Source organism: Hypanus sabinus, chromosome 14 (assembly GCF_030144855.1).
Source record: "Hypanus sabinus isolate sHypSab1 chromosome 14, sHypSab1.hap1, whole genome shotgun sequence".
NCBI lineage: Eukaryota > Metazoa > Chordata > Chondrichthyes > Myliobatiformes > Dasyatidae > Hypanus > Hypanus sabinus.
The window spans coordinates 32,402,181-33,549,497 of record NC_082719.1 but is presented as its reverse complement, the minus strand read 5'-3'; the positions used below and the strand labels follow the sequence as shown (position 1 = coordinate 33,549,497).

General features: G+C 40.3%; 7 protein-coding genes and 4 long non-coding RNA genes across 29 annotated transcripts; 7 read left to right on the top strand and 4 right to left on the bottom strand.

Annotated features, from left to right (window-relative positions):
- Positions 1 to 63,983: 63,983 nt before the first annotated feature.
- Positions 63,984 to 64,897, bottom strand: LOC132404389 (extracellular superoxide dismutase [Cu-Zn]-like). Its single transcript, XM_059988526.1, has one exon. It carries the CDS (start codon positions 64,715 to 64,717, stop codon positions 64,142 to 64,144), a length of 576 nt encoding a protein of 191 aa, XP_059844509.1. The 5' UTR covers positions 64,718 to 64,897; the 3' UTR covers positions 63,984 to 64,141.
- A 6,406-nt stretch (positions 64,898 to 71,303) lies between these two features.
- LOC132404653 (ATP-dependent helicase brm-like) lies at positions 71,304 to 80,099 on the top strand. The gene is made up of 2 exons (XM_059988965.1): positions 71,304 to 71,457; positions 78,877 to 80,099. The coding sequence occupies exon 2, from the start codon at positions 79,046 to 79,048 to the stop codon at positions 79,373 to 79,375; it is 330 nt and encodes a 109-aa protein (XP_059844948.1). The 5' UTR covers positions 71,304 to 71,457; positions 78,877 to 79,045; the 3' UTR covers positions 79,376 to 80,099.
- Positions 80,100 to 100,778: 20,679 nt separating this feature from the next.
- On the top strand, positions 100,779 to 223,424 carry dhx15 (DEAH (Asp-Glu-Ala-His) box helicase 15). 3 transcript variants are annotated; one of them, XM_059988963.1, is made up of 14 exons: positions 100,847 to 101,421; positions 128,739 to 129,126; positions 131,904 to 132,097; positions 143,029 to 143,188; positions 147,660 to 147,878; positions 168,284 to 168,451; positions 191,753 to 191,839; positions 193,738 to 193,887; positions 194,776 to 194,884; positions 199,474 to 199,665; positions 200,928 to 201,050; positions 207,385 to 207,575; positions 214,046 to 214,215; positions 222,754 to 223,424. In XM_059988963.1, exons 1-14 carry the CDS (start codon positions 101,351 to 101,353, stop codon positions 222,869 to 222,871), a joined length of 2,340 nt encoding a protein of 779 aa, XP_059844946.1. In that variant the 5' UTR covers positions 100,847 to 101,350; the 3' UTR covers positions 222,872 to 223,424. The 3 variants fall into 3 exon arrangements, 2 of the variants coding, with proteins under 2 accessions (XP_059844946.1, XP_059844947.1); XM_059988964.1 differs by lacking the exon at positions 100,847 to 101,421 and adding an exon at positions 101,455 to 101,774; XR_009515636.1 differs by lacking the exons at positions 214,046 to 214,215; positions 222,754 to 223,424 and having other exon boundaries at positions 100,779 to 101,421; positions 200,737 to 201,050; positions 207,385 to 207,411.
- Positions 223,425 to 248,104: 24,680 nt separating this feature from the next.
- Positions 248,105 to 297,188, bottom strand: LOC132404649 (uncharacterized). Its single transcript, XR_009515634.1, has 3 exons — positions 297,016 to 297,188; positions 256,004 to 256,262; positions 248,105 to 249,284 (listed from the first exon to the last, which is right to left on the bottom strand). It is a non-coding gene; the product is annotated as an uncharacterized LOC132404649 (long non-coding RNA).
- ppargc1a (peroxisome proliferator-activated receptor gamma, coactivator 1 alpha) lies at positions 277,953 to 867,141 on the top strand. Of its 5 annotated transcripts, none has more exons than XM_059988958.1 (13): positions 277,953 to 278,466; positions 745,247 to 745,426; positions 794,895 to 795,089; positions 795,508 to 795,630; positions 798,379 to 798,595; positions 799,723 to 799,768; positions 799,882 to 799,955; positions 838,094 to 839,054; positions 842,492 to 842,611; positions 845,005 to 845,125; positions 845,220 to 845,341; positions 846,321 to 846,472; positions 864,919 to 867,141. In XM_059988958.1, exons 1-13 carry the CDS (start codon positions 278,383 to 278,385, stop codon positions 865,020 to 865,022), a joined length of 2,499 nt encoding a protein of 832 aa, XP_059844941.1. In that variant the 5' UTR covers positions 277,953 to 278,382; the 3' UTR covers positions 865,023 to 867,141. The 5 variants fall into 5 exon arrangements, with proteins under 5 accessions (XP_059844941.1, XP_059844940.1, XP_059844939.1 ...); XM_059988957.1 differs by lacking the exon at positions 277,953 to 278,466 and adding an exon at positions 443,264 to 443,282; XM_059988956.1 differs by lacking the exon at positions 277,953 to 278,466 and adding an exon at positions 740,558 to 740,733.
- On the bottom strand, positions 483,429 to 625,781 carry LOC132404648 (E3 ubiquitin-protein ligase BRE1A-like). 11 transcript variants are annotated; one of them, XR_009515623.1, is made up of 4 exons: positions 625,621 to 625,781; positions 588,140 to 588,240; positions 544,826 to 544,978; positions 483,429 to 496,806 (listed from the first exon to the last, which is right to left on the bottom strand). XR_009515623.1 is itself a non-coding variant. In XM_059988962.1 (2 exons), exon 2 carries the CDS (start codon positions 488,265 to 488,267, stop codon positions 487,386 to 487,388), a length of 882 nt encoding a protein of 293 aa, XP_059844945.1. In that variant the 5' UTR covers positions 488,268 to 489,498; positions 625,621 to 625,781; the 3' UTR covers positions 483,430 to 487,385. The 11 variants fall into 11 exon arrangements, 1 of the variants encoding a protein (XP_059844945.1); XR_009515628.1 differs by lacking the exon at positions 483,429 to 496,806 and adding an exon at positions 513,917 to 524,351; XR_009515631.1 differs by lacking the exon at positions 483,429 to 496,806 and adding an exon at positions 513,917 to 524,348.
- Positions 599,647 to 604,503, bottom strand: LOC132404647 (uncharacterized). Its single transcript, XM_059988961.1, has 2 exons — positions 601,810 to 604,503; positions 599,647 to 599,966 (listed from the first exon to the last, which is right to left on the bottom strand). The coding sequence occupies exons 1-2, from the start codon at positions 602,423 to 602,425 to the stop codon at positions 599,647 to 599,649; spliced, it is 936 nt and encodes a 311-aa protein (XP_059844944.1). The 5' UTR covers positions 602,426 to 604,503.
- LOC132404651 (uncharacterized) lies at positions 626,520 to 641,699 on the top strand. Its single transcript, XR_009515635.1, has 3 exons — positions 626,520 to 626,608; positions 639,216 to 639,356; positions 641,610 to 641,699. It is a non-coding gene; the product is annotated as an uncharacterized LOC132404651 (long non-coding RNA).
- On the top strand, positions 652,744 to 658,721 carry LOC132405071 (uncharacterized). The gene is made up of 3 exons (XM_059989806.1): positions 652,744 to 652,761; positions 653,977 to 654,021; positions 656,858 to 658,721. Exons 1-3 carry the CDS (start codon positions 652,744 to 652,746, stop codon positions 657,731 to 657,733), a joined length of 939 nt encoding a protein of 312 aa, XP_059845789.1. The 3' UTR covers positions 657,734 to 658,721.
- A 109,840-nt stretch (positions 867,142 to 976,981) lies between the features above and the next one.
- Positions 976,982 to 993,498, top strand: LOC132404388 (uncharacterized). Its single transcript, XR_009515520.1, has 3 exons — positions 976,982 to 977,205; positions 981,411 to 981,515; positions 992,725 to 993,498. It is a non-coding gene; the product is annotated as an uncharacterized LOC132404388 (long non-coding RNA).
- An 8,150-nt stretch (positions 993,499 to 1,001,648) lies between these two features.
- On the top strand, positions 1,001,649 to 1,079,611 carry LOC132404387 (uncharacterized). Of its 3 annotated transcripts, XR_009515519.1 has the most exons (6): positions 1,001,649 to 1,002,010; positions 1,008,140 to 1,008,276; positions 1,064,065 to 1,064,214; positions 1,065,712 to 1,066,064; positions 1,076,584 to 1,076,646; positions 1,077,491 to 1,079,611. It is a non-coding gene; the product is annotated as an uncharacterized LOC132404387 (long non-coding RNA). The 3 variants fall into 3 exon arrangements; XR_009515518.1 differs by lacking the exon at positions 1,077,491 to 1,079,611 and having other exon boundaries at positions 1,064,069 to 1,064,214; positions 1,076,584 to 1,077,295; XR_009515517.1 differs by lacking the exon at positions 1,077,491 to 1,079,611 and having other exon boundaries at positions 1,076,584 to 1,077,295.
- The last annotated feature ends 67,706 nt before the right edge of the window (positions 1,079,612 to 1,147,317 follow it).

Below are 1,147,317 nucleotides of genomic sequence, written 5' to 3'. Positions count from 1 at the left end.
ATAAACTTGCAGCTTCTTACTTCATCCCCCCCTCCGCCACTCACCCACCTTCCATCTCACCTGATTTCACCCTACATTCTCTCCCACCCCACCCACCACCTTATTCTGGCATCTTTCGCCTTCCTTTCCAGTCCTGGAGAAAGGTCTTGACGGAAAACATCAGCATTTTATTCCTCTCCATAGATACTGCCTGACCTGCTGAGTTCCTCCAGCATCTTGTGTGTTTTTCTTCCTTTATTGCTGACTGTTTTCTTTGAACCTCACCTGAAAAATTCCTGGGTTGATTTTTTAATGAGGTCCCACCAGGTGGATAGATCTTCCCAAGAGGGAGATAAAATCACGAATCTGTATTATTTTACATTACCTATTCACATCTTGGTCCATTTCTCTTCAATGGCTTTAAAAGTGGCACAACTTCTATATTTTCGTACAAATGTTTGCAACAACTCACAGAGCAATCTCATTCTCAACTAATTTTCGCTTCATCAGTTCTACCCACATCCCCTATAGCTTTCCTCAGTTGGTTCAAAATGCAAGCAGTTAAGGATCTTACTAAAATGTTAAATTCAGTGTGTTCCAAAGCAATTACAGCAACTGAAGAATTATTTTATTAGATGTGATCCCTGTTGTAACACTAGAAGAGCAGCAGGTGAATTGCACACATCTTGTTAAGAGGCAGGGTCATGCAGGAGCAGAGCTTCTGGGCAGAACCATTGGCTCCAGGATGCTTCACAGTGAGTTTCTAGACTAAATGCAGAAGCACCATTTTACTGGCCAAGAGCTTTAGGAGGCAATCTTCAGGCACCTGCTCCCACAGTCCCACAAACACAGCAAGCAAACTTGCAGCATAGTTCAGCTGGCTCCATCACCATCCTTCCAGCTGATTGCAGAGGCTTTGCTGAGATGGTGATGGAGGAAGGGTCCATAACTTCAATCGGAGATGTGAAATGTTTGCCGAAAGAAAGCTTTAGCGATTTTTGCCCGCCATCTTTCTATCAAGTCTAAGTGAATTGTTAATAATAATCACAACTTAGGGGTGGGGGGGGGGGGGAGCTAAAGATGGCACCAGAGGTTCCTGCAGAGCTGAGCAACTTCTTCAAGTTCAACTGCAAAACAGCATTTTGATGGTCTATGGGTGGAAGCGCGGGGGGGGGGGGCAAATGCTTTCTGCTGGGACAAGGTGGGGGAGGGTTGATGCTTTGTTACTGCTTGTGCATGGGAGGAGGGAGGGGGGCTTTTGGGTTTTTCTGTCATCCGTTCCCCGGGTTCTTTTACTCTCCGTTTTGTGGATGTCTGCAAAGAGTAAGGATTTCAGGTTGTATCCTCTGACATTAAATTTAAATTTTATAGCAATCTGAATTAGAAATAATTGTAAATATTGACATAGTTGCAGTCTTTTTACATGGTTGGCTATAGCATTTACCAGTATTTATAGCTATACTCTTCCCAATGAAAGTAATTTTGTTGGTAAAAAAAATACTGTGAATTCCTTAAATTTTGTGGCAGATGCTTGACTGAGGACGCTATAGGTTGAGGTAAGTTTAAACAGTCAGTTTATAGTACTATATGTTCTTGAATCACCACTAATCTCTGTATTAATTGTTGGAAAATGGGCTCTTCTTGCAGAGTGCATAGCAGCGTTAAAGGAATCCTGGTTTTCCTTGAAGATGTGGTGAACTTCTAACACAGCTATCCTCCGTTTTTCTCTCAGCTACTCTGCATAATCTTTAGCATACAGACAGAATTGTTTAACCAAAGGGACGTTTCACTAAGTGATTTCTTTTTAAACCTAAGTGAGGCCACTGTATTTAACGTATTTATCATGTTATTGTTGAAAGAATCAACCACTTTATTTCTTGAGCACCCTAGGTAACATGGGTCACATAAACTCACCGACTCAGAGATTTTAAGTTGTGTGGCCGCATTGAAAAACTTTTTTTTGCTGTAATTTTTTCATAGTCTTGGTTATAGGCAGGAGGACATCAAAAAAGTACACAAAAATGCTCAGAGATAGTGGTATGAGACAAAGAGAAATTAATAATATTTAACCTTTATGTCAAGTGTATTTCCAAGTCAATAGGTGAGCCCAGTGTCATGCTGGGTCTGATCTAGGCTGTTTAGTAAGTTCATAAATCCAATTGCTATAGTTCAAGATTCAAGATTAATGCCATTTCCTGTAAAGTGTAAAAGAGGAATCTGGATCTGTTTCAACACAAAAAATAAAGAACACAATAATAATTTTAAAAAACACCATAAATATAAATTCATAAGGCAGCTTATATACAGATTTTATGTGCATAAAGTGACACTGGGCTCTACATAAGGAGACTGACAGGAAATAATAAAGTCGTGATGGAGTTAGTGGGTGCAGGTGTTGATATGCATTACTGCTTGAGGAAAGTAGCTGTTTTTGAGTCTGGTGGTCCTGGTGTGGATATGCTACTTAGCCTTCTCCCTGATGGGAGTGGGAAAACAATCCATGAGCAGGATGGAGGGATCCTATATGATGTTACTGGCCCTTTTCTGTATATACAGGAATGTCCTGATGGCAGGTAGGCTGGTGCCGGTGATGCATTGGGTAGTTTTGACTACCCATACAGAGCCTTCCTACCTGCCACAGTGCCGTTTCCTTCTCAGATAACGATGCAGCTTGTCAGGATGCTCTCTACACATCAGTATGGATGTGTAAAGTCCAGCTCTCAAAAGATTCAAAGTAAATTTATTATCGAAGTGTGTATACAAAATACAACTGTGAGAGCCATCCTCCTCCAGGCAGCCATGAAGCAAACAAACACCACGGAACCCGTTCAAATAAGACATCAAACTCCCAAAGCACAAACAAAAACAAATTGTGCAAACAGCAAAAAGCAAGCTAGAAACTCTTAGAATATCAAACATCAAACCCCGAGACCAGGAGTATTCAGTTTAGCTCAGTTCAGTATCCTTAGCCGACTGCAGGCTGCAGATTCAATCCTCACCAAAGTGCCCCGATCTGCACAGATCGGCGCAATAAAACCTCTCAAAAACAGCAACAGTGAGTAACCAGAATCCAGAATGACATGCAACATGAACATCCAGGCCTCCAAAACAAGTCCACAGCCATGAGCCTCGCCAATCAATCCTTGCAACGTGGAACACAAGGCTCCTGCGCTTTCCTCTGACAGCAGCTGGTAAGAGGGAGAGAAAGGCCAGTCAAACAGAGGCAGATGGCACCAAGCACCCACCCACACCCCACCCTTGTTTTCTTCGACTTCACCCTTGCTCAATGCCTCAATCGGAGAAAAGCAATGGAGCCGATCATGGGCTCACACCCCACTTCCAGGCCTCCAAATCTGCAGACTCCCTCAAAGACAGAAAAGCACCAGATCGCTCAATCGGCCCAAAAACACACCATCAAAATGTATATCACAGGTTCCAATCACTCGCAGCTTAGTAGTAGAATCATATTTCAAAAAGCAGTAAAACAAGTAGTCTTGTGAATTGTCTGGAGGATGTCACCGTTGGTCACATTGTTCACTGGTGTTCTCTTGAAAATCTTGAAAATCTCTTCAGCTCAGGAGGCAGAGGTGCTAGTGAGCTTTCTTAACTGTGTGCAAAGTGTTCTGAGACAATGAAAGTTCTGCGAGATCTGCATTTCCAGCAGTTTTAAATAACTTGTTTCTGTTATGTTCATTCTTAATGAAGACAAACAACATGGGTAAAATGAGAGCATATTTTTAATTTACAAAATGGCCTTAGCTCAGCTCACTCGGCACGTGACCAGCACACCAATATCGTTTCCGTTTCAGCCCACATTCCCAATGGGAACTGAAGTTCTTTATATGTATACACATAACAATACACCTTCCCCCTTTAAAGAAAAACAAACACAATACCATGTCCCCATAAAACTGTAAGAAACAATAATCCTTTTCAACAAAAGTATTTACATTCTGTAGTCAGTCTCTATTTCACTTAGCTACTTTCAGTCAGTCTCTGAGGGGGTTTACTGATCCTTTGTTGTCTTCTATATGTTTCCGCAGGTATATTGCTTGTACTTGGTGTGTTAATATTTGTGTATTTCTGAGAAGTCTGATCAGCAAGTTAACTTCTACATCTGCTGGCTCCTTTGGTGTACTGACAGGTGATGTGTCACAGCTATAGTTTGGAGCTTGTGGTCATAGATCCACATGGTTCCTTCTCAGAAGTGTTCCTTGCTCTGTCTTGATCTGGTAGGAAGGTGGAGCAACTTCCTCTTGCATATACCCTTTCATTGATCATGTGCTGGAAGTGTCATCTCGAATTCGCACGCAATTTCCGGGCTTCAGGTCTGGTAGCCTTTTCACAATCTTGTCATGATACTGTGTCTTTTTTTTCTCCCCTTTTACTTTAGCCAATTTGACCTTGTGTGCTCCTTTAGGTGCCAACAAGATTTTGTGCCCAGGAAGGTTAGTGCGTATGCGTGGACACCTCAGCATTTGGGCCAGTGAACAGCCATTCTGCAGTGGCGCAGTTCTATAAATCATCAGAGTTTTGTGGAAATCCTTCCATCCATCATGAGGCCTTCACTACCTTGACCGAACTCTGAACTCTCCGCTAGGCCATCAGACTTGGGCGATGTGGGCTTGAAGGCATATGTCCAAATCCCCAATTGCTGGCAAAGGATTCATATTCACAGCTTAAAAATTGTGGTCTATTGTCTGATACCACTTCACATAGAACTCGATGCTTTCACCGCTTTCGTGCAAATACAGCTTTCAGGATGGAGATGACCGCTTTGCTGGATGTTGATTGCAGTGTTGCAACCTCTGGGTAGCTGGAAAAGTAGTCTGTTACAACAATGTGACTCTTCCCATTACATTCAAACAAATCCACTGCAACTTTGAAATACAGCCTGTCTGGTACAGGATGTGGTATGAACAATTCTGCTTGCTGCTTTGGTCTGTAGCTAAGACATATTTCAGATGAAGCAGTGGTCTGGCTGATGTCTTGGTTCATTCTTGACCTGTACATTACTTCACAAGCTCTTTGTTTATGTTTTCTCTCACCAAGATGATCTGGAGCACTTCCTTGCATGGAGACACTGGAATCACAAACCTGTTCACTTTGATGACCATATCTTCAACTGCTGACATTTCAACTCTGCCTACTCAATAACCCTGAATACACATGAGACAGTCATTCTCAGTTGCTGGCCATCCTTTCTGTGATGTCTCTTTCAGTACTTTCATTATTTCATCTGTCCCTACAGCTGTCCTAATCTTCTCTGTTCTATCAGGAGATACTGGAATGAAGGTGACAATCATGCAGGTACATCTTCATGAATCACTTGATCACTCTTTTCCTCCTTGTCGACTACTCAAGGCAGTGCATCAGTAGCAAAAGTATACTTTCCTGGTATGTGGATCATCTTCACACCATGTTTCTGCAGCCTTATCAACATGCGCTGTATCATCATGGGACAGTCATTCAGTGGTTTTGATGTAATTGAGACCAGTGGTTTATGGTCTGTTTCTACCTCAAAAGCTTGTCCATAGATATACTGATGGAAACTTTTCACGTGCACATGTGCTGGCGAAAAGTTCGTTCTCCATTGTGCAGAGTTGACTTCCACACTTGTTAAAGCTCTTGATGCATGGGCCTCAGGTTGCCATGTGTTATCATGCTGCTACAGTAGTACTGCTCCAACACCATAATGGGACACATCAGCTGATATCCTAGTACACCTTTCCAGATCATAAAACTTCAGCATGAACTCTTCAGTTAGGACTTCTTTCAGCCTCTGGAAACAATCTTCCTGCTCGTGAGACTAAATCCACTCATTACGCTGCTCAAGGAGTGACCTAAGTGCTGCGGACACAGTAGACAGCCGAGAGATGAACTTAGCCAGGTAAGTCACCATCCCCAGGAAATGTCTCACCTCCGTTTTGTTTTGGGGCCTCTCCACGTTTTCAATGGCTCACGCGTTTCTTGTGTCAGGCTTCACTCCCTTTTCTGATATGACATTTCCTATGAAGGTCAGTGTCTTAACACCAAACTCACATTTCTCATTATTTAATTTCAAATTGACATTCCATGGTAAGTCAAGCACCTGTCTCAGTTGTACATCATGTTCATCCTTGGTGGACCCCCAGATGATGACATCATCCATCATGGTCTCAACACCAGGTATATCCTCAAAGATCATGTGGATGGTTTTGTGGTAGATTTCTGGTGTGGACAGTAGCCAAAGAAAGTGATATCTTTCCTGTGGCTTGTTAAAAGTACACAGTCTTGAACTTGCCTCATCCAGCTTCATTTGCCAAAACCAAGATGACTCTAAACCATTTGGCACCTGCCAAATGGAACATGATCTCCTCCTGTGTTGGCAAGTTCAAATGCTCTCTCTTGATCACTCTATTGAGATTTCTTGAGTCTAGACATCCACAACTCTCCATTTCTCTTTTGCACAATGACTAATGAGCTCACCCAATCTGTTGGTTCTTCAATTTCCTGTATGATGTTTATCTGTTCCATACATGCTAGTTCTTATTTAAGTTTGTCTCTAAGTGCAAATGCAATATTCCTGCATGCATGGACAACAGCAGCTACTGTCTCATCTAGATGAATTTTGTGTACACCAGGTAAACACCTGAGACCTTTAAAAACATCTGCGTACTCTTCCATGAATGAAGTGTGGCATCTTTGGTCTGTGAAGCATTTATGAAAACTCTTTTCACCAGGTTGAGCTTTTCAATGCACTCAGACCTAATACTGGCTATACTCTCTTTACTACAATCAGTAGCTGTGCCTTTAGGTGCTGCCCCTTGTGTGTGAATGTCACTATACAGCCTCCTTTTACTGAAATGTTCTTACCAGTATAGCCTATCACTTTTATCTTCACTGGGTAAATCTTGTTTTTTACTTTGAGAGCCTTGTAATCATCCATGGATAACAGATTTATCTGGGTTCCAGTGTCAGGCTTGAATGTCACATTCACAGACATTGGAACACTCCATTCTGTTTTACCAGTACCAGCAGTCTGTAGAGAATCAACAAGGATTTCCTCCATTTCCTCAGCAACCATGTGCAGCTTTTTCTTGATAGCTCCTGCTTTTCAGCACTTTACAAAATGATTTTTCTTCTCACAATTACTGCAGGACTTCCCATAAGCAGGACATGACTTTGGAATGTGCCTACCTCCACATCTGCTCCGTTTATTCTTTGAGCCCAGCTCCTTGCTTTGCTGTTACTTTGTGAAACCTCTTATATACTGCTCCTGTTTTCACAGCATGCACTGTTGTATCTGCTCTGTGTAGATCCTTGGCTTGTGCTTGTGTGATTTCCACTGCCATGCACATACTCACAGCTTGTGCCAAATCTTTTTCATGGAGCAATATTTCCCTAAGCTCAAAATTTGGGCCCATTAGAGACAATTTTATCTCTTAGTAATGAGTCTCCCAAATCTTTAAACTCACAGGATGTACTCAGTGTGAGAAGCTCAGGTAAGTATTGGTCAAAGCTCACACCCTGTTTCTGGTCACTGGAAAAAAAACTTCTAGCTCTCAAATACATTGTTTTTACTTGGGACAAAATACTCACTAAATTTTGTCATCAGGCAGTCTCATTGATTTGAAACTGTCCACACTGTGCGTTGATGTCCACAGCATCTTTGCCAATTACATGCAGAAAAACAGACACTTTCCACTTTTCATCAGCCCCTCGCCCTGGACATATATTGAATCGCTATTTGGAGCATTTACAATTATCAGTTAGATTGCCGTTAAACTGCAGAGGTGTAGGAGGACTTAGGTCATCCATGATGGGAAATTGGTTGGCCTTACTCTCACCTGAATTTCTCTTGCTGAATTCAGGATCAATGTGGTTTCTTGCCTCACTGGTTGTGTTTTCTGTCTGTTTACTAGCGTCTTATCCTTAGTCAAATGTGGTATACATTTATGCTGCGTGTTTATACCTCAAACCGAATTCCAACACCATGTTATGTTTGTTCTTAGTGAAGACAAACAGCATGGGTAAAACGCTAGGACATTTTTTTAAGTTACAAAATGGCTTTAGCTCAACTAGCTCACCAATGTCATTTCCAGTTCTGCCCACTGGAAACTGAAGTTCTTCATTACGTATACACATAATAACACAGTTTTCCACTGCTATGCTGCTGATGTAAAGGAGGGTGAGGGGTGGGAGTTCTCCTGAAGTCAATAAGCATCTCCTTTGTCTTGTTGACATTAAGAGGCTATTCGCCTGGCACCAGGCCTCCAGCTATTTCATGCCCTCTGTGTAGGCCATCTCACTGTTGTTAGCAATGAGCCCCATCACTGTCATGTCATTGGCGAACTTAATGATGCATTTGCTGTGCAGTCACATGTGAGCAGAGTGTGCAGTAACGGGCTCAGCACAAGGCCCTGGTGGGCACCCACGGTTGTGCATGCTGACTATCTGTGGTCTTTTGGTTAGGAAATCCAACCCATTTGCAGAGTGGTGTATTTAAACTGAGTAGTAGGTGTTTCTTCACCAAAGTCTGTGGGACAGGATGTTAAATGCCGAACTGAAATCCAGACACAACATTCTGATATAAGTGTTCTTGTTTTTAGGTGTGTCAGGGCCAGGTGCATGATGGGTGCTCTGACAGTCAGCATATTGATGAGTATCCAATGTGGCAGGAATGGATTTTTTGATATGTGCCGTTATCAGCCACACAAAGCTCTTCATGAGGATTGTTGCAGGTGCCACCGGCTGGTGGATGGTTAGTTCTGAAAGTATCAACTTCTTTGGTACAGGGGTAATGGGGACTAAATTGAAGAATGTGGGGGACAGCAGCCTGGATGAGTGAAGTGTTGAAGATGTCTGTGGGATCTTGTCCGAAATGGCTGCCTTATGGGGATTGACACTCTGCAGAGTCCTTCTCACATCAGCGGCTGCTCACCGCAGAGTGGGATAGCCATCATGGCCATTGTTGACTTGCAGTCCTCAAAGTATGCATAAAAGTTGTTTTGATCCCATTTGAGAGATCATTAATATGAATATTGAGGTCACTAGCGATGACAATCCTTTCATAGTTCAGTATAATAGCGGATAAGTATTCTGAGAATTCCAAAAGAAAACAGGCATTGGAATTAGGAGAGCACTAAATAATAAAACAGGGGACAGGATTCGTACCACAAATTTTAAAACATAGTACTGTGGTAAAGTCTTCGGCACATGTATATTGCTAGAGTGACTAAGACTTTTGCATAGTACTACGACTTATGTATTGGACTTACAGCTGCCACAAAAACAAATCATGACATATGTGAGTGATGATAAACCTGATTCTGGACCTGAGAGTGGGAGGGGGGCAGGGAGAGGGGATTTGTGGTTGGGAAAAGGGGAAAGCAGAGGGGAAGGAGCAGAAAGCACCAGAGAGACACTCTGTAATGATCAATTAACCAATTGTTTGGAATCTCAAGGATAGGTGTGTCTGCACATGCGCCACACCCCCGCCCCGGCAGCCTTCTCTGCCACATCCTTCCCACAGTACTCATCCTCCGTTCCCACATTCTTTGCCTGCCAGATTTACAAACCCACTTCACGTTGACTGAGATATATATATATATGTGTGTGTGTGTGTGTGTGTGTGTGTGTGTGTGTGTGTGTGTATGTTTAAGACTTTTGCACAGTAGTGCATGTGCCTCAAAATTTTAAAAATTATAGACAGGCAGCAGATTGCATCTAAAATGCTTTTTCACGACCTCCATCTCAGCCATTGGGCCTTGGTATGCTAAAACTGTCATAGTTGTTGGGGGACATAGTTCAGATCTAGATCTCAGTTAAGAACATAAAATTAAGTTCTGTAAATGTAATAAAATAATTTAAGATAAAAGTCTTATTTGAAAGGAGGGGTCAAGGTCTTTTTCCCCAACGTAGAAATATTAAATATGGGAGGCCATAGCTTTATGCTGAGAGGAGAAAAGTTTAAAGGAAATTTACGGGGCAAGCTTTTTTCACACAGGATGGTATGTGCCTGGAAAACATTGCCAAGGGAAGTGATAGAAGCAGATTTGATGGCAAAGTTTAAGTGACATTGAGAGAGACACATGAAAAGACATGAAATAAAGGATGCAAACCATATGCTGGCAGATGGAAATTGTTTAGATTGGCTTCACGGTCAACATATACTGTACATGATGGACCAAAGGACTTGTTCCTGTGCTGCACTGTTCTGTGTTCTAATATCCACACTCCTCATGATAGCCTGACACTTCCAGAATTGTCTTTCTGGGTTCTTTTTTATTTTGGTGGGAGTGCAAAGAAGTTTTGATACTATGAAGCTGAAAATAAAAGGATACACATTTAAGGGAAGGAAGAACAAAGCAGGCATCCTTTCTCCTGAGAAAAAGCTGAGAGAATGACCAAAGCAAACTGTTTAAAAGTATGAAATGTTTTGATCAAGTGGATACAGAGAGAACAGCAGAAACCACGAAAAAGCCCTTGTCGGTCCAGATACATTTGCTCATGCACCATTCAGTTTTATTATTCTTGAAGTTTTCCTCTTAAGATTTCAGAATCAAATGAATCAAAACTTACTCACATGCACTTTGAAAATTTACACATGCTTAAGTTCTTCACATTAATGATATTGAAGGGAGGTTTGTCTTTTACTTGGCAAGATGGATTATTTTGATGTGTAATTGGGGATTGGTCCAGACGAGGACTTGGCCATAGTTGTGATCTGTGCACCATTGATCAGGTACGTGGTAGGACACAAATATTTGCACAAAGGATAAGGATGAGGTAGGTCAATTGATGTCAGTGTCTCGAGCAACGTTTTTATTTACATGTTTTACCAGTGAAACTGATGTTTGGGAACATTATCACATAAGAGGGACAAAGATCAAAAATATTGGCTATTTTCCTTGAAGCTGGGTATGGCATATTGCTCAATGATGAGATCCCATCCTCATCCACTCAATAGCTGAAATTACTCAGTCTTTACTGATGTTTCCTTCCTGCTAAGGATTAATTTATATTCTGTTAGGTTGTGTTTATCCATAGCTGGATGGGAAATTTTAGGTTCCTGCCTTAGTGCCTATCATTTCTGCCACCCACTCCCCCTCACTCCACTATTTGGTTCTAGTTCCATTTGACCTTCACCTCTCCCCTAATGGGTTCCATTATCACCTTCTTTACTCATTAGATTTCTACACTGGTAGCTTATCGCTGTCTTCACTATCGTCCGTCCCTCCCCACCTGACTCCACCTGCTTCATTTTTCTGCTTGTTTCCATATAGCATCCAGCTGCCTTGGACTCCAATCTTCAGCCTTCCAGGATTTTGTCCTGAAATGTCGATAGTTCTTTTCCCCACACGGATGCTGCCCAATCTGCCAAGATTCTCCAGCAACTACCAAGTTGCTCAACGTTTCTGAGACCTTATCCATAAATGGAGAATCAAGCCATCCTTAAAAAAAGAATACGATTGAATTGGAGGGGATGCAGAGGAGATATTGCCTGGAATGCCGAACTTCAACTAGGTAGGTTGAGTTTGTCTGCTTTTGAACACAGAAAGATGTGTAATGATCTGATTATCAAAGGCACAGACAGAGTAGATACAAAATGTTCTCCCTAGTGATTATAATCAGAAGGCATAGGTGATGCACCATCAATAACTCACTCTGAGACGTAAAGGCGAGATATCAGCTTTAATTAACTGGAAGAAGGAACAAGCAGTGGTTGACCACCATACTACATCCTGGAGACTGAGAGGCCGGGCTCAGGCCTCAATTGCCATTATACCAGGGTCTGTGGGAAGAGCCACAGGAGCAGTCAGCAGGGGGCGTGTCCAGACAGGTATATGTAGTTCACCACAATAGAACGTCATCTCAAATGGAAGGAAAATCCAACCATATTACACTGGCAAACATTGCTACACAAACTGATCCCAGTCATGTAGATGCCATTAGTCAGCATGATTCTGGGATCAGCTGTTCTCAAGACATTTCCTTCCTTACAGAATTCCTTACCTCACCATTAGGTCCAGGGACAAGACTACTACCACGAGGCATGGAGAGCACAGCTATACAATAGGAAATATAGAATTCTCAACCCTGTCATCAGTAAATGCAGCACTGATGAGACGGCCTATCAGACCTTCATATTCAGCCACATAGAATAAATGTACTGAGCCTTTGGAAAAACAAATCTCTATTGCATAAAAATCATCCCAACTTGTGCCATTTCAAAGTGCATTATGAACTTTGGAAGTGAGAGTACAGATGACTGCTTCAAAAACACTGGCAATGATGTTGATCTAATCTACAACTAATTAGAGATCAGCAATGCAATACAGGAACAGTAAATGACTGAATGCATCTTAGGTACTTCAATGCTCTTTGGTGATAAGTTTGGATAACTGGTGTAATTTTTCCCATCTCTCATTATACTGTATTTTCCCTCCAAATCGGTATAATCCACTCTTGAGCAAATAGTGTACAGTTACAATTTTCATTACAAAAGTGCAGTCTACAAGGGTTGATTGATAAGTTCGTGGCCTAAGTTAGAAGGAGCCAATTTTAGAAAACCTAGCATATTTATTTTTCAACATAGTCCCCTCCTACATTTACACACTTAGTCCAGCGGTCGTGGAGCATACAGATCTTGGACCTCCAGAAAATGTCCACAGCAGGGGTGATTGATAATTTTGTGGCCTAAGGTGGAAGGAGATGAGTTATACAGCTCTCGTTACATGCACATGCAGTTCAACTCTTTGAGTGATTATGCAGAAAGCTTGAAGTTAATAATTCATCAGGGGTGCTTGATAGGTTTGTGGCCTAAGGCAGAAGGAGATGAGTTATTAACTTCAAACTTTCTGCATATTCACTCAAAGAGCTGCCTGCATGTGCATGTAATGAGAGCTGTATAACTCATCTCCTTCTACCTTAGGTCACAAACTTATCAATCACCCCTCGTAAATCATCACCAAAATTCCGAACACAAGAGGTTCTACAATCACTGGGAATTGCCCCATTCATAGCCAGCAACATTTTCTGGTGGCCAACTATTTTAATTCCACTCCCCATTCCCATTCCAACATGTCAGCCCACGGCCTCCTCTACTGCCATGCTAAGGCCAATCTCAGTTGGGGGAGGAACATTTTATAGTCCGAGTTGGTGGCGTCTGAACTGAAGGCATGAAAATCAATTTACCTAACTTCTAGTAATTTTCCCCTGCCTCCTTTTCTCTTCTTAAATTTCTCACTCTGGCCCCCTCCTTGCCCCTTTTCTTCTCCTCACCTCCCTATCACCTCCACCAGTGCCTCTCCTTGTTCCCTTTCTCCCATCACCCACTCTCCTCTCCTCAGATTCCTTCTTCTTCATCCCTTTACCTTTTCTACCCAACACCTCCCAGTTTCTCACTGTGTTGGCACGTGGCCAAGGGGTTAAGGCTTTGGGTTAGTGACCTGAAGGTCATTAGTTCGAGCCTCAGCAAAGGCAATGTGTGTGTCCTTGAGCAAGGCACTGAAACACACATTGCTCCTGTTTATAGCCCAGAGGCGACAGTTGGTCCAGTATGGACAAGACAAGACATCCTCCCTCCCCCACCCAGCTACCTTCCTCCTCACATGATTTCACTTATCTCCTCCTCCTAAATTGTACTCCTTCCCCTCCTCCCATCTTCTTATTCTGGCTCCTTCCCCCACTCTGTTCCAGTTCCAATGAAGGATCTCAGCCTGAAATGTTGACAGTTTATTTCTTACCATAGGTGCTGAGTTCTTCCAATGAAGGGGTTTTTATCCAAACAGCATACTTAGTGAAATAAAACTTGATTTTAGCAAGTAAATTTGTTGTTTTCCACCAATAAACTATTCTGTAATTTTTTAATTACTTAAAGTTGAATAAAGGTAAGTTGCAAAAGATCACAAGGCTAAATATATGTTTCTGATGTTCTTCGCCGAACATCTACGCTCCGCCAGAACAAGCAGGATCTCCCAGTAGCCACCCATTTTAATTCCACTTCCCTTTCCCATTCCAATATGTCCATCCATGTCTTCCTCCACTGTCGTGATGAGACCACACTCAGGGTGGAGGAACAACACCTTATATTCCATCTGGGTAGCCTCCAACCTGATGGCATGAACATCAATTTCTCAAACTTCCAGTAATGTCCCCCACTCCCCTTCACCATTTTCCATCCCCTTTTGCCTCCCTCACCTTATCTCCTTGCCCACTCATTGCCTCCCTCTGGTACTTCTCCACCCCCCCCCCTTTTTCCTTCTACCAATGCCTTCTGTCTCTTTCACTAATCAACTTCCCAGCCTTCCCCTCCCCCTCCAGGTTTCACCTATCACCTGGTGTTTCTCTGCCCCCTCTCCCCACATGGTAAATCTACCCCTCAGCTGTATTTCTCCAGTCCTGCGGAAGAGTTCCAGCCCGAAACGTTGACTGTGCTTTTTTTCATAATGCTGCCTGGCCTGCTGACTTCCTCCAGCAGTTTGTGTGTGTGTTGCTCGGGTTACCAGCATCTGCAGACTTTCTCTTGTTTCTGATTCTCATCATATCCCTCAGTTTCTATCTCTCATCTCCACATTCAGGGTGTTCTGGAGATGCAGTTCGCTTTGTATGCAGTTTGTTTTGTATAAACGTCACTTCCCTCTGTGTCATTGTATATCATTTCCTGTGTGGGTTAACTTGGATTTCAACTTGAAGCACACAATGAAATGACATCCATCTTCATCCACTCTTAGCTTTCCCTTGAAATCTGTGTGTCTTTACCTTCATTAGTATTGGTAAACAGTTAGCAGATATATGTTGAAGTAAGTATTACGTTTATCACTTATCATTACTAAGATATCGTTGCACCACGAGCTTACTCTTGTTTACACAGCATGGTTTTGGAATGTTGCATGTGTCTATTACCTTGATTAACACCGATTGCGAGAATTATCACCAGTATTACTATATTCAGACATGCAATGTTTCTGTATTGAATTTAATGCGCGTTTTACTTAACTTCCTGCAGTTTTACAAGTAACATCTCAATAAAAACCCTGAAGGCAGTTTCCATCTTGTGTGATTTTTGTGAAAGTGCTTAACTCCCTGCAGAGCTTTGTGTATCGACACTGCGAGGGCAGTAGAGTGAAAAGATAACTCGCCTTCAAAGGCATTGCCTGTGGACTGCAGATACTTTTGAATGCCATACATGACAATGTCAGCTTCCGGCCCGATCACTGCAACCTCGCAGTCAGGTCAGAACGTAGCACATCAAATGCGTTGTCGTGATACTCGCTGCATGATTAACGTAGCTGCAGCACGAGCTCGCACTGGAACTGAAACAGGAAGAATGAGAGAACGCTCGCATAGACATGGAGAGAGTGCGGGTAGAGACTACAATAAGCGTGCTCAAGGAAGAGCGTGAAGCTGAAGCTGCTTTAGCAGAGGCAAAGGTGTATGAAGCAGCAGCTGACCTAGACAGCAGTGAGTCTACACCAGAATCAGAAATGCTTTGATGTCACAAAGGTCAATGCAGAATATGTCTGTGGTGAACTACATATACCTGTCTGGACACGCCCCCTGCTGACTGCTCCTGTGGCTCCTCTCACAGACCCCGGTATAAATGCGATTGAGGTCTGAGCCCGGCCTCAGTCTCCAGGATGTAGTATGGTGGTCAACTATTGCTTGGCCTTCTCCCCTGCCAGAGTGAGGCCCAATGCAAACTAAGAGAGCCATGTCTCATAGTCCACCTGGGTGGTCTACATCCCAATAGTAAGAACATTGAATTTTCTAATTTCAGGTAGCACTCACCTCCATTGTGTTCTTACCCCAGTTCCAGCCTCCATTCCAACCTTCTTCTGGTCCTTACATTCTTGTCCCCTTCCACATCCCCTCCATTCCCCACTGCCCATTTTCATCCCATCACCCTTCCTAGTTCCATCAACTTAGTGCCTATCATTTCTGCCACCCACTCCCCCTCACTCCACTATTTGGTTCTAGTTCCATTTGACCTTCACCTCTCCCCTAATGGGTTCCATTATCACCTTCTTTACTCATTAGATTTCTACACTGGTAGCTGTCTTCACTATCGTCCGTCCCTCCCCACCTGACTCCACCTGCTTCATTTTTCTGCTTGCTTCCATATAGCATCCAGCTGCCTCGGTCTCCAATCTTCAGCCTTCCAGGATTTTGTCCTGAAATGTCAACAGTTCTTTTCCCCACACGGATGCTGCCCAACCTGCCAAGATTCTCCAGCAACTACCAAGTTGCTCAACGTTTCTGAGACCTTATCCATAAATGGAGAATCAAGCCATCCTTAAAAAAAGAATACGATTGGATTGGAGGGGATGCAGAGGAGATATTGCCTGGAATGCCGAACTTCAACTAGGTAGGTTGAGTTTGTCTACTTTTGAACACAGAAAGATGTGTAATGATCTGATTATCAAAGGCACAGACAGAGTAGATACAAAATGTCCTCCCTAGTGGTTATAATCAGAAGGCATAGGTGATGATGCACCATCAATAACTCACTCTGAGACGTAAGGCGAGATATCAGCTTTGATTAACTGGAAGAAGGAACAAGCAGTGGTTGACCACCATACTACATCCTGGAGACTGAGAGGCCGGACTCAGGCCTCAATCGCCTTTATACAGGGGTCTGTGGGAGGAGCCACAGGAGCAGTCAGCAGGGGGCATATCCAGACAGGTATAGGTAGTTCATCACATTCACCCCCCCCCCTTGTTTTAAAAGAGAGTCCCCATGGGGCAAAGTTTCTTACAAGTATATTTACAGGTTAAGTCTATCAGGTGGTCGAATCTGTCGCTGCGATCTACGTAGCACCGGCTGTGATTGCACAGGTGACGGTGGTTGTGCTGGTTCCGGCCTAACTGGAGGTGTCAGCCCACTAGGCATCAGTGATCCCTTATGCATGTGTGAAGCACCTGGTATATGCGCTTTTGAGACGCCCGGTATAGGAGTGTCGTGAGTAGTCTGTGTAGGGCTCGGTGTGCGCAGTGTCACCTTGTGTACAGGGGTCATAGTTACCGTGGAGTGTTCGGGGTAGTGGTCTGCTGTTCCTGCGGGTGCCAGGTCGCGGAAAGAGACCATGTCCTCCTGCCCATCAGGTAAGACCAAGTAGGCATACTGGAGGTTCGCATGTAGAAGGTGAACCCTCTCGACCAGCAGGGAGTATTTATTGCTCCTTACATGTTTCCGGAGCAGCACTGGCCCTGGGGATGTCAGCCAAGCCGCATTAGGGTTCACAGAGGACAGTCTCTAGTGTCACTGATGCACCATCAATAACTCTCCGAGACGTGAGGCGAGGCTTTTATTGACTGGAAGAAAGAACAAGCAGCAATTGACCACCACACTGCATCCTGGAGACTGAGGACTGGGCTCAGGCTCCAATCTCCTTTATACCAGGGTCCGTGGGAGGAGCCACAGTCAGTGGGAGGAGCCACAGGAGCAGTCAGCGGGGGGGGTGGGGGGGGACGTGTCCAGACAGGTATATGTAGTTCACCACATTCACCCCCCCTTTGTTTTAAAAGAGAGTCCCCATGGAGTGAAGTTTCTTACAAGTATATTTACAGGTTAAATCTATCAGGTGGTCGAATCTGTCGCTGTGATCTATGTAACACCAGCTGTGATTGCACAGGTGCCGGTGGTGGTGATTGCACCGGAGACAGTGGTTGTGCTGGTTCCGGCCTAACTGGAGGTGTCAGCCCACTAGGCATCAGTGATCCCTCATGCATGTGCAAGGCGCCTGGCATATGCATGTGCAAGACGCCCGGTATAGGAGTGTCGTGAGGAGTCTGTGTAGGGCTTGGTGTGCGCGGTGTCACCTGGGGTACAGGGTTCATAGTTACTGTGGAGTGTTCGGGGTAGTGGTCTGCTGCTCCTGCGGGCGCCAGGTCGCAGACGGAGACCGTGTCCTCCCGCCCATCAGGAAAGACCACGTAGGCATACTGGGGATTCGCATGTAGAAGGTGAACCCTCTCGACCAGCGGGGAGTATTTATTACTCCTTGCATGTTTCCAGAGCAGCACTGGCCCTTGGGACATCAGCCAAGCTGGTAGGGTGGTCCCAGTGGCAGACTTCCTGGGAAAAGAGAATAGGCGCTCAGGAGGGGTGGCATTGGTGGATGTACATAACAGGGAGCAGATAGAGTGGAGTGCCTCAGGGAGGACCTCCTGCCATTGAGAGACTGGCAACCCTTTTGACTTAAGGGCTAAAAGTGTGGCCTTCCACACTGTGGCATTCTCCCTCTCCACCTGTCCATTTCCCTGGGGATTATAACTCGTGGTCCTACTGGTAGCAATGCCCCTAGCTAGCAGGTACCAGCGCAGCTTGTCACTCATAAAGGAGGACCCTCTATCACTGTGGATATAGCAGGGATATCCGAACAGAGTGAAGAGCTGGCGCAGGGCTTTTACGATGGACGTGGTAGTGGTGTCAGGGCAGGGGATGGCAAAGGGGAACCCCGAGTACTTGTCAATAATATTGAGAAAGTAGACATTGCGGTTGGTGGAGGGAAGGGGGCCCTTAAAGTCAACACTCAGTCGCTCAAAGGGGCGGGTGGCCTTGATAAGTTGCGCCTTTTCAGGACAGTAGAAGTGCGGTTTGCAGTCAGTACAGACTTGGCAGTCCCTGGTCATCGTCCTGATGTCCTCAAGGGAGTAAGGCAGATTCTGGGCTTTCACGAAATAGTAAAATTGGGTGACCCCTGGGTGGCAAAGATCTGCATGGAGGGCGTATAGCTGGTCAAGCTGCACGCTGGCACACGCTCCCCGTGATAGGGCATCGGGGACTCATTGAGCCTTCCAGGCCGGTACAGGATGTCATTGTTGTAGGTGGAGAGTTCTATTCTCCACCGCAAAATTTTATCATTTTTGATTTTGCCCCGCTGTTGGTTGCTGAACATGAACGCAACTGAGCGCTGGTCGGTCAGCAAGGTGAACCTTTTGCCGGCGAGATAGTGCCTCCAGTGCCTAATAGCTTCCACTATGGCCTGGGCTTCTTTCTCCACCGCGGAGTGCCGAATTTCAGAGCCTTGAAGGGTACGAGAAAAGAATGCTACTGGCCTGCCTGGGTGATTGAGGGTAGCAGCCAGCGCGATGTCGGAGGCGTCACTCTCTACTTGGAAGGGAATGGTCTCGTCCTCCGCATGCATGGTTGCTTTGGCAATGTCCCCTTCAATGTGGCTGAAGGCCGCGCAGGCCTCGGCAGAGAGGGGAAAAGTGGTAGACTTGACCGGGGCGGGCCTTGTCTGCGTAATGGGGGACCCATTGGGCGTAATAGGAAAAAAAACCCAGGCACCGTCTGAGGGCTTTGAGAGTGGTGGGAAGAGGGAGTTCTAACAGGGGGGCGCATATGGTCGGGATCAGGGCCAATGATCCCGTTTTCCAAGACATACCCAAGGGTAGCGAGTCAAGTGGTTCCGAACACACACTTGTCCCTATTATAAGTAAGGTTCAGGGCTTTGGCCACTTGGAAAAATCGTTGGAGGTTGGTGTTGTGATCCGGCCAGTCGTGACCACAGATGGTGATGTTATCCAGATAGGGAAATGTGGCTTTCAGTTGGCACTGGTCCACCATCCAGTCCATTTCCCTCTGGAAGACCGAGACATCATTTGTGACCCCAAATGGGATGCGCAGGAAGTGATAGAGCCTGCCGCCCGCCTCAAAGGCGGTGTTGGGGGCGGTCCTCTGGGTGATAACACATTTTGAGTGTAAAAATAGACAGTGCACCAGCCCTCCAAGTAGAAGCTATCCACACCAACATGCCTTCCACATAATCCAGTTACTGACAGTCAAAGTCTACAGCAGCAATGGCCCACAGCACCCTCTTCTGTAGTTCTGTTACAGTAAGCACTTCAGTCAGGAGTTGCTACTGGTACCAAACCCATTTGCACACATGGACAGACTGAACTTTCATCTATCCCAAGACACACATTTGACAAACCATTCTCCACAATGCCCTGATTTGGGAGCCACAGGTGTATTGGCATGGTATCTGGCTCATTGAGACCTAGTCACAGCAGGGCTAGAAGCCTTCAGTAACAAGTCTGTCAGCTATCTGCCCTTGAAATCAAGCAATGCTGTGGAAGGACGAAGCCTCAAACTTGGCGATTTGGGGGTCACTGCAACACATAGAAAGGGTCAGGGTAGTTCACGTTAATAATCCACCTGCAGGTCTACAAATGCTGTGGCAGAGGCTGGACAAACACTGTGTCTCTCTAGGGGCAATTGAAGAATCTCTCTTCAGCAGACTCTAACTTCCCAAAGCTCTCACACAAAGAACAATGGAAGCTCCTTGAGCTTGCAGATCTGTCGCTGGAACTTCAAGCCACAAAAAAACAAGGCTTACCTACTAGAACTGAGTTTCTTGGACACTGGAAAAGGAACCAACCCTAGAGTGAAGAAACTATCAAGCAGCATGCAAGAACAGTAGATAGCCAAAGGCATCAAATATAAAATGAAGCATCACGCCCACTATCTGCCATTTTCATTCTTTGTGAAATTCATAGGCCACCGTGAAATTCATAGGCCACCATGCAGAAGTGCAAGATAACCCTAGTTTAATGCTTTTAACTTCTGGTAATATGGCATTCAATGAATGGTCTCCAGCAAAACTATGGAAAACCAAAACCTCAATCACGGTGAACAAAACTAAAGTAGAGAACACTATTACAAACCCTGATAGATAATGCCCTGTCCATGAGAAACCTTACCCCTCAAGGGCATGCAGAGGGTGAAGAGGAAAAGCAGAGCTGCTTTCTAAAGGAGCATTCAATGTGTCAAATATTTACTTCAACAGACCACCAAGTAAAAGATTGTGAGGCTTTCATAAGTGCAACAGTAACCAGCACATATCAGCACTTCATTCGGGGCCAGGTCCTTGGGCTACTATTTGTTCCAGCACACACACAGCAGAGCAGGGTGGGGAGACAGCTGAGCATCCATCAGACGTGACTACTTCCTCATGCACAGAGGTATGCAGGAAAGGATTCCAGGGCAAATCCTGCTCGAAAATCCTGCACCTACCCAAAAAGACATACTAAGCAAAAAATACAGATGTTTGTGATATAGGATGAACAGAGCAATGTGTCATTTGTAAAATCAGCTTTTTTTGACACATCCAGTATTCAAAGTTCTGTTTCCCCCATGCACTCTGTTCTGGAATAGCCAAAAGATGAGCCAGTGGATTTGTCGTGGAGTCAATAGAAGGGGAATCTGCTTACTCTTGCCAACTCTCATTGACTGCAACCATATTCCCAACAAAAGGGATGAAATCCCAACTCCTGAAGCTGCATACGGTCATTCAGATATTAAGGATGTAGCTGAGAAGAATCCCCTACTTGACTCTTCTGCTGAGATTTACTGCGGCTTGGCGGAGGCACCATCCACGCACATAAGGTGCATGACTAGCACAATTGTCAGCACAATGCATGTAATGGCCAACAACTGAAGCTGGGTTGGGTCATAGTGGGTGAATTCTGCCTTGATGGTGCTCATCAACCCACTGAGAATGGGTGCCCAAGCCATTTCTGACCCTGTGACAGTAGAATCTGTATGAAAGAGAAGATTGTAGGTAAGAAAACCAAACACCCTATCATACTTACTTCTGCTCAACCAGATTAGGCAAGCTGGTCTTCTCTCACTCAGAAGATGATTACAAGCTGACACCTTCCATCAAAGATGAGGGCTTCCTTCAAATCATGAACAAAGAGTTTAGTCAGTTGGGTAGTTCCTCTACTTTCCACTCTTCCTACCAAACGACACAGCCCTTAGTTGACTCATATCCCACACTGCACATTGAGAAGGAAACCGGAAATGAAAGGTCATTATGTGGAGTTCATGGAGAGAGTCTTCAGGAACAATCATGCTGAGTTAGCAACTCCACCAGATCCCAACAAAGAAAACTGGTATTTGCCCAACTTCGGTGTTTACTACCCTCAGAAACTTACACAAATACAAATTGTCCTTGATTCAGGTGCACGGTTCAAAGGTGTACCATTGAACAATGTGCTCTTGTGGAGTCTAGACCTGAATAACAGACAGCTTGTGGTCCTCATACACTTCAGAACTGAGTCCGTCACTGTGATGGCAGACATTGAACAAATGTTCCGTGGCTTCTGAATTAGAATGGATCATTGAGATTCTGATTTTTGTAATTTCATAACAATCGACCGGACAACAAGATTCTGGAGAACTGCGTGAGAGTTCACATATTTGGTAACTGCCTCTCACCAGCTGTGGGTACCTTTGGCCTTAAGAGAACAGATATTGAGGGAGAAAAGGAATTTTGGACTGAAGCACAGAAATACAGTTCAAAAAGAGGCACTTCGATGTTGATGGTCTTAAATCATTTTTAGTGCAGAGGAAGCAGTCAGTGTGCAGAAAGCAGTGTAAGATATGTTGGCACTGTCTAATCTGAGACTGCATAAGATTGCATCCAATAGTACTGTGGTCATGCAACCTTTCTCATCTGGAGATCTGGCCAAAGCTGGATCTTGGACAGGACCTCTGTCCTATGCAGTGGAATCTGAGCCTTGGATGGGACCGACAGCAAGGTTGTGCTCAGTTATATATTTAATTAAACAAGGAGGTTCTACGTTTATGTACATAATAGGATCCAATGTATCAGGCGATCTACTCAGAAGAGCCAATGGAACTATGTTCCTACTGATCTCAACCTGGCTGATCATGCCTCACGAGGGCTCCAAGCTAATCAGTTCACCCTCTCCTCACAGTTAACTGGCCCTGCATTTCTTGTCGATCCCCACCAGGAATAACATAAAGGCCAGTATTTAAAAGGTGAGAATGGTTAGACGGGGTAGTAAGACTGTTTTCAAGACTAGTATCTGAGACTATCCTTCTTTTACCGAAGACTTAGTGAAATGATCATTTGACTTTTAAGTTTAACATCCTATGGATGCCAGGTGGCATGTTTTCGCCTCAAGAGATACAGTTCATTTTGGATAAACATCACTTCCTGCACGTGAACTTTTTATTAATATCATTTCCTATCCACATTGATTTGGATTTCAATGTGAAGCACACAGTGGAAAGTCACCCATCTCCATCTGTTCCTTATTTGCCCTTGAAACTGCAATATCTGTGCGTCATAAGCTTTGTTAATATTGGCAAACAATTAGCAGATATATTTTGAAGTAAGTATTATGTTTATTCCTTATAACTACTGGTCCTCTGCAATCTCCATCAGCACAGATGCACCAGGAGACTGTGAGCTTAAGAATGTAGAATAAAGCCAGAGTATCCCAGGGAAACCCATACAGTCGCAGGGAGGATATGTGAGCTCTATGCAAACAGCACACACATTCAGTACTGAACCTGGCTCTCTGGGACATTACTCCACTACGTGTTCCACCATACCATTCCTTGTTATTCTATTGTAATAAACAGAATAATTTAATTTAGAGTCAGCTGGAGACGCTCATGGAGTGAGTACTGTTTTGGACTCACTCCATAACCTTTACTTTTTTTTTAACCTTTGATCACCCTTATTCAGGTTATTTTTACCTATACCGAAAGTTTCTTTGTTAATTTTTTTTGAATTTACTGCCAAGAGTTTGTTGTGAACTTTTGAAGATATGCAAACAGAAATGTCTCTCAGGTCTAAGGGATGGGACCCCGGATGCAATCAGAACGGTAACGGAAAGAAGCAGGCTCCGCCACAACAAACTCAATTAACTTTTGAAGTGTTTATGGAGGTTTTGGATAAAAAATTTGCTGAACTACAACAATTTTTTAAAGAAGATTTTTCAAGAGTACATGGTTAAGATGGATTTAGTAATTAAGCAGCAACAAGCTCTTATTGCAACTTTGCAAGAAGATGCTCGGAAGCGAGATTTGACTATTGAAAAACTGCAACAGGATTTAATTTTGACCATTAAGCTGATGGAAGCCCTTAAAGCTAAGAGTGACGATTTTGAGAATCGGTCCAGAAGACAGAACTTACGTATACTTGGTCTTCCAGACGGCATTGGAAAAGATGACCCTTCGAAATATTTTGCTCAACTTTTAAAAGAAGCGTTTCCGACGATTTTCCCTTTATTAGATTGGGCACATAGAATTTGGCGTCGATCACCGAGTGTTACAGACAAACCTTCGGTGGTAACTGTCCAGTTCCATTATGTACATGACAAAGAACAACTTATACGCAGCTCGTCGGGCAGGAATGATTAAATTCAAAGAATTCTGCTTCCGCCTGGTCAAAGACTTTAGCCCTGACCTTTTAAAAAGAAGGCTTCTTTTTAAACCGTTGATGGCTGAATGTTATGAGAAAAATCTGAAACCTGCGCTCCTATACCCTGCGAAGCTTCGAATTTCTCCGTCGAATGCTCCACGACAGGTTTTCCTTTCAACTTCAGAAGCAAGAAAATATCTGGAGGAGAACTTCCATACTGCTACAGACACCGGTCTCTAATAAATGAACGATTCTGATCGTGTAAGATGGTTCTCGATCTCTTAAACCAGAATTAAAATCTGGTTATTGGTGTAGGTTCATCCTATACTTTATACTTAAGTTAAAGTGTGTTTTCCATATTAATTGTTCTGCCTTATACACTTTAACCATTATACTACATATTTGTCCATTAACTTTGTTCCTTCGAAGGTATATTTTTAATTCTTTGAAGGTAAATTTTTCTTTGATTAAGATGGTGGTTTTTTGAAAAAGATTTTTGGTTTTGCTTAAGATGGCGTTATTTTTTTTCTTTCTTTCATCTTTTTCCTACAATGCATCGCTTATCATAGCTTAAATATTTTTTTGTTTTGTCTGGGCTAGAGCCCGATTTATAATTTTTTTTAGTGATTATATTTTTATTTTTTTACAGCTAGCTATACTTAGAAATATAGTTTTTTTTATAGCGATTTTAATTTTTAAAGTTGGGGTGATTCTTTTATATATATCCTTTATATATGGAGTGTTCTTCAGCTGACATGGGGGTAGGATTAGTCTTACTTTTTCCCTTTTTAAGTCATATTTTGGCTTTTTCTCTTTCTCTTGGGGGGTGGGGGGATGGTCTGTTTTCTAATTCTATTTTTTTTACACCAGTTTGTGTTAGTTTTTTTTATTTGGGCTGTTTTTGAACTTCAAATATGTCTGTGTTGTTGTCACTTCCGGGTCTTCTCATTACTTTTGTTCCTCTTCCGGGTGCATGAGTTTATAAGTTGGTTAACCCTTTCTATACCAAAGGGTTGATTTTAGAATTATGGCTCAGACCATTAATTTTGTGTCTTGGAATACTAATGGTTTAAATCATCCAATTAAACGAAAGAAGATTTTCAAAGTATTCCAAAGACTTAATGCTCATATCATTTTTGTACAAGAAAATCATGTGAGGAAGGAGGACAAACTTCGTTTTTTTAGATTTTGGCGGGGTCAACAGTATCACGCAAATTCGAATGCTAAAGTAAAAGGAGTTTCAATTTTTATTGACTCCTCTATTCCATTTGTTCAACATGATATTTTTTCGGATCCGAATGGTAGATTTTTGTTAATTATGGGTTTACTTTGTAATAAAAAGGTTGCTTTGGTTAATGTTTATGCTCCAAATGTGGATTGTCCTGACTTTTTTAAGTCCATATTTACCTCTTTACCCAATCTAAACGAATATAAGTTAATAATGGGTGGTGACTTTAATTGTTGTTTAAATCCTTTGGTGGATAAATCTTTATCTATTCAGACTTTACCTAATAAGTCGGCCACTTGTATTAACTCTTTTTTGACTGACAATGGAGTTTTTGATATTTGGAGATTCCGGCATCCTAAAGACAAAGAGTTTTCTTTTTTCTCACATGTTTATCACTCTTATTCAAGAATTGATTATTTTTTTGTAGACTCTTGTTTTATTCCATTGGTAATTGGTTGTAACTATGATATTATAGCTATCTCTGATCATGCTCCATTATTACTTTCTATGAAATTTACGGATACAGCTTCTAATGCCAGACAATGGCAATTTGACTCTACCTTGTTGCAAGACTCTGACTTTATAAAATTTATGGAGGAGCAGATCGACTTCTTTTTTTCAACTAATTCTACAGATGATATCTCCTGCGGAACACTTCGGGACACTTTTAAAGCGTATATACGTGGACAGATTATTTCTTATTCTGTTGGTTTGAGGAAACGTACTAAGATGGAAACTCTTTTATTGGTTGATAAAATTAAAGAGATTGATAAGAAATATTCGATTGCTCCTAGTAAGGAGCTTTACAAACAAAGGGTTGAACTTCAAATGGAACATAGTTTATTACTTACATCCTCAATTGAAAATCAATAAATGAAAATTAAATCTGATTTTTATATACATAGTGATAAATCTGGTAAACTGTTAGCTAGTCAATTGAGGAATGCATTGGTTAAATGTCAAATCACTAAGATTGGTCAGCAGAATGGGAATCTGACAGTTAATCATGATGAGATAAATAAGGCATTTCAAGACTTCTATACTCCCTGTATCAATCTGAATTTCCTCAAGATCATAATACCATGTCTGATTTTCTTGGGAAATTAAATTTTCCAAGATTATCATCTGATGATCTTTTGATATAGGATACTCCTATCACGGATGTAGAAATTAAAGGGGCTATTTCCTCAATGAATTCTGGGAAAGCACCGGGTCCAGATGGTTATACAGTTGAATTTTAAAAAAATTTTTCCGCTACTCTTTCCCCTTGGTTAGGTAAGGTTTTTGAGGAGCCATTAGATTGGGGAATTTGCCACAATCTTTTTATAGAGCTTCCATTTCTCTAATATTGAAGAAAGATAAAGACCCTACTAACTGTGCTTCCTATAGACCTATATCTTTATTGAATGTAGATTCCAAGATTTTTTCCAAGTTACTGGCATCTAGATTGGAGAAGGTATTACCCAAAATTATTTCAGATGATCAAACCGGTTTTATTAAAAATCGTTATTCTTTTTTTAACATTAGGAGATTGTTGAATATTGTTTATACTCCCTCACATGACACTTCAGAATGCGTGATTTCATTAGATGTGGAGAAAGCATTTGATAGAGTTGAATGGCCTTACTTATTTAATGTGTTGGAGAAGTTTAATTTTAGTCTGATATTTATATCATGGATTAAATTGATTTATCATACTCCAGTAGCCTCAGTGTTTACCAATAATCAAAGATCTCCCTTTTTTCACCTATTTCGGGGCACTAGACAAGGATGTCCTCTTAGTCCATTACTATTTAACATTGCCTTAGAACCTTTGGCAATTGCCATCAGACAATCACAGGATATTTTGGGCATTAATCGTGGGACAGATATTCATAAGTTATCTTTGTATGCAGATGATTTATTACTATTCATTTCTAACCCGGAGAAATCCATCCCAGCAGTTTTATCATTATTGGCTCAATTTAGTGAGTTTTCTGGGTATAAGTTAAATCTTAATAAAAGTGAATTGTTTCCTTTGAATAAACGGGTTCCAATTTATGGAACTTTACCTTTTAAATTAGTTAATGATTCTTTTACTTATTTAGGGATCAAAATCACAAAAAACCATAATGATTTATTTAGATTTAATTTTTTACCCTTAATTGATCAGATTAAAGGTTTGTTTACTAAGTGGTCACCTTTATCTTTATCCCTAATAGGTAAGATTAATGCTATTAAGATGGTTATTTTACCTAAGTTTTTATATATTTTTCAAGCGATACCAATTTTTATCCCGAAATCTTTTTTTACTAATGTTGACTCTAAAATTTCTTCATATATATAGCAGAATAAAAATCCCAGGTTAGGTAAAATATATTTACAGAAGACAAAAAAGGAAGGCGGGTTAGCATTACCTCATTTCAGATTTTACTATTGGGCAGTTAATATTAGATATTTGTTATGTTGGTTGAAAGATGGGGGTGGATCTTTCGGCCCTTGTTAGGTGAGTTTAGAAACTAAATCTGTATCAGCTTATGCTCTGGGTTCTATTTTAGGGACTTCTCTCCCTTTTGCTCTTTCTAAATTGCCGAAACAAATTGACAACCCGATAGTTAAACATACTTTGCGTATATGGTTTCAATTTCAGAGATTTTTTGGGTTGACTCAATTCGTTTTAAATAGTCCTATTGTATGTAATTGTTTTTTCCACCCTTCCATTATAGATCAAGCTTATTCGGCTTGGAAAACTAAGGGATTACTAAGATTTTCTGATTTATTTTTAGACAATTGTTTCATGTCCTTTGAGCAATTATCCAACAAATATAACTTGCCTAGATTTCATTTTTTTAGATTTTTACAGATTAGACATTTTTTAAGTTCTGTACTCCCTACGTTTCCAAATTTTGTGCCTTCAGATATTTTGGAGAGTTTATTTGAATTAGACCCTTTTCAAAAAGGGCTTATTTCAAAACTTTATAATATAATTATGAAGATACGTTCAGAGCCTCTTTATAAGACTAAAAAGGATTGGGAAAGAGAGAGTCTTATTATTTCTAGTGAGAATTGGGATAGAATTCTTCAATTAGTTAATACATCATCGTTATGTGCCAAACATTCATTAATACAATTCAAGATTGTACATAGGGCCCATATGTCCAAGGATAAATTAGCTCATTTTTACTCTCATATTAGTGCTATTTGTGATAGATGTCAATCTGAAATTGCGTCTTTAACTCATATGCTTTGGTCTTGTTCATTTTTGGAGAAATATTGGAAAGATATTTTTGATATTATTTCCGCGGTTTTGAATATTGATTTACAACCTCATCCAATTACCGCAATTTTTGGTTTACCAATCTTAGACTCACTGCATTTATCTTCTTCTGCCCGTTGAATGATTGCATTTCTAACTCTGATGGCTAGAAGATCTATATTGTTGAATTGGAAGGAAATTAATCCTCCCACTGTATTTAATTGGTTCTCTCAAACTATGTTATGTTTAAATTTAGAAAAAATTAGAAGTGGTACTTTTGAGACTTCTATTAAATTTGAAATGTTATGGAGACCATTTATTCAAAATTTTCATATGATGTAATATGACCCTGTGCCAAGTTCATTTGATTTCCTAGCTTTTAGCTTATGTATGTTGAGAGGACCGGAAGTGACGGCATTGATGAATACTTATTTTTGTGAGATATTATAAACAGCCCCCTTTTTTGTTTCTTTTTTCTTCTATATTAGTTATTAGTTATTAGATCAGTAGATTAGCTAATTTTGCATTATATATGTATTTTTTTCTTTCTTTTTTCTGTTTTCTTTATATCATATATTATGAAATATTTAGATTTACCATGTTCATACATATATTATATGGCTTATGTCTTGGTAAACTCATTTATATTGTAACTATTATGTGTGTTTTTTTTCATATGTAATGGAATTTGTATGTTGGCAATTTCTTTATCAATATATCATTTGTATTCTGTCCATGTTACTAATAATAAAAAGATTTAGAAAGAAAGAATAATTTAATTTAGCAATAATGAAGGTTAAGATACTGAAGGCTTTAGTTTTTTGCAGCATTATTGTACTCAAAATTCTGCTAGTTTAGTTCATTATTTGCAAAAGCCAAAATAATGTTAACATTGCAGATGCAGTTTTATGTCTTTGCCCCTTGGGATGAGTTACTTAACTTGGAAGAATTCATTCCTATTTTTTTTTAAACAGTTTAATTAGTATGAATGGTTTACTAGAAAGAAAATGAATACATTTTATGTTTTTCTTAGTGCTTCTTATTGAATTTTTGAATTAAAAATTAAAATTTTGAATTTCAAATTCATAACCTAACTTTTAAAGTGCAAGTTCTAATACAAAAGCTAAGAAAGCTTGATAAATTTAGCCACGCTGCTTCCGCATGGTTAAAATCCTTTTAAACCATGCAGAATAAGTCACTGGTAAAGTGAAGCAGACAAAATACGAAACCAGCTGTTAATTCATAGCCAACACAAGATAAAATTTAATCCCAAAATAATTGCAGTAATAGTTTGCAGTTTTAACTGAAGTTTGTATGAAATACAGAAAGAATAGTTTTGTTTTTGAAAGAGTTTTAACTGACTAGAATTAGAGAACATAAGTTAAAGCCTATTTTCCATAAGATGTTCGAGCAGTCAAACAGACAATTAGACTAAGGATATATATTCTGCATTGGACATAATGTATATTTGATTCAGTGCAGCGCATTCTAATCAATCACTAGACTTTTATTCACAAACTAAGTGACGCAGTGGATGCAAATATTGGCTTTTTTGCTTTGTGGACCAATGATTCAAATCCAGTGTGGATTGATGAGATGAAAGTTAATCTGTTTTTGCCTGCCTTGACCAATGTGAAGTCTGTTTATCTATTCTCAATTAACATAATTTCACTATATTAATGTGCCTGGAATTGAACTGATAATAGAATTAAAGATACACTTGGAAGGATGGTATGAAATACCTGTGTAATATTTATAGAATAGGTGCAGAATGTTCTCTGATTAGTACCACAATGTACCTTAGTTGTATGCAAATTGAGTTTTACAGCTGTGTTTCAATCTGGAGATATCAGTGAAACCAGTAACACTTGCCACCCCATAGCTGTATATCTCAGGTGTTGTTGGTACCACTAATATCTCCAATTTAAAAAAAAATGTTGTTTACCATTACTGATTTTGTTCACTTTGGGCATAGGCTCCAATTTAGAAAAAAAAATCAATTTTGCACTCAGAATCTGTATTTGATTTTTCATGAAATCCTATAAACTGAATTGACAATAATAACGTGAGAGGAATCATCCTGGAATGTTAGTGTAGTCATCATCCACCCTATTGCATCAAGGATTCTTAATTGATGGCAATCTGCTAACTCTGGTTTATGAACAATCTAAAGAACTGCAGCTTCTGTACAATGTTTTCAATATACCACTATCTGTCAGCTGGGTTGAAATTAAACTGACATTGATACATAAATCAGTCAATCTGCAGAATGGACAGTACTGTAGTACTTCTGCTCTGAATCCTAAAGGCAGGTGATGATCACGAGCATTTTTATTCATTCTTGTAGAGTACTTATTGTGTGCTTTCTTTCCTGCATAATTTCTTCTGTAGTAATAGATGCCTGCAACAGCAATGTCAAGCAACAAATCAAAAGGACATAAAAGAGAATCAAGTTTAATATCACTGGCATATGTCATGAAATCTGTTACATGGCAACAGTACATTGCAATACATAATAAAAACTGTAAATTACAGTTTTAGAGTTAAAACCAAATAAAGAGTGCAAAAACAGGGGGGGGGGGGAATGTAGTGAGATGGTGTTCATAGGTTCAATGTCCATTCAGAAATCTGATGGCAGAGGGGAAGAAGCTATTCTGGAAAGTTGAGTGGGTGCCTTCAGACTCCAGTACCTCCTCCCCGATGGTGGCAATGAGAAGAGGGGATACCCTGGGTGATTGGGGTCTTTATTGATGGACGTCCCCTTTTTGAGGCATCATTCCTTGAGGATATCCTGGATGCTGGAGAAGCTAGTGCCCATGATGGAGCTGACCGAGTTCAGAACTTCCTGCAGCTTCTTTCGATCCTGTGCAGTGCATCCACACTCCCTCCCCAAAACCAGATGGTGATGCAGCCTGTTAGAAAGCTCCCAACAGCACATCTATAGAAATTTGTGAGTGTCCTTGGTGACCTACCAAATCTCCTCAAACTCCAAATGAAATATAGACAATGTTGTGCCTTCTTTGTAACTGCATCAATATGCTGGGCCCAGGATAAATCCCCAGAGATGTTGACACTGAGGAACTTGAATTTGCTCACTCTTCCGATCCCTCAATGAGGACTGATGTGTTTGTCCTTGTCTTACCTTTCTGAAGTCCACAATCAATTCTTTGATCTTATTGACGTTGAGTGCAAGGATGTTGCTGTGTCAACACATCCAGCTGATCTATCTCACTCCTGTACGCCTCCTCATCACCATCTGAAAGTCTGCCAGTAATCAGTTATGTCATCAGCAAATTCATAGATGGCATTTGAGCTGTGCCTAGCCACACAGTCATGGATGTAGAGAGAGCAGAGCAGTGGGCTAAGCACACATCCTTGAGGTTCACCAGTGTTGATTATCAACAAGGTAGAGATGTTATTTCTGTTCTACACAGACTGGTCTCCCGGTGTGGAAGTTAAGAATCCAGCTGCAAAGGGAGACACAGAGGCCCAGATTTTGGAGCTTTTTGATCAGAACTGTAGGAATGATTGTGTTAAGTACTGAGCTGTAGTCAATGGAAAGCAGTCTGATATAAGTATTAGTATTGTCCAGGTGATCCAAGGCCACATGACGAGCCAATGAGATTGCACTACTGTAGACTTATTGTGGTGATAGGGGAATTGCAGTGAGTCCAGGTTCTTACTTAAACACTAGTTGATTCTGGCTGTAACCAACCTCTCAAAGCACTTCATCACCGTAAATGTGAGTGCTACTGGATGATAGTCATTGAGGCAGCTCACCCCCGTTCTTCTTGGACACTGGTATAATTGCTGAGCTTTTCAAGCAGGTGAGAACTTCCGACTGTCACAATGGGAGTGTGAAAATGTCTTTGAACACACACACTAGTTGGTTGGCACAGGTTTTCAGAGGCCTACCAGGTACACCACCAGGGCCTGTTGCCTTGCGAGGGTTTACGCTCCTGTAAGACGTTCTGATGTCGGCCTCCAAGATAGAGATAATTGGGTCACCACATGCTGTCAGGATCCTCATTGCTGTAGTTGTATTCTCTCTTTCAAAGTATGCACAACTGGGGAAACATCTGCTTTGAATACTCCTACCAAATTCATTTTAACTCAACTTAGATCAAGGGATTGTTGATAAACACTGAAGATCACAAACAAGCAAGGACATTATTGTAATAATACCTCTGTTGTGGTGTTGAATGCTCTCTATTTTTTTCAGCAATACCAAGCATTTTCAGACCACTTATTGCAGATTTTGGTAAATTATGTGACAAAATACCTTGAAATGAATATTGGAGGAATAGTCACTAAACATATTATATCCACTGTATGTCAGCATGGCTCAAATTGGCAGTACTCATGCCTGTATCAGAGGTTTAAGTCCGTTCCAAAAACTTGACACAAGAACTTATGCCAATAGTTCAGTACAAAACAGAGAGGTTTGAACTGTTTGAAGTTCAACAAAATCTCCATCGGACATGATCATAGAAAATCCGATATCATTACTTTGAAGAAAAGGAATCTTGGTCAATATTTAACTCCTGTCGTACATCTGATCGTTAATACCTTGGCTTTCAATAACCAACCCTACATCTTAATGCTCAGACTTCAAAACAACTGCATTCACATAATACCCTCTGGAATATCGAAAGGTTACGAAAGGCTCTATATTAATGCATTTAATTAAGCTTCCCAATTTTTTGTGAGTTCTGAGCCAATACAGATTGGATCTGTAAAATTCAATCTGCAAATAAATTTTGTGCATCCTAATGCAGGGTTTTGACCCAAAATATTTACAATTCCTTCCTCCCACAGATCTGCTGACTTCCTCCAGCAGACTGGTTGTTCTTCTAGATCCAGCATCTGCAGTCTCTTGGACCTCCAAATTCTGTAAACACAGTGATCATTGGGTCATGCAGCGCAAACAAAGTGTCTATAAATGAGATTGAATAGCACTACTTACGTCAATGCTGTGTGTTTGGAAATGACAAGATGATAACCTTTTCTGGGTCATTTTTAGAGGTGCATTCAGTTCCTGATGTGGGTCAAGTTGGTTTGTTTGATGCAACTTCCCATATAATACCCTATTTGGAGCCTTGTAGGAGAACTTACACTGAGATACCCTGGGAGCAACTGTCATTGTGTACTTCCAGTCTGCTGTCAGAATAAGGTCCATCTCACTAAGTTAATTCCCATGCTCACCTTTTATTCTCCAGGCCCCTACCCCATCATCCAACCTCTTTTCATCAACTAATGTCCATACTGGACCCAGCTGTAGTTCATTACCCATTCATCAAACACCCCAACAACAACTCAAATGGCCCAGTCATCAACAACCCCCTCCCCATGGCTCCAGTACAATGTACATGATCAACAGCTTGTTGCGGGCTTTTTTCAGGTCTATAACCCCCATGTCATTCTCCTTTCCACTTCCCCCAAACTCTGTCCTTTGAAGTACAGATCTGTCCATGGAGAACCCAACACCTTTTGAAAAACACTTGAGCTCTGTAGCCTTAGGCACCACTGAAGTTCAAAGTGATGAGGTCTTGATTAAAATACTCAGTGGTATGCCACTGATACTGCTGTGTCTATCAAGCTTGTCTGTCAGCATGCACCAGAACTTCTAGGCTTGTGGAGGACGGTGGACAATAGTCGTAACTTGAAAAATACATAATATTAAAAATTGCTGATTTAACTTGAAGTAATACAATTAACTTCATATAATCTGCAATAAAATGTTAATACTGACAATATATGTGACCATATGGATTGGCAGCAATGTAAATCCTTAGGAATAGTTGCTCTTTGATATACATTATTTAATCACTATTGATGGCAGTTGCAATATTTATCTGCAATGGGTTATAATTTAGGTCATTAGAGTGTTGATAAATGTGTCATTTTAGCTTTTATATTGTGTTTTTCATCAGCTCTGTTTTTGAACATATTGTTTATGTTACCATGCAATGAAGGCATGGCGTTAAAGAGAATTATTGTCATAATAATGAGCAAGCATTGCAAAAAATCAAATTGCATCCTGATATACATTACAGGTAACTCTAATAAACAAATTTCACAATTCATTAATTGCAGAGTATCTACCTTAAAATTCTATTTTTTCCTTAGAAGCACACAGACAATGCTGGAGGAACTCAGCAGGTCAGGCACCATTGATGGAATGAATAGACAGTTGGCATTTTGGGCTGAGTCCCTTCTTCTATTTTTTCCTTGTTGTTTCCATCCTCTTTAGAACATGTGGTTCTGATGCAATTAGCATAACAAATCAAGTGGGTCTGAGGCGTAAAAATACTAAATGTATTTAATGCACACAGTGGCATTTAAAGCAGATAAAAGGCTCCATTTCACACTGAAACATACTCAAGCACAGAACACATCACTGAGTTGTGAATATTTATTAAGCTACCTCATTTTGGGTTGTTGGGTTGATGTGAGGATACAAAGGAAATAGTCTTGAATGTCAACAATACGTGGGTTGCATTGGGCTAGGTGTAATTTCCTTCATTGCAGCTGGTACCTTAGGAAAGGGCTGAAACACTCTTCGGCTGGAATTGGTGAAGTACTGGAAGAGTATAGTCAAATACATGCATGGAGACAAATGAAAACTCTGCAGCAATAACCTGTTTAATGAAGCCTGACCCCAGCTTGACTGACTGCATGTTCTGTCAATGTCAGCAATCCGAGCATAATGCCGGGGAATTCAATGCATGATTTTCGATATTAATGGAATATAGTTTGCATTTCTCTTAAGTGAAGTTTCCCTTCTAAACAGAAAAAGTGAAGCACAAAGTAAATTTATTATCAAAGTATATGTATGTCACCATATACAACCCTGAGATTCATTTTGTTGCAGGCATTCTTCATAAATCCATAATAGAATAATAGCCATAAAAGAATCAATGAAAGACTGCACAAACTTGGGTATTTAACCAGTGACAGCAAACTGTAAAGATACAAAAGGAAATGATAATATTGCATAAATAAGTAATAAGTATCGAGAACATGAGCTGAAGTGTCCTTGAAACCGAGTCCATTGGATGTGGGACGTTTCAATGATGGGTTAATGAAGTTGAGTGAAGTGATCCCTTTGGTTTAAGAAGCCTGATGGGTGAGGGGTAATAATTAGTCCTGAACCTAGTGCTAAAGCCCAGAGGCTCCTGTATCTTCTTCCTGATGGTAGCAGCGAGAAGAGAGAATGTCCTGGGTGGCGAAGGTCCTTGACAACGGATGCTGCTTTCCTGCGACATTTCGCGTAGATGTGCTCAGTGGTGGGGGGGGCTTTATCCATGATGGACTGAGCCGTATCCACTACTTTTCATAGGCTTTTCTATTCAAGGGCATTGGTGTTTCCATACCAAACCATGATGCAGCCAGTCAATATACTCTCCACTACAATGAATCCTGGAAAATTCAGCTCAGTGCAGTTCAGATATCTAACAATGAATGTCTAATTTTCAGATCTACATACGTAACTAACAAGATGCCATACTCTTTAGGGAATAAGGACTATGCAAAAATAAAATAGCATGGAAGTAGAAAAGGCGATACGTTTACAAATATACAGTTGTTCTGGAATGTTGGGTGGGTTCTGCAAGACTCCTGTGAACATTGCAACAAGAGACTAGTACTAGGTCCCGTGCATACTTGGGTAATACTGTGAATAACTGTTAGATTTTGTGATTTTAAAAAGCTCATGAAAAATTATCAGGGCCAAAACAGAACTCATTTTATATATTGGCTGTTTACAAGAAAATTCCACAATGCATTCCATTTCCTGTAGTGCCCTGTCTTTCTCTGCATCAAATTTAATCCAGTTTCCCCTCAACTTTGCAGTCATCCCAGCCTTAACTACTCCAGATGGCAAAAGATTTTCCAGTGAACTTCATCATAAGTGAATTTCTCTTAATCTTATTCCCTTCATAATTTTTTTTATAATTGATCATTTATTTTATTTTAATTGTCCAATATCAGCTCCTAATGTATAGAAAGCAGGAATAAGCCATTTAGCCCCTTGTACCATCATTAAATAAAATCATAGATGATCCTTCTTTCCTCAGCATTACTCCCCCTTATTTCTCTAATTCTCAAAGTTCAAAGGATATTTGTACCAAAGTATGTATACTATATACAACCTTGAGCTTTGTCTCCTTACAGGCAGCCACAAAACAAAAATCAATTAGAACCCATTTACAAAAAAAGATCCAGTCTGCAGGAAAAAATAACAAACTGTGCAAACAATAAAAGCAAGCATATAACATTCAGAACTGAAGTTCACAAAAGTGAGAACGCAGCCAAAAAGCCAGTCAGCACTGCAGCAGGTTCAGGAGCTCAGTTGTTGCAGGCCACAGCCTCAGTTCCGTGCGGAGACGAGTAAACCTTGTGGAGGCCTGTTCCTCACCTGCGGCCCTGACATCCCGACCTTTTCAATCTGGCCCAGCCCTTAAAATGATTTTCCTTGCCCATGGGCCCGGGCTAGGGCACCACCAGCTCAATTCTGAATTGCCTCTGCTCACCTCGCTTCGGTTCTGCTGCATCATGTCCACTCCAGAGGTGGCCAAAAGTTGGCTCATTCCCTACTCTCATGTCCGGGCCAAGCTGCGCCGATTCGTCCTGTACATGGCAGGCTGCCACTGTCCTGCATCTTCAATTCTTCAGTTCACACCACAAAATGCCAGATCATACAAGCTGTTCAACAGCTCAACGCCAAAAGGGAAGTTACAAGCTATTGATTGCAGTGATCATATCTTAAGTAAAAGGGGAATTGATACAGTCAGTTTTTTGTTTTGTTTGCTACCTACAAGGCTTCACCATTGCCATCTTAAACTGGAAGCCTTGATTTGTACTAGCTGCTTATTGGTATCTTCTCTTCAGCCACTGTAAGATGATAATATTCAATTACTCAGTTATGAAGTATGATTAATCAATCTTCAGTTACTGCTGTTGGGATAAACCTGCGACCATATTACCCTTTAAAAAGGTTCCGTGAGATGCAACTCTGCAGATTCAGCTCAGTTTCACTTCTTTCTCCATGGAAAATTCCAAAGGCCCTTGGTAACTGTAAAGTTTCTTGGAATTTCTAAAGCCCCAGAATATTAAAGCAATATGGGAGTAGTGTAGGAAAAGGGCACTTAGATAGTTTAGCCATGATCAAAACAAACTCTAGTTCTTGTTTTTCCAATCCCGGGGATAAGACTGCGTACATTCATCTTAAATTTGCCCCTTGTGCCTTCTGCCTGATCTTATACACCTTACATTAGATCATCCCTCAGAATCTTATGCACCAGGCAATAAAGTCCTAGCAAGCCCAACCTCTCCCTATATCTTAGTAGCTCAAATCCTGGCAACATCCTGATATATCTTTTCAGTTTCCTTGCCAACTTAATGGCATCTTTCCTATACCAGGTTGACTAAAACTGAAACTAATATTGACCATCTGTCTTGACCAATGTCTTGTGCAACAGCAGTATAACATCCCAACTACATAATGCATACAGTAGTTTTATATAAACTCTATTGTATTTCTTTATTTTCCTGTAAATGGCTGCAAGAAAATGAATCTGATAATATATGGTAACATGCACGTACTTTGATAATAAATTTACTTTGATCTTGAAAATTTACATTTTTTTTTAAGAGGTTTGACAGATGAATGTGGCGAGAATGTTCTTTTCTGACTGAAGTGTCCAGAACTTAGGGTTATCGTCTCAGAAAAAGTGGTTAGATCTAAGAAAAGGAGAAATTTCTTCACACAGTGTTAATTCCCAGAATTCTTTGCCCAGGTGGAATGTTTTGGACCATTTATTGGGTTCAGCCAAAATAAGGACTGAAACATTTCTGGATTTTAAAAGAATCAAGGAATTTGGGGATAGCTTAGGGAAAGGGCACTTGCATCGATTAGCCACACCCTTGATAAAGGCTTGAAGGGTCAGAAGGCCTACACCTGCTCGTAGTTCTTACGTTGTTCTATGTTGTTATAATGTTGTATATCATCAGGCAACTAGGTAAATGCATGATAGAACTAAAGGTTTGGTCATTCTCTACTAATTCCAACTGTTTGCAAATGCGCTGCACATTGAGAAAATACTCAGTCCTCATGTCCTCATTGCCGATGATCAAAATGACACCATTCTATTAATCCAAATCTGCACAGAAATGAAGTACTGGTACATTCTAAGGTGATCCAACATGAGCAAGTAATGGGAAGCCAGCATAGTGAAGGAGGACTCTGATTAAATTGAAGAAGGAGATAGACATGGAAAATGTGCATACTGTGATTGAAAATGCTATTATATTTGGAATAGTACTAAAATGAAAACATGGATGAAAATCTAGAGCCTAAGTGAGCAGAGGCCTGCCCTGTTTGCACATCCTTCATGCCTTCTTCATTTTTATAGGAAGACCCTCAGTAGCAAAGATGACCAAAGCTGAGCTGACTAATGAGGCCAGTGGGAACCGTAGTCTCTTCCACTGATCATGCAGGAGTTAGGCTGTTGGTGTGGATGGGTAGATCATGAGGTGAATTTCTTCTTCTGCCACCTACACATGACTTTATCTGCTCCTGATACATGGCCTTAAGAGCTGACTGCCATCCCAAACGCTTCTTCTACTCTTTGAGCTGTTGTGGGCCAGAGACTCTGAGGATTCAGTGGGGATAGTGAATTTCTTCAAGGAGCCATTCAGAACATCCTCGGATCTTCTCCTCTGTCCACCCTGTAACCTCTTCCCACAACAGAGCTTGAATCAAGTGTCTGTTTTAGGGTGTATAGTGCTGGGCATGCAGGTGACATGGCCTGCCCAACACAGTGTGGATTGAGTCTAACTAGATCTCAGTACTGAAACAAGGTGCTTGTTCTTCGACTGCATTTGAAGGATGTTGCAAAGACAGTGTGATGGTATTTTTCCAGTACCTTGAGATACCAACTCAAAGTAGCTCTGGAACATATTGGAGATAAAGGATCACTGCTACCTGGTAGACAGTTAGCTTTGTAACATTAAGAGGGCTTGGTTTTCAATATCCTTTTCCTTAATCAACCAAAGACCGTGCTGCTGGATAGATGATGCTGGAGATTTTCATCACCAATATCTGTCTTCACTGGAAAGCAGAAAGTAGTTCACATTTTCTGGCTCACTCCATGGACAGAGTACTTGCTGGATGACAGCCTGGTGTCACAGGAACTGGTTGGGAGAGGACCTCTGTCTTGCCATTGTTGAGTGTAAATGTCCAGTCTCTCATAAGCGTCAATGAAAGCATCTGTGATGTATTGAAGCCTGGCCTCCAAATAACACAAGTGTTTTGTGTACGTCACAGCTTGACCACCAGTTTGATAACTTTGATTTTGGAGTGTGGTCATGACAAATTGAACAGCTTCCCATTAGCTCTGAGGAGTAGCTCCACTTCAACATTGTTTTGTTTTGGAGATGACATGCAAACTGCAGTAAGGGGGATTGAGAAATCTGCTAAGGCAATGACACAGCATTGGCTGACATCAGTCTTCACTGAGATAGTTCTGTTGTGGACCCGCTAGTTAATATCATGGCTCACATTCCGTCATGCACCAAACATAAAATGAAGACAAATTTGTGAAAGGAACTCAATCATTCAACTTATAATATTTATTGTTGTTGGTGTTGTTATTATTCTTTTTTGTTCTTGCACTTTTGAGGTTGAAAGGGATAATAAATCAGGCATGATTGAATGGCAGAGTAGACTCAATGGGCCAAATGGCCTAATTCTGCTCCTTTGACTTATGGTCATATAGTTTGTCTTCTTTTGCACATTGGTTGCTTGTCAGTCTTTGTGCGTCGTTTTCATTTGTTCTGTTGTATTTCTTTGTTGTACTGTGAATATCTGCAAGAAAATGAAACTCAGGATAATGTAGAGTAACATATATGTACTTTGAACCCGCTTGTAAAGCACAAACAAGGAATGAGTCGGAAAGACTAGCGCCAGTTTATCTTAACAAAATGCTTGGAGAATGATTTTTTTTCCATAATGAACACCCTGTCCTGTCTTATTACAGAGACAAACTGTGATGGCAACATTCTAGTCCAAGCACTGCTAGGCAACATTGTTGTCCAAGTAAGGAACTGTAAAATGGAACACTATACTCTGTCCATCATAAGCACTGTTAACTGCTGGACTGAGCACAGATTAATTCTCTCTATTATCTCCACCAAGACAACCCCAAACAATAGCATCAATAAAAAGATTGATGAGGAAGATCAATGTTCAAGCTCTCAGACGTCTCAAAAAACTTGGTCTTCTCAGTTAGTCAAAGACAAGTTTATTGTCATATGCACAAGTATATGTATGCATATGTGCAATGAAAAACTTGCTTCTAGCAGCATTGCAGAAAGATGGCACCATATAAGCAGCACTCACAAGAAAAATAAAATGAAACATAAACACAATTATAACAGAAAAAAAACACAATTAGAACAATAACAAAATGAACCAGTCCATTTTATTGCCAAGTGATCAAAGTGGTTATAGTGTTACTTAGCTTGTGCTGGTTGATTCAGGAACTGGATGCTTGAATGGAAGTGGCTGTATTTGAACATGGTGGTGTAGGACTTCAGGCTTCTATATCTTCACACCAACCTGTAAACCAGCATGTAAAAGCTACAAAGTGTCCATAATTCATGGAGCACCATAATTGACATCTGTGAAGAGACACTTTGAGGAAACAACTTTGTTTTGATGAGAATGACCAGAAGACTGAGGAGTTAACTATATTAACAAATATAAAGTGTTCCAGGATTTGAAGTTCCACAATTCCTTAAGGAAATACTATAGCTTTGCATGCAGGTGAAAGCAGAGATTTAGCAAGCAACCCATGAGCTGAAGAACATGAAGAAAGAATTCAGGAGATTCAGCAAATTGCAGACAATCTGAACAGAGATAAAAGCCCTGTAAGGGTCACACACCCATGACCCCCACTGAGGGTCGTTAGTGGAGGTGGGGGTGGGGGGGCCAATTCATCAGGTCAGAGAGACAATCAACATCTACTGGAAAGGAAATTTATAACACCTACTCAATTGCAATACTGTCCTTGATGTGAGCATCCTTCACTTCATACCACAAGTATCTGGCCCAGCCGGTCTGTCACCTGACTGACAAGATGTCGAGAAAGTCATATCCAAATTCAAAAGTAATGAGGCCTCGTGAGTAGATGGTATCCCTGTTGAGATCCTAAAACGTGGTACTGTATTGAAGAATGTTACTCACAAACCTGAAGACTATCACTCACATCTGGGAAGAGGGATATATATATGAAGCATTTCCGTTCTGTTCATCACAGGGAAAACTATATGAATATATTCAGAATTCCTTTCTCCAGGGCAGAACAAGATCAACTAGAGTTAGACCCAACCACTGATTGCCCTACACTCAATGACCAATGTCCTTAAGGCTAGCCTACTGCTTTGCCTAGCACAGAGGCAGATGTGTGTGAGATGTATGGATGTTGTGTGCAGTACAAGCCTCCAGAGAATGCAATGGCCCATTCCACATAAATAGTGTCATACCGCATGGGAACAACCCATCCGCTGCATTTGTCCATTCTGAACAAGTTGCCCATCTAAACTAGTCCCATTTGCCCACATATAGTCCATTTCCCTTTGAAACAGGGGTTCCCAACCATTTTATGCCATGGACCCCTACCATTAACAAGGGGTCTGTGGACCCCCGATTGGGAACTCCTACTCTAAACCTTCCCTATCTATGTACTTGACTAAATGTCTTCTAAATGTTATTATTGTACTTGCCTCAACCGATTCCTCTGGAAGCTCACTCCAGATACATACCACCCTCTGATTGAAAACACTGCCCCTCAGGTTCCTATTAAGTCTTCCCCCCTCTCACCATGAACTATGCCCTCCAGTTCTTGGTTCCCCAACCCCAGGAAAAGAACTATGTACATCACCCTGTCTTTGTCCCTTATGACTTTATAACTGATTTTAGATACCTTGATCATCTCCAATGCACCAAGGAGTGAACTCATAACCAGCCCAAAATCTTCCTAAAATTCAAGACCTGGCAAGATCCTTGTTAAGACATAAAACATAGAATAGTACAGCAGAGGAACAGACCCTTTGGCCCACAATATTGTGACTGCCCAATTAAATTAGTAATTAAACGGTCAACTTAACTAATCCCCTCTGCCGATACAATGTCCATATCCTTCCATTTTCCTCATGTTCATATGCATATCTGAATGTCTCTTATAAAGTGGTTATAAAAATACCCACAACTGGAAAAGCAGCACCATGATTATTATTTACTTGTCTTCATCCACACCTGTTAATACGTAACTACGTCTACCATCACCCCATCCAGTGCATTCCAGGCACTGTCACTGTCTGTGTAAACAAAAATTGATGTGCACATCTCCTTTGAAATTATCCGCTCTCACTTTAAACACTTGCCCTCTGGTATTAGATATTTTGACAATGGGAAGAAGATACTGTTTGTCTACTCTATCTGTGCCTCTCAGAATCTGATAAACCCTTAGCAGATCTTCCCTCCGCCTCCACTGCTCTAGAAAAAAAAGTTTGTCGAACACATGCCCTCTAACCCAGGCAGAATTCTGGTAAACTACTTCTGGACCCTCTCCAAAGGCTCGACATCCTTCCTAAAATAGGGTACCAGAATTGTGTACAATACTCCAGAAGTGGCCTAACTACACCTTGACTTGTGAACTCCGTGCCTCGACTAATAAAGGCAAACACACCACATGCCTTCTTAACCACCCTTTCAACCTGTGCAGCCACTTTCAGGGAGCTATGAACTTGGACCCCAAGATCCCTCTGTTCATCAACAATATTAAGGGACTTGCCCTTAACAAAACACTGTTTCCTTGCATTTACCCTAACAAGGTGCAACATTTCACAAATAATTTCCTTCTGCCATTTCACCGTCCATATCTACAACTAATCTATATCCCACTGTATTCTTTGCCAGTCTTCTACAACACCACCAATCTTCATATCATCTGCAAATTTACTAATCCACTCATCTACATTTTCATCTAGGTCATTTATATACATCATGAATATCAGAGGTCCCAGCACAGGTCCCTGTGGAACACCACAAATCACAAGCATCCAGCAAGAGTAAGTCCTTTTGGGCACTACGCTCTGTCTTCTATGGAACCATCTGAATGAGCCTCCCATGAGGGACCCTGTCAGAGCCTTACTAAAATCCACGTAGTCAACACCCATTGCTCTGCCTTCATCAATCACCCTCATAACCTCGTAAAAAAAAAACTCAATCCAGTTAATAAGACAAGACTTACCCTGCACAAATTCATATTCACTCTTTCTAATTAGGCCATCGTTTTCCAAATGCTCATTGATCCTATCCCTAAGAATTCTCTCCAGTAACTTCCGATGATCCTGTAGTTTCCAGGATTATCACTGGTTCCCTCATTGAATAATGGAGCAACATAAGCTACTCGCCAGTCCTCCAGGACCTCACCTGTAGCTAGAGAGGACACAAAGGTATTGGTCAAGGCCCCAGTAATGTCCTCTCTCACCTTTCTCAACAATCCAAGATATATCCCATCAGGCATTGAGGATTTATCCACCTTAACTGCCTTTAAGAAACCCAAAACCACCGCCTCCTTTACTTTGAAATATCATGCCATATTGATACATTTGGCACTGATCTCCCTAACCTCCATGTCCTTCTCCTTGGTAAATACTGATGCAAAATACTCAAAGACCTCACCCACATCCTCCACATCCAAGCAAATATCATCCCCCCACTCATCCTTAAGTGGCCCTACTCTCTTCCTAGTTATCCTCTTGCTCTGCATGGAAATATAGAATGCCTTGGATGCTCTTTGATCCTACTTGAAAAGAACCTTTGGTGGCCCCTCCTGGCTTTTCATAATTCCCTTCTTGAATTCTTTTCTGGCTTCTTCATAATCCTCAAGAGCTCTGTTTGATTCTAGATTCCCAAGATTTACATACTTATCCTTTTCCTTCTCGACTAAATTTCTCACCTCTCTGGGTATTCAAGGTTCTCTTACCTTACCAAACACCAAGTACACTGCAGATGCTGTGGTCAAATCAAGACGTACAAAACTACTGGATGATCTCAGCAGGTCGGGCAGCATCCATTGAAATGAGCAGTCAATGTTTCCGGCCGAGACCCTTTGTCAGGACTCAGGGTCTGCTGAGGGCCCAACCTGCTGAGTTCATCCAGCATTTTTGTACGTCTCTTACCTTTCCATCCTTGTCCTTCCTTCTGACTGGAACATACCTGTCCTGCACTCTGTGCAATTGGTCTTTAAACACCCTCCACGTGTCAGATGTGGACTTACCCAAAAACAGCTGTTTCCAATTAACTCTTCCTAGTTCCTGCCTAATGCTCTCAGAATTTGCCCTGTTGCAATTTAAAACTCTCCCACAAAGGTCCATACTTATCTGTATCCATATCTATCTTAAAATTTAAAGAGTTCTGATCACTTTTCCCTAACTGCTCACCAGCCAAAAGGTAGATCATTTAGCTAGGCTCATTACCCAACACCAAATCCAGTACAGACCCTCCTCTTGTTGGTCTATCTACATATTGAATTAAGAATCCCTCCTGGATACACTTAACAAATTCTGCCCCATCTATTGCATAAAGAAGGTGCCAATATACACTAGGGAAGTTGAAGACCCCATGAAAACAATTCTATTATTTTAACACCTTTCCTTAATCTGCCTAAATATCTGTTCCTCAATGTCCTGGTAACTATTGAGTAGTACAATCCAATGAGAGCAATTGCACCTTTCCTAGTTTTCAGTTCTACCCGTATAGAGTCAATAGACAAACCCTCCATTATTTCCCCTCCAAGTGCAGCTGTGATATTGTCCCTGATTAGTAGTGCAAATCCTGTCCACTCTTTTATCTCCCTCTCTGCCTTTTCTAAAACATTGAAACACCAGGACTTTAAGCACCCTTTCCTGGTTGCCTTTCAACAATGTCTCTGCAATGGCCACAACGTCATAGTTCCATGTACTGATCCATGCTCTAAGTTCATCACAATTACCCATAATACTCCCAGCATTAAAATACTCCCATTTCAAACTATCCTTCCCATCATAACTATTATTTTGCTCCTGACTGTTTTTACTGGCCCTGACATAAGACATAGGCCACTCAGCCCATCAAGTCTCCTCTGACATTCCATCCTTTTCCCTCTCAACCCGTTTTCTGTCTTCTCCCCATAACTTTTAAAGCCTGACTAATCAAGAAGCTATCAAACTCTGCTTTGAATATACCGTATATTCCAGAGTATAAGTCGACCCCCCCCCATTTTCAAGGTTAAAAAAGTGACTTCTTCACGTTACCTTTGTATAAGCCTACCCCTTTTGTAGAGGTTTATGATTTAACCAGAAAAGATCACAAGATCTCACATGCCGGTACTCAGCTTTGCCGGATCCGGAACCTGGAAATTTTGTGAACCAGTACCTGCTAAGGAAACAGGCCTACACATTGTAGAGCATTATAAGCAAATTCTTAATAAATAAATCAGGAAGGGAGATTTTGAATTAGGTCTCCAATGGTAAAGAATCCTCTGAAGTGTAACCCCCATGAAACCATTTAGCGCCCATCGTAATCGCGTTAAAACGTACACAGGGTGACAGGATCAGTATATCTACTCAGCATTGAGTTTGTGACCACCATGTACAAAAGATTAAAACGAATGCGATATGATGCTGGCTTCAAGGTGAAGGTTGTTGATTTTGCTAAAGGAACAAATTGTGCAGCTGCTAAGAAGTTTAGTGTAAATGAGAGAGAGCGAGAGAGTGGAGAAAGACAGAGGACACGCTGAGGGAAACGCCAAAGACGAGATGTGCAAACCGCGGGAAAACATGCCAGTGGCCAGAACAGGAAGAAAAAGCTTTAGAGTGGGTGAATCATCAGAGATCGTCCAGACACGTTGTTACCAGAGAAATGACTCGAGTTCAAGCATTGAAATGGGCTGAAAAACACCGTGAAGTCAGCGAAAATTTCAAAGCTACACGAAGTTGGTGCACCCGATTTATGAATAGATGTGATCTTGTGTTGAGACAAAAAACAAAGATTGCTCAGAAAATTCCCGCGGGGTGTTGTTGTTTACGTTCAAGAACACTGCTGGATGGACGAAGCCGGTTGCTTGAAGTGGGTTAAAGAGGTGTGGCGTCGACGTCCCGAAGGTTTCGGGAAAGAAAAGTCGCTACTTGTCTGGGACGTCTTCAAAGCGCACTTGTCAGGTGAGACAAAAGCAGCATTGAAAGCTGAAAATACGGACACTGCAGTCATCCCCGGTGGTTTGATCTCCGTGCTCCAGCCACTAGATGTGAGTTCAAACAAATCATTCAAAGAATTCATGCATCGACAGTGCAACAAATTTGACTCAAAAACAGCCAATAAATGCGACCTGTCTTCCGTGTATTCGTTTTTCCAAAGTTGGCACCCTCTGTATAAGCCAACCCCCTAAGTTTAGGACCAAAATTTAGGGCCAGATTCTCAGCTTATACACTGGAATTTATGGTGCTCAAAGCCACAGCCTCCACATCTATTTATGGCAATGTATTCCTCATATTCACTACCTTCTGGCTAAAGAAATTCCTTCTTATCTCTGCTCTAAATGGATGTTACCCCATTCTGAGGCTGTGCCCTCTTGTCCTAGACTCACCTCCTATAGGAAACCTCCTCTCCACATCCACTCTATCCAGATATTCAATGGGCTTCAAAGAGATCCACCCTCATTCTTCTAAATTCCAGCCGGTACAGGCCCAGAGCCATCAATGTTCCTCTTAGGTTAACTCTTTAATTCCCAGACCATGCTTGTGAACCTTCTCTTGAAACTCTCCAACATCAACACATCCCTTCTTAGATAAAGAGGCCCAAAACCCTCGCCATAATCAGTGCAGCCTGACCAATGTCTTATAAAGCTTCTGTACTACATCCTTTCTCTTATATTCTAGGTGTTCTAAAAATGAAGGGTAATGTTTGGACAATCTAAACACCGGCTCATATGGACAAGAAAAGCAGAGTGTTGAAAGTTGAGTGAGGTTGGATCACTCTAAGTGCCAAGCCAATTTGGAGAGGATAAAAATGGTTTCTCCGGCAACAGAATCTAGGACCAGAGAGATTCGCCATGGCAGGGCCTGATTCCTAGTGCGAGGTTCAGACAACTTAAATGCCGGCGCAGATGACGCCTAGGCTGTAAGATTGTCCCCATGTTTCATGTCTGCGAACTTTGTGGCAACTTGCCCCGATAATATGATGAACAGAATACCAAGGCTTTGGGCCTAGTGGTGAGTACTGGTGAGGCCACACCTAGAGTACTGTGTACAGTGCTGGACTCCTACTTAAAGAAGGATGTACTGGCTTTGGAGGCAGTGCAGAGGAGGTTCACCAGATTGATTCCAGAGATGAGGGTGTTAGACTATGAGGGGAGTCACCTGGGACTGTACTCGCTGGAATTCAGAAGAATGAGAGGAGATCTTATAGAAACATATAAAATTATGAAAAGGATAGATAAGATAGAGGCAGGAAAGTTGTTTCTACTGGTAGGTGAGACTAGAACTAGGGGACATAGCCTCAAGATTCAGGGGAGTAGATTCAGGACGGAGATGAGGAGGAACTGTTTTTCCCAGAGAGTGGTGAATCTGTGGAATTCTCTGCCCAATGAAGCAGTGGAGGCTACCTCAGTAAATATAAATTAAGACAAGGTTGGATAGATTTCTTGCATAGAGGGGGAATTAAGGGTTATGGGGAAAAGACAGGTAGGTGGAGAGGAGTCCATGGCCAGATCAGCCACGATCTTATTGAAAGGTGGGGGATGCTTGGCAGGCCAAATGGCCGACTCCTGCTCCTATTTCTTATGCACTCCAAGCTTCTCCAGGGATTTGGGTCTAAAGATTTAATTTAGTTTGGAACACTGTCATTGTTGCTTGCTTCTATTGTTTTCATTATTTTTTTGATTATCTCTCTCTCTGTGCACTGGGATTGGTTTTATTTTCTTTTTAATTGGGTTCTTTCTGATTCCTTGTTTTGTGACTGCCTGTTAAGCAAACAAACCTCAAGATTGTATAATTTTTACATTCTTTGATAATAAATGCACTTTGAAACTTGAACGTTGCATCTGTCTTCCTTACCATCAGCTCACCCTGCAAGTTAACCTTTCGTGAATTCTGAACAAGGATTCCCAAGTCTTTGATTTTTAAATTTTCTCACCATTTAGAAAATAGTATACACCTTTATTCCTTCTACACACTTCTGTACACTATATTCCATTTGCCATTTCTTCGTCCATTCTCCCAACCTGTCCAAGTTCTTCTGCAGACTCCCTGCTTCCTCAACACTATTTTCCCCTCTGCCTATCTTCATATTGCCCACAAACTTGGTCATAAAGTCATCAATTCAATCATCTAAATCACTGACATACAGTGTGAAAAGAAGTGGTCCCAACACTGACCCCCTACAGAACACTGGAAGCCAACCAGAAAAGGCTCCCTTTATTCCCACTCAGTCTCCTGCCAATCAGCCAGTCTTCTATACACATTGTAATACCATGGGCTCTAATCCTGTTAAGCATCCTCATGTGTGGCAGCTAGTCAAAGGCCTTCTGAAAATCCAAGTAAACAACATCCACTGACTCTCCTTTGACTACCTTACCTGTTATTTCCTCAAATAATTCCAACAGATTTGTAAAGAAAGAGTTCCCTTAAGGAAGCCATGCTGACTTTAGCCATTCATTATCATGTGCCTCCAAGAACCTCGAAATCTCGTCCTTAACAATGGACAACATCTTCCCAACCACTGAAGGCAGGCTAAATGGCTTATAATATCTTTTCTTCCGCCTCCCTCCCTTCTTAATGAGTGGAGTGACATTTGCAATTTTCCATTCCTCCAGAAACATCCCAGAATCTGGTGTTTCTTGAAATTACTAGTGCCTTCACAATCTTTTCAGCTGCCTCTTTAAGAACCCCAGGGTGTAGTCCATCTGGTCCAGGTGACTTATCTACCTTCAGATCTTGCAGCTTCCCAAGCACTTTCCCCTTAGCAATAGCAACTACACTCACTGCTGTCCCCGACACTCTTGAATTTCTAGCATACCACTGGTAAAGACTGATACAAAATATTTATTAAGTTGAACTGCCACAATGATCTATGGCAATGAATTCCATACATTCACTACCCTTTGGCTAAATAAATTCCTCCTCATCTCTGGTCCAAAGGGAAGCCTCTGCAACCTGAGATTGTGCTGCCTGGTCCAATACTCCCCACCTTTTTTCCCAACTCTTTACCATGACAGATGAAGGCCAGCATGCAGAAATCCTTCTTCATTACCCTGTCTACCTGTTGTACCACTTTCCAGGAAACTGTGTACTTGTTCTCCAGGCTCCTCCGATGTATTACACTCCACAGGGCCATTGTGAAGTCCTTTCCTGGTTTGGCTTCCCAAAGTCTAACACCTCTCATTAATCTGAATTAATCTTCATTTTCCCACTGAACAGCCAGTGCACAGAGTGGGTAAATCTTGAGTTTTATCTGCTGCAGGGTGTACCTTTTATGCTGATTTATGCACAAACACCATGTCTTTCTAGGCAATATATACACATTTTCATAATTTGGAAACAAATATATGTGTTCTGCAAAAATGCTAACGCTGAATATTGGGACTGACTACGACAGACCTCTGTTAATTAATAGCTGAGCATCCTGAATGAACTAATACGTTTCTATTAAAATTATTCTGGTACTTTTTAGTGTCAATTTTTTTTTACCATAAGCAAGGAATAATATGTTGTTTGTTTCTGGCATGTTTCTAATTCAAATATAGGACCAAATAAATTTCCATCAATCATAATTAAAAGTTATTATTCACTATTCAATGCTGCTTATCATTTACTTAATTTCCATTCTACTTATCAATCATTTGCTTTGGATTAATTTCTTACAGCTCACATTTAATAAAATGTATCAAATGTATATTTAAATAATAGATTTGAAGCATTCTGTATCCCATAATTCCTACCCTGTCAACTCAACAACATCTGACTCTCCATTCTCCCACTGAGCAGGATGGTTATGCTGCATCTGTACAAGGTACTGGTGAGGACGCACCTGGATTACTGTGTGCAGTTCTGGTCTCCTTAATTGAAGAAGGATATACTGACTTGGGAGACGGTGCAGAGGAGGTTCACCAGGCTGATTACAGAGACTATGAGGAGAGATTGAGTCGCCTGGGACTGTACTCGCTGGAATTCAGAAGAATAACAGGAGATCTTACAGAAACATATAAAATTATGAAAAGGATAGATAAGATAGAGGCAGGAAAGTTGTTTCCACTGGTAGGTGAGACTAGAACTAGGGGACATAGCCTCGAGATTCAGGGGAGTAGATTTAGGACGGAGATGCTTTTTCCCAGAGAGTTGTGAATATGTAGAATTCTCTGCCCAATGAAGCAGTGGAGGCTACCTCAGTAACTATATTTAAGACAAGGTTGGATAGATTTTTGCATAGTAAGGTTATGGGGAAAAGGCAGGTAGGTGAAGAGGAGTCCATGGCCAGATCAGCCATGATCTTTTTGAATGGCGGAGCAGGCTCGACGGGCCAGATGGCCGACTCCTGGTCTTATTTCTTATGTTCTTATTCAGTAGTCAAACTGAACAGAGGTATTTTTCTGGTTTTCAAATCAAAGTATTAATGACAAGTTTTTAACAATGTCCTTCTATAAGAATGTAGGTGATTTGTAGCATTAGTTAATGAATTAGTGATAAAATGAATGTAAGAAGGGAACTTATTTTCAGTTTGACCACATTAACAGCCATCAATGACTCTGGAGCAGCTTCTTCATTCTTTTCAGAGCCATTTTACTGCACTGTGAAAATAATCTACCCAGCAAATGAGTGAACATTACTGGGAAAACCCTCTACTGCCTTCTCTCTGAACTCTTGGACAATTTGGATTTCAGATTTCCAAATGACCGGTGAATGCTTCAAACTGATATGTTTTTAATTAATACCGTCCGCAGGAGTAAGTAACTGAAGGTGTTTGGGAAGGGCCTGAGACAATGTATGAAAGGCCATCAACCACTATCAACCATCTTTCTTGTGCCAAGGATTGCTTTAGCCTGTGAGGATTAACCCCTTTGATTTCCATTGATTTCAACTCTATTTGGGCTCATGGGTGTTGGACTTAGACAGAAGTTGATAGTGAACACTGTGCTTCTTTGCCCGTGTCAATGAGACTTGCCCTGCAGGTCAGGCCATACAAATAAAAAGAGAAATCTGGAGTAAATTGATGACAGGCAGAAATGGTGGTTCCAATACAGATGGAGAGAGAGTAAGTTGGGGAATTCAGTGCAGAGTCCAGAAAGCTGCCCTGTGCCCAGACAGAGGAGTAAATATTGTTCCTTGAACATTGCACCATGTTGTAATAACACAGGAAGCCACAAACAAATATAGAGTGGAAGTGAAATGCAGGATTAAAATGGCAGGTGGCCGAAAGCTCAAGTACACTCCTGTGGGTTGAACTCAGGTGCTCCTCCAAGCAATCACCCAATCTGTGTTTGGTTTCAGCATTGTAATAAACACATGTAAGCAAAATGTTCTTCCTGCTGTTGCATTACGTCAATCGGTTTCATTCTATCAGCAAAATTCTTTTTTGTTTTGCCCAACCTAGAGTCCAGTCTGTGTACTTGCATTGCTCAGAAATCCAGACCAATGTTCAATGTAGAATGCACTGTTTCATTAGCTGAGGGAGGAAAGTGAGTAGTAATCAACATCCCTTCCCACCAATCTCCCTCCTGGCACTTATCCTTGTAAACGGAACAAGTGCTACACCCGCCCTTACACTTCCTCCCTCACCACCATCCAGGGCCCCAGGCAGTCCTTCCAGGTGAGGCGACACTTCACCTGTGAGTCGGCTGGTGTGGTATACTGCGTCTGGTGCTCCCAGTGTGGCCTTTTATATATTGGTGAGACCCGACACAGACTGGGAGACCGTTTCACTGAACACCTACGCTCGGTCCGCCAGAGAAAGCAGGATCTCCCAGTGGCCACACATTTTAATTCCATGTCCCATTCCCATTCTGAAATGTCTATACATGGCCTCCTCTACTGTCAAAATGAAGCCACACTCAGGTTGGAGGAACAACACCTTATATACCGGCTGGGTAGCCTCCAACCTGATGGCATGAGTATTGACTTATCTAAATTCCATTAATGCCCCTCCTCCCCTTCTTACCCCATCCCTGACATATTTAGTTGTTTGTTTTTTTTTCTCTCTCTCTGCCCATCATTCTGCCTGTTCTCCATCTCCCTCTGGTGCTCCCCCCCCCCCCACCTTTCTTTCTCCTGAGGCCTCCCGTCCCATGATCCTTTCCCTTCTCCAGCTCGGTATCACTTTCACCAATCACCTTTCCGGCTCTCAGATTCCCCCCCAACCCCTCCGGTCTTCTCCTATCATTTCGCATTTCCCCCGCCCCCCACTACTTTCAAATCTCTTAGTACCTTTCCCTTCAGTTAGTCCTGACGAAGGGTCTCAGCCTGAAATGTCGACAGTGCTTCTCCTTATCGATGCTGCCTGGCCTGCTGTGTTCCACCAGCATTTTGTATGTTTTGTTTGAATTTCCAGCATCTGCAGATTTCCTCGTGTTTGCTGAGTAATCAATAGATTCTGCTTTGCCAATGTTTGCCCTGATGTCATGAGATCTAGATTCAGTGCTGCCCACTAAATCCCACCCAACTGAAAACTCATAACATATCTTTCTTTTTTGTCATTTCCACAAGATTGTCAATGGGTGGAAGGAATTTGATGCACGTCCCCTTGCATGTTTAGCTATTCCCCACACTTTCCAGAAGTTCATCTTCTTCTAAAGAGTGGTAGCCAATCATGATAACAGGACTTTTACTAACAGAAGCAATCAACGAACAGAGTGGGCAGCTCTAGTCATGTAAGCCAGCTTGTACCACTAATTCATCATCCTACCTGGAGCATAATAAATAGACCTGGGTTACTGGCATACTGCAACCATCCCTCATCATAGTCAATGTACCACTTCTAACATGTTCTTTATTAATGGGCCACCAGTTGAGGATTGCTGAATTCTTATGCAGCAATTGTATAAAAACTGGAGTGTTAGTATTTTTTCTGTCATTTGATCCCAGTAGGGTGGCAATCTTATTGTGAAATTTGTAACATGAGCCTATTCCTGTTTTCAGGTGTTAGTCAATTCTTCCCCTCTTAAATAAATACTTAGACACCTTTTCTGCAAGGAATATTTTACAGAAAGAGAGATTAACCTGTCCTGGCATAAGGTTTTATGTTCATTCAGTAATAAATGCAACCCTGGAGAACTTACGATAAAAATATTTTAACCAGTTCATAAAGTTTTATTCACATTTTAAATAGGTTTTAGTGATTAATCAGCTGAATACTCCTGCCATACTCACTTCAGAAAAGGGGTCAAGGTGGAAATGACCATCATTGTGTAGTGAGCCTGCTGCTGGCCACTTGCACAAGCAATTTATTAAGAGTTGTTGATTCTGGTAGATGTAGCAACTATTGTTGCATGTAAATGCAATAGTCACAAATTTCTCCTACCCTAATATACTTTGTACATTAAGCAAATGATGGCTTTCATGCATTTGAGTTCTTGACTATCAGGAAACAGAGTTATTAGGAAACATTAAAAGGCAACACGAGTGAATCTGCAGTTGCTGGAAATAAATAAAAACACAAAATGCTAGCAGAACTCAGCAGGCCAGACAGCATCTATGGGAGGAGGTAGTGACGACATTTCAGGCGGAAACCCTTCATCATATGGAAGATAGATGCGGTCCTGCGGCAGCTGAAGATGATAAGTGACTGGACTGATATGACGGTGATCTTGAAAGGGCCAATGAAGTGAGAAATTGCGGGAGTTAGCATCTTTCTTTTTGACAAGGAAGAATTCTTCACCAGTTGGGGACTGGGATGATCGGATGAAACTGTGCTGTAGTGCTTCAGCAATGTAGCCATTCATAGCTTGGGTCTCAGGAGGGGATAGCCTCGGGGAGGGGTGGTGCCTGGGAGGAGATCGATTGTGCAATAGGCTATAAACGGCGCACCAGTGGTGAGTTGGAGAGTTCTGAGAAATGAGGCACCGCATAGTTCTGGGAGCGAAGTTTAAAAGGGGAAAGCTTCATGGGAGCTCAGCTATCACCAGAGCACCAATCTTGAGTTGGAGAGCTGGGAAGGTAAAAGGGAGACACTGCCTAGCGGAGTGGTCATCGATGGAGTGGTCTGAGGCAGGGTGGTAGGGCTTTGGCTCATTCAGGCTTCAGCGACATAGGTGAGTAAATGGACTTTATTTTTCTCCCCTTGCATTTTTTTTGGAGGAATAAAGAACATGTCTGTGGGTTTAGTACTTTGCTCTGGGTGTGAGAATCCTGGGAATCTTCCGGTCTCCCAGATGGCCACATCTGCGTCAGGTGCACCGAGATGCAGCTCCTGAGAGACCGTGTTAGGGATCTGGAGCTGCGGCTCAATGACCTACAGCTTATCAGGGAAAGTGAGCAAGATATAGATAGGAGCTACCGGGAGTTAGTCACCTGAAGATGCAGGAGTTAGACAAGTGGGTGACTGTCAGGGAAGGGAAGATCTCGGATAGTACAGAGCACCCCTCTGGCCATCCACCTCAGTAATCATTATCTCGTTCTGGATACTGTTGAGGGAGGGGGGGGGGTGACCTGACAACCACGGCAACTGGGTCTCTGGCACTGAGCCTGGTTCCGTGGTGCAAAAGGGAGAGAAGAAGATGAGGAATGCGGTAGTCATTGGGGACTCCATAGTGAGGGGAACAGACAAGAAGTTCTGTCAGCCTGCTAGAGATACCCACATGGTGTGTTGCCTCCCAGGTGCCAGGATACAGGACGTCTCGGATCGGGTGCAGAGTATTCTGAAGATAGAGGGTGAACAGCCAGAATTCTTGGTACACCTTGGTAGAAAAAGGGAGGAGGTCCTGAAGAGAGAATTCAGGGAGTTGGGTAAGAAGCTGAAAAGCAAGACCTCGAGGGTAGTAATCTCAGGATTGCTGCCTGTGCAATGTGCTAACGAGCACAGAAATAGCATGATCAGGCATATTAATGTGTGGCTGAGACTGGTGTAGGGGGCAGGGCTTCATATTCCTGGATCATTGGGGCCTCTTCTGGGGAGGTACAACCTGTACAAAAAGGACAGGTTACACCTGAACCCAAAGGGGTCCGATATCCTAGCAGGCAGGTTTAATAGAGCTGTTAGGGAGGGTTTAATCAAATTTGGAAGGGGGATGGGAACCAGAGTGATAGGGCTGAGGAAGGGGAAAACAGAAATAAATCAAAGATGGCATGAAATAGAGATGATAGAAAGGACAGACAGGAGATGAGGCAAAATCACAGCCTGTGGGTTAAGCTACAGGGCAACAGAGGCATGGTTCAGTTAAAACAGAAAGCAAGAAATTCTGGACTGAAAGAGTTACATATATGTGAATGTATGCAGCATAAGAAATAAAATGGACAATCTCGAAATTCAGCTACAGAATTGCAAGTATGATGTTGCGGCCATCTCTGAAACCTGGCAAAGGGATGGCTGCCACTGGCAGCTGAACATCCAAGGATATACGGTGTATCAGAAAGAAAGGTTAGTAGGCAGAGTGGGAGGTGTGGCCCTGTGTGTAAAAATTAATATTAGATCATTAGAAAGGAGTGACATGGGATTGGAATGTGTAGAGTCTCTATGGGTTGACTTAAGAAATGGCAAGGGTAAAAGGACCCTAATGGCAGTTGTATACAGGCCTCCAAACAGCAGCCGAAATGTGGTTACAAATTACAGCAGGAGATAGAAAAGGCGTGTCAGAAGGGCAATGTCATGATAATCGTTGGGGATTTTAACATGAAAATGGATTGGGAAAACCAGGTCAGTACTGAACCTCAAGAGAGAGAATTTGTAGAATGTCTAAGGGATGGCTTTTTAGAACAGCTTGTTGTTGAGCCCACTAGGGGATTGACTCTACTTGACTGGGTGTTTTGCAAAGATTCAGAGGTGATAAGAGAGCTTAAGGTTAAGGAACCCTTAGGGAACACTGATCACAATATGATCAAGTTCACTTTGAAATTTGAGAAGAAGAAACTAAATTCCAAAGTGTCAGTATTTCAGTGGAATAAAGAAAATTACAATGGCATGAGAGGGGATCTGGCCAAGGTTGACTGGAAAGAGACACTAACAGGAAGGACAACAGAGCAACAGTGGCTGGAGTTTCTGTGAAAAATGAGGGAAGTGCAATACAGATATATTCCAAATAAAAAGAAATTTTTGAATGGAAGAAGGACACTACCCTGGCTGACAAGTGAAGTCAGAGCCAAAGTGAAAGCAAAAGAGAGGGCATACAAGAAAGCCAAAGCTAGTGGGAAGATAGAGAATTGGGAAGCTTATAAAAACTGGCAGAAGAAAACTAAGAAGGACATTAGGAAAGGAAGGATGAATTATGAAAGGAAGCAGTTGGCGACTAAAATTAAAATAATACTGAAAGCTTTTTTAAGGATATAAAGGGGTAAAAGAGAATTGAGGGTAGATATAGAACCAATAGAAAATGACGCTGGAGATATTGTAATGAGAGACACAGAGGTGGCAGAGGAACGGAATGCATATTTTGCATATCTTCACAGTGGAAGACATCTGCTGTATACCGGACATTCAAGAGAGTCAGGGAAGTGAAGTATGTACAGTGAAAATTGTGACTGAGAAAGTGTTCAGGAAGCTTAATGGTCTGAGGGTGGATAAATCTTCTGGACCTGATGGAATGCACCCTCAGTTTCTGAAGGAAGTAGCTGGAACGATTGCGGAGGCAATAAAAATGATCTTTCAAGAATCGATAGATTTTGGCTTTGTACCAGATGACTGAAGAATCACAAATGTTACTCCACTGTTTAAGAAGGGTGGGAGGCAGCAGAAAGGAAACTATAGACCTGTTAGCCTCTGACTATAGACGTCAGTGGTTGGGAAGTTGTTGGAATCGATTGTTAGGGATGAGATTACAGAGCACCTAGAGGCACATGACAAGATAGGCCAAAGCCAGCATGGTTTCCTGAAAAGAAAATCCTGCCTGACTAACCTTCTGCAATTCTTTGAGGAAATTACAAGCAGGGTAGACAAAGGAGATGTGGTAGATGTGGTGTACTTGGATTTTCAGAAGACTTATAACAAGGTGCCACACATGAGGCTGCTTAGCAAGGTAAAAGCCCATAGAATTACAGGGAAGTTCTTAGCATGGGTGGAGGTTTGGCTGATCAGCAGAAAACAGAGAGTGGGAACAAAGGGATCCTATTCGGGCTGGCTGCTGGTTACCAATGAAGTTCCACAGGGGTCAGTGTAGGGACCACTACCTTTTACGATGTATGTCAATGATTTAGACTATGGGATTAATGGATTTGTGGCTAAATTTGCTGATGATACAAAGATAGGTGGAGGGGAGGGTAGTGTTGAGGAAACAGAGAGCCTGCAGAGAGACTTAGATAGTTCAGGGGAATGGGCAAAGTGGAAAATGAATTACAACGTTGGAAAGTGTATGACCATGCACTTTGGTGGAAGAAATAGACGAGCAGACTATTATTTAGATGGGGAGAAAATTAAAAATGCAGAGATGCAAAGGGTTTTGGGAGTTCTTGGGCAGGATACCCAAAAGGTTAACCTCCAGGTTAAGTCAGTGGTGAAGAAGGTAAATGCAATGTTGGCATTCATTTCTAGAGGTATAGAATATAAGAGCAGGGATGTGATGTTGAGGCTCTATAAGGCACTTGTGAGACCACACACAAAATTGTGACTGAGAAAGTGTTCAGGAAGCTTATTGTGTGCAATTTTGGGCTCCTTATTTTAGAAAGGCTATAGTGACATTAGAGAGGGTTCAGAGAAGATTCACAAGAATTATTCCAGGAATGAAAAGGTTACTGTATGAGGAACATTTGGCAGCTCTTGGGCTGTATTCCATGGAGTTTAGGAAAATGAGGGGGATCTCATAGAAACATTCCAAATGTTAAAGGGCCTGAACAGATTAGATATGGCAAAGTTATTTCCCATGGTAGGGGAGTCCAGGACAAGAGGGCACAACTTCAGGATTGAAGGACATCCATTTAGAACAGAGATGGGGAGAAATTACTTTAGTCAGAGGGTGGTAAATCTGTGGAATTTGTTGCCATGAGTGGCTGTGGAAGACAGGTCATTGGGTGCATTTAAGGCAGAGATAGATAGGTTCTTGATTAGCCAGGGCATCAAAGGGTAGGGGGAGAAGGCAGGGGATGTTACGAACAGGGGCAGGATTGGACCCAAACGCAGGACGTAGACACTGAAGTACTAGGGGTAGGACAGGATGGGGATGCCATGGCATGCAAGGGGTAAGGCAGGTGGGGCTGGATCCCAGAGGTCAGGTGAGGCAGGAGGATCCCAGTTCGTGGCAGGGCAGGAGGATTCCTCATGGCGGGCTGCATGGATCCCAGGCAGGGCCGCCACCCAGGCGGAAACACGGAGGCCTGGGCAGGTCTCGGACACCTGGGCAGGTGCGGGCCACAACCCTTAGGGAGCAATAGGTGGAAAGGGCAGAAACCCCCACCGGGCAGCGGCAGTCCAGCCAGACCTGTCCAACGGAGGCAAGGGATCAGAAGGAAGCTGGGTCCAGGGTGAGCAGCAGGACTACCGTGATACACCGGGTACATTGGTAAAGGCAACCAACAGCACAGGCAAGGTGAATAAGGCAGAACAGCAGGACCAGTGCACAGGAGAGAAGCAGGGGAACAAGACCAACCAGATAGAGCATATACAGAACAGGCCAGCAACCAGATCCTGAGCAGGCAAAACAGGTACAGACAGGATTCAGAGCAGGACAACCCCACAACCAGGCTCAGTCTCTAAGCCCCTTATAAACACTTGCCCCCTAATAGGCAACAGGTGTACCTCTTTAAGCCAAGATGATCCAATGGCTCCGTGTGACAGGAGGGCTGGCTGCAAGGCCTGGAGTCTGGAGTCTGCAGACTGGAGCAAGACCCGGAAGGCAGGCTCCGGACTGGACCCCAACAGGGGAGTGGGGATGACTGGAAAAATTGGATCAGCCCACAATGGGCCAAATGGCCTACTTCTGCTCCTATGTCTTTTGTGAGGCAGTGGGGCACTGTCTTCCCTTTCAATGAAGGTACTGGCTATGTCACAGTATTCCTGTGAGTTTTGGTGATGCTGAGGGCTTCCTGCATCTCCAAGGATTTATGGGGTGATGTTGCAGGCTGATGGGTCCCCAACTCAGCACTGAACCGGATAAACAGACAAAGTGGCAGTCAAGGTGGAGAACCAAGGGTACCCAAGATGAGAGAATTATTGGGTGAGTCAATGAGGAGGAATTGGATGGACACTCAATGCTTTCCGATGCTCATGTGCACAGGCTGTGTGGGTGCTCTGAACATCCCAGGCTTCAAGGGACGTCTGTCAATGGCGAAGGGGTGCGATACAATCTCAGCAGGAATCCAAGCTGCACACACAGAGTCTGGGCTAGAAAGTTGCCTGCTGCACTGGAATCTACCAGAGCCTCTTGTGCAAGTAGAGCATTTGGGGTGTGGAGGAGGGCAGAGAGTCTGAGTCGGGCTCTGGAGCTGGAATGAGCGGCCGGGGGTGGGGGGAGAGCAAGCTGAGTAGATCGAAGGCCTCTTGTCTCTACCTGGTGGCGCATTTTTCCCAATATATTGGGCTTTTGATGCATGGGAGATTGGTTGCTCTGCAGTAAGCACACAAGTTGTTTCTTCAACAACGCTCACACTCCAGCAAGGTAGGCTAAGGGAGCTCCTCCTAACTGGGTCCTGGGGTTCTGCAGATGTAGCTGATGAGGTCCTGTGGCCTGAAATGCTTTTATTTACATTTTTTTTGTTCAGAGAGAGAGCGCAGAATGAGCCTTTCCAACTCTTCCAGCCACACAGCCCAGCAACCCCGATTAACCCTAACCTAACCACAGGACAATTTAGAACGATCAATTAATCAGCCTTTGGACCGAGGGAGGAAACCCAGGCATTCCACATGGAGAAAGTAGAGACTCCTCACAGAGGATGCCGGGTCTGAACTCCAGACTCTGATAGCCCGAGCTTGTAATAGCATCGTGCAAACCACTTCGAGGTGCTGGGAACAGAACTGGGGTTCTGCCTGGTGATCTTGAGGGTCATTCCTTAAGACATCTGTCAATACAGAGGGCCAGAGTGAAGAGACTTTTAAGGTCACTGGGAAGACAGATCATCTTTCATGTATTCCAAGAGGCCACGGCGGTAACGGGCCAGCAGTACTTCTACATTCCAGCCTGGCTCCACCTCAAGGGTCCTGAAACCTTCATGCAAGAAGAGCACCCAATCCATTGCCTCCCTCCCGCTTCTGGATGGTCAAAAACCCGGTGCATTTCATATTTGTTGTAAATGGTGGTTTTATTGTCCCAGATAGTGGCTGCCCAGGTCAGAGCTCGCCCAATTATGAGAGCGATGACAATGACAATCTTGGTTCGGTCTGTGGACTACAGAGAAGCCTGGTGCTCTAAGTGTAAGATGCACTGGGGCAGGAAGTTGTGTCAACAGGTAGGTGGTCCGTTGTAGTGTTCAGGTACTGGAATCCAAGGCTCCCAGCGAGGAGGCTGACTGGCGCAAGGTTGCTGCAGTGAGACAGAAAGTTGGTTGAGGGTGGTGAGCAGATGGTCAATGGTCTCTTGTTCGCTCTGAATCGTGTACTTATTTCAGTGGACAGCTTCCTTGAGATGAGCATACTCTGCAGGGTCAATGGCTGGTTCACTCTTCCTGTCCGGAAATGGAAACACGGGGCAGTGGAGACAATTTAGCAGTGAGTGATAATTAATAAAAAACTGCAAAATGACGAGCCACAAGGGGCCACTGAACTAGAGAGAGCAAATACTTAACGTGACAGGGCAACAAGATAACTGAAGGCTAGGAGTAACTGGTTGCTTTGATGACTGAACAAGGGCTGTGGATGAGAGCTGGTTTTAAATAGGCTCCGGGATAACAAACCTGACTGGTAAAACAAAATTGTTATGGAAACAGCAATGAAGAATCCTTCTTCACCTGAGTGTGATGGTGTTCCTTGAGTCTCCACCCAAGACTTGCATGACTGACAGATGTAAAAACCAAGCGGAAGCTACTGACATGATGAAGGAAATCCTGAACACCACCAGAGATGGAAGACAGTCATTGCTGCCCTAAATGTCAGTAGCGTAATGGGCAGTAATTAAGCAAGTAATTGATAGGGTAAATGCAAGCAGGCTTTTTCCGCTGATGTTGGATGAGACGGGTCATATCAGCTTCATCTGGCAGTGCATTTCAGGAACCCACTACTCTCTACGTAATAAAAAACATGCCTCGTAAATCTTTAATCTTTCCCCATATCATCTTAAAACCATGCCCTTTTCCTGATGTTCCCACTCAGGGGAAAATTCTGATTATCTCTCCTTTCTATGCCCTTCATTATTTTATAAGCTTCTATCAGAACACCACTCAATCCCCAGTACTCCAGTGAAAACAATCAAAATCTATCCAACCTCTCCTTACTGTATATCTAATGCTCTTTAATCCAAGCAATAACCTGGTGAACTTGGTCTGCACATTAGAACCATAGAATATTACAGCACCGAAACAGGCCTTTTGGCCCTTCTTGGCTGTGCCAAACCATTTTTCTGCCTCGTCCCACTGACCTGCACATGGACCATATCCCTCCATACATTGTTCATCCATGTACCGGTCCAAGTGAGCCCACATTTAACACTTCATCTGGCAGCTTATTCCACAATCCCAGCACTCTCTGCGTGAAAAAGCCCCTCCCCAATGTTCCCTTTAAACTTTTTCCCCTTCACCCTTAACCCATGTCCTCTGGTTTTTTTCTCCCCTAGCCTCAGTGGAAAAAGCCTGCTTGCATTCACTCTATCTATACCCATCATAATTTTATACACCTCTATCAAGTCACCCCTCATTCTTCTACGCTCCAGGGAATAAAGTCCTAACCTATTCAACCTTTCTCTGTAACTCAGTTTTTCAAGTCCCGGCAATATCCTTGCAAACCTTCTCTGCACTCTTTCAACCTTATTAATCTCCTTCCTGTAATTTGGTGACCAAAACTGCACACAATACTCCAAATTCAGCCTCACCGATGTGTTATACAACCTCACCATAACACTCCAACTCTTATACTCAATACTTTGATTTATAAAGGCCAATGTACCAAAAGTTCTCTTTACTATTCTATCTACCTGTGATGCCACTTTTAGGGAATTTTGTATCTGTATTTCCAGATCACTCTGTTCTACTGCACTCCTCAGTGCCCTACCATTTACCTTGTATGTTCTACTTTAGTTTTTCCTTCCAAAGTGCAATACCTCACACTTGTCTTTATTAAAGTCCATCTGCCATTTTTTAGCCCATTTTTCCAGCTGGTCCAACTCCCTCTGCAAGCTTTGAAAACCTTCCTCACTGCCCACTACACCTCCAATCTCCAATGTCGCCCAGTCCTGTTTGTACTGCAGTGACCAGAACTGCACACAACACTCATTTTGGAAGTTGTCCATCTGACTCCTTGTCATCAAAATTTTGAAGCAAGAGAAGCAACGTTTTACTTTAAACTCACTGAGTAATTTAAGTTGTTTTTAGGGTTTAGAAATAACGTGTTCTGTCTTTCCCCCTCCCCCGATGAGAGGTGCCCTACTACTACCTCTCTCAGGCTTACGAATGAATGATTTGTCAGATTCTGTGGTATCTCGTACGATCCTGTAACAAAAATGAGTTGGCAAAAAATAACACAAGTCGGAAACAAAAACTTTGTTTAAAGTTCCGTTTTTATGATCAAACCGAAATTACCATCATGATTTAACAGGTTGCGAAGCTTACGTTAGTTATGCATTTGTTAAAGGCTCTTGCAGCAGTTTTAGAAATAAACTTTTAGATACATTCAAGACAATGACTCCTCGGGAAATAAAAGTTAACTATTCATTTTTGCTTAACTTGAATACGGACACGGAAGCCTACCAGAACGCTAGACAACTAATTCAATTTTGATATTTACCGCCGTAGATTCAACGTGTAGCCGAAACTATCAACGAGCACAAGGCTTTATTGCATCGGCTAGCGCAATTACACGCTTTAACCCTTTAAATTCTGCATTGGTACGTTACCCCGTACTTTTAAGTCAGAAAGCAAAAAACCGTGTGGGGAATTCAAACGGCAAAAATTACCATTCTGGTATTTCCGAAGTTTGCAGACTAAAGGATTAGGTGTTTAAATTTTACCCCACCGTGCGATTGTCTGCAAATTTATATTACTTAAATTGGTGTGTGTGTGTGTGTGTGTGTGTGTGTGTGTGTGTGGTGAGCACTATCTTCTAAACTTTAATTTCCTGAAGAGAGAGAAGGTAACAGGTTAAATTGCCACAATCTGTCTGTTGGTAGTGAAGACCCGGGCTTCACGCTCTGCCTCCATTAGATTTCAGAAGTCACAGTTGCTGAGTGTGATGGTGCAACACGCCAGCCTTCGGCCAGCGTTCCCAGAACTCAAACTTTCCTGGTTGCCGCCGCGCCCCATATCATCTTTTCCCTCGTGGAGCACCAGCCCACGGCCGAGGATCGACTCCGCTCCGAACAGTTTGGCTTTGAGGTTGCTCAAAACCTTCACGATCCTGCCGCGCTTCACCTTGAAGTTGTGGAAGTCACCGGGGTGCAGTGGGTGGTTGACATTTCGAGGATTGTAATGCGGCCCGGTAGCGGAACAGCTACAGTTCACCACTCCGTACTGGTGGACGTGTATGGCGCGCAGGGACTGCGAGTCGGACTGCGCGAATCCCTGCAAGTCGAAAGCCGCTTTGAGTTTGCCGCTCGGGTGGGTCTGGGAGAGAAGCACGAGGCCGGTAATACGCGGGCAGCCGGCGCCGAGGTCCGCGTTGGGCTCCATCTGACAAGCGGCGCAGCGCTGCTGTCCCGACTGGGGCGTTGCGGAGCCGCTTGGATACACCTGAGCCACGACTGAACTGGTCAAGAGCAATAGGGTGCACAAGGTGCCCAGCATGCTGCTTGGATCTGAGACCAAAAACCTGCTGTTCTCGGGTTTCGACGCCGCTTCGGGCAGAAATCGGAGAGTTCCTACGTGTACCTGATCCGGAGAAATATCGATAAACACAGGAGGAGTTCTCGGACTTTATGCGTGGTGATTCGTCTTGAAATTGGTCACGCAAGGAGGAGGGGTTATAAATACTGTATATCACATTCCCGCCTACTGCCAGCTCCCTGCCCAAACCCATCCCGGCGTACGCTTGCCTATGGGATATCCAGAAAGGAGGGAGACGGTCCCTTTCTAATCAAGTGCAGGTCTTTCCCAGACGGACATTCGCACAAGTATTCAGAATTCTGGCAGGGTGGATGGGGACGAATTTGCCGGCTGCTGGAGCACTGCTGGCATCTTCCGCGGGGGAGGGGAGGGGGGACCGAGGGATTTCCACACCACCCTCACTCCTCCGCTCCAGCCACAATGAAAGGCCGAGTCGGGCTGAACACAGCTGGGAGCTCGGTGCAGTCGCACTAGCTCGCTCATGGTAACTGAATTTTACAGGAGCACCATTCAGAGCGTCTTGACAAGCTGCATCTCCATCTGGGATGGGAGCAGCCGAGCATTGGACCGGCAGTCCCTACAAACGGCCGAGAGGATCACAGGGGTCTCCCGACCAACCATCGCGGACATGTATTGGGAGCGCTGCCTACTCAGGGTCCTTAGTATTATTAGATCGCACCCATCCACCTAGCATCCTCTTTGACTTTCTACCATCAGGCAGGAGTCTCTGATGCGCAAAGGCAAGGACGGTCAGAATAGAAAGCAGCTTTTTACCCTCAGGCCATTCGGATTCCGATTTCCCTGTCGCAGCGCATTCGAAGAGTCACCGGATAATTTGCACGGTACCCCACAGTATTGCTGGAGTTCTCCAAGAGTGTAAACTAAAGGAGAAGTCCGCTGATATAATGTACTTGAGCTTCCAGTAGGCACACAAAAATTATTACACAAAATAAAAGCATGGTAGGTGGTTGCTGATGATTCGACAGCAGATAATTCAAGATAACAAAGTAATTTTCCGACAAAAAGGATGAATTCCAATTCCAGTCACTGGAAGGATACCACGTGGATTAGCGATGGGTCTTCAGCAAATTACAGGGGATATGAATGTTTGGATGAAGGGACTCAGTGAACTGTGCGCCAGATTTGCTGATGATACAAAAACTGTGAGCAGAGCACAGTGTGCCTGCCAGGAATAAAAGTATGTCGAGTGAGTGGCAAGAAGTCTGCGGCTGGAACGTAGTATGAGGTTGTTCATTTCGAAGGAGGTTATCTGAGGTTGTCCATCTGGAAGGAAGAATGACAAGGTAAGTTATTGTTAAGTCAAATTAAAGTGAAGTAAGCAACAAAATGCTGTGATAAAGAAAACTTTGGTAGTCCTGGTGTGCCACAGAGAAAAGATTAGCCTATGGGTACAGCAAGTAGGAAGGGAGTAACATTGACCTTTATGCAAGGGAAGTGTTGTGTTTCTTTACAGATCACTGGTGAGACTGAACCCACAGTACTGCTTATCGTTTTAAACTCCATTTTTAGACAGGATGTAATGAGGTGCTGTGGACGTTGATTCCTGAGGTAAAGAAGAAACATTCTGTGGGTTGTGTCTGTATTCACCGGAGTTTAGAAAAATACAACATGATCACAGGACATTGGGAGAGTGATAAAGAGTAGATATTTCCTCTGGCAGACCAGATTTCCTCAAGATCCTCCAAGATTTCCATATCAAGTGCCCCATTTGTCACTGCAGCCTATTATCTCCTGGTGACAGGAAAATGAATAATTTCCTGGGGCACCGTGTTGCCCACTAGTTTCAATATATGTGTTTTTTTTAAATATACAGGTAAGACAACTCATGCATACTGCGTTGTGAGCAAATTGTGGATTCTTAAAATATATTTGGTGATTGTACAAAGGTTTTGGTGGAACTGACATGCTACAGTTGGACTGCTCTTGACTTGATAAATAAAACACTTGTCAATCAGCTAACACCTTCTTACTTTCTGGATGTTTCCTTCTTGATGTGTTTTGCCCCACATACCATCCATTCTGTTGCCTCCCGGTATAATTCTGACTGCCTGTCAGGGCTGCAGATGATGCACTATATGGAACAACCCTCTGAGGTTTGTTGAGCAGTGTGCCTTGGCACAGCCAGCAGTGCCATTACATCAATGAGCTGCTCAGTGAGGAGTTCATCTCCCTGCTAGAAAAATCCTGACTGACCGGTTAGTTCCTACTCACATCTAGACTGGATACCCCTTGTTCTTAATAAACTGTCATTTGATTGTTTCCATCTGCTCTAATATTGTTCTTCTAGGTATGGTTGTGAATGACAATGCACATCCACACCTGTGTGACATATCTGTATGGTGTAATTATTAGTTACTGTAAACTACAATCTTGTAGAGTGAATGTTTGTGCTTTTGGAGCATGATATTTCTTTAGAGCCTATCAGGTAATGTAGCAGTACTTGACTACACTTTCTCTATAACTGTAACAGTACACTCTGTGACCACCTTATTAGGTGCACCTGTACAGCTGCTCATTAATGCAAATATATAATCAGCCAATCATGTGGCAGCAACTCAATGCACAAAACCATCCAGGCGTGGTCAAGAGGTTTAATTGTTCAGATCAAACATTAGAATGGAGAAGACATGTGAACTAAGTGACTTTGACCATGGAATGATTGTTGGTGCCAGATGGGGTGGTTTGAGTATCTCAAAAACTGCCAACCTTCTAGGTTTTCCATACACAACGGTCCATAGAGTTTACAAAGAATGATGTGAAGAGCAAAAAAAAAACACCTAGTGAGCATCAATTCTGTCAGCAAAAAAGGTCCACAGAGGTCCACAAAGAGAGGTCAGAGGAGAATGGCCAGACTGGTTCAAACTGACAGGAAGGCAACAGTGACTCAAATAACCATGTTTTACGACACTGGTGTACAGAAGAGCATCTTTGCACATACTCAACACATTGAACCTTGAAGTTGAGGGGCTACAGCAACAGAAGCCCACACCCAGTTCCACTCCTGTATGTAATAGCCATTGAGTTTATACTGAACGCTCTGTTTTCAATGTTCTTCTATATGGTCTGGATGGAACACAAACTAAAACTTCTCGCAGTTTCTCGGTACTTGTGATAATAATAAACCAATACCAACCCCTGAGGGGAGCAGCCAGCTGGCTTGGGAAACAATGCATGAAGATTTCAGTGTCAGTTCAGCTGAGTCAGAAACAAGGGAAGTTCAGCATAGAGGTCAGCGTGCTTTGTGATGAGAGAATTTGAGATTATGAGCTCATCTCATGGTTAAATTGAATGCAGAGGGTGTTCAACAGGTCTGATCAACTATTACTGTGGAGTAGGGAAGGGGGTGGAATCTTTAGGATGTAAAGTTTTGCTCATCTGCACGAAAAATTATTGGCCCAGGAAGCGGTGGGAGAGACAATGATGGCTGTTAAAACACATTTATAAACTGTCTTGCTTTTTATGATGGTACTTGGGGCAGAATGCTGATGCATAATAGGAGAAGTCAAGGATCTAAGCATAGTGTCGCAGGGTAGGAATTATATCGTTGCTGACTCTTATAAGCGTAATTTCAGAACTGTATCCAGTGAAAACATGATTGGAAATGGTTAAGTATGGAGTTGCAAAAAAAGATGATAGAGAGGTTGAAGAGAACAAGTATTTGAAGTGAAAGGAAGCTCGAGATGGGATTTTCGTTTACACTGATTGGGAATGAAGAGCTAGAGTTACGTTTTAGAAATCTGATGAGAAACAAAATGATCTTCCAGAATATTGATGGAACTGTAGAATATGTGTAAACTGGCAAATAAATTGGAAATAAAATGATTACAAGAGGTACAACATTACAATAAGGAGCAAATAATTATATCCAATATTCAACTGAAACTATTGGTGTTATTGAAGACGGGAACTATTTAAAAATCTTAGTAAACTTTGAAATAAAACATGAAGCACATGGTAGCGCAAAATAACGCGAAGAATTGATTTTTATTGGTTTAATCAGTTTAATTACCAAAAGTTTGACACTTCCTAATAACTGTAGTTACACAGAACATATGACTGTTTGCTCAACTGTCTGAGATTTAATATTGTAATAAAAATACTTTAGAGAAGGTTCGCGATTTAAGAGAAACTTAGCAATGTATACCAAATATTTTATTAGCCACGATTTTCAAGGTGCAGTCTTTGTTTAGATTAGTCGTTTAGAATTCTATAATTAATTTCTGATAAACTGCCGATCCCCTGTCAGATAGCTACAGGATAAGTTTTAAAATGTCCAGGTTGAAAGTTCGGATTCAAGCTTGCCAAATTGATTACACAACCTAAATAATTATTTGCATTATAGAGATTTATTTTGCTCCTGTAGGACAACTCACATTACTAGATACAAAGAGCATTATCGATTAAAAACACGTTAATGTTAATTTAAAACATATTGAAACATTACTCAGAGTTAAAATTAAAACTGTGCTTTGTGTACTGTTCTTGCATCATCAGCGTCAAGGTTAAATGTATTGTGAAACTGCTACTCTTTTTTGCTGAAACAAAATGGGGGGGACTAAAGTAAAAGATTTTTTATACAAAATGTACTTTATTCAAAAATAAAATTATATACAGTAAACCATTCAATGACTTTCAATCCTTTACGAATGTTTCCATTACGGTCTTTATATTTTCACACTTTTCGCCACCCACGTAGCACTGTTATTCCATATTAACATTCCCTTGTTGAGGGGTATACACCCCACCCCCTACCCTCAATTCCCGCGGGAGAAGAACCCTAGACCGTGGTCCTTCCCCACTGGGCCCTTGTGGTGGCTGCACCAAGTTTCAGTGCGTCCCTCAGCACGTACTCCTGCAGCCGAGAATGAGCCAGTCGGCAGATTCCCCCACGGTCATCTCCGTGTGCTGGTAGACAAACAAGTTTCGGGCCGACCAAAGAGCGTCTTTGACCGAGTTGATAATCTGCCTGCAGCACCGGGTGTTGGTCTCGGTGTGCGTCCCCGGGAACAGTCCGTAGATCAGAGAGTCCTCTGTTACGCAGCTGCTGGGGATGAATCTTGACGCTGTACCTTCCATCCTTCCATCCTTCTCCGCAAACTCACAGTGTGCAAAGAGGTGGGTCACCGACTCCTCCTCACTTCAGTCCTCCCGTGGGCAGCGGGGTGTGGAGACCACGTTCCGGGCGTACAGTGAAAGATGGAAAGAAAAACATAATCTGTTTATATTTTTCTTTTCACCCGTCAGCTATCAGACGGATCAGAATAACGCGAAATTCCGCAGCTTACATTTGTAACGAGTTTGTTAACAACATTAGTTTTAGGATTAAATGCTTTAAGACATGAGTGATAATGACGCCTCAGGACAGAAAACCTAACTATTCAACTGAATATCCTTGTGCTTAACTTGAATATGGACACTCGGGCCAACGTAAATTTTTTTCCACTTAAATATTTACAATGACTTTCGGTGCGTCGGCCTTTCGTCCCTGCAGGTTCCTCTCTGGACAATTATAAGGCATACAAAGAGGCCAATTAAACAACCTTTCATTGAATACTGTATAAAGTCAGAACTGAAGAGACGAGAGTTCACGCTTGACAGAAATGAGATATATAGCTGTTATACTTGGCTTGTTGACTCTTACTGCCCGCATTCCGCGGTAGGTACAGTTACCAAGTGCAAATATGACAGGACGCTTAAAACCTTGAGAGAAATTCGTACTGAAAGAGTTAATATTCTCGTATTTCCTAAGCCCACAGCGTAACGGATACTTCAACTGGTGTGTGTGTGTGTGTGTGTGTGTGAGTGTGTGTGTGTGTGTGTTCGCGCACTATCTTCTAAACTTTATTTTCCGTAGTGAAGGACTCGTTAAGAGAGAGAAGATAACTGCTAAATAGCTCCCTCGTCTTGGAGATCCGGGCTGTATTTGTTGGGCATCATTCTTCTGAAGAGGTCACCGTTGTTGAGTGTGATGGTTCAACACGCCAACCTTCGACTAGAGTTCCAGTCTCAAGACTTGCCTGGTTGCCGCCAATCCCCAGTTTATCTTCCTTCTTGTGGAGAACCAGCCGAGGATCGACTCCCGTCCAGACAGGTTGGCCCTGAGGTCACGATCCTGCCGACCCGCACCTAGAAGTTTTGAAGTCGCCGGGGAGCAGGGGTGGTTGAATTTCGGGGATTGTAATGCGGCCCGGTAGAGGGACAGTTACCGCCCACCACTCTGTACTGCTGGGCGTGCGTGGGGCGGAGGGTCTGGAAATCGGAAAGCGGGAACTCCTGCAGGTTGAAATAAGTGTTCCGTCGGGGTTAGGTCTGGAAGAACAACACGTAGCTGGTGATAGATGGAAGGGGACTGAGCTGGTTCTCATCTGACAAACAGCGGTGATCACGTCTCTTGTGCCTCGGTCTTAATATGCTTTGCCTACTCAACGGGAAAATCGGTTTAGCAAGCAGAAAACTGAAGTTTGCTTTCTTTCTTCAGTATACTTGTTTAACTTCCCGAGCACCTGCGACGTAATTGAATAGGCGAAGAGCAATAGATTCACCGCGGAAAGCTGCGTGATTGTCAGCTCTGCGACCAAGGAATTCCGCAGGTGCAACTGGCGATGGGATAATCGGAGATTTCACCTTGTATCTGAAGAGATAACGCCAAACGTCCCAAGAGGAGTTCCGGGAATCAGTGGGTAATTATTCCCGAGGTAGTTCACCCAGAGAGGAGCAGGACGGTACCGTGCACAGAGTCACATTCGACCCAATATATAAACACGACAAATACATGCCGCCCAGTTTTAACGCGGTGAGCGCGGGGTGGCCGGTTGCCGTTGACGGGGTGCGGCGGCTAGCACTTCACATTGGGGTTCTCTAGAACTGGCACGGGAGTTAGTGGTCACAAATGGGATGGAGGTCCGGAGCAGCGAACTGTCACATTAGATATTCAAGACAAAGGAACTTATTTTAAAAAACACCAGAAGGCTGCCCTCACCCGCATGTCCTATATTTAAGCCACTTCTACCCTCAACGCATTCTCTCGCGGATAGGGTTTACTTGTCCGTACCTACCGGCCCAACAACCTCAGTATCATTCTCCGTAACGTCCGCCATTTCCAACGGGATCCTATCACTAAACACATTTTTCTCCACCACCCACCCCACCGTTTTTCGTAGGCGTCACTTGCTACATTATTCCCTGGTCTACTTGTTCATCTCCACTCATCTCTCTCCTGAAGTTTGTTCCTGCAAGCGGGACAAGTGCTACACCTGTTTCTTCACCTCCTCCCTCACCACCATTCATCGCTCAAACCAGTGCTTCCAGGTGAGGGGCACCTCTTGCAACCGCGAATCTGTCGGGCTCATCTACAGTACCGGTGTGGCCTTCTCTACCTCGGTAAGACCCGACGTAGATTGGGGGACCACATTGCCCAACTCCGTCGTTCTGTCCGTGGTAAAAGACAGCATCTTCCCATAGCCACCCATTTCAATTCGCCTTCCCACTCCCATCATGTCTGTCCATGGCCTCCTCTACTGCCACGCTCATACTGAAGGATCTACACCTCATATTCTCTCTGGGGAGCCTCCAACCTGATGGCAATAGCATCGATTTTGTTAACTTCCGGTATTTCCCCCGCCCCCTTCTCTCTTTTCCCATTCCTCATCTGGTTTCACTCTCTTTCCTTCTCTTCTCCTCACCTCCTATTGGTCCTCCTCCTCCACCCCTTTCTTGGATAGTCCACTGTCCTCTCCCGTTCCTCCTTCTTCTTCACCCTTTAGCGGTTCCAGCTATCCCCTCCCTCCCAGCTTCTTTCTTCGTACCCAGCTACCTTCCTCCTCACCTCGTTTTTCCTACCACCTGCCAGTTTGTACTACTTCCCCTCCTCCCACTGTCTTGTTCTGGCTTCTGCCCTCTTCCTTTCCAGTACTGATGAAGGGTCTCTGCCTGAAATATTGACTATTTATTATACTGTTCCAGAAGCTGCCTGACTTGCCCAGTTCCTCCAGCATTTTGTGTGTGTTACTCCAAACTGCAAATAGGTTAAGTCATGGAATGGTGGTCTCTCAAACCAGATCGTTCTAGAAACTGGGCTGTGCATGTTGGGTAGTTAGCTCACACACTTGGTGTTGGGAATGTGTGGAGTGATGTCATCTTCATGTGTTAGCAAATTGGGAAATGTTTTCTTTGGTCACTTGTAATGAGCATGCGTTGTTAAAATTCTGCTGACTGCAACCACATACTTTAAATAGCTGCACAGTCAATTGATGTTTAATTCTGCAGAAGGCTCTAGGAATATTCAACTGTTCAGGCAGCATCTATATGGAATGAACTGAAATAATATTTCAGGCTAACATCAGACCTAGGAATTTTTTTTAAAGGTCTATCTTATGTTAGTAAGGGTGGAGAGACAAAAGGGATTGTCTGTGATAGATGGGGACTAAGGTTGTCCTCTTCAAGGCCCTCAAACTTCTTTTTTCCCAGTAAATTGATTGCACTGGTATAGAACTTGGATTTTTCAATTTGAGGTTGAGAAACAGGAATCTTGAAACTTAATTTAAATGCTCTGAACTTAAATAAAGATAATTACAGTGGTGTGAAGAATGTGTTGTCTAAAGTGGACTGAGAAAATAGATGAAAGAACATGATGATAGATTGTCAATGGCAGACATTTAAGGAGATAGTGTCAGGCCAGACAGCTTTGCTGAAATTTATGAATTATGGAAAGAAAAGGTCACACTGTGCATTTTTAACTAAGGAAGTTAATGATAGTAGCAAATCAAAGGGAAAAAAACTATGTTCTGAGGATTTATGGTGGCCACAAGTTTGGAACTTTTTTTTACATTGGATGAGTGAAAAGATATATGTTCCCCTCTGCCCAAGGTAGGCAGTCTAAAACCAGAGAGCACAGATATAAGGTGAGAAGAGTAAAATTTAAAGGGGGCTTTTTTATACAGAGGGTAGTTGATATAATATGAAAAGAAATACCAGACTAGGGGAAGCCATAGAAGTGGATACGATCACAATGTTTAAGAGAATTTAACAGGTTCCCATGATGGGAAAGATTTAGAGGGATACAGGCCCTGACGAATGGGATCAGCTCAGGTACACAAACTTGGTCAGCAGAGAACTTGGGCAGCACGATAGCTTAGTGGCTGGCACAATGTTTTGCAGTACCAGTGACCTGGGTTCAATTCCCGCCGCAGTCTGTAAGGAGTCTGTACCTTCTTTCCTGTGACTGCATGGGTTTCCTCAGGGTGCTTTGGTTTTCTCCCACAGTCCAAGGACGTACTGGTTGGTAAGTTAATTGGTCATTGTAAGTTGTCCCATGATTGGGAGGAGTTTAAATCAGGGATTGCTGGGTGCTCTAGCTCAAAGGGCTGGTGGGGCCTGCACCACACTGTGTCTCAATAAAATAAGCAAGTAGGTCAAAGGCCTGATTGCATTCTAGGTGGCTCTATAAAAGGGACAGAAGTACCAGCAAATACAGGAATCCTTCAATTCACAAAGTGGTTAGGTTCCTAAAGTACCCTTAGTTATGTTAAAATTATTATAAGGCCGAGTGTGGGGGTTACAATTGGCTTCACCAATGAGTCTTGATGAAGAGTTTCAGTCTGAAACATCAACTGTTTATTCTCCTCCATTGATGTTGCCTCATCTGCTGAGTTTCCCCAGCATTTTGTGTGTGTTGCTCAAGATCTACAGCATTTGCAGAATATCTTGTGTTTACAATTAACCCTTAACATTTAAGGGGGTACAATTGCAGTAGATTGTCAGAAAAACCACCAGAATTTAATCTCCTCCCAGCAGCATGAAAATGAAAACTAAACCATGTTTGTTTATGATATCCATTATAAATAATGTATTTATTTTGTAGATTGCTAACTATTAATCCAATTAAAATGTTAAAAAAAAATTATTGACCTTCATGGATGTTTGAAAGACAATCTTGGAATGTGTTCCCTGCCCTTCAGTGTAGCAAGCAAAATCTTTATTAAGTGATGAATTAAATTAAATAAAATCTTTCATCATAGAGAAGAATCATAAGTGAAAACTCGCTAACAAGTAAGATTTCTAATATAGAATATGAACAGCGTGAATTTTCTGCAGGTGTAAAAAAGAAAGAGAACAGTTAAACTAAATGTTGATGCCTTAGAGGATAAAACTATTGAATTAGTTAGGAGAAATAGAGAAATGGCAGAGATTACATTTAATTATCTTGGATTAGTCTCACCATTTGTATTCTATATTAGAAGTCTTAACGGTTAGTAAGTTTTCATGTATCAAATCTTCCCTATGATGAAAGATGGTGGAAAACAGGGTGATGGTGGAAGTTTCTTTCTGGGACTGGTGTGCCTCAGTGCTGAAGCTGGGCCCCCTGTTGTTTCAAAGTTTAAAGTACATTTATTATTAAAGTATTATACCAAACACAACTTGAGATTCATCTTCTTGCAGCCAGCTGTTGAACAAATAAATGCAATAAAATTAAAAAAAAACACCACAAAGACTGTCATACATCCAATGTGTGAATAAGAACAAGTTATGTAAACAATAAAAAAGGAAACAATCAACCCACAGAATATGAACCACAAAGTACCCAAAAGTAAGTCCACAGCCACATAGTGCTACATCCAATCCAGGAAACCAAATGCTGCAGTCCACAGCCACGGAGCCAGTTCAGCACTGACTGAGGAGAGTGGCGATGGCTGTGGGCTGCAGCTGAAGAGCCAGTTCAACGCTGACGTGAGTAAAACCTCAAGGTATTGAGATGAACACTAGTTCATCCTCTGCCCTCAGTCTTGATGCCTTTTAATCTTGCTTGGCACTTCAATCGGTCAGACATCAGTTCATTATCCACTCTTGGGCCTGGGCCCTGCTGCTTCAGTCTGGCCCCAAGTCTGACCCAGCTATAGTTATCACAGCTGTGCTTGCATTCTCAAGAGTCCTGTTTGCCGAATATTTCAGGATTTTGCAAAAATGCCAGGTCACGCAGATGGTTCAAAAGCACACCTCCCAGCAGGAAATTACAGACTGCAGATTGCAGTGATCGTTGTCCCGGTAAAGTATATTTAGTAATTCAGTTAGCTGTTTGCAAAGCCTTGCCATGTATTTATACCTATTCTTTGGTTATGAATGTACAGGCATGGTTAGTAACTTTGCAGATGACACTAAAATATGTGATATAGAGGACGATGAAGAAGGTTATCAAAAATTACAGAGGGTCTTGACTAGCTGAGCAATTGAGGTAAAGGGTCACAAATAGAGTTTAATTCAGATAAGTGCCATATATTGCATTTTCAGAATCAGAATCAGGTTAATTATCACTGACTTATAAGTCATGAAATTAGTTGTTTTGTGGTAGCAGTACCGAACAAAACATTTAAAAAATACTATAAATTACAAAATAAGTAAATAGTGCAAAAAAGAGTAACAAAGTAGTATTTGTGGGTTCATGGACTGTTCAGAAAATTGTTGGTGGAGGAGAACAAATTGCCACTATATTGTTCAAAGTGGGTCTTCAGGCTCTTGTACCTCCTCCCCATTGGGAGCAATGAGAAGAAGCCACATCCCGGATGATGAAGGGCCTCAGTGATAGATGCTCCCTTCTTGAGGCATCTCCTTGAGGATGTTTTTGATGATGTGAAGGGTTGTGATTGTGATGGAACTGGTTGAGTCTACAGCTCTCTGCAGCCTCCTGCTGCATTGTCCATTGGAGCTTCCAAACAGGCTGTGACAAATCCAAGTAGGACTTTCACAGTAAACAGATCAGCCCTGGGTAAGGCAGTAGGTCAGAGGGGCCTTAAGTACAAGTACATGGTTCAGTGAAAGTGATATTGCAAGCAGACAGGGTGCTGAAAAAGGACTTTGACACACTGGCCTTCATTAATCATGGAATTAAAGTTGGGAGGATATGGTGAGGTTGACACGATGCTGGTGAGGCCACACTTGGAGTAATGTGTTCAATTATGGTCACCCTGCTATAGGAAAAGATTTTAAACCAAAAAGAATGCAGGGAAGAATATAAGGATGCTATCAGGATGAGGGATTGAATCACAGGGAGAGGTTGGACATGCTAGGGCTTTATTCTTTTGAGGGTAGGCGACTAAGAGGTGATCTTATAGAGATATGTAAACATGAGGTATGTAGATAGAGTGAAGGCATTTAGTCAATTTCTCAGCATTGGGGCATTTAGAGGGCACAGGCTTAAAATAGGAGGGGAAAGATTTAATAGAAACTTGAGGGACAACTTTTTTTTTACACAAATGGATGTATCTATGTGGAATGAGGTACCAGAGGAAGTGTTTGAGGCAGGTATAATAATAACTTTTAAAAGACAGTTGGGCAGATACATAGATTAGAAAGGTTTAGAAGATTATGGGCCAAATGCTGCTAGATGGGACTAACTTGGACAGGGCATCCAAGTCTCCATGGACCATTTGAACCAATAGGCCTGTTTCCATGCTGTAGATCGCAATGACTCTATGAATCACATTCCTGCTGCTGTCTATAAGGGGTTGTATGTTCTCTCCATGACCACGTTGGCTTCCTCTAGGTGCTCCGGTTTCATCCCACATTTCAAAAGCGTACCAGTTGGTAGGTCATTGTAAGTTGTCCTGTGATTAGGTTAGGATTAAATCCGATTGCTGGGCAGTGCAGCTCAAAGGCCTGGAAAGGCCTATTCCATGATGTATCTCAAAAAAATAAATAATAAACAAATGTCATGTCATATAAAACAGCCTGATGCACGATCAATAACTCTAGGAGACTGGAAGTGAACTATAGGCTTTTATTAACAGCAGAAAGGGAGCACGACATCTCGGAGACTGAGGGAGGATCAGTGCCCCAATCGCCTTTATACAGGGGTCTGTTGGAGGAGCCGCAGGAGCAGTCAGCAGAGGGGCATGTCCAGACAGGTATACATAGTTTACCACACAGCCATTAAAGCCCTGATTCTGATTCTGATCCATGTGCAACCATGTCTCTTCTCTCTGAAGAGCAATGTTTCTGGAGGAAAAGATTTTCAAAGCCATTGATACTAGAAATCTATAAACTTGATCCATGCCATATATCACAGTTTGCCATCACAGAGTGCTCATTAGTACTTTCTATGCAAGGAAAGTTCTAAAGAGGGAACCAATGAAGAAGCCTGGGGATTCCTTTTTAAAACACTGCAATTGCTTGTTGAGTCATCACTTTGTGACTTCATTTACATGGAGGCTGTTAGGCACTGGAGGCACTATCTTGCTGGCAAAAGGTTCACCTTGCTGACCGACCAGCGCTCGGTTGCGTTCCTGTTCAGCAACCAACAGCGGGGCAAAATCAAAAATGATAAGATTTTGCGGTGGAGGATAGAACTCTCCACCTACACCTATGATATCCTGTACCGGCCTGGCAGACTCAATGAGCCCCCTGATGCCCTATCCCGGGGAACATGTGCTAGCACACAGCTCGACCAGCTGTACACCCTTCATGCACAACTTTGCCATCCGGGGGTCACCCGATTTTACCATTTTGTGAAAGCTCGGAACCTGCCATACTCCCTGGAGGACATCAGGACGATGACCAGGGACTGCCAAATTTGCGCTGAGTGCAAACCGCACTTCTACCGTCCTGACCTGGCACAACTTGTCAAGGCCACCCGCCCTTTTGAACGACTGAGTGTTGACTTTAAGGGCCCCCTTCCCTCCACTGACCGCAATGTCTATTTTCTCAGTATTATTGACGAGTACTCACGGTTCCCCTTTGCCATCCCCTGCCCCGACACCACTGCCATGTCCGTCATAAAAGCCCTGCGCCAGCTCTTCACTCTGTTCGGGTATCCCTGCTATATCCACAGTGATAGAGGGTCCTCCTTTATGAGTGAGGAGCTGCGCCAGTACTTGCTAGCTAGGGGCATTGCTACCAGTCGGACCACGAGTTATAATCCCCGGGGTAATGGCCAGGTGGAGTGGGAGAATGCCACAGTGTGGAAGGCCACACTTTTAGCCCTTAAGTCAAAAAGGGTTGCCGGTCTCTCGAAGGCAGGAGGTCCTCCCTGAGGCACTGCATTCTATCCGCTCTCTGTTATGTATGTCCACCAATGCCACCCCTCACGAACGCCTATTCTCTTTTCCCAGGAAGTCTGTCACTGGGACCACCCTACCAGTTTGGCTGACGTCCCCGGGGCCAGTGCTCTTCCGGAAACATGTGAGGAGCAATAAATACTCCCCGCTGGTAGAGAGGGTTCACCTTCTACATGCGAACCCCCAGTATGCTTACGTGGTCTTACCTGATGGGCGGGAGGACATGGTCTCCATCCGCGACCTGGCACCCGCAGGTGCAGCAGACCACTACCCTGAAGGCTCTCCGGTAACTATGAACCCTGCACCAGAGGTGACACCGTGCTCACCAGGCCCTACACAGACTCCTCACGACACTTGTATACCGGGCGTTTCGTACGCATTTATACCAGGCGCCTCGCACATGCGTGAGGGATCACCGGCGCCTAGTGGGCAAGAACAAGCGCAACCTCCGTCCCCTGTGCAATCACCAATGTTGCCGGCATCTATGCGATCACAGCCGGTGCTACGTAGATCACAGCGACAGATTCGACCACCTGATAGACTTGACTTGTAAGAAACTTCGCCACATGGGGACTCTTTCAAACAAAGGGGGGGTGAATGTGGTGAACTATGTGCCTGTCTGGACACGCCCCCTGCTGACTGCTCCTGTGGCTCCTCCCACAGGCCCCTGTATAAAGGCGATCTGAGGCCTGACGCTCGGCCTCAGTCTCCAGGACAAAGTATGATAGACACTCACTCCTGGTTCCTTCTTCCAGTCAATAAAAGCCGATATCTCGCCTTACGTCTCAGTGTGAGTTATTGATGGTGCATCAATGACTAAAGTGAAGACATTATTTTTAACTGAAAAGGCAATGTAAAGTCATATGCTTAAGTTAACGTGAGCAGGTGTCCTACTCCAGCACTGCAATTGTTTCAACTTCCTATAGTCATTATATTTGATTCCCTTGTCATCAGCAACAAAACTGCAGAAGATAGTCAGTGGGTTAGGCATAATCTGTGGAAACTGCAGGAGAGTTGACATTTGTTGGGGTAAAGCTTTATGCAGAGTCTCAACCCAAAATGACCACTTTCCCTTTATCTCCACGGATGCTGACTGACCTGCTGAGTTCCTCCGGCAGTTGGTTTACTTGCTCCAGATTCCAGCATCCTGTGTCTCCACTTTGTTTTCTGAATGCTTTCATACCTGCAATTCCAATCCACTATTGTTGATATGTAAATTTCCACTGATGGTCCAGAGGCACGGGAAGGTTTGACAAAACATGGTTTCTCTTGGGGATACTAAGGATTCTGTCCCTAAAGTAACAAATATTAGGGACAGTTACTCAGATAACAAGATACTAGGAACTGGCAACGTTAAAAATTCCTTTCACCATTCACTTTATACACAGCTGCTGTCTTGTTGCTGAAGGGAATTGCTAAGTTCCGTCCAACATTTTCAGACATTAAACAAGACATTCATATTCCCTCAGACTCTACACATACAATGAATGTAAAATTAACTATATGGACATAGATAACCACTTCACACAATGGCTTTTCATTTCTTGCAATAACTCCTTCCACGCTTTTCTGGCTATCTCTATAAGACCAAAAGACATAGAAGAAAATTAGACCATTCAGCCCTTCATATCTGCTCTTCCATTTGAACATGGCTGGTTTATCTTGCCCTTTAATGTCCATTCTCCTGCTCTGCCTGTAATCTTTGCTGCCCTTACTAGTCAAGAACCTATCAACCTCTGTTTTAAATATACTCAATGACTTGGCTTACTAGCTAAAAATCCTAACAACCTCTGTTTTAAAAATATTCAATGACTTGGCTTCAACAGGTGTTTGTAGCAATGAATTCCACACATTCAGCACCTTTTGCTAAAGAAATTCCTCTTCATCTCTGTTCTAAAAGGGGTTTCCTTTTATTTTAAGGCTATGCTTTCTGGTCCTAAACTCTCCCACTACTGGAAACATCCTCTCCAAGTCCACTCTATTCAGGCCTATTGACATTTGGTTGGTTTCAATGAGACTACCCCCCCCCCCACCCCCCACATCCTTCTAAATTCCAGTGAATACAGGCCCAGAGCTATAAAATGCTCCTCCTGTATTAAGCCTTTCATTCCCTGATTCATAAACATCCTCTAGAATCTCTCCAATACCAGCATGTTTTTTCCCTTAGATATGGGGTCCAAAACTGCTCAGAGTACTCCACATGTGGTCTGACCAATGCCTTATAAAGCTTCAGCAATTCCCAAAGTGAATGCTAACATTGCATTTCCCTTCCTTACTATCAACTCAATCTAAAAAATTAACTTTCAGAGAATTCTGCACAGACTCCCAAGACCCTTTGTACGTCTGATTTCTGAACTTTCTCTCTATTTAGAAAACCATCTATGCTTTTATTCTCCCACCGGTGCACCATACATTTTCCTACATTGTATTCCATCTGCCACTTCTTTGCCCATTCTCCCAACCTATCCAATTCCTTTTGTAGACTCCTTCCTTCTTTAGCACTACCTGCCCCTCCACCTGCCTTTGTATCATCTGCAACAAAGCCATCAAATTTGACATGCAGATAAATAACACATAATGTGAAAAGTAGCGTACCCAACATTGACCCCTAAGGAACACCATTAGTGACCTGCTCTCATGCCTCTGCAGTTCCCTTTACTCAACTGTAATGTCAATACCCCAATTTCAGATTCTCCCTCTCAAACTGCAGGGTAAATTCTAACATATTATGATCATTGCCTCCTAAAGGTTCCTTTACATTAAGCTCCCTAATCAAATTTGGTTCATTGTACAACACTAAATCCACTTTCCTTGTGGGGTCTACCACAAAAAGCCTTCTTGTAGACGTTCTAGAAATTCCTTCTCTTGGTATCCAATGTTAGCCTGATTTTTCCAGTCTACCTGCATATTGAATCTCCCATGACCACCATAATATTGGCCTTCTTATATGCCTTTTTCTATCTCCTGTTGTGATTTGTACCTCACATCCTGGCTACTATTTGAAAGTCTGTAGCTAACTCCCATTTTACCTTTTTACCTTTGCAGTTTCTCAACTCTACTCACTAGGATTCTACATCTTCTGATCCTGTGTCACTTCTTGCTGAAGATTTGATTTCTTTTTTTTTAACCAACAGAGTCACACCACCCACACTGCCCACCTGCCTATCTTTTTGATAGGATATGTACCCTTGGATCCTGCAACACAAGTCATGAGATGGAATGGAAAGATTACATATTCAAATCAATGTTTTTAAATATAATCAAACCCCATATGGAAGCCCAAATAACTAATAATAATGGAGTTAACTAATCTCCTTGTGTTTTCCTTCAGTATTCCTATTTTCCACATCCCCTTGTCTGATGTAAACTTTCTATGAAATGCTCTCCTTTGACTTAATCTGAACTGATGGATGGGTGCTTCACAGAATAATGGGGTTGAACGTGGAAGATAACTACGAGCAGCTCTTGATTTGATACTGTGGTTTGGGGCTGCATTTTGCATTGTGTGTAGCAGAAGACTGCATTTGCAGTCTGTTGGGAAATTGCAAAGACATTGTCAGTACACTAATGATTAGAGTGTACTGTGTGTGCTAGTATCTGAAGGAAGAGTAGATTCTTAATCATCTGTGATGTCAGATGATCTTGCAAGCTTTTGCCATAAAACACTTGTTGACAGTCAAATCAAGTGCAATTTTCATTTGATTAGCGGCAAGCATGGCTTTAATAATTATTGTCCAATCTTCCACTGAAGCCCCCTTCATACTGGTAGGTAAGCTGACATATCTGGTATTTACTATTGCTCCAAGTCTGGCTTTTTAACTGTTAGTGTGCAGGTGCCCAGTAGTTCCCATATGACAAGGATAGACTTCAGGCTCCTTTTAATAGCCAATTAAAAGCTGGGTAAAGACACTGCCATGTTCCTTCATATCTTTTAAAAGTATATATTCATTTGTAGCAGCCTTATCCTGCAGTAGGATTACTGATGATTCTGCAATAAGGAAACACCACCATCCTAGTGCAGGTAAGATGGACAGATAAACACGTCAGTGTAGAGGCAGACTCTACACAGGGATGAAAGGAAGAAGAATGTATCAGGGCAGAGTGGATAAATGACAATTCCATTTGGGGTCCTTTACAGATTATTGGCCCATAGGCAGCATAGTCTCTGCAGTTCAATGCATGCCTCTTCCAGTTAAGCCACTTGCTGTGAGTGAAATGAAATTCATCTATTCATCCCATCAATTCCCCTCTCATGCCTGATCTATTGTTTATCAGTATCATTGGTGATCTCCTACTCAACAGGTTTTTTTCTGTATTCCTTGATTCCTCTCATACCCAGAAATCTATCAATCTCTGCTTTGAATGCAATCAATACCTGAGCCTCCATACCCCTTAGGTATATAGAATTCCAAAGATTCCTCGCCCCGAATGAAGACATTTTTCTGGATCTAACAGCCTACCTCTTATTTTAAGAATACAACACCAACTTCTAACCTCTTCAGCCTGGGGAAACATTCTCTCCACATCAACTCTGTCAAACCTACTACCATCTATTCTATAAGAATTTGTCTTTTTAAATGTCATCTCTCTTTCTTCTAAATTTTAGAAAATAAAGAACTAGACTATCCAATTCACCAATTCTCTGCACCAATCCCAACCTCAATATAAAACCTGCTGATAAGGGGGGAGCTGTTGTTGGCTGGCGTACTGACCTCTACCTGGCCGAGGCACAGTGACAGCTCTCTGATACCTCCTCTTATTTACCCCTTGATCATGACCCCACTAAGGAGCACCAGGCCATTGTCTCCTATACCATCACCAACCTTATCAGCTCTGGGGATCTCCCATCCACTGCCACCAACCCCACACTTCCCGTTTCTACCTCCTACCCAAGATCCACAAACCTGTCCAGGTAGATCTATTGTCTCAGCTTGCTTCTGCCCCACCGAACTCATTTCTGCACACCTTGACACTGTCTTATCCCCCCTTGTTCAATCTCTTCCCACCTATGTTTGTGACACTTATCATGCTTTGAATTTTTTCAATGATTTTAAGTTCCCTGGCCCCCACCGCTGTCCAGTCCCTATATACCTCCATCCCCCACCGAGATGGTCTCGAAGCTCTTCGCTTCTTTTTGGATTCCAGACCTAACCAAATCCCCTCTACCACCGCTCTCCTCCATCTAGCGGAATTAGTTCTTACTCTCAATAATTTCTCCTTTGGCTCCTCCCACTTCATCAAGGGTGTAGCCATGGGCACCCGTATGGGTCCCAGTTATGCCTGCCTTTTTGTTGGCTTTGTGGAACAGTCCATGTTCCAAGTCTATACGGGTATCCATCCCCCTCTTTTCCTTCGCTACATCGACAACTGCATTGGCACTGCCTCTTGCATGCATGCTGAGCTCGTTGACTTCATTAACTTTGCCTCCAACTTTCACCCTGCCCTCAAATTTACCTGGTCCATTTCTGACACCTCCTTCCCCTTTCTTGATCTTTCTGTCTCTATCTCTAGAGACGGCTTATCTACTGATATCTACTTTAAGTCTACAGACTCTCACAGCTACCTGGACTATTCCTCTTCCCACCCTGTCTCTAGCAAAAATGCTATCCCCTTCTCACAATTCCTCCGTCTCTGCTGCATCTGCTCTCAGGATGAGGATATTCATTCCAGGACGAAGGAGATGTCTTCCTTTTTTAAACAAAGGGGCTTCGCTTCTTCCACCATCAACTCTGCTCTCAAACGCATCTCTCCCATTTCCCACACATCTGCCCCTGCCCCATCCGCCTGCCACCCCACTCGGGATAGGGTTCCCCTTATCCTCACCTACCACCCCATCAGCCTCCGGGTCCAACGTATAATTCTCCATAACTTTCGCCACCTTCAACGGGATCCCACTACCAAGCACATCTTTCCCTCCCCACCTCTTTCTGCAGGGATCGCTCCCTATGCAACTCCCTTGTCCACTTGTCCCCCCCCCCCATCCCTTCCCACCGATCTCCCTCCTGGCACTTATCCTTGTAAACGGAACAAGTGCTACACCTCCCCTTACACTTCCTCCCTCACCACCATTCAGGGCCCCAGACAGTCCTTCCAGGTGAGGCGACACTTCACCTGTGAGTCGGCTGGTGTGGTATACCGCGTCCGGTGCTCCCAGTGTGGCCTTTTATATATTGGTGAGACCCGACACAGACTGAGAGACCATTTCACTGAACACCTAAGCTCGGTCCGCCAGAGAAAGCAGGATCTCCCAGTGGCCACACATTTTAATTCCACGTCCCATTCCCATTCTGATATGTATATCCATGGCCTCCTCTACTGTCAAAATGAATCCAAACTCAGGTTGGAGGAACAACACCTTATATACCGGTTGGGTAGCCTCCAACCTGATGGCATGAACATTGACTTCTCTAACTTCCATTAATGCCCCTCCTCCCTCTCTTACCCCATCCCTGACATATTTAGTTGTTTGCCTGTTCTCCATCTCCCTCTGGTCCTTCCCCCCCCCCCCCATTTTTCTTTCTCCCGAGGCCTCCTGTCCCATGATCCTTTCCCTTCTCCAGCTCAGTATCACTTTCACCAATCACCTTTCCAGCTCTTAGCTTCATCCCACCCCCTCCGGTCTTTTCCTATCATTTTGCATTTCCCCTCCCCCCACTACTTTCAAATCTCTTACTATCTTTCCTTTCAGTTAGTCTTGACGAAGGGTCTCAGCCCGAAATGTCAACAGTGCTTCTCCTTATAGATGTTGCCTGGACTGCTGTGTTCCACTAGCATTTTGTATGTTGTTTGAATTTCCAGCATCTGCAGAATTCCTTGTGTCTACTTGTAAAAATGCTATTCCTTTCTTCAGTTCCCGTCTCGACCACATCTTTTCTCAGGATGACGCTTTCAATTCTAGAACATCTGAGTTGTCCTCTTTCTTCATAGAATGAGGTTTCCCTTTTACTACTGTCATGCTGCACTCACTGGCATTTCCTCCATTTCCTTCATCCCCATCTTCCTGCTGCCACTACAGGCATAATGTTCCCCTTGTCCTTAGCTACCAACCCACAAGTCTTCGTATTCTGCACATCATTCTCCAACATTTACAATGGGATCCTACTGCTATGCACATTGTTGTCCCTCCACCACTATCTACTTTTTTTAGAGATCGCTCTCTGTATGACTCCCTTGTCCATTCGTTCCTCCCCATTGATCTCCCTCTTGGCACTTATCCCTGTAAGTGAGACAAGTGCTACACCTCCTCCCTCACCACCATCATTAGGGCCCGAAACAGTTCTTTCAGATGAGCCGACACTTCACTTGTGAGCCTGTTGGGGTAATCTACTGTACTGTACTCCTGATGCAGCCTCCTCTACATCGGTGAGACTTGACACAGATTTGGGGGATCACTCTGGGAGAGAAGGGATTTCCCAGTGACCGTCTATTTCAATTTTACTTCCCATTTCCATTCTGTATTGGTCCATAGCTTCCTTTATTGTCATGATGTGCCCATGCTTAGCTTGGAGATTAACACCTCATATTCTGTCTGTGGAGCCTTCAATCTGATGGCATGAACAACAATTTCTCTAACTTCTGGTAATTTCTCCCCCCTACCTTCTCTCATTTTCCATTCACCATTCCTGTTTCTCTCAAACCTCATGACTTCTTCTCACCCATCCTTTCGTCCCTCTGACGACACTCCTTTTCCATGGTTCACTGTCCTTTCCTATCAGATTCCTTCTTCTTCAGCACTTTATCTCTTCCACCTATCACCTCCCAGCTTCTTACTACATCCTACCTCCACCACCCTCCTACACATCCTCTCACTTGGTTTTAGAAACATGGAAACATAGAAAACCTACAGCACAATACAGGCCCTTCGGCCCACAAGGCTGTGCCTAACATGTCCTTACCTTAGAAATTACCTAGGGTTACCCATAGCCCTCTATTTTTCTGAACTCCACGTACCTCTCCAGGAGTTTCTTAAAAGACCCTATCGTATCCGCCTCCATCACCATCGCTGACAGCCCATTCCACGCACTCACCACTCTCTGTGTAAAAAACTTACCCATAACATCTCCTCTGTATGTACTTCCAAGCACCTTAACACTGTGCCCTCTTGTGTTAGCCATTTCAGCCCTGGGTAAAAGCCTCTGACTATCCACACGATCAATGCCTTTCATCATCTTGTACACCTCCATCAGGTCACTTCTCATCCTCCGTCGATAGGTTTTAACCTATCGTCTGCCAGCTTGCGCTCCACCCCATCCTCCGCAGTCTTATTCTGTCTTCCTCCCCTTTCCTTTCCAGTCCTGGTGAATGATCTTGGCCTGAAACATTGATGATTTATTCCCCTCCACAGATGCTGACTGACCTGAGTTCCTCCAGCACTTTTGTTTTCTTTTTTACCCACCATTCCTGGAAATAGTCTGATCAATCTTCACAGCACAATTTCTTTTACAATAATATCTTTCTGAATTCTATACCCTACTAAAACAGGAGAACACACTGACACTGCTCTTCTTACTGAGGTGGAGTAATTCTGTGTTGGAAAAGCCATAAACATAAATGATATAATTTCAATAATTCACTTCATGGCTTTGAAGAAACAGTACACAGTAATCTTCCATGCCTTGGGCGCATGAGGCAATTATAAAATTCTGGGAGAAAACCTAATCACAAGAGCATAGCTATTGGCACCCACTACAATTTTGCTAAACAGATGTGTTAGATGAAGAAAAGAACTAAGATGCATTACAAATTATCGAGAAGTAATATGGATCCTTGAAGGAATGTGGTAATTGGGAAAGACAGGGAGTCAGTTCTAGTGGGTAAATATTTTCACCACTGTCTATTGTCTAGACACATAAGAAAGCCACTGGCTCTGTGAAAGAATTTCAGATTTGGAAATCAAACTAGTTTTCAAACTTCTAAATAAACTGGAGAAAATGAGATGAAAAAATCAGGAGTAGCTGCCTGTTTACTGGAATCATTAGCATCACTGGAAGATTTGAAAACCTATAATATTTGTTAGAAACCTAATTGGTCTCCTTCAAAACTCTGTGTAAAACACATATTCTTAGCACAGTTGATGCTTTCTTCTTCACAACTGTATAAAAAGAAATGTGAATCTTTGGAAAAATAAATTAGTATTTATAGCAAGGCCATTGATATGGCACCTTCACTTTGACTGGCAAGTGATTTCAACCAAATCAAGCCACATATTTTTATGCAGCACAATCACCAATTCTTTAGATGGAAGCAAAGCATTTGTGACACGGGCTCTGGGTAGTTGTAGTGATGAGTAATGATTTTCATTATGCATAGAAATTATGGCAATTTTGGGGCTGTTGCACATACATTGTTCAACACAGAAATCCTGAAATTGCCATCAGTAATCCAGCATGTCAACATGTTATTTGCAACTTGTTCAACAATATCATTTAAAATGACTTGAATACAAGATACACCATATCTCTTGCGCTTACTTATATAAATTTCCAACTGGGTCAGATTTCCTGAAGTTCCTGAATAGCGAGCCATCCAATATGAGATACCTGTCATATGAAAGTATATCATCTATACATAAATATTTTAAAATGTATGTTTTAGTTATAATTTAAATATATAATTCAGCATTTAATTTAATCACTTTCTCCATTAAAGACTTTGCATCCAGTGAAGTTAATTACATTCTCTCATAATCCTTTTCAGGTAAAATCATAAACTCTAGTATATACATGGAAATGATTGATGGGAATATTAAATATTTAAAGGCTCAGTGCAGTGGGGGTGCAATGGCTCTTATTTTTCTGGCTGCTGTAAATTATTGGATGTAAACATAGGGTTGATAATTAAGAATTCTGACAATGATAGCAAAGTGGCAAAGCAATTGATATTGATGAAACAAGTGCTAGCCTAAAAAAGGTGATCATGCCCATTGAGAAAGTGCAATGTGGAGTTTGCTTCCGGCCCCTTACATCTCATCACCTGCCATCACCTCCCCCGGGTCCCCTCCTCCTTCCCTTTCCATAAGACCACAAGATATACAACCTGAACACAATTAGGCCATTTGGCCACTGAGTCTGCTCTGCCATTTCATGATGGCTGATCCAATGTTCCTCTCTGCCCAAATCTCCTGCCTTCTCCCCATATCCCTTTATGCCCTGAATAATGAAGGATCTATCAACCATTGCCTTAAATATATACAAAGGCAACCTCCACGGCTGCCTGTGGGAAAGAATTTCACAGATTCACCACTCTCTGGCTAAAGAAATTCCTCCTCATCTCCATTCTAAAAGGATACCCCTTCCTGAGGCCATGCCCTCTGGTTTTAGACTCTCCCATCACAGGAAACATCCTCTCCACATCCACTCCATCAAGGCCTTTCACAATTCGATAGGTTTCAATTAGGTAACCACTCATTCTTCTGAATTCTATTGAACACAGGCCCAGGGCCAACTGATGCTCTTCATGTGACAAGTTATTCAATCCTGGAATCATTTTCGTGAACCTCCTTTGGACCCTCTCCAGTTTCAGCACAAAGGGGCCCAGATATCTTCACAATACTACAAGTGGGCCTCATCAGTGCTTCATAAAGTCTAAACATTATATCCTTGCTTTTATATTCTAGCCCTCTTGAAATGAATGCTAACATCACATTTGCCTTCCTCACCACAGACACAACCTGTAAATTAACCTTTAAGGAATCCTGCATAAAGACTCCCATGTCACTTTGTACCTCAGTTTTTATACTTCCTCTGCATTTAGAAAATAGTCAACCCTTTTATTTCTTCTTCTTCCCAACACTGTATTACATCTGCAAATTCTTTGTTCATTCTCCTAATATGTCTAAGTTCTCTGTAGCCTCTCTACTTCCTCAAAACAACCTACCCCTCCACCTATCTTCATTTCATCTGTAAGCTTTGCAACAAAGCCATCAATTCCATCATCCAAATCATTGACATATGATGTAAGAAGGATCGGTCCCAACACACTAGTCATCGGCAGCCGACCAGAAAAGTCTCCCTTTATTCCTACTTTTTGCCTCCTGCCAATTAGCCACTGCTTTATCCATGCTAGAATGCTTCCTGTAACATCAAGGGCACATAGTTGTTAAGCAGCCTCATGTGAGACACCTTGTCAAAGGCCTTCTGAAAATCCAAGTACACAACATCAACTAATTCTCCTTTGTCTATACTGCTTGTTATTTCTTCAAAGATTTGTCAGGCAAGAATTTCCCTTGAAGAAACCACACTGACTATGACCTATTTATCAAGTACCCTGAGACTTCACCCTTAATAATCTATTCCAACAACATCTTCCCAACCACTGTGATCAGACAAATTAGCCTATAGTTTCCTTTCTTCTGCCTCTTTCCCTTCTTGGAGTGAAATGATATTTGCAATTTTCTAGAACCATTCCAGAATCTACTGATTTTTGGAAGATCATTGCTAATGCCTCCACGATCTGTTCAGTCATCTCTACAGAACCTTGAGTTGTACACCATCTGGTCCAGGCAACTTATCTACCTTCAGATATTACCTACTTTCAGTTTCCCAAGAACCTTTTTGAAAGAAATGGTAACTTCATATACTTCATGTCTCCTGGCACCTGGAACTTCCACAGTGATACTGATGCAAACAGAATGAGGTGGCAGATAAATATGTGTCTGAGGGATTGGGGCAGGGGGCAGGGATTTAGATTTCTGAATGAGTGGGACATCATATTCTTTCGGGCGGATTTACTAGAGCTGCTGGGAGTGTTTTAAACTAATATGGCAGGGGGTTGGGAATCAGTATGATAGAGCAGAGGATGAGCCAGCAGGTTTACAAGTGGATGGTGGGTATAACATGAATGTAAGTAAGGACAAGCCAATGATTGGGTACAAATGCAGACAAAGCAAAGAGTTAAATGGTACCAAAGAGGCAAAATTCAAAAGGGCTAAGAATGCAGGACTGGAGGTGCTGTATTTAAATTCATGTAGCATCAGGATAGACAAACTCGTGGCACAATTACAGATTGCTCCATATGACATTGTGGGCATCACTGAGTCACGGCTGAAAGAAGGCCTAGTTGGGAGCTTAACATCAAAGGATATACTTTGTATCAAAAGGACAGGCAGGAAGGTATTGGTGCTATAACCAAAGCAATAGTGGCTCTGTTGGTAAGAGATGGAATTACATCTTTAGAAAGAGGTGACTTACGGTCAGAGAATGTTGAATCTTTGTGGATGGAGTTAAGAGGCTGCCAGGGTAAAAAAAAACGATTATGGGAATCATATACAGGCCTCCAAATAGTAGCCACGATGTGGGGTTGAGATTGTAAATGAAGCTGGAAAAGGAATGTAATAAGGGCAATGACACAATTGTAATGGAGGACTTCAATGTGCAAGGGAATTGGGATAATCAGGTTGGTGTCGGGTCGTAAGAGAGGGAATTTATTGAATGCCTACAAGATGGCTTTTTAGAGCAGATTGTGCTTGAACTTAAATGAGGAAAGGCTCTCTTAGATTGGGTGTTGTGTAATAACCCATATCTTATTAGGCAGCATAAGGTAAAGGAACCCTTAGGAGACAGTGATCATAGCATGATTGAATTCATACTGCAATTTGAGAGGGGAAGCATAAATCTCATGCATCAGTATCACAATGGAATAAAGGGGATTATAAGGCAGAGAGAGGAGCTTACCCAAGTGGATTGGAGGAGGATACTGGTGGGGATGATGGCAGAGCAAAGATGGGTGAAGTTTCTGGGAATAGTTCACAAAGCGCAGGATAGATGCATCCCAGAGAAGTTGTTCTCAAATGGCAGGGGTAGGCAACCATGGCTGACAGGGGAAGTTAAGAATTGCATAAAAGCCAAAGAAAGGGCATATAAGGTAACAAAAGTTAGTGGGAAGTTGGAATATTGGGAAGCTTTTAAAAAACAACCAAAGGCAACTAAAAATCCTTTAAGAAGGAAAAAGATGAAATATGAGGGCAAACTAGCCAAATAAATATAAAGCAGGGTACTAGAAGTTTTTTTCAGTTATATAAAGAGTAAAAGGGAAGTGAGAGTTGATATTGGACCACTGGGAAATTATGCTGGTTAGGTCATAATGGGGGACAAAGAAATGGCAGATGAACCTAATGGATACTTTGCACCAGTCTTCACTGTGGAAGACACTAGTAGTATGCCAAGGTCTGTAAGTGGCAGGGAGCAGAGTGCTTTACAAAGGAAAAAGTGCTAGATAAACTCAAAGGTCTTAAGGTGGATAAGTCACCTGGGCCAGATGGACTACATCCCAGAGTCCTGAAAGAGGTTGCTGAAGTGATAACAGATGCATTGGTCATGATTTTTTAAGAATCACTTGATTCCGGCAGGGAGGACTGGAAGATTGCAAATGTCATTCCATTCTTTAAAAAGGGAGGAAGGCAAAAGAAAGGAAATTATAGGCTAGTTAGCCTAACCTCTGTGGTTGGAAAAGTGTTGGGGTCTATTATTAAGGATGAGGTTTCGAGGTACTTGGAGACTAATGATATCTTAAGTCAAAGTCAGCATGGTTTCTGTAAAGGGAAAGCTTGTCTGACAAATCTGTTACTTTGAGGAAGTAATGAGCATTGTGGACAAAGGAGAAACAGTGGATGTCATTTACTTGGATTTTCAGAAGGCATTTGATAAGGTGCACACATGAAGCTGCAATACAAGATAAAGTCCTATGGTTTTACAGGAAGGATATTGGCATGGATGGAGGAATGGCTGACAGGCAGGAGGCAGCGAGTGGGAATAAATGGGCCTTTTCTGGTGGTGACCAGTGTTTAGTGTTGTTCCTCAGGGGTCAGTATTAGGACCATTGTTTTTCACACTGTTTGTCAATGATTTACATAATGGAATTGATGCCTTTGTGGCAAAGTTTGCAGATGATACGAAGATAGGTGGAGGGGTTTGTCGTGCTGAGGAAGCAATGTGATTGCAAAAGGACCTAAACAAATTGAAAGAATGGGCAAAAAAGCGGCAGATGGAGTATACTGTTGAGAAATGTATGATAATGCATTTTGGTAAAAGGAACAATCGTGCAGACTATAATCTAAATGGGAAGAAGGTTCAAACATCAGAGGTGCTGAGGGACTTAGGAATCCTTGTGCAAGGCTCCCAGAAGCTGATTTACAGGTTGAGTCCATGGTAAAGAAGGCAAATGCAATGTCGGTATTTATTTCAAGGGGAATAGAATATAAAAGCAAGGAGATAATGCCAAGGCTTCACAAGACACTAGTCAGGCTGCACTTGGGAGTATTGGCAACAGTTTTGGGCCCCATGTCTCATACAGGATGTGTTGTCAGGGGAGGTTCACGAGGATTATTCTGGGAATGAAGGGGTTAACATGAGGAGCTTTGGGCCTGTAATCACTGGAATTTAAAAGAATGCAGGAGGGATCTCATTGAAACTGATTGGTTGTTGAAAGGGCTAGATAGGGTGGATGTGGAGAGGATATTTCCTATGGTGGGGTTATCCTGAACTAGAAGGCATAGCCTCAAAATTAAGAGGGGACCTTCTAGAAAAGAGGTAAGGAATTGTTTTTTTTTAGCTAGAGTGGTGATTCTGTGGAATGCTCTGCCACAGACTGCAGTGGAGACCTAGTCCAAAGGTATATCTAAGGGGGAAGCTGATAGTTTCCTCCAGCCCCTTGGTATGAACATTGAATTCCCCAACTTCTGGTAATTCCCTCCCTCTCCCTCCCCTCATCTCACTTTCACTCTGCCTCCTCTTCCAGCTGCCTATCACCTCTCATGATTCTGCCGCCTTCTACTACCCATAGTGCTTTCCCCTTACATTCCTTCTTCACCATTCCTGCCTATCCCCTCCCTGCTTCCCCTCCCCCACCCCTTGATCTTTTCTCTGATTGGTTTTTCACCTGACACCTTCTTTATAGGGCCCCTGCCCCCTCCTTCTTCAGTCCTGCTGACAAAGGGTCTCAGCCCAAAACATTGACTGCTTGTTTCCACTGCTGCTGCCGCCTGACCTGCTGAGTTCTTCCAGCTTGTTTGTACGTGTTGATAGTTTCCTGATTGGTCAGGGCATCAAAGGATGTGGTGAGAAGGCAAGTGTATGGGATTGAGTTGGATCTGGGATCAGCCATGATGGAATTGTAGAGCAGCCTTGATGAGCTGAATGGCCTAATTCTGCACCTATGTCTTATTGTCTAAAATACTTTTTCAGTTTGTTTGTCATTTCCTTGTCCCTCATTACTACCACTCCAGCATCATTTTCCAGTGGTCCAATGTCCACTCTCACCTCTCTTTTACACTTTATGTATCTGAAGAAACATTTGGTATCCTCTTTAATATTATTGGCTAGATTAATTTCATATTCCATCTTTACCTTAATGACTTTTTTACTTGCCTTCTGTTGGTTTTTAAAAGCTTCCCAATCTTCTAACTTCCCACCATTTTTATGCCCTCTCTTTGGCTTTTACTTCTTGTTAGTCACGGTTGTGTTATCTTGTCTTTTGAATACTTATTCTTCTTTGGGATGTATATATCCTGTGCCTTCCGACTTGCTTCCAGAAACTCCAGCCATTGCTGCTCTGCCATCATCCCTGCCAGAGTTCTTTTCCAATCAATTATGGCCAACTCCTCTCTCGATCCTCTGTAATTCTCATTATTCCACTGTAATACTGATACATCTCACTTTAACTTCCAGAATAATCAATCTAAAAAACTATCTCGTAGGCACTCTAGAAATTCCCCCTCTTTGAATCCAACACCAACCTGATTTTCTCAATCTACCTGCAAATTGAAGCCCCCCATGATTATTGTAACATTGCACACTTGGCATGCATTTTCTATTCCCACTGTAATTTATAGGCCATATACTTACTACTGCTTGGGGTCTTTTTACCCTTACAGTTCCTTAGCTCTATCAACAATGATTCAACATTTTCCAAACCTGTCAACTCCTTCTACTATGGCCCACTCTTCTCTCCCATCAGATTCCTTCCTTTCCAGCTCTTCACCTTTTTTACCCACCTGACTTCACTTATCACCTTCTAGCTATCCTCCTTCCCCTCCTCCAACCATTTTATTCTGTAGTCTTTTATCTTCCTTTACAGTCCTGAAAGAGTCTCGTCCTGAAACGTCAACTGTTTATTCATTTCCACAGTGCTGCCTGACCTGCTGAGTTCTTCCAGCATTTTGCATGTGTTGCTTTGAATTTCTTGTGTTTGTGAATATTTCCTGTTCTCTTGAACTCATGAGTGCAGCTGATAATGTCACTATTTGTATAACGGCCATTTCCACCCTTGTTCTCACACACTGAAGCTCTTGGATGAAGTCTGTGAACAATCACAACATAACTTGGAGGACATGGTATTACTTTGTTTCATTCTTCATTGTTTAAAGACACTCTGCTGGAATCGAGGAACCTGACTGTGCAGTTCCAGCATTGATTATAGGCTGCTCAGACAATGTCACGGTGATTCAAGTGTTCATCTTTGCCACGTAAATGCTTAGAGTACCCACCTCACCTGGCAAAGTGTTTCAGATTCCAATCCCTTTCTTGAGTTAAAAATAAAACTTCTTCCTCAGGCTGATAATCCATACATGGAACCAGCTGAGGAGGGTGATGATGGGCAGATGGTGGGAAGGGGCAGGTTGGAAATGGGAGAAAAAGACTGACTGGAGAGAAAAAGAAAGGGGTACAAGAAGTTCTGTTGGAGGAATGGTGTGTGGAGCTAGAGACAAAGTCTGACAGATGACAAGCAGTGAGAAACAAGGCTGTAAATGATGGAATCTGATAGTGAGGAAGATGATGAGTAGAACCAGAGAAGGGAGGAATCATGGGTGAATAGACAATAGGTGCAGAAGTAGACCATTCAGCCCCTCGAGTCTGCACCGCCATTCTGAGATCATGGCTGATCATCTACTATCAATACCCAGTCCCTGCCTTGTCCCCATATCCCTTGATTCCCCTATCCATCAGATATCTATCCAGCTCCTTCCAGAGAATTGGCCTCCACCGTCTTCCGAGGCAGTGTATTCCACACCTCCACAACTCTCTGGGAGAAGAAGCTCTTCCTCAACTCTGTTTTAAATAACTGACCTCTTATTCTCAATCCATGCCCTCTGGTACTGGATTCTCCCAACATCTGGAACATATTTCCTGCCTCAATCCTATCAAATCCTTTAATTATCTTAAATGTTTCAATCAGATCCCCTCTTAATCTCAATTCCAGCGTGTACAAGCCCAATCTCTCTGCATAAGACAGCCCTGCCATCCCAGGAATCAACCTAGTGAATCTACGCTGCACTTCCTCAATTGCCAGAATGTCCTTCCTTAAACCTGGAGACCAAAACTGTACACAATATTCCAGGTGTGGTCTCACCAGGGCCCTGTACAAATGCAAAAGGACATCCTTGCTCTTGTACTCAATTCCCCTTGTAATAAAGGCCAACATTCCATTTGCCTTCTTCACTGCCTGTTGCACTTGCTCATTCACCTTCATTGACTGGTGAACTAGGACTCCTAGGTCTCTTTGCATTTCCCCCTTACCTAACTCTACACCGTTCAGACAATACTCTGCCCTCTTGTTCCTGCTTCCAAAGTGGATAACTTCACATTTATTCACATTGAATGACATCTGCCAAGTATCTGCCCACTCACCCAGCCTATCCAAGTCTCCCTGTATTCTCCTAACGTCCTCTTCGCATGTCACACTGCCACCCAGTTTAGTATCGTCAGCAAACTTGCTGATATAGTTTTCAATGCCCTCATCTAAATCGTTGACATAAATCGTAAAGAGCTGTGGTCCCAATACAGAGCCCAAAAACAGAAATACAGAAACCAGTTGGGGGAGGGAATACAAAGTCCACTGGGTAAATGTGTGGGTGATACACAGATGGAACCAGGCAGAGGAGCACAACAAAACTGGGGGGAGCAGGGCAGGATAAAGGAACAGGTGGGGTCATTGACAGAACATGAGTGAGTTAAAGGAGACAGGGAAGAACATGGGAGGTATAGGTTACCCGAAGTTTCATGCTCTTGAATCGGAGACTCCCCAAGAGGAATACCAGGTTCCTTTAATGTGTATTTGGCCACACTCTGGCAGTGGAGAAGACCGAGGTTGGTCAGATCAGTGCAGGAATGGAAAAGGAAATTGAAATGGCATGTAACTGGGAACTCAAGATTTCTAGTGTGGCCAGAGAACGGATGATCTACAAAATGGTTGGTTGGTGTACATTTGGTCTCGCCAATGTAGAGATAGCCACACTGCAAGCAACAAGTGCAACAAAGTTGGAGCAGATGCATATGAATCTTTGCCTGACCACAAGACTGTAATACATAGGAGCAGAATTAGGCCATTTGGCCTATCGAGTCTGCTCCACCATTCCACCACAGTTTAATTATTATCCTTTTAAATCCCATTCTCCTGTCTTCTCCCTGTAACCATTACTCTTGGTAAGCAAGAACCTATCAACTTCCTCTTTAAATATACCCAATCCATAGTCATCCATGCAATGAATTCCCCATATTCCTCTGGCTAAAGAAATTTCACCTCATCTCTGTTCTATTCTGAGGCTGTGCCCTCTGATCCTAGATTCCCTCATTATAGGAAACTTGCTCTTCTACCTAGGCCTTTCAAAATTCAGTAGTTTTCAATGAGGTTCCTCCCATATTCTTCTAGACTCCAGCAAGTACAGGCCCAGATCTGGAAGGGCCACTTAGCCCCTTGGATTGTTAGGAGAGAGGATGTGAAGGGACAAATGTTTTATCTCTTATGTTTGCAGAGGACAATGTCAGGGGAATGGAGATGGGGGGGGGGGGGTAGTGAGTGTTGAGCGAACCAGTGTTCCCTGAAGAAAGTACAAATGGATGGAAAGGGGCAGATGTCACTGGTGGTGAGATGGTGTTGCTGCTGGAAATGATGAAAAGTGATGTGCTGAAGGCTGGTGGGGATGATATGGGAGGATCAACGGAACTCTGTCTGAGAAAGGGTGGTGAGAGTGCAAGTCTGGGAAATGGAGGAGTCGTGGATGAGGACTCCATCAACCACGGTAGAAGAGAAGCCACACTTCTTCAAAAAGGAGGACATTTCAGGAATAGAAAACATCATCTTGAGAATAGATGCAGTGGAAACTTGAAACGTTGACATATTCCATATCCCTGCTATAACACCTTACCTACCACAAAGTGAAAGTATAGAAATAACTGGCCATGTAGAGTGGGTGGAGAACCTCAGGGCAGGAACCAAAAACATACCCATTTACACTTCAGGAACACCTTATTTTATTGGATCCCTCTCATGGACTGAGGCTTTGTAAGATTGTCATCACCCATATACGTACTTCTGGTCATATACTCAAGCCAGAACTGCTTGCTCCATGGAGAACACTGTCACTATGACTTTCAACTTCCTTGCAACATGATCTTTCCAAGCAAAAATAAAACTTCTGCAATATATTACAATTTGGTGCACAGGGAGGTCACCCAGGTACTGTTTTCACATTAAATTTTTTCTTTGTACATGTAATAAGATTATAATTAGGAACAAGAACTGGCCCTTTGAACCTGGTGTGATATTATTCAACATCATTGCTGACCTTCAACCTCAGCTCCAATTCCTTCACTACCCTCATATTTCTTTATTCCCTCAATATCTAGAAATCTATTGCCCTTGGTTTCCAACAGACTCAATGATTAAGCCTCCAAAATAATCTGAGGTAACAATTTCCAAAATTCCCTACACTTTGAGTCGAGGTTTTCTTTATTTCAGACCTAAATGAGTCTGATAGTATCCCTTAAACTGAGACTGGAATCTCTTGCCTCTCAGCCAAGGGCAGCATCTACTCTGCATGTAACCGAAAAAACCTTTATAGAGAGATCAGTTTTAATCATTCTAAACTTTGGAGAATAAAGCACTGCTGGATATCCCCTCTTTGGGCAAATCAGATCTCCCAAGAACATACTTGGGAAATCTTTAATACATTCCCTTTATGAAATGTGTATTTTTTTTGTAAGGACAAAACTGTGCAAAATACTCCAGTGGTTTCACTGAGGTTTTGCAGCTGTAGCTGTTTCCAGTTATATAAAGGTGGTGACTAAGAACATAAGAAATAGGAGCAGGGGTAGGCCATCTGGCCCATTGAGCCTGCTCCGCATTCAGTAGGGAAGCAGATTTATGTTCACCAAAGGAAAAATAATTGGATGGTGCAAATCTGAAATAAAAGCTAAATATGCTGATAATACTTAGCAGATGGAGCATTAACAGAATATCTTTGATAATTTCAAACAATAATTCTGCATTTTCACGTCTTCCAGATTTGTATTATGTTGCATGAAACACCTTTTATGTCGTTAAAACACTTTCTTCAGAATTGGGTTTAATATCACCAGCATACATTGTGAAATTTGTTAACTGAATGGCAGCAGTACAATATATGATAATATAGAAAAAAAGTAAATCAATTACAGTAAGTATATATGTATATTAAATAGTTAAATTAAAGTGCAAAAACAAATGATTTTAAAAAGTGAGAAAGTGTTCATGGGTTCAATGTCCATTTAAGAATTGGATGGCAGAGGGGAAGAAGCTGTTCCATCCTTTTATATATATACCTTGCTCTTTGTCCTTTCAATCACTCCAACAATTTTGTTTAAAATCTGTCAATCTTCTACTATTTCTCTTGGTGATATGAATTATGAACTGCTAGCTGTTTGCTTCTCTTAATAGCTCTAATAATTTCTAGATTTTTATAGAATTAACAACATTGTTAAAAGAATTAGAGACATGAAGAAATATTTCTTTTCCTTTGTAAAGTGTTTCCTAAATTTGAGAAACATAGAAAATAGGTGCAGGTGTAGGCCATTCGGCCCTTCAAGCCTGCACCGCCATTCAGTATGATCATGGCTGATCATCTAACTCAGAACCCTGTACCTGCTTTCTCTCCATACCCCCTGATCCCTTTAGCCACAAGGGCGATATCTAACTCCCTCTTAAATATAGCCAATGAACTGGCCTCAACTGTTTCCTGTGGCAGAGAATTCCACAGATTCACCACTCTCTCTGTGTGAAGAAGTTTTTTCTCATCTCGGTCCTAAAAGGCTTCCCCTTTATCCTTAAACTGTGACCACTCGTTCAGGACTTCCCCAACATCGGAAACAATCTTCCTGCATCTAGCCTGTCCAATCCCTTTAGAATTTTATACGTTTCAATAAGATCCCCCTTCAATCTTCTTAATTCCAGTGAGTATAAGCCAAGTTGATCCAGTCTTTCTTCATATGAAAGCCCTGATATCCCAGGAATTAATCTGGTGAACCTTCTTTGTACTCCTCTATGGCAAGAATGTCTTTCCTCAGATTAGGGGACCAAAACTGTACACAATACTCCAGGTGTGGTCTCACCAAGGCCTTGTATAACTGCTCCTGTATTTGAATCAGTTACAATTAATTGAAGGGAAAACTTTTGTGGGACTTTGGTGAAAAAGTTAGGGTTAAATGGAGTGTGATTAGATTATATTAAAGTTGGAATAGATTGTACATCTTTTCATTTCAATTTTCAGGTCACTTCACACCATTCCTTGAAATTGTACCAAATAACAGTGCAGCATCCTTTACTTAAAAAAGTGTTTGAACCCTCCAGAAAAGTTTCACACTCCACTATATTGTACATTGTAGGGGCATTTTCTGTGAACTAAGTGTTACATCCCAGCCTGCATATTTATGGAGAGATTTTAGTTTGAAAGTTTAGGAAGTAACATTTTAAATTTTCAGATAAATGACAACTTCTACAATGTATATTCTATTTTAATAAGTTTTTTCTTACAAATTGTAAGTTGGCAAGACTTTGTCAATTCCTGTTCACGCAGTGAAAACTGAAAATTAATTTAAAAAACCACTTCCCCAGATTTTAAAAACATTATGGATGTTAAATAAAGATGAACTGTATTTCAACTCGAGATCGTGACCATCATTTTGCATATAGCAAATGTAGCCGTGTGTTCTAAATACTAGTCCGATAACAAAATGGTATTGCTTATTATATAATTCATTCGAAGGTCAGTCTAGTTAATTATTCAAACTGACAAAAAACTGCGGATGGGATGGGATGAAACGGTAAACAAATAAACATTACCCAGAACTCACATGAATTAGTATAGCGTAAGTGGCAAAAGCCTATACATACAAGGTGTAAATGCCCTTCAAAGATATATTTACATTTTTAAAAATACCCACAGCTCCCTCCCTCATTGTGTGACCCACAGCGTGGCCGTACGAGAACGAGGTACGTCTGTGGTCCGCGACCCGCCATTTTGTGGAAGCCGGGCGTGCTTTGGGGCCTGTTGCTGGTCGCGGGAGCGGAGTTGGGGGGCGGGGGGGCTGAGCTTGGTGATCATCCAGGGCAGGAAGGCGCCTTCTCGGGAGCCGGCAGCAGGAGAAGGGAGGCTCGCTGTAATCCAAGGAGGCGCTGCCGGGTCACTTGACTTACCCGGCGCAGGCACACGAGTGGGAACCCGGAACAAGAGGGGGAGACGGGATCGGAAGGCGCCGGGACCGTTCCAGAGCGGAGAGACATGTCGAAGCGGCACCGCGTGGACCTGGGGGACGATTACTCGTCCAGTAAGAAGCGCGTCACCTCGGACGGGTAGGTTAGTCCGCGGTGCGCGGCGCCGGTGGCTGGCTGCTGCCTGTTTGAATGAAAGCGCTGGGCTTCGGGTCGCGCCGAGCCGAGCCGACGGCGGCCCGGCCTTGTCCGGCAGAAGTTTTTTTTTGAGGGGGGGTGTCGAGGAGCGGCAGTCTCGGCTGGGCAGCGGGCGGGCGGACTGAGCGGAAGGGGCGGCTGCGGCGGTTCCGTCTCTGCCGCTGGCGGACAGACGGCTCGCTGCTTCTCGGCAGCGGCGGCGAGGCCCGAGGCGAGGCCTGCGAAGGCTCGGAGCACAGGACCTTGCGACCCAGAGTCACCGGCCTGCGGGCTTTTCTGCCCATGTCTCGCTTCAGGTAGCTTTTGTTTTCGCGTACTGTTAGACCTGCTTCCAAACGGCGTCTCGCCGGCTCGACGTCTTCGGCTTGCTTAGATAATGGATGCAGCCTCACGGATAGGCGCTGCTGCCCTGCTCTTGTTTATTCACATGGCCGGGCCACGTTTCCGAGGCCATGCCGGCTCTATTAAGGTTTCTGCAGTGAAGATGAAGAAACGGAGCAGTAAAGTTTTTCGCATCCATCGATATGGCGTCGGAATTAGGCTTTCTAGACATTAATTTTTTTCTTTTCAAGTTATATTTTTCGCATCGGTGTTCCTTGGTCGTATCTGGAAAAGGCATAGAATGGCTGGTTTTCCTGTTCACTCTAAGATTAAGGTTTCGGGATACAAGAATATGATTTTTGGCTTATTAAAAAGTGCTTTTTAAAAATCTTCACTCTTCCCCCCCCCCCCCCATCATGCTAGGGTTGCTGGGTAGGCTTGAAATCGTCACTAAAATGGTGCCCAACTCTGTTATGTCTCGCGTAGGGAGATAAAGAACAACGGGTAGGAATAGGCCATCCAATTGAATAGCTAAACCTCAATTCAGTAAGGTGTAGGAATCGATTATTTGGTTGCTTCTGAGAAGATTGGCTGTTCCTATTACAATTCATAATTGCCGTTTTTTCTTATTTTGCCCAAATACTTTGTTCATTTATTCATTGCTGGTCCAGCTGTTCACAGCAAAACAAAGGGCAAAACAATTAAGTTCTTCATGAAAGAGAACCCAAATAGTTTTTTTCAAATCATAGACGAGAATAAAGAGTCTGCAGAAAAATTGGAAATAGTGGAAATTATGGCTAGTTGCAAAAAACCTGCTAGATAAATCAATAACACAAAGGGTACAATCCTAGGGTCTAATAGTCAATATCCCAGAGTATTCAAAGAGCAGGTGTGGAAATAGTGGGTGTTTTGGTTGTCATCTTCTGAAATCTTGCAAATCGATCTGTTGCTCTTTATCAGAGGATGACAAATGTAACCAACCTGTTTTTTTAATGGATTGGGGGTGGGGGGGTGGTATAAAAGCAGGATTCTAGATTGATTAGCCAAACATCAGAAAATGATAAAACCTACAATGAAAGATGTGAAAATGGGGCATCTAGATGGCTGGGAACACAACATGTAATATTTTTTAGGTAGTTGACAGTTTGAAACTAGTTAAGATTGTAAGTTGCAAGAAGGAAGCAAAGAACTTCAAGATTTAGATAAACTGATTAAGAGGGCAAAGTCATTGTATAATATGGTATGGTATAATACAGAGAAAATTGAAGGGTACCTGATAATTAAAATACAATGACAGTATTTTTAAATAGTGAGAGATTGGGAAACGTTGATATTCAAAGGGACGCTATTCACGTAAAGCAAGTGTGCTAATGCAGAAGGCAAATAAATTATCTCACTGACAGAACAGGCTCAAAGGTCCTATTTCCTATTTCTATTATCAGCCAGTTTCAGTGTTATTAAAGAATGATTGGGATCAGGAGACTTGCAATTCTATTTTTATTTACAAATCTAACTGAATTTAAAAGGCCCCTCACTGAGGGTGAAGGGGCTTGGGAGGAAGGGTGAGAAGGGACAAACAATAACCAAAAATATAGTCTGTGCATGATTACAACAACTACAAGATGTAGTTCAAAGTAACTAAAGGTTATGTTTTACAGAATGGCTGCTTTGCCTATAAGAATAGCTGGAACTTAGCTGTGTTAAGTCCAATCTTGGAATTGTGCAAAGTTCTTGAGAGATTGTAGAAATGGGAGTGGGTAAAAGACCATGTAGAATACCTAAAACAATGAGAAAATGAAATTGGGTTGCTGTGCAACTGAGAAACTAGGTTCAATTAGTGAGTGCAGAGATTATGGATGAATGGTCTCAGTATGATAGAGGATACAGACACAGTATTTTATTGAGATACAGCGTGGAATAGGCCCTTCTAGCCCTTCGAGCTGCGCCACCCACCCACCCCCAGTTTAACCCTGGTCTAATCACAGTTTACAATAACAAATTAACCTACCAGCTGGTATGCCTTTGGACTGTGGAAGGAAACCTGAGCACCTGGAGAAAACTTGCACATTCCTCTGAACTCTGTACAGATCATGTTGGAATTGAATTCCAAACTGAGCTGTAATAACGTCGGCTATCTGTGATGCTACTGTAGCTGATGGGTTCTAGATTAAGGAAGATGGAGCTGGCATGTGTAGCATTTGGCTTAGTGGAGTCCATAGTTAAATATTGCTGGAGTTGTGGTTTAGGCAGTCAGTGAGGCAGGAGATGGTATTAGAGGTTGAATTGGTTGGTCTAAATCAGGGGTGGGCAAACTTTTTGACTTAAGGGCCACAAAAGGTTCTAAAATTTGACAGGGGAGCAGGTGGACGGAGTGTTTTGGTAATACACCTCATAAGAGAAAATAAAATATCATGGGATATGTAGAAAACATGTGCTTTAATTTTAATTGAAAATGAACAAATGCATTTCAACAAAATATCTGTCTTTGAAGTCCCATTTATTGAAATGACTTTTAAAGCACTGAAAATTCTGTTATCCTTTAAGATATTATCATCATCACTCCCCTCCTGACTGTCTTTATTTCAAATACGGTAGGAGATGCAGGTCTACTTGTCCTGCTCTTTCTTATTCAATTGTCCCCCTGTGCCAAAACTCAACAATGACCCGCACAATGACAAAGCAGGGAGAGCGCACCGGTATGCGGAGCTCTGTGCTCGCAAATCACCGCAGGCGATCTCTCTTAGCCGGAACGCTGGCTAATTGTGAGCCGGTTCGGATGTGCCAGGAAATGGGTCGCCACAAGGTCACAAAGTAAAGCGCAAATGTGGAGTAATACGCTGAACCTCAACAAAGGTCAATGTATATAGAGTGCGTCATCTATTGGGAAAACGCCAGAATTGCGGGAAGAAAACGTTAACAAGGTTTATTAATATAATTTCATCAAGTTCTGCGGGCCGGATTAAAAAGCTTAACGGGCCGCATATGGCCCACGGGCCGTAGTTTGCCCATGCCTGGTCTAAATGATAGCATGGTATGTGGTTGGAACATATCTTAACGTGAAATATGACACAGGTTGAGAGCTATTATGCTTGGTGTTAGTGGCCAAGGCAAGGAGTCATTGTTTCTCCTGCAAGTTTACAGTTTCTACCCTTTCTCCCCAACTTTCTATTCTATCCCTCCTGCTCCCCAATGTCGCTTATTGTCCTTTTGTAAACGATGCTTCCACCTTTCCATTGCTTACTCTTCACCTTCCCTCTTTGCATATTTTTTTGCTGAATGTTGGATAAATTGGACAAAATATGGTGCAGTAGCTGTCATTAATGCCTGAATACATGTAGATGAGAAATAACGTTGGGTTAAAGATGTATCCTGTCAGAACCTCACAGATAATACCATTAGAGAATTGTTCTTTTCAGATGATTTTCTGACTAACTGGGAATAAAAGGACAATGATGCAGTAGAATGATTGAGGTACTGAGAAAACTTTGTATGGTCACCTATGGCAAAGATGGCTGGCAGGTCAAAACAGATGTTAATTTACCACAGTGAATAAGGTAGGAAGGTGTATGGATTGTTTGCTTTTTATTGGCTGAATAACAACTCAAAAGCAGGGAAGTTGTGTTAAAGCTTAAATATATTTTTGCACAGAAAGGCCATTTAGTGCACTGGGTATTTGTTGCCTCCCAGTTGAACAAACCTATTGGTCCAATTCTTGCTCTTGTGTCCATCGATTCCTTTTTGATTATTTTGCCACAACATTCCAAGGGATATTTACAATAGATGATTAATCTACCAGTATAACTTTGGCATGTGCAGAATCTGCATGGTTACAGGGAGAAGATTCAGATTTCACATGTGGCACCTGAGACTACTGGAGATGTGATGCAGCAGCACCAATTGCACCACCACTCTTCACAGCAGCTAGGTTTTGCCTGGAGTCTTGTGAATAGTTATGGTTATCAGATTACTGGAAGAATATGACAGTGCTGGAAAGAGTGCAGCAGCAAGTTAAGGATGTTGTCAGGCTGGAGAATCATGATTGAGGAAAGGCAGGCTTGGCGTGCCCTTTTTTGAACAAAGGATACTCAAACAGCGGTTTGATTAAGATGTATGGAGATTGGGCAACTTTAGAAAAGAGGAAACAATTGACTGCAGGGCTGTATTTTGCATTCTGAAGGTTGAGATTTGCAGTAGGAAGTGTATTTCAAAACTTTAATTGTTGTAACAAAGCTTGATCTTTCCAGGTAATATTGTAGTCTCTTTAAATGGGAGAGCGTAAAGAAAATTTATTTTAGGCTGACATCTTTGTAAAATATGGGAAGATGGTCCTGCTATCCTTTTTAGTGGGTTTAATAGACCTGAATTTTATCAATTAAAGCAGACTTTCTACTCTGAAATGGTGAGGACACTGTTGATACATTCAAAAAGAGGAGCAGCCAAGATAATGATCTGCAGCTGTGTGAGTGGCGAGTCAAAAGTTGTGTAGGTGGTGCTTGAAGAGTTTGGGGGTGGGTCGATTACATTGCTGAACACTGCTTTTGTATGGTATTGTCTGAGGGACTTAAAGATCAAGTTCAATTATCATACAACCACCCAAAAATACCCATGAATATAGCCAAACGAAACCATGTTCCTCTGGGACCAAGGTACAAAACACAGCACTGATAGTCACAGACATCACAAGGCACATAAGATAGCAGTAAACATACAGTATATAGCCCAAGTCCCTGAGAGACATTTCCTGTAAGTTAATGGTGCATGGATGTTGTCAGCATGAACGAGCAGCTCTCAGCAGTTAGCAGAGGGAAAGTATGCACACATACAATCCAGCTTTTTTCCATTGAGAGAATACTGGATGGCAGCACTCGTGGGAGCGTCCAGCCCGCAACCTAGCATGGACACCATGTTACACCACCTCCATGACTCCTCTCCTGGACTGCTACAACAGGCAAGCCCATGGCTTGAGGCCTAGTCCCTGCTTTCACTGAGGCCATGCAGATCCGCCATCATCTTGCCAATAAATGAGGGAAATGGACTTGCAACATTTTACAGTACCGATTTCCAACAGGATCATGTGATCAGTCAACTGTTAAGACTGCACACTGACTCCAGTGCTTTTCTGTAGCAGGCAATTACACGGTTCATACCAAGTCCAGTTGCTCCCGTCATTGAGCAGCTCACTGATGGGGGAGAACTGCCATACCATACTTGAAGTTCTTAATGTTTAGCATTGTCTCGAGATGGTAAAAAAAAATGTTCTAAATAAAGGCCAAAACAATGTTGGTTGGCCCCTGCATCTGAATATCCCACCATCTTAACCTGAAGGAAGTGCTTGGGGTCTTCCTGTGTAATTCTCTGCTAGCTTGTCTGGCCCTGGGGTAGAGTTCACCCACAAGTGAATGAGGGTTTTGTATTTTCTCTTCTAACAAACTTGGTAGATTTGCTTAACACATGTTTTCTGCAGCTTGTCATCTTCTCATTACCCCTACCAACAGCAGCTCGCCAGAGCCCTCTTTCCTGGGCTAGTCTTTCATTTTCACAAAGTGTAGTCAATCAATGATCCTTCTCTTCCAAGGATGAGTTCTTTGAAACTTCTGTTGGTGTTCCTGTGCAGCAATGGATTTTTATGGGATGGGGTTGCTTGCCCAATGCTCAGCCCGCCTCCTTTTGCAGCCATGTTCATGGCAGAGATGCTGCCTGTCATAATTGATTGGGATGTTGAGTTCCTGTTAAGTGAGTGGTGCATGTGAATGAACTGGAGACACAAGTAATGACAGATGCTAGAGTTTAGAGCAACACAAAGCATTGGAGGAACTCTGAGACAGTTGGCGTCTGTGGCAGGAAATGGACAGTCAACATTTTGGTTCAAGACCCTTCTTCTGCAGATACTGCTTACCACTGAGTTCTCCAGTGAGTTGTGGTTACTCCAGATTCTATCATCTGCAGTCTCTTGTCTACTGAGTTCAAAATATGTCGCGGTGTTTGCACATCTATTCAGTGTCCCACTGGTGTTGCAGAAGCTTGCTTTGTGCAATTTGTTGTTTCCTACACGATACAAGTTAAATAGCATTTAAAAGGTACTTGGGAGAGGTCTCAAGATGGCGCTTATGGAGTGAGACTGTTCTAGGCTTCGTTCCAATCCTTTTACTTTTTTCTACCTACAAACACCCCCTAATTGATCTGTTTATACCTATTCTAAAGGGGTTCATACTTATGAAATCTTTTTCAACTGTTTGAATTATTTTCAACTCGTTAAAATGTCTAAACCACAAGAGCCTAAGGAATTGAAACAGACGAAAGAACCGTTAACTTTGGAAGCAATGGCAAAACTTATGGACGACAGACTCGAAAGGTCAAATGGAGCATAGTCTGTTATTATCCTCTTCAATTGAAAATCGGTTAATTAAATTTAGAACCCAGTTTTATATACATGGAGATAAATCTGGCAAATTATTGGCTAATCAATTGAAAACTGCTTTGGTTAAACGACAAATTACTAAGATTCGTAAATGAGATGGCACTTTGACGATTGATCATAAAGAGATAAATAAAGCCTTTCAAGATTTGTATAATTCTTTATATCAATCAGAATTTGTTGAGGATTCTTCTATAATGGATGAATTTTTAAGAAAATTGAATATTCCAAAATTAACTATAGAAGATAGTGTACTTCCAGATGCACCTATTACGGAAACCGAAATAAAAGAGACTATTTTTTCAATGAATTCAGGTAAAGCCCCTGGTCCGGATGGTTATACTGCCGAATTTTTAAAATCTTTTTCCTCTATACTCTCTCCTTGGCTTTATAAAATTTTTAAAGATGTGTTAACTGTAGGTAAATTGCCATAATCTTTTTATGATGCCTCTATTTCTCTAATTAAAAAAGATTAAGACCCTACTGAATGTGCATCCTGTCGGCCTATATCTTTGCTGAATACGGATTTTAAGATTTTTAGTAAAATTTTGGCCACTAGATTAGAAAATATATTACCTCAAATTATCTCTGAAGATCAGACTGGATTTATTAGAAATCGTTACTCATCTTTTAACATCAGAAAATTGATTAATATTATTTATACTCCTTCATCCAAAATACCAGAATGTGTTACTTCTTTAGATGCTGAAAAAGCATTTGATAGAGTTGAATGGCCATATTTATTTAATACGCTGCAGCATTTTAATTTTAGTTCGAAATTTATATCATGGATTGAGTTAATATATTATAAACTTTTGGCTTCGGTTTTCACCAATAATCAAAGATCTCCTTTTTTTCCAGTTATTCCGAGATATGAGGAAAGGCTGTCCTTTAAGTCCTTTACTATTTGACATTGTTTTGGTACCTTTAGCTATCGCCATTCATGAATCACCTAATATTTTGAGTATTACCCGTGGGGAAGGGACTTATAAGTTATCATTGTATGCTGATGATTTGTTACTATACATATCTGACCCTGAGAGATCTATTCCTGCTATTTCGTGCTTGCTTGCTCAGTTTAGAAGCTTTTCTGGTTACAAACTGAATTTTAATAAGAGTGAATTATTTCCTTTAAATATGCAAGTTCCAATTTATAAACACCATTTAAAGTTGTCACAGATCATTTTACTTATTTGGGTATTAAAATTACCAAGAAACATGTGGATTTATTTAAAGTTAATTTTTTTTACCTTTAATTGACCAAATTAAGCAACATTTTACCAGGTGGTCACCATTATCTTTGTCATTGGTTGGTTGAATTAATGCTGTTAAGATGATAGTGTTACCCAAAATTTTGTATTTATTCCAAGCACTACCAATTTTTATTCCTAAATCTTTTTTTGATATTATTGACTCTAAAATATCTTCGTATCTGTGGCAGAATAAAAATCCTAGACTCAGCAAAAAATATTTACAGAAGCCTAAGAAGGAGGGTGGTTTGGCTTTGCCAAACTTGAGATTTTACTATTGCGCAGTCAATATTGGATATTTAATATTTTGGACACAAGAATCGATTATAGCATCTTGCCCACAATGGGTAAATTTGGAATGTAAATCTGTACAAGACTTTTCATTGTTTTCAATTTTCGGATCGTCACTTCCTTTTTTTTATCTAAATTGAATGAACAAATAACTAATCCAATAGTTAAACATACATTGCGAATATGGTTTCAATTTCGTAAATTTTTTGGCTTGAATAAGTTTATCTTATCAAGTCCTATTATATCTAACTTTTTCTTTCGACCCTCTTTTATGGATCAAGCCTTTGTATTATGGAAAACAAAAGTTATAACATTTCGTGATCTATTTTTAGATAATAGGTTTATGTCCTTTGAACAGCTATCTAATAAATATAATTTACCTAAAACTCATTTTTTTAGATATTTGAAAGTTAGAAATTTCTTGAATAATATGTTAGTCTTTTCTGGAATTATGTCCAATGCACATTACGGAAATTTTTTTCACTCTGAATCCTGGCCAGAAAGGTTTAGTAGGCATCATTTATAATATGATCATGAAAGTACAGCCAGAAGTATCAGAAAAAATTAAGAAGGAATGGGGAAAAAGAACTTCATTGTCTTATACCCACTGAGCAGTGGGAGAAAATTTTACAATTAGTCAATGCCTCTTCTATTTGTGCTAAACATGCCCTAACACAATTTAAAGTTGTACATAGGGATCACATATCCAAGGATAAACTTGCTCGATTTTACTCTCATGTTAATTCAACCTGCGACAGATGTCATTCTGAAGTAGCTTCATTGACCCACATGTTTTGGTCTTGCCCTTGCTTGCAAAATTATTGGAAAGATATTTTTGGTACTGTTTCAACAGTTCTGAATATTAAATTGCAACCGCATCCTATTACTGCAATTTTCGGTTTACCAATGGTGGATAATAGTTGTTTATCCCCCCTCAGCTCGGCAGATGATTGCATTTGTTACATTAATGACTAGAAGATCTATCCTATTGAATTGGAAAGAAATTAATCCTCCAACTATATTTCAGTGGTTTTCTCAAACTATCTCTTGTTTGAGTTTAGAAAAAATTAGAAGTGTTGTCTTTGATTCTTCAGTTAAATTTGAAGAAATTTGGAGACCATTTATCCAACATTTTCATATCAGTTAAACTGACTTCCTAAACCCTGCTTCTATTATCCTTAATTATTTGGATGGAGGTGCAGAGTTGTTGACGCTACTGTGTATATTAGACATAACCATGTTGGTTAGGTTTTTTCTCTTTTTTGGGGATTTTTTTTTCTCTTATTTACTCCCTTTTTCGCAATTACTATGAGTTTGGGAAGTTATTATATATGGATTATCATCATGAATGTATACTTAACCTATTATGTACTTTCAAACTGTCTGTATTCATGTTTCATTTATGTTTGTTTAAAATCAATAAAAGGATTTAAAAAGAAAGAAAGAAAAGGTACTTGGATTTAATTAGGTCATATGATCCTGATTTGAGTGCTTTACTCTTTATTTTAAATCTTAAGATGAAGAGATTTTTCTTTGTTCAAAACTTGTATTCCAGTGCTATCCCCTGCCTAATACTGCTGCTATAAGCTGTAAGCACATTTTGGTTTTCAAATGCAGTCCTGAAGACTTGCATCAATAGTGGATAAAAGAGTAAAATATTCCCGAGTACTATCTCTAAGCACAAATCCTTCTAACTTTTCAATAACAGCTTACCTGTTGAATGAATAAAATGTTTAACTGAGTAGTAAATGACATTTATTAATTTAAGCTGTAAAGTTACTGTGTTGAATCCTTTTGTCAATCAGTGTGTTTCTGTTAGGTATGAAAAATCTGGAAAATAATTCTGTGCTCTTCTAGATCTCTTACCTCATGGGGTAATTAGGGCTCAAGGTCCTTGAGAAATTTAGTTCTGTAAAGTAATCCCTTAGGCATGCAATGCTTCACCTTTGCTGATGCATGCTTGGCATATTTTGACATTCACCATGTTTCTTTGTCATAGCTGACTCTTTTACAGTGCTGAAATTGCATTTCTTTGTCAGCTACTTATCCTGCTTAAGTGAACAAAATTGGTAAAATCATTTTCTTTAAAACGTCCTGTTTTATGTCTCATTCCTCTGCTTTGTTCCTTGTATTCTGAGTAATTATTTTTGAGTCTCATTTTTCTTTTGATGGTTTTTTTAAACCCTTTTTCCATTTGCCCACCTTGTCCTCATTCTGTTCAGCCAATCATCTTGCTCACTGGACAAGTTTAAGCCATGTTCCAGTCCACTCTTGCTTTTTCACTCCTCAGTTGATTATTTTCTTTCTCTTGACTTCATGCTTTTATGATATTTTTAAAGTGACCTAAAGAATATTTAAGAATGAAGCTCCCAGAGAAGCCACAGTACCACTACCTGTTAAGACTATTGGAAGTTAGCTTATTGTGTTTTACATCCATAGGTGGGGGTGGGGGGGGGAATCTTTTGAAAGTCATACTGTTCAAGTTTAGATCAGAACAGCATGAGAAGTAAGGATTTGCATTAGCATCCTTAAGTAAGCTTTTGAAATTGTTATGCTTTATGTAAGTTTTTTAAATTTGCAGTCTTTGAGGTAAACTGTCTATTCATCGGCAAGTAAAACTGTATGGATGGCAATAGAAGATGATCAAAACAGGCAGGATGCATTTTCCCTGCTTAGTTTCCCACATCACCCAATGCGATTAGAGAGGGGAATTAAAAAAAATATCAAATATAGTTAAAATTATTAATGGGTTATAACAAATCAACAGTGCAAAATTTGATTATAGTTGATTTAATTTATTTGGAACAAACTTTTTGAACATTACATTAAGGAGCCAACTAGGGAGCAGATTATCTTGGGCCTTATGTTGTGTAATGAAATTAAGTTAATTAGTATTCTGGAAATGATCCTGCAGGGCGGGGGGGGGGGGGGGGTCCCCAACCTTGGGTCCACGGACCCCTTAAAGGGATTAGTCCATGGCAATAGTAAGATTGGGAACCCCAGCTCTGGGACAACATTTCTTAACTGGCAGGTGACCCAGTTTTCACACAGCTACACCCCATGTGACATCATGCAAATGGAACATGGAAATTGTGCAATGATGGCAGCCCACCAAATGCTGCGGTACAGGTCTTCCATTGCCGTGAGTTTGTTGACCTTGAGTCTTTGCATGTCCTCTTGTGCACCACTGCACTGGGGCTTGGGGCACTGCATCATAGGGGCTGGCTATTGTAGTAAATGCTATTGGTTGGACAAATTGACAGCTGCTGACGTCCTGCCCACCATCACACCCCTGTCACTTATACGTATTTAATATTTGTCATTTGCTTTTGGGTACACACAGAAGCACAGATTCACACAGAATAAAACTAATTTCAAATTATGTTTTTAAAACCATGCTGTAAATAAGCTGAAATCATTTAATGACGCAATGAAGCTTTTAAAGTTCCACTTAACTTTCACAAACCAGTTTCTTCAATACATTTAATTATGATGGCTGTAAACCTAGAACAGTTTTGATACATAGAATTTATTGCTTATTATCAGAAGTTGTTGAAATTCCCACAATGGATCCACTGGTGCAATGTAGGATTAGCCAACAGCCCAAACAGCAGTAAGGCGATGATTTACTTCTCTTCCTGTCCTGGTACAGCTACAGCTTATGTTACTCATAACTTATACACTAAGAGTTGTTGCCATGAATTATTTTTGACAAAATAAAATTAAAAGCTTTGTATAATAGCTTTGTATAAAGCTTTCTTTTGCATGACTTTAGTAGACTTCAAATTTCAAAACATCAATTTTTAATTAACTGATATGTACTCTGAATGATTTTGAGATCTTTTGGAGCTCCTGGTTACATATTTTATATCTCAGCTTGGTGATTCCACTATTTTTCTGGTTGGACATCATGCTCTCAGCTTACCTGAAGAGCTGCTTGTTCCTTGATTCTAACTTTGTGTCATTCACTCAACACTTTTTTTTGGGCCTATTGACTTTTCCTTTCATTCCATTGATACATTCATGTAACCCTTATTGGCTTTAAACCTCTCATCCTACTTCCCTGATATGTGGCTGTGATACAGTGTGTGATGTGACATTTTTACAGTAAGGATGCTTTAACAATCCACATTATCACCACTCCAAAAGCGCACCATCATTGAGGCAATCCTTCCAATACTGGACAGGAGTTGGCTTAGATTGTGATAATGAAATATCTGGTGTGGGGTTGAAAGAGTGCTTCTGCATATGTCTCTGAATTTCCACTGTTCTCTCTTTCTTCAGGCCCTCTCCCAGTCCCATCTTGTTTGTGAGATCCATCTAATCTTTTGTTGCTTCTTATCTCCCCTATTTAGTGAAGTTTCCCATCTTCAAATTGTTGTCACTTACCAGCTCTTCAAGAAATTAAAATTTGATTTTCTATCTTTGTGAGCATTTGCTGCACCTCAAACATACTTGTCACATCCCAAAATTTTGTATGTGCTACTTCCTCATAAGTCTGAGCTTTCTGCATGCTCTTACAGCACAGTACTAAAAGGTTTTCTTAAAAATCATGTGGCATTCTGTTTTGTGATGAGGTTAATCATCCTGCATGAATGTTGTCTTTGGCACAGTTACACTATTTGTTCCCTAAACCTCTGTTATCTGTACCTGCCTACTTCAGTGTTTTGCAGTCTTAGACAAATCTATTTCCTCATTGTTGTCTTTGGTTTCTTTTTTTGACAGCCTGTCCTTGTCATCCTATTGCTCAGCCATGTACAACCCCATGGTGATGTTTCTGAAAATGGGGCATTCCCATTCTTTCCCTCTTCTTGTGGAAGCAAAGGTTATTTTAGAAAATGTTTTAAAAAGTTTAAATAATGTTGGGAAGGAGAATGTAAAATGGAAGAGTGAATTGTATCCTTGTATATGAACATGAATAAGAGATAAAAAGATAATGGAAAACCTACCCAATGATGTGATAGTGTACAGAAAGGTGATTTCAAACTGTCATGCATATGATGGACTAAGCTTTTTGAATTCCTTTAAGTGATTGAAGGATATAAGGTTGTGAGAAGTTTTTTTTTGCATACTGGTCTTCAGAAAATGGCTTTTTGCTCGTGACTAAGGTTGGAACACATATGTGAATACAGGTTCCCCCCCCCCCCTCCCCCCAATCCGAAGGTAGAGCATTCCTATGAAACCGTTTGTAAACCGAAATGTTGTAAAGCGAAGAAGCATTCACCAATAATTTATATGGGAAAAATTTTTGAGCGTTCCCAAACCCAAAAAATAACCTACCAAATAACACATAAAACCTAAAATAACACGAACATATAGTAAAAGCAGGAATGATATGATAAATATACACCCTATATAAAGTAGAAATATTGTACGTACTGCAAACACGAGGAAATCTGCAGATGCTGGAAATTCAAACAACAATCCATACAAAATGCTGGTGGAACACAGCAGGTTAATCCTGACGAAGGGTCTCGGCCTGAAACATCGACAGCGCTTCTTCCTATAGGTGCTGCCTGGCCTGCTGTGTTCCACCAGCATTTTGTGTGTATTATTTTACATACTGTGTAGTTTCACTTATCATACTCGGGAAGACAGCGAGCCAAAGTCGATTTGGAGAAGAAAAAATTGGCACGTACACACATACCTACGCACGTGCATACACATGTACATGCATACGCACATACACACATGGGCAAACAACTACCTGCACATGGTTTCACGGTCATTGTAGTCTTTCTCGGAGTAAACACACGTATAAAGTGGGCATTTTTTTTTGTAAAGGTGAAAATCCTCTTTGGTTAGCGAAAACAAGTGCTAATGTAGGTCTTTCATAACAGCGAGTTGTCGAAAAGCCAATGTTTGAAAAACGGGGGACACCTGCATCTATGAAACTAAACTGCATTCTCATTGCAAAGCAACAAACATTAAATGTTGGCAGCACAAGGCAAGTGTTTAAGGCCACTGGTGTGGGCAAGTTTATATTAATAACGTGAAACTTTCATTAGAAGCACTAGAAATAATAACATTTATGGATGGAAGCAAATTTTGGTTGCAAATATTCCCTAAGATTGCAAACAAACGTGAATGATCAGCAGGAAAAGTGGAAATGATTTTGAGGTTATATGGAAACGTGCAGAAGCCGTACGTTTTTTTTCCTAGTAAGTTATTGTGCTGTCAAGTGTCAGGGAAAATTGGCCTTGTGGTTTCACCAAGAAGTTGAAGTGACAACAATTATTGTGATGGTACAGTTTGCTTAGAGCCCTGGTACTGAGCCTGCATCCTGTTAAAAGAAAACGTAGCAAGTTTTGCAAAAGCTATGGATCTTCAGGCCAAAAACGGTTGTCACCATCAAGCTTTGGGTATAAACTCAAGCAAGCCCCTAGATTAAAAAAAAGTAAATACTCTGTAGCCAAAAGGCATCATGGGAGTTGTAACCTATTGGCTGGGTTCTTGTGATTTCTTCACAAGACATTCGAGGCCAGCTTGAATGCAATAGAGAGAGAGAGAAATTCAGCAGGATGGATGAATCCTTTTTATCCACCAGTTGAGATTGATACAGGCATATTAGCTGCCTTCTTTGCGCCATGTCGGAATCATATTTTAGACAATTAGCAGTAGCTTACAGGATTGTCCTTTGACAATCCTGCGGGCTATTATTGTGTAAAACTCACATACCACTGATGTGGCTTATTTTTGAGAATTAGTGTGACTGCTGAAGTGTATTTTGAAGAAAATAATGTTTTTTTTCAATAGAGCTTTGAGGTCAATTTTCCAGTGTGGTCTTGATACTAATTCTGAAGTTGTAATAATGTCTAGAAACATTTATAAAGGACCTTGGTCCAAAACATTCCTCGTTTATTCATTTCTGTAGATGCTGCCTGACCTGAGTTCCTCCAGCATTTTGTATGTTACGCTATATTTCATGCATACGCAGAATCTCTTGTGTGTTTACGTACAGATTCTTCTCCCTGGTACTTGTCTAGCTTACTTTCTTCTGTGACCTTAACTGAGTAATTGTTCTGGTAAACCTTAATAATGGTCTTCAGAGATATGTCCTTGCCCTGACTGATTTAAAGACTTATTTGAGGAACATTCCTCCTAGCTACAATAATTTCTTTTTCTTATTTGGAACCAGGAAAGACTCGCAAGGAGATTGAAAATGGGTTAATAATCAGACTTTTTTGCTAAGAGCAAAATGTTTTCGTACATTCAGATTTAACAAGTCTGTCATAGGATGCATACACATCTTAGTGTTACCACCTCTGAACAGTTCAGAGTGACCCAGATCTGACCATGTTGGTGCAATACTTGATTGTATCTTTATTTTGTACGACTAATGCCACACATTTTATAGTGTGGTAATTGGCAAGAGTAACATTTTATAAGGAATAGAGGAACAATTTGGATGATGAGACAATTCTGTGCTTTGGCACTTGTAAATTATGCATGGTTCACTTGGTACGTAATTTGAATGAAGCCACATTCAGTTGGACTAATGTCCTTTTGCTATTGTGTACTGAACTTGGCATTAATTCATGACTGGTTTAAGAAAATTGCTACCGAATGAGCTGGACTTAGAAAATTGTTAAATTTTGTTATTCACCAACATTGATCTAGGTTGAATTAATGTTGGTTCTGCAAAGGTAAATCAAACATTCCTCTGTTAAATGTTCATAGGATGAGAAGGTTGGAGGGTACAAAATTGGATAAATGCATAGGTCAGCAATAAGTAGGAACTATTAAAGAACTTAGCTTACTACTGGACTAAATGCTGTTTTGTTCAGTTAATCTTCCATATTTATGTGTTTTCCTCAAGCTGCTCCCAAGCCTCAAACATCCTAAAATAATTCTTGGCCTTATTGCAGTTTAGGAATTATTTATTCTCTTGACATACTTTTTACTAATTTGCTTATTTTGCTCTGGCTTAACTTAATTCTTTTGCTTTATTTTTTAATCTTGTTTCAGGTTCCTTTAGATCTGATTAGTGCTTATTTTAACCTTCTGCCAGTGATTTTACTGGTCAACTTTACTCCATTAGGTTTTGCACTTGCATGGTTGATAGACTGGATATTATGGACAATGTGCACTTTTGCTTGCCTTTGTAAAACAGCTGCTTTCGATTTCAGGATGGATGATTTTACTAATTGCTGTTGAGTGACTCAACAGGTGTTTATTTCCAATCATTCAGTTTGATCATTTTGGTAGTTTGACCTGACCTTTGTTGCAGAAAGTTTTGACACAGGTGTTTCACCTTGAGCTTGCAAGATAGTTTTTCATCTTCCCCCTTCTGTATGCATTTCCATTATTTGTTTGTTTGTTGAGAAACAGCATGGAATTGACTCTTTGAGCTGTGCTGCAGAGCAACCCCAGATTTAACACAAGCCTGATTGATTACTGGACAATTAACTTACCAACTGGTATGTCTTTAGACTGTGGGAGGAAACTGGAGCACCCAGAGGAAACCTATGTTATCAGGGGTGGAACGTACAAACTCCTTACAGACAGCAGTAGGAAACGAACCTGGGTTGTTGGTACTGTAAAACCACAATGCTGCCGTAACATATGACCCCAACCAATCATAAATTTTCAATTTAATCTTTCTGGCAACTTATATTCAGCAGGTTGAGCAACATCGATTGGGTAGAGGGAAAATAAATGTTAATGTTTCAAGTTTTGATCAGAATAATTTCCACATGACCATGAAATTTCAGAGCAGAATTAGACCATTTGGTCCATCAAGTCTGCTCTGCCATTTCATCATGGCTGATCCAATTTCCTCCTCATCTCCATTCTAAAAACATGCCCCTCTATTCTGAGACTGTGTCCTCTTGTCTTAGACTCTTCCACCATAGGAAACAACCTCTCCACATCCACTCTTATCAAGTCCTTTCACCATTCGATAGGCTTCAGTGAGGTCACCCCTCATTCTTCTGAATTCTAGTGAATGTAGGCCCAAAGCCATTTGATTCTGGAATCATTTTCGTGAACCTCCTTTGAATCCTCTCTCCAGCTTCAACACATCCTTTCTAGGATTAGAGGGCCAAATGTGCTCACAGTACTCCTAAGTGATATCTCATCAGTGCTTTATAAAGTTTCGACATTACATTCTTGCTTTTATATTCTAGTCCTGAAATGAATGCCAGCATTACATTTGCCTTCCTCACCACAGACTCAACCTGCAAGTTAATCATTAGGGAATCCTGCCCAAGAACTCCCAAGTCACTTTGCACCTTTTTTAGTCTTTTCTCTCCATTTAGGAAATAGTCGTTCCTTTCATTTCTTCTTCCAGGCACTGTATTCCATCAGCCATTTCTTTTCCCATTTTCCTAATTTGTCTGAGTTCTTCTGTAGCCTCTCTACTTCCTCAAAAGTACCTGCTGCCCCTCCATTTATCTCCATGTCGTCTGCAAACTTTGCAACAAAGCCATCAATTCCATTATCCAAATCATTGACATATAACGTAAAAAAGAATTGGTTTTAACACAGACCCCTATTTGTCACTGGTAGCCAGTCAGAATTCCTTTGTTTCTACTCCCTGCCCCCTGCCAATCACCCATTGCTTTATCTATGCTAGAATCTTTCCTGTAATACCATGGGCTTGTAGCTCATTTAGCAACCTCGTGTATGGCATTCTGAAAATCCAAGTACACATCAAGTAATTCTTCTTTGTCTATCCTTGTTATTTCTTCACAGAATTCCGACAGATTTGTCAGGCAAGATTTTCCATTGAGGAAACATTGCTGACTACTGCCTATTTTATCATATGCTTCCAAGTACCCCTCATTCTTCATTGACTTTAACATCTTCCCAACCACTGAAGTTAGATTGACTGGCTGATAGTTTATTTTCTTTTGCCTCTCTCTCTTCTTAAAAAGTGGAGGGATACTTGCAATTTTCTGGTGTTTCAAAGCCATTCCAGAATCTAGTGATTCTTTAAAGATCATTACTAAAGCCTCCATAAACTCTGCAGCCACCTCTTTCAGAATTTGGGGGTGTACATCATTACATCATCTGGCAAAGATGGCTTGTCTACCTTCAGACCTCAGTTTCCTAAGAACTTTTTCTCTAGCAATGACAACTTCACACGCTTCATGTCCCCTGACACCTGGAATTCCTCCTTTCTGTGTCTTTCCCCATCTCACTACAGATGCTAATCAGTCGACTGATTTCTCCATCAGACTTGGTTGCTTCAGATTCCAGCATTTTCGTTCTCTTGAACTTCATGACAGTTTTTATTCCCTTGAGTATATTTGAAGGCAAGGCATGTATTGAGCTAGCATCATTTTATGCCCTTCCCGAGATGTATCACTGAATAGGAGAGCGGTGTCTCTGACTAGATTAACTTTATTCCCCACTTATTCTGCTAATTGCTGTTGCAGAAGTAACTTGTGGTGTCCCATCTTCCTAAAATAGTGAAAACATCCTCACTTGGATAAAGTGTGAACAATTAAGCCAATATCACATGTTTCCATGTCTGTTATTCCATGATAAAGCTATGCCAACAATGTGCTTTGTGATTGAGGATGTATCTGTGGGGCATCTTGCTACTGTAGTCTCTTCTCATTGTTGTTGGACCACTAATCATCATGCTTATGTTCACATCCTTGGATTCCTGAAGCACGACTGGAACTAACTTGGTTTTATTCCGATATGATACCACCCCCCCCCCCCCCCCCCCCCCATTACAGTATTTGGGTTATGGAAGTTTGCTCTTGGAGAATTTACAAATTACTACCCCAGAATTTAGCGCTGTGTGTGTGGTGGGAAATGAAGAATAAATAACTCAAGTTGGTTTCTCAACTCCTGTTTCTTGATGCATGTGTACATGAGGTGGTTTGATACAGAAAAATCATGATGTGACCTGTTTTCTGAATACCAACCCTCCAGTAGTTTAGGGTGTTATTTTTATTGTCACTAAATCCAGTTGTGTGATTTGTTATTTGCTTACCTATATAAGCTTCATTTGGCTGCCTTAAACCAATTTAAATTGTGTGTGGAGTCTGATTTAAGAGGCAATATATGAACTGTCTATGATGTCCATTGACTATTACAAAGGCAGAGCCAACTTTTAAGAATGTGTTTTAAAGTATCTAATTCAGAAGATACCTTAAGTATATGGAATCAAAGTTAATTGCTCTTATCTAAGCTGAATTAATTGCTCTTAATTGAAGTCTGGAAGGCAGTCCTATGTTGAGTTCAACGCGGACTGACTACTCCTGTGCTGCTGATGGTACCAAACTGTTATCGGTTTGACCTCTGCCATTCCTTTTGATTAATCAGCTGTTTGGGAGGGCAGGAAGACCGCTACGTGGGCAACAGCTTGCTCCTCATGTCACACTGCTCTGGCTTACGTGTCACGTAGACAACTGAGATGGAACATTCATGATTGACCCCGACCAATGGAGGGCCTCTGAGGTGACTGACATAAGTTTGATATTACAATTTTGTCTGGGAGACTGAAGAAATAGTTCAGAGGAAAATCACAAAACATCCCTTTTAACAAAAACTGAATGTCATTAAGTATGCAGTTGTGCAATCTATGATTTAACCATTGCGATGTAATGACATTCCCTTGGATTAACAAAGGATCAACTGAGTTATAGATTGTCAGTTCATTGATTGGTAGTATGGTAAGTTATGGAGTATTTAGTTCAACCAAACATTTAATTGCAGTTCATGTCACAAGCAATTTAAATAAATGTCAATAAACAGATCAGGAAGAGTGAAGACAATGAACTGGTATAGAGAATGGAGTGAATATCTATTTTTCCATAACTGCTTTGGTAGAAACAAAATTAAAATCTTTCTCTGTTAGTTCTATCTGCAGGATGAAAGAGTATGCATTTAGAGTATTTCACATCACATAAAAGCCTTTGTGAATACGTAATAGTTTTTGTTGAATAGTACATTATGGATAAAGTTGCTTTTTATTGTTCAGCATTTCATTCTTCTGCAATACACTTAGTCTGGTGTTGGGTTGGAATAACGAGTTTGTTTAGATTCTGTCACTTTAGCCAGTGGTGTTTACCTTACTGCTGATGACTACCAAATGAACTTTTAGTAATTGGAGCTAACATTTTGCATTTAATAGTACTATTTTTATGTCATATGCCATCAGAACATGCTTCATGACTTAAGTATCATCTTTTGCTCTAACCTCAAATTAATACAGGTTTCCCCCGCTATCTGAAGGTAGAGTGTTCCTATGAAACTGTTTGTAAGCCGAAATGTCGTAAAGCGAAGAAGCAATTACAGTTAATTTATATGGGAAAATTTTTTGAGCGTGACAATGTTCAGTGAGTTCTTGCAGTTGTGTTCAAGCATTACCCAGAACAGTTTATAAAAGATACTGAAATGCAGACCCAAAAAATAACATACCAAATTATACCAAATAACACATAAAACCTAAAATAACACGAACATATAGTAAAACCAAAAATCGACATGTACACACATGCATAGAAAACTGCCCGCACAAGGCTTCATGGTCATGGTAGTCTTTCTCAGGGTAAACACACATACACTATAAAGCGGGCATCTTTTTTTCCCCCGTAAAAGCGAAAGTCCTCTTCGGTTAGTGAAAACGGGTACTAATATAGGTCTTTCGTAACAGCGAGCTGTCATAAAGCAAACATTCGAAAAATGGGGGCCACCTGTACGGGTAAATTTCTAGTTTGCCACACCTTAATGTGAAGCCACATATGAAATACCTAACAATGTTCAGTGAGTTCTTGCAGTTGTGCTCAAGCGATAAAAGATACTGAAATGCAATTGCACAATCAAATATATTGCTGTAACTTGGAGTCATCAGGATTCATTTACTCAGTATTAAGATTGATATTTAGTGAAGTTAGTTTAGGTAAGCCACCATGTAAACTAACTTGCTTTAAGCAAGTCTGCTGAATTATTGAAATGCTGTTCATGTTATTCTTGATGATCTTGCGACTTTAGGAAATACTCCAGAAGGTTATAAAACCTTTTTCTCCTGAGTTGGCAGAGCAGCATTTACTTTTTCGCCTGACTCCAGAATGTTGTGCTTGTCTTTGGGGTTTGGGTACAAAGGTGCTCTATCTGTTACCATCGCAGTTCTGTGTTCAGATGACCCTTCTCTTATAGTTTAGCTTGCACCATTTTAACTCATTGGGTTGTAATGGAGTACTTACCTATGTGTGCTCCAAAAGAATTGTTAAACATTAAAGCTACTAATCACTTATGTCCTCCCAATTTTTCACAATGTGGTTCCTTCTTAATAAAGCTCTTTGCTTCTATTCTCCCCCCCCCCCCACATTTTCTTTTTCCCCCATCTATGGTCACAATTAATATCCTTTTGTCTTTTGTTGTTAATTAAGTCTATTGATGGAATCAAGATTACGGAGGTAATTGTGTATCACAGTATCACCGGACTCGATATTGTTACGAACCCCGTAACTGGGTCACTTACCAGCAAAGATAGAGAGGTCCGTTGAAGCCTGATGATACGAATTTAAGTATTTATTAGTAAAAATACACAAAAAATAATATCAATGCAAACATACAGATAATATACATTGTCAATACTAAATCTAAAAGTGCAGGTATAATAATAACCAATAAGAAATAATCTCTATCATTGTCTAGGGGATAATGTATTGTCTGATGGAAATATAAAAGTCACTCAGTTCATGCAGGCTGCAGCCTTTGGGTTGGAGAGAGAGAGCGATTTGGAGAAAAACTTGCCGATTCCTTTTATGGTTTCGATCCGTCAGAGTCTCGTTGGTGTGGCCGTTCACTTGTGGCCTCTCCTTTAGCTAAGCCGTTCTTCAGTGGTGAGCCCGCCAATCCAGGCAAGGGAGGTGCACACGGGCCCCACTGGCTTTTGCTATAAGACGCTGTCACTGGATTTCCAGTGTTTCTCCTGGTGCGTCTGAAGGGGTTGTTCCCCAGACCCTCTTTTATCCTTACTCACGGGGTCTCAGATGTCAATCAGGTTGGGATGATGCAATCCCTCAACCAGCCCACTCTGGTCGTCCCTTGAGGGGCTTCAATGAATAGTACAGTACTCAATAAACAATTCTGTCTCCAAGAGATAGTGGCCATTATCAGTGGCTTTGTTTCGCTGAGGCCAGGACACATTCCAAACCTTGTGGGTTCTCTCTCATTTCCTGGGTCCCAGACCCGACTTAATAGCGATCTTGCGATTCTCAAAAAGGAGGGGGGTGACTTTGTACCCTTCGGCCCCTCAGAGTTGTGGCACATTCGTAACAATATCAATACTCATGATTGTTGGGAACATTATATTATGTTCCATCCCAGAATAAGCACAAACAGCAGTACCAACAAAATAAGGTTATTTTTGTGTACTCACCTTGAAATCTTTACTGAATTAGCAGGGTTATTATGAACTAACAAAGTGTTTAATTTACTCAACATGGGTTTTTTGCATCTGATGATCTATTAAAGAGTTGAAAATTTGTGTATGCCTGACTTTTTAATCTAAGCTGGTTATTATACAGTATCTTCGCAGTCAGAGCAAAATAAAATCTTTGTTGTATTTCCAGAGCATGCCTATCTTTTATAAACGGAGAAAAGTGCAAAAATTGGTGAAAACCAAATGTATGTGCATGGGGTGGGTGGGGTCTGGAATTCTGTCAGTCAGTCTCTCGGCAGGGCCTTTGCAAATATTGGTCTAGTGGTGTATTATCATTCTGGTTACTTTTCTGCTGCACTTGATTATAGAATCATGTACCATGAAAACAGATCCTTTGTCCCATCAAGTGACCATTTAGGCACAGCTGGGTTGACCTGATTCCATGACCTTTTAATTTAAAAGGTGGGAACCTAATCATTGCATTTAGGAGGACATTAATTTATTGCTTTGTTTTCTTGTTTCCTATGTGTCAGGTTTGAGGGCTTCAATATGAATTGAGTTAACCAAATACTTTTATCTGAAGAAAATCAATCCTTTGGGGATATTCTATTAATACACTCTTTTGGTGACAAATTATGGAAATATCCTTTCTTTTCATTGCATTATGTATCCGGAATGCTAAAGAACCAATTAGGGACCAGGCTATCCTCGATTGGGGACTGTACTAAGCAGGTTAGTTAATAATCTTGCCGCGCAGGGTTCATTAGTGAAGATTGACTATAATAGAATTCTTCATTAAGGTAGAAAGTGAAGCAATTCAGGTTTGAGGAAATGAGGAAAAGCAATCTGATCATGGCTACATTAGATTGAAAGAGAATTTAGAACAGTTGAGAACTCAGCAGAAATAGACCTAGATTGATTAAGAGAGCAAAAATAGAGTATGAGATAGGTATAAAAGTACATTGTTTGAAATCTTATAGAGATGTGTAAAATGATTAGTGAAGACTATAGGTCTTTTGTCAGAAACTGCAGCACTTATAATAGTGAGCAAAGCAATTCAGCAGAACTTTAGTTCTCTCTTCATGTGAGAGAACACAAATGGCTTTGCAGAAATGCTAGGGAATCAAACCTAATGAAAGTGGTGAGGGATTAAGTGTTGGTAAAAATAGAGGCGTTCAGAGTAGATTTAAATAAATTAATTTTGATGAAGTCCCATGAATGAATGTATAATACAACATGAAAGGTGATGGTAGTAAAGTAGATGCAATTTAAATGGAATGAAATTAAATAGAGTAGGAATAAATTGATGTTCTTCATGGCGACTCAGGGATACCATAGTGCTTGGGACCCTGACAGTAAATGTATCTCAAAGATTTGGATGAGGGAATGAAATATAGTTCTGAGTGGTTGGCATTGAGAGATGCAAAGAGGATGTAAAAAGTCTTAAGCTAACTTAAGATTTTGAGTAAATGAGCAAAAACATGACATGCAATAATAATAGGGATACATTTGGTAGGAAAATTAGAAAGAGTATTTTCTAAAAATTGATTTGAGAAATGTCAATCTACAGTGGGATGTACATCACTAATTTAAAGCACACAGTTAAGACAAAGAGATTTCAAGTACTGGAACAGGATGTCTTGTTGCAATTATGCACCAGTATTGTGAGGAGTCCTGCTTTGCTTAACCAATGGTATACTTACCATAGCAGGAATGCAATAAAAGTTTATCAGACTAATCAGTGAGATAGTGGTCAGTGGTGTCAGGCATGAGTTAGTCTCATGAGTGGTGTGCAACACCACAAGACAAACTAAGAAATGTACCAAGAAATTTCCTCTCAGGAAAGTGACAAATTTAGAGAAGATGGAGGATGCTAAGATGCTGAATGTATTTTAAGAAGGAGATAGATAATTATCTGAATGTCAAAGGGGAATGGTGGATGATGGGGAAGAAATGAATATGATTGGGACAGAAAATTAACTGTGATATATTGATTGGCCAAGTAGGTGCAAAGGCCTCTCCTGTTTTCTTTTTGTTTTCTATTGCACTTCGCTTATGAACATACTCAGTGGCCCATGAGCTGCTTTCAGAGCAATTACTGATAGACTTGCTGTTTTTGTCAGTCAGTTGACTGCTTTCTAGTCTGACTGTTTACATCTTCTAATGTTGCAGTTTATTTAGGAATGGAGACCCAAGAAAACTGGATGTAAAAATGCAACCCTTTATTTTCAGGAGCCAGATAGGTGGGTACTGAAACAGAAAGATTGATTATTTGAAGCCCTGAGTTATGAACAGTGATCAAAGCCAATGGGAATGAGATTTAAAAGAAAAATATCTAATTGCTCTTCTCCCTTCAGAATTTTCCTTTGTTATTCTGCTCGCCACTATCTGCAGTTATAAAAGGACCCTGTTGAAATTGCACCTAGAATTTTATGCACAGGTTCACTAGATTGATTGGTGCAGTGGGGTGCTGTATGAGGAAGGTATCAAATAGCCTTGTTCTAACGTCTAAAGTTTTGAGGAATGAGAGGTGCTCTCATTAAAATTAAATTGGCTATTTCACTGGACTGGATTGTTATCTTTAAACAAGGAATCCTCATTTCAAGGCAGGGATAAAAAGGCGTTTCACCTAACAGAGAGTAGTAAGTATTTGGAATTCTCTCTCCAAGAGGCCTGTGAAGGCTCGGTCACTGAGGACTGATGCAGTAACATAGTGGTTAGCACAACTTTTCACAATACAGGTGACTTTGGTCAGATTTCCCCCTCTCCCCCCCCCCCCATGCTGGTAAGAAGTTTGTACATGTTCCCCGTGTCCTTCAGTTGCTCCATTTTCCTTCCACAGGCCAGAAAAGTTTCAGTTAGTAGGATAATAGGTCATTTTAAATTGTCCCATGATTAGGCTAAGATTAAATAGGGGAAATGCTGGGCACCCTGGCTTGAAGAGCCAGTAGGGTCTATTCTGCATTGTATCTCAGTAAATAAATATATTTAAGGTTGGCAAGGTTTAGATATGAAGTTGTATTTAGTTTAGCACGAGAATGATGATGAGAGAAAAGAACAGCTGTTGCAATCTACTCTTTCACTTCATTCATCTCTTATAGTTGCAGTATTCCATTCACTTAAGGTTCGCCCTTAACATTGGCGATAGGCCTGAAAGATAGCCCTGTATTTGAACAACTAGCTTCCTAGTTATTATTTATCCCAGATGCAGCCAATCCTGCTTCACCTCAAAGGCAATCTGGAGGCTCTCTGCTTTTGTAAGATCCATACTGGTGTTCGTAACAACTGCCCTCCAGTAGCTGAACTACCTCTGCACTAAGCAATAGCACTTTGGTTGTGTTAACATTTTCCAAATTTGAAATGGAAAATCTGAACAGAAAGCGGAAAGCGTTGTAACTATTTAGGTCAGGCAGTATCTGTGGAGAGGGAAATAGTTAACATTTCAAAATGACGTTATCATTTTTCATCTCTATAGATATTGCCTACCTGCTGAGTATTTCCATTATCTGATTTTATTCTCCGAAGAACACAGTACTGCAGGAAGATGCTATTTTAGGAATCTCCGTGAGTCTATGGATATGTGGAACATCAGCTTTGCTAATTTCTACCCTTTTCTAACTTCACACAGCCCATCTGATAATACCCTTACCTTCTCTTAATTTATCAGCACCAGCTTGGGACTTTTCATTATTAGTTTCAGATTTCCATCGCCAGTTTGATTACATTTGTACTCCATTTCCTGAAAATAATTCTACTTTCCTAGATCCTCTTTCGTTTACATCTGTTCTGATGATGCTAATTTAATACTGCTTCTCCCTTTGTTGTTTTCTACTTGTCTTTCTGCTGTGATTGGCAGAGTAATTAACTATGCTTTTTATACATTTTGTGTTTCTGCTCTTTTCCTTCCCACCTAACCTGAAAAATTACACTGTACACATTGTCTTTACACCCACCTTGCTGGTTTCCACTTCGAATGGGATCTGGGAGGAATGAACAAAAATTAATGTCATTATGATCACTTACAGTGTGATGTCACAGCAGAGCACAGCTCCTCTCACTTTGATATTCCCTTGGGCTGTTTCTTCTCTGTGTCCTTCCGACAGTACATTCCCTGATGCAATGCCTATCCTTTACCTTTTCATTGTTCCAGACTGCAAACACATTTCCCAATTGAAAAATACGACGTCCAGTTGAGTGTTCTGTATATAATGTATTTCTGTTTTTGGTGTGGCCTCCTTTGCATTGGGATGAGCTAATGTAAATTGAATGTTTGCAGATTAAAACATTTTAACTCTTCTTTCGCAGATGGTGCTTGACCTGAGTATTTTCAGCATTGATTTTTTAAAAATATTATTCATTTGCTCATCCCAGAATCTTGCACTGTAATCTAAATCAGCATGAGACTAAATCACCAACCATCAAGTTGGATTAGGCTTTTCACTGTTTAATTCAATTGGTTTTTTTCTTGGCGAATCCATGACTGTTTAAATAATTGAGGTTAAATAATACTTTGCCAATAGGCTAAAAATGTAATCTCTATGTAATAAGCAAAATTGAAATGAAACTAAGCATAGTAGTATATTGGTAAGTTCATATTGGTAGTAAAACATAAAACATTTTTTATTTCCAACAGACGAAAAGATAGAGACAGAGACCGAGACAAAGATTATGATCGCTCAAAGGACCGCGATCGGGATAGGGATCGGGAAAGGGATCGGGATCGTGACCGTGATAGAGATCGGGATCGTGATCGGGATCGGGATCGTGATAAGGATTCAAGGAACTTGTCTAATCCGGCTTTAACCGCGGGAGGCAATATGCCTCTCATTACAACTCCGGCACTTCATCAACAGGCTATCAATCCATTTACCAATTTACCCCACACCCCACGCTATTATGAGATCCTGAAAAAAAGACTACAATTGCCTGTGTGGGATTACAAGGAAAGGTTCAATGACATCTTGACTAAACACCAGTCTTTTGTGCTTGTTGGTGAGACTGGCTCTGGAAAAACAACACAGGTTGGTAATGTTGAGTTGATGTGGAATTGTAGAAACGTATAGCCATTCCCAAAGTAGTCATAGTTGTGACAGCACAGAAATGGGCCCCATGGCACTCCATGTCAATATGCTGATTTTTTTCTTTGCCTATCTACGCTAATACCATTTCCCATATTAGTTGTGTATTCTCTTATCTCTTATTTAAGTGCCTGTCCAAATTTTTCTTGAATTTAGTGATTTTATGATCTGACTCCACCACTTACTGTAGCATGAGATCAAGATACCAACCACTCGACAGCTTATTAAAAAATCCCTCAGGTCTCAGTTAAAGCTCTTTCTTCTCACCTTAAACCTGTGCTCGCTTGTTTGTGATATCCCTACCACGTGGAAAATAATTCTCATTACTTACCTTATTCCGGGTAGAGCCTTCCCTTCCATTGAGTGCATCCACATAGAGCATATTGCAGGAAAGCAGCATCCATCATGAACTCCCCCACCACCACTCTCTTCTTGCTACTGCCATCAGGAAGTAGTTTAAAGGAGCCTCAGGACTCACACCACCAGTTTCAGGAACAGTTATTGCCCTTTAATCATCAGACTCCTGAACAAGAGGGGATAACTTCATTCAACTTGATTTGGCCCATCACTGAACTGTTCCCACAACCAGTGGGCTCACTTTCAAGGATTCTTTATCTCATGTCCTCAACATTTATTGTTTATTATTATTATTATTATTATTATTATTATTATTTTTACTTTCTGTATTTGCACAGTCTGTTGTCTTTTGCAGGTTGGTTGTCTGCCCATTCTGTTGGGTACAGTTTTTCACTGATTCCATTACGGTTCTTCGATTTACTGAAAATGCCTGCAAGCAAATGAATCTTGGGTTATATGTGAGGACATATATGAACTTTGATAATAAATTTACTTTGAATTTTGATATCAGCCTGTCATAACTTCATGCTCCTCCATGTTACTCAGCTACCTTCATTCTGGGGCAAAATAAATAAGCCCAGCCTATTGAGTTTGTTCCCATAACTAAAGTCAGCCAGTCTAGTCAACGTCCTGGTAAATCTCCTGTGCAATCACATTGTACCCATCATTGCTGTTGTGTGGTGACAAGCACTGCATACAGTACTTTATATATAGTTTAACTACTGTTCTGTAAAGTTGCAAGTTGATTTGATTTATGATTGAATTAGATAACTGACCATTCTCTCAAGTTGTCTAATTAGTGCTGTATTTGAGGACATATAAGGAGCAAATATGCAGCATTCAGTTCCTCTGTGATCCATGAGTGCTCTGCATTTCGAAACAGTGCTTTAATCAACAAATTAAAAGAACAGATCACAGAGCATTCTGAGTAATTTAGTTTGTTAGTATGTAAGTTATAAATATTCAATTTTCCCTGCCTCTCCACTGGAGTTGACATGGTACATGGATGTATTGGTATTCACTCCATAAATGATCTGTCCTTTGTTTTAGAGTGTTTTGACATATTTACTGGTGATGAGACGAGGCAGCCAACTTGTGACTGGCTGACTCAACACTAAGTAGATTAACTAATGCCCATCCATCCCAGCATTCAGCAGTTCATCCCAGCAGTTGGTTAGTTACTAGTGGATTTGGTAACACATTGGATGTGGGAGAGGATAAGGATAAAAATTGACCTGATAATTTTTATTATATTATCATGGCCAGTTACTTGGTTGATTCTAATAGACAATTTTGGCAGATTAGCATTTAAAGATCGCTGGTGCTGTACGGTGTTGCAATAACCATTATGCCAGTTGCAGTCTTTGTTTCCTCAAGAATCTGCATTTCTCTCTAGCCAGCTTACTCTCCAGCTTTTTTGTTTTCTAAAAATTGGGCTGCATCATGGCATCACCCCATCCTCCAGGCTTCATTTAATTGGAATTGAAGAAAAAAAGAGATTAAATACACCAACTACTGCGATAACTTTGTGGTCTATGATTCCTTCAGCATAGCAGTTTGGTCAGAGAACTCAAAGCTGTAAAACTTGGCAACAGCTGTTCATGCTGACAACGAGCAATTTGTACTGGTGGAAAGTTTTTAAAAGGCAAAGGAAATAAGACCTTCATTTCAAAATAGCAGCTTTTTAGCACTTGGACATACATTTGCTTTCTCTTGTGCTTTGAGAGGCGGCAGTCAGTAGAGGAGAGGAAAATAAAAGCCGATTGCGCTGTATGTTCTCATTCCATGTTCAAACTCCTTTCCTGATAGAAGACAATCTACCATAGATTATGTGGTGGTGACTGGTTTGTATTTCTTGCTAGATTGGAAAATCTATTGCTACCTGATGCAATGCAGTCTTTGTTCAGATGATAGACTAGCTAGGGCTAAGAGAGCAGTTATTTTTTGTATACAAATTTCTAGAGCATGCATCAAGATTTATGCATTTATATCTGAAAAGTTCAATATCCTGAGAATTTTTTTCCCACAGAACTATGGGTTTAAATGTGTATTAAGCTCAATTTTCTTGATCGACTGAAATTAATGCTTTCAGCTCTTCAGCTGTTTCTCTGCTCTTCCCATTTTCAAAATCTGTCTCTCCAGTTCATGGCATCATTAACTAAATGTCTATTTATTCAGTAGCTCTATAAATCACCATTGTTGCTGTGTAAAGATTTGTACAAAGTTTACTTAAACTTTGTTATTTTTGGCATTGGTTTAACCTTTGAAAGTATAGAGTTTGTTTTGATCTCTTCTGACTTTTTACATTGAGTTGGTCAGTAATTTAAAGAGGCTGTAATGTTTGTTCTTGAATGGATTTGCAGATTCCTCAGTGGTGCGTTGACTATGTGCGAGCCATGGTTGGACCCAAACGGGGAGTGGCCTGTACTCAGCCCAGAAGAGTCGCTGCCATGAGTGTAGCTCAGCGAGTGGCTGATGAAATGGATGTGATGCTGGGTCAGGAGGTCGGCTACTCCATTAGGTTTGAGGACTGCAGCAGTGCAAAAACATGCCTGAAGTAAGTGAATTTTCTTTTTCTGTTGGTTACATGCAGCCAGGTTTGTTGCAATTCTCAACTCATTTTGAGGCCCTCCATTGGTTGGGGTTAACCATGGATATTGTGTCCCAGCTGTCTGCGTGATATACCATCCACTGCAGTACGATATGAAGAGCAAGCTGTTGCAAATGCAGAAGGCTCCCCCTCTCCACGCAGCTGATGAATCTAAAGGAACAACAGAGACCAATGCAGTTTGGCACAAGCGGCATCGCAGGAGTTGCCGGTCAGTGTTGAACTCAAAAGTAGGACTGCCTTAGGAAATCCTGCTCTGGATTTTTCCTCGGGCTTACTCCCAAGTCTTCCCTGTGAGTGGGTTTGGCCATAAGACAGCGGAGGTTTGAAATCAGAGTTTTCATTCTAAATGATCTGCCAACCATGGCTGACGAGCCCATCTTTCTAGAGCGATTGGTTTTAAGAAGCCAGTAATCCGCCTTTGCCCTTTCTTCTGTCATTAGAATTGGTTCCTCTGTATTTAATAGGTAAGTCACATGTGAAGACCAGGAGCTGGACTTGGTTGTTAGAAGCTTTTTGAGACACATACCACTTGAAGCATTTAATAGGTAGTGGGAGTTTATCCCCATTATCACTTCCTGGCTATAACAACCTTAAAGAACACATTTTACAAGCAGTTTGGATTACATTACGATTTTCCCTCACGCTCCCATCGGAATGAAAGCAAAGTAGCTGGGAGCACTTGTTCTCTTCACATGAATACCTAAATTACAATATTTTACTTGAAATTTGTGGTAATGTAGGACTGCTATCCGTATATGTTGGAAGCATAGGGATCTTTTCAGCCTATTCATCTTTGTATTAATGATTCAGAGACTGCCTGATAGCAGCAGCTAATTCCGCATCCTAATTAATCGCTTAAAATCTGCACCCATAGATTATTAAGATTAGTGTTATATGCCATCTCAAGAAAGAATGAAATATTAGAGCTGGTTAGTATGTATTTTCACAGCCACTTGAATTGCTCAGGTGAATAGAAGCCAGTTCAGGAACCCGATGGCTGCAGGACTAGGACTACTCCCGAATCTTGGTAGTGTGGACCCAAGATCTCCTGTACCACCTACCCGATGGTAGCAGCGAGTAAAGAGGGAAAGGGATCAAGCCCAGGTAGATGGGATGAGCCAGGGTGGGGGTATATGGGGGAGGGAGGAAGAAATAAAAATAAATACCTTAGTTTCTATGAAAAAGTCTCCATTTCCAAAATACTGCTCAAATCTGCTCTTTTGGGACAAATTATAATCCTTATTCACTTCAGTAGCTGTTAAATTGGCAGGGCAAACACATATTTGGTGAATGATTGGGTGGAGATGAAGTGTACAGGATACTGGCTGAGCAGGTATTCTAGGAAACAAAAATCGCAGATATGTTCTGCATGGTCAATGGATTAACTGGCACAAAATCAAAAACTGCTAAATGTTGAGTGTGAGGAGGGGAGATAAATATTCTAAATTAAAATTAAAAGCAAATATTGTAAAATGACTATGATGTTAATTGCTTATCCAGCGGAATTATGCTTTAAACATGGTGAAATTAGAGTTCATTTCCTTTTTTCTCCAAAGGAAAGCATTGTTGGCTTATTTGTTAGCAAATAAACTTCCCGAGTATATATCGTTGAACTCTTTTCAACCTGAGCAGTTCAGAATTGAACTGGATTTTCATTATTGGCCCTTGGTACAAAATAGTTGGGTACCACATTGTTAGCCTGTATAAACAGTAATAGCACAATTGCTATGAACTCAGTTACACTGTTCATGCCACAGTGTTATCATTAGAACACTTGAATCCACTTCCACAGTTTGGAGTGAAGTTGCTCAGTGTTGCAGATAATCAAAATTCTGATGCATAGGTCATTGCAAGAGGTTTGACAGGTAAGGCAGGTGAACTTGGGTTTGTAGGAGACTCCATTGCCAGAGAAACAGGAGATTCTATGGGTGAGATAGACATACCCAGATGGTATGTTGCCTCCTGGTGCCCGGGTCAGGGATGTCTCAGATTTGGTCCATTGCATTCTCAAGTGTGACGATGACCAGCCAGAAGTCTTGGTGCATATTGGCACTAATGACATGGGTAGACAAAATGAGGAGGTCCTGAAGAAAGATTTTAGGGGATTAGGTAGAAAGCTGGAAAACAAGACCTCCAGGGTGTAATCTCTGGATTACTGCCTGTGCCAAATGCCAGTGAAGGTAAGAATAGGATGATTTGGCAGGTGAATGCATGGCTGAAGAAATGGTGCAGGGGGCAGGTGTTCATATTTATGGATCATTGGGATCTCTTGGAGAAAGTATGACCTGTACAAAAGGGACGAGTTACACCTGAACCCATGGGGAATCAATATCCTTGAAGGCAGGTTTGTTAGAATAGTTTGGCAGGTTTTAAACTAATTCGGAAAAGGGGATGGGAACCAGTAGTAATAGTGTTGAGGTGAGGTATTTGGTTAACAAACAAAGGCAATCTATAGTGAGACTCCTAGAAAGGAGAGGCTGATGATAGTGCAAAATTGCAGCCAACAGTATAAGTTGCAATGTAAAAGGTGGACAAAATGGAAAAGGGTGATGGATAGAGGACTGAAGATGTTATACTTGAATGCATGCATTCAAGGTATAAGGTAGATGAACTTGTAGCACTGTTACAGATTGGCATGTATACTGAATCATAGCTGAAAGAAAATTATAGCTGGGAGCTTAATGTCCAAGGACACACATTGTATCAAAAGGACAGGCAGGTAGGCAGAGGGGGTGCCGTGGCTCTGGTCTAAAAAAATTAATCAAATAATTAGAAAGAGGTGACATGGTTTGAAAGTGTGATATCGTTATGGATAGAGCTAAGGAACTGTGTAGGTAAAAAGACTGGGATTTTTAAACAGACCCCCAAACAATAGTAAAGATGTGGTCTACAAATTACAACAGGAGATAGAAAATGCATGCCAAAAGGGCCATGTTACAATGGTCATAGGGGATTTCAGTATGCAGGTAGATTGGGGAAAATCAGGTCGGTGCTGGATCTCGGGGGTGGGGGGGGGGGGGATTTCAAGGATGCCTATGAGATGGCTTTTTAGGCATCTCATGGTTAAGCCCAGTAGGAGACCAGATATTCTTGATTGGTGTAGTGCAATGAACCGGAATTGATCAGAGACCTTGGGGGCAAGTAATCATGATATGATCAAATTCACCCCGAGATTTTGAGCAGGAGAAGCTAAAGTCAAATGTATTAGTATTACAGTGAGTAAAGGGAATTACAGAGGCATGAGAGTGGATTTAGCCAGAATTGATTGGAAAAGAACACTGGCAGGGGTGATAGTAGAGCAGCAATGGCTAAAATTTCTGGAAGCAATACAGAAGGCACAAAATTTATTCATCCAAAGAAGAAAGAAATAGTTTAAAGGCAAGATGATACAACCAAAGAAATCAACCAAAGAGAGGGCATATGATAGAGCAAAAATGAGTGGGCTGTTAGAGGATTGGAAGCTTTTAAAAACCAACAGAAGACAGCCAAGCAAGTCATTAAGAAGGAAAAATGGAGAATGAAAGTAAACTAGCCAATAAAATTAAAGAGGATGCCAAAAGTTTCTTCAGATACATGTCTAAAAGAGAGCTGAGAGTGGATATCAGACCACTGGAAAATGATGCTGGAGAGAGAGTAATGGGGGACAAGGAAATGGCGGACAAACTGAATATCTATTTTGTATCAGTCTTCACTGTGGAAGACACTAGCAGTATGGTGGAAGTTCCAGAAAGTTAGGGGCCAGAAGTGTGTAAAGTTACCACTACTAGGCAGAAAGTTCTTAGGAAACTGAAAGGTCTAAAGGTAGATGAATCACCAAGACCAGATGGTGTACACTGCAGGGTTTGGACAGAGGCGGTTGAAGAGATCGTGGAGGCATAAGTAATAATCTTTCAAGAATCACTCGGTTCCAGAATGGTTTTAGAAGACTGGAAAATTTCAAATATGACTCCACTCCTCAAGAAGGGAGAGAGACAGAAGAAAGGAAATTGTAAGCCAGTTAGTCTGAGCTCAGTGGTTGGGAAGGTGTTGGAGTCGATTGTTATGGATGTGGTTCCAGGGTATTTGGAGGCATGTGATAAAATAGGCCATAGTCAGCATGGTTTCTTCAAGGGAAAATCTTACCTGAAAAGTCTGTTGGTATTCTTTGAAGAAATAACAAGCAGGATAGACAGAGGAGAATTGGTTGATGTTGTGTACTTGGATTTCCAGGAGGCCTTTGACAAAGTGCCATGCGTGAGGCTGCTTAACAAGTTAAAAACCTATCGTATTACAGGAAAGATACTGGCATGGATAAAATAGTGACTGATTGGCGGGAGGCAAAGAGTGGAAATAAAGGGAGCCTTTCCTGGTTGGTTGTAGGTAACTAGTTTTGTTTCACAGGGGTCTGTGTTGGGGCCACTTCCTTTTATGTTATATGTCAATGACTTGGATGGTGAAATTGATGGCTTTGTTGCAAAGTTTACGGATAATACAGATAGGTGGATGGGCTGGTAGTTTTGAGGAAGTACAGAGGGGCTTAGACAGATAAGGAGAATGGACAAAGAAGTGTCAGATGGAATACAGTGTTGGGAAGTGTATGGTCATGGACTTTGGTAGAAGGAAGATGGTAGACCATTTTCTAAATGGGGAGAAAATACAAAAAGCTGAGGTGCAAAGGGACTTCTAAGTTGTGCAGGATTCCCTAAAGTTTAATTAGGGCAGGACTCCCTAAAGGTAGAATCTGTGGTGAGGAGGGCAAATGCACTGTTAGCATTCATTTCAAGGGGACAAGAATATAAAAGCAGGGATGTAATGTTAAGACTTTATAATGCACTGGTGAGGCCTTACTTGGAGTTTTGTGAGCAGTTTTGAGCTCCTTAGAAAGGATGTGCTGAAACAGGAGAGGGTTCAAAAGAGGTTCTATAAAAAGAATCCAGGATTGAATGGCTTGTTATATGAAGAGCGTTTGATGACTCTGGGCCTGTATTCATTGGAATTCAGAAGAATGAATTGAAAAATATCGAATAGTGAAAGGCCTTGATAAGAGTTGATGTGGAGAAGATCTTTCCTATGGTGGGAGAGTTTAGGACCAGAGGACATGGCCTCAGAATAGAGGGGTGTCCTTTTAAAATGGAGATGAGGAATTTCTTTAGCCAAAGTGGTCAATCTGTAGAATTATCTGCTGTAGGCAGTGTGGAGGGCAAGTCTTTATTAATATTTAAGGCAGAGGTTGATAGATTCTTGGTTCATCAGGGCATGAAGGGATATGGGGAGAAGGTAGGAGAGTGGGGCAAAGAGGAAAATTGGGCCAGTCATGCTGAAATGGAGGAGTAGACTTGACAGGCCAAATGCTGCTCTTACATCTTGCGGTCTAATAAATAGAAAGCCACGTTCAGGAGAGGGCAAAGCTCAACCTGCTCTTTGGTAATATAGTGGGGCAAATGATTGCAGTGACAGTGGGAGGGTACTTTGGAACTAAGTGACCGTAGTTCTGTTAGTTTTCAAATAGTTACGTATAGAATTAGTCCACAGGTTAAAGTCTTTAATTGGGCCGAGTTTAATTTTGAAGATGAGCTGCAAAGACGGAGATGTTGAGAGCCCAAGTTCTGCATGTTTCTGTTAAAGTAATGGACAAGGCTGGGAGGAGTTGGGAACCCTGGATGACAATGGATATTGTGGCACTGGACATGAAAAAGGAGTCATTGTGGGCCACATACAGACAGGTGGAATCAAGTAAATTCTTTGAGTGTAAGAAGGGCAAAGGCGAGGCATGCGATAACTAGCAGTGAAGATCAAGGAAAATCCAAAGTTATTTTAAAGTAAGAGGAGTAACTAGCGAGAGAATGGGGGCCCCTAGAAGACCTGTGTGTGGAACTGCAGGAGATGGGCAAGGTCCTTGATAAATATTTCTTAGGGTTTACTGTGGAGAAAGACGTAAACTTCAGAACTAGAAAAAAGTAAATGGGGAGGTCTGTGGAATAGACCATATTACAGTAGTGGAGGTGCTGGATGTTTTGAAAGGTATGAAGGCAGATATCTACACAACCTGACCCAAGAACACTGAGTTCTTAGGGAAAAAAAATTAGGATTCCAGGCTGGCTGACTTGCAGTTTTATTAATCATAGGTGAGATGCTGTTAGACAGGAAGTTAGTGAATGTTGTACCTTTTATATAAGAAGGGTGTAAACAAAGGAAAAGCCTGGGAACTATAGGCGAGTAGCATTAACATTTGTGGCGTTTTTGTGCTGGAAATGATTTTGAAGAAATAAGTGTTCATTAGCAAATACAGATTGGTTAAGAGTTGGCAGCAATACTATGTGTATTGGAGATAATGTCTAATGAAGATGATTTAATGTTTTTTTGATGAGGTGATCAAGACAGTTGATGAGGCTTTTAAAATTGCTTGTGGCAGACTAAAAGGTAGGTCTTTCACAGTGAACAGCAAAACCCCAGAGAATTTTGTAGAATAGAAGGACCTTGGATTACAAGTACATGATTCCCTGCAGTTGGAGTCACAAGTTGGCAAAGTGGTGAAGAAGGCTTTTGGCACACTGGTTTTTGTAAGTGAGAGCACTGTTTATAAAAAGTTGGGAAGTCATGGTGCAGTTGCGTAGGAGGCTGTTGAGGTTACATTTGCAGTGTTGTGTTCATCCTTGGTCATCCTGCTATAGGAGAGATATGCAGTAAAGATTTATATGGATGTTGCCAGGGACTAAGTTACAGGAAGAGGTTGAGCAAGGTAAGACTTCATTCCTTAGAGAACAGAAGACTAAGTTGTGATGTTACAGACGTTTATAAAATCATGAGGGGCTTGGATAGGGTGAATCCATTGTCCTGTCCCTGAATTGGGGAATTGAGCTAGAGGAGAGAGGTTTAAAGTGAGAGGGATAAATTTTATGGAAACTTCATGTGCAGCATAAACTCCCACAGGAAGTGATTGGAGTTTACAGTTTTGGACAGATACGTGGAGTTGTTTAGAAAGTTAAGGGCTAGATGCTGGCAAATGGGACATCTTGGTCAGCATGGACCAGTTGAACAAAAGCATGAGTTTCCAAGATGTTTAACTCTGAATCTGTTTTCTGAAGCCTTAATTTATAAATTTTTCCTTTTGCTGGAAAAATTGTATGTCAGTGTTCAAGAAAATAGAGGAAATAAGGCAAATACAAACCAGTCTGTAATAATTTTAAATTTGGAGTGGTGTGCCTGAAAACAAGAAAAAGTTTGGTTAATCAAGAGTTCTGGCATGGATTTATGAAGGGTTAATCATGCCTATTAAACTGAATCTTCTCAAGTTTACTGAACTCGGGATTGTCTGTGGATGGAATTTGTATATGGATTTTCATGATGAAAGGGCTTATCAAAGTTTTTCCAAGTTCCACTAACTTCACTTTTTTGATGGAGCAACAAAGAAGTCATGACATTGTTCCTTGTTGATAAAGCCTCTAAGGTGAATTTAATGTTTGTGAAATTGAAGACAGATCCTTAGATTGTATGAGGCATTGGCTGTGTTAATATGATAATAGTCATACCTTCAGCATTACCAAATGACCGTGGATATTTGAAAAGAACTGTGACAGTAGCTCTCGATTATATTTAAATTACTTGTTAGAAGCCTTCTGAAGTCGTCATCATCCATTCTGAGTCTAGCCAGCCTTTCCATTACATTCTTTTCATTTGTTTTCAGCCCATTTATTATCTACTGTCTTTGCTTTGACCAAATTTTTGTCAACAGCATCTTCAGTTAACAGATGTGAAGTATTTAAATCATTTTCACAGCCCTATAAGTATATATCCTTTTTATTCCCTCCTTCCTCCCCCCACCCATCAAAGTTACCTATCCTATCTGTTAACTACATTCTATTTACATTTTGATTGAAGATTCACTTGTATTAACTGCCATACCAGTCTCCTATTCATTCTTCGAACTTCGTTTTCCTGTTTTGTTGCCATCTCAATTTGTCCTATTCAGCCTAGTTCCTGATTGAAATGCCTGATATATACGAGGGTGATTGATAAGTTCATGGCCTAAGGTAGAAGTCAATTTTAGGAAACCTAGCACATTTATTTTTCAGCATAGTCCCCTCCTACATTTACACACTTAGTCCAGTGGTTGTGGATAATACAGATCTTGGACCTCTAGAAAGTGTCCACATATGGGTGACTGATGAGTTTGTGACCTAAGGTAGAAGGAGATGAGTTGTATAGCTCTCGTTACATGCACTTGCAAGTCAACTCTTTTGAGTGCTTATGCAGAAAGTTTGGAGTTAATAACTCATCTTCTTCTACCTTATCAATCACCCCTGTTGAGTTACTAACGAGTGTTTGTGAAATTCATTCCAGGCCCTGCAATGCCTCTTCCCTAGTTGCACTACGGATACACTGGTGAGAATGGTCTCTGCACCACAGTGTATAGAACTAGTCTAAACAAAAAGTTGCTTGTATATTGGAAGCAAATAATAGGTTTTATGAGGAAAGATGCACAGAAATATCAGCTTGAGTTTGAAAGAATAAGAAGGCTTGATGGATATGGAGAGATTTCTTGTTGAAGAACTTAGAACGAAGGGTCACTGTTTAAGCAGAAAGGGTAGCCTATTTACAGCAGAGATAATGAAGTTTCCACCTCTGATTCATGACTATTTTGAACTATTTTTCTCAGACTGGAGGAAAAAAAATCTTTGAATATTTTTAAGGCAGAGATACATGCATCATATTGAAGTGAATGAATGTCTAACATGGATGAATATGAATACTGAATTAAGATCAGAATTGAATCAGCCATGGTGTTTGATTGCAGAACATTTGTGGGGCCAAATGGCCCATCCCTATTCCTAATCATTTTTTAAATCCACCAGTGTGAAGAGAACTGAACATGTTCTTGGAGTTTAGACATTGCCAGCAACAGAAAGAGTATAGCTCTATAAATATCCTGTAGCATGGATGGAATTATAAATGTATCTCTGGGAGGAACCTGACTTATAAAATTTGCCATAATTGTAAAAATGGAAGAATCACAGATGTGAGCTTCTGAATTTTTAACATGCTTTCAAAGAGGTAATGTGTATATGAAGTTGTAAATGTTTAGCACATTGTTGGAAGAAGTAGTTCAATTACATTCATGAACAAAATATCATTAACATTGTGTTTCTAAGAGAACCATTAGCAGATGTGTTGAAATTAAAGGAGAAATGTTTCCAAGACCTTGTGGGCTTGGGCCTGAAATTAAGTTTAGTATATTGTTCCTTTGAACTGAGACTGAAGTTAGCATAAAGTAAATACTTTTGTATATAGGGAAAACTTGTATTCTGCAGCTCAAAGGATCATGATGAGAAAGTTTTGGTCACTGGGAGTTGTGGATGGAGCTGCAGGTTGTCGAGGGTTACAAGAGGATTTAGACAGGCTTCAGAGTTGGGCAGAAAAATGGCAGATGGAGTTCAATCCGGACAAGTGTGAGGTGATGCATTTTGGAAGGACAAAGTACAGGATTAATGGTCAGTTACTTAAGTGTGTGGATGAAGAAAAGGACCTTGAACAATCCATATATCCCTCAAGGTCGCTGCGCAGGTTTTAAGAAGGCCTATGCCCTATGGGATGCTAGGCTTCATTTACAGGGGGATTGAGTTCAAGAGTAGAGAGGTCATGTTGCAACTCTACAAATCTCTGCTGAGACTGCATTTAGAGTATTGTGTTCAATTCTGGTCACCTCATTATAGGAAGGATGTGGAAGCTATGGAGAGGGTACAGAGGAGATTTACCAGGATGTTGCCTGGTTTGGAGAACGTCATATGAAGCAAGGTTAGCAGAGCTGGGACTTTTCTCTTTGGAGCATAGAAGAATGAGAGGGGACGATAGAGGTCTACAAGATTATGAGAGGCATAGATAGGGTGGATAGTCAGTACCTGTTTCCCAGGGCACCAATAGCAAACACTAGAGGGCATATGTACAAAATTAAGGGAGGGAAGTTTAGGGGAGACATCAGGGGTAAGTTTTTTTACACAGAGGGTTGTGAGTGCCTGGAATGACTTGCCTGGGGTAGTGGTGGAGGCTAAAACATTAGGGGTATTTAAGAGCCTCTTGGACAGGCACATGGATGAAAGAAAAATGGAGGGTTATGGAGTAGTATGGGTTTAGTACTTTTATTTTAAGGATTATATGGGTCAGCACAACATGGAGGGCTGAAGGGCCTGTGCTGTAGTGTTCTATGGTTCTATGTGTGTACCTTTTTAAATAATGTCTTAAGTTGCTGAGTGCAAGTTCTTAGATTTTAATGGTCACTTTATTAAGTACCTCATGTACCTAATAAAGTGTTGGTGATCTTCTGCTTCTATTGTCCATCCACTTCAAAGTTAGTGTTGTGCATTCTGAGATGCTCTTCTGCGTACCTCTGTTGTAATGCATGGTTATTTGAGTTGCTATCGCATTCCTGTCAGCTTGACCCAGTCTGGCTATTCTCCTCTGACCACACTCATTAATAAGGCATTTTCACACACAGCACTACTGCTCACTGGATGTTTTTTGTTTCTCATACCATTTAATGTAAACTCGAGATGCTGTTGTACATGAAAGTCCCAGAAGATAAGCGGTTTCTGAGATACTTAAACTACCCTGTCTGGCACCAACAATCATTCCACGATTAAGATAACAAAGAATGGGGGAAGAAATGTGATCTAACGTTTGTTCTGAATAACAACAATGACCTTGTTTTTTTTTTGCATTAGGTAGCTGCCATATGATTGGCTGATGAGATAATTGCATTAATGAGCAGGTGTACCTAATAAAGTGGCCACTGAGTGAAGTTTGGAATCATTCACCTCTTGGCAATTCTTCCCTTGGTTGGTTCTATTTTTGTATGAGCTGGCATTTACACATTCAACAACTTTATCTTATGAAATTGTTAATAGGTACATGACTGATGGTATGTTGCTTCGAGAAGCTATGAATGACCCTCTACTAGAGAGATACGGAGTCATCATCCTTGACGAGGCTCATGAGCGTACATTAGCAACGGATATTCTTATGGGTGTATTGAAAGAAGTTGTGAAGCAGAGATCAGATTTGAAGGTAAGGATTTTCTGGGGTGGGGCATGAGGTTGGTGGTGGTTGTGATGAATGATTAGACGGCTAATTTTCTGTCAGTTTTAACAGGATGTTATAGCCTGGAGGACTTGCCTATCGTTTGTAATCATAGGACAAGCCAGAATGCTCTCTGTATATTGCTAATTTGATCGCAAGTGCCCATTGTAAGGAAAAACAATTACAGTTCCATTTTGTGATTAGGGTTGATGTATATTGATCACAGCTTCATTGCTTTCCTTTCTGTAATGGGATAAATGTTAGCTAAGACAGATCAAGAACCACTGCATTCTGAACTGTATCATAGAATATTTTTGGTGCACTTAAGGGGATACTTAAGTGCCTGATTAATGTGTCATATGAAACACAGTACTTATGAAAGTACCGCCCTCCTGTGTACTGCATTATACTGTCAGCCTACATCCACCAACTTGAGTCTTTTGAGTGTGGCTAGCCTCTATGGCCTTCTGACTTAAAGACAAGAGTGCTACCATGGCTACCTTCCGCTTCGGTTAAGAATTTGCCTGAAGCAAAATCATCTGTTTGGCATACAAATCTCTGCAATGAAACAAACTTGGCCTTTGCTCTTACAGGCATATGTACCAGAAAACTAGTCTTTAGACTGTAAGTGTTTATTTCACTTTACGGAACCAAGAATTTAAACTTCATATACCAAGATTCCTTAATGTAGATGGACCAAAAAAAATACTGAATTAAATTCATCAATCCTTAGAATAACCAACTGCCTCATAAAAAGCTGTGGGGGGGGGGGGGGGGGTAACCAGCTAAACTGCTATTCGAAAACTTAGCTGAAACTTCATCCCATAGTTGCAAGAAATGTGAAATCATGATGGTGTTCTTTAAAAAGTTTTGTCCCCCGCCTCCCCCAGTATCATAGAAACATAGAAAATAGGTGCAGGAGCAGGCCATTCGGCCCTTCAAGCCAGCACTGTCATTCAGTATGATCATGGCTGGTCATCCAGTTCAGAACCCTGTACCTGCTTTCTTGCCATACCCCCGATCCCTTTAGCCATAAGGGCCATATCTAACTCTCTCTTAAATATAGCCAATGAACTGGCCTCAGTTGTTTCCTGTGGCAGAGAATTCCACAGATTCACCACTCTGTGTGAAGAAGTTTTTCCTCATCTCGGTCCTAAAAGGCTTCCCCTTTATCCTTAAACCGTGTCCCCTCGTTCTGGACTTCCCCAACATCGGGAACAATCTTCCTGCATCTAGCCTGTCCAATCCCTTTAGAATTTTATATACTTCAATAAGATCTCCCCTCAATCTTCTAAATTCTAGCGAGTATAATCCTGGTCGATCCAGTCTTTCTTCATATGAAAGTCCTGCCATCCCAGAAATCAATATGGTGAACCTTCTTTGTACTCCCTCCATGGCAAGAATGTCTTTCCTCAGATTAGGGGACCAAAACTGCACTCAATACTCCAGGTGTAGTCTTACCAAGGCCTTGTACAACTGCAGTAGAACCTCCCTGCTCCTGTACTCAAATCCTCTTGCTATGAATGCCAGCATACCATTTGCCTTTTTCACCACCTGCTGTACCTGCATGCCCACCTTCAATGACTGGTGTACAATGACACCCAGGTCTGGTTGCACCTCCCCTTTTCCTAATCGGCCACCATTCAGATAATAATCTGTTTTCCTGTTCTTGCCACCAGAGTGGATAACCTCACACTTATCCACATTAAATTGCATCTGCCATGAATTTGCCCATTCACCTAACCTATCCAAGTCACCCTGCATCCTCTTAGCATCCTCCTCACAGCTAACACTGCCGACCAGCTTCATGTCATCCACAAATTTGAAGATGCTGCATTTAATTCCCTCGTCTAAATCATTAATATATATTGTAAATAACTGGAGTCCTAGCACTGAGCCTTGCGGTACCCCACTAGTCTGCCATTCTGAGAAGATCCCATTTATTCCCACTCTTTTCTTCCTGTATGCCAACCAATTCTCTTTCCACATCAATATCATACCCCCAATACTGACTGCTTTAAGTTTGTATGCTAATCTCCTGTGTGGGACCTTGTCAAAAGCCTTTTGAAAATACAAATGTACCACATCCACAGGTTCTCCCCTATTCACTCTACTAGTTACATCCTCAAAAAATTCTATCAGATTCGTCAGACATAATTTTCCTTTCACAAATCCATGTTGACTTTGATGATTTCACCGCTTTCCAAATGTGCTGTCACATCTTTGATAACTGACTCTAGCATTTTCCCCACCACCGATGTCAGGCTAACCGGTCTATAATTCCCCAGTTTCCCTCCCTTCTTTTTTAAAAGGTGGGGTTACATTAGCCACCCTCCAATCCTCAGGAACTAATCCAGAATCTAAAGGGTTTTGAAAAATTATCACTGATGCATCCACTATTTCTTGGGCTACTTCCTTAAGCACTCTGGGATGCAGACCATCTGGCCCTGGGGATTTATCTGCCTTTAATTCACCTGACACCCCTTCCCTACTAACATGTATTTCCCTCAGTTCCTCCATCTCACTAGACCCTCGGTCACCTACTATTTCCGGAAGATATTTATGTCCTCCTTAGTGAAGACAGAACCAAAGTAGTTATTCAGATGGTCAGCCATGTCCTTGTTCCCCATGATCAATTCACCTGTTTCTGACTGTAAGCTCATATATTACTCTAATAATAGTGACAATAGTGGTATTCAAACAAGTCAACCTTTGCAGTCTGTTGTGTATTATAGGTAAACCTTGACTTGAATGAGCAATATGTCCCTTTTTCAAAATGGAAGCTCATTTGCTATTGGCTCTAATTTTGGGGAATAATAAAACATGTTAGGCTCCTTTCATTTGAAAGGAGGAAACAGTTTTGCTTTGCATGTGGGGTATTGTTTTTAAAACCAAATCACTAGACTGTCAATATGATTGATCTCAAACAGGAAAACTGTAACGACACAGAAAATAACTATTGTTTTGGAATAAGGAGAGAAAATGGAGTTTTTCATGTTAGCATGTTGTTCTTTCAGCTCTCTGCATATAGTTTGATGTTAAGTAAACTTGGCGTTAGGTTATTTGGAAGAGATCCGTATCACCAAAATGAAAGCTTAGGGGGGTGGGGGGAGAATGGAGTTGACAAGGACTAAATTTAACTAAAGAAAACAGGCTCACAAAACCAGATCCAAAAATGTGGAAGAAACGTCAAAGTCAAAATAACCTGCAACTGTGAATGTAGAGTACAACAATTAAATCTGACCAACAGATCTATCTATGTGCAAACAGCATTATTGTTACCTACTTTATTGGCACTTCATAAATGAATTATTTAAGGGAAAGGGCATCACTTCAGTAAGTTTTACAGTTCACATTCATAGCTTCAATCTACATTTAATTAGAATCCCTTGGGTGCAGGAAGAATTATTTAGGAGAACAAATAGTCATTTGGCATGTAGATTAAATGTAGTTATGGCATGCAAGCTTACACATTTGATGTATATTTGCATTGAGGTGGCCCGCACACATGGGATTCGAACCACTATCGGGAGCCGTGGGTAGACAAATGGTAGCGCGTTTGGAACTACCCACTTGGGGCGCACCTACCAGGGACAGTCTGACATCACGTCCGCCCCATGGGTCGCAGGGGCCCGTGGGAGAGGAGATATAAGCGCACGATTTTGACTCAGTAAAGGCATTCTGAGTTCAGCTCTCTCTGCCTCCGTGTGTTCCTTTAGTAGTGTGTTACGCATGACTACAGCATCATGCTTCACACGGATTTGAAACCCATACTTGTGAAGATTTTAGTTTTATTACAGCAATGTTTGTGATTAGAATATGGTAATACATATATTTGATGGAATACAGGTTTCCCTCACTATCTGAAGGTAGAGCATTCCTGTGAAACCGTTTATAAGCTGAAATGCCATAAAGTGAAGAAGCAATTACCTTTTAATTTATATGGGAAAAACTTTTGAGCATTTCCAGACCCAAAAAATAACCTACCAAATCATACCAAATAACACGTAAAACCTAAAGTAAATGAACACACAGTAAAAGCAGGAATGATATGATAAATATACAGCCTATATAAAGTAGAAATATTGTATGTACAGTGTAGTTTCAGTTATCAGAATGGGGAAGACAGCTAGCCAAAATCAATTTGGAGGAGAAAACCCAGCACGTACATATATGCGCACACAACTGCTTGCATGAGGCTTCATGATCACGGTAGTCTTTCTCAGGTTAAAAAAAGTGTCTAAAGCGGGCATCTTTTTTTTGTAAAAGTGAAAATCCTCTTTGGTTAGCGAAAACAGGTACTAATGTAGGTCTTTTATAACGAGCTGTCGTAAAGCAAATGTTCAAAAAATGGGGGCCAGCTGTATATGCTTTTTCAGAGAGAGTCTGAGATCTACTTTTGCGGGTTTAGCTCTTAATGTGGATTGACACCCAAGTGCATCTTTTTTTTTTCCTCCAGATTATCATCATGAGTGCTACACTTGATGCAGGCAAATTTCAGGTCTATTTTGATAGTTGTCCACTGCTTACCATTCCTGGACGTACACATCCTGTAGAAATATTCTATACTCCTGAACCAGAGAGAGATTATCTGGAGTCAGCGATTCGAACAGTTATTCAGATTCATATGTGTGAAGAAGAAGAGGGAGATGTTCTTCTTTTCCTCACAGGTCAAGAGGTAAGAGTCTCAGCTTTGTTTTTATAAACTCAGAATTGAATTCTATTATTAATTACAGCCTTGCTTAATTTATTATTTAAATAAAGTACCTAAAATTTAGCACCTTATTAACACCATTGAGGAAGGGCAGTATGACTTAATATTTCTTCTTTATTCATTCGGCGAATGGCTTAGATAAAAAATGTTCATGCTAAGAGGTGAATTTGATGCAATTAAACTATATCTGATAGGGTATGTACTATTTGAAGATTAATTTCTAAACTTAATCACCACAGTATTACTTTCTTTCTCACTGGCTACCACATGAATTCTGCTTTCCAATGCATCAATTAAATAAATAAATTCTGATTTATTTTGTTCTGAGAAGACAGCTGGGAGAAAGTTGTACAATGTTCTTCTAGGTTTAACAAAGTCAGTTTTATATATGAAAGGGGAACGACAGAAGAATTTAGTCAGGAAATTTTGGCATCTGGGGCCTAGTTGAGCAAAGCATTGAAGAGGAGGGAACATTGGATCAGATATCTTTGGAGGTGTGCTGTTGATGTAGATAGGTAGGTTTTGAAAGCAATAAAAGAAAATGAGATTTTTGTGTTTTGTTGGAATGACTTAGATCAGTTAATATATAAAAAATTGTTAGTTGGAATGTGTAAATACAGGTGAATATTTAATAGACAACAAAAAAACAAGAATGGTTGAGAATTTTAACACCAAGAGATCGTAGAGGTGCTGAATTAAGTAGTATTCCTAAATTGGAAATGGGTATCCTTTTGAAAGAGCAAGTTTGGATGAAACTTCGGTTTAAAGTTGACTAGAATTTCAGTGCAGTGAACAGCTAGGTTCAAGTTCAAACAGAGATTGGGTTAATTGTGATGAAGGTTAAAGATTGCATTGGTCTTCTGCTGTTTAATTGGTAAAACCTATAGTAAATTCCAATATCAACCAATGCAGATTCTTCCCGAGTAAGGTGGAAGAGTTGCCTGTCATAGCAGCTTATGATCTCATGTTGCTGTGTAGATAAATGGGGGTTTCTGGAGGGACTCCAGATGAAGTGGGACTGTTCCCATTACATCCACGTTTGTGTTGGTTTTTGATGCAAAGTGAATTATTTCACTGTGTTTCAATGTTTCGAAGTACATGTGACAAAGCAAATCTTTAAATTGCTGGGGCTTTGGTAAAGGATTCTGTACTACTTTAGTTACAGATAAGGTACTGGGAGGTTGATGGATAGCTAATTTGTTCTTATTTAAGAAGGGCTGAAAGGACAAGCTGGGAAGTTACTGGGGGGAATTCTGACAGACAGGATCTGTCTGCATTTGGAAGAGCAATGATTAATATTGGTCAGCATGACTTAGTGCATGAGAAATCGTGCCTTCTGAACTTGATGTGAGTTATTGTGAAGTGGCGATCAAGAGGATTAAGGGTAGATTGATTTTAGCAGGTCTCCCATCATCTGCTCATCTGCAAGATGAAATCACATAGGGTCCTGGGTGAGCTAGCCAATCGGATACAGAATTTGCTTGGAAAGAATCAAAGGATTATGGTGGAGAGTTTTTTTCCTCCAGATTGGAGGCCTGTGACTCGTGGTGTGCCATGTTGATGCTGTGTCCCCTATTTGTCCTACTTGGATGAGAACGTAGGTAGCATGATTAGTGAGTTTGTGGATAACACCGAGATTATGGGTGTGGTAGATGGTAAAGAAGTTTGACCCTGTTGTAATTGAAGATAACGAAGAAAGTGGGTGAAGGAATGGCAGATGGAATTGAACTCGTACAAGTGCAAAGTATTCATTTTTGGAAGTTAAGCCAGGGCCGAATGCGCACAGTGAAAGAGGGTCCCAGGGAGCATTCTAGAACAGAAACCTAAGAGTTTACAGTATAGTTCCCTGAAAATGGTGACACAAGTAGGCAAGATGGTGAAGCGAGCACATGGGACACTTGCCTTCATTAGGACATTAATTATGAAAGTTGGGCTATCATGTTACAGCTGTCCAAGATAGTGGTGAGATTAAACCTGGAATGTGTGAGATTGTGGTTATCGTACTGTAGGAAGGATGTGTTTCAGCTGGAGAGGGTGCAGAAACAATTTGTGAGGATATTGCTGAGACTGGAAAGCTTGAGTTGCAAGGAAAGACTGAATGGGCTGGAGCTGTTTGCCTGGAGAGATAAGAGATGAAGGGTAATTTTAAGAGGTTCTTAAAATGTTGCTGAAGTGAATGGTCACTGTCTTTACCCAAGGACAGGCGGTCTAAAACTATAACACATAGGTTCAAAGAGAAAATGGAAAAACTGAAAAGAGGACTGAAGGAGGTAGGTATATGATTCAAAAGTAGCGGAGGAGGATACAATTACAATGTTTAAAAGACATTTGGGATGTGTATGGATAGAAAAGGTTTTGATGAATGTGGGGCAAATACAATCAAATGGGATGAGCTCAGAAGGCATGATTATTGGCATGGACAGATTGGGGTGAAGGTCTGTTTCATTGCTGTATGGCTTGATGGTAGACATGACTGATGGTGGTCATTTACCCCATAATGTTTATACTGGTAAATATAAATCTGTCTGACCTTATCTCATCTGCACCTGTATGAGGTCTTCAGCTACACCACGCATCCTTTAAAAATAGCGAGGGTTTATCCTCTGCTATCATTTTCAGGCAGTGATATTCTTAGTGGAAAGAATCATCTTCTACTCAAAGCAATTACTATGTGTATATGCCAGTTAGTTTTAGTTGATTATTGCAGAGAGGAATATATTATTGTTTATTTTGTCACAACCTTTAATTTTGTACATTACAGTTAGGAATCCCTCAGTGTCTGAGTCCAGCATATGAGGTAGATGAGAAGGCCAGTAATATGGAGCATGTGGGATACAACTCTGAAAGTAACAGTATTTGGAGCCTTCTGGGGCTTGTTGGAATGCTGAGAAAGGCATAGGGCAATTGGACAGACAACTTATCCAAAAGAGTTCAGAATCAGGATGCCTTTAATAACAGTAGTAATGGTGGGATGAGTCAAAAGGGGGCTGAAATGGAAAAGGCAGTCTTCAACAGGCCATCATGTCAGGTGCTTAAGGATGGTCTATATAGGCTTTGCAGAGATAATGAGATGCTTCATGGTTATAAATAGCCTTAAAGTCATCCATTTGTGTAGGGATTGGAATGGAGCCAGCTTGAACAGATTTAAGGGGTTGTTATATTCAAACGAACCTTGGAGATGTTTGAGTGGAGTATCTGATTTTTAATTGCTCGCAGAGCAGCCGAGAACAGTAAGGTTGATAAAGAACAGTTAAGCCCAGGGAAACAGCAGTCATTTCACAACTGGGAGCTGTTTCTAGGATCCGTTACAGAGTGTTGAGGATTGTAGAGGGCAGCAGATGTTGGAGAAAAGGACACATTCCAGTTAGGAACTACTGTTCTGAAGGTTGAAGGAAGTCAATCACTAAAGAAAACAAGGTTTTGCGTGTGTTCAGGAGAGAGGGGACAGAGGAACGCAGTGAGGAAGTGCCAAGTAGTTGTTCAGGATGTAAGCAGAATCTAAACCTGGAAAGGAACAGGTGAAAGCTTGCCTCAAATAAATGGAAACCAGCCTGCTGAGCCACAATGAGATATAAGTGGGTCAGCAGAGAATAGTCACCATGGAAAGTGTTGGGCAAGCAAATGAATGATGTGAGAAACTACAAAAATAGTTCAGACTGGCTGAAGATGGATTTCTATCTAAGATCCAACCTGTTTGTAAAGTGAAACTGAGAAGCCAACTGAGTATGGTCTTAATTTTGCCAAGGATAAAATTCACTGGCTTCCTGTTCTACTTTTCCAAATCAATAGCAACACTCACCGTGCAATATTGTGTTTTTAGAACTGTTACCTAACAGACATCTTTTTTTGCCCTTGTGCCTGGGGCTGCGAAGTAACATTTGGCATCGTTAAATACAAGCACCTGTAATTAAGTAAGGAAAGTATGCACTTTTTCCAGAGTCAAACAATTATTTCAAAGTGCAGTCATAATTATGTAGAAACACAAAACAGCAGTTGGTGCACACCTGTATGAGAATCACTTTTTGGTTATCGGCTAATACTAACATCTGACACCCATGCTCACTCTTTCTCCCTTGTCTCACTGCTGGCAGTGGGGTCAATTTATGAACAGCTCATCATGTTTCTGCCTTTGGCAATCAGAAGTCTTGCCTATGATGCCAGTGACACAAGGAGAATGTGATGATCCATTCAACAGGAATGGCGATGCATTGGAATTGTAATGGAGCTAGATTTGTGTATCAGTGAGGCATTGTAGTATTTTTCACTCATAAATCTGCATGTTACCCTTTTAAAAACAGGAAGCTGAAAGCTCAGTGATAAATAAAAGATTCAGTTTAGAGTATAATGACTTAGCAGTGAAGATTATTGAATATTAATATTTGAAATGCCTTTTATTTGCAATTCTATTCAAATTGCAGATTCATTTTTATTGTGTCTATTTATATTTTCGGAGCTGGGTATAAACTGTCAAAGCCAGCGGCATTTACCTTATCTGCATTTTCCCTTTAACTGAGTGATTTGCTTGGCCACTCCTGCTATAACCAGTCGGTGGGTCTTTAGACAGAATGGCTGAGGGTAGCAGATCTCCTCCAAGGTGTCCCCTGAAATGCATTAGGGAAAAAGCCCCAGTGTGCTTTTATGACAGCTTTGTAGCTTTCATGATAATCATGCCAATGAATAGTTTTATTAAGTTCTAGCTTATAAACTGACTTTAAATTTCATAGCTGTTATGGTGTGATATGAACTCTGGTCTCTAGATTTCAGAAACTAGAATTCCCAAAATAATATCTGCATTTTCCTATTTTGCAAAGTTCTAAAAGAGGATTACCTTTCCTTGCTTATTGAACACTTTCTTTCTGACTTAAAATGCGGTGGATCCATTTCAAACAGCTAATAAATTTTATGTGGCATTACTGCCTTGGGAATTTCACTCAAGTGAAACAGATTAGCTATTTCCATAGAAGGTGGCAAGTAACACATGACAGATGTTGTATTCACTAGTTCCATTCTTGGTGTACACAAGGTACAATCAGTTCTAAATCTATTGGCAAGGAATGTTCTCTGAGGAGGATGCAGTGCAGTTGTCCTTTTGAGAGTGCTAGAAGGCTCCAAAGGATAGATTTTTAAAAAAAAGCTCAGGACCGGTTGTACCTAAATAAAATACTTGATCACATGAATGTCAGTGTAGTTCAGAAGGTTTAGGTATACCTGTGTTGAAAATGTTTTCTTACAAATTTGCACAGTTAATTTTAAAAGAAATTTCCAAAGTAGGACAGACTTCCCATAGAAACCACAGGAAAGCTTTAAATAACTGGAAATTATATTTTTATGATGCCTCTTAATTTTCTTTTTCTTGTACTGTCCTTGGTTGCATGTGTAGTAGTTTCTCTTTGTGGTCTCACTGATTTGGCCAGGAAGTGTGTGTGCTACCTCCATAGCATTGATAGTCAGTTTAATTTTATCACAATAATAAGCTGTGCTTTTGCTTGCATGCCATCCGGTCAGATCATCACGAATATAAGTACATTGGGTGGTACAAAAGAGGAAAAAAGAACAGTGCAGTATGTAGTGTTAGAATTACAAATAAGGGCAGTTCAGGCAGACAAAGTGCAGGGGCTGTGACAAGGTAAACTGAGGGATCAAGTCATTCATTCTTGTGTGTCTTTATCAAACTAGATGTCTTATACTGGCAGGATAGAGGCAGTCCTTGTGCCTGGTAACGTGTTCAAATTTTTTGTATCTTCTCAAGCACACTCAAATGCTGCAGGAACTCAGCAGGCCCAGCAGCATCTATGGAAGAGTAGATAGCTGACATTTAGGGCTGAAGTCTTTCAGGACTCGAGGATGAAGGGCCTTGGCTCAAAATGTCAACTGTTTACTCTTTTCCATAGATGCTGCCTGGCCTGCTGAGTTCCTCCAGCATTTTGTTTATTTTGGTTTTGTATCTTCTACCAGGTGGGAGGGAGAAAAGCGAATGAGTAGGGTAGGAAGGGTCCTTGATTATGTTGGTTGCTTTCACAAGGGAGGCTGGTTTGTGTTAGGAACTGGGTTGTGTCTGCAATTCTGCAATCTTTGCAGGTCTTGGGCTGATCAGTTGCCACAACAATCTGTGATGCATCTGGACATGATGCTTTCAGGAGTTCATTCATTATGTGTAGTGTTGTCTTCAGTGGTGCAGCTGTTAAAATAGGCATGTCACTGGAGACGTGCTGAATTTTTTTACCCTTCTGAGGATCTGCTGGTTTGTTTTCCTGGCCATATCATTTGTTACTTGGAAAACTGTTGGTGATGTCTGCACATACAACTTGAAGCTCTCAACTGTCTCCATCTTGGCTCTCAGCATTGTTGAGATTGCTTATGGAAATTTGGTAAATTTGTATCTTTTCATGCAACTATTGTATCCAAAAAGGTACCAAACTGATGAGAGGTAAATCCATGCAGTATATGGTAAGATGTAGCTGTTATTTCAGTAGTCCTCTATTCTAATTAAATCAATGTTTGATTAAATAATTTAGTTATTGGTCCAAATAATTAAACCAGTTACTGTGTCCTTGCAGGTGCTGAGATCACAGTTACTGAATGTGGATTTGGCTCCTTCAAATCCTAATTAGATTTGTATTGCCTGGTTCAGCCTCAAAATAATGTTGTTTTGATCTTTAATTGGCAAGTTAGATTTCTAGTGTTCTATAATTAGGACAAGTCACATGTTCAAGTCTCTGCATGTTTCTCAGACAGTAATCAGGATGGATGTTTCATTAGGTAATTGTATCAGGATTTAAATGCACTGTATTAAGATTTGTATATTTTTTCAATAATCAATATTCTATTACCACAAATTATTGGTTCATTTAAGCAAAGTGTTAAATCCTACAGGCTGGCTTGACAGAAGTATAGTGCGATTTAACTATGGGGATGTAAATCTTCTATTTTTGGTGTTGATAACCTGAAGGTCCAATATGAATTGACTCCTATTAATTGTGACTTGTCAGAACAAAGATAACCTTCATCAGGAGCATCACTGCAGCTGTGATTGTCATTCTTCTGTCCCATTTAATCTTCAAATATTAATCATTTTCAGGAAAGACCTCTCAAGAGAGAAAATTTTCTTAAAATTGCAAGTGTGGTTACTATAGTGATAAAAGATCAGTATTTTGTTATATTTTGTAATAGCTGGATCTTTAGATCTTAGGAAGAGTCTGATGTTCTGGGCAAAATAGCTTCCAACATTTAAAGGACACTTCTGAGCCAAGCATTTCTAATTGGAGCTTGTGTTTTATTAAGTTCATTCTGAGTATCTTTCTATGCAGCACAAATCATTTGATTCCTCAGTACTTCATAATAAATGGTTTTTTGGGACTAACACAATTTTGAAAGTTTCTCTTTAATCCAGGAAAGTAACACGTATCTGCAGCTGTGTCTGCTTTTTGTCTTTTTGCCAAAGCCTCTGTTGGTAGTGGGATTCAAATGGAAATTGAGCCTGATGCCAGTTCATTCTTGCTGCTTCAATGTTATGTCCAGTGTCTGTGCATCCATAGAGTAAATCTAGTTAACACCTCATCTAACGTGAAAATAGCATTAATAATTGTTGAAAAAGATGATCTGTAAAAGTCTTAACCATATATTATACCAATTCATGTAACTGATAGGATTTAAAACCTTTGAATTAAAAATAGTGAGTTCAATTGCCAGAAAGTGACATCAATTATAGGCTCTTGCTCAAATATGTGCTGAGATACTGTCTTTTAGTGCAGTAGTGAAAGGTGTTTTGTGGAAGAAAATGTGAACTCCTGTCCAATATTCTTAAAATTGTTGAAACAAATATCCTGGCCATTATCACTGCTATTTACATAGAACGTAAGAAATAGGAGCAGGAGTCGGCCATCTGGCCCGTTGAGCCTGCTTCGCCATTCAATAAGATCATGGCTGATCTGGCCATGGACTCCTCTTCACCTACCTGCCTTTTCCACAAAACCTTTAATTCTCCTACTATGCAAAAATCTAATGTATCAAAAATCTATGCTTAAATATATTTTTCCTGAGGTAGCCTCCACTGCTTCATTGGGCAGAAAATTCCACAGATTCACCACTCTTTGGGAAAAGTAGTTCCTTCTCATCTTTCCTAAATTTATTCCTCCAAATCTTGAGGCTATGTCCTGTAGTTCTAGCCTCACCTGCCTGTGGAAACCACTTTCCTGCCTCTATCTTATCTATCCCTTTCATCATTTTATGTTTCTATAAGATCTCTCATTCTTCTGAATTCCAGTAAGTACATTCCTAGGCAACTCAATCTCTTCTCATAGTCTAACCCTCTCAACTCTAGCATCAACCTAGTGATCCTCCTCTGCACTGCCTCCAAAGCCAGTATATCCTTCAAGTAAGGAGACCAGAACTATACACAGTACTTCAGGTATGGCCTGTACGGTTGCAGTATAGCCTCCCTGCTCTTAAATCCAGTCCCTGTAGCAATGAAGATCAACATTCCATTTGTCTTCTAACTTGCTGCACCTGCAAACCAAATTTGGAAAATCGGCGGTAATATTTCTCACAATTTAAGCAATAGTGGCTTATCAGGAGCTTCCTACAGTGGAAGTTGCCATTTTTGTTTGGAGTAACACGTATAAAATGCTGGAGCAAGTTGGACAGTAATCAATTGTTGGCATTTCGGGCTGATTTCCTTCATGAGAACTGGAACAGAAGGGGGAAAAGCCAAAATAAGAAGATAGGGAGAGGGGAAGGATAACAAGCTTGCAGGTGATAGGTGAAGCTATGTGGGTGGGGAGGGGGGTATGAAGTGAGAAGCTGGGAGTTGATAGGTGAAAAAGTTAAAGGGCTGAAGAAGGAGGAATCTGATGGAGAGGTGAGTCAACCACAGGAGAAAGGGAAGGAAATTGCAGGAAGTTAGAAGTCAATGTTTGTGCCATCTGCTTGGAAGCTACCCAGGCAGAATGAAGTGTTGCTCCTCCAAAGATAGTGGCCTCATCATAGCAAAAGTGGAAGCCATGGACCAACATACAGGAATTGAGATTGGAATTAAAATGGTTGGCCACGGGAAAATGCTGCTTGTTGCAGATGGGCAAAGCAGTACCAGAATTTGCGTCAAGTCTCACTAATGTCAAGGAGGTCGCATTGGGAGTGCTGGAAAATGTAGACAATTCCAACAGATTTCCAGGTGAAGTGTTGCCTCACCTGCAAGGACTGTTTGGCACTGTGAGTAGAGGGTGAGGGAGGTGGTGTATGTAGCACTTGCAGGGATAAGTTTGTTTGGAGTTGTATTTTGAAGTAAAGTTCAAGCTTTGAGCATCCATTTACAAACCCCATTTCCAGAAAAGGGATATTTTACAAAATGCAATAAAAACAAAAATCTGTGATATGTTAATTCATGTGAACCTTTATTTAACTGACAAAAGTACAAAGAAAAGATTTTCAATAGTTTTACTGACCAACTTAATTGTATTTTGTAAATATACACAAATTTAGAATTTGATGGCTGCAACACACTCAACAAAAATTGGGACAGAGTTAAAATAAGATTGAAAAGTGCACAGAATATTCTAGTAACACCGGTTTGGAAGACTCCACATTAAGCAGGCTGAGTGGTAGCAGGTGAGGTATCATGACTCGGAATAAAAGTAGCGTCCATCAAAGGCTCTGTCTTTGCAAGCAAGAATGGGTCGTAGCTCACCGCTTTATGCCAAAATTTGTGAGAGAATTGTTAGTCATTTCAAAAGAAACATTTCCCAACACAAGATTGCAGAGAATTTGGGTCTTTCAACATCTACAGTACATAATATTGTGAAAAGATTCAGAGAATTCAGAGAAGTGCGTAAAGGGCAAGGTTGGAAACTACTGTTGAATGCGCGTGATCTTCGAGCCCTCAGGCGGCACTGCCTAAGAAACCGTCATGCTACTGTGACAATTATAGCTACCTGGGCTCGGGAGTACTTCGGAAAACCATTGTCACTTAACACAGTCTGTCGCTGCATCCAGAAATGCAACTTGAAACTGTATTACACAAGGAGGAAGCGATACATCAACTCTATGCAGAAATGCTGGCGAGTTCTCTGGGCCCGAGCTCATCTCAGATGGACCGAAAGACTGTGAAACCGTGGGCTGTGGTCAGATGAGTCCACATTTCAGCTAGTTTTCAGGGAAAATCGGGCGTCAAGTTCTCCGTACCAAAGATGGAAATGACCATCCTGATTGTTATCAACGACAGGTGCAAAAGCCAGCATCTGTGATGGTATGGGGGTACATCAGTGCCCACGGCATGGGTGTGTTGCATGTCTGTGAAGGTACCATTGACTCTGCGGTGTATATTAGCATTTTAGAGAGACATATGTTGCCATCAAGGCGACGTCTCTTCCCGAGACGTCCATGCTTATTTCAGCAGGACAGTGCCAGACCACATTCTGCACGGGCTACAACAGCATGGCTTTGTAGACACAGAGTGCGTGTGCTTGTCTGGCCTGCTGCCAGTCCAGATCTATCTCCTATTGAAAATGTATGATGCATCAAGAAGTGGAGACGGACAATGGAGACCAAGGACTGTTGAGCAGCTGAAGTCTTATATCAAGGAAGAATGGACAAAATTTCCAATTGCAAATCTACTACAATTAGTATCCTCAGTTCCAAAACGATTAAGAAGTGTTATTAAAAGGAAAGTGATGTAACACAATGGTAAACATGCCTCTGTCCCAACTTTTGTTGAATGTGTTTCAGCCATCAAATTCTAAATTTGTGTATATTTACAAAATACAATTAAGTTGGTCAGTAAAACTATTGAAAAGGTTCACGTGAATTAACATATCACAGATTTTTGTTTTTATTGCATTTTGGAAAATATCCCAATTTTTCTGGAAATGGGGTTTGTACTAGAAAGGCATGGTGTAGATTATTTCTTGAAGAAGAATTGCTTGAAAAAAATTAACCCTTACTTTAATTTGCTTGTGATCATAAATGTTTCTCCTGTAAAGTCTCCTGTTACGAAACTTAGAATGCCCCCTGTATAATAATGAAGGGAGTACTGATAAAGACTGGATTAAATACATGCAAGTTATTGCAACTAAACTTTGATTGACTTTATAACTTTCATGTGTGGTCTCCAAAAAGGTAAAGTGGGCACCAGATAGCAATGGAAATGCTTTTACTACTTTATCATTATGTCCAAAGTTCATTGGTAACCTCAAAATGGAAATATTAAGCCATTGCTCTTTGGCTTGAAACATTAATTTATCTTCCCAGCCTGACTTGCTGAGTCTTTCCAGCATTGTCTGTTTTCATTTTATAACATTAAACCAGAATTTTAAAGTACATGGAAAGCTTGAATCTGTTGGAAAACTCTGTGCAGACATATAAACCATTTATGGTCTATTGCTTGTAGGTTAAATGTGAAAATCCCCTTCTATTCTTCACTGAAATCGTCTTAATCAAGGTTTTATGGTAATAGAAATAAAAGCAGAAAATGCTGGGAACATTCAACAGGTCTAGCACCATCTGTGAAAATGAAACAAAGCTGATGTTTCAGAGGTCAGTGGAAAGAGGAGAAACAGTTAATATTTCAGGTTATAATGGTTCTAGGAAATGGAACTATGTTTATGGTTCTACCATAAAACTGGGCCAGGTTTATGGTTCTACCATAAAACTGGGCCAGTTGGTCTCCTGGTGTACTGCAGCATTTTCTGAGTTTATATAATAGCAGTTCAATACAATTGACATATTCAAACATTCCTAGAATAATAAAATCATTCAACACACAAGTAGGCATATTTGGCCCACCCTGTCCTTGCTGACTACAATGCTCATCTGTGCTAATCTCACTTGCCTGCATTAAACTTATATTTAAGTCTCTATGCCATACCAATTTAAGATACTACCTAAACATCTTTTAAACATTGTGATTGTACCTGCCTCTACCACCCCTTCCAGCAGATTTTCCAAATAAACGTAACCTTCTATGTGAAAAATGTGTCCCTTAGATCTCTCTTAAATTGCAAGTCTATTTTTATGAAATCAGATTTCAGGCATACTTTTGGAAAGCCAGTTAATAAAATCAGTTTGTATATGTAAATTTAAATTGAAAAACGAACACCTTGAAACTTCATGAAATCTGAATAAAATAAATTTAATTCGATGGCAATGATGTAGAAAAAAATCTTTTTTAGGAGCAGCTTAAAATCCATAATCCCCTGGAATCTGTACCAATAGTAAGAACTACCCAGTATTGTTGCTGTGTATCTGCGTACCATGGCATTATAAAACAGTAATTCTATTATTAAAGTATATTAAATCTTTCATGTAGTTTTCAAACCCATTGGTAAAATAATGGTAATGGTGTAGGATTATGTTTGTTGCTGGTTTGCTGATTTACATTCACATAATACATGATGGTGCAGGTTTACAAGACTAATTCTAGTACCAGAAATCTTTTGAATCTATTGCACAAGCAAAAATTTGGTTGCTTGCATTTGTCTGTGATTGAGAATATTTCTAAGTAATTTAGAGTTACTATTTATACATTTGTATGTCACTTCATCACGCACTGGCTAATTGCCTGAAGTGTTTTTAGGTGTTTCCTCAATATACCATAAATTCAATGTTCTAAATTAACTCTCGAATTAAATGAAGAAGAGGGATGAAGAGGAAACAGTATTGGAGTCATGGAAAGATGTTCATTTGTGTGAAATTAGGTTAAACATTTATTCACAAGATACTTGAATCATTAGCAGTCTTAATATGTTCGTGCATTGCAAAGTTGCAGCGTTCTGCATTTTTTAAATTTGACTTGCAACTTAAGATTTTTATTTTGCTGTCCACTTTCTATAATTTTATTTTTGCTTGCTAATCCCAGTGACTCATGCTGACGTACATGCAGTTCTCTGGGCACAAGATGTTCCTCATCTGAATGAGTATTCTCTGTGTGAGCTGCATTGGGGAATATTGGCAGATTTTTTTCACAGCTGACTCTGCCATCCTTGCAAGTGTTCTGATGTTGAGCAGGTGCTGTTGTGTTGAGGTCAGTCATAAAAATTCTGTTTTCCTTCTCTGGGATTGCAGAACCATAGATGTTTACAGTTCATAGGAGAGCATTTGACACTGGTCCTTTACCTTGTAATTTACACCATATGCAAGAGCTTCTCAGTATTTTTTAAAGGAGAAAGTAGTTTCTACCTACACTGGGCAGAATTTTCCAGACCCACACAAGCAAAGAATAGAGAAAAAATTGTCAATGTCTCCCTATCTTCCAAATGAACTTGTCTGCCACTAATTTCAATATTGACTTCACTGTATCAAATGAGGTCAAAATTAATGTTTTCTGATCCACAAGTTGTTATTCTCTTAACTGTGCCCAGAGCTGTAAATAATTACCTGAACATTGGGTATTCAACTGCTTGCATAACATCAGCTACAATTTCAAAGGATTTTGTAACATTCACAAGTTAATTATTTTTTTCTGGACCAGATTTTTTTAATATACAAAAGTGAATATATGTAGTACAGTTCAAAGGTTATAGTACTTTTAGCCAAAGACTTGAGAACCTGCTGGTAAATTGAAAGCATTCAGTGTAAGCCTGTCTGACCTGGAATGTGATGCAGATCTAGAAGGTGGGATGCTAGCCTAACAATCTTTTTTCTGGTGATACTTTTTTTTAAAAAAAAGTAGTACTTTTTAAGAGTACTGCTTTTTGCCCTCAAGACCTGAAGTATTTTTGCATATGTCATATAACTTGTATTTATGAAATGTTATCTTGCTACTGGAATGCATCAATCCTGCCAAATGTTCAGAGATTCCATCATTAAATTTAACAACTGTACATTTCCTTCCACAAAAGGATATTCATAAACTAATTGCCTTTTATGACAACTCAACTGTTTGATTGGTACCAGCTTTTAAAATTATTTTTGAACGTGATTCAAATCCTCATATTGGGATTTGATTGTAATTATATCTCAAGAAGAAATGGCTATGACTGAGGCAGCAGGCCAGTTCAGCCGCATGCTTGCTGCTGAGGTGACTAACCTGAATTTAAGAACGTGGAGCAGGAATAGGCCCATCAGTCTGTGTTGTGCCAAACAAATTTATCGAAATCAATTGGAGATCCGAAGTCTGACAATACGTAGCTCACTCAGATTCACTGATTGAGTAGATAAGACAATGACTTATGGCAGTCTAGTGTATTGAGCAGTGATTAGGAGTAATCGGCAAGAACAAATTTAAAAAGGCAGGGGCAAGTGGAGCGGCCATTGTTGGAGTGGACAGTTAGAATGGAGAGTCTTAGACTTGAGCTCTCTTGAGGCTTCAGCCAGGAGAGGCTTGAGAGAAAACGAAAAGCTTTTTCACTCCTTGCACTCTTCCACGCACCCTACTTATTACTTATCCTTCTTTATATTTGCTCAGTTAGAACACTAGGGATGCCGGGCACTAGTTGAATGCTCCTCTTGAGGGATATGGGAAGGCAGGTGGACCTCCAGTGTCCCTGACAACTACACCTGTGAGAAGTGCATTCAGCTGGAGAATTAAGGAGTGGGAGCTGGAACGGAATGAACTCCGGATCATTCGGGAGGCTGAGGGGGTGATACGTAGGACATATAGAGAGGTATTTACACCCAAGGTGCAGGACACAGAAAATGGCAACATTCAGGAGGGGAAAGGGATTAAACAGCCAGTGCAAAGTACCCCTGTGGCCATCCCCCTGAACAACAGGTATACTGGTGCAGGGTGGGGGTGGGGGAAACAGGGAGGTAACCTAGCAGAAGCAAGTCACTGCGGTTAGGTGTCTGGCGCTGAGTCTGGTTCTGTGACTCAGAAGGGAAGGGGGAGAGAAGAGGCAAGTTGGCGAGTTGTGGTGATTGGGGATTTGTTACTTAGGGGTATAGAAGAGGGGTTCTGTGGACGGGAATGAGATTCCCGATGGTATGTTGTGTCCTGGATGTCAGGGTTCAGGATATCTTGGTCAAGTCTCAGCATTCTTAAGTGAGAGGGTGAGCAGCTAGAGGTGGTTGTCCATGTAGGGATCAATGACATGGGTAGGAAGAGTGACAAGGTTCTATAAAGTGAGTTCATGGAGTTAGGTGCTAAGTTAAAGGGCAGGGCCTCTAGGGTTGTGATCTCAGGATTGCTACCCATGCTATGTGCTAGTGAAGCCAAACTTAGGAAGATTTACAGTTTAGCATGTGGCTAAGGAGATGGTGTAGGAGGGAGGGCATCAGATTTTTGGATCATTGGAAACTTTTCCAAGAAAATGTGGGACTGTACATAACAGATGGTTTGCACCTGAACTGGAGGGGCATGGGGTTTAAACTAGAGTTGTAAGTGGTTGGGAACCAGAATACCAGAACAGATGGTGGAGAAGTTGTGGAGGCAGATGTTGTAAGTCCTCAGACAAAGTCAGGAATAAAAGGATTGAGCATGGTGTGACTAATATCCTGAGCTCGGTATATTTCAATGCAAGAAGTATTGTAGGAAAAGCAGAAGAGCTCAGGGCATGGATCAACATTATCATTATGATATTGTAGCCGTCAGTGAGATGTGGATGCAGGAAAGGCAGGACTGGCAGCTCAATATTCCAGGGTGCTCTGTCAGGATGGAGTGGAGAACTCTTCTTTAGTGAGGCATAATGGGTGAAACTGAGAATTATGAAAACCATGATCATGTTAATCGGTTGATATTACAGACCACCCAAACATCTGTGGGATTTAGAAGTACAAATTTGTAGAGATATGGCAGACTGCTGCAAGAAACATAACTTGGATAGATATTTTATCGATCCCAAAGGAAATTACAGAGTCCCAGTAGCGCAAGTGTGTGTGCCTATGTGTAAATATAGATACACAAATGTAGAAATATTAGAAGAGAAGTAAGAAAGAATAAAAAAAAGTTGCTTCAAATAGTCTGTAATGGTTGGGGGAGGTCATCACTTCCCTGACTATAGTTTGACTCACTGTAAAGCCTAATGGCTGAGAATAAGAGTGACCTATTTTGGGGCTCTTTGGAGCAGCACTTGTCTTTGTCTATTACTAGTTCAGCTCCTCTGTGCAGCCAAGGTGGCATGCAGAGGGTGAGAAACATTGTCCAGAATTGCCAGGATTTTCAGTAGTGTCCTTTGTTCCGCCCCAGCCTCCAATGTGTCCAGTTTGATTCCTATAATGGAGCCAGACTTTCTAATCAGTTTATTGAGCCTGTTGGCATCACCCATGTGATGGTGACAAGATGGGATAGAGTTTATCAAATGTGTTTAGGGAAGATTCCTTAAATGGTAGAAATCCCAACAAGAAAGTGTGTGATACTTGATCTGCTATTGGGACAGGTGATAGAAGTTTGTGTAAAGAATAACTTTCATCTAGTGATCATAATGCCATTAGTTTCAAGGTAAATATATAAAAAGATATTTGGTCCCTGGGTTGAGATTCTAAATTGGAGAAAGGCCAAAGGATGTAGCAAATGTCAATTGGGACAGATGTGGTTGCTAAGAGGGAGGTCTTCAAAAGTGAAATTTTGTTTACTGCCAAGAGTAAAAGGTAAAGGTAACAGGTTTAGGGAATCTTGGTTTTCAAGTAATTGAGGCCCTGGTTAAGGAAGGAAAGAGGTGCATAGCAGGTATCGGCAGGAAGGAAGGAAAAAGTGAGGTTCTTAAGATGAATAAGAAATGCAAGAGAATACTTGAAGGAAATCAGGACTCTTGAAAGAAGGTATGAGGTGTCTTCGCAGACAAGGTGAAGAAGAGTCCTAAGGGATTCTACAGATATGTTGAGAGCAAAGGATTGGAAGGGTCAAAATTGTACCTCTGGAAGGTCAGAATGGTAATCTACTCGTGGAACCAAAGGAGATGGGGGAGATCTTATATTTTTTGTATCTATGTTTACTTAGGAGACAGTCCACAGAAATGAAGCAAAGCAGTGCCAACTTCATTGACCTTGTACAGATTACAGAGGAGGTGGTGTTTGCTGTCTTGAGGCAGATTAGGGTAAATAAATCCTCAGCAGCTGACAAGGTGTTCCCTCAGACCCCCTGGGAGGCAATTGCAGGGGCACTAGCAGAGATGTTTAAATCATCCTTAGTGACAGGTGAGATACTGGAGGATTGGAAGATAGCTAATGTTGTTCCGCTGTTTAAGAAAGGCTCTAAAAATAAACCTGGAAATTATAAACCATTAGTAGTGGGTGTTGGCGTGTGGCCTAGTGGGCAAGGCATCAGACTAGTAACCTGAAGGTCACTGGTTTGAGCCTCAGCTGAGGCAGCGTGTTTGTGTCCTTGAGCAAGGCACTTATTAACACGTTGCTCTGCGACGTCAACGGTGCCAAGCTGCACGGGCCCTAGTGCCCTTCCCTGGGACAACATCGGTGGGGTGGAGAGGGGAAGCCCTGCAGCTTGGGCAACTGCTGGTCTCCCATACAACCTTGCCCAGGCCTGTGCCCTGGAAACTCCAGGTGCAGATCCATGGTCTCTCGAGACCGACGGATGCCACCACCACCACCAGTAGCGGGTAAGATATTGGAAGGTATTTTAAGGGACCGGACTTGAGTATTTGGATAGAGATGGACTGATTAGAGATGGTCAGTATGGCTTTGTGGTAGGTCATGTCTAACTGATCTTGTAGAATTTTTCAAGGATGTTACCAGGAAATTGATGAAGGCAAGGCAGTGGATGTTGTCATCTTGGATTTTAGCAAGGCATTTGACAGAGTCTTGCATGAAAGGATTGGTGGTGAAAGTTCTGTTGCTCAGCATTCAAGATGAGGTAGTTCAATCGAATTCAATGATTCGATTGATCATTGGCTTTGTGGGAGAAGGCAGAGAGTGTTAGTTGATAGCTGCCTCTCTGACTGGAGGCCTGTGACTAGTGTTTGTCATCTATATCAATGATCTGGATGATGTGGTTAATTGAATTCAGATGACACCAAGATTGGGAGTGTAATAAACAGCGAGGAAGACTATATCAGAGCTTGCAGCGGCATCTGGACCGGCTAGAAACGTGAGCTGTAAAATGGCAGATGGAATTTAATGGAGTCAAGTGTGATGTGTTGTATTTTGGAAAGACTAACCAGGGTAAGTCTTGCACAGTGAACAGTAGGGCACTGAGGAGTGTGGTAGAACAAAGGGATCTGAGAATATGTGTCCATAATTCATTTTAAGTCGTGGTACAGCTAGATAGGATTGTAAAAAGAACTTTTGGCACATAGGTCTTTATAATTCAAAGTATTGAGTACAGGAGATAGGATGTTATTGAAATTGTATAGGACATTGCTGAAGCCTAATTTATAGTTTTATAATTTATAGTTTTGTCACCTACCTACAGAAAAGATGTAAATAAGGTTGAAAGACTACAGAGAAGGTTTACAAGGATGTTACTGGGACTGGAGGACCTGAATTATAAGAAAATTGAAGAGGCTAGGGCTTTATTCTCTACAATATAGAAGATTAAGGTGAGATTTGATAGAGGTATTCAAAATTATGAGAAGTGTAGATGGGATAAATGCAAGCAGGCTTCTTCCAGTGAGATTAGGTGGGACTACAACTAGAGGCCATGAATTAAGGGTGGAAAAGTGAAAAAATTTAAGGGGAACAGGAATAGAAGCGTCACTCAAAGGGTCATGAGAGTGTGGAACAAGCTACCAGTGTAAGTGGTACACACCAGCTCAATTTCAACATTTAAGAGCAGTTTGGATATATACATGGATGGTGGGGATATGGAGGGCTATGGTCCCAGTTCAGGTCGATGGCAGTAGACCATTTAAATGGTTTGGCATGGACTAGATGAGCCAAAGGGTCTGTGTCTGTGCTCTTTTCTGTGACTATTGGCCTAAATATTGAGTTGTCATTCAAAACCTGTATCCTGTACAGGAATAAACTGTCCAGTAGCTTAACTGCAACTTGATGTGGGATTGTTCCTGCACAGTTGCAACCAACTTCAGTAGCTGCTACTTTTGTCCAAGCAGTATTCCTGTCCAGAACATTCAAACCCAAAAATGCATGTATTAGTGGAAAGTTTTTTGCATTTGATGTCAACGCATATAAGAGTTCTCTGAGTAACCAGTACACTTTCCTGTTATGGGAATTTTGTAAATGTTTTTGGCTCAATTGGTACATTTCCAGCATAATATTTCAGATTGTAGATTTTGGTCACTCCTCAACTGTGGCTGAGCGATTTACTCGATTGTGGGTACTGCCATCTTTTGGATGAAATGTTAAACTGAAAATGTTAATCCTAGCCACCTGTCCAAGTGGATGTAAATTACACCAACATATAATCCAGTGAGCAAAAGGGATATTTTTCAATCTAACAAATAACTTCTTTAAAAAAAGCTCAATCTAAATCGAGTGATTGTTCTTGTTTGCGTGATGGGATGTTCCTGTATATGAAGTTGGAGTCAGATCATCTATTTAATTGTGACAGCAGTACAACTGTAATTTATTGTCCAGGGTTACAGAGGCACGGTGGGTGATTCTTAATGTGTGTGTGTGTACTTTGTTTATTATCCCATAAGACCTGCTTGCAATTTAACAGTCTTTAGAAAGTTGCCTTTTTGTTCAGGGTGAGTAAGTTTGATTTTATAAAAACATGGTGGTTGGCACAATGTTTTATAGCATAGGTGACTTGGGTTCAATTCCTGCATCTGCCTTTAAGGAGTTTGTACGTTCTTCCCGTGACTGTGTGGGTTTCTTTTGGATGCTCTGGTTTCCTCCCACAGTCCAAAGGCTTAGTGGTTGGTAGGTTAATTGGACATTGTAAATTGTTCTGTGATTAGGCCAGAATTAAATCTAGGGATTGCTGGGCTGCATGGCTTGAAAGGGGGGGGGGGGGGCTATTCCGTGCTGCTGCTCAATAGCAATTTTTTGAAAAAGTATATTTAGTCCTTAAAGGTATTTAATTAAGCAATAAAAGGTTAATATTGGCCTGTAAAGTAATTGCAAATATTTGGATATGTTTTTCCTTTTATCTTTATTCCAACTTGATTCTATTAACTACCTTGACATTTAATATTTGAAGTGACTAGTTTAAAGTACTATATTAATTCTCAACAAGGAGTGACATAAGCTAACAGTATTTTCTACTAATTGGGGGGGGAGTGGAAGAATGCAGCAGTATATAATCTAGCAGTTTATTTCAAATCTTTTGGAGACTAGGTTCAAATTTCGATTAAAGTAAAATGTAGAAATTGCTCAATTAACTAAGTAACTATTGTACAGTTAACTGGTGACTTTGAGTTACAATAGCCTGTAGCACTGTGGCTTTTGTCAAGATGTTGTCTCTGTGTGGATCTAAATTCCTAGATGTACACCAGGATATTTATTGTGCCTTACATTTTGGGTGAGCAAGGAAAAGCCTCAGTCTACTTGGGATATAACCTTGGAATTTATTACTATTCTTACAGGAAATTGATGAAGCTTGTAAAAGGATAAAACGAGAGATTGATGACCTCGGACCTGAAGTTGGAGATATCAAGATCATTCCACTTTATTCCACACTTCCACCCCAACAGCAACAAAGGATATTTGAGCCGCCACCACCAAAAAAACCAAATGGGGCCATAGGAAGAAAGGTACATGGGTCTTGAGTTTTGAACAGTCACTTTTTCCTGGTGGTAAATATGCAGTAGAGTGAAGGGCAGCTGGTTAAGCTGCTGCTGTATAGATCCAACAGTTCGTTCAATCCTGACCTTTGGTACTACCTCTGTGATGTTTGCATGCTCTCTCCATGACCTCTGTGAGTTTCATTTGAGTGCTCTGATTTATTCATACATTCCAAAAATCTGCTTGTAGGTTAATTGACCACTAAATTGTTCCTAAGGTAGGTGAATAGTACACTCAAAGGAAAGGAGCAGAGAGTTGTGTTTACATGAAATGTGTGTGTGTGTAAATGAGATTTATTACAAAAGATAGGCTTCTTGCACGGTTTGGGAACTGAGTGATCTGAAAGCCTTGGTGTATTATTTAATGTAGTCACTATGCTGTATTTAATTAATGGTTCTGTAAATTTGTCCAGGTAGTTACTCTTAAAGTGAACCTTGTTCTGTACTAATAAACTTTTCTACAGGTGTTCTAACCCAGTCGGTTAGATGCACATGTTTTACATATATAGTGATAGAAGAGCAGAAATATTGGATACTTTCATTCCTGTGTAACTTCAGTATTGTACTCAATTACTGTGTGTGCACTACTGCTTTGTTGGTAATCATTAACACAATAAACACCATTAATCAAATGTGCTACCTGTTTGTATGCTTCATCAGTCAGTGCCTTGTGAGATGGCTTTAGGCAGAATTTTCAGTTTCTTCACATAGATTGGGGGTCTGATTTGTATTCGCTCTTTCTGAAATCCCTCCTGGTCATCTAAAGGAGTCTTTATCCTACGCCATTCCTTCTGTGCACTGACATTAGCCATATATGTATCAGAGTAAAGAAACCAAACTGTAGCTATTTCAAACTTGTAATCAACTTACACTTGGAATATCATGTACAGTTCTGGTCACTTCATTATATGAAGGATGTGGAGACTGGAAAACATGCAAAAGAGATCTATCATGGTGCTGTCTGGATTAGAGGGGATGAGCTTATAAGAAAGGTTAAATAAATGTTTGTTGCTCTCCCTAGAGTTGTCAGAGGCTAAGGGGAGACCTGATAAAGGTTTTTAAAATTGAGGGACAGGGTTGATGTAGACAGAATCTTTTTCCCAGTGTAGCAGGTTCAAACATGAGTGCACATGCTTTTAAGGTTAGTGAAGGGAAGTTTAAAGGTGATGAGTGGGGCACATTTAATACAGTGTAGTAGGGTCCTGGAATAAGTTCCCAGGGATGGGATTGGAATCAGGCAGTGTGGAGGAGTTGGAAGCTTCTGTTTAGACTTGTGAATCTGAAGGGAAAGGAGGATATAGATAATACATAGGAGATTTATTATAAATTGGAATAGGAGGAGATTTATTATAAATTGCACAACATCCATGGCAGAATAGCTTTTCCAGTCCTGTGCTGTTCTACACTCTGGCCACTTCATTATATATAGTAGTGGAACCGGGTGTGATCTTCTGTACACTGCTGTTGTAACATGTGGTTCTTAGAATTACTGTTTCCTTCCTGTCAGCTTGAACCAGTCTGGCCATTCTCTAATCTCTCATTTAAAAGTCATTTTTCCCACGTACCTACTGCTCACTGGATCTTTTTTTTGTTTCTTGCATCCTTTTCTAAAAATCTGGAGATTTGTGCATGAAAGTCCCAGGCAACCAGCAGTTTCTGAGATCACCTTGTCTAACACAAACAATTATTCTATGATTGTACTCTTTTTAAAGAAACATTTTTCTTCATATCAGGAGGCTTTCTGTTGTATAAGATATTGGAGCAGAATTGGGCCATGGTGTGTCACATCTGCTCCATCGTTCTATCACGGCTGTTTTATCATTCCTCTCAACCCCATTCTCCTGCCTTCTCCCCATAACCTTTGACGCCCTGACTAACCAAGAATCTATCATCCTTCACTTTAAATATACTCGATGACTTGGCCTCCACAGCTGTCCGTGACAATGAATTCCACAGATTCATCACCCATTGGCTACAGAAATTCCTTATCATCTCTGTTCTAAATGGATGCCCCTTTATTCTGAGGCTGTGCCTTCTGGTCCTAGGCACATCACTATAGGAAACGTCCTCTCCACATTCACACTCTCTAGGAATTTTCAGAATTTGGTGGGTTTCAATGAGATCCCCTTCATTATTGTAAGCTACAGCAAGAACAAGACCAGAGCCTTCAAACGTGACTTATTAACTCTTTGATTCCTGGAATTACTCTTATGAACCATCTCTGGACACTCTCTGAAGTCAGTGCATCTTTTCTTAAATAAGGGGCCCAAAACTGCTCACAGTACTCCAATCTGACTAATACCATAAAGCCTCAGCATCCTCACTCTTACGTTCTAGTCCTCTCAAAATGAATGCTAACATTCTATTTGCCTAACTCACCACTGTGTTAACCTACAAGTTAATTTTTCGGAAATCCTGCACAATGACTCCCAAATCCCTTTGCACCTCTGATGGTGAATTTTCTCCACATTTAGAAAATATTCTGCACCTTTATTCTTTCTACCAAAGTTCATGACCATACACTTTCCTACACTATATTCCACCTGCCACTTCTTCACCTATTCTCACAATCTGTTGCAAGTTTTTCTACAGACAAATTCTTCCTCAGCATTCACCTGTTCCTTCATCTATTCTTTGTATTGTCTGCAAATTTGGTTAGAAAGCCATCAATTCCATCATCCAAATCATTGACATATTCGTGAAAAGACGCAGTCCCAACACGAAACCCTGTGGAACACCACTAATCACTGGCAACTGGCCAGAGAAGGTCCCTTTTATTCCCACTATTTGCCTCCTGCCAGTCAGCTAATCCATGTCACTATCTTTCCTGTAATACCATAGGCTCTTATCTTTGTAAGCAGTCTCATGTGCAGCACCTTGTTAAAGGATTTCTGAAAATCCAAGTCAGCAACTCCTTTATCTATCCTGATTACTATTTCCTCAACGAATTCCACAAGATTTGTCAGTGAAGGTTTTCACTTGAGAAAACCATGCTATCTTTGGTCTATTTTATCATACACCTCCAAATTCCTCTAAAGCTCATCCTTGGTAATGGACTCCAATATCTTCCCATCCATTGAGGTCAGGAATCTAGCCTATAATTTCCTTTATTCTTGGATGGGTGGAGTGGTATTTGCAATTTTCCAATCTTTGGAAACCAGAATACAGTGATTCTTGAAAGATCATCACTAATGCCTCCGCGGTCTCTTCAGCGACCTCTTTCTACACATGAGATGTAGTCCATCCTCCCTTTAGAATACTACTTAATCTTTGGGATTTATCTGTACTGCCCACAGAAACTCCTGCCGTCATCCCTGCTCGTATCCCCTTCCAATCAGCTTTGGCCAGCTCCTCTCTTGTGCCTCAGTAATTCCCTTTACTCCACTGTAATAAATCTATTTTTAGCTCTCCCTCTCAATCTGCAGGGTGAATTCTATCCTATTTTGACCACTGTCTCCGAAGGGTTCCTTTACCTTAAGGTCCTGAATCAAATCTGGTTCATTTCACAACACCCAATCCAGAATTGCCTTTCTCTTAGAGGGCTCAACCACAAGCTGCTTTTTAAAAAGCCATCTTGTAGGTATTCTACAAATTCTCTCTCTTGATCCAGCACCAACCTGATTTTCACAATCTATCTGCATATTGAAATCGCTCATGACTGTCAGTTGAATTGACTTTTATTACTTGCATCCTTTATATACATTAGTAAAGATCTTTGCATTACATTTCTGTCTAAATATGCAAAGTGCAATTATAGGAATTAATAAATATTATGTACAACAGATGAGTCAATATAACATAGAAATACAGTTGCACCAGCATGAATTAAGCTGTCTGATGGCCTGGTGGAAGAAGCTGTCCCAGAGCCTGTTGGTCGTGGCTTTTATGCCGCAGTACCATTTCCTGGATGGTAGCAGCTGGAACAGTTTGTGGTTGGGGTGACTCTGGTCTCCAGTGATCCTTCAGGTCCTTTTTACGCACTTATCTTTGTAAATGTCCTGAATAGTGGGAAATTCACATCTACAGATGCACTGGGCTGATGGCACCACTCTCTGCAGAGTCCTGTGATTGAGGGAAGTATTGTTCCCATATCAGGTGGTGATGCAGCCAGTCAGGATGCTCTCAATTGTACCCCTATAGAAAGTTCTTAGAATTTGGGGGTGGGGGGATGGTGCTATGCCAAACCACCTGAGGTGGAAGAGGTGCTGTTGTGCCTTTTTTCACCACACAGCTGCAATGTACAGACCGCATGAGATCTCCAGTAATGTTTATGCTGAGGAACTTAAAGCTGTTCACCCTCTCAAACCCAGATCCACTGTGGTCTATAGGGGTTAGTCTGTCTCCATTTTGTCCTGTAGTCCACAACCAGCTCCTTTGTTTTTGAAACATTGAGGGAGAGGTTGTTTTCTTGACACCACTGTGTCAGGGTGATGATTTCTTCTGTATAGGCTGCCTCATTATTTTGTGCAATTAGGCCGATCTGTGTAGTGTCATCAGCAAATATAATAAGCAGATTGATACTGTGGGTGGCAGCACAGTCATGTGTATACAGAGAGTAAAGGAGGGGGCTCAGGACACAGTCTGAGAGGCACCTGTGTTGAGGGTCAGAGGGAAGCCCACTCTTACCAACTGCTGGTGATCTGATGTGAAGACCGGTATCCAGCTACACAAGGCCGAGGTCTCTGAGCATCTTGTCAAACCTGTAGGGAATTATGGTGTTGAATGCTGAACTGTAGTCCAAGACCAGCATTCTCACATAAGCATCCTTCTTCTCCAGGTGCATAAGGGTGGTGTGTAGAGCTGTAGCTATTGTGTTGTCTGTCGATTGGTTGTGTCAGTAGGTGAATTGTAAGGGTTCCAATGTGGGTGGTAGCAAGCTGCAGATGTAGTCTTTGACCAGCCTCTCAAAGTATTTGCTTATTATTGAGGTGATTCCTTATTATTATATTGCCCTTAGTACATGCGTACCTATTTCCTGTTGAAATTTGTATTTCACATCCTGGCTACTGTTTGGAGGCGGCCAGTAAGTAGCTTCCATCAGGATGTTTGTACCCTTGCAGATTCTTAACTCTATCCACCAGCACACTCTAGCTTCTGGTCCTGTTACCCCTTTCTAAGGATTTGATTTCATTTTTTTTACCAACAGAACCACCCCACCCCCTCTGTCTACCTGCTTGCCCTTTCAATACAGGGTGTATCCTTGGATGTTAGGCATACAACTATAATCTTTCAGTCACGACTCGGTGATGCCCACAATTTCATGCCTGCCAATCTCTAACAGTGCTACAAGATCATCTATCTCTCTTATAACCCGCATGCATTCACATATAACACCTTCAGTCCTGTATTCATCACCGATTTTGATTTTTGCCTCCATGTTATAAATCAGCTCATCGTACTGACTACAATTTTACCCTCTCATCTACGCATGACCAACTGTGACGTCTTGCAGACGGCTTACAAAGGATTGTTCTGAACTGCAATTGATTACAGCCTATAATATCCTTTTTAAGAATGTATTTTTGTGCTGACTGATTTGGTGTTTCTGTGATCTGGGGGATTCGGCATGGATGAGATGATGTGCCAGTTTCTAATGATGGAACACAAAGCTGTGGTCAGCTCTGTTACTCTGCATTGATTAAAGCAACTGAGATTTAATCGTTGAGAACGAGAGCGGAAAACGAGCATGCGTCCAGCGATGTCTGCCAATGTTTGGCCTCTTTCGCTGCTGCTGACATACAGAAGGTGCAGGTATTTTATCCCACACCGCTGTGTTCAGGAGTGGCTGTTGTCTGGTAGACATCGGGCTTCTCAATGAACTTGCTTCAGTGCTTAACATGCTGCGCAGTTGTGGATCGCTTTGAGCACACTTTCGTTCATGTTCCTTCTGATTTTTGTTTACTAGTTGTTTACTCTGTGCAATTTGATTGGGGACACTTCATCACTGAGCTATCTGCAGCTGTGTCCCTAGCCATCGGCACAGTGCTGAGGAAGGCAATGAACCATCCTGGCTTCTGTTTTGCAGCTGTAAAATCTGCTAGCCGTCATTCTAACTATTAAGATTTCTAGCCTGTGCCTGTTGAGCCAAAGCTGACTACTTATAACACTGTCTGTGCCGGCAATATTGTAGCAGTTATTGTGACACTATTACAGCTTGGGGTATTCTGGAGATCAGAGTTCAGTTCTCGCAATGATCTGGAAGGAGTCTCTGTACATCCTCCCCTTGGAATGCGTGGGTTTTCCCCGTGTGCTCTGGTTTCCTCCCACAGTCCAAAGACATACTTGGTATGTTAACTGGTCATTGTAAATTGTCTGATGATTAGGAATCGTGTTTGTGGGGTTGTTGGGGCAGCATGACTTGAAGGGCCGACTCAGTGCTGTATCACTAAATAAATAAATGGCCACTTAGTTTAAACTCATTTCTTTTTATTGGCCCCTGTAATTAACCTTGCCCTTACTATTAATCCAAGCAATCCTCTGCTTCGCAAACAAGTCCTGACAGGCCCAGCTCACTTTTTAAAGCTAGCGCAAGAAGTCCACAAGGAATTGTTTCCACCTTGCTTTCAGGTCTCCTGCTCCATGGTATCCAGTTCTTCCTTTCAGATTACTTTTATATCTTCTCCAGTGGTTGAGTGTTCTTGTGCTAGAAGCAGCCTGACTAATATTTAATTGAACATCACTACTTACGAATTCTATTATCTTAGAAGTAAATCTGGTGTCTTGTTCAACATTTTTTAGTTGTTTTGCACCACTGCTTTTAATTGGTTCACTTGTGTATCTTCATTGTCTCTTCTTACACCGCTTTGCATTTATTTTTAATGCAAATGCCATATTCCTATTTTTTCCACCATAGTATTTCACCTGTTTATCTATTTTCAAAGCAATTTGCTGTTTGGCTGTTCAGTCTTCACCCACATCAATTTCTCCTCCTGTTTTTTTTCTCCTTCCTTTGTCACTGTTGAGAGCTGATGCACCTTTAAGCCATTTGGCCTAAAAGTATGGTTGGTAAACTAACCTTTAGTGCTCAATTTGGGATGGAGGAAAAAGCCTGTTTTGGCTCGGCGGACCTGGCATGTGTCCTCAGAGAGTGCAGCAATTTAGTTTGCTCCACTCTTCTCTGAACTAGGTTTGGTCCAGCTGATGTAGAGTTCTGGTGAAAGGTCATTACTTGAAATATTTTTTTCTCTCTGTTGGCCTGATCAATATACCCAGCATTTTTTTGCTTTTTAATTTATTCATCCAATGTATTTTATTGGGGTGGCATTTTATTTGGCTGTTCAGTCCCAAATCTCTTGGGCAAAACTGGGTGATTTTTGCTGTTCTGTACATAATTTGCTCCAAAGTCAAATCAAATGGAAAAACCTGTTCATTCACTGCACCTATCTTGGCTCTGCCAAAAGCCAGCCACTTAATGTTATTCCCTTCTCTCTTATCAGTACTGTTATGTTTGAATTCTTTTACTTTACTTTAAAAAGCATCATGGATTGTATCTTCGTTCCGGTCTATAAACTATTTTAACTGATTTAACTATTTTCCTGATGTCTTCATTTATCCTTCTATCCCTTCTAGTTACTGATCCATTCAGAGATGGTGTTTCATGATTTGTCGATCAACACTTGTCATGAATTCGTATGCCAGTCATGTTGTCATTGAACATGACTCCACTTTCTTTTTCTCAAAATGGCTCTTGCTTCCTTTTTGATGTCAGGCACTCAAAATCATGACATGTTTTAAAACTGCATTTGAACTTTGCTTTTGGATTCATTGCATCTACCTTTAAATCCTAGGATTCCATAACTATTTAAATAACATTATTGAAATACCAGAAACCTCAAGTCTCTGCTACTTAATAAAGAAAATATTAAATGTTTTCCAGCCTTACAAACTGCACTTCTTTACATTTTTCCAAATTCAAAGTTGTGTGGTGCCTATTTGCCTGTCCTTAGATGGTTCTTCAAGACAGGCTATCCATGAAAGAAGAAAAATACACTTCATGTTTAGTTGTCTTCTTGCATATAGATTTTGATTTGATGATTTGAACTTTGAAGTCTGTGCTTCCTACATATTATGATTGGTTTCTGTTTTAGTGGGAAGCCCACACAGAATTGCAAGCTCTTTTACCCTGGCTGATAACTAGATGCTAATAAGAGATTTGGATTTGACATAACTTAGGGTGTGAAACAATATGATACGAATGAGCAAGGCATTGGTTGAGGGGTGGGGTATGGAATTAATTCAGACGGACAGATGGACGTGATGGTCAGCATGGATACCAAGGGTCAGATGGCCTGTTTCTATGCTGTGACTCTTATATCTTGTTTTTACTGTCTGTTGGAATACCATTTTGTAGATTGGCTTGTCTGAGGGTGGATGGTTGATGGTTTCCCTTGCTAAGGTGTCTGGAATTGAGGCAGTCTTGAAATAAAGGTCATTCAGGTCAGAGGTGAAAAGAAAACGATTCAGTCTCAGGGTGGCCCTCTACTCTATTGCTCTCCACAGGAGTTTTCTGTTTCATTTATACTGTACTCATGGTACTGTATGTTTAGGGTGCTGCATAACTTTAGTTCAGAGAGATGGACACTGAATCCTCACTAACCATCATAATTAACAGTAGCCAGTTATCCTGAGAACCGGTATGACTTGTGGATGTGGGAGGAGACCTACATAGTTACAAAGAGAACAAGGAAGTTGCAGACAGACAGGTCCTAAGGTCAGGACTGAATCCAGGACTCTGGCACTGCGAGGCAATGGCTGCTCTGTGATACAGTATCAGTAGTGATAATGCTGATGAACACTTTTGATGACCAGCCTGCAGAGTATTGTTGACATCGCTGCACACCTGACTAAAGCTCGGCAGAGTGTAGCTGCTTCACGCCACTGTGCTGTCTTTGTTTATGGTGTGGCAGATACTTTTAAGCTAATCGTTTTTGCTAACACATGAGAGAGTGTGTAATATGTGTTGCAGTTGAAGTTTGGGCAAAATTATTCAATTTTTAAGGTACTTTATATTTGAAAAAAATGCCTTTTTGATTAGCAATTTTGATGGTACCTGGGTCTTTCTGTGGACTGACAGGACTGCTTCATTGTCGATGTGATTATCAGCTCTACTTGACCCCATCACAGATGGAAGGTCATTGGTGAAACAACAAACTGTTTAGGTGTAGGTATTCTGTGGATTCTTTCTAAGGATATGACCATTTTCCTTTGTGACTCATTCCTGCGTAGAGTGCTTTGAGAAAGCTCCCATTGATTTGTTGATCTCTTACTTCGTGTCTTTTGGGATGAATTCTGCAGTGAGGACTGGAATAGCATGATTATGACAGCACTATTACTGAGTGTTAAAACAAGCTGTGTTGCTATTTACTGTTCAGTTCCTCACTTAAGGCATTCCTTTGCTGATAAAGGGAACCAGGGCAGTCATTGGAAGGGTGCACCAGTGTATTTTTTCCTATCTTTGTTTTAAGTCCCGAAGTTGCAGTCACAGTGAAGAAACTAGTTTCAGGTTACTGTAGAGCAGAGTTCTTCAATATTTCCATCAAGATGCTAATTGAAGCCCGAAATCTTTGTTTTCATTGCACTATCTCCATCTCATGGGAAGAATTAAATGTTCAGGATACCAACACTATTGCTTGTTGGTAGGTTTTATGTAGCCAAATGGAGGATGCTTGCAGACCTAAGTTTTATCTCTTGTATTTGCATATTGAGCTTCATTTTTGAAAATGGAAATTGTTGTATCGTGTTGATTTAGGCTGCAACTTGTGGCCTCTATAGAACCAAACCTAATCCAATTTCAGTCATTAAGCTCCAATAGTCTGCGCACATTCGGAGGCATGTTCACTGAAGCATCTGAAAGAATTGCTCTATGGGTCCTCTTATCAACTTGCCCTTACTTTATGATGCTGCCTCCAAACAGTAAAGGTCCACTACGAAATGCTGAAGAGCCTGATCACTTTCTATAACATTCTATCTTTCAGGGAAGTAGACTTGAATGAAGAAATTCTCCATCATTATTGATGTGCCAGAGTGGGCTTTGACTGTTTGTGGGCAAGGGCTCAAAGATCATTTGATCTGGCATTAACCTTGTAGTCTAGGTAATTAAGCCCAGCAGCAAGATTCTAATAATCTTTAGCCAACTTCAGACTCTTCAAAACTTCATTGTGGCAAAAGATTTTCAGGAGATACAGGAAATGAGGATATCTTCAGGATGTACCATTCACATTGATTTGTAGGAATATTGACTGTATCCACTCAAAATGAAGGAGGAACATCCAGGTCGATGCTAGACATCTTGCTCTTGGGAGAGCGTAAAAACCAATCATGAGCCCCACGTGCTTAAAATATCACAAAGCATCCTTAAAATTCGTAAAATTATGAGCTTAGAGATAGCTGGGCAGAATGACTGTTCTGTGATTTATTGAGTGTATTATTGTAAGTTACTGTTATGTGCTGCATTCTGTTAAGTTGGTAATGTAGTCTGCTTTAAATGCTGAAGCACATTTTTTGTTAAGATGCCAGTCTCTGTTACATTGTGTTGAAAAATAACAGCCTGAAAGATGTGCCCATTTTCGGAGTGGTTATATAGCCTACTTGTGCCTGTCCAGATTAATTTTTTTGTAAATGGAAATTAAGCATCGCACAGCTTGCTTAGATTGAAAAGAAACAAGTATTTATAGTTTAAATCAAAAAAACAGTAGATTATTTAGAGTGCTGAATCTCAGCAGGTTAAATCCTTAAATGCAGATAGCTGTCAATTTCACAAAGACTTGTGCTTCATTGCAGACTAAGCATTCTCTTTTCATGCCTGAGGTTTCTCATCAATTTTTGAGTAAATGTTGGAACTTTTATCAAATGGATATGCAAGTGCTTTTGGGAAAGGAAAGTAAGGGAGTCAATATGGAATAACTGGCTTGCATTGTTGATAGCAGGGGTCCAGAGATTAGTCCCGTGTGTGAAAGGCAGACTGCTGAATATTTTAATGTTTAATCAGTGAGCAGCTGAGCCATATGACTAAATCTCTTGGCACCTTCACTTTAGAGAATCAAGTGGTATTTATGAAAAATCTCACGTGATTATTATTGCAGGGACACATTGGGTTAATCTATTTCTCTATTTTATGTGTCAGCTCATTTAGTCAATGACTGTAAATTGTCAACAAAAGTAATGCTGTAAATAAGTGTTTAAAATGAGTCTGCAATATGCATACATTTTATTCAAAAAATTGCATGTTGATTAAGTATTATGATTATGAATATAACTAGATCTATGTAACTCACCCAGTAACATCGATCATTCTAATTTATTTCTGAAAATGATTGTATTGAGAGGAAGTACTATTTTCACTGTCTGTAAGTCATTCTAACAGGGTGCCAACAAATTATTAGTGAAAGAAAGGAAGTAGGAATGTGTAATTTAAATGCTATTCAGAGTTGGAAAGCAGTTGACCAAAGTGAAGGAGATTGAACTGGATTGGAGCCACTAATTTCAGAGGGGGCAATGGTTTTTAAAAAGGATAAAGAAAGTAAGAAAAGACATTCGTTGAAAATGCAGTACTCTTGGTAGAAAGATACCAGTTATAATTCATGTTTGGCATGCTTGGAACAAATAGTGAGCTTATAATGGGAAATCTGATTAAATGTACTATATTTTAAACAGATTTATTGGCCAATTTTAGCTTGTGGATGTTGATTTTATCCTTTGGTAGTATTCCAAGTGCGATTGTTGTCATCTACTACTTTGCCTCAGTTTGAACTATTGGCAGGTCAAGAGGGTCTTGATGGAATAAGCCAACTTTGGTCCTGGTTTTGACATGATTTTACTGATAATTGCAAAGATGTAAGCAGACTTAGAAGCTCTTTCTCCATCTTCCTATAACTGCAGAAGGAATTGCAAATAATTTCCCAATAATTGAATCTGAGATTTTTAGTCCACATTACTCAGGTAGATATTGCAGGTCTGTATTTAAGTTTGTCCTGCCTATTGACCCTAGGCAGGCTGGCCTACATTGGATCCTGATTAGCATATCTGGATATCGAAATTGTTTTCAAAATATAATACAGCGTTGCTCTCACTATCTGGTGACACAAGGGATTGCTGGAGAAATTAAAGGGATCAGCAACATCTTTGGAGGCAGAGGGATTGTATGTGCAATATGGAGGCTCATTCACTGCGTCTGAAATGGTGGGTTCTGCTGTACAAATTCATACGACAAGGGCCCTCTACCAATTTGCCTCTGCTGCATAATAGTGCCTCCAAACTGGTCCACAATGAGATGTAGAAAAAGTTTCTATGAAGAGGCACCTTTCATGGGTATATCAACCTCTGCCTTAAATCTACATTCAGACCTGGCCTCCACAGCTGCCTCTGGGAAATCATTCCACAGATTCACCATTCTAGCTAAAGAAATTCCTCTTCATCTCCATTCTAAGAGGACAGACTTTGCACATCCATTCTGTCACGGGCTTTCACTGTTTGATAGATTTCAATGTGGTCACTCCACATTCTTCTGAATTCTAGTGAATTCAAGCCCAGTGCCATCAAACATTCTTCATACAACAAGCTATTCAATCCTGGAATCATTTTCATGAGCCTCCTTTGAACCCTCTCCAGTTTCAGCACATCCTTTCTAAGATAAGCTGCACACCATGCTCCAAGTGAGGCGTCGCCTCAACTTAAACAAGTGGGATATCAAGTAGAGACAAACTCTGCAAGCCCAGAGGAGGCCATTCAGCACATTGTGCCAGCTCTTGGAAACAACATCCGTTTAATCCCTCTCCTCATTGCAATGCAACTTTCCCCATTTATTCATGCCATTACTTCGAGCATGCAATTCAAATATGTTGCTAAGATATCTAAGCAGTTTATCCAGCATTTGCAAGAGTATATTGTAATTAAACCCACTTCATTTATGGATTGTTAGTCATTTGGGCTCTTTGACTTGCCAGCACCTTGCTGGGATTATGAAGTTCTGGAGGTTTATAGCACTGAATAGCAGTCTAAATTTGCCAAAAAGAACCATCCACCCTCATCCAGCATGGTGGCTTTGGTTGTAACACACATAACATTCATGCAAGTAATTCCTGCCACAATCTCAGGCAGGGAATTCTAATGTCTTTTCTTTCCCCCAGCTCTCCTTTAACCACCCTTGCGCCCCCCCCTCCCACCTTCCAGTTCATCTTCAATCTCTGACTCTTAATTTCAGCAGTTGTTGCAAGCTCCTCCTATCTCCTCTGCACCATCTGTATGCCTGTTCTGTCTCTGTTGTAAAAATCCAATCTTGACCTTGTATTCCCAGTTTGGACAATGAAGGAAAGCAAAGCATGCTTCCTAGACAAGATTACCGAACTGGCTTGGTAATTTTAGGGACCACTGGACATGTGTATGAAGGTCACTTTGTTCTACTCTTATTTATTGAATCCCTCTTCCAATGCATTGTATATCAGAATTGACTTGCATTTCAGTTTTCTTCGTACCTGACCAATGAGTTAACTGGGGCAACCAGGATATTGTAGTGATTAAAGTGGTAAAATGCTACTTGAAATGCTCATCTTTATGAAGCAGGAAATATTTTCTTTTGAAGGTCATAACTTGCTGAATCGATGTACTTGCGTCAGGCTCTTGGCTTCACAGTAATTGCTGTTTCTTAGCAAGCTGCCATGTATACAAAATTGATGAAAACATCAAGATTCTTGACTGTACAATAGATGTCTCTTCGGGGTAACTTCTGATACATCATTTGGAAGCATTGGTTAATTCTTATTTGAAATAAGTTTAAGGTTTTATTTTGAATTAAACCAGAAAATTGTAACACCAACGTAAACAATTAAGTACTGCCTAATCTCTGATTAAATATTGTTGTTGGATTGTGCTCTTTAACATTACTGCTTCTTGAAGGTTGCTTTTTGATTACTGTTTGATCCTACACATCCTTATTCCAGTCTAAGTAGTCACCCTTCTGGGGTTCTTATGCTCCTATTTCCAATATAAATTCCTTGCTCTGTATTTTAAAATGGAAATTCATCATACTTTAAATTCCCCATTCCCAGCCTCCCCACCTCCCCACCAGTTCAAGCTCTGCAGAGCTTGTTTTTAAGAAAAGAAAAAAATCCATATAACAAGCTTGAACATCAGAAGACTGGGCAGGCATAGACCATGTGACCCAACTTGTTGAGCTATTGTATAGCATTGCAGATCCTTGTTTTCAATTCCACTTTCTTCCCTGAACTCCTCATCAAATCATGGAAAAAAAAATCTTGGGTTTGAAATGTGTTAGCTGAATTTATACCATCTTTTGGTGTAGAAAATTCTTTATCCTGAGCTGCAGATTTTCTAGCCAGGAGGGAGTTTGGATGAAGACATCTTGGGATTCACCTTGTCAAGTCAATTCTTGTTTCATTCAGAATTCTTCAGTGCATTAAGATTCTTCATTTGCTCCTCACAGGGTTACTAGTCAACCAACCATCTTTGAGCTTCCTTTGTTTTTCCACCCTTTTGAAACAACAGCTGAACTCTACAGCTTACTCTTGATTGGACTTACCTAAACCATCGACGGGCAGCAGTATGATTTGCTTGTTGCATTCCCAAGTCCCATAATACTATTGCCTGCTGTTCAATGTATTATATACATGGTGGCCCATGTCTCTGTGAACACCAGGGTTCACTAGCTTCTCATTTTTCAAGAATACTGCCATTCTCTGTTCTTTCCATTAAAACAAATAACCTGGCAAACATCAATCTTATTATTTCTTAATTAACATGCATTTATTTCTTTACAGATCCAGGGCCATCCTCATAACTAATTTCCCCACTCAGCTTAGATATTTTGGAAGAGAAAAATTATTATACGTTCTCAATAGCTTGGGATCCAGTACTGATTCTTGTGGGACTCCATAGTAGGCAGCTTGCTAATCTATAAATAGCACATTTATTCTGTCTGGTCTTTAAAGAATTCTCTCTCCATATACTTATTTCCCCTTCAACATTTTCTTTGCTCTGCTGATTGCTTGCCCTGCACCTGTGTGTTAATTTTGTTTAGTGTATGTGGTGATCCATGTCTTTCTGGGCACTTGCATCTAATTATGGTTCACTAAAATTGATATTTTTTGTTCTAAATGTATTGTAAAAATTGTGCATAATTTGTTGAATTATATGAATGCTGCTTATGTGGAGCTGTGTGTTTATGATGCTGTTGCAAGTGACTTTTTCATTACACCTGTGCATATGACAATAAACTCTACTTGACTTGATTTTATAACCTTTTTATATGCTATCTTATTAGATGCCTTTTGAAAATCTAAATATAGTACAACTTTTGATTGCATTTAGCAAACACAGCAAAGGATTACAGATCTTTCAATCTCTTATCTGCACTTGGACTTGACATTTGTCAAGTTAAAATCACAGATTTTGAAAGAAAAATATTTTGGAGAGATTGTCATCTTCTCACACTGACTTCATTTCTCACTTGGTCAAATACACCCTCTCCTTTAACAGAAGGGATTTCCTTCTTCTGGCATCTGATAATTGCCAGTATTTAAACAAAAAGATCGACGTCTCTGCACTGGCACGTATGTTAAACTTAAAAATCTGCTGCTCATTTCAGATGGAGATGCCTACCTTGATATTGTTATGATGACTTAATTGGTACTTTGAAGCAGCAGACATTTTGACAATTGTTCAAACTGACTGACCTAACTGGGACAATTCTTCATAGACCTAGTTCTTTATGGCACCTGTCCAAATTCATTTTACTATAAAGAAAAAAATATTCATAATGGGTTTCCAGACCCCCCCCCCCCCCTCCCCACATGAAATAAATGATCTAAAATTCTGGAGGGTAGTGAAGCCACTGATCCAGATCTAATTCTGCTTTCCTGTGTGGTCTCCTGAACCACTGGGGAACACTTTTTAAACTAATTATCGTTAAGGGACAATGATGTATGCTGACTTGTATGCGGAGGAAATACAGGGATAATAACTCCCAGGTGAAATGTTCTTTCAGAAGTATAGTATTTAAATTCATCTGAACTTTTCACCACTTTACTAAAATATAGTGAACCTAGTTTTTGATATACTGGTGATGTACCTTAAGTATATAAGCCTGTGGGTACAATACAGAAAATCAAAATCAGAGCTGACTTGTCACCTCATTGCTAAGGATACAAACAAATTTTTTTCTGTACATTTTCTGAGACTCCCTATTATCGTGATTTTTTTTAAAATGACATTGTTGCCAGTTTTTAAGAATTTTCATTTGTCAAGATATTTCACTGGTGTCTAGATGTACATTCAGAGCAGGGTAAATTCCTCTCTCTGCAATAATAACAGGGCAGAAGTCATTTTAATCACCCATCAACACAGAACATTTGCCATTTTACGATGGAATTTGGTTTTGATAGCTCTGAGCAATTTAATATTAATGCACCTAATACATTTGTATCATACTGAGAACTCCCCCTGTCCAATCAGTAAAACTTTGTTCCTGGAATTATAGAAATTTTATGACACAAGAAGTCAAATGATATTCAGATTAATCTAAACTCCCAGTCTGTAGCCTTGTAGGTTACTACACATCATGCTCTCCCAGTTTCTTTTTCCAGATCGCTTCTACTTTTGCTACCATTTTGAACAGTGTATGTTCAATATCGCCACAGCTCTGAGTGAAAACATTTTCCTTAACTTTCCCTTTAATCCTCCTACGAATGACTTTAAGTCTGAGTCTGTGCCTGGTTTTATCTACTTAAGAAGATTCTTCCAATTCCACACAGCAACAATACGTTTTCATTCAATGTATTCATGAAACATTGGAGGTTGTGTCTTTTGATTTTTACATGCCAATTTTTGATTTACTTGTGTTCTGCTCACTAGATTCCTGTTTTAATATCCTGCAGTTCTGTGCTCCTGTTTTTTTTTAAATTCTAGTCTACTGAGTTTTCATGATCTTACAACTTCTTGTCACCCAATCCTCTGTAAAATTTGGAACCAGCCGACCCCATCCACACCCTTTCTCTAATTGGAGCATATTTAGTATGTTTATGTTACAAAATTTGCCTTTAAAACTGAAGAACAAATGTTTTGAAAGTTTGTATTCCCAGAAAACTGTATCAAGTACATTCTTTCTCCAAATGTAACCAAGTTGGGAGTGGGGTGTGGTGGCGTTTACCAGCTTCATTGAAAATGTGAATTGTATTTTTTAAATGATTTGTCATCATAATACTTTGCCCAAGTCCTCATCTAGCATTGAAGTTCTCACAGCTGCAGTAGAATGGGCTGCCTACTTCAAATTGTCGACTAAGATAGAAAACCAACTTCTGACATTCCATGATGCAAATTGTTTTTAACCTGATGCTGACCTTTCCTGTTCATTTTGATCAGTGAGTGCAGTTTTCATTTCAACTGTTTAATTGTTTAACACCAATTATGCTACCGTGTCACCTGATTATTCTGGTGATTGAATATTTGAATAAATTAGATTTTAAAATAGTACCAGTTTCTGGTTTTGATGTGCAGGGGTGTTGTCAAGCAGAATAAACTTATGTGATTACATTTTTTATTCCAGCAGTTTTCTTCCCATCTGCAGCAGCTTCATTTACCAGCTTTGTATTGAAAACCTAATGTGTTTTTTTTAAATGCAAACCAATTTAAAATAGAAATCAGTTTGCTTTGGTGATGACCCATCATTGGAGCTCATTTGTTGTAATAAGAGTAAAAAGTATTTTAATAATACAGATTTGGAAGGATAGTCCCAAGGGAGATGTACTATATAGTGGTAGTGTGGCATGCCTATTGATAAAGATAACTAGTGTACTTGGAACCATCATAGATTATCTATTTTCAAAGAGAGTCCATAGGGTAAAAAATGCTGGAAGTTTTAACAAAAATAATGTAGTTTTAAGTTTTGATAACTGTTGGAGCACTATGGAAGAAGAAACGTTCTACGTTGGCTGTCATCTATTAGCTTGATGGAATTGCTGCCGTTATTGCCCAATGGAGGTGCCACCAAATCCACAAGACCTGTCATCGTTCCACAGATAGCGATGGGGTCATAAATTTGTTAAGTGTATAAAGAGATTGTGTGGTTGATAAATGCTTTTCATGCAGGCTTGTAAAATTCATGAGGAGCTGGGTATTGCAGTCCTGAGAAATGGTAACTATTCTCACAATGAAACAAAATAGCATTGAAGACCTTGGCAATGATAATACCAGAAAGCAAATCTGGAGCAGCATCAGAAGCTTAGATGGTTGGTTTTGCCATCTCACCCATATGATTTCAGGCACTGGAAGTTTACCCCTGATCCCCAGTGAGTTGAATTTTATCCCAGCTCCTTTTGGTTTTTATTAATATTCAGGATAGTCTCACTGTTATAACAACGTTTAAATCTTTCTGGTTGTGCTTTTTTCCAGGTTAAAACAGATTGCTTCTGGTCAAATAAAAATGCACAAAGTCAAATTTTCCTTTTCAGTTGGCAGGTTCACTTGCCACCGCTTTTGCAATTTCAGATTTGGACCATAAAATGGGAAGTGACGAAATCCACATTGGTTTTTCAGAGTCCTTTTTTTTAAAGAGACTGAGTCTGACAGAGTAATTGACAGCTGAGCACTTGATGCTGGACTCTCATTATAACCTCATTAGATGATCCCCAGCTACAGTTATGAATGCTGTCATATATACATTGAAACATGCAGTGAAATGCATCGTCAACATCTAACACTGCCGAAAGCTGAGCTGGTGACATGCCGCAAGTGTCTCCATGTTTGAGGTGCCAATATAGCATGCCCACTCTCACTAACCCTATGTATACATCCCTTTAGAATGCGGGTGAAAACCAGAGCACTTGGAGAAAATCCACATGGTCATGGGGAGAACATGCAAACTCCTTACAGACTCCTTCAGTTGGAACTGAACTCCAATCTTAAAAGTTGCTAGTGTTGTAAATCATTATGCTAACAGCTATGCTGCTATGCCACCCCTTGAGCCTGAAGTTTCAAGAGTTGCTGCTTCCTGAACCGGGAGTGTTTCTCTTAGTAAATGTAAGCCAGGAGTTGCCTTGGACCAAATTTGAACCACAGGCTCCAAGCTCTAACCTCACATGTACATGTTGCTGCTCGAGCATACTATCTGGGGCAGTGATCTTTCAGGACTTATGTTGTTTAAATTGTACTGATGGGATTGAATAATGTCACTACCCTTTGGAGGCATCTTGAGGTTGGTATTGTTGGTAAATAATGTGATTGGATTGCCTTTGAGAATTTAACTCTTAAAAAAGGAGAAATATTTTTCATTTGCCTTAAATTAAATAACAGCTGTGCTTGTTTAAACCTTGAGAGTGCAAGAAATGTGGTATGCTGCAGTGGAAGATGAGAATGGCCACGATATCTGAGAAATGTTTTCAACAGTTTAAAGAGTAAATAAAAATGTGATTACAGTCGCCCCTCCTTATCCACAAGTTCCACATGCGTGAATTTAACCAACCGCGATTAAGAAAACCCGGAAGTGCTCTTCCAGCACTTGTTGTTCGAGCATGTACAGACTTTTATATTGTCATTATTCCCTAAACAATGCAGTATAACAACTATTTTACATAGCATTTACATTGTATTATGTATTATAAGTAATCTAGAGATAATTGAAAGTATACGGGAGGATGTATGTAGCTTACCGTGGATTGGGATCGAAAAAAATCGGAAGCTCTCTTACTAAGTAAGTCGGAACAGGTGCATCTGGTATTACTTAGCGACGGTTAGTCAAACGTTTGTCTTGGTATATAGTATTCTATGCCTATAAAACATTTAAGGACTTATGTTTCAGCGCCAGGCTTGGGAACAGAAGTTCCCAAGTAGGATCCAGTGACAGACCACTCCTGAGCACACTCTCCATCTGTGCCTGGTTGATGTGGAGGATCAAAACCCCAAGACCCAATAATTAAACCAATGTTTTGCTTAGTAATAATTGTAGCTTTCATTGGGGCAGAGCCTTTCTCACTTTATCCTTTAAAATTGTTCCGATCGCTGACCGACTGTAGCCTAATGCTTTTCCAATGGCCGATCGCGATTCACCTCTTTCCGATTGCTTTATTATTTCCATTTTATTTTCAATTGTGATCGTGATTATTTTAGTGGACAGTAACACTGCAGATTCAGAGTTCCGCCGCCAGGTCCTAAGGTCCACCGCATTGAGACAGGTTGAATAAGGGATTTGAGCATCCACGTTTTTTGGCATCTGCGAGGGGTCCCGGAACCAATTCCTCGCAGATAAGGATGGCTGACTGTAGTTTGCAAACGTGTATTTTAATTTTCACTTTTGATTTCATGGGTAGGTTGTTTAGTGTGGTTTTATGTTGAAATCTGATGATCTAACACAACAGATGAAGTAATTTGACTACCAAGTCACCTTTTAAAAAAAATGCTTGTAACCCTCTCAGAAGGATCGTATACAAGCTTGGCTCACTAGCTCTGCTAACAGCCACGTAACTCGGTGAAAAGGCCATCTTTCATAAATAATGTCTAGGGTCTGTATATCTGGGGCTCAACCAAGCAGGAAGATCATGATGTTCTGTTTAAAGAAACAGCAATTTAAATGAATGCTGTGGAAATGCTGCCCATAAAGAATTGCTGGTTGGCCAGAAATAATAGATCATACACCACATAAAGTTATAAAGAAAGTATATTTACACATTTCAGCTTTATCAAACAGTTAATAACAAAAATAAAATAAAAAGGCCTATTACAGTTAAACCAGTCCAATGTGCACAAGACCATTGGAGCTCATACTGGAGTCGTCTTTTACTCATGCCTGGATCCACTGTCTGCATGAAGCACACACCACATTCTGAACTTCCAACTCGAGCAAACTGGCTCTCTGTTAGGAGTATTGGTCCTTCCTCCTTGGAGCCATGCATCTACACCGATGGTCCCCAACCATCGGGTCGGAAAGCATGTGCTACCGGGCCACGAGGAAACGATATGATTTGGCGATATGAAACAAAATGAGTCAGCTGCACCTGCCCTCATTCCCTGTCACGCATTGTTGAACTTGAAATAACCTACCAATTCATAACAAATAACACTAACATATAGTAAAAGCAGGAATGATATGATAAATACACAGCCTATATAAAGTAGAAATAATGTATGTACACTGTAGTTTCACTTAACAGAAGCAGGAAGATTAAGGCAAAGCTAATTTGTAGAGAGAAAAATCAGCACGTACAGGCTTGCGCACGTCATGTATGCACACATCACGCATGTGCGTGCACATGCCCACGCAAGGCATCATGGTCATGGTAGTCTTTCTCGGGGTAAACACAAGTGTCCCGTATTTGACTGCTACTTTTGTCCCTTATTTGGGAGTGAGAAAGTTGGCAACCCTACTTGAACACCCTGTTGGCCAGTCCACAAGAATATTGTCAATGTTAAACCGGTCCACGGTGCAAAAAAGTTTGGAGTCCCCTGATCTACACAAAGCACTTCATGTACTGGAGAATAACCTTCCATTGGCATTCTGCAGCATCTTCCTTTCTGTCCCACTCCACTGCTCCCTCCAAAAGCCTCTGAATCAAACTACTGGTCTTCAGAAAACTTCCCCACAATCCTGATTGGCTGACTCACATTCTTAAGTTGGACAACATTTGTCCTTAGCCAAAGCCAAAACACACTTTCCAGCATGGCACACTGTTTTTACAGAAAACTAATATAAGCTACCTCACAGCAGAGCATCAGAAATCTTAATCAGGGCATTACATACTTTTAAAGCATTAAAAGATGGAACAAAAATGTGCAATCATTTACATAACTAAAAATAGCATTTATGCATGAGTTGTGCTAATACACCAGGCTAGATTGCCAGTATGTAAAAGTAGTAGTATTATTTTCAACCAGTTCTAAAATGCTGTGCGATTGAACTGGTTTCGGACCATTTAACCATCAACCTGTGCATTAAGCCTTCCTTGCAATTTTAGTTGTAATCAACGTACACATTGTGGCTTGCACACAAAGCTATTAGCCTGCATTTCTCAGCCATATTCAATGTTCAGGTTTGAAAGTATGAAGCTATGTGAGAATGTTGTGGCCATTTGGGAGAGAGGAATGCTCTTGGATAAAGTTTATCAATGTTATAAGTAAGTTTGGCTAACTGTTGGAAGTGCAGTGGTCTGCATTTCTTCAACGTCTCATTTTAAAAAGGTTATCGTTGTAAGCTATTAATGGGAGCAAATGTAACTTGATGGTCAGTTCAAGTGGTTCTCCATTTGAGAGCTCAGTTGTCCTGCTAGTGACTCTTGCAAGCTTGGGCAACATTGCACATATATCATTTGGAGGAACTGAAGGAAAACTGGAGAATACTTTGTAATCGTAAGTTCAAGAATCACAACTATGTAGCATGGAAGCAAAACCCTTTAACCAAACGTATCCATATGAACCAAAATGCTACCTAATCTGGTCCTATTTGGAATATGTGGAATGTTCTGCCCCAGAAGGCAGTGGAGGCCAAGTCTCTGGTTGCATTCAAGAGAGAGTTAGATAGAGCTCTTATAGATAGCGGGGTCAAGGGATATGAGGAGAGGGCAGGAACGGGGTACTGATTGTGTATGATCACAGTGAATGGTGGTGCTGGCTAGTAGGGCCGAATGGCCTACTCCTGCACTTACTGTCTATTGTCTATTTGACCCATGCCCCTCTGAATTTCTTGTATTCCTGTGCCTGTCCAAACAGCTTTTAAATGTAACTATCTGCCTCCACCACTTATACAGCTATAACATGATGTTTTTAATGCCCTTTCTAATGAAGGCAAGCATGGCATATGTCTCCATCATCACCTTGTCTTTCTGTGCCAGCACTTCCATGGAGCTTCTCTGTACAATATCACTCCCCTGGCCCTTATAATGCTTGTTCCCTCTGATTTGTAAAATATGTTGTAATCCATTTGTGTAATATATAAAATGCCAATCAGTTATCTGCAAAATAGTTTCATTTTGACTAGGTACAGACATGATAAATTGTAGTTTTTGATCCTTTACAGGAAAGAGTAGGTAGGATAAATCTAAAGGATGGCATTCTATTGCAAACTTATACTGGCAGCTTGAAAGTGATATGTTTAAAGCAGAATTGCTGTGATGCACTCAGCCCAAAACATTAACTGTTACCCCCTTTTATAGATGCTCCCTGACCTGCTGAGTTCCTCCAGCATTTTGTGTTGCTGTGGAATTCCAACATCTGCAGAATCTCTTGTGTTTATGATTTTTTGTGATACTAACTATATTTCCTTATTTTCTACATTAGGTCGTCGTGTCTACAAATATTGCTGAAACTTCGCTCACTATTGACGGTGTTGTGTTTGTGATTGATCCAGGCTTTGCCAAACAGAAGGCAAGTATTAAAATGTCCTTAAGGTATGGCAAAGATTTGCAGCTCCTTTCCTATCTATGTTTCTCTGGAATTTTACCTTGTTTTACAGAAAACTAATATAAGCTTCCTCACAGCAGAGCATTAGAAATCTTAACGGTGCTCCTGCTTTCCTCTTTGTTTATGTGGTGACTATCTTCATGAGCTAAACTCTCTAAGCTTTCCTCTCTGCCAACTAAACAGGCTTAGCTTGTGGGTTTTGTATGCTCACCATCCCCACATATGACTGAATGACCTTAATGGTATTGAGTCAAAACAGTAATATTAGAAAACTATAACTGTATTGGAATCACTCAGCAATTCCCTGGAAGTGGAAACAGGAGCAGATCTTGTGTTTCTGAATTTTGGCATATGGGGCCAATTCCATGCCTGAATGGAAGCTCAGTTGATTCTTGCGTTACAGAGCACTGCACCTCCCCTCAAACTCCTTTGCTCCAACTCCAACTTGTCCTAGCTAACTTTATAATTAAAATCCTTTTATTCTTCATCCATAAAATTATTTTGCTAAATTTCCTCTAAACTCTTAATCTTTTACGTGATTATTTTCTGTACTTGTGAATATCATTTACTGGCCTTTGTGTATGGCTTACTAGGTTTCTTTGGACTTCATTTGCTTCTAGCTTTCTCGCCATTTAGAAAACAATCAGCTTTATCACTTTAAGCTCCAAAATGGACAACTCACATACATGCATCAAAATTCTTTTTGTGAGCTTTTCCCATTCACCAGTCTGTTGGCAGTGAAAACAGATCTACTTAATTACAATGCTGCACATTTTTGTCATCATCAGTTTTCAATCCAGTCATCCAAGTCTCTTTCAGCTGCGGTGAATAATTATGGTATAAGCGAGTACTCGTGGGTGCCGTAATCCATGTCCTTCCAATTTGAATACCTGCCCATATTCCATAACTTGTCAGCCAGTTTCCTAGCTGAGTTGGTAATAGGCATTTTAATTCAGTGTATTTTTTGTTTGAACTTTCCTTGTTTTTTGTGGTGTCTTTGTGTTACCCCTTTTGGACATAAATACCCATCGACATTCCAGTGTCTACAGTATTAATCACCAGATAATTCACTGAGGTATGTTGGATGTGGTTTCTATTTGCAAGTCTGAGCTAGCACAGTCTGATCAGCTGAAACTTTTCAAGTGGTTGAGCTAGCCTGTCTTTAATTGCTGTAATAAATTCCTCACAGAAAATATTGTTAAAACAGGTTGTTAATACTTTGATTTTTGCACCCCTGCCCTTCACTGTTTTTAAATGTCAAGTGATAAATATAATTTTTCAAGCTAAAGGAAAATTTCTTGAATTGTGAACATTTGCAGAGATTAGGATTAAACTTGCCTACAGTGATATAAAGTTTCACTGACTTTATATCCTAGGATGGAAACCATCTGTGGCAGAGAATTTATCGTTCAATAATGTCTTTGCTTTCATCACTATTCTTTTGCTTACCATAACCCTGGCAAGATCTGTTCTTGATTCATTGATACATTTCCTCAGGATGTCAGTCAAACTATCTGATTCTATTGTAAATATCTGTCAGAAGTACTTGTCTACTTGACACAATGACATTGTAAAGTTTGAAGGGCTTGCACATTGCTTCAAAACCACCACCTTTTTCCTAATCTTGACTTTTAACATTTTTCACATTCCTTTTTCACTTTTTTATTGTTAATACATTGTTACCCTCTTATTTGCATCTGTTCCAGTCACTAATAGCTTTTTTAGAATTTGCCCCTAATTTGTGGTTCCATGAAAGGTGAAGATTATTTGATTATTCTTTGAACTCTTGATTTGCCAAACAAGAAACCCGTTTTGATGTTGGCATCAATGGCTGGTATTACAAGTACTTTCATAATTTACAGGTGTATAATCCAAGGATCAGAGTTGAATCATTATTGGTGACTGCCATCAGCAAAGCATCAGCACAACAAAGAGCTGGCCGTGCTGGTCGTACTCGACCAGGGAAGTGCTTTAGACTTTACACTGAAAAAGCCTATAAAACTGAAATGCAGGTAAGCTTTCATAGCTGCTGATCTTCTGTCTTTGAAGAATTCTGGTGCAGGTTGGCAGAACTGTTCAGTTATCCTCCTGATAGCCTATAGATGAATTTGTTTCCTGACTTGAATGGATTTTGAAGAACCAAACCTTTAGAACCAGAAACTTATCTGGAATGAACAGGTACCTGTTACTTCGTGGCTACACTGAGGTCAGATTTGCAGGTAATTTTTTCCGGATGCTCAGATGTTCTCAATTTTATTGTCATGATGTTGGGACATGCTTTTTTTTTGCCTGACTGTTGGAGGGCAGCAAGATTAAGTTGGGCTAATGCAAACTCAGTCATAGTTCAGTATTTGCTGTTTACAAAGTGGTGAAACACCTACAAATTCTTTGAATTCTTGACTTACTGAAAAATCATCCAAGTATTCCACTGATCTAGTAACTGAGTCTCTTTCATATAACCTTTTTCTTTTGTAGTTAATTGCTTCCTCTGATTTGCAATTGGTCATATTCAGTGTGTAAGATGAGCAAGGGAAATTTCAGGCAAGGATATATGTAATACTGTGATGTCATTGTTGAAGGAACTTGTCCTTCATAGTGTTTCTAAGATGACCTTGTTTCACGCTTGTGAAGGCAGCCCTCCCAGATAGGTTATCTTCATTAATAACATTTTGATAGTTGCTATTTTCTCGGCTTGATTCTGGTGTTCAGCGCATTTGTAATACGAAAGCTTTTAAATGGTCTGTGTAACATAATGTATTCTGGTTGTTTTCCTAAATGCTTAGCTGTTAGTAGGAAGCAGGAAGCATGTAGTATAGCTTTATTTTACACTACTTATGACCTCTGTGAATGCTTTTATTTGAGATTTCTTGCTTTTTATTTTCGGGAAAAAAAATTACTAGGACAACACATACCCTGAAATTTTGAGGTCCAATCTGGGTTCTGTAGTTCTTCAACTGAAGAAACTTGGCATTGATGACTTGGTACATTTTGACTTCATGGATCCACCTGGTAAGTGTCTCTCTTTAGGGTGTTTCTGATGGGAACTTCTAGAGCAGCATTATCCACCATAAATCAAGTCGTTGTTCAGAATCATGTTACAAATTTCAGAATTTATTTGTGCCTGGCCAACCCAAAACATTTATTACATTATTTATAATGTTATAAATAATACATTGGATCTGTTGGAAGACAAAAGAATAACCTTGAGTTTGTAGGGATAGAAAAGTAATTCATCCTTACTAGTGAACATGGCCCAAAAGCTCTTCTGTTTACCATGAAGAAAACTGAATGTACTTTCTGTGGTGATTTCTCTGTCCAAGTAATGCTCTTATAAAACCCCCTTTGGAAGCAGAATGTTAGATCTTGGGCTACATATTGGATCAAATGGGACCTGTGTAAAAGGGATGGGTTGCATTTGAATCCAAGGGGGCCATTGTTCTTGTGGGCAGATTTACTAGAGCTGTTGGGAGTGGTTTAAACTAATATCAGAGGGGGATAGGAATCAGTATGATAGAGCCGAGGATGAGCCAGCAAGTTTACAAGTAGTTGATGGGTGTAACGTGAATGTAAGGAAGGTCAAGCCAGTGACTGGGTACAAATGCGGACAGAGCAAAGAGTTAAATTGTACCACAGAGGCAAAATTCAGAAGGGTATAGAATGCAGGAATGAAGGTGCTTTATTTAAACGCACATAGCATTTGGAATAAGGTGGCAGAACTCGTGGCGCAATCAAAGATTTGGTTGCTATGATGTGGGCATCGCTGAGTCGTGGCTGAAAGAACTTCATAGTTGAGAATTAACATCAAAGGAAGACTTTGTATTGAAAGGCATAGGCAATGGTGTGGCTCTGTTGGTAAGAGATGGAATGACATTTTTAGAAAGGTGACATAGGGCCAGAGAATGTTGACTTGTTTTTGGTGGAGTTAAGAGACCGCAAGGGTTTAAAAAAAAATTATGGGAATCATATATAGCCCTCCATATAGTAGCCAAGATGTGTTGACATTGCAAAGGAAGCTGGAAAAGGCATGTAATAAATTGTAATGAGGAACTTTGATATGCAAGGATGTAGGGAAAATCAGCTTGATGTCAGATCATAAGAGAGGGAATTTGTTGAATGCCAACAAGATGGCTTTTTAGAGCACCTTGTGCTTGAGCTCACTTGGGGAAAGGCTATCATAGAGTGGGTGTTGTGTAATAACCCAGATCTTATTAGGGAGCTTAAGGTAAAGGAACCCTTAGGAGGCAGTGATCGTAGTATGATTGAATTCATACTGCAATTTGAGAGGGAGAAGCATAAGTCACATGTATCAGTATCACAGTGGAATAAAGGGGATTATAAGGCATGAGAGAGGAGCTTGCCCAGGTAGAATGGAGGAGGATACTGGCGGGGATGATGACAAAGCAGAGATGAGTGAAGTTTCTGGGAATAGTTCACAAGGCACAGGGTAGCTATGTCCCACAGAGGGAAAAGTTCTCAAATGGCAGGGGTAGGAAACTGTGGCAGACTACGGAAGTTAAGGACTGCATCAAAGCCGAGGAAGGAGCATATAAGGCAGTAAAAATGTGGGGAGTTGGATGATTGGGATGCTTTTAAAATCAAACAACTAAAGCTGCAAGAAGGGAAAAGATGAAATATGAGGGCAAACTAGCCAATAATGTAAAGCAGGATACCAAAAGTTTTTTTTCAGTTGTATAAAGAGTAAAAGGGAGGTGAGAGTTGTTATTGGACCACAGGAAAATGATGCTGGTATGGTAGTATTGGGGGACAAAGAATTGGCTGATGAACTTAATAGGTACTTTGCATCTGTCTTCACTGTGGAAGACATTATCAGTGTGCCAGAGGTCCATGAGACTCGGGGCAGGAGTGAGTGCCATTGCTATTACAAAGGAAAAAGTGCTAGGCAAACTGAAAGGTCTTCAGGTGGATAAGTCACCTAGACTGAATGGATTACATCCCAGTGTCCTGAGAGAGGTTACTGAAGAGATAATAGATACATTGTTTGTAATCTTTCAAGGATCGGTCGATTGTGGCGTGGTCCCAGAGGACTGGAATATTGCAAGTATCATTCCACTCTTTAAGAAGGGAGGAAGGCAAAAGAAAAGAAATTATAGGCCAGTTAGCCTAACCTCAGTAGTTGGGAAAGTGTTGGGTCTATTAATCAGGTTGAGGTTTGGAGGTACTTGGAGACTAATGATAACTTGGGTCCAAATCAGCATGGTTTCTGTAAAGGGAAATCTTGCCTGACAAATCTGTTACTTTGAGGAAGCAACAAGCAGTGTGGACAAAGGAGAGGCAGTGGATGTCATTTATTTGGATTTTTAGAAGCTGTTTGGTAAGGTGCACAGATGAGGCTGCTTCACAAGATAAAATCTTATGGCGTTACAGGAAAGATACTGGCATGGATAGCAGAATTGCTGACAGGCAGGAGGCAGCGAGTGGGAATAAAGGGGGCCTTTTCTGATTGGCTGCCAGTGACGAGTGGTGTTCCTCAGGGGTCAGTATTTGGTCTGCTACTTTTAACATTGTTTGTCAATAATTTAGACAATGGAATTGATGGCTTTGTGGTCAAGTCTGAGGATGATAGAAAGATAGGTGGAGGGGTAGGTAGTGCTGACAAAGCAATACAATTGCATCAGGACAGACAAATTGGAAGAATGGACTAAAAAGTGGCTGGTTGAATAAAGTGTCGGGAAATGTATGATGATCCATTTTGGTAACATGAACAATAGTGCAGACTATTAACTAAAGGGGAAAAGGTTCAAACAGCAGAGCTGCTGAGAGTCTTAGGAGTCCTTGTGCAAGGCACCCAAAAGTTTAATTTACCGGTTCATTATGTGGTAAAGAAGGCAAATGCAGTGTTGGCATTGATTTCAACTGAAATAGAATAGAAAAGCATGGAGATAATGATGAGCCTTTGTAAGACACTCATCAGGTTGGAGTATCGTCAACAGTTTTGGGCCCCATATCTCAAAGGATGTGCCGTCATTAGAGTCCAGATGAGGCTCATGAGGATGATTCCAGGAATGAAGGTGTTAACATTTGGGAGGTTTAGGCCTGTACTCACTGGAATTTAGAAGAATGCGGGGGTATCTCATTGAAACCCACCAAATGTTGAAAGGTCTAGATAACGTAGATGTGGAGAGGATATTTCCCAAGGTGTAGGTATCCAGAACTAGAGGGTACAGCCTCAAAATTGAATGATGACTATTTAGAACCGAGGTAAGGAAGATTTTTTTTAAGCTAGAGAGTAGTAAATTTGTGGACTGCTCTGCCATAGACTGTGCTGGAGGCGAAGTCCGTGCATACATTTAAAATGGAAGTTGATCATTTCAGTCGGCATTATATTATATGGCGAGAAGCCAGGTGTATGGGGTTGAGTGAAATCCGGGATCAGCTATGATGGAATAGTGGAGCAGACTTAAAGGGCTGAAGAGCCTAATTCTGCTGTTTTATGATCCTATGGTCTTGTACCTCATGAGTTTCTTTCACATCCGTTTGTTGAATCGTTTGTGCTCTTGTTTTAGCCTCTTGTGAAAGGCAACAGCTCTAGACCGGTGCATTGCACTGTAGTTTCAGGCTGATTAGTGTGTTTGAAGTCCTGAAGAGGGGCACAAGCTTTTTGATTCCTCTGGAACATCCATTGTACCATGCTGGCATTTCACATCAACAAGATAGGTTGAGCAAACTAGGGCTTTTGAAGTGAAGGAGGACGAGATATGACTTGATAGCGGTGTAGGAGATGGTAAAAGACATAGCAGTGGACTTTTTTCCCAGGACGGAAATGGCTAAATACCAAGGATCATAATTTGAAGGTGATTGGAGGAAAATATACGAGGAGGTCCGAGGTCAGTTTTATACACAGAGTGGTGAGTCCGTGGAACATGCTGCTAGGGCTGGTGGTAGAGGCAGATACATTAGGGATGTTTAATAAAACTTAGATTAGGCACATAGATGATAGAAAAATGGAGGGAAGGGTTAGATTGACCTTAGAGTGCTAAAAGATCGGCACAATATTATGGGCAAAAGGCCCTGTAATATGTTATGTTCTCTGTTGTAAGATAAGCTGCAGGAGGGTTGTACATTGATATAGGAATGACAATATTGGAAACTCTGTGATTGGGGCTTACTTTTTGGGTTGACCAAATTTAAGTTCCCCTTCTTTAGTCATTGAAATCTTCCATAAATGGTAAATAAAATAAAATCCAGCCAGATGTTTGTAATACAAAAGTGAATCCATTCCCTGGCCAAGAAATTGTCCTTGGGGTATTTTGCACCCTTCTCCTCTCTGCACTGGCTTTGTGTTCTTTGAGTCTCCCGTCCTAGTTGATCTTTGAGATAGTTATTCATTCTTAAGGTTAGAGCCACATGAAATGTTTGCTGCAGACAGTTGAGCTGTATAGTTTCAATCATCATGAATGATTTGGGGTACAGATCAGCACACAGAAGTCATTTGCTTAATAAGTTTTTTGGAGTGAAGTGTGACTACTTTGAGATTCATGTTGGAAGACTTGGGCAGAGTAAGGGTGACAAGTATGCACTTGAGTGATTTTGTCATTGGAGGTTTTGTTCATGACTCATTGTTACAAATTACTTTTCAGCACCTGAGACACTGATGAGGGCCTTGGAGCTTTTGAATTATCTGGCTGCACTGAATGACGATGGTGATCTCACTGAGCTTGGGTCCATGATGGCAGAATTCCCATTAGATCCACAGTTGGCCAAGATGGTTATTGCCAGCTGTGAACACAACTGTTCAAATGAGATTCTCTCCATCACTGCAATGTTGTCAGGTAATAGCGGGGATGAAATTGTCAAAACATGACTTGCAGTTAAATGAAACAAATTATTAGGGAAATTTCTCATGGAGTTGATCTTTTGCAAGATTATGCTTGGAATGCCTGTTTAAAAACAGAATGATAATTGTGCATTTGAATGTTTGTGCTAAGTACTGATGAAATTTTGATAGGTACTATGAGAATTTATAAGCACAGACTATTAATCATGATTATAGTTTTCAGATTTGGTGCTTAGCTTTAGGCATTTTTTGTTTTTTAATGTTTTATCCTGGCTGAAAATCAGTTCTTTTTAAGCAGATGTCTAGGAGAAGCCTATAAGAGCTTAATGGAGGAGAGGTATTGATGAATATTGAGACTGCTCAGGATAGTTCATGTTTCATGAGCAAAACAAAAACTGTCTTAGAATTTTAATAATACAGAAATTCTACACTTCCCCCTATGATTTAGGCAGACAAAATACTTTGTAAGATATAATTGGGATATGGATATCAAAAGCTTCTGTTAAACCATTAGATTGAAAATATCTGTCAAATTACACCTCAAAAATAACATGATTTGTGGTCATTTTAGGGAATCCCTTTGGATATGGACAACACTACAGTGTTCATTTTGACTTGAACACTGGTCACTTATTTCACAGTTCTGGTTTTGTATTCCATTAATACTGATTCTATGCTGCATAAGGCTTGTACAAAACCAATAACAGCCTGATTACATTTTATAAGTAATATTTAGCAAGGCAACAGACTTGAACTCTGTAGGTAGGGTACTATAGATTAAATCAGATTCAGAGCAGCTGGGCAGGGCAGAATTTCACCCTTGCTTCCTTTGTTCTTGGTTTTTAACTTGTAGGCAAGGATGAGATTCAAGTCATCTGTTAACAGCATCACACACTTCAAATACTAAATGTTTGACAGCTACTTATCACTTTTTTGGTAGGTTAGGAAAATGCTTACAGAAGGCATTCATTTAATACATTATTATAGTTCTGTATTTCCCTGTGCACCGCCTTTTTTCACTAAAAATTGGTAATTGTGTAGCTTCTGAAACACTCTTGTCTTGCAGATGTGAGTAGGTGTTGATGTTTGGTACCAAGCCAAGGTAGTAGACAATCCAAGATGCAGTTGGTGACCATATCCCATCATGCCCTGCCCAATGCTCTCTGAACTGACCTAGCTAGGCCTTGTTCCTGTGTCTGTGAATGAGTGACTCATCCATATGGGCGTCTGTGTTGGGCCCATACCAACATTGTTTAGTCCCACAGTGTTTTGTTCGCCCAACGGAAGCTAAGAAAGCAGCTGACGAAGCCAAGATGCGGTTCGCACATATAGATGGAGATCACCTGACCCTGCTCAACGTTTACCATGCATTCAAGCAGAGTGAGTAAATTATACTTCTACTTTTCAATTCCATAGTTAAATATTTGCTAAGCAGCCAATTTAGTGAATTCTCAAAACTCTGCGCACCTCAGACTGGTTAACTAACAGGTTATTATGCAGTTATATTCTCTGCACAGATCATATGAGGGCATTTTGCATTCATAAGACTATATTCATTGAAACTACAAGTCGCGGAATAGTTATTCTTCCTGTGTTCCAGTTTGTAACAGGAGTAGTTTTAAATAATAACCAGAGCACTAATGCACAGAAAGTGATTTTTTTTTAAAAAGCTTGGAATGCAGTACTAATCCATACAAATCATGGGTTTGTGGCTTAATTTCAGTGCATTCATTTAGATAGAGGAAAATTGAGCATTAGTATTTGTAATTTTCTCCAGGAAACACCCTTTCTCTGACTACCATGTCTATTTCAAATTGTATTCCATCTGTTCTCTGCTCTGTTTGTAGAATATCTTTATGCTCCAACAAATTTGCTGATATAGAATCACATAAAAATAGGTGGTGAAATAACGAAGCAGGTAGTGGAAGGGTTGGCCACAGGATTGTGACAAGTGACAGCAAATTAGCAAAAGAATGGCAAAACAAGAAGGGATGGTGGCAAGATCAATCTATAGAACAGAATAGTACAGCACGGTACAGGCACTTCGGCCCACAGTGTTGTGCCCACCCTTAAATTCTGCCTCCCATATAACCCCCCACCTTAAATTCCTCCATATTCCTGTAGTCTTCTAGTCTTCCTAGTAGTCTCTTAAATTTCACTAGTATATCTGACTCCATCACTGACTCAGGCAGGGCATTCCACGCACCAACCACTCTGAGTTTTTAAAAAAAACCTTCCTCTAATATCCCCCTTGAACTTCTCACCCCTTACTTTAAAGCCATGTCCTCTTGTATTGAGCAGTGGTGCCCTGGGGAAGAGGCACTGGCTGTCCACTCTATATATTCCTCTATCATGTCTCCTCTCATCCTCCTCCTCTCCAAAGAGTAAAGCCCTAGCTGCCTTAATCTCTGATCATAGTGCATACTCTCTAAACCAGGGAGCATCCTGGTAAATCCTCTCTGTACCCTTTCCAATGCTTCCACATCCTTCCTATAGTGAGGCGACCAGAACTGGACACAGTAGTGTGGACTAACCAGTGTTTATTACATCAACACAAGTATCCACGCAAGTTCTGTTAACCCAGGATGAACTACTACTTCCTTTTATCACAGTTATACTGTATCATCTCACATGTGATGTCCACTGCTCTTATACCATTCTGATCTTTCCCAGTCCACTTCTGCCAATTATATCCTCGTATTGTTAATTTTCTTCATTTAGCATAAGAATATATGTTTCAGACCCAGGGTGTTCGTCCTCAAACTGAATTTTAAATTCTACCAGTTTATTCCTGTTCTTTTCACAAGATAGGATTAATTGATATCATCAATTAATCTTGGCTCATTTAATTATATCCAATGTAAAATGACTTGCTCTGTAATGCATGCTGTAAACTCGTACTGACCTGATAAATCTCAATATCCTCCTTCCAAGTCTCTAGTATACTACCCATGCAATAGTGTTCAGAATTAAACTCCATTCTCCAGCTGTGGTCTTCTGGATAAACAGGGCAGCAGTCATTACTCTTATGTTTAGTAATACTCTGATAATCCATTGTACAACTGTTTGTGAATCTCCATACTTTTAGCAGCTGGCCCACCAGGTGATACTTGCCACACTCAGTTCATCAGTGTCTGCACTGCTTCAGGCTCGCTGAATTTACGGGATAACTTATAACAGTGTTGTGTAGCCTCTTAAACTGAATAAGCATATAACATCTATAAAAGCATAGTGATTGGAATAGCATTTAGTCATTGATGAGTTCAACAATGTCAAAGCCTGCAGCACCACTGTCTCTTTTTTTGTGCTTAATCATTGTGGTGTTATTTTGGGTCACATTAGACATCTTTGTATCTTGCTTATTTGATCACACTTTGTTCATCTGTTTAATGTATTAATATCTTTGTATTTCCATACTTTCTTCTACTCTGTTTACAATACCATCTATCATTGTGTCATTGGTAAACTTGAATTTGTGATTTGCAATCCCATGGTCTAAATGATTAATAAACATAGTGAGTAGTTGAAGTTCAAGATAGATACCTGTAGGATGATGCTTAAATGTAAAGCTGTTCTTTGTAAAGTAATCCTAAAATTCCCCATTTTGGTAAAATATAATAGGTACAGTTATTTCTATTTCATAAGTGGAATTGTGGATGGCATTTTTGCTTTGAGTTGATTTATTGTCCATTAATAATATGAGTGTCATGTAACTTAGTACAATTTTGCTTTAAAAAGGAATCTATTGCTTCAAAAAATGTTTGATCTTTCGATCAGAGTTTTAAATTGCACCATTGATAGTGTAGTACAGTTATTTCGAAAACATGAGTAATTTTGTGTTATGCTGTCCATATAGGATGAGAGGCTGCCCTAGATCAATGAGTTTCCCAGAAGCTTTATGCTGGGCATGTCCCTGAAATGTGTAATACAGGAGTAAAATACTGGAATTGCTGTCAAATACTCAATAGGACATGTAGGATCAGCAGATTCAGAAACACTTAACATTTCAGATGAATGTTTTTCATTTAAAAAGGGAGTACAGAGTGATATAGGGAGCAAGACAATGCATGTAGGATTAAATTATATTAATTGAAAGAAGTAAAGCTTTAATTTTAATGCACACCAACTCTGCCAGGTTGTCCAATACAGCCTAAGTTTGGCTCTAGATCTAAAGCAGTAAAGTTGTTATTTAACTGCCTTCTGCAAAGGCCTAATCAGCCATACAGTTAGAATTAGGTCAGTAATAATTGCTGCTCTCATCCGCTATACCCCTCAATTTCATTCATCAATCAGAAAAAACAGTTGTTTGCTACAGAAACAACCTGCAAGCATTCATAGACAGAATGATCACAGAAGCCCTTTGTTCCTTAGCATAAATGGTTTATCATAAATTAAACTGCTGCTTTCTTCAAATGTAGAAAGGAAAAGTTGCTATATATTTTCATGCAGTTTTTCAGGAAAAAAAACTGGATGCATTTAAACTTTAGAAACCAAAGGCACTTGGCTTGTTGGGCATTTTGTAGTTTCAAGAATGCACAAGAGCTATTTTACTGTTAGACAGTTGAATATTTTGCTATATTTTATTTTTTTCCATGATATTGTTTGATCATTAATAGATAACTTCTGTTATCAGTAGTGCTTTTGTTAGAGAGTAGATGAAGCATAAATTATTTCTTGGTTGACAATTGTTCAGATATAAAATTTAAAAGTTTTTCTGAAGTGGATCCAGACACAGATCTGTCCAGAACTTGAATACTCATAATTTTTTCCCATAGGTAGTCCATGATTCAGTACAACAAAAGACCAGGCCTTTCAGCCCACACAATGCCAAAGTAAATTAAATTTTTTCTGCCTGTGTATGATCCTTGTCTCTCCATTGCTGCATACTTAAATATCTATTTTTAAAGCCTCTTATACAGCACTACCCCTGGCAGCCTGTTTCAGGCACCTACAGCTGCCTGTGTATTTTTTTTAAATGTGCTACATGTATCTTCCTAAGCTTTCTTCTCACACCTGAAATGCTTGCCTTCCAGTATTAGACATTTCTACCATGATGGGAAGACTCTGCTTGTCTGTTGTATCTATGCCTCTCAGAGTTCAATGTTCCAAAGAAAACAACACACATTTGTCCATTCACCTTGAAACTTGTAACTTATAATCCAGGCAGCATCCTTATAAACCCTTCTTTCTGTGCCTTTTCCTGTACTTATGCATGGATGAAGAAACTACAACAGATTAGCATAATTAAATGTTTTTTTACTGAGTCATGTTAGTAACGGAAAATGTTGGGCAACTGGCAACGTGGGAGCTACAAACTGTGCCCACTGAGAGGGAAAGCATGCACAGTCAAAAGACGAGTACAGCCTGCACATAGGAGGGCTCATCTATTTACCCCACCATCGATCATCCGATTGCACAGTCATCATTTTGCACTTGATCTGATATGGTTTATCTTCAAAGCTTCCTTATCCTCCTCGTCATCAGAGAACCAAAGCAGCACACAGTGGAGCCTAACCAATTTTATATATAGGTACAATATGAATTCCTTACTTTTACACTCAATTACATTTTTACCACTCTTTCTACTTGAACTTGGGCCTCAAGGTCCTTCTGTATGTCAGTGCTGATAAGGGTTCTGCCAAGTACTGTATACTTTCTTCTTGCATTTCACCCCTCAAAGTGCAATACCCTGGACTTGGCTGGATTAAATTCCACCTGCCCTTACACATAACTGATCTGTATTCTGCTGTTTAGAACTCCACTAACCTTTATGCTGTCTCGACTCGACCATTGCCTGAAATATATCCATTAAAAAACAGGCCGATGGAAAATGCACAACATTGTTCTAAGTTGACCTTTCTATGACTTCCTGCATATTTGAAGATATTTGAAATCATCCGTGGTTTAAGTTATTATTTTATTTAGCATTATGCTGCATTCGCTTGTATTTCATGGTCCATTAGAATTTGAATTATTCAGGGATCACTTGTTCTCTTTAGTGCTAACTATTCGGAAATTGCTGTCAGAGTTATGTTCTTCATTTAGACCTTTAATATTTATGCTGGTTATGCTCCCAATAAGTTAAAAAAATGTGTACGTAGGAATGGAATAAAACAATACACTTTCCTTTGAGTGGCCATGAAATAGTCAAGGATGAAATTTGATCCCTATCAGCAGCCTACAGCTTGTCTGTAACTGGGAATGGACTGTAAAAGGATATGGCAGTAATTCCTAGTCCTTTTGAGCAAATTTTTAAGTGGGTGGGATCTGTTCAGACCTTTTGGTTTCCTGATGTGAATAACTGTGTCAAACTTGCCTGCACCAGTCAGGAATGTTTTGCATGTTGTTGATCCCATTGGAGGGATGTACCTCTTGATGGCTGTATCATGCTCCGAATTGTTGTAGATTCCTGCTCCGTAGAACATTTGGGTACCTTTTAAGAAGACTAAAAGCAAGATCAGAATAGGCTCATAGCCTACTGATACTCTTGTTTACACATAAGAAATGACTCGTGTCATCTGATTGAGAATAGTATGGCTATATGAATTGCCATTGTTGAGAGAAGAGGAGCTGGCAGGGGGCAAATTAATGTTGGAATAGATGGTAGATCAAATTTTGTTGTCTTTACTTTCCTGCAGCATGTTGCTGTTCAACAATTTTCCCTACCACCTTTGCTTTTTGGAAATTTCAGTTAATTTTCGGATACAAAGCTTTTCTGATTATGACCTTGCGCTTTGAATGGATTAGTTCCAGTAATGCATAATTTCTGCATTCATTACGATCCCCCGTAGTGATGTTGCAGAGAATTGAATGAAACATTAGTATACAAGGAGAGCTGCCTCTGCTTCTGATTTAGGTGCACTTCTTTTCCCTGACTGAACAGTGTATAGGAAAGGTCCCAAGTACCAATTGAATTGTGTAAGGAGCATATTGATATATGTGAGCATTATGCTTGATGTCAGTGGAACATTTTAGTGAACTGAGTCCACTTACCAAAAATTGATTTTCAATAATACAAAGTAAGATATCAAAATGACTATCCACTGCAAAGAGTCAAATAACTAGAATTGTGACTGAGTTTTTATAAACCAGGAGAAAAAACATGACAGCCATATTTAGTCCAATACTGTGGTCCGTATATTTTTTATAACATGTTGGTAAACGCAATGAAAGAAATACCTGTACAATATACTGACAACAACATTAGATAAATATGGCAATCATGTTCTTTCACCTGGTTTATAATTTGAAATGCTTCTGAAGAGCAGGGAGCATAAGTTTCACCATTTCTAGTGGTCAAGAGTGTTGCTACCAGACTATGTAAATTCGATTAGTATGTTTTTTATACACAAATAGTTGTGACCATGTGTATGTGTGTCCAGTTTTGCCATTTAATGCCATGGCTTATATTTGCTCATATTGTTCTAACTGGATGGGTGTTTTGTGTTTGGTAAATGAGCCTTTCTGAAAACTGATCAGAAGAATAGCCTGAAGGCAACGGGATCAGATACCCATGAATCAATTCCTTTCTTTCCACTTGACACTATTTCACAACAGCTAATCGTTTTCAGAACTGAGATCTGGGTTGCGCTATTTCAAACTAATGAACTTGCTGGGGAGATCTCATTAGATCTGTTTTATGCCTTAAGAAGTCTGTTTAAAATAAAATCAAATTGCATTTTTTTATTAATCGTACACTACTCTTTATTTTTAGATCATGAGTCGGTTCAGTGGTGCTATGACAACTTTATTAACTACAGATCCTTGATGTCTGCTGACAATGTACGTCAACAGCTGTCACGAATCATGGATAGATTCAACCTGCCTCGGAGGAGTACAGAATTCACGAGTCGGGATTATTATATAAACATTAGAAAGGCACTGGTTTCTGGCTACTTTATGCAGGTATGCTTAAATATATTGTTGATTCTGATGTTTGTGAAATTGACAAAATTCTCTGTCATTCATTTTAAATCTGACTGTACATGTTAAAACGTGTACCAGTTGTCTATTATGATTGTTCTCATTGCAGGTTCTTAGAAAGCACTTTTAAGAGGTAACAAGTAAAGGAGTGAAGCAGAAATATTTTTTTAAAAAAGCATGGATGAGACCTCGGCAGAGAAACTGGAAGTGAAACGTGACAGATCAGTCAGAAGTAGAATAAAGTTAAAATGATGAGGATGAAATGGAAAGTAAAGAAGGGTAATAAAATGCAGGAGAAGCATGAGTGAGCCATCTGGCCCCTGCATCCTACTTACTACTAGATGTTCGCTAAGGATTTGACTGATCATTGTATGTGCCTTCTAAAATTCCATTATTCTGTTAGAGTCTAAAAATTCTGTAGGTCACTGCCTCATGTATTCAATAACAGTATCACAGGCTTGTGAGATTGAGACTTTGTGGGTGAAAGATTCCTGGCTCTCAAGTGAAGCCGTTTCTTGAACCTGGTACCAAATGGCCAAATCAAGTAATAGTTGGGAGTTGGGGAGAGGGAGCATTAGGTTTGCCAATTGTTTAACTTTAAAGGCAGAAAATGTGGCATCATTATATTGTTGGTGGGAGAAAATCAGTTATCAGTTTTGACTGCCTGCTTGTGCTTACTGTATTGGAAAGCTGAACTCAATTTTGGGGCTCCGTCATCTCTTTGAAACTCAAACTTCTGTCTGAGCTCAACAAGCTTGATACAGAATGGTTTTCCCTGGCTTTGGAGGTATTGATCATCATTTCAGGTTCTCAATGTTTATTGCTTGTTTGTTTATATTCTTCTTGTATTTGTACAGTCTGTTGCCTCTTGCACATCCTGTTGGGTGCAGGCTTCCATTGATTCTGTTGTGTTTCTTGGATTTGTGGTGTTCACCCACAAGAAAACAAATTTCAGGGTTGTATACGGTGACATATGGTGCCTATAAAAAGTATTCACGTCCCTTGGAAGTTTTTGTATTTTATTGTTTTGCAACATTGAATCACAATGGATTTAATTTGGCTTTGTTGACACTGATCAACAGAAATGACAGAATAACAGAAATGTTAGAGAGAAAACAAATTTCTACAAATTGGTCTAAATTTATTACAATTATGAAATATAAAATAATTGATTGCATAATTACTCACCCCCTTTAAGTCAGTAGTTAGTAGATGCACCTTTGGCAGCAATTACAGCTTTAAGTCTTTGTGGATAGGTCTCTATCAGCTTTGCACATCTGGACACTGCAATTTTCCCCCCATTCTTTACAAAACTGCTCAAGCTCTGTCAGCTTGCGTGGGGATCATGAGCGAACAGCCCTTTTCAAGTCCAGCCGCATTCTTGATTGGATTGAGGTCTGGACTCTGACTTGGCCACTCCAGGACGTTACCTTTGTTGTTTTAAGCCATTCCTGTGTAACTTTGGCTTTACGCTGCAGGTCATTGTCTTGCTGGAAAACAAATCATCTCCCAAGTCACAGTTCTCTTGCAGACTGCATCAGGTTTTCCTCCAGGGTTTCCCTGTATCCTCTACTTTCACAAGCCTTCCAGGGCCTACTGTAGTGAAACATCGCCAACATGCAGCCACCAACACGCTTCACGGTAGAGATGGTGTGTTTTTGATGTGCGGTCCTTGTCTTATGCAAAGTATAGCATTTGGTCTGATGGCTAAAAAGTTCAATTTTGGTTTTATCAGACTATAGAAACAACTTCCAGGTGATTTCAGAGTTCCCACATGCCTTCTGGCAAATTCTAGCCAAATTTCAAGTGTTTTTTTTCAACTGTTGCTTTCCCTTTTCTACTCTCCCATAAAACTGCAACTGATAAGGCAACCAGGCAACAGTTGTATTCATAATCTATCCCATCTCAGCCACTAAAGCTGTTTTCCCTGGTTGTCGTAGGTCTCTTGGTGGCCTCCCTCACTAATTCCCTTCTTGCACGGTTACTCATTTTTTGAGGAGGGCCTACTCGGCAGATTTATAGCTGTGCTATATTCTTGTATGTCCTGACTGACTTACCTGTACAAGGCATATTTAGTGTCTTGGAATTGTTCTTGTATCCATCTCCTGGCTTGCGCTTTTCAATAACTTGTTTGTGGAGTTGCTTGGAGTGTTCTTTTGTCTTCATGGTGTAGTTTTTGCCAGGATACTGACTCACCAGTAGTTGGACCTTCCAGATACAAGTATATTTTTACTAGAATCATTTGTAACACCTTGACTTGAAACACACAGGTTAACTCAATTTAACTAATTGTGTGACTTCTTAAACCAATTGGCTGCACCAGTGATGATTTGGTGTATCATATTAAAGAGGTCAGTCAATTATTGTGCGTGGTACGTGTGTAATTAATTTAAATCACTTTGTCGAGATCTGATCAGTGTTTTAAAAAAAAACACAGATTAAATATAAAAACCCAAGGAGGATGAATACTTTTTATAGTCACTCTATGAATTTTGATAATAAATTTACTTTGAGTAGGGGAGGGGTTGTGAACCTGTGGGACTGATCCACGGAATGTTGTTTAGAGCAAGTTACTGAACATGCTGTTCCAGTCACAAACGATATTAATGGGAATGGGGAGAGAGCGGGAATATAGAATTGAGACATAGGATTAGCCACGGTTGTATTGAATGGTAGGGCAAGCTTGAAGGACCAACTGGCTTCTATTTCTTCTATTTTTTTTCTGTATTTCTATGATTTGAATTAGCAGGGCTAGTTGTGCAAAAAAAAAATGACCAGGGCAAAAACCTCAGGTATGTGATAAAACAGTGAGAAATGTATTTTTGAAGTCAGTGTTAAGTCCTTTGTTAGATATTAGACAGTAACAGGAATGTGTATACACTCCAATAAACTTGTTTCAGAATTCAGTGAGATTAGGGTTGATATGTATTTTCATGTCCACTGAGTGAGAATGTTTGCATTCTGACAAGTTATACCTGTGGTTTAATGATTTCAATAACATGCCCCTATATTTCAAAAAATATATTTTATTAGCCATGTTCTAGTTTGATGGTTATTGATTCTAAATTCATCTACCAGCCAAGAGCTTTGAATAGGTAAATAAATTGAAGTTGTGAGCAAGCTTGTATTTCAGCAATAGAAAAGAGATTAGGTGTTTTGATAAGCAGGTAGTGAAATTTAAACTTGTGCGGCTATGATAACCCATTAGATTGGTCTGCAGCTGAAAATGTTTCCAACTTTTTATTCACACGGGCTTTCCTTCCCTTTTTTCTATTGTCATCCTTATGATAGTGTTTTGTTAATTATCCTTGTATTGTGATAGCCGGGGGTGGGAGGAAGGATGGTTCCTAATATAGTGCCATTTTGTTTGCATTACAGAAAATCATTTGTGTAACCAGAGTATTGCATATTGTAAAGTTGCAACCATGTGACAACCATTGCGGAAAGAAGGATGTAGAACTTAAGTCCGTGATCTAGTTAAAAATTCCTTATTGTTACTGATCCTCTTGGCTAGACTGAAGGCTTGTTTCTTCACATGGAGATGATTTTAAAAACACACCTTTGAGCTTTTCTTAATGAAATAGTTCTTTTTATCATCAGAGAATGTTTACAGTATACACCCTGCAGACATGCATGAAAAACAAGAACCTTAGACGAATGAACAGAAAAATGTTAGAACCCCAAAGCCCCTCTTCCATTCCCTGCTCAAACAGCAGGAAGGTATCAACCTCCCTCCTCCCCACCCATTTTAGCAAAAAGCATCATTGCCCACCACCCATAAACAGTGGCAAGGCACCCAGAGAGGCAATGATCTGCAGTCAACAAAAACTATCGTTAGCCAACTGTTTGACATGACACAGTCAGTCTCCCCCTCTCTTCACACCTGTGGCTGGAGAATTGGAAAATGGCCAGCTGGCAAGCTCCAGCAGAGAGAAGTCATCCACTATGGAAAAACCACAGTTTTGAGTGCTGTTGCAGATCAGAGACCTCGATAGAATCCCAGCCACCTTGAACCAGAAAAAAAAGAGACATTTAAAGAGAGGAATTCAATCTGTTTCCGCAGATGAGCTCAAGGCAGCCATTTGGTGCCATCATTTGAGGCACTCCTTTTGGTCTCTTGGATGTTTCCATTGAATAATTCCTTAAGTAAAAGGCTGCAAGTGCTGAAATTATGAAATAAAGGAAGATTCTGGAAGTACTTGGGTCATTTGAGTAAGAGTCTTTCAGCACTATTATAACTTACATTATGAAGAGTGCTGTATCTTTGTTGTGTGACGTTCTATGTAGCGAGCCAGAAAATACACTATCTTGCCTATTTCTGCAGTGTTTGTTGTTTCTCAGCTCCTTGTTTTCTGTAACTGAATCATTCTTGTTTGTTTTTTTTTAACTCATTTTTCCTTAAAAATATAAATGAGCTATTTCCACTTACTAATAGTGAAGGAGCCTTTTATTTTTCTAGCTTAGTTTCTGTGTACATTTGCTTGGAAATGACAGCTTTCCTCATTGGTGTGTATGATCCCTTAAATGTTGACATCTGACAGAATGATCCATGGTGTAGTTACACAATATTTGTGTCCCATAAACCAAATTTAATGCACAAACTATAATCTTTCCCCAATTATCTGATGTTAATGGGAATGTTTTGAGATATGTAAGGCTTAACGATTATTTTACCGTGACTTCTGTCTGGTTTGCTATCAATGTAGTCATTGCTGTTGAACATTGGTACTAATATTTGGGATGGAGAGAAAGCAGTGGTATTATTTATCATATTTCAGAACCACAAAACGTATAAGCTTGAGGCTTCAAAATGCTTTCATGCATTTTTGGAAAATGATTTATTTGAAATCAATGCATGGAGATGAAGTGGGTCATCAAATACTGATCTTAAGCTTGTAACAGTATGATCTTGCTCTAAATACCTGTTGGGTATGCAGATTAAATGTGGACAGATATAATCAGGTAGTTATTGTCTAAAGATGGAAAGTGCTTTTCCACAAGAATTATTTGACCTTCAACATAAATTAAAACTAATTTGAATAGGGTAATTGTATTATTAAAGGTCTTGCTCATACATAAGTAATTTCTGTGCTTTGAAAAACTCAAGGCGTATGATAGAATATATGGTGGAAACAAATTGATCAGTCTATGACATCACATCTTTAAAAACCTGCCATCAAAATCAAAAGGCCTTGAAATAGATTTCGGTTATTATATGATATGAGTCATGCTTTTCAGAGGAACAGTAGATATTGATATTTTAATGGAACGTTGGTGCTTTGCAGTGAACTAATATGTTCATGTGGTCTTTTTGAAACTCTTGGCAGATCTGTAAGCATTATTCTGAATGCTTTTTTGAACCATTAGATCAAATATAACCTTGTTGTTTATACTTAGTGCCAACTGAGTACTTCAAGTTTAAGTAAATTGTATTTCTAACATCACAAGGTTTTCTGAAACACCTGTTCATGTCTATGTATAGTGATGAGGTTTCATCAAGGTCAACTCAAACAACCCAGTTGAAAGCAGTGGGAAATTATCAAAAGCATTAGGATGGTGGATATTAAATGGTCTTCGCAATACATTTCAGGATGCAGTATGTTGATTTGTAAGACTCAGTAATTATTTGCTTTAATGAAGATATCTTTTTGTGTCCAAGATTAAACCCCCTATAAATAGAATTAATATGATGTAATGACTGACACATACGTTGTGATTAATTATTTTTTTATTGAGACTCAACGTGGAATAGGCCCTTCTGGTCCTTGGAGTTGCCCCACCCAGCAATCCCTTGATTTAATTGTAGCCTAATCATGAGACAATTTACAATGACCAATTAATCTACCCAACCAGTACATCTTGGGACTGTGGGGGTGGGGGAGGAGGGGGACCAGAGCACTCGGAGGAAATGCACGTGGTCACGGGAAGAACTTGCATGTTCCTTCCATGCAGCGGCGGGAATTGCACCTTGATCGCCTGTACTGTAAAAAAAATTGTACTAACCACTACAGTACCTTGTCACCCCAGTGAATCTTAATATGGTTACTTCCATTTCAAGCACTTGATTTTTCTCTTTTATACTTAATCTTTTCCTTTGTTAACCACTTTGGAAAGATTAGTACTTAATTTCTGATCATATTGATGTTATTTTCATCTCATTAATTTTTAAAAGAATGTTGTCACATGCTTCAGTCTGAAGTTAATGGGAGATGTTCGTTGCTTGTATAGGTAAAGGAAAATCAGGTAACACATTAAGGAAACTGGTTTGTCATGAAAACATTATGGATGGTAGACTTCAGTTTTGTTGACATCCTAAAATAAGCAAATGCTTCAAGCATTGACAGATTATTGTTTCTTTCCTCTTTCTCCCCCCCCCCCCCCATCTGCCTCACCCCAATTTTCAACTGCAGTGTTTCGCAATTACTAACTGAGCACTTTCTTCCACTTTTTAGGTGGCTCACTTAGAACGCACAGGCCATTACTTGACAGTGAAAGATAACCAAGTTGTGCAGCTTCATCCTTCTACTGTCCTGGACCATAAACCTGAATGGGTGCTATACAATGAATTTGTACTCACCACAAAAAACTACATCCGGACCTGTACAGATATCAAACCTGAATGGTAATGTACTGAGATGTGGCTTTTGAAGAACTTAACTTTTTACTGTAAATTGTTCCTAGTATCAATCATTGAATTCTAGTTTGAGATCCAATCTGAAATTTCAGATTGGGCTAATAAGAAAGAATTAAACTTCACAGCAGATGAGCACTGCTATTTAATGTAATTATATTTGCATAGCATCCAACTCATTTACTTATTATTTTTGGTCTCAACCTTTCAGTTTCCAAATTTTATCAAGATAAGGAAAAATCCCACAGCAGGCTTTTAATATTGCAAAAGATGGGGTTAAAGTAGTCTCAATCAATATGCTGATGCACAGTTTTTGCAAAAAATTCAGACCTACATTTAAATTGGTGGAAAAGGAATATAGTAGTTTTTGGATAAAATTGATATAGCTGAAGCACACCACACCACTAGGAGAGCATTGATTACTGTTGCCTTGAAATGGTCACTTCTGATACTTAGCTACAATCAAATACCTGTAATCAGGCTGTAGACATCATGATAAATCACATTTAAATGATTTAGACTGAGTCATTTAATAGCATTTGTATGTTCAGTTTATGTGGAATTGTAGCGGTGGCATACTATTGACTGATAATCTGCCTGAGCACGAGTTGCAGAGCCCAGAAAATGTAAGTTAGAGATAGTGTAACGTTCTCCTTCGGGTGTAACGAAACGCCGAATTTAACGTCCGGATAAACCACAGCCAATGCAAACCAGATCGCAGTAAGATTAACCATTTACTGTTCACTCTTCACATTAACATATGGTGAAAACTGTTGATAAAACAATACAAGATTGATACAGTATTTGTTCCTTCCTTAATATCACATTTCAAGTGTAAATACTTGCAAAGGTGACTATAACTACATTACACTAAGGTGCAGTATACAGGGAGAGTTTACCTGCTCCATTGACTACTTTAAATACACTTCCATGCAAACTATCCGCGACTCTTTAACTAACGAAAGCATAAACATTATCTACCGTCGTTACCTCTAACAGGATCAGCATTAACATCTTAGTTCAATATATCGATTATCTATTAACTTACAGCGTTGCTCTCACTGTGATTTCTCATGCCTGCAAAACTGCTTGTGCTCAGGTGAGCCTCGTGGAAAGCCCCCACCCTCGCGCTAATTTCAAACCGGTGTTTTCCCACAAGACGCGGCGAAACCGGATGTGACGTCATCGCATGCCGATATATTTTACATGCAATGAATACACTTTAAACACTTCTAATTCTAACTAGAAAATACTATTGAATGAATTACTAAGCGAAAATATTATAAACTAAATAACTGTCGTAAAGACAGCACAGATAGTGAATTTCTTTTTCTTTCTTGCATCCAGTGCCTTAAAAAGTATTCAACCCCCACGACTATTTTCACATCTTACTGTCTCATTTTCTAAAATTAAAATACATTGAAATAGGATATTTTGAGCTAAACCACAAAATATAGTGCATCATGTCAAACCAAATGAGAAATTCCAAAACCTGTCAATAATTTACTAAAACCTAACAATCAAACTGTGATGCTACAGAAGTATTCATTCCCTTTGTAATCACTATGCAAGCTTTCATTGGATGCAATAATGTATATTACCGTACCACCTCACCCAATTTGTTGATGTAGAAAATTGGAGGATCACCTGAATAAATACCTCCTTTCTGTAAGGTCCAGTACTATGGTAGATTTTCAACAGACCAAAGCAAAATGAAGACAAGAGCATTCAAGGCAAGTCAGGAAAATGTTAAGAGAAGCATTTCCATCAAACATTTCCATCAAAGAAAGGGACTTCCCTTCCTGCACTATCAAACGCTGTTCTCACCCGTGTCTCTTTTGCACATGTCTGCCCTCAACCCATTCTCCTGCCACCCCCCCCCCCCCCCACCCAAGGGACCAAGGGATAGGGTTCCTCTTGTCCTCACCTACCACCTCACCAGCTTCCGCTTCCAGCACAGAATTCTTGGTAACTTCTGCCATCTCCAACGGTATCCCACCACCAAGCACGTCTTCCCCACCCTTCCCCTGCTTTCGCAGGGATCGCTCTCTACATCACTCCTTTGTCCATCCATTCCCTTCCTGTTGATTTCCCTCCTTGTACTTACCCTTACAAGTGGAATAAGTACTACACCTGCCCCTACACCTCCTCCCTCACTACCATTCAGAGCTCCAAGCAGTTCTTCCTGGTGAGGTGATACTTCACCTATGCATACGTTGAGGTCATCAACTACTCTCGGTATGGTCACCTGTATATCAGTGAGACACAACGTAGACTGGGAGACCACTTCATCAAGCACCCATGTTCAATTCAACAGGACCCTATGGCCACCTATTTTAATTTTGCTTCCTATTCCAACCTGTCAGTTCATGCCCTCCTCTACTGTCGCGATGAGGCCACACTCAAATTGGTGGAATAATACCTTGTATCTGTCTGGGCACCCTCCAACCTGATGGCAGGAACGTGGATTTCTCAAACTTCCAGTATTGCCCCTCCCCCTTTCTCCTTTATCATTTCCCCCTCTCCTTTACCGCCCCCCAATTCAATTTCCCCCCTCACCATATCTAATCTGCCAATCATCTCCCTCTAGTGCTCCTCCCCTTTTTCTTTCTTCCATGGCCTTCTGTCCTCTCCTATCAGATTACTCCTTCACTGGTCCTTTTTTACCAATCAACTTACCAGTTCTTTACTTCACCCCTCCACCTCTCCTGGTTTCACCTACCACCTGCTTCCTTGTATTTCTTCCTCTATCTACCCTCCCCCCCCACCCCCGCCACTCTCAGTCTGGCTTCTCATCTTTTTTTTTATCCAGTCCTAATGAAGGGTCTCGGTCCGAAACGTCAACTGTTTACACTTTTCCATTAAATGCTGCCTGGCCTGCTCTGTTCCTCCAGCATTTTGGATCTACGGATTTTCCTTTTGTTTTTGATAGAGAAGCACCAATCTGGAGAAGGGTATAAGACCTTCTCAAAAGCACTGAACAGACTTCAAAGCTTAGTGCAGTCCATCTAGAGAAAGTGGGGGAAAATGTGAAACCAGGGCGCACTGCCTAGGTTAGGCCACCCTTCTACATTTAATCACTGGGGAAGAATGGCACTTGTGAGACAGGCTACTGTGATGCCAACAGTAACTGAGTGAGCTGCAGAAGGCAGTGGCTGCAACTAGAGCCCTGGCTTTAAAAACATTGCTTGTAAAGACTTAGCAAAGTATCACTTAAATGCTGCGAAGATGTGGAAGAAGGTCTTGTGGGCAGATGAAACTAAAGTGGAACTTTGTCTCAGCACTAAGCTGTATGTGTGCCGTAAATCTAATACTGCGCATCAACCAGCTAACACCATCCCTACTGCAAAGTATAGTGGAGGTAGCATCATGCTGTAGAGATGCTTTTCAGTAGCAGGGACTGAAAATCTGGTCAGGATTGATGGGGAGGTGGATGTTGCTAAATGCAGAGAGATCCTGATTTGAAAACCTGCTAGCCTCTGCCAGAAAGATTAAATTGGGGAAGAAGTTCATCTTTCAGCAGGACAAGACCAAAAGCACAGAGCCAGAGCAACCATTGAGTGGCTTCAGGTGAAGAAATCTGATGTCCTTGAGCGGCCCAGTCAAAGTCCTTACCTTAACCCAATCTAAGGACTTAAAGATTATTGTCTACCACTACTTCCTGACTAACCTGGCACAATTTTGCAAGGAGGAATGGGCAAATCTTGCTCCATCATGTTGTGCAAAACATACAGATTCTTAACCAAAAAGTCTACTGGCTGTGAGATGAGAAAATCTGCAGATGCTGAAAATCCAACCAACACACACAATGCTGGAGGAACTCAGCAGGTCAGGCAGCATCTATGGAAGAGAGTAAACAGCGTTTCGGACAAGACCCTTTAGCAGCACTGGTCCAGATTCCTGATGAAGGGTCTCAGCTCAAAATGTCGACTGTTTACTCTTTTCAATCAATGCTGAGACTGCTGGCTTTACTAGCTGTGAGGTGGTTCAATGAAGTACTGAGCAAGTGAGGATGTATACTTTTTAACTGCTGACATTTCAGTTTTTTTAATTTTACTTTTTCATGCTTTACAATTTTCCCTGTTTTGTTTTGTTTGGGCTCAGCTGTGGGGGGAGAAAAAAGGAGCGTGTGATTTACCAATAAAAATTCTCAATTAAATTGATCAAAGTCCTTGGTTGTAATGCTCATTTATGTGAACAAAGGGTTGGGCTGAGTATTTTTACAAGGCACTAGAGAGAATAGTCCTGACAAATATAGTTCAAATAATTCAATAGCAATTGGAAAGCCACAAATATAATAGAAAAGTTATCTGGACATCTGCTTTCAAAGTGGAAACCAGTACTATGGAAATCTTTGAAGTACAATAATGAACTGGTTTAATGCTCTAAAATATGTTGGATTATCATGAAACTAATTCATAACCAAGTTTACAGTACACAAAATGAGAAGATAGGTGGCAGAGTTAATAGCATGCTGATTATAAACCAGAAAAAAGTAATGAAGGTTAATTTTTTTTTAAAAGAAGCACTGTTTTTTCTTTAGACTTTTTCCATCTCCTTTTTTAAATACATGAATTTTCTTAGCTCCCTTTTACTTCTCTCATTATCTGCAAATTTAGATTATCGTTTTCAGTCATCATTCTAAATCTTAAGTAATCATCACGATTGTCTTGAAATTCCCCTTTCACTCCAGATTTCAAAATGTAGCAGTGATAACTCTCATTAAATTTCTTACATCCTGGATAATAGAAGTGTCTTAAATATACAATAAAAAACCTGCAATCCCTATTTTCTTCCTTCTTGCCAATTTATTTAGTGCAGGCAATATATCCCAAACTTGAAATCATTTATTTCATATTCAGAGGTGAAAACATAGAATTGGTAAACCTTGATTAGACCATATTTCATTCTGTGCACTGTTCTGTCTTGATCAGAAAATAATATAGGAGCACTCGAAATGATGCAAGGAAGATTAATAAGGATGTTAACTAGAATTGAAAGGTTAAATTTATCACGAAGATTGAACAGACAGAAGCTTGTCGCACTAGATAATTTTGGCAAAAGTAGACATAAAGGAAGCATTTTCATTTGTAGAGAATATCAGAAGTAAACATTTGTTTATTCAGACCATTTGGGATGTAGAATTTCAAGTTGAAAGTAAATTTATTGTCAAAGTTCTTTTTTTACTGTATAATACCCTGAGATTCATGTCCTTTTGGGCTGTCACAGCAGATACAAAGAAGCACAATGGGATCAATGAAAAACAACTACACACAGAGACAGACAAACAATCAATGTGCAAAAAGACAATAAATTGTGCAAATGCAAAAAGAAAAATAAAATAATTAATATTGAAGTCATTAAGTTGTAATGTCCTTGGAAGTGAGTCCATAGATTGTGGAATCAGTTCAGTGTTAAGATAGGTAAAGTTATCCACTATGGTTCAGGAGCCTGATGATTGAGGGGTATAACTGTTGCTGAACCTGATAGTATGAGATTTAAGGCTCCTATACTTCCTTCCCTGTGGCGGCAGTGAGAAGACAGCATGACCTGGATGGTAGAGGTCCTTGATGATGGATGCTGCTTTTCTGTAACAGCATTCCTTGTAGGTGTGGTTAGTCATGGGGAGGGCATTTCCTGTGATAGACTGGACTGTATCCACTACTTCTGTAGGCTTTTCCGCTCAAGGCCATTGGTGTTTCCATATGGTGCAACCAGTCAGGATACTCTCCACAGTACACCTATAAAAGTTTCAATGTTTTAGATGACATGCCAAATCTTAGCAAACTTCTAAGAAAGTAGAGGGGCTTCTTTGTAATGGCACTTGCATACTGGTCCCAGGACAGATCCTCTGAAATGGTAAAGCTGAGGAATTTAAACTACTGGCCTTTGAGATGAGTAGATGTATTCAAAGACCGATATCTAAAGAGGGCAAAATAAAGACAATAATGAGCTACAGCAGCTTAATTCCAAGGATCTTTCTACCAACATTGACCAGTAGTTAAATGCCCTTATTTCTGTAATGTGGACTCCATTCAAAACGATGGAATGCACCCGTTTGAACTTCATAACATATAATATCCTCGTGATGAAAGTTCAAGGGTTTGGGATTTTTTTTCTGATCAATCAAGTTGAAATGTACTTTTTGAATCAGAGATTTTCTTTGATCTACTTAGGCATGCAGGTATGTTTGGTAACGTACATTTTAAGAAAGTGAAGCAGTTTTTCTGATCTGGTGATCACTTTGTGATATTTGGGCATCATCTTGATATTAACACTGGCACAAAATTTTAAGGAGGCTTAACAGAATTTGAGATATTTTGCTAGCAGATGAGTCATGAACAAGGCGATGTACAGTAGTTGCAAAATAAGGAGTCATTCATTTAATATTGAGGTACATTCTTTGGGTAGTGAATCTCTAGCAGTTCTACCCTTAAAAGTAGCAGAAGGCAGATCACCAGATACATTTAAGGTGGATCAGGGAATTGAGGGACTTGCGCAGAAGAGGAGTGGAAGTCAACATTGATCATCCATGGTCATATTGAATGGTGGGGTAAGCTTGAAGAGTCTTGCAGTCTACTCCTGTTCCTATGTTCTTACCTCCTTCTTAGCATATACAGTTGCAAGGTTTGTGACCCCTTTGCAATTACCTGGTATTTTGGCATTAATTACTTTTTTTAAAAAAAAGTGGTCTGATCTTCATCTGTGCCGCTATAATAGATAAACACATCTGTCTAAACTAATTACACACCAATAATTGTACTATTTCTCATCAATACCAAGTACACCATTTAAACAATCAGTCCAGATTGGAAAAAAAGTATGTGAACCTCTGGGTTAATGCCTTCTACAAAAGTTTTTTGCAGTCAGGTGTTCCAGTCAATCAGATTAAAGGTGTGGATTGCAGAGGTACCCTGCCCTATATATTAAAAAAAAGAAAAGACACACGAAGTCAGGTTACTGACAGAGCCTGTTCTTCTCAAAAAAGATCAGTTTATATGCATCATGCCTCGATCAAAACAACTTTCATATGACCTTAGAAGAAAAATTGTAGAGATGAATAAAGCTAGAAAAGGCTACAAAAGCATTTCTACAGACCTGAGTGTTCATTAATCCACAGTAAGCAAAATTGTCTACAAATGGAGGAAATTCAGCACTGTTGTGACACTCTCTAGGGGTAGGCTTCCTGCAAAGATCACACCAAGAGCATAACGTGCAATGCTAAAGCGGGGTGAAGAAGAACCCAAGGGTAACAGTGAAAGACCTGCAGAAATCTCTAGAACTTGCTAAAGTCTCTGTTCAACTGTCCACTAAAAGAAAAACACTGAACAAGAAAGTTGTTCATGGAAGGACACCATGGAGGAAACCATTGCTCTCCAAAAAAAAACATTGCTGCACCTCTCATGTGCAAAAGACCACCTGGATGTTCTACGATGCTCCTGGGACAGTGTTCTGTGGACAGGTGAGACAAAAGTTGAACTTCCTGGCACAAATGCAAACTGCTATGTTTGAAGGAAAAAAGACACTGCACACACACCAAAACCTCACCTCAACTAAGGAGCATCGTGGTTTGCTGCCTCAGAGCCTGGACAGGTTGCAATATTTGTAGGAACAATTAATTCAAAATTTTATCAAAACATTTTACAAGAGAATGTTAGGGTAGTGATTCATCAAATGAAGCTCAATAGAAAAGCTGAATTATGCAACAAAACGATGATCTGAAACACAATAGTAAGTCAACAGAGTGACTTAAAAGGAAGAAGAAATACATGTTTTGGAATGGCCAAGTCAGAGTCCAGACCTAAAACCCAATTGAGATGCTGTGGCATGGCCTGAAGAGGGCTGTTCATGCAAGCTAACGCAGAAACATTGATGAACTGAAACAGTTTTATATGGAGGAATGATCTAAAATTCATTTTTTGCCACTGTGAGAGTCTGATCAACAGCTGCAGGAACTGTTTAGTGGAGGTTATTGCTGCTAAAAGTTCTACCAGTTATTAAATACAAGGGTTCACATACCTTTTTCAACCTGGACTGTGAATGGTTAAGCAGTGAGTTCAAAAAAGACATGAAAAGTAGTTTTGGGTGATTATGTTTGTCTATTATTGTGACTTAGTTGAAGAAGAGACCACATTTTATGAGTAATTAATGCAGAAAGGCAGGTAATTGCAAATGGTTCACAAACTTCTTGCAACTGTATTTTATAGCATTCGTTGAAAAACTGCATTCACATGAATTTAAGGCTTGTTTCAGTAAAATATGCATTCTATTTTTCTCTGGTATTTTATGCCAGCAATTTCATTGTATTCATATTATAATTTCCATAACCCACTCAATGTTATTCTGCTTTCCAGTACATTTCATGCTGTAAATATCAGGGAGATCAATTGCATGGTTTTAAAAATGTCTTACCTATTTCAATGAAATGCCAGTATTTTTTTTTGAAATCAGAGTTCAAGCTCTGGTCTACTAATTTTTAAAGGTGTGTATGTAATCAAAAATAGTAACATGTACTTTCTGTTTAAATAGGTTGGTGAAGATAGCTCCTCAATATTATGAAATGGGCAACTTTCCTCAGTGCGAAGCCAAACGACAACTGGAACGCATTATTGGCAAACTTCAATCAAAGGAATACTCTCAGTATTGAAGTTATGCTGTCGTAGGAGGCTAGGCAAATTAAGATTTCATATTGAAGAAGTATGGACTTCAGATTCTGCCCAAATATAACAAATTTGTCTATTAAAGAAAACCCATGGATGTTTTCTTTCCAATGGCTGGACAATTCCACACTTTTATTTTTTAAAAGAAATCCTTGTTTATGGCAGGTTGTGTAACACTTTGTTGAGCAACATAATATGTTGCTGGTGTTATGTGGCTTTTTTATTGTTATGTTAACTTTTTTCATAGACCCTGTTGGGTTTTGAAGGGTTGGGGTGGGCGAAGTTTCAGAATAATGCTGTAACTGTTAATTTTTAAAGTTTCATCATTATTACAAATATTGTCTGAATTTCTCATAGTGATTCAGAGTTGGCAATTAAAGTATGTATTTCTTGACCACATACTGCATGATTCTGCCCATGTTGACATTCTTAATAGAAAGTTGTAGCTATTCAAAGAACATGGAAAGCTTATATGTAGGCACCTCTGAATTTTTCCCGACACAATTTTTGACTTAAATAAAGGTATAGTGACAAGTTAAATTTTGTGTAAACAGTGTTTTATTGGAAATAGTTGTTTAAAGGAAATATACTCTCATTCACTCCATTTTTCAGATAAGTTGGCCTACTTGGGAGAGAGAACTACAGATAATGCCCATACAAAGAATAGGAGTCAGCTGTGCCATTCACTAAGTTTATCACTCAAATTTTGGTCTTCAACTCAGTTTACCTCCCCAATTCCCACTCAGTCCTATAATCTATCTGAATCTTGTATGCACAGAATCTAAACCTCTGCATGCAAAAGCACAAGGATCCATATTTCCCTGTGACAAAGGAAGCCACCATTTTGGCCATCGAAATGGGCCACACACAGATCAGTCCTTTTCCCCCACCTATTGACCCTGTAACTGGTCTCTCTATATTCCCATCATTCTCTCAACTGCCCGCCAGCAGCCACCATCAATTCCAGCACTTGGCTAAACAACCACTATAACTTGGCCAGTTATAGTGGCTAATAAAGCTTCTGTCCACATATATTGGAGCAAACTCTGTCATAGGAATAAGATGCAAACTCCAAACAAGTGCCACTGGGGGTCAGGGTTAAATTTGGGTCTACTGGCTGTGTCAATTCTCTCTTCTTAAAAAAAAAAAAAATATTCTCCACCTACCCTCACCCACCCACCCCTCACGTCCCCTCAGAATCCTGTATATTTCTATGAGATTATCTCTCATTCTTTTCAAAAGCCTAGAACATAGGGTCAGTTTGCTTAATAGTTCCTTATAAAACAAGTTCCCCTTCTTACATATCAATTGAGTAAACCTTGGTCATGCTTCCTCTAACATGGGTGTACTCTTCCTTTAATAAGGACACCAAAATTATACTTCAGATGTGGTCTTGCCAAAGTATTATTCTCCCATTCTCTTCTCTTGAATTACTCTTCTTGTTAAAACTTGGAACATTCCAGAATCTAAAGCATTTTGTAAACTGAACAAATGTATGTCATCTCTGCTGCCACTCTCTTGGGATGCGGAGTGTCAATTCCAGGGGATTCGGGAGTCTAGAGAAAAACACTAGGGAAACTAGTGATGTTGATTATTGTAAATTCTCTATTATTCACTGATGACTTACTGTTACCAGTGCATCTTTCACCATGAAATTCAGCATGCTATTTAACATATTTTGTGTTCCTAACTTACCATTGTTAATTTTTCTGTCTTCTGAGGAGCCAACTTTTAATTTTTGCTGCTCTATGCATGTTTGCAGCAATCCTCCAGATTTGAATTCTTATTTCTAGTTAGTTAATCAAATTCTATTTTCAATTTCTGCCAGTTTATTGATAAACTTCCAGTCCACAAGCCTACTTTCTACCATTTGCATCATCAATTAAGTACTATTCTTAACTACCATAAGCTGCTAATGGATCACTTCCTAAGTAGGATTTCTAAAATAATATCATCAATTGGAATTATGACATTTATTGAAACATTTGCTCATGTTTATCCAGCCATCACCCTCCTCATTTGGACCTAACTTGCCAGTTGCAGAATTGTATTTTGTCACTGAAGCTGTATATCATTTTGATCATTTATCTCCAAAGGACCTTCCACTCAGATTACTATTTAATTCTGTCTGACTGTACGTGACCAGACCTAAAATAACCTGTTTTCCAGTTAGTTCACATTAATTTAGGGAGGCACCTCAAATGCATTCCATGAAATTGTCCTTGGGACCACCTTTGCCAATTCAAAATTCCCAGTCTGTATAAAAATATTCTGTCACCTTTCATCCAAGTCCCCAATAGTGTAGATATCTCCAGAGCCAGTGTGTCATTTTCCTTATTTCTTCATTTACCTATTCTGTTTACTTAGCTGATCTATGATCACTCTTGTCCTTGCACCATTTATCTCACGCACACGCTCCTCACCCCTCACAATTTCATAATTTCTGCTGGATTTTCTTTGATTGCTGCCTTTTCTCAAGTGAATGAAGGTTTTAAGCCAGGGGATCTGCACTTCCCGCTTACGTTGAATTCTCCCAGACAAATTCCCACCACCATTGCTGTTTGAAGTATTGACTCATATTTCGTATTGTACATGCAACTTTTGCTTTCTGCTCTCTGCTATATTCCCTCTATGTGTACCATCTTCTAGCTTACTTGCATTGGTATTGTAAGTAGCTTTATTTTTGAGATAACTTTTTGTTTCATTGCATCTGCTGATTCTTTGCTTTTTACACTTTGTATACAATTTGGAGTTTTAAGATGCTAGCTAACTATGAACGTACAGTTAGTCAGTGGCCATGTTTGGATTTTCAGATCAGAGACTGCAGATGCATCATTGTGAAAGTTAAAACACTTTATTGAGAGCACAAAAATTGTCTTTTGGCTGCACTGACCAAGGGTTTGATGAACAGCTGAGACAAGAATTTCTTTCAGAATGCTAACCAATATGCTTGCAATAAAACAATGAAGGAGAGGCTCCAGATTCTGAAATTAATGTAAAGTTATTAATTTGAAACAATTCTGATCAGAATTTAACAGGATAGAATCAATAACCTGTAACATAGCCTTGAAATCGTTGCTTAATTTAGTCCCACAACTGAGCTAATCTCTATTACCTTGCAAATTAGTCCTCAAAGTATTTGACCAATTACTTTCAGCTTCCACCACCCTTTCAGGGTAGTGTATTTCTGATCCTAACAACCCTCTGTGGACAAAGTTGTCATCTCATTTTTCCTCTACTTCCTTCGCTAATGATTTTAAATTTCATTACCTCAATTGTCAACTCGTTTGCCAGTTTCTTCCTGCTTGTTTAATAAAAACTGGTTTTCTGAAGTAAAGAAATCAATCTCAAGTTTCAAAAATCTATCCATGTAACTGAAGCCTTTTATCACCAATATCATTTTTTGTATTCCCTTCAAGGCCATGTACTTATTTCCTAAAATACAGTACAAGAATTGCTTACAATGCTTCACAACAGAGGTCTAATTAATAATTTGTTTAAAATGAAAACTCACAGCCTTCCCTGTGTTTGTATTCAGTGTCGCTATGTTCAAAGCTAATTAAACAGTCAAAGACATTGAACAGAGATTAGGCCTTTCAGCTCACCATCAAGTACCCGTCTATATTAATCCTATTTTCAGCATTTGGTGTGTAGTCCTGTCCTTGGTAATTCAAGTACTCATCCAGACACTTGAATATCGTGACAGTCTCTTCCTCTGCTATCCTGTTAAGACAGTGTTCCGTACTCCAGCCACTCCAGGTGGGAAAATAACTGTCTCAGATTCTCCTTAATCTCTTACCTATGCCTTCTGTTGATAGCTAGGGGATCAGTCACTCCAGTAATGGAAATGTTCCACCCCAGACCAAATCCTGGCAATTCTGCACCTTCTCCAGTGGAATCAGGTACTTGATTCATGTCTAGTGACCACAACTGCATACAAAGCTCTAGCTGTGCCTAGCAAAAATTTCATTACATATGCTTTTTTCCTCCACCTTATTTACCTGTACTGTCACTTCTTGAGATCTATGGCATTGTACACCAAGGTCTCCCGGTTATCAATACTTGATCTGTGACATACCCTTATCAAACCTCCCTAAATGTATTATCTTGCACTAGTCTGGATTAAATTCCATCTGCCATTGTTCTACCAAACTTAATAGGCAATCAATATCATTCTGTAATCCAAAACTGTTAACAGTTTCTCATGTCACCACTATTTCATGTCATCTGAAAATTTATTAATCATGCATCCAACACTCCAACCCAAGACATTAATGTATACAAGAAACCGTAAGTGACGCTGTCAGTAAACCACTGATCACAAGCTTCCTACTGCTAAAGCAACTGCCATCATCCTGTTTCCGATTATCAAGTCAACTTTGGATTCACTAGGCTAGTTTGGATTGGACCATGTAAGACTTTGACAAATGCTTTACTGAAGTTCAGTCACATTACACTAACTGCATTGCCTTCTTCAATACATTTTGTTACTTAAAAAAAGTCAAATTTGTCAAAAAATCTTAACTTGTTGATGTTAAAACTTATCGTCCTTGAATAAGGATGCCATATTTGGTGTCCTCTTGTCATCTAGCAACCCGGGCAGTAAAAATCTCAGTCAAGACCTGTGAACCCCAAGCATGTAGCTATCCAATCAGGAGGACCAGAAACCCTGCTCCTTTTAGCAACCTGCTTAGTACAGATTTTGACAGATGGTAACCAATCATGATTAAAAGGGACTTCTAAAATATTAACTGGTTCTCTACAGCTATTGCTTGTCCAGCTGAGCATTTCCAGCATTGTCTTATTTATAACTTGTATATATTGCATCATCAAAAAGGTGGTGTCTCTCATTAAGGACCCCCTTCCACCCAAGACATGCCTTCTTCTCATTACTACCAGCAGAGAGGGACAAGAGCCTGAAGCTTCTTCCCTCCTGTCTGCCTTTACATTTGCTCTCATTTTGCACTACTTAATTGTTTTTGTATATATTTCTTATTGTAATTAATCGTATATTTTGTGTATTACACTGTACTGTACAACAGATGCCAGTGACAATAACCCTGATCTGGATGGTGATATTTATGCAAAATATGCACCTGTTTTCATATGCATTTATGATAAAAATGCTGTGTGACTAAGCCAATCTAAGTGACCTGCGGCATTTTTATCAGTAATACATAATCATAAGATAATCAATTGAGACTCAATTACAGTTTCATTTATTTCAGTCGAATACCTTATTCCTGTCATAGGTACGGTGCTGGGCTATATTAGCCCCGAAGTCTTTGCATTTATGTTTCACCCCGCTTGGAGTCATGGAAGTACAGCATTGAAACAGGCCTTTAGCCCCACCATATTTATGCCAATCTATATTAATCCAACTTGCCTCATTTTCAAAGTCCCTCTATGCCCATTCATTCTGTGCAGTCCTGTGGTACACACTATGATATAAATGAACTTGAGTCCATAGCTGAGGCAGTTTTGCAAAATCGCTTCTTAAAGTTATAAAGTAGTCCACAACAGATAGGTGGCGCTGAGGCCGTGCTTGTGAGCTTTATGTATTAAAGTTTTTTGGCTCTGACTGCAGTTTATGTATTTTATCTTTCTCCTAATCTGTGAGAAGACAGTTTTCGTCTTTGGTGTAGCTTATTTAAAGTCTGCTTTGAGTAGCTGAGTTATTCAGATAAAACTTTCTTTGAGTTAGTATTGAGATCTGGGCATTGCCCAATTTTTTAAATGTTCTTGAGGAGGTGATGACGAGCCACAGTTTTAAACTGCTGAATTCCTCTGGTGAAGTTATTCCCATGGTACCATTAAATGGAGAGTTCCAGGATTTAGACCCAGCAATGATGAGCAGATGTTATTCAATGTGAGCAGCTTGGCAAGAACCTGCAGCTGGTGGTGTTTTCAAATATCTGTTGCCCTTGTCCTTGACGGTAGTGGTCAGTAAACTGCTGTTTGAAGTAGTCTAGATGGGTAACTGCAGTGCAAAGAATAGTTGCTATACAATGCAATTACAGGGACTGTCCTTCCGATGGGATAAGAATTATGTTGGACCAGTTTGGCACATTGATTCTGCAACTATGACAATGTCAGATTTTTCCTTGACTATTCTGAGGGACAACACCCATGTTTTAAACACCAATCACACATCTTTGCAAAGTTGACTGGGCTAGAGGTGACTTTAGTGAATTTGAATTTGGTGCCTAGGGTACCATTTTAGGAGTTCATCCAATTTTAAACCCTCTGTTTGGCTGTAGATGTAATGGCACAACTAAGTCACTTGCTGGGCCACTTCAGAGGATACATAAGAATAAATCTCATTAGGTGCTTGTAGAGCAGGGGTTCTTAACCTGCGGTCTGTGGATAGATTCCAGAGGGTCCATGAACTTGGATGGAAAAATTTACATCTTCATTTTATTTTCCTTAACCTCTAACTGAAATTGAGCATTTCCTTCAATTATAAATGTAGGCAACAAACCACAATAGTGTTAGCAGTGACTTGGTCACCAATAGAAATCACAGATCTTTTCATATCAGATTGCAATTGTTGCAAATATCTCAAAATATCGTTCATGGTATGCTGCTCATCACTAATTAAAAATTATGGTAGTTATTAGACCCACCACTAGAGCGAGCATGATTTTAGTCCACCTGTCTGCAAACACTTGTGTGACGTAGATGGCCAGCTATCGGGCAGCCCTGTGCCTAGCAGTGGTTCAGCCACCAAATGGTGAAGTCACATGTTCTTGCATTGTGACCCAGTCACCTACGTTCCTCTCCATTATTCTCTGTCTACAATTGCTTGTTGGTCAATGTGTAGAAAGAGGTGAGTTGTATTTGTTGTTCATTAAAGTTTTGCAAAACTGGACTGTTCAAATCAGAAATTTTAACTCTAAGGTCGCGTGGCCTTTTGTAATACCACGTAACTCGATGCACAATAGCTGAATTCCAGGAAGGACACGACAACGTAATTACTGTTGTGTCTATCTGAGTGTCTAAAAGCCATTAAGAGTGTGAAAACTTAAGATAAATTGTAAAACCTGCCTTATTTTACTTACTTGGCATACACATTTCTTGATCAACATGCAGATTATTTATTTCTTTGCAGCTATTGCAAACAAATTACTTGAAAAACATACAAAAATCAAGTTTCATAAATGTCAATTGAATCACATATTTTAGCTTTATTTATTATATTTTTACAGGCCTAATTTAAGTTGAAATACTGAGGAAAAGCAAGTATGACAAAAACTACGTATTACGTGGTTTCATGGGCACGTATGTATGTGATGGGACACAAAAGCCATGATGCTTTTAGTGCATAAAAATTATTGCAAACGGAAGTTAGAAAAACTAAGAGCACTTCACACCTGTCCATCCTGAAAATGCAACTAAAGATGTGGGTTTTCTTTGTGTGAAGAAAGCTGAATTTGAAAAAGTTGGATTTTGCTATTTCACAAAAACCTTTTCTTGAAGCATCCTGTAAAGTTGCTTACCGGATGCCAAATAAAAGAAGCCCCACACTATTGGAGAGACTTTAGTAAAGCCATGTGTACTGGAAATGGTCAAGCTGGTTTGTGGACTGGAACAAAAGGTAAAACTGGAAGTGGTTCCCTCATCAAATAATTTGATACGTTCTAGAAGAGCTGATATCTCTTTTAACATTTGAAGCAGGTCATTGAGCAATTGGCAGCCTCACAATACCCATTCAGTATACAACTGAATGAAACTACAGACATCTCTTAATGTAGTCAGCTTCTTGTTTTTGTTTGTTATGCATATGCTGATGCCATCAAAGTAGAATTCATATTTTATAAATCCCTTTTGGAAACACAGAGGCAGTCAATGGTTTGGAAATGGTAAAAAAAAATTTGGCCAAACAAAATTTTGACTGGAAAAATAAACTTCACACTCTTTGCACAGATGGAGTTCATGCAATACTTGGTAATACATCTGGTTTTGTTACTTTAATGAGAAAGGAAGCTCCTCATGTCATCATCACTCATTGTTTTTTACGCAGACATTGGCAACAAAAACTCTTCCAACAACCCTGAAAAAATATTTTGTCATCAGCCATGAAAGTCATTAACTTTATTAGAAGTAGGTCTTTGAGCAATCACATTTTTAAAAGAGTTGGTCAAGAAATGGGTGTAGAATATGATGTGCTTCTCAACCACACAGAAGCTTGCTCGCTTGCTCAGTTTCAAGAGCACATCTTGAAGTGCTTGTTCAAACTACGTACAGAAGTTTCACTTTTTTTTGAAAGAAAAACCCACTCTTGATACATTTTGAAAAAAAGGATTGTATCCGTGGTTTGCTTACCTGGCAGATCTTTTTACCCATATGAATGAAATAAATCTTTCAATTCAAGGTTCTAAAATCGCCATTAAGGATGCTGCTGAAAAATCATGTGTTTTCTTGGCTAAGCTGCTGTTATGGAAGAAGAAACTAGAGGTAGGCAGCTTTGTAAACTTTCAAATGCTGGAGTAAGTGTTTTGCCAAGATGGATTTAAGATACAAATTTCTCTGACAATTTCTTTGAAGGGAGACATCTATAAACACCTGGAAACACTCCAGAACTTTCAAAAATTATTTCCATTTTGATGGTATTAAAGTTGACCCATGGATCTGCAATCCTTCTCGTTCTGATATAAACTTTATGAAATATGTTGATCTTGCCAAAGATGAACTCATTGATCTTGGGACAAAAAAAACTTACTACAATTGGAGTTTAACACAAAAAGCCATGGAGAATTCTAGTGTTCCTTGAGAGAAGCCTATCATCTCGCTGTAAAGCTTTAATTCCATTTGAAACAATATACTTTTGCAATTCAGGATTTTCAACACTTGTAACCATTAAAACAAAAAGCCAAAATCAACTGGATGTCCAACATGACATGTGTTGCTTTGTAAAAGACCACACCACAGCTTAATGTTTTTGTTCAAGCTAAGCAACAACAGCCTTAACACTGATTGTCTTCAAAAAATAAAATTTAATTTTAACCTGCCTATGTTTTATGCTATTTAATGTGATAATACAGAAGTGCATATATTACTATATCACAAATGTTTTTTAGTATTTTGATAAATACGTACATTTCAATATAATTGGTTTCATTTGTAATCCTGTGTATTTTATTCCATATATTTAAATATATTATTCTGAGAAGGGGTCCATGAGCTTCACCAAACTGCTAAAGGGCTCCATGGGCTTCACCAGACTGTCACAGGGGTCCATGGGCTTCACCAAACTGCTAAAAGGGTCCATGGGCTTCACCAGACTGTCACAGGGGTCCATGGGCTTCACCAAACTGCTAAAGGGGTCCATGGGCTTCACCAGACTGTCACAGGGGTCCATGGGCTTCACCAAACTGCTAAAAGGGTCCATGGGCTTCACCAGACTGTCACAGGAGTCCATGGGCTTCACCAAACTGCTAAAAGGGTCCATGGGCTTCACCAGACTGTCACAGGGGTTCATCACATAAAAAAGATTTAAAACCCCTGACATGGAGGCCCGTGTGGATGAAAATAGCAGATTTCCTGCTCTAAAGGATGTTTTTTTACAGAAATTGTGTAATTTTCAAGATCACCATTACTAAAAGGAGTTGATGTTTTTGTCCACTGAGGTTCAGATTATTAACTGAACTTAAATTCCCTTGGCGGTGTATTGGATTTTGAATTCTGTTATTTGGATTATTTGTTGATGATTTATGATGAGTAAGAATATCATGAGAGTGTTACAATTTTATTGTTCACACTTGTTTTATAAAAAAAAAGCAAATCTTTTTTGTTTAGTTATAAAATCAGGGACAAGTCTGGTACTAAGAGATATTCTGTTGGTTACCTACACATCCTGATCATGATGGAAAGCCAGTTGTGATATGATTCTGTCTATACATTTTGTTGAAATTTGAATACCCCTCAATACTGCACTAGATTGTTTCAAGTTACTTAGCAGCCTTTCTGGTTGAACTTTCCTATCTAGTATGAACTGACGGATAATTTTTCCCATGTCAGAAATTACTGCTCTTGCAACATTAATACTAAATTCAATTTGAAATCTTAAGTTAGTTATGAACAAGAAAAGCCAATCACTTGTATACTGTAAATATCATTTATCCAGAAGATCTCAAGCATCTATTCTTATGCAATTTATGAGTTTCCACCTCTATGCCACTCTGTAAGTTTGTTTCCTTATCCTACTCCCATGATTTAATTTCCTCAGTTTAACCTTTCCATAAGATTTCCAGTCTTTGTTCCACATAATGGCTTTTGTTGCTGTTTTCCAAACTGCAAGTCTCCTTTCTAATGCTCTCTCATCATTCAAACCTTAACACAGGAGAGATAAGCCACTTGCTTTCTTTTTGCACTGCCTCCAATACTTCAACTCTCGTGTGTCTTATGATCAGAAATGGACAGGCATTTGATGTGTTTCTATCAGTGATGCGGAAAGAATTACAGTACTGGAATTAATTCAAGTCAGCGCAAGTTGAGCAAAGAGAAAACCTCTAAACACTGTGACTTAATGATATTCTATTAGCTACTGGTTAAGAATCATCTTGTAGTGCCAAAGAGTCTCGTGCAGGAGTGCTACCAGTGGTCTGACTAGTTTTGAGCTTTAAGTAATTGGAATAATCTGTGTATCTTGACCATGCACCAAGGAAAACTGAGTTGCCAGATGACGTAGATGCCCACCTTTTCTGAGACTTGTCCGTGGAAGACTTTGGTGAGCTTTATTAATGTCTCAGTTACTTGTGTTTAATAACCTGTTAATTTTATTTCTGATACTGGCGCTTCTATTATCAAAGTACAGTGGCAATCTAGGTACATTGATTTTTAAAATATTTTCAGTCTCTTCCATTGGTATTATTTGAAGGGCGAAGTAATGTTTCCTGTTACGAAAGAAAAATGAACTGAATGTTAATATTGTATGAAATTGAGTGAAACTGAAAGGAGCAAGTAGGTTGAATTAAAATGTCAGAATATCTGTTCAGTTGTTCTGCATGGAACTTAAACTTGGCACAAAATGTGGCTCATTAGTCAGGCGAATAAATTATACAGTTTTACCTTCTGGCAGGAAATAATCCTGCAGGTAAGATCAATGAATACTTTGCTGGACAGATTGGCCACTTTCTTTCCTGGATCACTACCAATGCAATTTGATTATCGGGGAATTAAGTTATTGCTGAGTGCTACTGAATCTGACCAGTTCTGACAGAGTAATTTTTGGTGGAAGGGAAGAAGCTGTTCCGAACTCGATAAGTGTGGGTTTTCAGGCTTCTGTACCTCTCCCTGATGTTAGTTACAAGGAAAGGGCCTAGCCTGGGTGCCGTCTTCTACAGGCACCGGCTTTTGAAGATGTCCTCAATGATCGGCAGCGTTGTGCCCATGATGGAGCTTGCTGAATATAACAATATGCACGTTCTTGCAAATATGTGCATTGAAGTCTCCATACCAGGCTGTGATGCAACCATTCAGAATGCTTCACCATATGTCTATAAAAATTTTCAGGAGTCTTTGATGATGTACCAAATCTCAAACCCCTGATGAAGTAGAACCACTGGCATGCCTTCTTTGTGTTTGCGTTAATGTGTTGAGCCCAGGATAGATCTTCCAAGTTATTTTCACCCAGAAGCATGAAGCTGCTCACCCTTTCCACTCTTGACCACCCCCCCCCCTCCAATGAGGTGTACATTCTCCCAACTTCCCCTTCCTGAAGTCCACAATCAGTTCCTTGGTCTTCCTGATGTTTGGTGCAAGACTGGTATTTCGACACCACTCAACCAGCTGATCTATGTCACTCCTGTACGCCTCCTCATCGTCATCTGAGATTCCAGCAACACCTGTGGTATTATCTGTGAATTTGTATATGCTGTTTGGGTTGTGCTTAGCCACACAGTTATGAACATAGAGGGAGAAGAGCAGTGGGCCAAGTACACATCCTTGAATTCACAGTCAGTGAGGAGGAAATGCTATCTGCACAGACTGTGTCCTCCCAATAAGGAAGTTAAGAATCCAATTGCAGAGGGAGGTACAGAGGTCGTAGTTTTGAAGCTTGCTTGTTAGTACTGTGAGGATGATTGTATTGAACAATGAACTGTAATTGATAAACATGTCTTGCGTGTAAGCCTGTCATATGCCTTTTGGTTGTCTAGGTGCTCAAAGGAGAGACGAGGCAGTTAGCTATGTTAAACTTGCAGCATCTTCAGATAATATGGACAGGTGGGGGCAGCTCACCTACTGTATTTGTGCTTGAGGTAATGGGCTTTACCTTTGGAAGGTGAAGTTATTATTGAAGTCCTACCATGGATTGGATTATCCAACACTTGCACGGTCTTTGACCTTCATCTGAGTCACCCACAGAGTCTCTGGACTCTGTCTTGGGCGCCTACAAGGTCACTGTTCTCCTTAATCGCACCAGGGTTCTGAAACAGCTTTTGTCCATTTCCTAGAATGCCTTCCACCTCCTTTGGTAGTGACGTATCCCCATCCGCCACACAATATGTTCTGAACATTTGTATAAAATGTGTTCATGTGGTTTAAAAGCAAAACGCTGAAATGAAATTGATTGTGAAAGACTTGACTTGAAATGCCGTTCCTGTCTCATCACAGATGCCGCCTGAATGTTTCCAGCATCTGTTTTGTTTTAATTTTCTGCTTTAGTTTAAGCTCCAGAAATAAAGATATTTACTGAAATTGGCAAATCACTGCCAGTAAATATTACTTTACAGCAATTTTGTCTGTGCCTCAGCTGCAATGTTTTTGAATTTTGTCCTGTAATTTAGGTAGAAGCTTAGTTATTATGTTATATTGAACAAGCACAGCCAGATTAAAAATAAGCTATCGTAGTGCCCTTTATCAGCAATGTGTTTTGCCTGCAATCTGAAGAATTCCCAGAGCAGCACTGATTTTCTTGTACCAGGATCAACTATTAAAGAGACAGATCATTTCAGCGTGTGTTGCAAGCTGCAGTCATTTGGAAAGATTCCATTCTGCCCTTTGAGGCCACCAGCAAAAAGAGATTTTCTTGTTATTTTGGTCAACAAGTTGGATAATTTCTTTACCATAACAACATATACTGTCCTCAGTTTTATACGTGTATCTGATATCTTATTTCATTTGCTACTGATAAAACATCTAAGCTACACAATTACACAGAGCAATGCCATCAACCTTGCAATCAAAAATTGTGTGAAATTATTGATGAGGAATAACGAAGAAATGTTCTAAAACGGCTGTTCACACCACAGTCACAACGACAGCAGGAATTTGGTTTCTAACAATGTAAAAACATGACTTCTCAATACAATATTTAATTTATCAAACCCTTTGATACAATTTAATGTTTCATTACAGCATTTTAAACTGGTGGCCACGTTGAGATGGTTTTACCTTTTCAGAGTTATCTTCCTGTCACTGCTTTTCTGCATCCATAGCTTACTTCTGAACAATCTCTGATGAGCTTTTGCCACAGAGGCCTTGATGCAAATCCTAGATTTCAAAAGTTTGTGTGTTATTACCATCTTTGAGGGAAAGAGCCCAGGATTTTTGAAAATACAATTTAAACCAATCTTTGCTAGAGTACTGTGTGGTCTTCGGAAGAAACAAAAGTAATATAAAGCATATTGACATTCTGACAGAGTATGAATCCTGCTCATAAAGATTAAAAGACCATTCCTTAGAAATACATGCCTAGTTGGTGGTACAAAATGCACTATTTTGTTGCCTGATTAGTGCTAAACATCAGGGATGAATTTGTAGGTAAGTGTTTTCATTTACTATGTCAAGCAGATCTTCAGATTTATTGCATTGTATTCAGGAATGATTCTTAAGGATGTTTATTCTAGTGATTTTTTTAGGTTATAATAGGATTTAGTTTATGTTGTTTAAGCGCTGGTCTTTTACACTTTGCTTGAGGACCCTGGTATGATATTGATTTGCATTAATGGATACTCATGTCATTATTTAGTCAAAGTATCAGAAGTTGAAGTACAGTACCTTGCAATCTGTATTTTCAGCTTCCATCGGAAATAGGAGCAGGAGTTCGCCACTTGGCTTGTTGAGCCTTCAAAAAGATCATGGATGAACTGGCCTTGGTCTCAACTCTGTCTCCCTGCTTTTTTCTCCCCACATTCCTTAGTTCTCCTGCTATGCAATAATCTATCTAACTGTGTCTTAATTATACTTAATGAGGTAGTTTGTACTGCTTCCGTGGGCAAAGAATTCCACAGGTTCATAACTCTCTGAGAAAAACATTTTCTCCTCATCTCTGTCCTACATCTATCCTGAATCTTGAGGCTATATCTCAGCTTTAGTCTCACAAAACAGTGGAAACAACTTTCCCGCCTCTTTTATCTATCCCTTCCATAATATTATGCGATTCTGTAAGATCCCCTTTCATTCATTCTTCTGAATTCCAGCAAGTATAGTTCCAGGTGAATCAATCTCTCCTCATACGTTAACCTCCTCATCTCCAGAGTCAGCCTTGTGAACCTCCTCCAGGAGTTGACCATCCAGTTTGTACTGGTTCCATCTCCCCCAGAACTGACTTGAATGCCCCAGGAATCAGAAACCCTCCCTCCTCTACCATTGCTCAAGCAATGGTAACTACGCTGCTATTCCTACTCTGACTAGTGTGTGGCACAGGGAGAATAGTGACATGATTAACTTGAGGTCCTACTTTTTAATTTATCTAACTCCCTAAATTCCCTTTTAGAGCCTTCCACTTGTTTCCTATATACACCCTCACAACTGGCTGTTCACCCTCCATTTCCAAAATGCCCTGCAGCCACTCTGAGACATCCCAGACCCTTGCATCTGGAAGGCAACACATCAACTGGGAGTCATGTTCATGGCCACAAAAGCCCCTGTCTATTTGCCTTATCATTTAATCCTTTCCCATGAAACTTCCGCCCCTCTATTTCCTGCCATCCTGTGCATCTTGGTAGAATTTCTCCATCATTTTCTACTATTTGCAAAAATTTTTAAAAATTCACCAAGACTATGGTGAAAATATCTTGAATTGAATTTCCTTTGAACATATCTATCAAAAGAAAATTAATAACCAGTGAAGCTGTTTCTCTGTATGAATGGTTGAACTCTGCCTGTTTTTTGGAGCTCATCATGGTATAGTAAGTGTATTATGAATATTAATCTATTAGAGCATTGTGAAAAATTGACTATAGTGTATCTAAGGATCAGTGCTAGTCTCTGGTATGTTAATGGCTTTGCCCTGGGTGCAAGGTAACATTCCCAAATCTGTGGACATCAATTCTGTATATGTGGTAAATAACAAGGAGGAGATTCATATGCTGCAAGAAGACTTAGGCAGGCTGAATGAGAGAAAAAGTGTGAGAAAATTGAGAAGTTCTGTAATACACTCTGGAAGATCGAATGGGAGATTATATAAAACCATTTAGCAGAGTTTTATTATGGGTGTGCAGACTGATACAAACCTTTGTGTGTGTGTGTAGAAATAAATATTTGAAAGTGTGAGGGTAAATTGAGAGAATATTTAGCAAAAAGTCTGGGATCCTGATCATAAATAACCACCAAATACAAAAGTGGGAGGGGTGAGTGATATGTTGAACCTGTAAAACTGAGGTCAGATTTCAAAGGGATGCAAAGGTGGTAGAGAGACGGTGTGCAGTAAAGATTTATTTAAGTGTATCCAGGAATGAGGTACTTCAGCTATGTGGGATGAAAGACATTTAAAGAAGACTTAATAGAGGTGTACAAGGCTTGACTGATTTAAACATGGTAGCTTGTAGGAAACTGTTCCTATTAACAGGTAGTTGAAGTTGTAGGTGACCCATTTAAGTTTATGGGCAAGATTCAAAAGGTAAGTGAGGAAAAAGCTTTTTCACTTGGTGCACTTGGGGACTGGAATTCACTGCCTGTAATGTGTGTGTGTGGAGGTGGGGGGACATTCAATTAATGCCCTTAGAAAGGAGTCAGATGGATATTTGAGATTGAATTATTTGTAGGCCCATGGTGAAACAGTGAGTGACTAGGACAGATAGACTAGGAGCTGACATAGATTTGATGGGCCAAATGCCATCTACTGTGCCATGCCAATTCTTGCATTGTACTTATGAAATAAACTAATAGCTAGGATCCCACTGGAATAGTCACCTATAAAGTCATCTAACAATTTTGACAAAGTTACTTCTTATTTCCAGCCAGCATGTGAGCAGGATAAATGAGTCAATAAGTTATTGTGAGCAAAATAGAATGTTTGTGGATGACAACCTTCTGATTAATGATGAAGAGTAGTGGTTTTGCACTTCACTGAACTCAGCTTGATTAAATCTTTACAGAGCTGGAACTCGTGCCTGTGAAGTTGCAACATTTCAACATTGTAAAATTCTCCAATTAAATCAATGGTTCAAGTCTAAATAACTTGAAGCTGGAAAATGTAATTGCGATGAGATTTATTTCATTTTGAACACAAGAAAATGCAAAGTTGACTGAATTAACTTAAGTTAGCATGTTTATCTGTTGTTCACACACCAGCATCTCAATCATCAAGATGTCTTTCTATTAACTGCCAAGGGAGTAGAAGTTGTGTATGTTACATCACATACTTATATTCTCTCTCTTTTACTAATATCTTGAATAAAGTATCTATTTGACTTGTTTGAAGGGTAATCAAGAAACACAAGACAAAAGGAATATAAAAGTAAAACAGTGTGTGCTGAAGAGGAAAAATTAAGATTCAGATTAAGTATGAATGTTGTATTATTCTGTTGGTTTGCATGGAACGTGTGCTTTTGATTTTAAGTATTAGAGGAATGTGTTGTTTTGAAATAAACTCATGCTAAAAAATTGTTTTGTTCTTTTAGTGATGATTGAGCTGCCAATATTATGGACCAGATCACTGATCCCCTTCTCCATTTCTAGACTCACCAGTGATGGAGCTTTTTGAAGGATTCATTTGCACTTTGCATCTATCCTTAACTTACACCAGGGAAGGGGATCCTCTGCATTTTATTTTAAGATTTCTAATTACAGTCATTGGCCACTGTATTAGGTACATCATGTGGCAGCAACTCAATGCATAAACACATGCAGACATGGTCAAAAGGTTCAGTTGTTCAGACTAAGCATCAGACTGGGGAAAGAATGTGACCTAAGTGACTTTGACAGTGGAATGATTGTTGGTGCCAGGCAAGGTGGTTTACGGTTAAGTTATGGTTATGGATTCTATAAGCCGCCTAGGTCATAGTGGTGCTGTGCAGATGAGCACTGCACTAGTTGCCTCCATCTCTCATGGTTGTGGGTGAGTGCATGAGTTGCAACAAAACTCTCTCTGGTCCACTCTGCCTGTCCGTTTCTTCCTCTGTTTGCCCCTTTTTCTTTTCCCCTGTACTGTTCCCTGAAGAAAGGTCTTTGATAGTCCGCTTGATCTTGTTTTGTGGCCATACCATCTCAGTTTCCTCTTTACCGTGGACAGTAGATCTTCGCAGTGTCTCATGTGCTGGGTGATGGTTCTTTGTAATTCATCATTTGAGATATGGTCTTTATAGGAGATGCTGAGGAGCCTTCTGAAGCTTCTCATTTCTACTGCCTGGATCTTCTTTTGCAGTTCTGCTGTCAAAGTCTATGATCCACGTACATACAAGCCCATGCAGGAGTTTCAACTTGGATCTGAGAACAATGTTATTGTATTTTCAGAATGGTTTTAGTTTAGCCAGTGTTGCTGTTGTTTTGGCTGTCCTTGCAAGTACTTCAGGCTTTGAACTTCCTTGGTAGATGATGGCACCAAAATACTTGAACCATTTGACAGTCTCTAGTTCTTGTCCACTGACTGTGATTGACTCCTCACTGTTTCTCATCAGCTTGGTTTTCTCTGTGCTGATCTCCATGCCATATCTGGTAGATATACCATCCAGATGGTTCACAAGGCAGACCAATTTATCCTCACTTCCTGCCAGCCAATCAATGTCATCGTCAAACCTGAAGTTGGTTATAACCTGTCCTCCAATGCTGACTGTGCCAATATGGTCTTCTAGGGCATCTGTCATTACTTGCTCCAGGAAAATGTTGAACAATGTGGATGAAAGGGGGCAGCCTTGTTGGACTCCAACTAATGTTTGGAACCACCCTCCAACTGTGCTTTGAACAAGTACCTCACTGATAGCTTTGGTGCAGAGCCTCTTGATGGTTTGGATCAACATCTGGCCCGGGTTGTATCTCTTCATCGTGGCCCAGAGTGCATCATGTCACATCCTGTTGAAGTCTATGAACACGTGGATGAAGTCCTGTTGATGTTGGTTGCATTTCTCGCACAGTACTCGGAGGTTGAATATCTGCTCTTTTGTACTTCTTCCAATTCTGAATCTAACCTGCTGTTCGGCGATTATTTCTTCTGCCTATGGTTTCAGTCTGTTCAAGATGACTCTCAACATTACTTTGCTTGCATGGCTGATAAGATTCATGGGTCTACAATTCTGGCACTGCTGTAAGTTGACTTTCTTGGGGACAGTGATGATGAGTGACTTTGTCCTGGGTGTTGGCCATTCTCTGGTCTGCCAGATTTTGTTGCAGATATTGGTGAGGATGTTTATCACTGTCTCTCCTCCAGGTTTTATCAGCTCATTCGGGATGTTGTCTATTCTTGCAGCTTTCCCATTCTTCAGCGATCTCATGGCTGCTTCTTCCCACAGAATTGCAAAGTCATTGTCATTTGATGAGTCCTAGTTTGCAAGTCAGGGTCTGTAACATAGATTCTCTTTGGATCTTGATGGCAGTAATAGGATTAGGCCGAGCCAGCATGGATTTACCAAAGGCAAATCATGCTTGATTAATCTGTTGGAGTTTTTTGGGGGTGTAACAAGGATGTTAGACGAGGGTAAGCCAGTGGATGTTGTGTACCTAGATTTTCAGAAGGCATTCGATAAGGTGCCACATAGGAGATTGGTGAGTAAAATCAGAGCTCATGGCATTGGGGGCAGGGTTTCAACATGGATAGAAAACTGGTTGGCAGATAGAAAGCAAAGGGTAGCAGTGAATGGGTGTTTCTCGGACTGGCTGGAGGTGACTAGTGGGGTACCACAGGGCTCTGTATTGGGACCACAGCTCTTTATGATTTATGTCAACGATTTAGATGAGGGCATTGAAAACTATATCAGCAAGTTTGCTGACGATACTAAACTGGGTGGCAGTGTGACATGCGAAGAGGACGTTAGGAGAATACAGGGAGACTTGGATAGGCTGGGTGAGTGGGCAGATACTTGGCAGATGTCATTCAATGTGAATAAATGTGAAGTTATCCACTTTGGAAGCAGGAACAAGAGGGCAGAGTATTGTCTGAACAGTGTAGAGTTAGGTAAGGGAGAAATGCAAAGAGACCTAGGAGTCCTAGTTCACCAGTCAATGAAGGTGAATGAGCAAGTGCAACAGGCAGTGAAGAGGGCAAATGGAATGTTGGCCTTTGTTACAAGGGGAATTGAATACAAGAGCAAGGATGTCCTTTTGCATTTGTACAGGGCCCTGGTGAGACCACACCTGGAATATTGTGTACAGTTTTGGTCTCCAGGTTTAAGGAAGGACATTCTGGCAATTGAGGAAGTGCAGCGTAGATTCACTAGGTTGATTCCTGGGATGGCAGGGCTGTCTTACGCAGAGAGATTGGAGAGATTGGGCTTGTACACGCTGGAATTGAGGAGATTGAGAGGGGATCTGATTGAAACGTTTAAGATAATTAAAGGATTTGATAGGATTGAGGCAGGAAATATGTTCCAGATGTTGGGAGAGTCCAGTACCAGAGGGCATGGATTGAGAATAAGAGGTCAGTTATTTAAAACAGAGTTGAGGAAGAGTTTCTTCTCCCAGAGAGTTGTGGAGGTGTGGAATGCACTGCCTCGGAAGACGGTGGAGGCCAATTCTCTGGATGCTTTCAAGAAGGAGCTAGATAGATATCTGATGGATAGGGGAATCAAGGGATATGGGGACAAGGCAGGGACTGGGTATTGATAGTGAATGATCAGCCATGATCTCAGAATGGCGGTGCAGACTCGAGGGGCCGAATGGTCTACTTCTGCACCTATTGTCTATTGTCAGTTGTAAAGGTCTGAACAATACTCAGTCCATCTGTTGAGAATATCTTAACCTTCTGTGAGACAGTTTCCTCTTTGTCTTGGATGGTGCTGTTACATGAGTGCCTCTGTTTAGTGAGGTCCTTCACAATTTGAAATGTTTGCCTGCTGTTGTTCTTGTTCAGGCTATCTTCTATCTCTGCACATGGTCTCTCAGTCCATTCTTCCTTGGCATTGATCATGTTCTTCCTGATATTCTTGCTGATCCCTCTGTACATTACATAGAAACATATAAAACCTACAGCACAATACAGACCCTTCAGCCCACAAAGCTGTGCCGAGCATGTCCCTACCTTAAAACTACCTAGGCTTTACCCATAGCCCTCTATTTTTCCGAGTTCCATGTATCCAGCCAGGAGTCTCTTAAAAGACCCTATCGCTTCCACCTCCACCACAGTTGCCAGCAGCCTATTCCACGCACTCACTACTCTCTGCATAAAAAACCTATCCCTGACATCTCTGTACATACTTCCAAGCACTTAAAACTGTGTCCTCATGTGCTAGCCATTTCAGCTCTAGAAAAAGCCTCTGACTATCCACATGATCAATGCCTCTCATTATCTTGTAAACCTCTATCAGGTCACCTCTCATCCTCTGTCGCTTCAAGGAGAAAAGGTCGAGTTCACTCATCCTATTCTCATAAGGCATGCTCCCCAATCCAGGCAACATCCTTGTAAATCTCCTCTGCACCCTTTCTATGTCCTTCCTGTAGTGAGGCGACCAGAACTGAGCACAGTACTCTAAGTGGGGTCTGACCAGGGTCCTATATAGCTGCAACATTACCTCTCGGCTCTTAAACTCAATCCCATGATTGATGAAGACCAATACACCGTATGCCTTCTTAACCACAGAGTCAACCTGCACAGCAGCTTTGAGTGTCCTATGGACCTGGATCCCAAGATCCCTCTGATCTTCCACACTGCCAAGAGTTTTACCATTAATACTATTTTCTGCCATCATATTTGACCTACCAAAATGAAGCACCTCACACTTATCTGGGTTGAACTTCATCTGCCACTTCTCAGCCCAGTTTTACATCCTATTTTACAGCTCCTGTTGCTGTCTTCTTAGTTTTCTTCTGATCTCATCTAGTGTCGCATGTTTCCAGGATCTCCATTGTTATCCAGGGTTGGGTTTTCCGGTGGTGTTTTCCAAATATCTTATTGGCTGCTTCTGTTATTACTTCATCAAACTTAGCTGTCAATGTTTCTGCATCTTTGTCAAGAATCAGAAATGGTGTAAATTTTCTGCTAACTGTAGCTTTGTGATGAAGGGATCCTTCTGTCTGTCTAAGTTGAATTTCATTCTGATGTTCTTGGGCTTCTTGACTTCTTTCAACCTAAAGATAAAATTCATTATCACCAGGCTGTGGTCACTTCCAAGGTGATTTGAATATCTCAAAAACTGCTGATCTCCTGGGATTTTCACGCATAACAACATCTAGAGGTTACAGAGAGTGGAGCTAAAAAAAACCCAAAAAAAATCCAATGAGGAGCAGTTCTGTGGGCTAAAACACCTTGCTATTGAGGTAAGAGGAGAACTGCTAGACTGGTTCAAGCTGACAGGAAGGCGTCAGTAACACAAAGAGCATTTCTTAATTCACATCATGTCAAACCTTGAAGAGTATAGGTTACAGCAGTGGAAGACCACACCAGTTGGCACCGCTGGTCTTATTGAAAGCTAACAAATATTGAAAGGCCTGGATAGAATGGATGTGGGGGGATGTTTCCTACAGCTGGTGAGTCCAGGACTGGAGGGCACTGCCTCAGAATAGAGGGACATGCTTATAAAAGAGAGATGAAGAGGAATTTCTTTAGTCAGAGGGTAGTGAATCTGTGGAATTCATTGCCACAAACATCTGAGGAGGCCAAGTCATTGAGATTATTGAAAGCAGTAGCTGATAGGCTCTTGATTAGTAAGGGCAACAAAGGTTATTGGGAGAAGGTAGGAGAATGGGATTGAGATGGATAATAAATCAGCCATGATGGAATGGCGAAGCAGACTCAATGGGCCCAATAACCTAATTCTGCTCTTATGTTTTATGGTCTTAAGGTCAATGAACATTTTAACGTTAATTTACATTTCATCTCACCCTATAAAAGCATAGATCACATAAGCCCACTACTATCTCAATATTTACTTTTGGTTCAGTTACAACAGTCTGCAATGGTTTTCTGTCATATTATTCCTAACATATAAAATTAATGTGACTATCTTGTTTCTTCTCAGTCATTTGCACAAGGCACAATTCTTTCATGAATGAGCCCTCGATTATTTCTGCATCTGCTTTACCTAAGCTTGCCATATTTATAACACCAGCCACGGATGCTTCTACATTGCATCAACTCCAGCTGTTCCTATGGACAGAAAAGGTTTGGTTGCATTATGTTAAAGGGCTGGCTCATTCAGATCATTACCCAAAGAATCCCCTCTCTATCTCTTCAGATTTTCATAAAGGATAAACCATTGTGGAAATGGAGCTCCTATTGAATATCTCTGCAAGCCTGTGATTTAATGACATACAGACAAAATAGTGGGATTATTGGCAGTGCCTCTATTATAATGTTTAGATTCTCACAGCATTCCTTTCCCCGTTTTACCAATCAATTTGGAAAGTGTGAAACAAAAATAAGTTACTTTTTATTGTTCTGATATTAAACTTACTTTCTTAAGTTGTCATCCTACTCACATTAACCTTCTATGCACCGCCTCATGTCGAGCATAATTTCCAATGCAGAATATCACAAAACTAGTTTGAAGATGTACTTATCAAATTTCTTCCCACCCACCTGAAGTTGCGAATCAAGTGACAACATTACCGGCAACTTTGTCATTTGATGGTATCCTCATTTCTAACTTGATATTATTAACCGTTGTGTGCTCTTCTGATTGCAAGTAGAATATTTGGACAGTAACATGGACAGGAGCCTATTAAGAGAAAAAGGGTTTCCAAATTTTTGTGGCTTGTGGGTAATCATCTTTTGAAGCCTTTCAATTTAAGGCCTATCCATAAAATTTGGCAGTACCTTTTATGCTTGTTGACCACAACAGAGCAATGTACCATAGTGCTCAGTGCCACATATTTGCTTTAACCCTCACCTCAATGTTGTAGATTATTAGCTGCCTAATTTATTCAGATTTTTATTTATTGAAAACAAAGCCTCCATCTTTCACATATGAGAACAAAACTTTCTGAGACCATGTTGATAGAGTCTCACTGACTGTTTGGGTAGATTGGAGAGTCAGATGCGCTTGACTTGCACTTGAGTAATTTGAGGCAGAAAAAAATTAGGATACGCTAATAGCAAACAGGCATCTCATAAATATTTTGATGATTAATGTCAGGTGCTATAATAAAACTTACAACTTTGGGTGAGAAGTTAGTTATAGTGTGTTCTTTGAGCATTGAAACCCAAGGACATAAAAAAAATCCTGAAGAATCTATTTGCTGGAACATTCTGCTTGTAGTGGTTACATCTTGATGCAGTTCACTTCATACATTTGTTGGTTTTGTTGATAAACTTGCCATTTTTCTATGTCAATTTTTTCTTGCATTAGTTTTGATCATTAAGCGGATTTGAATCACAACTGAATAGAGCTCAGGCAATAAAAGAAATTAAGATGCGATGAAAAGTGAGGCACTGGTTAGCCTTACAACTACATTTCTATGCCCACTTCATCCTAAATTTGTTGTCCCTCCCTCCCAAGAATGCTTGCACTGGAACAGTTTTATCTGCTGAAGGATATGGTCATAGAGCACACAGCACAAAATCAGACATGATGGCCCATGTAGTCCTTTCTGACCTATTACTCCGCTTAGTCCCATCAACCCATACATGGGCCGTGGCCCTCTATACCTCTTCCATCCATGTACTTATCTTAAATGTTGCAATCAAACCTGCATCCACCACTTTTGATTGTAGCTCAATCCACACTCACACCACTCTCTGAGTGAAGATGTCCCCCCCCCCACCCCAGGTTCCTACTAAATATTTCACATTTCGCCCTTAACCTATCACCTCCAGTTCCAGTCCCACCCAACCTCAGCAGGAAGCAGTTTGCTCGCATTTACCTTATCTACCTGCGATAGTGGTGGCTCCTCCTAATATGATAGGTTATCAGCATAGAAAACACATCTTTCTCATATAATAAATCCTCAAAGATATGAATCAAGCAAAGGAATACTGTTGAGGGCAAAGATGGCATCAAATGCACAAAGGATTCAATTTAATTTGGTGGAGCTTTTTTGACATGTATGTTTTGTAAATGGCATTTGTACAGACAAGGGGAATCTTCGCATCAACATTATAGACTTATTTGAAATGTGGATTTGTACCTAATAATTATATAGGTGGTGTGTGACTTCAGATCCACATTGGTGGCAATTATCCAAGAAGCAGTAGGAGGTATGAAAATTGCAGCACAAAAAAAGGTCATTTGTTTGAATCAGATGCTTACAAGGAAATAGATATAATCACATTCACCCATTTGATATTTTTAATCTCGTTTATCATAATACAACAAGTCATAGGAGCAAATCAGGCCATTCGGCCCATTGAGTCTGCTCTGCTATTCCATCATGACTGATTTCTTATTCCTCTCAAACACATTCTCCTGCCTTTTCCCTGTAACCTTTGGTGCCCTTACTAATCAAGAACATATCAACCTCTGCTTTAAATATACCCAATGATTTGGCCTCCACAACCATCTGTGGCTGTGAGTTCCACGGATTCAGCACCCTCTGGCTTAAGAAATTTCTTCTCATCTCTGTTCTAATTCTTCTATTGTGAGGCTGCACCCCCCAGTCCTAGACTCCCCTGTGATAGCAGGCATCTTCACCATGTCCAGTCCATCTTGGCCTCAAAATATTTGATAGATTACAGTGAGATCAACCTCATTATTCTAAACTCCAGTGAATACAGTCCCAGAGACATCAATTCATTCCTAGGATCATTTCTGTGAACCTCCTCTGGACTCTCTCCAACGTCAGTGCATCCTTTCTTAGATAATGGGTCCAAAACTGTTCACAATACTCCAAGTGCAGTCTGATCACTGTCCTAAGCCTTTTGCCCTAGATATGTGTCCAGTCCAGGTTTGAATGTTGACATAGTTTCTGCCTTTTATTGTATGTAGAGTGCCTTGTAAAAGTACTCAGCACCCAAACCTTTGTTCACATAAATATTACATCCAGTGATTTTGATCAATTTGATAGAGAATTTTTATTTGTGAATCACATGCTCCTTTTTTTCACAGTAGAAACCAAAAAACAAAGAAAATTGTAATGTGTGAAAATTCAAGAACCGAAATGCCAGCAGTTCAAAAAAATGTTCATCCCCCTTTGCTCAGTACTTAGTTGAATGACCTTTTGCAGCTATTACAGCCAGTAGACTTTTTAGATCTGTCTAGGTTAGCTTGCACAACATAATGAGGTAAGACCTGCCCATTTCTCATTGCAAAATTGCTCAAGCTGCGTCAGGTTAGTTGTGGAGCGGCAGTGGATGTTCAATTTTCTTCACTTGAAGCCACTCAATGGTCGCTCTGGCTCTGTGCTTTGGGTGTTGTCCTGCTGAAAGATGAACTTCCTCCCCAGTTTGATCTTTCTGGCTGGGGCGAGCAGCTTTTTATCCAGGATCTCTCTGTATTCATCTTCCCATCAATCCTGACCAGATTTCCAGTCCCTGCTGCAGAAAAGCATCTCTACAGAATGATGCTCCCCACATCATGCTGCACGTTACGGATGGCATTACTGGCTGATGTGCAGTATTAGTGTTACAAAAAAAAGTTCATCTTTAGCCTTGTCTGACCACAAGAGCTCCTTCCACATTTTTAAAGTATCTTCTAAGTGTTGCTTTGCAAAACCTTTATGGGTAAGGATAGTTTTTCTTTAGCCAGAGCTCCTGCTTTGCTACTCTTCCATTTTGTGCAAGGCCTTAGAGACTGGGGAGCTGTGAACTTCATCTCCAGTTGCAGCCACTGACTTCTGCAGCTCATTCAGTGACTGTTGGCACCACGGTGGCCTCTCTTACAAGTGTCATTATTCTCTGGCCACTTACTTTAGAGGCGAGGCCTGTCCTAGGCAGTGTGGCTGTGGTTTCATACTTCTTTCCAGTTTTCACATTAGACTGCACTGAGCTCCAAGGTATGTTCGGACCCTTTGAGATGGTTTTGTACCTGATGCACCATCAATAACGCTCGGAGATGGGAGGCAAAAGATGGGCTTTTATTAGCTGCAAACGTGACCACGACATCTTAGAGACTGAGGGAGGAGCAATGCCTCCAATCGCCTTTATACAGGGATCTGTGGGAGGAGCCACAGGAGCAGTCAGCAGAGGGGCGTGTCCAGACAGGTATACGTAGTTTACCACAGCACCCTTCCTCAAATTTGTTACTCCGCTATTTAAGAATGGTGGGAGGCAGCAGAAAGGGAACTATAGACCTGTTAGCCTGACCTCAGTGGTTGGGAAGTTGTTGGAATTGATTGTTAGGGATGAGATTATGGAGTAGCTGGAGGCACATGACAAGATTAGCCAAAGCTAATATGGTTTCCTGAAAGGAAAATCTTCTGGAAGGGTCAACAATTTCACTCGACTTTTACTGCCAAAATTAGGGGTGTGTCTATTTTTATAGACCCCTCAATTTCGTTTACACAACATGAAATTATTTCTGATCCACAGGGCAGATTTTTGCTGATAACTGGTTCACTTTTTAATCAAAAAGTGGCTCTAGTTAATATTTATGCTCCAAACTTTGACTGCCCTGAATTTTTTAAACGTTTATTTACTTCCCTCCCTAATCTAAATGAATATATGTTGATAATGGGTGGAGATTTCAATTGTTGTTTGAATCCTTTGATGGATAGATCTAAACCTATTCGAATTCTTCCGAATAGATCAGCCTTACTTATTAATTCCTTTATGGTTGATTCGGGAATTACTGAAATATGGCGGTTTTTGAACCCTAAAGATAAAGAATTTTCATTTTTTTCACATGTATATCACAGTTATTCTAGAATTGATTATTTCCTTATTGATCATCATTTATTAACAGATGTTACTGATTGTAAATATGATTCTATTGCCATTTTGGATCATGCACCTTTGAAGTTATCTATCAAGATTTCGGACTCTTTCAATAATACTAGATCTTGGAGACTTAACGCTACTTTGCTTCAAGATCCAGAATTTATCACCTTCATAAAACAGCAAATTGACTTGTTTTTTTCAACAAACTATACCGAAGAGATTGACAGAGGAATACTTTGGGACTCTTTTAAGGCTTTTATCCGTGGACAAATTATCTCATATTCCGTCGGTAAAAGAAAACAAAGATATTTAGATATTGCTTTATTAGTGGATAAAATTAAAGAAATTGATAAGATTTATTCCGTGACTCCTACCAAAGAACTTTATAAGAAGAGGGTTGAACTTCAAATGGAACATAGCTTATTATTATCTTCTTCAATTGAGAATCAATTAATTAAGACCAGGGCTCAATTTTATATTCATAGTGATCGAACTGGTAAATTGTTAGCTAACCAATTAAAAGCTATTTTGATTAAGCAACAAATTATTAAAATTCATAAACAAGACAGTAATCTGACTACTGATCATAAAGAAATTAATAATACTTTCCAAGATTTTTATAAATCTTTATATCAATCAGAATTTGATGGCAATCTGATCATGATGGATAATTTTTCTAACAATTTGAATATTCCTAAACTGACAGATGAAGATCGGAGCTTGTTCGATGCTCCTATTTCTGTGGCCGAAATAGGAGAGGCTATCTCTTCAATGCATTCAGGGAAAGCTCCTGGTCCTGATGGTTATACTATAGAATTTTTACAAACATTTTCTTCTTTGCTTTCCCCTTGCTTATGTGAAATCTTTAATGATGCATTTACTAAGAAGAGATTACCCAAGTCTTTTTATGAAGCTACTATCTGTCTAATTCTTAAAAAAGATAAGGATCCTACTTTGTGTGCATCTTATTGCCCTATATCACTATTAAATGTAGACTCTAAGATTCTTACAAAAATTTTAGCTATTAGATTAGAAAAGTTACTAACACAGATTATTTCAGAAGACCAAACTGGTTTTATTAGGAACCGGTATTCCTTTTTTAATGTTAGAAAATTGATTAATATAATTTATACTTCTTCACCCACAACCTCAGAATGTGTTATTTCATTAGATGCTGAAAAAGCTTTTGATAGAGTTGAATGGACATACTTATTTAATGCCTTGAGAAATTTTAATTTTAGTCCTAATTTTATATCATGGATTAAATTAATATATTATAAACCTGTTGCTTCTGTTCTTACAAATAATTACAGATCCTCTTTTTATCAATTATCTCGTGGTATGAGACAAGGTTGTCCCTTAAGTCCTTTATTATTTAATATCGCTTTAGAACCTCTAGCCATTGCTATTCGTGAATCCCCTAATATTTTTGGTATTACCCGTAATGAGAAGTTATACAAGTTATCACTTTATGCTGATGACTTGTTGTTATATATTTCTGATCCTGACAGGTCTATTCCCGCTATTTTATCCTTGTTGGTTCAATTTGGTAGTTTTTCTGGTTATAAACTAAACTTGGATAAGAGTGAATTATTCCCTTTAAATGTGCAAACTTTATTGAATGATAGGATACCATTTAAAGTGGTTACTGATAACTTTATCTATTTAGGTATAAAAATTACCAAGAAATATAAAGATTTATTCAGATTGAATTTTTTACCTATGCTTCATCAAATTCAACAACTTACTACAAGATGGTCTCCTTCATCCTTATCATTAGTTGGTCGGATTAATTCTATTAAAATGATGATTTTACTGAAATTTTTATATTTATTTCAAGCCTTACCAATTTTTATTCCTAAATCTTTTTTTGATAACATTGATTCAAAAATTTCCTCATTTGTGTGGCAAAATAAAAACCCCAGGATAAGTAAAAGGCAGTTACAAAAATCTAAAAAAGATGGTGGTTTAGCTTTGCCTAATTTTAGATTTTACTATTGGGTGAATAATATTCGTAACTTAATATATTGGAAATTAGATTTGGATTCACCATTGTGCCCACAGTGGGTAAATTTAGAATGCAATGATGCACAGGGATATTCTTTATTCTCCGTTCTTGGTTCTTCTCTTCCTGCTGATTTAGTTAAATTCAATAAACAGATATCCAACCCTATTGTCAAACACACATTACGAATTTGGTTTCAATTTCGTAAGTTTTTTACTCTGAAAAACTTTGTTCTTGATAGCCCTATTTTACTTAACTTCTTTTTCAAACCTTCTTTGACAGATCAAGCTTTTAGCATATGGAAAAGGAAAGGTATAATATGTTTTCGAGATCTTTTTTTTGAAGGTAGTTTGATGTCTTACGACCAACTTTCCAACAAACTTAAGTTACCTAAATCTAATTTTTTTAGATATTTACAAATCAGAAATTTTTTATATAAAGTTCTACCATCCTTCCCCAATTCAACTTTGATAGATTTTTCAGATATGATTTTTACCTTGAATCCTTGTCAGAAGGGATTAGTGGCTCTTATTTATAATATGATTATGAAGATACAACCAGAAATATCAGGTAGAATTAAACAAGAATGGGAAAAAGAACTTCAATATAATATATCAACAGAAAAATGGGAAAAAATTTTACAAATGGTTAATTCTTCTTCTATATGTGCTAAACATGCTTTAATACAATTTAAGGTTGTACATAGAGCTCATATGTCTAAAGATAAGCTTGCTTGATTCTATTCTCATATTAACCCTCAATGTGACAGATGTCATTTAGATGTGGTCTCATTGACCCACATGTTTTGGTCATGTCCCACTTTACATAACTATTGGAAGGACATATTTGCTACCATTTCCTCAATTTGGAATATCGATTTACAACCTCATTTTATTACTGCAATTTTTGGTATACCAAATGAGGATGGTAATCAGTTTTCCCCTTCAATTAGACGAATGATTGCTTTTGTAACATTTTGTGGCCAGAAGGTCTATATTACAAAATTGAAAAGAAGTAAATCCTCCTACCACGTTTCAGTGGTTCTCTCAAACTATTTCTTATCTGAGCTTAGAAAAAATTAGAAGCACTATTTTTGACTCATCAATTAAATTTGAAGAAACTTGGGGACCGTTCATTTGACACTTTCATATGAATTAATTTGGCCTCTTCCAGACCTTTTCTCTTTTTATTCTTGTTCTGGTATGGAGTTCTGGAGTTTTTGACACTATCATATACATATAAACTGTTATTACTGCCCATGTTAGTTTAGCTTAGGTTTAATTTTTTTTCAATATATATATTTTTTTCTTATATTTTTAAATTTTTTTTTCTTTTGATGATTATTCTTAGTCTTTTTCATGTATAATTAATATAGGTTTGATTGATTAATGTACTATTTTTTGCTGATATTTTAATAAGATATTGTTATCTTATTACTAATTCAATTTCAAGTCTAGTGCACTTATAACCTATTCAATATTATGATATGTTTTTATATATATGAAATTCAATAAAAAGATTGAAAAAGAAAGAATGAAAGGAAAATCTTGCCTGACTAACCTACTGCAATTTTTGAGGAAGTTACAAGCAGAGTAGACAAACGAGATGCAGTAGATGTGGTGTACTTGGATTTTCTGAAGACCTGTGACAAGGTGTCACACATGAGGCTGCTTAGCAAGATAAAAGCCCATGGAATTAAAGGGAAATTATTAGCATGGGTGCAGCATTAGCTGATTGGCAGAAAGCACAGAGTGGGAATAAAGGGATGCTATTCTGGCTGGCTGCCAGTTACCAGTGGAGGTCCACAGGGTTTGGTGTTGGGACCACTGCTTTTTACGATGTATGTCAATGATTCGGACTATGGGATTGATGGATTTGTGGCTAAATTTGCCGATTATACAAAGATAGGTGAAGGAGCGGGTCATGTTGAGAAAACAGAGAGCCTGTAGAGAGACCTAGATAGTTTAGGGGAATGGGCACAGAAGTGGCAAATGAAATACGATGTTGGAAAGTGTATGGTCATGCACTTTGGTGGAAGAAATTAATGGGCAGACTATTATTTAAATGGGGAGAGAATTCAAAATGCAGAGATGCAAAGGGGAGTTCTTGTGCAAGGTACCCCAAAGGTTAACCACCAGGTTAAGTCAGTGGTGCAGAAGGCAAATGCGATGTTGGCATTCATTTCTAGAATATAAGGGTGGGGATGTGATGTTGAGGCTCTGTAAGGTACTCGTGAGACCACACTTGGAGTTTTATGTGCTGATTTAGGTTCCTTATTTTAGAAAGGATATACTGACATTGGAGAGGGTTCAGAGAAGATTCATAAGAATGATTCCAGGCATGAAAGGGTTACCATATGAGGACTGTCTGGAAGCTCTTGGGCTGTATTCCTTTGAGATCAGGAGAATAAGGGGGGATCGCATAGAAACATTCCAAATGTTAAGAGGCCTGAACAGATTAGATATGGAACAGTTATTTTCCATGGTGGCTGGGGGGTGGGGGGTGGGGGGTGGGTCCAGGACAAGAGCGCCAACTTCAGGATTGAAGGACGTCCACTTAGAACAGAGCTGTGGAGAAATGACTTCAGTCAGAGGGTGGTAAATCTGTGGAATTTGTTGCCAAGAGCAGCTATGGAGGCCAAGTCATTGGGTGCATTTAAGACGGAGGTAGATAGATTCTTGATTAAGCAGGGCATCAAAGGGTAAGGGGAGAAGGCAGGGGAGTGGTGATAACTGGAAGAATTGGATCAGCCCATGATTGAATGGTGGACCAGACTCAATGGGCCAAATGGCCTACTTCTATATCTTATAGTCTTATTTGTGCTTCTTTATTATGATTTCCCTGACTTATCTTGAATGCTCTTTTGCCTTCTATTTTGCTTTGGTCTGTTGAAAATCTACCATAGTACTGGACCTTACAGAAAGGAGGTATTTATTCAGGTGATCCTCCAATTTTCTACATCAACAAATTGGGTGAGTTGGTAAGGTAGTACCTCAGGAAAATTAGCATAGTAATTACGAATGGGATGAATAATTTTTCAGTCTCACAATTTTGGTTTTTAATTTTTAGTAAATTGTTGACAGGTTTTGGAATTTTCCTTTTGATTTGACTTGATGCACAATCCTTTGTAGATTAGCTCAAAAATCCCACTTCAATATATTTTAAATTTAGAAAATGAAACAGTAAAATGTGAAAATAGCTGAGGGGCGGAATTCTTTTTCAAGGCACTTTATCATGAGCTAAGATATAAATATTATAACTCATTCCTAAAAGCCCTTCAAAGGTGGAGGGTCTAGATCTAAATTCCCAGTTCTGCTTTGGCAAAGTTAATACTTGAGTTGGCAAATGCAGTGCCAATCAAGTGCACTGCTTTGCCCTGCACAGCGCTGATCTTCCAAAAGTGTTGTTGGAGCTGCTCTCATCCAGGCAAGTAGAGAGTATTTCATCAAACTACTAAAGTGCCTTGTTGATAATGCAAAAGGCTTGAAGAATTAGAAGGTGGGGCTCTTTCTAACTAGCTGTTGCATATGCAGTATCAATATGCATGGTCCAGTTAAGCTACTAGTCATAAGAACAGAAATTATTGGAAATACTCAGAAGTTCAGGCAGCATCTGTGGGAAGAGTGAGACGGAGTTCATGTTTCAGGTCAAAGAACTTTCATTTTCGACTGAAGCTTGAACCTTGTTTAATTCTGTTTCTCTTTCCAAAGATTCCGCCTGACCTCTGAGCAATTTCTTCATTTTCTGTCTTCTACCTGATTTTAGCACCTGTAGGTTTTGATTTTCAAGTTTCTAGCTGTTTGTGATCGACAGGATAATGATGAAGGGAGATTTGGCAATGGTATTGTAATCACACTCATTCTGGATATGGTCATCACTTATTAGTGTGTCACAGATGATACTTGCCATTGAATGTTATCCTGGTCATGCTATATGCAAACAATTTCTTAAGTAGCGGAACTAAACATTGCAGTCGTTGGTGAATATTACCTATTTGACAATTCTATGGAGAGGTCAAAGGTGAAGCTGTTGAAAATGGTTTCCCTCAGAACATTGTTGTGATGAATCCTGCAGTCATTTTCTGGTTGGATTATATGATCATTTTCCTTTCTGATTGCCATGTGGAAAGTTTTCCCTTTGATACGCTTGGATGAGTTTTATAAGGGCTTTATGATGACATATTCCCCAATGTTGCTTTAAGATTGAGGGCAGTCACTCTTCAACTCTTCCGTTCATGTTTGGTCTAAGTCTGTAATGGAGCAGAGAGTTATTGGTAGCAACCATGAAATTATTGGATTATTATTTAACACAAATAGTTCATTGACATCATTTAGTAAGGCCTATAAGTGAATTCCAAATCCACCAATTAATTGTCTTCTCCATCCCCACAAGAAGGGATTGTCATAACTGTTGTTGACATGTTCCATCATATTGCTGTTGATAATAGACAATCAGGGAGAAATGATTGTAATTAATCATATTTGATTGTTTTGCCTTTTGTGTAAAGAAAAGTCTGGGTAATATTCCATATTATTAGGTAGTGCTGTAACCAAACTTGTGCGATTCAAAGTGCAACTTGTTTAGAACATTACCTTAAAGGAACGTTCCCTCTAATTTTTGTTTAGAGCTGCGCAGACCAACCATTTCTCTGCAGGAAATGTTTACACAGCCTGAAAACTGTGTGGAACTTTAATACTAACATTATATAAAAGAAAACTCCAGCTGCCTGGCAAAAAAGTCTATGTGTATAGGAGCATTTCAGTTACTGCTCAGCTGTGCACCTGCACAGCTTAGAGGAAACAGTGCCCTAAAGCCAGAATATTGCCTAGTTCCATGGATTTTGATGTACGCAGAGCACTTAAACACTTCTCGATAACATGCAAGCTGAAAACTGGAATGTTTAATGATGTCACACCTGGCTGAAGATGGCTGTGTGTGTTTTAACATTTTCTTTGGGGCTCAGATGCTGGACTGCACCATTGCTCAATAAGGTTTTCCTTGATCCTCCCCTGAATTGTTCAGTTACTCACAATCATTCATGTAAGGAGATACCGGTCCTGCAGTTTTTATCTGATCTGTTGATTTAGCTCTTTTCACTTAGTGCCACTTTCAATATTCACTATGTATTTAAACCTGGATTTTATTATCATCAGGTTGGCAGTTCACTTTTATTCTACGGCGTTGTTCTCTCGTGCTCCCTTATAGTCCACTTTGAACAAGGTTTTATAGGAATGGCAGGATGAGAGAAATGTTCTACAGTACCTAATGGAGTTCTGGTTTGAGTTGCTGGATCTGTTCATTTTGCACAATGATGATATTGGCACCACACAGTGAATGCTGTTTTCAGTATAAACATGGGAACTTTATTCCTTTAAAGGGCTCTGTGATGAAATCATAGACAAAAGCATCTGCAATAGGTAAGTGGATGATGGGAAACATTGATAATGTGCTTCATTGAAATGGTTTGCGAATATTAAATCACAAAGTCTACAAAGAAAATGTAACTACTTTCATGTAAAGAGGACACAGCCAAATCCTATTACTCAGTTCAATTAATTGCCATTGATGGATTAATATCAATCATTTGTAATTACAATACAGTATGCATTAATAATGGTAATAAAGAAACAGGAAGTCTCTCTCCTTTTGGAGGGCCTGTTTGTTAACCAATTATCCTTGACCCTTCCCAAAAAAACATATCTTTTTCATTAATATTAATGACCCCTTCTTATAGTGCATTCATTTTCATAATTTTATGAATACAATTGACATAAAGTCTTCCTTGAATAGGGAGACTGCAATTACAGTGAAATTATTCAGCAGCAATAGCCCAAAGTTGAAACCAATAGCATTCAGTTTCTGATTGGTTGTAGCAAAGTGTTATGGAATTACTTGAAGTCAAGGAAACAATCATGATAGTTCAGTTTACAACTCCTTCATGAAAATATAAATTGATATTTTTATTCATAGGACTGAATCTCTTGTATGTGAAGTTGCACTGGGAAGCAATATGATGATAGAGACTTTTCTTGATTCAATAAAGGAGTTTTTTTTACTAAGATATTACAGGCTAACTACCTTGATTTAGATACAACTATTTTAGTTTTCAGTATTTACTTGGAAGTCAGGCATTGCAATTTCTGCTAACCTGATCACAATTAGATGATCTAATGCAATTAATATTTCTGTGCAATGGATATCACAACTTTTCTAACTATACTCCTACTAACTAATCTTTAATTGTCTGATGGCGTACCCAATACAATTCACACTTCACAGTTTACACCAGTAATGGTAACCCTGAAATTAATGGATTGTCATAATGGTTCATTAATGTCATTCAGTAGGGTCTCTCAGGGGATTCTAGATCCACCAATATGAGCGACATTTAACTGTCCGCTCTATTCTCACAAGTTGAGATGGAGAATAAATGGTAATGTGGCCAGTGATGTGAAGAAGTAAAATGCCACCTCTTTTCTCTTGGAGTGCAGCTTACTTTGGGCAATTGATGCTAACTTAACTTGCAGAGACAATGCATTAATTGAATGAAATGGATTGGCTATTTTATGTAGCTGCTCACACCTTGTGTAAAGCACAATTATCTCTCATGAGGTACAAACTAACTCCTACCAATGTAGGCACTTCTTGCAGGCTGGACACCTTTCAGATTCATTTTAAAATTAATTTGATAGTCTGACCACCACTTGAATAAATATGGCCTTTAATGTATTTTTTTTTAGACTTGAGATATAGCTGCCTTTTGCTGCCATGTGCTGTTCCAAATTCTGGAGCCTAAAAATTACTCATTATACTGTACCTTGGGAGCCTTCAGCTTTACTATTTTTGTCTGTGCATCCTGTAAATCCATGCAACAAGGGTGTCTGTGAATAATCTTGTGCATTTACAGCCATCACAACTTAACCAGGCAACAGATAGTTAGGAAATCTAGGAACTGTTGGTTCCATAAATAGAAATTAAAAGAATTGTTATCTGTCTCTAGATATTGTTTGAACCATGTATGTTATATTTTAAAGGATGGACGCTGTCTACTTTAAAGTTCTAAAAGCATTTGGTAATTACATGCTGTTGAAGCAGCTAATGCTAAGTCTCTTCACAGTTGCTGCTGCTGTGGTTCTTGCTGAAGTGGCAGCACTAACATTAATTTATTTTTAAGAATTAACCATGTGATAAAATTTAAGTTTATTTGTTGTTTCAGTACTGTATACATTGGACAAATTATATTATTTATTTCACTGGGTATTTGTCAAACAACTTTACAGATACAAGTAAAAACAGAAAATGCTGGAAATATTCAGTAGGTCAGGCAGCATCTGTGAACAGAAGAAGGGACTTAACATTTAAGGACAATGACCTTTTCTTTGATTTTGTGGCCTTTGAGCTAAGTTTAGTTATATTCATCCAGATTACATTCTGATGAAAGGGCATCAATGTGAACTATCAATTCTAGTTTATGTTTCCTGAATAATTGGTTCTGATGCAAGGTTATTGACCTGAAATATTATCTATCTTTCACATGTCCCAGATGATGGATGATTGATGTGTATTTCGGATTTCCAGCATCTGCAACTTTCGGTTTTTGATCACTATTAGAAATATTTTAGTTATTTCATTGCATTTTGAGGAACCTTGCTGTGCACAAATTGGCAGCTGTGGTTCACAAACTTACAGCAAGCTGCATTCCAAATGTAAACTATAGAACATTTTGAGACATCCTGAAGTTAGGAAAGGTAGAATTTCATATGATTCAAGGTGTTACATGGTGTTAGCATTGGTAACCTATCTCTTTATTTTCCCAAACCCATAAAATTGTAGACATGGCCTTGCAGTAGATTTAGATTCAGTCTTTTCACCTCTTCTTCAAGATTGGAATCAGACTTGACTAATAGGATGAAAGCCTCACTTTGATAATTGTATGAGTTCCAGCTGAAATGTGTTTCACCATTCTTAAACCAATCCCTAGTGGACACACAATTCAGCACTAATGCAGACACTGAATCAACGGTTGCACTCATATAAACTGATAGCATTGCTGGTGTGGGAAATGGAAAGGTCTCGCTGATGCAATTGAAATTGTTATTCTGAGATTGAATTTAAAGCACACTGTTGGATTAATGTGAAGTAAATCAATAATATTTGTGTAGCAACCAGCCGTTATAATGAATGCATTTATGTCTTTGGGAAGACCACTAAAACAAAATGTAAGATGCTGGACCGATTAAAAACTTTGGCCCCAAATTAAAATCCATACCCTTGTTTTCCATTGTCCTCTAGTATTAAGTTGCTTAATTCAAGAACTACCATTTAAATTCCCTCTCCTACTTTGTAAAGATGAAAATAAGTCCACCAATATTCAGAAATTATAAGTATATTTAAAAAGTTTTGGAGTAAAAGCACAATTGTACCAATTATAAACCCCACCCACTGCATTCTGTTCTCCATAAACAACTGACTACTGGGTTTCTTCTCATTTTATTCTCCTTTCCCATATCCTCTTCTCTGCTCCTCCACCACCTGGTTCCATCTGTCCATCATCCCCCCCCCACCGCTGTACACATGCAATCTATCCTTTACCCTCTCATACCTTTTATTGTCCCAAGTGCTACTTGATCTGATGAGTTCTTCCAATGTTCTGTTTCTTTTCTTCCAGATTCCATCTTAGCAGGCTAAATCATTCTGACCTACTGCCTCGTCTTACCATACAGAGTGTCCGTTCCACTGTTTATGTTCATATGACAATAATCAGTTACTCCCAATTACAAACCTACATTAAAATTTTGATGAGGGCACTGTATTGAGTTTCTATAATTAGTTTACAAATTTGTACCCTATTATTGCATTTAAAATTAAGTCTAGCATTTTCTCTAATCCTTAGGTAATCACTCAGGATTGAGAATGACATATCCTCACACCCGCTCCAGTTGTGTGGGTCCTGAGGTAGTTGGTAATGCCCATGCAGGATTTACAGACTCTATCATGGGTGTGGCAAGGAAATGCTTGATGTGGTGGGTGATGGTTTGTTTCAGAGGTTCTGCTTCAAAGAGGATATTTTCTTTACTATTTGCAATGCATTCATTGATGATACATTTCTATATTTAAAAGTACCCATGAGTGGGATGCAAAGAAGCTAGAGAAGGAGATGGTACAGTTTTAATGAGTGAAGAAAGTAGTAGTATATGAAATATAATGAAAAGTTGGTCATTTTAGTAAGAGAAGTATTCTCGTAACTTAGGTGGCCCTGTACAAAAATCACAAAATTAATCTGCAGCAAGCAATCAGAAAAAATTATAGCATATTAGCCTTTGTTGCAGGAGGAGTACTCTACTGGAGTAAAGAAATTTGTGGTTATTATATGGGCCACACTTTTATTGGAATATTGTGTGGAGGGTTGGTCTTTTTAACAAAAGTAAGATCAAATGATAAACCATGATAAATAATGATTTTGTATCGGGAGCAAGTTACAGCTTGTGATTCAGCTGGGAGCTCAGAGAATTCGACCATGTAGGTAGAATTTAAGCCTACCTGGTCAATACCTGTGGAGGACGGGGCACTGCGCAGGCGCGAGTGACGTCAGCGTCAAGCGCGCACTTTAAAAGGCAGGACTTCTTTTCAGAGCGGGCAGCGGAGTCCGTGGAAGCAGAGTCCTGGGCTTTGGCTAAGTGGGCTTCGGCGTAAGGGGACCGGTAAGCTTGTGTGATTGCTCGCTGAGGGGAAGAAGGTAAGGTCGCTAGGTGCTTTTTAGACTTATTCTATTAATTCAGTTCAGGTATGGGGGAGACAGTCAGAGCAGTGGTGTGCTCCGTATGCAGTATGTGGGAAGTCAGGGTCAACACAGTTGTCCCTGATGACCACACCTGCAAGAGGTGCGTCCAGCTGCAGCTCCTATCAGCCCGAGTTAGGGAGTTGGAGCTGGAGCTGGATGAACTACGGATCATTCAGGAGGCAGAGGCAGAGATAGATAGGAGTTATCAGGAGGTAGTCACACCAAAAAACCCAAGAAGTAGGCAGATGGGTGACGGTCCAGAGAGGCAGGGGGAGCAGGCAGAAAGAGCAGAGCACCCCTGCGGCCATTCCCATTAACAATAAGTATACCGTACTGGATACTGTTGATGGGGATGACCTACCAGGAATGAGTTGTAGTGGTCCTGCCTCTGGCACAGAGGTTGAACCCTCAACTAGAAAGGGGAGGAGGGAAGAGAAGAGAGTGATAGTTTTAGGGGACTCTATAGTTAGGGGGGCAGATAGGAGATTTTGTGGGGCAGATCGGGAGTCTCGGATGGTATGTTGCCTCCTTGGTGCCAGGGTCCGGGACATCTCAGATCGGGTGCAGGCTATTCTTGAGAATGAGGGCATGAACCCAGATGTAGTGGTCCATGTAGGGACCAACGATGTAGGTAAGGTGAGTGAGGGGGTCCTGCTTAGAGAGTTCAGGGAGTTAGGAGTGAAGCTGAAAGGCAGGACCTCCAGGGTGACAATCTCGGGATTGCTACCTGTGCCACGTGGAGTGAGGCGAAGAATAGAATGATTGTGCACATTAATACGAGGCTGAGAGCATGGTGCCGGAAGGAAGGGTTCAGGTTTTTGGATAATTGGTCTTTGTTCCAGGGACATTGGGATCTGTTTCGAAGGGACGGTCTACATCTGAACCGGAGGGGTACTAACATTCTTGCAGGAGTATTTGCCAGTGCTGCTCGGGGGGGGGGGGGGGTTTAAACTAGATGTGCAGGGGGCAGGGATCCAGATCCAGAGGGTTGGTCAGAAGGAGCATGGGGTTGAATGTGTAGAAGGTTTGGGTGATCTTGAGAAGGTCATCAAAATTCAGGGTGCAATTTGCCCGATGGAAGTTCAAGGAGCTGGGTTAGGTACAGTAGACAGTGTTTTAAGCAAAGAGAGGAGGAATGGGCTAAGAATTCTATACTTGAATGCCCGTAATGTCAGAAATAAGACAGATGAGCTTGAAGCTCAGATGAAAATGGGGAACTACGATATTGTTGGGATAACGGAGACATGGCTGCAAGGGGATCAGGCCTGGGAATTGAGTGTACCAGGGTATACGTGCTATCGTAGAGACAGAAATATGGGAAGAGGGGGTGGGGTGGCCCTGTTGGTGAGGAATAAGATTCAGTCCTTAGCAAGAGGTGACTTGGGAACAGGGGAAGTAGAGTCTGTGTGGATTGAGCTGAGGAACAGTAAGGGTAAAAAGACCCTAATGGGTGTTGTGTTCAGGCCCCCAAACAGTAGCGTGGATATTGGGTACAAGTAGATCAGGGAGTTAACATTGGCATGTGCTAAAGGTAATGCAGTCGTTATGGGAGATTTCAACATGCAGGTGAACTGGGAGAATCAGGTAGGTGCTGGACCTCAGGATAAGGAGTTTGTGGAGTGTCTAAGGGATGTATTTTTGGAACAGCTTGTGCTTGAGCCAACCAGGAACGAGGCTATTTTGGACTTGGTGATGTGTAATGAACAGGAATTGATAAGTGATCTTGAAGTAAAGGAGCCATTAGGAAGTAGTGATCATAACATAAGTTTTTATCTACAATTTGAGAGGGATAAGGGCAGATCAGAGGTGTCAGTGTTGCAATTAAATAAAGGAGACTACGGAGCCATGAGGGAAGAGCTGGCCAAAGTTAAATGAGCGGATGCCCTGGCAGGAAAGACAGTGGATCAGCAGTGGCAGATATTCTTGGGCATAATACAAAAGATTCAAAAGCAGTTCATTCCAATGAGAAGGAAGGATTCAAAGAGGGGGAAGGGGCCACAGTGGTTGACAAAGGAAGTCAGAGATTGTATAGCATTAAAGAAAAAGAAGTATGACAGGGCTAAGATGAGTGGGAATACAGATGATTGGGAAAGTTTTAAGGAACAGCAGATCTTAACTAAAAAAGCAATACGGAGAGAAAAAATCAGGTATGAGCTGAGTCTAGCCAGGAATATAAAAGGGGATAGCAAAAGCTTTTTTAGCTATGTGAAGAGAAAGAAGATAGTTAAGAACAATGTTGGCCCCTTGAAGAATGAATTGGGGGAAATTGTTATGGGAAACAGGGAAATGGCAACAGAATTTAATGCGTACTTTAGATCTGTCTTCACCAGGGAGGACACAAGCAATCTCCCAGATGTATGGATGGGCCAGGGTCATAAGGTATCAGAGGAATTGAGACAGATTGACATTAGGAAAGAAACTGTGATGAGTAGACTGGTAGGACTGAAGGCTAATAAATCCCCGGGTCCAGATGGTCTGCATCCGAGGGTTCTAAAAGAGGTGGCTCAGGAAATTGCGGATGCATTGGTAATCATTTTCCAATGTTCCTTAGATTCAGGATCAGTTCCTGAAGATTGAAGAGTGGCTAATGTTGTCCCACTTTTCAAGAAGGGAGGGAAGGAGAAAATGGAGAACTATCGCCCTGTTAGCCTAACGTCAGTCGTGGGGAAGATGCTTGAGTCCATTATTAAGGACGAAATAGTGGCACATCTAGATGGCAGAAATAGGATTAGACCGAGCCAGCATGGATTTACCAAGGGCAAATCATGCTTGACTAATCTGTTGGAGTTTTTTGAGGGTGTAACAAGGATGTTAGACGAGGGTAAGCCAGTGGATGTTGTGTACCTAGATTTTCAGAAGGCATTCGATAAGGTGCCACATAGGAGATTGGTGAGTAAAATCAGAGCTCATGGCATTGGGGGCAGGGTTTCAACATGGATAGAAAACTGGTTGGCAGATAGAAAGCAAAGGGTAGCAGTGAATGGGTGTTTCTCGGACTGGCTGGAGGTGACTAGTGGGGTACCACAGGGCTCTGTATTGGGACCACAGCTCTTTACGATTTATGTCAATAATTTAGATGAGGGCATTGAAAACTATATCAGCAAGTTTGTTGACGATACTAAACTGGGTGGCAGTGTGACATGCGAAGAGGACATTAGGAGAATACAGGGAGACTTGGATAGGCTGAGTGAGTGGGCAGATACTTGGCAGATGTCATTCAATGTGAATAAATGTGAAGTTATCCACTTTGGAAGTAGGAACAAGAGGGCAGAGTATTGTCTGAACGGTGTAGAGTTAGGTAAGGGAGAAATGCAAAGAGACCTAGGAGTCCTAGTTCACCAGTCAATGAAGGTGAATGAGCAAGTGCAACAGGCAGTGAAGAGGGCAAATGGAATGTTGGCCTTTATTTCAAGGGGAATTGAGTACAAGAGCAAGGATGTCCTTTTGCATTTGTACAGGGCCCTGGTGAGACCACACCTGGAATATTGTGTACAGTTTTGGTCTCCAGGTTTAAGGAAGGACGTTCTGGCAATTGAGGAAGTGCAGCGTAGATTCACTAGGTTGATTCCTGGGATGGCAGGGCTGTCTTACGCAGAGAGAGTGGAGAGATTGGGCTTGTACACGCTGGAATTGAGGAGATTGAGAGGGGATCTGATTGAAACGTTTAAGGTAATTAAAGGATTTGATAGGATTGAGGCAGGAAATATGTTCCAGATGTTGGGAGAGTCCAGTACCAGAGGGCATGGATTGAGAATAAGAGGTCAGTTATTTAAAACAGAGTTGAGGAGGAGCTTCTTCTCCCAGAGAGTTGTGGAGGTGTGGAATGCACTGCCTCGGAAGACGGTGGAGGCCAATTCTCTGGATGCTTTCAAGAAGGAGCTGGATAGATATCTGATGGATAGGGGAATCAAGGGATATGGGGACAAGGCAGGGACTGGGTATTGATAGTGAATGATCAGCCATGATCTCAGAATGGCGGTGCAGACTCGAGGGGCCGAATGGTCTACTTCTGCACCTATTGTCTATTGTCTATTGTCAAATTGCCTTAAATAGGATGTAATTGAAGCTTGACAACATTGATTTCTGGGATGAGAGAGCTGCCTCTGGAGTTCAGAAGAGTTAGAGGTCAGTGAAATATTTAGTCCTGGTGCTTAGAAGAGAGACAGGTGATTTCCTGAATATTTGATGTGGTAGATGTTGAGATGTACAATCCTGCTAGAAAATCTACAAGGGGAACAAGCTTGTGAATGGACCATTTGCTATGAAAATGAGAATTCTTTGGAATTGTAAATCTTTGGAAATCTCTATCTTCATGTACTGTGATGTTTAGTTGTTGAATATATTCAAAATGAGAGAGGAGTAAAGTGAAGATGAGTGATGATCTCATTGAATGGCTGTTTGGCTTACTCTTTGAGATATGGAATGGCAATAATGAAGGTGAAAGAGAGATGGCTAGAATTATCCATGACCTTGGTATTAAATAAACTATCTTTGACCATTTTAACTTTTTAAGCAATGTTATTTTAATTGTTTAAAAGTTCTAATTTTTTATTTCAACCAATTCTTACACAATATATTGAATTTTATATTTATTACCTCTAAAAGTAGTTTAAACAAGTACATAAATATTTACAATGGCATTTTATGTAAGATTAACTGATCCCTTGTAAATTCTGTAATTTTAAGGGATTTATATATTAATAAAGAACATTATTTGAAGCATTTACATTTTTGTTTTGGTTCAAAGAATTTTCAAAGGATATTTGCATATGTTTCTATTTGTATTTATTAATTGATTGGTGGATGTTAATTTTTCACAATTTTTGAAATTGAGATGGATAATTGGTTTTGTTGCAACTTCAGACCTGCTTATTGATATGTTCTGTGCTACTCATTATGATTTGCTGTCGTCTCATGAACATGACATTTGAGTTAATCAGATGCCAACGTGACACATTCCTTGTATATAAATTTTGATTCCTTGGTTAAGATGGACACAGGCACGTGTTAAATGTAAGACTTCTATACCTAGTGGCAAAGCAATGTGCTATCAAACACAAAAAGAAACCTCAAGGACCCTCCTGAATTCACTGTTCTTTCTAAGCACCATGGATGCGTGCTTGCACAGCTATGCAGTAACTAAAATGCTCCCATGTACATAGCCTTGGTTGCTGGAATTTTCTTTTATATAATGTTAATATAATTATGACATCTATGTTAATATAATAGTGAAATACACTATAATTAATTATGTGTTAATTAATATAAATCATAAATTTTATGAACAATAAACATACCACAACCTTTGAAACATTTTAGAGTTTCAATGTACTTACATTGTCAGTGTTTCAAGTTACAACCCTGTTACAAATTGTAACAATAAAAACAGAATGGAAGTCGGTAGCTCATTGTCAATAAATGACTGGCCTGTTGAACGTTCATAGTATGCATGTTACAAAAAAACCCATTTAAAATACCATGTAGTTTTCAGGCCACGAACACATTTTCTGCTCGGAGCAATGGTTGGTCTGCACAGTTGTAAAAGAAATTAGAAGGAACATTGCCCTTTGCCCAGTCTTTTGGATACTACAAATTCACAGTAGTTTAGAAGTCCATGTTACTCCTTAGTAATTTCATCCTAAGAATAAAGTTGCAGAATCTCAGGAATACTGTCATTGGACTCGATTGGCATTGTGAAATATTTGGCCCAACACTCCTGAAACCATTAATTAGTTGCAAAGGCCCTCATTGCATGCCCTAGTTGTAATTTATTTTGTAAGGATGAATACTTATAGTCCTTTTTGGAACAACTGGGTGCAGCTGGAATGATTTTGACCATGGTGTTATAATGCTTTAGAGGCTCAGGCTTGCTATTTGCTGGGCTTAGAAACTGACCTGTATCCATTTACACATAATGCATCAACCAGTAGGGTTTCTGCTGATCCAAACAGGCAATATGCAGCAAGAACATAAGCAAATAGAACCCTGAAGCTATCTCAGCCACTTGTATAACTTCTTGCTGCTTTGAATTTTAGCCATTTTGATTCCCTTAATGCCAAAAAAATCTATCTCTGTTATGGACCGGTCCGGAGACTGCATTCGGTTTTTGATCCGGTTTGCGGACTCCAGGTCGTAGCCATCCCTTTTTTTGCCCTTGAGCTCAATTAGTCACACCTGTGGATCATTATGGCTTGTTGGCGCTCAAGGAGGTGCACCTGATGCCCAACAGCAGGCGGTGTATATAGGGAGCTCTGGGACTGAGTGGAGTTGGGGGTTGTCCTGCTTATACTCTTCCTCTGGCTTGGAGTTCCCCCTCATTAAAGATGAGTTCTTTGAGTAAGTCTGGCAGTTGCCCTGGACCTAGTTCCCTTCCTATCCCTTGCCTCTGTTGGGCAAGCCTGGCCAGAATGCTGTTGCCTGGTGGGGGACTCTGCCCCTTTCCATCCCTTGCTGCTGACAGGTTGTGCCCTGCAACCTACCCAGGTGCCCCGTGACCTGCTCAGGCCCCCATGTTCCTGCCTGGGAGCTCTGGGCCCTGTCTAGGAGTTATGTGTCCTGCCTTGCCTGAACTCCGGGACCCTCCTGCCTTGCCTGAACTCTGGGATCCTTCTGGCTGCCTGAACTCTAAGACTCTCCTGGAACCCCAGCATCACCTTGAACGTCACGTCCCTCACGCAAACCACAGTCTCCACGTCTTGTCTCTTGTTTAGTTGTTCCCATCCTGCCCCTAGTACTTCAGTGCCTGTGTCCTGCGCTTGGGTCCGGTCTCCTGTCCCCTTATGACAATCTCAGCTTTGAATTTACTTAGTGATTTGGTACCCACAACCCTCTTGCATTGGTTTAGATCTTCAGAGCAATGTCTGGAGAATAGGAGGATGGGAAAACCATATCAATATCCAGCACAGAAGGCTATAAGTTACATCATGCTGCTGGAAGTCTTCTTACTCTTGCAGCTTACCCAAATTAACTTTTGAGTAACAGTCTCATTTAATCTGGTTGATTGTTGCAAATGTTATCATGCACAATTTCAGCTGTATACCACTACAGGTTGCTGGCCAGTGGTGTAGTTGGCATCTGCACCGGCCTTTGAAGTGAGTGGTCCTGGCTTCGAATCCAATTGGCTCCCTGTACACTTTCCATCTCTGCTGGATTGAGTGTCAAGCAAACAGCTGACCAATGCACCAAACAAGCTATTGGAAAGGAACAAAAAACTACAGATAGTTCTGCTACAACATCTGTCTCCATGATGCAAATTAGTTGTAATGAAAAATTAATAGATTAGGGGATACTATTTGCATAACATGGGGGGCAATATTGATTATAGTAAGATCACGATCAGGAAAACCTGTTTAAATATGTGCATTGAAGGCAACTGCAGACTGCTATAATATGACATTCTGTTACACAAGGCTTTTTAGGAATGTAACTAAGTGTTATAGCAGAAATGCCTATAGGTCAAATATTATTCACTATGAAAATTGGAAACCTGTTTCAAGTAAGAATTCAAAAAATGCATAAAATGGAATGTCAGACTTTTTGTTGGAGTAGCTAAGAGTCTCTTTAAATTTAAGTTCAACACTGTATTGGAGAGGCATTGTGAATTGTCAAAAGCTGCAGGAGTGTGTTCCACCATTAACTGCTGAATCAGCTTAACCTTTTAACCTTGGTTCAATGAGAAGTGTAGAATAGCATGTCAGGAGAAGCTTTAGGTATACCTGAGAATGGATGCTAGCTGATGAAGCTGCATACCTGCTACTGCTAGACTTAAGCACAAATTATTTAGGTTCAAAGCTCTGGATTCCTGCACATGAAATTATGCATGACTCAGAACAATTATTCAACTAACTGAGTCCAGAACTTTGCTCGAAGAGTTCCTTGGGTCTTTTGCCAGGGCCTAAATATCTTACCTCTTTCATCAGTGACCTCCACCAACTGACCAAACATCCACACTGTAAGATTAAAAGTGTGGATATCACCAAACACAATGTTCAGTCCTATTCATAGTTCCCAGGATAATGAATCTGAATCCTTAGTTTGATAGAAATGCGGATATATGCCCAGTTCACAAGTCACATAAAATTTTACATAGATTCTAAGTCCGATTTTCAGCAACATATAAAGAGTTATCCTGCCCTTGATTTCAAATTATTGAATCCTCCAATGTCAACACCCTGGAAGTTGCTAGCTTTCAAAGTTTTCCCTGGACCAACCACACACAAGTTGGTCTAAAATGTTAGATTAAAGTCTGTGTCCTCTGTGAGAAGCTACTTGATGCACCATCAATAACTCACACTGAGACGTAAGGCGAGATATCGGCTTTTATTGACTGGAAGAAGGAACCAGGAGTGAGTGTCTATCATACAATGTCTTGGAGACTGAGGCCGAGCGTCAGGCCGCAGATCTCCTTTATACAGGGGCCTGTGGGAGGAGCCACAGGAGCAGTCAGCAGGGGCGTGTCCCGACAGGCACATAGTTCACCACACTACTCATCTTTTGCAGTCCTAACCTTTTTTGTCATAAACATAACACAACTCAAGCTGGTGATGGAGTATATTTTACTTACCAACAAGTGTTTTCTCATCCAACTTTTTTAAGTATATTAAACAAAACCTAATTTCTACTTCGAATGTTATTGTACAGTACTTTTGTAGCAAGCAGAAGCTTTTCAGGAGATGAGACACTGGACTGTGTACTGATTTCTTTAAAAAATACTCAGTACAGGATACAATGTTTCTGGTCAGCAACAGTAGAACATAGGGAGCACATGAGAAAATTGCTGTATTTCCACAGAGAAAAGAACTAATTGGCCCAAAACCCGAGCCACTGGCATTATGTATCTATCGACCTCTCTTAACTGCAAGACGAACGAGCACTGCTAGAAATCTTGTTAAGTGACCTGATGATGGCAGGCAAGATTAGAAAACTATCACTACTTCATTTCACTTGGGCATCTGGGAACTCCTTCAAAGTATATCCATAAACGGAATACAAAATGCTTATGCATTTCAATTCCATGCTTCTCTATCATTTGCCAGCAATGCACATTTGGAACTCCAGTCATAATTGTCTTCCTGCAAAGCCAACAGTTCACAGTAAAAGTTCCTCTTTAATTCTGGTTTTTTTTTCAGTTAAAGAAACTGTTGCTAGTTGGATATTGTTTTACAAAACATGGGCTCATAACTTTGGAGGAAGTGGGTGAATGATAGAGTGATAAATGTGTCAAACACATATAAGACTGAGGCATGAAGTTATTAGGAGGCACTTTGAGCAATAGTGAAGTGGGACTGGTTTAACTGAATATATGCAAAAGCATTGTTTGCATGCACTGTAGAACTTTAGAAACAACAGCTACCAATTGTATCCCCAAATATTTTAACTTTGCCAATCTCCTGGTCCAAATAATTCCTTCTGTAAATCATCTACAGCTAAGGGAGAAGGAGGAGTTCGATGGAAAGGATGATAACAACGAACATGATCCCTTTAATTATATCCTTTGCTAATCAATTTCTCATGTTACTTCTCTTTTATACTCATCAACGCAGACATTCACACATGGGGATTGATTAGGGAGATGATTTTCGTTGTGAAAGTATTATAAGGGTAAGTGTTGGGCATTTACTATGAAAATAATGCTGAGTCTCGGAACTGTCGCCATTGTTTGAGTGTAAAATGTATAATTATATGCAAAGTAGAAATTAATGCCCAAGGTGATACCTGGTTGCTAAATGAACTCTGTTTTGTCATTTCCTGATTTGTCAGTGGAATGCAATGAATGGTATTTATGATTCTGTTCCTGAATAGCAGAAATGCAGTTCCCACAGAAGGTCAAGGCTTCTGCATTTTACTCGAGCAACTTTCTTAAGTTGTGTGAATTGTATCAATTAATTGTAATAATGAAAGTCACATTCCTTTGATATTTTTCAGCAGATTAAAAATAGATTATAAAAACTCATTAATTTTTTTGTTTATTTTCTATTTTTCAGTCTTTCCATCTTTATTTTGCTTTCTGTATTTGGGTTGATATTGAGTTCAAAATCCTAACCTGCTCTTCCTAATTCTGATTGCTGTTTAAACCTCAATTTTTCAGACTGGTTAAACAGAAACATAATTGTCAGGTGACACACTCTCTTTCTATCTAGGTTTGAGCCTGAACTCCGATACTGTCGAGTTTGTACATTCTCCCTGAATGGATTTATTTTCTCCCACATCCCAAGGATGTGCAGTTTGGTAGGTTATGTGGCAGATGCACCTTATTTCTAACGTGTAAGTGCATGATACAATCTGGAAGGTATGTGGTGATAGTGCAGTATTGATGGGAATGGAGTGGTGGAGAGAATAAAATATGATTATTGCAGAATTAATGTAAATGGATGCTTGATGCTCAATGGTTGGTATGGAGTCAGATTTATTATATGACAATTACTCAAAAAGCAAAAAAATAGCATTTGCTGGAAATTTGAAATTAAACATGGAATACTGAAAAATGTTTCAGTATTTTAAACATTGTTATTGAATATTGTCTGGAAATGAAATAAAAATACACACTACCAAATATTAAACTTTTCTGGAAGAGGAACAGAGTGTTGCATGTTCCAGCTCCTGACTCACATCATTGTAAGTCAATACATTCCTGGCTTAGCAATTCTCTTTGCAATCTGGGCTAATATTTATTCTTCAACCACAATCATTACATGAATGCTGTTAATGGGACATTAACGTGTTCAGATAGCTACATTTCCTTCATCAGAGTGGTGCTTACATTTCTATTGACCTTATTTATAAAATTCTTTGGGATCTTAGAAGCTCATGAAAATCTATTTAACTGCAAGTCTTTATTTCTTCCCAGGGCAGATGTGTTGCACTGAGCACTAATTTTTAGAGGATACTTGCACATAATTCCAGAAGAATCAAAGAAATCCAACAAGTATTTTTAGTTATTTTCTGCCTAACAACCAAGCATTGTTCAATGGGGACACAAGAGACTGCAGATGCTGGAATCTTGAGCAACACACAAGTCAAATGAGAAACTCAATGGGTGAAGCAGCATCTTTGGAATAAAATGAACAATTATTGTTTTGGATTGAGACTGAAGGAACTCAGTCAAGGGGTCTTGACCCAAATTGTTAACTGTCCAATGCTTATAGATGCTTTGTGTTTTGCTCCAGCATCATTCAAGACTATTTTACTTATTAGTTTTAATGAGGGTCAGACCCACAAATTATGAATTCACAGATATGTACGCTCCATAAAGTGCAAGAAAATTCATCCTATTTACTTGCTATCTGACCAATTGTCAGCAATGTAATGGAAGATTGTTGTTGTTATTAGTCAATCAGATCACTCGCTAGATAACCCTGAAGAATTCCCTCAGTAAAGTTCTTTGCCAAACCTGCAGCTGTTTCTTCATCATCATAAGGGCAGAGCTGGCAGTTCAATTCCATTCACAAAGAAATGTGTGCTGCAAAACTTGGCCAATCCTTAGACATGCAGTAGGCTGATGTATGGTGTGAATCTTACTTTGCTACTTAAATGCAAAGCAACAACTATCTCCAAAAACAGAGGACCTAATTCTTTTCAAGGGCAAGTGTGCAACACTGAACACCATAATGAAAAAACATTCACATCAGATTGCATAAGGACTCAAGCAGGTTTACTTGTCCCCATTTTTTTTTCTGAACAAAATACAGGACCTTTCAATGTAATTTTACCCATAATTAGATCAACTGAGTTTAACTTCACAAATCATGAACCTACAGTAAATGTACTGTTCCCAAAACACTGGATGAATTCATCACTACCAACTTCCTGTGTGTGTGTAAGGTGAGAAAGGGATGGGGAGGCAATATCCATTGACGAGAAAATCAAATGGGGATTGTAAATATGGTGGCTGCAAGAATGGGTGAGGAGGCTGTGTATACTGCTGAAAGAGAGTTAGCTCCTGGTACCCATCTATAATAATGCAGAAGCTGGCTGTGACAGAATGCTCTTGTTTGAATGTGTGTGGCTCCAACATTCCTCAGGAAGCTTGATATCATATAGTACAAAGCTAGCCTTTTGGCTTGCACCCTATCCACCAACAGTGCAGTCTTACCTGCTATGTATAGAATTGACAAAGTGTATAGCAGATACTGGAACCTAGAGCAACACACAAGTCAATGGACAAATTCAGTAGGCCAGGCAGCATCTATGAATGGAAATGGACAGTTATCATTTTGGCTATTGCATCAGCAGTTCAGAAACTTCTGGTCTCACATTAAGAACAAGGGCAGAGGATGATGGGATCCACAACATTAACATGAAATTTCAACTATCCCTTTGGTGTCACTGGGTCAACCAAAACTGTGGGAGTACCTTCATTAAAAATCTGTAGTTTTTAAGAAGGTAGCTTGCTATCATATTTTCAAATTATTGCTGGGCAATAAATGCTGGTTTTGTCAATATTATGAGTCCCACAAAATATGAATAAAAGTAACAGCTGTATTCTCAGGTGCGTATGATACATTTTTGTTGCTTCAAATTACAGCTTATAACTGCAGATAAAGAGCGTATCTTTAAAGTTTCATTTGGCTTTTCATGAAAGGAATGCACATTCAGGGTTCCTGAATCATTTATAAGAACATGACATGCTGGAAATACTCAGCAGGTCAGGTAGTAACCGTAGAGGGATAAACGGGCTCACTGGTTTATGTCATGGACCCTTCATCAATTTTCCACCAACTATAATTTATTTTTAAGCCCCTGAACTGTCTTTGAGGCTTGTCTGTACACAGCCTCTTGCTAGTCAGTTATTTAGGGTTGAGGATAACATTCTGTGAATTCTTTGGTGATTGATAGGGCCAATGAGAGACTGCAGACTCTGCCATGGTTTGAGCAGGAGGCATTTGGCATGGGAATGGGGGCATGGTGGGTTTCTTCTGCAGTTGTTGATGGGCTTTCACATGCTTCTGATAAAGCTATTCCAAGTTCTCAATTGAATCCTGTTTTTTTCTTCTCTATTCAGAGTGTTTGTGGCAGAGGAGTCCATAAGGACTTTTCATTTTTTTTATGAGCAAGTTTGGGATTATTCTTGACCCTGTTCTCCCAGAATAGAGATTGGAATATAGTGCCCTTTTCAGGAATCTCATGTTAGGAATATGAATGCTGTGGTCCTATGGAAGCCAACTGGTTATAAGTAGGGCATTGATATAAAGCATATAGCATGGGAGAAGAGGCTGAGGTTGGTTTGTCTATTTTGCCAGTGGATTTGAAGGACTTTCCAGAGATAGGTTTGGTATCATCTCTCCAGAGCTTAAGGTTCCTGCTGTTGGTAGATCAGGTCAAAAGCCTCAGCTAGATATAATTCTTGAATCAGATTTGAGGTTTTAATCTTCAACTTCACTTCTTAGTCAAAGCTGAACTACCATAGAGGGAGTGATGAATTTCTTCATTGAGGAGGCCTAACTTCGCTGAAATATGGTTCCCCAGATAAACACAATCCTGTACCCTCCATGGTCGAGGATTAGTTGGACCAACTCTGAAATTCCCTATTGAATGTTCAGTTGCTATTAAGAAATCTAAATTAGTTTTGACAATGCTAGGCACAAATATGTCGAAACTAAGTGCGCTGTCGCGTATAGCACCAAACTATATCTTGGAAACGAGATTAATCAATCCTCTAAAAAAGAACCAGAAATGTCTTACGCTACTGCATCGGTTGGATCTATCTTTTATTTGAAAATCACATTATCGAGGCTTGCTGGTCGAGCAATTTGGAAAGTACGGCCAAAGGCAGTCAACAGCTCTCAAATCAAACCGCTTTCGAGTCTGAATTTCAAGAATATCACTCATTAGATAATCCGATAATTTCTGGGATCGAAAGCAACACGGATTTTGAACAGCACGAGTCTGCGTGTCTTTGACGTGGTTTGTGCCCGTGCAAATGCATTCATGAATCCTAGAGAATTGCGGTGTATGATGGTGTAGCTTTCAATAATTCTAACTTGCAGTGTTATCATCGATGCAGTACGACGCGGGGAAAGCGGCATCAATCACATGGCAACGAGTTCCCACAGCGTATCTAATTAACATCAAAAGAAAATGCCAAGTAGACAAGCAGTGCTAGTCCGGACGCAACCTGACACTCACATGCACACAGGCACTTTTAAACACGACCGATTTCTCAAATGGCATACATGTGATCAAAGTGTCTGAATATTCCATTATGCGGAAATGAATTTATAAACGGAGTGATTTTCCATTCATAGCTTCCCACAGCTTTACAAAACCTGAATACTGTATTGAAGCCAAGTAGACTACGTACAAAAGTTGCTACTACAAAATCCAAGCACCAGTAAAATTGCCGTGTAGTAAACTTCTAGCACAAGTTATTGTAAATATATGTTTTACCAACATTGTGTTTATGTTGTCGACCCTGCCTATATTATAATACTTATGAAAAGGTTGCTTTATTCGTGTATAGTTTAAAAACAATCACACTGGACTTTGCAGGAAAGCAGTATTGGCTGCGGCTAACTTCACAAATCAGTAAAAGCGACGTTGCCTTTTCCCACGATAGGCTCGCTGTGTTATATTTGGTCGAGACCACCCCACAGAATTCTGTGCACGGCGTGTTTATTCATTGCCCGGTTAGTGATCGCGAACCTAAACTTTGCTTCCTGTTAAGCAGGCGAGGTTCATCTAGTTTTTACACTGCTGATTCTTCTCGAAAGCTGGGCTCCGGGACTACAGCGTCACAAGCACTCGGTATTAAAGGGAAATCGCGTCGGTTTCACCAGATCCTCCGATGGCTTTCCCGTTGTTTAAACCTTTTTGAGTGAGACCACGGCTGAATGTTTGGGTGTATTAATAGGCTGTACTATAGTGTTGTGGAGTACAGGTTGATAGCAACGGAACTCTCCAAGGTTTCAGACGTTTCCATTACGTATTCGCCACCTGCATTGACAGTCAGCTCATCATCCTCACATGACCTGGAAACACGCTTTTTATATCAACCTGTGCAGTCAGGAGGAATTATTGTGGAGGATGTTAAATAACAGCTAGACGTTAAAAAACAAACTTGCAGACAGAACCTTTAACGCCGGCCTGATTTCCTATAAGGTGGTCGACTGAGAATAGAGGAACATGGAGTTTCAGCATTTTATAAACTCACCACTAGTCTGAGCGAAAGTGGTGGCCGGAATAACTATCTTTCATGCGAACTGGAAAAGGGAAGTAGGATTGTGGCATTCCTTGGACTAAAACCGTGTGGCAGATATCGCGCTGTTGTCTAACTAGCCCCGGTAACGAGGCAATGATCTAGCGCCTGGTCTCGGCTTAAAGTGGCTAATCAGGCGAAGAGAACTATATTTTACATAAATGACGAGCTGGTGATCTAAGTTTAAAGCGTGCAGTTTGCCTATCGGAAGTTAAACGTGAATTCGGGATTGCAAATATTGTTGGTGGCAGTTGGACTCACGCTAACGGCACTGATGTTCTTCGTCTGGAAAACTTACTGTAACCGGCTGGTGATAAAGTGCCGATTTTAGTGCGGGCCCGGTAAGTTCTAAATAAACGGCTCCGTCTTCACTACGGACTGCCTCTGTTTGGACTCGTGCGAAGACTGTGAAAACAGTTCCGCAGGGAATTAAGTGAACATCTTTGATACACTGTATAAACATGACCCCTGGCGGGAATTGATTCATTTAATATTACACCAGTCTTGTGGATCTGATCGTTGGATGTGCGGACGGTGGGCACGTTCTCCTGGGACTAATAGAGAAAGTTAAAAGGAGAAGTGAGATCTCAGGTGCTGACCTCACTGAACAGGGGTGTCACAACACCACGTACGCTCATTGCACCGTCTGGATTCGTGACCAACGCGAAGACGACACACTGTCAAGGGGAATAAATCAAAGGAAGAGATCCGTACCATTTCACTCTCAACGCCCCACGCCTTCCCATTCAGGGATCTCCAGTATTTGTGACAGGAATAGGTGCCCAATTGAAACAAAGTCTACCTGTAATTCCCAGCCCCCTCTGCTGGCCTTGCCAGGAAGCCGGGACCGTGCACGTGACACTTTTGCCTTATTTCCCAGGAGGAGAAATTACGAGAGAGGGAGGAAAAGTCTCATCGTGGTAATTTTCCCGTATTAACTGTGGCACGATTTTAAACCTCTAATCATCTACCTCTGAGTCTGACTTGACAACATTTGAACCACCCCCCCCCCCTCCCCTCCTCCTCCCGGAGCAGTCTGTCTCTCCGGACTTGTGTCACGCTAGCTGGAGAAAGAAAGCGCGTTCCCGGCCGCCTGCGCGCGACTGCAGGTTGCACGAGCCCGGAGGGGGCTTCGCTCAGCGAAGCCAATCAGCGGCCGAGCTTGGTGCTTGCGGTGCACCGCGCGCCACTGATAGCAGGGGGCGTGCAACAGGTGGCCCGAGAGGCTTCAGCTTGGCGCGGTTCGGCTGCGTGGGTCCAGGCGCGCGGCTGGGCTCCGGACCGGGAGCAGGCGCTCGCTCACGTGACTGCGGCTCGGACAGCGACTGTGGGCGCTCGCTCCCGCGCTCAGCCCCGCACCCGCCTCCCTCCTCCCCATCCCATCGCCCACTGAGGATGGCGGGCTGTGGACTAAACGAAGACCTCTTCTTCTCCTCCTTTCTCTTCAGCTACATCAAGGAGAGCCCGTTCACTCAGCAGGTAAGTGGAAATAAAATGGGAGATTGGAGTGCTCGGTGGGCTCGTAGCATCCACTTAATATGCCGCTGCTGCCTGTTGGGTTAATTCTTTTTCACAGAGACCGAAAAGGGTAATTGCCACATTGCGAAAAGGGTGAGTGCAAACCGAGTTCACGGGTATCCTGTGAAAGGAAATGAACTTGTCAGTGCAAATGTTCATCTTGTGTACATTACCACACATATTTCCCCCAACAATTGCTGGAAGCGTGTCCGAAGCGGAATGCCATTTATGTAAATAATGCATGGACAGTAATACAGTAACTACGTAACCGAGAACTGTGAAAAGTGCATCGCGGAGGCTGGCAGGTGACAATTCTATTTGCGATAAGCGGGTTAGCATCAGTTTGGAGTGATTTTGTGTTCAAAAACCTGGAAAGAAGGAAAGGCTTTTGTAGAAGTGGCTAGGTTAGCAACTCAATGTGAATCGGTTCAGACTCCTCGTGTGGCAAAAGTGCTGCTGATCTAATGGAAAAGGAAAGGCAGTCGAGAGTCACCGTCTCCAGGACACTCGAGACCAAACTTCCCGTTGCCAGTGTAATGTTACTGATTAGCCCCCGATCAAGAAACAGGGCAGGTTAATAATATATTAATACATTAAACATAAAGGATAGAGGCGCTAACGTTTGCGGGGTAAATTACTGTCTTAACTTGGACAGATATTCGGTGCTAACTCAATTACCATATATTTCAAACAACGTGCATCTTCTCAACGTGATCGAGGAATTATACCCCAAAAAGGTTAATAAATCATATTTGGTCTGCCTTGCTGCCTGTGCGTTAAAATATCATGACTCTAGTAAAATATTCATTATTTGGTGCTTTAACCAAAGGTTGAAATAATAATGCAAAGTTCTCAGGCAGCTACGTTACTTAGTGTGGTGCTTCCGAGTGGAGAGTCGGGGTTTGAAGCGTCTGATCATTTCACACTCGGGTAAACCACTGCCTGATGTAACCAGAAAGCGTTGTCCCTGTGGACGGCTATTGTTCTAATTACGTACCGCTAAGGGATCTAATGTACAGATAAGCCTGGGGAATTTCCAAGCTAGGATCCGAGCGTTGGCGCTAAAAGGTGGTGGTTTATTAGGAATATGGGGGTGGGGAATTGAAAGGGATAGTGGTTAATTTAGGTTAAAATTTAGGACATTGCTGGCGTTCATTAGCGACGGAAGTCGAACAAAACACTTTTACTCTGAACCGCTTTCTATATTCGAAGTACCGAAGTATTTTGTTGCACACGCAACGTTTATCCGAAACGTTCGGATGTTATTAATTTTGGTTCTCCTCAGTAGCTGGTAGCGCTGTAATTAAGAGATTGACTTCTCTCACACAATCAATCGAGCGGTAACTTTGATAAACTCAGCCACCAAGGCTAACACTTTTGCCTTGAAGGGCTTAGTCATCTAATCATTTTCACGCTTCATGATAGCGACCAAACGTTGTTTCAGTTGAGTTGAAATCAAATTGTTTAAATATTTGATTGGCGTACACAGCGTTTGTGGGAGAGAACGCGGCGTGTAGGAACGTGAAATGTCAAGTGTTATTGAAAGGACTTCGATGCGGAAAATTTGAAGATGATATTCTGGCGTAATTCACGGAAGGTGACAGGGTGTAAATTTGGGCTAAGGATTACCAGCTCAGGTTCAGCGAAGGCTGAGGAGTTTGAAATTTCTCTTATTGTAAAACATGAGACGGAGAATTGACATTGGCGACACTGCGGAAGGCCACACTCTGAATGAAGGCTGATTCTTACAGCTTCAACATCATTAGTAGTAAGCAACGTCGAATATTTGTTTTTTTTAAAGCATGGATTGTCCCGACGTTGTAACACAGGACTGGTGATCACATTAGACAATTATTGCACAATAATATAGACTCTGCTTTACTGTCGCACCAGGTTAGAAGAACAAATAAATTTCAACCAAAAATCAGTTTCTAGAAAATGAAGCATCTCAAGAATATGTCCAGACTTCACTGACTTTTTAATCAAGCAGATTATTCGCAGGTCCTCCCTGTAACAGCAACTTAAGCTCAAACAAACATATTTAAAATATTATACCGTAAGTTCGCAGGCTTTCTGAGGACGAGATTTGGCTTTTACCATGACTTTTAAGCCCTGCTTGTCTGTTCAAGACGACTAACGACTAGCCTGGTAGTGGGAGAAAAGGTAAACAGCCTGCTTAGTAGAAATGTCTTCGTGTGTTACCAGTGTTTTCCACGAAGGCTGCGCAGCTCCAGTATTATTTAGGCAGGTGCATGTGCAGCAGGTACGATGACCCATCCCTTTGTAATAACTTTATAGCAAGGTAATATCAGAGTTTACATAATTTCACTGTTAAATGGCAAGGTCGATCGTGGGATATTATTCCTTTTGACCTCATACCTCGTTTGTGACCAAGGTTCTCTGTGTCTTCAAAGTTTAGTTGTGAACTAAGTGTGTTCTTTGTTCATCAGGTTACTTTTACTTGGAGGGTTTGAATTCAGGTCCTGGGTGTAGTTGGGAGTCGAAGAGAGTTACAGCATTTTATCAGGCTGTTGGGTCCACCAAGTCTGCACTAACTATCAACCACCCACTTAGAGGATCAATTAATTCCATCCATGCCATAAGCTTTCTGTGATTGTAAAAATGACTGTATTTTGGAAGTATTTTACTGTTTATGGATCTCCTTCAGGCTGTTAATATTAACAATATTAGGTTAATATTGTCATCACTTCTCTCCTGCCTATTTGATCATCAATAAGGACCATCCCTTCCCACATCTTCCCCTGATGTAGCTTGTGAATCTAATCTTGGTTCCACCTTATTGCATATTTCTGTGGACGTCCTCTGCAATTTCACTTAAAACATGTTTCAATTTCACATGCACATGGTTGAGACTGACTGATGGTCAAATATTCACGAGCGGATGGGCAAACCCTTCCTCCGGTGTTAAATGGAATTTTCTTTCTACTTCTGTAAACTTCGGGCCCTAGCTATACAATGTTTGAAACCAAGACGGATAATCCACTGCATATTATATTTGGCCATAAATTATGTTGTTGTCCTTCTATATGTGCCCTTTTAGCTACCTTTGAATTTCACCTCAATATGTTGCCATGCTTTAGCTAAAACTCCCTTTCATGCCTAAACTATCTCTAAATATTTGTTCTGATTAGTTCTGATTTGTTCTGATTAGGCTCCTAGTTGGCCTCCCGTGTTTTGTCCTCAACAAGCCTTAAGTCATCTGGTCCCTAATTTATGTTTATTCTAATCTCTCTTTCCTCTCCATGACTGGCAGTTATGGTTTCAGCTATCATTCTGGTATTGCCTTGTAGAGCCCTTCCACCTCTCTACTTTTCAATTATCTTTTCAGATGATCCTACTTCCTGCACCTGAAATGAAGCTGTAAGGTTATGGAAAGAACTATATAGATTCATGTTCTTTTTATTTTTACCAAATGATTGTTGCAGCTATAATATTTCATTTAGACCGTAACAAATAGTACATTACTTGCATTTAATGCCCATGTGAGACTTTGGTATTTTTATAGTGTTATAAAATTATTTTATAAGGGGTTGCTTCTGCAAATAAAAATTCTAATGCTGTATTTAATATTTTTGGATTTATTTTGCTACTTAAAATCATTTTGTGTCTCTTTAATTGTGTTTCTTGATATTACATTTTATGGTTAACTGAGAACTTCAAATTTATTATTGGTCAAGCATTTTTGTAAACTTTTTTTAAAGCACTGTTTTCAATGTCTGTCTGTAGTAATTGTCAACTACGAATAGCCTTTGAAACTTGAAGCAGGTGGTATTGTGAAAGCTGTGTGTGCTGCAGAGTTATTGGATGATGTTACATGACCAAGATTTCCAGAGAACATATTGAATGGAGCTCACTAAGTGAACATAAATTTGGAGTGAGAGATAATCCAAATCCTTTGTGCATTTCCTAATGTCTGGTTACAAATCAGCATTGGCACAGAATTTTTTCCTGGTTGCCAGCTTAGTTCCACAGCTGGATATAATGTTTAGCTGGACAGAGCCAAGTGAAAGCAGAAGTAAGTAGATTACAAAAGTGGATGTTAAAAGTGCAAAATCACATCACGTTACATCTACAGTACATAAAATCACTTAATACATAATGAATATTGACAGTGGCTGTTTATAATAATTTTAATAACAGTTAAGATTATAGTTTTACAATGTTCTGATGTCCAACTTAAATTTGGTGATATGTTGACATCAAAAATGCTTGGATCTGGTTCATGGATATCATACATTGATCACAGGTGCTAGATTGATGTATGGTAACTTTGCTAGTTCATAACTTTTCCATTTTTTTTGCATTCCTCTCAGAGGTGCTGATTTGTGTTGGTAAGAGAAGAATTTCAGTCTTGGGAAATGGAATATTTTACAGCTTATTGTAAATCTTATCTGTACTTTTCCCAGTGTTAAAGTATCCTTTTTGAGTTTGGTGGCAGACTGTATATGCTATTTGAAGTACAGATTTATCAAGATTTTGTATTGATTTCAATGTTTTCTTTCACTCTTTTTGTATTTTGTTCCTCTTAAAAAAAAAGAAAATCATATTTTGCTTGCATTCTCAACTTGTGTTGGTGCTTCAAACAAGTTATTCATGTTTACTTCCAAATTCTCAACCTGAACATTCAGTGAGTAGATCGTCTCTTTGTATCTCTTTCCAAAATGAGCATTCTAACACTTTTTATCAGATGGGTAGGAGTACGGATGCCCTTAATTTCCAATCTTGTAAATGAAATGCACAAAAATGTTATTTATTTTGTAAACCTATTATTTGAAGAATTCTATAAAGATGTTTCTCGATACATTTACTCTTGTGATTTATCTTATCAATTTCATTTTTCTGCCTTCTTCAATTGTAATTTGTTCTCATGACCAGCTATTTACATAAATAAAATCGCAAGAGGTGAGAATTTCATTTGTAGACCATTGTGTCTGCTTTCCAGTGCTTCCAATTTCTCAGGCTTTGGAAATAGATATGCTGACTGTTCATCTGCATTTTTCTTTGTTTTGTTTCTCTATTGCATGCCTACGCTGAATTGATTGTGTACATTTATGACTCTTACTAATTACTATTTTACAACATTGATGAGAAAGTAATGCCTGCTTTCTGTATGGGAATAATACTGCTTGTATGCACAACATGGCAGATTGTAGTTCTGGACATCACTGAAGAAGGCATTTATTTTCCTGCCCTGTGCTTTGTCCGCATTTTTCAATAGTCCCATCCACCCTGTACCGTTACTGTAGTTATGTGAATTTTCCAGCTGAAGTGTGCATACATATTTCTCTCCAAGTCTAGTTTTGAACTGGCCATTGTTATGTACTTAATATTTAAGTAATACTGTAATTACATTTTAAGCATTTAAAATAATCATTTAAATAATTCATTATGGGTTATACGTAAAAGTAAGTGAATTGCTATGTCATGATGCTACTATGAGATGAGTGCATGCCTCACTTAAAGTAAATACAAAGTCAGACTCTCAATTTGTACTTCTTTGCTTTCCTTTCCATTAATTTTGTGTTTCGGAGATACAAAACATTGGTGATGAGGTATTTTAAAAACAAATCTGAGACAACTTGTTACCTGTTGAAGCACAGTGAGACATTGGAATTAAAAAAAAAGTGCAATACATGTCCTTTGGAAGGAAAGATAATCAAGTAAAAAAAATAGGCAGAAAGGTGGGTCGTAAATAGTGAGTACTGGGTGATAATAGTCATTAAAAAAAAAAGCAGAAATTGCTGGCTACATCAGAAAGATAGACATATTCCATTTCACAACAGATAAATGGATTTTGTATACTGAATGGATTGAGCAGTATTTTAAAGCATTGGATTTAAAGCCATAAGTTTGCTTTGAAGTTTAACTGTTCCAACCATACTAGCTGAAATGAGCCTTGCTGATATCATGAAAGTAATGCAGGAACTTTTAGAACTGAAGTTGTTGTTAATTGCTGAATGCTTTATATTTCATAAATGGAATCAAAATGAAGGGGAGGCCATTTCATCTTACATAGCTGCATTAAAGAGATTGTATGAACATTGTCTGTTCAATGATAGATTTAATAATGCACTGAGAGATCGCTTAGTTTGTGGAATCTTGCAAGAAAGCACTCAAAAACAGCTCCTAAATGGAGCACAACTTACATTTAAAAGAGCAGTTGAAATAGCTATATCAATGGAAACAGCAAAGAGGGACTTCAGTCAGGCGTGAATGTGAGCATGAACAAAATTGCAATGTTTAAACAGAAACCAGCTTGGCTGAACAAATAGTATTACCATTATAGCAGGGGCTGATATACACCAGACCAATGCAGGTTTAAATGCAGAACTTGCAGAAAATGCCACTAAGTAGGACACATACAAAGAACATGTTTGGTAGACAAAATAAATGGACTGCACAGTGAAGAGAAAAGCTTAACAAGTCAAGTTGCAGTTTTAAGTACAAAAGCACTAATCCGCATGCTGTTAATGAAAAATGTAATAATGATGAGAGTGACTCAGGACTGAGTAGCCTTGAGATTTTTAATGTGAAAACTAACATGAGACAAGCAAATGACTTACACCAGAAGTGAACATGAGATTAACTAAAATGGAATTGGACACTGGCTTGGCTGTTTCAGTCATTCCATAAAATAAGTTTGAACAGCATTTTAAAGATACTGAACTGAAGCCTGCAGATATCCAATAAGAACTTGTACTGGAGAAAAGATACTGTACTGTAGGAATGACATTTGTAACAGTGAAATACAACAACTATCAAACCACTCTGGGCTTGCATATGGTAAAAACAACAGGAGGGCCAGCATTGTGGGGTTATGATTGGCTGAGACAACTGAACTTCATTGTCTATACATCTATTGTTTGCATGCCAGATTTCATGCAATAGAGTCAACTGAAAGCGAATTAAGAAAGGTGTTGGATGATGCCATAACTGTCTCCATGCTGTACACCATGAGCTGTCGCCCAACTGAGGACATGCAGGTGTGGGTGCCAGCCTCTGTGCCTCTAGTTGAAAGCATATTAACCAAGGAAGGACCATGCTGCTCAGAGGAATCATGAAAGCGAGGAATTCAGTTTTCTGACTACAACAGTTTTTGTAGGCAACATATTTGAGAAAGCTTCCATTATGCTAATCAAGCAGTTTCTTGAGAAATGTGGCTTGGTTTTAAGCTGGGAGAGAGTTCAAGAAGGTTCAGGAAAGTTCAGTTTTTGTGAGTTTAAAGAACCAGAATCTACTCGGTGTGCATTAAAATTATTGCAGGAATTTCAAGTGGGAGACAAAAAGCTGCTGGTAAAATTTAGATGCAGAGACCAATGCCCAGCTGGATGAATGGAAGGCCAAAAGGAAAGGAGTCAATGGAAATGGGAAAACAGAGGATTTGTCAGCTGATGTTGTGGATGAGGAAAACAAGAGGAGCTATCAGATTGTAAAAGGAGCAATAGAGAATAGTTAATAAGAGAATACTTCAATGAATTAAATGTACCTTCCCAAGAGCAAAATGTAGACCCTAGAAAGAAGAAAAAGGAAAAGAAGAGGATGGTATAAGTGCTTTGCAAATGGAAGGAGACAAATGAGACCTAATTTCTTGAAAAATTAGCAAATTCAGTGATACAAAAAACTAGAAGAAAAAGGAAGGCAAGAAAAGGAAAGATGGAGGTGAAAAGGAGAAAAGCAAGCATCAAAATAGATCCAGAAAGAAAAGAAGAAAAGTTTTTGGAATCACTTTCTGCAGTCCCTGTGTCAACTCCTGCAACCAGCATAGAGGAGGCCCTAGAACTTGAGATTGTTTGACATCCATAAGTCTCACCTGCCAAGCAGAGTGATCGCCCTTGTCAGCAAAGACATTATCCCACAAAAGTAAGAAAGCCTCCACAGCAATTCAATCTGTAGGCCTGAATGGGACAATTTAAAATTTACTGTGTTGTGGATGTCTGTACAGTAGTTGTATTATATAGTATACTGTATATACAGTATAGTTGGGATGCAGTCTATATTGCGTTGGAGTTTGTGACTAAGCAAGGAGGAGTGTTGTGTATTTAATATTTCAATAATATTTGAATGATATGGATGTTTTTGATTAAGCATTTTTGTTAGTTTAAATAATTCATTAAAGGTTATATGTAAAAAGAAGAGTTATATAATGTAATGATAATACCAGCTGATATGTGTGTGACTCGTTTAAAGTAAACATGAAGTTAGACTTGCATTTCAGACTACTTTGTTTTCCTTTCAATCAATTTTATGTTTTAGAGTTACAAAATGTAACAACCATCATCATTGTTTCAGGTAATAAGTTCATAATGGTTTCCTATCATAAAATATATCTCCTTATCATTCCTAGTTTTTTCTCTCAGTTATCTTTAAATCTGGGTCTGATGACTAGCAGTTCTCCCGACAATACAAATAGTTTCTTTACATCTACTCTGTTAAACCATTCATAATTTTGAATACTTATTTTAAATTCCAAACCTCTATTCATAAGTAGATAGCAATCCAATAATTGGTAAACATCCCATGGCTTTTGGTCCATTAAAATTAATGGAGTGAAAAGCATTGACAGCTTGTTTACAATTTCCTGCAATGCATAACCTGTATGTGCACATTTGTGGAATCTCAACATAACTGCCCAGGAAATTGTATTCAGAGATGCTTCCCACTTCTCTCCCCAAAGTTATTTTGAAACTGATACTACCTTTTTATTGTGATCAAATACTATATGAAAATGTTTAACTGAGTTTTAGAAAAAGCACCTTATCTAAGTAGTTGTCTGTTGCTACCTGATGTAAATGGCAGTATTAAAATATCTTTTATTTTTGCATTGTTTACTGATTGATGTTGCAAATTAAATTAATCTCAGACATGTTGCATGCAGCACTGCGCCCGATGTTTTAGGTTGACTGGGAGCAAACTTTCAGACAAAATTGATGACCAGGGATTTTAGGAGACACTGCAGAGCTTTTTTTATTTATTTGATTGTGATCTATATTATATTATGAAGTGTTGGGAAGAAATAGTAGAAGCCTTCCTAGTCATAGACTCTCAAACAGGGAAACATCTCAGCATATCAGTTGTTTAATTAGCGGCACTGAATATAAAGTTTACAAAAATAAGACGCTTCATATAGGGCCACACAATTTTGCTGCAAGATTCAAGGTCAGTCTGATTTACATGACATGAAAACATTTTGTCTCATGCTAAATCTGCAAAAAGCAGTGCAGTTGTTTACTTTCATGTTGGGGTAAATTATTTGGGTGGTGGGTCAGGCGATTATGAAGTTAAGTGTGCTTTGCCATAAAGTACAATTTACTAAAGTATATTTTCAAAGAAACAAACATATTACTACCATCACTAAATTCTTGTTCATCAGATCAGCAATAACAACAGAGGTGAATGGCTTTAATATATTGTTCTTGGGTCTATTTCAGCTTGGCTGCTTTTGCTGTCTCATCCCTTTTGACATTATCTATCGTATACCTTGATGGCCTTTCTCAGATTCCTGTTGCGTGCACAGTGCTGTGAAATATTTCTGGATGTTTCAGTTCTTGAAACTTGCTCAAGTTATCATATCAGGTTTTTTTTGATCTTCTTGTACAATCCATAACTCACATTCACCTATCAATCAGAATGCTGTCACATCGAGTCTCAATTGCTTGGCCTTAAGCGCAAAATTTGGGATAATATACAGTGCAATACTGAGAGAGTCCTGTGCTGTTAGAGGTACCATATTTTGACTTTAAAGTGAGATTCCATATGTTTTGTTCTGGTCATAAAATAGTGCATAGCACTATTTAAAGAAAAAGTAGCCAGTAGAGTTCATTCCTGGTCAATATTTATGACCAAAATACGAATGATCATTATTAGATTGCTGCTGCACAACGCTTAAGTACTTGTATGGTAGGAAAACTCCAAAGGTAATGAAGTGTGCTATGTACAGTGTCTATAAAAAGTATTTCACCCCCCCCAGAAGTTTTTGTGTTTTATTGCTTTACAACATTAAATCACAGTGGATATAATTTGGCTTTTTCGACACTGATCAACAGAAAAAAATTCTTGTGTCAAAGTGAAAGCAGATCTCTACAAAGTGACCTAAATTAATTAAAATACAAAACCCAATTTACTGCAGAAATATTCACCCCCTAAATCATCATTGGTGCAGCCAATGGGTTTAAGAACTCACATGATCAGTTAATTGGTGATCACCTGTGTGCATTCAAGCTGTTTCGATTGATTGTAGTAAAAATACATCTATATCTGGAAGGTCCAACTGCTGGTGAGTCAGTATCCTGGCAAAAACTACACCAGGAAGACAAAAAAAACACTCTAAGCAACTCCGCAAAAAGGTTATAGAAAAGCACAAGTCAGCAGATGGATACAAGAAAACTTCCAAGTCACTGAATATCCCTTGGAATACAGTTAAGTCAATCATCAAGAAATGGAAAGGATATAGCACAGCTGTAAATCTGCCTGGAGAAGGCTGTCCTCAAAAATTGAGTGACTGTGCAAGAAGGGGACCATCAAGAGACCTATGACAGCTCTGGAGGTGTAACAAGCTTCAGTGGCTGAGATGTGAGATTGCGCATAACAACAACTGTTGTCCAGGTGCTTCATCAGTCACAGCAAAAAGAAAGCCACTATTGGGGGGTGGGGGAGGACCCACATGAAATTCAGCTAGAGTTTGCCAGAAGGCATGGGCAGGTGGGTGGACTCTGAAGTCAGCTGAGAGAGGAATCTATGGTCTGATGAAACCAAAATTGAGTGTTTTGACCATCAGACTAAATGCTCTGTTTGGCATAAGCCAAACACTGTGCATCATCAAAAATGCATCATCCCTACCGTGAAGCATGGTGGTGGCTGCATCTTGCTGTAGGGATGCTTCACTGTATCAGACCCTGGAAGGCTTGTGAAGGTAGAGGGTAAAATAAATGCAGCAAAATACAAGGAAATCCTGGAGGAAAACCTGATGCAGTCTGCAAGGGATCTGTGACTTGGGAGAAGATTTGTTTCCGGCAAGATAATGACCTGCAGCATAAAGCCAAAGCTATACAGGAATGGCTTAAAAACAACAAAGTTAATGTCCTGGAGTGGCCAAGTCAGAGTTCAGACCTTAATCCAATTGAGAATTTGTGACTGGACTTGAAAAGGGCTGTTCACTCACAATCCCCAAGCAACCTGACAGATCTTAGCAGTTTTGTAAAGAAGACTGGGGGTGAGTAATTATGCAATCAATCATTTTGTGTTTATTAATTGTAATAAATTTAGATCAATTTTTAGAAATGTCTTTTCACTTTGACATGAAAGGGTTTTTTTCCTGTTGATCAGTGTCAAAAAAGCCAAAATCCATTGTGATTCAATGTTGTAAAACAATAAAACATGAACATTTCCAAGGGAGATGAATACTTTCTATGGGCACCATAAATGTAAAATCTTTTTAAAAATAATTTTCCTTTTACATTTAACACTTGATTTATTTGTGCCCTCCATTTACAAGCAGAAGCTAATGCTGATCTAGAATTTATTGTTAAATTAACAACATTTAATTGGTCCATATTGTCATTATTACCTTAATTATCTGGCAATTTGGGGTATGGAGGAAATACACAATGTATTGTGCATCATCATATGTTGTTGGATGATTTGCGCTGTACTGCTTTTAGGCAAGTAAAAATTTAGCTTGTGAATTCATGATGCTGCTACTTTTGCACCTTGTTGCAGAGCATACCATAGAAAATTAAGCCTGCTACTTAACAGCTAAAGTAAGAAGGAGATTTGTATTCATGCAGTTTTTGTTGATCCCGAAAGGAAGAAATTAAACACCGGAATTCTTATTCCTATGACAGTAAAATCTTGTTCAGGAATTAGATTCTGCAAATGACTAGGACACAGCGAAGGAATGGGAAATCACTTAAGCATATAAATTTTTGAAAAAAATATAGTAAATGTTTTTGGGCCAAATGGCCTAATACTACCCCTGTGTCTTATAGTTTTGCATTTCATAAATAAACTTTGTGGTGATTGAAACTTTTTGTCATCTGTATCAGATGATGCAATGAATTTTAATTCCACTGATAATGAAAAGACAAAAAATTGTAGCAGTTTGTTTTTGAGTTTATTATGCAACCTAAAGTCAGACTGAGACATGACAACTGCTTTATGAAACATGTTCAGGTACTTGCAATTAAATTTCCAGTGAATACAAGAAACCAAACTGCTTATCATTTGGGTCTCACTTGAAGATGATGTGGTCCAAGAAGTTTTGGAAAGATAGAAATTCTAAATACTGCAATTAATGAATCTGAAAGTAAGAAGTAGGAAATTTTGGAACTCACCAAGATCTGTGAAATGAATCATCATTTTCATTAGATGAAAAACACTTCATACTTGGTTCAGAAACAAATTCCTACAATGTTGTAGGGAATGCCCTGATGAGACTAGGCACAGGTTCAAATAACTTAAATCTAATTAACTAGTTTGCATTCAATATTCTTGTTTATATTTGGATTGTTAAGCTATATCCTCGGTAGTATTGATGCATTATTGAAGCAAATCTGCTAATGGAAAACACTTGCTGTACATCACAAATGAAATATTGCTGCATCATCTCTAGTAAAACCATTGTGTACCTAAATATTGAGTTTGTTCTTGTGTAACTGTAGAATGCTTCCATAAGAACATATGAAGTCATATTAACCTAGTGTTAATTTTATTTCTAATATGTTAGTGTACTTATAATATACAATCATATATGGCTATGCGTGCAATGGTTTGTACACATAATAACGCTCTGATTTTCTCTAAAAGACATCTACAGGCTTTGGCTTAAGTACTGACCAGTCAGTAGGCAGAAGTATGGCGCTGCCTGTGTGATGGTCAGATTTACCTCATGCATGCCATCATTATTTTTCTAGCAAGCGTACCTGATTTGAGAAGATTTGTTGGTGATGTTGAGAGAAGGAATCTTATCAGGAGGCCTGGGTTTATTTGTATTGCTGCAGACATCACTCATCTTTGATAGGTCGTTAGTATGTATTTAAATTAACTGTATAGGGATCTAAATTATTTGACTTGTGTGCATAGGAGGTATATTATCATAAAATACCTGGGTGGATTTTTACTTCCCTGATTCCAGCCAGGAGAAACATTGTGAAATGCTTTTTTTTTGTTTAAACTTGTGAAGTATTGGATCTTGGGTTTTTGATGCAGCTGAAAGATTATGTCGTCAAACATACCTCCAGTGTAATGCGAAGTGGAACTCCTACATGCTGTGTCACCACATTTATTTAGGAAAGTATTTTTCTCTCCTATTGCCTCGTACTCTGATCAATTGTATAGACAGGTATGATATTCTCATATTTCTGCTTATACCGTTGAGAGAACAGGCATTAACAGTTTTTTAGCCAACCTTTTCAAAATAGGGTTACACACAGTTTCAGTTTATTCTTAGCTGAGACTGAAAGCTGATTGCAAGAATAAGTATGTTAAGACAACTTGAAATATTTATAATCTAAACTTCAAAATCATTTATACTCAAGAATTTAGACCACCAGTATATTGTCAACCATAAACATGTGGTCAATATAGAAGAAACTATTCCTTAAGATATATTTTTCAGGATATTGTTTATTTGAAATACTGATCTGTTTAAGAAAAATAATATTCTAATATAACTGTTGTGAATATCATCATTATTGCAAATATGTTATTTTTATTAAGTTTTTACTCATTATTTCCTGAACACTAATAGACTTTGGTTACTTTTATTTTAGAATTAAAAAAATACATGTCATTTAATAAAGACTGAGTAAAGGTTTATATATCAATGGCCCAATGCTAGTAAAAGCATTTATTTATAGTTTTGTATTTCAAATAGCATAGCTATTATAATAAAACATGCACTTTATATTCTAAATTTAAAATAGCAAAATATTCAAACATGCTTCAATGGATCTACAGTATATTACACAAGATTTATGAAGTGATAGGTAGTATTTTGTCTCCTGTTTCTGTGAATTTGGATTGTCACACATATCAATCGAGTTGCTGCTGTAATGCAGATTTTGTACAAGATGTCAGTCACATAAGGCAGCTATTATGATTCCAATGTAGCAGAGAAAACTTAGTTGTGGTGATTTTCATTCTTTCTCCTGTATGGTCATTAGCAAACATGCAATTTTCTCAAGAAAGATAATCTTTTATTTGATTCTGGAGATAACACTGCTAAATTGGACCATATATCTATCTCTTCTAATCCTAGTTAATCTGAAAATATTGAGGGTATCTTTTTTTCCCTAATAATTATTTTTACTATGGCACACTGTCATTACATAGAACATGTTCTGCTCCTGTCACTTGTGGAAAGACCAGGGAAAACAACTATTTTGCCAAAGGGTATTAATATACCAATTGGTGCTTACACAATTTGCTGTCTGAGAGGGCATCACACTGCCTGAGTGCAGGGTGGAGGCAGGTGATTTTACAACATTGAAGCGGTATTTAGACAAGTGCTTGAATTTTCAAGGCACTGAAGGCTGTGGGCAGAGTGCTGGTAAGTGAGATTAGAATAGATGAGTGCTTGGTAGGTCAAGAGGACTGCTTCTGTGCTCTGACTGTATGAATGTACAATAATTCCAGACATCGGTTGTTAATTTTCATTATTCATGGGGCATCTAGTCCTGGAGTTGGATTTCAAACAGGAAGTTATGAATCCATCAGTTGAGCTTCTGCTGAAAAATTGATCTGATTTGGAAAGGAAAAGCATGAGATGGTATCGGTAAGTTATTTTTAAATGCCAGTTGAACTGCAGAAGGACTAACATGAGAAACTTGTGACCTTAATGTTTATAAATATACATTGAGTATGAGAGCTGTGCAGAATAGACTGGCCCCGTACCAAAAGACTAGTTAAATGATCATTAATGTTTGCTCCTTGCACCAGATTTTTGTTCTGTAATTCTGAATTGCGATTCTTTGGGTCTCTTGCAATGGACTCACTGACACCATTTTTGAAGATGTGTAAGCATAGAGAATGGAAACAGCCATCTGTGTATCCTTATGATAGATAAAATCACAACAAAAAAACTTTCGTTGGAATATATCATCCATAGAAATGATCTACTTTTAACTAGAGTATTTTTAAAAACCTCATGATCTATCCATATGATAGGCCAGATGGAAACTAGATAAGAATGAACAGAGATAAACACCACTTAATCTGTGTAATATCTCCTGTTTTATGTTTATAATGAAGTTCTGGTGACGTTCCATTAAAATGGGCTGATGTGTCTGTGTTAAATTCTATTGCCAGTAGTTTAGGAACTAAATTTTAAAAAAGTAAATAATAATATATGCAAAGCTACTGATACCATAATGTTCAAACACGAGGAAATCTGCAGATGCTGAAAATTCAAACAACACACACAAAATGCTGTTGGAACACAGCAGGCCAGGCAGCATCTATAGGGAGAAGTGCTGTCGATGTTTCGGGCCTAGACCCTTTGTCAGGACTAACTGAAAGGAAAGATAGTACTATCTTTCCTTTTGGTTAGTCCTGACGAAGGGTCTCAGCCCGAAACGTCGACAGTGCTTCTCCCTATAGATGCTGCCTGGCCTGCTGTGTTCCACCAGCATTTTGTGTGTGTTGATATCATAATGTTTTTTTAAAAAAAGAAGAATCAGAATCAGGTTTATTATCACTGGCATGTGTCATGAAATCTGTTTCTTAGCAGCAGCAGTTCAATGCAATACATAATATAGAAAAAGAAAAATAATAAGTAAATCAATTACGGTATACATGTATTGAATAGAATGAAAACATCTTCCAAAACAGAAATAATAAATGTTAAAAAACTGAAGTAGTGTCCATGGTGATGGACCATCAATAACTCTTGGAGATGGGAGGCGAACGATAGGCTTTTATTAGCAGCAAAACGGAGCACAGCATCTCGGAGACTGAGTGGGGAGCAGTGCCTCCAATTGCCTTTATACAGGGGTCTGTGGGAGGAGCCACAGGAGCAGTCAGCAGAGGGGTGTGTCTAGACAGGTATACATAGTTTACCACACATGGGTTCAATGCCATTTCGGAATTAGATGGCAGAGGGGAAGAAGCTGTTCCTGAATTGCTGAGTGTGTGCCTTCAGGCTCCTGTACCTCCTACCTGATGGTAACTGTGAAAAGTGCATGACCTGGGTGCTGGGCATCCTTAATAATGGATGCTGCCCTTCTGAGACATGGCTCCTTGAAGATGTCCTGAGTACTTTGTAGGCCAATTTGGAGCCAACTAAATTTATGAGCCTCTATAGCTTCTTTCAGTCCTGTGCAGTAATCCCCCACCATACCAGACAGTGATGCAGCCAGTCAGAATGCTCTCCATGGTAGATCTATGGAAGTTTTTGAGTGTTTTTATTGACATACCAAATCTCTTCAAACTCCTAATGAAATATAGTAGCTGTCTTGCCTTCTTTATGGCTGCCTCAATATATTGGGACCAGGTTAGGTCCTCGGAGATCTTGACATCCAGGAACTTGAAACTGACCCCATCCGTGAGGATTGGTATGTGTTCCTTCTGGAAGTCCACAATTGGCTCTTTTTGTCTTACTGATGTTTATGCAAGGTTGTTGCTGCAGCACCACTCCACTAGTTGGTATATCTCACTCCTGTGAGATCTGAGATTCTACCAACAATGGTTGTATCATTAACAAACTTATAGATAGCATTTGAGCTATGCCTAGTCACACAGTCATGGGTATAGAGAGAGTAGAGCAGTGGGCTAAGCACACCCTTGAGGCGCACTAGTGTCGATTGTCAGCAAGGATTGTTACCAATCCGCACAGATTGTGGACTTCCGGTTAGGAAGTCGAGGATCCAATTGCAGAGGGAGGTACAGAGGCCCAGGTTCTGTAACTTCTCAATCAGGGTTGTTGGAATGATGGTGTTAAATGCTGAGTGATAGTCGATTAAATAGCATCCTGACATAGGTGTTTGTATTATCCAGGTGGTCTAAGGCTGTGTGAAGAGCCATTGAGATTGTATCTGCGGTTGACCTATTGTGGCAATAGGTAAATAACGGTGGGTCTAGGACCTTGCTGAGGCAGGAGCTCAGTCTAGTCATGACCAACCTCTTAAAGCATTTCATCACTGTAGATCTGAGTGCTATTGGGTGATAGTCATTTAGGCAGCTCATGTTATCATAGTTGCCTTCTTGAAGCAAGTGGGAACTTCCACCCATAGCAGTGAGAGGCTGAACCACCAAAAAAAGACAAATATTTGTAATTGCACATGAAAAGAAAAATAATAAAATGTTTTAAATATCAAGTTACTATTAAGAATTCATAGTAAAATAAGAAAAAGTAGGTGTTTTGTTTCCCCAAGTTAAACCTGTTGTCCCAGAAATTAATCAGCCAGAAAGATGTCTTTTGCCAAAAGGCAAAAGAGATCATGTAAAGTTAACATTTTCAGTCGTTCCTTTCAAAGAAAATTATGACCTGAACAATTTGACAAGAAAACTGCACCTGCATTTAGTTAGATGTAGTATGGTTAAGATTAAAAGAGTTGTCACTATAAAGTGCCAAAAGTTCACATCTTGACTGACTAGTTATTGATTCAAGTCCTAACAGTCTATCAATCTCTGGTATTATGGATTTTTTTGATGACACTTTGAAGAGGATGATAAAAGCTGATCTCTCATAAGATTTATTTCTTAAAGAAAAATGGTTACTCCATGAATGATGAAATGGTATGTTTGTAATAACCCCTGACTGAAGAAATTCCTGAATGACCCTCTGAATTCTGTAAGAGAATTTAAACCTTTTTAAGCAAACTACTAAATTATTTTGTAAAATAATTTATTAGCCATTAATTAATTTATGAAGTTCAGTAATGGAATACTTCCTTTAAACCATATGAGGGACAGCACATGAAATATAATTTCTTTCCAAATACTCTACTAGTTATAAGTTAACATAACATCATGAATATACAACAAATATTAAATTCTAATCTGTTGTTGTATTTTCTGTGAATTAAAAAAAATAATTGTGGCATATCTAACAGCAGTGACCTAATACATTTTTCTTGTATGTCCTAGGCCATGTTATGGGGAATTCAGATTCATTTGTATATGTGTGTCTACTACTAGTCACAATGATGATGCTGTTTTAAATAACAAAGCATGTTCAATTCAGTTAGACAAAAAGTAAATTGAATTCTACCAGACACTTGGCATTATCTACTATTGAGAATACTGATTGTAAAGATGAATTTCTTTGAAGAAATATAAATTTCATTGTCAGACCTGTAACATAAATATTTTTCTAATTGTGAAGGCATTTAGAATTTACCTGTATTTTATCCAGAGTGCATGGGCAAAATGATGTAGCTAAGGGGATCAGCATTTATGATTAGTTTCCCACAACAAATACACAAATGAACAGGAATTTTCTGCTGTGCAACAATTATAGAAACTTTACAAATGAGGCAAAGTAATATCTTGTACCTGCTTTACATCTGTGTCCAGGGAGATTTTAATGGTCTTCCTTCACAGTCTGATTTGAGTTTTGCAGTGTTTACACTTGTTGACTTCCAATCTTGGAGCCTAATCCTGCAGGCATCCGAAAGAGATGGCAAATGATCAATTCTTTGTTAATCTGCAACATGCTGTGTGGATCAAAGGACGCTGCTGCTCTTGTATTGAGATATTTAACATTGACCGATTTTGTGAACTTAATGGCTGAGAGATAAATATTTTTACTGATGATGATTACATTATGACATGAATGATTGTTATGTATCGGAAAACATGTGGACTAGACATGGGAAACTTGCAAGAGAGAGAGAGAGAGCACTAACTGTTCGTCTGTTCAGGAGGAATCTAAGATTAATTTGTCTAAAGTGTCTGCATCCTATTTCATTTTGATTATTTTCTAGTTTTTTTTCTCAGAGACAAAAGGCATGCAAATAAATGATGTGGAAATTATATAGACATATTATTTAATATGTTATACTAAATAATATCTGTTATGATACTTAATCCATTGCTAAACTGTACTATTCTATCAATCCTCTCCTCCTCTTCCTTCTTGTGGAACGTTGGCTGCCTAGTCAGAAGTGATACTCATCCATTGTACCAAATATTTGAGATTTCATTCTAAAGTTATTGGGAAACATTTTTGGATATGGCAACTAGCTGTAAAAGCAAAACCTGCTGTAAGACTTTATTGAATTGTGCACCAAGCAAGTGTATTCAATTGTTCTTTTTCCTCCAACTATATTACAGAGAGCAGACAAAAAAATTGATGTATACTTGTCCATGTAAGTACTTTAAAAATCTATGTTAATAGGGAATGAAATTGATTAGAAAATTGGCTTTAAATAAGAAACAGGAGATAGTCATTAATGGGAACTTTACAGGTCGAAACGAAGTTATGGGCATGGTACCAAAGATCTTTCTCCAGACCACTATACTCATTATATAATATATTGACAAATATTATTAAAATATTGTACAGAATTATGAATGATACTTAAATAGGAAGTGGGCCAGTTACTAAATTCTAAAAGATCTTGATCTTTTGGGTAACTGGGTTAGAAGTCAGAAGTTGTAATTCATTAGCATAGTAAGGGACCAATAAAGGGATTGAATATTAAATCTTGTACTTTCTGAATGGCTGGTCACTTAACAGAAAGGATGTTGAAATTCTGAATGGCTTCAGAGCTGAGCATGAGAAATGATCCTGGAAATGAAAACCTTGAGTTATTTGGAGATATGAAAGAAATTAGGCCCATTTACTTTGGGAAAACAAACCTATTGACTGTTTAAAATTGAAATTGACAAAAAATGGAACCATGCAAATGATATACATACAATAGTGATGGTTGAATAAAAGTTGGTATACGTACTAAATGAAATGAATACTTCAAATATGAATCATGCTAGTTGTTGAAAATGAAGTTAACCCTCTATCAAAACCACAAGTGTAGTGAAACTTGAGATGTTGAGGATTTACTGATAATTTGTAATTCTAATTTTTCTTTGCTTTGGACTCCACATGGAATCCAGTGGCCTAGTGGCAGAGCTTAGTTTTGCTTGGGTTCTCGGGCTTTTGAATTGCAACTCGTCTCCTCCTTCACTTCAGACCTGATGAAGGATCTGACAGCCCAATGGTTTTACAGGTTTTTATGAGATAAAGAATAAGGAGGGAAGGGAAAGGTAAATTGGTCTTTTAAAATTAATTTGCCCTATTTTAGTATTACATTTTTACTTATTTCTAACTTTTTGTCTTTTAAACTTTAGCATTTAATTTTGAAGACAGTGGTACATTTTTCTTTTACTATTTATTTCAGTTTTAATAATAATTAACAAGTGAATTGTAGCCTTAACAGCAAATAAAGCTTTGCTTTCAGCTTTGATTTCCATCAGGTATCATGGGGGGTTGAACCTATTCCTCTGCTGTATGTACAGACACTGTCTGAGTATGACTGCTGGTATCCAGGGGTTCAGAGGATCATCAAAATGTGTCCTTCCTATCTGGACTAGGTAAATACGAGTGGGTGATGTCTGCAAGCTGCAATTCCATCCTCTGTATTGCTGGGAAGGCTGGCTCCCAGTTGATTGGCAGATTAAGAATAATGCAACGTCTCTCTGGGTGCAAGTGACCTGCTCTGCTCTTGAAAGGCCTCGACAGCTGGTGAGGTCATGCTCCTAGGCTCATTGTTCGTCCAAGAGTTTGCTGATCTGTTTTAAGTAACACTTTCTCAATCTATCTACTAAAAGTAGCTTGTGTTTTAGCAAAGAAATTTTCATTCTAAATCTAAACAGAAAAATCAGCTGCAACTCCTGCCCCTGATAAATAACTCAGGACTATTGCTAGTAAATATCTACATGTTGATGTGTATGGTCCATTTCAGGAATGACTGGTGTCCTCCACCAATCACCAACATTCTGGCCCACATGGCCAGTACGTTAACAGAATTGTATCTCAGAATGAGTACGTGCCTTTAAATATGCAAAGACAAATGAAGGAGATTTCATGTCAACACACACAAAATGCTGGTGGAACACAGCAGACCAGGCAGTATCTATAGGGAGACCCTGACGAAGGGTCTCGGCCCGAAACGTCAACAGTGCTTCTCCCTCTAGATGCTGCCTGGCCTGCTGTGTTCCACCAGCATTTTGTGTGTGTGCTGTTTAAATTTCCAGCATCTGCAGATTTCCTCGTGTTTGAGATTTCATGTCAAGTTGATGGTAAAATATAATTCACTGTATGGTTAAAGTATTCATTCCTTTAGTTTGAAAGCAAGATTTCAAGCATTTAAAATGAACTATATGAGGGGGAGTGACAACCATGCAGGAAGCAATTAACTTCAGCTGCACTCTGTTGGAATATTTGAATCTACTCGTTTAATTCAGATTCAAAATTTTCCATTTTCCCTGTTAGGTATTTCTATCTTAACAAATGCATATAGTCCCGAAATCCAGCAAATGCCTCCAGTTATTTATGCTGATATGGCAAAATTCTCTTTTTGGTACAATACAGATTTTTAAATTAACCTTTTGTATTAATGATTGTGTAGAACTTCAGAGTAATATACATATATTAGAAATTTGTTTATTATATTTGAATAGCAGCAATCCCTCTTATTGGTAGTCAGTGAAGTTGTCAACAATGATTTGGTATTTGAATGGCCCCTGCATTAGAATTGATGACTTGGAGAACTGATCATTTAATAATTAATAGTGCTGCTAGAACTGTATCAGTGCAGCATGTGGCTAAGCAATTGGCTTGCAATAAGGGTGAAGGTCATGAACAAGTGGACCTTGGTTTTAAGTGTCCTGTGATTCATTTGAAGCATGTAGTAGATATCCAAAGAGCAATGAAAAAAATTAACCTTCATTGGAGATTTGCTGCCCCTGCTTCCTTTGATGTGCAAGAGTGTCTTGTTGGGTGGAGTAATAACAGGAAAAAGCAGCCAGATTGCACTGCCATGCTGTCTCTGGTGAATTTTGTGTCATTATGCAGGTATTGCTAGGTTGGTTTGTGATGAATTTATAGGATTGTTAGTGTGTAGTGAATTAGAAGTTAGGCACTCCACCTAAGGCGTGTGACTGTCCAGAAGTGCCAAAGGCCTGACTGTTGTGTGTTTAACTGCAGGCTTGGCATCTGAATCATAGATCTACCTCGGGCCTCAAACGATTAGTGCCAGAGTACACTGTATGGATGAGTGGGTGGCTGGAATGGGATTTGATCTGCTATTTAAAAGAAGTTGGGGGTCAAAGGGTGAATTGAGTATAGCATTGAGAAATGGACTATTGGGGAGGGCAGTGGCACTGTTGAAGAGGAGAATGGGAGCTTTGGCGTTAGAATAAATCTGTTGGTATTAGGAGCACTGGGGATGGGAAGGGGTGCTGAGTTATAGAAATTAATATGATAGAAGCAATTAAACTTGAGTGCTGCCTAACAGTTAATGGAAAGTTTATGCTTGACTATTTTAATATGAGATAGAGGTTTATCAGAAACATTAGCAAACCTACTACTTGTACTACAAAGAGGCTAAATTTCCTAGATTGAGTTACTAGTTTACCCTCTTTGAAAGATTATGAATTTAATTAAGTGGCAATCTACCTATCTGTTGTTTAGTTTGTGGAAGTTTGTTAAAGTTTTAGTATCGGGCAGGTTAAGACTACTTTGACATTTTCATTGTATTGGAGTTATTTTGTTATTAAAGTTGACCACATTTGATAGTATAAGACACAAAAGTGATTCAGTATCAGCATTTCCACATTGTAGTACATTCTAAATTATAATCACACAAATACTGCATTTTAAGCAGTCAGATGAGGAATGAAACCCAAGCTGATATTTTGTCTATACCAATAATGAATCGTTAATTGGAGTTTCTATTTATTTCTTGTGTAAGTTACTTAAACTATAAGTTTTAATCAATTGTTACAGTCTATAATATGTGAACCTATGTCCGCTTTCTTGACGTGTGGGAATGTTGTTTAAATTCCCATTGCAAATTGCAGTGATCAGCATTAATTGTATCACCTGGATTGCACTAACTCAGTATGACAGAGCATGAAAGATGGAGGCTTAAGATCATAAGGAAAACATTCTCTTTAATTGGACTATCAAGCCTACTTTGTAAGAAAATAGTGCTGGAAAAATTGAACTGCTGCAATGCATGCAATGAATTAAGCCAAGCGCGATTTAGTTGCAAATGCATTGCTTGACATCACGATTAGTTGACATAAAGCAATATTCATTCTGCATAAAATTAAGGAACTTGTTAAAAATAAACATGATTATTTAAATTTATAAAGTTATGAAACAAATTGACAATATTAGGTAGTCTGAGGAACAAATAGATCATTTTGTTGCTGGGATAGAGTACAATACTGGTTGAACGAGTGCTTAAATAATCAAATGGACAAAAGCAACTGAATTCCCCAAGTAAATATGAGCAAAATAGTCAGTTGTTATTTTAAGAAGATTGATGTGCTGCTAATTTGAGAGAGATTAAAAACAATATTTCCTGAATGATAAGCATATTCTGGTGTGTGTGTGGGGGAGGGAGGGGAGGTAAATCATTGCATGTATGTAGATAGGTTTGCCTTTGTGAAGCTTCAGTACCAAGAAAGAAGAACTGGGGAAAAGACCATGTAATAGGTGTTAATTATCAATGGGATTTAGACTGGTGGAAAAGAAAGGGATGAATAAATTAGTATTGATCAAATAACATTAATTTTGTGATTTCAGAAATTTTCTTTTTGTAAAGGAAGGCTTTAAACTTTTAAGAATTTGTAAGTATATTAAGAGGAGCCCATACATGCTTCAATATGTGCCCGAGCCTGCTCCAGTTGCTACTGAGATTCAGAAGTAATGGTGTATATTATTTGTTTTTTTTTATTCTTAGCAAAATAAACAACAATGTAAAGATTTTAAAGCATCTATTACAATATATTATTGATGTTTTTTTTAGGTGCACTTAGCTCAAAATTTCATATTTCCCAGTGCACTACAGAAAGCTCTGTTTTAAAAAAATTCCTGTTTCAGTGAAAAGCCTTTCAGGAAATCGGAGCAGGACATACTAAAATGTTCTATTAACTATTATCAGTCTTCAAGCAATCTCTGGGTGATTTCTAAAGCTTTTTCTTTTCTAGTCTGCATAATAGGCAGCTATCCTTTTGATGAAGATTTCTTCTTTCATCATAGATAAGCCATACTTCATAATTAAAAGCATCAATATCACTGAAAGGTTCCCAAAAAGGAAAACACAATTCTGGCCATTGTTTGTTTCTAACTGTAGAATTTTTTTTTACATCAGGTAATACATACTATTATCTTTCCATATAATTACAATGAGCAATTCAAATCTGTTTGGTTAGTGACAGTAATTTCCATATATTTTAACCAATATTTCAGAGAGGGAACGTTTTGAAGCAGAATTCTCAACTGATGCTCTTTATCTCCATAAATAGGACAACACTTGTTTTCACAAACCATATTCCTTAATATATCTCAGGAATAGAACTCTGCCATTCACTATTGTAGACAATGAAGAGCTTTGACTACACCCCCAGTCCACAGCCTAAGTGTTTTGAAATTCTGCAGAACAGAGAATTAAGAACAGTACTACAAATTCTTTCTGATACTTATTTAGTTTGAGTTTCGGTTTTATCCCTTCAATATCACCTAGTAAAAATAATATTGGATTATGAGGAAATTGTGTTCCTGTAATTTGTTCCAGTAAAAGTCTTAAATTTGTCCAAAAAGGTTGAATTTTAGAGCAAGACCATGTCGAATGTAAAAAAGTACCAGTTTCCTGGTTACATCGGAAACACTGATCCGATAAATTTGGATTAAATTTTTTTATTTTTTGTGGTGTAATATATAATTGATGTAGAAAATTATACTGCACTAATCTTAACCGAACATTTATTGTATTTGTCATACTGTCAAGGCATAGTCTTGACCAATTTGTTTCTTCAATTTTAATATTCAAATCACTTTCCCATTTTTGTCTTGACTTATGGACTCCTTGCTTAACTACCTGTCTTTGAATCAAATTATACATGCAAGATACAAATTTTTTGATATTTCCTTTTTGAATTAAAATTTCTATTTCATTAGATTTCGGCAATAACATTGTTTGACCTAATTTTTCTCTTAAATAAGCCCTTAATTGAAAGTAACAAAATAAAACTCAAACTAAATAAGTATCAGAAAGAATTTAAATAAAACTCAAACTAAATAAGTATCAGAAAGAATTTATAAAAATTGCACTGGCAGTAGCCAAAAAAGCTATTGCAGTTACTTGGAAATCGGATTCACATTTAAGTATAGATTCTTGGAAGAAAGAAATCTATGGTTGTATTCCATTAGAAAAAATTACTTATAATTTAAGAGATAAATATGAAACATTTTTGAAAATTTGGAGCCCTTATTTACAAAAGATAGGATTAAATATATAGATGCTTTTAAGATGAAACAATTGGTTATTAGGGGAAAGAAATAAATATACATATTAAAATTATTACGAACTCCATGGAGCATGTGGAGATCTTCCAACCACCAGGCATTCTTTCTTTCTTTCTTTCTTTCTTTCTTTCTTTTTTTTCTAAGGGGCAGTTAGGGGGGAGGGGTTAAGGGGAGGGGGTATGGGTTATATACATTGTTTTTTTCATACTTTGTAATCATTTAAAAATGCAATAAAAAATTATTTAAAAAAAAAAAAAGAACAGTACTACACAGGAACAGGCTCTTAGGCCCACAGCATTTTGCCTAGCTAATTAAATTAGTTATCAAATGCCCAACTAAACCAATTTCTTCTCTCTAAATAATATCAATGCCCTTCTATTTCTTGCACATTCATGTGCTTACCTGAGAGCCTCTTGAACATCTCTGGTGTATTTGCCACTACCACAACCTCAGGTAGTGCATTCCAGTCACCCACTCCTTGTGTCTCCTTTGAACTTGACCTCTTCACCTTAAATGAGTACCTTTTGGTATTACACATTTCAGCCATGGCAGGGGAGATGCTGGCTGCCTGTCCATGTTTTTCAAAATCTAACAAACATCTGTCAGATTTAGCCTCAGCTTCCGTCACTCCAGAGAATACAATCCAAGTTTGTCCGCTCTTTCCTTGTAGCACATGGCCCTCTAAACCAGGCAGCATACTGATAAACTTGCTCTGCACATTCACCAAAGCCTGAACTTCCTTCCTGTAATGAGGAGGTCAGAAATGAATACAGTACTGCAGATACGGACTAAATAGAGTTTTTTTTAAAGCTGCAACGTAATTTCTTAGCTCTTGAACTCAATAAATAAATACAAGCATACCATATGCCTTTAAACCTCTATCAACCTGAATAGCCACTTTTGGGGAGCTATAGACTTGGATACCAACATCCCCCTGCACATCAACACTATTAAGGGTGTGCCATTTATAGTGTACTGTCTCTACAGTAATTCCAGAGTGCAGCACTTCAGATTTGGCCAGGTTAAACTTCACTTGCTACTTCTCCATTCATACTTGCAACTGATCTGTATCTCATTTCATCCTTTTGTCAATCTTCTATGCTATCCACAATACCACCGGTCTTTGTACTGTCTGAAAACCTACTACCAAATGGACAACTCACTCTGCATCCCATGCATCTTTTGTCCTGGTTTAAAAACCTTACTGAAATCATGTTGTCAACATCTACAGCTCTAACCTTTATCAATTGTCTTTGTTACCTCCTCAGAAAACTCAATCAAGTTAGCAAGACACGACTTGCCTTACATAAAGCCATGCTGACTGTCCCTAATTAGGCCATGGTTTTCCAATTGCATATGAATCCTCTCCAGTACCTTCCTTACTAATGATGTGAAGGTCACCCATCAGTAGTTTCCAGGATTATCCTTAGCTACATGCTAGTTCTCTGGGACACTGCCTGTGGCTAGAGAGAATACAAATATGTTGACCAAGGCCCCACCAATCTTATTTCTGAGTCATCTCAGTAAATGGAGTCTTGTCCCATCAGGCCCTGGAGACTTAACCACTTTAATGTTCTTTAAGAGACCCAATGTTACCTCCTTTCTTTATCTTGAAATTACCTAGCAAATTAGCATGCTCCACACTGATCTCCCTATCCTCCACATCCTTCTCCTTGATAAATACTGATGCAAAGTTCTAATTTAAGATCTCACTCACATCCTCTGTTCATGTAAAGGGAAGAAATGGATTATGCCCAGCTCTTCAGAATCTGTTTCTACACTGGTCTTTGGTTAATTCAACCAATTAAATTTTTTTATATGTCGTGTAGCAGTTTCTGCTCAGCAGTCTTTTAGCTGCTAATTGAGAAAGCTAGAGGGAAAACTTCAAAATTTGTATTGTTGAAATAAATATTCAATTAGATAAAGGCTAGGGCATGAGGAATAGTCTTTGTGCAGTGTATTAGGTTAAATGATAGTATGATGAAAGACATTCAAATTTGAAGTAAAATACTGAATAAACAGAGCAAAAAAATTGAAGTGATATGAAACCTCTGGACTAGGAGCATGATTTGAGGGAGGATGGACCTGTTGATCTGTGTTCCTGCCATATCTTAAATATTTGTTCTATTTTATTGTATTTCATTTACCCTAGCATTATAAATGATGGAGTCATGCAGCCATAGAGTTGTATAGCACAGAAACGGGCCCTTTGGTCCACTACACCAACCATTGCACCCATCAATCTTAATCTCATTTACCTGCAATAGATACAATTTTCATGATTGTCATTTAGAATATAAAACATAGAACAGTACAGCACAATACAGGTCATTTGATCCAGAATGTTGTGCTGACCTTTTAACCTACGCTGAGATCAATCTAATCTTTCCCTCCTACATAGCCCTCTGTCATCCATGTGCTTATCTCTGATCCTCAGTTTATCACTTAATAGTTATTTTAGGATGTGGGCAGGGTGAGCATTATTACCCATTCTAAGTAATTTCTGTGCAATGACAATGGCGAACCATGTTTTGAACTGCTGCAACTGTTTTGGAGAAGGTGTTCACAAAGTGCTGTTAAGCAGAGAGTGTCAATGTTCAAAATGATTTTACTGTATTATCAAAGTACATGTATGTCACCATATACAACCCTGAGGTTAGTTTTCTAGTGGCCATAGACATAATAGAATCAATCAAAGATTGCACCCAGCAGGAGGACAAACAACCAATGTGCACAGGATAAGGAACTGTGCACATACAAAAGAGAAAATATAATAATAAATAAGCAATAAACATGAGATGATGAGTCCTTGAAAGTGAGTCCATAGGTTGTGGGAACATTTCAGTGATGGGACAAGTGAAGCTGAGTGAAGTTATCCCATCGGGTTCAGCATCCTGATGGTTGAGGGGTAATAACAGTTCCTGAACTTGGTAGTGTGGGTTCTGGGACTCCTGTACCTTCTCTTGATGACAGCAGTGAGAAGAAAGCATGACCTGAGTGGTGGGGGTTCTTGATGATGGATGTTGTTCTGCTGTGATAGCACTCAGTGTAGATGTGCTCAATGATCGGGAGACCTTTTCCTGTAATGGCCTAGACCATATCCACTACTCTTTGTAGGATCTTCCATTCAAGGGCATTGGTGTTTCCATAGCAGACCATGATGCAACCAATTAGTATACTCTCCACCACACATTTATAGAGGTCTGTCAAAGTTTTAGATATGCCAAGTCTTTGCAAACTTCTAAGGAAGTAGAAACTCTGTCAGGCTTTCTTTATAATTGCATTTATGTGCTGGGCCCAGGACAAATACTCTGAAATGATAATGCAAAGGAATTTAAATTTATTGATCCTCTGAACCTCAGTTCCCCTCCTCCCCCCCCCCCCAATGAGGACTGGCCCAAGGACTCCAGTTTCCTTCTCCTGAAGTCAAATATCAGCTCCTTGGTCTTGCTGACATTGAGTGAGAGAGGTGGTTGTTATGGCACCATTGAGCAAGATTTTCAGTCTCTCTCCTATATGCTGATTCGTCACCACCTTTGATTCAGCTAATGAAAGTGGTGTAGTCAGCAAACTTAAATATGGCATTAGAGCTATATAGTCCTAAGTATAAAGCAAGTAGAGCAGGGAGCTAAGTTCACAGCCTTGTGGTGCACCTGTGCTGATGGAGATTGTGGAGGTATTTTTGCCCATCTGAATTGACTAGGTTCTGCAAGTGAGGAATCAAGGATCCAATTGCACAAAGAGGTATTGAAACACATTGATATTTTTGAGGGGATCCTGAGCTGTGGTTCATAAAGAGAATCCTGAAACCTGCATCTTTGCTGTACAGAAGTTCCAAATTTGAGTGAAGAGCTAATGAAATGTCATCTACTGTGGACCTATTGTGCACATAGACAATTTGGGACAGATCCAAGTCACTTCTCAGACAGGAGTTGATATACTTCATCACCAACCTCTCAAAGACATTCATCACAGTGGGTGTATGTGCTACTGGATGATAGTCATTGAGGCAGGTTACGATATTCAACTATACTGGTTCTATACCAGTATAGTTTGAAGCCTGCTTGAAGCAGGTGGATACCTCAGACTGTCGAAGCAAGAGTTTAGAGATATGAGTGAAAACTCCAGCCAGTTAATCAGCACAGGTCTTTAGCACTCAGCCAGGCACCCCATCTGGGCCAGTTGCTTTCTGTGGGTTCACCCTCCTAAAGGATGCTCTCACGTTGGCCTCTGAGACTGAAGTCACCAAGTCACCGGGGGCTGTGGGAGTTCATTCAAGTTCATATTCAATTTTAATTGACATTCAGCCATATATGAATACAGCCAAACTAAGCAGTGTTACTCTGGGGTCACAGTGCAAAACAGTACCAAAAGTCTTACACAGTTTAAGGCACACATAGCACATATAAGACAACAGTAAAATATAGGCACACAACAAAAATTATAGTCTCAAATCCCTGTGTCCATGAATGTTGCAACAGTCTGTAGTCGATGTACAAATCCCATTTCCAGAAAAGTTGGGATATTTTCCAAAATGCAATAAAAACACAAATCTGTGATGTGTTAATTCACGCGAACCTTTATTTAACTGACAAAAGTACAAAGGAAAGATTTTCAATAGTTTTACTGACCAACTTAATTGTATTTTGCTGCCAGTCCATATCTAATCTCCTAGTGAAAATATATGACACATCATGAAGAGGAGAATCAGACAATGGAGACTACAGATTGTTGAGCAGCTGAATTCTTATATCAAGAAAGAATGGACAAAATTTCCAATTGCTAATCTACTACAATTAGTATCCCCAGTTGCAAAACGATTAAAAAGTGTTATTGAAAGGAAAGGTGATGTAACACAATGGTAATTATGCCTCTGTCCCAACTTTTGTTTAGTGTGTTGTAGCCATCAAATTCTAAATTTGTGTATATTTACAAAATACAATTAAGTTGGTCAGTAAAACTATTGAAAATCTTTTCTTTGTACTTTTGTCAATTAAATAAAGGTTCACGTGAATTAACATATCACAGGTTTTTGTTTTTATTGCATTTTGGAAAATATCCCAACTTTTCTGGAAATGGGGTTTGTATATTGTCTTCTGCTGAGTGAACATTGGAGGGTAGCACTGATTCCAGCATGGACACAGTGCATCACCGGCTCTCCAGTGGAGCACACCAACTCTGATGCTATAGGACAGAGAGAAACAGACAACACCATTGTTTGAGGCATAGTCTTCTCTATGACTGAGGCCACCCATGGTTCACCAATAGAACAGTGAATTTGACTTACAGAATCCTACATTACCAATTTCCAACAGGGTGTTGTCATCACAAGAAAAGCAACTAAGATGATCACTCACTGTTGGACTGCACACCGCCTTCGTGCACTGACTGCTTTCTGTTGCAGGCAGCAGCATGGTCTGCGACAAGTCTAGCTCGTTCAGTTTCTCTGCCAATGAGCAACTTGCTGATGGGATAGACCTGCAGTACTTCAGTTCTTGATGTTCAGCAGGGTTTTGTAATTGTAAAAAAAAATTTTTAAGAAAAGACAACACCTTTGTTGACTCCTAGAAGCCACTGCTTCCAAGCATGATGCCATCTTACCGGAAGTCGTCCATGAAAGTACCTCCACGTTTTGATAGTCAAAGCAGATATTGTGAAGGTATTGAACTCATCTGGGAACAAAGCTTTATTGACACCTATATTGCTTGGTTACACTATGTAAGAGGTAGTAGCATTCAAGCCCTGCACAAATGTCAAGTATCCTTCAGTAATTCAAGTTTGGTCTGGAATTGCCACTTCACGCGTGAGATGGCTTTTTGGAAATCATACCTAGATGTCTTGTATCTTACTTGGTCACCAGACCTGAATGTCAGTGATCTGGCCCTAGGTAGTTTGTGGATCTCATGGTTCATCCAGGACTTCTGTTTGGGGAAGATTTTGAATGATTTTGTGGAGACATGTCTACGACTGTTTTTATAAAGTAATTGACAACCGTGATGTGCTTATTCAGATCCTCTGAGTCCTCAAACATGGATCAGTTCACTGACTCGAAGTAATTCCTTAGCCGCTTCTCAGACTCCCATGACCATCTCTTGTCCTCATCTCTGGAACCTTCCTCTTCAGTCTCTGCCTATATGCAGGTAGGAGAAAGACAGGCATGCTGTCAGATTTCCTGACATATGGGGTCTAGATCTAGCATTCTTTTGAAAGACCAGCAGTGTATTTCTAAGTGGATCCTTGGTTTCCTCACTTGAAAACTCACGTGAGACTCAAGACCTTACCTTTAGTATTGTGAACTGTTTTGGGCTCCTCATTTAAGAAAGGATATACTGGTATTGAAGAGAGTTCAGAGGAAGTTCACAAGGATGATTCTGGGAATGAAAGGGTTATCATACGAGGAACGTTTGATGGCTCTGGGTCTGTACTTACTGGAATTTAGAAGGATGGTGGGAGGGATCTGACTGGAACCTTTTGAATGTTGACAGGGTAGATGTGGAAAGGACAAGAGGGCACAGTCTCAGGTTAGAGAAGCGTCTATTTAAAACAGATGCGGAGAAATTTCTTTAGCCAGAAGGTGGTCACTTTGTAGGATTTGTTACCACAAGCAGCTTTGGAGGCTGGGCCGTTGGGTGTAATTAAGGTGGAGATTGATAGGTTCTTGATTGGATACAGCATCAAAGGTTATGGGGAGAAGTCTGTGAAGTGTGGCTGAGGAGGGGGAGAAAAGGATCAGCTATGATTGAACAGTGAAGCAGACTTGATGGGTCAAATGGCCTAATTCTGCTCCTATGTCTTATGATATGGATTGCAACAACTACTCTACAATCACCATCAGCACAGATACACCACAATGTTGTGTGCTTAGTGCCCTACTCTACTCACTTTATACTTACGACTGTGAGGCTAAGTATACTTCCAATGCTATATTCAAGTTTGCTGATGACACCACTGCTGTTGGCCAAATCAAAGGTGGTGACAAATCAGCGTACAGGAGGGTGATTGAAAATCTGGCTGAGTGGTGTCAAGTTAACAAACTCTCATTCAAAGTCAGCAGAACCTAAGAGCTGATTATTGACTACAGGATGTCCATGAGCCTGTCCTCATCAGGGGATTGGAGGATGAGGGGGGTCAGCAACTTTATATTCCTTTGCATTATCACTTCAGCAAATCTGTCTTGGGGCTAGCACATAAATGCCATTATAAAGAACTTATGGCAGTACCTTTACTTCCTTAGAAGTTTCACAGATTCGGCATGGTATCTAAAAAAGAGATCTGACAAACTTCCACAGATGTACAGTGGTTGCATCATGGCCTGGAGTGGAAACAGCAATGCCTGTGAATGGAAAAGGCCTACAAAAAGTAGCGGATAGAGCCCAGCTATTACAGGAAAAGCCCTCTCCGCCACTGAGGATAGCTACAAGGAGTTCTGCCACAAGCATCATGCTCTCTTCGTGCTGCTGACATTGGGAAGGAGATGCAGAAGCCTTGGGTCCTACACCACCAGGTTGAGAAACAGTTCAACTGTTCAACCATCAAACTCTTGCACCAGCATGGATAACTTTACTCACCTCAGCACTGAGCTGATTTCACTCCCGATGGATTCACTTTCAAAGATTGCAACTCATGTTCTCAATATTTTAATGTATTTGCATATTTTGTCTTTTACACATTGGTTGCCCATCTTTGTGTCATTTTAAAAATTGTTTCTGTTGTGTTTCTTTGCATGTACTGTGAATGCCTGAAAGAAAATTAATCTCGGGGGAATGTAACATAACATGTATGTACTTTGCTAATAAATTTTCTTTGAACTTTTTGAACTTTTGATATGAGGCAAATATACAGGTTGTGGTGGTCTTCCAAATTGCTGCTTTTTAGTAAGTTGAGGGATTGGGAATCGATGTAGCAGTAATGCAGGAGAGTAACTGGTGTATTTTCATACACAGAGCAGTCATGATAGACAGTACCGGTCAAATAAACTACTTTGTACTGAATGAGTGTTGTCTGAGCTGAGGACATCTAGGTAAGTAGAAAATACACCACCGTGTTCCTGTGAAGATGGTGGGGTGGGGGAGGAGTGGTGAAGGCTTTAATGTAAAAAGAAGTAAGCCACCTGGCCAGCTTCTGACCTACTTTTACCCATTGTCTTTACATGGTAAGTCCAGTTGAGTTGCAGGCCAATGTCAGTTCCAGGATTCAGATTCCAGTTTATTCAGATTTATTTATCACATGTACAGCGAAATGCAACATTTGTGTGAAGAATCAACACAACCCAAGGATGTGCTGATGCAGCCTGCAAGTGTTGCTGTACATTCCAGCACCAACATAGCATACCTATAATGATCAGTAGAACAACACAAATTGCAGCAACATCAACAACAAGACAGCAGCAAAACAAGCCTCTTTTATACACCCACACCCGCAGGACAAGATGGCCCCAAACTTGCAGATATTGGGCCTCTGACTTCCAGGCAAGCCAAACCAGGGGCTTCAATCTTTGGCCTCTAACATGGATCTCACTATCTTTGTTCTTTGACCTTTGGGCTTCTACATCCAGACTTGCCAACATCCAGGTATCAACCCAGGATGCACTGATCACTGGTTTGGCCTGCAGGCCTCACTCCAAGAACTTGCTGATCATGGGTTTGATATTTGGAACTTGACATCCAAACTCGCCTGGACCTCTATCTCAGGTGACCTGGATAGTCACTGGTTCTTGTGACTCCCACTTGTATGGACTTTCTCAAATTGAAGTGGTCACTAGCCCTTGTAACTCCTGCCCACGTGGACCTCCGACCTAGGACTTGCTAACTCGGGGATCGCTGGTCTCCTCAGTGCCTGTCAAACTGACGTCTGGGATTGCTGACCTTTGACTGGGGAGTACTCTGACCTGGACCAAACACCGGCTCCAGCCCCTGACACCTTACTGCCCTTGATCCCTAACTCTCCGTCATCCATGTCCCCATACTCTGACTTCACCCCCAATTTCTAATACCATCCCTACGAACCTAAAGAAACTGCCAAGTCAGAGCAAGCAAGTCTGAGGATGTTGAAGGTAGGGCGTTCAACAATGATAATTCATTGAAACATCAAGTGGTTAGACTCATTTGCCAGAGGTGGACTTTAGCACTTTTTTTTTGTACTAATATTCTTGCCACTTATCAACTTGTGTCTGAATACTACCCAAATCTTGCTGCATCTCTTGTGATGGAAAGCAACTTCCAGAAGCTGGGATGAATAACTTCCAATAAGCAAAATCTTTATTCTTTGTACAAGAAGTGACTTCCATATTTTGGACTGTTTTCTTTTTGAGGTCTATTGACCTCAATTTTACTGTGGTCCACTGATGCTACACTGGATCATATGCTGGCTTGATTTCAAACATAGACACTTTCAAACTGTGTCTGGGAGTCAGCTCTTTGGTTCATGTTTGAACTAATGTTGTGCTGAGGCCTGGAATTGAGTGATCCTGATGAAACTCAAATGGGGCATTGATGACCAGCTTATTGGATAGGAAGTGCCATTTGATAACATTGTCAAGTATTCTTCATTTTGTGAGCAGGATATTTTCATGTTTTTTTTATGTTGTTAGGTCAAAGCCGGTGCTATAAGTGTATTGGAATAGTTTGGCTCAAGGTGTGACCGGTTCCAGAGAGCACATTTTCAGTATAACAGTCAGACTGTTGACTAGTCCCATAGCCCTTGCTGTATGCAGCACCTTCAGTTGTTTCTTAATATCAAATGTAGTGAACTGAATTCACTGGAAGATGGATTTTTGTGATGATGGGAATCCCAGGAGGAAGTCAAGATGGATTGTTCACTTAATGTTTCTGGTAAACATGGATGCAAGCATTTCAACCATTGTCATTCACATATAGTGCAAGACCATGATTGGAAGTGATTCATGACAAAACGGGGTAGGTCTGCAGTACTTTATTCTGATCTGTCGGTTTGTGAGTTGCATAACTTTGTCTGTTGCATGCTGATTTTACTGCTAAACATGCATGTACTGTATTCCCATTTATTAGCATCACCTTATAAAGCCTCAGCATTACAACCTTGCTTTTATATTCTAGTCCTCTTGAAATGACTGCTAACAATGCCTTCCTTACCACCGACTCAACTTGAAAATTAACCTTTAGAGAATCCTGCACAAGGACTGATTTCCTTTACACCTTGGATTATTGAATTTTCTCCCTATTTTCATTCCTTCTACCAACGTGCATGACCATACACTTCCCAACACTGCATTCAATCTGCCACTTCTTTGCCTGTTCTTCTAATCTGTCTTAAGTCCATCTGCAGCCTCCCTGCTTCCTCAACATTATCTAACTCTCCACCTATCTTTGTTTCATCTGCAAACTTGGACACAAAGATATAAATTCTGTCATCCACATCATTAACATGCAACGTAAAAAGAAACAGTCCCAACATTGACCCCTGCAGAACACCATTAGTCGCCAGCAGCCAACCAGAAAAGACTCCCTTTATTCCTACTCTTTGCCTCCTGCCAATCAGCCAATGCTTTATCCATGCTAGCATCTTTCCTGTAATACCATGGGCTCTTATCTTGTTAAGCAGCTTCATGTGCAGCACCTTGTCAAAGGCTTTTTGAAGATCTAAGTACACAAAGTCCTTTGACTATCCTGCTTGTTATTTCTTCAAAGAATTTCTTCAAAGATTTGTCAGGCAAGATTTTCTCTTGAAAGAAACCATACTGACTTTGTCCTATTTTATCATGTGCCTCCAAGTACCCCAAGATCTCATCCTTAATAATGGACCAACATTTTCCCAAACACCGAGGTCAGGCTTACTGGCCTATAATTTCCTTTCTTTTTCCTCCCTCCTTTCTTGATGAGTGGAATGACATTTGCAATTTTCCAGTCCTCTGGACCCATTCCAGAATCTAGTGATTCTTGAAAGATCATAACTATTGCCTCCACAATCTATTCAGTCCATCTGGTTCATGTGTTCTGGTTAGGAGGTTATTTGGTCATTGTAAATTGTCCTGTGATTAGGCTAGTGTTAAGTCAGTGGGTTGCTGGATAGTGCAGCTTGTTGGGCCAAAAAGACCTGTTCTGCACTGCAGCTCTAAATAAAATAAATAAATTCTGGTGTTCCTATTGTAGGAAGGATGTGGAGTCTTTGGAAAGGATGCAGAAGAGGTTTGCTAGGATGCTGCCTGGATTAGAGGGTACATACTATAAGGACAGGTTAAACAAACTTGGCTGTTGTTGCTTTTAATTTTTGGAGCAGTGGACAGTGATGGGAGACCAGATAGAAATTTATAAAATTATCAGTGGCTTGGGCTATGTCCACACTGGACCGGATAATTTTGAAAACGCCGGTTTCGCATTTTAAAAAAATATGATAGGCGTCCACACTAAGTGTTTTTGAAAGTACTTCTGTCCACATTAAAACAGATATTTCAGCAAATCTACTACTGCGCATGCACAGGACACACCTACCGTAAACAAGCGATGTGTTTGGTGTCGAATCTCACCGTGAAAGACTTGGTACGCGTTTGTCCAGTTACAGACTAGAAAAACTTATACAACGGACTGCTGTTGGCTGTCGCACAGGAGGACTTAAAACTTTAAAAAAACCAAATACTGGAGTGTATGGAGGCAACCGACAGGGAGTTCACGGACAATATGACCCAGATGATGACGAAAATTGAAAACTGACTAACTCTGTTGCATTAATAAAGCACCTTGTTAAGTGTATAAAACTTGCCTGTATCAGTGTTATCTTGTATTTCCATACAATGTTGTATTGGGCTGTCACACATCTATTGTCAGAGAAGTACCTGCATAAATAGGTAAACCACCTTCATACGAGCAAAGACAGAAACAGGGCAAAGTGAGTATACTTATTTATTCAGTAAGTTATGGGTCAAAGTATTTGGTGAGTACACTTCTAACTCTTCTGGCTTCAGTCTTGTCGCCTTCTGTTCTGAAATTGTTAGGTTGTGTTCAAGAAGACAATGAAATGGCACGCTGCCCTCACCATCTGTTCCAGCATGTCATGACAGCGTTTTTAGATTTCAACGGTTACCCCGTCCACACTGCTCTGGCCAATCCAGCATTTTCAAAATTACACACTCTGGAGAATGTTTCCGAAAAGCTCCATTTTTGGGGGAGGAAAACGCCGTTTTAGTGTGGACAGAGGGCCAAAACGAAGAGAAAAAGTTTCGGTTATGGATTTATCCATTCTAGCGTGGATGTAGCCTTAGAGTGGTAGCATGGAGATATATCTCTACCAGAGGAGGTGTAAAGCACTCCTTCCCCCTGCTAGCCTACAGGTTACCCCTCGGCAGGGTTTAGCACCTGCTTAGCACCATGATCAGAGTCACATGAAGCCATGGCAGCAGATGGTGGATGGTTGCATTAACAGCTAGTGCATAACACAGGTCCTGGTATGCGACCACTGATGAGGCAGATAATCTCTGCAGTGTATTGATAATGGTTGGGGTCACCCATTTTGTAAAGGCACTGTTTAGAAGAAGGCAGTGGAAGCCACTTCTGTAGAAAAATTTGCCAAGAACAATCATGATCTTTGACCATGATCACCCACGTCATATGACACAGCAGATAATGATGATGAGATAGAGTACTTTTCCTAGAGATGAGATGTTTAATACTAGATTGCAAGTATTAAGGTGAGAGGGGGTAAATGCAATGGTGAGTGGGGCAAGTTTTTCACAGAGTGATGGCTGCCTTGAATTGGCAGCCATAGATAATAGTGGAAAAGAATAAGATAGATGCTTCTAAGAGGCTCTTAGATAGGCACATCAATGTACAGAAAATGGGTGGGTATGGAAGTTGTGTAGGGATTTGTTTAGATAGGTGTTTAATTACTAATTTGCTTAGTTTGGCATAACTTTATGGGACGAAGTGTCTGTTCCTGTGCTGTATTATTCTATGTTCTTAGAAGAACAAAACAGGAATGGCAGTGGGAATGTTGCTGGTTCAAGACTGAGCAAATATCTCTTCAATGGATAAAATGCCAGAATTCTGAGAAGTGTTTCCTTTTTGGAAAGTGTAATTTTAAAGATCTGAGGGAAGAATTTAATTTCTCTCTCACATTTTCCAGGTGTACAATATAGTAGAGTGAGTATGTGTCAGCCACTGTAGAGTGTTACATTTAAGTACATTTGACTGGGGACAAAGCTCTTTTTGTCTTGCCTCATAGGTTTCTTGCTACTAATTCAAAATTTCTGCTGTTTCAATCTAAACATCTATGATCCAGTTAAAAGTCAGAATTTAGGTTTTTTTTATTGGAGAAAGAATAGGATGAAAACCTCTCTCTTGCTGCAGAAAGGGCTATTTACATTTGATCTTTCCTTAGCACAAATAATGTGGAATATCCAAGTAAACACAGAGGGAAATGCAGCAGAAGGAAAGTAATTGATGTATGTTGAAGTATTACCTACAAAAGACCTTCACTGCAAGGATCATACTATCAATGTTTGTCAAAGTCACCACTGTGTGAACTTTAATGCTCTACGACAATATATTGACAAGATCAGAACATTCTCATTGCACAAATGCATCAAATGTGTCAATAGTTCACATTGTTCACTATGGTAGTAGAAAGTATTAAAATAATGCAGCTTATGGTAGAACATTTCTAAAATACATTATTTTTGAAACATTAACTGTTCTTGCCTCCCTGCAGATTCTGACTGACCTTTGAATTTGCCATTCTGTTTCTTTGCTTTCATTTCATTTTTCCAGCATTTGCTGTTTTATTTTTTTCTATGAACGCATTTTCATTGTTTTCCCTATGGAAAAACCAGTAACAGAATAAGAGCACCCTGCCAGTTTTACATATTTGCAGATTTCCTCAAGCAAATTAAAATAAAGGATTTTCAATTTTATGTGCTTTCATATGCTCAGCATTCTTAAAGACTTTAAAAATATATTCAATGTTGTAGTCAAATTCTGTACAGGAGTTTCTGAGAAATAGCAAGTGATGTGAATGACTAGTTAATTTGTTTTTGTGGGTGATGCTTGATAGAAGGGTGTCAAGTAGAACTGATGGAATTCAGTACTACACTCAGTGCTCTGGGTTCTTATCCATTTATCAGTTTCTGGGCAGTGAAAGTTCAGATTAATTATTTTATAAAGATTCAACTTCTAAGATTACTGTATTCTTTCAATATTGTTTTGAAAATAACATGAACAACAGACCTGGTATCAGCCAAAAGATGTGGGTTATATTTCATCATCACATAGTTAAATGCCATTTCTCAAGCTGTTATAATGATACCGTCATTTTAAGTTTTAAAACGAACCGGAGATGATTTCCTACCAGTTGAAGCACAGCGAGACAGTAAAGTTTTTTTTTAGAAAGAGGTGCCACACATTTCTCTTTGGAAAAGGAATAGAGAGATGTTTGAGTCAAAGAAAAGTGCAGCATGTTTTTTTCCCTCTTCACAACAGGAGAGAGATGGTCAAGTTTTTTTTGAAAAAGGCAGTACATGGACAAAATTCATCGGTTCATAAACAGTGAGTACTGGGTGATGATAATAAATTAATAAAAAGCAGAAATGGCTGGCTACATCAGAAAGATGGACACATTCAATTGCATAACAGATAACTGAATGATGTGTACTGGATGAATTGAGCTATGTTTTAAAGCAGATGGTATAGCCAATAAGAAATGATTGCAATTTTTTTATGCCCAAGTTTGCTTAGAAGTTTAACTGCTCTAAACAAACAAGCTAAAATGAACTTTGCTGGTATCATGAGAGTAACACAAGAACATGTAGAGCTGAAACCATTGTTGATTGCAGAATGCTTTAGATTTCCTAAGTGGAATCAAAAGGATGGGGTGTCCATTTCAGTGTGTGTGGCTGAACTGAAGGAAATGTCTGAGCATTGTCATTTCAGTGATGAGCTCAATGATACACTGAGAGATCAATCACATTGGGATCTTGCAAGAAAGCATTCAAAAACAGCTTTTAACTGAATCACAACTCCCATTCAAAAGAGCAGTTGAAATTGCTTAATCAATGAACATAGCAGCCAGAGATGCAAATGAGTTGCAGTCGGGATTGAAAGTGAGCATGAACAAAATTGCAATGCCTAAATAGAAATCTGTCCCCTTGAACAAGTTGTCTTATTATTGTGGCAGGGGCTCACATATACCAGACCAATTCAGGTTTAAAGGCAAAACGAAGAAAATGCAAAAATGTATAACACATACAAAGAGCATTTTGTGCAGACAAAAATAAATGGATGCCACAGGAAAGAGAAACTTGTGGTTTCAAAAAGAGAACTAGTCTGCATGCTGTTGTTGAAAATTCTGATAATGATGAGAGTGATGCAGGACTGATAGCCTTGAGATTTACAATGTGAAAACTAACAATAGACAAGCAAAATGATTTGCACCCAAAGTTAATGACAAATTAATTGAAACAGAATTAGACATTGGTTTGGTTGTTTCAGTGATTTCACAAAATGAATTTGAATGGCATTTAAATTGAAGCCTGTAAATATCCAACTAACAACTTGTACAGGAGAAAAGACTCCTCCTGTGGGAATAACTTGCATTGCAATGAAATTCAACAAACGACATTAGGCTTGTGTGTGGTAAAAACAGAAAGGCCACTATTGTGGGGCTGTGATTAGCTGGGCCAACTTCAACTTGATTGGCGATCTATCCATCTTTTGCATGCCACATCCCCTCCAATAGAGTCGACTGAATGTGAATTTTTTAAAAAAAGTACTGGATGATGCAACAGTGGTGTTCAAGGTTGGCACTGGGAAAACTCAAACATATCAAGGGTAAAATAATATTAAATGAAAATGCCACACCCAAGTTTTACAAAGCCTGTCTGCTTCCTTATACCATCTGTGATAAAGTAGCCAGAGAACTTGATCACATGGAGGCTGAAGAAATTCTATCCAAGCTTGAGTGGAGCCCATGGGCATCATTAATGATCTTAGTAGCCAAGAAGGATGAGTTTGTCAGGAACTGTGGTGATTTTAAGGTCACCATCAACCCAATACTGAAAAAGGGTTAGGGTCACTATCAACCCTTTACATGGGATGGAGGATATTTTTTGCAAACCTTTCTGGAGGGAAACACTTCAGCAAAATGGACTTAGCTGAGGCCTACCTGCAGATGGAGATGCAAGAAGAGTCCAAAATGTTTCTTGGCATAAACAATCACAAAGAGCTTTATCAGTACAATAGGCTTATTTTTAGAGTAGCATTGCACCTACACTCTGGCAGAAAGTTATGCAGCAGATGCTGCAAGGCAGTCCAGACACTCAGTGTTACCTGGAGGACATTAGTGTTACCAGTGAGGATGACAAGGAACATCTCCAAAATCTCAGGACAGTGATAAAAAGATTAGAAGATTATGGGTTCAGAGCACAACGTAGTATGAATTCTTTAAAACAAGCTTTACTTTAACTGTGGTTGCACTGTAGACACATAAGGATTGTACAAATGTGCTGAGAAAATTCAAGCAGTGGTAGATGCCCAAAGGCCAAAGGATGTGTCACAGTTGTAGTCCTTCTTAGGATTTGTCAATAACTATAACAGGTTCCAACCAAAACTGGCTATTGTGCTCCACTCCTTGAGCTCATTACAACAGATCAGGAATAAACAGCAGAGTGAGGTAGCTTTCTAACAGACGACAAAGGAAATGATGACTGTGGTGAACTACATATACCTGTCTGGACACACCCCCCCTGCTGACTGCTCCTGTGGCTCCTCCCACTGACTGTGGCTCCTCCCACTGACCCCAGTATAAAGGCGATTGGAGCCTGAGCCCTGGTCTCAGTCTCCAGGATGTAGTGTGGTGGTCAATTGCTGCTTGTTCTTTCTTCCAGCCAATAAAAGCCGATATCTCGCCTCACGTCTCCGAGAGTTATTGATGGTGCATCAATTTTATTGGCTGGAAGTTTTAAAACATGGAAAGCATTTTACGTCCAGAAAAACTGGACGTCGATCCTCAAGACTCAGAAGCAGCTCTTGCCTTTGAACTCTGGCTTGCATGCTTCCAATCTTACTTGGAACAGATTCCCGTGACTGAGCCTGCTATTATGCACAGAATCCTCCTTTCGAGGGAAAGTTTACTCCCTTATCAGGGACCTGCCGACCTACCAAGGGGCACTGGATGCCCTTAAAAGACAGTACCTGTGGCTGGTGAACACTGTCTATGCAAGACATCGCCTAGCGATGCGGCAGCAGCGACCCGGTGAGTCGAGCGGGCAGTTTCTCCAAGCCCTACAGACACTCTTGCGAACTTGCGACTGCAAGGGACTGATGGTGGAACAGCATTCGGAGCTGCTGGTAAGAGATGCCTTCGTTACGGGGATCAGGTCAGTGTATGTGCGCCAGCGGCTGCTGGAAAATGCCGATCTTACCTTACGCTCGGCTGACATGCTGGATGCTGCTCTGCACAACGCTGATGCTGTCCAGCCGCGCGATCCCCTGCCGGTTCCGTGGTCGCTGCAGACCCCGCCGCCCGTGAGTGAATTCACCACCACCGCTGCTGCCAGTTGCGAGTCCATGAACTCCCCGAAACCGACCACAGCTGCTGCCAGTCACAAGTGTTACTTCTGCGGACTCGAAAAGCACCCCCAAAAATGCTGCCCGGCCCGAGAAGCGACCTGCTCCAGCTGTGGAAAGAAGGGCCATTTTGCCAAGGTCTGTAAGTCTGAACCACAAGCGGGGTTGGGCAGTGCCGCGTGTGAGGCATGGGGGCAGCCATCTTGGTCGCCGCCATCTTGCCTGCCCACCTCGTGCAAGGTATGCAGGTGGCTATCTTTGTCGGCGCCACCTCGCCCCGCCTCTGACCCACGGGTGCTTACCGGGCACTAAGACGGCAGTTCAACTCTGGCCTCTGTAACCCTCGACCAAAGTGCCCCACACCAGCTTGCAAGGTCAATGATGGACGTCCTGGTGGAGGGGCACAGGACTAGCTGCCTGTTTGACATGGACTGCACTGAGAGTTTTATTGACCTGGACACGGTGCAACGCTGCGGACTCGTGACATGGCAGGTAAGCCAGAGGGTCACGATGGCTTCTGGGTCGCATTCCACAGACATCCGGGTGGGTTGTGTAGCGACATTGGTGGTGCAGGGCACAGAATATCGGAACTTTGTGCTACTGGTCATGCCTCAACTGTGCGCACCTGTGCTGTTGGGGCTGGACTCATATGACGGGCCCCTCCCACCACTCACTGTCAGGAATCCTCAGTTTTGTGGGACTTTGTCATATACCCCGCTACTGACCACGCACACACACCGACCCACGCATCCCACCCAGCACCATGCCGACAGCTGCGCTACTGACACCACTTGCAGTCTCTCCACCCTCAAGATCCCTCCCCCACCGCTGTTCGCCAACCTGACCCCCGACTGTAAACCTGTGGCAACTAAAAGCAGGAGGTACAGCGCGGGGGACAGGGACTTCATTCAGTCAGAGGTGCAGCGGCTGCTCAGGAAGGGGATCATTGAGCCAAGCACAAGTCCTTGGAAGGCCCAGGTGGTTGTTGTTCAGACTGGGCAGAAAAATAGGATGGTCGTGGACTATAGCCAGACCATCAATAGGTTCACGCAGCTTGACGCGTATCCCCTACCCCGCATCATGGATATGGTCAACCAGATAGCTCAGTACAAGGTGTATTTGACAATAGATCTGAAATCCACTTATCACCGGCTCCCCATCCGCCCGGAGGACCACCCCTACACTGCCTTTGAGGCGGGCGGCAGGCTCTATCACTTCCTGCGCATCCCATTTGGTGTCACAAATGGTGGCTCGGTCTTCCAGAGGGAAATGGACCGGATGGTGGACCAGTACCGACTGAAGGCCACATTTCCCTTTCTGGATAACATCACCATCTGCGGTCATGACTGGCAGGATCACAACGCCAACCTCCAACGATTTTTCCAAGTGGCCAAAGCCCTGAACCTTACTTATAATAGGGACAAGTGTGTGTTTGGAACCACCTGACTCGCTATCCTTGGGTATGTCGTGGAGAACGGGGTCATTGGCCCTGATCCCGACCATATGCGCCCCCTGTTAGAACTCCCTCTTCCCACCACCCTCAGAGCCCTCAGGCTTCTTTTCCTATTACGCCCAATGGGTCCCCCCTTACGCAGACAAGGCCCGCCCCCTGGTCAAGTCTACCACATTTCCCCTCTCTGCCGAGGCCCATGTGGCCTTCAGCCACATTAAAGGGGACTTCGCCAAAGTAACGATGCATGGACGAGACCATTCCCTTCCAAGTAGAGAGTGACGCCTCCGACTTCGCGCTGGCTGCTACCCTCAATCAGGCAGGCAGGCCAGTAGCATTCTTCTCTCGTACCCTTCAAGGCCCTGAAATTCGGCACTCCGCGGTGGAGAAAGAAGCCCAGGTCATAGTGGAAGCCATTAGGCACTGGAGGCACTATCTCGCCAGCAAAAAGTTCACCTTGCTGACTGACCAGCGCTCAGTTGCATTCATGTTCAGCAACCAACAGCGGGGCAAAATCAAAAATGATAAAATTTTGCGGTGGAGAATAGAACTCTCCACCTACAACTATGATATCCTGTACCGGCCTGGAAGGCTCAATGAGCCCCCTGATGCCCTATCCTGGGGAACATGTGCCAGCGCACAGCTCAACCAGCTATACGCCCTTCATGCAGATCTTTGCCACTTGGGGGTCACCCGATTTTACCATTTCGTGAAAGCCCAGAACCTGCCTTACTCCCTTGAGGACATCAGGACGATGACCAGGGACTGCCAAGTCTGCGCTGAGTGCAAACCGCACTTCTGCCATCCTGAAAAGGTGCAACTTATCAAGGCCACCCGCCCCTTTGAGTGACTGAGTGTTGACTTTAAGGGCCCCCTTCCCTCCACCGACCGCAATGTCTACTTTCTCAACATTATCAACGAGTACTCGTGGTTCCCCTTTGTCATCCCCTGCCCCGACACCACTGCCACGTCCATCATAAAAGCCCTGCGCCGGCTCTTCACACTGTTCGGATATCCCTGCTATATCCACAGTGATAGAGGGTCCTCCTTTATGAGTGATGAGCTGCGCCAGTACCTGCTGGCTAGGCGCATTGCTACTAGTAGGACCACGAGCTATAATTCCCGGGGTAATGGATAGGTGGAGAGGGAGAATGCCACAGTGTGGAAGGCCACACTTTTAGCCCTTAAATCAAAAGGGTTGCCGGTCTCTCGATGGCAGGAGGTCCTCCCCGAGGCACTCCACTCTATCCGCTTCCTGTTATGTACGTCCACCAATGCCACCCCTCATGAGCGCCTATTTTCTTTTCCCAGGAAGTCTGCGACTGGGACCACCCTACCAGCTTGGCTGACATCCCCAGGGCCAGTGCTGCTCCGGAAACATGCGAGGAGCAATGAATACTGCCCGCTGGTCGAGAGGGTTCACCTACTACATGCGAACCCCCAGTATACCTATGCGGTCTTACCTGATGGGCGGGAGGACACGGTCTCCATCTGCGACCTGGCGCCCGCAGGAGCAGCAGACCACTACCCGAACACTCCACAGTAACTACGAACCCTGTACCCCAGGTGACACCGCGCACACCAAGCCCTACACAGACTCCTCACGACACTCCTATACCGGGAGTCTTGCACATGCATATGCCAGGCGCCTTGCACATGCATGAGGGATCACTGATGCCTAGTGGGCTGACACCTCCAGTTAGGCCGGAACCAGCACAACCACCGTCTCCGGTGCAATCACCACTGGCACCTGTGCAATCACAGCTGGTGCTACGTAGATCGCAGCGACAGATTCGACCACCTGATAGACTTAACCTGTAAATATACTTGTAAGAAACTTTGCCCCATGGGGACTCTCTTTTAAAACAAAGGGGGGGTGAATGTGGTGAACTACATATACCTGTCTGGACACGTCCCCCCCCCCCCCCCCCCCCGACTGCTCCTGTGGCTCCTCCCACTGACTGTGGCTCCTCCCACGGACCCTGGTATAAAGGAGATTGGAGCCTGAGCCCAGTCCTCAGTCTCCAGGATGCAGTGTGGTGGTCAATTGCTGCTTGTTCTTTCTTCCAGTTAATAAAAGCCTATGTCTCACCTCATGTCTCCGAGAGTTATTGATGGTGCATCAGTGACACTAGAGACTGTCCTCTGAAAAGCTTGTCTGTGATGCTTCGACTTGTGTATAGGTGCAGTCATGTCACATGTAGTGAGTGATGGATGTGAACACCCATAGCCTTTGCATCACTTTTTCTTAACGCTGCAGGCAAAAATTACACACAGATTGACAGAAAGATCTTGATCTAGTTTGGGGCGTAAAATGATTCAACCAGTACCTGTATGGGAGAGAGCTTATCCTCATTACTGATCATCAATCACTAGTGTTCATTTTCCACCCGCAGAAGAGTGTTCCACTAACAGCAGCAGGACAAGTGCGGAGATGGGCTCTGTTTCTAAGAAGACGTAATTGTCCTCTTTACCCTTGAGAAAGGAAAGACAAAAATTTTACTAAAGAAGACATTCCTCTTGATATATTCTCCCTAATGCAAATGGAAAGTCTATTACAGCAGAGATAATCCAAAGGGAAACTAGAAAAGACCCCACACTGTCCCAGGTTTAAATGGCAAGCCAAAATGGCTGGAATGTGCAGTAGAACTTTCAATTCCCCTGTTTTTACCAGTGTTGGAATGTACTTGTCTTTTATACAGGGGTTGCCTTGTGTAGGGATTGAGAGTTGTTGTTCCATCCATGCTGAGAGTTAAGGTGTTGTAGAAGCTGCATGCCATTTATCTAGTGATGTTCAACTAGAAGCTCCAAGCTATGTTTGGTGGTGTGGGATAGATCAGCAGATCAGAGATCAGCTTGATCAGAGATCACTGTTCAAGATGCTAACAAATCCAGAAGATGCAAACAGCCCCACCTCTCCATCCCTGGGAATGGCCTGCATTGCCCTGGCAGAGGATAATGTGGACTTTGCTGGACTATTCACGGATGCAGATTTCTTGGAGGCAGTGAATGCAGTTACAAAGTGGCCAGAAGTGTTCCCATAGCCCCCAGTATAGCCTTGCACACTGTTGATGTATTGAGAAGCCTGTTGTTAAGGACTGGTGTTCCAGAACACTTAGTCAGGGACAATGGACCACAGTTTATTGCAGAATAGTTCCAATGATTCCTGAAAATGAATGGAATAAAACATATTACATCTGCACTGTACCATCCAGCTGCAAGTGGCTTGGCGGGAAGATTTGTCCAGAGTCTAAAGAATGCACTGCGAGCCATGTCAGCAGAACACACTATACTGAAGCTGAATGAGAAACTCGCTAATTTCCTCCTTGCATATCGCAATGCAGCACACTCCACACCCAATTACTCACCAGTTCCTCAGTTGTGCCTTGCACACATGCTTGGATCTCTTCACACCCGATCTCAGAAGGTATATGTAGGGCAACCAGCTGGGATAAATTGAGAGTTCCTGTAACAGGTCTTGGTGTTTCACTCCCAGACAAGCAGTCCTGGTGAAGGACTACAAAGTGGGTACTTTGTGTCTGATGTCATCTGGAATGGCATATCAATCAAATGAGGAGGGCAGAGTCAATTGTTAGAGAAGAAAATTGTCCAGATCTGTTAAAACCATTTCCTGTAGTCCCAGAGTCATCCCTGACAAATGCCACAGAGGAGGCCCTAGAGCGCGAGACTGTTTCACAGCCACAAGTCTCTCCTGCCAAGCAGAGTAACTCCCCTCGTCAGGATAGATGTTATTCCACATAAGAAATGCTCCACAGCAATTAAATCTTTAGGCCTGAATGGTCTTGTATACTAGTTATTCAAATATAATGGATTTGTGTGTATGTAGACTAGGGAGTAATGTGTTATATATTAGAATTGAGATGCATTCTATATTGAGTTGGAATTTATAACTAAGCAGGGACGAGTGTTGTGTATTTAGTATAATAATAATTACTCAATACTATCTGAGTGAAGTAAATTTATTTGATTAAGCATTCTTGTTTGTTTACTTAATTCATTATAGGTTATCTGGAAGAAGTATATGAATGGCATATGTCATTATGCCACCTCGTCAGATATGGGTGCCTCGCTCAAGTAAAATGAAGTAGACAGTTTATCCCTGGCTCCTGTGTTTTTCTTTCAATTAATTTCTGAAGTTAGAAAACATAACAGGCTCCAAGGTGCTTCTCTTCATGCCATGCACATTGATCTTCAGGCATACATAATAACAGCTGAACAAAGAATTCAAAAGATTCCCATATTGCCACTAAGGTCATTATCAAACACACTGCAGGCATCTTGAAGGATCAATTTAGATGCATTTACAGATTAGGGGACACTTTGCGATATTACACCATCAAGGTCTCAAAGGTTATCATAATCTCTTACAACAATGCATTAATTTGTCATTCAGGGGCCCTTCCCTGGGTTTGTGCCTCTGCAGTAAAATATGTCTTGTGCTGCTCCTAGCAGGTTGTTACATATTCTATAGCAGCCTTTCTCAACCTTTTTGCCCTGGAGGAACCCTTGAAATAATTTTCAGGCCTCAGGGAACCCCTGCATTTAAAAATTTTTTTTTTATCTTCAGCTCATGGTATGTTAGCGTGATCAGTAAGTTGTAGATATAATATCCAAAAATAATTGTCAATGCTCTTTTGAGTAGAGAATGAATTTTTAGCCAACCTTTCTTGGGGGGGGGGGGTGAAACAGGTAGTTAAGCTTAGCATACCTTTCTTGAAATTAATCTTGTTTTTCCTTTCATATATTTTAAAAACTCATAAGGCTACTGAAATTTATTCTGTTTAAATTAACAAGCTTAAGCCAAAATGGGATTTACTTTTTCTAAAGGTAAGCTTGGTGGATTTTGTTTAAACAAAGTTTGTAAACTGATTTTAATTAATGCTATATAGAACATGAAATTTTATTGACAATGTTGAAGCAGTATGTTCAACATGGTCAGAATTTTGTTTTACGAGAGAAACAAAACGTTTCATGTATCCAACCGTTGATGAGATACCATCAGTACAGATGCTAACATAGTTCCTTCAAGACAGATCTTTTGTTTCCAAATATGATGACAAAACATTAGATATATAATAGCCTTTGCTTGTTTCGGGCAGCTCTCAGCAACAGAAGTTTTCTTGAATTTCACCATCATTTACAAATCTTACAAATGCTACAACATGACCATTTATTGGTGAAATCTGTTGACTCTTCAACCTTGATAGAGAAGCTGTTGTTTTTTGGTTCATCACACAACACCACTTCAACGCACATGACATGTCATCAACACATCAACTTACTGTTCTGCTAGGGAGTGAAACATTTTCAATTTCTCATACTGCATCTTGTCCGAGCATTTTACTCACTATAATTTTACATACTGACATCAGTAGGTTCTCACCAACTGTGTGACTTTTCCTTTTCTGGGTAATAACTTATGCTCCTAAATAACTTGCTTCCCGAGTCTTTTTATTGTGACTTTATTAACATAAGTTTTACTCTGTTTTGAGATTCCAGTAGCAGTTTAAAATAATCAGCACTTTTACATATGGCTGTGATTTGTAGTTAAGTGTCTTTTCAATTTTGCTGGAGCCAATTCTGCTTTTGTAATTTGTTTTGCCACAGGTTAGTCTCAATGGAATAGGACAACTTGGATCACCAGTCCATGTAACACCCCAGCACCTTTCTTTGTAAAGATGGACTTTTTTTTGGCTAAATGAGAAAAATGCAAAAAATAGGAACACTTCACAATCCAATTCACTTCTGACCTATACAATCCACCTGTTGCAAGGTATACAGGAACAGCAAAGCAGCAGGCCAACCGTTGAGTAGTGGTGCATAAAAATTCCTTCTATAGAAAGAAAATTTCCCTCTAATTTTCTACCTCACCAGTAGTTTGTTCTCTCCCACAAGTCAGTCGGTGGCGCGCAAGGGGAAGTTGGGGGATATAGTTTGGGAGGGAGAGGCTGATGTTGCAGCCCAAGTTTGGCGAGTCCATTTAATGCTCAGAAAACGCACTTCAGGCTCCTCATCAGCCTGCTGTCCTCCCCTTCATGCAACACAGTGCTTACCAATTATCAATGGCCTCCCCTATCTCACGTCAAAAACTGAGAATGGACTCAAGCAAATAAACATGGTCTTACTGTGTACTGGGCTGAGAGACTTCTAATGAGATTGCTAATGGGGTGCCGGGTGACTGCCCACCACTGGTTAGCATTGCGCAATTCGCAATTCAGAACCCTAAGGTCCGGGGAATCCAATTGGAAAAACCCTGCTCTATAGTGAGTGACTTGCTGGTAGGTGAGCTTCTTTCTCACGTCATAGTATAAATCTGCTGATGATCCACAGCTTTGCTAGGTCTGTGATGGTGCATTTGAGGTGAAATATCAGCTTTTATTGACTGGAAGAAAGAACAAGCAGCAATTGACCACCATGCTACATCCTGGAGACTGAAGGCAGGGCTCAGGCCTCAATCGCCTTTATACCAGGGTCTGTGGAGGAGCCACAGGAGCAGCCAGCGGGGGAGCGTGTCCAGACAGGTATATGTAGTTCACCACAGTCTGCTCTTTGTTTGTCAAGCTTATGAAGGTTGATGATATACTGTCTCACAATAGAATTTGAATATTAATAGAATTGAGATATGAATTTCTCCCAACTGATTACTACTTTTCCCTATATTGCAAAACCTGTTGGGAATGATTATAGGATTTGTGTGCATATCTATAGAGGGGTCTTGAAGGAAAAGATGTTGCTGGGGTCTCATTTGTTGCTCATCTGCAGGTATCATGAATCAGAATTTCAGGCTTTAGAGCTGAACAAAATCATGATCTTGCTCTCTAGCTATCAGGTCCACTGCCACTGCTGTGAATTTGTGGTCTGTGATTTATCCAACACACCCTCAAACTCAGCTGTCCAAAACCACTCAATTAGATGCACATGCTGGGCTGCTGGCCATCTGGAGTAAGTCAAGTTGGCTGTAAGAAAAACACAGGCTTCTGGCTGCGATATACTCTTCAAGCATTTGAAACGTCTGATGGTGACTGCGTACTTTAGTGGGTATAAATGAAGAAGAATGGTATGAGCACACAGTTTTACAACTGACCTATTCCTTCAGAATATTATGCTCTAAGCCCAAGAGATTTCAAGGTGTGTGGTTTTTTGAGATAACAGGCTCCTCTACCTGTTTGGCTTGATTACTGCTAACTGAACATAGTTTCATCAATAACATGATGTTGAACACTTGAAACACATGCATTAAATTGTTTAGATCTCAGTCTTTTAGGATTAAAAGAATATGGAATAAGGTTACTTTGAATTTAGCATTGAGAAGCTTCCTTTTGACGACAACAGCAAAAAAACTTGCCGTAATTGAGTTCAAGCATGCATGCACATGATGATCCCCGGGCATTTTTTTTAAGCCAGTTTTAGAATCTCACACATCAACAGTATGTATAGCTAATTCATGGATATGTGATGTAACATTCTTAGTTTGTAATGCATACAAAATCCTGGAGATATATCTATAATTTTCCACTATGCACTCCCTAGTAAGTAAGGCTTCCGATTGGGAGTCCAAAGGTAAGTAGAGATCTGTTACATTGATAGTGTAATGTTTCTTTAGACTGAGAGTACCACCTAAATCATGATGGTTCATATCAATTTCTCTGTTACCTGACCACCTACTGTATGCAGTGAAGGCAATGAAATGAAATACTTTCTCATGCTTTTCCTCTTCTTTCAGCATTCAGTGTCACTAAATCACTTTCTTGTTGTGGAGATTATAACTTGCTAAGTGAAGTTGCATATCCGTACTTCTGTGAACACCATGCAGGAAAACATTCTCTGGGGAAAATTTCTGGTCAACTTTTTCTTCACTGACCAGCAGAGAATTAAAATTAAATAGCAACAATTGCCCTTTTACAGAATTTCAGCTGTACCTGAACAATTGTAGGTAACTCAAATCCATTTAGATTCTGCAAATATCTAGTAAGGCTGAACCTGGGAATTGCATGTTTTACTATATACAAGTTTAGTCTATACAAAACAACTTTTATTACCAGGTCATAGCATGTAAGCCATTACTTCACATCGTTCGCATACTTTCTTACATCAAAGGCCCTTCAATGCAATCTTAAAACCCCACTTATTTCCCTGTAAACTCTGCCCTCCTATGCCTTTATAAAACACTAGTCAGGCTGCACTTTGGAGTATTGTCAACAGGTTTGGGCCCTGTATTTCAGAAAGGGCGTGTTGTCATTGGTGAGAGTCCAGAGGAGGTTCACGAAGATTATTCTGGGAATGGAGGGGTTAACATATGAGGAGTGTTTGGCAACTTTGGGCCTGTACTCGCTGGAATTTGGAAGAATGCGAGGGGATCTCATTGAAAACTACCGAATGTTGAAAGGACTAGATAAGGTGGATGTGGAGAGGATGTTTCCTGTGGTGGGGGTATCCAGATCTCGAGGGCATAGCCTGAAAATTGAGGAGTGCCCCTTTAGTACAGAGGTTAAGGAGGATTTTTTTTCAGCCAGTGAATGGTGAGTCTGTGGAATGCTCTACTACAGACTGCAGTGGAGTGTGTATATTGGAAGTTAATAGTTTCCTGATCAGTCAGGGCATCAGAGGATATGGCGAGAAGGCAAGTTTGTGGGGTTGAGCGGGATCCAGGATCAGCTATGATTTAATGGCGGAGCAGACTGAATGGGCTGAATGATCAAATTCTGCTCGTATGTCTTATGATCTTATACCTAATGATACCACGCTAGGGATAATTTGGAGTGGATAATTCACCTAACAACCAGCATGTCATTAAGATATATGAGAAAAAACCAGAGCGCCAGATAAAAACAAAAAAATGGTCACAAGGAGAATGTCCAAACACCACACAGACGCCTCTGGAGGTATGACTCCAATCTGAATTGCTGGGGCTGAGACAACTGCAATGCCTGCAGCGCTGCAGAGTGATCAGGAGACTGCAGTCTTTGCTATCATATTTTTTGTGACATGGTTGAGTTGTGTTTCTAGATCAAAACCCAATGTAAATGGGGCTTAGCAGGACCATTATGCAATAGAAATAGAATGTCTGTCATCTCTCCAGGACTATAGTGGAGCTCTGAAAGTACTGAAATCTTAAATCACAATGCCAGAAAGATGCCTATTTCCTTAGATTGTGCCCTTTAATTTCTTTGTTAAAATATTTCTATCAATGTACTCCAGAGCTTGATCTGACTGAGTAGTGTGATTTAAACCATTTATTTCCTATAACCATATAACCATATAACAATCACAGCACGGAAACAGGCCATCTCGGCCCTCCTAGTCCGTGCTGAACTCTTAATCTCACCGAGTCCCACCTACCCACACTCAGCCCATAACCCTCCACTCCTTTCCTGTCCATATACCTATCCAATTTTACCTTAAATGACACAACTGAACTGGCCTCTACTACTTCTACAGGAAGCTGTCAGCTTTCCTGTCAGCCACTTAGAGTCACAGTGCACTGCAGCACAGAAATTGGTGCTTAAACCAATCTGGTTCATGCCAACTTGCATCACCCTCTGAAGGAAGAAGATCCCCTCGGGTTCCCCTTAAATATTTTGCCTTTCACCCTAAACTACTGACTTTCAGTTCTAATCTCACCCAGCCTCACTAGAAAAAAATCTGCATGTAATTAACCTATCTATACCCCTCATAATTTTGTTTACCTCCATCAAGTCTCCCCTCATTCTCCTATGCTCCAGGGAATAAAGTCCAAACCTATTCAACCTTTTCCTATACTTCAGGTCCTCATGTCCTTACAACACCCTTGGAAATTTTCTCTTGACGGTTTCAAGGTGATGATATTGTTTATATAGGGAGGTGACCAGGATACTCCAAATTTGGCCTCATGAATGCCTTATACTACCACAACATAACATCCCAACTCCTTTACTCGATGTTATGATTATGAAAGCCAATGTGCCAAAAGCTTTATGACCCTACTTGCCTGTGACACCACTTTCAAGGAATTATGGATCTGTATTCCCAGATCCCTCTGTTCTAATGGACTCCTCAGTGCCCTTCCATTCACCATGTTAGTTCTACCCTAGTCACAGGCTTCCAGTCAGAGAGGCAAGCATATACTACCACTCTCTGTCTTTTCTAGCTTGACCAGTGCTGAATCCAATGGACTACTTCATCCAGAATGCCAAACACTAAACCTTCTGGACGAGCCTCCCATGCAGGATTCTGTCAAAGAAATTGCTAAAATCCATGTAGATAATGGTCAGTGCCTTTCCCATCCAACCCTTTTATAGTATGGGAGTTGCCATCAATATGCAGAAAGTTAACTGTCTGTTTTCAGGCTCTTGTACCTCTTCCTTGATGGTAGCAATAAGTAGAAGGAATGTCAAGGACCCTATACAGATTAGAGGAGAAGGTGTTTGCTGCCTTCAGGCAAATTTGAGTGGATAAATCCCAGGGCCTGACAAGGGGTTCTCTTTGATCCTGTAGAAGGCAAGTGCAGAAATTGCATGGGCCCCAGCAGAAATATTTAAATCATTTTTAGCAACAGATGAGGTACCAGAAGATTAGAGGATAGCTGATGTTCTGCTGTTTAAGAAAGGCTCTAGAAATAAAACAGGGAATTACAGGCCTGTGAGCCTGACGTCAGTAATGTTAAAGTTATTGGAAGGTATTCTAAAGGACTGCATATATGAAGATTTGGATAGATAGGGACTGATTAAGGATGGTCAGTGTGGCTTTTTGTGTGGTAGGTCATGTCTAACCAATCTTATAGTTTTTCATGGAAATTACCAGGAAAGTTGATGATGACAAGGCAGTGGATGCTGTCAGCAAGGCCTTTGCCAAGGTCCCGTATGGGAGGGTGGTCAAGAAGTTACAATCAAAAATGTTTCATATTTATCTCTTAAATTATAAGTAATTTTTTCTAATGGAATACAACCATAGATTTCTTTCTTCCAAGAATCTATACTTAAATGTGAATCCGATTTCCAAGTAACTGCAATAGCTTTTTTGGCTACTGCCAGTGCAATTTTTATAAATTCTTTCTGATACTTATTTAGTTTGAGTTTCGGTTTTATCCCTTCAATATCACCTAGTAAAAATAATATTGGATTATGAGGAAATTGTGTTCCTGTAATTTGTTTTTGAAACATTTTTGAAAATTTGGAGCCCTTATTTACAAAAGACAGGATTAAATATATAGATGCTTTTAAGATGAAACAATTGGTTATTAGGGGAAAGAAATAAATATACATATTAAAATTATTACGAACTCCATGGAGCATGTGGAGATCTTCCAACCACCAGGCATTCTTTCTTTCTTTCTTTCTTTCTTTCTTTCTTTCTTTTTTTTCTAAGGGGCAGTTAGGGGGGAGGGGTTAAGGGGAGGGGGTATGGGTTATATACATTGTTTTTTCATACTTTGTAATCATTTAAAAATGCAATAAAAAATTATTAAAAAAAAAAAAAAAAAGAAGTTACAATCACTTGGCATTCAAGATGAGGTAGTAAATTGGATTAGACATTGGCTTTGCGAAAGAAGCCAGAGAGTGGTAGTTGATGGTTGCCTGTCTGATTGGATGACTGTGACTAGGGAACCGCCACAGTGATTGTTGTTGGGTCCATTGTTTGTCATCTATAATCAATGATCTGAATGATAATGTAGTTGATGGGATCAGCAAATTTGCAGATGATACCAACATTGGGGACAGTGAGGAAGACTATTGGAGGTTGCAGTGGGATCTGGACCCGCTGGAAAAATGGGCTGGAAAATGGCAAACTGACTTTAATGCCAACTAGAAGGTGTTGCACTTCAGTAGGACCAACCAGGGTAGGTTTTACACAGTGAATGGTGTGCTATAGAACAAAGGGATCTGGGAATACAGGTCTGTAATTCATTGATGGGACAGCAGATGGGGTCGTGAAGAAGGCTTTTGGCATGTTGCCTTTATTAATTCAAAGTACTGAGTACAGGGGATTAGATGTTGTGTTGAAGTTGTGTAAGACATTGGTGATGCTTAATTTGGAGTACTGTGTGCAGTTTTGGTCACCTACTACAGGAAAGGTGTAAATAAGTTAGAAAGAGTGAGGAGAAAATTTATAAGGATGTTCCTGAGACTGGAGGACCTGAGTTATAAGGAAAGATTAAATAGGTTAGGACTTTATTCCTTGGAAGGTAGAAGATTTAGCTTCAGGTGCAAACTGCTAAACACCTCACTCCATCCACTTTTCTATTTTATTCATTCTCAGGTTACATGTTTTGAAAAGAATCTCTATGCATTAAATTCGGTATACTGCTGGAATCAGAACTAAGCTTCAAATCTCCCAACACATTCATCATCTAAAATGCCTATTCCCACTTTTGTAATTTGCCTACTTCAGTCAAAGCAGCACTGGCCCACTCCTGAAACTAATCCAGGTCTTTATCAGCTGCAGGCATAATTTCTTCTATGCCTCCTGAATTTTATCCAAAACTTCAGAATCCAAGTGTTTTGGCAAATTCCAAGCACCTGTCACCGTTTTCCTCATTAACCTTCGTGGCACCTTGTCTCATATATATTAATTTTAAACAGATTTGTCCTTTTAATGATTCCCTATAAAGCTTCACTCACCCTGTGTCTGATTCTTTTTGATGTATGCTGTGATTAGCATTACTTATCACATATGTACCCCTTCCTGTCACCTTGCCATCATTGGCAACTTTCAGCTATCATAACTCTTGCATGCTGCCCCTTGAGAAATCATTTGAAAACAATGTCCGTTCCCACAACACGTATCTTGACTTCAGTATTCTTAACTCTCCCTAACACTCCCCCTTCCCAACTTTCCATAAATTGTAAATGGCTGATCTAAGCTAATTTCTTTGGCCCTGTAGTAAATACGTCATATCAATTTGTCAACTGTCTAAATGATTGTTTGTAAATTTGGTGTCATAGTTGATCATGGTGATCTTTGTGGATTCTATTTCTGAATTATTATTTCTATTCCACAGACTGTATTTCCACCACTGCTTCTGCAGCTGTCATCCCTGTCATCTGTATGCTTATGACCTTCACACTTGATGATTCGACTTATTGCTTGTGGTTCTCTCTTGAAGTTTTCTTGATTTGACCCTGCATCTCTGGTTATTTATGAAAATAGAGGATTCTGAGAATATAGGAGTGAACTCTGGCTCGGTGTAACCAGAGGTTCACTAGCCAAGACTATATGTACACATTTAATGTAGCTATATATTATGCTTGGTTGAAGTCTTGACTCAGTTAAAACATAAAATTCCCAAGCATGAAATGTAGTTTTTGAAACCTTGCTACCTGTGTCTCACTGATCCCATTTATTCATCACCACCGAGCTTGCTGACCTAATTTGGCTCCTGGTTGAGCAGTGTTCTGATTTTAAAATTTTCATCCTTGTTTCAGATCCCAACATTGTCACAATCCATTCTCTCAGTAATCTCCGCTGGTCCATTCACTTCTCTGAAATGGCTGTGCTTCTGAAATTCTAGCCTCCTCTTCATCTGGAATTTATTTACTCCACTATTGCTGACATCTCTACCAAGGCTCTATGATCCCTATGTTCCTTTCGACCCTTTCTTTAATTTTTCATTTTTAAAATGCTCCTTTTAAACCTGCTTCTTTGATCCAGATTTAGACTACATGCTCTAATGTTGTCTTGTGTAACTTGCCATCATATTTAGTTTGTTTTACCCTTAAAAGACTGAATTTGGAAAGATATGATCCTGGCTAACTCCATACCACTTGTCAATCATTGGAATGCAGGTGAGCTACTTGACAGTCTTCTGTTTACACTGATGACATGCAATGGCCCTCACAAGAGGTTGATGGGAAAACTCTTTGAGATGTTCCTTGATGTGCCCCTTTTGGCATACAGACCTCATAAGCACCAAAATCCCCAATATGGACGCAGCCGTTGTTTGTCACTAAAGATATCTATGTAACTTATTTGGAAGGTATGTGTAAAACAAATGTATACTACATATAAAAGTAACTTTGCAGGCTGGTAACTTCGCACCCTTTTAATTACATGAATTTAATACTCTTTGTGATACTAAAGACCACCATATTCCTTCCTCACAACAGAACTGATCCTCCCTCCTACACCTCCTTAGATTTTCTCTTTCTCTTGGACCACCTTATAATCAAATACCATGTTATTTCTTAGAGTGTCACACAGTCGACAATCTCTCATCACTCAGGAACCTAGGTGCCCTCGTAAACCTGGGTCACTGTAAGAAGAGACCACGTGGTCTGGAAGAGTAAGCACCCAGATTTCTGGCATAGTGCTGAAAATGACCCCCATCCACAGCAGTTCGAAGGTGAACTACTCGCTGCCTTGAGTAAAGACCAATTACTAGCAGTGATTGGATTAGAGCATATAGTCCATTGCAAGCTGTGGCATTCAAAACATTCCTACTTGTGTATCAAAGATTTTACAAAACCTAAGCTTTCCTGTAATTCTGTTTGCAGCTCATTTTCCCTCACATTATCACATGAATGTATGAAAATGCTGTTTCCTACTATCATTTAATGGAAGTTACGTTTTGTGTCTTTTCTTCAAACCCTGTAAAGTATTTTGGAAGGTGTATCATCTTAATTTATTGACTTCCCTTTTTGACTTCTGATTTCTTTTTTTTTCAATCCATTTGCTACACGGGATGATTGTTTCAGAGACCCATTTTAACAATTGTAAGCCTCAGGCTCGGCTAGCATGTGTCGTCTAAGGGAAGACAACTTCTGGCTCCGCCAAACTGAGAGATCTTGTTTGTGTGGATGCTGTGTGATGTGTTGCCTGGTTACAAATCCGCACCACAGAATATCAGATGGTACACGCCATATGCAATTAACTGATTAAATTTTATAGATCTTAATCTGAATATAGGATTAGTAAAGAAAATAAAAAGATAAAGGGCCCATTTTAAGAGAAAAGTCAAAAATGCACGTTGGAGCTCACAAATACGGTCATTCATCAACCATTGACCTCCTCTGAGCAGTGCCAACCTTTGGACCTTTGCTCCCAGTCCACTCCGTCCGGTGGTCTACCAGCTCTCTCCACATGCATCTTCCTTCTTCTCCTGTCGCTGACCAAAGACCAGGAAAATCTCTCTTCTAGACTCATAAGAACCAACAACAGCATTCCAAACCCCATTATCTCTAGTCATAACCCAAACATTGCTGCTACAGTGAAACATTACAAAGAGGCCATTACATTAGCAGTGAAACATTATAGTGCGCTATACAATTATTGCCCATTTGAACTCCTATCTACTGTGATAAAGTGCTTTGATAGGATGGTCATGGCCAGAATCAGATTCTGTCAAAGCAAGGATATGGACCAGCTGCAATTTGCCTGTTGCCACTATAGGTTTACAGTGGGTGCAGTGGCATGCCACTGAGCATTGGACCAACTGGACAATAACAATATTATCAGGCTGCTGTTAATTGATTTTAGCTCAACTTTCAACAGCATCATATCCTCAGTACTATGCAACAAGCTCCAAAACCTTGGCCTCTGTACCTCCTGCAGTTGGATCCTTGACTTCCTCATTGGGAGACTACAGTCAGTGTGGATTGGAAATAACATCTCCTCCTCGCTGACAATCAAAACTGGAGCAACTCAAGGACATATGCTTAGCACACTGCTCTACGCTCTGTACACCCACTTACCAATTTGCTAATGACACAACTATCATTGGCAGAATTTCAGATGATGATGAGGAGGCGTACAGGAGTGAGGTAGATCAGTTGGTTGAGTGGTGTTGCAACAACAACTTTGCACTCAATGTCAGTAAGTCCAAGGAATTGATTGTGGACTTCAGGATGGGGAATCAGCAATTTATAGTTGGTGTTTCAGCTGTGCCTAGCCACACATTCATTGGTGTAGAGAGTGTAGAGCAGTGGGTAAGTGCACATCCTTGAGTTACGTCAGTCCTCATTGAGAGATCAGCAGTGGAAAGGGTGAATAGTTTCAAGTTCCTGGCTGTCAACATCTCTGAAGATCTATCCTGGGCCCAACATATTGATGCAATTGCAAAGTAGGCACACCAGTTTCAATATTTCATTAGAGTTTGAGGAGAAGTGGTAAGTTAACAAAGATACTTGCACATCTCTACAGATGTACATCTAAGTGGTATGGAGGGGCCATGTTACGGAATTGGAAAAAGCTGCAGAAATGGGCAAACTCAGCTAGCTCCATCATGTGGATGAGTCTTCCCATCAGCACAACGTCTTCAACAGGCATTTATCACTAAGGACCCCCATCACCTCGGATGTGCACTCTTCTCATTACTATCATCAGGGAAGAGGTACAGGAGCTTGATGACACACACTCAAAGTTTTAGATGTTTTAAGTACAGCTGTACAGCTTCTTTCCCTCCACCATCAGAATTCTGCATGAACAATGAAGACATTTATAGTTTATATCTAATGTATTAAAAAATGTGTATATATAATCCTCTATTCAAGATAATGAGAGGCATTGATTGCGTGGATAGTCAGAGCTTTTCCCCAGGACTGAAATGGCTAGCATGAGAGGGCATAGTTTTAAGTTGCTTGGATGTAGGTACAGAGGAGATGTCAGGGTAATTTTTTTTACTCAGAGAGCGGTGAGTGCATGGAATGGGCTGCCGGCGACGGTGGTGGAGGTGGAAACGATAGGGTCTTTTAAGAAACTCCTGGATGTACTTGGAGCTTAGAACAATAGAGGGCTATGGGTAAAGCCTACGTAGTTCTAAGGTTGGGACATGTTTGGCACAGTTTTGTGGGCCAAAGGGCCTGTATTGTGCTGTATGTTTTCTATGTTTTTTTTTGTTTCACTGGAATTGAGAATGAGGGGTGACCTCATTGAAACCTATTGAATGCCTTGATAGAGTGGATGTGGAGAGAATGTTTCCTGTGTTGAGGAAGTTTAAGGTCTAAGACCAGAGGACACAGCCTTAGAATAGAGGAATGTCCTTTTAGAACAAGATATGGAGGAATTTCTTCAACCAGAGTGTGGTGCATCTGTGGAATTCGTTGTCACAGGCGGCTGTGAGGGCAAGTCATAGGGTATATTTAAGACAGAGGTTGATAGATTCTTGATTAGTCAGGGCATGAAGGGATATGGGGAGAAGGCAGGAGATTGGGGCTGAGAGGGAAAATGCATCAGCCATGATAAAATGCTGGAGCAGACTTGATGGGCCAAATGGCCTAATTCCACTTCAGTATCTTTGGTCTTGTGTGTGTATAAGTAAGACTATAAGATATAGGAGCAGAATTAGGCCATTTGGCCCATTTGAATCCGCCGTGTGTGTATTCTAATTTATAGGTTTTTCTATTATGCATTGCACTGTTTTGCAAAACAACGGATTTCATTATATATACCAGTGACATTAAAGCTGATTCTTCTAAACCATTGTTTATGTTCTTCCTTTCCTATTTTCTCGAAGGCCGTAAGCATCCTGCCCCTTCCTTAGTTTTATGTGGATCAAAATGAATCCTTTCAAACAATGGGATTAAAGTTTCTGACACTCACAGGTCTTTAGATCAGGTGTTAATTTCTTTGTGATATTCAATAGTGAACATCAAGTATTTTTGCTACAGAGGTGTAAATTTGAGTGTCAATTCTACATTAGAGCGGAAATCTTTAGAGGCTTATTTGATGAGATTGAGCCTGCTAAGGCCAGTTTGGATCTGATTACGGCTATACAGTTTCTGTTTACCTCCTGTTTACCTGTTTATTCTCCTTACTGATTTTAGATTTCAATTCTCATTAATTGGTACCATTTGGAATTTATAGTTACTTTTAAGAAACCTGAAGTGTGGCGCATGATACAGTTTACCCACAGAGCGACGTAGTTGATTGAATAAGTGTAGGACTTAACGTGGTAACTCTTGAAAATGTGCCCGGAATGATAAAAGAGGAGAGCAACACTACTTGTGACCAACTAATGATGGCAGAGTTACACAACCCAGTTTTGAAGAGAAGGTTTGGCGGTATGGTCCCCTGGAGAAGATTTCAGTGGTGATTCTCTGAATATGTTTCAACCACTGCTCAGCATGTAAGTGACAGGGGCTCAGAGAGTACTTCAGTCAGTTGGACCTGTGTGGACATGCAAGCCTTGGATCTGCCTCCGGAGGCTGTCTACATTCTCCCATCAAACCCCAATACCACAATGCCACTGCTGAAAAACAAAGCTGTAATCTTGCACTGTAAGAGGTGTGTGCTGGCATTAACAGTGTATATGCTCAAAATTCAAGATTCAAAGTAAATATATGTCACCATATAAAACCTTGATACTCATTTTCTTGTGGGTAATCACAGTAACTACAAGAAGCAAGTGAATCAATGAAGGACAGGACAGACAACAAGTAATGTGCAAAAACGAAGGGTTGCACATTTGGAGATGCTGACTTATGGATGAGAATTAAACTAAAACAATTTGCCTGGATTTCTAGTCCATATTTACTCAGTCCTCAAAGAACACAGTGATGAATTGCTTTGAGAGATTGGTGAAATATCAGCTCCTCCCTGAGTAGGGTCTTGGATTCACCCCAGTTTGCCTAACAGCACAATAGGTCCACAGCAGATGCCATTTCATTACCTCTTCATTCAACCCTGGAACATCTAGACAGCAGAGATGCATAATCAGGATGCACTTTATTGACTACAGCTTGGCATTTAGTGCTATCATCCCCTCAAAACTAATCAATAAGCTTCAAGACCTTGGCCTCAATACCTCCTTGTGCAATTATATCCTCGATTTCCTTATTTGCAGACCTTAGTCAGCTGGGATTGGCGACAACAGCTCCTTCACAATCTCCATCAGATTAGGCGCACCACTGCTCCATTCACTTCAGACTTATAACTGTGTGGCTAAGCACAGCTCTGATGCCATAATTAAGTTTTCTGATGACACCACTATCATAGGCAAAATTAAAAATGGTGATGAATCAGCATAAAGGAAGGAGATTGTAAATCTGGCTGAGTGGTCACACAAAAATAACAGTTTTCTCATGTCCTCCAGACCAAGGAGCTGATTACTGACTTCAGGAGGAGGAAACCAGAGGTCCATGAACATTTTTTCATCGGGCATTCCGAGGAGGAAAGGGTCAGAGTCTTTAATTCAAATCGAATCAAATTCAATTATTATTTAACCATACATAAATACAACTGAATGAGACAACATTCCTCTGGGGCCAAGGTACAAAACATACACAGCACATTCAAAATAATGAGATGAAAACATAGTCACACAAAAAAAACATATACAGAGCCAAAATCCCTGAGTGAAATGTTCCGCAATTTGATGGTGCAGTTCTCGGCAGTTCACTAACATACGTCCACAATCCAGCAAGTTATTCCACCAATCGAGCACTTGGAGGGCTGCCCCCAACTGAGCACAGAAGCTACCCCCACTGCCTCTGGCATCTCTTCTCCTGGACTGCATTTGCAGGCAAGCCCGTGGCTTGAGGCCTAGTCCTCACTATAACCGAGGCCACGCAGTACCCTGCAGTCTGCCGCACTACCAAGCAAGGGAAACAGGCCTGTGGAATCTTGTGTTGTCAGTGTTCAGCAGGATCTTGTGATCATTAGAGAAACATCCAAGACAATCACTCACAGTTACACTGCACTTCGCCTTTGTGCATTAACTCTGATGCCATCGATGGCTTCCTGAAGCAGGCAGCAACATGGCCTGGACCCAGTCAATCTTCTCCGACACCCAGACTGGCTCTGCTCACACCCAGTCCAGCTACTCCAATCAATGAGCAGCTTACTGACGGGCAGACTTATAGAACCCGAATTTCTTGAGTCTAGCATTATCTTGTGATTGTAAAAAAGCCACTTAACAAAGAAAAAAACACCTTTTGTTGGCTCCTGAGAGGACCAGTCCTAGGCCTTTACAAAGTGCAATTACAAAGAAAGCCTCTACTTCCTTTAGAAGTTTGCAAAGACTCGGCATGACATCTAAAACTTTGACAAACTAATATAGCAGTGTAGTGAAGGGTATATTCACTGGCTGCATGATAAGCAACAATGCCCTTGAATGGAAAATCCTACAAAATCAGCCTAGTTCATCATGGGTAAAGCCCTCCTCACCATAAAGCACATCTACATGGAATGTTGTTGTTGGAAGGCAGCAACCACCATCAGTTTGCCCACCACTCAGGTCATGCTTTCTTCTCACTGCTGACATCAGGAAGAAAGTACAGGAGCCTTAGGACTTAACCAGAGGAGATCACTTCACTTAACTTCATTTGCCCCATCACTTGAACTGTTCCCACAATTCACTTTCAAGGACTCTTTATCTCATTTTCTGAATACTTACTAACTGACTAACAAACTATTTATTTGTTTACTTTTAATTTTTTTTTGAATTTGCACAGTTTGTTGTCTTTTGCACACTGGTTGTCCTCCATGTTGGTCTTTCATTGATTCTATTATGCTTATTGGATTTATTGAGTATGCCCACAAGAGAATGAATCTGAGGATTGTATATAGTGACATATACGTACTTTGATAAATTTATCTTGAACTTCGATCATTAAGCGCATCCAGCTCACTTGGTATTTCATTTCTTTGCCGTTAATGAAACTTGATTTTGTAATAGAGCATGTTATGGGAGCATTACTAGTATATCTGGAGTTAGATTATGTGACTATATATAAGATTTCATTGAGATGATCAAGGACTTTATTTTGAAAAATCAAATGAAGTGCAAAGAAAGATTTTTAAGGCTGCTCTGCTGGTTGTTATGGCTCTGGTCCCATGGTCCCCTTCCTATCTTTAGATTGTAGTTCACAGAAAAAGATCCTTGACCTTGTGCCCTTTGCTCATAAATTCTGCCATCCTGTCCTTCCTGTTCCTAAACTCTGGGAGTGTTCATATATTTACTCCATGCAACTTGTGTTCTTTTGGTGCTTCCGATTTTGGATATGGTCCCGAATATTATAAGGTCTGTCCTATACTGCCAAATTCTCCAAGGCTCAGGCAGATATTAGTTCAGTTAGTTATTCCTTGTAGTACCAGACCAAAGTACCTTCCAAAGTCAGTATGCATATTCAAGAATAATTTCTTATCACTTTAAATATAACTGACACCTATAGTGCTTACCTCAACTTGGAATATTCTGACCCTAGTTCTAACACATTTTGGTACTCACTTTCAGCTATCTACAAATTCCTTTAAAGAATTGGGACCAACATCTCAGTTCTATTATTCCTTGTAACTCCATTTTCGTTAACAGAGACCTCCAACCTCTCAGATTCCTGGTCACCTCTCCAATGCTGGATGTCATCCTTCACTCTTTCCCAATGATAGTTGTTGCATGATATCTGATTAGTCCAGCTATAACCATTGTTCTTTTTCAGTGCAGTCAAAGTGTTGCTTCTACTGACAGAATTCCTTATACCAATGTCCTCCGTACAACTTCTCTGCAGTTCCCAAACCCAAGGGCACTCTCACTATTGATAAACTATGCAGTACTTAAATATAGAAACATAGAAAACCTACAGCACAATACAGGCCCTTCAGCCCAAAAAGTTGTGCCGAGCATGTTCCTACCTTAGAAATTACTAGGCTTACCTATAGCTCTCTATTTTTCTAAGCTCCATGTACCTACCTAAAATTCTCTTAAAAGACCCTATAGTATCCGCCTCCACCACCATTGCTGGCAGCCCATTCCACTCACTCACCACTCTCTGAGAAAAAAAAACTTACCCCTGATATCTTCTTAATAATAAGAAATATTTAAATAGTTAAACCCATATTCACCACAATCCTCACATCACTCTTATCCTTCCTAAATGGTATTAAACAATCGATGTTCTATTCACATTGTACTCAACTGAAAATACTTGTTCAGTTCCTCCACCATCTCCTTATCTCCCATTATAATTTCTCCAGCTTCATGTTCTATTGGTCCTATATCTACTCACCTGTCTTTTACTCTTTATATACTTGAAAAAGCTTTTAGTATCCTCTTTGATATTATTTGCTAGCTTCCTTTCATAGTTCATCTTGTCCCTCTTAATGACCTTCTTAGTTTCCTTTTGTAAGCTTTTAAAAACTTCTCAATCCTCTGTCTTCCCACTAATTTTTGCTTCCTTGTATGCCCTCTGCTTTGCTTTTACTTTGGCTTTGACTTCTCTTGTCAGCTACGGTTGCATTATTTTTCCATTTGAAAATTTCTTCTTCTTTGGAATATATCTGTCTTGCACCTTCCTCACTTCTCGCATAAACTCCAGCCACTGCTGCTCTGCCGTCCTTCCCAATAGTGTTCCTTTCCAGTCAACCTTAGCCAGTTCCTCTCTCATGCCACTGTAATTTCCTTTACCCCACTGAAATACCGACACATCGGATTTCTGCTTCTTTCTCAAATTTCAGTGAACTCAATCATGTTGGGATCACTGCCTCCTAAGGGTTCCTTCACTTCCATCTCTCTAATCACCTCTGGTTCATTACACAATACCCAATCCAGTACAGCCGATCCCCTAGTGGGCTCAACAACAAGCTGTTCTAAAAGCCATCTCGTAGACTTTCTACAGATTCTCTCTCTTGAGGTCCAGTGCCGACCTGATTTTCCCAATCCACTCGCATATTGAAATCCCCTACAATTATCATAATACTGCCCTTCTGGCAAGCCTTTTCTATTTCCTGTTGTCATTTGTAGTCCACCTCACTGCAGCTGTTTGGAGACCTGTAGATAACTGCCATCAGGGTCCTTTTACCCCTGCGATTTCTTAGCTCAACCCATAAAGATTCTGTACCTTCCGATCCTATGTCAACTCTTTCTAAAGATTTAATGTCATTTCTTACCATTAAAGCCATGCCACTCCCTCTGCCTACCTGCCTATCCTTCCGATACACTGTGTATCCTTGGACATTCAGCTCCCAGAGACATGCATCCTTTAGCCACGTCTCAGTGATGGCTACAACATGATACCTGCCAATCTGTAACTGTACAACAAGATCATCTACCTTATTCCTTATGCTGTGTACATTTAAGTATAACACCTTAAGTCCAGTATTTGGTACTTTTTGCATTGATTGCGCTGCAACTCATCCCAATGGCTGCAAATTTGCTCCCATCACCTGCCTGTCCTTCCTGACATCCTAACTGCTCACTACCTTAGATCTATTTCTGTTTTCCCTCTCCTCCGCTCCATCATTCCGGTTCCCATCCCCCTTCCAAATTAGCTTAAACCCTCCCTAACAGCTCTATTAAACCCTCCCGCCAGGATATTGGTCCCCCTAGGATTCAAGTGTAACCCATCCTTTTTGTATAGGTCACACCTGCCCCAAAAGAGATCCCAATGTTCCAGAAACTTGAATTCCTGCCCTTGCTCCAATCCCTCAGCCATGCATTTATCCTCCACCTCATTCCATTCCTACTCTCACTGTTGCGTGGCACAGGCAGTAATCCTGAGATTACTACCTTTGCAGTCCTTCTTCTCAATTCCCTTCCTACCTCCCTATATCCTCCTTTCAGGACCTCTTCCCTTTTCCTACCTACGTCATTGGTACCTATATGTACCACGACCTCTGGCTCCTCACCCTCCCACTTCAGGATATCTTGGACATGATCAGAAACATCCTGGACCCTGGCACCAGGGAGGCAAACTACTATCCGGGTTCCCTGATTGCGTCCACAAAATCGCCTATCTGACCCCTTAACTATTGTGTCCCCTATCACTACTGTCTTCCTCTTCCTTTCCCTACCCTTCTGAGCTACAGGGCCGGACTCTGTGTCGGAGGCATTGCAACTGTTGCTTCCTCCAGGTAGGCTGTCCCTCCCCAACAGTACTCAAACAGGAGTACTTATTGTCAAAGGGTACAGCCACTGGGGTGCTCTCTAGTACCTGACTCTTCCCCTTCCCCCTCCTAACCGTGACCCACCTGTCTGTCTCCCATGACCCCAGTGTGACCACCTGCCTGTAACTCCTCTCTATCAACTCCTCGCTCTCCCTGACCAGATGAAGTTCATTGAGCTGCAGCTCCAGTTCCCTAACACGGTCCCTTAGGAACTGCAGCTCAGCGCACCTGGCACAGATGTGGACGTTCAGGAGGCTAGGAGACATCAGGACCTCCCACATCCGACACCGAGAGCAACAAGCTGCCCTCACACTCATACTTCTCCCTTTCCTCAAATAACAGGAAAATCTGAAACTGAAATCGACTTTGCCTCGCCCGCTTCCCCTAAGCCCGTTGAGCCAAAGCCCTTAAGCCTACACTCTGCTCCCGGCTCATTTCGCTGTCCGCTGTTTAAGGCTGTGTCCTTTTTAAATCTTCCCCATTTCACTGCCCAACTTCACACGCCTGCGCAGCCCCACCTCTATTAAGTCTGATGAGAATGAGAAAAAAAATAAAAAATCAAAATGGCTCCCGCCGCACCCCCGTTCTGCTCCACTGACTTCCTTCTTTCAAAAAAAGTTCTCCATTGCTATTACGTAAGAAGCAATTCCATGCAGATACAACCTCTTTTAAATATCGCCACTTTTTGGAGTAATTCTGCACATCCTTTTGGCCTTTCTGTAGCCTCTATTTCCTTTTACCTTCCTAGTTGAATTGCAATCATTCTGGCCTTCTCACCTATCACAAACCTTCATTGAATTCTTCTCCGTTTCCCAATTCTGATGACAAATCAGTGAGGCAAGGGATTAACACTGATTTTCTCCCCACAGATGCTGCATGATCTACAGAGTATTTGCAGTTTTATATTTATTTATAATTGGACCCCAAAATCCTTGTATCACAGTTTGTTTTGAAATATACTGTTACTGTGTGTAATGTTGAATTCCACAAACAGTAAATTAATGACCTTGTTTATGTTTGGTATCAGGAGGGATCCTGGAAAGAGGTCCCACACTTTTTCAAACTATGGAATAAAATCTTTTCAATCCCATCGATTTATCATTTGATGTACACCTTACAAACAGAAGTGCAAAACATCAGCCTCACCTCTTCTCTTTTCCATCAGTCTATCAACAGAATCAAAGGAGCTCTGAATAGTATCGGCAGAGAATTGGCACAAGGGTAATGTGTATGCTGTACATCCACTTAAGGACTTCAGTTTTGCTTTGGAAAATGAAGCATCTCTGGCACTGAAACATTCCCACATTAGTTTCCTAGACTGTCTGCTTGTGTCCATAATGAAGCTCGACTCCTAAAGGACCTTCTGCCTCAGGAGAAAACTAAACCGGGGCAACTCAATCATTTGATAGCTCTGTTTCACTGTTGTTAAATTTCATACACTTTCCACTCTCTTGTATGATACCCATATATCCCAGTGGTACGTTTTCACAAATATGCAATGAGTCAAAATATATTCTTTGCCATAAATATCTGTGATTCTACAAGAGATCAAAATTAAATGTGAACAAAACAATCATCTGGTAACAGTCTGAATCATTCATTTTATTATATTTATACAAAATGTAATGGTGCAATCCAGTCACTGCAGCTAAATTTTGTGTTGGTAAATTGTGTTTTGTACAACATAACCTATTTTGCAACCTATTGTTACAAAATAGTGTGCTCACTGGCATTCTTCAATTGATACTTAAAAGCAGGATCAGTACCAAACATCTGCTGCCTGTCTCTTTGTCTGCTGTCACGTGTTAATTTCTTTGGCACACTGTAAAGACATCTATAGAAATGCATGACGACCCTTAAGAAACTAAAAATAACACAATCTGGATATTCTTAAGTTTTTAATTGATATTTGCATGAATTTCTCCAGTGCTTGCATGCAGTAATTAGACACTGTTGTCTGAAAGGAATTCAGACAGAAGAAAATGCACTGCCCTAGAAACTCACTGGTGCCTCAGAGATGGGTTAATTCATTGCACAACATACTGGTGTCTGTTTTAGTTATGGGTCCGCCCTTTAAAAACTCAATAATGCCTGTGTCCCAAGGTGCAGGTCCTTCTGAATGGTGGTTACAGGCTTTTCTTCATACATTGATTTTTAAAATCCGACCTTCTGTTGCCCCTCCTAATACCTCTTTCTTTGGCTTTGCGCCAATTTATGTCTGATCACATTACTGGGAAGTGCCCTTTCCTTATTTTTCAGAGTTGCAGTTGAAAAATAAATGTGAATAGTTATCAATCCTGCATTATAAAGCTCTAAATTCTCTGGCTGTACAGTAAACAGAACCACAGAAGACTTGTTTGTAAATTATGCATGTATTGTGATGTAACTGATGCAAACAATCTTTAAATGCTGTATTTCAATTTGGCTTTTTAAAGGCTTGTATGGTTAGGTTTAGACCTTGAAGGAACAGGCTAATTCAAAAACATTTTATTCTACTAGTTCATTTTACTGCAGGAAGAGGGTGTTTCTGTTAAAACTGCCTTTTATTTAAGATGAGGACTCCTCGTTAAACTCGAGTGATATTTCCTTTTGCAATGTTCCACAAGACATAGGAGCTGACAAGCTATTCAGACCATTGAGTTACTCCACCATTCCATCATGGCTGATTTATTATCTCTCTCAACCCCATTATCCTCCCTCCTCTCTGTAACCTTTGATACCATGACTAATCAAGAACTAATCAAGAATATTAAATATACCCGATGACTTGGCCTTCACAGTTGTCTGTGACAATGAATTCCCAGATTCACTATCCTCTTGTTAAAGAAATTCCTCCTCATCTCTGTTCTAAACCTCTATTCTGAGGTTGTGCCCTCAGGTCCTAGACTCCACCGCTATAGGATCCTCTCTGCATCCACTCGATCTATATTCAAAAGGTTTCAATGATATTCCCCCCATCATTCTTCTAAAATCAGGTGAATACAAGCTCAGAGCCGTCAAATGCTCCACCTACATTAACCCTTTCATTCCCAGCATATTTCTTGTGAAGCTCTCAAGACCCACCCCAAAACCATGCTTACTCGGATAAAGGGCCCAAAACTGCTGACAATATTTTAAGAGTGGTCTGTCCAATGCCTTATAAAGCTGCAGCATTACATCCTTGTTTTTATATTCTAATCATCTTGGAATAAAAGCTAACATTTGATTTGCCTTCCTTGCCACAGACTCAATCTGCAAGTTGACCTTTAGGGAATCCTGCAAGTCCCTTTGTACCTTGGACTTTTTGAATTTTCTCCCCATTTAGAAAATACTCTACACTTTTAATCCTTTTACCAAAGTGCATGACCATACACTTTGCTATACTAAATTCCATCTGCCACTTTGCTCATTCTCTTAGACTCCTAAATCTTTCTGCAAACTTTCTTGTTCCTCAACAGTACCTTCCCCTCTACTGATCTTTGTATCATCTGCAAACTTGGCCACAAAGCCATTCATTCTGTCATCCAAGTCATTGACATATAACGTGAAAATAACGTCCCAATACTGACTGCTGCGGAATACCACTAGTCGCCATTGTTAACCAGATAAAGCCCACTCTTTTCCACTTTTTGCCTCCTGCCAGTCGCCATTATCTATCTGTGCTAGTATGTTTCTTGTAATGCCATGGGCTCTTACCTTGTTAATCAGCCTCATGTGTGGCACCATGTCAAAGGTCTTCTGAAAATGCAGGTATACAACATCTACTGGGTCTCCTTTGTCCATTCTGCTTGTTAGTTCTTCAGTTAGTTCCAACAGATTTGTCAGGGAAGATTTCCCCTTAAGGAAACAATGTTGCTTTTGGCCTCTTTTATCATGTGCCTTCAAGATCCCTAAAACTTCATCCTTAAATAATGGACTCCAACATCTTCCTAACCACTGAAGTCAGGCTTCCTGGCCTATAATTTCCTTCCTCCTGCCTCCCTCCCACCTTAAAGATTAGATTGAAATTTGCATTGTTTCAGTCCTTCAGAACTATTTCAGAAAATAGTGATTCTTGAAAGATCATTACTGATGCTTCCACAGTTTCTTCAGCAATGCTCTTTTAGAACCCTAGGGTATAGTCCATCTGATCCAGGTGACTTATCTACCTTCAGACTTATCTGCTTCCCAAGCACTTTCTCCTTAGAATTAGCAACCACACTTGCATCTGCACCCTGACACTTCCAGATTTCTGGCCCACTGCTGGTATCTTCCACAGTGGAGACTGACACAAAATACTTAATAAGTTCATCCCCCATTTCTTTACCCACCTTTCCTACCTCTCTAGTGTATTTTTCCAGCTGTCCAATATCCACTCTTGCCTCTTTTTTACTCATTAGATATCTGAAAAAAAAGTTTGATATCCTTTTTTAAAAATATTTTTGGCTAGTTTACCTTCATGTTTTATCTTTCCTGCACTTACGGCTTTTTTAAAGCAGTCTTCTGTTGGTTTTTAAAACTTCCCAAACCTTCAGCTTCCCATAATTTTTGCTGTATTATATGCCCTCTCTTTTGCTTTTATGCTCTTTGACTTTTCTTGTCAACCATGGTTGCATCATCCTCCCTTTAGAATAATTCCTCATCTTTGAGATGTATCTATCCTGCAACTTTCAAATTGCCCATAGTAACTCCAGTCATTGCTGTTCTAGCATCATCCCTGCTAGTGTCCTCTTCCAATCAGCTCTGGCCAGCCCTCTCTCACGTCTCTAATTCAGTTTACTCCACTGTAATACTGATACACCTGACTTTAGATTCTCCCTCTCAAACTGCAGGGTGAATCCTGTAAGCTTCCTAATCAAATCTGGTTCATTACACAACACCCAGTCCAGAATTGCCTTTCCTTTAGTGGGCTCAACCACAAGTTTCTCTAAAACCCATTTACTAGGCATTCTATAAATGCCTTCTATTGGGATCCAGCACCCAGTCTAATTTTCCCAATCTACCTGCTTATTGTAATCCTCCATGACTATTGTAACATTGCCTTTATTTCATGCCTTTTCTATCACCCATTGTAATTTGTATCCCATATCCCAAGGTAAATCTCTGCGATGTCCTGACTGAAATTTATCCTGCAGCCAATAACTTAGATCAGGCAGTCTGTTTGTCTATTGTATTCCTGTCAGTATATTTTTGCAGAGAATTTCTTGTGTTGCTATTATGACCACACTTCAAAACAGGTTCCTTGATTGTAAACTAATTTTGGGTGCCCTAAAGCTTTGTAAGCTCTATTATAAATGGATTATTTTTTACACTAAAACAAATTAAAATTACTTGGTATAATACTAACGCCATTCTAACTAGATTGTACTCTGAATGGTATGTCAATTGCTATGGTTTTTGGTCAGGATCCAAAGTAACTTGACTTCAGTAATAAGTAGAATTTGAGCTGGTTGTTGAAGTTTCAGTTAAGAAGCTGTAGAAAATGTGGCACTCCTGTATTTGTATTTTTGTTTCCCAAATTTATATTCAAATTAATGTTGACATTAGGTTTTAAATTTCAGAGCAAGCTATTGCAAATAGCAATAGGTGTTCAAGTCTAGTGACTCTGACCTGTACAAGAAAACAAGATATAACCTCCGTAAAGCTATCAGGGATTGCCAAGAGATAATACCAGTCCAAATTCAATTCCTGAAATAGCCATCAGTGTGCTATAACGGGTTAAAAAAAAGTCAGGCAGCATTGCTGACAACAGTACATCATTTCCTGATGAGCTTGGTATTGGTTTATTATTGTCACATGTACCAAGATACAGTGAAAAGCTTGTCTTGCATACTGTTCATATAATACGGTGAACAGTTAAACATTGCACTAAGGTAAAACACAGTGAAACAATAACAAAGAATAAAGTGTCAAAGCTACAGAGAAAGTGCAGTGCATGTAAAAAAAATGCAGGGCTATAATGAGGTAGATTGTGAGGTCAAGTGTCTATCTTATTGTACAAGTGGTCTGTTAAAGAGCCTGATAACAGCAAGATGGAAGCTGTCCTTGAGCCTGGTGGTACATCTTTCAGGCTTTTTAATCATCTGTCCAATGGAAGGGGGAGATGAGAGAATGGCTGGAGTAGGTGTAGTCTTTGGTTATGCTGGCTGCTTTACTGAGACAGGGAGAATATAGACTGAGTTCACGGAGCAGTGGTTCCCAATCTTTTTTATGGCCTGGACCTTTACCATTAACTGGACCAAAGGTTGGGAATCCCTGCCATAGAGGGAAGGCTTGTTCCTTAATGTACTGAGCTACGAGGGGTGATTGACAAGTTCATGGCCTAAGGTAGAAGGAGTCAATTTTAGAAAACCTAGTACATTTATTTTTCAACATAGTCCCCTTCTACATTTACACACTTAGTCCAGCGGTTGTGGAGCATATGGATCTTGGACCTCCAGAAAGTGTCCACAGATGGGTGATGGTTAAGTTAGTGGCTTAAGGTAGAAGGAGATGAGTTATACAGCTCTTGTTAGATGCACATGCAATTCAACTCTTTGAGTGATTGTAGGCACTTTCTGGAGGTCCAAGATCCGTATGCTCCACAACCGCTGGACTAAGTGTGTAAATGTAGGAGGGGACTATGTTGAAAAATAAATGTGCTAGGTTTTCTAAAATTGACTTCTACCTTAGGCCATGAACTTATCAATCACCCCTCCTATGTCCACAACTCCTGTGGTCATGTGCAGAACAGTTGCCATTTCAGACTGTTATGCAACAGAATGTTTTTTACAGTGCATCAGTAAAAATTGGTAGGAGTCAACGGAGACATGCCAAATTTCATTGCATCCTTGGGAAGTAGAGGCATTAGTGAGCTTTCTTGACTGCGACATCAGTGTGATTTGATCAGGACAGGCGTTTGGTGATGTTCACTTCTTAGAACTTGAAGCTCTCAACCTGAACACTGTTGACCTAGACGAGCATATGTGCTGCCCCCTTCCTGAAATCAATAATATAGACTCTTTTGTTTTCACTCTGTGTACCTGTCCAAGTGCCTCTTAAATTCTGTTAATATACCTGCTTTGACCACTTCCTCTGGCAGCTCATTCTATATACTGACCACTCCCTGGGTAATAAAATTGCCCCCTCATGTTCCTATTAAATCTTTCCCCACTCACCTTAAACATATGTCCATTATTTCTTGATTTCCCCGAACCTTGGGAACATTATGTGCATTCATCATTCCTACACCCCTCATAATTTTATGCATCTCTGTAATATCACCCCTCATTCTCCTATTCTCTAGTGTAAAAAAAATCCCATCCTGCTCAACCTTTCTCTATACCATAGACCTTCAAGTCATGGAACATCCTCATAAATCTTCTCTGCACTCTTTCCAGCTTAATAGCATCTTGTACAACTGCAACATTACGTCCAAAGTAATATACTCAATACCTGACTGATGAAGGCCTTGTGTCAAGAGTCGTCTTCGCCACCCTGTCTACCCATGACTCCTCTACCAGGGAACGGCAGTATGTATTTGTACTTCTAGATCCCACAGCACACCCTGGGCTCCAGAAACACTGTGAGAGCCCTCTGAAATGCAACACATTGTACTTACTTGAATTAAACTCTGTTTGCCTCTTCACTGCCCACTTACCCAGCTCTGTTCAGCTTGGTAACCATTTTCACTGTCAGTGATATCTCCTGTTTTAGAATCACCTGCACACTTAGTAGCAATGTCTTGTACATTCTCACCTGAATCATCGATATAGATGGCAAATTACAATGGGCCTAGTACTGACCCTTGAGGCTACCACAAATCAAGGGCTTCCAGTCTGGAAACTAACCTTCCACTGTTATCGTCTGCTTCATGCCATTAAGCCAATTGTGTATCCGTTTAGCCAGCTTTCCCTGGATCCCGTGCAATCGAACTTTGCATTGCAGCCTTCGATGCAGAGCCTTACTGAAGTCCATGTAGACCATGTCTACCACTCTGCACTAATGGACATGAGTTATTTAATAAAATAACTCATTCGTAAGGAATTATCCCCCATATATAAAGCTGTGCTTACTACCCTTAATTGATCACGCCCCTTCTCTCCCCCGTCTTTGCAAATGCTTGTATATCTTGTCTTTCAGAATTCCCTTTGGTGACTTGCCTGCTACAGATGTTAGGTTTACTGGTCTATTGTTCCCAGGCTTTCTATTTGCAGACCTTTTTAAATAAAGGCATAGCATTAGCCATCCTCCAGTCTTACAGCACCTCAACTGCCAATGATGATGCATATGCTCAGTGGTAATGTTATTAGGTACCCACTGTACCTAATAAAGTGGCCATTGAGTGTATCTTCATGGTCTTCTGCTACTGTAGCCCGTCTACTTCAAGAATCAACGCATTGTGCATTCAGAGATGCTCTTCTGCTCACCGCAGTTTTAATGCATGATTATTTGAGTCACTGTCAGTTCGAACTAGTCTGATCATTCTCTTCTGACTTCTCTCATTAATGAGGCATTTTCACCACAGAAATGTCGCTCACTGGATGTTGGCTGTTTCTCTATAAACTCTAGAGACTGTTGTGAATGAAAATCCTGAGATAAACAGTTTCTGAGAAACTCAAACCATCATGCTCATTAACGCAAATATCAGATGTATAGGTGTACCTGATAAAGCGGCCACTGAGACCAGTCGAATAAATATCACCAGGGCCTGATCGAATTTACCCCAGCTTATTGAGAGAGGCAAGTGAAGAGATTGCTGGGGCCTTGACCAATGTGTCCTCTCTAGCCACAGGTGAGATCCTGGAGGATTGGTGAGTCATTAATATTGCACCGTTATTCAAGGAGGAAACCAGGAATAGTTCTGGAAACTACAGGCCAGTGAGTCTCACGTCAGAGGTAGGGAGTTTAAGCTGTAGAGAATTCTTAGGGACAGGATTTATGAGCATTTGGAAAATCATGGCCTGATGAGGGAGTGCCAGCATGGCTTTGTGTGGGATAGGTCATGTCTTATAGTTTGAAATTTTTGACATGACAGTGAGGGTGATTGATTAAGGTAGAGTGGTGGATGTTGTCTACCTGAATTTTAGTTAGGTGTTTGACAAGGTCCCTCATGGGAGGCTCATCCAGAAGACTAAGGTGCATGGGATCCATAGTGAATTTGCTATTTGCCCAGAGAAGTCAGAGGGTAGCATTCAAAGGGATTTATTCTAGCTGGAGGTCTATGATTAGTGGTGTTCTACTGGGATCTGAACTCAGACCTCTACTATTTTTGATTTATATGAAAGATTGGATGAAAACGTAGATGGCTTGGTTAGTAAGTTTGCAGATGATATGAAGATTGGTGGTGATGTGGGTAGGGTAGAAAATTGGCAACAAATACAGCAGGGTAGAGATCAGTTGCAGGTAATGTGCAGAAAAATGGTAGATGGAATTTTACCTGGCCAAATGTGAAGTGTGGCAACTTGGGAGGTAAAATGTAAAGGGATCATACATTGTTAAGGGCAAGACCCTTAACAGTGTTGATGAGCAAAGGGATCTTGTGGTCCAAGTTCATAGTTCCCTGAAAGTGGCTCACAGGTTGATAGTGTGGTTAAGAAAGATATGACATGCTTTTATTAGTTGAGGCATTGAATTCAAAAGTCAGTAAGTTATATTGCAGTCTTATAAAACTCTAGTTAGGCTACATCTGGAGTATTGCATACAGTTCTGGTCACTCCATCTTAGGAAGGATGTTGAGGCATTGGAGAGGGTGCAGAAGAGGTTTATCAGGATGTTGCTTGGATTAGAGGGCATCTGCTATGACTAGAGGATAGACAAACCTGTTTGGTTTTCTCTTGAGCAGTGGAGGCTGAAGGGAGATCTGATAGAGGTTTATAAGACTTATGCAAGGCATAGCTAGTGTCTTTTTTTCCCAGGGTTGAAATGTCTAATACCAAAGGGCCTGCATTTAAGGTGAGATGGGTAATTTCAAAGGAGAGGTGAGGGGCATTTTTTTTACACAGTGTGGTGAATGTCTGAAATGTGCTGCCTGGGGTGGTGGTAGTGCTGGTAAATAAGGTACTTCAAAGAGACGTTTAGATAAGAACACTAATGTGAGGGAAATGTAAGGATGGACATTGTGCCAGTGGAAGAGATTAGTTCAGGTTGGCCATTTGCTTACTGATCTAATTGATTTGGCTCAACATTGTGGACCCAATGGCCTGTCCTTGTGCTGTGCCGTTCTATGCTCTGTGTTCTGTGTCGGCATGATTTTATGCATTGAGTTGCTGCCACATGATTTGCTGATGAGATAGTTGCATTAACAAGCAGGTGTACAGCTGTCCCTATAAAAGTGGCCAGCTTGCAATTTCTAGTTTCTCAAGTTCTTAAGTTTAAAGTTTAAGAACATTTTATGATTTTGATTATTATGGAAAGAATTAGTAAGTGTAAACTGAGGAATTGTTGCTGGGTCTATCTAAAGCATACAGTAGCTACTGTAAGTGCTTGTGCTGAGAATAGCCCAGTGACACAATGGCTTCAAAATCCAGCAATGTAGCCACCTATATCTGAAATGTGCTGATCAGAAAATGAATGCTCATTATGAGCTGGCGATTCTGTGCCTGGTATATTAATAAAAACCATTGATAGCTCCAAAATGGGGATGCTACAGTGATTCATATCTTAATGTAATATTATTGTGCAACTGATGTGAACATTTCAGCTTGTTTCACCAACTTGCAACGTTACTATGAATTGCAAATCTTTTAGATTTAGAGCAGTATCTGCTTGACCAGAGCAATATCCACTGAATGATTACTGTGGGATTAATTTAAACAAATTATTTAATTGCTAATCAGTTAAGTTGTAGAATACTGATGCTTTGAGAATAAATGTTCCTTTAAGTCAGTAAATCATTATTCCTTTATCATCTATTTTTGGAATCCAATATACTGAATTCTTTAGAACAATGAGACTCATGTTAAATTGTAATGATCATCAGTTATCTGTAGGAAATAAAGCTTACGAAGTAATAAAACAAAAAATACACATGCTAGAAATATGAAATAAAAATGTACAGAGAAGATTGATCTGCATTGCTGCAAAACAAAATGGAAGTGTTATCTTTGCTTACTTTAGACTGTCATCTATTGAGTGGCTGCATTTAAAATACTTAAATATTTTAATGTAGAAATTTATTTTTAATGTTGCTTGCATTTCAACATCATAAACACAAGAAAGTTTGCTGGGAATCCAAGCAACACACACAAAATGCTAGAGGAACTCAGCAGGTCAGGCAGCATCTATGGAAATGAATAAACAGTTGACATTTCAGGCTGAGACCCTTCTTCAGGACTCTATTGGAAAAAAATTAATACATTAAAATATTTCTTTTAAAAAAAGTATTTCAAATGCATCATTCAATAGCTAACAGACTAAAGTAGACAAAGCTAACACTCCCATTTTGTTTTTTTTTGCATTTTTAACATGTTTCCTTTTACTGTGAATTGTAGATTTATTTTACTGGTTCCACTTTATTAGGTATTGTACATCTGTACACATGTTTGTTTATACAAATATCTTAGCCAATCATATGCAGCATCTCAGTGTATAAAAGCATGTTGATGTGGTAAGGGGGTTTAGTTGTTCAAACCAAACATCTGAATGGGAAAGAAATGTGATCTATGTGACTTTCACTGTGGAATGACTGTTGGTGTCAGATGGGGTGATAAATAACCATATTTTGCAACAGAGGTATGTAGAAGAGTATCTCTGAACACAAAACACATCAAACCTTGAAGTGGATGGTTTATAGCGGTAGAAGACCATGAGCATATACTCAGTGGATACTTAAAAACATATAGGAAATTCCTAATAAAATGGACAATGAATGTATGAAAAGTTTCTTGAAAATTGTGACATCGGTTAATCAGGGCAGCTGCTTATTAGGGATAACTCTTAAACAATAATAACTAATCAAGAAAATAGCCAGGGTTTCCTTCATTTATTTGGGACCCTGTTGCTTAATTAGTGCATGAGTCTGTTGCTGAACAATTTCTAACTAGCGTCAGACAAGTGCTCTTTTGAGGCCATTGGACTCTGCACCATGCTTAGAGTATTCAGATTTTAAATAGCATCAGTTGCTCATGTTCAAAACTCAGTGATTTTTGTCGCTGATAGTTGGCTGATCATTGATAAGCAATAAGACTGTTCAGAACTGTTTTGCTCACAGTTTTAAGCGCTCAGGCTTGGAGACTGGGATAAACGTGTTCTTTACTTTAGTGAGACGTGCACTTATGGCGTGGTGGCATAATGACATAGGCCATTCATGTACTTTCACATATAACCCATAATGAATTATGTAAAGAATGCTTAATCAGACAATGTATTTACATTATTACTTAAATATGTTGTTCCTCTCTCTGCTTTGTTTCTTTAGCATGTGTCTTTTTTATGAGGCCGAGTTGCTATCTTGACAGTCTACCCAACAAGGATGGAAAACGTGCAAGGAACTGGCTGGATTTGAACCTGGTATCATTTGCCTCAAACTCTGGTGCTGATGCCACTTACACCCCTGGATGGCTCACTCAAATATTTCTGAAATGTTAAATACTCCTCCCTGCCTAGTTGTGAACTCTAACTCAATATAGAATGCAATTCAACTTGTATACGTACATTTCCAGATGACATCAGATGCAATCTCCAGTGTGTAGGGGAGTTATCCAGTTTGAGGGGACACAAGCGTGAATGTGTAGGAAAACCCAGGAACGACATAGCTGGTGCATTGTTGGTTGTGGAGTGTGCTGCATTGCGATATGCAAAGAGGAAATTGGTGAGCTTCTGGTTCAGTGTGGTGTATTCTGCTGATATTGCTCACAGTGCATTCTTTAGACTTTGGACAAGTAATTCCATCAAGCCAGTTGTAGCTGAGTGGTACAGTGCAGATGTAATATATCTTATTCCAATCATTGTCAGGAATGACTGAAACTGTTCTGCAACAAACTGTGGTCCATTGTCACTGTTCTGGAACACCAGTCCTTAAAAATAGGCTTCTTTTCAACACATCAACAGTGAGCGAGGCTGTTTCCCATGGTGGGGGACTCTAGAACAAGAGGGCACAGCCTTAAGGTAGAGGGGTATCCATTTAAAAACGATGCGGAGAAATTTCTTTACCCAGAATGTGGTGAATTTGTGTTACCACAGATAGCTATGGAGACCAGGTTGTTGGGTGTATTTAAGGTGGAGATTGATAGGTTCTTGATTGGCCGTGGTATCAAAGGTTAGGGGGAGTGGAGTTCAGGAAGGAAACAAAAAAGGATCAGCCATGATTGAATGGTGTAGCAGACTTAATGGGCTAAATGGTCTAATTCTGGACCCATGTCTTATGGAGGCTATTGGGAGCACTTCTGGCCACGTAGCTGGCATGTAGATCCTTCAACACTTTAGGTCTCAACTTGGATGGGACAAAAACTCTCAATCCTCACATAAGGCAACCTCCATCAATGGAAGGTTGCATCCCAGCGCTGGTAAAAATGGGGGAAATGAAATTTCTGCTGCACATTCCAGTCATTTTGAGTGTCTGTGTAGACCAGGGACAGTATGGGGTTTTTCCTGGTTTGCCTTTGGATAGTTCTGCTGTAAAAGGAAGATTTTTGACTTGCATTAGGGCGAACACAGCCTGAGGAGTGTCCCCATTGGTAACTTTTTCAGGCATTTCCTTTTCTAAGGGAAAATGGGCAACCCATCAACATTTCCATGATTAGTTGTCCTCTTAAATTCAATCTTGTAATTTGTATCCTCTAAGAAACAGAGCATCTCTGCACTCATGCTGCTGCTGTTAGTGGAACATCTTTCAGTGGATTGAAATTGGACTCATGTGGTTGATGATCAGTAATGAGGGTAAACTTTGTTCCATAGAAGTACTGGTTGAAACATTTTACACCGCAAACCAGGCTCAGGACCTCACTGTCATAATCTGTACATAATTCTTCTTTTCAGCGGGAAGGGAACATGATTCAAAGATTATGGGGCGTTCACTTCCATCACTCATATCATGTGACATGACTGCACCTATACTGTAAGGCGAGGTGACACAGGCAAGCTTAACTGGATGATGTGGATCATATTGTGGGAAAACGGTCTGATGTCACCATTTCTTTTGTCTTTTCGAAAGCCGCCTCACACCTCTTTGTCCATTGTCATTTCTTCCTGCTCTGTAGTAGTGAGTTCAAGGAGTGGAGCACAGTAACTATGTTTGGCAGAAACCTATTGGACTTGGGGCATTCAGCACTGCTTGAGTTTTCTCAGCATATGTATTTAATTCTTATGCATCAGTGGTATGACCATAGTAAGTGCCGTTTGGTTTAAAGAATTCACATTTGTTGCATTGTGTTCTGATCCCATAATCATCTAATGTAATTTACACTGTCTTGAGGTTTGGAAGATGTTTCTTGTCATCCTTAACGGTAACAATGATATCATCCAGGTAACACTTGAGTGCCTGAGTAGCCTTGCAGAATCTGGCCCATGGCTTTTTGCCACAGTGTAGGCAGGTGCTGATGCTATTCCGAAAATAAGCCTGCTATAGTGATAAAGACCTTGGCGAGTGTTTATGCTGAGAAACACTTTGGACTTTTCTTCTGTCTCCATCTGCATGTTAGCTGTCCACTTTGCCAAAATGTTCTCCTCCAGAAAGGTTTGCAGATATATCCTCTATGCTGGGCAGAGGTTATTGATCTACTTTCAGCATTGGGATGATGGTGATCTTAAAATCACCACAGATCCTGACAGACACCACCTTCTTGGCTACTGGGATGCAGGTTACATAGGTTACAGTCAAGCTACGAAAGAACTAGTTCATCCTCCATGGCTACTTTATCACAGATTGTATAAGGAACCAGACAGGCTGCAGAAAACTTTGTGTGTGTCATTTTCTTGTAACATTATTTGACCCTTACTGTTATATCACTCCATACAAGTTCTTTGTTGGTTATCTGTAGGCTTCAGTTCAGTAGCTTTAAAATGTCATTCAAACTCATTTTGTGGCAAGACAAACAGCCAAACCAGTGTCCAATTTATTTTAATTAATTTGCTGCTCACTTCTGGTATGAGCCACATTCCTTGTTTATTGTTAATTTTCACATTATAAATCTCAAGGCTACCCAATCCTGAATCATTCTCATATTTATCGGAGTGTTCATCAACAGCATGCAGATTAGTGCTCTATTTTACTTGACTTTTTCTCTTCTCTTCCCTGTGTGGTCTATTTATTTTTGTCTGCCTGACATGTTCTTTGTATGTGTCCTACTTTGAGGCATTTTCTGCAAGTTTCACCTGTCAACCTGCAATAGTCTGGTGTATGTGAGCCTCTGACACAATGGTAACACAATTTGTTCAGCCAGGCTAGTTTCTGTTTAGACATTGCAATTTTGTTTATACTCACTTTTATTCCTGGTTGTAACTCAATTGTGTCTCTGGCTGCTGTTTCCATTGATACTGCAAGTTCAACTGCTCTTTTAAATGCTAGCCAATTCTAAATGCTTTTTTGTAAGATTCCATAATCTAAATGATCTCATCAGTACATCATTAAACTGACAATGCTCAGACAATTTCTTCAATTCAGCCATGCAAGCTGTTAATGGGCTCCCCTTCCTTTTGATTCCAATTAGGGAACCTAAGGTGTTCTGCAATCAAAAATGGTTTTGATTCTAAATGTTCCTACATTACTTGTGTGATATCAGCCAAACACATCTAGTTTGTTTGGTTGGAGCAGTTAAACTTCCAAGCCTTTCCACACGATGCTCTCGGCAAAACTGGCACTAGCTTTTCAGGGGTTATCTCATTTGCTTCAAAATACTGTTCAATTCACTCAGTATACAATATCTAGGTACAGTGCCTATAAAAAGTATTCACCCTCCCCCCTTGCCACTTTTCATGTTTTATTGTTTAACAACTTTGAATCAGTGGATTTAATTTGGCTCTTTTGATACTGATCAACAGAAAAAGACACTTTGTGTCAAAGTGAAAACAAATTTCAAAGATACGTCAAAATTATTGCAATTATTAAACACACGATAGTTGTTTGCTTAAGTATTCATCCCCTTCAAGTCAGTATTTAGTAGATGCACTTTTGGCAGCAATTGCAGCCTTGAGTCTGTGTGGATTCCCTAGAGCGTAGAAGAATGAGGGGAGATTTGATAGAGGGATATAAAATTATGATGGGTATAGATAGAGTGAATGCAAGCAGGCTTTTTCCACTGAGGCTAGGGGAGAAAAAAAAACCAGAGGACATCGGTTAAGGATGAAGGGGGAAAAGTTTAAAGGGAATATTGGGGGCAGGGGGAGGCTTCTTCACACAGAGTGGTGGGAGGGTGGAATGAGCCGCCAGATGAAGTGGTAAATGCGGGCTCACTTTTGACATTTAAGAAAAACTTGGACAGGTACATGGATGAGAGGTGTATGGTGGGATATGGTCCAGGTGTAAGTCAGTGGGACTAAGCAGAAAAATGTTTTGGCACAGCCAAGAAGGGCCAAAAGGCCTGTTTCTATGCTGTAATGTTCTATAGTTCTATGATAGGTCTGTCAGCTTTGCATATCTGGAGACTGCAATTTTTCCACATTCTTCTTTACAAAACTGCTCAAGCTCTGTCAGATTGCATGGGGATCGTGAGTGAACAGCCCTTTTCAAGTCCAGTCACAAATTCTGAATTGGATTGAGGTCTGTACTCATAATTGGCCACTTCAGGATATTAACTTTTTAAGCCATTCCAAAGGCTTTATGCTTAGGGTCTTTGTTTTGCTGTCACAGTTCCCTTGCAGACTGCATCAGGTTTTCCTCCAGGATTTCTCTGTATTTTGCTGCATTCATTTTACTCTCTACCTTCACAAGCCATCCAGGGCCTGCTGCAGTGAAGAATCCCCAGAGCATGATGCAACCACCACCATGCCTTACAGTTGGGATGTTGTGTTTTTGATGATATGTGGTGTTTGGCTTATGCCGAACATAGCCTTTAGTCGGATGGCCAAAAAGCTCACCTTTGGTTTCATCAGACCATAGAACCTTCTTCCAGCTGACTTCAGAGTCAGCTATATGACTTCTGTCAAAGTCTAGCCAGATTTCATGTGAGTTTTTTCCCCCCTCACCAGTGGCTTTCTCTTTGCCACTCTCCCATAAAGTTGCAACTGATGAAGCACCTGGGCAGCAGTTGTTTCTCTCATCTCAGCCGTTGAAGTTTGTAACTCCTCCAAAAGTTGTTATGGTGTCCTCCTTCACTAGTCCCCTTCTTGAATGGTCACTCAGATTTTGAGGATGGCCTGCTCTAGGCAGATTTACCATATTGTTTCCATTTCTTGATTGTTGACTTAACTGTACTCCAAGGGATATTCAGTGATTGGAAATTTTCTTGTATCCATCCCCTGACTTGTGCTTTTGTATAACATTTTCACAGACTTGCTTGGAGTGTTCTTTTTGTCTCCTTGGTGTAGTGTTTGCCAGGACACTGACTCACCAGCAGTTGAACCTTTGAATTACAGGTGTATTTTTACTACAATCAATTGAAACACCCTGACTGCACACAGGTGATCTCCATTTAACTAATTATGTAGCTGTAGCGGTGTGCTACACGCAGCACTAAAATTACGACACGGAGTTGGTAACTGCAGTCGAAGGAAAAAACTTTATTCGAAATCCTCAGCCTCACTTTTAAGCCTCCCTCAACCTGCCCCCCGTGGCGCAGAGGCTCCAAAGCTCTGTGCTCGCAAACCCCCGTAGGCTATCTAATTGTGAGCCGGTTCGGATGTGCCAGGAAATGGGTCGCCACATAACCCCCCCCAGAACCGGCGATACACCCCCCAATGTCCACAGTCTGGGCCAGAACCTGCTTGGGAGGTCGGCCTCTGCGCCGAGGTGCCGGAAACTCGGCTGGTTGCGCCAGGTCCACATGGGCCGGCTTGAGGCGGTCCACCGTGAAAACCTACTCTTTCCCCCCAACGTGGACCCGTTGTTCCGGAGCACCATAAACGGCCCCTCGTATGGCCGCTGCAGCGGTGGCCGATGCCCGCCCCTTCGTACAAACACAAACTTACAGTTCTGCAGGTCTTTGGGTATGCAGGTCGGGTTCCGCCCGTGCTGTGAAGTGGGTATGGGGGCCAGGTTACCGAGCTTCTCGCGTAGTCTGCCCAGGACTGCTGCGGGTTCTTGCACTTGCCCCCGTGGGGCTGGTAGGAACTCCCCGGAGACGACCAGGGGTGCGCCGTATACCAACTCGGCCGACGAGGCGTGCAGGTCGTCCTTGGGCGCTGTGCGGATGCCGAGTAGGACCCAGGGATGCTCATCCGCCCAGTTGGCTCCTCGCAGGCGGGCCATGAGGGCCGACTTTAGGTGACAGTGGAAACGCTCCACTTGCCCGTTCGACGGTGGGTGGTAGGCAGTTGTGTGGTGCCGCTGAGTCCCCAAAAGGCTGGCCATAGCTGACCACAGGCTGGAGGTGAACTGGGCGCCTCTGTCGGAGGTAATGTGGGCCGGTACATCAAAGCAAGATATCCAGGTGGTGATCAGGGCTCGGGCGCAAGATTCGGAGGTGGTGTCGGTGAGCGGGACCGCCTCTGGCCATCTTGTGAACCAGTCCACGATAGTCAGGAGGTGCCGCGCTCTGCGTGACACTGGCAGGGGGCCCACGATATCCACATGAATGTGGTCGAAACGCCGGTGGGCGGGATGGAACTGCTGCGGTGGGGCTTTGGTGTGCCGCTGCACCTTGGCTGTCTGGCAGTGCATGCACTTTTTGGCCCATTCACTGACCTGTTTGCAGAGTCCGTGCCAAACGAACCTGCTGGTAACCATCCGGACAGTCGTCCGGATGGAGGGATGCGCCAAGTTATGAATGGAGTCGAAAACACGGCACTGCCAGGCTGTCGGGACGACGAGACAGGGCTGGCCGATGGCGACGTCACAGAGTAGGGTCCTCTCACCCGGGCCTACGGGGAGGTCCTGGAGCTGCAAACCAGAGACTGCGGTTCTGTAACTCAGAATCTCCTCATCTGCCTGCTGTGCCTCTGCCAGTGCCTCAAAGTCTACCCCTTGGGAAAGGGCATGAACGGTAGGGCGAGAGAGCGCATCCACCACGACATTGTCCTTACCTGATTTGTGCCGGACATCCGTCGTGTATTCAGAGATGTAGGACAGGTGGCGTTGCTGGCGGGACGACCAGGGGTCGGACGCTTTCGTAAACACAAAGGTAAGCGGTTTGTGGTCCGTGAACGCAGTGAAGGGCCGACCTTCTAGGAAATACCTGAAATGCCGGATTGCCAGGTAGAGCGCCAACAGTTCCCGGTCGAAAGCACTGTACTTGAGCTCGGGTGGCCGCAGGTGTTTGCTGAAAAACGCCAGGGGTTGCCAGCGACCTGCGATGAGTTGCTCCAGCACCCCACCGACTGCCGTGTTAGATGCGTCCACTGTGAGGGCGGTAGGGGTGTCCATTCTGGGATGTACTAGCATTGCGGCATTTGCCAAAGCTTCCTTCGTTTGAACGAAAGCGGCGGCGGACTCTTCGTCCCAGGTAATGTCCTTGCTCGGACCCAACATCAGGGCGAACAGGGGGCGCATGATCCGGGCAGCTGAAGGGAGGAAGTGGTGGTAGAAATTGACCATACCTACGAATTCCTGAAGGCCTTTGATCGTGGTGGGTCGGGGGGACGTGGCGGACCGCATCTACCTTAGCGGGCAGAGGGGTTGCCCCGTCTTCAGTAATCCTGTGGCCCAGGAAGTCAATGGTATCGAGTCCGAACTGGCATTTGGCGGGGTTGATTGTAAGACCGTACTCACTCAGTTGGGCGCAGAGTTGACGGAGGTGGGACAGATGCTCCTGATGACTGCTGCTGGCTATGAGGATGTCGTCCAAATAGATGGACGCGAAGTCCAGGTCCTGTCCCACCGCGTCCATTAACCGCTGGAACGTCTGTGTGGCATTTTTCAGGCCGAACGGCATGCGGAGGAACTCGAAAAGACCAAACGGGGTGATGAGAGCCATTTTGGGGACGTTGTCAGGATGCATCGGGATTTGATGGTACCCTCGGACGAGGTCTACCTTGGAGAAGATCAGTGTGCCATGCAGGTTTGCTGCAAAGTCCTGAATGTGCGGCACAGGGTAGCGGTCCGGTGTGGTAGCCTCGTTCAGCCTGCGGTAGTCGCCGCACGGTTTCCAGCCTCCTGTCACTTTGGGCACCATGTGCAGGGGGGAGGCCCATGGGCTGTCAGACCCCCGGATGATCCCCAATTCCTCCATCCTCTGGAACTCCTCCTTCGCCAGTCGGAGCTTGTCCGGGGGAAGCTGCCGAGCGCGGGCATGGAGGGGTGGTCCCTGGGTCGGGATGTGGTGCTGTACGCCATGTCGGGGCATGGCCGCTGTGAACTGCGGTGCCAGAACCGATGGGAAATCCGCCAGGACCCTGGTGAAGTCGTTGTCGGACAGCGTGATGGAGCTGAGGTGAGGGGCTGGCAACTGGGCTGCACCCAGGGAGTACGTCTGAAAGGTCTCGGCGTGTACCAGTCTCTTCCTGGGCAGGTCGACCAGTAGGCTGTGAGCCCGCAAAAAATCCGCACCCAGAAGCAGTTAGGCTACGGCGGCCAGTGTAAAGTCCCACGTGAACTGGCTGGAGCCGAACTGTAGCTGCACCTGACGGGTGCCATAGGTCCTTACTGTGCTGCCGTTCACGGCCCTCGGGGGGCCCCAGTTCCCTGCTGCGAGTGTCGTAACTCGTCGGAGGTAAAACGCTGATCTTGGCACCAGTGTCAACCAAAAACCGGCGTCCCGACCTTCTGTCCCACACATACAGGAGGCTATCCCGATGGCCAGCCGCCGTAGCCATCAGCGGCGGCTGGTCCTGGCGTTTCCTGGGAACTTGCAGGGCGGGCGACAACGGCGGGCTTTTGCGCCCCACTGCTGGTGGTAGAAGCACCAGTGTTCATTGGGCCGGGGGTTGGCGGGCTTTGCGGCCGGGCCTGGACTGGCTTGCTGCTGGGAGCGTGGCTGGGAGATCTGTGCGATGGACGCCCCACTCACCTTTTTGGCGTTCCACAGCAAGTCCGCCTGGGCTGCCACCTTCCGGGGGTCACTGAAATCCGCGTCGGACAGCAGCAGGCGTATGTCCTCGGGCAGCTGCTCCAGGAATGCCTGCTCAAACATGAGGCAGGTTGTGTGTCCGTCGGCCAGAGACAACATCTCATTCATTAAAGCCGATGGAGGTCTGTCGCCCAAGTCATCCAGGTGCAGTAAACGGGCAGCCCGCTCGCGCCGTGAGAGTCCGAAAGCCCTGAGGAGCAGGGCTTTGAATTCCGTGTACTTGCCGTCTGCCGGGGGCAACTGTACGAACTCCGCGACCTGGGCCGGTGTGTCCTGGTCGAGGGAGCTTACCACGTAGTAGTAGCGGGTGTCTTCTGAGGTGATCTGGCGAACGTGGAATTGGGCTTCGGCTTGCTGGAACCATAGATTCGGTCGCTGTGTCCAGAAACCCGGCAGTTTCAACGAAACCGCATGAACAGAGGTGGCGTCGGTCATTTCTGGTCCAAAAATCGTTTGGACCGTCGGGGTCACCAATTGTAGCGGTGTGCTACACGCAGCGCTAAAATTACGACACAGAGTCAGTCGGTAACTGCAGTCGAAGGAAAAAACTTTATTCGAAATCCTCAGCCTCACTTTTAAGCCTCAACCTGCCCCCCGTGGCGCAGAGGCTCCAAAGCTCTGTGCTCGCAAACCCCCGTAGGCTATCTAATTGTGAGCCGGTTCGGATGTGCCAGGAAATGGGTCGCCACATAGCTTCTAAAACCAATTGGCTGCACCAATGATGACTTGCAATGTTATATTGAAGGCGGGTGAATACTTGTAGCTATTTTTGTTTTCTATTTGTAATTAATTTAGATCATTTTGTAGAGTTCTGTTTTCACTGTGACACTAAGGAGTCCTTTTCTGTTGATTTAAAAAAAAAGCCAAATTAAATCCACTGTGATTCTATGTTGTAAAACATAAAACGTGAAAACTTCCAAGGCAGGTGAATACTTCTTTTGGGTACTGTATACCTTGTACAATCTAATGCATCTATTGTTCTGAACTAGCTCACAATTTATGTTTTTCAAAAAAAATCAACTGGTACTCACTGTTTATGAATCCATGGATTTCATCCATTTTCTGCCTTTTTAAAAATTCAACAGTCTCTATCCTTTTTCAGAAGACAAAAAACCATGCTGCACTTTTTTTTAAGACTTGAACATCTCACTGTGCTTGAACAGGTAGGTAGCTATTTCAGGTTTGTCTTAAAGCTACCTATCTCCACTGTCATGTTTTGTCACTTAGTTTCTTTACTTTAGTAAGATGTGTACTTTGGACATGGTGGCATAATGATGTGTGCCAATCATATACTTTTTTACATATAGCCCGTAATGAAGTATGTAAGCTGCAAAGAATGCATAGTCAAGCAATATATTGACAATATTACTCAAAGGTTACTGAAATTACAGCATTAGGAACTCTGAAAAATTGTGTGTGGGATGTCTGATGTCTGGGAGACCTCCAGTCTCCCAGATAAACACATTTGCACCAGGTGCACTGAGCTGCAGCTCCTGCTACCTGTCCTTTTGATACAAAGTGTATCCTTGAACATTAAACTCCAAGCTATAATCTTTCAGCATGATTCAGTGATGTCTGCAACATCATACATGCCAATCCATAACTACAACAAGTTCATCTACCTTGTTCTGTGAACTGCGGGCATTTCAATGTAACACCTTCAGTCCTGTATTCACCCTTTCTGATTCTGTTTGCCTTTTACGTTGCAACTCATCCTGTTGACTGCAATTTTTTCCTAAACGCAGTCTCTCCTCAGTACACATTATCTGTGTTTGTAAACCAGCTACCTCATCTTCAGCACTATCACTTCAGTTCCCATTCCCTGCCAAATTAGTTTAAACCCTCCTGAACAACACTAGCCAACTCTAGCAAGGATACTGCAACCCCCCCCCCCCCCACCCCAGTTCAGGTGTAGCCTATCCCTGTTGTACAGGTTGCACCTTCCTCAGAAGAGACCCTAATCATCCATAAATCTGAACCTCTGCCCCCTACACCAGTTCCTCAGCCATGCATTCATCTGCCAAATCAACCTATTCCCACCATCACTGGCATGTGGCACAGGCTGCAACCCCAAGGTAACCACCCTGGAGGTAGTGTTTCTCTGCTTTCTACCTAGCTCCCCAAGATCTTTCTTCAGAGCCTCCTCACCTTGTCTACCTACGTCATTGGTGCCAATATGTACCAGGACTCCTGGCTGCTCACCACCTTCCATGAGAATGCCGTACACCTGACCTGAGACATCCCTGACACTGGCACCAGGCGGGCAACATGCCATCTAGGTGTCTCTATCACACCCACAGAACCTAGTCTCTGTTCCTCTGACTCAGGAATCCTCAATCAGCATTGCAGCCCTCTTCACACCTCAGATCCTCTGAGCCGCAGCACTTGACTCAGTGCCAGAAACCCAGTCACTGTGGTTCCCCCCTGGTAGGGCATACCCCTCGATAGTATCTGAAGTTGTAAGTTATTACTGAGGGAAATGACCACAGGTGTACTATACACTGGTTGTGTATTTCCCCTCCTTCTCCTAACGGTCACCCAGTTACCTATCTCCTGCAATCTCGGGGTGACTACCTCCCTGTAGCTCCAGTCTATCACCTCCTCATTTTCCCATATGAGTTGAAGGTCAACGAGCTGCAGCTCCAGTTCCTTAATAACGTTCTCTCAGGAGCTGCAACTCAGTGCACCTGAAGTCACAAAAAGTCGCTCCACTCTTTAAGAAGGAGAGAAGCAAAAGACAGGCCAGATAGCCACACCGTGGCCTCCAAGCTATTAAAGACCATTATTAAGGGTGAGATTGCAAGGTATTTGGAGTCACACAGTGAAATTGGCCAATATCAGCCTGGTGTACTTGAGGAAATTTTGCCTAACAAATCAGTTAGAATTCTTTGAGGAAATTACAGGCAGGATAGATAAAGAAGACATAGTGTATGTTGTATACTTGGCGTTTGACAAGGTTCCATACATGAAACTGCTAAACAAGTTTAAAAAAAATCATATTACATGAAAAATACTAGTATGGACAGAAGATTGGCTTACTGGCAGAAAGAAGAGTGTGAATAAAGGAGAGTTTTCCTGGTTGGCTGCCAGTGGTGTTCCGAGCCAATAATATTAAATGCTAGAAGTTACTTCAGATATATAAATTGTAAAAGAGAAGTGAGAATTGGATATCAGACCACTGGAAGACAATGCTGGAGAGATAGTAATAGGGGACAATGAAATGGCAGATAAACTAAGTATATTGCATCAGTCTTCACTGTGGAAGACATGAGCAGTTTGGTGTAAGATCCAGGTGTCAGGGGGCATGAAATGTGAATTTACCATTATGGGAGAGAAGGTTTCTGGGAATCTAAAAGGTCTGAAAGTAGAGAAGTTACATGGACCAGATGGTGTACACTCCAGGGTTCTGAAAGAGGTGGCTGAAGAGATTGTGGAGGCATTAGTAATGATCTTTCAAGATTCACTGGATTCTGGAATGGTTCTGGAAGACTGGAAAATTGCAAATGATACTCCACTCTTCAAGAAGGGAGAGATGCAGGAGAAGAGAAACTGTAGGTTTGTTAGACTGACCTCAGTGGTTGAGAAGATGTTGGTCAATTATCAAGGATGAGGTCTCGGCATACCTGGAGACACATGATAAAATAGGCCATAGTCTACATGGTTTCCTCAAGTCTGTTGGAAATCTTTGAAGAAATAACAAGCTGGATAGACAAAGGAGAATTGATTGATATATATTTGGATTTTCAGAAGGCCTTTGACAAGGTGCAACAAGGCTGCTTAACAAGCTACAAGCCCATGTTATTACAGGAAAGATTCTAGCATAGATAAAGCAGTGGCTGATTGGCAGGAGGCAAAGAGTGGAAATAAAGGGAGCTGTTTCTGTTTGGCTGCCAGAGACCAGTAGTGTTCCACAGGAATCTGTGTTGGGACTGATTCTTTATACATTATATATCAATGATTTGGATGATGGAATTGATGGCTTTGTTGCAAACGATATGAAGTTAGATGGAAGTGCAGGTAGTTTTGAGGAAGTAGAGAGACTGCAGAAGGACATAGACAGAATAGGAGAATGGGCAAATACAGTAAATGGCAGATGGAATACGGTGTTGGGAAGGATATGGTCATGCACTTTGGTAGAAGAAATGAAGAGAAATAGAGAGAAAGTACAAAAAAAACTGAGATGCAAAGGGACTTGAGTTCTTGTGTAGGATTCCCTAAAGGTTAATTTGCAGGTAGAGTTTGTGGTGTGGAAGACAATTGTGCTGTTTGTATTCATTTCAACAGGACTAGAATATGAAAGCAAGGATGTAATGATGAGGCTTTATAAAGCACTAGTTAGACCTCACTTGGATTATTGTGAGCAGTTTTGGACCTCTTATCTTAGAAAGGATGTGCAGAAACTGGAAAAGGTGCAAAGGAAATTCATGAAAATGATTCCAGGATTGAATGGCTTGCCATGAAGAGCTTTTGATGGCTCTGGGACTGTATTCACTAGAATACAGAAGAATGAGGGGTCACCTAATTGAATCCTCTCAAATGGTGAAAGGGCTGGATAGAGTGGATGTGGAGAGAATGTTTCCCATCGTGGGAGAGTCTAAGACCAGAGTACACATCCTCAGAATAGTGGGGCATCTTTTTAAAATGGAGATGGGGAGGAATTTCTTTAGCCAGAGAGTGCTGAATATGTGGAATTCTTTACCACAGGCAGCTGTGGAGGCCAAGTCTTTATGTGTATTGAAGGCAGAAGTTGATAGATTCTTGACTGGTCAGGACATGAAGGAGTACGGGAAGAAGGCAGGAGACTGGGGCTGAGGGGAAAATCGGATCAGTCATGATGAAATGGCGGAGCAGACTTTGTGGGCCAAATGGCCTAATTATGCTTCTATATCTTATAGCCTTATGGAATTTGAAAGTATCAACAAACATCTTGATGAAAATGAAGGTTTGGAGAATTGAATCATTGAAATTTGTATGAAGGCAATCCATTATCTGCCCTAGGTGTCTGCTCTGATTTTGTTCATTTGCAGTCAATCAAGAGAACATAGCACTATACACTGGATGAATTCCTCCGATAATTGTTAGGAACTAATAGACAATTTTATAGTACTGTAGTAGTATTGGTAATGTTCTAATTTGTTCTATATTTCATTTAAATACACAATTTGTTACCCAGTTTAATTCTAATTTGTCTTTTTTATACCCTTTTAACTATTTTCATGAAACTTTGGCTAATTGGGGCAGCTGCTAAATTGGGCCAAAATGTACTTGTCCCCTTGTGTCCCAATTAACCAGAAACCTCTATTATATTTTTTATTGAAGTGGAAAAAATGGATCACAGTTATTCATATTGCCTGCCTCATGATGGAGCAGGGTGTAGAAAATAATTTTGTAGAAATGGACAGTATTTAAAAGAGCCTGTCTTTCTGATATTGCTAAATAATCCTAAATTCATACCTTGCAGTTAAGAATTTTCAGCAGAACACAGAGTTTGTTTTGAAAATTTTGCAATCATTGTGACAGTTGTTCAGGTATTATCTTCGGGGAAAGAAACAGAATTAATGTTTCAGGTCAGCAATGTTCCATCAGGTAGCAGAATGACTAGTATTCTTAAGTGAATTTTCCATAATACTTGGTTATGAATACTGTACTATTATTTGACAGGGCTGTGTATAAAAACACTAATTAAGAAAAATTAGCAGAAATGGTTGTGAATCATGCTTGAATGCTGCAAACATTGTTAGCATTTCATGCTGAGACTCTATAAGGACTGTTGTTGCCACTTACAATCCAAAAATACTTCTTGAACACGTGCCACTTCCATGTGGGCATTACTGTACAAAGAAATCTGGTGTAATGTTTCTACACCAACAGTCTCATGACCTCAGAATGTTGCCAAGTGCTGTTTAAAAATAAAACAATCTATGCTCATGTAAAACAATACATAATGGTTTGTATCCCTAATTCAATTTTAGAAAACTTTACAGACACTTAGATTTATTCTTAGTGCAAAAATATTGAGCTGGTTCTGCAACAATTTTGTGTGTAATGCACTCAATAGTCCTCCCCTGGTACTGCAGACAGTCAGCCACTTGTGATGCAATGGGAGTTTCTACCTCATCCTTGGACGTCATTCATGAAACTGAGTTGGACAGTATTCTTTCTATGAATAACCCTGATTATATGTCAGTATTCCCTTATATAGGAGTATTTTTAATTCATCATTTAATGCAGCTGTCAGATCATGGAGGAAAACATTGTTATTGTTATTACTATTATTATCAGGAAACCAAATTTGCAAAAGAATATTTAATTTTTATCTATCATATTTTTTATAATACACTCTGCTTTCTCTTCCGTAAAAAAAAAAGTTTATAAATATCACTATAATTCTGATATTTTGTACGGTTTAAATTCTTGCAAATGCAGCACCAGCAGTTGCTTTCAAGGGCTAAATATTTGTCAGCATAATCATTTTAGAAGGAGAGAATACAGATTCCTATCATCCAATGTAGTCACTTATGTGGAAGTTGACCTTAGGACAGGTTAGGGCAGAAGGGTATTTTTAAAAAAATTAATGACGAGCTAGTCCAGAGGGTGTACATTTTTTTTCTCTCTGTCTTATGTTTGACTGCCTATTCCATTCTTAAGCCCAGAAGGAGGAAAAGAATAATTGACTAAGCATAATGGAAATCCAGCAAAGTAGGGAATGAATAAATGCTGCCTTCCTGTGTTAAGTCTTACGCTGGCCTAATTGTGGAGGTTGTCCAGCTGAGTAGAAGACAGAATGAAGCATAGAAAAAACAAACTAGTGTAAAGGAATAATGTGGATTGAAGAAGATCCCAGGAGAATGTAAACTTGCACTCCTGTTCAACACTCACATTCATCTTGTACGGCCTCAGGAGAGGAATGCATGGTTCTTTTCCTCTGGCTTGCCGCTCTGGTTGGAAACATTTTCTGTATTTTTTTTACATTTGAAGCCTAAAAAAGGTTTTTTTTTAAAACTCAATAACACTCTGTATATAAAATACAGCTTTAAAGGACAGTTGGACTTTATGGTCATAAAGTGGTATTTTTTCCTAGGCGAATGTTGCAGCATTGAAAGAGGGGGCAGGAGCAGAATTTTGACTAACTGCTATTCGCTGATCCAGGGCAGAGGACAAATGCTTGCTCTCTATTTTTTTATATTGAAATAAACCTTTAATTTATGTAAACAATTATTTATTATCGTGATTTAAAAAAAACATTTCCTCATGAAAACTTCACTCGTAGTATAATGTAGATTTCATAACCCCATGTAGATTCTCTGTGAACTACAGCACTTGGAGATGACCTCAGCATTTACTTGGTAGATCTATTTAGGTTAAATTAGAGTTAAAGGTTTTGTTGCTGTTGCTACTCTGATGTATAATCTCTGTACTTAATGCTTTATTGTTTTACAATGTTGAATCACAGTGGATTTAATTTCACTTTTTTGACACTGATCAACAGAAAAAGTCTGTCAAAGTGAAAACAAATTTCTACAAAAAGTTCCAAATTTATAACAATTATTAAACACACAATAATTGTTTGCATAATTACTCACCCCTTCAATATTTAGTAGATGCACCTTTGGCTTGCAATTATGGCCTTGAATCCATATGGATAGGTCTCTATTAACTTTGCATTGTAGAGATGTGCAATTTTTCCTCATTTTTCTTTACAAAACTGCTCAAGCTCTGTCAGATTGCACAGGGATCATGAGTGAACAGCCTTTTTCACGTTCAGCCACACATTCTCAATCGGATTGAGGTCTGGACTCTCCAGGACATTAACTTTGTTGTTTTTAAGTCATTCCTCTACAACTTTGGCTTTATGCTTGGGGTCATTGTCTTGATAGAAAACAAATCTTCTCTCAAGTCACAGTTCTCTTGCAGACTGCATCAGGTTTTCCTCCAGGATTTCCCTGTATTTTGCTGCATTCATTTTACCCTGTACTTTCACAAACCTTCCAGGTCCTGCAGCAGTGAAGCACCTCCACAGCATGATGCAGTCGCCACCATGCTTCACAGTACAGATGGTGTGCTTTTGATGACGTGTGGTGTTTGGCTTATGCATAGCGTTTTGTCTTATGGGCAAAAAATGCATTTTTGGTTTCATCAGACCCCAGAACCTTCTTCCAGCTGACTTCAGAGTCTCCCACATGCCATCTGGCAAACTCCAGCTGAGATTTCATGTGAGTTTTTTTTTCACTAGTGGCTTTCTCTTTGCCACTCTCCCATAAAGCTGTGACTGGCGAAACACACGGATAACAGTAGTCTCTCCTATCTCAGCCATTGAAGCTTGTAACTCCTCCAGAGATGTCATAGGTCTCTTGGTGTCCTCCCTCACTAGTCTCCTTCTTGCACGGTCATTCATTTTTAAGAGGACAGCCTGCTTTTGGCAAATTTACAGTTGTGCCATATTATTTCCATTCCTTGATGACTGACTTAACTGTACTCCAAGGGTATTCAGTGACTTGGAATTTTTCTTGTTTCTATCTCTGGATTTGTGATTTTCAATGACCTTAATGCAGAGCCACTTAGTGTTCATGGTGCAGTTTTTGCCAGGACTCACCTGCAGTTGGACCTCCCAGATACAGGTGTATCTTTACCACAACCATTTGAAACACCTTGACTGCACACGTGATCTCCATTTAGCTAATTATGTGACTTCTAAAACCAATTGGCTGCACCAGTGATGATTTGCTGTGTCATATTAAGGGGGGGGGGGGGTGAAAACTTATGTAAGCAATTATTTTGTGTTTTGTATTTGTAATTAATTTAGATCACTTTGTAGAGATCTGTTTTCACTTTGACACCAAAGAGTCATTTTCTGTTGATCAGCGTCAAAAAAGCCAAATTAAATCTGCTGTGATTCAATGTTGTAAAACAATAAAACAGTAAAACTTCTGGGAGGGGGGGTGGGGAAATTCTTTTTACAGGCATTGTAGAAAGATTTTCCTATATTTATTCTTCCTCCCTTTGCAAAGAAGACCAAAATTCCATTTGTTTCCGAATTACTTGTTTAGCTATAGGCATTAAGAGTTTCATAAGTCAGGAAATTCAGATTCTATTCTTGCATAAATCTCTTAATTTAAGACAGTAATCTCTTCTACTTTTACTTTTTATTATTTAAAGATCATGGTAGCTAGCCCCTCTGGTCTACCAAGCTGGCGCCACCAACCAATTAACCTAGTAATCTTGGCACCTCGCACAAAATGCTGGAGGAACTCATCAGGTCAGACAGCACCCATGGAACAGTGTAAACAGTTGATGTTTTGGGCTGAGACCCTTCATTAGGACTGGAGAAAAAAAGATGAGAAGTCAGAGTAAGAAGGTATGGGGAGGGAAGGAAGAAGTAGAAGATGGTAGGTGATGAGTGAAACTGGGAGGAGGAGAGGAGTGAAGTAAAGAGCTGGGATGTTGATTGGTAAAGGAATGGGCTGGAGAAGGGGGAACCTGGTAGGAGAGGACAGAAGACCATGGTAGAAAGAAAAGGGGGCAGCACTAGAGAGAGGTGATGGGCTGGTAAGGCGAAAGAAGGAAAAGGGATAGGGAATGGTGAAGGAGAGGGTGGTGGGGGGATATTACCGGAAGATTGAGAAATTGATGTTATACCAACAGATTGGAGACTACCCAGATAGAATACAAGGTGTTGCTGCTCTGATCTGAGTGTGGCTTTGTTGCGACAGCAGAGGAGACCATGGACTGATATGTCTGAATAGGAATGGGAGGTAGAATTAATATGGGTGGCCACTGTGAGAGTTCGCTTTTTCTGGTGGACAGAGTGTAGATGCTCGGTGATGCGTCTCCCAATCTATGTCAGGTCTCACCGATAAACAGGAGGCCACACCGGGAGCCTGGGATACAGTAGGTGACCCCAACAGACTGACAGGTGAAGTGTCTCCTCACTTGGAAGGACTGTTTGCGGCCCTGAACGATAGTAAGGGAGGAGCTCCAGGGACAGGTATGTCACTTGTTCCGCTTGCGAGGATCAATGCCAAGTGGGAGATCAGTGGGGAGGGATGAATGGACGAGGGAATCACGGATGGAGTGATCCCTGCAGAAAGCAGAAATTAGGGTGGGTCGGTGGTGTGGGAAAGATGTGCTTCGTGGTGGGATCCCATTGGAGGTGGCAGAAGTTACAGAGAATTATGTGCTGAATGCAGAGGCTGGTGGGGTGATAGGTGAGGATAAGGGTATCGGCCCACTCGGGGGGGGGGGGGTGGTGTGTGTGTGCGTGTTTAGATTTCTAGCATTTGCAGATTTTCTCTTGTTTGTGATTAACCTACTAACCTGTAAATTTTGGAACATGGGAGGAAACCGGAACACCTGGAAGAAACCTTGCATTCACCAGGAGACCATACAAACAGCTTACGGACATGGGCAGAATTGAACCTGATTTGCTTGTGCTGCCATAGTGTTACGCTAACCACTACATTACCCTACCACTATGTTCTTCTTACCAAAAGGGAAAACGTATTTTCCTGTATTGCACTCCAGCTGCTAAATTTTTATTCCTTTGATTCACCTATCAATACCACTATATATATATACTTTGTATTCTCCTGGCCTGTTTTCTCACCTGTCTTTGTACTGTAACCAAATTTGACTACGGTGCACTTGGTTCTTTGTCTACTGTATGTTTGGATTTTCTACGGTGCTAAATTTTTTAACATGCTGTTTAGATTAGTTGGTTTCTTCTTGTTTGCGAATTAAGACAGAGCTTCTTTCCACTGAGCTGAGGGTCATCTTGGCAAAATAACTATTGTGAAGCAAAGAGGTGAATCGCAGAATCAGAACCACTGATGTATCTCATGAAATTTGTTGTTTGTGGCAGCACATGGTGCAAGACATAAAATTACTATAAGTTACAAAAATACATACTGTATTGTAAAAGATAAATCATGAGGTAATGTTCAGAAATCTGACGGCTGAGGGGAAGAATCCATTTCTAAAACAATGATTGTGGGTGTTCAGGCTCCTGAACATCTTCCTTGATGGCAGTAACATGAAGAGGGCACATCCCAGATGGTGACGGTCTTTAATAATGGTTGCAGCCACCTTGAAGCACTGCCTCGTGAAGATGTCCTCGTTGGTAGGGAGGGTTTTGTTTGTGAAGGAACTAGGTGAGTCTGCAACTTTCTGCAGCTTCTTGTGATTCTGTGCATTGGAGCCTTCATATTAGGCTGTGGTGCCATAAGTGGACATTTGCAAGAGTATTTGGTTACACATCTATTTCCTCAAGCTCCTAGAAGTGGAGTTGCACACATGCCACCTTCATGAATGTGTCAATGTGGTGAGCCCAAGATGGATCCTCTGAGATTTTAAAGCACAGGAGCTTGAAGCTGCTCACCCTTTTCATTGCTGACCCTTATTGAGGACTAGTGTGTTTCCCCCAGTTTCCCCTTCATGGTCCACAAGCAGTTCACTGGTCTTAATGACAATGAGTGCAAGGTTCTTGTTAGATCACCACTCAACCCACCAATTGACCTCATTCAAGTACATATCCTTGTTGCTGTTTGAGATTCTGCTATCAATAGTGGTGCCATCTCATTTTTGTAGAAGAAATGGTAGCACAGCATTAAAGAAATTGTTAAATATCATTCCAGCTGTTCTACTGAAGGTCCCAGCTGGGGCCATAAACTTAATTGATGAATATTAAATTGGTCTGAGGGGGAAAAGATCCATGAGGAAAAACATTACCGTTTTCCGAGACTCAGTGAAATCTCCCATTTCCTCCCCCGCCACCCCCGCAAAAATCGTATTCCTTTTCCAGGTCAGTGTTGAAACAAGATTAATGAAGAATCTTGACAATAATTTTGAGGTGACTCCCAATATTTGTGTCCATTGCTCCTGTGCTTGGTAGCCCACTAACCCATATTTACAAGAATGTCTAATTTGTAACATAAAATGTTAAATCTGAGCACTTGGTGCTGGAATGGCAATAGTACTTACAATTCTGATACAGATGTTGTAGTAATTGGGTCTGTGGTAATAGATTAAGGTTTAGTAAATTGAAGAGGCTAAAAATAATATTTTCTTTGTTAATCCTTTGAAGAAGCTTATGGATAAGTTGGCACAGATAGAAAAGCTTTGAATATAGGGTCTTGTAGCTAGGATTACAAATAGTGTGACATCCTTTGTAAGAATCAATGAGGTAGTGGCAGAATAATCTGTAAATTACTAACAAAACATGCAGGAAAATGTCACAAAGTGCCAAGTCAAACAACATAATATAGTGACAAAGAAGTGTTGTTTCCAAAAGCACTATATGTAGCGATTGAGGATGATTAGTAAGAAACATACATTTAGAAAAGGTCAGAAACTTTTGATTAAAATGGGTTTTCCTAGTGGAAATTAAAATCAGAATATGTTACTTTCATATTCTTGCAGCACATTTCTCCCTGTTGGTGAGGTTGACATTTTTGTTTTAAATCCATACAGAGTGATGAGGATTTTTAAATCTGTTTGAATTACAAAGTAAAATCTTCACTTCTGCACTAAAACAAAACCTTGGATCACATTTTATTATAAGAATATCCTAAACTTCTTCACTGATAAGTGTAGGAAAGCTGCTGGACCATGACAAGAAAGGTTAGCACAAAGAAATTGGCTTTGGGAATATATTTAATGGAGGTGGAAAGGATTCCAGGGAGTAGGACCCAGATGGATAAAGTTACAGAGCATCACTCAACATAGAAACAAGCATTTGAGTCCACATGTTTATGCTAACAATCAAGTACCAATAATATCTATATCAGGGGTTGCCAACCTGGGGTCCACAGACTCCTCAGTTAATTGTAGGGGTCCATAGCATAAAAAAAGGCTGGGAACCCCTGAGCTATACTAATCTCAATTGCCAGCACATGTTTTGTAGCTCATTATTTAATTCAAATGCTTGCAGTATTTTAATCCCATGCTTTATCGTATATGATGTGGATTAACTGTCACCATCTTTTAAAATTTGACTTGCACGTAGTTTTTAATTTCCAAAGGTGTAGAATTAGTTGAACTCCTGCCTAGAATAGAGATTTAAAAAAACTTCTCAACAATGAAAATTTCATCTATCAGTACATGGGATTCTCGTTCATCTTGAAGCAGAAATTCTTGCTGCCATAGGCATGGTCTTGGGTGGTACTTTCTTAGTGTCAGTGGTGCATACTGGCTGGAAGGTAGGATGGCAAGTTCGTTCATGAGAGTTGTTGTGTATGTGAATACTATCATCTTGAGTGAAATGAGATTTTCACTACCACTCCAAAGTGGTACCTCAGTAAATCTTGAAATCTGCTGGAGGCCAAAGACATATAACAATCTAGTTAATCACTCTGTCAAACTCCACCTATTTGAGGAGTGGAGGAGACTGAATCCTCCACAGATCTCATTTGTTACCCCAGAGCCCATGGAGCTGTGGTGCAGTAATGGCATCCTTAACTGTGAGGAACTGCAAAAGAAGAAAAGCCTGAACTTGCGTGACAGAGTTTGAGCATCTTTCATTGGGTGGTTCCTGGCTGTGCTGTGCTATAAACTGAAATATCAGCCTCAAGCTGCCTCAGTGTGGTTGAATGTCCAGTATTCTGATGGGGTATCTCATTCTTCTGTGCTGGAGAGAATGGTACAATAGTCTGTGTATGTTAGGGTTCATTGACAAAACTTTCAGACTTTTTGACAGCCATTACAATGTACGTAAGCATTTAATTACACACACCCAGTACCCTTAATCCTTGGGTTACTTGGTCAAAGTTTTTATCTGAATCTTCTGTATCAGAAATGGTGTAACCATAAATCTCCAAAGAGCTTCCACCTGGTCATGGCCATCCTTGTGGCCATCACTTGCAGATCCCAATATTTGTGTTGGAACATAGATTATGAAATAAATCAAGCAACATTGTGACTTTATTTTTGGATGAGGGCTCATTGAAGGTTCAGCAGTGGAAAGGCTCAGCAGCTTTATGTTCCTAGGTGTTAACATTTCCAGGGATCAGTCCTGTACCCTTTTGAAGGATAGGAATATCATCTCTGAGTATCACACAATGTATTTGCATGATTTAGTTAGGTAGTCATGAGCAGTGTTGCAACTTGTCAGATACGGGTGTGAAACTTATAGATATTGGTCATCAAACTACTCAACAAAATACATTGTGGGTGTACAACCTATGGACTCACTTTGAAGGACTCCCCACCTCATGTTCTTGATAATTATTGCTTGCTTGCTTGCTTGCTTGTTTGTTCGTCTGTTTATTTATTTATTTATTTATCTTTAAAAATTTGTGTCTGCACAGTTTTTATTGTCTTTCGCACATTGGTTGTTTGTCCGTCCTATTGGGTGCGATCTTTCATTGATTCTATTGTGCCTCTTGGATTTACTGAGTATGCCCGCAAGAAAATGAATGTCAGGGTTGCATATGATGACGTACATGTACTTTGATTTAAAAAATTACTTTGAACTTTAGTTGTGAGGTGTGGATGGTGACTTTTAGTAGTTATGGGTACTTGGTCCTTTTTAGCACTTTATGACGTCAGTGGTGTAGTTGATAGCATATGGCATTTGAAGATATGGTCATTAACCTGTACCATGAATATCATGTTGGACTAACAGGAATTTGAATCTTTTGTATCAGTGTAACCGGATCTTATGAGTTTGACTTCCAGTATTAACTGCCTGAGCTGTCTCTTTCCTTAGTAAAATGTGCCGAGAGTTTCCTTCTCTTTGACTAAGGGTACCAGTGCAACATTCAGTATTCCTTTATGTCCTTGTTGTACCATATCTTCCATGAGATTGAAATCAGCTCTAAAATGATTTGTATTTTCTGATGCACCCACATGCCATTTTTTTTTAAAAGGTTTTACTCTGGCCCTGATATTGATACGTCAAGGCAAACAATACATTCAGTTCCAGCTGGCCTCTGAAATCTTGACAGTGAACTAGCAGCACAATGTGACCAAGGCCATGTAATCTAAACCAGGATGAATGGGCAGATTCAAGTTCATCATGCATCATGGTGCCTATGAGTTTCTCTGGTAGTGTCCAATACAGCCAAATTATGTTATGGTAACAAAATCAAACATTGCATTTTAGTTCTTCTGGATGTTCTCACTTCCTGAATCGCGGACTTCATTTATTTTAATAGAAATTTTAAAACTAAATCTGCATGACACCAGATTAAAGCCAAATTATAGGCATAGAACATTTCTTGCTTGTAGAATGCAAATCTCGGGGAGAGGAATAGAGTAAGGTAGTTGGATAATCATTGGGGATGAAAGTAAAAAAAAACACAAATGCTAAATTTAAATTTTATAATTAGAATGGAGGTTTAGCTGAATCTCAGTGTTTTCTACCATTTCTGCAAATTATTTTCATAAAGCAGCAATATTTAAAGCTTTTTTTGTGAAGTGTATTTGCCCAATTAAAATGGAGCTTTGAAACAAAAGGTGAAAAAAATCTAATGAGCAAGTCTTTAAACTTGTTTACCTAAAGTTGTAAATATATTATTCTGCCAAAATGAAGATTAAAAGAAAATTACATCAATTATGTTGGGAAATCTGTATTTTATACTACTTGTTTAGGATAAGCAACTGTATGAGAATATGAACACAGGAGCATTGGAAAAGAAAAAGCACGAACAGTCACTGACCAGTAGTTTGCCTAGTTTTAAAACAGAAACTGGAAGCTCTCTTTTGCACACTCAAGTTATTCCTAAAATAATTAAAGGTTATTTTGGACAATCAAACTGGGTGCTATGCAGAAACGGAGAATGTTCATTATTTTGTAACATTGCATGTAAGCTAAAATAAATTGAGTAAGATTTTATTGTTGCTTGCTTTGCTCATTTATTATAGAATTAAGCTATTTAATAACTCATGCATGGGTATGCACAACGTTAAACATTTCTTGTGAAACATTGAGTAGTTGTTTATGCAAAAATCAAGATGGTCCAACTTGGTTAAACAAAAGGGTCTGAGAATACAAGTTCATAATTCCTCAAAAATGGTGCCTCGAATTGTAGAGAGCTTTTGGCATATTGGCCTTCGTGAATCAAAATATGCAGTACTTGAATTAGAATGTTATGTTGAAGGTATACAAGATGATGTTGAGGCCAAATTTGGAGTAATTTATGCAGTTCTGGTATCGACTTGCAGGAAAGATACCAATAAGATTGAAAGAATACAGAGAAAATTTACAGGGATGTTGCCAGGACTTGAGTTATAGGGGAAGGGTGAATAGGTTAGGGCTTTATTCCCTGTAGTGTAGAAGAATGCAGGGAGACTTGATGGAAGAATACACACTTATGTGGGGTGCAGACAGAGAAAATGCAAGTAGACTTTTTCCATTGTGGAAACAACATTGGGTGAGATGAGAACTAAGAGTCATAGGTGAAGGGTGAAATATTTAAGGGGATGCTGAGGGGGAAATTCTTCACAGTGTGAAACAAGCTGCCAGTGGAACTGGTGGATGTGTGTTCAGTTGCAACATTTAAGAGGAGTTTGGGTAAGTACATGGATGGGAATGGTATGGCCAGTATGGTCCAGGTGTAGGCAGAATAATAATTCAGAATGGACAATGGGTAGAAGGTCCTGTTTCTGTGCTGTAGTACTCTGTTACTATGTCATAGGTATAGGGGTGGGAGTGGCAAAATTGTTGCAGTCTGGTAATGTGTTATTGTAAAGATAAATATTGGCTAATGCAGATATGACTCCACATAAAAACTGCTCTGACCAATTATGGAACGAGTAGGGCACTTATATAATTGAGACTATTTCCAGAGAGAAAACTTATGTTTGTAACTGTTTGGATTACGCTATTAACTTTATTCATTGCTTCCATGAATGGGAGGGAGCAAATACGGACATTTGGACTGCGTAGATTTGTGCCGAATTTAGTAAGTGGCATGTACTTAAACAGCTTTTTATATTACCTTTAGAACTGTAGCAGGAGTATTACCAGGATGCATAGTGTTTGCATTGCCTAGTGGATTGTTTTTTGAGTAAATAAGTGGAAGCAGTAGTAATCCCAGGTTGCACAAGACCTCAGATTGTATTCATCGGCTGCTATTTAAAACCTTTGTTTTCAAATGGAGGAATATCTACCTGGTAACTGCTGCTACATCTGTCTTTGAAGTCTCTGGATCAGCAGAAAACCATCTGTTTCAAGGACACTGCAGCTATCATCTATTATATACTGGCATCACCAATGGCAGTAACAGTCAACTGGCTCCTTGAGTCCTTGCGCTATACATCCCTAAAGGTGTGTAGCAATTCTGTCCTATAAATGGATCTTTTACTGGAGTGGGAAATAGGGATTTTCTCTTTACTGCCATCTCATTGTGAACCTCTTCCTTTTCATACAAGGAATTGGTATATTTCAGTGTTAGTCGCTTTGTTATGGATGTGCTTTTGTAGCTCCAAATTTATTTTGTAAGCCACTGAGCTTTTCTGAATAATTTTGTTACCCTGAAAAACGATGGCAAAATTTTTTTAAAAAAGTAGTTGATAGACACTAAAAGCTTGCAAGAGATTAATTTGTTTCAAACATTCATTTAAAAATGTAATTATCAATGTAATTATCATGCAGAATACAATTCTGAGGTTTTTCTTTTCCAGAAAACCATAGATATAGTTGAAAGAAAGACATCAGTACCCCCGCATATAAAGAAAAATAAACAAAAACTCAAAACCCCAGAACAAAGCTGTCAGATCACCCATATATAGAAACAGCAAGAATATCGAATCGCAAAACCCCAGCCTGCCAATCGGCAACAAGAAAGAATGAGCAAGAGCATGAGAAAAAAACACAGATGAGAACATCTATAGATGCTGGAAATCAAACCAACACACACAAATGCTGGAGAAATTCAGCAGGCCAAGCAGCACCTATGGAAAAAAGTACAGTTGACATTTCAGGCCAAGACCCTTGGCAGGACCCTTCGCAGAGTCTCAGCCCGAGTGTTGACTGTACTTTGCTTCCATAGGTGTTGTCTGGCCTGCTGAGTTCCTCCAGCATTTTGTATTTGGAAATAAACATAGAACTGAAAGAGCCAGTATGAACTACTACAACACGAGTGAATCTGCAGATGCTGGAAATAAATAAAAAACACACAAAATGCTGGCAGAACTCAGCAGGCCAGACAGCATCTATGTGAGGAGGTAATAATGACGTTTCGGGCCAAAACCCTTCATCAGGAGGGTTTCCATCCATGACCAGGAGAGCTCTTATGTGATCTTCATTTTACTTGCCAGTTAATTGCAGTAAGGTAGGAGTTAAATGCAATTCTTCACCTTCCATTCTTGTCCTAGGCCATTAACCCTTACTCATCCACACCTTGATTTTGCAAGGCAATTTTCATTTACGTGAAGTGTCACTATATTTATGAGATGGACAATGTATTAACGTTTGCATCGTTCAGGAATATCTAACTGTTTGCTATTCAGAAAATATATTTCATTAAGTGAAACTTCCCTTGTGAATCAGAATCCGGTTAAATATCACTGGCATATGTCATGAAGTTTGTTTTTTTTGTGGCAGCAGTACATTGCAATACAAAATAAAAACTAGAAATTACAGTAAGTGTATATATGAAAAGAAATAAGTAGTGCAAAAAAGAAGAAAAAATACTTAGGTAGTGTCCAGTTGTAGAGGGAGGTACACAGGCCCAGGTTTTGGAGCTTGTTGATTATAATTGAGGGTACAAAGGTGTTGAAAGCTGAACTATAGTCAATAAACAGCAGCCTAATGTAGGTACTGCTGTTGTCTGGATGATCCAAGGCCAGTTGGAGAGCCAGTGAGATTGCTTTTGCTGTAGATCTAGTGGACAGTGAGGAAGACTATCAAAGCTTGCAGTGGGATCTGGACGAGCTGGAAAAATGGGATGAAAAATAGCAGGTGCAATTTATTGCAGTTAAGTGCAAGGTGTTGCACTTTGGGGGGACTAACCAGTGTAGTTCTTGCATGGCGAGCGGTAGGGCACTGAGGAGTATGCTAGAATAGAAGGATCTGGGAATACAGATTCAAAATTCCTTGGAAGTGGTGTCACAGGTTGATAGGGTTGTAAAGAAAAGGTTTTGGCATGTTGGCCTTCAGAAGTCAATGTATTGAGTCCAGAGTTGGGATGTTATGTTGAAATTGTATAAAACATTGGCGAGGCCTAATTTGGAGTATCGTGTGCACTTTTGGTCATCTACCCACAGGAAAGATGAAATAAAATTGAAAAGAGTACAAAGAAAATTTACAAGGATATTGCTGAGATTGAGGACTTGGTTTGTAGGGAAAGGTTGTGTAGTGTTACGGATTCAAGCAACAATAAATATATGAGTGAGGCAGAGATTTTTATAACAAATAACACATATATTAAACACTGAAAAACAAACCCCCAAAAGTAAACAAACCACTCAAGTAACCGGAAATCAACTGCTGTGTGGCAGGTTAAACAGTTCTTAAAGCAAGGAAGCTTAAACAGTTCTTAAAGCGATGTTGCAAAAACCTTTCTTCAAAGTAGTATTGCAAAAGTTCAAAATGCTTACAGTCCATTTAAGGGAGAGACTTTTAAAGACGATTTAAATTCTCTTTCATGTCGTGTTGCTTCGGTTCCCAAATCGAACTTTTCCCATGAAGAATTTACAGAGATGATATGTAATGGCTTAAAGGCACTGACCTTTCCTTTACAAAACTGTTCCCAATCCTTTCTGCTATTCACAGGGATTAACACGGGCACAGTCAACGAATTCCTTCCGAATGAGGATCAAACAAGGTCGAGCCTGTTTCACCGTCGAAATTGACTTCCCTCGATCTTTTAACTCCCGAACTCCAATCTTTACTCTCCACTGGTTCTCAACTAGCAGTGTTATAAAGAAACTACTGGCAATGACCTTTTAAAGGTTAGGCATGAAATAAAACTTCATCTTTCAACTAAACTGTGTCATAACATTAAATCACGCAGTGGCATGAAGTCAACATGGCAAATCCAGCCACGAACTGCCCCTCCTCACAGGGAGGGGTCCTCCTTTTATACCCTGTAAAACAAACCTGTCACATGACCTCTACTGGTGGGAAAATGACGTCACTCCACCATCACAAGACCACTGCCTTTAGTCCAGTATAGCTTCAACACCTGTCACGTGACAAGTACACCACTGTCACGTGTCACGGGTACGTAACAGTAGGTTAGAACCTTGGTCCCTAGAATGTAGAAGATTGAGGGGATATTTGACAGAAGTATATAAAATTCTGAGGGCTAATGCATGTAGGCTTTTACCACTCAGGTAGTGTGCGACTAATACTAGAGGTCATGGGTTAAGGTTAAAAGGTGAAATGTTTAAGGGAAACATGAGTGAAGTGAGTGTGTAATGAGCTGCCAGTGCAAGTGATGCATATGGCTTTGATTTCAACTTACAACAAAATTATGGGTGATGGGTATGATTCGCGTGCATATTGGTGGGATAAGGTGGGATAAGGTTCAGTACAGTCTAGATGGGCTGAAGGGGCTGTTACTGTGCTGTAGTGTCACATGACTATAAAAACGGCAAAAAATAGTGAATCATTCAAATTGAGCACACACGTTTGTGGATCAATTGGAGGAGGTAACAGAAGAAATAGATTTCAGTAAAGTGAGAGAAAGGATTTGAAATTCCACTAGAATTCTCATTCTACTTTCCATTGGCAACTCTGGTGGTGGTCTGATGAAATGCCAAGGAAATTAGCAGTGAATCACTTCCATCAGTATTGATTTCTCTGTATACAAAAGACCAGAACAGCATGACTGCTGAAGTGAGAGAAGAGGTTAGGACTTTAAGCTGGATATTTATCTATTTGTTCTTCATTGTTCCTCATTTGAGACCAAACCTTAATATTTTTTAATGGTATAAAAACAGCATTCCGTGTCACCTTAATGATGTTTTAAAGAGGCCTATAATCATTTCACTTATCAGTTGTGGGGACTACCGAGCAGCGTTCTTGTCTTTCCTGGTGTAACGCCGTGCTGTGATAGCCTCAGAGCACACCATTGCTTTAATCTTTTGCAAACCTTACACCTGCTGGCATTCAACCTCACTGTGTGCTCTTGACAGTCTGCGTTTGAGAATGTGCCACAATAGAATGCAGCTATCTTCCAGTTGCTACTGATCATGGATTGTCCAATACAAGATTTTCATTGCTGTGCTTCATAGGCATACCAGAAAGTAAGAAAGCAAAGGGTTGTATTGTCCTAGAATGCAAACATTTTTAAGGCAGTTGTACAATATTACCATACAATCTTTTTCAAGTAATAATAAATGTTTGCTATTTGACCATTCAAGCCTGTTCTGTCATTCCATTGTATATCACTGCTGATCCATATTATTTCTGAGCAATTTTGCTGCCACATAGCTCCAGCCAATCACGACAGTTCTGTGTATGTAAAGTTGCGTGTTCTTCACTGATTTCTTCTCGGTGTTCCAGTTTCCTGCCACATCCCAAAGGTATCTGGGTTGGTAGGTTAATAGGCAGCTGTAAATTATTCTTAATTGTAAGGCAGTAGTATGTTTGGAACGTTGGGGTGGGAGTAGGGGACTGATTGAACTTGGGGAGAATAACATATGGGATTAATGTAGAACTAGTGTAAAATGGCTGCTTAATTGTTGGTGTGAACCTTATAGTGTATACCTGGTGTTGTGCGACTGATAACTTTGAATACGACAATGCCTATATCCTATAATATTACAAGAAACAATATTCAAATACCAATTGGTTTTGAACATACTCAGCAACTGAGTATCTGTATGCCATGGGATGTACAGCTCTGAAGAACGACAAATTTTTGGAAGAAGATGTTACTCCATAGCCCAGTCCCTTTAACCTTTCAGTTCAACACTTCCTAGTATTTAGATATTTTATTCCAGTGTTTATGTACTCAAGACTCATAAGAGCTTTATCTTTCTATAAGTTTGTCTTTTTTTTTAAACACTAGTGGGGAAAATGTTTAATTTCTTCAATATTTCCTCAGAAATAAATCAGTTTGTTGGAATCAATCTAGTAAAATACTGCATATGTTCTCAGACAAATATATTATTCTTTGGATAAGGCAACTCTGATAATGTATTGGAGATCTGGTTGTACCCAAGTTCTGTACAAGACTTATTTACACTTGCTATTGTTATACTTTTACACTATTCTAATAAATGCTAGAATGTCAGTTATTTCTTAATTTCTTATTGAACCTTTACATTATGCTTACAAGGGCTCGTCTGAATACTTTCATTCCCAGTCTCTTTAAATTCACAAAATATTCTACTTATCTCTTTTTTTTGCTAGCATCACATTTCTAAACTTTATATTTTTTTAATTATTTGCTTCAATGATTGTTTTATTATCACATTTTGGCTGACTACAGAACTTACAGACTTTGTGGACTGAAATTTGTACAACCCGTGTAAACAAATACTAAAATGGAATTCTGAGATGGATCTGTACTTGTTTCTTTGCCATTAATTTTCATGTCCACATCCTGCTTTGCTGAATTATGTTAAATACTCCATTACTATGCATTATATTTGTCACCGGCAGCCAGCCAGGAAAAGCTTCCTTCATTCCCACTCTTTGCCTTCTGCCAATCAGCCACTGTTTTATCCATGCTAGAGTTTTTCCTGTAATACCATGGGCTCATAGCTTGTTAAGCAGCCTTATGTGTGGCACCTTCTCAAATGCCTTTTGAAAATTCAAGTACACAACATCAATCAATTTTCCTTTGTCTATCCAGCCTGGAAACCATGCTGATGACAGCCTATTTTATCATGTGCCTCCAAGTATCCTGAGACCTCATCCTTAATAATCAACTCCAACATCTTCCCAACTACTGAGGTCAGACTAACTGGCTTATAGTTTCCTTTCTTCCAGAATAGCTGATCCTCTAGTGGGCTCAACTATGAGCTGCTCTAAAAAGCCATCGCATAGACATTCTAGAAATTCCCCAACTTGGGATCCAGCACTGACCTGACAGATCCCTGCTGTCTCTTTAGAGGTTGCCAAATATTCAGTTCTCTCTCTTTTGAGTGGGTAGTTCATAGGTGAAGGCATTATAAGAATGTAAATGAAAATGCTTGATGCATTGACTGCTCAAGCATGCTGCTCAAAAGCCTGCAGCAGATATAAAGGAACTTGAGTAGGTCAGTTCCAAGCTTTAACAAATCTTTTCATGGACACTGGAGATCATCCACCCTAACATGATGGAGATGGTTAGCTCTGTGCCAGAAGGTGTAACTCATCCATGGGTCAGCAGGTGCTGTCTGAAGGTTTGATTGTCTTTAAAGTACAACCAAACATGTTTCATTACTGCAGTGGAAAATCAGATCGATGCTATCCAGAGCTAGTCCACTGTTATCCTAGTGTTGGACTTCACTTTTAGCTAATACCCAGAGATTCTGACAGTAGCAGTGTGATTAGTTCTGGGGCATGTTGCGAAGTTATTTGATACACTGGCTTGGGTAGTGAAATTGGATCTATAATCTATGTTTTTTTTGTTAAGCATGAGGAGAATACTTACAAATTTAAGAAGCATACAGGCATATTTGGGAATTTGCAGATTCACAAGGGATAAGAATTAAGGCAGAGAAATGTGAAGAGATATTTTTGTAAGAATGAAGGTAGGCAAGTTAAACAATGGTGTAATTAGTGGAAACACAGATACAGGGATATATAATACATACACATCTCAGAAGTGGCCAAACAAGTAGAAAGTAATGGTTAGTTGTTGATTATCAGGGAACAAAAACAAAATAATTATGCTAAACTTTCATGAAGCATGAATGAGCTGGAGTATGATGGTAAATGGTCCAGAAATTGTCAAAGCCCAGAAGAGGGTACAGAGGAAATTTACTGAAATCAAGTGGATGAGAGAGTTCATTGAAGTGAGTAGATTTGAGACCTTTTTTTAAAAAAAAAATATCCTTCAGTCAGGGCATATTATTGATGTAGTGAAGGTATGCAGTTAACATCACCAGAATGCTCTGGTTTCCATTCAAGAATGCTGTATATACTAGCCCAACTTGAAATGGGAAAGATTTGGAAAGGATTATTTGGGGAAACAATTCAGCACATAAATAATGCCAGAAAATATATAATATTCAAGACGCCATATCAAAGTATGATGTCACACAAAATTTAAATTTGCTCAACAGATTTTATTAGAATGAAAAAGACCACTTGAGTCATCTTGCTTGCACTGTTACTATTCTTAGGTGATATTCATCTCACCCTATTCTCTCGCCCTTTTATAAACTCTATAATGGGAATAAAAAGTGATACATACATTAAACATGTACTCTATATATCTTTACTAAGAATATCATTTAAAAATCCAGAAATAGTAAAGAGCCAAAGGTCCAACAGAAACTATAAATTTGTAAGGAAAGAGTGTAGGGGAAAAAATAAATTAGGTGTAAGTCCAGAACCCAATGCTTAGGTTTCAGCCAGTTGCAATCTATATCAATCTAAAAGGAAAGTAACCGTATGCAAAAAATAATCATGTTTGCACAATTATCATCAGCTCCTTGTACCAATGAATTAAGAAAATCATAAATAAAAAGAAAAGCAATAATCCATTCCCATATTGGTTTTCTGATGACAATTTCAGTATTTTATCCATCACCTGTAATGAATGCAATTTGTCACATCAGTGTTCAGTGAACAATAACGTAACTATACAATTGGCTAATTATCTCTTGTACCTTGGAGAGACCAAATGCAGATTCAGTGATTACTTTATGGATTACCTGCAGTCTTCAAGAATGACCTGGAGTTCCCTCTCTTTTGCCTGCTGCTTTCATTCTCTATCCCGCTATCACTCTGACTCATCTGTCAGTGGCCACCTGTACTGTTTCATTGAAGCCCATTGCAAGCTTGAGATGTATCAGCCCATCTTCCATCTGGACACATTTCAACCTAATGGATTTAATATTGGAAGCATAGATTAAACTTTGTTCATTGAAATAAATGTTGTTTAACTTTCCCTACTTATACTGTGACCCTCTCTGTCTTGATTACAAAACTTGCTCTTGCTGGCTACCACTTTATTGTATGACCTGATCTTGCTCAGGGTCCCATTCCCCTATCAACCTAGTTTAAATCCATCCATGTAGCACTAACCTCTCTGCTCCATGTGCAATATTTCCTTCTTGCATAGTTCTCCTTTACTCCAGAAGAGAAACTAACGGTTCAAGAACTTGAAGCCACCTGCACCAGCTTCTCAGCCATATGTTCACCTGGCCTATCCTGTTACTTCTGACCTCCTGAGCATGTGACACTGGGAGTAACCTAGAGATGTCCATCTTCAAGGTTGAAAGTAAATTTATTATCACCATATACAACCCTGAGATTTCTTACAGGCATACTCAATAATTCCATAATAAAATAATTACCGGAAGCGAATCAATGAAAGACCACAACAACTTGGCCATTCAACTAGTGTGCAAAAGACAACAAATTGTGCAAACACAAAAAGAAAGAAAAGTAATAAATAAATAAGCAAAAAATAGTGAGAACATGAGACAAAGAATTCTTGAAAGTGAGTCCATTGGTTGTGGGAACATTTCAATGATAGGGCAAAGGAAGTTGAGTGAAATTATCCCCTTTGGTTCAAGAGCCTAATAGTTGAGGGGTAACAACTGTTGCTGTGCCTGGCGGTGTGAGTTCTAAGGCTCCTGTACTACCTTCCCAATGGCAGCAGCAAGAAGAAAGCATGACCTGGGTGTTGGGCATCCCTGATGATGAATGCTGCTTTTCTGCAACAACAATCCATGTATATGTGCTCATTGGTGGAAAGGGCTTTACTTGTGGTGGACTGGGCAGTATCCACTACTTTTTGTAGGAATTTCCATTCAAAGGGCAGAGGTGTTTCCATATCAGTCTGTGATGCAGCCAGTTAATATACTCTCCACCATACATCTATAGAAGTTTGTCAAAGTTTTAGATTTCATGCCAAATCTCTACCAACTTATAAGGAAGTAGAGGCTCTGTTGGAGTTTCTTTGAAATTGCAGTTACTGGCTGGGCCCAGAATAGGTAGTCTGAAATGATAATACCGAAGAATATAAAGTTGTTGACCCTCTACACCTCTGATCCTCCCATGAGGACTGGCTCATAGACTTTTGACTGGCTCATAGATTTTTGATTCCCAGACTCCTGAAGTCAATAATCAGCTCCTTTGTCTGCACGATTTTGTGGGGCATACCTGTCCGCATCTCGGGCTCCTGAATCTTTTTACCTAACTCTATTATCATTCTGCAGGATCTCTTTCCTTGTTCAACCTGTCTTCTTTGTTTCAACATGTACAATGACTTCTAGCTGTTTACCCTCTTCCTTGAGTATTTCATAGAAACAAAAAAAACCGACAGCACAATACAGGCCCTTTGGCCCACAAAGTTCTGCCAAACATGTCCCTACCTTAGAAATTACTAGGCTCCCTATAGCCCCCTATTTTTCTAAGCTCCATGTACCAATCCAAAAGTCTCTTAAAAGACCCTATCGTATCCGCCTTCACCACCATTGCTGGCAGCCCATTGATCACTCTCTGAGTAAAATACTTACCTCTGACATCACCTCTATACCTATTCCCCAGCACCTTAAACCTATCATGCAACACACACAAAATGCTGGCCTGCTGCATTCCACCAGCATTTTGTGTGTGTTGCTTGAATTTCCAGCATCTGCAGATTTCCTTGTGTGACCTTAAACTTATGTCCTCTTGTGGCAACCATTTCAGCCCTGGGAAAAAGCCTCTGACTATCCACATGATCAATGCCTCTCATCATCTTGTACACCTCTATCAAGTCACCTCTCATCCTCCTTCACTCCAAGGAGAAAAGGCCGAGTTCACTCAACCTATTTTCATAAGGCATGCTGCCCAATCCAGGCAACATCCTTGTAAATCTCCTCTGCATCCTGTCTATGGTTTCCACATCCTTTCTATAGTGAGGCGACCAGAACTGAGCACAGTACTCCAAGTGGGGTCTGACCAGGATCCTATTTAGTTGCAACATTACCTCTTGGCTCCTAAATTCAATTCCACGATTGTTGAAGGCCAATGCACCGTATACCTTTAGCAACTCAGAAACATCATTGACCCTGTGCCCCTGGGTGGCTATACACCATCTTGGATTCTTTTCTTCAGCCCCAGAGTCTTCTGTCTGTCCTCCTCAATATTTATTGAGTCTCCTATCACCATTACACTACCTGACTGCACCTTTTCCTCAAAGCCTCAGAGCCAGAGACATGACTACTGCTGCTAGCCCCCTTTTTAAAAAAAAAATCTCCCTCAACAATATCCAAAGAAAGATACTTGTTGGTGAGGGGAATGACTATACAGAAGCCTTGAATTAACTGCTACTTCCCTTACTTTTCCTGGTTGTCTGTAAAGCTCACAGATAAATGTTTGAAAATGTAAATTGTTTTAAAATGATGAACTTTTATAATACTTAAAATTTGTATGACATCTCAGCTTCTATGTTGTCCTGACTTCGTGTAAGGTGGTTAAGCTGTTAGAAATCGTCATGTTTTTTCCTCTTTTGTTACTTACATGAATTCTTCAATGTGATTGGGCGCTCAATCAGTTTTTAACACCACTGTTGCTGCATGCAAGGAATCCTTTAGGTATGACACCTGTGAGTATCCAACATCATAAATGCAGAATTCCATGATAGGGATAATCAGATCTTTGTGGGCAGTTTTCTTCAAGTTTTTCAATGAATATTATTTTTTGATGTTGATCATGTTGATCACAACAATCAAAGACATTACCTCAAGGTTTTCCTGATAGCATTGTTGGGTTGATCTGGTATTATGGGGATTTTCTCTACCCGCTTTTCCAAACTAATGAAAGACTGTTTCTGTTTGTCTTTCTCCATGAATTGGGAAAATTATCTGCCTGTTATGCTTTGGAACTATTTTGGGTAAGTTGTGGAAGAGCTAGCTGTCAGAGCTTGCTGCTTCATGGAAGACCAAACTGTCCCAATACAGCACAATAACATTGAGCTGTTATGGAAAGAGCTGAAAACGATAACTATGATCCAATCACATACAGTGTGCTCTATATATCTTTTCCCAATTTATATTAGGATAATGCAGTCCAAAAATGCTGTTTATGGAGTTTTTTCACAAAGGTAGAGTTAATATTTCAGGTCAATGACCTTGCATCAGAATGTGAAATAATAACTGCTTTGCTTTCTGGAAATTCAACCAAATTTGCTGAGTGTTTCCAGCACTTCATATTAGATTTCTAATATGTGCAGTATTTTAGCTTTGAAATAAGAGTTGTTAGTGGGAATCAGCAGTACAGTCAGCCCACACAGTTTGAGGTGAAAAGTTTTGGATTAACTGGATTTTTTAACAAGTGAAGAAAGAAACATTCTATCAAAGGGAATGTTTGATTTATCAGTTCTCAATTAGCAGTGATATATACCAGATGAGGCTTATCTACTTTGCTGGCAGAATTGGATGAAGGTTTGCTCTGGTCATCTGAGCCTCTGTAACCCCCCAAATACGCTACCATTTCTGCCACAAAAACATAGGCATCTCTGGATCAGCTGGAAACAAAAGTATAAAATTAAAAAAAATCAAATGCATAGTGCCTCAAAGCCACCCACTTGCAGTTTTAATGAGGTCAGGAGGCTAGTCCAACCCAGGATATAGGCCACTTACTTAACTGTTTTGACGAGCCCTTAAAGGTTACATTTTATTTCTTCTCTTTCTTAATATTGGTTTGAGCTTCTGAGAAATCCTTCATGGAAGAAGCAAATACTTTTGAGCATTGTGACCCAGGAGGAAAAAGAATATTCCCACCATCCTCACCTCTTCCTTCCAACCAAACGTGATAATATCCCTAGTAATTAGACCATTCCCAATTTCTGCCTAAATATTTTTAGATATGCTTTCAAGGTTTGCCCAGTTTTAGTTGATAATTCAAAGTTCAAAGTAAATTTATTATCAAAGTCCATATATGTTCCTTTTTTTGCGGACCTACTGTATAAATGCAATAACCATAATAGACTCATTAAGCAACCGCATCAACTGGGGAACAACCAGTGTGCAAAAGAGAACAAGCTTAACACATATAAAGAAAGAAAATATACTAACAATTATAAATAAATCAGCAATAAATATCGAGAACACCTTGTAAAGATCCTTGAAATTGAGTCCATGGGCAAGTGAAGTTGAATGAAGTTAGCCACTTTAGCTTAAGAGCCTGATGGTCAGGGAGAGGTTCCTGAACCTGGCAGTGTGATTCCTGAGGTTCCTGTACCTTTTTCTTGATGGCATCAGTGAGAAGAGAGCATGACTGGGTGGTGGCGGTTCCTGATGATGGATGCTGCTTTCCTGTGACAGCGCTCCGTGTCGATGTGCTCAATGGTGGAGAGGTTTTTACCTGTGATGGACTGGGTTATATTCACTACTTTTTGTAGGATTTTCTATTCAGGGGCTTTGATGTTGCTATAATGGGCTGTGAAGCAGCCAGTCAATACACTCTCCATCACACATCTATAGAAATTTGTCAACGTTTTTGATGTACTGAATTGTCGCTGACTCCTAGGACATAGAGGCACTACCGTGCTTTCTTCATAATTGCACATACATGCTGGGCCCGTGACAGGGTTTTGGAAATGATAAAATTAAGGAATTTAAATTTGCTGACCCTCTCCACCACTGATCCCCCAAAGTGGAGTGGTAGATAGACCTCTGGTTTACTCCTGATGTCAACCACCAGCTCCTTGGTCTTGCTGATATTGAGTAAGAGGTTGTTGTGGCACCACTCAGCCAGATTTTCAGTCTCCCTCCAAGATGCTGATGATTTGGCCTACAACAGTAGTGTCATCAGAAAACTTAAATATGGCATTGGAGCTGTGCTTAGCCACACAGTCATTAAGTGTAAAGCAAGTAGAACAGGGGGCTTTATATACAGCCTTGTGGTGCACCTGTGCTGATGGAGATTGTGGAGGATGTGTTGTTGCTAATTTGAACTGACTGGGGTGTGCAAGTGAGGGAATTGAGGATCCAATTGCACATGGAGGTATTAAGGCCAAGATCTTGAGGCTTATTGATTAGTTTTGAGGGGATGACGGTATTGAGTGGCAAGCTATAATCAATAAGGAGCATCCTGATGTATGCACCTTTGTTGTCCAAATGTTCCAGGGTTGAGTGAAGAACCAATGAATGGCATCTGCTGTGAACCTCTTGCTCCGGTAGGCAAATTGAAGTGGATTCCAGCTGCTTTTCTGATAGGAATTGATATGTTTCATCATCAAGTTCTCAAAACACTTCATCACTCTGGATGCAACTGCTTCTGGACAAATGTCATTGAGGCAGGTTACCATAATGCTCGGTACCAGAATAATTGAAACCTGCTTGAGTAGGTGTGTATGTCAGACTATCAAAGCAAGAGGTTAAAGATCTCAGTGAACACCCAAGCCAGTTGATCAGCATAGGTCTTTCGTACTTGGCCAGGTGCCCCGTCTGAGCTGGATGCTCTCATCTGGATCAGCTGCTTTCTGTGGGTTCACTCTCCTGAAGGCTGCTCACATGTTGACCTCAGAGACTGAAATCACAGAATCATCAGAACCAATGGGAAGCTGCCGGTGCGAGCATAGAAGGCATTGAACTCACCTGGAAGCGAAGCCCTGTTGCTTGATTTCACTTCGTAAGAGGTGATATCATTCACACCCTGCCACCGCTGTTGAGCGTTGTTCATTGATTCGAGCTTAGTCTGGAATTACCACTTTGCTCATGAGGTGGCTTTCCAGAGTTAATACTGGACCTCGTGTAACTTTCTTGGTTGTCAATGGTTCTGATCTGGCCCTCAACAGATTGCAGATCTGATGGTTCATTCAGTGCTTCTGGTTGGGGAAGATTCTGAAAGATTTTGTGGGTCACTGTTGTGTATGACTGTTTTGATAAAGTCTATGACAACCATTGTGTATTCATTCAGATCCTCAAATGAGCCCTTGAACTGGCCCATTCCACCGACTTGAAGCAATCCTGCAGCTGCTCTTCTGCCTCCCGCAAACACCTCTTTGTTGTCCTAATCTCTGGAGCCTTGCTCTTTAGCCTATTTGCTATTTATAGTTCTAGTGTTTACATGCTGCATTAAGCTTTACACATTTAGTGTCTATTACTCATTATCCAAATGAGAACATTATCAGTCATGAATGTCAATTTTCCTCATATTTGTGGATTACCATCGGGCAATCTTCTTCTTAAAATCATAGAGGCTTATAACATGGAAACAGATCTCCTGACCCATCAAAACGCTGCCAACCGTCAAGCACTCTTTTACACATATCCACTTTGCTCTCCACATATATTCACATCAATTCTTGCAATATTCTGCCAGTACCCCAATGTACACTCACCTACACAATGGGAGTTATTTACAAGGGCCAATTAGCCTACCAGCCTACACATCTTCAGCACGTTGGAGGGAAAGAGAGAACCTGGAGGAAACTTGCGTGGACACAAGGAGAATGCGCGAAGTCGACATGTGCTACTGGAGCCATGCAGCTATGTACCTGTAGAAGGGTCTTGGTCTGAAACGTCAACTGTACTCTTTTCCATGGATGCTGACTGGCCTGCTGGGTTCCTCCAGCATTTTGTGTGTGTGTAGCTATGTACCTGGTTTGCTGGAGTTGTAAAACAGCTCTACTTTGATGTATCATTGCATTTAAAATATAAAGGATAAGGCATTTGTGTCTTTGTGCTGAAATAAGGATAAGGTCCTTCTCATTTTAAGCTGCCCCCTCTATGTTCCAGAAGTACACATTTTTGTCTGTTCCACTTTTAAACTGCTGTAAGCAAAATGATAAATTTATTTTGCTTGTACCATTGGCATATGTAATCCCATTTTCTCAATTCTTCTTTGCTTCATTGCTTTCTTTCTGTACTTGAATTTTATTGGTGACCAGAAACAATTTTTTTCTAATGACCTTGTATACCAAAATAATATTTTCTCTGTTTAAGATTCATTTCAGGCCATGCCATTACTTGTGTTTTCGCAATTCAATCTTAGTAAGTTTAAAAACAAAATATTTTTCCTTATTAAATGGGGTAATTTTTCCAATGCTCTGCATTCATTTCTATGCATTTTTACTGTGTGTTTTTGTGCCTTTTTAGTGTAATCCAATCAGCTTGATTGTGATTTTCATGATCTTTTTGAGGATGTGCAATTCAAACCGTTGGAAACATAATTCTATGTAAAATCAAATTGCCACATTGGACCAGATTCACCTGACAGCTAACTGCACCATTCTTTTCCTTTGCTGCAGGAAATTAATTTGCATGTGACCCATTTAAATGAGCCTGCACGTCATTAGCGTGTATTTTGTTAATTGCATAGGAGATGCCATTAGACTCTAATTTAATGCATTGGAGCAATTCATATGGTATCCAAGTGAAAAACACAATTTTAAAAAATAACACAAATGTACTTTATATTACACTTTTACCAAGTTTCTTATCCTTTCAATGAAATTTGAAGGACATTTAAGGTAAAATTACAAACTATTATCAAACACGGCTAATTATTCATGCACACGCAAGAGAGATCCTGCAGATACTGGAAATCCAAAGTAACACACAAAATGCTGGAGGAACTCAGCAGGTCAGGCAGCATCCATGGAAATGAAGAAACAGTCGACATTTTGGGCTGGAACCTTTGCTCAGGACAATTATTCACAGAGCATTCAACAATTAAAAATTGCCATTAAGGTTTAGTGCATTGAGATGGAAAATCTACAGAAATCCACGTAGAGAGAAAAGTGAGGGAAAAGTGACTGAAAGGGAAATATTCTCCAGTGAAAGTCTGCAAAGGGTGCCATTTACAAACAGTTAATTTCTGCGCAGTTAGAGGAAAACATTTTGTTTTACCATGCTGACAAGTGCAAAGGAATTTTTTTTAAAAGGCTGTATTCACTAATATCTAAGATGGATTTACAATGCAAGTACTATACTTTCAAAACAATATTTCATTGATAATTATTCTTAGCATAACTATTAGATTTGTAAATATGTATGTAACCAGCACTGATCTGTTTCACCTGGTTCTGACATTTGAATCATTGTTTATATTGTTTTGCAATTTGTTAATGTTATGGAGTTGAATTATTGGGTTAACAAGTTAAGTATAATTGTAAAATGACATGGTACAGTAATTTCTCTAGTGCAGTGTACAGTGTTATTTTCAATAGCCTCTAGCACAGCAGTCTGTTTACATTCTTTGGCATACGGTATCATAGCAGAGTCACAGAGTATGCAGCATGGAAATAGTCTCTTTGACCCAACTCATTCAAGACGTCTTGCTGAGCTATTTCCATTTATCTGCCTGTAGACCATATCCCTCAAAATGTTGCTGAAAAATGTACCCATACAAGTATCTTTTAAACATTGTATTTTTAATCACTGTACCACTTCCTCTGGCAGCTGTTTCTAATGTCAGTTTAGGGCCACAATTCTCAGCATGGAGAATTTCTAATCAAAGGTTGTTTCCTAAGGGATACTCATGCTTGATGAACGAGAGGAGAGGAAAAGTCAACATCATAGAATGTACTTATGCACAAAGGAGCAACACTAGCTCTATTCTAACCATCCTTGACCCCTGCCACCATTCTCTCCATCTCACACCTTGCAGCATCAGACCATAACCTAAGTTAAGCTGTAGGCATTATCCTATGACAAGAGCTCCCTCATCCAAATTCTAAAACAGAGAATTCCTAATTTGGAAGGAGAGCATCCCACTGTGATGGCCAAAAAATACTGTATAAGCACAGTTAATAATCTGAAATTTAAAATACTAGCCTTAGAAATAATGATCATACAACTACTGGATTGTCATAAGCACCTGCAAGACCCACTAATGTCATAGAAACATAGAAAACCTACAGCACAGTACAGGCCCTTTGGTCCACAAAGTTGAGCTGAACATGTCCCTACCTTAGAAGTTGCTGGACTTCCCCATAGCTCTCTATTTTTCTAAGATCCATGTACCTAACTAAAATTCTCTTCAAAGACCCTATCGTATCTGCCTCCACCACCATTGCCGGCAACCCATTCCACACACTCACCACTCTTTGAATAAAAAGCTTACCCCTGACCTCACCTCTGTACCCACTCCCCAGCACCTTAAACCTGTGTCCTCTTGTGGCAACCATTTCAGCCCTGGGAAAAAGCCTCTGACTATCCACACGATCAATGCCTCTCATCATCTTGTACACCTCTATCAGGCCACCTCTCATCCTCTGTCGCTTCAAGGAGAAAAGGCCAAGTTCACTTAACCTGTTTTCATATGGCATGCTCCCCAATCTAGGCAGCATCCTTGTAAATCTCCTCTGTACCCTTTCTGTGGCTTCTACATCCTTCCTGTAGTGAGATGACCAGAAATGAAAACAGTACTCCAAGTGTGGTCTGATCAGGGTCCTATATAGCTGCAATATTACCTCTCGGCTCCTAAACTCAGTTCCACAATTGATGAAGGCCAATACACTGTATGCCTTAACCACAGAGTCAACCGGTGAAGCTGCTTTGAGCATCCTATGGACTCGGACCCCAAGATCCCTCTGATCCTCCACACTGCCAAGAGTCTTACCATTAATACTATATTCTGCCATCATATTTGACCTACCAAAATGAACCACTTCACACTTATCTGGGTTGAACTCCATCTGCCACTTCTCAGCCTAGTTTTGCATCCTATCAATGTCCCGCTGTAATCTCTGACAGCCATCCACACTATCTGCAACACCCCCAACCTTTGTGTCATCTGCAAACTTACTAACCAAATCATGAAGAATAAGGGTCCCAGAGCGGATCCCTGAGGCACACCACAGGTCACCGACTTCCATGCAGAATATGACCCGTCTACAACCACTCTTTGCCTTCTGTGGGCAAGCCAGTTCTGAATCCACAAAGCAATGTCCCCTTGGATCCCATGTCTCCTTACCTTCTCAATAAGGCTTGCATGGGGTACCTTATCAAATGCCTTGCTGAAATCCGTACATTACATCTACTGCTCTTCCTTCATCAATGTGTTTAGTCAGATACTCAAAAAATAATCAGGCTAGTAAGCCATGACCTGCCCTTGACATGCTGACTATTCCTAATCATATTATACTTCTCCAAATGTTCATAAATCCTGCCTCTCAGGATCATCTCCATCAACTTATCAACCACTGATGTAAGATCTATAATTTCCTGGGCTATCTCTACTCCCTTTCTTGAATAAAGGAACAATATCTCAACCCTCCAATCCTCCGGAACCGTTCCCATCCCCATTGCTAATTCAAAGATCACCGCCAGAGGCTCAGCAATCTCCTCCCTCACCTCTCAAAGTAGCCTGGGGTACATCTCATCCAGTCGTGGCGACTTATCCAACTTGATGCTTTCCAAAAGCTCCAACACATCCTCTTTCTTAATATTTGTATGCTCAAGCTTTTCAGTCTGTTGCAAGTCTGCACTACAATCACCAAGACCCTTTTCCTTAGTGAATACTGAAGTAAAGTATTCATTAAGTACCTCTGTTATTTCCTCCGGTTCCATACACACTTTCCCACTGTCGCAATAGACGATAGGTGCAGGAGTAGGCCATTAGGCCTTTCGATTCAGCACTGCCATTCACTGTGATGATGGCTGATTATACACAATCAGTATCTTGTTCTTGCCTTCTCCTCTATCCTTTGACTCCACTATCTTTAAGAATATCTAAATCTTTCTTGAAAGCATCCAGAGAATTGGCCTCCACTGCCTTCTAAGGCAGTGATAGGTTCCTTTACACTTGATAGGTCCTATTCTTTCATGTCTTATGCTCTTGCTCTTCACATACTTGTCGAATGCCTTGGGGGTTTTCCTTAATCCTGCCCGCCAAGGCCTTCTCATGGCCCCTTCTGGCTCTCCTAATTTCCTTTTTAAGCTCTTTCCTGTTAGCCTTATAATCTTCTAGATCCCTAACATTACCTAACTCTCTGAACTTTTTGTAAGCTTTTCTTTTTCTTCTTGACTAGATTTATACAGTCTTTGTACACCACGGTTCCCGTACCCTACCATATCTTCCATGTCTCATTGGAACGTATCCATGCAGAACTCCACACAGATATCCCCTGAACATTTGCCACATTTTTTCTGTACTTTTCCCTGAGAACATCTGTTCCCAATTTAAGCTTCCAATTTCCTGCCTGATAGTCTCATAATTCCCGCTTACTCCAATTAAAAGCTTTTCTAATTTTTCTGTTCCAAAGCTACTGTAAAGGAGACAGAATTATGACCTCTATCTCCAAAATACTCTTCCACTGTGAGATTTGATACCTGACCAGGTTCATTTCCCAATACCCAATCAAGTACAGTCACTAGTCTTGTAGGCTTGTCTACATATTGTGTCAAGAAACTTTCCTGGACACACCTAACAAACTCCATCCTATCTAAACCCAAAATCTATGGGAATATTGCTCACTTTTAACTGTTCTCTGACATGCTCCAAAAATATATTTGTTTGTACCATAACTGGTACAATAAAACAGTAGAAGAGTAAAACTAGACTGTCCATTGACCTACATGCTAACTGGGCACTGCAAACTTGCTCATACTGCAATGATCCTTGCAATTTACTGTGCAACAATTGTGCTAGATGGCTTAGTCTCAAAACTGATATGGCACCTTAAACCCAAAAGTCTTAGGGTCATTGTGAACTATCTATAGGCAAAGAACTGTATGCCATTTTAATCTGTAATATCTGGAGCATATTCCCCTCACTGTATTCTTACAATCAAACTACAGATTAACCTGGTTTTATGAGCACATAGCTAGAGCAGCATCACGAATGAGGAAGCTGCAGCATGGACATGGGACCATAACAGGCATGACATGAAGCATACAGGACTAGGTGACTCTGTAACTGATGGATGGGACTGGAACGCTGCAGTTGTGTTGCATGTGGATGTGAATGACAGTGGTCAATTAAGCAGAAAGAGGACATCCTCAGTAATGGTAGATCCCAGCATTGTGAATACTAAAAATAAAGGTGAAGTATTATTAACAATGTTGAGCTGGAAATGCTGAGTGGACGATCTACCTCGAGCTTCCATTTAAGTTTTTTGCATTGGTAGATTGTTTTCTACCATTGTAGAAAATTATCTTTAACTATTTTGAATTACCTGATTAAGAAACAAATCAGGACGCAGGATCTAGCAAAGTGTACCAGACCTGGCAACACCATGACTGTAGTACTGAAACTGTAGGAAGTTGTCCAAGTTTGTTCTAAAAGAAATGACAAAATCTGGCTCATTACTAACCAATCAGTCTACTCTCAAAGATTGGCAATGTGATTAAAATGTGTTATAGACAGCACTATTAATTATTAACTGAACAAAACTTGTTCATTAATATCCAGTATGTTTCCGAGGACCTCTTGCTTTTGGATTTCATCAGGCATTTCAAGAATGGGCACAGAACTGAATTCCAGGGGAGAGGCGAGAGTAACTGCCCTTGGTTTTAAGGCAGCAGTTCATCATGTTTTGCACCAACAAGTTTTGGTAAAATTGATGTCTATGCACATTAAGGGACAACATTCAAATACCATGCAAAAGGTACAAGGTTGTGGTTTTTGCAGGTTAATTATGTCCACCTTAAGATTGCTTCTGCAGGAGCCCTCAGGCCAGCATTCTAGTCCCAATCATCTTGGGTGCTTTATCAGTAACATTTCTTCCATCATCAGGTCAGAGATAGGGATGTTTGTTACTGGATTAGGGTATAAAATTGTCATTTTTCTCTTAATTTTCATCTGGTTTTTGATTAGTCCAGGCATCAAAGTTATGGGGAGAAGGTAGGAGAATGGGGTTAAGAGGAATAATAAGTTAACCATGATGGAATAGCATAGTATATTTAATGGGCAGAATGGCCTACTTCTGCTCCCTTGTTTTATGGTAACGTTCCTATACATTGCTGCCCATATGGTTCTTGGTGGCAGAGGTAAATGTTTGGAAGGTGTTGTCAAAGCAATTGTGTCAATGCAGTTCAATTTGTAGATGGTACTTCCTATATCCAAATCAAGTTTATCATGTGTGCGATTAGTGCAGTGGATGGAGTACTGATGAAATGGATTGCGTTGCACTGGATGATGTTCACGATGCTCTCAGGGTTGTACATATCCAGGCATGCCATCGAAATACATCCAACACTGCAGGTGCAAACTATTTCATTTGCTCATACCTTGTAGATTGTGGACATCAGGAGGTGATTCACCCACTGCAGGATTCCCAGAGTCCCATACTTTTATTTCTCAACTACCATACATATGTGGTTGGCTGGTCAAGTTAAAGAAGGCATCCAGAACGTTGATAGAGGAGCAATGTTATTATCCCTCTTAACCCCATTCTCCTTCCCTCCCCATAAAATTTGATGCCCTGACTAATCAAGAACCTATCACTCTCCACTTTAAAAGTACCATATGCATGTCCCCTCCACATTGCACATCATCCTTACTGAGAACCTTTCTCACTGTTCCTTCATTGCTTCTTAGTCTAACTGTTGGAATACCACATATAACAGCGCTGTTGAAGCATCTTTTGACTTTTGTAAAGCTTTTGACGGGGTTCCTCATAGTAGACTGATCCAGAAGATTGAGGTACAACAGATCCTTGAAGACTTGGTAGATTGTATTCAAAATTGGCTTAGCCATAGAAGACAGTGTGTGTGGTGGAAGGGTGTTATTATGGCTAAAGGTCTGTGATCAGGGTCTTTTGCAAGGATCAGTGCTGGGACTCATGCTTTTTTTTAGATGTATATAATTTAGATTAAAAAAAAGTTGGGCTGATTAGTAAGTTTGCAGATGCACATAAAGTTGGCAAAACTGTGGATAGTGAGAAAGGTTATGAAAGGATTCAGCAGGATAATGGTCAGCTGAAACTATGTGCAGAGGAATGGCAGATTGAGTTTAGTCTGTTCAAGTGTGAAGTGTTGCACTTTAGGAGGTCAAATGTCAGAGGAAAGTATACAGTAAATGTTTGGACCCTTAAGAGAAGTGATGCAGTGATGGATTTTGGGGTGCATGTCCATAACCCTCTGAAAGTGGCAACACAACTGGATATGGTTGTAAAGAAGGCATATGGCATACTTGCCTTCATTTTTGGGGTGTTGATTATTACATCAGGATGTCATGTTGCAGCTATGTGCAATACTCTAAATGTTGGTTAGGCAACTTTAGGAGTATTGCATACAGTTCTGGTCACACCAGAAAGGATTTGGAGAGTTGGAGAGGGTGCAGAAGTGATTCATTAGAATGTTGCTTGGATTAGAGTGCATTAACTATAAAGAGAGGTGTGACAAACTTGGATTGGTTTCTCGGGAGCACTGGATGTTGAGGGGCAACTTGTTAGGGGTATATAAAATGGAGAGTGGCCTAGATAGTATTGATAGAGTTTTTCTCCAGAGGGTGGAATTATCAAATGATGTCATAGGGTGTTGTTTCAAGGTGAGAAAAGAAACATTTGAAGGAGATCCATGAGGCAAATGTTTTTTTACATGAAATTGTATGCAGATGCCTGGAATTATTTGCTAGGAGGGGGTGGCAGATATGATAGTAACATTTAAGAGGCACTTAGACAGATTATGGAGGGATGTAGACCATGTGCAAAGCGATGTGCAGTTTAAATTGGCACCTTGGTCAGCACAGACCTTTTGGGCTAAAGGACTCATTCCTGTGCTGTATTGTTCTCTGTTCTATATTCTGTCTTCTCTAGAAGATCATACTGCTTCAGAAATGTGACTGATCACCATCTTTTGAAAGGAAACTAAGCTGATCTTCCTGAGAACTACCAGGATTTATTTGAATTGCCACAACAAAAGCAGATATGTTTAGATATATTAATTTTAAAAACCTTTATGATGTTTACCCATGCCTTTGAAAATTCGTAAAATATTTCAGAGGTAACATTAATTCTTTACCAAGGTTAGTGAGGGGGAGTCTTAATTATTGATTTAATATTCTTTTTTTCTGAGGGGTTGACTTCTTGCCAGGTTTTAGTGCATATAATCTAGTCGATTTATTTCTCTCATTGATACTCATATTTAAATATCGGCTAAGCATAGTGGAAGATTAGCTAACTTTTGGGGGGCTCCAGAATTGAGTCAGAACCTATTCTTCATAGTCATACTAGTAAAAGGTTAATTTAACATTAATAATTAACAGAAAGCCTGGTTAATTTTTAAAAAGTCAAAAAATACTGGAAGTAATCAGCAAGTCAGACAGCATCTGTGACAAAAGAAAAACAGGTACTGTAATGTTTGAGCTCAGTGATTTCTGTCAGATTAGTTTTTCTCCTTTTTGACAGAAGATTGCAGGCTACTTTATGATCCTTGGCAAGAGATCAGGCATCTTCACTTAAAATTGTATTGAGCCTTTATTGCCAAGTACACATCTGTTTATTCTGTAAGCACAACCTGGAACTCCAAGTTACTTGTCATCCTTTGTAATTCTTCATCCTGTTTCCTCTCTGATACCTGTCCTCAGCTTCCAGTGAAGTTTAAAGTAGGTTCAAAGAACTGAGTTCATCCTCGTATGATTGCTTTCTGCATACAGTATTGAATTTTACAGAAAGTCAGGAATTGCATCCTATATGCCTCTCATGATTACAGTGATCAGTTTGTTTTTCCAAGTAACTATAGGGTCAATAACTTCTATGTGCACCTCATCAAAACCTGTCATTGTTATTCACTAATGCCTTTTCTACCATTATCATTTTGTTTTGTATTTGAATCTCTCCGCAAGCTTTCTGTACAAATTAAAAGTTATTTCATCAATAACCTTTTCCAGTTCCGATGAAAGATCATTGACCTGAAATGTTAACTATTTCTTTCTCCACAGATGCTGACAGTACTGTTGCATATTTTCATTATTTTCGTGTTCTAAGTTGCCATTTTTTCCATTGATTGTACCTCCATTTTTACACAAATCTTTCATGCTTTCCTAAATCATTTTCTAATCAGTAACTTTACATTCAGTGATTAAGAACTAATCAGCTCAATTATTTTTGCTGTTGGTACAATATTTTATAGTCTTCCAACAATAACGTATTCAAGATTGACCCAAAGGATATCTTTCTTGCAGATGTAATTGGAATAATCTTCTATTGTCTGATTTATTGCATTCCTTATAGTTATAATTAACTCATAATCATCATACCAAATAGAACTATTCATTGTACAAATCCCTAGGTCATTAATTGAACTATGAAAGTGGAATAATAAGCACTTAAATCCATTTTCACTTCAGCATTTTATAATGGCTGAATTAGAAGAAATTAAAACAAAATCAATTCCAAAGAGAACAGAGGGGAAGTGCTGAAACTTTGTAAATATTTGTGGGAGTGATATGGTCAAAAGTTCTCTTAAACCAAATTAAACCAAGCTCCTCTTTTGACATTCTGCTTATTGACTATATTTTGCTGGCAGTCTGTGTCAGTAAGTTGCATGGAAAAGTCCAGGATATCTCAAAGTCTAATGATGGGGCCTTGAGTGGTGGCAGTACCTTGGACAATGCTGTGGAGGGTCTATGGTTCCCAAACTCCACATTTCACTTCTAGTCTTGATTTTATCCTGATGTCAGCAAGAACACTTTCCCATTTTAAATATATTCTATGTAACCAAAGCTCAGCTTCTCATATTCAGGTCCCTCATCATCATCCTCTTTGCTGCAAAACTTTGCTTCTTAGTTTGCTTAAATTCAATTTAAAACTTGATATGATGCTCAAGTTCTTTTGTTGTGTCACTTCAGCACTACACACTCCTTGTTATTGCTAACTCTCCTTTTAGTAATCTGGCTTTTCATGTTGGAATGCATTGGATATTTTCAGATTTTCAGTCAGTAGCTAGTGGTGCGACACAGGTATCACTGCCAGGGCTTCAAGTACTTATTGTCCATATTGAAAACTTGAGTGAACAGACCTTGTGTACTGTGGTCATATTTGCTGATGATATACAGTAAATAAGTGTGTCAGCAGATTGTGAGGAGGAAATAAAAGAGGCTCTAAAGGGATATGGAGAGATTGAGAGAGTAAGCAGAAATTTGGCAGATGGAGGATAACGTGTGATGATGTGAGCTTAATATAAAAATAGAAAACGCTGGAAAACACAGCAGGTCTCGCCACATTTATGGGAAGAGAAACAGAACAGTCCTTGACCAGAAACAATAACCATGCTTCTCTTCCCACAAATACAGACTGACCTGCTGTGTATTTCTAGCATTTTCACTTGTTACTTTAAATTTCCAACATCTGTAGCTTCCTTTTAATTTCCATGTGTAACTATCTCCTTTGGAGGGAAGAATGCAAAAGCAAGTTGTTGTATCAATGGAGTGAGACTACAAAGCTTTTCAGAACAAATGGATCTGTTTCTAATAAATCATTTAGATAAAACACAACAAAGTTAGCTTTCAGGTATAGCAAGTAATGAGGAATATTAATAGAATATGATCTGTAGCAGAAGTATGGAGTATAACATGGTTTTAGTGTAACTTTATAGAGTGCTGGTAAGCCTGAACCTGGAGTACTGAGTGAATTTTGGTCTTCATGTTTATGGAAAGATGTATTTACGTTGAAGATAATACAAATGAGAATCAGCAGGTTGGTTCCTGTGATGAAGTTATTAAGGTAGTAAAGTTTGATCAGATTAGGTGTATACTTACTGTAGTTCAGAAGAATAAGCGATCTCATGAGAAGTATTAGATCCTAAAGGGGATTGACTCAGTAGGTTCAAAGGATGGTTGGATCATCTGGAACAAGGAAGCAGAGTTTTGGGATAATCCCTAAAATGGGGAAGATAATTTTTTTCTCTCAGTTATGATCTTAAATTCATCACTTTTAACAACCTGCAATATTTTTAATCACTTCAAAAAAAAAATCAAATCCTCAATGATCAAGATTTAGCATTTGTTTTGCTGATTTCCATTTGTAAAGCACTTTTTTCTCTGTTATTAAGAATTATATTATTCATTGTATAATAGCACTAACTAATAATTATAATGTTCAAATAAACAATAAAAATACAATGTAGAAATCTGAACGTACTTGTTTTTCTGGTTTAATCTTTAGTGTATCAATTAACAAAATATAGTCTAAGTTACATTAGAATAGTTAATCCCATGATTCATAGATCATTAATGATTGGGTCTGGAATTAATACTTCCAAGTAAAAGTTTCAGTATTTTGAAAGAAAAGGCTTTGGATATGTGAAGGAAATATGCAAAAAGCTTAGATTTAGATGTGTGCTGGAGAGATAATGGGAAAATAAGATATGACTCTATTGGGGAAGAAGTTCATGCTTAGCCAAAAGTTTAAGGTACATGGCACAGTTGTGGAGTGCTCTATGCTCCATTTAAGTGTTACTGAATTTTAGAAACAGAATGGATGGAATATGCACCAAGAATAAATTTTCAGGTTTTCAGTTGTTGTGTTTTCATAGAAGCTCTTGTGATTTCCTACTTGGATGTCAGCCAGGGATAAGGGAAATTATGTAACTGTTTAGCATAAAAAGATGAATTTACCTCCCTCATCTATTATATATTGGAATAGCAGAGGAGTTTGTAACATTCAATTTCAATAGGGATCAGCAAATCCTGTGCTGTATTATCCTGATGGAAAAATTGTCAACATTCGCTGTAACAGTTGTATCTACAGGTTAGGGATGTACTATGTCTACATGGGTCTGAAATGAACTTTTCAGTTTTTCTGATGAGTTGAATTGAAGGCTGTATAAATTGTGCACAAATTTTATAAAATTTAAAACACAGATTGATGCAAATTTTGAAGTTTTAAAAATACAGGCTTCTGCCTGTGGATTGGCATGTGACAGAGAAATCATCTAAAATTGGATGAAATTTTGGGCTCAATTTCAACATGGTCAGCCTATTTCGTCCACTGTGGAAGTGTGATTGTAATCTAATGATATGCTTTGGCAGAAATGGCAAATCAAAACAGAGTAATATTTAGGGGAAGCATATTAAGGGGTGAAGGCCAGACGGTTGAAAGCCAAAGAAGTACGCAATGCTATGCTGAATGAGGAATTAGTGCCACTGAAAGTGCAGCATCTGGATGAAACATAATAGTAAGGAAAGGAGTGTATTGGGGAAAGTTATGCAAAGGAGGAAATGCAAATCAAAGTGTGGAAATAATGATAGGGTTGGAGTGGTGATGATTGTAGCATGACTGCATTTGGTAATTTTGGGTATGTGACGTGCTAATTTGTTTCAAAGCTGATTGTGAAAATAATCATAGCAACATCCTCCTGAAGTTTTCTTAAGTATCCTCAGTCTCTTTCTCCTGTCGCACTTGCTACACAAGCCCAAATCCAGCTTATCCCTGTCTAGATAGAGCGTTCAACTTGTGTCACATTGTTTTATACTTAGTTTGCCCCTGACGCTTGTAAGATTTCTCAACACAGCCTCTGTGGTTTATATTGGATATTCCTTCTTAATGTTAAGTTCTAGTCATGGCAGCTGTTGGTATCTTTTTTTTTTCTAGTTGGGTTCTGATTTTGTTTTTATTTTGTACATTTCTTTAGTCTGCTTCTGAGGTAGTTGTCTTACTTTTAATCTATTTTTTGTAAATTTTCGAGACATCTCCTGCTGCACAATTTTTTTACTGTTTCTCCCGTGTTTCTCTCTGTTAAAAATAAAATCCCCTAGCATGTGTTTCAGAATTTTCAACGCAGCTCTTTCCAAGCGTGCTTCAGTGCCTGGCTTTTTATATTTTTAAGCCCTGCTGCTGATGTTACTCATTTCATTTTACTCACAAGACTGGTATTTATCCTTTTTTAATATCCACCCACTATTTCTAAATATAATTTTGTTATTTCCTTTCAACTTCAGTGTCAACAGTTTCATTCCCTATTTTTGGTGTCATTCAGGGTATTTTAGAGTCTTAGTACTCTTTAAATTAATTTATTTTACTTTCATTTGTTTGTATTTTTAACTCGAGTTTGTGCTGTCTCTTTTAATCTCCAGTCTATGTTGCTCTTTTGGTTAGACTTGCCTTCACTTTGAAGGTTAAAATCATCTTCCCATTCAACTGCAAATACTAAGCTTCAAGTTAAAATTTTCCTCCAATTTCTCTATTTTCATAATAAGATCACTATTTCACAAATATAGCTTAAATGTAATATTTTTAACCTTAATATTTCTTACAGAAATTTCTTTATGATGATCATTCTACGATCTTCTTTTATGCCAGTAGAAAACTAGCTCAGGAAGGTCTGAGGAATGATTTCCTGCAATTGTAAAGACTGAATCAATGAAAGATCCCCTTTCATCACCCTTCAGTGTGACTTTGACCTGGTGTTTGTTTGTTTGTCTAGATCCCAAAGTTGTCTTTCATGTTAATGCAGTTTCCTGCTTCCTTAATGTATCAGCACAGAAAAGTTAACACATCTGTGACATTAACTTGTGGGTTTAACACATGTACAGTAATTGACCTGAAGAGGAGTTTTGGCCCAAAACATTGACTATTTATTCATTTCCATAGATGCTGCCTGACCTGCTGAGTTCCTCCAGCATTTTGTGTGTTGCTACAGTAATTGTACATTCTTTTTGTACAGGGAGGATGAAACACAGAACTATCTTGAGCAATGACAGTAGAGTTTCTCTTCTTTTCTCCCTGAAATCTTGAAGCAGCTTCCGTCATCCTTGAAAGAAATGTCAAAATAGCTGGTAAATCCGGAAGTCTGTGTTCTTTGTCTCAAATAGCAGCTTTTCTCCTGGACATTCCTCATGAAGAGATCTCAGTTGAAGGGGTTCTCATCACTGAGACCCTTCATTGTCATCCTGTTAATTTTTGCAAATGCCTTGTCCTCCTCCAGATGGATTTGTTGCTGCAGTAGCCATTATAATGGAGCAAATTATTGTAGGTTATATACTATTTGCGGATTCAGAATCATGTGTATTACCATGTTTATTGTTTTGTAGCAGCAGTACAACGCAGTACTTAAAATTACTATAAATTATAATAAGAAGTATATAAAATAAATAAATAGTGCAAAAAGAGAGCAAAGTTGTGAGGTAGTGTTCTGTTCATGAGGTAGTGTTCATGAATTGTTCAGAAATCTGATGGTAGACAGCAAGAAGCTGTTCCTAAGATATTGAGTGTGCATCTTCTGGCTCAGGTACTTCCTTCCTGAAGGTAGTAATGAGAAGAAGGTGGGTCTGTATGGTGAGGGTCATTAATAATGGATGCCATCTTCTTGAGGCTTTGCCTTTTGAAGATGTTCTTGATATTCTTGAAGGAGCATCAGGTTGGTCTTCTACTCAGCCCAAAGATCTACTTAATGTCAGAAAATTATGTTCTCTTCAGGTAGCCACTCAATCAGAAAACAGTCTCAAAGGGTCTTAGTCACCTTCTTGTCATCTTCCTCACCTTTGTCATAGCCCTCATTGTTGCTGTATGATTAGAAGGCTAGCCCAGTTTCCACTTTTCTGTTGTGGCAATCACCTGAGTCATATTCTGTTGCATTTGGGCATGGGTCGAGATACCAAGTCTTTAGACCAACATATACTCGGATGTATCTCTGCATCATGGGGAAAGGGGGAGGCTGGGGAGTGGCTAATGTACACAACATTCCCCTTGTCCTGATGGCTACCTGTGCAAATGAGTGTATACAACAGTGCATAGAACAGAAGTATGCAAACACGAAGTGTCACTATGTGCTGAGGTTGCACTTTGCTATGCAATGTTCCATTCCATTGGACCACCTTTTCTCTATAGAACATTTCTTTCAATTAGTATCTTCGACTATCTAAGTCAGATTTTTTACAAGAAAACACATGCCAAACCATTAATGATAATTGCAAAGGATGCAGAACAAATAATAATTTTGAAGGCAACCAGATTTTACAAAGAGATCTGTACCTTTTGGTCAACATATTTTTTTTAAAACTTCAAAGACGTTCTTTGTGCCTTGAAAATAATATTACCAATCACTGAGGGGCAAACATGCCCATTGACCATGAAATCTCATGAGATGGACAAAAGTTTTGTAATTTCACAAATGCCACAGGATTGTCAGAAATTGATTACTCACCTCAAATAGGTGGTAAAAGACAAAAAGAATACAATGAAAGAAAATGAGAAACACACCATAGAAGCCCTGAGGTGCTAAAAAACACTTACTTATTTTTAGTGCATGATTTCTAAGCTGTTCCATCTATCCTATGAAGGAGAAATGATGTCCTTTAATGTTAACAGTTCAATAAGTGAAAAAGTATACTTTTTCTTGCTTACAAAACATTAGCAGCAAAGATATATCATTAATTCATAACTCTTATTGACAACTCAGATATATATAAAAAATGCTGTTACTAAGGTCGTTTACCTGGGACGAATCTTTGGATTAGTGGCATGATTGAATTGAATTGAATTGACTTTATTTCTTCACATCCTTCACATACATGAGGAGTAAAATTCTTTACGTTAAGTCTATGTCTAAGTGTGTAATGTGCAATTTATAGTAATTTGTAATAAATTGTATGTACAGCAGGACAGTCAATAGAGCCTAGAAATACAGTTGCATCAGCGTGAATTAATCCATCTGATGGCCTGGTGGAAGAAGCTGCCCCAGATCCTGTTCATCCTGGCTTTTATGCTGTAGTACCATTTTGTGCATGGTAGTAGCTGGAGCTACTACCATGGTTGGGGTGACTTGGATCCCCAATGATCCTTCGGGCCCTTTTTGCACACCTGTCTCTATAAATGTTCTGAATAGGGGGGAATTCACATTAACAGATGTGTTGAGTAGTCCGCACCACTCTCTGCAGAGTCCTGCGATTGAGGGAAGTACAGTTCCCATACCAGGCAGTGATGCAGCCAGTCAGGATGCTCTCAATTGTGCCCCTGTAGGAAGTCCGTAGGATTTGGTGATTCATGCCAAACTAATTCAACCACCTGAGGTGAAAGAGGCACTGTGGTTCCTTTTTCACCGCACAGCCAGTATGTACAGACCACGAGAGATTCTCGGTGATGTGTATGCCAAGGAACTTAAAGCTGTTAACCCTTTCAATCTCAGATCCATTGATGTCAATAGGGATGAGCCTGTCTCCATTCCTCGTGTAGTCTACAACCAGCTCCTTTGTTTTTGTGACATTGAGGGAGAGGTTGCCTTCTGAGTCAGGGTGATATCTTCTTCTCTGCGGGCTGACTTTTTAATATTTGAGATTAGGCCTATCATTGTAGTGTCATCAGCAAATTTAGTTAGCAGATTGGAGCTGTGGGTGGTCTGCTGTGGAAGGTCACAGGGGCAGAGGTGAGGGAGCTCACACTTAGCATTTGCTAGCGATCTGACAAGAAGTCCAGGATCCAGCTGTACAAGGCAAGATGAAGGCCAAGGTCTCTGAGCTTCTTGTCAAGCCTGGAGGGAATTATGGTGTTGAATGGTGAACTGTAGTCCAAAACCAGCATTCCCACAAAAACATCCCTCTTCTCCAGATGTGTAAGGACAATGTATAGAGCTGTGGCTATTGTGTCATCTGTTGATCAGTTGTGTCAGTGAATTGTAAAGGGTCCGGTGTGGGTGGTATCATGATGCAGATGTAGTCCTTGACCAGCATCTTAAGGCATTTGCTTATTATTGAGGTGAATGTGACAGGATGCCAGTCATTCAGACATGTTACCTTGGTCTTTTTAGGTACAGGAGCAATGGTGGATGTTTTGAAGCAGGAGGGCACTCTACACTGGGATTGGGAGTGATTTAAAAAGTCTATAAATACACCTGCCAGTTGTGCTGTGCACATCCTCAGTACCTGCCCTGGGATTCTGTTTGGTTCCACTGTCTTGCGACTGTCCATTCGTTGGAAACACCTGCGTACTTCAGCCTCAGAGATGGTCAAGGTGCAGGTCGCTTTGGCAGCTTTCCTATGAGGCTCAGTGTTGGGGATATTGAACCGAGTATAAAAATGATTTAGCTCATCTGGGAGAGAGGCAGCGATGTTGGCAGCACCATTGTGCTTAGCTTTGAAGTCTGCGATGGTGTGCAGACCTTGCCATAAGCTGCGTGTGTTGTTGGTGGAGAGTTGGGTCTAGATCCTGTCCCTATATTATCATTTTGCTGCCTTGATGAATTTGCATAGATCATAGCTGCACTTCTTGAAATCCTACTGATTACTGGCATTGTAAGCTCTATCTCAAGTAATAAGTGCTGCCTGCATAGAACTGTTGATCCAAAGTTTCTGGTTTGGATAGATTCTGACTGATTTTTGAGGGACAACATTCTCGATGCACTTCCAGATGAAGCTCATGACCCCATCCATGAACTCAAAGTCATCCCCATCACGAAAAGCATTCTAGTTGACGTAATCAAAGCAGTTCTGTAGCATGGACCAATAGTGGACAGTCTTAACTATGGTTGCCTCTTCTTTCAGCTTCTGCCTGTGCATAGGCAGAAGCAAGATGGAGGAGTGATCCAACTTTCCAAATGGTAGATAGAGGAGTGTTTTGTAAGCATTGTGGAAGGAAGAGTAGCAGTGGTCAAGTATGCTATCTCCCCATGCGCTCACCTGGATGTGTTAACAAAACTTTGGAGAGGCTTGAGACAGTTACACTCTATTAAAGTCTCCAGCAATGATAAAGGCAGCCTCTGGGTATGCAGTCTCCAAGGTGCTGATGGTCTCATAAGGTTCTTGAGAGCCAGGTCTGTATCAGCTTACGGTGGAATATACACAGCTGTAATAATGACAACCATGAAGTCTCTAGGCAGCCAGAAAGGTCTACACAGCAGCACAAGATACTCCAGATCTGGGGAATTTGAGGGCATGCACATTCTGGGGTTTGCAACAAGCATTATTGACCATGAAGCATACCCCTCCTCCTTTTCTCTTCCTCGAGAGGTTTTTAGACCTGTCTGCCTGGAACAGGGAGAACCCAGAGGGCTCGATGCCATGATTCGGTATCTCCTTCATCAGCCAATTTTCCACGAAGCACAAAACGTTACACTCCTTTGTTTCCTGCTGATAGAAGATTCTGGCACTCAGTTCACATAGCTTGTTGTCCAGGGATTGAATGTTAGTCAGAAGTATGCTGGGGAGCAGTGGCTGATTAGCATGCCATCTAAACTTCATCAGGATGTCAGCCCTCTCCCTCGCCTCCAGCGCTGCTTCTGAGGTAGTGGTGGTGTAATAAATGAGCCTCCGATCGATAGTGTAAGCAGAGGTTCCCAGTGTCGAAAAGGCGACATGCTGTGAGCAAATGCCACCTTGCCAATGTTCAGAAGAGTCAGTATCATATCTGATGTGACTATCAGCTTCTTGAACAAGAAATGTGAAGGAAATTGCAGAAATTAGCAGCACACTGTAAAGTTGGCATGGAGCTTGCAACATGGCTGCCATATGTGGTGTCATCTTGATGTTGTCTAGTATTCCTTTACCAGAGTTAATAGGGTATTTGTGAAAAAATATAATTCTTTTGACTTCTACATTGCATGTGGTCACATAAATATTATAGATGTTACTGCAAAAATGTTTGCATCTGACTGTCCAATGGAGGAGCTGGGAGGCAAGTGGATTCCACACAGGTCAATATTAATGTTAGAAAGTTCTCATCTTACATGACATACTAGTTCTAATTATTTCACTAAGGTCATTGAAGTGAGTACTCCCAGTATTAGGAATGCTGTATTTTTCTTTGACCCAATGCTTTTCATATCACTGCCTTTGTGAGTGAAGGGGTAGTGCTGAACAGTTGTTAATGTAAGAGCTATCAGAATCTCTGACAATACCATAAGACGCAAGTTGGAATTGCCAAATAAATGTAGTCCCTTTGTCTGCGTAGTTTTTTAAAAACCATTGACATTTTTAATGTTATATGGATGTATTTGAGCTTTTGTATGATTCCTCTAAGGCTTCTACAGCTATTGAACCTATTGTGATTGATTAATTTTCATTAGTCAATCATCAGTTGGTTATATTCCTGTTCCATAAATATTAGGACCTGAGTGTCTGATAAGGGTATTATAAATCGGGTGTATCTTTCCAGATGAGGTGTAATATAGAATTAAATTTGAATGCTTTCATTTGCGCATGGAAAATATTATGGCATTGTGCGGAATCCCTCCAAGCCTTCTAACCTAAATAAAGTGTATAATTCATTTAATTTTATCCTTGTTGGGAGAAAGTTGTTTTCATGTTTGCTTACAAAAGATCAATGATTGTACTTCAAAATAAACTTACCCTATGAAATGTTTTGGGATTTACAAGAATTGGATAAACTCTAAAACAAAAAAAAATTGTTTTCCTTATTCATAAGTAGTCACTAATAGAGGTGAGGATAAACAAACACTTCAGTTTTTTGAAATACAAATTGTTTTTCTCACTTTTTTCATTGTTACTGTCATTCCAGTGCTTAATCACATTTAATATAGTTGTGAAACCATGTGTTTCTTGATCGTTCAATTTATTCATCCTCCTGAGTATGACTGTGGTAGTTTCTGGCATGTTTAGTTAAATATCTAGCACTTCTCAGCATGCAAGTCCTATTATGTGAATGCTGTCCTTGCACATCACTATCCTTCCCTTTTTCCTAAGTAAGAAATGGTGCCAGTTGTTATGATTGCATAGTGCTCAGATCTGTTTTAAATTCTTCATATAATGCGAAGGCCAATCCTTCATGCAGCAAGATATGGACATGTTCTAGGGTTGGAATGATGAGTAGCAAGTGTTGTTTGAGTTGTACCAAGATGTAATATTGGAACTAAACATTTTCAACAATTGAGGACATAACCACATCCCATTTAATTGGATAGTATATGTACACCTGGTTGACAATAACACCTTTAATATTAATTTTTCATCTGGTATGGTTCCTTTCTGCTCTTACAGGGTAGATTATCTGTATTGAACAATAGGAGCGATATTTTATTAATAGGTGTAACTGATCTAGGAATCAATATATCTGGATTCCTCCCATTTTAAGGCCTTCTGATAGACTTAAGTCACTGTTTTCATAGAAGTTTGATGTACAACAATGCTGTGAATTTTGGCCATGATACAAAGCTTAGGAGCTTATTATTCTTTTGAAATATTCCTACCTTTTTAATATCTATCATGAAAGTGTGTGAAGTTTAACTTTCATTCTGCTCATCTCCAATACTACCTAAAATTTTCTTCAGAATACTAGATTATTGTGACAAATTTTATTGTTCCACTCCAAATATTTTGAAAATGTAAAAAAAAGCTGGCTAGCATTTTAATGCTCTTAATTAATATTTCAGCATTACCATTTCTAAAATATATGATTACTCACTAAGGTTTTTGTCAATAGCATGTTATGAAAAATGAAGCGTTTTCACTCTGGGGTGATACTGACTGACTAGGAATTCATAAGTGCTATGATCTAGATTTAAATGAACGACAGGACAGGATGAAGAGTCAAAAGTAGCTCAGAATCATTCTCTGATTTTTTGAAAAGGAATCAAGCCCTTCATGTAGGTTGGCATTGGTGGCCATTCCTGAAACATTGGTTTCGTCAAAGGATAATCAAACAAAACACAAATTTAGTGATTAAAGTATGTTTGATTGCAACAGTCGAGCAGTTCCTGCTGAAATGTAAACTCTTAGGGGCAGCTGTGTTGAAGGAGCCATCAAATAATAATCTAACTTCCAATCACTTTCTCAAAGTTCAAAGCAAATTTATTACAGAAGTATGTAGACGTTACTGTATGCTACCCTGAATCATTTTCTTATTAACAATCACAGTAAAAAAAGTTTTATGAAAACTATACATAAACCGACGAAGACTGATCAGAAACCAATGTGCAATAAAAGAAAAAAACTGTGCAAATAAGCATAATGTTGAGAACATGAGTTGTGAAGAGTCATTTGGAAGTCAGTCTTTAGGTCATAGAATCAGATCAGAGTAGTGGTGAATGAAATTATCTCCCACTGTTTTTTTTTGGAGCATGATGGTTGTAGGGTGATAACTATTCCTGAACTTGGTGGTGTGGTGCCCAGTGCTTCTGAAATTCTCTTGAATTTTACTTCCCCTGAAGGGCAGACCTCCACATAGAACAAGAAATTTGTACATATTTGGTGATGTGGTGTCACAGTATATCGTAAGGTTTACATGTGATTTAACTGTTGAAATTTGATTAATTCTATGTTGATAAAACTGGTATATTAGTTATAGGACTATTTTGGTTTAGAAATTGTTCGATAATGACAGTATATCTGAAAGGTAGTAGAACAGCAAAAGTAGCAGTTAAAGCTGTTTGCCATGATGCATTTTGTTGCTGTGAAGCCATACTTGTTGTTACTAAATACACTTAGCATCATAACTAGGTTATTTACAATATATTATACACATTGAATCACGAAAATAATGCATCAGAGAACCAGATTCTAGTTTGATTGTGCCATAGTACAATGTTTCCTGGACCAAAATTAGCTGCTGGCACACATACAAAGCAGAGAAAGAATCCATGCACGATGAGAAGAAAGCCGGGAGAGGAACAATGGCTGGAAGATGAGATAGAGACAGACCGCCAGAGACTAATGATATCAAAGCAAAGCAGAGAAGGAAGCAAGAGATTAACAAAAGAGATCAGTAAAACAGAGGGATTAATAAATGGGTTTAACCAAAGAGAAGGAGGGGGGAAATGATTATCAGAAGGGATCAGCTTGAGGGAAAGATCAACCATTCTGGGTTCATGTTGGTTATAAGTATAATATGTATGAAGAGAAGCACTGGAATGTGATGTGGTGAGAAAAGAAATAGTAGAGTTCTGGATTCTTGCTTTAAATGTCAACCTGAGAAAACCTGAGCTGATGGGACAGAAAGGAGAAGCTCTGGATATTAGTCCGGATTTCAAACTAATGTGGGGCTTGTACTTACAAACATCTGTTTTTAAAAACATCAATAGTACAGTATGCTGCCAAAGTGCAGTATGCTGACATTATCAAATATAGAAGCAGAAGGATGTAATGTGAAACTTGATAGGCTGCAATTCGACGATTGAGTACAGTTCAAAACAAAATGAAAAATAACGTGGATGCAACAATAAATAATGAGAATTACACCAGGATGAAGAAAAACGTAGCCTTTGTATCCTGGAATAAAGTTAATTTTCATATGTTCTGTAATTTATTCTTTGAAAGAAGGAAAGCCAACACATCCAGGCAAAAAAAAAACACAATTATCATAGTTTTAAAAAAAAGTTGAATGTTAGAAGAGAGAATGCTTTTAGCCAAATTACCATGTGACTGTTGAAAAGAAACCACAACGTAACATACCAAGCACTGGTAAAGTATTTGAAAAGAAAAAAAGAACGTCAACATATATTGGAAAATAGAGAACTCTAGAGTAAGAACATTTTATCATTTAACTTGTATAACAAGAGTGACTGCCAAATATGATACAGACTGTATGAAGGTTCAGGAAAGAAAAGGAAAGGTGAAGGAGAATAAAGGGAAAGAATTAAAGATACTGAAGGTGCATGATCTAAACAAGTACAAAAGCAAAGAATTAAGCAAGGATTTTATAATGATAATTCTGTATGATACAAATGTAATCTGATCAGTTCCTATTACACTGAGAAACAACACACATTCCTTTTACAGTGTTAAAAATCCCTGATTTGTTACAAAGCTAGTGATGGGAACAATAAAATGTTAACATTGCACTTCTTTTGACATTGAAGGTTGCCATTAATTTCAGTGTCAAAGTTAAAGCAGGTTTGAAGACATTACAGACACAATGCATAAGTCAGACATTTGGGGTAATCATTAGCAAAGGAAATAAAGAATTTAACAAGGCATGTCACTATTGGCCAAAGAAGGCTTTTTTCCCCATTTACAATAATGTGACAGATTATTGATCGCACCTATTCATATCGCTATCAGTGATATGCTTAAATGGGAAACATGCAAATTACATATGATCACTGCAAAAATACAAGGATATTTAATGATAAATACAAGATATTCTGCAGATGCTGGAAATCCAGAGTGACACACACAAAGTGCTGGAAGAACTCAGCAGGTCAGGCAGCATCTATGGAGAGGAATAAACAATTGATGTTTTCGGCTGAGACCCTTCAACGGGACAGAATCCTAAATATGGATTCTATACCTAATTCATACATTACTAAATATATTTAATGATTCAGTTTTGATGTGTAAACCGGGTAATGGAAGATTAGCCAACTTACTTTTTTTCTCATTGATAAGATAGTTAAAATGATGTAAGCTAAGGTATGAAATATGACAGAGAGAGGCATTACAATGAACATGAATAATAATAGTGAGCCAGGGAAGAGTAAGATTACAAAAGAACACCCAGGACAAGGGGTATAGTCAGAAAGAAGGTTCAATCACCATTAACACAAAGGGCCATGCACTGTATTATTCTCTTGAGACTTTTGGACACATGCATATTGACTGTAGCATCCTTTGTCTTACTTTTAGGTTTATTTATAAAGATTAGTTTTGGATGACAGAGGCGAAATTGTTTTTAACTAGTGTTGTATTTTGTTGCCTAAATGAAGAGCACTATGATTGAAAGCTGAACTACACTCCTTTTACAATTGCGTCGTATAGCTTTCTCTAAACCATTCATTTCATTGATTTCCTAAATGTTATTCTGCCTTTAACAATGTTTGCCTTCATAACAGTTGCTGAATCCATAAAAATATCTCAGTCATTGGCTGGTTAAATTGCTATAATAATACACATGCTGAGATGACCTATTTTTAAATGATCTTGTTTTTCTGCCATGCCATTTTGGTTTCCAGAGTCATGAGAAATAAAAACAAGTATAGGATATTCAGTCTCTTGTACATATTCTGTCTTTTAACAAGATGATGATGGCTGGTCTTTTATGTTTGCACTAACCTCATACCCTTTATTTCTTTAATATATAAAAATCTACCAACAACTGACTTCTTGATCCCCTCATTATCTGAAAATCTATCAATCTTATTTTCTGTATTATCCTATCTTAATGGCACTGAAAAGTGGAAGGAGCATAATACAACCTTAGTGATCAGAGAATGCACCGAAGGTTGACCATACTTTGTCTAGCACACTCTAAAAGATCTAAGATCCATAACTTTCTTGTCTTTTGAAGCATTTTGTGCTAATATTACATAGGCGTCTTTGTGCCTCAGAATAAACAATGCATTTTTTTACTTGATGTGTAAACCTTTTTATTTAATGACACATGTGTTTAACCTTCCTACATAGTTCAGAACATACTGTATATCCTCCAGGAGAACCAATGCTTTCTTTTGGAGGTTTTGTCTGGAGGACCAGTTAGTCTACTCTGACTGTACAAATGCAGAAAGACTGCATTAAAGCTGCAGATATGACAATCGGTATTCTTAATTGATTTAATTATGTAATAAAGAAACTTATGTTATTTCACAATATTCAGGGTGAAACCGGTAAGTTAAAACATTTACAGTGATCTTTAGGGTGAGATGATCATTACCATTATCCATACTTCGCTATATAACATTTATATTTTTCATTGATGTATTTATTCTTAAAGGGCAGAGAAAATGTTTCCTAACTTGTTTTGCCCTGGTCGACCACACCCACATCAACCTCCTGTCCAAGATCTGAGGCAGGATGGACAGACTCATTGTTTCAGCATTCTATTTCCCCTGGTCCAGCCACTTCCTATTAACAAACAATAATCTTCAGATATCCTCCAGTACTTTGACAGTTTCCAATTCCCCGGAAGATATTTCTTCCAATCTAAATCTTCCAATTTGTGGAAGATATAGAACAGCTTTTGAGTCCTATTTGAGCCCACTCACTCAACTATTTCCAGACATAGATGACTGCTTGATGCTGCTTCCTGCATCCATGCAGAACTCAAACAGTTCACTGCTTTTGCTGCCAATATCCATGTTGCTTAGGACCCTCACATGGTCCATTTTTGACCCTTCTCTCCCCTTCCTGGGTCTCGCAACTGGGGAGAGGGCTATTCAGAAATAACTATTACAATCCGACAGATTTTCACAACTGTCTTGACTTTCAGCTTGACTCCTGTAAGGGCTGTAATTCATTCTTCCATTTCCTCCATTACCAATGCATTGATTCTGAAAGCATGACTTGTTGTACAAGCACCTTTGAAATACCTTCCTTCTCCCTAAACTGAAGACAGAGCTCTTTATGCATCTCTACTACTTCCTGCACCTCTCTCTCATTTTCTCTCCTTCTGCAATATGGACAGTTATCCTGGTCTTCGCCTACCTCTACTACAGCCTCTATACTGTATTTGATAGGTTATCCTTTGCAATTTCCACCAGCTCTTACAAGATTCCCCTCCTCATTCAATTTTGTCAAAGGACTTTTCTCTTTGTGACTTCCTGGTCTGCTCTTGCATCTCCATCTTCTGGCAGTTTAATTTGGAAATACAGGAAATGCATCTCCTGTTTTTTCACCTTTTTCCTTTCCATCATCCATTTCCATTTTCTTCCATTTGCACTTCTTGCAGTCTAGTGTACTGTATATATGTGGTTCACTATGTGGTTTACACTACATTGGAGTAAACAAATAGGTGAATGCTTTGCAGATCTTCTGTGTTCTGTCAGCAGGAGTGAATATCTGGTTACAAATGAGAAAATCTGCAGATGCTGGAAATCAAAGTACTACACACAAAATGCTGGAGGAACTCAGCAGGTCAAGCAGCATCTATGGAAAAGAATAAACTGTTGAAGTTACGGGCCGAGACCCTTATTCAGGACCCTATTGGAATCCTGATGAAGGGTCTTGGCCCAAAACATCAACTGTTTACTCTTTTCCATAGATGCTGCCTGGCCTGCTGAGTTCCTCTGGCATTTTGTGTGTATTACGCAGATCTCTGGTTACCTGCCACTTTATTTTTCCATCCCATTCCTGCTCTGTGCTATTTGTCTGTGTGTTCCTGTGCTGTTGTAACAAGATCTAAAGAAGGCTTGACAAATATTAAGTTAACTTCTGTTGGAGCACTTGGCAACCTTCTGAACTCTGTATTGAATTCCAGGAACTCACATTTTCTGTGTCAATCACACCAGCTTTTTCTGAGATATTGAAGCAACACACGCAAAATGCTGGTAGAACACAGCAGGCCAGGCAGCATCTATAGGGAGAAGCACTGTCGACGTTTTGGGCCGAGACTCTTCGTCAAGACTAACTGAAAGAAAAGATAGTAAGGGATTTGGAAGTAGGAGGGGAGGGGAAAATGCAAAATGATAGGAGAAGACCGGAGGGGGTGGGGTGGAGCTCAGAGCCAGCAAGGTGATTGGCAAAAGGGATGCAGAGCTGGAGAAGGGAAAGGATCATGGGACAGGAGGCCTAGGGAGAAAGAAAGGGGGAGGGGAGCATTAGAGGGAGATGGAGAACAGGCAGAGTGATGGGCAGAAAGAGAGAAAAAAAGGTGGGGGGGACAAACTAAATCTATCAGGGATTGGGTAAGGAGGTGAGGAGTAGCATTAATGGAAGTTAGAGAAGTCAATTTTCATGCCCCTTTTTTCTCTCTCTTTCTGCCCATCCCTCTTCTCCATCTCCCTCTGGTGCTGCCCTCCCCCTTTCTTTCTCCCTAACCCTCCCATCCCACAATCCTTTCCCTTCTCCAGTTCTGTATCCCTTTTGCCAATCACCTTTCCGGCTCTGAGCTCCACCCCACCCCCTCCGGTCTTCTCCTATCATTTTGCATTTTCCCCTCCCCCTCCTACTTTCAAATCTCTTACTATCTTTTCTTTCAGTTAGTCCTGACAAAGGGTCTCAGCCTGAAACGTCGACAACGCTTCTCCCTATAGATGCTGCCTGGCCTACTGCGTTCCACCAGCATTTTGTGTGTGTTGCTTGAATTTCCAGCATCTGCAAATTTCCTTGTGTTTGCTTTTTAAGATATTGACTCAGTTTTCTCTCTCCAGTAGTGTAAACTAACCACTGGGGTCATCCTCACAATTAACAACAAATTATGCTTCCTTCTCTGCATTGTTGCCCTCTGACGGTCTCTATTAACCCATTTGACGGATAACTTCCATAACTCTTGTCTATATCAAGCCTGGCCTCATCGTTTCAGACATTCCTGTTGTCTTGTGCATTATTCCCACCACCTTGCCTAGTCTGGAAAAGTAGATCATATGGGATATGGGGTGAGCTAGCCAACTGGATACAAAGTTGTCTTTGTGGAAGGAGAGGTGGGGGGTGGTAGTAGAGATTTGTTGTTTCAGATTAAAGGCTTGTGAGCACTGGATTGACATAGGATTCACTGTTGTTTGTCATCTACATTAAAGCTTTGGATGACAGCATTGTTAACATGATTAATAAGTCTGAAGCTGACACCAAAATGGGTGGTTTTGTGGATGGTGAAGGAAGTTATATAAGATTAAACAGGATCTAGATGAATTGGAGAAATGAGCTAAAGAGTGGCTGGTGGAATCTAAGACTAACATATACGAGGTGTTACGTTTTGGTGGATTAACCAAGATGCTGGGGAGTGTTGTAGAGCAGAGGAACCAAGTACTACAGGTACTTAGATTCCTGAAAGTGGTAACATAGGCAGACCAGATTGTAAAGAAAGTATTTGGCATGCTTGCCTTCGGTACAATGAGAACACTGTTAGGATGCCATGCTGCAACTGTACAAGTTGTTTGTAAGACCACTTTTGGAGTAATGCATGTGTTTCTGGTCACCCACCTATAGGAAGGATGAAAATAAGCTGGAAAGATTGAAGAAGATGTTGTGAGACAGAAGGCTTGAGTTATAAGGAGAGGCTGAATAGGTTGGGACTCTTTTCCTTTGAGAGTCAGATGCTGATGGGTGACCTTGTAGAGGCATATTAAAGCATGAAAGACACACTGTAGATAAGGTGGACAGTTGTTTTTTTCCCCCCCCCCCCGTGTAGGGGAGTCTAAAACTGGAAGAAGTAGATTTAAGGCGAGAGGGGGAAGATTTAAAAGGGACCTAAGGTTGAAATTTCTTATACAATGGGTGGTGGGGATATGAAATGAACTGCCAAAAGAAGATGTAGAGGTGGGCACAATTACAGTACAATGTTTAAATGACAATTAGATGGATACATGGATAGGACATGTTTAGAGGAATATGAGCCAACCCAGGCAAATGGGACTAACTTAGACAGATATTATTGTCAGCATGGATGAGTTGGGCTAAAGGGCTTGTTTCTGTGCTCTACAATTCTAGGGCTTTTTCCACAACTTAAACTCCCTTTTCCAGCATTCATTTCCACTTCAAATTCAAGTTTATTGTCACTCAACTGTATACATGTATAGTGCCAAGTGAAACAATGTTTCTCCAAGGTGCCCAACAAAGTACATATTACCACAAATAAATTAACAAATAAAATATGATGAAGGGTATTTGACCTAAGACATTTTGAAATGCTTTATTGCAATGTATAGTAGTTTTAACTCTTGTCTTTAATGCTGTTTATTTTCTTCCCCCTTTTGTGTTTTATTGTCTTCATCCCTTTTTAGAGAAAAGGAGCTAATGTTAATTTACCTTCACTGAGCACCCTAATTTCTTGCCTGCCATATATTTTCAATCAATTGGGCAAATACGGTGCTTTTCAGCCTATGAACAAGACTGTACAAAACTGGTTCAAGATTAGAAGATAATTAAAAATAAGAATAGCCATTTGGTGCATCCCACACTTTGCCTTTGCAGCATCTCGTTATAAGAGATCACTGTGCAGACAGGTAAATTGAATTAAACCCAAATATCATTTGCCTGGTCAGGTGGTTATAAAACATCTGTAGAGTATATGGGGAAGAGGAACATGATGGATCAATTGCTGTCCTGGTTAATATACCTCCCCAGTTTTATGATTAAAGCACCTTATATTTTTAAAACTTGATTTATATTGGTGAGATCTCACTATGCTATTGTAATTCCCTGGAATTCAATTGTCAAGATTCATAAAAAAAGTACTTAAAGCGTGAAGTGCTATAGGATATCCTCAGTCATAGGAAGTGTTTTTGATCCAAATTCATACTTTCCTTGTTTTCTTTATTGTATTTCTCACTTTGATGAGGTTTATTTCAAGTGTATTCAACAATTTTGAGGAATTATGAGAGGCGCAGATAGGGTAGATAGTCAGAGTCTTTTTCTCAGGGTGGAAATTTCAACAACTAGAAAGCACAATTTTAAGCTGAGAAGAGAAAAGTTTAAAGGAGATGCAAGAGGCAAATTTTTACACAGAGTGTGGTAGGGGATGTAGTGGAAGCAGGTAAGATAGAAGTACTTAAGAAGCATTTAGACAAAAGCATGAACAGGTAAGGAATATTCTCTTTACTCAAGCTGTTGGGCCTGATGCTATGCTTTATGATGTTATGTACTGTTGTGTATTCTAAATTCTTTGCATGAGGAAATTATCACTGATTCCATATTATATTTGATGTATTTGTTATCTGATTAAGTTACTAACTTAATTCAGGAATAAAAATTGACATATTTTACAAAACATAATCATCGTTGCTGAACTGATGAGAGAATAAACTGAGGTACAGTAAATCTCAGCTGCATAAAAAGGCACTAAAGAAAGAATGTCAAGCGAAGTTTCATCTGTATTTTAAGAAACAGAAGATTTGTCATCTTGTTGTTTTGGAAACATTGCTAATTGTAAATTAGCTGCCACATTTCCCTGTATTCCATTGGTGGCTACTCTTCAAAAGCACAGTATTAGGTGATAAATTATGTGACATAAATGAAGGTTTTCTTTTATCATTGAAAATGTGTCTCTTTGTTTTAATCCTGTAATCTATAGCTACTGTATATTCGGAATTAATTTGCATCATGCTTTGAATTTGCTGAAATGTTTGAGCCTCCCTTGCCTTTTTCCTTTACAGGGACCACTGTCAGCTTTGTGACAGTGGCATTGAGAACTAGACACAATACCAAAGAAATGACCAAACTATGAGATTGATCATGATGGCTGTGATTCTATTTAATAATTCCAAGTAGTTTAGCATTCTGTTGCCTTTGTTAATTTGTCAGCCAATTGTCGAGCCTCTATAGAACTCATATCATGAGAACATATTAACATTGAGCTACTTCAGCACTCCTGTGTCTCGTCTGGTCAGCTATTTCGTAATATGCTGATATGACTGTAACCTCAATTCTAACTCTATGAAAGGTTATTTGGAAGGGAATTCCAAATTCTCATCATCCTTTGTGAGAAAGATAGATTCTCCTTGTCTCATGAGAGGGGTATGGAGTGCCATGATTCAGATGCAGGTTGATGGGACTGGGCAGAATAATATTTGGTGCAAGAAGAATTGCCCCCTCTATATCCAAATTAGGATCTTGCATGTTTCATCCTTATTTTCCTAAACTTGGATACAAACCAGTCTCTACAGCCTTTTTTCATAAGTCAGCCCATGGGCGTTAGATCAGCGAATTGTCTCTGTACTGCTTCCAGTGAATTAATATTCTTTCTTAAATAAGAAATCAATACTGTACAAAATACTGCAGATATGGTCTTATTAAATGTGACTTTCTTACGTTTGTATTCAATCCACGCTACGAATAACAAAAACGTTCTTTTTGCTTTCCTATACCTACTGTTTGGCATACTAGCCTTTTGCCAATCATACACTAGGACACCTAAATCCTTCTGCAATTCAGAGTTCTGCAGCCTCTTACCAATTAAATAATACACTAGTTATCTTACCAAAAAGGGCATTTTTACATTTCCCAAATTACTTTCAGTTGCCAGATTTTTCATGTGTTTTTCATTTCTTTCCTTTGCTAATTTCTGCTACTCTTCCACTCTTTCCTAACTTTACTTACCATCTAAGGGACAGGATATGTCAGTATTTGGATAGACAGGGCCTGATTAAGGATAGTCAGCATGCCTTTGTGTGTGGAAGGGGTTTTGTCTAACCTGACTTCTCTCACATGTCTAGAGACCTGTGTGAGAAGACATGAGGGGAAAACTCCCAGTATGAAAAAGTTTCATGATGCCATCAGGAACCTGAAAAGGCACGGGTCCTGACAGGATCCCAGGAGAGATCCTTTAAGAAAGGTGGACTAACACTCCTGCAGCACATACATGCCTTGCTCCTGAAGGTCTGGGAAAAGGAACAACTGCCTTCAGAGCTCAGGGATGCAGTAATGTTGACCATTTTCAAGAAGGGAGACGCAGCAGATTATAGCAATTACAGAAATTTCTCCCTGCTGTCAACAACGGGCAAAGTGCTTGCACATATCCTTATCAACCGACTCCTTCTGCCATCTGAAGAAATACTCTTGGAATCACAATGTGGTTTCCACTCATCTAGAGGAACTACAGACATGATCTTCACAGTGCACCAATTAAAGGGAAAATGCTGTGAGCAAAGATGACCCTTGTACTTGGTTTTCATAGGTCTGACAAAGATATTTCATACAGTAGACTTCCAAGCTCTCTGGCTTATGCTATTAAGTCATGGCTGTTCTAACAAGTACTTACAAATATTGAGGCATATGAGCCACATACAGTGGCCAGCAAAAGTTTGGGCACCCCTGGTCAAAATTGCTGTTACTGTGAATAGCTAAGCGAGTAAAACATGACTTGATTTCCAAAAGTCATAAAGTTAAAGAGGACACATTTCATTAATATTTTAAGCAGGATTACTTTTTTATTTCCATCTTTTACAGTTTCAAAATAACAAAAAAGGGCCTGAGGCAAATGTTTGGGCACCCTGAATGGTCAGAACTTAGTAATACCCCCTTTGGCAAGTATCACAGCTTGTAAACACTTTCTGTAGCCAGCTAAGAGTCTTTCAATTCTTGTTTGGGGGATTTTTGCCCATTCTTCCTTGCAAAAAGCTTCTAGTTCCGTGATATTATTGGGCCACCTTGCATGTACTGCTCTTTTGAGGTCTATCCACAGATTTTCGCTGATGTTTAGGTCGGGGGACTATGAGGGCCTTGACAAAACCTTCAGCTTGTGCCTCTTGAGGTAGTCCATTGTGGATTTTGAGGTATGTTTAGGATCATTATCCTGTTGTACAAGCCATCCTCTTTTCATTGCCAGCTTTTTTATAGATGGTATTGTAGCGGTGTGCTACATGCAGCGCTAAAATAACGACACGGAGTCGGTAAACTGCAGTTTAAAAAATAATTTTATTCGAACTTCGCGGCCACGCGTTAAAGCCTCCCTGATCCCGCCCTCCCCGGGCGTAGATGCTGTAGGGGGGCACGTATTCACAGTCCCGCGCGGGCTTTTCCCTTTGTTGGTGAAGCAGACCTGGCACCCTTTTGGGACTGGCCTTTATGCCGGCGCGCTGGCTATTTGTGAGCCGGTTCGAGTGCGCTAGGAAGTGGGTTGCCACATAACTCTTCCCCCCCCCACCCCCAGAACCGGCGATACACCCCCCAATGACCACAGTCTGGGCCGGACCTTGTTTGGGAAGTCGGCCTCTGCGCCGCGGTGCCGGAAACTCGACCGGTTGCGGCACGTCCACATGGGCCGGTTTGAGTCGGTCCACCGTGAAAACCTCCTCTCTCCCCCCAACGTCCAGCACGAACGTGGACCCATTGTTCCTGATCACCGTAAACGGCCCCTCGTAGGGCCGTTGCAGTGGTGGCCGATGCCCGCCCCTTCGTACAAACACAAACTTACAGTTCTGGAGGTCTTTGGGTATGCAGGTCGGGTTCTGCCCATGCTGCGAAGTGGGTATGGGGGCCAGGTTGCAGAGCCTCTCGCGTAGTCTGCCCAGGACTGCTGCGGGTTCTTCATCGTGCCCCCTTGGGGCTGGTATGAACTCCCTGGGGATGACCAGGGGTGCGCCGTACACCAACTCGGCCGACGAGGTGTGCAGATCGTCTTTGGGTGCTGTGCGGATGCCGAGTAGGACCCAGGGAAGCTCGTCCGCCCAGGTAGCTCCTCACAGGCGGGCCATGAGAGCCGACTTTAGGTGACGGTGGAAACGCTCCACTAGTCCGTTCGACTGTGGGTGGTAGGCAGTTTAGTGGTGCAGCTGTGTCCCCAAAAGGCTGGCCATAGCTGACCATAGGCTGGAGGTGAACTGGGCGCCTCTGTCGGAGGTAATGTGGGCCGGGACACCAAAGCGGGACACCCAGGTGGTGATCAGTGCCTGGGTGCAAGATTCGGAGGTGGTGTCGGTGAGCAGGATCGCCTCTGGCCATCTGGTGAACCGGTCCACGATAGTGAGGAGGTGCCGCGCTCCTCGCGACACTGGCAGGGGGCCCACGATATCCACATGAATGTGGTCGAAATGCCGGTGGGCGGGGTGGAACTGCTGCGGCTGAGCTTTGGTGTGCCACTGCACCTTGGCCGTCTGGCAGTGCATGCACATTCTGGCCCATTCACTTACCTGCTTGCTGAGTCCGTGCCAAACGAACCTGCTGGAGACCATCCGAATGGTTGTCCTGATGGAGGGGTGTGCTAAGTTATGAATGGAGTCGAAAACGCATTGCCGCCGGGTTGCCGGGACAACGGGACGGGGTTGGCTGGTGGTGACGTCACAGAGTAGGGTCCTCTCACCTGGGCCTACAGGGAGGTCCTGGAGCTGCAAACTAGAGACTGCGGATCTGTAACTAGGGATCTCCTCATCTGTCTGCTGCGCCTCTGCCAGCGCCTCAAAGTCTACCCCTTGGGAAAGGGCATTTATGTTAGGGCAAGAGAATGCGTCCGCCACGACATTGTCCTTACCTGAGACGTGCCGGACATCCGTTGTGTATTCAGAGATGTAGGACAGATGGCGCTACTGGTGACGACCAGGGATCGGACACCTTCGTGAACGTAAAGGTAAGCGGCTTGTTGTCCGTGAACGCGGTGAAGGGCCTACCTTCTAAGAAGCACCTGAAATACTGGATTGCCAGGTATAGCGCCAACAGTTCCCGGTCAAAAGCACTGTATTTGAGCTCGGGTGGCCGCAGGTGTTTGCTGAAAAATGCCAGGGGTTGCCAGCGACCCTCGATGAGTTGCTCCAGTACCCCACCAACTGCTGTGTTAGATGCGTCCACTGTGAGGCCGTAGGGTCGTCCATTCTGGGGTGCACTAGCATCGCGGCGTTTGCCAAGGCTTCTTTGGCCCAAATATCGTTTGGGCCGTCCCGGTCACCAATTGTAGCGGTGTGCTACACGCAGCGCTAAAATAACGACACAGAGTCGGTAAACTGCAGTTAAAAAAAAGATTTTATTCGAACTTCGCGGCCTCGCTTTAAAGCCTCCCTGATCCCGCCCTCCCCGGGCGCGGATGCTGTAGGGGGCATGTATTCACAGTCCTGTCCCGTGCGCGGATGCTGTAGGGGGCACGTATTCACAGTCCCGTGCGGGCTTTTCCATTTGTTGGTGAAGCAGACCCGGCGCCCCTTTGGGACTGGCCTTTATGCCGGCGCGCTGGCTATTTGTGAGCTGGTTCGAGTGCGCTAGGAAGTGGGTTGCCACAGTATAATGTTTACTTCTAGAATTTGTTGGTATTTAATTGAATCCATTCTTCCCTTTACCAGTGAAATGTTCCCTGCACCACTGGCTGCAAAACAAGCCCAAAGCATGATCGATCTACCCCCGTGCTTGACAGTTGAAGAGGTGTTCTTTTCATGAAATTCTGCACCCTTTTTTCTCCAAACATACCTTTGCTTATTGTGGCCAAAAAGTTCTATTTTAACTTCCTCAGTCCACAGGACTTGTTTCCAACATGTATCAGGCTTGTTTAGATGTTCCTTTGCAAACTTCTGATGCTGAAATTTGGCTACAATGAGCAAAGATATGTTTGGAGAAAATGGGTAAACAGTACCCTAAAAAATAGTAATCTTGCTTAAAATATTAATGAAATGTGTCATCTTTAACTTTATGCCTTTTGGAAATTAGGTCATCTTTTACTCGCTTAGCTATCCACAGTAACAGAAATTTTGAGCAGGGGTGCCCAAACTTTTGCATGCCACTGTATATACTGTGGCTAATATACATGATGGCACAGTGCTCAACAATAGTGGTGCTGAATCAGAACCTTTCACATTAGTCAAACAGGGCTGTATCTTGCACAATAGGTACACCTGGAGGAAACCTGTTTAAGAGGGAGCTGCATTACATGAGAGTGACCTCCGCTGTGCCTCAGAGAGCAAGCTGCAGCTGTGGAAGGAGAGAGTAGGCAACCAAACGACTCAACCACTAACCACTTACTCATATCCACACTGCACCAGAATATGTGGATTCCAGATTGGCCTCTGTAGTCACCTAGGACTCATCAATGGACAACCCTTTAGGAGAACAAGTGATCACACTACTACAACATGTTTGACCAATCTAATTGAGATTTTTGAGGAGATAACCAGGGAATTTGATGAAGGAAAGGTAATGGAAGTTGTCCACATGGACTTTAGCAGAACCTTTTACAAAGTCCTGCATGGGAGGCTGGTCAAGAAGGTTCAGTTGAATGCCATTCAGGATGCAGCAGTAAATTCGGTTTGACATGGGGTTAGTGGGAGGCCAAGGAGTGATAGTAGATGGTTGCCTCTGGAGACCTATGACTAGTGGTATGCCGCAGGGATTGGTGCTGGGTCCGTTGATGTTCTTCATTTATATCAATAATTTGGATCACGATGTGGTAAACTGGATAACACCATGATTGGGGCTGTAGTGGACTGCAAGGAAGGCTATCAAAGCTTGGAAAGGGATCTGGACCAGCAGGAAAAATGGGCTGAAAATGGCACATGGAATTTAATGCACACGTGTGAGGAGTTGAACTTTGATAAAACTAACCAGGGTAGGGCGCTGAGGAGTGCAGTAGAATTAAAAGATCTGGGAATATAGATCCGTAATTCTTTGAAAGTGACCCGCAGGTGGATAGTCATAAGGAGAGCTTTTAGCACGTTAGCCTTCATATGTTAGAATACTGACTACAGGAATTGGGATGTTGAAATTGTATAAGTTCCAAGTTAAAAGTAAATTTATTATCAAAGTACAGTTACTTCAACATATACAACCCTGAGATTCATTTTCTTGCGGGCATGCTCAATTAATCCAATGACCATAAGAACATCAAGAAAAGACCGCATCAATAGGGTGGACAACCAGTGTGCAAAAGATAACAAACTGTTCAGATACAAAAAGAAAGGAAAAAAGGAAATAATAATAATAATGATGATGATGATAATAATAATAATAATAATAATAATAATAATAATAATAATAATAATAATAATAATAATAATAATAATAATAATAATAATAATAATAATAATAATAATAATAATAATAATAATAATAATAATAATACTTAATAAATAAGGAATTAAATATTGGGAAAATGAGATGAAGAATCCTTGAAAGGGAGTCCATAGGTTTTGCGAACAGTTCAGTGATAAGGAAGTGAATTAAGTCCCTCTGGTTCAGGAACCTGATGGTTGAGGTGTAATAATTGTTCCTGAACCTGCTGGTGTGAGTTCTGAGGCTCCTGTATCACCTTCCTGATGGCAGCAGTGAGAAAGAAGCTTGACCTGGATGGTGGGGGTCCCTTATGCTGGATGCTGCTTTTCTGTGACAGTGCTCCATGTAGAGGCGCTCAGTGGTGTGGAGGGCTTTACTTGAGATGGACTGGGCCATATCCACTACTCTTTGCAGGATTTTCCATTCAAGGGCATTGGTGTTTCCATACCAGGCCATGATGCAACCAGTCAATAAACTCTCTACCACACATTTATAGAAGTTAGTCAAGGTTATAGATGTAATGCTGAATGTTTGCAAACTCCTAAGGAAGTAGAGGCTCTGCTGTGCTTTCTTCATAATTGCGTTTATGTGCTGGGCCCAGGACACGTCCTCTGAAGTGATAACTCTAAGGAATTTAAAGTTGCTGACCCTCTCCACCTCCAATCTCCTGATAATGACTCATGGACTTTCCATTTCCTCCTGAAGTCAATAATCTGGTCTTGGTCTTGCTGACTAATAATCTTGGTCTTGTTGACATTGAGTAGGTGGTATAAGACATTGGTGTGGCCAAATTTGGAGTATTGTGTGTAATTCTGTTCACCTGCCTACAGGAAAGATATCAATGAGATTGAAAGTGTACAGAGAAAATTTACAAGGATGTTTTTGGGACTTGAGGACCTAAGTTACAGGGAAAGATTTTAGTAGGAGTATAGGAGAATGAGGGGAGATTTGATAGAGGTAAGTTATGAAGGGTATAGATAGGGTAATTGCAAACAGGTTTTTCCCACTGATGTTAGGTGAGACTAGAACTAGGGGACATAGGTTAAAGGTGAAATGTGAAATATTTAAGGGGAACCCAAGGAGGAGCTTCTTCACTCAGAGTGTGGTGCAAATGTGGAATGAGCTGCCAGAGGAAGTGGTAGATGTGGGTTTGTTTGCAAACTGTAAGTGAAGTTTGATAGGTACATAGATGGGAGGGGTATGGAGGGCTAAAGTCCAGGTGTGGGTTGACGGAACTAGGAAGAATAACAGTTTGGTACAGATTAGATGGGCTAAAGGGCCTGTTTCTGTGCTTTAGATCTTTATGACCCTCCAACACTTGGGAACCATTGGATGCATTTCCAATTTTATCTGAAATTCAAGTTCCCAATAGGCAGAGCTTACTTGTTTGGGACCTATTTCATTGTATATGTTATTCTCCTGCTTCATTGGGGAAAAGCGAGATGAAATGTGGGGAACTGTTGACGTGTAAAGATGCAGAACTTGCTTTCCAGTTAGTAACATAAATGCTCATAGAACGTAGGTGGTGAATGTATTTATATTAGCCATTTAAGGTGAAGTCAGGTGGTTTGAAAAGTGCCTTTGAGATCCAGTGAAATCTTATTAAACCATGTTTGACATTGCACTCCATTAAAAGCTCCAGATTCTCACTTGCTTTAATTTTCAGATTTGTTAAATTGAAGAGAAGCTGCATTAATTTATAATTCTGGCTACAGAATAAGGAAAAAATCTTGCTGCACCTGTGGATAATAGCCTGCTGGAAAGGTGGAGACAAAGCTATTATACATGATGCATGTGTCAACATATTACACCCTATTCCCTTCAGATGTGTGAATTGCTTCATAAAGCAGGTTACCACTGCTCTAAGCCTCAAATATCCATTGTCAGCTTGTTACTGACTGTGAATGTAAAAGGTAATCTATATTATGCATTAATATTTCTGCTCTCATTCACAGTAATGTGCAAATAGCAATGTAAGAAAATGAAGTTTTGTAGTAACAGCTTTATTGCTTTCAGTCTGGCAAAATGCATTTCAATGTTTTGTATGTTTTATTCTGGTTGTAGTTAGGAAGTAAATTTCCATACTTGCTAATGAAAATATTAAGTATTTTGAAATTAAGTTAGAATTTTCCATACTAAATTTTTAATAATGTTACAATCATTATTAAAACATTTTTTTCAAATTTATTCCTGTTACTAATTTTACAATTGCAGCATGTGAAAGGTTGAACATAAAAATGGGAACTGGATAGTAAAGGACATCTATTGTATTTAGTTGTAAATATTTTCACTACTTGAAATATGTATATTTCATCATGTTATTCATGTATAAAAAACTATCAGTTTGGATATTGATCAGATTATGCCTTGTCCTTGCATTTTAGATCTGGGTCATGTCCAGCCTAGACTTAAAATAGTGAAAACCTTCCAAATTTCTGCCTAGATTCTCATGAGCCCGCAGCACACAATTGCCCCTCATTCAACGCTAACTGGCTTAGTGGCATTAAAATCCAAATACAAACTACTGTATTTTCATAGTACTGCAACTGAAAATTGATTTAATTTCATGAGGTGACATGAGTCCCAATGAAGAGTCTTGGGACAAAATGTTGACTGTTTACTCTTTTCCTGGCCTGCTGAGTTCCTCCAGCATTTTGTATGTGTTGCTTTGGATTTCCTCATCTGCAGATCTTCTCATGTTTGTAGTAGAGATAACTGCACTATTTTATGTTTCTGGATTATTTACAACAGGCACTTCAAAGCATTAGAAGGAAACTATTACCAAATCATCCAAATTCATTGTCAGGATTAGTGAACAAACCTGTGTCCTTTCCTCGGGCATTGGTTACACTTAGTTAACTACATTAGGCAAACCATATCATTCGCATGTCTGCAATGGGACTCCTATATAGAAACTGAGATCAAATGATAATCATGGAAAAATGATTGGATGGATATAAGAAAAGCTTCCTTCAAAAAAATTCAACATCCCCACTGTTTTCCAGGCATCTCAGGCTCAACACTACTCAAGGTGATGGAGGAACATTCAGGATTGTATTGAGACCAAGCAAGATCAAGGAGCTGATTATTTACTTCATGAGGAGGAATACCAGAAATCCTCGAACTAGTCCTCTTTGGGAGTTCAGAGGTAGAAAGGGTCAGCAACCTTGAATTCCTTGGAGTTATCATTCCAGAGGATCTGTATTCAGCCCAGTATGTAAATACAATTATGAAGAAAGCACAGCCACATAAAAGTTTGCAAGGATTCAGCATGACATCTAAAACTTCGACAAACTTCTATAGATGTGTGGAGGAGAGTATATTGACTGGCTGTATCACAGCCTGACATGGAAACGCCAATGCCCTTGAACAGAAAATTCTTGCAAAATGTAGTGGATATGACCCAGTTTATCATAGGTAAAACCCTCCCCACCATTGAGCACACCTACATGGAGTGCTATTGCAGGAAAGCAGCATCCATCATCAGAGGGTCAGACAGGCGATTCTATGGATGCAGGAAAGAAACTCGGATGGTAGTTTGCTTCCCAGGTGCCAGGGTCTGGGATGTTTCAGATCACGCCCAAGATACCCTGCAGTGGGAGGGAGAACAGCCAGAGGTTGTACATATTGGTACCAATGACATAGGTAGGAAAAGGGAAGAGGTCCTGAAAACAGACTACAGGGAGTTAGGAAGGAAAATGAGAAGCAGGACTGCAAAGGTAGTAATCTCGGGATTACTGCCTGTGCCATGTGACAGTGAGTATAGGAATAGAATGAGGTGGAGGATAAATGTGTGGCTGAGGGATTGGAGCAGGGGCCAGGGATTCAGATTTCTGGATCATTGGGACCTCTTTTGGGGCAGGTGTGACCTTGTCAAAAAGGACGGGTTGCACTTGAATCCCAGTGGGACCAATATCCTGGCAGGAAGGTTTGCTAAGGCTACTGGGGAGAGTTTAAACTAGAATTTTTGTGGGGTACGAACCGAACTGAAGAGACTGGGGAAGGGGCGGTTGGCTCACAAATAGAGAAAGCTTGGAGACAGTGTGTGAGGGAGGATAGGCAGGTGATAGAAAATGGACGCGCTCAGACCGAAGGTTTGAGATGCGTCTATTTTAACGCAAGGAGTATTGTGAACAAAGCGGAGGAGCTTAGAGCGTGGATCAGTACTTGGAGCTATGATGTGGTGGCCATTACAAAGACTTGGATGGCTCAGGGACAGGAATGATTACGTCAAGTGCCGGGTTTTAGATGTTTCAGAAAGGACAGGGAGGGAGGCAAAAGAGGTGGGAGAGTAGCACTGTTGATCAGAGGTAGTGTCATAGCTGCAGAAAAGGTGGACGCCATGGAGGGATTGTCTACAGAGTCTCTCTGGCTGGAGGTTAGGAACAGGAAGGGGTCAATAACTTTACTGGTTTTTTATAGGCCGCCCAAAAGTAACAGGGATATTGAGGAGCAGATAGGGAAACAGATCCTGGAGAGGTATAATAATAGCAGAGTTGTCGTGATGGTGGATTTTAATTTCCCAAATATCGTTTGGCATCTCCCTAGAGCAAGGGGTTTAGATGGGATGGAGTTTGTTAGATGTATTCAGGAAGGTTTTTTGACACAGTATATAGATAAGCTACAAAGGGAGAGACTATACTTGATTCAGTATTGGGAAATGAACCTGGTCAGGTGTCAGATCTCACAGTGGGAGAGCATTTTGGAGATAGTGATCATATTTCTATCTCCTTTATAATAGAATTGGAGAGAGATAATAACAGACAAGTTAGAGAAGCGTTTATTTTGGAGTAAGGTGAATTATGAGGCTATCAGGCAGGAAATTGGAAGTTCAAATTGGGAACAGATGTTCTCAGGGAAAAGTATGGAAGAGATGTGGCAAATGTGGATATTTGTGTGGAGTTCTGCACAGGTACGTTCCAGTGAGACGGAAGTTATGGTAGGGTACGGGAACCATGGCATACAAAGGCTGTAATAAATCTAGTCAAGAAGAAAAGAAAAGCTTACAAAAGATTCAGAGAGCTAGGTAATGTTAGAGATCTGGAAGGTTATAAGGCTAACAGGAAGGAGCTTAAGAAGGAAATTAGGAGAGCCAGAAGGGGCCATGAGAAGGCCTTGGCAGGCAGGATTAAGGAAAACCCCTAAGGCATTCTACAAGTATGTGAAGAGCAAGAGGATAAGTCGTGAAAGAATAGGGCCTATCAAGTGTGACAGTGCGAAAGTGTGTATGGAACCAGAGGAAATAGCAGAGGTGCTTAATGAATACTTTACTTCAGTATTCACTATGGAAAAGGATCTTGGTGATTGTTGTGATGACTTGCAGTGGACTGAAAAGCTTGTGCATGTAGGTATTAAGAAAGAGGATGTGCTGGAGCTTTTGGAAAGCATTAAGTTTGGTAAGTCGTCAGGACTGGATGAGATGTACCCCAGGCTACTGTGGGAGGTGAGGGAGGAAATTGCTGAGCCTCTGGCAATGATCTTTGCATCATCAGTGGGGTCAGGAGAGGTTCCGGAGGATTGGAGGGTTGCGGATGTTGTTCCTTTATTCAAGAAAGGGAGTAGATATAGCCCAGGAAATTATAGACCAATGAGTCTTACTTCAGTGGTTGGTAAGTTGATGGAGAAGATCCTGAGAACAGGATTTATGAACATTTAGAGAGGTATAATATGATTAGGAATAGTCTGCATGACTTTGTCAAGGGCAGGTCATGCCTTATGAGCCTGATTGAATTTTTTGAGGTTGTGACTAAACACATTGATGAAGGAAAAACAGTAGCTGTAGTGTATATGGATTTCAGCAAAGCATTTGATAGGGTATCCCATGCAAGGCTTATTGAGAAAGTAAGGAGGCATGGGATCCAAGGGGACATTGCTTTGTGGACATAGAGCTGGCTTGCCCACAGAAGGCAAAGAGTGGTTGTAGATGGGTCATATTCTGCATGGAGGTCGATGACCAGTGGTGTGACTCAGGAATCTGTTCTGGGACCCTTACTTTTTGTGATTTTTATAAATGACCTGGATGAGGAAGTGGAAGGATGGGTCAGTAAGTTTGCTGATGACGCAAAGGTTGGAGGTGTTGTGGTTAGTGTGGAGGGCTGTCAGAGGTTACAGCAGAACATTGATAGGATGCAAAACTGGGCTGAGAAGTGACAGATGGAGTTCAGCCACTACTAAAATGAAGTGGTTCATTTTAGTAGGTCAAATATGATGACAGAATATAATATTAATGGTAAGACTGTTGGCAGTGTGGAGGGTCAGAGGGATCTTGGTGTCCATGTCCATAGGACGCTCAAAGCAGCTGTGCAGGTTGACTCTGTGGTTAAGAAGGCATATGGTGCATTGGCCTTCATCAATCATGGAATTGGATTTAGGAGCCGAGACGTAATGTTGCAGCTGTATAGGACCCTGGTCAGACCCCACTTGGAATATTGTGCTCTGTTCTGGTTGCATCACTATAGGAAGGATGTGAAATCCATTAAAAGGGTGCAGAGGATATTTGCAAAGATGTTGCCTAGATTGGGGAGCATGCCTTATGAGAATAGGTTGAGTGAACTTGGCCTTTTCTCCTTGGAGTGACGGAGGATGAGAGGGGACGTGATAGAGGTGTATAAGATGATGAGAGGCATTGATTGTATGGATAATCAGAGGCTTTTTCCCAGGGCTGAAATGGTTGCACGTGAGGACACAGGTTTAAGCTGCTGGGGAGTAGGTGCAGAGGAGATGTCAGGGGTAAGTTTTCTACGCAGAGACTGGTGGGTGCATGGAATGAGCTGCCGGCAACGGTGGTGGAGGTGGTGGATACAATATGGTCTTTTAAGAGACTTTTGGATAGGTACATGGAGCTTAGAAAAATAGAGGGCTATGGGTAAGCCTTGTAATTTCTAAGGTAAGGACATATTTGGCACAACTTAGTGGGCTGTAGTTTTCTGTGTTTCTATGTTAGAGACCCCTACAACCCAGGCCATGGTCTTTTCTCATAGCTGCCATCAGGAAGAAGGCACAGGAGCCTCAGGACTCACACCGCCAGATTCAAGAACAGTTATTACCCCTGAATCATCAGACTCTTGAACCTGTAGGGATAACTTCATTCAGCCTTACTTGCCCCATCACTGAACTGTTCCCACAACCTATGGATTCACTTTCAAAGACTCTTCATCTCATGTTCTCAATATTTATTATTTGTTTATTGTTATTTCTTTTTTCCTTTAGTATTTGAAGTGTCTTGTCTTTTGCACGTTGGTTGCAAGGTGTGGTGATTCTGTTATGGTTCTTGGATTTACCTGCAAGAAAATGAATCTCAGGATTGTATATGGTGAGAAATGTACTTTAATAATAAATTTACTTTGAACTTTGAGGCTTAAGTTTACATATCAGCAGCAGCCAGAAGCCATGTGTATGTAAGCAGATGGAAGGAACACACCTTCTCTCAAAACAGTTACCAATCTGCCCTACAAGGTAATTCCTTGATCAGCTGTGGAGCAGTCTGTAGTTCCCACATTGGTCTTACGAGCCACTTCAGAACCCAGAAAAACAGTGGAATCAGTCAGTCTCAGTCTCAAAGGACTGCAGAAGAAGAATGGGGGAAATGGTAGAATATTATAAATCATGTAATTGCATGGCATTTAGAAAATATCAACAGGATTAAACAAAGTCAAACTAGATAATATAACCAATAGGCTAGAAAAAAAGATGAATCAGTGGATGTGAAGGGCTTTGATATAGTCCATTGTGAGGGATCAGCATGGGCTTGTGGGGTAATTTATAAGCCTGTATTAAAAATCAGATGACAAAGAAGTAGTAGGCAGTGATTTGTGTGGCACCAAATGGATTGGTGCTTGAGGCCCCACATAATATATCCATGACTTGGATGAGGGGAACAGATGTAATATTTCTAAGTTTGCCAACAGTACAAAGCTGAAAGAGATTGTAAGCTGTGAGGAGGATAAAAAGGTTCAAGGTACTTCAGACACTTTGATTCAGTGGGAAACTAACTGGCAAATGCAGTGTAATATGAATAAATGAAATTATCCAATTCTGTACAGATAACTGAAAGGAGGAATACTGTTTAAATGCTGATTGATTGGAAACTGTTCATGCAAGTAGACCTAGGTGTCTTTGTATGCTAGTCACTGAAAGTAAACAAGCGGGTGCATAAAGCAATTTGTTGTAAGAGGTATTAAGAACAGAAACAAGGATCTCTTACCACAGTTATACATGGCATTAGTGTTACTTTATCTGGAATGTTGTGTGTAGTTTTGATCTTCTTGCCTCAGAAAAGATACTCTTGCTGTAAAGAGAGTTTAGTAATGGTTCATTAATCCATTTCTGGGATGTGTGATTGCTATCCAAGAGGGTTTAGAGGTATGAAAGTAGATCTCATTGAAACATAGAGTCTTTGTTAGGACTCTGGATGAAGGAAGCATGTTTTCCCTGATTTAGGAGTGTAACACCAGGAGTCACAATCTGAGGATACAGAGTGAGACATTTAAGATAGATCAGGAGAAATCTCTCCACTCAGAGTGATGAATCTGTAGCAATCTAACACAGAAGCCAAGTTATTGACTATATTTTAAAAGGACACAGTGGTTTCTCTAGGAGATTTCTAGATATAAAAAAATTAACAGTAGGGAAAGGGTGTGAATATGATATTGAGATAGAAGATCAGCTATGATCACTTGGGATGGTGGAATGCTATGGGAGGAAGATATTTTTGCAGCTGTTTAGCACTTCTGACTAATGACAAAATTCTATAACATGATATTTCTGCCTATACTTTGTTGAAAGCTTAAACAGCAATTGCATTTATTTCCAATATGGATAAGCTAAGGTAGAAAACAATAGTATAGTTTCAGTACATGAAACCTTAGAGCTCTTGCAGGTTCACTATTACAGGGGATCAAGTCTTGTTCATTATACATTTGACTTTTAGGAACTAGAGTGTGCCAGAAATTGTGCCATTGCTTGAAATTAAGTATTATTTTTCTGAATTTACGGTTGTAGATATTTGAGTTACATACTTAAGTGGTATGATTATATTTGTTACTTATTTCCAGAGTTCTTTTAATTTTCATTTGTCTCAGGGAATTGCAGAACTATTTTCTTCACAGTATTTTGGACATGATATTTGTAAAATATGATCCAGTGCAGCTTGTTTCTATTTTTGATAGTACTCTAGAATAATTTGTTTTTACAAACTTTTTTTTTAATGAAAGTAAGATCAAATTTCTTTCTGGTATCTTTCCCTCTCCTTTCCAGCCCCAAAGAAGGGTCCCAACCTGAAAGGTCCACTGTTTCTTCCTCTCCGTAGATACTGCTTGACCTGCTGTTCCTCCAGCATTTTGTGTATGTGAGATTATATACCTGAATGAGTAATTGAGCCCACGTGTGAGACTAGCTGAAAACAGGTATATAGAGTTCAGTCATATGCCACAAAATAATCTCATTTGCTGTCTTTTCCTTAAAAATGACTGAAAATGCCTTTATAATAGCAGAGGAAAAGATTGAAGGAAGAGGTGAGTGATGAGTTGGTTGGGAGTTTGTTAGTGGAAAATGTAGATGTCAACTGTTAACATTTAAGATGAACTGAATTTTGTTTTACTTGCAGATGCCCTCCTTATTTGCAGGTGAGAATTAAAAAAATACAATTAAGTTTTAATGGGAATTACTTATTTCCATCAATGCTTGAGAAATAGAGATAGCTCTATACAGCAGGTCTGAAGCTTCTAAATATCTGATGGTATTGGGCTTGCTGACTGCAAAGTTCTGAACTCAGATGAAGACCTTAAGTCCTACCAGATATAAATAACCACACGTGCTCACAGTAAAATAAGATTATACTGTAACTGTCCAGTCTTCAAAGACTAGATTACTTCCCTGTTTATTCTCATGGTGTGTTTAGTTGCCAGTACCCAGTATTCGAATCGTGGGACCCCTCTCCCTACCAAGGAGAAGGTACTTCCAGCTGATCAAATAGATTAAATCACAGCTTAATTATTTACAGTAATACATGTTTAAATCAAAACAAAATTTCTAAAACACATTTAAAACTCAGAGGATTTCCATCTTAAGCATTTACAAATTGCAATTAATTTTCAAAACACAAACCATTTCATAAACAAAAAGTACAAAGCATAAAGGATTAAGCACTTAGCATATCCAAAACATAGGTACAATTCCTATAAACAAAAAAGACATACCACAGTGCAGGCAATCTAATAGTCTGTTGCAGAAACCGTAGGTAGAGAAATGGATTGTAGTTCACCCCAGTTTCTTCCATGTATCTTCTTTACTCCATTGCTAATAACCCTGAACTGCTCTTTAATTTTATACTCTTTCTCTACCACTTGATGACTTAACATACATATGATATTTCCTCAGATGTACTTCCAAGTACATAAAACTCCCAACTATAAGCACATCAGTTATTGCCATGTTAAATAATATTACTCAGCTGATCTGTAAGCTTCCTTAAACTAAACAACTTAAGAGTCAGCTTGTCTGTTTGAAATAGCCCAGATTAAACATCTCATTGTGTTATACTACATCTTGAGCAGTAATAAAGCAGGTGCAGTGACTACGTTTGTGGTCTGTTAGCTGCTCTATAGACAATAATTTGTTTTAACTTCAACCTGATTACTGCTTTCCACTTACACACTAAGAACTGAAGATTGACTTCCTTTTATGAGCAGAAACTAAACAAACAATTAGAAGTTTACATGCAGTTGTTTCTGATCTTACAAGTGGCAGATACTGTATTTAGAAAACAAAGTCAGCAAACATGAGCAAGAGGCCTGCTGGCCTAGGACAATGAAAATCTAGCACAAGTTTATACTCTGGATTGCAAAGTACTTCTTTAAAAATGAATTGGAAATAATCAATTTAAATCTTATGAAACAGATCTAAGTTGTGTGCTTTTCTTCAGGACATTTGGGACTACTCATTATATCTGTGATTAAACTACTGGACTACAAGATGGGTATTTCAGTAAAACTGATTTATGAGTGACTCTCAATGATGTAATGTATAGGATTGTGTGCTGCAAGGGTGTTTATTATCTTGTGGTAGCTGCACCAGTCTGTAATTAGCACCAGTATAGTGCTGAGCACCATATTAGTGACTTGGGAATAAAGGTCAATCAAAAAAGAGGCTTGACCATAAATGGACAGAAAGCAAAACACCGTTGCCTTTTGAAGGTGAAGTGTCATATTGCAGTATATCAGAAACAGGTTTATGCATATTAACCTAATAAAATACATTTTTGTTTGATTATTTAAATGATAAAATGCATTTAGTTCCAATTATATTGTATTTGAATTTACAGTGTAAGTATTAATTTTGTTGCTTTGTAGTGATTAAAATAACCTGATTATGTATTTATTGTGAAGGAAGGTTTGATTAAATATTTGTAAAGGCACATTGACATATATATTTCTAGATGGTTAAGGTAATAAGCAGAAAAATGTAAAGATGCTGCTACCATTTTAGCTGCAGATGAACTCATGACTGGTCAATTAGATATTAAATTTCAAAGCCTCCTGGAGTTTGCAATCTCAGTGGCAGATCAGAGAAAGACTTTTAGTCACATGCAAACATCATGCTTATAAATATCTTGAACCAGTCTAAAATAAATCTCAGCTATAGTTTATTTTAGTGCCTTGCACTGTAATGATGTCAGTGACCTTGGAGAAATTACCATGTGATCATTTCCATTCATATTTTACCAAATGATTTCCAAATCGGGATGTAATTGCTCATTGCATACTTTGCATTCCAGGTGTGACCACGAGGAGTCTTCCAGCACCCCTAAATTTGATCTTTTGGTTATTTCACGTTAAGACATGATGCAGTTATTGATGTTTTGTGTCCTCAGTGCAATGACTGAGTTGTGTAGGTCTAAAAAAAATCTGGAACTGTGCCCAGCACTCACTTTGTAACTGTATATCAGGAAGCATGAGGCAATTTGAGGTTTTGACCTGGAAAATCAAAGACACATTTCAGCTGAGAAGTTAATTCAAAATATAGAATTTATAGGTACAAGGTCACAGTGCTACATATTGTCGTACAATGCTCTATATTAAGCGATCAGATATTGGAAGATCTCTAAAGTACTCTGAAGGAACATGTGAAGGACTTTCATTTCTATTCAACAGAAGGAAAGCCACAATTTACCATGTAGTTCTCAATAAATATATAATAATGAACCATTAGGATCTTGAATATTAAAATCAATGAGGATCAATTACATGGTGTCCTATGATAGATCTTCACTCTATATCTCAATGCTGAATTGTACAAAAGACAGTTGATATTTTTTTTTGAAAGTGCCACTAGGAAACTAATTAACAAAGTTATTGTAATTTCAGACTCAAAGTATGTTACAATAATTTTCTTGTGCCAAATAACACAATCATTTTATATTCCTGATTGGTTTGATTAATGTCCTTTGAGCTGCTTCTGTAGCAACACAGCTAATTATGAATAATGCTGTGGCAAATCCCAGTGCTGATAAATGAAAGGTAAAATAGCCATTTTCATTTTTACACATGCAGTCTGTCCTGTCATTCCTAGGACATGAATAGAAACTATCAATTAAGCCATGTAACTAAATAATTCCCACATTTAATGTTGCACTTGGACACGTGTTTAAGGAAATGCAGCGGCTACACTAATGATTATAATTATAATAATGAATAAAATTGCAAGTAAATTATTATTTAAAAGGCAGTGAATGTCCCCGAAGGCATTTCACAGAACTTCTCAGGCTGATATACAGCTTTCCTAGACACTTTACTTTGGAACCAACTTCCACTGTTCATGCATTGGTGAAAATTTAGCAACTCTGTGTGTTGGAAAAAAAGATGTCATTACAACTATATCAGTCCAAAAAATTTATAAAATATGAACTTTCACATACTCTAGCCCAAAGTTTTTTTCCTCAGTATTTTTATCCTAAGATTTAAAGATTTTTCAACAGTGCTCTGACCTATGTACAGTGGCAAATCATCAGCATGCAACAATCTATTCGGCAGTATCCAAATGGTGCAGATCTATTGTCAGCCAGTAGGGAGCAATCACAACCTGTTAGCTGTTTATTATGAGGGATCCCAGTCTAAGGTACCAAACCATTGTTTAAAAATGTAGAAAATATTATGAATAAACAGTGAGACAATTGGCACAAGATGGTGGAAGTGCTAATGTTTTAGCTAGACAAAAATAACAACACTTTGCTCTGTTCTAGACATTTAATGATAAATCTTCAGCAGTTTTAAATTTGTATTTATTGCAAAATTCCATTATTTAGGTTACTTTTATTATATTACTGTGATTAACATCAACCATCCATAAATATATGGGAAAAAAATTGTTCATTTTCCATGTAATTTCTCTGTTTCAGCAAAATATAGAAGCTGCTAAGAAATTTATAGGGTCATATGCTACCTCCAGGAAGCTATTGAGTTGATGTTTCATTTAGGACATGAGTACCTATTGTAGACTGATGTACCACTCTGGTTATGTTGACTCTCAACTTCTGCATTCCCCAAACCAGAAAAGCTTTTCAGGCTTGAATATAAATTGCATTGTTCATTACAATATGTTCTGCAATAATTTTTCAGAAAATTTTAATGAGAATTAAAAAGGTGATAAATTCTAATTTCCAGTCTCGGCTTCCTGAAGACAGCCATATTTCTTCATTAAATTGTTCAGTACTTCACCACTTTTATTAAGATATGTAATCGTATTTCATTTCATTTGAATACTGATACCACTGCTCCTGTGACGTGTTAATAATCAGCTTCTCCCTTGGATTGCCCCAGCAAATGAGAGTAATATTTGTGTGGATGATGATTAATTTGTGTAGCTGCAGGGGTAACCTGTACAATTCAAGTATGCAACACCAGGCACCACCTAAGAATTATGGTTTATTCTTTTTTATGTTACCATGGATCAACTGGCCACTGTTTCTGATTCAGTAGAAGGTGCTTATTATGAACTTAATTATTTTGTGAATGAGAGGCTGGATAACTCACAAGAAATTGATGAGTACATTGAGCAGGATTCCCAAAAATCACCTTGCAGAACTCACATTGTAAGGGGAATGCTAATAGTTACAGCTGGGAAAACACCCCCCAGAAGTAAATCTGATGGTGAAGTGTTTAATGAAGAGAAACTATTTCTACTGATAGAAAGAATTGTAGGCACAAGACACAGATTTACGGTATGTGGCAAAAGAATAGTTGCAACAGTAAGAAAGTATGCAAATATTTTTATGACTTGGAATGCATAACCTGAAAGTGTGAATCACTAATAACTTTAAAAGGGGATTGAGCAAATTTTTGAAGTGAAAACATTTTGCTGGATTTTCGTAGAAAGAGCAAGGGTGTTGTTGTAATCGGACAACTTTTCAAAAGAGCTGTCAGCAGTATGATGGCTGAATGACTGCCTTGTCTTGCATTGTTCAAAAAATTCTACAACACAAATAAGTTATTGTGTTGGTGCAAGTCTTGTGTGAGCAATTTGGGAAAAATAGGTATTAACTGGAATAGTTTATACCCAAGTGTATGATGAATTTTGATTAGTTTATTTGACGATATTGAAAATGTAATTGTGGAGTTTTGAAATGAAGTTATATCCCAGCAATTGTAGAGCAGAGAAATAAGTGGGAGAGAGAATTCTTGTGAGTTCTGTAGGTTGTTGTTAATGACTCTGCCAGTGATCTAACTTAGAGTAGCTTGAGAGCATAGTCTTATAATAACAGTTCTAGTTACATCATTAAATAGTTAATGAGATTACAGCAGTACAATGCCCCTTATATTGATATGGTCAACATTTTCTTTTGCCTCTGTCAGTGAACTGGAAAGCTGAAAGGCTTTCAATCTTCCTTGGGTGAAGAAGATTGGCTTTCTTTTTTTAACATTCTGTTGCAGGCTGTGAAAACATCACTGGTAAATATTAATGTTCTCTTACTTTCTCCAACAGCCATTTAATAATTAGAAATTCATCCTGATGAATGTGGCCTGAATGCACTTCCACTTTAAGGTGTGCTGGCAGTCTTGAAATCCATTAGACCTGGAGCCAGAGAGTGGTATGATGATTGCTAGCTGCACACCTGCAGGATTATAATCAGCGGCACTGTCTGAACCCACACTATCAGGTGCAGGCAAAATGTGCAGTGCTACTGTGCATTTTCCTCCTTTATCACTCCAAATGCTGCATTCATTTATTGATCTTATCTCTTATACGTATGACTTATCTGATGTTGCGTAAAATGGAAAAGAAATATTCATGGGTATGACTGAAATTAAGGGCCAATGTCATGTTTAACTTTGGTTATTGATGCATGGTACAGAGTAATGTGTAGCAATGTTTAGATTTAAATACACAGTGCTCATGATACCATCAGTCAGGAGCTCTTTTGATAGAGAGAATGGAATAGAATTGTGTGATGTTTGCATAAGCTCAGTCATGTGCATATTAAGTGGGGAGATATTTTCCGTTATGTTTTAAGTATATTATGTTTGTTGTTGCTTAGTTATTAGTTATGTAAATGTTTTGGTAGGTCATATTTGTAGGGCAACTTTCTATGCTGTAAAGTTTATATACTGCTTGAAGATAGACATGGACATCTCATTGCCATGTCTGTAACGGTCTCAGGCTGAGGGTGACAGCAATTAGCTTTTTATTTTTAATCTGCCAATGGCTAATGGAAAAGTAATTCTGAACATGTCGGTTTGGATTTCTTCTCAGCACTGGGGCATGATCTGCTATGGCTTTGATCCTTCCTTAATCCCAATCATGTTTTTGGACTGGGTGTCTTTGGCATACAGAAGAGGTTTCTGGAGGGATATCTCTGCCAAAAGAATGTGTCACTGTGACTGGAGGAAATTCTACCAGGACTGTTGCAGGTTTTGGCTGAGACTGGTCCCTAAAAAGATTATTACTAGGAGTGGATCAGAAGGGTATTTAGATGTCACCTGTTACTTTCTCTTGCCTCTGAGTCAAATGATTAGAATTTGAAGAAGCTTCGTCACAAAATCTAGGACAGTGCCACTGCTGTACTGAAATACTGCTGAGTATTAGAGGTACTATCTGTTGGATGAGACATTACACTAAGACGATATATGCTCTCTACTTATGCTACCATCAGAGATGAAGTACAGGGGCTTGAAGACACATACTCAACATTTTTGGAACAGCTTTTCTCATCCACCGTCAGCTTTCTGAATGGACAATGAATCAACCCATAGTCACTGTCTCACTATTTTTGCTCTCTTTTTGCATTACTTAATTAATTTAATATTTAACTCATATTTCTTATTGTATTATATTACAAATTATGGTCATTAGATTATGTTTCCTATACTAAAATTGTAGTAATTTATAGTTTTTTAAATGTATTGTACTGTACTGCAGCTGCAAAGCAGCAAATTTATACAGTGATATTAATTCTGATTCTGTTGCTGACACCATCCTTTTGGATCCTGTTTCACAATTACCTTGAAATCTAACCAATAATTATTACTTAACAAATATATATACATGGATTCCAGTTATTTAGGACACATTGGGACCAGTACATTTTGGCTCAATTAAGCAGCTGCACCAATTAGCTGAAGTTTCATGGAAATAGTTAAACAGACAAACTACTGTTTAACTGAGTAAAAAAAATGTATTCACCTGAAATACAGAACAAATTAAAACACTACCAATATTATTACAGCGCTATAAAAACTGTATATTAGTTCCTAATCTCAATCAACCTCTTGCTTAATGTCAGCAAGACCAAGGAGCTGATTATTGACTTTAGGAGGAGAAAAGTGGAGGTCTGTGGCCCAGTTGTCATCAGGGGATCAGAGATGGAGGGTGTCAGCAATTTTAAGTTCCTTAGTGTTATCACTTCAGAAGATCTGTCCTGGGCCCAACACACAAATACAGTTACCAAGGAAGCACAACAGTGCCTTTATTTCCTTAGAAATTTTCAAAGATTCGGTATGTCATCAAATTCTTTGACGAACTTCTATAGATGTGTGGTGGAGATTTTATTGACTGGTTGCATCATAGCCTGGTATGGAAACACCAATGTCCTTGAAAGCAATGTCCTGCAAAAAGTAGTGGATACGGCCCAGTCCATCATACGTAAAGCTGTCCTCATCATTGGGGCATATCTACACAGAGCACTGCTGCAGAAAATCATGAACATCCATCATCAAGGACTCCCACCACTCAGGTCATGCTTTCTTTTTGCTGTTTCCATCAGAAAGAAGGTACAGCAGCCTGAAAGTCAGGCTCTGAAACAGTTATTACACTGTAACCATTGGTCTGTGGAGCCACTCGCATCACTGAACTGTTCCCACAACCTAAGGACTCTTCATCTCCTGTTTTTGATTTTATTGCTTATTTATTATTATTAATTTTTTATCCTTTGTATTTTGCAGTTTGTTGACCTTCGCACATTGGTTGTTTGTCCATAATGTTAGGTGTGGTCTTTCATTGATTTGTTGTGTTTCTTGGATTTACTATGTAGGCCCACAAGAAAAAGTATCTCGGGGTTGTATATGGCAGCATATACTGTATGTACTTAGATAATAAATTTACTTTTGTACTCTTTAAAATTGTTATGGATGGAGGGTGTTCTGCGTGTACTTCTGATTGATAGCAAATGAACAAAATCAGTGCAAGCCTCTAACACAGATAGTGGACTACCTTCATACAATGCTTTTCATAATTGCTTCCTCTAAATCTTAATTTTCATTATAAAATTCAAGTTGATTGTCGTTACTTTCAAATTCTTCATAGTTTCTAACTTGTTGAAGCAGTGAACTTGTTTTATTTTCACTCCTGGCTGTTTCTAGCATCTCCATGTCTGAATGCTTCAAACTGCAGTAAGCAAAACAGTTCGAAATTTTATTACTACTTATTTCTTGCTAATTTCTTATTTCATCAGTGAGAAAAATGATTGGTTTTTGAGCACAAACACATGCGACTGATGCTATTTAAAAGCTGTTTGCCCTAAGCATGATGCAGTGTCTAATGGTCTCACAACTGCACATATCTGTTGTTAGTTAGAAACTGTTCACGACAGTCTCCTGTCAGAATTAAGCAAAATATATATAATATTTGTAACCCGCTCACTGGGCTCATTGTGGTGAACTACATATACCTGTCTGGACATGCCCCCCTGCTGACTGCTCCTGTGGCTCCTCCCACGGACCCCGGTATAAGGGTGATTGGAGACACCGCCCCGGCCTCAATCCCCAGGATGTTATGTGGTGGTCACTTGCTGCTTGTTCTTTCTTCCAACCAATAAAAGCCGATATCTTGCCTCACGTCTCCGAGAGTTATTGATGGTGCATCAAACTTTGCTCATTATCCAGCTCTGTTAACAGCCGCAGACTCGATGGCAAGAAGGCTACCTTTCACAAACAATCTAAATTTACAAATTTTAGCCATCGTGATTGGCTGACACAACATTCCTAAACTGAGCAACAAACATAACTTCTTGTCTCCAGCTGAAGCCAAAACATTTTTCCAGCAGAACACACTGCATTTGCAGAAGTTGCTAAAATGAAATATTTACAGAATCTCAGTAGAAATTTTAACCAGGGCGTTATAGTCTCCTCCCTCCCCCACCAAAAATAGTCATGACCTCATGACTTTTGAATTTATTGAACTAATTCTTAATCCCTGTGGTGTCCATTATAAAGTACCTTGGTCACTTTTTCCAATATTGAAACACACATGCTGTTTAACCAATTCTTAACAGCAATTCCAGAGCATTCAGTGAATCCCCAGATGGTGGGCCCCACAAATTTAACTCTCTCACTGGGCTTGAATACAAACTTGGCTCATTGTCCGGCTGCGCTAAATGGACTCAGCAGTGAGAAGGTCACCTTCCATAAACATTATACGTTTAGGGTCGGTATGATTTGGAGTTGAACCAAATAGGAATGTCGTGATGTTCTGATTAAAGAAACCTCAATTTGAATGAATGTGGTGTAAATACTGCCCATATGCAATTACTGGTTGGTTAGACATAACAAACCATGCACTGTATAAAATGATAAAGGATGTTTATTTACAAATTTCAGCTTTATTGAACAGTTAGTAGGAAAAAGAAAATAAAAACGATTAAAAGGGTCCTTTACAGTTAAACCATTCCAAATGTGCACATAAAGTTGGAGTTCATCTTGGAGTTGTATTTTCTCTCACACACTGAACCCACAGTCTGTGTGAAAGCACACACCACATACCAAACATTGCTCGAAATCCATCTTGAAAAAACGGCCCTCTCTTGGAAGTATTGGCTCTTCCTCCTTGGAGCCATTCATCTGTACATAACATTTTGTGCAATAGTGACACTCAATTCCACAGCATTCTCAACCACTTTCCCTCCTGTCCTCACTGCAGCTCCTGTCAAAAAGACCCCAAACCAGACTACTGTCCATCTCGAACTCTCTCCACCCCATTCTCTTGAACTTTCAACCGATTCCACCATCCTGATTGACAGCCACAGTGTTCCTAAGTTGAGGAACAGGGCTTCTTATCTCTAGCTGACAACAGAACATTGTACCAACAGGACACTCTGCTTTTGTAGAGACTGCTAAGATGAAATATCTACAACATAACTGTAGAAATCTTAACCAGGGTATCACATATTTCTATGCTTTAAAAGACTTTGAAAAGTACTGGGATTTTGAAAGATGTATAGATGAAGGTCTTTCCTTCCTTTCATCCTCTTTTTCATTCCATTGAAGAATGATTTGCTACCTAAACCATGTTGTACTGTTATTTTGAGGCACGCTAAAGCACTTCACTTGGCTGTCCATCTCCAGATCTGGTGGAGAAAATGGTAAAGAAGGAAATTTTCTAGAATTCTTGATCCTTTAGCTGACTTTTACACTGGACCTTTGATGGTATATGTCTTCATTCTTCTGACAGAGCATTGTTTAATTAAATTTGAAATCAGATACCCAGAGAGGCATTCAGGCAATTGATCAAAATTCTGGTTGCAGAACTAGGCTTGCAGAGTCTTGAGAGGGTTACACCAGGATTTCCAAAGCTCAAGAAACTAGGTAGTCAAAAACAATGATGGAATTATTGCAATTAGGCAAGATTAAGAAATAAGAATTGAAAAAGCATAGAATCTAACAGGGCCATTTGATTAGGGGTGATAACTAGAGCAGGATGCAGTAAGAGCATGAAAGGAAGGATGAACATTTTATCCTTACTATGTTACTTGACTGGTAGACCATGTTGATCAATGAGCTCAGCAAGGACTGAGCATGATACTGTGGGTGAAGACACTAGCAGTACTGATTCTTCTGGCACCCCAATACCAACAGCCCGTCAACCTGATAAACACAGTTTTTTCTAATTTATTCCTACTTAATTTTCTGTCCTTTTACCAATCATATTTTAATATTGATATATTGCATTACATTCACCCAATGAACCTCATAAGCGGTGGATCAAATGAAGGGAATGTAAGGCAGATAATGGGTGTTTGGCTGGGGATGGTGTTGGGGCTGGGATTTGAGGTTATTTGCACTGGATAGGAGCTTGGGGCACTCAGTAATGATGTGCATTAAAGAAGACAACCTCCTAGTGGAGGAAATGTAATCTCCAGTAGTGGACAGAGTAGAGCTAATCCTGAAATAAGCCTACATTCTTATGGTAAGGATCTCATTGGGCTTATATGGACAAGATGAACTTTGCTATATCTAATGGATTGTGCTTACAAATGTGTTACATGCATAGGAGTGCCTGCTGCAGTACCTGTTCATAGTTACCCTGAGAACAGGCTGTATCTGTATTCAAGGTACGGCTGCAATACTGATCCAGAAGTTTTAATGATACATGTTAGGTTGATTTCAGTTGGTGCACCCATGATCCTGCAGCTCGTGACTTTTGTGTTGCTAGAAATAAAGTCATGGCGTATTATTAATGAAGAGGGTGGCTTCCTAAACTTGTGCTTGAGTTGCTAATAAAGTTTAATGCTTTGCTTTGGTTGTTATGGAGCATGGGCACACAATGTATAGCTTGCAGGCTAAATATAGCCAGATGTATATCTCAGATTGTGTCTTGAAGGAACAATGATATTCTCCCATGATGCACAAGGGGGATTATTTGAGGCTCATCTTCTTTGATTTCCTACTACTGTGGAGAACAGAGATGAAGTGAATTGAGGAAAGAAGCGCCCATGAGAAAGATGATAGGAGATGAGGCTGGTTTGGAGATGGGGTTACTTGCGTTTTGAGGAAGGCATTAGAGATCTCATAGAGGGGAATGGGATCAGGCATGGGAGGGCGGTCCGAGGACTTCAGAGGAGATGGTGGCAATGGTCAATGAAGACTGCTATGAGGACATGACCTCTGATGCGTCAAAAGTGGGTATCGTCATTTTCAATAAGACTGGCTGTAGTGTTCTTACTGACTTGTTCTCATGTAGACAGTTGCATAAAAAATGTCAAACTGATTTTATGCTATAGCGCATGTCCAGAGGCTTTGTGTATTTTGCTAGGTGTCATCAGCTTTTACTGCACCCTGAAAAGGACCTGTCAAGTCCCATTGTTTGGGCACCCCCTGTAGAGACCACTTATTCTAATCCATTTTGTAGGAGTATTTCATCACATTTCTAACATGCTTTGGTGAGTCAGTTGGTGTGGTGTATTTGCAGAGTATTCTACCTCTTGCTTGCATTGATAGAGAAGGAATATGAGTTGGTTCATTGAAAAGTTGTCAAATCTGATCCCTGTGATCATAAGGAATTCAATAAGGAAGGTGCAAATGAGTGTGAGGTGGTGATGGTAAGGCTCTGACTCGTGTTTGAAATGACCACTTCTTTAGCTGTTTATTGCAAAAGTATTGGTTACCACTTATTAACCCAAGCCTTCATGCTTTCAACAGTTCATGATGGCACAGACTTATTAATTATCGGAGAAATTATGAATAGAAGTGAAAACTGCAAAATACTCCACCACTCTGAATACTGAAAGCTATTAATGAAGCAACTGAATACATGGGAACTGAGAACTCTTGTACAATGACTCAAGCCCAAGTAATAGGCCTCCAGAAACCATTATCATTATCAATTGTTGCATTTAAGTCACTGATGAATTTTACCCCAATCCTTATAGTAATTCAGTATTTCTTAGGATTTGTGGTGCCACACTGGTTTCTTGATGATAAGGTCAAACATTCACAAATCACCTTCGGACTTTAGCTTCTATATGAGCTGTATAAATCCAGGTATCAGTATAATTTCTGTTAATGTGAACTACACAATGCCAATATTCCTGATGTTTTCAAGTATATCATTTAGTTCTTTATTTTAAGTTTTATTGCTTATTTATTATAGGGGCTGCCTGAATTATTATGAATGATCTGACAATTTTATGTAAATTCTCCAAAATATTCTTAAAGCAGTTTTCAAGCAAGTAATACTAAGGAAATTTTTCATAGTATTCACTAATATTTGAATGCAATATATATTCCATTGGTTTAATTATCAGCAGAGTTTTGGTGATTATTCAGTTAATGAAAGGATTATAGTGAGTATGTGGAGTGCTACAATATGGGTAGCTGAAGTAAGCGGATATTTCTGACTTCTGGTGAAATCTGCTTACAAACAGTTCTCAGGAATAGATCTTATTTTGCAATTTGGGGACTGCCTCTATTTGTCAAAATTTTAATCTAGGTCTGTGGCAAGTCTATTAATCCTGTTGGGGAAAAAATTCTAAATTATTTAAAAGGTGTAACAAACTAACATATAATGACTCTTCGAAAGGCTTTATACTGCTTCGCTTACACCCAGACCTCTCTGAGAATTATTTTCTGTTTCTTTTTTTAAGGAATTGACCAAATAAAAGTTGGAAGATCTGAAGGTTACCTCTGTGTATACCTTGCAGAGCAGTGCTTAATGTATAGTTTGATTTGACAATAATATAAATTATTCTATATTTAACAAACATCTTGTTGATAAATTTCAACGTGTGTTTGTGCCCTAGTTGATCCCTAGATTTACTGAGCTGTGTCAATGTGGAATCCATCATAACACTGCATAACTGTTAGTAAACAGAAAGGTCATGAGAATTGGATTTCATATCTTGCAATCTTCACATTTAAGTTTTCAAATGGAGTTAGTTCCATAAAATCTTAATGTACTTTGGAAATAATTGTAATCAAAACTCCATCTTTATTAGCAAAGAACACTTTAAGAAGAAAGTTACATCCTGTTTTTTGAAATTATTTCATGATAGTTTTGTACTTCAGAGTATTGTATCCTTTAATATTTTAAAGATATTTTTGTGAAATAGGATGAGCTTAGATTGGTTACACTCTGCAGAATGAGAAGAATTGAGTGGATAAATATCTGCAATCTGCAGAACATTTTCGCTTAAAGTATAGAACAAGACAGGTGGCAGAGGTGATGTTGAAATTAAGAAATGAATGATGATCCAAGAGGCAGCAGAGAAGAAGGAAGCAACAAGACCTCCATTAACGAAGTCCCATACTTAGCCCTTTTGGTACATCCCAACATATTTCACTGTGTTGTTGGCGTTAAACTTGTGAAGTACAGCAGCTAATTTGAATAGAGTGAGCCTCCTATAAACAGAACTTAGAATGGTATACCCACAATATCTGTGTGAAGATTTACACCAGGTTGAACTTGACATTGATGGCCTTTTGTGGAGATTGAGAGTTATTGGATCATCCAAGCTGAGAGCTTACGGTTGGGAGCAGTTGTCTCTAGGACCTCTTCTAGCCATGGTCAAAATGAAAGTGTTGGCTTAAAGCTTTGTCTGGTGTCCTGGGATAGATCAAATCAACAGCTTGTCCACACTGTATAGACCCAGAGTTAGCACTTACAACCACCGCAGAGGCCCTGGAACTGGTTGTTTCATGGCCTGCCAAGCAGAGTGATACCTCTCCCCCTTGTCAGGAAAGATAATATCCCACAAGAGTATGTAATCCACAGCAATGAAGCCCTTTGGGCTGAATGGGACAATTTAAAATTTACTATGCTGTGGATGTCTATACAGAAGGTTTGTTATATAGTCTGTGTATATACAAGGTGACTAGAAAGCAATGCATTACATATTTGAGTTGATGTACATTTTATATTGAGTTGGAGTTTATAACAAAGCAGGGAGGAGTGTAACAAAACCTATTGTCAGAAATATGTATTTCCACCTGTTCATGTTACTTACTTTCCCCAGGTTACTATGGGAGCTGAAGTGTATGTAGGATGTCTATAATTACTGACCGATCAAAGTTGGGTTGTTAATATGTGAATTTCAGACTACTTTCAAGATGGATATGGTTTATCCTGCACTTTATGTCAATCTGTTTCTCAACTGAATTTGTTACAACATTATTTCAATGACAATGTACATTTTAAGCTGTGGTATTAGTTTGGTAGCACATGTGGATCATCAGAACATTCAGAGTAATAAGTACATTGGAGAATGATAGTTTTGATATCTCACATGTACTATTTGGACTGTTATTCTGGTTGTTCGTGTGTAACACAAGACATTTTCACCTGTGTGGGATAAAGATGTTGAGTGGATCTAAACTAGATGCATAGCAATCAGCAGAACTTGAATTGCTAACTGTGCTTCTTATTGCATTACTTTACTGATTGCAGTTTGTGCTTGTGAACGTGCATGAAAATTCCTGAAATCCATGGATATTTAGATAGGTTTTTTTTAACGTTACCATTGAATCTACACCAGACCATTTTGTAGCCTTCTCAAGAGTTTAGAATTGGACAGTTGCATTTTGGTAAAAATAAAATAAAATCTGCAGATACTTAAAATATGAAATGCAAATAGAAAATGTTGGAAATATTTGACAGGTTAAGCAAATTCTATGGAAAGATATGTGGTGTTAAATGTTTTAGTTTGGAGATCCTTGGATTCTGTTGGAGGTTCTCTGACATGAAATGTTAATATTTTGCTCTTCTGCGAAATTCCAAGGACAGAATTTTGCATAGTTCAGTAGATATATATTTGTGTAGTTTTGATGACATTTTTGTAAACCATTTGATCTTGATCCTTCATGTATCTCATGATAATGTTGGATATTATAGGAATATTTTGCAAAATTTTGAAGCGGTATTCTGCAGCTTCAGCATTTTTCTGTAGTAGAGAAACATAGATAAATCGGATTAGGTCACTTGGCCTTTTAAGCTTGCTCAGATTTTCAATACCATCAAAGCTGTCATCTACAACAATTCCTTATGGTTACTGAGGCCCCATACCTTTTGATGCTTTTAATATCTGGAAATCTGTTTATTTCCTTCATAAATATATTTAGTGATTTGGCCTCATCTCTAAAAGGAATCTGGATGTCCACAGGTTCACTGTCTTCTGAAGAAATATAACATCACCTCAGTCCGTAGTGAATTTCCTTAACTCCTAGAATATGTTGACATTAAGAAAGAGGATGTGCTGGAACTTAGGAAAAGCATTAGGATAGATAAAGTCCCTGATGCCAGATGAGATATGATGGGAAGTGAGGGAAGAGTTGCTATACCTTTTGTCAATGAGCTTTACATCCTTACTGGCAACGGACAGGAGTGGTACCTGTTGGCAAATGTTTTTCCTTTGTTCAAGAAAGGGAGTAGGGATAATCCTGGGAATTGTAGAGCAGTGGGTCTTGCTTTAGTGGAGATTATTGGAGAAAATTCTTAGAGGCAGGACTTGTGAGCATTTGGAGAAGCATAGTCTGATTAAGGATATTTAGCATGGCTTTGTGAGGGGCTGGTCGTGCCACATGAGCCTGATTGAATTGTTTAAGTATGTGACAAAGCATATTGATGTAAGTAGAACAGTGGTATAATTTATATGGATTTTAGTAAGGTGTTTGATAAGGTTTCCTATGGCAGACTCATTCAGAAAGTCAGGAGGCATGGGATTAGAGGCAAAACATACAGTAGCGGAACGGGTTCAGAATTGGCTTGCCCACGGATGGTAGAGGTGAATGTAGATGGAACATATTCACCCTGGGAATTGGGGACCAGTGGTGTTTTGCAGGAATCTGTTCTGGGACCCCTGCTCTTTGTGATTTTTATAAATGACTTGGATGAGGAGGTGGAAGGATGGGTTAGTACGTTCGCAGATGATATGAATATTGGTGGAGTTGTTGGTAGCTTAGAAGGCTGTCAAGGGTTACATTGGATTATTGATAAGATGCAGAGCTGAGTAGAGAAGAAGCAGATGGATTTCAACCTAGAAAAGTGTGAAGTGATTCACTTTGGAAAGATGAATTTAAAGGCAGAATCTTAGCAGTGTGGAGGAACAGATAAACTTTGGGGTCCACTTCCATAGATTCCAAAAGGGCCACACAGATGGTGTTACCATCATTAGTTGGGAGATTTAGTTCAGGGGCTGTAAAATAATGTTGCAGCTATGTAAAGCCCAGGTTAGACCACACTTTGAATATCCTGTTTAGTTCTGGTAGCCTCATTATGGGAAGCACGTTGAAGCTTTAGAGAGGTTGCAGGGGAAATTTGCTGCTGGATTAGAGAGTGTGTTTTTTGAGGATAAATTCAGTGAGCTAGGGCTTCCCTCTTTGGAGTGATGGAGGATGAGAGGTATACATAATAGTAAGAAACATAGTTCGAGTGGATAGCCAGAGATTTTTTCCCTGGGCAAAATGGCTAATAGTGGTGGCATAATTTAAAGGTGCAAAAGGAAAGTATGGGAGATATCAGAATAAGTTTTTTACACAGAGAGTGGTGTGTGCATGGGATACCCTGTGAGGTGTGGTAGTTGAGAAACTCTTAGACAGGCACATGGATGATAGAAAATGAAGAGTAGGTTAAAAGGTCGGCACAGGTTAATGGGCCAAAGGGCGTGTCCTGTGCTGTATTGTTCAATGTTTTATAAGTAAAGGCAGTGGATTGCAACTTTCACAAATATGAATTGTGGATGTGCATCCAAAACAGCAATAAGTATCTGAAATTCATTGTAATCAATGCAACTTAATGATTTTTGTTGATTTGCTTTAACCATGGCCTGGATTGTAACATTTAACTTAAGACTTGATATTGGTTATTCATTGTTGTACAAATCAGTTTTTCTGTGATTACGTTATCCATTTTGATCTCTCTCATCGGCTTTGATGAATTTTTCATGTTGAAATGATCATGGTGGAAGTAGACATCACAGGACAAAAGCATGTAAAGTACGTTTGTAGCTCATATGAAAAGTCAGAATACATGTCTACCCAAAACAAAATGTCTGAGGTGAATGAAGAACAAAGTGATTGGACAAGGTGACTAGAAAACAGAGGTTATGGTTATAGTTCATAGTTACTAAAGTCAGCATTATGTGTAATAATCTGTAGAGTGTCAGGAAGAATATGAACTACTATGTGCTTTAATTTTGGCTCCAAAATAGTTAAATAATGAGGACAAGTTATACACAGGGCTGAGCTTTAATTCTCCTGAATATGAACAATGATTTGTTGATGAAAGGAGTTGATGGATGAACATATCCTCTGATGGGACTAATCTTCCACTATGGCCTCATCAGAGGATAAAGCCTGTTGTAGCTGCCGAGGATGGAGACAGTGGAGCTGGCAGTGTGCTGCTGGATTCCATGCTGGGTTGGAGGCTAGCCCCTCCTGTTGGTGCTGCCCTCCGGTGCTTGCTCAGTGGGACACAAACTGGATTGTGTTAAACTGCAGCTGCACTATGCAATATGAGGAATTGTGATGGGCTGTTCTTGCAGAAATGTGGCTCCAGGGCAACACCCATGCACCATTGATCTACAGGCCATGAGACTCAGGGACTTGAACTATTATGTTATTACTATTATTATCATTGATTTTTTTGTAACTGTATTTATCTGCTATCAATTACATATGCTTATATGTGCTCTCTGTGATTGTTGGTTCTGTGTTTTGCACCTTGGCCTCAGAAGGACACTTTGTTGTTTGGCTGTATTCAAGTGTATGGTTGACTGACAATTAAACTTGAACTTAGTGGATAAAATTACCTATTCCTATTTGTATGTTCTTAACTATGGAGAAACCAAGTCCAAGCTTTTAACAAGTACTGGAGGAGGGTTAATGTCGTGAGGCCAAGATGCAGGTTGTGAAATTGGAATAAGATTTGAGAGGAGATGGATATTTCGGAAGATAGTTATCCAGTTACAACTTGTTCTTCCATTAGCAAGGAGAGCATACCATGAGCACTGAATGTGGTATATCTGATAGGAAGGAATACATTTGAATTCATGTCTCACAGTGAAATCTTGTAGCTGATCCTGGACATTGGTGTGGGAAAAGACGAATAAACTTGTGTGGCTCTGAAAATGGCCAATAAGTCATGAACATCAATGAAATGTTCCTTAGGAACGAACAGTAGAAAGTTATCTGGAAAACAGAAGAGTTGAAGGTGATGTAAAGAGGACATGTTAATGAGATGGCTGATTGGAAAGGTGAGAGAGAAGTACAAAAAGTGGGACACACTAATAAAGAGAAACTACTCTGCTTTCTAAAAAAGTGCTAACAGGGCAAAAATAGAGAGAAAAATAAGTTCACTGATCACTTCCTCCTAGGCAAAAGTAACCTGGCCTGTAAGTAAGATTAATGATAGTAATTAATGACTTCTGAATTTACTCAGAGGTTTTCAAACAATCCCTGTAGATTGAAGGTGTTTATCCTAGCATACAGATGTCAATGAGTAGGCATACAGGAGTGAGAGAGTATGGCTGCTTAAGTGGTGTTGCAATAACAACATTGCACTCAAGGTCAGCAAGATCATTTGTAGATTTCAGGAAGGGGAAGTCAGGAAAACAAACACCCATTATCTCAAAGGGGTCAGTGGTGGTAAGAGTGAATAGGTTTAAGTTCCTAGGTGTCAACATCTTGGAGGATATATCCAGGGCCCAATCACAAAGAAGGCAACTTTACTTTGTTAGGAGTTTGAGGGGATTCGGTATGTCATTAAAGAGTCTTGCAGATTTCTACAGATGCACAGAGCACTCTTGACTGTTCACCTCACAGCCTGGTATGGAGATTCCAATTCACAGGACTGCAAGAGGCTGCAGAGGGTTATTGTCATAGTTCCTCATAAATGGAAGTTCCAACATGATTTTCAGATGAAATGATGTTGCTGTAAAAACAATGAAGTACTTTATTTGTAGTTTATGAGGAAAAGATCTGTGCAAAAAAATTCTGACAGGCAGGATGTCAATTTTCTTGAGTTAGAGCTCATTATGAATGTCAGATGGACTCCTTGAGGGATTATCATCATCAGTAATCAGCTTACCAGTGGAAAGCAAGAAATTTGTTGATGCAGCTCAGGAAGATCCAACACAATCCTTTATAGAGGCATACATTCGAAGCAGTTTCGGAATTGAGATCACTGAAGACCTTGACATTATTCAAGGTTTTGGAAATGGATGGAAGGAAAGTAAGTGAATTCTCTATGGAGTACTTTGAGGCATTTCCTGTCACTCTCTAAGTCTGTTGCATTCCTTGGGAAAATGAGCAAAAAGAAAGGATATGTCAAATCTTGGATTTGAGCTTCTCCATTCTTGCTTGCTGCTTTCCTCTACACAAATAAATACATGTACTGTACACTGTATATGCATATGTATACACAAACATACAAATCAAGGAAAGCGAGGGAGTAGCAATTTCCTCAGAAAAGGGAGCTCCCAAATGGATAGTGAACAGCACCAGGACTTGTCTAGGTTTTCCTCTGCTACTTTTAATGTAGAGTTGAGAGAATAATACTCTTCATTCTATCCTTTGACAAAATTATGTCCAATAAACATAAACAGGGATTCACTGTAACAAAGAAAAAAATAATTACTTGTTGGGATGGTTACAGTGTCTTCATAAGTGAATGAAGGCACAGAGAATGTAGAACAGTATAGTACAGGAGCAGGCCCTCTGACCTGTGATGTCTATGTCAACCCATGTGTCAATCCAAACTAATTCAATCTGCCTTCTCATCGTTTATATCCCTCCAGTCCCTGCCTGTTCATGCGCCTACAGAAATGTCTCTTAAACATTGCCTTTGCATCTGTTTCCCCTGGCAGTGCATTGCAGGCACTTTACATTCACTTGTCTAAAAATATTTTCCTCCTAAATCTTTACCCATGTTACTGCTATGCACTATGGTATTTGATAAGACTTTTCTCTATCCTGTCTCTGCCTTTTATAATTTTATATACTTCTACCAGATTGCCCTTCATCATCTGACACTCTAGAGAACGTATCCACGATTCTTCCTACTCTTCATATCTTATTCTCTCTAATCCAGGCAACGTCCTTGTGAAGCTCTTCTGAACACTTTTCAAAGCCTCCACATCCTTCCTGTAATGCTTTGACCAGAACTGCACATAATACTCCAAAGAGGTAATAGCTTAAAAATTCCAGTAGTTCAGCAGTGGGTCGAGGAATATTTTTGGCAATATAGTGTCAGGGTAGTGCTAAAGACAATTTAATGTTCAAGCAGGTTGATCAGTTGCTTCCAAAGTTCAGTTTGGATTATGTGTTTGGGAGTGGGATGAAGATTGCAGGAACTGGGTGTGAGGGAACAGATAACCTTACAGAGAAACAAAAACATTTCAAGGGCTTCAGTAATTTGAAAGAAGATGACGTATGTTACTGAATTAGCTGCCTGGATCACTTTGTTGCAAATGGAAAAGCAAAGGGATGCTTAGAGTGGGAATGGAGGAATGAGAGAGGTTTGATGTTCTTATTTTCTACAATGATAGAGAACAAGATAAATTTCAGTTTAAGCATTGTTTACAGTAGTCTCATCCCATTGACAACATTCAAGAGACAGGCATTATATCACAGTGAGAAAGATAATCATTTTAATTTGAATACTATTCTTAATCATTTTTTTCTAATTTCATTGACTTTCTTACAGCAACTTATTTGCTTTTCCTACTTCAAACTTCATTATATGTTTCTGCTTAGGTGTTACCCAACATTGTTTCTTACGAATACAATGTCATTTATTGAATTTCCTGGGTGTTTCTCAAGCCGTTTTGAAACAGTTATGCTTTGCTTGGCCTGTTTGGGTCAGAAATAGTAATATAATCATCTACTAGGTATTCAGTAATAAAGATTTAAGATTTGGTATTAAGACTAGGGTAATATAGCATGATTTGAACTACCCCATTAGGACATGTTAAAAACAATTAATTAATCCAAAATTATGTCTAAATAAACTGGTTACAAGAAAATAATAAATATTTTTATTAACAATTACTAGGAGAGCAGATGGTTTCTTTGGAACTGCCATATGGCATTAGTCCTGAGTTACCTTAGTGCACTAAGATTCTTTGTCAGTGTTTGAATTTCAACTACTAATTTGTCAAATGTAACTCAATACTATTAAACCCTTATACATAACAATCATTTTTAAGATAGTAAGTAACTTTATTGAAGTAAGTTCAGGCATGTGATTTATGAATGGTAGCTACATGTTCTGATACTAAAAGAATATAATCTTTTTCTGAAAAAATGCTAAATTATGCCCTCATCACATTCCATCAAACTCCTTAACGTTCGTTTTCTTACTCAGCACTGCTATACCAAAATAATTTCCTGAAGGGAAAATAAAGATTAATCTTGTCGAGTCTTTACATTTCAACTAATGGACTAAAAGAGTTCCCAATGTTTCAACTTGCCTTCAAGCAATTGTCTTTGCCTTAAAAATGTTGACTGCAGCTAAAATAACAAGATCTTAGTAGCACTCCAGGGTATTGTTCTATATATGAACAGAATGAATCTTGAGTCGGTTTTAAACCTGTGATTTTGAAGGAAAGTGAGTTAATGAGTATTCAATAGCCCATACAACTTGCTATTCTTGTCTTGCTGTTCTTCTCCAAGTTCTGAAATTACCTTAAAGCAGTATACTGCAGACTCTGGAAACTTGAAATAAAAACAGTAAATGCAAGAAAGATGCTAGTGAACAGTTATTGACTTGAAATGTCAACCCTGCTTCTCTTTCCACGGATGTTGTGACTTGCTGACTATCTCCAACATTTTCTGCTTTATATTTCTCATCTGGACAGAGAAAAGAGATGTTTGCTGATATCAGCAGGGCCCTACTTTAGCTATGAAGGTCAAATCTGATAACATATTAGTTCCCACTGAGTACTTTTACCAGCCAAAAAAAGGAAATAAATATAGTTGAGGCCATAATGTTGTATATTCAGAAGAACAGTAGTCCTGTTGAGAGTACAGCAAGGAGCTTCCCTGCTTTACCTTCCTCCAGCTATCCCTATCGGAAGCCCATTCTGGCTGCTTAATCCAGTGCCTGGATTATTCCTTTGGCTCTTAATGTTAGTTTTCTGCTCTCTGTTGGAACTCCTTCCCATTTGTGTATCACCCACCGTCCACCAGCGTTTCTGTAGGAGCCTTGTGAAAGAGATGGAGAGGAATAACTGGAGTTAAAATTTCCTAGGTTTAACTCTGGAATGGATTGCTGGCAGGCATTGTTTTTACCTGCAAGACTTTGCATTCAATTTAAAATTACAGATTTTAAAATTTAATGTGATGAGCATTATATTACATAAATGCAATGTCTGGTGCCTTGGAATCCTAGATGTTGTCTGGAACTAACTACATCAAAGAGTTGGAGAGACAGAAAACCTTGCAACATTTGAGAAGTACTCAGATGAGCCCTTCAAATGTTGTAATTTCCAAGGCAATTAACCAGAAGTTGGGAATTGGGTAAATGCTCTTTTTTTCAGCCAGCAGAGATTGTGAGCCAAATAGCCTTCCACTGTGCCAGGAATTTTTATGATTTTATTCCTGCATTTATTGATTAAGAATACATAGAGCAACAAATGGTCTATAAATGTCTGCATTGAAATTCATCCTTGGTGAATAATGCTAAATGCTTTATATAATAACACAGAGAGACTACTGGTCCTCTGGCTTCAATTGTATTGATTTTATTACAGGTAAATTTGTGAGGAAGGGTGCAATGATCTACGTGCAACTCTAGTTTGAAGTGCTGCTTGTGGAGAATGAACTGATTTGTAAATCCTTGGCTATTGACTAATATTTGAGTTCTAAAGCTTCTGTAGAAATAAGTTTATCTTTTTATTTTATTTTAATGTGAAGATGTTAAAATAGCTGCACTACGTAATTATGAGCAACCAAGAGACCAAGTAATTGATGATTTTCTGAAATAACTTTATTTGTTAAGACCAAAAGACCCTAAGATATAGGAGCAGAATTAGGCCATTTGGCCCATTGAGTCTCCTCTGCCATTTCATCATGGCTGATCTATTTTCTCTGTCAGCCCCAATCTCCTGCCTCTCCCCTTATCCCTTCATGATCTGACAAATCAAGAATCCATTGAACCCTCCCTTAAATATTTATAAAGACTTGGGCTCCACAGATGCCTGTAGCAACAAATTCCACAGATTCACCATTCTCTGGCTAAAGAAGTTCCTCCTTATCTCCTTTCTAAAAACATGCCCCTCTATTCTGCGTTTGTTCCCTCTGGTTTTAGACTCTCCCACCATTGGAAACATCCTCTCCACATCTGCTCTATCAAACCCATCAAATACTTCATATGACAAGCCATACAATCCTAGATTCATTTTGATGAACCTCCTTTGAACCCTCTCCAGTCTCATCACATCCTTTCTAAGATAAGGGGCCCAATACTGCCCACAATATTCCAAGTGAGGCCTCAGTAATGCTTATAAAGTCTCAGCACTACAACCTTTCTTTTACATTCTAATCCTCTTGAAATGAATGCTAACATCACATTTACCTTCCACACCAAAGACTCAGCCTGCAAGTTAATTGTTAGGGAATCCTGGACAAGGACTCCAAAGTCCCTTTGTGCTCAGATGTTTGTATTTTCACTGCATTTAGAAAAGTGACAACCCGTTCATTTCTTCTATGAAAGTGCATGACCATACGCATTCTGACACTGTATTCCATTTGCCACTTCTTTGTCCATTCTCTTCATCTATCTGGGTCCTCCTGTAGCCTCTCTACTTCTTCAAAACTACCTGCCCTGCCACCCATCTTCGTATTATCTGTGAAATTTGCAACATAACCATTAATTCTATCATCCAAGTCATTGATATATAGCATATAAGGAATTGGTCCCAACACAGATCTCTGGCAGCCAACCAGAAAAGGTTCCTTTTATTTCCGCTCTTCATCTCCTGCCAATCAGCCACTGCTTTTCCATGCGAGAATCTTTCCTGTAATACCATGGGCTTTTAGCTTTTTAAGTAGCCTCACGTGCCGCACTTTGTCAAAGGCCTTCTGAAAATCTAAGTACACAACATCAGCCAATAACTCTTCTTTGTCTATCCTGCTTGTTATTTCCTCAAAAACTTGCAACAGATTTGCCAGGCAGAATTTTCCCTTGAGGAAACCAAGCTGACTGTGGCCTATTTTATCATGAGTCTCCAAGTACCCCAAAACCACATTCTTAACAATTAACTCCATCTTCCCAACCACTGTGGTCAGACTTAACTGGCCTATAATTTCCTTTCTTTTGCCTCTCTTCCTTCTTGAATGGTGGAGTAACATTAGCAATTTTCCGGTCTTCCAGAGCCATTTCAGAATCTAGAGATTCTTGAAAGATCATTACTATTGCCTCCATGATCTCTTCAGCCACTTCTGTCAGAACCCTGGGGTGTCCATTACCTGGTCTAGGTGTCTTACCAACCTTCTCTCTGGTAATGGTAACTTCACACACTTCATGATATCTGACAGCTGAAACTTACACCATGCTGCTAGTGTCTTCCAGAGTGAAGACTGATGCAAAATATTTATTTAAGTCATCTGCCATTTCCTTGTCCCCCATTATTACCTCTCCAGAATTGTTTTCCAACTGTCTGATATCCACTCTCACCTCTCTTTTACTCTATGTATCTGAAGAAACTTTTGGTATCCTCTTTAATATTATTGCCTAGTTTACTTTCATATTCCACCTTTACCTTCCTAATGACTTTTTTGTTGCCTTCTGTTGGTTTTAAAAGCTTCCCAATCCTCTAACTTATCACTAAGTTTTGCTCTGTTATATACCCTCTCTTTGGCTTTGACTTTTCTTGTTAGCCACATTTGTGTAATCTTTCCTTTAGAATACATCCTCTTTGGGATGTATATATCCTCTGCTTTTTGAATTGCTTTCAGAAATTCTAACCATCGCTGCTCTGCCATCATCCCTGCCAGTGTTCTTGTCCAATCAATTCTGGCCAACTCCTCTCTCAAGCCTCAGTAATCCTCTTTACACCACTGTAATACTGATACATCTGACTTTAGCTTCTCCTTCTCAAATTTCAGGATGAATTTGATCATATTGTGATCACTTGCCCCTTAGGATTCTTTTACCTTGATCTCTCTAAACAAATCTGATTCATTGCATAACAACCAATCCAGAATAGCTGATCCCTTAGTGTGCTCGACAACGAGCTGCTCTAAAAAGCCATCTCATGGGCATTCTAGAAATTCCCCCTCTTGGTACCAACCTGATTTACCTGCATATTGAAGTTTCCCATGACTATAGTAATATTGCCCTTTTGGCATGCATTTTCCATCTCCTGTTGTAATTTGTAGACCACACCCTCACTACTATTTGGGGGTCTATATATAAATCCCGTCAGGGTCATTTTACCCTTGCAATTCCTTAGCTCTATCCACAAAGATACGTCTTCTAATCCTATGTCACCTCTTTCTAATGATTTGGCTTCATTTTTTACCGACAGAGCAATGCCCCCCCCCCCCCCCACCCCTCCTCCCTACCTGTTCTTTGAATACAATGTGTATCCTTGAACATTGGTATTTTACTTAAGAACTACCAGAAAGAACATAATAATTTTTTCCACAGTTGATAAGTAAAGGAAAAAGCAAAACATTTATTTTATTCATAGGTTTCTGGTCCTCAAGCTATCAAATTGTATATGGGAATTTAAACTTGAATGTGTTTGAGAGGCATGTTAAACATGCATGTACAATTTGCTCATCAGAAGGAATAATGAAATCACAAAAGTTCAGTTATAATATTTGATTTTGTTTTGATGGAATTTAACTGAAAAGATCTGCAGGGATCTGTAGAGAGTTGTGGACACAGCTCAACATATCATGGAAATTAGACTCCCCTCCATGAATTCTGTCTGTACTTCTCATTGTCTCTTTAAAGCATCCAACATAATCATGGACCCCCACACACCCAGATATTCTCTCTTCTCCTCCACCCCTGCAACCAGACAGAGGTCTGAAAGTACATGCCACCGTGGTGATGGACATCTGTCCCACTGTTATAAGACTATTGAATGGTCCCCAATATGACAAAAATGCACTCTTAGTCTCGCAATCTACTTCATTATGGTCTTGCACGGCACTTTATTTGTAACATTTTATTTGGAATTCTGTTATTATTTTCCCTTTACTACTTCAAAGGTCTGATGTTATGAGATTATCTATATCGATGCCAAGCAGACAAAGGTTTTGAATGGACATTTGTACATGTGACAATAATAAACCAATCTGCTAATTTATATGGATATATTTAAATTATGTCAAATGCATTTCTATCTTTCTGAATGGGACCTTTTTTGAAGATCTAGAATGTTAAATAATTGACTTTTACCAAAGTTACTGAAATATGGGACTATCATTTCTGAAAAATGTAATTTGTGTTCTGCTGAAATCTGCCCTTGGGAGTCAAATGCTGAAATAATGTCTAGAATTCAATTCATATCATCAACTGGGTACCAAACAAGCACATCACTTTGCTTTCATCTACCAAAGTGCAAGTGCAGTTATGCATATGTTTTCTTCTGGTGCTGCAGCTGTTTATTGTAAGAAGTGTTTTTTCTATATTCTTCTGTTTTGCCATTACCTTTCCATACCCTGTTGTTAACTTTGCAAATAATTTGCATTATATAATGTAAATAATGCATTACATCTATTAAATTAACCAAAGTCTAATGTCTGCCATAAAAATCTGGCAACTATATGGGTACACAGTGCCTATAAAAAGTATTCACCTCCCCCTTGGAAGTTTTCATGTTTACATTGAAACACAGTGGATTTAATTTAAGATTCGTTTATGTCAAAGTGAAAACAAATTTCTACATAACTTTATTACAATTATGAAATACAAAATAATTGATTGCATAATTACTCACACTGTTCAAGTCGGTATTTAGTAGCTGCACCTTTGGAAGCAATTACAGCCATGAATCTGTGTGGATAGATCTCTTACCAGCTTTACACATCTGGGCACTGCATTTTTCCCTATCCTTTACAAAACTCTATCAGATTGAATGGGGATCATGCGTGAGCAGCCATTTTCAAGTCCAGCCACAAATTCTCAATTGAATTGAGGTCTGGACTCTGACTTGGCTACTCATGGACAATAACTTTGTTGTTTTTAAGCCATTCCTGTGTAGCTTCGGCTTTTTGCTTGGGGTCATTATCTTGCTGGCAAACAAATCTTCTCCCAAGTTGCTGGTCACTTTAGACTGTACTAGGTTTTTGCTCCAGGATTTCCCTGTATTTGCTGCTTTCATTTTACCCTCTACCTTCAAAAGCCTTCCAAAGCCTGTTGCTATAAAGCAGCCCCACAGCATGATACAGCCACCACGCTTTACGGTAAGGATGGTGACATTTCATGTGAGTTTTTTTTCAACAGCAGCTTTCTCTTTGCCACTCTCCCATAAAGCTGTGACTGGTGAAGCACCTGGTTAACAGCTGTTGTACGTGTAGTTTCTCCCATCTCAGCCACTAAAGCTTGAAACTCCTCCAGATTTGTCAAATGTCTCTTGGTGGCTTCCCTCACTGGTCCCTTTCTTGCACAGTCACTTAATTTTTGAGTATGGCCTGCTCCAGCCTGATTTACAGCTTTGCCATATTATTTTCATTTCTTGATGATTGACTTAACTTGTACTCCAAGGGATATTCAGTGATTGGAAATTTTCTTGTAGTCATCTCCTGACTTGTGCTTTTCAATAAACTTTTTGCAGAGTTGCTTGGAGTGTTCCTTAGTCTTTGCGGTGTAGTTTTTGCCAGGATACTGACTTATCAGCAGGTGTATTTTTATTACAATAAATTGAAACACCTTGACTGTACATGGTGATCTCCATTTAACTAACTATGTGATGTCTAAAACCTATTGGCTACACCAGTGATAATATGGTGTGTCATATTAAAGGAGGTGAATACTTATGCAATCAATTATTTTGTGTTTTATATTTGTAATTAATTCAGTTCACTTTGTAAAGCCTTCCTAGCCTCCAGTGATCACTTTGACATGAAGGAGTCTTTTTCTGTTGATCGCTGTCCAATAAAAGCCAAGTTAACTCCACTGTGATTCATTGTTGTAAAGCAGTAAAGCATGAAAACTTCCAAGAGGGGTGAGTACTTTTTATAGCACTGTAGTATAATGTTGTACAGAAATGGGCCACTGCATTCTATGCCTTGTCAATTCAATTACTTGTGAGAAAATCTGCCACCACTCAGGGAGTGCAAGAGTTGATAGGTGTTTTAAAAGTTAAGGGAATCAAGGGACTATGGGGTTAATACAGAAAAATGGAGCTGAGACAAGATATCAGCCATCATTTTACTGAATGGCAGAGCAGATAGGAAGTGCAAAATGACCTAGCCCTATTTCTGTTACATATATTCTTATGTTCTAATCCATGCTGTCTGTTGCCATGTAAATTGCCTCACTCTGTTTCTGGACTCGTTAACTAATAGCATCACAGCACTTTTCGAGTTTAAGTTTCCACAGAGTATTTCTGTGTTGTGACTAGTTTCTTCTTGTCCTCTCTCTTGGCTGTTTCCTTTCTTGGTTCCACTCTGAAACTCACCTGCGTTAATGATTTGGCATCTGTTACATGCACTTTACTCTGTGTTTTATTTAGTCTTCCTTCATGTTCTGGCTTTGGTTCCCTCATCCATCTCCCTTGTGAGAATGCACTTAGGACAGTAGCTGGGGTCTCCAATTGCTTTTCATTGGCTGCCAATTCTGATTGCAGTTTACCTCGCCAAACATGCTCACATCCCACTGGAATTGCCAGATGATTGTTTTTACCTTGGGGTGATCTATATATTATCTTGGTTTGTATTTTTATGCTTTCTTACTATGTTTATTTGCTTTTCCTCAAACACAATGGCTCCATTATTATGGATACTAGTACCTGAGCTGGTGCTTCAAAGATGAAACATTTAATACAATGTCAGTAAAAGACTGTTGCTTTGAAAAGACCTTAAAGGAGAAGAAGTAGTGGTATTTATTTGAGACTTATAAAACAATTAAGATCATGAGGACTCTTATACATAGATCAACTATATGGCAGAAATGAAAATTAATAGTGCTGAGGAAAGGAGAATTTTAACCTCAAAAGATTGCTGGGTAGTGTCAGGTTTCAAATGGTAAAATACTGAAATTTAAATCGAACTCACCTGACTAAGTTTTGGATTAATATGCAGTGAAACAGCTGGAATAGTAACTATTTGCATAATTGGTAATTTAATAGATTCTTCTGTTATCTTGTGCTAGGGAAATCAATTAGCATTGGCCACTAATTCAGCTGGTCAGTCTGGGATCAGATATAATTGGTTGCTTCAGCCTCTGGATCAGATCTAATTTCCACGCAAGCAAATAAAACCCTCCTGACCTCCAGCCGTTAGAGATGAACTGGATCTTGCTGAAACGCTGCCACCCTCTCCCATGTGACCTCTGCCTATAATGCCTTGACTCTGCCTTTTTTTTCCAGCCCCTCATCTTCTTGCCACTGCTACCCCTACTATTTCTTGCTCTGGCTTGTTTGTTTCTCAATTGTTGCCTTGGATTTACAGCTTTTTCTATGCTGGTCAACATAGCAATCTTGTTGATCATTGGATTGAAAATTCCATGTAGATCCTGACATGTAATTTCTAGGATCTCTGGTATGAAGTTTGCTAACCAGACACAACCACTTCTTTTTCATACCCTTAAATTTTAAAGGCATCATATGTGAAGCATTGGTACAAAGAGGGAAGTTTTTCAATTGATGTGGCATGGTGCCAGCATACACCTCCCAGAGTTGGCTTAGAAATGTCTGAAATGCTTAGAATTCATTCAATCTGGCTTTTTCAGTGAAATCTTGATGTAGTCTGAATGGCTCTGACTAGCCTCAACTCTCAAAGCCGCATTAATGAAGATAATGTGCCTGAATTAGGAAAATAAAACTCCCTCAATGATCCATTCCTTCTCACAATTTTGTGATTGGAGCACTTTCCATGATGTGATATTCTTTTGCTGTTTATCTCGAAGGTACATTGTTCACTTTTTGTTGTTATTCCATCAACAACACAATGATGATCATGCAAAGTTGAAAGTAAACTTATTATCAAAGTACATGTATGTCACCATATACAATCCCAAGATTCGCTTTCTTGTGGGCATATTTAGTAAATCGATAGAATAATAACCCATAATGGAATTAATGAAAGTCCACACTAACTTGGGCATTCTCCCAGTATGTGAGTGAGTGAGTGAGGCATCTGTTAGTCTCGCAAGACCATGGACCTGTGCCTGGAAAGTCTTGCTTCAGTCTGTGTTGGTAGAGCAGTGTCTGTCACAGTGAGGTGATGCTGGAGTGTCCTCTCCAGGGTGCAGGCCTGGGCAAGGTTGTCTGGAAGACTGGCAGTTGCCCATGCAGTGAGTCTCCCCTCTCCACATGCCACCAATGTTGTCCGAGAGAAGGGCAAGGGCCGATACAGCTTGACACCAGTGACGTCGCAGGAATTGCCAGAACGAGGTTGGAGGCAACGTCGGACTGCCTTAAGGACTTCAGCTCTGGATTTGTCCTCAGGGTTTACTCCCGAAGCCTTTCCCATGAGTGGGTATAGCCACAAGACAGCAGAGGTTTGAAACTAGAGTTTTCCCTCTCTTCAATGGACTGCCTTCCCAGGCTGATGAGCTCCATCTACCTGAAGCACTGGTTTTAAGACGCCAGGACCCGCGTTTGCCCCTTCTTCTGTAAGTAGAAGCAGTTCTGCCGGGCTTAGAAGCTAAGCCACATGAGAAGGCCAGGAATTGGACTTGGTTGTCAGAGGTTGTCTTTTACCAGTGTGTAAAAGACAACAAGTTGAAATGAATAATAATAAATAAGCGATTAATATTGAGAACATGAGGTGAAGAGTCCTTGAAAGTGAGTCCACAGGTTGTAGGAACATTTCAATGAAGGGGCAAGTGAAGTTAATCACTTTGGTTCAAGAGCCTTATGGTTGAGGGGTAATAACTATTCCTGAACCTGGTGGTGTGAGTCCTGAGGCTCCTGTACCACCTTCCTGATCGCAGCAGTGAAAAGAGAATCTTTGCAAACTCCTAAGGAAGTAGAAGTACTGCCGTTCTCTCTTCGTAATTGCATTTATGTGCACTTACCAATGATTGTATAGATCTTTAATCAATATTTCAATCAATATATTTCAAGAAAAGATATCTTCTATTAGAACTTTGCAATGATCTTGAAGGTTCTTGGCATTTTCTGCATGTTGGACAGTATTGTATTGTCACCTTGAATTGACTACAGGTATTGAATTGGCCTAGGCACAGGGGTATCATTGACTTCCACTAATACTGTCACCTCTCCAGTGAGTAATGTCAGTTTCAGGAGTGTGACTCTTCCCTTGTGAAGTGAAAATATTTACTTAAATGTTTCAGAAGCATAGGTGTCTGGTTTTGTATACTTGGGGGAGGGGGTGCAAATAACAATTTTTTAATTGTAGCTGTGTGAAACCAAGCTGGCAAAATTCCAAATCAAAGTTTAGTAAAAACAAACAAACATTTAATTTCTGTAAGCCAGAAATAGAAAAAATATAGATGGTCCATTTCATTAAATAACTTCCTGTAAGGTCTTCTATGCCTGAGTCTCATTGTTCATTTTCTAAATAAGAAAGCACACAGTGATTTCCCATGGGTAAAATTATGCATGTGTTTATTTCCATTTCATTATTATTTGTTAACATGTTAAAATGTAGCTTTCTTGTGGTCTGAGCAAGGTTCATTAGAGTAACTGACAGCTTATATTGGAACGTATGAAAATTGCAGTTCCAGGATGAGTAATATCCAACCACAATTTTCAATCCTAGAATGATTCAATCCAATTTTTTATTTTGTAATGGCAACAACAAAATTGATTATATGTTTTTTTTTTGATATCCAGGACCAGCATAATTGCTTTACTGAAGAATATCTCTTATTTGTTCCACATTTCTAATCCAGGTTAAATACTCTACAATTTCTGACATCAGCTGACTTATTAATACAAAGCAAAAATAATGACAGTTTCAGTTTATCATCAGTTCTGATTAAAAATCGATTTGCTATTTTAATATTGTTTGATTTATAAATCTTTTACTACATTATTATAGCCTGTCATCCATTAGCAAACACATACCTAATATCTTGTGCATTTTTGGCACTATCTGCTTGGTTTTAATAATCAACTGCTTAACGGGATAGCACATTATAGCTTTTCATGTATAATAATGCCATTTTCATGTATCAATTTATTTTGTATCTCAACAGCAGAGATATTCTGGAGAAATGATTTTATGTTTTCTTCTGAGCTTTGTCACAAATACTAACTGTAATTATAAACATTAATATCTTCATAGGCAACTCAACATTTTAAAGGACAATATTTGCAGGTTGTAAATAAATACTGCATCTTCAAATTGTGTTTCCTGTTTGAATGAACGAGCATTCAATTATGCTGTGACTTTCTATAATGTAAAATGTCTGGGAGTTCCTTACAGCTAACGATGTACTTTATAACCTGTAGTGAGAGTGTTGTAATGTAGTTAAACACAACAAACTTATAGACACAAGGTCCCAGAAAAACCTACAAGATTAATGACTAGATAATACATTTTCCAAGAGGATGGTAATGGGATAAATAATAGTTACAGCATATAGAGAAACACCTTCCTTTTTTTTTTGGAAGCATACTAAGGGATCTTTATGCCCACGTGTGAGCAGACAGCTTTGGTTTAATGTCTAATTTGAATGACAGATAGCTTTTCTGGCTGAGATATTTTATCAAGATCAAAATGGTCAACAACTTTTAAAATTGTTTGCATTGTAATGTTATTTAAGAATGTTGCTCAATGCATTAAAAAATGGGGCTAACATAGCCGTTAGCATAAAGCTATCATGGTGAAGGAGGTGGCCTGGTTTCAATCCTGCCACTATCCTTAAGGAGTTTGTACAAACGTATGTTCTCCCCATGACTGTGTGGGTTTCCTCTGAGCGCTCCCAGTTTCCTCCCACATTCCAAAGATTACAGGTGAGTAGGTTAATTGATCACATCGGTGATATTGGGCAGCACAGACTCATTGAGCCAGAAGGACCTGTTACCATTCTGTATCTCTAAATAAATAAATAATATTCAACAGAACAAATGCTTTGTTGAGTTTGGAATGTTTTTTAATGAAAATAATTAACTTGGATAGATATTGATATTTTTGTTGACTTTTGTAAATTCTTTGATTTTATTTCAGTTATAACTTTATAATTATTCATGAAATTATTTGTTTTCTAAGTCTGCATCAACTTAACTGGGCAAGCGACCCAATCAGCCAAGATTGGTTAGAATGTAGAAATTGCACCCATGTTGATATGTTGAAGTGAGTAAAATGTGTCCATTTAAGAGGCTGTGAGATTAGCAAATGAAGGAGAAAGGATCAGAAGGTCATGCTGATAGGATGAAATGAATATGGGAGAGAAAAAGCTCACTTGGAGCCCAAAAATGTGCTTTATGGTTATTAGCTAATTGAGCCCAATGGTCTTTTTTTTTGGTATTCTATATTATATGTAATTCTGTGGAACTGGCATCTTGTTACTTGAAGATTACCACCGGATTCTATGATGCATGACTTCCGGTCAATTTAATTATTTAGTTATTTTTTAGTCTGGATATTTAGACAGAAGGCTTGTTATTTTTCCTTTATCCAGTCAGATACTTGTGGTGTAACAATACAATAATGTGGTTTCACAGATCTTGCTGACTTGAATAAAAGCTTCCAAACATTGTTTCTGCTTGGCGCCCAGTGACAAGTAATGTATTTTAAGTATAAATATAGCCTGTTATTGATCAATTGCAATATGTGTCTTCAGTGTAAAAGAATTAATAAAAAATCTTTGAGAAGCAAAATTGCTTTCAGATAGCAAGGGAATTTATTTTACCTAGCTTGGCATTTCCCTGTGCTGAAAAGGCAACCTTCTTGCCTGAAGGCTGTAATCAATGCATGGAAGAAGCAGGAATGCAGCTGGGTGGAAGGTTTTAATGTAATAAATCAGCTTCTGGGTTATATTTTTCAGATTGCTGGAATCATGAATTATAACTGTTTGTAATACAACAATGATACTTCTGTGCTTTGGGAAGAAAAGGAAAACATCTGTTTCCCTTGTAGTCACATGCAGTGTTAGGCAGTAAAAAAACACTTAGTTTACTCTAAAATAGCACAGTTATTTTGGAAAAAATCACAGCTCTTGCAGTAACTGAGCTACTGGAGACACCTCATCAAGATACATAAATCAAAAAGGACAAGATGTTGAGCTGAAATGCAGTCATATATTTTTAAATATATGCATTGCTGGGTATATGGTAGTGTTCAAGACAAGGTAATGTTATTTTATTGGCAGTTTAGTTGAAAACAATTGATTATTCCATAAATATAAGTTCTGATCAATTAGAGTATGGTTAATTAATATGGCACCTGAATCCCCTTTTATTGGGGGTTGTAGGGCAATTGAAAAAACACATTTGACTTGAATGGCATGGTTGATTTGTGTAAGCTTCTTAATACCATTGTTAAAATATATTAGCATCTTCGTCAATCAACTTTCTAACATGGCAGTTATACTTGAGGATTACCACCAGATTCTATACTGCATGACTTCTGGTCAATTTAATTATTTAGCTATTTTTTAGTCTGGATATTTAGACAAAAGGCTTGTTAATTTGCCTTTATCTAGTCAGATACTTGTGGTATAACCATACAATAATTTGGTTTCACAGATCTTGCTGACTTGAATATAAGCTTCCATGTATGCATGTTTTAACAAGTAGTGAAAAAATACAGACTAAATGTTGTTTCTTTATTTCCAGCATTCACGTTTTTTCCTTTTTATCAGCATGACTGATTGAATATCTGCAAATGATATTAATTGATGATTTGTTATATTTGACTCATGTGCAATTGACACAGTCATAATTATTTATAATAATTATGATATAATTATTGAAGTTATTACTTCTGACCAAAATCTCCATTAGTGACATCTAATCTCAAGTGTGGCTTAACCTAAAAAGAATTACCTTCCACATCATATAGCCTGACATATTATTTTTGTTATTATAGGAAGTACCTATAACTTGTACCAATTTCAGTCTCTCACAGCAAGAAAATGTTACTATTTCCATTGTAATATTTACTGTAAATGATCAATTAAGTTATATATTAACATATATTTCTTGAAATTTCTGTTGTCAAGAGCACCCCTATTGCAGAGTGAAGTGCCACATTATTACATTCCAAAGCTCCAAACATGCAGCGGCATGCAAAAGTTTGGGCACCCCTGGTCAAAATTTCTGTTACCGTGAATAGCTAAGCGAGTAAAAGATGACCCGATTTCCAAAAGGCATAAAATTCAAGATGACTCATTTCTTCAATAGTATAAGCAAGATTACTTTTTTATTTCCATCTTTTACAGTTTCAAAATAACAAAAAAGAAAAAGTTTGCCTAAAGCAAAAGTTTGGGCACCCTGCATGGTCAGTACTTAGTAACATCCCCTTTGGCAAGTATCACAGCTTGTAAATGCTTTCTGTCGCCAGCTAAGAGTCTTTCAGTTCTTGTTTGGGGGATTTTCGCCTTCCTTGCAAAAGGGTTCTAATTCTGTGAAATTCTTGGGCTGTCTTGCATGCACTGCTCTTTTGAGGTCTATCCACAGATTTTCGAAGATGTTTAGGTCAGGGGACTGTGAGGGCCATGGCAAAACCTTCAGCTTGTGCCTCTTGAGATAGTGCATTGTGGGTTTTGAGGTGTGTTTAGGATCATTATCCTGTTGTAGAAGCCATCCTCTTTTCATTTTCAGCTTTTGTACAGACGGTGTGATGTTTTTTTCCAGAATTTGTTGGTATTTTATTGAATTCATTCTTCCCTCCACCAGTGAAATGTTTCCTGTGCCACTGGCTGCAACACAAGCCCAAAGTATGATCGATCCACCCCCATGCTTAACAGTTGCAGAGGTGTTCTTTTCATGAAATTCTGCGCCCTTTTTTCTCCAAACATACCTTTGCTCATTGCAGCCAAAAAGTTCTATTTTATCTTCTTCAGTCCACAGGATTTGTTTCTGAAATGCATCAGGCTTGTTTAGATGTTCCTTTGCAAACTTCTGGCACTGAATTTTGTGGTGAGGACGCTGGAAAGGTTTTTTTCTGATGACTCTTCCATGAAGGTCATATTTGTGCAGGTGTCACTGCACAGTGGAACAGTGCACCACCACTCCAGAGTCTGCTAAATCTTCCCGAAGGTCTTTTTGATTTGCCATTCTAGCAGTCCTGCGAGCAGTTCTCTCAGAAAGTTTTCTTGGTCTTCCAGACCTCAACTTGACCTCCACCATTCCTGTTAACTGTCATTTCTTAATTACATTATGAACTGAGGAAATGGCTACCTGAAAACACTTTTCTATCTTCTTATAGCCTTTTCCTGCTTTGTTGGCATTATTTATTTTAATTTTCAGAGTGCTAGGCAGCTGCTTAGAGGAGCCCATGGCTGCTGATTGTTGGGACTAGGTTTGAGGAGTCAGGGTATTTGTAAAGGTTTGAAATTTGCATCATTTAGCCTTTCCTAATGATGACTGTGAACAAGCCATAGCCCTAACAAGCTAATTAAGGTCTGAGACCTTGGTAAAAGTTACCTGAGAGCTCAAATCTCTCGGGGTGCCCAAACTTTGCATGGTGCTCCTTTCCTTTTTTCCCACTCTAAAATTGTACAAAACAAAAATAATACACTAATCTTACTTAAAATGTTGAAAAGAATTTTTCATCTTTAACTTTATGCCTTTTGGAGATCAGTTCATCTTCTACTCACTTGATTATTCACAGTAACAGAAAGTTTGACCAGGAGTGCCCAAACTTTTGCATGCCACTGTATCTCTGTTCAGAAAGCATTTTCTTCCCTCTGGTGAGTGAAGTTTTACATAAATGTTCAAGTTTGTAAATAGATATACTACGCCTTGATGCCCAAGTGATCTTCTTGGCTATTTGACCACAATTGTGGCCAAACAGATCTTATTAAACCATAAGATGATTGCAGCAAGTTACAAAGCGATTAACGTTGCAAGAAATGTTTTCTGAATCAAACTTATGTGACCTTATTTTCTTGTGCAAGAGGTTGAATGTGAACACATATAACCTAAGAGCATAACACTTCTCATAACACTTATAACCTAAGAGCATCAAGCTAGATTTTCTGGAGAATTGTATGAGGTACATTACAATGCAAAATCAAGCTGGATTGCATTATTTGGTCATGATATGGATAAGAGACCTTTAGGATCATCGAGTGTATACCAGCTCTCCATACTTCAATCACCCTTCCCTAAACCTGGCTTGTATCACTCATCTCAGGGCAACTTAACCCATGCACCTTTGGGATATGGGTGGATACCAGGATACCTTGGGAGGGGAGTCCAGAGCACAAGGAGATCATGCAAATTCCACATAGACTGTACAAAAAGTCAACATTGAAGTTAGATTGCTGGTGCTCTGAGGCTGCACATTGCTCGCTGTGCCACCTGGAACCTTATACATACTGCCTCTATTGTCTACAGTTGTATAGGCAGCCCTGAAGCTTGTTTGTACTTGCTCATTTTGGTAACCGTACTCATGAAGTAGGCTGCGAATATTGTTTTTGAACAGAAGGCGAAAGAAAGAGCCAAATTTTGACCAGAAATTTTGGAACTGGTGAGATTAACCAAAAGATGTTAAAAAGAAAATTGCTAAGTACACCAGAGTGAACAATATGCCTAACTTATTTTATATATTCACTAAGAAGGAAATGATAATAATAACTGCGGAAAAAATGGAATCCACTGGTTATCTTGTGTAAAGTCATTCCTGTCTTGCAGCACAAATTAGTCTGGTGATGGAACAAACAGAAATATTTTCTCCCTACCTACAACCATTTACTGGATATCACATTCAGGGAGGTGCATTTTCCTCAACCCTGGCTCTTAAACTTGTAAGGCCATTGTGTGTGTGTGTGTCTGTCTGTCTGTCTCTGTCTCTCCCCTCTCCCTCCTCCTCTCTCTCTCTCCTCCTCCCCCTCTCCCTCTCCCCCCTCTCTCTCCTCCCCCTCCTCCTTTCCTCACCCTCTCTCTCTCTTTCTGTTTATGGAGTGTTATGAATCCCGTAACTGGAGAACTTACCAGCAAAGATAGAGAGGTCCGTTGAAGTCTGATGTCACTATTTTCAAACGTTTTATTCATAAAGGGACACAAAAGTAGGGTTAATACATACATTCAGCTAGTGCACATTGTCAACACTCAACCTAAAGTGCGGGTATATTAATAATCATCATTAAGAAGTGAGCTCTGCTGATGTCTAGGGGTTAATAGATTGTCCGTTGGAAATATAAAAGTCACTCAGAAGGCTGCAGGCCTCAGCCCTTTGAAAATCGCTGGGTTTCACTTGGGGCGACCGAGAGAGAGAGATTGGGGGAGAAAAGAAAGAACTTGCCGAGTCTTGATGAATCTTCCATGAAATCGGGGGAGCGTTGGTTCCCTCTCCCCGATGTTAGTTAAAAGCGGTTTTCTGTGATTCTAGCCACAAATTCCAATCCCGGAATCTAACGCACGTGGCTTCCTTCAGAATGGCTTCCCGCTGCTGCGGGATCACTCTCTCGTGTCTTCTGGGTGCGTCTGAGGGGCAGTCCCCCCGAGACTCTCCTTTATACTTCCTCACGGGGTCGCAGGTGTCAATCAGGTTGGGATGATGCAATCTCTCTCTCAACCAGCCCACCTTGCCCGAGGGCTTTTCACGTGGTCTCCATGAGACAATAGTCGCTGGCATCTTATTCTGTATCCCGGGTGGGATGTGCAATTTTGCACGTTTCTCTCTCTCTCACTTCCTGGGTCTACTGACCCCACCCCTCGATGGGTGTTCTTGCGATTCTCACAAAGGAGGGGGCTGGGATGATAACACCTCCCCTCTTAAAAAACGTTTTTACCAGCGGTTAAAACGGAGTGGTCCACGGTCTTACAGGAGTTTTGGATCTAACACAATACACAAGTTTTTCTTTTCACAAAATACTACCGTTATACATTCAAGTCAGTATCTAAATAGTTAACGATTACAGTGTCCCTTTCTTTAATATCTTAACATTGCGAACTGTACATCAGACTTCAATTCAATAACCACCTATTTAATTTTTTTTTCTTAAGTAACAAAACTAAGGAGGTGTGACCTTAGCTTAGGGGCATTTACAGAAGTTTACGCGAATACTAATCGTTTCAGTCGTTTAACTTAACCGGCAGGTCTCCAAAGGGGCTGTCTTTATTATTCACAGGCTTTGGCGCAAACCCGTTCAACCTGCTTGGCTGTCTAACAATAGCATCCCCATTAACCATCGCCTCTTTTTCGGCGAGCCCCCCCGTGGGGAACTTGAGTAGTTTTGCGCGGTGAACTCCCGCCCGCCCCGCTCATCGGGGTTATTTTAGCAACACCATGCCCCAGACTTAGACCATTTCCACCCAACTCTTTGATTTTACCCAGGTGGCTGGCCCTTTTATCAGTCCTCTTCAGGCTATTGGTGTTTGATTCGAACTCTTCGCTCAAGTAGCCTGTCGAAGGCAGCCTTTTCACACCCCATCCTGGCATAACAATAGAGCGGGGGGCCCTGCTATTCCCCTGCTCACTCTGTGAGCGATCTGCCAGGTTTAAGATTTCTTCCTTCGATTTGGAAACTACAGACTTTTTGTTTCCTTCGCCAACAATCCTCACCCCCCCCCCCCATTCTTAAATTCTGCATTAACTTTGAACACTCCTTCGAGTACAGACGTCGGGGAACTCACACTTTCCCCGGTTACCAAGGTTAACCCTTTTCCCACTGAACCGAGTCCATCTGACCCACAAGGACGGCCGCCCCGTTCCACTGAACTTCTTCTGAGCTCCGTTACTAGGTTCAGCACCTCGGACATTCCCATCTCGGACACACTCAAACGGGACATTGGCCTCTTCCAGGCTTTCAACACCCGTACCTTTTTCAAATTCTAACTTCCCCCGATCCTCCCAGTTACTCTCTGGGCAGCTCCCACCCGGGGAAGGCGCAACCCTGCCAGCTGAAACAACCTCCTCAGCCCTTTCAGCAGACCTCTTCGAGGCAAGGGTATCCTTTCCATCTAGGACTGCCCTCCTCTCATTATCGGGAACACCTTTAGAACTCTGAAGTTCTTCAAACAATTCTGCCAAACCAGACAGATCATCCATGCCCAACTCTGGACCTTTCAACAGCTTTATCTGTTTCTCATCTTTATCTCCTACCTTTAGGACCTTTCTCTTCGCTAAAGGCAGATCTATCTCCTCTCCCTTACCCCCTTTCACTTTACTACTCTTCGTCTTACCACCCTCGAAACCCTCATGGCACAGGGTCGGCAAAGACGTCTCGGCCAAATCAAAACTGGCCAGATTTAAACTGCTCTCATTCACAGCTCTCTCTCTCGACAGACTGCAAGTGACCGCGCCGGCCAGATGGTCCTTGGACGCTAGGGACGGGGCCACCGTACTCGCCGGTCGCCAGGTCAGCAGCATGGCTGACCAAACCTTACCCCCGCTAAGTCGTTCCCCAGCAGGATGTCCACGTCAGCTCTCTGGAATTCTGAGGGCACCCCCACTTCAACTGATCCATACACCAGCTCACAATCCAGAATGACCTTATATAAGGGCACCATTTCTATCCGTTTATTTATTCCTTCCACCTTTACCATGCCTGTTTCCCGACCAAATTCTAGTACCTTACGGCTAACCAGGGATAATTCAGAGCCCGTATCCCTCCAGATTCGTACGGGAACTGGTGTGTCTCCATCCATCACAGATACGGTTCCGTGTGACAGACAACTCCCAGAGCCTTCTCGTACTCTGTCTACCCTCGGCTCTCTGGTCAATTTGCTGATTACCACGGCACACCTGATAGGGACTGTGGTTTTCCCTCTTCCTATCTCCTTCCTCGGAGCAAAGCATCGAGATGCAATGTGCCCCTCCTTTCCACAATTAAAACAGGTCAAACCCGGAGCCCTCTGGCCGTCTTGCCTTTCCCCCTCAACCTTACCGCTAGCTCCCGGTGGGACCTCTGCCTCACTCGTCGGACTTTCTCGATCGTTCCCACGGTCTCTCTGGGGACCTTAATTCGAGGGAGTCTTTGTCTTGTGGGTTAGGACATATTCGTCCGCCAACCTGGCAAATTCTGAAATGGACTTATCCTGCTTCTCATTCAAATACACCCGGATCTCCTCCGGAACACAACTTTTAAATTCCTCAATCAAAAACATCTCCCTGAGACACCCATAATCCTCGCCCACTCTTTCCGCAGTGCACCAATGGTCCAAGAGCACCCCCTTCTCATGGGCTAGCTCGGTATACGTCTGATTCCACCCTTTCCTTAAATTTCTAAACCTTTGTCTATCGGCCTCAGGTACCAATTTGTAAGTCCGGAGAATGACCTTTTTTACCTCATCATAATTCTCCGCTCCTCCCTCCTCCAGGGACAAGGCCGCATATGCTCGTTGGGCCTTCCCCTTTAACACACTTTGTAACAACGCCACCCACTGCTCTTTTGGCCACTTCTGATTTACTGCCACCTTTTCAAAAAGCAAGAAATAGCTATCGACATCTGTCTCCTCGAACAGGGGCACTAATCTCAACTCCCTACTAACATTAAACCGCTCTGCTTGGTCTAACCCTTGATCTCTTCGCTCGTTCTTCATCTTCTCAATTTCCCAGTCATGTTGCCTCTGTTTCTCTTTCTCGGCCCGTTCTCTCTCTTTCTCTTCTGCTTCTAGCTTCTTTAGGTGAATTTCATGCTGCCTTTGCCTTTCCCTCTCTCTCTCTGCCGCTTCCAGCTCTCTTAACTTAATTTCATGTTCCAACTTCAATTTCTCCACCTCTAACTGAACCATCCCACTTGATGGTACCTCTTCAGGGATATCTCCCAATACCTCAGCTTCAAACACCTTCTTCCCAATGTAATACTGGGTTATGGCCCTTCGTACCTCCCGCTTTTTCATGGACGACCTCACTTCTGTGAGGTTCAACCCCTTCGCTAAATTTAACGTCTGATTTTGTGGCCGCCTCTAGCGCCCTCACCGTTGGGTTTTCCATAAATTCACCCACGTCCATCTTTGCTGGTTTCCCGTCTGGCTACCCGCGTAACTAGATTCAAGTTTTTGATTTACAAGCCCGATTCACTGGTCTCCCAATTTGGTGTCAAATCCCGAGACAAGAACCCCAACTGTTATGAATCCCATAACTGGAGAACTTACCAGCAAAGATAGAGAGGTCCGTTGAAGTCTGATGTCACTATTTTCAAACGTTTTATTCATAAAGGGACACAAAAGTAGGGTTAATACATACATTCAGATAGTGCACATTGTCAACACTCAATCTAAAGCGCGGGTATATTAATAACCATCATTAAGAAGTGAGCTCTGCTGATGTCTAGGGGTTAATAGATTGTCCGTTGGAAATATAAAAGTCACTCAGAAGGCTGCAGGCCTCAGCCTTTTGAAAATCGCTGGGTTTCACGTGGGGTGACCGAGAGAGAGAGATTGGGGGAGAAGAGAAAGAACTTGCCGAGTCTTGATGAATCTTCCGTGAAATCGGGGGAGCGTTGGTTCCCTCTCCCCGATGTTAGTTAAAAGCGATGTTAGTTTTCTGTGATTCCAGCCACAAATTCCAATCCCGGAATCTAACGCACGTGGCTTCCTTCAAAATGGCTTCCCGCTGCTGCGGGATCACTCTCTCGTGTCTTCTGGGTGCGTCTGAGGGGTTGTACCCCCCCCCCGAGACTCCCCTTTATACTTCCTCACGGGGTCGCAGGTGTCAATCAGGTTGGGATGATGCAATCTCTCTCTCAACCAGCCCACCTTGCCCGAGGGCTTTTCAAGTGGTCTCCATGAGACAACAGTCGCTGGCATCTTATTCTGTATCCCGGGTGGGACGTGCAATTTTGCACGTTTCTCTCTCTCTCACTTCCTGGGTCTACTGACCCCACCCCTCGACGGGTGTTCTTGCGATTCTCACAAAGGAGGGGGCTGGGATCATAACAGGAGACAGATGCACAAGAGATACTGCAGATACTGGAGATCTCGAGCAACACACACAAGGGCAGCATGGCGGTTTAGCAGCTGGTGTAACACTATTACAGTGCAAACAATCCTGGTTCAGTTCTGCAGCTACCTGTCAGAAATATGTGTGTTCACCCAGTGACCACCTGGGTTTCCTCTGGGTGCTCCCATACTGTAAAGACATGTGGGTTAGTAGACTAATTGATCACATGGGTGTAATTGTGCTGCGTGAGCTTCTTGAGCCAGAAGAGCCTGTTATTGTGCTGCATCACTAAATAAAAATATAAAATAAAAATGCGAGAGAAACTCAACTTGTCAGGGAGCATTCATGGAGGGAAATGAACAGTTGACATTTTGAGCTGTGACCCTTCATCATGACTGGGAAGGAAGGGGGGCAGAAGCCAGAATAAAAAAGTAGGGCCAGGTGATAGATGAGACCAGGTGAGGAAAAAGTTAGGTGGGTGGGTGGCCGAGGGTGGATGATGTGAGAAGCTGGAAGGTGATAGGTGGAAGAGGTAAAGGGCTGAAGGAATCTTATAGGGGAGGATTTAGAATAAAGTGAAGGAGGTGGTTAACAGGTGATGGGCAAGACATAAGGGTAGGGGAAGATAAGACAGTAGAGTGGGTAAATAAACAAAAAAAAAAGTTTTTTTGGACAGCAGCCCCTTCCAACCTTTTCACTGTTCCTTTCTGTGATCCACATCTGGCTCTCAGCACTTTATTTCCCTACCCAGCCTCACCCTATCCCAACTCTCCCCTTTTAATCTTGCTGGCTGCTTCTTTCACTCTTCTGCCCCAAAGCTGCCTTCTACGTTTGTACTTTGATTTACTCTCACCTCCTGTCGCAGTGCTGGTTACCTTGGCTCGTCCTTGGTCATATTCTGGTCATTGGTTTCTTTCCTCACCAGCCTCAATTCTGTGCTCTGCTGCCTGGATCTTTACCTTTATTTTGGGATATTCTTTCCCCCGATTTCTTCTGCTTCCCACTTGTTCCAGCTACCAGCTATTGATCCCAGTGTTCCCCTTATTTCCCATTCACTTGTTAGGGATAAAACCAAACTATTTAGCAGCACCATGCTTCAGATTTCAGACTATGCTACAAGATATTTCCTTAACATACTGTATTATCTGATGGAAAGTGAGACTCCATTGACAGGATACGCATAATTATAGGTAGTGATATTATGTTGTATTTCACCGCTTTCTAATTGTGACGCTTTGGACTTTTCAGGTGGAATTTTAAATCAAGAGTAATAGCAATTATAGTCAAAGTGAATTGATTGAAGTTAATCTGTAAGGGCATTTTGTCATTTAAAAATAATAGGCTTGATTTTTTGGTTGTAATTACAGTCATATTATTGGCATTCACTGCTGTTATACTGTAAGCCTGATGGTAGCTTCTGGAGTTTGCAGCCTGCACATCTGCAATTACACACATAAATCTAGAGACTGCTATCAGTGATTCCCTGTTCATCCACAGAGTCTTGTTTTGCAGCTCTCTTTATAATAATCCTATGAAATCAATGAACTGATGAGAACTCAAGGCAGTAACAAAATATTCTTGCTGCAAAAAGCCTTGAAAATATCATATTGTATCATATAAAGTCCAAGTTAATTACTTAAGGCTGTTAACCCTGACAATTAGCAATAAACTATGGTCCTAAAAATAATTATATGCATGTGAATTGTAAATCTTTAGGGGCAAATATTGCAACAGGAATTAGTATTTTTTAATTTAAATTTTAAAATAATTTGTTCTTCTGGTTTCTACTATATGATTAAATGTGCATTCAAATATTTTTTATGCTTATAGAATGTAAAAAAAATACTTAAAGAACATCAAATATTTTTCTTCCTGGTGTAAGAATCATCACTGAGATTGCATGGCCAGCTTGATGACACCAATGTTACTGGATAACAGGAATCTGCTTGGGCTGATGCCCGTCAGCAACGAGCACAAGAAAAGGCTAAGTTTATTCTGCAGAATTCTAGATCTTTGAGGTTGGTAACAAATGATATAGTCTCACCCCTGACAGAAAAATTCAGCCTTCTATTTTTACTGGAACTGGCGTAATCAGAGAAGTGTAATAAATAGCACCTCTGCATTCAATATGTGAGAATTTGTATGGTTGATAATAGATCAGCTTTTGCCCTTAAAATTAGAATGAAGCTAAGGATGTTTGCAATTATTTATGCATAAAGTGTTTTACAGTGTCAGGTGTGATGCAATTTATGTACATACATGGATAATTGCCAGATTTCAATAACTATTCAAGAAAGGAAGGAGATAGAGGAAGGAAAATTATATGCCAGCTAGTCTAACTGTCACTGGGAAAATGTTGTAATCTGTTTATAAAAACATAGTAGCAAGAAATTAAATGGTTACAAGACAATAAACAGAGTCCACGTGGATTAATGAAAGGGAAATTGTGTGTAAAGGTGAAGTAGTAGACATAACATGTTTGGGTTTCCAAAAGAAATTTAATAATTTGATACACAGACCGTTCCTGCATAAGGTAAGAGTTTCATGGCATTGTTGGATGGTGGGTGTGCGGATGGGAGCTGTTGTTAGTATATTAGTATGTTTAGATTATAGGTTAATCATTGGAAAACAGAGAATAATACATAAGTCACTTATAGGCTGAGAAGCTGAAACTGTTTTCGAACAGGATTAATGCTGGGACTCAATTACTTGCAATCTATAATAATTTGAAAAGGGTCTGAGTGTATTGCAGCCAAGTTTTCTGATGAAATAGAGATAAGTGGCAAAATAAGCTGTATAGCAGATACAGAGTCTGCAAAAGGATATAGATGTGTAAGAGGGGAGAAATGCAGCAGATGAAGTTAGGTATGAGTGAATCTACTTTTTCAGTAGGACTAGACCAACAGAATATTACTTAAATGGAAAGATTAAGTGGTACAGATGTATCTGCTTAAAATTGTTCAAGAAACACAAATTTAGCATGCATGTACGTAATGAGGATGGCAACTGGAACATTGGCAGATATTGTAATGGGGATGGACTACAAAATTAGGGATGTCTTGTTAAAACTATATGTTCCTGGTGGAGCTACACCTGGAGTACTTCATAAGAGTTTTGCACCACTAATTCAGGAGGCCAATATTTTCTATTGGGACAAACAGTTCAGAGAATTTCTGGGATGAACTGCTTGTCCTATGGAGCAAGTCTGATCAGTAGTCACTGGAGTTTAGAGAAACTGAAAGTAATTTTGTTGAAACTGAGGCAGACTAGTTCATCCATGACCTTACTGAAATGATGCAAGAGTAGGATTGAAGGGTCATGTAGCGTACTCCTGCACTCATTTCATGCTTTCTTACGTCCAACTATTGTTGGAGTTACAAAGCTCTGATGACATTTGCTTCACAAACGTAAGTATTTTGCTTTCTGCCTCACCATTGAAATGCATTGACTGTTATGAAATTGCTTTATTTGCATGGGATCTAAAACTACCACCAGCCACAGAAAGTTAAGTCCGGTTATTACAAGGAAAATAAATTTTTGTGACAATTGTTAATCATTTTCAATGAGTCACTCATCCCAGAAGATAGTCACTTGAAAATGTGGGCTGTTGCTTTTTGGAGTTTTTATAAATAAGAAGTTTTAATTTGTTTCATTACTTCTTACTCTCTCTTAATTCAGTTTTTCCTTTCATTTTACTTTTTGTATCTGTTTTGACACTGAACACACTTTTTAAAACTTTATTTTTTGAAATACAGCATGGAACAGTCTTTGAGCCATGGCACCCAGCAATTCCCTGATTTAATCTGAGCCCAATCACGGGACAATTTACAATGACCAATTAACCTTCCAACTACTGGGGAAGGAAACCAAAACACCCAAAGGAAACCCACACAGTTATGGGGAGAATGTACAAACTCCTTACAGGCAGTGGCAGGGATTGAACCCAGGTTGCTGGCACTGTAAAAAAGTTGTGCTAACCTCTGCGTTACCATTTTAATTTGTGTCTCTTCATCATTCCAATGTTGGTTTGTCAAACCTTCAAGTGAATTACTTGAGGAGAGGATAAGTTTTTTTGAACCACTGTGCCTTTATTATCATGCATGGAAAATATATTTTGAGCTGAAGGGTACAGGGCATTTCTAGATAATTGCACCTGTAGATTATATGGACCTTCGTGGTCTATTCTGAGGAAAGTGTAAACAATGAAACAGTGCATATTACATTATATACTAAACCAGTGTCTGTATTTTCAGGACATATACAATGTTCCCTGTCAAAACTGATGGCATTCAAAGTATTTACTATAGCTGCCATGAAGGTTGACAAGATACTTATATTATTGTTCATTGCAAGGAATGCTTTGTCTGTCAAGTCAATATGCAAAACATTTTAGCATCTATTTTGTTACTTCATGATCTATTATTAATACTGTAACATATCAATGTTTGAATGCCTATTAATGACTAAAGATCACACCCTTGATATGAAAAAGCTCTGCCGTCTATGAGAATGTAACCTGTCTCTCAGGGATAGTGTAACTGCTATCCTGAGACAGGAAAAATGGAGTAAAATTAAATCTGATATGTTCCAGTCCAATATCGAATGCTGTCAGCTGTGCTGCCACTGCATCAAAATAATGGAGTTGCAAAACCACTGATAACATGAATATTAACAAAGGGAAACAATAACTTATCATTACTTCTTTGTGATAATGTGAGTTTTAAATAAAAATGCTTGTGTTTAAAATCATATGCGCGTAATATATAATTTGATGTTTAAAATTCCTTTTTCTTACTGTTCTTGTTATGCTAATACAATATAGTAAAATCAATACCAATATCTAACAGTAGAAAATTAGCACCTCTGACTCTTTGTTGGCACAAGTTAGCTTTTTTTTGTTGGATTATCTCTAGCTAGGACGAAACTAAAAAAGCTATGCTGATGTTGGCTTGAACTTCTCTGAGCTACTGCAAATTCAGTTCTCTTTGGCAATTCAGTACTTGAAAGTCAGAACATGACAGACTTCGTTTTACATGAGTTTTGGGATTAAAATCGAATCAATTCGCACTTACATTTGCATTGGACTTATTTATTTAATTGCAAATATCATTGCCTAAAAACAAACAGCAAGAAACATATCGAAAGGTACTGGAACTTAACAAACTGCAGGAATTTTTTTAACAAAATTAGTTAGAATTGGAATGAAATGTGATGTGAAATAAAGATTTGCAGACAAAAACAAGAAAGTAATTTTAAAAAATCAGCATTGGATTAGTTATTCAACTAAACTTAAAGGTAACATCAGTTGTATTTGTGGTAATTTTAATAGTAGATTCAGATAATAGTATATTGCTATATTAGATCATAGAAATTTAATGCATTTAGATTTCTTTTTTCAGCTGATATATTTGTATCAACTGCCAAGCTTAATATTCTTGACGTCTCATTGACATCAAATTGTCAGCTAGATTTTGTTGAAGGAACGTTTTATGCCCATTTCCAATATATGCATAGTTTCTTTGTCGTTCTGGCTTACAGGTTCATTTGAGTGATGTGTTAGAGCCAGTCAGTTAAACAGTAATAATAGGAAAATGGTATTGATAATGCCAAGAGTATTTTTTTTCCTTTGGGTAATGCAAGGCCCTGGATGAGTTTTTTAATGCTAACATGCAGTTCTAGTATTGAATGCTGGTTAGAAAACTGAAACTTGCTAATTCTTCTTTCATGCATGGGATAAATTTTCTGCCCTAAAGGGCAGCAGTTATTGCCTTTGAACCAAGTGGTAGTTCACAGTCAAGTGCTGTGGATCTGGAGTGACTTATTAACTAAGTTAGTTATAGCTTACAAATGTCCTTCCCAAAAACATATAAGTGAAGGTATCCAAATGATTTCATAGCCATCATTACTGAAACTAATAATTTACTCCAATTTTATTATATTAACTCCGCAAATTAAGATAATAGGATATAAAGTTGCAGTTTGCATCCTTAGGACAGGCGTCTTATTTACTAGTTCAGTAAGAAAATAGCCTGAGTAGCATATGCCACCAAATGCCCAAATTGATACTGCTTTGATTAGTTGTCTAATGAATTGGTGCCATGCTAGCTGGATTCTAGAAATTTGGTCACATAATTTCATTTATTCTATGCTTCATCTTCTGTGATTGGAAATTGATTTATTTTTTTTTCAGAAGGGAAACCTGATGCTGATGCAGGTTGTCACAATCACTCTGGAAATTTGATTGTTCATTTGTAGGCATAAGCCTCTTAAACCATGATGGAATTCTGTACTGGTTTGCACAGGGTAATGTAAGATAATGTAATTCTCATGTTTTGTTTTTGAATTAATGTGGAATAATTAGTGAAGAAGACATACAAGATCTTTGCCTTCATGGATCAGGGTATAGAATATAAACATTTGGTTTGTTGCGTTGGAAACCTTCAACACGCGGGTTAGACACACTTGAAGTTCTGGTTAGCAGACGATAGGAAGGATGTGGTTATGCTAGTGAGAGAACAGAAGAGATTCATCAGGATGTCGCCTGGATTGGACGACAGTAGTTATGGGGGGAGAACAGATAGCTTGGTTTGATTTTTTTTTGGAATGAAGAATGCTGAGGGAGGAATGTAAAATTATAAGTGGCTGCAATAGGGTCGAAAGCATCAGAATATTTTCCCATGGTAGAAGTACTAAAGGCACATAGATCTAGGGTTTAAAGGAAATATGAAGGAAAATGTGTTTTTTTTTACACAGTGTGGTTAATATCCTGAACTTGTTGCCAGGAAAGGTGGTGGCTTTATATATAACCATTGTGCTTAAGAGACATTAAGATAGTGACTCAAGTAGGCAAGGCATTGAATGAATGACACCTAATACAGGCAAAAATGTTGAGCTGGATGTGGTGGGCCAGAGGGTCTGTTTTTGTGTGCGTACAATTCTTTGTCTTTATTATATATTGTGCAAACAGTTAATATTCCAATTTGAGTATATTGTGGTGAAAACAATCACTCACACCACCAATTCTTCAAGTCAAAGAGAATTGCACTTATTTCTACTAATCTTGCATTAGTAAGAGGAAGAAGGCAGTTACTACCTTCTTCCTGATTATACCACATTATGATGTGTACAACATATACAGTATAAAATCTTTATACATTGAGGAATAGTGCAGATAATTACCCTCTACTGAAAGTCTTCTGGTATCTTATCTAGGTCTGTGCTTATGTAACTTGCACGCATTCATTCAATAAGATATCTAACTCAAATAAGCTGTTCACAAGGACAAATTATGTTCTTTCCTTATCTTAATTATTACATTGAAATCTTGGATGATGTGGGCAGTAGTGAGCAGACAGCATTCATCTCTGATTTTGATTAAAACATGTTCCTCGATCTTTAGCAACTCCATTGGAAGGATTCTCTATAGTGAGGTCTCTACATCATAAGAGCTTGCGATATAAAGGGAGGGTCTGGTGAACAAGCTGATCAAAACTTGTGCTGTTGAAAAAATTTTAAAAAATAGCTAAGTCTTGCTCTGAGATGTACCATGAAATATAAAGACATATAATAAAGAAACATTAAAATAATTTCAAAACTTAAAAAATACCCAAAAAGATTAAAAAAGCCCCAAGAAACCAGCAACACAAAAGTCTTTAAAACATCCTTGAAACTCTTCTAAGCACATTTTAAATATCCAAATTAATAAAGTATCAAAGATTTTAAAAAGTCTTGGCAAGGAAAAAGCGTATTTCAGAGTAATATCTCATTTGTGAGTGTCTTACTGACTCTTAATTCAATAAATGTATACTCCTTGCTCTTCTTTGGACAATGAGCAGAAACTTCTGCATCCTTAAGTATAATATATAAATATGTTGTGTTGTCTTCTATATTGAGTTGGAGTTTACAGCTAAGTAGAGAGGAGTGTTGTGTATCTGAGTAAATCTGTAAATATGCTGATTGATTAAGCATTCTTGTTTACATAATTCAATACAGATATACTGTATGTAAATGTAAGAGAATGGCATACTTCATCACCACACCACATCATAAGAGTGCACCACAGTTTTGACAAATTTACTGGAGTTCTTTGAGGACATAATGAGTGCAGTAAATAGAGGGGAACAGGTGGATGTCGTATACTTGGATTTCCAGAAGGTGTTCGATAAGGTGCTGCACAAGAGACTTATAAATAAAATACAGATGCATGGAGTTGGAGGAAGTGTATTGGCATGGATAGTGGATTGGTTAACCGATAGAAGGCAGACAGTTGGTATAAATGGGTGTTTCTCCGGTCGGCAGTCGGTGGTGAGTGGGGTGCCACAGGGGTCGGTGCTGGGCCTGCAGCTGTTTACCATTTACATTGATGATTTGGAAGAGGGGACTGAGTGTAGCTTAGCAAAATTTGGTGATGACACTAAACTGAGTGGAAAAGCAAATTGTACAGAGGATGTGGAGAGTCTGCAGAGGGATACAGATAGATTAAGTGAGTGGGCCAAGGTCTGGCAGATGGACTATTGTACAACTTTGGTAAATGCGAGATTATCCACTTTGGAAGGAATAATAGAAGAACACATTATTATTTAAATGGTGAAAGATTGCAGCATGTTGTTGTTCAAAAGGACTTGGGAGTGCTTGTTTATGAGTCGCAAAAAGTTGGGTTGCAGGTACAACAGGTTATTAAGAAGGCGAACAGAATGTTGGCCTTCATTGCTAGAGGGATTGAATTCAAGAGCAGGGAGATCATGCTGCAACTATACAGGGTACTGGTGAGGCCGCACCTGGAGCACTGTGTGCAGTTCTGGTCTCCATACTTGAGGAAGGATATACTGGCTTTGGAGGCAGTGCAGAGGAGGATCACCAGGTTGATTCCAGCCATGAATGGGGTTAACCGACAAGGAGAGATTATACTCTCCAGGGTTCAGGAGAATGAGAGGGGATCTTATAGAAACATACAAAATTTTGAAAGGGATAGATAAGATAGAAGTAGAAAAATTGTTTCCAATGGTAGGTGAGACTAGAACTAGGGGATAATGCCTCAGGATTCAGGGGAGAAGATTTAGGACAGAGATGAGGAGAAACTGTTTTTCCCAGAGAGTGGTGAATCTGTGTAATTCTCTGCCCAGGGAAGCAGTTGAGGCGGCTTCACTAAATATATTTAAGATACAGTTAGATAGATTTTTGCATAGGGGAATTAAGGGTTTTGGAGAAAAGGCAGGTAGATGGAGCTGAGTTTATGGACAGATCTCCCATGATCTTATTGAATGGTGGGGCAGGCTCGATGGGCCAGATGGCCTACTCCTGCTCCTATTTCTTATGTTCTTATTTTCTCACTACCATTAAAATGAAACTAAGAAGTTCACATGTTTTTCCCAGTCTTCCATGTTTTATTTTTTTGATTAGGTTTGGAGTTACAAAACATAACACACTAAGTCTCAGTCTTAGTGTCATCTGCAAATTTGCTGATCCAGTTTATCATATCATCATTGAGTTTGTTGTGATACAATAGGTGCCAACTAGCATAAGTCCAGAAGACATAAAAGCAGAGAAATAGGCCATTCAACCCATTAAATCTGCGCCAGCATTCTGTCATGCGTGATTTATTATTCGTCTCATCCCCATTCTCCTGCCTTTTCCTCATAATCTTTGATACCCTGATAAATCAAGAACTTATCAACCTCCACTCTAAGTATACTCAGTAACTTGGCCTCCACAGCTATCCATGTCAATAAAATCCAAAGATTCACCACCCTCTGTCTAAAGAAATTCCTCCACATCTCTTTTGTAAATGGACATCCTTTTATCCCGAGGCTGTGCCTCTGGTCCCATACACAAACTATCTGAAATATCCTCTACACATTCTCTCTATCTAGGCCTTTCAATATTTGTTAGGTTTCAGTTTGATTCCCCTTCATTCTTCTAAACTCCAGCAAGCACAGGCCCAGAGTAACCAAATGCTTCTTGTACGTTAACCCTTTCATTTCTGAAATAATTCTTATGAACCTCTTTTGGGCCTTCTCCGATGCCAGCACATCTTTTCTTAGATAAGGGGCTCAAACTGCTCAGAATACTCCAAATGCAGCCTGACCAGTGGCTTATATAGCCCCAGCATCACATCTTTGCTCTTGTATTCTGGTCCTCTTGAAATGAATGTTAATTGCATTTGCCTTCTTTACCACTGGCTCAACCTACAAGCTATCCTTTAGGCAACCCTGCACAATGACTTCCAAGTCCCCTTGTGCCTCCGATTTTGAATTTTCTCCCTGTTTAGAAAATACTCCATGTCTTTATTCCTTCTATCAAAGTGCATACCCATATGTTTCCCTACACTATATATCCTGAACTGAAACTTCATCCTTAATAATGGGCTCCAAGATCCTCCCAGTCACTGAAGTTAGGCTAATTGGCCAATAATTTTCTTTTTTTCCCCCGCCTTCCACCCTTCTTAAAGAGTGGAGTGACTTTTGCCATATTCCATTTCTCCTGAACTATTCCAGAATCTTGTGATTCTTGAAAGATCATTTTTAATTCCTCCGCAATCTCTTCAGCTACTACTTTCAGAACCCTGGGGTGCAATCCATCTGGTTTAGCTGACTTATCTACCTTCAGACCTTTCAGCTTTCCAAGCACCTTTTCCTTTGTAATAGCAACTACACTCAGTTCTGCCTCCTGACACGCTCGAATTTTTGGCAGACTGCTCGTGTGTCTTCCTCAGTTAAAAGTAACAGGAAATACTTATTAAGTTTGTCTACAACTTCTTTGTCCCTCATCGCTACCTCTCCAGCATCATTTCCAAAAAGTCTGATATTCACTCTCACCTCTCTTTTACACTTTACATATCTGAAAAAACTTGTGGTATCCTCTTTTATATTATTGGCTAGTTTACCTTCATATTTCATGTTTTCTCTCCTTATGACTTCTTAGTTGCATTTGGTTGGTTTTTAAAAGCTTCCAATCCTCTAACTTCCCTCTAATTTTTGCTATATTATGTGCCTCTCTTTGTTTTTATGCTGTCTTTTACTTTGATTATCAGCCACAGTTGCCTCATCCTCCCTTTAGAATACTTCTTCATTTTAGGGATGTATCTATCCTGAACCTTCCAAATTGCCCCTAGAGACTCCAGCCATTGTTGTTCTGCTGTCATTACTGCCTCATCCCTTCCAGTGAACTTTGATCAACTTATGCCTCTGTAATTCCCTTTACCCATTTTGTACTGATACATCAGACTTTAGTTTCTTTCTCTCAAAATGCGGGGTGAATTATCATATTATGATAACAGCCTCCTAAGAGTTCCTTTACCTTAAACTCCCTGATAAAATCTGGTTCATTACACAACAATCAGTCCAGAATAGCTGATCCCTCTTGGGCTCAACCAAAAGCTGCTGCTCTAAAAAGCCATCTTGTAGCCATTTTAAGCATACTGCATATTGAAATCCCCCATGACCTTTGTGAAATGCCTTATCAATCTATCGTTGTAACTTATATGCCACATCCTGTCTACTATTTGGAGGCCTGTATATAACTTCTATCAGGGTCTTTTTGCCCTTGTAGTTACTTAATTCTACTCGCAAGCATTCTACATCTTCTGATACTTGGATATTAAGTTCCGAACTATGATCTTCTTTCAGCCACAGCTCAGTGATACCCACAACATCATATCTGCCAATCTCTAACTGTGCTACAAGATCATCTACTTTATTCCATATATTGTGTTCTTTCAAATATAACACCTTCAGTCCTGTATTAATCCTGTAAGCTAATGTTACAGCTATATAAGACTTTAGTCAGACTCCACTTGGAGTACTGTGTTCAGTTCTGGTCACCTCACTACAGGAAGGATACGGATACTATAGAAAGAGTACAGAGGAGATTTACAAGGATATTGCCTGGATTAGAGGGCGTACCATATGAGAATAGAATGAGTGAATTTGGCCTTTTTTCCTTGGAGCAATGGAGGATGAGAGGTGACCTGATAGAGGTGTAGAAGATGATGAAAGGCATTGATCATGTCGATAGCCAAAGGCTTTTTCCCAGGGCTGAAATGGCTACTATGAGGGGGCATGGTTTTAAGGTGCTTAGAAGTAGGTACAGAAGGGATGGCGGGTAAGTTTTTCACACAGAGTGGTGGGTGCGTGGAATGCACTGCCTGCAAAGGTGGTAGAGGCGGATACAGTAGGGTCCTTTAAGAGACTCTTAGATAGGTACGTGGAACTTAGAAAGCTAGAGGGCTATGCGGTAGTGTAATTCTAAGTAGTTTCTAGACCAGGTTATGTGGTAGGCGCAAGATTGTGGCTGTAAATTTCTATGTCCTATGTTTTTCTCGATATTCCCCCATGTTATACTTCATATCATCCCCCGACTGCAACTTTGCCCTATCATCTACCTGTCTGTCCTCACACTCACTGCACACTGCATCTACAGTCATGGTAGAAAGTTTGTACCCTGTAGAATTTTCTCTATTTCTGCATAACTATATGTAATCAGATCTTCACTTAAGTGCTAAAACCAAATAAAGAAAACCCAATTAAATAAATAACACAAAACATGATACTTGTTCATTTATTTAAGAAAAATGATCCAACAAATGTTTTTGTTGGAAAAAGTAAGTGTGTGAACCTTTGCTTTCAGTAACTGGTGTGATTACCCACCCCACCCCCATACAGCAATGGCTTCAACCAAATATTTCTGGTAACTCTTGATCAGTCCTGAACATTGGCTTGGAGGAATTTTAGGCCATTCTTCCATACAAAGCTGCTGTTAAATGTCTTAATACAATTGCAAGTTGTCCAAACCCTGAGGCAGCAAAGCCAAACCATGATATTCCTTCTGCCATGCTTCACAGTTGGGATGAGGTTTTGGTGTTGGTGTGCAGTACCCTTTTTCCTCCAAAAACAGCAATGTGCATTTCTGCACAAAAGTTCCACTTTTCTCATCTGTCCACAGAACATGGTCCCAGTAGAACTCACGTGGTCTTTTGCAAACTTGAGATGTGCAGCAATTTTTCTTTTTTGAAGACAGTGGTTTCCTTTGTGGTGTCCTTCCACAAACTCCATTGTTGTTCAGTGTTTTTTTGTATAGTGGACACATGAACAGAGACCTTAGCAATTTCTAGAGATATCTGCAGGGCTTTTGCTGTCACGGTTGGGTTGTTTTTCACCTCCTTCTGCATTGTGTTCTTGGTGTGATCTTTGCAGGATGCCTGCTCTTAGGGAGAGTAGCAACAATACTGAGGGAATTTTTCTTATTGTGGACTGATGAACTCTCAGGTTCTTTAGAAATGCTCTTGTAGACTTTTCTAGCTTAATGCATCCCCTCAATTCTTCTCTGAAAGTTGCTTTGATCGACACATGGTGCACGTAAACAGATAAATAGAGAAGAAGAGGCTCTGTCAGTAACCTGAATTTGTATCTATTTTTTAAAGGGCAAGGCACCTCTACAACCCACACCTCCAATCTCATCTCATTGATTGAAACTCTTGGCTCCAAATAGTTTTTGTAGAAGGTATTTCCCTAGAGGTTCACATACTTTTTCCAACAAATGCAAGTAATATTGGATCATTTTTCTCAATAAATAAGTTAACAAGTATAATGTTTTTGTGTTATTTTTTTAATTGGGTTCTCATTATGTAGTTTTAGGACTTGCATGAAGATCTGATGTCATATTTATACAGAAATAGAGAAGATTGTACAGGGTTCACAAACTTTCTAGCACCACTGTACTTGTGTACTAACTGCCGCATCCTCAGCCCTACCACTCCAGTTGCCATCCCCTGTCAAATTAGTTTAAACCCTCACCAACAGCTTTATCACTGATCCAACAATAGACCGAGTATTGATCACTTTGGCAAATCATTAGTCACAAGCCTCCAGTCAGAGAGGCAACCATCTACTACCACTCTCTGGCTTCCCCGTTAAGACAATGTTGAATCTAATATACTACTTTATACTGAATACCAAGTGATTGGACCTTCTTGTCCTGCCTCCCATGCAGAACTTTGTCATATGCCTTGCCGAAGTCCATGTAGAGAACATCCACTGACTTTTCTTCATCAATTTTCCTGGTAAACTCCTTGAAGAACCCTATAAAATTAGTTGGACACAATCTACCACACACAAAGTCATGTTAACTCTCCCTAATCAGTCCTTGTCTATCCAAATACATATATATCCTGTGCCTTAGAATTAATTAATGATGTAATTAAGATGGCAACTGTTTGTGTGCAACTCTGATGTGAATCATCAAACATTCCCACTTAGGACTACTGAGCTGAAATCCACCAGCACAGCCATGGGGGCTTTAGTAAGCAGCATCGTTTTAAAACCTTTAAAAAAATCTATCGGTATTCAAAATCGTCAAATTTCAGACAGCAGACTTGGGTTGCAAATGCAGGGAGGCAGAGGAGTGCTTACAGGACTGCTTTGAGTTGGTGGAGTGTATACAACTGACTTACAGAGATTCCTCTTCAAGTCTGAATATGCCACACTGACGTCATCAAGACCTGTGTGGGTGAGTGTGTGCCTTTGAGAATGTAATGGACATACTCAAACCAAAAGCGGGGGGTGAACAAGGAGATTGTTCTAGTCTATGAGGGCTAGGTCTGTGGCATTCTAGACCAGATAGATCCGAACTTCACAAAAAGTCAAGGTACAAATTTTGGAAGGCTATTTTAAGGGCAAAGAAACAATTCCGATTGAGGTTAGAGATGGAATCGGTTGCATGTCTTTCTGAATGGATTTGCAGGCCCTTACTTCCTACAAAGTGAAACATAACATCATGAATGGCTGTGATGGTTCACTCCCAGATGAGCTCAACATGTTTCATGCATGCTTTGAAAGGGAGAATAAAGCTGCAACTGTGAGAATTTTTGCAGGATCCGGTGACCTTGTGATCTCTGTCTTGGAGACTGATGTCAGAATACCTTTGAAGAGGATGAACCCTTGCAAGATGTCAGGCCCTGATGGTGTATGTGTTAGAACTTGAAACTTATGCCAACTGGCAGGAGTAGTCAAGGACATCTTCAATCTCTCATTGCTGCAGTCGGAGGTTCTCACTTGCTTTAAAATGGTGACAATCGTACCAATGCACAAGAAAAACAGGGTGAGCTGCCTCAAGGATTACCGCCCAGTTGCACTCACATTTACTGTGATGAATTGCTTTGAGAGTTTGGTCATAGCTAGAATCAATTCCTGCTTAAGCAAGGATTTGGACCCGCTGCAATTTGCTTATTGCCACATAGGACTACAGTGGATGCAATTTTACTGGCTCACTGCTCAGCCTTAGATCATCTGGACAATGACAATCCCTACACTAGGTTGCTGTTTATTTATTCCAGCTCGGCATTCAACACAATCATACCCACAGTTCTAATCAACATGCTCCAAAGCTGGGGTTTTGTACCTCTATCTGCAACTGGATCCTTCACTTTCTCATTGAGAGATCAGTCTTTATGGATTGGAAATAACATCGACCCCTTGCTGACAGTCAATGCTGGCAGTGGGAAGATGCCAGAACATGAATGCATGCTTAGCCTATTGCACTACTTTCTTTACATCTACGATTGTGTGGCTAGGCACACTTCAAATACCATCTATAAATTTGATGATTGCTCAATTATCGTTGGCAGAATTTCAGATGGTGACGAGGAGCCATACAGGAGTGAGACAGATCAGCTGGTTGAGTGGTGTGGCAGCAACAACCTTGCACTCAACATCAGTGAGACCAAGGAATTGATTGTAGACTTCAGGAAGAATAAGTTGAGAATATACATACCAGTCCTTAGAGAGGGATCAAAGATGGAAAGGGTGAGCAGTTTCAAGTTCCTGGGTGTCAACATCTCTGTAGATCTATCCTGTGCCTAATGTACTGATGCAATTACAAAGAAGGCATGACAGTGGCTATATTTTATTAGGAGTTTGAGGAGAATTGACATGTAACCAAAGGCACTTGCAAATTTCTACAGATGTACCATGGAGAGCATTCTAACTGGCTGCATCACTATCTGGTGTAGAGGGCTACTGCAAAGTTTCATAAAAAGCTGCAGAAAGTTGTAAACTCAGCCAGCTTCATCATGGGCACAGCTTCTTCAACATCCAGGACACCTTCAAAAGGTGATGCCTGAAAAAAGTAGCATCCATCATCATGGACCCCCATCACTCAGGACATGCCCTCTTCTCATTTCTACCGTCACGGAGGAGGAACTGGAGCCTAAAGGCACACACTCTGCATTTCAGGGACAGCTTCTTCCCCTTTGCCATCAGATTTATGAATGGACAATGAACCTGTGACCACTATTTTCCTTCTCCTATTGCTGCTGCAAAACAAAAAAAAAACTGGCATATGCCAGTGATTCTGACATCTGATTCTGATTCTGACTTTCCAATAACTTATCCACTACTGATGCCAGGCTCACCGGCTTATAGTTGCCCTGCTTATTCTTAGTGCCTTACTTGAACAATGGAACAGTATTAGCTATCCCCCAGTCCTGTGGTACATCACCCATGGTTAAGGACATTTTAAATACCTCTTCCAGGGCCCTTTAGATTCTGAAGTACCCTGCCTCAATATTCGAGGGACACCTTGCCAGGCCCTGGGGACTTATCCACTCTAATTTGCCTCAAGACAGGAAGCACCTCCTCTTCTATAATCTGGATATAGTCCATGATCTCACTTCTGTTTTACCTCAGTTCTATAGAATTTGCAACGGTTTCCCTAGTAAATGCAGATGCAAAAAATCCATTTAAAATCTTTCCTATTTCTTTCAGCTCCATATTTAAATGACCATGCTGATCAATTGGACTAACTTTGTCCCCTGCTATCCTCTTTCTCTTAGTATATCTGTAGAAGCCCTTGGGATTCTCCTGCACTTTGACTGCCAGAGTAATCTCATGCATTATTTTAGCTCTTCTGATTTCTGTTTTAAGTGTTCTCTTCATTTCTTACGCTCAAGCCTCTCATTCGTTCCTTGCTGCCTATACCTGCTATGCACCTTCTTCTTAACCAAGGACTCAATATCCCCAAAACCCAAGCTTCCCTAAATCTGGTAGCCTTGTCTTTATTCTTACAGGAACATACAAACTCTCTATTTTCACTATTTCACCACAAAGCCCTCTACTTAGCAAGCATGGTCTAATTTAATCTGTGCTGTGAATTACAATGTTTACTGGAGTAGCTGAGACTGTGCCTTAGGGTAACGTTGTGATTTCTTGGAACTTAGCATTTCATCTCTTTTCTCTCTCAGTAAGGAAATATTTGCTAGCCACCACCCCACCAACATGCCTCATTACCCATTAGCCAATGTCCTTGCAACCAGCTCAGTGATGCCACCCAGCCAACATGGTTCCATTAGAACGGTTGCAGGTTGACTCATAAGGCAATCTGCAGACTCCCACATCCAATAAGCTATCAAAAATAAGAATGGACAATTGAATGCAGAATGATTTCATTTATGATTTTGACTTTGAATGCTTAACGTGTGATAATTTATATAGTATACATTTTTTGTGTTTTTTTGTTTATTGGTAAGATGCGGGACTGTAAATGTTCAAGCTGCAGTTACTGTCATCCTACTTGAACGAGGTGGTTGAGTATAGAACAATGGAAATGGTTGCTTCCTTCAGTACTCCTTTTCCTTCCTCTCTCGTTCTGCAGTAGCTTACTGCTTAGCTTGTCGCCAGGGGCTGTTATCTCACAGGGCTTACACTTCTCATGAAGCTGCACTGTATTCAGTAGGCACCTGTGAATCTTGAAACCATCCTGATGAGTAGTGTAGATCTTCTCCATACAGCTGCAGGCAGCTGTGAACATCTTTTCACCCTACTGGGTACTCAGACTTTGGTTTCTGGTGGTGTCAAATACAAATAGCGTTGACGACTACTGCAGAATTCTGATTGTTACTAGATTATTAGATGTGATTTTCTGCTTGGCCATTGAGTGAGTAGAATAGAACAGAACTGGCAAGTCTTACAAAGTGACGTTTACAGCCAAAGGCATGGCAAAGCCATCAATCCTTATGAGGCTGCATATGTGCTCTTTTGGCTGTTTGGCATTGCCAAGACAGAATGAAATTGACGTTGCCCTTCTTGGATTGAACTCTCTTAGAAAACAAAGGGTAACAAACTATGAATGATGCAAAGATTTCCTGCTTTAGATTGGGAGGATCCAAATGCATACAGTACATGTTTAGTACCATGGTGGATATGACAGCCTCTTGCAATGAAGTCCTTGATCTTAGTTGAGTTTGCAGTTGCCTTCGTATTTCTGAAGTTGTCTTTAATGAAATGTAGATATCATACATATTGTTTCTTGCTAACGTTCAGGGCAGAGAATTGAGGAAGAAATTCCTTGACAATTGATTTGTTACTGCAGTGTGCTGTTTCAGGTAATTTAAAAAGCATTTCAACAGGAACATGAATAAGAATGGTTTGGAGGGATATTGCCAAGCTGTGGGCAAGTGGGACCAAATTAGATGGGAACCTTGGTTGACATGGACCAGATGTATCCCAGGGATTCTTTCTGGGCCGTATGACTCTAAATCAACCTGCAATTAACTATATTTGGTGGGTGATATTTTTAAGTAGGGCTAGGTGTTTTTCTTATTAGTGAGCACTTTTTCAACCATGCAGGGTCAAATGTGTGCTGGGATGCTACATTCCACTGTGATGAAGCTGTCATGACATTCCTTTATGTGGAAGTTCATTGTGTTTGCCAACACCCTCGTGAATATGCCACCTCCATGATAGTACAAGATAGTCCAAACACATTTTATGGTCTCTGTAAGGAACTATTTTTGTACTTTGACTCGCTCTTGAATTATTTTTGAATTGTCAGTTCACCCAATGTGCTCTGCTGGAAGGAGTTCCTAGAAATCTGTTTTTTTCTTACTAGTTTTCACTATTATTCTAAGGAAACAGTTGCTATTATTACTAATAAATAGAGAGGCATGGATTGCCTTCACTGACAATCAACATGGGTACTTCTTAATGATGCCTGCTTAGCCTACTGTTCTCCTGTCTCTCTACACTCACAAGTGTGTGGTGAAGCACAGCTCAAATGCATTTATAGATTCTCTTACTGATAAAATCTGGAGGTGTAAAGGAATGAGATAGTTTGGGTGGTTGAGTGGTGTCACAACAACAATCTTGCACTCAACATTAGGGAGACCAAGGAATTGAATGTGCACTTCATGAAAGGGAAGTGGGGAGAACCTGCACCAAACCTCATTGAGGGGGCAGTGGTGGAAAGAGTGAGCAGCTTCAAGTTCATGGGCATCAGCATCTCCGAGGATCTGTCCTGGGCCCAGTACATCATTGCAATCACAAAGAAGACTATATTTCGTTAGGAATTTGTGAAGATTTGATATGTCACCAAAGACTCGCAATTTTCTAAAGATAGATAGTGGAGAGCATTCTGACTGGCTGAATCACCGCCTTCTATGAAGGTTACAATGTGCAGGATCACAAGAGGCCGCAGAGTACGACAGAGCAGCTTCATCACAGGGTCAATCCTCCCCAACATTGAAGCCATCTTCAGGAGTCGGTGCCTCAAGAAGGTAGCATTTCAAGAAGGACGCACACCACCCAGACATGAACTTTTCTGGTTACTACCATCAGGGAGAAGGTACAGGAAACTGAAGACTCATATTTAGGGACAGCAATTTAGGGACAGCTTTTTCCCCTCTGCATTTAAAGTCCAGTAGTTGGCTGACGAGGGACATCAGGAGTCTGTGCTGGAATGCCGGCAATGTGGTAGTGTGATGAAAGACATCCGTGGATGTCAGGCTGTTCCAAGCTTGTGGGATCCAGGATTGGGTGTCCGTTTGAGCAGGAGGTGTGAAAGCCAGTGTGCCTGGAGTTCAGGGTCCCGTCATTGGCTAATGTGGAGGTCAATACCGAAAATCAAAGCCTGAAAGTCAAACAGAAGTCCGGAAATTGAAGCCTGATGGCCAAAGCTGAGAAACTGGAGGCCTGGAAGATTGACCTGGAGGAGGTGGACTGCCATTGTGTGTGGGCAGGAGGGAGGGTGGTAGGATGGAAAGGGGACTTGTTTTGCAGTTATTGTTTAGTTGCTTGTGGTGGTCTGTTTTGTTGTGTTCTGTGTTGTCAGTGAGCATCCTGGGCACGCTTTGTCATCACTGGAATGCATGGCAATGCTTGTGGGCTGCCCCCAGCACATCTTCAGGTATGTTTGTTGTTAATGCATGTAATGTTTCCATGCACATGTGATGAATAAATCTGAATCTGACATGTGTTTTGTTTATTTCCCCCTCTGGAGTGGCAGAGGCTGGTGAGAGATTTGATAGAGGTTTGTGCGATGATGAGAGCATGGAGTAGACAGTATCTTTTTCCCAGGGTTGAAATAACTAATACTAGAGGGAATGCATTTCCTCTGGTATTAGGCATGGTAAAAGGGGCCTGTTTAAAGGGGATGTACAGGCAAAGATTTTTAAACAGAGAGTGGTGGATGCCTGGAATGTGCTGCCTGGTTTAGTGGTGGAGGCAATTATGATAGGGTGTTAAAGGGCCTCTTAGATAGGCACATAGATGTGCAGGAAAATTGGATATGGACATTGTGTAGGTGGAATGAATTAGTTTAGTTGGGCATTTGATTACTAATGTAATTAGTTCGACACAACATTATGTGCTGAAGGACCTGTTTCTGTGTTGCACTGTTCTGTGTTCTATCAGGCGAGTTAAGCTTCTGGTCCTTCATCTTTAATGATAATGAAGAACCTAGACAATACACTCAGTCTGCTGTGTTCTCCAGAATTAATGATTTGACTAATTCTATAAGTATTTACTATTCTGCTGGTTCATTGAATTCTATTAGCTCCTTATGTCGCTTCAGATTTTTGAAATTCACAGCATGTAAGAATTGCAATGTGGTCTGCTAATTGCTTTTAGGAAAACTTTTAACTGAGTAATGTATTACAATAGCTTTGTCTGCTATTCTACTTAATCTGAACAGTAATTTCACAGGGTAACCAAATGGTTAATGTCTCTTCTGCAATGCTAACTCCTTTACATAAATGACTTATGGACTTACAGACTGAAGAAACAGTATCAAAACTCGATAATGACACAAGCTGCAAGTTGTGATAAATTGTGAAAACTTGCAACGCAAAGCTGGACTTGAAGAATGGACAGATAAGATCCGGTGGAATATGGAAAATAAATAAATATTTTGGAATAAGAATAGGGTATCAAAATGTATCTTATTTGGTAACATATTAAATGGAGCAGTAGGTTTTGATGTATAGATACTTAGGCCTTTTGAGTGAATAACACCATTATTATGCATTGAAAGGCACATAATATAAAGAGATAATGTAGATTTTTAGCAGCTCAGTTGGTTCGCAGTTTGGTTGGAGTTTATAATTTCAAGCACTCCATTCTGGGGAGGATATAAAAGGCAGACTAGTAGTACAGCATTGACCGCTGTTACCAGAATACTGTGCTGCAATTATGAAAAGAGGCATAAATGTGTTTAGAATTAGAGGTTAGATGTCCATCATCTTTTCATCAGGTTTCAGTCATGACCTCAGCAACAGCAAACCTAATAATGCCTTTGATTCTTCAATGTGTAATGGCGTTATACAGCATGGAAACTGGCTCTTCATTTCACTGAGTTCCTACTGACCGTGAAGCACCCATTTATACTGAACCTTCAATAATTCCATATTCCCATCAGCTCTCACCAGATTCTACCACTCACCTGTAATGTATGAATGGTGAATATATGATATGGAGATGTACATATTTTTCTCCGTTTTGATGTTTACTATTTCTATCAGTAGGCCACAATGCCCTGGAAGAGTGAGGGAGTGTCAACAAGTGGCATAAAATATGTTTTGGTGATGTAGCCTGGAATACAACTAAGAAATTTTGCTGACTATATTGGCCATCTCCCCTCTACACTCTCAGTGCTAATGTAGGGTCTCAATCCAAAGTAATAGAACATAGAGAACAATACAGCACAATACAGGTCCTTCGGCCCACAATGTTGTGCCAACCCTTAAATCCTGCCTCCCATATAACCCTTCAACTTAAATTCCTCCATTTACCTGTCTAGTAGTCTCTTAAACTTCACTAGTGTATCTGCCTCCACCATTGACTCAGGCAGTGTATTCCATGCACCAACCACTCTCTGAGTAAAAACCTTTCCTCTAATATCCTCCTTGAACTTCCCTCCCCTTACCTTAAAGCCATGTCCTCTTGTATTGAGCAGTGGTGCCCTGGGGAAAAGGCACTGGCTGTCCACTCTATCTTTTCCTCTTAATATCTTGTACACCTCTATCATGTCTCCTCTCATCCTCCTTCTCTCCAGAGAGTAAAGCCCTAGCTCCCTTAATCTCTGAACATAATGCATACTCTCTAAACCAGGCAGCATCCTGGTAAATCTCCTCTGTACCCTTTCCAATGCATCCACATCCTTCCTATAGTGAAGCGACCAGAACTGGACGTAGTACTCCAAGTGTGTCCTAACTAACGACAATGCTGTTCCTGACCTGCTGAATTCCTTCAACAGTTTATTTCCTTTTGCTTAAAATGTTCACAGGTGTGGTCACATTGCTGACTTAATCTATTGTATAGGTCACTTACCTTCTCTGATGCACTCTTTACTACTATTTTGACCTCTAAATGTGATTGTCAGGTTTGAGTAGCTGGGAGTGTGTGTGAACTCTGAAATGTTGTAGCACCACTAAACTTGTGGGTTAAGAGAATTTTGGGTATGAGTGACTATTGATGGACAACTGTAGCAGATGCCTAAGGTGGGGGGGGGGGGTGGTGGTGAATTGAGCACTGTCTAGGGTTAGTGCTTCAATTAGTGGGATATGGTATTGATGGATGAATTGATAAAGTGGGCAAGTTTAACTGTATTGCAATCAATTGCAATTTAACAATGATGTTCCCATGATGAAATTTTCAGGAGCTATTGAATTTAGACTATTTGTGTGTCTTCTAACTTGAATAGTGTAATGAAATGTGCATAAAATAGATTTGTAGGTCATTTAAGCTTGCCCAAGTATCTTCTATTTTTAAAAAATGGTTTGTTGATTTTGGATTGAGCATTATCAGCTCAATCATTTCCTCTTGCACTTCCTGTTTCACCTTTGAGGCAAGTTTCTCAGTTGTGAGTTGATTATTTTCAGGGTTGGTAAGATTAGACCATAGTATACAGGGTTCTATCTTTTGCCACTGACCTATACACTCCGGACACTTTATTAGGTACTTAGTTAGTTTATGTTCATGGTCTTCTGCTATTGTAGCCCATGCGCTCAAAGGTTTGATGTGTTGTACATTCACAAATGCTCTCCTGGACCCCACTTTGTAATGAGTGGTTATTTAGGTTACTGCTGCCTTCCTGTTAGCCTGAACCAGTTTGGACAATCTTCGCTGACTTCTCTCATTAACAAGATGTTTTCACCCACAGAATTGCTGCTCATTGGATGTTTTCTTTTTGTTTCCACATCATTCTCTGTAAGCTCCAGAGACTATTGTGTGTGAAAATATAATGAGATCAGCATTTTCTGAAATACAAATACCACACCATCTGGCACCAACAATTATTCCACTGTCATAGTCACTTTGATCACATTTCTTCCTGATTCCAAATTTTGGTCTCAACAACTGAACCTCTTGACCATGTCTGCATATTCTTTTAAATTAAGTTGCTGTCATATGATTGGCTGAATAGATATTAGTCTTAATGAGCAGGTGTACCTAATAAAGTGGTTACTCAGTGTAGTTCCATGTTTTGAATTTCTTCTTACTTTAGTTGTCTGTATTGCCTTATGGGAGATTCTCACTATTAAGATTAATATTCGGAGTTTTGTTGGAAATAAATCAACCACGGTTGTTGTTAAATGTATATTGATTAAAATGCAAATAATTGCTGAAATACATACAAATGTTTAGGTAGTTTTGATTTAATATTTAATTGTTGTTAAGTGGTGTCATATGCTTTATTATTTTAGTCTGTGCACTAATATTCCACTGTATTCCTTATAAAATTGTTCATTTACAGAAATAATTATTGACAAATTTAATAAAGTGATTGTTTACTAAAATAATTCAGTTGATTTAAATACTATTATTTCTTAAATTTAAAATCATAAATGCCAATTGCCACTTATTGAATATTGTAATTTAAGCACACATAGTATGTATAACCGGTCTTCCAAATTAACGGAGCTAGAATAATAAAATATTCAAGTCACGAGAAAGATTTATGGTTTCAACAGTTATTTGCATTGCAACCACTTAGAGTCTAAATTTTCACTGCTTCATAGACATTCTACCTTCAGGCTTTGATTTCATCACATCACAGTGATTTACTTTGGGATAAGAAAAAATGGTTAGGTCTTTCTTCGGAAACTTAAGGATATCTGCAGTTTTTTAATGATTTCTCCCTTTAAACCCCACTGGACTATTTGTTTATGCTATATCCAAGAAATGATGAGGCATTCCCTGCCAGAGTTCAATAAACTGATAGATTTCTTTTTTAATTATAATTTTCAGCTATATTTTTAATATTTAAATGAAAAATATGTGACAATAAAATAGTGATTTAATTGAATAATATTCAGGAGATCTATAAGAAGATAGATGCCCTCATCCCACTTTATTGTTCCATAGCTAATTTTATGTTAGATTTCCTCCTAAGGCACTTCCATATTGTTCCATGGCTGTTGACAGTCTTTCCAGTACTTGGCCTAAATGAACCTTCTTCAGGTGTTATTCTTGAAAGTGAATGTTAGCAGGCTTCATGATATACTGCACCTGACTGCAGTTTCGTTCAATATACATGCATGTTCTATTCCCACATGTTCTATACTGTATCCAAGATACTGAGATTAAGTGAAGATCTGACTGAACAAAGTAATCTTCTGTAATCATAGGATCTACAGTACTATGTCTGGGCTATTCAGTACTAACCCATTGTATCACACACAAAGTCCTTAATAAATACTTTGCTTCATGTTCACCAGGGAGAGGGACTTTGATGATTGTGAGATCAGCCTGAAGTTGGCTAATGGGCTGGAGCATGTTGAAGTTAGGAGCAGTGTTGGAGTAACATTTCCTCTAATTTTTTTACAGACCACCATTGTTCTGAGCAGGACATTTTTACATGGCCCGAAAACTGTGTGGGACTTTTAAAATTTTGTTTTGTAATATATATTATTACACATATATAGTACATAATACACATATAATATATGTGTGAGTGTTTGTTACAAGTATTTAAACAGAAAATTGAAAAATCACCTGCTTTTGATGTTATCTATTAATTGAAGGGTATAATAAAATATAGTACAACAAAGAAAATCTTTCATGCTTTGTAAACTTTTTCTCTTCTGCCTTTATTACAAATCCATTTTCTATAAATACTGTCCAGAACAATTTTGCATCCAGATGAAAGATGTGCCTTAATCCTCATTAGATATCCAAATGTTCCATTTCTGGTCTGTTTCTGGAATTTCGTTTGGTTGAGTTCAGAAAAGTGAACCCAGGTTCACAGTCAGCATTAGAAGCATGAAATGTTCCCATAATGTCAACAAGAATTGACAGTTCTTCAAATTCTTTGTTTCTAAGCATGTAGTTCAACATATTAGTGAACATCTTTATTGGACCAGTCCTAACTTTCTCAGAAACAACAAATTTGAAACCATAGTATTGCTGTGATTTTTTTTGAGACAGTATTTTTGTTGTAGTTCATAATAGTAGCTGAGTATTTTTATGTTGGTCATTCAACATTCTCTTCTGCAAATTAAAATAAGTTGCATTTGCAATAGCAACAGGGTCAAAAGCTTGCCATTCTCTTAACTCATCATCAGGAAGTATATTAATCAAGTGGTTACGCACGTACTGAGTAACTTGAATAATACCTAGACACGGTATCAATATCAGCACTTACAGTTCCAAGAATGTTTCACTTTGTCACTCCAATAAATGGCATTGCAAAGATACTGTGACAGAATTATGTTCGCATTATATGAGAAAATTGCAACTGTGCAACAACAAAGGCAATGTGCACAAGAGTATCTCAGTTACTGCACAGCCATGCACCCTGCTCATGTTTAGAAGGAACCTTGTGTTGGAATTTCTAAAATCTATTAGTATAGATAAGTCCCTGGGGTTAGCAAGGTATATGAGAGGTTACTGTGGGAAATGAGGGGAGAGATTACAGGGGTGTTGTCAATAATCTTCATCTCCTTCCTGGCCACAGGAACGGTACCAGAGGATTGGAGGGTTGACAAATATTGTTACTTTGTTCAAGGAAGGTAATGGGAATAACCCTGGGAATTGTAGACCAGTGAATCTTATGTAGGCGATGGGGCAAACTATAGGAGAGGATATGTAGGGACAGGAGGTATAAGTATTTGGAAAAGCATAGCCTTGTTAGGGGTAGTCTGAATGGATTTATTCAAAATTGGCCTGTCCAGCAGGCAGAGAGTGGTAGTTGTTGGAGTGTATTCTGCCTGGTGGTGTTCTACAGAGACCTGTTCTGGAATCCCTATTCTTTGTGATTTTTATAAATGACTTGAATGAGGAAGTGAAAGAGAAGTTCAAGGTCTCTTCATTCCCAGAAACTATTGAGGTCTGTTTTAAATAAACATAACAATTCATCATCTACAGTCAGCGGGACTGGAAAATTCAAAATGTTGACTGCCAGAAAAAAATTCTTCACATCTCAGTCCTAAATGGTCTACTCCTTATTCTCCAGCTCTGGCTGCTCGTCCTGGATGTCTTAATGAGGAAAACATCTTCACTGCATCTCTTCTTTCAAGCCCTTTAAGAATTTTGTAATGAGCTACATTACTAATACCCACTGTTAGTGTGTCTTTTAGTAGTCTGAACTTCCACTGCTAGATGAACTGGCTTCTCCTGTATGTAGAATACAGAGTTTTATACAGAGCTTTGGATTTCCAGCATCTGCAGATTTCCTTGTGTTTTATACAGTATGGCTTCAGCATTTGGGATAAAAATCAGTCAGAGCTCAACAAGGAAGAAGCTAACGTACGATGACTTAGGTTCTGCGATGTCACTGAGCCATGATACTATTAGAGGTAACGTTGCAGCTATATAGGACTATGGTCAGACCCCACTTGGAGTACCGTGCTCAATTCTGGTCACCTCGCTACAGAAACGATGTGGAAACCATAGAAAGGGTGCAGAGGAGATTTACAAGGATGTTGCCTGGATTGGGGAGCATGCCTTATGAGAATAGGTTGAGTGAACTCGCCCTTTTCTCCTTGGAGCGACGGAGGATGAGAGGTGACCTGATAGAGGTGTAAAAGTTCATGAGAGGCATTGATTATGTGGATAGTCAGAGGCTTTTCCCCAGGGCTGAAATAGCTGGCAGAAGAGGGCATTGTTTTAAGGTGCTTGGAAGTAGGTACAGAGGAGATGTCAGGGGTAAGTTTTTTTTTACGCAGAGAGTGGTGAGTGTGTGGAATGGGGTGGCGATGGTGGAGGTGGAAACGATAGAGTCTTTTAAGAGACTCCTGGATAGGTACATGGAGCTTAGAAAAATAGAGGGCTATGGGTAAGCCTAGGTAGTTCTAAGGTGCAGACATAGTTGGCACAGCTTTGTGGGCCGAAGGCCCTGTATTGTGCTGTAGGTTTTTCTAAGAACAAATGTTGTGCTGTTGTTTTTGTAAAAACCATTCAGCCATCTGATTGCTATTCATCTGAAAGTAGCGCTAACTTTTGTTGATTCATTGATATTATTTATCTACTTTTGACACTGCTGTGTGGTTCCTGGGGTTAAGGAAGTGCCCTTCGCAGTCAGTTCTGCCTCCCTGCACAGTTCTCATGATGCCACATGTGATGTATGTTTGTTTTCTGCCGTTTGTGATTGCCATCCCTCTACTCACTAGCTTCTAATGATTCTTCAATATCATTTTCTGATAAGTCAAAATACTTCCTGTTTGTTTTCTTCAGAAGATTTCATTCCCTCTTCAGTTTCCAAACTACACAGGGCACTCTTATATAGAATTCTTTGCTTTTATTACCACCATTGCTAAAACTAATCCATCTTGAAATTTTCTTCAAGATTGATTAGTATTTTGGACTTGGATAAGTTTAATTCCTGTTCTATTGAATGTGTACTGATGGAACAGTATCTTGTGAATTTCCAGCTTAGGTAATTTAACTTCCATTTGCTTCATCATTGTATTGAGAAAAATGAACATGTTATACTGGAACAGGGTGACTAGATCAGATTAATACTGGCATATGTACTGAAAAATAATTAATAGAAGTATGGTAATGTTAGGATGTTCCAATACAGTGGATTCCAGTTAATTGGACCATCAGTTAATCGGTGTAACTGCTTATTTGGGACAACTCTTGAACAAAATCAAATCAAGAAAATTCCTGGGATGCCCTTCACTTATTTAGAACATAGAATAGCCCTATGGCCCACAATGTTGTATTAACCCTTAAACCCTGCCTCCCATATAAAACCCCACCTTAAATTCCTCCATATACCTGTCTAGTCGTCTCTTAAATTTCACTCGTGTATCTGCCTCCACCACTGCCTCCATCCCATGCACCAACCACTCTCTGAGTAAAAAACCTTCCTCTAATACCCCCTTGAACTTCCCACCCCTTACCTTAAAGCAGTGGTTCCCAACCTTTTCTATGCCCCACATCCCAAGGAAAGTTTGATTAATGATCGCACCCCCTACAAAAGTAATATCACATTTGAAGATGAAGAAGTCTAATTTCTAATTTTTGAACCACATAACTGCGGGTGAACAAATTGAACTTAAAAAAATAAGCTTTTAACTCAGTGCATAAAATGCAAATATAAATTGAGCAATTAGATTCTAATTTATTCAGAAAAAATTGTAAACAGTAAATTGATGAGACTTCTCACCTCTGAGGTGTAACTCCCAGGTAACACGGATGAGAATCCTCAACGCTGACTTGCACAGCGGGAGACCGGATTGTGCTTGGGACAAACGTTACTACCACTTCTCAAGGCACACTGGCAGCTAGCTGTGTGATGACTCGTGACTTGTCACTCAAGCACACAAGCCACTCTTTGTCGCACCCCCTGAAATTCCACCTCGCACCCCCTGGGGGTGCGGGCACCCCAGGTTAGGAACCCCTGCCTTAAAGCCATGTCCTCTTGTACTGAGCAGTGGTGCCCTGGGGAAGAGGTGCTGGCTGTCCACTTTATATATTCCTCTTAATATCTTGCATAACTCTATCATGTCTCCTCTAATTCTCCTCCTCTCCAAAGAGTAAAGCCCTAACTCCCTTAATCTCTGATCATTGTGCATACTGTCTAAACCAGGCAGCATCCTGGTAAATCTCTGTACCCTTTCCAATGCTTTCACATCCTTCCTATAGTGAGGCGACCAGAACTGGACACGGTATTCCAAGTGTGGCCTAGCAGAATTGTATAGAGCTGGATCATTACCTCGCGGCTCTTAAACTCCATCCCTCGACTTATGAAAGCTAACACCCCATTAGCTTTCTTAACTACCTTACCTACCTGTGAGGCAACTTTCAGGGATCTGTGAACATGTACTCCCAGATCCCTCTGCTCCTCCACACTCCCAAGTATCCTGCCATTTACTTTTTACTCTGCCTTGGAGTTTGTCCTTCCAAGGTGTACCACCTCACACTTCTCTGGGTTGAACTCCATCTGCCACTTCTGCATCCTATCAATGCCTCTTTGCAATCTTCGACAATCCTCTACTCTATCCACAACACCACCATCCTTTGTGCCGTCTGCAAACTTGCCAACCTATCCTTCTACTCCCACATCCAGGTTGTTAATAAAAATCACAAAAAGTAGAGGCCCCAGAACCGATCCTTGTGGGACACCACTAGTCACAACCCTCCAATCTGAATGTATTCCCTCCACCACGACCCTCTGCTTTCTGTAGGCAAGTCAATTCTGAATCCACCAGGCCAAACTTCCCCGGATCCCATGCTTTCTGACTTTCTGAATAATCCTACCATGTGGAACTTTGTCAAATGCCTTACTAAAATTCATGTAGATCACATCCACTGCACTACCCTCATCTCTTTGCTTGGTCACCTCCTCAAAGAACTCTTATCAGGCTTGTTAGACATGATCTGCCCTTCACAAAGCCATGCTGACTGTCCCTGATTAGACCATGACTCTCTTAATGCCCATCGATTCTATCTCTAAGAATCTTTTCCAACAGCTTTCCCATCACAGACGTAAGGCTCACTGGTCTATAATTACCCGGACTATCCCTACTACCTTTTTTGGACAAGGGGACAACATTCACCTCCCTCCAATCCTCCGGTATCATTACAGTGGACAATGAGGATATAAAGTTCCTAGCCAATCTCTTTCCTCACCTCATGGAGCAGCCTGGGGAACATTCCGTCAGGCCCCGGGGACTTATCCACCCTAATGTATTTTAGCAACTCCACCACCTCCTCTCCCTTAATATCAACATGCTCCAGAACATCAACCTCATTCATATTGTCCTCACTGTTGTCAAATTCCGTCTCATTGGTGAATATCGATGAGAAGTATTCATTGAGGACCTCGCTCACTTCCACAGCCTCCAGACACACCTTCCCACCGTTATCTCTAATCAGTCCTACCTTCACTCCTGTCATCCTTTTGTTCTTCACATAATTGAAGAATTGAAGAAAGGGAGAAAGGGAAGAAGGAGCAGCTCCAGGCAGAGGTGATAGGCAGGTGAGGAGAAGAGGTAAGAGGTCAGAGTGGACAATAGTAGAAGAAGGAAGGGGGATGGGAAAAGAAGAAGAAGGAAAACATTACCGGAAGGAGAAATCGATGTTCATGCCATCAGGTTGGAGGCTACCTAAGTGAAATATGAGGTTTTGCTCCTCCACCCTGAGAGTGGTCTTATTGTGACAGAAGAAGAGACCATGGACTAACATGTCAGAATGGGAATGTGGATAAGAATGAAAATGGTTGGCCACTGGGAAATTCCACTTTTGGCAGATGGAGCGGAGGTGCTTGACAAAGTGATCTCCCAGTTTACATCGGTTCTCACTAATGTAAAGGAAGCTGCATTGGCAGCACCAGATACAATAGATGACCCCAACAGGTTCACTGGTGAAGTGCTGTCTCACCTGGAAGGACTGTTTGGGACTCTGAATGGAGTTGAGGGAGAAGGTGAATGACCAGGTGTAATATTTCTGTCAGTTGCAAGGATATGTGTCTGGAGGAAGATTAGTGGTGTTGGATCTGACTGTTTAATTCTTAGATTGGACTGTTTAATTGTTATTTTCTTTGTAATTTAACAATTAATTATCTGCTTGTATTTTATATAATTACTTATATACAAGTAACTTCTTACTATGATTCCTTGTGGCTCTTAGTATGCACATAACTGTTTAATATGACTTTAGTGATTACACGATATATAATTTTGGAAAGCTCTGAAAGCTTCTTTGTTCTGCATTAAGTGACTAACTGTTTTCTTATTGGTTAACTTGGTACTGCAGTATATGAATGAGTACTTTCTAATTGGTTGACTCTTATCTACAAATTTTAGTGGAATTTTCCTTATCTCAGTAGTATAAAACTTGCCGTTTAATGCTAGGTGTCGTCTTTAGTTTACCTCTTCTTCAAGTAGTAGACCCATGTCACTGTTCTGTTCCTATTATCATTGTTCTATCAGCTTGTAATTAAACCATCTTGAAGCAGCAAGTTTTGTTCCTTGTTCCTGACTTCTAAAAGAACCTTGGATTTAGTCACCAGAATTCAACAATGGAGTAGGACGAATGGAGAAGGGATTCCTGGAGAGAGCAATTCCTGCAAAAAGTGAGAGTGAAGTTGGGAGAGGAAGGTCGTTAAAGTTTGATAGTGAGATCTTTTTGAAGATGGTGGAAGTTGTGGAGAACTTTGTGCTCCATGCAGAGGTTCATGGGGTGGTAGGTGAGGAAAAGAGGAGCTCTATCCTTGTCAAGCAGCAGGAAGATGGGTGAGCATCGGTGTCTGAGAAATAGAGGAGATGTGGGTGAGGGCAGCATCAATGGTGGAGGAAGGGAAACCTCATTCTTTGAAGGAGGACACCTCTGATGTCCTGGAAAGGAAAGCCTTATCCTGGGAACAGATGTGGCAGAGTTGAAGGAACTGAAAATAGGGAATAGCATTTTTACAGGAGACAGAGTAGGAAGAGATATAGTCAAGATAGCCATGGGAATCTGTAGGTTTATAGAAGGTGTTGGTAAACAGTTGATCTCCAGAGATGGGGACAGAGAGATTGAGGAAGGGGTGAGAGGTATCAGAAAGGAATTAAGTGAATTTAAGGGTAGAATGGACGATAGAGGCAAAGAGATAACATTGACAAGCTCAGCTTGGGTGCATGAAGCAGAACCAATTCAGTTGTCAGTGTACAACAGAAAGATTTGGGGAGTCGGTTCCACATAGCCAACGAACTGGCAGGTATAGATGGGGCCCATGTGGGTGTCCATGACTACCTGTAGAGTTTTGGAGAAAATAGAAGGAGCCAAAGGAGAAATTGTTGAGGATGAGGACCAGGTCTGCGAGGTGGAATAGGGAAGTGGTGGAGTGGAACTGGTTGGGTCTTTTTTTCCAAGAAAGAAGTAGAGAGTTTGAAGATCTTCTTGATGGGTATTAAGGTGTATATTGACTGGACATCCATGGTGAAAATGGGGCAGTCGGGGTCAGCAAATTGAAAGTGGTTGAGGAGATCGAGAGCATGTGAAGTGTCGTGGATGTAGGTGGGAAGGGACTGAACCAAGGTTAAATGAAAGAGTAGAGTCTGCGGATACAGGTTTAGTGGGGTAGGAACAGGCAGAAACCATGGACCTACCCGGATATTTAGATTTGTGGTTTTTGGGTAAGAGGTAAAAGTGAACACTGTGGAGTAAGCAAACTATGAGTTTAGTGGCAGTGGATGGGAAGTCCCCAGAGTTGATGAGGTTGGTGACTATGGCCTGATGGTTCTGAGTGGAGTCCCATTCAAAGGGTAAGTAAGAGGAGGTGTCTGAGAGTTGCTGCCTGGCCTCAGCAAGGTAAAAGTCAGTCCACCACACTTTAACACCAACCATCTTCCTCTCCACCCTTTATCTTTCCTCTGATTGGTTTTCCACCTGGCACCTCTAGGCCCTACCCCCTCCCCATCTCTATTACTGGGCTTTGGCCCTCTCTTCCGCCCCCCCCCATTCTTGATGAAGGGTCTCGGCCTGAAACGTTGGCTACTCTTTTCTCATGGATGCTGCCTGACCTGCTGAGTTCTTCCAGCGTTGTGTACATATTCTTTGATCCACAGCATCTGCAGTTGTACTTTTGTGTTTTGATTCGTAACACCAACCATCTGTCTGCAGGTTTGATGGTATGGTTGGGATTGGAAAATCCTTTTCAAGGGGTAAGTAAAAAGGTAAGGATATTTCTTAACACTCAGGTTGGAGGAACAACACCTTATATTCTGTTTGGGTAGCCTCCAACCTGATGGCATGAACATTGGTTTCTCTAACTTCCGGTAATGCCCCTCCTCCCCTTTTCACCATATCTATTTATTTATTTATTCATTCATTCATTCCCCCAATCCTTTTTTCTCTCTCTGCCCCTCGCCGCGCAGTCTCTCTTTGCCTGTTCTCCATCTCCCTCTGGTGCTCCCCTCCCCCTTTCATTCTCCCTAGGCATCCCGTCCCATGATCCTTTCCCTTCTCCAGCTCTGTATCCCTTTTACCAATCACCTTTCCAGCTCTTAGCTTCACCCCTCCCCTTCCTGTCTTCTCCTATCATTTTGGATTTCCCCCACCTCCTCCTACTTTCAAATCTCTTACTATCTTTTCTTTCAGTTATTCCTGATGAAGGGTCTCGGCCCGAAATGTCGTCTGTGCTTCTTCCTATAGATGCTGCCTGGCCTGCTGCATTCCACCAGCATTTCGTGTGTGTTGCTAGGAAAATTCTCAAGCTCTTCAAGAAGTGTAACTGAATCTTATATCTCTTCAGTAGGCACACTCGGTTTAATGGGCATGATTATACTTAAATCTGTTCATTGGTTCAATTTTCTTGTCCTGGGCTAGCTTGTCTTTAACATCTATTCCTGCTCATCGAGATGTGGAAATCAGAGATGAGCTGTCAGTCAGTCTGGTACATCTGACTTCTCATGCCACTGCTAATGATAACCTGAGCTAAGGGACTGGATGTAGTCCCATTAAGCCCTTCAGCTTTACGCCAGCCATAGCTATTGTTTCCAATTTCTTCTTTTCAATGTATTTATATCAGTGTTGTCTGCATGGAAAACAACTATGGCTAAACCCTAATTACCTTGAATGTTATTTGTCTCTTACCTACTATCGATTGGGCTGGATCTTTCCATCCGGTTTTGAAGGAAAACATACACAGATGGAGAAACTCAGCAAGTCAGGCAGCATTTATAGACGGAAATAGACCTTCGGTATTTTGGGTCCAGACCCATCATCTCGAGTCCAGGTGAAAGGTCCCAACCTGAAACATTGACTGTCCATTTCTCTTCCAAAATGCTCTTGATTTACTAAGTTACTCCAGGTTTTTGTTTGTTGCTCCAGATTCTAGCATCTGCAGTTACTTGTGTCTTCACAGTTTTGAAATGTTGTATTCCCCATCTAGAGGCAGTCAGGACCCATTAAACTATGTAATTACAAAGCTGATGATATCTTTATGTTCAATTATTTTAAATGGTTTTTAACAATAAAAGAACAAATACCTCTGCCATTTGGAAAAGACCACTAACATGAAACAGTCTGGTTTTGAAAACCTCAGAGATCACATTTATAAACTGGTCTAATTAGTGACTGAACAACCTTTGTCACTGATGTTACAGAAAATTCATAAGACCAAAAAAAAATCTTTCAGTCATAATATAGGGAAAAAAGCAGAAGGTGCCGCCATAACTCATCAAACAAGCCTGGCATCCAACCCGATGTTTGATAGTTGTTGAAGTTGTGGTGACGTTCATGAAGTGCTGGTAAGAAATATGCCCTCGGTGTCATCCCATGACACCACTTCCATAGGTCAGCAATGCAGAGTAGCTGCAAGGAGGTGAACCTGTCACTGAGCTGCTGCTGTGGAAAGACACAGAAAGAATCAGTATTCGGTGACAAGACCAGCTGGTGCACAGTGCCACTGTTTGTATACAGCAATGGAGGTAGTGCGTATGACAGGGAATGAGCAATGGAACAAAGAAGTGTTGATCAGCAGACTAATAAAGGAGGCTGTCTGGCAGGTCAGTAGTATTAAGTGGGAACATAATGACAATGAATGGAGAATAGAGCACAGTAACATATGCAGTTAGTTTAGCCATTAAATTGTTGCAGCATTTACATGGTTCATATTTTGTAAAATAAAATATGCAAAATCCATTTATCAAATAAGAGATTATAGTTCTGGCACAAACATTCAATTTGAATTGATTATTTAATCTTGAGTTCAATTTTTAGAATTGTTATATCTATTCCAGTGGATTAGGATATTTCAGGAATCATATAATGTCAAGCTGTATGCATTCTGACTTGAAGATAGCAAAAAATGACTTAAATTAGGATTTGTAATAGTTACAATTGTGTAGGAATTTTGAACAATGACTGAATAAAATTGGGTTGGAATTTGTTTTGCAATATATTTCTGTCTTTAATAATCTTTCACCATTTGATATGTTACTCTTATTTAGTAAGGAGCATTTTTGGTCTATCGATAGGGAGGCTTCATCGCTGACGAGCATATCAGAAATATAAGTGCATCGCACGCACAATTTCCTTGAGCATGTTTTCATGACAGCCTAGATTAAGTCTGATTAGGCCAATTAAAAAGAATGGATTCTGATCTACATTCAATAGCACTCTGAAACAGATAAAAAGACCATAATATACAATTAAATTAGGTGAGTTGACTGAGTTGCAGTGCTATGTTTATATTTCCATGGTCACAATATCAAAATAGTCATAACTGTGCCATTGCTAAGCTAAAGGTATCACCAAGATGGTAATATCATGAATGGTTTGTTCCATTTAAAACTAATCCAAACGAAGAAGTGCACTAGACCACGTGCTGATTACTACTCACAAGCAGGGCTAATCCTGGAAACATTGAAGAATGGTGTAACATGATAATGAGCAGGCTTTGGTGGAGGAGATTCTTAGTTACACCTATAATAGACCAGGAAGCTCTCCAGAGAAGAGTTTCTTTGTAAGTATGAGACCAGGATTGTCATAGTGATATGCTGAATAGAAGGATGTCCCTTTAGAATAGAAATGAGGAGAAATTCTTTTCACCAGAAGTAGGTGAATCTGTGGAATTCATTGCCAGCATATAAGTGCAATTGCAAAGAAAGCATGGCAGTGCCTCTACTTCCTTAGGAGTTTGTGTGGATTTGGTATGACATTTAAAATTTGACAAACTTCTATAGATACACACTGCAGAATGTATTGACTGGTTTCATCACAGTGTATGGAAACATCAAATCCCTTGAACAGAAAATCCTACAAGAAGTCAGGGGATATGGCACAGTCCATCATGGGTAAAACCCTCACCACTGTTGAGAACATCTACATGAAATATTGATGCAGGAAAACAGGATCCATCATCAGGCACCCTCACCACTCAGGTCATGCTCTGTTCTCGCTGCTGCCATCAGGAAGAAGATACAGGAATCTCAGGACTCACACCATCAGGTTCAGTTATTACCGCTTAACCATCAGGCTCTTGAACCAGAGGGGATAATATCTCATAGTTTCACTTGCCCCATCACTGAGATGTTCCCACAATCTATGGGACTCACTTTCAGGGACTTTTCATCTCATGTTCTTGCTCTTTATTATTATTATTACTAATTTATGTAAGTATGTATTTGCATAGTTTGTAGTGTTTGGACATTGGTTGAACACCCAAGCTGGTTTGGTTTTTCATTGTTTCTATTATAGATTTTATTCTAATATGGATTTCTGAGTATGCCCTCTAGAAAATAAATCTCAGGGTTAGATATGGTGACATATATGTACTTTGATAATAAATTTACTTTGAACACAGACAGCTGTGGAGGCCAAGTCATTCGGTATATTTAAGATGGAGGTTGATATGTTCTCAATTAGTAAGAACACGTTTAAGGTTATGGGGAGAAAGCTGGAGTATGACATTGAGAGGAATAATAAATCATCCATGGTTAAATGGTGGAGTAGACTTGATGGGCTGAATAGGCTATTTTTGCTCCTATATCTTGTGATCTAATTATGTTATCTAGTAGTTAACTAGAGAGATTGTGTGGTTATGAGAGAGGGAGAGGGAGAAAGAGAGAGGAAAAGAGAAGGAGCATGCAGTCGATGTTTCAGCCTGATACGTTGACTGTACTCTTCTCCATAGATGTTGCCTGGCCTGCTGAGTTCCTGCAGCACTCTGTGTGCGTTGATTGGATTTCCAGCATCTGCAGGTTTTCTCTTGTTTGTAAGAGCATGCAGATTGCTCAGTGTGTCAATATCAGGAGTATAGTCCTGATGACTTGGCTTCAGTCAATGAAAGTTTATCATCAAAATTCATATCCTACCTTTTGGCGTCATCTATTCCTCAATTCACTGAAATTCCATTGCTTGACTACTAATCTGTATCAGTTATGGTTCATAGCTAATGTTCATGTGCTCTACAAAATGCAGGTGAACACTACTAATCCAATATTGCATTGATGGTTTTGTAATGTAAGTAATTTCAGGCTAGATTCAATGTAAATGAGCATCATGGGCTCTGATAAGCAATGCTTCATCTTGTCCTGCTTTGTTAAAAAATACAAACTATATCTTCCTGTATAATATTGTTTAACTGTATTTTGTATCAACCTTGCTTAGATTAGAATGAAATTTTTGCTTAACTTGAACATAAATGTTTTTATTATATCTACCAAGCAAAATAATGTGCATAATTTTCTTGAAAATTTGTGGTCATAGGAAAATTGAACATCAGTTTGAAATAGCATAAGAATTGAAATGTTGTTGTTCTGATCTCGTTAAATAGGCAGCTAGCATAGGGAGATATGTTGCAGAATTAAACTGTACCAGTGTATTTTTTACTGGCATGGTACAGCTACCATGGTAGTTACTATTCTGACAAACTATGTTGGAAAATATGTTTTGCTTAATATTGCACGTGCATTGCTAATAGTCTGCAAGCTAGCCATAAGAGATAAGCTTTTGAAGCAGATGTAATTTTAGTTTGAGCTGGCACTATGGTGGAATGAGAACTAGGAGGCAAGATTTTCTGTTTTAGCACTTTGATTTACCTTGCAAGATTGAAAATTTGGAATGGCTGAAACCTTTTCTCTGAGCAATAGAAGCACTTGCCTCAAACAGATGGGGACCTTAGTTTTTTTTTATTGGGAAATCAAGATATCAGCTCTTCTTTTAGATGTCCCCTTCCATCATCCCATAAAATAGAAAAGTAAGATGTGGAAGAGGTTAAATTTGAGGCAATATCCTTAGTTCTACAGATGTTGTCCTTTTGTACTTAAGAATTTTGCAAGGAATGTGAATCTTTGCTATAGCCAAGTGAGAGCTCTATGAATATGCAAAATTAGGATTTACTATCTGCATTCCAATGTGAGATGTGATATTATCCCAGGCCTCGTGAATTACATAAAACATAGATTGTGGCCTAGAATGATACCATGGATCAGATCTAGGCCCTGGTAGTGTATTTTAAATTTTAGGAAGTTCTCTATATGGGAAAGGAAATGCAAGTCATTTGTACTTTTTGCTCCCTGAGCTTTACTCCCCCTTTCCCATGATTATGATCATCTCTCTTTTTAATTATCAGGTTGGTACATTCTCTTAGGGACAAATATTTGGAAGCCGTCTGTTATAGGTTTTTACCTTGGGTCACCTTCGCTTGATGTCAGTTGTGAGCTATTTGTGGGATATTGAAGAAGATCTGAGAGCAAACTAGTCCAGGTTTTATACTGGAGAATTGGGCCAAATCTACTGCCTGCAGAGGCATCTCTGCATCTTGCGCAAATTGTCCTATTCAAAGAACATACACAGGAAATAAATAAACTGAAATTCCTGGGAAACAAGCTGTCTTAAGAGCTGATTTAAAAAAAAAAAATCGGTATTTTTTTAGTATTTGAAGTCTTTTATCCAGAGGTCTGGCTCTGAATTTTCAGCTAATGTCCAATAGAATATACACTGGTGAACGTAAGCCTTTCCCTCTTATCCTATGGTTGGGGTAGTTCCTAAAAGGCTTTCCGCTATTATAGATGAGACAGCCCTAACAATAGATATGGCGATGGAGAGAGTCTGTCTGACAGAGAAAGAAGTTTTGATTCCTTCTACTGCTTTGGACTTTCCCCATGGTGAGATAGGTTGAGGTGACTTTGTCTTCGTTTGGCAACAAGTCAAGCTTCAAAAAGTTAATTTACTGAAGGGAAATTGGAGTACCAGATAATCCACAATCTTGGAAATTGCTGTCTAATTATCCCAATATAGGATACAGCATGGTTTTACTGACATAGTATGAAAGGAATTCCAGGTTTAATTGTGTTTGCCATTCAGTCAAAACACTGCTGCAAGCAATGGCGGGTTTAACTTACTGCATCCTCATGCTTCATTGTAGCTCTGTTGCCTTGATAATCAATGGAGATGTATCATCAAGAGATCTTAACGTACCTTGATGATGTTTCTGATCTTTTTCAGAATGTAGATGATGTCAAGAATATTTGTTTTTGAAACCTGGCTTTGCTGAGTCAATAGCAGCTGTGCTTGGGTTGCTTACACATTCTTATTAAGAAGAAAATTTAATGACTATGACCAAATTATGATGAAGGTACAGTGATAAATGTCCAATCCAGGGTAGTGTGTGACCTGTTGTAGAAGCTGAAGTTGGCTTTTGTTAGTGGTAGAAGTTTTAAAGCTGTGATGATTTGATAAACTCAGCATGTCAGGCAGCAACTATGGAGAGAATTAATCAGTTGATGTTTTCTCAGCCTGAAATCTCACCTGTGTATTTCCCTCCATAATCGCTGCCTGACCTGCTGAGCTCCTCCAGAATTTTGTGTTGGTCACTCTGAACTTCCAGCATCTGCAGAATCTCGTGTTTATGATTTGATGAAGTAGCTTGCCTGACTATTCAATGCATAATGCAGCTATAGTGTGGTGGTTGCTGATTAAAAGGAGGGACTGTGCAGTTAGTTTTGAGCTACATTGCATACTAAGCCTGCCGTTGGTTGATGTGATTGGACAGGAGGAGATTTTGGTTTGGCTAGTTTACAAAATTATGTGAAGGTTAGAAACAATCACCCATAGGGCCTAATGTGTCCATGGGCTTTTATTATAATCCTACATGTCTTTTTTCTATGTATTTCAAATCCCTTTAGTCCTTTTAGCCATTTCTTTAATCTTTGTTTTGTAAGATTAACATAGCTTCAACTAACTAACTTTAGTTAATGTTCTACAAGTTCATATGATCATATACTAGAAATGTTTTTCTATTCTCTGCCAAAAATCCTTCATATATTGTAAGTGCAGGTGGAACTTCTTTACTAAAAGAATGGCAAGTATGTGGAACAAGCAGTTGGTGTGGGTGGTGGAATAGGAAACTTTAATCCTTTTCAAGAAGTATCTAGACAGATTCTTGGCAATTAATGAGATTTATGGGCTTTTGAAGTGCAGCAAGTAAAATCTGAGGACAGGTGGCCCAGATGGAAACATAGGTATCTCCTGTCTGAAACTGTTCATTATTTCAGGATCCCTCAGCCACTGGAAACCTTGGCCTAGAAATGATTTTCCTTTGAATTTCACACTAAAACAGTGTGCTAGCTCACATCCTCCTAAGAGTCAACCTGAAATTTTGATTCTTGTTTCTCTCTCCATAAATGTTGCCCGGACCGCTGAGCATTTTCAGCATTTTATATTTTTACTTTAGTATTCTTGTAAGTGCAGTAGTTTGCTTTCAGCAGCATATAGGATTATATTCAAATTAGTACTGCTGGTTATTTTAGGATTCTGTCTCCAGAATCTAATGCTGTCATTGCATGGAACATTATCTAATATTGGTGCTGACTCAGACCTCCGTCAACACTGATGACTATCTAACAATATTGGTAAACAACATCTTTTTGGCATTATGTAGTTTTTAGAATCGTGGATTTTAAACAAAAAGTATCTGCTTTATTCTGAAAAATCCTGATTAAAAATACATAACTCCAGATGACCTGAGATATCTCCTGTGTGTTTTGTAGTACATGTTTTGGGCTACTATTTAATTTATATTTTTTTAGAAGAATTGCATTATTTGACTGATTTCTTGCCTTCAGTCATCAAGACAGGTGGTTGTATTCTGCAATTTATAAGCAGGTGCTTGGTCCTCTCAAAAGATATTAAAAGATTGAACTTTTCACAGAATGTCAAATATGCCTCTTTTTTGCCCACATTGATACTGTAACCAATCATCTCTGCTAGTGGTTCCACACACTAGTTAAGACATTTGTATTGAATACATGGAAACTGGGTTATGTCATCATAACTCTAGATAAGATTATGGTAGAAAAATAATGAAGTGCTAAAGAAGCATGTAGTTATTAATATGAAAATTGACCAGCAAGGTTAATGGATAAGAGGGGAAACCATAAATTATGAGTATCCATAACATGCTGGTCAATTTATATTGTTATACCATTTGCTTTGCACAAATAGCAGCTTGCCCCAAGTCTAGTTGTTAATTTTAAGAATTTACTGGGTTTGCAACTTAATTGGCCATCATACTCAGTGCGGAAATTTAAATCTGACAGGTAAGAACATTAGTACGTTTTTAACAGTGTGTTAATTATTAATGTGATGCCAATCAACATTTGGCCCCAATAGAGGAAATTAATTCTTCAATATATTTGCTACATGTGGGCAATTGCTTAAACAGGAGTTTAAAATTTGACTTTCTTTCTTAGTTAATACAATATTCTTTGTCTATTTATAGACTTTTATTTTCTATACTTGCTTTGACTCTAATTTGCTCTTTTTTCCCCCTTCACTTTTCTCCTTCATTTTCTCAGTCTTTAAAATACATTGGTTCAGGAGATGCACTGTTTCGGCTTTGTCACTCATTTTTGGGGTTGTGGTTGCATCAAATTACAGCTTTTTGTGATGCTTAACTCTAACTAAAGTGGACATTTCAAATAAATACCGTACATGTTCAGCAGGATAGCCAGCATCTCTAGGCAAATAAACTGTCATGAATAGAAATTTTAAATAAAAAAAAAATGGTTTTTTTTTTTGCAACAATTTACTGTTGAAATCTCACCCACTGCAAAATTGCATTGGGCACTTCCTCATGCATTCACCCCATTATGGGTGACGTGTCTGCATCAGTCAAGCAAGTTGGGTGTTATCAGTGTAGGTGATGTGTTTTCCTGTCTCACTAGCAAAATTGGATAAAAAGTTCCTGTGTCCTTTGTTTCTAATTTACAATGAAATGATGTGGAAAGAAATGTGGGAACTGTGTATGAAATAATGGGACCCCACCAAAACAATGATTTTACCTTGAAGTGTCTTGTATTGAATTTTAAGTCCAGTCCCCTTGCACACTGACAGCACTGAGAAAAAATGCAGCACCTGTGCAAAGTTCACCTTAAGTTTGTGATGGCAGTGGCCTTCTGTGACTGCCATAGAGGGTGCATTGTAATAGTGTTGACGTCCTCTGCAGTGAGTAATATATGATTGTGGCAACCCTGAGCTTCGCAGGTAACTCCACCTGAAAGCAAAATTGCAGTCTACTACTGCTGTGAGAGAACATTATTGTCAATTTCTTAAAGCAAGAATGTCCTAATATAGTGGTTTCTTTTGGTGACCTCAGATTTGACATCAGGTTAAAAAGCCAATGTGTACAAAAAAGTGGTAAAATTCATTTTCTGCACTTAAGTGTTTCAGGTCAAGGTATGCCATGCAGATAAAAAGGAATGGATCAAAATAAATAAAGCCATAGGAATGTAGCAAGCGAAGAAAAGGGATGTCCCATTTAGACTTCTAACACAATAATGTTATTTAAATCAAGTAATGGAGAAAGAACAATTCTTTAGATCTTTTGGGTGATGATCACATGATGCAATAAACTATATCTTTTAATCTCAGTTGACACAGCACATTTTGTGAGATTGCTTGCAGATTTCTCCTAGATTTTGTATGAACGATTGCTTTCTGACATTTTTTTTTGTAAATGGTACTGGCCTACTTCTGAGATAAAGTCCTTTTGTTCTGGCTACTGCCTCTAGAGCACATAATCTCAGTAGCATATCTTGTGAGACCTGCTTATTATCTTGATTTAGAACATCCTTAACCTTCTGAACTCAGCTGAATGAGATATTCTTGTAGTAACCTTGGAAGTAAATACAGTGATGTAAAACCATTAAATCAGCTGATGAAAACTTGCTCAAAAATGAGGGAAATAGAAGACTAATAAGGCAAGCAAAGAAAGATGTTCCAATAAAACAATAAATTGGAAGAATGCAAATAATTAATGAGACACATGATACAAGAGTTAGTAATTATAGATCTGCTGAATTTTAGATATTTAACAAGAATCTATCAATGACTACTCTTAGTATTAAGCTACTTGTGAAGTATTTGGATGAAGGTATAGTATTTGTAATTTAAAAATTTTTCCCATTTCATGAAGATGTATTAATTTGAAAGCTGATGCTCAACAGTTCACATAAGTTATGATGATGCCACAAAACAAGTTGACTAGAAATCCTGTAAATTGATGCATTCTGCGATGCAAAGTATGAAAATATATTATCTCATCCTCATGATGTCATTGGAGGCCATTTGGCCCATTAGATGCTGCACACTCCTGAGATTGGGCCAGTACTATTAATCCCATTTCCCTTCTCCTCAATTTCCTGCAATGTTTCCTCTCTCACATTTGGCAGTCAACTCCATTGTGATTTTTTTTTGCTATTAACCTACATTGAGGGTTAATTTACAGCAGCTAGTTAATCCAACAGTAAAACATAAACTGCTCAATGGATCAAGCGGCATCTATGGAAGCAAGGGAGTTGTTGGTGTCTTAGGTCAAGTGCAACCATCAGTGTAGTGGGAAGATAGCCAGTGTACAGGAGTGGGAGGAAGTGTAGTTGACAGCTATTAGTTGACATTTGGAAATAGTAAAATAGAACCAGAGGGAACAGGAAGGATAGAGACTGGGCCACTGAAGTCGGTAGCTAATTAATTGAACCAGGCAAGGGAGGGATGATCAGTTGGAACCAATAGGAGAGAAGGGGGAATAGCAAAAATGAGCCAAGGGAGAAAATATGAAGTGGATAAATATGTGGGTGGTAAGCAAATGGAACACGGTGGAAGAGGAAACCTTGGTAACGGACTCGGGTCTTGGGACAGGAATGTATATTTTTAATGGTGGCTTTGTGCTGGAGCTGCTGGAAATAAGATGATTCAAAGGCTGGTGTGAAGAAAAGGAGAACCTTATCATGGTTCTGGGAATGAGTGAAACTAGTGAGAGTAGATATGTGGGAATTCTGATGTAGCATGATTCAGGCTTCAGTTTTAAAAAAAAAACATCAGCTATGATTAAGTGTGACTCAAAATGAAAAATGGTAAGGATTGCAATGCTTAAATTGTGGGAAAGAAACTGTAAGCAATTATGCCAGGTGAAAATACATTTTGAAAACAGTGACCAAATCCTGGCTGAAATCTAATTCGGAGTAGAAAATACTATTTGAACATATCACCTTTTAGAAGGGATACAGTGAATAAGGAAGGACAAATGGAAAGCTAGATGAAAGAGAGAGTGAATGATTTAGGAAGGACAAAATAAGCACAGTAGTGTTTCTGTGCTAACTAATGTTTGTATTTAGAGTTACAGATTAAAAATGGGATGTAATGTGGTGGGCTTCATCTATAAGGAAATTGAAACTAAAATATGAATTAATTAATTTTACATTGGGAGGGAAAAGATAGTAAATGTACATTGGGATTCCTGAAATCTGAAATAAGTATAAAATTCTTCAGATTATTTGTTTAGGGGTGGAGAGGCACTGAGGCATTGTTAGATCTATGTATGAGCAATCATATTGATCAGGTATAAAGTGTGATTGTGAATGAACATCTTGTAAATATTATATAATACATTTAACCTCCAAATAGAAGTTGTAAGATTTAGTCAATAGACAATAGACAATAGGTGCAGAAGTAGACCATTCGGCCCCTCGAGTCTGCACCGCCATTCTGAGATCATGGCTGATCATTCACTATCAATACCCAGTCCCTGCCTTGTCCCCATATCCCTTGATTCCCCTATCCATCAGATATCTATCCAGCTCCTTCTTGAAAGCATCCAGAGAATTGGCCTCCACCGTCTTCCGAGGCAGTGCATTCCACACCTCCACAACTCTCTGGGAGAAGAAGCTCTTCCTCAACTCTGTTTTAAATAACTGACCTCTTATTCTCAATCCATGCCCTCTGGTACTGGACTCTCCCAACATCTGGAACATATTTCCTGCCTCAATCCTATCAAATCCTTTAATTATCTTAAACGTTTCAATCAGATCCCCTCTCAATCTCCTCAATTCCAGTGTGTACAAGCCCAATCTCTCCAATCTCTCTGCGTAAGACAGCCCTGCCATCCCAGGAATCAACCTAGTGAATCTACGCTGCACTTCCTCAATTGCCAGAATGTCCTTCCTTAAACCTGGAGACCAAAACTGTACACAATATTCCAGGTGTGGTCTCACCAGGGCCCTGTACAAATGCAAAAGAACATCCTTGCTCTTGTATTCAATTCCCCTTGTAACAAAGGCCAACATTCCATTTGCCCTCTTCACTGCCTGTTGCACTTGCTCATTCACCTTCATTGACTGGTGAACTAGGACTCCTAGGTCTCTTTGCATTTCTCCCTTACCTAACTCTACACCATTCAGACAATACTCTGCCCTCTTGTTCCAGCTTCCAAAGTGGATAACTTCACATTTATTCACATTGAATGACATATGCCAAGTATCTGCCCACTCACTCAGCCTATCCAAGTCTCCGTGTATTCTCCTAACGTCCTCTTCGCATGTCACATTGCCATCCAGTTTAGTATCGTCAGCAAACTTGCTGATATAGTTTTCAATGCCCTCATCTAAATCATTGACATAAATCGTAAAGAGCTATGGTCCCAATACAGAGCCCTGTGTTACCCCACTAATCACCTCCAGCCAGTCTGAGAAATACCCATAAAGGGTAGCTTTCTATCTGCCAACCAGTTTTCTATCCATGTTGAAACCCTGCCCCCAATGCCATGAGCTCTGATTTTACTCACCAATCTCCTATGTGGCACCTTATCGAATGCCTTCTGAAAATCTAGGTACACAACATCCACTGGCTTACCCTCGTCTAACATCCTTGTTACACCCTCAAAAAACTCCAACAAATTAGTCAAGCATGATTTGCCCTTGGTAAATCCATGCTGGCTCGGCCTAATCCTATTTCTGCCATCTAGATGTGCCACTATTTCGTCCTTAATAATGGACTCAAGCATCTTCCCCACGACTGACGTTAGGCTAACAGGGTGATAGTTCTCCGTTTTCTCCTTCCCTCCCTTCTTGAAAAGTGGGACAACATTAGCCACTCTCCAATCTTCAGGAACTGATCCTGAATCTAAGGAACATTGGAAAATGATTACCAATGCATCCGCAATTTCCTGAGCCACCTCGGATGCAGACCATCTGGACCCGGGGATTTATTAGCCTTCAGTCCTACCAGTCTACTCATCACAGTTTCTTTCCTAATGTCAATCTGTCTCAATTCCTCTGATATCTTATGACCCTGGCCCATCCATACATCTGGGAGATTGCTTGTGTCCTCCCTGGTGAAGACAGATCTAAAGTATGCATTAAATTCTGTTGCCATTTCCCTGTTTCCCATAACAATTTCTCCCAATTCATTCTTCAAGGGGCCAACATTGTTCTTAACTATCTTCTTTCTCTTCACATAGCTAAAAAAGCTTTTGCTATCCCCTTTTATATTCCTGGCTAGACTGAGCTCATACCTGATTTTTTCTCTCCGTATTGCTTTTTTAGTTAAGATCTGCTGTTCCTTAAAACTTTCCCAATCATCTGTATTCCCACTCATCTTAGCCCTGTCATACTTCTTTTTCTTTAATGCTATACAATCTCTGACTTCCTTTGTCAACCACTGTGGCCCCTTCCCCCTCTTTGAATCCTTCCTTCTCATTAGAATGAACTGCATTTGCATCTTTTGTATTATGCCCAAGAATATCTGCCACTGCTGATCCACTGTCTTTCCTGCCAGGGCATCCGCCCATTTAACTTTGGCCAGCTCTTCTCTCATGGCTCCGTAGTCTCCTTTATTTAATTGCAACACTGACACTTCTGATCTGCCCTTATCCCTCTCAAATTGTAGATAAAAACTTATCATGTTATGATCACTACTTCCTAATGGCCCCTTTACTTCAAGATCACTTATCAATTCCTGTGCATTACACATCACCAAGTCCAAAATAGCCTCGTTCCTGGTTGGCTCAAGCACAAGCTGTTCCAAAAATACATCCCTTAGACACTCCACAAACTCCCTATCCTGGGGTCCAGCACCTACCTGATTCTCCCAGTCCACCTGCATGTTGAAATCTCCCATAACGACTGCATTACCTTTAGCACATGCCAATGTTAACTCCCTAATCAACTTGTACCCAATATCCACGCTACTGTTTGGGGGCCTGTACACAACACCCATTAGGGTCTTTTTACCCTTACTGTTCCTCATCTCAATCCACACAGACTCTACTTCCCCTGTTCCCAAGTCACCTCTTGCTAAGGACTGAATCTCATTCCTCACCAACAGGGCCACCCCACCCCCTTTTCCCATATTTCTGTCTCTACGATAGCATGTATACCCTGGTACACTCAATTCCCAGGCCTGATCCCCTTGCAGCCATGTCTCCGTTATACCAACAATATCGTAGTTCCCCATTTTCATCTGAGCTTCAAGCTCATCTGTCTTATTTCTGACACTACGCGCATTCAAGTATAGAATTCTTAGCCCATTCCTCCTCTCTTTGCTTAAAACACTGTCTACTGTACCTAACCCAGCTCCTTGAACTTCCATCGGGCAAATTGCACCCTGAATTTTGATGACCTTCTCAAGATCACCCAAACCTTGTACACATTTAACCCCATGCACCTTCTGACCAACCCTCTGGATCTGGATCCCTGCCCCCTGCACATCTAGTTTAAACCCCCCCGAGCAGCACTGGCAAATACTCCTGCAAGAATGTTAGTACCCCTCCGGTTCAGATGTAGACCGTCCCTTCGAAGCAGATCCCAATGTCCCTGGAACAAAGACCAATTATCCAAAAACCTGAACCCTTCCTTCCTGCACCATGCTCTCAGCCTCGTATTAATGTGCATAATCATTCTATTCTTCGCCTCACTCGCACGTGGCACAGGTAGCAATCCCGAGATTGTCACCCTGGAGGTCCTGCCTTTCAGCTTCACTCCTAACTCCCTGAACTCTCTAAGCAAGACGCCCTCACTCACCTTACCTACATCATTTGGTCCCTACATGGACCACTACATCTGGGTTCATGCCCTCACTCTCAAGAATAGCCTGCACCCGATCTGAGATGTCCCGGACCCTGGCACCAGGGAGGCAACATACCATCCGAGACTCCCGATCTGCCCCACAAAATCTCCTATCTGCCCCCCTAACTATAGAGTCCCCTAAAACTATCGCTCTCTTCTCTTCCCTCCTCCCCTTTCTAGTTGAGGGTTCAACCTCTGTGCCAGAGGCAGGACCACTACAACTCATTCCTGGTAGGTCATCCCCATCAACAGTATCCAGTACGGTATACTTATTGTTAATGGGAATGGCCGCAGGGGTGCTCTGCTCTCTCTGCCTGCTCCCCCTGCCTCTCTGGACCAGGAACTGAAAACAATAAGAAGTGATGGTTTTGGTGAGGTGAAAAAAAAAGTGAGGATTAGGAACAACACTAAATTTTGTGAGGAATAAATATATTCTGTTCTCCAAAAGGGGATAGGTTGAAAGCTAGTGATTTTATGAATAAATAAAAAGGTAGCAGTGAACCTATGTAATTCACTCTCTCCAAGGCATGGTGTATAATAAGAATAAAATGATGTAAGAAAAAATAACTGGAGTAAGAAAGATGTGTGGAGAAAGTGAGTTTAAGTGAGTTTCAAAATGCAATATGTTCAGCATGTTTTTCAGAAAGGATTGTTAAATGAAAAGGGAGATGATAATAAGTTAAAGGACAAATTTGAATTGGCAGGAATGTTTGATAAGTATTTCTTATCTATGTTTCAAAGAAGATATATGGGGAATACAAATTCTAACATGACAAAAGGTGCCAGATACTATAAAATTGAGGTGATATATACTATAGTAAATTAAGGAACTATTGAGCAAGTTAGTTAATTTAAACAGGAGTTAAGTACTACTCTGTATGGAGTAAATATGTAAAAAAAGAGAGCAATATCCTGGCTAAATATAGTCCATTTTGTAGCTGGAGTGAATATTTTAGATTGATTTGATTATATTTAAGGTTAATAAATATGTGCATGAAGTAACTAATTTAGGCCTGAATAAGGTATTGTATTCCTGGACCAACCTATAGACTTTCAAGGAGGGTAAAGGTATGGTATTAGAAAAAATTACACAAGATTTGAAGTTCAGAGGTATTAAATTTTGACAAGCACCACACTGGGTATTAATAGAGAATATTAAATTGTATAAAAATAGGGAAAAAAGCAGTAAGTTATATTTACCGAATAAAAGGGGAGGGCATGATGGAGGGTATTTCCTTTTCTTTGTCACCAAGATAGTCAACTGCTTGGAAATCAGTGTAAATGCTCGTATAGGATTTTGCACATGAACAATCTCTGTTCATAGTGACACCAAAACAAAATTTGAAAAGAGAATCAGAGAATTATAGATTCTGTGACTTCAAAGAAAAGAATAATTACAGTTTGACCAAGGAATGCACAAGTGCAAAGATTTCTATGTTCCGGTTCATAACATAAATATGAAACAACTCAAACTGACAAGGTTATCAAAAGTAATGGAATACTGGATTTTCTGACAAGAAGTGTGGAATATCAAAGATTAAACCATATGGTGAACCTACAGAAAGCATATGTTTAACCATTTTGAGTACTTTCCCATACAGATTTATAAAGGGGTTCTTGATAATTAAGTACTGTTTTCATGAACTTAAAAGCTTATGAGGTTATTTAAGAGAATAATTTAAAAGTATGTAATTAGTGGATGCTGACAGTTTCCAGTGAAGCAGTGATCGAAGGCAAGACGATGCAATAAGGAACGTGAGAACTGGGCTACGCAATTGAGCCCCTTGAAACCATGTCAGCATTCTGTGGCAGCCGCACAGTAACTTGACATAATTTACCTGCCTTTTCTTCTTATCTCTCAATCTGATCAAAATGTACCAACTCAATCTCAAACATTTCAACTAACCCTATATCCATAAATCTTATGTAAAACAAATCATATATGTCCTGCAGAAGGGTCTTGGCCTGAAACATCGGCTGTCTCTTTTCCGTAGATGCTGCCTGGCCTGCTTAGTTCATCCACCATTTTGTGTGTGTTGCATATATTTCTATTATATGTTTTACTTTTATATATTAAAGTTTTCATTTCATGGTTATAATCAGATTTTGAATTCAAAATCTCAGCCCCAGAAGTTATTATTTCACTGTACACAGCAAGTGGAATACCATCATTATTTCTGATGATATCACTCCACAATCTTGTAAACTCAACTAATGTTTATTTAATTTATCCTTATTATTTAAAGTACTGATTTTATTCTTTAAGCCTATGCATTATTCCTCCTGAGGTTAATATATCTTTTGACAGTTTTATATTACTTTTATTGAATTACTTCTTTTATTATATTTTTCCAATTTATTATTTTTAACTTAATGGTCCTTGAAAATATCTGCCCTTCCTGATGAAGCCATTATACTGAAAAAGCTGCAAACCTAGTGGAGTTGCAAAATAAATAAAGGGTCTTTTTGTTTAAAGGTTTTTTTTTGCATGTGATATAAAATACTTAAAGGATGCAACGTAATGTGTTGTTGAAATTTTGCTCTTTATCTTAAAATGGTGATTGCACCTATGCAAGTTCTGCTATATAATTTGCTGACTCTTGCATATTTTGTCTTTTTTAATAGCAGAGTAGAATTCATCACATATACCGTATAGTGCCTTATCACTTTTCTCAGAGGCATCTCAAAATGCTTCACATACAGTGAATTACTTTGTCATGTTGCTCTTATACTGTTGACAATTTCAGTATCTGCCAATCAATTCTACTCTAAACCACTTATGAAATATTTCAGGAATGCAATTATCCCATAATCCTGATCATCAGTTTTGATACGAATTAGGAGATATTGTATATTTGCAAGAAGTAACATGTGTCTGATAAAAGGAATAGATAAGTAAAGGCAAGAATAAAAAACAATATATACTAGTATAATGTAACTGTTCAAAACTAAGCAAAAGGGAAAATTAAGAACCATATAAACTTCATGGAAAGCAAGTTATTCCTAACAAACCATCAGAATTGTAGGTTTTTTTTAAATAGAAAGATTTGAAATTTGGTTTATAAGATAACAGAATTGTAAATTCAGTATTGACAGATATAACATTGAGAAAAGTTTGTGAAGTGAGAAGGCCTGTTAAGTTAGTTGCACTGATGAGAAGATAATGGTGGTATAGGGAAAAAAAAGATACATGATTAAATAAGATGTTGAATCTGTATGGATTGAAACCAAGCCTAAGAAGAGATCAATCATGTTAATAAGGATAATTACATGTCATTAAATTGAAGAAGAAATGCATTGGCATATAAAGGAATTTGTAAAAGATCTTGAATATTATCACAGGCAAATTCTATTATTAGAATGTAAATAAGAGGGACAGAACAAAAAACAGAAAAAGAAATAGATCATTTACAAAATGTTCAAGATAATTTTCCTACCCAGTTCAGTAAGGAGCCAAACCTGAGAGGAGTCTCTGCTGAATTTTGAGATAGAGAATGCAGCAGAGATTCAGGTATGCCACTGTAATAAGATAGTGGTTGAGTTACTGGGATAGTATCTAGAGTGCTTAACTGTTGGCCAAGAGATGTTAATGTAAATGACATTGCATGTATGGGAAACAGAATTAATATTAAATACTGGAACAAAGTACGTCGGTAACACTGAAATAATAGAATATTGTTAAGATCCAACTGGTCCACTGAGGTACCTCAGGGAATAAAACCTCACACTCATACAATCCAGTCCATATGTCACTCCAATCTCACCTTGATTGTTGATTGTTAACTACCTTCAAGTTAGAAAATGTAAATAATTGATTACAGAGAATAATTTGAGAATGGCAATATATGCTATCATTCTTGGTGTTATCCAAGTCAAGTCAAGTCAACTTTTATTGTCACTTCAACCATAACTGCTGGTACAGTGCATAGTAAAAATGAGACAACGTTTTTCAGGACCATGGTGTTACATGACACAGTACAAAAAACTAGACCGAACTACATAATAATAAAAAAAACAACACCGAGAAAGCTACACTAGACTGCAGACCTATACTGGACTGCATAAAGTGCACAAAAACAGTGCAGGCATTACAATAAATAATAAACAGGACAATAGGGCAAGGTGTCAGTCCAGGCTTCAGGTATTGAGGAATTAGCTTGGGGGAAGAAACTGTTACATAGTCTGGTCGTGAGAGCCCGAATGCTTCGGGGCCTTTTCCCAGACGGCAGGAGGGAGAAGAAATTGTATTGGGGTGCATGGGGTCCTTCATAATCCGGTATTAATTCAAAATAAAGGTAAAGTTAGTACTAGAAAACTCCCGGCAATATTGGTCATAACATAGTATAAGTTATTGGAAAGGATAAAAACATGACGAAGACCAACTTGTTAGATTGGGATGTAGCCAGTTTTAGAAGGAATAAGATTGGAGTGAGGAGAGTAAAACAAAAGAAAAGGTAAAGTGTAAATAATTAGAATTGTTATCTATATGATAAAGAAACCCCACCTTAAAAATCCAAGAAATCTGGTAATAATAAACAACAGATTAAAGATAGGTATAATTGCAACTAATTAAAATGCTTAATCAGAAAGAGATTGCTAATAGGTAGTGAGCACAAAATGGGATATAGTTAGGAAAGAAATCAAAATAACAGCGAAAGGACCAGAAGTTAACTATATATGCATGTTTTATTTGTAGTTTATTAGTAAAGAGAAAGTTGCAAGAGGGTTATAATATAGTTAATGTAGTTTCTTTATTTAAACTATCAGATAGAGCAAGCACAGGTAACAATTTATTGTTATATTTATATATTATTTTATATATTATTTTCTTTCTGAATATCTATGTTAAAAAACATTTGGAATCCTAAACTGTAATGAAAAGTATTCAGTATGGATTTTTGAAAAAGTGATGCTTTATCAAATAGAAAATAATGGAAACACTTAGCAAACTAGGCAGTAACTATGGAAAGAGAAAAGAGAAACAGAGTTGACCCCTAATGTTACTCTACTTCTCTTTACACTGATACTGCTTCAGCTGCTGGGCTTTTCCAGCATCTTATGTTTTGTGATTTTGAGATAGCCTTTGATAAGGTGCAGCACATGAGGCTGTTTAACAAGAGCCCATTGTATTACAGGAAAGATACTAGCATGGATAGAAGATTGGTTGACTAACAGAAGCAAAGCGTGGGAGTAAAGGGGGCCTTTTTTTGTTTGTCTGCCAGTGACTAGTGGTGCTTTACAGGGGTCGGTATTGAGGCTGCTTCTTTTTTACATTATACGTTAATGATTTGGATGAAGGAATTGATGGCTCTGTGGCCAAGTTTGTGAACGATATGAAGATAGAGGGAGCGACATGTAGTGTTGAGGAAGCAGGATGTCTGTGGGAGGGCCTTAACAGATTGGGGGAATGGGCAAAGGAGTGGCAGATGGAATGCCTTGTAGAGAAGTGTGTAGTAATACGCTTTTGTAGAAGGAATAAAGGCATAGGCTATTTTGTAAGTGGAGAAAAAATTCAAAAAATATGAGGTACAAGGGGACTTGGAAGCCCTTGTGCAGGATTCCCTCAATGTTAATTTTCAGGTTGAGTTAGTGGTAAGGAAGGCAAATCAGTGTTAGCATTCATTTCGAGAGGACTCGAATACAAAAGCAAGGATGTAATATTGAGGGTTTGTAAGGCGTTCGTCAGAGTGCACTTGAAGTATTGTGAGTAGTTTTGGGCCACTTATCTAAGAAAAGGTGTGCTGGTATTGGAGAGGGTACAGAGGAGGTTCATGAGAATGATTCTGGGAATTAAAGGGTTAACATGTGAGGCATGTTGATGGCTCTGGGCCCATACTTTCTGCAGTTTATAAGAATGATGGAGGCGAGCTCATTGAAGCCTATTGAATATTGAAAGTTCTGGATAAGGTGAGTGTTTCCTATAGTGGGTAAGTCTAGGACCAGAGGGGACAGCATCAAAATAGAGGGACGTCCATTTAGAACAGAGACGAGGAGGAATTTCTTTAGCCAGAGTGTAGTGAATCTGTAAAATTTACTCCCACAGATGACTATGGAAGTCAAGTCATTGAGTATATTTAAAATAGAGTTTGATAGGTTCCTGATTAGTCAGGGCATCACATGGTAAGAAGAGAAGGCAGGAGAATAGGATTGAGAGGGTTAATATGTAAATCAGCCATGATGGTATGGCTGACTAGACTTGATGGGCCAAATGGCTTGATTCTGCTCCAATGTCTTATGGCCTTATAAATCTATTGTAAACATCTGTGGATTTAGTAAATTGGTGTTGTCATTACCATAAAATAATATCACAATAAAATGTGTTAACATTAAAACATAAAAACACAATAACACAGTAAAAAGAATGGACTAATAAGCTGTGGAATGGTTATGCAATAGAAAAATGAATTTCAGTTTAGTTAAGCATTTCATGGTACATTTTGCTGTAAAACGTTTGTTATTCGCATGCTTATTCCTGACCAAAATGGTGACCTACATAACTCAATAATTCCACAAGTGCATTTTTGTCTAGATTTTATAACAGATCAGAGTTGATTCAAGATCTAGAGATCTGAAGCAATACACTTGAACAAATTTTCCAGCACTAAAGGAACAAACCAAGTGCACTCACTGATACGTAACGTCAAAGCATTAAACTAATTCAAAAAAAGACATGGCATTGCAGGTTTAACCTCGACCTTAATTGAGGGGTGCACATATCGTGGTAGCACGATGATGTATGCAATTAATGTTTTTATATATAAACCTGTAATGAATTATTTAAGCAAACAATGCTTAATTTACCAACATATATACAAAAATATTCCAATATTTTGAAATATTAAAGACACAGCATTCACAATCCATTAAAAGTAGCAACTCAGATTAACAAGGGAATTAAAAAAATAGCTGTTTTCACACCTTGGTTTACTTTTAAAGGGAAAGAGTTGAAATGGAGGGAAGTCACGAAGCTTTTACCTTGTGCAGCTAAGAGTAGGTTCAACTGTGAGAGGTTAAGCGAGGGCTTTAACTGCACTGTTGAGTTCCTTGCAGCATTGCACGCCAATTGACGTAATGAACAGTCTATAGTTAGCCGAAAAAGCTGAGAATAACCAGACAATCAGGCAACATCTGTAGAGAGCGAAGAGTTAATATTTGAGATCTGTGGCTATACAGAGAGGTGAGTAATGTCACAGACATAACTGGTTATAAGCAATCATTGAAGGGAGGAGAAAATAACAAGGGAAAGTCTATAATAGGGTGGGAATAATTTAAATGACAAAACGATAATACTGAAAAGCAAAATAAATTGTTAATGGACAAGGGAATGATAGGTTTGATGGGTGTTTAATCTTGCTAATGAATTCATTACCAATATCTGTTGTGCAGAAAAATGGAAGTAGCAGTTATGATCAGATATCATTGATATCAGTATTGTCCAGACGTCAGTAATGTGATGAGTTGCTGTTCCTTGAACTCCAATTAAGTTTCCCACAGGGATATGCACACAGATCCACGCACAAGAACATAGGAACAATCGATCAGGCTTCTCATATTGGCCTCACCATTTACTATGATCATAACTGATCTCCCCATAGCTTCTGCTTCTTTCCTAGTCCCACGAATCCTCAATTTAATGTCAGACAAATGAATACAATATACATCCTGAAATTCTTTTTCTTCACAAACATCACAAAAACAAAATGCCCCAAAGAATGAATGACAGTTAAACATTAGAACCCCAAAGCCCCCCCAGCTGCCCCCTCCCACGCACAAACAACTACAAGGCAATGACCCACCCCACCCCCACAAGCATCAGTGCCCGCCACTGAGCACTCAAGCGTTACAGCAAGCATCAATGAAGACACAGAGTTGCAGTACCCCATAAACTACTTGTCCACCCAGTAATACAACATACCACAGCCTCTCTCTCTCCCTAATAAGGGAAAAAATGGTGTCCCCATTTCACAGCGAGAGGGGAGACATAGCAAACAACTCACTGATTTATGATTCTCTGGTCTTTCAAAAATTTATCTATTGCCTCTTTAAATACAAAGTGCCGGAGGAACTCAGCAGGCCAGGCAGTATTTGAAAAAAAAAGTACAGTCGACGTCTTGGCTGGAAATGTCGACAGTATTTTTTTCCATAGATGCTACCTGGTCTGCTGAGTTCCACCAGCATTTTGTGCGTGTTGCTTGGATTTCCAGCATCTGCAGATTTTGTCTTGTTTGTGATTGAACCTTTTTAAATACCTTGTGTTCTTGCCTTCACAATCATCTGAGGTTGAGAATTCTAGTGCATCACCATTCTTTATGAGAAAAAAAAGATCCCACACACCTCAGTTTTTAAATGACTGCTCCTTTACCTCGTAATTATAACCTCTTGTTCAAGAGGAGATATAATAATACCTGCCACCTTAGGATATTTTATACAGTGTATTCTAGTTAATTGGGGCACTTCAAGACCAATATATTTTGGCCCAATTAAGCAGCTCTCCCAATCAGCTGGTTTAATGGAAATATAGTAGTTAAAACGTGCATTATAGGAAAGCCAAACTACCATTTAACTGAATAACAATTTATGTACTGAGATGAAATACAGAACAAATTAGACTTGGGCCAATATCTCTATAGTACTATAAAGCTATGTATTAGTTCCCAATGGAGGAATGCATCTTCCATGTATTTTTGATGGACTGTAAATGAACAAAATCAGCCCGGACACTTAGTGCAGATAGTGGACTGCCTTCATACAATGCTTTAGACGACTGCATCCTCCAGATCTTCATTTTCAATGTAATGTTCAAGATGATTGTCAATACCTTCATAAATTTATTTTTGCTCCCAGACATTTATGGCATATCCCAAGCCTGAATGCCTGAAACCAGAGTGAGTAAAACTCTTCCAAATTGTCTTATTTGTTGCCAACTATCAGTGACAAAAATCACTTATTTTTGAATACAAACACACACAATTGATGGTATTTAAAAACTAAGTGCTCTAAGCACTGTATAATGTCTAATGGTTAAGCAAGGGCATGTGACTGACGCTAATTAAAAACTGTTGAGCAACATTCTCCTACGCAAATTAAGTGGCACAGTGTCTCAAATAAATGAAGGGAGTCCTGGCTATTTTCTTGATTTAGATTTTGTTCTTAAAGAGTTGTCCCTAATAAAAGGCTGCTCCAATTAACTGATAGCTCAGTTAACTGGAATCCACTGTATTAAAATAAGATTACTTTTCATTCTTCTAAACTTCAAAGAATATATTTCTAACTTTTCTTTGGCAATTTGTGATGATGACAACCTTCTCAGCCCAGGAATTAGCTGAGTGAATCTCTTCTGGATTGTCTCCAATGCTAGTATATCCTTTCTTAAAGTAGGGGACCAAGACTGAGCACTGTATTCTAGGTACAATCTCCCCAACATCCTGTACTATTTTAACATTACTTGTTGGTTTCTAAATTTCAGCTTTAACTTTGTGTGTTTTGGCAAAATGAAGCCTAGGTTCTTCTGCACTCTACTCATTTACTTTCCTTCTCCATTTGTGTAATAGCCAACCATTTGAATTATCCTACCAAACTACATGGCCTCGTTCTTACCTACAATACAGTCTACAACCGGAAAACCACGGTCAATCTTTTGGATTTTGCTAAGTATGTATTCATCATTTTTAGTGCATCTTTGGAGAAATGTATGCTACTTCAAATCAAAGAAGGGATACAGGCCTACTGGAGATGGTCCCAGTAAAGATTCATAAGATTAATACAGGTTGAGTGCCCCTTACCAGAAGTGCTTGGGGCTGGAAGTGTTTCAAATTTTGTATTTTCTTTTCAATTTTGGAATATATAGTGAGATAGCTTGGGACTGTGATCATTTCTGACTCTGAAGTTATGTGCCGCTGGTAAGGAGTCTTTCACTTACACTTGTTCATCACACATGTGTACTTAACAGTAAATTTTATTACATACCAGTAATATAACAAAAAAATAATGTGTGCAGCACGACAGCAACGGAGAATAACTGTATCAGCTGGTAAACACCAAAAAAATGGCAGATATCAGTCTCCATTTACAATGCTGTGTTTTGATAAAAAGGTTACAGCACACTGTACTAGTATTCTGCATTTTTTTAGGTTTTAAGTAAAGTATAAAAACAGTCAGCATTGTAGACTTGTTTTGGTGTTAGATTTTCATCAGCGACGATCTTTGCAAACTCATAAATGAATGTCGCTCATACTTCATGATCCGCAGATGCTTTACCTGTAAATTTTTTAAAATCTTTAAAAATGTTATACCATGCCTTTTCTTAATTTTCTGCAACCAGCCTGCTGAATATTCATAATTACCTTCAATTTTCAGTTTGTTGTGTTAGATCTTTGTTTGTATCATGATCAGCATACCGTTAAGTGGCATATGTTGAGTCTGACACATATAAATCCATTCTTTCAATACACAATCAAGATCTTTATTTTTCACTTTATGCAGTGTTTTTCCATCTTTCATTAACTTCGGTTCATTGCATGTGTGAGATCACTTCTCAGAACTGTCTGTGATGCACAGAAATAAATGCATGCCTGGGATCCTTCCCAGTGACTTGTGGAATTTTCCATTTGAGACGTCCCGTCAGTGCTCATAAAAATGTAAGATTTCAGAGGTTTTCAGAGTTAGAAATTTTGGATAAGGGGTAGTCAAGTTGTACTAGATTTGCAAAGAGATACAAATTAGGAAATCTAGAGCAGAATGAAAAAGCTTTAATGGTCTGACTGAAGTCTTTTATGCAATGAAAGGATTTGATGGATTAGGTTTAGCAAAATGTTTCCACTCTAGGGAATCCAAAATTACCAGTACAAAATGATAATCCAGTTGTTAATAAATCCAACTGAGAATGAAAATGTATCATATTTTCCAAAAATGAAGAAGTGAGAAAGGCTTTGCATAGTGGCTTTTACAATCTTAGAGATTTGTAGACTTTTGAATTTTGGACACTATTTCAATGCAGATGCTCTTGGCTAGTGGATATCATTAAGTTGGTAAGCAAATCCAGTGATCTACAGAAATTTTGGTGGGGCCTATAAAGAATGCACTGGAATTGTTTTCATATGAATTTTATTAATTGTCCTGCAGTGTCGAAGTTAATTTCCTCCTCACATTTAAAGCCCTCACTACTATTGACCATTGAACCCTACAAAGACCACTGCCACAAGAAAGTAGCATCCATCATCAAAAGACCTCCAGTATCAAGACTGTTCTTTTTTCACTACTGTCATTGGGGATGAGGTACAGGAGCCTTAGGTCCCACACCACCAGGTTCAGGAATAGTTTTTACCCTTCAGCTATCAGGCTCCTGAATCTTTGTGAATAACTTCACTCGCCTCAATACTGAACTGTTTCCACAACCTGCGAACTCACTTTCAATGACTCTGTAACTCATGTTCTCACAATTATTTATTTATTATTTGTGTTTTTTTTGTATTTGCACGTTGTCTTGTTTTGCACATTGATTTTTCAGTCTTTGTGTGTAGTTTTACTTTTTCATTGATTCTATTATATTTCTTTGTTCTATTGTTTTGAATGTAAGAAAATGAATTTTAGGGTAGTATATGGTGACACACACATACTTTGATATTAAACTTACTTTGCACTGTGATTTTTCACTGAAGTCAGATGTAATGGGTTGGGAGAGAGATACTGTTCTGAGATCTTCTAAAGATAGGTTCTCCCTGGACAGAGTTTAGGTTCCCCTGCAGTGGTCCAGAACAAGATTTGCATGGGGAATAACATCAGCCTACGTTGCAAAGGTGACAACAACTATTGTCTGATTGTATTTTTGAGCAATGCAAAATGATCTAGAAAAACTTCACTCCTCTTCACTCAGGGGAAAATAAATCTTAAGTTGCATAACAATGAACAAAAAAACACATCAATATGTAATTGAATTTTGAGGCATAGGTTAATCAGAATTTTGCACACTTTCGCAAATGCAGGCCAACTCGGGTTGTTATTTTTTTTTGTGTGTTTCTTTCCTATTTCCAACATTTGCAGTATCTTGCTTTTGTAAAGACACCTGATTGTTGCTTGGATTAACTCCAAATCTTGTATTTCTAATATCAATGTAAACCAGATATTCAGCTTTTCATCAAGACCTCTACATTTTTCTGCCAAAGCTATTATAGACTGTCCCCAATGTTCAAAGCTGATTTTGTTTCTTTATTCATTGTTTTGTGTTCATTGAATAGAAAAACAAAGGGAAATTGGGTTACTGCAATCATGTGAGTTAGCACTGAATTAAACTTTTGTTCTAATGTAACAAGACTAACTTTGTTTCACGTTATCTTGAAAAATGCTGACATTTCAATCATCTTTAAAAAGCTTTATATAATAATCTAATGGCAAAATTAAAAATGACAATTTGGAACTTAGTTTATTAACTAATTAGTTTTCTGTAGAAATCAGAAACACAGGTTAGCCTGCAGTTACAAAGCTCCGGAGAAATATATAACTGATTTGCAGTACTCTGCAATTCATGGCAAAGAAAATGCCAAACACTGGATTGCTGTTTTGCTCATTGATGCCAACTTCTCTGAGAGCCGCTCATTATGGAAGCCATAGCCCACTCAGATCTATGGTGAGCTATGCTCTGGTTACTCACCTTGACCACGTAAAATGGTGCTGGACAAAACTATCATCAAGCCCAGTCTGAGCTCCAGGGGTTTCAAGGGGTTTCAGAAGCTTCAAGTTAGCTTTTTTTCTGCAAAGCCATTATTGAATTTGTCTGAAGAAAATTAATGTTTAATTTAATTTCACTCCTTGCATTAATTTCTTTTGTTGCAGAGGGCATAATTTTGCATAATGACTTGTTTTTTTTTCCCTTTTTGCAAACAAAGTGCTGAGGCGGAGAGTTCCACTGGGAACTCCCACAACATTCCACAATTCAAATACTAGGGTACCAAATACGTGTTTGGTGATAATTAGAGAATATGTTCAGCTCTGTTTGTACCTTAGAACCTGCACTTGCCTGCATAAATACATTCACAAGTTCTGGTACGTATTTAGGAGAACTAAGAAATACTGTTTCTGTTTCATAGGAAAACCAACAATGAAAAGAGTTGTTTCTTCCATAGTAAACATCAGGTAAAATTCTATTGGATGGACAATCTTCTCCTAAGTGCTAAATCACTTCTTTTCTAGCAATCCAGGGAACATTTGCCAGTTCAACTAACGTAAATTCCACAAATGTTTCAATAAAATGGCAGATATATTGTTCATGAACACCTTCACCCCTTGTGGAAAGGACATTCCTGGATTGTCAAGATTGTAAATGCAGAATATTTTCCTGAAGGTTTAATGCCTCTTCACTGATCCTGCATGTCGCATCAACAAAGATTGTTGGCATTCAATTAATGTTCATGCTATTTCAGACTTGAGGAACATTACATGAGCAAATATCTATTATCTGGAAAGTAACTAGGAAAGCTTAAACAGGCAGTTTTATTTGCCTGTAATATTTAGTAGCTCACATGGATTGAATGGCTGGCTATTGGGACCACAACAATTCATTACAACATCATTTCTGATTGCTCTTCCCAGTTTTCTTCTTGCAATGAGACAAAGCCTAAATCCCACAGCTATAGTAAGCATTGTTTAAGCGCATGAAATGGGATGCTCCCCTAGAATTGAGCAAAATAATCAGATCTGAGATGTTGAATGACTTCAACTAGCAATAAAGAGAAGCTCCATGCTACAACAGTGACCAAGATGGAACAAGTGAACCAGAATTCCAACTTGATGTATGACGGAAACTATCACCCATTTATTAGGCAGTTCTCATGACACATCAGAGAAGATTCATCAGGATATTGCCTGGATTGGACTACAAGGGGCCATTGCTATAAGGTGAGAGGGAGGAGCTTAAAGGAAATCTGAAGGGAAGGCTTCCTTTATGCAGAGAATGGTTAAAAATCTGCTGCTGGAGATGGTGATGAAATCAGACACTTGAATAAACAGGCTTAGCATACAGACCCAATACGGGCAAATGGTATTAATGTGAATGGGCAAAAAGATCAGAATGGGAGGATGGAATGAAGGATCAAGCTCAATGCTGTATGACTCTGAAATTATTTGTACAAGTATTTTAGATTACTGAATCACCACTGACCTCAGAGAAAGGAAGCTGCATCATGGTTCTCTGTTTTTCAATTTCAAATTATCATCAATATGACTAATATGGTTCTTCAGTTAAAACAGTGAAAAGACCCAAAATGTATTGATTGTTATTTTATGAACATAAATTGTAAGAATTGCTTACCATTAGGTCCCAAATTATTGATTCTACATAGTCTGCTTAATTATTGTCACCTTTAAGTGCTTTCTCCAGAAGAGTAACAAGACTGGCAACAGACTTTGGAATACATTATTGGCCTCAGGGGAGGTGACACAGCTAGTTCTTAGTGGCACACGATGTGCCCTTAATGCTGTTTTAGTCACATCTGAGAAGAAAGCAACTAGGAAAGTTTGCCTGCTGGTTGATATTATTTGAAGTGATTTGAGAAGCTAGGCTGGGTTCATTTTAATGGAAGAGGATATTGCCGTATCTGATCCTATTTCTGTTGGATGGTTTTGTAAAATGGCCCTTTTGTTCTGATTGTAAACAAACCATGTGAACACACTAGATTATTACTGAGGACTGTGAAGCCAGCTGTCCATGTTTTCTTAAACATCCTTACAGCCAGTCTGGTCCAGGTTTGTCAGACTGATGCATATTGGAGTCCGTGTTCACTGTGGCCTTAGTCACAACCTTTGCAGTAGAAATGCTAACTAGATTTGATTCCCTCTTCAGTGTTTGTGAGATTGGTAGCCATGCTGTGATGTATTTTATTAATGTAAATCAGTGCGACTCTGAGATCAGAAATATGCTGCTGCTCGTTCTCTGTTGTGTTTTACAGGATGTTTAGCTTAATTTCAAAAAGTTGTCGGGAAGATGACTGAATAGAAGCCTCCCACTCTTTGGCTTGTAACTATAGTGGTTTCTTATCACTATATTAGCTGTTTCATATGCATTCCTTCATCTTCATTGACCTAAATGTTCCAGATAATTAAGTATGCCTTCACGTAATGCAATTTGCCAGATGGAATTTACAAAACTTCCAAATTTACTGTGATCAGTTTAGGGAAATTCCAGCTTTTAAGTTCCAGAAATGCCTGAATTTTTCTAGAAAATCTTGATGCTAATTTAACTGCAATACTGAATGAATCTTTCATTGTGTTCCCCATTTTGGCAGTCATCTGAGAACAGAGATTTTAATGAGTGAGAGTTGAAGCCATTTCATCCCCTGGAAACTAGAGTTAGAATTTACATAATACAAACACATAACAAATAATGTTAGGTTGATAAAATGCACACCCCAGAACTAGTACACTTCGTGATATTCCATATGACTTCAGTTAAATATGCATAATTGATTGGAAATTGTCAGGAAGTATAGAGGAGACTTAACCCAAAAGCTGTAAATAATACTTTACTAATAAACTGCAAATAACAAGACATGAGGGGGCACAAAACAAGAGAGAGCAAGTACCTAGCAGTAACTGAAGGCTTGGAGCAACTGATTGAGGCTGCCTGTTTTGACAGGCGAACAAAGGACTCTGGATGAGAGCTGGGTTTAAATAGGCTGCAGGAGATGAGTTGGAAATGAATGGTAGGTAACTTCTTTTAGCAGAATGGAGACTGGGAAAAGCCTGACAGAAATTAAAAGGTTAGGAATCTATCTTCATCAATAAAGAAAATTCCATCTCCAATAGTATTTTATACATCAATCTTGATATATTTAACTCTCATGAGAATTGTTATTTCAAGGAGTTTCTTTTCCCCACAAGGCCAAGTGCAGCATCATGAGTGATAAAGCGTATATTCTCAGGTTAGCTGATTAACTAATTTTACTTGGCCTTTTCTGTACTGTCCTTGAAATATTAATTGAACTTGGAAATATATTGAGTGAGACTTGGAGCAGTTGTGAGTTCAATTAATTAAAATAAAAGCTACTCCAAGATTTTGATATTTAGAAATGTACTGTTGTGACTTACTGTGACAAATAGGGTATACTATTTTCTATTAATTTGAAATAACTTTTTTTTACCCCTTTGAAAGTCATTTTCAGTTTGCATATATGCTACAGTATTTAGAATGGAGTAATTTGCAGAAAGCTTTGACCATCCACATTTGAGCAATAGTGAATGCTAGAAGGTTAGCAATTAAAAAGGTATTGATTTGCAAATTGCAGACAGACCATAGATTTCAACTTCCCAAGCTTCTGCTATACTTACATTTTTATTTTAAATGCTTGTCTTGTCTAATATTTTTGATTCCTGAACTGCAAAATGATTAAGAAATGTTAGAATTTCTGCTGGCAACATCTATTTTCTAATGAAATTTCTATGATTATTATTTTAGTAGAAGTTAACATGTTTGTTTTAAAACATCAAAAGGCATGTACTTTAGAAGTCTTATCTCTGTTATTGCCATTAGTAATGTTTTGTGATGTTATAAACCAAAATTATTAGACATGCATGTCAAGATGTTGAACAAAAAGTTATAAAATACATGGAAATTGTTAGTTGCCTCTCAGACCATCATTCCAAGGTTTTGTTTCAACTACATAGCTGTGAAGGCAATTGAGTTTGAGGATAGAAGAGAGTGATTTTAATGTGAATTCAATGGTATGTATTGATTACTTCTTGATTAATTTTGTGATCCATTGGTAAACAGAAAGAATCAAGCAGAAACCAGCAACTGGTTTAACATTGTAATTATCTTAAAACTATCTGACTGATGTTAAATGTGGCTGACTAGACTAAGAGACACAATAAGCACAAGTAAGTCAATAAGCTACTAGGAGTTCTTAACAGATGGACAATATTTGACATGAGTCAAATGGTGAATGAGAGTGATAGTAAGTAAAAAATATAACTGACTCTTCGCATGAGATCAATTTTGTGAAATTTGTTTAATGTAGACGGCTCAGGTGATTAATGCTGGAGTGAAATTGGTCTACGTTAGGCGCATGAAATGAGTTAATGGTAATCCACTTTACATAGAAAATCTTTTTTTCTATTAGCTTTACTTGCTTGTCTATTAAAGATCCATGGAAAAAGAAATCAGAAGTACAGTGCCTATAAAAATACTCAACCCCCTTGGAAGTCTTCATGTTTTAATGTTTTACAACGTTAAATCACAGTGGATCTCATTTGGTATTTTTGACATTATCAACAGAATTGTGTGTCAAGGTGAAAACAGATTTCTACAAAGTGATCTAAACTAATTACAAACATAAAACTCAAAATACTTATAGCATAAGTATTCATCCCCTTTAATATGGCACACAGAATCATCACCGTTGTAGCCAATTGGTTTTAGAAGTCACATAATTAGCTAAATGGAACTGCGTGAGGTCAATAGACAATAGACAATAGGTGCAGAAGTAGACCATTCGGCCCCTCGAGTATGCACTGCCATTCTGAGATCATGGCTGATCATTCACTATCAATACCCAGTCCCTGCCTTGTCCCCATATCCCTTGATTCCCCTATACATCAGATAGCTATCTAGGTCCTTCTTGAAAGCATCCAGAGAATTGGCCTCCATCGTCTTCCGAGGTAGTGCATTCCACACCTGCACAACTCTCTGGGAGAAGAAGCTCTTCCTCAACTCTGTTTTAAATAACTGACCTCTTATTCTAAGGTGTTTCAATTGATTGCAGTAAAAACGCATCTATATTTGGAAGGTCCAACTGCTAGTTAGTCAGTATCCTGGTAAAAACTACACCATGAAGACAAAAGAACACTCCAGGCAACTCAATAAAAAGGTTATTGGAAAGTCGGGAGATGGATACAAGAAAATTTCCAAGTCACTGAATATCCCTTGGAGTATAGTTAAGACAATCATGAAGACATGGAAAGAATATGGCACAGCTATAAATCTGCCTAGAGCAGGCCATCCTCAAAAAATGAGTCACCATGCAAAAAAAGGTCCAGTGAGGTAGGCCACCAAGAGACTTGAGGAAGTCGAATCCGGATAAAGTCACTCAGAGACCATGTAAGTACAGGCTCTTTATTCAAAGCACCTGGGGTTTACTCAGTTAGTCGCTCAAACAGGAACAGTCTGTGACAGTTCCTGCCTGGTCCACCAACTAACTCACAATTCTCCTTACAAAATGGATATAGTCATTCAGATACCCCAACACAAGACAAGCTAGAGCTAGACTTACCAAGAGACAAATTACAGAATAGGTTTCAAGGCCTCATACACAAAACAGGCTGGAGTGGTCTTATCTCTGCACACGACTGCACAAAGAAACAAAGAGTTTGAAACACTGTCTAATTCTGAGAAGAAATATGGCTCAGCGTGGCTTAACACATCTGTTGATTATCAGCAGTTTCTTTCAGAAAAACAGCCTGCTATGTTTAACTGACTGTGTTAACCCTTTACATACTTTATCTGACCTATGACAATGCTGGATGAATTAAAAGTTTCAGTGGCTGAAGTGGGAGAGGCTGTGCACACAATTGCTGTCTGGGTGCTTCACCGCTTCAACTTTATGGAAGAGTGGCAAAGAGAAAGCCACTCGCATGAAGTATTGGCAAGAGTTTGCCAGGAGGCATGTGGGAGATTCTGGAAGAAGGTTCTATTGTCTGATGAAACCAAAATTGAGCCTTTTGGTCATCAGACTAAGCACTGTGTTTGGCATAAACCAAATGCTGCACATCATCAGAAACACACCATCCCTGCCATGAAACATGGTGTTGGCTGCATCATGTTGTGGGGATGCTTCACTATAGCAGGGCCTTGAAGGCTTTTGAAGGTAGAGGGCAAAATGAATGCAGCAAAATACAGGGAAGTCCTGAAGGAAAACCTGTGCAATCTGCAGAGAACTGCGCCTTGGGAGAAGATTTGTTTTCCAGCAACTACCTGCAGCATAAAGCCAAAGCTATACAGGAATGGTTTAAAAAAACAGCCAGGTTAATGTCCTGGAGTGGCCAAGTCAGAGCCTAGACCTCAGTCTAATTGAGAATGTCTGACTAGACATGAAAAGGGCTGTTCACTCACAATCCCCATGCAATCTAACAGAGCTTGAGCAGTTTTGTAAAGAAGAATGGGGAAAAATTGCAATGTCCAGATGTGCAAAGCAGATAGAGATCTATCCACAAGGACTTAAGGCTGTAATTGCTGCCAAAGGCGCATCTACTTAAAATTGACTTGAAAGGGGTGAATGGTTACGCAAGCAATTATTTTGTGTTTTATGTTTGTAATTTAGACCACCTTGTAGATCTGTTTTCTCTTTGACACGAAGGAGTCTTTTTCTGTTGGTCAGTGTCAAAAAAAAGCCAAGTTAAATCCTCTGATTCAATGTTGTAAAACAATAAACCAAGAAAACTTTCAAGTTGTGGGGGAAGGGTGAATACTTCTTAAAGGCACTGTATGTAAAATGCACCAGCATTCCCTGTGAGAGGATAACACAATAGTTAGGCGGTCCAGTGTGATTTCAAGCATCCAGCAATGCAGGTATTTTCCATAGTGGAACATTTAGATAAATTTACAGTTATAGGCAATGTTCCCTTTAATCTTTAGTGGTCAGTGTGCGCAAAAATCTTGCGTTGTGAGAATTTTTTTCCTGAGACAGAAGTATGTGCGCACTGCATGCACACATGGCACAGTTTATGTAGCTTTACAAAATATTTGACATAAAACTCCACAGAATAACAACAAAATAACATACATATTTAAGTCAATCAGTTATTTTTTTCTCTCTCCTGTCTTTGGCATTTACCCATTCTTTGTAAACTCTATCTCGACTAATAGAACTTTCATCCAATTGATAGCTTTTGATTCTCATTAACATATCCAAATGATGTTCACCTAAACGGTTTCTCAGCTTGTTTTTGAGTTGATTCATTAGGCTTAAAACCTCGCTCACAGTCTGCACTAGATGCAAGAAAGGTTCCCCCAATGTCCATCAACTGTCCAAGGTCGCAAAACTGTTTATTTTGAAGTACAAATGCCACCATTTGAGCAAAGTTTGAAATCAGTTCGTATTTAATTTTTTCTTGCATGGAAAATCTGAAGTCATTAAACTGTCTAACTATTACAGTACTTTCAGCTAGAAAATCATGATATTTTAGACACAAGGCATTAACTTGTTCGTTGCCAAATGTGAAATCACAATAGGCAATTGCAGAGAAATCAAAAGCTGACCATTCTTGTACCTCATCTTCAGGAAACCTTTCTTCTAAATGAACAGAAAGACTATTTATAAAAGTCAACAGCCGTGATGCAGCTGTACAAACCAGAAGAGGAAAGGTGAGGTTACATAAATTAGTGACGTGCATTGTGGCATTTGAAAAACCGACTAACTAATTACTAGAAACATTGAGCTAAAAGATTATTTTCAATAAGTATAATTATCAATTACTACATTATTTTAGGTAACTAACCTTTTGTGCGCACATAAATTTCCTTTGTGCGCTGGTTGAAAAACGTGTGTGCACGAGCACACGCGCACAGCTTAGAGGGAATATAGGTTGTAGGGAATTCCCTCATACATCTGGGCCTCAAGGGATTGAAATCAGCCTTGAATAGAAATATAATTGTTGACGGCTATATTCAGATGAATTCAAGGAGACAAACACTTACGATCATTTGGAGACCCACTGCACAAAATGGCTAATAAAAAGAATCCTTGATTTCTATTGAAGAAATGGGATTTCATCACTAGAGGGCAATAATAAAACAGTAGAGTGGGTAAATAGATTTGTAGTAGAGAAGGGAGGAATTGATAAAAACAAATTGATCTGAAATTTTTGTAAAGATACCAATCACATAGAAGAGAATGGGAATAAAAGGGAAGGCAATTCTGACTAATAGCTTGGAGCAGTGGAGTGAACAGTTCTCTCAGGAGGGAACCTGCTCTAAAATTCATCACTGCTCTGCAGGATTCCCAGGTGTCAGGAAACTCAGTAGTGAAAAATGGGTGAGAGCTGTAGGTGCCACAAGGCAAGTGCTCAACTTGGCACCCACTGTGTATAGATGGTGAAGAGGAGAGCACTCTCAGCTCCTCAAGGAAGCTTTTAGTCACCTCCATCCTTCTTTAATCATTTCCTCCCCAGGTGGTCCATTTGCTGGCTCCCTGACAGGGAAGAAGGAGCTAGTCTTTTAATGCCAGGCAGTTATGTAAACTAACTTTGTCAATCTCATCACCTATTTTTGACCTTTTCTGCACCTCCCTTGTAAATATTGAGGCCAAGCTGTTTGCACGTGCTTGATAACAATGTCTCCCGTTGTCTGTTTGTAATTGTAAATTCACTCTGTGATGACGTTGAAGGAAATTTCATTCTTGGGGTAACATTCCCCTCCAGTGAATCAGCTGACCCTATTCCAGCTATTGTTTGCAAGAAATTCTTTATTTTTAAAATAATTAAATCAGCAGATTTAAATGTTATAATCTCCTGCATGCCTTTGGGCTGACTTAGGTTTGGACAATGATGGATGGGATAGGGAACTGGTTGTGTCTGTTGAGTATTAAGTGATCTGCTGATTAGGATTAATCAGATTATAAAAAAGGTTGCACTTCAGAAATGAAAATGATTAATCTCTATATGAAAATGACTATATCTCCAAAGTTAGGGATGGACCTTATAAACTCCCATGGAAGTGGCTACAAACAATTTTATTTTCAAAATATTTCAGGAGAAATTGTTTTTGACTTGAGAAGCATTTTTGCATTAAGTTTCAAGAAATTATGCAAGACCCAAACTAAAGTGTCACAAATTAAATTAAAAATAATTGGTGTACCTTTATGTTCACATTGCCTTTCTGTAGTTTTAAAATCCACTGCAACTCTGCACAATGTAATTTAAGCTTTTTTTGCATCACCATCCTGACCTTAAAATATACTTGTTGTAATGCGAGTATTATTAAAAGTAAGTTAATACTAGTCGGGGAGCTGTCGTTAGCAAGACGCAGGATCCGGGGTTGGCGGGGTCTTTACTTCTGCTCTTTTTACTCCAGTATGCATTGTATATTGTTCCTCCACCCATGCCTCACGAGGTACCTGGAAGCCTCTGTTTTGTAAATATCATTTGTTGTCCCAGATAAAGATGCTCTTTTGGCCATCAAGTTGTCGAGTGGTCTTTTTGTAATGTAGAAGTTACCACATATTTTTGGCGATGAGGTAAACTGGTTTTGTGGACAGTTTGGCCCCGTTTTCGAACAGGAGCTGTGAGCAGATGAGGAGCCTTGCGTTCGGATGGTTTTGTTTGGAAAGGTCGGTGTGTTGGATGAGCGAATTGAGGAGTGGCCGGAGTATGAGGAAAGGTTGGGCCACTTTTTCTGTGCTAATGGAATTACTGAGGAGACTAAGAAGCGCTCTATTCTCCTGAGTGTGTGTGGAGCAAAGACATACAAGCTGATAAAGAACTTAGCTACACTGCGGAAACCGGGAGAAATTCCATATGACGAACTGGTCAAGCTCATGGGGAACCACCACAATCCAAAGCCTTCGGTGATAGTTCAATGGTTCAAGTTTTACAGCCATATCCGGAAACCAGGCCGGTCTGTGGGTGATTTTGTGGCCAAGCTTCAGCAGCTGTTGGAGCATTGCGATTTGAGAGCCATGTTGGATGACGTGCTTCGTGATAGATTAGTATGCGGCATTAATAATGACGCCGTACAACACCGCTTGTTGGGGGAAACCCCACCGTTGTCTTTCAAGAAAGCCCTAGAGATTGCCCAAGGCATGGAGATGGCTGCTGATAATGCCAAGGATATACAGAAAGGATATGGGGGGTCGCAGTCAGCGGCAGTGCTCCAAGTCAGGAGGGAGACTGGTAGACAGGAAAAGCGGGTGGAATGTTTTCGGTGTGGAGGAACGCACTATGCAAATGTTTGTAAATTCAAAGAGACTGTCTGCCATGCTTGTAGCAAGAAGGGACATTTAGTTAAAAAGTGCAGGAGCTTAAAGGGTAAGGTTAAGCCTGAGCAGGGGAAAGCTCAGCAGACTCAGGCAGCCACACACCACCTAGGAGAAGCAGACGGAGAGGCAGCGGGTGCCTACAACATGTTTGGGGTGGAAATGGATGAGGGACCACCTGAACCATATTATGCCACAGTCAGAAGAGAAAGAAGATGGTTAAGAACAATGTTGGCCACTTAAAGAATGAATTCGGAGAAATTGTTATGGGAAACAGGGAAATGGCAGCAGAATTTAATGCGTACTTTAGATCTGTCTTCACAAGGGAGGACACAAGCAATCTCCCAGATGTATGGATGGGCCAGGGTCATAAGATATCAGAGGAATTGAGACAGATTGACATTAGGAAAGAAACTGTGATTAGTAGACTGGTAGGACTGAAGGCTAATAAATCTCCGGGTCCAGATGGTCTGCATCCGAGGGTTCTAAAAGAGGTGGCTCAGGAAATTGCGGATGCATTGGTAATCATTTTCCAATGTTCCTTAGATTCAGGATCAGTTCCTGAAGATTGGAGAGTGGCTAATGTTATCCCACTTTTCAAGAAGGGAGGGAAGGAGAAAATGGAGAACTATCGCCCTGTTAGCCTAACGTCAGTCGTGGGGAAGATGCTTAAGTCCATTATTAAGGACGAAATAGTGGCACATCTTGATGGCAGAAATAGGATTAGGCCGAGCCAGCATGGATTTACCAAGGGCAAATCATGCTTGACTAATCTGTTGAAGTTTTTTGAGGGTGTAACAAGGATGTTAGACGAGGGTAAGCCAGTGGATGTTGTGTACCTAGATTTTCAGAAGGCATTCGATAAGGTGCCACATAGGAGATTGGTGAGTAAAATCAGAGCTCATGGCATTGGGGGCAGGGTTTCAACATGGATAGAAAACTGGTTGGCAGATAGAAAGCAAAGGGTAGCAGTGAATGGGTGTTTCTCGGACTGGCTGGAGGTGACTAGTGGGGTACCACAGGGCTCTGTATTGGGACCACAGCTCTTTACGATTTATGTCAATGATTTAGATGAGGGCATTGAAAACTATATCAGCAAGATTGCTGACGATACTAAACTGGGTGGCAGTGTGACATGCGAAGAGGACGTTAGGAGAATACAGGGAGACTTGGATAGGCTGGGTGAGTGGGCAGATACTTGGCAGATGTCATTCAATGTGAATAAATGTGAAGTTATCCACTTTGGAAGCAGGAACAAGAGGGCAGAGTATTGTCTGAACGGTGTCGAGTTAGGTAAGGGAGAAATGCAAAGAGACCTAGGAGTCCTAGTTCACCAGTCAATGAAGGTGAATGAGCAAGTGCAACAGGCAGTGAAGAGGCCAAATGGAATGTTGGCCTTTGTTACAAGGGGAATTGAGTACAAGAGCAAGGATGTCCTTTTGCATTTGTACAGGGCCCTGGTGAGACCACACCTGGAATATTGTGTACAGTTTTGGTCTCCAGGTTTAAGGAAGGACATTCTGGCAATTGAGGAAGTGCAGCGTAGATTCACTAGGTTGATTCCTGGGATGGCAGGGCTGTCTTACGCAGAGAGATTGGAGAGATTGGGCTTGTACACACTGGAATTGAGGAGATTGAGAGGGGATCTGATTGAAACGTTTAAGATAATTAAAGGATTTGATAGGATTGAGGCAGGAAATATGTTCCAGATGTTGGGAGAGTCCAGTACCAGAGGGCATGGATTGAGAATAAGAGGTCAGTTATTTAAAACAGAGTTGAGGAAGAGCTTCTTCTCCCAGAGAGTTGTGGAGGTGTGGAATGCACTGCCTCGGAAGACGGTGGAGGCCAATTCTCTGGATGCTTTCAAGAAGGAGCTGGATAGATATCTGATGGATAGGGGAATCAAGAGATATGGGGACAAGGCAGGGACTGGGTATTGATAGTGAATGATCAGCCATGATCTCAGAATGGCGGTGCAGACTCGAGGGGCCGAATGGTCTACTTCTGCACCTATTGTCTATTGTCTATTGTCACTGTCAAGGGAAAGGACATTAAGTTCTAGATTGATTCAGGGGCTACTGCAACGGTCATTAGTGAAGAGAGCTACAGGAGGACATGGGGATCCAACCTACCTCCCATCAGACCATCTAAGCTCCAACTCAGGACCGATACGGGGCAGCCCATACCTCATTTAGGGGTGTTATATGTGGATATTTCAGCCGGGGGCCAGAAGGTTGAAGCCAGGTTGATGGTAGCTGAGGGCAGTGGGCCCAGTCTTCTGGGCTGCGATTGGCTTTGCAAAATCCAGCTCAACTAGCATGAATTTAAATATGCACACATGATGGAAGAGCATGAGGTGCAGCGTGCAGATGAAGTCGCCGATGGCAATGTGAGTGACAGACGTTTGGAGTGAGCTCGCAGTGCAGCTTGCGGCTTTTCAGCCTATTACAGGAGCAATTGAAGTTACCCCCTCAGCACTAAAAGCCTGCACGCCACTTCTAGTATGGCGAAGCAGTAACCCTGCTCTTGTACCACCTGTCCAGTTACAGCAAGTTGCATCTCAGCCTGATGACCCCACTAACAGGAACCTGCATGTGAAGCTAATCATAACAGTAGCAAACGGGGCACCCGCAGACGATGTAAACACAGAGCCTCCAGGACCACCAGACAAGCATTCAGAAAGCACTCTAAGTGATTTGACAAAGAAAGTAGAATTTTCTGGAGGCAGTGGCCCCTTGGGAATCCATGTGGTGCCCTTTAACTCTACGTTGAGTGGAAAATTCCTTGGCCTGAGTATTCGTGGTGTTGAAGAGAACAGCCATTCAAGAAAAGAGAACCTGCTCCAGGAGAATGAAAATCATCAAAATCAATGACTGTGATTTAACAGACAAGACCTTTGTTCAAGCACAAGAGGTTTTCCGAGACACATTGCGATTTCCTGCTGTTGAACTCCAGATAGTTCCAAGTTATAACAAAGAACTCTGAAAAATTTGCGATTGGGTCTATTCTGAGCCACGGTCAAGACGATGGTTCAAGAACCAAAGTTCCTGCTTCAGTGCGTTCCAAGCTAGGTGGCAAACCTGCAGATGCCGTTTATCCCAATAATGCTGAGAAAAACTTGCCACCGATTTCAAAGAAGCTCAGTAGTCCAAAACAGTTAAGGAGCAATGACCACTTAATACATACCAGGAAAGCACGTCCACCAATGATTTTGCTAGAGGGAGACACACTGGCAGAGGGGGCAGAGTCCCCTGAAGAGAATGGACATTCTCACGCGACACACAGACCCCTCTTGTGTCCCCAACACTAGATCCACCCAAAACCTCCCAACCAGTGGTGCCTGCTGGGTCATCGGGGGTAGTGCGTAGATCGCAGCGCCCTCGCAAACCTTCAGACAGACTGAATCATTGATTGGATAGTTTCTTTTGTTGCTAGATTGAATGTTGAATTTGTCATTTTTTAGGTGTTTTTGTATTGGTAACCTGTTGCTAATGATACCACTGTTCTTATTTCCCAGTTCTTCTATATTTAGGGAATGTTGGATTTTAAAGGGGGAGAACTGTTGTAATATGAGTATTATTAAAAGTAAGTTAATACTAGTCGGGGAGCTGTTGGTAGCAAGAGGCGGGATCCGGGGTTGGCGGGGTCTTTACTTCCGCTCTTTTTACTCCCAGTATGCATTGTATAAAGTCCCTCCACCCATGCTGCATGAGGTACCTAGAAGCCTCTGTATTGTAAATATCATTTGCCGTCCCAGATCAAGATGCTCTTTTGGCCATCAAGTTGTTGAATGGTCTTTTTGTAAAGTAGAAGTTACCACAATACTGCTGGCCCATTGTCACTGTGCATGCTTGCACTCCATATCTGAAGAAAGTGTGACACCAAACTTATCACACAGATTGCAGGGTTTCGTAAAGATAGCTCCATGTCTTTTTCATGGGCATCTCATGGTTAGCAATAAATTATGCCCATCCCCTAGAAATATGTATTAAAAGATACATATAATATATATAGATTTGCTTTATTGTGTCATCAAGTCTATGGAGCACTACATTTTCAGTCCAATTCCTTGTCATCACAGCTTGCTTTCATATGGTAATTTTAATTCAGGTATATAATAAAATTTCTCTAAGGTAGACAGAAAATGTCTTGAAACTTGATAAAATGGGACCTAAAAGAAGTGAGAGAAGTGGAGAAATAGCATGATCGTGTAAGGAGTCTGAAAGAGTCAGATGTTGTGAAATTTGAGGTGAAAGAAACTGGAGATGCACAAAGACTGAAAAATAGGAAATTCAGAGCTCTTGGAAAGTCTGCAGGAATTTGAGAAGATAAAGATGTGTGAGACAATGGAAGTGATGTGACCATAATAATGAACTTAAAAGCATTTCTCAACTCAGCATTGGAAGTGATCAAACTTGGCTTGGTGGGAGTTTCAGCAGCAGAGAAGATGAAGAGTGATTTATGGAGATGAGCACAGACAGTTTCATGTGATAAAGAAGTTATGATGTTTAAATGTTTGATCAGCATTGTTTTGGATACTGAATTTCTCAAAGTCTAGCCCTATCTACAGCTATGGCCATTGTGAGGAAAAGAATCCGTGATCAGGGAACTGAGTATATGGAGGATGCTGAAGATAATGAGTTTGGTTGTCAAATAATTAATTTGAGAAAATTGTGGTTAACGCAGGACTGAATATTAGATTAACCATCTGATAACAGGTGGTTTTAGGGGTTATTAGAAGCAGCACCACCTTTTCTTAACCAATGCTGTGGAGGTTCTAAAGCTCAAATATAACTTTATCTCAGTCTTGAGCCTTAATGCAGTTAAGCTTTTTACTACAACAGTGCAGGTCAATCAACCGCCAAGAGACCAATCCAACAAGTAATTTTCTTTCCAGTGTAGGGCTAAGAATGGCAGGAGCATAGCCATGCTATCTTTTCCAAAGTCCTAGCCAAGTTTTGCTGTGCCCTGACTGTTAAATTGATGTTGCTTTCATATTTTGATGGGGGGTAGGACATTAACTAAATGCTTTGTTTTCTAAAAACCCATTTGTAGTTATAGTGCAGAATTGTAAAATAGTGAATAACAAATATTATTTAGAGGCTGAATACTGAATCTAATCTGTAATTGCTGAATATTTGAAATAATATGAGTTGCAAATGTTGGTATCTTCTTCTAATGAGTAAGTTATAGTTGTTATAGTTGCATTGCTCTTAAAGGACAATATTTTGTGAAGAACATGGTGCTCCCACTGAGGTTTAAAAACCAAACAAAAAGAGAGGTTAAAACCAGCACAAAAGTAATAGCTAGACTGCTTAAGCAGATCAGGACCGCACTAAGTGTTCAAAATGTTACATCAGTGCAGAGTTTGACTGTGTGCTTTATCACACTAAGAGTTTCAAAGATTGCTTTTATATATATATATGCATTACAGTATCTGATGAGCAGAGCTCTGAAGTACATATGGATTTTTTGGCATACCCACAGGAGAAGCTGAATAAACAGAGTTCAACAAAAGATTAAGTTGTAGCAACTGCCACAACAGGCAAAACATCAAGGCATAATGTCATCAGTCCATCAGTCAACACCAGTGCTGTCTCTCTTATTCTTAATATCCCTAGTTAATGTAATTAATATGTTTGCAGTGTTTATAGAATGAATGAAAGAATGCAGATTAAGCTGTTTTAAAAATGAAAGGTGAAGATCCAAATGTAGATTATTCATTGGAAGTTATGATATAAGTGTCTAAACTCAAATGGATTATTTTTTATTTGGGCTTCCAGCCGGGTGCAGATATCAATTTTACCCAGCATTTCGATGACAAGCTCTGCCATCTTCATCAGGGATGGCAAATTTGTCATTGAAATGTCGGTTAAAATCAATAACTGTACTGCGGGAAGCCTGAGAAGAGTTTATTCATCATATAAGCCAGGAAAGTGCTGGATCCTTTTTCGGATTGTATTTTGTGTTTGGCTTTATGAAATCTGAGTTGCAGCTGCCAGGGTAGGCACTGTCAAGGCAGTCCATGAGTAAAGGTCTCAATCATTCCAGCCTGGGTTTATGTTGAACAAGGGTAGATCGGTGTAATATTAATCTAAAGCTCTCCTGGCTCTTCTCTCTTAACAAAGAATTTAAAATGCTGACTATATTCAGCCACTTTGATTAGAAGAAAGAGAAACAGGGTTAAAATTTCAGTCAGTAACTGTTAAAATACTTTCTTATCTTATTGAGAATAGCCACCAGGAATCCTCTTTGAGGGACACAGGTTAGGCTTCAATGACCTGGAACATCGACTGCAATGATCAATCCACTTTGCCTTTTTCTACCCCCCCCCCCCGCCCCCCATCAAACACATTTGAATCACTCCTAAAAATGTGATCATGGTAGAATGGAGCAGTGAGTGGACTTGGAGTGGGGAAGGTAGAGATTTGGTAATGGGACATTTTATTCCAAAATTATTCACTGTAATCCTTATTTTCTACAGATTAAATTGGTAGAAGTCAGTTGATTTTCTCTGTTTTAAACTGGGAGTCATACAATAGTCAGTGAAACATAACTAAAAGTAAATGAATGAGGAGAAGAAGGAGTAGAAGAGCAGATTGTAGATAGCAGCAGGAAAGATCCAAATAAAGTGTGAGGCACATTAATAACAGCTGGCATTTAAAAAGCAGGAAGATCCATTGATGCAATGTCAGGAAGCAAATGTTGTGGGTTGGAGAGAGTTAGAAACTTTGAGGATAAGAATTCATTAAATTATTAAAGAAAGATCGGTACACTTGCCATGTTTAATTTAACTGTGAACTCTGCGGCAACTGAGGATAGGTTTTCCGACTCATTTCACCAATGAGATGTCAGATCTGAGTCTGGAAATTTGGAGAAGGATAACTCAGCTTATTTCTCAACTGATGCAAGGTAATGATGGAAAAAAAGAATGATTAAGGATGCCACTGCACATTTGTGATCTACATTAAAATGGACAGAATAATGAAAAAAAATTTAATTAGACTGAAGGTATTATATTTTGGCTTTATCAATATGATCTTGCTTGCTTTTGAAGCCCATCTGGACTAAGCCTAAGGGAAGCCACATGCTTTCATAAAGTACTGAGTATTATTTGCTATTTTGTCTCTTGTACAGTTTGATCTTCCATTCATGGTCTTGCTTTACATCGTCTGGCATTTAAAAGAAATCTATTCTTCATTAATTCAATCGTAATTTTAGGCTTAAATTCAGACCAAATATAATTAAATTTTGTGCACTAGTTTATTAAAAAGTCAATTAATTAATATGTTGGGAAGGTTTCTAAAAAAAGAGTGCAGATGAAGAGGATGACATAAAATACTAACTTTTATGGTACTGCAATGGTGAAGAAATGTTTAAATACAAGATGCAATATTTTGTGGTCAGCACATCATGGTAACATAATTGATATGAGATGGACTTTTAGGTCTTAACAGTATTTCATGATTAATATGGTATTGCATGAGAGACATGCCACAGCGAAAAGCAGTTAATAGAACTACAACACCAATGCCTATTATTATCATGCCTACAAGTTCCCACATTGCCTTGACTATGGAAGCTGGATGTCTGCCGAGTTGTGTTCTGTGCTGCAAGGCCAACAACAACGCAGGAGTGCCAGAGAAATGGCACTATGTTAATAGTAAACTCAGGGCTAGAAATTCATGCATGAAAATAGGTGTTAAAATGGTGCTGTACAGAGTAATGATTTTCCATTGCTTAAGGGGATTGAAAACCATTGGTGCACTCTGTTCAAAGTTCCATGTAACTATAATTAACTTTGGAACTGGAACATGAACTGTGAACTAATCTGTTCAATGCTCTAGCAATGTCAGTAAATATTGCAAGTTTAGTTACTGGCTTTTAGGACCATAGTGCTCAATTATAACTTGAAGTCATGAGACAGCTTTGAGTCAACTAATATGAAATGTGGAGATGAACATTGGGATGGGCATCTTGCTTCTCTGCTCTTGATTTGGAGGATACAGTAAAGGGGTGGAAAGTGAGACATACAGTTTCAGATGTTGGAATCCTCACTAAGTTACATCCAAACACTTGATCCTCCTTTCATGTAGTTGGGAATGTACTCAAACAGAGTGATAAACAATATTTTGTGGTATTCTTAACAGTTATCTTGTAGATGGTAGACTGTGTGTGTTTGTTCTTAATGAAGGCAAACTTGGCATGATTAAATGCTAGAACATTTTATTACTCAACATTGTTCAACACTGAGTACATGTGGCCTGGTCACCATTGAAACTTTCAATTCCAGGTAAACTGCCAGCATTGTCCACTGGGAACTGAAGTTCTTTATTAGTAGGCAGCTGTTGATCCCAGGGCATCATGGGTATGTGCCTCTGGTGGACTGTCTTCTCCAGGGTGCAAGTCTGGGCGGGAAGATTTGAAGAACCGACTGTTGCCCATGCAGTGGGATCCCCCTCTCCATATCACTGATGTAGTCCAAGGGAAGGGAAAGTACCATTACAACTTGGCATCACTGTCGTCACAGAGGTTGCCCGAGTGAAGTTGTAAATAATATCAAACTGCATTAGGGACCCTGGCTCCAGAATTCTTCCTTGGGTTTACTCCTTTCCCTTGGGTGGGTATGGCTACAAGGCAGTGGAGGTTTGAAATCAGGGTTTTCCTTCTGTTAGGTGGGCTGCCATCCAAGGCTGACGAGCCCCACCTGCCCATCTTTATTATACACACACACACACACACATAATAACACATCCTTAAAAAAACAAAGACAATACTATGTCCCCATAAACCTGCAATGAACAATAATCCTTTCCAACAAAGATATCTACATACTTTAGCCAGACCCTTTTTCACTCAACAACTTTCAATCTGTCTCTGAGGTGGTTTAAAGATCTTTTTTGGTCTGCTGAAAGTCTCCACAGGTGTATTGCTTATATATGGTATGTTAATATTTGTGTCTTTCTGAGAAATCTGATCAACAAGTTTGTTTCTTTCACATCTTTCAAGATCCTATCTGTTTGTCTCTGATTTGGATCTTGCTGTTTGACCAAAATTAGCTCCACCTGCCCTAAAATGGAGCACTGGACTGCATCCATGTGATCAGTGGGTCTTTGCACAAACTCCAACTGATTCTGTCTCAATTCACAGAGCTCCGTCTGTTGACTGCATTTCGTCAATAACAATTCTGGTTGGTTGTGTTGAGCTGTTGCAGTTGTTTTGACTTTGGACCTACTCATCTTCCTTATTTTTAAATTTTTTCTCTTAAAATTCAGAGAGGATCATGGAGATATTTTTGATTTCCAGTCTTTAACTGGAAGTCGATGAAAGGTGGATTTTGAACCAAAGCTGCATGATGTGGAAGCAATACTTGTGACTTCTTCATAAAGATCATTCAATTCAGCACTGGTGTCCTGATTATCATGCTTCTGTAGCTGGTACGGTTGCCTATGGAAGGTGGAATTCTTGTGCTTGACTTGCATAACCTCTCTGGAGCTCTTATGGAAGCTGTTACGAGTTTCTTGAGTAACATCAGGTAAGCATGCAAGCCACTCAAAGACATCTGTGTACTCTCCTGTGAGTGAACTGTGGTCATGTTTGGTCTGTGAAGCCATTATGAGAGGCTTGAGAGCTTTGTAATTATCCATCAATAACAGATCTACCTGGGCTCTGGCATCAAGCTTGAATGGAATTGCTGTCTCATTCAGTCACTGGAACAATCCATTCTGTTTCACCAACACCAGCAGTCTGTAGGGAATCCTCAAAGACTTCCTTCATTTCTTCAACAACCATATGCACCTTTCTCTTGGTAGACCCAGCTTTACAGCACATTACAAAATGATTCTTATTACAGGACTTTCTATAAGCAGGGCATGCCTTTAGAAGGTGACTACCTCCAGATTTGCTGTTTGAGCCTTCTTTTTGCTTTGCTGTTACTTAGGGAAATGCTTTCTGCTCCGCTCCTCTGTTTTTACAGTATACACTGTTATTTCTGTCCTGTATAGCTTCTTAGCTTGTACTTGTGCCATTTCTGCTGCCCTACACATACCTTTTTCTTGGCCCCTTAGCTCCCAGTGGAGCACAGGCCATCAATGTCCTCCTGTCTTTATTATCCTCTGTTCTGAGCCACTTTCTCGAGAGTGGATCAGGAGTAACCCCATCATTTAATTTCAGCCTTGACATCTCTCCTCCATGTGTTCTTTGGATGTCCCTTTTTCCTCTTTCTTTGGGGATTCCATTTTAATGCCTGCTTGGTGATGTTGTTGGTTGGCTTCCTTAAGGTGCCATTTCTATGGATTGCTGGTTGGTGTTTTCCCACAGTGTCTGGTTGGTTACTTTGTCAGAGTATCTGATGTTTAGCATTCATGTCAGGCACTGGTTGATAAAAATCTGCAGATCTTGTAATGTCTTCTTTGTTGTCATCCAGGTTTCAAAGCCAGATAGGAGCATTATTTTAAGATTTGAGTTAAGATTATGACTCTGGATGTCCACACTTTAAGATGTTGAAACATACTCTTGCCTTGTTGATCCTGGTTTGACATCCTCATCTGTTCCACCATGTACACTCACAATGTTTCCAAGATAGACAAAGGAAGTCACTACTTCTAGGGCTGTTTCTCTATGGGTCTATTGCTAGTGCAGTTTACCTTTATTGCTTCCATTTTATTTACATTTGGTCTTAGACCCAGCATGGTGGAGTTAGGGGTAAAAGGTGTTGATTTTTCTTGCATCTGTTATTTTGAGCTAGACAGTAGGGCAATGTCATCTGCAAACCCTAGGTTATCAATTTGCCTCCCCAGAGTCCACTGGATTTCACCTAATTTTTTACTTGTCTGTTTCATAATCCCACAAAGCCCTGAAATTTAATTTCCCTCAGGTGGCTCTCCAAATTCCTTTCAAAGTCTTTACAAGCAATAAATTCCAGCTTGACACCATTCCCAGCATAAGAAAGTCATATCTTCTTCCATTCTTTATCTTACCATCCTTTTCTTTAAAGCAGCCACTAATGGTGGTTTATTTCTGTTTGCCCTCTCTAAACCCATCATGATCTTGAAGACCAAACAAATTGCAGGAACAGGTTCCAATAGGAACAGGAAATGAGCCATCAAACATCCCTGCTTTACCCCAGTGTTGACATTAAAGTTTTCTGACAGTTTTCCCACATGTAAGACTTTGTATGATATATTGTTGTAGGAGTTCCTGATGATATTGATAAATTTCTGCAATATTCCATAATGTTTCATAATTTTCCATAGATTGTTTCTGTCTAAGCTAGCGAAGGCTTTCTTGTCGTCGATGAAGTTGATGTAGAAGGAAGTATTCCATTCAATTGGTTGTTCTATAATTATTCTTAAGGTAGCTATCTGGTCTGTGCAGGAGTGAGTTTTCCTGAAGTCTGCTTACTGGTCCTTCAATGTTGTGCCAGCAGCTTGTTGAAGGTGTTACAGAACCTTTCTGACCATAGACATTAAGGATATACCTCTGTAGCTTTTAGTCTTGTAGGTCACCCTTCTTTGGGAGCTTCATTATGTGACTTTCCTTGCACTCTTATAGCACCTCTTCATTGTCCCAGATGTTACAGAACGTGGTGTATAGGATACATGCCAAAAGTTTAAGATCTGCCTTTAGTGCCTCTGGGCTTGTTGCTTTTCTTGACTTTAGGCTCTTGATTGCCTGTATGATTTTTTTCTTTGATGGCCTGGCACAGTTGACTTCCAAATCTGATGGTGCTTATAGAATTAAAGGAAATTCTGGAGGGGGTGTCTGTTCAAAAGCTCATTGAAGTGCTGTGCCCAATGTTGGAACTATTTGTTTTCTTTAGTTTGGATGTTGATCTGGTTGAATTTGCCAGCTAGTTTCTTCATATCATATAGTTCTTTCATACTCCCATTCGCTGAGGCTTCCTTTCCTTGGGATGCAAGAGTGTTTTTGTACTCTCTCCTGTCCCTCTTGATGTTTCTCCATACGTCCTTGAGCAGCTTGTCATATTTGCTCTGTGCTTCCATTTTCTCATTCCCAGCTCTGCTTCTATTGCATTTTTCTTTTAGTATTCTCCTCTTGTTTTTTCCCGGTGCAGTCCACTCCTTATACCCAAATGTCCTTTTTCCCAGCACTACCTCTCAAATTTACTTTATTGTCTCTTTGATAGCAGTCCATTCGTCTTCAATATCGAGGTCCTCAAGTGCCAGGAACCTGTTGGAAAGTGTAAGGGCAAATCTCTGAACTGTTTCTTTGTCTGTCAGGTAGCTCACATTGTACTCCAGTCACTGGTTGGGTGGTGTACAGTTTCTTTTTAGCCTCATCTGTACTCATCTGTTGCATACATGGTTGGTCTGGTTCTCTTGTTGCCTTGTGTATCAAATAAATCCTCATTTCCGTTCATTTCTCCGAGACCTTGTTTCCCCATCACCTGTTCATATCCTCCATTATCTCTGCCTATTTTGGCATTGAAATTTCCCATGACAATGGTCAGGTCTTTTTACTTCCCTCAGCTGATGACTCCACTGTATACATTATAGAACTAATCTTTGTCTTCTTCATTTAGCATCACTTGCTGCTGCGTTATATTGGATAACTTGAGCTGTTACCTTATGCTTGGTTTTAATGCTAGCAGTGATGATTTTGCAACTGATGGCTTCCCATATGTGATCATGGCTCCATGTGCTTCTGGTTTCATCATGAAGGCTACACCCTCTGTATATGCTGTATCATTGCTCTGATGGCCTAAAAAGATGACTTTTATCCCATCTGTAAGTTGAGTCTCTCCAGATGACATCCAAGAATTGATAGTTTCTACCTTTCCATCTCATTTGCTATGATAGTGGGATTTCCTGCCTGGTACATGGTTCTCACTTTCAAGGTACTCATGGTAGATATGGACTTTGGTGACAAAAGAACTGTTAGCTGTGCATGATCCGAATTGCTTTCCCTGCACTGTGTCATGTGCTCACTCAATGATGAGCCTCTTCTCACAAAGCTGGTTGGTGTTCATCAATGTTTCTGTATTTCATTGTATCTACTGAACAGGGGATTGGCCTATGTATCTCCAATGTCTCATAGTCTAAGCTAAAGGATTGTCAATTTTGACCCTGTCCTTATTTTCTCATTTGCAAGATGAAGTATTGCCTGCCAGACCAACGCTTATTGTCTATCAGTAATTACCTGAAATACAATACTGTAGAGTTGCCTTATTGAATTGCTACCATCTTCTGTGCAGGGCCTCCCACATGCTCTTGTATGATAGCATATTGCAGCATTTAGAGCCATCAGTGATGAAAGACTGGTGATATGTTCCCCAACCTTGTAGCGACCAGATGGCAACATTTTCATGGAGACTTGTTTGTCAGTATTTGAATGAGTATTTATAAATGAGCTGAATGCAAAAAAAAAGACTGTTGTAGAATTGGAATGTTTAAGATGAATGAAAAACTTAGACAGAAATGACCAATTTCCTTTGGTGTGGATATCTAGTACAAGGGTATGATTTTAAAATTAGAGCTAGCACATCACATTTATGCAAGAGGTCATGAAAATTTGCAGATTTGCTTGGAAGAGTTATTGAAACTAGATGAATTAAAATCTTCAGAACTAAGGTGGGTCAATTTTTGTGTTCAGCAAAAACATTGAGGATTACAGCAGTTAAGGTAGGAGATGCAGGGAGGTGTGAAGTTGAGGTATAGATACAATAGTTAGGAAATTCACATCACTGGTGCTTAGTTTCCAGTATCTCAAATGTGTTTTTTTTTTAAATAGAATGTAATTGCAGAGGTTTCCAGATAGAATTGTACCCCAAAATTCAAACAGGTATTACCACTCACAAACCCATCAGATTGTTTCTCCCATGTCAGAACATGAGAGATGCTGCAGATGCTGAAAGTTCAGAGCAGCACACACAGAACTCAGCTTGTCAGGCTGCATCTATGGGAATGAGTAAACTGTTGACATTTTGAACCAGAATCCCTCATCAGGACTGGAAAGGAAGGGAAAAGATGCCAGATTAAGATGGGGGGTGGGGGAAGGAGGACAAGCTAAAAGGTAATAGGTGAAGCCATGCAAATGGGGGAGTGGGATGAAGTAAGAAGATGGGAGGTGATAAGTGGAAAGGGCAAAGGGTTGCAGTGAAAGGAATCTGATAGAGAGTGGATCATGGGAGAAAGGGAAGGAGGAGGAGCCCCAGGAGGAGATAATGGGCAGGTAAGGAGAAGAACTAAGATGCCAGAGTGGGGAAATGAAGATGAGGGAAATGGGAAGGGAAGAAACTAACCAGAAGTTGGACAAATCGCTGTTATATACATGCCATCAGGTTGGAGGCTACCTAGATAGAATATGAGGTGTTGCTCCTCCAACCTGAGAGTGGCCTCAATGTGGCAGAAAAGGAGGCCATGAACCAACAAAGCAAATTTTAATTCCAATCCCCATTCCCATCCAGGAAGTGGAAGGGGGCAAAGGATCAGGTACTTTACCTGCATCACGCTCAGTGCTGGATCACACCTTGGAATTCATCACGGTAGAGTGTGGCTAGAATGTAGTAACGCTGCTGGCCCATTACCAATATTTGAAAGACGAGTTATCTATCTGGGAAATGCTCTCTGGTCTCATCACTGAGTTGACAAGAGTCTGGTGGAACAACTCTCCAGTTCATCTGCTGGAACCTCATTTCAGATCCCAGAACCATTTCAGGCTGTAGGACCTTCATCAACAATGCCTCCAGAACCCTTGCAGTTAGGGAGAGCTCCCTTGACCCTCACACCACCCCCTCCCCAGGAGTGTGAATGTATATGGAGAAACAGCTTGTTCACTTACTGCGGAGCCGCCGATCATCCACACATCAAATGCCCACTGCATCTGGGGAAGTGCTACAACCAGGTAGGCACAAGGTGCCTTCTATCTGGTAATCTCACCCCCTCGGGCCCTTTCTTTCAATCACTTCACACCACTCCCATTCTCTGCCTTCCAAACCCCTCTGGATCTTTTGTGGGAGAACTGGATGCATCTGTCTCCGGTGCTGGGGCCATCCTGTCCCTGCGAAGACTAGATGGGAAGACACACCTTTGTGCCTTCTTCTCATGCACATTCAACTCTACATAGCACCTTTATGGAGTAGGAGACCGAGAGTTAATAATCATCAAATGGGCCTTGGATGAATGGAACACCGAATCCTTTCTGATGTGGATTGACCACCAGAACCTCATACCCATTCAACAGACTTGCCAACTCAACCCATGTCAAGTCCGCTGGGTCCTTTTCTTCGAGCAATTCAACTTCATCATCTCCTATTGACTCGGCTTCATAAACACTAAGTGGACACCCTGTTATGACAGTTGAGCCCAGCTGAAATGGAGATCAACCCCCAGCCCATCATTCCATCCTTCCAGATCCTCACCCCAATCACCTGGGACCTTGAAAACCAGATCTGCCAGGCCCTACAGCATGAGCCTGCTCTGGCTGACGCACCTGACAACTGCATGTGTGTTCTGGCACTCTAAGTGGGCCCACTCCTCACTCCTCTTTGACCATCCAGGCGACAAATGGACTGGATTATGTTGAATGCTGGTTCTGCTCACCTGCCACGATCGCAGATGTACATCAGTTTGACGCTGCCTGCCCTCAATGTGCCCAGTCCAATTCCTCCATCTAGTGTCCCTATGTGGGTAATGTCCTCCAGGACATTGTATTGAACTGGTGCCCACTGTTCATCTCCCACTTCTGGTGAGCTATCTTCTCCCTCCTCCACACCTCATTGAGCTTGTCCTCTGGCTTTCACCTGCAGACCAAACGACAGTCAGAAAGAGCCAGTTGGCAAGTGGAGTTGTTTCTGCAATGCTTTGCCACCTTTGACCTTCCCACATGGAAGAAGTATCTGTTCTGGGGTGAGCTGCCCCATATTCTACACACTATCTCTACTACAGGTATGTCACCCTTTGAAGTGCTTTATAGATACCAACCCCTGTTGTTCCCTGCCGAGGAGCCAGTGATGGGCCCTCTGCCTGGACCCTCATTGGCTGATAGAATGCATGGAAAAGGGCATGGAGGACCATTCCAGCTGCTCACAGTGCCTACTGCTGCCAGGCTAACCACCATCAGCACCCATCCAGATTTCTCTGGATAGGAGAATGTGTCTGGTTGTCCACCCAAGATCTACTTATGTACATCAACTCCTGCAAGCTGTCACCTCGGTTCATTGGTCTCTTCAAGATTACCCGTTGCATCAACCTCGTCTCAAGCTGCCACAGTACATCAGGATTACATTTATGTTCCACATGTCCTGCCTCAAGCCCTTTGACTATGAATTGTTTAGCTCACCTGAGCTTGCACCTCCAGGCTGGGATGTTGGAAGGTGGTCCAGTGTGCACGGTTTGCTGGTTGATGGAGTCATGTCATAAAGCTCAAAATAAGTTGTATTATCTAAGTGCATACTGTGCCTATAAAAAGTATTACCTGCCTTGGAAGTTTTCATTTTTTTGTTTTATAACACTGAATAATAGTGGATTAAGTTTGGCTTTTTTGACACTGATCAACGGAAAAAGACTTTCATTGGATTGAGTCTCTATCAGCTTTGCACATCTGGACACTGCAATTGTTCCCCATTCTTCTTTACAAAACTGCTCAAGCTCTGTCAGATTGCATGGGGATTGTGAGTGAACAGCCCTTTTCACATCCAGCCACAAATTCTCAATTAGACTGAGGTCTGGACTCTGATTTGGCTACTCCAGGAAATTAACTTTGTTGCTTTTAAGCTGTTCCTGTGTAGCTTGGAGTCATTGTCTTGCTGGAAAACAAATCTTCTCCCAAGTCGCAGTTCTCTTGCAGACTTGCATCAGGTTTTCCTCCAGGATTTCCTTGTATTTTGCTGCATCCATTTTACCCTCTACCTTCACAAGCCTTCCAGGGCCTGCTGCAGTGAGGCATGACTCAGCCAACACCATGATTCATGTTAGGGATTTTGTGTTTCTGATGATGTGTGGTGTTTGGCTTACACCAAAGATTGCATTTAGTCTGATTGTCAAAGAGCTCAATTTTGGTTTCATCAGACCATAGAACCTTTCACCTTACTTCAGAGTCTCCCGCATGCCTTCTGGGAAACTCTAGCTGAGATTTCGTGATTTTTCAGTAGTGGGTTCCTCTTTGCCACTCTCCCATAAAGCTGTGATTGGTGAAGCACCTGGGCAACAGTTGTATATGCAGCCTCTCCCATCTCAGCCACTGAAATTTGTAACTCCTCCAGAACTGTCATAGGTCTCTTGATGGCCTCCCTCACTTGTCCCACTTCTTGCACAGTCACAGTTTTTGAAGATGACTTGTTCTTGGCAGATTTATGGCGGTACCAAATTCTTTTCATGTCATGATGATTGATTTAACTATACTCCAAGGGATAGTCAGTGACTTGGAAATTTTGTTGTATCCATCTCCTGGCTTGTGCTTTTCAATAACCTATTTGCAGAGATGCTTGGAATGTTCTTTTGTCTCCATGGTGTAGTTTTTGTCAGGATACTGACTCATCAGCAATTGAACCTTCCAGATGCAGGTGTACTTTTACTACAATCAGTTGAAACACCCTGACTGCACACAGGTGATCTCCAATTAACTAATTATGTGATTTCTAAAACCAATTGGCTGCATCAATGATGATTTGATGTGTCATATTAAAAGGGGTGAATACTCAAGCAATCAATTATTTTGTGTTTTGTATTTGTAATTAAGTTTGATCATTTTGTAGAGATTTGTTTCACCTTGACATAAAAGAATCTTTTTCTGTTGATCAGTGTCAAAAAAAGCCAAATTAAATCCGCTGTGATTCAATGCTGTAAAACAATAAAACATGAACATTTACAAGGGGGAGGGGTGAATACTTATTAAAGGCACTGTATATGTCACCTATATGTCACCATCTACAATCCTGAGATTCATTTTTCTGCAGGCATACTGAGCAAATCATAGAACAGGAACTATAACAGTATCAATGAAAGATCAACTAGAGTGTAGATAAATGCAAATATAAATCAATGGCAATAAATAATGAGAACATGATAAAGTGAGTTAATTGGTTGTGGGAACATCACAATGGATGAGCAAGTGAGTGTTGTTATCTCTTTTTGGTCAAGAGCCTGATGGTTGTGGGGTAGTAAATGTTGAACTTGGTGGTGCAAGTCCTGAGGCTCTTGTCCCTTCTATCTGATGGCAGCAGCAAGAAAAGATCATGGCCTGAGTGGTTGGGACCTTTAATGATGGATGCTGCTTTCCAAAGACAGTGTTTCATGCAGATGTTTGTAATTGTTGAGAGGGCTTTTCCATTGATGTACTAGGAATCCACCGCCTTTTGTATGATTTTCCTTTCAAAGTCATTGGTGTGTGCATATCAGGCTACGACACAGCCAGTCAACACATTCTCCACTATACATAAAGAGAAGTTTGTCAAAGTTTTAAATGTCAAGCTGAATCTCTGCAGACTCCTAAGGAAGTAGAGGCATTGCCATGCTTTCTTTGCAATTGCACTTACAGGACACTGGGTCTAGGATAGATTCTCTGAAATAGTAACACCCAGGAATTTAAAGTGCTAACCCTCTCCAACTCTGATCCTCTGATGAGTACTTGGTCATGGATCTTTTGCTTCCCTCTCTTGAGGTCTACAATCAGTTCCTTGGTCTTGCTGACATTGAGTGAGAGGTTTGTTGCTCTGATACCACTCTGCCAAATTTTGAATCTCTCTCCCATATGCTGATACACCACCACTTTCGATTTGGCTCACCATAGTGGTGGAATTAGCAAACTTAAATATTGTATTGGATCTGTGCTCAGCCTCACAGTTATAAGTGTAAAGCAACTAGAGCAGGGGGCTAAGCACACAGCCCTGTGTGCACCTGTGCTGATGGAGATCATGGGGGAGATATTGTCGCTAATCAGAACTGACTAGGGTTTACAAGAGAGAATATCCAGGATCCAATTGCACAAAGAGATATTGAGGCCAAGGTCTAGGAGCTTATGGGTTAGTTTGGAGTGCATGATGGTATTAAATGCTGAGCTGTAATTGAAAAAGACCACCCTGATGCATGCACCTTTGCTGTCCAGGTGTTCCAGGGTTGAGTGAAGAGCCTATCAGATGGCATCTGCTGTAGACCTGTTGCTCTGGTTCAAAATGGAGCAGATCCAAGTCACCTCACAGTCAGGGGTTGATATGTTTCATCACCAGCCTCTCAAATGCTTCATCACTGTAGATGAAAGTGCAACTGTGTGCTATTAATTGATGCAGGTCATCATCTTCTTGGGCACTGGTATAAATGAAGACTGCTTAAAGCAGGTGGGTACCACACATTGCTGAAGTGAGAGGTTAAAGATCTCAGTGAACCAGCCAGTTGGTCAGCACAGATTTTTAGTACATGGCCAGGTAGCTAGTCCAGTCCAGATGTTTTCCTTAGATTCACCCTCCTGAAGAAGCATGTCAGCTTTAGATACTGATATCAAAGAATCATTGGGAAATCTGGTTCATGATGGTCTTCCATGTTCTGATGGTCAAAGTGAGCCGTGCTACAGCTGTCGAGCATCCCTCATTGATTCAAGTTTGATCTGTAATCCTCATTTCACCCATGAGATGGGTTTCTGGAGATGATACCTGCCCTTCTTGTAGCTTTCTTGGTCTCCGGACTTAAATGCCTCTGGTGTGGCCCTCAGCAAATTTCGGATCTCATGGTTCATCCAGAGCTTCTGCTTGGTGTAGACTCTGAATGATTTAGTGGGGACACACTCATGTGCCTATTCCTTTTTTGTGGGGCGAGCATGGATTTAGGGGTTGATGATGGTGCTGCAGTTCTTTTCTTTCTTGGTTTCACTATGTTGGAGTAGGATTTCAAAGTTGTATACTTTGGTAATAAATGAACCTTTGAACTCATCTACTTGTTTTAATTAAGTCAGTTACAACCATAGTGAATTCATTCAGATCTCTGGATAAATGCTTGAAAATAGTCCAGTCCATTGACTCAAAGCAATCCTGTAATCATTCCTCTGCCTCCCGCAACCACCTCTTAGTTGTCCAGATCTCTGCAACTTTGCTTTTTGGCTCTGCCTGTATGCAGGTAGGAGGAGACTGACAAGTGATCTGATTTACCGGAATGCAGTCTGGGCATTCCTTATCTTAGTGGTCTAGTATGTTGGGACCTTTGGTGCCACAGGTTATGTGCTGGTGACAATTGGGCGGGGACCATAAAATACTGGAGCAGAATTAGGGCACTTGACCCATCGAGTCTGCTCCAACATTTTATCATAGCTGATCTATTTTTCCTGTCAGCCCCAATCTCCTGCCTTTTCGTATCCCTTCATGCTCTGACCAATCAAGAATCTATCAACCTATGCCTTAAAAATACATAAAGATTTGGCCTCCACCTCTGCATGTGGCAATGAATTCCACAGATTCACCACTCTCTTACTAAAGAAAGTTAATTCTAAAAAGATGCCAGTCCCCATCTGGATCATCATGGGCCATTGCTGGCTGTGTGAAGGGGGTTCCCTTCAGGTCTGCTCAGGCAAGTACCTCACAGTCTCCACCCACCTAACAGGAGTCACTTGCCGCTCATTTCCAACTTATCATCTGCAGACTATTTAAACCAAGCTCTCATCCACAATCTATGTTCTCTCATTCAAACCAGCCAGCCTCAACTGGTTACTCCTAGTCTATAGTTACCTTATCATGTTAAGTATCCATTCCCCCTTGTTTTGTGGGCCCTCATGACTTGTTATATTGTGGTTTATTATTGAAATTATTGCTTACTACTAAATGGTCTCCACTGTTCTGCATTTGTGTCAAGCCTCCTCTGCATTTCCTGACAGATGCACATTTTTTCTGTGACTGTGTAGGTTTACTCCTTGTCCCTTGCTTTCCTCTGACATCAAAAACATATGCAGGTTGATAATTTAAATGGCCACAGTTAATTGCTAATAGTTTGTAGATGGATGGACAATTATTGGGAATGTAGAGAGAATGAAATGGTTTTAAGTAGGATTAGTATAAAAATGAGTGCCTGATGTTGGGTGCAGGGTCAGTGAGCTGAAGGGCTTGTTTCTCTTCTGTTTCATGTGACTAAGTGTCAAACCATATAATGCTTTATCAGCTATTTATGGAAAGTTATTTCTTATATCTCCTCTTCTTACTCATTCAGCACAAATTCAAATTGATCAGTCCTTGCCACTAAATTTACACCAGAGAATATATCTGTGTATTACCTTATTTGAATCCTTAATAGTTAAAATAATGTATTATAACTTTTGGGCATTTAGTATCCTTGATGGTGCTCAGCATCAGTATCCTTATCCATTCTATAGTGGCTATTTTCTATATGCACAAAGTGCCTCAAATGTGGCTGCACCACAATGCAAAACAAAAAAAAACCCACAACATGTGTACCCTATGCTATTATTATGAAAGCTAAATTACTTTATATTCGTGAATCTATGAATAATTCCAACCATCATCTCATTGACCCATCCATTTAATCTGTCATGAAAGATTATGCAAATTCCCTGCCCCATCTAGATCCCCTCTACCCCACCACACAACATAATCATAGCAAACTGCTAAATGCTGACCTTATTTTACAGACTACTTTACTCATCCTCAGCTTTCACGAATGGGTTGGATGTGTAATCCCAGCAGTCCAAATGCCATCATATTTCACACAGCATTCAATTACTGCTTTGTGTACCTAGCTTTGTAACCTTCAACTCCTTCCTAATTAGATATTTATCTAACTCTTTATTGAAGATGTTAATCAACGTAGCATTAACTACTTTATCCAGGAATCAATGCCAAATAATTCAGTAATCTGAGGGAGCAACATCCTGATGATTTTACATCTTGCTTCAGGCTAACTTGTTTTATACGAGTCTCCTCTAAATTCTTACTCACAGCATACAATGAATAATTTGTTTCTGTATTTTATTGAATATAGATAATGTAACTTTTCAAAATTTTTTCCCATTATACTAGAAAGTTCAGTGCTGATCTCTGAACTGCCTTCAATGCATAATAGTTTTCTATTAGTGGAAAATAGAATATAGTCTGCAAAGATCTTAAAACAAGACCAGGATATTTCCACAGAGAATGGAGTGTTAGGGTTTAATGACCCCATTTTCTTGGATGGAAGTAAAGTTTTACTTTTACTCAACTCATTTAAAACTTGCGGTATGTCAGCTCTACCAAGAAGCTCAGATTCAACCTGGTGCCATGTGGAGCGTCATATTGCTGAAATTTAGCCATTTGAATTATGAAATGAATAATTTATTCAAAATATATTTATCCAGGTTATTGCAGATACACCTGAAAAATGATTTGCAATTTGTTCCTGTCAAAGAAAGATTGTTGAAAGCTAACTGTCTTGCATCAGCAACTTTGGGCACAGTCTCAAAGCCAGATTTAAATATATGGATGAAGTAGCTGCAGATAGCTCAAGTTTGCAGATTCTGCTGATAATCTGTTTATATCCTGCTATTGACCCCTCTTCCTGACCCAAGTCAGGAACTAGCACAGAATTCTACTCCATAATAATTCCAAGATTGAATAGATGATTACATTTGCCAGAAATATGATCAAAGACTTTTAAAAAAAGTCCACTGTATTTTTCAACAAAGTGTTGCAATAAGTTTCATTGTGCTCATTCGGTGAGCCAGACTACTAGAAGAAATGGGAGACTGAGGAAATGATAGGTAGGAGCTACAGGCAGGTAGTCACCCCTAGGATTCAGGAGGCAGGCAACTGGGTGACTTCAGGAGAAGGGAGGCAAATGGGCAGCCAGTGCTGAGTATCGCTGTGGCTGTTCTCTTCAATAACAAGTATACTACTTTGCATACTGTCGGGGTGGGGGGGGGAGCGGGGGAGGAGCAACAACAACCGCAGAAACCAGGTCTCTGGCACTGACTCTCACTCTGTGGCTCAGAAGGGAAAAGAGGTGAAGAGGACAGCAGTGGTGACAGGAGATTCCATAGTCAGAGGAATAGAGACAAGATTCTGTTGGCACGATAGAGACACCCAGATGGTATGTTGCTTTCCAGTGCCTGGGTCATGGATTTTGTGGATCAGGTTCATGGCATTCTAATGGGGGAGAGTGAGCAGCGAGAACTCTTGGTACATATTGGCACCAATGACCTAGGTAGGAAAGGTGAGAAGCTACTGAAGAGAGATTTTAGGAAGCTAGGTAGAAATCTGAATGGCAGGACCTCTAGTGTAGTAATCTCTAGATTACTGTCTGTGCCACGTATCAGTGAGGGTAAGAAGGATGATTTGGCAGAGGAACTGATGTAGGAGACAGGGCTTCAGATTTCTGGATCATTGGGTTATCTTCTGGGGAAGTTATGACCTGTACAAAAGGGATGGATTGCAACTGAACCCAATATCCTTGCAGGCAGGTTTGCTAGAGCTAAGGGTTTAACTCACATGGCGAGGAATGGGAACTGGAGTAATAGTGCTGTGGATAGGGCAGTTGGTTTAGTGGGGCTGCTAGCAAGGACAGGCCGATGATGGGGTAAAATTGCAGCCAATGGGATCAGTAGCAATGAAAAAAAAGTTGAAAAGGGTGTTGAATACAGGACTGAAGGTGTTATATTTGAATGCACACAGTATATGGAATAAGGTAAATGAACTTGTAGCACAGTTACAGATTGGCATGTATGCCATTGTGAGTATCACTGAATTGTGGCTGAAAGAAGATTATAGCTTGGAGCTTAATGTCCAAGGATACACATTGTATTGAAAGGACAGGCAGGAAGGGAGAGGGGGTGGGGTGGTAGGTCTGTTGGTAAAACATGAAATCAAATCATTAGAAAGAGGTGACATGGGATCAGTAGATACAGAATCATTGTGGGTAAAAATACCCTGATGGGAATTATATATAGACTTCTAAACAATAGCAAAGATGTGGTTAACAAATTGCAATGGAATATAGAAGATGCATGGCAAAGAGGCAATGTTATGGAAGTCATGGGAGATTTCAATTTGCAACTAGATTGGGGAAAATCAGGTTGGTGCTGGATCCAAAGAGGGGGAGAGTGTAGAATGCCTACAAAGTAGCTTTTTAGAGAAGCTCATGGTAGAGCTCACTAAGGGTTCAGTTATTTTGGATTGAGTGTTGAGCAATGAACCAGAATTAATTTGAGAGCTTAAGGTAAAGGAACCCTTAGAAGACAGTGATCATAATATGACAGTATTCACCCTGCAGTTTGAAAAGGAGTAGCTAAAGTCAGATGTATCAGTATTACAATGGAGTATAGGGAATTACAAAGGCATGAGGGAGGGGATGGCTAAAGTTGATTGGAAGGGGACACTAGCAGGTATGACAGCAGAGCAGCAATGTCTGGAGTTCGTGGGAGCAATTCGGAAGGTACAGTATAGATACATCTTAAAGGCATATTTGCTAATGAGAGGGCATATAAAATTAGTGGGAAGTTAGATGATTGGGAAGCATTTAAAAACTAACAGAAGGCAACTAAAAAGTAATAGAAAGGGAAAAGGTGGAATACACAGGCAAGCTAGCAAATAATATTAAAGATGATTCCAAAAGTTTCTTCAGATATATAAAGTGTAAAAGATAGGCAAGAGTAGATATACAGTAGGACTGCTGAAATATAATGCTGGAGAGGTAGTAATGGGGGACAAGGATGTAAAGGGGGTTTCTTTTTTTTTCTTTGTTACTGTTGGGAAAGGGTTTCCTTTTGTTAACTAGCAGGAATGCTAATTTACTGATAACGAGAATGGTATTCCTTTGTAAACCAAATGGGGATTAATGTTCTTTCTTCTGAGTCTGTAAGCTTTTGTTGACGGGCTTTTGGGCAGATCAGCGCGAGGGGGTCGAGAGAGAGGACGCAATGCTCTAAGCTGGGCGAGGATCGGACCCCAAAGGGGGGTCCGAGGCCGGGAGATTCTCCGAGGAGGGGGGGATGAAGCTAGATGTGCTTGGTTGACCAGTCGGAGGGTCCTGAGCTGTTTGGAGAGTCGAGGAGTTCGGAGGGTCCTGAGCTGCGAGTCGAGGAGTTCGGAGGGGATCGAATGGTGGCCAGAAGACTTCAGTAATTGAGCTCCAACGGTTGTGCACGAAGTGGTTTGGACTTTGATGAGTTTGGCGCCTTTTCTTTAATTTTCTCTTCATATATACTGTATCGTTATTAATCACTTAGTTATAGTAACCTTTATAAATTGTACTCATTTAATCGCATATGGTGTACTGTCTGTTTTTGGGCGAGGCGGGGACATCACACAGCATCCACACCAGCTGATTACCCAGTTTGGCGGGGCCGGAGGCTGCTCCCCCTTGACAAGAATGAGCTGAGCGAGCCTGAGGCGACCCAGGGAGTTACAAGGAAATGGCAGACAAAATGAATAAGTATTTTACATCAGTCTTCACTAGCAGTCTGCTGGAGGTTCAAGAGTGTCATGGAACAGAAATGAGTGAAGATACATTACAAGGGAGAAGATGCTTGGGAAATTGAAAAGAGTGAAGGTAGATAAATCACCTGGACTGGATGGTCTACGCCCCAGGATTTTGAAAGAGGGTGCTGAAGAGATCGTGGAAGCATTAGTAATGATCTTTCAAGAATCAATGGATTTTGGCATCATTCTGGAGGACTGGATAATTGCAAATGTCACTCCACTCTTCAAGAAGGGAAAGAGGCAGAAGAAAGAAAATTATAGGCCGGTTAGTGTGTCCTCAGGTGGTTGGAGTTGGTTGTTAAAAATGTTGTTTCAGGGTATGTAGAGGCACGTGATAAAATAGGCTGTAGTCACCATGGTTTCCTTAAAGGAAAATCTTGTCTGACAAATCTGTTGGAATTCTTTGAAGAAATGACAAACGAGAGACAAAGGAGGACTGGCTGTTGTGTACTTAGATTTTCAGAAGGCCTTTGACAAGGTGCTTAACAAGTTACGAGCCCATGGTATTATAGGAATGATAATAGCATGGATAGAGCATTGGCTGATTGGCAGGAGGCAAGGAGTAAGGAAAAAGGAAAGCATTTGCTGGTGACTGTTGGTGTTCCCAAGGGTCTGCGTTGGGACTGCTTCTTTTTATGTAATGTGTCAATGACTTGGATAATGGAATTGATGGTTTTGTGGTCAGGTTTGTAGACGATATGAAGATAGTTGGAGGGGCAGGTAGTGTGGAGGAAGCAGGCTTCAGAGGGAAATAGACAGATCATGAGGTTGGGCAAAGAAGAGTCAGGTGAAATACAATGTCAGGAAGTATATGGTCATGCACTTTGGTAGAAGAAATAAAAATGTAAACTATTTTCTAACTGGAGAGAAAATTCTAAAATCTGAGGTGAAAAGGGATTTGGCAATCCTCATGCAGGATTCTCTAAATGTTAATTTGCAGTTTCAGTCAGTGGTGAGGAAGGGAAATGAAATGTTTGCATTCATTTTGAGAGGATTAGAACTTAAAAGCAAAGATGTAATTTTATGGCTTTATAGGGCACTGATGAGGCATCACTTGGAGTATTGCGAGCAATTTTGGTCCCCTTATCTAAGAAAGGATGTGCCGACGTTGGAGAGGATTCAAAGGAAGTTAACAAAAATGATTCCAGGGTTAAAAAGCTTATCATACAAGGAGTGTTTGATAGCTCTGGGCTTCTACTCATTGGAATTCAAAAGAATACGGGGGAATCTCATTGAAACCTATCAAATGTTGAAAGGCCTCGATAGAGAGGATGTTTCCTATGGTGGGGGAGTCTAAGCTCAGAGGACACAGCCTCGGAATAGAGGGGCGTTCATTTTGAACAGAGATGATGAGGAATTTCTTTAGCCAGAGAGTGATGAACCATTTGGAATCACCACAGGCGATTCTGGAAGCCATGTCATTGGGTATATTTAAGACAGAGGCTGATTACTCAAGGCATGATGGGTTATGGAGAGGAGGAAGGAGTTTGGTGCTGAGAGGGAAAAGGATCATCCATGATGAAATGGTGGAGTAGACTTGATAGGCCAAATGGCCTAATTCTGCTCCTATATCTCATGGTGTTACGGGTTTATGGTCTTAAAACCATAAGCAGCCAAAGCAGTCTGCTTGTTTTCTTTCCACTATCAGAGTTCTGCTAATAGTTTTAAGAACTGTTTTTTCAAGCTGTGGCATCTCTAGTTAAAAGTCTTCAATGATTTTATTTTAAATATATTACTTCTTGAGTTGTAGTCATCACGACAGGGAACATACTGTTGTTAGTAGAGTTACATAAAATTATACAAGGCATAGATAAGGCAGCCAGAATCTTTTTCCCAGAGTGTGAATATCAAGTCGATGAGTACATACATAGGATTAAGATGAGAGGAAAGAACTTTAGTTTTATTTTGAAGAGTTTGGCTTATTCTTACCTGGAACTCACTGCCTGTGGAGGTGGTGGAATCAGATAGTCATTATGTTTAAGAGGCGTTTAGATGAGGCAGTTAAATGGAGTAAACATAAGAACGCTGACCTAATGCAAACAAATGGGAGATTGTAAAAAGGTAAAATGATGGGCATGAACAAGGAAGACCTATTTCTGTGCTGTTGGACTCCATGGTTCTATGATACAATTATCTATATATTGATTCAAATCTGATAGAAGAACTCAATTAGCTGGTATTTTATTTAACAAGCTTTTGTTTTATTTCAAAATTTAATCTAATTCTAGTCATAGCTTAAAACCATTCATCCTAGAATGGGTACAAAATAGTAGGAAGCTATTCAGTCCATTATGTCTACACCGGCTCTCAAGAATAATTCATTATTCAGAGTGCATTAGCATTTTGAAGGTTATGATGGCCAGTGTGAAGACCTGATTATTTGGGAAAAGAGAGCATTAAAAATTGAATGGTCATTCAGAAGGAAAGTTAGTCACAAGATTTAGTTGCATCACTATAATTTGGAAAAGTTAATTGTTTAATTAATTTTTGTCTCATATTATGGATATGACTACAACAATTGTTGAGCATATTGTAAGGATAGAGCAGCCCAAGGAAATTCAGGTACTATGAAATACAATACCCTGGTGTATACTAAAGTAGCGTTACTTATCTGGGCTTGGTGAAAGATCAGAGTAGAGTTAGATTCAGATTTAGCAAGGAAATCTGGATCCACAAAGACTGGGAGCACATGCAAAAAGTCACTGGATGTCATCTCACGTTAGAGATTCAAAGATTTAAAGTACATTTATTATCAAAGTATGTATACAGTATGCAACCCTGAGATTTATCCTCCTACAAGCAGCCATGAATCAAAGAAACACCATGGAACCCATTCAAAGAAAACATCAAACATCCAACAACACAGAAATAAAAGATCAATGTGAGCAAGCAGCAAAAAGCAATTGAATAACATACCAAATATTAAACATCAAATCATAGTATCCTCAATATGGTCTAGTAGTGTACAGTTCAGTTCAGTTCAGTCTAGCACTGTCGTTCATTGACAAGAGCTGTTATGTGCCAAAATGCTCCAATGAAATTGTGCAAAATTGCAATGGAAGAGTAAGCAGAATCCAGAAGCACATGTAACATGAGCTGCAGGGTCCTCCAAAAATGTGTCTACGGCCATGAGTCACAAAGATCAAGCCTTGCATTGTGGAACCAAAGAGTCACATAACTGCGTATGATGTAATGTGGGACCAAAAACTGGCTGGAAAAACTCGGCAGGAAAGACAGTATATGTGAAAATAAAAGAATTAACTTTAAGATTGGAGATATTTCAGCATCAACTGTCTCATGGTCTTCTCAGGTTACTACGATGAGTTCTGAAAGAGACAATATTGGAGATTGTGGTGGCACTAAGAATGATCTTTCAAAGATCATTGGAATCTGACATGGTGCCAGAGGACTGGAAAATTGCAAATGTCACCCCACTCTTTAAGAAAGGAGGAAGGCAGCAGAAAGGAAATTATAGACTAGTTAGCCTGACCTCAGTGGTTGGAAAGTTGTCAGAGTCAATTGTTAAGGTGATGGAGTACTTGGTGACATAGGACAAGATAGTACAAAGTCAGCATATGAGGGCAAATCCTGCCTGACAAACCTGTTGGAATTCTTTGAGGAGGTTATAAGTAGGATAGATAAAGGGGATACAGTGGATGTTGTACATTTAGACATTTGGAAGATCTTTGACAAGGTGCCACATGTGAGGCTGCTTACCAAGTTAAGAGCCCATGATATTACAAGAAATTTACTAACGTGGTTAGAGCATTGGCTGATTGGTAGGAGGGAGCGAGAGGGAATAAAAGGATCCTTTTCTGGTTGGCTGCCAATGACTAGTGGTGTTCTAAAAGGGTTGGTGTTGGGACCACTTCTTTTTATGCTGTATATAAATGATTTAGATGATGGAATAGATGGCTTTGTTACCAATTTTGCAGATGATACGAAGATTGGTGGAGGGACAGGTGGCATTGAGGAAACAGGTAGGATTCAGAAGGACTTGGACAGATTGGGAGAAAGGGCAAGAAAGTGGCAAATGAAATACAGTGTTGGAAAGTGCATGGTCATGCACTTTGGTAGTAGAAATAAATGCGCTGACTATTTTCTAAATGGGGAGAAAATCCAAATATCTGAGATGCAAAGGGACTTGAGAGTCCTTGTGCAGAGCACCCTAAAGGTTAACTAGCAGGTTGAGTCGGTGGTGAGGAAGGCAAATGCCATGTTAGCATTCATTTCAAGAGGTCTAGAGTACAAGCCCAAGGATGTGATACTGGGGCTTTATAAGGCACTGGTGAGGCCTCACCTTGAGTATTTTGAAAAGTTTTTGGCTCGTCATTTTCAAAAAGATGTACTGACATTGGAGTGAGTCCAGAGGAGGTTCACAAGGATGATTCCAGGAATGAAAGGGTTATCACACGAGGAATGTTTGATGGCTCTGGGTCTGTACTTGCTAGGATTCAGAAGGATGGGGGGGGGGGGTGTTCTCATTGAAACCTTTCAACTGTTGAAAGGCCTAGACAGAGTAGATGTGGAAAGGTGTTTCCTTCCCATGGTGGGAGAGTCTAGGACAAGAGGGCACAGCCTCAGGATAGAGGGACACCCTTTCAAAACAGATATGTGGAAAAATTTCTTTAGCTAAATGGTGGTGAATTTGTGAAATTTGTTACCACATGCAGCTGTGGAGGCCAGATCATTGGGTGTATTTAAGGCAGAGATTGATAGGTTCTTGATTGGACATGGCATCAAAGGTTACAGGGAGAAGGCTGGGAACTGGGTTTGAGGAGGGAAAAAAAGGATCAGCCACGATTGAATGGTGGAGCAGACTTGATGGGCCAGATGGCCTAATTCTGCTCCTGTGTCATATGGTCTTATTATTAGTAATTAGTGGCTTTGTTATTGAAAATGTAACAACTAAGTAACTTAAACCCTATTTGCTATTGCATCAAATGTGCACCCCATCCATCATCTTCCCTCTCCTCCTCCTCCCACCAAATGGTTCAACAGGCTTTAATGAGAACAGGCAGTGGCCCGAAATAAATTTTTCATAAGTTTTTTTTTCCTCTTTCTTTGTCCATTAGTACATAGGTAGTGTGTTGGGAATGGGTCCAGGGTTAGTGGTATGTTCTTTGTGTGAGATGTGGGAACTCTGGGAGACCTCCAGCCTCCCTGATAATTGCATCTGCACGAAGTGCATAGAGCTGCAGCTCCTTAGTGACTGTGTTAAAAACTGAAGTTGCAGGTTGGTGACCTTTGTCTCATATGGGAGAATGAGGAGATGATAGGTAGGACATTCTGGGAGGTTGTCACCCCTAAGTTACAGGAGGCAGGTAGCTGGGTCGGTGTCAGGAGAGAGAAAGGGGATAAGCAGCCAGTGTAGAGTACACTGTGACCTTTCTCCTGAATAATAATGGATACTGTTAGTGAGGTGCCACCTACTGGGGGTCTCTGGCATAGAGTTTGGCTCTGTGGCTCAGAAGAGAAGCGGGGGAGAGAAGAGGAGTGTATAGTGATAGTGACAGGGGATTCCATAGTTAGGGGAGCAGATAAGAGATTCCATAGAAGTGAAAAAGATAACCAGATGATATGTTGCTTCCCAGGTGCCAGGGTGAGGGATGTCTTAGATTGGGTCCACAGTTTTCTACAGGGTGTTGGTGAACAGTCGGAAGTTGTGGTACATTTTGGTAACAATGACAGAGGTAAGAAAAAGGATGAGGTCCTGAGAAGAAAATGCAGGAAGTTAGGTAGAAAGCTGAAAAACAGCACCACAAGGGTAGTAATCTTTGGATTACTGCCTGTGCTATGCACCAGTGAGGGTAAGAAGAGAATTATTTAGAAGATAAATGTGTGGCTCTGGAAATTGTGCAGGGGCAGGATTTCAGATTTCTGGATTGTTGGGATCTCTTCTGAGGAAGGTATGACACATACAAAAATGATGAGTAACACCTGAACTCAGGGCACTAATATCATTGTGGGCAGCTTTGCTAGAGCTGTGGGGAGGGTTTAAACTAATTTTGCAGGGGGTTGGGAACTGGAGAGATTAGACTGAGGATGGAGCAGTTGCTATACAAGTATAGTGAGAATGTGTGGAAGGACAGGCAGGTAATAGAGCAAAGTTGCAGCTAGTTGGCATGAGTTGAAATGTAGCATGGGGGAAAAATCAAAAAGGATGATGAAAATAGGTCTGAAAATGTTATGCACAGATTGAAAGATAGAATGAACACAGTATATGAAATGTGGCAGATGATCTAGTGGTGCAGTTAGAGATTTTCAGGTATGACATTATGGGCATTACTGAATTGTGGCTGAAAGAAAATCATATTTGGCAGCTTAACCTCCAAGGATACACGTTGTATCAAAAGGGCAGGTAAGGAGGCAGAGGAGATGGGATAGCTCTATTGACAAAAAATAAAATCAAATCCTTAGATAAAGGTGACCTAGGATCAGAGGATGTAGAATCCTTGTGGGTAGAGTTAAGAAACTGTAAGGGTAAAATGACCCTAATGGGAGTTATATACAGGCCTCCAAACAGTAGGCAGTATGTGGCATTCAAATTATAACAGGAGATCGAAAAGGCATGTAAGAAGGGCAGTGTTACAATTGTCATGGGGGATTTAATATGCAGGTTGATAGGGAAAATTAGATTGGTGCTAGATCCCAAGGGAGGGAATCTGGAGAGCAGCTTGTAGTTGAGCCCACTATAGAAAAGGCAAGGATAGAGTGTTATGTAATGAAGCAGATTTGATTATGGAGCTTAGCATAAAGGAACCCTTAGGAGACAGTGACCATACTATGATTGAATTCACCTTGCAGTTTTGAGGGCGAGAAGATACACTTAGATATATAAGTATTACTGTTGAATAAAGGAGAACTACAGAGGCATGAGAGGGGAGCTGGCCAAAGTTGATTAGAAGAGATTGCAGGATGACAGCAGAACAGTAATGGCTGGAATTTCTTGGAGCAAATTTGAAGATGCAGGATAGATATATTCCAAAGAAGAAAAAGTAATCTAAAGGGAGGGAAGGCAACTGTGACTGATGAGTGAAGTCAAAGATAGTATAAAAGGAAAAGAGAGGGCTATGACACAACAAAAATTAGTGGGAAGTTAGAGAATTCGGCAACTTCTGAAAACCAAGAGAAGGCATCTAAAAAGGCCCAAGGAAAAAGAAGATGAAATTTAAAGGTAAGTTAGCCAACAATTTAAAAAAGGATACCAAGTTTTTTTTTCCAGATAGACAAAATATAAAAGAGAGGTGGACCATGGAAAATGAAGCTGGAGAGGTAGTAATGGGGGACACAGAAATGGTGAACAAGCTTAAGTATTTTGTATCAGGTTTCACTGTGAAAGACACTAGTGCTATGCCACAAATTCGAGAGTGTCAGGAGGCAGAAGTGAGAGTATTTGCTATTACAAAGGAGAAGGTGTGTATTTAATATTTCAGCAATATTTGAATAATATCGTAAACATATTGTTAGTTCATTTAAATCATTACCGGTTACATGTAAAAGTACGTAAATGGCATACGCTATCATGCTACCACATCGTATATGTGCATCTCGCTTAAGTAAAAAAAAAGAAACCAAGACCTTTGCTCCTGGGTTCCAGTCTTTTACTTGCAATTAGTTTCATGCTTTGGAGTTGCAAAACATAACAGTTATAAGGAAGTTTTTTAAAAAACTGAACCCATTGTTCATTGCAGAATGCTTTAGGTTTCATAAACAGAATCAAAAGGAAGGGGAGTCTATTTCAGCGTATGTGGCTGAATTGAAGAGGTTGTCTGAGCATTTTCTGTTCAGTGATGCAATGAGAGACTGTATAGTTTGTGAAATCTCACAAGAAAGCATTCAGAAATGGCTCTTAACTGAAGCACAACTTACATTTAGAAAGAACAGTTGAAATTGCTGTTTCTATGGGTAGCAGATAGAGACACAATTGAGTTGCAGTCAGGAATGAAAGTTTGCATGAACAAAATTGCACCACCTCAGCAGAAACCTGCCTGGCCGAGCAAATTGTGTTACTGTTGTCAGGGGCATACACCAAACAATTGTAGATTTGAAGGTGAAACTTGCAGAAAATTTAACAAAAGTAGGACACATACAAGGAGCATGTCAGGCAGACAAAAATAAATGGACTGTACCATGAGGAGAAAAAGATAAAAAAAAATCATATTGCAGCTTCAAAAATAAAAATAATGTTGATGAAAAATCTGATAAAAGTGACACAGGAATGGCTAGCCTTGGGATTTACAATGTGAAAACTAACAACAGACAAACAATACGGCTAACACCAAAAGTGATCAGCATCTTAACTAAAATGGCATTGGACGCTGGCTCGGCCATTTCAGTCATTCCAGAGAATGAGTTTGAAAGGCATTTTAAAGGTACTGAACTGAAGCCTGCAGATATCCAAATACAAACTTATACTGCAGAAAAGATAACTCTTGTGGGAATGATAACATAACAATGAACTACAACAAACAACAAGCCACAGTTGGAATGTATGCAGTAAAGACAGGTGGGTGACCAGCATTGTGGTATGTGATTGGCTGAGACAACTATAACTTGATTGGAAATCCTTCTACCATTTGCATGCCACATCCCCTGCAATTGACTCAACTTAAAGCAAATTAAGAAAGATACTGGACGATGTCACAGCAGCATTCGAGAAATGGCATAGGGAAAGTCAAATATGTTAAAAGTAAAATACTGTTAATTGAAAATGCCAAACCCAAGCTTTACAAAGCCCGTCCTTATTCCATCTGCGATAAAGTAGCCAGTGAGCTGAATTGCATGGAGGCCGAAGAATTTCCTCCCAAGTTTGAGTGGAGACCATAAACAATACCAGAGGTCCCAGTAGCCATGAATAATGGTTCTGTCAGGATCTATGCTGATGTTGAGGTCTCCATCAACCCAATGCTGAAAGTAAATCAATTCCCTTTGTCCAGGATAGAGGACATCTTTGCAAACTTTTCTGGAGGGAAACACTTCAGCAAAGTGGTTTTAGCTGCGGCCTGCCTACAGATGGAAATGGAAGAAGTGTCTGAAGTGTTTCTCACCGTAAACACTCACAAAGATCTTTGGGGTGATAGTCTTTGCTCTGGGGTGGAGTCTGTACCTGCACTCCAGCAGAAAGCTATGGACCATGTGCTATAAGGTTGTCCAGGTATGCAGTGTTATCTGGATAACATCATTGTTATTGGTAGGAATTACAAGGAACATGTCCAAATTCTCAAGACTGTGTTAAAAAGATTAGAAGATTATGGGCTCAGAATATGATGCATGAAGTGTGAATACTCAAATCACTTACTCCGGACACTCCACTGATGCACAAGAATTACACAAGTGTGCTGAGAAAATTCAAGCAATGATGGATGTCCCAAGGTCAAAGGACATGTCATAGTTGTGGTCTCTTTGGGATTTGTCAATTACTATAACAGGTTCCTGCCAAACCTGGTTACTGAGCTGCATCCCTTGAACCCATTGGAAATAAATGACAATGGAGAAAGCAGCATGAGGTGGCTTTCAAAAAGGTGAAATAAATGGTGACATCAGACATTGTACTCATATTATTATCCACATTCCCCAGTGAAGCTTGTCTGTGATGCCTCGCCTTATAGTATAAGCAGTTCTTTCACATGTTATGAGTCATTGAAAGTAGCACCCCATAGCCTTTGCATTGTGATTCTTTACTGTTGAGAAAAATTATGCATGGATTGACAGAGAGAGCTTGAGTCTGGTTTGGGGTGTAAAACGTTTCAACCAGTACTTGTGTGAGAGAGAGTTCCCCCTGATAACCAATTATCAATTACTAGTGTCCATTTTCATCTTGCAGAAGGGTTTTGCACCAACAGCATTGGCATGAATGCTGAAGTGGGCTCAGTTTGATTTTGAAGAATACAATTACAAGATCAAATTCAAGAAGATGACTAATCATGGAAATGCTGATGGATTGTCCCATTTACTTACGGAAAAGGAAACACTTGAAAAATTTACAGCAGAGGACACTCCTCTTGACATATTCTCCCTACAGCAGCAGAGATTATCCAAAGGGAAGCCAGAGAAGACCCCAAACTGTCTCGGGTCTACATAGCAACTCAAGATGGCTGGAATGCGTAGCAGAAACTCCAGTTTCCCACTTTTACCAGAGCTGGGGCGAACTTGCCCTTGATGGAGGTTTCCTTAGGTGAGGATTAAGAGTTGTTGTACCATCCAAACTGAGAGTTAAAGTGTTGGAGGAACTACATATGAGTCTTTCTTTCTTTTTCAATCGTTTTATTGAATTTCATATATAAAAAAAACATAACATAATATTGTATTAAATAGGTTACAAGTACATTAAACTTAAAGTTAAATTAATAACAAGATAATAATATCTTATTAAACTATCGGCAAAAAAAAGATCATATAATAATCAATCTAGCCTATATTGATTATACATGAAAGGGATTAAGAATAGTCCACAAAAGAAAAAAATATATAAAAATGCAAGAAAAAAAATATAAAAAATAATAAACCTAAACTAAACATGGGCAATAATAATAGTTTATATGTATATGATAGTGTCAGAAACTCCGGAACTCCATACCAGAACAAGAATAAAAAAAAAAGGTCTGGAAGCAGCCAAATTAATTCATATGAAAATGTCGAATAAACGGTCCCCAAGTTTCTTCAAATTTAATTGATGAATCGAAAATAGTACTTCTAATTTTTTCTAAACTCAGACAAGAAATAGTTTGAGAGAACCATTGAAATGTGGTAGGAGGATTTACTTCTTTCCAATTTTGTAATATAGACCTTCTGGCCATTAATGTTGCAAAGGCAATCATTCGTCTAATTAAAGGGGAAAGTCGACTATCATCCTCATTTGGTATACCAAAAATTGCAGTGATAAAATGAGGTTGTAAATCAATATTCCAAATTGAGGAAATGGTAGCGAATATGTCCTTCCAATAGTTATGTAAGGTCGGACATGACCAAAACATGTGGGTCAATGAAGCCGCATCTAAATGACATCTGTCACATTGAGGGTTAACATGAGAGTAAAATCGAGCAAGCTTATCTTTAGACATATGAGCTCTATGTACGACCTTGAATTGTATTAAAGCATGTTTAGCACATATAGAAGAAGAATTAACCATTTGTAAAATGTTTCCCCATTTTTCCGTTGATATATTGTATTGAAGTTCTTTTTCCCATTCCTGTTTAATTTTACTCGATACCTCTGGTTGTATCTTCATAATCATATTATAAATAAGAGCCACCAATCCCTTCTGACAGGGATTTAAAGTAAAAATCATATCTGAAAAATCTATCAAAGTTGAATTAGGAAAGGATGGTAAAACTTTATATAAAAAAATTCCAATTTGTAAATATCTAAAAAAATTAGATGTAGGTAACTTAAATTTGTTGAAAAGTTGGTCAAAAGACATCAAACTACCTTCAAAAAAAAGATCACGAAAACATATTATACCTTTCCTTTTCCATATGCTAAAAGCTTGATCTGTTAAAGAAGGTTTAAAAAAAAATTAAGTAAGATAGGGCTATCAAGAACAAAGTTTTTCAGAGTAAAAAACTTACAAAATTGAAACCAAATTCATAATGTATGTTTGACAATAGGGTTAGATATCTGTTTATTGAATTTAACTAAATCAGCAGGGAGAGAAGAACCAAGAACAGAGAATAAAGAATATCCTTGTGCATCATTACATTCTAAGTTTACCCACTGTGGGCACAATGGTGAGTCTAAATCTAGTTTCCAATATATTAAATTTCGAATATTATTTGCCCAGTAATAAAATCTAAAATTAGGCAAAGCTAAACCACTATCCTTTTTAGATTTCTGTAACTGTCTTTTACTTAATCTGGGATTTTTATTTTGCCACACAAATGAGGAAATTTTTGAATCAATGTTATCAAAAAAAGATTTAGGAATAAAAATTGGTAAGGCTTGAACTAAATATAAAAATTTTGGTAAAATCATCATTTTAATAGCATTGATCCAACCAACTAATGATAAGGATAAAGGAGACCATCTAGTAGTAAGTTGTTGAATTTGATGAAGCATAGGTAAAAAATTCAATCTGAATAAATCTTTATATTTCTTGGTAATTTTTATACCTAAATAGATAAAGTTATCAGTAACAACTTTAAATGGTATCCTGTCATTCAGTAAAGTTTGCGCATTTAAAGGAAATCATTCACTCTTGTCCAAATTTAGTTTGTAACCAGAGAAACTACCAAATTGAACCAACAAGGATAGAATAGCGGGAATAGGCCTATCCGGATCAGAAATATATAACAACAAGTCATCAGCATAAAGTGATAACTTGTATAACTTCTCATTACAGGTAATACCAAAAATATTAGGAGATTCACGAATAGCAATGGCTAAAGGTTCTAATGCAATATTAAATAATAAAGGACTTAAGGGACAACCTTGTCTCGTACCACGAGATAATTGAAAAAAAGAGGATCTGCAATTATTCGTAAGAACAGAAGCAACAGGTTTATAATATATTAATTTAATCCATAATATAAAATTAGAGCTAAAATTAAAATTTTTCAAGGCATTAAATAAGTATGTCCATTCAACTCTATCAAAAGCTTTTTCAGCATCTAATGAAATAACACATTCTGAGATTGTGGGTGGAGAAGTATAAATTATATTAATCAATTTTCTAACATTAAAAAAGGAATATCGGTTCCTAATAAAACCAGTTTGATCTCCTGAAATAATCTGTGATAGTATCTTTTCTAACCTAATAGCTAAAATTTTTGTAAGAATCTTAGAGTCTACATTTAGTAGCGACATAGGGCGATAGGATGCACTTGAAGTAGGATCTTTATCTTTTTTAAGAATTAAAGAAATAGTAGCTTCATAAAGAGACTGGGGTAATCTCTTCTTAATGAATGCATCATTAAAGATTTCACTTAACCAAGGGGAAACCAAAGAAGAAAAAGTTTTAAAAAATTCTATGATATAGCCATCAGGACCAGGAGCTTTCCCTGAATTCATTGATGAAATATCCTCTCCTACTTCAGCCATAGAAATAGGAGCATCAAACAAACTTCGATCTTCATCTGTCAGTTTGGGAATATTCAAATTGTTAAAAAAACTATCCATCATAGACAGATGGCCATCAAATTCTGATTGATATAAAGATTTATAAAAAATCTTGGAAAGCATTATTGATTTCTTTATGATCAGTAGTCAAATTACTGTCTTGTTTACGAATTTTAATAATTTGTCGCTTAGTCGAAATAGCTTTTAATTGGTTAGCTAACAATTTACCAGTTCGGTCACTATGAATTTAAAATTGAGCCCTGGTCTTAATTAATTGATTCTCAATTGAAGAAGATAATAATAAGCTATGCTCCATTTGAAGCTCAACTCTCTTCTTATAAAGTTCTTTGGTAGGAGTCACGGAGTAAATCTTATCAATTTATTTAATTTTATCCACTAATAAAGCTATATCTAAATATCTTTGTTTTCTTTTACCAGCGGAATATGAGATAATTTGTCCATGAATAAAGGCCTTAAAAGAATCCCAAAGTATTCCTCTGTCAATTTCTTCGGTATAGTTTGTTGAAAAAAATATGTCAATTTGCTGTTTCATAAAGGTAATAAATTCTGGATCTTGAAGCAAAGTAGCGTTGAGTCTCCAAGATCTAGTATTAATGGAAGAGTCCGAAATCTTGATAGATAACTTCAAAGGTGCATGATCCGAAATGGCAATAGAATCGTATTTACAATCAGTAACATCTGTTAATAAACGGTGATCAATAAGGAAATAATCAATTCTTGAATAACTATGATATACATGTGAAAAAAATGAAAATTCTTTATCTTTAGGGTTCAAAACCCACCATATTTCAGTAATTCCGGAATCGACCATAAAAGAATTAATAAGTAAAGCTGATCTATTCGGAAGAATTCGAATAGGTTTAGATCTATCCATCAAAGGGTTCAAACAACAATTGAAATCTCCACCCATTATCAACATATATTCATTTAGATTAGGAAGGGAAGTAAATAAACGTTTAACAAATTCAGGGCAGTCAAAGTTTGGAGCATAAATATTAAATAAAGCCACTTTTCGATTAAAAAGTGAACCAATAATCAACAAGAATCTGCCCTGTGGATCAGATATAATTTCATGATGTATAAACGAAATTGATGGGTCTATAAAAATAGACACACCCCTAATTTTAGCGGTACAATTCGAGTGAAATTGTTGACCCTGCCAGAACCTAAAAAAGCGTTGATTGTCCTCCTTCCTAATATGGGTCTCCTGTACAAAGATAATATTAGCATTTAGTCTATGGAATACTTTAAATTTTTTTTACATTTAATCGGATGATTTAAACCATTAGTATACCAAGAAATAAAAGTAATAGACTTGTCCATCATGCCAATATTAATTGTATATATCATAAAAGGTTAAAAAGACACATAACCCATAATTCAGGAAGAAGGAATAATGATACAGGAGCAACTGAAGAACATGACACCTCACCAATATTAATAATTTAAAGTTGGCCCATGAACGAAAAGCAAAAAAATAAAAAGCAAAAGCGTGAAAAAAGATCCCTACCCCCTCCCCCAACCCCATGAAAAAAAGCCAACCGGCAGGCGCACAAACTAATACTAATATTACCCCCATTTCAAGATGGCAACTCCATGAAAATATAAAAAGAAACTATATAACACCCAGATTAAAGTACAGGGTTGCAAAAAATATATATATCAATCAAAATGAAAAAAAAGTAATATAGTAAAGCAAAAGATCGTTAATAAAAAAGGATAAACATTAAAGTTTGAAAAAGTGTAATATACCTTTTAAAAAAAAGGATTCCATATTCAAATACAAGAAAAATGACGTTTCAAAAGCAAAGACTTATGGGAAGAAGAAACGACATTTTGAAAAAACCATATTACAAAATATAAATGTAAGTTCAATCTATTAAAAAATTTAATAAAAAAGTCATCAAAATAGGATTAAAAAAGGATTCAATAGTCACTACAATATAAAAAAAGTCCAAAAATTCCAAAACATTCGTCCCATTTCCAAGTACAAGCAAACAAATAAATGCTTATGGAAAGCAAGGTCTTATGGGAAGAAGAAACGACATCTTAAAAAAAATAAGTCATTATCACAAAATATAAACGTGTATATCCAATACAGAGAAAAAATAAGAAAAAAGACATTATAGAAAAATTAAAAAAGCATCTATAAACCATGATAATAATAAAAAAAACCAGATCTATAGACCAAAGTAAGAAGCTACAACACAGCTTCATAGGTTAAAACCCAAAACGAAATGGCATCTTCTCTCCAAAAATTCTTCAACATAACACATAGTTCAACTTATACTAGAAGATCGATATTCTTTGACAAATTTCTTCGCTTCTTCCGGAGTATTAAAGAAGTGCTGACTGTTGTCATTCAGCGTAATTCTGAGATTCGCTGGATATCTTAAAGCTTGTTTAAGTCCAATCGAATGAATCTCTGCCATCACCTGTTTAAAAGTGATTCTTGCTTTCATCACATCAAATGAATAATCTTCAACAATACGAAACTTAAAGTTTCTGTAAGAAATCGTACCTTTCTGACGAGCTAATCGGATTGAAAGCTCTTTCTCCCGAGGATAATGGAGACGAACAATCACAGCCCGTGGCTTGTCACCCGTAGCCGAAAATCTCGAAACTCTGTGGGCACGATCGATAATAGGTTTAGCCTGCAAAGCTTCAGCGCCGAAAACTTCCCATAATAAGTTAGAGAAAAATTCAGTTAAGTCACCGGACTCAACTTTCTCGGGAAGCCCGATGATTCGCAAATTCTGTCTGCGAGATCGGTTTTCAAGATCTGTAATTTTAAACTTATACTGATCAACTGTTCTAGTAGTCGACAGTACCTTCTTCTCCAACGTTTCAATTGTATGTATTTTTTCACAAATTAACTTCTCAAGAGTCACGATCTTGTCTTCATGCCGTTGAATATCCGATGCCTGCGATTGAAGCTTGGTATCAAGCGATCTAACAACTCCTTCAAGTTCAGACATTTTCGTGGTAAGTTTATTTTCCAACCTTGCCAGTTTACTTTCCAAATTTGCCGCTTTACTTTCCAATCTACTTTCCAAACTTGCAAGTTTAGTATCCAGAAGATTAGAAATTGCATCGAGAGATAAAGGGTCTTTAGATGATTTCTTAGCTGTAGCCATTTTAAGTTTAGAAAGATTAGATCAAATATTGTTTTAGAAAAAAAAGTAAATCGTAAGTAACAACCCATATGATTAAATACGAAAAGGTTTGATTAAAGGGTGATTATAGTTGAAAAGATGAAGAGCGCCTAAAAGGCAGATGTCTACATCGTCATCTTGAAACTCCACCCCCACATATGAGTCATCTGGGCGTGGTTAAAATGAAAGTGTCTGGGGCCTGGGTTGGATCAGCAGCTCAAGTGGTTTGTGATGCACTGTTGGGGATGCCAGCAGACCCATAAGATGCCAGGAGCGTCTCTTCATCCCTGGGAATGGCCTGCATTGCCCTGGCAGAGAATTCATGTGGATTTTGTCAGTCCATTCATGGACAAACATTTTTTAGTAGCGGTGGACGCAGCTACAAAGTGGCCAGAAGTGTTCTCAATAGCTTCTGCTGCAACCTCACAGGCCAACAGTACAACAGTTTTTGTAGGCAACATATCTGAGAAAGCTTCTGATACATTAATCAGGCAGTTACTTGTGAACTGTGCCTTGTTTTTAAGCTGGAAGAGAGTTCAAGGAGCTTCAGGAAAGTTGCAACCATTCAGCTTTTGTGAGGATAAAGAACCAGAATCTACTCTGCATGCACTAAGGTTATTGCATGAACTTCAAGTGGGAGACAAAAAGCTGCTTGTAAAAGTAGATGCAAAGACCAAAGCCCAGCTGAATGAGTGGAAGGTGAAAAAGAAAGGAGGCAATGGAGAAATGAAAACAAGATTCATCAGATGACATTATGGATGAGGAAACCAACAGGAGAGATTGGATCGTAAAGGCAGCAACAGAGGATTAATAAGAGAATACTCCAGTGAACTAAATGCACCTTCCCAAGATCAAGATGCACAAACTAAAAGAAGAAAGGGTAAAGAGTAGAAAGGTCTCCAGAGTTGTCAAAACCACTTTCTGCAGTCTCAGAGTCACCTCCTACAACCTACACCTACTCCTACACCTCCTACAATAGGAGGCCCCAGAAACTGAGTTTGTTTTCACAGCCATAAGTCTCACCTGCTAAGCAGCGTGAACCTTCTTGTCAGGAAAGACGTTATCTCACAAGAGTAAGAAAATCTCCACCGTGATTAAATCTTCTGGCATGAGTAAGACAATTTAAAATTTACAATGCTATGGATGTCTGTATATAGTAGTTGTATTATATAGGATACTGTGTGTATAGTTGAGAAGCATTCTCTATTGAGTTAGAGTTTTTTGCTAAGCAGGAAGGAGTGTGGTGTATTTAATAGTTCAGTAATATTTGAGTAATTTTGTACTGTATATACATCTTGGTTGATTAAGCATTCTTGTTCATTTCAATAATTCATTATGGGTTAGATGCATAAATACGTGAATTGCATATGTCATTGAGTTACCACAATATACTGCATGCCTTGCTTGAAGTAAACTCAAGTTAGGCTCACATTTTGGACTCTCGTGTCTTCCTTTGAATTAGTTTAATTTTTGAAGTTACAAAACATAATACTTTACCGAGAACGGAGAAGCAAAATTGCTAAAAGCAATGGACCTGAATTATGGAGGTGAGATTAAGTAAAGTGACTAAGAGGTTGCTTACAAATGTAAATTTTAAAGATGGGGAGAAAATAGCAAGAAAGAGACCTTATGATATATAGATCTTAAAAATACATTTGAGGCAGGGAAAGCCTTAATTATTAGTAGAAATAAAGGAAAGGAAATGTGCAAAAGGCCAAAATCAGAGGAGAAAAGAATCTAGTTCCAAAGGCAAACTATTACAGGAGCAGGAAGAGCATCATTTAGAAGGAGAATTGGCCTTTCAGCCCACTGCATCCATACCCACCATCAAGCACCAACTATAGTAATTACGCTTTCTCATTTTTCTTTAACTTCTTCTTTGACTTGACCAGCCCTTCACCTCTGTAAATCTCCTGCCACCCATTAACACAAGTGTTAATTTATAGTAAGTTGATTTGATAACTGGCACATATTAGGCATATTGGAAGACACTGGAGTAGTCAAGGAAAATCCATGGGGTCACTATGTGAACATGCAGACTTAGGACTGACAACACTCAAGCTCAAAACTAACCTGGGTCTCATGTGCATCAAGGTTGGAGGTTACCCAGATGGAATATAAGTTGTTGCTCCTCCAACCTGAGTGTGGCCTCATCGTGGCAATAGAGGAGGCCATGGACTGAATGGGAAATCAAATTGAAATCCATAAACCTGCCTGTCCAGGTAGACCCATTGTATCTACTTGTTCCTGTTCCACTGAACTTACATCTGCATATCTTGACTCTCTTTTATTCCTCCTGGTTTAGTCCCTTCTTGCCTACATCCATGACACTTCATATGCTCTTAATCTGTTCAATGACTTCAAGTTCACTGTCCCTGATCATCACATTTTCACGATGGGTGTCCAGTCTCCATGCACCTCCATCCCCCAGCTGGAAGGTCTCAAAACCCTTTGCTTCTTTCTGGACACCACCACTCTACTTTGTCTGCTGGAACTGGTCCTCGCCCTCAACATTTTCTCCTTTGGCTCCTCCCACTTCCTTCAAACAAAAGGTGTAGCAATGGGCACTCGCATGTGTCCCAACTATGCCTGCCTTTTCGTTGGCTAAATGGAACAAGCCTACACTGGTATTACTGCCCCACTTTTCATATGCTACATCAACGACTACTTTGGTGCTGCTTCCTGCACCCATGTGTAACTCTTCAACTTCATCAATTTTGCTTCCAACTTCCACCCTGCCCTCAAATTTACCTGATCCATTTCTGACATCTCCCTCCCCTTTCTCCCTGTCTCTGTCTCTGTCTTTGTCTCTGGAGACAGTGACAGTTTATCTTCTGATATCTTTTACAAACACACAGATTATCACAGATACCTGGACTATACCTCTTCCCACTCTGTCACTTGTAAAAATGCCATCCCCTTCTCTCAATTTCTCCATCTCTGCTGCATCTACTCTCAAGATGAGGCTTTTCACATAATGAAATCTTTTCCTTCTTCAAAGAAAGGGGCTTTACTTCCTCCACCACCAACACTGCCCTCACCCACATCTCTTCCATTTCATGCATGTCTGCCCCTTCCATCACTTCCATCCTTCCATCACTCTGCCAGGGATAGGGTTCCCCATATCCTCACCTACCACCCAAACAGCTTCCACATCCAGAACATATTGCTTCTTAGCTTCTGTCATCTCCCAACAGGATACCACCACCAAGCATATTTTTCCCTCCCCCTACTATCCGCTTCCCACAGGGATTGCTTCCTGTACGAATCTCTTGTCCGTTTGTCCCTCCCCACTAATCTCCCTCCTAACACTTATCCTCGCAAGTGGAACAAGTGCTACTGCTCCCTCCACACCTCTTCCCTCACTACCATTCAGGGCCCTAAACAGCCCTTCCAGATGAGGTGACAGTTCACCCCTGAGTCTGTTGGGGTCAGAAACTGTATCTGGTGTTCCTGGTGTGGCCTCCTGTACATCGGTGAGACCAGACGTAGATTGGGAGACCGCTTCGCCGATCATCTACGCTCTTTCTGCCAGAAAAAGCAGGATCCCAGGTGGCCACCCATTTTAATTCCACTTCTCATTCCTTTTCCAACATGTCAGTCCATGGCCTCCTCTACTGCCACGATGAGGCCACACTCAAGTTGGAGGAGCAACATCTCATATTCTGTCTGGGTAGCCTCAAACCTGATGGCATGAACATCAATTTCTCAAAGTTTCAGTAATTCTCTTTCACCATTTCCCATTCCCATTTCCCTCTCTCACCTTATCTCTTTATCTGGCCATCACCTCCCATAGCGCTCCTCCCGCTTCCCTTTCTCCGATGGCCTTATGTCCTCTCCCCTCAGATTCCCTGTTCTCCAGCCCTTTATCTTTCAAAAATCGACTTCCCAGCTCTTTACTTCACTCCTCCCTATTTGCTGCTTTCACCTTCCACCTTGTACCTCTTCCTCTCCTCCCACCACTTCTTACTCTGACTACTAATTTTTTTTTCTCAGTTCCGATGAAGGATTTCAGTCCAAAACGCTGACTGTTTACTCCTTTCCATAGATGCTGCTTAGCCTGCTGAGTTCCTCCAACATCTTGTGTGTATTACTTTGATTTCCAGCGTCTTCAGATTTTCTCTTGTTTGAGAAACAGTTATTTCCCATTTTTGGACCAGAACTTCAATTACAGTACCACAAAAATTCAAAACTACAGCAAAGAGCTACCTTCCTATTGCAGCGTCGTTATTACATTGAAAATGGAGCATCTAAACAGAACACCACTGTAGGTTCATTGTTAAGACTGCCTGACAAAGACATGGTACAGATAAAAGGGCATTATTTTCCTGTTAAAGTGGTAGAGTTAATTCCAAAGCAAGTTTATGAATATGTTTCGAGTAGCTGGAGTAATTCAAAGATATGTTTGGATTAGAACATAAAACATTCCCATCACATACATTATCAGTTATCCTTCAATCAGGGTTTCATTAGGTGGGCCATATAACAATTATTTAAAAAGTACTATGAAGCAGACTGAGGAAATTCACTGAGGAACATTTGGCATTATTCATATGAAGGTAGCAATTTGTAATTTTGTCTGTTGGCACAGTATTGGCAAGAATCTGGATGTTCTAGCCAGTAAGTGCACACTGCTCTAAGGCTGCAGTTCACAGCTGCTGAATTCACCTTTCCAAATTATGAGCTGTCCCTTCCAGTGAGCACAGACAGGCTTCGTTGAGAAAGGTGTGAGCAGCTTCCTGGTGTTATTCACAGGAATGCACAGCTATTCAAAATGGAAAGAGGTAACACATGTAGAATCTTGCATCATCACTAAACATACCATAGAAGAACTCAGATTCATTGAGATGGTATATGGTCTTCATATTGTATTCAGTAACAATCCACAATCTCAGTCATTTCAACATGAAGTGAAATAGAATTGCTTCACTTTTCCTTATCATCCAGCCTCAGACAGAGAAGCTAAGAGATCAGTACATTTAATAAAAGAGTCAATAAATAAGTGTGTCATGCAAGGGAGATTAAGTCTTGCTATGAAGCATTTACTCCCAGATTTTCTTCTGAGCTGCAGATCAATTTTGCATACCTGACATACTCCTTCACAAGTGCTGAATCACAGAGGAGTCAAGACATATTTGAAAGAAAGGGGCCTAGTTTTCTTAGTAAGAGTCAAAAACAGATTAAAATATAGACTTAAAAGCAATTTGCAGAGGGAACAGAAAGGAAACAACAAATGTTTTGCTCAGCTGGAGGATGGCAAGGGCCTAGAAATGACTGGCTACAATGGTGAGGCAGACAGAAATCCTCATAATAAAAAAAATACTTGTGTGTACTTGAAGAGCCATGATCTGCAAAGTTATGGGCCAGTTGCTAAAAGATGGAATCAAGCACCTTCGCTCCATCTGCAACAGGCAATATTTCCTGGTGACTAACCATTTTAATTCTTCTCCACATTCCCATTCTGTCATGTCACTCTTTGATGCACTCTACTGCCACAATGGGGCCACTCTCAGGATGGAGGAGCAACACCTCATAATTTGCCTGGGTAGCCTTCATTCTGATGCATGAACGTCTATTTCTGTAACTGCTGGTAATTTCTCCCCCCTCCCCTACTTCTCCTTTCCATTCCCCATTCTGGCTCCACTCTTCCATCTTCTCTTTTCCTCACCTACCTAGCACTGCCCTCTGGTGGACCTCCTCCTTTCTGTTCTTCTATGGTTCATTCTCCACTCCTATAAGATTCCTTTTTCAGTCCTTTATCTTTTCTATCTATCACCTCCCAGCTTCTCATATTATCACCCACCCCATCCACCTACCTTCTCCCCCACCTGGCTTCACCTATCACCTTCTACCTTCCCCTCTCCTCAACTGGCCACCTATCAGCTTTTACCTTGTACACCTTCCCCTTCCCTTCACCTTCTTATACTGGCTTCATCCTCCTTTCTTTCCAGTCCTGATGAAGGGTCCCAGCCAGAGTACAAAGACGGTTCACCAGATTGATTCCTGGGATGGCAGGACTTTCGTATGAAGAAAGACTGGATTGACTAGGCTTATACTCACTGGAATTTAGAAGATTAAGGGGGGATCTTATTGAAATGTATAAAATTCTAAAGGGATTGGACAGGTTAGATGCAGGAAGATTGTTTCTGATGTTGGGGAAGTCCAGAACGAGGGGTCACAGTTTAAGGAAAAAGGGGAAGCCTTTTAGGACCGAGATGAGGAAAAAATTCTTCACACAGAGAATGGTGAATCTGTGGAATTCTCTGCCACAGGAAACTGTTGAGGCCAGTTCATTGGCTATATTTAAGAGGAAGTTAGATATCGCCCTTGTAGCTAAAGGGATCAGGAGGTATGGAGAGAAAGCAGGTACAGGGTTCTGAGTTGGATGATCAGCCATGATCATACTGAATGGCGGTGCTGGCTCAAAGGGCTGAATGGCCTACTCTTGCACCTATTTTCTATATTTCTATGAAACCTCAACTGTTTATTCCTCTCCATAGATGCTCCCTGACCTGCTGAGTTCATCAAATATCTCTGTCAATCTGGAAGGATATAAAACACCAAAATTCCCCCCCCCCCCCCGTGTCAGTGGAAGTATGTAATTTGCAGAGGGAACAGAGAGGAAATTACTGAATGTTTTGTTCAGCTGGAGGATGCTAAGGGCTGAGAACTGACTGACCACAATCGTCTGATTCTATGACTCCAAGATGCTATGAATTTTCTATAGTTCTGTGGTTCTAAATATGGTTATCTGGGATTAGGGAGCATTTGGTCTTATTGTAATAGTTAAAGATTCAAACTGTTCTCAAAACCTGATTGGTTGCCTGACTTTTCACTCCAATTCAGTTGAAGTAAGTTCAGTTCAAGTCCAAGTCAAGTCCAGATTTTTGTTTTACATTTTAACACCTAACATAATAACAGCTGTCCTGTTTGGGGTATTAAGGTTCACCCTTGAGTGAGTGAAAGAATGTGGTCAGCTGGATTTTATCGCTTCTGAATTTATTGAGCAGAGAATATGGAAGGATAACAAAGGGGGTGGGACAACAAGGAAATGAGTTAAGTAGTAATAAAAAGCATAATTAAGCATTGTATTTCCAGAGAGATTGAGAGCCAAATGTGTAACGTTACTGAGGTGGAAACATTTGGTTTTGGTATTTGTGGATTTGAGATAAACCCTATCTCATATAAACCCTAGCAGAGTGATAGGGCTGAGGATGAGGTGGTTGGTTTACAAATAGAGGCAGTGTGTAGTGAGACTGCTAGCAAAGACATGCTTATGATAGGACAAAATTGCAGTCAACAGGATCAGCTGCAATGTAAAAGGGGGCAAAATCGAAAAGGGTGATGGATATAGGACTGAAGGTGTTATATACTTGAATGCACACAGTATATGGAATAAGGTAGATGAACTTGTAGCACAGTTACAGATTGGCATGTATGATGTTGTTGATGTCATTGATTCATGGCTGAAAGAAGATTATAGTTGGGAGTTTAATGTACAAGGATAAACATTGTATTGAAAGGACAGGGAGATAGGCAGAGGGGGTGGCATGGTTCTGTTGGTAAAAAGTAAGAATTCAAATCCTTAGAAAGAGGTGACATCCGATTGAAAGGTTTAGAATAGTTGTGGATATAGCTAAGAAACTGCAAGGGTAAAAAGGCCCTGATGTAAGTTTTATATAGACCACCGAAAAATAGCAAAGATATGAGCTATCAATTACAATGGGAGATAGAAAACGTGTTAAAAGTGCAATGTTACAATAGATTGAAGAAAATCAGTATGGTGCTGGATCCCAAGAGGGAGAATTTGTAGAATGCCTATAAGGTAACTTCTAGAACAGCTTGTTGTTGAGCCCACTAGGGAATCAGCTATTATGGATTGGGTGTTGTGCAGTGAACCAGAATTGATTAATAAGCTTAAGGTAAAGGAGCCCTTAGGGGACAGTGATCATAATATGATAGAATTCACCATTTCATTTGAGAAGGAGAAGTTAAAGTCAGATATATCAGTACTACCATGGTGTAAAAGGAATCACTGAAGCATGAGGGAAGAGCTAACCAAATTTGATTGGAAGGGACATTAGCAGGGATGATAGCAGAACAGCAATGCTGGAGTTTGTGGGAGCAATTGAGGAGGTGCAGGCTAGACTCATCCCAAAGAAGAAGTAGTATTCTAAAGGCAGGATAATGCAACCATGGCTGACAAGGGTTGGCAAAGCCAACATAAAAGCCAAAGTGTGGAGATATAATACAACAGAAATTAATAGGAACTTGGAGGATTGGGAAGCTTTTAAAAACGAACCGAAGGCAACTAAATAGTCATTAAAAAGGAAAAGGTGGAATACAAAGGTAAAATAGCTAACAATATTAACGAGGATACCAAAAGTTTCTTCAGATATATAAAGAGCATAAGAGAGACAAGTGTAGATATTGTCTCACTGGAAAATTATGCTGGAGAGTAATGGGGAATATGGAAATAGCAAATGAACTGAATAGGTATTTTGCATCAGTCTTCACTGTGCAAGACGCTAGTAGTATGGTGGAGGTTTGAGAATGTCAGGGAGCAGAAGCGAGTGAAGTTGCCATTACTAAGGAGAAGGTGCTTGAAAGGTCTGAAGGTAGATAAATCACCTGGATCAGATGGTATACGCCCCAGGGTTCTGAAAGAGGTAGCTGATGAAGTTGTGGAGGTATTAGTAATGATCTTTCAAGAATCAATAGATGCTGGCATGGTTCTGATGGAATGGAAAGTTCAAATGTCACTCTGCTCTTCAAGAAGGGAGAGAGGCAGAAGACAGGAAACTATAGGCCAGTTTGTTGGACCTCAGTGGTTGGGATGATGTTGATGAGTGAATTATTAAGGATCTGATCTTGGGATACTTAGAGGTGCATTATAAAATAGGCTAGAGTCAGCATGGTTTCCTTGAAGGAAAATTTTGCCTGCCAAATCTGTAGGAATTCTTTGAAGAAATCACAAACAGAATAGACAAAAGAAATCGGTGGATGTTGTGTACTTGGATTTTCAAAAGGCCTTTTATAAAGTGCTGCACATGAGGCTGCTTAACAAGTTTAGAGGTCTGGTATTACAGGAAAGATATGAGCATGGATAAAGCATTGGCTTATTGGCAGGATGCAAAGAATAGGAATAAAGAGAACCTTTTCTGGTTTGCTGCCAGTGACAAGTGGTGTTCCACGGAGGCTATGTTTCAACCGCTTCTTCTTACATCATAGGTCAATGATTTGAATGCCAGAATTGATGGTTTTGTGGCCAAATTTGTGGATGATACAAAGCTAGGTGAATTACCAGGTAGTGTTGAGGAAGCAGAGAGGCACAGACAGATTAGGAGAGTGGTAAAGAAGTGGCAGACGGAAAGCAGTGTCAGGAAGTGTATGGTCATGCATTCTGGTACAAGAAATAAAAGCGTAGACTATTTTCTAAATGGAGAGAACATTCAACAATCTCAGGCACAAAGGGATTAGGGAGTTCTTGTGTAGGATTCCTAAAGGTTCATTTGCAGGTTGAATCAGTGGTGAGGAAGGCAAATGCAATGTTAGCATTCATTTGGAGAGGATGAGAATATAAAAATAAGAACGTAATATTGAGGCTTTGTAAGGCACTGGTGAGGTCTCACTTAGAATATTGTTTGCAGTTTTGGGCACCTTATCTGAGAAAAGATGTGCTGACTTTGGAGAGTGTTCAAAGGAGATTCACAAGAATCATTCTGTGATTGAAAGGCTTTTTATATGAAAAGTGCTTGATGGTTCTGGGCCTGTACTCACTGGAATTCAGAATGGGGGGGGGGAGTTCATTGAAATCTATTGAATATTGAAAGGCCTTGGTAGAGTGGATGTGCAGGGAATGTTTCCTAGTGTGGTGGAGTCGAGGACCAGAGGGCACTGCCTCAGAAAATAGCGATGTCCATTTTAGAATGAAGATGAGGAGGGATTTCTTTAAACCAGAGAGTGATGAATCTGTGGAATTGGTTGCTACAGGTGGCTGAGGAGGCTGCGTCATTGGGTAAATTTACAGCAGAGGTTGATAGGTTCTTGATTATTCAGGGCATGAAGGGTTACGGGGAGAAGGTGGGAATTTGGAGTTGAGAGGGAAATGGATCAGCCATGATGAAATGGCAGAGCAGATTTCATGGGCCAAATGGCCTAATTCTGTTCCTATATGTTATGCTCTGGTGGTCTTATAAAGAGAAGTAAAAGTTAATTGAAAAAAATATTAACGGGCAACTCCCCAGAAATAAAATAATTTAATCCAATTTTTGTTAATGTTTTTCACAACCCTTACAAAATCAAAAAGTAGATGTGTGTGCTTTGAACAAAAATGATATTACACATGTTTATTTAAAGTACTGAAATTTGCAGATTTGGTATTTGGATTGAAAACTGTTGTTAACTAGTTAAGCCACAGAGGCTATTTGAGATGTGCACCATTAGGAGCACTTAATAGGTAGTGGCAACTTATTTTCACTATCACCTCTGGCTTTAACAAGCTTTAGGAACCTCCTAGCATTATAGGCCCTAAAATATTGGCCAAGCAAAGAGGTTGCCATCCTATTGTGCCTGTAGTTGCCATTGTGGCTGAGATAAGGGATGAGATCTGCCATGGGTCAAAAATTAAAAAGGCTCATCTACCTTGCCTGTCCTCATCTCTATGCATCAGTCATTCACTATTTTACTGTATTTCACAAAATGTTTTCAGAAATGCATCATTATTCTCATTTTATAATCTGCTGCATCTGAGCTGGTGCCTGGGGCGAATAAAAATGTTGATGGATGGTTCTGTGAGCAAGTGTTTCCGTACTGCTGATTCCCACAGATTACTGGGTTCTTCTTTCTGAAGAGACTAGAGAGAGCATTTTGAGTGCATAAGGTCACAATCTTTAGGTATTGCATTATCATTACTGAACTATTAATACATGAACTTTATTGATAAATTACTATAAGGTATGGTCTAGATCTTAGTTATAATCTGGTATTTATCTCCTGGGTTATGTTCCTGTCTGCACTCCTATCCAAGGTCTTTATTAACCACTTTACATAACTCTTTCCAGTAAACAAATTCTCTCATAACTGGTTAGTAATTGTTCTTTTGCTGTCTGTTGACTTACATCTCTATTGCACACAGGAAGCTAAAGAGTAGCAGGAGTAGGTCATCTGGCCTGTAGAACCTGCTCTGCCATACAATAAGATCATGGCCGATCTGCCCATGGACTCAGCTCAATCTACCTTTCTTCTAACCCCTGTAATTGTTCCCCTCTATCTGTTGGACTCATACTTCCGCTCAAAGGACTCCAGTAGGTGTGTTAATTAGCACCTGCCCTTCATGGATGTATGCTATGTCTGCCAGATGGAACCACTCATTATGTCATAACGTGGATTCTTGAAGGGCAGGTGCTGTTTGATGCACCTGCTGGAGTCCTTAGAGCTGAAGCATAACAGCAGCAGATAGAGGGGAACTGGTGGATATTGGATTACTACTTTATGATACTACTCACTTTTACTACTCTATGACACTACTCACTATTACTACTCTATGATAACCTCAAGGATTTTTCTGATTGCAGATGTTAAGTTCACTGGCCTATAGTCACCAGCCTTTTCAAGATTCAAAGTTAATGCTTAGTCATTTTTCAGTACGATTGTAAAGGAGAATGGAATGATTGATAGTCCCGATCCAATGTAGCATAAAGAACACAATGACAAAAACAAAAAAAACACAACAAATACAAATGTAAAAGAAATTGTATAATGCACAATGTACAATTAACTGTTAAATGTACGTACTGTAACAGTTCATTGACTGATTGTATGTTTATAAAGTAATGCTAGGTGCTGTGTATGTAGTGTTGGTGCGGTGCGGTGCGGTAATGAGTGGAGGTGTTGATCAACCTGATGGCTTGGGGAAACTAACTGATTTGAATCGAGTAGTCCTGGTGTAGATGCTGTGCAGCTTCTTCCCTGGAGGGAGTGGGACAGACAGTCTATAAGCAGGGTGGGTGGAATCCTTCATGATATTGCTGGCCTTTTGCCGGTGCCGTTCTGCATATATGTCCTCGATGGCAGGTAGGCTGGTGCTGGCGTTATATTGGGCAGTTTTAGCTGCCTGTGTGAGCCCTTCTATCCTCCACAATGCAGTTTCCATACCACACAGTGATACAGTGTGTCAGGATACTCTCCATTTCATGTCTGTAGGAGGTTGTGAGTGTTGATGTGCACAGACAAACTCTTTGCAGCTCCTCAGAAAGTAGGGGCACTGGTGAGCTTTCATGGCTATGGAGGATGTGTTCTGGGACCATGAGATGTTGTGCAAGGTATGCCATCTGAGTTTGAAACAGCTTGCAGTTTCCACTGCTGCCAGTGTGGTCTGGGTTTTCCTAAAGCTGATAACCATCTTCATTGTCCTGTTAACATTAAGAAAGAGTTTTTTTGGCTGGCACCAAGCCTTGAGCTCTTCCACCTCCTCTCAGTAGGCCATCTCATCATTGTTGCTTTTTGCCTTTAAGTAGTGGTAAATTATCACAGAAAGCTCTACTATAACTTATTCCATTTCTTTCAGTACTCTGGATACGTTCCATCAGGAGCAAGGGACTAATCTACCTTTAAGCTCACTAATTTGCTCAGCAGTTATTTCGATAGCAGTTATATCAAGGTCCTCACTTCCCACTGCATCCATAAAATCTCTTGGCATGTTAGATACATCCTTCACCATGAAGACCAACACTAAGTCAATCAAAGTCTCAGTTATTTCTGCATTACGCAATATTAATTCTCCCCATCATCTTCCAAGGGACCTACATTTATTTTAGCTACTCGTTTCTGCTTTTATTCTATAAAATCTGTTTATATTGCATTAGTTTACTTTCATAAAGTATCTCTCCTTTCTGATAGTTTGCTTAGTGGTTCCTTACTGCTTTTTAAAGTTTTTTCATTCCATCTGTTTCCCACTACTCTTGGCAACTTTGCATGAACTTTTAGTTTGACGCCTCCTTTATTTCTTTAGTAATCCAAGGCTGGCTCTCCTCACTTCTATTATGCATTACTTTTAACTGCAATAAGCTTCTGTTGAGCAATAAAAGCCTTCCACTATTCTTAACTGTCATAGCCTGTGTCCTGTTCTACATTAGCCAACTCCTCCCTTTCCCATTGTCATTTCTCTTGTTCGGCATGATATCTGATTTTAGATCAGATTCGGGTTTATTATCACCAGCATATGTCAGGAAATTTGTTAACTTAGTAGCAATAGTACAATGCAATACATAATAATGTAGAAAAAATATGTAAACCAATTACAGTAAATATATATGTATGTTTAATAGTTAGATTAAAAATAGTGCAAAACTGAAATAATATTTAAAAAAAGTGAAGTAGTGTACTTTCTATTTAGGAATCAGATGGCAGAAGGGAAGAAGCGGTAACTAAATCATTGAGTGTGTGCCTTCAGGCTTCTGTACCTCTTTCTTGATGGTAACAATGCGAAGAGGGCACGTCCTGGGTGATGAGAGTCCTTAATAATGAACACCTCCTTTCTGAGGCACCGCTTCTTGAAGATGTCTTGGATATTATGGAGGCTAGTACCCAAGATGCAGCTGACTAATTTTACAACTCTCTATAGGTCAAACTATTGCACCCTCCATTTGTGTGATAAATTTAATCATACTATAATCACTCTTTCCAAGAGGATCCCTCATGAAAAGATTATTAATTTTACTTGTCTCATTGCACAAGACCAGATTTATTGTATCAGATTGAACAGCGTTTGCCCTTACAGGTTCAGTAATGCATTGTTTTAGAAAGCTATCATGGATGCATTCTATAAAGTCCTTAAGACTGCCTCATCCAACTTGATTCACCCAATCTATGTGCAAGTGAAAGTTTCCACCATTTTATTTTCACACTCATCAGTTATTTCTTGGTTTACTGCCTGTGCCACTGTAAAGTTGTTTTAGTTGGTTTATTGACTGTGATTTCTCCCTGTATTATTCCTAATCTCAACCTTAGATTTTAGATAATCTTACTATCACTAATTTCATCCTGATTAGTGCTGCCCCATCACTATTACCCTCCTTCCTATTGTTCTCAGTTACCTGATACCCTTTGATATTTAATTCTTAATCATCTTCACCCTGCAACCATGTTTCTGTAATGGCCACCAACACATACCTCTTTGTATGGATTTGTGCCACAAGTTTGCTAACCTTGACCTGAATACCATGGGCACTGAGATAACGTGCTCTTACACTCATTGTCTTTTTAGAATCTAGTAATCTGTCCTTTAAATTTGACATGTTTTTAAAAATAAAATTTGCTTTGGTGTCTGCATCATTTTCCTTTGCCTTTCTTCCATCCCCCTGACATTTTAGTTCAAGCCCTCCCCTAAAACACTAGTTGATGCACCATCAATAACTCACACTGAGACGTAAGGCGAGATATCGGCTTTTATTGACTGGAAGAAGGAACCAGGAGTGAGTGTCCATCATACTATGTCCTGGAGACTGAGGCCGAGCGTCAGGCCTCAGATCGCCTTTATACAAGGGCCTGTGGGAGGAGCCACAGGAGCAGTCAGCAGGGGGCGTGTCCAGACGGGCACATAGTTCACCACACTAGTAAACAGTTCTCTCCCCCATGGCATTGTTCTCAGTTCTGCACAAACGATTCCACTAGGATATTGATCCTGGTCTTGCCCTGCTGTAGACCATCTGATTTGTACTGTTCCCACCTCCCCAGAATCAGTTCTAATACCTCCAGAATATGCAACTATCCCTGCAACTCTGCTCAAGCCACATATTCATCCTAACACCTCATGGCACAGATAGTAATCCTGAGGCTACTACCTTTGACGATTTAGTTTCTAACCTACCTCCTAATTCCTGTTACCATGGAATCCCCTATCACTGTAGCTCTCCCTCTTTTCCCTCATTCTTTTGACTTGCCTTCCCATGTGACAGATCCACTCAGGGTCATAAGCCCATGAGACGTAGGAGCATAATTAGGCTATTCAGCCCACCGAGGCTGCTCTGCCATTCTATCAGGGCTGATATCGCGTCCCGCTCAACCCATATGACTATCTCCTTTGCATATCCTTTGATGCTCTGACTGATCAGGAAACAAACAACTTCCGCCTTAAAAATGTGCAAGTACTTGGCCTCCACTGCAGTCTGTGGCAGAGCTTTCCACAGACTGACTAACTCTCTGGCTAAAAAAAATCCTTCTTGTCTTTGTCCTAAAAGGTTGCCCCCTCGGGTTTCAGGCTGTGCCATCTAGTTCTGGATACCCCCACCATAGGAAACATCCTCTCCACATCCAGTCTAACTAGTCTTTACAACATTTGGTAAGTTTCACTGAGATCCCCTCACATTCTTCTAAATTCCAGTGAGTACATGCCCAACGTTGCCAAACACTCCTCATATGTTAACCCCTTCATTCCTGGAATCATCCTCGTGAACTTCCTCTGGATTCTTTCCACTGACAACACATCCTTTTTGAGATATGGGGCCCAAAACCTGACAAAACTCCAGTGTGGCCTGACTAGTGTCTTATAAAGCCTTGGCATTATCTCCTTGCTTTTATATTCTGTTCCCCTTGAAATAAATGCCAACATTGCATTTGCCTCATTTACCACAGACTCAACCTGTAAGTTAACATTCACCTCTGATGTTTGAACCTTCTCCCCATTAAGAAAATAGTCCGCACTATTGTTCCTTTTACCAAAATGCATTATCATACATATCCCAACACTGCATTCCATCTGACAGTTTTTTGCTCATTCTTCCAATTTGTCTAAGTCCTGCTACAATCGCACTGCTTCCTCAGCACTACCTATCTCTTCACCTATCTTTGTATCATCGACAGATTTTGCCAGAAAGCTATCAGTTCCATTATCTAAATCATTGACAAACAATGTGAAAAGTAGTGGTCCCAATACTGACCCCTGAGGAACAGCGCTAGTCACTGGCAGCCAATCAGCAAAGACCTTTATGCTCACTCATTGCCTTTTGCCTGTCAGCCATTCCATGCCAGTATCTTTCCTGTAACACCATGGGATTTTATCCTGTTAAGCAGCCTCCTGCGTGGCACCTTGTCAAAGGCCTTTTGAAAATCCAACTAAATCATATCCACTGCCTCTCCTTTGTCCACAATGCTTGTTACTTTCTTGAAGAACACTAAGAGATTTGTCAGGTAGGATTTCCCTTTACAGAAACCATATTGTCTTTGACTTATTTTATCTTTAGTTTCCAAGTACCCTGAAACCTCATCTTTAATAATGGACTCCAACACTTTTCCAACCACTGAGATTAGGTTAAGTAGACTATAATTTCCTTTTTTTTGCCTTCCTCCCTTCTTAAGAGTGGAGTGACATTTGCAATCTTCCAGTCCTCCGAGACCATGCCAAAAACAGGTGATTCTTGAAACATTATGACCAATGTATCCCTTATCTCTTCAGCAACCTCTCTCAGGATTCTGGGGTGTAGTCCATCTGGTCCAGGTGACTTATCCACCTTCAGACCTTTGAGTTTGTCTAGCACATTTTCTGCTGTAATAACAATGGCACTCACTCCTGCTCCCTGACTCTCATGGACCTCTGGCCTAATGCAAGTATCTTCCATGGTGAAGGCTGATGCAAAGTACTTAGATTAAGTTTATCAGACATTTTTTTTATCCCCATTGTCACCTCACCAGCATTATTTTCCACAGGTCCAATATCAACTCTCACTTCCCTTTTATCCTTTGAGTGAAAAATCTTTTAGTATCCTGCTTTATATTATTGACTAGTTTGCCCTCATATTTCATCTTTCCCTTCTTACAGCTTTTTTTGAAGTGGTCTTTCCTTGGATTTTAAAAGCATCCCAATCATCCAACTTCCCACTTTCTTTTGCTACATTATATGCCCCTTTCTTTGGCTTTTATGCTGTCATTAACTTCCCTTGTCAGCTATGGTTGCTTACTCCTGCCATTTGAGAACAATTTCTTCTGTGGGACATACCTATCCCACGCCTTGTGAACTATTCCCAGAAACTTCAGCCATCTCTGCTCTGCTGTCATCCCCACCAGTATCCTCCTCCAATCCACTTGGGCAAGCTCTTCTCTCATGCCTCTGTAATCCCCTTTATTTCATTGCGATACTGATACATGTGATTTATGCTTTTCCCTCTCAAATTGCAGTATGAATTCAATCATATTATGATCACTGCCTCCTAAGGGTTCCTTTACATTAAGCTCCCTTATAAGATCTGAGTTATTACACACACCCAATCTAAGATAGCCTTTCCATGAATAGGCTCAAGCACAAACTGCTCTAAAAAACTATCTGGTAGATATTCAACAAACTCCCCTTCTTGCGATCCAACACCAACAAGATTTTCCCAATCCCCTTGTACATTGAAGTCCCTCATTACAGTTGTGTCATTACCTTATTACATTCCTTTTCCAGTTCCTTTTGCAATCTCAACCCCATATTGTGGCTACTATTTGGAGGCCTATATATGATTCCTATAATAGATATTTTTATCCTTGCAGCCTCTTAACTCCACCCAGAAAGATTCAACACTCTCTGACCCTATGTCACCTCTTTCTAAAGATGTAACTCCTTTCTGCCTGTCCTTTCGATACAAAGTATATCCTTTGATGTTAAGCTCCCTACTATGGCCTTCTTTCAGCTGTGACTCAGTGATGACCATAACATCATACCGACCAATCTTTAATTGCGCCACGAGTTTGTCTACCTTATTCCAAATGCTACATGTATTTAAATATAGCAATTTCAGATCTGCATTCTTAGCTGTTTTGAATTTTGCCGCTGTGGTACCATTTAACTCTTTGCTTTGTCTGCATTTGTACCCAGTCATCGGCTTGTCCTTCCTTACATTCATGTTACATCCATCATCTACTTGTAAACCTGCTGGTTCATCCTCAGCTCCATCATACTGGTTCCCATCCTCCTGCCATATTAATTTAAACCACTCCCAACAGCTTAGTAAACCTGCCCACAGGAATATTGGTCCCACTCGGATTCAAGTGTAATCCGTCCCTTTTGTACAGGTTATGCCTGCCACTGAAGAGGTCCCAATTATCCAGAAATGTGAATCCCTGCCCCTTGTTCCAATTCTCCAGCCATACATTTATCTGCCACCTCGTTCTCTTGATCTTGGCTACTGCTGCCTTCCCCTGATGATATTTCTCCTTCAACTGTAACCAAAGCAATAGAAGCTGACTGCACACTTCCTGTACCACCTGCTGCTCTACCTGTTGGTCACCCATTCCTTACCCTTCGGCCTATCAACAGCAGTGTGATTAACTCACTAAACATACTATCTACAAAATCTCAACATCACTGAGGCTGCAAAATGAATCTAAGCACAACTCAAGTGCCACCTTGCTGCCTGCCAGGAGCTGTAGCAGACCCTTCCTGTACAAAGTCATCAGGGACTCTAGCAGCCTTCCACCTTGCAGAAGAGGAGCACGACAAGTCTGAGCTCGCCTGCTATGACTAAAAAGCTTCGAGGATAATAAAAAACTAAACCTGTCGTCACCTTACTATTGCTTACCCTTCTCGTCAAAACCCACAAGAACTCCTGTTCCTTCCCACTCTCCACCCCTCTACCCTTCTCCTTCTCTTCCCTCTCCCCCACTGTCACCCCCTCCCCTCCTTACCCCCCCACCTCATCCCCTCTCCTCCCACTCACCCCCTCCTCCACCTCTCCCTTCCTCCCACCCCTCAAACCTCTGATGATTGGGCAATTATTTAAGTTCCATCGATTTAATTATGAATCTAAAAGATTAGGTTGAAAAGTACTTTCTCAGATGCTGCCTTACTTCTTGAGTATTTCCTATATCTTTTTTTTAATGTTAATGTACAATATCTTGAGACCTTAAGTGGATGTTATTACAATTTTTAGACTACGTTGCTACCAACAACAGTTGTCATACATGTAATGCCAAAATCTACTGCTAGGTGATATGAAACGGTAAAGCTGTTATTTTCATACATTTTATTAGATGCTGATGAAGTACAAAATTATATTATTTAATATGACAGATTGATTTGTATTCACTACCATCAGATTAATATTTCTTCAACTTAACGTGATATAAAGAGATATTGTCTATACTTTAATTATCAGAAGTTGTCAAAAGTCATTTAAGAAAGATCTCTGTTTATTTACTTTGACTAGAGGACATTGAATTATCAAACTTGTGATAGGCAATAACAACAGTAAAATCCCAGTAACTGAAGTATTTTCTTTGAGCAAGCAAGCAACAAATTTGCGGTTTATTAGAGGTTGATATTTTACGATTCAGTTGTGGTTTTTATTTTGAGTTCCTTAGCTAATTTACCAATATTTGTGTACATGTGTTGAATCTTGACAAACAATTTCGTTCTGGATGAGGGTACATCACAGCTGAACCCTTATCCAATGCCTGCGGACAGATTTAGCTAAAAAACAAACTGTTGGAAGAACTCAGCAAATCAAGTAGCATCTTTGGAAGTAAATGAATGCTTTGTGCAGGCTCATAACATCAACCACTTCCTGCTTCCATCAGGTTGTCTTCTGTTTAATCTAGATTCCTAGCATTGCCAGCCTCTCGTGATTCTAGGTTAGAAGCTTTGTCTGACTACGCTGTCCTTAAGTACTAGAATCCTTACTGTTGACCCTAATAAATTTAGCTAGATGTTGGAGTGTAGAGATTGAACTTGAGGACTAAACGGACTGCATACTGTAGTTCAGCTTTGCACTGATTAAAATTATCAAGCCATCAAGAGGAACCCCCAGACTAGTTAATGCAGTTGATAGAGTCATAGAAAAGAACAGCACAGAAACAAGTCCTTTGGCCCATCTAGTCTGCTCCAAACCATTTGAACTGTCTAGTCCCATTGATCTGCACCCAGACCCTAGGCCTCCATACCCCTACCATCCATTTACCTACCCAAACTTTTCTTAACAAGTTGAAATGGAGTTTACATGCACTACTTGCATTGGCAGCTTGTTCCACACTCTCATGAACTTCTGAGTGAAGAGGTTTCTCCTCATGTTCCCTTTAGCTTTTTTACCTTCCACTCTTAAACAATGACATCTAGTTGTCCACCCAAACTCAGAGAAAAAAGACTGCTTGCATTTAACCTATTTATATCCCTCATAATTTTCTATACCTCTATCAACCTCCTATATTCCAAGGGATAAAGTCCTAGTCAATTCAGTCTTTCCTTATAACTCAGGTACTCCAGTTCCAGAAAAACGCTTGTAAATTTTCTCTGTACTCTTTCAACCTTACTTTCATCTTGCCTGAAGGTAGGTCATCAAAGGTAAAGATAGCAGGTTTAGGAACCTCCTCTGGAATTTGTATAGGCTCCATGTCCTCGCTGCTGCTTTGCCTCACTTCTATAGACTCTGTGTCCATCTCACGAGTAAATACAGATGCAAAAACATCATTTACGATCTCCCCCTTCCCTTTTGGCTCCATGCATAGATTATCTTTCTGATCTTCCAGAGGACCAACTTTGTTCCTTGCAACTTTGCCCTTTACATATCTGTAAAATCCTGTAGGATTTTCCTTCACCTTGTCTGCTAGGGAAACCTCACGCCTTCTTTTAGCCCTCCTGATTTATTTCTTAAGTGTTCCCTTGCATTTCTTGTACTCCATGAGTAGCTCATTTGTTCTTAACTGTCTCTACCTTCTGTGCGCCTTCTGTTTTCTTAGCCAGGGGCTATGGTGTGGTGGTATCAGCACCAGACTTCCCTGGGTTCGAATCCTTGCATGAGTTCTACTCGTGCTGGGCTGAGCATCGAGCTAGCAACTCGGCCTCATAAAACAGACAAAATGCTAAAGAAACAGCAAGTTTGCCACCCAATGTGCCAAATTGGTGTGGGGAGAAACAACAGGGCAATATTTCTCAAAAACCAAGGTTCCCTAAACCTGTTAACTTTACCTTTTTATTCTAATAGGCACATCCAATGTTTGTACTCTCAAAACTTCATTTTCGATGGCCTTTGTCTTTGCCAGAAAACAGCCTGTCCCAATCCACACTTGCCCGATTATTTCAGATACCATTAAAATTGGGCTTTCTCCAATTTAGAATCTCAACCTGGGGGCTAGACCTATCTTTTCTAGTATTTACTCTGAAATTAATGGAATTATGATCACTAGGTGCAAAGTATTCCCCCTAACAAACCTCTATCACCTGCCCTGTCTTATTCTCTAATAGGAGATCAAGTATCATGTATCATGTACTCTTATTGGGACTTTTATGTGCTAATTAAGGAAACTTTCCTGAGCACATTTTACAAACTCTATCCTATCTAGTTATTTTACAGTATGGGAGTCCTAGTCAATACATGGAAAGTTAATTCACCTACTATAACAGCCTTATGTTTCTTGCAACAGTTTGCGACCTCTCTAGAAATTGATTTCTCTAAATCTTGTTGACTACTGGGTGGTCTATAATATTGCACCATCAATGTGGTCATACGTTTGTTGTTCCTCAGTTCCACCCATAAAGCCTCATTAGACAAGTTCTCTAGTTTGTCCCGACTGAGCACTGCTGCGGTATTGTTTATGACTAGTAACACCACCCCTTCCTGTTTTATCCCTCCTGCTCTGTTGCATCTAAAACAATGGAATCCTGGAATACTGAGCTGCCAGTCCTGCCCCTCCTGCAAGCAAATCTCGCTAATGGCTGAAATATAATAATTCTATGTGTTGATCCATGCCCTGAGCTCTTCTGCCTTTCCTACAATATTTCTTGAAATATGCACAGCTCAGAACATTAGTTGCACCATGCTCAACCTTTTGATTCCTGACTTTGAGGTCTGAACAACATCTGTCTCCCCATCCTCACCACTACCTGTTCAGACACACTGGTTCCCATCCCCTTACAACTTGATACTTTTACATTTAGCTCAAATCTTTAGATTACTCCAGTATTGTCAATATAAAGTGGAATTTTCACATTGTGTTTAACTAATATTTACTTAATTCTCTGTAATATGTGTTTATTTTGTGTGTTGTTTTCCTGATACTAAAAGGATCAATTTGAGTAATATGATCCCTGTATGCTGTTTAACCGTATACAATAGAATTGTTCTGTTAACATTGTCAAGGTTAATGTTATTTTTGTTCATTACTTTTGTGAATACTTTCATCAAGAGGTTTTGATGAACCAAGTATAGTTTGTTTTTACTTCTGCTTTTCTCAGACCTTTTATCATTTCCATGTTTATATTGTAATAGACAAATTATTATTATTTGAAAGCGGTAGAAAAATACTTCCAAATTTAACTTAAAGATTATGAGGGAAAGAAAAAGAAATGAGTATATGCAGATAGAAAAATGCCAGAATTCTTTTTAATATTTCAAGTAAATAAATAAATAAACAGATAGATATATAGATAAATAATTTAAAATGATTTATTAACTTTTTGCATTTGAAAAGACAACCCTGAATATGTGATACTTTGACAAACATTTACTATGATTTCCAAACTAAATATGTTGTATTTATAATCTGTACTGACTTGAACAATAACACTTACTGTAGTTGCTAAAAATGTATCTGAAGCATTTTTATAGCAACAGAGGGCATGGAAATGCTACAGAAATGGTGGCAAGGAAGGGTCAAAATTAATGAGGTATAAAATGCAAAGGTGAAAGTATTTGTTATTTTATCCCCTACATGGGAGTCCTCTGGGAAGAATGGCATCATTGTCCGTTTGCAGCAATATGTCATCTCTATAGGAGATATAAAAGAACAAAACTGGGAAGCTTGTTCCAGACATTTAATAAATTCAATTAAGCAGAGAGTTGAAATGCATTTCCAGATTATACTAATAACCAGCAATTTAAGACTGGGCTGCCTTTCCCATTAGACTCTCAAAATCAGGCTGATAAGATTTAAATCATAACAATGGAATTTGAAATGTTGTGTCTCACTAAAGCTACAGTTGAAAACATACAATGATGTTCATTTAGTTTTTGCTAATAGAAATCAATGATAGTGATCTTGCAAGGATAGTGAGACAAATCAGCTTCTGGATCCTGAATTCTCAAAATACTTGCTATGCTTGTACTCTTTCATTCCTTGCAAAAATGTAGCATTCTTTCGGGACTAATTGTAATTTAAAATTCCATTTCATGCACTAATTTCTAAATCAAAGGAAGGAAATGAAAACTTACCCTTTTAAAGTATGCTGAGCAGTCAACTGTTGGATGTCAGCAAGGCTAAGTTTTCACTTTCTGCATACCCACATAAAAATATCCAGCAAAATGCCTGCAACAATACAATGAATTGTCTGTCATTTAGCCCACACTTTCTCTGTAATATTTCTACTGCTCAGTATGACTAATGTAAAAGACAAGGACAGGTTTCAGGCTCATTATACTGGGTGGAACAGCTGCTTGGTAAATGATTGGTCTTTCTTTGATTCTTTAAATTCTTTTGCTTGTGCGTTGTAAATAATTTGGTGTTTGATGATGCTTTCCATCTAAAAATGCAAAAATATTTCATTGTCAGTTAATGTAAAATGTTACAAGATTGGGGAGGGGTAGAATAAGTTTCATTTTAGCTTTTCCATTGTTTAGTAGGTAAGTGGACATCAATCTGAAATCAGTACGATGCTTGGAATCGTACTGTGTATGAGAGCGACCTTGATTTTGATTGTCAACCATGAGAAAATTCGCAGGTGCTGGAAGTCATACACAAAGTGCTAGAGGTCAGGCAACATCTATGGAAAGGAATAACTAGGCGACGTTTTGGACAAAGACCATTCATCATATTCCTTTCTATAGATGCTGCCTGACCTGCTGAGTTCCTCCAGCATTTTGAGTGTGTTGCCTTGATTATGATTGTGGTTGGTGGTTAGTCATTTTCATCCCCAGGATATTGCAGTAGGAGTTCCTTAACCACAGCTATTTTCAGCTGCTTCATTGGTGACCTTTGTTCTGTCAAAAGATCTGAAATGCAGTAGCTTGCTATTAATTGTACAAAGTTCAGTTCTTTTTCTGCATGACTGCTTGTAATAAGACACACGCAACATTCAGGTGTGGTAACAGGCCCTTCACTCTCTCTACGGCAAGAAACATTGAAGAGCTCTGGAGAGTGGTCGACTTGTGCCTTGCTGAAGTCCACAGTCATCTCTTTTGTCTAGTCCGTGTCGGGACTCAGGTTGTTATTCTCTCACCATTTGACAAACACTCTACCTCCTCCCTGTATGCGGACTCATGGTTGTTGCTGATGAGCCCAATGATTCTAGTATCATCAGTGAACTTGATGATGTGGTTTGAGGTAGATCAGGCGGTGCAGTAGTGGGTCAGCTGTGGGCTGAGCACAGAGTCCTGGAGCACCAGTGCTCAGTGTGATGGAGCTTAAGATGTTGCTGCTAACTTGGACTGACTGGGGTCTTTCAGGATCCAGTTACAGAGAATGGTGCTGAGTCTATGATGATAGTTTATCCACCATCCTCTGAGGATGATCATGTTAAATGCTGAGCTGAAGTCAATGAACAAAAACCTGGCATATGGGGAATCATTTTCTAGGTGGGGCAGGACGGAGTGGAGGGCAGAAGCTATGGTGTCATCAGTGCACCGGTGGGTGAACTGGAAAAGGTCTAATGTAGCTGGAAGGAGGGCTTTTATACAATCCATTACTAGCCGGTCAGAGCACTTCATGATTGTTCAGGTCAATACCATGGGGCAGTAATCTATAGGGCAACTTATCAGGAATATATGATCAGAAAAGCACATTGCAGCACGCTCTAGAATACTTTTTTGGATTAGTTGCTTCCTATTCTTTATCCAATATGCTGTTGTACAATTCTGACAACAGAGAAAGTTATTCAGTTTATTTTATCCATGGCACAGTAGCATAGCAGTTAGCATAACGCTTTGCAGTGCCTGTAATTGGGTTTCAATTATCCCCACTATTAATAAGGGATCTGTACGTTCTCACCATGACTGTGTATATTTCCTCCAGTTCTCAGTCTCCTCCCACTTTCCAAAGATGGATGTGTTAGTGGGTTAATTGGTTACATGGGTGTAAATGGTTCTGTGGGCTCATTGGGCCAGAAGGGCCTGTTACCTCTAAACCCAAAATCCCATCAGTCCCATTCACCCACAGTTGTAGCGGGGACTAGGCCTCATGCCTCAGACCATGAGGGGAAACGCCTGAGGCTGAGTGGCATGGAGTCCATGCTGGTTTGAGAGATGCCCCCTCCCATTAGTGCTGCCCTCCAGTGTTTGCTCAGTGGGAGACAAGGTGGATTGTGTGCATGTGTATGTTCATCTGTGGACTTACGAAAGCTGCTTGTTCTTGCCATCGACACCCATGCGCCATCAATTTACAGGACAAGTCACTCAGGCCCTTGGGAAACATAATTATTTATTTCTATTTTTTTCTGGTGTAATTCTATGTTGACTTCTATCTGATATGTGTGATATGTGCCTTAGCTGTGTATGACTGTTGCTACTGTGTTTTGCACCTTGTCCCTGAAGTACTGCTGTTTCATTTGGCTGTATTCATGGGTAATCATGTAAGGTTGAATGACAGTTAAGCTTGAAAGTGAACTTGAACTTATTTCATCCTACTCCTACAAATTATTCTCTCTCACATGCCTTCGATCATTCTATTTTTGCCATTAACCAACATGAAGGGATAATTCACAGAATCTAATTAAGCTACCAGTGTGTTTTTTGGATATGGGAAGAACTTAGGGTGTTTGGAGGAAACCATGGGGGTAGTGAGCAGACTCTCTACAGATACCACTTAAGAACAAGGTCAAATTTGGGCTCTATAACTGTATGTGGCATTAGTAACCAAGCCATCCTGAACTGTTTTATGTGGCACAAGCATTGTGAATGGTATCTTATGAGGTGGACTATACTTTAATTTATTTCTTTTATTTAATTTACTTTCTTTCTGGTTTCAATATTATTTAATAACAACCATGAAAATACCTTTGCAGCTGAATAGCTGAAATCATTACTCCAGCACACCCGTGCAATTCTGGTTCCTGCTGTACTGTAGAAGGCATGTGATTAAGCTAGAGATGGTGCAGAAAAGATTTACGAGGATGTTGCTGGGTCAAGCGTTATGAAGAGTGACTGGATAGGATTGGACTGTTTACTCTGGAGCAAAGGAACATGAGGGGTGACCTTACAGATGCTTATAAAATCAGGAGAGACATTGATAAGGAGGATGGTCATAATCTTTTTCTAAAAGAAGGGGAGTCTAAACATAAAGGGCATAGGTTTAGGTGAGAGGGAAAAATCTAAACGTGACCTGAAGACCAAGATTTTCCTACAGAGGATTCAAGATTCAAAGTACATTTATAATCAAAGTGTGTGTGCTGTATACAACCCTGAAATTCATTTTCCCCACAGTCACGAAACAACGAAGAACCATGAAACCAATCCATTCAAAGGAAAACATCAAATATCAACCCCCCACCATGCACAAAACATCGTCTAAACAGCAAAGGAAAGACCAAAAACACAGAACACAAAACTCCAAATCAGAAGGGGTATTTCAGTTCATTTCAGCTCAGTGTTCATTATTTGCAGGTTGCCCAATTCAAAATTCACCCAAAAGTAGTAACAAAAAAGAGCATGCATCATAAAAGCTGAATTAATGTCCAAACCTACAATCTATGACAATTAAACATTGCTCTGACACCATCTGTCGTAGGTAGAGAGGGATCACTCAAATGCAAGGACCTTCCCTTGGGGGTGGAGAACGAGAGACCACCACACACAGACTTCTCCTGCAGCAGCGAGCTGGTAGACATGGCTGAGATTCGCTCACCTCCTCACCGCCCTCAGTGATTTCAATCTTCCTCAGGGTTATAATCAGTGAGATCGGCAAGAGGTGGAGACTATCATAGGCTTGCACCCTATCTCTGGCTTCCTGGCCTGTTTGCCACATGCTTTAGTCACAGACTCGTGCAACACTCTTGGAGACTGCAAAGCACCAGATTGCCTGATTGGCCTGAAGTCACACTACCAGACTGTAAATAACATGCTCCAACACCAGCAGAAACATATACAACATATCCAAAATAAAAAGAAGCTGTAAAAGAAGTGAAAGGAATTGTTTACTGAATCACATTGAGGATGTCACCTTACTAGCGTTGTTCACAGGTGCCTTCATCTTCCAGAGGATAGTGGGTTTATGGAGCAAGCTGATAGAAGGGGTAGAAGTGGGGTAAAATTCCAACATTTAAAGAACCTTTAGTAAGAAGAAGAGATGTAGAAGAATATGGACCAAGTGCAGGCAAATGGAACTGGCTCAGTTAGGCACCTTGGTTGGCATGGGTGAGTTGGACTGGAGAGCCTATTTTCATGCTATAGTACTCTATAACTACATATTATATACAGGTCCTATAAAAAGTATTCAACCCTCTTAAAAGTTTTCATTTGTTATTGTTTTACAACATTGAATCCACAGTGGATTAAATTAGGCTTTTTTTTGACACTGATCAACAGAAAAAGACTCTTCTGTGTCAAAGTCAAAACAGATTTCTACAAAGTGATCTAAATTAATTACAAATAGAAATCACAAACTAATTGAGTGTGAACAAGAGAAAATCCGCAGATGCTGGAAATCCAAGCAACACACACAAGATGCTGAAGGAACTCAGCAGGCCAGGCAGCATCTATGGAAAATATTACAGTCAATATTTCAGGACAAGGACAAAATAATTGATTGCATAAGTATTTACCCCTTTAATATGACACGCCAACTTATCACTGCTGCAGTCAATTGGTTTTAGTTAAAGAACATTTGGACAGGTTAGTAAGAAGAAAAGGTTTAAAGCAGAGCAATAATTAGTTAAATGGAGATCTCTAGTGTTTCAATTGATTGTCATAAGAGTATATGTATCGGGAAGGTGCAACTGCTGGTCAGTCAGTATCCTGGCAAAAACGACACCATAAAGAGAAAGGAACACTCCAAGCAACTCCGCAAAAAGGTTTTCGAAAAACGCAAGTCAGGAGATGGATTCAAGAAAATTTCCAAGTCACTGAATATCCCTTGGATTACAATTAAGTCAGTCATCAAGAAATAGAATATGGCACAGCTGTAAATCTGCCTCAAGCAGGCTGTCCTCAAAAACTGAGTGACCATGCAAGAAGGGGACTAGTGAAGGAAGCCACCAAGAGACCTATGACAACTCTGGAGGAGTTACAAGCTTCAGTGGCTGAGATGGGAGAGACCACGCATACAACAACTGTTGCCTGGGTGCTTCACCAGTCACAGCTTTATGGGAGAGTGGCAAAGAGAAAGCCACTGTTGAAAAAATCTCACATGAAATTCAGCTAGAATTTGCCAGAAGGCATGTAGGAGACTCTGAAGTCTGCTGGAAGCAGGTTCTATAGTCTGATATATTGAGCTTTTTGGCCATCAGACTAAACACTATGTTTAGCATAAGCTAAACACAGCACATCATCAGAAAAACACCATCCCTACCATGAAGCATCATACTGCATCATATTGTGGGGAAGCTTTATTGCAGCAGGTCCTGTGAAGGTAGAGTATAAAATGAATGCAGCAAAATACAAGGAAATCTGGAGGAAAACCTGATGCAGTCTGCAAGAGAACTGTGAGCTGGGAGAAGATTTGCTTTCCAGCAAGACAATGACTCACTGCATAAAGCCATAGGTATACAGGAATGGCTTAAAACCAACAAAGGTAATGTCCTGGAGTAGCCAAGTCAGAGTCCAGACATCAATCCAACTGAGAATTTGTGCTGGACTTGATAAGGGCTCTTTACTCACAATCCCCACACAAACTGACAAAGCTTGAGCAGTTTTGTAAAGAAGAATAGGGAAAAATTGCAGTGTCCAGATGTGCAAAGCTGATAGAGACCTATCCACACAGACTCATTGCTGTAATTGCTGCCAAAGTGCATCAACTAAATACTGACTTGAAAGGGGTGAATAATTATGCATCAATTATTTTGTGTTTAATAATTGTAATAAATTTAGACCAATTTGTTTTCACCTCGACAAGGAACAGTCTTTTCTGTGGATCAGTGTCAAAAAAGCCAAATTAAATCCAATAAAACAATAAAACATAAAAACTTATGGGGGTGGGGGGTTGAATACTTTTTATAGACACTGTAGATATCTTGAGGCTATTTTATGTTTGACAACATGCAAGAGAACAGATACAATTGAATTCAATGACTTAGAATTGTAAATTCAAGAAGGCATTTTTCAATTAAATATTGAAGTCACAGAAAGATAATATCAGGAAGTATAAATAAATGAAATGTATATTGAGGAGAGATTAACAATGTACAATAGATCATAAAGAAAATTTCATCTTCACATTTATAGGTTGTTTGTAGCAATGTATTGATAGATTCTAAGAGCCATAGTACAACATTAAATAAAATATTCTGTTGGTTGTCTTTTTTACATGTATAATAATAATATTAAGTATTGATCCCAAGTAGAAAATTATTTTGTTACAGCAGCAACATTTAAAAACACAATTAGCAATAATAATAAGCACTAATAATAAATATAATAATAACTAAAATAAAGAACAGAATAATAATTTACACAATAATAATTTACCAATGTGCAATAATAATGTACAAAATAATGAGACAGAAACTATTGTACTATGATGTGTGTTCTCCTGTTGCACAGAGATGAACTGTTATATACGCTTATTGCATTTGGTCGGAAAGATTTTCTGTAACGATCCTTGTGACAGCGGAGTTGAATGAGCCTGTTTGAAAGGGCACTCCACTGCTTATTCAGTAGATCATGGAGAGGATGTGCCAGATTGTCCATAATGGATAACAGTTTTTTTAGTGACCTCCTCACCACCACTAACTGGAAAGAGACCAGGTTGTAGCCAAAGATGGATCCAGCCTTTTTGATGATTTTATTAAGTCTTTTTGTATCACCAGCACCGATGCTGCTTCCCCAACAAATAGCCACAAAAAGGACTGCACTTGCTACAACAGACTAGTAAAAGATCTCCAATAACCTGCTGAACACATTGGAGAATCTCGGCTTTCTTGGAAAATAGAGTCTGCTCATCCCCTTCTTGTAAACAACCTTTATGTTTGTTTTCCATTCAATTCTGTTACTCAACCCAACTTCATCATTTGGCACATAACGTCTCACTTGGCTGTCTCTTACTGAAGATATCATGGTCTGATGCATCTGTCAGAGCTAGATAAGTGAGGACAAAGCCTTTTTAAAATGTGCATTTTCTCCCAACATTTGGACGAATCCTTGATATATCATCCAGAGCATGAAGGTGTGCAGTTTAACTGGTAGAAGTAGCACACTACCTTGCCAACAGCCAATTTGAGCACTCTATCAAGCAGCTCCTGCCCCAATCTGATGGTCCCACCTTAGCTTCATAAATCACAACAAATCCCACAAAGTTGGAGTAGAAACAAGTCATCCTTGATTTCGATGTATTGCCTAAGAGCAAGAAAAAAAATACCAAGCCCTTTGGTGATTACATTAAAATTGTCCAGAAAAAGTACATCTTGTGCCTTTGCTATTAAAAGTTCAAAATAAATTTATTATCAAAGAGCATATATGTTACCATATACAACTGAGATTTTCTTGTGGGTATACCCAATAAATCCAATAACCATAACAGAATCAATGAAAGACCGCACCAACAAGGTGGACAACCAATGTGCAAAAGGCACCAAGCTGCAAATACAAAAAGAAGTAATAATAATAATAACAACAATAATTAATAAATAAACTAATAAACAGACAATAAAAATTGAGAACATGAAATGAAGAGTCCTTGAAAGTGAGACCATGGTTTGTGGTAACAGTTAAGTGATGGGGCAAGTGAAGATGAATGAAGTTATCCCCACTGGTTCACGAACCTGATGGCTGAGAGGTATTAACTATTCATGAACGTGGTGGTGTGAGTCCTGAGGCTCTGATTCCTTCTTCCTGACGCAGCAGCGAGAAGAAAGCATAACCTGAGTGCTGGGGGTCCTTTGTGATGGATGATGCTTCCCCATGGCAGTGTGCTATATAGATGTGCTCATTGGTGGGGAGGGCTTTACCCACGATGGACTACTTCTTTCTTGTAGGATTTTCCATTCAAGGGTATTGGTGTTTCTTTCTTGATCAGTATTGAGGGGATGATAGTATTGAATGCCGAGCTTAAAAGTGCTTTTTCCAAGTATGCTCAATGCCAAGGGTCACTGATTCATCAACTGAGAGAGGACTGTAATCAGGAGTATATTTCCTTGCCCAAGTTTGACCCAATGATATATGACCTCATGGAATCTGGAGTCATTGTTGAAGACTCCAAATTCTTTTCTCTTGCACCTGAATTGCCACCTCTGGTGGGTGTGTTCCTGTGGGACAAGGTATATCCAGGGGTTGTGATAGAATGTGTGGCATATCCTCTGTGTGTTTTGATTCTGTGGCATGATTATGTCAGGCTATTGCTTGATATTCCATTGGACATGTCTCCCAATTTCGAAACCAGTCCTGAGATGAGCTTTAGGACGCCCTTACAAGGTCAGCTGTATTGGGAATGAATTTGCTGTGCCATCTGGTCTGCCTAGTTCAAACTTTTTTCAGCTTCAACACAGCAATATGATGAAACTGAATGGCTTACTACGCCATTTCAAAGGACTTTTAAGAACCGTTTTACTGCATTTAAATGATAACTGTAGTTCTTACACAAAACCATCCTGACCTTTAGTTTATGTTTTTAGGCCTTTTTGAATATGTTAGTATCAAATATAGATGACTCTGATTCTAAGCAAAGATATACTTTCCAAAAACTAGAATTATTTTACTTTCTGAAAAGCGAGAATGTCTGAATACTAGTCTTCCAAGTTGACCTTGACAAATGAACTGTCTTTGTTTCTGTGTATTTCCAAATAGCCTGCTGCTCACGTGCTAATCAGAAATACAAATTTATTGTTTGCAAAGATCTCCGAAAATTACAAATCCTATTCTACATGAACCAGATAAAATCTTGTCTAACATCTTCAACTACTGTTAGTAGATACTGACATTCAATCAGTAAACTAGTCCTCATATTTATTTTCTACTTCCCTCAGCCTCTGCAAGGCAAATTTTCCCTTCAAGAGTGATATCATATTAAAAGATCATCCCAATGCATCCAATCCTAGAATGCCGCCATTGTCATGTCAAACACCAGGATCCCTCCAGAGTTTCTAACCTTACTCCAGTGTAGTTATACCATTTATTTTATTTAGTGCTGCTGAGCATCAGATTAGAAAAAGAAAGTCGGGTGCAGGACTCAGTGCATGGCTCATTGCCCATGTATTTACTGTTGGCTTCATTTCAACCATGACAAAGAGGCCATTTTAACACAGGGTGGGCTTCAGCAAAATTAATTAAATTTTAAGTGGCAGCTTGCGGAAAACAAACGAAATTGAATGCTTTTTTTCTTCGATGTGCTATTGATAGGCTAACAGTAATTAGTTACATTTGAGTCAATTGCCTTTTAGTTATAGATTTTTGGAGCCTATCAATAATTATGTACACCTCCTATCTAGAGATGCTATTTACTATTGATAGTACAATGAAGTAAACAGGGAAGAAGATCACGGAAATCCTAAACCCATGTCACTCACACATCTAAAACTGTTTGCAGCATGGATGATTGGAAGAATGAAAGACATAAAAAATCTAGAGCCCCCCCCCTTTCATTGAATTTCACTGCAAAATGAGAATAGTTTCTACCCTGCATTACTAATTCCATACAGTGTCTGTGAAGCCACATGGGCCTCACTATTATCAAAGTAGACAGATTTATTTCTATGTAAATGTATTATCTACAGTGCTTTTCTAATGTAGTAGATAATTGCAAATTGGAATACACAGTAGAAGTTGTGGAAATATGTGAGCTGAGGAAGTTAACAGTCAATATGACCTTGGCCTTCATAGAGAGAGCATTCTGGTTATGGAAACCGTCCACAGAATGTCACACATCTCAGTGATGATAGCCTTGGAAAACTTGAGCCAGTGAACGCTGTGTAAACCAGGGAGGTGCATCATGCTGGGATGAAGGAGCTGATGGCCATAGTGATCCCTCCAGTAATGGAATGGTGCCAGCAGACATTCTTGAGGGACCCATTGAATGAATATGTAAAATCACCCTTACTTTCAAAATACATTGTAGATTTTAGAGTAGGTTTAAGCAGCCTACATTCACTTTTGAAAGTGTCCAGTCAGCTCCTCAGACTGAGTGCCCCTCTAAGTATCAAGAAAAATAACAAGTTATACAATGTTCCTTGGTTTGACTAGAAGTGTCCATCAGTTTGTCATGTGGAGTTTCTTGCTCCAATTAATGTCAACATGAATAGAAACCTGTGTTATCCAAACACTGACATAGGTCTGATGTGAACACATCAGGAATTCTGTTGTGTATAATGTATTCAAATGCCCAATGCAATTCTGTGTCCACTCAAGTTCAGTATGAAGCAATCTCCAGAATGATATACTTCAGGTAAAGTTAACATGTAACTGTATCATCTGAAAATGAGTGTTAAGAAATTTAGTTTCAAGCTAATGAAGAATCAGAATCAGGCATGTGTCAAGAAATTTGTTAACTTAGCAGCAGTGGTTCAATGCAATACGTAATATGGAGGAGGAATAAATCAATCAATCGTTCAATCAATTACAGTATAAGTATATTGAATAGACTAAAACTTCTGCTAAAACAAAAATAATATATATTTAAAAAGTGAGGTCGTGTTCATGAGTTCAATGTCCATTTAAGAACCGGATGGCAGAGGGGAAGAAGCTGTTCCTGAATGGCAGAATGTGTGTCTTCAGGCTTCTGTACCTGCTACCTAATGGTAACAGTGAGAAAAGGGCATGCTCTGGCTGCTGATGGTCCTTAATAATTGACACTGTCTTTCTGAGACACGGCTCCTTGAAGATGTCTTGGGTACTTTCCAGGTTAGTACCCAAGATGGACCTGACTAAATTTATGACCCTCTGCAGCTTCTTTTGGTCCTGTGTTGTAGCCCCCACCCTATACTAGACATTGATGCAGCCTGTCAGAATGTTCTGCACAGTACATCTGTAGAAGTTTTTGAGTGTTTTTCTTAGCATAACAGATCTCTTCAAACTCCTAATGAAGCTCCTGTACCCTGTCTTGTGTCCATCTGAGATTCTACCAACAATAGTTGTATCATCAGCAAAGTTATAGATGGTATTTGAGCTATGCATAGCCACACAGTCATAGGTATAAAGAGACTAGAGCAGTGGGCTAAGCACACAGCCCTGAGTTGCGCCATCGTTAATCATCAGTGAGGAGGAGATATCACCAATCTGCATAGACTGTGAGGAAGTTGAGGATTTATACTTAAATGTCCAGGACAAGGGTAAAATAGTAAGTACTTTCTGTTGGGAAGGTTGCTTCCCAAAAGAAAGCAACCTTTAGTGGATGTAATAAATGATTGAAACTTGCTCCTGTTTTCTTCAGTTAGAAAGATGATAGTCCGGTTGGGTCCAGATTGGTTAAATGAGTTGTTCTAGAAATGAAGAGGACTTAGTGCAGGGCCTTGCCACAATCTTACAATGTACATCGGAGTACTTCTGGTTTAAAGAGGCACAACTGAAGTTGGTGACAGCTCATTGGTAGTTCAAAAAGCAAGAAATATGAAAAATATTATTACTAACTCTTTATCTGAGGTAAATTGCAGTAAACTATCACTGCAAACATTGTAAAGGTGAGTGAAGGCAAAGCTGACTTGAGGGGTGAGCTGTGCTGGTGCGACACAAAGTCAGAATGTAAAATGTTCGAGATGGAGTTAGAGCCAGGAGTCAAGGCGGAGGTGTTTCTGTGCCCGTCCACCTAAACCAGGAGAAAGGTTGGGTCAATCTAAGGATCGATCTAGTTCGGAAAGGTCAAGAATAGCTTTGTGCTGGGCAGCAAGGTCTAGGCCTTTAGTGTATCACTGCGGTGGGGCCCAGGTCCTGGTGCACGGTACGACCCAGTGTTTGGACAATTTATACACCAGCAGATAGACTGAAAAGCCAGAGTGTCAGGAGTGGAGGTCAGGGTTGGGCTGATTCCACTTGCTCTTCTTCAATGTTCACTCCTCCCTCCACGGTGCTAAGGCCACGGGACTGCTTGGGCTGTTACGTGCTTCGTGTCTGTGAGCTTCATGGTGATTTTCCCCGCTATATGATGAACTGAGACTGAGTCTATGGGCTTACTCCAGCTGCTTCGGGATTCGGGTCTTTGGACTCAATTTGGTTCGGATTGCTGTTGCTTGCTTTTATTGTTTGCATGATTTGTGTTTTTTTTTCTCCTCTTTCTCAGCACTTAGGGTGTTAGTCTTTTCTTTAATTGGGTTCTTTCGGGTTTTATGCTTTTTGGCTGCCTGTAAGCAGACAAATCTCAAGGTTGTATTATTTATACACACTTTGTTAGTAAGGGAGCACTGTAGCATAGTGGTTAGCACAATGCCTTACAGTAGAGGTGACCTGGGTTCAATTCCTGCCATTGCCTGTAAGGAGTTTGTACATTCTGCCCATGTCTGCATGGGTTTCCTCTGGGTACTCCAGTTTCCTCCTACAGTCCAAAAACATACCGGTTGGTAGGTTAATTGGTCATTATATGTTGTCCCGTAATTTAGGCTAGGACTGAATTGGGGGATTGCTGGGATGCATGGCTCAACGGGCCAGAAGGCCTCACTCTGTGCAGTATCTCAATCAATCAATCAATCAATAAAATGTATTTTGAATCTTTTGAGTCTATAGGAGAAGGAGCCAAAGGCTTGGAAAGTGGAAAGCATGTTAAATTTTATTAATAACGATATTCCTGGTAAAAACATCACTGGCAGATGAGGTTTCAGAAACAATAATCAAGAAAATTTAATTGGCACTTGGAAAATGTTTAAGTTAGTTAATGAAAGTCAGCATGAATTTGTGAGAGTCAGATTGAGCTTGACTAATATAATAGTGTTTTTTTAATTAAGTTAATAGTTGATGAAGGAAATAGAGGTTGTCAAAATGGACTTTTTTTCTAAGAAAGGACCCCATAGAATACAGTATTTGTTAACAAAAGCACGTGAAGATTCTTGTGATGATGCAAGGAAGTCACACCATAATAGTTTTAGTAGTGACAAATTAGAGAAGCTGGTTGTGATCTGATGAAGACCAGAAGCAAATCTCAATTAAGTTTCTTGGCCCAAAACATTGACTGTTTATTCCCCAGCAAAGATGCTGCCTGATCCGCTGAATTTCTCTAGCACTTTGTAATGTTGTTCTAGAGAAGCTGGTGCTGGTTTCCTTGAAAGGAAGATTAGAGAAGAAGAGTGATAGAGCTGTATAACATTATGGCAGGTTCAGATAAGGTAGACAAATAAAAGCAGTCTCCATTTGGTGATGGTACAAGGATCAAGGGATATAACTTATGGTTTTGTGCAAAACACTGAGAGGATATGAGAAATATACTTCTTATGCAAGGAATGGTTATCAGCCGAAACTCTGCCTGAAAAGGTCGCAGAAATATGATTGATCAATAATAACAAAGAGAAATTGGATAGGTACAAAGGAAATAAATTTGTGAAATATTGAACAAGCGAAATAATACTCATTGAATTACTCTTCAGAAAAATGGTGTGGACTTCATGGCTGCATGCCCTTTTGTGTTGTAATGATGGCAGTCTAGCTCTTAGGGTCCAGAATATCTGACTTTTTGTCCTGTGTTTGAAATTTATCGTACATATGTTATCAAAGCATATATACTGTATACAACCCTGAGATTTGTCCTTCTGCAGGCAGCCATGAAAACAAAGAAACATCATGAAACCCATTCAATGAAAACAACAAATATCCAACATGCAAAAAAAAAGAACATTTCGCTCAAACTGCGAAAGTGGGCAAATAAACCTGTTCTTTTCCTTTTTCTGGAGCATTAAGTAAGTGAATGAAGTTATAAGCCGTTGCTTCTGAAATTTTAAATTAAGGTCATACCTCCCTTTTCAAGTGGATGGTAGGGACCTCATAGTACTATTTCAAGAGAAGCTGAATTCTTTCAATGTACATTTGAAACCCTAAGAGGACATTACTGAAACGTATTAGTTAACCAAAAGTTCATTGCTATTTGTTAGAGCTTGTTGTGTGCAATTTGGCTGTGGCATTTCCTACATCAAAGGGACTTTAGAAATGTCATCCTCCTGCACTTTCTAACTGCAAAGGACAATTCCACCATGGTTTTTTTTTGCATAAACAATGTCAGCGAGGTTATTCTGAATAATTTTTAGAGCACATGATTAATAAAATAGTTATATTTGTAGCTAATTTTTAAGTGAAACATGTTTTATAATTACTTTAGTCTTTATGCAGATATATAGAAAAATGATCAATTCTCTATAGATAAAATGGGTAAAAATTGATAGATTTTCTGTAGGCAGCACAGTCTGTTTGCACTCAGAGTCTAACATGTCCCTGTTCAAAGATTGCTTTGCAATGAGCAATTTAATTAAATTCTCTGAAATACAAACCATACTTACAGCAAATTACATTACCAGACATTTGTAACAGCATCATTGACTAGGACCATTTTCTGTCCTTAGGCGGCATATAAAGTAAGTGACATTTGAAAGATAATATAACTGTGAAGTTTGCATTCTAGTCACTTTATTCATTTCCCACTGCATAGTTATCTAGAAGCAGTGAGGTTTGGGGAATCACCCTAATGAATTGCCCAATGTCAATTATCAGTACTAGCTTGGTGGAGAATATTTTCTAACTAGATAGTCACCTGGGATTCAAATAAACCTGATAGTAAAGTAGATCTGTTATGACACAGGTTTGATGGAGTAGTTTAGGCTTTTTATTCTTGAGCAAACTTTTCTGTTATTTAGAGTGGATATAGAGCTAGCTACAAGTGGTAATAGAAAGTTTTTGAACCCTGTGGAATTTTCTCAATTTCTGCATAAATATTACCTAAATGGTGATCACATCTTCATGTAAATCCTAGAACTAGATAAAGAGAATCCAATTAAACAAATGTTCACAAGAACGTTTTACTTGTTCATTTATTTATTGAAAAAAATGATCCAATATGTAATTGTTGGAAAAAGTAGGTGAATTTTTGCTTTCAGTAACTGGTTTGAACCCCTTGTTAACAAATGTTTTTGGTAACTTTTGATCAATCCTTCACATTGGCTTGGAGGAATTTTAGGCCATTCCTCCTTACAAAACTGTTTCAACTCTGGGATGTTGGTGGGCTTCCTTGCTTCAGGTCCTTCCACAACATTTCTATAAGATTAAGGTCAGGACTTTGACTTAGGCATTCCAAAATACAAAGTTTCTTCCTTTTAAACCATTCTGTTATTGGTTTACTCATCTTTGGGATCATTGTCTTGTTGTATTATCCAGCTTCTATTAATCTTCAGGTGATGGACTGCTACCCTGACATTCTCCAATAAAATGTTTTGTTACAATTTTGAATTCATTGTGCCTTCAATGATTGCAAGCTGTCCAAACCTTGAGGCATCAAAGCAGCCAGAAACCAAGATATCCCTTAGACCATACTTCACCGTTGGGATGAGGTTTTGGTGTTGGGTGTGCAGTGCCATTTTCTTCCAAGCATAGCAATGTGCATTTCTGCCAAAAGTTCAACTTTTGTCTCATCTGTCCACAGAGCATTGTCCCAGAAGCGTTGAGGAACATCCAGGTGATCTTTTGCAAACTTTAGATGTGCAGCAATTTTTTTTTTTTGGAGAGCAGTGGTTTGTTCCGTGGTGTCATTCCATGAATACTATTCTTGTTCAGTGTTTTTCTTATAGTGGACAGATGAACAGAGACTTCAGGAAGTTCCAGAGATTTCTGCAGATCTTTTACTGTTATCCTTGGGTTCTTTTTCACTTCCTTAAGCATTGCATGTTACGTTCTTGGTCTGATCTTTGCAGTATGCCTACTCCAAGAGAGAGTAGCAACAATACTGAGTTTCCTCCATTTGTAAATGATTTCTCTTACTGTGGACTGATGAACACTCAAGTCTTTAGAAATGCTTTTGTTGCCTTTTCCAGCTTCATGAATCTCTACAATTCTTTTTCTAAGGTCCTCTGAAAGTTGTTTTGATTGAGGCATGGTGCACATAGACAGATCTTTCTTGAGAAGAGCAGGCCCTGTCAGTAACCTGACTTCGTGTGTCTTTTTTATAGGGCAAGGCACCTCGACATCCCACACCTCCAATCTCACCTCATGGATTGGAACATCTGACTCTAAATAACTTTTGTAGAAGGCATTACCCCAGAGGTTCACATAGCTTTTCTAACAAATACATGTAATATTGGATTTTTCTCAATAAATAATGAACAAATATAATTTCTTTGTGTTGCTTATTTAATTGTGTTCTCCTTACCTAGTCTTAGGACTTACTTGAAGATCTGATCACATTTTAGGTCATATTTATGCAGACATAGTGAAAATTGTACAGGGTTCACAAACTTTCTAGTACTACTGTATATACTCTTTGCAAACTGATATACATGACACACGGCATCCTAGAAAAACTGACAGTTGGCTCAAACTGTGGACAACAGCTGCCTTGCAAAATGAAGATGATTCTTCAGAATGCTACATTTGCATTAAGTGCCAGATTGGAAGGGGAGAAGAAACTATAAGACATTAGACAGGCATGAAGTAGTTTCAAAGTCAATGCAATTGCTTAAAGAATTTGACTATTCTGTCTTTGAAAGAAACCTATATTGATTTGCTGCCCCATTGAAAATAGACATTAATTGTTTGGCTCACCTCCACAACTAACAGAAAGTCTTCAAGCTCTTTGTATCATATATGATAAAATCAAATGCCTTCTCTTCAATATCAATATCATCTGCCTATGTCCCATGCTAAACATTTTGAGCATTTTGAGCATTCTTCATTGGTAAAGTATTCTGATTAATATAGCTTACAAGTACATATACTCATTCTTTAAACAGATAAATGAGAAAAGATTAATTTTGCCTTTAACAATTATTTTAAATAGCCTATATTAAATCAAGGTAAATGAGAAAGGAGAATCTTAAAAGTAATTTCCAACAGAAATAACTCTACTTTCATTATAACAAGCCTTACTAACCTACACTGAATTGAGATCATTAAGTAAAATGTTACAGTAGTAATGAAGTAATAACAATGTAAATAATAATAGGAAATAGTAGCTTATACAAGTATGCAACAAAAGTGATTAACATGTTTGTGTGCCACAAGATGCTTTTCAGTTAAGTAACAAGCCAATGAAAGAATAATAAGATGTTTGTGCAATTTAAACTTTGATGAGGAAAGACTATTATATTCTTATAAAGAGAAGCATGGCCTGGTTGAGCTGAATGGCCTGTACCTGTGCCTCATAGCTATGCAGTAGAGATGATCAAAGATAGAAATAAATTTTTAGAGAGAGTTTGAAGCTAAAGAATGGCAAGAAAGTTAGAGAGTTCAAATTTCAAGGAAGTGTATATTATTGTCGTATTGAGAGAATCCATACTGCACAATCTTTTCAATGGCTGGAATTGAGTGGAATGCTGGTTTCTGGTGGACAGTGGCTGTTTTCTACATCCTACACCTTCAGCTGTTGCAACCAGTAGGCTCTCTAGTGACAGCATCTGTGCACAGGTATAATGAATGCCATTGAAAGACTGTAGTGGAAAGTTGCACAGATCTCTTTATATTGAGATATTTGTCCAGTGATCTCTAGTAGTACATGCAAAGCAAATGTAGAGACTTCATTATTGCTGCATAAGTTGACAGTCTAAGATTTTACAGCCTACTGAGTGGTTGAAGCGGGCATTGGCTGCTTAGAATATAAAAGGAATCCCTCATAGTCAGACGATTTTCATAAGGATCCTGCAAAGTAATATGCAAGCTAAATGCCCTTCTGAAGTAGAACTCTTAACACCAATATTTTACATCAGTGAACAGTGGTGTGCAGATAATCTTGATATATTTTGTAGGATTAAAGCATTTTTTTTCAACATTGACCCTTTCTTGGGGTATCTCACTCCTGCTGTAGACTATTGCTGTAATTTTGGTCAGGTACTTCATGCGGTTCTGGGAGGGCTTTAGGCTTTGCTAATGTATATCTTCCTCCTCCTGACACGTATTCCATTGGTCAGAACTTGCACTTTCCTTTGAGTGAACGTCCTTTTCCTTGAAGACTTGGTCATTCCCGGGGCAGCCAAAGTGCATGCTGTTGCTGAATGGCTGCAGTGAAGAGTTTGTTTTTAAGGTCTGACATTCTTGTCTGGTTTCTGTATGGAAAAGTATTTGGAGAGGTAAAATCATGTGTGATTTGTGTATATAGCATTTATCTTCTTTTCCTTGTGAATAAGCATCTCTAAATCTGTCTTAAACAGATTTTTGGGAAATTTTATAATTTTTTTCTTTGCATTGAATTCAATTACATGTTAATTCTGTTTTTGCATACTGAAAATAGTTGGAATCCAATTTCTAGGTATCCATCTCTGCTTTGCTATCTGTTTACTAATTGCTGTTGAAAATTTTCACTTCTGTGTTCACAGTCATTTTATTTCACATTTTCTTTTTATCAGCTTTATTTTCTCTTCATTTCTCCTCTCAACTTATTGCATTTAGCCTAATTTGTACAAAGAATTCACCTGATGTGCATCATTTATTTTGTTTCCCTTTATTCCCCTTTCACTTTAAAGGAAAAGTCCCTCCTCCTTTAAGATCATCCATTGTTTTATTTCTCTTCCTCCTGCCATAAACAAATGGAAAGCTTAGAATTGTTTCTCTACAAACCAAAAAAAAATTTGGACAATATAAGAGTCTCGATATCTTTGCAGTAAAAATAATGACTGTGAAAACTTCAGGGTAGAGTTTGACTTAAAAGCAACCTTGAAATAGAATCAAAAATTTAGTCAGCTCGAAGTCAATTTATAGTGTACAAGTGATGTCTGTTTGGAATTTGTGCTTGTAGTAATGATTAGTAATCACACTGCTGAACCCATGGTACTCATTTATACTTTCAGTACCTCAGTTACAGGATTAGAAGCTATTCATTAAATCCCAATAACACTGCAAAAAGTTATATTTGTAATTATAGAATTGTCTGAGGCATAGCTTCCTTCGGTTGGGAATGGGGATTAAATTTGCCGCAGCTCCCACTTCTCCACTTGAGTACTCGGAGTTGGGATACGAATACACTTTTCTAAACTGGTTGATCATGTAATTGGACACTTTATTTTAAGCTGGTTTGATAACTTATAGTAAGGTTGTAAACCTTGTGAGCTCAAAAACATTTATTACCTGCTGTCACTTATAACCTTATTTAATACTGCCACTAATTTAATGTAAATATTAATAAGATCCACAACTTAAGTGCTCCTCTCTGATTAGTTTTCTTTATTTCAGTAAATCAATTTTTTAATATTATGGTGTTTACATGACAACATTCTATAAAAATACATACTTTGATGGAGTCCCAAATTATATCTTGCTTTTATTCCTAAATTGGAGTATGTTCTTCGATATAAAGCAGGAACATGACAGCAAAATTTCTGCAGAGTTAGTTTTCTTTTATTAGTGTTTGTGCTGTCAAGTGCTATATAGCTCTCCAAAAATATGTTGTCACAAGACCAGCTTATTGCTTTGTTTCTTTACTTCACATATCCTTTTCTTTAGTGCCTACACTGACGCTAACTATAAATATTATGTCACAAAAATATAGCAATTAATTTTAAAAATAAATTCTATTGCTATCTAAATTGTACCCTTTGAATGTAGATTTGATTTTTTAATATATTCTTTCAGCAGTGGCATTAGGCACTCCCAGTATGTTATCCTGTTATGGAAATTGATTCTGTATGTAACTATAACAGGGTTTGGTGTGGAACAATGGAATTCCATTGTGACTTGACTAAATTGCCACATCTTATACATGCACTTATGCACTTTTTGTCAAACTGAACACATACACACACACATATATATAAAGAAACTTGGAAAGAAAGATTAAACAACTTTACTTTTCATCACATGAATAGAATAATAATGATTCCATTCCTTTATTGCAATTATTTAAACTTGGTTTTGTGTAATACAGTACATTAAAGCAAAGACCTGTTGCACTGCACCACTTAGGGGTTATACGTATCTAATTGAAATGAAGTTCTTAATTTTTATCTGTTTTAGAGTCTTTGGTAATCTGACTTTTTAAAGTTCTCACTCAGATAATTTTGTCTTTATAAAATTGTTCTTAAGCCATGAGTTTTGAAAAGCTTACTTGACACTGGGTTGTGCAGGGTGTAAATAAGTTACATTGTCACAGGAACAAATGAGTGTGAAAGGTTGCTGGAATGGCAAATTATATTTTATTTTTAACGGTAAGCTTATAAAGATGACCCATCTAAAATCTCATTGACACTTGCCAGCTGTGCTGTCCTGTGAATTTAACCCCCTGAGAGTTGTTTAGCTCAGTAGTAATGCTATTAATAAATATTACAACAAGGTCTACTTGTGATAGCATGGTATGAAATTGGAAGTATGATATTTTTAGATAGAATAGATAGTCCAAATAACTTTCGTTTACAATACTGCGTATAGGCTAGAGGAGTAGAACTGAAAAATCAGCAGCAGCATTAAAAGAACATCTAATCAATATGACGGACTTAATAATCTAAAGGGGTAAACAGAATATGTAATTATTACTTTCTAACATAGTAGAAATATTGGTTTAAATCTGCAAATTTAAAAAAGTAAGGTATTATTAATTAGATTTGATCTCAAAAGACATGTTGAAATATTGCAATGTACAACTGGTAGCAGGATGGTCCCACCAGTGGGACACTATTAACACCTGACTTGAGCTTTGTAATTGGAGAAGTTAATATTCATTCCACAGGGTGAATGTGAACAGTGTAAGCAGCTCCCTTTCTTCTTCTTAAGCTGTCCATATTCCAAGGTTATTCATCTCCTACATCAGTTAGTGCCTGCTGTTTACTTCAAAGTTAATTTTTTAAGTGCATTTTTAAAAAAAATAAGTATCATAATTTCTCCTAAGTTACAAAATATAGCTGGATATGCTTAGTATGTTACTTACACCTGGGTAGAGAACATACAATTATTTCAAGCTTCTGGGTGTCAGTATCTCTGAGGATCTATCCTGGACCCAGCATATCGATGCAGCTACAAAGAAGGCACAACAGTGACTATATTTCATTAGGAGTTGGAGCACACTTGGTATGCCATCAAAGACACTCGCAAATTTCTGCAAATGTACCGTGGAGGACATTCTTACTGGCTGCATTACCATCTGATACAGTGGGGTGGCTACTGCACAGAATTGAAGTAAACTGCAGAGAGTTGTAAACTTTTTCAGCTCCATCATGGGCACTGGACTCTGTAGTATCCAAGAAAATTTCAAGGACTGATGCCTCAAAAAGGCGGCATCCATCATTAAGGACACCCATCACCCAGGTCATACCTTATTCTCATTGCTATCATTTCAAGTCTTGACGATAGCACTGCAGCCTCAGGACACCAATGTGTCTGGAATCTTAAATAGGTTGACTGACAGTCATTTTATGCCTTCTAAAATGTCACTTATTCACTCAAATCCTTTTCCTTGTAGTAGTTGAGGGTTATTGAGAAGAATAATGGAGCTAGGGAAAATGGAAGTGGTAACTATTCCCTGTTCTCAGCTATTGCTCTCCCAACTAGTACTTAATATATTGTCTGTGCTTAAGACCGTAAGGTATAAAGCAAATCTTTTATCCATGCTAGTATCTTTCCTGCAAGACCATGAGCTCTTATCTTGTTTAGCAGCCTCATGTGTGGCATCTTGTCAAAGACTTATGAAAATCCAAGTACACAACATCCACTGGCTCTCCTTTGACTAATCTGGCTGTTTCTTCAAAGAATTCCAACAGATTTGACAGGCAAGATATCCCCTAAAAGAAACCATGCTGACTTTGACTTACTTTATCATGTGCCTCCAAGTACCCTGAAACCTCGCCCTTAATAATGAACTCCAAGATCATCCCAACCGCTAAAGTCAGGTTAACTGGCCTATAATTTCCTTTCTTTTGCCTCACTCCTCCTAAAGAGTGGAGTGACATTTTCTCTTCTGATTGTTAAGATTGGTTATGCACAGGTTTAGACTGAACAGACTTTGAAAGTACATAAAGAGTCTTCAGCCTCAGAAGACATTGGGCAAAAGTGCCCAAATTTCAGAGAAGAGGACGGAATTGACTTCCTCTGATCTTTTAACTCACAGTGGTTTCATAACAACAGAGTGGTAGGAAAGCCTTTGTACTTAAACAAGGGCGTTCCAACAAGTATATCTACAAATACTAAGTTTGGTGTTTGTTTGGATCACATTAAATTTATTACATAATGGTACTAGTGGCATAATGACTTAGTTCTGGATTATTAATCCATAGGTTTGGGCATGAACAACATTCTCTCTAATTGTTTTTACAGTTGTACAGACCAGCCATTGCTCTGAGCAGGAAATTTTTATATGGCCTGAAAACTGTGGCACTTTAAATGTTTTTTTATAATATGCATTTTATGAATATTTAGAAAGAAAACTGAAGAATCGCATAATTTAGATTTTATTTATCAATTGAAGAGTATAATAAAATACAGTAGAACAGAGAAAATCTTTTATGTTTTCTAACTTATTCTCATCTGTCTTTATTATAAATCCGTTGTCTATAAATACTGTCCAGATTAATTTCGCATCCAGATGAAAGTTATGTCTTAATCCTCATTACACCATCCAACTGTTCCACTTCTAGTCCATTTCAGTATTTACATTTGATTGATTTCATAAGATTGAATCGACATTCACAGTCGGCACTAGAAGCTTGGTGTTTCAACAATGTCAACAAGAATTGACAGTTCTTCAGATTTTTCATTTCTAAGCACTTAGTTCAACATATCAGTGCTCATCTTAATTGAACCAGTCTAACTTTCTCAGATACGGCAAATTTGAAATTGCAGTACTGTTATGATATTTTGGGGCAACACTTTTGTTGTAGCTCGTAATAGTAGTTGACGTTTTTTGTCAGTCATACAACATTGCCATTAATTCCATTCTGTGTTTATTGTTACAATTTTGTAACAATGTTGTAACTTGAAACACTGGCAATGTAAATATGTTGAATCTCTAAAATATTTCAAAGTAAAGTTGTGGTATGCTTATTATTTAGAAAATGTATGAATTTCATTCATTTACACACAACTAATTACAGGGCACTTCGCAATTATATTAACATAGATTTCAAAATTATATTGACATTATATAAAAGAAAATTCCAGCTGTGTAGCAACAAAGGCTACATAGGCAGAGCCTTTCAGTTTCTCATCTACTACATGGCCGCGCACTGGCACAGCTTAAATAGAACAGTGGGCATGAATTTGAATTATATAAAAGGTGTTAGGACATTTAATTCAGTTAAATAAATTCTGGTTTGAAACATTTGTTCCAACAGCAAAGATTTTGCTCCCTGAATACATTGGGTTGTATTGGATTTTGGACTGCTGATTATGAAAATCACCCTGAAATTTCTCTCCTGCGCATTTTTTAAATTGCCTATATTTGTTATTAAAATTCACAATTCAAGTCAATCAAAATGTTGCCTCAATGTGAGCTGAGAAGTTTCTATCTTATCCGGTAAAGCCTGGGCAGGCTTTGGTTCACCAGCATGACCCAGAGCAATAGCGTCTTTTTATTGATTCTTCAGCGTTAAACCTGAAAGCTGGCTGACACACAATGGCAATGTGCACCGTTCAATGCCAGTCAGCTATGCTGTACATATGAAAGAAAACTACTGCTATTTGGAAGATTTATTGAACCACATACAGCACAGCAACTACAGCTAGAACATTTGTGTTGATCTGAAAGTAATAACGCTGCTACTAGGAATGCAGCTCGGATACACCAGGTGCTGTTATTTCATTTGCAAATGTGACAGCCATGCTAAAGGATCTCATTACATTAAAAAGAATTAGCCACTCCATAAACGGTTGGTTCCAGGACAGTAAAGTATGACACATGAGCCTCTTGTAGACCCAACAAAGATATTTTTGCCTTTTTCATATAAAGTGGAGCTACTGTTGTGGACATTGTCATGTAGCAGCACAGCTTTCAGGATTAACATTGAAAAATTTTGTGAAACTGATGAACAAGGAAGGTGAAGGATTTCAATATTTGAGACAGATGTTTCCCAGAATAACTGATTCCAAGATTAAGGGAGGCATTTTTGTTGGTTCATAAATCAAATGGGCCATCAATGACAGGCAATTCAAAGAACTTTTAGTGGGACTGGAGAAAGTCACATGGAAGGCATTCAAGGATGTTGTTGAAACTTTTCTTGGCAACTACAGAGCATCAAACTACATGCAGTTGGTTGGCAACATGCTTCAAACATACAAAACCATGACGTGCAACATGTCACTGAAGATTAATTTTCTGCATTCCTATTTAGATTTGTTCCCTGCAAATCTTGATGCTGTCAGTGACAAGCTTGGTGAAAGTTTTCACCAGGACATTGCAGTCCCAGAGAAACAATATCTATCAGTCCTAGCTGAATATTGTTGGAAACTTAAGCAAGAAGTCTCAGATAATGAATACAAGCAAAAATCATCAACAAAACATTTTTAGCTTAGTTAAGCTATTGCATAGTGTCAGCACTGTTATGCAATTACATTTGACACATTATATACAATGTATTAATTTCATGTTTCTTCAAATTCCTATGTGATCTCTGAAATTATATATGTAATATAATAGACCGCTAATAGACCGCTTCAAGTGGTCTATTATAGCCATACAAAATTTCTGAGGAAGCAACAGTTTCAAAAAAAAAATTGCTGTTCAATGTAATCATGACCATAAAAGCACTGGAACATTGGGAAAATATAACTCCTTCACTAAGATCTTTACCTGTTTGGACTTCAGATAATTCCAGATCCACAATTCTAATAAAACATTCTTTTCAAGGGCAATTCAGAAGGGTCATTAAATGTTGACCTTGTTATGAGCAATCTGTTTGTCTGAGTGAAATAAAAATAAAAATGTTTGTTCCACTTTCTTGTGTTACCTGGTTTAGTTGCTGTAATGGAAACCTTCCTTTCCTGTTGCATGCGGATGTACGGGAGGTTAGGCATAACTGTGGAAATGAATAAATACTTACAGAGCTACTTTGTGTCAGTGGTTTTGGAGTGTACCTTCAATTGATGTAGCATTCTTCCTTCAGTTGACCCCATGGCCTGGCAGTTGAGTACAGTATTATAAGAGTGATCTTCATGAGCCAGTGTGGAAAGGACTGGCAGATAGTTTAAATAGTAGCCAAGGCTTTCATTCTATATCTGTAACACATTCCTACACAATATCATTTTAACTTGGGAGAAAACTAGACTGTAAGGACCCACATCCAGGTCGTTGGTAGAAGAGAATAGTGTCACTGTACTATGTGAATTGACCAAATAAAGGATGAAGGTGTTTGACATGAGAAAGTAAGGTTTTACAATGCAGATAGGTACTTTTGAGAAGGCAGTTTGTAATGGTGGTGAGGGAGGAAGGGGAGGGTATAGCAGTTTGCTATTGAGAGAACTAAAGAAAGGAAGATCTGTACACAGATTTGTACATTAACCAATGTTTTCAGGGTACTTTTGGAAATATTGACTCCTTTCGTCAGACCTACTTCACCCTGCCTTTATAGACACAATTACAACTTGAGGAGAAAAGCGTAAAATGTGCAGTGCTAACTTAGTGAATCTCATCACCCCACTTGCACTGAAGTGTTTTTCCACTATTTCCAGTACTCTGAAAGCAAATCAAAATAAGGAATGCAATTTAAAAGAACAATGGAAAGGAATACTGGGCAGCAGTGGGCTAAGCTGTCACTTTTCCAGGCAATGCACAATATTCTAATAAGGCCAGGGTGCTAAAGTAAGACAAATCTCATCTCCCTTTGCCTGTGGAAGTTTCAGGGTATAATGACACAAAGTTTTCACACTTCTTTGCAACTTCTTTTATTCCTTAAGGTGTTGACAAATCATCAGGCAAAGCTTTGATTCCACTGGCAGTCATTTATTTTCATGATTTCTTCAGTCTAATTAAATAATCGGAACTTGGCCATTTTCCAGTCAGTGGTGTTTGAGGTATTACCTACCTGCAGTAGTACAATCACTCAGATCGTGCATGATGCTCTCCTAAGGGGTTGCCTGTTGATGGCTTTTCAGGGGGCTGTAGAGGGTGAGTCCCGGTCTCACATATTTTGATGCAGTGTGCGCAAGTGCAATTGATGGCTGTGGTTTGGGCTGTTCAGTCCATCCTTTCATAGCTGCCACCTATTCTCTGTGGCACAACACAGATCAAATACCAACTTATATTTGCAATCAATTGCCACAAACCTGCTTGCTGTATTGCCTTTAATACCGTGATTATTACTGCCCCAATAACTAGCTGGTGGTACTGATGGTACAGAACAGAAAACCAGGCATAATTGACCCTGCAGTAGCAACAATAAGGATATCATGTGTTTGAATGATATATGTATTGGTTGGTATTCACTTTAATCTATTAATTTATTTGGTAATTTTGAAAGCTGCATGATTTATGGAAGCAGGACATCCTTTTGTAAATATTGCAGCCCTAATATATCCACCATATATGCCCTATGATCCTCCTAGAGTTTTAATCTATGTAGTAAAACATTACTGTTGTTTCAAAATAAAAGATCTTCATACTTAAATTCCATCCCTTAATCTTTAAAATATTTTGAAATACACTATGGTTTAAAACACATGATCTTGTCATCCATGAAAACATAAAAACTTTGTAATAAGTATCTTTTGTCCAAGGTGTGGATAAATAGGGCCCAACACATTTGAGTGACAGATATGCTTTGGGGATTTTGTGATTTGAGTATCATTAATGAAGTACTCCTCATTACTCCTGCAGTAATTAGGAGTAATGAGAGTGTAGACCAGTCTGAAAGATTTTTGTGGAATACTAGATTGGTTGAAAGCTGGCATTGAATATGTTTGCATTGTAATTTGAAGATACCTTTTATTATCCAGTTCAGACTGAACCCAGTGCTGCTCAAAACTACTTAAAATTAGTTCTGCACCAGCTCTGTTATTAGCAAACAAACTTGAGTCCCTTTCATGTATGAATTGTCATTCTGGTTGTTTTTGTTACAAGCCAGTCCATAACTGGCTGCGTTCAAAGGAATTCACCAGATGAACTGATCAAGCCGTAAAAGTGTATTGATGAAGCTAAGCCATACAGAACTGAACAGCCAGTTGCAGTAAATCACCATAATGCATCTATTTCCTCTGGTAAGAAATAGATGTACAACTTAGATTTGACCTATCATGAAAAAAAACCCACAGTGACCTGGTGTAAGAGGCCTATCTGTGCATTTGGCAGAAATAGTTAAAATCATGTCATTGTTACACCTTGGAGTAGTGAAGTTCTTTATATTAGAAGAAAAACTTTATTTTCTATAAATTGCCATTAATATTTTGTGCAACTGAGTTTGAATAATGAATTGGCACAGTGTGTTATGCAGTAGGTTGGGAATGATGTCTGCCATTCCATGTAGTGATTCCATTTTTTTTCTTGTGCTGTAAGAGAGATAACAAAATGAATGCTAAGCATGTTGCCACAGGGGAAAAAATAGATTGAAGGACAAATTATCAGCACTGCTGCCGTCTACTTTCTAGTGACAGCTCAAGTGAACATGTTGGCTTAAGTGTGCAAGAAGCATGTCTGCCCTTGTGGCGCTGAATAGTACATGCGATTTGTTGAATCATAAAAAAGGAATGAAAATTAAGAATAGGATGTGAATCCTAGCATGCCCTCTTTTTTCCAGGATACTAAAATAATATAACATTCCTGATTTTAAAAAAAATAAAGACGCTGAATCAAATATTGCAGATGGAATCCCATACTTTCTTGACTGTGACTGCCTTGTTCAAAGAATTAAACATTTTTGTGGAAAAGCACCATAGCCACTTACTGAAAGTTAGCTGTAAAATATACAGATGAATTTATACAAAGTGATATTTCACACAGCATGGTTTCAAATACATGTGTTTAGATTTATTTGCCTTTGACAACCAGTTTTTTTTATGCTGGATATTCTTTGTTTACTTAAGATATGCATTTCAGTCTAAAATAACCAGAGTTGAAACAAAATTATACAATTCTACATAGTACTAAAATATAACATTCTGTCCTTGACTTTTTTAAACTTCCCTAAAGAAATGTACTTTAATAATTAACAAACGGACTGCCGAGGTACTGAATAATCCTAAATACTTGCAGTAGATATAGCCCTAGTTCTTGCAGTCATCCTGTGAGGCAGACTGGAATGTAAGGCTTTGGGTGGTCGATCCTGAGACATGCTGGAGTACCTGATGGCCTTTTAGACGGCTCACTGATCAGACATACTAAAAAAATAAGTTCAAACTGATTTACATTATAGAAATTATTCAAAAGCAAACAAAAACTTAAGACAACCAAGCACTAATAATTAATTAAAAACAAAGAAAGTACCAAGATCAAGCCAGTTGCCTGCATTTTCTGTAATCAAGGTAGGAAATATTGTTTTAGGGTCTGCTGCTTGATACATCTGTGTCTCAGTGAAGGGGCCAACAGTGGAGTAGCAGGTCAAATGTGTCAGCATCTGAGCTCCAGCTCATCTCTGACTTCCTTATTTCAAAGGGCAGTAGCAGAGGGTACAGGCAAGCTGACCTAAAAGGATGGCATTACCTGACACTAAAGTTTCAGCCCAACGTATCCTACTGGTTTTCAGGGGATAATAATGGAGCAGAGTGAGATTGCTGGCATTGGAACATCACATGGAGATGCAGAATACAATGATGCATCACAGTAAGTTACAGGGTATGAAAATGCATTGCAGGATGTTACACTAGCAGTAAGGCATGACAATATGTCAGATCTTTTTTGCTTGTGACCACCATCTGCAAATGCACCCCACAGGAAGCTTAACAGTCCTTCTAAGTGAGAAGGTGATTCACCTGTGACTCTTCTGAGTCCTTTATTGCATCTGGTGCTCCTAGTTCTGCCTCCTTTACAGTCAGGGAGACCCAATGCAGACTAGGGAACCACTTTGTCAAGCACCTTCGTTTCATCTGCTGTGACAACCAGAATCTCCTGGTGGCCACCTATTTCAATACCATTTCCCATTTCCAAACCAACATGTCTGTTTATGGCCTCCTCTACTGTCATGATGAAGCCTTATTCAGGTTGGGGGAACAATACCTTACAGTCCATCTTGGTAGTCTCCAACTTGATGACATCAACATTGAATGATCTAACTTCTGGTAACTACTCCCCTTTGTTTTCTCTACACTCCATTTTATTTTCCATTATTCCAGTGGTCCTCTTTCCCTTTCTCTTCTCTTTCTCCAACCTTATGATCTGCCCATCACTTACTGCTGGTTCCCCTCTTCCTTCCCTTTATTCCATGGTCTACTGTCCTCTCCTATTAGATTCCTTCTTCTTCAGCTCTTTACCTCTTCCACTTATCATTTCTGGCATTTCATGTCACATCGTACATGCCCCTCCCACTATCTTTTCACTGTGGCTTCTGCCCATTTTTGTTCCATTTTGCTGAATGGTCTCGGTCTGGAATGCTGACTGTTAAATTCCCTCCATAGATGCTGCTTGACCTGCTGAGTTTCTCCAGCATTCTGGAACATGATCAAGATTTCCTGCATCTGCAGAATCTCTTGTGTCTCTGTTTTGCTGTTCGAGTCAAGTCAAGTCAACTTTTATTGTCATTTCGACCATAACTGCTGGTACAGTGCATAGTAAAAATGAGACAATGTTTTTCAGGACCATGGTTTACATGACACAGTACAAAAACTAGACTGAACTACATAATAAAAAAACCCACAGAGACTACAGACCTACACTGGACTGCATAAAGTGCACAAAAACAGTGCAGTGCACAGTAAAGTGTTCCATATGCAGCTCATGCTTGTACTTACAGCCTGAGGCCTATCTTCCTGGATCCAAGCCAGCAAGATCTATGATGCCTGATTACTGCAGGAATACTCCACAATGCATTTTCATATACTACAATGCACTGCGATGCATTGTTGTGTTCAGCAGCCCAACGTGACGTGCCATTGCCAGTATTTAGTTTCACTCTGCTCCCTTATTGTTGTGTGCCATGCGATAAACAGTAGCAGGGTTTCTATGAGGGCAGTGAGGAGGTGCAACGTCCAAAGATAGCTCCAGTAACTAAGGTAATCAGTTTGTAAGTTTGCTATTTTGGGCGATTTTGAATCAGGGCAGCCTGCAGATAATGAATGCTAGCTGAACTGAATACACCTGGACTCTCTTGATTTTGTGCTTTATATTCTGTTTTTCGCTTTTTTAAATGCCATTTGCATGATTTTTTTTGCATGTGTGTGTGTGTGTGTGATGGGGGGGAGGTTTAATGGATATTCTTTGAATGGGTACTGTGGTTTTCCTTTTTTATGCCAGTCTGTGGGAAGGCGAATCTCAGGGTTGTATATTGCATACATACTTTGATAATAAAATACCTTGCATCTTTGAATCTTTTTTGAAGCCCTGATTTCAGTTTTACTGGCTGAAACATAACTGATAAATTTAGAATAGTTTCTAATAATATGAGACTCAGTAATTCAGATTTGTACAAGAAGTCCACATATGGCCTCTATAAGTCAATTCTCAGCACAAAGATGCAATTTCAGACTAAACTGGTAACACAAATAGATGTCCAATTGCAATGGCAAGCCTTGCACTGCAATACTTCCTGTGAAATGAGACAGTGGCTACAACCCATTGAGTCCTGGGTGAGCTCAGTGCCTCATATGAACAATTTCACAGTGAGAACTCCTCCCACACGCCCCACATCCCTGGGTGACCTATTGATCACGGTCTCTGAGATTAATGTCTGGGCATCCTCCAAGAAGGTGAACCTGCAAAAGGCATCTGGCCCAAAGGTGTATCTGGATGAGTACTAAAGAACTACACAGACCAACTGGCTGGAGTGTTTACAGACATATTCCAGCTCTCACTTCTGCAGTCTAAGGTTCCGACCTGCTTCTAAAAGGCATCTTTTGTACCTGTAACCAAGAAATATATGGTGACCTTCCTCAGTGTGTACAAGCCAGTAGCACATATATCATAAATAATAAAGTGCTTCAAGAGGTTGGTTATGGAACAAATCAACTCCTGCCTCAGAGATGTCCTGGATCAGCTTCAATTTGACTACCACCACAGCAAGAAATGTGATTTCCCTGGCTCTGTTCTGGGCCATCTGGACACCAGGAGCTGCTGTTGATTGACCGCAGCTTGGCATTCAATACAACCATCATTCAAATTTGTCATCAAGTTTCTAGAGCTGACCTCTGATCTACCTCTTATTGGCAGACCTCATTCAGTGACAATATCACCTTCACCATCATTTTGGGAGATTTTAACCAGGCCAGACTGAAAAAATCACTAAGCAACTACCATCAACAGGTCACTTGCAATACAAGAGGAAACAACACACTGGACCATTGCTACACCACCATCAAGAATGCCTACCGTGCTATTCCACACCCTCACTTCTGGAAGTCTGATCACCTGGCTGTACTTCTACTCCCTGAGTATAGGCAGAGACTGAAGACTGCAGCACCAGCAGTGAGGACCAAGAAGGTTTGGACAAGGGAAGCACAGGAGCGCCTCCGGGACTGCTTTGAATCAGTGGACTGGACTGTATTCAGTGATTCATCTTTGAATCTGGATGAGTATGCTGTAGTTGTTACCAACTTCATTAAAACCTGTTTGGATGAGTGTGTGCTTGCAAAGATTTACTGTACATTCCCAAACCAAAAGCTGTGGATGAACCAGGAGGTACGTCGTCTGCTGAAGCCTAGATCTGTGGCAATCAAGTCTGGCAACCCAGGCCTGTACCAGAAAACCAGGTATGATTTGTGGAGGGCTCTTTCAAAGGCAAAGAGACAATTTCGAATGAGGTTGGAGGCGACATCAGAGGCAAGGCAACTCTGGCAGGGTCTGCAAGACAATACTTCCTACAAAATGAAACACAATAGCATGAATGGGAGTGATGCTTCACTACCAGATGAACTCAACACCTTCTATGCATGGTTTGAACAGGAGAACACAGCTACAGCTGTGAAGATCCCTGCTGCACCTGATGACTCTGTGATCTCCTTCTCGGAGACTGATGTTAAGCTGTCTTTAAAGAGAGTAAACCCTGCAAGACAAAAGGTCCTGGTGGAGTACCTGGTGAGGCTCTGAAAACCTGTGCCAACCAACTAGCGGGAATATTAGACATTTTCAATCTCTCACTGCTATGGGCGGAAGTTCCCACTTGCTTTAAAAAGGCAACAATTATACCAGTGTCAAAAAGAATAATGTGGGCTGCCTTAATGATTGTCACCTGGCAGCATTGATGTTGACTGTGATGAAATGCTCTGAGAGGTTGGTCATGAGTGGACTGAATTCCTGCCTCAGCAAGGACCCAGATCCATTGCAATTTGCCTATTGCCACAATAGGTCAACAACAGATGCAATTTCAGTGAAGCAATTCCAACCCACAATCTGCGCGAATTGGAGATAGCATATCCTCCTCGCTGACAATCAACATTGGCGCACCTCGGGTGTGTTCTTAGCCCAGTGTTCTACTCTCTATATACACATGACTGTGTGGCTAGGCACAGCTCAAATACCATCTATAAATTTGCTGATGATACAAGCATTGTTTGTAGAATCTCAGATGGTGACGAAAGAGTGTACAGGAGTGAGGTATGCCAACTAGTGGAATGGTGTCACAGCAACAACCTGGTACACAACATCAGTAAGATGAAAAAGCTGATTGTGGACTTCAGGAAGGGTAAGATGAAGAAACACATACCAATCCTCATAGAGGGATCAGAAGTGGAGAGAGTGAGCAGCTTCAAGTTCCTGGGTGTCAAGATCTCTGAGGATCTAACCTGGTCGATGTAGTTATAAAGAAGGCAAGACAGTGGCTATACTTTATTAGGAGTTTGAAGAGATTTGGCATGTCAACAAATACAATCAAAAGCTTCTATAGTTGTATTGTGGAGAGCATTATGACAGGTTGCATCACTGTCTGGTATGGAGGGGCTACTGCACAGGACTGAAAGAAGCTGCAGAAGGTTGTAGATCTAGTCAGCTCCATCTTGGGCACTGGCCTACAAAGAACCCAGGACATATTTAGGGAGCGGTGTCTCAGAAAGGCAGTGTCCAATGTTAAGGACCTCCAGCATCCAGGGCATGCCCTTTTCTGACTGTTACCATCAGGTAGGAGGTACAGAAGCCTGAAGGCACACACTCAGTGATTCAGGAACAGCTTCTTTCCCTCTGCCATCCTAAATGGACATTAAAGCTTTGGACACTACCTAATTTTTTTAATTTACAATATTTCTGTTTTTGTACATTTTAAAAAATCTATTTAATATACATAATTGATTTACTTGTTTATTTGCTATTATTATGTTTTGTTTTATGTAATTTTTTTTCTCTGCTAGATTATGTATTGCATTGAACTGCTGCTGCTAAGTTAAGAAATTTCAAATTTCATGTCACATGCCGGTAATAATAAACCTGATTCTGATTCTTGAAGACTATCAATAAAGGAGCACCTCAAGGTTACATGCATCCCCCTGATGTACTCTCTATTACATGATTGGTTAAGCACAGCTCTAATACCATATACAAGTATGCTAATAACATTCTGCAATTGGATGAATCACTGGTAGCGATGAGTCATCTTATCAGAGCGAGGTGCGTCATTTGGTTGAGTAGTGCTGGAAAAGAACCTCTCAGTCAATGTCAGTACAAATAAAGAGCTGATTGTTGACTTTAGGAAGGAAAAGGAAGGTGAACGAATCCACACAGCCTGAATCACCAAAGTTTAGCAACTTTCTGACCACTGATCACTCCACTAAATTTTTTTTCATTGTTTCGTAATTGTGTACTCTTATAAAAATTCTGCATAATTTGTTTTTGTTTCTCTTGTGAGTGCCACTATATCATGCCTTATGTTTGTGATGTAGCTATAAGTTTTTCATTGCATATATAAAGAGATGTACGTAACAATAAACTCAAGTTTGATTTTGACTTAAAGACATTTACAAACTATGTAAAGTGTAATAGGTAATTAAAAAAATCAAACTTAAAAATAAATTAGCCAAATCACTTAACCTATTAAATACTTTATTTAATTTTGAAAATTGTATACACCTTCCCCTTTGCTGGAGACTCAAGAGTTACCATTAAAATTAGTGGGGTCTCATATCTTGTGCCAAATCCAAGTTGACATAAGATCTGGTAGCTGATTCTTTAGTATAGGTGTTAATCTTGATAAGATTATGCTTCTCCCTTGACCTTGTGTGATTTCCACCAGCAGATTTGGCATTCTGAATCTGTCTGTAAAGTTGGGGCTTTTGTGTGTTTCTAGGCAAATGTGAGAGCCCCTGCCTTGCTTCCTGTTGAATGAATAAATTCCAGTTGTTCCATTTGATGGAATCATTGACACTTAACAGGAAAATACAGGCCTTTAGGTTGCAGAGAGTGATACTGAAAGATAGTAAGTTAGAGTGAATGATAATCCTTCATGATTAGTTACATAAATGAAAATACATCACTGAATCATAATCAACAATAATACATCACAATCAGTTCCAGTCTGTGGCAATATGTCACAATGTTTTACATGGAGAAATCATATATTTTGGTGACACAGAGCCAGTCAAAATATTTCACATGTAGGAGTGAACAACAATGCTTTACAGTGAGTTACAGGGATGATATAATATCACAGTAAGCTACCGTCAGTGATAATACAACACCATAAGTTCTAGGGACTGATAATACATCATGTTAAGTGGTTATACATCATACTGGTATATCACAATGAGAGTTTGGTCTCATGTTGAAGGAAAGTAATGCTTACCTGCGAGATACATGAGTGAGAATGCATCAATGAGTTAGTCAGGTAATACACAACACCGTTGACGGTAATGATAATGTTTCATCGCAGAGGATAAGATATTACAATGAGTTACAGTCAACAATTATATCACAGTGAATTTAGTCAGCAACAGTCCATCACAGTAAATTTCATTTGATGTTAATAAATAGTGAGTTGCCATTGGCAAAAGTCGAACACAGTGTTACATTTAGCAATTATACTGTACTCGGTGAAGTTATTTAATAATTTATCAATAATAATATATCAAATAGATTGTCAGAGAATGGACTAAAATATGGTGCTTGGCAAACAGTACCAATACAACATGCTAGAGGAACTCAGCAGGAGAGGCAGCATCTATGTGGGGAAATGGACAATTGAATTTTTGTGTCGAGACCTTTCATTAGCTTTTTGTTTGGTTTTGTCTCTTGAAACTATATTATTGTACATCTGCAGTTATTTAAAAATGTCTTGTATTGAAATTATTCCCATCAATTGCATATAAGTAAAACTTCCATCTTTGCTTTCCCTGCACAGGAATATTGAGTGCTGATGCTAGTCTGTATTGTGAAGTGAGTTATTCACATTAAGCTAAAATGCGCCTAATTAAATTTTTTTGCTCTTGTTTTGACTAAAGTTTAACCTGTATGCATATTGTTAGTAATTGAATTCTATTTCAATGTCTGAAATTCTTTGGGACATGTGAATTATAAGTTATAGGATCATTCAATGTGCAATTATATTTACACAGCAAGATTGCATGGTATCTAATTGGGACAATGCCTATATTTGTATTTCCCTTTGGCAATTTGAACAGTCCTTGCCCATCCCGAATTCACAGGCAGAAATTCTTGGTTTTCACAAATAAAATTCTCAATCTGCTGTTAATGAACAATTTCAGTTTGCACCAGCTACAACTGATTAAAATAAAGTTGGTTTCACAATTTAATCTTTGCTTTGCTTAGCACATTTTACAGCAAGCTTTTGTACATTTAATTAACAGCTGCTTAGATGAGGGTTTCTTTATTGGAAGGAAGATGATGGTGGACCAGAAGTTAGAAATGCTGTGGCAAGCAGAAACTATAGAAAATCGAACAGAGAGAAAAAATAACTAGAGGGAGAGAGAGAAAAAAAATAAAAGAAGAAATAGAATCTCCATTCTGTTTCTATGTCTTCTGAGACCAAACTTAGTACTGAGCAGCAATAAAGCAAAGACAATTTATTTCAGGGTCAATATGGTATGTTATTTACAGCTGATGGGATTCCTATTCATCTAGTGCCCTTAGGCTGTCGGTGGTAAAGATCATATCAGTACTGTCTGAACAGCTCAGGTACATAATAAGAATGCATTTTGCATATGGTACACAATACAATCACAGTGCTTATGTTGGTCAGCGTACCAATTAAGTGAATTTGGGGCTATGCTTATCCAGGCAAGGGAAGACTATTCACACTCCTGACTTGTAGTTTATCAAAGATAAAGAAGATCTGGGGTGTTACGAAGCGAGTTTCTTACTGCACGATACCCCTCCTATTTTTGTTGTTACTGATTTTTCTTTTTGCCAGTTATGTTTTTAGACGATGACATCTCATCAAGATGTTGATGGTGGGGTTGGGTGGAGGTTGTGGAAGGAGGGGTTGGCTCTGCTGATGCCATTGAATGCCATGGGTAAATGATTAAACTTTCTTAATAGGAGATGGCTCCTGCCTGGCATTAGTGTGCCACAATGTTACCAAATGCTGCTTACCAATTCCTGCTTAAACGTTCTTTAAGCCTTACTGTATGCATTTGCTGAGGAATTACAAATGTCATTGAGCATCACACAGTCCGCCACCATTTCAGACTCCATGATGGAGGAAGGGTTATTGACTCTATCTGAAGGAGCTCCTGCTGCAATGCCCAGAACTGGGATAATTGAAAAGGACGGCATCATCCTTTTGTGAAAGGGATGATTACCAATATGGGACTGTCTTTCCCTGCTGCCCATTGACAAGCTTTATTAGGGCTCTTTGACCTCATTTTCAGTGAAATACCAAATTGATATGCCAAGGGCAGACGCACAAACCTCACCCATGGGAATCATCTTTTTAATTATATCAAAGATCTAAAACAACTGGCTTTAACCCAAAACAAGTTTTTTTTAATCTCACCACCCTGTCACTGATCATTACCACTGTCAGCAGCCATCACTTTCAGGACTCTGCGAACTTAGCAATGGTGCTAGTGAGCAGCTCATGATGATAGACATTAAATTCTTCGAGCAAAGCGCATCATGTACCGTTTTCACTCGCAGTGATGTCCTTCAACAGAAAGTGACCCTAGGCCTAGGATAATCAAGTCAAGTCACTTTTTATTGTCATTTCGACCATAACAGCTGGTATAGTACACAGTAAAAACGAGACAATGTTTTTCAGGACCATGGTGCTACATGAAACCGTACAAAAATTACACTGAATTATGTAAAAACAACACAGAAAAAACTACACTAGACTACAGACTTACCGAGGACTGCATAAAGTGCACAAAACAGTGCAGACATTACAATAAATAATAAACAAGACAATAGGCACAGTAGAGGACAGTAAGTTGGTGTTAGTCAAGGCTCTGGGTATTCAGGAGTCTGACGGCTTGGGGGAAGAAACTTTTACATAGTCTGGTCCTGAGAGCCTGAATGCTTTGGTGCCTTTTCCCAGATGGCAGGAGGGAAAAGAGTTTGTATGAGGGGTGCGTGGGGTCCTTCATAATGCTGTTTGCTTTGTGGATGTAGCGTGTAGTATAACTGTCTGTAAAGGCGGGAAGAGAGACCCCGATGATCTTCTCAGTTGACCTCACTATCCGCTGCAGGGTTTTGCGATCTGAGATGGCGCAATTTCTGAACCAGGCTGTGATGCAGCTGCTCAGGATGCTCAATACAACCCCTGTAGAATGTGATGAGGATGGGGGTGGGGGGGTGAGAGATGAACTTTACTCAGCCTTCGCCTGAAGTAGAGATGCTGCTGGGCTTTCTTTGCTATGGAGCTGGTGTTGAGGGACCAGATGAGATTCTCCGCCAGGTGAACACCAAGAAATTTGGTGCTCGTAACAATTTCTACCAAGGAGCCGTCGATGTTCAGCGGAGAGTGGTTGCTCTGTGCCCTCCTAAACTCAGAAGGACTTCTCCTCCCCTGAGTTGGTCCTGATTCCAGGAGACTATACAGGAATTGAAATCAATGTGAGGTCCCTCAGGTTTTATTAGTTCCCTACTATGCCAGCACCTGTGTAGTCCTGTCCACTAGTGAGTTTTGATGGAGTATTGTGGTACATTGGCTGTTAGATTTATTCGTGTGAGTACAAGCTTGTCTGGCACAGTTCTCCCATGTTAACTTGGTTAAGTACAGCTTTTTCAGATTTGGTGCCAATGCTGATGCCAGGTAGGCTGCCCAGTTTCATCCTTATTGTGTTTGACACAAGATTTTATAAAACTGATTGACTTGCTGGAAAGTTAGAAATTAACAAGATTGCTGTGCATCTTCAGTCACACTTAGAGCAAACTGGATAAGTCAGTAAAAAGTAAGTAATAGCATGGATATATGTAACAATCAACTTGTTCTATTATTGCCATTAATGAAATTACTTTTAAAAAAATTCCAGTTTATTTAAATACCTGAATTTAAATTCCCACCTGACTGTGGTATTTGAGCTCAGGATTGCTAATCTAGACTCTGGATTATGAGTCAGCAAATTTAACCAGTGTGTCATTACTGTTAAACAGGGGATTGGTCACTTGCCTAGCTTCTTGTGCCACCTATTTCCATTCCTCATTTACTAAGGTAATCTTTAATTCAGTTAATGAACCACAAAAATGGGAGTTGGATGAGAATACCAAAAGTGGTATTTTCAGGATACTCCTCCATGGTTGGCATCTTTGCTGTTCCAAAAGTCAGATGGCCAAAATGACAAAGAGCAAGAACACATGCCAACTCATGCCCTGTATATGGATTGTTCCCAGCAGCTGGAATTTAGGGAATTGCGAAGGATAACAGCAAGAAGTTTACAAATTGGTTATTTTTTTTTCTTTGGGACATTCATAGAAGTTTGCTTTTAAAAAAAACACGTCTCCCTTAACCCTGGGATTAAACAGTGGTAGAAAGTTCCTGCATTTGTGTTCAATTCTCTGTGTTTTCGCCTACTGCACATCACTTTGCTGCATATAACTAAACATTAAAACAAGTAAGGCCTTAATTTAACTTAATAGTTAAGGAAATGCAGTCTATCATTTATCACTTTCATGTCATAATAGATGAGGTTATTGAATTTAATGCAAAAGATTATCCGAAACAGAATATGAAAAAAGTCACTGTATGTGAAAGATGTAACAAGACACATATATTTTTGGCACCTTATGCAATCTCAGGAAAACCCAAGATATTTTATATTAATTAAGCTTTTTTTTTGAGAATTAGCCTCCGTTTATCTTGAGAACGAGGCAGCAATGCTGCACATAACAAATAACCGTATAGCAATGTGGTAATGACCAGCGAACTGCTTTTAACCATATTGATAATATTGATCAGGACACCATGTGAAACCACTTTTGAAGTAATTTCAAGAAACTCTTTACATCCAAATGAGGAAGGAGACATGGCTTCCAATACATTTCATCTAAACGGTGGAAACATTGACTGCATTTCTCTGTCATTGTGACTCAGTAGTATCATCTTTAATATTTTTATGTTTAAGTCTTTCAAGCGGTGCTTGAACACGCATGCAACCCTTTGGCACAAATGTAAGCATGTAACTAACTAAGTAATGGCTAACATTTCAATGCCCTGATGGCCTTGCACGCCATAAAATGCCACATTATGACAAAACTGTGTATCCTCCAACTTATTTTGAGAAGTGCCATGGGAGATTGTTGTGTGAACTCAGTTTTGCAGGTTCATGAGAGGGGACAGAAGAGACTTACTACTAGTAAGTAGGTTAACTATTTGTTTACAAGACAAGATAGACACTAAACATTCAGTAAACTCTTCAGGCTAAACTCCATTATAAATACATATGTATACTGAGCACCCAAAGTGTCGGGACAAAACAGATGCTAAATATATACACAGTGGCAAATACTTACCTAAAAGATGTTCCTGGGTCCCCTTTCCTACAATGTACCCCCACTGTCTACAGTTTCCATAGCACTCTCTACTACCTGGTCCACGGTGACCTAGGGATATGAACAAAGGCCACATGGTTATTGCATGCCAGATTTAAACTCGACCGTCTCCATGATGTCATCAGCTAAATGGAAGTAGTGGGAGAGGCTGCAAAACTCCTTACATAGCCAATCCCCACCTCCCATGGTGGAGTAGCTTTTGATGAGCAGGTAAGTTAAACACTTAGTACAACATTGGAGATCTGCTAGGACACTGACTATTAACCTCAAGTTCAAGTTTATTGTCATTCAACCATGTGCACATATGCTCCTACAAATGAAACAGTGTTCTTCCAGACCAAGATGCTCAATATTGTACATATAACTCACACACAACACAGAAAGTAATATTACCACAAAAAATAACAAATAATAAATAATATTTCACATATATTTGACATTTAGCATATGCTACATTTTACAACACACGGCGTTATAAGTTACGAGACCTGGGTGGTGGCAAGGAGTTTAGTAGTCTCACAGACAGAGAAAGAAGCTGAGCTGTTCCCCATCCTAACAGTCTTAGTCCTAATGCCATGGTACCTTCTTCCAAGTGGTAGGGGGTCAAAGAGATTGTGGAATGTTTGGGAGAGATCTTTGTCAATGCTAAGAGCCCTGCATATGCAACACTCCTGATAAATATCTCAGGTGAGTAGAAGAGAGACTCCAATGATCTGATCAGTCCTCACAATCCTTTGTGGGGTATGCCTTCCAACTCCTGTTACCAGACAGTGATGCAACTGGTCAGGACACTCTCTATGGTGCTGCTGTAAAAATTGGTTAGAATGGAGCTGGGGTAGAGGGGGAAGAGCCTCACATGCCTTAATCTCCTCAGAAGCTAGAGACGCTGAAGAGGTGGTATTGCGGGACCAAGTAAGATTGTCCATTATTTGCACTCCCAGAAACTTGGTGCTGCTAACTCTTTCCATGGATGAGCCGAGAGAAGTGAGAAGTGATCAGCTTGCACCTTCCTAAAGTCCACAATCATCTCTTTGGTCTTATTCCTCAAACTGAAGACAGCATCTGAATCTCTCAGCAGTGCCGTATCTCTTCTGTCAACTATGGCTTCTGAATTGTCCTCATAGAGATATGTCTAATATCAGTGACTCTTTGAATGCATTTCTCTGTAGAATCAGTCATTGATCAGTTCATCAATGTTAAAGTGATGGTTGTAGGTAGCCGTCGCCCTGAGCATGTTCCAGTTTGTGTTTTCAGAACAGTCCTGTAACACAGAGGTTGCTTCTTCTGTTAGGTCTTTGTCTCCCTTTCATCTGGTTTCACTCATTTAATCAGTGGCCTGCATGCAGGAATTAGCATAATAGATAAGTAGTCAGTACTACAGTTGTTTGTATAAACCAGGCCTAATGTGATCTCACCTCTGATAATAAAGACCAAAATGCTGATAGAATTTAGAAAGTTTTTAAGTTAACATGGTTAAAGTCGCCAGCAACAATAAAGAAACCATTGGGCGTGTAGCTTGGAAGCCACTGATGGTGCTGTAGAGATCACACAGCACTTCCCTAACGTTAGCACAGGGTGGGGAGGGGGGAATATGTACAATCTCAATGGGAGTGAGTTTTCTTGGTAAATAACTAAATTATCTCTATGAAACGAAGATAATTATTTCATGTAACATTAGGTAATGTAGCACATCCCAACTAACGTAAAGGCAAGGTGCCATAAAATGCAGACATATGGTAGATACTGTTTAGAAAATCTAATTAGACCAGATATAATGAAAAACATGAACCTCAACAATTCTGCTTGTGAACATTTTGGTAAATCATTTGTCATTATCTTGGCTGTCTTCTTGCACTTTGACAAAGCTTTCCTGGTTGTATTTGGAAACAAGTTACTGCCATTATGGCCTTCAACTGAAGCTTGTTTTTTCTACAATCTTTTAAAGAGTCATAGAAAAATACAGTACAGAAACAGCCCATTCAGTCTATGCCAAGTCATTTAAACTGCCTACTCCCATCAACCTGCACTGGGATCATAGTCCTCCATACCCCTATCATCCATGTACCTACCCAAATTTATCTTAAACATTGAAATTGAGCTCACATGCACTACTTGTGCTGGCAGCTTGTTTCACACCTTCACTACCCTCTGAATGAAGAAGTTATCCCTCATATTCCCCTTAAACTTTTCACCTTTCACTCTTAAACTGTGACCTCTATTTGTAGACCCACCAAGCCTCAGTGGATGAAGCCTGTTTGCATTTATCCTATCTATACCACTCATAATATTGTATACCTCTATGAACTCTCCTCTGAATCTTTTTATGTTCCACATTCCCAGATCCCTTTGTTCCACCGCACTCGTCAGTGTCCTACTGTTCATTGTGTAAGACCTCCATCGTTGGTCCTCCATCTCACAATTGTCTGCTTTAAATTCCATCTGCCATTTTTCAGCCCATTTTTCTAGCTGATGCAGATCTCTCTGCAAGCTCTGATAGTCTTCCTCGCTTTTCACTACAGCCCCCGGTCTTGGTGTCATCCACAAATTATCATCCAGTTCATTGATATAAATGGCAGACAACAAATGACCCATCCCCAATCCCTGTGGCACTCCACTAGTCACAGGCCTCCAGTCAGAGAGGCAACCATCCACTATCACTCGTTGGCTTCTCCCACAGAGCCAATGTCTAATCCAATTTACTACTTCATCTTGAATGCCGAGCCACTGAAATACCTTGACCTACCTCCCACGCAGGACCTTACTAAATGTCTTGCCAAGTCCATGCAGACAACATCCACTTTTCTGGTAACTTACTTGAAAAACTCTAAGATTGGCTAGACGCAATCTACCAGTCATGAAATTATGCTGCCTATCTTTAATCAGTCCCTGTCTATCCAAATACTCATATATCCAACCCCTTTTATTTTTCTTCATGTTTATTTGATGTGCATATAGTTGTTGCTGCCCCAAGTTGTGATTTCTCTTTCTCAAGCTTTCTTTGGTTTCTGTTCAATGTCAAACTCTCTTCCACTTTCATATTATTTATTCCTGCACCTTGTGTATCTTCATTACCTTTATAATGTAACCTGGGGAAAAATACATGCGCAGGACAACAAATACTTTTTTGGGTCTTTAATTCCTTTATCTGTTTTAGATACTATAATGCAGAAAGAGGGTATCGAAATAAAAATGACAAAATGAATAGAAAAAAAATCACAGTTCCTGCTGTTACAATCTCAACTTAATTTCCAAACACTCCCTTGTTACGTATGCAGTATGAAAACAACTAAAACAAAATATACAAAACCAATACATTAGTGGCAATTTTTGGCACACACTTGCTTTAATTCCAAGCACATACTGTATAGGCTAAACCCTGAAATGAATTCTCCTCACTTATGCTGTTAGGCCAATAAGAAAATTTGCACAACCATGCTATTCCAGCATCGATCAACTTACTCGTGAATTTCCTCATCAAACCCGGGAAAATCACTGGAATGTCGTTCTCTCTAAACATGGCAGCTCTCTGTTCTACTCCACCTGTGAAAAATTATGGTGCTGTTTTCTCTTAAAGGCACAGGCAGTTATTTTAGCATTACCAGCATGAATACATAAATGTACTTTAATAATAAAATATATTCAACAGTCACCTGGTTACAATAATTTCGTGAACATCATAGCTCACACACTGCTGAAAGAGGGACCAATGGTTTTTTTTAAAACAATATCATCCTCACTTTATAAAAACCTCTAACCCAGTAGCATGTTAGAAATTGTTTCAAGGGATCATCCTCAAATTTAAAAAAAACACATCAGGTCACATGGGAGATTTTAAAAGCTTGGTCAAAGAAGTCAGGCTTTAATGAGTTATTTGTAAAGTTAGGTAGAGGGGTTAAAAGTTTAAATCAGGAGCTTGGAGCCTTGGTAACTAAAGGCACAGCTGTGAATAAGTGAAGTGATTAAATATGATGATAATCAAGAGTATATGAGTATAGATATCACAGAGAATTAAATGGCTGACTGGTGTTACAAAGATGCAGGGAGTTGTGTGGTGGGACAAATCAAGGAGGGAATATTGGTGAGAATTTTTAAACTGATATGCTGCTTAAACAGGCGATGTTTGTCAACTTGTAACCAGGGTTAACTGCTGTATTCCACAGGGTGTGTTTCAGGACACGAGAGCAGAGGTATAGATGGCTTCACATTTACAAGATGTGAGAGTGAGGAATACCATCTGGTGGTAAATTATAATAGACAAACTAGAAGTACCAAATATGTGGACATAGGTTTCAGCAACATCAGACCAGTGTCAGGTAAAACTATACAGGGAGAACTAAGGGGTCCTGTGACATGAAGGTTACCAATTGATTCGGCTTCACAAATTACTTTGGAGAGGGATAGAATTAATGGCAAGAAACTGTAACTATGTCTACATCTTTAATAGTACATTTGTGTTGTTGCTCAGTGTACCAATTGAAGCTTTGGTCATGAGCAGATCAAAATGCAGATTTGCTTAGGGTCTAAGATCTTTACTACTCACACAACCTGGGGATGGGAAGGGGTGATGTGAGAGGGGCATGGGAGAGGGAAAACTGGCATTTAGTGGCCTAATTGAAGCTGGAAGGGATATGGAGGAGCCTCAGAGACTAAGTCAGAGGGGTTAGGATTAAGTTGTGTGGAACTGGTGCCCAAAGGGTGAAAGGAATAGAGCTGAAGAGCAAAACAATTTTTTTTCTCAGCAGCATATGGAATCGCTTCAGGAAGCAAGAAAGTTGCTCAGAATCAAAAATAATTCATTATTAGAATTCCCATGCCTTTATTTTGGAGTGGCAACAGAATTTCTTTAAAGAAATCCAGTTGAGGCTTCTCACTGCTTTGTGTAAACCTTATGAATTAGCCCTGAAAATTGTGTAGGAATTTAGTTTTTTTACCTTTTCGGTCAGCCTGTCGATTGGAAGGCTTCCTTGAATATTCTATCAAATAAGTCACTGACATGAAAAGAGGCAGAGGACACTTCATCCCTACTTGCTACTGTTGGCAAAACTTATTTGACTATAGTATGTTCTGCTCCACTTTATAAAAAGTGCAGTAGTCATATGTTTTACAGCTATCTTTGTCTATTACCAAAAGATGTTAATATACCTACATGTGTGTTAAAAGATAAAGATCTTAGACAATTATAACCACTAGCCTGGTGTAGTGTTCCATTTTTCATTGTGGCTAAGTTATCATGTTGTCAAAGGAAAATGCAGGTTCAGCAAGATTTTTTAAGCAGAACCAGAGATCACTGAGAGAGTTACTGTCTGAGAGGATCAAGTGCAACACTGATTAAGTGAGTGGGAAAATGTGGGGAAGTGCACGGTCATATAAGACGGTCCAGAAAAAGAGCTCAGCTTTTTATCTAACTTGTGAATGCTGGAAAATTTAGAGAAATAGATATATTCTATATTTCTAATGACACAGAAGGAAACTGTTCAGACCATTGAGTTTATGCTGGCACACTGGGGAAAATCCCATTAGTCTCATTTCTCTCTCACACAAGAGAAAATCTGCAAATGCTGGAAATCCAAGCAACACACACTAAATGCTGGAGGATCTCAGCAGGCCAGGCAGCATCTATGGAAAAGCGTACAGTCTACATTTCGGGCTGAGACCTTTCAGCAGTCTTGTTGCTCTTCTCCATTAATTCCCTCTACCCCTGCAGCATACTCTGTCATATTCCATCAACCCCGCTGTGATTCTTTCAGCTATTAACATATGCTAAGGGGTTATTTCCAATCACTAATTTACTTCTTGTATGTGTTGAGGATGTGGGTAGAAGCTGGAGCACCCAGAAGAAACCCAAGTGATCACAGAGAGAATGCGCACACTGCCACAGGCAGGATTGAACCCAGGCACTTGGAGCTGGAAGGCGGCAGACTATAGGATTCTGAGAACAGAAATCGCTAGAAAATAGTTAGGCAAGTAGAAGGTCCAGACTGTTGATTCGGAGAGGGCAAAAGGTGGGCCTTTGTGTTTATTAATAAACTATTTGTGGTGCTTGGACACAGTGCCAAGCCTTCGCACTCTTATTCCACTGACCTGGAACATCTGATGATTAAGTTCTGACTGTGCTACTTACCAAAAGGTTTCTTCTCTGTGATCCTGACCACAGTTTTCATACTGCCAAAGGCGGCTGCTAAAAAAAGCACTCAATGTATTGAATGCCATAATTAGCAAACAAGAAACTGTCTGCCCCAAAGCCTTTCAAATTATGGTTGAGGACTTCAATCTTGTTTGTCAAAATCTCTGCCCAGCTACCATCAGCACATCAGCTGCAGTACCAGGGGTCCCAACACACTTGACCCCTGTCACACTATGATTAGGAATGCCTTCTGTTCTGTGCCTGGACCACATTTTGAGAAGTCTGATGACTTCACTGTTTTTCTCCTACTGGCATTTAGGCAGAAGCTAAAGAGCAAGACTACAGAGATAAGGACAACAAAGAGGTGGTCTTGGGAATCCAAGGAGTGCCTATGAGGTTGCTTGGAGTCAGTAGACTGGGCTGTGTACAAGGGCTCATCAAAGAATGTGAATGAGTACACCATGGTTGCCACGGACTTTATAAAAATAGTTGTAGATGAGTTTATTCCACAAAATCATTCCGAGTCTTCCCTAAAGAGGAGCCCTGGATGAATCCTGAGATCGACAGCCTGCTGAATGGCAGATCAATGCCAATCAGATTTGGCGACCATTTTACTGTCAAGAGGTCCAAGTACAATCTCTGAAAAGCATCTCACATTTGTAATGGCAATTCCAGACCAAACTTGAAGCACTGAAGGATGCTCAATAGATGTGGCAGAGCTTGAATGCTGTCACCTCCTACAAAGTGAAACCAAGCGACAATAAGGCTTCACTTGCAGATGAGCTGAATGCCCTTTATGTTCACTTTCACCATGAAAACACAGAGGCACATTATTTTCTTTTTCAATCTTTTTTATTGTTTAAAAGAATTAAGATAAATACAAATCAGAGGAGAGGTTACCTCAAATACATATTTCAATAAAAGTACAAAGAAAGGAAAATACATTGTCAAAATCATATAAGTATGAAGCTAATATAAAGAAAAAAAGAACCACATCTCCCCTTAATAGTTCATAGAAAAAAAGGACTCAATATTTCTGTTATTGAGAAAAAAAACCCGCTAAACTAACCTAAAACAAAAAAAAAGGGGACTGGGCAGTCCACTTTGTGGATACAGTTAAAAAAAAATACCCTTCTGGTCAAATCTAAAACTTTACAGAGAAGAAAAAAAATTAACTGAAAAAATAAAAAGAATTAGATCACATGAAAATATTGAGTAAAAGGTTGCCAGGTTTGCTCAAATTTAAAAGATGTATCTAACGTCCGACTCCTAATATTCTCCAAATTTAAACCGGACATAATGGAGGAGAGCCAAAAAAAAAACAGTAGGTGGATTGGGATCCTTCCAATACAATAGAATAGCTTTCCTAGCCAGTAAAGTTGGGAAAGCTATCATGAGTTGGAATAATCCCAAAGATTGCCGTAAATGAATTGGGTTGTAGGTCCAAACCTATGACTACTGATAACATTCTAAAAACATCTCTCCAAAAATTATTTAACTTTATGCAAGACCAAAACATATGAGTTAAGGTCGCCACCTCAGTGTTGCATCTATCACAGGTAGGATTTATATTAGAATAAAGAGGCACATTCATGGATGCGCACAGCTCCCGATGACCCTGTGATTTTAGTCTCCTAGGCTGATGTGAGAGCATCCTTCATAAGGATGAATCTACAGAAGACATCCAACTAAGCGGGGTACTTGGCCAAGTATTAAAGACCTGTGCTGATTAACTGCTGGAGCGTTCAATGATATCTTTAACCTCTCGCTTCGACAATCTGAGGTACCCAACTGCTTCAAGCAGGCTTCAGTTCTACTGGTACCAATGAAGAATGTGGTAATGTGTCTCACTGGCTATCATCTAGTAGCACTTAAATCCACAGTGACGAAGTGTTTTGCGAGGCTGGTGATGAAGCATACGAACTCCTGCCTGAGAAGTGACAGGGATCCACTCCAATTTGCCTACTGTCACAATAGGTCAACAGCAGATGTAAATTCATTGGCTCTTCAGTCGATACTGCAATATCTGGACAGTGAAGATGCATACATCGGGATGCTCTTCATTGACCACAGCTCAGCTATCCCCTCAAAACTAATCAATAAGCTTCAAGACTTTGACCTAATAACCTCCATGTGCATTTGGATCCTCGATTTCCTCACTTACAGACTCCAGTCAGTTCAGATTGGCAACAGCATTTCCCACAGACAGGAAAAGCACCACAAGGCTGTGTGCTTTGCACCCCCCATTTTACTCACTTTATACTTATGACTGTGAGGCTAAGCACAACTCCAATGCCATATTTAAGTTTGGTGATGACCCCACTGTCATTGGCCTAATCAATGGTGGTGACAATCAACATATAGAAGGAAGATTGACAGAGTAATAGCCTCTCAGAGCCAGCAAGACCAAGGAACTGATTATTGACTTAAACAGGAGGAACCAGTAGTCCATAACCAGTAGTCCTCGTCAGGGGATCAGAGATGGAGAAGGTCAGCAACTTTACATTCCTCGGTGTTATCATTTCAGAGGATCTTTTCTGTATTCAGAACGTAAATGCCACTATGAAGAAAGCATGGCAGCATCTCTACTTTCTTAAAAGTTTCACAGATTCAGCATGTCATCTAAACTTTGACAAACTTCTCAGGATGTGTAGTAGAGAGTATATTGTCTGTTTGTGTCACAGCCTGGTAAGGAAACACCAATCCCCTTGTACAGAAGAGCGTACAGAAAGTATTGAATATAGCCCAGTTCATCATGGGCAAAGCCTTCCCCACCATTGAGCATATCTCTGCAGAGTGCTCTCACAGGAAAGCGGCATCCATCATCAAGGACCCCTACCATCCAGGTCATTCTCTCTTCTCACTGCTGCCAACACAAAGAAAGTACAAGAGCCTCAGTATCCACAGCACCAGGTTCAGGAACTGTTATTATCCCTCAGTCATCAGGCTCTTGAACCAGAGGGGATAACTTCACTTGCCCTGTCACTGAACATTTGCCACAAACTAAGTATACTGCTAAAGTCCTGTATAGCTAGAGTGCCTTTGCACAATAATGTAGTAATTTTATGTATTGCATTGTACTGCTGAAGAAAAAAAAAACAAATTTCATGACAAATATAAGTGATGATAAACCTAATTCTGATATGGGTCTCTATTGTGGAGTGAGCATGGGAAGTGGGCAATGAGAGGGGATTTATGGTTGGGCAAAGGGGAAGAAAGAGAGAGGGTAGCTAGCTGGAAGCACCAGAGAGACATTCTGTAATGATCAATAAACCTATTGTTTGAAATCAAGTGACCTTGCCTGGTGTCTCAGGGCTGGGTGTGTCTGCACCTGTGCATCTTCCGCCCCAGTGCTCTTTCACTGCCACCTATCCCACACCCTTTCCATAGCACTCCACCCTTGCCATTCCCAGCATCACTTGCTTCCACCAAATTTACAAACTCACTCTTCACTTCATGTTGACAAATACAGTACTGTGCGAAAGCGTTGGGAATCACTAGCTGTGTATACAGTATGTGCCTAAGACTTCTGCACAGTACTGTATGATCTCACCTTCAAGGACTTTTCATCTCATGTTCTTAATACCTACTGCTTATTTTTTATTATTATTTCTTCTGTTTTTGTACATTGGTTATTCATCCTGCTGGATGCATTCTTTTATTTTATTTGTGTTGCTTGTATTTACTGTGATTGCTCGCAAGAACATTAACCTCAGGGTTGGATATAGTGATATTTATGTACTTTGATAATATATTTACTTTGAACTTTTGAACTTTGAATAGAGAGAAACTGCTTTCTCTGATTTGGTAATAATCTTCAAATGTCCAGTTCCTTCATTAGTAACATATGCACAATTTATTCTCGCATAGTGGGAGGCTATATTTCTTCCCTTCAAACCAAGTTAGTTGAAATTTCTAACAAATGAATTTGATAGGTTATTGTTAAGTAAGGCTGTAAAAAATAGATCTAAAGCATTAAATTGAAACTAAGATAGATATCAACCTTATTAAGTTGGAGAAAGGCTCACAGGATAGAATGATCAACTCAAGTTTTATATTCCTGCAATAAGTAATATGTATTTTGTTGCAGTAGCTGAAAAATTTCAGAAGGCAGTATAAGAGTGAAAGGTGATGACTGTGTATTGGTGCTGCTCCCTACACTCACAGAACTTGAAATTTTAGATACTTTTGTTGTCAACCTTGCCACTTTCACAAAGTTCATATTTGACTCTTCCCTTCCCTATAAGGATTTCTCTTTTTTCTCTGAGGACATAACTAAGTGACCAAGGTCCATTAAACCACGCAGAATACGACATTTTATTTAATGAATTTCCACTCCTGATACTACTTCACTTCCCCCTTCCATTCAGCATTCAGTAGGGATCTTTGTGGCTCGCTCTTCTATTTCCCCTGGCTAACTTCCTTTTCATGGCACCTTTCCAATAACTGTAAGACTTGCAACATCTGCTGTTTTACTTTGTCCCTTCTTACCATTTATTCAGGGACCCAAACAGTCCCTTTGATTTGAAGCAGTGATCCACTTGCATTTTTTTAAAATGTAGTGAAATGCATTCAGTGCTCATGATGTGATTTCCTCTGCAATGGAGGAACCAAACAGATTGGTTGACTGCTTTAAAGGTGACCCAAAGCTTCCGGTTGCCACCTACTTTAATTCTCTATCCTGCCCAGTCCCACTCACAGTTACAGTATGTGTCAGTGGCCTTGTTTTTTTCTTTGTATTAGAACTGGCAATCTTGTTTGTGCATCAGCAGCTGATTGAGATTGATAAATCTTTCAAACTAATTGGAAAAACTTTCCAGACTTCTTCTTTACCTAGGGCAAAAATATGGTTTTAAGAGTTTTTTTCATTATGGTGCACTACATTATTGTTCATTTGGATGTTCAAAGCAGCATCACATAAGACTCCCATGAGGAATGCAACGACAAATTTTGTTCAAATTCACAAAACTGAACTAACGTTCAATGGGAAATAGATTTACTATTTTTCATTTGCAGTGTGCGTGTGTTAAGGTTTTAACCAGAAAATAAATAGCTTAGTAGACAAATAAATATTTAGGTGTGGTTGAATAAAATGATACTTTTGAGCAAGATATAAATCTTAGATTAATAATCTGTCACTGATTCAGATTTTTTAATATTTCCTCACTTCATGTAATATGGTTGAGTTAATGTGCAAAGTTACCGTCTTTCTCTTTCAATGTATCATTTGCAGCTTAGAAACTAATCTAATACCTTTACTTTCCTCTTATCTTAAACATTTTGTCTTTTCAAGTCAAGTAAAATTTATTGTCATTTCGACCATAAACTGCTGGTAGGGTACACAGTAAAAACGAAACAACGTTCCTCCAGGACCCTGGTGCTACATGAAACACAAAACTACACTAGATAACACAAGGCTGCACTAGACTACAAAAAACAACATAAAAAACTGCAACACACACAAAATGCTGGTGGAACACAGCAGGCCAGGCAGCATCTATAAGGAGAAGCACTGTTGACGTTTCGGGCTGAGACCCTTCGTCAGGACTGCACTAGACTACAGACTTGCACAAGACTACATAAAGTGCACAAGATGGTGCAGAGCAGTACAGCAATTATATAAACTAGACAATAGGACTCTGAGTATTGAGGAGTCTGATGGCTTGCGGGAGGAAACTGTTACACAGTCTGGTTGTGAGAGCCCGAATGCTTTGGTACCTTTTGCCAGATGGCAGGAGGGAGAAGAGTTTGTGTGAGGGGTGCGTGGAGTCCTTCACAATACTGTTAGCTTTGTGAGTGCAGCATATGGTGTAAATGTCTGTTATAGCGGGAAGAGAGATCCCAATGATCTTCTCAACTGACCTCACTATCTGCTGCAGAGTCTTGCGATCTGAGACGGTGCAATTCCCGAACCAGGCAGTGATGCAGCTACTCAGGATGCTCTTGATACATCCTCTGTAGAATGTGGTGAGGATGGGGAGTGGGAGATAGACTTCTCTCAGCCTTTGCAGAAAGTAGAGACCCTGCTGGGTTTTCTTGGCTATGGAGCTGGTATTGAGGGACCAGGTGAGATTCTCCGCCAGGTGAACACCAAGAAATTTGGTGCTCTTAGCAATCTCAACGGAGCAGTCATCAATGTTCAGCGGGGAGTGGTCGCTCCGTGCCCTCCTGAAGTCAACAACCGTCTCTTTTGTTTTGTTCACATTCAGAGACAGGTTGTTGGCTCTGCACCAGTCTGTTAGCCGCTGCACCTCCTCTCTGTACGCTGATTTGTCATTCTTGCTGATGAGACCCACCATGGTCGTGTCAACAGCGAACTTGATTACGTGATTCGAGCTGTGCACACAGCCCTGGGGGACCCCACATGCTCAGTGTGATGGTGTTGGAGATGCTGCTCCCGATCCTGACTGACTGAGATCTCCCAGTCAGGAAGTCTAGGATCCAGTTGCAGAGGGAGGTGTTCAGGCTCAGCAGTTTCAGCTTTCCAGTCAGGTGCTGAGGAATGGTTGTGTTGAATGATGAAATGAAGTCTATGAACAGCATTTGAATGTATGTGTCTTTTTTTGTCCAGGTGGAGGGTGGTGGCGATGGCGTCGTCTGTTGAGTGTTTGGGATGAGACGCGAACTGCAAGGGGTCCAGTGAAGGGGACAGCAGGGTCTTTATGTGCCTCATGATGAGCATCTCAAAACACTTCATGATGATGGATGTGAGAGCAACTAGACAGTAATATAATATTTGTTAAGTTTTGTATCGAAAGAAATTGAATCAAACGCCATTTGGTATAGTGAAAGGAATTTTTCAAGCTTTCAAAGTTCAAAGTAAATTTATTATTAAAGTATGTCTATATCACCATATGCAAGCCTAAGATTCATTTTCTTGTGGGCATTCACAGGAAGTACAACATAACAGAATCAATGAAAGACCATACCCAACAGGACAATCAATGTGCAAAAACCAACGAACTGTGCAAATACAAAAAGAAAGAGGAAAGAAGAAATAACAAACAAGCAAACAGATAAATAAATAGATAGATAGATAGGCAGGCAAGCAAGCAAGCTTTAAATATTGAGAATGTGAAATGAAGATTCCTTGAAAATATGTCCATAGGTTGTGGGAATAGCTCAGTGATAGGCAGAGTGAAGTTACCTCTTCTGGTTCAAGAGCACAAGGACAATGAAGGTGTATTCTTTGCATTTCACCTTTAGAGATGGGCAAAATGTCTGTATTACGTACACACGATGACAGCTGAACCGTGAGTTTCACTTGTAAGAGGCTTTTTACAACTATGGAACATCTTTGATATGGATCCCATTAGGCCTTAGACTGTGCCGTATCCTGTAACTTCTGCTCTGACTTGTAGTCTGCATCTGTCATGAGACAAACATTCTAGTACGGTGTAACAGCTAAGAAACCATAGCCTTTTGCACGTGTTTCTCCTTCCCCAGAGTAAGTAAGGCAAAGTTCAGCTGAAGGACAGATCTGTACTTTAGAGTCGTGTGACATTCAGGTGAGCTATTTGGTCTGTGCTTTATCATATTTTAACCAAACTAGTCCAGACAACATAAAACAGGATTTAAAAGCAACCAGCAGCTTATTCTCTTAGGTCAGATCATAGTATGCTAGTTTTGTGTGATTAATGGCATAATACATTTCTTAATTTTTATGAGGGTTAACTAAGAACCACTACGAGTGCATAAGATTCTGATTTGTCCTCTGTTTGCAGATTAAATGAATGAAAACTTGGAGGTGAGGCAGGGGAGAGGCAAGTAAAGTGTGCGAGATTTATCAGAGCAAAATATTGTACTGATTATATTTTCATATTGCAGTCTTTTCAGATTAGATTGCTCTTATTAAGTACCTATGTAAAGACCTTTTAAAAAGATGAAATGGAAATGAGAGTGCATTATTCAAGTCACATGTCATGCAGAGCTATTACAACAGACTTACGTAAATTGTTGGGGCTGGTAGCACTTATTAAGGTTTTATAGGTGCTGTTACATAATCAAACTGTTCAATGTCTGTCAATTGTATCAGCACCATATTGGATTTGACAGCAGTGTGCGCAGACATGCTATTTGCCACAAATATGCAGAAGAGCATGTTATGCCAATTCATATCCATTTCCGATTTGAAAGAAATACTTAATGCTTTAGTTAATGCCCTCTTTTAGAAGAATCTTAAATTACTTACTGATTTGTTGTTACATGACTTCTCTGAAAGATTTTTTTCTTGGAGATTTCAGGATCTCTGCACATACCTAGTGCTTCCAGGATTAGGATGCATTGATAAGCATTGGATTGTAGCATAATGGGAAAAAGAACAGAAGGCATTTAGAGCAGGCCAAGTTTCCAGAAATGTGAGAAATTTTAGGTGTGCTGTGGGGGTGTGTGGAGGGAGTTACAAAAAAGATGGATTTTCACATGGAGACTGTACCTCCCAAAGGTATTCTGCTAGTAATTTTCCCACCTTTATTTTAACAACCAATAATGTGTAAGATCTTTTCATTTTGATAAAGATACAATCATCATTTACATACAATATGGAGACACTTCAAGAGCCGAGCTGCAGATTTATTACTGCTGTTTAATGAGATCACAGAAGCTCTCAATTCAAGGAGAATTACTAATAATTGTCAACATAGCTTAGTACCCAGCTGTGGTGAACTACATATACCTGTCTGGACACGCCCCCTGCTGACTGCTCCTGTGGCTCCTCCCACAGACCCCGGTATAAAGGCGATTGAGGTCTGAGCCCGGCCTCTCAGTCTCCAGGATGTAGTATGGTGGTCACTCACTGCTTGTTCCTTCTTCCAGTCAATAAAAGCTGATATCTCGCCTTTACGTCTCAGAGTGAGTTATTGATGGTGCATCAACAGCCTTGCTGTAATATCAGGTTTTCTCATTGTTTAGGTATCAATGATTGCAAGTGGTTTATTGGTGCAGCAAATAAATTTTGCAAGGCATCAGGAATTCCACTCGCCTAATGGCAAGACACTTGTGTCTAGGGGCTGTGAATTATGCACTTCGATGCCCAGTATTCTAGCAGCAGTCATGACTTCACTCTGTGACAGTTACTGTTCCTTGTAGATTGAGGTAACACTGCAGAACCCTGAATGAAGACATGACTCATGACTGTAATGTATAACCTACAGTATATTCACGTTGGCGTGTACTAACAAAAACGGCCACAGCTGTTCAAAAAAAAATTGCCACATTTTGCTGCTCTTCAGCACAATTAGTTTGCCTGTGGCAGTCCAAACCAGTGGAGCATTTTTGTTTTATGCTTTTGTGTTTTCCCAGGTTGGTACTTGAGACAAAGTCTCATCTCCCAATTTATAAGATACTGCCAGATAAAGGGGATGCAGAGTCTCTGGTCAATGAAAGCCAAGCTCATGACTTTTCCCTTGGCCAGGCAGCAGCTTGCAGGCAGACCTGCAGGTTTTCTTGTCTGACAATATTTCCAATGATACTGAAAGCAAATGATTTGCTCCACATCTTGTTGGAAACACTATTACAGAACCCAAGTGTTTAGGGACCTAAAAGAAAATCACTTCCTCAATGTAGTTGGAAGATAATAATAGGCAGTCACCAGTTAATGAGAATTAACTATGAGAATTTCACCTTGTGCCTGTTCACCTTGTCCATGATTTTTCAGCCATCTTACAAAATCAACATGTAGGCTTCGACCACCCAAAGCCAAGAAAGAGACACAGATAGGGATGATGCCACCCCCCCCCCCCCGATAGATACTTAAGCAATAGTTCCATTCCCTTGATAGTACAGCCTAGAATAGGTTTGTCTAGCTCATAGATTGGCAACTCCCATTCTAACCACTGTGAGAGTCATTTCAGTCAAGTGGCATCAGCAGGTGCAGAAAGTTTTTATGGGTAATAAGGGATGATGATTAAATTCAAACTTTGTCAACATTACCTTAATCCCACAAGTGAATGAAAAACAATTTCTAGGTCCTATCTGATTTCTCCTGTTTGCTCATCTGTAATTCATAAATATAAGATCAAACTAAGTTACCAACCCAGATACAATTATACATCCATGTTTGACAATAACATATAAAAATCAACTATTCACCCTTCAGCATTCCCCAAATGCTGGTCCTACATGTCTATGTCTTGTCTCTTTGCCATTATATGGTGCAGTCTTTGTGGCTGAAACATAGCAGGAAGGCTGCTTCCCATGTACAGAAGTCTACTGGGATGATCTGAAAATAAGGAATAGGAACAAGAGTGTGTTTTAGAGATACAGTAGTATTCAATAAGATCACGTGTGCTCTGATTGTTAGCTTCATCTCTACTTTAATCCCTGGTGCACATAACCCCAGAATTCCTGTCATTAAAAAAAATCTGAATAATCCTTGAATATACTTAATGAACAAACATCCACACATCTCCTTGGACATCATGTCATGATTCACAGCCCTCCGAGATTCCATGAAGCATACTGCAAAATGGCCTGTTTAGAACCGCTACACTTTGAGCAGCAGCTGCCAGGGCTAACTGCTTGCCAAGCAGCAAGAAAGGCAATGAAAGGCATGGTTTACATTATCTTCATCCCATACATTGGAAGAGAGGGTGAGGTGCAATGGAAATGGGAGCTAGAAGGCAGATTAGTTATAAGGATGTTGTTCTGTTCAATGCCCTGCTTGTGACCACAGGATCTGAGCAACCTTTTCAATAATGCTATCACTCCAGCCCTTCGAGAGAATGTAGTATTTTGTTGAACTTCTTGAAACATTACTGGATGATGGCTGACTTATAGTTGAAATCCTGTAAGTCAGGTGAAACTATTAAAGAGGCCTAACCATCCTTAGCTGAGAAAAGGCATTTAGTTGTTGGGAGGGTGAAAAAGAAAAGAGGGCCTTATATTGTTTATCTTCTAGTTTCCCTTGTGATTTCATTTTTTTCAGCCTGCCTTTCTTTACCTACCCTTTCCCATGACAAAATCTAACTACCTTTGTGTCCTCACAAAGTCATGTAGTGGAAGAACTGTTAAAAAGGACTAATTTCCAGTACTACCAGTACAGACTTATTAACCAAAGAAACTGGGAACATTACAACAATCACATTCAGGTCCAATACTAGGAACTGTATTGTATATTGAGATGCTGACCCATCCCTTCCACCAGAAACCAAGGGTGAACAGTGTATAGCTCAATTCCATTAATGCATAAATTCTAATTTTCTAAAAACAAGTAAAAATCTTTAAATTGATCTATGAAACTCAATAATAAAACATAGCAGTCTCACAGAAGATGTTAAAATGTGGTGCTTCATTAATTACATTTTCTATTTTTTGGAGATCTTCATGATTTTATTTATAATCAAAGATTAAAACATCAAATTTAGTTTATTATATTGCTGGCTGCTTTCTCAGGAAGGGTAAAACATTGAAGTTTTCTTCTCAAGGGTTTAGTTTATTTTTGAGGAAAATTAGCCAATGTTTTATGGAGGCTGTTATCTCCATCATAGGCAGAGAAGCCACAATCTCCACTGTTGATAAAAAAAAATCAGCCTCTTGAAAAGAAAACATTTTTAAAGTGCTTGAAGTTTGCTGATACAGTGTACATTACTGACTCTATTAGTAATCTATTTCATATATTCATTGTACTCTACATAAAATGGCTAAATTAAACACCCTCATTCCCTCCACTTTCTAATCTCAAGCTGTATAACTAGTGAAAGATGTTGTAATTAAATGAAGTTTATCAAATTCAAGGGGATTTAATTTAAATTAAAGGTAACTTCTAAGAACACTGCTGCAATGTTTGAAGAAAAGTCTTGTCAAATTTGGAGGGAGAGGCCTCATGAATTAACACTAAGAAACTAGCATCAGTTAAAGCCACATGACTTAAGCATGATGCATACCTCGCATAGTTCCAAGAAACAATCAACTGGCCTGCTCAGAGTTTTACTATTAACCAGTAAGCCAGCTAACAGGTGGAGTAGCAAAAATGTATCAAACTATTTGTAATGTTACCCAAAATTGCCTTTTGTTAGCCACAAAGCTTCTGCAGAGCAATTTTGTCATGTTTAATAACCAAATCATATTTAATTGCCACTACATGCAAGAATGTTTTTATAATTAAGAGTAAATAGATTAAAAGAGATTATAATGACAATCCAAAAGGAATAGGGTCTGTCCATGTTTGGTCTTCATCAGTCATCTCTAATGAAAGTTTTTAAAGCTCTAATCCTCCCATGTTAGAGAGTGCTGATTCACATTGTCATGAGACTTCTAAGAGCGCTTATGATGTCAATAGTCCTCCTGCATATGATAGTCATTATAGGGAGCATCTGGTTGAAGTCCAACTCTAAGGGTCCTCACCCTGATCTGCATATTTTCTCATTTGCACTTTCTGTTAGGTTAGTATTAAGGATGGGAGCTCCTGGATGTTGTTTTTCATTTCAGTCCCTGAAGTACTGACCTATACAACTGCTGACCTGGCAGTAACTAGGCAGGACAGTAGAGACAAGGAGAAGAATCTGGGGCTTAATAATGAACATGAATTTCAGCTTCATCAACAATGGTCTGATACAGATGCACTGGATAACCTACCTGAAAATTTCTATGCAATGTGGCCTCAAAATTTATTTGTTCCACTCCATAAAATATGCTGTGCAGTTTAAAATAAGCGTAACACAGAGTAGAATAATTCTTCATTCATTTCTGTGAGTCTTAGCACCTGTTAGAAACTTGACTCCTGACTTTTCAGTGGGAATTTGTTTGCCTAGCACTTTTGTTTGCACAAAGCTATCTCAACTGACCTCATCAGTAGAGCAACGCATTTAAAAAATCAACTGCATTGAGATTCTCAACTTCACGAATCTGAAAACAATAATTCCTGTTTACTTGCACCACAGCTTGCTTTTATTAACTATTTCCCCCAAAACAGTGCTATTTAATGGGCTAACACTTAACTGTTTTCTTTGTCTTCTGAGATTCTGTGACCTTCCATAATCTCAAACAATCTCATACGTGTGCCTACATGATTTTGCTTGCGGAGGTCAGGGTAACAGTCACTCTCAGCTTTTCCTAAATCATTGCAGGCTGCTGCAGTTGACCTCCACCATGTCTTGTAGTTTGCAACTCACTGGTGAACTTTGGAAGGTGACTTCCATTTCTTTTCTTGTCAACCCAGGACAGCAGGCAAAGGGAACAAGGGCATTTGTCAGTATGCAGGCTTCTCCAAAGCTCAGGCATTGGTAGATCACACACAAAATGCTGGAGGAACTCAGCAGGTCAGGCAGCATCTATGAAAAAGAGTAAGCACTCGATCTTTCGGGCCAAGACCCTTCTTCAGGACTGCATAGACAGAACAGAGACATCTCCCTGGCAACTTAAAAACCTTTCAGGGCTACCGCCATGTCCTCCTAGCAGAAGAGAAACAGAGACTCTAATTTTTAGATCAGTGTTGTCATGTTTCCTGTGTAATGTTTCACTAAAGACAATATTGTCTGCTTTACCACCGAATTCTCGATGAATCTATTGTGTAATCTTGCATCTGTCAGTACTTAGCCCAGCAAGAGGAATTAGTTGAAGTCCCAGAGGGTCTTCAAGCCCCCATGCATATAAAATTAGTATAGCTAGGAGAGCTGCTGTTTCATAGTGCTAGAGACGCAGGTTCAAATGTTATTTGGGATGCAGTCTATGTGAAGTATGCGTATTGTCCGTTAGCTGTGTGGGTTTCTGAGTTTTCGAATTTCCTAAAGATGCGCAGGTTGGTATTTTGATTAGCCACTGTAAGTTATCCCTAATGTGCAGGTGATTGGAAGAATTTGGGACATTGATAAGAATGTGGAGAAAATGTTTTAGATGATAAATTTAGAAATAGTATTAATGTATAGTTTAATGGCCAACACAGGCTCAATGTGACAAATGACCTGGTTTGGTGTTATAAATCTCGGTGACCCTCTTTCCACAGGCACTGTTGCTCATCAGCCCATCCAGACTCCTCTGACTCTCTCAGCATCGCTGCATTGATCTGTTTGGTATTCATTGCTTCCCTGCATCTGCAGGAGTGTTACATGTTCCTTTCAAGAGTGGGCTGCAAGTGTCATACCCGCAAGGTTAAGTGCTAGCAACTGTCAGAAGATGCAGTATACAAAACTATGCTAAAACAGACAATAATAGCTTTAATGCAACATTACACAGGGAAATTAAACAATGCTGTTCTGTAAGTCCTGGCAATTCATGATGTTTTTTATGAAAAATTGGAGCCACTGGTGTCAATTTTATGCACAAATTATACATGGAAGCAATTCAGTCTGTATTAGATCATGTTAGTTATAATTTCTGAGTGAAATTGTCTCAGGCACTTCCATGCACAGTTCATCTTAAAACACCTGCTGTTTTTTTCCAGTACCACCCATGCTGACTAGTTGCAAGCTGAGCATTTTCTCATTGGAGCTTTTTGGTTCAACTTACAATAACAATCTTGGCCCAAAATTCCATTGATGCTGCCTGGCCTGCTGAGTTTTTCCAGAATTTTGTGTGTGTGTAGCTATAGGAATTAACTTTCACCACTTAATTGCATCTATATTGTGTACAGTTCTGGTCACCAAATTATAGGAAAGATATCAATAAATTAGAGAGAGTGCAGAGACGATTTACTAGGATGTTACCTGGGTTTCAGCACTTAAGTTACAGAGAAAGGTTGAACAAATTAGGTCTCTATTCATTGGAGCGTAGAAGGTGGAGGGGGGATTTGATCGAGGTATTTAAAATTTTGAGAGGGATAGATAGAGTTGATGTGAATAGGCTGTTACCATTGAGAGTAGGGGAGATTCAAACGAGAGGACATGATTTGAGAGTTAGGGGGCAAAAGTTTAAGGGAAACACGAGGGGGTGTTTCTTTACTCAGAGACTGATAGCTGTGTGGAATGAGCTTCCTGTAGAAGTAGCAGAGGCCAGTTCAGTTGTGTCATTTAAGGTAAAATTGGATAGGTATATGGACAGGAAAGGAGTGGAGGGTTATGGGCTGAGTGCGGGTAGGTGGGACTAGGTGAGATTAAGAGTTCGGTACGGAGTAGGAGGGCCGAGATGGCCTGTTTGATTGTTATATGGTTTTATGTTAAGTGATCATTCTGCCGACACTAGGAATCCTGACTCAGCAGCTTCAGGATAGACTTCTAAACCCCGTCTGAAGAGCACAGATTGTGCTTCAGCCAACATATCCCTCAGCATTTGTTTGCTACATACCCATTCTATAGGTAAACACAAGATATTTTGCAGATGGCAGAAATCCAAAGCAACACATACAAAATGTTGGAGGAACTCAGTACATCTGGCAACATCGATGGAAATGAATGAACAGTTGACGTTTCAGGCTGAGACCCTTCACCAGGACTAGAAAGGAAGGTGGAAGACACCAGAATAAAAAAAGTGGGCGGAGGGGGAAGAAGGATAGCTAGAAGGTGATAGGTGAAGCCTGGTGAGTGGGAAAGGTGAAGGTCTGGAGAAGAAGGAAACTGATGGGAGAGGAGAGTGGACCATGGGAGTAAGGGAAGTAGGAGGGGCACCGGGGAGGGGAGATGATAGACAGGTGAGAAGAGGCCAGAGTGGGGAATAGAAGAGGGAAGGGGGACGGATTTTTTTTACTGGAAGGAGAAATTGATGTTCATGCCAACAGGTTGGAGGCTACCCAGAAGGAATATGAGGTGTTTCTCCTCCACCCTGAGAGAGGCCTCATTATTTCATGAGAGGATGTCATGGATTCTCATGTTGAAATGACAATGGGAATTGAAATTAAAATAGTTGGCCACTTTTGGCAGATGGAGCAAAGGTGCTCAACCCATTTAATAGGTGCTTTGTTGATGCCATTGTTGATACCATAGAGAACACTCTATTAATGACCTTTTAGATTGAGACAGGGAAGGGTCTGCATAAATACCAGCAGCTACAACACCTGTGTGACTTAACTCTGGATGAATAAGAATGAAATGGGCAGCAAATGAGAATATCTTTCAACAATATCAGTGTGTTGAGAATACTTAATAAGAAGCCAAATTAAATGACATGTTAATAGAAATCATATTGTATGTCAGTAAAACCAAATATTCTAATACATTATTAAAACAGCATGTCAGGTTACATTTGTGAGAACAGAAACAGAATGAATATTTCAGGGTCAAACTTTGTCAAAACTGGGAAGAAGGGAAAAGAAGTTTTTCCAAGGGTGACCAAGAGGTTACGTCGTAAACGAAGTTATCTGGTTCAATGAGTGAATGAGAACAGCTTAAGACTAAGAAAGTAGACTAAGGAGTATAGGAGTTGTAAAATACAGACCAATAAAATATGCCTGGCAGGTCGGGATGTGGATGTCCTCTATTTCAAGAGAGAAAAACGTACAAACACAATGAGCCAATATCACAGATGGAGGATAAAAATGGCAGGCAACAGGAAGCTCAGAGTCCTCAATCTGCATTTAATTTATTCAGTATAGAAGAGGGCTCATTATGATTACCAAATACAGTACACTAAATTGGAAGTGATCACTGCTTCATTTGGGAAAAATCTGTTTAGCTCTTTGGATGATAAGAAGGGAACAAGTGAATGGACAAGTGTCATGAAGTGCTATAAAAAGGCGGGGAAGAGGATGGTTGCTGAAACTGGAAGAGTAGACCAGGGAGTCACGAACTAAGCAGTTCCTGCAAAATGCTGAAGGAGAGGAAGTGGAAGAGGGGTATAGTGATGGAATATCTTTGAAGGGGTGGAATATGGGGAGAATAATGTGTTGAGTGCAGATGTTGGTGAAGTGCAAGGTGATGACAAGAGGAAGTTTGTTCTTGTTCTGTACTGGAGGAGAGGGAATTAAAACAAAGGCGCAGGCAATGGTTGAGATACCATCCAGGACGTTGTTCACAAGGGCTATTGGTGCAAGAAGAAGGAAACTATTTCAGAGGCACCAATATGAATGAAGGAAATGCAAGAGAGAAGGAGAAAATGGAAGAATTGAATAGAGTTTCTTGCGGGAGTCAAGGCACAACAAAGAGTGGTCAAGATAAATGTGGGAGTCCACAGGAGCTCGAGAAGAAAACAAAGCAGAGATGAATTACCTATGATGCTGTGTGCATTAACTGACTCAACTCTGGAGATGAAATAATAGTGGAGCAGTCTGCGTGTCAACTGGTAACTAAATATGCTTAGGGCTGCCCTTGAATAATGTTCACTTGGGTGAGGTATGAAAAGGAACTCAGTGCACATAGAGCAGCACCCTAATGAAAGAAGTAGGTAAATAAAAAACAAATAAAATTAAGTAGTGCAATTTAGGACTGCATATTAACAATACTGGGTAGAAATCGCTGTACTATCTTTGTCTGTGGAGATTAGTTTTATGTTTGTGAAAGTTACATGAAGATCAAGTTCCTAGAGACTGGAACTCATACTTCTCTGCCACATCAAATTGGGACTACATAAAATATAATATGAATATCTGTTAGGTTTCTTTGCAAAAAATCAGTAAATTAGCCAAAGAGATATTTAAAATAGCATTGTGGTAGATTACACCCAGAAACATGAGTACAATAGGATCCTCATGGTTCCTATTGGGATCTTTTTCACTTTAGTACAGCAGCTGGCACTTTGCTGCAAATTAATCACAAAAGGGTGTCACACTTCCTGTGTCAAAGTAACAACACAATCATAACTGCCATTGAAGGAAGAGAGTCTGCAAGGCCAAAAGATTTTTACCTCACTAAGTGGGCCAAGTAGAGTCCCAGATCAATATAAATACTGGGCTTCCCTGTTCTCAGTTTTCCACATAATCCAAGTACAAACAGCCTGTTAAGCAGTTAACTACATGAATTGTTCCTCCTTCAATATCTTCTACACTTTCCTTTAACAACCTACTCATCTCAGCATCACTTCAGGGATGAGCTGGATATTGGATGAGGAAAACAAGCTGAAGGAATATGCATCACAGTGAGCTACAGAAGGCATTAGTGGAGATGGTAGACCCGGCTCTGGACTTTAGATATCAAGGGCTTATTGAAGTTTTATCACGGTGCTTATTAATGCAAGTCGCAGCTACGGTGAAAGCATAATCTGAGGCAACACAAAATCCTTCTGTCTCTGCACAGCCACACACTAATTCAGCTAGGGTCTGTTCTCTCCCAAGCAGAAAATTCTTGAAGTAACAGTGACGTGTTACCAAAGAGTGACTTGGTTTGCACAGAGAGGAGAGATGCCACTCCTGAATGGACTGCTGTCTCACTTTTTCATTTGTGAGCAGTCTGCTTCTCTCCGTGGACATGTGAGCACCTCATTGTTTTCCAGGACCAGAGGGATGCTCTGCGTTAACAGACAATCTGTTCCAAATGAACCGACAGATGCTGCACACCAGCGGACCACTTTTCTACAGGAGCAGAGAGATATGGCACAAGGGAAATCAATCTGCTCCTTGGCACTCACACATCACCTCATCATGAAGAGAGTCTAGTTCTGGTTGTGCTGAGAATGGATTCCAGGAAGAAGAGAGAATGAAGTAGGGCACAGACACCTATTATTCAGGGCTTGTAAGCCAGCTTAGCCAGTGGCCTTCAAATTGACACAATGCAGGAACAGTTTGATGCAGCATTGTCCACCCAGTCTCCTGGTATGCATGTTCAGGACATTGATGCCCCCCTTTGTGAGGACACCATCTCACCTCCAACTGAAACCTCTGAAGCAGGATACTTAGCTGGGACTTCACAAGTAGAAATCCCAGAATATTCTTTTCCATTGGTTCAGTCCTATATCCAGGGCATAAGAGAACAGTGAGTGTGTGGGAATGAAACTTGGGGCATTAAATTACATAGAGATTATAGAATGCAAGTTTATCTTCCTTCTCAATTAAGCCTTTGATTGTGTTTGTTTATATCAGTCCAAGTCCAATGTATCTCCCCTGAATTCCTTTAACCACATGTGCATTTTTTCCTTTAAATGTTGGCCTCGTCTGTGCTTCAAGCACTGATGCTGGCAGTGCATTGTCTTAAACCTAACTACTTACGAGGGATGATTGATAAGTTCGTGCCCTAAGGTAGAAGGAGATGAGTTATACAGCTCTCGTTACATGCACATGCAGTTCAACTCTTTGAATCATTGTGCAGAAAGCTTGAAGTTAATAACTCATCTCCTTCTACCTTAGGCCACAAACTTATCAATCACCCCTTGTATGTACATCATGCTTGTTCTTTACTCTAAATTTCTTTCAACTAAATTGAAATTTCTCATCTGTTTCCATCTACTCTCACCATCCATTCATGGTGTAATTGCCTGTTTAAAATAACCTGTATTCCAACAACAGCCCATTATTCTGTTCAGAGTAATTTAGGGAACTATTCACAAACTTTAAAACTGCAGCTTTAGAACTATAAAATGTCATTTGAATCATGAAGTAGTGTACAAGAATCTGTGGACATAGGCATAGAGCAGAGAAGCAGGGCCCTCAGTTCAGCTGGCCAATGCCAAACAAGATTCCCTTCTAACCTAATCCCAGCTGCCTGTGTTTGCCTTAGATCCCTCCGAACCAGGGGTTCCCAACCTTTTTAATGCCATGGACCCCAGGTTGGGAACCTTTCCGATCCATTTATCCTTCCAAATACCTTTTAAATACTTCTAATGTGCCTGCTTCAATTTCTTCCTCTGGCCACTTGTTCTGTATACTGACCTCCTTCCAGGTAAGGAAATTGCCTCTCTGGTTCTAATTTTATCTCTACTCTCTCATCTTAAACCTATGCCCCCTAGTTCTTGATTCCCCAACTCTGGGAAATGTACTGTGTTCAATGACCTTATTTATAACCCTCAAGATCTTATACGTCTCTATATGGCAAGATAATGGGGTAACATGTGAAAACTAGAACAAGCCCTGTTCAAACTCCTCCAGAAGCTTGTAACAACCCGAGCTCCGTCGTCTGAAAAGGCTCTTGAGTTTTTCAATTTTTCTGAATTCTCCAAAACTTATCAAAAACAAGGGGCAGCATGGTAGTGTGGTAGTTAGCACAATGCTTTACAGTAGAGCCACACTGGGTTCAATTCCCACTGCTGCCTGTAAGGAGTTTGTATGTTCTCCCCTTGATCACGTGTTTCCTCTGGGCGCTCTGGTTTCCTCCCACAGTCTAAAGACATACCAGTTGTTAATTGGTCATTGTAAATTGTCACCTGATTGTCTAGTATTAAATAGGGGACCTGGGAGGCCAGAAGGGCCTCTTCCAAATCAATAAATAAAATGAAAAATCGGTCACGTATCAAAAGTATTGAACACATTTGAAAATAAAATAAACCAATTAAAATGCTTTAAAACATCTAAACAAAAACCTAAAACTTTAAACACATATAATCTTTTTTGTAAAGCTGTTACTTATTCTTCCATTCCTTCTTTGTGGTCTCACATTTCCCTTGAAATGAATGGCCTCATGTGACCTGATCACAATTCTGCTGTAAGTTCTGGAGAATTTCATCAAGTTGCTGCTCTGCTGTTGGACACCTCAGGGAATCAGGCGGAGTGGTACAGCTGGAAATCATCCAGGTTCAGTAGCAGCTCATCCCCTTCAGCCATTTAGTTTTTGAACCAACCAGCAAAACCTTAATCATAATGACCACTTTGCACTACAATGAACTTCTATTTTGCTCCAATTTTATTCTTTCTTGTAAAAATTGTATCTAATGTATGTTTAATTTATGTTTTTTTCTGGTGAATGCTGCCTGAAATAAAGCCCAAGGGACTAAATGTAGAATGGCAATGTAGATATAAAACTATGTTAAGGACAGAAAGTGGCGGGTAACCATGAACGATTGTCTCTTCGACAGGAATGAAATATTCTGACTGAAGATTAAATTTAAATGGTGGGAAGAATAAAGAAAAGCAATATGCACTTTTAGAGAGCATGTCAGAAGAGTCCTGGGGCAGATATGCACAAATCTTTGAAGTGGCAGGAGGAGTTGAAAAGGCTATGAAACAGCATTTTAGCTTTATTAATAGAAGCTGAGTACAAAAGCAGCAAGTTATTCTAAACTATAAATCACCAGTTAGACCTCAGGTGGTGTTATAGTCTAGGCATCATATTTTAGGATAGATGAAGGTGTAGAAGAGATTTACTTGATGAAGGGCTGCAGTCATGTAGAGAAACTGCTGCCATCCTTCCTGGAGCAGAGGATGGTGTGATGTGATAAAGAGAAGGCTTCAAAATCATAAACATTTTTGAAGGATTTTTCATGCACACTTGGCTGAGATCTAGAATACACTTGCTGAAAGGATGATGGAAACAGATTTAAATATAACATTCAAAAATGAATTGAATAGTTATATTATAGGGTTTCAATCCAAGACGTCAACTATCGTTTTGCTTCTATACATGTTGTCAGACCTGCTGAGTTCATCTAGCAGTTTGTTATTTGCTCCAGATTCCAGCATCAGCAGGCTGTGAGGGCTCCTTGGATCAGTACTTGATTGGAGACAATTTACAGTGCAGTGAAGTAAGAGCTGGGGAGTGGGGCTGGTTGGATTCCTTTAATAAAGAGCTGATAGAAACAAAATGGGCTGAATACTCTCTTCCTGTGCTGTGATAATTTAGAAACTTTGGTGCAGTACTGAAAGAATGCAGATTGTCAGAGATTCATTTCTTCAGATAAGATGTTAAACTACTTTTCATCTTTGTCTTATTCATGGCATTATTTAAGAAGCACAGAGGTCGTAGTTAGATATCCTGGGGAGTATTTGTCCCTTGGCCCATATCATTAAAACAGGTTGTCTGGTCTTTTATAACTTTGGTATTTGAGGGACACGGCTGTGTTAAAATTTGGAATGTGCATTTCTTCACATTCCAATTTCTTCTAAGTATTTCATTAGCTGTGGATATGCTCTATGGCACTCTGAATTTCTAAAAGCTGTCTTTTCATTCTCCCAAGACGTGGAATCACCACACTTAGAAATCTTTTTAATGTGCCTCTGGAGAAGCTTGTCTTTGCCAGTGTGACAATCTGGTAGTGCAAAACATTAACCCATTACCTGCTTGATTAAGTCACTTTTGTTATTTGCTCTGATTCCTACTGGTTAATGCTATCTGTCAACCTGGGGTACATTGATCTTCCCCAGATTTACACATCACAATAATGCTCAGTGTCTATATTACCCATTTAGCAAACTGTCACATTCTAATATTGTTTTCAGATGACTTTGCCAATAAAACAGTGCCTACTATATATTGTTTTATAATACTCTTTAAATTTTATCACCATCTGACACTATCCATCCTTCTTGTTTCAATATTATTTTTCTTAATGTTTTAAATTTCTCACTTGCAGTTAATATCTTTAAAAAAACATATTCTGAGGTACAGATCCAAGCCAAAAATACTGCCTTTGCTATCAACCATGTTTCTGAAGAAGTATGTTCTGCAGAGGGATATTTCAAGGGCGAAGAGACAATTTTGAATGAGGTCGGAGGCGACATCGGTTGCACGGCAACTCTGGCAGGGTTTGCAGAACATTTCTTCCTACAAAGCAAAACCCAATAGCAAGGGATGGCAGCGATGCTTCACTACCAGATGAACTCAACACTTTCTATGCTCTCTTTGAAAGGGAGAACACAACAACAGCTGTGCAGATCCCTGCTGCACCTGATGACCCTGTGATCTCTGTCTCAGAGGCCAATGTTAGACTGTCTTTAAAGAGAATGAATCCTTGCAAGGTGGAAGGTCCAGATGGAGTATCTGGTAAGGCTCTGAAAACCTGTGCCAACCAACTAGCGGGAGTATTCAAGGATATTTTCAAACTCTCACTGCTATGTGCTGAAGTTCCCACTTGCTTCAAAAAGGTAACAATTATAATACCAGTGCCTAAGAAGAATAATGTGAGCTGCCTAAATGACTATTGCCCGGTAGCACTCACATCAACAGTGATGAAATGCTTTGAGAGGTTGGTTATGACTAGACTGAACTCCTGCCTCAGCAAGGACCTGAGCCCATTGCAATTTGCCTATCGTCACAATAGGTCAACAGCAGGTGCAATCTCAGTGGCTCTCCACATGGCTTTAGACCACCTGGACAACACAAACACCTATGTCAGGATGCTGTTCATCGACTATAGCTCAGAATTTACAACAATCATTCCCACAATCCTGATTGAGAACTTGCAGAACCTAGGTCTCTGTACCTCCCTCTGCAAATGGATCATCAACTTTCTAACCGGAAGACCACAATCTGTGCGGATTGGTGATAAGATATGCTCCTCGCTGGCAATCAACACTGTCTCACCTCAGTGGTGTGTGCTTAGCCCACTGTTCTACTCTCTGTATACACATAACTGTGTGGCTAGGCAGAGCTCAAATATCATCTATAAATTTGCTGATGATACAATCATTGTTGGTAGAATCCCAGGTGGTGACAAGAGGGTGTACAGGAGTGAGATGTGCCAACTTGTGGAGTGGTGCCATAGCAACAACTTGGCACTCAACGTCAGCAAGACGAAAGAGCTGATTGTGGACTTCAGGAAGGGTAAGACAAAGGAACAAATACCAATCCTTATCAAGGGATCAGAAGTGGAGAGAGTGAGTAATTTCAAGTTCCTGTGTGTCAAGATCTCTGAGGATCTAACCTGGTCCCAACATATCAATATAGTTATAAAGAAAGCAAGACAGCGGCTATACTTTATTAGGAGTTTGAAGAGATTTGGCATGTCATCAGGTACACTCAAAAACTTATATAGATATACCGTGGAGAGCATTCTGACAGGCTGCATCACTGTCTGGTATGGAGAGGCTACTGCACAGGACCGAAACAAGCTGCAGAAGGTTGTAAATCTAGTCAGCTCCATCTTGGGCACTAGCCTACAAAGTACCCAGGACATCTTTAGGGAGCAGTGTCTCAGAAGGGCAGCGTCCATTATTAAGGACCTCCAGCATCCAGGGCATGCCCTTTTCTCACTGTTGCCATCAGGTAAGAGGTACAGAAGCCTGAAGGCACACACTCAGTGATTCAGGAACAACTTCTTCCCCTCTGCCATCTGGGTCCTAAATGGACATTGAACCCTTCAACACTACCTCACTTTTTTTAATATACACTTTTTTAGTATTTCTGATGACCTTAGAGCATGGATCAGCACTTGGAGCTATGATGTTGTGGCCAATACAGAAACTTGGATGGTTCAGGAGCAGGAATGGCTGCTTCAAGTGCCAGGCTTTAGATGTTTCAGAAAGGATAGGGAGGGAGGTAAAAGAGGAGGGGGTGTGGCATTGTTGATCAGAGCTAGTGTCACGGCTGCAGAAAAGAAGGAAGTCATGGAGGGGTTGTCTATGAAGCTTCTGTGGGTGGAAGTTAGGAGGGGGTCAATAACTCTACAGGGTGTTTTTTATAGACCACCCAATAGTAACAGGGACATCAAGGAGCAGATAGGGAGACAGATTCTGGAAAAGAGTAATAATTGGTTGTTGTGGTGGGAGATTTTAATTTCCCAAATATTGATTGGCATCTCCCTAGACTGAGGGGTTTAGATGGGGTGGAGTTTGTTAGGTGTGTTCAGGAAAGTTTCTTTACACAATATGTAGGTAAGATATTTTGATTCGGAACAGGAAGGCAGCGGAAGAGCACCTAAGGATTTCCAGCGGGAAGACATTTTGTGTTCTTGGGGGAAGAGAGAGGCCAGACTGCGCAGGCGCGTGACGTCAGCCAGTTGAGTGCGAACAGTTTAAAAAGAAGCCAGCCATACCCAGCGGGTAGCGTTGGGAGCGGGCAGCAGAATGAAAAGGCTTTGGCTCAACGGACTTCAGCGGTAATGGGATAAGGTGAGGCAGTTGTCGATTGCAAAAGGATATAGTATGTGTGTGAGGCCAATTTTCTGTGGTCGGTGTCAGATGTGGGAGGTCCTGGAGTCTCCCGGCATCCCGGATGGCCACACCTGCACCTGGTGCATTGAGATGCAACTCCTAAGGGACCGTGTTAGGGAACTGGAGCTGCAGCTCGATGACCCTCATCTGGTCAGGGAGAGTGAGGAGGTGATAGAGAGGAGTTTCAGGCAGCTGGTCACTCCGGGGCCACGGGAGACAGAGAAATGGGTCACAGCCAGGAGAGGGAAGGGGAAGAGTCAGGTACTAGAGAGTACCCCTGTGGCTGTACCCCTTGACAATAAGTACTCCTATTTGAGTTTTGTTGGAGGGACAGCCTACCTGGGGGAAGCGACAGTGGCCGTGCCTCTGGCACAGAGTCTGGCCCTGTGGCTCAGAAGGGTAGGGAAAGGAAGAGGAAGGCAGGAGTGATAGGGGACTCTATAGTCAGGAGTTCAGACAGGCGATTCTGTGGACACAGGAATGAAACCCGGATGGTAGTTTGCCTCCCAGGTGCCAGGGTCCAGGATGTTTCTGATCGCGTCCAAGATACCCTGCGGTGGGAGGGAGAACAGCCAGAGGTCGTGGTACATATTGGTACCAGTGACATAGGTAGGAAAAGGGAAGAGGTCCTGAAAGAAGACTACAGGGAGTTAGGAAGGAAGTTGAAAAGCAGGACCTCAAAGGTAGTAATCTCGGGATTACTGCCTGTGCCATGCGACAGTGAGAATAGGAATAGAATGAGGTGGAGGATAAATGTGTGGCTGAGGGAATGGAGCAGGGGGCAGGGATTCAGATTTCTGGATCATTGGGACCTCTTTTGGGGCGGATGTGACCTGTACAAAATGGACGGGTTACACTTGAATCCCAGGGGGACCAATATCTTGGCAGGCAGGTTTGATAGAGCTGTTTGGGAGGGTTTAAACTAGTTTGGCATGGGGGTGGGAATCAGAATGTTAGTGCAGGGATTAAGGTAGAAGGACAAGGGCATGTTGCTAAGAGTTCTGAGTTGATGAGGAAGGACAGGCAGGGGACGAAACATAATTGTAGCCAGTTAAAGGAGTTGAAATGTGTCTACTTCAATGCTAGGAGTATTAGGAACAAGGAGGATGAACTTAGAGCATGGATTAGTACGTGGAACTACGATGTTGTGGCCGTTACTGAAACTTGTTTGGAGGAAGGGCAGGATTGGATGATGCAGGTCCTGGGGTTCAGGTATTTTAAAAGGAATAGGATGGGAGGTAGAAAAGGGGGGGGAGTTGCATTGTTGGGCAGGGATAGTATCAAGGCTATAGAAAGGGAGGACACTGCATAGAGAGTGTCCACGGAGTCAGTCTGGGTAGAAGTCAGAAATAGGAAGGGATCAATCACTGTGCTGGGAGTAGTCTATAGGCCCCCAAATAGCCCTCGGGACACCGAGGAGCAGATAAGCAGGCAGATTTTAGAATGGTGCACAAAATACAGGGTAGTAGTTATGGGTGATTTAAACTTCTCTCATATTGACTGGCACTTCCTGAGTGCAAGGGGGATAGATGGGGCTGAATTTGTCAGGTGTGTTCAAGAAGGATTCCTGACACAGTATGTGGACCGGCTGACGAGAGGAGAGGCTATACTGGATCTAGTTCTGGGTAATGAACCTGGTCAGGTGACAGACCTCTTGGTGGGGGAGCATTTTGGTGAGAGTGACCACAACTCCCTTAGCTTCAGCATAGCTATGGAAAGGAATAAAATCAGACAAAATGGTAAAGTGCTGAACAGAGGAAGGGCTAACTTTGAAGGGATGAGGCAGGAACTAGCGAGAGTAAATTGGAAACAGATGTTCAAAGGGGAAAGCACAGAGGTAATGTGGGACAAGTTTAACAACCACTTGAGCTGGGTTCAGGATAGGTTTGTCTCACTGAGGCAAGGAAAAAATGCTAGGAAAAGGGAACCATGGCTGATGAAACATGTGAGGCAACTCGTCAAGAGGAAAAAGGAAACATATGTTAGATATAAGAAGCAGGAAGTAGGAGGGGCTCATGAGTAATATAGGGTAGCCAGGAAGGAGCTAAAGAAAGGACTTAGGAGAGCTCGAAGGGGGCATGAGAATGCCTTGGCATGTAGAATTAAGGAGAACCCCAAGGCATTCTATGCGTATGTGAAGAACAGGAAGATGATGAGAATGAAGGTGGGACCGCTGAAGGATAAAGAGGGCAACATGTGCCTGGAGGTGGAGGAGGTTGGGGAGGTCCTTTGCTTCAGTATTCACAAGTGAAAAGGATCTTGATCAGGTTGAGGTTAAAATAGAGCAGGCCTGTGTGTGGACAATGTGGAGATTAAGGAAGAAGAAGTGCTGGATCTTCTTAAAAACATCAAGATTGATAAATCCCCAGGGCCGGATATGATACATCCCAGGTTGTTGTGGGAATTGAGAGAAGAGGTCGCTAGAGCATTAGCTATGATCTTTGAATCCTCTTTGGCTACAGGGGAAGTGCCAGGGAACAGGAGGATGGCAAATGTAATTCCCTTGTTTAAAAAAGGTAATAAGGAGAAACCTGGGAACTATAGACCGGTGAGTTTTACGTCTGTGGTCTGCAGACTACTGGAAAGGATTCTTAAGCATAGGATCTACAAGCATTTGGAGAAGTACAGTCTACTCATGGATAGTCAACATGGCTTTGTGAAGGGAAGATCGTGCCTCACGAGCCTGATTGAGTGCTTTAAAGAGGTAACAAAAGAAATTGATGAGGGTAAGGCAGTGGATATGGTCTACATGGACTTTAGCAAGGCATTTGACAAGGTCCCTCACAAGAGACTCATCCAGAAAGTCATGAGGCATGGGATAAGTGGAACCTCAGTTGTTTGGATAAAAAATTGGCTTAAAGGAAGAAAGCAGAGGGTAGTTGTGGAAAGAAAGTATTCTGCCTGGAGGTCGATGATTAGTTGAGTGCTGCAGGGATCTGTCCTGGGACCCCTGATATTTGTGATTTTTATAAATGACCTGGATGTAGAGGTGGAAGGATGGGTGAGGTAAGTTTGCAGATGACATGAAGATTGGAGGAGTTGTGGATGGAGCTGTAGGTTGTCGAAGGTGTCAAGAGGATATAGACAGGCTGCAGACTTGTGCAGAAAAATGGCAGTTGGAGTTCAATCCGGATAAGTTTGAGGTGATGCATTTTGGAAGGACAAACCAGAAGACTGAGTACAGGATTAATGGTCAGTTATTTAAGAGTGTGGATGAACAAAGGGACCTTGGGGTTCAAATCCATACATCCCTCAAAGTTGCTGCGCAGATTGATAGGGTAGTTAAGAAGGCCTATGGGATGCTAGGCTTCATTAACAGGGGGATTGAGTTCAAGAGTAGAGAGGTCATGTTGCAAGACTACAAATCTCTGGTGAGACCGCACTAAGAACATTGTGTTCAATTCTAGTCACCTCATTATAGGAAGGATGTGGAAGCTAAGGAGAGGGTGCAGGGGAGATTTACCAGGATGTTGCCTGGTTTGGAGAACAACTCATATGAAGCAAGGTTAGCAGAGCTGGGACTTTTCTCTTTGGAGAGTAGAAGAATGAGAGGGGACTTGATAGAGGTCTACAAGATTATGAGAGGCATAGATAGGGTGGATAGTCAGTACCTGTTTCCCAGGGCACCAATAGCAAACACCAGAGAGCATATGTACAAAATTAAGGGAGGGAAGTTTAGAGGAGACATCAGGGGTAAGTTTTTTTACACAGAGGGTTGTGAGTGCCTGGAATGACTTGCCAGCGATGGTGGTGGAGGCTAAAAGATTAGCGGTATTTAAGAGCCTCCTGGACAGGCACATGGATGAAAGAAAAATAGAGGGTTATGTGGTAGTGTGGGTTTAGTACTTTTTTTAAGGATCATATGGGTCGGCACAACATGGAGGGCTGAAGGGCTTGTACTATGCTGTAGTGTTCTATGGTTCTATGGTTCTAATATAGTATTAATGGTAAGACTTGGCAGTGTGGCGGATCAGAGGGATGTTGTGGTTCGAGTCCATAGGACACTCAAAACTCCTACGCAGGTTGACTCAGTGGTTAAGAATGCATATAGTGCATTGGCCTTCATCAACTGCAGAATTGAGTTTATGAGCTGAGAGGTAATTTTGCAGCTATATAGGACCCTGGAGAGACCCTACTTGGAGTACTGTGCTCAGTTCTGGTCACCTCACTACAGGAAGGTTGTGGAGAGATTTTACGCAGAGAGTGGTGAGTGCATAGAATGGGCTGCTGGTGGCAGTGGTGGAGGCCAAAACGATAGGGTCTTTTAAGAGACTCTTGGGTATGTACATGGAGCTTAGGAAAATAGAAGGCTATGGGTAAGCCTAGGTAGTTCTAATGTAATGACATGTTTGGCACAGTTTTCTGGGACAAAGAGGCTGTATTGTGCTGTAGCTTTTATATTTTTCTATGTTTTTCTTTGTTTCTAAATCTACAAGAGGAGAGGCTGTACTAGATCTGGTATTGGGAGATGAGCCTGGTCAGGTCTCAGGTTTCTCAGTGGGAGAGCATTTTGGAGATAGTGATCACATTTCTATCTCCTTTACCATAGCATTGGAGAGGGATAGGAACAGACAAGTTATGGGAACGTTTAATTGGAGTAAGTCGAAATACGAGGCTCTCAGGCAGGAACTTGGAAGCATAAATTGGAAACAGATGTTCTCAGGGAAACATATGGAAGAAATGTGGCAAATGTTCAAGGGATATTTGCATGGGGTTCTGAGAAGGTACGTTTCAATGAGACATGGAAAGGATGGTACGATACAAGATCCGTGGTGTACAAAGGCTGTTGTAAATCTAGTCAAGAAGAAAAGAAAAGCTTACGAAAGAGTCAAAAAACTAGGTAATGATAGGAATCTAGAAGATTATAAGGCTAGCAGGAAGGAGTTTAAGAATTAAATTAGGAGAACCAGAAGGGGACTTGAGAAGGGTTTGCGGACAGTGTTACAAACCCCATAACTGGGTGTCTTACCAGCAAAGATAGAAATGTCCGTTGGAGTCTGGTGATACTATTTTCAACAGTATTTATTAGTAAAAATACACTAATATCAATGCAAATATACAGATAATATACGTCATCAATATTAAAACTAAAAGTGCAGGTATAATAATAATAAGAAATAAGCTCTATTGTTGTCCAGGGGATAATGAATTGTCAGATGGAAATATAAAGTTCAGTTCAGTTCATGCAGGCTGCAGTAGTTGTTGGTCGCGGTGTTGCAATTGTTGGAGAGAGAGAGAGAGAAAGGGAGAACAGTAACAGTTATTGACTTGCCGACTTTCCTTTACGATCTTGATCCGTCGATGCATTGTTGTTGTGGCCATTCACGTATGACCCCTCCGTTGTTTAGCTAGACCGTTCCATGGTGGACTCGTCACCCAGGCAAGGGTGGACACACACACAAGCCCCCACCGGTCTCGTAGCGTCTCTCCTGGTGTGTCTGAGGGGAGTTGCCCCAGACCCTACTTTTATCCCCACTCACGGGGTCTCAGGTGTCAATCAGGTTGGGATGATGCAACCCATCAAACCAGTCCCCTCTGGTTGCCCCCTGAGGGGTTTCAATGAATAGAAAAGTACTCAATACACAATCCTTCTCCAAGAGACAGTAGCAATAATCAGTGGTTCCGTTCTGCTTTTGTTAGGAGGAGACATTCCACTTTGTGTATCTCTGAGTTGTCTCTCTCTCATTAACTGACATGAGCTGTTTATCAATAACAACTGTCTTGGCAGCTTTCCTGTGTCTCTCTCATCTCCCTTGATAACAGCATCGGAATAGTAGCGATTTGCGATTCTCCAAAGGGGGGGGGGGCATTGGCGATCCTGTACCCTCTGTCCATCAGAGTTGTTCATCATTCATAACAACAGGATTAAGGAAAACCCCAAGGAATTCTACAAGTATGTGAAGAGCAAGAGGATAAGATGTGAGAGAATAGGATCAATCAAGTGTGACAATGGAAAAGTGTGTATGGAACTGCAGAAATAGCGGAGGTACTTAATGAATACAGTATTCACTACAGAAAAGGATCTTGGCAATTGTGTGGATGACTTGCAGTGGACTGAAAAGCTTAAGAATGTAGATATTAAGAAAGGGGGTATCCTGGAGCTTTTGGAAAACATCAAGTTGGATAAGTCACCGGGACCCGATGGGATGTACTCCAGGCTACGGTGGGAAGCAAGGGAGGAGATTGCTGAGCCTCTGGCAATGATCTTTGCATCATCAATGAGGATGGGAGAGGTTCTGGAGGATTGGAGGGTTGCAGGTATTGTTCCCTTATTCAAGAAAGGGAGTGGAGATAGCCCAGGAAATTATAGGCCAGTGAGTCTTACTTCAGAGGTTGGTACATTGATGGAGAAGATCCTGAGAGGCAGGATTTATGAACATTAGGAGAAGCGTAATATGATTAGGAATAGTCAACATGGCTTTGTCAAAGGCAGGTCATGCCTTACGAGACTGATTGAATTTTTTAAGGATTTGAATAAGCACATTGTTGAATAAGCTGTAGATGTATATGAATCTCAGCAAGGCATTTGATAAGGTACTCCATGCAAGGCTTATTGAGAAAGTAAGGAAGCATGGGATCCAAGGGGACATTGCTTTGTGGATCCAGAAATACCTTGCCCACAGAAGGCAAAGAGAGGAAAGAGAGGTTGTTGACGGGTCATATTCTGCATGGAAGTTGGTGACCAGTGGTGTGCCTCAGGGATCTGTTCTGGGACCCCCTACTCTTTGTGATTTTTATAAATGACCTGGATGTGGAAGTAGAGGGATGAGTTAGTAAATTTGCTGATGACACAAAGGTTGGAGGTGTTGTGGATAGTGTGAAGGGCTGTCAGAGGTTACAACGGGACATTGATAGGATGTAAAACTGGGCTGAGAAGTGGCAGATGGAGTTCAACCCAGATAAGTATGAGGTGGTTCATTTTGATAGGTCAAATATAATGGCACAATATAGCATTAATGGTGAGACTCTTGGCAGTGTGGAGGATCAGAGGGATCTTGGGGTCTGAATCCATAGGACAGTCAAAGCTGCTACACAGGTTGACTTTGTGGTTAAGAAGGTATACGGTGCATTGGCCTTCATCAATCGTGGGATTGAGTTTAAGAGCTGCGAGGTAATGTTGCAGCTATATAGGACCCTGGTCAGACCCCACTTGAAGTATTGTGCTCAATTCTGGTTGCCTCACTATAGGAAGAATGTGGAAACCATAGAAACGGTGCAGAGGAGATTTACAGGGATGTTGCCTGGATTGGGGAGCATGCCTTATGAGAACAGGTTGAGTGAACTTGGCCTTTTCTCGGAGCAACAGAGTATGAGAGGTGACCTGATAGAGGTATACAAGATGATGAGGCATTAATCGTGTGGATAGTCAGTGGCTTTTTCCCAGGGCTGAAATGGCTAGCACGAGAGGGCATAGTTTTAAGGTGCTTGGAAGTAGGTACAGAGGAGATGTCAGGGGTAAGTTTTTTATGCAGAGAGTGGTGTGTGCCTGGAATGGGCTGCCGGCGGCGGTGGAGGCATAAATGATAGAGTGTTTTAAGAGACTCCTGGATGGCTACATGAAGCTTAGAAAAATAGGTAAAGCCTAGGTAGTTCTAAGGTAGGGTCATGTTCGGCACAGCTTTGTGGGCCGAAGGGCCTGTATTGTGCTGTATGTTTTCTATGTTTCAAAAATTTTTGCATGTTATAAATCTATTCAATATATTTGTACTATAATTCATTTATTTATTATTATTATTTTAATTTTATTTTTTTCTCTTCAATATTATGTATTGCATTGAACTGCTGCTGCTGTTAACAAATTTCACGTCACATGCTGGTGATAATAACCCTGCTTCTGATTCTGAAATGCCAAAATACCTTTATTTTTGTCAATTACATGGAATTCTAACATTAATATTTTTAATATATTTGATTCTGAATGGTTTGCAACTTCAAGAAAACATAATTTATATTCTTTCGTCCACCTCCGTCTCTACTTCCCACTTCCAATAATACTTAAACGTCTTGCTTTAGTTCAAAGTTCAAAGTAAATTTATTATCAAATTACATCTATGTCACTATATAGAACCCTGAGATACATTTTCTTGTAGGCATACTCAATAAATCCAATAATTATAATTGAATCAATGAAGGACCACACCAACAGGTGGACAACCAGTGTGCAAAAGACAACAAACTGTGTGGATACAAAAAGAAATAAAAAATAAATGGTAATAATAATAAATAAGTAATAAATATCAAGAACATGAGACAAAGGGTCTTTGAAAGTGAGTTTTTAAGTTGTGGGAACAGTTCAGTGATGTGGCAAATGAGGGTATCCTGTTTATTTCAAGAACTTGATGGTTGAAAGATAATAACTGTGGTGGGAGGCCTGAGGCTCTCATACCTTCTTCCTGATGGCAGCAGTGAGAAGGCAGCAGACCTGGATGGTGGAGGGTCCCTGATGATGCATGCTACTTTGTCAAAATTTTAGATGTCGTGCCAAATCTTTGCAAACTCTTAAGGGAGTAGAGGCGCTGCCATGCTTTCTTCATAATTGCCCTTATGTGCTGGGCCCAGGACTGCTCCTCTGAAATGATAAGACTGAGGAACTTGAAGTTGAAGTCCCTCTCCACTTCTGATGCCCTGATGAGGACTGGCTCATGGACCTCTAGTTTCCTCCTGAAGTCAATAATTAGCTCCTTGGTCTTGCTGGTATTGAATAAGAAGTTGTTATTGTGGCACCACTCAGCTAAATTTTCCATATTCCTCCTATATGCTAATTCATCACCACCTTTGATCCAGCCTATTACAGTAGAGTCATCATAAAACTTGTACATGGCATTGGAGCTGTGCTTAGCCACGTGTTCCTAAGTGTAAAGCAAAGTAGAGCAGGGGGCTAAGCATACAGCCTTGTGGTACACCTGTGCTGGTGGAGATTGTGGAGGACATGTTATTGCCGATCTAAACTGACTTGGGTTTGCAAGTGAGGAAATCAAGGATCCAATTGCACATGGATGTATTGAGACTAAGGTCTTGAAGCTTATTGGTTAGTCTTGAGGGGACGATAGTATTGAATGCTGAGCTGTAGACAGTAAAGACCAACCTGATGTATGATTCTTCGCTGACTAGATGTTTCAGGGTTGAGTGAAGAGCCAATGAAATGGCATCTACTGTGGACCCATTGCACCAGTAGGCAAATTGTCTCAGACTGAAGCAGACATCTTACAATATATATCATGTAGTGTATATTAAATCTTGCACTCATTATCCATCACCACTACCACTCCTAACTACCTCTGTGAAGTATTATATGTTTACCTGTAAATTGAGCTTCTCCAACTACTGGATGCTTGGAAGTTTGTGATTCAACCACTATCAGTATTTCTGTCCTGGACCTATAGAAATTTAAAATTCCTTTCATTAAAATCTCCACTCTGATCATCCTGATCATCACTGGCAGTCATTGGCACCCAGTCTCCAATGTCTTTCGTTTCAGTTAGTCCCGACGAAGGGTCTCAGCCCGAAACATCGACAGAGGCATCTTCTGTCTATAGATGCTGCCTGGCCTGCTGCGTTCCATCAGCATTTTGTGTGTGTTGCTCCAATGTATTAAGATGAATTAAATACATTAATTTATAAATACCTCTGAGCTTTGCTGCATTTGAACTTTCTAATTTCCATCAGTCTGAACCCCTCATTGGAATGCTTTATTCTTCTCTCTTTAGCTTTATGTATATTTCATCTACTACATAGCATTTGCCAAAAAGTTATCTTTGAGTTCTCTCCTAATTCCTGTCAACAAACCTACCCACATTTAAAATTTTCATCCGTGTTCTTCTTTGTAATGAATCTTGTTCTTGTGTCTCAGTACATGTTCTCCTTGCAGCTATTTACAAAGTGCCCTGAGACATTGATCAATGTCTAGGCACTTCTTTAATGCATGTTGCTGTTGCTGAATACAGGCACTTAAAGCTATTCCCTGAATATCCATCTTTTATTAGATCCTTCTATCAGTAATAATTGATTTATTTTACCTTTTAAGCTATTTTACTTCATCTTAGAATTTGTTTGTAAAGCACAGATTAAACCAATTTTACATGTCAAGTGGTGAGCAAATCACATACTCATATATTTATGTTGCTCGACTGGACTGCAGATGAAGACATATATACTGGTGCAGCTAGATTTGGAACCAGCTCTGTAATTTTATTGTAAGCACATTGAAGAGTTTCCCCATAGTGAATGGCATGAAAATTGATGATATTGTCTACATCAGGATATACATCAGATAGATAGGTGGACAGATGGTAGGTAACTAAGTATTCCTGATAAACAGGGGGACCTAGAGATTCCATTCCAAAGTTCCCTGAAAATTGCAATATAGGTAGATAGTGTGGTATAACCCATACTGGCCTTTATAGGTTAAGGCACAAAATGTAAATGATGGAACATTATGTTGCAACTTTTCAAAACATCGGTTAATCCACAGTTGCCAGACTACAGGATAGATGTGGTTGTGATATAGAGTGAGTGGGAATTCACCAGGTTGTTCCATAAATTGGAAAACTTGAGTTAAGGCAAAAAATTGGATTTCAGGGCTTGTTTTTCCTGGAGTGAAGGAGACTGATAGTGGTATATATAATTATATGAAGCACAGATATAGAAGTTTGTCAAAATCTTTATCCCAAGTTGGGGGGGAGGGGCTTCAAAAATTGGAAGGTTTCGCTTTAAGGTGAGAGGAAGGAATTTTAAAAGAGAATTGAGAGAAAGGTTTCATGCAGAGAGTTCTTGATACCTTTAACTCACTTCAGAGAAGGTAGTGGAGCCAGATCTAATCACTAACTTTAAAAGACAGGGGATTAGTATAAAGGGGCAAAATGTTGGCTTTGATGCAGTGGACTAAAGAGCCCGTTTCTGTATGGGGCATCTCTATGACTATGACTCAATGATGTCTGCTACAACTTATTTTGATCTTTTGATAATTCCATTTTACATATGCTATCAATAATAATAACCTGAAGGGTCTTGGCCTGAAACACAGACTATTCATTCATTTCCATAGATGGAGCCTGACCTGCTGAGTTCCTCCAGCGTTTTGTGTGTGTAACAGATTATTACTCTTATCTGCCTCTAACTGAATAGATGTGGCTCTTAAGAATATAAAAGATGTCTGCTATTTTGATTATAACAGCCCCAGGTAATTTTAGTGTGTTATAATCTTTTTTTTTTGCAGGACTTTTTGGCTGAAGATTATGTGTGAAATTGGAGTTGTTTTATTGCAGAATACATAGCAGATTGACCATTGCACAAACCAGTAAGAAGGTCGGAGTAAAACAAGATGAGCTTAATGTAGCAACTACATTAATGAGAAGGTATTTTGATGTGCAGTATCAGTCAGCCACAACAACACTCAATTGATTCTTCTTTGACATACCCGGAGGAGTTCAGTTAACTGTATTTGGTTAACTTGCAATCACTAAATGATGAACTTCTGCTTCACAATGCCATGCAACGTGGAACTGTCTTTGAGCTCTGGGTTACTTTAACATTGCACAGGTAGGACCTAAATACTGCCAAAATCATATTCCAAAGTACTATACTGAAACATCAGTTTAGCTGATCTGCTTTGTATTTGTGAAGTAAGATTTAAACCTGAAATCAGACTCATCAACAACAGTGCTAGTAATAAATCAAAAGTAAAGCTTATCTTATGGCTGCAGGTAAAAACATCTTCCTCATACAACAGAAATACAATTTTCTTTTTCAGAATCTGAACTTAGTGTTATTTTCAGGAAACTGACTGGTGCTGCATGGAATGGTTAATAGAGTGTTACATTCGCACTGGTGTTTTTATTCAGTTGAATAAAATCTTCATAATTCACTTCTGCTTGGACTTTACATGAATTATGGCTGTTTCAGAGTAATAAATATGTAGCAGGTTGGCTGGAGTATAGATTGTAATCTTAGGCAATTTGCCAGTAAATGATATTTTTAGGAAATAAACTTAGTTATTACACACAGTAAGATATTTGATTCAAAATACCCAAATTATTTAACATTTAACCGTATATTTATTTCAGGACTTGGCTTTGGAAGGTCTGTTCCCTTGCAGCATATTGTGAGCATATTAACTTTGCTGGGACCACTATAACATTTAGATTGCTTGCTGCTAGGCCGATATGTACCTTCCCCAGAGAGCAGCGGAACACCAGGCCTAGCAGAAGGTGACATCCAGTCCTAACACTGTCCTCAGAACATGAGAATCATACAAGTCAGCAGATGCTGCAATGCTGATAATGAATATCATTATCAAACAGTCAGTGTGTTTTGCTTGAACCTTGTGCAGGCCATGAAATGACTGATCCACAGGATCTCAAGAGAATGGAACAATTTAAGGCAAAAAAATTCAAAGGGATATGAACACTATAAATGTAAGTGGCTGCAAATGGGGATAACAATGTTGAAGCCTTTTTGAAAGTTCAAAAATTATTTTTCTGAAACTTTACATGCGAAAGAAGTGATAACTGAGAACTGAATGACGAAAACATCCAGAACAGGATTTTGTTTTAGTCTTATAGTTTTCTATATTCTGTGTTTTCACCCAATCTTTCTCATTTTTTTGTGTGCAGGGGAGGGGGACTTGGGTGTTGATGTGCCTATTCTGCTTTTGTTCATTTTTTTGTGTGGGGAGCATGAATTTGGGGGTCGACGATCGTGCTGCTGTTCTTTTCGTTCTTGGTTTTGGAGAAGAATAATTTCAGTGTTGTATACTTTGATAATAAATGAACCTTTGAATCTGAGAATGTAGACAAGTGGCAGAGACATCTCACATATTAATCATTTGATGACTGACAAAACTCAGCTTATTGCAATATGAATTATTGTAAGAAAGTTCAAATGCAAAAATAAATTTCCCTGATGTCAGTGGACGAGCACTTGAAAGATGAAATAATGAACACCCCCCTTGAGTTACCTGTGTGATGTAAAAGTAATGCATGAGAAGTCAGTACATTTCATAGATTTGCCAAATTGCCCAACAATACCAATTTCTAGTGAATATAGTGAAAATGTTACATTTTTATTAACCTATTTTGAATGTATTCATTGCTTATTCTAAAGCGTTAACACCTAACAATAATAAATAGCTAAAGTTAATACAATGAGAACATTTCAAATAAATCATTGGTTCAATTAGGAATAATTTATGCCTAAAACAATAATTAGAATCAACTAAAAAGAAAAGAAGCAGCGATTAGCTGAAGGAAAATCATGTGCAGATAGAAATAAGAGTGTTCCAGTTGACTGGGAGAACATGAAAGGACAACAAAGGTATGCAAATATAATAGTAAAGTGGAGTAGCAATGGAAGAATAACAATGGAGAAGTGGGTCGGATATAAGTGATAAAGGAGAGGGCTTTAATGAAATGGCAGATTTTTGAAATGTATACATTCTCAGAGCAGAGATAAAAGCTGACTTATCATTGGTCCATTTGCAACTTAAAGGTAAATCTGAGAAGAATTTCCTTGACAAAAGTAAATAAAGTAAATAAAATGAATCATTGGACATTAAGACTATTGCAATTATGGACTGAGTACTTTTCAGATTTATTGTTTTTATATCCTGTGGTTCTTTTTCACCTGTTCCTTTTCCATTTTGTTGTTGGGAGGAGGGGTTGTTTGGGGGTTGATTTCTTGTTGCATATTGTGCCTGGAAAGGGGGTTTGGGTGTTAATGATCTGGATTCTGTTCTTTTTGTGCCAGTGGGGGGTGGGTTTAATGTTTCTCTCTGAAAGACTTTCATGTTCTTTCTTTGTTTCATGGCTATCTGGGGAAGACGAATCTCAGAGTTGTATTTGGATATATACTTTAATGATAAATGGACCTTGGAACTTTTGAACCTTTGAACATTAAGGCAGGAATGAGATGAAAGTTACAAAACTGTAGGCTTGTCATTTTAATTCCATAAATTATTGTAATCAATATAATCAGAGAGTTTGACCAATTTAAATTGGTTAGTGCTGAACAAAAAGGCTCAGTATGAATCATTACTTTAGTTAGTTTTTCTGAAATGGTTACTAACATGCAGGTTTGGTTTTCCATTATCTGTTGATGCAGTTCTTTAACTTATTAGAACAGTGAGATCACGTAGAACTGGAGGTGACATTATATGGCATGGAAATTAACTTAATCTGGAAACCAGTAGTCAGCCTTTCACTGAGGAGATGTGGAAATCTGAGATTCTCTTGACTAGTTGAATATTCCACAGATTTGTGTTAGATGTTGTAGACCAAAATTGAGAAAATAGAGTTTAAGCAGAGATTACCTTTGGCAGAATTTTGGTGATGTACTGTAAAACCTGAAAATGCTGTAAATATGCAGCAAACCAGTCAGCATTTGTGCATTGAGAAATGTGAAATATTAATTTAATCTCACTTTTTAGCTTTTCCAGATGAGCATGGTAAAGCTAGTATAAATAATCATCACCACACAAATCTATCTGATTTACTGATGTCTTCAGGGAAGAAAATCTGATGCCTACTGACTTGTTTGATCGACATGTAATCCCAAGTCTACTAATATAGTTGACCTTTAACTGATCTCTAAATTGTTCTAGCAAGCTTATATATGTTTGTGTAACCAGCCATAGTCATATCCTAAGAACGGAAAAGTATATACATTGAAGATCAAATATTATTGCAAACCTTGTCATATTCTCAAGTTTCTGAGGTCCATATGTCATTTCATTGGCATTCAGATCTGATCACTGGCTGACATCAATGCAGGCTTTAGGCTTCCTTTAGTAATTATTTGGTACTACATGCATTTTAGAAAGTGAGCACTTGACATTGGGCAGCTGTCTTATTATTCATTTAGAAGAACTATAGTTAGAAGAGAGGCAGACAGCAAATAATTTTAAAATGGCATACTGATGTTTATTATTATGGGGTTGTAATTTCAAAATACATGGATATTGTTAAAATATGCAGAGCATTGGTAAGGCTGCACCTGGAATATTGTGTAGAATATTGGCTCCATTATTTGAAAAAAAAGGATATACTAACATTATAGGCAATCCAGATTCATTTGGCACAAGGAGAAATCTTCCAGTGCTTTGTAAATGTTCAGTCTGCATCATCGCTGAAAAAGATTGCAATGCAAACTTTTTACAGATCTAACACAAATACCTGAGTTTCCTGTTTGGTGGGTGACATGGATATGCTGATACTTTGCCTAAATACCTAAATTGAATAGGGCTGATCATAAGACCATAAGACATAAGACACAGAAGCAGAATTAGGCCATTTGGCCTGTCGAGTTTGCTCATGGCTGATCCATTTTTCCTCTCAGCTCCAATCTCCTGCTGTCTCCCTGTAACCCTTCATGCTCTGACCAAACAAGAATCTGTCAACTTCTTCCTTAAATACACGTACAGACTGGGGCCCCACAGCTGCCTGTCGCAATGAATTCCGTGGATTCACCACACTCTGGTGAAAGAAATTCCTCCTTATCTCCATTCTAAGAAGATACTACCCTATTCTGAGGCTCTGTCCTCTGGTCTTTGGCTCTGCCACCATAGGAAACATCCTCTCCACATCTACGCTATCAAAGCTATTGGACCCACACAGACCCCTGTGGACAACACATGTCACCAGCAGCCAATAAAAAAGGTTCCCTTTATTCCCACTCTCTGCCCCCTGCCAGTCAGCCACTGCTTTATCCATGTAAGAATCTTCCCTTCAATACCATGTTAAACAGCCTATAATTTCCTTGTTTCTGTCTCTCACTCTCCGTGATGAGCTGAGTGACATCTACAGAGTTTCTGTCTTCTGGAACCATTCCCAAATCTATTGATTCTTCAGTCACCTCTTTCAGAAGCCGGGGATGTACCCCATCTGGTTGAGGTGACATCTACTTTCAGACCTTTCAATTTCCCAAGAACCTTCTCCCTAGTAATGGTAATTTCACACATTTCATGACCCCTGACACCTGGAACTTCCACCATTCTGCTAGTGTCTTCCACAGAGAAGACTGATGCAAAATACTTATTCAGTTTATCCGCCAATTCCCGCTCCCCTATTACTACCTCTCCAGCATCGTTTTCCAGCACTCTGATATCCACTCTCACCTCATTTTAACTCCTTATGTATCTGAAGAAACTTTTAGTATCCTCTTTAATATTATTATCTAGCTTACTTTCATATTTTATCTTTATCTTCTTAATGCCATTTTTAGTTGCCTTCTGTTGGTATTTGAAAGCTTGCCGAACCTCTAACTTCCCACTCATTTTTGCTTTATTATATGCCCTCTATTTGGTTGTTAGTTGGCTTTGACTTCTCTTGTTAGCCATGGTTGTGACATCTTGCCTTTAGAATACATTAAGCATCTAAAGCAGTTGATCCTAACCTTTTTTTTAACAAAAGCCTCACCTCTTCTGGATTAATAGCAGCCCTATATGTTATAGATTATTTGCTTTCTGAGCATATCTTATTATTTTTACATGTTTGTTTTGTACAATTTCAAGCTAAACTACACCAATATCAGTAAAACTTTAAAAACCTATAATTTTGACAACCAAGTGTGTAGAACAATTATCTGAGACTTTTTACCTCATACAGGCGTTAGGCTCCTTACTTCCGCAGTTCAGAATCAGAATCAGATTTATAATCACTGACATATGACATGGTATTTGCTGTGTTACAGCATCAGTACAGTGCAAAGATATAAAAATCTACAAATTACATAAATAGTGGAAAATGAAAGGAATAATGAAGTAGTGCTCATGGATTCACGTGTGGCCTTATGTCTTTTTTTGGCCTCAATGAGAATGACTTTAGTATATGACTTAGATGATCTGTTACTCCATAGTCAAGTTAATGGTAATGAAGTTAACTGCAAGGAGTGGTAAACAAAAGATAAGTTAATGATTGTCTACTTATTGTGGAAGAATATGACCACTCCTGGCTTAATATTCAAACTGTGGGTTGTTGGTGTCCACGGAAGCTTTTGCCTAACCGCCGATGATTCTCCATTCACTTCCAATCCCCAATCACCGCATTACCCAGATTCATACTTTCAGGCAGCAACTGAGGCGGCTGGTCATGATGATTGTTGAAGTCTGTCAGTACGATGCCAAAGAGGCCAGCAGACTGGCATTCCACAGCCCTGCATGGTCTCATTATGTGTGTGCTGTGCCAACTACACTAGGATCAGCCTGGTCTAATTTCTGGCCTATCAAGCCTGAGAGGCAAGCAGTCATAACTGATGTCACTGTTGTGAGATCGACTGAAGTTGCTGAGGGATCTATTCTCTGAATCTCACCTTTGTGGGTAAGCTGAAGGCTAAAAATTCTTTTATCTTCATGATATATGAACTGTGAATAAGTCTATGAATGTTATAATGTTATAACATTCAGTGTAGAGTATATGCTGAAAGGATTGAATTGTTTCTAAGTAGGAGAGCTAAACCTGGTGTATTCTTAAAGGTGACCTCTTTGAAAGAAACAGAAAAATAATAAACCCAATTCCTCTTCTGCTGAATTTTAAATACCTGGATGACATTTATCAGAAGATTAATAAAATGAGTTTTTATCACATATGCTATTTACTATATTTTCTGGATACAAAAATGTCTGCGACATTTATCAACATACTAGTGAGCAGTCACGAAAAGTAGCTAAGTGTACTGTACACAAAGTGTTTTTGAACACTTCACATGATGAAGTCTGAACACTGCCTCCAGCTCCTGGCGCTCCATCCAAATTATTTACAAATGCAAGCTCTTTCTTATTTCATCTGATACATTCCTGAAGGAAATATGAAACTCTTGAATGTGAGTAATACTATAAGAGCATCCAGTAAAGCAGACCGGTTCAGTCTTTTCCACAAGCTGCGTGCACTCACCTGTGAAAAGTGTGAAGTTAGTGAGATCTAGAATAGTGGGCTGGGTCATACTGAATCCAGTCTAGACTAATCCTCCACTCTCATCTTGCAAGCACATTTGCTTACTATGGGATTAGTATGGCATTGGAAGTCTCTCTTCCATGTCCCTTCCTCCAAATGGAACGGGTCAAGAGTTGTGATCAGGCCTCACATCATGAAGTCTGAACACTGCCTCCAGCTCCTGGCGCTCCATTGATTATCCTTGCTGCCTGATGGCTAACAAAGGCATTTTCACTATTTTTTGAACTCTGACATTCATGGAGATTTTAATTGGGTTTCAATAATCAAAATATATGCCAAAATTCGATAATAAATTGGCTAAATGTTTATTGTACTAAATGAGATAAATTTAAAGTACAATATATAAATAAAGTAAAAAATTCCCTTTACCCAAACTAGAGAACCTGGGGGAAGCCCACACTGAACAGGGAGAACTCACCGTCTTCATGTGTTGGTGATTCGGATTGAGCCTAAACACTAGAGCTGTGAGAAAGCAGTGCTACTTGTGTGCCACTGTGCAATGCTTTGCTCTGGCACATTGCTGCCTAATATTAGTTCATATAGCATTAATTAGGTAATATATGATATACTTCTTAATTTAGAGAAACAGCATGGTAATAGACCATTCCAGCCGATGATCCCACACTACCAATAGCACCCATGTGACCAATTAACCTACTAACCTGTACATCTTTGGAATAGGAGAGGAAACCAGAGAACATGAAGGAAACCCACGTGGTCACAGGAAGAACATACAAACTCCTTAAGACAGCTCCTTACAGATATTGCCACTTAGCAGTCAGTCATGTCTGAATGGATATCTGTCTCACCCCCTGTGTCAGAGAATGCAAATCTCATTTGAAAGATGAATGTAGAATCTAGGCTGGCACTCCAGTGTAGTTCTGATTGGCTGCAGGGGATTTTACATGATAGGTATTATATATATAAATGTGTTTTTTTTCTTCTACTTAAAAATCTATTCTGCTGCAAGCTTTGTAATTTTTGGTGAACTGGAAATCATTATCTGTGCCTCTCAACTATTCAAATCTATAGAATAGCGATACAGCCTGATTGAGTGTATAGCATTTGCAGTTATATAGCTATGTAATAATCCCACTTAGGTATTGACAGCTATAGTATTTATAGATAAGAATCCTGTGAACTGTAATTGAATATCTTACTGAGTGCTGAAGGTCCATTTTTATGACATGATCATTGACTTTTACCTTGGTCCTTATAAATCTGAAGACTATATACTACAAATAATCATTGGGGGAAAACTGACAAATTGTTTAGTTTTGTAGTTCAGTGTTCTAAAATTTGGAAAAGTTCTTTTGCAAAGAAAACTGAAGAGAATGATAGTCCTGATGAAGGGTCTTGGCCCGAAACGTCGACAGTGCTTCTCCTTACAGATGCTGCCTGGCCTGCTATGTTCCACCAGCATTTTGTGTGTGTTGTTTGAAGAGAATGATATTTCACTCCAACTCCTGTGTCTGCCTACCCCATCAACGTCTACTGGCATCTGTGGTTTGTCTCTAATTGAAGATGAAATTCTATGTGGCCTGCATATAATCAACCTACAGGGTTGGATAACCCCTTGTATTTTTGTTAGTCTTAAAGCCAGGAAAGTTAAAACTCAGTTTCTTTTCAGAGCCAAAGTGAATTCAAAGACATAGACAGAAAGGAAATAAGGAAGAAAAAGAGTAATTGAGTGAAGATAATAGTTCAATTATACAGCGCTTCATTATGTCCTTGGGATATTTTGAAAAATTTTATAGCCATTAAGTTAATTTTGAAGTGAAGAAAAATCCAGAGACCTTTTTTTTTTCTGTAGCAGGCTTCTGAATTTAATGATGGCTTGGATCTTTTTCTGCTTGAAGAAATAAGTGCCTATCAAATGTTTCAGCTGTTGGGCAACAACTATTGAAAACAGGACATAATCACTGGATTTGTCCGGTTTGCTGTATGGAGGGGATTGGGATAGGCATTCATTCACATCACTGCTTTCCAGCAGGCCAGCGATTTTTAGGAATAACGAATGACCTCTGCTGAGTTTCACCAGTTGCAAAAAGAAAACTTACAGTTCTGCAACTGGAAACTGATGCATGCTGGGAATACTTACACTGTGAATGAAATTTTTGACTTTCTAAAGCCAAACAATGATGTCTTTCCTAAAACAGTTCAGAGAATACCTTGCAATCAATTGGTAATACCTTGCAGAGAGCAGACTGGTCAGTAATTAGCTGGATTGGACTTGCATAGCCTTACATGGACAGACTTGGCAATTTTCTTCATTCTCAAATACATGCCAATCTATAACTGCTGGAACAGCCTATATAGGACCACCCAGGTGTCAATGCAACTACAGTTCTCATGTAATACAATGTACTTAATTTTCAGAGATATCTCATTAACACTCAGTCATATTCAAGGATGGATATCTTTTTCTAGCTTCTTGGTACTTTCCTTCTTGTTTCTGAAAAATATTTTTTTAAAAAAGTTAAAAATTTCTTGACAGATTTCAAAATTGTACTGAATGTTTGGTATTGTTCAAAAGGCAGAGCTGTATGATTCTTTTCAAATAGGAACTAAATATGTAAGTATGTATGTTTGTAGAACAGACTCTTGATTGTATGCCTGCTCTACTTTTGTCCGAACTCTATGTTATGAAACTATGGGATAAAATAAAGAGAGAGGGAGATGGACAGAATAAACAAGAAATTGGATTTCTGATGGGTATTTGCACAAAGCAGAATACACACCAGAGGACATTGTCCCAACTCTCAGTCTTAACTGGACCTTGATCTTCAATTAAACCAACATCCCAATCCACATTGCTGATCAGCTGTGAACTTACTCCTAAAATCAGTCACTGCAAGCACAGAGTTTCACAGAACTGCAGATGGCCCCAGAAGAGATGGAAGGTGGAAAATAAGGGTCTCTTAAGCCCAAAGTGGCTTTACTGTTGTGAAATTAATTTGTTCCCTGATGGACTCAGGGGGTTGATTCCAACATAGAATATTATGGACCAAGATTGTTTCCTCGAGCACTTATTTAACATCCAAAAACTAGGAATGTTGCAGAATATTTTACCCTGTGCATGGCTTCCTCCGTCATGTCAATATAAGTTCATTAATAAAAACACAAATGGATTTAATTGTTAAGTCAGCAGCCTCTAATTATCATTGATTATCTTCCAATGTTACTTCAACTGAAAATCTAATCATCACTGCTTATCCATCTGGATTTTGCTGCTGGTTAAAAATGTAAACTTTTAAATTACCAATAACCTTTCGGCATAATGAGAGATCAAGAAAGAGAGACCAAGAAATGGACTCACATCAAATGTGATTGCAGTGAAACCAGTCCAGGAAGGTTGGTGATGAAGGAAGGTGAGTGAGGATCTTGAAGAGAGATAATGCAGGACTGGGTAATGGGAGAGTCAGGTTTGAAGGGGAAAGGGTGCACAAACATTACTGAACAATTTTGAATGAAGATTTTTTTGGAGTTGCCTGAAAACAACATTGCATTGTTGTTTAGGGATGTCAACAGGAAGAACATACTCTGCTATAGCCAGTCCACCCAGTCCTCTTTTGACCCACTTCTTTATTTTTAAGATCAATAGAAGAAAGTGTTTGAAGAAATGGATAACATGTATATTTTTATCTTACGTCATTATGACTTTTCTCCTTGTACGAGTGCAGCAATATCTGGAAGATTGTCTTTTGGTTTCTGTAGTGCAGGACTATCCTTGTGAGTAGAATGGCAATTTAGTATGGGATCTATCTCTATCAGAGCATCTCAATTTGCTAAATGAATGAATTCCTCTGTATTAGTCTAATGGGATAAAATTAAAAGGCCAGGCAAAGAAATGTGGTCTATATACGCACATACTAGGCTGCTATTTAAAAAAAAATACAGTTCAGATTGTGCAGGTCAAGGCACAAGGTTCATGATCTTTGTCCATTTTGTCTCTACACTGACCTCAGCCAAGTGCAATCCTTTCTTACTGGGACTTTAGTATCCTTGAATTTAGTAGCAAAATTCAGATTGGGACAGGCGGTATAATCCCATTCTTTAAATAGCAGATAAGATTGGGAACAGATCTTTATCTTCCATTAAAACTGAATTTAATGTTTTATGTTTGAAATTCAGAGATTTCTAAAACCTATATACAGAAATATATACAACATATCTGAACAGAAATAGTTAAAAACATTCATCTAAACAAAACCATTTAAAAAAGTAACCTATCTTCTTCTTTATCTCATAAATCTATGCTTCAAACCCAATGATATCAATTAGGTTTCTTGTCTTGGGTAGTGATTACCAGATTTATCCTGGGAATTTCTGGCAAGATGAAGGTCTAATGTAGGATTCCAGAAGAAGCCCAGTAATGGGATGAGCTTGCAGGTTGTGCTGCCCTTCTCCCCACTGATCTTTTCCACTGAACCTGCCAGTAATTCCTGAACATCTGTGCCTCACAGAATGTGTCCAAGTTCAGGATTTATTTCAGCTTCAGTGTTTGAATGGTGACCATTTCATTTGGAAGTGCCAGCAACAACTAGTATGCTTCAGCCTTACGCCTTCGGTCATTGTAAATCAGGCGCCTTAATGTTATGTGCCACTTATACTGCAACTGATAACAAAACAATAAATTCTTGGCTTCGCTCTCCAGAACACTGGGAAATTTGCCAATGTGTTTAAAAAGCATAAGTGCAGTTTCTGCTACTACTGTATATTTATATTTCCCCTTCTACTTTGGTCATTTTTAAACACTAAGGGTTGAGATTGACTTTATCTTCGTGTGCTTAACATAATATTTGTAGTTGCCTGGTGAAGGGCCTGTTAATTAGAACTCACTCATGCTTGCCTTCTCAGGTTCTATGAAGTTTGAGGAGGGTCAATGCTAAGGATATATTCAGGTGGTTCTGTGCCCTGCGGGTATGTTTACTTAACCTTCCTTAATTGTTCCCCCATCTTTGAAGACAAGGCCTCTGCTGAGTTCACAGATAGCTGGATGTTGGCACTTTTTCTAAGAGTCTGTAGGATTGGGACCCAGAAACATTCTGAAGCTCTTCTGCACATGCGATTAGCAAATCACAGCCACCCTGCACAATCTACTACATTAAAGACCACTTGAAGTCACGTTAAAACACGGTCACACTAGATTGAAGTGGATCAGCATTATCAATTCCTTTTTCCACATTAAGATTATTTTCCCTTTCAAATTTTAACTGCAAAAATATCTTGCCATTAGGTCAGTACCATCATATATTTATATCTGAATTATATTGAAAGAAGGCCTGCATGTGTAGAATGTTCAAACTATGCTCTTAAACAAAGAAAAAGAGTTGATTTATTTAGGCTGAAGTAACATCAGTCACAATGAAAATGACATAGTCAGATGAAGCTGTGTCTCTAGGTTGAAAGACCTCAGCCATTATCACTCCTTGCTAGGATTTTCTGCCAGACTAATTAGGAAGTAACCATAAGCTCAAGGCAGATATCAGGAAAATTAATGGGGGAAGCAAAATACAGCATGTGCTAAAAGTCACAAAATATTATAAATGATAGTTTAGCTGACATCTTTGACAGGGTTGGGGGTTAGATTGAGAAGATATGTATATACATATGTAAATCTCAACTCCTTTTTGTTCCCCTTGGCTTCCTAATGACATCCACGATACTTGACGTGCTCTCCATTCCTACAAAAACCATCAGTTCCCTGTTCCTGTTCATCTTGTTTTTACTAGGGACATGCAATCCCTATTCACTTCTATCTCCAAACAAGAAGCCATTAAGCCTCACTGATACTTTTTTCACAACAGACTTAACCAGCCCCCCCCCCCCCCCCGCAACTACTCTCCTCTGTCTGGTGAAATGTGTTCTAACCTCACAATTTGTCTCTTGGCTCCTCCCACTTTCTCCAAACCCAAGCTGTAGCATGGGTATTCACAGGGGCCCCAGCTATGTCTGCCTTTTCTTCAGCTGCAGGGAACAGCCCATATTCCAAGCCTACACTGGTAATGCTCCCCAACTCTTTCTCTGTTATACTGATGACTGCATTGGTGCTGCATCCTGCATCCATGCCGAGCTCATCAAATAGATCAACTTTGCCTCCCATTTCCACCCTGCCATTAAATATACCTCATTCATCTCTAATACTTATCTCCCCTTTCTCAGTCTCTTTGTCTCGATCTCTGGAGGCAGACTATCTACTGACATCTTTTACAAACCTACTAACTTTCACAATTATCTTGACTACACCTCTTTCCATTCTGCTATGTTAAAAATGTTTTCTCTTTTCTTAGTTCCTCAGTCTCTGCCATGTCTGTAACTGAGATGAGGTTTTCCCTTCTACAACGTCTGAGAGGTCCTTTTTTTCTCAAAGAATGGGGTATTCCTTCCACCACCATCAATGCTCAGAAGGAAGAATTAGAATCAGAATCAGAAACAGGTTTTTTATCACCGGCATGTGTCATGAAATTTGTTAACTTAGCAGCTAGCAGTTCAATGCAATACAAATATAGGGGGAAAAATAAATATATAAATCAATTATGGTATATGTCCATTGAATAGATTAAAAATCTTGCAAAAACAGAAATAATATATATTAAAAAAACAAGGTAGTGCTCATGGGTTCAATGTCCATTTAGGGATCAGATGGCAGAGGGGAAGAAGCTGTTCCTGAATCACCATGTGTGTGCCTTCAGGCTTCTGTACCTCCTACCTGATGGTAACAATGGGAAAAGGGCATGCCACAGGTGCTGGGGGTCCTTAATACTGGACACTGCATTTCTGACATACTGCTCCTTGAAGATGTCCTGAGTACTTTGTAGGCTAGTACCCAAGAAGGAGCCAACTAAATTAATGGCCCTCTGCAGCTTCTTTTGGTCCTGTGCAGTAGTTCCTCCCCCATACTAAACAGTGATGCAGCCTGTCAGAATGCTCTCCACGGTACATCTATAGGAGTTTTTGAGTGCTTTTGTTGACATATCAAATCTCTTCAAATTCTGAATGAAGTATGGTCACCATCTTGCCTTCTTTATAGCTGCATCAATATGATGGGACCAGGTTAGGTCCTCAGAGATCTTGACACCCAGGAACTTGAAACTGCTCACTCTCTCCACTTCTGATCACTCTATAAGGATTGGTATGCATTCCTTCGTATTGCCCTTCCTGAAGTTCATTATCAGCTCTTCCGTCTTACTGATGGTGAGTGCAAGGTTGTTTGCAATACCACTCTACTAGTTGGGAAATCTTGCTTCTATATGCCCTCTTGTCTCCATCTGAGATTCTAACAACAATGGTTGTATCATCAGCAAAATTATAGATGGTGTTTGAGCTATGCGTAGCCACAAAGTCATTAGAATAGAGAGGGTAGAGCAGTGAGCTAAGCACACATCCCTGAGGTACACCATTGTTGATCGTCAGTGAGGAAGAGGTATGTGTTATCACCAATCCGCACAGATTGTGGTCTTCCTGTTAGGAAGTCGAGGATCCAATTGCAGAGGGAGCTACAGTGGCCCAGGTTCTGTAACTTCTCAATCAGGATTGTGGGAATGATGGTGTTAAATGCTGAGCAATAGTCGATGAACAGCATCCTGACGTAGGTGTTTGTGTTGTCCAGGTGGTCTAAGGCCACGTGAAGAGCCATTGAGATTGCATTTGCTGTTGACCTATTGTGGCGATAGGCAAATTGCAGTGAGTCCAAGTCCATGTTGAGGCAGGAGTTCAGTCTAGTCATGACCAACCTTTCAAAGCATTTCATCACTGTCGATGTGAATGCTACTGCGTGACAGTCATTAAGGCAGCTCACATTATTCTTCTTCTCCTCACCTGCATCTCCTCTATTTCGTGCACATTTGCCCTCACCCAATCATCCCACATACCACCTCATCCAGCACCTCATTCTCTATGACTCTTAACATCTGCAACTTAAGCACATCTTTCCCCACTACCCCACTTCTCAACTTCTCTGCTTTCTATAGATATGGCTGTCTCGTTCCTCCCCACTCATCTCCCTCCTAGCATTTAACCCTACTCCTATATCTCCTTCCTTATTACCATTCAGGGCCCCAAACAGTACTTCCAGCTAATGCAACATTTCATTATGAGGGTCTGTTGAGGTCATTTATTGTATCCAGCGCTCCTGGTGCATCCTTTTCTGTATCGGTAAGACCCAGTGTGGATTGGCGGACTAGTTTGTCGAGTACCTTTGCTCTTTCTACTGCAAAAGGCAGGATTTCCTGATGACTACCCATTTCAATTCGATTTCCCGTTCCTATTCAGCCATGTCTGTCCATGGCCTTCTTTACTTCTGCAATGAGGCATACTCAGGTTGGAGGAACAACACTTTATATTCCACCTGGGTAGCCTTTGACCTGATGGTGTGAACTTTTATTTCTCTAATGCACAGTAATTACTCCCCCACCCCACCCCCCACTTCTCTCTTATTCCATTCCCCATTCTGGTTACCCTCTCACCCCTTCTCTTCTTCTCTGGACATCATGTCCCTCTAGTTCCTTTCCTCCTCCCCTTTCTTCCATGGTCCACTTTCCTCCCTTATTAAATTCATTCTTCTTCAGCCCTTTACCTCTTCCACCCATCACCACCCAGCTTCTTACTTTATACCCCCTCCTCCACCCACACACCTTTTCCCTGATCTGGTCTTCCCAATCACCTGCCTGCTTGTGCTCCTCCTTCTCCTCCCCCAGACATCTTCTTTTTCCGGCTTATGTTCTCTTCCTTTCTAGTCCCGATTAAGGGTCTCGGCGTGATGACAACTGTGTGTTTCCCTCTATATACAGTATGCTGCCTGTCATTCATTCAGCATTTTGTGTGTGTTGCCCAAAATCTCCATCATCTGCAGAATCTCTTGTGTTTCTGAGTAGCTGAATTTTTCCAGACCAATGGTTTGAGATGTGTCTGTTTTAATGCAAGGAGTATTATGAACAAAGCGGATGAGCTTAGAGCATGGATCAGTACTTGGAGCTATGAAGTTGTGGCCATTACAGAGACTTGGATGGCTCAGGGGCAGAAATAGTTCCTTCAAGCGCTAGGCTTTAAATGTTTCAGAAAGGACAGGGAGGGAGGCAAAAGAGATGGGTGCATGACACTGTTAATCAGACATAGAGTCATGGCTTCAGAAAAGGAGGCAGTTATGGAGGGATTGTCTATGGAGACTCTATGGGTGAAAGTTAGGAACAGGAAGGGATCGATAACTCTATTTTTATAAACCACCCAATAGTAACAGGGACATCGAGGAGCAGATAGTGAGACAGATTCTGGAAAGGAATAATAATAACAGGGTTGTTGTGGAGGGAGATTTTAATTTCCCAAATATCGATTGGTATCTCCCTAAAGCAAGTGGTTTTTGATAGGGTAGAGTTTGTTAGGTGTGTTCAGGAAGGTTTCTTGACAGAGTATGTAGACAAGCTTACAAGAGGAGAGGCTGTACTTGATCTGGTATTGGGAAATGAACCTGGTCAGGTGTCAGATCTGTCAGTGGGAGAACATTTTGGAGATAGTGATCACAATTCTATCTCCTTTACCATAGCATTGGAGAGGGATAGGAACAGACAAGTTAGGAAAGCGTTTAATTGGAGTAGGGGAAATATGAGGCTCTCAGGCAGGAACTTGGAAGCATAAATTGGAATCAGTTGTTCTCGGGAAATGGATGGAAGAAGTGCGGCAAATGTTCAGGAGATATTTCCGTGGGTTTCTGCATAGGTACGTTCCAATGAAACAGTGAAAGGATGGCAGGGTACAGGAACCATGATGTACAAAGGCCGTTGTAAATCTAGTCAAGAAGAAAAAAAGTGCTTATGAAAGGTTAAAAAAAAACTATGTAATGCTGGAGATCTAGAAGATTATAAGGCTACCAGGAAGGAGCTTAAGAATGAAATTAGGAGAGCCAGAAGGGGCCATGAGAAGGCCTTGGTGGACAGGATTAAGGAAAACCCCAAGGCATTCTACAAGTATGTGAAGAGCAAGAGGATAAGACAAGAGAGAATAGGATCAATCAAGTGTGACAGTGGAAAAGACTGTATGGAACCAGAGGGGATAGCAAAGATACTTAATGAATACTTTGCTCCAGTATTCCATAGAATAATAGAACATTACAGCACAGAAACAGAGCTTTTGGCCCTTCTTGGCTGTGCCGAACCATTTTTCTGCTTAGTCCCACTGACCTGCACCTGGGCCATATCCTTCCAAACCCCTCTCATCCATATACCTGTCCAAGTTTTTCTTAAATGTCAAAAGTGAGCCTGCATTTACCACTTCATCTGGCAGCTCATTCCACACTCCCACCACTCTCTGCATGAAGAAGCCCCCCCCAATATTCCCTTTAAACATTTCCCCCTTCACCCTTAACCCATGACCTCTGTTTTTTTTTTCTCCCCTGGCCTACAGAAAAGGATCTTGGTGACTGTAGGGATAACTTACATGTATAGAAAAGCTTGACCATGTAGATATTAAGGAAGAGAAATGTGCTGGAGGTTTTGGAAAGCATCAAGTTGGATAAGTCACCGGGACCAGATGAGATGTACCCTAGGCTACTGTGGGAGGTGAGGGAGGAGATTGCTGAGCCTCTGGTGATAATCTTTGCATCATTACTGGGGACGGAAGAGTTTCTGGAGGTTTGGAGGGTTGCAGATATTGTTCCCTTATTCAAGAAAGGGAGAAGAGATAGCTCAGGAAATTATAGACCAGTGAGTCTTACTTCAGAGGTTGGTAAATTTTTGGAGAAGATCCTGAGAGGCAGGATTTATGAACATTTGGAGAGGCATAATATAATTAGGAATAGTCAGCATGGCTTTGTGAAAGGCAGGTCTTGCCTTACGAGCCTGATTGAATATTTTGAGGATGTGACTAAACACATTGATGAAGGTAGAGCTGTAGATGTAGTGTCTATGGATTTCAGCAAGGCATTTGATAAGGTCCACCATGCAAGGCTTATTGAGAAAGTAAGGAGGCATGAGATCCAAGGGGGCATTGCTTTGTGGACCCAGAACCGGCTTGCCCACAGAAGGCGTAGATGGGTCATATTTCGCATGGAGTTCGGTGACTGGTGGCATGCCTCAGGGATCTGTTCTGGGACCCTTACTCTTCATGATTTTTATAAATGACATGGAGGAGGAAGTGGAAGGATGGGTTAGTAAATTTGCTGATGACTCAAAGGTTGGGGGTGTTGTGGAGAGTGTGCAAGGCTGTCAGAGGTTACAGCGGGACATTGATAGGATGCAAAACTGGGCTGAGAAGTGGCAGATGGAGTTCAACCCAAATAAATGTGAGGTGGTTCATTTTGGTAGGTCAAATGTGATGGCAGAGTATAGTATTAATGGTAAGACTCTTGGCAGTGTGGAGGATCAGAGGGATCTTGGGGATGAGTTCATAGAACACTCAAAGCTGCTGTGCAGGTTGTCTCTGTGGTTAAGAAGGTGCAGGATGCATTGGCCTTCATCTAAGCTGAGAGGGAATGTTGCAGCTCTGTAGGACCCTGGTCAGACCCCACTTGGAGTTCTATGCTCAGTTCTGGTCACCTCACTACAGGAAGGATGTGGAAACCAGAGAAAGGGTGCAGAGGAGATTTACAAGGATGTTGCCTGGATTGGGGAGCATGCCTTATGAAAATAGGTTGAGTGAACTTGGCCTTTTCTCCTTGGAGCAATGGAGGATGAGAGGTGACCTGACAGAGGTGTACAAGATGATGAGAGGCATTGATCGAGTGGATAGTCAGAGGCTTTTTCCCAGGGCTGAAATGGCTAGCACGAGAGGCACAGTTTTAAGGTGCTTGGAAGTAGGTGCAGAGGAGATGTCAGGGTAAGTTTTTTATGCAGAGAGTGGTGGATGCGTGGAATCGGCTGCCGGCATTGGTGGTGGAGGCAGAAATGATAGGGTCTCTTAAGAGACTCCTGGCTAGGTACATGGAGCTTAGAAAAATAGAGGGCTATTTAGTTATCCCTAGTTAATTTCTAAGGTAAGGATATGTTCGGCACAGCTTTGTGGGTCGAAGGGCCTGTATTGTGCTGTAGGTTTTCTATGTTTCTTGTTGATTTTAGAGAGGGTATCTGGCTTCACAGTCTCATGAGTGTTTGTAAATGGTAACCATGTAAACATGGATGAGGAATTTCAGGTCATGTGCTGAGGTGGTGAAAGACTGCAGCAGAATTTAGTTTTTTTAGCCAATACCTTTTCATCATCACAGTTGGAAAGATCAGACTTTAGAAGTTCCTGCCATGAAATTCAGGGCTGAGCATTAAATGGGAAAGAAGTGGTATGTTTTTTTTGTTCTTTGAGCTTGTTTGGTTTGCTTTTGTCTACAGGATTTGAATACATATTAAATTTTGTTCCAGATATTTAGTGAATTAATATTTAGTAAAATTAATCAATTCTGACTTTACGTAATGAACATCACCAGCAGTACACTTCTCTAATTAACATATTATTAGTTTTTTGATTGAGTTAAGAGACAAAGAATCAGTAGATCTGTGCTTGTTTATTAAATTTTCCCACATAACAATTTCGGCTATCTCTAAAGTTGATATATGACCTATAACCCACACATTAGCTCACATGTTAGCATTCATTTCAACAGGACTAGAATATAAAAGCAAGGATGTAATGTTGAAGCTTTATAAGGCACTAGTGAGGCCTCACTAGTGAATTGTGAGCAGTGTTGGATCCTTAATCCAAGAAAGGATGCACTGACATCGGAGAGAGTTCAAAGGACGTTCACAAAAATGAAAGGCTTGTTGTATGAGGAGTGTTTGATGGCTGTGTGCCTCTCTCTACTCACTTGAATTCAGAAGGATGAGGGATGACCTTACGAATGTTGAAAGTCCTCAATAGAGTGGATGTGGAGAGGATGCTTCTTCTGGCTGGGGAGTCTAAGACCAAAGGGTCCAGTCGCAGAAAAGAGCGGCATTCTTTTTGAATGGAAATGAGGAGGAATTTCTTAAGTCAGAAAGTGGTGAATCTGTGAAATTTGTTTCCACAGATGGCTGTGGAGGCCAAGTCATTAGGTATATTTAAGGCAGAGATTGATAACAGTCTTCATTCGTCAGAGCGTGAAGAGAGAAGGCTGGAGATTAGGGCTGAGAAGGAAAACGGATCAGCCATGATGAAATGACAGAGTAAACTTGATGGGCCAAATGGCCTAATTCTGCTTCTATGTCAAATCAAATCAGTTTTAATTATTATTCAGACCATACATGGATACAGTTGAACGAGTCAGTGTTCCTCTGGGACCAAGATGCATAACGTACTTTCAAAATAGTGAGAGAGAAAAAAAACACTCACATCGTTACACAAGAAAATACATGAATCTTATGGTCTTATACAGCAGATATGATTAATTTGGGCTGCAAAAGCATTTAATTACATGGGACATTTACACCTTGGAAAAAGTAAAATCATTAATATATATTTTAAATCAGAAAACTAAACATCATGTTGTAACCACTTTTCAAAATGTGTTTTAAATTTTTTCTGATTTTGTTAGGATTTATAGACTATTATCTTTTAATTGTCCATATCTTTCTGATTTAGATTGGAATCTAAATTTTTGTATCAATTGATCTGTTGATGTGCTTTTATTTAACATCCTATGGAACTGCATACTGTAAGCAGCCAATCTTGTGATATGAAAGGAATTTTTCATGAGTTGTAGCACAACCATTGGATCACAGAGAAGCTGACTCAGTTCCACAGAGGTTTGCTTGTAGTGTGTGTAACAGATGATTTATTTTAACATGAAAGACACAGTACTGGGGCTTTCTGTCAAAGCTTTTTTATTCTGAAGTGATGGTCAGATGCACTCTTGCTCCATGCAGTGTTTCTCAGTTGGAGAAGACTATAGCAGAGATAACTTTTAAATTCCCATTTTATTTGTGATGTGCCCATTCACTTCATTATCAGCATCATTTTCCCACTTCCCATAAAGAATGCCATTAACTATGCTAAGATGCAATGTGATAGGGAAAAGCATAAAAAGGTTTGCACTTCTGCTGCAACTACATATGGAAACAGCATTCTATTTATTTGATAATGCTGATCAGTTGTTTCAGGGGTTTATTGCAAAGCTGTTGGTTGAAGGAAATTACACACTTAAAATTGCCCTCTCTGCTTCACACCAAAGCCACTTTCACCTTCACCACTGAACAATTTTATTCTAGCACCCTAACATCGCCTATCCCACATGTCTTCTTAACCTACAGCACAATACGGGCCCTTCAGCCCACAAAGCTGTGCCAAATATGTACTTATTTTAGAAATTACCTAGGGTTACCCGTAACCCTCTATTTTTCTAAGCTCCATGTGCCTATCAAGAAGTCGCTTAAAAGACCCTATCGTATCTGCCTGCATTACCGTCGCCGGTAGCCCATTCCACACAATCACCACTCTCTGCGTAAAAAAACTTACCCCTGACGTCCCCTCTGTACCTACTTCCATGCACATTAAAACTGTGCCCTCTCGTGTTAGCCATCTCAGCCCTGGGAAAAAGCCTCTGACTATGCATAGAATCAACGCCTCTCATCATCTTATCCACCTATATTCTTCTTTAATTATTAAATGCAAATGATATATCACGAGGCTTCACTGTGCCAGAAACCTGGGTCGTACCCTGACCTCTGGCACTGTCTGCCAGGACCTCCTGACCCACATGGAATTCCTCTGCATGCTTTATTTTCTCTATGATATGTGCTTTGGTAGGTTAATTGGCCGCTGTAAATTGCTCTGAAGGTGTAGGTGTACAGTAGAATCTTACAGGGAGTTGAGAATGTGAAGAGAATAAAAGAAGAAATTAATGTTGAATTAGTGTGAATGGTTGATTGATGGTTAGTAAGGACCTGGGGGGGCTGATGGGACTGTATTAGCACCATATGATTTTATGACATATATATGAAAATGCTTAAAGCTTTAGGAACAATTTTATAAAAAGATAAATCCTAAACAAGAATTTGAGACCTTAAACCTGCAACCTTAATAAAACTGTCATCGGGTACATTCGTCAAGCAACACGAGCTTACTGTCATTAGTAGGCAATCATATTTTGCATTGCTGATGGCAGGTCTTGGTTTTACATACGCTGCTAGCTTATGCATGTCAAAAAACTGAGGGTGCCAGCAGGAACACACTAACAACTTCGGGGTGAAATGAGAGCTAAACATGTTAGGTGTTCCTTTCAAATCTTAAAATCATAGTCACCACCATGCGTCAGGCCTGCCCTATTGAATTCAACCAGTAAGTGAGGAGAGGTATGTTCTAAGATTGTGGTTAGTAGCTTAGTGACAAAACAAATGTCCTTATTTTCACTGCTGAGCCTATGTAAATTGATACCTCAGTGTTAACCCCAATTAACCTGTTCTAGCCAAGCTATAGTAATTACAGCCCTCAATAAGAAAAAGCAAGTTATTTGACAGACTTTATGAGGTACTTGTAAAGCAAGTCCAAAACAAAGTAGTAGTGAACGTAATCTCGAGCATAACATCCAGCCCTAGTTCACTGCAATATAAATCATGCAGTGCAATACTTGGAAGAGTGACAATGGAGGGACAGCTGGGAGAACTAGCAAAAGCTGAGGGTAACGATGGGGTCTTGTGGCGTCTGTAGTCAATCTTGTTATGACGACAGACTGACAAGTATAGTATTACTGCTGTCATTGCCATACAGTCATGGGAACCTGCCTCGCTTTGAATTACTATTTCAAATTTTCCTAGAATAGTAAGAAGTTAAATAGAGTCTCAGTTCATTTATAGCATACAGTTGCTAAAATGCTTTCATTAAGAGAAAGAGCTTTGAATCAGTTTAACTTATAATGATATAATGCAAAAATAAAGCAGTAATGCCATTCTGTGTAACTTTTGGCAGTGTTTTTAAAGGAAGTAAATAATAGAAAGTTTGTCAAGGTCTTTAAAATGAAAGTTACAACCTTCAAGTAACCTAACTGCTGATATCCTTAAACTGGAAAAGCTATCTTAATTGATCTAGATGTGCAAATCAAGGAGCAAAGTCTCTGCCTCTCTTGTGTTTCTTTAGAAACCCCAGAATGATCTCTACTACTTTTATGTATTTGGGGCTGTGCTGTTAACAGAACTGTGAGCTTTGTTACATTCTAACTAACATAACTGTTGGACACAAGGAGCTTCAAAGGGAGAACTTAATTAGATGTGATTAGGTAATTACATCCCATGCATCATGATTTATATAGATTAATACATTCACAATTACGGTACTACAAAGTTCACAGAGGGCAGAATTCAGTAGTGGAGTATGAGAGAGATAAAGAACTAAAAAGGAAAAGGTACACAGAATAGAAAAGACTAGAAAAGACAGAAAGAAAGGAAGAATAAGGAAAGAGGGAATTATAGAATAAGGGAAAACATAAGCAATGAGACAAAGAGGATGAGTGGAATAAAGGATGGAGCTGATAAAGGGAGAAAATGAGGTGGTGGGCGATTTCATTTGGTCTTGATTATCTACTTATGTGAACAAAAGTTGTAATTCTTTAATATTGACAAAAGAATATCTATTTCAAAGCATTATAAGTGTTCCATCTGGTTTCATGAGCTTTACCAGCATGGAAAATGGGATCCGGAAAATGATGCACAATGGGATACTACAGAACTGAAAGTGTTTATAAATCCTTCTCTTGCTTTTCATGCTGATTTGTTTTCTGCGGCACAAGTTTATGTAAAATGATGACAGAATCAGTGTAAATTTGAAAAAAAAACAGAGAATGAGGATCAAAAAGAAATAGGGCAAGATACCATTTTTTAAGGTGAATCTATCTTTTTTCATATAAAAAGCCAGTATAGAGAGCAAGTGGTCAATATTTATTGCAGCACTGAACAATGGAAAAGTTTAGTAACTTTAGTAATAACTGTTAAGCGTTAACAGCTTCTGCTTGTTTTGCATTCCTTCAAGGTTCATTATTTTCAGGTCTGTGATACCAACCTTTGTCCTGAGTGTAATTTAAATCAGTTAAATAGCCTTATCATGCAATCTGCAAATTGGCATAAAGGAAATTAGCTTCAGTTCACTTGTACATCCACATTTAGTAGACTTTATGTTTTGAAAGGAATTTTTACAACAAAACAAGGGCAAAAGTAAAATGATAACAGAATGGTTCAGGTTATGAAAGTAAACTACTAAATACCTATCAATCAATGCTGAAAATTGGTTTCCTCAGCATAGTAGACTATGACACCCTGCCAAAACAGTAAATGTATACCAGTCCAGCAACTCGATGGTAAAAGGTCAGATTTATTCCCCATATCAATCCATCGCATCTCAAGGTCACCATTATCACAGCCTTTCCTGAAAAACTCACCAAGTCTCATTTGACCTATCTGCAGCTTTTAACATGATTGATCACTCCATTCTCCTTATTTGGCCATCTGCTGATGTCCAACTGTGCAGAAATACATTTCTCTAGATTGATTCTTATCTGTGTAAATGTCGGTAAGGAGTCATCTTCAATGACTTCTTATCTTCCCTTGCACAGTGACTTAGCCATTTGGATTCAGAACTGGCTTGTACATAGATGACATGGTAATGGTCGATGGGACGTTCTGGCTGGAAGTCCATGACTCGTGGGATCTCTGTTGTATGTGATATATATAAATCACTTGGATGAAAACATGGATAAATCTGTAGTAAATTTGGTGGCATTGTGGATAGTGTAGAAAGTTGCCAAAGCATATAATGGGATAGAGATCAGTTGCAGATTTTAGGGGAGGAATGTAAAGGATAATTTAATCTGGCCAAATGTGAAGTGCTGCACGTTTGGAGATCAATTTTAAAGGTTCTGCACACAGTTAATGCCAGGACCCTTAACAGCATTGATGTACACAAGAATTTTGGAGTCAAAGTGGCTACACATTTCTGGTCACCCCATAAGAGGAAGATTGTGGTGGCTTTGGAGAAGGTGCAGAAGAGGTCTACCATGATATTGTCTGGATTAGAGGGCATGTGGTATAAGGAGAGGTTAGACAAACTTGGGTTGTTTTCTCTCGCTGAGGGAAGCCGGGTGAAAGTTAATGAGAGGCATAGACAGAGTAATGCCTTTTTCCCTTGGCTGAAATGTCTAAAACTAGAGTGCATGCATTTAAGGAGAGAGGGGTAATGTTCAAAGGAGATGTGCGGGGCATTTTTTTTAACAGAGAAAGTAGTGGAGGACTTGAATGCACTGATGGAGGCAAACATTTTAGAGAAATGAATGTGCAGAGAATGGAGGGATATTGACACTTAGTAGGCAGAAAGGATTAGTTTAATTAGCTGTTTAATTAGTTGAGCACATGGTTGTGGGTCAAAAGGTCTATCGCTGTCCTGCCCTGTTCTATGTACGTTGATGACAGCCAGTTCTTCCCCAGGACCACTTCTTGTGACCTTTCCATTTTCATGAAATTGTCTAAAATCCAATGGTACCTGGGCAGTAATTTCCTCCATTGAAATACTGGGGAAGTGTAAAGTCTATTATTTTGGCCCCCCAAATAACCTTCACTCCTTCGCATTCTGTTCCTTCCTCTCCTGACAACCATCAGAAACTGAACTGTGTTTGTATCAGTTCTGACCACAAGATGCAAATCTGCATGCCCAGGCCACCTTAGAGTCACTTAGAGTCAAAGAGTAATACAGTACAGAAACAGGCCCTTCAGTCCAACTGTGTTTCTCATTGTCTTTATGCTTTGTTACTGAGTATTTATATATCCCAGTCTCTAGAGTTCTTGGGATCTAGCTCCAGCTTCACAACAAACAGCAAATCCAATCTGGCTAATGGGTGCTACATAAATCTACATGGAATATTCACAAAACAAATGTTGTATAATCTCTTACCAGGCACCACTTTCAATAAATTTAGAATTAATATATCATTGGTTTTATCATGAGAAGTTTAATTATTTTTGCACCATGTAGTTGAACCAGCTTGCTTTCCAATACTTTATGGATATCTTCAGTAACTCCACCAATGAAATGCCTTCCATTGTAAGTCAAGAAGTGCTGACAAACATCTGGTTCTACTTGGAACTCTCTACCTACCATATAATCCCAGAGGAATAAAATCTTAAACACAAGAGATTCTGCAGGTGCTGGAAATCTTGAGCAACTCATAGTTCCAGTATCCAACCTTCTCATTTCTATCTCCTACCCAAGATCCACAGACCTCACTGTCCAGTATGCCCATTGTTTCTGATTGTCCCACTGAACTTGTGTCTGCGTACATCAACTTTATTTTGTCCCACTTGGTATAGTCTCTTCCAGCCTACATCTGTGACAAGTCATATGCTGTCTGTCCCTTCAATATTTTCATTTCGCTGGTGTGGGTCGTGTTTTTTCACTTTGGATATCCAGTCCCTATATACTTCCATCACCCATCAAAAAGGCCTTAAAGCTTCTTTCTTGAAAATGGACTTAACCAGCTCCCCTCCATCTGGTGGAAACTGGTCCTTACTCTCAACAATTCCTCTTTCAACTCCTCCCACTTTCTCCAAGCCCAATAGGCCTTACCTGTTCCTTCCTTTTTTTTGGCTATGTAGAACAATTCATGTTCCAAGCCACCCAGCTTTCCCTCTGCTACCCTGACAACTGCATTGGTGCTGCATCCTGCATTCGTGCTGACCTTTTTGATTTCATTCGGTTACCCATTCTTCTGTGATCCACAGTCCTCTCCCATTAGATTCCTTATTCAGCCGTTTACCTCATCCACCTATCTCTTCCCAGCTTCTTACTTCATCCCCCCCTCATTCACCCACCAACACAGCTTCCACATCACCTGGTCTCACCTACCTCCTGCCAGCTTGTATTCCTTCCCCTCACTCCAACCTCTTATCTTGGCTTCTACCACCTTCCTTTCCGTCCTGACTGACTGCTAATGTCAACTGTTTATTCACCTCCAGTGATGCTGCCTAATTTGATGTATTCCTCCAGCAGTTTGTGTGTGAGGAGTGGAATAAACTTTGTTTTATGTCTTTGGTCCCATGATATGATCGATTTAGCATTAAAATCAGCAGTGTAAAAACTACATAATTATGATCATATACCAGAGAGATATCAATGAAAGTTAAACTTGTGATTGTTGAAACTCATGAACAGATGGTTAAGTACCTGAACTGAATTGCTCTGTGCTTTTTTATGCAGTTATTAATTTGTTTATCTTAAATGTAAAAATTCTGACTAATATTGCATCAATTGTAGAGGAATCAGAGTAAATAGAATGTTACCAGATACTGTGTAAATCCCCATGGTATTTAGTGACCCAGTAATCAGTCTCAGAGGCTGATGTCAGAACATCCTTCAAGTGGATGAACCTTCTCAAGGCCTTGGGCCCTGGCAAGGTATTGAGAACCTGTGCCTGCCAACTGGTTGGAGTGCTCTAGGATATCTCCAAACCTCTTACTGTTGCAGTCGGAGGTTCCCATCTGCTTCAGAAAGGCACTTTTCTGGTGCCAAACAAAACGTGAGTGAGTTGTCTCAGTGATCGTCACCCAGTAGCACTAAATCTACTGTGATGAAATACTGTGAGAGGTTGGTGATAGCTAGAGCTAATTCCTGCCTGAGTAAGGACTTCAACCCGCTGCAGTTTGCCAACCGCAACAATAAGTCAACGGTGGAAGCAATTTCATTGGGCTTTAGGTCACCTGGACAATAGCAATACCTACGTAAGATTGCTGTTTATCAATTACTGCTCAACATTCCACACCATGATCCAGTCAGTACTAATTAACAAGTTTCAAATCTTTGGTCTCTTGTATCTCCCTCTGGCAATACAAATTGGTGAAAACATCTTTGCCTTGCTGAGAATCAACACAGGTGCATCTCAAGGATATGCACTTAGTCTACTGCTCTACTCTGTTACTCTCATGACTGTGTGACTAAGCACAGCTCAAACAACATCTGTAAATTCACTGCAGACACCACTGTTGTTGGCAAAGTGTCAGATGGCAATAAGGAGGTGTACAGGAGTGCAAAATATCGGTTGGTCAGTTGGAGTTGTAACAACTATGCACTCATCATCAACAAGATCAAGAAATTAATTATAGGTTTCAAGAGAGGAAGTCAGAAGAACATACACATATACGCACGTGCGCGTCCCCAATGAGGGGTCTGGCAAAAAGGGTGAGCAATTTCAAGTTCCTGGGTATCAACATCTCAGAGGATCTGTCCTGGGCCCACCATATTGATGCAATCATGACAAAGGTACGCCAGTGGCTAGACTTTATTAGAGTTTGAAGAGACTTGGTATGTAGCCAAAGATCCTAGCAGGTTTCTACAGATGTCTATGGACAGCATTCTCACTGGTTGCATTATTTTCTGGTATGGTAGCAACAATATTGTTTTTTATTTATTCATTTATGGGATGTGAGTATCGGCAGCTAAGCCAGCATTTATTGCCCATCCCTAGTTGCCCTTGAGAAGGTGGTGATGAGCTGCTTTCTTGAGCCACTGCAGTCCCTGAGGAGTAGGTACACCCACAGTGCTGTTAGGGAAAGAATTCCATGATTTTGACACAGCGGCAAAGATGGGATGGTGATATGTTTCCAAGTCAGGACGGTGAGTGAATTGGAGTAGGATTTCCAAGTGGTGGTGTTCCCAGGTATCTGTTGTTCTTGTCCTTCTAGATGGTCGTGGTTATGGTCTGGAAGGTGTTGCCTTAGGAACTTTGGTGTGCTGTTGCAGTGCATCTTGTAGATAATACCCACTGCTGCAATTGTTGTTTGACGTTGGAGGGATTGGATGCTTGTGGAAGGGGTACCAATCTAGTGGGCTGCCTTGTTCTGCACGATGTCAAGTTTCTTGAGTGTTGATGGAGCTGCACTCATTCAGGTGAGCGGTGAGTATTCAATTACACTCCTGACCTGAGCCTTGTAGATGGCAGACAGGTCTGGGGAGTCAGAAGGTGAGTTATTCACTGCAAGATTCTTAGCCTTTGATCTGTTCTAGTAGCCATGGTGTTTATATGGCTAGACCAGTTCAGATTACTGGCAATGGTAACCCCCAGGACGTTAATAGCAGGGGATTCAGTGAATGTGATGCCACTGAGTGTCAAGGGATGATGGTTAGAGCCTCTCTTATTGGAGATGGTCATTGCCTGGCACTTGCGTGGCTCGAATGTTACTTCCCAGTTGTCAGCCCAAGCCTGGATATCGTCCAGGTCCTGCTGCACATTGTTATGAATTGTTTCACTATCTGAGGAGTCACAAATGGTGCAGAACATTGTGCAGTCATCTGCGAACATCCCCATTTCTGACCTTATGCCAGAAGGAAGGTCATTGATGAAGCAGTTGAAGATGGTTGGTCCTTGGACACTTCCCTGATGAACTCCTGCAGTGGTGTCCTGAGGAAATGTCTTCCTTTGTATTAGGTATGATTCCAACTAGCGGAAGATTTTCCCCCTAATTCCCATTGACTCCATTTTAGCTAGAGCGCCTATATCCCATACTCAGTCAAATGCTGCTTTGATGTCAAGGGCTATAGAGGATCAAAAGAGGTTACAGAGGGTTGTAGACTTAGCCAGCTCTTTCACGGGCCAAGCCTCCCCACCACTGAAGACATCTCCAACAGACAGTGCTTCAAGAAGGTGTTATCAATTATTAAGGGCCCTCACCACCCAGGACATGGCTGGAGGTATAAAAGCAAGACCTACACTCAATGTTTTAGGAACAACTTCTTCCCCTCTGCCATCAGATTTCTAAACAGTCCATGAATTCATGAACACTACCACACTATTTCTCTTTCGCAATATTTATTTATTTTTAATTGTAAGATTTTGTAATTTGTAATTGGCTGCATGGTACTGCTGCCACAAAACAATGAGTATCTTTTTTTTTCTTTTTTCAATCTTTTTATTAATATCAACATGTTAAGATTGATACATAATTATTGGGATTACAAAATTACAAAATTAAAATAAGCACAAAAGGATAGAAACATAGAAAATAGGTGCAGGAGTAGGCCATTTGGCCCTTTGAGCCTGCACCGCCATTCAGTATGATCATGGCTGATCATCCAACTCAGAACCCTGTACCTGCTTTCTCTCCATACCCCCTGATCCCTTTAGCCACAAGGGCCATATCTAACTTCCTTTTAAATATAGCCAATGAACTGGCCTCAACTGTTTCCTGTTGCAGAGAATTCCACAGATTCACCACTCTCTGTGTGAAGAATAAGTAATAATAATGTAATATAATATAATAATAATACATAAGCAATAAGTTCAATATAGTTAAGTCTTCCCAAATCATACGTGTTACAAATATAATATAGACAAGACAAAAAAACTAGGTACAACAATATAAAAAAACAGAAAAAGAAGAAAAAGAAAAAAAATTACCCCAAAAAACAAGAACTAATCTAACAAACTAACCACTAACTAATAGAAAAAAAAGAAAAGAAAAAAAAGGCTTTTTATAGTGTCTAAGTAAAGGCAAAAATCATCAGTGTCACCAACTCCGATCCTCTCTACATGGATAAAATCAGAACCAGAAAAAAATAGGATTGGAACAGGGTCAAATTACATCATGTGAAAATATTGAATGAATGGCTTCCAAGTCTTTTCAAATGTAATAGAAGGGTCATATCTGACACTTATAATTTTTTCCAAACATGGTTTGAGAAAACCAATGAAATGTGGTAGGGGTATTAATTTTTTTCCAATTCAACAAAATAGATCTTTTGGCCATTAATGTAAGGAATGCAATCATCTGACAAGCAGAGGGAGATAAATGAATTGACTCCATCATTGGTAAACCAAAGATTGCAGTAATAGGATGTGGTTGTAAATCAATGTTCAGCACCATGGAAATAATATCAAAAATGTCTTTCCAATATTTTTCCAAGGATGGACATGACCAAAACATATGAGTTAGAGAAGCTATCTCAGAATGACATCTGTCACATATAGGATTTATGTGGGAATAAAAACGAGCTAATTTATCCTTGGACATATGAGCCCTGTGCACAACTTTAAACTGTATCAATGAATGTTTAAAACATATAGAGGATGAACTAACTAGTTGAAGAATTTTATCCCAATTCTCAATAGGGATGGTAATGTTAAGTTCTCTTTCCCAATCATTCTTAATCTTATAAAAGGCGTCTGAACGTATTTTCATAATTATATTGTAAACATTTGATATTACACCTTTCTGAAAACAATAAATTTCATGACTTGTATCAGTGACAATAAATCTGATTCTGATTTGGCAACTCAATTTTTGTTTCTTTTCTTTAAACAATTATTCCTATTTATGTCTTTATTTCCAGTGAAAGCAATAGAGTGTCCCTGGAAAGGTTAGGGTTGCACCAATCTATTATAGATGTTGTGCTTAATTTAAATGAGATAATTTAGGCAAAGGTGGGCTCCTTTCTAGCAAAGTAGATTTTAGTTTTGATCAAGTGTATTGCCAGCTGTAAATTCCAGGTGCAATTATTGATATGTGGGAATTTATGCTACTCATGAATACAGCAGGAACCTTTGTGGATGAGAATAACAAGCATTCAATAAGTGTGATTGATGAAGCTCAGTGTTCCTGTGTTGCATTCCAGTGTGCTATTTTAAATGTAAAAATTGTGACCAGAATCATATTGCACCCTTCAAAGAATATACAGAATGCATAATCTTTTTATTAGAAGTGACAATCAGTATCATGCAAGTATAGAAGTTCACAGCCTAGAATGAAGCCACTTGACCCGTTGTGTTCATTCCGGCTAAGAAAGTTAATTCAGATTTGTACCTCCAAGTTAGGAAAGATACTAAGGGAGGGGTGTTAAGGTGGGGCGGTGAAACTGCATTTGGAAGAGGGAAAGAATATCAGGACAGGGTGCATTCATTGCCATTGTGGCAGACAGCAAATTTCATTTTGGACACATAGGCTCCTATTTTATGCTTGCTTAATAAAGATGACATAAGCTAGTTTTTTGTCTTGTGAATAAGTAGCCTCCACCTGTAGTTCTTATCTTGATATTTAGGCTGACATCAACAATTGAGTAAGTGTAAGACTGAAAACTAGAAGCTCCTCTCAGTGGCTACTTTAATAGGTACACCTGCTCGTTAATGCAAATATCTAATCAACCAGTCATTCGGCAACAACTCAAAGTATAAAAACCTGCATTCATGGTTGAGGGGTACAGTTGTTGTCCAGACCAAACATCAGAATGAGTGAAGAAATGTGTTTTCAGTGACGTTGACCGTGGAATGACTGTTGGTGCCAGATGGGGTGGTTTGAGTTGCTCAGAAACTGTGTGACATGTTGAACCTTGAAGTGGATGGGCTACAACAGCAAAAGATCTGGAACTTACACTCAGTGGCCACTTCGTTAAGTACAGGAGGTACCTAATAAGGTAGCCACTGAATGTATATTCTGCCGCTGAATGATGCATGTGATAGTTATACTATGAATCAAGTAGTGTTTTTGCAAGAAAATGTGATGTTTTAAATCTCTACCAATTTCACTAAAGTATAATGTTGTATTGCTTTTCTGTTTTGACTATCCACACAGATGAGGTGTGTGCTTTTGTTATGTTCTTATGAGGTGTGTATATTTTGGTAAAGTACATGGTTAGGTGATCTTCATGAATTAATGACAATCTTATTTATTATCTCCACTTAATAGAGAAAAGTGAATGCTCTTTTATTTTATTCATTTTTGTACAAAATCCTTGCATTTCCTGGAAAGTTCATCGCATGTCATGGCTTAATTCAAAGTAGGAAAGAGATACAAATTAGAAGCATAAATTATTATTTGATCCCTGCAATGTTGTTTTATGAAGTAAATTTTTAACAAAATAAATATAACTATTTATAACCATATTCCTAGTATTTATCTGAAGTGCTATAATACATTTCAATAAAATATAGTAAAGACTACTTTATGATTTAATTTCTCTAGCTGGTAAAACTCTTATGAAGGTGTGGCTCAAAATGAAGGGTTTAATCACTGCATGGTACTGCAGATTCAAAGGTTGAGTAGTTTAAAGATTGACTGTACTTAGTAGCTCCACCTTCTGAAAACGTCATTGGTTTTATCATGGAACAGTACTTCTGACTGACAGCATAGCTACTTTTAATAACCTTGTCATGTGACACTGAACAGTAGCTTTAGTGTAGTAGTAAGTCAGGTGCATTCAGTTCAATCTTTGTAAGGGGCTAGCACCCACACGTGTGCCTGCTGTATGTGTGTGCTTGTGAATGTGTGTGCATGTGTACGTGGATTTATTTAAATTTTAAGCCACAAGCTGAATGGAGTGGGACAGGTGCAACCAAGACTCTGAGTGGAGTGAAACAGAGGTGAGCAGTAGCATGATTCAATGATCTTTGCACGAGAATGAGTAGGAATGAAACTTAACTTTGAATTGTCCAGGGAATTCTACCTAAGTGTACTCACCTAAACCTCAACTGTCCTGAACTTGTTCTGGCAGTAAATGATTTGAGGCAGTGTCACAGGCAAGAAGAACGTTGCTTTTAATATTTTTCAAGAGATGAACTAACTTTTCTGAACTTGTTTTACAAACTCAATTTAAAACTTTTAAAACTTCTCTGAAGTATTTTAAGCGGGATAGAAATTCCATCTCATGTTTATCTGCCTCCTTCATTTGGAATGCAGTCACATGTCATGTGATTTCCAATGCTGTGAAAAGTGACAGACTTCTTTTACTTTACTGTTCATTTCTGAAGAGATGTTCAGACATTAACTAAAATCCCACTGTCATTTGGTAATTTGTTGGATGTGTACCATGAAAACTATGTGCTCAAGTAAATTAAGTATCTAAATGCATGAAGCAAGAGTTTGAATTAAAATTGTAGATATTTTTAAGGTGTTGATAATGTCCTTAATTCTTATTGTTGCATTGTTTATCTCCCAAATAACTTCCTGAGACTATCCACAGCAGGAATGTGACTGCTCCAGAACGTTTGTAAGAAAAGGCTGCTGCTGGTGGTATAAAAATAGGCACCAATATATCAAGTCTGTATCACCTGCATGAGAACAATTCATGAAAAAAAGCAGACAGGTTCACAGCTGCTCTTTGGTTTATAGCTCTGTGAAGGCGGTTTTAGGTGTTCATATTCATATCCAGAAATATTTATTGAGAAAGAAGATTGAGGTTAACCTTTGCAAAAATCTTGATACACAGTTTTAGAATTAATATAATCTTCCCTGAAGCTGAAGATGTGACTTCTTTTCTAGACTGTTCACCTAGGATGTTCACCTTTTGCGTCCCAGTACTTTTAGGTCCTTTTATATTTTTACAGGAGTGGGAAGTCATTTGGGTTATTGCATATTGTTGATGTTATGCTCACCAACCGCATATACTATGTAAATCTTCCACCACCTTTAAAGAAGAGCTAGGAATATCTGCTGTTATCTGGATGCCTCTGAAGTTTTATTTGTTTATAAATAGCTGATTGGTTTGGTCAAAGAAAGGATTTCAGCTGTTGTTTTTTTTCAATCCTTGCAAATTGTGTTACTTCTGTCATGCATTAGATCTGTGGGTGAATAAGGAGGATTAAGTTTGATTCATCAGGAGTATATTTTGTAACCTCACCAATAATGTATTGATGTCCTTTTTGGGAAAATATTAATTAAATATGAGAGTGTACTATGGTATATATACTTTGAATTTTATAATGGAGTTACAGTATAAACTCACATTGTGGAAAGTTTTGCTCTACTGCCCTTGAAATTCATTAGGGGCAAAGGTAACTCTGTTGTATAATGAGCAATCTTGATCACTCTATGATCTGTGTTATAAAACCAAAGCTATTCTGTGCATTCCAGAGTTTTAGTTAGAAAGGGATCAGGCCATGGAAATGATCTCATAATTGTAAATGTTATAGCCATTTGTAGCTATGATGTCTTTTCATCTCAGACTTCCTGATTTATGCTGAGAAGACACATCTTAAGAATAAATGGTTTCTGTAGAACTCCCCTTATTGTGACAAATTAAAGTGGTGATTCAATTGCATTAGTTATGGTTGGGGTGCAGTGGATTGTGGACAGTAGTCAGTGTTTTTGAAAGCACTGAAATTAAGTGTTCTGCACTTTATGAACCTCAATATTCAGTGATTTTAAACATTAAATAGAATAAAGTTGGAAACTGAATAATAATCAGGAAATAAATAAGATTGCATCTTTGTACGATATTTGATCAGAAACTACCATCTGAAGACAAATTCTAAGACACATAGGATCAGTTCAGCTGCCTGTGGATAGCAGTTTATAATGGAGTTTGGGGTCTTCATCATTGTAATCAGCAAGTCCTAGGGTTGATTCCAAAGACTGACGCCTGAAGGTTAATCGAAAGTCTAAAAATGAAAGCCTAGTGGCCAGAGTCCTGAGTTTGCGAGTCCACTAGGAAGTCAAATCCCAATGCCTACAAATCTGTGAGTCCACCAAAGCTGGAGGCTGAAGGTGGCCTGTCCTGGGATTGGAAGACTGTATATGTGGGTGGGTGCGTGTATAGAGAGGGAGGAACAGGGTTTGGTTATCTGTTGTTTGTTGTATTCTGTGTTGTTCTGCTGAGCATGTGGGCATGAAATATTGGTGCCGGAACTTGTGGCGATATTTGTGGAATGCCCCCAGCATATCCTTAGGTTGTGTTGGTTGTTAACGTAAACATTGCATTTCACTGTATGTTTCGTTGTGCATGTAAATAGAAATGAATCTGAAAGTTTGGGACCTGCAGGAGATGAGCCTTTTTGCTTGTCCTGCCACTGGACTATGCATTAAGTCCTAAAGCGGAACACAGTCTCGCAGGGATTCCCTAGCATTATATTGAGGAACCACAACTAGGATCCCATGACAGGTTAGACTTGGCAAGGGATCTGAGATCCTGTTGATTTTCATGCAGAATTCTAAAACCACAGAGTAGAAGGCAAATGACTATATAAACTTTTAAAAATTAATTTTGCTGCACTTTCACTCACAAAATGCTGGAAGAATTCAGCAAGTCAGGAAGCACCTATGCAGGGAAATTAACAGTCAACATTTCATGTCGAGAACTTACACAAGGACTGAAGGGGCAGAAGCCAGAATAAGACCTTGCTTTAGATGGTGTTTTTAGTTATTTCCAACTGTTCTGTGTCATTTTAATGATGTTTAATAATTTTATTCTTACTTACCTACTTGCTTTAGTTTTCATTGTTATGAACAGCAGTTCAGAAACATTTAAAAACTGACAGCTTTGATAAATAACAAAGTTCCACGCTCAGGTTTTCTTTTTTTTTTGTTGGGACTAATTTAGAGGTGATGCCTCCTCACCAGGTTGATCAGTCAGATCATACTGCAGGTTGTAGGGGTGCAAGTGAGTAATCATATAACCCCTCTACGTCCAGCCCTGTTGTGCAGAGACCATAAGTGATGGTTCTGGATAGCAGACTCATTACAGCCTAATTCAGTCCAAGGTTAAACACAAGGTATTTGGTAGATGCTGGAAATCTTGAGCAAAATGCACAATTTAAAACAAGAGATACGGTATGGTAACAGGCCCTTCTAGGCCAATGAGGCTGTGCTACCCAATTATACCGATGTGACCAATTAACTTAGTAACCTGTATGTCTTTGGAATGTGGGAGGAAACCGGAGCACCTGGAAGAATGGGGAAAACATACAAACTCCTTACAGACAGAGGTAGGAATTGAATCCAGGTCGCTGGTGTTGTAATAGTGTTGCAGTAACCACTATGATGCTGGAGGGACTCAGCAAGTTAGGCACAGTCTATGGAGGAAAGTGGATAATCGACGTTTTGGGCCAAGACCCTTCATCAGGAAACAGATGAACCAGTTCAAGACTATTTAAAAAAAATATTTGGGACCAAGCTAAATAGATACTTGATAATAGACGATAAACAACTAAATGCAGATAATTAAATAAACTAAAACCTCATTTTAAAATATTTTACCAGTAGTGCAATGATTTTGCTCATTACTCTGTATAGGAGAAATTTAATAAAAGCATTTCAGAAGCAGCAGCCTAGTGCAATGCATAGGTATAGCAATGAGATATGCATGAATTGCTGCCAGCAATTCTCCTCCCAATTTCCCAAAATTAATTTCCTAACCTCAGTCAGCATTTAAAACCTAACGTACTATCAATTCATCAAGCTGAAAGAAAAGCAAACGATAAAAGTATTTTGCCTTTTAATTGCTGGAGATGCATCACTTTGATGGTTTTCTGGACAAGAAGAGTGTAATTCTGAATACCAATTTTGTTGACCTCTTTTTGCAGCATATGCAAGTAGCAAACTATTTTAAATAAGTTGTTTTTAATCTAGTTGGAAGTTCGCAAAATTGTTGCAACCGAAAATATTTGTTTAGAATTAGGTTGCACTGTTTTAACTGCTACTTATTTGACAAATTTGGTGCAGTACCAAGAAATTCAGAACAGACAGATGATCTGATAGGAACCTTATTTGTTCTTTGGTAGAAGCATGAGGTTCACCATTCCTTCTGCTTGCCAATGTACCTTTTTGCTGATTCTTTTAATCAATTACCAAAGTTGTCTTGCACTGAAAACAGCACGCCTTTGAACAACTAAGTGGTTAAAAAAAAACAGCTTTGCTTTGAAAGTTTTTTTTATAATTCAAAGGTGATTATCTAGAAAATAAAGCAGAAAAGATTAAAAGAGCAATAATACACATCTGTCTTGGATTCCTGTTAAAAGTTGTCTACCAAGTAGTATTGGGCAAAACATTGTTGGTCAAGGTACTGAAAATCCTTGGTGAAATTGTTGTTATAGTGAATTAATAGTGCAATATTTGTCAGTGAAATCAAGCTTCTGAAAGTGTGTTCTATTTTCATTACAGTGTGCTGCCTTAGTTGGTGAAGATCAGCCTCTTTGTTCAGATCTCCCTGAACTAGATCTTTCTGAGCTCGATGTGAATGACTTGGACACAGAAAACTTTCTGGGTGGACTCAAGTGGTACAGTGACCAATCAGAAATTATTTCCAATCAGTATGGCTCTGAATCATCTGATCTCTTTGAGGTAAGCAGCTGAAATACCTGTAGCATACACCAAAATCAAAGATTTGTTTTCAAAACAATCTGCTTGAAAACAAACAGATTTCAAGCAGAACAAGAAATCTGCTTGATTTTTCTCAAAAGACTTGCAAAAGATGTTGAAAATGAGAGTAGACTTCCTAAACTCACTAAGTTCCATGAAAACTAATATTCCATATTTAGTTTGAAACAACTCAGATGCAATTTCTGTTTTGTTAATTTGACATGTATTGTTAAAAAAGCAGAGAGGATATGTTGGTATGAAAGCAAATTGATCGATAACTCAAGAACGAGCTGACCTGATAATTCATGAAGAATGTGTGCGGTATGATTAATTACTCAAGTGGATTATAAATTGTCTTTCAACACCACTTACTGTATATTATGGTTTTCAAATAAATTAGTTAATTACAATTAAATTAAAAATGATTGGTACACAGTGGTGCAGTTGCTAGAACTGCTGCCTCACAGCACCAGTAGCTCAGGTCTGATTCTGACTTTTGGTGATGTATTTGTGGAGTCTGCATGTTGTTCACATAACCACATGGGTTTCTTCTGGCTCTTCAGGTTACCTCTCACGACCCCAAATAGACAGGTTGATAGTTTTCAATGACCACAGCAAATTCCTCCTACTTTGTAGGTAAGAAATTTGAGCAGGGTTAATGAGAATGTGGGGAGTATGATATGAGATTAGGATAAATAGGTACTCAATGGTTCATGTGGATTTGGAGGGCCAAATGGCTCATTTTTGTGTTGTATGGGAGTCTGTGACAATGATTCTATTCACAAAGGTTGAAAATGTTGATCCTAAATCGAAAATAAGTTAATTCAGTCTGACTGAAGTGCCCAATCTCTCTGGGATTCCACCATCGCATAATGAGGAATCATCACCTCGATCACAGGTCAAAACTGATTACAGGATCTGAGACGCCAGTATTCAGTGACAATTGTTGAGATACAGGATGGTAAGGGATAAGTTGTATTACTTCTTAAAAAATTACTTCATTTTAGTTCAATGTTATGAATTATTTATTTGTGTTTTATATGGCAAAATCCCAGCCCCAGCTTTGCCTGCTGTGTATGGCTTTTGTGGCAGGGCCTCTAAACCACATCTGACTTGTCCAGCGCAGGTTAATATTGCCTTGGGTTTCAATCCATCCCTTTATTTCCCAGTAACACTGTGTAGGCGGGTTGTCACTTACACATGCTCCAACATCCCCCTTTCCGTTAGACAGTAATGAGGAGTTGGAAAATTGAAAATGACAAGGAAGTGTTTACTATTCTGTTACTGTCAATACCTGGAAACTTGCCATTTTGGTAAAGCTTTGAAAAAGGTGGTACAAATGCCTCCAGAAGTAGACTGGGGTTCAAGAGCCTATTCAAAGCATGATCTGTTACTATAATACATTGTACAGTCACTCTGGTAAGTACTGCTCCAGGCTTCTCAATAAAAAGATTTTTTTTAAATTGAAGCAGTTCCACAGTAAACATTAATATATAGGTTCTGACCTATTGTGATCACCAGTCCCTATTTGGTTGGGCAGTCCCGACCAGTCAGAATCTGTACATCATCTAGTGCTGAAAGACCTTTGGGTAGAATTTGTACTGGAGTTATGCTTGGTCCAAGGTATGGGGGATGGCGGCAAACAGCTCATGTTCATGACTGAAGGAAGTTCAGGTTGATCTTGTGCTGCACCCCCCATTCCAAGGTTTGTTGTTCATGGGCATTCTACTATGTAATTCCATCACAAAGGTGAGGCCAGAGCTGCTCTGGAAACATGCTGAAAAATAAATCTGACAGCCAGCTAGGTCTTAACACCTGGCCTTGTCAAAACTTGCACTTGGGTACACAGAGCACAAATGTCAAGACTTGCAGATGTCATGAAGCTCAGCGGTATAAAGATCTTGTCTTCAAGGAAGAGAATAGTAACTGTAAGGAAGGCAGAAATAAGTTCAAGGAGGTGATGTGACTGTGAAGAGCTCAGTGATAAACCTAAAGAGAGAGGGTAAGAACTCTGAAAAGAATGGTAATAGATATAGTACCCACTTTCAATTGTGCCTCCCAAAGTGTAAAATTTCAGTTTTCCACATTGGGTCTTATCTGATACCAAGCCATCCATTACAGGAGCTTGTCAACAATGCAAATGCTTCAAGCCAAACACATTTATCGAGTATTTTGACAATTTTCTCACATAAAATTTCACTGTATTACAAGAACTTTAAGCGCATAAAGTTATAGAATATCAGATGGTCCTGCTCATTTCAATAAACCAATGAAGGGTCTCAGCCTGAAGCACTGACTGTTTATTCCCCTCCAGAGACGCTGCTTGATTTGCTCAGTTCCTCAAGCATTTTGTGTGCGTTATCAGTGGATTTTCTTTCAGTTCCTATCCTGGTCTGCATTTCAAACCGTGTTTGCAGATGAGCTGCTTTTATTGCTCTAAGTTTCTGGATTGTGGAGGTAAAAATTTATCTGAGTTGTCACTTCCCTTCACTTTATAAACGTCTGTTGGATTTTATCTGTGTGTCACATGAGCACACATATTGCATCTATATTTGTCACACTAGGAAAGGATTAGATTTGTGTGTGATACATTCACAGTAAGGCTGTCTAGTGATATTCACTGACTAATCACAGTGCAGACTAGTCCTTTTGCCTAAACTCTGAAAGGCTGCCGGTACCGGTGGGCCATTCAGTGCCTTCAAGAGATGATGCTTTACACTTAGTTTTCCAAATCTCCTGGATATGCATCTTCTAAATGTGCATATAAAAAGGATGCTTCGTAATTAACAAAGAATGAATAGCTACCTCTGAAGTTTTAAGGGATTAAACAGTTAACAGGAATGGATTCTGTTGGATGCATAAATGGTTCCTACAGCTGACCTGAATAATATCAGATTTTTGCCTTTATTTCCTTAAAAATTTCCATTTAAACTAATACATGCAAAATTAACCATGTATGCTGTCAGTCTAGATGCAATACTGAATTTAGAGCTGTCTTAGTTATGTTAGTGAGTATAAAAATCTGAATTCCATTGTAAGCCATTACATGATTAATAAAAGGTTGTTGCAAGGTTGTTTGTTGTTTGGTAACTTTGGTATGTTTGAATTGAGTATGAATTGCTTAAAATCTTTCATGAGTACAAATAAATTTAACTGTAATCTGACATTCAGTCTGAGCTATACAGTGGAGTTGTAAAGTAAGCTTATATGTTGCATTATGGGTGTCTTACATCTGTAAGCATGTAATTTTGGCTATAGGAATTTGCAGCCTTGCAAAGAAGAGCCTTGAAAATTTGGTAAATTCAGTTCATATTAGGTGCATAGTGCTTTATGTGAAAGGACGTAGAATTAAAATTAGTTTAAAATATAAACCAAAATCAAGAAGATTATTTTTCTAAGTGGTACAGTTAAGGTATGAAATAGAATACAAGGCTACAAAGAAAATGCAAAATAATTTCATACTTTGAAATAAATACACAGGATTATTTTATAAAGAAGCATGTAATATAAGAATTCAAATTGTTCATTTTTAATTTTGTTTCAGAGTGTTGTTGGCAATGTCTACCATATCACCAGCATCATTCCATTGACCTGGGCATCCCATTAACAAGTCAGATTATTTAATAGTCTAGATGCACATTTTGAAAGGCATGCAGAGTATTCTCAAATGAAAATTAATGGAAGTATAAATTCCCGGGTGGTTTTTATTTTTTATCAGTAAGAAGATTTATTTGTAAAAAACAAGATAATGTTTCCTAGTAGGCCATCAGAGATCTTTTCTTTTCAATTTTTAAAATTGTAAAATTCAAGCTCTCCATATGTAATGTGTACTATTTTCTTAGGTACTGCGAAAGAAAGCACACTGTCACTGCAGTATGAATCATATGGTAGAGTATACTGCAGCATGAGTCATATGGTCGAGTAACACAATGCAGGAGCTCGTCTCTGCTTGAAATAGATTAACAAAGTCTGCCACAAATTTTAAAAAATAAAATCTGCAAAAGCTTTAAAAGTGCACAATTTAAGCTGCAACATAAATATTCTGTTCAAAAATTATATAGAAAACAAATCTCCCAATCCTTTAAGGGAATTATTTATAATAGTTCATACAGCTTCTTAGTAATATTACATGATGTTAGTTCTTCACTTTAACTCAATATGTTTAACCTTATGAGCTCCAACTACTTGTTTCATCTTCTGTTTCAAGAAAATAATTTAGAAAAGCAAGGTTATTACATTTTGTACAAACCTGCATTTTGTTCCCTTTTCATTACTATCTTTCTCATATGATGAAGAGACCACATATGGAGCAATATCATTGGAGGTAAGTATTACTTCCAGCTTCTTAGAAGACTTAACAACAAATTAATTGTTTTAAAGTTATTTTCCATGTTGTCTAGGTCAGTAGAATGACATTGGAAATGAGCCCGGAAACACAGAATAAAATATTCATACACTGCTCCCCTTCCTTAGAAGGAGGATGCATGCAAAGGAGTAAGTGACCCAGCAATCAAGTGTACACTTACATTAGATTTAAATGATAGTTTTGTTCTCATTGTTTATGAAACAAATTGTGTCCCTGTCATGCCCACTGATCATGGAAAGTTTTGAGCAAACCATTCCAAACTGAAGTCACTACCAAAACCACTCAGGCAGATAATATGGCTTAGAAGAGCAAGCAATTGAGGCAGCTGTTCCTTGGTGATCCCCTGGGAAATGAAATATTTATCAGTCCCAGGAGAAGTGCCAGCAGGAGATCTTCATGTCAGCTTTCCTAATATTCCCAAGCACCAGCATTGTTGATGATGACCACTCACATAAGAGAACTATGTGAAATGCAGACTAATTCAGGAGTGATATGAAGTAGAGCTTGGTAAAAGTTGAACACTTAGTGTTTTTGGTGTTACTACTTGAGGAGGAATTTCTGTTCAGGGAAGTTCCTGCTCTTCGCAGCAAAGGTGTGTGAGAAAGTTCAAAATTGTATAAACAGGACCTTAACTTGAATCTTCATTCAAAAAGCAGGTGTGTGAGTCTCTGGATAAAGGATATGGCATTGAGTAAATCCTGGAGTATATTTTGAATAGAAACACATCTCACCAACAAGCAACCAACTAGGCTAAGCTAGGATTGTGTGGTTTCTGCAGGGCCAAACCAGGCACAATGGCTTAACATATGAGCAACAATTTGTTAATTTGATTCCCCATTCTTGGCTTTGCACTGTAGTGGAATAAGTTAGTGTGTAGGTAGTAGAAAATTAATGGTATTGTCTTATGAGGATAGGTTGAGAGTACTAGATATTTTTCTCTCTGAAGTGAAGGAGGATGAGAGGTGATTTGTACAAGATGATAAGCAGCATAGATCAAATGGATAGCCATTGACTTATTCCTAGGGTGGAAATGTCTAATATGAGGTGCATACTTCTAAGATAATTGGTAGTATAGGGGAGATGTCAATGGTATTTTTTTTTACATAATAAGTGGTCAGTGCATGAAATGCCCAGCCAGGAATGGTGTTAGGGGAAGATGCATTAAGGACATTTAATAAGCTCTTAGATAGACACATGGATGACAGAGGGTTATGTAGGTGGGACGGATTAGATTGATGTTAGAGTATGTTAAAAGGTCAGCACAACATTGTAGCTTGAAGAGCCTGTACTGTGCTATACAATTCTATTGCTAAGATCCAAGAAGTGCAGGTAGCTGAGCTCTCAGTGATATTTCTGTCAGCCATTATTTTTCCACAGCTTGAACAAGAGAGCTCAATATAATGACCTCATGAGCACCCATTTCCCTAAACTCTGCTGGACCCTTCATTGCTTCATGTGAAGATAAACAGGGGTCTGCTTTTGATATGCCTAAAATGTGCTTTGCAAGGGAAAAGGCAAAGCTGAATGTAAATAACTTGGAAGCTTTAGTAATGGAATTTGTATGTATCATTCTTCTTGTTTTGGTTTTCACTTTCTCGTTTTATGCCAGTGGCAACTTCTAGTCATCTAGTCATCTGTCTTTGCCCATTTACTGGGTATTTATTATTTATCCCTCACAAGTCTATTTCAAACTGAAGGATATTGGGTTCTCACTTGAAGGCAGGTTGGCAACTTGCCTGAAGCCTCGACAATGGGTTACATCCATCTCCTGGTGCACTTTCAGTGGATTATACAGGCTGGAGTTTAAAAATGTCCAGTTATCCAGCACAGTGCTTCAGATAGCTTTACTTTACAAGTTATATGTCACTGAGATATGCCTTATGCTGCAGCCCAACTCCAAAACTGACTGTCTATCACGTGCAGTACTCAGGAACTCAACTGAATTTTATCTTAATAGAGTAATACTGGCTGGTCTAGCATCAGGAGGGAGTTGCTAACATCAGCCATTACTAACAATATATAACAAAAAAGACAAATATCCTGCTGCAGTGTGACAGGTCACTGCTATCTTATTGAGTTTTCATTGCCCTAGAATTCTGTGACAGCAAAATGCTGCTTCCATACTTCATCTAAAGCATTATCCATATCCAGAAGATTATTTTATATTCTCTACAAACTGCTAAACTGTGATCAACAGTGCACCTTACCCCTGTGAATACTCATATTGCTGGCAGCACACCATTTATAATGCAGTTTAGTAAGCTGTATTCTTGTACCCCTCATAAGATGATGCATTTTGGCAAGGCAAACAAGGGTGGGCCATTCACAGTAAATAGTGTTGATGAGCAGAGTCACCTTGCAAAAGAAGTCCATAGATTCCTGAAAATGACAGCACAGTTAGTCAACTAGGTATATGGGATACTTCAATGACCTTGGTAAAGAATATCAGAGCTAGAATGTCATGTTACAACTTATAAATCCTGGTTAAGCCCACCTGGAATATTGTTTGCAGGTCTGGTCATCACCCTTTATGAAGAATATGACTCCACTTGAGAAGCTGCAAAAAATATTCCCCATGATGTTGTTTGGATGAGAACATTATATTTATAAGGAAAGACAGGATAATCTCGATTTGTTTAGCCCAGAATGGAGGAGGTTAAACAGTGTCCTGTTAGTGATATATAAAATTAGGAGAGGTGGCAACAATACTTTTCCCATGGAGGGGATAGCTAATGCAAGAGTGGAAGGATGTAAGGTGAGAGGTACAAGGTTTTGAGGGGACCCAAAAGGGAATATTTCACAGTGAAAGTAGTTGGAGTCTGTACTGCCTGGAGTGGTGTTGGATGTAGATATTCTCACAACATTTAACATGCATCTGGACAATTACCTGAACTGACAAGGTAGCTAAGGTTACGGATGTTATGCAGATAAATGGGATTAGCGTAGAATGGTGCAATGGGTAGGATGGGCATAGAGAGGCAGCGGGATTGTTTCTGTGTTGTATAACACTCTGACTCTATAACAATGATTCACTTTGTTGGCTAGATCATCCTTTACTGAAGATATTTATTCACCATCTCAGAATGAGTCAAATATCAACCATTTTTAAAAGTGCTTGCTGTTGGCATGTTGAAACACTAGCAGTTTGTATAAACTTAATATTCAAGTGAAAAAGAAGCATTTCTTCCATCCAAAGAAAGCATTGCATCTGGTAGGACCTATAAGAACAAATGAAACTTGATCAGATGGCACCCTATTGATTCCTCAAGCTTGTCCCACCATTGAATAAGAGCATGCTTGATCTCAACAATATTTCCCCACTCTCCCATGATACCCCTTAATTCCTTTAGTATAAATATCTGTTCATCTAAGTACACTCAATGACTCAATTTGTAAATCATTCTGTGGGAGATAATTCCGAAGATTCATGACCCTCATAAAGCATAGGTTCATTCTCATCCATATCTGAAATGAGAATGCCTGTTCTCAGTTCTAAATGTTACCACTGGAAATTCACCCTCTCAGCATTCACCTTACAATTTTATTTTTGTCAATAAGATGATTTTTCATTCTTTTGAATACCAATAAGTATAGGCCTAACTTACTCAACCTTTCTTCAATCCTCAAACACTCTTTTTATGAACCTAGTGAAGCTTCCCTACAATGCAGTACATTGTGTATATTATTTTGTAAATATATTAAGTCTGGAGACTAAAACTATTCAGAATACTCCAAGTGCAGTCCCAATAGCTCCTGTCATGTTGCATTAAAGCTTCCCTATTTTTATACTCTGTACCCCGTGCAATGAAGGCCACCTTCCCATTAGCCTTACAAATTTCATGATATGCCTCCATGCTGACATTTTGTGTTTCATGTACAAAACCTCCAAATATTCATTTTGTACCATTGCAGCCTATAGTCTCACATCATTTACATAGTATTTTATTTTTTCCATTCTTCCTCCCAAGTGGATAAACTCACATGTTACACTCCTTTTATCCACCTCTTGTCCACTCACTTAACCTACCTTTGTCACCTTCAGGTTCTTTGTATTGTACTCACAGCTTGCTAACCTATCTTTGTCTTCCCCTTTGGTTTCATTCAAAACACACCTGCTGTGGGCTAGTGTTATCAAGGCAGACAAAAGAAAAAGTAGATTTCAAAATGCTGGTGTGACATAATTATTATTGTTCAATTGTTATGTCAGTGTGTGTGATATATACTTTGACCTTTGTAAGTTTCTGAGAAATGCTAAGGCAATGTAGAGTGTTGATGGGCTTCTGATGGAATAGCTGCAATGTCGGATAGATTAGGCGTCAGTGTGAAATGAGGTTTGAAGGTGTGACCGGTGAAAAAGCATGCATTTCAAAGTACCATAAGTAGTAGAGTTGAAAGTGTCAAAGAACTAACACTTAGAGAACAATCTGATAAATTTAAGGAATTTCTTTCCATTTTGCCTGCAATCCAGAAAAGCTCACTCCTGCTGGCAATGTCATTGGTTACTTTCTCTAAATTGCATAACATCTAAATTCCAGAAACCTACCAGTAAACTTTGCTAAAGGTCATGTCTGCTGCACTCCATCTCAGCAGCAAGCTGAGATCCATTCAAAGTAGATAGCTGTACTTCTCTGCAGGGCCTCGAGCATAGCTTTTTCAGCACTGAAAATATATTTTCAGAAGTGCTGTGGTTTTTGTGATCTTTAAGGAAAAGTTCCATTGCATCAGCCATTAATATTTAGACCTGCATAAATGGCTTAAAACAGTGTTGAACATTGAAAATACAGATAAAAGTGCTTACACAGTCACTATAAAGCACAGTACCTGACCTGCATTGGCATTGATCAATGTAGATTAAACATATAGCACAGGTATTGTGTTATTTAAGAGTGATCCACAACCTTTCCTATATTTTCTATGTATAATGTGTGACTACAGATGACTAATGCTTTATACCTTAGGGCTGCCTTTCATGTCTGTACATAAAGTATGAATTCATGAACCTGATTTATTCCTTGGTGTAATGAGTAACAGTAGTAATACAGTGGCTGAATGCTGTGTGAGGTTTGTACAGCTGATAGAACCATGATCAGTTTCTACCTGTGCTGCATAGACAGCATGGCCTTGCCTGCACTTTGCTTCACCATTTTGACAGGAAGCCTTATGTGCTGATGTATCCCAAGAGGCAGCACTGTCATCTCATTGTATTCCTGTCATATCCTGGGGTGCTATCTGTCATCAGTCTCTCCTGTTATGTTTTTTTTTCATCCTTGAAAAGCATTCAGCTATTGAAAAGTACCCATTCATCTATGGAATGAAGTGAAGCTCTGATCTTACAGTACCTTGTGCCCTTGATACTAATGATGCCATGAAAATGTGAGAGATAATTATATTTGATTTAAACTTTTTTGCAATGTTTGCACACAAGGATGTGACTAAAAGAATATCTTTAGATAGTGTTTCAAAGTGCAAAAGGCATTTTGTTGCTTCCTAGTCAATCAGGGCAGTGGATTAAACACTTCAATAAAAATGTGAGAATCAATGTCCGTAAAATGATGCTTCTTTGTTAGATGTGGCTAAAGCTTAGTTGATCTGGTGTGGTGAAGAATTTTCTAGATCTGAGAGGTTATGGCGGGGTGGTTGTACTGCCCTTGATCTTCCTTGCTATTTCCTTCTGTCACCAGAAATTTTCAAGGGACTCCTTCATTCATTTTTGACTAAATTGTTATTCCACCTTTGTCCACCTTCCGATAGCATCATGTGAACATTCTAAGTCACCAGCCAAGAATGAATAGTAGAAACCATTCTATATTATAGTAGATTAAATTTAACTGGGACACATTGGTACCAGTATATTTTGGACCAATTAAACAGCTGCCTCAATTAACAAAAGTTTCATAGAAATACTTAAAAAGGTATAAAAAAAGATAAACTACCACCTAACTAAGTAAAAAAAAGTGATTAAATGAAATAAGGAACAAATTAGAGCATGATCTATGCTACTATAGTACTATAAAACTATGTATTCGTTCCTAACAGTTATTGATGTAGGAATTCATCCAGTGTACAGTGGCCATGTTCTTTCGATTGACTGTAAGTGAACAAAATCAGCTCAGCCACCTAGTGCAGATAATGGACTGCCTTCATACAATTTTGAACAATTGTGTCCTCCAACTCTTCATTTTCATTATAACATTCAAGGTGATTGTTGATACTTTCAAATTTTTTGTAGTTCCTAACTTGTTGAATTAAAGAAGTTGTTTAATTTTCACTCCTGGCTGTTTCTGTCATGTCCATGCCTGAAAGCTTGAAACCTGCAATGAGTAAAACAGTTCTGACTTGTCTCACTCCTATTTCTTGCTGACAGAAATCACTACTTTTTGAACACAAACACACACAAATAATGCTATTTAAAAACTGTTCCCTGTAAGAAGGGTGTAGTGTCTAACGCAGTCACACAAATTCAAACATCTGACGCTAGCTAGAACCTATCTGGCAACAGTCTCCTACCCTAATTAAGTAACATTGTGTTCCTAGTAAATGAAGGGAATCACAGCTATTTTCTCGATTAGATATTTTTCTTACCAAATAAGTGACTGTCCCAATTAACCGATAGCCCAATTAACCGGTATCCACTGTACATACCTTTGACATTTGGAAAGAAGTATTTGTTTCTTTCATATAAGACAATACTGATAACATGAACCACATTTTAATTCTGCAAGCACATGAAGATTTTTTTATTCCTTTCTCTCATCCAACCCAAAACCTATAATTCCAATATTCAATATCTTGTTAAATCTCTGAAATGTGTTCAATGCTGCTATTGTATAGTGTGAACAAATATGATTGCAAGCAAAAGAAAATCCTTTTTCACAGAGGTTTAAATAAGAATCAGAACTGCAAACCTTTTCTTGTTGTCTTTTATCATGAAATAGTATAACACTGAACAAACAGCAAAACAAAAGAATATGATGCAGATATTTTGATATTGCTGATTCTGTGAGTTTGCTATCTATATATTGGTCACCTGAATTCAATTTTACATTACAATATTGAAACTGGTCCAAAAATAATTAATTGATTGTAAGGTGTGTTGGAGATCTTGAGGTCATGAAATGGACTATATATATATATATATATATATATATATATATATATATGTGTGTGTATGTATGGAGATATATTAAACAAGTATTTTCATATAATGTGTTGGTTTAGCTGGGTGTTTTCTGGATGTAATTTTACTGGAAGGATTAGGTCTTAAGTAGAATGATGTCATTTCTATACATTCAACAACAACTAGATTGAACTCACTTTCCTAATACCCACAATAAACAGTACTCAAAGACTCAGGAATTCTCTTCCTCCAAGAGTAATGGAAGCAAAATTTATGACTCTCAGAGAGAACCAAATTCTCCTCTCTTCCCTTAAGCGGATGGCCCATGTTTTTATAGATTAACTTCTAGTTTCAGAAGCTCTTTTAAGAGGACGCATTCTCTCCAAGTCCACCCTGTTAAGCCCTCTTAGAAGAATCATTGCCAGTAAAGTGAATGCTTTCTTAATAAATGTGATTGAACCTGAGTTGATATACTATGGTGAAGATTTTCCACAGAAAATATGGTGGGATGGTTTTACTACCTCTTATTTCTCTAATATTTCCTTACACTTATTATAAATTTTTGGTATGTCAGTCAACTCACATTTCACTCTAATAAACTTCAGACACTGAGCAAAGCCTGTCCAAACTTTCTCTATATGACAAGCTACCCATTCTAAATACTATCAAGTGAACTGCTGAACTATTTCCAGTGCATGTCATACTTAAGTAAAGAAACCAATATTAGACACAGTACTCCTGCTGAATCCATGAACATAGTTCTCCAGGTGTTTTCAATGGACTGATACTGCTGCTATAACGTTCAAGTGAACATCTCCACTTCAGGAACCATAAGGACCTTGAATGGAAGTTTAAACCTCAACAAGAGGAAAGTGGCTTGATTTGATCATGGAATCAGAATTGTGCAGCATGGAAACCGGTCAGTCAGCTCGACATCTTCACCACCATCATTAGGTATCCTTCCATATTAATCCCATCATCCAGAAAATGGTCTATGGCCCTCTGTGGCTACGGGATTCCAGTGCTCCTCTACTTTTTTCTTAAATAACTCAGCAAACCAGTTTCAACAGGCTTCTAAATCTCTTCCACTCACCCTAAACCTGTGAGTAATAGATTTTTTTCTTTGATACAGAGATAGGGTAGACTTCAGGAAACCTATCTATACCCCCCAGAATTTTATATACCACAATAATGTCCCTTAACAATCAACAAACCTTATTATGTTGGAGGGAATGGCTCTGGCACTTAATGTAGAATTCTACTTTCTTTGAGAAGAGCCCAACTATTCCAAAGAATTCCCCGAGTGCCCATTTCTACTACTTCATTCCCACTGGAGAGACATGGTGACTGTATACTCATAAAACTAAGGATTAGCCATCTTGAGAGGATTATACTGAATGTGCATTCAAGCAGTTATATGTTGTATTTTCCTGTTATTGGCTAATGCTTGAAATCTATGAGTTTTTATGCCATACAGCCAATAGTCTGAAAATAGTCTGTAAATCTGTGGCATCTTCCTTTAAATAGTTTTTGGATTAATCACAAAATAATTATTATCCACAAATTGGATATCCCAAAATTTTTGCCATACAACTTCAAAGTCAAGATAGGATTGTTAAAATATTTGTTATTCAGCAGGTGACCACTTAATGGTTCAGTTAAATACAAAAAGAGAAGAAATTTATATAGGACATTGGTGTTACTATGTCTAGAGTAGTCTTATTTAAAGATTTTCAAGTGTTCAAAGCAGTTTACTAGATAATACTTGAAAAGGATAGGAGAATTTTGCTGGAAAATGGAACTTAGAGACTCCATAATCTTGTAAGTGATGGTGTAGCTTACTCCTGCTCCTCTTGTTCCTCATATTCTTATTTAAAAAATCACAATAGGATCATAAATTGCCATGAGCTCCCAATGTTAGACACCACTTCAAGTAACAGGACAGATTCAATAAACTTCTTTTGGAGAAAAATTGGGGGAGTCTAAAATTAGTCTGCTATTTCAAAATGATAATAAATCATTTGTGGATGTTTAAAATGGGCCTGTTCACGAGGCTAGAATGGCAACATGCATCGTTCAGAGCACAAAGTGCAGGAATACCATCGAATGGATGCTGTCATTTCACGTGGCATTAGTGTGTACACTGACCTTAGTTCAAAGTTTTGTTGCTCCTTTAACATTGATGGATGCTTGTACTGATTTGAAATTCACAGATACCAATGGCCTTAGCTTTGTACATATTCAACATAAAAATAGAACTTGGAAGCATAACATGTCTCATGTATGTAGCTAGCTTTGACCTTTGCAATGCAATATGGAAAGTAGCCTCACATGCCTTAGAGATGTGGAAGGCTTTGTGGTAATATACGAGGCAACAGCAGGTATCTACTTTTCTAATATTATATGTAAAATAGTACCATTGCCAATACAGAACCTAGGACAAAGTCTTAAACCCTATGTGGAAGCACTACAAATACATTAAAATTAAATAAAATTCCAAAATCCATCACCTCACACTTAACTCTATTGTCTGGCTTTATTTGTCACATGTACATAGAAACATAGTGAAATGCATTGTTTGCATGAATGACCAACACAGTCCTAGGATGTGCTGGGCATTGCCCTCAAGTGCAACATGCTTCTACTACCAACAGAGCATGCCTACAATTTACTAACTAACCCTAACCAATACGTCTTTGTAATATGGGAGGAAACCAGAGCACATGGAGGAAACCCACACGATCACAGGGAGAACATACAAACTCTTTACAGACAGCAACAGGAATTGAACCACAATCAGCGGTCACTGGTGCTGTAGAGTATTGTGCCAATCACTACACTACCATGCTACTTCAATATCAACTCCTAGTTTCATGTCATCTGAAGCCTTGTACATTCGCATCAAATTTATTTATATTAGCAATGAATAACAAGCTTCCCAACACTGTCTTTGTATCATCAGCAGGTCTGGCACACTGTCAGTGTTCTCTCTAAGCTGTGCAGGTGCATGGTAGCGCAGTAACTGAAATGCTCCCATGCACATAGCCTTTGTTGCTGCACAGCTGGAATTCCCTTTTATATAATGTTTATATAATTTTGAAATAGTGCTAATATAATATTCAAATCAATGCCAATGTAATTGTGAAATACCCTGTAATTAATTATTTGTTAATGAATATAATCCTTAATCCATAAATTTTCTAAATAATAAACATACCACAATATTTACTTTGAAACATTTTAGAACTTCAATGTATTTACATTGTCAGCATTTCAAGTTACAACAATGTTACAAATTGTAACAATAAACACAGAATGGTGGTAACTTATTGTTAATAAACCATCAGACTGCTGAATGCTGATGCCATCTAGTTAATGTTCATAGTCTGCATATTACAAAACAAAATGTTTAAAGTACTGCACAGTTTTTCTGGCTGTGTAAAAATTTCCTTCTTAGAGCAATGGTTGGCCCGCACATATGTTAGAAAAAATTGGAGGGAACATTGCATACAATACTCGCAGGACCAGCATTCAAATCATTAATATTAATTATACATTGTTGATGCCCTAGCATCAATCCCTCTGACATCTCAGAATGACAGATCAAAATATAACCTAATTTAAATGACTATCCTGATCTGAAGTATCAGCATTTAGATAAGCAGTGTCTAATTAGAAGGAGTCAGCATGGCTTTGTGCATGGATCATCATGCTTAATGAACCTGTTAGAATTCTTTGAAGAGGTACCCAAAAAGTAGATGAGGGCAGGGCAGTAGATGTTGTCTATTTGGACTTTAGCAAGGCCCTTGACAAGGTCTTGCATTGGTAGGCAAGTCTGGAAGGTTATGTCCCATGGAATCTAGGGAGAGCTGGTTAGAAGGATTCACAATTGGCTTGGAGCTACGAAGTGGTGATGGTTGAAGGTTGTTTTTCAGAGTGGAAGCCAGTGACTAAGATGGAGAATGGAAATGTTCCTTTTCCAAAGGCTCATGAATCTTTGTAATTACAGACCTTACAGAACTCTGGAGGGAGAGTTAGTGAAGTTGTTGAAGGGGAGACTGTCAGACATATGAAATGCAAGGGCTTAAAGTGTAAGGGAAGGGAGAGGAAAAGTAATATTGAAGCCAAAAATTATAGTCTGTCATAAATTTACTGCATTGTGACACAGTCTTAAAGGACCACTTGGCTTATTCCTGTTTCTGTGGTTTTTATTGTGTGTTTCTTGTGGATACTGCTGCAGATCGAATGTTTACAGATCATGGGGAGGGAGAAGTCATTTTAGGTTAAAGCATTTTAGGTTAGGTAGATGCTTTTATCATTATGGCTGTAAAATGTGTTCACCTCCCTTCACTGACCAGAAGAAACACTGTGAAATTTGCTGAATCCCTCTCAGAAGGATTTTTGGTGTGCCCTGAAATGGGGCCCTCTGTTATTTGACAGCCAGTGAAGTCTGGCACATTTTCACTAATTTTAACTGTGAGATGTGAGGTCCCACTGAGAGTTGTGGTTGCAGAAACAAGTTGTTAGATATCCAGCCCTCACATGTACTTCTAAGGAGTGGGCTGATGGCCCAACTCCTTATGAAGCCTGTAGAATTCCTAATTTAAGGTCAGGACTTACTATTCATTTCTGAAGTCAAGCAAACATCTTTTAGCCAAACGATGGTCCTTTTTTTTCCCCATTTGTTTTTGAATACTCAGTTCTGGGGCACAAGTTGCTCATATGCATGAGTAAGCAGTCTACACTTGCCATGACAATGATGCAGATGATTCACGATTAACAACACTTTTCTTTCTTTCCAAAATAGAAGTTGTTGAGGCATTTATCCTGTAAGCACTACTGCTTCCAAAGACTTAAGTTTTCTTTTGTTTAAAAATTACTTTTGTTTCTGTGGTGAACTACATATACCTGTCTGGACAGCCCCCCCCCCCCCCCACCGCTGACTGTTCCCGTGGCTCCTCCCATGGACCCCGGTATAAAGCCGATTGGAGACACCGCCCCGGCCTCAGTCTCCAGGATGCAGTGTGGTGGTCAATTGCTGCTTGTTCTTTCTTCCAGCCAATAAAAGCCTATATCTCGCCTCATGTCTCCAAGAGTTATTGATGGTGCATCAGTTTCTTTGACAAAATAACAACTATTTTAGAAATAAAGTTTAACTGCTCAAATAATTGAACATTGATTTAGCAGGCACCAGTGTCAAATACGTAGGTGAATATGGAAAGCAGTATGACAGGTAAATCAGGCTAGAGTAGGCACAAGTGCACCTCTTTGCACAGTTAAAAGTAATTATTTTTATTTGACTACATCACAAGCAATTCTGAATGAATTGCTATATTAATGCAAACAAAACTTTTCATTCACCAAAGGGTTCAAAATCTGCTGTTTCAGGAGGTTTGGCATAAAAGATGTTCTTTTTCACAATTTATTTGTTGCATTTGTTCAGATTGGCCATGTGTTTCTGTACGAAGTTAATTAGATCCTGTTTCAACTGTGTCTTTGCTCATATGTTTGAATTGGAATAAAACAGCTGTTGTGTCAACTTAATTGTTTAACTGCTCTCCCAGCCACTGTCTTCCACTCCTGGGCATGTGATCTGGTTATTACAAATGTGCAGGTCACAGTCCTGTTACACAAACATTCCACCACATTCATTAGTACTTCATTTGGCAGTCCTGAAGCTTCAGATTTCAGTTCACGCCCACCTTAGCCGAAGCATATGCTTCCTAATCCACTGCAATTTGGCAGAGTTTTTATCTGCTAAAGGGCAATTGCCATCATCCTGCTAGAGACTTGATGAATTTTTGATCCTTACTAAAACTGGAGACAAATGGTCAATCTAATTATAAAAGGCCTTCAGTTCTGTCATAGAGGACACAGTGTACTGTGGTTACCATCCAAATACACAGAGGCATCAGGTCAGCTGCCTTACAAGCTGGTGTTGTCTCCAATGAGTGTGAAAAAGTGATTAAAAATGTCTTGGCACTGTCAATCAAGTCACTGCAAATTTAAATCAATGTAACTCATTTCAAGATAGCATTCTGCATTAAATACAATAAATCCAGTGTGTGCATTTGGATGCATTGTAAAAATAACGCAATTGTTAATTGCTAAAATAGTCAAATTTGTTCCAGGCCATTTTATATATGCTGTGATATGTCAGCAATACTCAAGTTAGCTATTTTACTTGTGCTATATTTAGCCAGAAAGTAAGGTCTCTAAAGGCCTTTTGAGTTTTGTATCCATCCAATCTATTCTGATGGGTGTTGTCATAAAGTCATCTAATAATTTCTGTCTTGTATATTAGATGTCCAATCTATAAGGAAATGTTCAAATATATTACTCTTCCTATATGTTATGAATTGACCAAATCAAATTGGCTTTTTTTTAAAAAAAGTTCACTGTTTCAAAAAGAGAAAACAGTAAATTTTTCTGCTTTTTGAAGTTCAGTGTTTCTAGCAAATTAATTAGTTTTACTGTGAATATACTTACATATGCCTTAGAAACAAAAATGGTTATCTGATATTAGCTAGTTTTCTTATATGCTAATTTATCTTTTTTTAGTTTGGGAAAGGGTGAAATGTGGCAAAAAATGTTAAGACTAAAATAATGAAACCAGATTAACTTTTTTTTAGTAATTGTTTTAAGCCCTCCTATAAGCATGGACTGCTAAAATAATATTCTCTTTGAAACAACCTTGCAAGTTATTAATATTTATGTCAGAACATTTGACCAATTTGTTTCAACAATTTAGAATTTCTTGCATATTCCAAAAAATAATACATGGTAGTATTCCCATTTTGTAATTGAGATTCATAGCTCACTTGCAGTGGTCTCCAGGGTGTCTTTTTTTACACTTCCTTTATTATCAACCTGTTTTGCCAAGTGTTCAGGGGCGTTGAAACCTTCACTCTTGTTTGAGTGGCTGGAGTTGCCCCAAAAAGAAATATGTAGGATCTTTCCTTCAGGCTACTAACTGTTGTGGGACTAAAGTTAAAGTGAATTTCGTCAATATCCTGTTTCAGCGTTAGCAGGAGACTTTTGGAAATTCAAAGAAAACAGCAGAGGTTTATCATTTCCAGATTTGTTACATTGTTTTTATTTGCCTTTATTTGAAGGGGAGAATGTGTCACTCAAGCCAGGGGGAAGAATATTCATCTAATCCTTAAATAGCGCTGAGTGACGGGGCCACAAATAGAGATTTCTGAGATGTGAGTCATTCTCCTTTGCCTGAAAATCATTCCTATATTGTCAATTTGCCTGATGTATCTAGTATGTAGAGTGCAGGCCTGTCAAATAATTTTGTCTCCTGAATTCATAGTATTTATTATATTACAAAACAATGATGTTATTTATAACAGTCCACTATAGGACAGCTCCTGATGTCTTCAGTAGGTAACAAATGTTAACTCAAGAATTACTGACTCCCACATGATCCAAGCAAACAGATTGCTTCCCAGTGACTCCAGCACTGCTTCCGAGTTACTCCAGAAACATTGATTAGTAGGGCCCCATTAAAATCCAAACAGTTAGAACATAAAACAAATTATATTCATAGCTCCTCCATTTTAATCACTTTGAAGTTGGCTTTTATAATTTTAATGGAAGAGGAATGAAAAGTCCTTTGGGCCATGAAGCCCCATTTCACCATTCCTTCCACTGTATTCTGTGGCACATCACCAGGTTAATTAGAACTAAGACTAAATGTAGCAACACAAAAGCAAGTTGTGGGCCAGAGGCAGAATTGCAGTATATCACATTCAGTAAACTGTTAGGAGATTTCTCACTTCAGCGTTAAAATCCGGGTGGGAGACCAACCTTGTTTCAATGAAGATGCAAAATAGCATGGTTCAAGTAGCAATGTGTGTGCCTAAAAGTGTATGCTAGCCTGGTAAAGCTACAGCACTGCACCACCACTCATGATAAACAGAGAAAGTAGCATAGGTTATACTATATATACTAGCAGAACAGATTTATCAAAATTTGCACTGAATGGTGGTGAGCAATTAAAAAACTACCAGTGGGAACATGTTCTTGATTGAAAATATGATACTTTAATACTCTTATTTTCAGGATTGGGAAAGGCCAGCCCACATTGTCCATGGCTTATTGTTCTCAAGAATGTAGTAGTGAGCTGTCTTCTTAATTGAAAGCAGTCCTTCTGGTGAGGGTTTGCACATTATTGTTGAACAGGAAATTCCAAGATTTGCCACCAATAAGCATAAAGGACAAGTGATAAATTTCCAAATCAGGGTGAAGTACAAATTGGACAAAAACCGGAATGAAACCTATGTGCCTACTGTCCTTGCCAGTCTTAATGGTAAACCTCACAGGATTGGAGGTGGCATTGAAGGAGTCTGAATGAGTAACTGCAGTGCATTTTGTAGATGATACGCCCAGTGCACTGGTGGTGGAAAGAACAAACGTTTAGGAGGGTGGGTGGGTTTCCAATCATGTGGACTGGGTTGTCTTGGATGGTGTCAAGCTTAAGAGTTGGAGCTGTGCAAGTGGAGACTATTCCATTATGCTCCTCACTTACAGATCGTGCAAGGGTTTGAAGTAAGTGGTGGTGTATCATTTACCAGTGACCACCCAGCCTATGACTTGTCTTCTGGCCGCAGTGTTTATGGTCCAGCTGAATTTTTACTGGTAACTCCTAGGATGTTGATTATCAGTTATCCAGTTATACCAATTCCAATGAATGTGAAAGATAGGTGGTTAGAATTTATCTTGCTAGAGACTTGTTGCTTGACATTTCTGGGGCACAAAAGTTATTTACCAGTTCATATCTGAGTGTTGTCTTGGAATGGCTGCCTATTAAGCATGGATTTCTTTATTTACTGGGGAGTTGCAAATGGATTGTACAATGATTAGTGAATATCACTCTCCCTGACCTCATGATGGAATAAAGGTCAATGACGAAGCAGCTGGAAATAGCCGGGACTAGGACATTACCTTGAGGAATGCCTGCAGTGATGTGATACGGTTATGAAGATTGACTTTCTACAGCCACCTTCTTTTTGTGAGGTATTACTCCAGGCACTGAAGTGTTTTCTCATTTAAATGCCCAAAACTCCATGTCAAACATTGCCTTGATGTCAAGGATGGTCACTAGCACTTCAACTCTAGAATTCATCTCCTTGGACCAAAGTTGTAATGAGATCTGGGGCTTAGTGATCTTGATGAAATCCTAACTGAATGCCAGTGAAGAGGTTATTGGTGATTGAGCATTACTTGATAGTACTGTAGAAGACATTTCTATCAGTTTGCTGATGAATGAGAGTAGACTAAATGTGCAGTAATTAGCGAGATTGGATTTCTCCTGCCTTTTGTGAACAGAACATGCCTGGGCAATTTCCCACATTGTTGGGTCAATGCCAAATTTGTATCTGTACTGGAACAGCAAGAGGTAGAATTAGTTCTGGAGTGCAGATCTTCAGTACCACATTTTGGATATTGTTTGATAAACCTTGCTGCATCCTTGCTCTCTCTCAGCTGTTCCTTGCTTTCACTGGCATAAATCAAGTTAGCAGGAGACTGGTTCTTGTGATGATGGGGAGCTCAAGAAGAAACATTATTTACTTAGCATGTCTGACCGAACATGGTTTGAATTCTTTGTCCTTGTCTTCAGCACACATACCAGGCCCACCATCAAAGAGGATGAAAATATTTATAGAGTCCCCCTTCTCCTGTTGATGCTCATTCATGATGATGGAATTGCAGAGCTTCCATCCAATCATTGGTTGTGAAATTCACACAGTTAGGTCTTCAGTCTGTTAATGCAAAAAAAAAATGAAGTGGGAATATTTACAGTAATCCTTTGGCAGTAACAGCAAATGGATAATGCACTCTAGTTACCAGTAGAGAGCCCCAACAGTGCAGCAGCCAGTATTCAGCCAATTCAGTTCACTCTGCATTGTATCAAGAAAGGACTAAGGCACCAATAATATTTGGACTAGCCATTTTTCAAAATGGATAGGGCTGTGGTGTTGAAGGTTTGTACTTAAGATCCAGGTACTGATTCAGTAATACAATAAAATGGAACTTTGACCCAGAAATTCCTGCCAACAAAAAGCAGGATAAGGCTAAGCCAATCAATTTCTGTCAACTTACTTTCAATGATCAGCAAAGTGATAGATGATGTCATGAACTTGCCTATGGGATTACATTTACTCATCATAGTTTTAATGAGTCCAGTTAAGTCCAGGCTTCATAATGCACCTGGTCCATATCAGGGAAAATAAGCTGTATTCCATGCTCAGGAGAGAGTCTGTTGTTGACATTACAGCAGCATTTGACCAAATATGACATTGAGAACAAAAACAGAAAATTTTGAATGCAAGTTTTCAACACCACAACCAAGATATTAAATTTTCACAAGCTGTTTGAATCTAGGCTAACATAAGCCTATAAATCCTCTCCATTGCAGGATTTGCTGACTTTGATCTCAATTATTTCTCTTGTTTTCACTTCTCCTTCAACACACCTCTTTCTGATGATCTTGTACATTCCTTTGCCTTTTCGGGAATCAGCTGTCCAGTGGTCTCCCAGTTTTAACTCTCTAAAACCTTTGGTTTGTTTGAAATATTGCTGCTCATACCCTCTTCCATAAGAAGCTCTGGTAATCCATCACTCCTCTCCTAATAAGTTCACATTGTCTCTGGTCTCATTATTCCATTTCTTCTTAGTTGCTACTGGCACCAGTGTTTTCATTCATGGCTATCCAATTCTCTAGAAATCCCTTCCTAAGCTAAAATAGCCTGCACACCTCTCCAGCTTCCATTCTCATTTCAGAATCAGTGCCACGATTGCCAGATGACAAAGTTACATGTCTTGATACCTCTGTTGGCTCAGCATATAATTTTTATTTGGTTACGATATTGTGATGTATTTTGAAATGTTATTCTGCAATAATGCAACACACACAAAATGCTGGAGGAACTCAGCAGGTCAGGCAACATTTATGAAAATGAATGTTGATGTTCTGGCCAAGACCCTTCATCAGAACTGGACCTTACTTAACTACAAGTTCTCTTTGTTGTCTAAGATCAAGAATTTCTAAGATGTTTGCAGATACGTCTATAATTGCTTCCACCTACCCAAAGGCAAAATGAAAATAACCTGGCCACTGTTTCGTATACTGTCAACAGAGCATTATCTCCTGAGGGACAGAGACAATTCCATTTAAAGGGCAAATTTGATGCTTCCAGTGGTATTGTTATTGCATGTTGATTTTGCTGAGAGATACTTCCCAGGTTGCAAATGGATTTTAAAAAATGGGTCAACAGAGGGTTCCTCTGCAGTTAAAAATTAACCAAATGATTAGTTGGCAGGCTGTTTCTAAGAATGTATAATATCTAGTAATACTTCAGTAAACAGAAGCAAACTGTTCCTATTTTCCTTCCGCCTTTGGTTGTCCTTTACAATTAAAGTTAAATCTGTTTCAGAACAAAGCTATAAGATAACAGATAAAAATGATTATATAATCAGCACTTTGCTGCTTGAAATCAGAACTAAAGTGACTGAGCCAGATCATATCATTTTTACTTACTGGTGTTTACATTTTATAAATGAATTACATAAATTGCACAATGACCTTTTGTTATACTGATCCAAACTGAATGAAGTTTCAGCCATTCATAGGTTTAAGGGAGCATAGATGTTGATAGAGAATCCATAATCTAAATAAACCTACTTAACTTTTTTATGGTGCATAGAATTACATTGTGTAAAATAAACTAATTATGCTGAAGAAACATCAGTATCTGAAAAGGATAATATATTAATAGTACTGATGAATGCTTGGGCGATAATTTTTTCTGCACAAAGTATTAATCTTATTATGGCTGACTGCAGAAGTTTATGCACTGCTTTGGGATTGGGTTGCTGCCTTTAGATCAGGGATAGGATGCAACTCCAAAGTCAACAAGAGCCACGCACTCATGTGCTATCAGAGGGGCAAAGCAAGAGTACTCACAGAAAATTCACAGACACCTTTGTGACACCAGGGACACGCGACATACGTGGCAAGGTACACAAACCATAGCCGATTAAAAGTCCACCCTGTGTACCAATGACCAATGTACCTCCCTTCCTGAGAGGCTGAATGCCTTGTATGCCCGATTTGACACAATGAATAATATGTCTTAGGGGAAAGCCCCCTTAGGAGGATCCCAGCCAGGAAAAATGCACACAAACCTGCCGGATCGGACAACAGACCTGCTTGGGTGCTGAGGGATTGTGCGTCCCAGTGAACAGAGGCCTTAAGATATCTTCACAGCAATCCACTGTCCTTGCAGTCCTCAAGGCAGCCCATAACACTCTGGTACCCAAGAGAGCAATAGTAATTGGACTATATGAATATCACCGGTGGCACTGACCTCAACAAACCTGAAGCGCTTTGAACGGCTGGTAACAAATAGGTTAAAATCTAACATTGGACCCTTTTCAGTTCACCTTCCATTCAAAACATTGCACGGATCATGCCAGGGTACTGATGGAATTGGTGGCGTTTATTGTAGATGCATTGGTAACCATTTATCAAAACTCTCTAGACTCTGGGCAGGCCCTGGCAGATTGGAAGACAGCAAATGTCACGTCATTTTTTTAAAAATGATGTAGGCAAAAGACAGGCAACTATAGGACGGTTAGCTTAACGTCTGTAGTCAGGAAAATGCTTGAAGCTATCATTAAGGAAGAAATAGCAAAATATTTAGACAGGAGTGGTTCCCTTAGACAGACGCAGCATGGATTCAGAAAGGACATGTCCTGTTTGGCAAACTTACTGGAGTTCCTTGAGGACATAATGAGTGCAGCGGATAGAGGGGAACAGGTGGATGTTGTATACTTGGATTTCTAGAAGACGTTCAATAAAGTGCCGCACAAGAGACTTATAAATAAGATATGGATGCATGAAGTTGGAGGAAGTGTATTGGCATGGATTAGTTAACTGATAAAAGGCAGAGAGTTGGTATAAATGGGTGTTTCTGCGGTTGGCGGTCAGTGGTGAGTGGGGTGCTGCAGGGGTCAGTGCTGGGTCCGCAGCTATTTACAATTTACATTGATGATTTGGAAGAGGGGACTGAGTGTAGTGTAGCAAAATTTGCTGATGACACTAAACTGAGTGGAAAAGCAAATTGTACAGAGGATGTGGAGAGTCTGCAGAGGGATATAGATAGGTTAAGTGAGTGGGCCAAGGTCTGGCAGATGGAATACTGTACAACTTTGGTAAATGCAAGATCATCCACTTTGGAAGGAATAATAGAAGAGCAGGTTAATATTTAAATGGTGAAAGATTGCAGCATGCTGTTGTGCAGAGGGACTTGGGAGTGCTTGTTCATGAATCACAAAAAGTTAGCTTGCAGGTCCAACAGGTTATTAAGAAGACAAACAGAATGTTGGCTTTCATTGCTAGAGGGATTGAATTCAAGAGCAGGGAGGTCATGCTGCAACTATACAGGGTACTGGTGAAGCCGCACCTGGAGTACTGTGAGCAGTTCTGGTCTCTATACTTGAGGAAGGATATACTGGCTTTGGAGCCAGTGCAGAGGAGATTCACTAGGTTGATTCCAGAGATGAAAGGGTTAACCTATGAGGAAAGATTGAGTCGTCTGGGACTATACTCTCTGGAGTTCAGAAGAATGCGAGGGGATCTTATAGAACCATACAAAATTTTGAAAGGGATAGATAAGATAGAAGTAGGAAAGTTGTTTCTGTTGGTAGGTGAGATGAGAACTAGGGGACATTGCCTCAAGATTCAGGGGAGAAGATTTAGGACGGAGATGAGGAGAAACTGTTTTTCCCAGAGAGTGGTGAATCTGTGGAATTCTCTGCCCAGGGAAGCAGCTAAGGCTTCCTCACTAAATATATTTAAGAAACAGTTAGATAGGTTTGGATAGTAAGGGAATTAAGGGTTATGGGGAAAAGGAAGGTAGGTGGAGCTGAGTTTATGGACAGATAAGCCATGAACTTATTGAATGGCGGGGCAGGCTCGGTGGGCTGGATGGCCTACTCCTGATCCTATTTCTTATGTTCTGATAGCCTTGGTCCCACCCTTCCGCCCTGTCCCACCTAGAAAATAATGCCTCGTACACTAGGTTGGGGTTCATCACCTTCAGCTTGGCATTTAACATGAGCATTCCTCAGCAGCTCGTTAGGACTCAGCACCCCTCTCTGTAACTGGATCTTGGACTTCTTAATGGAAAGACGCCAGTCAGACTGAGTTGGCAACAACATCTCAAGCTCCATCACACTGAGCACTGGTGCCTCCCAGGACTGCTGTTCATGCTGCTGACTCACGACTACACTGCCAGACTGCTCAAACCACATCATCAAGTTCACTGTGGCCTCATCAGCAACAATGAGGAGTCGGCATACAGAGAGGGAGTAGAATGGCTTGTCAAGAGGTGTGAGAACAACAACCTGGCTCTCATTATGGACAAGACAGGAGTGATGATTGTGGACTTCTGCAAGGCGCAGGTAGATCACTTTCCATTGCACAATCAATGGCTCTGCTGTGGAGAGAGTGAAGAGCGTAAAGTTCCATAATGGAGGATCTAGCCTAGACCCAGAACACCTCATTAGTCAAGAATGCTCAGCTGCATCTACACTTTCTGAGGAGATTGAGGCATGGAAGACTCCCTGCCCCTATTCTAACAACTTTCTACAGGAGCACCATCGAGAGTGCCCTGTCTAGCTATATCATTATGTGGTATGGAAGCTACAAGGCATCAGACTGCAAGTTCTTACACAAGATAGTAAAAAACACCTAGAGGATCACCAGCATCTCCTTCCCCCCTATTTGTGACATTTTCTGGGATGGTTGTATATTAAGGGCCTAAAGCATTGTTGAGGATCCCTATCACCCATCCTACAATCTCTTTGAACCACTACCACCAGGAAAGAGGTACAAGTGTATTAGGAATAGGGCTGCCAGATTGGGAAACAGCTTCTTTCCTCAAGCTGTGAGTCTAATGAATATCCTGCCACCACTGAGGTCTTGTCACTCGGACTTCGAGCTGGTTCTTGACTACTGTACTGTTTACCTGTGCCGTATAATACATGAACATTGAATTATATTTTATTATTTATGGTAATATTTTGTTTTTTATGTGCTGTGTGTGGAATATGTTTTATGAGTGCACTGTGGTCCAGAGGAACCTTGTTTCATTTGATTAACTGTGTGTTCAGTCAGATGATAATAAACTTGAACTTACTTCATGGAATATTACTGTATATTTTACTTTTGCAAGTGTATGAATCCACTTTGTGCACTGCTCAAATCAAATCTGATGAATCATCATTGAAGCATTAATCTCTATTTCTTGTGAATAACAAGCCCTTATATTCTAAGAGCCACCTTCGCTACATCTGAACGCACTTGAGTACTTTGTCATGAGTACTTTGTGATGCATAATCACGTAGGAAGTGTGACTTCTAATTTGAACAGATCAAGTTTACAGAAACAACTATGTAAACAAATAGGACACACTAAGTTAACCAACTGATAGTTCTATAGAAAAGTGATGGCTATCAGCTTTTGTGTCCAGTCTTGTGTCTAGATGATGGTCAAAGATCAAATAGTTACCAGATTTCCAGCATACTTACATTTCTTTCCTGAACTACCAATTCAGAATAATTCCTCAAGAAATCGCTCTTCGCTAGTTCAGGTAACAGAGTCATATATCATAGCATGGTCCATCCTGACCAAGATGCGCATCCAAGCTAGTCCCATTTGTTCATGTTTGGCCTATGTTTTTCTAAATCTTTCTTATCCATGTTGATGTGCAACTGTCTTTTAAAAATTGTTATTGTTCCTGTCTCAACTATTTCTTCTGGCAGCCTTGTGACAGTGTTGGGTTTGCTGACTGCAAAGTTAAAAACTCAAAGACCTTAAGCTGTATGAAACATGAATAGCCCCAAGTACTCTCACTAAAGGGAGGTTATACTGTAACTACCCAATCTTCAAAGATTAGTTCACTTCCCTGTTTATTCTCCAAGGCATATTTAGCTGCCAATACCCACTTTTTAAGTGGTGGGTCCCCTCTCCCTACCAAGTTGAAGATACTTGTAGGTAAAAAAAGTAGTTTAAAACACAGTTCATTTATTTTCAGCAGTACATGTTTAAATCCAAACAACATTCTTAAAACACATTTAAAACTTACAGTGGATTTCTATCTTACACATTTCCAAATTACAAACCATTTCTAAAGAGATGAAGCATAGCCTAAATACAAAGTGTTTCTAAAGCACAATTCCAAAACACAAGTATAATTTGTATAAGTGGAAAAGACATACCAATGATGCAAATGAATAAATCATCGTTCACAGAAACCTAAGACAGAGGAATAGATTATTCTTCACCCCATGTTTCTTTAATCTTTCTTGATGTAACTTACTGCATTCTTAATAAGCTAATACGTCTCTTTTCATTTATATGGATTCTTTCCCACTTGGGTGAGTTTACACATACATGATCCTTCTTTTTACACAAACAATCTAAAAGCATCTTGGAGACATAGATCTCAGATTAATGTTCACAGCTCACAATTAAAGCTGTAAACCTAACTTTCTTGAGTACATAAAACTCCCAATTATAAGTGTGTTATTGAAATTCTAAATAATATTATCTATCAAGTTTGCAAGCTTCCTTGAACTAAGGCACTTAGAGTTAGCTTGTCTGTTTGAAACCAGCGATTTAACAGATGTATAGTTACAGGGCCAGTGCATCAACTCAAGCATTTCCATGTAACAGATTACTTATTTACAGGCAAGAATAGGTATCTAACTAAGTTTAGCCAAGATCCACTTTTAAAGAGCCCAATGAACTTGAAAATGTACTCAGGCAAAGCAAAAGAAGTCCTGAAACCAGATGAAAGAAATTAGACTGACACAATCTTTCCCTGTAAGGGGTGTGTGTGTGTGTGTGTGTGTGTGTGTGTGTGTGTGTGTGTGTGTGTGTATCTTGCTACAAGCACACAAAGGAATTTAAACTGCGCAGAAAAGGTTGTCACCCTCTACCCTCATTAGCATATTAAGTATAATACACCATCGCACACAATCACATTTACTTTTCCGATTTCTGATGTGGACGATGTTGACAACCTGGAGTTTGTGATGATTTGCCTGCAGATTTTAGAACTGGCTTATTTATACTGTTTTTATTGAAGAAATTATTGATTCACTGTGCTGAATTCCAAAGAAGCAAGGGGCATGCAGTCCAAAGGAACTACTAGTTCATTTGAAGCAGAATGGCTTAATGAAACAGTAGAAACTGCTAAACCAAAAGCTCATGAGGTCAGGAACATGCAGCTATGAGAAATATTTAGGTACAGTACAGAAAGTCGTGTTACCTGCATGTAATGTGGCTATGTAAAAGTTGCTGAGAATTTACAAGTGGGAAGAAGTGGAGTGATATTTGCAAAATTGGCATTTTAAAGCTCATTTAGCAAGCAAATCATATATGGACAGTGTGCAAAAGCTCAGGTGAGAAAATCCTTTATTAACTGCTACAGGCCTGCTCTGTATGTTTTGTGAAAGTGCAGATGAATTAGAGCGCAAAAGATCAACCCCAGTGGTGATCTAAGTTTTTATTGACAGTGCACACATGTTGTTGTCACTTAGCAAAATATTGCGCAGCAGAAAATTTTTCTGCATACTGGTCATTACATATTAGAACATTGACTGATACCATACCCAGCAAGTAGAACTGCCAGTGGTTTCTGCTGATTTTACTTATAGCACAAAAATGGATCTGGACTGAAAAGTGTCATTCAGGATAGATACTTCAAAATTATACTCAGCCAAACTATTAGTAAAGTATATAGAAATGTTCATAAAAACCTACATGTAACAATGCCCATATCTGTATCAAGTCAGATGCAAAGCCAATCTACAGTATGTGTCAACATGTCCCTTACGCATTGATGAGCCAGATGGTGAATAATTAGATAAACTGGAACAAAATAAAGTTCTAGTGAAGACAAGCTAGACTGACATGGCAACATCAAATGCATTTGTGCCTGAAACAGACAAAGGTGTTCAACCATGTGGTGATTACAAAGTGACATTGAATCAAGCAGTTAACAATGAGCAGTCCCTGTTGCCTACCTGACAGTTTTGTGGGAGGAGTTGGCAGGAACTAAAGTTTTTACTGAACTAGATCTATTAGGTCTCTAAAACCAAGATGATGCATGAATATCTACAAGTACAAGAGAAGAAAGTCTTTGAAGTGTGCAGGTAGCTGTACAAACAGAATGTAGAGTTCAAAAGAAGCAGGTGCATGTTCATACAAAAAGAAGCAGATTTTCTTGGCCTGGAATTAGATTCAAGTAGATTTCAACTATTAAAAAAAGGTGGATGCAATTGTGAAGGAAAGGAAATGAAAAACAATGCAGAGTTAAGAACATTTTTAACAATGGCACAATGATACATCAGCTCTTTCTTTTAACTGATTTAACAAGATACAACCAGACTTGTATCATTTTCTGATGGGCACTTAAAAAAGGGGGTTGAATGCTTGTGGTCTACAGCATATATGAGGAGAATCTGTGAACCTAGTGATACAATGTGTAAATTGAAATTAGTAAAACTTTGGATTTGGACTCATTCCATAATCAGGCATTTAATGGTTGATCAAACAAAGTCAACTTATATCATGTACATTTTCAAAGCCTGAGTCTATAGAAGTTGCTTAAATTGGGAATGAGATATTAGGAATTATCATTACTGTGAGAGGATTTCATCAGTTCTTATTTGGCAGATCTTCTATGTGGTCACAGGCCATCAATTTCATTAGGTATTCTTAGCACTGAATTAGCAAAACTGCTAATAGTTGTATTTAGATATACATACATTGGATTGGATTGGATCTTAGAAAAATAGAGGGCTATGGGTAACCCCAGGTAATTTCTAAAGTAAGTACATGTTCTGCACAACATTGTGGGCTGAAGGGCTTGTATTATGCTGTAGGTTTTCTATGTTTCTAAGTAGGAAATAAAGTGCAATTCAGATTACCTGTTCACGATTGCCACATGAGAACTAATATATAGAAAATAAATGCATGAGCTACACGTTGAAAATATCTTCTAGTTTCCAGCCTCTGAGATAGACAAAAATATATAAGACCATAGTGTTACCAATGATGTGAGTTACTGAATAGTGACGGTGTTGAATTACTTTTTTAAAAAAGAACTTCACAGTGAATATTCTGGTACTGTGAGCATGAAGGTAAATGCCAGAATTCATGCATGTTAGCTGGATTAGAAAATGATCTTGGAGCACTGTTAAGTAAGGAACCAAGCCAGCAAATATAGTTTAATGAAATTGAAAAGGCCGACAACATCTGTACAAAATTCACATGTTGATTATTGTGACAAGTTGTTTGCTAACTGTTTGTCTCTCGTGGACAGTCACTTAAAAGGGAAGTGAACCATGTTGACCTCAGTTCCACAGAAGGGCACACCTTTGAACAATGCAGAGACATTTTGTCATGTCCTGACTTACCAAATAACTTGTTTTTGATAATAGTTCTGAATGCTGTTCATTTCTATTTGTACACTTCATGAAATAAAATGATGTTAATGATACACTCATTTCTTCCTATCATCCAGCATCAAAGGGTGTGGGTGAGAAATTAATGGGAGTTGCCAATTAAGCTATAATGGAAACTGAAGTTACAAGCTTTAACAAATTCAATAATGAACTTGAAAAGGACAACAACATCAGAAATCAGCAAATATTCTGTAAAACTAGAGACTGGCACCAACTTTCTGTTGTGAGGAGGACCTGGAACATGATTGAACTTGTCATCCAACCAAATCTTGAGGGGAGAATTAGAAGATATGCAGCTGAAACAGATGAACTCATGACTAAAGTCACAGAAAAGAGTTAGAATTTGGATGTTAACATTAACTCACAAACCAGACATTTAGAAATGTGGCCAGAGTGATAGATGAAAAATGCATTACAAAGAATATCTTGTTGAAAGAGGACATAACATTAGAAGCATACAAATAATCCTAATTTGTAAAAAAACATGCAAGAAAATATCAAATATCTCATTAATCTCAAAGGCAATTATACGGCTATGCTTAAAGAGGCATAAAGAAAATGTGAATTACTTTTTATGATTCTTTTTAATATTTTTAACTATGAATAAGTCTTTTTAGTTATTTTACTTTGTTTTGAAAAACAAATTATATTAATTACTTACTATAATCTTGCAGTTTTAAGATATCTCAGAATGTCACAGATACTTAAAAATTGTTAAGCATCAAGTGGCAGGCAAAATACTGCTATCAAGTTTATCGGTTGTCACAGACTACCTGAGATATTTCAGAGTAGCATTTTCCCCTCACTGTGCTGCTCACGACCCAGTAACCAATGAAATCATGCTGCTAAACTCTAGAATACTTCGGTCTGCAAAGTTTGCCTTGCAGCAAAAGGAAAAGTGATCATGGGAGACACTGGGTCAAGATTTTGAGCAGGATGAACTTGGCTGTTGCCTGTACATCAATATGTAATGAAGTTATTTTTGCAACTAGCTCTAATCTTGCATCTATTCTTGGGGAGTTGTAATAGTTTATGTTCCTTCTCCTTTCAAACTGTAATGAATCATCCGGGTGAGCATCCTGTTACATATTTGCATCTATTCATGGATTTGTAAATTTAAAATTCTGCACATTAACATTGAAGTTGAGTGGATAACTGTTGAAGGTCAGTTATCAGCATCTCATCAGCAAGTATATAATTAGACATCATTAAGCATAACACTATAAATCATCTCAGATGCTGCACTATTTCTAAAGTATACAACTTTACACACTTGTAGTGCAGGTTTACTGTGCACTGGTTATGTTGGAATAACTGGTAATTGATTAAAGCTATGGAGATTAATTTTGGATCCAGGATGTAAGAAGCATAATTCTTTTCAATGGGAGCTGTTGATTCAATAGGAAACATTATACTGTGAGAGGAAAATTTTAGGAAAGAAGTTAAATGTCCCATCCTTATAGATTTAACTTGCTTGACTATTCTCCCATTCCCAATAACTCAATTTTCCCACTCTATAATACTTTGGATTTTATTTGTACTTGAATGGGTATAACTTTTAAAATATGTTTTGTGTCCATACCACTCAATTAATGTCAGCTGTAAACTTAGTTGTCTCAATCAACTTTTCACTTTGCTTTTACATTGTTACATAAAAGCGGTATACTTTACTGGACTCCTCACTGCTACCTTAGAGCTAATGTGTATTAGAAAATTGCCGACATACTGCTCGCCAGCTTGACCCCAGAGGAAGGCTGCCTCAATGACCTGTATTACTGAGTATGGTTGAATGACAATGAAACTTGAACTTCAGTATTTTCTATATTTATCCACTTAGAATCCATTTGTGGCATTATTTTGGATATTGCAATAAATGTTGGATTATTGGAATAAGTAATATTTATAAACAAGAGATCATTTCACTGTTGTGTGCAATACATTGGCAATCTTTGTATCTTAAAAGAAAGTTGAAATATAAAATTATTTTATTCCAGATCTTCATAATTTTTCTCCCAACAAAATAGGCATTTTTCTACCTATCCATAGTATAAAACAGTATCAAGCAAGGATTTCATCTCAAATAACTACATCCATAGGTTGGCACATATGCAGTATTGTAATGATACCACCAGCACAGGAATAATGTTTAGTTATCTCAGTGAAGTACAAAAGCAGAACAGTTCATTTTCTGAAGCAGTGGTGATTTTCCTTTAGATAATAGAGACAATTTAATCTATCCTAGTGAAATGGCTATATACGTGATTTTTTTTCCCTTTAAAAGTCAAGCTTGTTTTTACTACAGGGGTCAAGATTTTCATGGAAACTGTTGATAAATAGAAATCCACCAGTTTTGCTAGCTTTCTCTGTTTCGCATCATTCTATTGATTAATTTATTTCTCTCCTGATAACATTTTGAGCCATGGTTTAAGTTCAAATATAGAAAATACTGAAGTTCAAGTTTCATTGTCATTCAACCATACTCAGTAATACAGGTCATTGAGGCAGCCTTCCTCTGGGGTCAAACTGGCGAGCGGTATGTCGGCAATTTTCTAATACACATTAGCTCTAAGGTAGCAGTGAGGAGTCCAGTAAAATATACCGCTTTTATGTAACAATGTAAAAGCAAAGTGAAAATTTGATTGAGACAACTAAGTTTACAGCTGACATTAGCTGAGTGGTATAAAGATTAAGAAGCCCACAAAATGAAGTACCTAAAAAAAATGTTGGAACCTGATGTAAAAATTCCACCTTTTTATTGGGACTACATGACTACTCAGTCACAGGAAATAAAAATATCATTTTACCACCTTTTACTCCTCCAGTTGCAAGACAGTGCACTTGCTGCATTTGTAGTATATCCATATTTTAAAAGATGCCCTAAATGTCACTGAAAGAGACAATTCACTCTAAAATATTTACAGGGAATCCCTTGAGCCTTCCATCAACAGGAACCCATTTTGAGGATTCTTCTGCTAAGCTTCTATACTTTCTTAGTAACCCTGTTGCTGCGGCTGAAATAATGTTCTTCAGCATTTCCAGAAGCCCATGGATGTAGGGAATACCCATTTTCCCTCAAGTATTGTCCAATGGTATGTTGACTGAAGTATGTATTGGCATGCTTGATTCCTTCACAATGATTAAACCACTGAGTTTCTTTGCCTATTAGTAATGGCTATTAGGATCTATTTGGAAATGGACCCTCACTATTTGTATACTGAGTGATTCTTACCATTCTTAGTAAATGAATATTGCCTAGTGGAGGTGCCAGCACAACCTAATATTCAGGAAGCCTATAAATTGAGCAGATCTGCACACTGATTCTATCTGCTGTTTTCTATTTAGTAATAGGTTGCAAGCTGTGAGCCATGGAAGCCACCGTGTCTGGGATAATTAGGTTCACAGAGGTTGAGTAGCCCATGCTTGTGTTCATGTTTGAAGATCTGCCAGCAAAACACAACATTTTTGGGATGCAACAGCCTTTGAAAAACTCATCTGCTTCAGTGTTTGGAGCGACTCCCAGAAGATTCCAGAAGGTTGACTCTTCTCTCCAGAGCTTTCCTTCTCATTCTTTGGTCTGCTGTTTTGAGAAAGACTTGCCCTTGGGACTTTTCCTACTACCAGTTCAAATGATTCATTACTAAGTGAAAGAAAGCCTTTACCTCAGCACAGGGAAAATAATGCAGGTAGTTTATTTATTTATTTAAACATACAGCATGGAACAGATTCTCCCAGCCAAACAAGCTGCATCATCCAGTAACCCACCTACTTAAACCTAGCCTAATCACAGACAATTTACGATGAACAGTTAACCTACTACCCTGTACATCCTTGGAATGGGGAGGAAACTGGAGAAAACCCAAGTAACTCGGTGTCCTTGTAAACAAATTATTAGAAGTTAAAGTTTAGGCACAATAACCATTTAGGAAGGCTAAAATTGTCTTGAGCTTCATTACAAAGAGAATTGAGGATGAGTAGAGACATATATAAGGCAGTGGTGAATTAACATATGGAATATTGTATATGGGCCTGATCTTCCTACCTAAGAAATGATATTCTTTTAATAAGGGGAAACAGTAATGGTTTACAAAATCGATTCCTGAGAGGGAGGAGTTTACATATGATCAGTAATTAAGCAGTGGGGAGGGATTGGAGTTGGAGGGAGGGTGGTTGCTATCTCTCTTCAATTTAGTAGGGCAAAATGGTATAAATGAAATATACACAATTATTAAAGGCTGACAGCAAATATGTAGGGAAGATAATTCCCCTTTCTGGGGAGTTCAGAATCAAGTGGTGAAAATAAGGGGGCAGCTATTTGGGGCAGAGATAAGAAGTAATCACACAGAAGGCAGTGATTTTTTGGAATTCAGACCCAAAGAGAGTCCTGATTAATCAGTCACAGAGAATGTACAAGATAAACACAAAGATTGTTTTAGGTATTAAGAGAATCAAGGGATATTGGGTTCGTGCTGTAAAGTAGAGGTGAAGTAAAAGATCACCATGATCATTTTAATTAACATAATTGACACAGGATTTAGGTGGCCCACAGCTGCTTCTATTTCTTATGTTCTTATGTTGCCAGAATCCTCCAGCAAGTTCTCCTCCCATCAATCCCAAGTAATTGCTGGTGGTGTCAAGTAATATGGGGTGGAGAGTGATTGGAAAAACACTGGATCTCACTGGGAAATCAAAAACCTACTGCTGTCTGAAATCTGAAATAAAAACAGAAATTGCCCTGTCCTCCCATCAGCTTAAAGTTAACTTGCTGCATTTCACTTTCCTTGCTCAATAAGGGGTCTTTGATCTGAAACATTAACTCAGTTTCTCTTTCCACAGATGTTGCCTGCTGAGTGCTTCTGGCATTTCCTATTTTTATTACAGGGACACTTAACCATTTTTCCACTGTGTTGTTTTCTAAAATATCTTTCTCTATAGCCTCTGAAGTTATAGTACACACTACGATGCACCTTAGTTTCTCCTGCTCTCAGATGAATAAAATAAATTCCAGATTTTACACAATTTCTTGGGGTAAAGAGAGTTTTTAACAAAATGCAATTTTTATTCAAGCTAAATTTTCAATAATGATAGTGTATTTTAAAAGTGCCTCAAAGAGAGTTTTGAAATGCTTGAAGATGAAAGATTCTCTCTGGACCACTTAGCTGACTCTTATCTCAATACAATTTTATTAAGGCAATTGTTCCACACTGATCAGGCAATCACGGTGATCATTTGTTTAAGATTGAGAGTAATCTCTTCAACTGGCACTGTTATTTTTGCTTGTTTTAGTGAGAGAATGTAAAAGACACAGATCAGGATCTTGATGGAGCAAATAGCTGACATCTTGATGTTGTATTCCAAATATTTTGGGGCAGCTTACTGTACATATCGCGGTGGTCATTATTTGCAGCATTCAGTATTAATTTGTGGGGCTTATCCTGCGTTCAAGATCGGAGCAGATGATGGGCACTGACCAAGAGATTATCACTTCAGAAATACCTATGTTAGCAAGAAAATGCTTGCATTTGTCCTGATGCAGAGTTTCAACCCAAAATTTAAAAGTTCCTTTCCTCTCACAGGTGCTGACCTGTTAAATTCCTCCTGCAGATAGCTAATCCAAATGTTTGCATGAAAGACTCATAGATAAGATATTCATCTAAATTTCTCTGTTGCTGATAATAATTCAAAACTAATATACTGTAGAAGCTGTAAATCTGAAATAAAAACAAAAAATAATGCTAGAAGCACTCAGCAGGTCAGGCAACATCAATGAAGAGAGCAACAAAGTTGTGTTTTTGGTTGAAGGTCTTTCATCAAGGTCATTGAAAATCTCTGTTAAAATTAGCAAACCAAATGGAAATTATCCTTTGCAATCTCAAGAATTCTTGATGATTATCTGTTGCTATCCTGCTGTCTTATTCTATGCCAGGTGAAGGTGACAGTAAATTCTGCATATTATCATATCTTTGGGCAGATTATGTGGGTTTGATATCTATTTTAGCTCAGTGTAAAAAATTACCATTTTAGACCTATCCTTTTACATTTCTTAAACTACCTCTGCCGCAGCTGGGTCATAAATTTGCTGGGTATTTATGCTGCTATTGAAACACAGTAAAAAAAAGTTAAATGTTTTCTGGTAGATACACAATACCAGAATAACTGCTTAGCTTTGACCAATGTATGAACATTTATCAGATCGCTGAAGGATCTTCCATAAAAAGGTTGTTTATCCAGCTTTGGTAAAGGACAAATATTTTTTACTCAATTATCTTACACTGGGGAAATTGAACACTTACAGTTTTAACACAATAAACTCTTCCACCTTTACCATTTTCTCATCAGGTAGTTTTGACTGAAGGTTCATCCCTATAATGTGCAGTGTAATTTAATAAGTGGAAATAATAATACATCCTGTTTTCTTAGTTGTCATCCCTAAGCTATTCAAATTCGAAGGCATAACTAGGCACTTGCAAAGGACAAAGCAGTAAGTGGGACTGATCACAGTTTACATTTTTCTGCATTGCATCGTGTCTTGCAAAGGTCAAGCAGATAAAGTTACGATTAATTAACTACCTATTTTGACCCTGTTTGTTCCAGATCCATAGCCATACGTCACTGGGGAAGAGGAATGACATTTTGCTGGTACATTGTATTTACACAACATTATTTACAGGGGAAAGGTACAAAGTAATCAATCAGATTCAGTTTTAACATCACAAACAAGAAAACATTTGCATTTGCACGTTTTTAGCAGTCTTATACTTGCTGTAGGACATTAAAGAAGCTTTAAATTTTTGTTTAATGTGATGTTCAATGGTTTTCAAGCCTTTGATAAAGAAACATTAATAGGAAAGTGAATTGAAAAAGGAGGATATTTAAAGACAATTTGCTTTAGGCGATTTTATTCCTTATTCATTAACTTGCTTCAGATTGATATCCTGCATGCTCACAACCTTGTGTCCTCTCAAACAATTGCTAATCTTTATCATGGTCTTCTTGAAGTCAGTGAAAGTTTAGTTTCTTTCAATTCTTCAAAGTGGTTTCTTTGTGTCACTCACAAAGCAAACTAGTAGCTGACATGTGATAGATCTGCCCTTTAGTCTTCTTCATCAATCACTCTTTTGGGTCGTCTTACCTTCTCCGACCTTAAATGGAACTTGTATTTCCTTAAAACTGTCCAAGAATATTGATTTCACCTTTCACTTCAAATATGTTATCCTGAAAACTATTAACTCTTTACAAAGCAGAAATGGCTAAAGACGTGAAAGTAACTTCCATAATAACGAAAGGATTGCCAGCATTTATATTGTACTCTTGTACAGAATACAGAACATTATAGGCTATCATTTCTTTATCAATGACTCCTCCCCTTTTCTCTCTATGTTTGTCTTTCTATTTTAATTAATAAAAAATGCTGAGTATCCATAGTCCGATTTTTGTGATTCCTATTGAATTTTTAGTGTACTATTTTCAGGACTGGAAAGGAAGAGGGAAGAAGACAGAATAAGAGGGTGGGGGAGGGGAAAAGTACAAACTAGAAGGTGAAAGGTGAAGCTCCATCAGGGAAAAGGGAGCCAGGTAGGAGAGAGGGTTGAAGTCAGAAGCTGAAAGGTGATAGCTGTAAAAGATAAAGCACTGAAAAAGAAGGAATATGATAGGAGAGGACAGTGGATCATGGGAGAAAGGGAGGGAGGAGAGGCACTAGAGGGAGTTGATTGCCCTCCCCACCATTGAGCAAATATACTGGAAGAGTTGCAAGAAAATGGCATTGATCATCAGGTATCCTCACCACCCAGGTTTTGCTTTCTTCCCACTGCTGCCATCAGCAAGAAGGTTCAGGAGCCTCAGGACTCACATCATCAGGTTCAGGAACAGTTATTACCACTCAACCATCAGGTTCTTGAACAAAAGGGGATAACTTCTTTCAACTTCACTCATCCCAGCACTCAACTGTCTCAAAATCTATGGGCTCACTTTCAAGGACTCCTCATCTTATGTTTTTGATATGTATTATCTAATTATTATTATTTCTTTATTTAGCATTTGCACAGTCTGTTGTCTTTTGCACATTGGTTGAACGCCCATGTTGGTGTGGTGTTTCATTGATTCTATTGTGGTTATTATTCTATTATGGATTTATTGAGTATGCCAGGAAGAAAATTAATTTCAGGGTTGTATATGGTGACATGTACATACTTTGGTAATAAATTTACTTTGAACCTTGATAAGCAGGTGAGGAGAAGAGAAAGAGGTAAGAGGGGAGCCAGAATGGGGAATGGGAAAAGAGAGAAGTGGGGGGGAGAAATGACTGGACGTTAGAGAAGTCAATGTTCATGCCATTACGTTGGAGGCTACCCAGATGAAATATAAGGTGTTGCTGAGAATGGCCTCATTATGGCAGTAGAAGAGGCCACAGATCAACATGTCAGAATGGGAATGGGCAGTGAAATTAAAACGGTTGGCTACCATAGTATCCTGCTTTTGCAGACAAAGTGAAGTTACTCAAGTCAGCGGACCCCCAATCTACAACGGGGCTCACCAATGTAGAAGCAGCTGTGCTTAGAGCACTGGATTACTCCGACAGACTCACAGGTAGAGTGCTGCCTCATCTGAAAGGACTATTTGGGGCCCTGAATGGTGGTGAGGGAGGATGTGAATGGGCAGATGTAACATTTCTTCCAGTTGCTGGGGTAAGTGCCAGGAGGCAGATCAGTGAAGAGGGATGAATGGACAAGGGAATCATGGAGAGAGCAATCTCTGCAAAAATTGGAGAATGTTGGGGGGAGGGTGGTGGTGGTGAGGTAACTGTGTTCAGTAGTAGGATCCCATTGAAGATGCTGGAAGCTGCAGAGATTGATGTGCTTAATGTGAAGAACAGAAAACAAAACACAGCAAGCAACAAAATAACAACAGCCAGACATGCTCCGTCCCTCCCTCCCACCTGCCCGTGCAAACACATGGTCTTCAAACCCCGGAGCTGGCCATCTTTGGTCTCCAGCAGTCTCATGGATTCACAGATCGAGTTTTGACTTCCCCAGTTTACCTGCAGATCCAGGCTTCTGCAAACTTCTGGATTTCCAGTCAACCTCGGGCTTCGGTCTTCAGTATTAACTCCAGGACTCCCCATTGACCATGAACAAAGACCCTGGATGAGGATCCCAAACACTAGGCCTCAAATGCTGGACTCTCCAATGACCAGTACCCCCAGCATTAGGCCCCAAACTCCAGTCTCGCCAATTTGTGTGTCTAGGGGACCACCTGCATGTCGCCTGCCCCCGTGGAACTCCAATTCCAGAACCTACTAATAACACAATGCCCTTGTGAGTGGGCCTCCAGCCCTCATCTTCACTGGTCTGCCACCCAACTTCAGATGTCCCACTCCAGATGTCCCACTTACCTGTTGTTAGCCTTCAAACACAGAGCGGAGGCCTAGAGTCTGGTCTGACCTCTATATCACCCACACCTCTGTCCCGAAACTCTGACCCCTAAATCATCTCTCAGTTTTTCTATCGAAGGGTTTTCAACTTGAAGAATTAACTCCATTTCTCTTTCACAGATGCTACTGGACCCTTTGACTGTTTCCAGTATTTTCTGTTTTTCTATATATTCAAGAAGACAAAATCAAAGTTAAAACCAAGCATTTTCATGAAAGTGGAAATTGTATGATGCATGTGATAGCTCAGGTCAAGTCAGAAAGTTTAGTAATGCAAATATCTAAACATGAAGAATTCTGCAAGATGCTGGAAATCCAAACAACACACTTAAAATGCTGAAGGAACTCAGCAGGTCAGGTAGCATCTATGAAAATGAATAAACTATCATTGTTTTGGTCTGAGACCCTTCTTCAGGACTGGAAGGGAAGAGGGAAGATGCCAGAATACAACAGTGGGGTAAGGGGAAGGAGGATAGCTAGGTGATAGCTGGACAGCCAGATGGATAGAAAAATTAAAGGGCTAGCGAGGAAGGAATCTGATGGGTGAGGAGAAAGTTACGGAGGGGAGGGGATCCAGGGGAAAGTGATCAGCAGGTGAAAAGGAAGAGGCCAGACTGGGACTGAGAAGAAGTGGTGGGGGGGGGGGGATGAATTTTTTTTTCAGGAAGGAGAAATAAATATTCATGTCATCAGGTTGGAAGTTACCCAGACAGAATATAAGGTGTTGCTCCTCCACCTTGAAGATTACCTCATTGTGGCACTAGAAATGGCCATGAACGGACATATTGGGACGGGAATGGGAATGGAAATTAAAATGTTTAGCCGCCAGGAAGTTCTGCTTATATGATGGGTCTCACCAATGTAGATGAGTCCACATTGGGAGTACCGGATATAATGGACCACCAAGCAGATTTGCAGGTGAAGTGTTGCCTCATCTGGAAGGAATGTTTGGGGCCCTGAATGGAGGTGAGGGAGGAGATGAATGGTCAGGTGTAGCACTTCGGCCACTTGCAGGGATAAGTGTTGGGAGGGGTGAATAGACAAGGGAAACATGGAGGGAACGATCCCTGTGGAAAGAGAGGATGAATGAGGTAAAGATGTTTGGTAGTAGGATCCCTTCGGAGATGGCAAAAATTGCAGAAAGTGACACCCTTTGGAGATGGAGGAACTTATCTGCATCTCCTCCATTTCCCAAACATCCATACTTACTCCATCTTCCAGCCGCCCTGGCAGTGATAGAGTTCCTCTTGTCCTTACCTACCACCTCATGAGCCTCTGCATCCAACACATCATTCTCAGCAACGTTTTGCCATCTCCAATGGGATCCTACCACCTCCCCCCTTAAAGAGATGGGAGGTAAAGGGATATTGTTATCTCCCCCTCTTTTTCCACTTTCCACACTATCTGACAAGATTTATTCAGTGATATTTGCCATGCTTTGTGATTTCTTCTACATAGAAAGACAAAGGGAATTTATGTACAGTACATTACTCCTCAGTCTGTATGCCATCATGGCTTGCAGAAATATTACTGTTTGTTCACCTATGTTGGACCTAAGCCTTAGAATTTCCTATTCACCAGAACTGTGTGTGGATCTTTACCGCATGATCTGCAGCACTCCATATAACTGTATTGTGACCACCTTTAAAGCTGGTTTTATCATGTCTCCATAAAGAATACAAAAAGGTTACTGGTGATAAGGTAGGGCAGTGGATGTGGTCTACATGGACTTTAGCAAAACATTTGACAAAGTCCCTCATGAGAGACCCATCTAGAAAGTCATGAGGCATGGGATAAGTGGAACCTTGGCTGTTTGGCTAAAAAATTGGCTTAAAGGAAGAAAGCAGAAGATAGTAGTGGAAGGAAAGTATTCTGCCTAGAGGTCGGTGACTAGTGGAGTGCCGCAGGAATCTGTCCTGGGACCCCTGCTATTTATGATTTTTATAACTGACCTGGATGTAGAGGCAGAAGGATGGGTGAGTAAGTTTGCAAATGACAAGAAGATTGGAGGAGTTGTGGATGGAGCTGTAGGTGGTCGAAGGTTACAAGAGGATATAGACAGGCTGCAGATTTGGGTAGAAAAATGCCAGATGGAGTTCAATCTGGACAAGTGTGAGGTGATGCATTTTGGAGGGACAAACCAGAACACTGAGTACAGGATTAATGGTCAGTTACTTAAGAGTGTGGATGAACAAAGGGACCTTGGGGTTCAAATCCATACATCCCTCAAAGTCGCTGCATAGGTTGATAGGATAGTTAAGAAGGCCTATAGGATGCTAGGCTTCATTAACAGGGGGATCAAGTTCAAGAGTAGAGAGGTCATGTTGCAACTCTACAAATCTCTGGTGAGACCGCACTAAGAGCATTGTGTTCAATTCTAGTCACCTCATTATAGGAAGGATGTGGAAGCTATGGAGAGGGTGCAGAGGAGATTTACCAGGATGTTGCCTGGTTTGGGGAACAAGTCATATGAAGCAAGGTTAGCAGAACTGGGACTTTTCTCTTTGGAGCATAGAAGAACGAGAGGGGACTTGATAGAGGTCTACAAGATTATGAGAGGCATAGATAGGGTGGATAGTCAGTACCTGTTTCCCAGGGCACCAATAGCAAACACCAGAGAGCATATGTACAAAATTAAGGGAGGGAAGTTTAGAGGAGACATCAGGGGTAAGTTTTTTTACACAGAGGGTTGTGAGTGCCTGGAATGACTTGCCAGCGATGGTGGTGGAGGCTAAAAGATTAGGGGTATTTAAGAGCCTCTTGGACAGGCACATGGATGAAAGAAAAATGGAGGGTTATGGGGTAGTGTGGGTTTAGTACTTTTATTTTAAGGATTATATGGGTAGACACAACATGGAGGGCTGAGGGGCCTATACTGTGCTGTAATGTTCTATGGTTCTGTGGTTCTATAACTTTATCAAGAGCAACAAGTACTATTTAACAATGGCTGAAATGAAACAAAATTAACAAATTTAAAATCAGGGAAGACAACAAATGAGTGTCAGTAGGAACTCGTGTCAATGGAGGTTTTGAGAATTTTCCCCATTGGTGTTACGATGAGAAATTGAGGATAAAGATTGAATATAGATTTAGTCTCACCTTTAGATAGTGTTTGAAGGTTGCTATTTTTGGGTAAAGAGGAAGAAGCTATGTTTCCTTTCTTTTAGCCAAATGTTAGTGATAAATTGATTAACTTTTCCTCCAGGTCCTTATTGTTAAATTTAGTGCTTAGTTTAAATACAAGCTTCGGTCCAATTGCTCCCTTGTCACAAGACTTCAATGTGGAGAACAAATGTGATCTTGCAGTTGGCTTCAACACCACTGGACTAAGTAGGAAGAATATCAACTTGAGTTCCTGTACAATATCTGAGTGCAATCTAGTAAGTCATGTCAGAAACTGAGGTGGAGTTTTGAAATTTGGAGAGGATATGATCAGATTATATAGTGCTGACCATTGTAAATATGCATTGTCTATGCTCGTATACGAAGAATGATCATTTGTCCAGATTGACCAGAGAGTACCTGGTGGACTAGAACCATCCCAGAGAAGAAGTCATCACTTAAAATGAGCTAACTGAAAGGATCTTGTTGTTCAGAATCTGCTGTCCAGAACCCCTGCTTGTAGTCGCTAAGCTTATTGGAGCATATGCAGAGTAATTTTACTGGCCCATCTCTAAAGCTTAAGTTGGAATTCCAACTGGTTTGAACACAAGCAGCAGCTTGTCTTTAGGTAGTGCAGTGTGGACACCCTGTTCCAGAATGATCCTAGCTGAAACAAAGTTGGGAGTGGATTTTCTGGCTTCTAACCAAGCTATTGTTGATTTTTAATACATATAAACTTCTCCAACTCCAAAAAATAATAAAAATATATAATTACAATTATTTTAAAAAAATTAAACCATTTAAAACTGATTTAAACCACTTATTATTATATACAACAATAAACTAATGTAAAATAGTTTTAAAAACATGACACGTCTTATCTTTTCCGCCACACATTTGTTCTGCAGTCCTTAATGAAATGAACAAGATGTTGGATCTTGTGCTATGTTATACCTGGATAATTCTGAGGAATACCAACAGGTCTGGAGTCATCTCAGTTAGACTCCATGAGAAGGCTAAAGGCAGCACTCTTTCCATTAGTATAGGCTGACTTGCCTGATTCAATTCAGAACATTAGTCAAAGGCAGAATAATCTAGCCCAAATGGAACAGAAGTTCCTTTTTATTTAAGTATTGCTTTCTATTTATACATATACCACGGTAATAGGCCCTTTTGAGCCAATGAGTCCATGCAATCCAATTGCTCACATGTGACCAGTTAATCTACTAACCCATATGTCTTTGGGATGTGGGAGGAAACAGGAGCATCCAGAGGAGATGCAAGTGATTGCACGGAGACATTTACAGACTCCTTCCTGACTCTAAATACTGAAGAGTCATATGTGAAACTGTCAGAAGCTCATCATTTTAGGAAAAGGAGGATCAGATGGTGCAAATATGTGGAATAATTGAATAATTATGGAATTTGCCAGCAGTCCTTCATTCTGTCATTTTTATTATTTATTCAATGTAATTGGTTTCATTTTAGACCATATTCAAAGTCATTTTCAGCATGATATTTTTAAATTAAAACATCTCTGCTGTCCCTGATTTGAATTGGATATTTTATTGAATAATATTCTTATAAATGATTAAAATAGTGATAAATGTAAGGTGACGCCCCCCCCCCGTCATGAAACCGTGCATTTTAATGTTAAATATCATTGTAAGGATGTGCACTTCAGTGTTTATCAATTTACCTCACTTAATTTTCCTGGATTTTCAAATTGTTTCAGCCCAGACAACTCACAGAAAATGAGTTGGTAGGTATTTTTAAGATCTATAAATTAGTCAACCAAACTAATCAATAAGCTTATATAGTTTTGTATGATATAATGAAATTTGACTGATACACACACAAAAATATTTCAATATATGTATATATACACACTCTCTAATGAGTGAATTATCCCTCGGAATGACTTTCAATCAGTTTCCAATCATCATCAAATAAGGTGTTGCTTCTGAATGTTAATCTTTATTGGCCTCATTTTCACTTAATGAATGGAATTTAACACTGATGAAAACTAAAATGCAGCTTTTTTGTTTATGCTGAAGAAGGAAATCAACCTCTTGTGTTCTCTCCTCTGCTAAAGGCATTAATTGTTCTTGAAATTGTTGTACAGCATCTGTCACTCTCCAGTACTTCAGCCAGTGAACCATTATACATTTGCCAGCCTTGACAATATGTACCAGGGTGCTATTGCCATTGAAGAACATGGACCCAAACCTGATCTTGCCTTCATGCGGTTTCCAAACAAGTTTACTTCCTTCAGTGGCAGTTAGGAAAATCTCATTATTTTTACCTTTCCAATCACATGCTTTGATTGTGCCAGCAAATGCACTGATAATCTTAACTTTGGAAATTAACTCCATAAGCTTTTCAAACATCTAAAGTAAGGTGGTAGGTTGAGACTAAGGAGGCTATTGCTAAGGCGTGAAGGGCTTTACAATGTCTTTGACTTCCAGAGTAAACCTGGAGTAGGAGATTACTTTGGAAACTGATAACTTTGTGATGCTTTAGATAGTGGCTGATGATCTGGGCTAAGAAGCTGTGTAGGAAGCCAATGTTGAGCTAAAGACATATGAGATCAGCCGTTGACCCTGGGATTATTTATTTAAGAAAAAAGAGATGTAGAAGATACTTGTGAAGTGTTCAAGATACCTGAGCTAAATGGATCTCTGTAGTAAATATGTGATTGCAAGAACTCTACAACTAGGGATGCAGCTTGAAGAGAGCTAATGGAGAGTCAGTTTAAATTCAATTACTTTAAAAACTAGAAAATGATGCCTGGATAGTTAGTGTAAAAAATCATTGAGAACCGTATTAGAATTACAGATAAAAAATTACTAAGAAGTACTAGTTTTGAGACTAGTCAAATGAATTGTGAAACATTTCCAGTCATGTATCCCTTTTCATCTGAAGTACTTCATTAAGCACCTTACAAGAATGGTTTACATTATGATAAAATTAAAATCATGTTATGATTTCCAGTCTAGATGACTACGAGGTATTTGTCTATTTAGATTAGATACAGTTGAAATTTGTTTTAAAGCGTAAATGTACCAGATAATTGAAGATATACTATCATGTAGAAAGCTATACAATATTTATACAAGCAAGGACAAATTGAAAGACAACTAATTTGATAACAGAAATCCCTTTGTAGGAAAAGAAAACTTGTTCACTGGTAAAGATTTAAGTAAGTTGTTGAGGATATATGTTAAACAAATACATTCAATAGATATTGTGGAATGGAATTTTATCTTTACAATAATCTCACTTGCTCATTTGCTTCAGAATCAAGTTATGTTCAGTCATTTGAAATCAAATTGCAGAAACTAAAGGTCAAAGAATATGATTCATTGTTCAGTTTTCATCCATAATTTGATCAAATTGGAAAAACAAATCTGTGCTATTGTATGAAGAAATGCAGGGGCAGAGCATGAATTTTAATTCAGAGTGCCTCACTTATTAGACCCATGGCAGAATGCAGCATTGTAAATGAAACTAGGAATTGACATTTAACTACGTCTCTGACTTTTAAGTGGGAAACGGGTGTGTAGCAACTGTCAGCAAATATTCAAATCTCAGACAAGTGTGTAGAAAGGGAACACAGGAGAGAGATGGTGGTAATCATTGACAGGAGAAACTTAAATTTTCCTTTTGTTTTATACAGTTCCTTGAAAAAATATAATAAACCTGACTTCAATAGTGCCTTCTGTGACCAATCCACTTCCAACATTAGTGTGGAAAGTCATTGAGTCTTCATTCAATCTTCAAAGTTAAAAGTACAGCTCTAGTCTGTACATTTAAAGGAAACCTTTGCAGTTTAAAACAATTGCTAATGCTGCCTACTCAGCGCACTCAGTTAAAATGAAGGATGGAATGATCTATTCAAGACAATAATTCATCTGGCCAATTTAAAGATGTACTGTATAGGACCTGCTAAGTTCGGTCTGTCTTCGTACTAAATATTTATTACACTTTAATCAGAATTTCACTGTCCACAATTGTCACCTTCAATTTCTACTTCCCAGAATCTTTTCTAAGCAGGAGTGAGGAGGACCCAGCCTAGCCTGACTCCAGGTGGCGGGTCAGAAGAGGTCTTGGTCTGTGAATCTTTGCTTTTACAGCTAGCAAAGGCCTGACCCTAGTTTTGACTCTGTCAAAGTCTTAATGTTTCTGAATACCTTTGCTGTTTGGACATTTAAATTTAAACTAAAAATTAAATTATTAACAGTTTTCTTTTAAACCAGCTAGAATGATTTTTGCTAATAACTCTGTATCTCCCTCTGCAAGTGGATCCTTGACTTCCTCTTCAGGAGATCATAGTCAGTAATAACATCTCCTCCTCCTCCAGGCAGCATCCACGGAGAAGAATAAAGAGCCAACATTTCAGCCTGAGACCCTTCATCAGGACAATATACAGTATGTTTCCCATAAGAATAAATGGGCTGGACTGATAAAGAAAGGTTACACAGTAGCCTAGCTAGTAGAGCTGCTGTCCCAAAGCTCCAGTGACCTGGGTTCTATCCTGACTTCCAGTACTGTCCATGTGGTGTTAGCATGTTCTCCTTGTGACTATATGGGCTTCCCCTACCGCTCCAGTTTCTTCCCACATCACAAAGACATGTTGGTCAGTAGTTCAATGACTGCCATATAACAGCTAGGCGGGCAACAGGAGAATTAGAGGGGATCTATATGGTGGGAGCAGCAAAGCAAGGGTTAAATTTGTGTTCTGACAGAACAGTGTGCAGGCAGTGTACAGTTCAAAGCTGAACCAAACCTTTGAGAGCTGGCTTAGTAAGGGTATCAAGAGTTATGGGGTGAAGGCAAGACAATGGAGTTGAAAGGGAGAATAAATCAGGCATGGTGGAATGGAAGAGCAGGCTCAATGGGGCAAATAGCTTACTTCTGCTCCTGTGACTTAAGGTCTCATGAACTTGTGAACATTAGCTCATTATTCCTCTTTTTCACTATCTATCTATTCATCTATTTCTCTATCTATTGTAAATTATAATAATTGTTATGTATTGCACTGTAGGCCGGACACAAATTTCATGATATACATGTCAGTGATAATAAATCTGACTCTAATTCTGATCATTTTTACAATCTACCCATAATTGAAAAAAGAACTAGCTTGCTACTTGTCTTCCAAACAGCCAGACAATCTGCACTTGAATCTAGGGCATGTCATGTCCTGCTCTGTATTGACCATGGTATGTTATTCAAGAACAGCCTGGAGAATGGGCAAACTGACCTAATTGCTTAGCAATCCCAGCAAGGTCTGATCCTGCCATTGGAATCAACCATGGGAGCCTAGGAGGGAGCAGACATGGGAAATGGTCAGCTGTGCTTGGTCTCTGGTGGTTTTTTAATTGTTCATGCAGGAGTCACAAAATTTATGCTGAGAAATCTGGGCCATTATTTTCCCTTCATTTCTGAAATTGATACTGAGATAACATTTTTGAATAATGCCTGTTTTGTAAGAGAGTTAGCCAGCTGAAAAACAAGTGTTAATTATATGTATGGTTTACAGTTATGGAGCAATAACTTTGTCATTGTAGCACTTTAACTGGGGAAAAGCAGTGTCATGGTCTAATGGTCACATTTGCAGTGTGTGAGTACATTAGCATTTGGGTCCACCTCAAATTTATCTGCTAAGTTTTTTGAAAGGTCAATATTTGAAATATGAATTCTAGTCATCTATGCTTAAACAACAATAATATCTGAAAGTTCCAGTCCTTTCATTGCACAGCTATACTATGTACTTCTGCTATGTTTTCTTTGTTGCAGTTTGTTTCTCTGATAAATAAACTAGAGGTTTATGTTTGGATTGAAAATCACGCGAGTAGCAATTAAAAGATCCTTTCTCTTTTGACAGAAAATGGATGAGGAAAATGAGGCCAACTTGTTGGCTGCTCTAACAGAGACACTAGACAGCATCCCAATAGATGAAGATGGACTGCCATCATTTGATGCACTGACAGATGGGGATGTGACCAGTGTCAATGCTCCTAGCCCTCCTTCAACGCCTGACGGCACCCCTCCAACTCTGGAGGCTGAAGAGCCGTCTCTAGTAAGAATCCTTCCTACTGTTTAGCAAGATTTGGATGAGCCTCTGGCTACTCGCTGCATGGGTATGATGTAGTCAAAATAAGGTTTGGATTTTTAAATTATGGCCACAAGGAAAATTAACGTAATGAATGCCTCAGAAATATAATTTTAAGAAGATATGCTGCATTTTAAGAGCAGGTTATATAGTAACTTGGGTACATTATTACAAAAGGCTTCTAAATATGCACATATGTAAGTATGTTTCTCTCATTCACAATTTGCTATCAACTATTTCTGAAATAATTAAAAACAACATAGCATAGAATCTTGCAAATGGGGTAATTTGAATGACTTATGATTGGATGAAAAATTGTTTACATACAGACCGCATATTTCATGCCTTGTTTAAATTTTCCACCTATTTGATTGTATTTTTCCAGTTGAAGAAGCTCTTGCTGGCTCCAGCTAATTCCCAGTTTATCTACAATGAATGCAATGGAGGCAGCTCACACATTCATGCGACCAGTAATAACAGGATTATATCAAGCCCTGCTGTTGTCAAGGTACATATTAATGGTGTAATCAGAAATTTTTGTCCAGGTCAGAAAGGAATATTTTATTCTTTGAAGAATGGGAGTGATTGCAATATAAAGTAATGAACTTCATATTCTGCAATGATTGAAAATCCTGATGAATTATTGACTTTTATTTCAATAAAAACTTGTAGATTACTAACTTTAATTGTATATGAAAGAAAAAATCAGCAAGAGCATATATAATAATAGGAATAACTAAATTCATTACACTTGGCATACAATTTCAGATTGAACTACCTTGTATTGTATTTTGGAATATTGACTGTGTCATAGCATATCAAGTGCATTGTAGCTACGGGGCTGAAGAACATTAGGCAAGGCCATTCCACTATTACAAAAATGTATTGTCTTAGCATATAATGTCCACAAAGAAGATAAATTCAATCTGTGATATTCCTGCCCCATCAGTCGTGCGCGTGCGCATGTGTACACATGTGCGCAGGTCCGTTAGTCTCGATAGACCATGGATTTGCGCCTTGGAAAGTTCCCAGGGCGCAAGCCTGGGTAAGGTTTTTATTTAATGGAAGACCGGCAGTTGCCTCCAAGATGCTGTCCAAGGGAAGGGCATTAGGACCCATACAGCTTGGCACCAGTGTCGTCGCAGAGCAATGTGTGGTTAAGTGCCTTACTCAAGGACACACACACAGCCTCAGCCAAGGCTCGAACTAGTGAGCTTCAGATCACTAGACCAACGCCTTAACCACTTGGCCATGTGCCAACACGTAAGGTAAATAGTCCATCAGTGGTGGCAAATCTCACCAATATCTTCTCACAAGTGAAAATCGAAAGAAACCACAGTAGCTGTAAGTTGTTAGCATAAACAAAGTATGCTAGAAATACTCAGCAGATCAAGCAGCTTCAGGATCCTTTCATCAAAAATGAGAAAGAGGGAAGATGCTCTTGGATGTTAAATTTTCTACACAAAAAGGTCAAAAGGTGATCACCCTGGAGGGAATAGGTCACCTTGTCTTCCCACAAAGCCTTTCTAAAATTTATAAACATCATTCAGAAGTATTATACAGGTAATATGGTTCATTTGCAATTGCAAATCCAGTGACATTCAAGATGGTATGAACAGTGGTTTCCCTAATTTCTCCCGCCTTCTCTCTTCTTTCCTTTTCCATTCCCCATTCTGTCTCCCCTCTCACCCCTTCTTTTCACCTGACTATCACCTCCCTCTGGTGTCCCTCTTCTTTCCCTTTCTGCCATGGTGTATTCTCCTCAACTATCAGATTCCTCCTCCTTCAGCCCTTTACCTTTTCCACCAATCACCTCCCTTGGTGTCTCTCCTCCTTCCCTTTCTGCCACAGTCCACTCTCCTCTACTGTCAGCTTCCTGCTTCTTCAGTCCTTTACCCTTTCCTCCTATTACCTCCCAGCTTCTTACTTCATCTCCCCTCCCCCATCCACCTGACTGCCCCTAACCTGGCTTCATCTATCACATTCCAGCTTGTACTCCTTCCCATCCTCCACCTACTCATTCTGACTTCTCTCCCCTACTTTTCCAATATCGATGAAGGGCTTTGGTCTGAAACTTTGACTCTTTATTCCTCTCTATAGTTGCTGCCTGATCTGCTGAGTTCCTCCAAGACTTTGTGTGTGTTTTTCAGAATATTGCCTGTTTCATTAGAAGAGTCCTATTCCCCTGCTCTTTCTCTCCAGTGCTGCAAATTATTCTCATAGGAGCCTACCCAATGCTGTGTCAATCCCCAATTGATTCTGTTTGCACCATTTTTACAAGCAATGAATGCTGGAACACAATTACTTCTCCATGGAAATATTTTTCTCTCCTCCTTCTTGTAATCTTACAGTCAAACTTTAAAACATTGTCCTCTGGTCCCTGAAACATCCATTAAGGGACAGTTATCCTCCATTTACCATGTCTAAACCATTCATGGTCCTGTTTCATGTTCATGTTTAACACAACATTATTATGTTTAAGCAGAGCAGTATGGCTCTTGCTCAAAATTGTGGGAAAATGATGCATGGATTTTGAAGTTTGTTTCCTTTCTTGAACAAATAGCCACACTTTAACCCAAGGCCAGCACTCACAAAATGATTAAAATTTTCTGTGATCTCATTGAATTAATAATATGTGATATCTGGCCTAGTTATTTAGTGTAATCAGGTTTTACTTTTTTTGCCTTGCTGTGATCATGTATATACTTATTATCTGCTGATTTGCTATTCGTGGATCCCTTGCCTGTAAGTATGGCCTGAGGTCATATCAAAAATATTTTGAAACAGCCCAAAAGAGTGGGCACATTGAAAGATGACATTTTTTTTTACAAAAAAAAACAAAGCCAGATACAAAGCCAACAGAAGAATTACAACACTCTGCCTCTTCCCCACTGCCAGCTTCTTTTCCTTCCAATTTCCATCTCCAGTTGTTGGTGCAGAATAAACCAACTGTCCCCCCCCCCCCCCCCCCACCCAAGTCACCACTATTCAAGAAAATATTGAGTGCCACGTTATTTCCACTTGCAATGGTGCAGTGGTCAAGATTACTCTATCAAGCATATGATAGTAGTACTTCTTGTATTGTTATATTAACTTACTGTATATTTACAGACTTTAATGCATTTTCTGAGTGGCGGGGTGAAGATGCAGAGTTTATAGAAAGCAAACATTATACTAGCAAACTAATTCTTCTATTAACAGTTGATCTATTGAATAAGATTTAACTGTGCTAATTGTTTCCTTCTGCCCTTAAAAGGTGGAGCAAACTTCAAGTCTAAAGGCAATGAGAAATGTTTGCCATCAGCAGAAATCACAGGCCCAGCGTCGCCGATGCACAGAACTGCTCAAATATTTGACTGCTAATGATAGCCCTCCTCAGTCTCGAATAAATGAGCACAAAATTAGTAGTAAAGACAAAAGCATCTCTAAAAAGAAGACACATTTGCAATCCCAGCAATCATATAACCTGCAAGGTAAGAAGAAAGCATACAATAATATCATCATCATAAATTTGTATTTTTATGCATATTTTTCTGGGTTCTGTGGTGTCAGTGTCAGCTTCTTACTTCAATGGGAGTCAAACCACAAATCTCTGCATCTGCCGGTACAAGCATCTGGATCATCCAAAGCCATGAGGTTTAAAATTCACAATATCGGCAGGAAAAAGTAAAATTAAGTTATTATTAAATTAATTTGAATTAGGAAAAGAATAGTCAGTCTTTGCAATGATATCCTGAAAACTTCTGGAATGCTGAAAAGGACAATTTGATTCATTAATATATTTCAGAAAAGAAAATCTGAGATACTTTCCTGGTCTAGCCTATATGTGACCCCAGACAAATTATGATGAATTACATTGATGTTTAATTCTTTAGACAACTGCCAATTAGCTGCAGAGTATATACTAACACATTATAGACTTCTGCATCTGTACCCTACAGCTTATGAGTGTATAATGATCCTGATGTATCTAACCTCCTGTCACAACAGTAACCCAGCGCTGAGTCCCAGGGTGACTTTTAGTGAAGAACTGAACAAAGGGGCAAGACTTCCATATGACACTCTCACCAACAACAATGGAACAGTGACTGAGTTTTAGAAAAATTTGTTGAGGATAATAGATAATCAGGAAAATAGGGAGGATCACTTTCTTCCACACTAAGCTTGTATGGGTAGATGTAGCAATCTCATAGTGTAATGGTATGAGATCTCTTTCATTCACCTCAGAACATTATTGCTGTGAATATTGCCCATAGAGTAAGGAAAGCTTTTTTTAAATCAAAACTTTCCAACACATGGAGCCCACAGAATCTGCAGTGGTGCAACAAATTGGGGGTTTCTTCCCTCTTATTAAAGGGTTTCAAGCAAAATGTCAACATTTCCTTTCTCTCTAGCATGGGGAAAATTTTCATCTGCTGTATATTTCTATCATTTTCTGATTATAGAGTAAACACATTAGCAATTGCTTTAAACTGCAAAGGTTTAATCCTGTTGGTTGTAACAATTTTTTTTTATGTTATTTAATCAGGAAAGGAAATGTAAAATACCATGTATTTAAGGTTATTAATGGTTCATTTAGCTTTGTTTTCAATTTTGACAGCAAGACCAACAACTCTTTCTCTGCCCTTGACACCAGAATCATCAACGTAAGTGTTTCAAAATAATATCGGACTGCTCATATTTGGAAGAGCAATGCATTTGATACTTTTTTAACTGCAAAAATATTAAGCAACTGAAAGGAATAAAACACCTTTTTTAGTGATCCAAAAGGTTCCCCATTTGAAACCAAGACCATTGAACGTACGATGAGTGTGCAACTTTCTGGTACTGCTGGTAAGACTTCTTTTTTGCTTCTTTTTATATTATCAATTAGTTCTTCATTAAAGTTGAATTAATGATTCAGTAACAGGATTACATTTCCCAGAAATAGTGTTGTTTCCTTGATATATTCTCCAGAGTGTTTTATGATAGGTCTTTGTAAGCTAACTTTTACTGAGGAGTTCTCATTATTGATTTTTCCCCATACAAATTAGCATATGAGCGCCTTAACTACTAAAGGTATTCAGCAGCCACTGGATTTGACAGGACATTTGAGAAAACATAAATGCAGAATAAAATGAGTCTGCTGGGGAAATAATGTTATACAACTCAGCAACAGGCAATTTACCCCACTGAGTTCATGCCATCCATCAAGCACCCTTTTGCACTAATCCCATGTTTTGCTAACAACCTGCTACGCACATTTACCTCAAAAGGAAAAAAAAATGACCCAGTTCCAATATGTTTCTAACATTCCAAAATGCTTTACAACTGCAAATGCCTATTTGGACCAGAAATTCATCTCCATAATAACAACTGATGCTTTTGCTTTGCAATGTTGAAAATTGTATTAATGATTCTTTTTTACACATACTTTTGAATGTCTTAGCAATCTGTTGCTAGTATCACATGCTCATTTTTGGTGAGTTTTTTTTATTCTTGTTAGCATTATTTGCCTTGTTCATGCTTACCCAAAGGATATGAATATAGTGCAATACCCAAAACTAGTCATCAGCAAGATTTTTGTCCATTTTGGTCAAAAAGTAACAAGTCATTCTTCACCTGTAGGAAAGCCATTTTGTTTCTAAAGCTAGAAACTCAAAACAATGTTATTGAAATGAAGAAACACTCTGAACCTCTACTCATTGACAGACAACTACACATCACACTATAAACTCATGGGTTAATCATACAAGTTAATTCTAACTCATGTGTCTTCAGTCACTCCTCTGCAGATAAAATGACTTCTCCTTATGGACTACTTACACTTAAAATCACGCTTTCTTTTCACCTTCAACAACTTTTCTGCGAAAGAGTGTTTCTAAGTATTTGTCCGAAAACTTTTTTTTTCTTGTGTAGAGTGTAGAGGTGAAATCTAGGCCTCTGCAAAACATGTAGTTCCTATGGTGATCATCACCCTACATTTTAACTGACTGGAAAAATATGCAGGAAAAGACCAGTCTAGAGAGGCTACTCTTACAGTAAAACAGTCACTTATGAAATCTGTGACATCCTTAGATGTTCAGTATTCAAGAGGGCTTCACAATCAACGTCAAAGTTATCAGTACACTCAAATTTCTAGCCTTCAGATCATTAAAGGCTGCTGCTAATGATCCATGCTTCATCTTACTGTTTACTGCTGATTTAGAGAGGGCACATACATTCCTTATGGAAATTGCAAAGATATCTTCAATTTTTGTGGACTTCCCTAAAATACAGGCACCCAAGACTGTATTCATATGATGATCTTCCTTGTAGAGACCTTTGAAGCAACTTCCTACAGGCATATATGATTGTGGCTGTGGAAAGTCTTTCTGAATTTTAGGCACATAGAACATCTATCCTCCACGTAATGTTTTAATATCTCTGGATCTAAGAGCACTCTTCCCTTCCCTCTGCTGAAAGTGTGGCAGCCATTCCTGAAGCAGTGGTATGTTACTGTAGATGGAAAAGAGCTGGCCACTGAGGTCTCAGCTACAAGATTAAGTGCTGGTAGCTGGGTGATTATGCAATGAGTAGCTCTAATTGAAAGTGAGAGAGCATTTTGTCATGCTAGGAAACATGACAATGCTGCTGAATGAACCTTACGGTGGAAGTTTGTAATCTTTATGGTATTTTAAAACAGTATTAGAGCATCACATGATGCTGCTTTGGTGTCAGTGTAAAGTAAAAAGAAAATTTTAGACTATTGTGTCTACAACCATCTGTTAAATATAAGCTGTTATTACCCCAGTTTTTCCTCATGCAAATACTCATTAAATCAATAATAAAGGCATACACTGCACATTATATTTTACACAATACCTGGTAATTCAAAGTTTATTATATGCTTTTGTTACTGTACTTTTCATAATTACCATAATTAATTCAATATTCACAAGTGTTGATAACCACCAGCCTACCAGCCATTAAGAATATACATACAGAAAGGTGCCAGAAAAAAGCCAGTAACATCATAAAGGATTCCACCCACCTTGCTCATGGCACTGTTTTATCCACTCCCATCAGGGTGAAGGCTATGTAGCACCCATGCTGGGATCACCAGACTCAAAACCAGTTACTTATCCCAAGCAGTAAGGCACCTCCACTCATCACAGCACCCCCCCCCCCCCACCATTACTTTATCATTTCCTGCCAGAGTTACCTTATGTACAAACACTCCTGTGCCTAACACCTCTTTATGTGCATACACTTAATCTATGTATTTAAACCATCTCATGTGGAGTTTTCTTTTGTTGTTGTGCTGTTTATCTTATGTGCAGCATTGGATCCGGAGTAACAGTTATTTCATTCTCCTTTACACTTGTGTACTGGAAATGACATTATACAATCTTAAATCTTGAAATGCTGGTGGAGAGAAAAGTCAGCATTTCAGGCTGAAGCAGTTCATCTGGACTCATGAGGGGTCCTGATGAAAGGTCTCAGCTCGAAATATCGAATATTTATTCCTCTCCATAGCTGCTGCCTGACCTATTGAGGTCCTCCTGCATTTTGTGTATGTTGCTCTGGGTTTCCAGCATCGAAAGTATCTCTTGTGTTTATTAATTCAACATTTCCATTTCACTGAAGTATTATAGAGCATGGTGTAAACTGAAGATTCAATAAGGAGCAGTGGAATACAGTCTTTATTCCTCTCCATAGCTGCTGCCTGACCTATTGAGGTCCTCCTGCATTTTGTGTATGTTGCTCTGGGTTTCCAGCATCGAAAGAATCTCTTGTGTTTATTAATTCAACATTTCCATTTCACTGAAGTATTATAGAGCATGGTGTAAACTGAAGATTCAATAAGGAGCAGTAGAATACAGTATTTATTTCTTTCATGAGGCTCACTGCTATAACTCATTCACAGTTTTCTCATTTGTGAGTTATGTTCTCTTTTCATGTAACATAGCTGAGTGTTTGCAGTAACTATAAGATTTGTGCATTGATCAGTTAAAAGCACTTTTCATAACCACTTTTAAGAGTTGAAAAATTGGATTTAAAATGCTTCCTTTATGCTACATTACACCCAATTTAAGCAATGGGATCCATAATTTGAATACTTTGAATAGGAATTCAAGTCTATTTGGGTCATATAATAGAAATGCTTAACCTCTATATGGATGATCTATAATGAACATCATGATTTTTCATGCCTTTGCACTATTGTATCTTATATCTGAAAGAAAATTTCTGTGTTGATAATGTGATCAGTTTTAGTGTGTGTTTTGTGAATGTTTGTTTACAATGCTGGAAGCATTGCAGAACCCTTGCTCTGACAATTAGGCAGACCATAATGTGTCTGATCTTATTGACTCAAAACAATTGATGGTTAGAAGGTGAATGTAATGGATGGGGGATTGGCTAAAGGATAATAAACTGAAAGTAGCCATGAATTTTCTAGTTGGCAGACCTAGCAATAGGGTCTTTTGGAATTAGTGCTGTATCAGTAGTTTAAAGATTTTTTAATAACTTTGATGGATCGAAAAGGCAGAGTGTTGGGACCAGAGGTGAGAGTCGGTTCGATTCTGCCCACTGCTCTGTGAATTTTTCCCTGGCTCTGCGCTGAACTAAGGCTAAGGCTGTGGCCTGCTCTGGCTGCTCCCAGCTTTGTGTCTGCGGGCTCCGTGACATTTACTTGGCTGTGCGCTAAACTGAGGTTTAGGCTGTGGCCTGCTCTGGCTGCTCCCGGCTTTGTGTCTGTGGACTCACTTCCATTCTGAATGCTATTTGCTTACTTCCATTGTTTGCATGATTTGTTTTTTCTGTCTGTCTGCACATTGAACGTTTGGTGGTCTTTTTTATGGGTTCTTTTGGGTTTCCTTGCTTTGTGGCTGCCTGTAAGGAGACAAATCTCAAGTTTGTATAATGTATACATACTTTGATAATAAAGATACTTTGAACTTTGAAATGTAAACAGGTAAAGAATAATACATGAATGTTTGTTAATAATACAAAATAAGCTTGGAAAGTAACAGTGAGGAGGATGCAGTAAAATATAAGTAAGTGTTAAGAAGATAACAGATTTGATTATAATGTGAAAAGCTGTATCGCATTTTGAATGATGGGATGTCATTAGAATTTGGTGTACAGAGTGAACATGGTGTGCTACTGTATGAGATGTGTAAAAAAATGAATTGTGCAGGTACAGCAGGCAATTACAAATACTAATGGTAAAATGGCTTTTATTCCCAGGCTGTTCAAGGCAACAAATCAAAAAGCCTTGGTGCATAACATAGATGCAGTAGATGCAACAGTGACATTCATCATTGTGCAATGCATATTTGAACGAACGAGTACCCAGTTGGACCATGCATGTATAACATTGAAGCAATGGGAAAAGCAGGAAAGCACAGAAAGATGTAATCCCATCCATGTGCAATTTCCTACTTTCCACCTTTATTGAGGAGTTAATTACAAAGGAAACAGATGGGGTCAGTTCAGCTGCAGTAATGGGCCTGATATTGAATTATCATTCAGCTGACGCCTTCTATATTATTTTTACTCGACACCCAGCACACCAATTGTCTCCCCAGGAATCTGCCCCTGCCACCACAACACCCCCAAAAATCAGCAAAGTGGTTGGGCGCATATTCCATTGTTCTTCTCAGCAGTCTTCACGCCATTTCATGCTACTATCCATTATTTCCATCATTTGAACAGTGGAGCACCTTCACAGCTCCAGCTACCCTGGAAGGATATGCAGCATAGTTTATATTACATGCAAATCCTGAATTAAAATGAACATAACTGCTCGCAAGTTAGCAAGTTGAACTACCTATGCAAACAATGCTCTTCATGATGAGTGTTGATGAAAATAATTCTATGGCAATAGCAGAAGAAATAATGTGGATTTCCTCCATGCTGTTATTTCAGTACATTTTTCAGGTATTTTATTTTCTAAATCCTGGGTGTTCCAGGCCGTAAGATAAGGATCAAAAAGTATTCTCAAATACATGGGATACTGTAGCAGTTGAGAATTAGACCACTTCTAAATTAAGATTCCACTGAAAACTTGGTTTACCACCTACACATTGCTCATTTAGCATTGGCATTCACAACCAATTTTCTACTCTAAAGTATTATAGAAGCATATTACAACACTGGAAAGGGCTAATTTAAATTAAAATCTGTCAGGGAAGTTGAATATGAGTTTAAATGAGAGAAAAAAATAATTTACAAATATAAATATGAATTAAATTAAAATTAGAAATAGAAAAACATTTTTAAACAGTGGATTCCAGTTAATTGGGACACATCAAGACCAGTATATTTTGGCTCAATTAAGCGGCTTGCCCAGTTAGCCAAAATTGCGCCCTCCAAATCCTCATTTTCACTGTAACATTCAAGTTGATTGTCAATGCCTTCAAATTCCTCATAGTCCCTAACTTGTTGAATTACTGAAATCATTTCATTTTCACTCCTGGCTGTTTCTCACATCTCCAAGCCTGAACGCTTTAAAGTGCAGTGAGCAAAACAATTTTGAATTGCCTTTCTGCTTATTTCTCACCAACTATCAGTGACAAAAATTACTGCTTTTTGAACGCAAACATACGCAACTGATTCCATTTAAAAACTGCTTGCTCTAAGTACAGTGTAGTGTCTAATGGTCACACAAGCTGGCTAGGAACAGTTTGGCAATGGTCTCCTGTCCTAATTAATTGGTGAAGTGTTCCAAATCAATGAATGAAATCCCAGCAATTTTCTGGATTCGTTTTTGTTTTTTAAGACTTGTCCCAAACAAGCGGCTGTTTTGATTACGCAATGGCCCAAATAATTAAAATCCAGTGTATTTAAGAATAGAAATTTTCTTCATGCATCATGTATTCATGGAGTAATCTTCCAGGTACAGTGTGGAGGTGAAAATCTTGGAATTGTTTTTTAAGAAGCAGCAGGATAAAGCATTGAGATTCCTTGTGGATGAATGGCAGTTTGCTAATGCTCCCATCTTCCAATTACTCTAAGCTAATTGTCACACTGCCCATTCTTAACTCATTAGCATATTTATATAATAATGAATACTTATCAGCATGTTATGCAATTAAATAAGATTTATACCTTTCAATTCTTTAGTACATTGGTGATTTACATTATTAATGATTATAACATTTACACTGGTGATTGAAAATATCTTCTGTTTTTAGTTAATATAGGCCTTTTCACCTTATTCTATATCTAACTAATTATTGTTCACATTTAAAATTCAGTACTCAATATTCCTAGACCTTTTTTTAAAAAAAAGACCTAACTGCATTCAAGCTAAAAAGAAATCCCTGTGAGATAACATTACAATATTAGGAAGGCTATCTCTTGCGTATTATACAAGGGTGACTTGATTGCTATGATGGACAAGAAGTGAGAAGAATAAAGAGAAAAGGAATGGAGCAGTGGGGCACTGAAAAAAGAAATGAATGAGAGAAAGGCATTAAAAACATGTGAAGAAAGAATGAAAGAGAGAAACATATGAGTGGAGTGGAGAATGATGAACTACTGTCACTAATCAAAAAAAGCTACTATGAGAACCACAGTGGAATGGGCAGAAACTTTCACTCTTGCTCACCAATGTTATTTTAGTCACTAGGACTGCTGGAGTTCAAATCTATTGCAACAATGAATGCTAACGTTCTGAATATGAGAGGAATTACAATAACTCTTACTCACAAATAAAAACATAAAACGCTGGGTCTGACAGCATCTGTGGAATGCTAAACAAAAGTAATGTTTCAAATTGATGATCTCCATTCAGACGGTGACTTTGCGTCTGTGAATAAGCAAAGATGAATCAGAATCAATCAGGATTGATAACAAATTCATTGCTGTTTTTCCTGTCCCACACAAGAATATTGATCTCATATATAGAGTTCAAAAATTACTTTGGATCTTATTTACAGTAACACAATTAATGAAGAGATCAATATCCCTGTATTTTATAAAAGCAAAATCATAGAAAAAAACTATGTCAGAGATAACTCCTTAAAAACATTTGTCCTTGCCTCTGAGGCTTCAAAATGACTGCAAGAATCACAGAAAAAAGCTTCCTGGATTTCACTCTTTTACTTTCATCAGACTGGAGACAGTTTGCATTTCTCATGGCCTTACTCCCTAATAATGACATTTTATGGGGGTATATCCACGTATGAGAACATTTTTCTTTTTGCTTCTGACTTAGGAGAGAAAACAGGCAGAACAGATGTAAATTGGGAGTGTGTTCAGCAAAGCAACGTCATTTCCCTTTTCCAAATACTGCTGATTTGAAAATGAACACCAAAACTATATTTACACTCAGTGGGCATGAGTGCTTGAAAGGGTCAGTTGTATTACCTGGCAGGTAAGTAAAAGATAGAGAAAGCCCAAGGGAGTATAGGGCAATCAAGGGTTTGTCTACAGAAAATAGCGCCTGTGGCAAGCACTGAAATTACACCCCTGTCCAAACATCTGACACCCATTTTTTAGATAACTTTACCATAATATCAGCTCAAAAATACGTCAAGCTTGTTAATCTTTAATTAACGAATTATGGCACTACTTGAAAATTGTAACAGCACCTTGCTTTTACTGATGCAAATTGGTCTATGATGTGATCAGTCAGTTTTTTCAATTTCTTCTCTTTCTACACTCAGCAGAGCAAGATCACAGAGTCTGTCTTGACCCATGGAGGCTCTCAAATATGAAAGTATTAGTTTTAACTTGCTGAATGATCTCTCACAGCTGGCGATGGAAACTGTGATGGTTAGCATTATCTGAATAGCAATGCGAAGATTAAGGAAGTCGCTCTCATCTCCATATTGAACAATAAATTCAAGAAACTCTTCTGGTCTTGATATTTTCATGTTGATCCGCCTTGATAGCAACATTCTGCAATCCAAAATTTCTTCATATAGCTGCTGTCCATCAACATCAGAGCTGTACAATTCGCATAAATTTTTGCACTTCTTCTTTAGGTTGTTACTGTCGGCACCATAACACAGTCCCTCGACATCGAGAAGGAACCCAAACTTGGCATCAGTGTCATGCAAATGAGCGAACCTTACGTCCATTTCTCTGTGAAGACAGTCAAGTGTTCCCTTCATGACCCTTTCCATTTCCTCCTTAGCTGTTAACCCAGCGTCTCTCGAGTTCTCATCAGCCATTCGTTTCTTTCATCTCTGACATCTTTCAACTTCAATATTCCATTCTTGACGGAGACCGACTCCTTCTTCGAGTGACTCATTGACCAACACCTCTCTTTCATCATAAAAATGATGCCGGAGGACTTTCAAATCCAGGGCAGCATTGTGGAAGTTCATGCTAGAATCCTGCAGCCTCTTTTGAATACGGTCAATGCAAATGAGTACTTTGTTCCAAAATCCTAGCAAAATCAGAAACTCATTCTGAGTCACAAGGAATTTTATGCAGTGAAAGATTCTTGTCAAGATATCATGCCACTTCTGCTTTTCTTTCTCAATCTGTGACTGAAATACCGCGTCAGTAACTCCTCTGTTTCCAGCTAAATTTCTTTCCATTTCTTTCCACTGTGTGAAGCATTCCCTATGACTCTTAGCATTTTCATGAACACTAATTCTTTCAGATGCTTTCCATTGGTTGAATCCACTTTTCTGCTCCAATGAGGATTGATGGTCTGACCGGGAATAGAGAAGACAACAGATACAAAATGCAGACTTTTTAGAAGGGGAATAGACCAGCCATGAGCGATTCACTTCCTCACCACGACCATTTCCCAATTTCCTCTTGAACCAAGTTTTGTTCATTGAGTGGTATTTGTTGGTAGGAAAGGCCCCTCATTGTTCTGGAAATACTTCGAACCTCGGAATCCAGCTTTATTATTTCTGTTCTCAATGTGTCAGGCAAAATTTGCTTCCAGTATCCTTGTCAAACTTCAGAAGTCCAATGTCATGCTGTTCAATCACTTCTGGTATGACATTTCAAAGCTCTTTGACACCATCCAGTTCACTAGGTTCAGTGTCGTCAGGTTCAATCTCGTCAGATAAAATCTCATCAGATAAAATCTCGTCAATAAACTCAACATCACCACCACCATCATCGTCTTCCCCCCCCCCCCCTGTCATGTCCATGTTCTCTGTGGCAGCCTCACTCTTAATCTCGTCATCCTCAGATTTATCTGACTCGACTTCCTCCTCAGCTTGTGATGCATGTGTACTTGATCCACCTTCGGATTCTAAGAAAATTGTCGCAGGTGCAGGCGACTCCATGGAACGTCTCAAACTACTTATTCTGGGCTTTTCAAAGAAGGACATGAAGAACTTGCTCGACTTCTTGGCTTCCTCCACCTCCAACTTTAGTCTCTTCCGTCCTTCAGCTCCACTTTCCTTCTTCTTTGTGAAGAAATGTTTCATGGTCTTCTTACAAAATGCTCTGAAATAAGGCCATCCTAGTGCTTCTCAGCCATGATAATCAAAGACAGATCATACATCTGAAGAAAATTCTTTTTTTCACTATCCAAGGATGGCTTGTCTGACTTTAATAGAAACTGTTCAGTGGCACCCCCCTTCAAATGGCGCCCAGGGCACGTGCCATACCTGCCATACCTTAGACACGCCACTGAGGGCAACATTTGCTCTTCGTGACCTCTTCAGTCTTTCTGCGTGTGAACCCCAACATTGTGCCCTGCACAGTCTGTGGATAAAAGATTCTCACTGATATAATAAGCCTCCCATGTAGGAACATCATCCAAAAAAGTGTTATGAAATCCCCCTCAGGTAGTAATGCAGTGGATTATTGATCTCCCCTCCCCCTTAACTGACTACCTCAGTTTCATTGCCCTACTAAATACAAATTATGTGGCAGTGATTTTTCTGCACAATGAAATTGTTTTGCAATAGCTAACAAAGAAGCTTGAGACGGTTTATTCGATGGAGATTATGCTTCTTCAGAACTATTTCTGAAATCTTTGCAAAACCAATTCCCTAGAAAATAAAATTTCTCAATTGGCAGCAATTCCTGTCAAGCAGGTGGGCAATTTTAAATTAATAAGTTAAAACAAGAAGAAGCATTGGAAACATTTTGTAGGTCAGCCTGCATTCTGTGGGAAGAGAAACAAAATTAACATTTCAGGATAACAAATTAACATAACCTGAATACCATTCTGCAATTGTTTTTAACAGTAGATTAAATTCAAATTGCCCACTCAGCCCATTTAAACTGTATATGAGTGGAAATGATAGACAGAGATAAATCAAACTAACTTATTTATCTAATAATCCAGGTGGTGAATGCCAACCAGACCTGACCTTAAAGAAGTATCAAAACATACAGAGAATTATATCCACTGAAATCAGCAAGGTTTGTGCTGGAGTCAACCTTTAATTGGCGCCACGCTTTCAGCTCCAATAAAGCAAGCCTAGAACTTATTAACCCTAGCTATATGCTTTTGGAATCGGTGGAGGGGGGGAATAACCAAAGCACTTGGAAGAGGCCCATGAGGACATAGAGAGTACACGCAAACTTCTTACAGACAGCATTGGGAATCAAACCCCAATCAGTCATCACTGGTGCTGTAAGATGATGTTGCTAACCGCTATGCTATGTTCTTAAGATGCAAAAATTCAACACTTAAGTAGCTAGTTTCATTATATGAATGGTTGAATCTGGTAAAATTCTGTGCTCTTTTTAAGTAATTTTACAGTGCTATACTGTAAGTATCTATCTCCATGTATAAAATGAGCTTCTATCCTGTATAGACTGGAATTGCACAGCCAAACTTCTTGGTTCTGAGGGAAACGATCCTCAGGTTCAATGGATTTGTATCTATCATCTGTGCTCACACTCCAGCATTGCACTGATGGTGTACTGCATTGTGTAAAGCACTGTTTTTCACCTAAGATTAATTAGAAGTAAGAGCAGAGCTGATAAAAGATGAAATTGATAAGCTTACAGCAGAGGAAAGGGGAATGCAAGGAATACTAACTAAATATTTTATTTGGTCTTCACCAAGAATGAATTATCTTTTTATAGGATTCCTATTACATAACAGAAGGGATAACTGAGCAGGGAATGTTTGGGAACAAATAGAATAAAATAAATTACTCCTGCATTACAGCATTATAACAGAGACCTACTATTCCATTCCTAACATTACTGAGGTCTGTAATTTTAATCCTTAGTTTCCAGAATTTTGTGAACAAAGGAACTGTGTCAAAGAAATAAAAAGTAATCATAATGACAACTCTGAAATAAATTGCAGATATGCCCAAAATATTATGCCGGTTACCGTGACTGCTGTTGCTGATGGCCTACTAGTGACCACAGCACTGGGTGAAATGATTGAATGCTTGAAGAAAATTGGAGTTATAATGATCCATCAGCAGTTTATTCTAAAATTTCAGAGATAGCATGCTTAAAAAGTAGGAAAAGAAGAAATTTAAGTTAAAGATTCAAAGTAAATAGTACATGTATGTCATCATTTACAGCCCTGAGATTCATTTTCTTGCAAACATTCTCAATAAATTGAATAAGCATAGTAGAATCAATGAAAGACTGCATCAAAAGGGTAGACACCAGTGTGCCAAAGACAACAAAATATGTAAATACAAAAATAAATAATAATGATAAATAAGTAAGCAATAAGTATTGAGAACATGAGATAAAGAGTCATTGAAAGTGGGTTCATAGGTTGTGGGTACAGTTCAGTGCTGGGGCAAGTGAAGCTGAACAAAGTTATCCCCACTGGTTCAAGAGCCTGTGTGAAACTCCTCTACCACCTTCTTGATGGCAGCAGTGAGAAGAAAGCAAGGCCTGGATGGTGGGGAGGACTTTCTGTGTGATGGACTGGGCCATATCCATGACCTTTTGCAGGATTTTCTGTTCAAGGGTGCTGGTGTTTCCATACCAGGTTGTGATGTAGCCAGTCGATATACTCTCCACCATATATCTATAAAAGTTTGACAAAGTTTTAATTGTCTTGCTGAGTAAGGAAGTAGAGGTGCTGTCATGCTTTCTTTGTCATTGCACTTGCGTGCTGGTCCCGGGATGGGTCCTCTGAAATGATAACATTGAGGAATTTGAAGTTGCTGACTCCCTCTATGTCTGATTTCCTGATGAGGACTGGCTCATTGGCCTCCAGTTTCCTCCTCCTGAAGTCCATAATCAGCTCCTTGGTCTTGGTGACATTGAGTAAGAGGTTGTTGTTGTGGCACCACTCAGCCAGAGTTTCAGTCTCCCTCCTATATGCAGATTTTTCAACACCTTTGATTCAGCCTATGACAGCGTTGTTGTCTGCAAACTTAAATATGGCATTGGAACTGTGCATATTGCCGAGTAGATCAAATAGTTTCAAAATGTGTGAACGTTAATGTGCAGAGTATTCTGTGCAAAAACTGGTGACCAAAAATTGCAAATTACCTTTGTGACTGTATTATTGAAAACCTGGCTTAAGTTAGAACTGTTCTGGAAGTTACGTGTTAGCATTCCTGGGTAAATTGATGATTAGAGTTGAAGGATAAAGAACTCTGTAGTTCTGCCAAAAGTGTTGCATTTCTTTAACTGTCTCCTTCTCAGAAAGATTCTCCCTAAAACCTACCTGTTCTTTAATCTCCTTAGATGATTTAGCCTTACATTTTATTGGATATACTCTGATGAAACACCATGGGGTGCTCTACTGAAATCACAACACAAATGAATTATATTGTTGTATAACTGATTAAAGTACAATGCATAGAGTACAATGTATTAGCAAAACACGTTGAAGTACTTACTGGATATATTCAGAAGACTGAAGTTCTTGTTCTTGATCCTCTGGGGACATACACAGAGCTTCACACATTTACAGTGTGGTGTATTAAGGTGTACAATCCCTGCCTACCTTGTGGACTTCCCCTGCAGTTATATGGCTTTCACTAAAAAGTGAGTTATGGTTCAGTTATAATTAAAGACAGATTTCCACCCTTGGATTCTTGTGGTGAAAACCATTAGGAATCCTGTAAGAAGATAGAACTTGCCTCATTGCAAGTCTCCCTAAGGATTCTCACCTCAACACCGCATCTCAAACTCAAGTGAATAGAGTCCTAATACGTCCCATCAATGTGTCATAGCCCTGAAGAATTTCTGCGCACATGAATTCAAGCTAATTACTGAGAAGCTCAAGATATGTAAATGTGTAAAATAGTGAGTCATCAGTCCTGTTTAACAACTTTTCTGATTTGTTCTCCCAATTAAATCATTCAGTTGAAATAGTAAGTGGGCTATTAATTTGCTTCATTCATATTCAATATTGCTCGCAAGTCATATTCTATCTCAACATGTCTTCATTCTGAAAGGAAAAGTTAGTTCATAATCTTGTACTCGAGACAAGAGGGACAAGTTATAATATAAGGAGAGAGAGACATCTATTAAAAACAATAATTTTACATTATGTTTAGATCCAAAGCTAAATTTAGTGAGATTAAAGGAATGTTTGCAGACAAACTAGAGACTATCTAAACATAAGATAGTTAAGGTGCATTCTGGACATAGTTTTTCAAAAAAAAATTAGAAATTCCATGAAGTTGTAATTTCTAGAAAGAAAATGGAAATTAAAGACAAAATGAGACCTAAAGGAATCACTTGTCAAATTGAGGGCTAGTGGTAAGAAGTAGAATTCTGAACATGCAAAGAAGTAAAAATTGATTAGTAATAAATGTTAAAATAGGATATGAAATGCCTCCCCTGGTGCCAGAGTCAAGGATGTCTGTTAGCAGGACAGGACATTCTGAGAGGGGAGGGCGAACAGCTAGAGGTCATGGTCCAAATCGAATCCAGTGACATAGGTAGAATCAAGAATGGGGCCCTGCAGAGGGATTTTAGGGAGCTAGGTAAGAATTTAAAAAAGCAGGTCTTCCAGGGTTGTAATCTCAGGATTGCTACATGTGCCATGTGCTAGTTAAAATGAGACACAAGACGGTTTGTATCTAAACTAGACTGGAACCAGTGTCCTTGCTGGGAGGTTTGCTAGTGCTACTTGAAAAGGTCTAAACTAGAGTAGCTCGAGGTTGGGAATCACAGTGGTAGGGCAAGGGATGATAGAGCTAAGGGCAACAAAGGTGGTATAACAAGGAAGACCCAAGGAAGGACAGCAAGCTGCAGGTTAATGAACATAATGGGACTGGTGTGCTGAAATGTGTTTATTTTAGTGCTAGAACTATTATGGGTAAGGAAGGTAAACAGAGCTTGGATCAGTACACGCATGAGGAGCAGGATTGGCAGCTTAATGTTCCAGGGTTTCATTGTTTAGTCAGGATAGAGATGGGGTAAAACAAGTAGAGGGGTTGCACTACCAAGTAGTTACAGTGGTCCTCATACAGGACACATTGGATGGCACATCCACAGAAGCCATTTGGGTGGAGCTCAGATATAAGAAATAATAGGATTATACTGTAGGCTCCCCAATAAATACTGAGAAGTTGGAGGAACAGATATGAAGGTATATTATGGAAAGGTGCAAATACAATAGTTATAATCGAGGACTTTAACTTTCCCAGCATTGCTTGGAACTTCCTAAATAAGGCTAGTGCTTAAATGGAGCAAGATTTCTTCAGTGCATCTAAGAGGGGTTCTTGAAAAAGTATGTAGAGAGTCTAACTAGAGGAGAAGACAGACAACCTGGTTTTGGGAAATGAGCCAGGCCAGGTAGTGCAGGAACATTTTACGAACCTGATAGTTTGTAAGCATCTTGAGAACTGTGACCACAACTCATTATGTTTTAAGATAGATATGAGTAAGGATAAAATCAGGTTTTATGGAAATTTTCTAAATTTGGGTGGGTGTGGAGATGCTGGGGGGACATTATGAGAGGAACTAATGGGTGTTGATTTTATAACAGCTGCTTTTGACAAATCCACATCTGATATGTGGGAGTTGTTTAAAGGCTAGCTGATCAGAGTTCATGAGTTGGAATTTCCAGTAAGAGGTAAGAACAAGAGTGGTAAGGTAAGGGGACCTTAGATGACCTGAGAGGTCCTAAATTTAGTTAGGGGCAAAAAAGGAAGGTATACAAGGTTTAGGCATTTAAAAACCTTCCTTGTAGAATATAAAGATAGCAGTAAAGTGCACGAACAGGTGATTAGGAATGCCCAAAGTAGCTTTGACAAGCAGACTTGAGGAGAATCCCAAGGCAGTTTATACTTCCATTAAGAAAAAAAGATAACAAAAGAGAGGGTAGGTTCACTCAAAAATAAAGAAGGGAATTTATGCTTGGAGTCGGGGCAAGTTGCTGAGGTACTAAACGAGTACATTGCATCAGTATTTTCTGAGAAGGATTTGAAAGATAGTGAAAACAGAATGAGGCATGCCAATGTTCAGGGGCAGTTTGAGATTGAAGAGGTAGTAGTGGGTCTTTTGAAAAGCATTAAAGTGGATAAGTTCCTAGGGTGTGATGGCATCAGTGCTTGGACCTCTAGCAAGTTTGTGAATAACATTAAGATTGGTGGAATTATCAACAATGTAAAGGACTAGCAAATAATACAGTGGGATGTAGATCAGTTACAGATACAGACAGAGAGGTGGCAGATGGAGTTTATTCCAGGCAGCTGTGTGGTGCCTAACATTGTAGACCCTTTAATGACACTGAGATGGATCTTGGGGTCCTTGTCTGTAGTTCAGTGAAAGTAAGTAAGTTGATAAAGAATGTGTATGGCCTGCTTGACTTCATTGGTAGGGGTGTTGACTATAAGAGTAAGCATCATCCTGCAGCCCCATTATAGGAAAGATGTGGACACTAGAAAGAGTAAAAGAAGTGGTTTACCAGGATACTGCCTGGATTATAGGATATGAACAATAAGGAAAGAATGGACTAATTTGGATTGTTTTCCCTAGAGCATCAGTGGCTGAGGGGAGACCTGATAGAGGTTTATAAAATTACTAGAAACATCAATAGTGTAGACAGTCAGAATTTTTTCCCCAGGGTAGAAATAACAAACACCAGGGGGACATGCATTTAAGGTTAAAGGGAAGAGGTTTAAAGATGTCATGAGGGACAGTCTTGTGGTTTAAGAAGATTTTTGATAGACACATGAACATGAAGGGAATGAAGGAATGTGAATAATTCACAGAAGGACATATAGTATAAATTGGAATCAAGATTGACACAATTTAGGCCAAATCGCTTGTCCTGTGCTGTTGTGTTCAACAATATGATGGGGAATTATTTTCTTTGTATTAAAAGTAACAAATAAGTTGATGAGGTCACATGGGAACAAATGACATAGGATGAAAGTATGTCACAGAGAATTCTTAGCTTTCAGAGAATGAGAATAAACATATATAAAAGGCAGGCATTGTCATGATCTGGATCAGTTCACCTTTAAATTTAGTTAGGTTGCATTATGATCCTGACCATTGACGCCTCGTTCCCTTCTAACTCCGGTTCACATGTTCCTTGAGCTTGGCCATTAAGGTAATCTACTCTCTACCTGAACCGGCAGTTTATAAGCCCCTGGCTTCAGCTGTTCAGGGGGAGAGTGTCAAGAAGCATTAGCAAGTTGCCACCACCACGACAATCCAAAGTGATCCAGCCCGCATCAGAGTGCAGGCAATTTGCCTTCCTTCGCCAAAGTGTGTCCCGGCAAGGTCAAACTGCCAGGCGTGAGTTGAAGGCGGAGTCCTGGCTCAACGTTCATGCCCAGTGTCCGTGTCTATCCCTTGAAGAAGAGTCCCGGCTTGGTGCCTGAGTTGAAGGCAGAGTCCTGGCTCGACGTTCCTGTCCTGTGTTTGGGTGTCCACGTTCTGGCTGTAGGGATCCATGGTGTCCATGTTTCTGACTGTGGTGATCCATGGTGTCTATGTTTCTGACTGCGGTGATCCATGGTGTCTATGTTTCTGACTGTGGTGATCCATGGTGTCTATGTTTCTGACTGCGGTGATCCATGGTGTCTATGTTTCTGACTGCGGTGATCCATGGTGTCCATGTTTCTGACTGCGGTGATCCATGGTGTCCATGTTTCTGACTGCGGTGATCCATGGTGTCCATGTTTCTGACTGCGGTGATCCATGGTGTCTATGTTTCTGACTGTGGCGATCCATGGTGTCCACGTTTCTGACTGCGGTGATCCATTGTGTCTATGTTTCTGACTGTGGTGATCCATGGTGTCTACGTTCTGACTGTGGTGATCCATGGTGTCTATGTTTCTGACTGTGGTGATCCATGGTGTCCACGTTTCTGACTGCGGCGATCCATGGTGTCCACGTTCTGGCTGCAGGGATCCATGGTGTCCACGTTTCTGACTGCGGTGATCCATGGTGTCCACGTTTCTGACTGTGGTGATCCATGGTGTCCACGTTTCTGACTGCGGTGATCCATGGTGTCCACGTTCTGGCTGCAGGGATCCATGATGTCCACGTTTCTGACTGCGGTGATCCATGCTGTCTATGTTTCTGACTGCGGTGATCCATGGTGTCCACGTTTCTGAATGTGGTGATCCATGGTGTCCACGTTTCTGACTGCGGTGATCCATGGTGTCTATGTTTCTGACTGTGGGGATCCATGGTGTCCACGTTTCTGACTGTGGTGATCCATGGTGTCTATGTTTCTGGCTGTAGTGATCCATGGTGTCTATGTTTCTGACTGCGGTGATCCATGGTGTCCACGTTTCTGACTGTGGTGATCCATGGTGTCCACGTTTCTGACTGTGGTGATCCATGGTGTCCACGTTCTGACTGTGGTGATCCATGGTGTCTATGTTTCTGACTGTGGGGATCCATGGTGTCCACGTTTCTGACTGTGGTGATCCATGGTGTCCATGTTTCTGACTGTGGTGATCCATGGTGTCCACGTTTCTGACTGCGGTGATCCATGGTGTCCACGTTTCTGACTGTGGCGATCCATGGTGTCCGCGTTTCTGACTGCGGTGATCCATGGTGTCTATGTTTCTGGCTGCGGTGATCCATGGTGTCTGCGTTTCTGACTGTCGTGATCCATGGTGTCCGCGTTTCTGACTGTGGTGATCCATGGTGTCCGCGTTTCTGACTGTGGCGATCCATGGTGTCCGCGTTTCTGACTGTGGTGATCCATGGTGTCCACGTTTCTGACTGTGGGGATCCATGGTGTCCACGTTCTGACTGCGGTGATCCATGGTGTCCACGTTCTGACTGTGGTGATCCATGGTGTCCACGTTTCTGACTGTGGCGATCCATGGTGTCCACGTTTCTGACTGTGGTGATCCATGGTGTCCACGTTTCTGACTGCGGTGATCCATGGTGTCCACGTTTCTGGCTGTGGCGATCCATGGTGTCCACGTTTCTGACTGTGGTGATCCATGGTGTCCACGTTCTGACTGTGGTGATCCATGGTGTCCACGTTCTGACTGTGGTGATCCATGGTGTCTATGTTTCTGACTGTGGTGATCCATGGTGTCCACGTTTCTGACTGAGGTGATCCATGGTGTCCACGTTTCTGACTGTGGTGATCCATGGTGTCCACGTTTCTGGCTGTGGCGATCCATGGTGTCCACGTTTCTGACTGTGGCGATCCATGGTGTCCACATTCTGACTGTGGTGATCCATGGTGTCTATGTTTCTGACTGCGGTGATCCATGGTGTCCACGTTTCTGACTGTGGCGATCCATGGTGTCCACATTCTGACTGTGGTGATCCATGGTGTCTATGTTTCTGACTGCGGTGATCCATGGTGTCCACGTTTCTGACTGCGGTGATCCATGGTATCCACGTTTCTGACTGTGGGGATCCATGGTGTCCACGTTCTGACTGTGGTGATCCATGGTGTCCACGTTTCTGACTGCGGCGATCCATGGTGTCCATGTTTCTGACTGCGGTGATCCATGGTGTCTATGTTTCTGACTGCGGTGATCCATGGTGTCTATGTTTCTGACTGCGGTGATCCATGGTATCCACGTTTCTGACTGTGGGGATCCATGGTGTCCACGTTTCTGACTGTGGCGATCCATGGTGTCTATGTTTCTGACTGTGGGGATCCATGGTGTCCATGTTTCTGACTGTGGTGATCCATGGTGTCCACGTTTCTGACTGTGGTGATCCATGGTGTCTATGTTTCTGACTGTGGGGATCCATGGTGTCTATGTTTCTGACTGTGGGGATCCATGGTGTCCATGTTTCTGACTGTGGTGATCCATGGTGTCCACGTTTCTGACTGTGGGGATCCATGGTGTCCATGTTTCTGACTGTGGCGATCCATGGTGTCCACGTTTCTGACTGCGGTGATCCATGGTGTCCACGTTTCTGGCTGTGGTGATCCATGGTGTCTACGTTTCTGACTGTGGCGATCCATGTTGTCCACGTTTCTGGCTGTGGTGATCCATGGTGTCTACGTTTCTGACTGCGGTGATCCATGGTGTCCACGTTTCTGGCTGTGGTGATCCATGGTGTCTACGTTTCTGACTGCGGTGATCCATGGTGTCCACGTTTCTGACTGTGGCGATCCATGGTGTCCACGTTTCTGACTGTGGCCATCCATGGTGTCTATGTTTCTGACTGTGCTGATCCATGGTGTCCACGTTTCTGACTGCGGTGATCCATGGTGTCCACGTTTCTGACTGTGGCCATCCATGGTGTCTATGTTTCTGACTGTGCTGATCCATGGTGTCCACGTTTCTGACTGCGGTGATCCATGGTGTCCACGTTTCTGACTGTGGTGATCCATGGTGTCCACGTTTCTGACTGCGGTGATCCATGGTATCCACGTTTCTGGTTGTGGTGATCCATGGTGTCCACGTTTCTGACTGTGGTGATCCATGGTGTCCATGTTTCTGACTGTGGCGATCCATGGTGTCCACGTTTCTGACTGTGGTGATCCATGGTGTCTATGTTTCTGACTGTGGTGATCCATGGTGTCTATGTTTCTGACTGTGGTGATCCATGGTGTCCACGTTTCTGACTGTGGTGATCCATGGTGTCCCCGTTCTGACTGTGGTGATCCATGGTGTCCACGTTTCTGACTGCGGTGATCCATGGTGTCTATGATTCTGACTGCGGTGATCCATGGTGTCCACGTTTCTGACTGTGGTGATCCATGGTGTCTATGTTTCTGACTGCGGTGATCCATGGTGTCCACGTTTCTGACTGCGGTGATCCATGGTGTCTATGTTTCTGACTGCGGTGATCCATGGTGTCCACGTTTCTGACTGTGGTGATCCATGGTGTCTATGTTTCTGACTGTGGTGATCCATGGTGTCTATGTTTCTGACTGTGGTGATCCATGCTGTCTATGTTTCTGACTGCGGTGATCCATGGTGTCTATGTTTCTGACTGCGGTGATCCATGGTGTCCACGTTTCTGGCTGTGGTGATCCATGGTGTCTACGTTTCTGACTGCGGTGATCCATGGTGTCCACGTTTCTGACTGTGGCGATCCATGGTGTCCACGTTTCTGACTGTGGTGATCCATGGTGTCTATGTTTCTGACTGCGGGGATCCATGGTGTCCACGTTTCTGACTGTGGTGATCCATGGTGTCCACGTTCTGACTGTGGTGATCCATGGTGTCCACGTTTCTGACTGTGGCGATCCATGGTGTCCACGTTTCTGACTGTGGCGATCCATGGTGTCCACGTTTCTGACTGTGGTGATCCATGGTGTCCACGTTTCTGACTGTGGTGATCCATGGTGTCTATGTTTCTGACTGTGGTGATCCATGGTGTCTATGTTTCTGACTGTGGGGATCCATGGTGTCTATGTTTCTGACTGTGGGGATCCATGGTGTCCATGTTTCTGACTGTGGGGATCCATGGTGTCCATGTTTCTGACTGTGGTGATCCATGGTGTCCACGTTTCTGACTGCGGCGATCCATGTTGTCCACGTTTCTGACTGTGGCGATCCATGGTGTCTATGTTTCTGACTGTGGCCATCCATGGTGTCCATGTTTCTGACTGTGGCGATCCATGGTGTCCACGTTTCTGGCTGTGGTGATCCATGGTGTCTACGTTTCTGACTGCGGCGATCCATGTTGTCCACGTTTCTGGCTGTGGTGATCCATGGTGTCTACGTTTCTGACTGCGGTGATCCATGGTGTCCACGTTTCTGGCTGTGGTGATCCATGGTGTCCACATTCTGACTGTGGCGATCCATGGTGTCCACGTTTCTGACTGTGGTGATCCATGGTGTCTATGTTTCTGACTGTGGTGATCCATGGTGTCTATGTTTCTGACTGTGGTGATCCATGGTTTCCACGTTTCTGGCTGTGGCGATCCATGGTGTCCACGTTTCTGACTGTGGTGATCCATGGTGTCCACGTTTCTGACTGCGGTGATCCATGGTGTCCACGTTTCTGACTGTGGCGATCCATGGTGTCCACGTTTCTGACTGTGGCCATCCATGGTGTCTATGTTTCTGACTGTGGTGATCCATGGTGTCCACGTTTCTGACTGCGGTGATCCATGGTGTCCACGTTTCTGACTGCGGTGATCCATGGTGTCCACGTTTCTGGTTGTGGTGATCCATGGTGTCCACCTTTCTGACTGCGGTGATCCATGGTGTCCATGTTTCTGACTGTGGCGATCCATGGTGTCCACGTTTCTGACTGTGGTGATCCATGGTGTCTATGTTTCTGACTGTGGTGATCCATGGTGTCTATGTTTCTGACTGTGGTGATCCATGGTGTCCACGTTTCTGACTGTGGTGATCCATGGTGTCCACGTTTCTGACTGTGGCGATCCATGGTGTCCACGTTTCTGCCTGCGGTGATCCATGGTGTCCACGTTTCTGACTGTGGTGATCCATGGTGTCCACGTTTCTGACTGTGGTGATCCATGGTGTCTATGTTTCTGACTGTGGCGATCCATGGTGTCCACGTTCTGACTGTGGTGATCCATGGTGTCCACGTTTCTGACTGCGGTGATCCATGGTGTCTATGTTTCTGACTGCGGTGATCCATGGTGTCCACGTTTCTGACTGTGGTGATCCATGGTGTCTATGTTTCTGACTGCGGTGATCCATGGTGTCCACGTTTCTGACTGCGGTGATCCATGGTGTCTATGTTTCTGACTGCGGTGATCCATGGTGTCCACGTTTCTGACTGTGGTGATCCATGGTGTCTATGTTTCTGACTGTGGTGATCCATGGTGTCTATGTTTCTGACTGTGGTGATCCATGCTGTCTATGTTTCTGACTGCGGTGATCCATGGTGTCTATGTTTCTGACTGCGGTGATCCATGGTGTCCACGTTTCTGACTGCGGTGATCCATGGTGTCTATGTTTCTGACTGCGGTGATCCATGGTGTCCACGTTTCTGACTGCGGTGATCCATGGTGTCCACGTTTCTGACTGTGGTGATCCATGGTGTCCACGTTCTGACTGTGGTGATCCATGGTGTCTATGTTTCTGACTGTGGTGATCCATGGTGTCCACGTTCTGACTGTAGTGATCCATGGTGTCCACGTTTCTGGCTGTGGCGATCCCTGGTGTCCACGTTCTGACTGTGGTGATCCATGGTGTCCACGTTCTGACTGTGGTGATCCATGGTGTCTATGTTTCTGACTGTGGTGATCCATGGTGTCCACGTTTCTGACTGCGGTGATCCATGGTGTCCACGTTCTGACTGTGGTGATCCATGGTGTCTATGTTTCTGACTGCGGTGATCCATGGTGTCCATGTTTCTGACTGTGGCGATCCATGGTGTCCACGTTTCTGACTGTGGCGATCCATGGTGTTTATGTTTCTGACTGTGGTGATCCATGGTGTCCACGTTCTGACTGTGGTGATCCATGGTGTCCACGTTTCTGACTGTGGCGATCCATGGTGTCCATGTTTCTGACTGTGGTGATCCATGGTGTCCACGTTTCTGACTGTGGCGATCCATGGTGTCCACGTTTCTGACTGCGGTGATCCATGGTGTCCATGTTTCTGACTGTGGTGATCCATGGTGTCCACGTTTCTGACTGCGGTGATCCATGGTGTCTATGTTTCTGACTGTGGGGATCCATGGTGTCCATGTTTCTGACTGCGGTGATCCATGGTGTCTATGTTTCTGACTGCGGTGATCCATGGTGTCTATGTTTCTGACTGCGGTGATCCATGGTGTCCACGTTTCTGACTGCGGTGATCCATGGTGTCCACGTTTCTGACTGCGGTGATCCATGGTGTCTATGTTTCTGACTGTGGCGATCCATGGTGTCTATGTTTCTGACTGTGGCGATCCATGGTGTCTACGTTTCTGACTGCGGTGATCCATGGTGTCCACGTTTCTGACTGCGGTGATCCATGGTGTCCGCGTTTCTGACTGCGGTGATCCATGGTGTCCACGTTTCTGACTGTGGCGATCCATGGTGTCCACGTTTCTGACTGTGGCGATCCATGGTGTCCACGTTTCTGACTGTGGTGATCCATGGTGTCCACGTTCTGACTGTGGTGATCCATGGTGTCCACGTTTCTGACTGCGGCGATCCATGGTGTCCACGTTTCTGACTGTGGTGATCCATGGTGTCCATGTTTCTGACTGCGTTGATCCATGGTGTCCATGTTCTGACTGTGGTGATCCATGGTGTCCACGTTTCTGACTGTGGTGATCCATGGTGTCCACGTTTCTGACTGCGGTGATCCATGGTGTCCACGTTCTGACTGTGGTGATCCATGGTGTCCACGTTTCTGACTGTGGTGATCCATGGTGTCCACGTTTCTGGCTGTGGCGATCCATGGTGTCCACGTTTCTGACTGTGGTGATCCATGTTGTCTATGTTTCTGGCTGTGGTGATCCATGGTGTCTATGTTTCTGACTGTGGTGATCCATGGTGTCCACGTTTCTGACTGCGGTGATCCATGGTGTCTATGTTTCTGACTGTGGGGATCCATGGTGTCCATGTTTCTGACTGCGGTGATCCATGGTGTCTATGTTTCTGACTGCGGTGATCCATGGTGTCTATGTTTCTGACTGCGGTGATCCATGGTGTCCACGTTTCTGACTGCGGTGATCCATGGTGTCCACGTTTCTGACTGCGGTGATCCATGGTGTCTATGTTTCTGACTGTGGCGATCCATGGTGTCTATGTTTCTGACTGTGGCGATCCATGGTGTCTACGTTTCTGACTGCGGTGATCCATGGTGTCCACGTTTCTGACTGCGGTGATCCATGGTGTCCACGTTTCTGACTGCGGTGATCCATGGTGTCCACGTTTCTGACTGTGGCGATCCATGGTGTCCACGTTTCTGACTGTGGCGATCCATGGTGTCCACGTTTCTGACTGTGGTGATCCATGGTGTCCACGTTCTGACTGTGGTGATCCATGGTGTCCACGTTTCTGACTGCGGCGATCCATGGTGTCCACGTTTCTGACTGTGGTGATCCATGGTGTCCATGTTTCTGACTGCGTTGATCCATGGTGTCCACGTTCTGACTGTGGTGATCCATGGTGTCCACGTTTCTGACTGTGGTGATCCATGGTGTCCACGTTTCTGACTGCGGTGATCCATGGTGTCCACGTTCTGACTGTGGTGATCCATGGTGTCCACGTTTCTGACTGTGGTGATCCATGGTGTCCACGTTTCTGGCTGTGGCGATCCATGGTGTCCACGTTTCTGACTGTGGTGATCCATGTTGTCTATGTTTCTGGCTGTGGTGATCCATGGTGTCTATGTTTCTGACTGTGGTGATCCATGGTGTCTATGTTTCTGACTGTGGCGATCCTTGGTGTCCAGGTTTCTGACTGCGGTGATCCATGGTGTCCACGTTTCTGACTGTGGTGATCCATGGTGTCCACGTTTCTGACGGTGGCGATCCATGGTGTCCACGTTTCTGACTGTGGTGATCCATGGTGTCCATGTTTCTGACTGCGGTGATCCATGGTGTCCACGTTCTGACTGTGGCGATCCATGGTGTCTATGTTTCTGACTGTGGTGATCCATGGTGTCCACGTTTCTGACTGTGGTGATCCATGGTGTCCACGTTTCTGACTGTGGCGATCCATGGTGTCCACATTTCTGACTGCGGTGATCCATGGTGTCCACGTTTCTGACTGCGGTGATCCACTGTGTCTATGTTTCTGACTGTGGCGATCCATGGTGTCCACGTTCTGACTGTGGTGATCCATGGTGTCCATGTTTCTGACTGTGGGGATCCATGGTGTCTATGTTTCTGGCTGTGGTGATCCATGGTGTCTATGTTTCTGACTGTGGCGATCCATGGTGTCCACGTTTCTGACTGTGGTGATCCATGGTGTCCACGTTTCTGACTGTGGCGATCCATGGTGTCCACATTTCTGACTGCGGTGATCCATGGTGTCCACGTTCTGACTGTGGTGATCCATGGTGTCCACGTTTCTGACTGCGGCGATCCATGGTGTCCACGTTTCTGACTGTGGTGATCCATGGTGTCCATGTTTCTGACTGCGTTGATCCATGGTGTCCACGTTCTGACTGTGGTGATCCATGGTGTCCACGTTTCTGACTGTGGTGATCCATGGTGTCCACGTTTCTGACTGCGGTGATCCATGGTGTCCACGTTCTGACTGTGGTGATCCATGGTGTCCACGTTTCTGACTGTGGTGATCCATGGTGTCCACGTTTCTGGCTGTGGCGATCCATGGTGTCCACGTTTCTGACTGTGGTGATCCATGTTGTCTATGTTTCTGGCTGTGGTGATCCATGGTGTCTATGTTTCTGACTGTGGTGATCCATGGTGTCTATGTTTCTGACTGTGGCGATCCTTGGTGTCCAGGTTTCTGACTGCGGTGATCCATGGTGTCCACGTTTCTGACTGTGGTGATCCATGGTGTCCACGTTTCTGACGGTGGCGATCCATGGTGTCCACGTTTCTGACTGTGGTGATCCATGGTGTCCATGTTTCTGACTGCGGTGATCCATGGTGTCCACGTTCTGACTGTGGCGATCCATGGTGTCTATGTTTCTGACTGTGGTGATCCATGGTGTCCACGTTTCTGACTGTGGTGATCCATGGTGTCCACGTTTCTGACTGTGGCGATCCATGGTGTCCACATTTCTGACTGCGGTGATCCATGGTGTCCACGTTTCTGACTGCGGTGATCCACTGTGTCTATGTTTCTGACTGTGGCGATCCATGGTGTCCACGTTCTGACTGTGGTGATCCATGGTGTCCATGTTTCTGACTGTGGGGATCCATGGTGTCTATGTTTCTGGCTGTGGTGATCCATGGTGTCTATGTTTCTGACTGTGGCGATCCATGGTGTCCACGTTTCTGACTGCGGTGATCCATGGTGTCCACGTTTCTGACTGTGGTGATCCATGGTGTCCACGTTTCTGACTGCGGTGATCCATGGTGTCCACGTTTCTGACTGTGGCGATCCATGGTGTCTATGTTTCTGACTGTGGTGATCCATGGTGTCTATGTTTCTGACTGTGGTGATCCATGGTGTCTATGTTTCTGACTGTGGTGATCCATGGTGTCTATGTTTCTGACTGCGGTGATCCATGGTGTCTGTGTTTCTGACTGTGGTGATCCATGGTGTCTATGTTTCTGACTGTGGTGATCCATGGTGTCCACGTTTCTGACTGTGGTGATCCATGGTGTCTATGTTTCTGACTGTGGTGATCCATGGTGTCTATGTTTCTGACTGCGGTGATCCATGGTGTCTATGTTTCTGACTGTGGCGATCCATGGTGTCTATGTTTCTGACTGTGGTGATCCATGGTGTCTATGTTTCTGACTGTGGTGATCCATGGTGTCCACGTTTCTGACTGTGGTGATCCATGGTGTCTATGTTTCTGGCTGTGGCGATCCTTGGTGTCCAGGTTCTGACTGTGGTGATTCAAGGTCTTAGTCTCCAAGTCCAAGGTCCGCGATGATCCAAGTTCCCAATGTCCAAGTCCAAGGTCCGTGGCGGTCCATGTTCCCAGTGTCTAAGTCAAGGCCGCGGCGATACAAGTTCCCAGTTTCCAAGTCCAAGGTCCGTGGCGGTCCATGTTCCCAGTGTCTAAGTCAAGGCCGCGGCGATACAAGTTCCCAGTTTCCAAGTCCAAGGTCCACTGCGATCCAAGTCCCTAGTCCCCTAGTCCAAGGTTCGTGTTCCTCTTTGTCCTCCTTGATTTCCTGGTTCTCTGTGTAGCGAGTAATAAACGCTATTTTATTGAACCTAAAAAAGACGTGTTTGTGTCCTCTCCCAGCACCCTTGCCCCCACCTTGTGACAGGCATGGAATCATTAGATAATACTGTCCTGGAACAGAACATTGAAAAAACAATAGTTCTGAAGTATTTAAGGAAAAAGACTCTTACAACATCCTTGAATATGGAGCTAGTAGCAGAAAAATAGATGATTATGAATTTAACACTTGATTTTAGGTAGAGGTAAAGGGATAAACATATAGACCTATCAGTCCAATGTTGTTAATCAATTAGGTTTCTAAAGGCTGTGTAGGAAAAAATATATACAGGTAGTCCTCGAGTTACGAACGTCCGACTTACAGACAACTCGTACTTACGAACCAAGGAAGGAGAACGCCGTCTGCCATTTTAAGTCGTTGCTGTTGACACTATGTTGAGTGTTTAACTTTGTATTTGGCTTAAATTTTTCTTAGTAAGATTCACCCTGAACCCACCCCGCCTCCGTTCTGGTCAGCTGGTGGCACAGTGAGATCAGTGCTGGGCTTGAGAATGGAGATTTCCGAGTTCGATCCAGTGAAAGACCGCTCCTGTGCCGGGTTGATGTCGATCCAGTGACTCCCGTATCATCTGAGCCGGGTTGATGTCCAGCTCGCAATTCAACCTTGTAAAAAAAAACACTGCCACGTTCAGTTTAAATTCCCATGCAGAATTTTGTGGAGGATCAAATACCCAAACCCAGCACTGCCCTCACTTGTCTCATTTAGCCTGTCTCAGTGTGGTGGTCCTTAGGACCCAGCGGACCTCAGGAGCCGGCGGAGCTCGGGACCTGCTGCCCGCAGTGTTTCTGTTCCATTGACGGAAAGCGAGCACGATTGAAAATAAAGTGGAAAGAATAAAGCGTTTGGAAAGAGGTGAAACACCACCAGTCATCGGAAAAGCATTAGGCTACAGTCGGTCAATGATTGAAACAGTTTTAAAGAATAACAGATAAAGTGAGAATAATGGAGCATGTGAAAGGCCCGGCCCCGATGAAAGCTACAATTATTACTAAGCAATGCAATTGTTTAGTTATTGGAATACATACGTTTCTTAAGTGTTTTATATGCTTAGAAAGGTAAAATATATACTATATACTAAGACAACATTTGACTAACTGACGCTAAATAATACCGGATGTACTTGTTCCAACTTCTGTACAAATCTGACTTAGAGACGGACTCAGGAATGGAACTCATACGTAACCCGGTGACTGCCTGTACTCACCTAGAAAGATAGATTAAGTGAATACATCCTGTGTTGTTTTATTAAAGGCAAGTAGAAAGTTTAACAGAATGGTTTGAGGAAATGACGGAATATTTTGCCAGAGAAGATTCAATGCATGTTGTATAAGTTAATTTTAAAATGGTGTTGACCAATTGCTGCTAGAGATGTTTGATTATGTGAAAGTGAATATATCAGAAAATAGAAGGATTTCTAATTGACAAAAAGCAAGGTAATGTTGCCTCTGATTCACGGTATTTGAAAGATTAGATTAGATTAGATTCAACTTTTTTATTATTGTGCCAAATACAGATACAGAGCCAAATGAAATGCAGTTAGCATCTAACCAGAAATGCAAAGAATAGTGTTATTTACAAAATAGCTGCAAATAAAAAGTAAGTGCTACAGCACACAAATATAGAAGTACTGAGACGGTACAATATGGATGCAATACTGCTCAGCGCAGGGTCACAGCCTCAGGGAAGAAGCTCTTCCTGTGCCTGCTGGTGCAGGAGCAGAGGCTCCTGTAGTGCCTACCAGATGGGAGGAGAGTAAAAATTTCCTGGTTAGGGTGAGATGCATCCTTGATAATTCTTTTCACCCTGCCAAGGCAGCGTTTATGGTAGATATTCTCAATGGTGGGCAATTGGGTGCCGATAATCCACTGGGCAGTCTTCACCACATGCTGGAGTGTTGCCATACCACACTGAGATGCAGTTGATGAGGATGCTCTCAATGGTACAGCGGTAAAAGTCCGTCAGTATCCTGGGACAGAGATGAGCTTTCTTGATGCTCTGCAGGAAATAAAGGCACTGTTGCGCCTTTTTGATCGGGATGGAGGAATTCAGGGACCAGGTGAGATCCTCGGAAATGAGAACACCAAGGAATTTGAAGCTTGATACATGCTCCACTACATCTCCATTGATGTAGATGGGGACATATGTGTGGCTCCCAGCATGCCTGAAGTTCACAATGATCTCCTTGGTCTTCTGGGTGTTAAGGGCCAGATTATTGTCAGCACACCACGTGGCCAGGTGCTGGACCTCATCCCTGTAAACCGTCTCATCATCCCCTCTGATCAGGCCAACCACCGTGGTGTTGTCTGCAAACCTGATTATGGAATTAGAACCATGTACAGGAACACAGTCATAGTGGAAAAGGGAGTGCAGGAGAGGGCTCAGCACACAGCCTTGAGGCACGCCGGTGTTCAGGGTGAGAGTGGAGGAGGAGAGTTTGTCTAACTTAACAGATTGGGGTCTGTTAGTCAGAAAGTTCAAGGTCCAATTGCAGAGGGATGAGCTGATACCAAGCTGGCGAAGTTTGGGAATCAGCTTGAAGGCGGTCACAGTATTGAAAAATGCCCACGGGACCAGTGTTAGGATCAATACGTATAAACTAAATGAACATACATTTGAGGTATGATATCAAAATCTGTACGCAACACCAAAATAAAGACTGTTGTTAATTGGGAAGAAGATCTTAGGAATATCAAGAGCAAATCAAATGTGATACTAAGGAGGTAGTTGTTCGATGAATTTATTTTTTGAAAAATAGTGAAGTGATGCGTTTTGAAATAACTGATAAAACTGAAGGGTAGAAATGCAGAAACATGTCTTTTGGAATGTGAAAAGCTGAAGGAATGTGAAAGGTATAAAATTTTTAAAAGTGAGAGATGAAATTTGATATAGTTGTTTAAACCTGGAGGAAAGAAATCATGATAAATGGAAATGGAGATTAAAATCACTGAGGGTGAGAAGTCTTGTTGCAGAGAATGAGGAAAGCAGTTGAAGTAAAAAACTTGTCATGGTACTTAGGTGTAAGTTATAAATGAAGATTTTGAATAAAAATGAAGAGTATTTTACATGATCTCTTCTACTTTCATTGCGCTACCTTGGATAAGGTCACCTATGGTCATTTCCTTATATCAGTCTTTTTCTAAATTTCTTCTATTCCTACCAAATCCATTTTGAATAAAAGCTTTTTTTCATATCACTTGTGGTGTAATTCATCACATCATTTCCACTACTGAACTGCTCAATCATTCCCTCACCTCCACTTTGTTGATCTTAAATCCATTAAGTCCATTGCATTTTCTCATTTTGCTTAGTCTTCTAGCCTCTTATCTCAGTCAGGGCATGTAGATTCAACATTTTTGGTGGCCCACACATCACCAGATTTGGTTAAGCCAGACTAAGTACTAAATAAATAGAAATATATTAGAAATGTATGGTATAGAAAAGACGCCATTCATCTCCGCAATGGCTGTAGTGGCTACTTAGGCTCAGCTTACTTCCCAGCTCTCAATCTGAAATATTGTAGAATATGATTGGGCACATTCATCCAGATCAATTTAAAATGTGATGTCGGTTTTTGCTTCCTTTTTAGATAGTAGGTTCCAGACCCTCATTACTCTATGGTTAAAAAATCATTTTGTCATATTACAAATAAATTAAACATAAAAGTTATCATCAGCCTTCTACTAAGTAATTTAAAATCATTGTCTTCTGGTTACTTACTACTCTACCAAGGGAAATGGGTCCTACTTTTTCATCTTGTCTGGACTTCTCCATAAAGTTACTTAAATTTCATCTGAGTGATACAGCGTACAGTAGTGACACTACTCCAGCATAACCTATCACTTCTTGTGGAAAATGTTTTCAGCTTGGGCAATGTCCTTATAAATTTCCTTTGCACCATTTTGAGTACTGTCACATTTGTTCTTTAGTTTGGCAACTGGAAGCCTGAACCTAACATTTAAGCTGTGGCCTGAAGTAGTGTCTTGTACAATTTAGCAAATGTCTCTATTTTGTTATTTGATTTAATGCAAATTACCCGGTATGCCTGATGATCTGTTTTTTTTTATTTATCCGACTACCTTTTAACCAACTGGTAAGTTCACAAGAACGTTACTTAACTTTGACCGGTGCAAAGTAAGGACTGTTGGGAAGTTAACATCTTCATTGGATTACAAGTTTAAACATAGTTTCCTGAAAGTGGCAACACAGGTAGACAAGCTGATAAAGAAGGTGTCTGGAATGCTTGCCTTCATTGGCTGAGACATTGAGTGCAAGAGCTGGACATCATGCTACACTTGTACAAATTAGGCCACACAGGGATTTCTGGTTGCCACATAATACAAAGGATGTGATTAAGCTAGAGAGGGTGCAGAAAAGATTCACAGGGGTATTACCTGGATTGGAGGACTTGAGTTATAAGAAGCATCTGGATAATTTAAGACTGCTTTCCAGGGAGCAAAGGAAGCTGGACAGTAATGTAATAGGGATAGATAAAATTATGAGAGGCACAGAAGGGGAAGATAGCCAGAGTTTGTTTTCATGGTGGGTGTGTCTAAAACTAGAGGGCATTAGTTTAAGGTGAGAAGGAGGAGGTATAAAGGAGTACTGAGAGGTAGATTTTTCACTTAAAAAGTGATTGTGGTATCTGAAATGAGGTGACGGAAGCAGGGGTGTAATGCATCTAGACAGCTGCTTGAATAAGCAGAGCATAGAGGATTATGGAATGAATTACAGACGAAGTAGGGTTAGTACAGATGGGAAGATGGTCAGCATAGATACAGTGGGCTGAAGTGGCTGTTGCTAGGCTGTACAACTCTATGACTCTTTAGGGATCTGTTGACATGAACTCCAAGATGTCTCTATTCCTCCACACCTTTTCATAGCCAGTTGTTTATTGTTTTCTTTCCCATGCCATATTTGCCCTCCACTGATATTAGGCCTGCCGGTACAGAGCTACTTGTTCCCTTTCTCTGTTTCTCCCTATTTAAACAATGGTGAATTATTAGTTGTTTTACGGTCCTCCAGAAATAAGCCTGCAGCCACAAATTACAAAAGTCAGAGCCTTCACTTCCTTCTTATCATATCTTAGGATACAGACACTTGGCATCTGGTAATTTATCCCCTTTTCAAGATACCTGACCCTTTAATGTCCCCGTTCTATTTACACATATTTTTCTTCATCAACATTACTATCTATTTCTCCACCTCATCCATTAACTTCCATGCAAAATATTTGTTCTGCCTCTCCATTCAGAATGCCATTTTGCTTTCTCATTGATCTTTTACTTGTCTTCTCAGTCTTTGCATATTTAGAGGTTTAGAAACATAGAAAACCTACAGCACAATACAGGCCCTTCAGCCCACAAAGCTGTGCTGAACACGTCCACACCTTAGAAGTTACCTAAGGTTGCCCATAGTCCTCTATTTTTATGAGCTCCATGTAGTTATCCAGAAGCCTCTTAAAAGACCCTATTGTGTCCTCCTCCACCACGGTTGCCGGCAGTCCATTCCATGCACTCAGCACTCTGCGTAAAAAACTTACCCCTGACATCTCCTCTGTACCTACTTACAAGCACCTTAAAACCTTAAGCCCTCTCATGCTAGCCATTCCAGCCCTGGGAAAAAGGCATTCCACCTCCTAATATTTTTTACATAAATGCTCTGTATCTTTCTAATTTCTTTTTTAATTCACCTGTACATTCTGTACATCCCTTAGTTTTCTGTAGTGTTGAGCTCACAACATCTCTTCTTGGAGCTAGCCTGCATGATCTTTGACATTTATAAAGGATTAAATATGTGAGTTCCCCACATATCTCGAATGTTGGTGGTGTTGTGGATAGTGTAGAAGGTTGTCACAGATAGGATGCAGAGTTGGGCTGAGAAGTGACAGATTGGGTGCGATCTGGAAAACTATGAAGGCAGAATACACTTTGGAAGGTTAATGGCAGGATTCTTAGCAGTGTCAAGGAAAAGATTTTGAAGCCCAAGTCCATAGATCCCTCAAAATTGTGACACAAGTTGATAGAGTGGTTAAAAAGATATGTTGTTCTTCATGAGCTGGTAGTAAGGAAGGCAAATGCAATGTTAGCATTGATTTCCAGATGACTAGAATATTCTATAAAATCAAGGATCTATTGCTGAGGTCTTTATAAAGCACTGGTGTAATCACATTTGGAGTATTGCGAGTAGTTTTGGGCACCTTGCCTATGAAGAATTTTACTGGCATTGGACGGGTCCAGAGAAGGTTTACAAGAATGATCCCAGGAATAAAAGGGTTAAAGTATGAGGAGTGTTTGATGGCTCTGGACTGTACTCACTAGAGTTTTGTTCAGCCATGTTCAAATGGCAGAGCAGAATTGATGAGCCGAATGGCCTGGTTATGCTCCTATGTCTTATGGTCCTTTAGATTGAGTTCAAGAGTTGCAAGGTAATGTTGCAACCCTATAAAGCTGGCTAGACCACACAGAGTATTGTGTTCATTTTTGGTTATGGAAGGATCTGGAAGCATTTGAGAGTGTGCAAAGCAGATTTACCAGGGTGCTGCCTGGATCGGAGAACATATCTTATGAGGAAAGGTTGAGCAAGCTATGGCTTTGCTCTTTGGAGTGAAGGAGGCTGAAAGGCAACTTGTTAGAAAGTAAGATTATAAGAAATCTAGATAGAGTGGGCAGTCATCACCCTTGTCCCAAGGTGGCAATAGCTAATACCAGATGAGATTCATAAGATCATAAGACATAGGAACAGAATTAGGCCATTTGGCACATCAAGTTTGCTCCAACATTTCATAATCATGACTGATCCATTTCCCTCTCAACCTCACTCTCCTGCTTTCTCCCCATAACCTTTCATGCCCTGATTTATCAAGAACCTATCACTTTAGATACACTCAGTAACCTGGTCATCAACAACTGCCTGTGGCAAAGAATTCTGCAGATTTACCTCACTCTGGCTAAACAAATTCCACCTCATCTCTGTTTTAAATGGATGCCCCTCTATTCTGAGGCTGTGCTCTCTGCTCCTAGACTCCCTCACCATAGCAACATCCTTCCCACATCCACTCTATCTAGGCCTTTCAACATTTGATAAGTTTTAATGAGGTGCTAAATTCCAGGATGTACAGACCCAGAGCCATCGATCACTCTTCATTCTATAACACTTTCATTCCTGGAATTATTCTCATGAACCTCCTCCAATGTCAGCACATCCTTTCATAGATGAGATACCCAAAACTGTTCACAATACTCCAAGTGAGGCCTCACCAGAGCCTGATAAAGCGTCAGCATTACATCCTTGTTTTCATATTCAAGACTCCTCCAAATGAATGCTTTCATTGCATTTACCTTCTTCACCACTGACTGAACTTGCAAACGTGCAAAACTTTTTGGGAATCCTGCACAAATCCCTTTGCATCTCAGAATATTGTATTTTGTCCCTGTTTATAAAATAGTCTATGCTTTACATTGACTTACAAGGTATAAAGAAGCAGCCCTAACATCAACTCATGCAGAACATCACTATTCACTGGCATCCAATCAAAAAAGGTTCCTATTACTCTCACTCTTTGCCTTCTGCCATTCAACCAATGCTCTGTCCATGCTGTGACTACCATGGGTTCTTATCGTGTTAAGCATTCTCATGTGCAGCACCTTGTTAAAAGCCTTCTGAAAATCCAAGTACATGACATCTTTCAATTCTCCTTTGTCCATCCTGCATGTTATTTCCTCAAAGAATTCCAACAGGTTTGTCAGGCAAGATTGTCCCTGGAGAAAATCCTGTTGATTTTGGCATATTTTGTCAAGTACCTCCAAGTACCCCTAAACCATATCCTTTTACAATCGACTCCAACATCCTCCCAACCACTGAGGTCAGGCAAGTTGGCCTGTAATTTCCTTTCTTTTGGCTCTCTCCATTCTTGAAGGGGTGGAGTGACATTTGCAATTTTAAGGTGAGTGGTGGAAAGCTTAGGGAAGATGTACATATTTTATAGAGAGTGGCAAGTGCTTGGAATTTAACGCCAAGGGTTGTGGTAAAGGTTGGTACATTTAGGGAGATTTAGGAGTCACGTAGTGAAAGAAAATTGAAGGTTATGGGCTATGTAGGAGGGAGCAGAATAGGATTAAAGGTCAGCAGTATGGGTCGGCTGAAGGACCCATACTGTGCTGTGCTGTACTGTTCTATGTGCTGTGTGTCCCAACATTTTCTTATTGGGAATAACGAAGACCTGGATCATAGAGATATATGGCACAGAAACATGCTCTTTGGCTCACCAAGTTAGTACTGATCATCTAACATCCATATCTACGAACCCTATATTAATCCCTATATATATATATATATATATATACATAAAATGAATCAACATTAAAATGTGCAAGTAATTGGTCTCTTAAATATTAAATGACAGCTAATCCTGCCGGTATTTTGCAGGTTGCCTTATTTGTATAGGTATGAGGTGGAACATTTATAACATGTAATAATAACAATTACTGTATGTTCATTTCATACATTCTACAGAGCAAGTCACTGCCTACTTCACCTCCTTTGCCATTATCTCATGCAAGGACTTGCTGGAGTATGGGTAGCAGAGTTTGGATGAGCTTTAGTGTGCAAAGGAGGAAAGAAAATAGCAGGTGTTTCTTAATGGGCCAGTGATCAGTTTGTTGGATTGAGGTTAGTGATGTTAATATTATGGTTTGCGATCTGGTGGGATGAATAGGGTAGGGGACTGAAGGCTGGTGGATTGATTATGGGCATGGATCAACACGAGATTGGCCAAAACTATGGATTGGATGTGGGGGACTGATTGGAATGCAATGCTGGGAGATCAACATGTAAGAGGATTGGGAAAACTGTGGGTAAGCAATTAGGAGATTGGAGAATAAATTGGTGAGAGTTGCGAGCTACTGGGAATCACATAATCACAAAGTATTCAGATAAACTAAAAGTAACTTGAATTAAGTTTGTTTTGCCAAAGTAAGGCTAATACATGGAGGCCCTCTTTGACCATGCTCTCGCAGATGAACCAGTCCTTATTAGCATCTTGTTGCCCTTAGAATGGCCATTCCCAGTTAGGTCTTGGAGAAGTATAGTCAATTCTACTCTCTATATGAGCAGTGCAAACCATTGTGATTACATGCATGTCTAAGGAAGAAAATGTGTAATCACTGCAAGTATGTCTTACAAACAAATATATGTTTGGTTCAGTTTTTGGAATGATGTGATTTGAATTGGAGATAATCATGTTGAGATTCACCTCAAGAATAAAATCGAGCTGTATTTGTTTAATGCTGAAAAATACTGTAACATGCCTGAATTTCTAGTTAATAGTATCTTGTTTATTGTGAGGTCAGACTTGATTCAGAAAGTTCACTGTTGCATAAGTTAAGGGATTTATGTCTAGAAACTTTTCAGCAATTTTGATAAGTGTTCTAATTTTAAGATAGCAATAGAGAAATTAATTTTGGGACTGACAGAATTTGATTTGAGTATCTTACAGATTGCTTACAGACTCCAGTATTTAACCAAGAGAACCCACTGCAAAAGAATGATTGTAAAAGACTGACCTTCAATAAATGGCTCCACTGAAGTTGTTAGCTGAGATGTAATGTAAATTATGTAGATTAATTAAAATTAATCAAATAAAATAAGTTTGAGACTTAATAGGTAACAATGTTTTGCTGGTGTTTGGAGATCATAGCTGAATAAATTAAATTCTTATTCACTCCTTCAAAACTATCGAACAAAATCAATTCATTAATAATTGTCAATAATGAATCTGAACAGAACCATTGATAACCATTTGTTGGATGTCATGTTATCATGCTTTTAGTCAGCAGGATTATAGTCACGATATACTCTATACCATATTTCCTAAAAAAAAATTATATGCATTTACACAAAGTCATATAACAAAAGGTTTCCTAATATTCTGACCCATGGCAAGTACTTTGAATGGCAAAAATTGTCATAGCATGAAAAAGAGTCATATTTGAGAATTTGACTGCTGAGTGTTCAGGAATTATAGCCAAGGGGTTCCTTGTGACATTTGACAAGTAGGCTACCAAAGCCATCTTAAAAAAAGGCAGAATAATGAGAAAGACTTTGCTTAACATTCAGTTGAATGTGGTATTTACAAACATTCATACACCATCAGAAATACGAATTTAAATGTGAAAATATGCATGATGGTTATAATAAAAACATTTTCCCAAAAAAGCATTATTTTAGGAAATGTTAAGCTTCACTAATATTGTTTGTCCAGAAAACTGATAATGCCCAAGACAATTGCTATTTGCGTAATATCTATCAAGTTATTTGTTGTGGACTTCAAATGTGGCAAAGAGGTGACAGAAAAACAATAACCCAAATTACATTCGAGTATAGTATTATTTTGCAGGGTACATGTGCATATATAATAGACTCATAAACTGCTATTTGTTGGCTTTCGGCATCGAACAATCATCTATCTTTACATAAATCTGTCAGCATTTGGTGGCACAACACAGTATTAGAATTGTAAAAATATGCTTGCATCACATTGATAAGAAATTAATATATTAGCAAAAAACCATGTTAGTAGGTAGAGAACAAACTTTATAGGAATTTCCCATGAGCCATTTTACCTGGGCATTTTACTTGTATGCTGTTTCATTTATAAAATTCAAACTGCATTAGTAGTACTTCATTTAAACAATGAGTAGCAATGAGACAGGAACATTGTAATCAAGTCATTTAAAATCTGTTGCTCACCGCATTAATGCAAATTGTGCTGTCAGCTATACAAGGCAGCACTGTACTGAATATATCACAATGTGATGTAGCTTTTGGCACCTGATTATCTGAGAACGTCCTGTTTCAAAAAGCTCTTAATTTTAACTGTTTACCTTATACCACTGCCAAGAAAATATATATTGTCATTTGTATTTCAGGTCTGACACCACCAACCACTCCTCCACATAAAACTAATCAAGATAATCCGTTTAAGACTGCAGTCAAACATAGGTCATCTTGCAGTTCTTCAGTGCGTAGTCCACCACCAAAGAAATTACGGTTAAGTGATTCTGCCTCAAGCTCTCAAATAAGCAGTCCCATAAAAAAGGGCCCTGAACAAACTGAACTCTATGCCCAACTCAGTAAAAGTTCAGAGTTACCCAGTGTACTTAGCATTACCCAAAGTGAAGAGAGGAAGATAAAATGGACAAATACAAGACTCTTCGGTGACCATGATTACTGTCAATTCATGAATGCAAAGGCAGAATCATTAACTACAATGGCATTGTGCAAAACAAGAGAACCCAAAGACATTAAACTCCAGAATCACCCTTCTAGAGAGCCCTTACCCAGAGAACATAAGACAAATATACTTCCTGTTAAAGAAGATCAAGTATATAAGAAGGAAAGCCAGCAACAAGAAGCACAGTCTATTAACTACTCTGTTCCCAGATTACAATTGAAAGACCAAGAAATCAGGGCTGAACTAAACAAGCACTTTGGTCATCCATGTCAAGCCTTTTTTGATGAAATAGAAGATGAGGCAAGTTATCAGCAGGAAAAAGACTTTTGCCATGGATATTACTCAAAACTGCCAACTTATCTCAGTGCTGGAATGTCTCTGGATGGTGTGTTTGATGACAGTGATGAAGAGACTGAAAAGTTCCTCTATCCATGGGATGGAACACCTGATGGGTTATTACTAGAAAGATCTTGCTCGCGTTCTCTGTCCAGTTCCCCATGCAGTGATTCCATCTACTCACCAAAGACTTATGCACCTTCTCAAAGAATAGTCAGGGCAAGGTCAAGATCTAGTTCCTATCCCAGACGTAGACATTATTCTTGCTCCCCATATTCTCATTCCAGATCAAGATCTCCATACAACAGATCCTCATCTAGGTATGTATACAAATCTTTCAATTCCTTCAGATAGATGGGAAATAAACTTATTGATAGAAATGTTCTACATTAATTGCATCAAGATCTGTGTGAGTAGCACATTGTACTCTTCGCGCTGGTCTTAATTTATAAATTTTGCATATTGAATTTCCTGCCTTTGGAAACAATGCAAGTGATATAATATTGCTCTTTTGTATTATATGATGTTGTGTTGCAATTCCTGTTCTCAATAACTTGCTTATGTGGCTTCTGATGGACATTGTTACCATTTCATCCCAGAGCTGTGATAGCAACGGTAGTATTTAGTCCCATCTGAAGTGTTAATTGCAGTTTATAATCTCGCTCTAAAAAAGAAAGGGATCGAACAAGAAAAGAATCTTCAATATTCTGTACTTTACCATAAGGAATGAAGGGGAAAGCAGTTTTCTGGGCCTAAATTACAATCCCTTTTTTGTGCAAAAAAATTGGACTATTCAGCATAAACAGGTTTGTTGTAAATTTTAATGATTTAAAAAAAATTCTATTACATGAAGAAATAATAATTTTAGGTAGTAAAGGTGTAATCAATGATTCATAAATCTACTGTTATCTTGCTTAGGGAAATAAGCCTTTGCTTTAATTTCAAGATCGATATTATTAAAGCTGTATTAGCATTATAATGAATTATTCACCTGAGTTCAAGATACGTTCAGGGAATGGAAGTATTATTAAGAAAGAGCCTCACTTATGCCATCAGAGAGGTCACTTTCTTCTGTTGAGAAGGCTATGTACATGCTCATTACACTTGATCTTGTGGGTTTTGTATCATAATTCAGTAACAAATATTGTAATGTAATTTCTCAGAAACATCTGTCTTGCTTGTGATATAGGCTCAACGTTTCTTTAACATTTGTTACAGTAAAGCAGGCCACGATCAGTACTTGATGAGGAAGGTTCACTGCAAAAACAAATTAGTCAATTGCTGTGACTGTCCCAAAAGACTTTTTACAGAGAACACAAGCCTAGAGTAGTGATAGATAGATACTTTATTGATTCCAAACAAAATTATGGGGTGACAGTAGCATTCCAAGTGCACAGATACACAAGTATACAAATATTAGAAGAGAAGTAAGAAAGAATAAAAGATAAGTTACTTCAAACAATCTAACAGGAGAAGGTCGTCACTTCCCTGGCTATAAGTTGACTCATTATGGAGCCTAATGGCCGAGGGTAAGAATGACCTCATATAGCACTCTTTGGAGCGGCACAGTTGTCTTAGTCTATTACTAAAAGTGCTCCTCTGTTCAGCCAAGGTGGCCTGCAGAGGCTGAGAAACATTGTCCAGAATTGCCAGGATTTTCTGTAGGGTCTTTTATTCTACCATAGCCTCCAATGTGTCCAGTTTGACTCCTATAAAGGAGCCACCTTTCTAATCAGTTGATTGAGCCTGTTGGCATCATCTGTGTTGATGCCATTGCCCCAGCACACCACTGCATAGGAGATTGTACTGGTGACAACAGAATGGTAGAACATGTGAAGGACAGGTCTGCATACTCCAAAGGACTCAGCCTCCTCAGGAAGCAGAGGCAATTTGGCCCTTCTTGTACCTAGCCTCTGTGTTGGTGCTCCACTCAAGTCTGTCATCCAAGTGCACCCCCAGGTACAGTGCTTGTAGCTCCTCCCCACATCCGCATCGTCACCATCAATAGAAACCATCAAAAGTGTAGGCTTAGTTTTCTTAAAGTCCATCACCATCTCCTTTGTCTTACTGATGTTGAGCTGCAGATGATTCTGCTTGAACTATTTGACAAAGTCCTCCACCCGGGCCCTACATTTATCCTCCTGTCCTCTCTTTGTACACCCAACTATTGCTGAGTCATCGGAGAATTTCTGCAGATGACATGACTCAGTGTTGTATCTAAAAGAATCTGTACAGGGTAAATGGGAAAGGAGCCAATGCAGTCCCCTGTGGGGCCCCAGTGCTGCTTATAGCCATGTCTGCCACACAGCTCTGAAGCTGCATAAACAGTGGTTTGCCAGTCAGGTAGTCCATTATCCAGAATACAAGCTTTACTTGAGATAGATTACACTATGTTTGAGGATAATTGAAGATGCAAGGCATTGTATTTACTTCAATTATATGCAATAAAGACATTTCACTGGTAAATAAACTATATAATCTGTAGTATAGATTGTATACTGATGTACGTTATGTAATATAAAAGCCAGACCATTAATTTTGTGGCTGTGTACCCAACCTATTTAAAAATAATTAATAAATCCTATCTATCAAACTGGTGACCTAATCTAAATTTAAGACATTTGTGTTGGCTGTTGCAGAATAAATTGTACCAATCAAATCCTGAAAAATTGATAAAAACTGCACTTAACAGGTGGGGGGGGGGGAAGAGACAAGGATGAAAGGGTATTAAGTGAATGTCAATTAGCCCTGCTGGATTCTATGAAAAGCTTGCCAAGGCTACAGCTAAATTAATGACCTCTGCTGGAAAACAGATTTTATTCATTTATACAAGAACTTCACTTTGCAATTAGAGTGCTTGATTCTGAGGCAAGATGTGAATTGTTTTTTTTCCCCTTTGCATTTAAATGAGATATTTTTCCTATTAATTTTATGGTTACCTTCTTTACTTGTCCTTTTGTTAGCAGTGGACAGTAATCCGCAAGCAACACATGGAGATTTCAAAACATGGTTATGATGCTTTACCCTTTGTTTACTTCTTTCCATGCCTGAGAATTCGGATTGCTTGTTGGACAAGGATCCAGAGACAGAATTTCGCCCTCCATTATCATGCCTCAGTCACGTTCTTCATGTGTGGCTATAGCTAGTGAATGGCTGCAGGTTATTGCATCCAAGCAGGAATCCTTGCTTAAGCTAAATCTTTGCTGTATTTCTACCGGAAGCCACTGGATAGTAATCAGAAGGGAGTTCTGATCTGTTTTCTTTTCAGTAACTCATTATGGCTCTTGTCACACATCTGATAATTGTTCTTTCAATACAGACCAAGGAATCAGCTTAACCCCTCTTGGTTAACTATCTGGACTGTCATCTAAGGAACTGAACCATTGGAGGAATTTTATTAGAATTCATGTACAATTTTATGATTTAATTTTAATTTTTGTCATTTTCCTCTGTCTTATGAGTCTTTCCTACCATGCCATGATATTCTTTAACTGAGAGTACATCTGCCCCACATGTTGTTGCCAATTCCAAAGATTAATGAAGTATACAAACTTTTTTGAGCTCTCTGGTGTGCAATTGCAGGACGTTGCTCAGCTCCTCCCTGAAGGTTTGGCTGTGCACTTGAGAAATTAAAACCATGGGCTACTATGAATGATTTAATAAATACTGAATAGATATCCATTCTCATACCTTAAAAAGTTATGTTATCAGTTATTATTTTGAAAAATGGTATATTTATGTTCATTTTGCTTTGTAGATCACAGCACCACTATGATTCAGGGCGCAGTAGGGTACAACACAGGTCTCGTGGAAGTCCTTGCTGCTCACACTCAAGGTCATGCTCCAGGTCACCCTTCAATCGTTATAGTAGACCCAGGTGAGGGATTACAATAGTGTAGAAAAGTTTTGTGTATTCTATCAAAGCCAAAACTTTATTAAATTTCCTGTTTTCAAACAAACTGATAAATTAATAATATCAGGTAGTTATTTACCAGTTCAAATACTGTTTTATACAAAAAAAACTTTTGTTTTAACATTTTAAGTACATCGTGGTTTCCTAACTTACCTGTCTGAAATATCTATTAAATGGATTCCTTAATCATGTTCACACGTGACCACTTTTATTCAGCAGCATCTAGGGGAAAGTATGGGTGCAGTATGAAGGGAAAACTTGCATTTATCCAATGATTGAGAAGAAAACTGGACAATAACGTATTTTCCTCAACTACCGTTTTCACATTTGTTGTTGACCCCCATTTTATTAACCAAATCTTTGGTGCCATTGTGCTTCTGTTTCCATGGTTATGTCTAAAGTTCCCTTTGTGGTAACCTAATTTCCCTACTTTACACAATTGCATCTGCCTTAAGATTCTCAGCTCCTATAGTATGTACATTTTAGAAAAATGGTGATCTCCCAGCAGCAGAGAGATTTGGACAATGAACATCTCTTTTGAAGTGTAAATGTTGTCTTGTTTCCTGCTGAAGATAACAGATTGCTTCAACAAGAAGAGAGACCAGGATAGCCCACTCATTTATTTCTCTCAATGTTATAGTGGGAGTTAGTAGCTCTGTTTTAATTATCCCTCACCTTGATAAACACAAGAACTCATCACAAAATAACTATTAGGTTCTTGCGATAATGTCACGGAATATAATTCTGTGCAAGTTCTCAATAACAATGAAACTGTGCAAGTTGGTAATGGGTTTCTGTTGGTTCAGCAACTTAACAAATTATGAGAAGGCCCCATGAAGATTAATCAAAGTGTTTCTTGTTGGTTGTTTCCTGTTCAGCATTGCTGACCTACTTCTGTATTGTTTGATCAATACTGTAAATTTTGGAGTGACAATATGATTAAATGTGTTTTGCTGCAGTAGGAAAATTACAGTTTTAGTGCACTACATGTAAAGCATGGATGGAAGATGCTAAAACAACTCAGTGTATTTCATTTACAATAGCAGGTACTTGGCGAGTGCAGGAGTACTGCTTGTTAATGTTCCTAACACAATAGCCTAGATTTTGCAATCATTAGTCAAAGGAAGGTGTCTATCTTTTGACCTTGAAGAAAGCTTCCCACAAAGGTTTAGCAGACTCTTGTTTTGTAATGAGATTTGTCCAGGGCACCTATGGTGTTCAGATTTAGCAAAGTTATCAGACAGACTGAACAGCCAATCAGATTGAAACAGGAAATAAAAAGTACAGCTTATGATTAACTTAGTATTTTTACAGAAAACAGAGAGACAACTGAAATGATTCATTAACCATCTTATTTAACACATCCATAACTACAAAGAGCAGAGTCCAATTACCTGAAATCTCTGTCAGAGGATAGGGGCTTCTAAACACCAAAGGGCTGTGAATTTTCCATTGTTAACTTTGTTCAAATTTCCTATTGATACATTTTTGGAGACATAAGATTTTGGATGGGTTGGACAAGTTTTATTGAGTTGCGAGACCAGCCGTTATCTTAGGCAGTCATCAATCCCAGCGTGTCATGGATTTGCACTTCTGGACGCAAGCCTGGCCAGGAAGATTTCAAGAACCAGCTGTTGTCCATGTAGTGGGCTCCCCCTCTCCACATCACTGATATAGTCCAAGAGAAGGGCAAGCGCCAATACAGCTTGGCACCAGTGTAGTCACAGTGGTTGCCAGAGTAAAGTTGTAATCAATATCAAACTGCCTTAGGGACCCTGGCTCGGATTTCTTCCTCAAGGTTTTCTCCCAAAACCTTTCCCATGTGTGAGTATGACCGCAAGGCAGCAGAGATTTAAAATCAGAGTTTTAGGTGAGCTGCCATCCAGGGCTGACAAGCCCCACCTGCCCGAAGCAACGGGTTTTGAAGCACCAGTGGTCAACCTTTGCCCCTTCTCTTGTCAGTAGAAGGAACTCCGCCAGGCTTAGTAGCCAAGCCACCTGTGAAGGCCAAGAGTTGGATTTGGTTGTCAGAGGCTGTTAGAGTTGCATGCCATTTAGAGTACTTTATAGGTAGTGGGAGCTTATCCCCACTATCACCCCCAACTATGATAACCTTAGGAACCAGCCATTGTCTTGTTGAATGGTGAAGTATTCACAAAATCCATGGGAAAATCTTTGCTCCTGTTAAATCTAAAATCAGGCTGCCAGAAGTATCTAACTTTAGTTTCACATCATAAATACTAACCTGAAATTCACCAGGAACTGTCAAACAATGCCTACTTTTATGCGAAGATATTACATGCACATATTTGACTGTTAACATTTTTCATTTCCTTGCTACATGATAATTTTTTAAGGTATGACAGCTATGAGGAATATGAAAATGAGAGGCTGAAGAGGGAGGAATATCGAAAGGACTATGAGAAACGTGAATTTGAAAGGGCTAAGCAAAGGGAACGTCAAAGGCAAAAGGCAATTGTAAGCATTGTTGTAGCTCTCTCATTTCCTTCAGATTTAGACAAGCTGTAAATACATGACACGTGACACAAAAATGTTCTTAAAATCTCTCCAGGAGGAACGCCGTGTTATTTACGTGGCAAAAGTCAGGGGTGACATAACACGTACAGAACTAAAAAGACGTTTTGAGGTTTTTGGTGAAATCGAAGAGTGTACTGTGCATTTGTGTGAAGATGGGTAAGATTATGAATAGTTGCATATCACATGATAAATGTGCTGCTGAAGAAACAAAATGTGCTTTTTTCTGTCTGAGCTAAAAGGCGTGATATAGAACTTTAGTAACATAGAACATATATGAGTACTCATAAGTTTGGAACTTGGGTAGAGTTGAAACTTTCCTTCAGATGATTAATTGATTGTGTTAGTGGCCTGATTTCTATAATACAGACATGAACAAAGGCCTCCTGATGCAAGTCAGAAGATTTGGAAAGCCTTACGTTTTCCAATTCAGCTTTAGGCAAAGAAATATACAGTAGAATTTGGAGTGAAGGACAAATGGTTATGGATCTAAATGCTTTCTGCAGAGAAGCATTCATACTATTCTAGTCATCACCAAAATAGCAATAGCCATGCCTTGATCTTTTACAGTGTAGAATGTATGCAGTGTATGGTCCAACCATTTCCAAGCCAAAAGAACAGTTGATCTTAAGACCTTGGTTTTCACTTTGACACAGTTATTGCTTCTGCAACAACAGGCATACTGGACATCAAGGGGCACTCAATTTCGAATTGCTAAAATCACATTGTAAGGTTTAGTCCTGCTTGTCTTTAAGGCTTGGTCCTCTATTGCCCTTTAATGCCATAAAAGATTATAAATTGACCCCAATCTACAGAGATATAAAATACTGTTAACTTTCAGTCCATTTTAATATGCCATTCAAAAATAGCAGAATTTTCCCTGTGTTCTTCTTCAACCAATTAACTAAACAGATTGTTAGTGCTGTTTGTGGAGTTTTTCTCCCTGAAGAACTGTTTCCTCATTTATTTACAAAACTATTTAAACAAGTCTCTTTGCAGGTGAATTAACATTTTAAGATCTTTCTACATAGATGTATAACAATTAAAAGAAATCAAATTATATTCTGCAGCTAATTTACAATGCACTGGATGTGCTGCAATGAGGAACGCACATTAATTTTGATCCAATTCTTTCCAGTGACAACTATGGTTTCATCACATATCGTTACACTTGTGATGCATTTGCTGCCCTTGAGAATGGACACACTTTGCGAAGGTCTAATGAGCCTCCGTTTGAATTGTGCTTTGGAGGTTGTAGACAGCTTTACAAGTCTAACTATGCAGATCTGGGTAAGATTGCTCTACAACACAATTGTTTTGCTTTTTCATTGACAATGTGGACATTTGAATAGACAGTTTTGAATCCTTGCTTTAATGAACTTTGATATATTTATTCATAAGTATAGACTCAGCCTACTTACATCAAATTCTTAGGTTTGCAAAAGAAAATAGAAAATCATGCGGAGTCAGTAGAGGTTTCTTTACAATTGAATCCTTTGTAACCTGTACCATGTATCAAAATTTCATTTGGAAATTGTTCAAATTAACAGATGTAATTAGGCAGCTTCTTGAAATCCTGTGCAAATATAACAACAATTTATTGTCACTAGGTCATTTCAGTAGGGCTAAGCTTTCACTGAATAGGCAAGATGAAGAGAAGTCTATTATTTTTTGTATTTGACTATGAATAACTGTGATAGCAAAAGGAAACTGAATTATTTTTATATTGTTCATGAAGGACAAGAATAAAAGGAAGACTGGAGATAATGTGAAATCTTATGACTAATTAAGGGATTCCACAGAGAAATTAAATCCTTAAAATTATTTCATGATGTATAGAATGTATTTTCAAAGTTCAATGTACATTTAATATCAAGGCATGTATACCATATACAACCTTGAGTTTCATCCTTTTGCTGGCAGTCACAGAACAAAGAAACACAACAGAATTCATGAAAAACTCCACACCATGAAGACAGTGAGACACCCAATGTGTGAGAAAAGAATGAGCTGTGCAAACAACAGAATAAGTAAGCAAATAATACACTGAACGTGAACCACAGAGTCCGCAAAAATGAGTCCACTGTCAGTGGAGCCAGTCACCACTGCAGCTGGTCCAAGAGCCCGATGGCTGTAGGCAAAAGCTGCAGAGCCGGGTTCAGCACTGAGTCGAGTGCCGATGGCTGCAGAGTCAGTCCAGCACTTATCTGAGTAAATCCTCATGGGGTAGTGTGTTGAACACCAGTTCAATCTTTGCCCTCGGCCTCTACGCTTTAATCTCTTTAACCTGGTTTGGCACTTAAATCAGCTAAACATTGGTTCATTTTCCACTCTCTGGCTCGGGCCTTGCCACTTCAATCCAGTCCGAAGTCTGCTCCAGCAATAGCAACCGTGGCTTTGCCTGGACTCTTGCGGGTCCAGTTCACCAAAACCTTCAGGGTACTGCAAAAACACCGGGTCATACAGATGGTACAAAGGCACACTTCCCAAAGCGGAATTACAGGCTGAGGACTGCAACGATTGTAATGCAGAAAATGTGTATTTAGTAATTTTGTTAGCTGTCCGCAAAACATTACTGTGTCTCACCAATGCTGTCTTTGAAGAAAAGATCTTAAAAAATTGAGAGTAACTAATATCAGTATTAGGGAAGTAGATAATTGACCCAGTGATCAGAATGAAAATTAGAAAATAGACAAATGTTTCTTTGCCTTTTTGAAGGATTGTTAGCTGAGTTATGTTTCATAAGATGACCAATAAGTAGAATAGATAGGTAGTGAAAATTTACATTCCTAATACATCTACCAAGGGTTCTTCAGAGGTCCTGGATATACAGGAATCCCCTTATGGGGACTGCAAGCTCAGAATCTACAAATCATCCTTGAACCTACTCTGTGTTTTATTGAGACAAATCTTTACTGTACAGCAAAGTTCCAGGCTTGTCTGCCTGCATCACCCAAAAGTTTCCAAAAACTAAAGCAATGTATGAAGGTAGATGGTCTCTTGTGAAAGTACATTGACATTGTGCCATAGTTTTAGGAATAGCAGATCTTTAGTTTCACTGCGTACAGTTCAGAAGTGTTCATGCCTTGGTTTTGCATGATCTTTGCACATCTCCAGCTTTCATTCCTACAATTGATAAAGATATTTGAGGCTCTAGAGAGGCTACAGAAGACATTTAAGTGTCAGCAAAACAGAGAGTTCAGTTATGAGCTAGGTTCCAGGATTTAGAGTTATTTGCTTTGGTGATCTGTAGCATTGAAATGAATATTACTTTTTAAAATGATTAAGGGAATAAATTTGAGCTAAACAATGTAGGTGAAGTTAGTGCTTATGACTTTAAAATCTGTATACCCTGTGAAATGAAGGTGTTGAGATGAGTAGTGAGCTTATAAATACTAATGTATTAAAAAAAAAGGTCCCTGAGAGTTGAGGATATTCCCAGTTAAATGTGATCAATTTTTAATCAATTGTGACTGTGATGAGACATGCAAAGATCTGGTCCTAAGAACCATTTCCTAAATGCTTTAGGGCGTGAAAGTAGCTTTCAAGACTTTCCTTCAATAGATTGAAGATCTTTTTCTCTCTCTTTTGCAAGAGAGAGGGCATAGTGGGTAAAAGTTGTACAAGTGCAATCTATTAACTGGCTAAGACAGATTTGATAACTTTCATCAGAATTTGGGTAGAGTTGACAAGAATATATGGATGAGGTGAGAAAACATTACCTAGAAAATTACTGGGGGGGGGGGATGGATTTTTTCTGTAATCTGACATGGACTTGATATGTTAAAGTGGCCTTCTGTATTGTAAAATATAAACTATCTACCTCTTTTTTTGAATAGTTCTATGTCTAGGTAGTATCGCATATTCATTACACAATATCCATGTCATGCATTGTATGGCTTTGCACCTGTAAGATTAATTCTTCTGAATCATTTTGTATCTAATCTGGTTGTGGAGTAACAAGCACCATTTTACTTTATGCAATTATTAATTACCCAGTCCATGTGTATCAGACAGATTTTATTAATCAACATAGCAAGGTCCTGTACTGATTGCATGCTGAATGCAGAATACATGTACAACAGAGCAGCAATACTTCTGGTATTGTCCCCATCTTGCCTTAGTCATTTAATATGTGGTGATTAGTAAGAAAGTGGCATAAAAAAAACATACAATTTTTTTTGTGTGAATTCAGGGGAAACAAATGAGCTCCTTCTGGATTCATCAAAAAGTTAGTCTCATAGGCAGCTACCATTGCACTTCTTGCTACTGTGGGATAGTTTTAGCTCCCAAAGCTATCATATCATTTTGATATTTGTGTTATGCTGGTGGCTTTTGATTGAAAATCCAGTGTACTGTAGAAGTAGCTCAGGCCTCTGGCTGGTTGGTATTCAGCAGGACAATTATTTTTGGGATGTTTGCTCCATGGAGTCTTCTGCCATGTTTCATAGTAGTTTGTCATTATTAAGTGAATTGCATTCTGGTTTCTGAAAGTCAGTATTTAATGGCTTGAATTTCCTGTATGTGATGTCAAACTGTCAAACCTGTCAACTCTTGCTTTAAAACTGACAGGGATTTCTCACGTTTGCAACTGCTTAGTTACGCATTGAAATCTAGAAAATTGAAATCTCGCCAATACACATTTTATCATTAGAAGTTTCATATTGTAGTTGCAAATATTTTTAAAGGAAATTAGTTTTTTAATAATATCAACATTTTTTGGGAGGATAGGCAGAATGAATGGAGGGTAGGCTGCTTTTTGAAGTATACTGGGCTCTGTTCACAACTCAGCAATTTCATGCAATCTTGGGCAGAGAGGTTGTCACACCAGGCTCTGTTACATCCAGATAAATATCAAATGTAATCCCTGTTACTTAAGGAATTTAATTTTTTTATTTATATTATCTGCTGTACCAATTAAGTGAATGATAAGCTCTAAGAGCAGAATATTGTTTTATGTTAAAATAGGATCATCCTGCTTAAAGCACTTAAAAAAAAACACTCATTCATTAATAATGTAGACTCACCAACTGGAAGGCAATAGCTACAAGAGAAATAAAGCTTACTTCACTTTAATTACCAACACAAGAAAATCTGCAGAGGCTGGAAATCCAAAATGCTGGAGGGAACTCAGCAGGTCAGACAGTATTTATGGAAAAGTGTAAAGAGATGACCATTTGGGCCAAGACCCTTCATCAGGACTGGACAAAAAAGGATGAGAAGTCAGAGTAAGAAGGTGAGGGAGGAGAGGAAGAAGTACAAGGTGGTTGGTTATAGGTGAAACTGGGAGCAGGGGAGGATGTGAAGTAAAGAGCTGGGGAGTTGATTAGTGAAAGAGATAAAGGTCTGGAGAAGGGGGAATTAGCTAGTTGCTCTATTAAAGCAAAACCTGTGACCTGTGAGATGAACTCAATTGAACTTTATCAACTATTTTGTTTAGAATTTTTTAAAATTACACCAACTAAGATACCTTTAGCAAGAGAAAATCTGCAGGGTTTCAGCCCGAAATGTCAACTGCACTTTTGTCCATAGATGCTGCCTGGCCTGCTGAGTTCCTCCAGCATTTTGTGTGTGTGGCTCAGGTATCTCTGGAGATGTTTTCCATCAGCTTATTATTATATTAAAAGAAAACACCAAAATAAATCATCTAGTCTATATTCCCAGCAAAATCAAAAATAGCAGATGGAGAATATTGGTGGTGAAATCCAATGGGCTACAAAACTATAATGATAGTTATAATAAACTGAGCATGTATCAGTTGAGTGAATATTTTATGGATATTACAAACTGAGGGTGTGAAATTTACTTGATGAATGCAAAGGCTTTCACTTACTTCTTCATGGCAATCTATCATTGCTGTCAAAGCCTGCATTTATTGCTTGCCCTTAAATGTCTTTGAGAAGGTGGTTCTGAACTACCCTTCTTGATGCAGCTGTTGAGCTTGCATGTGAGTTTAGAAGCCCGATAAGAGTTAATCACATCACTGTAGCTCTGGACTTGCATACAAACCAGGTAAGATAAGGAGAGCCAATTTCCTTTCCCGAGCAACACTAATGAACTAGATGTTTTCTTAAAATTATAATTCAATTGTTATAATTTCATGAAAACCATTTTTATTTTCATTTAATATAAACCTATTTATTTTGTTAATCAAATTTAAATTCACCAGCTGACATAGTGGAATTTAAACTTGTTTTTGTGGAATATTATTCAGGCTCATAGTTTACTGGTTTGATACCTAACTTGCCACTGAATTGCAGTGTCAACATTTATATACTCATTTATTTATTTAGAGATACAGCGCGGAATAGGCCTTTCTGGCTCAACGTACTACACCGCCCAACAGCCTACCTACTTAACCCTAGCCTAATCACAGGACAAATTTACTGGTAATTAACTGGTACATCTTTGGAATGTGTGAGGAAACCCATACATACGCAGGGTGGACATACAAGTTCCTCACAGATGGTGCTGGAATTGAACATAGTGAGAAATGGGTGTCTAGTAGCCTAATACAATGGAGGATAAATTATATAACTTTTGAACTGATGCAAGAACAAAAAGAACTTTGAAGAAGAGGTTTTCAATAGTTCAATGGCTCAATTTAATGCCAGAGAATGTATACAGTATACAACCTGAAATCCTTACTCTTCGCAGACAATCATGAAACAGAGGGGAGAAACATCAGTCCCCCACCACCCACTCTGCAAGCAATAGCAAAGACCTCAGAGACCCTGGTCTCGAGTCCATTATAAACTACTGTCCATCCTAACACTTCAACATCTCAACAGGCCCTCTCTCTAACTTACGAAGGAGAGAGAGAGACATTGCTCCCGCCACAGCAAGAGGAGAGGTTAACAGTTCACTGTTTCAATTTTATAGTCTGCAGTATTCAAGTTCCACCAGCTTGGAGCCAACAGACTCTCACAGAGAGAGAGAGAGAGGGAGAGATATTGCTTGAGTGTAGAGGCCTCCGACAGCTACACCTTCTGTCTCAGTGTTTCAATCTCTCATGATGCTTCAGTTGGCAACTTTGGTGAGGAATTGAATCATCCACAGGGCTGCACCCCAAATGCTTATGTCTTCCAAACTGCTCCTGGAGATATGGAGGTGACGGTTGCTCAGAGCAAAGACCCACCGTACATGAAGAAAGTAGTTTGAGTGCAGTTATAGATTGTGGACTCTGACAGGACCCCAGCAACTTTGAAAGCAAGAAAGAGAACAGAAGGTTAAAGCTACTTTTGTGGATGAACTGGAAGATGTCGCCCATCTTTAGCTCCTCCCACTTCCACTTCTTTTGGAAAGAAGCTGCATGTGCACAGATCTTTGAAATGGAAGGGCTAGATAAATAAAACAATAAACGAAATATATTGTCTCTTAGACAAAAGCCAGGAAGAATTGTTGGTGTAATATAAAGCCATATTAGACTCTGCCTGGAATATAGTGTACAGTCATGGGCATTGTTCGATAGTGAAGTTATGAAAGTTTTGAGAAACAAAATATAACAAAATCTGTTTCCAGAGGTTAGGAATTACAATTACATGATTAGACTGGGAAGTTCTAGGGTTGCTCACCGTACAGAAGAAAAGTCTAGAAGGACATTTAATGGAGATGGTGAAATTTTAAATAACAAAAGAATAATTAAGAAGAAGGGTGGTCTGGAAATATAAAAACTCATTGTCAACAAATAGCAACAGACAGTCCATGTCTGCTTAATCTAGGGGTGGGTTGGTTTGGCAAGTGATTATATGAGTGTGCAGGGTACATATGCACTAGCAACTCAATTTCTGGACTTTTGGTGTTGATATGAATATTAATTGTACACAATTTCAGCAATGCTATACAAAACACGATCTTAGATGTGTGTGATTCTATCATAGCTGAAGCTTTTAAAGTAGTGCTCTGAACTGGAACTGGGTGAACTTGGCCTGTTAATTGTTCTCCCAAACAAGTAAGCAGCCACATTTTTCAGACTTTTAAAGATCTGGTTCATCAAAAAACGAGAGACGAATTTGTCATTGTCATCATTGTCCCATCCTTGTCCTATTGCCATCATTTCCCATCGTTTATGGGAAATGATGGTATAATCCTTCCCTTCAAGGAATGCAAGGTCAGATCTGCTCCACTCTTTCACTTTCTCTCACCTGTCAGTTTCTTCCCTGGTTATTTACACTTAGGTGCTGTCTTGGTGATGTCAAAGTCATGGCAGGCTGAATGGCATCAGACAAATTACATATACGAAGTGCATTATGCAGTGTGTGTGCAGAGGGAAGTCATGACTGAACTTACACATCAGCCATGAGACATAAAAATGTGCTGTTGATTCAATTTATCTAATGTCTGTGAAGTCAAGTGCATAGATCTGAGGTGATAGTCAAAGGGTGTATGAAGGAAAATGTTTTACTCCATGTAGGGCTTAGAGCTGAAAAGTGCTGCCGGGTAACGATTTGGAAAAAATTCTAATAATAGATTTGAAAAGGAATTTGGTTAAATAAGCAAAAGAAAAGTAAGACTAAATATAATGTTCTTTGATAAAATCAGCACAGACTCAGAAGGCCAAGTGGCCTCATTTTGTGCAGTGCATGTATAGAGTGAATGTGAATTTATTGTAGAGTGAAAAGAAATAAAACTGAAATGAAACATTTTTGAACAGGCTGGAATAATTCAGATTACCTGAAAAAGCTGAAGGGAAGTCCATTCACTTAAATGAATTGTAAAGCTAGTTATTTGATAAATGATATAGCAATAAGAATGCAACACAGACCGAGAAGATAAATGGCAGCATTTTCTGTTCAGTTGCATTAATATGCAGTAAAAGCTCATGAATGTATTGAGCTTGATTGGTTTTGTGGCTGGCTGTGACTTCCAGAGAGAACCATCAGCTAGCTGTAGACATCTGACCTCTCACTACACTCCTGGACTCAGCTTGGAACCTGGGGATTTTCTGCAATGTGCTGAGCTGAGGCATGGATACATTTCAGTCCTTCAACTTTACACCAGACACAGCGGACGCATGTGGCTCAACCGTGTTTAAATGTGGTCACCCATCATTATTGAAAAGATAAATGGTTTGCTTTATTACATTGTTTTAAATAATAAAGAACATTTGTTTTCACTAATTAAAGGGTTTTCACGTGGCTTTGGTCGCCTCTGATCACTAGAGATATTAGGAGGCATTCATAAAGGCCTTTGATATGAATTATCCGAAAGTCTTCAGGGCAGTTTGTGAGTCTATGGCTTGTCAATTGCCCCCACTTTGCATCATAAGTAGAACTGAAAGATGCATGGTTATATATATAGAGACTCTGCAGAATGTGGAAATCCACAGCAACAGATACAAAATGCTGGAGGAAATCAGCAGGTCAGGCAGCATCTATAGAAATGAATAAAGAGTCCTCTATGGAGACGGATAAAGGGTTTCAGGCCAAAACCCTTCATCAAGTTATACATAAAGGTACAGCACAATGTTGCCTACATATATGCATAACTGGGTGTCTAGTGTAAGGAGTGAACACAAGCAATGGGCATGATCTAGCACCATACAGTCCATTGCCTTCTATCATCCCACATGAAGGTTCAGTGAGGAATTAGAAGTGCTAAGGTCAGGAAAGGATGATGAGAAGCTTAGCACCTGCCCCTGTGACTTCCACCCAAGCCCACAATTTCTCCCAGGGATTTGTGAGCTTTGATCCACTCTCTGGAGCTTTCTGGCACATAAAATAGAGCTACCTTCCTTTCTAAACTTGCAGCCCACACATCAATATCACAGTTGGTTTAAAAGTTTAACTGGTCCCTAAATACTGTATCTGCTGGCCCCACGTGTGTAGTCCATACAAAACTATGATTTGCCATTTCACAGTATTTGGATTACTCTTTACAGCAGGAATCCTGCCTGGTTTCCGTTGTGCAGAACTTCAATCCATACAACTGGGTTAGTTTATTTAATTATTGTGGTTTTGGTGGGGTGTTGGGAGCAGGTGTGAAATGGAGACACCTCTTTCTCCCTTATTAGAGAGAGAGAGAGAGAGAGAACCTGTGGTATGTCAAGTACCGGGTGAACGCATAGTCTTTGGTGTACTGCAAGTCTGTGTCTTTGCTGTTGCTTTTGCTACACGCTTGAGTGCTTGGTAGTGGGCGCCGATGCTTTTTTTTGCTGGTGAGAGTGGTGGGGGGGGGATTGTTGCTTGCTGCCACTTATGTGCGGGAGGGAGGGAAACTGAGGGGTACTTTAGAGTTCTAACATTTAACTGTCTCCTTCTTTGGGGCACTCCTCTGTTTTCATGGACTGTTATGAAGAAAAAGCATTTCAGGATGTATATTGTATACATTTCTCTGACATTAAATGTACCTTTGAAACCTTTTGATATCCCCTGCTGCAGCTGGACTCTTTCCAGAGATAGACAATCTCAACCAATATGTTATACAGTAAATTATTCGTTATCTTGTTTAGTTATTGTAAACTTAAACTGTTTGACTGCATTATTTTTATTTCTTTAATGTTCTGTACTCTGCATTTGATGCAACTTGAGTTCTAGATGCAATTGTTTTCACGCCTATTTGTAAAATGTGTGCAGGATAGTTTTTGCTGAAATACATAGAGGTACCAACTAGAGAAGGGGCAGTGTTGGATCTCCTGTTAGGGAATGAGATAGTTTAGGTGACGGAGGAATGTGTTGGGGAGCACTTCGGGTCCAGTGATCACAATGCCATTAGCTTCAATATAATTATGGAGAAGGATAGGACTGGACCCAGGGTTGGGATTTTTGATTGGAGAAAAGCTAACTTTGAGGAGATGCAAAAGGATTTAGAAGGAGTGGACTGGGACAATTTGTTTTATGGGAAGGATGTAATAGAGAAATGAAGGTCATTTAAAGGTGAAATTTTGAGGCCACAGAATCTTTATGTTCCTGTTAGGTTGAAAGGAAAGGTTAAAAGTTTGAGAGAGCCATGGTTTTCAAGGGATATTGGAAACTTGGTTCGAAAAAAGAGAGAGAACTACAATAAATATAGGCAGCATGGAGTAAGTGAGGTGCTCGAGGAATATAAAGAATGTAAAAAGAATCTTAAGAAAGAAATTAGAAAAGCTAAAAGGAGACATGAGGTTGCTTTGGCAAGTAAGGTGAAAATAAATCCAAAGGGTTTCTACAGTTATATTATTAGCAAAAGGATAGTGAGGGATAAAATTGGTCCCTTATAGAATCAGAGTAGACAGCTATGTGTGGAGCCAGAAGAGATGGGGGAGAATTTGAACAATTTCTTTTCTCCGGTATTCATTAAGGAGAAGGATATTTAATTGTGTAAGGTAATGGAAACAAGTAGGGTAGTTATGGAAATTATGATGATTAAAGAAGAGGAAGTACTGGCGCTTTTAAAGAATATAAAAGTGGATAAGTCTCTGGGTCCTGACAGGATATTCCCTAGGACCTTGAGGGAAGTTAGTGTAGAAATAGCTGGGGCTCTGACAGAAATATTTCAAACGTCATTAGAAACGGGGATGGTGCCGGAGGATTGGCGTATTGCTCATGTGGTTCCATTGTTTAAAAATGGCTGAGGGGGGCTTGATAGAGGTATTTAAAATTATGAAGGGGATGGATAGAATTGACGTGGATAGGCTTTTTCCATTGAGAGTAGGGGAGATTCAAACAAGAGGACATGAGTTCAGAGTTAGGGGGCAAAAGTTTGGGGTAACACGAAGGGGAACTTCTTTACTCAGAGTGGCAGCTGTGTGGAACGAGCTTGCAGTAGAACTGGTAGAGGCAGGTTCGATACTGTCATTTAAAAAAAATTGGATAGATATATGGACAGGAAAGGAATGGAGAATTTTGGGCTGCGTGCAGGTAGGTGGGACTAAGTGAAAGTAAGCATTTGGCACAGACTAGAAAGGTGAGATGGCCTGTTTCTGTGCTGTAATTGTTATTATGGTTATATTTGCCTTTGGTAAAATAGCGGGAAATTTGGCATAGTGGTAATGGATCAGTAATCTGGAGACCCAATTACACACTTGGGATATGGAGTCAAATCCCACCGTGCATTTGAATTGTATCAAAATATTTGAAGACCATGAAACGATGTCAATTGTTGTAAAAATGCATCTGGTTCACTAATGTCCAGGGGAGGAACCCTGCCACCCTTACCTGGTCTGGCCTATACATGACTCCAGACCCGCAGCGGCTGACTCTTAAATGTCCTCTGAAATGGCCTAGCAAACCATTCAGCTGTATACAACTGCTAAAAAGAAAATAATAAGCAATGAACCCGGACAGACAACCTGGCATTGACCTAGGCACTGGAAACGATAATGGCAAAGCCAGCCCTGTCAACCCTCAAAGTCCTCCTTACTAACATCTGGGGACTTGTGCCAAAGTTGGGAGAGCTGGCTTGCAGACGAGACAAACAACAGCCTGACATAATTGTACTGACAGAATCATACCTTACAGTTACCATTCCTGGGTATGTACTGTCTCACTGGCAGGTCAGGTCTAGCAGAGGGCATGTCACTGTGGTATACAGTAGAGAGGAGTTGCTCTGGCAACTCTCAACATCAACTCTGGACCCCATGACTCATGGCACCAGGTTAAACATGGGCAAGGAAGCCTCCTGCTGGTTACCACAAACCATCCTCCCTCAGCTAATGAATCGGTACTTCTCCATTTTGAGCAGCACTTGGAGAAGGCATTGAGGGTGGCAGGGGCACAGAATGTACTCTGGTTGGGGGACTTCAATGTCCATTAGCAAGAGTGGCTTGGTAGTACCATCACAGACCGAGCTGGTTGGGTCCTACTGGACAGAGCTACTAGACAGGAACTACAGCAGGTGGTGAGGGAACTAACAAGAGGGAAAAACACACTTGACCTCATTCTCACCAAAGTGCCTGCCGTGGAAGCATCTGTCTACGACAGCATTAGTTGAAGTGATCGCCATTCAGTATTTGTGGAGACTAAATCTCAGCTCCATTTTGAAGGAACCCTCCACTCCGCTGTGTGGCACTACCACCGTGCTAAATGGGATAGACTTTGAACAGATCTAGCAGCGCAAGACTGGGTATATATGAGGCACCATGGACCATCAGCAGCAGCAGAATTGTACTCAACTACGATCTGTAACCTCCTGGCCTGGTGTATCCCCCACTCTGACATTACCACCAGGCCAGGGGATCAACCCTGGTTCAATGAAGAGTGCAGGGGGGCATGCCGAGAACAACACCAGGCATACCTCAATACGAGACACTATCCTGGTGAAGCCACAATACAGGACTACTTGCATGGCAAGAACTGTAAGCAGCAAGTAATAGATAGGGGGGTAAGTGGTCCCACAAACAATGGATCAGAATTAAGCTCTGTAGTCCTTCCACATCCAGCCGTGACTGGTGGTGGCAATCAAACCACTTACTGGAGGAGGAGGCTCCACAAATATCCCCCTCCCCAATGAGAGAGGATCCCAGCACACCTGTGCAAAACATAACTGCTGAGGCATTTGCAACAGTCTTTGGTCAGAAGTGTTGAGTAGATGATCCAGCTTGGCCTCCTCCAGAAGTCCCCAGCATCCCATATATCAGTATGCAGCCAATCCGATTCACTCCACATGATATCAAGAAAGGGATGAAAGCACTGGATACTGTGAAGGCTATGGGCCCAGACAAAATCCCGGCAATAGCCCTGAAGACTTGTGCTCCAGAACTTGCTGTGCCATTAGCCAAGCTGTTCCAGTACCCAGATGGCATCTACCCGGCAATGTGGATAATTGTCCTGTACACAAGAACCAGGACAAGTCCAACCCAGCCGATAACCACCCTATCAGCAAAGTAATGGAAGGGGTCATCAACAGTGTTATCATGCAGCACCTACTCACCAATAACCTGCTTACGGATGCCCAATTTGAGTTCTGTCAAGGCCACTAAGCTCCTAACATCATCACCTCCTTAGTCCAAACAAGGATCAAAGAGCTAAATACCAGAGTTGAGGTGAGAGTGATAGCCCTTGACATCAAGGCAGCATTTGACCGAGTATAGCATCAAGGTGCCCTCGGTAAAATGGAGTCAATGGGAATTAAAGGGAAAACCCTCCACTGGTTGGAATCGTACCTGACACAAAGGAAGATGGTCGTGGTGGTTGGAGGTCTTGGAGGTCAATCATCTCATCCTCAGGACATCACTGCAGGAGTTCATCAGGGAAGTGTCCTAGGACCAACCATCTTCAGATGCTTCATCAATGACCTTAGTTCTGTCAGAAATGGGGATGTTCGCAGATGGCTGCACAATGTTCTGCACCATTTGTGACTCCTCAGATAATGAGAAAGTTCACACCTAAATGCAACAGGACCTGGACAATATCAAGGATTGGGCTGTCAATTGGCCAGTGATAATCAAGCCACACAAGTGCCAGACAATGACCATCTCCAATAAGAGAGTCTCTAACCATCGTCCCTTGGCATTTAGTGGCATCACCGTCACTGAATCCCTTACAATCAACGTCCTGGGGATTACCATTGATAGGAAGCTGAAAAGGTCTAGCCACATAAACACCGTGGCTACTAGGGCAGGTCAAAGGCCAGGAATCCTGCAGTGTGTAACTCACCTTCTGACTCCCCAAAGCCTGACAACCATCTACAAGGCTCAGGTCAGGAGTGTAATGGAATCCTCACCACTCGCCTGGATGAGTGCAGCTCCATCAACACTCAAGCTGCCTGACACCATCCAGTACAAGGCAGTCCAGTAGATCAGTACCCTTTCCATAGTAGGCGGCCGTCGATCCCAGGGGATCATCAGTTTACACCTCTGGTGGACTCTGTCCTCTTCAGGTTGCAAGCCTGGGCAGGAAGATTTGGAGAATTGGCTGTTTCCTGTGCAGCGGGCTCCCCCTCTCCATGTCACTGATGATCACTGAAGGGAAGGGCAAACGCCAATACAGCTTGGCACTAGTGTTGTCGCAGGGATTGCCAGAGTGAAATGATAAACAACATCAAACTGCCTTAGGGACCCCGGCTCCAGATTTCTTCCTGAGGGTTTATTCCTGAAGCCTTACCCATAGGTGGGTTTGGCCACAAGGCAGCGGACATTTAAAATCAGAGTTTTCCTTCGCCTAGGTGGGTTGTTGTCCAAGGCTGACGAGCCACACCTGCCCAAAGCAACTGGTTTTGAGGCACCAGTGGTCCACCTTTGCCCCTTCTCTTGTCAGTAGAAACAGTTCCGCTGGGCCTAGTAGCTAAGCCACCCATGAAGGCCAAGAGTTGGATTTGGTTGCCAGAACCTTTTAGAGTCACACGCCATTTGGAGCACTTAATAGGTAGTGGGAACTTATCCCTACTACTACCCCCAGCTATGACAATCTTAAGAGACCCTTCTACAATCATCCAGTCCCTCCCCCATCGACAAACTGTTACAGCAATGTGTACTATCTACAAAATGCACTGAAACAACACATCAACATTCCTCAGGAGCATCTTGCAGACTCACGGCCACGACCACCTAGAAGGATGAGAACAGCAGATACCTGGGAACATCACCACTTGGAAATCCCCCTCCAAGTAGAATTTTTTGAGGATGTAACTAGTAGAGTGGATAGGGGAGAGTCAGTGGATGTGGTATATTTTGATTTTCAAAAGGCTTTTGACAAGGTCCCACACAGGAGATTAGTGTGCAGACTTAAAGCACATGGTATTTGGGGTATGGTACTGATGTGGATAGATAATTGGTTGGCAGACAGGAAGCAAAGAGTGGGAGTAAACGGGACCTTTTCAGAATGGCAGGCAGTGACTAGTGGGGTACCGCAAGGCTCAGTGCTGGGACCCCTGTTGTTTACAATATATATTAATGATTTAGACAAGGGAATTAAATGCAGCTTCTCCAAGTTTGCGGATGACACGAAGCTGGGCGGCGGTGTTAGCTGTGAGGAGGATGCTAAGAGGATGCAGGGTGACTTGGATAGGTTAGGTGAATGAGCAAATTCATGGCAGATGCAATTTAATGTGGATAAATTTGAGGTTATCCACTTTGGTTGCAAGAACAGGAAAACAGATTATTATCTGAATGGTGGCCGATTAGGAAAAGGGGAGGTGCAACAAGACCTGGGTGTCATTGTACACCAGTCATTGAAGGTGGGCATGCAGGTACAGCAGGCGGTGAAAAAGGCAAATGGTATGTTGGCATTCATTGCAAAAGGATTTGAGTACAGGAGCAGGGAGGTTCTACTGCAGTTGTACAAGGCCTTGGTGAGACTGCACCTAGAGTATTGTATGCAGTTTTGGTCCCCTAATCTGAGAAAAGACATTCTTGCCATAGATTGAGTACAAAGAAGGTTAACCAGATTGATTCCTGGGATGGAAGGACTTTCATATGAATAAAGACTGGATTGACTAGGCTTATACTCACTAGAATTTAGAAGATTGAGGGGGGATCTTATTGAAACGTATAAAATTCAATAAATGCTGTCTTAGCTGGCAATGCCCACATCCTGTAAATGAATAAATAAAAACAAAAAAAAAATGTTGTTATCTGATAACATTATCAAGTGGCCAATGTGACCATGAATCTGATATTAATTGCCAGCTTACTTTGCAGGAAGCTGCCTCTATTTCTAGTGGCATCAGGAGAAGCTCCTTCAAATAAATGAACATATTAAACATGCACAGGGGATATGTCAACTCTCTTTGCAGTGTACCCTGTGAATTGTTATCCAGGAGAGAACTCTGCCTAAATGAGTCTCCAGATCTGCTTAAAAACAGTGATAATAACCTTAATGGCATCAAACTTATGAGCGTGTTGGAATGTGCAGCAGAAGCAGTTCTTCCAGGAATTTTGTCTCACAATTTCAGCAGAGGTAGTAAAGGAGTAAATCCAAAGCATACAAATAGCTAACAATTAATTTAAACAGTTGCTGAATATAAACGGGCCTAAACTACTTTCAGTTGACCATGGAACGCCATCAATATATTCCACTTTGTTTGTCTCCCTCTTGGCCCAGCAGGATTTACTGCAGTTTACAAGTGGCCTTCAATTCAGGCAATTGAGTTGAGTTTGATTAAAGTGAGTGGCAAGTGGATGTTACCCCATGTCAGCAGAGCTCTGTCTGGAGAAGGACAATCCGGACTAACACATAACAAGAGTAGAATATTGATTACTTTATTCAATCATTGTTAATTTAAAACTGTGTTCAACTGTTATTTTACTTATACTAATGTTTTGTACTGTAGTTTGAAGAAACAAAAAAAAAATCATTATTATTGTCCAGCTCAGCACAGGCCTTCTAGTAGTTCATTAGAGTAATTTTTTACTGCCACTTCATCCTCCCTTGACTCAGGACTAGGATTTCTGAATCAGGTTTACAAGTGAAGGTGGCTTATAGGGTTTGTGTTAGGGTCAATAGACTCTATTGGTGAATGTGAGTTTGAGCCCAAGTAAATATTCTATATTTCAGCTTTATATCACCTTTGATATTTAGGATCATAGTTTGTTATGATTATTTGTGGCCATTCATTCAAATTTATTTGCACCCAAAACCATTACTAGAACTGACATTCAAGAGGGAAGACAACATTTGATCTTTATTGAAAGACGATCTGACTACAAGCACAAAGACAGACAACTTGCTCTAATTACAAGGAGCTCCAATGAGACTACATAGAGACGTTTCTGTCTAAGGAAGGGCATATATGGAAAAGAGGGAGTGCAGCAACTGATCACCAAAATCTTGGGTTGGGGAGTTCATCATCTGTGTAGAGATTAAGCAGGCTAGGCCTGTACTCTCTTTGTAGAACTGGTACTGTTGATTGGAATAGAGCAAAATCCTTCTTGGGCAAATCCTTGCCTTCAGCTATTGATCATCATTTTGGGGTTATATCATCTCCAGGGAGATTCAAGTTTTCATCTTTGGATTTTCTTTTCCTTTCATTTTGCCTCTCATGTGTTACTTTCTTTTTGGCAAAGGTTACTAATTGGGTGGGATGCCTTGATAGCTTTTTCTGAAGGCTTTCAAAATTTCTTTCACCTTCTCTAGAAGTCCTTCAGGTTCAGATTAGTTTATTGTCATATACAGCAGGTTGCAATAGAATTCCTTGCTCGCGTGAAGCTTAGAGAATAAACGTGGTAATAATAAATACAACAATTAGCTGTGAAGACGGTTGCTAAAACAATGGAATGGTGCATAGTACTGTAAATAGAAATGCTAATGTAACAACAGCAGAAGAGATAGAATTAATGGTTTGAGAACGTGGCAGTTTCACTGGGAAAGGGAATATTAAAGATGTGATTGGTTTTAGTAGCCTGATAGCAGTGAGGAAGAAAATGTTCTTAAGTCTAATTATCTGGGCTTTCTAGAAGGCAGAGGAGAGTAAAGGAAATAGCTTTTACTCTTCAGTGGTGACACTGTTAGCCTTCCTGATTTAATACACCATGACTGGATGTGATAAACTGATGGACTGGGCAATATTTAACCTTTCTCTGCAGATTTGAATTGTTCAGAGCACAGCGGCTACTGTATTAGGCTGAAATGCAACCCATCAGAATACTTCCTATAGCGCATATACAAATACTTACTTATAAGTTTAATACAAATGAAGTCTCAATACTCTTCCTAATTGTGATCTCAAAGGATCACAGTTTCAACCCTTTGAAATTGCTCCTGAAGCTATGCAAATACACAAAAGCTAGGAGAATTGGGATCAAGTATTGCAGTTCCATTTGAGTTGGTGTTCTAAACCTTCCAGTAATAATTCAAGTTTCACCTGTACAAATGTCAGTATATATCAATTCAAGAGTCAATCGGGAGTTCAACTGATGAGGCAGTAGGAACATTTGAAGATGGAAAAATAAGCAAAGAAAATTATTTGACTTTACAGGCTAAAAGGTTTATTCACTTGAATGCAATATGATCATCCCCCACGGTTGAAAAAAGAAGTGGCAAAAAAAAACTGTCAGGTGGAACAGAAAGAAAAAGATTTTTACGTAACTATTCATATCAGCTGTATACATAGTTAAGGGCATATTGTATTTCTTTAGAAATAACCCTGGATCCCTCTGTTTAAGCTCGCTAGTCATTTCAGGGGACTTCAGCTTTTACTGTCAAGAGGATATTATAAGGTTTGCCTGATGATATATTCAGTTCATATTAAACAGGACAAATGATACTTTAGATTTTAGAAACAGCTGGGGTGAATAAATAGCCATTTACTGTCTATAAAATGGCCTGATAGTAAATTGGCAATCTATTAAGCTGATAGTGCACTATCAGCTCTCTCCTTTCATTCACCCATTCCACCCCTCGAAGTCCTGTTCAGAACAGATGCGTTGAAACCCAGCTGAAGCTGGTTACTTTTGGAGATCAGAAACAAGTGGACATCATGACTTAAATTTAATCCCCTATGGTAATAAGTACATGAAGATTTGTGTTACCCAACCATTATGAGCTATGCACTGCTGAAAACAGAAAACAGTTGCACACAAATGGTTTAGAAATCAAAGTGCACGTGTTTTTCTTTATCACACAGAAATAGAAAAGATTTTGTGGATTATAAACCAGCTCCTCATTTTAATTACCCTGAAATTTCCTGTAAGCACACAGCAGCCTTCGTTAAACTGAAATTCTTTAACCAAGTTACTAAAAATAACTTGGTATTGCTTTGTGTTGATTTGGCTTCTTTTCGCTCACTAATTTTAGAGCAATTACTAAAGGTGTTAGGACAGGACCTCAATTTATAAAGCTGTATGTGGAAAATGTTAATTAAATGATGCTTCTTTGTTGTAGATTCCAATTCAGATGACTTTGACCCTGCTTCAACCAAAAGCAAGTACGACTCAATGGATTTTGACAGCTTGCTGAAAGAGGCCCAGCGAAGCTTGCGTAGGTAACAGACACCAAATGTGCTGAACATGGAGGAAGCCACTGTACCTTGCAGGCATCCTGTCATTTACCATTAAAGAACTTGCATTGGTCATCCTGGGATCTAATCCCTCTTTACACTCTGTACAAATGAAGTTTACATGAACACAGCTGCTGCAGTGTATGAGGCAAGTTGAAGAACATTCAACTTAAAGCAAAAAGGAAACCAAAAGCAGGAGTACAAATAGTAAGCTAGTGATATTTTACATGTGCTATATAAATGATAATCAGAATGGTGAAATATGCAGCTTGTTCAGCAATTTTTCTGACATTTGGATGTGGTATTACATTATTGACGAGAGCTGGGAATAAATACTTGGGGTATTTCAAATATTTTATTTACTAAATGCTAAAATGTAGTTACAGATTTACTAATGTTAAACTGAGATATTTTTATTTTATGTAAATATGACAATGTTGTTTTTTGTTACAGCTATGCACTGTACATGCAGCCTTCTTTGAAACAATTAAAACAAGAATGTAACCATAAGTTAAACACTAGTGTACACTAATATATTTAGGAAATTGGAGAGGTATAAAGCTGAGATGGGTAAGGTTGTCTGTGTGTCACATGGACCAATGCTCATTTACCACAACGTAGCTTTACAGTGACCTTGCAACTGATCAATTTAGAAAATGAATCAGGTCACCACTTCCATTGCTATGACTAATCATTAAAGTTGCTTTCATTGTTTTGCCTTTTATAATAACTTAGATGCAAGTTAATAAATCAGAAGAAAAAAATGAAAAAAACTCACACGTGCTTCTGATTTCATTACAGACCATTACACATTGCTTAAATATGATGATTATCACTCAAATTCCATGTATTTCAGAGGAGGTTTTAGGGGCAGGTATGTTGGTAAATTACAGATTAGTTTAACTTAATGATTTTTTTTTGGAAAAAATGAGGGACTACGTATTTGTCTTTGGTGCTAGCAGTGGATGTCTGCTGCACTATTGACAACCACTGTGTGCACATCTGTATATTTGTAGAACTGACTACTAGGGCAGGAGGACAACATTAAGTGCCAGCAGTCAAAGGTGAATTCCTACCCCAGGATTTCCAAGATAACTCTGCACCTGCTCCTCACTCCATCATCTCCACTAGCAGCTATAGAGTATTCACCTAAGCTCTTTTTGCTTACAGTTCTAGCAGGTGATATCTTTATTTATTTGTCCATTTTGTCTTTGTATTGAGTGATCCTAATGTCTGCCATTGGAAAATTGTCTTCATATATTTGGTAAACTGAGTTGTCAACTTTGTAAGTATATAAAAATAGCAATATAAAGGTTTTGTCCTAAACATTCATTCACCGTAGTACCACTGGTCTTTTATCTCTGCTCGCACTCTTATTAGAAATAGTTTCAGGTCTTTTAACTCATTTTATCATATGATGCCAAACTGAGGTTTACATTTTCTTCCCTGTATTTTGAATATTCTCTTCTTTATTGTAATAGTAAGATTGTAAAAAATAAATACAAAAATAGCAATAAATGTTTATTTTTAAAGATCTAATTTTAGCATATCATGTTGTGAGGTGGAGGACCAGGCACGTTACCCAGCTTCTTTAGGTGCTTAATGTGTGTTTCAAGAAATGTTAGACTTCTAACTTATAACAACTACAGTATTTCATAGTTTTGTGTGTAACAATCGCTAACTTAAACAAAATAAGTGAAATTGTGTGTTCGTAGCTAATGTTAGTTCTCAACTATCCTTTATAACTTGGGTAATGATGTTTTGTCCTATCTGGCAAACTTGATGAGGATTTTAATTGTAAAATAAATTTTGCTCTGTACAATAACTAGAATAGCAATGTATTATATCACTTGATTATTCTTAATTTTAATTAAAGTAATTTCTGAGGACACTGTGCTGTTAGGTGTGTGGGTGAAAATATATTAGTTGATGGAACTGTACTGAACAGGAAATATGAAGGAATATCCATGCGAGTTTCCTTTTGACTGACATTTCTAACTGTAATGTGTGGTTGAACAATTGTATAGAATTACTGTGATTTTTTTTTAAATGTGCAGTTTTCATCAACCTTACTTAACTAATAAAGAGAAACAATGTTTCAAACACTGCCCTGTGTGTGCACTCATCAAACGAGCAAAATCTATTTAGATTACTTAATAATTGTAAAAATCATAAAATACAAATTTAAATGAATCCTTAAATGGTTTGAACTTGAGTGATATTTTGATTTAAGTGTACTCTGAACTAATCTAATAGATGCTTTAAGAAACTGCGTTCTTGCACAGTAGATTGGCAAAAAATACAGTGCCATAGAAAATTAACAAACTTATAAATCATCAGGACCTTCAAAAAATTGGGAAGTGGGCCACATAAGGAAATATCAGAGTATATAACCAATAATCTGGTTTCTAATACACAGGAATGTATTAACGGAACAAAGGCTTCAGGGAGGGAATCCGTCGGCTTAAAGGCTTTGGCAGCTGAAGGTATCATAAAAACAAGGTTGTGGATTTTAAAATCCAGTGTCGATAAAACTGGATCATTGTGTTTTTTTTTAAGTGTCACAAAACCCAAGAGTGATTTTATTGCAGAGTAGATTGCATGAGCAACTATTTTGGGTAAAAACGCAGATTGCAAAATGTTTCTAGTCACAATTCAAGTTAATACATCTGATGTTTTTTTCCCAGTGACAAACAATTGCCAGAGCTTGCAAGTTTCGGACATTACCAACATAACAGAAGCATAAGTCATTGTCAAGGAACGTCCTCAGAACAAGAAGCCCAGCAGGATGTGATCATGATTAACTCCTGACCCTAAGAGACACTCTGTTGACACAGGGAGACTTTACAGGGCAGTTTCAGACCAGACAGCAGTAAAGGCTAAAACTAGCCGGGAGTGCACTTTACTACCAAGCTATTCTTTCAATTGGTACCTCAGTGTTAATACTACAAGAATCTCTTCATCACTGGTCGTGTCAGGACAATTGTTGTGGGTGTCTCAAGGAGCTATAGTACTACAGGGCAGAGACAAAACATGTCCATCTGTGCAGAATCAATTCCCAGCAGGTATTCAGATATACCACTTTGTACCTGGCTCTTTAGGGTGAGCCTAAACTTTGTCAATGGTATCTCTCAACTTGTCTACTGGATCATTCCTGGTATACGACTATAAGACATAGGAGCAGAATTAGGCCTCTTGGCCCATTGAATCTGCTCCATCATTCCATGGCTGATTTATTATCCCTTTCATCCCCATTCTCATGCCTTCTTCCTGTAACATTTGATGCTCTGACTAACCAAAAACCTATCACTCGATGACTTGACTTCCACAGCTGTCTATGGCAGTGATTTCCACAGATTCACCACCCTCTGGCTAACAAAATTCATTCTCTTCTCTATTCTGAAGTATTGTCCTCTGCTCCTAAACTCAACCTTTATAAGAACCATTCTCTCCACATCTACTCTGTCTAGGCCTTTCAATATTTGATAGGTTTCAATGAAATCCCTCCCCATTCTTCTCAACTCCAGAGTACAAGCCCAGAGTCATCAAATGCTCCTCAAATGTTTACCCTTTCATTCCCAGAATAATTCTCATGAACCTCCTCTGGACTCTCTCCAATACCAGCACATATTTTCATAGATAAGCGGCAGAAAACTGCTCTCAGTGCTCCAAGTGCAGTCTGACCTATGCCTTATAAACCTCAAAATCACATCCTTGTTTTTAAATTCTAGGCCGCTCAAAATGAATGCTAACATTGCATTTGCCTTCCTTATCACTGATTCAACCTGCAAGTTAACCTTTAGGGAATCCTGCACAAGGACTTCCAAGTCTCTTTGCACCTTTGATTTTTGAATCATCTCTCCATTTTGAAAATAGTCTACCTCTTTATTCCTTCTAACAAAGTGCATAACAGTACACTTCCTTGCATCATATTCCACCAATCACTTCTTGCCCATTCTCCCAATCTGTCCAAGTCCTTCTGTGGCCTCTTTGCTCTCTCAAAGCTACCTGCCTCTCCACCTATCTTCATATCATCTATAAACTTGGCCACAGAGCCATCAATTCTTCTATCCAAATTGCTGACATACAGTATAACATGAAAAGAAATGGTCCCAATGCTGACTCCTGTAGAACACCACTTGTCACTGGCAGCCAACCAGAAAAGACCCCCTTTATTCTGTCTCTTGCCAATCAGCCAATCTTTGGTCCATGCTAAAATCTTTCCTGTAATACCGTGGGCTCTTGTTACGCAGCCTCATGCTGCACCTTGTCAAAGACTCAAGTAAACAACATCCACTGCCTCTCCTTTGTGTATCCTGCTTGTTATTTCCTCCATCAATTTTAATACATTTGTCAGGCAAGGTTTCTCCTTAAGGAAACCATGCTGACTTTGGCCAATGTCCTCCAAATACCCCAAAATTTCATCCTTAATAATAGACTCCAACATGTTTGCAACCACTAAGGTCAGGCTAACTGGTCTATAATTTACTTCTTTTCAGCCTCCCTCCCTTCTTAAACAGTGCTGTGAGAGTGACATTTGAAAATCTCCAGTTCTCCAGAAGCATTCCAGAATCTAATGATTCTTGAAAGACCTTTACTAGTGCCTCCGCAATATCTTCCGCTACTTCTTGCGGAGCCAAATTACCAAGTCTGCTCCTATATCTTATGGTCTTCTTCAGAACCCTGGGGTGTGGTCCATCTGATCTAGGTGACTTATCTACATCCTGCCCTCTGAGCTTCCCAAGCACCTTCTCTTTTGTAATAGCAACTACATTCACTTCTCCCTGACACTCACGAATTTTTGGCATATTCCTAAGTGTCTTCTGCAGAGAAGACTGATGCAAAATACTTATTAAGTTTGTCCACCATTACTTTGACCCCCATTTCTACCTCTCCAGTGTAATTTTCCAGTGGTTCGATATCCACTCTTGCCTCTCTTTTATTCGTTACATATCTGAAAATTATTTGGTATCCTCTTTGATATTTTTGGCTAGCTTACTTCATCTTTTCTCTTCTTAAGATTTTTGTTGCATTTTGCTGGTTTTTAAAAGCGTCCCGATTCTCTAAATTCCCACTAATTTTTGCTACACTATATGCACTCTTTTTCTTTAATGCTGTCTTTGACTTTCCTTGTCACCCATAGTTACCATTCTCCCTTTGGAATACTTCCTCATCTTTGGGATGTATCTATCCTGCACTTTCTGAATTTCCTTCGGAATCTCCAGTCATTGCTGTTCCGCCATCATTCTTGCTAGTGTTCCCTTTGGCCAACTCCTCTCTCATGCCACTATAATTTCCTTTACTCCACTGCAATACTGATATATCTGAGTTTAGCTTCTTCCATTCAAACTACAAGGTAAATTCTAACATATTACGATTACTGCCTTCAAAGGTTTCCTTTACCTTGAGCTCTCTATTCAAGTCTGGTTCATTACACAGTGCCCAATCCAGAAATGGCTTTCCCCTAATGGGCTCCACCATAAGCCATCTTGTAGGCATTCTACAAATTCTCTCTCTTGGGATCCAGCACCAACCCAATTTTCCTAATCTACCTGCATATTGAAATCTCCCATCACTATCATAACATTGCTCATAATACATGCCTTTTCTATTTCTTGTTGAATTTTATATCCCAGACCTGGCTACTGTTCACTGTCCTGTATATAACTCCCATCAATGTCTTTCAAACCCTGCAGTTTCTTAAATCTACCCACAAAGATTCTAAATCTTCCAATCCAATGTCACCTCTTTCTAAAGATTTAATGTCATTTTTTTTTACCAACAGGAACACCCGACTCCCCCTGCTTATTTGCCTGTCTTTTCAATACAAGGTGTATCATTGGGTGTTAAGCTCCCAATTATGATCTTCTTTCAACTATGTCTCAGTGATGCCTTCAACTTTTTACTTGTTAATTTAATCAATATTCTGTTTTACAATGTGCATTCATCTCAAGGACATTGCGTATACTGATAAACATACACCATCTATGTGAAATAGCCATTCAAAGTGCAGCTTTTGTGAATAGAATGGAGTGTGCTCGGCAGCTTTCATTGTCACCATCTCACATTGATCTTCAATATCTGTTTCACAGCCTTCAGGCTTCAAGTCTGTTTCCTGTTCTTCCTCAATCACTGACTACTGTTTAATGTTTGCCTAATTGTGCAGCATAGAAACATGCACTACACAATTCTTGCATGCACTAGGTATACATTGGATGTATATATTTCAATGCATGGAATTCTCCCTCTTGAGAATCTTCTGCAGCTACTCTGAGACATTCCGGACCTCAGCACCTGGGAGGCCACACACCATCATGGCTTCTCTTTCACAGCCACAGAATCCCCTGTCCACACCCCTAACTATCGAGTCTGCTATCGCTACTGCTCTGCCTGGCTTTACCTTTCCCTTCCGAGCCTCACAGTCTGTCACAGTGCCACCACTCTGGTCACTGCAGCTGTGTCCCGATACGTACCCAAATGGCTATACTTGTTGGTGAGAATGGCTACATGGGAAGCCCACACAGACTATTTACTCCCCTTACTTCTCCTGGCCGTCACCCATTTACCATCTGAAGCCTGAACTCTGGGTGTGACCGGCTGAGCAGAAGACTCACCTATGAAGCTTTCAGCCTCCCGGATGGTCTTGAGTGCATCCAGCTCCAGTTACTTGACCTCGTCAGTCAGGAGCAGAGGTTGGGTTCACTTCCTGCAGCTGTAGTCATCGGGGAGACTGTAAGGTATCTCTAAGTATCACGTCTCACCGGAGGAGCATTCCACTGCCTGAACTACCATACAGTCCACACTCCTTATGCCTCTAAATTCTCAAACTTAAGTACCAGCCTGCACATTCTCATGCAAAGTCAGTTGAGCCATTGCCTGTCCATTCTAACACTGTCCAATCAAACAATGGCCGCTCCGCTCAAACCCACTTCTTTTTATTGGCCCTTGTTAAATAACCTGAGTTACTAATAAACTAAGCAACCTCCTGCTCCACAGATAAGTCCCGACAGACTTTGCTAGCTATTTAACACTGGTGCTTTTCCACTGCTGATCTCTCCACTGATTCATGTCCAGTCTGCTGCTCATCTTATTGTAAGGGATATTCTTGAATCTGTCCTTATGGAATAGTAGCTTCTGTTTTAAAAAAAATTCCATTGAGGAGAATGTGCCCCTTAGGCATATGGAGTCCTACAATTAGAGGCAACTATTGACTGTACTTGTGCTCATAAGAGCTCTATAAAATAATTTGAATCTACCTGTTAAAGGAAAGGAATTGTCCAAGTCAAAATGGATCATGAGAAACTTTACTTGATGTTGAATGCTAGGTTTCCTGCCAGTTTCCAAGACACTTTTACCTTGAGGTAGTGCACTAGGCAAGGCATTATTATAAGGGAGCACAATCCTTTGGCATGGATCCTGGTCATAAGAACTAACTTCTTTTGCAATGGCATCTTACACTAGTTCACTTCTCATCCATACCAGCCAGCCATACGTAGCTGCAACAGCCACACAAGTGCAATGACTATGAAGGCTGTTGGTCTCCACTAATTCCATGCATTGAAATATATACATCCAATGTATACCTAGTGCATGCAAGAATTGTGTAGTGCATGTTTCTATGCTGCACAATTGGGCAAACATTAAACAGTAGTCAGTGATTGAGGAAGAACAGGAAACAGACTTGAAGCCTGAAGGCTGTGAAACAGATATTGAAGATCAATGTGAGATGGTGACAATGAAAGCTACCAAGCACACTCCATTCTATTCACAAAAGCTGCACTTTGAATGGCTATTTCACATAGATGGTGTATGTTTATCAGTATATGCAATGTAGTTGAGATGAATGCACATTGTAAAACAGAATATTGATTAAATTAACAAGTAAAAAGTTGGGAGATTCATTTGGGGCTCTTATTTCAGGACAATAAAGTTTGCTTTTATTCAGGTATGAGGAACCCATCATTAAATTCATTCTAGCACACTGAACCAGGTGACTACTCCAGGATGCACATGGAGCAGTTTCATAACAATGAGATGTCATCACTATGTTGTCACACTATCCTGCTCAAAACACTTACTTCTGATTAATAACTATTTATATATTCCTGTTACTTGTGCACAAAAAATGACACTGAAATAGACAACTTTAGAGCAGATGCGTCATTTCACCTTGGGACCTTGCTCACTTTCTTCAACCTTTTGTGAGAGCTCCCCACTCCCCTCAGAGGTAGTTATTAGTATTGGAAGAAAAAAGGGGCAGGAAGCAGTTTAACATTGATCTAACAGTGGGAAGTTCATATGAGACCCAACCCCAACAGGACTCAGCAGTACATGTTGGGTTTGATACCGATCAGCCTTCAAACTATGTACATCATCAGTCTCAGGCCAGATTGGGCTTGCCCAAAGTTTAAAAAATAAGTGCAGTAAACCTCAGCAGATTATAAATAAAAGCATGCGCAAACTCAACTCTCTCCTACAAGAGTAGAGACTTACCCTCCGCCCTTCTCCCTGCTCACACCCCTCTAGACCATGAGCAGAGTCCTGGAGCAGCAGTGCAACAGACTGAGATAGAGAGAAAATGGTGGGGCTAAAATTAATATGATTTAGAACCATGGATATCATGTTTTTCCAGCAATGATGAGTATGACCCAGAGATCTACCCGGGTATAACATTAATATCAAACCCACACCAGAAACCATATATTTTTTATATTCCTGACTCAACCAAGCGTGATTCTTGCTCACACGTGCCCACTCGACCCAGAATGAAGATGTGGTCTACGATACTGAGCTGTGGATCACTAATCGTTGTGCCATGTTGGGTGGTGAACAGCCAGCCTTGTGAAATCTTCTACCTCCAGGTCAATAGACTGGGCAATAATGTGATGGCACCCAGACTCAGAACTTCAACCTATAAGTCTGAGGCAGAGCTAGCTAACAGACTCCAAATCACAGGCATCTGGGCCTCGCCATCTTCATTCCTCTCAGTTATGAATAATCCTGTTTAGCCTCAGACAGTCATGTGTGAAAATGATGGAGCTGGTGATTGAAGCCATTGGAACAGAACTTATTGCCAGAAGTAAGCAGCTGTTCTGTGAGATAAGTACATATTTGTATTGTCCAGATCTGCTAATGTCAGCTGATGCCCAGTTGCATCCCAATCCTGAATGGTTAGGACCTTTACTGGGTTACGGCTTCACTTAACATAAATATGCTTCTGATAAACCAAGTGAAAAGACTTTGCAAACTGGCTACACTGCAATTTCAAGCTTGTCAATTGTTAAATCTATCAGGAATGTACAAAAAATTTATAAAAATTAAACATGAAGATAATCAAAAATATTAGTCTTTTAAAGTAAAAAGAAATTTAAAGCAATTCCTTCAACTCAAAACATGTTTATTAACCTTTCTTCTTTTTCTTAGGCAGTCTGTCAAGGTCAACGACTATTTGCTTACATTGCATGGGCTATGTTTTTTGACTGCTGTAATCAATGAGTCAGGAAGACTCCAACATGGAGCTCAGGATATCCACAATTGTGTGAAACTTCATAACACACAGCATTTTGCATTGAAATGACACTGAGCATGACTGGGCCTTGTACGGAGTCCATTGATAGAAACACAGAAAACCTACAGCATAATACAGGCCCTTCGGCCCTCAAAGTTGTGCCGAACATGTCCCTACCTTAGAAATTACTAGGCTATCTACAGCCCTCTATTTTACTAAGCTCCATGTACCTCTTAAAAGACCCTATCGTATCCGCCTCCACCACCATTGCCGGCAGCCCATTCCACGCACTCACCACTCTCAGAGTAAAAAAGTTACCCCTGACATCCCCTGATGTCAGTCTGACATACTGGAGCAGTCTGACAAATGTGGTGGCTTTGTCATTCAGTATGGTTTGCAGGAGGAGCCTCGGTAAGTCTATGGTGTACTTAGGTAGGAATGACAAAACTTTGAATGTCCCCTTCTAGACCACTGACCACAGGCAGCATGGTTCAGTCAAACGGTAAATGGAGGAAGTTTCTACTCATCCAGTAACAGATGACAATTTAAGGGCTTAATATCAAATCATTCAAGTCTTGTTTCTGGAGGAATAACCAATAAAATGCTTTCCAGTTGTTCATGCAGCGACAGTCTAGTGAGTCTTCTCAGGTATGAAATAACAGTCAGGTGCTCCCTCTCCTTTGCCCTAACCTATGAATAGAAACCTTATACTTCCAGTGACTGCGTTTTAATTTATCTTACTTTGAAGCCCCCGTTAGTCAGGGTCCTAGCTGTCTAGATATGCAAGCCTGGCCAGTACAATATGGTGAGCAAGCTGTTGCCCATATAGCAAGCTGCCCCTCTCCATGCATCTGATGAACTCAAAGAAACAGCACCAACCAATACAGTTTGGCACCAGCAGCATCACAGAAGTTGCCAGTCAGAATTGAACTCGTTGTAGGATTGCCTTAGGAACTCCAACTCCAGATTTTTCCATCAGGGTTTACTCCCAAAGCCTTCCCCATGAGTGGGTATAGCCTCAGGTCAGTGGAGGTTTGAGATCAGAGTTTTCCTTCTTCTAGATAAACTGGAACCATGGCTGAGGTGCCCCATCTGCCCAAAGTGACTGGTTTTAAGACAACAGGTACCCCATCTTTGCTCCTTTCCGCCAGGCTTAGCAGCTAAGCCACACATGAAGGGCTATTTGAGGTGCACGCCATTGGGAGCACTTAATAGGTAGTTGGAGTTTGTCTCCGTTACCAACACCAGCTATAACAATCTTAATGAACCAATTTACCTTACTTTAGTTGTCATTTTAATATTGGCTTTAATTTTATATGCCAGAAAACCAAGGAGGCTTTCATCTTCTCACTGGGGCCTATATTTGAATATCCTGGCAGCAAAATAGTACTACTCAACCACTGAATCACCCTGACTCTTCCACTTCAATTTTTCCATATAATTCATTTTTGACATTTAGGTTATGGATACCTATAACATTCCCTTCTTCTAAATTCTCTTTCTATATACAGCCATCTTCAGTTCAATTAATTAATCATCACATTGCATAACAAAGCCATTCCCTCAACTTCATTTCCCCAATAATTTGGTTGTTCATTTAATCTCAGTTCTTTATTATATCACATACTCATCTGTATTTTACCAGATATGACCTTCAAGCTGTACCTAAATTTTCAAGACTTTATTTAATGATTCACATTGGTAGAATAACGAATTTGGTTTACTTTCTTCAGTGGAATAACGACCATCACTGTTGAGTTCGGATTGATCTACATCTGCTATATTTGCACAACCAGTCAGCAACATAAACATAGATGGTGGAAGATTGCCTACCGCATTGAAAAAGTATCATTAAAATGTGCTTTCGCAATAGAATCAGGGAACCAGTTCTAGATGCATTTCTCCAGTTATCAAGCCTTGTGTGTGATGCTGCACTGGTGAGGTAAATCAACTCTAGTTCCTTTAAGACAACTTACTGGGTATTTATGATTCTCCCCATTTCATACAAAATTTGAGTCAAACAAAAGAAAACATTATTTCAGCTGCAGAATGGAGATAAATCTAACTACAGAAACAAATTAGACAGCACTAAAACCACAACGTACATTCTGTGTATATATAAGATGGAAAAACAAAAGCAATGGAGTTGAGACATACATGAACCAATGTAGGGTTCACCCATCATTTTGAAGATTATATGAAATATCTGAATTCATGATACATAAAGGCAATTGTGAAAATAATGTCTCATGGGAAAGCCATGAGGAGATGGATGAATGTTATAGAAATGAAGAAAAATCAATTTATAATACATTCTGGCAAGGTATTGTACAATATCTTCCTTGTTTTTTGTTCTTGCAATTATGCTATTAGAGAATGACTTGTGACTTTCATCTCTAAATTACAATTTTCTAGGTTCAAGTTTCATTCCAGACATTTGCCATAAAATCCCAGACTGACAACTTCTGACATATAAAAAGAAGTCTGCAACTTGAAGCATTGCCTTTGGATCAGATGCTAAACAGTTGACTTTGTACCCAGAGGTGGATGTACATGACCCCAAGGTGTCTTGGAGGTAAAAACAGGAGTTATCCATGGTGTCCTGCTCAAGGCTCATTACTCAGCCAAGACCAAACAAAGAAAATAAATAGTTACCTGATCATTAGACCTTCGTAGTTTGTGGGAACTTTCTGTGTGTTCAAACGGGGTGTTAATTTTCCTATTTTGCAATGGTGCCTGCATTTCAAAAGTATTTTGTGCCCAGTAAGTACTTTGAGATTATCTAAAAAGGATGAAAAAGGCTATACAGACACAAGTGTTCTTTAGTCTTCACTTCCCAATGTGTTGACTTTCACGGAGCCTGAACAATATGGCATATATCATTTCAAATTAAAGTTCTCATTTTATTTCATCAACAGCTGCTGGTATTTTTAAATTAGTGTGCATTTTCCACTCTTTTCCCATGAGTTGACAGGTACGATTTTATTTACATTTGCGCTGGAGCATAACCCGTCTTGTGATAAGTATCAGATGTGCACCATTCATATTATTACTGACAGTGGGCTTCTCTGATTCTATTCCACAGCCTAATTGTTCCTATATTACAAATCATCATTTCAAAAATTTGGAACAGAAACATAGTTCATGAAAAGATTATTATTTTTGACGAGAATGAATAGATTGTTTAGAGTCCAAGTTCAAACGAGCATTTATTAACACTTTAATAACACCCTTACTCAATCAATAGCACATATGCCTCTGAGTCAGATAAGTATAGTCCTAAGTGTCATTGTAATCTCCAGCACATGACCGAGACTGATACTGCAGATCTGAACAACTATCAGAATATTTGCTAAGATGATAATTAGAAGTTCCATGTCTTTGATTGCATAGGAGGCTGTACAGGGTCCTGTGATATTATTTGAATACAATAAATTCCAAACTAATATTCCACCCTCAGTCAACACAATCAAAACAAAGAAATGCTTCTGTTTTTCTGATTTGGGACCTTATTTGCTTGTGTATTGACTGTTAAATTTGTCTACCAAAACAAGTGAGTGTAATTAAAGAGTAATTTGTAATTTATGCCGTGGGTTGATACGTTGCATCCACATTGTGGAAGAAGGAGTCAAAGGTGTTAGGAAATCAAGTGAGCTCCCTGAAAGCGGGTGTAGCGTGATGTTTTAATGTCAAGATTTACAGGTGGACTTTAATAGATGGTTGCCAACTGGAGGGCCAGCGCTGATGATAGAGTTGTTGCTTTTCAGAGAGCTGAGCTTGAATGACTTCAAGCAAAATGCAATCACCCTTTTAAAAGTTATGTTAACACTGAATTGGTGAAGGGTGCAAATTCCATCAAATTTCCCATGGGCAATTGAAAACAGCAGGATCTGACCCAGACATTTCGGGAAGTTCCTGCGTATAGGATTCTTTGACAACATGCACAGCACCACAAATTCCTGGAAATGAATCCTCTTGATACTTCCCTTCCATTAACACGTGATGGTGTGTCATCAACAGTGTGAATCATGCTACTTACCTAAAAACTATATAATGCAATCACATTGTACCAAACCCACAATATTTCCGATAATTGGCTTTGCTTTCAAAGGGGGAGCTGGTTACCAAGACACGCAAGCAATAGTCTCAACATTTGATTCATGGCACCTCCATATTTGGTACCCAAACTGCCTTACATTTATATTCATGATAGAATCTGCATGTTCTATGAGGAGACCATTCAGTGCTAAAACAAAGCATCTTTGCTGGCAAGACTGGTGGTTTCCTACTATGTCTCTTGTTGGTGATCCAATTAATTATGATTTCCAGGATGTTGTACAGATTACCTCTGCAGCAACTCAAACATGTATACCTTGAAATTTGGATTCATGGTGCCTATTTTTTAGGCATTCATTATTTAAAATGCACTTTTACTTCTAAACCAATACCATATGTGAACATTTCTGAGTGAAGACACACCAATCCTGAAATCAAATTGGGCACTTCTGTATAGTTTTCATTAAGTTTTGTAATTCCAAAACATAAAACTATCAGAAGAAAAACAAGGGAACCCAAGAGATGTGCATGTAAACCATTTTTACTTTTAATAGGAGCACACATTTAACATAGTGGCATGATGACGTATGCCGCTCACATACTTTTACATATAGCCTGTAGTGAATTATTAAAACACAGAGTGATTAGTCAAACAATATATTTACAATATTACTCAAATATTATTGAAATATTAACTACACAATACTTCTCCCTACTTAGCTTTGAACTCCAACTCAATACAGAATGCATCTCAGCATGCAGTATGTATGTAGAAGTTGGCCAATGGTATGACTGCATCTGCACCGGACTTCAAGGCGAGTGGTCCTGGATTCAAATCTGGCTGTTTCCTTGCATCCGTGTTGGCTTTCAATCCAAGCTGGGTTGAGCGTCAAGCTTGCAACTCAGCCTCATTAAAAAAATCTGACAAAAATGATAAAGTAACCGCAAGGTTATCACCCGATGTGCCATAAGGTGTGGAGAGGAACATCCAAGGATAGCAAATTTTAAATTGTCCCATTCAAAGCTAAAAATTTAATTGCTCTGGAGAATTTCATATTCTTTTCCTGACAGTGGGGGGGGGGAGGAACACTTTGCTTATCAGGTGAGACTAATGGCTGTGAAACAATCTCAGGTCCTGGGGCTCCCTCTGTGATGGTGGAGCAAGTTGACACTGAAACTGCAGAAAGTGCTCCTGATAGCTCTGGACACTTTTCTTCTGGATGTGTTGGCATCTCAAACAGAACATGGCAACCAGCTTGATCTGCTGATCTGTCCCAGGCCATCAGACAATGCTTTCAATTGGACCATGCCTGGATGACTGGCATGTAGCTCCTCCAACACTTCAGATCTCAGCTTGGACAGTACAACAACTCTCAATGCCGAAATAAACTAACCTCCAGGTAGTTAAATTTCATCCTGATGCTGGTAAAAATATGGGAATGGAATTTTTGCTGCACATACCAGACATTTTGGGTGGCCATGCAGACCTGAGACGGTGTCAGGATTTTTTTGGATTCTCTTTGGATCTTCTCTGCCAGAATAGGGAGACTTCCAGTTTTCACTAGTGAGAATACATCAAGAGGAATGTCCCCTTTGGTAAATTTTTCAGGTATTTCCTTTTCCAAGAGTACTCCAGCAACATTTCCATGATTCGTCATTCTCTTGAATTCAATCTTGTAATTGTGTCCTCCAATAAACAGAGCCCATCTCTACTTTCATGCTTGTGCTGTTAGTGAAACACCCCTCTGTGGATTGAAAATGGACACTGATCAGTAATGAGTGTGAACTCTCTCCCATATTAATATTGGTTGAAATGCTTTACACCCGACACGAGACTCAAGGCCTCTCTGTCAAGCAGTGGATAATTTTTCTCTGCAGTGGTAATGGAAAGTTACCAAAGGCTATGGAGAGTTCACTTCCATTACTCATAGCATGTGACATGACTGCAGCTGTACCATAAAGGGAAGTGTCACTGGGTGATGTGAATCATAAGTATGGCCATCACCATTTCCTTTACTTTTGTAAAGTCCATCTCACACTTCTGTAAATCTTGAGTGTGGCATTTTCATTTAACACTGCTTTATCATTGAGTTGCTTGATTTTACCAGTACCATCCTTGAACGCTGCTATGGCGTCATCCTGAAGATTTCTTAATTCACTTTCGGTTGACTATTTTGCAGGGTATGTGGCATGGAAATGGTTGATGTATCTCCAATCAAATGATAGCTGTCTCAGCCAATCACAGTCCCAACAGTCCCTTCTGTTTGTTTTTTACCACATATAAGCCTAGTCAGGCTTATTAGTTGTTGTATTTCACTGTTACTAATATTGTTCCCACAGGAGTTATTTTTTCTCCAGAATAAGTTCTTAGTTGAATATCTGCAGGCTTCAGGTCAATGTCTTTGAAATGCTGTTCGAACTCACTTTGTAACAGCCGAACGAGAATCAGAATCAGACTTTAATTGCCAAGCACCTGTACACATACAAGGAATTTACTTCCGGCAGATGTTGTCTCTCTGCTCATAACAATAATAATGATAAATATAAATGAAAATATAGATTATACATACAAGTAGTGCAATCCAAGTAACAGTTAGCCAACAGTTAACCGGCAGTTAACTGTTCAGCAAAGTGACCGCAGTAGGGAAAAAACTTCTCCAGTGCCTATTAGTCTTAGTCTGAAGGGATCTGAAGTGCCTACCAGACGGAAGCAGTTCAAACAGTCCGTGCGCAGGATAGAAGGAGTCCTTTATGATGTTCCCCGCCCTCTTCTTCAACCTGGAAGAGTACAGGTCCACAATAGAGGGCAGGGAGGCTCCAATGATGCGCTCGGCAGTCCTCACTGTGCGCTGTAGTCTGGTTCTATCCTGTTTGGTGGCGGCTCCAAACCACACAGTGATGGAGGTGCACAGGACAGACTCAATGACTGCAGTGTAGAACTGCAGCAGCAATTCCTGAGGCAGACCATATTTCCTCAAGAGCCGCAGGAGGTACATCCGCTGCTGGGCCTTCTTCAGGATGGAGCTGATGTTCTGCTCCCACTTCAGATCCTGAGAGATGGTGGTTCCCAGGAACCTGAAGTTCTCCATGGTGGACACAGGGCTGCAGAGGACTGTGAGGGGGGACATAACGGGGGGATGTCTCCTCTGTCCAATTCCATTTTAATTAATTTGCCTTATTGTTTCTCTATTGTTAGTTTTCATATTGTAAATCTCAAGGCTAGCCAGTCCTGTATCACTATCATCACAATCATGGATTTTTCATCAATAGCATGCAGATTAATTCTCTTTCTGAAACTGCATCTTGACATTTTCTCTTTACCTCTTCCCTGTGCAGTCCATTTATTTTTGTCTGCCCGACATGCTTTTTATATATTTCCTACTTCTCCTAGAAGTTTCACCTTTAAACCTGCATTGCTGTGGTGTATGTAAGCCCCCACCATAATGGTAACACAATTTGTTTGACCAGGCAGGTTTCTGTTTATGAACCCCTTAATTTGCCTTTTTCTGCCTTTTATTTTAAACTCAAACATCTTGCTGCACTTCAACAGGTTAGGTAGTTGTCTCATGTTCATTTAAAACTTCCATATGGCCACTGTTATGTTTTGAAACACCAAAACATGAAAGTAATCAAAAGAAAACAAGAGAGCCTAAGAGAGGTGTTTAAGCTTTGTTTTTACTTTTAGGGAGCTGAGGTGCGCACATATGACATGGTGGTGTGATAACGTATGCCATTCACGTACTTTAATATATAACGAATTATGTAAACAAAGAATGCTTAGTCAAACAATGTATTTTCAATATTACTCAAATTTACTGAAATGTGAAATACACATCTGTTTGCATTTTAATGGCAGACCTTTTATTGTTATCTTTTAAATGTATAACACTGATTTCCTCCTGGAGGGACATCACCTAGAGGTGAATGCTCTGCATGACAGTGATCATGCAAAAGACTGAGTGGAACTAAATGTGCAGTCAGAGGAACACACACAAATACTGCCACTCGACAGGTCAGGCAGCATCTATGGAGGGGAATAAATAGTCGATGTTTTGGGCTGAGACACTTCATCAGTGATATAAAAATTCCTTGTATTTTATGTGGGCCTGATGGAACCTCATTGCATTCAACATAGGCCAACTGGAGAGTTCCTTTTGTGTTGACTATAGTACGTCAATAACTGAATCTAATTGCTTAGATGACTTGTTTGATCATTTTTGTATTTTCTTTTGAGTGGCACCCAAAAATCCACAATAGTACTTCTTTCTTTGAGGTTATCTGCTCTGCATCTGTAAGCAGAGCTGTGCAGATTACCTGTTATACTTGTAAGATCATGATGTCACATTCTCTGTTGCGCATTGAGGCTAACATCAGTTAAAGTATGACAGGCCTGGTAAGACTCCAGGCTACACCGGTACATAGGATATTCCTCTTGGCACATAGCTAATCAACCAGCACTTGTATGACCCTTTGAGTGATGTGCCGGCTGTCTTCCCTCCCCTGTGCCTTCTGTCTCCTCAATGGCAGACATAATTCACATTGCTGCTGTCGGGCAACCATTCATAGTATGCAACCTTCAAAGGCTGGAGTTCTCTGAAGTTTGGGCAGCAAAGTATTGGGAGGATTGGAATGCAATAATGTTCCATTGGGATTTGTACAGGCCAATTTAGAGTTTTATTCCAGTCAAGATGGAGCCAAGCTGCACTTTCTGTTGGAGTTGTGTCTCCAGTTTAGTTGTTTTTTAAGTTCTTAGGGATGGTGTTCGGGATAGAGAAGGGATTTTATGGTCAAGTTAGGGTTTAGGGACAGAAATGTAGAATAGTGGTTGCCAACCAGTCGATCGCGACTGACTGGTCGATCTTTGAGACTTTCCCAGTAGATCCCGAAAGAAAAAGAAAAATAAATGCACAAATACATTATGCCTGATAAATGTTTTGATGCAAATATGTAGTAACTTCTACTTTGAAAAAGGACCACTTGACAACTTTATTCCCAAAAGGAACAATTTTATCTAGGACGGTAAAACGAAATTCGCAAACAGAGGTTTTCACTGATGCGCACCGGGAAGAAAAGATTGGAAGGAAAACCCCGCAACCCCAGAAACAATCTCTCTTTACAAACAATTTCCGTAGCGGGAGTATTGCTATATTACCATGATCCTAATTGGTATTAATTTATCTTTATATTGCTCACATTACTACACTTTTTGCCCTTTAAATTCCAACATTCCCCAAATGTAAAAAAAATGGGAAACAAAAGCAGTGGTGTCATTAGCTTGCGTACCCCTGAAACTAGTACTAGTGTCTCAGTAAGTTTACCAGTACCAGGAAAGCTGACGAGCTGAAATCGTGGTTGAAGGCAGCAAACACGCTGCTCAGAGGACTTGGATTGACAAGTGTTAAAGGGCTTGTCACTCTGTGAACATTTTTCACAACAGTTCGATGAATCCCTGGGTAAAATGCAAACAGCTCAGCTTGTTGCATTTGTCAGAATGGCTTTCCAGGATTTTACAACAAAGGAGGACTTTCTCACTCTTTTGCACTTAAGGAGAGAACGAGAGGTGAGAATATTTACAAAGAGTTAAAAAAATGTCCGTGAAAATGACACCCCATTCATAAGCTGGTGGCAATTACTATTGATGGGGCCCCAGCAATGCGCGGTGTGACGTTGGTTTTTTAGCACTGTGCCGTAATGACCCTGATTTTCCCAACTTCCTGGATTATCACTGTGTGGTTCATCGGCAGGCCTTGGCTGGGAAGGTCGCGGACTTTTTTCATGTACTGACACTGGTGGTCAAACTGATACACTTGATTCAAGCAAAAGCGCTTCAGCACCACTTATTCAAGGCGTTATTTGATGAGCTCGATGCCACTATGGCCTGCTTGATATGCTAGTTACAGTGTTTTCTTGGTTGAATTAATTTGTAAGTTTGACAAAAGCATTTTATATAATTAAAATACAAATAGCCCAAATAAAGGGCCTCAATTTGGAAATACAATCTAAGCTGTTATTTCTCTAAATGATTTAATAGGTCGACCCTGCCTTTCATTAAGGCCGAGCTAGGGGATCTTGGGCTTAAAATGGTTGGTGACTACTAATGTAGAGGAACTAGAGGGCTAGAGACTTAGCACTCCATGATGATGAAAACCATGATCTGTGGACGATGGGCTGCCCCTGTTGTTGGGTCCTGGCATCAGATGTCCGTGAGCAGGATGCACGAGGAGGCTCAGGAGCCAGTGAGTCAGCAATTTGAGGCCTGGAGTTCACAGTGCCAGCTTTTGTGTGTTTAGTCTCTCAGTAATATATGAGTAATGTTGTAAATATATTGTTTGATTAAACATTCTTTGTTGTTTACATAATTTGTTACAGGTTACAGGTAAACGTACGTGAATGGCATATGCCATTATGCCACCGTGCTATAAATGCCCGCCTCACTAAAGTAAAAAAAATTGAGTAGGTATGTTATTCATGCTCCATGTTTTATCTTTTATTAGTTTAATGTTTTGGTGTTACAAAACATAACTGTGGTGATGAGGAAGTCCTAAATTAACCTGAGATGACTACCTACCTTTTGAAGCGCAGTGAGACGTTTGAGTTAAAAAAAAGCATAGTACACATCTCTTCAGAAAAGGAGAAAGAGGGTCAAATTAAAAAAAGCAGGAAATGGGTAAAATTCACAGGTTCCTAAACAATACCAGGTGGCAATAAGAAGAAAGCAGAAATGACTGGGCTACCTCACAAAGATAGACATATTCAGTTGCACCCTAGATAACTGGGTGATGTGTACTAAGTGAATTGAGTAGTATTTTAGAGCAAATTGAATAGCCAATCAGAAACAAATGTCAGTTTTGCTGAGTGCAATTGGTGGAAAAGCATACAGCTTGCTTTGAGGTTTAACTGCTCCATGTAAACCAGTTGAAATGAGCTTGCCCAGATATTGTGAAAATAATGCAGCAACATTTGGAACAAAAGCCATTGTTGTTTGCAGGATGCTTTAGGTTTCATAAGCAGAATCAAAAGAAAGGGAAGTCCATTTCAGCTTACGTGGTTCACCAGAATAAATTGTTTTAGCATTATCAACTCAGTGATGGGCTTAAAGATGCATTGAGAGACTGCTCAGAATGTCAGAATGCGATTTCATGATCTCACAGGTGTGTCAGGCAATTTGCACATCCCTGCTCATGGATGCATATCATCGTGACACTACGTCATATGTGCCCACCTCGTCAAAAGTGAAAATGAGGTTTTCACACATCTCTCAGAATCCCTTGTTTTTCTTTGAATTGGTTATATGTCTTGGTGTTATAAAACATAACAGTGGTGACATAGACCACATACCTGTTGAAATGAAGGAAGAAGCTCAAGTTTAAAATAAAAGGCAGAACACAGTCAAATCAGTGGATTATAGACAATAGACTTTCATAAATTAAAATAAGCAGAAATAGCTGGCTGCATTGGAAAGGTAGACACATTCGATAGCACAAGAGATAACTGGATTTTGTAAACTATGTGAATTGAGCAGTATTTAAAAGCAAACTGAACGGGCAATAAGAAGCAAGTGGAAATGCATCGCTTGTTTAGAAGTTTAACTGCTCCAACCAAACTAGCCGAAATGGGCTTGGCTGGTATCATGAAAGTAATGCAGGGATACTTAGAAACAAAACCATAGTTGATTGCAGAACGCTTTAGGTTTCATAAGCGGAATCTAGAAGAAGGGAAATCCATTTCAGTGTACATGGCTGAATTCAAGCAATTGTCTGAGCATTGCCTGTTCATTGATGGGCTTAATGAGGCACCGGAAGATTGTTTAGCTGGTGGAATCTTACAATAAATTATTCAAAAATAGTTCCCAGCTGAAGCACAACTCACTTTTAAAAGAACCGTTGAAATTGCTGTAGCAATGGAAACAACAGACGGAGACACAATTGAGTTGCAGTCAGGAAAAGAAGCGTGTGTGAACAAAGTGGCAACGCCTAAACCGAAATCTGCCTGGCTGATCAAATTGTCTTACTGTTACGGCAGGGGCTTACATACACTAGAGGAATGTGGGTTTAAGAGCGAAACCTCTAGAAAATGCAACAAAGTAGGACATACATGAAGAGCATGTCGGGCAGACAATAATAAATGTCTGCAAAGGGAAGAGAAAGGATAAAAAGTGCATTTGCAGTTTGAAAAAAAAGCACTGCATGCTGTTGATGAAAAATCTGATAATGGTAAGAGTGATCGAGGATTGAGCCATTTTGAGATTTACAAGATGAAATGAACAATAGACAAACAATATGGCTTACACCAGAAGAGAAAGGCAAGTTAATTAAAATGAAATTGAACACTGGTTCAGCTGTTATAGTCACTTCACAAAATGAGCTCGAATGGCATTTCAAAGATACTGAACTGAAGTCTATAGATATTCAACAACTAAGAACTTACTCTGGAGTGTTTGAAGTGATGGAAGTGAGTATTGCATAGCATTTGCTTCGTGTGCCTATACTGCAGAGGAAAATTACATGCAACTTGATAGAGAAGCCTTAAATCTGGTTTGTGGTGTAAAACGTTTTAACCAGTACCTGAATGGGAGACAGTTTACTCACGTTACTGACCAACAACCATCAGTGTCCTATTTCAGCAACAGCAACAGTACAAATGCAGACATTGGACCTGGTTCTTAGAGGACACAAGTACAAGAAGGAAATGAAGAGGTCAGCTAGTCATGGAATTGCAGATGGATTGTCTCATTTGCCATTTGGAAAGGAAATAGCTGAACAATGTACGATGTTCCTCTTGATGTATTCTCCCTAATGCAAATGGATAATCTCCTTATTATAGCAGAGGTAATGCAAAGGAAAACCAGAGAAGACCCCATTCTGAATCAGGTCTATATGGCCACCCAAAATGGCTGGAATATGTATCAGAAATTCTAGTTCCCCCATTTTTACCAGCACCAAGATGAACTTGCCTTTACCCTTGTCTTGATGGGATTGACAGTTGTACCATACAAGGTGAGAGCTAAACATAGAAAATCTACAGCACAATACAGGCCCTTTGGCCCACAAAGCTGTGCTGGACATTTTCTTGCCTTGGAAGTTATCTAAGGTTACCCATAGCTCCTTGTACCTGTCCTGGAATCTCATAAAAGACCCTATTGTATCCACCTCCACCACCGTTGCCGGCAGCCCATTCCATGCTCTCACCACTCTCTGAGTAAAAAAAAACTTACCCTTGACATCTCCTCTGTACCTACTTCCAAGCACCTTAAAACTGTGCCCTCTTGTGGCAGCCATTTCAGCCCTGGGAAAAAGCCTCTGACTATCCACACGATCAATGCCTCTCATCATCTTATACACCTCTATCAGGTCACCTCTCATCCTCCGTTACTCCAAGGAAAAAAGGTCAAGTTCACTCAACCTATTCTCATAAGGGATGGTCCCCAATCCAGGCAACATCCTTGTAAATCTCTGCACCCTTTCTATGGTTTCCACATCCTTCCTGTAGTGAGGCGACCAGAACTGAGCACAGTACTCCAAGTGGGGTCTGACTAGGGTCCTATATAGTTGCAACCTTACCTCTCGGCTCCTAAACTTAATCCCACGATTGATGAAGGCCAAAACACTGTACACTTTCTTAACCACAGAGTCAACCTGTGCAGCAGCTTTGAGTGTCGGGAGAGCTACATGCTGATTGTCTAGGCGTGGTCAGAATGAAAGCTTTGACTGGTGACCTGGGATAGAAAAGCAGATTGAGCTGCTTGCCAAGCACTATTCAGGCTATCAACTTATCCAGAGAATGCCAATGCTCTTCATCTCTTGGAATGGGCCTGCACTGAGCTGACAGCATTCATGTGGATTTTGCCAGAACAATCATGGGCACAGATTTCTTGGTAGTGGTGGATGTAGCTATGAAGTGGCCTGAAGGGGTCCCAGTGGCCTCCACTACAGACTCACACACTGTTGATATGCTGAGAAGCCTCTTCTCAAGGACTGGTGTTTTAGAACTCGTAGTCAGTGTCAAAAGACCATAACTTGTCATGGAACTGTTCCAGTCATTCCTGAAAATGAATGGAGTAAGACCTATTTAGAGGAGTAGGCGAGAGATTCTATTGGCGCAATGGAGACACTCGGATGGTATGTTTCCTCCCAGGTGCCAGGGTCAGATTGGGTCCACAACATTCTAAAGAGAGAAGGTGAGCAGCCAGGATTCTTGGTTGATACTGGCGCCAATGACATGGGTCAGAAAGAGAGGAGCTCCTGAATGGAGAAGTCAGGGAGCTATATAGAAAGATATAAAGCAGGACCTCTGGATTGTATCGTGCGCCAGTGAGGGTAAGAATAGGATGATTTGGCAGATCAATGTGTGGCTGTGAAATTGGTACAGTAGGAAGGGTTTCAAATTTTTGGATCATTGGGATCTCTTCTGGGGAAGGTATGACCTGTACAAAAAGGATGTGTTGCACTTGAACCCAAGGGGGACCAATAGCTTCGTGGACGGGTTTGCTAGATCTGTTGGGGAGGGTTTAAACTAATTTGGCAGAGGGATAGGAACTGGAGTGAAAAGGCTGAGGACAAGCAGAGGCAGTAGTGAGACAGTCAGGAAGAACAGTCAGATGAAATGGCAAGATTGCAGTCAGTGGGATGAGCTGCAGTGTAATGGAGAGGCAAACTCGAAAGGGGTAACAGATATTGGACTGAAGCTGTGATATTTGAATTTACGCAGTACTGTATGTGAAATAAAGTATATGATCTTATAGTACAGCTAGAGATTGACAGGTAATGATGTTGTGGGCATCACTGAGTCATGGTTAAATGAAGATTATAGTTAAGAGTACACATTGTATTAAGTGGACAGGGATGTAGACAGAGGGGATGGCCTGGCTTTGTTGGTAAAACATGAATTCAAATCATTCGAAAGAGCTGACATAGGATTGGAAGATGTGGGTAGAGTTAAGAAATTGCAAGGGTAAAAAAACCCTGATGGGAATGATATACAGGCCTCCAAACAGTAGCCAGGATGTGGGAGATAGAAAATGCATATAAAAAGGGCAATGTTATGATTGTCATGGGGGATTTCAATAGGCTAGTAGATTGGAAAAATCAGTTTGGTGTCGGATCTCAAGATAGAGCATTTGTAGAGTAGCTGTGGGATGGCTTTTTAGAGCAGCTAGGGGATCAGCTATTCTAGATTTGGTGCTCTGTAATGAACTAGATTTGATTAGGGAGTAACTAAAGTAAAGGAATCCTTAGGAGGCAGTCATCATAAAATGATCGAATCCACCCTGAAATTTGAGTAGGAGAAGCTAAAGTCAGATATATCAGATTTATAGTGGAGTGAAGGGAATTACAGAGGCATGAGAGAGAAACTGGCCAAAATTGATTGGAAGGGGACACTAGCAGGGATGACGGCAGAGCAGCAATGGCTGGAGTTTCTGGGAGCAGTTTGGAAGGTGCAGGTTTTATACATCTTAATGAAGAAGAAATATTCTAAAGGCAAGATGATGCAACTGTGTCTGACAAGGAAAGTCAAAGCCAACATAAAAGCAAAAGAGGGGGCATATAATAGAGCAAAAATAGTGGTAAATTAGAGGACTGGGAAACTGTTAAAAACCAACAGAATGCAACTAAAATGCATTAAGGATGGAAAAGATGAAATATGAGGGGTAAGTAGCCAACAACATCAAAGAGGATACCTAAAGTTTTTCAGTATATAAAGAACAAAAGTTGAGTTTAGATATTGGACTGCTGAAAGTATCGCTGAAGAAGAGGACAAAGATATGGGGATCGACTGAATAAGTATTTTGCATCAGTCTTCACTGTGGAAGGTACTAGTAGTATGTCAGAAATTAATGGTGTCAGGGGGCAGAGGTGTGAAGCTGCCATTACTAGAGAGAAGGTTCTGGGATATTGAAATGTCTGAAGGTAGATAAGTCACCTGGACCCGATGATATGCACCCCAGGGTTCTGAAAGAGGGGGCTGAAGAGATTGTGTAGGCATTAGTAATGATCTTTCAAGAATCACTAGGTTCTGGAATAGTTCCAGAGGACTGGAAAATTCCAAAAGTCACTCCACTCTTGAAGTGGGGACAGAGGCAGAATGAAGGAAATTATAGGCCAGTAAGCCTGACCTCAGTGGTTGGGAAGATGTTGAGTCAGTTGTTAAAGATGTGGTTTTGGTGTATTTGGAGGCACATGTTAAGATAGCATGTTTTCCTTCAGGTAAGGGTTCCCAGCCTGGGGTCCATGGACCCCTTGCTTTATGGTATTGGTCCATGGCATAAAAAAGGTTGGGAACTCTACCATAAAGGAAAATACTTAAGGAAGGATATACTAGCTTGGAGGCAGTGCAGAGGAGGTTCACCAGGTTGATTCCAGGGATGAAGGGGTTAACCTATGAGGAGAGATTGAGTAGTCTGGGACTATACTCTCTGGAGTTCAGAAGAATGAGAGGGGATCTTATAGAAACATACAAGATTTTGAAAGGGATAGATAAGGTAGAATTAGGAAAGTTGTTTCCATTGGTAGGTGAAACTGGAACTAGGGGACATTGCCTCAAGATTCGGGGGAGAAGATTTAGGATGAAGATGAGGAGAAACTGTTTTTTCCAGAGAGTGGTGGATCTGTGGAATTCTCTGCCCAGGGAAGCAGTCGAGGCTTCCTCTCTAAACATATTTAAGAAATAGTTAGATAGGTTTTTACATAGTAAGGGAATTAAGGGTTATGGGGAAAAGGCAGATAGATGGGGCTGAGTTTATGGACAGATCAGCCATGATCTTATTGAATGTCAGGGCAGGCTCGATGGGCCGGATGGCCTACTCCTGCTCCTATTTCTTATGTTCTTACATTCTTATTATGTAAAATTTTGCCTGAAAATATGTTAGAATTCTTTGTGGAAGTAACAAAAAGGATAGACAAAGGTGAAATCAATGGATATTGTGTACTTGGATTTTCAGAAGGCCTTTGACAAGGTGCCACTCATGAGGGTGCTTGACAAGATAACGGCCCATGGTATTATTGGAAAGATGTGAACCTGGATAGAGCATTGGCTGACTAGCAGGAGGCAGAGAGTGGGAGTTCTGATTGGCTGCCAGTGATTAGTGATGCTGCTTAGTGGTTCTTACATTGTATTTCAATGACTTGGATGATGGAATTGATAGCATTGTGGCAACTTTTGTGGACAGTATGAGGATAAGTGGAGGAGCAAGTAGTGTTGATGATGCAGGGTGGCTGCAGAAGGTCTTGGACAGATTAGGAAAATGGCAAATGGAATTCAGGGCCGGAAAATGCATGACCTTGCAACTTGGAATAAAATTAGAAACAAATTCCTAAACGAGGAGAAAATCCAAAAACTTGCTGTTCAAAGTGACTTAGGATTTGTGTAGGGTTCCCTAAAGGTTAATTTGCTGGTTGAATCAGTGGTGAGGAAGGCAAATGCAATGTTAACAGTCATTTCGAGAGGACCAGAATATAAAAGCAGGGATGTAATGCTGAGGCTTTATAAAGCACTGGAGAGGCCTCACTGGAGTATTGTGAGCAGTTTTGGGCCCCTTATTTAAGAAAGGATATGCTAAAATTGGAGAGGATTTAGAGGAGGTTCATGAGAATGATTCTGGGAATGAAAGGCTTATTTTATGAGGAGCGATTGATGGTTCTAGGCCTTTACTCATTGGAATTCAGAAGAATTATGGGGATCATGTTGAAACCTATCAAATGTAGTGTGGATGTGGAGAGGATATTACCTGTGGTGGGGGAGTCAGGGCCAGAGGGTACAGTCTCAGATTAGAGGGGCATCCATTTGGAACAGGGATGAGGAGGAACTTGTTTAGCTGGAGGGTGGTGAATCTCTGGAATTCGAAGCCACCCAAAAGACAGGCATCAAGGGGATTAACTTCTTTCCCTTTTTATGGAATAATGTTAATGCAATACACACGTCTTGGCTGAGACAGCACCTTGTGTTCATGAATCTTACAGTGAATTTATGTTGGATGTTATGTTTATACAAACAAGGGCGGAGCTTAGGAGGACGATGGCATTTAACAGCGACTCCTTTGCTTGCATCTTTGGAAACAGCTCTATTTTTATCTTTGATATCTTCTTTATTTCCCTTTTCAAGGTTCTTTTGAAGACCCTGACCTGGAGTTACACACTGACTTTGGTTCTTTGTAGAAATGGGACCTGCTCTCGGGGCCTCACCACCGGCTGCTTTTCGATAGGCCAAGGATGCAGTCTGAAAGGCTAGCCTACTATCAGGGTACCGGATTTTCGCGGCTCTGGTGGTGGGTGGATTCAAGGCCAGTGCTGCCGCCTGATGCTTCGTGGGAGACAGAAGATCATAAGCAGCGAGCTGGCTGCCAGCCTTGTGCCCAGAGACCAGAGTTCTTTGGGTAGAGAGCTCAGAAAAAGCCACACAACAGACTTTTAACACCATGAGTCAGCAAAAGAAGAAGCGTAGGCCTTAACTTGGCAGTGGAGTTATCGGGGCACAGTCATGACGGTGTTTCCGTAGCAAGCTATTCTTGTTTTTATGAGGCTCAGTTGCTAGCTCGACGCTCAACCCAACTTGGATTCGAACTTGGGAACCTTCGCTCCGGAGTCCGGCACTGATATTATTGCGCCACCAAGCAGGACATGAATCAGCGAGTTGCTTTGTTATGTCTCCCCACTCGCTGTGAAACAGGGACACCCCTTTTTCCCTTATTAGGGAGAGAGAGAACCCATGGTATGTCGGATTACCAGGTGAACTAGTCACCTTTGTGGTTCTGCAAGTCTCTGTCTTATTGATGCTTTGCTGCATGCTTGAGTGCTCAGTGGGGGGTGCCATTGCTTTTTTGCTGGTGGAGGTGGGGGGTCGATTCTTTGCGCTGCCTATGCTTGGGAAGGAGGAGCTATAGGGTGGCTTTGGGGTTCTAACATTTAACTGTCATTCTTTGGGGCACTCCTCTGTTTTTGTGGATGTCTGTGAAGAAAAAGCATTTCAGGATGTATATTGTATACATATCCCTGACATTAAATGTACCTATTGAAACCCATGTTTTCAAAGTTTTAGGCATTCTCAGATAGGAAGCTTTATTGTTTAAGTTTATAATAATTAGTCTACAATGAATGAAATGTAGAAAAGTAAGTTAATATTTATTATATTTAACAAATGTAGAGAATATATGTTAGAGTTATTCTGTGTGTAAGCCTATTATTAGTACTAATGCAACACCACAATTTGGAATGTCCATTTATTTAGCCTTTTGTCCACACAGAGAAAGGTAAAATTCCTTGACAGTACATAATACCTCCCAAAAGCCAGTTCATGGTCCAAGACTTGCTGTTTTAAATCCCAGGTAATATAACCTTTCTGGGAACTGGTCAGCAAAACACAAACACCAGGTCAACAGGCATGACAGTTTGGCTGGATAGACAACTGGTGAGCTGAACGTAAGGGAACACCTGACGTAAAATGACAAAATATAAAAATGCACGTTCTTCCTGTGAAATAAATATATTTTCACATATCCTTATGACAAAATAAAAGTTTATGCTACGGTGAAAACAATGGCTACAGGAAACCACTTCAGAAAATATTTGGCGGTGCCTGTTGAAAAAGCTGGATAGAGCTATCCTGAATGGTCAACAACAGCTTCTTGGGCTTCTACCTTTGCTTTGATGAAGAAGGCAGTTGAATTCAGCAAAGTATTTTAAATCAGTTATACTTAAATTAAAACCTCTAGGTAATTAAATTACATGGGAATGAATGTAACCAAACTGAAGAAATGGCGACGTAATAAAGCCAAAGGCATATTTGAATTCCAGTGTTAGTATTAGTTTACAAACTATTCCCAGGCAATCCACAAGCTTCTCTCAAGCAGGAAAAAAGCTAAGCGACAAATTACCAGTATGGTGTGCAATGGCATGACCGGACTAAACTGAAGAGATGGTGGTGGCTGCATATCCCTAAAGCCAACAATGCTTTCAGTGAGTTATTATCTATAGTCACAGTAGAAAGGCATGAATCAAAGGAGTTCTTTTTGACGTATAATCCAGGAAAGTCACCTTGGCTGTTTGGACTATGGGCTCACATGAACTGTTTATACCTAAATGCAACTGAGTTAATGTTTATATGATCCACGTCTGGAATGCAGCTCTAGGACGTTGGTGTAATTTACACAAAACAGCACTGTGTGAAATGTTTAATGTGGAAACTGAATGTTTAACATTATTATTCTTAAGCTATGCCCATCACTGGCTGGGCTGGTAATTATTGTTTTTATGTTCTTTCCTTCAGGATGTGGGGTTTGCTGGCAAGGCCGGTATTTATGGCTTATCCCTAAGTGACCTTGAGAAGGTGATGAAAGGCCTTTATGAACCTTGTACATTTCTTTTGCTGACAGTGTTCCCGCAGTGTATTGGGTAGGGAATTTTAAGATTTAGACACAATAGCAGTGAAGGATTGGCGATATATTTCCAAAACAGGCTCAATAGGGATGAGGAGGGGAACATGAAACTGTTAGTGTTCCATGACCTCTCTGCCTTGCCTTTCCTGTCAGTAGGGGTCACAAGCTTGGGTGTACTTTGTACCTGGTATTTATTGTGATCATAGTCCACTGATGCATCAACAGTTCTGCTGAAACTGGAGCAAAGACTTGGACTCTGACTCTGGCACGCTTGCTCACTCTAGGAGTTACACTGCATGGAAGCAGACCAGTTGCTCCCTCAAGTCCTTAATAACCAGTGGCCACTCATCCATCTAATCTCATCCTCCCACACTTGACACATAGTGATGGTCTAACAAGTTATACCATTGATGTTATTGGAATCCCTTCCTCCATTACCTATTTATGTATCCATTATCCTTTACAATTAGTGTACAGAGTTTTCATTTGATTTATTGGCTGTTGAATTGCTTGTTCTTTGCTGCATGCTGATCTTGTATTGTGCAGTCTTGTCTATTCGAGGAGCCAACGGTCCTTTTGAATCACTGCAGACCTTTGTGCTGATTTTATGCAAATCACGCGGTTTCATTTAGGGGCCAACTAACAGCCTAGTTTACATTTGGAATTAAACATAATCCAAACAATGGCCACACTGAAGGAAAAGTACTGCTTTTAGTACAATCCAATATTGTCTTGAACATTTTTGAGAATCCTTAAACTAAACTCAAATTCATAGACTGGCTATGGATGGTGAATTCACTTGATTATGAGTCATGGCCATCAAATTCTTAGTCCATTAACATGTCTACGCACTGTTGATACATAATAATGGCTTTCAGCTTTCCTTAGACGTTGAGTAGATCTATGTAATCCTTTCGTTGTGTGGAAATCCACTGCTTTATAAAATTAGTGATTTGTGTTCTTAGCATTTTAAATTTTTCTCATCAGCAGAAGGATCATTGGCTCTTTACAGCATTGAGAATGACAATGGTGACCAACTAGTTGCAGTGACTCTCTTTGAACCCATTAATCTTGTGTTGACATGGCCAGCAGAAAATAATTCCAAGAGCATCATTAGCAGTGACAACAACCTGATATCTAGACTATCAAATGGCATACGAATTGCTGACTTATACAAACTATCAGGAGTGAAGAAAACGTATAGGTTCAGAGGTATGGAGTCTAAGAGCATAAGAGCATTCAGAGATGGAACGATCTAACCTCAAGACAGTTGTGATAAATATTGCAGAGCATGAGTGTGAATTTAACACATCAATGGCCTCAGCATGCTGTTGCAGCAGAATCTGTTGCTTGGATTGAAAATGAACTCCTTCAGTAAAGGACATCTTACTTTATTCTTGTCTGAGTGATGGTAGTTGCAACAACAATAAATATATCCACTCTGTGCTGATGATTGGATGTATTATCGGATGTTTAGGTAGGCACATATTGGATTCATTGGCTGAATATTGATCTGAGCAGAGGCATCCATTTACCCTCAATGGAGTTATGTGGGAGTTTTCTTTAAAATAAACAAAACTGAGGTCCCAGAGGAAACAGAACTGAGGAACATAGAATATAGAACAGTCTAACACAGTACAAGCCCTTTGGCTCATGATGTTGTGTTGATTCTTTAACTTACCGTAAGATCAATCTAACACTTCCCTTCCCCCTAGCCCCCAATTTTCTTTCATCCATGTGCTTACCTAAGAGTCTCTTAAATGTCTGTAATATAACTGCCTATAACATCACCCTATTCTGTGTAAAAACCTACTTCTGGCATCTTTCTATACTTTCCTCCCAACACCTTAGAGTTATACCCACTCATATTGGTGATTTTCACTCTGGAAAAAAGAAGTCTTTGGCTGTCCGTTTATCTACAGTATCTTTCATCATTTTGTACAACTCGATCAAATCACATCTCATTCTCTTTGCTCCAAAGAGAAAAGCCCTAGCTCACACAGCCAATCCTCAAAGACAGGCTCTCTAATCCAGGGAGCATCCTGGTAAATCTCCTTTCCACTCTCTCAAAGGTTCAACATCCTTTCCATAAAGAGATGACTAGAACTCCAAAAGTGGTCTGGCCAGAGTTTTATAGAGCTGCAGCAATACTTTGCAGCTCTTGGACTCATTCTGATGACTAATGAAGGGCAACACACCTTCTTAACTACCCTTTCAACCGCCTCTGAAACTTTGAGGGGTCTATGGTCCCTCAAGGTCCCCAAGATTCATCTGTTCCTCCACTCTGCCAAGAATTCCACCATTACCCTGTGTTCTGCCTTCAAGTTCAACTTTCCAAAGAGAATCACTTCACACTTTTCTCGATTGAACTCCATTGCCACTTCTCTGCCCAGCTCTGTATCCTAAGAATGTCCTGCTGTAACCTACAGCAACTTTCTCGTCTATCCACTACACCAACTGCCTTTGTGTCATTTGCAAATTACTAACACACCCTTCCACTTCCTTGTCCAAGTCATTTATAAAATTCTCAAAGAGCAGGGGTCCCAGAACAGATCCCTGTGGAACATCAACCTCCAGGCAGAATACACTCCATCTTCTATAACCCTCTTCCTTCTGGCAATTCTTGTATCATGGGTGCCATGCTTCCTTGACTTTCTCAATGAGCCTACCATGGGAAACCTTGCCAAATATCTTATTAAAATATATATACATCACACCCACTCCTCTACCTTCATCAGTTTGTTTTGTTGTGTCTTCAAAGAATTCAGTTAGGCTCATGAGGCATGATATGCCCCCCACAAAGCCATGTTGGCTATCCCTTATCGTACTATGCATCTCCAAGTGCTTGCAAATCTTGTCTCTAAGAATCCTCTCCAATAGTTTGTCTGCCATTGACATACATGATGATATGTTAGGAAAGGAAAATGATTTTGCTGCTAGCGATAGGAATGAGAAACGTGAGAAGCTGGCAAGCCATTTGGCAACAAACTACTTCCAAAGTTTCATTTGAGGACATTATGGGGACTTTGAAGGGCCACTTCATTCCACTACTGTCTGAAGCTGTTGAAAGGATTCAAATGAAATATAGTTAATACAATGAACTTAACATGCATACAATTGCCACTATAATGGAAGCAGCAAGTGAAATGTGAGGCAGCTTTCGTGAGGCATGATTCTGAAGTGTAAGATGGAAACAAGGTGAAAGAGTCAGTAATGATGCTATGAAACTCTTCACTAAGGCAATATCATGTGGATCATATAAATGGATTAGGCAGAAAATCAGCAAATGTAACAAGTAACTACTCATCTGGGCAGAATCCCTTTCTATGTTTGCCAATAGCTTCAGAATGGTTGGTATTACAGTCGCTGTAGGAGACGGTACCTTGCACAAACATACAAGTTCTTCAGGAAATGAGTGAATGATGGAGAAGACCCTTATGCCTCAGGTGCAGGAAGCTACTGTATGCTTATGGAATAGATTCTTTGGGGACTTATACATTCAATAGAAACCAAGGATAATGGGGTAGAAATGGAATTATATTTGTAGCATTTCTGAAAAGGGGATGATTATAACCAAGGTGAATCATTTTATAATGGGATAGGAGGACCAATTTGAGTATTTCCATCACCTGTCACTAAAATGGACTAAGATAGTGTTTTGCACCTGTCTGGGAGACATCCTGAAATCATGGGTAGGATAGAACCACTGTGTATCTGGGCAAGGATGCATGGGGCAATTGCCAATCATGATCAAATGTGCTTCACCAGTTATGTATCTGGTTTGAGTCAGCTGGATAGCCAGAAAATGTTTAAGTAGTATCACAGCATTAAGAAATCAAGAATATCCAGAAACTGATCAAGCTCTAGAACACACTGACCTCATTCAAGCAAATGTATGGTCAGCTACCAGACACCAACAAAAAAAGATTACAAGTTGGAGGTTGAAGTAGCCACCTATTGATAACATTTTGCAGTTACAATGAATCTACTTAAACATGGAAAAGCGTTTGAGGATTAATAGTATAATTACTATTATGTATATTTTTGGAACAATAGGAAAAACAGACAAAAATAATATCTTGCAAAGAAGTAATATTTCCACTATCATGTGCTGAAGCAAACTGTATTGAGGTTTCACAGGGGCAGGCAGCTGATGTTCAGGAAATACTAGTGCAGCTATCAGATGAATGGAACTGAGAACAGGAAGCTTCTGATAAAGGTGTCCAATAATTAAGGGAGTTATTGGAACAAAGCAAATCTTTGAGATAGAATTTGAAGCCCCCATGTTTGGAAAGAGATAGTGAAGATGAAGAAACTGCTCTGGAAGAAGTTCCGAGTTGCTTTTCTATTGAGAGGGATGAAGATACTAAACACATGATTGGGGCAGTTGTGGCCCATCATTGTTTGCTAAAGAAGAATCTTCCCCACTGTGTTGCATAGTATCTCTAGGCATACGGTAGCTAATAGAACAAGAATTTGCCTACAATTTCAGGGTATTGTGTTTATTGAATTTAGGAACAAAGTAGCTGTATATCATTGTTAGAAAAAAAAGCTGCAGTAAGGAGGAGAGCTATTGAATTATTTGAAGCTTGAAAAAGATTTATGTATACTGTGTAATGAATAGAGGTGACATTAAGAAAGTAGTGAGCTAAAGCAAGTACTGAACTGTGTTTCTAGACTAAATTTGTATGAAATTGAGGCAAATTAGGGTGGGTAAATCCCCAGGGCCCGACTAGATGTTCCCTCTGACTCTGTGGGAGGCCAGGGCAGAAATGCAGGGGCACAGCAGCGATATTTAAAACATCTTGAGGTGACTGAGGAATGGAAGATAGCTAATGTTATTCTGTTGTTGAAGAAAAGCTCTATGAATAAGACGGGAAATTATAGGCCGGTGAGCCTGACTTCAGTAGTGGGTAAGTTATTGGCAGGTATTCTAAGAGACTAGATAAATAAGTATTGGTTAAGTAGGGACCAATTAGGGATAGTCACTATGGCTTTGTGCATGGTAGGTCATGTGGAACCAATCTTATAAAGTTTTTCAAGGAAATTACAGGCAAGTTGATGAAGGCAAAGCAGTGGATATTGTTTACATTGGCTTTAGCAAGGCCTTTGACAAGGTCCCACATGGGAAGTCACTCAGCATTCAGGATGAGGTAGTAAATTAGACTGGACTTTGGCTCCGTGAGAGAACCCAGATTGCGGTATTAGATGGCTGCAAGTCTGACTGGAGGAGTCTGAGTAGTGGTATGCCACAGGGTTTAGTGCTGGGTCCTATGTTCTTTGTAATCTATATCAATGATCTGGATGATAATATAGTAAACATAATCAGCAAATTTGTGGATGATACCAAGATTGGGGATGTAGTGGACAGGGAGGAAGGCTATCAAAGCTTGCAGTGGGATCTGGTGCTAAAAGGCAGCTGGAAAAATTAGTTGAAAATGGAAGATGGAAATTAGTGCAGACGAGTGTAAGATATTGCACTTTGGGAGGACAAATCATTATAGGAATTGCACTGGGAGTGGTAGGGCACTGAGGAGTGAAGCAGAGCAGAGGGATCTGGAAGTACAGGTCATTAATTCCTTGAAAGTGGCATCACAGACAGATAAGGTTGTAAAGGTAGATAGGTACATGGATTGGAGGGGTATGGAGGGCTATGTTTATATGCAGGTCGATGGGACTAGGCACAGACTAGATGGGCCAAAGAGTCTGTTTTTTTGCAGTTGTGTTCTGTGACTTTGAGATTTATGAGAAGAAGTGAATTGCTGGTATCACTAATGCCTAAATTGGAGATTTCAGAGTTGAGTTGTTAAATACAGGTTATTGTAGAGAGTTTTGTAGATGACAAAACTAAGAAGTCAGTATTATTATAGATATATTAAGTGTGCAAGTATTTCAGTAAATAGTTGGTTAATTTTATTTTTAACATATAAACAACTGATTGAGGGGGTTTATTAAACAGAAATTGGCTTTGTATGTTGTAAATATAGCTTTAGGAGTATCCCTTACCGATGAATCTGGGTATATTTTTATAGCAAATGCTGCTGTCTAATTTCAGTGTAGAGGACCTAATAAAGGGCATTCTCTTGAAACACTACTCTCAGTGATGTTATCTGCAGCAACACCATGATTTCCACAAACACTACAGTTAAGAGGTGGAGCCTGGCAATTAATCAAGAGACTCTTCCCTGCACTAAAAAAATTATTTCTTTTTGTTTATGTTTGATGTGAAAGTAACAAGGTAACAAAGCATTTTAAATTCTGTGTTGCATGGTTTGTCCAATCCCCAAGGATCAAACAAAACACTTTTTTGTATCCTTTGATGGTTTAAGACATTTTCGAAACATTCTGGTGAATTTTAATGTACTTGGTTATGATAATTGAATTTCTAGGTAGCCTTCTCACTGATTATCAAAAACAGAAGATTCAGAATCAGTATCAGGTTTATTATCACTGGCATGTGAGGTGAAATTTGTTAACTTAGCAGCAGCAGTTCAATTCAATACATGTTAACATAGAAAGAAAAAAAACGTACAGTAAGTATATATATATATATATATATATATATATATATATATATACATACATATGGAATAGATTAAAATAGTGCAAAAACAGATTTAATATAAATTTCAAAAGTAAGGTAGTGTTCATGGGTTCAATATCCATTTAGGAATCAGATGGTAGAGGGGAAGAAGCTGTTCCTCAGTTGCTGAGTGTGTGCCTACAGGCTTCAGTACCTCCTACCCGATGATAACAATGAGAAGAGGGCATGCCCTGGGTGATGGGGGTCCTTAATAATAGACGTTGCCTTTCTGAGACACTGCCCCTTGAAGATATCTTGGGGTACAACAGAGCTTGTACCCAAGATGGATTCAATGACTAAAATAATCTTCATCAAAACCATATTGATCATTATTTGATATGTATTATAAAAGATTATAGTATATAAATCAAGGCTTGCAAGGATATTTCAAAAATCATAATCAGTTAGAATTCATGCAGAATGCCAATTTGATATGTATGGGAAATTTAAAAAAAAACTGTAAAAATAGTAGCATGACCTCACAAAAATATCATTAAAACATCAAGCCACTTAATCTAATATTTCTCAAAAACTTCTTGGCAACACTTTCCAACTGTTAAGTTGACTGCCTTCTGTTTCAAAAAAAAATTCTCTTACCGTCTGTTCTAAACTTGCACTTCATTGCTGGGGAAATCAGGCATGTAAGCCATGTTGATGCTCTGGACTGGCAGAAAAACTGGATTCATTGCCAGGGAAATTGCATTCTATGGGCACAAAGACTCAGAAGACTTTCAGGGTAATCAGACAATGCAGATGTGTAATCTACACTGCAAAGGAAGGCAGAATTTTACACCTACCTGAACACACGGGAAATTGAATGTTATAGATATATAAACCCACTGGACTGCCAAATAAATCAAAACTGTTGATGCATGGATTTACTAGACTGCTGGGAAAATCAGATATTGTGGATGGATAAACCCATAGGTCTAAAAGATAATAAGGGTAATGAGACAAAGCAAATGCACAAAGCCATGGATTGCAAGAAATGAGACTCATTAACCTAATAGCCTACCAAGGAATTTGGACAGAGAATCATAACCATATGAAAGAGGAAAAGGGACCTGCACGTTTAATAGGAATCTTAATTTTATGAAAATAATTATTCTTTTGTCTGCATTATAGATGCATTTATTCCTATTGGATCAGCTATTGATTAATGCCAATAGGATTTCACAGATAAAACTATATGACAAATCCAAAATCAAGCAACAGACACTCCATAAGCATTCCCCTGAAGAAAATTAGATTATCGCCATTGCATTTTGGATCTTACATAAATTCTTGCTTTTAATATTTGTGTTGTTACAATATACATTTGGATTTAACATGCATTTGTCAGGTCTGAATATAATTTCTTCACACAGATCAAATCCTTTGCGTGACACTTTCTGCTCAAACTAACAGATTCAAGGATTTAAAACAATAGGCATCTCAGACACCCTTAATGTATAGGAATGGGACTGGACATTTCTATGGCTGCCTTTAGTACAAATCTGTTTCCACACTAAAGTAGGTCAAAATCAAGTTTGAAAAGCAAATTTGGGTGGTTTACACAAATACTAAACTGTGGTTCCCTGCAGGGCTAGGCTCAATTAATCACTGATGCCAACACTTTCTTCTTCCTTAACGTCAGCAAGACAAAGGAGATGGTTATCCACTTCAGGAGAGCTCATACCACTCATACCCCACATTTCTCTGGTGGCACAACTGTGGAAATTGCGAGCAGGTTCAACATCCTGGGAGTGCACATCACACTCAATCTCTCATAGTTCCAGAGCACAGTCAGCAAAGCTCAACAACGCGTTTTCTTTCTGAGGTGGCTGAAGAAAGCTGGACTATGCTCATGTCATTCTACAAATGTGTGACAGACAGCATGCTGACAAGTTGCATCACTGCTTGATATGGAATCTACACTTCAGTGGACAGTAAGTCTCTATGACAGTTAGTCAAAACTGTCCAATACATCAACGGCACCAGCATACCCATCATCATGAACATATATACGGAAAGGTGCCGGAAAAGGGCCTACCCCTTCCATGCTCATGGAATGTTTGTCCCGATCCTATCAGGGAAGAGGCTACATTGCATCTGTGCCAAGACCACCAAACTCAAAAAATAGTTACTTTCCAGGCAGTAAGTAAGGCTGATCAACAACCCTACCCACTAACCATTATGTCATCTTATGTACGGATAATCATGTGCCTAATGTTACTTTATGGACATACAATCAATCTGTGTATATAAGCTACCTTATGTGTTTATATTTATTGTGTTTTTATTACTGTTATGTTTTGTGTTTTTGTTGTGCTGCATCTGTGACAAGAGACCTTGATGGATTGGACCCAAGTGTTGGAGTATCTGAGGCTGGAATTGAGACATGTTATCAAACTGCAAAGAGAACTGATAGAAGGTATCTCTAGCTAGGCCACTCAATTCGAGTGCTCCTTAAATACTGAATTCTTGACACCCAAAACATGATTGCCAATTAGCAGAAGTGTCCTGAATGCCTAAAGGCTCTTTGCCGGATAGCAATACTCCAGAGAGTTAGAGAGTCCAAATACTGGAAGCTGGTGCAGTTGGGAGCCTCTTGTAGAAGGACCTCCTCCACTATGGCCAACTCCTGATGGCTCTGGCGGCTCGGAGTGCAGTAATGGTAGTCGTGGATGAGAGCTGGATCCAAGGTGTCTCAGTGACACCCAGCACTTCTTCTTGGGTCGAAATCCTCGCAAGTCCCCAAGGTATTGTTGACTACACTGAATAATACATGAGTCCAAAAGTCTTCTCCTCATGAAGTCCTGTTCCCCATCAATGAATGTTGGTGACAACGGGTCTGATGGTGGTGGGGCTAAGGGGCTGGTGCAGACAGATTTTAATTTAGAGATGTGGAAGGTTGGGTTAATCTTTAGGGTCTTCTGGAGCTGCAAGGTGTAAGTCAAAAGGTTTCCTTCCCTCAGGACTTTGAAAGGTCCAGTGAGCTTGGGATCCAATGTTCTAGACTCCACCTGGAGAGGCAGATCATGAATGGATAGCCAGACCTGTTGCCCAGGCTGTAAAGCAGTTCCCTGTCTCTCCTTCAGTTTGCCTTGACCTCCACCTGCTGCGTCCTAATCCATTTTTACTTGCAGGGTTGGATGAAATCTTTGGCAGCAGGGACCCCAATCTTGACTTCCTGTTCCAGAAAGAGAGGAAGAGGATAACCAAACTGCCACTCGCACAGAGACATCTGAATACTGTAAGGTGCTGTGGGTGACCTCTGCCCATGTCAGATGTTCTCATCACTCATCAGGTCTCTCTGAGGCCAGGCATCTTAAGGTAGGTTCTAAATCTTGGTTGATCTGCTCTGTCTGGCCATTGGACTAAAGGTGAAACCCAGAGGAAAAGCTTGCTGTTGCCCCTTTCAGCTTACAGAACACCCTCCAGACATGTGATGCAAACTGTGGTTCATGATCCAAGCTAATGTCCATTGAGAAACCATGGAATCTGAAGACCTGGTCCAGGACAATTTCCTCTGCCACAGGTGGTAACTTGTCCAAGGCAATGAATCTGCAGGCCTTCGAAAATCGATTGAAAACTACCATGACGACAGTCTTCCCCTGGAAGATGGAAGACCCATGACAAAGTCCATGGAGATTCGCACCCACGGTCTGTCCAGCACAGGAACTCTTGAAATTGGGTACACCTTGCATGCCTGCACATATTATTGAACCTCTTTCACCATTCTGGGCCACCAATAACTTCTCGAGAGCAACTTGATGGTGCTGGCAATCCCTGGGCCAATGGTCATTCTCAATGAATGCCCCAGCTGGACCTGACGGAGTTTGGGATAAACAGTCAACCCAGAGAACCGTCTTCAGGAGCCTCCCCTTGTGCCTGGGCTTTGCCAACAAGCTCATTGATTTCCCAACAGATTGGCACTATCGCCTTCCCTTGGGGCAAATTGGTGGTAAGTTGCTCCTCTCCTTTGGGTTTACCAAACTGACGAGACAAGGCATCTGGTTTTTGATTCTTTGACCCTGGTTGATAGGTCAGGGCAAAGTTAAAACGATTGAAGAAAAGAGACCACCTCACCCGCCTGGAATTCAATCTCCTAGCCTCCTGAATACAAGCCTTCTTGTGGTCTTGTGGTCTGTCCAGACAATAAAAGGGCCTCCTCAAGCCAGTGACGCTGTTCCTCCAATGCCAACTTAACGGCTAATAGCTCCAAATTCCCAGTGTCATAGTTTCTCTCTACTGGGGATAGCCACTGGAGAAGAATCAACATGGGTGCAGCTTACTGTCCAAAGGTGATTGTTGAGACAACTCTGCACCCACTCCCAAGGCTGATGTATTCACCTCCATGATAAAGGGAAGGTCCGGGTTAGCTGAAACCAAGATAAGAGCTGATGTGAACAGTCTGCAAAAGCAGCCTCCGTTTCAGTCGTCCAGACAAAAGGGGCCTGTGGATCGCTTAGATAGAGCTGTCAGTGAGCTGAAGCTCCTGATGAACTTCTGGTAAAGTTCAGCAGGAATTGTTGGATTTGCTTGACACTGGATGGTTGTAGCCAATCTCTGACTGCCTAGGTCTTCACAGGGTCCATCTTGAGACTGCTGTTAGAGATGATGAAACCCAAAAATGAAACGGTTGTCATGTGAAATTCGGACTTCTCCAACTTGACATAAATTCCGTGATCTAGGAGCCTCATTAAAATGTCCCTGACATGAGTAATGTGCTTTCATGGACTAAGAGAAGATTAAGATATCATCCAATTAGACTTATGGAGAGTATCCTGGAGCACGTTTTTCTTAAGGCCTGAAAGTCTGCTGAAGTTTTCACAAGACCGAAGGACATAGCCAGGTACTCATAATGCCCTGTCGGTGCCTTGTCCATACTGGACCAACCGCCGCCACTGGGCTATAAACATGCAGGAGCAGTGTGTGGTTAAGTGCCTTGCTCAAGGATACACACGCTGCCTCGCCTGAGGCTCGAACTAATGAACTTCAGATCACTAACCCAAAGCCTTAACCACTTGGCCATGTGCCAACGACTGTATTGAACACAGTCTTCTGCTCATCACCTTCCCTTACACAGACCATAATGTATGCACTCTGTAGGTCTAGCTTTGCGAATACTCTTAGCCCTTGGCGGATCTCAGAGGCAGTATTCATGAGTGGAAGTGGGTAATGATTCTTGACTGCTATGTGGTTTAATCCTCCATAATCAATACATAGCCACAGGCTTGCATTCTTCTTTTGCACAAAGAAGAAGCCTGCGCTGGCTGGGGAGTGGAGAGCTGAATAAATCCCATTGCAAGGACTTTGTTTATATATTCTTCTATTGTACTTCTTTCCGGACCTGAGAGCGCGTATAATCAACCATCCCAAGGACAAGTACCTGGCAGAAGATCTATAGCACAGTTGTAGGTTCGGTATGGTGGAGGAATCAAGGCCTTTTTGCTGAAGACCTCTCCCAAATCTTTGTACACAGAAGGAACTTCGACTGGCCTGAGTGTCACAAGTTCTTCTGAACTCTCATTCAAGGACGACTCCTGAGGCTTCTTGGGTGGTAGGGACGGTTCAACTGACCTCTGAGCCTCTTCCCTGGGTTCACAAGATTCCGTCCTATTCTCAGGTGACGGCAACGACAAACTCCGAGGGTCTGCATTTGGAGTTCTTCCCTTTAGACAGGATCTGGCAGCTGGATCCTTTAGGCTTCGGCCTACCTCGCACTGAAACCTGTCCTGTTGCTGGTGTCAGGAGAGTCTGGGGCCGGAGCACCATGCCACAAACATACCCTGCTACAATAACTGGACCAGGCAATGACTCTCCTTTTTGTTACCAGAGGTGAAAGTACACTAGACCTGGTTTACACTAACATACCAGGTGCCTATAAAGCAGTCCTTTGACCCCACATTGGACTGTCAGATCACTTATCTGTAATGTGAATTCCAGCATACAAACCAGTGATCAAACGGGTCAAACCAGTTCTAAAGGTGGAAAAACCTGGCCTGAGGGTGCAATCTCTGCACTGCAGGATTGCTTTGATAATACAAACTGGAGAATGTTCAGGGAGGGTGCTACCTATGGCAAACGTGTTAACATTGAGGGATATGTGTATTCTGTACCTAGCTACATTGAGCAGTGTACTGTGAATGTTACCATCATGAAGGCAATTCAGAAGCTATGACTTAGTGTAGAGGTCCATGCCAGGCTGAGGGATAGTGATGAGGCCTTTAGATTGGGGGATGCAACAGCTCTCAGGGAAACAAGAGCTGTGCTTTCCTGCTCCATCAGGATCAGGATGTGAATTCTCTGTAAATTCTCAGCAAATTTACAGCCACTTCTGTGATACCAGAGACATGCGCACATGTGGTGGGAAATTCCTCTCAATCTGTGCAAATTTCTGGCCTCCATTCCCAGCATGCGGGGGCCCAGGCCCAGGCGAGGATCTCCCAGTCAGGAGAAAGATCACGAAGGCCACTTTTATTGCGCTCCGAAGGGAACTGGGATGGCTGGAGTTGGAACAACGAGCACTGAGTGAGGAAACTGCAGCAAGAACCCGGGTCTTCGTTGGATCTCTCGAGGGCTGGAAGATGTACTGGCCCCACAGAGCTACTAACAGCTTCATCTGAGTGACCCTGCCATCCTCCTTGCAGCAGCCTGGAGGTTGTGTATCTGCAGGTTCTGTCTGGAAATCCTCTCGCTATGGCTGGCCGCTCTGGTACCCCGCGGGATGCATGTTGGCTCAATTGTACTCTGATGGGAGACCTTGATGAGGGTAGCTCAGACCCAGGTGCTGGAGTATCTGAGGCTCAAACGGGACACGGTATCCAGCTGGAATGAGAACTGAGCAAAAAGAAAATGTAAGAGGATATCTCTAGTTAGGCTTACGACTGAGCATCGGACCTTAGTCCAGGTGCTCCCTTAATCCCTTAATAAATTCCTGGCACCCAAAACATGGTTGCCAATTAACAGAGCTGTCCTGAGCCTTTGAAAGGGGCTGTGCCAGCTATCCATACTCCGGAGAGTTTGAGAATCAAAGTCCTGGAAGCTGGTGAGGTTCGGGGCATGTTATAAACGTTGGATTGGGTGTAACAACTATTTCAGTCTCCTCTACTCCTGTGACAATAGACAATCATGAATCTTGAATCTTTATTGTACAGCAATCACAGAGGACCTTTCTGATCTGCTTCAGTGGAGGGTGGGCATGTATTGGAACTATCCTTTGTCACAGATACCTTTCGAGACTGAAGGACTTACTTTTTGCATTAAAGTGCACTGAAGGCAAATTCCCCAAGGGAGCCACACAACAGTGGAGACATCATGGTTGGTATTGAAGCGACAGGGAAATTGAAGTTCTTATAAATGAAGTAATTAGCCATAGGTGTCTGAAGGGTAGAATGTTTGTATGTAAAAGACCAACCAGGCACAATGTTAGGAGAGCTTGACAGGAGGTGACTCAAGTATCCTCTAAGAGTGAGAGCCCCCCACAGCAAGGGGCATTTCTGCAGAACATTTCAAGTACCAAGGTTGCCTATAAGCCAGAAGAAACTGCTTCCTGAGACAATCACACTTATCCGTGCAAATTAGACATCTTATCGATCCACCATCCCACCAGCAAAACACTATTCACTTCACCTGCATATAGAGGTCGAGCATCCAAAGAAACGATAATAAAAAAAGCTTTTTCATTGTCCGTCATCTCTAACAGTCAGGCTAGAACATTTAGGAGCAAGAGGGAGGCCAATTGCACGGGAAAGACCATCATAAACGTGGTAAACCCCTAATCCTTCTCAAAAGCAGCAGGAAGAAAATGATGTTTCAATTCATTCCTAATTTGATCAAAGGTAGACAATGCCATTACCACTTGCACAGCTGCTTGCCTTTATTTCTCTTTGCAGGATTTCAGAAGAGGCCTCCTGCTTTTCTCTCCTTTGAGGGCTGCCAGAAGCAGAGAGAGAGCAGTCAGAGCATGCGGAATAACCAGAGGGATAGCAGGAGCAGGAGGGAAAACCCGAAGGATGGGAGGAGGAAGATGATGATGATAATGATGGTGTCAGATATAATGCATCCATCATAGTGCTTCCACTCCCCAGCACTACCAGGATTATCTCTATTAACTTCCTTGAACAAAGGAATAACATTTGCCACTTTCCACTCTTCTGGTACTACTTCTGTACCCAGTCATGTCATAAAGGTGATTGCCATGTCAGTGGTGGGCAAATGATTAGAGAGGTTAAGAGGCAGGATTTATGAGCATTTGGAGAAGCATTAGGGATAGTAGGCATGGTTTTGTGAGGGGCCTTACAAACCAAAATGATTTTTTTAAGAAGGTGACAAAACAAATTGATGAAGGAAGAGCAGTGGATATGGTGTATAAGGCTGTTAGGAAGGCATTTGGTAAGGTTTTCCTTAGTAGGCTTATTCATAAAGTTGAGACGAATGGAGTCCAGGGAATCATGGCTGCGTGGGTTCAGAATTGACTTGCCTATTGAAGGCAGAGGCTGGTAGTAGATAGAGCATGTTCTGACTGGAGATCAGTGAACAGTAGTTTTCTGCAGGGATCTGTTCTGGGGCCCCTAATCTTTGTGATTTTGATAAGCAAATTGGATGAGGCAGTGGAAGGTTTGCAGATGACATGAAAGTTGGTGGTGCTGTGGATGGTGTAGAAGACTGTCAAAGGGGACATTGATAAAGTTGCAGAGCTAGGCTGACAAGTGGCAGATTGAGTTCAATTTGGAAAATGTGAAGTAATACACTTCAGAAAATTGAACTTGAATGCAAATGCAGGATTTCTAGCAGTGTGGAGGAACAGAGGGATCTTGGAGTCCACGTCTGTAGATCCCTCAAAGTTGCCATGCAAGTTGACAGGGTGGCTAAAAATGAGGTAATAAAATAATCTAAACTAATATAATCATGTATTAATCATTCAAATATAGATTAGGAAATCAAAATTATTGATCTGAAGAGAAACTGAAGTCAAAGTATTGGATAAAACCTCAAATGAGGTATTAATTATATTATTTAATTATTAGATATATGTAACCATACTTTCTGATGAATGATCAGCCTTCCATATTTCAATTGGATCTGGAGATTTCAAGCAGACAAGCTTGAAGAAGTAATTGACCAGCTGCCACTAACATGTCACCTTGACCACTGTTCTACCTCATCAAGATGCTTACTGGGAACCTCCCATGCCCACACTTTGGGAAGTCCAATCACCTGACTGTACTCTGACCTCCAAGGTACAGGAAGAGGCTGAAGATTGCAGCACCAGTGGTGAGAACCACAAAGGTATGATCAGGGGATGCAGAAGAGTACTTATAGGGCTCCTTCGAATTGGTGGACTGGCCAATATTCAGGGAATCATCTTCAAATCTGAACAAATTGCAAAGGTTGTCACCAACTTCATCAAGATCTGTGTAAATGCAGGTGTGCCTTTGTAAAGATACTGGACACATCCAAACCTGCTGAGGGCTAGGTCTGTGGTGCTTAAGAGCTGTGATCCAGAACTATACACGAAGTCCATGTACGACCTGCAGAAGCAGAAAAAACCCCATTCCAAATGAAATTAGAGGCAGAATCGCTGCATGTCAGCTCCAGCAATGTTTGTAGGTCTTTATTTCCCACAAGGTGCAACCTAACATCCTGAATGGCTGTGATGCTTCACTCCCAGTTAAGCTCAACACCACTTATGCATGGTTTGAAAGGGAAAATAAAACTATACCTGTGCGAATCTCTGCAGCATCTGGTGACCCTGTGATCTCTGTCTCAGAAGCCGACGTCACAACATCTTTCAAGAGGGTGAACCCTCGCAAGGGGTCAGGGCCTGATGGTGTACCTGGCAGACCACTGAAAACTTGTGCCAACAAACTGGCAGGAGTGTTCAAGGACACCTTCAATCTCTCACTTGTGTAGTCAAAGGTTCCCACGTGCTTCAACAGTGCAACAGTCGTGCCAGTACCCAAGAAGATCAGAATGAGCTACCTCAACAGCTGTCACCCCATTGAACATAGACCATAGAGCATAGAAATTTACAGCACATTACAGGCCCTTCAGCCCACAATGTTGTGCCGACCATGTAACCTACCCTAGAAACTGCCTAGGATTTCCCTAGCATATAGTCCTCTACTTTTCTAAGCTCAATGTACCTATCTAAGGGTCTTTTAAAAGACTCTATTGTATCCATTTCCACCACACTGCCGGCAGTGCATTCCATGCACCCACCACTCTCTGTATGAAAAAAATTACCCTTGACATCCCCTCAGTACCTATTCCTAAGCACTTTAAAACTATGCCCCCGTGTGTTAACTATTTCAGCCCTGGGAAAAAGTCTCTGGCTATCTACATGATCAATGCCCCTCATCATCGTATACACCTCTATCAGGTCATCTCTCATCCTCCATCACTCCAAGGAAAAAAGGGCAAGTACACTTAACTTATTCTCATAAGTTACGCCCTCCAAACCAGGCAACATTCTTGTAAATCTCCTCTGCACTCTCTCTAAAGTATCCACGTCCTTCCTGTAGTGAGGTGACCAGAACTGAACACAGCTCTCCAAATGGGGTCTGACCAAGATCTTAGATAGCTGCTCATATTGCACTCATATCTATGGTGATGAAGTGTTTTGAGAAATTGGTCAAGGCCAGAATCAATTCCTGCATAAGCAAGGACCTGGACCTGTTGCAATCTGCCTATTGCCATATTAGACCTACAGTTAATGCAATCTCACTTGGCCTTGGACCACCTGGTTAATAGCCTCACCTATATCAGGTTTCTGTTTACTGATTATAGCTCAATATGTAACTTATTGCTCTCTAGTCATCTTCTATAGATATCTACACAGTATACTATGTAGTACAACATGGTAAATTATTATATTTAAATCCCTTGCTTAGACGTCTCACTGCACTTCAACAGTTAGGTAATTGTCTCAGGTTCATCTTAAAACTACCCCATCACCACTGATATGTTTTGAAGCTCCAAAACATAAAACTACAGTAATGCAGAGACAGCTTTACTGTGTCTTTAGTTTGCTTTTACGTTAGTGAGGTGCACAGTCATGACGTGGTGGTGTAATGTCATCTGTCATTTACGCATTATTACAGTACATATAACCCATAATGAGTTATTTAAACAAAGAATGTTTCATCAAACAATATATTTTCAATATTACTCAAACATTACTGAAATATTAAATACACAACACCAGGTACACTAACTCACTAATTTTTCCCTCTCTTTTTCACTACTTATTTAATTTAAAATTAAATATATATATTTCTCATTGAAATTGATAGTGTTTTTCATTATATATTGCCCTGTAAAACAAAAAAAAAATCACAACATATACCAGTGATATTAATCATGATTTTGATTTTGGTTCTGGGTTCTGATTCTGATTCTGAATGCAACTTGTTGAAAATTGTCTGACTTCTTGTCAAAGTTTAGCTAATCTTGGATTTCCATACAGTATCTTGGCATTGGATCACATTTGGCCCTTCACATATTTTCAGATGGTCTTAGCAACAGGAAATTTCATCAAGCATTGTATTAGCGCTAGGATCCAGAGTAATATTTGCAATAAGGATTGTCAGGTGGATTTACTGTAATTTGCTGTAGTAAATTGGAATAGTTAACTTTTAACCATATTAATTGGATCTAATAGTTGTTCTTGGTGTCAAGTTCATACTTCTCAGTGTAGCCTTCTGCCGTAACATGTGAGAAGTAGGGCAATATCCCATCAAATCAAAACTCATTGTACTACTTAATATTTGTAAACCTAGTTACTATAATAAATAAGTAACACTCAGATGCTAGTAACTACAGGACCACTTAACACACAATCAGAATACACTACATTGAAGCTTATTTCTTGGTCCCAAACCAGAATGAGCTTCGAAGCTGCTGGTCAGATGCTAGTTGTGAGCCTAGCAGCAGAGTACTGACCTGCTGGGGCAGGCAGCTGGTCTGCCCCTCATCCCTTCAGTTTCTCAACCCCTCAGTTTGACTGCAGAGACTGTAATTCTGTTATCCTGTGAAGGGGGTGCAGATGGTGTAATCCCTGTTTTCTCTTTTTGTGACATGTTTAATACATTTTTTACTTTAAAGAAAATCTAATGGTCAACTTAGATATGCTTTGACTATTGGAAGCATTTAAACACAGTTCCCAAAAGCTGTCATTGCAGTCTCAGGTTTGGACAATCAGAATTATGGAGCTCATTCTTTCCTTTGGGACTCAGTTATATGAGTCAGCTTCTGTGTGCAGAGCAGATTAGGGCAGGTGGACTGGGACTGTGAGCAGCAGACCAGATTTAGAAAGATTCAACCTTATAATCACATTAAATTTGAAGTCTGCTTTTGTTCTTTGCAAGAAGCTTATTTATAAATACAATTTACACAACCATTTCTTCTTTTCTGCCATAAATGTATATCCCTCTATTTTTTACTGATAGGGATGACTAATTGAAGATTTCATTTCCTCTGCTTCCTCATTCGAATGTCTATTCCTCCTCAGTTAAGCCTAGGCAGTGAGTACTGGCAAGCTGTTGACCCTAGAGGGAAAATTACAGCTGAGCTCAATCCTGTTCTCACCTGCTATCCATTGACACACATTTTCCAGAAGGCCAGTCCGGACAGCAGGATCAGGTGCAGGATGATTATCAGGTCTGTGGCCCAGGGACAGTGACAGCAGTAATGGTGTGCATGCAGCTATCTCAAGACAGCCTTTCTATCCTATTTCCCAATAACAAATTCAGATCTACTTTACGGCCTTGCGATTCAGTAGTTAGTTCCCCGCTAAGTTGTATCCTAATTTGAATTAGTTACTTTATCTTTAAATTTGATTGCTACCAAACTGCAAAGGAGTTTATGCTTGCAAAACATTTCTGAAGTGCAGCCAAATATTTTTTGTTGGTGCACAAGAAAGGAAATAGCAATAATCCTGGAAACTATAGAATGGCGAGTTTCTCATCAGTAGTAGGGAAGCTATTGGAGAGGATTCTGAGGGATAGAATTTATGAGCATTTGGAAGATCATGGCCTAAATAGGGACACACACAAACTGCTGGTGGAACTCGGCAGGCCTGGCTGCATCTATGGAAAAAAGTACAGTCGACATTTTGGCCCTAAACCCGTCTTGCCGAAGGGTGAGCTCCTCCAGCATTTTGTGTGTGTGTGTTGCTTAGATTTCCAGCATTTGCAAATTTTCTCTTGCTTATGGTCCCATTAGGGACAGTCAGCTTTGTGTGGGGTAAATCTTGTCCTACTGATTTGATTGAGTTTCTCAAGAAGGCGACAAAGGTGATCAATGAAAATATAGCTGTAGATGTTGTCTACATGGATTTTACCAAGGTGTTTGACAAGGTCCATCATCCTGCCTGATCAAGACTTATTCAGAAGATTAAAATACATGGGATCCATAGTGAATTGGCCATTTGTCTTGCACATAAAAGAAAGAGGGTAGTGGTTGATGAGGCTTATTTTGTTTGGAAGGCCATGACTAATGGTGTTCTGCATGGGTCGGTACTGGGACCTCTGCCGTTTGTGACATATATACATACATGACCTGGATAAAAATGTGGATCGGGGAGTTACTAAGTTCTCAGATTGTTGAGGATAGTATAGAACATTTCCAAAGGATACAGCAGGGTATAGACCAGTTGCAGTAATGAATGGAGAAATGGCAGATGAAGATTAATCTGGTCAGATGAGAGGTGTTGGGCTTTGGGAGATCAAATGTAAAAAGACAGTATATTTTTAATGATAAGACCCTTGACAGTGTTGAATCTCAGTCGATCTCAGGGTCCAGGTCCATAGGTCCCAGAAAGAGTCTGTACAGGTTGATTGGGTGGTTAACAGGGTGCTTGCTTTTAGTAATCAATGCATTGAGTTCAAGCATCAGGAGGTTATCTTAAAGTTTTATAAAACTCTAGTAGGCTGCATTTGGAGCCTTACATTCGGATCTGGTTGCTCCATTATAAGAAGCATATGGAAGCTTTGGAGAGGGTACAGAAGGGGTTTATCAGGGTGCTGACACAATTGAGTGGTTATGACCCAAGTGCAGCGGGAGAGATACTGAAGTGGATGAACAGTTCACTGACCTTTCATAAGGATTGTGCAGGATAAAGGCAAAACAATAAATGCTAGGCCAACAGGCCGTGAACTGAAACTCTCAAACTGAAAGCCAATACCAACACTGTGGCTAGGAAGCAGTATCTTATCACTAAATAAATACCACTTCTTTACAGAGTCAAACAGGATGGTAATCTTCCTTCCTGGAACGACAACAAAGGTAAGCAGGAGCGTAGACATCGCTGTGCTTTTGCTCAAGTCTTGACCTGACTGGCATCAGAGGAAGGGAGTTAAATACCTTCGCAATGAAACACTAATTGGCTGGAATGTGCACACTCATGAGATTCCCAAACCCGTTCCACAACTTGCATGTAAGGACACGAAGGCCTCACAACAGAGTCCGTGGTTGTAAGAGGACACTCCTCCCTAAGCACAGCTCCCGAGACACCAAAACCTGTGCCTGCTGGAAGTCCTGAATGAGAGGTTTTTCTAGAATGTCATGGGCCAGAACCCAGGAATGCTCTTCAAGGCCATACTGCTCCCAATCCATTATATACTGGACTCTGGAGAGATGCCAGGAGACCCCATACAGACATCCAGGTGGGTAGTGACTGGAGCAAGTGGGGAGTAGTCATTGACTTGAGCTGGGAAACACAGAACACTGGGTGGGTCTTCATTGATGACGGTAGGCGCAATCTATATGAGACCTTGCTGATATCCTTCTCCACTACAAATGCTCCCATGCGGCATGAGGTCAACATGTGGCTCTTGACTTTCAAGGGAAGATCCCTAGATACCAGCCAGACTTTCTCCCCTGGCTTCAGCGGCCTCACCTATTAGTGGAGCTGATCAGCCTGCTGGGCATGTCATTTCTAAGCATGCAGCAGAGAAGCCCTGGCCTGTCTCCATTTGCACTGTTGTGTTGGTCCAACTGTTCAGCAGCAGGAAATCCCACGACAATCCCCTGGTCCACGAAGAGTAATGGCTGGAATCCCTTCTGGCATTCAAAAGGTGACATGCCAGTGGATGACGACTGGAGGTTATTGTGGGCAATCATGAGCTCCAGGATGTGGGGTTGGAAGAGGCAAGGCAGCACAGGGCTATCTCCAGCTCGTCATTCACTCTCTCAGTCTGACCGTTAGATTGGGGATGGAAACCAGGTGGGAGGCTGGTTGAAGTTACCAAAAGAGAGAAGAAGGCTTTCCAAAAACGGGACATGAACTGTGGTCCTTGTTCTATGTTCTGAGGAAAGACATACATCTTGAACACATGCTGAACAGAGTGGTTGGCAGTTTCAGATTCTGATTCCGACTCAGATTATTGTCATTTGGAAACCACAAGTGCAATGCTGTTAAAAAATGAGACAACGTTCCTCCAGAATGATATCACAAAAGCATACGACAAAACAGACTACACCAGAAAATCCACATAACGTTTGGCAATCCCCAATCCAGAGTCCGGAGAGGCTGCTGCATATTAATATCGCGCTACCATCTTAGCACGTTCTCCAGAAAGGAGCTCCAAATCCACCAGACAAACAAGACCAAAAACTAAAGCTACAAGACCTGCAGAAAACCACATAGTTACAACATATAGTTGCAACAGTGCAAACAATTGCATAATTGATAAAAAAAACAGACCATGGGCACAGTAAAAATAGTCCAAAGGTTTCGAATAAGTTCGAAAGAAACCACCACACAGTTTCCACAAGTCCTCAGGGTCCCAACTGACTCGTCATCCCGTGCCGGCAGCAGAAGGGAATACCCCGCTATGGACTTACAGGGCACCGCCCGACTCAGCCTCGCAGACACAGCACACAGTGAAAGCGCCCTGACCGCAGCGGACTCTGAGTCCGTTGAAACTCCGAGCCTCCGACCATCCCCTCCGGCATAGCTTGTCCGAGCACCATCCTCTGCCGAGCATATTAAGACACCCCCACCAATGGCCATCGGCAATACGACCCCGAGGACTCGGGGCCTGTTCTTCCCAGCAGAGTCCTGGACCTCACAGCAGCAGCAGCAATGAAGAAGGTCTTCCTGGAGATTTCCAAATGTTCCTCCATGCTCCCACATTTGTTTTCAATCGATTATGATTGTTCACGGCACCTCACGTCACAAATAACAGATAATCAGCTCCGGAATGCCCGCTGCAAGCTGCGTCGCACCGCCATCTTGTGTAATTCATTAGGGAGAGTAATGAAGTGGGCAGCCTTTGAGAGTAAGTATACAACTACCTGGACTCCCTCAGATAGGGGCAGACCACTGAAGAAATCCACTGAGAGGTGGGACCAGGGGCAGAGGGGTGGACTCACAGAGCATTAGTGAGACACCTTGCTCTGGGCACAAATGAAATGGCAGAGGTTAAGTCATGGACATCTTGGTACATAGAAGGATACCAAACTCACCTCTTGATAAATTCCAGGCTCTGTTTGAATTCCTGGATGGCTAATGAGATGGGAGGAGAGACCTCATTTCAACACTCCATGGCATCGTGGCAGGGGAAAGCAGCCTGTTGGGAAGTGCCCCCGCTGGGCCTGGGCAGTCCTCACCTCCGCCTCTGTTCCCCAAATTACCGGAATAGCAATGAATGAGTGAGGAAGGACGAGCTCGGTATTGATGTTATCCTCAGACTTGTCAGACTGCCCAGAGAGTGCATCGGTTTCAGTATTCTTGCTACCATTGAATTGAATTTCAGTTTATTGTCATTTAGAAACCACAACCGCAATGTAGTTAAAAAATGAGACAAAGTTCCTCCAGAATGATATCACAAAAGCACACGACAAAACAGACTACACCAGAAAATCCACATAATGTTTGGCAATCCCCAATCCAGAGTCTGGAGAGGCTGCTACGTATTAATATTGCGCTACCGTCTTAGTACGTTCCTGGAAAGGAGCTCCAGATCCACCAGACAAAACAAGACTACCCTGACACATCAAGTCAGGAGACCAATTCTACCATCCAACAAACCAAAAACTACAGCTACAAGACCTACACAAAACCACATAGTTATATATAGTTAATAGTTAACATATAGTTACAACAGTGCAGACAATACCATAATTGATAAAAAAAACAGACAATGGGCACAGTAATAATAGTCCAAAGATGTTAAAAGACTATAAGTTCGAAAGAAACCACCACACAGATTCCACAAGTCCTCAGGGTTCCGATAGACTCGTCATCCATTACAGGCTGCAGAAGGGAATACCCCCGCTATGGACTTCCATGGCACCGCCAGACTCAGCCTTGCAGACGTAGCACACAGTGAAAGCACCCTGACTGCAGCAGACTCCGAGCCCTTTGAACCTCCAAGCCTCCGACCATCCCCTCCGGCACAGCTTCTCCGAGCACCATCCTCTGCTGAGCGCACTACGATGCCCCGCCAACGGCCACTGGCAATGCATCCCCGAGGACTGGGGGCCTGTACTTATCAGCAGAGACCCGGACCTCACAGCAGAGGCAGCAACAAAGAAGGTCTTCCTGGAGATTTCCAGATGTTCCTCCATGCTCCCACGTCCGTTTTTCATCCGATTAGGATTGTGCACCAGAATGGGAGGTGAGGGAGAAATTAAGTTGGGTGAAGAAAAGAGTCCAGCAGGTTTGATGGGAGTTGAGCCTCTTAAAGTCCCAAATGTAGGAGAAGTTCTTGTGTTTGTACCAAAAAGGGGGTGCACTGTCCCTCCACTCAATGTCACCATGCTTCCAAGGTCTCCATGACAGCCAGAGGTCCTTGGTTCCTGACATCATAGTTACTCAGCTGGAGTCAAGTGATGGGAAAGAAAGGCACACAGGTGCAGCTGGCTGTCCGCAGAGGAACGTCAGGAGAGTACACCTCCAGTGCCGACATCTGAGACAACCACTTCAACATTGAATGGCTGAATGGGTCTGACTATTGTAGCACCGGGGCAGTGGCGAAGTATCACTTTAGTTCCGAGAATGCTTGGCCTGCTTCACTTTGTCCAGTGGATTTCCGCAGAGGCCTTCTTGGCAAATGCAGTTCAATTACTCTTTCCTTCAATGGGTGAGGATGCCCTAGTTTTATGGTATGGTAGTTATTACAAATTCAGTTTAGTATAACTTTAGAATAGTGAACGCCATGTAGTGAACAATATGGGGGTCGTAAAGGCCTTGATGTTGTCATGGAGCAGGGTTGTGATGAAGGCAGGCTGAAGGGCAGAGCTGATCTGGGATATGGAGGCCTTGTTGAATGATGTCATCCCCATTTTTTTGGAATCCATTTCTTGCCTAGGAGCTGGCCAAATAGACAGCCATGCTAGTAGTTAGGAGGAGAAGCCACTGACTAGGGACATACAGTTCTTGGCCACTAGAAGGAGAAAAATTGGTCAAGGTAAGAAGGGAAGGGAGGGAGGAAGGGAGAGGCTGTGGATTTTGAGAAGGTCCTTTAGAGGCCAACTGGAACACCCTTAAACTTCCTGGTCCACAAGGAGTGTAAACAAAAACACTTACCCTGTTGAGTTAACATCTCCGAATCCATATCCTTAATGGATTTTTCACATTAGAAACCCTCTGTGGCAGCAGTATAATTTTATTGGGTGCCCAACTGTGGCATGAGTGTCTGACTTAGATACTATAATAATGTATCAAATTTATCCATCATGAGGCAATTGGCCTTACTAATCTCCACCATTTTACAAAGGCAAGGTGTAATTGCCAGTGGATTTTGGTTGTGTTTTGAATATTGCAACCCCGACCCTTCTCTCCCCCTTTTGGGTGACTAGAACAGCCAAAGAAGCTGATGTTTCTGCTGGATTAATATTCTTCTTTATGTTAATTCATTTCACATTGTTTTTGTGGTGGATGCTAAGTAATAATTCAGTGTACATGAGGTTCTGCCAGTTCATGTTTCAGAGTATGAATGAACACAAGCTATCAAGCAGATATTGCTGCCAAGAGGCTTGTGATTTTATATGTGTGCAAAGGGTCACATGTGACCCTTTTCCTGGTGAGGACATTAAATTTTACTGGTGAAGACATTAAATTCATTTTCAGCAAAACATTTGTGTCCTTTACCTCAGCTACTCTTTGCCTTCTGAAACCTTTTTTTTTGTGTGGTAAGGCAAGAGGGTGCCTTTTGTTCTCTTGGCGGCTCGCAGTATCTGTGTAAGCCTTCATCATCATAGCTGAATGTTCATGAGCAAGTGCCCTCCAAAGTTTGTTAATGGAATCAGAAATCCTTCTCCTTGGAGCTTTCCAGTTAAGAACAGGGAGACATAACTCCTTGCAGGATACCTGGCTTAAAGCTTTAGATTCCTAAAGGGTCCCAAGTTTGCTCACTCAGACTCCATTGGTTTTCTCAATGGTAGAAGATACGGTACTTTAACTTCCAGTGAACAGCTTTGTAGTACAATTTATTTTTGTAACTTTATTTTTTTAAGTCTCTATTCTTTATAATTGTTGACTGTTGTTTTTTTTGCTGCATGTCATGCTAACCTACACATGACAGCAAATTCCTGGCATATGTAAATGTATATGGCGAATGAAGTCCTTGATCTTTGATCCTTGAATCGAGAATTATGACTGCAGCCAAGAGGAATCCCCATTATTTAAGTAAGCCTCCTATGAAAACTGCTGTAATAAAATCTTACTTTATGCTGAATGCTCCCCTGGAGTGCTGCCCACACGTTGCTCTCAGAATATCCACTCTAAGACAACTACTGGTTTTAGGGTAAAATATAAACACATAGATGGCATATGATAAGGACCTGTGGGAAACTACGTACATCCCCAGGCTTGTAATTCATGAATTATAAAGTCAGTAGTGAATTCTAATGAGTGCCTAAGTAGGATGCAAATTGTACCATTTGGCATTACTTCACACATCCTTGTTGGCACTATCTACTAGTAAGTAATTAAGGTGGTCTCTCAGCATACTGCAATGCAATATGAGGGGCTTTGGGTCTGTGCCTGTGCTTTCCACTGAAGAAATCCTGAGACTCAGCTGTGCCAATGTGAGCAGTTGATAGGAGGTCTTTCCATTTTTGAAACAGAGGCTGGAAGAGCCCTGAATCCTTTGCTGTCCTGCTGAATCACAGAAAGCAAAGAACAGAGATCTAGCTGACCATCTGCTCAGGCCATAAGTGGAGATGCATAAACTACCTGCTTCAGGCTGCTGGTAAGGGGTAGATAAACATGCGTTCATCTTGTATGTGTGATTGGACAAATGTGCTTAGGGAGCAGAACTCGATGCCATAAAGGATCAGAATAGACTGTACTGTGCTGGCCAGTTTCTGAAGAGACATTATCTTAGTTTATGTGGCTTCATTCAGAACTCTTCACTTATTTCCATTAGCATTTGGTAGGAAAGGGCATTCAATGAATGTCAGATGATGTCAGTTTTGTGAGAATGGGACGCCCATAAGGACAGGGAAAGTGGCAATATCCCAAGGAATGCCCTTCCAGAGTCTCAAGTTTGTAAGATGATGAAGAGGTTCCTCCTGAAGAGGACAACAATCATCTGCAGCTGGCTGCAATTTGGGGAGGTGGTTCATCTATCAGAATTTACTTTCAACAAACTTATTGGTGTGGCAGAAAAATTGTCCTTGGCTTGAGGATTTTTGGGAGTTTATGTCACTTCTGTCATAATTTACCAAACACTAACACTCATTATTTACTGTCTATTTTGACATCTAGAAATATTTTACTGAACTCCTCCTGCCCTAGTGCGACAAAGGTCGGGGAAAGGTGAGGGGTATTGTAATTCCTTGAGCAAAAGGATCTGAAATTGCTGGACAAGATTCAGTTTTAGTGGTTGAAACTGATGTATGTATAACAAAATAGACACTTGCAGGTCTTTCTGGTAGAGGTAAAGCTGTTCGGAATCACCTTACAACTTCAGTAAGTCGCAGGACTTGATTGGAGGGAAGGAGAGGCTGGGAGCAGTCAAAGGGGTGCTCTGATTCCCTCCCACATCTCAAAGTTCTGTGGGTTGATAGATAAATTGCTCACTTTAAATTGCTCCTTGTATACATACAACTTAGAAACTTAGGAGAGTTGATGGGCAAGTGGGGAGAATAAAATGAGATTAGTGCCAGTGGGTGTTTGGTGAGGCTTGGTGTGCTGAGTTCTAGTGATAGGTGATTCTATCTTTGGCTAATTATATCTTATGTGAATTCAACCAAAATCTTTGTATGTTCATAAACAAATAATACATGTATAAACATCTCTCTGTACACCATATTAGTCTAATGTTTAAAAATGTTTTGATAATTTTATTTTAAAATATATTTATTAGGCATGGCCTTTCCTACTAAATTCATACTGACTCTCACAAATTTCAGTCTTTTGTCAATTCTAAACTTGTTATTCCTTGACAACAAATTTGAAGCAAATTGGTTCCTAATTCCCTTGATTTTATAGCAGCTGAAACAAAGGCACGATTTTCCGATCTATAGAAATAGTTCCATGATTGAGGAGCCAGCCTGCGAACTCACAGAAAATCAGTGGGATTTCTTAATTTTCTTAGTCACAAGGAGAGTTTTGAAATTTGCTGAAATGTGAATTTTGATTACTTCAGTCATTAACTGTTCATAGCTTATAAGATTTGAGGTTTTCAATCAATATCCAGGACTTTCGATGACTAGTCAATGGGACTAGACCACACATGTAAAACAAAGATGAATATGGTCTTTTTTTTTAAATAAAAAAGAATGAGTTGCTGTCTGATTTCTATCATCACCATTACAAGAGTGTCAGGAAATGGAGTCAGAATTAGTATATATGATATGATCAAATTAAAGGCTCTTTATCCAAATTCATTCAATGTTTGTAACGAGATAGTTGAGTTGATGCCATAATCAGAAATAACTTTGTACGGATGTGGTTGCAAGGCGACTGAGGCTGAGACCGGAGATCCAGAGCTGTTTGACGTTTTGGAAGGGTAAGTAAAAAGGGAAAGGAGGAGGAGTAGGCTATGAGCATTGTAGTGATGAGGGATTCAAAGGTCTCAAAATCTCAAAGTGGAAAATCAGTTTGGGAAGAGCTAAGAAGTAGCAAGGGTTAGGAATTCACTGGTGGGAACAATATGTGGGCCTATAACCAAGAGTTATATTGCAGGTTAGAGTATCCATCGAGATATATTGGGGACTTTTTATAACTATTGCTGATTATAATTAATATATTGATTGACAAATTGAATTGGCAGGAGTACCCTTGAGGATAAACATATAGAATACGTTTGGGATGGTTTATTAGAGTAATACTTTGAAGAACCAACCAGGGAGCAAGCTATTTTTAAATTGGTATTTTGTAAAGATGCAGGATTAATTAATAATCTCAGAGTGAAGGACATCTCAGGAAAGTATAATCATAGCATGGTAAAATTTCAAATTTGGCTTGAAGGTGAGAAAACTGGGTCTGAAACTAGAGTCTTAAGTTTAAATAAATGTAATGGCTGGTATTAACAATGGTATGAAGATAGAATTAGCCAAAACAGATTGGGAAAGTGTGGCAGATCAGCAGTGACCGCCATTTCAGGAGATATTTGATAAATAGCAGTGATTCATGGTGGGAAAGAAATGCTTTGGTGATGCAGGAAGAGAAGGATGGTAACAAATTAAAAGAGAAAGCATTCATTGTTGCAGTGATTAGTAGTAAGCCACAGATTTATGAAGTATTAAGAAACCAGCAACATATAACTACAAAGATTTTAACAAAAGAGATAATAAATGGAGATAAACTACTATGTAAATTAAAACCAGATAGTAGGAAATTCTTCAAGTAAATGGAAACAAAGAGGGGAGAATTTAAATATTGGTCCTGTGCATAATGAGAATAAGAAATTAATAATGGGAATAGAGAAGTAGCAGAAATTCTAAATGGTTGTTATCACTGAGAACATCAAAATAATCATGGACTGTCCGACTGTGGAAAGCAGCCAGTGAGTGAGTGGGCCAGTGAAGGAGTGGAGATTTGAGGCTTTGACTCGAGAGGCTTCGACGAGAAGAGGCAGAGGACAAGCTTGCTCCCAGTTCGGCTTTACAATGCCTCCTGAGACGGTGATGTGCCTCTCCTGTGAGATGTGGAAGTCTTGGGGGAACACTCCTCTCCTGCAGAGTCACATCTGCCAGAAGTGCTTGCTGCTGGGCGATCTGGAAGACCGTGTGAGGGGTCTGGAGCAGTAGCTGGATGACCTTCGACTCATAAGGGAGAAAGAGGCAGTCATAGATGAGAGCTACAGGGAGGTAGTCTCACCTAGGCTGCCAGAAGCAGGTCGCTGGGTGACAGTCCGAGGGGGGAAAGTGAAAGTGAGTAGACAGGTAGTGCAGAGCACCCCTGTAGCCATTCCCCTGAATAATAAGTTTACTGTCCTGGATACTGTTGGTGGGGATGACTGACCAGGTGTGAGCCAAGGTGGCAGGGCCTCTGGCACTGAGTTTGACCCTGTGGTGCAGAAGGATGGGACGGAGAAGAGGAGAGCTGTTGTCATTGGAGACTCTATAGTCAGGCGAGCAGAATGGAGATTTTGTGGACGTGAGAAGGACACCCGCATGGTTTGCTGCCTCCTGGGTGCCAGGGTCCGGGATGTCTCTGACCGGGTGCATGACATCCTGGTACGAGAGGGAAAGCAACCAGAAGTTGTGATACATGTTGGTACCAATGACATAGGCAGGAAGAGGGATGAGGTCCTGAAGTGTGAGTTTCAGGAGCTAGGCAGAAGGCTGAAGAACAGGACCTCAAGGGTGGCGTTCTCAGGATTGCTGCCAGTGCTACGTGATAGTGATGGTAAGAATTGGAAGAGATGGCAGTTGAATGCGTGGCTGAGGAGTTGGTGCAGGGGGCAGGGTTTTAGATTTTTGGACCATTGGGATCTTTTCTGGGGAAGGTGGGACCTGTACAGATTGGATGGGTTGCACCTGAACTCGAGGGGGAGCAATATCCTTGCTGGTAGGTTTGCTAGCATGGTCCAGGAGGGTTTAAACTAATTTGCAAGGGGGAGGGGACCCGGAGCGATAGCGCAATGAAAGAAGTGCATGGAGTAAGGCCAGATCTAACAAATAGAGAGGCTTTGAGGAAAGAGAAGCAGAATAAAGGGTGTAATGATAGTAAGGTAGAAGGGCTGAAGTGCATGTACTTCAATGCATCAGGAACAAAGGTGATGAACTGAAAGCTTGGATACATACATGGAATTATGATGTAGTGGCCATTACGGAGACTTGGCTGGCACCAGGGCAGGAATGGATTCCCAATATTCCTGGATTTCAGTGCTTTAAAAGGAATAGAGAGTGGGGGAAAGGGGAGGAGGGGTGGCATTACTGGTCAGGGATACTATTACAGCTGCAGAAAGGGTGGGTAATGTAGCAGGATCCTCTTTTGAGTCAGTATGGGTGGAAGTCAGGAACAGGAAGGGAGCAGTTACTCTACTGGGGATATTCTATAGGCCCCCTGGTAGCAGCAGAGATACCAAGGAGCAGATTGGGAGGCAGATTTTGGAAAGGTGCAAAAATAACAGGGTTGTTATCATGGGTGACTTTAACTTCCCTAATTTTGATTGGCACTTGATTAGTTCCAAGGGTTTAGATGGGGCAGAGTTTGTTAAGTGTGTCCAGGATGGATTCCTGTCACAGTATGTTGACAGACTGAATAGGGGGAATGCCATACTAGATCTAGTATTAGGTAACGAACTGGGTCAGATCACAGATCTGTCAGTGGGTGAGCATCTGGGGGTCAGTGATCACCACTCCCTGACCGTTAGCATTATCATGGAAAAGGATAGAATCAGAGAGGACATGAACATTTTTAATTGAGGAAGGGCAAATTATGAGGCTATAAGGCTAGAACTTGCAGGTGTGAACTGGGATGATGCTTTTGCAGGGAAATATACTATGGACATGTGGTTGATGTTTAAGGATCTCTTGCAGGATGTTAGGGATAAATTTGTCCCGGTGAGGAAAATAAAGAATGGTAGGGTGAAGGAACCATGGGTGACAAGTGAAGTGGAAAATCTAGTCAGGTGGAAGAAGGCAGCATACATGAGGTTTCGGAAGCAAGGATCAGATGGGTCTATTGAGGAATATAGGGTAGCAAGAAAGGAGCTTAAGAAGGGGCTGAGAAGAGCAAGAAGGGGGCATGAGAAGGCCTTGGCGAGTAGGGTAAAGGAAAACCCCAAGGCATTCTTCAATTATGTGAAGAACAAAAGGATGACTGGAGTGAATGTAGGACAGATTAGAGATAAAAGTGAGAAGATGTGCCTGGAGGCTGTGGAAGTGAGCGAGGTCCTCAATGAATACTTCTCTTCGGTATTCACCACTGAAAGGGGAACTTGATGATGATAAGGACAATATGAGTGAGGTTGATGTTCTGGAGCAATTTGATATTAAGGGAGAGGAGGTGTTGGAGTTGTTAAAATACATTAGGATGGATAAGTCCCCGGGTCCTGACGGAATATTCCCCAGGCTGCTCCACGAGGCGAGGGAAGAGATTGCTGAACCTCTGGCTAGGATCTTTATGTCTTCATTGTCCACGGGAATGGTACCGGAGGATTGGAGGGAGGTGAATGTTGTCCCCTTGTTCAAAAAAGGTAGTAGGGGTAGTCTAGGTAATTATAGACCAGTGAGCCTCACATCTGTGGTGGGAAAGCTGTTGGAAAAGATTCTTAGAGATAGGATCTATGGCGATTTAGAGAATCATGGTCTAATCAGGGACAGTCAAAATGGTTTTGTGAAGGACAGATCGAGTTCTTTGAGGAGGTGACCAGGCATATAGATGAAGATAGTGCAGTGGATGTGATCTACATGGCTTTTAGTCAAAGGCATTCCACAGGATAGGCTTATTCAGAACATCAGAAGGCATGAGATCCAGGGAAGTTTGGCCAGATGGATTCAGAATAGGCTTGCCTGCAGAAGGCAAAGGGTCATGGTGGAAGGAGTACATTCGGATTGGAGGGTTGTGACTAGTGGTGTCCCACAAGGATCTGTTCTGGGACCTCTACTTTTCGTGATCTTTATTAACAACCTGGATGTGGGGGTAGAAGGGTGAGTTGGCAAGTTTGCAGACAACACAAAGGTTGGTGGTGGTGTAGTGTAGAGGATTGTCAAAGATTGCAGAGGGACATTGATAGGATGCAGAAGTTGGTTGAGAAGTAGCAGATGGAGTTCAAACTGAAGAAGTGTGAGGTGGTACACTTTGGAAGGACAAACTCCAAGGCAGAGTATAAAGTAAATGGCAGGATACTTGGTAGTGTGGAGGAGCAGAGGGATCTGGGAGTACATGTCCACAGATCCCTGAAAGTTGCCTCACAGGTAGATAGGGTAGTTAAGAAAGCTTATGGGATGTTAGCTTTCATAAGTCGAGGGATAGAGTTTAAGAGACACGATGTAATGATGTAGCTCTATAAAACTCTGGTTAGGTCATATTTGGAATACTGTGTCCAGTTCTGGTCACCTCACTATAGGAAGGATGTGGAAGCATTCGCAAGTGTACAAAGGAGATTTACCAGGATGCTGCCTGGTTTAGAGAGTATGGATTATGATTAGAGATTAAGGGAGCTAGGGCTTTACTCTCTGGAGAGAAGGAGGATGAGAGGAGACATGATAGAGATGTATAAGATATTAAGAGGAATAGACAGAGTGGACAGCCAGCGCCTCTTCCCCAGGGCACCACTGATCAGTGCGAGAGGACATGGCTTTAAGGTAAGGGGAGGGAATTTCAAGGGGGATATTAGAGGAAGGCTTTTCAGTCAGAGACTGTTTGGTGCGTGGAATGCACTGCCTGAGTCAGTGGTGGAGGCAGATACACTAGTGAGATTTAAGAGGCTACTAGTGAGATACACTAGTATCTTTTCAGTCAGAGACTGTTTGGTGCGTGGAATGCACTGCCTGAGTCAGTGGTGGAGGCAGATACACTAGTGAGATTTAAGAGGCTACTAGTGAGATACACTAGTATCTTTTCAGTCAGAGACTGTTTGGTGCGTGGAATGCACTGCCTGAGTCAGTGGTGGAGGCAGATACACTAGTGAGATTTAAGAGGCTACTAGACTGGTATATGGAGGAATTTAAGGTGGGGGGGGGGTTATATGGGAGGCAGGGTTTGACGGTCGGCACAACATTGTGGGCCGAAGGACCTGTAATGTGCTGTACTATTCTATGTTCTATGACTTGCTTCCTAAAATCTTAGCAGTGACTGCATGGGTATGTTAATGTATTCTACCAAAACTCCCAAAATTCTGAAGGAGCAAGAGCTCATAAATATAATGGCGCTGGTCAAGAAAAGAGGAAGACAAAAAAACAGGAAACTATAAACCAGTCAGTCTAACATCCAGCACTGAAAAAATATTGTAATCTGTTATTAAGAATGTAACAGTGGAATGTTTAGAGCTCAAGCAAAATGTTGGCTAATAAGAATCTTGTATAGTGGCAAATTGTTGGGAGCCCCAACTGTAGAGGCAGGGTCATTGAATACATAAAAGGTGGAAAAAATCAGAAAGTAAAATTCCAAAAGAGTGAACAGATAAGTGGGGGATGCTGGTAAGTTGTGCTAAGGATAAAACTGGGTCATCTGTGGACTTATTGAATGGTACAATATACTTTCATAATCACTTGACCTACACTCCTCTTGTTTTTTATGTTCTCATGTACAATTTTTCTTGGTATCTAGAGCGGGTGATAGAACCTGCCTGAGTTAACATAATGCCCTTTAAATATGATTGTTTGTTTTGAATTGAACTGGGTGGCATGCATGCTTTGCGGTTTTTACCAAATATCAAATGCAAAGTAGTTGAATTGGAACCTACATTATGACTTTATGGCTGTTGATATCATCATAAATAAAACTAGTGATGGAAGCTTTCTCTGTCTTGTTAATCAGGAAGTTCAGTTTAATTATCCTTCAACCATACATAATTATCCACAAACACAGCCAAGTGAAACAGTGTTCCTCTGGGGTCAAGGTGCAAAACAGTACCAACAGTCATACATGGCACAAGGCACATATAAGAAAGCAGTTAACATACAGTCACACAAATATATAACTCTAGTCCCTGAGTGACATGTCCTGTAAATTGATGCTATGTAGTTTCTAGAACATGCAATTATCAGCAGTCTTCAGATGAACAAAGCATGCATTCAATCCAGCTTGTCTACAACCGAGCGAATACTGGAGGGTAGCAGCAACGGAAAGGGCCAGACCCCAATCTAGCATGGACCCTGCATGACACCGCCTCCAGCGTCTTCCCTGCTAGACTGCTGCGACAGGGAATCCCGTGGATTAAAGCATCGTTCTCGCTGTGCCTGATGTCACACAGATCCCCTACCCCCAACCGATGTGAGGAGAAATCAGCACAGTTAAAGCACACTGTGTAGGAGAAATTGCATACCTCACCACAGCCGGAAAGAAACACTCACTTATATTGTAAAAATATTCCTCTCTTATAGTAGATTTATTATGGCGTCCGTACTGAAATTGTCCAATTAATGATAATTTGTCTTGAAATGTGAGGTGTCTTATGGAATTGGAACTCGGTGATAAGTTGGCTCAAAATACCCAAACTCATTTAACATATGGTTCTCATTAGTGATAAAAATCTTTTTAAATTAAGAAAATGTTAGATAAAGATCTTCCCCTACCATTGAGTCTCCATATTTTCCAAACTGAATATTTTGCCCCATTTAATGTCTAAAGCTAACTCTTTCCGAGAAACTACCAAAGGTTCCATCACCTTCCTTCCAAAGCAATGAATATTAGAATAAAATTGTCTCCTTCTGTTCTCTACAAAATGCACAAATGACCAATCTTTCCAGTAGATGCTATTATTTAGACAGCAGCTCTAAAAAAACTTAGTTTTTCTCCTCCTGAGCTTAGGAATGCCAGGAGCAATTCTGCTTGGACTTTGATTAACTAACAGACACAGGTTGAGGATCAAACCTCATGCTTTTTCACTTACTTTGCTTAACACTACAAGGCTTTGCCAGTAGTACCATTGTAAGAGCTGGGGGAATGGAGATTGATGGGATTGCTCTGAGAGATGACATAGACTTGATCGACTGAATACCTACGCTCTATGCCACAAATGGTCATTTTCTCTTATCCTTCATAGCAGGTGTGGGATCTAGGGTGACCTAATAACTCTAACCTTTTCTGAAGGAATTCTGACAGTTTCACTTCAGGGTTTTTAGTTTTTGTTTAATAGGATTAATTACCAGACAGTCATATAGAAAAAGCTGAATAGGGATCCCATACAACAAATCTGTATTGATTCTAGACTGATCTTTGCTCATTTATTAAATTGTGCTCACTGCATCTCTTAGCTTACACAGTATCATGAGGTTCTTAGTTATTTACATGCTTGGGCATTCATAACTTACTTTTGATTAAAGCTAAAGGATCATATTTTATAGTATGAAAGTAGACTAGGGTTTATTTTAAATTATGATAATTAGTTTAAGTAATATAACCATAAAATAATTTACTTTTAATTTTTATTTTATGATGTTCCAGTTTTTGGGTCGTCTGCAGTCCTCCTGATAACATGCAATTTATAATATGCTTATTGCTGAATATGAATTGTAACTGACATTGTCTCTGTTCTCCTCCGCATTTTCACATAGATGCTAAAGACTGGAATAATTTTGGTGGGTTTAACTGGACAGCACAGAATTTCAGAAATTTTGAGACAAGGAGGATGGATGCCAAATGCTTGAGTATTTGTGAGAAATCTTATACTTTAGATGGAAAAACATTTCCTAGTGTTTTCCATTGACTATCCAGACATTGACCTGATTTTTTTTTAATCAGCCCCTTTAACTTACTACTTACTTTGGCAATGATCAATTGTTGGCCTTCAGGTAATGTTCTTTTAATCTTTGAAGGAAAGAAGTGTTATATAATTTTAAGAGGACCAACTTTAGGATTTGTGTGTGACCCCAAAAGAAGGTAAGTGCCGTAGGTTTTACCTCCACTTCTTTTGGTGAGGGCTGATATGCTAAGATTTCTTGGATATGACTAACTTTAATAGACGGACCAAGGTCATAACTTAAACTGGTGTGCCAAAAAGCCGAATCAATAGAAAGATTTAAAGAGGTGCAGCAATTCAAGGTATGTGTCAATTAACACAACAAAGTTTTATTAAAAACTAGTAAATCAACTCAGCAGACACTTGAGATTCACGGTACAAAAGTGGTTTGCAGTAAAGAACATGGTAACTTGGAGGAAGGAAATGAGTTGGAGCGGCTGCACTGTGCTGTGCTCATTCCCAGTTCATTGGAAGCTCCACAGCACGAGTAGCTGTGAAGATGACTGTGCTGTTCATTAAAAGAAAACTTATACCAAGTTAGTCATGCAGTGCAGTGACAGACCCTCTGGCCTACTGAGTCTGCACCAACCCATTTACACAAACCGTAACCGTACACTAACCCTACAATATCTTCTCATGTTCCCATCATCTACCCCCAGATTTTGACTACACACAAGGGGTTATTTACAATGGGCAATTAATCTACCAACCTCCACTTCTTTGGGAATCTGAAGCTTCCAGAGGAGCTGTAACAGGGAGAATGCCCAAATTCCAAACAGACAGCATTGAGAGTCAGAATCAGATTCAGGTCACGGAAGCTGAGAGGCAGTAATTCTAATAGTACACCACTATCTACCCCAGTTCACTTATTTTGCATGAGTTGGAAGCAGCTTAATTATAATTACAAAAAAAATTTGCTGTGCAGTAACTTTGGAGTGAAAAAACTTCGCAGGCATTTTTAATTTAAGGGTAGATCATAACCCTTTATGAGTGACATGAATCCCATCTGAAGTGAATCAATATGGAAGTTGACAACAATTTTAAACAGACTACTAATTACCCTTCACATTGTTCCAAGTTAAAATTTACCCAAGAAAATTCTGCCTCCCCCACTTCAGGTTAGTCAAGGAATGCATGTAATAAAACAAATTTAACTTGTTTACCTAATTTCAGTGAGGGGCTGCAAGTACAAAAGGTCAATGCTGGGAAGCCTGGTGACTTTTGAATAATGAGCTTGATCTCATCACTATGTTTTAAATTATTTTTAACACCAGAGAAAAATATAATGAAAGTATATGGTTGTGAGATAAAACCCCACTGACAATGACAGAACAAAAACTGAAGAAAGAGCAAATTCAACCCATTATCTGGACTCCTGCTTAATCAACACAATCCTTTTCTCCCACGAGGCATGAAATTTATTATGAAGAACTTGGTGTTATGTTTGGACTTCAATGTTTGAGTTTTTCTACTTTTCCCTGGGAGAAACTCAACATATAAAATGAAAAAGCATATGTCAAAGACGAACTGATTAAATTTCCACTGCAGAGATATTTCAGTTTTAGCTACCACCACCCCCTTGCCAAAAAAGACTTAAGATAGCTGAGTAAGTGTTCCCACTAAATATTGAAGAGTGGCTGATCAGCAGTATTTTGGATTATCCTGGGGTGTATTTAGCACTAATAAAGGTCAGCATCAAAATGGGCAGAAACTCGTGGAAATAGGAACAGTAGGACCTACTGGGGTTTGCAGCCTGTTACCAGTTTTCCACCTTGTGAAGTAGACTTTATTAGCAATAATATTCTGGCATTGTTTTATTACCCACTTCTAATTTATGCCAACTGAGGGTCTCTTCAGGGTAACTAATGCCAAATGAGGCCATATATCACTGAGTGAATTAATTCTCATTTTCTTTGCAGCTGAGTTGCAGTTCTTTTATCTCTAGTAGGTGTGGCTATTAGAATTATTGCTCCCCTACATACTTAACAATAGTGATTACTAATAACCATGTGTGTATATCATTTGACTTGGCAAATCAGGTGTAGTCAGCATTAAGTATCAGTCAGGATAATTTTTAGTTTGCTTTAATATATGCAATATTCAGAAGACCCCTGTTGTCTTTGTGTGTTTTCTGCTGAAAGAGTGGATCTGCAAAACTATTGTGGCATGCATAGGTGAAAGAGAAGCTTTTCCTAAACCAGCCCTGCCTATGTTCTCAGATTACTCAAGACATAGAACAGTAAATGGAGTGACATTGTATTCTGTAGCTCCTATTTTTTGGGTGCTACAAAGCATCATAAAGTACCAAAATAGTATCTAGAATGAGCCTACATGCCAGACGTCGAGAGGTCAAATTTGTAAAATGCCAACTAATAACTGAGGAGCAGACAGATCATGACAACTAACAGCAGGATAGAACACTCATTTCATTCCAGTTCTGTCAGTTTGAAGCACCGGACTACAGCCAAAGCCCACTTAATCTTACAGAGCTGAACATGAGGTTAAATGTAACATAGACTTTCAGCCGCTGATTCTACCGGCACCATTTAAATTGATCATGAACAAGTGATAGGTTGCTTGCTGCAAATTCTCCACAGTGTGTGAACTTTTCCATGGTGGTTACAAGTTTCAGTGCTCAACAGAATGATGTCCTTCTTGGGTTACTTAAACACTTATGCATAAACCAATAACTTTCAGGTATGGGTCACTGTGCAGAGCTTTCTCCTGGCATTCAACATAGCTGGGAGAGTGATTGGATTCCACAGAGAAGATTGAACTGGTGGAAGACAACAGAGAAAAGTAAGCTCAACAGAGATCCATATCTTCAAGGGGTATTCAGGGAGCAATGCTTCAACTATCCCTCTCCTGTCCTTTTCTAATAGGCTGCCTCCTCCCCTAGCCCCTCCCATGAGAGAACATGGCATCTTTCCTACTTTCTATTACCTCCAAAATTACACAACATGCAGCATCAGAACACATGGGATCAGTTCTTGTAGCTTCTTCCATAGCAGAGGGAGAACAAAAGCTAGAGGATTGAGAAGTAATAAGCCAGATAACCGTACCATCAAAGTTTAAATAATGTGAGTTATCTCTGGTAGTGCTTGTTACTTCCAGCTTCAGACCCGTTTCACCAAACTGTGCAACCAATGAGAACCTTAAGGAGGCTGCCTACATAGTGTTATTCCCAGCCTGACTACATTTCAGCCAATGGCATGCTGATCACAAGTCACAAGCCCTTCAAAGTTTTCAGATCTTTCACGAAACTATTTGTTACACTGCCAAGTGAAGTAAACATCCTTCAGTCTCTAAACAGACCTTCGCATGAGCAAGTCAGGTACACTGAAAAGGAGAAACTTCCCTCAGACCAAAATGTGGGCAGCACCATGTTAAAATGTGACTCATTCAACTTGTGAGAAACTAGCTATTCAGTTGTAACAAACAATTATTTTTTATTCATAGTCATTGTTCAGGTCTGGGGTAACTCTGACAAGGCCAGCATTTGTTGTTCATCTCTAACTACCCTTAGAAGGTGATGATGAACCATCAAGTTCTATCTTTGCAGTACTTCCACAATGCCATTGGGTTCCAGAATTCAGACCCAGAAAAACTGAAGGACAATGGATTTATTTTCAAGCCAGAGTAGTGTGTCAAAAGGGGAAGGGAACCTTAGCTGGTGGTTCCATCATGCCCTTAAACCCCTGTCCTTCCTGGAAGTGGAAGTGGAATAAAAAATAGTTTAGTATTGCCACATGTATCAAAATACAGTGAAAAGCTTTTCTTGAAGAATGTTCATATAGATCAGATGATTGCACAATACACAAGCCAGTAACAATGCAGAATAAAGTGTAACAGCTACCGAGAAAGTGCAGTGCTGGTGAACTATAAGGTGCAAGATTATAATGAGGTAGATTGTGAGATCAAGAACCCAATTCACTATGTTAGGAAACTATTTAATAGTTTTATAACAAAGGATAGAAGCTGTGCTGGAGCCTGGTGGTGCCTACTTCCAGGTTTTTATATCCTGCCTGATGGAAAAGGGTAGAAGAGAGAATTTCCAGGGTGGGTGGGAGCTTTGATTATGCTGGCTCCATCACTGATATTGCAGGTTTTGGAGGTGAGGTAGCACTGGCAAGTAAGTGAAGCAGTGTTCCAGATGAACACAGTGCAGTCACCTATGGTGAAAGGAATGTGCATTTTGGATGGTGAACCCAGTGCTAAACAAGCAGGCAGCTTTTTCTGGATGGCTCAAGTTCAAATTCTAGTTCAACTTCAAATTTATTGTCATTCAACTGTACACATATATACTGCCAAACAAACTATGTTCCTCAGGACCAGGGTGCACAACATAGTGCATATAACTCACCCACATAACACATACAGTAATATTCTTCTGCTTCATGTGCCTTGTGCATTACACGCTTGTGTGATCATGGCTCTTCACATCGAATGATCCCTCGCAGTGTCAATGGTATCTCGCACGTTTAGATTTGTTAGTTCTTTCCACAGTAATATTACCACAAGTAAATTAACAAATAATAAGGTGCATTTGCAACGCAAGTTTAAAAAGTAGGCCATATCAATTTGAGGAAACTATGGGAGAGGAGGTTAGTTCACCAGTAGAGCAAGTAAGTAGACAGTGTGTGAGGGAGGAAAGGCAGGTGATGGAGAAGGGATGCGCTCAGCCCGAAGACGTAGGGGAGAAGAAAGAAAAGGATAATAAATTTGAATGCATTGTTAGGGATGAAAAGAGATGAGGAGGTGGAGAGTATCTTAAATGTATCTATTTTAATGCTAGGAGAATTGTAAGAAAGGTGGATGAGCTTAAAGCGTGGATTGATACCTGGGATTATGATGTTGTAGCTATTAGTGAAACATGGTTGCATGAAGGGTGTGATTGGCAACTAAATATTCCTGGATTTAGTTGCTTCAGGTGTGATAGAGTAGGAGGGGCCAGAGGAGGAGGTGTTGCATTGCTTGTCCGAGAAAATCTTATGGCGGTGCTTTGGAAGGATAGATTAGAGAGCTCCTCTAGGGAGACTATTTGGGTGGAACTGAGGAATGGGAAGGGTGTAGTAACACTGATAGGAGTGTATTATAGGCCACCTAATGGGGAGCGTGAGTTGGAAGAGCAAATGTGTAAGGAGATAGCAGATATTTGTAGTAAACACAAGGTGGTGATTGTGGGAGATTTTAATTTTCCACACGTAGACTGGGAAGCTCATTCTGTAAAAGGGCTGGAAGGTTTAGAGTTTGTGAAATGTGTGCAGGATAGTTTTTTGCAACAATACATAGAAGTACCGTCTAGAGATGGGGCAGTGTTGGATCTCCTGTTAGGGAATGTGATAGGTCAGCTGACAGATGTATGTGTTGGGGAGCACTTCGGGTCCAGTGATCACAATAGCATTAGCTTCAATATAATTATGGAGAAGGACAGGACTGGACCTAGAGTTGAGATTTTTGATTGGAGAAAGGCTCAGTTTGAGGAGATGAGAAGGGATTTAGAGAGAGTGGATTGGGTCAAGTTGTTTTATGGGAAGGATGTAATAGAGAAATAGAGGTCATTTAAGGGTGAAATTATGAGGGTACAGAATCTTTATGTTCCTGTTAGGTTGAAAGGAAAGGTTAAAGGTTTGAAAGCACCATGGTTTTCAAGGGATATTAGAAACTTGGTTCGGAAAAAGAGGGATGTCTACAATAGATATAGGCAGCATGGAGTAAAGGAATTGCTCGAGGAATATAAAGAATGTAAAAAGAATCTTAAGAAAGAGATTAGAAAAGCTAAAAGAAGATACGAGGTTGGTTTGGCAAATAAGGTGAAAGTAAATCCGAAAGGTTTCTACAGTTATATTAAAAGCAAAAGGATAGTGAGGGATAAAATTGGCCCCTTAGAGAATCAGAGTGATCAATGTGATTTCAAGTCTATTGTATTTATAATTTACTTATTACTATGTTATTTTTTTTGTGTATATGTGAAAATCAATAAAAAGATTGAAAAAGAAAGAAAAAGAGAATCAGAGTGGTCAGCTATGTGTGCAGACGAGGGAGATGGGAGAGATTTTGAACAATTTCTTCTCTTCGGTATTCACTAAGGAGAAGGATATTGAATTGTGTAAGGTGTGGGAAACAAGTAAGGAAGTTATAGAACCTATGACAATTAAAGAGGTGGAAGTACTGGCGCTTTTAAGAAATTTAAAAGTGGATAAATCTCCAGATCCTGACAGGATATTCCCCAGGACCTTGAGGGAAGTTTGTGTAGAAATAGCAGGAGCTCTGACGGAGATCTTTAATATGTCATTAGAAACGGGGATTGTGCCGGAGGATTGGCGTATTGCTCATGTGGTTCCATGGTTTAAAAAGGGTTCTAGAAGGAAGCCTAGCAATTATAGACCTGTCAGTTTGACATCAGTGGTGGGTAAATTAATGGAAAGTATTCTTAGAGATGGTATTAATAATTATCTGGATAGACAGGATCTGATTACGAGTAGCCAGCATGGATTTGTGCGTGGAAGGTCATGTTTGACAAACCTTATTGAATTTTTTGAAGAAGTTACGAGGAACGTTGACGAGGGTAAGGCAGTGGATGTAGTCTATATGGACTTCAGCAAGGCCTTTGACAAAGTTCCACATGGAAGGTTAGTTAAGAAGGTTCAGTCGTTAGGTATTAATGCTGGAGTAATAAAATGGATTCAACAGTGGCTAAATGGGAGATGCCAGAGAGTAGTGGTGGATAATTGTTTATCGGGATGGAGGCCGGTGACTAGCGGGGTGCCTCAGGGATCTGTTTTGGGCCCAATGTTGTTTGTAATATACATAAATGATCTGGATGATGGGGTGGTAAATTGGATTAGTAAGTATGCCGATGATACTAAGGTAGGAGGTGTTGTGGATAATGAGATGGGTTTTCAAAGCTTGCAGGGAGATTTATGCCAGTTAGAAGAATGGGCTGAACGTTGGCAGATGTAGTTTAATGCTGAGAAGTGTGAGGTTCTACATTTTGGCAGGAATCATCCAAATAGAACATACAGGGTAAATGGTAGGGCATTGAGGAATGCAGAGGAACAGAGAGATCTAGGAATAATGGTGCATAGTTCCCTGAAGGTGGAGTCTCATGTAGATAGGGTGGTGAAGAAGGCTTTTGGAATGCTGGCCTTTATAAATCAAAGCATTGAGTTCAGAAGTTGGGATGTAATGTTAAAATTGTACAAGGCATTGGTAAGACCAAATTTGGAATATTGTGTACAGTTCTGGTCACCGAATTATAGGAAAGATATCAATAAATTAGGGAGAGTACAGAGACGATTTACTAGGATGTTACCTGGGTTTCAGCACTTAAGTTAAGGTTGAACAAGTTAGGTCTCTATTCATTGGAGCGTAGAAGGTTGAGGGGGGATTTGATCGAGGTATTTAAAATTTTGAGAGGGATAGATAGAGTTGATGTGAATAGGCTGTTTCCATTGAGAGTAGGGGAGATTCAAACGAAAGGACATGATTTGAGAGTTGGGGGCAGAAGTTTAAGGGAAACACGAGGGGGTATTTCTTTACTCAGAGAGTGATAGCTGTGTGGAATGAGCTTCCTGTAGAAGTAGTAGAGGCCAGTTCAGTTGTGTCATTTAAGGTAAAATTGGATAGGTATATAGACAGGAAAGGAGTGGAGGGTTATGGGCTGAGTGCGGGTAGGTGGGACTAGGTGAGATTAAGAGTTCGGCACGGACTAGGAGGGCCGAGATGGCCTGTTTCTGTGCTGTGATTGTTATATGGTTATATGGTTATAACGCTACTGGTGTTTCTTGTGTGATGAGACCTGGCTGATGACAAGGAGTTTAGTAGCTTCATGGCCAGCAGGCAGAATCTATTTGCCATACTAATAGTTCTTGTCATAACGTGACGGTATCTCCTGCCTGACGGTAGGGGGTCATAGATATTGTTGATCCAATGGGAGGGATCATTGACAACACCAAGGGCACTGCATACGTAGACTGCTGAAAAGTATCTCTGATGATCCTCTCACCAGTTCTCACAATCCTCTGTAGGGACTTGCAGACAGATGCCTCACAATTAACTCACCAGAGGGTGATACAGATGCTCAGGGTATTCTCAATGGTGCTTCTGTAAAAATGAGTTAGAATGGGGGTGGGGGGTAGGGGAGACTCAGTTACCATTACCTCCTCAGGAACTGGAGATGTTGCTGTGTTTTCTTGACCAAAGAGATGGTGTTGAGGGGCCAGGTGGGATCGTCTGAAACTAGCTGCTCCTAAATCTCTCGATGTGTAACGTGCAGTGGCATGTGGTTAGCCTGCATGTTTCTAAAATCCATAATCATCTCTTTGGTCTTGTCCACGCTGAGACTCAAGTTGTTGTGCTCTCACCATTCCAGCAGCTGCAGTACCTCCTCTCTATAAGCAGTCATGTCGTTGTTGATGAGACCAACGCCTGTTTGTGTCATCAGCGAACTTGATGATTTGGTTGGAAGTTGGCCTAGCAGTGCAGCTCATACGTCAGCAGTGTGGACAGCAATGGGCTGAGCATGCAACCCTGGGGGAGGGCGGTGCCTAGCGGATGGAGTTAGAGATGTTTCAGCCAACATGTACTAACAGTGGCCTTTCTGTCAAGAAGCTCAGGATCCAGCCACAGAGAAAGGTGCTGAGACCCAACGAAGTCAGCTTACCCACCAGCTTCTGAGGGATGTGCACTTAGCCCCCTGCTCTACTCGCTTTATACCTATAATTGTGTGGCTAAGCATGACTCAACACCGTGTATAGGTTTGCTTATGACATTACTGTTGTGAGCTGTATTAAAGGAGGTGATGGATCGGCATATAGGAGGGAGATTGAAAACTTGGCTGAGTGGTGTTTTAACAACAACCTCTCACTCAATGTCAATAAGACTAAAGATTGTAGATTTCAGGAGAGAAACCAAAGGTTCATGAGCCAGTAATCATCGGAGGATCAGAGGCGGAGTGGGTCAGCAACTTTAAATTCCTGGGTGTCACTATCTCAGAGGGCCTGTATTTGACCCATCATATAAATATGATTGCAAATAAAACATGACAGCCTCTCTACTTCCTCAGGAGTCCTCTATATGCCAAACTTGGCAAACTTCTATAGATGTGTGGTGAAAAGTGTCCTGACTGGCTGCATTTCAGCCTGCAGTGCGAACGCCAATGCCCTTGAATAGAAAATCTTACAAAAGGTAGTGGATTTGGCCCAGTACGTCACGGGTAAAACCCTCCCAACTATTGAGCACGTCTACAGGTAATGTTGCCATATAAAAGCAAAATCCATCATCAGGGATCTTCACCACTCAGGCCATGTTCTTTTCTCACTACTGTCATCAGGTAGAAGGTACAGGTGCCTCAGGACTCGCATCTGCAGGTTTAAGAACAGCTACTACCCCTCAACCATCAGGTTCTTGAACAAAAGGGGATAACTACACTCATTCTGTTTCTGATGTTCTCACAACCAATGGTCTCACTTTAAGGACTTTTTATCTTGTTATTTCATTCTCGGCATTTATCACTAACTATTTATATCTGCATTTGCACAGTTTGTTGTTCATTGATCCTGTTTACAGTTACTGTTTTATAGATTTGCTAAGTATGCCTGCAGGAAAAAGAATCTCTTGGCTATATGTGGTGACATGTATGTACTCTGATAATATATTTTACTTTTGAACTTTATTTTAAATGTCAAGCTGAAGTCGATAAACAGCCTCCTGAGATATGAGGCACCATTTTCCAGTTGGGACAAGACAGAGAGTGGAGAGCAGAGACCATGGTATCATCAATTTGAGCAATAACTGAACTAGAAAGGATCCTATGTAGCAGGAAGATGGGACCTAATGCGATTCGTTACCAGATGCTCGTCACTATCGCTGAAGCCGGTGCCACTGGAGAGTAGTCATTGAGGCAGGTTACTTTCACCCTCTTGGAAACTGGGATGATGGTGGCTGCCTTAAAGCCTGTGGGGACAGTGGACTGTTCCAGCGAGATAATGGAGGTGTCTGTTAGAACCTCTGTTAACTGGGTGGCACAGCTAAAAGCTAACTTGAATGCTGTTGTATTTGCACTCACCCAGGCAAATCTGACTTGCGCATTGTTGATGTATAGATGTACAAGGGTTTGATTCAGGTGCCTGGATAGGGGTGGGGAATGGTGGAGGGGATGGGGAGGTAAATCAATCATTACAGGACATCTAGCCTCTAACTTTCTTTTGTTGCCACAGTCGTTACGGGTATGTGGATGATGAAGTTAACTCCCTGGCCAATGGTAACCCATAAAATGTTGGTGGGAAATTTGGTGATAGTAATGCCAGTGAATGCAAACATAGGTGCTAACACTCTTTCTTATTCGAGAAGGTCACCACCAGATACTTTTGTAGCATGCAGGTTGCTTGTCACTTACCAGTCCATGACTACATGCTGTCAAAGTCTGAAGAGTTGTGAGCAGGAATTAACATATTACAAATGTCAGTAAACATCCCAATTCTGACTTCATGATAGAAGGAAGGTTGTTCATGAAGGAACTGAAGATGGTTGGCACTAGGACTACTGCCTTGGTGAATTGCTGCAGCATCATCCCAGAGCTGGAATTGCCAACCTTCATGAATCATACCCATCCATTCAAATTGAACTTTCCTGAGTGCTGATTCACCAGGGTGATACATTATATTCATGATTATTGCACTGTCAAACCAAGTTACAAATACCATTCCCATTCACACATAACTCTTTAGACATGGGATTTGAACAAACGTAGCTTAAAAACTACCTTATCTGTATAATGTAAGTTATAGAAAGAATCCTTCCATTTTGAAACCTGTTGCCATGGACACCAAGCTGATTTGGGCACATAAATGAGGATCAATATTAACTTAAATAATTACACTTTATTTCATTCATATGTGAATAGCAAAAGGACAACTACATTCCACAATAGTCTCCTTCTAGCTATCCAATTACTTTACATTTTTGGTTCTCTGAAAGTTGTTAAGTGACCATGTTCAGCTCATTTGGTGCGTTCCTTGGCACACTTTTCTCAGTTTACTTAGCTTTATCCCTGAGGATTCAAAAGGTCACTTCAATTTTCCAGCAATGCTCAAATCGATTCTGCAATGTGCAGTCTTGAGAGCTGACTTTGCCTCTGCCCTGCCTGGTTGTGGAATAGCATAATTTCACTTTTCGTAGTTTCACTTTCCGCAGCATATTTTACCATCTCAGCTGTTACTTAAATTAGTTAAGATGTTGTTAAGCCTCTTGAGAAATATGAAATTTGTATGAACACTGGCACTAGGAATTTCCAGTCCTAAATATAACCCTATTATAATAAAAGCAGTTCCAGAGAAAATACAGAAAGTTTATATTTAATAAAAGATAAGCAAACAAGTATACCCCTTTGGATATTGCTGAGGGGAATGACTTATCAGGGCACAGCCGCAGTGACTCAATCAGTGACACTGTGCCAGCTAGGAGGCAGGCAGAGCTATAGTGATAGAAGACTCAATAGTTAATAAGAAAGACAAGAGTTTCTGTGGCCATGATAAAAAAGCCAAGATGATGTGTTGTATCCTGGGTGTTAGGTTGAGGATATCTTACGGTGGCTGCAGAACATCGTCAAGGTGGGTTGATCATCTAGAGGTTTTAGTGCATACAGGTATGAATGTCATGAATAGATATGGGGAAAGGGTCCTGTGCAGCGACTATAGCAAGATAAGAAAGAGGTTGAAAAGCAGGACTTTAAAGATAGCAATCTCTGGATTACTCCTGGTGTTACATGCTAGTCACAGCAGGAATAGGAAGGTGGAACAGTGAAAGAGTGGCTGAGGAACAGGTGCAGGTGCAAGGTTTCAGATTCTTGGATCATTTGAAACTTTCTTGGGGTAGGCATGGTCTGTACAAGTATCCTGGCTGGGAGTTTATGTAGCACCGCTCGGGAGGGTTTCAGCTAGGTTGGCAGGGGGATGGGAACCAGATCAGAAAGAGGTGGGATGGACAAGGAGCTAGATGCCATTATCAGTAAGAACAGACTGGAGCAAGTTAGGAGACAGAATGAGATCGGTGGGTTGATGTGTGTGTATTTCAATGCTAGGAGAATATGGGTAAGGGTGATTAACTTAGTGCACCGATCAGTACCTGGCCATAACAGAGTCTTGGCAAGTAGGATTAAAAAGGAAGCATATGTATAGTTTTGGAAGCTGAAATCAAACAGAGCTTGTGAGGGTTATAAAGAAGCCAGAAAAGAACTCAGGAAGGAAATTAGGAAAGTCAGGAGGGGCCATGAAAAATCCTTGGCAAGTAGGATTAAAGAAAAATCCCAAAGAATTATATAAATCCATGTATCAGGAGGATAACTAGGGTGCAGGTAAAACCACTTAAAGATGAACGAAGAAACCCCTGCATGAAGGTGGTGATTATGGGTGAGTTCCTAAATGAGTACATTGCAGCAGTATTTACCAAGGAGAAAGACATGGAGGATAGGGAGATTAGTGTGGTGTGTGCCACTTTGCTAAGGCATTTCAAAATAGGGAAGTAGATACTACTACAGGATCACTTAAAGAGTATTAAGGTAGATGTTCCCTGGGCCTGCTGGGATATACCTCAGCTTATTGAAAGGTGGAAAAGTTGGAAATTGCTGCAGCCTTAATTAAAATTTCTGTGCTCTCTTTAGCCACAATCAAGATCCCAGAGCAGTAGCTAATATAGTTCCATAATTCAAGAACAGAAACAGGGAAACTATAGACCAGTGAGTCTCATGCCAATGATAGGGAACTTACTAGAGACGATTCATATGAACTTGATTTATAAGCATTTAGGAAAGCCATCACCTAATTAGGGACAAACAGCATGGCTTTGTGTCATGTCTTACTAACTTAATTGAGTTTTCCGAGGAGGTGTCAAAGATGATTGATGAAGATAGAACTGTGGATCTTGTTCTCATGAATTTTGGTAGGGCATTTGATAAGGTCCCTCATGGGAGGGCTCATCCAGAAGATTAAGATACATGACATCCATGATCATTTGGTCATTGGATTCAGAATTGGCATCCCCATAGAAGATAGAGAGTAGTAGTTGATGGCACTTATTCTGGCTGGAGATCTGTACTGGGACCTCTGCTGTTCCTAAAATATAAAAAGCATGGATGAAAATGTAAAAGTGTAGACTAGTAAGTATTTCAGATGACATGATGCTGTGGAAGGCATAGAACACTGGCAAATGATATGGTGGGATACAGAAGAGTTGTGGATACGGCAAAGCAAGGGCAGATAAAGTTTAACCTAGCCAAATGTGAAGTGTTGCACTTTGTGAGATCGAATGTAAGGAGACAGTAAACTGTTAATAGTAAGACTGTTGACTGTGTTAAAGTGCAGAGAGCTCCTGGAGTCCAAGAACTTAGGTTCTTGAATGTGGCTACACAAGTTGACCAGGTGGTTAAGAAGGCATATGTAAAGCCCCATCTGCCACAACCACTGGTTTTAAGCTGTCAGTAACTTGCCTTTTCCCCTTCTCCTGTCAGTAGAAACAATAGCTAAGCCTGGCCTACGCTTAGTCATCAGGAGCCGGACTTGGTTATCAGAGGTTTGGTTGTCATTTAGTAAGTAGTGAGAGCTTATCCCCACTACCATCCCTGGCTATAACAAGGAGAGGCCTATATAGAGTAGACATACAGTGTCTTTTCTCCCAGGGTCTCAAAGTTTAATACTAGAGGGCATACATTTAAGGTGAAAGAGGTGGAAGTTCAAAAGAGATGTGTAGGGCAAGCTTTTTTACTCAGACTGTACTGGGTGCCTGGAATACACTGCCTAGCCCAGTGGAAGCAAACACAATAGGGGCATTCAAAAGCTCTTAGACTGGCATACAAATGTGCTGGAAATGGAAGGATATGACATTATGTAGGCAGAAAGGATTGGTTTAGTGGAGTATTTGTTTACTAATTAATTTGATACTACATCATGGGCTGATGGACTTGTTCCTGTGCTGTACTGTTCTATGTTAAATTTTGGTGATTTCAAAAAGAAAAGCATTAGCACTAAATCAAGCAATGGAGTTATTAACATTATAAATGACCAGAGCACCATTTCCTTAAAACTCAATCATTTTTGTTTGACCTGACAAAAACATTTTTATTAACCTAAATACTACCCTTGTTCACCATTGTCAAGGATATTCCCTGTTTATGAGTGTGATGTGTGAAAGGCATTAGCCTGTAACATGTTGAAAGAACAATTACTTATATAAAACCTGCTTGAAAAAAATATCTGCTTTTTTGCAACATGAACTTGGTCACACTTTAAAGATTATTAATCAACCAATCTATCATGTTGTTTTCTTTATTGCATTTTGTGATTAATTCTTAATCTGTGACTTACTGGATTTATATGTTAAAATATATTATGTAAACAAGACCAACAAGATCAAACAAGCGGCCATTCTGCTTGGTAATCTTGTATAAATTTGTATTTGCTCATGAGGCTAGAACATTATCACGTGCCCAATTCCCAAATCTTTGTTAACCCTTGGGGAGCAGTGTGCCATGTAACAAATAAATAACACGAGACTGTACCTGTACTTAGAGCAGTTCAGCACGTTGTTGTACTCCAAGTATGGCCATAAACATTGGGATTCCACTCTGCTTACTGTGTTCCATAAACGATTGAGCATTTTAAAATTCCTTCTCCAGCAACTGCTGATCTTCAGGGCTCTGTTATTTTACCTCCATTCTTCTGCAAACTTATTCATACTTTTCATGCTGAGGAATCAATTCTAATTCAAAATTTCTACATTATATAGCCCCAGTGCACAAAGCATGCAATTCCTTTAAAATTCATTGGTCATTGGGAATTTTGTTCATTTAATTCCTGAAAGGCAGAACAATTGCAATAACGTCAAATTAAATGGCATGTTAAATAGCACTGTTCGTAGTTTTCTAAAAAATATGCAATGTTAAATAGTCATAAAGTGCATGCAAACTTTATACTTGTAAATAATTAATTGCAATCATGTTCTTCATCTTCTGCAATTGACTTTATCTTGAACTAACAAATGCTATATATATTCTCTTTGTCTAATTACAAAATATTCTATCATTACAGAGTTGGAGGGAAGGAATGTTATTCTGGTTATTTGCCTTTTATTTTGCTTGTGGTTATATAGGTATAGAAATATAGAAAACCTACAGCGCAATACAGGCCCTTCGGCCCACAAAGCTGTGCTGAACATGTACTTACTTTAGAAATTACCTAGGCTTACCCATAGCCCTCTACTTTTCTAAGCTCCATGTACCTATCCAGGAGTCTCTTAAAAAACCTTATCATATCCGCCTCCACCGCCGCTGGCAGCCCATTCCACACACTCACCACTCTGAGTAAAAAGCTTACACCTGACATCTCCTCTGTACCTACTTCCATGCACCTTAAAACTGTGCCCTCTCATGTTAGCCATTTCAGCCCTGGGAAAAAGCCTCTGACTATCCACACGATCAATGCCTCTCATTATCTTGTACACCTCTATCAGGTCACCTTTCATCCTCCGTCGCTTCAAGGAGAAAAGCCCAAGTTCACTCTATCTATTCTCATAAGGCATGCTCCCCAATCCAGGCAACATCCTTGTAAATCTCCTCTGCACCCTTTCTATGATTTCCACATCCTGTAGTTAGGCGACCAGAACTGAGCACAGTACTCCAAGTGGGGTCTGACCAGGGTCCTATATAGCTGCAACATTACCTCTCGGCTCCTAAACTCAATCCCACAGTTGATGAAGGCCAATGCACCGTATGCCTTCTTAAACACAAAGTCAACCTGCACACCTTTGAATGTCAGCAGAGCTACATGCTGATTATCTAGGCATGGTCAGAATGAAAGCTTTGGCATGAAGCTTTGTCCGGTATCTCGGCATAGCAGCTTTGAGCGTCCTATGGACTCCGACTCCAAGATCCCTCTGATCCTCCGCACTGCTAAGAGTCTTACCATTAATACTATATTCTGCCATCATATTTGACCTATCAAAATGAACCACCTTACACTTAACTGGGTTGAACTTCATCTGCCACTTCTCAGCCAAATTTTGCATCCTATCGATGTCCTGCTGTAACTTCTGACAACACTCCACACTGTCCACAATACCCCCAACATTTGTGTCATCAGAAAATTTACTAACCTATCCCTCCACGTCCTCATCCAGGTCATTTATAAAAATCACAAAGAGGAGGGGTCCCAGAACAGATCCCTGAGGCACACCACTGGTCACCAACCTCCATGCAGAATATGAACCATTCACAACCACTCTTTGCCTTCGGTGGGCAAGCCAATTCTGGATCCACAAAGCAATGTCCCCTTGGATCCCAATGTCTCCTTACTTTCTCAATAAGCCTTGCATGGGGTGCCTTATCAAATGCCTTGCTGAAATCCATATGCACTACATCTTCTGCTCTACCTTCATCAATGTGTTTAGTCACATCCTCAAAAAATTCAATCAGGCTTTTAAGGCATGACATCCCCTTGCCAAAGCCAAGTGGGCTATTCCTAATCATATTATACCTCTCCAAATGTTCATAAATCCTGCCTCTCAGGATCTTTTCCATCAACTTACCAACCACTGAAGTAAGACAGTGGTTATAATATTCCTGGGCTATAATTTCCTGGGCTATCTTTACTCCCTTTACATAGAAACATAGAAAGCCTACAGCACAATACAGGCCCTTGTGCCGAAGATGTCCTTGCCTTAGAACTACCTAGGCTTATCCATAGCCCTTTATTTTTCTAAGCTCCATGTAACCATATAGGAGCCTCTTAAAAGACCCTATCATTTCTGCCTCCACCACTGCTGCCAGCAGCCTATTCCAGGCACTTTAAGTTTGATTCAGTAAAGAATTGTTAATCTGAGTCATTAAGGAGACAGTGAATTGAAGTGAGAAAGAAAGACTACTTGAAACAAGGAAAATCAAATGTTGGAGGAAATAAAAAGTCTAAGCTGTGATATTAAAAAAGAGAAAACATGAATTTAAAGGTAAATTTGCTTTCTTGTGCAACAACATAATTCTTCTCTAAGCATTGGACCTTTAATTTTCTTTTTGCTATGAGCAAGTGAGGAACAGAAGACAATGTAAAACTTCACAAGGAAAGAGGCTAAATGAAGCAGATTCACTTTGGAACATTTAGTTCACTAGTCTCGATGATTTTCAATACCAGTGTCAATGGGAGAACATTGAAAGTAAATTGCTTTCTGTCTACTTTGCTGCATATATGTTAATAAAAAAAAGCTGTGGAATGAAAAACTAAAAAATTAGGAAGAATTTTAAAAAGGGGAAGAAAGGTGGAAATAAGGAAAAAGTAGAAAATTAGCAATTCCAGCATGGATGTCCCCAAGACTGGCTGTGAAAGAGGAGGGTTGGGCTTTCGGGTAGCAACTACATCCCATAGAAAACCATGCTACACAAATGCCAACAGAAGCTCCCAAGACCTCATGCCCGAGAGAGGAAGGATATTCAAAGATGGGCTACATCTGGCCCAGGACAGGTTACTCTGGTGAGCTTCTGTCGGCAGTCTAATAGGGGAGATGGGTTTAAGAAGAGACAGAAAAGAAGCAAAATGACTTATTCATTCAAATCTATCAGACATTGAAAGACCTAGATAGAGTGAATATGGAGAGGGTGTTTCCTATCCTTGGGGAGAATAGGACCGGGGGCACAGCCTCAGAATAGAAAGATGTCCCTTTACAACAGAGATGAGGAGGGATTATTTTTGCCAGAGGGCAATGCATCTGTGGAATTCACTGCCACAGATGGATGTGGAGGCCAAGTCATTGAATATACTTAAAGCAGAGGTTGTTAAATTCTTGACTAGTTAGGGTATCAATAGTTATGGGGAGAAGGCAGGAGAATGGGCTTCACATGAATAATAAGTAAGCCATGACTGAATGATGGAACAGACTCAATAAGCTGAATAGCTTAACTCTGCTCCTATGTCTTATGGTCTAAAACAGAGTGGTGAGTACAGCGATGAATAGAAACAGCATGAAGAAAACTGAAGTAAGAACTAATTAAGCTATCTCTGAGGAAGTAAAGAAACAAATATGTAAATTAAGACAGAATTAAATGCTACAATTTAAAATGCTCACATTAGGTAACTTCTGCCACCATAAACAGATACTGTAAGAAGGAACATGCTTGATTACTTCATTAAAATTCCAGGCTAATTGAGAGGTACATGGATTAATTTTTCTTTTTGCCGTTCTGCATGACCAAAGATAACTTGCTTCCACTCTGGTTAATGCGGTCAGGGTGGGAGTTGCAGACTCTGAGAGAGGAGGGGGGTGAAGGGGCGGGTTGTTGGTGAGGTAATGTACTCCTTCCATTTACAGGTCTTTTGCTTGGATCCGAATGTCTGTGCTGTCCTTAATAGTATCTTTCTCCTTCTCCACTTCCCCCTCATTCCCTTCCTAATAGAGAATAACTACAGTGTAGAAACAGACTCTTCATTCCAGTCACGCCAACTTCCCCCCATCCTCCATTCAAATACTCCCATAGTACTTGAATGGATCATGGCATTTGTACGGATACACCATCATATTTCCTTTGTTTGTCACAGGTGTTGGATATGAACCTAACTAATCTTTTACTTTATCTGAGCACTTAAAACTCGTAATTCTTAATAATAAAAATGGACAACACATAGAAGTTAGCATATCACTATTTTAGCTCCAACGAGCTTTGTTCAATTCTATCGCTGTCTCTAAGGAGTTTGTACATTATTCCTGTGACCACATGGGGGCTTCCTCTGGGTGTTTCATTTCCTCCCACATTCCAAAGACATGTGGGTTAGTAGGTCCATTGATCATATAGATGTAACTGGGCAGCAGAGGCTCGATGGGCCAAAAGGGCCTGTTACCAAGTTGTATCTCCAAATAAATAAACAAACACACACACACACACACACACACACACACACACACACACACACACACACACACACAGTTGTATTTATTTGTTAAAATGATGAAATGCCCAACAATTTTTAAGAATCAAACTTCAAAGCAAAATATGTTAAAAATTTACATAAACTTCGTAGGTTTTGAAGAAAAAATTTAAAAGGATAAAAATAAGTACTGCGATTTATGGAAGGAATTTCTGAGAGTAAAGGCTTCACAGCTTAAGGCAGGCTTTCACTGGTGAATGTTTAAAGTCAGGGAAATCCAAAAGGCCATGAGTGTTTCTTATGGAATATAAATTGTCTTTTTTATCCTTTAAACCAAGTTAAAATTCTCATCAAGAAGTTTTCATCCCTTCAAATGCAATAAGCTCTAAAAGGTTACTCAAATATCCTATTTAATAGTTTATATGCTTAAAAGAAATTTATCACTGACATGAACCGTTTATGTAAAGAATAATAGCAGAAACCTGCACATGATTACAAGGTGATAATCTCATTTGAGTAGTCAGCTGAAATTATATATCAAGGTTTTGAGGTCAATAACTACATTTGAAGTCCTTAATGAGATTACTGCCTTGAAATTACTCTACCAGTTTTATATAAGTACAGTGAAATTGGTAAAACGAGTTTTGTTTTATTGTTCCTGGATTGTCTTTGGTTCTTGTAGATGGCTTAGTCAACATTAAAAACCTTAATGGACAAGTAAAGTTGATATAATCAGGGTAAGTGATCTTCTGCATTTATATTTCCAGAAACTAATCTCCAAGAACACATAAAACACACAGGAGTTTATCTTACCTCTTTTCAGTAAGATGCTAAGCCTGCCCTCCTAGGTGTGAAAATGTTACAGCAATATTCAGACGAGAGAAAGATGCTCTCCCAATAGCCTGGCCAATACTTGCCCCTCAACCAAATTCAATCAAGGCTGGAAGCAGTTAATCATGTGAAACAATTCCTGAAGGAGTGGCAGGATTAATGGAACAATTACTGTCTGGGGCCAATATTACACATGGCACATACAGGTATGTTAAACTCCTTTTTTATGAATGAGGTAAGGAAAAAATGCATCTAAATATTAGTTCCGTCTCTGCATGCTCTACTTTGTCACAATAGATTGTCACTCCCAATGTGCAGTTAATTTATCATGGTGGCCTGTGAAAGAGCTGTGGTATACTCATTCTGTATAATGTTGCTTCGCCTCTGTAACAGTTTTCATCAAATGTGCCTCTGCAGTGGTCTTCTTGTGATGGCTATTGTTCCATATATATGGATTACATACCTCTTTATGGTCTGATGTAATCTGGATTGTGATATATGCTGTTTAATCCTTGCCTTATGTCAGATCTGGTGAAGGTCTGATGTAGACTGCATTCTCACCGAGTCTTATAATGTCGATAGATCATGGGCACTTCTGCTATATTAATGTGTCTTCCTTCTTACAGTCCACGTTGAATTGTTTTCCCATAAGTTTTTCACTTCTGCTCTGAACACCTGCTATTAGGAGTAAAGTTCTGATTCATTTAGTTACCATAGTTAGAAAAAAGATATTATAACTAGGGAAAAGGTTCTTGGGAAACCGAAAGGTCTGAAGGTTTGATGAGTCACTTGGTCCAGATGGCTGAGTTCTAAAAGAAGTGGCTGAAGAGATTGTGGAGGCAATAGTGTTGATCTTTCAAGGATCACTAGATTCTGAAATGGTTCTGGAATACTGGAAAATTGCAAATGTCACTCCACTCTTCAAGAAGGGAGAGAAGAAAGGAAACTATAGGCCATTTAGAGTGACCTCAGTAGTTGGGAAGATGTTGGAGTCGATTACTAAGGATGAGGTCTCAGGGTGCTTGGAGGCACATGCTAAAATAAGCCATAGTCAGCATGGTTTCTTCGAGGGAAAATTTTATCTGAAAAATCTGTTGGAATTCTTTGAAGAAGTAACAAGCAGGATAGACAGAGGAAAATCAGTGGATGTTGTGTACTTGGATTTTCAGAAGGCCTTTGACAAGGTGCCACACATGAGGTTGCTTAGCAAGCTACAAGCCAATGGTATTACAGGAAAGATTCTTGCATGGATAAAGCAGTGGCTAATTGGCAGGAAGCAAAGAGTGGGAATAAAGAGAGCCTTTTTTGGTTGGCTGCCAAAGACTAGTGGTGTTCCACAAGGGTTTGTGTTAGGATTGATTATTTTATGCTATATGTTGATGATTTGGATGATCTAATTGATGGCTTTGTTGCAAAGTTTGCAGATGATATGATGATAGATGGAGGAGCAAGTAGTTTAGAGGAAGGAAATAAGCTACAGAAGGACTTAGACAGATTAAGAGAATGGGCAAAGAAATGGCAAATGGAATACAGTGCTGGGAAGTGAATGGTCATGCACTTTGATAAAAGAAATGAAAGGGCTGACTATTTCCTAAATGGAGATCAAAATACAAAAAAACTGAGGTGCAAAGGGACTTGGGAGTCCTTGTGCAGGATTCCCTAAAGGTTAATTTGCAGGTTGAGTCTGTGGTGAGGAAGGGAAATGTAAAGTTAGCATTTATTTCAAGAAGATTAGAATATAAAATTAAGGATGTAATGTTGAAACTTTATAAAGCACTGATGAGGATCACAAAATTGTGAGCAGTTTTGGGCCCCTTATTTGAAAAGGATGTGCTGGAACTGAAGAGGGCTCAAAGGAAGTGCACAAAAATGATTCCAGGATTGAATGCTTGTCATATGAAGAATGTTTGCTGACTCTGGACCTGTATTCACTAGAATTCAGAAGAATGAGGGGTGACCCCATTGAAACCTATTGAATGGTGAAAGGCCTTGATAGAGTGGATGTGGGGAGGATTTTTCCTGTGGTGGGAGAGTCTAAGACAAGAGGAAACAGCTTTACAGTACCAGTGACCTGGGGTTCCATTCCCACTGCTGCCTGTAAGGAGTTTCTACGTTTTCCCTGTGACCAGGTGGATTTTCTTTGGGAGCTCTGATTTCCTTCCACAGTACAAAGGCTGAAAGGTTAATTGGTCATTGTAAATTGTTCCATGATTGGGCGAGGACACAACTGGGGGATTACTGCGTGGCACGGCTTGAAGAGCTGTACTGGCATATTCTGCACCGTATCTCAAAAAAAAAATAAATTGAAGCTTCTGTACATATAGTGCATGTTATGGATGAAGTAATTGTTTCTGCTGAGCCAGTCTTCATTGTCCCATCATGGTTTATCTCTATCATACCCATTTTCTCTCCTTCCAAGTATCAGCGTGACACTTTTCTGATCTACAGTAATGAAATCACCACATAGATTCACTACCTTTGGAGAACCCCTCCCAGCAGACATGAACATTACAGCATTTGACACATTGGCTTCAACTAAATCATCTTGAGATTAATAGTTTCCTGGGGGATGACTACATGTTGCTCCCAAGTCAAGTTGAAATGTCACTGATTGCCATTGCATTAACATCTTAGTGTTGATGCATTGATTGTGTATTTCTTTCAGAGAGCTGAACTCATTCGGCAACAAGTACACTTCTTCAACCAGCAATGTAAAGCCGACCCTGTATCTCTCTCTCCCTTACCTCATCTATTCCACGCAACTTTGATGACCTATTTATTATGCAATGTTTGTTGAAAAAAATTATAAAACTGACATAATGCACATTCTTTACTGTCGGCTTGGTGTGTTTTTTCTCATTTTGCTGCCTATAATTCCTTCTCTTTTCTGCCTATTGTCACTCCATGTTGTCTTTGTCCAACACCTCTAATCTGCAGTTGGCTAAATCTGTAGCTCTGCATATCACTTTTCTAGAAATAATTCTGATTAACGTAGTAGCTATTCTCTGTGGGTGGATTCCCAGATTCCACCAATTGTCAGATATCTAATTGGGCAGTGTTTTAAATCTGCAAAAATTTAAATTATCTGCTAACAATCTTAGCTCCATTAGAAATTAGCACATGATTATTCTCTTGTGACCAATGAAATATTAAAATCTTGAAGATTGGCTATCCTGGTTTATTTATTCAATATACAATGTAAACCCTTCCATTCTCTCCATTCTTTAGGCATGGCAATTGCCTGGCCATCCAGCAGTTTGTGTGGCTTTATTTGTTCAGTTGTACACTCCTTTATTTGAATAATACAGCCTCTGTTTCTCACTAATCATCCAAATGTTATTGTCATACTAAAGAATAAAATGGTCTTGGTGATTTGCCTGAACCTGCATGTCTCTTCTGGTGGAAGCATATTTTGAGACTTCTAGTGCAACCTGTGACTTGGTGAGCATTCACAGAAAATAGAACTGTGGTGTATGGTGCAGGAGTTGGTAACGAAGCATCAGTTAAATGGGCTCCACTATAATATTGATGCCCTGATAGCAATACATGCCAGCCCCTCCTTTCAATGGTTTCTGCATCAGTTGCTCTCCATTGTTATTTGTCAACAGTCCTTTTGTGGAAATCACATCTGAGTTGCATCTTGGGCCTTGATCATCCTTCACCAATGAGACAGTATGGCAAAAGACTGAGCCAAGGCAACTGCGTGCCCACTCGCAGAATATCGCCTTTGCTTCCTTCCCCCATGTTTTATCTCCACTCTTATGTTAGTCTTTACGCAGCTGTTCTGTAAAGGGAGAGTTCCTTGAAGTTCTGATACACTTCTCTGTGATCAATGTGGCAATGCTGCCTTTGTGGGGAGATTCCAAGTGGAATGACACGAATTCCATTTTAGCACAGAGTCAATGTGCTAACTGCTGTACCATTGATTTTAATGCAATTTTGCTCATTTCATGCACGCTTGTAGTGAATTCAATTAGACATTCAAACTCTGAGTACATATGTTTTATGAGGAGGGTGAAGTCCAATTTCTAGGCAATAGTTTCCCCGCAGCATGGCATAGAATGTTAGTGCTAGTGTGCATCATCAACATGCTGTTTAAAATCTGTTCATTAAATAAATAACACATGGGAACAGATCTCCAGAATTGAAGATTGTGTCAGGGAAAGCTGTGATCAAATCTCATAATGATTTGCTCGAACCTTACTGTGAGGACAATGGCCAGTTCAGGTCACTGAGGAGCAGTAAAGGTATTCAACAATGAGGAAAGTCTAAATAAACCTGGGAATTTCAATCTGCCAATTAAATACTTGATGGTGATCCAATAGAACATTATCAGAATGGAAACAGAATGGATACATTAAATTCTGAATTTCACTTGGTTGTGAAGCTAAACCTAGGGCACAAAGATTAAAAGTGATAAAAATGCAATGTTAAGATTGATAAAATGAAGTTCATTTCACATAAAAGGTAACCAACAGAGTAGACAAAATATTGGAGCTAAGAACTTTAAAATCAATTCAGAAAAGTTGAATGTTGCATTGAGGATGACAGAATTGAGATGAGGTAAATGGTCCTTTGAACAAATAATGACCTTATTATATTGTGATAAAGGAATGCTCTTGTGTATGTAACATAACGACATATGGGCTAGAGATTGTAGTGTAATTGTCATGTGGTAGTGCAGTGGTTCATTACATTACCACAATGGTTGCTAGACTAGGTGCCACAGTTCTGGACCATTGATTCAGAGATATGAGCTGGAAGCCCATTATGTTGAGCGGATAATTTCATCTTAAGTAATTATATAAATCTGGATTTATTTTAAAAAGTGCTAGTCTCAATGAAAGAACAACACAATACAAATAGTTCATTGTAAAATCCCATCTGGTTCACTTCGGGGAAGGAAATCGATTAATATTATGTTTTCTAGTCTGTGCAGATTTCATATTAGACAATGTGTTTGATTTGTCATTCAGGGCAATAAGTGCTGGTCTTAGCAGTTATGTTTACTTCCCATTATTGTCTAAAGAAATGTACAATAACATTATTGCCCATGCATCCCAGACTAAAAGTGATGTTTGATCAGGATCTAGTAGGATGAAGGTAGAAGATAGGTCATATTTGATGTCAGAGGATGAAGTTCAAGGTGGGTTTATGACCATCACAGGTTTGAGGTTCAAGAAAGGCGTTTGAGGACTGAGGGTGGAGGATGGAGTCAACTGTCAGAGAATTAGGGCTAGAGGGAGGTACATGAGAGGTGATCAGCATGTAATAAGAGTTATCACAATGAAGGAACATGGGAGAGAGGGAATCTCAAAGAAAGAAGGTATGAAAAATGGAATCTCATTTTTAAGTGAAGTCCTAGTACTGTGTTATGATAGAAAACAGGAAAATGTTAGAATCTATTATTAATATTATAGTTGGACAAAAAAATCAAGGTGATGAGAAAAGTCGACATTGTGAAAGGGAAGACATACTTGATCAGTTTGGTGGAGTTCTTTAAAGAAGAAACATATGTCATAGAGAAAGGGGAACTGATGGGCATTCTATACTTAGATTTCCAAAAGGCATTTGATAAGCACATCAATCCTTAATGCTGAAAATTAAAAGTCATTCTGTAACTGGTAACACACTGGCATGGATGGATAACTTTCTGGCCAGCAGGAAAGAGAGAGTGGACATAAATGTGTGTTTTTTATTTGGCAATATGTGCTGATAATGAGTGGTTTGTCACAGAAAATCAGGGCAAGTGTTTCAGATTTTTATTACTTGTACCAATGACTTGGCGAAAGCACTGACAATACTAAATCTGCTGAAGGTACAAAGATAGGCTGGAAAGCAAGTTACGGAAAGTGCATGAAGAGGCAACAAAGTGATATCAAAAGATTAAGTGAGTGGGTAGAGATTTGGCAAATGGATGATAACATGGAAAAAAATAATTGTTCATTTTAGCAGGAAAATCAAAAATACTTATTATCTCAGAACTCTGAGGTGCAAAGAAATCTTAGGGTAGTAGTTCATGATTCTCAAAAGGCTAATATGTATATATAGCAAGCAACTGATGAAGCTATATTTGGAAGACTGTGTGTAGTATTGGTCTTCCTGTTCAAGGAAGAATGTAATGCATTGGAAACAATACAGAAAGATTTACTAAACTCTTCCTGAAATAGCAGGTTGTTTTCTAAAGAAACATTGAACTAGCTAGACATTTCACCTGTGAGTCTGTTGGGGTTCATATACTGAGTCTGGTGCTCCAGGTGTGGCCACCTCTATGTTGGTGAGAGCTGATGTAGATTTGCAGTCTGCTTCACTGAGCATCTATGTTCTGTCCGCCAGAACAAGTGGGATCTCCCAGCAACCATCCATTTTAATTCCACTTTCCAGTCCCATTCCAATTCATCCATCTATTGCCTCCTCCACTGTTGGGATAAGGCCACACTTAGGTTGGAGGAACAACACCTTACATTCTGTGTTTGGGTAGTCTTCAACCTGATGGCATGAATATCAATTTGTCAAACTTCCAGTAATGCCCCCAGCCCCCTTTCTCCATTTCCCATCCCCCTTTCTGTCTCTCACCTCATCTCACCAATCAACTTCCCAGCTCTTTACTTCATTCCTCTCCCTCCAGGTTTCACCTGTCACCTGGTGGTTCTCTCTCCCCTCCCCCCACCTTTTAAATCTATGCCACAGTTTTTTTTTCTCCAGTCCTGCTGAAGGGTTTTGGCCAGAAATGTCGACTGTACCTTTTACCATAGATGCTGCCTGGCCTGTTGAGTTCCTCCAGCATTTTGTATGTATCGTTCAGATTTCCAGCATCTGAAGATTATCTCTTGTTTTAGGTTTGTATCTGATCGATTTTAGTAGAGTGAGAGAGAATTTGAATGATGCCTTAAGTTTCTTAGCATTTTTGACAAGATGGATGTGTAAGGAATGTTTTCCCTTGTAGGAGAATTGGTAAATTGGTTTATTATTGTCACATGTACCAAGTGAAAAACTTATCTTTCATACCTTCCATACCAATCAATTCATTACAAGAAGCTGTCCTTGGTGGTATGTGCTTTCAGACTTTTGTATTTTCTGCTCAGTGGGAGGAAGAGAACAGAGAATGGCCAGGCTGGTTGGGATATTTGATTATCAGCTACAAACTTGGTTAGAGCAGTTTGCAGATGAAATGAAGATAGGTGGAGAGGCAGATGGTGTTCAGGAAGCAGGGAGGCTGCAGAAGGACTTGGACAGATGAAGAGAATGGGTAATAAAGTCACAAAAGGAATACAATGTTGGGAAGTATATGGTCATGCACTTTAGTAGAAGGAATAAAGGCATAGACTGTTTTCTAAACAGGGAGTAAATTCAAAATCCGAGCTGTAAAGGGACTTGGAAATTCTCACGCAGAATTTGCTAAAGGTTGATTTGTGGGTTGAGTTGGAAGGCAAATGCAATGTTAATTTTAATTTTGAGAGGACTAGAATGTAAAAGCAAGGATGTAATGGTGAGGTTTCATAAGGCACTGGTGAGGCCTCACTTGGAGTATTGTGAGCAGTTTTGGGCCCTTAATTAAGAAAGGATGTGCTGACATTGGAGAATATGCAGAGGAGGTTCTTGAGAATGATTATGGGAATGAAAGGCTTATTGTATGAGGAGTAATTGATGTCTCTGCGTCTTAACTCACTGGAACTTAGGAGAATAAGGTGGTACCTCAATGAAACCTATCAAATGTTGAATGCCCTAGACAGAGTAGATATGGAGGGGATGTTTCCTATGGTGGGGTTATCTAGGACCAGAGGGCACAGCCTCGGAATAGAAGGGTGTCCATTTAGAATGGAGATGAGGAGAAATTTCTCTTCCCTGAACCTGTGGAATTCTTAGCCACAGGTGGCTGTGGAGGTCAGGTCATTGAGCATATTTAAGGTGGAAGCTGACAGGGTGTTGATTAGTAGGGCTGTGAAAAGTTTCACAGAGAAGGCAGGTGAATGGAGTTGAGAAGGAAATGGTGAAATGGTGGAGCATACTTGATGGGCTGAATGGTATAATTCTGCTCCTGTGTTGTATAATCAAGTCTGAGGTGTTTTTGCCTATCCTTACTCAACGTGGTTTGTTGTTCAGGAAGTTAAGTATCCATTTGCAAAGAGAAGTGTTAATTCCAGTTTTTGCAGTCTGGTGATGGGTTTGCTTGGAATTATAGTATTGAATATGGAGCTGTAGTCAATAAACAATAGGCCAATGTACTGTCCATATGCTCCAAAGATGAGTTTAAGGCTACGGAAATGGTTCTACTTTAGATTAGTTTTAGTGGTGGAACACTTGCAGTGGATCAGTGTTGTCTGGGAGGCTGGAGTTGATGTATGGCATGACCAGCCTTTCAAAGCCCTTCATTTTGGTGGACGTCAGAGCCACTGGGTGAAAGGGCACTGATGGCAATAAGAAGTTGCCTTGGAGGGCAGCAATAAGAGATAAAGCCTTTTAATTTATTTTCAGCATTATTTTAGAGACTGCAGCAGTTTGACATAAAGGAATAGTGCAACCTTCTCCAATCTGTGTCATCCCAAGTTCAAGTCTAATTGTCATTCAACTGGGTACATGAAACAGCTGAAGGAAACAGCATTCCTCTAGGGCTAAGATACAAGACACAGGACATACAGTCACACACATAGAGTTAAAAAGCACATACTGTCACAAAATAAATAATAATGTTAACCCAAATCACTGAGTGGTGTGGCATGAAGATCGATGGTGCACGGGATGTTGTCCTGGAGCAATGTTTCTACAAGAACAAGTACACAACAGTTCTTCATCATAGAGTAGTGCAGCTGAAGATGAATGCAATCCAACTTGCTTTCCACCAACTAAGGACTGGAGAACAGTACCAACAGGAGGGGCCAGCACCAGCTCAACATGCCTACTGCACCCCTGCTCTCTCTCACCTCAGCTCCCGCACCTCCTCCCCTGAGTAGCTGCAACAAGTGATGCTGTGGCCATTTACCTCTCTGCAGTTATCAACCATATCATTAGAGAAACATTCTGCAAAGTCGAGTAAGGTGTGGTGAACTACATATACCTGTCTGGACATGCCCCCCCCTGCTGACTGCTCCTGTTGCTCCTCCCACAGACCCGGGTATAAAGGCGATTGGAGGCACTGCTCCTCCCTCAGCCTCTAGGATGTTGTGTGATGGTCTCTTGCTGCTGACAGTGCTTTCTTCCAGCTAATAAAAGCCTATCTCCCGCCTCACGTCTCCGAGAGTTATTGATGGTGCATCATAAGGTTCTGGTGGAATCGTTAATTTTGGGATGGAAAAATTTGAAAGAGCACCAGAATAGTCGCAGGATGCCACAGACTTAAGACTCCAGCTCTTATTTCAGCCCTTCAAGGTGATCTCTTATTTTTAATCAGCGCCCCCTAGTTCTGGATTTTCCCACACAAGGTGGCACCTTCCTCACCTTCATCCTGTCAAGACCCCTCAGCATCTTGTATTTTTCAAATCAAGTCCTCTCTTTCTGAAATTAGCCTGTGCTTTTTTTTAAAAAAGTGTGCAGAAATATTACAATATTCGGAAATATGACCCTTACTTTCCTTTCTCCAGTGGGGCTGTCTGACCGGCTGATGGCTTATTGGACTTTCTATCTGTGTTACAAAATATAAAGGTTTGTAATGTGAGACTGGAGCCTGAGCAGTGCAGATTCCCACAGAGCCCTATTGAGGAACCCCTATTGTTTTTAATCTACATAACTGATGAAATCAACTACAATCTGGTCAAATTTTATGACTGAAATGCAGAGAGAACAGCAGAGAGTAGGAATACAGCAAACAATGATAGATTGGTTTTACAATTGGGAAGACAGTTGACAACTGAAATGTAATACTGATGAATGTATGGCATTATTTACATAGGTCAACGTACATGGAACTTAGTGTTTGGAATGATTGAGACTGAATTATCACAAAGGAACACAGAAAAGAAACCAAGGCTGTCATTAATATGTCACTGTCAATGTCCACACATGGGAGGAAAGCAGCCAATCAAGACTCTCAGACTGAGTGGTGAATTTTCACTGTTGAGCCAGAAAATCTCAACAGTAGTACATAAGGTAGTGGGAATTGCTTTGTTGCAGATTTTCACTGCTAACAGTGCTAAATTCTGTGCTGGATAATGGAGTGCTCACCTGGCTCAGAACATGGCTTCTTTTATTACACTGGGATTGTCTAAATCTGTACAAAGGACCTCACATTGGATTGATAACATCTCGAGAATGGACCATTTACCCCAAGATACCTACATTCAGGCTAGAGGTTGAACTCTGTCAGCTGAGGCCAGCAGAATGTGCTGGGGTACTCTTTCTCCACTCATACCCCATCATCTAAAAGCTATTTCCTCAAATGGATTTGAGCTGTTAAGAATTTATAGGCAGCTATCCAGTGGTTAAAATCTCTTCGGTTTGGTGTATCAGTGTCAAGGAGATTAATATTTGATTCCTGGAGGACCCAGGACAACCCGGAAAAGCTGACAATATTGGATGTTAACAACACTAACTCTTGAGGAGTTTTCAGTCAAATTATCCTGGCCACTAACCATTACATCTTTGGATTGCTGCTGAAAGATAATAATAAGTAAGGTCAAGCCAAAAAAACTTGCTGGGGAAATTAAAAAGTAGTTTTGCTGATGTGGTGATTTGGTTAATTTCAATGCAATCCTGAGACCACTTAAAATCTGACTATATATGTAAAAAGAGCAGAATGATTGTAGGGGTTTGTGCAGAGGCAAACCTACCAGATCCCTTCTGTGTTCAGCACTCGGTAAGGCTGGAAACTTGCCATTTTCAATGAAATCCAGTTGTATGAGAAGTGACAGAGGAGAGGGCAACAGGACAGCTGCAAATCTTACAAAGTGAGCCATAGAGAAGATTAAAGAATCATTTTGCCCTGAAAGTGTCAGAAAGGTGATATTAAATTGTTTAGATAAGATAAATGCAGATTTTACTGTAAAAAATAAGATGGAAAGCCTTGAGCAAGGAATAGGTGTGAGTCAAAGACATTGTGAATATTTACTATTCAGTTGGATTCTTTGACTGAGTCTCAATGCAGTAGAAGAATAACTTCATTGGGCCCAATGGCCATAGCTCATCTTTGACTTTTGTAATGCTTTTATCCTTTGTTCACTTTGTCACAACAATAAACTTTCTCAAACAATTTTAAAACATTGTACCTTCCAATACATCAACATTGTAACTCATTGCAAAACTGCATAGAAAATACTAACCTTGTGTTCAGAAGTTTTAAGCCTCGTTCAAAGAGTTGTTTGTTAACAACCTTTCTGTGTTGTTTTCTTTAATTTCAAATACCCTGTCTCTAAGTGACAGGAAAGATTTATGGCTCCTTGCCATTGTTAAGAGCTATAAACCTTTCTAGTACTACAGAAGCTGGTCTGATAAATCAGAATGAATGATATTATTCACTACAAAGAGAATATCAGCATGAGCTCTCAGTGCTCTTTCGCACTCAGTATAATCTACAAAAAAAGCTTTGCATTCCTTTATGTGCAATTGAAGTTTCATATTTATTATACTTTATAGAGATAACTGTACAAGGCCAACTGCACAGATTTTAAAAGTAATGATAATGAAAGCTATAATATGGGTGAAAGAACAATTATATTAAATATTTTTGCCTAGATGCTTAAATCACAAAATAAATAACTGATATTAAAATGAATTCAATATTAAAACAAGTTAAAGATGTGTATGTAGGTATATTTTAGATTTTTTATTACAAACTATGTGTTATCATGTACAATAACTGACAATTTTTTCATAACCACCTCAATCCATCTGCTCCCCAAACTGTAATCATAGCTAACCAAGACTTCTTCAATCACACAGATTGCTCCTATGTACTCTTCCTTGGCCGCACATCAGTCACAGGTTATCAAATCCTTGCTTACCTGCTGAATTAACAAAATGCTTCATTCTTATCAATTTTGTATCACACACTCCTAGTCACAATGAAAAATGTAAGCCATTCTCATCGGTTTCCTTCACAGAAAAATTAAAATGCCATGTGTGTTTGCACAGTCTATTGTGGTTTTGAATTTATTCAACTTAAAGACATTTGTTTTCCAAATCAAACTTCTTTCAGACCACATCAAATTTCTTTTAAATATGGAAATAGTCTCCTTAATGTTACATGATGCAAGAAAGTCATACAGCCTGTTTGCTTACTTCCAAGTGATGAGTGCTTCGGTTAACTATCAGATAATATCAGTGCACCCTGTTCTATTACCTGAACCATGGTATGATCATGAAAAAAATATCCAAAGCATGCTTTGACTATTATCAGTTTCTCATCAGGTACACTATCTGCCTGAACACCATCTGCAAGATTACAAGAATGCATTTAATTTCTTAATTTTTATCTGAAAGTTTCCTGGATTTAGCCACTGTCCAAATCAAGGGCTGAAATTCAGTTGTGCATTTGCAAAATATCTGTCTTCAATTCTGGCTTTATCGCAGGGTTCCATATATTCTTTCAATGTTTTTCCACTTTGAGGTTTATCTGCAACAGTGCTATAATATCTAAATGCCCTTCCTCCCATAAATTGCCACTCTGAATGGTGCAGCCCATATTTTCACCCTCATAAAGTCCTGCATTCAATCATCTCAGTCTTTTCAAGCTGAGTTGCTTCACATAGTCATTGAGTTCAACAACCCAATCTGCATCTTGACCTCTCTTATGCCTTCACTGTAGCTTTCTCTCTTACCTTAAGCTCTCTTCTTCTGACCCCGGATGCCTCTGCACCATCAGCTCCCATTCTTTCGGTCTCTATTTGCTGAAAACCTTTTAAGTTCCTTTCCTATTGCCTGTTCATTCTTTTTCATCCTGTTACTTTTCCCCTCAAATTTTCTAATTCCAATTTTTCCTGAGAATATCCCTTTTCTGGATATGTGCGGTTTCCAGTGTTTAATGATGGATGAAGCTATTGGTTTTGTGCCTGTTGGTATGTTCCAGGCTTCTATGATTGTGAATGCTGATGTGAATTTGGGACGTGCTGGACTCCACACTGAGTTCTGGGGTGACCCCCAATTGCATAGGCCTGAGACGTTTTGCATCTGGTCTCCTAGCCTCATACCAGCCAGCATATCCAGCATATGTGTATGCATTTCCATTTTCCCACTGAGCTTTATTAGAAAGGGAAATGTGACTGTTTCTCTCTTCAAATTCCCCTACAATTGATTTAATTAATTACATGAGTGTACTTTAAAGTAGATATATTTTAACCTTTAAGTATTACTTCAATACACACCAGTTGTTTCTAAATGTTTCATTTGCCACTTTCTTGCCCATTCTCCTAATCTGTCTAAATCCTTCTGCAGCCTACCTGTTTCCTCAACACTACCTGCCCCTCGACCAATCTTTTTATCATCTGCACACCTGGCAACAAAGACATCTATTCCATCATCTAAATCATTGATATACAGCATCAAAAGAAGCGGTCTCAACACCGACCCCTGCGGAACACCACTAGTCACTGGCAGCCAACCAGACAAGGATCCTTTTATTCCCACTTACTGCCTCCTACCAATCAGCCAATGCTCTAACCATGTTAGTAACTTTCCTGTAATACTATGTGATCTTAACTTGCTAGCAGCCTCATGTGTGGCATCTTGTCAAAGGCCTTCTGAAAGTCCAAATATACAACATCCACTGCATCCCATACCTGAAAGCTCCTCAAGGAATTTGGACAGGTTCACCAGGCAGGATTTTCAATGAAGGAAACCATGCTGACTTTGTCCTATCTTGTCCTTTCTCACCATATACTCCATAGCTTCATCATTAACAAATGACTCCAACATTTTTCCAGCCACTGAGATCAGGATAACTGGTCTATAATTTTCTTTCTGCTGCCTTCCTCTTTTCTTAAAGAGTGGAGAGACATTTTCAATTTTCCAGCTCTCTGCCGTCATGGCAGAGTCCAATGATTTTTGAAAGATCATTACTAATGCCTCCACAATCTCTAACGTTACCTCTTTCAGAACCCTAGGGTGCAATTCATCTGGTCTGACTGACTTATGTATCCTTAGGTCTTTCAGCTTTTTAAGCACCTTTTCCCTTGTAATAATAACTGTACTCACTTCTCTTCCCTCCTACCCTTCAACATCTGGCACACTGCTAAGGTTTTCCACAGAGACAACTGATGCAATATACTCATTTAATTCATCAGCCATCTTCTTGTACCCAGTTAATGTTCTTCTGGCCTCATTTTCTAGTAGTCCTCTATCCACTCTCACCTCTCTTTTATTTTTTATATACTTGAAAATACTTTTATTATTCACTTCAATATTGATTGCTAGCTTGCTTTCATATTTAATCTTTTTCCTCCTAATGATTATTTTAGTTGCTCTCTGTAGGTTTTTAATCCTCTATCTTCCCATTAATTTTCACTTTGTTGTATGCCCTCTCTTTTTGCTTTTACATTACCTTTGACTTACCTTGTCAGCCAAGGTTGTACTGTTTTGTCATTTGAGATAGAGTGGTGCTTCTAATAGAGGAGGAGTTTAGGACAGACAGAATAGCCTCAGAATATAATGATGTTCCTTTAAAACAGAGATGAGGTGGAATTTCTTTACCCAGGGAGGGGTGAACCTGTGGAATTCATTACCACAGATGGCCGTGGAGGCCAAGTCATTGTGTCTATTTACAGCAGAAGTTCTCGATGATTCAGGGCATCAATGGTTATGGAGAGAAGGCAGGAGAATGGGGTTGAGAGGGATATTAAATCAGGCACAATTGAATAGAGGAGCAGACTAGATGGGCCAAATGGCCTAGTTCTGCTCTTATGTTTTATGTTCTTATGGATCAGTTTGCATCACTTGAGGCACAGTAGCAGCTCCTTGGCAGGGTCACCTTGCAGGATAGACTAAGTTGCATATTGTATGTTGGCAGCCACATGAATGCCAAAGTTGATTGTGACCATAAGGCATGGACCATCTCTTTCACTTACAACTGCACTACTAAGAACAGCTACAATGCTGTTTTTAAGTCTGTTGATGATACCAGTGTTTCTGACCTAACCAAAGGTGGTGATAAGTCGGCATATGGGGGGAGATTGAAAATCTACTTGAGTGGTGCCACAACAGCCTCATCATGTCAGAAAAAAACAACGAGCTAATAAATGATTGCAGGAGGAAGAAGCCAGAGGTCCTTGAGCCTTCAGCAGAGGACTGTAGGTAGAGAGGGGTATTGGCTTTAAGTTGCTTGTTGTTAACATATCAGAGGATCTGTCCTAGCTCCAGGAAAGAAGACACACAGTGCCGCTGCCTTCTTAGAAGTATGCATAGATTTGGCATGTCACCAAAAAACCTTGACCATCTTCTCTAGATGCACAGCGTAGAGTATTCTAACTGGTTGCATCATGGTCTGGTATGGAAACACCAATTCCCAGGAACAGAAAAGTCTACAGGAAGAGATACTTACAGCCCGTCCAGCACAGGCAAAGTCCTTCCCACCATTGAATGCATTTACATGGAGCACAGCCACAAGAAATAGCATCTATCATCAAAACCCCCCATCTTCCCGGCCATGCCTTTTTCTCACTACGACAATCCAACAGGAGGCACAGAAGCCTTAGGTCCCACACCACCAGGTTCAGGAACGATTATTACCCTACAACTGTCAGCCTACCCAACTGCTGTGGATAGCTTCATTCATCACTACTCTGAGCTGATTTGCACTTCAAGGACTCTTTCCAATTCATGTTCTCAGTATTATTTTTATATGCATGGCTTGTCTTCTTTTGAACTTGGTTGTCAGTCTTTGTATGCTTATGTATAGTTTTTCTTAAAATGCTATTATATTTCTTTTTTTCTTATAAATTCTGGCAAGAAAATAAACCCCAGAGTAGTATATGGTAACATACATATTCAGTCGCTACTTTATTAGCTACACCTGCATGTTAATGAAAACATCTAATCAGCCAATCATGCAGCAGCAATTCAATGCATAAACACATGCAGACATGATCAAGACATTCTAAGTGACTTTGGCTGTGGAGTGATTATTGGTGCCAGATGGGGTGGCTTGAGTATCTCAGACACTACGCATCTCCTGAGATTTTCACTCAGAACGGTCTCTAGAGCAGGGTTTCTTTACCGGGATTCCATGAGAGATTGTGATAAAAAAAACATGATTTTTTGAACTTTGCGTAATATATAATGCTAGCGCTCACAGTGGTGGGTAGTGACCAAGCAGCCCTGTTAGCAATCTTGTTTGAGGTCTCTCAACCCTGTATTGTAGTGTGCAGTAGGACTGTGTTTATTTGGTTGAGTCCATTCTCAGTTTTTGACGTGAGATAGTAGAGTCCTTAATTGGTGAGCGCTGTATTGCATGGAGGGGAGGATGGTAGGCTGACGAGGAGCATGAAGAGCATTGAGCATTGAATGGATTCACCCAACTTGGGCTGTAACATCAGCCTCTCCCTGTTGTTGGCCTTGGTGAATTTAAAATATGGAAGATAATGTCAAATTTAAATGGATCAAGGACAGTGGAAGCAGACAGATCAATTGCCTTTGTTCCTGCTGTGGTAAACCATGTATATAGGTTGTAACTGGGTTATCTGTCTGGATATGCCTGGACACGCCCCTCTGCTGACTGCTCCTGGGCCTCCTCCCACAGACCCCTGAATAAAGGCGACTGTGTCACTGCTCCTCCCACTGTCCAAGACAGACATACAGCATGGACGTGGATCCATTTTACTGTTAATAAAATCCTTTCAGTATTTACTCTACTTCCAGTCTTTTGGTGTAATTCATAGTGCATCACCTGCTATGTGCTTAGAGATGGAGGCTGCCATTTTGTGAGATGAATTTGCACAATGACGTTTCAGGTAATCTGCTGAACTGGAGATAATTTCCAAAGTTATTTGTGAGGTGTCCTTTGATATAATATAACATGCAGGTTTGTGAATGTTGGGGTTGGTGCCTGTCTGGAGTGATTAGAGCTGGTTACTGAAGAGAACAAAGAGCCACTTGCCGGGAGGAGGGCAATAAATGGATGCTGCCCTGGAGCAGAGTCAATAAAGAGGAGTTAAGGGTCAATCAGCTGAACTACAACCAATAACACTAGAATGCAATATTTGAATTGGTAAGGAATGAATATAAAAGTGGATACTTAAGTGTGCTATCAGTCATAACTCTGTCAAGAGACCCATTAATGCAAGGAAGCACCCCCATGCCAGGGTCTAGGCAAAGAAAAGGTCAATCATCTGGCCAATGGAGATCCCCTATTTTGGTGTTATAAGTTGGACAAGCTGCCAGAGTGAGTATTGTTAAAAAGGGAACTGTAGAATCATGTTCTAATTTGTTGGCACAGGGTCAACATAGTTACAATGTTGTTTGTGCAGAGGCAATAAAGTGCGAGCTTTGATTAATTACAAGTTGTGTAGTGAATTTCCTAACCTAGTTCTGTGAATGAACAGTCAACACTGTGCAAAATACACAGGGGTATTTTATTAACCCCTGTGTTTTACAGTCATGTCTGATGATAAAATTCAAGAAAACTTTTTCATTTGCAAACAGCTGCTCAAAACAAGCAAAGGCCAAGATATATTTAATATTTTCTCTTCATATCTGGAAACAAAAGGTCTGTCTTGGGGGAACTGTGTTGGCATCTGTACTGATGGTACTTCATCAACGGTTGGCTCCATGAGAGGTTTCATTTCTTCTGTAAAAAAAAAAGAAAATCCTGACAATGTCACAACACACTGCTTTATTCACAGAGAGTTGCAGATGTCCATTGATAAAAGTTCTGGATGATGCTACAAAAACTGTGAACTTCACTAAACAAAGACCAGTTCACTTGAGAATGTTTAAAAATGGTGTAAAAACATGGACAAAGAGCACATGCAGAAATCCAGTGACTTAACAGAGGAAGAGTTCTCAACTGGGTGAATAAGCTGAAAAGTGAATTGCAGGAGCACTTTCAAGAAAATACTAGGCCAGATTTTGCTGAGTGCTTTGAAGATGAAGAATGGCTGCAGAAACTAGCCTACTTAGTAGACATTTTTCATCATATGAACCAGTTGAACAAGTCTCTGCAAGGCCCTGGAGAAAACGTCTTGACTTCAAGTGACATGATTCTTGGATTATAAAGGAAACTGAATCTTGGGGAATAATCATGTTGCAAAAGGAAACCTTGAAATGTTTCCACTGCTGCTTGGGCTTGAGAGTGAGGAAGGATATAGAAAGCATCAAATCTTATTGAAACCCCCCTGGAAGAACTGAGGTACAAAATTGAACAGTATTCTTCTTGCTTTCAATACTAGTGTAAGACTGAATAAGAGATCCTTTCTCTGAATTTTCTGCTCAGCCTGAGAACTTGACTTCGAGAGAAGAGGAAGAACTTTGTACGCCACAGTCTGATTGTGCACTCAAGATGCGATTTACTGACCTGCCCCTGAACAAGTTCAGGATTTCCGTGAAAGAAGGGTATCCTGCCATTCATACAAAAGCAATGAACTTCTTGCTGCAGTTTTCAACTTCTTACATGGATAAGCAAGCTTTTTCTTCTTTAGCAAGCATCTAGAGCAAGGACAGAAATCACGTCATTTCAGTTGAAGGTGAGAGTCGAGTGTGCCTTTCTCAAGTTCAACCCAGAATTGAGTATTTGTGCAGCAAAAAACAAGCACAGGTTTCACATGCTAGGCCTATATTTGATCATGCCACTTGGTGCAAAATACAAAAAAAAATCATCCAGCGAGTGGCAATTCTGTGAGCAAAAAAGCCTTGTTAGTGAGAGTCACCAGAGGAAAATGCCCAGATTGTTTCAAGCTGACAGGAAGGTGAGAGTAATTCAAATACCAATGCGATACAACAGTGGTGTGCAGAAGAGCATCTCCGAATGTACAACACATCAAACCTTGAAGTGGATGGGCTACAGCAGCAGAAGACCATCAACATACACTGAGAGGCCTCTTTAGTACAGGAGATACTTAATAAAGTGGCCACTAAATGCATGTGCTTTAGAATCGATTTAATTTGAATTTTGAACTTATTGACTTTGAAATTTTGAACTGGGTCCAGTTACAAGAGATACAAGAGACCGCTGAGGTTGGAATCTGGAGTCTGGAGGAAAAAAAATATTTGTGAAAATCTGTTGGCCCAACACCTGAGGGGGGAAGGAATTATTGACATTTGGGGTCAAGACTCTATACTATATTTTACATTAATATATTCATATGCATTTTGGCAGTTTTCCCATTCCAAGGCATAATTTGCTTGCAACGTTTGTTTTCCTCACATATAAAATAATCAAATATTCATCTCAGTCCACCCAAAAATAGGTAATGTTTCTCTGTCAGATTTTGTGCAAATGATGGCAATGTACACAGCACAAATTTCTGAAGTATCGACAACTGGATAGGAATGTGAAGACAAGCAAACTTTGCTGTTCACTCAGCTAAGTGGGGAGAGCATGATACAGAAAGACTGGAACCATGCATGAATTGAAGGATCCCTGCTGGGATAACACTTCTGCTTTTATTAATTCCCCCAATTAATTTTAATGTGCTTTCTTTTGCTGGCAGGCAACATTGACAAAAATTGCAACATAGGTGAATAAGATGCTTCCTTTTTTGGCCCTGAGTAATCACGGTAGAGCAGCCTGTTTGGCACTATTAAGCTCTTTCCCTAATCCCACCCACACACCTATTTCCCCACAGTCCTTCCACTTCTTTACTCACCTCAATCTCTCCATTCTTCATGCTAACTAAAAGTGGTGGCATATACTTGGTGGTGCCATATCTGAGCAAATTTGAATGGAAAGAACTACAAAGAAGATCTTTTTAAAGCAATTTTTTTTTGAAATTAACAAATTTTATGATGGCATCTTGTTTGGCACATAGTTAAAACATAACTCCAACGGAGCTCACCAAAAATGCTGAAATCCAATTTCTGGGAAAAACACAAATTATACACTGAGAGGCCACTTTATTGTGTACACCAGTATGCCTGCTTATTACTGCAAATATCCGATCAGCCAATCATGTGGCAGCAACTCAATGCATAAAAGCATGAAGTCAGTCAAGACATTCACTTATTGTTCAGACCAAACATCAGAATGGGGAAGAAATGTGATCTAAGTGACTTTGAACGTGGAATGATTGTTGGTACCACGCAAGTATCTCAGAAACTGCTGATCAGGGATTTCGATGCACAATAGTTTCTATAGTTTACAGAGAATGATGCAAAAGACAAAACAAAACAAAAAAATCCAGAGAGTGGCAGTTCTGTGGGCAAAATAACCTTGTTAATGTGAAAGATCAGAGGGGAATGGCTAGATAGATGCAAACTCACAGGAAGACAACAATAACCTAAATAACTGTGCGTTACAACAGTGTTGTACTGAAGAACATCTCTGAATGCACAACAATTTGAACCTTGAAGGCTACAACAACAGAAGGATATGAACGTACAGAAATACACTCAGTGACCACTTTAGGTACTTCCTGTACCTAATAAAGTGGCCACTGATTGTACTTCAATGCACTACCAAGCTACCCCTGCACTTACAGTAATATCATCTTTTGGCTAAGACAGTAAAACTAGATCTCTTTTGCTCTCTTGGGTAGGTAGCAAATCATTCCGTAAGAATACTTTGAAGAACAGTTAAGTTTTCTTGTGCAAAGCAACAGTGATCTTTCTATCAATGTCAAGAAAGCAAATTATCTGATCATTTATGTCAGTTATTTATGATTCCTTGCTGTATCAAACTGGAAGCTATACGTTTGCCAACAGTGATTACTTAAAAGGATGTATTGTAATTGGCTTCAAAATACTTTGGAATGTCTTGAGGTTGTAAAAGCTGCTATATAATTCTGTTATATGGTGTTTCTTTTTGAGTTATAGAATAGAAAGTTTGCATTTTCCTACTCTATAGGTTGAGGAGCAGATCTCATTGAAGCCTAATGAATACTGGGTAGATTGGATGTGGAGAAGATGTTTCATTAGCCTAGAATCTGAGGATACAGCTTCAAAATAAAGGGACATCCTGTACCTTTAATATGGGATGAGAAGGAACCCTTAAACCAGAGTGTGGTGAATCTATGTAATACGTTGCATTCAAGGGCTGCGGAGGCCAAGCCATTGGATATATTTAAGGCAGAGATTGATAGGTTCTTGACTGGTAAGGGAATTGGTGGTTGCAGGGAGAAGGCAGGAGAATAGGGTTGAGGAAGAAAAAAATCACACAGATTACTTGAAAGGCCAAATGACCTAATTTTATTTCTTATACCTTGTGTAAGGATTGGCAGGTGAGGCTCCGTGCCACAAGAGCAATTTTGTTAAATTAGTCTCATATCTTCTTCAGGGACGTTCACTGGGACAGCATGGCTGAAATATTGAATCTCAGGAGATGACACTTTGTCCTTTTTTCCTCTCTCAGGTTTATGTACATCTAGTAGTAGGAGAAAGTAACATTGGATTGATTAGAAGTGTGTTTGAGAGATAAACTGTCAAAACTAAACTGACTGGTTGCCACTGACAATTCCTATCCCCAATAAAATCACATTTATTTTTCTCATGAAGCACTGGCATGTTAACAGACTGAAAATTCCATCAGGTAAGACAAGATATTTAAGAGCTACTGTATGCGATAGCTTAGGCATGGGAAAACAATCTGCAAGACTGGTTAAAAAACCTCACGGGTCAAGCATCATGGTGGATGTTTTGGAATGAGACCCTGCAGAGGGAAGATAGTTGGCATAAGGAGGTGAGAGTGAGGGGTGAAACAGAGGCTGATAGGTGGAAACAGATAATGAAAAAAAACAAGTTGGGCAGATGGAGACAGGTGGAGTGAGGGCAGAGGTAGGCAGAGACAAAGACTGGATGGTCGGGAGTGGGTGGGATGATGAGTAGAAGGAACTAGATGGTGGAGAGGATAGAAGGAGTGGGCCAAAGGAGAAGAAACCCAGGTGGATAGGTGTGTGGGGTGAAAGCCACATGGAATTAGGTTGGGGAGGGTAATGAGTCACAGTAACAGCTTTTATGGGAGGAAATGGAAAAGGGAGAGACCATGGGTGGGCCAGTAGGGGTGGGAAAGTGGTGCAGTGGTTGTGGGTTACCTGAAATAGGAAAAGTCCATGTTCATACCACTGAGTGTTGGCTACTTAAGTGGAATAGAAGGTGTTTTATAGTCTGCTTTTGTCCTCAGCATGGGAGTGAAGTGGGGCATGCACACAGATCAGTGTGGGAATGCAAAGGGGAGTTGAAGTGACATGCATCTGGAAACTCCAGATAGCCACCACAAACAGAGCACACATGCTCCACCAAATGGTTGCCTCATCCACTTGGTCTCGCAGATGAATACAAAGCTACAATGTGCCAAATGCAAGACTGATCAACAGGTTGAGATAAAATGCATTGTGTGCAGTATAGATTTGATCATCCTTTTTGATGTGAATACTGTGCTGATGCACAAAGGCCATGGTCAGCCTAGCAGTGGTGTGAGTTGGTGTGAGGTGGGTGTTGTTGTTTCTGCAGAGTTGCACTGCCCACACATGTTGGGGCAAGGAAAATGAAGACCTGGACCTTCTCTTTGTTTTGTAATTCCACAGTAAGGGATGCTTTGTTTAAAGAATTCACAGTTGTCACATCATGCTCTGAGCCCCTAATCTTTTTAACACTGTCTTGAGATTTTGGAGATGTTTCCCTGCCATTCTCACCAATAAAAATAATGTCATCAAGGTAACACTGAGTTCCTGGGCACCCATGCATTACCCTGTCAATAGGTTTCTGTCAGAGAGGAGGTGCAGATGCCACTCCTAAAGTAAGCCCTTTGTGGTGAGAAACACTTTAGACTCTGCTTCCAATTCCATCTCAATGTAAGTCTCAGCTGTCCACTTTGCCGAAGTGTTTTCCTCCAGAAAGGTTTGCAAAGATATCCTCTATCCTGTATAGTGGGTACTGATTTACTTTCAGAATTGGGTTGATGGGGACCTAAAGAGCACCATAGATCCTGATAGACTCATCCTTCTTGGCTTCTAGGTTGACTGGCATTGACCATGGGATTCACTCAACCTTGCAAACAATTCCTTCAGCCTCCATGTGATCTAGCTCCCTGGCTACCTTATTGTGGATGGTATAAGGAATTGGACAGGCTTTGTAAAACCTCGGTGTGGCATTTTCATTTAACACTATTTTACCCTTGATATGTTTGCGTTTTCCAGTGGCAAACTTAAACACTGTTGTGGGGTCCTTTTTAAAATTTGCTTTCATTTGACTCAGTTTCAGGGCTTGTGGCATGCAAATGTTGGATGGATCTCCAATCAAATTGTGGTTGCTTCAGTCAATGACAGACCCACAATGCTTGTCCTCACATACAAGCCCAGTGTAGCTTGTCTGTTGTACCTCACCATTACGAATGTCATTCCCACAGGAGTTATTTTTTCTGCAGTAAAATTTCTTAGCTGGAAATCTGCAGCTTCAGTTCAGTATATTTGAAATCTCATTCAGACTCATTTTGTGGAATGACTAAAATGCTGAGTCAGTATCTAATTCAATCTGAATTAATTTGCAGTTCATTTCTGCTGTAAACAATGCCGTTTCTTTCTTGTTAGTTTACACACGTATATCTTAGTGCTACTCAGTTCTGTGTCATTCTCATCATCAACAGCATGCAGATTGGAGCTCGTTTTGAAACTGCAACTTGACTTTTACTCTTTTTCTTTTCCTTGTGCAGTACTGGCTCCTTGTTAATTTTTGTATATTTTCTCCTTTTCTCTTGTTTAACTCAAACATCTTTCTCTCCTTGTGAAGAAAAAAATGCTGCACTTCAACAGGCAGGTAGTTATCTTGGATCATTTTATCCCATGCTTGTTGTCACCATTGTTTGTAACACAATCTATGGACTCACCTTCATGGACTCTTCATCTCATGTTCTTGATATTTATTGTTTATGTATTTACTATTATTAATTCTTTTGCTATTTATTTGCATGTTGTCTTTTGCACACTGGTTGAATACCCATTTGGTGTGGTCTTTTGTTGATTCTGTTATGGTTATTTTCTATTATAGGTTTATTGTGTATGCCTGCAAGAAAATAAATTTCATAATAAAAATGTTAGCATGGTAGCATAGTGGTTAGCACAATGCTTTGCCGTACTAGTGACACAAGTTCAATTCCTGCTGCCACCTGTAAGGAGTTTATACATTCTCCCCATGACCATGTGGGTTTCCACTGGGTGTTTCAGTTTCCTCCCACAATTTAAAGACAAACCAGTTGGTAGATTAAATGGTCATTGTAAATTGTCCCATGATTAGGCTAGGATTAAATCCAGGGATCACTGGGTTGTGCAGCTCAAAGGGCAGGAAGGGCCATTCTTCATTGTAATCAATAATTTAAAAAAAAACTTTGACCTTTGAACTTTAAACTCCAGAAACTAATTGAAAGCAAAACATGGGAGCCGAGAGATGTATGTCTACTTAGCTTTACTTTAGTGAGGTGCTCACACATATGGTGTGGTGACATAATGATGTATGCCATTCATGTACTTTTAACGAATTATATAAACAAAGAATGCTTACTCAAACAGTTTATTTACAATATTACTCAAATATTACTGAAATATATTAACACTGCACCTTCTTTCATTAAAAGGCTGCTCTTTACCCTGGCTGTTATTTAAAAGTGCATCAATGAAGAAATCTTTGAACTCTACCCCACAACTTCTGAAGAAGCCTTCCTCTTTAAAGTGCAGACTGATACTTGCCTTGTCACTCAAAAGAAAAGCTATAGCAAATACTGTATGTTGTATGTGCCACAACTTAAACCAGGTATTCTACTAAGACATTGTAACTTGCAAAAATCCAGGATATGTGATGGATGCGTGCCTGACAAGTTGCATACCTTGTTTGAAGGAATTTCAAATCCCTATGCCATTGCATGGTATGGATTCTCATTCAATTCCTTTGTAGTGCACAAGTATTTCTAAACCCGTGATTCTTTCCTATAAGTTAGTAAGTTTTCTTGCTCTACAGGATGGCTCATATAGATTAATTTTCTTAAAGTTTTAAAGACTGGGTAAGAACTTAGCTAATCAGCCAAGTTAAATTGTTCAATTCCCCTCAATTTTAACTATCCTACTAATTCATATACAACATATTATCATGGCAATAACAATTATGTCTGCATCACTTTAACATACCTTAATACCTTGTGAAGTTATGTTTCTTTTTGCAGAGGAAACCATGTCTACTCCCTAGTTGTCTTTTAAAACTCTTGAGACTAGATAGATTATGGATAGAGAGATTAGCTTTATTTGTCATATGTACATCAAAGCAGTGAAACATACAGTCAAGTATTTCATTTTGCATCAAATCAAGTGTCGCCACACTTCCAGCGCCAACATAGCAGGCTCACAGCTTACTACCCTAACCATCCGTCTTTGGAAAGTGAGAGGAAACCAGAGCATCTGAAGGAAACATGCGGTCATGGGGGAGAATGTACAAACTACTAACAGACAGTGGTAGGAATCAAACCCCAGTCAAACAGTTGGCACTGTAAAGTGTTGTGCTAACCGTTACGTTACCATGCCGCACCCAAGATAAATGAAGGGCAAAGATTCTATGTAGGGCTTCATCTTCTGGGAATCTATATCATCACCAGAGGGGGTCCTGTTGAAGAACAATGCCAGAGAATTTCCTCAGAGCTGTTTATTCTCCTCACCAGAAGGATCATGATTTACATATGTGTCATGCCCTGGTTAAGATTTCTACTGCTATGCTGTGAGGTATATTATTTTAACAGTTTTCTGTAAAAGCAGTGTCCTGCTGGTAAAAGTGTTTTGGCTTCTGCTAAAGGTAAGGAGCCATGTTGTCCAACCTAGGAATGTTGTGTCAGCCAACTGTAACTTTCTGCCCAGTGGAAGATTCGGGAGAGCTGGGCAGGATTAGATTTCTGAAGGACAGTAGACTGGTTTGGGGACTTTTGCAGAAGCTGCAGAGTGCGTCACAAGGGAAGATGCCACAGAACGCTGTTGGAAGGAGAGTCCCTGTTGCAAGAATTCTTCGTGCAGATGAATGCCTCCAAGGAGAAAGGGCCAATAATTCTGGAGAGCCAGTCCATTCGAAGGAAGTTCAGAATGTGGTGGGTGCTTTCACAGAGACTGTGGGTCCAGTGTGTGAATGAAGTAACTAATCCAGAATTGAGCTCCAATGTTTATGTGCACGTTGTAATGCTCATTAACTGTAATGGGCCCTTTTCTTTTTTTCTTTTCATTTTCTGTAACTGTTTGTTAAAGTTGAAAATTTGGTGAATATACTTCCTTTATAATTTTCTGCTAGTAAATGATCTGTCATTTCTGGGCTACTGATATCTGTGCATGAGCAGTATTTACACAACATTCGATACAATCCATGTTCCTTATTGGCACATTCTAACTTTCCTGTTTGGTTGAAACCCAAGTTATACGGACCCTAGACAAATATTGTTTATGAAAGATGACCTTCTCACTGCTGAGTTGCTGGCTGTTATCAGAGTTAGCTAACGTATACGAGCCCTGGTGAGAGGGTTACATATGTGTAGTGGCAAAACAGCAAAGGCTTTGAAAATATTTCAGGTAAATTCATTACCCTACTGACACCAAGAATGAGGAATGATATCAACACATCATTGTCCTTATTCATCTCGATATAAGGCTGAGCCACATATCACATGGCAGAGAGTTCTATACAAAATAACCTAATGTACTTTATACTTAACACCAGTCACACCATCTGCTGAGAAAGGAAAATTCAAAGAATAAAACTGCAATACTAATTGAAGACAAAACTAAAATTTGCTCTGAGGCCATCTTCGGAGTTCAAACCTAATCTGGGTGATCACATTGAACCAGCTTAAAATTGTCTGACATTTTATTTATCTTTTATAAGATTTGGCTTGCTCCCTACAAGGAAATGGTCCAGCTCTATGGTAGGCAGAGATTTAGCACTTACTGCATGAGGTGATAACTTATTCCATATATCTGTTAACAGCTGGAGAAGGAAGTGCCTATTACTCCAGTCTAAATCTATCCTTGTAAACTTCTTGGCCTTCTCTAGTATATTAAACCAGATTAAAAAACATCATTACCACTGCAATTTAGTCCTATAATTATTTGATATACTTTGTCAAAAATTCAGGAATTTATGCATCTCTAAATTAATTAGGTTCAGCACGTGAGCTTCATTTGAAATGCTTCCTTAACATTCATATTGCCTGTACATGGAGAGGGAGTCCAAAATTTGACATGATATTTAAATTGCAATTTAAATGGCTTAAATAAGAGCAAAATAGCACGTTCTGCTTTGTTTTGAATTGTCCCATGTGTTTTGCTTTGCTTTCTGATTTTATTCATGAATTAATTAAAGCTGATTTAGAAGTATGAATTAGAATCAACCTATCAAGTCAGAATTTATCCATTACTCTACAGTAAATTTATTGTTTGTCTGTAAAATAGTTTGCTGAAATTTCAAGCATTCGGAAGTCCTGAACATCTGTGCACCTGAGCACTGCTGTCAACCTGACTGTTCCTTGACCTTGGATACTGGAGTTAGCACCTCTCTAGTTTCTCAGCAGGTACCCAGGGAACTTAACTCCATTACCTCTTTATTTCCATATGCTTACAACTAAGATTCTATCATTCACCTGTATAGTACTGACGATTAATAGTGGCCAATCACTGTGATTTTGAGATTTTGGAGGAAACTGGAGGAATCAGGCGGTGAGAAAGACCATTAGGACCAGAAAGACGTTGGGCCAAATGGCTTAATTTTGCCCCTTCGAGTATGCTTTGCTTTACCATTCCATCATAGCTGATTTATTATCCCTCCCAACTCCATTTTGTTGTTTCCTCCCCAAAATCTTTGATGTACTTACTAATCAAGGACCTATCAACCACTGCTGCAGGAAACTGATGGTGATTTGTAGGTGTTGGTTTTGAGATGTTCTTTTCACGTTACAGTTTAACAATTTGGATGACAGAATTGATGGCTTTGTGGCCAAATTTACAGACAATACAAATATAACTGGGGGGATGGCAGGTAGTGTTGAGAAAGCAGGGAATCTACAAAAGGAATTAGACAAGTTGGGAGAATGAGCAAAGAAGTGGCTTTTGGAATATAGTGTAGGGAAGTGTATAGCCATGGACTTTGGCAGAGGAAATAGGGGAGTAGACTATTTTTAAATAGGGATAAAATTCAAAAAATCAGCGGTACAAAGGGACTTGGGAGTCCCTGTGCAGGATTCATTTCTAGAGGACTAGAATATAAGATCAAAAATGTACTGCTGAGGCTTTGTATGACATTGGTCAGACCGCACTTGGAATATGGTAAGCAGTTATGGGCCCCTTATCTAAGAAAAGATGTGCTGGCATTGGAGAGGGTCCAGAGAAGGTTCATGAGAATGATCCTGGAAATGAAAGAGTTAAGAAATGAGGAGCCTCAGTGCCTCACCGAAGAAGATGCACAAGAGTTCCCTGGATGCACAGTGTTAACCTAAAGATGCTCTTGCTGGTGGTTACACGCAATCTGCACATTCAGTGACTGAGGGACTTTAAAGAGAATAGACATATGGAGTAATTAGGCCAAATCAACACTGTTTATTGCTTCCTTAATCATCAGAAAGCTCACAGTCTGTCAGATCCACCTGCTCACACATCTTGATACTCTCTACTTAAGAAGGATGATGAATTTACGTTCACTGAGAAGAGGATCCTGGGACATGCTGGTGGCAGTAGTGATCATCAGCTGTTTTTAGATCAAGTTGAGTGCCTGCACCTCTAAAGTCAGTGCAGCTATTTCATGGGCATGCAGCTAAATCACATCCAGTGGGACGTCAGATCTCTTGTCATCATCATAGTGAAGTGCATTCTTGGCCAGCTCAAGGTAGAAGGGTTGCTGCAGGAAGATCCCTGACAATTAAGGTTTCCAACTAATTTATGTTATATCTTTGGGGGTGTGAATTTATATTTATTTCAAAGTTCAAAGTAAATTTATCATCAAAGTTCATATACATTATGTTACATAAGAACATAAGAAATAGGAGCAGGAGTAGGCCGTCTGACTTGTCAGGAGTAAGCCATTCAATTTGATCATGGCTGACTCATCTCCACCTACCTGCCTTTTCCCATAGCCATTAGTTCCCCTACTGTGCAAAAATCTATCCAACCTTGTCTTAAATATATTTACTGAGGTAGCCTCTACTGCTTCATTGGGCAGAGAATTCCACAGATTCACCACTGTCTGGGAAAAGCAGTTCCTCCTCATCTCTGCCCTAAATCTACTCCCCTGAATCTTGAGGCTATGTCCCATAGTTCTAGTATATACAACTCAGAGATTCATTTACTTGCAAGCATTCATAGTACGTACAAGAAACTCAATAGAATCAATGAAAAACCACTCACAACAGGATGGACAAACCATCAAAGTGCAAAAGACAACAAACAAATGAATGAAAAAGAAAAAAAAGAAATAATAATAATAAATATCATGAACATGAGATGAAGAGTCCTTGAAAGTGAGTCCATAGGTGTGGGAAGAGTTCAGTGATGGAGCAAATGAAATTGAGTAAAGTTATCCCCTCTGGTTCAAGAGTCTGATGGGTAGGTGTAATAACTGTTCCTAAACCTGTTGGTGTGGGTCCTGAGGCTTCTGTACTTTCTTCTTGATGGAGCCTGGGTGGCAGTGATCTTTAATGATGGGTGCTATGCTCCTACAGCAGCACCCCATGTAGATGTACTCAATGGTGGAGAGTACTTTGCTCATGATGGGCTGGCCCATCTACAGTACTTTTTGTGGACTTTTCCATTTAAAGGCATTGATGTTTCCATATCAGGCCATGATGCATCCAGTTAATATACTCTCCGTCACACTCCTATAAAAGTTAGTCAACATTTTAGATGACATGATGAATATCCACAAAATTTTAAGAAAGTAGAGGTGCTGCCGTGCTTTCTTCATACTGGCACTCATAGAACATGCTGGACCCAGGACACGATAACTGCAAGGAAATTTAAAGTTGCTGACCCTCTCCCTGATGAGGACTGGCTCATAGACCATTGGTTTTCTCCTCCTGACGTCAATAATCAGTTCCTTGGTCTTGCTGACATTGAGTCAGAGGTTGTTGTTGGGCATCGCTCAGCCAGATTTTCAGTCTCCCTTATATATGCTGATTCAGTATTGCCTTTGATTCAGCCAATGACAGTGGAGTGGTCAGCAAACTTAAATATGACATTGAGGATGGTGACTTCTCCCGGCTCATCAGTGAAACAGTTTAAACTCTTCCTATCCTTATGCCTGTATTTTCCTTTTCAGGGTGGCTGGGGTCCTATCAGACACTCAAAACTGATGTTCTGCATGATGTTGTGTCCCCATACTTGGAGATCGCCATATTGCTGCGTTTTGGTATGTCCAGATCAGGTCAGGAAACACAAAATAACAAAGCAACATCTCAGACTGACTGGTACATTGACTTAGTGACTGTTGTCCCCTCTGTCTCTGTGGATGGAGTGATATCTGTCTCTCCCTTGTTAGTGAGAGAGTGCTTGTGGGATGTCAAAATGTTGGAGTGAACAGTTCGTTTTTAATGTACTGTAGTTCAAGGTCTCTGTTTGGGGGCTTTGCTATTGTTTGCGTGGCAAATGGTGGGAATATGTATGCTTTATGCTAAAGAATTGTTGCTGCTGCTTGCCTGTACGACAAGAGTCCTTGGCAAAGATGGTCAAGGAGTCTCGTCATCCTAACCTCAGATCGAGACACTGAATAAAACTGGATTGGGAACTGAGAGCAAGACAAAATGCTAGAGGATGTCTCTGGTTGGGCTTATGATTGAGCTGTGAGGTGCTCCTGTTCAGGTGCTCTTTAAATACTCAATTCTTGGCATCCAAAACATGACTGTCAATTAGTAGGATGGTCCTGAATCCTTAAAAGGGCTGCTGCAACTGACAATATTCCAGATAGTTAGAGTGTCTAAACCCAGGAAGCTGGCATAGCTTCTGACACCACGATCCCCTCCCCTATGGCCAACTCCTGATGGCCCTGGCTGCTCGGAGAGATGCCATGATAGTCATAGATGAGAACTGGGTCCAAGTTGTTTCTTTCAAGCACTCAGCACCTTTTCCTCCCAGTCCACAAGGTATTGCCAAGCACCCCAAACAGTTTGTGAGTCCAGAAGTCTTCTCACCCTGAAGACCTGTTTCCCATCGATTAACCTGGGTGGCTGATGGTGGTGGGGCTAAGGGGCTGGTGCAGACAGGTTTTATTTTAGAGATAGGGAAGGTGGGTTGATCTTTAGCATCTTAGGGAGCTTCAAGATGTAAGCCACTGGATTAACTTCTCTAAGGATTTATTGCCATCTTTCTAGACACCACCTGAGGTAATACATGTGTGAACAGCCAGACTGGATGCCCACGCTGCAAAAGGGGTCCCTGTCTTCTACTTTGGTGTGCCTTGGTCTCGGCCTTCTGGGTATAGGCCAGCAAAATCTCTCTTGCTCTAATCGATCTCTGCTTGCAGCATTGGATGAAATCTTTGGCTACAGCAGCCCGAACCATGGCCTCCTGTTCTGGAAAGAGTGGCAGAGGATAACCAAACTGGTACTCAAATGGTGACGTCAATTCACCGAATGCTGTAAAGTGTTGTGGGAAGACCTCCTCCAAGTCCTTGTCAATGGAAGGGATTTCCACCAGTTTGAGTGTTACAATTTCCTCCAGACCTTCCTTTGAGGACGACTCCTGATGCTTCTTAGGTGGCAGAGGTAATTCGACAGACCTCCGAGACCCCTTCCCAGGTTCACAAAACTCCTTCATAGAAACAATGGTCAAATCAGAGTTCATATTCTGGTCTGTGTCCTCAGGTGACAGCAGCAAGGCATTACAATGTTCCTTGTCCCTCAGGGAATAGGCTTCGAGGATCTGCGTATAGGAGTCTTTCAATTCCTCCAGACCTGGTGGCTGGATTCCTTAGGCTAGGGTGCAAGTGTTCCAGACTGCTAGGGCATCTCCTTGGTCCTCTGCTGATCTAGGGTTTCCTTCTCTATAGTTCCCATGTGGTCCCAGCTAGACAGGGTTGGGACATTGTCTGTCCATGAGGTCTTTGGAAGGCCTCGAGTTACCTTGCACTGAAGGCTACCTCCTTGTTGGTCTCAGGAGAATCTGGGAATCGGAAAACCATGCCAGAAACATACCCACTTTCTGTGACTGAACCAAGCAATGGCACTCCCCACCCTACAGTCCACAGATGGGTTATGTTGGAACAGGCAAGGTTACCCGAGGATCAGAGGTATGAGTGGAGAGTCAATGACGTAAAAACTAATGTCCTCCACATGATCCCCTGTCCTCACCTGCAAAACCACAGTCTGTTGCTGGATCTGCCCAGAACCTGCGGGTGGCCATTCGCAGGCAGGGACTGGCTGAACTCTCTCGGTACGTCAGGCCGACAGGCAGATCCAAGTCCAGAAGATTACCCAGAGTTCACAAAAGCCCTCACCTACCTCAGGGTCTTACCCTGGGTAATCTCGTGTTCAGCATGAAACCAGAATCCATGGGATTGGGGGTAGTGTCTGTTAACATTAGAGTCGTCCCATCACAGGACGGTCTTTGCTGTTCTCCCGACAGCTGCAGCCTCAGCCTTTCTCCCCATAGTAACAGCAGCAGCCTTGACTCCAACGCCGGGAGCTCTCATTGATGGAAAGTCTAGTTCAGCCGATCTGCATGGGTTCAACTCAGTACCGAACAGGGGATGAGTAGGTCATCGTCTGAGATCAAGAGGGAGGGGGAGGCTGGAACTATGATGCCTTAAGGCAGGGCTTGGGCTGCCCCTCTTTGACCTCTTGAAATAGTCCCACTTATGCTCTGCCATATGATTATCAAGATGAATGGACAAAGTCTGACTCTCCCAAGACAAGGGCATCCTTCAGTTCGTCTCAGAGTCCATGGCAATACAAGGTGGCCAAGGCCTCTTGTTCCAGCCACTCTCTTGGGCCAAGATCTGATACTCAATTGCGTAGTCAGTCGCTGACCATCTGCCCTATCAAATCTTCATCAGATAGCCTGAGCCTTGGCTGCCTCTGGCAGGGTATGTCACAAGGACATGGCTGGGGACAAACCCAGGTGCAGGGCACAGACGCTGAGGCAGAGTCATTAGGCGTTAGCACCACTGCGAACAGAGAGTCGGTATCTCGGGAGAGTCTTTATACAGAGACAAGGTTCACGTGGAGAATCCAGGGGACAATGCAGAACTTAGAACTGACAGTCCTAAATAACCATGAAACGAAGTTACTCATACAAGGGTTGACCAACAAACCGGCAGTTCCTTGTTGTGATTCCAGGGTTTTTATCCTGCAGTTACTGATGTGTAATTTGCTGAACTGGGAACTATTGGAAGTCAGGCAAGGGGGTTAGGGCCCAATTAAAGAGTTAATGGGGAATTGCCAGATGGGGCCATGACAGGGTGATGGAACAATTTCCTCATGGTGGCCATGAATTCCTCTGAATCCGAGCAAATCTCCAACCTTCATTCCCAATGTGTGGTGGCCCAGGCCAGGGCTCTTCCAGTCAGAAGAGAGATGATGAAGGCCACCTTTCCGTGCTCTGAAGGGAACCAGGACATCTGGAGCTTGAACACTAATGAGGAGGCTGCTGCAGGAGCCCAGTCACTGTCGAATTTCTCTGGGTCTGGAAGATGTACTACAGAGAGACCATCAGGTCTTCTGAGCGACTTTGGCTTCCTTCTTGCAAAAGTTGACAAACGGTTACCTGGAGGTCATGCATCTCCAGGCCGTGTCTGGAAATCTTGCTGCGGCTGGACACAATGGACGAAAGACACTAAAACCCTACTGGGTCCATACAGGCTCAATGGTACTGTGACAAGAGTCCCTGACAAGGATGGTTTGGACCCAAATGCTGGAGTATCTGAAGCTAGGATCGAGACACGGAATAAAGCTGGATTGAGATCTGAGCACAAAACAAAACACTGGACGACATCTCTGGTTGAGCGTACGACTGAGCATGGAGGTACTATATAGGTACTCTTTACTCAATTCTTGGCATCCAAAGCAGGATTGCCCATTATCAGGACAGTTGTGAACCCTGAACGGGGCCAAGCCAGCTATCCATACTATGGAGAGTTAGAGCGCCTAAACTCTGAAAGCTGATGTGGTTGGGTACATCTCGTAATGGTGCATGGGATGGGGAGAGGGGACGCTGGGGTTCTTATGTTTTTTCGATCATTCATTCTTTGGATTTTTTATCCTGTCTCGAGGATGTCTGCAGAGAATGAGAATTTCAGGTTGTATATTGTATACATACTCAGATATTAAATGGAATTACTGAACAAAATTGAACTACTGAAGCTGTGCTTCGCCTCCCAGTCATAAGTGTAAGGTGAGTAGAGCGGGATGCTAAGCACACAGCCTTGTGGTGCACCTGTGTTGATGGAGATTAAGGAGGATTTGTTGTTGCCAATTAAAACTGTCTGGGGATAACAGGTGAGAAAATCAAGGATCCAATTGCACAAGGAGGTATTGAGGCAAGGTCTTGGAGCTTATCGATTAGTTTTGAGCTGATGATAGTATTTTAAATTCCGAGCTGTAGTCAATGAAGAGTATTCTGTATTCTGTATGCATCTTTGCTGTCGGGATGTTTCAAGGTTGAGCGAAGATCTAATGCAATGGCATCTGCTGTTGACCTGTTGCGACATAGGCAAATTGGAGTGGATCTAAATCGCTTCTCGGGCAGGAGTTGATATGTTTCATCATCAGCCTCTCAAAGCACTTCTTCACTGTGGATGCAAGTGCTACTGGACATTAGTCATTGAAGCAGGTTACCAAGCTCTTCTTAGGCACTGGTATAACTGAAGCCTGCTTGAGGCAGGTGGGTACCTCAGACTGCCGAAGTGAGAGGTTAAAGGTATCAGTGAACACTCCAGCCAATTAATCAGCACAAGTCTTTAGTACTCAGCCAAGTACCCCATGTGGCTGGATGCTTTCCATGGGATCGCCCTCATGAAGGATGCTCTCACATCGGCCTCAGAAATGGAAAATCACAGGGTTATCTGGGGCTGTGGGAGTTTGTGAAGTGGCCTCCATGTTTTGATGGTCGAAGTGAAGCCTTGCTGTCACCTATGTTGCCTGGTTTCACTTTGTTGGAGGTGATAGCATTCAAGCCCCGTCACGCTGTGAAGCATGGTCAGTGATTCAAGTTTGGTCCAGAAACGGCAGCTGGCACTTGAGATGACTTTTCAGAGATCGTATCTTGACCTCTTGTAATTTACTTGTCCACCAGGTTTGCAGACCTCATTGTTCATCCAGGACTTCTGGTTAGGGAAGACTCTGTATGATACTGTGGGGACACGCTTGTCTACAACTGCTTGTTATAAAGTCTTTGACAACCGTGTGGTGGATTGGTTCAGATCCTCTGATAAGTCCTTGTACCTTGGATGCAGGTATGTTTGGCAATATCATCATTTATTGCTTATTCCAAATTGCTCTTGAGAAGGCAAGGGTGAAGCACAATCTGAGACTCCTGCAGATATCCTTGTGAAGATACACCCATGTTACTATTGGGTAGGGAGTTTCAAGATTTAGATCCAGTAGTAATGAAAGACCGGTGATATACTTGCATGTTAGGAAGATATGTGACATTGATGATCAATTGTGGGTGGTGTTCTGATAGGTGGGAATCTGTCTCATATTTGCAGTGTCACAGTTAATGCATTTTTTTAACAAAATCTTTCCAATATTTTTCAATAGCTTGGTCAGAACTGTTCAATGCAGACTTCTCAGAGAGATGTAATGACTTTTTTCACAGCTGTTGGAGTTGGTAATAGTTTTGGGTGGGGGGAAGTTGATGCGGCTGCCATAAGCTGTTATTAGGAGAAAGACCTGAGCACCAAATAATTATTGTTCTATAGAGCATTTGCTTTGCGTTGCAATGTGATGAAATTCTGATTGTTATCACAGACAGAGGATTCGATCTATTCATTGTATATCTTCATTGGAGAAAGGAGTGAATGGAACATTTTTTCAGAAACAAAGATTCCTTGGTTAATGAGAATATCAGAATGACACTTTGAGAGATTAAAGCTGAATAGATTATTATTGTAACTTAAGAAATCATTACCTTCAGCTTGGAAAGCATATGGTTACATAACATTCTATGCAATTCAAATGGATGTGATGCAAGATATTTTGGCAAGTAATGTTTAGCAAACACCAAAATCTTGCGATAGAGCTGAATTAGTCTTGAACTAAGATTTGTCGGAACTTAGTGCAGCAGTGACCTTGTGAAATTCTGGAGGGTGTCAATAGCAATAAAACCTCACAAGTGAAATACTTGGCAGGCAGTATATTTCTTTTGTGGCGAAGCAAATATTGGCTTGGAACCAAATGTCGCACCATTTATTTTCCAATGAACGTGACATGAAATGTCTTTAAATTTTTACCAGAGTGTGAAATCTACCACGTGAAAGTACTAACAGTGTGAAAATAAACATTAAGGATGTAGATGCTCAAACTTCAGCAACTGTAATTAAAATGCTTAAATTAATATAATTTAGTGAGAAAAAGAACAGATGCTTTTGTATCATGAAGACTGACAACCAGTCCCTTTCAGGGTGTCACTGCTTTTGACTGAAACAAATTAATAAAGGATGTGTTGAAAGACTAAGTACAGTGGCAAGAAGGTGAGACCGTGCACATTTCATTTTTAATACTTTGAAATACAAGTCACATAGACCATCAAAGAGCTACTTTCTGGACCTTTAATCAGTTGAAACTGCTGCCTGTGCTGATTTAATTTTCTTATTGAATCATTCTATCTGCAAAGTGTTTGCTGGAATGACACACTGTCTTGCAGCCCTCAGAGCATAAGCTGCCAGGTCTGTGAGGCAGGTAATGTCAAAGCAGGCAGCTTGTGTCCCTTCCTTAAAAGTTAATTAACAAATCAACTTCTTCCGAAATGAAAGGAAACCAGAATCTGTGTAAAATAGAGCTGGCTGATGTCGTCTGCCCTACTGCTGATATCCCTTCCAGCCCCACATACACGATACACATTGTCAAATGTGTTTCCAACTAAGATAAATTGCTTGAATGAATATCCTACTGACTGCAACTGCAAGCATGTCATGCAAAATGATTTTTGCAAACAATATATGTGATCATAGAAAAGTCTGAGAAATTTACTGTTCAGTGCCTTTTGTGCTTGTAGTTTATATCAAAATTGCCATTTCTGGTTTCTATCTATCTTACCTGAGTATGTCTTAATTTGATCATGATGGAGTATTTGTCATTTTATTTGATCACCTGAATAATTTTGTGGTCGCATACGCTCGGTGGCCACTTTATTAGGTACAACTGTACATATGCTCACCAATGCAAATATCTAATCAGCAAATCATGTGGCAGCAACTCAATGCAAAAAAGGATGCAGACATGGTCAAGGAATTCAGTTGTTGTTCAGACCAGACATCAGAATGGGCTAAATTTGTGACTTAAGTGACTTTGACCATGGTGCAAGAAGGGGTGGTTTGAGAATCCTAGAAACTGCTGATCTCCTTTTCATGCACAATGATCTACAGAGTTTGCAGGGAATGGTGAGAGCAGCATAAAAAACTTCTAGTGAACACCAGTTCTGTGGGCCAAAGCCCCTCGCTAATGAGAGAGGTCAGAAGTGAATTGCCAGATTGCTCAAGCTAAGAGTCTCAGATAATCACGTGTTACAACAGTGGTGTGCAGAAGAGCATCTATGAATGCACAACATCCAAACCCTGAAGTGGATGAGCTATAGCAGCAGAAGGACACAAACGTGAACCTCCTCTTACCCCTTGAAAATGAGCTTCAGTCCATTGACTCCCACACCATCAACGATCTCATCAACTCTGGAGATCTCCCATCAATTGCCACCAACCTCAGAGTTCCCTTACCCTGCATCTCCTGTTTCTATCTCTTACCCAAGATGCACAAAGCTGACTGTCCAGGTAGACCCATTGTTTTTGTGTTCCTGCCCTGCTGAACTCATATCTGCATACCTTGACTCTGTTTTATCCCTCTTGGTTCAGTCCCTTCCTACCTAAATTGGCGACACTTCACACACACTCGATTTTTTCAAAGTCATTAAGTTTCCTGGTCCCAATCATCTCATTTTGACCATACATGTCCAGTCCCTATCCACTTCTATCCCACATCAGGAGGGCCTTAAAACTTTTCTTATGGACAACAGACCCAAACAGTTCCCGTCTACCACTACTCTCTTTTGTCTGCTGGAACTTGTCCTCGTGCTCAACAATGTCTCCTATGGTTCCTTTCCCCTTCCGTCAAACCCTAGACGTGGCTGTGTGCACTTACATGGGTCCCAGCTATGCCTGCCTTTTTGTCAGCTACGTGGAACAGTCCATGTTTCAAGCCTACACTGGCATCACTCCCAAACTCTTCCCGTGTTACATTGATGACTGTACTGGCACTGCTTCCTGCACCCGCACTGAGGCCGTCAATTTCATCAACTTTGCGTCCAATTTCCACCCTGCCCTCAATTATACTTGGTCCATTTCTGACACCTCTTCCCCCTTTCTTGATCTCTCTGTCTCTGTCTCTGGAGACAGTCTATCTATTGATATCTTTTATAAACCTACTGGCTCTCACAGCTATCTGGATGATACCTCATTGCACACTGTCACTTGTAAAAATGCCATTTCCTTTTCTCAGTTCCTCCATCTCTGCCACATCTGCTTTCAGAATGAGGCTTTTCATTCCAGAATAACTAAGATGTCCTTTTTCTTAAAACAGAGGGGTTTCCCTTTCTCCACCATCAATGTTGTCCTCACCTGCATCTCTTCCATTGTGAAAATTTGTCCTCACTTCATCCCCTCCCCCCCCCCATTGCCATATCAGGGATAGGACTCCTCTCGTTCTCACCTACCATTACTCAAGCCTCTGCATCCAGCACATAATTCTCCGTAACTTCTGCCACCTCCAATGGGATTCCACCATCAAGCACATCTTTCCCTTCTCCCACTTTCCTCTTCCTGCTGGGATCACTCTCTATGTGACTCCCTCCCCACTGATCTCTCTCCTGGCTCTTATCCTTTCAGGTGGAATTTGTTGCCACCAGTGGCTGTGGGGGCCAAATCATTGGGTGTAGTTAAGGCAGAAATAGATAGGTTCTTAATTAGCCAGTGCATCAAAGGGTATGGGGTGAAGGCAGGGGAGTGGGAATGGCTGGAAGAATTGGATCAGCCCATGATTGAAGGCAGAGCAGACTTAATGGGCTGAATGGCCAACTTCTGCTCCTATATCTTATGGTGTTATGGTCTTAAAAGCTACTCCTGCCCCTGCACCTCTTCCCTCACTACCATTCTTCCACTGACACTTCACCTGAGAATCCACTGGAGTATTCTACTGCATCCGGTGCTCCCAGTGTGGCCTCAGTGAGGCCTGATGTAGATTGGGAGACTTCATTGAGCACCTTCACTCCATCCACAAGAAAAAGTGGGATTTCCTGATGGTCATCCACTTCAATGCTACTTCCCATTCCTGTTACAAGGGGGCACTGGGAGTGGACACTGAGATTGTATAAACGGAACTATGTTTATTGATTGTTACTAGGAAAGCTAAGGAGCGAGGACAAAATGACTACACGGACATAAACGTTGGATACAACCTGGACTAGGACTTGGACTTGGAACTCGGGTCTTGACCTGGAACCCGGACTTGACTTGGACACAGACTTGAACTTGACTTGACTTGAAACTCAGGCTTGACTTGGCTTGGACTCGAGGCTCAGACTCTGGTCCACAGACCAGACCGTGACATTAACATTCCAACATGCCAGTTTCATGGCCTCCTCTACTGCTACAATGAGGCCACACTCAGGTTGGAGGAGCAACTCCTGATATTCCATTTGGGTAACCTCCAACCTTGTTGGCATGAACATTGATTTCTCAAACTTCTAGTACTTGCCCCCCCCCTTTCACCATCACCTTCCTCTGGTGGTCCTCCTCCTTCCCTTTCCTCCATGGTCTTCTGAACTCTCCTATTCAATTCCCCCTTTTCCAGCCCTTTATCTCTTTCATGAATCCACTTCACAGCTCTTTACTTCACCCCTCCCCCTCTTAATTCCACCTATCACCTACCGCCTTGTATTTCTTTCTCCTCTCCCCTCCACCTTCTTATCCTGACTTCTCCCTTACTTTCCAGGCCTGATGAAGGGCATTGGCCAGCAATGATGACTGTTTACTCTTTTCCATAGATGCTGCCTGGCCTGCTGAACTCCTCTAGCGTTTTGTGTTTATTCCTTTGTAGGAAGTAACTCCTGGATGTGGGAAGAGGCCTACATTTTTCACACTTTTGGTATGAATATTTATTATTGGAGGACAGTGTGATATAGCAGGGCAGCTTGTTATTGGACCTTTCGTTATGGGTACTGAGTGTCAGGGCAATCCTCACATATGCCTCACTGAAACTGTTGGCAATGCCTTGAAGTTTAGCCCCCAAGTGTAAGTATTATCTGTATTCTACAGCTTGCTCACTGAGGTTTTGAATAGATTGCCATCTCTCTATGTTCTCTACTTATCTCTACTCATAGCTTCCCATAAGCAGTTGGAAATGGTATGATGAAAAGTGATGAAGAAACGTGTTTGTGCAACAAATACACCCTGGTCTGACAACATTCTTCACTTAGAGTGGTAGATGCTTTTGTTGCATTGCATCTGCATCAAGACTAAGGTGAAAATGACATCCTGGGGCCAGTACAATTTGTGGAGATCATTCCCTTCTAAATGGAGTCAAAAGCTTTAGAGTACTGGCTGGTAATAATTCCCCCTTCCCTCAACTATTTGAGAAGCCATTGTGTAGTGAAGGTTATGCCTGTTGAGCATCGAAATCCAAGCTGTCAATTAGAAAGCAGTTTTTTGGCCATGAGAGATGGCAATTAAGATGGAAATCGTACTGACTCTCTCTGCGACTGGCAACAGGGAGGTCCTCTGTATTGGTCTGACGGTTTCCCAAGGTTTTGGGTGGTCTCCAGCCCTGGCAGTGTGTGGCTGCGTAGCGTCACTGATCGGGAGGTCAGTCAGTTCTTGTCACCAGTTCACAGAAATCTCATTCTGCACCAAGTGCGACCAGCAGCAATGTTTCGTAGAAATAAAAAAAAATCATATAGGAAGATTTTCAACACTTAACAGTAACCTGAGGAAAACTGCAAATCAAGTGTCACTGCTTTCAGTGCGCTTTGCTTCTTATTGAGCTGCCTGTTAGCAATGCAACTTGTAAATTGTGACCTTTTGATCCAATACCATCATTAAGTAAATAATATGTGCTGTGCATGTTGATGGTGCCATTACGCATACAAGATGCAACAGGAAAAATATTAGTGTTAGGGAATCATGCCAGGAAATGGCTTATCCAATTTCTTGATGGACAGGACTTCATTAGGAAATGTGCAAACACTGCAAAGTATGGTAACTGCTATTTACAGGAAAAGAACAGGTGTAAATGATCTTTTCTAATCTAGTTTCTAGGTTGTTCATTGTCATCTTTTTAAAACATCATAGCATTTGAACGTTATTGGCAAAGTCCGTGTTTATTGTCTATCCTTGCCTGTGTGCATCTCAACATATGTTTATCTTTTATAATCAGGTGACCGATCCAAGACGTCAACTGCTTTGAGCTGGTAACTTGATCAAGACCTCACTTTCACAAGACCACATAGCATCCCACATTAAAAGAATTCATTTTCTGGCTCCTACCATATGGTGGATGAAAGTCATCCTTGAACTGAAGAGATTGCTGAAGAAAAAGACGGTGGAGAAGATAAGAAAGTCTTGCTGCTTTTTCTTTAATGTTTATTTTCATAACCATTTCAGATCTCAGATAAGTTTGTTTTCACCTAATGTAGGGCACAATGAAATGCCTTTTTATCAAGCAGATCACAAAGTAAACAGTGTACACCATGTAGATAGAGTGATGCATGCAGTCTTTTTCCAGGGTGTGGAATCAAGAACTAGAGAACATACAGCATGTTTAAAGTGGGAGGGGAGAGATTTAATAGGGAACTGAGGGGCAACTTTTTCACCCAGCATGTTGCCTGTATATAGAATAGAATTCTGGAGGAAATGGTTGAGGCAGGTACATTAACAACATTTGATTGCCACTTGGACAGATAGGAAAGGGGTAGAGGATTATGGGCCAAACATAAGCACACAGGATCAGCTTAGATGTTAGCATATCTGGGCTGTGGACCGGTCTCTGCGCTGTATGACTCCGTGACTCTATAATGATAAAATACAACAGCGAGTGAAGAACAGCAGAATGGTCCAAAGATTGTAGTACAATGAAGTCATGCAAAAAGGAATGCAGGGTGATATTTATGGAATAACAGAGCAAAGTAGATAAGGACTCAAGTACGTTGAAGTGAGCAAGCAGTTGCTAAGTCTGGGTACTCGGGTTTTCGAACTCCAGTCTCTGCAACCTGTGAGTTGGAATCTGTTACAAAGGATATTATACCAAGACATCTAATAAATATTATTTGTTGCATAATATTATTTGTGCCGTTTCTTTAGCATTTTGACTGTTTTTATGAGGCTGAGTTGTTAGAACATAGAAAACCTACAGCACAATACAGGCCCTTCGGCCCACAAAGCTGTGCTGAACATGTCCTTACCTTAGAACTACTTAGGCTTACCCATAGCCCTCTATTTTTCTGAGCTCCATGTACCTATCCAGGAGTCTCTTAAAAGACCCTATTGTATCCGCCTCCACCACCACCGCCGGCAGCCTTTCCACATACTCACCACTGTGAGTAAAAAGCTTACACCTGACATCTCCTCTGTACCTACTTCCAAGCACCTTAAAACTGTGCTCTCTCATGCTAGCTATTTGACTATCCACATGATCAATGCCTCTCATTATCTTTCTTCTTTCTTTTTTCAATCTTTTTATTGATTTTAAAAGAAGTGTATACTAACAGGAGAAGATGATCTCTGGTGTATATGTCAATAGTAGTACATACAGAGGGTAAAATAAACAATATCAGAATCACACATAGTGTTGACCTACAAAATACAAATTTGATATAGAATGTATAATACTCTTATCAATTTATGAAGAAAGGATCGTTATCTTGTACACCTCTATCAGGTCACCTCTTACCCTCTGCTGCTCCAAGGAGAAAAGGCCTAGTTCACTCAGCTTATTCTCGCAAGGCATGCTCCTCATTCCAGTTCAACTCTCAAACCAGCATGGATGGAAAACATGCAAGGAACCAGTTGGATTTGAACCCAGGATCACTCGCTTCAAAGTCCAGTACAGGTGTCACTATACCATAATATAGAGATGTGAAAATAAAATCAAGTTTGAGAAACATACCAGAGTTCCTTGAGATTGTTTCTAGTACAACAAAGAGGAATTCATTTGATTGTTGCATTTGGGTTTTTGAAAGAAGTGTTTTAAGGTTGCATGCAGGAGACAGCTAAGCAAGCTTAGACCATAGGATTCTGGGTGGTAATACATGAATGAAAAATTGGTTAAGGAATAGAAGACAAAGAGTAGGAAATAACAGGTCTTCCTCAAACTAATGAACAATGATTAGTGGTGTACCACAGGATTAGTTCTCAGAGCCCAACTATTCATGATCTACATTAACAATAGACAACGAAATAGACAATAGGTGCAGAAGTAGACCATTCGGCCCTTTGAGCCTGCACCGCCATTTTGAGATCATGGCTGATCAACTACTATCAATACCCGGTTCCTGCCTTGTCCCCATATCCCTTGATTCCCTTATCCATAAGATACCTACCTAGCTCCTTCTTGAAAGCACCCAGAGAATTGGCCTCCACTACCTTCCGAGGCAGTGCATTCCAGACCCTCACAACTCTCTGGGAGAAGTTTTTCCTTAACTCTGTCCTAAATGACCTACCCCTTATTCTCAAACCATGCCCTCTGGTACTGGACTCTCCCAGCATCTGGAACATATTTCCTGCTTCTATCTTGTCCAATCCCTTAATAATCTTACTTGTTTCAATCAGATCCCCTCTCAATCTCCTTAATTCCAGTGTGTACAAGCCCAGTCTCTCTAACCTCTCTGCGTAAGACAGTCCAGACATCCCAGGAATTAACCTTGTGAATCTACGCTGCACTTCCTCTACAGCCAGGATGTCCTTCCTTAACCCTGGAGACCAAAACTGTACACAATACTCCAGGTGTGGTCTCACCAGGGCTCTGTACAAATGCAAGAGGATTTCCTTGCTCTTGTACTCAATTCCCTTTGTAATAAAGGCCAACATTTCATTAGCCTTCTTCACTGCCTGCTGCACTTGCTCATTCACCTTCAGTGACTGATGAACAAGGACTCCTAGATCTCTTTGTATTTCTCCCTTACCTAACTCTACACCATTCAGATAATAATCTGCCTTCCTGTTCTTACTCCCAAAGTGGATAACCTCACACTTATTCACATTAAACATCATCTGCCAAGTATCTGCCCACTCACCCAGTCTATCCAAGTCACCCTGAATTCTCCTAACATCCTCATCACATGTCAGACTGCCACCCTGCTTAGTATCATCAGCAAATTTGCTGATGTTATTCTCAATGCCTTCATGTAAATTGTTGACATAAATTGTAAACAGCTGTGGTCCCAATACCGAACTCTGTGGCACCACACTAGTCACCACCTGCCATTCCAAGAAACACCCATTCACCGCTACCCTTTGCTTTCTATTTGCCAACCAGTTTTCTATCCATGTCAATGTCTTCCCCTCGATGCCCTGAGCTTTGACTTTACCCACCAATCTTCTATGTGGGACCTTATCAAATGCTTTCTGAAAATCGAGGTACACTACATCTACTGGATCTCCCTCGTCTAACTTCCTGGTTACATCCTCAAAAAACTCCAATAGATTAGTCAAGCATGACTTACCCTTGGTAAATCCGCGCTGGCTTGGCCCAATCTTATCACTGCTATCTAGATATGCCACTATTTCATCCTTAATAATGGACTCTAGCATCTTCCCCACCACCGATGTCAGGCTGACAGGTCGATAGTTCTCTGTTTTCTCACTCCCTCCTTTCTTAAAAAGTGGGATAACATTAGCCATTCTCCAATCCTCAGGAAATGATCCTGAATCTAAGGAACATTGGAAAATGATTACCAATGCATCCACAATTTCCAGGGCCACCTCCTTTAGTACCCTAGGATGCAGACCATCTGGACTTGGGGATTTGTCAGCCTTCAGTCCCAACAGTCTACTCATCACCGTTTCCTTCCTAATGTCAATCAGTTTCATTTCCTCTGTTACCCTATGTCCTTGGCCCATCCATACATCTGGGAGATTGCTTGTGTCTTCCTTAGTGAAAACAGATCTAAAGTACTCGTTAAATTCTTCTGCCATTTCTCTGTCTCCCATAACAATTTCACCTAATTCATTCTTCAAGGGCCCAACATTGTTCTTAACTATCTTCTTTCTCTTCACATACCTAAAAAAGCTTTTGCTATCTTCCTTTATATTCCTGGCTAGCTTGCGTTTGTACCTCATTTTTTCTCCCCGTATTGCCTTTTTAGTTAAGTTCTGTTGTTCCTTAAAAACTTCCCAATCATCTGTCCTCCCACTCATCTGAACTCTGTCACACTTCCTTTTTTTTAATGCTATGCAATCTCTGACTTCCTTTGTCAACCACTGTGGCCCCTTTCCCCCCTTTGAATCCTTCCTTCTCTGGGGGATGAACTGATTTTGCACCTTGTGCATTATTCCCAAGAATACCTGCCATTGCTGTTCCACTGTCTTTTCTGCTAGGATATCCGTCCAGTTAACTTTGGCCAGCTCCTCCCTCATGGCTCCATAGTTTCCCCTGTTCAACTGCAACACTGACACCTCCGAGTTGCCCTTATCCTTCTCAAATTGCAGATAAAAACATCATACCTCCTAATGGCTCCTTTACTGCAAGATCGCTTATCAAATCCTGTTCATTACATAACACTAAAACCAGAATAGTCTTGTCCCTGGTCGGCTCTTGTACAAGCTGTTCCAAGAATGCATCCTGTAGGCACTCTACAAACTCCCTATCCTCTGGTCCAGCACCAACATGATTTTCCCAGTTCACCTGCATGTTGAAATCCCCCATAACTACTGCGACATTACCTTTGCCACATGCCAATGTTAACCCCTTATTCAACTTGCACCCAATATCCATGCTACTGTTTGGTGGCCTGTAGACAACATCCATTTGGGTCCTTTTGCCCTTACTGTTCCTCAGTTCTATCCACATAGACACTACTTCTCCTGATCCTATGTCCCCCCTTGCAAAGGACTGAATCTCATTCCTCACCAACAGGGCCACCCCACCCCCTCTGCCCACATTTCTGTCCCTACGATAGCACGTATACCCTTGTACATTCATTTCCCAGGTCTGATCTCCCTGCAGCCATGTCTCCATTATTCCAACATCATAGTTACCCATTCGCACCTGGGCTTCAAGCTCATCCGCCTTATTTCTGACACTTCGTGCATTCAGATATAGAATTTTTAGCCCATTTCTCCTCTCTCTGTTTGAATCACTGCCTATTGTGCTTAACCCAGCTCCCCGAACTCCCATCGGGCTATACACCCCTAGAATTTTGTTGTCCTTCCTAAATTTACTTATTCTTTCAACACAAATGCAACATTTTTAAGTTTATTGATGACATGGATAGGAATATGGGTAGTGATAAGGATACAAAGGGTTTTCGAGGAATTGTTAACAAGCTGAGTGAGTGCACAACAGTATAGCAGGTGGAGTAGCAAGTGATTGGTATTACAAAGTCTGTAATCTTCTGTTTGATTTTTCTTCTCTGCTTTAGACAAAACAATTAGAACTAAAAATCAGAAAGAAAACTAATTCTTTTGTTAAAAATTCTTGATTTGAAACTTTAACTTTGTTTCCCTCTCCAAAGATGCCACTTGCTCTGCTGAATATTTCCAACATCCATTGAAGGAAAATGCACTTTGAAATATTTTTGATAAAGAGGAGCAGCATGGATTTGTTAGAAGTTGTCCTTACTAACAGTACAATTTGTTAATGAGCTGCCAGAGAATAGAGCGCAGTAAATGTTTATGTGGAACTCATATTAAGACCTATTTAATATAAGAAAAAGAGGATAAACGAGGACAGTGTAGGTCCACTCAAGGATAAAGGAGTGAATTTGTGCTTGGAATCAAAGCAAGTGGCTGAGGCACTAAATGTATTTAATGCCAGTATCTAACGAGAAGAATTTGGACAATAGTGAAAGCAGAGTATGGCACGCAAACATGCTGGGACATTCTGAGATTAAAGGGGATGTGGTGCTGGGTCTTCTGAAAAGAATTATGGAGGATATCCCCTGGGTTTATGGCATATTTCACAGATATTAAAGGAAACAAGTGAATAGTTGTCTGGGGCTTTGACAAAGATCATTGTGTTCTCTCGAGCAACAGACGAAGTAACTGAGCACTGGAGAGCAGCAAATGTTATGCCATTGTTCAAGGAAGGAAGTAGAGATAATTCAGGTAATAAAGAAACTGAAGAATAGAGCATCTGTGAATTTGGAAAAGCAGAGCATGCTGAGGGACAGTCAGTATGGTTTTGTGCAGGTAGGTCATATCTTAAATTTTGATGAAGCTTTTTGAGGAGGTAACAAAAGCGCTTGATGAGAGTGAGGCAATGGATATTATCTCCTTGCACATCAGTAAGGTGTTTGATAGGATTCCTCTTGGTAGATTGATTCATAAGATAATAATGCAGAGGAGCCAGAATGAATTGCAAGTTTGGATTTAGAAGTGGCTTGCTCATAGAAGGCAGAGAGGAGGGTCGAAGACTGATATGCTGGCTGGATGTCCGTGATCAGTGGTGTCAGCAAGGATCAGTGTTGGAATGTCTGTTGTTTGTGATATATATCAATGATTTGATGAAACTGTAGGTCACTGGATTTGCAAGTCTGCAGATGACACCAAGATTGCTGGAGTTGTGGACAGCATAAAGGACTATTTAATTTTATTTTATTTAGAGATACAGCATGGAAAAGGCCCTTGCAGCCCAATGAGATGCATCGCCCAGCCACCCACTTTTTTAACCCTAGACAAATCACAGGTCAATTTACAGCAATTAATTAACCTACTAACCAGTCTCTCAGAAACCAGAGCACCCAGAGAAAACCCATGCGGACACAGAGAGAACATACAAGCTTATTGCAGATGCTGCCAGAACTGAACTCCAAGCACTGACACCCCGAGCTGTAAGGGAGTCACGTTAACTGCTACACTACCATGGTGGCCTTTTTGGGAGGTCAAATGAAAGGAGAAGTTAGATAAATAATGGTTGACTCCTTAATTGAGGTACAGAGGAATCTTGGGTCCAGGTCCATAATTCATTGTAGGTGGCCATGCAAGCGGATAAAGAGGTAAAGGAGGCATATGGCTTGTTTGCCTTTATTGGCAGGGGATTTGAGTACAAGAGTCGGGTTGGCATGTGGCAGCTCCATAAAACTTTAGTCAGACTGTTCTTGGAGTATTGAAGGTTGTGGAGAAGACACAGAAGAGGTTATTGCCTGGACTGGATGACATGAACTATAAAGAGAGGATGGTCAATCTTGAAATGTTCTCCCTGAAGCGTTGGAACCTGACTGGAGACCTGATGGAGATTTTTTAAATTAAGTGAGAAAGGACAGACAAGCAGAGAATTTTCCCCAGGGTATAAATGACAAACACCAGTGATCATGCTTTTAAGATTAGAGGAGTGAAGTTTAAAGGTGATATGAGGGACGATTCTTTTTAAAACGCAGAGCGTGGTAGGTGCCTGGAATGGATTACTGGGTGTAGTACTGGAAGCAGGGCAATTTGGTGGAGGTTAAGAAGATTATAGAGATTAGAGATTAGCTTTATTTGTCACATGCACGTCCAAACATCAAAGCAAACAGTGAAATTTGTCACTTCCATCAACAAACAACACAGTTCAATGTAGTTCTGGGGGTAGACCACAAGAACCACATGCTTCTATTGCCAATGTAGTACACACAGAATTTACCAACTTGGCTCACCCTAAGCCGTACACCGTTTGGAATGTGAAAGGGAAGTGGAGCACCCTGTGGAAGCCCACACGGTCACAGGGAGAACATACTAACTCCTTACAGACATTAGTGAGAATTGAACCTGGGTCACTGACACTGTAAGCAATGCGCTAACTGCTACACTATCGTATTGTCCTTTTAAGTAAACGCATGAATATGGAGGGGTACTGGTGATACATAGGAAAAGAATATGCAGTTTAATTGGCATCATGACAAGCACAACATCATGGACAGAGTGGCCTGTCCAGTAGTGTACTGTTCTATGTTTTATGTTCTATATTCAGCAGGCACTTGATTATGTCACACTGAAAAATCTGGACATAGAGGGAAAAAATACAGTATTTTTTTGATCTAGGCATTAGGGTTCTAAGGGTACGATTCTGGGGTAAAAGTAAGTGTTAACGATGTAGTCATGGGTATGCAGGGTAAACTTCTTCATCTACCCACAGAAATCTTTCACATTCTTGCCCATAAATCTCTAACTCTGTCGTAAAAACATTCAAATACTCTGCGCCTAGTGTGCTATGAGTAAAGTATGGAATATCATGGTGGGCTGGGAGAGAGCAAAAAGTTCCCACAACTCTACCTTAAATGAGTGATAATTTTTTAGGCATTGATCCTCAGTTCTAGATTCTTGAAAAAGAGGGAGAGTTTTCTCCACATCTCCACTACTAAGCCCCTGCAGGAAATTCTCAGATTTAAAATTTTCAGTGGATATAAGCCCCAAGTATTAAACCTTTCCCGATAAGTGAATGTCCCACCCACTCCAGATGTTATTCTTGTAAACCTTCGCTGAACTTTCAATGCATTTCCATTCTTCCTTAAAAAAGGAAGCCAATACTGCACACAATACTCTGGATATAGTCTCACTAGTGCCACAAAACATGAACTGCATACTTCAGTATTAATTTCTCTCACAATAAATGATAAAAATCTGTTGTAATTACTTATTGTACTTGCATATTATCCTGTGAATCTTGCACCAGGTTTCCCAGATTCCACTGAAACTCAATGCACTGTATCCTCTCACTCATTTACATATTTATTTTATATTTTCCACCAACCTTTGCCCACTCACAGCTCTTTGAAGCCTTCTTATCTCTTCACAATGCACCTTCTTACTTATCTGCCTACTCTGAATAAAGAAATTGTATTTGTTATTTTCCAATCTACTGGTGATATTCCTGAATCTATGAAATTTTGGAAAATTAAAAAGCATGGCATCAGCTATCTCACAAGCCACTTCTTTTAAGACTCTAGGACGATGTACATTAGGGCCTAAAGATTAGTTGACCTACTGTTCCATACTATTCAATACCACCTCCCTGGTGATTTTAATTTTCCTGGTATTTTCCCCTCCCTTCCAATTTCCAGTTTGGAGCTATTTCTGCAACTCCTCTCGCATGAAGACTGATGCAAAATAACTGTATAATTCATAGACCTTGTCCTTGTCCTCTGTGATTAATTCCCCAGTTTCGGTTTCCATAGGATCAATGATCACTCAAAAGTTCAAAGTAAATTTATTGTCAATGTACATCTATGTTACTGTATAACACATTGAGATTCATTTTCTTGCAGGCAATTACAGGGAAAAAAGAAATAAAAGAGAATTTACAATAAAATTTATACATAAACTGGCAAATTCTGACAAACAACCAATGGTCAAGAGAAGACAAACTGTGCAAATTAAACAATTAGAGTGGATCCAGACCACTCCCCAGGCAGGGGTTGATATACTTCATAACCAACCTCTTGAAGCACTTAAGTGCCAAGGCATGATAGTCCCTGAACCAGGTTATTGCGTCCTTCTTGGGCACCTGCATGATTGAAGCCTGCTTGGAACAGGTAGGTATCCCATGATGCCAAAACTCTTTTGTTTTTCAATTATTCACAGGATCTCTCACTTACTTTTTTTTAATATTTTACTAACTTTATCTCATGGCTGAACTTTTTCTTATTAATCTTTAAATAATTCTTTGCTATTTTATATTATGTTTTAGAACTGCTGATCCAGTCCTTTGCTCAATTTTACATTTTTCCTTTAAACATAATATAGTCTTTTAGATTTTTAGCTAACTACAGATAATGGATCTTTTTCAAAATGTTTTCTCATTTAAATGCATCTATTCTATATATTCTGAAAAGTCTCCTAAATGTCAAACACTGTGATATAGCTGATGCATCCTTTAACCTAATTTGCCATTTCACCTGAGCCATGTATGCTTCTAACCCTTATTATTGATCATAGTTAAATTTAATACTCTTAACCTATTCCTCTCCCCCTTATTAGAACATAGAACAGTACAGCACTGTACAGGCTCTTCAGCCCACAATGTTGTGCTGAGCCTTAAACCCTGCCTCCCATATATCCCCCCACCTTAAATTCCTCCATATACCTGTCTAGTAGTCTCTTAAATTTCAATAGTGTATCTGCCTCCACCACTGACTCGGGCAGTGCATTCCACACACCAAGCACTCTCTGAGTAAAAAACCTTCCTCTAAAATCCCCCTTGAACTTTCCACCCCTTACCTTAAAGCCATGTCCTCTTGTATTGAGCAGTGGTGCCTTGGGGAAGAGGCACTGGCTGTCCACTCTGTCTATTCCTCTTAATATCTTGTATACCTCTATCATGTCTCCTCTCATTCTCCTTCCCTCCAAAGAGTAAAGCCCTAGTTCCCTTAATCTCTGATCATAATGCACACTATCTAAACCAGGAAGCATCCTGGTAAATCTCCTCTGTACCCTTTCCAATGCTTCCACATCCTTCCAATAGAGAGGTGACCAGAACTGGACACAGTACTCCAAGTGTGGCCTAACCAGAGTTTTATAGAGCTGCATCATTACATCACGACTTTTAAACTCTATCCCTCGACTTATGAAAGCTAACACCACATAAGCTTTCTTAGCTACCCTATCTACCTGTGAGGCAACTTTCAGGGGACTTAATCAGAATTTCAATCACAATATGGTGACTGCTACCTATCAATTGATTATCTACCAACAGAGTTCCTCTTCTCCTGACCTACTACCCCATGAGCCTCTGCATCCAACACATCATCCTCGGCAACTTCCACCATCTCTAACTTCCACCACTAAACACATCCCTTCCTCCCCGCCCCCACTTTCCATTGTCCACAGGGATCGCACCCTCCACGAATCCCTTGTCCATTCATCCCTCCTGGCACTTACCCCTGAAAGTGTCCAAAGTGCTACACCTGCCCATTCACCTCCTCCCTCACCTCCATTCATGCCCCAAACAGTCCTTCCAGGTGAGGCAACACTTCACCTGTGAATCTGCTGAGGTCGTCTATTGTGTCCGGTGATTCGGACGTGGCCTCCTCTACATTGGTGAGACCCTTCTTCGAGCACCTCCACTCCATCTGCCAAAGCAGTGCTTCCAGTGGCCCAGCATTTTAATTCTGATTTCTATTCCACCATGTTGGTCCATTGTCTCCTCTTTTGCCATGATGGGTCCACTCACAGGGTGGAAGAGCAATGCCTGACATTCTATCTGGGTTGCCTCAAACCTGGTGGCATGAATATTGATTTCTCCTTCCCAGTAAAAAAAATCCCTCCCCCTCCTCTCTTCTTCTATTCCCCACTCTGGCCTCTTATCTCTTCTCACCTGCCTATCGCCTCCTCCTGATCACCCTCCTCTTTCCCTTTCCTCTATGGTCCACTCTCCTCTTCTATCAGATTCGTTCATCTCCAGCCCTTTACCTTTCCCACCCTCCTTGCTTCACCTATCACCTTCTAGCTATCCATTTTCCCTTGCCCTCACCTTATTATTCTGGCATATCCCCCCCCTTCTTTCCAGTCCTGAAGAAGGGACTTGTTCCGAAACATTTCCAGACATGCTGTCCGACCTACATTTTTTGCATGTTACTTTGGATATCCAGAATCAGAAAATTTTTTTGTGTTTATGATGACTGCTGTCTGAGCTGGGTTTATGATGAAGTCATCAATTAATCCTATGCCATTGCACAAAACCAGGTCTAGAGTAGCTCGATGTCTATTTGGCTGCAGAATGAATAGTACGGGGGTCGGCAACCTGCGGCTCCCGAGCCATTTGTGGCTCTTTCACCTCTGTGCTGCGGCTCCCTGTGGCTTTGGGAAATAATTGGTCAGTATTTAATTAAAATGTATTTTATGTTAGTTTGTTAGCTTTTGAAATGTAATTCTAAATTTGAAGATTATGGTGATCTTGTACAATCTAAGTGTGGCGACACATTTCCTGGCACATCCGAAACGGCTCACAATTAGCCAGCATTCCGGCTAAGGGAGATAGCCTACGGGGGTTTGTGAGTACGCGTCTTTTGCAGCATCTGCGTCCATGGGGGCTGGGTTGAGGGAGGCTTAAAAGCGAGGCTGTTTAGTTCGAATAAAGTTATTCGACTGCAGTTTACTGACTGCGTGAGCACACCGCTACAACATGTTTTTATCGCTATTAATATACGTCACCACTGCCAATACCTGACACCCGCCAGTGCGCGATTTCTTTAATTTTTCGATCCAAGGTAAGCCAACTATGGAGAATTCTAAAAAAAGAAAAGTGACTGAAGAAAACAGAACGTTTAATGATACGTGGACAGATTCATTTGCTTTCACTGTTGACGAGACTGGTTTACCGGTATGCTTAATATGCAATGAGAAACTAGCAAACAACAAAAAGTCAAATGTCGCAAGGCATTTCCAGAGTAAACACGCAGCCTTTGCTCAAAAATATCCGGATGGAGATGAGAGAAAAAAAGCCGTTTCGGAACTGATGCGGAAGGTTGATCTGAGCAAAAATCATTTCCAGAAATGGATGAAGTCTGGAAAATCAACGACATACGCCAGTTATATTGCCGCTCAGGAAATAGTCAGGCACGGGAAGCAGTTTACAGATGGTGAATATATAAAAGAATCTTTCATTAAGATTTCAGAACATCTATTCACGGACTTTAAAAACAAGAGTGAAATTGTGCAGAAAATCAGGGATATGCCCCTCTCTGCAAAGACTGTCAAAGACAGAACCATAAAAATGGCAGAAGACATCACAAGACAGCAAATTAAAGACATCAATTCAGCTGTGGCCTACTCGATTGCCTGTGACGAGTCTAAAGACAAAGGTGATATTGAACAAATAGCGTTGTTCTGCCGGTATGTAAACTCTGCCGGGCCTCAGGAAGAACTGATTGAGTTGATACCTCTAAAAGACCAAACACGGGGGGAGGACATCTGTGAGGCTGTCTTGAATTGTTTAAGAGCCAAAGGAATAAAGACCACCCACCTGGTGTCAGTAGCTACTGATGGGGCTCTGAATATGACGGGAACGCACAAGGGATTTGTGGCTTTACTGCAGAAGTCGCTGGACAGAAAGCTGCTGACTTTTCACTGCATCTTGCACCAAGAGGCACTGTGCGCTCAAACATTTCCTCCGGAATGCACAGAAGTAATGGATGTTGTCATTCAGATTGTCAATAAAATAATGGCAAAAAGTTTAAATCACCGTCAATTCCGTTTGTTACTGGACGAGATGGAAAGCGCATATTCTGATCTCCTGCTGCACAACAAAGTCCGGTGGCTGTCCAAAGGGGAGGTGCTGAAACGCTTTGTCGCGTGTCTGGAAGAAGTGAAAACTTTCCTGGGCAGCAAAGGGCTCACCTTTCCTGAGCTGGAACAGCCAGAGTGGCTGGAAAAGCTACACTTCATGGTAGACATGACAGCGCACCTGAACACGCTGAACACAGCTCTTCAGGGGAAAGGACGCACAGCCCTGCACATGTTGGAGGATGTTTTGGCATTCGAGCGCAAGTTGACAGTGCTTGCCAGAGATTTACAGAAAGGCACTTTGTCTCACTTCCCCAATTTGAGAGAGTTCAAACAAGGTCACGACATGATAATTTCGGAGTATTTACATTCTGCAATCATCGCAATGCAAACATCGTTTGGGAAACGCTTCTGTGAGTTCAGAGAGGAAAAAAACACATTATCCTTCCCGGTCACTCCCTTAAGCATCGATCCTTCCCTACTGAATACGACTGCATTGGCAGGTGTGAGTCAACCTGATCTTGAGATGGAACTGGCCGACATAGCCGACAAAGACATATGGGTGTCCAAGTTTAGACGCTTGACAGCAGACCTTGAAGATGTTGCCCGTCAGAAGGCCGTTCTTGCTCAGAATCACAAATGGAGTGATATTGAAAACCTTCCAAAACCGGACAAACTTGTGTTCGAAACATGGAATGCTATGCCCGACATTTATGTAAACATGAAAAAGTATGCGCTTGGAGTCCTGTCGATCTTTGGATCCACATATGTATGTGAGCAGGTGTTCTCCAACATGAACTTTATTAAAAACAAACATCGCGCACGCCTCACAGATGACAGCTTGCGATCCTGTGTAAAGATGAAGGTGACGTCATACAGCCCTGATGTGCAGACGCTGTGCGCTGAGGTCCAGGAGCAGAAATCCCATTAACCAAGTATGATAAATATTTTAATTGCCTATTATTTTATGTATATTCATATTTTTTCATTGTTCAGTGAAATAGTCCTTTTATTTTTCAGGCTGACAGCTGGCTGATGTTATTTTTGGTTTGCTGCTGGCGGCAAATTTAAGTTTGGCGTTTTTCATAAATACAAGAAGGACTCAAATAGACGTTGAGTATTTTACTTAAAAGTAACCTTCAACCCAACGTCTTTTTTTCGGAGTTCAAAATGTTTTTGTTGCATGCAGAAATGTAATTTCGTTTTCTCTGCAGGAGTTCATCAATTTCATAAATGCAACACATTATAGTTTGTTTATACATAGCATAAAGGCAAAAAAAACGTTGTATGCAGTGTTATTTCATTTTAAATGTCAAACGGGTTTTGCGGCTCCCAGTGTTTTCTTTTCTGTGGGAAATGGGTCCAAGTGGCTCTTTCAGTGGTAAAGGTTGCTGACCCCTGGAATAGTAGCATCCTAAGAATGATTGAGGAACAGAGGGACCTTGGTGTACAAGTCTAAAGATTCCCATAGCACAACTAGACAGGCTAGTGAAGAAAGCATGCTGGTTACTGGCCCTCATTAGCCGGGGTCCAGTGTATAAAGGTAGATAGCTGTTGATATAGCTTCGTAAATCATTGGTTCGAACCACAGCTGGAACGTTTTTGCAGTTCTAGTTGCCTCACAATAGGAAAGATATGGTTGCACTGGAGATGGTGCACAGGAGATTCACCAGGCTGTTGACTGGGATGGAATGTTTCACTCATGTGGGGAGTCTGGATAGGCTGAGTTCATTTTCCCTTGAGCAAAGGTAGTTGAAGGGAGACTTGACAGAGGTATACAAATCATGAGGGGCATAGATAAAGCAGATATTAAGGAAATATTCCCCATGGAAGACCCCCTAGGATTAGGGGGCATGGGTTTATGGGGTGAGGAATAAAAAATTTAGAGGATATTTGAGGAAGAATTTTTAACCCAGAGGGTGTTTGTGATGTGGAATGTCCTGCCTGAAGGTGATGGGAACCGATCCCTCTCACAATATTTAATGTGCAATTGAATTAAAATCTAAATTGCCAAGGGATTGAAATGGGACCAAGTGTGAGTAAATGGGATTATTGGAAATTAGTACTTAATAGTCAATATAGACAAGGAGCACCAAAGGACCTCTTTCTGTCCTATATCACTCTAGGATGTAGACCATGCTTAAATTTTTGAAAATGTGCAAATTGAAGGAATGGTTAGTAAAGCTTGTGGAGTTGCATGTCAAAAGTAAAAGAAGAGAACACAGAAGGATTGAGGATGCGTGGAAATTTTTTAAACATAGATTAGATTGCTATTAAATATTACATCCAAATCTGATATAGGCATGGAGACACTAATGGTTTGATCCTGCCTATCTTCAGGCTGTATTGGTTGTTGATGCAACTGACACATTTCACTCTATATTTTGATGTTTCAATGTATATGTGACATATAAAGTTAATCTCTCTCTTTAAAATTTTAGGTGCAAGGTCAAAGGTGGATGTGAAGAAAAACATTTGTATTTGGAGAATTATTATGATCTGAATCTCATTATCTGTAAGGATGTTGGAAACAGAATTAAGATGTTCAAAAGCAAACTGTCCAGGCATCTGAGGAAAGGTAATTTGCTGGGCTATGGGTAAACTGGGAATTGGGACTGATAGAGTTGCAACAGGCTCATGGACCAATTGGTCTGTTGTGACATTAAATTCCATATTTCTCCTGCTCTATAAACTGAGGTTTAATGCATTAGCTTTCCTTGTATGCATCAAGAAATTCCAGAATACTGTTAATTTGAGCTTTCTGATTTGAGATCAGATCCAAAAGCATGTACCATAGCAGAAAGTCACAGGTCTGACAGAGCTTGTGACATAATTTGAGGTCAACATGAATGTTAGAAATAGAGCCACTCCTGTTCCTCTTGGCAGCAGTGATGTAAGAAACTATGAGGTGGACACGTGGCAGCTGATAAATTGGCAATTAATGCTGACATGCTAAAGTCACCCACACCTCAAGAAGAAATTTTAAGCACAGCAAACAGAACTGACTGCAGATGGTGAGGAAAGAACTAATAACATAAGATTCATTCTGGCCACTCATTCATTCTCAGCTTATTTCAGTCTCCCACAGGTGAAAAGATGAGAGTCATGCTGTCCTGCATATAGATAGTGCACAGTCCAAACAGAGCCAACTGGTGAATAATGACAGAAAATATTCTTTCTTAACAAGCATTTTGATTTTTCCACTTTATTCATAACAAAAATCAGATCATCCTAAATTAAAGAATGTATAGCATTACTACATTGGTTGGCAGAATGATCACATTAACAATCTTAAATACCATTCACTGAAAAATGATTTCAGGAAATTCTCAAATTATTTAATTTGGCCCCTCTTGTATGTATCAAACAGCTAAACAAAAACCACTATTTCTGATTGATTTGCAAAATTGTAACTTGGTTACAAGGTTGAAAAAAAAAATCCCACTTGGTTTTTAGTTAATGTTTTTCCAGTCAAAATGCTACACATTTTCAAAAGAAAACGTTTTTACTTACTGGTTATGCTGGGAACCTAGAAACTTGCGCTTTTGTAAAGCACAGAGAGAAATTAATGCAGTAATTAGAATCCAGAGGCCTGCTCTGTTGATTCAAGTTCAAAGTAAATTTATTACCAAAGAAGGCATATTCCACTGTGTACTACCCTGAGATTCATTTTCTTACAGGCATTTACAGTAGAATAACAAAATGCAATATAATTAATCAAAAACTACACACAAAGACTGACAAACAACTAATGTGCAAAAGAAGACAAACTATGCAAGACAGAAAAATCAAATAATAATAATAATATTAAGGGGGAGATTTGGTGTAGTGGTAATTACCGCTGGATTAGTAATCCAGAGACACAGTTGTATGCTGGGGTCATGAGTTTGAATCCCACCTTGGCAGATGGTGAATCTGAATTCTGATATCTGAAAATATCTGATGATTATGTCGACTGTCGTAAAAATGCATCTGGTTCACTAATGTCCAGGGGAGGAACCCTGCCACCCTTACCTGGTCTGGCCTATATGTGACTCCAGACCCACAGTGGCTAACTCTTAAATGTCCTCTGAAATGGCCTAGCAAACCATTCAGTTGTATCCAACCGCTAAAAAGAAAATAATAAGCAATGAACCCGGACAGACAACCTGGCATTGACCTAGGCACTGGAAACGATAATGGCAAAACCAACCCTGTCAACCCTCAAAGTCCTCCTTACTAACATCTGTGGACTTCTGCCAAAGTTGGGAGAGCTGGCTTGCAGACGAGACAAACAACAGCCTGACATAATTGTACTGACGGAATCATACCTTACAGTTACCATTCCTGGGTATGTACTGTCTCACTGGCAGGACAGGTCTAGCAGAGGGCGTGTCACTGTGGTATACAGTAGAGAGGAGTTGCTCTGGCAACTCTCAACATCAACTCTGGACCCCATGACTCATGGCACCAGGTTAAACATGGGCAAGAAAGCCTCCTGCTGTTTACCATGCATCATACTCCCTCAGCTGATGAATCAGTACTTCTCCATTTTGAGCAGCACTTGGAGAAGGCATTGAGGGTGGCAGGGGCACAGAATGTACTCTGGGTGGGGGCCTTCAATGTCCATCACCAAGAGTGGCTTGGTAGTACCACCACAGACTGAGCTGCTTGGGACCTGCTGGACAGAGCTACTAGACTGGAACTACAGCAGGTGGTGAGGGAACTAACAGAAGGGAAAAACACACTTGACCTCATTCTCACCAATCTGCCTGCCACGGAAGCATCTGTCTATGACAGCAATGGTAGAAGTGACCACCATACAGTTTTTGTGGAGACTAAATCCCGTCTCCAACATTGAGGAAACCCTCCACCATTGTGTAGCACTACCACCGTGCTAAATGGGATAGATCTCGAACAGATCTCGCAGCCCAAGACTGGGCATACATGAAGTGTTCAGTAGATGATCCAGCTTGGCCTCCTCCAGAAGTCCCCAGCATCCCATGTATCAGTATGCAGCCAATCCGATTCACTCCACATGATATCAAGAAAGGGCTGAAAGCACTGGATACTGTGAAGGCTATGGGCCAAGACAAAATCACGGCAATAGCCCTGAAGACTTGTGCTCCAGAACTTGCTGTGCCATTAGCCAAGCTGTTCCAGTACCCAGATGGCATCTACCCGGCAATGCGGATAATTGTCCTGTACACAAGAACCAGGACAAGTACAACCTAGCCAATTACCACCCTATCAGCGAAGTAATGGAAGGGGTCATCAGCAGTGCTGTCATGCAGCACCTACTCAGCAATAACCGGCTTACGGATGCCCAATTTGGGTTCCATTAAGGCCACTCAGCTCCTGACATCACCACCTCCCTAGTCCAAACATGAACCAAAGAGCTAAGTACCAGAGATGAGGTGAGAGTGATAGTCCTTGACATCAAGGCTACATCAAGGTGCCCTCGGTAAAATGGAGTCAATGGGAATTAAGGGGAAAGCCCTCCACTGGTTGGAATCGTACCTGACACAAAGGAAGATGGTCATGGTGGTTGGAAGTCAATCAACTCATCCTCAGGACATCACTGCAGGAGTTGCTCAGGGAAGTGTTCTAGGACCAACCATCTTCAACTGCTTCATCAATAATCTTACTTCTGTCATAAGGAGCATGCCTTATGAGAATAGGTTGAGTGAACTCGGCCTTTTCTCCTTGGAGTGACGGAGGATGAGAGGTGATCTGACAGAGGTGTACAAGATGATGAGAGGCACTGATCATGAGGATAGTCAAAGGCTTTTTCCCAGGGCTGAAATGGCTAGCATGAGAGGTCACAGTTTTAAAGTGCTTTGGAAGTAGATACAGAGGAGATGTCAGGGGTAAGTTTTTACACAGAGAGTGGTGAATGGGTGGAATGGCCTGCCGGTAACATTGGTGGAGGCAAATACAATAGGGTCTTTTAAGAGATTCCTGGATGGGTACATGGCTATGGGTAACCTTAGGTAATTTCTAAGGTAAGGACATGTTCGGCACAGTTTTGTAGGCCGAAGGGCCTGTATTGTTCTGCAGGTTTTCTATGTTTCTATAAGGTCAGAAGTGGGGATGTTTGCAGATGACTGCACAATGTTCTGCACCATTCGTGACTCCTCAGATAGTGAAGCAGTTCATACCCAAATGCAGCAGGACCTGGAGAATATCCAGGCTCGGGCTGACAGGTGGCAAGTAACATTCGAGCCACGCAAGTGCCAGGCAATGACCATCTCCAACAAGAGAGGATCTAACCATCGTCCCTTGACATTCAGTGTCATCACATTCACTGAATCTTCTACTATCAGCATCCTGGGGGTTATCACTGACAGTAACCTGAACTGGTCTAGCCATATAAACACAATGGCTACCAGAACAGGTCAAAGGCTGGGAACCCTGCAGCACATAACTCACCTCCTGACTCCCCAAAGCCTGTCCACCATCTACAAGGCTCAGGTCAGGAGTGTAATGGAATACTCGCCACTCGCCTGGATGAGTGTAGCTCCATCAACACTCAAGCTGCCTGACACCATCCAGTACAAGGCAGCCCACTTAATTGGTACCCCTTCCACAAGCATCCAATCCCTCCACCATCGATGAACAGTTGCAGCAGTGTGTACTATCTGCAAGATGCACTGCAACAACACACCAAAGTTCCTAAGGCAGCACCTTCCAGACCCATGACCACTACCACCTAGAAGGACAAGAACAGCAGGTACCTGGGAACACCACCACTTGGAAATCCTCCTCCAAGTCACTCACCATTCTGACTTGGAAACATATCGCTGTTCCTTCATTTTCATTGGGTCAAAAATCATGGAATTCCCTCCCTAACAGCACTGTGGGTGTGCCTACACTTCAGGGACTGCAGTGGTTCAAGAAGGCAGCTCATCACCACCTTCTCAAGGGCAACTAGGGATGGGCAATAAAGGCTGCCTTAGCTGTTGATGCTCACATCCCATAAATGAATTTAAAAAATAATAAATAAATGAAAAATTAATACTGAGAACATAAATTGTGGAGTCCTTGAAAGTGAGTTCATCGGTTGTGGAATCAGTTCAGTGTTGAGGTGGGCAAAGTTCTCCACATTAGTTCTGGAGTCTGATGGCTGCAAAGGTAATAACTGTTCCTGAATCTGTTGGTGTAGGACTGAAAGGTCCTGTGCCTCATTCTTCATGGCAGCAGTGAGAAGCGAGCATGGCCTGGATGGTGGGTGTCTCTGATGACGGATGCACCGTATTGTGGCAGTGCTCCTTGTATATGTGCTCACTGGTGGTGAAATCTTTGCCTGTGATGGACTAGGCTGTATCTATTACTTGTTTAGGTGTTTCCATTCTTGGGCATTGGTGCTTCTATACAAGGCCTGAATGCAACCAGTCAGGATACTGTCCAATGTACATCTATACAAGTTTGTCAGTTTTTTAGATGACATGCCGAATTTGAGCAGACTTCTAAGAAAGTAGGGGTGCTGCCATGGCTTCTTTGTAATGGCACATATGTGCTGGTCCAAGACCAGGTCCTCTGAACCATTAATGCCAAGGAATTTAAAGTTACTGAGCCTCCTCACTTCCGATCTCCTATTGAGGACTGGCTCTTCCTCCTGTCGTCAATAATCAGCTCTTGGATTTTGCTGATGTTGAGTTAGGAAAACATGTTCAAATTCCACTGCAGGTGTTGCAGAATTTTACTTCAAATAGTTAAATAACAGAAGAAAACTTACCCTCAGTAATTGTAAAAACTGATCTCATTCATCCATGTTCTTCAAGGAATGAAATCTGCCATTCTGATCTAGTCTACCTTATAGATGACTCCAGAGCCTCTGATGTGGTTGATTGAGTTCAGGGGAACTTAATGATTGTCAATGGATGTTAACATTGCCAGTGACGTAATTGTGCTGTGAATGAAATAATGTAGTGTCTGGGTTTAGATCCAGAGTCAGTAAATTTAATTAAGCTCCATTTTAGCTATGGTGATAGGTATTGGAGAGCAGACTGCTAAGTGGGAATAGTTCTCAAATGTCTCTTTCCTCATCTTAACTTGCCTGAATTTGATAAGGAAGAATATCATTCCCAAAGGATTAAGGACTTAGTCAAATTGAATTTGTGCTATAATTACATCATCTTGATGTGCAGACTAGTTTTACTACAATAGAAAATAGACAATAGACAATAGGTGCAGAAGTAGACCATTCGGCCCTTTGAGCCTGCAGCACCATTTTGAGATCATGGCTGATCAGCTACCATCAATACCCGGATCCTACCTTGTCCCCATATCCCTTGATTCCCCTATCTAGCTCCTTCTGAAAATCGAGGTACACTACATCCACTGGAGCTCCCCCGTCTAACTTCCTGGTTACATCCTAAAAAAACTCCAATAGATTAGTCAAGCATGATTTACCCTTGGTAAATCCATGCCTGCTCGGCCCAACCCTATAACTGCTATCTAGATATGCCACTATTTCATCCTTAATAATGGACTCTAGCATCTTCCCCACCACCGATGTCAGGCTGACAGGTCGATAGTTCTCTGTTTATTCCCTACCTCCTTTATTAAAAAGTGGGATAACATTAGCCATTCTCCAATCCTCAGGAAATGATCCTGAATCTAAGGAACATTGGAAAATGATTACCAATGCATCCGCAATTTCCAGGGCCACCTCCTTTAGTACCCTAGGATGCAGACCATCTGGACCTGGGGATTTGTCAGCCTTCAGTCCCATCAGTCTACTCATCACCGTTTCCTTCCTAATGTCAATCTGTTTCATTTCCTCTGTTACCCTATGTCCTTGGCCCATCCATACATCTGGGAGATTGCTTGTCTTCCTTAGTGAAAACAGATATAAAGTAAAGTACTCAATAAATTCTTCTGCCATTTCTCTGTTTCCCATAACAATTTCACCCAATTCATTCTTCAAGGGCCCAACATTGTTCCTAACTATCTTCTTTCTCCTCACATACCTAAAAAAGCTTTTGCTATCTTCCTTTATATTCCTGGCTCGCTTGCATTCGTACCTCATTTTTTCTCCCCGTATTGCCTTTTTAGTTAAGTTCTGTTGTTTCTTAAAATTTTCCCAATCATCCATCCTCCCACTCACCTTAGCTGTGACATAATTTTTTTTTAAAATGCTATGCAATCTCTGACTTCCTTTGTCAACCACTGTGGCCCCTTTCTCCCCTTTGAATCCTTCCTTCTCTGGGGGATGAACTGATTTTGCACCTTGTGCATTATTCCCAAGAATACCTGCCATTGCTGTTCCACTGTCTTTTCTGCAAGGCTATACGTCCAGTCAACTTTGGCCAGCTCCTCCCTCATGGCTCCATAGTTTCCCCTGTTCAACTGCAACACTGACACCTCCAAGCTGCCCTTATCCTTCTCAAATTGCAGATAAAAGCTTATCATACCTCCTAATGGCTCCTTTACTGCAAGATCACTTATCAATTCCTGTTCATTACATAACACTAAATCCAGAATAGTCTTGTCCCTGGTCGGCTCTCGTACAAGCTGTTCCAAGAATGCATCCCGTAGGCACTCTACAAACTCCCTATCCTCTGGTCCAGCACCAACCTGATTCTTCCAGTTCACCTGCATGGTGAAATCCCCCATAACTACTGCGACATTACCTTTGCCACATGCCAATGTTAACCCCTTATTCAACTTGCACCCAATATCCATGCTATTGTTTGGTGGCCTGGAGACAACACCCATTTGGGACCTTTTGCCCTTACTGTTCCTCATTTCTATCCACACAGACTCGACTTCTCCTGATCTTATGCCCCCCTTGCAAAGGACTGAATCTCATTCCTCACCAACAGGGCCACCCCACCCCCTCTGCCCATATTTCAGTCCCTACGATAGCACGTATACCCTTGTACATTCATTTCCCAGGTCTGATCTCCCTGCAGCCATGTTTCCGTTATCCCAACAACATCATAGTTACCCATTCGCATCTGGGCTTCAAGCTCATCCGCCTTATTTCTGACACTTTGTGCATTCAGATATAGATTTTTTAGCCCATTTCTCCTCTCTCTGTTTGAATCGCTGCCTATTGTGCTTAACCCAGCTCCCCGAACTCCCATCGGACTATACGCCCCTAGAATTTTGTTGTCCTTCTTAAATTTACTTATTCTTTCAACACATTTAACTCCGTGTTCCATCAGACCATCCCCCTGTACATGTGTCCTCCTTATCACTTGTTCCACCTCACCTTTCTCTACTACACACTTAATATTCCGGAACCGTGTGGTCCCCACCTGTCCTTTATTCTTCCTCTCGCTATCCTCTCTCACATTCTGGATCCCCACCCCCTGCAAATTTAGTTTAAACCCCCCCCCCCCCCCCGAGCAGCACTAGCAAACTTCCCTGCAAGAATGTTAGTACCGCTCCAGTTCAGGTGTAAACTGTCCCTTCGGAACAGATCCCACCTTCCCTGGAACAAAGCCCAAATATCTACAAACCTGAAGCCCTCCCTCCTGCACCATCCTCTCAGCCATGTATTAATCTTTATAATCTTTCTGTTCCTTGCCTCACTCGCACGTGGCACAGGTAGCAATCCTAAGATTGTTACCCTGGAGGTCCTGCTCTTCAGCTTCGCACCTAACTCCCCGAACTCCCTATGCAGGACCCCCTCACTCATCCTACCCACGTCATTGGACCCTACATGGACCACAACATCTGGATTCTTGCCCTCCCTCTCGAGAATAACCTGCACCTGATCTGAGATGTCTCGGACCCCGGCACCAGGGAAGCAACATACCATCCGAGTCTCCCGATCTTCCCCACAAAATCTCCTATCCGCCCCCCTGACTATAGAATCCCCTATCAATACTGCTCTCTTCTCCCCTTCCTAGTCGAGGGTCCAACCTCAGTGCCAGAGACAGGACCACTGCAGCTTGTTCCTGGTAGGTCATCCCCACCAACAGTATCCAAAACGATATACCTATTTTTGATGGGAATGGCCACAGGGGTGCTCTTCTCTCTGTCTGCTCCCCCTGCCTCTTTTGACTGTCACCCATTTGCCTGCCTCCTGTCTTTTCGGTGTGACTACCTCCCGATAACTCTTATCTATCTCTGCGTCTGCCTCCCGAATGATCTGTAGTTCATCCAGCTCCTGCTCCAGCTCCCTAACTCGGGCTGATAGGAGCTGCAGCTGGATGCACCTATTGCAGGTGTGGTCATCAGGGACAACTGTGTTGACCCTGACCTCCCACATACTGCGTACGGAGCACACCACTGCTCTAACTGTCTTCCCCCATTACCTGATCCCAGATTAGTCAGAATAAATGAAAAGCAGGCTTCTTGCTGAAGTCCTCTTGCGCCGAAGCCCGCTGAGCCAAAGCCCAGCACTCTGCTCCTGCGCACTCCACTGCCCGCACCAACGCTGCCCGCTACTGAAAGTGGGCCGCTTTTTAAAGCTCGCGCTCGCCGCTGATATCACCCGCGCAGCTTATCAACCTCTGCGCTGATATCAACCTCCTCAGGTACTCTCCAGGTAGGTCCCCAACAAAGACCTCACGGTCCTGAATTCCATTAACAAAACATTAAATCTTTTGACCTCCAGAGCCCAGGACAAGTCGAAAGTTCCCACCTGCTTCAAAAGGGAATCAATGATACTAGTCCCCAAAAAGAGCAGGATGAGCTACCCCAATGAATTATCACAGGTAGCGTTCACATCTGTTGCGACGAAGTTGGTCATGGCTAGAATGAACTCTTGCCTGAGCAAGGACATGGAGCCTGTGCAATTTCTCTTCCACCACCACAGGTCTACAGCGGATGTAATCTCACTGGACTACTTGAATGATGCAACACCTACATCAGGCTGCTGTTCATTGATTACACCTCAGCAATCAATGTTGTTATCCCTTCATTACTAATCAACAAGCTTCAAAATGTCTATACCTCCTTTTGCAACTGGATCCTTGGCTTCCTCATTAGGAGACCACAGCCATTGTGTATTGGTAATAACATGTCATTCTTGCTGACCATCAGTGCAGATGCACCTGGCCCACTGCTCCACTCTCTCTACATTCATGACTGTGTGGGCCGACACAGCTCAAAGACCATGTATGAATGTGCTGATGATACAGCTGTAGTTGGTAGAATCTCAAATGGCAATGATGAGGAATACAGAAGAGAGACAGATTGGCTAGTTAGGCGGTGTCACAACAACAACCTGACACTCAAAGTCAGCAAGACTATGAAATCAATTGTGAACTTCCGGAAATGGAAGTCAGAAGATCACACACCAGTCCTCATTGAGGGGTCAGCAGTGGAAAGAGTGAGGAACTTCAAGTTCCTGGCTGTCAACATCTCAAAGGATCTATCTTGTGCCTACCATATTGATGCAATGACAAAGAAGGCATACCAGTGGCTAGACTTAATTAAGAATTTGAGGAGCTTTGTATGTCACCAAAGACTCCAGCAAATTTCTGCAGGTATACAATGGAGAACATTCTGGCCTGTTGCATCGCCCCCTAGTGTGGAGGCTCCAATGCACAGCTTTGAAAGAGGGTTGCAGACTCAGCCAGTCACATCACAGGCACAAGTCTCCACACTATCAAGGACATCTTTGAAAATCGGGTATTGCTGCCACAAAACAATAAGTTTCACAACATGTGCAAGTGATAATAAACTTGTCTCTGATTCTGAAAATTCTGAACTCATTAAGCATATTTGTGTATGACAGCAATAAGAATAATGTCACTTCATAGGAAAACTTCGGGCACAATTTGCTCAAACATTGCCTCCCCTTCACCTGAATGCAAACTTCCTTCCCTGATTCCACCCCCAATTCTCCCAGAGACTTGATTTCCTGATGGGTAGCAGGCATTCAATGATTATTAACTCCTATTCAGAGCATTTCAATCAGTCCGCATACCTTCGAACAACCGATAGAATCATAATTTGTTATTCCAGGGCTTAATCTCTCTCTGCTAGTTTGAGTTCAAGTTTGTTTATTGTCATGTGACTGTACTTCACACACACACACACACACACACACACACACACACACACACACACACACACACACACAAATAAATAAATAAATAAATAAATTTATACACCCACACAATCAGATGAAACAGCGTTCCTCTAGACCATAGTGTACCCACACAACATATCACACTATCACACATAGCACATAAACCAAAATATGACACTATAAATAGGTTAATAAAATATAATTCAAAATGCAAAACTGAATGCAAGAGAAATTCAAAGAGATTCTGGGATGGGTGGTAGGGATCCTCAGCAATGCTTTGGGCTCTTCACCTGCAACACTTCTGGTAACACAAGTAAGGTGGAGGGAAATCTTGATGATCTCCTCAGCTGAGTTTACCATCCTCTGTGGGATCTTGCAGTCCAATGCCTTGCATCTTCTGTATCACACAATGATGCTACCAGACAGGACACTCTTGATGGTTCTCTTGTTCGAATGGGAGCAGGGAGTCTTACACAACTCAGATCTCCTCAGAAAGCATAGACACTGCCAAGCCTTCTTGACTAATTGAAGAGGTGTTGTGGGTCCAGGTTAGATCATCCATTATGTGCACACAAAGGAACTTTCTGCTCCTCACTCTCTCCGCAGCTGAGCCACGTATGTGCAATGGACGATGGTCGACCTGTGCCTTTCTAAAGTCCACATTGAGACCTGGGTTATAGTTCTTGCACCACTTGACAAACTTCTCCACCTCCTCTCTGTATCTGACTCATCATTATTGCTGGTGGGACCAACCACTCAGTGAACTTGATGAAGTTTGAGCTGAAACTGGCAGTGCAGTTGTGAGTCAGCAGTGGACTAAACACACAACCCTGGAGGGCCCCAGTGCTCAGTGTGATGGAGCTTGAGATATTGCTGCCAACTTAGACTGACTGGGGTCTTACCATCAGTAAATCCAAGATCCAGTTACAGAGAGCGGTGTTGAGTCCCAATGAGGCCAGTTTACCCACCACCTTCTGAGGGGTGATTATGTTAAATGCTGAGCTCAAGTTGGTGACTAACATCCTGGCACAGTGAAGTCCAGAAGGGTGCTGCCTCTGAGTTAGATCTGAGTGTCCAAGCACTTTTCATTTCTGATAACTTAAAAAGGCTCATTGAGATGTTTGCAATGTTATGATCAGGAACAGTTCATGATGATACGAAATAAATAAAAAAATGCTGCAAGTATTCTGCAGGTCAGAAAGCTCGTGCAAAGAGAGAGAGAGGCAGAATTAACATTTTAGGTTATTGGCAATGCACATTGTAAATAATGTTGGAATTATTTGATTCAGTCCCAGTAGTAAAATCTGAAGCTGGAAACTGAGACCATGTATACAGGTTTCTTTCCCTGTGTAGTAATATTGATTCAGGATGCAGTCTGGAATAAATATATGTAAATATGGAACATGGAGCTCTCTCCCTTAGTTGTACTATGAGTCAGCAATGTTATGATAATGGAAGCTTTCCATTAAACTAGTAATAACTGAGGTAGAAAAATAGAGCAGATTTCCAAAATTGCATTCAGAAGTTTTTTTATTTAGTATGAAATAAGCACAACAAGAGAGAGAGAAAGAGTATGGAGAAAAACTTTGGATTTATTTTCAGGGAATGAAGATGGGTTGGTATTATCATTGTAGTAGTAATAATTATTGAGATAGATTTAGCACAAGTATGAAAAGGATTCAGGTTTTAAATGGAGTGAAGTCAATATTACTTGGCTGAGAAATTATTTATCACTAGTTAATTATCTGAAGACAATTCATATTCAGAGGTTAGGTTCCATTCAAGAAAGATCATCAATGTATATATGCTAAATATGTTCCTGCAAGGACTACCAAACCTAGAGCTTCTATATATGGCAAGGTGCAGAGAGGGTTGGATATGTAAAACTAAAAGAGAAATTTACGTCAGGCTTTAAAACAGCAAAATGTCTGCAAGGGTAAGTGAAGGGACAAAAGTAAAATGGAAATTAGGGAACTATGTAAAAATAATATTGCCAAGTGAAATCCTAGATTATGTCATCACAGGTCCTTAAAGGAAATAGGGCAGGCCGACATTGTGATTAAAATGGTGTAAAGGAGTATGATTAGCCAATGCACAGAATATAAGAGCAGAAACATTATGCTAGAACCTTCTCCAACAGAAGTTAGGTGTAATCTTGGTATTTTTTACAGTTCTACTCACATTATGGGAAGGCGTGGAGAGATTGCAAAGGAGACATGTAGATAAAAACAGAAAATGCTGAAAGTACTCATCAGGTCAATCAGCATTTGCAGAAAGAGAAACAGTTAATGTTTCAGATTGAAGATACTTTGTCAGAACTGGGAAAGAGAGAACACTTCTGCCTCATTACTATGCAATAAATTTTCTATGATTCTGCAAAGGAAAAATAGCAAGGAGGTTCTTATACCACAAAGCTCCTTATACCACTAACAATCACTTCCAGCGAACATCACACACCTTCTCCAACTTGGAATGAATGTGCTGATATAATTTCACTGACCCCAGCTCCCAGGAATTGCAATGAGGCCTCAGCAATAAGTAGGCCTTAGGCTACGTACTGCTCAGGCCCTGATGCACCATCAATATCTCTCAGAAACTTGAGGTGAGATACAGGCTTTTATTGGCAGGAAGAAAGAACAAGCAGCAAGTGACCACCACACAACATCCTGGAGACTGAGGCCGGGGCGGTGTCCCCAATCGCCTTTATACCGGGGTCCGTGGGAGGAACCACAGGAGCAGTCAGCGGGGGTGGCGTGTCCAGACAGGTATATGTAGTTCACCACATTCACCCGCCTTTGTTTTAAAAGAGAGTCCCCATGGGGTGAAGTTTCTTACAAGTATATTTACAGGTTAAGTCTATCAAGTGGTCGAATCTGTCACTGCGACCTATGTAGCACCGGCTGTGATTACACACGTGCCAGTGGTGATTGCACCGGAGACGGTTGTTGTGCTGGTTCTGGCCTGACCGGAGGTGTCAGCCCACTAGGCGTCAGCGATTCCTCATGCATGTGCAAGGCGCCTGGCATATGCGTGTGCGAGACACCCGGTATAGGAGTGTTGTGAGGAGTCTGTGTAGGGCTTGGTGTGTGCAGTGTCACCTTGGGTACAGGGTTTATAGTTACCGTGGAGTGTTCGGGGTAGTGATCTGCTGCTCCTGCGGGTGCCAGGTCGCGGATGGAGACCGTGTCCTCCCGCTCATCAAGTAAGACCACGTAGGCATGCTGGGGGTTCGCATGTAGTAGGTGAACCCTCTCGACCAGCGGGGAGTAATTATTGCTCCTCACATGTTTCCGGAGCAGCACTGGCCCTGGGGATGTCAGCCAAGCCAGTAGGGTGGTCCCAGTGGCAGACTTCCTGGGAAAAGAAAATAGGCGCTCATGAGGGGTGGCATTGGTGGATGTAAACTGACCTGATCCCCGTAACGAAGGTGTCTCGTACTAGCAGCTCCGCATGTTGTTCTGCCATCAGTCCCTTGCAGTCGCAAGCTCGCACGAGTGTCTGTAGGGCTCGGAGAAACTCAGCGCTCGACTCGTCGGTCGCTGTCGCTGCGTTGCTAAGCGATGTCTTGCATAGACGGTGTTCACCGGCCTCAGGTACTCTTTTGAGGGTGTCCAGTGCCCCTTGGTAGGTTGGCAGGTCCCTGATAAGGGAGAATACTTTCGGACTTACTCTGGATAGGAGGATTTTGTACATTGTGGCAGGCTCAGTCACTGGAATCGTTTCCAAGTATGATTGGAAGCATGCAAGCCAGAGTTCAAAGGCAAGAGCTGCTTCTGGAGCTTGGGAGTCCAAGTCTAATTTTTCCGGACGTAAAATACTTTCCATGTTGTAAAACTTCCAGCCAATAAAATTGACGCACCATCAATAACTCTCGGAGACGTGAGGCGAGATATAGGCTTTTATTGACTGGAAGAAAGAAGCAGCAATTGACCACCACCCTACATCCTGGAGACTGAGGCTGGGGCTGTGTCTCCAATCGCCTTTATACCGGGGTCCGTGGGAGGAGCCACGGGGAAAGTCAGCTGGGGGGAGGGGGGGAACGTGTCCAGACAGGTATATGTAGTTCACCACAGGCCCTGTCCCAAAAAACAGCATAGGTCACAAATAGCTGGTTTAAAAGTTATTTAAAGTTAAGGAATAAAATATAGAAAATCACATTATAACACTCACAAACCAATCAAAAATTATATCTAAGTAAAACAATTTTAAAGAGACCACACTTATCCATTCTCCAGGCCAGCAATCCCTACTGGAGTGAAGTGTCTGATTCTATGTTAGATTTGGGTGAGTGGAGAATTCCCTGGCACTTAGCTAGGAAATCCCATCTAGATTGGATGGGATTTAGGTTGACCCAATGCTCTCATAAAACTTGATTATGTTGAATCAGTTGAAAGGAGGGTCTGCTCTGGGGAAGGCAACTTCAGGCACAATTAGGGTCCAACCCTTGGCCTATCCAACTGGAATATCTACAACTAAACCAGATTCTGTGTCAATGGACCAGCAGACTATGCTAAAAACTTAAAAAGCCATAGGCATCTTTCTTTCAGATGATGTGACATCTTTTCTGGCCTGCTTTTCAGAGGCTTTTTCTTCCCATCTGTTGTTTGCTTCATTTCTTCCCTTCAATATACCAATTTGCTGGACTTCAGTCACTGACAACTCAGGCAGCAAAGCACGAACATATACTGCGGAGAGTACTCACTCTTATTTCATCACACGCATGTATCTTCTGTCTTGAAAAAGACAAATGAAGGTACAGAAGATAATCAACGCCATTGTCTTCTACATGAAGGAGCTTAGATATGGGTGCCTCTGAATTTTATTTCAAGCAGTAATGAATAAAGGACAGCAGCTTACAAAATTAACTGTATTTTTTGGTGCAATTTTATTTTGAAAAAATATAGAAGCATTGGAGTACTCAGACTCAGCCTGCTGATGAAGGATTTTGGTTTAGGCATTACGGTTTTGCATAAGAAGTGCAAGTAATTGAAACTAATCATCAACCTGGTGTAAAACTGGACTGATCATCCAGGTATGATCAACATTTGCAGTATATAAGGGAATTAAAAAGCAGGAGAGTAGTCTTCCATATCTAATTGTGTGTGAACTTCAGCCAGCCGAACATAATCTTGCATCATTCTTCACGGTGGAAGACGCTAGCTGAATGGTGGAAGTTGCAGGTGTCTGGGGGCACAAAGTGTGTGAAGTCACGATTACTAGGGAGATGGTTTTTGGGAACTGAAATATCCAAAGATATGCAAGTCACCTGGACCAGATGGTGTACACTCCAGGGTCCAGAAAGAGGTGGCTGCAGAGAGTGTGGAAGCATTAGAAAGTATCTTTCAAGAATCCAGAAGACTGGAAAATTGCAAGTGTCACTCCAATTTTCAAAAAGGGAGAGAGCCAGAAGAAGTGAAATTATAGGCCAGTTATTCTGACCTCAGTGTTAGGGAAGATATTGAGGTCAATTGTTAAGGATGAGTTATCACGGTGCTTGTAGGCACATGATCAGATAGGGAATATTCAACATGGTTTCCTCATGGGAAAACCTTGCCTGACAAATTTGTCAGAATTCCTTGAAGAAATAACAAGCAGTTTAGACTTGAATTTTCAGAAGGGCTTTGACAAGGTGCCATACGCAAGGTTGCTTAACAAGCTACAAGCTCATGATATTACAGGAAAGGTTCTAGCATGGATAAAGCAGTGGCTGATTTGTAGGAAGCAAATAGTGGGAATGAGAGAGGCTTTTTTTGACTGGCTGCTAGTGATTAGTGGTGTTCCACAGGGGTCTGTGTTGGAAAAGATTTTTTTTACATTATAAGTCAATGATTCAGATGATGGAATTGATGTCTTTGTTGCAAAGCTTGCAGATGATATGAAGATAGGGTGGAGGGGTAGGTAAGTTTCTGGAAATGGAGAGGCTACAGAAGTACTTAGACAGATTAGGAGAATGAGTAAAGGAGTGGCCGATGGAATACAGTGCTGGGAAGTGTATAGTCATCCATTTTGGTAAAAGAATTGAAAGGTTTGACTATTTTCTAAATGGAGAGAAAATACAAAAATCTGAGTTGCAAAGGGAGTCCTTACGTTGGTTTCCCTAAAAACCTTTACAGGTTTTTGCAGGTAGAGTCTGTGGTAAGGAAGGCAAATACGATGTTAGCATTCATTTCAAGAGGACGAGAATATAAAGACAAGGATGTAATGTTGAAACTTTATATAGTACTGTTGAGGACTCACTTAGAGTATAGTGAGCAGTTTTGGACCCCTTATAGAAACATAGAAAATAGGTGCAGGAGTAGGCCATTCAGCCCTTTGAGCCAGCACCGCCATTCAGTATGATCATGGCTGATCATCTAACTCAGAACTCTGTATTGCTTTCTCTCCATACCCCTGATCCCTTTAGCCACAAGGGTCATATCTAACTTCCTCTTAAATATAGCCAATGAACCGGCCTCAACTGTTTCCTGTGGCAGAGAATTCCACAGATTCACCACTCTCTGTGTGAAGAAGTTTTTCCTCATCTCGGTCCTAAAAGGCTTCCCCTTTTATCCTTAAACTGTGACCACTCGTTCTGGACTTCCCCAACATCGGAAACAATCTTCCTGCATCTAGCCTGTCCAATCCCTTTAGAATTTTATACGTTTCAATAAGATCCCCCCTCAATCTTTTAAATTCCAGTGAGTATAAGCCTAGTCGATCCAGTCTTTCTTCATATGAAAGTCCTGCCATCCCAGAAATCAATCTGGTGAACCTTCTCTGTACTCCCTCTATGGCAAGAATGTCTTTCCTCAGATTAGGGGACCAAAACTGCACACAATATTCTAGGTGCGGTCTCACCAAGGCCTTGTACAACTGCAGTAGAACCTCCCTGCTCCTGTACTCAAATCCTTTTGCTATGAATGCCAACATACCATTTGCCTTTTTCACCGCCTGCTGTACCTGCATGCCCACCTTCAATGACTGGTGTACAATGACACCCAGGTCTCGTTGCATCTCCCCTTTTCCTAATCGGCCACCGTTCGGATAATAATCTGTTTTCCTGTTCTTGCAACCAAAGTGGATAACCTCACATTTATCCACATTAAATTGCATCTGCCATGAATTTGCTCACTCACCTAACCTATCCAAGTCACCCTGCATCCTCTTAGCATCCTCCCCACAGCTAACACCGCCGCCCAGCTTCATGTCATCCGCAAACTTGGAGATGCTGCATTTAATTCCCTCGTCTAAATCATTAATATACATTGTAAACAACTGGGGTCCCAGCACTGAGTCTTGCGATACCCCACAAGTCACTGCCTGCCATTCTGAAAAGGTCCCATTTACTCCCACTCTTTGCTTCCTTCTGCCAACCAATTCTCTATCCACATCACTATCATACCCCCAATAGTGTGCTTTAAGTTAGCAAACTAATCTCCTGTGTGGAACATTGTCAAAGGCCTTTTGAAAATTAAAATATACCACATCCACTTGCTCTCCCCTATTCACTCTACTAGTTACATCTCCAAAAAATTCTATAAGATTCGTCAGACATGATTTTCCTTTCACAAATCCATGCTGACTTGTCCGATGATTTCACCTCTTTCCAAATGTGCTGTTAACACATCTTTGATAACCAACTCTAGCATTTTCCCCACCACCGATGTCAGACTAACCGGTCTATAATTCCCCGGTTTTTCTCTCCCTCCTTTTTTAAAAAGTGGGGTTACATTAGCCACCCTCCAATCCTCAGGAACTAATCCAGAATCTAAGGAGTTTTGAAAAATTATCACTAATGCATCCACTATTTCTTGGGCTACTTCCTTAAGCACTCTAGGATGCAGATCAAATGGCCCTGGGGATTTATCTGCCTTTAATCCCTTCAATTTACCTAACACCACTTCCTTACTAACATGTATTTCCCTCAGTTCCTCCATCTCACTAGAACCTCGGTCCCTTACTATTTCCGGAAGATTATTTATGTCCTCCTTAGTGAAGACAGAACCAAAGTAGTTATTCAATTGGTCTGCCATGTCTTTGTTCCCTATGATCAATTCACCTGTTTCTGACTGTAAAGGACCTACATTTGTCTTGACCAATCTTTTTCTTTTCACTTATCTATAAAAGCTTTTACAGTCAGTTTTTATGTTCCCTGCCAGCTTTCTCTCATAATCTTTTTTCCCTTTCCTAATTAAGCCCTGTGTCCTCCTCTGCTGGTCTCTGAATTTCTCCCAGTCCTCAGGTGTGCTGCTTTTTTTTTTGCTAACTTATATGTTTCTTCTTTGGACTTGATACTATCCCTAATTTTCCATGTCAGCCAAGGGTGCACTACCTTCCCTGGTTTATTCTTTTGCCAAACTGGGATGAACAATTGTTGTAGTTCATGCATGCGATCTTTAAATGCTTGCCACCGTCAACCCTTTAAATATCAATTGCCAGTCTATCTTAGCTAATTCACGCCTCATACCTTCAAAGTTACCCTTCTTTAAGTTCAGAATCTTTGTTTCTGAATTAACTATGTCACTCTCTATCTTATTGAAGAATTCCACCATATTATGGTCACTCTTACCTAATGGGCCTCGCACAACAAGATTGCTAACTAACCCTTCCTCATTGCTCAATACCCAATCTAGAACGGCCTGCTCTCTAGTTGGTTTCTCGACATGTTGGTTCAGAAAACCATCCCACATACATTCCAAGAAATCCTCTTCCTCAGCGCCCTTACCAATTTGGTTCACCCAATCTATATGTAGATTGAAGTCACCCATTATAACTACTGTTCCTTTATTGCACGCATTTCTAATTTCCTGTTTAATGCCATCCCCAACCTCACTACTACTGTTAGGTGGCCTGTACACAACTCCACCAGCGTTTTCTGTCCCTTAGTGTTATGCAGTTCTACCCATATCGATTCCACATTCTCCAAGTTAATGTCCTTCCTTTCTATTCCATTAATCTCCTCTCTAACCAGCAATGCTACCCCACCTCCTTTTCTTTCCTGTCTATCCCTCCTGAATATTGAATATCCCTGGATGTTGAGCTCCCATCCTTGGTCACCCTGGAGCCATGTCTCTGTGATCCCAACTATATCATATTCATTAATAACTATCTGCACATTCAATTCATCCACCTTGTTACAAATGCTCCTCACATTGACACACAAAGCCTTCAGGCTTGTTTTTACAACACTCTTAGCCCTTATACAATTATGTTGAAAAGTGGCCCTTTTTGCTTTTTGCCCTGGATTTGCCTGCCTGCCACTTTTACTTTTCACCTTACTGCTTTTTGCTTCTACACTGATTTTACACCCCTCTGTCTCTCTGCACTTGTTCCCATCCCCCTGCCACATTAGCTTAAAGCTTCCTGAACAGCAGTACCAAACGCTCTCCCTAGGACATTGGTTCCAGTCCAGCCCAGGTGCAGACCGTCCTGTTTACACTGGTCCCACCTCCTCCAGAACTGGTTCCAATGCCCCAGAAATTTGAATCCCTCCCCCTTGCACCATTTTTCAAGCCACATATTCATCTGAAATATTCTCCTATTTCTACACTGACTAACATGTGGCACTGGTAGTAATCCAGAGATTATTACCTTTGTGGTCCTACTTTTTAGTTTATCTCCTAACTCCCTAAATTCACCTTGTAGGACTTCATCCCATTTTTTACCTATATCGTTGGTACCTATGTGCACTACAACCACTTGCTGTTCACCCTCCCATTCCAGAATGTCCTACAGCTACTCAGAGACATCCTTGACCTTTGCACCAGGGAGGCAACATACCATCCTGGAGTCTCGTTTGTGGCTGCAGAAACGCCTATCTATTCCCCTTACAATCGAATCCTCTATCACTATAGCTCTCCCACTCCTTTTCCTTCCCTCCTGTGCCGCAGAGCCACCCATGGTGCAATGAACTTGGCTGCTGCTGCCTTCCCCTGATGAGACATCTCCCCCAACAGTATCCAAAACAGTTAATCTGTTTAGGAGGGAGATGACCTCAGGGGACTCCTGCAGTACCTGCCTACTGCTACAACTGTCTAGAGGCCACCCCTTCCCTTTCTGCCTGTGTACCCTTTACCTGCGATGTGGCCAACTCACTGAATGAACTACTCACAACTTTCTCAGCATCACGGATGCTCCAGTATGAATCCAATTGCAGCTCCCCAGATGCTCAATGTGGTCTGCCAGAAGCTGCAGCTGGACACACGTCCTGCACATATAGTCGTCAGGGACACTGGAAGTATCCCTGATTTCCCACATGCTGCAGGATGAACAAACCACTCTCAATCTCAGCTGCCATGACCTACCCAATACTTGTCTCAACTTTTTAAACTTTCTCCTTTGAAAGGAACGTACCCAGCCTTACCTCACTTGGAGGGAAGCTCATCCTCAGCCTTTTCTCGTCAAAGCCTCAAATCTCCAGTCCCTTCACTGGCCCAATCACTCTCTGGCTGCTTTCGACAGGCCGCTCCGCTTGAGGTAATCCTCTATTTATTTGTTTGAGCTTTTCAAACTGCTTGGTCACCTGACCTCGATTGCCCAATCGGCTGCTTTCTGCTGAGTCTGAGCTATTCAAATCTTAATTGTCTAATCAACGGCTTTCTGCTGAGCTATTCAAATCTTGATTGACTTGATTGCACAGTCCAACTGCCAAAACTGCCAGAATCTCTCGAGTCAAAGCCTCAAATCTCCACTCCTTCACTGGCCCACTCACTCACTGGCCGCTTTCTACTTATCTTAAAAGGATGTACTGAAACTGGAGAGGGTTCAAAGGAGGTTCATGAAAATGATTCCAGGATTAATTGGCTTGTGATATGAAGAACGTTTGATGGCACTAGGCCTGTGTTCACTGGAATTCAGAAGAACGAGGGGTGACCTCATTGAAACCTATCAAATGGTGAAAGGACTTGATAGAATGGATGTGGAGAGGATGTTTCCTATGGAGGGTGTCTCTAAGAACAGAGGACACAGCCTCAGAATAGAGCTGCGTCCTCTTAGGATGGAGGTAATAGGAATTTCTTTAGCCAAAGAATGGTGAATCTGTGGAATTCATTGCCACAGACAGCTGTGGAGGCCAAGTCTTTATGTATCTTTAAGGCAGAGGTTGATAGATTCTTGATTGTTCAGGACGTGAAGAGATTGGGGCTGAGAGGAAAATTGAATCATCAATGATGAAATGGCAAAGCAGACTTGATGGACAAAGGGCCTGATTCTGCTTCTGTATGTTATGGTCTTATGACTTATACGTATCATGGGATTCTCACGAAGAGTCGATTCATCTTGGTGGTTCACTGAGTAATTTTGTTTATTAAGTTGTAGTTTTTCATCTAACTTCTCCAATTTGATAACAAATAAAAGCCAATTATGAGAAATTGGAAAAACTGAATAATTATTATCTTTAATAATTGGGATAGAATATGCAATGGAAATGCAGTTCAAATTGTAGGTCTTCAACTGGGCACCTCAGAGTGAAGTTAATGTGAGTAATTGAATGGGCTGCAGCACAAAAGCATTGGAGCACAGCGAAATATTTTATTGTTCAAACTGGAAATAGAAAGGGAGTAGAATAAGGGAAAAGACCATGCCTTGAAAATTGTTCTGATACCTCATCTCTAGCAGCACGTGTTTTCATCATACCTTTATTACAAACTGGTCCTGGGGTTCAAATTCACCTTTTTAGATTTCCCTTTCATCCTGAACGTGTTTTATCACTGGCTTTTGGTTTGCAAACTCTTTCTAACTCACTTAACTGAGGAACTCAAAGAGAAAATAGGCACCATGTTAGCACAGCGGTTGGCACAATGCTATTATTCCTCAGGGCATCAGAGTTCTGAGTTCAATTTTGATGTCATCTGTAGGAAGTCCATAGGTTCTCCCCTTGGAATGTATAATTTTTCTCTAGGTGCTCTGGTTTCCTTCCCACAGTCCAAAAACTTGCCAGTTAGTAGGTTAATTGTTCATCGTAAATTGTCCCATGATTATGTAAGGGTTCAGTCAGGGGGTTGCAGGGTCATGCAGCTTCATGGGCTGGAAGGGCCTATTCCACGCTGTATCTCAATAAATACACAAATTAGTTTTTTTTTTGTTAACATTGTAGCTCCCTCAGTTTCATTTCTAACTGTTGGGCATTGGGATTCTATAGATATTTAAATAAATTTGTTTTCTCAAGAGATCAATTGACTTGTTTTGTAAAAAAAATGTAAAATGTAATATTAATTAATTTAATTTGTAGTTGCAAACATGGTGTGATTGGTGTTGAGAGATCCTAAATGTTCACATTAACATTACATTTCCAGCTTGTGCATTAGATAGACCCAAGGAAAAATAATATGAAATCATTAGTTTTGAGAAGCAATATCATCATGAATAACAGTAAGTCATATCATTATAGCAATTCACTGTGAATGAGTTAAAACCGTGTTACCGCAATGTTGATGGAAGGAAATATTACCTGAAAGAATGGCTGTGGAGAGGGATGAGATAGATGAGCTTTTTCTCTCATCAAGATGAGTGATGTCCATACTGGGAAATTGTATATGTTCTCTCTGCAAGCAAACAGTGGTAGAATCAAACACATAAGTCAGGTATGCCTCAGATATAGCTCAGACTATGGCTCTATCTGACAATATAACTCAGTATCTTACTCAGGAAGACCACCCATTATTATGACCAAGGAACATTTTATTTTATTTCCCATGTTGTCTATCACTGGCTTTGTGTGCATTTGCAAGCAATGAGAAGTTTGTGAGCTCTGGACCAGAGAATATACACCCAATGTTGGGCTGCACATAGGTATTCATCATCCATATAATGAAGAAAGCAAAGGCTGGAGAATGGAACCAGAAAATGCTTGCTGCCTTTGCAATGATCATGAAAATAATAGCTGCCTTGACCCTCGCACACAATCCTGCAGTAAATATGGCTGAACTTTAACACTGTAGTTGAAAATTTCTCATTTGCACTGTGTCCTGAGCTGGGTATATTTCAATGCAAGAAGTACCATAGGAAAAGCAGCTGAGCTCAGGGCCTGGATCAACACCTGGAGTTATGACATTGTAGCCATTAGTGAGACTTGGTTATAGGAGGAGCAGGACTGGCAGCCAATATTCTGGGGTTCTGTTGCTTTAGACGTGACAGAGTAGGAGGGATTAAAGGGGGAGGGTGGTGTTACTGGTCAGGGAAATATTACAGCAGTGCTCCGTCAGGACAGACTGGAGAACTTGTCTAGTGAAGTGTTATGTGTGGAACTGCAAAATAAGAATGGTATGACCATGTTAAAGAGCCCTTATTACAATCTGAGGGATTCAGAGGAATAAATTGGTAGAGAGAATGCCAACTATTGAGAGAAATATAAGGTTGATATATATTAAGTGATTTTAACTTTCTACATATTGACTGGGAATCCCATACTGTAAAAGAACTAGATGGAACAGCTTGTCACATGTGTCCAGAAAAGTTTCCTTCAACCGTAGATAGAAGGCCCAACAAAGACAGTGTGTGATGTTGGATCTGCTGGTAGGAAATGAGACTGGACAGGTGACAGACATTTGTGTTGGGGATCACTTTGTATCTAGTGATGACAATGCCATTAATTTCAAAGTAAATATGCAAAATTATGGGTCTGGTCTGCAGGTTATGATTCTAAATTGGAGCAAGGCCAATTTTGATGCTATCTGGCAAGTGTGGATTGGGACAGGCAGCTTTTTGGCAAAGGTGTACATGGTAAGTGCAAGGCCTTCAAAAGCAAAATTCTGAGATTACAAAGCTCGTATGTGCCTGTCAGAATAAAAGGTAAAGATAGCAAGTGTAGGGAACCTTGGTTTTCAAGAGATATTGAGGCCCTGGTTAAGAGTCAAAAGGAGGTGTATGGCAGATATAGGCAGGTAGGAACAAATGAGGTGCTTATGGTGTATAAGAAATGCAAGAGGACATTTAAGAAATAAGTCATGAGGGCTAAAAGAAGACATGAAGTTGTTATAGTAGACAAGATGAAGGAGAATCCTAAGGGATTCTACAGATATGTTACGAGCAAATGGATAGCAAGGGGAAAAATTGATCCTCTGGAAGACCAGGGTGGTAAGACATAAGATGGAGCCAAAGCAGATGGAGAAGATCTTAAATTATATTTTTGCATCTGTATTTACTCAGGTGATAGACACAGAGCCTGTAGAAGTGAAGTAAAGTGGCACCAACTTCAAGGACCCTCTGCAGATTACAGAGGAGGAGGTGTTTGCTACCCTGAGGCAAATCAGGGTGAATAAATCCCCAGGGCTTGACAATATGTTCCCTATGGGAGGAAAGAGCAGAAATTGCCGGAGCCCTGGGAGAGATATTTAATGTACCTCATATTTAGCGATAGGAGAGGTAACAAAGGATTGGAGGATAGACAATGTTATTCCTCTGTCTAGAAAAGGGTCTAAACATAAACTAGGAAATCATAGGGTGACGAGTCTGACATCAGTTGTGGGAAAGTTATTGGAAGATATTGTAAGGGTCTGGTTACATAAGTTTTTGGATAGACATGGACTGATTAAGGATAGTCAGCATGGCTTTGTGAGAGATAAGTCATGTCTAACCAATTTTATAGCATTTTTTAAGGAAGTTACCAGGAAAGTGGATGAAGGCAATGAAGTGGATGTTGTCTACATAGAATTTAACAAGGCATTTGACAAGGTCCCACATGGGAGGTTGGTCGAAATAGTTCAGTCACTCGGCATTCAATATGCAATAGTAAATTGGATTAGACATTGGCTTTGTGGGAGAAGCCAGAGGGTGGTAGTAGATGGTTGCCTCTTTGATTGGAGGACTGAGACTAGTGGTGTGCCACAGGGATCTGTGTTGAATCTGCTGTTTGTCATCTACTGTATATCAATGATCTGGGTGATAATGTGATTAACTGGATGAGCAATTTTGTGGATGACACCAAGATTGGGGGTTTAGTAGCTAGCAAGGAAGGCTATCATGGCTTGCAGTGGCATCTGCACCAACTAAAAAAATGGGATGAAAAATGATAGATGGAATTTAATGCAGACAAATGTGAGGTTTTGCACTTCGGTAGAACCAACCAGGGTTGGTCTTGCACAGTGAATGATAGGGCACTGAGGAGTGTGGTAGAACAAAGGAATCTGGGAATACAGGTGCATAATTCATTGAAAGTGTTGTCACAGGTAGATAAGGTCATAAAAAATGTTTTGGCACATTGACCTTCATAAATCAAACATTAAGTAGAGGAGATGGAATGTTATGTTGAAGTTGCATAATACATTGGTGAAGCCTAACTTAGAGTATTATATGCAGTTTTGGTCACTTACCCCCAGGAAAGATGTAAGCAAGGTTGAAAGAGAACAGAGAAAATTTACAAGGATTTTGCCGGGTCTGAAGGACCTGATTTATAAGGAAAGATTGAATAGGTTAAGGCTGTATTCCTCAGAATGGAAAAGATTAAGAGGAGATTTGATAGAAGTATACAAAATTATGAAGGGTATAGATAAGGTTAATGCAAGCAGTCTTTTTCCACTGAGGTTGTGTGGGACGAGAACCAGAGGTCTTGGCTTTAGGGGTGAAAGGTGAAAAGTTTAAGAGGAACATGAGGGGAAACTTCTTCACTCAGAGGGTCATGGAAGTGTGGAATGAACTGCCAGCACAAGTGGTTCATGTGAGCTTGATTTCAACATTAAGAGAAGTTTAGATAGGCACATGGATGCTAACGGTATGGTGGACTATAGTCCCGGTCCAGGTCAATAGGAGTAGGCAGTTTAAATAGTTCGGCATGGACTAGATGGGGTGAAGGTCTGGTTTCTGTGCTGTACCTCTCGAAAACTCTACAACTCTGAATAAGGTACAGGAGATTTCAAATACAGCTAAGGTGAAAGTCAACAATCAAAAGATGAGTCTATAATAAAACATCATTAAACATGCTACAGTATAGTATTTCATATCTGGCCATGATGTCTTCTTCGGTTGCTGGTCATTTTGAATCATTGCAAAGTGTAAAGTGCCCCTAGGACATATTGCATATTATTGTCAGTAGATAGTAGTGAAATTCTGTAATAATTTCAAATTAAATTATATAGCAAGACAATGTTCTGATGTAATATTTATAAGTTTTAAAGTGAGAGCTCTAGGCACACAAGGCCTGGCAGTTCCATTGAACAGTGCACAATTTCTATGTGCAACTGACTACTAGCATAAAATCAATTGCTTATAAAATGTGATGTGCACATTATAATTTTTGGTCAGGCAGTTCACAGCACATTATGCACACACCAGTGACACAACTGACAGCAATCCATTTGCAATACACAGCCGGCCACTTGTGACAACTTTCAGACAGACTGAGCGAGCCCAAGTTCATCAGATCCTGTCTTTATGCTGCCCAATCATTGTTCTCAATGTGTATGTTGGAATCACCTTGGTACTGTAAGTGAATAAACACTGTAGGTGAAATGGAGATGTGAAGTGCGAAGGAAAATTGGGTAGAATTATAAAATATCCCTTTGTTGTCTCCATCCACAATTGACCACAGCCCTGTGACAGCCAGAGCATGGCTACAAGAATCTCTTCTCCTAGGGTGAGGCTCTACGTACAGTCAGGCTCCCCCTTTGCTCTACTGCAGCAAACATTCAGTGGAAGGAACCTTCTCCTTGCAAGGACAGAGGAAAAGTGTATGAGTGTGGTACAGTTGCCAGGGTCAAATAGCTTTAAGCTAGCATGTTGTGTTCTGGTTTCCGTACTTGAGGAAGGCTTTGAAGGCAGTGCAGAGGAGGTTCATCAGGTTGATTCCAGAGATGAAGGGGTTAACCAATGAGGAGCGATTGAGTTGCCTGGGACTATACTCTCTGGAGTTCAGAAGAATGAGAGGGGATCTTATAGAAACATACAAAATTTTGAAAGGGACAGATAAGATAGAAGTAGAAAAGTTGTTTCCATTGGTAGGTGAGATGAGAACTAGAGGACATTGCCTCAAGATTCGGGGGAGAAGATTTAGGATGGAGATGAGGAGAAACTGTTTTTCCCAGAGAGTGGTGAATCTGTGGCATTCTCTGCCCAGGGAAGCAGTTGAGGCTTCTTCACTAAATATATTTAAGATACAATTAGAAAGGTTTTCACATAGTAAGGGAATTAAGGGTTATGGGGAAAAGCTAGGAAGATGGAGCTGAGTTTCTGGACAGATTAGCCATGATCTTATTGAATGGCGGGGCAGGCTCAAGGGGCTGGATGGCCTACTCCTGCTCCTATTCCTTACATTCTTATGTAAAGGCAAGATGACATAACTGTGGCTAACAAGAAGAGGCAAAGCCAAAATAAAAGCCCAAGAGAGGGCATATGATAGAGTAAATATTAATGGGAAGTTAGAGGATTGGGAAGCTCTTAAAAACCACTAGAAGGCAACTAAAAAAGTCATTAAGAAGGAAAAGGTGGAATATGAAAGTAAGCTAGCCAATAATATTGAGGATACCAAAGTTTCTTCAGGTACATAAATGGTAAAAGAAAGGTGAGAGTGGATATTTGGACTGCTGGAGAACGATGCTGGAGAGATAATAATGGGGGAGAAGGAAACAGCTGATGAACTGAATCAGTATTTTGCATCGGTCTTCACTGTGGAGGACACTAGCAGCGTGGTGGAAGTTCCAGGTGTCGGGGCATGGAGTGTGTGAAGTTACCATGACTAGTGAAGGTTCTTGGGAAACTGAAAGGTCTGAAGGTAGTCAAGGCACCTGGACCAGATAATGTACACCCCAGAATTTTGTAAGAGGTGACTGAAGAGATCATGGAGGCATTAGTAATGATCTTTCAAGAATCACCAGATTCTGGAATGGTCTGGAAGACTGGAAAATTACAAATGCCACTCCACTCTTCAAAAGGGGAGAGAGACAGAAGAAAGAAAACTACAGGCCAATTAGTCTGACGTCAGTGGTTGGGAAGATATTGGAGTGGATTATTAAGGATGAGTTCTCAGGGTATGTGGAGACACATGATAAAATAGACTGCAGTCAGCATGGTTTCCTCAAAGGCAAATCTTGCCTGACAAATCCGGTGGATGTCTTTGAAGTAGTAACCAATAGGATATACAAAGGAGAATCAGTTGATGTTGTGTACTTGGATTTTCAGAAGGCCTTTGACAGGATACTACACACGAGGCTACTTAACAAGCCACAAACCTGTGGTGTTACAGGAAAGATTCTAGCATGGATGAAACAGTAGCTGATTGGCAGGAGACAAAGAGTGGGAATAAAGACACCCTTTTCTGGTTGGCTGCCGGTGACTACTAGTGTTCCATGGGGGTCTGTGTTGGACCAATTGTTTTTACGTTATATGTCAATATCTTTGGGTGATGGAATTGATGGCTTTGTTGCAAAGTTTGCAGATGATATGAAGATAGCTGGAGGAGCAGGTAGTTTTCAGGAAGTAGAGAGGCTACAGAAGATTCAGATTCAGGTTCAGTTTATTGTCATTTAGAAACCACAAATGCAATGCAGTTAAAAAATGAGACAACTTTCCCCCAGAATGATATCACAAAAGCATATGACAAAACAGACTACACCAGAAAATCCACATAACGTTTGGCAATCCCCAATCCAGAGTCTGGAGAGGCTGCTGTGTATTAATATTGTGCTACTGTCTTAGTGCGTTCCCTGGAAAGGAGCTCCAAATCCACCAGACAAACAAGACCAAAAACTAAAGCTACAAGACCTGCACAAAACCACATAGTTACAACAGTGCAAACAATAGCATATTTGATAAAAAAACAGACTATGGGCACAATAAAAAGTCCAAAGATGTTAAAGGTCTATAAGTTCAAAAGAAATCACCATACAGTTTCTACAAGTCCCCAGGGTCCCGACAGACTCGCCATCCCACGCAGACGGCAGAAGGGAATACCCCCGCTATGAACTTCCATGGCGCCGCCCGACTCAGCCTCACAGACGCAGCACACAACAAAAGCTCCATCAAACCCAGCCTCGCAGACGCAGCACACACTGAACGCGACCTGACCACAGCATATTAAGATGGCCCCACCAACAGCCATCGGCAACGCGACCCCGAGGACTGGGGGCCTGTTCTTCCCAGCAGAGACCCGGACCTCACAGCAGCAGAAACAACGAAGAAGGTCTTCCTGGAGATTTCCCGATGTTCCTCCGTGCTCCCACGTCCATCTTCAACTGATTATGATAGTGCACGGCACCCCGCTACACAAATAAGAGATAATCAGCTCCGGAGTGGCCGCTGCAAGCTGCGTCGCGCTGCCATCTTAGAATCAATCCCATACATCCAGATTCAGAGAATGGGCAAAGAAATGACAGATGGAATAGTATTGAGAGCACTCCGACAGCTGCAATGACCCCAGGCAGAGGTTGGGCTCTGCATCAACCTCCCTTTAAAAAGGTCTAGGGTTGACAACGCTTAATGCTGGTCAGTTTCAGAAGCTGTGTGCTGCTCCTGAAATTCACTCTTACTGGTCTCTAAAAAGAAGATTAGGATTTCTAACATGCACAAAAATCATACCCTCAGAGCACTAAAGCAAATGCTGCAGGTCCCTTGTGTCGCACAATTTAATGTGTTTCCTTTCATGGGCTAATAAATTTCTGGTTCAGAGCCTCTGATTAGATATTAAGATAATTCAGAATCTGTCTCGGGTCAACTTTGCTGTAGCAATTGTTATTTTTTTTTCCTAAGTGACCTCCCACCTTGCTTATTGTACAAAAATGAAATCCCTCTGAAGAAAATGAGAAAGAATAACTTGGTAGGGGCATTTGATAGTTTCAGGCGCACATTTAGAATGTAATCCAAAATGCATCATTGTGCTTTTGATGCACTTTGAATTTAAATGTATTTTGGAAGTACTAAAAAGGGGAGGATCTGCACAATGAATGGCACAGCCTTTCATAGTATTTGAGTAACAGTGGAACATGGGTATACATTTTTGGATCACTTAAGGTAAATAGGGTAACGAAAAGGACATACAGGTATTTGCCTTTAAAGGGGTGGGGCATAAACGATGCCAGAGGTCATGGTACAACTGTATCAAACTAAGCCACAGCAGGGGTATTGTATGAAGTCCTGGTCACCTTGGATGGACTTATTTGCATTGGAGAGGGAGCAGAGGAGATCCACCAGGATATTGTCTGGCTTGGAACCTTTCAGTAATGAGGAGAGTTTGTTTTGTCTGTATGTAATTTCCTTGAAATCAAGAAAGCTAAGCTGGGCCCTGATTAAGTTATACAAATTATAAGGGGTACAAATAGGATAGATAGGTAAGAAAGCGTTCACCATATTAGAGGTGTACAAAAGCAGCGGGAATTAGTTTCAAGTAAAGGAAGGGAGGCTTAGAGGGATTTGCGGAAGAGCTTGTCGGAATGATGGTCGGAATTGCTGGAGGCCCAGAATCTCATAGCATTTAACAAGTATCTCATGAACATCTGAATTGACAAGGCATTGGCTACAGGCCAAGTGCTGGAAAATGGGAGCAACAAGCAATCTGCTGGAGGAACTCAATATGTCAGACATACCTATCTAAGGAAAGGAATAGTTGATGGTTCTGACTGAAGGCTTCCAACTCAACTCAAAATGACAACACTGACTTTCTCCAGTCAACCAATTTTTTGCACGGATTCAGACATCTGCAATCTCTTGTGCCTCCTTAGTATAAATGAGTATTAATAGCTGGCGTAAATATTTTTGTCTGATGGGCTGTTTCACTGCTGCATAATGTTGTAATCAATGCACATTCCTTCAGACAAGTTGATTTAATCCTGTAAGATAAACCTATAAGAAAATTTAATTTTCATATAGCATGAAATAAATTGATATTTTGCCCTCTGCTGGATCAGTAAAGAAGCTACAATTTTGAGCAGTCTCCCATCAATTATCTTATTGCCCAATTAATGGCTTGAAAATCACATCATGACAAAATAAATGAACCAACAATAATTTGACTATTTCCAATTAGATTACTTCTCGAAAATTGTGTTCTGTTTCTTGTTTTTATGAAACTGAATCCTTCTAGCACAGTCTATTGTTCTGCCTGTTTAAAAACAGGAACATTATTCCAATCAATGTTGAATTGCTTCTGTTACATTATCAGCAGTTTATTCTAACCTAAATTATAAGCAATCATTATTCAATTTTTATCATCATATTTATACTTAACATAATTGAATTGGAACTGTCAAATGGTAAATTATTAGTGTATAAAGATTTTTGATCAAGTTTTGTTTGGTTCTGTGCTGGGGTAATTTTGACAGTGGCTCGGAGAGAGGGTTGGCTGGCAGCAGTAATGTGATCCCTGGAATTATGAAGTTCCTGATACATGAGATATGACAGATGAGCCTTGGAGCTCTACACAACTATACTGTTACAAGTTGGTGAATTTATATCTCAGGACCAGGTGAACACAGCCTCATGTAAGGTAAATCATTGTCATTATATCAGAGCAAGCAAGGGCAAAGTCAGGGTGTCAGGGCCAGAGGCGAGGGAGGGGCTGATTCAGCCCGCTGCTCTGTGAGGTTTACTCGATTCTGCGCTGAACTAAGGCTGTTACCTGCAATTATTGGTCTCCTAAATCGGCTGCAGTGATGACGGGCTTTGTGGCTGCGGACTCATTTTTGTAAACTTCAATTCTGAATGTTATTTGATTACTTTTATTATTTACACAATTTTTAAATTTTTCTGCACATTGGATGTTTGACAATTTTTTTTAGTGGGTTCTATTGGGTTTCTTTGTTTTGAGGTTGCCTGTATGGAGTCTTAAGGTTGTATAATGTATACATAATTTAATAATGAACTTTGAACTTTGATGACTGTTCTCCAGTATGCAAGCTTTGCAGTTTGAATTATGAATTGTTAATCACATTTAATTGGCTGCATTTATTTTCCTTTAAGTTTATTAGAAAATCATTATGTCAACGAACAATTTAAAAACCAAACTGCAGGAAGAACTTGAGGAAATCTGCAGATGCTGGAAATTCAAGCAACACACACAAAATGCTGGTGGAACGTCAGAACAAAGGGTCTCAGCCTGAAACATCGACAGCACTTCTCCTTATAGATGCTGCCTGGCCTGCTGCGTTCCACCAGTATTTTGCTTGTGTGTTGCAGGAAGAACTCAGTGGGTTAAGCAGCATCAGCGGCGGGATTAGCAATTGCTGACGTTTCGAGTCAAATTCTGAAGCAAGGTCTTGGTCCGAATTGTCAACAATTCCTTTCCCCCTCAGATTCTTCACAACCTACTGAGTTCCTCCAGCAATTTAATTTTGCTCCCTGTTCCAGAATGTGCAATCTCTCATGTCTCTAAACAATGTAATTTTGCTTCTGTAATCTGTCTTGGTTTACTGGTACTTGGGCAGCAAAGACCACTTATAGTTTGTAGGATTATTGCAGCTGACAGTGCTTATGCTCCATCCCTTCTTTTGACTAGTAGATTTGTACACTAATATTAAAAGGAATAATTTTTGTTCTTACACATCTTTCCTTAATTTGAGATCTAGTTGAACCATTTAGAGACTGACTATCTAGATGCCACCTTTAACATTTATTTTGGAATTCATACTAAGTGAAGAGCCTTGTGGGTATATTAGTTTCCCCAATTTTCATTGATATAAAGTGCCTACTCCAGAATTAGATTACCAAGCTTTTCATCATTCATACCGGCTAAGTGGCTGCTTAACTGCTTGAGAGGTATTAAAGGATTATTATTTCAGGTATCGCCTGATAGGCTGGCTTCTTGTTTAACATCACCAGATAGCCAGTTTAATAAAAACATCCATTTAAAAATCACTTCAACCTGCCAATTTGTTAACAGGCCATTAAATTCTTTATATTTACAAAAGACCTGGAAAAATAGTCTGGACACAAAATTAAATTTCCCACTGTTCCACTGAGGAAATAAAAGAGTTAAAGTCATTTATGTATGTAAGAGCAGCAGACATTAAGCCAGAAGCAGAACAGTTTTAACTGGCCTGGCAGTGCAAGATCTAACAACAGCTGCTCACTTTGAGTCGTCGAATTCAATAACTATAATAAAAGAGGGAATCATTGTTTCTGAAGAAATATTTATGATGTGGGTTTTAAGTGGAATTAGTAAGTCTCTTTTTGTTCAGCTAACGTAGTTTTGAATGGGACTTAGTGTTTAAAATATTGAAGCAATGGATAGGTGGAGTCGAAGGAAGTCATTTTAACCCCTGCAGTTGGATGGTTTAGGAATGGTGATTGTTAAATTATAAGAATCATAGAAGAGTATAGCACAGGGACAGGCCATCTGGTCCACAGTATTGTGCCTTACCAGCTAAAAAGCAAATCAAAAACACCCAACCATTAATCCCCCTACCTACACCATGTCCATATCCCTCCACCTCCCTTACATCCATGTGCCTATCCAGATATCTCCTAAAAGCCACTGTTGTATTTGCCTCTACCATCATATCAGGCAGTGCATTCCAGGCATCCGTCACCCTCTAAGTAAAAACTTACCACTCACTTCCCCCTTGAACCTACCCCTCTCTCACCTTCAATGCATGCCCTTTGGTATTAGACATTTCAAGCTTGGGAAACAGAACTTCCCTATCTAATCTAATTATGCCTCTCATCATCTTATAAACCTCTATCAGATCTCCCCTCAGCCTCCACCACTCCAGAGAAAACAACCCAAGTTCATCCGGTCTCTTGTGACAACACATACCCTCTAAACCAGGCAGCATCCTGGTGAACCTCTTCTGCACCCTCTCCAAAGCCTCAACATCCTTCCTATAGTGGGGTGACTGGAACTGTATGCAATACTCCAGATGTGGCCTAACCAGAATTGTATACTAACAAACTCAATCCCTTTGGTTGTGACAGAGGTGGGACAGGGACTGGGTGATTGGGGGCAGAGGTAAGGATGGGCAGTGGTGGGCAGCTGGTGGGAAACTCTTCAGGGAGCAGTCGTGTTCAGAAATGGAGAAGTCTGAGGGTTGGATGAAGAGACCATGATTATATAGGGACAGATATTGTGTTCAGAGAATGGAGTGTTAATATTCCAGTGAGGAGATTGAGGAGAGACATCATTGATGGATATATGGCAGGTTAGACTCCTAGCCTATGAGAAAGAATGTAAATTCACTTGCGTATGGAATAAATGAAGGAGCTGTATAGGATTTTATGAGACCTAAAACAGAATAAACAGGAAGCACCCATTTCTCTTAACAGAAGGTCAGTAGCTAATCGATATAGTTTTAAAGTCATTTGTACAGGATCTAGAATCGAAATTTGAGTCTGAATTCAACCTGAGCCCTTTCCTTACAGTGATCTGGTTGCTCATCATTACAACTGCCCATCTCAACTCTACCAGCTGCCCACCACTGCCCATCCTTACCTCTGCAGAATAAATAAGAAAGAACCAGAGGCATGGTATAATTGGAATTTTGGATGACACTCAGTAAGGTTCTATATAAAAAGTTGTATAAAATGATACAGCACATGCCATTGGGATTAATATACTGACAAAATTAATTGACTAATAACATACTGATATCAATTGAGAATTGCCTATTTGGAAAGAAAACAAAGTGTGAGAATAAATAGGTGCTCTTTAGGTTGGCAGACTGTGACTAGTGAGGTACCACAGGAATCTTTGCTTGGATCTAGGTTTTCACAATCTATAGCAAGGTTTGGCTGAGGGAGACAAACGTTTGTTGATTATACCATTACTAGCTGGGATTGTAATTAGGAAGAAGAATGCTAAACAAATTCAAAGGATTATATATAGGCTGAATGAGTGAGCAAGAACCTGGTTTATAAAACACAACTGAAAAATGTTACTTGCTTTGTTATACATAACAGAAAAAGTCTGTTAAATGATGAGAGATTTGGTAAAGTTGATGTTCAAAGAGATGCAGGGATGCATGTAAACATGTTGATGAAGGACGATGTGTAGGTGCAGCAAGCGATTCAGAAGGTAAATGGTACATTAGCTTTTATTGCAAGAGGATATGAATATTGTAGTAAGGACACCTTACTGAAGTTGTATATGACCTTAGTGAGACTACATGTAGAATATTTTGTGCAGTTTTGATTTTCTTACCTGAAAAGGATATACTTGCCGTACAGGGAATACACTAAGGTTTCATTGGACTGATTGATATGAGAACAGATTGATTGCCTTCCCAAGTGGTTGAAGGTAGAGAGGAAATCTAATTGAAAGATAGAAACATTCTTAAAGGACTTGGCTGGTTAGATGCAGGGAGGATGTTTCTCCTGCTTGGGTGCTGAGGATCAAAGAACACGTATCCACTGACACTGGTTGTTCTTGACTGAGATAAGGACTGATACCTTAGAATGTGCGGATTTATTTTTGGATTTCTCTGCCCTAGATGGCTCTTAAGGTCCGGCAGTTGTGTCTGGACATTAGGAGAATCAAAAGTTGGATCAGGTAGAAGATTATTAATGGAGCAGAATCGTTTTTATAGGCTAGATGGCCTACTCCTCCTCATATTCGTTTTATTTTTATGTTCATACAGAATCACCATCCTGTTATTACCAGCTCCTCATTCTCTAATTCCCTTTCTCCATAGCCTTTCATCTTTCCTCCACCAGATATTTACCTAATTTTCTCTTGATAACTACAGTAAAACCTTCAACCACATCTGCACATAGTGCATTCCAGAGGCCATCTGCTAAGTAGAGTATGTATTCTACACTTGCCTGTCCTCATTGATCCTACCAAGTACTTCATCTCACACTTCTGCCTAATAAACTTCATCTGCCAAACCTCTGCACATTTTACCAACCTATTTACAGTACATTCTTAACAAAGACAGAACATCCTGTGATAACTCAGTAGGTCAGGCAGCATCTGTGGAAAGTCAGAGTCATTTCTTTAGATTTGTAACCGCTCAATATCAGGTTTGAAGGCCTTGATTTGCTGTTCTTTCTTTACCCCTCACAAAAGTGTATCTCTTTCAGTTTTGCCTGTCGGCTATTAGTTACAATTAAACTGGGCCAGATCCATCTTTGCCCTTCCTTCCATTAATTATCTATTTCTTGGATTGCACCGTTTGTGTAGCTATCCTAAATTTTATGATGTTCTGATCTCTATCTCTTAAATGCTTCACTGCCAAAGCTTGGTGTGCTTGGAGTCAATGTCCATTCAACACCCAAAAACTGGCAATACTGTCCCAGGAACAGTTTAATAAGTATCACTAGCATGACTTTAGTAAATGAAGCCTCAATTGTCTATGCAGAGTCTCATCTACTTATCTACCGTACCCATGTGCTGTAATCAAATATGGAAGAATATTCATAAGATATGTAAAAACATGTATTCCCATCAAAGAATACTGCAGACATTTGGATTAATTTGTCGTTTTTAAATCTCCTTACAAACGAACAGGTCATCCATATTCAGTGGGAAGGAAAAATGAATCAAAAAGGCAATTATCTGAACCTAATGTATGAATGGGGAGAAAATGCTTTAAATCCTCAGGATAGACACTAGTAAGGCAGTTAGAAATGGCAAAGCTGGAAAGGAGTTGCTGGGATGGATATGCAAATGAATGGCATTTTAGTGAAATATGTGAACATTTGTAGGGTTGTCATTAAGATAAATACACAATTTGCATTTATTCTAGCTGTTCTCTTCAAATTTTTTTTTTACTTTATTTAGTCTACCTTGGATTAAACTAAAGAATGCAAATTGTCAAGGAGGTAGGAGATTGACAAAAATAGACAAAATCTTCAAGAAAAAAATTATTGAATCCTTAAGTCTATCAAGGATTGTGACTGAAAAGCTCATGGGGTGAATTTGGAAGTCAGTCAGCACTTGTTTTAATTCCAGCTTCATGCAGATATTAGTTTAAGTCCATAACAAACACTGAGTGTAATCAAAGCAGCTGTGATTAGTTATTAAGCACAGAAGAAATAGTGATATAATGTGAAATAATCCTCAGCAGAAAGTACTTCACTGCAACAGCAGGAGTAGGACAAAATGGCTGACAGGATTCATGCTGATCATACAGTATTTGAAACCTTGTATGGTTGTGTACGTCTGTCGTTTGGCTGGGCATGATGTGTGAATGTGTCAGTACAAAATAATACCCAACAGTACTGCAGAAAAAAAATATTGACAATGTACTGATTACTAGATAATATGTAATTAAGGTTGAGAAGCAGAAACCTATTTCACTGGATTTGTAAAGGGAGTTGGCAAGAGCTGACATTTTCACTCAAAATAAGCAGTCACAGAAATATGCTCGGCTTAACGTGGAAAAGGTAAGTCAACAATATTTGCCAATGAATAATCAGAAGTCTGTATTTATATACAAAAATACCTTAAAATGTAAATTTATTATCAATTCTGTTGTGGACATCACTACCAGATACAGATCACTGTGCACAACAATAATGATAAACGAGAACCTACAGCAACCAAAGAAGAAAAACTTTAAGCTTTAGAAAAAATATTCAAGAGGTTTTGTAAAGAGAAAGTAAAATTCAAAATAAGCCATTTTCCAGAAGTAGTGATTCTTAGATTAATAATAGACGAAAGTGGATGCAACAAATCCAAGAAACAAGGGAAGCAACATTTTAGAGAGGAAACCGAAAATCATTCCAGACCTCAGTTCATTCTTTCCCATAGTATTTCCTAAGTTAGATTTATTTCTGATCAACGAACAGCACTGAAGTCATTATACAAGTTAAGTGGCTACACAGGTCAATAGGCTGATGAAGAAGGTTGTTGTTAGTGTTGTTGAGTACCATTGAGTCGTTGTTGACCCTCTTCAACACATGGGCGACCCTATGGAGAGTGTAGTTGTCCATAGATACGGGAGTAGATTGACAGGCCTTTGCTCAGCACAGATACTGCTGTTGCCCAAGATGGGACCCAGCCAGATTCAAACTCAGGATCATCCACCTCAAAGTCCAGGACTGATGCCACTCCACCACCAGCTGGCCCATGATTAAGATGGTACATGGCATTTCTTAGTCGAAGCATTGAGTTCAAAAGTCATGAAGTTACATTGTGGCTTCACAAGGCTCTAGTTAGGCCTTATATGGTGTACTTCATGCAGTTCTAGTCACCCCATTGCAGGAAGGATGTCAAGACTTTGGAGATGGTGCAGAAGAGATTTACCAGGAAGCTGCTATAATGAGAGGATGGACAAACTTTTCTTGTCTCTGAAACAAAGGGGTCGAGGGGAGATCCGATAGAGGTTTATAAGATTATGAGAAGTATAGATAAGTATAGAGATAATATCTTTTTCCCAGGGTTGATACGTCTAATACCAGAGGGAATGAGTTTAAGGTGCGAGGGGTTAAGTTCAAAGGTGATGTGAGGGATACATTTTGTTGTAAATGTTGGTACCTGGAACGTGTTGCCCGGGGTGGTTGTAGAGGCAGACATATTAGGGACTTTTAAGAGATATTTAGATAGGCACATGAAGGTGAGGGAAGTGGAAGGGTATGGATTTTGTGCAGGCTGAAGGGATTAGTTTAATTGCACATTTGATTACTAATTTAATTGATTAATTACAAAATTGTGGGCCAAAGGGTCTGTTCTTGTGCTGCACTTGTGCATGTTCCAAAGCTGAAAAATGGAACTGAGATTAAAAAAACAACAAAAGGCTTATGATTAATGTAAGATAACTCTAAGCTGCTATTTTTGTTCTCTATGATTAAGTGGTTATCTTAAAATTTGACTTTCAATATTTTGAGTTATTTAAAAAATATTATTACAGATGTTTTGTTAAATTTTTTCTATATGTGTATTCATCAATAAGAATTATTGCAAGATCTTTATATTGAGAATGTTTCCAAATATGTTTTGTGTTTTCATAATGAAGACAATGTGCAACATCAAAGTTTATTGTGGAAAATAAAAGTTCATGGTGTGGAAGGTAACATATGGGTAAGGATAGAAGATTGGCTGGTGAACAGGACGCAAAGTAGACTTTTTTTCTGCTTGGCAGGATGTAATTATCGTCGTGCTACAAGGATAGCTCTGGAGTCTGGACTATTTGCAATTCATATGTAAATTGGATGAAGGCACCAAATGTATTTTTGCTAAATTTGCTGATGATTCAAGTAGGGAAGTATATTTTGAAGAGAACATAAGGAGGCTTCAAAGGGTTGTGAGTGGGCAAAGATTTGACAAATGGAAGAAGATGTAGAAAAATGTGAAATTATCCATCTTGGCAGGCAAGGAAAAGAAACATATTGTGTTAATGACTGAGAAACTGCAGAGCTCTAAACGGCAAAGGGATCTGGAAGTCCTCCTGTAAAAGATTAGTAAGTGTGCACCACAAGTCATTATCAAAGGAATAAAAAAGGTAGGAAGACCATGCTTCAATTCTGTAGGCAACTGGTGAGCCTATATCTGGAGTACTGTGCTTATTATTCTTCTTTTTATTAAAGAAAGATGCAAATGTAGAGGAAGCAGTTCAAAGAATGTTCACTAAACTGATATCCAGAATGGGTGGGTTGTCGTATGAAGCAGGGGTGGACAGCTAGACGTACATTCACTAGTATTTAAACATATGTGAAATGCCATTTTTTTCTTGTGGCAGAACATATTCCTGCAGTCACTGTTTAAAAATAAGACAGAGGTAGGGTGATCTTTTTCAGCGATTCATACATTAGATGTTTGGCCTTTTGTCCCTCAGAGACGGAACAGAAGCAGAGTATTTAAATAGTTTTATGACAGAGGTAGATAGATCTTTCATAATCAAGGTAGATAATTCCTGATAAGAGAAATGTGAATGGTTACTGCGAGTAGGTGAGGGTGCAAAGCTGAGATTACAGTCAGATCAACTATGATCCTTTTAAATGGAGGAGCAAGTTTGAGAGCTCTAGTGGCCCATGTGTGTTCATATGAGAACACCAGGAAAATATACAAAAAGTCATTCTGACACAAGTTTTCAATATAATGATGAAATGAATTGGACCAATATCCATATGGCAGCTTAGTTGGCTACTGTAAATAAACCTTGGTGTGAGTAGGGGTTAACGAACACCTGAGACAAGGTTACAGAGAAATAAAGAAGTAAATGGGATGTTAAGTTTCCTCTGAGCCAGCATAAACTCAGTGTGCCGATTTGAACTCTTTCCCATTTAGAGATACAGTATGATAATGAACACCTCATTATAACTGATGATATGGGACGCCAATGGTAAAAAAAATGTTGTGTTACAAGGAACAAGGAGCTTTCATAAAATATGTACGGAGAGGAAAAATAGTAGAGGTTCACATTGAAAGTTCCGATGTTATGGGAATGTAGATGATACACAGAGGGTTTGTCTGTTTTCCAGATTGCGTTAAAATCTTGAAGAGGTAGTAGATAAATGTCTGTCAAACCCAATTTATCAAAGGCACTTTTATTGAGTTGGAATTGATCAATGAGACATTTCCAAAGAGTGCATGTTAATTATTGTGAGAAGGGATTGATCATTTCTTAGTACTCATTGATAGTCATCTGAAATCTATTGAGGTGAAACAGTTCGGGTCCTGTACTACAACAGAGTATACTAGCAAAGAAATTATATCCAATTTCTCAGCTCATTGTTTATAAGGAGAACAAGTTTTTGATTATAATCCTCAGATTTGTTCATTTCTATTTCTGAGCTTTCTGTAACAAAACAGTATCAACCATCACACATTGATCTCACATATCAACATTGCAAACAGATCAATGAAGCAGTGAAGAAAGTACTATTATGAAAGTGCTGAAGTTTAAGATATTGTCTACCAAAGTGTCTTTCTGGGCTTTTGTTTCCAGAATGGTTTATAAAGACTTCACTAACGTAAACAGCCTTGAATGTGAACTCACTAGCAACAATTCATTCTTGGATTAGTCCTCTATCTAAGCTGGATGTTGAAGAATTGTGACAATGTAATGCTCTTGGAGGAGGAGACAGGGTCTGGTTCAAAATTCTGGATCCACATTTCACAAAGACTGTAAAGATTAATGACTTTAAATGCCCATCCATGGTCTCAAATCCCTTCAGGATCTCAGCATTATTTGGCTCTGCGCCCTGCTTCAACTTTCTGAGACCTTTGCACTCCTTTAATTCTATTCTTAACATATCCCTGACTTCCTTCACTTTGCCACTGGTAACCATATGTTCAAGCTGCCAAGGTACTGAATTGTAGGATCTTCACACTAAACTGCTTTAACCCTTTCTGTCTTATTCTCCTTCTTTAGGACCCATCACGTAAATCAAACTTCTGACCACATTTCCTAATTTCTCTTCTTGTGACTAGATGCCAGATGTTGTTTAATAGTTGTGCAGCTTCTTGGGATATTTTGCTGCATTAAATGTGCCAGGGAAAAGCAAATTTTCATTTTTATTGTTTTCTTTTGGGATAGATATGCCTTTTCATAGAATAAATTGATAAACCCATCTGACTGTATAAGATTGACCACATTTCTGGCTGATATAAAGACATTACGGTACAGGCAGTCCCTGAGTTATGAACATCCAACTTACGAACGTCTTGTACTTATGAACAGAGGGAGGAGAACACCGTCTGCCATTTTAAGTCGGATCACGATGCCGTTCACCATTTTAAATCGTTGCCGTTAACACTGTGTTGAGTGTGTAACTTTGTATTTGGCTTAAATATTTCTTAGCAAGATTCACCCTGACACCCCTTTTCCAGTCAGCACTGCCCCCACTTGTCCCATTTAACCTGTCTCAGTGCGGGTGGACTTTAGGACCCGGGGGAAGCAGAGGACCCGCGGCTGCTGCTCTATCTGCAGTTTTCTGTCCCGTTGATGGAAAATGATCGTGATTGAAAATAAAATTGAAATAATAAAGTGATCAGAAAGAGGTGAAATGCCATCAGTCATTGGAAAAGTGTTAGGCTACAGTCAGTCAACGATCGGAACAATTTTAAAGGATACTGGTAAAGGATGAAGTGAGAATAATGGAGCATGTGAAAAGCTCTGCCCCGATGAAAGCTACAATTATTACTAAGCAATGCAGTTGTTTAATTATTGAAATACATACGCTTCTTAAGTGTTTTATACACATAGAAAGGTAAAATATATACTACATACTAAGACAAACGTTCGACTAACTGATGCTAAATAATACCGGATGTACCTGTTCTGTCTTATGTACAGATCCGACTTAAAGACGAACTCAGGAACGTAACTCGTTCGTAACCTGGGGACTGCCTGTATTCATGATGATGTCTACCTAATTATTAACCAGCCTACAAATTCTTCTACAACTTTATTTTATCCTTGAAATAATCATCAAAAAGAAAACCATGAGACCAATAATCATTACTTAACAACTTATTATTAACCTGGCATTTTAGCACATATTCACCCTGGCTGTTCCAGTTTGGGTACTTTGCTAGCAAGGCACAACCTACTATTTTTTAAACAAGTATTTAAAATGGCACAAGCTTTAAATGCATTTGAACCTAAACAGAAGTGACACAGGATGAAACCAATACTAAACAGAAAGAGAATCATGTCACCTTGGACAAGTAGCCTTACATTTTACATCTAATGAAAACAATTTCACATTTAAACATCTGGATTCAAAGAACATTTATCATCAAAGTTTGTATGCAGTATACAGCCCTGAAACTTGCCTTCCCCACAGACAGTCATGAAACAAAGGAGAACCACAGAACCAACCCTTTCAAAGAGAAACATCAAATACCAAACCTCCTCCCCCAACACGCAAAAAAACTATATGAATTGCACAAAAAGAAGAGTGAAATCACAGAAAATAAGACACAAAATCAAAAGGCGTACTTCTGCCGAATTCAGATCAGTGTTCATTTTCTGCAGGCCTCCCCGATTCAAGAATTACCCAAAAGAAGTAACAGAAAAGAATGACTAGAATTAGGAACTAGAACACATCATAAACCTGCATTAGAGATCAGATCTATGATCTATAATCCTAATAACCTAATGCTGATACAATAAAATATGTAAACAAAATGGGGAATTATAACAGCTTAGTTTTTGACGTAGATTTTAGTTTCCTCTCATTTAAGTCTTGCAACATATTTTATATAATACAAATCTTATAACCCCAAACTGTTCAGCCAAAACAGCTTTCACTTTAAAATATTTGCAATGACATGCAGAAGATTTTTCATTCTTTACTGGATAAAATTCAACTGATTTTTTTTCTAGAAAAGTGAGTGGAAGCTGATGATTAAGCTGGATGAACTACCTAGATGTTGAGTTAGCTATTTTACAGGAGAAGGTCAGCCTTCTTAGATTTTAGCAGTTGTTTGTGTATGGGGGTCAAAGGTTTTCTCTGTCCCTGGAGGATCATGTCCTTGAGTAATGAACAACTATTGCAAAAATAGTGAGTAACATACATTCTTATGTAAAAAATAGACCTAGTTACAACCACCATAAGACCTTCCAATTCAGCTTACTGTATCCAAAATTTTTTAAATATAATTCTTTCTTCCCACACATGGCCTTAGCACTTATGGGAGAATAAAAAGGACAGAGAGGAACCTGAGAACTTGAGGCACTTTACTACTTCCTAATTAAGTTCACTTCATTAGGACTTCATAAATCTTGGTGCATATTGGCACCAATGACCTAGGTAGACAAGGTAAGGATGTTTTGAAGAGATGTTTTAGGGAGCTAGGTAGAAAGCTGAAAACCAGGACCTCCAGAGTAGTAATCTATACAAAATGTATACAACCTATACAAAAGGGACAGGTTACACCTGAAACTGAGGGGGGTCCAATATCCTTGTGGGCTGGTTTGCTAGAGTTGTTAGGGAAAGTAGTTTGGCAGGGAGCTGGGAACCAGAGTGATAGTGCTGAGGATGAGGTAGCTAGTTAACAAACAAAGACAATCTGCACTGAAACTCCTAGCAAGGAGAGGCAGATGATAAGTTGTAATGTAAAAGCTGACAAATGTAATGTAAAAAACGAGAAGGGTGAATACAGGACTGAAGGTGTTATATCTGAATGCTTGCAGTATACAGAATAAGGTGCATGAACTTTAGCAAAGCAACAGATCGGCATGTATGATGTTGCAGGCATCACTGAATCATGGCTGAAAGAAGAGTATAACTGCGAGCTTAACGACCAAGGATACACATTTTATTGAAGGGACAGGCAGGTAGGCAGAGGGGATGGTCTGGTTCTGTTGGTAAGAAATGAAATCAAACAACTAGGAAGAGGTGACATATGATTGGAAGGTATTGAATAGTTGTGGGTAGAGCTAAGGAACCAGAAATGTAAAAAGACTTGAAGGGAGTTGCCTACAGACCCCCAGCAGTAGTGAGAACATAGTTTACACATTACAATGGAAGTAGAAAATGTATGCCAAAAGGACAATGTTACAATAGTCATGGGGGGTTTCAGTAGGCAAGTAGATTGGGAAAATTAGGTCGGTGCTGGATCCCAAGAGGGGAAGTTCCTGGAGTGTCTACAAGATGGCTTTTCAGAGCAGCTCATCGATCTGCCCACTGAGGATCAGCTGTTCTGAACTGGATGCAATGAACCTGAATCGATTAGAGAGCTGAAAGTAAAAAAAAACCTTAAACTTTAACAGAACCCTTAAGGGGAAAAGTGATCATAATATGACTGAATTCACCCTGAAATTTGAGAAGGAGAAGCTAAAATCAGATGTATCAGTATTATAGTCAAGGAAAAGGAATTACAGAGGCATGAAAGAGGATTGGCCAAAATTGATTAGAAAAGAACTTTGACAGGGATGGCGGCAGAACAGCAATGGCTGGAATTTCTGGAAACAATTCGGAAGGCACAGGATATATACATCCCAAAGAGGAAGAAGTATTCTAAAGGCAAGATGACACAACCATTGCTAACAAGTGAAGTCAAAGCCAGCATAAAAATCAAAGAGAGGGCATATGATAGAGCAAAAATTAGTTAGAGGATTGGAAAACTCTTAAAAACCAACAGAAGACAACTAAGAAGTAATTAAGAAGGAAAAGATGGAATATAAAAGTAAGCTAGTCAATAATGCTGAAGAGGATACCAAAAGTTCCTTCAGATACATGAAGTGTAAAAGAGAGGCCAGAGTGGATATTGGATCACTGGAGGGGTAGTGAAGGGGGACAAGGAAGTGGGAGATGAACTGAATGAGTATTTTGCATCAGTCTTCACTGTGGAAGACATTAGCAGTACAGTGGATGTTCCAGGTGTCAGAAGTCATGAAGTGTGTGAAGTTACCATAACTAGGGAAAAGGTTCTTGGGAAATTGAAAGATCTGAAGTTAGATAAGTCACTTGGACCAGATGTTGTACACCCCGGGGTTCTGAAAGAGGTGGCTGAAGAGATTGTGGAGGCATTAGTAATCATCTTTCAGGAATCAATAGATCCTGGAATGGTTCTGAAAGACTGGAAAATTACAAATGTCACTCCACTCTTCAAGGAGGGAGAGAAGCTGAAGAAAAGAAATTATAGGAAAACTAGTCAGTCTCAGTGGTTGTGAAGGTGTTGGAGTCCATTGTTAAGGATGTGGTTTTGGGGTAATTCAAGACACATGATCAAGTAGGCAATAATCAGCATGTATATGGATTTCAGCAAGGCATTTGATAAGGTACCCCATGCAAGGCTTATTGAGAAAGCATGGAATCCAAGGGGACATTGCTTTATGGATATAGAGCCTTTGTGGAGGGTGGTCAGAAGTTACAATGGGACATTGATAGGATGCAAAGCTGGGCTGAGAAATGGCAGATGGAGTTCAACCCAGATAAGTGTGAGGTGCTAGGTTAAATATGATGGTAGACTATAGCATTAGTGGTAAGATTCTTGGCAGTGTAGAGGATCAGAGGGATCTTGGGGTCTGAGTCCATAGGACACTCAAAGCTGCTATACAGGTTGACTCCGTGGTTAAGAAAGCATATGGTGTATTGGCCTTCATTAATCATGGAATTGAATTTAAGAGCTGAGAGGTAATGTTGCAGCCTTAAGGCTGATTTTTACTTCTGCATCAAGTGAAGTTTGGGAAGTGCCAGAGGACTGGAGAATGGCAAATGTAGTTCCCTTGTTTAAAAAAGGTAATAAGGAGAAACATGGGAACTATAGACCGGTGAGTCTTACGTCGGTGGAATGCAAACTGCTGAAAAGGATTCTTAAGGATAGGATCTACGAGCATTTGGACAAGTACAGTCTACTTATGAATAGTCCACATTGCTTTGTGAAGGGAAGATCATGCCTCACGAGCCTGATTGAGTTTTTTGAAGAGGTAACAAAAGAAATTGATGAGGGTAGGGCAGTGGATGTGGTCTACATGGACTCTAGCAAAGCATTTGACAAGGTCCCTCATGAGAGACTCATGCATGAGGCATGGGATAAGTGGAACCTTGGCTGGTTGGATAAAAAATTGGCTTAAAGGAAGAAAGCAGAGGGTAGTTGTGGAAGGAAAGTATTCTGCCTAGAGGTCGGTGACTAGTGGAATGCAGCAGGGATCTGTCCTGGGACCCCTGCTATTTCTGATTTTTATAACTGACCTGGATGTAGAGGCGAAAGGATGGGTGAGTAAGTTTACGGATGACAAGAAGACTGGAGGAGTTGTGGATGGAGCTGTAGGTGGTCAAAGGTTGCAAGAGGATATAGACAAGCTGCAGAGTTGGACAGAAAAATGGCAGATGGAGTTCAATCCGGACAAGTGTGAGGTGATGCATTTTGGAAGGACAAACCAGAAGACTGAGTACAAGATTAATAGTCAATTACCTAAGAGTGTGAATGAACAAAGGGACCTTGGGGTTCAAATCCATACATCCCTCAAGGTCACTGCACAGGTTGATAGGGGAGTTAAGAAGGCCTATAGGATGCTAGACTTCATTAACAGGGGGATTGAGTTCAAGAGTAGAGAGGTCATGTTGAAACTCTACAAATCTCTGGTGAGACTGTAGAGTCTCACCAGTATTGTGTTCAATTCTGGTCACCTCATTATAGGAAGGATGTGGAAGCTACGGAGAGGGTGCAGAGGAGATTTACCAGGATGTTGCCTGGTTGGGAGAACGTCATATGAAGCAAGGTTAGCAGAACTGGGACTTTTCTCTTTGGAGCATAGAAGAATGAGAGGGGACTTGATAGAGGTCTACAAGATTATGTGAGGCATAGATAGGGTGAATAGTCAGTACCTGTTTCCCAGGGCACCAATAGCAAACGCCAGAGGGCATATGTACAAAATTAAGGGAGGGAAGTTTAGGGGAGACATCAGGGGTAAGTTTTTTTACACAGAGGGTTGTGAGTGCCTGGAATGACTTGCCAGGGATGGTGGTGGAGAATAAAACATTGGGGGTATTTAAGAGCTTCTTGGACAGGCACATGGATGAAAGAGAAATAGAAGGTTATGGGGTAGTGTGGGTTTAGTACTTATTTTTAAGGATTATATGGGTCAGCACAACATGGAGGGCTGAAGGGCCTGTACTGTGCTGTAGTGTCCTATGGTTCTATGGAACACCGTAGGTATGGCATAGCCGCTTAGCCTACACTGTACCTTACGCCCTACCCTAAGCCATAGCCTGACGCGCACCTCTCCAAAAATGTAACTGTGTGTCGCAGCGATGCAGACCGCACCAGCTGTGATTGGTCCGCTTGGTTGCATCGCATTTCCTCCTGTCTATAGGCATACTGTGTGAAATAAGTGGTTGGAGACGATGAAGCAAATCGTCAAATCTACCTGCCGACATCCGAAAATATTTGAAATGCATTTCCTCGTCCATGTCTCTCAGTGGTCGTACAAGCACAGAAAACTCACCCTCCTTTTGCCTCCAACGTCTTCTTTCTTTTCTACATTGCAGTAATTTTAATAAAAGTAACCCTTGTTCAACATTTATTAGCTCCAACTCCAAAATGATGTGCACAGTCACCGCTGTTTGAAGTACACGAAGAAACTCTACACAGTGGTGTAGAAAACCCATCGCCAGCTAGCATTTTGGCGGTGAGTTGCAGAGCGACGCAGGCACACCAACGCACAGGTATAAATGCTCACAATGGCGTAGGCCAATTACAAAGGCTACAGTGTAGGCTACCACACAGAAGTATTAATCAGCCTTTATAGGACCCTGGTAAGACCCCACTTGGAATACTGTGCTCAGTTCTGGTTGTCTGACTACAGGAAGGACATAGAAATCATAGAAAGGCTGCAGAGGAGACTTACAAGGATGTTGATTGGATTGGAGAGCATGCCTTATGAGAATAGGTTGAGTGAACCCAGCCTGTACAAGATAATGAGAGGCATTGATCATGTGGATAGTCAGAGGCTTTTCCCCAGGGCTGAACAAAATTCAAGGGGCGTATAGCCCAATGGGAGCTCGGGGAGCTGGGTTAAGCACAATAGACAGTGATTTAAACAGTGAGAGGAGAAATGGGCTAAAAATTTTATATCTGAATGCACGAAGTGTCAGAAATAAAGCGGATGAGCTTGAAGCTCAGGTGCAAATGGGTAACTATGATGTTGTTGGGATAACGGAGACATGGCTGCAGGGAGATCAGACCTAGGAAATGAATGTACAAAAGTATACGTGCTAACAACGTAGGGACAGAAATGTGGGCAGAGGGGCTGGGGTGGCCCTGTTGGTGAGGAATGAGATTCAGTCCTTTGCAAGGGGGGATATAGGGTCAAGAGAAGTAGAGTCTGTGTGGATAGAGCTGAGAAACAGTAAGGGCAAAAGGACCCTAATGGGTGTTGTCTACAGGCCACCAAACAGTAGCATGGATACTGGGTGCAAGTTGAATAGGGAGTTAACATTGGCATGTGGCAAAGGTAATGTCGCAGTAGTTATGGGGGATTTCAACATGCAGGTGAACTGGGAGAATCAGGTTGGTGCTGGACCACAGGATAGGGAGTTTTTGAGAGTGCCTATGGGATGCATTCTTGGAACAGCTTGTACGAGAGCTGACCAGGGACAAGGCTATTCTGGATTTAGTGTTGTGTAATGAACAGGATTTGATAAGCGATCTTGCAGTAAAGGAGCCATTAGGAGGTATGATAAGTTTTTATCTGCATTTTGAGAAGGATAAGGGCAGCTCGGAGGTGTCTGTGTTGCAGATGAACAAAGGAGACTATGGAGCCATGAGGGAGGAGCTGGCCAAAGTTAACTGGATGGATATCCTAGCAGAAAAGACAGTGGAACAGCAATGGCGGTATTCTTAGGAATAATGCAAATCAGTTCATCCCCTGGAGAAGGAAGGATTCAAAGGGAGGGAAAGGGCCACAGTGGTTGACAAAGGAAGTCAGAGATTGCATAACATTAAAAAAAAGTATGACAGAGCTAAGGTGAGTGGGAAGACAGGTGATTGGGAAATTTTTAAGGAACAACAGAACTTAACTAAAAAGGCCATATGGGGAGAAAAAATGAGGTACGAATGCAAGCAAGCCAGGAATATAAAGGAGGATAGCAAAAGCTTTTTTAGGTATGTGAAGAGAAAGAAGATAGTTAAGGACAATGTTGGGCCCTTGAAGAATGAATTGGGTGAAATTGTTATGGGAAACAGAGAAATGGCAGAAGAATTTAATAAGTACTTTAGATCTGTCTTCACTAGGGCAGACACAAGCAATCTCCCAGATGTGTGAATGGGCCAAGGACATAGTGTAACAGAGGAAATGAAATCAGACTGAGATTAGGCAGGAAACGGCGATGAGTAGACTGATGGGACTGAAGGCTAACAAATCCCCAGGTTCAGATGGTCTGCATCCTAGGGTACTAAAGGAGGTGGCTCTGGAAATTGCGGATGCATTGGTAATCATTTTCCAATGTTCCTTAGATTCAGGATCATTTCCTGAGGATTGGAGAATGGCTAATGTTATCCCACTTTTTAAGAAAGGAGGGAGGGAAAAAACAGAGAACTATCGTCCTGTCAGCCTAACATCAGTAGTGGGGAAGATGCTAGAGTCCATTATTAAAGATGAAATAGTGGCATATCTAGATAGCAGTGATAGGATTGGGCCAAGCCAGCATGGACTTACCAAGGGTAAATCATGCTTGACTAATCTGTTGGAGTTTTTCGAGGATGTAACCAGGAATTTAGACAAGGGAGATCCAGTGGATATAGTGTACCTCAATTTTCAGAAGGTATTTGATAAGGTCCCACATAGGAGATTGGTGGGTAAAATCAGAGCTCATGGCATTGGGGGGAAGATATTGACATGGATAGAGAACTGGTTGGCAGATAGAAAGCCTAGGGTAGCAGTGAATGGGTGTTTCTCGGAATGGCAGGTGGTGACTTGTGGGGTGCCACAGGGTTCGGTATTGGGACCACAGCTGTTTAGGATTTACGTCAACGATTTAGATGAAGGCATTGAGAGTAACATCAGCAAGTTTGTTGATGATTCTAAGCTGGGTGGCAGTGTAACATGTGATGAGGATGTTAAGAGAATTCAGGGTGACTTGGATAGGCTGAATGAGTGAGCAGATACTTGGCAGATGATTTTTAATGTGAATAAGTGTGAGGTTATCCACTTTGGGAGTAAGAACAGGAAGGCAGATTATTATCTGAATGGTGTAGAATTAGGTAAGGGAGAAATACAAAGAGATCTAGGAGTCCTTGTTCATCAGTCACTGAAGGTGAATGAGCAAGTGCAGCAGGCAGTGAAGAAGGCTAATAGAGTGTTGGCCTTTATTACAAAGGGAATTGAGTACAAGAGCAAGGAAATCCTTTTGCATTTGTACAGGGCCCTGGTGAGACCGCACCTGGAGTATTGTGTACAGTTTTGGTCTCCAGGGTTAAGGAAGGACATCCTGGCTGTAGAGGAAGTGCAGCGTAGATTCACGAGGTTAATTCCTGGGATGTCCGGACTGTCTTACGCAGAGAGGTTAGAGAGACTGGGCTTGTACACGCATATGTCCCTGATATGTTCCAGAATCTGGGAGAGTCCAGTACCAGATGTCCCAGATGTTCCATATGTTCCAGGTGTTGGGAGATTCCAGTACCAGAGGGCATGGTTTAAGAATAAGGGGTAGGTCATTTAGGGCAGAGTTAAGGAAAAATTTCTTCTCCCAGAGAGTTGTGGGGGTGTGGAATGCACTGCCTCAGAAGGCAGTGGAGGCCAATTTTCTGGAAGCTTTCAAGAAGGAGCTAGATAGGTATCTTATGGAAAGGGGAATCAAGGGATATGGGGACAAGGCAGGAACCGGGTATTGATAGTAGATGATCAGCCATGATCTCAGAATGGTGGTGCAGGCTCAAAGGGCTGAATGGTCTACTTCTGCACCTATTGTCTTTTGAAATGGCCGGCACGAGAGGGCATAGTTTTAAGGTGCTTGGAATTTGGTACAGAAGAGATGTCAGGGGTAAGTGTTTTATACAGAGAGTGGTGAGTGTGTGGAATGGGCTGCCGGTGATGATGGTGGAGGCAGAAACGATAGGGTCTTTTAAGAGACTCCTGGATAGCTACACGGAGCTTAGAAAAATAGAGGGCTATGGGCAAAGCCTAGGTAGTTCTAAGGTAGGAATATGTTCGGCACAGCATTGTGGGCTGAAGGAACTGTATTGTGCTATATGTTTTCTATGTTTCCTCAAGGGAATATCTTTCCTGATAAATCTGCTGGAATTCTCTGAAGAAATAACAAGCAGATTAGACAAAGGAGAATTGGTTGATGTTGTGTACTTGGATTTTCAGAAACCCTTTGACATGATGCCACATATGAGGCTGCTTGACAAGTTAAGAGCTCATGGTATTACAGGAAAGACACTAGCATGGATAAAGTAGTGGCTGATTGACAGGAGGCAAACACTGGGAATAAAGGGAGCCTTTCCTGGTTGGCTGCCGGTGACTAGCGGTGTTCCACAGGGGCCTGTTTTGGGGCTGCTACTTTTTATGTTATATGTCAATGACTTGGATGATGGATTTGACGGCTTTGTTGCAATGTTTGCAGACAATACTAAGATATGTAGAGGGGCAGGTAGTTTTGCGTAAGTAGAAAGAAGAGACAGATTAAGAGAATGGACAATGAAGTGGCAGATGGAAATCATTGTTGGAAAGAGTATGGTTGTGCACTTTGGTAGAAGAAATGAAAGAGTTGACTATTTTCTATGTGGGGAGAAAATTCAAAAAACTGAGATGCAAAGGGACTTGGGAGTCCTTGTGCAGGATTCCCTAAGGGTTAATTTACAGGTCGAGTCTGTGGTGAGGAAGGCAAATGCGATGTTAACATTTATATCAAGAGAACTAGAATATAAAAGCAAGGATACAATGACGAGGTTTTATAAAGCACTGGTGAGGCCTCATTTGGAGTAATGTGAGCAGTTTTATGGGCCCTTTATCTGAGAAAGGATATGCTGAGCCTGGAGAGGGTTGAAAGGAGTCACACAAAAATGATTCCAAGACTGAATAGCTTGTCATATGAGGAGCTTTTGATGGCACTGTGCCTGTATTCACTAGAATTAAGAAGAGTGAGGGGTGACCTCATTGAAACCTATCAAATGGTGAAAGGCCTTGATAGTGGAGAGGATGTTTCCTCTGGTGGGTGAGTCTAGGACTGGGGACACAACCTCAGAATAGAGGGGTATCCTTTTTATAACAGACACGAAGTTTCTTTAGCCAGAGGGTAGTGAATCTGTGGAATTCATTGCCACAGGTAGCTGTGGAGGCCAAGTGCTTATGTAGATTTAAGGCAGAGGGTAATAGATTTTTGATTGGTCAGGGCATGAACGGATATGGGGAGAAGGCAGAGGACTGGGACTGAGAGTAAAAATTGGGTTAGCCATGATAAAATGGCAGAGCAGACTCGATGAGACATATGGCCTAATTCTGCTCCTATATCTTATGGTCTTATACAACTTTTGAGGGCAGAATTTCCATTTCCCTGTCAAATTTTGCCCAATACTTATCCATTTCCTTCTCTGAGGGAGCATGTTGGTCTATAGATGTGATTATCAACAATGGGGGTGCTATTGCATAATCAAAACAGCAAGAAAAATTCAGGAATCAGAAACAGAAAGTAATGGAAATACTCAGCAGGTCAGACAGCATCTTTGAAGAGAGAAATAAAATTAACATTACTTGGTTAGTGATACACCATAAAAACTTGGAGAATTTGAAAAATGTACAATTCAAGCTTGGGCAGAAGCAAGGTAAGAAGTGAAAAGGACTGAACTAAGTTAAACTGTACATTTCTTAAATTAAAGACAGAGAAGATTAAAAGGCAAAATGGAAGATGGTGTATGGCAAAACTTGTGATTATTAGACAAGGAAAATGAGATGTTGTTGAACCCATGTTAAGTTCAGGGGCTTTAACTGCCTAATCAAATGGCAAGGAGCTGTTTCCCAAATGTCCTCTGAACTTCATTCGAACATTGTAGAAAAATGGGGAGACTAATGGGGAAGGAGAACTGAAAATTAGATTAGAGCTTTGTTGCCTTTACTGAGGACAATGAGATTGTAGTACTACTCAGTTCAGTGCAAAACATGATGTTGACAATTTAACTACTAAAAACACAATGACTAAATGTTAAAATAATGGCCAAGATATTAGAGTGGGAACCACAAGCTCTGAGTCATACAAACCAAATGGAGGTGTTTCGTAAAACCCAACATTGCCTCCTCAATGTTTTCAGTCTTCCTGAAGTGGAAATAACTTTGTGAACAATGAATACAAAAAGAAATACAAATGGAATTAAGTGCCAATAAATTGCTCTTTCATGACAATATGTGTTGGCTCTGACAAAATTGTGAAGGAAGTAGGTTTTTCAGTAGAGGAGATCTGGGGATAACATTTCTTCTGGCTGGAGTGCCCAGAACCAGGAATGACAGCCTCAAAATGAAGTTTAACAGGACAAGGATGAGAAGAAAATTTACCATTTAGAGGTTGGAAAATATTTTGAGTTCTCTACTAAGATATGTGGATCCCCATTTGCTATGTTTATTCCAGAGAGAGACTCTGGACTAAGAATTTTTTTATTCTTAGGAATTCCTGGGGGATATTCAAGACTATTCAAGCCTGAAATGTCAACTCTTTATTGCCCTCCATAGATGTTGTCTGACTTGCTCAGTTCCTCCAGCGTTTTGTGTGTTGCTCAAGATTTCCACTATCTGCAGAATTGCTTGTGCCTATGTTTCTTTTACATCTTCTGTTCCTCTTTCGCAACACCTACACTTGTACAAGTAGGTATCATAAGAAAGGTAAAGTCTGATTACAATGGAACAAAACAAGGGAACAGTCCATTTAGATTGTGGAGTGATGAGGAGAGGTGAACGCATGTTTCAGAATGGTATTGCAATAGAGGTATAGGAAATGGCAAACGATAACCTATTGAATGCAAAGGGAATTGGGATCAAAAGGAGGCAGGCCAGAAACTTATTGTGATGCAAGTGTAGAAGTTGGGAAAATGGAATAAGATCTTTGTAGGAAGCAGCTTGCGAGGAAAAAGTAATTAAAATAGACATTGGAGTCAAAAGATATCAATTAACCACCAATTTCCAAAAAAAAAGTGTGTGTAAAGTTTTGGAAAGATGGTTTCAAGGAAATAACCAGCTAAAGAATGGAAGCAAGGTTGGTAAGCAAGGTGAGAGAAGGAAATAGAGCTATTAAGCTATCAAGCCAAGTCAAGTTTATTGTCATTTACTATATACATATATATAATGTACATAGCCATATAATGTATTTAGAAATGAGACAGTGTTTCACCGAACCAGGGTGTAAAGCACAGTAGTACACATAACACAAATTACACATGATAAATTATGAAGGTACGGATAAAATCTACAGATGAAGCACATAAATGCCAAACTAAAGTGCATTAATTTTACATAATGGAAGGTACGGAACAGATTAACCAGTGACACTTTGAATACAATGTGGCCAGGAGTTCCGGAGCCTAATTGCCTGGGGGAAGAAACTGTTCCTCTTCCTGACCGTTCTTGTTTTTATGCACCATAGCCTCCTGCCTGATGGTAGAAAATCAAAGAGGATGCTGGAAGGTTGGGTAGGATCCTTAATAATGCTTACTCGGCGCTTCTGATAAATTTCCCTGGTGGATGGTAGGGAGATCTCTGTGATCCTCTTAGCTGTTCCCACAGTCCTTTGTAGGGACTTCTCGATGCTTGGCTGCTCCCATACCAGATGGAAATGCAACTTGTCAGGATGCTCTCAATGGTGCTCCTGTAAAATGCAGTTAAGACGGTGGTGGGGTTGGGGGGAAGTAGGGAGCCTTGCTTGCCTCAATCTTCTTAGGAAGTGCAGGCGCTGCTGCGCCTTTCTGTTCAGGGAGGTGATATTAAGGGACCATATGAGGTCATCCATGATGTGAACTCCCAGGAACCTGGTGCATTTGTCACTCTCTCTCTACAGAGAAGCCATGTATTTGCAGAGGGGGATTGTTTGTCTGCATCTTCCAGAAGGTATTGGAAACACACCTCTGGAAGGGAAATGTATTGAACCGAGATTGATCTACTGATCCATGGAAAAGTATGGAAGATTATACTCATAAAACATTTGACTTCAACTATTTTTTTCTTTCAACTATGTGAGAAAGACAAGTCTAAGAACAACTTCAACCATGCACGGGAATAGTGGAACATGTGGACTAGTTTACACGAGAAAGTGGATCTTCTGTCTGCCCTGAAAGATTTGGAGGAAAAGGAAAACTGAACGTTCTTGGAGAAGAACTGATGTTTAGAGGTAAGAAATTGGAAACTTTAAATTTCCTGAGATCATCTATTTGAAACAGTGGCTTTGATCTTGCTCATAAAAGCCAGTTTGTATCTCTGAACAGAACTGCTGACAGTTATTTGCTTAAATAACAGTAGGATCAAGACTACAAAGTGCACACTGTCAAATGCAGATGTCCGAAATCTACTGAAAAGTTTGCCGATCTGTCAGTTCACATTACTGCCTGATTCCACATGGAGTCAAGCACACTGTGAACTGACAGATTTAGCAAATTCACAAGGAGTTACATGGCAGAGCTCAGCTTTTCCAAGACTCCTTTGTATTCACACCTCTAAGATCAACCTAATCATCAGTTTTGTCAGCAACCACAATACATCAGTAGAAATTACAGAGATGCAAGTATAAACCAAAGGCTAATTACTTTAATAAATTACTTCGGTTTAGTATAATATTTCCTTTGATTATTCTGGTTGAGCTGATGGTGCTGTGGGAGGAGGGATGGGAAGAGGCCCTTGAGAGAAAGGCCTTGAAGTACCAGTCCTTAGTGCAGAAATGAAAAGACAAGGCATTGCAGGCATGGTTGTTCCCTGTGGAGATCGGCTGCAGAGGTTTCCCAGCCAAATCAGCATGGCAGTTGTCAGCTCTGGGCCTGGACGAAAGGAGCAAAAAAACAAGCAGCTCATAGGATGGGGGAAGAGACAGAACGAGCCTCCTGTTGGATTTGGAGTAGACCAGAGGAAGGAAGCTGGAAGCCAGGAGCAGATGGGCAGTGATTTGGCCACCAGTGCCGGCCCACCAACTGGAGGATGTCGTGGTTAAGGGTTGAAACACTCTGTGAAGGTTGGGAACCACCTGATGACATGTGCTCCTGGCTGAAGGCTACGGTGACCTCATAAGGTATCTGGAGAATGCAGCCTAACAGGTCTATGCAACATAATAAGCATATGTGTTTGTGGATGTTTTTAGCTAATTTTTTCTGTGCCTTAGTCTGATTCATATAACAGATACTGTAGGATGAGTAAAACTTAATTTTATTCATTTGACAAAGATTAAGCTTGATCATTAAGATGCTAAAAATTAAAGATTTAGTTTGGATGTTTAAACCTTTTTATATATACAGTATTTCATGTGATGTCCCATCCATTACTGACATTAAGAAGGTGAACAACTTTCTTGAATGAGAGTACAGCTTTTGGTGAAAGGAATGCCATATTATTGTAGGTATGTAGGTTGTTCCTGCATTTCACCCAGTAATAATGTAGAACTAACAATACATTTTCCAAGCTGAGATATCCTGAGTGCAGTAGATAATGGTTTTCCCATACATTAAACTTTGGGGTTGCATTGATTTTGATTATATTGACAAAACCTTGTATCTTGCAGATAGTGCACATTACAGCCATGGTGGGTCAGTATTAAGGGGAAAAGCTTCTTTAGAGAGGATGTGGTTCCATTTTCTCCAGGTCATCGAATTGCCTGACCTTTGTCATAATTTTATTTGTTCAGCCTGAGAATGAACATGGAGTGAAAATATATTCCAATGTTATTGATGGTTTACAAAGTGGAAAAGTTTTTGAGAACCAGGAAGTGAATCACCTGCTGCAGAACCACACACTCAGATCCCACCACCGCTCCTTGTAGTCTACGTACACGTACTGCTAAATGGATTTCAAATTCTTGTCAGTAGTGACTATCCAGAAGTCAACCATGGTTTGTTTGAGGATGACAACATTTTTGAATGTCTACACAAGAGACTGCGGATGCTGGAATCTGGAGCAACATACAATCTACAGGAGGAACTCAGCAGGTCATATAACATCTAAAGCAAAACAAAGAATCGCATCAAAAGTAGTCCTGAGGTAAGGCTTTGACCTGAAACTTCCACAATTCCTTTCCTCCCACAGATGCTGCTTGACCAGCTGAATTCAAGAAGCAATTGATAATTGCTTTTGAATGTCTAGATTTTCTTTAGTTTAAGATGATCAGTTCCTGGTAGTTTTGTGCCCTGAATGTTAATATGATATACCAAGTCAAGTATCAGTGTCCCATGGGGCCCAAGCCTTGCTATTCTCAGCCAAACTGATGGAGAAATAATTCTATAGATGCATGCCCTAACCATGCCCTGGTGCCACATCCAGTCTGTGGGCACTTCTTTGATCCTTCTCCTCTTTCTTCTCCTGAGAAGAAGGAAAAGGATGAAGGCAGTACCCACATTATAAGCAAGATAATGCACCAAGCTAATTGAAACAGGACACCGTATATAAAGAGGACAGGCATGCATCTTCAGTAATGGACACCTTTACTTTATGACCCCTAAGATTATCTCCACAATGCTGCAAATGATTCCACAACTCTCAAATTAGGTTTGGTCAGCTCTACTCTCTAAGCCACTGACTGGACTATGAGCCACAGAGTCATGGGAGAGTGATTGGTTAGTTATGAAATATGCCTGAGAATGAAAATCAAGTTCAAGTTCATTGACATTCTTCTGTATACATGTATACCACTAAATGAAACAACATTCTTCTGGACCAATATGCACAACACAATACATATAACTCAAACACAACTCAAAGCTAATATTACCACACATAAAATAACAAATGATAAGGTGCATTTGCAGCACAAGTAAACAATACATGCTACTGGCTGTGTTGGGTCATGTTGTGTTGTGTGTATTATGAACTCTATAGCTGGAACTCTGGTCCTCCTTACCAGAGCCCTTGTACTCTGGATAGGTGTTCTTCCATTCAGGCGGTCCAGTCCTGGTTCTGCTGGTCCTAATACTCGGACAAAAGGGGCCTTCTTATATTTCAGTAATCTTTTGCAATACTATACAAATAAATTTGAAGTTTAAGAATTGTCTATACTTGGAAAAAATAAGGGATTTTTTTAAAATCTTGGGCAATAGCGTAGAGGGGTGATAGTGAATTAGTAGTCCAGTCCACCTTCTAAAGTTTCCAAGGACTGAAATGAGCCATCACTCATTCCGCTATTTTAAACAAAGTCAAATTTATCCCCTAATATATTTTCCCATATGAGGAAGATCTGCCATCAGATTACTTCAGCCCTTTGTGTTTGACAGCCTTTGGGAAAATTGCTCAACAATATATGAGTAATTCTGTAACCAATGAAATCCACAAATCTTTGTCAATTACTGTAATTTATCCGCTTGAAAAGCTTATGTGATGGAAACCACTGGAGGGAGATTGAAAGTTAAAAGTACTGATAATTCCTGTAATCCAGTTTGGTCATACTGATGCAGAAGCTTATTGCCATCATATTTCATTGAAGTGATTAGACTTAGTTATTAGAAAAACAACTCTTCATCTAAGTTGGTATCACTGCTAGTTTCTCTCTTGTTAAAAATTGGTTAATCAATAGAGTTGGATGGAGTTTAACTTGGAACAGATGGAAAACTGCCCCCAATATCAAAGTTGTAGCCTAAAAACTGAATACCTTATTATTAGATCATTGTGTAATATACCAATGTTTGTTTTTTAATATATGGGTCATTTCAAGAAATTCAATGGTTTCCAAGATCCAAGGAAGTTTCTGATAGTTCAGATCAGAGGCTCAGCTTGGGATGATGGGCTAGGTAAAATGTGAAGGAGTATTATTAGTGAGATTAGCTTTATTTGTCACATATACAGTATATTGGAACATCGAAACATACCGTGAAATGCATTATTTGCATTAATTGAGATTTGCAAGGATTGTGCTGGGAGCAGCCCACAGGTGTCGACAAGTCTCAGCACCAACAAGCATGGCCACAATTAACTAACCGTAACCCCAACTGTACGTCTTTGGAATGGGGGGGGGGGGGGAACCAGAAGCTCGCATGGTCACAGGGAGAACATACAGACTTATTATAGACAGTGATGGACTCGAACCTGGAAAGTGTTTGCACTAACCACCATGATACCATGATTCCATCTGGTTACCGTAGTCATTGTATGTCTAGGATCTGATAGAATGGAATAGGAAGAGAAGGCCAGTGGCTTATTTATGGCCTAGGATTGGGGTGGAGGGTCAGACATCAGGCAACTTGAGCCTTGGAGTATGGTAAAAATTCAACTATTAGTGTTGGATCAATGTTTAGGATCAGAAGAAGACAGGAACTAGAGGTTTGGTAATTGGAGGTAGGCTAGGAAAGCCCTAGGGATTGGGCATAAAGGTCATCCAAGGGTTAACTGAAGTGGTTAAAGTTGAGGTGTTCATTGGGCTAATAATTAGATGATTGGAAGGTTTGGACTGCTGGGGAGTTGGAGGGTCAAAATCAGAGACAATCAGATGGTTAGGTCACCGATTAATGGGATTTAGATGGAGTTGAAGTTATTGGATGTGGAATTTTACTGTGGTGCAGCTATGGATGGATTATTAGGCTTGATAGAGATAGCATACGCATGATTTTAAACTTAACAATATCCCAGTCCAATGCACTTCTTGAGATCTGAAAATTATCATTGGTGGACACTCCTTAGCAAAAGTTGATTTTTTTTTTCTGAAATTGTGACTTAGCATCCAGCAATGCAAAATGTCTAAATGAGTTTGCAGAGAAAATGCAGAATAACCAACAAATGTTTGACGCACAGTATAGATGGAGGGTAATGTGGATAAACATGAAGTTATCCATTTTGCGTGGAAGAAGTAGAAAGGCAATATATTATTTAAATGATTAGGAACAGAACTTTCATCAATTTGTTTGCAGGCAAGACCAGCAGTTATTTGATTTTAATTTCCCAGGAGAATGTGGTGATGAACTGCATTCTTGAACCTCTGAAGTCCATCAAATGAAGATATTCTCAAAGTGCTGTTAGGTAGGGAGTTCCTGAACTTGCTTTCAGCAACAATACATTTGCTAGTCAGGATGAGGTGCAACATGGTGCAACCTGCAGGTGGTGACTATTGGTAGAAGTTGTGAGTTTGGGAGATGCTTCAGAGTAGCCTAGGTGAGTAACGACATCACATTTTGTTAATCATACACACTGCAGCCACTGAGGATGAGTGATGGTGGAAATGCGTATTTAAAGTTGTTGATGGGGTGTCAGTTAAGTATCCAGGGTAATGTATTTCTTGAGAGTTATTGATGCTGCAGTCTCTCGGGCAAGTGTAGAGTAAGGCATCACACTCTTGATATGTAGATGGTAGAAAGTTCTTGGGATGTCAGGAGGTGAACTACTGCTGCCTCTGACATCCTCTTGCAGCAGTGGTATTTGTAGCTTCTTCAGTTGACCTTGTCAGCGGTGGTGACTCTTTGGCTATTGATGGCAGGGGATTTGATAATGGTGATGCACTGAACATCAAGAGTTTTGGTTTTAATGTGTTGTCTTGGAAATGATCAGTGCCTGTCACTTTTGTGGCATAAATGTTCCTGGTTGCTGATCAGCTGATACCTGAACTTTGTCTTAGATCGTTCTGCATGTAGTCATGGGCAGCTTCATTCGCTGAGGATTTGGAAAACTAATTGAGATTGTGCAGTCATTAGCAAACACTTCCACTTTTGATGCTATGATACAAGGAAGAGCGTGAAGAGGGTTGAGCCTGGGACACTGTGTTAAGCAGTGTTGAGGAATTCTGGAACTGGAGTCACTGACATTTAACAGCTACAGCCATCTTCCATTGACCACACCCTGCATAATGTTTTCCCTTAATGCTTCTCGTCTTCAGGTCTACCAAGGAGTCTCTGGGTTCAGAGCAGTCACTTTCAGCCTACCTTTAAAACCCAGCTCTTTGGTCAATGTTTGGTCCAAATGTGTGATCAGGTCTGAAGCTGGATAGTCAGGTTAAACCAAAATTGGCTGATGGTGACTAAATGCCACTTTGTGATGCTGCTAACTATCACTGTAATGATAATGGAGAGTTCAATTTGGGTAGAAAGTAAAATAAAGTTATGTTCTTTAAAGTAAACAATATCCTAGAATTGGCAGGGGAAGCTAATATGGTGAGGTCACCAAAGTTACTCAATATGTTTCTATTAAAATGCAGTACCACTACCCAAGATTGAGGCAGCACGTATAGCATGCTGAATTCTTGCACCACACAGGCCAAGAGGAGCCTAGCTGAAAGCTGCAGATGCTGGAAAATCATCTCAGCTGGATGCAATATATTTGAACAAGGTCATTGGTGGATAAATCAGTCGTTTGGATTTGTCTTGATTTTTAATGAACAAGGCATACCTGGGCAATTTTCCACAGTGTCAGTTAGATACTTATGTTCCAGTTGAAACATAACTGGCAAAAAGGCATGGCGTTTCCTGGAGCGCAGGTTACCAGTATTTCAGCTGGGATGTTTCCTGGTGCAGTAGCCTTTTATGGACTCACTATGTCTGTCTACCTGCACAGTATTACATCATATTCTCTGTAACTCCTACACTATGTTCTGCATTTTATTTTTTTCTATGACCTCAAAGTACTTGTGTGTGGAGTGATCTGTCTGGATAGCATGCAAACAACGCTTTTCTCTGTATCTTAGTACATGAGACAATAATAAAACAATTGTTAATTTCAGCATTTTTCGTAATATCATATTGAGTAAAATGAATTAGTTGAAGACTGACTTCTGTGATGCTGAACATCCTGGGATGAAGCCAAGAAGGATCATCCATTTAGCATTTCTGACGAAATGTGGTTGTGAATTCCTTGGCTTTTGCTTTAGCATGCACAAGCAGAATTAGTCACTGTTGAAAATGAGGATGTTCTTGGAGCTTCCTTATCCCATTTGCTATTTAATTCATGACTGATGCCATCGTGACTTGATGCAGTAGGACTGCAGAGCTTTGATACAATTCATCGCATAGATTTGTCTACTGCTCTTTGTTTCTGCTGTTTAGCATTCAAGTGGTCCTGCATTTAGTAGGCTGATTATTCCCATAGCCTGCTAGCAGTGACAGAGTGAGTGGCATGGTCAGCTATCTGTACCAGGTTGTGGTGGTTATATTTCTGCTGCTGAAATGGTTCACAACAGCTTTCAGACACCTTGTTTTGATCACCTAGTTATATTGAGAGCCCAAAACAAAAGAAAATCTGCAGATGCTGGAAATCCAAGCAACACACACAAAATGCTGGCCAGGCAGCATCTATGGAAAAGAGTACAGCTGATATCTCAGGCCGAGACCCTTCAGCAGGACTGGGGATAAAAAGCTGAGGAGGAGATCTAAAAGGCGGGGGGAGGTGAGAGAGAAACACAAGGTGATAGATGAAATCTGAAGGGGGATGGATGAAGTAAAGAGCTGGGAAGTAATTGATGAATGAGATACAGGGCTGGAGAAGGGGAGTCTGATATAAGAGGACAGAAGGCCATGATAGAAAGAAAAGAGGGGAGGAGCACCAGAGGGAGATTGAGCAAGGAGATGAAATGAGAGAGGGAAAATGGGATGGAGAATGGTGAATGTTCATGCCATCAGGTTGGAGGCTACCCAGACAGAATATAAGGTTTTGTTCATCCAACCTAAGTGTGGCCTCATCACAACAGTGCAGGAGACCGTGGATGGACATATCGGAATGAGAATGGGAAGTGAAATTAAAGTGGGTGGCCACTGGCAGATCCCTCTTCTTCTGGTGGACAAAGAATAGGTGCTCAGTGAAGCGGTCTCCCAATCTACGTCAGCTCTCACTGATATACAGGAGACCACACCGGAAGCACCGGGCACAGTATATGACCCGAACAGACTCACAGGTGAAGAGTTGCCTCACCTAGAAGCACTGTTTGGAGCCCTGAATGGTAGTGAGGGAGGTGGTGTCGGAACAGGTGCAGCACTTGTTTCACTTGCAAGGATAAGTGCCAGGAGGGAGATCAGTGGGGAGGGACAAATGGACAGGGGGGTTGCATAGGGAGTGATCCCTGTGGAAAGCAGAAAGTGGCAGGGAGGGAAAGATGTGCTTTGTGGTGGGATCCTATTGGAGATGGCAGAATTTGTGGAGAATTTTGCGCTGGATGCGGAGTGGTAGCTGAAGACAAGAGGAACCATATCCCTGGTAGGGTGGCAGGCAGATGGGGTAAGAGCAGATGTTTGTGAAATGGAAGAGATGTGGTTGAGGGCAGCATTGATGGTGGAAGAAGGGAAGCCCCTTTCTTTGAAGAAGGAGGACATCTCTTTTGTTCAGGAATGAAAAGCTTCATCCTGAGAGCAGATGCAATGGAGACAGAGGAATTGAGAAAAGGGGATAGAGTTTTTACAAGTAACAGAGTGTAGGATGTATAGTCTAGGTACTGTGAGAGTCTGTGGGTTTGTAATAGACTTCCGTAGATAATCTGTCTCCAGAGATAGATTCAGAGAGATTGAGAAAGTGGAGGTTGGCGTTGGAAATGTATCAGGTGAATTTGGGGGCAGGGTGGAGAACTGATTGAGTCTGGTGTCCTGAAAGAAATGGAGAGTTTTGAGGCCTTCCAAGTAGGGGATGGAGGTGTATGGGGACTAGACATCCATAGTAAAATAAGATGATGATAAAATGCCAGGGAAACAGAAATCATTGAAAAGGTCAAGGGCGTGTGATGTGTCATGGATGTAGGTAGGAACGGACTGGACCAGGGGAGATAAAACAGAGTTGAGGTATGCAGATATGAGTCTAGTGGGGCAGGAACAAGCTGAAACAATGGGACTACCCGGACAAGCAGGTTTGTGGATCTTGGGTAGGACGTAGAAATGGGATGTACAGGGTGAGGGAACAACGAGGTTGGTGACGGTGGATGAGAGATCCCCAGAGTCAATAAGATTGGAGATGGTGTGGGAAGCAATGGCCTGGCACTCCTTGGTGGGGTTCCTCTGTCATGAGTTAGCAGATGAACCTGCTCAATTTAGTATGACTATTATGCCATGTAGCCTGAAGTATAGTGATTTCGATCTGATGACTTTGCCTCCACAAAGATTGAGAAGCCTATTATTTCTACCAGTGCTACTGTAAGCAGGTTCATCTGTCATGAGTTAACTAACACAGAGATAATATAGGCTTATCCCTGCATTGATTCACTCGTTGCCTGTTACATAACTGTCTTAAGGCTCTTTTAGTGATGGACAATGAAGTGCCTCTTCCAAGTCTTCAGTTCGGAGGAGCACTAATTCATCAGCTGCTGGAGGATGAAAGCAGGAATCAGAGAAGTGGGTCTTGGAATTGCTTGGAGTCTTGAACAACGTTTGTTCATTTATCAATCCTTGAACCATAAAGTTACACAAGGCATGACCTAAAAAGCACTGATTGGCAAATATGAGTTTGTTAATGAAGCAATGCATTGATTAATTGCCTTACTTTGGCTCTAGCTCTTTGTGCCTGGTAGAAGCCATCAATATGCCAAAGTCTAATGACGTAATCTTACATGTTAATCATTACAGTTTTGCAATGGCAATCGAGACATTCCAAAACTCATTTGCAATATTTGTGGAGCATGCTACAACAAAGTGTACATAATGATTAAAGCAATAATTAAATGAAGGTCTACTTCCCCATTACAACACCATACCTGAGTAGAAGGTGGCATTAGTTGGTAGGTGTTACACAGGGTACTGAGGAATGCTGAAGAACAAAGGGATCTGAGGATACAGTTCCATAATTCATTGAAAGTGGTGTCATTTGTAGATAGAGCCGTAAAGAAAGCTTTTGGTACATTGGTGACACCTAATTTGGAGAATTTGTGTAGTTTTGGTCACCTACCTACAGGAAAGGTTGAAATAAGGTTGAAAGAGTACTGAGAAATTTTACAAGGATTTGCTGAGGGGTTATGAGGGGTTTAGATAGGGTAAATGCAAGCTGATTTTTTTCTGAGGTTGGGTAAGTCTGCAACTAGAGGTCATGGGTAAAGGATGAAAAGTGAAAGGGAAACAAGAAGAAACTACTTCACTCAGAGGGTCATGAGTGTGGAAGGAGCTGTTAACAGAAGAAGTGCATGTTTAAGGGAAGTTTGGATAGCTGCATAGATGATAAAGGTATGGAGGGATAGGGTCGGTGTAGGTCAAGTGGAGTAGACAGTTTAAATGGTTTGGCATAGGACAGATGGGCTGACTGGCCTGTTTCTGTGCTGTACTTCTCTATGACTCTATAAATGAATCTGTGGAACTCGTTACCACAGGTGTCTATGGGAGCCAGGTTATTGGTTGTATTTATGGTGGAGGTTGATAGGTTCTTGATTAGTCAGGGCGTGGAAGGTTATGAGAAGAAGGGAGGAGATTATGGTTCAAAGAGAAATGGATCAGCCAGGCAGGAATTGTGGAGCAGATTTCATGGGCTGAACAGTCTAATTCTGCTCCTACATCTTATGATCCAAGTGTACCAAGCCTGAAGTAAGTTTAGTAATGTGAAGCGATAGATGGTAGGCAAGAGAAACTTCACATATTCACACACAGGAAGTATAATTATGCACAAACTGAGAAGGAAATTTCTACCCAAGGTATTTGAACATAATATCTCTTGGCCATCATGATGTGAAGAGATTTGTCAGCTTGGCTTATGCTTTTTCCATCATCTCCAGCAGGACTATTATTTCTACATTGATATATTGTATCATATTAGGATTCCATGATGCTGTCTTCACCTTTAATCTCTAGGATATAGTTTGCTTTAAAGAATGCAACAATCTATCTGATACATGTGCTGAAAGGTTCTCAATATGGCTCAACATGCCCATACTCCCAATGCAACCAGTTGAGGCAGCCATGATGTCTCACCTTGATCCAGCAGTGACAGGGCTAATCTTGATGCATGTGATAGTCTGGTGATAAGTCAGCATTGCTGTCCCTTGGCCCTATAGCATGTTTTGCTGTGCACATCTGTCACTAAATATGACAGCTTTACAGAAATGAGATTCGGTTTGAGCATTTGCGTGAAAACATAATGAAAAGCCAGTCTAGCTGTTAAACCTACCTAAAAAGTTGCCAGCTGTAAATAACAATGGCCATCAACATGTCCTCATTGCCAAATTATAATTTCTTCACTAATGTACTGATACACAGAATATTATATAAACTATAAACACCAGAAAGTCTGCAGATGCTGGAAATGCAAAACAACAAAAGGAGGAACTCAGCAGGTCGGACAGCGTCTATGAAAATTAATGAACAGTCAACATTTCCGGTCAAAGCCCCTCTTCAGGACTGAAAAGGAAGGGGGAAGGTGCTAAAATGAACAGATTGTGGGAGGGGAAGGTGGCTAGCTAGAAGTTGATAGGTGAAGCCGGATGGGTAGGAAAAGTCAAGGGCTGGACATGAAGGAATCTGATAGGTGAGGAGAGTAGACCATAGGAGAAAGGCCCAGAGGGAGGTGGTGGGCAGGTGAGAGGAGGTAAAAGGCCAGAGTGGGGAATAGACGAAGTGGGGAGCGGGAGGAATACTTTTTTACCTGAAGAAGAATTCATTATTCATGCCATCACATTGGAAGCTACCTAGGAGCTGCCCCTCCAAGATAAGAGTGACCTTATCTTGGCACAAGAGGAGACCATGGACCAACATGTCAAAATGGGAATGGGAATCAGAATTAAAATATGTGGCCACTGGGAAGTTCCACCTTTGGCAGTTGGAATGGAGCTGCTCAATGGAGTGCTCCCCTAATTTACAATGTAGAGGAGGCTGTACTGGGAGCACTGGACGTAATAGACAACCATAGTAGATTTGCAGGTGAAGTGTTGCCTCTCCTGGAAGGTCTGTTTTGGGCCCCGAATGGAGATGAGGGAGACATGTATGGGCAGATGTAACACCTAGACTGCTTGTAAGGACAAGTGCTGGGAGGAAGAGTAGTGGAGAGGGACAAATAAACAAGGGAGTTGTGGAGGGAGCGATCCCAGTAAAGAGCAAGGGCAGAATTAGGAGGTAAAGATTTGTTTAGTAGCAGATCCCTTTGGAGATGGCGGAAGCAGAGGTTGATGGGTTGGTAGGTAAGGATAAAAGGAACTCTAGATCTGTTAAGGCAGCAGGAAGATTGGGTGAGTGCAAAGGCGGCAGTAAGATGAGGTGACTGTATGTATACTATAGAAGAATTTGTAGCTCCGGGGATTGACTGAATAAGCTACTGGTGTTTTCTTTTGGAAAAAGTAGACTGAAGGGTAACTTTACCTGAGGTGTATAAAGCTATGAGGAACCTAGATAGATTAAATAGTGATCAGGGGGCATACGTGAAAGTAATTGGCAGCAAAATTACAGAGGAGATGAATATTTTGTTCACTCAGAGGTAGTAAAGATCTGTAACTCAGTATTTGAATGGATAGTAGTGGTAGAAATCCTTATCACATTTAAGAAGTGTCTGGATGTGTACATGAAGAACAATAACTTATTCAGCTGAGCATTTAGTGCAGAAAGGAGGCATTAGTTTAGGAAAGATCTCTTTTTTATCTGACACAGACAAGGTGGGCTGTTTAGTCTCCTGTGTTGTTAATTTTCAATTTTTTTTTTGACAGAGGTCCATTTGGAAAGCTCTACAGCAATGTCAAAGATGAGAAAATTGAGCCTGGAGTGTACTGGTGAGCCTGCTGTACTCAATTTCTAATGCTTCAGTAGTCATTACTTACCACAGTCTTGTCAGTGCAGACCAGCCAAATGTTTTAGTTGCCAAAGGAATGTTCAGGTTTTGAAAGGCTACAGTTTGAAGGCTGAGACAAGCAACAAATACTATTTCGATGACAATCCAAATAACAACAGAAAGGAATGCTTCATAGTTTACCACTTCATATTGACAATGAGGAACTAGGATTGTACAGTATCTATGCTACCAGCAGTAAAAACAACATCTGGACATATTCAATAAAGATGTTGATTAACAATCAGTGCATTGATACATGAAATTACATAGTCAAAGTCTGTTCAGCAATATGTAGTAGCAAGCTTAGCCATGTACCATTGACAAAAAGTAACATCACATTGAAAACCACTTTAAGTAAGAATCAAGTCTTCATCTAAGATTTTCCAGACCCCTATGGATGTAATGTTTGAAGATATTGAATATTGCTTGTGTAACTAAGACAATCCATTAAATTTCATGAGTACAGAAGAAATCTTGTGATTGTGGAGGACATAAGTAGAAGCAGAACGTGAAGGTAATTTCTTTTAAGAACAAATGGTATACCCCAGATTGAAGTTTGATACCAATGGCCTATAACCCTTGAGGGAAAAGGGAGAAGATATCACCAAAATATTAAATATAACAGAAGTAAGATTGTTCCTGGAAATGATTCATTCCAAATTGTATTCAGACTATTGCATCATTCGTTGCAAAAAAAAAGTTGAAATGATGATGGAACAAGGAATAATGGAATGTGTGATGTGTAAGAAATGATTAAAAAGGGAATATCCTCTTTTCCATTACAGCATTATATGTTGGTGCAGTGATAAGTCATGTGACAGATGATGAGTGGAAGAAATGGATCACTTTTGTTTCTTGCATATTTATTACCAGAAAGCACAATTATGGACAAACTTAGAAGGAAGAATTTCGAAGATTGTTCAAAACCAAGAAATTCAGCCTTTATCCCCAAAACGGATCAAAATCCATTACTTTCAGTATCAGGTCTCAAGTCAATAATACTTCCAGTAAAACCATTAAGAAAGCAGTGATGGGTAATCTTTTTATTACATAATGCAACTGAGTACAGGAGTTCCAAGCAGAGCACCTTCCTGGTTATCTGCATGTGACTGCTGCATGACAACTCTGATGTTGAAAGTGAAAACATGATCGAAGGCAACACATTAAATGATGTTGAGGAGGAATTTCCAGTAACTGTGTTGGAAATCAGAGCCATGGTCCAGAAAGAAGAGTTGAAAAAGATCCATGAACAGATCACTGCAATGAATTGTCATGTGAGTCAAGTACCTTAAGTTAATGCTCACTACACTGTGAGAAAAGTTACTGGCTACATTACTAATGGAGCACATAGGAATAGTCAATTGCAGAAAACTTTGCTTATTGGTTTACAGAAAATCAAAACACTGATCTCAAATTATTGGTAAGCAAACAGAACATGTGGAAAAACTAACAAAACAGTCCTATGCTCCCATCATTACAGCCAGCTAGACCTTTTCCAAGAAACCATACAGAGAAAAGGGAATGGTAATTTTTGGGTACTGACCCTGCCTGTACTAAGATGAAACACATGGATTCATTTCTCAATACTAAATTAACTAAGGTGACTTGAGATCCATTTGTGCATATCACGAGCTAAGTTTTGGGACCTTAGATTCAATACATTCTGTTCTGAAGATGTATGAAAACCTTTGTTTTTAAAGATACCCATATCTTTCATACTGTCTAACATCAAATGGAATAGTCGGTCAGTCAGAATAGTAAGAATCAATTGTTGCAGATATTCCAAACTCCTCATGTGCAGAATGCAAGATGAAAAGAAGCCTGAGAACATTCTTGAGCTTTGTTCATCTAAGGTTGGCCTTTAGATTTGAACAGAGGTTGAGTTAAAAATATGTTTCTGAACTAGTCAAAAAGAATGTCAGTTCAAGCCTGTAAACACACAAGTGGGAAGCTTGTGAAACTGGATTCAGATTCATTTATTTATTACATGTAAATCAAAACATACAGAGAAATGTGTCATTTGCATTAATAACCAACACAACCTAAGGCGTGCTAGGTGCAGGCCACAACTGTCATCACACATTCCAACAGCAACATACCATGCCCATGTTACTTGGCAGAACAACACAGAACTCAACACAGCAGAACACCATAAATAACCAAACAACAATAGCAAAACAAGCTCCTTTTCTCCCTCCCACCGACAGTTTTCTAACCCCAGGACAGGCCTCAGGATCTCCAGATCCAGTCTCTAGTCTCCAGGCTTTGGCTAAAGGGCTTTAACTTTTGGATTTCCATTTGGCCTTTGGGCTTCAATCTACAGTATCGATCCTTGAACTAGCCGATGATGGGACCCCGAACCCCAGGCTCGCCAACTCACCAGCCCCCATGCCTCATGCTCACATAGATGGTGCTAGCTTTTGAGTGTGGAGTGAAGGCCAAAACTCTGGATGTCTTTCATCACCTGACCACACTGTGGGCCTTCAAGCACGGAGTGGAGTCCTGGACTCTGGATATCCTTTGGCTCATGGGCTCATGTCTACATGCTGGCCTTTGAATGCGGAGTGTAGGCCTGGACTTTGTTTGTCCTTTGTCAACCATCTACATTGTTGGTTTTCAAGCACAGAGCAGAGGCCAGATGATATGATGCCAAAATTGCAAGTGTTCATGTAGATCAAATGGTTCTTTTGGAAATGAATCAATTCTGAATGTTAATTCTCTCAGTCATGAAGCTGTGCCCAAGTAATACTATAGGAAATGGAGAACCAAATACAACATAGAGGTAGAATATTTGGCGAGTTCAAATACAGAATCAAATAATCTAAGAGTGGATTCTACAACATAACTCAAAACAAGATCAGAAAGATTCTAAAAGCTGGTTACTGGACTACCATACATTACTTATATAATATTGGTATCTCACTGTTACTTCAGAACAAAAAGGGAGATGAGAGTGCAATAAATCTTAAACATGAAATATGGCGTGTTCATTCTCTGATCTTGATTGAACAGGAGAGTAATGTGGTGTGCTTGCTTCTCAACAATAGAACTGTTTACACAGACATTTAGTTTGCACCAGCAGCTTAAACCCCAACATATACAAATAGTGCTCCTTTGCAAATAACTCTTTACTTATTGGATAAATATGTATATATTTATATACATTGAATCTCAATGCATTCATGAAGACATTACAATTGCTTAATGCTTAGCTATGTCTAGTTTCTGATGTGCTCAATATATAGCTTCCACTCTTTTAATAAAAATCACTCAGGGGAAACTCTACTTTGCCACAGGGAAATCACCAGTGTCTTCGATTGAATTACTGCTGTCACTGCATAAACACAATCTTGTTTGATGTCGTCTTACCATTCGTCTTCTATGTGCTGTCTTTTATCTAAATCCAAAGTAATGTAAACTTCACCACTGTAACTCAATAACTTTTTCACAGATCCTGTCATTTGGCATTGCCATTTATCTCACAAAGCTCTCCGGTTATTGAAATGCCAACTATGATTTCATCTAAAAGCAGGTGTAAGGAAGTTTCGCAGCAGCACAGCATGAGATACAACTTAATGTGAAATTTCTTATTATATTGTGATTGGAATTACCTCTGTACAGCTTACCCGGCAGAAAGTATTTTTAAATCTGTAGAATTTTCATCAATCACTCCTTTCTTGTTTTTACTGCCCTTTGCATATTTGAGAAAAGAGTTAGCTGCAATCATAGTTCCATGAAAGAAAATAAAATCCATTTTCTCTACCTGTAATATGAACAGGCAGTGATTATTATCAAAACTATAGCTACGATGTGATTGCTCAACTTAATTTCTGTTAATTAATCAAATAGCAACATCCTGGCTTAAAATAGCAGCTTAGCCTACTATCAGTCAGCAGAAACTGCAGAACAATAAGAGTTCGCACTAACCTTGTGCAAGTGTCAGAGATGAATCTGCTGATGAAGTCAGCTCTAATTTGGTGGCAAGGTCCAGCACCACATATGGTTCTTTGGTGATGCAGTTGCCTGAGAGAGAGGGAGCAGAACAAGTTCTGTCCATGAGGTTACTGTAAAAAAAAGGCAGCTGTGCCTCATCCTCCACCTGAGCCATCTGTCCAAAGCATCAGAACAGAAAGTATTTCAAAATTTTGCTGATATTCAGAAAGTGGCCACTGTGTGTATGTCTGTGATCTTCTGCTGCTGCAGCCCATCCACTTCAAGGTTTGATGTGTTGTGCATTTAGAGGTGCTCTTCTGCTCACTACTGTTATAACGTGAGGGTATTGGAGTTACTGTCACCTTCGTGTCAGCTTGAACCAGTCTGGCCATTCACCTCTGACCTCACTCATTAACAAGGCGTTTTCACCCACACAACTGCTGCTCACTGGATGTTTTTTTTTATTGTTTTTCACACTATTCTCTGTAAACTCTGGAGAGTGTTGTGCATGAAAATCCCAGAAGATCAGCAGTTTTATAGGTACTCAAACCATCTGGTCTGGCACCAGCAATCGCTCCACAGTCAAAGTCAATTATATCACATTTCTTCCCCATTCTGAAGTTTGGTCCCAACAACAACTGACCACATCTGTATGCTTTTATGCATTGAGTTGCTGCCATATAATTGACTGGTTTAGATAATTGCATTAACAAGCAGGTGTACAGGTATAACTAATAAAGTGTCTACTGAGTACACATTTTAGATATTATATATGATGTATATAAAGCATAATATATTTTATTATGTTATCATTCTGCAATGAGCATGCATATCCTACAATGCTAATAAACATGGAACCAGATTTTCTTGAATCAGGTAGAGAATCTAGATGGTTTAATGTCAACTTAAAAATAATTGAAGGAATCAAATTCCTTGAAGACTTTCATCTCCATCAGATTCTCTTGTGTTAAAAGCACCAGGTTATGCAAAGGCCATAGACATGGCTAAATGAAAATCTACAGATTTAACTCTTGTCTTTACTCCTCTGCCTACACCACCATCCAGGGACCTCAATAGTCCTTCCAAGTGAGGCAAAGATTCACATGCATCTTCTCCAAACCTGTGCATTGCATTTGGTGTACCTGACATTGGTACATCAACATTGACGAGACAAAACACAGACTTGGCAAGTGTTTTGCAGAACACTTATGCCCAGTCTGCAATGACAATTCAGATTGCCTAGGTGCAGACCATTTTAACCACATTTCACATTCCCAGACTGAGCTGTCTATCCTTGACCTTCTCTACTGTCAGGATGAAGCCCTATGCAGACTGGGGGAGCTATTATATTCTGCCTTGGGTAGTCTACAATCTGATAGCATGAATACTGAGTTTTCCTATTTTAGGTAAACTCCACCTTTTCCCCTTCACACCTTTTCCCATGCCTCTTCTCCCTCCTTTTCTGATCTTCCAATCCTCCTATTATTTGTTCCCTTTCTCATCACCCTACTCTATAGCCATCTTAATCCATTTTCATCCCTTTATCCCTCCTGGCTCCAGCCACCCACTTTACACTTAGGGCCGCCCTGTCCTTCATCTGGTTCCAAATACTTCCATCTATCGTTCACCTGTCACAGTCTTCCAACGGCACACCCGCTCACTTCTCTTACCTGGCACTACCTGCCTGCCACCTTACAGCACTCCTCAGTCCACCAATTGCCTTGGAATCTTTTCTCTCTGCTCCCTTTCTCTTCCTTATACTGGCCAGTTCAACTCACTATTCGCAATCCTGCTGCAGGCTTTTAAGCAGAAATTTTGACAAATTATTTCTTCCCACAGATACTACATGACCTATTCAGTTCCTCCAGCACATTGTTTGTTCTATTCCCAGTGCCCTGACTGTTGAAGATTCGTGTGCCAAAAGCCTTCTTCATCATTCTGTCTACCTGCAATGCCACTTTCAGGGAACCACAAATTTGAAGTCCTAAGTCCCTCTGTTTTATAACACTCCTCAGGACCCTACTGTTAACTGTAAAAGTCCTACCCTATCAGTACCTCCAGTTGAACTCTGTCTTTTTGCGTGTCTCCCCCAGCTGTCTGTGGTTTTGTATTCCCATGTGCTCCTGTCCCCACTCCTGCTCTACTCTGGCCCCTGTATCACTGAGTACTCCGTCTCTCATCTGTTTCTCATTATTACCTTTGTTGCTGCCACCTGTGTCTCATTGTGCTCCACCTATCATCTGTCTTTCTGTTCAGTGTATTTCAGTCCTGTGTTTTCAGCTATTTCTTACCAGATTGTGCCAGTGTAACTCCAGTAGGGGGGTAGGGAAGGAACAATGGTACATCAAATTCTAGAGTCCCTGCAGGTCCTCATTTGGCCTTTAGGAAGTAGAGCGCATAGCAGTCAATCTGGTTGTAATTGCACAGGATAACCTTGCAGGTAAAGGGCTCACCGTAATTGTGTATCCTGACGGGTTGTAGGGCAATGTGATGGGTGACAGATGACACATATTGTTCATAATCGACACCGTTCTACACAATTCACAAACACCATCATTGAGTTGTTGTGTTCACTTTAAGAGGTGGAGTCTGATGTAGTGACATCAGTGTAAAGCAACTGCTTTTGGTTTGTTCGTAATGGAAGTAAAGAGCTGCTGCTTTTGTTAAGCACTTTAAACAACCCTTGCGTGTTTCATTGACAAAATCCTACATTGGTGACCCCAACAGTTTCTGACAATTCCAGAGTTATTCAACAACATGTCAACCAATCCAGTTGCTTTGAAGCTGCTGGAGTTTTGGGAGGAGCATGGTACCACGTGATTTGCACAGGCTGGAGCCCAGCTTGCTCTGTGAGAAATCACCATGGATAATACCAAATTTTACTATATCATTGCATCACTAAGTAGTTCCATTGCAGCCAGAGGGGTGAGTCTACTAGAAGAGCTGCCTGAACATAAAGAAACTCATCTATTTCAGACTTTTGGACTGCCTTTGAGTGTGCCAAACAGCTGTTCTCCTAGCCTGGCTTGGGTGACGCTAGGCCTTCAGAACTAATGGAGCATATGCTATCTTTCTTGACCAAGCACCATCCTTGTTTTATTTTTAAAGAACTTTTTATGCAATGAATGCCCCTGATCAAGTTACCACATGCCTCTCTAACACACCCATGAAGGACTATAGGGAGCTTGCTAAAATGGCCAGCAGTTTACACTCAGCCAGGCAGAGATGCAGCGTTCCTCCTCCTTTTCCTGGTTCAATTAGACCTGTCAGCAGACTCTCACCCATGGCTCTGAATCAGGCAACATTGGCACAAACTCCAAGGAGTGCTTTTGTCATGCAGTTCTGACAGTGCCAACACTTTGAAACATTGGGGGTCTGTGAACACCATGGGTTCCAGCTGTCAGGGTTGCCTGTCATTCATTACGGACTCCATTTCAGCGCAATGCTTACTGTGTGACACGGGTGCTGCCAGCATTGCCCATTGATTGTAAGGCAGAGAGCGATGGACCCTTGCGGGAGGCTGCTAACAGCAGCATGATCTGGGTTCATGGGCCACAATGCATGACACTCTGCTTCGGTGGATGATGCTACGCATGGGGCCTTGTCTTGCCTAAAGTTGCTAGACCACTGATCATCGTAGATTTCCTGTGCACTGAAGGGCTGTTAGTAGATCTTAACAAGGCCACTACTCCTGATCATTATCCAGGCCGACATATTCAGGACTTTTTGGTGCATTTACCTAGAAAGATAATTTTTCCAAAGTGTACTTAGTCAGGGGCTACCATCAGGTGCCTGTGTGCACTGAGGACATTCCCAAAACAGGTGATACAACCCTGTTTGACCCGTTGGATTTTCTGTGCATTTAATTTGGTCTGAAAATTGCAGCACAGACTTACCTGTGACTAAGTAAGGAGGCATGGGATCCAAGGGGACATTGCTTTGTGGATCCAGAACTGGCTTGCCCACAGAAGGCAAAGAGTGGTTGTAGATGGGTCATATTCTGCATGGAGTTCAGTCACCAGTGGAGTTCCTCAGGGATCTGTTCTGGAACCCTTACTCTTCATGATTTTTATAAATGACTTCGATGAGGAAGTGGAGGGACGGGTCAGTAAATTTACTGATGACTCAAAGATGGGGGTGTTGTGGATAGTGTAGAGGGCTGTGAGAGGTTACAGTGGGACATGGATAGATGCAAAACTGGGCTGAGAAGTGGCAGATAGAGTTCAACCCAGATAAGTGTGAGGTGGCTCATTTTCGTAGGTCAAATATGATGACAGGATATAGCATTAATGGTAAGACTCTTGGCAGTGTGGAGGATCAGAGGGATCTTGGGGTCCGAGTCCATAGGTACTCAAAGCTGCTGCACAGGTTGACTCTGTGGTTAAGAAGGCATACGGTGTATTGGCCTTCATCAATCATGGTATTGAGCTTAGGAGCCGAGAGGTAATGTTGCAGCTATATGGGACCCTGGTCAGACCCCACTTGGAGTACTGTGCTCAGTTCTGGTCACCTCACTACAGGAAGGATGTGGAAACCATAGAAAGGGTGCAGAGGAGATTTACAAGGATGTTGTCTGGATTGGGGAGCATGCCTTATGAGAATAGGTTGAGTGAACTCGGCCTGTTTTCCTTGGAGTGATGGAGGATGAGAGGTGACTTGATAGGGGTGCATAAGATGATGAGAGGCATTGATTTTGTGGATAGTCAGAGGCTTTTTCCCAGGGCTGAAATGGCTAGCATGAGAGGACACAGTGTTAAGGTGCTTGGAAGTAGGTACAGAGGAGATATCAGGAGTAAGTATTTTATGCAGAGAGCAGTGAGTGCGTGGAATGGGCTGCTGGCGACGGTGGTGGAGGCAGATATGACAGGGTCTTTTAAAGGACTCCTGGACAGTGATATGGAGCTCAGAAAATTAGAGGGCTATGGGTATTCCTAGGTAATATCTCTGGTAAGGATATGTTCGGTACAGCTTTGTGGGTTGAAGTGCCTGTATTGTGCTGTAGGTTTACTATGTTTCTATATAATGCATTCTGTTAAAATTTTAGATTTTATTTTTGTTTATCTGGATAACATACTTGTCAGCAGCATATCCAAAACTTAACACATCATATCTACGCACACTTTTCAAGTGCTTAAACCAATATGGGCTGATTATTAATCCCACTAAGTGCCAATTTGGGTTGTGTGCTATTGACTTTCTCGGCCACTGTATCTATGCAGAAGGTGTGGCATCCCTGCCGTCAAAAGTTACCATTATTATGGACCTTCCACTGTCCCTCACTACCAAACAACTGCAAGAGATTTTAGGTATGGTGAATTTATATCATGGTTTCATCTGTGAGTTGCTGAACTTAGGCTCCCCTTAATGGAACCTAACAGTGACTCCTTTGCTTGCATCTGTGGAAACAGCTCTATTTCCATCTTTAATATCTTATTTTTCCCTTTCCCTCTTTTGAGGACCCTGACCTGGAGTTACATGCTGACTACGGTTCTTTGCAGGAATGGGGCCCACTCTTGGGGTTCCATAACTGGCCGTTGTTCGGCACACCAAAGGCTCAGCCCAAGAGTCTGGCTCAAATTCAGAAGCCTAGGATCTCAGTGCACTGGAGACAGGCAGATCGAGAGTCGGTATCACGACAGGAGACCCGTGTGTTGTCGGGGGAGCTGGAATATCTGCTGTGTGCCTGGAGACCCAGATCTTCACGATCTTCAGCCACAGAGCTCAAAAAAAGTGACCTAACGGACTTTTAACATCATAAACCAATGAGTTGTTTGTTATGCCTCCCCGCTTGCTGGGAAAATGGAGACATCTCTTTCTCCCTTATTAGGGAGAGAGAGGGAGAACCTGTGGTATGTCGAGTACTGGGTGAAATGCAAGTCTGTGTCTTTGCTAATGCTCTTCTCACACTTGAGTGCTCATTGGCCGTGCCGATGCTCTTTTTCTTCCAGTGTGGGAGGGGGGATTATTGCTCACTGCTGCTTACATGCAGGGGGGTGCCGGTGGGGGGGGGGCTTTCGGGTTCTAACACTTAACTGTTCATTCTTTGAGGCACTCCTCTGTTTTTGTGGATGGTTGCGAAGAAAAATCATTTCAGGATGCATATTGTATACATTTCTCTGACATTAAGTTGTGCCTTTGAACCTTGTACAGTGCTCTTAAAGGCAGTGCCCCTAATCGCATGCTTGAGTGGGCAGTGGACGTGATCAGAGCATTTGGCAACACCAGCTGAGCTCTTTCAAACATGTCCCTACAGGGGCTCCTCCTCTCCAATGCTGATGCCCGGCTGTGCTGTGGCAGCAGTTGGTTGGAGGCAGGTGGCAGTCGCCCACTTCACTCAGCCAGCAGCTCTGTTTCACCCCTCCCCCCCCCCCCCCCGAGAGGGAGTACAGCAAGTATGATCGCGAACTTCTTGGTCTCTAACTGGCCATCTGCCATTTTTTGTATTCTACTAGAGGATCGCCAGTTCACAGTGTGCACTGACTGTAAAGCCCTTGTACACACTATGGCCAGAGTGTCAGACTTGGCCTGCACAGCAGCAGCACCACCTGGCCTATATTTCAGAACTCATGACTGACAGGCGGCACTTTGCCATGGCACAAAAACGTAATGCTGTAGCTGACTGCCTCTCAAGGTCAGCCGTTGAGGCCGTGCACACTGGGGTTGACTATGCTGGTATGGCGGCCAACCGATCTACCAACCGAGAGGTCCAGGCTTGAAATACAGCACTCACGGGCCTGCAGTTGGCTAACATCAAGTTCGGGGATGCAGGAATTTCTCTCTTGTGCGATGTCTCAACCAGTTGCCTGCAAACTGGATGTGTACTGTTTTTAACTCCATTCATGACCTCTTGCACTTGGGTGGGAAGGATTCACAGATAACCAGTTGCTTTAAGGTTTGTGTGGCACGGCCTGGATGTGCAAGAGTGGAGTGCAGCCTGCACTGTGTATCAGCAGGTGAAAATTAAATGTTACATTTGGGCACCAATGGCACCTTTCAAGTTCCCTGATTGACAGTTTGATCATGTCAATGTGGACCTGGTCGCTCCTCTCCCACGCTCCTGCAGTTTCATACATCTCCTTATCAGGTGTCCCTCCAGCGTTGACAATGACTGCGGACCAAGTGTTCATTGACACCTGGATCACTCAGTGGGGTTTATTCCTTCCAATGGTGGTCCCAATTCACGTCAGACCTCTGGGCCGCAGTAACCTAGAACCGCGACGTTAAATCACATCACACCACAGCATACCACCTGCAGTCCAACGGCCCGTACAAGTGGTTTCACCATTCCTTAAAGGGTGCTCTGAGGGCCTCGCTGACAGACGAGTGTTGGCAGGATGGTCTCCCGTGGGACCTGCTGGGGCTCAGAACAGCTCCAAAAGAGGACCTGCAGTCCTCCACAGACGAGTTGGTGCCCAGACAGCCGCTACAGGTGCTGGTTGATTGTATTCCTGATGCCATGGCTGCCTGGATGGTGTCCCAGCAGCATTGTCCCTCAGTAAGATCAATTCTTTTACACCTATCCCTACCTCCCATCATGGTGTTCAGCACGCTTGGGTTGCAGTTGACCTATGATGTACTTTATCTCGTTTGACCACCATGATGTACATCAGCACCCCCTTAAGCTCCCTTATGACCCCCATTCCGCATTTTGGAGTTAGGAAGAGTAAACCTCAATGTATTTCTTTTGATTGCTTTAAGCCAGCCCACCAAGACCTGGATGGTTCCACTATCATACCTCATGCATCATGACATGACCTGTCAGCACACCCCTGGACGAACCAGTGCTATTACTCCAACTGAGGCACATAGGGCCTGATCTGGGTGACTTATACAATCTCCAGACAGACACTCTCAATGTGGGTTTTGGTGAAGTCTTGGGGGGGGGAGGATGCTGTGTGGGGTCATGTAATGGGTGACAGACCATACATTTTGTTCATGATAGAAACTGTTCTACATTATTCACAAACACTGCATTGAGTTGTTGTGTTCACTTTAAGATACGGTATCAGCCGTAATGACGTCAGTGTAAGGGGACTGTTTTCGGTTTGCTTGTAATGGAAGGGCTACAGTTTTTGTTAAGCACGTTTTATTGGCGAAATCCCACAGGGTAACTCCCTGAGTAGCTTTTTAATATTTGTCACAGAATGGCTTATCAGTAAAAATTTCAAACACTTGCTTAGTTAGTTGGTGAGAAAAGCCATTCCTGTCATTTGTTCCATGCACAGCTGCAGTCTCAATACCACCAAACACCGCCCACGAGCTGGCTACTGTGGCAATGAGAAAACTAGCCATCTCCTTCTGTAATGTGCATTTGGCCATGGTCTGGAAATGGTCTTTGTCAAGATTCATTTTGTACTTTATGCTCCATGGGATTTTCTTTGGGATGCAGAGTGGGACAAATATCAAATGTTTGGTGGCCCGATAGACTTTCCTCATGATCAACTTGGTGAGGGACATACTTTGCTCTAGAAGACCAGAACTATCACTGAGCTCTCTAGTTTAGAATATTCCAACCAGAGTTGACAGGATTCATATCTGGGTGTTAGGCAAATGTACTTAAGAGCGAGAAAATGAAAGCACCCAACCTCGAATGCCTTATATGTAAATGCTGATACAAACCTCATTATACAAAATGTCAAAGATCTGATACCACTCCTCCTGAAGCCAGTTTCCCCAGATAGAATTGTTGGTCATTTGCGGTAGGTGAGTAATAGTCCCCTCATATGGTGAGCACTTGTTGGGGTTAATTAACTCAAGGGACCATCAGGTGAACTTACAGCTTGGCGTCACTCTAGCTGGAGTTCGGAATAGGCAATCTTTCAATTTGTGTTGGGTTGTTGGGCTGTGTTTCAATATAGTTTACACATTTCATTTAAATGTAAAAGTAGGAACAATTGCGGCACTCTGCTGACTCTATGTGCAGGAAGTGATTGTCAAAGAATGCTTAATGCATAGTTTATATGTTTTGTGGATAAATTATTTATCCCAATCAACATAAAACAGAGTCTAATCGGGTAAATAATAAATTAACAATGACAGATTACATAAGTATAACTAGCCTTCATTGATTGAAACGTATGGTCTATGCATATTGTCAAATCAGCTGGAACTGTTTATATAATTTGAAATGATCCTCTGGCCGTCTTTTTTTTAAATGAATGCTAGTTGCAACTCAATTTTAGCTTGAACCAAAAATAACATTAAATTTAGGAATAAGAACAGAATTGAACAAAACATTTATTTGGACCAAGGGAGAAAATGCAGTAAAATAAAAGTCATTGAAGTTTAACTCAGTTGTAGAAAATGTTGCAATTCTTGGATTAGATATAATCACTCCCATTTCTCATTTGGTAAGGCTGGATATAATGGTCCATCTGCACTGCTAATGGGGGAGAAAGCAGGAAAGCTGTTTCTTAAAACCACACAACAAAATGTCTTTAGTCCAATAATTGAGCAGTAAAAAAACAAATTGATTGCTCCTCACCATATTGTGCATGTTTGCTGAGGGTGTTTGCATGATATGATAGTTATATGCTCTGTACTTGACCTTTCTGGATGGTCTACACTTCCAACAGAAAATTCTGTAAACTATTTTCTGATTCTGCTTTTCCTCAGCTTCATGTTATTGCGTTTGTTTAATTAACAACTGATCTTCAGCAATGCTGCTTGTAAGCACTTTACAGCTTGGGAATATATTTTGTGGTGTTTATTATAGTTCTGAACAGACTATATACAACATGATTGCAAACACTATTGCAAATTTCCTGCACCACTGTCTTAGACTAGCAATATCACCCATCTTCCTGATACACCAGTGATTTTACTTCAAAAATACTTATTTGACTGAAAGTGCTTTAGGATACTTTGAGATCGTGAACAAATGCAAATCATTCTGATGTTAAAAGCTATAGGATTCATTGCTATATTTGTTTTATTTACATCCCAATTTACAAAACTTCTTTAAGATTCAAATTTCATTATTACTTCCCCAAGGCCTCTTAATCACAATTATTTAGATTGTAAAATATTTATAGCTTTGCAATACTTTCTGCAAAGCATTCTTGGGGCATATATTTTATTTGCTATTCACCCATCTATTCTCTAAATGTTCTTTTCTCTTAATATTATTATACATATTTGGCTAAAACCAGGGGGAAATGAGCAGCAATATTTTCACATAGCTGTTTATAATGATTTGAAATTTACTGCCAGAAAAGGGAGTCGTAGGGGACTGGCTATATGCTTGAAAACTAACATTTGCAGAAAACCAGAGAATGTGCCACTGCAGACACTGATTTTGGAATGAAAAGGGCAGATCACCTGATCTGGAGATACTCTAATAGTATCCTTCGTTTTCAGTTTTTGATCAGAAGGACCGAATTAGTGGAATGGCTTGTCAGTTGCAGAGCTGACCACCTTTAAATACCTGTGTGGTGAACTACATATACCTGTCTGGACACGCCCCCCCCCCCCCCCCCACTGACTGCTCCTGTGGCTCCTCCCACGGACCCCAGTATAAAGGCGATTGGAGACACCGCCCCGGCCTCAGTCTCCAGAATGTAGTGTGGTGGTCACTTGCTGCTTGTTCTTTCTTCCAGCCAATAAAAGCCTATATCCTGCCTCACGTCTCAGAGAGTTATTGATGGTGCGTCAACCTGCCGCAGAAGCAGATGACTCAATGTGCCAGTGGAAAGTAGAATTTCCTAATTTTCTAGCTCATAGAAGCCTATACACTCTACAACACCTTGGAAATCCAGCTCCACCAAGATTTTTCAGTCAAGGGAATATTTGATGGTGAAAGACCCCAAGCTGAGAGGCTTCCTGAAATTTTCACCAGAGTCTCTGGCTTAATTGTTGTGAGGAATTATTGAGAGAGTGGGGTGAGGGGGGTGTTAGTAAATTTACCAATAAAATTACTTGTCTAAGATATCTTCCAACAAGTCAAAAATATCAAAAGTAGTTTTGGAACACAGTTAACAAAAGACTGGTGTTGATCCTGATATTTTTTCAATTTTTAGAAAATATTTCGAAGTTTCTTCAAATTCTCTCTGTTCCCAGTGGCACTTATCATCTGTGTCCCTTATCAGGAGGTTGGGCAGTTACGTGAGCCCTGAGAAAAGACTCAGCTGAGAAATACAACCAATGGTTTTCATTTCAATCAAATGTGAAACAAAGGAGGACATGACATCAGAGTGCAGAAAGGTTGGCTACGTAACAGCTTTTCCCCATGTTTGTGCTGATAAACCTTCAGTGGTGGGGAGTGTACCAAGGGGTTATCCTGAAGAATTTAGTTGGGAGATTGGGAGGCTCTTGACTGGCCAGGCTGCTTGGGCCCCATACCTCTGATTCCTTTGAGTCCAAATATCTAGCTATAAAGTTAAATGGTTTCCACAGCCCTTTTATGTTCCTAAGTCTTTTTATGGAGCTTTAAAATAATTTTGTTCTGGAAAAGGCAGAAGGGGAAGCAGTAAGCAAGTAATTCATTTGGGGAAAGAGCTGATCATTTCAAAAGGAAAGAGGGAGTCGAGAGGACTGATAGAAAAGACTTGATTTCACTCATTTTGGGTTCAAAATCAGCAGCTTCAGAAGGAACAATTGAAGAATTGGGATTCTAGCCATGCTGAGCTGTATCTTAACAGGGACGTCCTATTCTGTGTTCTGTTGGGAAGGTTCCAGCAAAGCAATGGATTTCTGTTCTGACATATGGCTATTGGCATGATTACAGCCTTGGCTTTCAGATCAGGTTGCAATCTTCCTCAATAAAGCTTAGCCCTAGGTGTTTGCTGTCAGTAAGATCATGATATGGAAGGACATCTATTCATTAACTATTGTGTAACCATTAGGACTAAGCTTGAAGAACCGGGTGTAGTTTACCTTGCATTCAAAGTGATTTTTAACTGAGGCCTGGTAAACTTGGCAGCTCAGATTCAAATCTGCAATAACTGTGAATTTAAGTTGTCATAGAGTCACAAAACTATACTGAACTTGCGCCCACCTAGTCCATGCCAAACTATCAATTGGCCTAGTCCCATCAACCTACACCTGGACTACAGCCATCCATGCTCCTCCCATTCATGTACCTATCCAAATTTACCATAAGTATTCAAATTGAACCCAGCATCCACCATTTCCACTGACAGCTTGTTCCACATTCTTGCCACCATATGAGTGAAGAAGTTCCACTTAAACATTTCGCCTTTCACCCTTAACCTATGGCCTCTACTTCTTTTCTCAAGAGGACATGTAAGAAGACAAACTGCAGTTGTGCCATGTAGTTAATGAGACTAGGTTGAAGGTGGCTTATAGATGGGTTTTAGACTTTAAACATCCCACCCAGTTTGTCTTCTGAAGTTAAGGTATGCACACTGCTGATTCAGATCAGTTTCTGGTCAAATGGAACATTCCAGATGGTGTTGGAGAGTGATTGGTGAAAGTAATAACTTTTGGGGTCAAAGGGAGAAGAATAGAATTAGTGTAGATGGACAACGTGTGAACATGACAGGCTGAAGGGATTGGTTTTGCTCTGTAACACTGACTCTAGCCTAATTAAGTGAATGAGTCTATTTGCCATATACAGAGAAAACAGCTGAGATAATTCTTCATTTTCATTAACCTACAGTATACTTAGTGGCATAAAAGATCCTAGATGTTTTTACAATTTGTAGGTCACAATTGTATATGAGAGCTTAAGGATGTTGATGTTCCCTATACAACAAGACATGCATTTATGTTCTTTTAGAGTAAGAGTAAAGGTGGTTGGCTTATCCTGATTGTATGTAGGCTAACCCAAAGATTCATAGACTGGTAAACTGTACCCATGTGTTGTTTTATTCTTCACATTTAACTCCAGAGCTCTTCATATTATCACACACTGACTGTCCAAGTTGTGAATAAAACAGATCCTCACAGTCCCTATATGCATATAAGGAGGAGAACAAAAGGACAAAGTGGAAGAATGAGAGAAGGAGACAAGGAGGGGAAAAGGCGGTAAATGACAAAGAGAAGTCTCTGTCTGGATGGGCATTGGGCCATACATTAAATGGCGACTTAATATGGTGGAAAGCTTACAATTTTCCCTTAATGTGCTTTACCATTTACTATTCCCCCAACAACATCCCAGGGATCACCAGCGATCTAGTTACTACAGGGGCATTAAATGCTGCATACGTAACAGAGAAAAATTCAGGTCCTAGCTTTCCAAGACTGTTCTTCCATCTGCAAGACGCATCATATTGCTGAGAGGCTCTCTCTACTGCTTCAATACATTGAATCTCATGTATCTGATGCAGTACCGTAGCCACCCCATTTAGCTGAGCTGAGCTTCCACTGCAGGCAAATGCTGACAAAAGGCCTGCAGTCTGCATCACTCCAAGTGGGTGGTTGCAGTTTTCACCCAGCAACACTTACAAGTCTGTACCATTGGGGAAGTTGAGGGAAGGTGTCATTTGGTCTGTGGTGGGGTTTGAAAACATCCAAGCCAATACCATGCACCAGAATTCCGTAATGGCAAAAACACACAATTGCCACAGCCTTTGAAAAGGATTGGGGCCACAGTTCATTAACTCTGAACCCCACTCCATTCACCCTAAATTCACGTTTCCTCATATGTTGTGACATTGCGGTGGAAGGGGGTAAATGGGGGGGGCTCTCAACTTCCTGTCTGAAACAAACTGAATGTAAATCATGCTGAACTCTGCAAAGTTAACACACAATCCAATTGGCCATCAGAGGCAAGAAGAAACTGTTGGAAGAGCTTAGTGGGCCAATCAGCATCAGTGGAGACAAAAGGATAGTCAATATTTCATAGTCAATATGTGTCAGGACATTGGTTAATGTCTACTAACCCATTCCCTTCATAGATACTGTCTGACCCACTGAGTTCTTCCAGCAGCAGTTTTTACCTTGCTCCAGCATTTTCAGCATCTGCCATTACTTGTGTGGCCATCAAAGGTCACAGGGCTGTCCTCTCAGATCAATCTGTCCTGCAACCTCTACTTACCTCAGGTCAGCAAATACTTTTCTTTCTTAGTTTTTGTTTCAGCGCGGCTGTAACTATTTGGTTACTATATTTAACAGCAGCTGAAAGGTCAAAAACACTGTAAGGAATCTGTGCTCCTTCCAGCTTTTGAAAGTTGCAACAGCACAAAATGTTCCTCCTCAGTTATGGATGGAACATTGATGCCTGGGATTCCCTTCAAGGCCGTTTAAATGAGTTGAACTCATTTGACTCGTATGACTGAGTTCAGCCAAGGTCCAGTGATTTTGAAGGTGGTTTATGTAATCAGTCTCAAGGTATCATTTTGAGACTACAATCATTGCCATTAACACTTAATTCTATGAATATTCTTGAGTAACCTGCATCACATGTCTGCTAAATATCTCTCTGTGCAGGGCTGATTGATGACTCGGTGATCTGACAAAATGTGAGAACCTTACAGAAGAACACAAAAATGCAAATTGAAGCAGATTTATGTTGTCCCTCAGTTAGCATTGCTACTGAGTGCAAACATGATTAATCTTGTGTTCCAAATCCCCTTGACTGCTTGATCCTCATTGTCTGTCCAAAAATCTATTGATTTCAACCTTAATCTAATGACTGAGTATCTGCAGCCACCTGAGCTGGACAAGTTGATAGATTTACAACTTGCCATGTAAAAAAAAATCTTCTCATCTGAGTCCTAAATGGCTGAATCTTTTTAATGGAATCTTTTTACTTTTTACCTATTAGTTTTTAACATACATACTAGAGGAAACACCCTCTTGGCGTTTTTCTCACCAATTCCTCTCAGAACTTTAAACTGTTTAATGAAATTACCATCTCTTCTTCCAAATACCCTTATCCCAACACTCAATAGAATGGGTCACTGCATGATGTCCTCACAACTACACCAGTCTTAAGCGATGTGGCAAGATCATGGAGAAAGCACCAAATGAGGTCTCACCACAGGTACCATGGTGCCAAGCAGCAGTTAGTGGAAGGGCTGCAATGCTCCTTAAATGGGCTAATCCTGTACTGGGAGAGGACCCACACGCAGGACACAAACACGTCTTTCTTAGGTTCAATAAAATAGCATTTATTACTCGCGACAGAAAATTGGGAAATCAAGGAGGACAAAGAGGAACACGAACCTCGGACTAGGGGACCAGGGACTTGGATCGCCACGGACCTGGGACTTGGAAACAGGGAACTGGGATAGCCGCGGACCTTGGACTTGGACAGTGGGAACATGGCTCGTCGCGGCCAAGACTGGGACCCTGGGTACTGGGACCGCCACGGCCCTTGGACATGGAGACTAGGACCTTGATTCACCGCAGCCAGAAAACATGGACACCATGGATTGCCACAGCCAGAAATGGGGACACCATAGATTGCCGCAGTCGGGAATAGGGAACCTGGATCATCGTGGACCCCTGGACTAGGAGACTAGGACCTTGATTCACCGCAGCCTGAAATGTGGACACCAAAACACAGGACAGGATCATTGAGCCAGGACCTCCTTCAGATCAGGCACCGAGCCGGGACTCTTCAAGGGGACAGACACGGACACTGGGCATGAACATCGAGCCGGAACTCTGCCTTCAACTCAGCCACTGAGCCGGGACTCTTCAAGGGGACAGACACGGACACTGGGCATGAACATCGAGCCCGAACTCTGCCTTCAACTCAGCCACTGAGCCGGGACTCTTCGAGGGGTAGACACGGGCAATGGGCATGAACGTCAAGCCAGGACTCTTCGCCTTCAACTCACCCCTGGCAGAATGACGTTGCCCGGTCCCACTCTGGCGAAGGAAGGTGAATTGCTGGTACTCTGATGTGGGCTGGATAACTCTGGCTTGTGGTAGCAACGGTGACTTGCGAAGGCTTCTTACCACTCTCACCCCGAACGGCTAAAGCCAGGGGCTTATAAGCTGCTGGTTTGGGTCGAGAGTAGGTCACCTTAATTGTCAAGCTCAAGGGACACATGAAACGGAATTAGAAGGGAACAAGGAGTCAATGGTCCAGATCATAATACAACCTAACTAAATTTAAAGGGGAACCAACCCAGCCCATGACACATAAACACAAGGAAGTCTGCAGATGCTGGAAATCCAGAGCAACACCCACACAAATGCAGGGGCAACACAACAGGTCAGGCAGCATCTTTGGAAAAGGATAAGCAGTTAATGTTTGGGTCTGAGGGAAGGGGGAGGATGTTAGAATGGAAAGAGGGGAAAGATGCTAGCTGGAAAGGCATAGGTGAAGCCAGGTGGGTGGGAAAGGTCAAGAGCAGGAGAAGAAGGAATCTGATATGAGAGGAGAAAGCGAAGAAGGAGGGGACCCAGGGGGAGGTGATAGGCAGGTGAGAAGAGGTAAGAGGCCAGTTGGGAATAGAAGGGGGAGGGGATTTCTTTACTAGAAAAGAAATCGATATTCATGCCATCAAGTTGGAAGCTCCCAGATGGAATATGAGGTGTAGATCTCCACCCTGAGGGTGGCCTCATCATGGAACAAAAGGAGGTCATGGACTGATATGTTGGAACAGAAATGGGGGTCAGAGTTAAAATGCTTAGCAATCAGGAAATCCCGCTTGTGGCAGATGAAGCAGTCTCCCTATTTCCAATGGGTCTCGCCAATGTAAAGGGGCTGCATCAGGAGCACTGGACACAACAGACGACCCCAGGAGATTTGCAGGTCAGGTGCTGCTTCACCTGGAAGGACGGCCTGGGTCTTGAACGGAGGCGAGGGAGATGATGTATGGACAGCTGTACCACTTCGACCGTTTGCAGGAATAAATGCTGGGAGTGAGATTAGTGGGGAGGGACGATCAGACAAGGGAATCGTGGAGGGGGTGTTCCCTGTGGAAAGCAAAGCGTAGGGAGGTGATTATATGTTTAATGGTAGGATCATTTTGGAGATGGCGGAAGTTGCGGAGGATGATATATTGGATGCAGAGGCTGATGTCGTGGTAGGTGAGGTCAAGAGTAACTCTATCATTATTAAGGTGTTGGGTAGATAGGGTGAACGCGGACATCTGGAAAACAGAGGAGAGGCAGTAAGGGCAGCATCAATAGTGGAGGGAAGGAAACCCCATTCTTTAAAGAAGGAGGACATCTCTGATGTCCTGGAATGGAAAGTCGTGTCCTGGGAACAGATGTGGCAGAGGTGAAGAAACTAAGAAAAGGGAATAGCGCTTTTACAGTATATAGGGTGGGAAGAAGTATAGTTGAGATAACCATGGGAACCAGCAGGTTTATAAAAGATTTCAGTTGACAGTTTGTCTCCAAAGATGATAACAGAGAGATTGAGAAAGGGGAGGGAGGTGTCAGAGAGGGACCAAATGAATTTAAGGACAAGCTAGAAGTTAGAGGCAAAGTAGATAAAATTGACAAACTCAGCATGGGTGCATGAATCAATGCCAATGTAATTGTCAATGTAGTGGAGGAAGAGTTGGGGAGAATAACGTAACCAATGAAGAGTTAGGCATAGCTGATGCCCAAGGGAGTACCCATAGCTACCCCTTGAGTTTGGAGAAAATTGGAAAAGATTTTCTGGAGGAGGGGGATGATTGGTTGGTTCTTTTGTTAAGCAAGAAATGGAGAGCTTGAGGCCTTCTTGATAGGGGTTAGAAGGGTATGGGACTGAACATCCATGGTGAAGATGAGGTGGTCAGGTCCAGGGAATTGAAAGTTACTGAAGAGATTGAGGGCATGAGAAGTGTCGCGGATATAGGTGGGAAGGGACTGAACCAGAGGAGATAGATGGAATCTAGATATGAGGACAAGTTCAGTGGGGCAGGAGCAGGCAGAGAAAATAGGCCTACCTGGACAGTCTGATTTGTGGATCTTAGGTAGGAGGTAGAAGTAAGGGTGCTATGAGGTTGGTGTCATTGGATAGGAATTCCCCAGAGTGGACTGTAGTTGCCCACAAACCTCACAATGCCCCAAAAGGCTAGAGCTTCCCCTCGGCATATAGTAGTTATGGGGCTGGCCCACTAAATTCCTGATCTTATTTACTGACTGCTGGATGTGATCAGCCAGGTGAGATCAGTGGGGATGTAGGTGCAGCACTCCTAACCAATCACAGTACAGGTGTCTCCTTTCTCTGCAAGCAGATAGTTCAAGGCCATCCAAATTTGGCAGGCCACAATCCTAATAGCCATCATCTCAGCTGGTACTCTGGCCAATGAATCCTCTGTATTCATGAGTGCTCTTTGGCCAGCACCTCCATCACAGAGGCCGTGCATATCAGCTCACGGGACAGCCTGGTCATACCATTTAGCATTCAGGGCATGCCACCTTCACAGTATCATTAGGTGCTGACACAGTTGTTGCAGAATACTGCCCCTGCTCAGACTTAGTGGGCCTCACTGAATGACTGGGCCTGTGCTCATTGTACTCCCTGCACCAACACTCCTTCCCCCTCCCTGTGGGCAGAGGGATTACTGTCAGAGTAGGGACTTTGGGATTAGACATAAGTAGGGAAGTACCAGATCTTAAGATACTTACTCCACTCAAGTTCTTTCAGGCCATTCCCATACGATGGTGCAAGTTTGGCTGGAATGGATTACACCCTCCTGGCTTTACCCAAAATGGAATGCCAAAGCCGAAGAAGCTGGAAAGTTCCTCTAACAGCCCCTGTTCTTCGATAAAGGGGATCAGTATCAGAGGCACCCCTTCTGCAGCGTGGGTCGACCTCCTCAAGCGGATCCAACTGTCCAAAGCATTGTTGTGGTTTGCGTTCTTGTTCATATCCGTAGGGTCGTGTCGTGGGATTTCACACCGACCGCTGTCATCACCACTTTGCCATTCTGTAATGTGGGGAAACACAAACTCCTCCACCCCCCCCCCCCCATCCTGGTTAGTTGCTGCATACTTAGACAGACTATTCCCCTGTCTCATATTTCATGGTTTGCGTGCCCCCCCCCACTCTGTGGGTGCTGCACAAAACCTTTCCTGATACCTCCCCCAACTCCACCTTTGGAGGATCCAACATTGCCCGGTGCCAGGACATGGGGACCGTACCCGGCCCACTGACCAGCAGTTCAAGTAATCCATTGCCTGTTGCAACACACACAGCCACTCCTGTCAGGCGTAGTTGGCGGCGGGGTGGTCAATAACACCATTTGCACAAAATGCCAGTCTCTGCAGCCCACTGCTGACTCTGCCTCCTGCAAGATGTGAGCCATTGTCCAATTGGATCTCCTATGGGACCCCATACATGGGTGATCAGTGCCACAAAGCTGTTATTGAGCTTTGCTGATATGTATGGTCGAACGGCACCACCACCAGGACCCCGGAATGTGTGTCCGCCATTGTGAGCACATACCACTTCTTGTTCTGTAGTGGGAGAGGCCCCACATAATCAACGCCATACCTGACCAGCTCCTGTGCACTTTTGGATGTGTCTTGCGGGACCCACTGGCTGCCCCTGGGGCTTAACCAGCTGGCAGGTTGGGCTGCTCACAGCTGTTATCCCGATTTCATCAAATGTCAATGCCATCCCTCGAGCTTCTTTCCCCACCCCTCCCCCCCCCGATGCCAGCTATTCTGGTGTGCCCATTCCACCAGGTACCCATAGTCCTCCTCCTCCTCAGAGAGCCCCGTGGCCATCACAATCTGTGCTGCTGGGTTGACAGCAGTATTATGTATGGTCTCCTCTATGTCCCGAGAGATGCGGACATCTACATGTCAAATAGCGACTGGGTGCCAATGCCCATCCAGATGTGTTCCCAGAACGAAAGGGATCACCCTTGCACCTCCCATGCCAATAAGGTATCCACACTGTCATGCTGTCAGCCACCATGTAGACCCTCACGGGACCCCTCAGCTCCCAGAGGGGCAAGATCACAGCCAGATGGCTGGATCCCCCCTCGCCCGCCTGCACAAGATGGTGAACGGCAGCCTTCCACCACTGTTCACCACTGCTCCAACGGATGGATCAGACTTGCTGCTTCTGGTCAGATCGTTGTAGGGCTTACCGCACTGTATGGGCGAGGGATTAATTATTCAAAGATTCAAAGTCAATTATTATCGAAACATATATACAGTACAAAACTTTGAGATTCATCCTTCCACAGGCACCAAACACCCAACACGTGACACAAAGAGCAAATCGTGCAAATGGCAAAAAGCGAGCAAATAATATTAAACATCAAATTGCAGCGTCCTTGAAGCGGTCTAGGAGTGCTCAGGTTAGTTCAGTTCAGTCTAGCGCTGTGTCATTTATTGACTACCGGCCACACAGCCAGTGCATGCTGAATCACCCATGTTTGCGCCAAAGCTACCCAATCATTTCGCACAAAATAACATAAGAAATGAGCAACCAGAACCCAGAAACACATGTAACATGAGCTCCTCCAAGAATGAATCCACAGTTACGAGCTGTGCCAATCAAACCTTGCGGTGTGGGACCCATGACTCCTGTACCTTCCTCCAGCAGCAGCCAGTGAGAAGGAGAGGGAGACCAGTCGAATGCAGGCAGATGCTGTTGGACACCCGCTCGCCTTCCGCTCTCATCCTTTTCAGTTTCAGTCTTGCTTGGTGCTTTAATCAGCGACAATCAAAGGAGCTAGTCATGGGTTCGCGCCCTATGTTTAAGTCACACACTTCACTGCCATCCTCACCGAAGTCCCCCCGAGACAGCAAAGTTGGCCCAAAAACACATCATCAAAATGGAAATGACAGACTCCAATCACACGCGGTTTCGTGGTAGCAACACATTTAAAAAAAGTAGGTTTGAGAAAAGTCTGCAGGATATCGCTTTTGGTCGTGTTGGTCACTGGCGTCATTAATGATGGGAACCTCGTGAGAGGTGTAGACGTCGTTATGAGGGACAGTCATAACCTGCCCATGGAGGTAGCTCACCCCATCAGGACTCTTCTCTGCCCTGACTGCAAGGCACCACTTCCACTTGACAATGGAAGACCGCTGGGCACAGCAACGGGTAGCCGAAACCCGCAGCTTGAATGGCACGTCACTCTGTCTAGGGGCCAAGGGGGTAGCCTGCTCAGCCACCTGCTTGGCAGTGTCAAAGGCCGCCTGCTGCTCCAGACCCCCTTTGGAAGCTGGTCCTTTTCTGGGAGACCTGGTGCAGGGGCGCAGCATAATCGTCAGGTGGGTGATGTGCTGTCACCAATACCCCAGGGGCCCCAAAGAGTGCAGCATCTCCTCTTTGAAGGTGGGGCAGCAGCACCCAAAATCTCATGCTTGGCACAATCTAGTATCTCCGGTTATCCAAAATGCCATTGCATTTGCGATACATCAGGATTGCATTGTATTGCAATATGACATTCTTGCTGGGGCCCTGTATCTTATCGGGTTGATGGGTCAACCCCGTTCCCACAGAGCTGACCTCCTTATTCTGTCTCACCACCTCCCTCTAGAGTCCCCGTAGCAGCACATCGTCTGTGTAGAGGGATAGACACAGTGGGGTCTAACTGCAGGTCTTGGGCAATCATGCCGTGACACAAGGTGGGACTGTGGACATACCCCTGTGGAAGGTGGCAAAAGGGGTACTGTACCTTCTCAGGTACAAGTGAACTGGTCCTGTGACTACAGACTCAGGGGGATGGAGAAGAAGGCACTGGCCAGCTCGGCTACCACATGCCAATGCCTCCCCTCCCTGCACCCTTCATCAAGGGTCACTCTATCCAGAACAGTGCTATAAGGAGCAGTGGCAACTTATTCAGCTGTGTATGGTCACTGGTCATGCATTGTGTATCACCTCCCTTTTACACTGGCCACACCGGGCTATTGTAGGGGGAAAACCCCCTCCAGCACAGGGCCGCTACAGTTTTCCCAATCTTCTTTGTGCCTCCTGGAATCCTGGATTGCTTGGTGGAGGGGAATGGGATCAGCAAAGACTCCCTCTTGGCCAATCCCACCAGTATCTTTGCCCTGCTACCCTAAAGTTAACGTGACCCTTACTTGTCTGCAGGGATCTATCCCCCCTGCACATTCATGCCTAGAATGCACTGAAGGGTGGCCGGTACCAAGACAGCCATGGCTCTGGGCTATCCTGGTCCCATGGCCACCTGCAAGGTGAAGTCCTGGGAAGGGGGAAGTGAACCATTAACCCCTCTGTGGTAACCCTGAGGTTACCCGAAATGAGGGTGTCCTTGGTACCAGTGTCATCCATCACTGTGATTCCCTTTCTCCTGATGTACTGCAACAAGTATGTAAAGCCCTGGCTGGGAAAAGGCCAGACGCAGCTCTGTACTCCTTTCGTTTAACTCTTTAGTTTGAGTCTGTGCTCACCGAGAACCCTCCCCCATGGCAGTACATCACTGGTTTAGCATTTCTACTTCGTATTTCAAGCTGTGAGATTGTCTTGTATTGCTGCTTCACCAGCCAAAAAATACTCATCTCGCTTCCCTTCCTCTCAGGGAACCATACTTCATTAAGCATAATCACGATGTGGTGCCCCATTTTCAACCCACAGGAGTCCAGCTTAAATGACCAGTCTACTGGTGTACTGTGGCCCACCAATAGGTTGGGGAGACTCCCAAATCCATCACTGAAGTTGGTCAACAGCTGTTGGTCCATTCGGCACCTCACACAGTGCGGGGGTGGGGTGGTCCTCTCTCTTATTTTTGACTTTTAATCTTCTGTTCAATCACTAAACACTGGAATACTGTTTACAGTGCCAATTGTTTGAAATTAGGTTTGCAGGTTTTGTAAGTGGGGACAGAAGACACTCACTACCAGTAAGTGGGGTTACTATTTATTTACAGGACAAGACTGACACTAAACATTCAGTAAAGTTCAAGGTTCAAAGTAAATTTATTAACAAAGTACATATAAGTCTGTTGTGGAACAAACCCAAGTGCTGAACACAGGCGCGGAGGCCGAGTCGGGAGATATTACGGTCGTAGCGAGCATGAAATTGGTGCCAAGGGAGTCTTTACCCGGAGTCTTGCTCTTAGTACAGAATTCAGGAACGATGCTAGACTTGAACTGATAGTCCTAAGAACCATGGAACGAGGTTACTCATACACGAGTCGACCAAACGAACTGGCAACTCCCTGTTGTGGTCACGGAGTTCTTATACCACATTTGCTGATGGAAGGCAGGTGTTTGTAGTTAGTGGAACCTGGGAAAGATTGGAACTAAATGAGGTGATTGAGGCCCAGTTCCTGAGGAAAATAACCAGATGGGCGATTGCCAGAGGGGACCGTGACAATGTCACCATATACAACCCTGGGATTCATTTTTGTTGGCATACTCAATAAATCCATAATAGAATATTAACCATAATAAAATCAAGAAAGACATCACCAGCTTGGGTGTCCAACAAGTGTGCAAAAGACAACAAATTGTGCAAATACAAAAAGAAAGAAATAATAATAATTATAAATAAATAAGCAATAAATATCAAGAAAATGAGATGAAGGATCCTTGAAAGTGAGTCCATAGGTTGGGCAACCATTTCAGTGATGGGGCAAGTGACATTGAGTAAAGTTATCCCCTTTGGTTCAAGAGCCTGGTGGTTGAGAGGCGATAATTGTTCCTGAAGCTGGTGTTGTGAGTCCTTGACACTCCTGTGACATCTTTCTGAAGGCAGCAGCATAAAGGGAGCATGATCTGGGTGGTGGGGGTCCCTGATGCTGAATGCTGCTTTCCTGCAACAGTGTTCTGTGAAAATGTGCTCAGTGGTGGGGAGGGTTTTACCCATGATGAACTGGGCAGTATCCATATTTTTGTAGGTAAGATTTTCCGTTTAAGAGCATTAGTATTTCCATATCAGGTTGTGATGCAGCCAGTCAATATACTCTCCACTCACAGATCTATAGAATTTTTGTCAAAGTTTTAGATGTCATGCCGAATCTTTGCAAACTCCTAAGGAAGTTAATGTGTTGATAAGCTTTCTTCATAATTATGCGTATGTTCTGGGCCCAGGACAGGCCCTTTGAACTGATAACACTGAGGAACTTAATGTTGCTGACCCCCTCCACCTCTGATCATCGGATGAACACTGGCTCATGGACCTCTGGTTTCCTGCTGAAATCAATAAACAGCTCCTTGGTCTTGCTGACATTGAGAGAGAGATTTTTGCAACACCTCTCTGTCAGATATTCAATCAAAGATGATTCATCACAACCTTTGATTTGGCCTATGGCAATGGTATCATCAGCAAACATGAATATGGCATTGAAGCTGTGCTTAGCCTCACAGTCGTAAGTGTAAAGTGAGTAGAGCAGGGGACTAAGCACACCGCCTTGTGGTGCACTTGGAGATGTTGTTGCCAATCTGACCTGACTTGGTCAGCAAATGGGAAACTGAGGATTTAATTGCACAGGAATGTATTGCAAATGTAAAGCTTATTGATAAGTTTTGAAGGGATGATGGGATTGCGTCTGTGCACAACTATATATCAATTAAATAATAGCATGCACATGGGAGATGGTTTTAACTGGTGTACTCACATTGCAGAAGGAGAAAGAGAGAAAACATTGTGCAAGTGTAGACAACAAAGCATGTGCAGACAACAGATCAATATGTAGTACTAAGGGGGGGGTCATTACTTTAAAAGAAATAGATCACTTCTCGAGCAGGTGTTGATATGGTTCATCACTGTGAATGTAAGTGCTACTGGACAATAGTCATTGAGGTATATGTGGTGGCTTTCGTGAACAGCATCTTACTGAACCTATAAGGGAATTTCCTATCTTAGATCTGGTCCTGTGTAATGAGGCAGGTTAAATTAGTGATCTTGTGGTTAAGGATCCTCTTGGAAAGAGTGATTACAGTATGCCTGAACTTCTCATAAAATGGAGGGCACAATAGTTCAGTCTAAAACTGGTGTATTATGTATAAACAATGGAGACTACAATGGGATGAGTGAGGATTTGGCTAGTGTAGACTGGGAGAACAGGCCCTATGGTGGGACAGTTTAGGAACAGTGGAAGACTTTCAAAGAGAATTTTCACAGTGCTCAACAAAAGTATATTCCAGGTAAAAGCAAGGACAGTAAGGGTGGGGGAAGCCAGTCTTGGATAACTGGATAACAGGATAACAGTCATGATAACTTATCATGTTCCCAGATCGTGCTCCCTTTACACTGCTGCCTTCAGGAGAATGTCACAGGAGTGTCAAGTACTCACAACACTAGCTTCAGGAACAATTATCGCCTCTCAACCAACAGGCTCTTGAACCAAAGGGGATAACTTTACTCAATGTCACTTGCCCCATCACTGAAATGGTTGCCCAACCTATGGACTCACTTTCATGGATCCTTCATCTCATTTTCTTGGATAACAGTCATTGGTCCATATAGGGACCAACGACGTGGATAGGATGAGTGAGGGGGTCCTGCATAGTGAGTTCAGGGAGTTAGGTGCGAAGCTGAAGGGCAGGACCTCCAGGGTAACAATCTCAGGATTGCTACCTGTGCCACGTGCGAGTGAGGCAAGGAACAGAAGGATTTTACAGATTAATATGTGGCTGAGAGGATGGTGCAGGAGGAAGGGCTTCAGGTTTTTAGATAATTGGGCTTTGTTCCAGGGAAGGTGGGATCTGTTCCGAAGGGACGGTTTACACCTGAACTGGAGCGGTACTAACATTCTTGCAGGGAAGTTTGCTACTGCTGCTCAGGGGGGGTTTAAACTAAATTTTAGGGGGCAGGGATTCAGAATGTGAGAGAGGATTGCAAGATGAAGAATAAAGGACAGGTGGGGACTACACGGTTCCGGAATATTAAGTGTGTAGTAGAGAAAGGTGAGGCGGAACAAGTGATAAGGAGGACACATGTACAGAGGGATGGTCTGACGGAACATGGACTTAAATGTGTTGAAAGAATGAGTAAACTTAGGAAGGACAACAAAATTCTAGGGGCATATAGCCCGATGGGAGTTCGGGGAGCTGGGTTAAGCACAATAGGCAGCAATTCAAACAGAGAGAGGAGAAATGGGCTAAAAATTCTATATCTGAATGCATGAAGTATCAGAAATAAGGCGGATGAGCTTGAAGCCCAGTTGCGAGTGAGTAACTATGATTTTGTTGGGATAACGGAGACATGGCTGCAGGGAGATCAGACCTGGGAAATGAATGTACAAGGGTATACATGCTATTGTAGGGACAGAAATGTGGGCAGAGGGGGTGGTGTGGCCCTGCTGGTGAGGAATGAGATTCAGTCCTTTGCAAGGGGGGGACATAGAATCAGGAGAAGTAGAGTCTGTGTGGATAGAACTGAGGAACAGTAAGGGCAAAAAGACCCAAATGGGTGTTGTCTACAGGCCCCCAAACAGTAGCATGGATATTGGGTGCAAGTTGAATAGGGAGTTAACATTGGCATGTGGCAAAGGTAATGTCACAGTAGTTATGGGGGATTTCAACATGCAGGTGAACTGGGAGAATCAGGTTGGTGCTGGATCCCAGGATAAGGAGTTTGTAGAGTGCCTACGGGATGAATTCTTGGAACAGCTTGTACGAGAGCTGACCAGGGACAAGGCTATTCTGGATTTAGTGTTGCGTAATGAACAGGATTTGATAAGCGATCTTGAGGTAAAGGAGCCATTAGGAGGTAATAACCATAATATGATAAGTTTTTATCTGCAATTTGAGAAGGATAAGGGCAGATCGGAGGTGTCAGTTTTGCATTTGAGCAGTGGAAATTATGGAGCCATGAGGGAGTTGACTGGACGTATAGCCAAAGTTGACTGGCCAAAGTTGACTGGACGTATAGCCTAGCAGAAAAGACAGTGGAACAGCAATGGCAGGTATTCTTTGGAATAATGCACAAGGTGCAAAATCAGTTCATCCCCCAGAGAAGGAAGGATTCAAAGGGGGGAAAGGGGCCACAGTGGCTGACAAAGGAAGACAGAGATTGCATAGTATTAAAAAAAAAAGAAGTATGACAGAGCTAAGGTGAGTGGGAAGACAGATGATTGGGAAATCATTGGGCTTGTACACACTGGAATTAAGGAGAGTGAGAGGGGATCTGATTGCAACGTATAAGATTATTAAGGGATTGGACAAGATAGAGGCAGGAAATATGTTCCAGATACCGGGAGAGTCCAGTACCAGAGGGCATGGTTTGAGAATAAGGGGTAGGTCATTTAGGACAGAGTTAAGGAAAAACTTCTTCTCCCAGAGAGTTGTGGAGGTGTGTAATGCACTGCCTCAGAAGGCAGTGGAGGCCAATTCTCTGGGTGCTTTCAAGAAGGAGCTAGATAGGTATCTTATGGATAGGGGAATCAAGGGATATGGGGACAAGGCAGGAACCGGGTATTGATAGTAGATGATCAGCCATGCTCTCAGAATGGCAGTGCAGGCTCGAAGGGCTGAATTGTCTACTTCTGCACCTATTGTCTATTGTCTAACTAATGAAATAAAAGAAGACATCAAACTAAAAGCTCATGTGTACAAAGTTTCCAACAGTCATGGGAAACTGGAAGTTTGGGAAACCTTTAAAAAGCACCAAAGTACCACTAAATGAGCAAAGAAAAAAGGGAAGCTAGATGATGAAAATAAACTAGCACAAAATATAAAAATGGATAGTGAAAATTTTTATAATTATATAAAACGAATGTAGTCCTTTTGAGGATGAGAAGGGTGAATTGATGTTGGGTAATGAGGAAATGGCAGAGGCTTTGAATGACTATTTTGTGTTGGACTTCATGGTGGAGGACACATTTAACATGCGAAAAAGAGATTTTATGGATGTGATGGGAGGTCAGGACCTCAATACAATAGCTATCACTAGAGGGGTAGTGCTGAGCAAACCTGTGGGCCAGAAGATAGATAACTCCCCTGGTCCTGATGGAATGCATCCCTGGGTACTCAAATAAATGGCAGAAGTTATAGTAGAGGCTTTGGTGATAATTTACCAAAACACTCTGTACTCTAGGTAGGTCCCTGTGGATTGGAATGTTGGTGAATGTCACACCGCTGTTCAAAAAAAGATAGATAAGGTAGATAACTATAGGCCAGTTAATTTAAGATCTGTGGTTGGTAAAATTCTCAAAGCTATCATTAAAGAGGAAGTAGCAAGGCATCTGGAAAGAAATGGACCCATCAAGTAGGTGCAACATGGATTCAGCAAAGGCAGGTCCTGTTTGACAAACTTACTGCAGTTCTTTGAGAACATAAGGAGCACAGTGGATAGAGGGGAACAGATGAATGTTATTTACTTAGATTACCAGAAGGCGTTCAATAAGGACTTATCCATAAGATAAGAATGCATAGAGTTGGGGTGATGTATTAGCATGGTAATAGAAAACAGAGAGTTGATATACATGGGCATTACTCTGGTTGGCAATCAGTGGTGAGTAGTATGCCGCAGGCATCAGTCCTAGGCCCGCAACTGTTCTCGATATACATTAATACTCTGGAACAGGGGACCTAGTGTAGTTTGTGGATGATACCAAATTGAGTGGAAAAGCAAATTGTGCAGAAGATACGGAGAGTCTGCAGAGAGATATAGATGGGTTAAGTGAGCCAGCAAGGGTCTTGCAGATGGAGTACAATGTTGGTAAATGCAAATCATCCACTTTGGAAGGAAAAATGAAAGAGGTGTTTATTACTTAAATGTCAAAAATTGCAGCGTGCTATTGTGCAGAGGGATTTCAGAGTGCTTGTGCATAAATCACATATGGTTGGTTTGCAGGTGCAGTAAGCTATCAAGAATGTTGGCCTTCATTGCTAGAGGGATTGAATTTAAGAGCAGGGAGGTTATGCTGCAACTGTACAGGGTACTTGTGAGGACACATCTAGAGTACTGTGTGCAGTTCTGGCCTTCTTACTTGAGGAAGGATATACTGGCTTTGGAGGCAGTGCAGAGGAGGTTCACATGTCAGCTTCAGAGACTGAAATCACGGGATCGTCGGGAGCTGTGGGACTTCATGATGGTTCCTCCATGTTTGGACAATCAAAGTGAGCATGAATTTACACCTAGTTACACATACTTATCTGAAGCGTGCGCTTGGCCCTCTCTCTCTCTCTGCAGCACACTTCCAATCTTCCTGCAGCACCGGTCTTGACCCAGTCCATCGGTGAGCTCCTGAAGCAAAAGGACCATGTGCTTTCAGCACAATAGATTTATTCTCTCCCAACACCATGACATCGTTAGTCAGCACCGCGGCGCCAAGAGCAACCAATGGAAAGGCTGCAATGCTCCTTAAATGGACCAATCACTAGCTAGCACATGGCAGCGGCTTTTGAGGAACAGGCAAGACTGACACTTAAAGCAACAATTTGATGTTTCTCTGTTCATTCTTCTAATTCAGAGTTTGTCTGGTATTATCCTGCACCATTCAAAGTTCCATCGTAGGTAATCATTCAGCTATTTCTATGCCTTTAAAACATGCCAATGCTGACTATAATTTTTGAATCTCATTTAAATATGTTGATACAGCATTTCTGCCCAGAAACTGTGAGGATAAAGCAGCCAATAGGTTAATCTAACACTACCAGTGTGTAAATTCTTAGTATCTACATTCTGAGATAAATTCAACTACCAAAGGTTGCCTATATAGACAGATAAAGGTAACTGAAAAGATAAACCCCACCTCCCCCCCAAAAAAAAATAGTTCTCCTTTTGGCTTCTATTTTCGTTTTGCCTCAGGATTAAAATTAAGTCTTTCCACATGTTCACTTCAGCCAGATGCCAGTTAGCATTCGATTTCTTTTTCAGCTTGTGCTGAGGTTGTTCTTTAAGAACTATTTTGTCAAGGTTACTTAGTAACTGAGTTTGATAACTTTATTTAAATGTAAATAAATGACTGCTTGCAGTTCAGATTTAAGTGTGCTATATAGATGCAAGTGTATTACTCAGGAACCAAACATTCAAAAATTGTTAAGGTTATATATCAAACTCATAAAACCTGATTTCTAGCTATTCACACTTGGTTTTTACAGGTGTTTGGATTCCAACTCACCAGTAAGCAATTTTTCAAAGCATTCTGACTTTTCTAAACACATGCCTAATTATCCTTCCCTAGAAAATCCAAAACTTTTATATTGCATGCCACGCGATGCTGAGATATGTTAAAAAAAGAATTCCTCTGCTCAGATCTTTAGGCTTTGATATGATGTATTTCAGAGGAACGGAGGTATTCCAACTCTGTGCCTTTAAACCACCTGCTCGGAATTGTCACAGCCAAAATGTTCTATTTACACCTGCTTTAACTATTCTAAAGTCAGGATGTGAAAACACCAAATGGAAGAATTCACTCAAAGGTGAGAATGTATGGATTAGTGTTACAATAAAATAGATTCCATTTTCAATATAGACGAACTTCTACTGTCTTCGTAATGTCCTATCTACTGCCCTTGATAGCATTTATGTCATTAATCAATCAAATGGGTGTCACCACAGAAAGATTGGCATTATTTCAGTCTCCCAGTGCATACTCTTTAGATAGAACAATTAATATTAAAACAGAGTTAAGTATAGTTGCCACAGTGTGCTGACTGCTGCCAGAGGATCCTCTAGTGTTCAGTTACACAATATGCAACTACAGCACTCATCAGTTGTATTGGTGAACTTTGCCCTGACTGCATTGAACACCTCACTCCACTTGGTCCATTTGGGCTTTTTGTAGAATCATTGGACTGGGAAGGATGACGAAGGGTGGCAAAATTTCAGGTTACAGATTTAGAAGATGAGGTTTATTGCATGCTCTGGAGTTTAATTCTGTAGCATGTGAAAAAAATATTAACTTTGGTGTATCCAGAACACAGCCCAGATGGCAACCTTGGCCTCCAGTTGAGTCAGTGCACTCTGAAGGAGAGTTCAGAACCAGGGCAGTCCAAACTCTGATAGCAGAGTAAGATCCATCTAAAATCCATGAATTAGATCAAATCGATTTCTCCTTGGGAGGGAATGTGGAGGGTGGGCATGGTTTGTCAATGGCAAACCCAGGATGTGATGAGCAGGATTGGACACAACGTTCCATCTGAATCAAACCATATAGGCCTTCGGAGTTGCTTATAGGCCTTAGTATTCAATGAGGCAAACCTTCTTGACTGTGCCTGATGGATCTGTACAGAACCTCCAGCATTCTGCCATGTAAAGTAAATGTGGGCTTAAAGGAGCCGCTGTATATTCTAACCATTGAAGGACCGAACATCAAATCTACACTCCGTCTCCAGACTTCACAAAATTATATTTGTACAAAGTTGTCTTTCAGATCCTATGCCAGATTAGTTCTGGCCTAGGATCAGGGGTACCATCAAATTTCAGTGGGAATTCTAGGTTATGGATTAAGAAACAAAGAGCAAGGTCATTATTTTGTATTTCACTTTATGTTTTAATTATTTTGAAGTGTTCAAATGTGCTTCAATTAAACTTACTGTATACTATGGTTTAGAAAAGTAATTTGATCACACTTAATTTTCAAAATTATTTACAAGTACTTTTAATAGTGCTGAAATATCAAAGATGTGAGAAACAGAGATTGGTTGTTTTACACAGAGAGTGGAGGATGCATGGAATGTGTTGCACAGAATGGCAGGTGCAGATACATTGGGGATATTTAAGAGACCGAGATGAGCATATAGATGAAAAAAAAATGGAGGGCTATGTTGGAGGAAGGGGTAAATTAATGCTAGAGTAGGCTAAAAGTTTGACATAACATTGTGGGCCAAAGGGCCTGTATTGTGCTGCACTGTTCTACATTCAATGTTCTGTTAAATAACTGTTCATGCCCATGACAACTTTGACACAAGGTAAAGTTCAGGTCCCTAATTCTGTCAGAGTCTGTCAGGGTGTTCCACAGGCAGGACAACAGCAGCTGTTGTCTGAAACTCAGTGCCAGACTCAAGAATGCATCCAGACCAAGTGAATGCGAGCAGGCAGGCACCTGGTGGCAACTTTAGGTGAAGGGCATGTCTCATTCTACACAGTCCATGATCCCACGTGTTTTATTAAATAATTTGTTAACCTTTCTTCCCAGTTTCAACGATTGGTGTGCAGATAAGCTCAAGCCTTTCCCTTCTTGTCCCTCCATCAAAACTAAGGTTAGTGGAACCAGATTCTGGAAGCAGGGTACAAGTCTTGGCATATTTAGGGCAATTGACCAAGTCCCAATTTCTTTGTGTTGTCTATCCTTGAACAATTTTGTATCCATGCATCTACAGTTGCTTTCATCCCCTGGGAAAAACAGTTGTTTTTCTAATAATCCTACTCCAGTATTCTGGCAATTTCCTTGTTTACCAAAGCCTTCTTTATAAACATCACAGTGTAAATCCCATGCTTACTGCTTCCAGTGGAAGCTCACCAGTTTGGTCCAAAACTGGTCCCATTGATTTTATTTCAGCTCTTTTACTGGTAATACACCTAAAGAAGACCTTGGGATTCCTTTTTATATTAGCCAGTAATTTATTTTCTTTTCATGTTCTCATGCTTCTATTTTTGTTTCTCAGTCTGTACTGTTTCTATTTATGTTCATTTTCCATTGTATAATCATGCTGGAATTCTCTATATGCTGATTTTTTTCTGCTTCATGACACTTTTATATTCCTTCATCATTCAACATTGCTGATACTAACTATCCCCTCTTTTCCCTTGTTGAGGACTTCTCCTGGATGCACCCAAATATTTCTGCTTGCTGGTTTTTGACTCATTTCACCCTGGCCTGATCACTCCTCATTTCACTGAAATTATTCTTTAAAATAAAAAGTACATACAGTATTTTAGACCTCTCTTTGTCCATCTCCATTATTAACAAAAACCTTACCACATTACGATTGCAGTGGCAGTGATCCTCCATGCCTGAATTCTTCTCATATTCATCCTCTTCATCCTTCAACAATAGATCCAATGAACTCACTCCCTTCTTATTGAGCAGGAAATATTCAAAAGATACTCCTCACACTTCAGAAATTCTCTGCCATTATCATAACCTCTGCCCATTTGATTTTAGAATAATTAGAATTCTTTAGCTCCCGATGAAGGGTTTCGGCCCGAAACGTCGTCACTACCTCCTCCATAGATGCTGTCTGGCCTGCTGAGTTCTGCCAGAATCTTGTGTTTTTATTTATTTCCAGCATCTGCAGATTCACTCGTGTTGAATTCTTTAGCTATTGCTTTCCTGAAGTTTTTGAACTTTACAAAAATATATTTAGGAAGTTATCCTCTATCTCGTACCTGGAATATAGCTGTCTACAAAAGAGACGTTGTTTATTGATCTCTTCATGATATTCGCTCTCTCTCTAGCACTGCAATACTTTCCCTAAACTAAACAGCTATCCCATTTGTTTCTTCCTTCCCTACTTTTCCTTAATCTCTTGTGGTCAGGAAAATTCAGCAGTTAATCCTTGTTTTCATCACTCTAACATCATATTCTCAGATTGCCACATAAACCTACTGGTTTCCAAATTAACAACTTCACTGCACACCTAGGTGTACAAGCTCTACAACCTAACTTACATTGTCCTTTCTGATTTTCCTCCAGTATTGATTTTCTGGCCCCTGACTTCTGACTTCATGGATACTACTAAAAATTTGACAGCTGTTTCAAATACTGGAAGCCTGTGGCTGCCGCCATTTCAGTCATACTTTCAAGGAAATATTACTCACTCCAACAACAGTGAATATAGCAAAGGCAACCAGATCATGTCAAAATCTTCAAAGCAAGTAAGGACTCCAGGGTGAATTTGCAGCAAGTTGGTGACATATCTCCATTGGTGAGTGCATTCCACAAATGGGAAGGAAATGTAGGCCCAAAGGGACAGAAGATAAACTTCTGAGTGGTTCTGCATTTGTAGCTCTATGTACAATAAATGAATAAATAAACTATGTTTCCATATCCTCTGCTCTACTCTAAAGTTGCTTTGCATACTGTTCAATGGTATTAAATTACAGGAGTTTAAGAAGGCTAACCACAAGCTTTTCAGGAAACTAGCATTGGACGTTGAAGTCCAGAATTGCTACTGATTTTTATGCCTTGAAAATGAATTTTTAGAATATTGGTAAAAGGTAGTCCATCCTCATAAGCAAAGATGTAAAATCCTTTCTTTAAAATTCATTTATTAACTAAAAAATTAGTTTTCATCGGTTGCACATTGCCATAGAAGATAGGTTTTTATTCATTCATTGAATAATTTAAAGTAATGGATTAATATAGAGGAAATTTTTGTCTTAAATTTTTAATAATTTTTTTATAATGACAACTTGGATAACTGCCCTGGTTAGATCATCTGTTTGACTAAGATGCATTCAGTGATAAAAAGCCAAAACAGCAGTGTGGACTGGGAAGGCTTGAACAATTATAGGACTTTGCATCCCGGCATCCATTACGGACAGAAAAATGCTGGCTCCGGTTGGGAAATCTGCCATAGTTAATGGAATTTTCATGAATATTTTATTTTTAAAACTATATGCAGTAAATAATTTTTCATAGGGAATTTAAAATGACAAAACATTTGGGGTCAGAAGGTTCAGGGACTTTATATATTCATTACCCACATCTAGATATGATCTAATAAATAATGTCCTATGTTCAGCGTTAATTTATTTCAACTTTCCTTTCACTTGTAAGCTCATACAAGAGCACTGATTTCTCATGAACCTCCTCTGGACCCTCTCCAATGTACTTATTCTTATGTAAGGGGCCTAGAATTGCTCACAATATTCCAAATGCAGACTGACCAATGCCTTATGAAGTGCTAGTATTGAATCCTTCATTTATATTCTGCTCCTTTCAAAATGAATGCTAATATTGTATTTGTCTTCCTTACCACCGACTCAACCTGCAAGTTAATCTTTAGGGAACCTAGTAAAAAGATTTCCACGTCCCTTTCTGAATTTTCTCCCCATTTAGAAAATAGTCAATGCCTTTATCCCTTCTACCAATACGCATGGCCATACAATTCCCTACATTATATTCTATCTGCCACTTCTTTGACCATTCTGCCAATCTGTCTATGTCTTCTTCCTCAACACTACCTGCCCCTCCACCTACCTTTGTATTGTCCACTAACATGGCCACAAAACCATCAATTCTATCATCTGAATCAGTGACATATAGTGTGAAAAGAAGTGGTCCCAACACCAATCCCTGCGGAACACCACTATTCACCGGCAGCCAACCATAAAAGGCCCCAGTTATTCTCATACTTTGCTTCCTGCCAGTCAAACAATCTTCTACCCATGCTAGTTTCTTTCTTGTAATACTATGGGCTCTTATCTTTCTTTGTAGCCTAATGTGCAGCACCTTGTCAAGGCATTCGGAAAATCCAGGTAAACAATATCCACAGATTCTCCTATGTTGGTTTTCCAACCCTCTAACTTCCCTCTAATTTTTACTATATTGCTTTTATACTGTCTTTGGTTTCTCTTGTCAGCCACAGTTGTGTCATCCTCCCTTTAGAACACTTCTTCTTCTCGGGATGTATCTATCCTGTACCTTCCGAATTGCTCCCACAAACTCCAGCCATTGCTGCTCTGCCAACATCCCGGCCATTATCCCCTTCCATTCAATTTTCCCCACTCATGTCTCTGTTGTTCCCTTTACTCTATTGTAATAATGATACATTTGATATTAGCTTCTCCCTCTCAAATGGTAGGATATCATATCATAATCATTGTCTCTTCAAGGTTCCATTACCTTAAACTCTCTAATTAAATCTGATTCATGCCAAAATGTTCACTAATAATGATAAAATATGGTTTCCTCTTATCAGATTGAATGGATAACACTATAAAAATATTATTTGCATTTTTGTCAATAATTTTGGTTTCATTTTCCTTGTAAAAGTTTGATCTTTTGATTGGTAAACAATGGGATGCTGTTTGTGAAAACATATTTCTGGTACCAAGAATTCACGCAGCCTTTAAACCAAATGTATCAGCATTTTTAACCCCAACCTCTTCTTCAACAATATCCTTCATAGCAGCAGTAGGCCATTCTGCCCATTGAGTCTTCTCTGCCATTCCATCATAGCTAATTTATCATCCCTCAGAGCCCCATTCTCCTGCCTTTTCCCCATAACCTTTGATGCACTGACTAATTAAGAACATATCAGCTTTTGCTATAACTATACCCAATGACTTGGCCTCTATAGCATTCACATGTAACAAATTAAATCTTGTTTTCCAGAGTTACAGCACAGAGGGTCTTAGTCTGACTCAGCCTGAGAGTCTCTAGGCCTTTGGAACTCCTACGCCTCTGCATTCCAGAGGGTAAAATTACTTGCTCTACCAGAATGATTCATTTTTAACTTGCTAATTAGATCTGTGCAGAGTTGATTGGCAATATCTACTGATATTCCCTGTGTGATTTAATAGTTTCAAGGTAGTTGTTGAAGTAGATTCTACTAGCAGTAGCACCCTGAGGTGCTAATCCTGGTGAAGCATGTGATAGTTATCATTTACTTGGTAAAGTAAAGTCTTTCCATGCAGAGCTCATTAGACTAAGGCAGATTTATATTTCCATTCACACCCAGCATCCCTGATTTAGCTTAATGTGAGTAAGCAACTGTATTTGTGTAAGGGTGTAGTTAACTGGGAAAAAATAGAAAGAAAAGTGCCATATTTTCCTAATCTACAAATTATCATTCTTAAGGTTGTAGAAAACTGTTAACAGAAAATAATCTGGACAAAGTTCATGGAACAATTTGAGTACAATAGTGCCCACTTTACCCAATTAAGCACATCTAATTTGTAAACAGATAATCTCTTCGGAAAATTCAGATTTAAATACTTATTTCCATCAATAGAATCACAGTTAAGATAAATGATAACCCTTTATTCTTCCTTTAATAAAAGACAACTAATCCCAGTAATAATAAGATGTGAAAATTATTCTTGATAAATGAGACAAGAGACAGGTGGGCCCTCACTTTTACAGATCGCACGTAAACTGTTCTTAAAGTTCAAAGTTCAAAGTAAATTGATTATCAAAGTCCATATATGTTACCATATACAACCCTGAGATACAATTTCTTGTGGGTATACTCAGAAAATCTATAGAATAGGAAATCTAACAGAATTAATGAAAGATCTCAAAGAATACGGAAGACAATAAGCTGTGAAAATGTAAATTTAAGTAAATGTTCCCTCAACCAATTCTTACTGCAACCAGTTCTTACTGTGAATATTAGAAAGAAAGTAACATGAAATTAGTTATATGACAACCCTTGAGTTGTAAATAACATTCTTTCCCAATCAACATCAAGTCAAGTCAAGTCAAGTTTATTGTCATTTCAACCATAGACTGTTGGTACAGTACACAGTAAAATCAAAATAACGTTCCTCCAGGACCCTGGTGCTACATGAAACAACACAAAACTACACTATTAACATATTATCAGAGCAGAAATTCTCTCTTCAATTTATTTGAAGGAGATGAAAATTACATCAAATACAGAAAGCAAAAGATGAAGTGGACTGCCCTACTTGTTACAAAGTCTTTTCTGAAACATTTCAAAGAACGTTAAAGATACAAAACCATAGATACCTCCACAACATAGTAAACATGAGATTGTCCCATTCAAGTCTGAAAATGTAAAGACTGTGGAGGTTACTCTTGTGGAATAAAGTCTTTTCTGACCAGGGAGGTCACTCTGTTTGGCAGCTGAGACTTGTGGCTGTGAAACGATCTCAGGTTCTGGGGTCTCCTCTGGGGTGGTTGTAGGTGTTGACTCTGAGACTGCAGGAAGTGGTTCTGACAGTTCTGGATGCCTTCATTCTCTTTTCCACCTCACACTGCTTTGTCGATTGGCATTTCTTCCTGGTCTGTAATAATGAGTTCAAGGGCTGGAGCACCATAGCCATGTTTGGCAGGAACCTGTTATAGTAATTGACGAATCCTAAAAAGGATCACTATGCTGACACATCCTTTGGTTTTGGGGCATCCACCAGTGCTTGAACTTTTTCAGCACACATGTGTAATCCTTCTATGTCAATGATGTGACCTCAGTAAGTGATGCTTGGTTTAAAGAATTCACAGCTGTTCCATCGTGAACTGAGGCCATAATCTACTAATGTTTTTAAACACTGGCTTGAGATTTTGAAGATTTTCTTTGTCATTTTTACCAGTAATAATGATATCATACAGGTAACACTGAGTGGCTGGGCAATCTTACAGCATCTAGTCTGTAGATTTCTACCACAGTGCAGGTGCAGATGCTACCTCAAAAGTAAGTTTATTATAACAATAGAGCCCTTTGTGAGTGTTTCTAGTGAGAAATATTTCAGACTCTTCTTTTATCTACATCTGTAGGTAGGTCTCAGTTAGGTCCATTCTGCTGAAATGTTTCCCTCCAGAAAGTTTGAAAAGATATCCTCTATTCTGAGCAGACAGTATTCTGTAGAGGGTTGGTGGTGACCTTATAATCATCACAGATCCTGACAGATCCATTTCTCTTGGCTGCTGGTATTATTGGTACTGCCCATCCACTTAAACTTAGAAAGAATCCCCTCAGCCTCAAAGCAATCTAGCTTACTGACTATTTTATCAAGGATGGTATAAGAACCTGGATGGGTTTTTCAAGACTGGGTGTGGCTTTTTCATTTAACAGTACTTTACCCTTGATACGTTTGAGTTTTCCAATGCTATCCTTAAATACTGCTGTGGCACCATCTAGTATCTTTCTTAATTTGCTTTCAGTTGATTCTTTTGTAAATTATGTGGAGTGCAAATGCTGGATGGATCTCCAATCAAATTATAGTTAATTAACTGTGGCTTGTTGGTTGTTGTATTTCACTGTTAGAAATGTCACTCCAGGGGAGTTAACTTTTCTCCAGTTCTTAGTTAGATATCAGCTGGCTTCAGTTTAGTATCTTTGAAATGCCATTCAAACTTATTTTTTGGAATGAGTGAAATAGCCACAGTTGTGTCCAATGCCATTTTAATTAATTTGCCATTCACTTCTGGTGTATGTGAATTTGCTTGTCTATTGTTAGTTTTCATATTGTAAATCTCAAGGCTACTCATTCCTCTGTCACTCATCATTAATAATCATCAGATTTTTCATCAGCAGCATACTGCTCTTTTTGAAGCTGAAACTTAACTTTTGATCATTCTCTCTTTGTGCAGTCCATTTACCTTTGTCTGTCTGACATGCTCTTTGTATGTGTCTTACCTTGAAGCAGCTTCTGCAAGCTTTGCCTTTAAATCTGCATCGCTCTGATGTGTGTAAGCCCCGCCACGATAGTAATACAATATGTTCACCTATATAGATGTTGCAATTTTACTCACACTCTCTTTCATTCCTGGCTGCAACTTAATTGCATCTCTGTCTGCAGTTTCCATTTCCAGTTTCCAACTGCTCTTTTAAAAGTAAATTGTGCTTAAGTTAGGAGCCAGTTTTGAAAGCTTTCTGGTAAGATTCAACAAACTAAATGCTCTCTCAGTACATCATTAAACTCTTCAGCAAACTGACAATGTTCAGACAATTTCTTCAATTCAGCCATATACAGGTGGGCCCCGCTTTTCAAACGTTCAATTTACGAACAACTCACTGTTACGAAAGACTTACATTAGTACCTGTTTTCGCTAACCAAAGAGGATTTTCACTTTTAAGAAAAAAAGACGCCCACTTTATACGTGTGTTTACCCCGAGAAAACTACAATGACCGTGAAGCCTTGTGCAGGCAGTTGTTTGCGCATGTGTATACATGTGTACGCACATACGTATGTATGCGTGTACGTGCCGATTTTTTTCTCCAAATTGATTTTGGTTTGCTGCCTTCCCAAGTTTGATAAGTGAAACTACACCGTACCTACAATATTTCTACTTTATATAGGGTGTAAATTTATTATATCATTCCCGCTTTTACTATATGTTAGTGTTATTTTAGGTTTCATGTGTTATTTGCTTTGATTTGGTAGGTTTTTTTTTGAGTCTGGGAACACTCAAAAATTTTTCCCATATAAATTAATGGTAATTGCTTCTTTACTTTATGACATTTCAGATTGCAAACAGTTTCATAGGAACGCTCTACTTTCAGGTTGCGGGGGAAACCTGTATGCTGAAATGGACTCCCCTTCCTTTTGTTTCTGATTATGAATCCTAGAGTGTTCTCCAGTGGTTTCAGTTCTAAATGTTCCTGCACTACTTTTGCAATGGCAGCAAAGCTCATTTCAGCTGGTTTGGTTGGAGCAGTTTGGCTTATAAGCAAATTGTATGCTTTTCCACCCAATGCACTCAGCAAAAGGAAGGCAGATTACTGTCTGAATGGCGTCAAGTTAGGAAAAGGGGAAGTACAATGAGATCTAGGTGTCCTTGTTCATCAGTCACTGAAAGTAAGCATGTAGGTACAGCAGGCAAATGGCATGTTAGCCTTCATAACAAGAGGAGTTGAGTATGGGAGCAAAGAGGTCCTTCTGCAGTTGCACAGGGCCCTGGTGAGACCACACCTGGAGTATTGTGTTCAGTTTTGGTCTCCAAATTTGAAGGACACTCTTGCTATTGAGGGAGTGCAGCGTAGGTTCACGAGGTTAAGTCCTGGGATGGTGGGTCTGTCATATGTTGAAAAATTGGAGCAACTGGGCTATTATACACTGGAATTTAGAAGGATAAGAGGGGATCTGATTGAAACATATAAGATTATTAAGAGATTGGACACACTCGAGGCAGGAAACATGTTCCTGATGTTGGGGGAGTCCAGAAACAGAGGCCACAGTTTAAGAATAAGGGGTACGTGATTTAGAATAGAGTTGAGGAAAAACTTCTTCACCCAGAGAGTTGTGGATCTGTAGACTGCTCTGCCTCAGAAGGCAGTGGAGGCCAATTTCCTGGATGCTTTCAAGAAAGAGTTAGATAGAGCTCTTAAAGATAGTGGAGTCAAAGGATATGGGGAGAAGGCAGGAACAGGTTACTGATTGTGGATGATCAGCCATGATCAAATTGAATGGTGGTGCTGGCTCGAAGGGCCGAATGGCCTACTCCTGCACCTATTGTCTATTGTCAAAACTACTACTTGTTTCTTCTTGGCTATTCCATTTGTCGTTTAAAATACTGCTCAATCAGTTCTTTATACGTATTCAGTTATCTCTTGTGCAATCAAATGCATCTATCTTTCCAATTAAGCCAGCCATTTCTGCTTTCTAAAAAATCATTATTATTAGCACCCAGTACTCACTGTTTGTGAATCCATGAATACAGCTGTTTTCTGCCTTTTTTAAAAACTCAACAGTGTCTGTCCCTTCCAAAGAACACATGCAGTAATTTTTTTTAGCTTGAATGTTTTGCTGTGCTTCAACAAGTAGGCAGTCATCTTGGGTTCATTTGAAACTTCCTCATCACCACCATTAAGTCTTGTATCCACAAAACATAAAACAATTTGCAAGAAAAAAAGCCCAGCAGAACAGGCCTTAGTTTCATTTTCACTTTAAGCAAGGCACACACTTATGACATGATGAGTGTGATGACGTATGCTATTAACATACTTTGTACTTAGAACCATAATGAAATATATAATCAACATGGAATGCCTAATCAAACCATATGTTTATAGTATTATGCAAATATTACTAGATATTAAATACAGAAAAAGAAGAGGATCAAGCAACACAGAAACTTGGTCCCAGCTTTAAATTATATATAGAGCAATTTTATAGATTTATGTGATTTTAGATCCAAATTATGTTTCTAGATATCTGTATGAGGATTCCATTCTTCATTTAGATTGTTGATGCATGGTGACTGATGCATGAATCAAACTTTCTTTCAGGCTCAATTAGAAAACTTCTGTTCTAATGAGTTTAATTTGTCTTTATAATATCCTTGGTTCCTTAAGGTTGTCATAGTCGGGGGAGGTAGTGGGGACAAGCTCCCACTACCTATTAAATGCTCCCAATGGCATGCATCTCAAATAGTCTCTGAAAACAAGTCCAGCTTCTGCCCTTCATGTGTGGCTTAGGTACTAAACCTGGAGGAACCATTTCTACTGAAAGGAGGAGGGGCAAAGGTGGGTTATTGGTGCCTAAAAACCAGTCGCTTTGGGCAGATGGGGCTCATCAGCTGTGGTTGGCAGCCCATCTTGAAGAAAGAAAACTCTGATCTCAAACCTCCACTGCCTTGCGGCGATACCCACTCATTGGAAAGGCTTGGGGAGTAAACCCCATGGAAAATCCAGAGCTGGCGTCCATTAGGCAGTGCTCCACTGAGTTCAGTGTTAACTGGCAACTTCCTCAATGCTGCTGGTGCCAGACTGTAACAGCCTCTGCTGTTCCTTTGGATTCACCAGCTGTGTGGAGAGGGGGAGCCTGCCGCATGGGCCAAAGCTTGCTCTCTATATCACTGAATTGAATTGAATTGACTTTCTTTCTTACATCCTTGATATACATGAGGAGTAAAAAAATTTACATTACATCTCTGTCTAAATGCGCAATGTGCAATCATAGTAATTTATAATAAATAAAACAGTCAATGTAACAGAAATACACTCAAATCAGTGTGAATTAATCAGTCTGGTGGCCCGGTGGAAGAAGCTGTCCTGGAGCCTGTTGGTCGTGGCTTTTATGCTGCGGTACAATTTCCTGGATGGTAGCAGCTGGAATAGATTGTGGTTGGGGTGACTCAGGTCTCCAATGATCCCTTTTTCACACCTGTCTTTGTAAATATCCTGAATCATGGGAAGTTCACAACTACAAATGCGCTAGGGTGTCCACACCACTCTCTTCAGAGTCCTGCAATTAAGGGAGGTACAGTTTCCATACCAGGCAGTGATGCAGCCAGTCAGGATGTTCTCAATTGTGCTCTGGCTTATGTACTGACTTGCACATTATGTAGATACCTAGGATGCAATAACCATGGTTGACCCCCGACCAATGGATAGCCTCAGGAACCATTTTAATCAGAAGTTGATTTAGAGTTGGAACAGCTCTTTGAAATTTCTGAATACTTTGATATATCAAATGTTGAGTCATAAAAGGAAATATGTATAGAATGGAGCAGAACCCATAAATTAGTATGCCTTTCACAAGATTAATTTTCAATTGCTTTAACTTATGAAGAAAATGGCTGTAAAATGAAATCTCACATGATATACATTACAGTTCTAGTTGCTCAACTTCGGTTTCAGTTTAAGGTAAAAATTCTGAGCAAATTTGAATATGTGTAATCCAACATTGCTACTGAGAAGCTCTATTAAGTAAACAAGACAGATTTATCCAAAACTCATATTGCCTTTTTGAAACAAATGATAACTTATCACCTTGTGAAGTGATGCCACTTTAATATTTTCTGAAGGACTGTGTTTTTTAAGATCATTCAATATCTATTCATGTTTCAAATGACCTATTTGTTAAAGCTTGTAAAAAATGGTCAGATGGTGAATTATTAGCACTGAATATTCTTCAGTGATAATGTTTTTTCTGAACTGCTGGTAGTTGGTGGATAAATGTTTGTATGTGATAAAACTAATCATTCTTTAAACCCTAAGATGGAACCTTTTATATCAATTTGCAGGAGGAGATTAATGTCTCACATGAAAGATGATTCACATATTGATAATGTACCATGTCAGTGTATGGTTAGATAGAATGTACAAATATATAAAAGTGTGCTTGTACACTGACTAGGTTAGGTCCGATCCAAAGCATAATCATTATATAAAATAAGATCTTGTAAGATTTAACTTTTAAAAATTGGTTTCCTGATGGTTGTATTTTTTTTTCGATTGAAGTCATACAATCCACAGTAACAAGCACTTCAGCCCGCTGAATCCATGTCAAATATAAAACAGCTTATAACACTTGTACATTTTATTCTCCCACATTCTCATCAGTTCCTCCACGTTCTGCTACTCATCTACACTGGGCAGTGCCCAGTGTCCAACTAACCTATCAGGCTGCATGTGGGAAGAATCGGAAGTATCCAAGGGAAACCTGCACAGTCACGGAAAACTTGTGAACTCCATACAGACAGCACCTAAAGTCGAGGTTGAAGTGAGTCACTGCAGCCGGGCAGCATTAACTTTACAAGTTGAGTGACTGAGTTGACTCCTAGATTATTAATATTTGATTTGAAAATCAGGAACTGGCAATTATCATGGAAGTCTGCTTCAGTTAAATCCCTTCCCCACATTGGGACTGACTCCTATCTGGTACCCAGAACTTAGAACTTTAGAGCCGATTGGAGCACATCTTGGTGCAGGAGTGTTGTCTAATTTGTTCACCAATCATTTCTACATTTTAAATTAGAACTTTAAATGTAAATTGGAAAATGGTTCAATTATTTTTCTTTTGAATGGTAAATGTATATCTGAACTGAGAAATATAAGGTTCTTCACACTTCTAACTTACCTATTCTGCACAGCATTGTTACACCAAATTCAGATTATGCAAGTGTGATGAACCTGCTTTAACTCTCCCTAACTGGTGCTCAAGAATGTTTTCCCATCACAAACTGCAGATAAAGATGTTACTTGAGAGAGGTTGGCTACCATAGAGACACAAATCTTTCTTTGCTGCCTTCATTTAATTTATTCTTCCTCTTCCATACCCAGCAAAATACTCTTAAAGCTTCCTTTAGCTTTAGTCAAGAGCTATCCTAACACACATACAGACACACACACTCACCACACACACAGATACACACACACACTTACCACACACACTCACCACACACACAGATACATACACTCACCACACACAGATACACACATACACACACACTCACCACACACACAGATGCACACACCACACACACAGATATACACACTCACCACACACAGATACACACACACACACACACATACACACAGACACACACACTCACCACACACACAGATACATACACTCACCACACACAGATACACACACACACACACACATACACACAGACACACACACACACCACACACACAGATGCACACACCACACACACAGATATACACACTCACCACACACAGATACACACACACACACACATACACACAGACACACACACTCACCACACACACAGATACACACACACTTACCACACACACTCACCACACACACAGATACATACACTCACCACACACAGATACACACATACACACACACTCACCACACACACAGATGCACACACCACACACACAGATATACACACTCACCACACACAGATACACACACACACACACATACACACAGACACACACACTCACCACACACACAGATACACACACAGAGATGCACACACTCACCACACACACAGACGCACGCACACCACACACAGATGAATAATCCTTACCAATCTGTATCAAACACCATAGAAAGCATACTACCTGGATGCATCCTGGTTTGGTATATCAACTGCTCTGCCGGTGGCCACGAGAAGATGCAGACAGTTGTGGATACAGCTTGGTACACTATGGAAAGTAACCTGTTCTCCGAGGACTCTGTCTTCACCTCTTGTCGCTTTGGTAAAGCAGTCAGCATCTACGCCAAACATTCTCTCTTTTCCCTTCTCCCATCAGTCAAGATACAAAAGCTTGGAAGCACGTACCACCAGGCTCAAGGACATCTGGACCACTGTTATAAGACTATTGAATGGTTGCTTAGTACAATAAGCATGTGCTCTTGACCTCACAATCAACCTCATTATGACCTTGCACCTTATTATCTATCTCCACTGCACTTTGGTATTGATTTATCTTGTATTTCCTCAATGCTCTATTATAATGAATTAATCAACATGAACTTTATGCAAGACAACTTTTTCCATTGTATCTCGATACGTGTGACAGTAATACGCCAATTTACTAAAGGCTATTGTGCAGACCAAAGGAAATTTCTATTAGAGATATATGGGTGGTTCTGATGGTTCTGTCTACAATGCCAGGTGTCTGTCCTTGAATGCATGCCATGCCTTGCAGAACAATGAGTGAAAATTACGCAGCAAGCAAAAGAAAGAAAAGAAGAACAAAGCTGAGAAATCATAATTGTTGAGAGTGAGTTTAAGAAACATATGAAGGTTGGGAGAGAAATAAATGAAGAGACCACATAAGGTTAGAGACTAGAGCAAGTGATGTTGACTACTGATATTAGAAAAGAAAGGAAGTCATATAATGTAGAAACAAGTAACATAGGAGCAGGAATTAGTGGTGGCAGGGCTTGGCTACTGGGAAAGGAGGCAAGTAATAGAGTGAATTGGAAGATATTGCAAGGTACTTAAAGCTAATTTGTTAGAATATTGATGGCTCTGGGCCTGTACTTGCTGGCCCAGAAGAATGAGGGTAGGGGATTTCATTGAAACCTATTGAATACTGAAAGGCATAGATAGAGTTGACATGGAGAGAATGTTTCCTGTAGTGGGGTGTATAGAAACGGAGGGCACAGCATCAGATTTGAAGGATGTCCCTTTAGAACAGAGATGAGGAGGAATTTCTTTATCCAGAGGTGGTGAATCTGCAGAATTCATTGCCATATACAGCTTTGGAGGTCAAGTCATTGGGTGTATTTAAAGTGGAGGTTGACAGATTCTTATTAGTAAGGGTTCCAAAGGCAGCAGAGAGAATACAGGAGACTGGGGTTGAGAGTGATAGTAAATCAGTCATGATGGAATGGCAAAGCTGACTCTTTAGGTCAAATGGCCTAATGTTGAGCCTGTGTTTTATGGTCTTATGGAAACAGGAAGGCAGTAGAACTGACGGAGAGAAGGGAACTGGAGTTGCAGGTGGAAGAAGTGCTGCCGACAGAGCAGTAGATGGCCTGCAGTCTGTAGAGAGTGTAAGTGTAAAAAGTAATGACAGAATGTTGGAGGAATTTAGCCCTAAGGTCAGATAAGAATCTCTATTGCAGATAAACAGCTGATGTAACAGAGCTGAGAGAAAATGCTTTGGTAACATATTGCATTCAGGGATGAGTGCAGAGATGGATGATGCTGCCAATAATTTTTGGTTATGGCATCAGAAACAAACCAGAACAAGAGCCCAAATATCTCTCATCCCAATATTTTCTGGATACTGGCCAGGTGACACTATGGTATCAAATCATTTTCCAGGTAGGATCCTGCAGTGATGGAGATTAAAGTGAATGGAGGGGTGAACCACAAGAGTGGAAAGAAAACTTATGCTGGGAAATATTTTGTCCCTCGAGTATGTATATCATTTAGTAGGCATAAGGACAATCTGCCTTGCAATATTCCTAGTAAAGTAATTAAAGGAAAGATAGATGTTTCATAAATAAATTAATGAAAACAAAAACAAGAAATTAATGAACGTTTGTACAACAATCCGGTATGCCAGAATTAGGTGAGCCTTGTGTACTGCAGTACCCTCTTGTGGTCAGTTCAGAACTGTTAATGTAAAATAGTGTTGACAGCAGAAATCTGATGTGAAAACTGGAAATACTGGAAACATTCAGCAGGCCAGGCAGCTCCTCTGATGAGAAATAAACCAGATAAACATTCAAGGTAATTTCTTGCCACTCAAGAAAATTTAGAAACCCAAATTCAAGATTGCTGTCATAAGCAAACATACTCAGAGCATAAATGTTAAAAAGTATACCAAATATTAAGCAAATGCAGACCTGCTGAGTGTTTCTAGCACCTTCTGTTTTTAATTTTAGGTGAAGTTAGTGGAAGTTAGATCTATGAGTGACCACGAGCAGTCAATAAAATACTCTCAATCATCTTCCCGTGCTCATTTAAACTTCTCTATATCCTTCAGCTTTAAGACCCTCCTTAACATTCATACCTTTGAAAAAACTTAGTTAGCCTTCCCACTTTTATACATTAAGATCTTTTACTATACTAACATTATCAGTTGTCATCATCGTTATTTTTCTCTCCTTACTAATATCATGCTCTTGAATCTGGATGGAAGTGGAAAAGGACATCACAGTCACCTTAGGGAGTTGTACTTAAGGATATTTGTGTAAAAATGGCCATCAGGTTATTAATTGTTTATCCATTTATTACATAACAACACAATTTTTTTTAAGCATCTATTAGGGAGAACCAAAGGGACGTTAATCAAACCCTGAGTTATCAGAACATGAGCAAATCCGCAGATGCTGGAAATCCAAAGCAACACACACAAAATGCTGGAGGAATTCAGCAGGCCAGGCAGCATCTGTGGAAATGAAAAACCAGTCAACGTTTCAGGCTGAGACCTTTCTTCAGGACTGAAAAGGAGGGGGGGAAATGCCAGAATTAAAAGGAGGGGGAGGGATAGGAGGATAGCTGGAAGGTGGAAGGTGAAGCCAGGCAGGTTGGAAAGATAAAGGGCTGGAGAAGAAGGGATGCAACAGGCGAGTAGGAGTAGAATGGACCACAGGAAAAGGGAGAGGAGGAGGAGACCCGGGGGAGACGATAGGCAGGCGAGAAGAGGCAAGAGGCCAGAATGGGGACTGGAAGACGAAGGGAAGAGGAGTGACTTTTTTTTACTGGAAGGAGAAGTTGATATTGTCAGTTGTATCAAAGCCAAGTGCAGAAAAGGGTAAATTATGAGGCCAAACAACCTTAAATTAATCAATCCAGAAATACACTTCAGCATTCTAACTGGGTATAAATAATATTGATTGCCATGTTTTCTCTAAGATCACATTTTACTGACAACTAGTGCTGAAGTGCATGCTATGGAGTTAGAGGGGCTTCCTGCAGCCACAAGCAAACTATATTTATGCTGCTCATCCATGATGAAAAAGGGCTAATTTCTCCTCAAGGACAACAAGTATTTCAAAATTAAAAGGTAAATAATGCATTTCTTTGCATTGTACACTTGTAAGCATATTAAAAATACCAAAAAGAAACAAAGAAACTTTAAGGAATGGTTTATTTTAATGGGCCCGCATTTTCTCACCACAGCAGGATTGCTCTTGACTTTATTAGCCGACATTGCACTGGGCAGATTCTTCAGCAGTGTTTTCATTACTGAAGCTGCACAGACACTTGTTACTGAGCCCCCTCAGTAGGCAGGACGTACCAGGCATATGTGCCATCGTAAAGCATGGCCAGAACAAGGCCTGACCACAAAAACCATGCAAAAAAAACCCCTTGCTATATCATGGCATCTCATAGGTGGGGTATCGAATCCATTCGAAGCATTGAACCCTGATATTACATGCTATATCCTATCACACTGTTGTTTACAATACAATGGGTCCAATGTGGATGTGTAAGGGACAAAATTGCAGGCGACACGTTCTCCTATTGCATTTAATGCTGCAGCAGAGATTCAACCAATTGCCTCAGGCTAGGATTTGTACATAACCAGAGTACTTCAGTGTCTTTATGTGCAACTTCCTTGTGGAATGTTGTGTAATAAAATGAATCACATCAGTATGTGAAATTATGATTTGTGGTCACTTCTATCACAACAGTATTTTCTGGGATTGCCTTACAAAGGATGTCCTTGCCTGAAGCCATTTTCATCCGCCCACGCCATAACCCATACCCAAAATCACAGTCTTTGTGCTCATGACATTGGCCTCTGACTCCTAACCTCACTTGACTTCTAACCCCAAGCCCCTCAAATCTAAACACACTTATACAAAGCTTTCAATCACAACACCCCACTTTCCTGAGACCTGACTGCACCTTGTTGTGTATTTAATATTTCAATAATATTTGAGTAATCTTGTATATATATTGGTTGCTTAATCGTTCTTGTCCATTTAAATAATTAATAGTGGGAAATGTGTAAAATACATTAGATGCATACATCATTGTGCTACCACATGATACTGACATGCCTCGCTTAAAGTAAACTCAAAGTTAAACCTGCATTTCTGGACTCCCGTGAGTTACATTTGAATTAATTTAATGTTTTGAAATTATAACACATACACACCCTATCCCCCCTTCTCCCCCTCAATGAGACATTTTCTCCTACCTTCCCAGTCCATAATGTATAGCCCAAAGTCTTGATATCTTACTTCTTCAAATTTCCCAATCCTCACCTGTCTATGATCACAGCAAGCCCTCCTCCATCTAATGAAGAAGCCATCCTGGATTTCCTAAAAGCTCGGGAATGCCTAATGAGATTTGGGTCAAATTGAAGGTGTAAGTATCTAGGTCTAAATGTTTCTTGATGCCTGCCATTCAAACTCCGGCAAAAATATAATTAATCATGTACAGAATTAACATATTTTAAAATGAACACTTAAAATTGATTAAAATTTTCCATTAAAGCTTGTTGGGAAATATTTAAGTTGAGTAAAATTTACCTTGGTCCCTCACGGCTGTTGAATTGAATGGGGGCCTACTGTTTATTTGCTGTCTATAAAATAAACAGGTTCAGCCAAATGAACCTGTCGTGTTTCTGCTGAGGAGACGCACCACCATGACTGGACACGAAGAAAATAACAGGGCTTGTGTGTTGTTCAGAAATTTAGATTATTTGCCCTTATTTATTCGTTTATGGAAATCCTAAACTTGCAAACATTTATTCAGGGAAATTTCAGAAATTTTACATGGAGAATTTCTCAGAAAAAATACAAAATAATGGGCTTTGTGATTAAACAGAAACAAATTACTCCAAGGTCCATTGTAAATAAATACATCAAATAAAAATAACACTGTAAATACTTTCATCTTTTAATTTTTTGTTGTGCAAAAGTCTTAGGCACACATATATATATAACTAGGGTGCCTGAGACATTTGCACAATACTATAGTCATTTTATGTGTTGCACTGTATTACTGCCACTAAACAAAAATCATGACATACACGAGTGATGATAAAGCTGATTCTGATATGGGTCTCTATTGTGGAGTGAGACTGGGAAGGGGAAAGGAAGAGGTGAATCATGGTTGGGGAAAGAGGAAAGGAGAGGGGAGGGAGTGGGAAGCACCAGATGGATATTCTGTAAATGATCAATAAACCAATTATTTGGAATCAAATGACCTTGCTTGGTGTTTCAGGGCTGGATGTGGCTGCACCCATGACAACCCCCACCCCCCGCCCCGGCACTCCTTTTTGGCCACCTGACCCATGCCCAGCCCGTGGTGCTCCATCCTCACCATTCCCAGTATCCTTTACTCCTGCCAGATTTACAAACTCACTCTCCACTCCGTGTTGAGAAATACAGGACTGTGTAAAAGGCTTGTACGCCCTAGCTAAATATATATATATATGCCCAAGATTTTTACACAGCACTGTATCTTTGCATCTAGATCAGTTGCTGTTACAATAAACCTATAATTCTATGTACATCAGCACATATGCAAGAGCATGCAATTTTTACCAACCTTGGTCCAAAAAAATCCCATTTATATTTATTAAGAATGCCCCATGATATATTGGGAGCATGATAAATTTCTTCGTTTACAAACTCATTCTAGCATAATCTTAAAGGATTTTACTCTAATCTCTATGCTGCAGGAATGTCAAGCATTGGAGAAGCATGAAATGCATTGAAAATAGGGAGGCTCTCACTGGAATATTATTTAAATGGAAATACACATATGACAACTTACTAGTGAGTTTTACAACCAGTAACCTGAGTGATGATAAAGCAAAGACTAGCAGAGTAATGACAGTGCTTGTACTTGAGGCCTGTTACAACTAAGCAGAAAATGAATGGCCATCAGTTTGCCAGCATAAAACTGTAATGACAGGTTTCTTATCGTAAAACACCATGTCATGTCTATTTTTAAAATAAATTCATCCAAGATCTTTCTCTGCAACATTAACGTATGGTAATCTAAGGATCCAGATTTAACTCTTTGAGTTAGAGTTGTTTTTTGAGCAAATTTATGCCCAGAGTTATCACTGCACAGAAAACAGTGCCTGATCTAAGAGGCTCAAGAACAAATAGGTTATAACCCTCACATGGGTAATGTGACAACACCTGATACATCTTTGTAAATAAGTCACTCAGGGGAATAATCAACTTTGGATTTTTTTTTAACCTTGAAGGTAGCAGCTCTGAGGGGGCCACTCGACCCATCACATTTATGTTAGCTTTTATCAAAACAATCCTGTCAGTCATATTCCATCATTATTCTTCAAGGCCTGGCAAATAGTTCTTGCTCAATTGCCCATCCAAGGTCCAGTCAAATTTCTCCCAAAACCTCTATGGGCAGATCATAACTGCCCTTTGGGAAAAAAAGCTTTACCTCACTTACCCTTTGGACAAAATGTTAAAGCTACAGTCCCTGCACCTTCACTTATCTGATAATGGGAACAGCATCCCTCATTTACCCTGTCTAAACAGGATGTCATGATCTTTTACATCCTTATCAAATTTCTTTACAACCTTGTTTGCTCAGAGCAGCTTCTCCATTATAACCTTTGGCTGAAATTTCTGTAACCTTCCCAAAATGTGACACTGAGAATTCCATGCGATATTCTGTACACATAACCTCTCTGACCATGTGTTTACTAATCCCAGGATCACAGGTACTGTCTTTCACTAATAACTCTTTCAATGTACCCTGTTGCTTTCAAGGATTAATACTCACATACCTACAGGTCCCTCTCTTTCTTTACAACCTTTAAACCTGTGCATTAAGTCTTTCTGTTTTTAGGTGTTTGGACAAGGAAGATATCATTACAGTGTAACCTCAAATATTAATACTTAATGCACATAGAAATATATCTGGAGAAACATTCATGTGATGCACCATCAATAACTCACACTGAGACGTAAGGCGAGATATCGGCTTTTATTGACTGGAAGAAGGAACCAGGAGTGAGTGTCTATCATACAATGTCTTGGAGACTGAGGCCGAGCGTCAGGCCGCAGATCTCCTTTATACAGGGGCCTGTGGGAGGAGCCACAGGAGCAGTCAGCAGGGGCGTGTCCCGACAGGCACATAGTTCACCACATCATGTGTGTTAATATGTGGGATAGCAACATAATCAAGGGAAGAATATGGGATCATTAGGAATTGTTCCAAAGTTGCTTGCAAGTCATTGAAAGTGGCTGCGGAGAGCAGAGACAATAGTGGCAAGAGGGAGAGAGATAGTAGAGCTGCTTCGATGCTTCTTGAACACACGCTTTGATTTGATTTTTTTTAAACTGGGATCCCCACAGACAATCTGTGCAAGAATAGACATGATATTTAATTTACATGCTTGACAAGTTATTGGGGTAAGCACCATATAGGTTAAGCTCAACAGCAGTGAACAAGAACTGAATTAAAATGTGTGACTTTCAGAATTGCATTTGGGAATACAAACTTAATAGTAATCCCTTCTGGAAAAAGATAATTTTGCCATATTTTTCATAACAATTTTAGTTCTGGAAAAGCAACAGATGCATTTTTCTTTTACAAAAAGTAATATAAACTGACTGACTCACAACAAATTATAAAAAGTTTTTCAAGAAATATAATTGATTGATCAAAAAGAAATTTGCCAGCATCAGATGACTGCATATTACCTGGTAAGCTGCATGAACCAAAAACTCTTATAATTAAACAAATTTAGGTTTATACTCAGTAAGGTGATTATTCTTCGATAATTAGTGAATGGCAAAGCTGAACAAATTCAATTTATTCATTAAAATAAATGACCTACATTTCTTCTTTATCTCGTCTCTCAGAGACAACAAGGTGGAATTAAACAAACACCTGGTAATGATGACCGCAGATTTTTGGATTACATTTAAAAGCAACCTGATTCCACAGTTGCCTCGGGGAAAATAATCTGCCATCCTTTCCCAAATTGACTCCAGAACCAGAGCAACATGTTTGAATCCTAAAATCACCTTGTTCAGAGGCCAATAATGGACAATAAATACTGGTCTTGTCAGTGATATCTACATCCTGAATCAGTAAATAGATAGATACATAGATAACTCTGAAGGAACTTCACATTACTAATTCTTTTTGGGAGAGCAGGCTGTTGCTATGTAGACACACTAATTTATTGAGCAGGTTTAATGAAGAAAAATTGCCCAGGGTTAATCGTGGAAGTTTAATCAGACAAAACATATTATCAAAGCAAAGAAGAAATGAAAAGGATTAACAAAAGATTTTTGAAATGTTATGATAATGGAGCTAAATCATCGAGAGAGAGACAAAGAGACAGAAATTTAAGGAGGAATAATTTTACAATTTAGGACTCCACGGCAGCTAACAATGAGGGGAAGAGTAGGATATGCACAAGAAATCAGGATCTCTTCAGGAGTTGAGCAAACTGTAGATCATCAGAACTGTTGACATCAATGGGACTGTAGCTGAGAGGGGGAGGGGTTTCATATTTCTCAGGACACACATCACTAAGGATCTCACCCGGACTGTGCATACTGGCTGTGTGGTGAAAAAAGCACAGCAGCGCCCCTTTTCACCTCAGAAGGCTGAAGAAGTTTGGCAAGAGTCCCCAAATCCTCAGGACTTTCTACAGGAGCGCCATCGAGATAATCCTGATTGGCTGTGTCATTGCCGGGTCTAGGAACATTACTAAAGTAGATTCAGGATATAAACCACATTTAAAGACACTTGGAAAGTGTCAGATAGGAAACGTTTTGGGGGATATGGATCAAACAATGGCAAATGGGACTAGATTTAGTTTGCAGTCATGGTTAGCATAGACCAATTGGGCCGAATGGCCTGTCTCTTTGTGATGTGACTCTATAACTCTACCCTCAATCACAGGGCACTGCAGAGAGTGGTGCGGCTTGACCTGCACATCTCTGGGTGTGAACTTTCCTCTATTCAGGACATTTACAGTGGTAGGTGTGTAAAAAGGAGCTGGAGGATCATCAGGGACTCCAACCATCCCAACCATAAACTGCTTCCGCCCGGTAAACGGTACCGCAGCATGAAGACCAGGACCAACAGTCTCCTGGACAGCTTCTTTCACCAGGCCATCAGAATGATCAACACACATTGATCTGACTGTACGTACATGCATACAGAACAATTATGTATACAATCTTAGTGTTTGGGCAATATTCTCCCATATTTCCCTCCCTTATTGCCTGTACATTGCAACGAAGATGCAGCATAAAGATTTTTACTCCCTCATGTTGTGAGATAAATGTGAGAAACAAAATTCTAAATGTAAATAAATCAGAACAGTCACCTCTTGAGGAGCTTTATTATTTATTTTTATGGTGAAAGCATTGCTAGCAAAGTCAGCTTTTGCTACATATCTCACAGTCTCCTTGAGAGGGTTAAGGACAGGTCTATAAATTACCCAAAGAATAATAATATGGGTCAGAAATTGAAGTCATTGACAGGGATGTGTGAATTGGGCTCTGTTCCAAGTGCAGTGCGCACTGTGGGCATCTGTAGAGACCAGTGGCATCACCAGGTAACACTTCGTCTGTCGCATCTGTTTATTACAGTGAGCTTCGAGAAGATAGTCACAGCCCCAAGGATGCACAGGTAACCTCAGGAAGCAAAGATCTCAAACACCCAGGTGGAATTAGATAGTGCAGAAAGACATCCCTGGGTATGCAAAACATGGTAATTCACAATACCTATTGCACCCAGCGCAGGAAATAAAGAAAATTCATACCTCATATCGTTTTGTAATTCTACCAGCTGGGTTGCTTATTCCAGTAACATGTAATTAAATGGTGTTAATTCATGAGTGGCCGGCATGAGTTGAAGCTCTGATCCTGAGCATTGTTGATAATCCAAGATTAAGGGAAACTTGGTCAGATTTGTTTTGCGACGTAGCCAGGAGCCAGCACCTTGACCTCCAGATGATCTTCTAGAAGCTTCCACACACAAGCTGGAGCAGTAGGAGATCAGGAAATCAGGAAGTCACCTCCCACCATAGCAAAGATGTTATATTGAAGTCAACAAGCAGAGAGAAGCACAATGGACATAAACACAGTGCTACAAAATATTTGTGACTCACATACATGGTCAAGATGTGCGAAGCCTTAAAAGCATATTTTTCAGCAAGCTTCACACATTGCTTCATCCAACTGAACCACCAAAAGTAAGAATGTCAGAACTTGCATCTAATGTTTCTATGCCATTCGAATGGTCGCACCAGCTTGATAACCTTCACTGCACTTGCCTCATCACCGAAATATTCCCAGAACCTCGGGACTCATTTCCAAGAACTCTTCATCTTATGCTCTCAATATTTATTGCCTATTTATTCATTTATTTATTATTTTTTCTTCTTATTTGCAGTTTGCTGTCTTTTGCACACTGGTTGAATGGCCAGGTTGGCGTAGTCTTTCATTGACTCTACCATGGATTTATTGAGTATGCCTGCAAGAAAATGAGCCTAAGGGTTGTGCATGGTGACAGATAATAAATATACTTTGAACATCTCACAAGTTGCAAGCACTTCCCGCTATTCAACAATAGCGCACATATTACTGAAATGCTTTGCAAGAAAATCACCAGCTTCTCTCTTCTAGCTCTGTCAAACTATCAGCTGCAGATTAGGAAAGTGGTAAGCTGAAAGTCTTTTCTGTTTGATTTTCTCCTTTCAGGTACCCAAGAGCTCCCACATGGGCTATTAAGACAGCAAAGAAGCAGATACTCATCACTTGAGCTGACTCTCACAGCCAGTCATTTAGATAGCGACACTTCACAGAACAATTACAGCACAGAAGGAAGCCATTCTGCACATCAAATCTTTGCTGGTAATATTGAACGGAGTCTATAACTAGAGTGAGGAGTTTGTGTATTCTCCCCATGACCATTTGGGTTTCCTCTGGACTCTCTGGGTTCCTCCCACATTCTAAACGTGTATGGGTTAGTAGGTTAATTGATCACATAGGTGTTATTGGGCAGCACCGGCTGATTGGGATGGTTGGGCATGTTACTGTGTTGTATGTCTCTAAATGTGTGGACTGCAGCCAAGACTGTGAGTAAGGGTAACACAGGAGGCAGTGGCTGTTAGGGCAGGTGGCACGTGGGTTCTGTTCCTGTAGACTTGAGATGAAGAACCTTGATGGGCAACCTACACATGAAAAATGGGGAATGTGCATGGCTTGGACATTGACAAGCCCATCTGAAAGCATGTGTGAAATATTCAAAATAAAATCAGAAGCTGCTAGAAACACTCAGCAGATCAGCCAGCATCTGTGAAAGCAAAAATAGTGTTAATATTTTGGATTAAAACGTCCTTACGTCAAATGAACAGTGTACTTGCACATTTTATTTCTGTGGAGCCTAGAGACCGTCATTCTAAGAGATGTACATCTTTACTTCAAAACTCATGGACCTAACACCATCTTCTGAAGGACAGTAGAGTAGAAGGGATCAGCTGTTGCTCTTGCATGTGACTGCTGGAATATGCAAATATCAGCGACAGAGCAACATAACAAACTATTAAAGAAACAAAAAGTAAACAGCAGTGAGTTGTGAAACTGCACTATTCCACCCAAAACTTAGAGTTCACATGAGTTCTGTGAGCTCATATGAGGTCACTACATGTACACTGTAACGGTAAGTTTTTGATCTCGATTGCAAGTATAACCATGGCTTAGCTCATAGGTGAGGGGCACGGATAGAAATACAAGACATGAACTGAAAGACAACATGGGCAGATTTTTTTCCTTCTATTGTTTCTGATTACTACGTATGAGATATAAGATTCCTGAAAGCATTCCTTGTCTTTTAATGGTGATATACTAACAGCTGAGATGATCATGCACTATGCAAAAGATGATTTTGTATTTATTTTTGGAGGAGACCATATTTTGATCCTCTCCAATTGCCCTATAGAAGATATCAGAGAGGCATCCATCATCCTGTGGGTGGGGCAATTTTAAGACCTTGCCCCAGGAGCTATGAAATCACCACCACATTTTTATGAATGCATACAGGTGGTGATATATCCAAACAATTGCCTCCTTGCCCTTTCAGGTAGTGGAGAGCCACACTGGCGTGTACACAGTATAAACTGCAGTCACTAGACAATGGTGGTGGAGAAAACAGGACAATTGATGAGGTTGAAGTCCCAAGTCACTAGTTTCAAGAAAGCCGATTGCGGCAATGAAGTCCACAGATTCACCACCCTTTGGCTAAAGAAATTCTTCCTCATCTCTCTTCTAAAGAGACATTCTTGCATTCTGAGGATGAGCTGTCTGGTGCTACAGAGGAAGCATCCTCTCTAACAAGTCCTTTCAATATTCAATGTTTCAATGCAATCCCCCCTCATCTTCTAAGCTCCAGCGAGTTCAGGCCCAAAGCTAACAAATGCTCCTCATGCATTAACCCTTTCATTTCTTGGATCATTCTCGTGAACCTCCTCTGGACTCTCTCCAATGAGAGCACATCCTTTCTTAGATAAGGGGCCTAAACTTGCCGACAATGTTTGAATGATACTTTATAAAGTCTTGACATTACATTTTTGCTTTTATGTCCTAGTCCTCTCTAAATGAATGCTATATTACATTTGCCTTCTTTCGTACTGACTCAATCTACAAGTTAACAGCTAGGGCTCCAGAAGCAGAATTAGGCCACTTGTTCCACCATTTGTTCATAGCTAATTTATTTTCCCTCTCAATTCCATTCTCCTGTCTTCTCCCCAATACTGTTGATACCCTGACTAATCAGGAACCTATCAACCTGCAATTTAAATGACTTGGCTTACACAGCTGACTGTGACAATAAATTCCATAGTTTCACCACACCACCCTTTAGCTGAAGAATTTCCTCGTCATCTCTGTTCTAAAGGGATGCCCTTCTATTCTGAACCTATGCCCTCTGGTGCTGGACTCAGTTTATTTGAAACATCCTCTCCACATCCACTCTAACTATGCCTGTCAATATTTGGTAGGTTTCAATGAGATCTCCCCCCGTTTTCCTAAACTCCAGTGAATAAAGGACCAGAGCCATCAAATACTCCTTATACCTTAAACCTTTAATTTCTGGGATCATTCTTGTAAACTTCTTTTGGACCTTCACCAATGCCAGCACACACTTTCTTAGATGTAGGGCCCCAAACTGATCACAACTCTCTAAATGTGGTCTTACTAAAGCCTTATAAAGTTTCAGCATTACATTCTTGTTTTTATATTCTGCTCTTCAAATAAATGCTACATTGCATTTGCCATCCTTTCTACTGACTCAACCTGCATGCTAACCTTTAGAGAATCTCACATAAGACTCCAACATCCCTCTGCACGACTTTGAGAAATAATTATTTGTTGTTCCAGATTCCAGCATCTGTAGTCTCTTGTGTGTTCAGAATTGGAAACTAAACTGGGGTTTGGTTCACTGATTTTCTAGGTCTGTGTAAAGAAAAGGAACATACCCAGTGTTAGAAAGGCTTACGTACATTAGTTCCTTTATTATTTGAATGGGCTGTATGCACAGGGGAACAAATGGGAATTACTTCCCATTCTCATTAGCTATGTCTTGGAAAACTAGGACATGCAGCAGTCCTAAGGGACAGTTTTGGCCACAGCACACCATAAAGCCACATGGTGAGCCAAGAATAGTCTGCTTAACATATTCTGGAGATTTTATTTGTTTTATATGTTAACAGAGCATAGTCCATCATGGGTAAAGCCTTCCCACATTTGAGCACAACTACAAGGAGCATTGTCACAGGGAAGCAACATCCATCATCAAGGATCTGCATCATTACATCGTGTCTCTTAAACTCTATCCCTCGACTTATGAAAGCCAGCAGCCCATAAGCTTTCTTAACTACCCTATCTACCTGTGAGGCAACTTTCAGGGATCTGTGGACATGTACCCCCAGATCCCTCTGCTCCTCCACACTATCAAGTATCCTGCCATTTACTTTGTACTCTGCCTTGGAGTTTGTCCTTCCAAAGTGTACCACCTCACACTTCTCCGGGTTGAACTCCATCTGCCAATTCTCAACCCACTTCTGCATCCTATCAATGTCTCTTTGCAATCTTTGACAATCTTCTACACTATCTACAACACCACCAACCTTTGTGTTGTCTGCAAACTTGCCAACCCACCCTTCTACCCCCACATCCAGGTTGTTAATAAAAATCACGAAAAGTAGAGGTCCCAGAACAGATCCTTGTGGGACACCACTAGTCATAACCCTCCAATCTCAATGTACTCCCTCCACCCCAACCCTCTGCCTTCTGCGGGCAAGCCTATTCTGAATCCATCTGGCCAAACTTCCCTGGATCCCATGCCTTCTGACTTTCTGAATAAGCCTACCGTGTGGAACCTGGTCAAATGCCTTACTAAAATCCATGTAGATCACATCCACTGCACTACCCTCATCTATATGCCTGGTCACCTCCTCAAAGAACTCTATCAGGCTTGTTAGACATGATCTGCCCTTCACAAAGCCATGCTGACTGTTCCTGATCAGACCATGATTCTCTAAATCCCCATAGATCCTATCTCTAAGAATCTTTTCCAACAGCTTTCCCACCACAGACATAAGGTTCACTTGGTCTATAATTAACCAGACTATCTCTACTACCTTTTTTGAACAAGGGGACAACATTCACCTCCCTCCAATCCTCTGGTATCATTCCCATGGACAACGAGGACGTAAAGATCCTAGCCGGAGGCTCAGCAATCTCTTCCCTCACCTCGTGGAGCAGCCTGGGGAATATTCCGTCAGGCCCCAGGGAATTAACCGTCCTAATGTATTTTAACAACTCCAACATCTCCTCTCCCTTAATATCAACATGCTCCAGAACATCAACCTCACTCATATTGTCCTCACCGTCATCAAGTTCCCTCTCATTGGCGAACACCGAAGAGAAGTATTCATTGAGGACCTCGCTCACTTCCACAGCCTCCAGGCACATCTTCCCACTTTTATCTCTAATCGGTCCTACTTTCACTCCTGTCATCCTTTTGTTCTTCATATAATTGAAGAATGCCTTGGGGTTTTCCTTTACCCTACTCACCAAGGCCTTCTCATGCCCCCTTCTTGCTCTTCTCAGCCCCTTCTTAAGCTCCTTTCTTGCTACCCTATATTCCTCAATAGACCCATCTGATCCTTGCTTCCCAAACCTCATGTATGCTGCCTTCTTCCACCTGACTAGATTTTCCACCTCACTTGTCACCCGTGGTTCCTTCACCCTACCGTTCTTTATCTTCCTCACCAGGACAGATTTATCCCTAACATCCTGCAAGAAATCCTTAAACATCGACCACATGTCCATAGTACAATTCTCTGCAAAAACATCATCCCAATTCACACCCGCAAGTTCTAGCCTTATAGCCTCATAATTTGCCCTTCCCCAATTAAAAATTTTCCTGTCCTCTCTGATTCTATCCTTTTCTATGATAATGCTAAAGGCCAGGGAGCAGTGATCACTGACCCCCAGATGCTCACTCACCAACAGATCTGTGACCTGACCCGGTTGGTTACCTAATACTAGATCTAGTATGGCATTCCCCCTAGTCGGCCTGTTAACATACTGTGACAGGAATCCATCCTGGACACACTTAACAAACTCTGCCCCATCTAAACCCTTGGAACTAATCAGGTGCCAATCAATATTAGGGAAGTTAAAGTCACCTCAGCATTTTTTTTGTTGTTATTTTTGCATCTATCTGAAATCTGCTTCCCAATCTGCTCCTCGGTATCTCTGCTGCTACCAGGGGGCCTATAGAAAACTCCCGGTAGAGTAATTGCTCCCTTCCTGTTCCTGACTTCCACCCATACTGACTCAAAAGAGGATCCTGCTACATTACCCACCCTTTCTGTAGCTGTAATAGTATCCCTGACCAGTAATGCCACCTCTCCTCCCCTTTCCCCCACTCTCTATCCCTTTTAAAGCACTGAAATCCAGGAATATTGAAAATCCATTCCTGCCCTAGTGCCAGCCAAGTCTCCGTAATGGCCACTACATCATAATTCCATGTATGTAGCCAAGCTCTCAGTTCATCTCTGTGTATTTATTGTACTTTTGGGTAGATGGAGCTCTGGCAACTCCTGTGACGACACTGGTGCCAAGCTGTATTGGCCCTGGTCCTTCCCTTGGGCAACATCAGTGGCATAGAGAGGGGAGACTTGCTGCATGGGCAACTACTGGTCTTCCATACAACCTTGCCCAGGCCTGTGTCCTGGAGAATTCACAGATCCATGGTCGCGCGAGACTAACGGATGCCACACACTGTGAATGCCCACAAGAAAATGAATCTCAGGGCAATATATGGTGACGATATGTACTTTGACAATGAACTTACTTTGAATGTTGAACTTCGAACTAATTTTCACTTGCTATTGTAATTTGCCTTATACTATGAGAGGCAGTAAGCTCATTCAAGCAGCAGAGGGCACTCTTGTTCAAGAGTAGATCAAGGGTTAAGCACATTTGGTTTTAAAATTAGACAGACCTCATGGAAATAGTCATTTATGGATATATCAAAAACAACTTCCTTTTATGTGTAAAATGCATAAATAGATTGAAAAATTAAGTGAATGAGATTCCAAACACCAACTCCTTTCTCATTGTTACAATAAAATAACAAGTTTGCTTGAAGTCATGCACATTAAAATAGAGAGAGAGGGATCTCCACGAGTGGTTTATGGACTGGAATAAACTATCTCTTTATTGGATCATATGAATACTCCTATTTTAATAACCCAATAAGAAAAGGTTATTTTTAACTTTTCCTAGACTCTTTTCCTATCCTGTGCACCTGGTGTGAAAGATATTAAGACACCCTGAAGAGTTCACCACTTTAAACTGCAGTCTGGATTCAGTGACAGAATTCAGCCTTGTTCTACATAACGAAATAAACTTCGGCCAAGTGCCCTTGCCATCTGTTTAAAATAGCTAGTTAAAATTAGAGAGACAGCAGGAGCAAAATGGGATGCAGTGGATATGTCAACAGCATGTCTATTTCCATCGTTTCTTTGAAGTTAAAAATCTCTCTTGGCGTTTAAATTAATATTATTAGAACTGATCATGTGGAGATTTGTATGATGGAAGAGAACAGATGTCCAAAAATAATCTTGACTTTCCATCAGCCAGATCAGTGATGCACTATAAATGGTCAATGCTTTTTCATAGAGACCTACGTGACAGAAACTGGCCCATAAGCCCACACAAACCATTAACTTTCCATTTACACTTATCTGATATTAATCACCTTTTTTTGTTCTTCGCACACTTTCATAAGCGACTCCCACATGCTACCAATCACCTACACACTAGGAGCAATATACTTACCAACCTACAATGATGGTAAACGATGGTAAGTTAACTTATCGACCCGCATATCTTTAGGATGTGGGAGGAAAGCAGGTCACCTGGTGGAAACCCCTGTGGTCACACACAGAACGTCCACACAGATAGGACCTCTGAGACAACATCTCCGTCAGGTACATTACTGACCTTCTTCAACGCTTCTACCCAGCCTGTTACGGCAAGAGAAGGACTAACTGTACCTACCAGTGTGTGCATGAATTTCCCTGAACCAGGTTTTGAATGGTGCGGAGTTATGCCTCTTCACCAGGGAGTTGGACCAGCTGAGAAGCAGCCAACCAACTTCATCAGGATACCTGTAGCGTGGATGACTATGCGATCAAGTTCCACACTCTGATGGTTGAGGGGTTTTTTTGGAACACATAGACATATTCCTTTCTGGGTTATCAGGTGAAATTTCATGGACCTTGGATTAGGAAGACATCATTGAGTTCCCCTGGCCTGTTTCAACCAACTTGTCATCGCCGTGGTGCTGGATGGAGGTCCTCTGGGTCCTGGGAAGATCTGCCACCTTACCGCTCCCATATAAAACAGCAAAACAAAATTGTCCAATTTCACCATATTCATTCTCATGAGTTCCCATTGATCTCAGGACCTCCACAACTCACAAATTGACTTGTCCGCCAATGCCCTCCACAGATGGTTTTCTCATCTGCCTACCCACTTCCTGCCTCTCCCGAACTGCCCTCTGTCTCTCCTCTGCTGTCCTGAGCTCCTCCCAATTATGCAGACGTGCTAGAGGTTTTTAGTTTAACAAAAGGGTCACAAAGCCCCACCTCATTGAACCTATGACTTTACAATTGAATTTCTGTCTGGAACCTTTCTGTCCTGAGGTAGACTCTACTCCCGGCAGTTCTAGAGAAGGTGGCCATGAAGGAGTACATGTAGGATGTCCTAGCATCCAGTCTCATTCTCACCACAATCAAGCAGCCCCAGAGATTTTTGGAGTTTGCTAATTTTTACCAGAGGTTCATGCACAATTCCAGTTCCATCAGAGCACCCCTTACTGCTCTTACTGAGGGAACCTCTGGTCCATTTTGCTGGACCCCAGAAGCTGAGGTGGCTTTTCAGGAATTGAAGCATCACTTCACACCAGCTCCCCCCCTTGCTCTCCCTGACCTGGAACTGCCACTCATTGTGCAAGTAGATGCCTCAGACATTGGGGTTGGGGCTGTTCTTTCGCAATAACCCCTATATGACCAGAAATTCCATTCCGGTACTTTCTTCTCCCAGCAGCTCTCTCCTGCAGAGGAAATATGCCATGGGGAATAGTGAATTATTTGGTCAAATTAGCCCTGGAGGAGTGGAGATATTGGCTGAAATGGGGCTAAACATCCATTTGTGTCTGGACTAACAAGAACCCTGCCTATAATCAAAAGGCAGAGTGGTTAAATTTGTGCCAGACTCAATGGTCTCTCATTTTGATTTAATCATTACCTACCATCCAGGTTCAAAGAATCAGAAGCCAGATGCCCTTTCCAGGTAGTTTGAACCATCAGGCCTGGCTGCCACCACAGATTCTATCCTCATGAGGTCCAGGCTAGTAGCCACAGTCCAATGAGAGGTTGAAGCCACCATCAGCAGAGCACCAACAGCAGGAGGCAGACCCTGAGAAATTTTCTTACTTAACTCTGTCCATTCAGATGTGCTACAGTAGGGGCATGAACCATATATCACAGGACATCTAGGAACTGATCGAGTGGCTGGGTTCAAGAGGCAGTTCAGGTGATTGGTCATGGATAGAGTGTTAACCAGAACAAGAATTCCAGATCATGTCCACAGGGGCTGCTACACCCACCACTCATTCCTTCCCATCCGGGGTCCCATATTTCCATAGACTTCATCACCAGTCTGCCATTATTGCAAAGCAACACCCAAGCTTCCTTCAGCTTGGGAGATAGCCAAGCTTATGATGCAACTCCTATTTTCCCTGGGACATTGTTTCTGACCGAGGTCCTCAGTTCTGAAAACCCTTCTGTCAGCACATTGGAGCTACAGTCAGCCCCTCTTCGGGATTTCAATGGACAGGTAGAGAGGACCTGCCCCGACTTGGAGAAGACTCTGAGGTGCCTTGTTGTGGTCAAACCCAGCTACTTGGAGTGATCATCTGCTCTGGGCAGAGTTTGCTCATAACACACTGTGGCACTCTTCTATGTGTGTCCCTTTGAGTGTCAGTTTACCGTAGATTCCGGACTACAGAGCGCACCTGATTAAAAGCCGCACACTCTAATTTTAGAAAGAAAATCAATTTTGTACTTGTACAGGCCGCACCGGATTTTAAGCCGCAGGTGTCCCACGTTGTAATATGAGATATTTACACAGAAAGATATTACACGTGAGGATTTTTTAACTTTTAATTAAATCCGTATGATAACATAAACAAATACATATTGCAAATGCTTTTTTTTGAACAGTGCCTGTAACACAGCTACTTTTAAATATACATACGTATTGGTAACACACAAATTACGTTGCGTATACTTTTTTACTGAACAGTGCACGAACAACATTCCAATATCTCCTAACGAATGGTAAAAAAATATATATACTGCAGCCTACCAGGAAAAGTTATTGATTGCCTTCTTCATCTTCCTCCTGCGCACTAAAACCATCAAAGTCCTCTTCTTCAGTGTCCGAATTGAACAACCTCAGGATCTCGTCACTCACTTCAGTCTCTTCGTTGTCGCTCTCACTTGAGCGCACACGGTCCTCTTCATCACGCAGCAGTCCAGCCTTTCGAAACCCGCTGGTGATGGTGGACGTTGTGACACGGCTCCACGCATTTAGGATCCACTGGCAGACTTGAGTTAAAGATGCTCTTCGCATGCGTCCTGTTTTGGTAAAGGATTTCTCGCCGCTCGTCATCCAAGCCTCCCACTCAACGCGCAGCGCCACTTCAAATGCCCGGTTCACGCTGATGTCCAGTGGCTGCGAATACTTTGTGGTGCCTCCAGGAATCACAGCTGGAATTGAGTTTGTACTCTTGATGGCAGCTTTCACTGAACTTTCATTCTCAGCCGCTTAAAAATCACCATCGGTGGAAGCTTTAGTCCGGATGCTGTGCAACTCAGAACACAAGTAAAATGCGTTCTCTCATAGCCACTTGTTTTCAGTGTGATGGATGAGTCACCTTTTTTACTAACAGTCCGAGTGAGAGGCAGGTCACATTTATGATATCATCTGGCCCGATGGAATTCTCCGCTATCTTTGAGTGAATGTGCGGAAGTTAGCAGGTTTTTCCTCATGGTCGGGAGGGAGCTGCTGACACAGAGTCGTGCGTACCCTGACGGACAGGCCTTTTCGTCTCATAAATCTAAAACACCACGATGGCCCACCTCTAAAATCTTCGATTTTCATTTTGGTGGCGATTGCTTTAGCCTTCAGTCTGATCTGCACGGTGGAAACACCGCGGCCACCTGCTCTCTGTGTGTTAACCCAGTCTTCAAGAAAGTTTTCAAGTTCGGGCCATCTGCTATGGTTACCTCTGAAAGCTTTTGTTGTCTTTTTGCATTGACTCAGTTCTTCACGCTGGCGTCTCCACCGTCTCATCATCGATTCATTTATGCCAAGATTATGTGCAGCAGCTCAATTTCCTTCTTCAACCGCCAGATTGATCGCCTTTAACTTAAAAGCTGCATCATATGCTTTTCTTCGAGTGTTTTCCATGTTGATGAGGGTGAGTACAAATGACTGATATACAATAATTTAATTGTGAAAGTGCGCTTGATTTATTGTACAATTTCATTGGACCTCTGTGAACTACTCATCAATTTTATTGGTCT

Coding starts and splice junctions, on each gene's coding strand:
- LOC132404648 (XM_059988962.1), bottom strand. CDS start 488,267: ATGAAAAAGCGGGAGGTACGAAGGGCCATAACCCAGTATTACATTGGG.
- LOC132404647 (XM_059988961.1), bottom strand. CDS start 602,425: ATGGCTACAGCTAAGAAATCATCTAAAGACCCTTTATCTCTCGATGCA. Junction 599,967..601,809: donor CCGATTAGCTCGTCAGAAAG/GTACGATTTCTT, acceptor GTTTATTAACAG/ATGTTACTGATTGTAAATAC.
- LOC132405071 (XM_059989806.1), top strand. Junction 654,022..656,857: donor CTGCATTTTCTGTAATCAAG/GTAGGAAATATT, acceptor TCTTATTGGCAG/ACCTCATTCAGTGACAATAT.
- LOC132404389 (XM_059988526.1), bottom strand. CDS start 64,717: ATGCTGGGCACCTTGTGCACCCTATTGCTCTTGACCAGTTCAGTCGTG.
- LOC132404653 (XM_059988965.1), top strand. CDS start 79,046: ATGGTCTCCATCCGCGACCTGGCACCCGCAGGTGCAGCAGACCACTAC.
- dhx15 (XM_059988963.1), top strand. CDS start 101,351: ATGTCGAAGCGGCACCGCGTGGACCTGGGGGACGATTACTCGTCCAGT. Junction 132,098..143,028: donor AGTGCAAAAACATGCCTGAA/GTAAGTGAATTT, acceptor AATTGTTAATAG/GTACATGACTGATGGTATGT. Junction 201,051..207,384: donor TTACCATGCATTCAAGCAGA/GTGAGTAAATTA, acceptor CTTTATTTTTAG/ATCATGAGTCGGTTCAGTGG.
- ppargc1a (XM_059988958.1), top strand. CDS start 278,383: ATGGCGGGCTGTGGACTAAACGAAGACCTCTTCTTCTCCTCCTTTCTC. Junction 745,427..794,894: donor AATCATCTGATCTCTTTGAG/GTAAGCAGCTGA, acceptor CTCTTTTGACAG/AAAATGGATGAGGAAAATGA. Junction 799,956..838,093: donor GCAACTTTCTGGTACTGCTG/GTAAGACTTCTT, acceptor TTTGTATTTCAG/GTCTGACACCACCAACCACT.